The sequence below is a fragment of the Lissotriton vulgaris genome, chromosome 5, assembly GCF_964263255.1.
Source record: "Lissotriton vulgaris chromosome 5, aLisVul1.2, whole genome shotgun sequence".
In the NCBI taxonomy this organism is placed as follows: domain Eukaryota; kingdom Metazoa; phylum Chordata; class Amphibia; order Caudata; family Salamandridae; genus Lissotriton; species Lissotriton vulgaris.
This window is the reverse complement of record NC_141693.1, coordinates 2,019,554,723-2,020,708,155: the sequence shown is the minus strand read 5'-3', so window position 1 is coordinate 2,020,708,155 and position 1,153,433 is coordinate 2,019,554,723. Positions and strand designations below refer to the sequence as shown.

At 49.4% G+C, this 1,153,433-nt stretch overlaps 3 protein-coding genes and 2 pseudogenes across 4 annotated transcripts; 3 read left to right on the top strand and 2 right to left on the bottom strand.

Annotated features, from left to right (window-relative positions):
- The first annotated feature begins 55,922 nt into the window (after positions 1-55,922).
- DOLPP1 (dolichyldiphosphatase 1) lies at positions 55,923-108,399 on the top strand. Its single transcript, XM_086924850.1, has 8 exons — positions 55,923-56,068; positions 61,802-61,902; positions 61,996-62,080; positions 86,876-86,975; positions 98,854-98,952; positions 100,334-100,462; positions 100,747-100,836; positions 107,829-108,399. Exons 1-8 carry the CDS (start codon positions 55,993-55,995, stop codon positions 107,863-107,865), a joined length of 717 nt encoding a protein of 238 aa, XP_086780976.1. The 5' UTR covers positions 55,923-55,992; the 3' UTR covers positions 107,866-108,399.
- Positions 108,400-143,466: 35,067 nt separating this feature from the next.
- LOC147718035 (uncharacterized) lies at positions 143,467-144,559 on the bottom strand (annotated as a pseudogene).
- Positions 144,560-192,189: 47,630 nt separating this feature from the next.
- Positions 192,190-529,161, bottom strand: CRAT (carnitine O-acetyltransferase). The gene is made up of 14 exons (XM_086924849.1): positions 528,851-529,161; positions 478,398-478,679; positions 474,665-474,783; positions 429,583-429,636; positions 346,708-346,873; positions 339,507-339,681; positions 335,752-335,930; positions 323,542-323,642; positions 322,886-323,005; positions 293,370-293,492; positions 223,080-223,215; positions 222,853-222,915; positions 205,242-205,379; positions 192,190-194,047 (listed from the first exon to the last, which is right to left on the bottom strand). Exons 1-14 carry the CDS (start codon positions 528,875-528,877, stop codon positions 193,832-193,834), a joined length of 1,899 nt encoding a protein of 632 aa, XP_086780975.1. The 5' UTR covers positions 528,878-529,161; the 3' UTR covers positions 192,190-193,831.
- Positions 529,162-530,043: 882 nt separating this feature from the next.
- On the top strand, positions 530,044-1,153,152 carry PTPA (protein phosphatase 2 phosphatase activator). 2 transcript variants are annotated; one of them, XM_086924847.1, is made up of 10 exons: positions 530,044-530,335; positions 610,634-610,740; positions 701,471-701,557; positions 726,711-726,836; positions 781,379-781,496; positions 928,341-928,440; positions 928,847-928,971; positions 952,785-952,885; positions 1,047,067-1,047,174; positions 1,151,152-1,153,152. In XM_086924847.1, the coding sequence occupies exons 1-10, from the start codon at positions 530,311-530,313 to the stop codon at positions 1,151,224-1,151,226; spliced, it is 972 nt and encodes a 323-aa protein (XP_086780973.1). In that variant the 5' UTR covers positions 530,044-530,310; the 3' UTR covers positions 1,151,227-1,153,152. The 2 variants fall into 2 exon arrangements, with proteins under 2 accessions (XP_086780973.1, XP_086780974.1); XM_086924848.1 differs by having other exon boundaries at positions 530,093-530,331.
- Positions 996,617-999,322, top strand: LOC147718033 (uncharacterized; annotated as a pseudogene).
- Positions 1,153,153-1,153,433: the final 281 nt, after the last annotated feature.

Here is a 1,153,433-nt window from a genome sequence, read left to right as displayed (position 1 = left end):
CTGGTGTGCCCCTGGAACTGGCTCAGACCGGCCTATGCGTAGTGAGCACTGGGGTGCCACTCAGCAGTCACCTTCCTGAAAAGCCCTGCCTACCCAGGATACACAAAACCATGTCTGGGACGGTGCTAGCACCGCCCCGGACAGGAAACCCTTTGTCCAGGCCTCCCTCGCTGGAAGGACTCCCAGCAGCAGGAGGTCAGACTCGTGTCTGTGGTGGCAGCATCCATTTTGTGGAGCTGAGGCTTCAGTTAACTTTAACCGGGGTTCACAGTTACATACATGTCGTGTCCCTCTAGAAGGGTGGAATGCTAACCCCGTCGCCAGAATTGGCGAGGGGTTAGTATTCCAATTCGTATGACACCTTACTCGACATGTTTTGATAAAGCAATACCAAAGTTAGCATTTAACCGCGAGGATTATAATGCACTTAAGAGTATATGGTATGCGATATCATGGAACAGCTATTCGGACTTGGTTCCGCAAGCTGCAGACAGGCTCAGCTCATGCCAGAGCACCATCTCACACGATTCCAAGCACTCTGCCTTCAGGATTGTCAAGGCCTGCCATAGGAGTGACTGATAGGAATCTGTGTGTCCATTTTAGGGTTAGGTATAGGTATACTACACCTACAGCAAAGGGTGATTACACGCCTTTGCCCCAGCTGTCATGCAGCCAGTTGTGTCAAATTTAGGAGGTCAGCCAGGGGTGGCATAATACATGCTGCAGCCCCTGGCAGCCCTGGGTACACCTATGCCCTGAGTTACAGGGTCTGATAAGGTGGCCCAGTACCAATTGGTAAATGCACCTAGGGTACATGTCGTAATTTAGAAAGAGAACAGCCAGGCTGTGGGTCTGATTGGCAGGCCTACAGCCAGAGAAAGTCGTAAACCAGTGAAACAAAAGCAAAAAATCTGGGTGATCATAGGATTGCAGACCCTACTCTCCTACACATACTTCTTTTAATGACACCATAGAACACACTTTCAGTGACCTGCCCCCTCACGAGCTATCCAATCGATTAGCAATGCGCAATAATACTTTCATTCGTATGTTACACCATACTCACCAGACCAGCAATGCCACAAATTGCTGGATATGCGACCGACTCCCACCTTATCAGAAATACAAGGGAGCTCTGCCCCTCTTTCCCTACCCGTTTACACATAATGGTTCGTGCGGAGCATGGTTTGCTTTAATGTCCTCCTTAGACAGTAAGTCCAAAGTTTCCCAGGGTAATTGGATATGGGAAAACCTGAATACAGTCATGAATAAAGCATGTTTTCCAGACGCAGACGGTCTTCCCCAAAGGAAAGGGACCGATCTAGAAAATGAAGTGTATGCTTTAGGTAATTTTTCCCTCAATCTCATGATTCTGAACGTCCAGCCCGAGACTAATTCGGACTTGCCGTCTATAACAGTTTTACCAGTGAAAGGTGAATTATGCGTTAGAAAGAATGGTTCAGTACATCTAGGACACAGTGATTGTAATACTGTGGTCGAATTCAGCGACAAAGGAAAGTCTACTTTCAAAGCTTCCCGCCATTCCTATTTTATTTGTGGTCAGACAGCTTATGTACATCTGCCCCTGGATTGGGATGGAACGTGTTATATTGCGTTCCTATTACCACCTGTTTTTCTAGCCCCATCTGATTATCATCGAAATTCACACCTTGTGCATGTAAGACATAAGAGGGAGATCGAGTCCCCGATTGTCGATCAGACTGAGACAGCATGGGAACAATATACAGATTTCAATAAAGGATTCTTTTTCTTTGTAGGTCCTGTCCAAAACAGTAAATTATTACGCAAATTAACCAGAACTCTTGAAGCGGTAGTGAATGAAACTGCTTCTGCCTTAGGTAACCTGACCGAAGAACAGTCTGCTATGAGACTTGTTGTTCTTCAAAACCGCCTTGTTCTTGACGTCACCCTGGCCGATAGGGGCGGGGCTTGTAGAGAGATCGGATCCAGTTGTTGCATGTTTATTCCTAATAACACGCCATCCGTGTATAAAGCAATAACAAGGCTTCATAAAATAGCTCACCAGATACACCAGAATCCTGGCACCTGGACATGGTCCGGTTGGCTCTGGAGTGTGGTATCCGCCTGGGGATGGAAAGTTCTGTCATTCCTAGGAATAATACTGCTTATATTGTTCAGTTGTTGTCTCTGTCTGCAATGTGGGCCAGCGATTTGCGGTTTGTGCGCCACTGCTTGTATTCCCCATCCACGTTCACGTTCCCGTTCCCGAATGAAGAAAGATGAGCAAATGATGTTATACGAACAAATAGATGGTCTCATGAAAATAGATATATCCTAAAGGGCGCAGTAGGGGACAAGGAGGGAATGAGGAAATAGAAATTTTTAGGTAGTCAGTGTGACCCCCACTCGCACCCTAGCCATGCACCCATGTTCCATGTATGTCGTGTAATACCCTTTCCGTGTCTGCCATGAAGACGCATATGCATTTGCGTCCAACGTTAACATGTCAGTTATTCAGTCCTCCAAGAAAACAATGTTAATTTGGCCAACGTCTTTACATGGTGCACTTTTAAATATTGCAAGACACTTTTTTACAGTCACGGGCCACCTCACTCACATACCGCAAACTGCTGAATAATCTTCCAGACCCCCTACAGAAACTGCGAGAAAAGTGGGAGGATGAGTTGGGAGCTATGGATGAGACGGACTGGAATGCTGCTATGGCGTCTCCAAGGGAGGCTGGGGTGTCGGCTAGGTTCAGGCTCATACAGTTAAAAGTGCTGCATAGAGTGTACTATACAAGGACCACCCTGCATAAAATACACAGGGCTGATTCCCCTCACTGTCTCAGGGGATGTGGGGAGGACGGCACATTGTTACATACGCTGTGGGATTGCCCTCTCGTCGCCAGGTATTGGCAACAGGTCATGCGCACAATCTCACAGGCCCTTGATACCTCCCTCACACCGGAGCCACGCCTCTGTCTCTTGAATATATGGGAGGGCACTGATCTTAACCTCAGACAACAGCAGTGGGTCACGATTGGCACAATGGTGGCTAAGCGCGATGTGGCGCAGAGATGGGGGTGGCGGAGATACCTACTTTGGCTTTATGGTGCAAGACCATGGACAAATTGATGCTAACTGAAAGAACTGTCTATAAACTCAGAGCGAACCCAAAGAAATGGAATAAGGTATGGGAGGCGTGGAATAGGTACAGAGGGGACCTGTGCGATCCGCTGCAGGAGGATGAAGACGAAGACTCGGATGATGAGGAGGAAATGATTGATTAACCTGTAGGGTGCCATGGGGTGGGATTGGAAATGTAACCCTGTTCTTGAGAATTCATTTCACACTGTGCTTGGGGGCGAAGGGGTATGGCCTGGGTGTTGGGGGTCGGCGTGTTCTACTAGTAAACCTTTTTCCATATTGCTTTATGTTTATTCACTACAAATGAGCCACTACGTTTGGTTTGGTTTCTATTTTTATAAAAAAGAACAAAAACAAAAAATGGACTTAAAAAAGTAAGACTTCATGGCTCCGGAAAATGCATCCTAAAGATTTGCCATATCATCCTCACCATGCGCTGCCGGACCGGAGGGTTGTCGGCTGAATAGCTGTGTAAACGTACATAATGTTCTTTTACCTCACGTCATGCTTATTGTATAAATGTACGGCTGTTACTTGGATGATGACTGTCAATAAAAGTTTTACACCCAAAAAAATTTTTTTTTAAAAAAAATATTGCAAGACACACGTTCTCCACGTTTTTCTGGCTCAGCCGAGCCAGGCCCTTAATTGAGGCTCCGAGTCTCTTCTGTCTTAGAAAGCTGCAATTTAGGTATGCATCCCTGACCTCTACCTTACTTCCTGCCCAGGCGAACGGTGCCCGGCTCGGCCTGGCCTGCCTGCCAAGACGGTATTTTGCCTACAGTTATCTGCTCAGCCTCCACAAAAACACATTCCAGTCTAGTGAAATAGGTAAACATATTCCCGGCTGCAGAGCAAAGGGCCCGGCCTTCCTGTCTCCTTGCAAGTGATTTACTGAACCTGTTACCATGGTAGGCCCATGGCCCCCGTACATTGCATGAAGAACCATATGCACGCACTAGCATTCAGTATTGAACGACCTCTGCCCGAGAGACCTTTTACTTCAGATAATACATCCTCCAAACACAAGATATCAGATATGCTATAGGTGCAGGTCGTTCTGACATCCCAGACACCAGTCTCCTCTACTAGTGCTAAAGTCAAGCCCCCAGCTCTCCCCAGTTACACGTCTACACCACGTCATGCTCAGTTGCGCGCGCATATGTGGTAAAGGTTTCTGCTGACCCTGCAAACTTTCTCTAAGCATCCACCCACTTGTGACACTTCTCTGACTCATCTGGAACACGCCTTTGTGTACGCCTACTTACACGCCTTCTGTTACGCACATGTGCTCTTATCTCTCTCTTTTCACTTGTTACGCCTGTAGGAAGGTACCTCCTGACTATGGTTGCCCCCAACTTTTTGCCCTGTGTTTTAGCTGGTTTTTGACATAGTCGACCTGGGGCCCTGCCAATCAGGACCCCAGGCCTACTGCTCTCTCTGTAAAATGGATTCCATGTACCCTAGGTACATTTCCAATTGGTACTGGGCCACCCTATCAGACCCTGTAACTCAGGGCATGGGTGTACCCAGGGCTGCCAGGGGCTGCAGCATGTATTATGCCACCCCTGGCTGGCCTCTTAAATTTGACACAACTGGCTGCATGACAGCTGGGGCAAAGTCGTGTAATCACCCTTTGCTGTAGGTGTAGTATACCTATACCTAACCCTAAAATGGACACACAGATTCCTATCAGTCACTCCTATGGCAGGCCTTGACAATCCTGAAGGCAGAGTGCTTGGAATCGTGTGAGATGGTGCTCTGGCATAAGCTGAGCCTGTCTGCAGCTTGCGGAACCAAGTCCTAATAGCTGTTCCATGATATCGCATACCATATACTCTTAAGTGCATTATAATCCTCGCGGTTAAATGCTAACTTTGGTATTGCTTTATCAAAACATGTCGAGTAAGGTGTCATACGAATTGGAATACTAACCCCTCGCCAATTCTGGCGACGGGGTTAGCATTCCACCCTTCTAGAGGGACACAACATGTATGTAACTGTGAACCCCGGTTAAAGTTAACTGAAGCCTCAGCTCCACAAAATGGATGCTGCCACCACAGACACGAGTCTGACCTCCTGCTGCTGGGAGTCCTTCCAGCGAGGGAGGCTTGGACAAAGGGTTTCCTGTCCGGGGCGGTGCTAGCACCGTCCCAGACATGGTTTTGTGTATCCTGGGTAGGCAGGGCTTTTCAGGAAGGTGACTGCTGAGTGGCACCCCGGTGCTCACTACGCATAGGCCGGTCAGAACCAGTTCCAGGGGCACACCAGCCCCTGGCCTGGGGAAAGTCCGGCATGGCAGAGGGGTGTAACCACCCCCCTCCTAGTGCCACCCATAGGCAGGACCTAGTCACCGGGTCAGCCCCTTTTTTAGTATAAAGATGGGAGCGGGCCCCCTGTTCAAATTAGATCATCTTTGGAATCAAGACACGACTTTCTGCGAAAGGACTTCAAGATTTCCTTCTTCAAGATTCTCCCTTGTGGCTAAGGAGTAGTCACCCTGCATCCGCAGGCACCATCCTAAAGAACACTGCGGTCTGCTGCAAGTCCTTCACCACGAATCCGACGACCCAGCTCGACGAGACCCGGCTTCCCTGGCACCTCTGACCTCTACTCACCTCTACAGCAAAGCTGAGAACCGTGAGTGCGACGAGACCTCGAGGGACCGACGATCGCCAAGACTGCACGACTTCTTTGTAACAAGCCCACCGAGTCTTCCACTGGTGAGTGCTTTGGGGTCCGAGAAGCCCCAACCCTGAGCAGCTCCAGCACCGAAGATCAGCCCTCCAGCATCTCCACGATCTGCGTGGGGCCCTTCTGCTTTTGCCTGCTCACCGCGCTGTGTGGCTACCAGCCGGCTGGCTTGTAGCCTTCTTCACGACGCCCGACGACATCACTGCTGCTGGTCTGGTTGCTCCAGACTGGCCCTTGCTTCCTTCTTCAAGAGAGGCACCCCGGACCCTCCTGGTCCACTCCAGACGCCATTTTAGGTCCACCGCGTGGGCTTGAATTTGCCAAGGCTTTGTTGCCCAATCCTGGGTCCAGCGACGCCGACAGCTTCATCCATCGTGGGACAGATCGCTCCTCCATCCTGGTCGCCGACAACGCCTCCTGGTCCGTGAGATCTGCGGTCACAGCGTCACCCATTCACCTTGTCGAGGTGGCTACCATCCGGTGCCCTCCTGGTGCCCCCTGACTACTGGCTAGTAGTCTCGAACTTGGTCCCCTCTGCTTTCAGGTGTCATCTTCCTTCGATCCAGGCTTGGATCCACCGAACTTTCTTCACTGGTCGCCTGCCAGCAACTTCTTTCTTCCAGGCTCCTGGTCCGTCTACGAGGATTCCCGACGTCTTTTGAGTCCTATGCAGCTGCAGCCCCTGGGCTAGGTAATTTCGGCATTTCGGTGCCCCAGCATAGCCTCACTATCCAAGGGTCAGAATCCACTTTCGTTTTCCTCCTACCAGGTCGGGTTCGCCCGAGAACACTAACTTTGCAATTACTAGCTACCATAGACTTTGTCCCGCATCACGCGTGAGAGTGCACACTCTGCACCCGAGTCCCCTGGGTCTCCTAGAAGTAATCTAACGATTCTATAGTCAAGTCCTAGCGATTCCAAAGGCTATTAGTACTGTACTTACCTGCTAGTAATTTCGCATTCCACTTTCAGAGTATATGGTTTTCCGTGCCCCTCGGGCATTTGTATATACTATGCTAACTTAAGTATTTTCGTAAGAGTTTTGGTTTGTGCTTAGTACCCTGTCCTCATAAAGAGTACAGGGCTGTTGTGATTCTTAATAAATAACTGTTTATTTTCATAACACTTGTGTGGTGTCCTTTCACTGGGTATTCAAGGGGTATATGTGTGGTAAACAGCTGGCTTAACACGCCCTCTCGAGTCTTTAGCCTTAGACTGCTCGTATCCACGCTACTAGGATAGCTGGTCTATAAGGTTGACTTACAACCAATCATCAATAAGGGTTGCTGGACTGATACATAGTGTTCACTAGAATAGTGAGCACTACATATCAGGCCACCTTCTCACATTGGTGAGCAGCGGTTGGGATTTGAGCTTGCTGTTGTTTTACCACACGTATCCTAAGAATATCTTGTTGAAAGACCACATAAGTACTGTTAGTACATATAACCAAGCTTAGAATACTCTGAGTTCTACTGAACCAGCTGTTGCAGCTCCTCAAGGCTTAGCACACCTTGGCTGCAACTCTTAGCAAGGGATCAGTAGGTAAACACATAGTGTAGGCAGGTGCATCACTTACACCACACTAGAATCAGCATGTCAGACAAAGGAGGAAACTCTGAGTATCCCCTTGTGTCAGTGGACCCTCCACAGGTCCTTACTTCAAAATATGCTGCTCTTAGCTTCCATGAGATGAGACAAGTGTGTACCCTCAGGAAGCTAAAACAGGAGTCTAACCCCACAACCTCCTTTCTGATTGGTCTCTTAGAGGCTTATGATGCCAGTAGGGCTGGTAACCCAGACCCTTCTAATCCAGATGGGAGTTTGCCCTCCTTACAGGGACCCTTTGATAGCCAGGACCATCCCCTCCAGGAAGCAGATGATGCTGAGGATGAGGATGAGGACCAGTTGTCAGGGGATGAGGCAGATAAGGGACAGGTAGAAGTCAGTAGACTAACCAGGTCCAACTTAAGCAGACATGAGCTTGGTACTGGGGGACTCCTGGGCCCACTCTCAGGTCAGCTTAACATTGGGAATGGACGAGTTAGGTCTCTATCAAGAGGCTCTAACAGATCCCTTCGAACCAATGGCTCTCTCTACTCTTCTCACAGAGGGATGTCTTCCCCTAAGAGGAGAGTATATGAAGCTGAAGAAAGGGCAGTCAAACTGAGGATTGAAAGGGAAGAACTTGCCCTGGCCAAAGAGAGACTTGCCCTTGCTAGAGAGCAAGAATTATGTGGGCGACAGCCCACTGGTGGCAGCAATAAACCTAGCAATAGGGAAAGGAGTTTTGATACAAAGCACCTGAATAAGATAGTGCCCCCCTTTAAAGAAGGGGATGACATCCACAAATGGATTACTGCTTTGGAGAGAGCCTGCACTGTGCAGGGTGTTCCCCAAAGTCAGTGGGCAGCTATCTTGTGGCTCTCCTTTGATGGTAAAGGTAGAGATAAGCTCCTCACTACTAGAGTTGAGGATGCTAACAATTACCAAATCTTGAAGAATACACTGGTTGATGGGTTTGGTTTAACCACTGAACAATACAGGATGCTGTTCAGAGACACCCAGAAAACTCAGTCTCAAGATTGGACTGACTTTGTTGATTGTGCCACTAAGGCTTTTGAAGGCTGGCTACTGGGTAGTAAGGTTACTGATTTTAAAGGATTGTACAATCTAATTATGAGGGAGCAAATCTTAAATAATTGTCAGAACCAGTTATTACACCAGCACCTGGTAGACTCTGATCTGACCTCTCCACAGGAATTGGGTAAGAGGGCAGACAAATGGGTCAGAACCAGGGTTAGGCCTAAAAACCAGGGTGGTGACCAGAAAAAGGAATCAACCAAGCCTCAAGAGAAGGGTGGGGATAAATCCACAGAGAAGACTTCCCAAGGGCCCCAAAACTCCAACAAGGGTGGTGGGTCCCAGAACACTCCTTCAGAACAGAAGAAACCTTATTGCCATACCTGTAAACAGGTGGGTCATTACAAAAGTGATGCCAGTTGCCCTAAAAATGGTAATAAGGGAAATATACCCCCAGGTAATACTCCTAAACCTCCTGTTACCACTAGTGGTAATCCCCCAGGTGGTGGGAGTGCCCCCAAGAATGTGGTGGGCATTACTTTGGGCCATCAGGAGGACTATGGCCTAGCCAGGTTCTCTGACCACACTCTTGTCTGTGAGACTGGCATGGGGTTTGCCAACTTCACTACTGGACCCCACCTTTTGGGGAAGTATAGACAAGAGGTTTTAGTGAATGGTCAGAAAGTTGAGGCATTCAGAGACACAGGGGCCAGCATCACCATGGTGATTGACCATCTGGTCCCCTCTGCTCAGCTGACCCCTGGTTTTACTTATCAGGTGACAGACATTCATGGAGTGAAGAGAAGGCATCCCATGGCAGTAGTCAAGCTCAGTTGGGGTAATGTCACAGGGCCCATGAGAGTGGCAGTGACAGATAAACTACCTGTAGATTGCTTACTGGGGAATGACCTGGAACTCTCAGCATGGGCTGAGGTGGAACAAGAAACTCATTCCAGAATGATAGGCCTATCCAGACAGGTTAGTGGGGCAGTAATAGCTACAGCCCCAGTCCAAGCACCATTCCTCCCTGAAAAGGTTGGAAGGGCAGTGGTAGCCACTGCCCAGGCTCAGACAGACTTTCCAGAGCAGGATAGGAGGGCTGTGACAGTCACAGCCCAAACACAAACTGAGTGCCCTCCTGAAAAGGTTGGCAAGGTTGAAATGGTCTCAACCTCTACTCAAACAGATAGTGAGGTTGTGAAGCCTGAAACAATGGATCACTCCACTCAAACAGAGAGCATTGAGGAGGAAGAAAAGTCTTCCCCCTCCCAGACACTAGGTGAGAGCCAGCCTCCTCAGGGAACTGACTCTACCCCTGTTGAAGGAACTGCCCCAGAGGTAGTCAGGCCTAGCCTGGCAGAGCCCCTGATTGCAGTGGACCCTTCACAGGTGGGACCCAGTCTGGAGCAGGTAACCTGCACCTCTCTACCCTGCCTCAGTCAGCCCAGGGCTGTGGAGGTCAGGGAGGCCAGTGGTGGACCCCAAAGGGCCCCCTGTCCAAAAGAACCACTTAATCAGCAGATTAGGGTCACTGAAGCTGGTAAACCTAGCCAAGTGAAAATAAGTCAGACTCCTGAGGGATCCCCCTTAAAAGTAGTTAGGGACCTCCCACAGCTGGACACTGTTGGGCACAGCCAAACATGGGGCCTAAAAACCCCAAACCTGACCTGTCCCTCCAGTAAGCCAAACAGAGGGACTCAGCCTCCAGCTTTAGGTAGCCAGAGGCTGACCCTGAGAGCTCAGTGCATCTCAGCTAAAGAAAGAAAGGCACACATGATGAATGGTGATTGGAGGAAGTTGAGCCCAGAGGTAGAGGAGCCTCACTTCAGTACTCCATCCCAGCATCAGCCTTTTACTTTCCCAAGACACACCAGAGACAGAGATTCCCTATGGTGGAGACCCTCAGATACCCTTAGGGTGAGGGGTTGCCTAGTGGACCATGACACAGGGGGAAACCAAGCCAGAGCTGGTCCTTCCTTATATGGCCACTTAGGTAATAGAGGCTTACCTGGACAAGGATAGCCTTATCTCCTTTCGTTTGGGGGGGGGGGGGGGGGGTTGTGTAGGAAGGTACCTCCTGACTATGGTTGCCCCCAACTTTTTGCGCTGTGTTTTAGCTGGTTTTTGACATAGTCGACCTAGGGCCCTGCCAATCAGGACCCCAGGCCTACTGCTCTCTCTGTAAAATGGATTCCATGTACCCTAGGTACATTTCCAATTGGTACTGGGCCACCCTATCAGACCCTTTAACCCAGGGCATGGGTGTACCCAGGGCTGCCAGGGGCTGCAGCATGTATTATGCCACCCCTGGCTGGCCTCTTAAATTTGACACAACTGGCTGCATGACAGCTGGGGCAAAGTCGTGTAATCACCCTTTGCTGTAGGTGTAGTATACCTATACCTAACCCTAAAATGGACACACAGATTCCTATCAGTCACTCCTATGGCAGGCCTTGACAATCCTGAAGGCAGAGTGCTTGGAATCGTGTGAGATGGTGCTCTGGCATGAGCTGAGCCTGTCTGCAGCTTGCGGAACCAAGTCCTAATAGCTGTTCCATGATATCGCATACCATATACTCTTAAGTGCATTATAATCCTCGCGGTTAAATGCTAACTTTGGTATTGCTTTATCAAAACATGTCGAGTAAGGTGTCATACGAATTGGAATACTAACCCCTCGCCAATTCTGGCGACGGGGTTAGCATTCCACCCTTCTAGAGGGACACGACATGTATGTAACTGTGAACCCCGGTTAAAGTTAACTGAAGCCTCAGCTCCACAAAATGGATGCTGCCACCACAGACACGAGTCTGCCCTCCTGCTGCTGGGAGTCCTTCCAGCGAGGGAGGCTTGGACAAAGGGTTTCCTGTCCGGGGCGGTGCTAGCACCGTCCCAGACATGGTTTTGTGTATCCTGGGTAGGCAGGGCTTTTCAGGAAGGTGACTGCTGAGTGGCACCCCGGTGCTCACTACGCATAGGCCGGTCAGAACCAGTTCCAGGGGCACACCAGCCCCTGGCCTGGGGAAAGTCCGGCATGGCAGAGGGGTGTAACCACCCCCCTCCTAGTGCCACCCATAGGCAGGACCTAGTCACCGGGTCAGCCCCTTTTTTAGTATAAAGATGGGAGCGGGCCCCCTGTTCAAATTAGATCATCTTTGGAATCAAGACACGACTTTCTGCGAAAGGACTTCAAGATTTCCTTCTTCAAGATTCTCCCTTGTGGCTAAGGAGTAGTCACCCTGCATCCGCAGGCACCATCCTAAAGAACACTGCGGTCTGCTGCAAGTCCTTCACCACGAATCCGACGACCCAGCTCGACGAGACCCGGCTTCCCTGGCACCTCTGACCTCTACTCACCTTTACAGCAAAGCTGAGAACCGTGAGTGCGACGAGACCTCGAGGGACCGACGATCGCCAAGACTGCACGACTTCTTTGTAACAAGCCCACCGAGTCTTCCACTGGTGAGTGCTTTGGGGTCCGAGAAGCCCCAACCCTGAGCAGCTCCAGCACCGAAGATCAGCCCTCCAGCATCTCCATGATCTGCGTGGGGCCCTTCTGCTTTTGCCTGCTCACCGCGCTGTGTGGCTACTAGCCGGCTGGCTTGTAGCCTTCTTCACGACGCCCGACGACATCACTGCTGCTGGTCTGGTTGCTCCAGACTGGCCCTTGCTTCCTTCTTCAAGAGAGGCACCCCGGACCCTCCTGGTCCACTCCAGACGCCATTTTAGGTCCACCGCGTGGGCTTGAATTTGCCAAGGCTTTGTTGCCCAATCCTGGGTCCAGCGACGCCGACAGCTTCATCCATCGTGGGACAGATCGCTCCTCCATCCTGGTCGCCGACAACGCCTCCTGGTCCGTGAGATCTGCGGTCACAGCGTCACCCACTCACCTTGTCGAGGTGGCTACCATCCGGTGCCCTCCTGGTGCCCCCTGACTACTGGCTAGTAGTCTCGAACTTGGTCCCCTCTGCTTTCAGGTGTCATCTTCCTTCGATCCAGGCTTGGATCCACCGAACTTTCTTCACTGGTCGCCTGCCAGCAACTTCTTTCTTCCAGGCTCCTGGTCCGTCTACGAGGATTCCTGACGTCTTTTGAGTCATATGCAGCTGCAGCCCCTGGGCTAGGTAATTTCGGCATTTCGGTGCCCCAGCATAGCCTCACTATCCAAGGGTCAGAATCCACTTTCGTTTTCCTCCTACCAGGTCGGGTTCGCCCGAGAACACTAACTTTGCAATTACTAGCTACCATAGACTTTGTCCCGCATCACGCGTGAGAGTGCACACTCTGCACCCGAGTCCCCTGGGTCTCCTAGAAGTAATCTAACGATTCTATAGTCAAGTCCTAGCGATTCCAAAGGCTATTAGTACTGTACTTACCTGCTAGTAATTTCGCATTCCACTTTCAGAGTATATGGTTTTCCGTGCCCCTCGGGCATTTGTATATACTGTGCTAACTTAAGTATTTTCGTAAGAGTTTTGGTTTGTGCTTAGTACCCTGTCCTCATAAAGAGTACAGGGCTGTTGTGATTCTTAATAAATAACTGTTTATTTTCATAACACTTGTGTGGTGTCCTTTCACTGGGTATTCAAGGGGTATATGTGTGGTAAACAGCTGGCTTAACACGCCCTCTCGAGTCTTTAGCCTTAGACTGCTTGTATCCACGCTACTAGGATAGCTGGTCTATAAGGTTGACTTACAACCAATCATCAATAAGGGTTGCTGGACTGATACATAGTGTTCACTAGAATAGTGAGCACTACATATCAGGCCACCTTCTCACAACGCCTACTGTATTCATTGCAATTATACAGTCTTACTATATATAATGTGTGATGTTAATAAAATGTTGAATATCCCTTCCTGAACCTTAGTGGTGATGGAACCCGATGTCCAGTGTCTCGAGATACTTAATTAAAGCCCGTATAACTCAGATACCACGGACTCTGCCTCTCATTTTCTATTGAGCTATCCTTATTGTCATTAATGTATAGAAAAATAGTCCCGGTAATTTTGTTTACCACAACCCTCTCAAATGGGTTACTGATGACTGGTAAAGGTTGTAGGGGTACAGCAGGGGGTTGGTACAAATTCTTTTTTTGGCATACGTCACAGGTTCTGCAGTAGTCGGTGACCTCTTTATATATGCCTGGCCAGTAAAACCACTTTAGTATTTTTTGTATGGTCTTTTCTGAACCCATGTGCCCTGCGGTTAGGTGAGAGTGTGCATAAAAGAGCACCTGATCTCTAAAGGACTTGGGAAACAATAACTGTTGTGGTTCTCCGGATTTCCCTTCCCTGTACAAGAGATCATTGTCTATGAGGAACCGGGCATAGGGTGTATCTGCACTGTTGTGGGTTCTGTGGGCCAAATCCCAGGCATTAAAGAGGGTGGCGTCATTGGCCTGGACAAATTTAAAATTTCGGTCTAGGACCCATGGCTCGGATGTGGTTAGGGAGGCTTTGGGCTTTCCGTTGCCTTCCTTCCTAATCTCTGCCTGGAATAAGGATAAGAAATCCGGATTATCTACTCCTATGATGAGGTCCTCTGGTAGGGACTCTATCACTCCTACTCTGACTGTGCAAGGGGTTCTTCCTTCGGGGTGTATGGTTATTTCCGCTATGGGGTATGGTTTTACGTCCCCGTGAACACACCTTATGTGAACTTTGCTATTAGGTAGTAGCTGTTCTGAACTCAGCAGGGATTTTTGTACTACTGACTGTCGGCACCCTGAATCCAGTAGTGCCCTTATCATCTTTTTATTAAGTGAAACACGTACATAGAAGGAGGGTCCCATTTCGGCGGTATACAGCACAGTCCTGGGTATATACTCCACCTCCATAGGTTCTTCCGTCTGCTTTCTTCGGGGACACAGGGGGGCAATATGGCCCCACTCCCCACAGTCGAAACACTGGGGTCCCTTTATTATAGGGAACTTAACTTCTTGGGTTCGTACTTTTAAAGGTTCAGGTCCTAGCTTAAACTTCTTGTCAGTTTTCTGTCCAGTAGTCTGTTTATTCTTTTCAGTGTCCCAAGGTAATGTTCTGGGCTGAGCTCTAGAAAAGTTGACAGCCATTTATATGGCTTGTGCTGGAGTTAATCCTGAATGCTGTCTTGGCCACCGTTGTGTCCCATAGGGAAGTGCCTCCATAAATTGTTCCAAATATATACATTCCATGATTTCTTGTTTGGACTTGCTCTTCGGTTTTATCCATTTATCGGCGGCAGCTTTTAGTCGGTTCAGTATTATCATTTTTAGGTCGAGCTGGAGTTGCATCCGATAGGATGCTCCAGTTCGACAACTTTAGTCTTATTTATTTATTTATTTATTTATTTTGATATTTTTATTGCGCGACAAATACCCGGAGGTGTCTCGGCGCATGTGTGAACTAGCAGGACCACAGTAATAGGATTCACTGGTCAAACAGCCATGTCTTTACGAGCCTGCGGAAGCTCATCAAGTTGGGTGCATTTTTGATATTTAGTGGAAGAAGGTTCCAAAGTTTTGGTACAGCCACTAAGAAGCGACGGTCTCCCCAGGTTGCCGTTCTGGTACGAGGTACAGGTAGAAGGAAAGTGTTGGCAGATCTCAGCAGTCTTTTGGGGGTGTAGACCTGGAGTGCCTCAGTCAAGAATTTAGGTCCTATGCCATGCACTGCCTTATAGGCAATGCAGAGGGCCTTGAACTTAATGCGGCTCTCTACTCTAAGCCAATGGAGCTGGCGGATAGCAAGAGTGGTAGATTGGCGGCGAGGGATGTTTAGAAGAATTCTGGCAGCCGCGTTCTGTACTGACTGTAGCTTCAACAGCACCTGTTTCTGGGTGTTAAGGAAGAGGGCATTTCCATAGTCGATTTTGGAAAATACCAGAGTGGTAACTAAAGTCTTCCCAGCAGAGGTGGGGAGATAAGGCAGCAGTTTCTTTATTTTCTTTAGAATAAAGAAAGCAGAGGAGACAACCTTGTTGACATGAAGGTTGAATGTTAATTTGCTGTCAAAGATGACTCCCAAATTTCTCGCTTTTACCACAGGGACGGGTGGAGAACCCAGTTGGTAAGGCCACCAGATGGGGGACCATTCTGGAGCGAGGTTGCCAAAGGTCATAACCTCGGTTTTGTCCGAGTTAAGCCTTAGGCAGTTGGAGGACATCCATGTACTAACAGCGAGCATGGCCTCCTGGAAATTAGCCACCACTGCTGTGCCGTTCTTGTGGATCGCCAGCACCAGTTGGGTATCGTCTGCATAGGAGGTTAATCGTACCCCATAGGCCTTTATTACCCTCGCTAAGTCCGCTACATAGATGTTGAATAGCGTGGGACTTAGCGAGGAGCCTTGGGGCACTCCACATGGTAATGCAGAGACGGGGGAATAGAAGTTGCCCAACTTGACTGTCTGGGTACGGTCGGCCAGGAAGGATGTGATAAGGTCTCTGGCCAAACCATCTATCCCCAGAGCTGTGACACGGTCGACCAAGATAGCATGGTCGACCGTGTCAAACGCTGCGGACAGATCCAGAAGAATTAGGATGGCCACTCCTCCCTGATCCATGATGGTTCTGATTTCGTCAGAAGCTTTTATTAGAGCGGTCTCCGTCCCATGTCCCTTCCTGAAGCCAAATTGCGTTTCGTCTAAGAGTTGGTGAGTGTCGACGTACTCTGAGAGCTGTTTATTCATCAGAGTTTCGCAAATTTTGGCCGGGAAAGGGGGACAGGCAATAGGTCTATAACTGACCAAGGCAGAAGGATCCAGGGAGGGCTTCTTCAATAGAGGCTTAATCACTGCCTTCTTCCACGGGGCTGGGTAACAGCCGGTATGAAAGGCAGTGTTGCAGATTTCCATAAGTGGGTGAGAAATCACCTCACTTAGATTGGCCATCACTGGGGGGGGACAAGGGTCCAAAGGGGACTTAGTGATGGAGATAAGTCTGCTGATTTGATCTTCTGAAGTGTCAGCGAAGTAAGAAAAAGGGTTATGGTTAATATGGGGAATTTCCTTTCTTCTGACAGTGGAACTGGTCCCTACATCTCCACCAAAGGATGCATAGATGTCTGCCACTTTGGTAGTGAAGAAGTTGGACAGTGCATTACAGAACAGTTGGGAGGGTTCTGCTCCAGGACCCGACGGAGGTGTGGATAAGGAATTGACCACTAAAAAGAGTTCTCTGGCCGAATTCCTAGCATTGTCGATTTGGGTCGAGAAATAAGTCGTTTTCCGAGCGATGATGGCCCTTTTATATATAGTTAAGGCATCTTTGTAAGATTGCTTAGCTAAGGGGCAATAAGATTTCCTCCAACGTCTTTCTAAATTCCGACAGTGTTGTCGGTGGAGTCTAAGCTCTTCTGTATACCATGCCGCTGAGGGCGACCTTCTATTAGGTTGGATGGATTTTTCTGGGGCAACCTGATCAGCGGCGTTCTTAATCCAGTCATGGAAAACCGAAGCTGAAAGGACGGGATTAGATCCTAAGGTAGGAGAGGATAGAGACAGAATATTTGCCATCTGAGGGATATCAGCATTCTTCCAGGCACGGATTGCTGCCCTACTAGGTGGTCTGGAAGCAGGAAGGTTAACTGGGGGAGTGTCAATAGAGAGTATAATGGCCCTATGGTCGGTCCAGGTAAGGGGTAAAATATCTGAAATCTTGATAAAAGAGTTATTGGTAAAGACACCATCTAGTGTGTGTCCCGCCAGATGAGTAATTCCCTTTACCAGTTGCTGAAGTCCTAGGATAAGGAGGTCAGCAATAAGTTGGGAGGTGTCGTGGTTTCCATGTTCTTCCAAAGTCAGCCGTCTCGGGGGAATTAGGGACAGGAGGGTGCCACGCGCTTCTGTTGCCGATTTTGCTGAATTTGGGTGCGTGAACGCGCACGCTTTTGCGTTGGTGAACAGGCACGCACACACACACGCCGGCAGGCAGGCACACACACACTCACACACACACGTAGGCACACAGACATACAGGCAAACACCACCCCCCTTACCAGGCTCGCACCACTGTGGCCAGCGTGTCCAGGTCTTCGCCCCTCTCGTGCCTCATATTCCCGTGTGCACACAACCAGCCCCCACACCACACAGGCACACGTACACACGCTGCTGCCGCCCTCACCACACACACACATACAGACAGACACGCACGCATACATACGCCGCCGCCCCCTACCCCCCCGCACGCACACACAGACACACACCCCCGCCCCATGCATCGGGAGATCTGCCATACCCCCGAATCTCGGTACTTACTAGTTGGGCGCCGGAGAGGTCAGCGGAATCACCACCTCTTCCTCCTCGTACTCCGGCCCATCTAGAGTCAGGCTCCTCTGCAGCTCCGGAGGCTCCGGGTGGAGGAGGCAGTGGTGGGAAGGCGGGCCCGGCTTCAGGGGAAGGACCGAGAGTGGCTGCAAAACCGGCAGCTTCCCCCAGACCGGGGGTGTATCCCCGCCAGCCTCCGCCAACATTGCAGGCAGCGGCGGTTGCAGGCCCCCAGCGTAAGAAACAGGCCCCCGCGGTGCGCACACTGGGAAGAGCAAAAGGGGAGGAGACCCACGGCGCGCGACACAGCACAGGGAGGCGGTGCGTGCCAGGCCTCCGTCGCTGCCTGGAACGTGTGCGCGTGCTCCCCAGCCTGTCGCGAGCACGCCTCCTTCTGGTTTTATCTATGCCTCCGATTTTGGAACTGTGACTAGGTAATGAAGCATCAATACGTGTAGTGTGGTTAAATGAAATCTACCCCGAGCATCTGTTACAGTATTCAGGTGTTGTTGTATCCCCTGTTGCAAGGGTCCTAGGCAGTATCTATCTACGGTCGGCTTCACTCATTAGCGCAATTTTCTATCAGCCTCCCATTTTCCCATATAAACAGTTCTAAGTTTGCTACTTTGAGGGCCCCCTTGGGAAATCAGTCAAAATGATTTAAAACCGGCCTAAATAAATACTGACTATCTTCTTGTAATGAGCGCAGGGGTGCGTAACGAGGCAAAGAAACACGTTTGACGAGTCTGAGGGGCGCGGCCTGCTGTAGATTTTCCCTTTAAAAATAATCCAGATCGCATTGTAACACCATTAAAGCGCATTTATATAGAGTTCTAATGGCTGCGCCGGGGATTAGCTGCACTTTCCGCCTTCACCTAGACAAAGATGCTCCAGTGACAGACCCTTGGAAAAGTCCAAAATGACCACCATATCTGGAAAGTGCTGTGAGATTTACTGCCGCTGCGTCTCCGGTGCAGGGGTCCCCTGAGGCCCGCACCGCATACAGGCACGCGCCTCTGATCCCAGCATCCTGGCGGCTTCTTATAGCCTAAGGACGAGTCCACTTTAACACTTCGGGCGACGACTGTACCTCTAACGAGCGTACATGTTTATTTACTGTAAACACGTAGTAGCGCAATCGAGTGACACGCGGTAACACTTCTGCGAACCAGGGACGGCTTTGCTTACTTCATTATGGATTCCGTGAAATTTCATAACTCTGTGGGGATCGTAAGGTAACATGGCGCTATAACAAAACTGCCTAAATAAATATCAGGAGGTGGTGTTTGACGATGCTCTTTTCATATTCATTCTGGGAGCTGTGCAGTGATTGGGGTGTCGGGTCACTGCACAGTGCTATAGAAGGCAAATGTCTACACAATACATGTTATTGCTAAACCAATGTAAGGCTGTGAAACTGCAGAGCGCGGATGGGCTACCGGCAGCTAGTTTTACGTTTTGCTGTGGTCTACTTCCCAGGCGTGTAATAACTTACTATGGCACGTTTCGTCACATGTTGGCTGTATATGATGGAAGACGCCATGCACAACACACATGGCCTCTCTGTACATATTCTGTGTGTTCCAGATGTTAAACGGATTAGGGTCCGCAAGAGAGCTTCCAGGATGTAAATCCTGTATACAAGTACTTCAACCCAGTGTCCACGTGGTCTGTAACCGGTAGATTTGCTGTACGTCATAACATACCTTACAATTCTAGGATTTCCTCATTGTGTCCGCACTTTCCTTGATGTGCAGACTAAATGTGACGCGACATAACAATATTGTGTATAAAACACTCCATGGCGACCTATATGAAGCTCCACTGTACAAGACAACTTACTTTTCAAGTGGGGAATGATATCGTTCACGTAAAGATATGTAGCCAAGATAACGCTAGTGTACAAAAAATGCCCTTTTTGTTGGCGCTGCCACTTATTTGTAGACCTACTGGACGACAAGCGACACCTTCCAAGTGTTGAATGTCATCAATCACCCCATCATCTCGCTCAAACCTCCGCAAGACCCCCCTAAATGGTCGAGAAACCTCTCCCAAGTACCCCAAGACATCTTGGAAGGTCAACTAAGCGCACTTCTTCCAAATAACACAATGCACCTCTCGACCAACGACCTCGTTGACCACTATAACTCGGGGGTAGTCTCCATACTTGACAATCTAGCTCCTCTAAAGCTCAAAAGAAGCCGAGCCACTCCATCCAGAACCTGGTTCACTGCGGACCTCAACGCAGAAAGAAGAAACCTGAGAACCAAAGAAAGAAAGTGGAGAAACAACCCAACCGCCATTATCCGCCTTCAACTAAAATCAGCCCGTAGGAAGTACAACAACCATATCAAAAACAAGAAATCCAGCTTCTTCCGCGAGGCATTGGTCAAATCAAAAAACAGACCCAAAGAACTCTACAACATAATCAGACAACAAACAACAAAGCCCCTGCCCTCAACCCTACAGGCTTCCAAAGAACTCTGTGACAACTTTGCCAACTTCTTCAACGATAAAGTCCTAAAAATCGAACTATCTCTAGACATCAACAACCCACACCTCCAGAAGAACTACTCGGCCACCCCAGTGGCACTCCCATCCGACTCCTTTCCCTCCCCCTGGCTAAGCTTTCGCCCCGTCCAGGAAACTGAGATAATCGCGCTGATTTCGACCTCCAAACCTTCAGCACACATTTCAGACCCCATTCCCCCATCTTTAATAAAAAAAATGAAGCTTACCTTAGCGCCCATCTGGGGAAGAATCATAAACAGCTCCTTACAAAGCGGTGTGGTCCCCGACTGTCTAAAAATGGGACAAGTCACTCCTCTTCTGAAAAAACCCGGTCTCGACTCAACTGACTTGAACAATTTCAGGCCGATATCCAACCTCCCTTTACTCTCGAAAACACTTGAACGCTGTGTACTCCTGCAACTGACGCAACATCTGGACAACATCAATCTCCTGGACCCCCTCCAATCTGGCTTCAGACAAGGCCGCAGCACTGAAACCGCGATGCTGAACATCATAGACGACATCCATGGATCTCTTGACCCTGACAAGTGCTGCCTCCTCATACTCCTTGATCTCTCAGCAGCGTTCGACACGGTGGACCACAAGCTCCTCATCATGACTCTTCAAGAAAGAGCCGGCCTTGGCGAGGTAGTTCTCAAGTGGTTTTCCTCCTTTTTACATAACCGTTCGCAACTAATAAAAATCAAGAACTTCACCTCCGATACCCAGCAAGTCAACAAGGGTGTCCCTCAAGGATCAGTGCTCTCCCCCCAGCTCTTTAACATCTACATGGAACCACTCGCCAAGTTACTCAAGAATGCCAACATCCACTTCCACCTCTACGCGGATGACACGCAGATTTACCTGGAAACCTCCTCTCTCAAAGACATCCACAGACTCAACGATGTCCTAAATGAAGTTCAAGACTGGCTGACAAAGAATCACCTGAAACTCAACCCTGATAAGACAGAAACACTCCTCATCTCAAACAAAGAAGATAACCCTCAAATCACCGAGTGGCTAAAGTCGATCGATGCTCTCAAAGGTAACCTCACGCTAGCCGACTCCGTTAAATCCCTGGGCTTCACCCTAGACCCCAAACTAACCCTGACAAACCACATTAAGAACTCGGCGAAAAGCGCATTCTTCAACCTCAGACTTTTGAACAAAATTAAACCTTACATTCCCAACAAGGACCTCGAACTAGCCACGCAATCTCTAGTTCTATCAAAACTGGACTATGGGAACTCAATCCTAACAGGCATCCCCAAATCGCACCTGGCACCACTAAAAACAACACTTCACGCGGCAGCAAGAATGATCACAGGCTGCAAAAAATACGACCACATCTCCCCGGCACTCAAAGAACTCGAATGGCTCCCTGCGGAAATGCAAAGTACCTTCAGAACGGCCTGCCTAACCCACAAGGCCCTCCACACCGGCAAACCGGAATACCTGGCTAACAAGCTCAAAAAAGCAGGCCAAGCCAGAAATCTGAGAAGCTCTAACTCCCTGCTGATCATCCTACCAAAAACCAGAAGGAAGAGAACTGCGGACTGCTCTTTCTCAGGAAATGCCCCCAAAATATGGAACGCCATCCCCCCGCACATCAGAACTCTACCGTCCTATGCAGAATTCAAGAGCCAACTTAAATCCTTGTGCCTTATCCGCTCCCTTGATTGTGGATAACTTGGAGCTGCAAACGTCTCAGAATCCATGCGGTAATGTTGAATCCAGCACCAAGAAGCCCTGCTGTCCGAACTTTTCTTCTTTCCAAATTGTCTCTCGTCGATTGCTTTTATTGGGTTTGTCTCATGTTGTTCTCTTTTTCATGTCCTCTACTGTGAAGCGCTCTGATACCTTCGGGTCTTGTTAGCGCTATAGAAAACTTCTAAATAAATAAAATAAATGTGACATAATGGCCTGATGTATAACGACCCCTATGCCTTCTGTATATCCGTTTATGTGTTGACTGACTGTATGAGGTGACATACATTCCAGACGTAAATGGACGTCAGTTTATCAGCATGCCCTTTAAATAGGAGCAGACTCTACAACGTCAGAAACCAAGCAGGCGCAGCTTGGTGTATTGGCCCTGCTCATTAGACGGGTAGTTGAGTGGTGTCTGCACGCTGTCCAATTTGGCGCTTTTTGAGTCTAAGACCTTTTCAGATGTTTTAGCCGGCTGTGGCGTGTGTCACCTCTTGGGTGTTTGACAGCATGTGACTGTGCTCTCATTCACCCTCACAGGTCGATTGATATCTGCACTATTGAATTCTTTAAAAGATGTCCTGGCTCGTCAGATGCACCCCCCACTGCTTGTGTTTACTTAGTTGTTTCCTTTGTGGTCAGACCCTGCTTTGAACTGAGCTGCACATGTCAAACAGATGCTCCTCGGATGCAGAAAATGGTACTTGTTTTTGAAGCCTGGATTTTCGTTTCCCTTGAAAGATGTGTGTGGCTGCTCCTTGGCCACAGACAGTCTTTTTGATGTGGTTCCTTGAGACAAGGGGAGGGCAGAAACCAAGGATTCATGATTGGAAAGTGGAATTCAGAAGTGACTTCCTTTTTCGCCTCCCTGTGTTGTCGTAGCCATGCTGTGCTTCCGTTTGAAATGGGTCCTCTGTTGAGTTTCAGGGAGTGTTCTTGTGTTGTGCCTTATACTGTGATGTGTATCGGTTGTGTCATACAACCCCTCCCTCTCACCCCCTCACCCTCACACCTCCTCACACACCTCCTCACCCCCTCTCACCCTCACACACCCTCACTCTCCCTCACTCACCCTCACTCACCCTCACCTACCCTCACTCACCCTCACACCCTCACCCTCTCTCACCCTCACCCCCTAACCCTCACAACCCTCTCACCCTCACTCACCCTCACACCCCCACACGCCCTCACCCTCACATCCCCTCATCCTCACCCCCTCACCCTCACAAACCTCCTCACCCTCACCCACCCTCACACCCTTCACCCACCCTCACTCACCCTCACCCCTCTCCGCTCACAACCCTCTCACCCTCACTCACCCTCACCCCCTCACACCCCCTCACCCCCCCTCACCCCTTCACCCCCTCACTCACACACCCTCATCCTCACCCCCCTAACCCTCACACCCCCTAACCCTCAGACCCCCTAACCCTCAGAACCCCTAACCCTCACACACCCTCACCCTCACACCCCCTCACCCTCACACCGCTCACCCTCACACCCCCTCACCCTCACTCACCCTCACACACATTCACAAACCCTCATCAGCATAGCATAACAAAACATACCATAGCATAACAAAACACAGCATAGCATAACAAAACATAGCATAGCATAGCATAACAAAACACAGCATAGCATAACAAAACATAGCATAACAAAACACAACAAAACATAGCATACATAACAAAACAGCATTGCAAAGCATAGCAAAACATACCATACCATAACAAAACACAACAAAACAAAACATAGCATAACAAAACACAACATAGCATAGCATAACAAAACACAACAAAACATAGCATAGCATAACAAAACACAACATAGCATAGCATAACAAAACTAAGCTTAGCATAGCATAACAAAAATAGCATAACAAAGCATAGCATAACAAAGCATAGCATAACAAAGCATAGCATAACAAAACAGCATAACAAAACATAGAATAGAAAAACAAAGCATAGCATGATAAAACAACAAAACATGGCATAGCATAACAAAACTAAGCTTAGCATAGCATAACAAAAAATAGCATAACAAAGCATAGCATAACAAAGCATAGCATAACAAAGCATAGCATAACAAAACATAGCATAACAAAGCATAGCATAACAAAACAGCATAACAAAACATAGAATAGAAAAACAAAGCATAGCATGATAAAACAACAAAACATAGCATAGCATAACAAAACATAGCATAGCATAACAAAGCATAGCATAACATAACAAAGCATACACAGCAAAACACAACAAAACAGCACAGCATAACAAAACGCAAAAAAAAGCATAGCATAACAAAACGAAGCATAGGATAGCAAAACTAAACATAGCATACATACCAAAACAGCATTGCAAAGCATAGCAAAACATAGCATAGCATAACAAAACACAACAAAACATAGCATAGCAAAACACAACATAGCATAACAAAACACAACAAAACATAGCATAGCATAACAAAACACAACATAGCATAGCATAACAAAACTAAGCTTAGCATAGCATAACAAAACATAGCATAACAAAGCATAGCATAACAAAGCATAGCATAACAAAGCAGCATAACAAAACATAGAATAGAAAAACAAAGCATAGCATAATAAAACAACAAAACATAGCATAAAAACATAGCATAACAAAACATAGCATAACAAAACACAACAAAACATAGCATACATAACAAAACAGCATTGCAAAGCATAGCAAAACATAGCATAGCATAACAAAACACAACAAAACATAGCATAGCATAACAAAACACAACATAGCATAGCATAACAAAACACAAGAAAACATAGCATAGCATAACAAAACACAACATAGCATAGCATAACAAAACTAAGCTTAGCATAGCATAACAAAAAATAGCATAACAAAGCATAGCATAACAAAGCATAGCATAACAAAGCATAGCATAACAAAACATAGCATAACAAAGCATAGCATAACAAAACAGCATAACAAAACATAGAATAGAAAAACAAGGCATAGCATGATAAAACAACAAAACATAGCATAGCATAACAAATCATAGCATAGCATAACAAAGCATAGCATAACATAACATAACAAAGCATAGCACAGCAAAACACAACAAAACAGCACAGCATGACAAAACGCAAAAAAAAGCATAGCATAACAAAACGAAGCATAGGATAGCAAAACTAAACATAGCATACATACCAAAACAGCATTGCAAAGCATAGCAAAACATAGCATAGCATAACAAAACACAACAAAACGACGGGGCAAGATGGCCGCTGAGGCGCTGTGGGAGTAAGTCGCACTCAGACCCCTCTCCTGCCGATAAGCAAAACTTCAGGCGCTAATGGAGATCTGTAAGCAGTATGCAATCCGCATCTTTGATTCAGCACGGAGGAATTATTAGCCTTGCAAGTATACTTGAGAAAGCGAAATTGTGGTACTCCAGGCTCCTCAAAGTATTGATGGCAGAAATGGGCACTCGAGGAAAGGAGAAAGTGCAGCAACAAATATCCATACCTGGCGCCACAAATAAAGAGACAACACAAAAGGAAGCGGGAAGATTGGGCGCTATCCCGAAAACAAAAGCGCCACCTAACAGCAAAAAGACAACCCCCACGGTCTCCACCTTAACGAAAACACAACTACGCAAATTGGAGAGAGCTGGCGAAAAGGAGAAGGCGTTTAATCAAAACAAAGACACGAGAGGCGCCAACATTACATCAGCGGTGCGGGATGCAGCAGAAAAGAAGAGAAACGATACCGTATATCGGCAACCCTCAGTATCCGAGGTCTTCGGCGCCAAAACTCAAGCGGAGGCATCAGGAGCTTCAGGACCATCGGGAGCCCCGCAAAACACGGCAACCATGCCGCCCGTAGGAGCTGTTCAGAGCGTCCTCGAGGACGCAAGCGGAGGCGTCGCTAAGCAACCAGGGATCACGGAGCTCACGCTTCCAGCGGAGCTTCCAGCGGAGCGTCATGCAACGGTTCAGGCAGACGGCGCTGAACTGGAACAAGAGCAGACGCAGGGGATGCAGGATGAAAATCAAGATCCGGGAAAAGAGGTGAGAGAGGCCAACGGTGGGGGTGTGATGTCGAACACAGGGCAAATGCTTGAGGCCCTTAATGAGGTGGAGGCCGAAATACGAGAGGAGCAAGCTAAAAATAAAGAGAACGCTGTGCTGGGGGCAGATAATGAAGGATATAGTCTACATAACAATCTGGCAGAGATGGCTTGCACAGAAGGGGCTGATGGGGATAGGTTCTTTTCTGTCCCTGAGGAATCAGAATCAACACTGGCAAGCAGCGATGAAGAGAGAGACTTCTCAGACTCACTCTCGAGCTCTGAAGCTAGCGATAGCTCTAGGGGGAGAGGCACGCAAAAAAAGCGCAAAACAACATCCAGAAGGGCAGGCTCCCCCCAGAACATACATAAGGGAACATATAAGAAGCTAGTATGGGACTATTCCGCTACCTCCAATATCTATAAAGAAGATGAGAAAGAGACACAAAATGATGGAGGGAAGCTGGACTTAATGTTTGCCACGCTGAAACAGATACAAATGGAGGCAAGGGCTGAAAGTCGGAGGGCCAGGCATGATACGAAAAAAATCCAAACCTCAATTAGGAAAATAAATAAAAAGTTTGAAGAAGTGGAGGAAAGAATCATTGGAGTTGAAGAAAGAACTGGTCGTTTAGAAGACGAAGTAACTGATTGGCAATCATCTAGAGAGGGACAGACTAAGATCATGGAGGATTTACAGTGGAAGGTGGAGGACTTGGAGAATCGCCAGAGGCGCAATAATGCCAGGCTCCTTGGAATAGAGGAAGGGATTGAAGGCCAAGATCCCAGAGGCTTCGTCGTCAAGTTGCTAAAGGGAGCGTTCCCAGAGGTACCATGGAACTGGGAACAAGAAGTGCAGAGAGCCCATAGATACCCACTTTTTGAAAGGAAAACTCACAAGGAAGGCTCAGGAACGCTCCCCAGGGCTATGTTAGTTTTTTTCGGAAACTTCCTGGCAAGGCAAGAACTAATGGAGAGAGCCAGGCCTGATGCTAAAAAAACGGTGGAAGGGATAACTTTTTTTGCTAGACCTGACTTTTGTCACATAACAGTGGAGAGGCTCTGGAGATTAAGACTGTTGATTAATGCATTTCAGTCCCAAGGAGCAGAGGCATATCTAATGTTTCCAGAAAAACTGAAGGTCATCGTAGCGGGTCGCACTAGAATGTTTTTTTCTGAAATTAAAGCGGGGGAATTTCTGACAGAGCTAAAAGAGCAAGGGGGGGCTCGAAGGAAATAGTCAAGTAGATACAAACGCTGGATAACTTACTAAGCCTGACAGTTTAAGTAGTAGATGATAAGAGGGGAGGAGAGGGGGAGCGACTCTACAACGCTAAGCGGACACGCATAGGTCAGGGATGACCTATTTGCCTGTCACAGGGGGGGAGGGGCAGCAATCGGGGTGGGGGGACTTAAAGGGGGGGGGAGGAAGGGAAGAAGTCACGGGTAAAAGGTGGTGGTGTAAAATGATACAGATTTGTAAAGTTTGTAGTGAAGCAGAAAAAGAATGCACAGAAAAAGATAAAAAAGTAGTTGTGGTGCTGGCAAAAGCAAAACTAAAATCATGGCAGTTAGGATAATGACGATCAATATTTGTGGGCTAAATAACAAGGAGAAAAGACAGAAGCTCTCCGCGTTGTTGCGATTCTGGAGAATCGATATAACTTGTCTACAGGAAACACACGTAGCAGCTGAAGATAAATTTTTGCTTGGTCAGATGGGATTTGAGGTTCTTGCTAGCACAGGACAAGTGGGGAGAAATAAGGGGGTGGCAGTTCTGGCCAGAAAAGGTGCTGTTAAAATTAAAAAGAAAAAAGAGGATCCTGAAGGGAGATGGGTGATGCTAGACATAGAAACAGCTGCGGGAAGATGTACTTTGTCCTCACTGTATGGTCCAAACGAAGATGAACCTGAATTATTAGATTTTATTGACAGTGAGTTAGCTTTGTGGCCAGAGCCTGTGATCTGCTGTGGGGATTTTAATATCAACGGGTTGAATGGAGTAATAGGTGCAAGTGGAGGTGGATATCAAGGAAGGAAAAAAAAGGTGCACAAAGCAGTACAAAATCTTGCTAGACATAACGCGCTGGTGGATATATGGTTGGAATTTAATCCCCTAGGTGTAGGTAGCACTTTCTACTCAGCACCACATCAAACAGTAGCCCGATTGGACTATTTCTTTATTTCTAGTTCATTAGTCAGCAGGGCTAAAATAGAATGTCTCCCAAGAATAATGTCGGACCATAATCCGCTGGTGTTAAGCCTAGCAATATTACAAAAAGCAGAAAGAATAAACTCGACATGGACGTTTGAGAGAGGACTACTGAAGGAGGAGGAGTACATTATAAGGATGCAAGAATGGATGACCCAATTTTGGGATATAAATAGATACTCAGCCTCAGCAGACATGGTGTGGGACAGTTTTAAAGCAGGAGTAAGGGGAGAGACACTAAGCTATACCCTGGTAAGAAGTAAAAATGAAAAGGAAAAGGTGGAAGAGGAGATTAGAAATTTGATGGGGTTGGAAAAAATGCTAGTAGATGCAATAGAAAGACAAGACCCTATTGAACAGATCTTAGTGGCTATAGAGGTGCAGAAGGCAGAAACAGGGACCACTTTGGCACAAAAAACAGCAAGAAAATACTTAGCAAATAAAGAGAAATGCTACGAATGCAATGAGAGGGTGGGACATTTGCTCGCAGTTAGAACTAGGCAAACGATAGCTGCAGGTGAGATTAAAGAAATTAAGGACTGCAATGGGGCAATTGTCAATAAAGTGGAGGAGGTGCAGGAGGTGTTCAGAAGATTCTATGAGAGGCTATATGAGCAAGATAAAAATGATGAGGAGATAGAGGCAAAAAGCCTGGAATACTTAAGGCAAGGCCTACAGGAGGGGTTGAGCATAGAAGAAAGGGATAAACTAGATACGCAACTAACGGTCCAGGAGATAAGAGATGCAATATTCAGCTTACCATCAGGCAAAGCAACGGGACAAGACCAGATCCCGGTAGAATTCTACAAAACTTTTTGGGATGTACTAGCCAAAGATATTTGGATAATCTGCTGTTTGGCACAGGGGGGCAGAATAGTTCCTCAATCTTGGGCGGGTGCCGATATAATCGTGATCCTGAAAAAAGATAAACCCCCCACCGAGCCGGGCTCCTATAGACCCATTACACTGCTTAATGCCGATGCAAAGATATTCTCTAAGGCACTGGCCAATAGACTAAGTAAGGTGATAGAGAGGGTGGTCTCCCCTACACAACATGGATTTATACCAGGCAAAGGAACTACTGAACACACTAGGCAGCTGATTACTATATTGGACGCTGCAGTGGCCTCGGGTGATCCTGTCGCGGCTATCTTTTTGGATGCCGAGAAGGCTTTCGACAGGGTCTCTTGGGTGTACTTATGGAAGGCTATGGAGTGGGCTGGTATAGGGCAAGGATATATAACTGCAATCCAGGCACTATACAAACACCCTAGTGCTAGAATACGTATTAACAGATCGTATTCCAATGCAGTACAGATCAGACGGGGGACCAGGCAGGGATGCCCAGCTTCACCTCTACTATTTGCAATATATCTAGATCCCTACCTGAGAAGGCTGACAAAAAATAGGGGGATTACTCCAGTCATATTACACGGGAAAGAGTATAAACTATTTGCCTATGCAGATGATGTGGCTGTCATAACACCGACACCAGAGGAGTCACTGGTCGAAATAGAACAGGAGGCAATGAAATTCGGGGAGGTGTCTGGATATCTAATAAATAGTGGGAAAACACAGGTAGTTCAGAATAGACACACTACATTTGCAGACGCAAGAGTTGTCTCAGACACAAAGTATTTGGGTGTTAGGGTGACGGCAGATTTAGAAAAATTAGTAGAGATAAATCTGGAACCATTGCTAGCCAAGGTCAAAAGTAATCTGGAGAGGGTCAATAACTTACACTTGACTCTTATGGGCAGAATTAACTTTATTAAAATGGTTACTTTTCCGAAATTTTTATATTTGTTTAGGGCAATTCCACTCTTTATTGAAGGTATATGGTTCAGCAAAATAGAATCAGCAGTAAATAAATTAATTTGGGCACAGGGGAAGACACGTAGAGCGTACCGGTTTTTAACATTACCACGAGAGAGGGGAGGTTGGGGAGCACCTGATTTTAGATTCTACTATTGGGAATCAGCTCTACAATACTCCAAAGGATTACTAGGCGGAAGTGCTCAGGAGGAAGAGGGGAGAAAATGTCCGGCGAACGTATATGAAGCACTCTTAGGCAAAGCGGCAGAAAATGCCTTAGTAACAACTGTGGACTTCGCATACTTTAAACATACAAGATTTAAGACTCTGAGTGCGATTTATAAAGTCTGGAAAGCAATAAAGAAAAAAGTGGGACTGGGGAGGTTTAATAGGTACTTAAGACTCTATATGAATAATGATCTTCCTATTGAAATTTTTTGGGACACAGCTATGAAAGAATGGGATGAGAAAGGGATCAAGAAATTGGGGGACCTAATGGACGAAGGAGGAGCATTCTTAACGTTTCAAAACATACAGCATAGGTACAAAATAGCTGGGAATAGTTTCTTCAAATACCTACAAGTGAGGAGCTACTTTCATACAAAAGCGGGGGGTGCAGGAGGGATGGCGAGTTGCAAGATAATGGATTACCTGGGAAGCAGCCTTTTATGCTCAATAAGACAGCTGTATGCAGAGCTTCAAGTTTACAAAACAGATGACAGAGAGAAATATAGTAATAAATGGAGAGAACAGGTAAAGGCACGACCGGAAGACCTACAAATTTCCTTAGATTTTGGTCGAACTATTTTATGCTCAGCTACACTCCAAACCCAACACTACAAAACAGTCTATTCGCTATACTACACACCAGCTAGAAAAGCCAATTGGGGTGGTTCCACTGGAATAACTTGCCCAAGGTGCAACTCAACACAGGCTAATATTACACATATGTTCGCACAATGTCCGCAATTATACACCTTAAAATTGGCAATAGAAGAGTTTCTGGAGAAATCACTGGGAATAAAAACTAAATTAACTGAGGAGCTGATAATTCTGGGGGTAAGCTTAGAGGAAAATACAACTTATCCAGAATTCCTATTCATGGTTACAGCAGTATACAGGATAGTTGTTGCAAAAGCATGGAAGGAGAAATCAGCACCATCGTTTCAGATTTGGGTAGCAAGATTACTATCTACATATAACTTAGAGAGGGCCATATATGACAGAAAAGGAAGGAAGGCAAAAGCTCTGGGGGGTAAGATATGGTTTCCCATTGAGCAATGGAAATGTAGGAAAACTACTTGTGGTAGTAATTGAGAAATTTGTTTGATCTATGAGATTAATAGATATGATGTATGATGTACCATACTTATGTTTAGTGTTATAAATCTGCATATTATTATTTAGAAACACAAATCTGTATTTGATGTAAAAGACTATGTAATGTTAAAAATATATTGGATGTAATAGAAAAAAGGGGGGGGGAAACTTTTGAATAAAGATATTTAAAAAAAAACAAAAAAAAAACACAACAAAACATAGCATAGCAAAACACAACATAGCATAACAAAACACAACAAAACATAGCATAGCATAACAAAACACAACATAGCATAGCATATCAAAACTAAGCTTAGCATAGCATAACAAAACATAGCATAACAAAGCATAGCATAACAAAGCATAGCATAACAAAGCATAGCATAACAAAACATAGCATAACAAAGCATAGCATAACAAAACAGCATAACAAAACATAGAATAGAAAAACAAAGCATAGCATGATAAAACAACAAAACATAACATAGCATAACATAACAAAGCATACACAGCAAAACACAACAAAACAGCACAGCATAACAAAACGCAAAACAAAGCATAGCAATACAAAACGAAGCATAGGATAGCAAAACTAAACATAGCATACATACCAAAACAGCATTGCAAAGCATAGCAAAACATAGCATAGCATAACAAAACACAACAAAGCATAGCATAGCAAAACACAACATAGCATAACAAAACACAACAAAACATAGCATAGCATAACAAAACACAACATAGCATAGCATAACAAAACTAAGCTTAGCATAGCATAACAAAACATAGCATAACAAAGCATAGCATAACAAAGCATAGCATAACAAAGCAGCATAACAATACATAGAATAGAAAAACAAAGCATAGCATAATAAAACAACAAAACATAGCATAAAAAACATAGCATAACAAAACACAACAAAACATAGCATACATAACAAAACAGCATTGCAAAGCATAGCAAAACATAGCATAGCATAACAAAACACAACAAAACATAGCATAGCATAACAAAACACAACATAGCATAGCATAACAAAACACAAGAAAACATAGCATAGCATAACAAAACACAACATAGCATAGCATAACAAAACTAAGCTTAGCATAGCATAACAAAAAATAGCATAACAAAGCATAGCATAACAAAGCATAGCATAACAAAGCATAGCATAACAAAACATAGCATAACAAAGCATAGCATAACAAAACAGCATAACAAAACATAGAATAGAAAAACAAGGCATAGCATGATAAAACAACAAAACATAGCATAGCATAACAAATCATAGCATAGCATAACAAAGCATAGCATAACATAACAAAGCATAGCACAGCAAAACACAACAAATCAGCACAGCATGACAAAACGCAAAAAAAAGCATAGCATAACAAAACGAAGCATAGGATAGCAAAACTAAACATAGCATACATACCAAAACAGCATTGCAAAGCATAGCAAAACATAGCATAGCATAACAAAACACAACAAAACATAGCATAGCAAAACACAACATAGCATAACAAAACACAACAAAACATAGCATAGCATAACAAAACACAACATAGCATAGCATAACAAAACTAAGCTTAGCATAGCATAACAAAACATAGCATAACAAAGCATAGCATAACAAAGCATAGCATAACAAAACGAAGCATAGGATAGCAAAACTAAACATAGCATACATACCAAAACAGCATTGCAAAGCATAGCAAAACATAGCATAGCATAACAAAACACAACAAAACATAGCATAGCAAAACACAACATAGCATAACAAAACACAACAAAACATAGCATAGCATAACAAAACACAACATAGCATAGCATAACAAAACTAAGCTTAGCATAGCATAACAAAACATAGCATAACAAAGCATAGCATAACAAAGCATAGCATAACAAAGCAGCATAACAAAACATAGAATAGAAAAACAAAGCATAGCATAATAAAACAACAAAACATAGCATAAAAAACATAGCATAACAAAACACAACAAAACATAGCATACATAACAAAACAGCATTGCAAAGCATAGCAAAACATAGCATAGCATAACAAAACACAACAAAACATAGCATAGCATAACAAAACACAACATAGCATAGCATAACAAAACACAAGAAAACATAGCATAGCATAACAAAACACAACATAGCATAGCATAACAAAACTAAGCTTAGCATAGCATAACAAAAAATAGCATAACAAAGCATAGCATAACAAAGCATAGCATAACAAAGCATAGCATAACAAAACATAGCATAACAAAGCATAGCATAACAAAACAGCATAACAAAACATAGAATAGAAAAACAAGGCATAGCATGATAAAACAACAAAACATAGCATAGCATAACAAATCATAGCATAGCATAACAAAGCATAGCATAACATAACAAAGCATAGCACAGCAAAACACAACAAATCAGCACAGCATGACAAAACGCAAAAAAAAGCATAGCATAACAAAACGAAGCATAGGATAGCAAAACTAAACATAGCATACATACCAAAACAGCATTGCAAAGCATAGCAAAACATAGCATAGCATAACAAAACACAACAAAACATAGCATAGCAAAACACAACATAGCATAACAAAACACAACAAAACATAGCATAGCATAACAAAACACAACATAGCATAGCATATCAAAACTAAGCTTAGCATAGCATAACAAAACATAGCATAACAAAGCATAGCATAACAAAGCATAGCATAACAAAGCAGCATAACAAAACATAAAATAGAAAAACAAAGCATAGCATAATAAAACAACAAAACATAGCATAAAAAACATAGCATAACAAAACATAGCATAACAAAACACAACAAAACATAGCATACATAACAAAACAGCATTGCAAAGCATAGCAAAACATAGCATAGCATAACAAAACACAACAAAACATAGCATAGCATAACAAAACACAACATAGCATAGCATAACAAAACACAACAAAACATAGCATAGCATAACAAAACACAACATAGCATAGCATAACAAAACTAAGCTTAGCATAGCATAACAAAAAATAGCATAACAAAGCATAGCATAACAAAGCATAGCATAACAAAGCATAGCATAACAAAACATAGCATAACAAAGCATAGCATAACAAAACAGCATAACAAAACATAGAATAGAAAAACAAAGCATAGCATGATAAAACAACAAAACATAGCATAGCATAACAAAACATATCATAGCATAACAAAGCATAGCATAACATAACAAAGCATAGCACAGCAAAACACAACAAAACAGCATAGCATAACAAAACACAACAAAACATAGCATAGCATAACAAAACACAACATAGCATAGCATACCAAAACTAAGCTTATCATAGCATAACAAAACATAGCATAACAAAGCATAGCATAACAAAGCATAGCATAACAAAGCATAGCATAACAAAACTGCATAACAAAACATAGAATAGAAAAACAAAGCATAGCATAATAAAACAACAAAACATAGCATAACAAAACATAGAATAGCAAAACAAAACATATAATAGCATAGCAAAACATAGCATACCAAACACAACAAAACATAGCATAGCATAACAAAACATAGGATAGCAAAACAAAGCATACCATAGCATAACAAAACACAGCATAGCGTAACAAATAGGATAGCAAAACATAGCATAGCATAGCATAACAAAACAAAACATAGGTTAGAAAAACAAAACATAGCACACAGCATCACTCCGCACCACCACAGCATCACTCCGCTCCACCACAGCATCACTCAAGGGCACCACAACATCACTATGCACTACCACAGCATCACTGAACGCCACAGCATCACTCGTTCGCCATCACAACATCACTCGGCGCCACCACAGCATTAATCTGTGCGACCATTCAACAACACCTGGTTCAAATATGTTCTCTGAATGTTTCAAGCTTTATTACAAATGTAACAAAAAGATGTTAATATTTCACTTCTGTTCTTGGATATTGGTCACAATAAAATACACTGAACATAATCTTCACAAAAGTTATTTACAAAACTTTAAGCTATTGCCATTATAAATTACAATAACTTTTTTAAAGTATTAATTATGAAAAAAAAAATTATAAGCCATTGTTATTTGTAATATCAATACATGTAAGTCCCATAAATACAACACATATTGCATTACAAATGCTAAAGGTGTCACATTTGCGAAAGTTAGGCCTACTGGCATTGCAAATGACAAAGCTATTAATTTCACTATTTTCAGAAACAAAACATAAATAAAAAATGTGTCAGTTACAATACCAATAGCTCAAACTTTCCTAATGCGAGACCTATTGCATTGCAAATGCTTGTTATATCCTGGTAGGGAGTTACCCCGTTATCATTGGCTACCTGGTAGGCTGACTGGGCCTCCCCAGTTAGTAAGGGAGCCAGAAAAAACGGCCACTTGTCTTCAGGCCACCCACACGCTCTTGCGGCTCTTTCAAAGTTGGTCAGGAAAGCGTCCGGATCTTCCCCAGGCATATACTTCTGCAGCGCTACACCAGAAGGATGGGGTACAGGTGGTCGCCGATCTGCCACTGCTATAGCTCCTGGCTCTTTCATCGCTTTTTGCAGACCGTCTAACTGGGCTGTCATTGCGTTTTTGAATACTTCACGGTCTTCGTGGGCCGAGGTCATCTGGCGTTCTACCGCCCACTCCAGCTTCTCCTGCCCTTTTATTAAATGCTAGATTAGTTGATCCATCTCTGTTGCAGAGATGAGGGGAGGTGATCCCACTTCTGACACCACTTGTTGCGGGGGTGACGAGGGAGAATGAAGGGCACAGAGACTGGACCGGGGTATATAGGGTTTTATTTTTATAAATGTCTTCTTTTTCCTTTGTGAAGTTCGCTCTCTTGCTAATATTGCAGGATTGACTCCTCCTCCTGTTTTCGGCTGGGGTCTACTGCTCTCTCTTTCGGGGTCCAGTGCTTCCTCGGTTGCTCCACCGAAGTACATGCGTGAAAAAAACAAAAATGAGGACTAACATTAGGAAGAGTTCCTTAAGCAAGTATACCCATGGGGGAGCCCGGGGTGTGTAAGGGTCACCGTGAGTCGTGCACTTTTTAATGACTAGTGCTCCGTGAACTTCAGACACAAGGGTACTGTGAAGGATAATTGGCTATTTACAGTAGGGGCAGAAAGCAGCGCTTCTTGGAGGACAACAGGCAGGCGCTCCGGGTCTTACGCGGTGTCTCCCCTCTTCCCAAACCAACCGGTAACGCGCTGCCGTACCTGGTGGAGCCAAACTCCCTGGTGCGTGTGGCTGGGCGGCTCGCGTTGACGGTGGCCTCCTGGCTTTCCCTTTCCCTCCGGATGGGCCTCCTCTCCTTCTACCGCCTCCGCTCTTCGGGCTGACCCTTCTCCGTATTCCGGTACTTCTCTCCGCCTTCCAACAACCTGTTCGAACTCCTCGGGTGCTGGCTCGGTGAAGTCACACGCCGTTCTTTCCACTTCCTTGCGTTTCACCAATCCGGCAGTGTAGACGTCAGTCAGGGGTGTGGTTTCGTCCTGGCAACTCTCCCAGTTAAAGGAGCCTTCACCTTCTTTGTCGATGTTGTCTGGCCAGCTTGTCTTTGAGTCGGGTTGCCAGTTGTCCTGATGTGGGGAAAAAAAGGGAGGGGCAGCCATGTCAGAGACCCACCAGTCCACCACAGGGGTCCCTTCTTCCGAGGGTAAGCTCTCCCCGCTACACACCTCCCCCTCTGGTTTCTTCCGATTGGGGAGAAAACCAGAACGCGAAAGGAAATCAGCATTTCCATGATCACTAACTTTTTTTTTGTTTTACCTCAAAGGCGAAGGTCTGTAGGAACAAAAACCACCTAAGTATACGGGGTTGAGGGTTTTGTTCCTGTGCATCCACTGGAGTGGAGCGTGGTCAGTATAAAGGACAAAATACCTGCCCTCAAGGTAATATCTAAGTTTCCCTACTGTCCAATGTATGGCCAATCCCTCCCGTTCCACTGTGGGGTATTTCATCTCCTGTGGATATAATTTCCTACTAATGAATAGGATGGGGTGTTCCATCTCATCAGGTCCTATCTGGGACAATACTGCTCCAATTCCTGTATTTGATGCGTCTTTTGCTAGATAGAATATTTTAGTGAAATCGGGGGCTATGAGAATGGGACTGGTAGTTATGGCTCTTTTTAGATCTTCAAAGGCTTGTTAAGCTCTCCCCGCTACAGGCTCCTTCCCAGAGATCTTGCAGTGCAACACCATAGCTAAGAGGCCTCGGGTAGGGGACCACCCTTCCCTAGGCCTTTCATTCATGGTTTAACACAGCACTGCCCGGGAGACGGGTCCTTGGTAGGAGAGCCCTCTTCCCTGGCCCTCACAGCAATGGTCTAGAACTGCAAGCCCAGAGGAGGGGTGCCACTCCCATGGTCCTTGCCACCATGATCCAGAGCTACAAGGCCCGATCGAGGGGGGACATTTTTCCCAGGCTTCACTTCTATTGTCTAGCGCTGCCCAAGGGAGGGGGTTCCCAACTCCTGTATGTACCCCAACCATGATCAAGCGTTGTGAGTGCCAGGGTACAGCGGTCCCATCCTGTGGGTCTCACAGCATGGAAAGTGTTGTGAGGCCCGTGGGAGAAGGTCCCACTGCTTTTATCCTCACAGCCAGGGTCTAGCTCGGCAAGGCCCAGTTAAGGTCGCTAAAGTTCCAAAATCACCTCAAAGGACACGATCTGTGTGTGGGGACACATTGCACTTGCAGAGAAAGAATATGTTTGTTGGGGTGCAGGGGCTGTGAGTTGCATGGCTCATTTTTGGGGTTTCAGTCTAAATATCACTCCTCTAAATCAGGCCATCTTAAAAGTAATGTGGATGCAGATTAAGCTTACTAAATGTGATTAATAATCATACTGTATTTGAGTTCTAATCCTTTTACCACATCCTGGATTAAGCATGGACTGCTAACTATTATAATTTTTGAGAGACAAGTTTAGAAAATGAACACATTTGGTATGCAAATGGAATGAAATAGTCTTAAACGTTGAATCAACAGTGGTGAGTATCAATATCAGACAGAAGCAAGCATCTATGATGCATACTGCCTAGTAACAAGTCACTGCCTAAGGACCTGGTCCAGTTGGTATGTTTTAACTATGGTACTAGACTACTTGACATCTAATTTCAGTTTTACCACTTCACCTAAATATGCTGGAAATAAACACTGTATTCTAAAGCTGGGATGGGCCTACAATGGGTGACATTTTCCTGAGAAGGGCAGCTCCTTGCCATCAGAATCACTGTCACTCCAGTTTTAGTCTGTGGACTAGTTGGAAACGTGGAACCAAGAGACAGGATTTTAATCTCAAACCTCCACTTGGCCAAATTGTGTGCTCTTAGGCAATCACTTTTTACATGTATTCCCCTGCTCCCTTTTTGGAGCATGTTGTTGAAAAACTGGAATGGCCATTACCACAAGATGGAGAGAAGAGTTCAGTCACATGGTATATTCACCAAAATACAATGCAGTAGTAAATGCCCAGCCTTTGCAGCAGGAAGCAATGTGCTGCAGTCTTAGGCTACTAATTTAACTGACTTTTTGATCCTGGGCAAATAAAACTCTTCCTGTTCCTCCGTCCACGGAGTTTGCAATTTGCCAGCTCTTTGAAACACGCCTAAATGAGGGAATAGACACCAAGAACATTCTCCTAGGACAGGTCCCCAGCATTACTATATTTTGACACCTTCAAGGCTGTTTGCATCTCATTAGCTGAATGTGCTTCTGAAGTTGCATTTTGGAGGACCCCTCCTGTGTTGCAGCTCCTCCCTTCCAGCCACCAACAGGCCAATCTTTTACAACTCACAAAGTGCTAGAAGTGTTAGACAGTCAGTCAGTCAAAGCTTTTATTTTCGGTTAAAAACCATAAAAAGACACATTACAAATTCATAAACTGGTTTAAAAAAAAATACAAGTTAAAACTGTTTAAAAAGTTCACAATAAAAGCTATTTCATAAAATATACAAAAGAACGAAATGAAGGCAATATAAGGCCACACACCCATTTCATAATGACAGACATAGAAAAAGTGGCTAAGGCCCGCTCAGTTTTCTAGAAGGAAAATACCCCCACCATAATCAAGAGAAGAACCTTTAGCTATTGGGGGGTGTTTTTTAAGCTTCCCTTTAAAATTGCACACCTAATGGACCACATGGATAAGAGGAACCTTGATGTTGCGAACACAGCCAGGGCCGTAGTGTCCGTTCTTAAGATTCTCAGCACTTCCCTAAAGACCCCTGGACCTACAGTACTGGGCTATCCACTTGGCCCTCGACCCGCGGTACGAGGGGCAGAAGAGCAGAACGTGCTGATCTGTCTCCTCTGCGACCCCGCACCCGGGGCAAGTGCTCACTAATTGTGAGAACCCAGTCCACTTATACGTGAGGCCCCTAAGAGGCAGTGATCCATGCCTAAATTGGATATATAATTTCTTAGCCAGTGGAGGCTGGATGTCGTCCAGGAATTTCTCAAATCCGGGAAGAGGCTTAAAATCAAGAAAATGCTCAGTCAGCCTGCCCATGGAAGAATTTGTAAAAACACTAGCAAGGCGATGTTGGTTTAAAGCCAGACTCAAGGATTTTTTAGAGATCAGGGGGCAGGCCACCTCAGGGGATGACCACAGATCCCCCATTCCGAGTGCTAGCGCAAGATGTTTGATATGGCTCAACCATGGGATCTTTCCGGCACCATTTCTAGACAGGAGATCGCGCAGGTCCTCTCTGAAGCTCTCTAGTTCCGGAGTGGACCAGAGTCGTCTCCAATATAGGAGTGGACGCAGTGGCGGCTGGTGACATTTGAAAGTGGTGGGGCGTAAAAGTTGGGGGATGAGTGTTGCATTGTGAGGGAGCCAGACTGACTTAAGGCGGGTTTGGGGTGGGGTTGAAGAACTTCCCTGTGAGAAAATGTTGAAAAAAGGAGTGGTAAATTGAGTATTTTAAAGCAAATTTGAGCAAGCAAGAAAATCTATTGTGAACATGAAGTCTTGAAATATTAAAATAAGAAAAGAATTGCGAAGAACAAAATGGCATAAAAGTCTACAGAGTCGACTTTATCACCTTTAAACCTGCAGGCACGTAACCTCGCCTTTAATGCGAAAACCAGTGTCTGCATATGTTTTTTTTAAACTGCATTATACACTTTCAGCACTGTAGCCAGCTCCTCCGTTTTATTATTATTATCTTATTTTAAGAAAAAATGATCTAACTGTCAGGCGAAGTCAAGTGATAATATTTTGGGGAAAATCCAGTAAATCAACCAAAGAAAGAGAAATGAATGTATTGCACAAAGGTTCCGTAGTTATTAATATGGTATGCAGTCAAGCCACTCCATTAAGATAAAAAAAGATGACCATTACTTATACATTGTTCAAACTAGGTTCATAAAAGACAATAAAAAGAAGCACATCTCATTTACTAACGCGCACACTTATTTACCTAAATAAATCATGATGGTTTCTCATTGTGGGCAATGAAATGCCGGTTCTAAAATTCTATAATTACCGGCGAGCAGCAGTCATGAATCATTTGGGGAGATAAGTGTGCGTCTGATACAAGTGGAAGCTGCAAACGTAGTCAGAGAGCAACAGAGGTGTGCCCACTCTAGTGCTACCGAGATCCGACCTCGAGATAAACAAAACCGACTCCATCCACAAGAGAAAACAACATTTAACTGGCACATTGTAATATCACACGTCTTCCTGGTTTTCAGACTAAGCATGCAGGCTGGATTTATTTTTTAATCTATGTACAAGTGACAAATTAACAGTCACGGCCAGCATGAAGGGTAGGGTGGAAATGGGGTCATCGTGGGAGCATGGGGGGGAGGCGGGAGGGGTTTAATTAAAGAAAATAAAACTTGCCGTCTCGGCCTGCATTACGGGGCAAAGAAATACGCTCAGATATTCGAGGACGCGACGGATTATTTATTTTTCAAGTTTGAATATCTGAGGAGAGAGAGTATGTTCGTATACATTTCTGGTAGTACCAGCAGTGGGGATACTAAAGTTACAGACTGCAGGTCAGGTGCTTGGTGGAATTTGTGTAGGCTTGCTTAATGCTACCTTTCCTTTTAGTCACTGTAAAAACGTTAACTTAACTTACTAGTATGAAACCTCTCTCGGAGTGTACTCGATAGATGACGTCTTCCCACCGACGCAGATTACAGCAAGCACCAGGCGGTCCATCCGTAGTAGGCACAAACTGCTGCAAGTCAGTCACGACGACGCACGAGTCACATGGTCCACTCTCCTTACCTTCGTGCTAATGATACTTTCACTATCACTACTTCACTAGTTGTTGTGTGGCAGCACTTGTGCGCCACGCGCGGTGACATCACTGCAGTTTACTGAGTTTAGGGAAATGGCCAATCACAAACGACATGGCTGATTATAGCCATATGTGATTGGCCATACTGTGCGGCCCTCAGCCAACACCCACGCGCGGTCCTATCCTGCTGCAGCAGCCAATCCTGGCGCAGCGCTATCAGCACCACTGCGCCAGGATTGGCCTACGAGCAAGAGACTATCTGCCCTAAATGAGCCCGGGGCCCCGGGTCCTGCTATGTGTGTGTGTGCTAGAGAGAGGGGAGGGGGAGGGACGGGCTACACTGTGCGCATGCGCGGGGAAGTCAAAATATTGAAGACTCCGGGTTTTAGCTTGCGCAGTCACTGCCTGCTGCTTGTCTGTGCGCTGCCTGCCTGCCACTCTTTCTGCTGCAGCCCCGCCCCCCACGGCCCACTACCTTATGGATGCCCGATTCAGTCATCAGTCGGGCTGGTACCGGAACGGTCGCGCGCAGTGCTCGGGTGCCTGACAGTTGCGCATTTATTTTAAAATAAGTTAAGATTGATTGGCAGTGCGGGTGCGGTCGTCCATGGCGTGGGATAGTGGGGCAACGCCCCAACGCCCCCAATGGACGCACCGCCACTGAGTGGACGATTCGAAACAATTTCCTGTACAGGGACTAAGCCAAGATCGAACCTTAAGGGGGTTAGGGGGGTACTCCTGGGGAGTCGCAAAATGCCTCTAATGAAGCTGTTCTCTGTGAGGGAGAGCGAAGGAGTGCTGACATGCCCCCAAAAGTCCGCTCCGTAGATCGCACCCCCTCGTGCCTGCACTTTGTATATTTGAACCGGCGGACCCACCAGCTTCTGAGACGTTTTGTTAAAAACTTTTAAAATGCCACCCGAGGATTGAGACAATTTCAAATTGGCCCTAGCTGCGTGTGAGGACCAGTCCATTTTATCATTAAGGGTGACCCCCAGATAGTCAAATGTGGACACTCGATCCAAAGACAGTCCACCCATATGGGGGTGGGGACAATTTGTTTTTTTTAAGTTATACACCATATATTTGGTTTTGGAGACGTTAATCTCCAAATCCCTCATCCTACAGAAGCCACAGAAAGCCTCCAATGTTCGCTGGATACCCCCAAATGTTTTAGACAATAAGAGGGTATCATCAGCGAACATTAGGGCCGGTATTTTTCGCCCTGCTAGGCTGGGGGAGTCCAAGTCGCCAGCCCCCACTAGATGTGCGATCAACCCATTAAGATATAAGGAAAAGAGCGTAGGGGCTAGAACACACACCTGTCTCACACATTTATCAACAGGGAACGGGGCCGACAGCTCCCCACCTTTTCCAAACCTGACCCTGGCATAGTTACCCTCATGCATGCGCCTTAAGAGGTCGCACAGATAAGTCGGGGCACCCAACTCCAGATGCAGAGCCCAAAGCTTGTCCCTGTTGACTAGGTCGAATGCGGACCTGAGGTCCACAAAGATCAGGAACAAACTACCCGCCCCTAAAACGAAAGTCCTCCAGTATATAAGCTGGAGCCTGAACAGTTGGTCGATCGTAGATACCCCCGCCCGAAATCCTGCCTGCAGGGAGGTAAGGATGTGGTGGTCATCCATCCAGTTCTGCAACCTGGACAGTAGGACTCGAGCGAAGAGCTTCTGTAATATGTCGATCAAACTGATGGGCCGGTAGTTTGCAGGGTCGTGGGGGGAAGCCTTCTTATAGATGGGGATAATTTCCGCACCCAACCATGTCATAGGGATATCCAAACCCTGCATAATGGCATTAAACAGAACACAGATGTAAGGCGCCCAGACCCTTTGTTCCGACCGATAGAGGTTTCCAGGGATTCTGTCCAGGCCAGGAGCTTTCCCTGCAGCCAAGTTTTTAAGCGCTGCATTAACTTCCAGCAGTGTGCAAGGATAGTTGTCTTGAGCCGTACCCCTCAAGGGCACAGTAGTCAATGGTCTTAATGATTCCTGTGCCACAACTGAGTGGTCTGAGGGGCCAAGTGAGTAAAAGGGATCCCCCCCGGACCAAATTCCAGAAGGAATCTGTAATCCCAGGCAGCGAGGGCCCTGCTCACCTTGTCCCATCTGTCCGCCTCCCGTTCAGATTTGGCCTCTGTAACTAGAATTTTATAGTTTTGTCTTGCCTTCCTAATCTGTCTGGGTGACCCAGTTTTTACCTCTTTTACCAGGATAGTTTTCTCCGGCCTACAGTTTTTATTAAACCAGTGGTGTTCGTTCTTCCAGACCCCAGACCTACCAGACTTAGTGGTATAGAAGTAATCTACTAGTGCAGTGAGGAGCTCATTATGAGTGTGCTGGAGGGCCAGAAGACTTGATGGATCTAGGTTAGACCCTGTCATGTCGCTGGCCACTAATAGGGCCCCAGCTACATGGTTATAGATTTCCACTAGCGTGTCCAGGGCTAGTGCCACCTTCGCCCAGCGAATTTGTCTGCCTCCCGCCGTTTGCAGGTAATTCTCATTATGTGAGGATTCCACTGCAATCTGTATATTGTCTGCCCCTAGGTGGGTGGCCAATTCCAACGTTAAAAGATTGTGGTCACTCTCAACCCTGGGGATTACCATAAACATTTTTTACTTTTACCCAGAATTCCACATTAAACAAGATATAATCAATTGTGGTGCTTCTATCTGGTCTATTAAAAGTGTGAGCACCAGGTATATCTGGTAACAGTCTACCATTGCATTCTCTAAGGGAATTAGATACAACCAAATTATTGATTGCAAGGACCAGTGGCGATAATCGCTTTACTGGGTACATATGGCATTCAGAGATTGACCAAATCTCGTCCTCCTCGGTCGTTACCTGGGGGATCCCCCAGAGTGGCTCAAAGTGACAGTTGAAATCTGCACCTACCACCGTGTTGTAAGAGGAGGGAAAGGATGAGAGTAATGCCTCCAGGGCCTCTAAAGTTGATAATCCTAACTTGAGTGGAATCGGGCGTAAATAAAAGTTAATCACGGCCACCACCGAGGCATCCTTAAGGGTAAGAAGAATACAAAGGATGTCTGGACTGTGTGTGTCAACTACCTTCACTGAACACCCCAGATGCACTGCCACCCAAATACACAGTCCTCCTGATGGTCTTCCCCTGAGTCCCTGCACTGCCGGTATATGATAGGACGCGAATCCTACCCTAAATGGGGCAGACAGGAGCCGGGTTTCCTGAAATAGGGATAAGTCGTAGCCATCCATCAGGTCTCCCCACCCCTGGATCGTCAGTTTTGCCCCAACCCTGCAACATTCCATGACCCAATCAGAGAATGGCTATGAGATCCCTGGCCAACGGGAGATTCCGGGAGCATGTCATATGGTGGTAAAAGGCCACCCTGACACACACCCGACTCCCAACCCCACCCAGAGGCATTCAAGATCAGTGGTGACAGTGGGGATAAGACATCGGCCACTGTGGGGAACTGATTTAGATCCTCAGACCCTATCTCACTACTAAAGCCTCCCTCGATCAGCCTCTCCGAAGAATAACTTACCATAATGTTATCATCCCCATGTGGTGTTAGTTAGTCGACATAGCTCAAGGCCCTATATCTGTTGCCCACTGGGAGATTATGCTCCAGGTCGTACCCACCGAAAAGAGGAGGAGGCTGTGCCATGGTCTGTGGATAGAAATACCCCAAGTGGTGAGTACAAATTTTACTCATGTTTTCCAACCCGCCATTGCCTAAGATGTGTTTAATCACCTCTGTGTCCCTAAAGTTGATGATCACACAGTCGCCTCCTATATCCTTGTGTCTTGTACCCAGCCAGCTGACTATGCGTGCAAATAGGATCTCCCCCTGCCCTGGTCCCACTATAGGTCTATGCCGATTTAGCCAAAATATAATTTTGTTTTTTAGCTTTGGGTATGATTCGGTGGAACTTATTTCCAAGGGTGGAACTCCCGTAAGCACCACCACGTTAGGCATAGCCTCAGGCGGTAGCTGAGGACGGGGAGCGAGTTTGATTGAGCTCTCTACCTGCAGTTTCTGGGAGACAATGTTCATGGGTTTACCATCGGCACGTGGCCGGTTCACAGGTGCTACCAAAGGTAGGGGCGGGGGACAGGTTGATGGAACAGTTGCTTTAGGTATCTCAGGGAGACAAGGGGCACCCGCAGATCTGTTCGATACAGAAGTGGATTTCTGCACAACTACGTGGGCCATAACATGTGATGGTTTGGTTGTTTTTGTACTACCCACCAGACCCGTGGCCGCAGAAGCACCCAAAGTGGGACTGTGCCCTCTCCCCTATCGTGGTTCCCCTGTGGGCTAACTGGCTGGGACTTCCCTGGGCATTTGTTAGTAATAAGAGAAAGGATTCTATCTAATCTTGATTATAGGGATTTTACATGGGAACTAATTGCTTGTTCTATGTGGGCCTGCAATCATCAAGTGTGTAACCCAAAGAGGTGGTACAGAGGAGGGGCGGGAAGGAACTGGCTCGGTCTGCACACTAGTAGGGGGATGTATTTTCTTTCGCGCATATTTTCTCATAAGTTTTAATTTTTTCCTTTTGGGACTAGGCTTGGGGTCATTTGATTCTGTTGGAAGGGGAAGCAATGGAGAGGGTGGAGCCGAGACATCCACCTCCGGTGCGATCTGAGCACACGGTAACTCAAAGAAGGAGGGCATTTGATATGCGGTCGACTCAAACGGATTGGCAATTGCCATAGAGGCGTCACCTTCTATCCGGGGGAGGGTTAGTGCAGGGGTTGAAGATAAACGCCTTTCCGTATCTTCAATGGCCGTTGCAACTGCCCCTATAGTTTTCTGGAGCATTAGATCAATTGCTGTAAGTGTCTGGAGTGGTTGGGTCGTAGCGGCTTAAGAAGAGTACCTGTAAGCAGAGGGGACCGAGTTCTGAACCACTAGCCAGTGGTTAGGTCGGCACCAGGATGGCACCGGACGAGTTCACTCAGCCAGGCGAAGAGGTGACACTGGATTCTGCTGCTGCACGGACCAGGGCGCTGATGTCGACCAGGCTGGAGGTCTGCGAGCTGTCCCACGTCGGATGTCTGCTGCTGGCGATGCTGGATCAGGTGAAGGAGGCAACAAGCCTTGGCTACGGCAAGCCCACGTGGCGACACAAAATGGCGTCTGGAGTGGACCAGGAGGGTCCGAGGAAGGTCCCCTTCAAGAGGAGACGAGGGCTAGTCTAGAGGAGCTAGACCAGCGGTGAAACAAACGTAGGACGTCGTCTGGAGGGTCACTAGCCAACGGGCAAGTGACCGGACAACGTGGCTAGCGACACAGAAGCAAAAGGGCCCCACGCAGATCTGGTAGATGCTGGGGGGCTGGTCTTCGGTGCTCGTGCTGCTTGGGGTTGGGGCTTCTCTTACCCCAGTGCACCCACTCGAGGGTCCCTCGGTGGTCGTGCTGGTTCAGTGTTGTGCTGGTTCCGTTGATAGCCGGGTCCTCTGGTCTCGTCGCACCTACGATTCTCAGCTGTGCTGTAGAGGCAGGTTGAGGTCAGAGAGGGCAGGGAGTCCGGGTCTCGTCGTGCTGGTCGGTCTGGTTCCGGAGGAAGGACGTTTCAGCAAACCGCAAGATACTTAGTTGGTGCCTGCTGCTGCAGGGTGACTACTCCTTAGTCACAAGGGAGAAATCTTGAGAAGAAGTCTTGAGTTCCTTTCGTAGAAAGTAGTTTCAGGATTCAAAGATGATCTAATTTGGAAGGGTCCCCGCTCCTACCTTTATTCTAAAGAAAGGGGCTGGTACGCGACTAGGTCCTGCCCATGGGTGGTTACACCCCTCTCCCCTGTCCGGACTTTCCCCAGCTCAGGGGCTGGTGTGCCCCTGGAACTGGTTCAAGCCGGCATATGCACAGTGAGCACCGGGGTGCCACTTGCAGTCACCTTCCTATTCAGCCCTGCCTACCTAGGATACACAAAACCCTGTCTGGGATGGTGCTAGCACCGCCCCTGACAGGAAACCCTTTGTCCAAGCTCTCTTCACTGGAAGGACTCCCAGCAGCAGGAGGTCAGACTTGTGGCTGTGGTGGCAGCATCCATTTTGTGATGCTGAGGCTTGAGTTAACTTTAACCGGGGTTCACAGTTACACACATGTCGTGTCCCTCTAGAAGGGTGGAATGCTAACCCCGTCGCCAGAATTGGCGAGGGGTTAGTATTCCAATTCGTATGACACCTTACTCGACATATTTTGATAAAGCGATACCAGAGTTGGCAAATAACCGCGAGGATTATAATGCACTTAAGAGTATATGGTATGCGTTATCATGGAACAGCTATGAGGACTTGGTTCCGCAAGCTGCAAACGGGCTCAGCTCATGCTAGAGCACCATCTCACATGATTCCAAGCACTCTGCCTTCAGGATTGTTAAGGCCTGCCATAGGAGTGACTGATAGGAATACATGTGTCCATTTTAGGGTTAGATATAGGTATACTATATCTAAAGCAAAGGGTGATTACACCACCTTGCCCCAGCTGTCGTGCAGCCAGTTGTGTCAGATTTAGATGGCCAGCCAGGGGTGGCATAATACATGCTGCAGCCCCTGGTAGGCCCTGGGTACACCTATGCCCTGAGTTACAGGGTCTGATAAGGTGGCCCAGTACCAATTGGTATATGCACCTAAGGTACACGTGTCAATTTAGTGAGAGAACAGCTAGGCTGTGGGTCTGATTAGCAGGCCCACAGCCAGGGAAGTCGTAAACCAGTGAAGCAAAAAGCAAAAATCTGGGGTGATCATAGGATTGCAGACCCAAATCTCCTACAGTTGGTGCCGGGGCTTCTGGGAAATGTAGTCTCCCCTGGCAGCGTCCGCGCCTGGATGGTTGTTGGCAGCGGCGGCGGGGGAGACAGCTGGCCCAAAGCACACGTTCCTCACAGGAAGCAGAACAGCGGCGGATTACCCCACCACCTAGCTTCAAACCCGCGGTGAGTGTATTCCCCTGAGAGGTCCCGCTCAGCCGAAGGTGGGTCCGGAATTTCAGCGCCACCGGGCGCAAAGGGGGCAAGTCCCAGAGCGTTGGTGCCGGGGCTTCTGGGAAATGTAGTCTCCCCTGGCAGCGTCCGCGCCTGGATGGCTGTTGGCAGCGGCGGCGGGGAAGACAGCGGGCCCAAAGCACACGTTCCTCACAGGAAGCAGAACAGCGGCGGATTACCCCACCACGTAGCGGCAAACCCGCGGTGAGTGTATTCCCCTGAGAGGTCCAGCTCAGCCGAAGGTGGGTCCGGAATTTCAGCGCCACCGGGCGCAAAGGGGGCGTGTCCCAGAGCGTTGGTGCCGGGGCTTCTGGGAAATGTAGTCTCCCCTGGCAGCGTCCGGGCCTGGATGGTTGTTGGCAGCGGCGGCGGGGGAGACAGCTGGCCCAAAGCACACGTTCCTCACAGGAAGCAGAACAGCGGCGGATTACCCCACCACCTAGCTACAAACCCGCGGTGAGTGTATTCACCTGAGAGGTCCCGCTCAGCCGAAGGTGGGTCCGGAATTTCAGCGCCACCGGGCGCGAAGGGGGCGTGTCCCAGAGTGTTGGTGCCGGGGCTTCTGGGAAATGTAGTCTCCCCTGGCAGCGTCCGCGCCTGGATGGTTGTTGACAGCGGCGGCGGGGGAGACAGCTGGCCCAAAGCACACGTTCCTCACAGGAAGCAGAACAGCGGCGGATTACCCCACCACGTAGCGGCAAACCCGCGGTGAGTGTATTCCCCTGAGAAGTGTTAGAGTTGTTTGTCCATTGATAGAGTTAAAGAAGACAGGGCACCAATTGCTTGCCAATGGGTATGCCCCGCAGTGCCTCTCTGTGGGCAGTGGGATTTAAACGTCCTCATTGCAGGACAAACCTGCAGAATGTGACTTTTTGCAACTGAGACTAGAAGAGGGGGCCCTCCCCTGGTCCCCTCATCTCTACATTGTACCTATGAAGTGCTCGGCAGGGGAATAGCTGTGAGGTGGAGTGCAGATCCCCAGTGTGAGGTGCAGGGGTGGGCTCCCTTGCCCCATTCCACATAAAACGATACACACTGATTTTAATTTGCTGTGGCCTGCTTGTGGTGCACTGGTATGGTCGAAAAATCAATCTGACAGAGAAGCACTCCTGTTTTTCTTCAAATCTAAACCTATTATTCAAGCGTGCTGCAGTGGTGGCACGTTTTGTTGAACAAATCATGTGTACATATATATATATATGCAAGAGCTTCCTGACCGCCTTATACTCAGCGGAAAACTTCAGGTGCAGACCTCTTTAGTATTTCCTTTGGAATCACGAACCGACACAGAATATCAAAGTGCAAACTTTATTCCGGCATTTTAAAACAAGTGTCTTCCATGACGCGTTTCACTCCACAAAGGTGCTTGATCACAAGATACATATATTACCTACTGGCGATAGCCAGTAGGTATATATAGTTAGGACCTAGTTACCGTAGGAAATGCCGAACATTCTATTGGGAATAACTTTGGCGCCGATTGAGAGATCTGACTGTAATTTTCCTCAAACTTGCCTCACTGCGCTCCGCTCCTTCCCTGAAAGTTTCGGGGGGATTCGTCAAGCGGGGGCCGAGTTAAAAGGGAGGTCCCAAAACGTGTTTTCCCCATGTTAATTTCCATAGGGACATTCTGACAAGGCTACAGGTCGAACGGCTGAACGGAATTACACCAAACTTGGCAAAATGGTAGAGCCTGGTATGGAGTAGTGCCTTTTGTATGTTTGGTGTAAATGTTTGGTGTAAATCCGTCCAGTAGTTTTTGAGAAAATTGAATGTGAAAATGAGTCCAATGCAATTTTGCATTGGACCTTTAGACACAGCTAAAGCCCAAAAGGCTGAATGGAATTACTGCAAACTTGGCAAAATTGTAAAGACTGATATGCAATAATTTATTTTGTATATTTGGTAAAAATCCCTCCAGTAATTGTTGAGAAAATCGACTTTTTTCAAATTATATATCTATAGGCGGGACACGGTGCAGGCTCGAGTGCGCACCGTCCTTGCACGTGCGCGGACCTTAGCGTGCGCGCGCGGAATTCTGATTGGCTGTTGGACGTCTATCAACATTCCAAAACAGAAATAGTTGGCAGCCATCTTGTGCCTCTGTAGACTGAAGCACAGGAAAGCAGAAAAACAAACAGGTAGAACTCAAAAAGGGGGCAGGGTAGAAGTTTCCTGACCCCCTAGGCCTGCTCAGGGGGTCCCACAAGGCACCCCCAGGCCCCAAATTTTTTTATTTTTTTTCCGAAAAAATCGCGGGAGTACGCGCAGTACGGGTACTGTACGAGTACCGTACGCGCACCGTGCGAGCACCCCGTGATTTTTCGAAAAAGAAAAATTTGTTTTTGGGCCTGGGGGGGCCTTGTGGGACCCCCTGAGCAGGCCTAGGGGGTCAGGGTGCTTTAACCCTGCCCCCTTTGCGTGTTTTGCACCTTTGTTTCACTGCTTTCTTGTGCCTGGTTCTACCGAGGCACAAGATGGCTGCCAACACTTCCTGGTTTGGAGTGTTGACAGACAGTGGCAGCCAATCAGCATGCATTTCACAGGAAAGCAGCATGCTCATTGGCTGTCAACACTTCTAACCAGGAAGTGTTGGCATTCATCTTGTGCTAGGTAGACCGAGGCACAAAAGAAGCAGAGCTCACAGCCCACACAGCTCTCACAGCCCACACAGCTCTCACAGCCCACACAGCTCTCACAGCTCAAACAGCCCACACAGCTCTCACAGCCAACACAGCTCTCACAGCCCACACAGCTCTCACAGCCCACACAGCCCACACAGCTCTCACAGCCCACACAGCTCTCACAGCCCACACAGCTCTCACAGCCCAAACAGCTCTCACAGCCCACACAGCTCTCACATCCCACACAGCTCTCACAGCCTACACAGCTCTCACAGCCCACACAGCCCACACAGCCCTCATAGCCCACACAGCCCATGCAGCTCTCACAGCCCACACAGCTCTCACAGCCCACACAGCTCTCACAGCCCACACAGCCCTCACATCCCACACAGCTCTCACAGCTCTCACAGCCCACATAGCTCTCCCAGCACACACAGCTCTCACAGCCCACACAGCTCTCACAGCCCACACAGCTCTCACAGCCCACACAGCTCTCACAGGCCTCACAGACCTCACAGCCCACACAGCCCTCACAGCCCACACAGCTCTCACAGACCACACTGCTCTCACAGCCCACACAGCTCTTACAGCCGACACAGCTCTTACAGCCCACACAGCTCTCACAGCTCTCACAGCCCACACAGCCCACACTCTCACAGCCCAAACAGCTCTCACAGCCCACACAGCTCTCACAGCCCACACAGCTCTCACAGCCCACACAGCCCAAACAGCTCTGGCAAAGAAAATACCAGCAGCGAACAAGCACTGGCAAAGACAATAACGGCAGCAAACAAACACTGTCAAAGACAATAACTGCAGAAAAAAAAACACTGGCAAAGACAAAAACGGCAGCAAAGAAACACAGGCAAAGGCAATACCAGCAGCGAACTAACACTGGCAAAGATAATAAAATCAGAGGGGCAGGGGCATGAAAAACGGCACAATCATGGGAAAGAAGGCGCGACAAACGGAACAATCAGAGGGCAGAAGGCAAGAAAAAACGGCACAATTAGTGGGCAGAAGGCAACAAATACGGCACAATCAGGGAGCAGAAGGCAAAAAATACAGCACAATCAGGGTGCAGAAGGCAAGAAATATGGCACAATCAAGGTGCAGAAGGCAAGAAATACGCCACAATCAGGGGGGCAGAAGCCAAGAAATATAACACAATCAGGGGGCAGAAGCAAGATATACGGCACAATCAGGGGGGCAGAAGGCAAGAAATACGGCACAATCAGAGAGCATCTTGCTCCGGTCCAAAAATCGGATCTCTAGGGCTGCTCAGGTTGTCCCACAAGGATATTAACAAATTTAAACGTTATCCGCTAATAGAATTAGCATTTTAAAAAACCTTGCATATTCACTGAAAAAAACATAGGTTTCAGGCCTTATTTAGTTAGGAATTAGCATTTAAAAAACCTTGCAAATTCACTGAAAAAACCATAGGTTTCAGGTCATATATAGTTAGGAATTAGCATTTAAAAAACCTTGCAAATTCACTGAAAAAAACATAGGTTTCAGGTCATATATAGTTAGGTATTAGTATTTAAAAAAACGTGCAAATTCACTGAAAAAACTATAGGTTTCAGGCCTTATATAGTTAGACATTAGCATTTTAAAAACCATTGAAATTGCTCCTATATAGTTAGTTGTACTAACTATATTTCGTGCACCCGCAATCCACTGCTGATGATGTCACATATTACATCATTCATGACATGGTCAGTGACATCACTGATGACATCACTGATGACATCTCAAATGACATCACTGATGACATCTCATTTGACCTCACTGATCACATCACTGATGATATCATTCATGTGATAATACGATGCACGTCTTTACACTCTAATATAACCTTTGATACACCCAGTGTTGAATACAGACTACCATTCTTGAAACCATTGGCACACCAATACCAGTTACTACATACGCACACACTGATTCCTAGGTCTATAGACACATCCACTCATTTACCCATAGAATCACTCATACATACAGTCACTCATCAATACCACACTATCATCTGCACTCAAACACATATACAGACACTCACACACTGCTACTCATCCATGGAGTTACTCACACACCTAGTCAGTCATGCAAAGAATCAATCACACTTCCATTTCCTCAACTATACAGTTATACACACATATACTAACACATACTTACTCTCTTATACAATCACTAATACAAGTACACATTGATCCATACAGCCACTCACACAACCACTGGCTCTCATGTATAGTCATTTATATATGGCAACTCTCACATGCACTGTGTTTTACATATGTATTTACTTGGACATGTAGCACTACGATATCCATTCACTCACCAACACACCCATGCACACAGTCAACCGCCCATACAGCTGTTTCCACTTGCACTCTTGAACCCATACACCTAGTGAATCAACTGCTCACACATCTATGCACAGACTCACACACCTCCCAGCCACCCACCCACACACACACACTCACTCTCCCATACAAATACTTGGACAACCAATCAATAACCCATATAGCTACTCATATAGCTACTGATCAACACATGCAGCAGCTTACACAACAACAGACATACTGATGCACACATTCAGACAGTTTAGTCACTAACCCATGCATTCAATAAGACACATTTAATCACTCACTCATACAGTCAGTCACGCACCTACTAAATCCTTCATCCAGACTCTTATACATCCACTCATTCTTCATTATGTAAAACATATTTAAACTTTACAGAAACATATAGTCACTGGATGATGTCATCAGTGATGTCATTTGGGATGTCATCAGTGATGTCATCAGTGATGTCACTGACCATGTCATGAATGATGTAATATGTGACATCATCAGCAGTGGATTGCGGGTGCGCGAAATATAGTTAGTACAACTAACTGTATAGGAGCAATTTCAATGTTTTTTTAAATGCTAATTCCTAACTATATAAGGCCTGAAACCTATGTTTTTTTCAGTGAATTTGCATGGTTTTTTAAATACTAATACCTAACTATATATGACCTGAAACCTATGGTTTTTTAAGTGAATATATATATATATATATATTTATATCATTAATCAGGTCGAGCATACGGCTACCCCCAGGAGCGGCTCGTGACTTCACTTGACAGCAGAATCACTGCATTCGTGCTGTATGGCCCGGTTTGATCCTGACAAATGTGGGAGAACGTGTGGGGACATAAGGAAGGCTCTGATCAATATTTACAGGATTCATCAAAGACTATTACCCCCTCCTTTGTTTGGTATTTCAGCGCTCATCAAGCACGGACTTCACCGTGGGTACTTACCGAATACTGCATGATCGGAGCTGTAGTTTTCATTTGCTTCACTACAGCCGCAAACAATTTGATGGAGTTAGCTGACTTCCCGCCCAGGGGAGGACCGCAACAATACAAAGGAAGGCGCGATGTAATCCTGTTTTTGCGAAGGGCGTCTGACGAAGGCACACACACGCTGAAATGCATTATGCCCTGCAATCTTCATTAAAGAATCTTCCGAAAAAAGCCCAGCTGTGTCCTCTGATCTCTTCTCATTCGGAGTGGTCGCTGTTTCATATATATATATATATATATATATATATATATATATATATATATATATATATATATATATATATATATATATATATATTGTTCTAGTGGTGAATTTATTTGAACAAAAGTAAAGCTGAAGTAAAAGCTTTCAAAAGTGTTGTGTTTATATGTATGAGTGCATGAGAAGAGTTATGTGTAACTTTACTGTTTAAAAATGTTTATTTAATATAATGTAACTTTGTTGGTAATGGTAACCAACATATAGCAACAGTGCGTAGTGGTCGAGCCGAAGTGACTCGAGGCAGGGTGCACTGGTATGGGCCCCATGTCGGTGGGCTGAGCAGGGCCTAGCGGCCCTAGACACCTGCCAGCGATGAGTAGATTGGCTCATTAGGAAGAGCGGTTTTCTTGAATGGCTCAATGTAAAGATAATGTTACATACACTGAGATTTTAAAAACCTACACTAGTAGAAGTGAAACTATTGAACTGGAAAGTCCAGGAAGCAGTCTGCAACTGGAAAATGTATGTCCCCCCCCCACTCTGACACCTCAGCATATGAAGTCATGCCACTACAGCATTGTTGTGGAGCACAGGCTGAGTGAAGGGGTCATACACAGGGTTCAGAGGTTCAAATGCCATGCCTGGGGGGGGGGGATCTTCGTGTTGATCCAAGCACGCAAAATGGCAGCTCCCCTGCCTCCACGTGTCTGTCGCTCGCGCCCAAAGGAACTGCCACACCTCGCGTTCTGATTGGCCATCGCGCCTAACGAGCTGTTTTCTTATTAGTCAGTCTGTGCTCACTGCTCCGGCGGCTACGGCCAGAATTCTAATTGCGCACAGCTTTGATAGGCTGAACAAGCACTGTTTACACGCTCTCTATTGGATGTCGTGTCCGCGCGTGCGCGTTGAAAGATTTGCGCTTGGACGGGGAGGAAACACACTGGAAAAGCCCGTGTATATTTGGTGATTTTTCATTGGCTTAACAACTTACTGTAGCTGCATTGATACCATTGGTTGGAGACGTTTCTACTAAACGTCATTCATTGCGCCAACGCATCAGCTTCACAGATTTCATTGGACCGAGCTCATTGTGAGGCATTAATAATTGGTTACTCTGTTGTTGAACTCCGAGGCAGTTATTGGGCGCAGATCTCGGAGCCTCTTTCCATTGGCTGCTTGTCTCCTTCGAACGTTGCTCATTGGTTGCACGCATGCGCCCCGTGTCCGGTTAGATGGCGGCCGTCGGGCAGTGCTCGCTGGCGGCTCAGTGGCGCTCCGTGTCCCTCACACACGTAGAATATCAGGCGGGTGAGTCCCGGACCTCAGGCGGCTGGAGACAGTGGAGAAAGGACAGTGCGCATGTGTCAAAGCAAGGCCACTAGTGCGCCGAACTGCGCATGCGCTGCAGGTGTTTAGCTGATGGGTGTAAACAGTGAGGTTTGGTGCTTGTATGTGTGTCTGGGTGCTGGAGTGAGACAGGTTAGGTGTTAACGTGTGTTCGTGCATGTATGTCTGGGTGCTGAGGTGGGTGTGGGTCCTGAGGTGGGTGTGTGAGGGTCTGGGTCCTGAGGTGGGTGTGAGGGTCTGGGTGCTGAGGTGGGTGTGTGAGTGCTGAGGTGGGTGTGAGGGTCTGGGTGCTGAGGTGGGTGTGAGGGTCTGGGTGCTGAGGTGGGCGTGTGAGTGCTGAGGTGGGTGTGTGGGTGCTGAGGTGGGTGTGAGGGTCTGGGTGCTGAGGTGGGTGTGTGAGTGCTGAGGTGGGTGTGTGGGTGCTGACGTGGGTGTGTGAGGGTCTGGGTGCTGAGGTGGGTGTGAGGGTCTGGGTGCTGAGGTGGGTGTGAGGGTCTGGGTGCTGAGGTGGGTGTGTGAGGGTCTGGGTGCTGAGGTGGGTATGTGAGTGCTGAGGTTGGCGTGTGAGGGTCTGGGTGCTGAGGTGGGTGCGAGGGTCTGGGTGCTGAGGTGGGTGTGTGGGTGCTGAGGTGGGTGTGAGGGTCTGGGTGCTGACGTGGGTGCGAGGGTCTGGGTGCTGAGGTGGGTGTGTGAGTGCTGAGGTGGGTGTGAGGGTCTGGGTGCTGAGATGGGCGTGTGAGTGCTGAGGTGGGTGTGTGAGTGCTGACGTGGGTGTGAGGGTCTGGGTGCTGAGGTGGGCGTGTGAGGGTCTGGGTGCTGAGATGGGCGTGTGAGTGCTGAGGTGGGTCTGAGTGCTGAGGTGGGCGTGTGAGGGTCTGAGTGCTGAGGTGGGTGTGAGGGTCTGTGGGAAGGTGTGTGTGTGTGTGTGAGACAGCGTCTGTGGGAAGAGGTGTGTGTGAGACAGCGTCTGTTGGAAGAGGTGTGTGTGAGACAGTGTCTGTGGGAAGAGGTGTGTGTGTGTATGTGAGACAGTGTCTGTGGGAAGAGGTGTGTGTGTGTGACAGTGTCTGGGGAGAGGTGTGTGTGTGAGACAGTGTCTGTGGGAAGAGGTGTGTGTGTGAGACAGTGTCTGTGGGAAGAGGTGTGTGTGTGAGACAGTGTCTGTGGGAAGAGGTGTGTGCGTGCGTGAGACAGCGTCTGTGGGAAGAGGTGTGTGTGTGCGTGAGAGCGTCTGGGAATAGGCGTATGTGTGAGACCGCATCTGTGGGAAGAGTTGCATGTGTGTGAGAGCGTCTGTGGAAGAGGTGTCTGAATGAGACAGCGTCTGGGAAGAGGTGTGTGTGTGTGTGTGAGACAGCGTCTGTGGGAAGAGGTGTGTGTGAGACTGTGGCAAGAGGTGTGTGTGAGACTGGGAAGAGGTGTGAGTGACTGTCTGGGAAGAAGTGTGTGTGTGTGAGAGCGTCTGTTTGAAGAGGTGTGTGTGTGAGAGACAGTGTCTGGGAAGAGATGTGTGTGTGTGTGAGACTGTGAAGAGGTGTGTGAGACCGTGTCTGTGGGAAGAGGTGTGTGTGTTTGTGACGGGGTCTGGGTGAAGAGGTGTGTGTGAGACAGCATCTGTGGGAAGAGGTGTGTGTGTGTGAGACAGCATCTGTGGGAAGAGGTGTGTGTGAGACAGCATCTGTGGGAAGAGGTGTGTGTGCGCGCGTGAGACAGCGTCTCTGGGAAGAGGTGTGTATGTGGGACAGCGTCTGGGAAGAGGTGTGTGTGCGTGAGACAGCGTCTGGGAAGAGGTGTGTGTGTGTGCGTGAGACAGCGTCTGGGAAGAGGTGTGTGTGCGTGAGACAGCGTCTGGCAAGAGGTGTGTGTGTGTGCATGAGACAGCGTCTGGGAAGAGGTGTGTGTGTGTGTGCGTGAGACAGCGTCTGGGAAGAGGTGTGTGTGTGCGTGACAGTGTCTGTGGGAAGAGGTGTGTGTGTGAGACTGGGAAGAGGTGTGTGTGAGAGACTTGGAAGAGGTGTGTGTGTGTGTGTGTGTGAGACTGGGAAGAGGTGTGTGTGTGAGAGACTGGGAAGAGGTGTGTGTGTGAGAGACTGGGAAGAGGTGTGTGTGTGTGTGTGTGACTGGGAAGAGGTGTGTGTGTGTGTGAGACTGGGAAGAGGTCAGTCTCACGCACACCTCTTTTAAAACAGAAGCTTGTCTATTATGTGGATTCAAAAAAGAAACCCTGATCCATTTGTTGTGTGCTTGTCCAGCCATGCTAAGCCAAAGGAGACAGTACATGAAGGCGATTTTCATCAAATTGAACATTCGATCTAGCAGACAAGCAGTGATAAGCTGGCTGGAGGGTTCATCATGCATCCTGGCCTGTAGAGGAGTCCAATATATGAAACTTGTCAATAGTCACCTATTGCAAGCAGTCACAGACTAAATATAATCTGGTGATATACCTCCTCATAACCTTTAATTGGGGGTACATACTCGTTATTTCTCTTATGTAATTGGATTTTAAAACTGTATTGTACAATCTCTTCCTTTCCGCTCATATAATAACAATCTCCGCTGCATGTGCAGATGTATTTTTTTTTTATTTTTTTTGCTAGGGGGGGTTTTGTAATGATTTTTTAAATAATCAAGCAATAAACTGAAACTGAACTGAACATGGGTCCCTGTTTCTCCATCCCTTCATGCTCTCCTTTTCCCCCTGTATCTCCTGCTACAACCTCCCCCTCTACCCCTGGCACCTATTCCCTTTGACCCCTCTTCCCTGCCCCAGTCTTCTGTCTGTCCCCCCAGCCCTGGTCCTTACTCCCTGTGCGCGCTCTTTCTCTCTCGCTCTCCCCCCCTCCCCTACCTATTCATCACCAACTCTTACTCCACCTTCGCCTCTCCACTCATAACCTGCTCCTCCGATTCCCCCAACGCTCCCGTTGTCCTCCAACTTGCCACAACCCTACTTCTACTCTGCAAGCAACGGCACCTGCGCCGAGCCATTTAGTAGAGTCTGACTTCCCCACTATTGATTATTGGATTCGAACTTCTGTCCACTCTATACTTTCCCTTAAATTTACCACGCACTGCAGATCCCTTCCCCCTGCCCTGTGGTTTAATCCTAGTTTACGAGAAAGCAAAAAGAACTGCATGCGCCTTCAGAGAATTTGGGGCAAAACCTACTGTGAAGATGGCAAACGAAAATATAGACTGGCCAAAATCATAAAAACTGTAATTCTGCCAGAGCCCTCTATTACTCTGAGGAAATCACCATGGTACACAATTGTCCAAAACACTGTCAAGTTGTTGAATCTTTATCAGATACTACTATCATTTTCCCCTCCATATCACCCAGTCGCAGTGCGAAGAATTGGTGAGCCTTTCTTGCAAGAATGTGGCTGCCATTCAGGCCCCCTCCATCTCCATTTCTGTTACTCTCTGCTCTTAGTCACATTGGAGAAAGATACTACATATACTGCAACTGTTCGTTCCCTGCTGCCTTCCTGACATTTGCCACCTAACATAATTCCATCAATTTAGACGGTCCTCTAGACGCTCTTCCGCCTTTGTATTTGATGAACTATGCCCTCAGTTTCTGGAAACAGTGACCCATCTTTTGAATTCCTCACTTAGCTAAGGCAGGGTTCCTAAAGATTCGAAACGTGCTATGGTAATGCATCTGCTGAAAAAGCCGAATCTCAACCTTTAAACTCGTCTAATTATAGACCAATCTCGCTTCTACCAATACTTGCAAAAATTCTTGAAAAACATGTGAATTAGTATTCATTGAATCAATTGGCCTTCTCCACCCCTCTCAATCTGGCTTTAGGGCTGGTCATAGTACCAAGTCCACTCGGCTGTAAGTTTGACTCTATTCAACATTTATATACAACCTTTGGCGGATCTAGTGGAAAGCTGCGGTCGTACACTTGTGGGCATTCGACCTCTTTCCGAGGACCACATCTTTGGCCTGATGCTCTCGGTATTCCTCTGATCCCGTTCTCTGCAGTTATGAATCTGGCTTCTGACTTGATGAAAAGCTTTCTATGAACCATAAAATCACTGAAGTAGCCTCCACTTGCTCTCACGTTTTGAGATGGTTAAGAAAAATCCTCTGGCATCTACCCGTCTCTGCCCAAAGAAAACGGATTATCTCCAGGTTGGAATATGTAACATTGTTCCCCCCCGCCCCCCCCCAAACCCTCACTTAGGCGGCTCCAGGTATTCCTGAATGCGGCTGCCAGACTATTGTTCCACCTTGCTAAGCTTGTCTCCACCTCCACTCTCCTTCAAGATCTTCATTGGTTCCTGATTGAAAAGTGAAACCCTTTCAATGCTATATGCTTAATGCTACGTCAGATTCACTTGCACTCTATCTTAGATCGCTGGTGGCACCCTACCAACCGAACTGTCTTCTTTGATCATGGAGCAGCAATTTTATCACATTTCTCAGAGGGAGGATAACCCGCCCTGGGGGGCGGTCTTTCTCCTATTTGGGCCCCAAGCTGTAGAACGCTGACCGTTTCTATGAGATCTTGAATACTTGGCTTTTCTGGGCTATGCTTTTATGTTAAGCTGTAGATGGTATATCCCCCCCCACCCTCTAAAGAAAAAAATGCTCAGTGCTGGGAAACCTTGACTGGCAGCTTTGCGCTCTACAAAACCATACAATGGTAATGACCCTTTTTCCCTCCCATACCCGTCCCTCTTTTTACTCCTTGACCCCCAACCTTGCATCATTCCCCACTATGGTTGCTTGACTGTCCTGCTCACACTTTACTTCCTTTTCATGTACCTTTCTGTTGCTTCGCTCTCCAGACTCATACCCTCCCCCCCCCCCCCAGTCCGACTTCTTGCTGTCCTTTTGTTTATTCTTCTGATCCTCCTTGTTCTTTTCGTTCCTTGTTTTGATATACGACCTTTTTGTCACTGTTGTTTCTACGGAAAGCGACTCTTTACCTCAAGGTGGACTTGCGTTATCCAAGCTTTAAGGGAGTAACATTAGGAATGGACACTCCGAGTTTAGGAATGAGGCATGACCACAAAATGTATTTGGGCAAGTCCGATCATATTTCTATAGCCCTACTTGGAACAAAATAGTCAAATGGTGCTACTGTAATGGGTGACGGCACAGTGCTGGTATGTGTGTGACTCTTTGAACATAAATATTTGAACAAAAAGAAAAAAGATAAACGGTTTGATTGTCACGCCAGTTTTACAAAGGAGCATTCCAAAACATAGTAATTACACGCTCAATTTTCATCCGGTGACAATACTTTCCAAAACTCTTAGTTGAAGTTTTGGCACCAGTGCCCAAATGTAGAAGGGGCTTCATCAGAACAGATGGCAAATACAATGAAATCTGCCCAGTGACAGTATGGAACCCCATAAGTATTAGTGACAAGTTAAGTGCCTGCTGTTACCATTTGTGGCTGCCTTTAACGTTTCTCGTTTGTATGTCTGAGCCTTGAGGATTGGGATGGGGCAGTCTCTGCAGTTTACTGTGTGTAATACAGCTTTGTACAACATTACATACAATGAGTTGAAGGCATGCTGCCCCTTCTGGGGCAGATCTTTTAACCGTGTGTTCTCTCTCCCTCGAACTCTCTTAAGCACTGGGGCAGATCTTTTAACCGCGTGTTCTCTCTCCCTCGAACTCTCTTAAACACTGGGGCAGATCTTTTAACCATGTGTTCTCTCCTCCAGGGGATCTTTCAGGCCAGCTGCTGGCTTATCTGAGCCTGGGTCCAATCTTTATTCTCATTGGGTTTATGACTCTCATTATATTCAAGCGGGAGCTACATACGGTAAGTCTCAAATTGGCTTTTTTTCCTCTCTCTCCTCCTTTCTTCCTGGGCTGGTTTATCAGTGATTCGGTTATGTGTTTCTCCCTCTTCCAGATTTCCTTCCTTGGGGGGCTGATAGTCAACGAAGGTGTCAACTGGTTAATAAAGAATATCATCCGCGAGCCACGACCATGTGAAGGTAAGATGTGCTGCAGGGGAGGGCAGAGGGGTGGGTTCAGTACAGGAGGCAGTGGGGGTGCTGGAGAGCACCGTGAGCAGCAGATAGGGCATACTGGGGGTACAAAATAAGGACAACACGCAGGGAGGGCATCAGATACAAGGAACGGCTAGCAGGACATGAGGCTGCATGGATAATGCAGTTGGTGCTGGGTTTTGTGCTTTTGCTTGAGCCGTGTAGTACAGTGTAATGTGTTGGATGTGGGGTGGAATGCTCTTTCCAATGAGCAGTTTGTGCTCCATGCTGGGAATGTTTGAGATGTTTGCAGGCTAGCATCTGGTGTGCTATTCATCTATAGTTGTTTTTGCCCTAGAGTTCAATCTTTATTTCTGCCTGGAAGGGTGCAAAGGCGTTGTTCTGCATGTCTGTTGAGTGAGGCTCTGCCCAGCATATGAAATGGAATGGGTCACCTAGTGTCTTGCACCTCTGGTGATGAATTGTAGAATGGGGAGTTGCATGATGAAAATGCTTGTGTGATCATTAAAGCACTCTTTTCAGTCTGGAGAGCGGCCCCTGAGTAACATTGGAAGAAAGTAGAGTTAAGTTTCTAAGTTCATATCCTTCCGCAGGACCTTTCTATCCTTGAGCTCCTGTCAGGACTCGGACTGAATTTCAGTGGACAAAGTGACTTGTTTCTGTCTATTCCCTGCATTCCCCTTTCATAAAGACTCGGTTAAGAATTATTCTACAGTGGTGGATGCCTGGCTGTCTTGGTGTAGTCTCTCTGGATTTAACCCCTTCGCTGCTAGGCCTTTTCCCCTCCTGTGCTGAGCCCTTTTTTGGCAATTTGGGGTAGTGTGCGCTTAGGCCCCTGTAACTTTTTGACCACTTAAGGTATCCACGCCAAATTTGCGTCCTTTTCTTCCAACATCATGTGGATTCCATAGGCGCCCAGGGTTCCTGGATTCCCTTGGAGGGGTCCCAGAACGTAACCAAAATATAGTGATTTTTTTTGTTTTTTTCAGAAAAATGGGAAAAACGGGCTGCAAATGAAAGCCTCTGGGTTTTTCCCTAAAAAAGTTATCAAAAAAGGGTTTGTGGGGCTGAAATCTCAATTTTCATAGCTTTTAGGGAATGACAGTCTTTTGTCAGAGAACCGACATTTTTCACACAGTATTGGCATTTTTCTGTGACATAGCCTGTTTTTGCTATTTTTTGAGCTTTCCACCTCCATCCAGTTAATGGTAGAAAAGAGTTTGAAAGCAATAATGGATCCTGGAATGCTGTACATTTTCGAAAAGTAGACAAAATTCTGAATTCAGAAAGGGGTCATTTGTCTAAATCCATGAAGGTTTCTTTATAGCAACTAACAGTTAAATATTGGAATAATTGAAAAATTGTTAAAAAAACAGCCTTTTGTCTCAAGGTTTTCACCTGTAACTTTTTCTAATTTTGAGAGCTCTTGGAAAGCAATATACCGTTACATCCGTTAGACCTTCCTGGTTGTGGGGATATATAGGACTTGTAGTGTCACCAAGAACCCGACGAACCCAGATCCAAAAACTGAGCAGCAACTTGCAATGGTATTTTTTCATTTACCGGGTATAGAGCACTTTGTTTTGGAAAATGTATACATGGAAAAATCTGTATGAAAGACACCTATGTATTTCTGAATTGGGTACAAATTATAGAGTTCAGAAACAGTATATAATTGCTAATTTTCAAAATTGGGAATACTCATACTAGCATGAGAATTATTGGTCATTTTTCAAAAATATTTTTTTTTAAACACAATGTCTTTCATTGAAAGGCAGAAATGCATGAAAGCTCAATTGGTAATAACAGTTAATTTACAAATCTGAAATACCCCAATTCTCCCGATAAAAACGGTACCTCACTTGTGTGGGTCGGCCTTGTGCCTGCGTCAGGAAACGGCGCAAAATGCAACGTGGTCACACCTAAATTTTGTAGTTACAAATTGACCCTTTTTTGGCAAAGTGCCTACCTGTAGTTTTTGGACCCTAGCTCTGCCGGCACCTAGGGAAACCTAGCAAACCTATACATTTTTGAAAAGTAGACACCCAGGAGAATTCAGGATGGGGTGACTCGACTGCCTACCCGCAGGTTTTGCTACCCAGAATCCCTTGCAAAGCTAAGATTTTGACCAAAAAAACACATTTTCCTGACATTTCTGTGGTGGAAAGTTCTGGAATCTGCATGGATCAACAAATTTCCACCCACCCAGCGTTCCCCCATGTCTCCTGGAAAAAATGGTACCTCACTTGCGTGGTTAGGCATAGTGGCTGCGACATGAAACAGTGCAAAACGCAACGTGGTCACACCTCAATTTCCCAGTGAAATCTTGCGCTCTTTGGACAAAGAGAATACCTTTTGTTTTTGAGCCCTAGCTCTGCCAGCACCTAGGGAAACCTAGCAAACCTACACATTTTTGAAAACTAGACACCCAGGGGAATTCAGGATGGGGTGACTCAACTGCCTACCTCCAGGTTTTGTTACCCGGAATCCCTTGCAAAGCTAAGATTTTGACAAAAAAAACACATTTTCCGGACATTTCTGTGGTGGAAAGTTCTGGAATCTGCGTGGCTAAACAAATTTCCACCCACCCAGCGTTCCCCCATGTCTCCTGGAAAAAATGGTACCTCACTTGCGTGGGTAGGCATAGTGGCTGCGACATGAAACAGCGCAAAACGCAACGTGGTCGCACCTCAATTTCCCAGTGAAATTTTGCGCTTTTTGGACAAAGACACTACCTTTTGTTTTTGCGCCCTAGCTCTGACAGCGCCTAGGGAAACCTAGCAAACCTATACATTTTTGAAAACTAGACACCCAGGGGAATTCAGGATGGGGTGACTCGACTGCCTACCCCCAGGTTTTGTTACCCAGAATCCCTTGCAAAGCTAAGATTTTGTCAAAAAAAACACATTTTCCTGACATTTCTGTGGTGGAAAGTTCTGGAATCTGCGTGGATCAACAAATTTCCACCCACCCTGCGTTCCCCCATGTCTCCCGGAAAAAATGGTACCTCACTTGCGTGGGTAGGCATAGTGGCTGCAACAGGAAACGCCTCAAATCGTACGGTGGTGAATTTACAATAACCAATAGCAACATTACCTTTTTTTTTGGGGGGGTTTTGAATGTCAAAACCACCAGCTTTTGCAAGAGGGGTTACCTGGGTTTTTGGCCCCGTGCTAGACGGCCATCTAGGGAAACCTACCAAACCCACATATTTCTGAAAAGTAGACACCCGGGGGCTTCCAAGGAGCTATGGCTTGCGTGGATCCTCCAACGTTCCTTTACCCAGAATCCCTTGCAAACCTCAATTTTGTTTGAAAAAATCTGTTTTTTCACACTTTTTTTGTGTGGGAAAGCGTGGCGTCACTGGGCTCACACAAATTTCCGCCCACCCAGCGTTCCCCATGGTCTCCCGATAAAAATTGTACCTCACTTGCGTGGGTAGGCATAGTGGCTGCAACAGGAAACGGATCAAATCGTACGGTGGTGAATTTACAATACCCAATTGCAAAACAACCTTGATTTTGGGGGGGGGGGGGGCACCTGAGTTTTTGGCCCGGGGCTCGGTGGTATTCTTTGGAAAGTACCAAACCCAAACAGTTCTGAAAAGTAGACACCCGGGGGAGTTCAGGGAGGTATGGCATGCGTAGGTCCACCAATGTTTTCCTACCCAGAACTCCTTGCAAACCTTAAAATTAGGTAAAAATATCACTTTTCCAAACTTTTTTGCGTGGGATCTCCGTGTCGGCAAAAATGTCTTACCACCCAGCGTTCACCTTGTTCTCCCGAGTAAAAGGATACCTCACTTGTGTGGGTGCCCCAAAGCAGAACAGTCCGAAAATGACTTTTGAAAAAGTAGTATTTCAGTTTTACAAATTAAGCCCCCTGCCTTAGACACAGGCCTTGGGCCCACCCACACAAGTGAGGTATCATTTTACTCGGGAGAACAAGGGGAACGCTGGGTGGTAGGACATTTGTGCCGACACGGAGATCCCACACAAAAATGTATGGAAAACTGTTTTTTTTAACCTAAATTTATGGTTTGCAGGGATTTCCGGGTAGGAAAACATTGGGGGACCCACGCATGCCATACCTCCCTGAACTCCCACGGGTGTCTAGTTTTCAGAACTGTTTGGGTTTGGTACTTTCCAAAGATGCCCGCCGAGCCCCGGTCCAAAAACTCAGTCCTCCCCCCCCCCCCCCCAAAAAAAAGGTAATGTTGCTATTGGTTATTGTAAATTCACCACCGTACGATTTGAGGCGTTTCCTGTTGCAGCCACTATGCCTACCCACGCAAGTGAGGTACCATTTTTTCCGGGAGACATGGGGCAACGCTGGGAGGGAGGAAATTTGGGTGAGCCCAGTGATGGCACTCTTTCCAACACAAACATTGATGAAAAAATTGATTTTTTAAAACTAATATTGAGGTTTGCAGGGGATTCTGGGTAAAGGAACGTTGGAGGATCCACACAAGCCATAGCTCCTTGAAAGCACCTAGGTGTCTACAATTCAAAAATGTATGGTTTTGGTAGGTTTCCCTAGTAGCCCATCAATTCCAAACACATACACACATACTGGTTGGATTTGGCACGAGGGCAAGTGATGGTTCAGTATATAAAAGAACATTAACAAAAGATTTCCCAAAAATGAAATGCACTGTCAATTACATGGACAAAGAAACTGAAACCATTACTTGCAGCTCGTGAGCTGTAAAGCCAGCGTCAAGGCACCAACCGCTTTACAGGCCATTCACACTCCTTTCATACCTGAAACAAAGAAAAACAATCACACCACCATGCACAAAAGGAACACATCACAACATTTACAAAAAAAAAGCCAGAGCACCCTTACTGAAAAATATAAAAAGAAAAGAAAACACAGCAAACAAGTCCTCAAACACACACACTGGTTGGATTTAGCACGAGGGTGAGTGAAGGTTCAGCATATACAATTCAATTAGCAAGCGAATTCACAAATAATGAAATGCACTGCTAATAATTGAGAGAACGAGAAACTGAACCATTGACTCACAGCTCGTGAGCTGTAAAGCCACGACAAGGCACCAACCTCTTTACAGGCCATTCACACACCTTTCATACATGTGACACATACAAAACATTCACACCGCCAGCCGCAGGCCCTTCACATCATAACACTCACACCAACAGACAGCGCCATTCAAGGGCCCATCACATTCACACGCCCACATTCCAGACACAGCAAATACGTAAATTGATGGACTGGGTGGAGTGGCACTCAGCTAGCACTGTGTGTAGTGACCATCAGAAAGTAAATACTCACACACCGCCAGCCAAGCGCAAGTCCACCAACACCAGCAACCAAGCACTTGTCCACACACACCGCCAGCCAAGCACCTAACCTTGCACACAAACACCAAAGCACCATCCATTCACACCGCCAGCTGAGCACCTAACCATGCACTCCGCCGGCAAAGCAAAAATTCACGCACCCCCCAAGCACAACTCCAATCCATGCACTATGCCAGCCAAGCACCAGTTCACGCACACCACCAGCCAAGCGCCATCCACTCACACCACCAGCCAAGCACCTAACCATGCACTCCGCCAGCCAAGCAAAAATCCACGCACCCCCCAAACACAACTCCAAACCATGCACTATGCCAGCCAAGCACCAGTTCACGCACACCACCAGCCAAGCGCCATCCACTCACACCACCAGCCAAGCACCTAACCATGCACTCCACCAGCCAAGCAAAAATCCACGCACCCCCCCAACACAACTCCAATCCATGCACTATGCCAGCCAAGCACCAGACCACGCACACCACCAGCCAAGCGCCATCCACTCACACCACCAGCCAAGCACCTAACCATGCACTCCACCAGCCAAGCAAAAATCCACTCACCCCCCCAGCACAACTCCAATCCATGCACTATGCCAGCCAAGCACTAGACTACGCACACCACCAGCCAAACGCCAGTCCACGCACACCGACAATCCAAGCACAATGCAGCACACACCACCATCAAAATTAGACTTTTTTTTAAGAACTACCACAAATCAAATGATAAAACCTACAAATCTGCTAACACAAATTCAAAAAGTAAATGCTGTGCACCAATGCACACCTTAAAGCAGACTAAAAATATTACAGAATACAGACCAGACAGTACACTTACAAGCTCAATGAAACTCCCAAAACTTCTTTTGTGTGTGGTACGATTTAAAACAAGCTGGCACACACAATCCAGGTTTTGAAGGGCAGTACAAACAAGACTCCCTCCGCACTTCTCTTCGCCAACAGACTCTACATCTTTTAGTAGGATTGTCTTTTGCAGTTGTGGGAGGAATGTATTCTGGGAAGTGGCGATCTTTCAGTCTAGCAACTTCCTCCACCACTCCAAATCTTGGGACACTTGCCTGTTCCACTAGTACAAGGCTGCCTATTATAGTCTCCTGAAACTTAACAAAAGGCATCTTTACCTCAGGACAAGATTTCTGGAACACAACGAAAGCATTAAAGGATGCCAAGTGGAAAAGATGAATAGCCAACTTCTTGTACCAAATGTAAGACTTTCGAAGAGCAGCATAAGGTTCCAACCTCTGATCTACTCTGTCAACACCACCCATGTACTTATTGTACTGTAAAATGCACACCGGTTTACACACTTCAGCACGCTCACCCCGAACAGGCAGAGCTTCAGTGCTTTCATCATGGATTGTAGTCAGCATGTACACATCTCTCCTGTCACAAAACTTCACAGCTAGAAGCTTACCACATCGCAATGCAGTAGACTGTCCCCGCTCAAGCCTTTTGCAAACAAGTTCAACAGGGAAACCTTTCCGGTTACTGCGCATCGTGCCACAAGCAACAGTGCCCACTTTGGCCAATTCCTTGAACAAACGCACACTAGTGTAGAAGTTATCTACATATAAATGGTGGCCTTTGTTAAATAATCGTCTACCTAGTTCCCACACAATTTTCTCAGTCACTCCAAAAGTGGACGGACAAGCAGAAGTGTTAATGCTGGAATCCTTACCGGTGTACACCCTGAAATTATAAACATATCCAGTCTCACTGTCACAAAGCATATACAGTTTGATTCCATAGCGTGCCCTCTTACTAGGAATATACTGCCTAAAAACCAAGCGGCCCTTGAACAATACCAAAGACTCATCCACAGCTATTTGTTTTCCAGGAGCAAAGATCTCAGAAAAACGATCAACAAAGTGATCAAGGACAGGCCGAATCTTAAAAAGACGGTCACAATCAGGGTGATCGCGTGGCAACGCTAAATCATTATCAACAAAATGCAACATGCGAAGAAGAAGCATATACCGATCACGAGTCATAACTGCTGGAAATATAGATGTTGCCATCAATGGACTAGTGGACCAATAAGAAGACATTGATGGCTTCCTTAGCAAGCCCGTCAAAAAAATTAATCCCAAAAACTTCTTCATCTCTTCAACATATGTGGGAGACCAATGGGTAGCTCTAGAATGGGGATTAAGGCTGGCACTGTGGTCTCTCAAATACTGCTCTGCATACAAATTAGTTTGCTCCACAATCTCTTGCAAAAACTCATCGTCAAAAAACAACTGAAAAAATTGAATTGGCAGAAAATTGTCAGTATTCACTCTACACCCTGGAACACCAGTGAAGTCTGGCAATTCCGGCTGCACCATGCCAGGGGCAACCCAGACGTCATCACTAACATCGGAAGAAGAAGCCACCCTAGCCTGCAGCCCAGATGCCTCTTGCTGCACTACATCAACGGGAACACTTGCATCCCCAGCTGCCTCTTGCATCTCAACATCAACAGAAGAACTCGCCTCCCCAGATGCCACTTGCTGCTCAACAACAACAGAAAGACTAGCAGCACCAGATGCCTCATGCTGCTCTACAACAGGAAGACTAGCAGCACCAGATAACCCTTGGCGAACCACAGCAATGTGAAGCCTTTTGGGCACACCCTTTACCACACTTGCCTCTTCCCGACGAGAAAAACAGGGAAACCTTGAGGACCTAGGCTGCCGCTCAGATGGCTCTTGCCTCTCTACCGGCACATCAATGTCCCTCTCTACCACAGGCACTTCATCAGCACTAGAAGAATCATCATCCGATGATGATGATACCATGCGAAGAGAGAACTCACTGCCTGAATCTTCTGCAAATTCCTCATGCTCCGAATCGGAGTCAGTATCTGGACCATGCTCAGAGGAAGTCTCAAAAAGCAAACTAACAACGTGCTGAGCAGTCATTCTGCGAGCAGCCATTATCCTTACTATGCAAGAAGACTACACACACAAGTGAACAACAAGCTACACTGTGCAAAGTAAGAAGTAAACAAGGTAGAGTCTTCACACAAAGATCAATACACTTTAAAAACAATTCAAATCTAACCAAATATAAGAACACTCACCAGCACCTACTCTGCTGAAACACAGCAAAAAGAAAGGAAATCCCACTAGAAAGAAAAAAAAGTATAGATTAGACAAAGTACACATCAAGCAGCAATTCAAAAAAAAAGGTAACAAACAAGAACCACAAAACCACACAAACAGCAATGACTAGACTTTTCATAAAAACACATTCATCTAGGGAAAGTAGTACAAAAAACATTTACTTACCAAGCACATGCAACTACACAAGCTGCAAAACCAGCAGTAACTGAACCACAACCTACACCAATACAAACAGCAAAAGCCTGGATCAAAAACAAAGAGGAAATAAAAAAATGAATACTACATTTCACAAACAACATAACAAATGAACAAACAACACACACATGTACCCACAAAATCACATCCACACAGATGGGCCATCAAAAAAGGCAAAACGGACAAAAGTACAGGTTTATTTGCCCACCGAGGGGCCAGAAAATCTATGTTAAATGTCCAACCCACCAGGATGCGACCCTTGCAAAAGGGGTCACTTCCTACAATCTAAAATAAAATCCCTGGTGCTAGTGGGAGCATTTCCACCGCTCAATCGCAATACTGTGCGCAACCGTGAGGCAGAAATGCCCTGGAAAAAACATCAGAAGAGAGGAAAATCACTTGCCTCTCCCCTGATGCCTCTTTGCGGCCCCACACCCCCCCAACACTCTCAAAAACAACTTAACACCTCCAGGCGCAGGAAGCAAATGGCTTCCCGACCGCCTGGGAATCCCTGAAGATGTTGACGTGTGCTGTGCGCGCTGACGTCCTCAGGGATTCTCATGGGGATGGGGGCAGCAGAATTAATGTGGTTAACTGTGATGCTGGACAGAGGCACTTGCATCCTTGACTTTCACAAGTGAAATCCAAAAACAGTTCCTGTCACCAGGAGCTTCTTTCTCCCCTGCTGCTCTCATCAATCTGTGACCATAAGAGGCATGTGAACTCGCACAGAAGACCCCCGTTTGGCCCCGCCCACCAACTAGCGGAGTGCAACATCTTTCCTAAATTTACCCCCTACGATGGACAGCTCACTCAAGGGACCTGTGCACTCATCGGTGCGATGGCATAGTAACACACACGGTCACTGGAGACAAAGCAAGCACTCAAGTTGCAGCACAAATTCAGGAAAACATTCTTCCGCCCAAAAAAATTTGCGACCTTTCCACTATGATGGTCAGCTCACACAAGGGACCCCTGCGCACATCTGTGCGATTGCATAGTTACGCACACATGGTCACTGGAGACAAAGATGGCGCTCGAGTAGCAGCACAAACTCAGGAAAAAAATCATCAGCCCAAAAACATTTGTGAGCTTCCCACTATGATGGACAGCTCACTCAAGGGACCCCTGCGCACATCGGTGCAATGGCATAATAACACACACAAAGGTCACTAGAGACAAAGCAGGTGATCAAGTTGCAGCACAAATTCAGGAACACATTCATCAAACCAAAAACATTTGTCACCTTTCCACTATGATGGACAGCTCACACAAGGGACCCCTGCGCACATCTGTGCGATTGCATAATAACGCACACATGGTCACTGGAGACAAAGATGGCGCTCGAGTTGCCGCACAAATTCAAGAAAACAAACATCAGCCAAAAAACATTTGTGAGCTTCCCACTATGATGGACAGCTCACTCAAGGGACCCCTGCGCACATCGCTGCGATGGCATAGTAACACACACATGGTCACTGCAGACAAAGCATGTGCTCAAATTGCAGCACAAACACAAAAAAACATTCATCAGCCCAAAAACACTTGAGCTCTCCTTAGGCAGGACAGGTGTGTATAATTAGCCACTTCAGGTACACAAAAACTGAAAGTAAAGAAGGACAGAGGCACTTGCATCCTTGAATAAAATTGAGCACTGTAATGAGGATTTGAAAATGACCCCCATCAGCATTTTTTTTTAATAAAATGGGCCAGTAACACACATAATATGCCCAAAAACACTTTTCAACAGTTTACACAAAAAGCAGAGCGACCCTTCCCCAAGGGGCCGCTCCACGAACAACGAAATTGGCAAAAAAAAAAAAATCCCTAGCATTCCAGCTGCACGATCACACGATCGTGCAGCAGGAATGCTCTAAAGTTGCATCTAGGGAAAGGAAAAGCCTTTCCTTTCCCTCGATGCAAGTTTGAAAACGATCCCCCCCGCAGCAGGCCAAAACAAACCTCTTTCGCCGAAGACGCGCAGGAAGCAAATGGCTTCCCTGCGCGTCGGTAAACAAAAGGAACCTCCAATGACGTCGGCGCGCCTCGCGCGCTGACGTCATTGATGACGCGGGCGGGGAGGGTGGGGGGAAGCAGGGGAAGGTCTTCCCCTGCCATCCCCGCAGAAAAGAAGAAAATCGGGCAGACTCGGGGAGAGCGCTGGCGCTTCCCCCGAGGGTGGGGCTCATGATGAGCTGGGCTCGTCATCAGCGTGCGAGCGCCCTACTCCATGACGAGCCCAGCTCGTCATCAGCCCCGAAGGGGTTAAGGGAACCGTGGCTGTAAGGTCTTGTGAGGCTGACGAAATCTTAAGTTGCCCGGTATCCAAGCCCCTTTATTATTCTAAGGTTTTGTCGTTTGTTGCTCTTGGAGAGGACGATCTCTCCTCAGCTGCTCTTTTTGTGTCTACCTGTGATGAACATAATTCTTGGTGGAATGAATAGTCCATTTAGCTCGCCTCCCAGGCTCTCATGGTTGAGTGTACCATGGCAGTAGGTATTGTACCGGAGATTAAAGGGCAGAGGGGGAGCTCACCTAATAACTATTGTTGAGCGCTTGAAGATGAAGAGTCTCTTCTACTTTTAAATCCTCTCCCCCCCCCCCTCCAGAGAAAGGGCCAGAAGAGGCATTTCCACCGCTTTAGAACTCTTGACATCACGAGGCCCACCAGAAACTGATAATTTGCCTATCTTGAGTTTTGTTGTTAAAGCATTTGACCTGGGCAGTTTTGCTGCAAACCTGGTTGAGGTCTTTTGCTGTAGAGGTCTCCTTGACATAATGGCTGCTGCTATTAAGATACTTTACATCGAAGAGTCAGTCATTTTACCTCACATTGACCCTTAGCAAATGGACCAGCGAGGTAGGAAGGTTTTGAGACTCTAAAGAGGAAATGATGGTGTCGGTTTTCAGGGCACACACTCCAGTTGAGGGCCCAGATTTCAGTCTCTGCTTACTCGGAGAGATGTCCCTCTACCTGTTCCTCAGCAGCGGCAGCTTTTTATTGGCGCCTCCTCTGGTACCACAACTGGCAGCTGTGCCTCAGTCACAAAGGCAGCTGGAGGCTGTAGGGATCTACCTTACGGGGAACAAAGACCGTGAAAGGTCACTTCTTCAAAGCAGACCTGGTACTAAGTTGAGGAGACTCTGTGACCATGCGACACCATAGATGTGGACTCCTTTCTGATGTTATTTCTCAAGTTTTTGTGAGGTTGGGTTGAAGTGGGAGTATTTTGACCTTCCACCGTAGTGTGAATGAATGCATAATAGGTTATTCCTGCTCGTTAATGAGCGGGAAGGAGGGATAGCAAGCGGTAAGTCTTCTTTGGTGGCTATAGCAGGACTCTTTTGAACTCTATTGATCATTGAGCGGTGGCAAAGACTCATACTCTTCGATCGATCTGTGCGCGTGTGTCCGTGTTTGCACCTCCCCTGATTCCTGTCTGGGGAGGGTGTTGCTGAACCTGGTTATAGTGGAGCAGTGGCATTCTTCTTTCCTGTCTACCTGCAATTGGTATAACTCTGTCATCTTCTTGTCCGTTTTTCTTGCTTTCTGGTCCTTTGTTCGCGTGGCCTTTGTCTTGCATTTCCTGACCTGGTTGTGCACTAGTCTTCATCTGCTCCTCCGAACCAGGCATCCTGACACGCTGTTCTAGGACCCTCCTTGTTTGATTTCCCATAGTCCGGCACAAATCTGTGGCACAATTTAGAGATCTTAGAGTTGGGTATTATGATACATTTCTGTCATTCATTGCTTCTGTAATGAAATGCTGTATGGGGACATAGTCAAGGGAAAAGCTGACCAGCCCTTGCCAATGTAAAGCAAAGTGCCATTGGTATGTGGAATTATCACACCTCCAGCGTTGGGGCATTTTGATTATGATTTATCGGTTTATTGTTTGCTCTGACCCTTTTCTGTGTTGACCACAAAAATGCGATGAATGAGTAGGTTGTAATTGGAGGCACCCGACTGTTGTTCGGGGTGGGGAAGACTGGAGAGAGAGCGACCGAAATAAATTGATAAACCGAGACCCCTCTGATGTGGTGTCTATCCCGGTTGGTCTTCTGACTAACATCTAGCCTCGTGGGCCACATTCCGCCTGGTAGCCTCCATTAGCATACAGCATCCTCTTTCACATCAAGGTACCACTTATTGAGAATTTTTGTGGGTCTCGTAAATGGGGCCCATGGCACAGTGCCCCCACTTGATACTAACCACTCTTTCATAAGGGGACAATTCTTTGTAACCTTAGCACGATGCTGCACACCCCGGGTACAAGGAAGCTTGGCATATTTTGGGCATGCTTCTCAATATGGGGTTTCTTTGTGGAATATTGCTAGCCGTGGCATAATAGGGTGGTTCTAAAAGCTATAGACTACTTAAGGTTAAATGTATTTGTAAATGCTTATTCTGGATTGTTGCCAGCGTGACACTGTTTTCTACACTCTTCTTTTCCATTGGGAAGTTTTGATTCAATTGTTTTTCAGTTGTTTTTTCTGAACCAATTATCTCCATTTGTTTTGTTTGCCTACTGTTATTTCCTTAGGTGGGTGTGCATCTACATATACATTGTTTAACAGAATTATTTGTTTCCTAGATACACACCACACATATATATATATTTCCCTGAGGGTTGCTTTGTTGGGGCGGCCATCGCTTCTCAAGATGAGCATAGGTTACTTGTAGTCAGACTCCTTTGTTCACATATAACCAGGACCCATTAAGTGCACTTTCTTAAAATATGATGGAGCTATGCCAGCTTATCATGGCCTGCATATCCTATTATATGTCCAACAGTTTTTATTGGTAGCATTGCAACATATCACAACAAACATTTGATATATATATATATGTGTGACAATCCTTCGTTTGTGTTTAGTTGTTCAAATGACAATGTACTACAATCTCCACTCACATAGTGGATTACTACATACTGCAATGCACTTTACATTTTTTGGTAGTAACCATAGAACATAAACAAGAAAAAAACAACCCCTCCCCCCTCCTTCTCTTCCCGGCAGCATCACTACTCGTATGGGTGTTCGGGCCGACTAGCGTAACTAATGACCACTAATAATAAACAATAAAATACTTTAGCGATGCACTTGGGAGAGAGCATCCGCCCTAAATAAGAGAGTAACTTTGTGAAATGTTTGCTGTTTCTCATATAAAGTACTGTTATTTCCAAAGAATTAATATAAACACAATATGAAATCAAATGCTCAATAAAGAAATTAAGACGAAATAAGGCAGCGTGATGTTTAGACTATAAAGGCCCATAAACGTTAAGTATTTTCAAGTACACACATTGGGGCTCATTTGGCGGCAGGGTGGGCTCTACTGGACAATCGTGGGTGCTCAGACTGCAGCCCTTCTTTTCATCCCTGGCACGGTTTCTGGATTGTAAAAACTGTCCAGGTTACAATCAAGGACCACATAGAGGGAGGCTCAAAGAGTTTGACCCCGAGTCCTAGAAGAGCATCAGCAAGTGGTGAACCACTTTGTGCTTGGAGACCTCTTCTGACTCAGAATCTCAGGCTTCTTGCTGCTGCATGAAACGTAGAATTTCCAATCCAGAATGCCCCCATATTCTCCTCCATATCCTCCTCATCAGTGGCGATAATCCCTGAATTGCCCAGCCCATGCGCGCGATTACAAAGCACTGGAATCGACATTAGAAACCTTTCCAAATCTTACAAACGTATTTTAATTTGATATATTTTAGAGTTACAAGTGTTTCTCAGTTATTTTCTGACACACATTCTGTATTTTTCCTGTTGGGATGCATTTGCTTTTTGAGAAGTGTCCTCCCTGTGGGGGTAAAAAGAGGTTCAGTCAGTCCCTCACAACCTCTGTATTGTTTGCCTCCCAGTGGATCATCACCCTGAAGACTACTGCCAGACGTCCAGAAGAAAGTTAAAGCATAGACAGAAGATCACGCTTAATGGCCTCATGGCAGGGTTCAATCTGCTGCTTTAGGCAGGTCTAGGAGGCAAAGAGAAGGAGGACCTTCTACCCCAGCTCCCTCACTTTCCATAGACACTCCGTGTGTAGGTCCAAAGTAAAGCATCCTCACCCGAGGAGATACTTCTGTACTGGAAGAGCCTGAGGGTGCAGAGAGAAGGTTAACCAGCTTGAAGACCTCTCTAGAAGATTTGGCTGATTCAAGCTTATTGGTGCAGTAGAGGGATTTCTTCTCCTGAATGTCAGCTTTGTATTTATCCATAGCAGACTTGTATATGGCCCTTTCCTGAGAGTCATAGCTTGTTTTTCTAGCTCGTCCTTGACATCAATAATACTGCCTTAGGAGTCTAAGCCCCTCAAAAAACCATGGGGAAGTAGGCAGTTACCTCCATGTGCAGGTTTCCTTGATGGGGGCAACAGTATTGATAGTGAAAGAGAGCCAGGAGGAGAACTCGGCAACTGCTAGTTCCATGTCCTTATGTTCAGTCACTTTACAGCTCTTTAAGGCCTGAGATAGCGTTTCTTGGAGATCCTTTCCAGATTCTTCCAGTCGTTCTGTAGTTCCCACTGTTGGGACCCTCTTGTGTATGAGGTCAGGAAAGAGAGAAAGGAACTGCATGGTGGGCCTGCCAGATTAGCGGTAGGGCCTTGAGTACCTTTTAGGTTAGAGTTGTTGGGGAAGATGTCATCAAAAGTATGGCCTGCTTCATGTGTGGGTGTTGACATTTTTTGAGAGTCCGCAGCATGTCACCATGTCCCTGAGTACCCACGAGTCTGTGCACGTATTGGCTTCCAGATGGAAGTTATCACCTATGAGCGTGAGGTTGCGTTTCCTTCGGTGTGGTTCCATTAGGTGCGCGCACTCTGATATAAACAAAACAGGTGATGGACAGAATGTGGATCAATGTCACACATTCACCCCAGTCCAAAGATCTGGGCCCATATCCATCGTTTTTTTGCACTCCACACCACCCTGGGTTAGACAATGGCGATATGCAAATCAGCTCTGACCCTGTGCCCCATGGGAACAGTCCAGTCCGAACTACAAAAGCCATGTCCTTCCCAGAACGGAATCAAGCATCCGAGAATATATATAAAGGCAGCACAAGGTGGTCAAAATACTAGGACCCCAGCAAAAGAGCAGGTGGATGTTATTTTTATGGAAAAGTATAGCGCTTCGCAGAGGGACAAAGTCTGAAGCGGTTCCGTGAGACACCAGTACTTAATTTTATTAATAACTACCAGCCCTACCATACCTATCCTGTCAAGTCGGAGGATAGTGAAGCCTGGGGGATGGCATCCACCAGCTCAGAACCAGACGACTCTTGGGCCCAGGTTTCTGTTTCAAGGTCCCAATCAGGATTGTGTGTCACAATAACCTCTGCAAACTCCCCTTAGTTCTTGACCTGGCATTCATCGGTTATCCCATTTAAGTTGTCTTCCTGGAAACCTTCACTTCCCTGGGGGGTGGTAGAATGAATTTTTGGTAGAAGCAGCGACAGAGCAAAGGATGAGTGCGGAGGGACTGGCCTTAAATCCACAAGAGGGGCAGCTACTGTTATTGCTGTGGTGAAGTTCATTGAATGCAGTAAAAGATAGACATTTCGATGAGTTACCATCGTTTTGCCGACTTGAGCTGCTCTCTAGAATAGGTCAAGTCAGGGGCCTTACCCCGGCCAAAACTGCCAAGGGTTCTGGCGCAAGGTGCTTGCCGAGCACAGACTGGGTTTCCTTTGTTGCACCTTCTGAATTTGATATGCAATCTCCTACGAGTCTAGCCAGCTGACTTGCATGGGTGTCAGTCCCCAGAAGTGAGTCAAATGCTCATTTCTCTCTGCTCAATAGGCACATTGAAAAGCTGTGGCTGACCAGGGAATAAGTGTGATATCCTTACAAGGGTGCAGGCAGAGTTTATTTTAAAAGGTGAGTGACTCCAGGGCTTTCAAACAGTGAATGTGGCACAGTATAAAACTAATTGCAGGGTACAAATACTCCAGTAGTTAAAAAGAATTAATCGGACGTATATAAAAAGCAATTGGAAACAGTGAATGAATGATAAGGTAATTGCAGGGTAAAAGTGAAATACACATGCTCAAACGGGAGCAGCCTTTGGTCAGGCTAATGTGGAGAATGTTGAGTTGTCGTAGAGTTCATTTCATTAATGGAGGAGTCCTGGGAAAATGGCCTTAACAGATGAGCCCAGAAGACCCTAAAGAAAATTGTCTGGGAAAACCATGCTTGTCTCCACTCTTTCTTGATGGATGCAATCTTTGAGGCTGGGTGTTTGAGCTGGGCAATAGTTGAATCGACTTAAAACCCAGGTAATCCAATGTCTCGGAGGGACCAACAGAGACCTTGCAACATTGGTGATAAATCCCAGCTCCTGGAGCAATTGTGCAATCCAAGAGAAATGGAGAACTGTGTCTTTCTTTTGAGCCATGATCATGAGGTCATCCATGTAGATTATTAAGTGTACCGCTCTCTCCCTGAGGGACTCCACCATGGGTCTCAGCAACTTGAAGTACCAAGGAGTGGAGTCCAGACCAAAGGTGAGGGCTGTGAAAACGTACTAGTGCCCGCTCCACTGGAACTGGAGGAAACCCCTGTGAGTGGGGTGAGACCGGGATCGTCAAATAGAAATCCTCCAGATAGAGCCAGACCAGCCAGTTTCTCTCCTGTTGAAGGTCTCTTAAAAGATGGATAACCGCCATCTTGTAGTGGCGGTATACCACCCAAGAATTAAAGGGTCTGAGATTGAGCACTAACCAAAAGCCTCCACCCTTCTGTACCAGAAAAATCATGGTGTCAAAACCCCTGGGGTGTTGGACAGAGGGAACAATCGCTTCCTTGCATACCAACTCTTGAATCTCGGACTCTATGAAGAGACTTGCTTGGGGAAAAATGAGGAGGAAGAGGCCAACTGTTCTGCCTGGGGTTAACAAAGACTTCCACTTTGTATTCCTGAACTGTCTCCAATACCCACGTTTCCTTTGTGATCATTTCCCAATTGTGGAGGAAATGCATGATCCTGTCCCCCAAAACCACATCTTCAGTGAGGATAATCTTTACCTGTAAAAGTGGAGTCGGAGGATCCTCCTCGATTGCATTTCTTCTGTAAATTATCATGCCCCCTCTGGAGGGGTAGAAGGTTTGTTGCTCAGCATTCGCCCTTGTGCCTCTCCTTTGGAGCTGTAACTTCGATTGGAGGTCTACTGAAAACTACAGACTAGCGCTCGACCTTTGAAGCGTCCACCCTTTGCAAAAAGGCCCCTGTTGAAGACTTTCTTTAGAAAGGTTTGGGCATTATCTAAAGCCGCAACCGTAGCAACGTACTTGCCTAGGTCTTTTACGAACCTGTCACCAAAGAGAAGACAGTTTGCCAGGGGGCCTGCTTCGGACAGGGCTAATTTCTCCAACTTCGGATCAGTACTCCTCCCTAATGATTTGCGTCACTCAGCGGAAATGGGGCAATTGACCTTGAGGCAAATAGAGGACAGTTTAAATCCAATATATCTGGATTTCTTTGCTGCCTCATTGCGATCAGTAGTAGTTCCTAACTCTTGAAAAAGGGCAAATGTTATCCCTCTCTTTAAAAAAAACCTAACTGACCTGGACATCCTGTCTAATTTTAGAGCCATTTCCCTGCACCCTCGGGTTTCAAAGTTACTTGAGAAGGTTAACACCCAGTTATCTACGTTTTTGGATATTTTCAATCTTCACCCAAAACAATCGGTTTCAGGGTTCAACCTAGTATGAAGACAGAGCTCATGGAAATAACTGATTCCATTAAGCTAACTTTGGATTCTACCCACATGTTGCCCTCATTTTGTTAGACCTCTCCACACGCGCTCACCTGAGATCCTGTTGCAGCACCTAGCTTCGATTAGGGTGGAAGGGACAGCCTTAGAACTGCTGGGCTCTTTTTTGACCACAGAGAATAAGTCATATGGCTGAAGCTGTTTATGGGCCCCCTCCCCCCTAGCAGAGGTTGCTAAGAACCTAGAGGTGCACCTTGATGTTCACCATCTATCTTTTTAAATCCCAGATTTCTGAAGTGGTTAAAGCCTCCTGTTGGATACTCTGGATGCTGAGCACATTTTTAGATTTCCGACCATGGAAAACTCTGAAATCAGTGGTCTAGGCTCTGATTCTCTCCAGATTAGACGACGCAAATGTTCTCTATTTAGGGGAACTAGGATTTAATACAGAGGCTGCAAACTGTGCAGAACACCTCAATTCGACTATTGTTTGAGCTCCCTAAACGTGCCTTGGTATCACATTACCGTAGCCAACTGCATTGGCTACCAATAAAGAACAGAGGATTTTTAAAGCCTAGGTCATGGCGCACCAAACTTATTACAAGGTTGGTGCTAAGCACTTGTTCAACAAGCTACATGAATACAGCCCACAAAGAACCTTAAGTTCAGAGTCTGTCCTACTATTGGTTATCCCACACACCAAGTGGAAGAAGCTGGGTGGCTTGGCCTGTTTTGTTTTGGCAGCCAAGCACTGGAATGAGCTTCCCTTGCAACTCAGATGCATTCCAGACAAAACTATTTTTCGGAAGCAATTAAACTCATCTGTTCAAATTGTAGGGTGGATGTTTCTTGTCTGGTCGTTGCCCGTAGTAGCTGTGCGCTTTAGAAATATTTTCATTCGTTGCAGAGGAGGCATACAGCTCTCTGGGACCACCCCAGTAAATTATCTAGGTCAACAGGAACCTATGCTTCTTTGGCATTAACCGCCATTTCCAGAATTTGTGTTAAAGAACCCAACGGATCAAGAAGCTTGTCTTTACAAGCATGCCAGGCTCTGTCAATCCCTTTGTTAGGATCACAGCAGTATTTCTTTAGGAAAGTTGCTATCAAGGTCGGAGGTGTCTGCGACCTTACCCCGAAGCACAGGCCTAGGACATTTGGAACAGAGTTTCGTAGGGACCTCCATCTCGAAACCTTAGGTAGATGGGATTGGACATAGTCTGCTACCTCTGGACTGGGGGGGGTCCACTCAGTCGAGTCCAGGTGTGTAGTATCATCTGGCTCAAAATCTAACAGCCCGGCTTGTGACCTAGTAGGTGCCTCCACCAGATAGACTTTCTCTTTCGTTTTAAAGTCCTGGGTTGTCGGTCCTCCTGGGACTGATGAGATCAGGAAGTGATATGAAGGATCATCGAGGGACGGGTAATCCCTCCGAGATGCCCCAGAAAGTCCTGGCACTGAAGAGGTACCATAGCCTTTGTCTAGTAAGGAGGGAGGAGTTCACCTTTGAAGAGACTCCAAGTGATTCCAATTGAAAGTCTCCGGTTGGGGAGGGGGAGAGGTCCACCAACCTAACCTCCAGGAAAAAGGGATCCACTGAGTTTCTGTTCCCAATTCTTTTCAGGTATAGCATTTTAATAGTTTTGTGAAGGGGCACAGTGCTAGGACCAGTGCAAGGTTTACAGACTCCTGTACAGAGTTATCCAAGGCAGTTACTTGCCTTTTCTTCGTAAAGGAAATGGAGAACTGTGTCTTTCTTTTGAGGCATGATCATGAGGTCGTCCAAGTAGATTATTAAGTGTACCTCTCTCTCCCTGATGGACTCCACCATGGGCCTCAGCAACTTGAAGTACCAAGGAGTTGAGTCCAGACCAAAGGTTAGGGACCTGAATACGTACTAGTGCCCGCTCCACTGGAACTGGAGGAAACGCCTGTGAGTGGGTTGAGACTGGGATCGTCAAATAGAGCCAGACCAGCCAGTTTCTCTCCTGTAGAAGGTCTCTTAAAAGATGGATAACCGCCATCTTGTAGTGGCGGTATACCACCCAAGAATTGAAGGGCCTGAGATTGAGCACTAACCGAAAGCCTCCACCCTTCTGTACCAGAAAAATCATGCTGGCAAAACCCCTGGAGTGTGGGACAGAGGGAACGATCGCTTCCTTGCATACCAACTCTTGAATCTCTGACTCTATGAAGAGACTTTCTGCTTGGGGAAAAATGAGGAGGAAGAGGCCAACCTCCTACCTGGGGTTACCAAAGACTTCCACTTTGTATTCCTGAACTGTCTCCAATACCCATGCTTCCTTTGTGATCTTTTCCTAATTGTGGAGGAAATGCATGATCCTGTCCCCCAAAACCACATCTTCAGTGGGGATAATCTTTACCTGTAAAAGTGGAGTTGGAGGATCCTCCTCGATTTCAGTTCTTCTGGAAATTACCACGCCCCCTCCCGAGAGGTAGGTTTGTTGCTCAGCATTCGCCCTTGTGCCTCTCCTTTGGAGCTGTAACCTTGATTGGAGGTCTAATGAAAACTACAGACTGGCGCTCGACCTTTGAAGCGTCCACCCTTTGCAAAAAGGCCACTGTTGAAGACTTTCTTTAGAAAGGTTTGCGCATTATCCAAAGCCGCAAACGTGGCAACGTATTTGCCTAGGTCTTTTACGATCCTGTCACCAAAGAGAAGACCGTTTCCCAGGGGGCCTGCTTCGGACAAGGCTAATTTCTCCAACTTGGGGTCAGTGCACATCAGTAATGATTTGCGTCACTCAGCGGAAATGGGGCAATTGAGGAGCATCAGCATAAGCCACATAGTTCTTATACTCTTCAGGGATGTAGTGAGCCATAATGATGCAATGCACCGTGTCCAGGCCTTCAAAGAAGAGAGTCCGAGTGGGAGGGGGCAGTCCCAAGCAGGTGATGGAACAGGGAAAGTAATCCAACCCCCAACTGCATAATCAGCACAATTAAGAGGAAGCTGCCTGTATCCCTAATGCCGAGCCCTTTGATCTGTTTACCAGTCCCTTCGGCAGAGGAGTGCTGTCCCGAGCGCGCTGTGAGGGGAAAATGTTTTCCCTGGTGTGCACCGGAGAAATCAAGAATGGGTGTACTGCGCATGTCGGGGACCCACCATGAAAAGAGGACCAACTTCTGAAGGGCGTGTCCTCCTGCTTCAGCTCTGCTCTTCCGATAGTGGACTTGTTGAAAAAAATGAAAAGACTGGTTTTCAGTGACAGTCCTACAATTTAATGAGCCCGGGGGCACTGCTATGAGCATCACGCTGGACGGGCCCAGGCCAGAGTGGTCAAAATAAGTCAAATAGCACTTCTATGTGGCTGCTAAGCAGCAAAGAAAGAGGAAGGACTATGGAGTCTCATTGGGGCTGGTGGGCCCTGTTTGGTGGAAGGGGATGATGTTGGGGCTGTGCTGTGCCTCTTAGAAAATATAGTTGTTCTACTGTTATATTTTTCTGTGTTATGATTGGCTGCTGTAATTTTTAATAGTAAAGAAAGAGAAGCATAATTCGTAGTCTCCGGTCCTGACATTTATTTATTTATTTATTTATTTATTTATTTATTTATTTATTTATACGTTTTATATAGCGCTAGCTAGACCAGAAGGTATCAGAGCGCTTTACATGTAATGTGAAATCATAACCATGAAGTACATGCATAAATACAGACAAAGAAAGTTGTTGGGCCGCAAGTGTAGTTATAATATGCAGACATAGGAACAGCATGAGCTAAAAGAGCACAAGACATAGTAGACCGCTGAAGCAATACATTTACCACTGCACCTGGTCAAGACAGAATGTGCATGAGGTTTGGGAACCTAGCTCAGTTAGGGTGTGCGTTAAAGTATTTGTTGAGCAGTAGGTGTTTAAGGTCCCGTTTGAAGCCGGAAAAAGAGGGGTTGCAGTGCAGGGTTCTCCAGAGAGAGTTCCAGATCCTGGGAGCATTTCCAGAAAATGAGCGTGTCTAGGTGGATTTCTTTTTTGGTTTGGGAGGTACGAGTAGAAGGGAGTTGGAGCTCCTTAGAGATCTGGCTCTTCCAGCTTTCCAAAGTTTATTCTCCAGATAGTTAGGGTTATGTGAAGAAGGGCTTTGTGGGTAATTCAAGCAGGCTTCATATAGAATCAGTGCTGATTTACATACGGCTGTTCTTTGGAATGGCATAGTGGGCGGAAAATGATTGACTGAATTTGGCCCAAGCAGTTGCCTGTGGCTGAGAATTTTTGAAAGCATTTCACCCAATACCTTGAATTGTCTATTCGTAATTATACGTGACCTGTTGTCTAAATGAATCACAGGAAAACATTTTATTTACAAAAAAAGTTCCTTAGAGAAGCCTCTCCTTCTTTAGTAGTTGACTATAGACTTGTCCAAGCTGATGTGGCCCTCGATTTGATTTTCAACAGAAGTTGAACCCTCGCCATATAGCGTGGCATCTGGCTCATCTACTGGTGATGGCTGTAGCTACAAAAGAAAGTGAGATTCAAGCACCGAACCCTAAACAATGCAGCATATTCTATTACAGTTAGATGTCCATCAGAACTTCTAAAATATACAGTATTCATATTCAGCCCAAATTGCTTCTTGTGTCCTTTCTTCTCAAATCCAATCTAAGCAGTGAAAACATGGCTTCTCCTTAGAAAGAGTCGGTTGCATAGTGAGGATGTTTTACTGATACTTTCTTGGATTGCCATAAAGAGACATTATAGACACATGTGCTATTACTTTAAGCTACTGTCATGTTATATTAGTTGAATCGTTTGAGATTCTTGAAATCAATCAGTCCTTGGCTTCTACACTAAAGTATCATTCACTGTACAGCGCACTGTGACTGAGGATTAAATTATAAATCCGTATCGTTACAGGCTAACCATTTGTGTTGTGGAACTGGCCTTAGTCGTTGAAGGTGATGGGCAGCACGAGCGCTTGAAATAGGAAACTGGCAAATTAAGAGTGTATAATCCTGGTCTACTGGAGTTGAACTTGTAAGAGGAGAATGCAGACATAGGGTCCCTTAGAGCAGGAATAGGAGTAGTGGACGGAGGGGAGCGCACCAGATGGGACCTCTTTAAGGACGGTGAATAAACATTGATTATAAAGTAGATCACTTGTAGTGCTTGTGCATGTGTAAGGAATGGAGTACGGTGAGGTAGTTCCACAGAATAGTCCCAGCCAAAGATTGTTTGGAGTTGAAGTTGGTCCTCAGTTCTCTCCTCCATTTCAGACATTGAGGCGGATTACACATGAAAAAGGAGTTTCAGAGATGCAAGTTAGGTTAGAGTACTTGTGAGGACTTGATGTGCACTTTTGATTCCATGCTTTCTTTCTTCGGTAGTCCGTTAGTGTCCGGTCTTCATTGCACAGTGGTTATGATCTTACTGCTTCAGGTGGAAGGCAAGACGCGCAGCATAGTTCTGTGTATGCCGTTGCCTCTTAATGTTCCATTTCTTTGGTGGAATAAACCTATTTCTAAGATCAAAGTAACATTGTGGGGAATAGTTAGGAGTAGGTTTCTCCCTCCCATGAGTATTCTACATAGTATAAAGCAGTCTTGATGGTGGCATTGATTTGTGGTACAAATGTCAAGTTGTCTTCCAATGTCACCTGTGGGTTATCGATAAAATTCCTTAGGGCATGGCACTGAGCCATTGTTGGTAGCAAAGTAAACTTCTGGAATGATCACGATGAGTGGGGTTTTAGGAATTATGAACTAGAGGTCGGTTGTTTCCCAGCCAATGAAAGGGAGCAGATTGAACATGAAGGAGAATTGCTAAAAGTGGTGTCATGAAAAGTAGTAGTAAACAATTTTGCTGAGTGCGCAAGTGTTTGCGAAAGGAGGACCGATGAAACCTCCTGAAGAAAGATTCCTTTGCCTGTAATTAAAGTCTTGTCTACGTGGAATGAGTCTATGGGCCGTCTCATACTTGTTTCCTTAATGGAAGGCTCAGGAGTGATGTTCAAGGTTCTGTTGTGGTGGAGTTGAGGCATGTGCCAGCAGAGTCGCTTTCCTGGTAAAATTATGGGGTTGATGCCTGAGCTTGTCATCTGTCTGAGACACTAGAGTGGTTTCTGCATGTGATTCTCCTATGTGCTGTACGAGGTGTGTCAAGTGGAACACGAGGTGGGATCATGTTGCCTATATATAAGTTTTTCTGTTTAAGGTGTGGACACTTTAGGGGCATAGGGTGGGCGGGTGTCGGAGTAGAGGATTAGGGTGCTCCTTTTAATCTAAGGTGCTTCTTTTTGAGCCTGAATGTGGGCTTGCATGTCTGAGGTGGCTTCATAGAGCAGCATTTGTGGGTGCAAGTTCTGCGTAGATAGCTTTAGCATTAACCTTGGCTTTCCTGTAGCGCTCCAGGTGGGCTGCTGAAACGGTTCAACCAGCTGTGCGCCGTGTTCTCTCTCTTAGGAGCCCACACCACGGTCACCACGGAATACGGCCTGCCCTCCAGTCATTCTCAGTTCATGTGGTTCTTCTCCGTCTACGCCTTCCTTTTCCTGTATTTGAGGTGAGACCTTTTTTTAATGCTGTTAATGGGAGACTTTTGTACTTCAACACCTGACGGTCCATTGTGTATATCTCTATTCGAGGAAACAAGAGTCCAATGCCAGTGGCGCGTAGCACAGTATATAGTGTCTGCATATCATCCTCCCTAGCAAGGACTGTGTACTTTTGTTTTACATTGCTGCCCCATGCCGTGACTATCTAGTACAACACGGGCGCAGCAAGACTGCGATGGTTTCACAGGGTCCACATATCACCATGCCTTGTGCACAGAGCCTAGTCAGGACCCATCCTGGCCATGACTCTTTTTCAAAGTGTACAGTGTCTCCTTTGGTTCATACTCTCAGTACAGGGTCTTCCCATCACCCTGCCATCCCTGACTGATAGTGTTTCAGTGTCTGCACACTGTCATAATGTACTCACTCTATAATATCTTCACATCACCCAGCCATGCCTGTCTGTCTGAAAGTGCTTGTGGATGTCGAAGTCTCCTTCCTGCACTTCGATCCGGTTGGGGATGTGAAACTATCACTTTAATTTTCAGTGTATTAAGTAAACAATTTAGGTAACGTGTATTCAGCTAAGAAACGTACCAATTGGTAATGTATTTTTAAAGTTCAAGTAGTAAGGCCTCAAATGAGGCAAAATTGTATAATTATTGCATGTTTTTTTTTCACTGCTTCTACTGTATCTGCATAGATGTGGGTGAGATACTCTATGCTGCTGCACATTCTTCAGTGTGAGATGGTCAATGATTTTCGCTCAGCCTGTGTATGAGATCACAGAACACCTTACTATAGAGAATGTTATTTTAAACAAACAACTACCTGCCAGTCTCCAGGCACATTTCCTTCCTTTCAGAGAGCCAATAAAACAAAATAATATGGACTATGAAGAGGCAGCTGCTTTCAACCTTCGTAATGATTATGATCAGTAAATCCTTCGCAGGAGTAAAATGTGCTTTTCGTCCTCAGGCTACACCAGCAGTGACAGAGGACACAATTTGAGCAGCTTATCTTCCCCCTGGAATTCAGGCAGTGTCTACATTTCAGGGGTTCTGCTCTTTTTGTTCTTATTCACCTACTTTGTGTACTGTTGACTCAGAACTACATGCCATTAAACCTCTTTTGGTGTGGTATTTTACTCTATAATTTTTTTGTGGCAGAACTTTTTTTGTACATTTTTTTCCACAGAAGATCTGCCTTCACCTCCTTCGCCTCCTCACTGATAGCCTGCACAAATCACAACTGAAATGCATGTTACCTAACTGTAGATCAGCGGTGAAACATGCCACAGAGCTCCTCCTTGCCCAAGAACTGGACCTCCTTATCCTCACAGAAACTTGGCTCAACGACTCCTCTGGTCCTATACTTGACTTATTAGTCCCTCCAAGCCACATTATCCGATTCGACCGAGTTAAGAAAACGGGTGGGGGCATAGCCTGTTTCTTCCGCAACTCTCACAGCAAAACAGTCCCCTTCACCTAATCTCTCATCCTGTGAATACTTATGCATAGTATGCACCCTTCACATCTTCTAACACCCCCAGGTGATAACCTCCCTCTAATTAAACAAACTATAGAAACCATCTCCTCCAACCTGGGCCGACACTGTCCCCAGATCTTCCTTGGTGACTTCAATCTCCACTGGAATGACCCACATGATCAGACAGTTACCCCTCTCAAAAACGTTCTAACCAACCTCACAATTTTGCGACTGCTCCACACACAACTTAGGCTCGACACTGGATCTAAACATCTCCAACCCCAACTCTATTCACCTCGAATCTATTCCCCCATGTGACTGGTCTGACCATCACTAAATCAACTTCATTATAATTGAAAGTTGGAACCACAAAAGTGCACAACCACTAAAACTAAAACAATGGAAAAGATCGCTCCATAACTCAAGCGCAAATTAGCTCATAGAACGATACAATTTCTCCCTTCCGACGCCTTCAAACATGAACAACGTTCACGACCTCACTGAACTCTATAACAATGCCATGCTATCTGCCTTGAATGTTACGGCCCCCCTTCAATTAAAAAGAATACCCATCAAAGACTCCAAACCTTGGTTCATTGACAGCCTTATTGCAGACATGAACGCAGCCGAAGACTGTCTGAACGCACCTGGAGATCCACTCCCTCCGCGGATCTTCTAAAAACTAAGATTCAAAAAAAGTAGCTATAACAAACTCAATAGAACGGCGAATGCTACCTTCTTCAAATACCAACTTGACAAAGCCAAAAATCGTCCGAAACGACTTTTTGAGCAGATCCAACAACACTTCTATCCAATCTCAGCACATCTCTCGCCCGCAACCAAACTGCGATGCTGTTGCTGACTTCTTCCTCGAAAAGACGAATCAAATCAGATCTAAGGTCTGCTGCACTCAATCTCTCGCCCTCTCTTGACTCCTCTGTCTCTACACCCCTGCCCTCATGGTCTCTCCCTCAAAAACAATGCTTCTTGGAGTCAATTCACTCCCCTCAATGGCATTATCATCCTCCATATTCTCTCGAACTTAAACCCTCAAATCACTTCAATGAGTCCCTTGCCCCCCAACTTTAAAGAAATTATAGGATCACTAGCACCACTCTGGTCCAAGATCATCAACGCCTCTCTTCTTCAAGGTGAGATCCCGGACTGCCTAAAAGCTGACCTAGTGCGCCCTATTCTCAATAAACCCTTGGCTGATCCTGTTAACAACTACCAACCAATCACAAACATATCCATCCTAGCGAAATTACTGGAGAAATGTGTTCCCGAACAACTATGCAAACCCATTGAGCATTTCCAGCTTCTCGACCTATTCCAATTCTGATTTCCGCACTGGCCACAGCACCGAAACGCCATTACTCACATAGTTGATGATGTTCTCACTTTACTTGACCAAAATGAAGCCTGCCTTTTAATTCTTCTCGATCCATCATCTGCATTCGACACGGTCAAACATGACAATCTACTCTACCCCTTGGAACGCATGATGAAGCTCTCAGGCACGGTCCTTAAATGGTTTTTCCCCCTTCCTCAACAACAGAACACAGAGTCCAATCCAACCAGTCTCTTTCCAACCCGAGCCCATGCACACTTCGTGTTCCCCAAGGATCCTCACTCTTCCCCCACACTCATCAAACTTTTTCTTGAACCACTGACTTTAAGAATTAAAGCTTCCAATATCGCATGTATGCGGACGACACCCAACTCTACATGAACATCTCCTCCCCTGAAGAAATCAACTCCCTCAATGGAACCCTTCTCAAAACCCTCAACTGGCTCCCCTCCAACCATCTCAAATTAAACACCCTCAAGACTGAATTCCTCCTCATTTCACCCACTAGGCAAACTCCCACTGTTGTGAAATATCTCTGTAACCTCACAGCTCTCAACTGCACACCACCCATCATTGATTCCACTAAATCACTTGGAGTGGTGCTAGACAAAAGCCTAAACATGCAAAGTCACATCAGATCATCGACCAAAGGAGCAAACTTCCAACTTTGCATCCTAAGAAAACTCAAACCCTACCTTCCCCATGAAGACTTCAAATTGGTGGTGCAAGCACTTCTCATCTCTATACTAGAATACGGCAGTGCCACTCTAAAGTGACTGCCGAAACTCAGTTTAGCCCCCATCAGAGAATCTCTAAATGCTGCTACGAGACTCATCACTGGTTCTAAGAAGACTAACCATGTTTCGCCAGACCTGAAATCGCTCAATTTGCTTCCTTTTGAGACGAGGCTCCAACTAAAGATCGCTTGTATGACCCATAGAGCACTACACTTCAACACTCCACACTACCTGACAAACATGCTGGTACTATCTGGTGGCTCCAGGTCCACAAGGAGCACCGGCACACTGCTGCTCAAGCCAAAGAAATTTAATCAGCTTAAGACCTACAATCGTACATTCTCTGGCATCTCCCTAAGAATCTGGAACTCCCTTCCAGTGGAAATAAGACTGATTCCCTCTACACTTGCCTTCAAACGGGAAGTTAAAGCTCTACTAATGATCAAGGCGCTGATCTAGATGCTTTTCTCCTCTTGTCTCTAGCTTACTGAATACATATCATTTGTTGCGGCCCAATGTCGCCTGCCATATTGAAGTGTTTGCTCTTGATGTTTATTGCCCTACCTTTCGCTCTTACCCAGCCTACTTCCTATGTCCACCATAATGTCATCTTGCTCCTGTTGTATGTTGTCCCACTGTTACCTTGATTTGTCTCCCCTAGCTGTTTTCCTATGTTTTCCTCAATCGTATGTAAAGCGCTCTGATACCCACTTGGGTCATGTTCGCGCTATACAAAACTTAAAATAAATAAATTAGGTCATGAAGCAATAGACCTCAGATAGTTGCTCCCTTTGAGTTGCCCAGGCTGGTCATTGCTGCCATACACTTCCGGTGAATGTACGCCAGTACTTCCGAAAAGTTGTTATAAGACCATTGAGTTTTTCCTTTCCACATTTTGTTTTTTATTGAAACCTTTTTCTAGCAGAAAGGTTCCATCAGTTCTCCAGTATTAGGGGTGTCTTTCATAGACTCACATGCTTCAATAATTCCCCGTCGTCAAAGTGGGAGTCCCACGGTTCATAACATAGTAGTAAGAAGCATATATGCATAAATATATACATAATATATACATATACACACATATAATAATATTCCATAATATGTATAATCTTTTCAAAAAATAGTCTTGAAGTACCATAGAACAAAATAGGCCCATAGAAAGCATTGAGGGAGAGCTCACTTTAGTAACATATCAATGTCATTTTAATAGTCCACTTTCCTGCCAATCCGGCTGTAGCACCCTCTAGAACCTTCTCCTCAGAAGCTCAAGCCCCCAGATTTTCTACTGCACGTCGTGTGAAGGGAGTCTCCCTGAGCTCTGCTCAGTTTTTTCCGCAACTTCAAGCTTCAAACCTTCTAGTATGTCTACAACAAAAATCTTTAGTCAGGCCCTGGTCAGCCTGTGGAAAACTTCGTCTTTTCTCTGAGGACCCTCATAAAAAATGCATTTATTGCTTGTACCCGGAGGAGGAGTTGTAAATTTTGTAGGACATTTTCAAATAAGACCTTGAAAGATAGAGAGGCCCGTCTCCTTCTGTGGCTACAGAAGTTGAAGACCTCAGACAATCCGGTGTCTGATTTAGAGAGTGTCTTCTCGCCAAGATATGACCTCTCTTAAGCGTGGGTCTGAGTCTGATGTTCCTTCTCCTTTCCTTAAGAAAAAGAAGCTTGTGGACGCTTCAAAATCAGTCTTCCCCACGGCATCTGCCGGCCTCTACGCCTACGGGACTTAGTTCTCTGGCGTCGCAGATCCATTCTGTGCCCTCGTCCTCCAAAACGAGCTGACGTCGACAACATCTTGCTCCATGTCGACGACGACTGCTTCGTCGACGCTGGTCCAGGAGGCTCGGCCTATTGCTTCCATTATCAAGATCTCGTTGACGGCGAAGAAACCTGTCTCGTCGACGACTCAGTCAAAACGCCATTCGTCGATGAAGGCTTCGTCGACTCGTCACTCATCGTCGACACCTTCAACTTAATTGACGACGGCATCGTCAACGGCCTCCATCCCGTCGACGGCGAGCTCCTCGCCGACGTCACAAATTAGGTCGACAGCAGTGAGCTCTCCCTCAATGCTTTCTATGGGCCTATTTTGTTCTATGGTACTTCAAGACTTTATTTTTTAAAAAGGATATACATATTATGGAATATTATTTTATGTGTGTGTGTATATATGTATATATTGTGTATATTTATGTATATATGCTTCTTACTACTATGTTATGTTATGTTATGTACCTCGCAGCGCTCGCTCTGGCTGCCTGGTATCTGTATCTCTGCCTCACATTTGCCTTATTTCAGACCTGTTAATTGCGCGCTCGCATCTGACTAATTTGCATAGCTAATTATTTTCATATTGTCTGCGCGATCGCTTTTGACTTTTAGAATCACTTTGTTTAAATGGTGTGCACGCTCGCACTTGCCCATTAGCACTGTTGATTGCCTTCATTGTGAGTGCGCTCGCATCTGCTAAGTGCTTGCTTTGTCGAGGGACTGCATTGTACATCGGACTGCCCGCCTGTTGAGCTATTTGTCTGTTTACAAGTTCCCGGCCATTTTGTTTGTTGTGCCTCGTAGCGAGGCTCCCCAGCACGCACCCGCCTCCCAGACGCCCCTCCCTCGCCCCTCCCCCTCCACTATCCATATATGACAGATGCATTTGCGTGCAGCGTTCACGCGCAGCGGTCGCGCTCCACGCGCGCCGAAGGTGCGCCAAAGGTAAGCCCGTCTACGCCCGTCCGCGCCTGGACCGCGCCCAGCGCCAGACCCCCTGGTCCTCGTAATGCCCACCCCTCCCGCATTACTTACGATGCCACCACCCTCCTAGCCCTTAACCCCGGCCGTTCCCCCAACTGCGTCCAAGCCGCTCCTGGACACACCCATGGACCCTTCTCCTGCAACTCCTGCAAGTTCGACGGCACCAAGAACAACTCCTCATCTACGAACACACAACAGATATCCGACCCCAACCACCTACAATGCATCCTGCTCAACACCCGCTCAGTCCACAGGCACGCCATCGACCTCTGGAATCTACTAGACACCATCTCTCCGGACGTCGCCTTCCTAACAGAAACATGGATGAACGCCACATCAGCCCCAGACATCACCATTGCCTTCCCGGAAGGCTATAAGATCATTCGCAAGGACCGTACCGGCCACACAGGAGGAGGCATCGCTATCGTCCATAAGAAATCCATCCGCATCTCAACCAGCTCAGACGTCAATCTCGCCAACACCGAACACCTTCACTTCCAGATCCACATCGACCCCCAAGACCACACTCAGAGGCACCCTCCTTTACAGGCCACCAGGACCCCGCGCACAATTTAGTGAAGACATCACGGACTTCATTACTCCACACGCGCTCCCCTCCGAGGATTACATCCTTTTGGGAGACCTCAACTTTCACCTTGAAAAGAACAACGACCGCAACACCACCACCCTTTTGGACAACCTCGCCAACCTCGGACTTAAACAACTTGTCACTACCCCCACCCACATCGCAGGTCACACACTCGACCCTATCTTCTCCTCCAGCAAACATGTCTCCTTCAGCCACACCACAGCTCTCCTTTGGACTGACTACAGCTGCGTTCACTTTACCTACAACAAGCCCACATCCAACAACCAACCCCAACCCACTCTGCAAAGAAACTGGAACAAAATCACCACCGATCAGATCTCCTCATCGCTTCTTCTAAACCCCCCAGCCCACTCCTCAAACCCCGACCAAGCAGCCACCAACCTCACCCAATGGTTATCCAACAGCGCCGACATCCTAGCACCACTGAAAAAACGACAAATCAAACTAGGCAGCAAGAAGGCCTCCTGGTTCAACGATGATCTTAAGGAATCCAAGAAACTCTGTCGCTCCCTTGAGAAGGCCTGGAAAAAAGACCCAACCACCAGCACCAAGGACGCCTTCAAAAACGCCACCCGCATACACCACCAACTGATCCGGAATGCCAAGAAAGCCGCTTTCAAGGACCGACTAGATAACAACGCCCACAACAGCAAGGAATTATTCAACATCGTCAAGGAATTTACCAACCCCTCAGCCAACTCCAAAGACATCACCCCCTCTCAAGCCCTCTGCGACTCCCTAGCCTCATTCTTCCACAACAAAATTGCAGACATCCACAACAGCTTCGACAACCGACCCGAAGACCAACCCACCCAACCCCCTGCAGGACCCCACCCCCCTTGAACATCCTCAATGACTGGAATCCAATCTCCAATGAGGACACCATCCGTCTGATGAACTCTATCCACTCAGGATCCCCCACAGACCCATGCCCTCACCACATCTTTAACAAAGCAGACTCCATTATAGCACCGCACCTCCGAGACGTCATCAACTACTCCCTCAACTCCGCAACCTTCCCGGAAAGCTGGAAACATGCCGAACTCAGCGCCCTCTTGAAGAAACCCACAGCTGACCCCACCGAACTCAAAAACTACCGCCCTATCTCACTTCTTCCATTCCCGGCCAAAGTCATCGAGAAAGCGGTCAACAACCAGCTCGCCGCATTCCTCGAAACCAACAAATCCCTCGACTCCTCACAATCCGGCTTCCGAGCCAAGCACAGCACTGAAACCGCCCTCATCGCAGCAACAGACGACATTCGAACTCTACTGGACAATGGAGACACAGTCGCCCTCCTCCTCCTCGACCTCTCCGCAGCCTTCGACACGGTCTGTCATAGCACCCTTTTACAACGCCTCAGAAACGTCGGAATCCAAGGAAAAGCACTGGAATGGATCACCTCGTTCCTCACCGGAAGAACCCAGAGAGTCCGCCTTCCACCATTTAAGTCAGAGGCCACTGAAGTCATCTGCGGCGTACCACAAGGATCTTCACTCAGCCCCACCCTCTTCAACGTATACATGAGCCCCCTCGCGGTCATCGCACGCCAACACAACCTCAACATCATCTCCTACGCCGATGACACTCAACTGATCCTATCTCTCACCAGAGACCCTAACACTGCCAAAACCAACCTGCATGAAGGAATGAAAGAAGTAGCCGACTGGATGAAGCACAGCCGTCTGAAACTGAACTCAGACAAAACAGAAGTCCTCATCCTAGGCACCTCCCCCTCCGCCTGGGATGACTCTTGGTGGCAAGAGGCCCTTGGAAAAGCACCCATCCCGACGGACCTCGCACGGAACCTGGGCGTCATCCTGGATTCCTCACTCTCGATGAACAGACAAGTCAACGCCGTTTCTTCATCTTGCTTCAACATTCTTCGCATGCTCAAAAAAACATTTCGTCGGATCCCCACCGAAACTAGAAAAACGGTCACCCACGCTCTGGTCACGAGCCGACTGGACTACGGAAACACCCTCTACGCCGGTACCACCGCAAAACTCCAGAAAAAACTCCAACGCATCCAGAACGCTTCAGCCAGGCTCATATTAGACATCCTGCGTAAAGAACACATCTCTGGTCACCTGAAAAACCTCCACTGGCTCCCCGTCAATAAGAGGATTACTTTCCGGCTCCTAACCCACGCACACAAAGCACTCTACGAAATCGGACCCGAATGCCTCAACACACGACTGTCCTTCTACACCCCCTCCCGCCAGCTACGATCCTCCAACCAAGCCCTTGCCACTGTACCTCGCATCAACAAAACCACCATGGGAGGTAGATCCTTCTCCTACCTGGCAGCTAAAACCTGGAACTCACTTCCCACTCACCTTCGCCTTACTCAGAACCACCTAGCATTCAGAAAGCAACTTAAAACGTGGATATTTGACAAGTAATTCCCCACCCTTCTTCAAGCGCCTTGAGACCCTCTGGGTATGTAGCGCGCTATATAAATTTATTGACTTGACTTGACTTGGGACTCCCACTTCGACGACGGGGAATTATTTAAGCATGTGAATCTATGAAAGACACCAATACTGGAGAACCACAGTTTACAGGTAAGTAACTTATGTTCATACTAGGCGACAAAAGGAGCATATGGCAGTTCCTTTGACAAAAAGGCAGATTGGAAAGTTTGAACACTTTTTTTTTTTTTTTTTTTATAAGTTATGATTCTCATCCAAAAAAGGATGACTACATTTAACCAGTCCAGAGCCTATTGTAATGTAATGTAATGTATGTGTTCTTGTAAAGCGCACTGCTGCCCTGAGGTGTTGTGGCGCTGTAGACCGCTGGGCAACCCGTCCTGTCTATCCCTGTGAGATGGTCCCTACTGGGCATCTCCAAGGTGAAACCAGGCATCCCTGGCGAATGTGGGGGGCCGTTGTAGAGATGTAGCAAGCTAATGCCCAGAGTTGCCGAGTGTGATCCCTGGTTGGAGTAGGCACCGAGGCGAGAATTATCGAGTCCGCTGACCCTGGTCCACGACCCTGCCGCGTCTGGAAGTGAACCCTGGTCCCGGGCCGTCCTCTGCTTCCGGGTCTGCAGCCTCTAACCGGTGAGCCACACCACTCCACTGTTATTGGGTTATTGCTTGCAAAGAGGAAATGCATCCATTTCGTTAATGCCAAAGGCTCCTTCAATAATATGATTTATAAACCGCCTGGTTACTCCCCAGGTTGTCCCCACGCTACTCAAGCTAAGACCTGTACTGACCCTTAGTAACAAGCTGGACCAACCTAGGTTGTGGAAAGAACCAGGTCTTACAGTTCTTACAAAAGACTACTTTCGTGTGGGTTAGGGGGAGATGGCTACCATGAGCCCTAAATAGAAACCTCCATAGTAGTCCTATTTGCAGAGCGGCTTCCAGGAGATCAGTTAACTCCTATTGAAGACACGGCTGTCCACAATATGACTCTCTGTGGCACTTCTGTGGTTAAGGAGCACTCCGCCTCTCTATTCACCTCTACTTTGATAGTTTGATGCTGAGTTTGTCATTCAATGTTTACAAGTATCGGTAAAATATTATAATGAAGGACTTGTTTTAACCCTAGCACGCCATCACAGGAATTTTAATGTAATCCCTGCCCACCTCCCTGAGAAACCAGGAGGTGGAGTTAGGTCGTCAGTCTTGTAGTAGGATCGCAGCGAATCACAGAAGCTTGGCAATGAAGTGCTGGTCACGTGCCAGAGCTGGCTTCCTTTAGGAGTCCAAGGCAGCAAATCACAGAAGCTTGGCAATGAAGTGCCGGTCACGTGCCAGAGCTGGCTTCCTTTAGGAGTCCAAGGCAGCAAATCACAGAAGCTTGGCAATGAAGTGCTGGTCACGTGCCAGAGCTGGCTTCCTTTAGGAGTCCAAGGCAGCAAATCACAGAAGCTTGGCAATGAAGTGCCGGTCACGTGCCAGAGCTGGCTTCCTTTAGGAGTCCAAGGCAGCAAATCACAGAAGCTTGGCAATGAAGTGCCGGTCACGTGCCAGAGCTGGCTTCCTTTAGGAGTCCAAGGCAGCAAATCACAGAAGCTTGGCAATGAAGTGCCGGTCACGTGCCAGAGCTGGCTTCCTTTAGGAGTCCAAGGCAGCAAATCACAGAAGCTTGGCAATGAAGTGCCGGTCACGTGCCAGAGCTGGCTTCCTTTAGGAGTCCAAGGCAGCAAATCACAGAAGCTTGGCAATGAAGTGCCGGTCACGTGCCAGAGCTGGCTTCCTTTAGGAGTCCAAGGCAGCAAATCACAGAAGCTTGGCAATGAAGTGCCGGTCACGTGCCAGAGCTGGCTTCCTTTAGGAGTCCAAGGCAGCAAATCACAGAAGCTTGGCAATGAAGTGCCGGTCACGTGCCAGAGCTGGCTTCCTTTCGGAGCCCAAACGCAGCCTGGGGGTTGAATGCACAGTTCATTTGTTACTCTGTAAAGCACAGATTTATTTTGAAGGTTTTATATAATGCGAACAAGACGCTTGCGGGTATCAGAGCACTTTACATGTAGATGTAGGAAACCAAAGTAGACATAGCAAACACAGTTATAAGTGATTCCGATATACGATAATCAGAAAGGTAAAATCTAACGATTAAAATATGGAGCAAAACCACTTTTTTCACTTTTCCGTTAAATAAATAGTCTTTTAAAAACCTCAAAACTATCTTTTAAAGGGAAGAAAATAAGCCTTTAGCCAGCCATGTTTTACAATATGTATAATTAAACAAGATCGATTTTCATCACACCGATGCAGAGCTGTTCCTTGTTAATGAATTCATTAATTGTTGGCTCATTCTAGGCTGGATCTCCTCATCCCTTTGAGGAGGAACATTGAGGGCTGCTTAAGCGAGACATGCTTCACTTTCACAGGAGTAACAAAGCTCCTCCTTGGGGCTCTACTTTCAAACAGGACAGTGTGACTGACTCATTTGCAACACCTGCTTTTGTATTTTTCTTTTCAGAATGCATCAAACGAACAACGCTCGCTGCCTGGACTTATTGTGGAGACACATTCTATCTGTGTGCCTGGTGACGGGAGCTCTGCTCGTATCGTATAGTCGGTATGGGATGTTTGCTAGTCCATTATATGTTTTTGAAGTCTGCTTGTTCACTCTCCCCTTGGACCTGGCTGTGCTCCTGGTACCTTCCTTTCATACTTCCTCAGACTCAATTGTTTGTGTTTTTTTATCATAAGAGTTCCAGGATTTAACCTCCTCCAGCTTAGCCCCCAGCTTCTGTGCGGTTTACTCTGGTGGCCATCAGCCCCATATGAACTATGGTTCGACTTATGAAGGGGCTGTACCTTTGCTCCATTTGGTTGCCTTAGGAAAGGTTGGATTGAGGAGTACACTCTATGGCCCACAACTCACTTATAAAATGTCTTCCTTAAAAACTTGAATTGTCCCTTTTTTATCTTTCTGGCAAAGGACACCTGGTAGAAAGCAGTAGCAATGAATAACCGAGCTTTTGCCTCTTACAAAAAGTGAGGCCTCCTTTTTTTCAGTGCAACTATTGTATCGTAGACACACGTACTGGACATTTTTGGATGTAGCTGATCAGTTGGCCAGTCTTCCTTATGGGTTGGCTGAGTGTGTTTGTAGCTTGTAGAACTGTTGCCGCACAGATGCTGCTCCTTTACTTTGATCATTGTGATTTCCAAGCCTTGGTCTCCGAAGTGCCATTAAAGTTTTTTTTGCGCCCGGTTAAGCGTGGTTGAGGCTGGGAGACTCGAGCTCTGTGTGATTCTCTTATCTCCTCTATTGTCTAGTCTGCTTACCCTGAGGCCGAGCTCTTGTGGAGTCTGCCTGTCACAACAATGCAGTTCTATTGAGTCAACATGCTTTCACCTTTGGTGTATCTTAAGCTTCTGTGAAGAGTGTGTGATCACTTGGGGGCTGCAATGTCTCAATTTCTATGGAGTCTACACGAGTGCCCTGGGGTGTCGCTCCCTGTTGGAGTTTCCTTCTACTGACAGTTGATGCTTTGTCTGAGCGCCAGTGTAGTCTTCGTGTTCTAACTGAAGTTGAGACTGAGCTTCTCTGTAATCTGCATCCTCTAACAGTTGATGTGGTGCTTCCATTCCAGTGGAGTCTGCCTATTCAGTGGGTATCGCTATGTCTCCGTTCTAGCGCAGTCTGCCCACTTCTGTGGGTGATGCTGCATTGGAGCTATTCTGAACTCTGCCTTTTCTGATCCGTATAAGTTTGGGTGTGCTTGTCTTCAGCTTGAATGCTCTGATGTGTGATGCTGATCGCTTGTGAAGTTTGCCTTCTCTGTTAGCTCTTTCACTGCCTCTATGGCACATAAATACATTTTAAAACACGGAGAATGAAAGGGGTAATTTTTAAGGTCTTGTGTGGTCGACCAATGATGGGCAGGGCTGTCTATAGGACTCGGATTGCTTTCTGATGACTGGTATGTACCATTTCCTCTCTTATGCAGAGTGTACCTGCTGTACCACACGTGGAGCCAAGTGGCATATGGTGGTGTCGTGGGATGTGTGATGGCCATCGCATGGTTCGCCTTCACACAGGAGATTCTAACCCCGCTGTTTCCTAGGATCGCAGCATGGTAAAACCTTTAAAATCATACTTTGTGGGAGAGTACTGAAGCATTCAATCTGTGAGTTGATTTTGAACTTGTTGCATGTTGCTAGCACAGCTTTTAAATGATTTCAGACACCAGTGTCTGAGTGCAGTGAGTCAAAAGTGACACTCATGTAGTGGTACTAGCGGCAGTGAATGGGGTCAGATGCATATTTCCTTAGCAAAGGAAGGGCGCTGATTGAGTAAAAGAAACTACAAACATGGGTAGTAGGCTCCAAAAATTGTTTATTTTGTCTCCCTTTGATTTAGGCCGATTTCAGAGTTCCTCTTGATCCGAGATACTAGTCTTATCCCCAACATCCTGTGGTTTGAGTACACGGTCACCAGGGCTGAAGCCAGGTAAGGACCCTTTTTCACCATCTTGTTACCCTATCTTGTTTACATTCCACTCAGAAATAAATATTTATGGGCCACTGATTTTGTTCTACTTCCGCTGCAGCTTTTTTCTGCAATCTATTCCTGGGTTACCGTAAAAAAAAGTATATTTGGTAGATGGCGTTTAGGCAGTCTGAGCAAACCACTGTCCTATAGCTGATTTCGCAGGGACCTTACTTTCCCATATTTGCATCTATTCGATGCTAGTACGTTTTGTGTTTCTAACTTTATATTGCCCTGCCTATTTCTATCTAATTTACTGCTGATTCCATGGTTTTAAAAACAGTTTGATGGTTCTTTAACTCTCTGGCCTTCCCCGGTGGCTTTCCTGCCGTTTGCTTCGGAGGGAAGTCTCTATTTTTCCACACTTCCAGTGGCACGCTTCCGGTAGGGTTAGCAGTCCAGTTTCCTGCATACCCTATTTAGGAGCATGCTGGAACGGACGCACAGTGTACGCAGGCAGCGGGAGCGCCACTGGCGCGCCTAAGACAAGCCCAGACTCTGATTCTTTTTTAGGAGAACACAAGATTCAATGTCAATTTTCAAGTGATGCCATTCACGCTTCACGCCCTCCTGACCACCACACTTGTTTAAAAATGTTTATCGCTGAAAGATTGCCTTTAGACGAAACGCAGTGAGTGCATTGTAAGATAGCAATTCCAATATTACCATGCAGGATAAAATATGACATCACTAAGCCCTCTTAGTCTCTTATGACCCCCATTGAGCTTCAGTTTGCCCTTGTTAATGCAAGGTCACTTGTGAAACAGAAATCTGAAATAGCAGAATTTATTAAAGACTCTAAACTAGATGCACTCATTGTAACAGAAACTTGCGACAGGATGCAACCAATCCTGATTTTACAATAGCAGTACCTCAATGTTTTGAAATCTTTAGACTGGATAGACCATCAAAAAGAGGCGGAGGACTTGCTTTAATCCACCGGAGTGAGCCAAGGACACATTCCTCAGAGATCCCCACCACAGATTGTGAGGCCTTTCTTTTTAAAGAAACACCAAGTAAGGAAGAGACTTTTAAAGGAATATTAATCTATCAACCACCTCGTTTAAAAACTAAATTCTTGACCGGCTTTCACTCACTGTTAGAGCTAGGTATCCAATCCAATTATTTCACCATACTTGGAGATGTCAATTTTCATTTAGAATCAGCGACAGATAAAGAAACATTAAATATCCTTGAAATTACATCTGAAATAAACCTTAAATAATTGATACATGACCTTACACATCTAGCTGGTCATACGTTGGGTGGACTTTTTCCAATAATCCGCTATTGCCAACCTTACTAGACTGCCATTAGTCTGGTCTAACCATTGTGCAGTACCTTTTTAATTATAAGTTATCACCATCCTGTCAGATCACTACTTCCGCTGCCAGCTAAAATTGCAGAAAAGATAATCGATGCAGAACTACCTAATTTTATTTCTGAGAATCAGCTTTTAGCCCCCAGTCAATATGGGTTTAGAGCAAATCATAGCACTGAGACCGCATTGATAAATACTACTGAAGAAATACGAATGACATTAGACAGTAGAGGGTAATCTGCTCTTATTTTACTGAACCTGGAAAAACTCCTACTTTGCGAACATCCTTTCTATCAGGGAGATCGCAAACTGAGATCTGGGTCAGTTTAAATCCTCACCATTTACTTTACGTTGTGGGCTCGCCAGGGCTCTTCATATAGCCTGACGCTTTTTAATATTTGTCTCTGAACTTGCCCCTTTGATTAAAAGTTTCAACCTGAATCCAACATCCGATGCGGACGACACCCAATTGGTGATCTCAGCTGTGGATAATGACGTCAACTATTCTCTAAGATTACACGATTGTATGATCGCCCGGAATAGCTGGCTGAGCAAATACTGCTTAAAAGTGAACTCAAGCAAAACAGAGGTTCTCTTATTAGGTAACCTCTCTTCAACGTGATCTCCTGCTTGCTGACCAAACAGCCTAGCCCCACTCCTCCGCCCCCCCCCCAGCCCCCACCCCACCCCATTCCAGTGATTAAAGCCAAAAATCTTGGCTTTATCATGGATGAGAAGGTCAGCTGTGAGGCCCAGGGGTCTAAGGTAGTGTCCTCCCCTTTCTATACCATTTGAACTTTCATTCTAGGCTGGATTGTTGTAACGGCTTATACATGAATCTCCAGGTCAGAAAACTTGGAAAGCTTCAGGCGGTACAGAATGCAGCCGCCAGATCGATCCTGGATGTTCGATATCGGCAGGCATTCAGGATCTTCATTGGCTCCCGGTGCAACAGCGGATTAAATATAAGGCACTCTGTGTTGTTCATAAGGCCCTGCACAGAGAAGGACCAAGATTTATATGGAAGGCTTTTAGCTGGTACACTCCTGGTAGAACTCTTCGATCCGCCAAGGCTAGATTGGTTACCACCGTAAGAGTTAGAAGAGCGAGTTGGGGAGGAAGGAGTTTCATTAGCTCTCTTCCGTTACATCTTAGGACTATATCTACCCTTCTTGTCTTTAGAAAGGAACTCAAGACTTGGCTGTTTTCGAAATTAGCTATACCTCATCATAGTTTGTCCATGTTCCTCAAAGCGCCAAGACACCCACGAGTATACGCGCGCTATACAAGTTTCAATAACATAACCTAACATAGACATCTAGCCGCAGATTCCTTACCTTTTGATTTTCCCAGGCATCAGACTGGATCCGGAAGATTTTTCTTTGAGCAGTACCCTTGCGTGCCATTAGGTTGCATCGGTCGGCTCTGTGTGATGTTGGTGTTGTCTCCGCTGTTGTGGCGTCTGCGTCACCTATATAGGTGCCACCCCAGCACTCTGACGTTTGTTCTTTTCTTTCTACGCCAGCACAGATCCGTCAAGAGTCTCGCTTTTTTCGACATTTTGTCAAACGTTTTTTGGTGTGTAGGTTTTTTCACCATGTCCAAGAAGACTTCTTCAAGCCATGCGGTGCCTGCCACAGTGCCATGTCTGATCGGATTCACACTTGGTTTACCGTCTTTGGTGCCGAAATCACGACTATGACTGCAAGTCATGCTCCTCCTGCCGGGCCATGGCTCTGAAAGCTTTGAGGGAGCGGACCCTAAAGCTGCTTGCGGCCCGGTGCTCGGCACCTTGTAGTTCGCCCCAGAGGTCTCGTTCACGGTGCCGGTTGTGAGGAAGGTCTGGCCACCACTTCGGTAGCCCCAAGTCTTTGTCCTCCCACTCAAAGTCTTAGTGTCTATCATGTAAGAAGCATTAACATAAGAAGTCGAAGCATCATTCAGCTTCTCCCCACCCGCTGGCCGACGCGACAGAGGAGTTTCTGTGTTCTAGGCCTCGTTCTTCAAAACCTGTGCCTTGGTTAGCTCTGCTCTTTCCAGTTTATCTGGGATCCAGAGCGACGCCCTCCCAGCTCATGGAGTTTTGTAATGCTATGCACCTCATATTTGGACGACCCAACTCTACCAGCTTGCCTTTAGGCCCGTAGGCTGAGGGGACTCAATCTGGTTCCGCACCAGCGGCTCCAGTGGTACCCTTGTGAACTTCCCTGGTGTCAGTCCCGGGGCCAAGACTCCTGGCGCTGCACATGCCCACTGGCAGCACCATCCCCAGCCAAACTTCTTTTCCCGATGATCCGGAGCCAGATAGGCTGTAGAACTCTTGGGTTCTGTATCGTTTCCACAGCCCTATTCTGAAGGGCTACGAATAAAGGAAGATTGGGAGGGTCGCTGGACACTTTACAAGACTGGTGTGAGGCGAGGCCAGTGGACTGGGTACCTCTCAATATTCTGGCCTGCATTCTTCTTCCCCCTACCCTGGCTACAGGGAAGGGAGCATCCTACTCTGTGGTTTTGTGGAGGGTGCTGAGGTCCTGGACCTTGAGCTCTCCAGTGGCTGTCAAGACTAAACTCACAGAGGTCCTGCAGCCTGGTGGTTGCTCATCCGAGCTCTTGCTGCCTTTCGACGATGCCTTAACTGATGTCCTATTGGGCACCTGGTCCAAGCCCAGCACAGGGTTCCTGTGAATAGGACAATTGCCCACCATTGAGTGACACCTCTTTCCTCGCCAACCACCCTAACCCTTGGAGTTTGGTGGTCCAAGCCTCTACCTCCCAAGGCGTATTCCCTCCCGCACACCCGGATATGGGATCCAAGAGGCTGGATATTTGGGGTAAGAATTTTTTTTTCCTCCTCCTGCCTTTCTTTGCAGTCACTGAACACCATGTGCTTATCGGTCCATTATTCCCACACTTTATGGGAAACTGCTGCACAAGTACTGCCACAGGTTCTGGAGGAGGCTCAGGCTATCCTCTCCCAATCGGTGTCAGACTGGAGACATGCAGCAAAGTTCGCCATCCGTTGTGGACTGGACATGACCGACTCACTGGGCAGAGCACTTTCAATGACAGTGGCTGTTAGACGCCCTGCTTGTTTGAGGACTTCTGGCTTTTCGGGGGGTATCCAGGCCTCTCTTATGGACATGCCCTTTGATGGCACCCATCTCTTCGAAGACTAGGCAGCCATGGCACTGGAACGCTTTAAGGACTCCTGGGCTACGGTCAAATCCTTTGGCCACTCGTTTTCAGTCTACCTTTCACGGCTATGGAAGGGGCTTTCAGCTGCTCCAGCTGCATCCCAGCCACAAGACTGCAAGTCCAACAGCCTCTGCATGGCCATGCGTTGTTTCGGCCCGTGCGTTAGGCGGAAAGAGGTCTGGCCAGTCCAGCGACCTCGGGGCCCCCCCCCCCCAACCCCTTCCCCCGGCACCCTGTCGGTGGCAGAGTCAGACATCACCTCCACCTATAGCAGAACATAACATCGGAAAGGTGGGTTCTTTAGGTAGTCCCAAGGGGCTGCACTCTCCCCTTCGAGACTACCCCACCTTCATGTCTCCAACTTAAGACTGGCTGATGAAGGATCACCTGACTTTGCTTCAGGAGGAAGTCATGACTCTCTTGGCCATGGGAGTTTTTAAGGGTTCTGGCGCCAGACGTAGGCTGTGGTTGCCAATCCATCTACTTTCTGGTCTTGAAAAAAGAAAAGGGCCTGCACCATATTCTAGATCTGCGAGCCCTCAAGTACTCCCTCAATAAGGAAAAATTAAAGATGCTCAGTTTAGCTCAGGTCTTTTCTGCCCGAGACACAGGAGACTGGATGGTGCATTGGACTTTCAGGAAATCTTTTTTCACATTCCTGCTCTGCCCACCCATTGGCACTACCTGAGGTTCACGGTAGGCCACAAGCATTTTCAGTTCCCCATGTTCCCCTTTGGCCTTCCCAACACCTGTCAAATGTTCACCGAGTTGATGGCGGTGGTCGCAGCTCGTCTGCGCAGGTTAGGGGTTTCAACCACCCCTTCCCCCATCTCGACAACTGGGTGTTGATGGCATGATCGCCCGAGGCTGTTGTTTCCCACCTCCAGACTACAGTGGACTGTAGGAAAGTGCCCCTTTTTTGCATGGAAGCGATCGTGAGTACATGGGCTGGGAGTCTGTCAGCATGAACTCCAAAGCTCCATGATGGCTTTACTAAAGACTGAGGAATTTGGTCCCAAACTTCTCAGCACATTATACTCTCATTGATGCCAGTATTGGATTTAATGTAAAATGTGCTCAGATGGTGCTTCTTGAAGATGCCCCCTGAAAAATGTCCTGCCCTGGTGTGGTTCCTGACTGGCTGCGAGCCATCTGCCGCCACCAGACAGGTTCCTGGACCCTTGGGTAGAGAGCCTCTGCACTCTAGTGACTGAAATAACGCACATCCTGCGCAGAGGTGTCATGCCTCCTTCCCCAGGATGGGCCTGGTCCACAAAGGGGAAGCTTCAATGACATCAGTGGGAAAACCTAGGAAGAAAGGGAAGCGTGCCTACGTTTGCCTACCCCACCCCTCAGGTGGGGGAGGCGAGGTGAAACACACATCGCAGTCCCCTTCATCTTGAAGATGAGGGGACATCCCGCTCCCCTCAGTCATAACGAGTCATCTGCCCCCTCCCACTGGAGGTAGGCGTAAGGGAGGGTGTAGACACCCCAGGGAAGGGACCCATTGGGCTCAACTTGCACACCCCTACGATGCTGCTAAATCTAGGTATTTAGTGGTACCCCTGAACTATCATGCCGGGATGCTTGATAACTGCCAAGTTACATCTCTTTGGAGTTTTAATATCGAAATGCTCAAAGTTTGTAGAGCTCTGGATTTAAAGGGTACCTCTGGTTAATGTCTTTCCTTTTCTTAGTGGATGCATTGGTCTCTTAAGCGAATAATTTGTTAATTACTTGAGCATAACCTAGCTTCCCTGGTGAGGTTGATTTTTCATCAATCTTTGGGTGAGGGTTGGTATTGGTGGGCATTCAGTTTGCCTTGGTGGGGGGTAATTTGTATTAGCTGTACATGCAATTATCACTCATGTCAATCATCCTCATTGGACACTGGTATTATATCAGCGAGCCGCGAGATGGGATTCCCAGGGAAAATGTCTAGCCACCATTAATGAGGTGCATTTCTTGTCTATAATTGTACTTCACTGTCATGGGGGATAGTCCTCTTCAAGGAGGGTGGAGTAATTCCAGGGATCTTCCATTCTGCTGCATATTCTGCTGCTCCTAGTAGGATACCCGCTAGCAACCCCCTGCTCAATTTAGACGTTGCGTCTTCTCTTTATTAGTTGATGCTTGCTTTATCTGGGTGGAAAGGCACACATTGGCTTGATTGGTATGTGTGTGCATATTAGGGTGTTTGACTGGGTAGGATGAGTAGGTGCCATCCTGTCTTCGGGGAATGCAGAGTTCATTTACGAGTAGTTTGGGAGAGTAAATAGAAAAAAGGTTCCACCTTTCGGTGGCTGCATGCTACCTAAATGAAGCCATGACTGAGAGATGCCGCAGTTTACCTAATTTCTTTTTTCAGTAGGATTTATCTTGGTTGCCTGTTAGCATGCTGATACTGTGTTTTATCACCTGTCTGTTCTTTCTGCAGAAACCGACAGCGCAAACTGGGTACGAAGCTGCAGTGAGAGCTGATGGCGACTGGAGGGGGGGAGCCAGAATCTAGCATTTCTTGGAGAAAGACCGAACAGTGACTTGTGCAGACCTAGAAGCAGCAGCAAGGGACCTTTTAACAGGGCAGACCAAAGGAGAACGGAGTCTCCCAAGTGCCTGGGGCTGTGGCATGCAGGCCAGTGCCGGCTGCTCGGTACTGACTGGCGCATGTGGCATGGTGCAGGAGCCAGAAGTGTATCTGCACAGTGCCTGCACACTTAACAGATGGCACCCACTCTGCCCTACTGCGGGCTCTGGGTGTCTGAAATAAAGATGAAAAAACTGATCATGGGGGGGGACACACGTACGCAAATAATGCCTATTTCTGTGAAATCTTTATGGCACGAGAAAACACTTTTTATTTATTTATAATTTTTTTAATGGATCTTTAGTTTTCTGAGGTGTGGGTTAATTGGAGAGAACATTGATTTGGCATTTCATAGACAGATTGTTTTCCTCTTGTCTTAAAGGGCAGTTTGGAAGATAAAAATGTTGCACTTTGTAGAAAACCTGAAGCTTTTGTTTTACTTTTAAACCTACTTGTTTTAAGTGCGCCTGACTGCATGTGTGAAGCCTGCTTGTGAGATGGATCTGTGCAGACATTGTGTTGCTGTTGCTCTGTGTAAAAAAAAAAACAAAATGGGAGGGGGGCGGGGGGGCTCTTTTGTTTCAGATTCCCTGCACTTCTAGATATAAAGCATCTGAAAACATTCCCAAAAAAATCAGTTGTCTCAGAAAACTGTATAATTATTCAATGCTATGTAAAGCAATGAAAGCAAAGTATGTTTTGATCAACTAGCATTACTGAGTGTTTAGAGACCAGGTACAGTAAATACGGACTTGCGAGCTTTGACTTATGGGGCCAGCTGTCTCTTCCCTTAATGTCATTATTCGCTCTTAAAAGGAAGAGGTGTCATGGTAAGTGTGAAGTTTGAGCGTCATTCCTGGAATAGTTAAGCCTTGGGCCAGTATGCACTTTGATGGATGCCTACTTAGCCATCTGTGCATGCCTTCACCCACACAAATCCTAATGTAGTGGTCTTGTAGTATGAAGCACCATACTTGCTGCTACCTTCGGTGCAGACATAAGGTTAGTGTGGTGAATGCTGCATTTGTGAGCATTTAGATATAAAACTGACTGGGAGTGTAGAGAGTAATATGGGCTGTCTGGAGTAATTCCTTGTAAGGGAAGATTCAATGAAGTGTTTCTAATATAAGAGGATGGTTGAACACATCAAATAAGATCTGCATGGGGAAATTAAAAACATTGTACGTATCTTAAACACGTTACAGTAGGTAAAACACCAGTGTATGCCTTTTTAGTCTGTCTCAAGCCGCTGGCTCTGCACTAGAAATCTAGGGTTTCGTCAGCAATAAAGTCAGACTGATTTGGGAAAGAATTATCTCCCCCACTCAGGAGTTCTTGGAGGGCAACGTGTGCTTCTCACTTTCTGACTGATCTATTGCACTATTTGCCCAAACAAAAGTTCATCTGGAGAACTGAAGGGTATTATTGAGAGCATCAACACCACCAGTGCCCTGTGGATCCATGCCCTTTCTTTTATGCTGAAGGGCCTTCCTTTAGTTACAGGTCTTTCTGAGATCAAAAAAAGCTCATTTATGGTTGGCTGCAACCCAGCCTGTCTAAAAGAAAAAAAAATCTTGGTTGTCCCTAGTGCTGAAGAAGTCACCTCATGACCCAGACAATCCGGTCTGCTATAGCTTTATTTCAAGGACTCCTTTCCTGGTGATGGTAGAGTAGTGACTGCAACTTCTAGCATGGCTTCCTAGGGAAAGAGCAGTCTGGTTTACTTCCACAGAGGAATACTGAACTTCATGTTTGGGACAGGTTGCTCAAAGCAGTAGATGATGGATACGCAACACTTAGTGCTTTGTGACCCCTCTGCCGCGTTTGAGACCATCATCCGCCTGCTCAGCTATTACCAATTCTTCGCACAGGTTGCACGAGGTCTTGCTATATAAGAAGGCCTTCCAGGTGGTCCGGTATAGCTATGAGGGTACAGTTTGGTGTCAGCTGTGGGCAGCCTTGGGGTTCCCCTCTATCCCTATATTATTAAACCTGTATATCAACGCGCTGCATGATTTATAGGTGGCACAGGTTTCATTTCTTACATGTCATTTTTATATATTCGTATTTGTGCTGATGACACAAAACTGGTACATCCCCAGCGTGGCAAAGGTAAAACAGTTTGGCTAACTTACAGCGATATCTAAAATTGAATTCATTCAAAACAGGCATTGAATGCAGCAAGACTGGACTACTTCTGTTTGGGTTTATTGGTTCTGTGTGATCAGCTCGCTCAAAGAGCTCATTTGTTTTATGTAGGCCTCTGTGTATACTTTATGATTGTATTTTGAAATTGTTTCTATACAAATAATTGTAACAAACCTAAGTCTCCTTAATGTTGTATTTGCGCAGTTTGTGGTATTAGATAAATTTTAACATTCTTAATTCATAATCTTCTTGTTTGTTTAATGATAGTTGGTAAGACTTTTGTTTATAATATTACATACCCAACCCTCTGATATTTACGGGTCACTCCTGTTGTAGATACAACTATTTGGGTTCATGGCAGTGCTGGAATAAACCGCCTCTACTCCTAGGGATTTACAAGTAAGCTATTATGTAGTGAGTTAATCGAGGAAGGTTGAGATGCTTGAGAGTTGTCTGTTAGCTTACTATGGAAGATCAGGTGAACACTGTTGCTAAGACCTGTGGATGTTAATCCAAATAATGACTAAACTGCTCCTCTTATTGTTCGAGATTAAATAGAGGTACCATTGCTTGTGGTATCATAGCGTTTTGGATCATTTAAGGCTGCTTACATTTCATGGGAGCACCTGCATAGACCTTGGGGTGGTCCCAGTTATGTTATGTTAGGTGCCACTTGTAAAGCGCGCTGACGCCGAAGCTTCCTGGCGCTGCCAGTGGACCCAGAATGCTTCTGTATGAGCTTTGACTGGCTTGGGAGATGAGGTATCTGTGCAATGTTTTCCTTCTTCCTTTCTAATTGTTCCGTGCATCTTCACTGCCCCCTTTCATCTCTGCTGTTGAACCCCACGACATAGACCCTACTCCAGGACCTGGCACCAATGGGAAGGTCTCTTGCAATGCTCTGAAAATGTAAAACAAATTCCCAGAGCTATCCACAATTATCTGGCCATTGACACCCCAGACACTGCCATATCCACCCTATGGGATGCCCTAAAGGCAGTAGTCCGGGGTGAGGTGATGGCCATCACTGTGTTCGAGAATAAAATACCCTGGGACAAGCAGGAGCAGCTCTCCCTTCAAGTCCCAAAACATGAACGCATTCATAAACGGATGGGGCTCCTAAAGTCTGGAGACAGCTTGAAGCCGCCAGTTCCCAATTGGCTGGCATTGACATGGACAGGACAGAATATGCAGCACTCTGCCTCAAACATAGAATCTATATTGGTGAGGACAGTTGCGGGCGCCTTCTCGCCAACAGACTGGAAATCCACCGGCAGGAGTATCTGGTCCAAGAGGTACTTGACTCCAGGTACGGAACGAAGACCCACAAATAGCAGAGGCATTTCAGTAATACTACCAAGAATTATATTCGCACAGATGCTCCTGCCAGAAGAAAGGACGGTATACCTCTGAGCAGCGGACACTTCCACTCTTACCCCAGATCAGAAAGAAGACTTAGTCCGCCCCATTCCTTGTATAAGACTTTCTGCCAGAACCTAGCGCCCCTTCTCACTAGACTCTTTAATTCCCTGGGGACTTCAACAGCCCGTTCCCCTCCATGTACATGGCATCCATTGCAGCAATCCCTAAACCAAAGAAAGATAAATCACTTACAGGCCGATCTCACTGTTAAATGTTCAATTGTGACTACCACGTCGGCGTGATCCACCAAGGTTCAATGGCGATTTTCTGTACCCTAGGAGAGAGATCAGCTGAGCCCAGGAAGTAGATCTAGCCGAGCGTTGGTTTTGTGTGTGTAGGAATAGTATGTATAGTCTCTGGTCTGTGCGTGGGCGTTCCATACGTCAGTTAGGCCCTGACCTTTCAGCCACTCCACCCCCTCCTTCTGCCCCCCCCCCCCCCCAAAGAGAGGACCCCAGTTTGGCTATGCATTTACGGTGATCTATCTAACTCGTTATCGGGAACGATGTTTAGATCTCTTCCCGCCCCTCACACCCTCCTGAACGAGTGGGTGAGCAAGGAAAGTGATGAGATCCTAGTTTCAGGGTGACTGCATCTGAGGTGCGTTTGAGGCATTCCCGGGTCCAACTAAAAAAAGAAAACCATAGGTTGCCCAAACGCTTGGCGATGAAGAACAAATAACTGACTAGCATGAGTTTTTTTTGTCAATGTCCACTTACCACAGGTCTGTGGTGTTCACAATATGGGGTTCGTGGACATGGTCTCCCAACAGCCCCACCCTGCCCGGGCCCACCCCAGCCAGTTTGGAGATCAGTGCAGCAAGACAGAGCTGAAGCTGGGAGAGAGAATGAGAGCTATACAGAAAGGAAAAGTCAGGAGCCGCCGACAAGGGACTCTTTGTGGCATCAGTGTTCTGTAGGTCTGGATGATTCTCCGGATAGCGGATCAATGACCGCTTGTCTCTCCTTGGCTATAGTCACTGGGTCTGGGCTCAGTTTGGTCGCAGAGGATCTCAGATTTGCCTAACCCTGGTTTCTCTTTTTGTCTGGATCCTGGGTCTCGCCCTGCATGTGTTCAGCCATGCTCTCCTTCAGGTCCAGAATGTGCTGTGCCTCCTCCAGCGAGCCTTTTTGGTGCAGTTTCCCTCCGAGACGGAATATTAGATGGAAGGGGTGACCCCAAGAGTATTGTACTCCTGCCGCACGGAGATGTGTAGTGATTAGGCGGAAGGCTTTGCGTTTTTTGAAGGGTCGTTGCTGCGAGGTCTTGGTAGAGGACTGGACAGTGGCCCTGGTATTGTAGTGGATGTTTGTCTCTTGCCAGCTGGAGGATGCACTCCTTCAAGGGAAAGTCATGAACGCAAGTTAGGATGTCCGGTGGTGGGGGGCCAGACCGGGGTCTGGGGCCGACCCTGTGCGTTCTGTCCAAATTGATGTCCTTGGGGGGGCTTCCAGGATAGATAGGAAGAGTTCCATCACAAAGGAGGTGAACTGCTCCCTCTGCCCCGTATGCGGATGTTATTCTGGCGTGATCTGTTCTCCAAATCTTTGGTGTGGGCTTGGAGATCTAGGTTTTGGTCCCTGAGGCGTAGAATTTCTTGTTATAGTGTTGCAGGGATTCTGCACCTACACAGAAATATGCACTGGCAAACGGAACCTCAGTGAATAGATGATGTACCATCCTACCACATACGTACCCAAAATCACTTACTGACTAGCAGTAGTGTCTCATACGTTCTCTGTCTACAGCGGAGCTACCAATGATTAGACAACCGTAACTCTATCTTGGGAATCGCTGGAGCCAGACACTTTTTCGCTTAGCCACTCATACTTGTCCACAATGCGAGTAATCAGAGACGCAATATAGTTTAAAATGTTTCAACTAACACGCTATATGGTGCAGTACACAAGCCAATACTAGCAGCAAAGTGCATAAATACAATATGGTGAGCATTGTTACAATTTCATAGACTACAAACAGGGATGTCCTTTTATAGAAAACAATGGAAAAGGACGGATAGTTTATTACAAAACAGAAGACCTTCGGGCTTTGTCAGAAGACCCCATGCCTCAAGGCCTAGATGCAATGTCCAAATCGCTGGACAAACACGGGTCTTCTCTTGCAAAGGTGTCTCTCCGTGTGTGTGAAAACAGCTTGTGTTTGCAATATTAAAGTAAATGATTTCTAGAGGTACAGCTGTTTTGAAGCCTGTTATGTCTAGTTGCGATTGACAGAACAGAATAACAAGGGGCATTGTTGTTTAACCTTGAACATCATGTGCAAAATAAACCTCAGAGCACAGCAAACAACCTGCAAAGCAGACCGTTCTCGTGTGTAAAAGGGGCACAAATAAGTATTGCGAAATAGATGGTTGCTATGTTGTGCGCAAAATTAGGTTCATGGCAGCAAAGCTTGTGCTAATTTAGCAATTGTCGACAATGGACCTATAAGTCTTACTACACCCTCCCCCTGATATGGACATCGTATGTAGATCATAAAAGAAAGCAAAGTTCAAAAAGCCTGAGCAGATACCAAATCGGCTTGTCCATTAAATTTGGAAAAAGCAAAAACGAAAGTTCGTGTAACATAAAAAAAGTGGAAAAGTGAGATGCCATCCAATTTAGTAAGCTGAAGGAACAAGAATGTTCTTCATAGTTGGGTGCCTCCATTAACATTGATGGATAACTTGTGTGATATTCAATGTAGCTCTGTAGTAGGAGATTCTGTGAAGCCTCACAGATATCCCATTGTGCCAAAATGCCAAGTGCAGCAGCACGCACCATCAAGCCAATCCCATTACAATCCTGCTCATGAGCCACTAATGGGCCCATTAGCCGGTCGAAATCCGGAACTGGACATGAGGTGTTGGGGAGACATAACTCCAATGCCCACGTAAAGTCACAGCAGTGGCACGAAAATACAGGTTGCACGCAAGTAAAGTACACAAAACGAAACGATAATACATAGGACACACTGAGTGTCGCAAGAGCCAGTGTGCCGAAGGATTCATGCATTCCGTCACGGAGCAGTTGCAGCCGGCATGGCCTGCGCAGCACCACAAGAGGATCAGCCATGTGTAACAGGCACAACAGAAGCAGGACACTCGCTGCCAATATTAACGGTAAACCCCCAAAGATGCTGGAAAAGATAGAATGAATGAATGCAGGTTTCACACCAAATATAGTCTGAAATGAACTCACGAGGCCAGATAGCACAAAAATGAACGAGGCTTTGTGTATGCGATGCATTAAAAATACGATGAATCAACTCCCCAAGATGATGTGGGAGGTTTGTGTTTAAAAGTGTTTGAATCTCAGACGCTGCACTAGCCACCTGGAGCGTGAAGGTTTCACGTGTGGAAGTCAATGCAACTTCTTGTTGCAATAGAAGCGCCTTTAATCTGTTGAAATCTGCCCTCAAAGTAGGAATTTAAGGCCACATTGGACTGTCCAGCGGCCCATGCAGGGGTGGGAAAAGCACAATATTGCAACAAATTACACTGTGGGAAACTGTTACAATGTAAGGAATGCAAGCCGCAGCATTTTTGGGTATTTAAAATAAGATGGCTACCGTTAGTAAGCAGTGTGAATGTGGGAAATATGGCTGGAGTTGGTTTCCCTTTTAAAACACACACAAGGTTCGGAGCTGAAAGGTTACAGGCTCCGTGCAACTGTATATTTTTACAGACTAGAGAATGTCCCACAGTGGAATCACAATCCTCCCGTTAGGTAAACCTCAGTGTTGTCTCTTAGACATCGATAAGTGAAAGGAAGAAACCACAGTTCATGTAAAAATGCACCTCCAAGAGGTTCAAAACGGCCCACAGGGTAATGTTTCATACAGGATGTAAATTGAAACAATGAAAATGGTAAATTTATAACCCCATGAATTAACCAAACTGCAGAATCTTATTCCGCTACAGAAAATGGTAAAGGGACTATCTTTTCAATGTGCAATAGACTATAAGTTGCATTTTTCATTGACCTAAATTGCTTTTTGTCTGTCAAATTCCACGGGGCAAATAAATCGCTGGTGTTCAAAAAAATCCCACAGCACTTTTCTCATTTTCAATGTAAGCAAAGTTCAAGCAAATTGCATTACTGAGCGTAATTGATTTTGACCACGATATAACAGTGAAACATCTTCATGTACAATGTCAATAACAGAGGAAACAATATTATCTAATGTATAAATGTGGGAAGACCGTGTATTAATGCTGTTGTCGACAACAGCTAAAACCTTTTCCAAGATTGTCTGCTCTATTTCTCGTAAACGTGATGCTGCTTCAGTTTGTGATCGTTTCCAAATTTCATTGTAAGCCGCATATATCCACCTCTTTGTTCAAGGAGCTCTCAGTCCCCGGGCAAAGTTGGCCAAATTAATATTATTGGACAGTGAGGATAAATGTTTAACAGACCGTGTCGAGTGCTGAAACCATTGTTGACACAGTTTACCGACAGAGTAGGTTGTTACAGTATGTGAATCAGAAAATAAAGGGTCTGGCCTGTCATGTTTATAACCTAAACTAGAGTTAAGAAAACAGAGTTGGCAAGCATTTGAACTATTAGGCCAGATTAACCAACCCAAGGAATCCATTGCAGAAGCATCAAATGAATTCTTTTTCAATAAACTCTAAATCTTTAATGGTATAATTTGTGTGTAAGCACCAATTATTATATTCAGCTAAAGTTGAAATTGCTGGGGCATTCATTTGTTTATTAGCCGCCAAACCAAAACATGCGGTTTGGTAAATGGTATTATTCAAAAATAGCATCTGAGTGGGAATGAAGCATGCTCGATGCAGGGCCTCTGAGCCCTGCACCTGCCATTCTTTAAAGCCCCAAATTGATTTTAGATCAATGGCTTCCTTCCAATGGTCAGAACCCTTTATGGCTAGATCATGGCGAAAGGAAGAAGAATATATTAATTTACTATGTGTTGACATCAGTTTCTGAGAGAAGGGGCTATTCATTTTGAAATAGAAAGATTCAGGAGTGGATGGGCTAAATTCTGTAAATTTGGTAAACTTTTTCTTTAATGTTTTTGAGCTGCCCTTTACTGGCGTGGGGCAATGCTCCCACTGAGTGTAATTTACGACCGGGCGTAATGTACTAGTCTTGTGTATGAAGTGATGGCCATATTGTTGATAACAGAACAGGTCTGCATAATTAGCCAAATTCATATGCAAGTCTTCAGCATCAAAAGCAGCATAATATTTTAAATCTGAAAACAAAGCTTGAATTGCATGCACATCCCAATAATTTGAACGAATGTCTTGTGTAACCACATCACCCATGGAGACTCTAAAGACATACAGTACGTTAATCAGCTCTGTAGGACTCTGAATTTGGAAACCCACTTTATCCCAAACAATACCATCGGAAACAGGGAATACTGAAATGTTAACAAGAGTCTGGTCACGCTTCGTGATGTGTGAAGATGAATGTGGGGCCATAATTCCATCGATAAAGTTTGCAGCAAAACGTTCAGAGAAGTAGTGACCATTGATGAGTTGAAAGAAAATGCAGTTAGAAACCCAACGGACATAAAAATAAAAATTAAAAACCGAGTCAACCAAATGTATGTCCAGGGAGGAACCAAATAAGTCTTTTTAAACCAAGATAAAAAAAATGGTCAATTTTTTCGGGTCACTTGAGGATGTGGAGGATGCATCAAACAAATATCTGCCACAGTGCAAAGGAGTATCTGGCAAATCATGCACAGAGCCACTATGTGTATTCAACATCTGTCATTTCTGTTGATGCTGGAGGAAGGCAGAAGGGTCAGAATTGGTGACCATCTCGAAGACCTTGTCATTTGGCAAATTAATAGATGTTATAGTTTCTCGAGTTCTTGAAATTGTGGGACAGGAAACAGGTGTCGCACTATTCAGAATCAGCCTGATGTTGTAACTTGACATTGTCCACTGAGCTGTATCTGTTGTCTTTGCGACCTGGTAGAGGAGGTAAAATGACTGTTCGAGTACCTGTCAGGCTAAGCACTGGAACCGGGGCACGATAAGAGGGACCAAATTTCTTTTTTTGTTCTCCACGTTTTCTGGGACCAGATCTCCAACTTTTGGAAGCCAGCCGGCCACAGGATTCTGTAGCACTACGTCAGTTGCTGAAGACAAATGTTCAGTAGCAAGGCTGGCACGGGTCTCTTGTAGATTCTGTAACATAGCAGAATGATTTCTACGTCAAAGGATGCGACAGCCGCCACAACGTCTAGACCATCAAGGTCTGGCACAAACATTTTAATGTAATAACAAACAAGAACCTAGGAGGTCTAGAAGCCAAGCATCTTGCTGGCAAACACTGGCCGTTATATATCAATATGTCAGTGGGTGCTATAGTCACCATATAACAGTATCTAAAAGATAGTAAGGGAGAGAGAGACACATGTGTGAGGAAGAAGAGTCATTATGTCTAAGACTCAATTGGAACACTGATCAAACCAGATCCAGCACACAAAGTTTGTGAAAAACCATCAAACAAACCAGGTGATCGGTCCTATCATTTGGTAGTCCACACTGTGACCTGGCGGGTCCTTCGATCATCTAGACCTCATGCCACACAGTCATAGTAAGTACTGGATATGGTCTACAATGAATACTGAACCTCCAATTGTTGGTCTGATTGTGATGGTTAGTGAAAAATAATGAGAAAACAGTGCAACATACAATAAAGTGGTGTCTAAAATAGGGTGATATGTCTAAACAAACACTTTAATCGAGAACAGGCCCATCCCCTAATTAAAAAATAGGAACAGCGCAAACGACAGTATAGAACAAATAACTGTCGCAGTTCGGGCCAACATGTTTCTGCCTACCGGGCAACTCGTCCCTTGGCTTTCATCAGGGCCACTGCTCTAAAATAGTTGCTACTGTTACGTGTAAATGAAATCAAACATATAATCAGTGAAAGGATATATGTAGGAACGATACAACCTGTACCTACAGTTATATACACATCCTCCTTGTCAGTGGACGCTCAACGTGATCCAACATGACAGGGGACTGGACCTCACCTCACCTGGACCGTGCTCTGGTATATGAGGCCCCGCACTCTCCGTCGGTGCCACCAAACTTGCCTGAGGCCTCAGGCAAGTTTGGTGGCAACCTGTACCTACAGTTATATACACATCCTCCTTGTCAGTGGACGCTCAACGTGATCCAACATGACAGGGGACTGGACCTCACCTCACCTGGACCGTGCTCAGGTATATGAGGCCCCGCACTCTCCGTCGGTGCCACCAAACTTGCCTGAGGCCTCAGTCCACCAAGGCAGAGCAATGGGCATTTTGTACCGCAAAAGTCCGGCAATGGGAGTTCAAATGCTGGTAATCAAAAACTATGCGGTACGACTCATCAGGTTTGGATACAGTAAAGAGCGGATTATTCATTGGCGATAAACACGTCTCAATCACTTCATGGAATGCGGCTGGGTTAAAGTCAACCCTTTCATCCAATTTAGCAGTGGAATATATGAGCAAAAGTGACATCATTTGTTTTCAAGAGACTTGGGGCCATATGTAGGAAGCCAAATACCGGTCGGTAACGGCCAATTTCGGCCGTTACCGACCGGTGTTTGGAGTTTCAGATGTAGGGGGCCAAAATATTTCCGAATCTGTAAATTTACCGAATCGGTAATTTTACTGATTCTGTAAATTACGGATTCGGTAAATTTACAGATTCAGTAATATGGGATGTAGGTGGCACTGAAAACAGTGCCACAGGCCCTAAATAATTCGTTATTTACCATCAAATTCGATTTGATGGTAAATAACGAATTCCTGTGTACATGCACATCTGTGTACAAGCCCTTAGGGCATGTATGTGTGCCACATGGCACACAAGCCTGAATCCGGGGTGCAACAGGGTGTCAAAGTGACACCCTGTCCTCCTTGTAAAATTGGTAATTTTACCGAATCGGTATTTACCGATTCGGTAATTGCCATTGATTCCTATGGGCCTTGAGGCCCATAGGAATCAATGGCAATTACCGAATCGGTAAATACCGATTCGGTAATTAACGAATGTTACTGATTCAGTAAGTATTTCGGTAAAAATACCTAAATACATTTACCGATTTGTAAATACCGAATCGGTAAAATTCGGTATTTACGAATCGGTAAATACCATTTACCTACATATGGCCCTTGGCCTCTATTTCAATCGACTCTCCACGGTTATTATGAACTCTTTCAATCAGCTTCCCAGCCTAATTCCTATGGAAGACTTTCTGTCGGCCTTTCCATTTTTATCAAACACAGGTGCACGATTGCAGCTACCCCCCTCTACCGGACCTCAACGGCCGGGCAAACTGTACTAATTACCGGTCTTTCAACTTCAATCAGGGCCTTTCCATTGCTTTTAATCCACTGTTGCCACAACACAGCTAAAACATCAAAATCACTGGCAACAGTCCTATTGGTTAACACCTGGAAGAACTTTTATTGGAATTCGCTTTTGCAGAAGTACTCTTATTAGGCGATTTGAACATCATAGACCTGGGATCCAATGCCCATTCAGCTACCAAAACTAAAGAGCAAGAAGTCATTACCACTTTTTTAACCAATTACAATTTACTTTCTGCGAAGCAAACTGCATTGGAACAGGATCCTGGTGCCCACCTGTCTCCAACATTTCAGAATCTTTTGACCATTGACAACATCTTTTTATCGCCATCTCTGGCAAGCAAATTAATCATGAAGAAAATCTCCACTAGCACAGAGAGCGACCATAACCCTTTGACTGTAACAATGGACCTGCAAGTACCCGTCGCTGCCGAAATAACTAAAGTGGGGCATTCAACCCAGGTTAAACTCCACACTCCAAAGTGTACTCACAATCCTCCTACAGACTACCATCACTGGTGGGACAACGCCATTGCCAAATTACGAGACCTTTTAACAGGCCCTGAAGCTCACCACAGACTCCAGGTCTCGTCCGCAGGGGATTTTTGACCCGGTGTTAGCCATTCAATGAAGAACTAAATAAACAGAAGACGGACCCTGAGAAAACCAATTCTAAGGGAACATCCAACCAGGGAAAAAAGCAAACTAAAGAATATCAAAAGATGTCCCCACTTTAATTAAACAAAGGGCAATAGCTCCAAAATCTTAAAAAGTTCACCCACAGAGCAGCTCAACTGATTTTTTTTTATTATTTATTTATCATTATTAAATATTTTATCATTCTCCTTAAAAAAGTCAAACAGAACACATAAATAAATTAATTCATAGAGAACATGTTATGTTGTAGGTATTTATTGTGCGCACAGCTGCTCCAGCGAAGGAGCGTCCTGGCGCCATAACAAGGTAGGACATAGCATAACTGAGGCCAAGACAGAGAAGGACAGCTAAAAAAGATGACTAAAACAGAAATGTTTTAATAGCTTTCCGAAAAAGCATAAGATCCTCCAGCAGGCGAATTTCCACCGGGAGGGAGTTCCAGATGGTTGCTGCTTTGACACGGAAAGAGCGTCCACCGGCACGACAAAGCCTGAATCTAGGGACCACGGCGAGAGCCTGGCCCAGGGAACGCAGAGCGAGTGTAGGAACATAAAAAGACAGGAAGTTAGACAGAATCTGAGGACCTATTCCCTTCAAAATTTTAAAGGTCAAACAGAGGACCTTAAAATGGATTCGCTTCCTCACTGGAAGCCAATGCAAGGAGCGAAGGACATTGGAAACAGGACAGAATCTGGGCAGGCCGACTATCGCTCTGGCTGCGGCATTTTGTACCCGTTGTAAGCGGGTAATTTCTGCCAGATTGGCCCCCACCAGGAGGGAGCTGGCATAATCCAGGCGAGAGATAACTGTGGCCTGAATCACCAGCTGCCTGGTTGGGGCATCGGAAGAATTTAAGGACAGGTCGTAAGCCCCGAAGAAGACCAAAACAGCAAGCTGCTGTTTTCTTGGTATGGCCGACGAAAGTGAGACCAGCATCCAGCCAGACTCCCAGGTTTTTTAGTTCCGACACCGTAGTCGGAGTCGGTCCCAGTTCTGACGGCCACCATCTGTCACCCCAAAGTTCCACTCTCTTACCGACAATCATAATCTCTGTCTTGGTGGCATTAAGCTGGAGACAGTTCGCCGTCAACCAGCTGGCCATCGCCTTCAGTCCATTCTGAAACCTGGGGGCGTCTTGTTCCGCATTCCCGCTGAGAGTAACCGCCAGCTGAGTGTCATCGGCATATGAGACCAAAGTCAGGCCCCACTGCCTAGCGACCTCAGCCAGTGGTCTCACGTACAGGTTGAATAACGTGGGGCTCAGCAAGGATCCCTGCGGACCCCCCCATGGCCAGCGGCTGGAATTTGGACTTGAAGGGAGGGATGGCCACACAGAAGGAACGATTGTCGAGGAAGGAGCGGAACCACTGCACTACATGTATCTCATTGTGCTGTAATGATCTCAAATTTGCACAAATATTCATAAAGCACAAAAATCCAGCCCACAATTAACAGTATTCAAAAATAGAAATACGCACTATATACCCAACAACCAAATACATCAAGCATATACAATGATTCCAAAATACATTCATTTACAAACAATGAAAAACATCAGACATTACAAAGAACAAAAATATACAATTCACAATAATACAAAACACACACAGAAGAAAAGCGCTGACGCGTGTTTCGGAAAGTACCAAAAAGTATTATTGAAATTCCTTCGTCAGGGTGCACATTTCTTACTTTGATCAATATTCGTGACCCAAAAGTGGACACCAAAAATATAGGTACATGGTACAGTGTGCACAGCAGGGCTGAAGAGACTGTCTGTGGGAAAAGAATGTACAAAGAATAAAAGATGATTAAAATCAGGACAAATCAGGGTCACACATTGAGCAAGACATTCACAAGGTTCCCAACCAAATACATAAACTCAACAGAAAAAATAATAGGCAAAAAAGATAAAGACAAGAGAACATAATATCTAGAAAAAAATAATATATATCTAATTATCCATCCGTAGCTTAAACCTTATATCCCAGTCAACCATGTAAAAGTCAAGAAGGAATATCCATCCCCAATATCCTGAAATACACACCTTACAACTCTAGGGGTACAGGCTACTTTCCTAAATCTGGAGTCTGAATGGGGCGGGATAAGCATCCTAAAATACTGAGGATCCTAAATCACTGGAAACAGAAAAGAAAAAAGTAGGTCATACTACGCAGCACTGAAATGTGGGAATCAGCCATAGGACATATCGAATTCCTAAAAAACGAAACTGATTTGGAATCCTGCTTTAGTAGGTGTTCAGATTCGATCGCTGTGGGAGGGCCAGTAACCTCTGGAGAGGCTCCACTGTGCCTAACAAACACCTAGAATAATGGGAATTTTGTAGCTGACAGGTTGAATGACACTGAGTCTGCCGGTTCCAGTGGAAAATTCTATTCCATATCAGACCTCTCAAATATATCGGAGAATGATAATGATAATGTGAGTGTGGCTGGCGATTGGGGGGGACGAAATTGAGTCACACCCAGAGGACGACGAACCTTGTTCGGAGCACTCACTGAATCAAGAGACTCTTAGAAAGGTACAAGATCCTAGTAATCCTTTGTCTCAAGAGACGATGATTCCTGTAGATCAGCTTATTTGGGACGGCTCACCCCCCTCTCAGTCTGACCATGTGGAAACTAACGTCAGCTTGCCTGGGGAGCTTGAGGGGGAGGTTACACTGAATACAATCTATAAGGTGATTATGACCCATAGGGCAGAGATGAAGGCTGACTGACTGCGAACGCAAGGGGCGGTCCGCAAATTACAAAATACTGTACGCCGCATAGCAAAATCTTGTGCGGAAATAACAACATTGATTGTGGAGGCAGAAGAGCGGATCTCTGGGGTGGAAGATTTGTTGGTGTAGCAACAGTCGACAATTGCAGCTTTTCAGAAAACTAAAGAAGATACCGATTGGAAACTAACAGATCTTGAAAATCGATCAGGACGGAACAATCTCTGCGTTTTGGGTGTTCCTGAGAACAGGGAAGGGCAGGATGTTAGACAATTCATCATTGAAATGTTTCAGGAGGCCTTCCCTGATTTGAACGGTTGGAACTGGGAGACTGAGATCATCAGGGCACATAGATTCCCATTTGTACAACTTGTGAGAAAGGCGCGGTCTGGGAGACAGTCTTTGGAAAGGCCTACAGCAATTTTAATCTGCCTGAACAATTACCTGCGTGAAGCACGATACAATCTGGCTAGGCCAGATAGGCGTTGGTCTGGTAAGGGGTGCAAATTTTTCATGCGCCCTGATATTTGCCAGGTGACAGTGCCTTGGCAATTTCCAAGCCCAAAAAAGGAGATCAAAAGTCTGGGTGTGTGGCTTGAACAAGACTTGTCTTTCAAGACCCATGCAAAAAAAACTGTCGGAGTCTGCTTTGCTCTGCTTCGATCAGCCCGTAAGATTTTACCCCTTCTCCCTCCGACCTCCAGGAAACTTCTTATCCAGGGGCTGATTGTCTCGAGGTTGGACTACAGCAATGCGCTTTTCTTGGGCGCTCCGGAAGCAACGCTCAATAAACTTCAACAAGTGCAGAATGCAGCAGCAAGGCTGCTGATGAATATTCCAAGGAGACAGTCAGCAAAACCAGCATTAAGAGCACTGCATTGGCTTCCAGTACGGGAGAGGATAAAATTTAAATCTCTCTGTACAGCTCATAAAATCCTGAGAAGGAAAGGTCCTCCCATCTTGGATAATATGGTGCTCCCCTACAAGGCTACTAGAGCCCTACGCTCTGACCACAAATCTTTGGTACAAGTGGCCAGAGTAAAAAGAGCCCGGACGGGCGGTAGAAGATTTTTGATGAATGCAGCCAAGTTATGGAATGCGCTGCCTTTGAATTTACGGATAGAGACTGGTACTATTCGGTTCCGAAAGCTACTTAAGACCCACCTATTCCCCGCTTAATGCTGTCTTCTCTTAGCTCCATTCCTCTGAGTCATGAATTAGCGCTGGGATGCCCGAGGGTAACCGTGCGCTATATAAGATTCCAAATAATAATAATAATAATAATGATTGCGGCAGCTGATATCAGCTTTCCAGGCCAAAGGGGGTCAGGCGTTCCTTTTAAACCCCACTACGTTGAAAGTGATCTATAAAGAAAAAAAACAGTATTTCATGTCAGAGATTGCTGCACAAGATTCCCTGAAGATAATGAGAAGTCAATAAGCATATTGTTTTGTTAGAGTTGGTGTTTTAGGTGTCACATTCAAAAAAGTAAAAACTATTGGCGTTGTGAATCACAAAACTATCAATTTAGCTATTTCAAAAATAAACACAAAAAAATAAAAATTTATTTAAAAGACCAATAGCTCCAACTTTTCTAATGCGAGACCTATTGTATTTCCAATGCTTGTTTTTTGGGGGGGTCTTTCTGGTACACTACCAATAGTTGCATAACATAAAAATAGGGACGTACATTGGTGTACATCATTCATTTTGTGATTATAATCTAGTACATGAGTTTAAGATAACATAAAAGGGATGTAAACTGGTGTAAATTATTCATTTGTTGACTTATAATCTAGTACATGATCTCAAGATGGATGGGTGCAAAACTGAAAGGATGATCTATGATGAGCTGGGTGGATCACGGGTAGGCTCTACGGGGGGGCGGCTCACAATCACTCCCCATCACTGAGGACACAGTCCTTACGCCTCTATTTGGGTGGACGGGGGGAAGGGGGTGGGCGGGGCACAGGGTGGGGGGGTGCTGGTGGGTGGGCGTTGGAATGGGGTAGGGGGAATACAAAAATAATCCATGAGGGTACTATTGGGAGTAGTGTGAAAAATGGTGGCTTCAGGCACACATGCAACAAGGTCAAAAATACAGGGGACACTGATGGGGGATAGAGGCATTCGGCTTGGCTTTTTGAATGTTCGGGGCTTAAATCATCTGAATAAAAGAGCGGGTTTTGAGTGAGCTGCAGATGCTGCAGTGCGACTTGATATGCCTTCAGGAAACCCATATAGCTTGGGCTAAAAGAAAATTATTATTGGATCTGGGCTATATGGTACTGGTTAGTACTGAGCAATCTATTACATCGCGGGGAGTTTCAATTATAGCGGAAAAAACACATTCGTAGTACAGACAGAACATTGGCTGATACACAAGGGAGGTGGGCTATAGCTGAATGTATCAGTGGGAAACAGAAATTCACGATATGTTCTATATATGGGTCAAATTTTGATGAGGCTCTGATTTTAGAATGGCTCAATGTAGAATTGAAGAACAAACAAGGGAGATACCCTATGTACCAATATGGGACAGGGTGAAATAATCTTAAAAAAGGAAAAACAGTCCCTAAATTTAAGGATATCCCTTATGTCGAGGCGTCCCTTGTCCCAACTAATCCAGTGAGACACAACCCGACTCAAAGAACAACCCTATGGTCAAAAGACAGCAATAAGACTCAGCTGACCAATAGCTGAGCGTCAGTTTTGTTGGGTACTCAATGTCATATACAAGTCCTGTAGCATTACAAAAACAATCCTATGTGCATATGTCATAAAAACAATGGTTTATTTAAAAGAATTTTTCATTACAGTACATAGAATTCAATATTGCACAATCATACAAACAATTACATTAAAAACCAAAAGGTCGACGCGGCGTTTCGGTGTCTTGAAAGGATAGGTACACCTTCTTCAGGACGGTTTTTAAAATCACTAAAAAAAGAATGCCACAATTACAAATAGTTTCAGACTTATGACAGAGTCCCTAATTCATCCTAACAAATAATCTTTGTATCACACAATGTAATGAAACAGATCTGTGGTTAAATCATTCTAGTCATAGACTTATACCTCAGTCTTAAACCATCTTATTTTTCAACTATACTCAATAGTTTCATATATTTGTAGTACGTTGCCTGTCAACTATATTCCATTATTTTGACATTTCATGATTTACAATACTTTTAATTACTTAAAGAAAAGAATTGAATCACTTTTTCATGGTCATACCTCCGGCGATTTACACGATTAAGACCATTCTAGCTTTTTCACTTTGCCTTAAATATAAAGGATTATGACTAGTCATATTGCGTAGCCATACTGTATCACCTTATAACTATAAATGTCTATAGTCAGTAGTAATTCTATCTATAGTATCTATAGAGATAATAGTTATTCTTTAAACATAGATAGGTTCACTATCAGCGATCAACATACTCACATACCTCAAATTATGAGCGAATCTGGTAGTAGCGAGCTATCTTTAATACCAACTATTTCTTATTCCTTTAGTTGCATATTTTCTCCTCAGTTGGTTATTACAAATTATTTCCACCTAAAAGATAAATATTATGGCATGATTTGTTGAACCAATACTTTATCGAAAACCTGATCGATATACTGCGATAATTTAATTCCGTCATACCTGGATCCAAGTGTTTATATAAACTGGATAGGTTCGCTGTACCAGGGATGACCACCGTATGGATAATGTAATCGCATACAACCTTGCTGAGAATAGACAGAAATACACACGGTATTAAAAAAATTGCTAGGTTTGTACAACTCGATAGTGTCTTTCTGTTAAGGTAAAAAAAAAGGTTTTTAAATTATAATACCTTAGAGCAAGTTTCTTAGGGCCCCCTCATGGGGTCTGGAGGAGCTATATATCTGTTCTCCTATTACCGGCTGAAAGCGTCTTGCTTCGTGCTTCCTTATGTCAGTTTATCTGTTGATAGGAATTGTCCAACATTAATCTGTGGCTTTGTGTATGCTCTCTCTGTTGTTACATATATTGCGCCGTTTTATTACTGTTCACTGATGTTTTCTCTTTATGTGAGGCATTTTTTAGCAGCACACCACCTTTACCACACGGAAAGAATTTAAAAGTGGTTTGGCAGTTAGGCAGACTTCTAGTGGCGATACCTATCTCTATGCTAAGTTATCGCGATAAAAATCCTTATTAAAGGCAGGCATGATACGGGTTTATCTGTTGATAGGAATTGTCCAACATTAATCTGTGGCTTATGTATGCTCTCTCTGTTATTACAAAAAATGCGACGTTTTATTACTGTTCACTAATGTTTTCTCTTTATGTGAGGCATTTCTTAACAGCACACCACCTGTACCATACGCAATGAATTTAAAGGTGGTTTAACGGTTTAGCAGACTTCTAGTGGCGATACCTATCTATATGCTAAGTTATCGTAATGAAAATCCTTATTAAAGACAGGCATGATACGGGTTTTAACCTTATCGTATTACATACTTATCGCGCGTTAATTATGTTAAGCAGGCCAGTTCGTTGCGCTTCCGCTTACCTTATTAAAAACCAGCGGCCTCCCTGTCATCTCTTCCTGGTACAGCGTTTAGGATATCTAACCGGGCTGTCACTAGGTTGTTTATATTTCCCCTTCCAGGTCGAGGTTCAAGCTAATTAACCCGCCTATTTCCGGTCATGTGGTACCCGTCGGCCATTTTGGAATGGGAAAACACTCCATAACAATATCGAGTTTACCTTCCCTTACGCTACCTTCGTGTTGGAGATTACTTTTTTTTGGGATACGGAAATTTAGACCGGTGATATTTTCCAACTGGAATAAATAAAATTATATATCATGTTATTCAATGCCTTTTGTTCCTACCTATCCCTATACTCCAAGTAAGACGTCGACTGTGTCCGACATCTTGGAATGGTGTCCGAGTGCTGGCTATAATTCCATTTTGTTCTAATTTACCTTGCTTTACGCAGTGCCTATTAATTGTCTATCTTTTAATGTCAAACCTACTCGGCTGCTGTGGGATACTTATAAGTTGGTTATAACAATCGACATTTCTTTATATTGTAATGATTAAACTACTACACAATTTGTTTTCATTTTGTCTAGTACCAGCTAGCGTAGTGGTATACCATATAGCATTTAGCTGTCCTGTCATATTATGAAGGTTATGTCCTTTAGTTTTTTAATTTTTTATAAACGGCCTGGAAGAGATAAATATGTCAAGCTGACCACTCCTGATAGTATTGTAATGCGGCTCTTAGCAAGTCATATCATCAGCAAAGTTGATAGCCAGTTATTTCAGTGAGGATGTAGCTATATTCATCTTCTCATATGCTATCCCTGTCTACTTACTACAAACAGATTTATTAAGTTTTATCAAGTGCAGATTGTATATATTGGTTAAATGGTATAGTATCTAGCATCTTGGTTTGAGTATTTCAGATTGTAGTAACTATATTATCCTCTCCCAATCTTCTTTGCTGTTCAGGCCTTTTCTTCAATGTAGAATTGGCCTTATGGTCCACTCCATTGATTGTATGCGGTGATATAAACATACACCTCAGCTCTAAATCTTTACAGGATATAAGCTATAGGTACAGTGGGAGGGTATTTAACGCACTTCAATCTCTTTTGGGGGCCCATGGGCTGGTCGATGCATGGGCTATTTTGAGAGGGGAGGAGCCTTAGTACACCTTTTATTCTTGCCCCCATCAGACACTTGTAAGATTGGACTATTGTTTGTTCCTAAGCACTTATTGCTAGATGCTAGAATACAGGTATACCCACGGATCACTTCAGATCACTGCCCTTTGGTGTTAACTTTAGCATACACTAGGCCTGCATCTGTACCACGCTGCTTTTCTTTTGATAGGAAACTATTGCTAGATGTAAAGTTTGTCGCGCATATGAAAGAATGGATTGAGTGTTTTTTTCGGATCAATCAGGGTAGTACAGGGACAGGGTGTGTTGGGATACTTTTAAAGCTGCATTCAGGGGGGAAGCCCTTAGTTTTGGTCTGTATAAGCAAAAACAATTGCGGACCATACTACAGGAATTATATCTGGCTTTGACGGCAGCAGAAGAAAAACTCATGTTGGGTATACTAGCTGGTCTTGATATCGCTGATCTCTCAACTGAAGAGGCCAGGTGCAAGGCTAAGATAAATCTCCACTGGAGTAAAGAGACTGCTAAGAAATACCTAATTAAGAAACAACTGAATTATGAATATGGGGAGGCCAGTGGACGGTGTCTTGCACAGAAGCTCAGATCAAAAGAGGCTGCCCAGAGAATTAATTCAATTGTTGATTCTAGCGGTACTTTAGTGGAAACCAAGGCTGGGATTCTTGCAGTGTTTCATGACTTCTATGAAGCACTGTATACTGGGGAAAAGTATGATCCGCAAATGGGTGAGTATCTGATACAGCGGTTCTGCGATAACAACTTGGGTGGTCAGGAGGCGGAGACGTTGGAGGCCCCTATAACTGTGGAAGAGTTGGAAAGAGGCATAAATGAATTAGCATCTGGTAAAGCGGCGGGGTCGGACAAACTTCCACTAGAGATTTATAAAACTTTTTGGGGAGTTTTGAAGGGCGATATATTGGCTACATTTAGACTAGCCCAGACTGGTGCGTCTCCCTTAACTTGGGATGAGGCCAGTATCGTAGTATTTAAAAAAAAAGACAAGCCTGCTGAACACCCGGCTTCATACCGCCCAATTTCTCTTTTGAACGCCGATGGAAAGATCAATTAAAAAATCCTTGCGACCCGGTTGGCGGAAGTTATAACACCGTTGGTTTCAATCCAACAACACGGATTTATCCCCAAGCGGGAGAGGACAAATCATATTAACAGAGTGATAACATTGCTGGATATTGCTAACTGTAGGGGAGATGGGTTTAGTCTTATATTATTAGATGCCGAGAAGGCTTTCAATCGGGTCACATGGGGATTTCTGTGGGCGGTGATGCGACGTCGGGGGTTCAGGCAACAGTTTGTCACTGCCCTGCAAACGCTATACCGTCAACCTCTTGCTAGAATCTGTGTAATGGGTCTGTCTAGAATCTAAGCCTGTGCAAATCACACGGGGGACAAGGCAGGGATGCCCTTGTTACCCCCTATTATTTTCCTTATATATAGACCAGTTTTAAAAAATGCTAGAACACAGTTCCAGGATCGAATCAGTAATATTGAGGCAAGATCAATTCCGCATCTTCGCATATGCAGACGACGTTGCAGTAGTAACAACTAATCCATTAACTGCTATGCCCGAAATAGAATTACTTGCAGCACAATATGGGGCTGTGTCAGGTTATAAATTAAATACATCTAAGACACAAATCCTTTGTGCCAATATAGAGGCATTTGATGACCAAAGGGTCTTGAACGAGGTGGTCTATCTGGGGATTACAATACGGGTGGGCTTAAGGACATTGGTTGTGGTTAACTGGGCGCATCTGCTGGATGAGGTATGCAAACAATAGACCGATGTGAGTGTTTGCATCTGTCCATGGTTGGAAGATGCAATATTCTTAAAATGCTAATCCTACTGAAAATATTATATTTTTTTAGATCTGTGCCTTTGGAGATCTCCTGTGTTAATCTTGTTTCATTACAATCTATATGCGCCAGATTTTTATGGGCTCAGGGTAAAGCACGAAGAGCTATGCGGTACATGATCCTGCCTCGCTGCAAGGGGGTTGGGCTGTTCCAGACTTTACGCTATATTATTATGTTTGTAAGCTGCAGCATATGAACATATTGTTAACTGGAGCAGAACCAACCTGCATGGCTGAATCTCCCTCTATCTATCAAATGTTGCTGGGCAGTGATGCCAAAAATCGACTGTTTATCAACCTGAATATGAGCTATTATAAGCGAACTAGATTTAAAGTTCTTAATGCGGCCTATAATATGTGGACAGCTGTTGGAAAGAAGTATAACGTGGAAAGGGTATCTTGGTATACCCCACTAACTGCCACCACCCTTCTTCCATCGGTATTCTGGGACCGAGTGGTGGATAATTGGCGGGTTCAAGGGGTTTGCTATGTTGGAGACCTATTTATTGACGGGGGACTGATGTCTTTTGATATGTTAAGTGAGCAATTTCATCTGTCCCGGTCCGACTTTTTTTTTTTAAACAAATTTTATTGATAGATCGCACACTAGGCGCAGCACTCCGCACTCCGGAGAAGACTGCGAACTAGTAGACAACTTCAAGTGCATGGCAATCTATACCTTTTTTTGAAAAACAAAACATTTTCCCCGCCCCCCACCCCCCCACAACCCAACTCCCCCCGCCCGGATCCCACCCTAGCCCACTGCACAATATCATCTCATTCTTGAAAAAGGTCTCATGCATAGAACAGTGTACACAATTCCCAAAGTTTGGCCCCATCACACCAGTCCCGTGACACCGTCTTGTTCCACTGGTGGCTCTAGCCATAGACCCCTGTAATCCGCCCATCGTTTCCATATTTTGTAGTGTTTCCTTGGGCAACCCCAGGCCTCAAAGATAGGGGGCTCCAGCCCCATACAAAAATCCATTCCCTTCTTCCACATCACCACTGGAGGGGCCCGTGGATCCTTCCAGGCCTGAGCCACATCTCTCTTGGCCACTGTGAGGCCCAGCAACAACAAATGCCTCTTGTATATATTACCTCCCACCCCTTCTAATACATGTAGGAAGCGTAATTGTGGAGTACGAGGAAGTTCCCAACCCAACACCTCCGACAAGCAGTCCCACACCCCTTTCCAGAACAGAACCAGCACACTGCAGCTCCATACCATGTGAAACAAGGTGCCCACCTCTTGGCCGCATCTCATACAGTCTGGGGACCCATTCAGACCCACCCGCCACAACCTCTCCCTGGTGTAGTAAGCTCTGTAGAGGTATTTCAATTGAATGAGTCGTATGCGCATTGCAATTGCAGCGCCTCTAGGGCCTTCAAGGGCTTCCCGCCAGTCTTCCTCTTCCAGCACTCCAACATCCCTTTCCCACATCTCCCGCAACTTATGTAGCGAGGAGGAACAGTGTGTAACTAGGGTCTGGTATATGCAGGATATTTTCTTGTCTTCCAGATCCTCCATAAAAACCTTCACTTCCAGTGGGCTAAATTTGGGCAGGGAGTCAAGTCCCTCCAAACTAGGCGCAATGGCATGGCAGAACTGCAAATATTGAAAAAATTGAGTCCGGGGCATGCCATATTCCTCGCTAAGATCCTGAAACGATTTAAGGGCCGTGCCGGCCATGACATTTCCCAGCGTTGAAATTCCTATGCAATCCCAGCCCCAGAAGCCCTGCAAGGACGCCAGAGCTGGCAGGCGACCATTATGCCATAGGGGGGTCACCTCAGTTAGCTTACCCCACCAACCCATGCCATGCAGCGCCTGCCTCCAGATCTGGAAGACTACCTGGGTGGCCTGTGGCAGTTTCTTACTCAACCTCGCCGAGTAGAGAATTGTGTGCAGAGTATCGGACCCCATAAGGTATCTCTCAAGAGCATATGCCGGGTCCCCCTAATCCCCATACCACCATTCGTTCAGGATCAGGAGATGGGACAAATGATAGTACGATAGGATATCGGACGTCGCCAATCCTCCACAGTATGTTGATAGAAAGCAGGTGCGCAGTGCCACACGCACTGCACCTCCCGCCCATAGGAATTGTCCCAGCACCGAGTTAACTTGCCGTAACCAATGAGGTGTAATCGGGTAAGGGTGGTTTTGCAATTGGTATAGCAGACGTGGGAAGGCAACCATTTAAAAATTGACGAACGACCATAGATAGTGAGGGGCATACGGGACCACGTTTTTATCTCTGTCAGAACCCGGTCCCAGACCGGCACTATATTGAGCTCCCAGGAGTCCGTGGAGGAGTCTGTTAGAAACACTCTCAAATACTTAAGGCCTGCACCGCCACCTGCAACACTGACGCCCTTGATCCTAGTCCTGTGCGGTCACCCAGCACCCACAGAGTAGATTTACGCGGGTTCAAGTAAAGCCCAGATGTTGAGCCCCGAACAATTTGCATATCCCGAGTGCTTGGGGAGCTAGAGGACCGGGTAACGGACCTTTGGGGTCTTGGGTCCACCGTGGAACAATCGACTGGGGCTTGGACCTAGCCCTGCTGCGCAGCCCTGCGGGACAAGAGGGGGTGGCAGGACGGCGCCCTCTCGCTCGGGTGGAGCACTATAACATGGAGGCGTCCCACAGCTGTCTGACTCCCCATAACTGTTGTCCCGCGGGACTTGAATGAACTAAGTGCTCCCTGCCCTACCGGCACGCTTTCCTGCAGCTTGAAGAGAGAGAGGGCGAAGCCTGAGAGGTAGATTACACACCCACGGAGAGCCGCACGAGAGGGTCGTCAGGAAGGAGCTGGGAGAGTTGACTGCGCCGGCGCCGCAGCGGAGGTGAGACCAAGGGAGCCCGAACTACGCAATTATCCAGGGCTGAGCTAGTACTAGCTGGGAGGGCACGATTCATCAATTTACTCAAGAGAGACAAGGCAGATCCCTCCACTGATAAGGGGCGCTCACCATCCTCGACTTGGAAGCCAGGTGGAAAGACCGGCCACACACGGGAGCGCAATATGGGGAAACCAAGAGGCAAGAAAGAAGGGGCCCAACAACAATCCAACACGGAATTGTCAGGGCACAGTGAGCAAGATGAACAGGATCAGCCACGCGACCCACACCTGCAACAGCAGCTGGACAAGATCTTGGCAGCAATAGTGGACACCAAGGCAACGCTGCAGCAGGATATAGCACAAGTTGCGACAGGGCTAGGCCTTTTGCGAGCCGACCACGGGAAACTGGTGGACAGAGTCACGGAGGTTGGAAAGACGCTCCAGACTGTGGTTCCAGAGCACACTGCCCTCAAGTCCACCATGGCTGAGGTCCTCAACCGGGTGGGAGCGCTGGAGAAAAGAGCGGAGGAGGCAGAAGGGCTCAACCGCCAGAACAATGTCCGCATAGTGGGGCTGCCCGAAAAAAACGGAAGGCTCTGATATGGTGAAGTTTCTGGAGAACTGGCTCAAGACAGAAGTGGCGCCAGAAGGTCTGTCGACATTCTACACTCTGGAGAGAGCTCATAGGGTGACTGCTAGACCTCCACAGCAGGGACACCCCGAGGCCGGTGGTGGCGAGGTTGCTGCACTACCGAGACAGAGACCTCCTGCTCCAGAGAGCCCGCATGTATGGGCCATATCAAGTGGGTAACAGTAAGGTGAACCTATTCCCGGACTATACATACGACACCCAACAGAAACGATCCTCCTTCTTGGCTATTAAAAGAGAACTGCGAGCGGAGGGGCTCCAATACTAGCTGCTTTTCCCAGCTAAACTGCGCATCATTGTTGATGACTTGACACACTTCTTTGATACACCAGATGAGGTCGGCGCGTGGTTAGAACTCTACAGAGCTGGAAAGGATGGCACAGACCGCAGGGCACGGAGCCCCACAGCATTCCAGCAGCAAAGAAGACCGAGAGGGCGCCGACGTCGCCAGGGCAGTCCGAGAGGCCCACCATTGCAGCAGGCAGAATCAGAATGGAGGGATGCGCTAGAGGCGGTGATGGCATTATCGAGCCCACACAGACTTCACTCCCCAGAGAAAGCAGACTCGGACAACGGAGGTGAAGGTTCGGAAGATGAGCGTTCCGAGGCGGACAGCACGAACCTCCCACCAGTCACGCCGGCCACGGCAGATGACATGATGGACTGAAACTGAAGTGGCTGTGAGACTGAGCATAGCCCTCCTCCTTGACATTGATGGGCCCACCACAGCAGGTTTGATGGGAGGAGGGAGGAGTGATGGCAGTGGGGGCGGGCGGAGACATGCAGCACTAGAGGTAGATGCGCCAAGCGAAATAGCTGGCTTATAAGTCTATAGTTGATGTGGACCTTTGGACATACACCATTGGAACTAATTGACGCTCGGCTGCTTGGGGGGGAGGGTGGAGAACAGGGGGGCTTGATTTTACAGGGCCCGGTTGATACATGTGAGCTAGACGACTTGGGGCAGCTACCCGTTGTCCGGCACCCCCTCATTGCCCTTAAGGCACGCCCACTGGGGCTGCTGTTGGGCTTCGCAGTTGTTTGACAGAAGTCATGGTTTGGATGGGAACTAGGTGGGAATCACTAGGACCTGTTCTTGGGGGTGCGGGGGATTGGGACAGTTGGGGGGATGTTGGGGAGAGCCCGCCACCTATGTAGAAGCGGAGGAATGTTTTCGTTACCACAGAATGCTTTGGGAAAATGGCTGATCCCAATAACCTGAGATGCATGACCTGGAACGTGAGGGGGCTACACACTATTGCGACGCGATACAAAGTTCATGCTTATCTGGTTCGCAGGGGGGTACACATAGCCCTACTCCAAGAAACACACTTAACGAAAACCGAGGGGATAGCACTACAGCGAAGACGGAGGGGACAGGTGTACAACACCACCTATTTTGCTTTTGCTAGAGGAGCACTGATCTGGTTTAGGGCGGGAGTTCCTTTTTAGTTGACTAGGCAGACAATAGACCCGGAGGGTAGATACGTAGCAATTGAGGGGAGGCTCAGGGGCAGGGATGTTGCCCTTTGTTGCGTATATGCACCCAACATTGATCAGCTGACTTTCCTGACGAAATTATCAGGAGCTATGGCGCACTACCTTGCGGGTCCACTTGTGATGGGGGGGACTTTGACTCTGTAGTGGACGTCTCACTAGATAGATCTCACCCTCCCTTTGGTGGACTCCCCAATGCATCGATTGGCTAAAGGCAGACTTGACTGGCAAGTGCGTTGGGGATTGACAGACATCTGGCACGCGCAACACCCGAGAGACCGAGACTACTCCTATTTCTCTGGTATGCATGAGCTGCACGTTTGGCTCGATGCGGTGCTATGCTCCCCAACAGTAATGCCCACAATTGTGCGGACTGAATATCTCACCAGAACGATCTCAGATCATAACCCCCTGCTAATCACCATGGACTGGATGGTTAGGGTCTCGTGTGTCCCTACTTGGAAGCTACGGCCCGAAACGTTAGACGACCCACTTTTCCATGCGGCGCTAGAAGAGGGGATTACACAATATTTCGTCGTGAACGCTGGCACGGCCACGTCGAGGGCGACAGAATGGGACGCCTTTAAGGTGGTCATCAGGGGGCTCTGTATAGGAAACCATGCAGGGGTACGAAAGGTGCTCCAGGAAGACCTGGACAGAGCAGACACTAAATTGCGACAATAAATTGCGAGAGATTGAAGTGGCGAGACCTAGCACCCTGACCTACAAGAGGAGCTTAGCGCAGCCAAAGAAGCGGTAGCTGTGGAAGTGGAATGCTTGCGCTGTTTTGACCACAGGGCCTACATGATGAGGGTTCATGCAGAGGGAGACCAAGCGGGAACTTTGCTAGCCTGGTTGGCTAACCCCACAAAGAGAAACTCCCCTATCCTGACTTTAGAAAGTGAGGAGGGAGAACCGATTTACACCCAAGACGAAATTATGCAGTGCTTCTGGCGCTATTATGAGGTGCTCTATAAAAGTAAATTAGAGATTGGAGGCCCTACTATCGACACTTTCCTAGACGAGTTGGACTTACCGGGACTAGACCAAGAACAGGCGGACGCCCTGGGGAAAGAAATTGAACTGGAGGAAATTTGGGGCGCCATTAAACAAATGTCCCGCAATAAAACGCCGGGTCTGGATGGGTTACCCATAGAGTTTTATGGGAAGTATGTAGATCTATTTGCGCCGAGGCTCCAGGAAGTCTATAAAGAGGCCAAAGAGACAGGGAACCTACCCCAATCAATGCGCGAAGCGCTGGTGATTCCACTGTTGAAGCCGAGAAGGGAGAGTGAGAATACGGCCTCATACAGACCGCTGTCAATGTTGACCACAGACTATAAGATACTAAGTAGCATTTTGGCGGCCGGCCTCATGCAACACATGACTGCGCTGGTCCATGACGATCAGGCCGGTTTCATACCGACGCGGAACACAACCGCAAACATCAGGAGATTGATACGACTTTTAGATGACGACCACCTAGACACGCAAACACCACTGATAATGTCAATAGACATTGAGAAAGCTTTTGATAGCTTGGAGTGGGAGTACTTATATAAAGTCTTGAGGTGATTCGGTTTAGGAGAGGGATATCTACAATGGACGAAAGTACTGTATACCTCCGCGGTGGCCAGAGTGAGAATAGGATCGCTGAAATCACCCCAGTATCCGGTAGAGCGTGGGACGAGGCAAGGGTGCTAGTTATCCCCACTATTATTCGGCCCGGCGATAGAACCCGAACAGGGAAACACTATGGAGGCCTAGGCAGCAGGGACGGGCAGCAGTACATATCTCTTTACGCAGATGACTTATTACTGTTCCTTGAAGATGCGGAAGGGGCACTGACTGGACTCGAGCGGAGAGGCTACTCTCACAATTCGGAGAAATGTCGGGGTTGAAGGTGAATTGGTCCAAGACATGTATATTCCCAGTGCAACGGGGGGAAGCCAGGCCACATACGAGTCAGGAAAAGAGCTGGGAGCCCACCTGCTTGAAATACCTAGGGGTGTACGTCTATCACACAACGACGGACATTCTAGAGGGCAATGTGGGCTGTGGCATAAGAGCTTTGAAAGGCAGTATGGCCTTTTGGGCCACCCTCGCCCTATCGGTAACAGGCCGCATCTCCCTCTTGAAGATGATAGCGCTCCCAAGGCTTTTATAATACTTTAGGACGCTTCCGGTGTGGATACCCAGCTCTACTTTTAAATTATTGAAATCATTAATAATATCGTTTCTCTGGGGCTCGGGCAGATGTAGGGTGGCACAGACAACGCTCTAACTGCAGATCTTCACGCAAGAGATAGCGAGGGTATTCCAGGGCCCAGAACACCGAAGAGAGAGGGGAACGCCGCGCCACGTCCTTGCATACATAGTTTTGCAGCAGAGACTGGACCTCAGAGACCTTCTCACTGAAGAGAAGACGTTTAGGCTCTGTTGGAATCGTTCCCAACGCAGTGTGGGGGTGATTCGCCCATATGCGCCCGGGATACCGCTCGGGATGATAACGGCGCTACCGCACGGCGGCGATTGGTCGCAGCTACAAGCATGGGAGGAGGCAGGGCTGCAAGTCCTGGGTGATCTATACGAAGACGGGACGTTGTTACCCTACCAAACTCTACAGGAAAGGTTTGAGTTGCCGAGGTGGGATTCTTGTTGCATGCTGCCCTCACTAGAGCAATACAGGCGCACTGGAACGAAGGGATACTAGAACCTAAGACGACTATGGCCTGCCAGTACGCCATGATGGCGGCTGGGACATAAAAAGCCGTCACATGCCTGTACGCTAGAATGCTCCACGAAAACTTGCCTCCCCTGACTGCGCTCAATGGTAAGTGCGAAACTGATTTAGGCAAAGACATCCCTGAGACAGCCTGGGCGCAGATAGTGCAGCGAGCCTGGAAGAGCGCAAGGAACGCACGATTCCAGCTGGTGCATTTCTACATTCTCCACAGGGCGTACTTAACACCTGGGAAGATCCGAAAATACTTTGGAGCGGAGGAGGCGGCGTGCCCTAGATGCTCGAGAGTAGGGGTAGAACTAGACCATATGCTTTGGACTTGCCCTGCAGTAGGACGCTACTAGACGAAAGTTGCTGACATCTTGAATGAGGTGACAGGGAGGCGGCTGCAGTTTAATATGGCTATTAGTATACTGCACTGGTTTCCACACACGCCCAAGAACAAGATCACGAGAAAGTTCATAGACATGGGACTCCTGCTGGCAAAGCGGGAAATCACGAAACATTGAAAAGCAAAAATAGGTCCCACCAGTAATAGATGGAAGAGCGAGTTCCTAAAGTGGGCTGCCAGCGATAGCGCACTACGATTTCAAATTGCGCGCAGGCATAATGATGACAAGGCATTTGAGGCAGCGGCGGCTTGGGAGGCACTAGTGCAGACACTTCGAGACCACGAGCCACATGACGCAGAGGAGGGACACAACGCTGATGGGGGGAGATGAGCCCGGTCACAACAGGCACATCACATACTTTAACACATGGCTATTCCTGGGAAAGCATATTACTATAGTTTGAATACGGCTGTCTGCGTAGGTGGCGGGTCAGGAGGGAAGGGGGAGGGAAGTTACAGTTTCTTAAGGATGAACATAAGGGCTAAGTTATTATGGGTCTAGCTTCACTTGGAGTATTGACTGTGATAGCCAACATATTGTCACTCCATGTAATGTATGACTAATGGGGGGCTATTGCTTGATCCTTTTCGGGGGTATGACGACACGCATCACACAAGGATCCATGTATGTTTGTATGAAAAACCAATAAACTACGTTTAAAAAAAAAATGAGAAGCAGGGTCAAGACTGATTTGCCAAATGCAAGGTATGAACCGAGGTGGCATGGTGAGCAAAAGAACCATTGAAGGGGATGTTACCCGCATGAGTGCCAGTGGTTAGATTACTTTCAAGCATTCCTCCCATCACCTTTTGAGAGAACTTTATGTGGACCAATTGTACGAAGCCTATATTTTCAATCCTAGAAACCCACATAGCCATAAGTTGAAAATGTTGCTTCAGTATATTCATAATGATTTTGATATTTGGAGGGGAACTGAGGAAATCCTTTTGGCATTTGTTTTATCGCTCAACAACTGCAATCCTGACTTACAGATCACACTTGAATGCAGAAATAAAAAGACAATTATATGAGAAAAAGTATCTTAAGATCAGGACCAAAAACAAAGAGTTTCAATACTGTCTTAAGCAAACCTGCCAAGTAAAACTCAATCGCAATATGGTAGCTTTCATTCAAGGGTGGTGAGAGATAACTTGTCCTTGTTCTGCTTCTCTGGTTTGGTGGATGTGATTAATCCTGAGTGACGTCTTGGATTGAGATTCCTGTGTGATAAAGTGGGGTTTCTATATGGTAGAAGTATGTGGTCTTGCAGGGGTGCCTTACAGTGCGATACTGATAAAATATGCAAAGATGGAACACGGGTACTCTCTCAGTAGACCTCCTCTCAGTATACTCTCTAAGTGTACCTTCTATCAGTCCTGGTGGAGTGACAAAGAGCATACAGGCAACTTAGAGGAACAATTGTGAAGCTTTTCAAATCAGCAACATGGACAATAAGTTATGGACACACATTGAGAGGATTCCAACACAACTTTAGAAAAATTGCTCTGATTTTGATATATTTTTAGATACAAAAATGAAATCAAAACATACAGTATGACCGGAGCTGTCAGTTTTCAAGCAATAAATAAATCAATACTTTGCAATGTGAAAAACTTTAATGTTACTATTAAAAAGATAGATGCTCAATACGTTAATAAATCCAAGTATTTATTTTAGGATAAACAGGAGAAGCACAGCACGTCTGTTACAAGGTAGATCTTGAATAAAACAGTTAAGCATGGAATCTGGAACCCAGCATGTAAGCTGCAGGCACACATCATACATTCCAGGCTCCAGCAACCAGAGAACATAGAAAGACATAGAAAACACAATTTAAATAAATAAAGAATGCAACACATCTTATCCCTAAACAAAAAAAAGATATTAACTTAAATATCTACTGGGTATTCTTTTGGGTCTAACGCTATCTTTAACTCTAGAGGTATCTACTGGGTATTCTTTTGGGTCTAACACTATCTTTAATTCTAGAGGCAATCGATAAACGGCTTGTAAGTATCAGGACTCTTAGCCACTCTACGAACATTCCAAACTCTTCCATCATAAGTGACCACACTATTTTTAAAAACCTTAACCACCTTAATGGGAGGAAAAAATTTAGAAAACCCTTTGGCAAGAAAACCAGGTTTTTTAATCCTCGCCCATTCTAATACCACAAAATCATGAACTTTGACATTCATTTTTGAATCAAACAAGATCTTCATTTTTTGTTGTTTATCTTCAACACGTTTGGCAATACCTTCAAGATCAACAACAGAACTATTTTTGTTTAACTTTTTAATCCACCAGGGACAAATATCAGAGGATGGCTCTCTTCCCTTAAGGAGTCTGAAAGGACTCACACCAGTGACAGAGTGAGGTGTGATGCGATATGTCCACAACCTTTTCCTGACAACTTCCAACCAATCACCACCAGAAGAATTCACACTGCTAATACAATCCTTAAGAACTCAGTTGAAACGTTCAACCTGGCCGTTTTCCCTAGGGTCATATAAGGACGTAGTATGATGTTTAGTACCACAACTCTTAAGGAATTCTTCAATGTCAGAGGAAATAAGCTGCGTACCATTATCAGTGATAAATGTTTCTGGGAAACCTTCCCTAGCAAAAATCTCCTTCAAGAAAACAATAATTACTTGTGATGAGGCATTACCAACAAACTTTACTTCGGGCCATTTCGAGTGGTAATCAACCAAAGCCAAAGCATAACGAGCATTTAACGGCAAATGTCTGAAAGGGCCAGAGATATCAAATGCTACCTTCTGCCAAGGAAAATTAGGCCAAGTCACAGGCTTAAGAGGAGCAGAGGATAGATGAAGCATCTTATCACTACTAATACAGTGTGCACAGTCCCTCACCATTCTGTCAATCATTTTATCAATACCAGGCCACCAAAAGTTTTCCCTAACTAGCCGTTTCATAGAGGACATACCTATATGACCTTGGTGAGAGAGTAACAAAATTTTCTCCTGTAATGAACAAGGAGGAATTATTTTACCAGCTTTAAACAAAGACCACCAAACTCTTCAATTTCAGAAGCAACTTGATAAAAAGAAGCCAAATCTGCATAAATACATTTACTATTCGGCCATCCTTCCCTTACATAGCTAAAAATATGCTGGCACACAATATCCTTACTCAATTCTTCAAACCACTCTTCTTCACTTAAAGTTAAAAACTCTTGAGAAACACAATCACCAATGGAAGCAACAACATCAACATATTGTTCAATACTTGAAACACTAGCATCATTACAGGGTAATCTTGAGAGAAAATCCGCCGTGAGATTACTCTTCCCAGGTACATAAACAATTTCAAAATTATATTCTTGAAGACTTGAAGATAACCGGACTATCCACTCTGTAGAGGTCCATCCACCACCAGGAGATAAAATACCCATCAATGGTTTGTGGTCCGTCCTCAAAATGAACCTATTTCCCCACACATAATTTCTAAAATGTTCCACATCCCAAATACAAGCTAGCAGCTCTTTTTCAATTACTGAGTATCTTCTCTCAGTGGAAGACAAAGTCCTGGATGCAAATGCCACACACCACTCATCTTTACCCGAACACTGACTCAGAACTCCTCCAATCCCATACAGACTAGCATCCACAGTAATAATGCATTTTTTATTAATGCAGAACGATTTTAGAGTAGGAGCGTTGACAATCTCATTCTTAATCTGCTTAAAAGCAAGATCTTGTTTGTCCGTCCAAATAAATTTTGCAGAATTCCTGGTCAACTCTCTAAGCGGTTCCATTTTGTTCGCAAAATTTTGAATACATTTGCTGTAATACTCGCATAACCCTGCAAACGAGAGTAACTTTTCCTTATTATCAGGAGCTGGCGCTTTCATAATGGCATCCACCAGATTTTTCTTTGGTACAACCCCTTCTCCAGAAAGAGTATGTCCCAATTACTCGACAGATTTACAAAAAAAATTACATTTGCTAGCCTTAATCGTTAAGCCATACTGTTCTAACCTAGAACATACCTCTTTAAGGTGAGAATGATGCTCAAAATTATTCTTAGAAAAAACAAGTATATCGTCTTGAAAACATTTGACAAATAATCCTAGATCTTTAAATATATGATACATGGCCCTTTGAAAGACCGAAGCGGCCGAAGCCAAACCAAATGGCATTCTCCTGAACTGAAAAAAACCATGAGGGGTGAAAAAGGCTGTAAATTGTTTTGAGTCTTCAGTAAGCTCGATCTGGTGATACGCAGACCTAAGATCTAATGTAGAAAACACACATGTACCATCCAACATACACAGCATTTCATTAATGTTGGGAAGTGGGTGACAGTCAGTAACTAAACTCTTATTAAGTGCTCTTAAATCCACACATAACCTAATACTTTTATCAGGTTTAATTGCTAAAACAATGGGCGAAACCCACTCTATGAAGACCCCACTTCCTCAATTATGTTTTCCTTCACCATCGTATCTAACATATCTCTAAGCTCATTCCTAATACTAATAGGAACCCCCTTAGCTTTTGTTTAACTGGAACAGTATTAGGTTTAACCTTGATCCTGTGTCTGAAACCATTCAATTTACCTAACTTATCAGAAAAGACATTTGGAAAAGACTGGGAAAATTCAGTGGACCCAGGTAATACACTAGACTCCCCATCCGATATTGCAAGAACTGACACAGGATCTTTTAACCTAGGATTCAATGTGACCCCTAACTTTGCTTGATCTCTCCATCCCAAGACATTCACACCTTTCCATGCAACATATAGTTTGATAATAGTCTACTTTTGATGGTAAGAAGAACTTCCTTGAAACCAATAAAATTGATTTTAGATCCATCAAAATTATAAGCAATGATATCAGGTTTAGATAAAGTATTGATTTCCACTAAATTTCCAAAAGATTCAATACAATATTCCTGAGTGATAATAGTCCATGGTGAACAAGAGTCCACCATAATTTCTAACACCTTCCCCAAAATATTAACAAGACTTTTAGGAGAAGATAAGCTATCAGCTTGTGAAATATCAAATGACTCTTGTACAGATACAACAATACCAGATTCCTTAATATCTGGGTCACTCCTCCCTTCATCATTAACATATGACACATTACCACTAGAATGTTTAGAAGTAGGAAATGACAATTTTCTAGTATCTTGGAAAGATTTGGCAGGAGTTTTACACATTTTTTAAAAGTGCCCAGTACGTCCACACTTGTTGCATTGTCTATTAATAGCTGGACACTGCGGAAAAGAAGCAATATGGTCAGGATTGCCACATCTGAAACAAAAAATTGCTTATTCTTACCATCATTCCTATTGGAATAATAATTACTTTTTGTTTCATGAGGTTTAACAACACTGACTTCATTGCTAGAGGTAGAAGGATTAGAAGTAGATGCTTTGTCTAAAGATGTAATCCACTTAGCCGACTGCTCAAGAGCTTTTGCAGTACTGATAGCTGTTTCCAAGCTAGGATCACCTAAAATCCATAACTGTTCCTGAACTTTCTTACTCTTTACGTGCACAATGATCTGATCCCTGAGCATTTCATCAGTCATAAGACCAAAATTACAATGTAATGATAATGCCTGTAGAGCAGTAAGAAAATAATCAAAACACTCTTTGTCATCCTGAACTCTTGTATAAAATTTGAATCTGTTGAGAGCTACACTAGTAATGGGTTTAAATCTCCCTTCAATTCTTGAAACAGCTTCATCATACACATTAGTATCACCACCAGACCTAACAGGTGGTAATGTTCTAAAAACTTAACTGTCCTTCTGAACCAAGACAATGTAAAAAAATGTTCTTTTTCCTCTCCGCAGACATCCGTTCTCCATCCATTGCCTTGAGATAAGTAAAAAATTCTTCTTTCCATCTTGTCTATGGAATTGGTGGATCACCCTTGGACTGTAAAATTTTTTATGGAGGATCAAATTGCATATCAAAAGATATATAAAACCTTAAATGTAAAATAAACACCTAAACAAATAATACAGAGTGCTTATATAGTAGTTCATTAAACAAGAAAAATGAAATAATATCTCCAGATAGTGCCAAAAAGTTGTTTAAAAATCAAGTTGGATCCAAGTAAATAAGTCTTCAATGAGATACAAGTTTCAAAGTAATTTTCAATATATCCTGTAGATGGCAGTCATGTAATGAAAACCAAATGTCTTCTTCTTCCAGTCTTCAATGTATACAAATAGCAGAGTTATAATGCAGTGTAAATCCCAAGAATAGTTGTAAGTTAACTTAAAATAGAATTGAGCAAACTTATTGTAAATGATCCTTGAAGAACAGAATAGTATGTTGAATTGAATACAGTTCTCAAAAGAGAGCGTAAAATGTTATTCTTAATGAAACACGCACAAAATGCATACGCGTGTAAGAATGTACCTTTTTTTTTTAAAGTCCAAAGTAAATGCGCTTCGTGTTTCCTTCTCCGGTAACTTCAGTCAACCAGTTACCATGGTAACAAAATGGCGGCTCGACGTTATACGTGATGACAAAGTAGCGCAGCTACATGTCTTGCGTAATGATGCAGGAATGATGTATCACGCAATGAGCATCGGAGAATGACGTATACAGTTCGTCTCGAGTCTTTACCTTTTCACTCACCGAAACACCGAAAATGTACAGAAATGTACGAAAGTTTCCAAACTTCCCTCAAATTCACCGGAGCAAAAGGAGGACACCATGAAGAACAATCCACTTCTCCCCCTAAGTAAGTAATGCCGTTTTACAAATATTCTTCCGTGGATTTTTGAGACTTCTGCTTCTGTGCTTCAAATACGTGGCAGAAATGTAATAGAGGTCCCTCATCGTCAATATTAAAAAGATAGATGCTCAATACGTTAATAAATCCAAGTATTTATTTTAGGATAAACAGGAGAAGCACAACACGTCTGTTACAAGGTAGATCTTGAATAAAACAGTTAAGCATGGAATCTGGAACCCAGCATGTAAGATGCAGGCACGCATCATACATTCCAGGCTCCAGCAACTAGAGAACATAGAAAGACATAGAAAACACAATTTAAATAAATAAAGAATGCAACAGTTACATTTAATGGGAAAAACATATATATATACAGTTGATACTTTAAAGGGGGAGTTCAATGAAACCCAACCGGAGTTAAGGTCTCTGAAGGTCTAAGATCAGTTCATAACAGCTAGCACAATTTTACCTCTTTAAAGTGAATGAGGTTGTAAAATCCAATAAATGAAAGATAGATCCTTAATTGCTAAGTTCAAGGGGTAGATTTATTGATTAAATGAAGTTACACGGTGGACAGGTACAGCTTATAATATAGATGGTAATTTTCAATAAAAGCTTCAGTAAAGGCCGCACCGGGAGTAGCTGCCCTGCTGCTCAGCCTTCATGGTAGCTGAAAGTACACTTAAACACACACAGATGGAACTAAGGATGACATCATAGAGTGGCTGTGGCTGTGGCTGAGCCGCAGAGTACAAGAGACTAAGAAAGGACAAGAAAGAGAAAAGAGCAGGGAGAAGCAGGACACAACACACCTTCCCCCTTTAAACGAAAAGTTGAAGAAATTAAAACAGAGCAGAAGAGTAGAATAAAGGAACAACATAAAATGCACAACAACAAACACCCTCTTCACAATGGTGGAGAGAAGAGGTGAGGGCGAGGGTACTAAAGGTGTACCAACACCATGAGCTAACAAAACAATAGAAGAATTACTAAAAGTGGTTATGGTACACCACTTGACAAAATCAACATTAGCATGAAAATGGGAGGAAAACCATTCTGCCCCAGACAACTGGAACTGAACACCTCAATGAAAATATGAGCAATAAAGGTTCAGTACCGTCAATCATAAATGAACTCTGAACACCTCTAACAATATAGAGCACCGAAGTGGTTCAGCATACATAAGCGCCAACAGAATTGAGCCCTAGGCTCATCACCAGTAAAAATAAATAGAACTGAGAATGTCAATATGAATAGAAGACCTCTAGTGAAGTAGAGCCCCGAAGAGCTTCACAACATGTAAGCATAAATATAACTGAGCACATCTACGGCTCCTCATAAACACTGAGCATGTAAATGCAATATGAACACTTTTAACAAAATAGAGGTAAGATTAGATAACACTGAGCACCTCAACATAAGTCGAGCAAATGAATGGCTCAGTAGCAATACGAATAAAACTGAGCACCGTTATGGCTCATCAAAAACACTGAGCCCATCAGCAATAAGCATAACAAGAATGGATCACCTCAAAAGATATTGAGCAAATAAATGGCTCCAACAAACGTAGCAAAATTAAAATCTCTACAACTAACCTCCAGAAGATAGAAATGGTAATGAACATGAAACTGAACACCTCTAAATAATTAGAGCACTAACGAGGTCCATAAAAATGCTAGCACAAATAAGCGCAAAAAACACAGCTGATGGACAGAATGTAGGACAATGTCTTACATTCACCCCAGTACAAAGATCTGGGCCTAAATCCATCGATTTTTTGCACTCCACACCACCCCAGGTCAGACATGGCCATTTGCAAATCAGCCTTGACCCTGTGCCTCATGGGAACAGTCCAGCCCGAACTGCCAAGCCATGTCTTTCCTGGACCGGAGTCAAGCATCCTAGGACCGGTTTCTGGCTATCAGCCTTCTTCAGCCTGGATAGCTTGACTCCAATGATGTGGAGAGCCTGGGACACGTCTGAGCATACCCAGCCCACTCTGGGTGAAAATTGCAAAAAACACAGTTGATGGACAGAATGTAGAACAATGTCTTACATTCACCCCAGTACAAGGATCTGGGCCTAAATCCATCGTTTTTTTGCACTCCACACCACCCTAGGTCAGGCAATGGCTATATGCAAATCAGCCCTGACCCTGTGCCTCATGGGAACAGTCCAGCTCGAACTACCAAGCCATGTTTTTCCTAGACCGGAATCAAGCATCAAAGGACCGGTTTCTGGCTATCAGCCTTCTTCAGCCTGGAAAGCTTGACTCCAGTGATGTGGAGAGCCTGGGATGCTTGATTCCGGTCTAGGAAAGACATGGCTTGGTAGTTCGGGCTGGACTGTTCCCATGAGGCACAGGGTCAGACTGATTTGCATATGGCCATGTCTGAACTGGGGTGGTGTGGAGTGCAAAAAAACAATGGATTTAGGCCCAGATCTCTGTACTGGGATGAATGTATGACATTGTTCTGCATTCTGTCCATCAACTGTGGTTTTTGCATTTGTCACCCCGAGTGGGATGGGTATGCTCAGACGTGAGTCCCATGCTCTCCACACCACTGGATTCAAGCAAGCCGGGCTGAAGACGGCTGGAATGCCACAAACCGGTCCTCGGAAGCTTGTTTCCAGTCCAGGGAAGGCATGGCTTGGCAGTTCGGGCCGGACTGTTCTCATGAGGCACAGGGTCAGACTGATTTGCATATGGCCATGTCTTAACTGGGGTGGTGTGGAGTGCAAAAAAACGATGGATTTAGGGCCAGATCTCTGTACTGGGGTGAATGTATGACGTTGTTCTGCATTCTGTCCATCAACTGTGGTTTTTGCATTTGTCACCCCGAGTGGGATGGGTATGCTCAGACGTGAGTTCCATGCTCTCCACACCACTGGATTCAAGCAAGCCGGGCTGAAGACGGCTGGAATGCCAGAAACCGGTCCTCGGAAGCTTGTTTCCAGTCCAGGGAAGGCATGGCGTGGCAGTTCGGGCTGGACTGTTCCCATGAGGCACAGGGTCAGACTGATTTGCATATGGCCATGTCAGAACTGGGGTGGTGTGGAGTGCAAAAAAACGATGGATTTAGGGCCAGATCTCTGTACTGGGGTGAATGTATGACATTGTTCTGCATTCTGTCCATCAACTGTGGTTTTTGCATTTGTCACCCCGAGTGGGATGGGTATGCTCAGACGTGAGTCCCATGCTCTCCACACCACTGGATTCAAGCAAGCCGGGCTGAAGACGGCTGGAATGCCAGAGACCGGTCCTCGGAAGCTTGTTTCCAGTCCAGGGAAGGCATGGCTTGGCAATTCGGGCTGGACTGTTCCCATGAGACACAGGGTCAGACTGATTTGCATATGGCCATGTCTGAACTGGGGTGGTGTGGAGTGCAAAAAAAATGGATTTAGGCCCAGATCTCTGTACTGGGGTGAATGTATGACATTGTTCTGCATTCTGTCCATCAACTGTGGTTTTTGCATTTGTCACCCTGAGTGGGATGGGTATGCTCAGACGTGAGTCCCATGCTCTCCACACCACTGGATTCAAGCAAGCCGGGCTGAAGACAGCTGGAATGCCAGAGACCGGTCCTCGGAAGCTTGTTTCCAGTCCAGGGAAGGCATGGCTTGGCAATTCGGGCTGGACTGTTCCCATGAGGCACAGGGTCAGACTGATTTGCATATGGCCATGTCTGAACTGGGGTGGTGTGGAGTGCAAAAAAACGATGGATTTAGGCCCAGATCCTTGTAGTGGGGTGAATGTATGACATTGTTCTACATTCTGTCCATCAACTGTGTTTTTTGCAATTTTCACCCCGAGTGGGATGGGTATGCTCAGACGTGAGTCCCTTGCTCTCCACATCACTGGAGTCAAGCTATCCAGGCTGAAGAAGGCTGATAGCCAGAAACTGGTCCTTGGATGCTTGATTCTGGTCCAGGAAAGACATGGCTTGGTAGTTCGGGCTGGACTGTTCCCATGAGGCACAGGGTCAAGGCTGATTTGCATATAGCCAGTGTGTAACCTAGGGTGGTGTGGAGTGCAAAAAAACGATGGATTTAGGCCCAGATCTCTGTACTGGGGTGAATGTATGACATTGTTCTGCATTCTGTCCATCAACTGTGGTTTTTGAATTTGTCGCCCCGAGTGGGATGGGTATGCTCAGACGTGAGTCCCATGCTCTCCACACCACTGGATTCAAGCAAGCCGGGCTGAAGACGGCTGGAATGCCAGAAACCGGTCCTCGGAAGCTTGTTTCCAGTCCAGGGAAGGCATGGCTTGGGAGTTCGGGCTGAACTGTTCCCATGAGGCACAGGGTCAACGCTGTTTTGCATATGGCCATGTCTAAACTGGGGTGGTGTGGAGTGCAAAAAAATGATGGATTTAGGCCCAGATCTCTGTATTGGGGTGAATGTATGACATTGTTCTGCATTCTCTCCATCAACTGTGGTTTTAGCACAAATAAGCGAGCACACCACTGCTCTACAACTTTAAACTTAACAGGAATGGAGATCTTCAACGAAGTTGAGCACAGATATGGCTCCTCACAGCAACACTTGAAGAATTTATCAGCATGCAGAGTGTCTTCCTTTCTTTCATCTGAAACATTAAACCCCTCAACAAATAAACCCCCAAAAGATCCAGAATCCAGTTAACTAATAAAAAAAACGGAATGGAGCACCTAAATATGTACATATTGGGCATCAAAAATGGCTCCCCACTTCGAAGAAAGAATTGTAAATATATGAAATGACGCGTTAAATATCACATATTCGGTAATTATTCACAATCATCAGATCAACAGCACAGTTCATGAATTAATTAAAATGCAAGGTGCAGCTGACAACATTTTAAACAAAACAAATTAAAATAATAAACGTAGTCACCGTTGTCAGATTTTTGAACCTTCCTGACTTGTAAACTGAAGTGAGAATGAAAACGCCAACACTCTTTTCCTTTACAGTCACCACAAGCAAATAAATTGGAAGCGCGGAGGACGTCATGGAGAAGCTCAATAAGGGGTCTCTCCGAACAACAGAGCTACATGAAGGGTACACCAGTAGTAATGCCAAATGAAATGATGTCCTTCTGAAGCTGTAGTTGTATTAAGATGCCATGGCACACATTATCAAACTGCAAACGTTTAAGCGTTATTCCTTGCACATACAAATATGTCTAAACACAGCAATGCACGCCGGGCACAAGAAGGCAAGAACACTTTTCAATAGAAAGGCTGTGTTGCAACACATGACACAGGCGTAAACAGGCAGGAACATTATAAGGTGAACTTTTTTTGAAGCTCAATCCAGACAAGACGGAGCTTGTCCTCACGGGTGGTTCCTCTAACCCTTGGTCCACGGTTCATTGGCCCCCTTCCTTTGGTCCCCCCCTTCACTGGTTTCCTCAGTCCGAACCCTGGGCATCAAGGTCAGTCACGACCTGTCTATGCATGCCCAAATCAGCTCCGTCGTATCCTCCTGCTTTTTGTCCCTCCGCCTCATCCGGAAGATCTCCCGGTATTTCTCCACGGACGCTCTCAAAACCATAGTCATGGCTCTTATCACCTCCTGCCTTGACTATGGGAATGGTTTGTACGTGGGTATACCCGCTTGTGAAATTCGCCGTCTCCAGGCAATTCAAAATCAGGCAGCCCGCCTTATTCTCCGTCTCCCTAAAACTGCACACATTACCCCTGCACTTAAGTCCCTTCATTGGCTTCCTGTGCACCTTAGATCCTTCTTCAAACTGGCCTGCTTGGCTTTTCGGGCTCACACTCACTCAGCCCCTCTCTTTATTGGATCTCTCATCACTCCTTAAGTCCCCAACCGCACTCTCCGCTCCTCCTCTCTTTCCCTCCTGCACATCCCCCGCTTCCGTAAATCCAGAACAGGGGGCACCCGATTTTCGGTTCTGGCCCCCCGGTTCTGGAATAGTCTTCCTCTTTCTATTCGTTCTATTCCCATCTTCTCTCACTTTCGAAAGGCTCATAAAACTTTCCTGTTCTCCCAGGCATTTCCTGGTTAGCCCCCCCCGGTCCCCCTCTGTGAGTCTGGTCAAGACCCCAGCGCCAGGAAGCCGCTTGGCCGCAGCGCGCTTTATCAAGTTCTTTTTCCATTCCATTTCCATTCCAACTTACTTTACATAGGACGAAATGCCAGCCCTATAATGGCGGTACACAACGCACGCTGTACCGGGTGGCTCTCGGCACATAGGTGCTGGATAATCCATTGTGATGCATTTCAGCACGGAAGCTTTTGTGGACGTCAGACAATACCAGGTAAGCCTTACGCGCATTTTCCAGCTCGAGCACAGTTTTTAAATGCCGATATAACAGTTTGACTGTCCGCAATGGCATCAGGAAAAGAAGCAGTCCCTGAAAACACAGGTTCATGCTTAACTTTCACTCGAATGCAGAACATTCACAGTAACTTCAAACCGGGACCCAATCCTTCACCACGATTAAAGTATGAAATCATAAAACTCCACCATATGTATATGGGCTGACATCCTCGTGGCAAGGGCTCCAACGATGCAGACTCTCCCGCTCCCCTCAGGTGCTCGAGGCAACTGTTCACAGCACACCAACGCAGGATTATTTCACAGATCTGATGACAGCACTTTCAAACACAAGTGGATTGTGCTAAATTCACATATCCACATACCTTTTTAGACAAGTAGCAGGCAGAATCCAAGTTAATCAATTCACCTCCTTTTGTAAGATGCTTGTAAGGCGGAGAGTCTCAACATCAAATTGCAAATTCCATATAATAGCAGATTTAAAGACGAAGGTGACAACATAAACATCCAGCGTTTGGGTGTACTTTAACATGTCCTAAACCCAACTTACTTCTGGCCGTCAGTTGTTGTAGACACCGGTGGGGCACTCAAGAGGTTGGGCATGAGGTTCAGATAGTTTCTCCTGTTGCAATATCTTTTTGATCACGTGTGGTTTCTTTCCTTAAATTGTCGCCAGTGTAAAATCCAATAATTGAAAGATGACTTCTTATTTGCAGTGTCAGGAGGTATGTTTATTCTTGGTAATCAAATAATCAAGTACAGTATTTAGATAAGGTAGTAATTCAGGTTCCAGTAAAGGTTGAGGTAAATGCCCCACCGGGAGCAGCTGCCCTGCTGCTCAGCCTCCAAGGTAACTGACAGTACACTTCAAGATACACAGATAGAACTAGGGATGCATCATAGAGACAGGCTGAGCAGCAGAGTACAAGAAACTAAGAAAGGACAAGACAGAGAGAAGAGCAGGGAGAAGCAGGATACAACACAGCTGCAGAGGTGCACTTTCAGCTGTCAAACTGAGCTGTAAATCAGAATTGCGGTGTTGAAATAGTTACTTTAGCACAATGGTACCTGCATGGGTGAGTTGACCAAAACCCTTTAGAATTAAAGCAAGGAGCTGGTCCTGGACCAATGTACCTCACTCAGGGGCTCGGGTGTAGAGGTGCTCTTGGCTACCTGTGGTGCTGGACAGGATCTGTGGCCAGAAGAACTGGCAGGTGTGCCAAGAAAGGGTAAAAAACAAATGCAGATCTTTATGATGGAGCCACCAGAGTGGTTGGTACTTTGAGCAGATATACTTCTGCTTTCTAAGCATTCAATCAAGCAGGTTGTCATTGAACTAAAAAACAACAAGCCTTGGTATTTTCAAGCACTCTGGTTAGAGAAATCTTTATCCAGAGGACCAGGGGAATGGTGTAGAAAGCTGAGCCTCACTGAGGGTTGGGACAACCGTTCCCAGAAGCCACCGACACAAGGACTTGGAGCAGCCATGTCAGGTGCCTAGGGTGCAAGATTTTAAGGTTGTGGACGTTGCAGTTTGTGCCTGCCAACTGCGGGGGACTAGTTTCTCTAAACCAAGGGAGTTTTTGTGATGTCTGGGGTTTGTAGAGGGGTTCACATTCCTTTGCAAACTAGACTCTTGCCTTCACCGAGTTGAAATCCAGTGAGTACAGGGTGGCTACCACAGGTACACCTCTCTTCGTGGAGTCCTAGTACGTTGTGTAACGAGTCTCTTGGTATCATGATGAACCTGAGGTTCTGGTGTCTGGGGTGTAGGAGAGTAGGGTCTGCAATCCTATGATCACCCAGATGTTTTGCTTTTGTTTCACTGGTTTACGACTTTCTCTGGCTGTGGGCCTGCTAATCAGACCCACAGCCTAGCTGTTCTCTCACTAAATTACAACGTGTTCCTTAGGTGCATTTACCAATTGGTACTGGGCCACCTTATCAGACCCTGTAACTCAGGGCATAGGTGTACCCAGGGCCTACCAGGGGCTGAAGCATGTATTATGCCCCCCCTGGATGGCCATCTAAATCTGACACAACTCTCTGCACGACAGCTGGGGCAAGGTGGTGTAATAACCCTTTGCTTTAGATATAGTATACCTATATCTAACCCTAAAAATGGACACACAGATTCCTATCAGTCACTCCTATGGCAGGCCTTGACAATCCTGAAGGCAGAGTGCTTGGAATCGTGTGAAATGGTGCTCTGGCATGAGCTGAGCCCGTTTGCAGCTTGCGGAACCAAGTCCTAATAGCTGTTCCATGATAACGCATACCATATACTCTTAAGTGCATTATAATCCTCGCGGTTAAATGCTATCTTTGGTATCGCTTTATCAAAACATGTCGAGTACGGTGTCATACGAATTGGAATACTAACCCCTCGCCAATACTGGCGACGGGGTTAGCATTCCACCCTTCTAGAGGGACACGACATGTATGTAACTGTGAACCCCGGTTAAAGTTAACTCGAGCCTCAGCATCACAAAATGGATGCTGCCACCACAGACACGAGTCTGACCCCCTGCAGCTGCGAGTCCTTCCAGCGAGGGGAGCTTGGACAAAGGGTTTCCTGTCAGGGGCGGTGCTTGCACCATCCCAGACAGGGTTTTGTGTATCCTGGGTAGGCAGGGCTTTACAGGAAGGTGACTGCAAGTGGCACCCCGGTGCTCACTACGCATCTGCCGGCTAGAACCAGTTCCAGGGGCACACCAGCCCCTGGCCTGGGGAAAGTCCGGCATGGGAGAGGGGTGTAACCACCCCCCTTCCTGGTCCCACCCCTAGGGCAGGACCTAGTCGCGTACCCACCCCTTTCTTTAGGATAAAGGCAGGAGCGGGGACCCTTCCAAATTAGATCATCTTTGAATCAAGAAACTACTTTCCACGAAAGGAACTCTCGACTCTTCTCAAGATTTCTCCCTTGTGACTAAGGAGTAGTCACCCTGCATCCGCAGGCACCATCTAAGAACTCTGCGGTTTGCTGCACGTCCTTCCTCCGGAATCCGACTGACCAGCACGACGAGACCCGGCTTCCCTGGCACCTCTGACCTCTATCTACCTCTACAGCTAAGCTGAGAACCGTAGGTGCGACGAGACCTCGAGGGACCGGCCATCATCAGAACTGCACGACTTCTATCCAGCACGACCGCCGAGGGATCCTCTGGTGAGTGCTTTGGGGTCCGAGAAGCCCCGACCCTGAGCAGCTCCAGCACCGAAGTCCAGCCTCCCAGCATCCACGAGATCTGCGTGGGGCCCTTCTGCTTTTTGCTGCTCACCGCGTTGTCTGGCTACTAGCCCGCTGGCTTGTGGCCTTCCCGACGACGCCCGACGACAACAACGCTGCTGGTCTGGTCGCTCCAGACTGGCTCTTGCTCCCTTCCAAAAGAGGAGCACCCCGGACCCTCCTGGTCCACTCCAGACGCCATTTTAGGTCCACCGCGTGGGCTTAAATTTGCCAAGACTTGTTGCCCCAATCCTGGGTCCAGCGACGTCGACAGCATCAACCATCATGGGACAGCTCGCACCTCCATCCTGGTCGCCGACAACGCCTCCTGGTCCGTGAGACTGCAGAGCCCAGCGTCGCCCACTCACCTGGTCGAGGTGACTACCATCCGGTGCCCTCCTGGTGCCATCTGATCACTGGCTAGTGGTCACAAACTTGGTCCCCTCTGCTTTCAGGTGTTATCCATCTTCGATCCAGGCTTGGATCACTTCGAACAATCTTCACTGGTCGCCTGCCAGCAACTCTTTCTTCAGGCTCCTGGTCCGTCAACGAAGATTCCCGATGTCTAAACAGACCTATGCAGCCGCAGCCACTGGGCTAGGTAACTTCGGCATTTCGGTGCCCCAGCATAGCCTCACTATCCAAGGGTCCAGAGTCACTGTCGTTTTCGACCTACCTTATCGGGTTCGCCCGAGAACACTAACTTTGCTTTTACTAGCCCCCATAGGGTACACAGACAAAATATCGATTTTTAAATATCGATATACAATAATATCGAAGTTTAAATATCGATGGGACAAAATATCGAAGGTAAGTAATATCGACAGTCTTAATATCGATATTAGTATGATATCAGTAATATCGAAGTTTTAAATATCGATGTCAATAATATCGAAATAAATAACTTCGATGTTACTAATATCAATTTTTAAATAAATTTAGTGTATATTATATTGTATTTATTATGTTTTATTATTTATTTTTAATGTAATTTAATTAAATATTGTCTTTTACTACTGTAGCGGGTTGTGGGTTTATAGGGGAATAGGGTGGGAAGTAATTTAATTATGTTAAATTAATTATTAATTAGTAGGAATTATTAATTAATTAATTGAGAATTAATTTTTAATTAATTTTAATTAATTGATTAATTGATAAATATGTTCTGTAGCGGGTCATGGGTTTATAGGGGAATAGGGTGGGAAGTAATTTAATAATAATTAATTTATTATTATTAGTTTGTACATATTTTAATTAATAATTAATTGGTAATTAATTTATATTAATTAGTTAATTAATTAATTTAAATTTGTACATATTTTTATTTATTAATTGGCTTGTTGAATTTTCTTCTAGAGTAAGGTGCTTATCCTATTCCGATATTGATCCTGGGTTGTCGATATAATCGAAATTTCCCTCTTGGACCTACGGTGGTTATTAATCTTCCCACTGTCTACTCTAATCCAGTGAATACCACTTTGTATATATATTTGATTAACTTGTTTGGGATGGGGGGAGCACATACACAGGAATTGCCTACTCTGTGGTATGTCTTACCACCGACATATGCATCATTACAACATTTGAGATTGTCGCCCTTACGGTAAGGTACATTACATTTTATAGCTCTTAGTTTAGATGCTGAATTACAATCGGGTACATTACCCCGTCGTGGCACTGGATTGTTCTGTGTAGAATGTGACATGTGTTGATTGCGTCTATGATATACAATTGATTAGTCTCATAAAACTATTCATGTATTAGAATTCATTCCATGCTCTTATTGTGCCATAATATATTGCAGAAAGCAGGAACGAAGCAGGAAATATAGGATATATATATGAATCATCGCCTAGCCTGAGTAGTGTAGTTCCAATAGTACCCTGCCATGTAGGACCTAGGCTGTTTACAGATAACATACTAGCAGCCCTTCCCGACATTGTCCGGGTATGAATTGCTGCCTGCCAGTAGTATATTGTTTTGTAGGATTTCGTTTTGATAGCATTTCTTATCTGTGACAGGCCTGTGAAACGCTCCGATTCACAGTGCACTGCTGATGCACTTAAGAGTGCGCGTTCAGTAGTGTGTGAACTCGAGTTTCCCTACTTTATTTTTCCTTGCAATATTATATAGCGCGAACCTGACAACATGGCATGAGCACAATTTACATTACAGAAGAACACATTCATTTGTGGTAGGCAAGGGGAGACAAAGCGATTTGCCTGGAATCACAGGATGTTGAGCTGATGCCGAGATTCGAACGTAGCTCCCCAGCTCTAAAGTTCGCAATTCTAGAACTTGTGGCGGGAGGTGTGTCTAAAAGTGTAGGTTGGTGCTGGCCATCAATGAGAGAGACCTGTGCATTTTTCAAATGGGTGGTGAAAAAATATGAGTATGTTGCTGGAGATGTGGGCCGCCGTGCCACCAATGTACTTACTGGGGGAGGGTAAACACCCATTATTCCGCAACTTTCTTTCCGCATACCATTACTCTGCATACTTTCATTACGAAAGTACCATGACTCCGCAATGCCATTATAACGCATGGCATTACATTTTATATGCTTTTACCTCGCATACATTTACAACGAAATTCGTTGTAAATGCATGAATGGTAAAAACATGTTTTTTTTTAATGTTTGGCTAAAGTAAGTATGGGTATAGGGGTATATGTTTTGGGGTACTGAGGTATATGTTTTGGGGTGTTTGGGTATTTTAAGGGTTCAAATATAGTTTTGGGTTAAGGGGTACAGGGGTAGTTTTAGGGTTTAGGGATAGGTATGGGTTTTGGGGTACAGGGGTATTTTTAGGGTTCAGGGCTAGGTTTGGGGTTTGGGGTATAGGGGTATTTTTAGGATTCAGGGGTAGGTTTGGGGTTTGGGGTACAGGAGTATTTTAAGGGTTCAGGGCTAGGTTTGGGTTTTGGGGTACAGGGTATTTTTAGGGTTCAGGGCTAGGTTTGGGTTTTGGGGGTTTTGGGGTACACAGTTATTTTAGGGTTCAGGGGTAGGTGTGGGTTTTGGGGTACAGGGGTATTTTAGGGTTCAGGGGTAGGTTTGGGTTTTGGGGTACAGGGGTATTTTTAGGGTTCAGAGCTAGGTTTGGTGGTATAAGGGTATTTTTAGGGTTCAGGGGTAGGTTTGGGTTTTGGGGTACAGTGGTATTTTTAGCGTTCAGGGCTAGGTTTGGGTTTTGGGTACAGGGGTATTTTTAGGGTTCAGTGGTAGGTTTGGGTTTTGAGGTACAGGGGTATTTTTAGGGTTTAGGGATAGGTTTGGGTTTTGGGGTACAGGATATATTTATAGGGTTAAGATCGGTTAGTGTTTAAGGGTGTTGGGGTATTTTAAGGATGGGGTGGGTTATGATTATGGGGTGCAGGGGTATTTAAAGGGATCAGGGTGGGATTAGCACACGATATGGGACATGGCATGAAGGGCGGAACGTACCATATGCCCCCAGTGTTTGTCACGCCCACAGTACACGCCCACAGCACAACACAGACACGCCCACAAGGGACTAATTTGCTGGCATGGTTCTTTTACCTTTTAAATGTATATGGTGGGCGTCTGCATAGCCTATGTCCTTCTGCTGCAACTGCCCTTTCCAACTCTGTATTGGGTGTTGTGATTGGTGCTGTGGTTCCTGAGATTACCTGCCTCAAAGGTTTGGGCTCTCTCTTTATTATATTAGTATGGATACTGTGGGTCTGGTGGCAGACTGACTTCGTACACCCCCGCAGAATATATTAGTCTTTAGGTGAAAGGTTTGGTCCATAAAAGGTGCAGTCCTTATAAGGCGTGATGTACTTATAAGGCATTCTGTCCTTATTTGGAGTTATGTCCTTATAAGGCTCGTTCTTATGAAACAACGGGAGCTGAAGTAGGGAAAGTGTGCGATGTTCCTTGGACCTATATTAGGGTACCGACATGAAATATGCCATATGTTCTGACTGGAGATGGAGAGAGCTAACTAATATGAATGAGGTGGTTTTGTGTGTTCCATGTTGAGGTAACACGAAGCCCCTGTATCATTCCATCCCCCATTTACCATCCCAGTCCCCTTTCCCTTCTGTGTGATCAGTTGAATGGTCCTGTACCTGTCCATCCTCTTCTTTGGTGGAGAAGTTGACTGAGAGAACATTGCGAATGTGTGAATGTGTGGCGGCTCCTTGACTGGCAAATGCTATGCTGTGCATGGACAGTTATGTGACAGCTGTGCTCTCGATCTGGAGAATTATAGCTGACGTCCACCTTTATGCACTGATTTTGACAGACTTATTCCAAGTTTCCTGCAGTTTTCCATGGACACGTTCCAAAAGCTTTAACCTGACCAAATGTATCCATGACTAGCAGCCCGCCCCAGCGTTGCCTGGGGCAGAAGGGGGCTGGGGGCAGCATTTCAGGCTTGCCCATCCCTCCGCCCATCCCTTGGCCCGTTTCTCCGCCCGTCCCTCGGCCCATCCCTCCGCCCGTCCCTCGGCCCATCCCTCCGCCCGTCCCTCCGCCCGTCCCTCCAGGTTCACTTACCTTACTCGCCGCTCCTGCTCCACTGCTCCTCCGCTTCTCGCTGGTGACGTCCCTCGGCCCGTCCCTGCAGGTTCACATACCTTACTCGTCGCTCCTCCTCGCGCTGCTTGTCGCTGGTCATTACCGCTTGTCCGCCGCTCCTCCCCACCTGTCGGCAGCTCCTCCCCGCGATCATGTCCTCCGCAGCTCTTGCTGTTGCTCCTGAACGCCGCTCCTCCCCGCACTCTCGATGTCATGACGCAGACGTCGCGGCCTGCGCTTCTTTCAGGGGACTACTTTGTTTTATTTTTTTAATTTACGTTTTATTTTTATTTTATGTAGCCTATGTCCATCTACACACCCTGACACTTTCAAGGATGTATCGGGTGTGTGGATTGGCGCTGTGGTTCCCGAGTTTACCTTGCCAAAAGGGTTGAGTTCTCTCTTTATAATAGTAGTATAGATAAACCCTGAGAGTGCAGTAGTGTTACTTTTTTTGCAATACCCGTTAGATCAGAAATTTTGTTTTTGTGCAAAATCAAATGTACAACAAGACGTGCAATGAAGGTGTCTGTGGTGTCACAGTGAAGCCACTATGTGATGTTCAGGCCTTGCTAATATGAAATTTGAGGTCTAATTTAGAATGAGTTCTACTTTGTAAATGACATTCTATGTTTGGAATGAGAGTTCTAATTAGGAAATAAAAGAATTCCATTAGAATGCAGATTGGAACCACACTTCTAATTTGGATAGTCAGAACTATGTTTGGAATGCAAATTCTACCCTTGGAATGCCTCTTGCGCAAAACATGAAATGTTTTTACAGGTGCAAGCAGCAGCTGTGTATGATGTCTAAGGTTCATTTTGTGAGTAGTAATGAGCAGATTCTAAGGCTACAGTTTTGTTGGGCACCTCGTCTCCCCTGGGTACCCAGAACTACCTTCTATTGACTGGATGGGTGCAATGCTCTTGAAGCTGTGGAGAGTCACACAAGGAGTCTATGGCAAGCCAGGCCAGCACAGAGGCATTCACACAGATGAAGACTCACAGCCCAGCCATAAGGCCACTGCCAGGCTCTGCCAGTCAGTGCAGAAGAAAGATGCAGGGTCTCTTCTAATTCTTAGATCCCCCCTGCCATTTGAATACCTGAATCACACCTGTGAAATGGGCAGAGCAGATAGGAGGAAACAGAATGAAAAGCTGTGCATTCCTGTGCACTGCACTAGGCCCGTCTCACCAGCGCCTTTACAGATTCTGTTACAATGGTTTTGAAGGACATCATTTTTGGCAGCGACATTGATAGATGACTATTGTTAATTATTGACCACAGTGGCTACAACATCTGTAGAATAATTAAGACAAAGAGAAATTCTGAAAGAAATCCACTGAAAGCTTCTGTCTTTCTAAGTAGGTTCAAAATAAAAGTCTGTACTCAAATAAGAGAACACAGGAAACCTTAATAATTAGTTCATTGTAACTGACTTCCTTCCCTCAATCTTTTGGTTCTGTGATGTCATGTTACAGACGGGCTACACCTATCAACATAATATAACACTGCTCTCTCCATGCAGCCTTGAGTGTTATCACCATTTCTATCGATCCCTTGTGACATCAGGTACTAGATGAAACACAAAAAAGAGCAGAACAGGTCAGGGAGTGGTGTATAACTAAATCAGTCACTGTGAGCCAGTAGGGTGTATACGCAAACTAATGTCGTTGAGAATTATTGGAAAACAAAGTGCTAGAACAATTCCCATCAGACCACCCATTCGGTGGAATTTGCGTCACGTGGGAATTGCTGATCAACCCAGAACACATCTGGCCATATAGTGCCGGTGTGGAACTGGACGTCAGAAAACTAGCCATGATGTTTTCCATAAAGTGGACTAGAATTAATGTGCAGTGCTTAAATGAAAGTGATAGTGGAGAATAAAATTGGCTACACAGATTCTAAGAGAACGTACATATAGAGAACTGTGTGTCAAGGGTTAAAACCACGCCTGGTAGGAAGGCTACCTTTTGGCGCTGTGCAAGATGGTCAACATGTTTCAGCTCTAGGGGCGTTGCCCCAGCTTTCTTCAGGACCTACAATAAAGACCAGCTACTGCAACTATAACTACGATCAATATGTTTTTGTGTTTCATATCCTAATAATAGGGGAGCGAGCAGACAGGTCGTTAAATATTCCCCTTGACCCTCCACACGTTTGTTTCTTAGTATCAGGTACTACATCCCATCCTGGGTCCTGGCAGGCTTGTGACATCATGTACCTCATCACACCCCTGGCAAATATTATGACATCATTCACCACTTAGCTATATATAGCGCCATAGTCAGTGATGCCTGCAGTGTGAGTGCAGTGTGTGGGCTGGCGTATGAATGGTGTGAATGAGGGACTTTGGGGCACTCAGACCGACATCAGACAGACAGGATGGCCACAACAGCTCTACTTCTCCGAGGCCTGACAGGTGTTTGCCTGGTTCCTTCAGGGGGAGAGATCAGGAAACACCTTGTGCCTGCCCAGTGATTGCTTGGTTCCTTCAGATAGGAGAAACCAAAAAACACCTTGCAGACCGCAGCAGCCAATGAGAAGGCAGTCATGCACTGTGACGTGGGGGTGCAAGGACCAGTCGGTGTGGTATGGCCAAATAAGTAACTGTTTTCCGGGTTCTCCAATAGGCAAATTGAATTTTGCCCTGAGCTCAACGAACCCGTGGCACCACCCCTACTGGAGCTGGACACCGGATGTCTATAGATCTGATGGGAAGCAGGGTAGCCCCCTGAATGACGTGTGAATGGTGTGAATGTCCAGTAGCAAAGGTCAAAACCTTGGCGTGGTGCTACTGCTCACAAGTTTACCCATGAACTTGTGCTAATTTGACCTATTTTGGGTGAAAGTGGATCGTGCATTGGCTTTGGTTTCTTTTTCTTTCTGTTCTGTGTTTTCTCCTAACTGCTTTCTTGTCCTTTCTCTCATGTTGCCTTTTTCACTTTTCCTTTCTAAATCTCACTTCATTCTCTTCATACATTCTTGTATTCCTTCATTGTTCAATTCTGTGGGTTTTACCTACTCATTTGTCTAGTCTTAAAATGTATTCTTTCATCCTGTATAGGCTTCCAACTTTGCTCATTGCTTTTTTTCTATTTTGTATATTGGACTTTCTCTTGTCCACAATATTTTCTTTTCTCATTCTTACTGTATCCTTTCTCTTATTCCAACGTCCATACTTTCTCTTTATTTCCTAGTTCTTCTTCATTTTTTAAAAAATATATTTTTATTGCAGACAATATAAAAGTTACTTGCAATCACATTTTACAGTTCCAAACCTAATGACTGCTACATATCAAGCTCCTAGCGTCTCGTTACACAGCCCGTGTGCCCACATCCCGGAGGCCGGGCGGCCGTAACCATGAGAAATCAAAGGACGTAAAACTAGAGTCAATCGCAGCCATCTAGTAGGAAGACCTCGTGTCTGCTTTTCCATTTGTGAACAACCCCTTTCAAGAGAAACCCCCCCCAACAACCTCCATCTCGTTATCAACTTTAGGAAACGATCATGAGCAACTGGATGCGCCTTGATACAGTCTGCCATGCCACTTTTTCCCCTCAATCATGTGAACCCTCCAGCGGGTAGCTATGCCTGACAGTAAAGCCCCTATCCCAGTGTCGAGTGGCACGACCTCCGTACTACTCCTTCGGAGCGCTCCTCGCTAACCTTACAATATAGTGTGCTGTGTCTTAAAGGTACCATCTGCAGTGGTCACTAGGGGGTGCTGCTGCGCAGTCTACAGTCCCTTAATACTCCTGATGTGGTCTCCCCCCCCTCCCCTCCCCAGTGTCCCACCACTTCCGCGTGTCATCTCAGTCAGTCTTCTAGAGCTATGTTCCAGGAGCGTTAGGTGTTTCGGAGTGCGATGTGTCCTGGATTTATCGAAGGGGTTCCCTTTCATTATCCTGCTCCTCCTCCTCGTCATGTGCCTCTAGGTCCCTTAGGGCTTGTACTAACACCTCCCATGCCGTCGCTGCGGCTAATGCTTTGTCGTCCTGTCGCCTATCCGCCATCTGATACCTAAGGGAGCTTTCCCAGGCAGCCCATTTCAGGAATTCATTCATCCAACATCTGTACGAAGGCCCGTATCTTGCCTTCCAATGTCGAGTAATTTCGGGTTTGGCTATTATAAGGCCCATGTCAATAAATTTGTTGGTATTCTTGTGTTTGGGGGTGTGAGGGAACGAATGGAGGACACTGACAGCCATGTCAAACTGCAACTGTCTCCCCGTCACCTCTTCAGCGCTTCACCTATCTCCTTCCAATAGTCTCCCATCATTGGACAAGTCCACAGCATGTGGTCCAGTTCTACCGCCTCTCTAGTGGCCTAGTTCTTCTTCATGTTGTCTTTATTTTACCCTTTCTGACATTTTATTTGTTTTCATATTGTAAATATATATTACCACTCTTTACTTCATTACTTTCTGGCATCAATACTTCCCAATTTGTTTTATTTTAGGTGTTTCTTTTTACAAATGGGACGATGATATTTTAATTTGTTTGGGGATGACTTTTGAATCACCATTAGAATGGGGCACCTAGAAGATGTGATAGCAATTTTAGATGTTGCCACTACCTTGTAAGCAGCGAACCCTATCCTGGCACCATTGATCTGTATATTATATATGTTCTGCATCTTACCAGAGTAGCTGTTTGAGTTACATGAATCAAGAAGACGAAACTGAACAAAAGGACCTACTTAAAATTGCTATCACATCTTCGTCTAATCTCCAAATCCTGGTTCCTGATCTGGGCTTGCGTCATCTGCGGTTGTCTGATCTCCCAATCCTGGTTCCTGATCTTGATTTGTGTTATCTGCAGCTGTCAAATTTCCCAATCCTGGCTTCCTATCTTCTCGCTGTCCTCCTTATCATCAACACTTATGGAAATCTTCAGCGTCACCCGACTCATTATCATGATTATTGTCAGCAATGTTGACGACACTGTTGGTGCATGCCCTGCCTTTCTTGAATCCAGTCTCTGGCGCATGTGATAGCGTCGATTGCCATCGTGTAACCCTCACGGGTGTCTTTGGCGACTAAATAAATGCTGACTGATTGATTGTAAGCTCATGTGGTTTACCATGCTGTTGTGATTCAACAAGTTGATTTAAAGCAATTGAGGCAGATAACACATCACATATGAGCTGCTATCACTTGCTGTAAAGATGCCAACAAGTCCACCATGACATATTCCAGGAGGCAGAGACTGACCCAGGGCCAGAGGGTAACACGTGCCACAATGATCAGCAGGTGAGCCTCGCCTCAATAGTGTATTTAAAAGTGCCTCTTGGCGGGAGGGTGGAACGGCTCCTTTTCTTGAGATTTCTCATACATTGTCAACAGGTGTGGGGCGAGGTCATGTACATGATAGTTATAGAATTCAATAGCTGCCCCACCTGCTCTGGGAGCCCGCCTGCTTGACATACTCTGGGTTTCTTGGGTAATTTCCTATACCGCAGTTGGCAGATCTAAATATTGGCCGGTACATCCTCTGGCCATGCGAGTGCTATAGCGTCAAGCAGTGAGCTTCAGCCAAGAGGTTTGGATGTGGAGTCAGATAGATTGGCATTGAATTCCTGCAGTGTTTGTTCTGCCTCATAAAGGACCCACCCGTCTCCTGGCTTAACCATGGTTATATCACAACATGCCTGTAGCGCTCAGCTCCAGTTCTCCTCGGTCTCTCCCACTCCCCATGCATCCCTACGTTTCTTCTTTTGCCTGGATAATTAATTCCCTACTGGGACTTCATTATATTTCTCTAATTCAGTTTGGATTTCAGCAAGTACATTCTTACCCCGTGTTGTTCTACCTAGCCTCCAGAGCTTGTAGTTCGCCCTCAACCCTATCCAGCTGAGCTCTAGCAGCCTGCATGATCTGTGAGTGCTTAGTGATGCGGACACCCCTGATTATCACTTTAAAAGCCTCCCAAGGTGTATCTGCTCTTTGCACAGAGTTGGAGCCAAATATTCTTGGATCACCATTTTTAGTTCATCCTTGAACACGGAGGTCGACCGGGCTCCTTGGACCAATTCTTGGCCCAATGCTTGAAGTATGTCAGGGATCCGCTTTGTCCCCCCTGCGATTTAATTTGTATATCCGCCCACTGGTACGCACTTTACAGAGGCAAAATGTAAAGATATGCAATTATGCCAATGACATTCAGCTGTTATATAATATTGATATGGGTATGCACCTCGGACTACTGTTACAGGAGCGCCTGCAGTCATCCTCCCCCCTCCACAGACGAAGTGAGGCATCTGAACGCGTGCTCGAGTATTTCTAGCCTTCTCCTATTCCTGCTTAGAGCGGAGTCGGGTATTGTACTTGTTCCTCTATCGATTTCCAAAAAATCCCTTGTAATCGCTTCTCTTGTTAGATATTTGGGGCACCCTGACGTGACTCCTGTGTGTGAGTGGTATTAGTGCCTACTGGCAAACAAAATATTGTAGTGTAGTTGTAAGTCACACATTATTTCCCGTTGCAGGTAGGAGTTGAGCATTGGGCTTCAATATCTAAGTAAGACGTTCTTTTGTCATACATGTAATAGCACATTAAACGCAGGCCAATTTGCTTTGCCAGTGCTTGTTTTCCGTTTGTGGTAAAAAAAACAAGCTTTTGAGCGAGCAGTTTCCTCTGCTCTTTCTTTAGGATTCACTACCTGTGACCGAATTTTTTGGACAGATGTTTCTTTCATCTTCATTTTACCTTATTGGGAACGGGTCATTTGCGTCTGTTGCACATTTTTTGTCTCTCTTTCCTGTTTTCCTAAAATGTGTTGTTGCCCTTCTCTTTAACTATATTCGCTTTTATTATTCCCACCAATTGAGTCTGGTATATTGGGTTCTGGTTTGACCTCGCCACCCCTCACCTTAAAGGCGGCTTCCTTTTAGTTGTGCTGGGCTTCGGTCTGCCAGTCCTGACCTCTTCTGAATCTGAACAGCATGTGCCCTCCAGTGAATTAACTCATGTGCCATAGTTTGTTGAGGAACATGGCTCGATTAAGTCAGTTATGTTTGGAAAGGGCACATTTTTGTGTAACTGTATTTCATACAGAGTTGGGCATTGTTGTAAGCCATACTTGCTTTAGCTACTTGGTAGGTCCCAGGGCACTGTTGGAATGGACCTACGGGGATTTACTGGCTTCAGTGCGCTGGATGAATGTCCTCTGATGTGTTGGACGTTAATTCCAAGTAAAGAGTTGCAGTGACTGTGTTGTCCTGCTCCAAGACTCAAAATCTAATGCTCCCTTTTTTAGGTCTTGTAGCGACTCGCCGAGATCTATTGTTACTGACTCTGCTTCCCAGGAGACAGCACCTGGCCGCGCGCATCTCTCAAAAGGCGATCGGCGCAGGCCACGCGCGCGCGAACGCGCTCGCCGTGGCTGTCTCCTAGGAAGCGTAACAAACATACACAGGCACACTTCCCCCTGCACGCATGCGCACACACAGAGACACACACACGAGCGCACATACACGCACACATACAGAGACCCCCATCGCACACACACACACACCTTCCCCTGCACGCATGCGCACACACATACACAAGCACACATACACGCACGGAGAGACATCCCCCCCTCCCCTCCGCCGTCGCACACACAGACGCACACACAGACACACACACACGCACACATACAGGCATCCCCCCTCCCCGCTCACCGGTCACCGGCACTCCGGACTTGTGCAGCCTCCGACCGCGGGGCTCTCCCTCGATGCTCCTTCAGGCACTCCGTGGGCGCGGGCTTCACAAAACGGAAGTCCCGCCCCACGATAGGTTTCGTTTTGCGCGCACACTTCCACTGCCCAGAAACTGGAGCACGTTATGTGACCCGCGAGTATTAAGAAAAAATTGAGAACACCTTCTCTGTTCCCGCCCCAAGTATCTCCACTCAAAAGGTGATTTTTAAAACTAACGCTAATAACTGCTTTATGTGGTGCTTGAGTATCGGTCAAGTGTGTGATAGTCTCCTGAGCAAGACATTGAAGATAAGATGCAATTGAGAGAGAAATGTAATAGCACTTAGTTCGTCCCCAGTGGGCAGAACATTGCAATCCCTCCTTAGAAAACCTGGTTGAGGAGGGGGTCGGGATGGAGAAGGCGGTGGCAAGTAATCATAACAAGAAGTCTTGGACATGTATTGAATTGCAGCCTTGTATGCATAGCGATTCCTTTGACTAGATTAGGACAATGGGTTCTCCTTTCATACACACTATGGGGAAGACCGAGCCTGTCTTGGAGCAATTTGGTGAATAACTTTAAACTGCAGCACTTGGTGCATGTACTTGGGAGTATCAGGTCCAGTCTGAATTCTTCACTCTTAGTGGGACCCTTTGGGACTTTCTGAGAATTATCCTTTTCCACAGTGGCTCAAATGAATGTCTTCTGTGGGTTTAAGGCTGAAGCACTGGGTCATCTGAGTTCTGCCTAGTTGCAGAGGCTTTCCACTGACTGGCTCTAGTCTGAGCCTCAGGCTTAATAGTGAAAACTGTTACGGGGCAACAGAGCTGCAGCCATGAGGCGGCATCTTGTGGTGCTTTTTGTGGACTTAACATATCCTGTTTCTGACACCTTTGACCGTCGTCTTAAATGTACAAGCCTAAGTCAAGTCCAAAGTTTGTGCCTTATCCTAGAGATAACTCCTCTGCCTCTAAGCATAATTTTGATAAGAGTGTGTCCTTTAAAAAAAATCTAAATACCTCTACACTGCACAACAGAGAGAGGAGAGGGGAAGAAAGTGATGAGGTGAATGTATCTTAGCAGGGATTTCATCCAGCAAGTACTTCAGGACTGATCCAGGTAGTATGAGAAATTAGATAGTGCTTACATCTTCATATGACAACAATTCATAGATTTTTGTCCTGCGGAGTGCATCTTCTACATTCCAGATAGGACCATCTATGAACATCCTTGACAAAGTTATAACATTTTTACGTTAGGGTCCTTGGTGTAAGAAACCCTTTCATACCTTAATTGAGGCTTTCAAGGTCCTGATCGCTGACACATGGAAGAAACCGTTTTTTTAACTGTGATTTGACATACACCTTGACAGAAGAAGCGGCCTATGCAAGTTGAACCTTTCTGCACGTTCACTGTTCAACCACTAGTCGTTCCTGCAGCCAGTGTCCGGTTCATAACTAATGCATTCACAACCATTCTAAGAGTCCAACAGAAGAGACTTCATGGCTATCAAGTCTTTTTGTGTTGTAGTCACTGGCACTAACATCCAGATACACAGCCAGTAACTCACAAAATACCAGTATTACTTTTGAGTATGGTCTTGTCATTGTTGACTGATAATTAAGAGGATGGACGCCTCTTAGCTGTGGTTGTAATAGTTTACAAGGGCATAAACATTTTAATTTGGGACAGGTTGCAGGACGAAAAGAAATTGCTTGGTGGCAAAATGCCTAAAACCCAGAAATTTAGAAGTACATGCAGATCTAGGTATTTTGGCTACTTCTGAGCCCTTTTATTTTGTGCAGTTTTATAGATTGATGCCTAGTGATTTATGTCTTAAATTTTGTAGGCATCATGTTTTTGGGAGAATGCCAGGGACACAAAACCTTTAACTTGTAGAGAGCTGGCTAAACAAAATACAGTGGCCTAAGCTTTGGGAACAACATCCGGTGTGGCTCTGGGAATGCTATGTCCATATCCTAAATACTTAATATATTTTATGTGAAGAGCTGATCCTGGTCCGGTGGGTCTTCCTACTAATAAAGAAAAAGCGATTAAAGCTTAATTTCAGGAGTGTTTGTTCTGCTTTGCCTCAACTACTAACTTCAGGAATAGACAGGCCTTGAAATAACCTAAAGTATATTCCGTTGAAGAAGTGCTGGAGAAGAATGGAATATGGGGTTTTAATCCTGGTTTACTGTAACTTCACTTTATCATGGAAGGCAGACATTTTAAGTCAACATTCTGTCTTTTAGCCTCATAATGACACCTCACAAAAGTGATTAGAGTTGCGGAAATAAAAGAGACACGCATCTACTTTTGCTATTAGTGCTGATGTACCTTTATCTGGACATTTGGCTCGTCCAGGTTCATGCCTGGGAAGCAGTGTTGTTTGCACTGTAGTCATATATGTCACTAGTACGCTGCCTTCTACCATAGGGTTACCTTCTGACTGTGTTTCTCATGACCGGGGAAGAAATGTCCTTTGAGAATCCTGCATGTGGTAAAGCAGGGGCAGGCCCTTGTGAAAGACCACTGCAGCTAAGAGCAGACAGACTATCTATAGTGGCTGAATTCTTCTGCCCGAGAGACAGTCAGTATGCACACTGACCCAGATGGAAAATGAGGACATCCTTAAGGTTAAATGGTCACACACCAGCTGTGAGTAGTAGGTGACTGAGCAGATAAATTGAAGAGTGGGAAATATGTGGATGAAATCTGGTCTCTTGAGTGTTTTACTCTTACACTGTCCATATATGGCCCAGGACGGTAAGGCTATTCCACCAAGACTTGGGTGCCAAGTAACACTACTGCAAAATGTAGAATGGTGAAGCAATACGTCCAAGAAAGACTACACATGCTCAGTCCTCTATGATGATGTACATTTACCCCACTCACATAGGGGCTCAATGCTGTTGCTAATAAAGGAGCAATCCTTAAGGTTGCAGACGGAAATCTGAGCCAAAATATGCTTGCTTCTAGAGACCTATTTGGTTTGGGAGTACTGGAGCAGGTTGAGTTCCAGTTGGTTCCCTTACTAATACTTGGTCTCAGATACTACCAAAACAAGCATTTGCAATGCAATAGGTCTCGCAGCATTAAAGTTTGAGTTACTGGCATTGTCTCCGACAATGCTTTGCATAACTTTTTTTAAAATTTACAATTGGTATATAAACATTGTTTGTGAGTGGTTAGCTGTTGCTAACAGACACCCTCACAGACCTAGAGCACTGCACGGCTCATATACTCGAATTTGCACTGAAATCGGAAGGCTGCAATGCTGATTGAATGCATAGGGCCCAGGGTCCATGCACTCCTGATGTGCAGTTGAGGCCTACCTTACAGAGGGCCCCACCAATTGTAAATTAAAAAAAAAGTTATGCAAAGCATTGTCAGAGACAATGCCAGTAACTCAAACTTTAATGCTGCGAGACCTATTGCATTGCAAATGCTTGTATTATAACTTGGGTTGGCCCGGTTCAGGTAGTTCCCTCCTCAAATCTTAGTCTTTTTTCAGCAGCCTTTCAAATCTCCTGTACTTAATAAGAGATTAATTTTGAAACTTCACAGGATGTTCCCTGCTTTCAGCTGAAGCTTAGCGGGTCCTTAAAAGCTTACGAGGCTCGCACTCAACACTTGGGCCTCTGTCGTGTTATTCCCCTGGTACACTCCAGACCTCCGTTATAACAAGCCCTCTCCTCAATACTTGAACTCAGAAGCCTTAGATGAACTCACCATTCACACCATTGGCTGCACTGAGGTTCAAGTATTGACTTCAAGGTACAACTAAACGCATTAACACATTTTAAAGTCCCAGTCCGTTGCCTTCCGTGAGAATTGTGTATTTATTAATACATTGTAGGCTATGAAAGTGGTCAAGAGATGTTCTCTGCTAAGCATCAAACAGAAGCTGGTGTCTGCGTGAATGCAAACAAGACATTACTAGATAAGTGCTCACAGATGCGTGGCCGGCCTGCAGCTGCTGTTAAACCTCATTGTGCCCGGCAGGAGTGTGGGTGTCTTCAAGTACACCCAAGATGTTAAAAGTACAGATGACTGCAGTTCTATGATAGAGTAACCAATATCATGGATTTGAGCTGTTTTATGCCATCTGTGTGCCATGCCATTTATGTGTTTAATTCGAGAAACTGTCATTGTCAAGACCCTGTTGTTTTGAGTCACTGTTCAGCCAGTGAGCATCAGATGGCTGTGTATAGTGAATGAATGCTGAGCAGCTGGGGACAAACTTTCTCTTTCAGATGAGATATTACCTTGGTAATTTTGTAGCGATTGTAATCTCTCCAGTTTTAGCTGGTTCTCCCGGTTTGCAATCACCCAATCTATGTCTGTGTTTTGAATGAACGGGTGAATTAATGAATTATACTATTTCTAGAGCTTATACAGCAACTTATAGGACTATCCTGCGATGGGAAACAGAACAAGCATTGGCAGGCCAATAGGTCTCGCCTTAGGACCTTATAAGTGTTTAGCCATGCAACGGTTGATGTTGTTGCACCAAGGATATTGTGCTGCATAACTAAATACTTATAAGGTCCCAAAAGCGAGACCTATTGGCTATGCCAATGCTTGTTGTTTAAGGGAGAGTGTGCCTAGTTGTGGCATAATGTGTTTAAATGCACATAACTATCCACCTGGTAATGGTAGTTTTAGCAATGGAACAGACCCTGCGAGGTTTGGTGAAGATGATAAAAATTGATTAGACTTTCTAAAGGGATAAGTTATATTAATGTAGTACATACATTTACTCTTGAATTCCAGAGTGTGAAGAGCCTTGTTTTCTACTGACTCTGGTGTTGGGGAAGAAGACAGCAAGCTCAATGGTCTGATTAATGTGGAAAGGCAAAACAACCTTGGGCACAAACGTGGTATTGGTGTGTAGAACAACTCTATCTTTGTGAACAATGGTTCTTGGACTGTAAGAGCTTGAAGCGTGGTAGCGCTTCTAAGAGAGGTGACTGTGGGGAGGAGCCAAGATGGCGATGTGAACGGACGTGAAGTCTCTCGGCTCCCCGATCCTTTGTTCCTCTCACCGAAATCCTGACCTTATCCTGCCACGGAACGCTAGCGAGGGGACGGGGACAGTGCGCTGAATTGACTGGTGCTCTCCCGACGTTCCTGCCTGCCTGGAACCCATTGTACGGCCGAGTGAACTGCGGAGCTCGTCACTACCCCTGAGACCGAGACCCAGGCGGGGACGCTGACATGGCGGCTGCCGGAGCTGCCGAGGTTACGGAGGCGAAGTGAATCCAGCGCCCTGACTGGCGCCTTTATCTGTTATTATCTGCGCCTGCCCTTCACTTATACAAGGAGTGCCTGCCGGCTGGGAACTTCCTCGGGCGCCTCCGCCGCCGAGATCTGCAAGCGAGGTACGCAGTGTCACCCCCATAATGGCGGACATTTAAACACCGCAGCTCCTTCAAGCCTGCTCCCGACCACCGTGGGGCTTCCATTACGGGTCGCCCACTGCTTGTGTGTCTGCGTTTGGACAGCAACCTGCGTCCCTGTGTTCCCTGTGGCACTTGCGCCCCCGCGCCCCAGTGTTTCCCCCGGCGGGGCTACTGCGATGGCTGACCTGGCTCCATCTACTGCCAACGCTGCCTCGGATAGGACCTCGATTGTGCTGAGGTCCCCTGGACACTGCCCTGTCTGGGGACCCGCGCCTGTGATCGAGGCGAGTATGGAACCCCCGGCGGCCCCAACTTATGGCTCCATTCTTGATGTAATCTATGACTTGTGGGCAGAGATGCGTGTGGGCTTTTTCTCGCTGTATGAGAGGCTTGAGGCTGCTACGCCCGTGGTGACCTGCACATCGCCGATCTGCCTCTCTCACTGGGATGCTGTGGCTGTCGTTACTCCTGTCCAGGCTACATTGTTGCCAAACAAGCGCTCTACCCTTCAGCTTCCCGGCAGTGTTGGCGGACGCGATTTGATGCCGATTCACTTCACCGGCGCTACAATGTTTCTGCCTCCACCAGTGCTCGCAGTTTCCTTCGAGGCTTTGCTACCTTTGATACCGTCGCCACAGAGACAGCAACTAGTTAGTCTGCTTGCCCGTGCTCATTTGGCCCTGCTGCTGACAATCATTCTCTCGCTGACCAGGGAGCAACTACTGGCGCTGTCTAGCGGGATACATGGAACTGGTCGAGGACGGACCCGTCCATTTTGTTATGGAATACCATCTCCCTGCCGAGGGCGGCCATCTTGTCCTTTTGTTCTGCCCGTGTGGGCTGCCCTACGAGGGTTTTGGCTGTGGGGGCGAATACTTACTGGCCAGGGTTAGCGAACTTTTTTGGTGGACTGTGTCTTCCTGGCTGATTAGATCTCGGTTTGCAACGGTTCCTGCATTGTGCGAGTGTAATTCTCCTTGCGCTGTATGATGTTCGCAGCTCATTGTTCTTGTTGGTACACATGGGGGATGGGACGAATAGACTTGTTAGGTGGGTGGGACCTCGGGACGAGAAACCCTTTATGTGCGTGCTGATATGATACGTTTGATCTCTCCCTATTTTGTTTCGTACTGCATAATTTATACTCCTTAGGTGGTATATAGGGTGGGAGTTGCTGCATAGATGGGGTGTCCGAGAGACTTGGTGTTTGGTGGGCTCCTCCCCACATTTCTTCTTTATTGGGAGTTATAGACTAGGATTTTCTGTTCTTTCTCCCTATATCCAAAGTAACATTTTTCTTTCTTCTCTTCTTAGGGGTTTCCCTTTCTCTTTTTCCTTTTGTCTATATTTCGGGTTCTTTAGCGGGCGACAGACACACTGCGGGGGGGGGGGGTAGGCCGTAGCCTCTGCAATGATGTAGGGTGGGGGGAAGGTTTTAGTTCTCTATATTGGTTTCTATGGGCCTTATTCTTATTATTTCTCTGCGCTTTTCTTACCTAATCTCTGCTCTGGGTCCGGGATAGGGACGTGTAGGGAGTGGGCTGCTCTGTACATGGCGTGGAATTGCTAAATTGACAACGTTGTTGTTCTACTCGTACCCGCCATATTGCCTAGACTGGCTCTAACGCTTGGTTTCCTGTGATACTCTTGCCTGCTCATGTTGTGAAGTAACTGTACGGACTCAGCTCTCCTGGATTTCTATTCTTCACTGTCATATATTTTAAGACCACAAAAACTTTAAAATTAACCTTCACTGCTCCTGTTTCTCGGCGACACGAATCTGTTTGTTGTACTGTTACTTGATTGCTGCTCTTAACCTGGTGCCGCTGAGGAATTGTATTGTTCGCTCTTGTGCTCAAACGTATCGTGGCCGGCCTGACGGTTGTGGGCCCGTATTTGTTATATTTTCATGCACAATAAAGGTTTACAAAAATTTAAAAAAAAAAAAAAAAAAAAAGAGAGGTGACTGTGATTAAGAAAGCATCTTCCAAGAGGAGAACTGTAGTTGGCATGAGTGTAGGGGCTCAAAGGGAAGACCCATGAACCACGCGAGAACCATATTGAGGTGCCATGCAGGTGCTGCAGGTGTCTTCGACGGTATTACCCTCTTTAGACCCCTATGATGACCTTAATGACCGTTATTTTAAACAAGCATTTGCAATGCAATAGGTCTTGCATTTACAAGAGTTTGAACTATTGGCATTGTAATTGACAGTGCCTTTTATTTATGAGTGGTTTTTAAAACAGATCAATAAAAGGCATTGTCATTTGCAATGCCAAAAGCTTAAACTCTTGCAAATGCGAGACCTACTAAGCCTATTGACCAACGAACAGCCACAGTTTACAGTGGACAATGAGTAAGCCAATGAAAAATATGAACAAAGTGGGCGGAGCTTCAGATCCCTACCTGAATATAGAATGTCTTGCAGAGCAGTGCCTGCGCTGCCCAAGCTCAACATAAAAAGAAAGAGTATTGACTCTTTTAAGAGTACATTGCAACTACTGTTAAATGTAAGTGTAAGGTAGTGTAAGCAAGGACGTCTTGTATACGTATCGAAGGTAAGAAACAATCTCTTGCACAGAAACCTTAAAGGAATCTAAATATTTGGATATGCAGTAACGCATCAACCTATTCCACTTTGCAGCTAATAGGAGTGGGTAGGAGGCCTTGCAGCTTCTTCAGCTAACCATGTATTCTGGGAGACTGAGTGAGGTGTGATGCATGCAGGAGCTTCTTGTGAGGGTTGAATGACATCTCTAGAAGCACTGAATACCAGGGCAGTTTCTCCTAAATTGGTGTCACTAAGATCGGAGCTATGGTCTGCCTCATCTTCCTCACCACATAAGGGACGAAGGCGAAAGGTGGAAAGTGTAGGTAAGTATCCCTGAACAGTGTCCACCTGGGATACCCAAACATTTTGTTTTAATACTTTGGGGCCGTGTGTGGTGGTGGGGCAGGGGGAGGCTGTAAGTCCCAAGTCCCCTGCTGGCTTGTCAGCCAACATACTGGCAGGAGCCGGCCATCTTGTTGGTGCCCACCCAGGGAAGCCACATCATTTCTTTTGAAGCTGAGGGTTGCGGTGAGAGCCTCGCAGCCCCCACCGGCTCCGCACCCAACACCTCAGTGGGAGCTGGCGATTTTATTTTATTTTGAATCCTGGATGTTCAAATGAGGCACCACATCTGATTTTTAAGTTGGGTACTGTGGGGGGAGGACCAAGGCTGCCGGGGCATCTGATGGCCCCCTATTAAACCCATCTTGGTCCGGCCCGGGGAGGAGTTGCATTTTTCTGTACTCTTGTCGGGAGACATCAAAGTTTTGTTCCCTGCCCGGGAGAATGCGGGCAGGGAATAAACCCCCAGATGCATCAAAGTTATGTTTTGCGAGTCCTAATAGTGAATGTTAAGGAATCGCTATTAAAGACTCGCAAAACAAGATGCATGTAGGAATCGCAATGTTATTTGCGATTCCTACTGATTCCTTATTTGCGATTCGCTAATTGCTAATCGTAAATAAGGAATGGCTTTCCCATTCATTCCTATGGGCCCAATGGGAAAGCCATTCCTTATTTGCGATTAGCAATTAGCAAATCGCAAATGTGCCGCAATTTCAAGGGTGCCAGGGTGTCCAAAGGACACCCTGTTGCACCCCTGAAATGGTAATGTTCACTGGTGTTGCGCACAAACATGTCCCAAGGACATGTGTGTGTGTAATATACAACTTGGAAATATGCACTTTAGTGCATTTTTCCAAGTTTTTGCTTTTTACCACGTAGTTTGGATTTGCGGTAAATAGGGACCCCAGATTGCGAATTTGCAATCTTGGAATGGTTCATGCATTGCATTTAAGGATTCGCAAATTACGATTCCTTAAATGCAATCGCAATTTGAGAACTCGCAATTATTTGCAAATTCTTAAATTGCAAGTGCATGAACCCTTGAAGCATCTCAAATGCCATTTTTGTGGGCGCAACGGCCGAATTTTGCGATTCGCACCGTTTGCGCTCGCAAAAATGCTTGATGCATCTACCTGAAAGTTTAGATTCCCTGCCTGTATTATCCAGAACAGATAAAAAAGCAGTATCGATGGGGATGACCGGACACTGCTTTGATTGGACCCTGGGGGTAAGGGGTCCCAGGGGCTGACATAAGGCTCGGGGAGGGGGGCCTGAAACACCCCTGGACCTCCCCTAAATAAAATGGTCCCAGAGATGGGGACTGCAGTGCTTCTCTGAGGCACGTGGGAGCTTCATCCCCCCTTGCCATAAAAATTTCGCCCAGGGGATGGGCCATCGTGGCCTTACACAGGCTTGGAGAGGGCTCACTCCCCAAAATACAATATATAGTATTACTGACTAGTGACCTGTGAACGGAGTCCCTGGGGCCTCAGCAGGCTTGTGGGGGCGGGGGCAAATGCCCCCACACCATAAACTAACTTATTGGCCCAGGGGGTAGGATCGTCAGGGCCCCCAGAAGGCTCGGGCAGTGGGTCTTCCCTACTTGGGGCGTACTTTCTTAAATGACAGAAGTCTGCCTTTTTTTCCTCATTATTTTAATCAGTCGCAGATCCTCCAAGAATCCGTGGTACCAATAAAAAAATATAAATATGTTTTTAGCCTAAGAGAGGGTCCTCCAACTCCTGGTCTAGGGGGGCAGGGTATACCTTGTGTACCCCCACCATACAGAAGACTGAATCCCTACGTTTTAAAATGGCTGCCACCACATATTGGTTGATGTTGTGTCAGCCAATCAGATCATATCTGATAATCTGTATTTTTCTGGGGATCCTCAGCAGCTTGATACATACATAAATAATTTTGAATCTTAATTTCGCAAAAACTACTGAACGGATTTACAGTAATTAATATATCTATCTATCTATTATATATATATATATATATATATATATATATATTATCCCAATATCAAAACGGAAACTGCACATAGCGCCTGGGGCCCACTGGAGGGCTGTAGAAATGAACATTGAAACGCTTAGTTTTTACTGGAGGCAAAACGGACTGACTCCACTGAAGGAGAAGAATCGGACTACAGGTCCCAGCATGCCTCACTGGAGAGTGCATGCGCCGAATGGGATAAATATACCTGTGGTGACACTGCCCAATGCCTAAGCACCGCCCTATGAAGAAGGAGCCTGCAGCTACGAAACGCGCCGGGGATTGAAATGCAGCCGCTATGTGTGGTTTCCTAAAATAAAGAAGTTGGAAACTTAACTCGTTGTGGAGTGACGTCCTTTAATCAGAGGCATCTTTGGGATAAAAAAAAAAAATATATATATATATATATATATATATGGAGCAATTTCTGTTCCCAGTTTAGACCACAGAAGTAACGGACCACCACACGATTCAGCAGAGTGTCACAGCGAACTTTTATTATCCATTTGTCAGCAGTTCAGGTAGGCATGACGCGTTTCGGGCAGGGACTGCCCTTGATCACATAACGGAAATGCAGATAGTGTCACTTTAAATAGCGCACACACTCGTTTTTTTCTTTCTATAGTAACACCACGTGTTCTAGTAATCAAAAACATAGAAAACAGACTTTTTTAGCGTGTTGGGTGTTTTACATGTGCACAAGAAATTGCAACTTTGCCAGCTTAGATAAAAATTATAGCAGCATAATTTATATTGCACTTAAAATAGAGATTCTTTCAATGTGGTTAAATTTGCAACGAACATATGACCGCTTAAATGCGTATTGACGTGTACCAATATTAAACCAATGGCATAATACTTGGAAACCATATAATACAACTAACGTGTCTTATGACTAGTGATCCAGTTAATAAAACCTTTTGCAATCAATAAATAACATATAAATATGTTAAAATAGTAAAAAAGTACCTTCAATGAATAAAAGGTCAGTTAATAATTTACATAAATAAATATTATGTTAAAATGATTGTGCAAAATGGCAATTTGTCTTTTAACTGGCTATAACGTAGCTGATATGTAATCAAGTAAATACATTGGCTCCTAAAAGTGGCACGCCTATAGGTCACGTTGCTAGTAAAAAAAGATTACTATTGATAAAGTGCTAGTGCTGAACTAATACAATTAGGATAGGGCCTCTATCCTTGAGCCGCTGGTTTCTAAAGCAATAGATGACCAGATGTATACAAAGTCAACTTCCCATTTTATAAAGTGCTGAGTGAAATGAGTGCAACCAAGATAGTGTAAAAGGTTTAAAAACATAGTGATACTGGGGAGAGATAAAAAATCACAGGTTCAGTAAATGTCGCTCAAGGATGTTAGTAAATCGTTCATTTGATCTTGTGCTGTAATTATCTAGACTACTGACGATGTTGTAGACACAAATGACATAACCAACGTAATAGGTGGATGGGGTACAGGATATAATAATTATTATAACAGGAAGGTGTGCATGTCCTCCCTGTCATTAAGGCCGTTAAGATGCTTAGAATCGAGGTTGAGAATATATCTAGTCTCTAACTGCCTCAGAGCCTTATCTCTGTCCCCACCACGCTTGGGTACCGGTGCCTGATCAATTACAAAGTAAGTGAGACAATTTACGTCTTTGTTGTGGCTCACTTTGAAATGTCGGGCTACCGGGTATGCCGGGTCACTGTGGATAATGGCACGAATGTGTTGCAGGATGCGCATATGTACGGGATTTTTCGTACTGCCAACATAACGCAAGCCGCAGGTACATGTAAGAACGTAAATGGCGTACTCAGTGCGGCAGTCATATTTACCTCTAATTGTTTGTGCTTTATTTTTGAAAGGGGTATTGTAAGTGGCAGTGTTGGCTCCAAAGTTACATGCCCTACATGTAGCACATTTACGAAATCCATTACTGGAGGGCATCCATGTTTTTATGCTTGTAGACCCAGTGGAAATCTCTTTAGATAGGAGATTCCCTATGTTTTTTGACTTTCTAAATGTCACGCTAGGATGTTCTAATAACGTGGTTTTAAGAATAGGGTCTGTAAGAACAATGGGCCAATTCTTTTTCATGATATTGCGTATTTTGCGCTCCTGTCTACTATAAGTGGTGATCAGTCTTGGGGAACTATTGTCTTAATTTCGCAAAAACTACTGAACGGATTTACAGTAATTAATATATCTATCTATCTATATCTATTATATATATATATATATATTATCCCAATATCAAAACGGAAACTGCACATAGCGCCTGGGGCCCACTGGAGGGCTGTAGAAATGAACATTGAAACGCTTAGTTTTTACTGGAGGCAAAACGGACTGACTCCACTGAAGGAGAAGAATCGGACTACAGGTCCCAGCATGCCTCACTGGAGAGTGCATGCGCCGAATGGGATAAATATACCTGTGGTGACACTGCCCAATGCCTAAGCACCGCCCTATGAAGAAGGAGCCTGCAGCTACGAAACGCGCCGGGGATTGAAATGCAGCCGCTATGTGTGGTTTCCTAAAATAAAGAAGTTGGAAACTTAACTCGTTGTGGAGTGACATCCTTTAATCAGAGGCATCTTTGGGATAAAAAAAAATATATATATATATATATATATATATATTACCTACTGGCGGTCGCCAGTAGGTAGTTATAGTTAGGATTTTTTTCAATGCAAAATCTCAAAAATTGACGAATCTGCCTGAAAATTTCCTCAAATTTGCCTTGCGGAGCTCCGGTCCTTCCTTGAAAGTTTGGGGGGGGATTCGTCAAGCGGGGTCCGAGATAAAAGGGGGGTCCCAAAACGTGTTTTCCCCATGTTAATTTCCGTAGGGTGGTCGACCTCACTTTTAGCCCGAACGGCTGAATGGATTTCCACCAAACTTGGCAAAATTGTAGGGACTGGTAGCCCGATGTGCCTTTGCTATGTCTCAAGATATATACTCCAGTGGTTTTTGAGTAATTGGAGTTAATAAAAATATATATATCTATGGCAGCGCCCCGGTACGCGCACCGGGCGCGCCACACGACTTGCGCACGGAAAGCTGATTGGCTCTCGGGTGTCTGTAAACATTCCTAACAGTCCGGAGCGGCCGCCATCTTGTGTCTTGGTAAAATCGAGACACAAGAGGTGGCAAAAATAAAGGGGGAAATGACCATAAGGGGGCAGAGTAGACCCCCCCGACCCCCTAGGTTTGATGTGGGGGCTATAAAAGGGCCCCTCGGGGCAACATTTTTTTTTTTTTTTTATTTTCGCGGGGGGAGCGCCCGGTACGCGCTCCGGGGAGCTTACCATGGGGAAAAAAGAATGACAGACCTTAAAGAAAATGAAGCTTTTTTTTTATAAATTGGAGGTAGTTCTAAAAAGAACTGTTTTTTTATTCTTTGTTGTTTTATATTTTTTTATAGTTTTTTTGAACATTTTTTACTTCTTTTTGGCTTTTATATTTTTTGGTATTTTTTTATAGGGAAAAACAAAAAACAGGGATTTGGAAACGGCTCAACTAAAGCAAAAAATAAAAAAACAGGAAAAAATTAAGGCTTCTTTGTGCATTTGTGGGTATCACCAGCAAGCATGATGAGTGTAATGCTCTGCTCACCATAAGTGATTAATTTCCCACAATGTACACAAAAATTTTGTATCCCCCAAACTTTGGTTGGATACTTGAAATCAACTGACTTGCTTCTGGACCCGATGGAGTGGGTTCTTTGGTTGTTGAGGTTGTGCCAGATGATTGGGGTAGGCTTTTGCAGAGTTCTCTCATCTCTGCTGCTGAAAAGTTAATAGGGTGCAACGCAAAAGTGTTATTTTCAGGTCACAAGACCAGGGGTTTCATCATTATGAAACCAAAACTGTTATGAACCAATGAAAAGTGTTATTCTCAGGTCACATGACCCGACGCGCTTACGCTACGCGCCCCGGGGCGCTTACGTAGCGCGTTTGTATGTGCGTGGGTGCTTCCGGGCGCGCTTACGCCATGCGTATCACACGGACGCGGCTACGCGATACGTCATGATGTTTTCGTTCGCGCCAATAGTGCTAACGGGACGCTCACCGGTACGCGCCCCGGGGCGCGCAGCAAAATTGCGCTGACCGTGGCGCTCCCCGGTACGCTCCCCGGGAGCGCACCAGGGCAAAGAAAAATAAAAAAAATAAACAAAAATAATAAAATAGTATTATATAAATATACAATATAGGATTCATTAGAAAACATATTACATTTCATAGGTTTGAGGTCCTATATATAGTTAGGAATTAGCATTTAAAAAACCTATGAAATTCACTGAAAAAACCATAGGTTTCACACCAGTTATAGTTAGGAATTAGCATTTAAAAAACCTATTAAATTCACTGAAAAAAACCATAGGTTTCACACCAGTTACAGTTATAGTTAGCTGGAAATTTTACTGACATAAAACCATTGAAATTCCCACATTATAGTTAGTTGGACTCACTATAACTTGCGCGCCTGCAATGCACTGCTGATGACGTCACATATTACATCACTCATGACATGGTCAGTGACATCACTCATGACATCACTGATGACACCATCCAGTGAATGTGTGTCTTTCTGAAAAATAAATATGTTTAGTATATGTAAATGTCGATGGAAGAATAAATGTTTAGATAAGTGTCTAAATGGATGTTTTTTAAAAAAAAAATTGATTGGTTAACTGGCTTATTATGTGTATCTTACTGAATACATATATTAGCGAGTAATAGCCAGTAGGAAGTTATAGTTAGCACCAACTTTTCCCATAGACAAAGCGTTTTTTGAATTACTAATAAGTTTGGCGCCGTTTGACGAATCTTCACATACATTTTCAAAGAAAGAGGTCTACTTTGGCTAGTTCTGCATGGAAAAGGTTTGCGGTGATTCGTCAATTGGGTGTCAAGAAAAAGGGGGGCTCCAAAAACGATTTTTCCCCATGCAATGTCTCTGGATATTTTTCATTTGTTAGGCACCACTACAGGCCAAACTGCTGATCGGATTTACACCAAATTTGGCAGCAAGCTAGCTCTTGGTCCAGAAAAGGCACTTTGTAATTTGGTGTAAATCTGACCAGTAGTTGTGGAGTTATTAAATAAATAAAACTTTATATATCTAGAGAAGCGGATCCCTGGGGACCCGATCCAATTATATATTACTTTAAGTTAAAAATACTATACAATTTCATTGGAAAAAAAATAACAGGAGTGTTATAGTTAGGTCCATGTTTTACTCACACAAAACCCTAGAAATTTAGCAGTTCTAGTTATACTTCTAGGCATACTTATCTGAAGAAACTATACCTTGTGCCGCTAAGTAACTTTAGGCCAGGAGGTTTAGTTCTTTATATAAGTATACCTATTACTGCTGAATTTCGATGGTTTTGTATGGTTAAAACATGAACCTAACTAGAACGTCCCTGTAACCTTTGTTGTTTTTAGAAATGGGGTTTCTGCTTGGCTAGAGTACGCACCTAAACCAGGAAAACCCCACCACTCTATTCAGGGCAAGTAAGCTACACAGCAAAGATAATTTGTGCTCGCCCTCTGGTAACTTGGAACTGGCAGGCTTATCAGAAGAGGCAATGTATAGAGCATTTGCGCACACTTCATAGTAATTCAATGAAAACACAACTAAAAAAACCTACACAAGTTTAGAAAAACAGAGAACGTTTATCTAATTAAAGAGATACCAAAACAACAAAAATCCAATCAGTAGATCAAGAGTTATTCGCTTTGCAAGACCTTCAAAACATTGCTTCAAAATGTGGCTTCTTATAGAGCCTTTACAGTACTTCTCAGGTGCAAAGCACCAACCGTCTCAGCCTTGGAAACAAGGAGACTGGAATGTGGCAGAGTAATATCCCTTGTCCTTGATGGCATGGGGGTTCAGAGTAGTTCGCGCAGGCTTTGCAGCACTGTACCTTAGAATCAAGAGTAGCAGCTTCAGATGTCGGTGGGCCTGGCACACAGGCCCCGCGTTGGTAAAAGGTAATGCATGCTGCTGCAAGGCTCACAGTCACTCATAGTCGCTGTATGATGAGGCATTCGGTTCTGGTGAGTGAGCACCCAGGCCGTTGCAGTTGCTAGGCAACTGGAAGGGGCACCCGCGCAGCTCGTGACTACAAGTGAGTCTGCAGCCGGAAGTGCTAGTCCTCAGGAGCTTGGCCCGAGAAAGAGGTGCTCTTTCTAGGTACTGAGAAAATGGGAGCGCTAAGGCAAGCAGGAAACAATGAAGGTAGGCTTGCTGTAGGCAGAACTGTGCAGGTGCTTAAATAAAGCCCCACACTCGATCCCCTAGTCATACCAGCGACAAACAGGCATGGGCTTGCAACTTATAGTGCTAGTCCTGGTCACAGGGGGCAGTGAGTTGGAACACAAAGTCTATGTTGTTCCAGAGACCTCGCGGAGAACAGTGAGCAAGCCAGCAAGCCCTTGGAGTCACTCAGACTGGAGTAGCGGTTGTAGAGGGCAGGTTCAGTCCTACCTCTCTACAGAGGTAGCAGCCAGCAGGCCAAAACATCAGAGCACAGTGCGAAGTGGCAGTCCCTCCTGGCAGTGTAGCTTCTCTTGGTTTCAGAGCCTTTTCAGGACTCAAACCAGAGGTCCAGTTGTCATACCAAAATGTGCCTTTCAAGTGGGGGAGACAATAAAAGGCATTTGAACCTCATAAAGTCTCTGCCCTACGTTCCCTGGATCCAGACGCACAACAGGGGAGTATGCATGTCTTTGTGTGGGAACAGGCACATCCCTATTCAGGTGCAGGTGTTAGCCCCTCCCTCCTAATCTTCCTCAGGAAGACCCATCAGCCTGGTAATGGGCCATCAGGATGCAAATGTCACACCCCAGCTACCTTTGTGCAAGTGACTAAAGGGAATGCACAAACCCCAGCTGCCACCCTGACCCAGGCGTGTATTCAGAGACAGGTAGAGGCACAGGATGGTTAAAGTAAGAAAAATGCCAACTTTCTAAAAGTGACATTTTCAGACCTGCAATTTAAAACCGAACTTTACCGAAATATAAGTTTTAAAATTGTGTCCAGAGACATCAAACACCAATTTTCTATCTGCTCCCAATGGGAAGTTACACTTAAAAGATGTTTAAGGACGGCCCCCTTTTTCTTGAGTATGTTAGCTGATAGCCTCGACAGGGGAGAACTGGCGAGAGAACAGCGCTTGGCCACGACTGTAGCGATTCACAAGCCGGGCAGACCGGAGACGGACTGTGCCTCCTACCGCCCGCTCTCTCATTAACGCAGAACCTAAAATCCTGGCCAAGCTACTAGCGTTACGTCTTACTCCACATCTCGCTTCACTGGTCGGTCCAGATCAATCCGGATTTATGCCGCACCGGAGCACGCCCCTTAATCTCCGACGGCTCCAAGCAGTCATGGCGCGGGCGCCACTTCTTGAGAACCTGCTGTCATCCTTTCGCGTGACGGTACTATGGCGTTCGATACAGTAGAATGGCCTTACTTATTTGCAAAGCTCCAACATATGGGATTTGGCCCCAAATTCTGCGCCTGGATTCGTTAGCTATATACTAAGCCTCTGGCACATGTCGCTGCCAATGGGCACATGTCGCTGCCAATGGACACATCTCGCGGGACTTCCCTCTTGGACGTGGCGCAAGGCAGGGGTGTCCGCTGTCACCTCTGCTGTTCGCTCTGCTATTAGAACCTCTCGCGATCTAGGTCAGATGGGAGCCCTCTATCAAGGGGATCTGCTGGTCCGCTGTTTGGGAGGATCGTATATACCTATACGCGGATGATATACTTTTATACCTCACCTTCCCTAGAAAGTTTATTCTTGTACTGTTAAACGTGTGTGAGCTGTTCGGCAGAGTGTCTGGTTATAAGATCAACTGGAATAAGTCCGTTCTTTATGTCCTCGCTGGCCCCCTCCCGTCTTGCCCCTGAGTTGCCCCCTAAGGGTTGCAGCAACCTCATTCAAATATCTAGGTATCCTTATTACATCCGACCATGATGAATTCTACAGTCTGAACCTCCGGCCCCTGCTGGAGAGGTTTAAACGTGATGCTAAGGTGTGGCAGACTCTTCCCTTCACACTCTTAGGTAAGGCGGCACTGTACAAAATGATGGCGCTCCCACGTTTCCTTTACGTCCTTGAAAATTCTCCGTTCTTGGTCCCTACGGCTAATTTTAAAGCGATAGCTGCGACGGTATCCCACCTGCTATGGGGCGCAAGACCACCTCGAATCGCCCAGGATACGTTAACTAGAGGCTGGTATTATGGGGGATAGCGCTCCCAAACATTGAGCTCTACTACTGGGCGGCACATCTTAAACAGATCAATTTCTGGCTGCACGCCCCACAGTCTGAGCCGGCATATCTCGCCAACAGACACTGATTGGACAGCAGAGGTGTACTTCGTACGCTGTACTCCCGACGTCCCCCCACGGATCTGTTAGGCCAGACGCACCACACAGTGCAGTTATGGTACGTAGGCGGCTTAAGTGTTTGGGCACCGTCACCAAAATGACACCTTTGTGGGATTCCTATCAACTGGGCTTCCTCCGTACCAGTAAGGGGTTCCAGGCTTGGGACACCATTGGCATATTGGTGGTGGGTGATCTTTGGAAGAAAGGTACGGTGGTGGACTTTACCCAACTACAAACACAGTACGAGATGTCCCAGATGGAGATGTTTCGATACCACATTCTCTGTTCAAAGTGGAAGGACATGAGAGCCTTGGAAGCGCCATTATCCCTTCGTTTTCAGTCTATAGGTGCCAAAGATAGCTATTCTGATGGCACCTCAGAGAACTCCCTACCTAGGTCAATAGACTTTGTTGTTTTTTAAAAAAGACTTTCAGAAGCCAGACAGGAGTTGTCTATTGGCTCAAATCAGGGTCATTGTTGATGTTCTCAACATCAAAGCCAGTGTGCCTTTAACAGTGTTCTATAGTAGTTTTCAATGTGGGTTAGTTTGTGCTGAGACAGTGGGCCACTTACACACGTCTGTTGGGTTTTTGTGTGGACTAATTAGAGTAGACACTGCTTAGCTGTGTACTTACAGTGTCCTTTTTCCACACTACAGAGCGGGGCCTCATACTCCCGAGCGGTTGCCGGGTGAGGTGAGGCCGTCACCCACACAAAGCTGGGTGAGTATCACTGTTTGGAAATGCCTCCAGTTGATCAAGCTAATGTGCTTTTGTTAAAATGCTGAATATAATGTATTCATGCAGGTGTGTTTGTTAATACAGTCTCTGTGTACCTCTGTAGTTGTGTGTGTCACTGAGTGTTTTTGTCATACATCCTTGTTTTCTAGGAAGAAGATACCCTTTTTTCCAGTGGGCATCCAAATACGATAAACCCCTGGTAGATATGTAACTTTTTTCGAGTACATTTATTGTTATGTGTCACTTTACACCTTACTTTTATTTGCAGTAGCTTTCTTTACATCTTTGGTCCTGAAGAAAGCCGGGGCAGTGCCCCTATGGCTGAAACATGTTGACCGTTCTTCATAGCGCCACCAGGTAGTCTTACTACTAGGCGTGTTTTTAACCTTTGACACACTGACTTTTCTTCGAATATTTTTAAAGTCTATGTAGTCAATTTTATTCTTTTATCCACTTTCACCACAGCACTGCACCTTCACTAATCTCATTCTAGTGCAGAAGATATGGCTAGGATCATGGACATTCACTCCAAGACCGGCAATATATGGTCGGTTGTGGTATTGAATGATCAACAAATCCCACATGACGTTAACTCCACCATAAGGGTGGTCTGATGGGTTTTGGTCTAGCTCATGTCTCTGACAGCATTTGCTCATACACGCACCCTATAGTTGTACAGTCTCTTGTTATGGCGACACACCGTCCTATAGACCTGGTCTGTTCCCTTGTATGTTTTGCGTCTTGATATTAGGGGTATGAACAGACAGGTCATTAAATATTCCCCTTGACCCTCCATACACATTTTTTGTTTTTGTTATATTAAGAGCAACTGTTTAGTTGCGGGTCCTTAAATGAGTGTAACATACTTTTGGTTGCACCCCATAGCTCACTCAACATAATTGTGTGTGCCTCCACTTGTTCCACCACATCTAGCCCATTTTCAATCTTGACACTATGTACATTCTTCTTCTTCTTTTTTTCACTGTATGAAAAAAACTGTAGAAGTATTTATGACATATAGTAGTCTACAAACTTGTTTTACATCTTTAAGTATCTTTGAACTAGTCTGCATGACCACGCATATAGTAGGTCTGGCCTCCCTTTGACTAAGAGTGGATGTTCCCATTATGAAGATGGTCATGTGATTTGCTTCGTGGGTTATTTGACCCCGTGGCGAGGATGCCTTGAGATTCATCGCATGCTGTCGATTCATCGCGTTTTGCCGGCTCCAATTTCAGAGAGGGTGTGCCCCCAACATACTTTTTGAGGGAACCTTCAGTGCAGAATAGATTCCGTTTTGAAGTAACTCGCGATGTGCACATCATGAGAGCAGTGTATTCTCACTGATCATGCGCGTGATTTCACACTGGGGGCATGATCGAATTAGACACTGCACTCGCCTTGCTGCATTAGATTCTGGTGTAACACAGCCCATACTACACAGGGTTGTACGAGTGAGACGGAGCCTGTTCTCGGTCTCCCCTCTAACTACTATGACACAGCGTTTTGCGCTGAAATAATTCACAATGTCATGGTGACACCCAAGTACCGCGCATGCGCGAAAAAGCGGCGTCTCATGACGCGCCTGCACTCAGAACCCGTGTATTCGGACTGCTCAAAATACACGCCCTACATGCCTCATTATCCAATTAAAGGAGGCTATATGAAGGGGAAGGCCGTTTTGACACACACCTCCACTTCCGCTTGGTTTATTACGGGAGGTACCGACGGACAGGTTAGTAAACCTGTAGTTTGTTTCCCTACTTAGTCAGTTTTTTGCTTATGAATAGATCAGCACATTCTCTGTTCAAAGTGGAAGGACATGAGAGCCTTGGAAGCGCCATTATCCCTTCGTTTTCAGTCTATAGGTGCCAAAGATAGCTATTCTGATGGCACCTCAGAGAACTCCCTACCTAGGTCAATAGACTTTGTTGTTTTTTAAAAAAGACTTTCAGAAGCCAGACAGGAGTTGTCTATTGGCTCAAATCAGGGTCATTGTTGATGTTCTCAACATCAAAGCCAGTGTGCCTTTAACAGTGTTCTATAGTAGTTTTCAATGTGGGTTAGTTTGTGCTGAGACAGTGGGCCACTTACACACGTCTGTTGGGTTTTTGTGTGGACTAATTAGAGTAGACACTGCTTAGCTGTGTACTTACAGTGTCCTTTTTCCACACTACAGAGCGGGGCCTCATACTCCCGAGCGGTTGCCGGGTGAGGTGAGGTCGTCACCCACACAAAGCTGGGTGAGTATCACTGTTTGGAAATGCCTCCAGTTGATCAAGCTAATGTGCTTTTGTTAAAATGCTGAATATAATGTATTCATGCAGGTGTGTTTGTTAATACAGTCTCTGTGTACCTCTGTAGCTGTGTGTGTCACTGAGTGTTTTTGTCATACATCCTTGTTTTCTAGGAAGAAGATACCCTTTTTTCCAGTGGGCATCCAAATACGATAAACCCCTGGTAGATATGTAACTTTTTTCGAGTACATTTATTGTTATGTGTCACTTTACACCTTACTTTTATTTGCAGTAGCTTTCTTTACATCTTTGGTCCTGAAGAAAGCCGGGGCAGTGCCCCTATGGCTGAAACATGTTGACCGTTCTTCATAGCGCCACCAGGTAGTCTTACTACTAGGCGTGTTTTTAACCTTTGACACACTGACTTTTCTTCGAATATTTTTAAAGTCTATGTAGTCAATTTTATTCTTTTATCCACTTTCACCACAGCACTGCACCTTCACTAATCTCATTCTAGTGCAGAAGATATGGCTAGGATCATGGACATTCACTCCAAGACCGGCAATATATGGTCGGTTGTGGTATTGAATGATCAACAAATCCCACATGACGTTAACTCCACCATAAGGGTGGTCTGATGGGTTTTGGTCTAGCTCATGTCTCTGACAGCATTTGCTCATACACGCACCCTATAGTTGCACAGTCTCTTGTTATGGCGACACACCGTCCTATAGACCTGGTCTGTTCCCTTGTATGTTTTGCGATGTTTCGATACCTACAAATTAAGCATGCGTTACAATCAGCAATACCGCTTGGTACTGTCTTGCAGGAATCGACCCCGCTTGAAGATAGACTCCTTTCAGAACACATGCCGGACAAGGCCATTTCCTTTACTTATAAGAAACTTATTAATAACCTACCGGACGTGATGTCCAAGCTGAAACAGACCTGGTCTGAGGAGGTGGGTTCCTTTGATGACTCCGAATGGCAAGAGGCCCTCTCCTCACCGCGCGAAACTGCTATCCCCTCCAGATTAAAGCTGGTCCAACTCAAGGTACCTCACTGTATATATTACACGAGAACAACCCTTCACAAAATAGGTAAAGCCACACATAAGTTCTGTGTCCGTAACTGTGGGGAGGAGGGAACGTTCTTCCACACCATCTGGGACTGTAGATATATGTCGACATACTGGATCGCAGTAATGCACACGATTTCCCAAGCAATAGACATATCCTTATTGCCAGAGCCTCGTCGTAGTTACTGAATGTTTGGGAACCCAATGACCTGAACCACCGACAGCAAGAATGGGTGATGTTGGGCATGATGGTGGCAAAGCGCAACATTGCTATGTTATGGGGCTCTGCAGTTTCCCCGACCCTTAGTAAATGGTGTAGGGATATGGATGAGATAATGGTGGCAGAAAAGGCTGTTTTTATTCACCGTGGTTGCCCGAGGAAATGGGATGGAATCTGGGGGGGCCTGGAACAAATTTCGAGGTTACATTTGTGAGCCGCCTTGTATTGATGGGGAGGGTGGAGACCCAGACAGTTCCTAGACAGCCGACATGAGGGGATGGGGTTTTGAAATGTTGATATATGCTGCTTTCTGTAATGATTCATGACCCTTCAAATTGAATATGCCTGCAATGTGTTCGATGATCTAAGACTATATGATGTAACGGAATTTTTGCTAACACTGTCCTAAATGTTTTGTTTAAGTGAAAATAAAAACAATAAAAAAAAAAAAAAAAAAGATGTTTTAAGGCAATTCCTATGTTAATCTATGAGAGAGATAGGCCCTGCAGTAGGGAAAAACAAATGTAACAGTTTTTCACGACCAGGACACGTAAACCGCAAAAGTATCCCCTTTCTTTTAAATACACTGGATCCTGCCCTTGGGGCTGCCTAGGGCATACCTTACGGGTAACTTACATGTGATAGAAGGTTGAAATGGCATTTTAAAACTGCACACAAAGGCCCAGCAGTGGCGGCCTGAGACATGTTTTAAAGGGCTACTGAGAGGGTGGCGCAGTCTGTGCTGCAGGCCCACTAGTAGCGTTTGATTTACAAGCAATGGGCGCACACAGTATACTTAACTAGGGACTTACAGGTAAATCAAATACGCCAATTGTGGCTAACCAATGTGACCATGTTTAGAGTAAACAGCATATGACCTTTAGCACTGGATAGCTCAAAATCCTAAAGCCGTCAAAAATTAAGTCAGATAAAAAGGAGGAGGAAGGCAAAATGTTTGGGGGCGACCCTGTAGGAAGGGCCAGGTCCAACAAGTGAATATATGCGCGCGCACACACACACACTTACACACACACACACACACACACACACACTTACACACATACACACTCCTACTGTGGCAAAAAAAATCAAGATCATTTTTTTCCTGCAGTCAAGGCCTGAGCTTGCTTGCTCTTGTGTTTCCTCCGAGGTTGCTGATCATTATTTATTTATGATGTAAAGTTCTAGTTACATGTTAAGTGTGGTGTCATTTTGCTGGGTGTTTTTTGTTTTATCGGAGAGCAACATTTCCAATGGGAATATGGTAATAACGCAAAATCTGTAAAGTGTGAAACTCAGTCTCTACATTCTTACACTGTGGCCCTACTTGGGCCTGAGAATGTGAACTAGGTAACAAAGTGGACAATTAATCCTGGGTCAATATTTGGTTAGGATGTGTCATATAAAACAATCAACTCCGGGTATAAGGGAAATGCCTACAATATCATTCTAGGAAACATCTGACACCCTCATTACTCAAAACAATGTTTGGTGGTTCGAGTCTTCTGGTGAGGTGTGATTGTTTGGGAAACATGCGCCGCATGCGGTAGGACTGTAGGGTGGCCTACACCCTTTGGAGAGAAGTCCTGCACCCGATTAGAAAGATAACAAACCTGGCAACTGTCCCAAATCCACTGTCGGCCCTGATGAGTAAAACTAGCAGGTCGAAATATCTGAAAACAGTGAAGCAAGTCACCCCGATAGCAAAGCACAGACCAAGCCAAATTGTCAGAACCCACACACTGCTAGGCCGCAATGCCTTTTTATTGACATCAAATGCCTGTTGAGAAATCATTAAACATGAAGTACAGAATGTAGACAAAGGCAGAACAGCCATTCGGTCAAGATTTCTGTGCAGATTCCAGTCTGTTGTCCTTCATGAAGAGCTGCGCCTCTGGGCCAGATCTGGAGGAGGCTTTAGAAGTGGCCGCTTCTGCCACAAATCAAAGGAGGGATTACGTCAGGAGCTGCACCTGGATGTAGTAATAAGGCCAGGTGCAGGAGTCCATCAACAAGACTGGATGCACTATTGGATATACAATATCAAAAACAATTAAACATATCTCACACAAAAATATATAGGTTACCTGCCATCAAAGGCACCGATCTTCATGTCACCGGGGTCAGTCCAAGAAGGCACAGAAACTGTTTGGCTAAAATGGGAGAGGGGGTCACCCTATGAGACTGCAACCTTCTCCACATTGACATTATAGCATAAAAAGAAATCCACGTCTTGCCATGGGTATGGCCTCAACTCTAGCTGTGCGGGTCTGCTCTCACAACCCTACCATGCAGAAACCATGGGCACTTCACTCGGGCCAGTGAGAGGGCGGGACCAGGGTGGAAATGATCAGCTGCTGTAGGAACTGAATGGCATACTCTACTCCCACTTAAAACTGGCCGTGTGACAGAATGGGGTTCTGTGGTTCTACAAGAATCTGAGTCTAAGAACAGAGCACCCGGAAGTGACATACATGCTAGGTCACCGACTTGAGCAGGAGAATCCTGGGCTCCTCCAATGGGTCACTGAGAGGGTTTAGTACCATGGAAGCTGGACAATGGCATTCAGGGTTCCCGAGGAAACATCATGCAGGACAGATTTCTGCAAAAGGAGCACTGTAGTGACACCATGACAATGCTTCCTACAGGATGACGAGCTCAAACACAGCTTTATGTTGGTAAGGTACGTGATAGAGCATGACAACGAGTTGTAGTTTATGGTGAATTTCTGGTCTTCTGTATAAGTTTTGTCACCTCCCAGAGTTCAACACTTGCTCCTCTAGAATGTACAGGTCTACGTTTTAGCATTTTGAGCCCTGTGACCCCTACAGGTCCGGATATAAGAGCAGGTTTAAGCTGCATTACTGGGTGTTCCTCAAAGTGCTGGGTTACGATGGCAAGAGAGCTTTGGCACCAGGTCGCCTACTCCGGCCCTGTCACGGAGTCTGCTGTCCAGACTCAGGCACACACATGGAAATGAGAAGGACCACTATGCTACAGATGGGACAGAACTAATGAAATTGCCTGAGGTTTGTGGTTGTCACATTTCCAGGTATTACTATAACCTTTCCTTTGCTAAAATGTTCTGACGAACCCCACACGCACAAGGAAAAAGGAACAGTCACATGTAAAGCCGACACCTGGTACTGACCAGCCGAAGGACTGAGACTACTCTCCCTATTGTGTCACCTTTAATAGCCACGTTGAGGACCAGACTGCAAGAAACATTAGACTTTGTAGAAAGATGGCGACAACAATCCTATTGCTCTGAGGAGCAGACACAGGGTCTCCCTGCTCCTGGCACTAGGAGACTTTTGGGATGTTCTTCGCAGAATGACCTCTCCATTTTGCAGGGCTGTAAACATCCTTACAGCTTGGATTTCGGGGTGCTCTGCAAAAGGTGCTGCATGTCCAGCAGTGCCCGCTCCAGGTAGTGTGCCATCCGGGCAGCGTTGGTCTCAGCACAGCTGTTGTACGCAGACACAGAGAAGTTGATGTGGCCTTCCATGGGGTTGTAGCAGACACCATAGCCATCGGGCACTACCGGACCAAAGCACATCACACAGTCCGTTTTGGCTGGCACCTGTGAGGGAAACACAGTCTCTTTAGAATCGTTCCTGACTGAACAAAGATTCAAGGTTTGCAGCAGCTGTTAGTACACTTATTAGGCCAGGTCTGGATGCCCAGGAGTACCGTCTCCAGGCTACCATGTGTATGTTTGAAGCACCATGAGGTTACCAAGCCTATGTCCAAATATCTCGATTTTACCACACAAGTCTCTTGAGTACCAAAGGCCACAATATCCGTGCCAACAGCACCTTGGGTTACCATATCCCCCTCCCACCATACATAGGACACCTGATCTGTGCCCTGAACACTTCAAGGTATCATGTCTGTGTCCTACACACCCTGAGCTGACCATGTACACAGAATACCAAGGTCACCTTGTCTGTGCCTGGAGCACCTATAAGATTCCATGCCTGCGTCTGGAGCACTTAGAAGACTCCATAGCTGTGTCTGGAGCACTTTGACGACTCCAAGTCAGTGTCTGGAACACCTGGAGCTTACCATGGCCATAGATAACCAAGGATAGGTTGTCTGTGTTTGGAGCACCTGGATGATTTCATGTCTGTTTCTGGAGTACCCTGAGCTTACCTGTCGACAATACCAAGGTTTCCTTATCGGCGTCTGGTGCACCAATACGGTTCCATGTCTGTGCCTGGAGCACCCGGAGGACTCCATATCTGTGTCTGGACCACCTTAAGGATGATTCATGTCTGTGTCTGAAGAACCTTGAGGATTCAATGCCTGAGTCTGGAGCACCAATAGGATTTCATGGTTGCGTTTTGAGCACCATGGGCTTACCATGTCCATAGAATACCAAGGCTGCCTTTACTGTGTCTGGAGTACCCTGAGGGTTCCAGGTCTGTGTGTGGTGCACCTAGAGGATTTTATATGTGTGTGTGTGTGTGTGTGTGTGGAGCACTGAGCTTACCTGTTGACATTACCGAGGTTGTCTTATCTGTATCTATAGGGTTCCATATCTGCATCTGGAGCGCCTTGAGGACTCCATGTCTGTGTCTGGAGCGCCTGGAGGAATTCCGGTCTGTGTATGGAGCACTTTGAGAACTCCATGTCTGCCTCTAGAGAATTCCATGAGGGTCTCTGGAGCACTGAGAGGACTCCATGTCTGGAGCACCTAGCAGATTTAGTGTTTGTGTCTGGAGCACCCAGAGGTTAACCTTTCCACAGACTACCAAGGTTACCTGGTCTGTGTCTGGAGCACCTGGACAACTCCCTGTTTGTATCCGAAGCACCTTGATGACTTCATGTCTATGTCTAGAGCACCTTGAGGACTTCATATCTGTGTCAGGTGCACCCAGAGGTTTGTGTGCCTGTTTCTGGAGCACCTATAGGGTTCCATGTCTGTGTCTGGAGCACCTACAGGACTCCATGTCTGTATGTGAGGCACCTGGAGGATTCCCTGTGAGTGTCTGGAGCTCTTTGAGGATACCATGCATGTGACTGGAGCACAGAGAGGAATACATGTCTGTGTCTGATGCACCAAGGATTCCATGTCTGTGTCTGGAGCACTTTGAGGACTTCATATCTGTGTCAGGTGCACCCAGAGGATTCTGTGTCTGCGTCTGGAGCACCTAGAGTACTCCATGTCTGTGTCTGGAGCACTTTGACGGCCCTATGTCGGTGTCTGAAGCACCTAGAGAAGTCCATGTCTGCATCTGGAGCACTAAGAGGACCCCATGTGTGCGTCTGGAGCACCTAGATGCTTCCATGCCTGTGTCTGGAGCACCAAGAGGATTCCATGTCTGTGTCTGGAGCACCAAGAGGATTCCATGTCTGTGTCTGGAGCACTTTGACGGCCCTATGTCGGTGTCTGAAGCACCTAGAGAAGTCCATGTCTGCATCTGGAGCACTAAGAGGACCCCATGTGTGCGTCTGGAGCACCAAGAGGATTCCATGTCTGTGTCTGGAGCACTTTAAGGACTACAAATCTGTCTCTGGAGAACCTAGAGGACTCCATATCTGTGTGTGAGGTAACTGGAGGATTCCATGTCTGTGTCTGGAGCACCTACAGCTTCCATGTTCTCAGACTACCAAGGTTACCATGTCTGTGTTTGGAGCACCTAGAGGACTCCATGTCTGTGGATGAATGTGGAGAGGCGCACCACGAGACTATCTTTTTCCAATAATATAGACTGCCACAATTCCTTTGTGTTTATATTTCCTTTATTTTAATGACATCATAAGATGGGCTCCAGCCAACGTGTTTCGTTCAATAGAGATTGAACTTCATCAGGGCTTTTATATTATGTGGACAGTTAATGATCCAACGTTGGAATGTGGTAGTTGATTGGCTATTAAAAGTGCAATGTGAAATGCAACGATGTCCCAGTGTTCCTTATGTGGGAAACTGTATCAATCAGTGCGCTTTAGATGCATTATGCCAGGGCTCCCTGATAAGGGCCCAGTGTTCGTACCTTGGACGGGTACTATGGGCGTCTAACCTCAGAACCGGATTCACGAAGGACATTCAAATAAAGGAATTTTGTCAGTCTCTATATCATTGGAAAAAGACAATCTAGTGGTGCACCTCTCCACATTTATCCATTTTCTGATTGCTTCGCAGTTTGCACCCAACAACGGCAGGTGCAGGCGTTGTATGTGCACACGTTGTTTAGACCATCTAACAAAGTATTAGAAAAGGAACACAGCAGTGAGGTGCGGCTTTCCCGGTCCGCCGTTGGTCTGTCTTGTTGAGAACACCATGTCTGTGTCTGGAGCACATAGTGGATGTCATGCCTGTGTCTAGTGCCCCTAGAGGATTTACTATCTGCGGCTGGAGCACCTGGAATATTTTAGGTCTATGTCTGAAGCACCGAGAGGACTCCATGTCTATGTGTGAGGCACCTGGAGGAGTCCCCGTCTGTGTCTGGAGCACTTTGAGGACTCCGTGTCTGTGGAACTTATAGAACTCCATGCTTATGTCTGGAGCACCAAGAAGACTCCATGTCTATCTCTAGTGCACCTATAGGATTCCATATCCGTGTCTGGAGCACATAGAGGATTCCATGTTTGTATATGGAGCACCCTGAGCGTACAATGTCCACAGACTACCAAGGTTACCTTGTCTATGTCTGGAGGAAACCAAGGACTACATGTCTGTAGCACCTTGAGGAGCCCCTGTCTGTGTCTGGAGCCCCTGACCTTACCCTGTCCACAGAATATCAAGGTTATCATGTCTGAGCACCTAGACGACTCCATGCCGGTGTTAGGAGCACTTTCAGGATCACATGTTTGTGTCTGGAGCACCTAGAGGACTACATGCCTGTGTATAGAGCACATAGTGGATTTCATGTCTGTGTCTAGTGCACCTAGAGGCTTCAATGTCTGTGTCTAGTGCACCTAGAGGCTTCAATGTCTGTGTCTAGTGCACCTAGAGGCTTCAATGTCTGTGTCTAGTGCACCTAGAGGCTTCAATGTCTGTGTCTAGTGCACCTAGAGGCTTCAATGTCTGTGTCTGGAGCACCTAGATGCTTCAATGTCTGTGTCTAGTGCACCTAGAGGATTCAATGTCTGTGTCTAGTGCACCTAGAGGCTTCAATGTCTGTGTCTAGTGCACCTAGAGGCTTCAATGTCTGTGTCTGGAGCACCTAGAGGATTCAATGTCTGTGTCTAGTGCACCTAGAGGATTCAATGTCTGTGTCTAGTGCACCTAGAGGCTTCAATGTCTGTGTCTAGTGCACCTAGAGGCTTCAATGTCTGTGTCTAGTGCACCTAGAGGATTCAATGTCTGTGTCTAGTGCACCTAGAGGCTTCAATGTCTGTGTCTAGTGCACCTAGAGGCTTCAATGTCTGTGTCTAGTGCACCTAGAGGATTCAATGTCTGTGTCTAGTGCACCAACAGGGATGTGGAATTCCTATAGCCCGACGCCCAGGACATATTGTTTGGGGTCAAGGGCAACAAGTTTTATTGTGTATTTTGTCCTAGGGGCAAGTAGGCCCAACCCCCTGCAGCACAAACCCTTTGGTTGCCAGTTTGCAGTACCACATTAAAGGTCAGGGAAGTGCACTGCCTGCAGTTAAGTTAATATTTGATTGCATATGTTAATGCTGTTCAAATTTGTATTTATGGTTAATTAATTTAAAACCTTTATTATTAGGGTGTGCGCTCTAAGTAAATGTAAATTCTGACTGCACTAATGGCAGTGGTTCCAGTAAAAAAATGTATACACACGTTTTCAAACTTTAGCAATATGAGGCTATACATAATGCTCCCAGAATGCTATGATTAGATACAAATATGTGCAGAAGCTTGAAAGCAAGATTAATGATTCTTAGCGTTCAATATAAAATGTTCCTAAATGAAAGTAGGGAAACATTTTGTAAAATTTCAGGTACCATTTCTTTGTAGCATCATTTAGTAAAATGTATTGATGCTTGCTAGTATTTCCCAAAGATATTTATATTGGAAAATAAGAGTAACCAGTATCAATAAGATTATGGAAAACATACAAATAAACAAGCATTGGCTAAGCCAGTAGGTTTGAAATTGCTGGTCAGTGATTTAGTTTTAGGAATACGTGACTTGTTTTGGCATGGCTTTTGTAAAACCTTATTGATGTGAGAGCTGCATGGCCCTCACCATTATAACAAACATTGCCAAAGGCAAAAATTGTTTTTGGTCTCAAAAAGCACAGACTGCCAAATTAGTTATTGGCACTAAACAAAACTATGTTGTGTGCCGATATGCTCCTTGTGAAAGAGCAGAATGCTGTCACTCACAGTTAAGCCTGCCAATACAGAGAGAGAGAGAGAGAATTGTAATAAACCCAAAAGGTCATGGTTAAGGCCAGACAAAATTAGGGGCCCAATTATTAAAGAAAGTCTCAATAGTGCACCCGTGGTATATGTACTTGCATTAAGTTTAGCCATATGGTTTTCGTGAATTCACAAGAATTTACAGAAGTAGGAAATTGTACTCCTAGAAAATATTTGTGAACTGCATTTTAGCATGAGTAATATATGCATGTGTAGATTTGCTCATGCGAAAACCTGAGTGTTTGCAAGTTAATTTTTCCTCCAAACTCTGGAAGAAGGTTTGCGTCTGCCTTTATTATTATTATTATATGAAATTTGTAGCGCGCTCAGTTACCCAGGGGCATCCCGGCGCTGAACAGAACGAGGAAGGGAAAGCTCAGACTCAGTCACTACACAGGAAACAAATGCGTCTTCAGGAGTTTCCTAAAGTGCAGAATGTTAGGCTCCGAACGAATCTTAAAGGGCAGGGAGTTCCACAGTGCCGCCACTTGCACTGAAAAACGCCGGCCCCCAGAGCGAGCTCTTTTTACTCTGGTTAACTGCAGAAGACGTCCTTGGTCCGATCGCAGTGGCCGTGTGGGTTTATAGGGGCGTGCCATATTAGACAAGATAAAAGGGCCCCTACCATGCAAGATTTTATGGGCTGTGCATAACGCTTTAAATTTCACCCGCTCCTTAACCGGGAGCCAGTGAAGCGTTTTCAGGGCCGGAGCAGCTGAATGTCTTCTAGGAACCTCCATCAGCAGTCTAGCGGCTGCATTCTGCACCTGTTAAAGGGTCCTAAAGGTCGCTTCCGGAGCGCCAAGGAACAGTGCGTTCCCGTAGTCGAGTCTCGACAAAATTAAACCACGAATCAGAAGCTTCCTGGATGGATTGGGGAGCAGAGGTAGCACTTTGCGCGCTGACCGCAACAGGCCAAAACACACCCCTGCGGTCTTCCTAGCATGTGTCCTAAAGGACAGGTCTTCCTCCAACCATACTCCTAGGCTCTTAATCTCCTTCTTAGGAGATGGTGGGTCACCCAGAGACCGAGGCCAGCAACTGGCGATGAGTGAAGGCCTAGATTTGCCTAGCAACATAAGCTCAGTTTTCTCTCCGTTGAGCTTAAGGGCAGAGTGGGACATCCAACGATGAACGTTGGCAAGGCAGTCATGAAGAACCTCTGGTTGTTCCGCCAGCTGGGTAAGGCCTACAACCAGCTGAGTATCATCAGCATAGCTGATGATCTTCACTCCTGAAGGGGAGACCACTCTCTCAAGTGGAGTCATATAGACGTTAAATAAGGTAGGGCTCAATGATGAGCCCTGCGGGACTCCACATTGAAGAGGTAACAGGGTCGACTGCTCTGCCCCTTCCCAGACTTGATAGACGCGGTCAGAGAGGAAGGACTCAAGCCATTTGAGGGCCATCCCTGTGACACCCACCTCTGACAGTCGTTGGAGGAGCACCTGGTGACTCACGGTGTCAAAGGCAGCACTCCAGTCCAGGAGGATCACTGCCACTGACCCCCGCGTATCAAGAATGCTCCTTGCTTCCTCCACCACTGCCAATAAGGCCGTGTCCGTCCCCTGACCAGGGCGAAAGCGCGTCTGGGAGTCTCCCAGCAAATGATGGGATTCTAGGTGGTACGAGAGCTGGCGATTAACCATCTTTTCTGCGATTATTGAAAAACCGGGCAAAAGAGAAATAGGCCTAAAATTGGCCAGATTCGAGGGATCTAAGCCAGGTTTTTTCAGCAGTGCTTTAACAACTGCTTTTTTCCATCTCTGCTGCACCGTGCCCTGGGAGAGGGAAAGGTTGATAAGATCTGTAAGCGGGGCAGAAAGAGTGTTTGCCACTTGTTGAGCCATATCAGGAGTACATTTCCAACATTTCTCAGTATGGGAAAATATTAGATAAGAGTTGTTGAAAATCCTTAAACATGCAGGTTAGTAGGTTTGCACATACTCAAAAGGGCATTCCAACCTTGAAACTATTGCTTACCACTACTTTCAGTCCCAGTATGTAGATCTGGCAAAACATGGCAACATAAAGGGATTGCTAGTATTCAAACACTACCATGGTATGAGCCCTGGCATAATCAAAGAGGCTATATAAGATCTCCTATATAATGAGATTGCTGCCATAATTTGTCGCAGCACTACATGGCACCAAAGGGACAAGTGGATTTTGTTACAGGATAAGTAGATTTATGAAGTAACCTGCCCCATGGACAAGTAGATATTTTAATAAATTCCACACCCCTGCACCAAGAGGATTCAATGTCTGTGTCTAGTGCACCTAGAGGCTTCAATGTCTGTGTCTAGTGCACCTAGAGGCTTCAATGTCTGAGTCTGGAGCACCTAGAGGCTTCAATGTCTGTGTCTAGTGCACCTAGAGGATTCAATGTCTGAGTCTGGAGCACCTAGAGGCTTCAATGTCTGTGTCTAGTGCACCTAGAGGATTCAATGTCTGTGTCTAGTGCACCTAGAGGCTTCAATGTCTGTGTCTAGTGCACCTAGAGGCTTCAATGTCTGTGTCTAGTGCACCTAGAGGCTTCAATGTCTGTGTCTGGAGCACCTAGAGGATTCAATGTCTGTGTCTAGTGCACCTAGAGGATTCAATGTCTGTGTCTAGTGCACCTAGAGGCTTCAATGTCTGTGTCTGGAGCACCTAGAGGCTTCAATGTCTGTGTCTAGTGCACCTAGAGGATTCAATGTCTGTGTCTAGTGCACCTAGAGGCTTCAATGTCTGTGTCTAGTGCACCTAGAGGCTTCAATGTCTGTGTCTAGTGCACCTAGAGGCTTCAATGTCTGTGTCTAGTGCACCTAGAGGCTTCAATGTCTGTGTCTAGTGCACCTAGAGGCTTCAATGTCTGTGTCTAGTGCACCTAGAGGCTTCAATGTCTGTGTCTAGTGCACCTAGAGGATTCAATGTCTGTGTCTGGAGCACCTAGAGGATTCAATGTCTGTCTCTAGTGCACCTAGAGGCTTCAATGTCTGTGTCTGGAGCACCTAGAGGCTTCAATGTCTGTGTCTAGTGCACCTAGAGGCTTCAATGTCTGTGTCTAGTGCACCTAGAGGCTTCAATGTCTGTGTCTAGTGCACCTAGAGGCTTCAATGTCTGTGTCTAGTGCACCTAGAGGCTTCAATGTCTGTGTCTAGTGCACCTAGAGGCTTCAATGTCTGTGTCTAGTGCACCTAGAGGATTCAATGTCTGTGTCTGGAGCACCTAGAGGATTCAATGTCTGTCTCTAGTGCACCTAGAGGCTTCAATGTCTGTGTCTGGAGCACCTAGAGGATTCAATGTCTGTGTCTAGTGCACCTAGAGGATTCAATGTCTGTGTCTAGTGCACCTAGAGGATTCAATGTCTGTGTCTAGTGCACCTAGAGGATTCAATGTCTGTGTCTGGAGCACCTAGAGGATTCAATGTCTGGGTCTAGTGCACCTAGAGGATTCAATGTCTGTGTCTAGTGCACCTAGAGGATTCAATGTCTGTGTCTAGTGCACCTAGAGGATTCAATGTCTGTGTCTAGTGCACCAAGAGGATTCAATGCCTGTGTCTAGTGCACCTAGAGGCTTCAATGTCTGTGTCTAGTGCACCTAGAGGCTTCAATGTCTGTGTCTAGTGCACCTAGAGGCTTCAATGTCTGTGTCTGGAGCACCTAGAGGCTTCAATGTCTGTGTCTAGTGCACCTACAGGATTCAATGTCTGTGTCTAGTGCACCTAGAGGCTTCAATGTCTGTGTCTGGAGCACCTAGAGGCTTCAATGTCTGTGTCTAGTGCACCTAGAGGCTTCAATGTCTGTGCCTGGAGCACCTAGAGGATTCAATGTCTGTGTCTAGTGCACCTAGAGGATTCAATGTCTGTGTCTAGTGCACCTAGAGGCTTCAATTTATGTGTCTAGTGCACCTAGAGGCTTCAATGTCTGAGTCTAGTGCACCTAGAAGCTTCAATGTCTGTGTCTAGTGCACCTAGAGGCTTCAATGTCTGTATCTAGTGCACCTAGAGGCTTCAATGTCTGTGTCTGGAGCACCTAGATGCTTCAATGTCTGTGTCTAGTGCACCTAGAGGATTCAATGTCTGTGTCTAGTGCACCTAGAGGCTTCAATGTCTGTGTCTAGTGCACCTAGAGGCTTCAATGTCTGTGTCTAGTGCACCTAGAGGATTCAATGTCTGTGTCTAGTGCACCTCGAGGCTTCAATGTCTGTGTCTAGTGCACCTCGAGGCTTCAATGTCTGTGTCTGGAGCACCTAGAGGCTTCAATGTCTGTGTCTAGTGCACCTAGAGGCTTCAATGTCTGTGTCTGGAGCACCTAGAGGCTTCAATGTCTGTGTCTGGAGCACCTAGAGGCATCAATGTCTGTGTCTAGTGCACCTAGAGGATTCAATGTCTTTGTCTAGTGCACCTAGAGGATTCAATGTCTGTGTCTGGAGCACCTAGAGGATTCAATGTCTTTGTCTAGTGCACCTAGAGGCTTCAATGTCTGTGTCTAGTGCACCTAGAGGCTTCAATGTCTGTGTCTAGTGCACCTAGAGGCTTCAATGTCTGTGTCTAGTGCACCTAGAGGCTTCAATGTCTGTGTCTAGTGCACCTAGAGGCTTCAATGTCTGTGTCTAGTGCACCTAGAGGCTTCAATGTCTGTGTCTAGAGCACCTAGAGGCTTCAATGTCTGTGTCTAGTGCACCTAGAGGATTCAATGTCTGTGCCTAGTGCACCTAGAGGATTCAATGTCTGTGTCTGGAGCACCTAGAGGATTCAATGTCTGTGTCTAGTGCACCTAGAGGCTTCAATGTCTGTGTCTAGAGCACCTAGAGGCTTCAATGTCTGAGTCTGGAGCACCTAGAGGCTTCAATGTCTGTGTCTAGTGCACCTAGAGGATTCAATGTCTGTGTCTAGTGCACCTAGAGGATTCAATGTCTGTGTCTAGTGCACCTAGAGGCTTCAATGTCTGTGTCTAGTGCACCTAGAGGCTTCAATGTCTGTGTCTAGTGCACCTAGAGGCTTCAATGTCTGTGTCTAGTGCACCTAGAGGCTTCAATGTCTGTGTCTGGAGCACCTAGAGGCTTCAATGTCTGTGTCTAGTGCACCTAGAGGATTCAATGTCTGTGTCTGGAGCACCTAGAGGATTCAATGCCTGTGTCTAGTGCACCTACAGGCTTCAATGTCTGTGTCTAGTGCACCTAGAGGCTTCAATGTCTGTGTCTAGTGCACCTAGAGGCTTCAATGTCTGTGTCTGGAGCACCTAGAGGCTTCAATGTCTGTGTCTAGTGCACCTAGAGGCTTCAATGTCTGTGTCTAGTGCACCTAGAGGCTTCAATGTCTGTGTCTAGTGCACCTAGAGGCTTCAATGTCTGTGTCTGGAGCACCTAGAGGCTTCAATGTCTGTGTCTAGTGCACCTAGAGGATTCAATGTCTGTGTCTAGTGCACCTAGAGGCTTCAATGTCTGTGTCTGGAGCACCTAGAGGCTTCAATGTCTGTGTCTAGTGCACCTAGAGGCTTCAATGTCTGTGTCTGGAGCACCTAGAGGCTTCAATGTCTGTGTCTAGTGTCCTCTGAACTTAACTATGCGTATGTCTGGCAGACCCAAACTTACAATGGGTCTCTGAAGGCCAATATAAACATCGCAAGATTTCCATGTGTATCCGGAGGATAACCTTCCTGTGTGTTATGCACCCTGGGGTCCATGCCTATGTCGTAAGCATAGGTCTAGGGACAGACCACCCGGGTGAGGTTGGGGAAGGAGGTGGTTACCATGCATGTGCTCAAAGTACCAAGAACATCACATGCCATCTGCAGCCTGAGGGTACCATGTATGTACAAGAAACACCCCAGTGTTAACCTGCCTGTGTGACGAGCACCTGAGTTTATCAAGTTTGTATCATAAGCACCTGAAGTTACTGCATCAGTGACCTCCTTACGATACCCATCTGCGCCCCATAAAGACCAAAATACATGTCCTGAGCCGGTCTGTCTTGCCACCCATGCTCTTTCAAGGCTGCTATGCCTGTTCCCTGAACACCCAGAAGTTACAATATCTACCTCCTGGGAACCACAAGATCACAATAGGAGTGTCTTAAGCACTTCCGAATTCAAGGTTTCTGCCCTGATCACCCTGAGGTTAGGGAATCTGTATCCTAAGCACCAGAATATACCATCTCTGTGTCAGGGGAACAGTGAGGGTACCGTGTCAGTGGAACCCTGAGATTACCGCTGCTGTGACATGAACCTCACCTACTCAGGAGGAAATCATGTCTGTGCATGAGGCGCCACTGAGGTTCCCTTTCTAAGACCTGAGCCCCATTAACCTCAGAGGTAACGATGTCTTTGTCAGGAGCACCCTAAGGTTTCGGAACCCAGAGGCTACAACAGCTGTGTTCTGCCGTCATAGTGCGGAGGTGTCAGTGACCTCCAGCCAGAGCACCTCAGGGTGTCTGTGGAGTCAGCAGCCCTCACCTGGCTGGTGGACAGGTTGAAATGAAGAGCGACGGCGAACGATGTGTCCATAAAGATTTCCGGCATGCTGACCAGGTCTTCAATCGCCTGTAGTTTTAGGCCCAGCAGGTGGCGGTCTATAGCTTGTCCACGAATAGCCTAAAGAGATCGAAACAGAAAAACAGGATAAACTGAGTAATGGAGAATAGGGTGGGAAGTCAGAAAAGTAAAGACAGCCAGAACAACCATAGAAAGAGGGGAAGAGATGGAGAATCCCAGCTGCAGAACCCCTACGAAGGAGAGCAAGAATGGAGCCAGAGACCATAGGAAAATAAGGAGAAAAAGAGAAGCAAAGAGAGAAGAGCACCTTAAAAAATCAGTTAAGTTGGGTTTGTCCCAGCTCCTCAACCCACAAGCCCTGTAACTCCGCCTCACAGTGCCCCATCAGATTCTCAGCAAGTTCAACATATCAGGACTGAATAGCAGTATAACAAAGCCGATCTCTTATGTTCCTGCTCAAGTTTGACCTCTTCTGGATGCATAAGACCACAGAAGGGACAACCTCCTGCTAAAGCCAGGCCTGGAAGTCAGACAGAGAACATAAAAGATAAACTACTAACACAATAAAGGAATCTGCAGAGTGTATGAAAGTGCCTCTTTTAGACACGGGCGCCCCCACTTTTTGCCCACTGGTACTGCTGCTTTTGATTGGAAGTGCACTGGGTTCCTGCTAACCAGTCCCCAGTTCGAGTGCTCAATCCCTACAAACTACACACATGTTAATTGTGACCTAATTGGCATGGACTTTAGCGTCCTCATAAGACCCTAATAAATGGTACCCAGGACATGGGTACTAAAGAGGGTCCCTTTGGGCTGCAGCAGGCATGCCACCCACAGGGACCCACACTCAAACTGCATGCAGCCTACCATTGACCAACGCGTGAAATGGTGCGCACCATTTTGAAAACACGACACTCCCCACTCCCAGTAGGCAATGCCCATGTAAACTGCATGTACTAGATGTAGGTCGCCCCAACAGCAGGTCTTTAGAGCCCCAGGACAGGGTGCATTTTGTTGCATGTAAGGGCATATATGCATGTGCAGGTATGCCCCTGTGATGTCTAGTTCCATATCTAGTCATTGCAAGTGTTCAGGAAGCAATTTTGAGGACATGTAATGAACACTGGTGATTACGAGTTACCCAGCTACATGCTAGATACTGGCTTCACAGAGTAATGGTGTTTGGTATCAGAAATCTCATCTCAATACATTCATACTGATGCCAGTATCAGATTTATTGGGACCCTCATCTATAGTGCTCCCTGTATCCCTACTAGTCCCTTAGTGTTTTGGCAGAATGGTATCTTCCAGTCTGCAACCACAGACAGATTTCTAGACCCCTACAAGGGAGCGCCCGCCCTCTGAGGCCAGGGATACTGCCCGCATGGCAGAAGGTGTTCTCACCTCCTCCAGCAGGATGGCTAGCAATTGAGCATATCAAGGCCAGAGGCTTCAAAGCTTCCGCCGCCTTTGACATGCCACCCGGCTTCCCCCAGACCTGGGGAGCACCAGAGAAGGTGGGAAATGAGTTATTCAGGAGGTGTGGTCCACCCACAGGCCAGTCACACCTCTAAGGTGGACTACCTGAAGTGAACAGTCAGAGAAGGGTTTTACCATCTTGTTTGTGGTGAAAATAGAGCCTTCTGGGTCACGGTTATGCCCACTCCTCACAGGAAGTGGACATATAGGCGGAGCAGTTGCCCTAGTGGTAGGCAGCCCATTGGCTACTACCTCATACTCCCCTAAATGCCCCTAAATGGAGTATTTAGGGGTTACCTGACATCAGGCCCACAGATTCGACTTCCTGTGAACTGAAGGACAAAGAACGGAAGACCTCGAGAACGTAGGACCTGCATAGAACATGGCACCAAACCCTGCCTTGCTGCTTGCTCCTCAACAGCTGCAAAGACCCGACTCGCCCTACAGCTGTGCATCCTCCCAAACACTTCGGGACTGTCCAGCACTTCGACAACCAGCTATCATCTCCCTTGCAGCATTGCCAAGAAAGTCTGTCTAACATGCAGGATGTTCAGAAAGTACACTTTTCCTACCTGAATAGAAGTTGTAGGAAAGTAGGATCTCCGTTCATGGTTACCCCCACTTTTTGCCCGGTGTCAGTATGTTTTGGACTAGTCTGACTGGGATCCTGCTAACCGGGACTTCAGTCACTGTGCTTTCTCCCTAAATGGACTATGGTAAGTACTTTTGTACATCCACAATTGGCTACTGGTGCACCCTTGTAAGTCCCTAGTATATGGTACTAAGGTACCCAGGGCATAGATACACAAGGGGTCTCCCAGGGGCTGAAGTATGTATAGTGCCACCCATGGGAGCCCACTCAAATTATGACTACAGGCCTGCCATTGCAGCCTGTGTAAGTTGGCGCTTGCACATCTCATCACAAATATAAGTTTCCTTATATCTGGGGTCACTACACTTAAAACCTGGAAGTCACCCCTATGGCAGGCTCTTCAGTCCTGAGGGCAGGGTGCTTGGTTATAAGTGTGAGAGTGCCCCTGCATGAGCAGGACACTCCTACAAAACTGGAGTGGGTTCACCAGGCGTAGTCAGTACGGTCGGCCTTTTTAATACATGTAGTGGATATCAGTCATTACGAGAGGTCTAACTATATATCGGCTACACCGACTCCGGTAATGTTTTGTATCAAACAAGTTGGAATCCCAGCCCACTACTGGATCATGACCTACTACTGGATCATGACCTAAGAACGGGCCTCATAGACTAATTTCAACTACTGCGCACTTTACTTTACTTAGCCGGTACTGACACTTCCTTGTGATAGGGTCTGCCTTCGACACTACCTCTACATTAGTAGTCTTTTTATGTAATTGTGTTTTTTACATGTAATGCACCGACTGCTACCTCATATATTTTTGGAGGTGCACAGTCTAAACGGTCTTATGATAGCGTCTGCCTTTTATAGCAGTATCTTTACATTAGTCGTCTTTTTATGTATTTGTGTTTTTAACATGTAATGCACCGACTGCTACCTCATATATTTTTAGATGAGAAAATCTGCCCGCTATTGCAGTAGCTTTGCATTAGGCATTTCCTATGTAATTGTGTTTTTTACCTGTAACGCACCGACTGCTACCTCATATCGGTATCCAGTCTCTATATACGTCTTTTTATGTAATTGTGTTTTTAACATGTAATGCACCGACTGCTACCTCATATATTTTTAGATGAGAAAGTCTGCCTTCTATTGCAGTAGCTTTACATTACATTAGGCATTTCCTATGTAATTGTGTTTTTTACCTGTAACGCACCGACTGCTACCTCATAAATCGGTATCCTGGTTCTATATTTTTTTTAGTTATTTTTATTTTATATTATATTTCATATTTTTACCTGTAACGCACCGACTTCCACCTCATATATCGGTATCCTGTCTCTACATTCTATCACACCCACCTTTACCGCCACACTCACCTACACATATACCGCCATCCCAGCATGGAGCCCATCGGCAAGCACACATATAAAATCAACTACCCATCCGCACTCACCAAAAAAGCTGCTAAACGCTTTAAACACAACTTCCTGAGGTCTCACCCTGAAATCCCCTTTGTCGACACCTACTTCTCACCAGTCAATGGATCCCTTAACATCGATATCATCTTCCACACCTCACGCAGAGCCCAATGGAGAGAAACGTTCCTCACCCTACTCACTGTCTCCACCACCAGGAAATCCGCTCACTGCTTAACTCTCTCCATCACACCTTCTCAACTCTTCCTAGGCAGAACCACTATCACTATCTACAATAACGGGATTGTCCTAATTCAATCCACAGACAGGAACCTGGAACTACTAGACAACCTGTTCCCCACTTTCAAAGAGAACCTCTCCAACCATCGGACCTCCACTCACATCCCCGCCAGTATTATCACCCCAGACCTCACAGCCCCCACCGACAACTCTTGTTACTTAGCTCAGCACCAGAACGACATGCACCTCACCTCCTCCCCCAACACACCAGTCACTCACCCACCTGCTACAACCACCCCACACCCCGCAATCACAGACATAAATAACCTCCCATCACACACTAGCCGACCCCACACTCCCACCCCGGTGACCCCCTCTCATAATACTCCCACCCATCCTCTCCCCTCCGACACCATAGACCCCGCCCACAACCCCTCTAACCTAGTTCAGCACCTGATCGACACACATAGCGACAAATCCCACACCCTGTCCCCCCCTCTCTCAGCCCCCACTTCCACACGCTAACTAATCATGCAGAGCACACCACATCTAACATCTTAACTCCCCCGCCCCACGACAGGACCATCTCCAACCTTAACTCCCCCCCCACTCTCAGCCCTCACTTCCCTTCAGGCTCCCCTTTCTCCACCATCATACACTCCACTTCCACCCCGCTCTCTCCGCCTGCCATGAACCCCCGCCTCCACGCCTCCAACCTCCTCCATACTCCATCCACTCCCATCGCCCCCGTACCCTCTCTCCCTAACACCAACCCGCACGACGACAACACGGAGCCCTGCATGAACACTAACCCTCCCCCTCACCCGCACTCTAAGTCCCTGGTCATCCACCCAACCATGACTTCCACCCTCAGCACTAATACTCATCCCACGCTAGACAAGATTATGTCCTTCCTCCTACAACTCAAAGAAGAAATTCACACCATCAAGGAAGACATGCACACCATCAAAGAGTTGCTCACCTCACCCCCTAGATTCGCCTCACGCACCACCGCCCCCCCCCTCTCGACCTGCTACCCTCCCGTCCCGACGACGCTCCTAAGCCACGTCCCTCACATCGGACCGCGATCCATGCCCACAATCGCAACAAGCATAACCGTCGCACTCACTGGACCGCGATCCCCGCCCACAATCGCAACAACCGCCCCCTTCGTACATGCAACCCTCTCTCGGACCTCGACACCCTCTCCCTCCTACGCTCCTACGACCAGGCTCCCCTAAACCTCACAACTGCCTCGCACTTCCCCATCCCCACAATTCACTCAAATCCCCGTAGATCCTCCACTCTCAACAACAGAACATCCGTCCCGAATAACCTTAGAAAAGTCCCCCTCTCTCTAGTACCCTCATCCTCTCCAGACACACCCCGTCTCAAATGCACTCTCCTAAACTGCAGATCGGCTTCTAAACACTCCTCCGACATCGCTGATCTCATCCTAAGATTGGACCTTGACCTTATCATCCTGACTGAAACATGGTTAACCGAATCCTCTACACCTATAATGGACATTCTGGTTCCCCGTAACTACCACATCATTAGGCTTGACAGGTCTGGCAAGATAGGTGGCGGAATCGCATGCATATACAGGAACAGCCTTTCTGTTCTGACAGTTTCCGTGCCGCCCCTAACCTCCCCAACTTCCTACGAATACATCTGCCTCGATATCATCAGTGATGGAAAACCAATATGCTCTCTCCATGGCATTTACCACCCTCCCAGAGACCACCTCATCTTCGCCCAACAAATGATGGACCTGATTTCAACCAACGCAGGACGACAGCTCACCCAAATATACCTGGGTGACTTCAACCTCCATTGGAACGATCTTAACGATGCGGTGGTAAATAGTCTTAAAAGCTTCCTCAGCGCACTGGACCTCACACAATTGTGTAACAGCCCGACCCACGAGAAAGGCTCTATCCTCGACCTTATCATCGCCAAAGAGGGCACTACTCAACTTGAGACTATTCAACCCTGTGACTGGTCAGACCATAATATTGCTACATTTCACATCAATGAAAAAGTCAAACTCAACTCGGTTCAACCCACCAGAACTAAAGTCTGGAAAAGAGACCTGAAAAAACTCAACCCATCATCCTTACCCCCGAACAGTCGCGACCTCCTACTCCCCCCTACTGGCGTTACAGATGTCCAATCCCTGACTGACCACTATCTTAGCGCCGTGACCTCAATAATTAATGAGGCTGCTCCCATGCAGCTAAAAAGAGTCTCCGCTAAAATCTCCAACCCATGGTACGACGGGAGTCTCAATGAAGATAGACGAGCCATGAGATTGGCAGAGCGCACCTGGAGGACAGCTCCCTCTGCACTACACCTGAAAACCCTGAAGAAAAAGAGAAACGCCTACTTCAGGAAAATAAAGCGATCAAAAGCAAACTTCTTCAGCCTCCAGCTCGACCAAGCAAAAAATCGCCCTAGAAAACTCTTTGAGTTAATCAGAACACAAGCCAAGGAACAACCCCAACCTCTCAGTACCTTGCACGAAGCACCCTCCTATGAAGACTTCGCCACTTTCTTTACCCAAAAAACTGACAACATAAAGAATGATCTCCGCGATGACGCAAGACTCCACAACACACTCAACTGCATAACACCCACCGAACCTAAAAACAATGCAACATGGTCAACCTTTGAAACCTACTCCGAGGAAGAAATAGGCAAATTGCTCAACACCATGAAACCTTCCAATCACCTCACGGATCCCCTCCCTGCTAACGCTGTCAAAGATTTCATCCCACTGCTCCTTCCTCTCTGGACTAAAATCATCAACAGCTCGCTCCAAGAAGGAACCATCCCTGACTCCCTCAAAGTTGGACAAGTCACACCTTTGCTAAAGAAACCTACTGCCGACCCGTCCGACCTAAACAACTACCGTCCCATTACCAATATTCCCACTCTCGCCAAATTATTGGAAAAATGCGTTCACTTACAACTGACTAAACACATCGACCTGTTTGATCTCCTCAACCCGCATCAATCAGGCTTCCGGGCAGGACACAGCACTGAAACTGCTATGACTCACATAATTGACGACGCCCTCCAAATCCTAGATCAAGGTGATACCTGCCTCCTCATCCTGCTTGATCTCTCTTCGGCATTCGACACTGTCAAACACGAGAAATTACTCGATCTTCTGAGCACAAGAATGGGTCTTTCTGGGACTGTTCTCAAGTGGTTCACCTCCTTTTTACACAACAGGTCGCAGAAATTCAAGAGTAACAACCTGATGTCCTCTCCAATACCTGTGTCGTTAGGCGTCCCCCAAGGATCTTCCCTATCACCAACCCTGTTCAACCTAGTTATGGAACCTCTCACCACCTTGCTTCAAGCATCCAATGTACTTTTTCACATGTACGCAGATGACACCCAACTATATCTCAAATTACAATCCCCCAACGACATTTTACTACTGAACTCTACGATTAGAAGCACCCAATCCTGGCTTGCTGATAATCATCTCAAACTCAATGCTCTGAAAACAGAATTCCTTCTGATCTCACCTCCCGCGAAGATCCCCATCACGCAAACCTGGCTTAAACAGTTAACGGCACTCAATGTCCAACCCATCATAGTGGACTCAGCGAAATCTTTAGGCATAACCCTCGACTCCAACCTTAACATGCAGCAGCATATCAGCAAAGCCACTAAGGGAGCGAACTTCCAAATCAATACATTGAGGAAACTTAAACCCTTCCTACCAGCCAAAGACTTCCAAACTGCAGTACAAGCTTTAGTAATCCCACGAATTGAATACGGCAGCACCGCCCTCTGCGGTCTCCCGTTAACCAGCACTGCACCCCTAAGAGCCTCTCTAAACGCTGCAGCCAGACTCATCACTGGATCAAAAAAACACTTGCACATCACACCTGATCTGAAAATGCTGGACTGGCTGCCTTTTGAAGCCAGAATACATTTGAAAATCGCCTGCATGACACACAAGGCTCTACATCTGAGCTCTCCCGGATACCTCACTCAGAAGCTGTCAATCTCTGGCGGCTCTAGAAACACTCAAGGCACAGACAATCTTCTGCTAAAACCTTGAAGATTCCGGAAGGCAAAAACCTGTAAACGCTCTTTCTCAGGAATGGCACCCAGGATCTGGAACTCACTCCCTCCTGAAACCAGGCTCATCTCCTCCTTCACACTCTTTAAGAAAGAAGTAAAAGCTATTTTTATGGCCAAATACACTTGACCTATTAGCTTGGATTTGGAAAGACCCTACTCTGACCTGTATTACTTTGTTCGATCTCTATGACTATGTATTTCACCTTGAGCCATTTTGAGTTGGAGTAACACCGTGATTATGTATTTCACCTGAATTATTGTCGCTACTAACTATCTACGCACACATTTAATTCGCGGTTCGAACTCTAGGACTATGTATTTCACCTGTATTATTGACGCCACTGACTATCTATGCACACATTTAACTGTTATACTTGTACTATTGATTTGCTGTACTACTTATGTGTAACCCCACTCTCTTGCTGGCATTCCCAGCCATGTTAAGCGCTCTGATATCTGCAAAGATCCTGTTCGCGCTATATAAAACTTTCAAAATGAATAAATAAATAAATAAAACACTGATTCCAGTGATGGAAGTATGATCCCATATACTGTTGGGGCTACCTTTGGGAACCTCCCCCTGTGCTACTGGTAACACCCTTCCAGGGTCTGACAGCAAGCTAGCGCTGCTGCCGACCACAGACACGATTCTGCCCTCCTGCTGCTGAGCCAAGCTTGAGCAGGGGAAGGTAGGACAATAGGTTTTCTGTCCTAGGGAAGGGTGACCACCTTCCAGACAGGACTTAGTGTATTGGGCTGGGGTGGGGGTGCTGCCAGCGCCACCAGACTGCTTTGAAGGGCACATTTGGTGCCCTCTTTGCATACTCCAGTTGGAAACAGTTCAGGGAGCTCTTGGCTCACGTGAGCTCTGGTGCGAAAATGGACAAAGGATGTGGGAGTATCCTCTTCTCTGTCCAGCCCCTCATCTGGGGTGATACCCGAGTCGTTCCAACCCTTTTCCTATCGTACTCAAGGGCTTACCTGTGGGTGGTTCCTAGTTCGACAGTCTGGACACTTAGACTTTGCCTGGAACCGAGACTGCACCAAGGAAGACTCCTCCTGGTGTCGCTGTTCTGCAAGTCTTCTTCATCGTCTGTGTCTGTGCTTCTACCAGGATCTTTACTAGACCTATGGGAATCAAGGACACCTGAAGTGATCTTCCCTGGAGTGAAGGAGTAACTTCCCTGCATCTGTAGGCATCGCAACAAAATGGACATGTCTGCTGCTCCTGAAATCCCTCGGACTTTCTGTCCCGAGGTTCGGCAACACAGGTGGTGGTTCTGCAACTCCCTTGAAGCCTGACCTGTCCTCTCTGCAATTTTAAGGCCAGTAACCCTCATCATAACTGCTGGGACCAAACCCCTGTGCACTGCGTCGACTTGCCATTGCCAAGGTTGGTTGGCTCTGCACTCCAGAGATTTTCGGGCAACAAGAAGCTTCAGCACCAGTATCTCTTCCTGCCAAGTACAGCATCCTCACCACATCCTTTTTTTTAACTTTTTTTTGTTTTATATAGTGCGAACTTGACCTGAAGGTACCAAGGTGCTTTACATGAGCACCAGTTACGTTACAGATGGACCCATTGAATTTTGGTTCGGCACGGGGAGATAAAGTGATTTGCCCAGAATCACAGGATGTTGAGCGTTCCTGCAGAGACTCGAACCCGGTTCCCCAGCTTCAGAGCTTCCCTTTGGGAAGGGTCCTTATTCTGAAAAACTGCAACCACGACTTCTCCATTGACTTTCATTGGTCACGCGGCCGTGTTTCCACTTTGCACACGGCCTCTGTGTGGTTCCTGGGTACTTACCTTGGGTGGTTCCGTGTCTCATCGGCTCCTCCGTGTCGTCTGGTCCAAGTCCTGTCCTCCTTTATTTATTTATTTATTTATTTTTTAAATTTGTATGGCGCTACAGCTACCCAAAAAGGGTTTCCCGGCGCCTGAGTCATTTGATCAGATAGAAGGAAAGTTGCCAAATTGTAGTATTACTGCAGTTGTTTCTGGAACAGCCAGGTTTTTACATATTTCCGGAATTTCGTATAGCTCTCTTCTTTCCGGATCTGAGGGGGAAGTGAGTTCCATAGAGTGGGCCCTCTCACAGCAAAAGAACGCCCTCCCGTTTTTTGGAGTTTAAATCTAAGAATAGCAAAATTTGCTGCTGTTAGAGATCGGAGATTTCTTGTTGGAAGGTAGGGACAAGCCAGGGTTTGTAGGTAGGCGGGTGCAGTTCTGGTTTTAATTTTAAACATATATGTCAGGGTTTTAAAGCTGATCCGATGTTCTATCCTGAGCCAATGTAGGTCATTCAGATGTTTAGATATTCTCTCAAACTTTGGGATCTGACACAGGAGTCGTGCAGCCGCGTTTTGGATCATTTGGAGTCGTTTTATCACTGCAAGATTTGAACCCAAGTAAAGAATGTTACCGTAGTCAATGCGTGATGTTATTAGTGCATTGACTACGGTCTTTTGGGTGTTTTGGGGCAACATCCAAATAATTTTCTTTAGCCATTTTATTATGGTGAAGCAGAGGCCAGCGACTTTATTTGCCTGCTGCTTCATCGACAAAGTATTGTCGATAATGACTCCTAGGTTCCTTACTTGAGTGGCTGGGATGGGAAGATTACCCATCTCTGCTGGCCAGTGTAAGGGGCTCCAGAGCTCTTTATTTCTTCCAAGAAGAAGAACCTCCGTTTTATCCCCGTTTAGCTTCAACTTCGCATTCCACTTTCTTAATATATGGTTTGGTCTCCTACCTGGCGACCACTGTATTTTGTGCTACTTACCATATTACAATTGAAGTATTATTGTGTATTTGTTTTGCTTTCTACAGGTAGGAGATATACCAATGTGTCAGTGAGTGTTGTGTAATAAATAGAAGAATTTTTATATAAACAGTGAAATGAAATGAAATGAAATGAAAATGTGTTTTATAAAGTGCAAATAGCTGCCCAGAGGCGTCCAAGCGCTAAAGCTAACAATGTATAGACAACTGGGTGAGTGACAGAAACAGGAAGAAACAAATCTATTTATTGAACAAAAAAAGTTTTCAGGTGCTTCCTAAAAGAGGTAAGATCTGAATTGGACCTGAGAAATAGGGGTAGACCGTTCCAAAGCCTGGCCACATTCAGGGAAAAGGAACGACCTCCTGTTCTGGACCGTTTAACTCTTGGCACGACAGCACAGAAAGCATTGGTAGACCGTAGCTGTCTGCTGGGGAGGTAAGGGGTGATTAAGGGACGACTAATTGCTGGGCCAGTTTCCCAGAATGCCTGATGAGCAACACAGAGAGATTTAAAACTAATCCTATCCCTTACAGGGAGCCAATGTGATTCTTTTTCGTTTAACCTACACTACATGATTAAACTGGTAAAACAAGCTGCTTAACTCTCATTCAAGATAAGCCTGAAGGCTGCTCTCCACAGCTACCACTTTGAGAGCTTTCAAAGGTTATCAAAGGCAGCTAAAATCACCATAAGGGGTGTCTGGATTAGTGCAAGGTGCATCACTTCAATAAGTGTTCACCATATAGTAAGCCAGCCTCCTACATAAGTTAAAAGGGGGACAAGACATCTTGAATAGGGCAAATATATTGCGCCTATCAACAACTATTAAGAGTTTAAAGGACTTAATATTGACTGATATGGTTTCTATTGAGTTTATACACGTTGGCAAACAATTAGACAACAATACTGTCTTGGCCAACGGGGTGCAATCAGAATTAGATGGCAACCTTCCAGCTTCATCTTGCGGAGCACCTTTGGAATCAAAGGTATGGGGGGAAAAGCGTACGCGCAAATCCCTGGCCATCGCATGGACAGGGCATTCCCTCAGGATTCCATTTGAGGGAACCTGCTGGCATAATATCGGCATTTCTTGATCCCTCTCGTTGCGAATAAATCCAGTGCTGGTTTGCCCCAAGCCTGGAACACTGTGTTCGCCTGTTCCTGTTTCAGCTTTCACTCGTGACAGTCCGACTGAGACATGCTCAGCGTGTCCGCCAGGGTTTTGTGGAGACCACTGATGTGTTCGGCTCTCAGGGCTATCTTATGGAATGTGACCCATTCCCACAATTCCTGAGCCTCTTGTGAGAGCGTAGCTGATTTCGTTCCTCCTTGTTTGTTGATATAATACATGCTGATGGTATTGTTGGTCTGGACTAGCACAGAGGAACCCGCAATGCTCAGGGGGAATGATTGGAGAGACAGAAAAATGACACGGAGCTCCAGCCTGTTGATCTGCTGTTTTTGTCTTTGAGATCATCTTCCCTGAATCTGCAAATCTTGCAGATGACCTCCCCGTCCTTCAACGAGGCATCGGTTGTTAAAACTAAATCTGGAATAGTCTGTAGGAACGTGAGACCCTGGGTTAGATTCTCTGTCTGCGACCACCAATTTGGAGAATTTATTGTGCGCGGAGTGACCTTCATGGTATTGTTGAAAGAACCCATGGTGTGTTGCCATTGAAGCTGCAGTTCCTCCTGAAGATGTCTCATTTTGAGCCGTGCCAAGGGTATGAGATGTATCGCTGAAGAGCACATCATTAGGAGCGAAGCAAACATTCGGACTGAAACGGACCTTTTTTAAATTAACCTTGCCAATTTTTGAAGACGCAGCTGGCGGCCGTGACACAAGAATGCTTTGCACTGGACCGTGTCTAACCTTGCTCCGAGAAAAAACATGACTTGGAGAGAATGTAACTGTGATTTGCTGTCGTTGAGAATCAGCCCCAGAGAAGAGGAAAGATGGGTACATTCTGCTGTGGCAATCTTGGTTTCGTGTTCCGAAGGACCTTTGAGTAGCCAATCGTCTAGATAAGGGAATACTTGTATTCCTCGAGATCTCAATGCTGCTGCCACTGGTGCCAAGCACTTTGTGAAGATTCTTGGTGCTGATTTCAGACCAAACGGGAGCACTTTGAACTGATAATGGGCGCCAGCAACTTGAAAGCAAAGATATTTGTAATGTTTGGGGTGGATAGGTATGTGGAAATACACGTCTTCCATATCCAGAGAAGCCATAAAATCTCCTTTATTTAAACAACTCAATATCTCGTGATGACGAGGGGGACCCCCTGGGCGGAGCAGTAGGTGGCTGTTTGATGAATTCCAGGGTGTGGCCATTGGTTACTAGGTCTACAACCCATTGGTCTGATGTTATTTCCTGCCACTTGTGAACAAAAGTTGAAATCTTCGTGCCCACGGGTACGGAGGGTAAAATGGTTGGCACACTGTGGAGATCACTGCTTCCTGTTAGTGTCTCGGCCTTGATACTGTGATCTCTTTCGACCACCCTGACGGGAGAAACTAGTCGTAGACTATTGACGGTATGATGTCTGGCTGTAAGGCGGTCTATACTGGGATTGATAATGCCTATTCTGTTGGTTTTGGTATCCTCCTCTTGATGAAAAACCATGTCCTCTCGCTCCTCTGAAAGATCCGTGCCCGTATTGAAAGGTGCCTAATGACCGTGCGGTATCCGTGTCAGTTTTTATAGCTAAAAGGGCCTCATCAATATGTTTACCAAACTTCTACTTGTCGGGGGTACAACTAACCCCTGGAACTCCACCTTCTGGCCCACAAGGTTGGGCACCCCCCCTAATCCTGTCAGCTCAGTGAAGAGCCTTGGGATCATCATTAGTAATGACCTTACGATGAAATCCCAGATTAGTGCGGTGGTGTCCTCCAGTTTTTTTCAGTTGAGAAAAATTCGTAAGATTGCCCGCTTCTTGACCACCGAAGCTCTCACCCTGGCCTTATTGGCGCTAGTCATCTCCAGGATAGACTATGCCAACTCTCTTTATGTTGGCATACCGGCATACCAACTAAAGAGGCTACAACTGGTGCAGAACCAGGCAGCACGGCTCATTCATTACCAACCCAAACACCAACACGTACGCCCCTTTTAAAATCTCTTCACTGGCTCCCTGTCATTGAGCGGTGTCAATTCAAACTGGGCTGCTTTATCTTTAAGTCCCTTGCTGGTACAGGCCCTTTGTTCATTTCCTCACTCTTGTATCCATATGTTTCCTCTCGCAACCTCCGCTCCGCCCACCTGGCCCTACTCCAGATCCCGACCTTTAAACGTAAAAAACAGGGAGGACTAAGGTTCTCATTCCTTGCCCCTTCCTTCTGGAACGCCCTCCCCCTAGCCTTAAGACTGGCTTCCCCCCTAACCCACTACAGGTCCCTTCTAAAAACCCACCTGTTTCGCATAGCCTACAACTAATCTTCTCAGCCCCAGGTACTGTCTGTTTCTTTTCTTTCTTTGCTCCCAGCGCCAAGAAACCGTCAGGTGTTAGTCGCGCTTTATAAATTCTTTTTACATTACATTTTACATTACAAAGACTCTCCATCATAGGCCATGTCTAGAATCTTTGTTTGCCCCTCAGGTCTGAAAGTAGTAGCTTTAAGCCATCCCTAGCGTTTAAGCACTGCAGCCCCTGCTAGCTGACGGAAGTTGGTGTTCACGATGGCCAAGGCGCAATCTATAGTTTCCAATGCGGCATGTTCTCCTTCCAACAGAATCTTTCTTGCTCCCTGCCTTTGGTCCTCAGGAAGGAGGTCAATGAGACTCGCCATGTCTGACCACATTTGACGGTCATAACAGCCGATTATGGCTAGAAAATTGGCAGCTCTAATAGAGTCTGCTGCCATAGTAGAGAATTTTTTGCTTATAAGGTCCAGACGACGTCCTTCCTTGTCAGGCCGTGTGGTGATAGGCGTTACAGGATTTTTAGATCGCTTCTGGACGGCCTGTGAAATTACTGAATCTGGCCGAGGGTGGCTAATCAGACAGGATCGGCTGTTAGCAGGTGCACGGTATTTCTTTTCTATGCGCGGAAGCAACTGCCGGAATCAATGTAGTCTATTATAGGTACCGCTCTCGTGATCTTCCTGGACTCTTCCTTGAAATCATGAAGGACACATTCTGTCTGTTAGACTGTAACTGGCAATTGAAATCTAGCTGATGCCCGCGGCATTAAATTATGTACAGGATGCAGTCATAGATGAGGCCATCGTAGATGATCTCATTGTAGACTAGGCTGTCGTAGACATGGTTATGTAGGCAAGGTTATCGCAGATGAGGCCGTCGTCATAGATGACCGTCATGAACAACCATCCTAGATAAGGCTGTCGTAGACGACCGTCATAGACAATACCATCAGAGATGAGGCAATCATAGGTGAGGCCATCCGTAGAGGAGGCAATCATAGATAAGGCAATCCTATGATGGCCATTCATAGATTTGGTCATTCGTGGATGAAGCCATACATAGATGATGAGGCTGTCGTAGATGACCGTCATAGACAATACCATCATAGATGAGGCAATCATAGGTTACACCATCCGCAGATGAGGCAATCATAGATGAGGCAATCGTAGATGACCATTGTAGATGAGGTTGTCATTGAGATGAGGCTGTCCTAGGCAATGCCATTGTAGATGAGGCCATCGTAGAGGAGGCCATTCATGGGTGAGACCATCATAGACGAGGCTGTTGTAGATGGACATCGTAGATGAGGCCATCGTCGACGACAGTCGTAGATGAGGCCGTCGTCGACGACCGTCGTAGATTAGGCCGTCGTCGACGACCGTCGTAGATGAGGCCTTCGTCAACGACCGTCGAAGATGAAACCGCCGTCGACGACCATCGTAGATGAGACAGTCGTAGACGACTGTCGTAAACGAGGCCATTGACGACGACTGTCGTAGATGAAGCCGTCGTCGATGACCGTCGTAGATGAGGTAGTCATCGACGACCGTCATAGATATGAGGCTGTCGTAGACTACCCTCGTAGACGACAGTCATAGGAGGCAATAGTAGACGAGGCCATCGTAGATGAGGTCAATATTGGTGAGGCAGTAATAGTAGGCATGGAGCTTTGTTATAGACTCCTTATTGCCAGGTTATGAGGATTTCCCTGATGTAGTGTCAGGGATGAAAAGGGAGTTGTAGGATCTGCCTCTGAGGAAGTTTTTTCCAATTGCCTCTCTCTGAGAGAAGTGCCTTATGAAGACTCAAGGTAAGTTTTTTATGGCTTTTTTGGGCACCCTCTGAAGGCTCCTGGTGCAACCTCTCCCTTTGAACTCTCTTATGAGCTGAAGGAATCCTCGTTGTCCTCATCAGAAGTGACAGATTTAAGTCTCTGTAGTCCCAATAAAAGCCTCATCCCTCAGAACGTGAGAGTTTTTGAGGAAAAGGTTAGACATATTTCGTAGTCTATTACCTTGTTTTCTTCCACTCTGCCATATTACTGCCTCATTAGTGCCAGGGTCAGAGAAATTAAGTATAATCTTGTATCATCCAAAAGAAGTAATAGTTGAAGAAACTGAGCAGAGCTCAGGGAGACTCCCTTCACACACAACGAGCGGTGAAAATCTGAGGAGAACTGCCTCTGCTTGGAAGGTTCTAGAGGGTGCTAGCAGCTGATTGGCTGGGACCAATCTTTGTTTCTTTTTACTATAATGATGTAGATAGGCTACTAAGACTTAGGCCTTAGGCTTTTTCTTTTAGCCTACTACTATTATTTACTCTTGGCACTACTTTTCTATTTACCGTGGGACTCCCGCCTCGGCGACGGGGAATGATTCAGGCATGTGAATCTATGAAAGATACCCCAATACTGGATAATTTTCTCTATTCACTGAGCACACCAATGCAGACTGCGTCTCAATACAGCGCGTGCAACTATACAGACTAAGTCTCAGCACACTGAGCGCACCAATGTAGACTGCGTCTCTACACACTGCGAGCTCGAATCCAGACTGCGCCCCTACATACTGAGAGCACCAATGCAACCGTGTCTCGATCCACAGAGTGCACCTATGCAGACTGAATCTCTACACAATGAGCACACCAATGCAAACTATGCATCACTATACACTGCATGCACCTATGCAGACTACATCGCTACACGCTTGGCCCACCAATGTAAATTGTAGCACTATACACTGCGTGTACCTATGCAAACTGCTTCTCTAAACACTGAGCGCACCAATGCAAACTGAGTCTCTATACACTGCGTGCACCTATGCAGACTGTGCCTTCTCACTCGGAGCGCCCCAATGCACACTGCATCTCTTCACACTTTGCGCAGGTGCGGCAGGTGTGTACTACCGTGGATCATACTGGTACACTAAGTGCACACATTCAATGTGCTCTTACTTACCGTGTCTGAGGACTCAGCTCGTCTCTAACACTCATATAAATACTTATCAAATTTGTACTCATTGAATTGCAGCTTCTCCCTTGTCCACATACATATGTCCAATCCTCACAGGACGATACTTCTCATTTCTCTGTAAGCCTGCATACATGGTTGCCACCTTTGCCAGAGAAAAATACCAGCCACTTGTTCATGCTTTAACATTCTGCAAAGGTTCGTACATGACTCTTGAGCAGAACTTTATATGAAATTGGTCTTCTTCATCATTAATATGTCCTTTCCGTCATAGTTTACTTTAAGTACCAGTCAGCAATCATATACGCAGCTGTAAAACACATTTTAAAGAGTTTTCGTCTTACATTTACTGTTTAAAGGATGTATTGATAACGAGAAAAATACAGGCTTTAGGTGATTTTTCTAATTTTGGTACCAACTCGGACATTATAATAATACTGGTCATGTCGGTACAAAATCGGCCAGGTGGCAACCCTATTAGTATATACCTGGTTCACGTCCGCCTGAGCTTACCAGATTTGTATGTGCCAGGTCCATTTGCGCCTGCACTCACCTTGTCTGTATATGACCGGTGAGCCTGCACAGCTTTTCTCAACAAATCCACTTTTTCCAAGTTCTACAACGAAGAAGATAGAGTCAGTTAGGATATTTTTCAAGTCCAATGCCCAAGTGGCAAACGCCACCAGCTAAGCTCATTCTGATAAAAGGCGTTCATCAAACTCTCTACTGCCCTTCATCTGATGCACTACAGATCCCCATCAGCAGGCATCAGTCCCTCACCTGTTTCGCAGAATCCTCCATAGTCGTCACGAAGTTGAAGGCGTCTTTTGTGGCGGAGCGGATAGTATCTGTGCGTCCCAGGCGGAACATCCTTAGAGATGCACTCTCGTATGTAGCACACACAATGCCATACATCCTGAAAGAAGCAGACAGGTGATGATGTAACACACGCTAGAGAAAGCCAGATCCACACCTCCAACTCAGTGTTCCTATGCAATGGAAGTTACATCATCCACAAGTGAGAAAAACCCATCAGACCACTTCCAACCCAGGAGGAAGTTCTCCCAGACACCCCCTCAACAGAAGGAAACCCGCATAACTACTTGTGGGACTCAGTGCTGACTTCCAACTAGCTAACCCCATCCCCTCAGGAGGGATTACATTTGCTGAGGTTCAGTCAGCGTTGCCATGGTAATGCGGATATCTTGACAAATACAATCGGATAGAGGAGGGCACCTGTCAGGAGGAGAGAAGGAAAGCTCTGGTTCTTCCATCGAGAGAGCAATGAGATAAAGGAGGGCCCACATCAGCAGGACAGGAGGAGCGAGGGAGAGGTCTGCTTCTTGCCCCAGTAGAACTGGATAAAATTAGGTGTCCGCGCCTTCCCTCAGTAGGAGGAGATACAGGAAGGTGTCAGCTGTCCAAGTGTCAACCGTCGTGAGAGACGATAAAGTTCGGCGCCACCCGTTTCCATCATCATGCAAGGACATATGTAGGGGTTAGCCCTTTCCATTGGTAGGAGCAGCTAGAGGTAGGTTTTAGCTCCTTCCATTGGTAGTTGGTGCTAGAGGTAAGTTTTAGCTCCTTCCATTAGTGTAGAGAGGTTGGAGACGGCTCCTATGATTGGTAGGAGGTGCTAGAGGTAGGTTTTAGCTCCTATCATTAGTGGAGAGAGGTTGGTGTCTGCTCCTTCCATTGGTAGTTGGTGCTAGAGGTAGGTTTTAGCTCCTTCCATTAGCAGGAGAGAGGTACGTGTCTGCTCCTTCCATTGGTAGGAGGTGCAAGAGGTAGGTTTTAGCTCCTTCCATTGGTAGTTGGTGCTAGAGGTAGGTTTTAGCTCCTTCCATTAGTAGTTGGTGCTAGAGGTAGGTTTTAGCTCCTTCCATTAGCGTAGAGAGGTTGGTGTCGGCTCCTATGATTGGTAGGAGGTGCTAGAGGTAGGTTTTAGCTCCTTCCATTAGCAGGAGAGAGGTAGGTGTCGGCTTCTTCCATTAGTAGGAGATAATAGAGGTAGGTTTTAGCTCCTTCCATTAGCAGGAGAGAGGTAGGTGTCTGCTCCTTCCATTGGTAGGAGGTGCAAGAGGTAGGTTTTAGCTCCTTTCATTGGTAGGAGGTACTAGAGGTAGGTTTTAGCTCCTTCCATTAGCAGGGAAGGGGTAGGTGTCGGCTTCTTCCATTTGTAGGAGGTGCTAGAGGTAGGTTTTTAGCTCCTTCCATTAGTAGGAGGTGCTAGAGGTAGGTTTGTAGCTCCTATCATTAGTGGAGAGAGGTTGGTGTCTGCTCCTTCCATTGGTAGGAGGTGCTAGAGGTAGGTTTTTAGCTCCTATCATTAGTGGAGAGAGGTAGGTGTCTGCTGCTTCCATTAGTAGGAGGTGCTAGAGGTAGGTTTGTAGCTCCTATCATTAGTGGAGAGAGGTAGGTGTCTGCTCCTTCCATTGGTAGGAGGTGCAAGAGGTAGGTTTTTAGCTCCTATCATTAGTGGAGAGAGGTAGGTGTCTGCTGCTTCCATTGGTAGGAGGTGCTAGAGGTAGGTTTTTAGCTCCTATCATTAGTGGAGAGAGGTTGGTGTCTGCTCCTTCCATTGGTAGGAGGTGCTAGAGGTAGGTTTGTAGCTCCTATCATTAGTGGAGAGAGGTAGGTGTCTGCTGCTTCCATTGGTAGGAGGTGCTAGAGGTAGGTTTTTAGCTCCTATCATTAGTGGAGAGAGGTAGGTGTCTGCTGCTTCCATTGGTAGGAGGTGCTAGAGGTAGGTTTGTAGCTCCTATCATTAGTGGAGAGAGGTAGGTGTCTGCTGCTTCCATTGGTAAGAGGTGCTAGAGGTAGGTTTGTAGCTCCTATCATTAGTGGAGAGAGGTAGGTGTCTGCTGCTTCCATTGGTAGGAGGTGCTAGAGGTAGGTTTTTAGCTCCTATCATTAGTGGAGAGAGGTAGGTGTCTGCTCCTTCCATTGGTAGGAGGTGCAAGAGGTAGGTTTGTAGCTCCTATCATTAGTGGAGAGAGGTAGGTGTCTGCTGCTTCCATTAGTAGGAGGTGCTAGAGGTAGGTTTTTAGCTCCTATCATTAGTGGAGAGAGGTTGGTGTCTGCTCCTTCCATTGGTAGGAGGTGCTAGAGGTAGGTTTGTAGCTCCTATCATTAGTGGAGAGAGGTTGGTGTCTGCTGCTTCCATTGGTAGGAGGTGCTAGAGGTAGGTTTTTAGCTCCTATCATTAGTGGAGAGAGGTAGGTGTCTGCTGCTTCCATTGGTAGGAGGTGCTAGAGGTAGGTTTGTAGCTCCTATCATTAGTGGAGAGAGGTAGGTGTCTGCTGCTTCCATTGGTAGGAGGTGCTAGAGGTAGGTTTTTAGCTCCTATCATTAGTGGAGAGAGGTTGGTGTCTGCTGCTTCCATTGGTAGGAGGTGCTAGAGGTAGGTTTGTAGCTCCTATCATTAGTGGAGAGAGGTTGGTGTCTGCTGCTTCCATTGGTAGGAGGTGCTAGAGGTAGGTTTGTAGCTCCTATCATTAGTGGAGAGAGGTTGGTGTCTGCTGCTTCCATTGGTAGGAGGTGCTAGAGGTAGGTTTGTAGCTCCTATCATTAGTGGAGAGAGGTAGGTGTCTGCTGCTTCCATTGGTAGGAGGTGCTAGAGGTAGGTTTTTAGCTCCTATCATTAGTGGAGAGAGGTAGGTGTCTGCTGCTTCCATTGGTAGGAGGTGCAAGAGGTAGGTTTTTAGCTCCTATCATTAGTGGAGAGAGGTTGGTGTCTGCTGCTTCCATTGGTAGGAGGTGCTAGAGGTAGGTTTTTAGCTCCTATCATTAGTGGAGAGAGGTAGGTGTCTGCTGCTTCCATTGGTAGGAGGTGCTAGAGGTAGGTTTGTAGCTCCTATCATTAGTGGAGAGAGGTAGGTGTCTGCTGCTTCCATTGGTAGGAGGTGCTAGAGGTAGGTTTTTAGCTCCTATCATTAGTGGAGAGAGGTTGGTGTCTGCTGCTTCCATTGGTAGGAGGTGCTAGAGGTAGGTTTTTAGCTCCTATCATTAGTGGAGAGAGGTAGGTGTCTGCTGCTTCCATTGGTAGGAGGTGCTAGAGGTAGGTTTGTAGCTCCTATCATTAGTGGAGAGAGGTAGGTGTCTGCTGCTTCCATTGGTAGGAGGTGCTAGAGGTAGGTTTTTAGCTCCTATCATTAGTGGAGAGAGGTTGGTGTCTGCTGCTTCCATTGGTAGGAGGTGCTAGAGGTAGGTTTGTAGCTCCTATCATTAGTGGAGAGAGGTAGGTGTCTGCTCCTTCCATTGGTAGGAGGAGCAAGAGGTAGGTTTGTAGCTCCTATCATTAGTGGAGAGAGGTTGGTGTCTGCTGCTTCCATTAGTAGGAGGTGCTAGAGGTAGGTTTTTAGCTCCTATCATTAGTGGAGAGAGGTTGGTGTCTGCTGCTTCCATTGGTAGGAGGTGCTAGAGGTAGGTTTGTAGCTCCTATCATTAGTGGAGAGAGGTAGGTGTCTGCTGCTTCCATTGGTAGGAGGTGCTAGAGGTAGGTTTTTAGCTCCTATCATTAATGGAGAGAGGTAGGTGTCTGCTCCTTCCATTGGTAGGAGGTGCTAGAGGTAGGTTTGTAGCTCCTATCATTAGTGGAGAGAGGTAGGTGTCTGCTCCTTCCATTGGTAGGAGGTGCTAGAGGTAGGTTTTTAGCTCCTATCATTAGTGGAGAGAGGTAGGTGTCTGCTGCTTCCATTAGTAGGAGGTGCAAGAGGTAGGTTTTTAGCTCCTATCATTAGTGGAGAGAGGTTGGTGTCTGCTGCTTCCATTAGTAGGAGGTGCTAGAGGTAGGTTTTTAGCTCCTATCATTAGTGGAGAGAGGTAGGTGTCTGCTCCTTCCATTGGTAGGAGGTGCTAGAGGTAGGTTTTTAGCTCCTATCATTAGTGGAGAGAGGTTGGTGTCTGCTGCTTCCATTGGTAGGAGGTGCAAGAGGTAGGTTTGTAGCTCCTATCATTAGTGGAGAGAGGTAGGTGTCTGCTGCTTCCATTGGTAGGAGGTGCTAGAGGTAGGTTTGTAGCTCCTATCATTAGTGGAGAGAGGTTGGTGTCTGCTGCTTCCATTGGTAGGAGGTGCTAGAGGTAGGTTTTTAGCTCCTATCATTAGTGGAGAGAGGTTGGTGTCTGCTGCTTCCATTGGTAGGAGGTGCTAGAGGTAGGTTTGTAGCTCCTATCATTAGTGGAGAGAGGTAGGTGTCTGCTGCTTCCATTGGTAGGAGGTGCTAGAGGTAGGTTTTTAGCTCCTATCATTAGTGGAGAGAGGTAGGTGTCTGCTCCTTCCATTGGTAGGAGGTGCTAGAGGTAGGTTTTTAGCTCCTATCATTAGTGGAGAGAGGTAGGTGTCTGCTGCTTCCATTGGTAGGAGGTGCTAGAGGTAGGTTTTTAGCTCCTATCATTAGTGGAGAGAGGTAGGTGTCTGCTCCTTCCATTGGTAGGAGGTGCAAGAGGTAGGTTTGTAGCTCCTATCATTAGTGGAGAGAGGTAGGTGTCTGCTGCTTCCATTGGTAGGAGGTGCTAGAGGTAGGTTTTTAGCTCCTATCATTAGTGGAGAGAGGTAGGTGTCTGCTGCTTCCATTGGTAGGAGGTGCTAGAGGTAGGTTTGTAGCTCCTATCATTAGTGGAGAGAGGTAGGTGTCTGCTGCTTCCATTGGTAGGAGGTGCTAGAGGTAGGTTTTTAGCTCCTATCATTAGTGGAGAGAGGTAGGTGTCTGCTGCTTCCATTGGTAGGAGGTGCTAGAGGTAGGTTTTTAGCTCCTATCATTAGTGGAGAGAGGTAGGTGTCTGCTCCTTCCATTGGTAGGAGGTGCAAGAGGTAGGTTTGTAGCTCCTATCATTAGTGGAGAGAGGTAGGTGTCTGCTGCTTCCATTGGTAGGAGGTGCTAGAGGTAGGTTTTTAGCTCCTATCATTAGTGGAGAGAGGTAGGTGTCTGCTGCTTCCATTGGTAGGAGGTGCTAGAGGTAGGTTTTTAGCTCCTATCATTAGTGGAGGGAGGTAGGTGTCTGCTCCTTCCATTGGTAGGAGGTGCTAGAGGTAGGTTTTTAGCTCCTATCATTAGTGGAGAGAGGTAGGTGTCTGCTGCTTCCATTGGTAGGAGGTGCTAGAGGTAGGTTTGTAGCTCCTATCATTAGTGGAGAGAGGTTGGTGTCTGCTCCTTCCATTGGTAGGAGGTGCTAGAGGTAGGTTTGTAGCTCCTATCATTAGTGGAGAGAGGTAGGTGTCTGCTCCTTCCATTGGTAGGAGGTGCTAGAGGTAGGTTTTTAGCTCCTTCCATTAGCAGGAGAGAGGTAGGTGTCTGCTGCTTCCATTAGTAGGAGGTGCTAGAGGTAGGTTTTTAGCTCCTATCATTAGTGGAGAGAGGTAGGTGTCTGCTGCTTCCATTGGTAGGAGGTGCAAGAGGTAGGTTTGTAGCTCCTATCATTAGTGGAGAGAGGTTGGTGTCTGCTCCTTCCATTGGTAGGAGGTGCTAGAGGTAGGTTTTTAGCTCCTATCATTAGTGGAGAGAGGTAGGTGTCTGCTCCTTCCATTGGTAGGAGGTGCTAGAGGTAGGTTTTTAGCTCCTATCATTAGTGGAGAGAGGTTGGTGTCTGCTGCTTCCATTGGTAGGAGGTGCTAGAGGTAGGTTTGTAGCTCCTATCATTAGTGGAGAGAGGTTGGTGTCTGCTGCTTCCATTGGTAGGAGGTGCAAGAGGTAGGTTTGTAGCTCCTATCATTAGTGGAGAGAGGTAGGTGTCTGCTGCTTCCATTGGTAGGAGGTGCTAGAGGTAGGTTTTTAGCTCCTATCATTAGTGGAGAGAGGTAGGTGTCTGCTGCTTCCATTGGTAGGAGGTGCTAGAGGTAGGTTTGTAGCTCCTATCATTAGTGGAGAGAGGTTGGTGTCTGCTGCTTCCATTGGTAGGAGGTGCTAGAGGTAGGTTTTTAGCTCCTATCATTAGTGGAGAGAGGTTGGTGTCTGCTGCTTCCATTGGTAGGAGGTGCTAGAGGTAGGTTTGTAGCTCCTATCATTAGTGGAGAGAGGTAGGTGTCTGCTCCTTCCATTGGTAGGAGGTGCTAGAGGTAGGTTTGTAGCTCCTATCATTAGTGGAGAGAGGTTGGTGTCTGCTGCTTCCATTGGTAGGAGGTGCTAGAGGTAGGTTTGTAGCTCCTATCATTAGTGGAGAGAGGTAGGTGTCTGCTCCTTCCATTGGTAGGAGGTGCTAGAGGTAGGTTTGTAGCTCCTATCATTAGTGGAGAGAGGTAGGTGTCTGCTGCTTCCATTAGTAGGAGGTGCTAGAGGTAGGTTTTTAGCTCCTATCATTAGTGGAGAGAGGTTGGTGTCTGCTGCTTCCATTAGTAGGAGGTGCTAGAGGTAGGTTTTTAGCTCCTATCATTAGTGGAGAGAGGTAGGTTTTTGGCTCCTTCCATTGGTAGGAGGTGCTAGAGGTAGGTTTGTAGCTCCTATCATTAGTGGAGAGAGGTTGGTGTCTGCTCCTTCCATTGGTAGGAGGTGCTAGAGGTAGGTTTGTAGCTCCTATCATTAGTGGAGAGAGGTAGGTGTCTGCTGCTTCCATTGGTAGGAGGTGCTAGAGGTAGGTTTTTAGCTCCTATCATTAGTGGAGAGAGGTTGGTGTCTGCTCCTTCCATTGGTAGGAGGTGCTAGAGGTAGGTTTGTAGCTCCTATCATTAGTGGAGAGAGGTTGGTGTCTGCTGCTTCCATTGGTAGGAGGTGCTAGAGGTAGGTTTGTAGCTCCTATCATTAGTGGAGAGAGCTTGGTGTCTGCTGCTTCCATTGGTAGGAGGTGCTAGAGGTAGGTTTGTAGCTCCTATCATTAGTGGAGAGAGGTAGGTGTCTGCTCCTTCCATTGGTAGGAGGTGCTAGAGGTAGGTTTTTAGCTCCTATCATTAGTGGAGAGAGGTTGGTATCTGCTGCTTCCATTAGTAGGAGGTGCTAGAGGTAGGTTTGTAGCTCCTATCATTAGTGGAGAGAGGTTGGTGTCTGCTGCTTCCATTAGTAGGAGGTGCTAGAGGTAGGTTTTTAGCTCCTATCATTAGTGGAGAGAGGTAGGTGTCTGCTGCTTCCATTGGTAGGAGGTGCTAGAGGTAGGTTTTTAGCTCCTATCATTAGTGGAGAGAGGTAGGTGTCTGCTGCTTCCATTGGTAGGAGGTGCTAGAGGTAGGTTTGTAGCTCCTATCATTAGTGGAGAGAGGTAGGTGTCTGCTGCTTCCATTGGTAGGAGGTGCTAGAGGTAGGTTTGTAGCTCCTATCATTAGTGGAGAGAGGTAGGTGTCTGCTGCTTCCATTGGTAGGAGGTGCTAGAGGTAGGTTTGTAGCTCCTATCATTAGTGGAGAGAGGTTGGTGTCTGCTGCTTCCATTGGTAGGAGGTGCTAGAGGTAGGTTTGTAGCTCCTATCATTAGTGGAGAGAGGTAGGTGTCTGCTGCTTCCATTGGTAGGAGGTGCTAGAGGTAGGTTTTTAGCTCCTATCATTAGTGGAGAGAGGTAGGTTTTTGGCTCCTTCCATTGGTAGGAGGTGCTAGAGGTAGGTTTGTAGCTCCTATCATTAGTGGAGAGAGGTTGGTGTCTGCTGCTTCCATTGGTAGGAGGTGCTAGAGGTAGGTTTGTAGCTCCTATCATTAGTGGAGAGAGGTAGGTGTCTGCTGCTTCCATTGGTAGGAGGTGCTAGAGGTAGGTTTTTAGCTCCTATCATTAGTGGAGAGAGGTTGGTGTCTGCTGCTTCCATTGGTAGGAGGTGCTAGAGGTAGGTTTTTAGCTCCTATCGTTAGTGGAGAGTGGTTGGTGTCTGCTGCTTCCATTGGTAGGAGGTGCTAGAGGTAGGTTTGTAGCTCCTATCATTAGTGGAGAGAGGTAGGTGTCTGCTGCTTCCATTGGTAGGAGGTGCTAGAGGTAGGTTTGTAGCTCCTATCATTAGTGGAGAGAGGTAGGTGTCTGCTCCTTCCATTGGTAGGAGGTGCAAGAGGTAGGTTTGTAGCTCCGATCATTAGTGGAGAGAGGTAGGTGTCTGCTGCTTCCATTGGTAGGAGGTGCAAGAGGTAGGTTTGTAGCTCCTATCATTAGTGGAGAGAGGTAGGTGTCTGCTGCTTCCATTGGTAGGAGGTGCAAGAGGTAGGTTTGTAGCTCCTATCATTAGTGGAGAGAGGTTGGTGTCTGCTGCTTCCATTGGTAGGAGGTGCTAGAGGTAGGTTTGTAGCTCCTATCATTAGTGGAGAGAGGTAGGTGTCTGCTCCTTCCATTAGTAGGAGGTGCTAGAGGTAGGTTTTTAGCTCCTATCATTAGTGGAGAGAGGTTGGTGTCTGCTGTTTTCATTGGTAGGAGGTGCTAGAGGTAGGTTTTTAGCTCCTATCATTAGTGGAGAGAGGTTGGTGTCTGCTGCTTCCATTGGTAGGAGGTGCTAGAGGTAGGTTTTTAGCTCCTATCATTAGTGGAGAGAGGTTGGTGTCTGCTGCTTCCATTGGTAGGAGGTGCTAGAGGTAGGTTTTTAGCTCCTATCATTAGTGGAGAGAGGTTGGTGTCTGCTGCTTCCATTAGTAGGAGGTGCTAGAGGTAGGTTTGTAGCTCCTATCATTAGTGGAGAGAGGTTGGTGTCTGCTGCTTCCATTGGTAGGAGGTGCTAGAGGTAGGTTTGTAGCTCCTATCATTAGTGGAGAGAGGTAGGTGTCTGCTGCTTCCATTGGTAGGAGGTGCAAGAGGTAGGTTTTTAGCTCCTATCATTAGTGGAGAGAGGTAGGTGTCTGCTCCTTCCATTGGTAGGAGGTGCAAGAGGTAGGTTTTTAGCTCCTATCATTAGTGGAGAGAGGTAGGTGTCTGCTGCTTCCATTGGTAGGAGGTGCAAGAGGTAGGTTTGTAGCTCCTATCATTAGTGGAGAGAGGTAGGTGTCTGCTGCTTCCATTGGTAGGAGGTGCTAGAGGTAGGTTTTTAGCTCCTATCATTAGTGGAGAGAGGTAGGTGTCTGCTCCTTCCATTGGTAGGAGGTGCTAGAGGTAGGTTTGTAGCTATCATTAGTGGAGAGAGGTAGGTGTCTGCTGCTTCCATTAGTAGGAGGTGCTAGAGGTAGGTTTTTAGCTCCTATGATTAGTGGAGAGAGGTTGGTGTCTGCTCCTTCCATTGGTAGGAGGTGCTAGAGGTAGGTTTTTAGCTCCTATCATTAGTGGAGAGAGGTTGGTGTCTGCTGCTTCCATTAGTAGGAGGTGCTAGAGGTAGGTTTGTAGCTCCTATCATTAGTGGAGAGAGGTAGGTGTCTGCTGCTTCCATTGGTAGGAGGTGCAAGAGGTAGGTTTGTAGCTCCTATCATTAGTGGAGAGAGGTAGGTGTCTGCTGCTTCCATTAGTAGGAGGTGCTAGAGGTAGGTTTGTAGCTCCTATCATTAGTGGAGAGAGGTAGGTGTCTGCTGCTTCCATTGGTAGGAGGTGCTAGAGGTAGGTTTGTAGCTCCTATCATTAGTGGAGAGAGGTAGGTGTCTGCTGCTTCCATTGGTAGGAGGTGCAAGAGGTAGGTTTGTAGCTCCTATCATTAGTGGAGAGAGGTAGGTGTCTGCTGCTTCCATTGGTAGGAGGTGCTAGAGGTAGGTTTGTAGCTCCTATCATTAGTGGAGAGAGGTTAGTGTCTGCTGCTTCCATTGGTAGGAGGTGCTAGAGGTAGGTTTTAGCTCCTTTCATTGGTAGGAGGTGCTAGAGGTAGGTTTTTAGCTCCTATCATTAGTGGAGAGAGGTAGGTGTCTGCTGCTTCCATTAGTAGGAGGTGCTAGAGGTAGGTTTTTAGCTCCTATCATTAGTGGAGAGAGGTAGGTGTCTGCTGCTTCCATTGGTAGGAGGTGCTAGAGGTAGGTTTTTAGCTCCTATCATTAGTGGAGAGAGGTAGGTGTCTGCTGCTTCCATTGGTAGGAGGTGCTAGAGGTAGGTTTTTAGCTCCTATCATTAGTGGAGAGAGGTAGGTGTCTGCTGCTTCCATTAGTAGGAGGTGCTAGAGGTAGGTTTGTAGCTCCTATCATTAGTGGAGAGAGGTAGGTGTCTGCTGCTTCCATTAGTAGGAGGTGCTAGAGGTAGGTTTTTAGCTCCTATCATTAGTGGAGAGAGGTTGGTGTCTGCTGCTTCCATTGGTAGGAGGTGCTAGAGGTAGGTTTGTAGCTCCTATCATTAGTGGAGAGAGGTTGGTGTCTGCTGCTTCCATTAGTAGGAGGTGCTAGAGGTAGGTTTTTAGCTCCTATCATTAGTGGAGAGAGGTAGGTGTCTGCTGCTTCCATTGGTAGGAGGTGCTAGAGGTAGGTTTGTAGCTCCTATCATTAGTGGAGAGAGGTAGGTGTCTGCTGCTTCCATTGGTAGGAGGTGCTAGAGGTAGGTTTTTAGCTCCTATCATTAGTGGAGAGAGGTAGGTGTCTGCTGCTTCCATTAGTAGGAGGTGCTAGAGGTAGGTTTTTAGCTCCTATCATTAGTGGAGAGAGGTAGGTGTCTGCTGCTTCCATTGGTAGGAGGTGCTAGAGGTAGGTTTGTAGCTCCTATCATTAGTGGAGAGAGGTAGGTGTCTGCTGCTTCCATTGGTAGGAGGTGCAAGAGGTAGGTTTGTAGCTCCTATCATTAGTGGAGAGAGGTAGGTGTCTGCTGCTTCCATTGGTAGGAGGTGCTAGAGGTAGGTTTGTAGCTCCTATCATTAGTGGAGAGAGGTTAGTGTCTGCTGCTTCCATTGGTAGGAGGTGCTAGAGGTAGGTTTTAGCTCCTTTCATTGGTAGGAGGTGCTAGAGGTAGGTTTTTAGCTCCTATCATTAGTGGAGAGAGGTAGGTGTCTGCTGCTTCCATTAGTAGGAGGTGCTAGAGGTAGGTTTTTAGCTCCTATCATTAGTGGAGAGAGGTAGGTGTCTGCTGCTTCCATTGGTAGGAGGTGCTAGAGGTAGGTTTTTAGCTCCTATCATTAGTGGAGAGAGGTAGGTGTCTGCTGCTTCCATTGGTAGGAGGTGCTAGAGGTAGGTTTTTAGCTCCTATCATTAGTGGAGAGAGGTAGGTGTCTGCTGCTTCCATTAGTAGGAGGTGCTGGAGGTAGGTTTGTAGCTCCTATCATTAGTGGAGAGAGGTAGGTGTCTGCTGCTTCCATTAGTAGGAGGTGCTAGAGGTAGGTTTTTAGCTCCTATCATTAGTGGAGAGAGGTTGGTGTCTGCTGCTTCCATTGGTAGGAGGTGCTAGAGGTAGGTTTGTAGCTCCTATCATTAGTGGAGAGAGGTTGGTGTCTGCTGCTTCCATTAGTAGGAGGTGCTAGAGGTAGGTTTTTAGCTCCTATCATTGGTGGAGAGAGGTAGGTGTCTGCTGCTTCCATTGGTAGGAGGTGCTAGAGGTAGGTTTGTAGCTCCTATCATTAGTGGAGAGAGGTAGGTGTCTGCTGCTTCCATTGGTAGGAGGTGCTAGAGGTAGGTTTTTAGCTCCTATCATTAGTGGAGAGAGGTAGGTGTCTGCTGCTTCCATTAGTAGGAGGTGCTAGAGGTAGGTTTTTAGCTCCTATCATTAGTGGAGAGAGGTAGGTGTCTGCTGCTTCCATTGGTAGGAGGTGCTAGAGGTAGGTTTGTAGCTCCTATCATTAGTGGAGAGAGGTAGGTGTCTGCTGCTTCCATTGGTAGGAGGTGCTAGAGGTAGGTTTGTAGCTCCTATCATTAGTGGAGAGAGGTTGGTGTCTGCTGCTTCCATTGGTAGGAGGTGCTAGAGGTAGGTTTTTAGCTCCTATCATTAGTGGAGAGAGGTAGGTGTCTGCTCCTTCCATTGGTAGGAGGTGCTAGAGGTAGGTTTGTAGCTCCTATCATTAGTGGAGAGAGGTAGGTGTCTGCTGCTTCCATTAGTAGGAGGTGCTAGAGGTAGGTTTTTAGCTCCTATGATTAGTGGAGAGAGGTTGGTGTCTGCTCCTTCCATTGGTAGGAGGTGCTAGAGGTAGGTTTTTAGCTCCTATCATTAGTGGAGAGAGGTTGGTGTCTGCTGCTTCCATTAGTAGGAGGTGCTAGAGGTAGGTTTGTAGCTCCTATCATTAGTGGAGAGAGGTAGGTGTCTGCTGCTTCCATTAGTAGGAGGTGCTAGAGGTAGGTTTGTAGCTCCTATCATTAGTGGAGAGAGGTAGGTGTCTGCTGCTTCCATTGGTAGGAGGTGCTAGAGGTAGGTTTGTAGCTCCTATCATTAGTGGAGAGAGGTAGGTGTCTGCTGCTTCCATTGGTAGGAGGTGCAAGAGGTAGGTTTGTAGCTCCTATCATTAGTGGAGAGAGGTAGGTGTCTGCTGCTTCCATTGGTAGGAGGTGCTAGAGGTAGGTTTGTAGCTCCTATCATTAGTGGAGAGAGGTTAGTGTCTGCTGCTTCCATTGGTAGGAGGTGCTAGAGGTAGGTTTTAGCTCCTTTCATTGGTAGGAGGTGCTAGAGGTAGGTTTTTAGCTCCTATCATTAGTGGAGAGAGGTAGGTGTCTGCTGCTTCCAGTGGTAGGAGGTGCTAGAGGTAGGTTTTTAGCTCCTATCATTAGTGGAGAGAGGTAGGTGTCTGCTGCTTCCATTAGTAGGAGGTGCTAGAGGTAGGTTTGTAGCTCCTATCATTAGTGGAGAGAGGTAGGTGTCTGCTGCTTCCATTAGTAGGAGGTGCTAGAGGTAGGTTTTTAGCTCCTATCATTAGTGGAGAGAGGTTGGTGTCTGCTGCTTCCATTGGTAGGAGGTGCTAGAGGTAGGTTTGTAGCTCCTATCATTAGTGGAGAGAGGTTGGTGTCTGCTGCTTCCATTGGTAGGAGGTGCTAGAGGTAGGTTTTTAGCTCCTATCATTAGTGGAGAGAGGTTGGTGTCTGCTGCTTCCATTGGTAGGAGGTGCTAGAGGTAGGTTTGTAGCTCCTATCATTAGTGGAGAGAGGTAGGTGTCTGCTGCTTCCATTGGTAGGAGGTGCTAGAGGTAGGTTTTTAGCTCCTATCATTAGTGGAGAGAGGTAGGTGTCTGCTGCTTCCATTAGTAGGAGGTGCTAGAGGTAGGTTTTTAGCTCCTATCATTAGTGGAGAGAGGTAGGTGTCTGCTGCTTCCATTAGTAGGAGGTGCTAGAGGTAGGTTTTTAGCTCCTATCATTAGTGGAGAGAGGTAGGTGTCTGCTGCTTCCATTGGTAGGAGGTGCTAGAGGTAGGTTTTTAGCTCCTATCATTAGTGGAGAGAGGTAGGTGTCTGCTGCTTCCATTGGTAGGAGGTGCTAGAGGTAGGTTTGTAGCTCCTATCATTAGTGGATAGAGGTAGGTGTCTGCTGCTTCCCTTGGTAGGAGGTGCTAGAGGTAGGTTTTTAGCTCCTATCATTAGTGGAGAGAGGTAGGTGTCTGCTGCTTCCATTGGTAGGAGGTGCTAGAGGTAGGTTTGTAGCTCCTATCATTAGTGGATAGAGGTAGGTGTCTGCTGCTTCCATTGGTAGGAGGTGCTAGAGGTAGGTTTTTAGCTCCTATCATTAGTGGAGAGAGGTAGGTGTCTGCTCCTTCCATTGGTAGGAGGTGCTAGAGGTAGGTTTTTAGCTCCTATCATTAGTGGAGAGAGGTAGGTGTCTGCTGCTTCCATTGGTAGGAGGTGCTAGAGGTAGGTTTGTAGCTCCTATCATTAGTGGAGAGAGGTAGGTGTCTGCTGCTTCCATTGGTAGGAGGTGCTAGAGGTAGGTTTTTAGCTCCTATCATTAGTGGAGAGAGGTAGGTGTCTGCTGCTTCCATTGGTAGGAGGTGCTAGAGGTAGGTTTTTAGCTCCTATCATTAGTGGAGAGAGGTTGGTGTCTGCTGCTTCCATTGGTAGGAGGTGCAAGAGGTAGGTTTTTAGCTCCTATCATTAGTGGAGAGAGGTAGGTGCCTGCTGCTTCCATTGGTAGGAGGTGCTAGAGGTAGGTTTGTAGCTCCTATCATTAGTGGAGAGAGGTAGGTGCCTGCTGCTTCCATTGGTAGGAGGTGCTAGAGGTAGGTTTGTAGCTCCTATCATTAGTGGAGAGAGGTAGGTGTCTGCTGCTTCCATTGGTAGGAGGTGCTAGAGGTAGGTTTTTAGCTCCTATCATTAGTGGAGAGAGGTTGGTGTCTGCTGCTTCCATTGGTAGGAGGTGCTAGAGGTAGGTTTTTAGCTCCTATCATTAGTGGAGAGAGGTTGGTGTCTGCTGCTTCCATTGGTAGGAGGTGCTAGAGGTAGGTTTTTAGCTCCTATCATTAGTGGAGAGAGGTAGGTGTCTGCTGCTTCCATTGGTAGGAGGTGCTAGAGGTAGGTTTGTAGCTCCTATCATTAGTGGAGAGAGGTAGGTGTCTGCTGCTTCCATTGGTAGGAGGTGCTAGAGGTAGGTTTGTAGCTCCTATCATTAGTGGAGAGAGGTAGGTGTCTGCTGCTTCCATTGGTAGGAGGTGCTAGAGGTAGGTTTGTAGCTCCTATCATTAGTGGAGAGAGGTAGGTGTCTGCTGCTTCCATTGGTAGGAGGTGCTAGAGGTAGGTTTGTAGCTCCTATCATTAGTGGAGAGAGGTTGGTGTCTGCTGCTTCCATTGGTAGGAGGTGCTAGAGGTAGGTTTGTAGCTCCTATCATTAGTGGAGAGAGGTTGGTGTCTGCTGCTTCCATTAGTAGGAGGTGCTAGAGGTAGGTTTGTAGCTCCTATCATTAGTGGAGAGAGGTAGGTGTCTGCTGCTTCCATTGGTAGGAGGTGCTAGAGGTAGGTTTTTAGCTCCTATCATTAGTGGAGAGAGGTAGGTGTCTGCTGCTTCCATTGGTAGGAGGTGCTAGAGGTAGGTTTTTAGCTCCTATCATTAGTGGAGAGAGGTTGGTGTCTGCTGCTTCCATTGGTAGGAGGTGCTAGAGGTAGGTTTGTAGCTCCTATCATTAGTGGAGAGAGGTTGGTGTCTGCTGCTTCCATTGGTAGGAGGTGCTAGAGGTAGGTTTTTAGCTCCTATCATTAGTGGAGAGAGGTAGGTGTCTGCTCCTTCCATTGGTAGGAGGTGCTAGAGGTAGGTTTTTAGCTCCTATCATTAGTGGAGAGAGGTAGGTGTCTGCTGCTTCCATTAGTAGGAGGTGCTAGAGGTAGGTTTGTAGCTCCTATCATTAGTGGAGAGAGGTAGGTGTCTGCTCCTTCCATTGGTAGGAGGTGCTAGAGGTAGGTTTGTAGCTCCTATCATTAGTGGAGAGATGTAGGTGTCTGCTCCTTCCATTGGTAGGAGGTGCAAGAGGTAGGTTTGTAGCTCCTATCATTAGTGGAGAGAGGTAGGTGTCTGCTGCTTCCATTGGTAGGAGGTGCTAGAGGTAGGTTTTTAGCTCCTATCATTAGTGGAGAGAGGTAGGTGTCTGCTGCTTCCATTGGTAGGAGGTGCTAGAGGTAGGTTTGTAGCTCCTATCATTAGTGGAGAGAGGTAGGTGTCTGCTGCTTCCATTGGTAGGAGGTGCTAGAGGTAGGTTTTTAGCTCCTATCATTAGTGGAGAGAGGTAGGTGTCTGCTGCTTCCATTGGTAGGAGGTGCTAGAGGTAGGTTTGTAGCTCCTATCATTAGTGGAGAGAGGTAGGTGTCTGCTGCTTCCATTGGTAGGAGGTGCTAGAGGTAGGTTTGTAGCTCCTATCATTAGTGGAGAGAGGTTGGTGTCTGCTGCTTCCATTGGTAGGAGGTGCTAGAGGTAGGTTTGTAGCTCCTATCATTAGTGGAGAGAGGTAGGTGTCTGCTGCTTCCATTGGTAGGAGGTGCTAGAGGTAGGTTTGTAGCTCCTATCATTAGTGGAGAGAGGTTGGTGTCTGCTGCTTCCATTGGTAGGAGGTGCTAGAGGTAGGTTTGTAGCTCCTATCATTAGTGGAGAGAGGTAGGTGTCTGCTGCTTCCATTGGTAGGAGGTGCTAGATGTAGGTTTGTAGCTCCTATCATTAGTGGAGAGAGGTTGGTGTCTGCTGCTTCCATTGGTAGGAGGTGCTAGAGGTAGGTTTTTAGCTCCTATCATTAGTGGAGAGAGGTAGGTGTCTGCTGCTTCCATTAGTAGGAGGTGCTAGAGGTAGGTTTGTAGCTCCTATCATTAGTGGAGAGAGGTAGGTGTCTGCTGCTTCCATTGGTAGGAGGTGCTAGAGGTAGGTTTTTAGCTCCTATCATTAGTGGAGAGAGGTAGGTGTCTGCTCCTTCCATTGGTAGGAGGTGCAAGAGGTAGGTTTTTAGCTCCTATCATTAGTGGAGAGAGGTTGGTGTCTGCTGCTTCCATTGGTAGGAGGTGCTAGAGGTAGGTTTTTAGCTCCTATCATTAGTGGAGAGAGGTAGGTGTCTGCTGCTTCCATTGGTAGGAGGTGCTAGAGGTAGGTTTTTAGCTCCTATCATTAGTGGAGAGAGGTTGGTGTCTGCTGCTTCCATTGGTAGGAGGTGCTAGAGGTAGGTTTGTAGCTCCTATCATTAGTGGAGAGAGGTAGGTGTCTGCTGCTTTCATTGGTAGGAGGTGCTAGAGGTAGGTTTGTAGCTCCTATCATTAGTGGAGAGAGGTAGGTGTCTGCTGCTTCCATTGGTAGGAGGTGCTAGAGGTAGGTTTGTAGCTCCTATCATTAGTGGAGAGAGGTAGGTGTCTGCTGCTTCCATTGGTAGGAGGTGCAAGAGGTAGGTTTTTAGCTCCTATCATTAGTGGAGAGAGGTAGGTGTCTGCTGCTTCCATTGGTAGGAGGTGCTAGAGGTAGGTTTTTAGCTCCTATCATTAGTGGAGAGAGGTAGGTGTCTGCTGCTTCCATTCGTAGGAGGTGCTAGAGGTAGGTTTGTAGCTCCTATCATTAGTGGATAGAGGTAGGTGTCTGCTGCTTCCATTGGTAGGAGGTGCTAGAGGTAGGTTTTTAGCTCCTATCATTAGTGGAGAGAGGTAGGTGTCTGCTGCTTCCATTGGTAGGAGGTGCTAGAGGTAGGTTTGTAGCTCCTATCATTAGTGGAGAGAGGTAGGTGTCTGCTGCTTCCATTGGTAGGAGGTGCTAGAGGTAGGTTTGTAGCTCCTATCATTAGTGGAGAGAGGTAGGTGTCTGCTGCTTCCATTGGTAGGAGGTGCTAGAGGTAGGTTTGTAGCTCCTATCATTAGTGGAGAGAGGTAGGTGTCTGCTGCTTCCATTGGTAGGAGGTGCTAGAGGTAGGTTTTTAGCTCCTATCATTAGTGGAGAGAGGTTGGTGTCTGCTGCTTCCATTGGTAGGAGGTGCTAGAGGTAGGTTTGTAGCTCCTATCATTAGTGGAGAGAGGTAGGTGTCTGCTGCTTCCATTGGTAGGAGGTGCTAGAGGTAGGTTTGTAGCTCCTATCATTAGTGGAGAGAGGTTGGTGTCTGCTGCTTCCATTGGTAGGAGGTGCAAGAGGTAGGTTTGTAGCTCCTATCATTAGTGGAGAGAGGTAGGTGTCTGCTGCTTCCATTGGTAGGAGGTGCTAGAGGTAGGTTTGTAGCTCCTATCATTAGTGGAGAGAGGTAGGTGTCTGCTGCTTTCATTGGTAGGAGGTGCTAGAGGTAGGTGTTTAGCTCCTATCATTAGTGGAGAGAGGTTGGTGTCTGCTCCTTCCATTGGTAGGAGGTGCTAGAGGTAGGTTTTTAGCTCCTATCATTAGTGGAGAGAGGTTGGTGTCTGCTGCTTCCATTGGTAGGAGGTGCTAGAGGTAGGTTTGTAGCTCCTATCATTAGTGGAGAGAGGTTGGTGTCTGCTGCTTCCATTGGTAGGAGGTGCTAGAGGTAGGTTTGTAGCTCCTATCATTAGTGGAGAGAGGTTGGTGTCTGCTGCTTCCATTGGTAGGAGGTGCTAGAGGTAGGTTTGTAGCTCCTATCATTAGTGGAGAGAGGTTGGTGTCTGCTGCTTCCATTGGTAGGAGGTGCTAGAGGTAGGTTTGTAGCTCCTATCATTAGTGGAGAGAGGTTGGTGTCTGCTCCTTCCATTGGTAGGAGGTGCAAGAGGTAGGTTTTTAGCTCCTATCATTAGTGGAGAGAGGTTGGTGTCTGCTGCTTCCATTGGTAGGAGGTGCAAGAGGTAGGTTTGTAGCTCCTATCATTAGTGGAGAGAGGTAGGTGTCTGCTGCTTCCATTAGTAGGAGGTGCCAGAGGTAGGTTTTTAGCTCCTATCATTAGTGGAGAGAGGTAGGTGTCTGCTGCTTCCATTGGTAGGAGGTGCTAGAGGTAGGTTTTTAGCTCCTATCATTAGTGGAGAGAGGTAGGTGTCTGCTGCTTCCATTGGTAGGAGGTGCTAGAGGTAGGTTTTTAGCTCCTATCATTAGTGGAGAGAGGTTGGTGTCTGCTGCTTCCATTGGTAGGAGGTGCTAGAGGTAGGTTTTTAGCTCCTATCATTAGTGGAGAGAGGTTGGTGTCTGCTGCTTCCATTGGTAGGAGGTGCTAGAGGTAGGTTTTTAGCTCCTATCATTAGTGGAGAGAGGTTGGTGTCTGCTGCTTCCATTGGTAGGAGGTGCAAGAGGTAGGTTTGTAGCTCCTATCATTAGTGGAGAGAGGTTGGTGTCTGCTGCTTCCATTGGTAGGAGGTGCTAGAGGTAGGTTTTTAGCTCCTATCATTAGTGGAGAGAGGTAGAATGAGGAAAGTTAAATTTTGGTCATGATGTGTTCCCTAGCGCGTACCCCACCGACTCCATGTACCAGCTTAAAGTGCATGTAACTTCCCTCCTATGCCAGCTATGAAGACGCAAATACATTTGCGTCCACCGTCAACTTGTCCTCTTTCAGAAGCACCATGAATGGATTATATAGTCCGTTCCTAAGTATGCTATGCCAACGTCTTTTTGTAGTACACTTTTCACTTTTTCCTGCTCTAGCCAGAGTAGGCCCTGAATTCCTGCCATCTGAACCTCTTTTGTGGCTCCTGGCTCTGCCCAAGCTACCTCTGTACTCGTGAACTCTGTCCTACATTCAGCGCGGCCCCTCGCGCTCAGCTCAAGCCTGCTTTCTGCCAAGACTGACTATAACCTTCGAGTTATCTGTTCCGCTCCCCGAGAATACATTCTTGCCTACTAGATCCTGTAAACATCCTCTCCAGCTGCAGAGCCAAAAGGGCCGACCTGTCTCAATGCAAGTAATTCATAGCCTCCGTTGCCATGCTTCCATGGAAGGCCCCGTGCCCCCACGCTTCACATATAGACATTCAGGCGCTCATACACGCATCCACAGTTAGCATAGAACAGCCTCTACCCTAGAGACCTTTCCGCCCAGATAGTATAGTTCCTAAACATCAGATATGATAGAAGTACAAGTTGATCTGACATGCCAGACTTCTGTCTCTTTCCGTCAGTGTAAATGTCAAGACCCCTGCACCCCGTCAATCACACGTCATGCAGCTGCGCGCGCATCCAAGCTTCCGATTTCTGCTGACATTGCAACATTCTGTTAGCAACACCCCTTGGTGCCACCCACTTGCGTCACCTATCAGTGACGTTTCTAGCACACACCTCTAGTTCACGCCTAGTTTACGCCTCTTGATGATGTATTGGTACCACGTGTATACTGTTATCTTGTCTTCTCTCAGCTGTTACGCCTCTTACATTGAACCTTATGATGTAAATCAAGTATATAAGCTATGTATTGTCAATAAACGACAGCGCACGCTCATCTATCCCTTCTGACACCCCTGTGGTGGTCAGAACATGATATCCTGATTCCTTTATGAGGAATAAAACCCTTAGAAACTCTAACACCACGGACTCTGTTTTCTTTCCTTCTGATTGAGTTATCATTGATTAAGTACTTACCTGCATAGAAATTAAGAGAGTAAATTAATTATTTACGTCATTTTGGCGCCCGAACAGGGACCCCTCCCCCACCTCACGCGCCGGAAGGTGCGTTGCAATCCGTGTCCCCTGCCATCAGTTAGACGGACTACACGTGTACTGGCAGGATTTCCTGCATCCCCCTCTGACCCACGGAGGTGACGAAGACTGCGATCAGTGCCCAGACGAGGCGGTGAGGAGTGCGGAGGATCCCGACCAGAGCCCAGCCGAAAGAAGCAAGGTCCGAGGTGTGAAGAGGCCCACCAGTTTTCCGAAGTTTTCCGAAGTTTTCCGAAAGTTCTCCGAGGTTCTCCGAAGTTCCGAGTCGAGTCCAGTCGAGTTTTCCGAGGCCTTCTGTTTCCGTGCTTCCCGGTGAGTACCATTGCTGGGTCGTATCTAGACGGGTTTGGGTACGCAAGTCCGGTCTGCACTGTTTTTAGGCAGTGTATCTGTACTGTTTAGCAGTATATCGAGTCTTCCGAATTTCTGCACTGTTACAGCAGTGTATCCGTACTGTTGAGCAGTACATTTAGTTAGCTATGTCTTTAATGTTTTTTTTTGTGATTAATGTTGTGGTATGAATGCGACTGTTTAAACGTGTATTATTGTATTTCTTGTATCAACTAGCAACTCGTATCAAGGAATAAAAGACTTAGCGTTCAAGTAATAAGTAAGCAGGATGCCGTTCCTCAGCAAGTTAAAACAGATCGGAACTAGGAAAGGGTTACTAGAGGAAGAAATTCCTATCCCCCCTAGGGACACTCCAGGCAATTTTATGTATCAAAAGCACGGCATAGATGCCATATTATATCTAGATTTATGGGCCGATTACACCAAGCACCTAGACGAGAGACACAGATGGCCTGTTACCGGAACGTGGGATGCCGAGTGCATCATGAGGGTAGAAGAAGCATTATGGAAAAAGAAAGCTAGACAATCTCAGAAGGACGCCATAGAGTTTTGGCGTAAGGAATCACGTAAGCGTGCTGACAAAGCACTCCGTAGAGAAGACAGACTTAAAGAATCAGATAAAGAACGAGAAAACGAATTAGTCACTGAAGGGATCCGAGTAAAAACAGAACAAATAGACCGTGCCCGAAATAATCTTGTAAACGGTATGTATCTCGTAGCAGATGGCCCATCCGAAACGGAATCAGAGATACCGAAAAACTTACCGACACCATTAGTTCCAACTAAAGTAATGCATAAAACTACTAAAGATATATTCCTGAATTCGTATCTAGAGGATGTAGCACCAGCTTACACCAATCTGCCTGTTCGTGCCCTGCCTACTGACAGGGATGGGGGTGGCACTGCGCCCCCAGATAATGTTCCACCGGTACCGCGGCAGACCTCCCCTGTTCCGCCACCTCCGCCACTTCCTCCACTCAAGACGGATCTACCGAAACCAGTATTACCCGATCTTACTAAAAGACAGATTCAAGTCCAGATACAGACTCCGCGGAGAGATAATGCCCAAGCATCCGCCTCAGGAGGTGCGACAGCGGGTCTACAGACCCCGCCACCGACACACAGATTGCATTTAAAGGACACACAGAATCCTTTCCAGTCTCCCTACTCACCCCGGCTTGAGGCATTCAAAAATAGGATGTCATTTTGCAGATATGATCCCGTACCCGGAAAAGACGATCTAATGGTATTAGCATCACTGCGCTTAAGATCTGCCACCGATAACTTGCTATGCTGTGTAGGAATGCAGGAAGCTCTCGACAGACTATACAAATTCATACAGACAGGGAAAGACCCCGACAGTGTTAAAGCTGCCATGTATAAACAGAAAGTTGACATTCAAAAACAGATATTACGATTCTTCATTAATTGTGTGATAAGAGAACGAGACAGGCCCGGGACAGATCAAAGTGAGTTAGACGCATTAAACAAGTGGGGCCAAAATATAGCAGACGCGAAACATGACAAGGGGACTTGCATAGCCACTATGTCCCAGAAAATTAGAAAGGCAGTATTAACTGCACATCAGGAAGGAAATGATGAAACTTCCGCCGAGGAGGAAGATGAAGATGAAACATCAGAAAAGTCTACAGATACAATAGCGTATGTAGGTAAGGGAAATTACCTTAGGAAAGGCATCCGTCCGGAGAGCAAGAGAGTTCTTTTCTCCGCTTTAACAAATCCGAATTCTTCAGAACATCAGTTTCAGGAAACTGATAAAAGGCTTCGAGATCGAGTAGGGTACCATATACTCAATTCTATGGATGAACAGGAACTAGCCCGGTCCGCCGTGTTGTGGGCCGAAAACGCAGACATATATAATGATGACACGTTAGTGCAGACATTCTTGAACCTTTCCCCGGAAGAGCAGAAAATAGCAGGTGTATACATGATTCAGCACCTCCTCATCAAGTTCAGAAACCATCATTCTGATTCAGGTCCCTTACATGAAACATTAGAAGCACTAATCATGGATAGATGGAGAGGTTTTAGTACCAAATTAATACAAATAATTCTAGAACAACGGCGCAAGTATAACACCTTCCTGAGCTCTGAATATGTTCCCGCCCCGCCTCCAGAAAGAAAAATGTACCACATGCAATGCGGTGGCGGCATTGAAAGTCAGAATCCCTTGCGAGAAGTACATCCAGTTATGGGTGAGGATCATACTCTGAAACGTGTGTATGTTCACACACCACTGACTAAGTTAGAACTGTTAGAAATGAAGAAATTAGTTCCGTGCCATGATAAAGACCCTGCGGGTTTTCACAGAGAGCTTAAAGACATGTTACTGATGGGAGATTACACGTATGATGATATTATGAAAATGCTAAAGGTACTGTTGCCCACGGGCATTTACGAGAAATTAAAGGAGAAGGATTGGGAAGTGGGAGAGTCAAAGATAGCATGGGCGGAGATAGAAGACGAAGAAAAGAAACGAGTCCCAGGGTTAGGCCTTGGGGATCTGACTAAAGCATTACCAGGTTTAATAGTACAGGTTCTGCCAAGATTATTGACAACTAGAAAGGAAGATTGGGACGCAATCTCGTCCTGCAAACAGAAACAAGATGAAGATACTAGTGACTTTTATTCAAGATTCGAGAAATGTTTCATTATCAATAGTGGCCTAAAAACTAGTAGCGAGTCATATCCACACCTTTTTGTAACAAAATTAGTGGAGAACGCCCTACCACTAGTTAAGAATAGAGTGTACAAGGTTGAAAGTACTTGGCAGGCAAATACGCCATCACAGATGTTACAAATGTTACAATACCACCAGAATAGAATTAGGGAAGAACAAGACCAGGAACAGAAACGTATGAAAGACACGAAAATGAAAATGTTAGTAGCTCAGACAATTCCAGCCGAGGGTCATAGAAAAGGTGGGGCCCAGACAAATCACTCTGCCGCTCCCGTTAAAGGGACATGTAATTATTGCAAGCAGCCAGGTCACTACGTCCATGAATGTCCAGTCCTGAAACATAACATCGAGACAGGTAAAACTAAAGAAAGACCGCGTCCGCCTAGACATGAACAGGGTCAACAACAGACCTCACAGAACGAACAGCCAATGCAGAATACAATGCAGAATACACAGCCTATGCATGATCAGTCCCATACAGTACAGACAGTAGCAGTACCGCAGCCACAGCATGCGCAGACACAGCCCGCTGCCGCAACACGACAAGTATCACAACAGATGTACCAGTATGCCCAGTCAGCATATCCAGATTATCAGCGTTATACATGAAACAGCCTAGGGAGGGAAAGTGATTTGCCTCTTATTGAAATTCCTGTAGATCAAGAAGGTCCTTATGTACATAGTCACGTATTAGGAAAAGACAGAAAGTTTTTAATTGACACAGGGGCAAGTCGCACTACTATAAGTCATAATGAAGTTCCAGGGGCACCCCTCTCAGGCTCACAGAATGTTTCCCTTGGTTTTTCAGGACAGCCTATTGTAAATGAAGTATCGGAACCAGTACCACTAGCTGTGGGTCCATTATCTCGAGTTACAGATTTGTTACTTACGAAATCATGTCCCGAAAATCTGTTAGGAATTAAAACACTGAAGGCTCTAGGAGCTATAATTTGCTGTTCCCCGGAGGGAGTAAGACTCTTTCTACGGGATTTCAAGGGTCATTATGTTCTACGTGACTTTGATGTCAGACTGAAAAATGTACCAGATCACTTATGGGCAAAAGGCCCAGCTGATGTAGGTTGTATGCATATCACACCATACCGTGTTACACTCAAGACAGGAGTTGTTCTACCCAGAATCAGACAATACAAGTTACCATCCGATGCTGTAGTGGCTTTACTGAAAATCATTGAAGAGCTTATTGCCCAAGGAGTGGTCGTAGAGACCGACTCCAATATCTGTAATTCGCCTATCATTCCAATTCTTAAACGTACAGACCGCAATGCACCGCCAGTATATCGGCTGGTGATTGATCTTCGAGAACTGAACAAATGCATTGTACCACAGTATCCTGTGGTCCCCGATATCTCCTCCCTGTTAACCGCCATTGATTCAGAAGCAACGTTCTTTACTGTAATCGATCTCAAGAACGCTTTCTTCAGTGTACCTATTGACCCGGAGAGCCAATATCTCTTCGGATTCAGTTTAAATGGACGAAGTTTCAAATTTTCCCGCGCACCTCAAGGATTTACAGAAAGCCCCAGCATCTATAGTCAAGCACTGAAAAGACAACTAGATTGTATCCAAATGCCAGTTAATACCGCTTTACTACAGTACGTCGATGATCTGCTGATCACCGCACGAAGTGAGCCCGAATGTGAACAAGCATCTCTGATAGTTTTGCATTTTCTGGCCGACAAGGGACACAAGGTGTCTCCTTCGAAGCTACAATTCTGTGTTCAGCAAGTTGTGTACTTGGGTCACTTGCTGTCCAAAGTGGGGAGACAGCTCACTCCCGATCGCATTCAGTTAATTGTAAACATGCCACGACCCCAGACACAAAAAGAAGTGCGGGCCTTCATAGGCCTCACCTCGTACTGCAGACAATGGATTCCTCAATATGCATTTCTGGCTAAACCACTCATCCAGTTAACGACACAGGAGGCAGCGACTTCGACTGTCCTCCCTTGGACCCAGGAACACACACAAGCCTTTGAGGAATTAAAGAAAGCTTTATGCCAAGCACCAGTTTTAGCGACACCATGTTACAATAAACCGTTTACACTTTTTGTTACAGAACGTGATGGTACAGCGTTGTCTGTCCTCACTCAAGATCAAGCAGGATCACATAAGCCTTGCGCTTATTTTTCAAGCACATTGGATTCAGTAGCACAGGCACTCCCTGCATGCTTAAAGTCAGTAGCAGCAACAGCGTTAGCAATCAGACAAAGCGATTCAATTGTTTTAGGTCATCAGTTAACGGTACAAGTTCCACATTCTGTAGAGGTTCTGTTGAATCCAGCAACATTGTTACCTACAGTTATGACAGATCCAGCTCCACATGATTGTATAGAAATTATTAATGCAGTAACAAAGCCCAGACGAGATTTAACAGATGTTCCATTGACAAATCCAGACCTGACACTTTATGTGGATGGTTCATGCATGAGAACAAGTACAGGAGAGTTAGTGGCCGCGTATGCCGTGACCACTGAAACTGAAGTTAAAGAAACACATCGTATTAATACATTGTCTGCCCAAGCAGCAGAGCTCATCGCTCTGACCCAAGCCTGTATTCTAGCGAAGAACAGAAATGTTAACATATACACAGATTCCCGTTATGCGTTCGGAGTCGTACACGACTTCGGCATGCTCTGGCAGGAACGAGGTTTCCTGACCTCTCATGGTACAAAGATACAGCATGGTCCACTCATTCAAGCACTGTTAGAAGCAATACATCTGCCTTCAGGCATATCCGTCATGAAGTGTAAAGCACATACTAAAGTCACAGATTCTGTTTCCCAGGGTAACGACCTGGCAGATCAAACTGCAAAACATACAGCACTGACTCACACTCAGACAACTGATACGATAAAGACAACAGATCCGACAAACTGCATGACAGTCAGAGATCCCACACTAGATGTTATTGACATTCAGACACATGCTACTGCAGACGAAATAAAGAAATGGACCGAACTAGGAGGGATCCAGACAGATCAAGGTTGGATGACGGGAAAATCTACATGGTTTCTCCCTGACTCTATGGTTCAAGTCATGATAAATACAGCACATAGTCCTGCCCACCTGGGAGAGAAAGCCATGCTAGACAGTTTGCAAAATCTCTGGTACAATAAACACTTACGAGCAGCCGCAAAACAGAAAGTACGTACTTGCATGATCTGTTGTCAGTTCAATCCAGGTAAAAGCGTCCCTGTAGAGCAAGGTGGATTTCATCCTCCCGATCACCCTTTTGAAGTCCTCCAGATGGATTATATCCAGATGGACCGTTGTCGAGGATTTAAATATGTTCTCGTAGTTGTCTGTGCTCTGTCCCGCTGGACCGAAGCATACCCAGTCTCAGATTACACTGCTCCGACCACTGCCAAACAGTTGGTTCGTGAATTTTTCCCACGGTACGGCTTGCCTCGTGTCGTGTACTCAGATAACGGTCAGCCATTCTCGTCTGCCCTAATGAAAGAAGTTTCCTTGTTATTGGGATACCAGTGGAAGTTCCATTGTGTCCGACATCCAGAAGCCGCAGGCCTTGTTGAAAGGCATAATCAGACATTAAAGATTCGCCTTGCCAAAATATGTCAGGACAAAGGGGTCGACTGGATAGTCGCCCTGCCGGTGGCACTATTCTATATGAGAATGGTCGCCCATTCGAGATCAGGGCTATCTCCGTACGAAGTGGTCTTTGGCAGACCACCGAATATGTGGGGGACGCCCATTCCTAAAAAAATAACCGATGTTGATTCTAATATGTTGACAGATTACCTTGCCTCCTTGATGTCTGCACTCCAATCATGTCGTTCACAGGTTGCCGCAGCCTTCCCTGACAACACCGATGTGAAGGAGCATGACGTCCGCCCCGGAGATGTTGTGCTAGTCCGAAACTTCGACAGGAAAAGTCCGTTGGAGCCCCGCTGGAAGTCTCCGAAGACCGTTCTACTTACGACAAGGACCGCAGTCAAGCTGGAAGGCAGAAAGGGGTGGGTCCACCTAAGCCATATCAAAACATTCCCAGGACTGAAACCGGAACAAGACACACCCACCCCCACCAAAGACTGTGATCCCAAAGACTTTTCCGAACCCAAACGAGAAAAAACTCCTCAAGAACAATATCGTATGAAGTTACGATCTAGCCAGTCAGACAGTTTAATTGTTTAAGTCCTCCCCTAGGTGAATCGGTTAAATAGTTTCTGACATGTACCCCCTAGATCGAGTTAGAGAGAGAGAAGAAAAGAAAAGAACATATTGCAAATCACTTCGTAGTCACTGCATAGTGACACTAATAGTTATGTTTATTCTAAGTATATTAATAATTGTCGCTAGCATCTTGTTACCTGTATACTATCCTATTTTCAAGCGTGAACAATCTGCTTACAATGTCTCTGCTGAACACACTTTTAGTGAGTTACCTCCTCATGAGCTTTCCTACAGACTTGCGCTGCGCAACAATACATTCATTAGTATGTTACATCATTCTCATCAAACTAACAATGCTACAAATTGCTGGATATGTGGCCGACTCCCTCCCTACCAGAATTACAAGGGAGCGTTGCCTCTCTTTCCGTATCCGTTCACTCACAATGGCTCCTGCGGAGCATGGTTTAAGATAATTAATTCCTTAGATCCCGACATTGCTGTTTTCGATGGGGGTTGGGTTTGGGGAAACCTGAACTTGGTCCTACTAGACGTCTGTTACCCGGATAAGGAGGGACTGCCCATTAGAATAGGAACTGATCTAGAAAATGAAGTATATGGATTAGGTAATTATACAATTAGCCTTATGATTCTTACTGTCGAATCCGAAGCCGCACCAGTTCTACCTATTATGTCAGTACTGCCAGTCACTGGTGAATTATGTATCAAGAAGAAAGGTTCAGTACACTTAGGTCATAGTAAATGCACTACTGTGGTCGAATTCAGTGATGACGGGAAATCATCTTTCAAAGCTATCAGTCATTCTTACTTTGTTTGTGGTCATACCGCATACATTCGTCTACCTCCAGATTGGGATGGTACCTGTTACATTGCATTCCTTCTGCCACCCGTTTTTCTAGCTCCTTCTGATTACCATAGAAATAGCAATCTAGTAAAGAATAGACCCAGAAGAGATGCCCCCCTTGTCGACTACACAGAAACGGCATGGGAACAGTACACTGATTTTAATAAAGGATTCTTTTTCTTCTTAGGCCCTGTCCAGAACAGTAAATTAATATGCAGATTAACTAGAACACTTGAAGCCGTAGTAAATGAAACTACCTCCGCCTTAGGTAACTTAACAGAAGAGCAGTCCGCTATGCGGGTTGTTGTCCTTCAGAATCGTCTTGTAATTGACGTCATCTTGGCAGATAGAGGTGGAGCCTGTAAGGTCATCGGGTCAAGCTGCTGTGTTTTCATTCCACAAAATGCTCCATCTGTATATCAAGCTATCACCCGTCTCCATAAGATTGCAAATCAGATACATCAGAATCCAGGCACCTGGACTTGGTCCGGTTGGTTCTGGACAACGTTAACAGCTTGGGGATGGAAGATCCTATCCTTCCTAGGCATTGGCCTAGTCCTAGTATTCAGTTGCTGCCTGTGCCTACAGTGTGGGCCAGCGATCTGTGGACTGTGTGCCACCTCTTGTATTGAACATTTCATTTTCCACTCAAAACGTAACCGAAAGAAAGAAGAACAAATGATGTTACAAGAACAGACTGATCGATTCATGAGGATCGATATTTCATGAAGGGTCCGTAGGGAACAAGGAGGGAATGAGGAAAGTTAAATTTTGGTCATGATGTGTTCCCTAGCGCGTACCCCACCGACTCCATGTACCAGCTTAAAGTGCATGTAACTTCCCTCCTATGCCAGCTATGAAGACGCAAATACATTTGCGTCCACCGTCAACTTGTCCTCTTTCAGAAGCACCATGAATGGATTATATAGTCCGTTCCTAAGTATGCTATGCCAACGTCTTTTTGTAGTACACTTTTCACTTTTTCCTGCTCTAGCCAGAGTAGGCCCTGAATTCCTGCCATCTGAACCTCTTTTGTGGCTCCTGGCTCTGCCCAAGCTACCTCTGTACTCGTGAACTCTGTCCTACATTCAGCGCGGCCCCTCGCGCTCAGCTCAAGCCTGCTTTCTGCCAAGACTGACTATAACCTTCGAGTTATCTGTTCCGCTCCCCGAGAATACATTCTTGCCTACTAGATCCTGTAAACATCCTCTCCAGCTGCAGAGCCAAAAGGGCCGACCTGTGTCAATGCAAGTAATTCATAGCCTCCGTTGCCATGCTTCCATGGAAGGCCCCGTGCCCCCACGCTTCACATATAGACATTCAGGCGCTCATACACGCATCCACAGTTAGCATAGAACAGCCTCTACCCTAGAGACCTTTCCGCCCAGATAGTATAGTTCCTAAACATCAGATATGATAGAAGTACAAGTTGATCTGACATGCCAGACTTCTGTCTCTTTCCGTCAGTGTAAATGTCAAGACCCCTGCACCCCGTCAATCACACGTCATGCAGCTGCGCGCGCATCCAAGCTTCCGATTTCTGCTGACATTGCAACATTCTGTTAGCAACACCCCTTGGTGCCACCCACTTGCGTCACCTATCAGTGACGTTTCTAGCACACACCTCTAGTTCACGCCTAGTTTACGCCTCTTGATGATGTATTGGTACCACGTGTATACTGTTATCTTGTCTTCTCTCAGCTGTTACGCCTCTTACATTGAACCTTATGATGTAAATCAAGTATATAAGCTATGTATTGTCAATAAACGACAGCGCACGCTCATCTATCCCTTCTGACACCCCTGTGGTGGTCAGAACATGATATCCTGATTCCTTTATGAGGAATAAAACCCTTAGAAACTCTAACACCACGGACTCTGTTTTCTTTCCTTCTGATTGAGTTATCATTGATTAAGTACTTACCTGCATAGAAATTAAGAGAGTAAATTAATTATTTACGTCAAGGTGTCTGCTGCTTCCATTGGTAGGAGGTGCAAGAGGTAGGTTTTTAGCTCCTATCATTAGTGGAGAGAGGTTGGTGTCTGCTGCTTCCATTGGTAGGAGGTGCTAGAGGTAGGTTTTTAGCTCCTATCATTAGTGGAGAGAGGTTGGTGTCTGCTGCTTCCATTGGTAGGAGGTGCTAGAGGTAGGTTTGTAGCTCCTATCATTAGTGGAGAGAGGTTGGTGTCTGCTCCTTCCATTGGTAGGAGGTGCTAGAGGTAGGTTTGTAGCTCCTATCATTAGTGGAGAGAGGTTGGTGTCTGCTGCTTCCATTGGTAGGAGGTGCTAGAGGTAAGTTTTTAGCTCCTATCATTAGTGGAGAGAGGTTGGTGTCTGCTGCTTCCATTGGTAGGAGGTGCTAGAGGTAGGTTTGTAGCTCCTATCATTAGTGGAGAGAGGTTGGTGTCTGCTCCTTCCATTGGTAGGAGGTGCTAGAGGTAGGTTTGTAGCTCCTATCATTAGTGGAGAGAGGTTGGTGTCTGCTGCTTCCATTGGTAGGAGGTGCTAGAGGTAGGTTTGTAGCTCCTATCATTAGTGGAGAGAGGTTGGTGTCTGCTGCTTCCATTGGTAGGAGGTGCTAGAGGTAGGTTTTTAGCTCCTATCATTAGTGGAGAGAGGTTGGTGTCTGCTGCTTCCATTGGTAGGAGGTGCTAGAGGTAGGTTTGTAGCTCCTATCATTAGTGGAGAGAGGTAGGTGTCTGCTGCTTCCATTGGTAGGAGGTGCTAGAGGTAGGTTTTTAGCTCCTATCATTAGTGGAGAGAGGTTGGTGTCTGCTGCTTCCATTAGTAGGAGGTGCTAGAGGTAGGTTTTTAGCTCCTATCATTAGTGGAGAGAGGTTGGTGTCTGCTCCTTCCATTGGTAGGAGGTGCAAGAGGTAGGTTTGTAGCTCCTATCATTAGTGGAGAGAGGTAGGTGTCTGCTGCTTCCATTGGTAGGAGGTGCAAGAGGTAGGTTTGTAGCTCCTATCATTAGTGGAGAGAGGTTGGTGTCTGCTCCTTCCATTGGTAGGAGGTGCTAGAGGTAGGTTTTTAGCTCCTATCATTAGTGGAGAGAGGTAGGTGTCTGCTCCTTCCATTGGTAGGAGGTGCAAGAGGTAGGTTTGTAGCTCCTATCATTAGTGGAGAGAGGTTGGTGTCTGCTGCTTCCATTGGTAGGAGGTGCTAGAGGTAGGTTTTTAGCTCCTATCATTAGTGGAGAGAGGTTGGTGTCTGCTGCTTCCATTGGTAGGAGGTGCAAGAGGTAGGTTTGTAGCTCCTATCATTAGTGGAGAGAGGTTGGTGTCTGCTGCTTCCATTGGTAGGAGGTGCTAGAGGTAGGTTTTTAGCTCCTATCATTAGTGGAGAGAGGTAGGTGTCTGCTGCTTCCATTGGTAGGAGGTGCTAGAGGTAGGTTTGTAGCTCCTATCATTAGTGGAGAGAGGTTGGTGTCTGCTGCTTCCATTGGTAGGAGGTGCTAGAGGTAGGTTTTTAGCTCCTATCATTAGTGGAGAGAGGTAGGTGTCTGCTGCTTCCATTGGTAGGAGGTGCTAGAGGTAGGTTTGTAGCTCCTATCATTAGTGGAGAGAGGTAGGTGTCTGCTGCTTCCATTGGTAGGAGGTGCTAGAGGTAGGTTTTTAGCTCCTATCATTAGTGGAGAGAGGTTGGTGTCTGCTGCTTCCATTAGTAGGAGGTGCTAGAGGTAGGTTTTCTAGCTCCTATCATTAGTGGAGAGAGGTAGGTGTCTGCTCCTTCCATTGGTAGGAGGTGCAAGAGGTAGGTTTTTAGCTCCTATCATTAGTGGAGAGAGGTAGGTGTCTGCTCCTTCCATTGGTAGGAGGTGCAAGAGGTAGGTTTTTAGCTCCTATCATTAGTGGAGAGAGGTAGGTGTCTGCTGCTTCCATTGGTAGGAGGTGCTAGAGGTAGGTTTTTAGCTCCTATCATTAGTGGAGAGAGGTAGGTGTCTGCTGCTTCCATTGGTAGGAGGTGCTAGAGGTTTTAGCTCCTATCATTAGTGGAGAGAGGTAGGTGTCTGCTCCTTCCATTGGTAGGAGGTGCTAGAGGTAGGTTTGTAGCTCCTATCATTAGTGGAGAGAGGTAGGTGTCTGCTGCTTCCATTGGTAGGAGGTGCTAGAGGTAGGTTTGTAGCTCCTATCATTAGTGGAGAGAGGTAGGTGTCTGCTCCTTCCATTGGTAGGAGGTGCTAGAGGTAGGTTTGTAGCTCCTATCATTAGTGGAGAGAGGTAGGTGTCTGCTCCTTCCATTGGTAGGAGGTGCTAGAGGTAGGATTGTAGCTCCTATCATTAGTGGAGAGAGGTTGGTGTCTGCTGCTTCCATTGGTAGGAGGTGCTAGAGGTAGGTTTGTAGCTCCTATCATTAGTGGAGAGAGGTAGGTGTCTGCTGCTTCCATTGGTAGGAGGTGCTAGAGGTAGGTTTGTAGCTCCTATCATTAGTGGAGAGAGGTAGGTGTCTGCTGCTTCCATTGGTAGGAGGTGCTAGAGGTAGGTTTGTAGCTCCTATCATTAGTGGAGAGAGGTAGGTGTCTGCTGCTTCCATTGGTAGGAGGTGCTAGAGGTAGGTTTGTAGCTCCTATCATTAGTGGAGAGAGGTAGGTGTCTGCTGCTTCCATTAGTAGGAGGTGCTAGAGGTAGGTTTGTAGCTCCTATCATTAGTGGAGAGAGGTAGGTGTCTGCTGCTTCCATTGGTAGGAGGTGCTAGAGGTAGGTTTTTAGCTCCTATCATTAGTGGAGAGAGGTAGGTGTCTGCTGCTTTCATTGGTAGGAGGTGCTAGAGGTAGGTTTGTAGCTCCTATCATTAGTGGAGAGAGGTAGGTGTCTGCTGCTTCCATTGGTAGGAGGTGCTAGAGGTAGGTTTTTAGCTCCTATCATTAGTGGAGAGAGGTAGGTGTCTGCTCCTTCCATTAGTAGGAGGTGCTAGAGGTAGGTTTGTAGCTCCTATCATTAGTGGAGAGAGGTTGGTGTCTGCTCCTTCCATTAGTAGGAGGTGCAAGAGGTAGGTTTGTAGCTCCTATCATTAGTGGAGAGAGGTAGGTGTCTGCTGCTTCCATTAGTAGGAGGTGCTAGAGGTAGGTTTGTAGCTCCTATCATTAGTGAAGAGAGGTAGGTGTCTGCTGCTTCCATTGGTAGGAGGTGCTAGAGGTAGGTTTGTAGCTCCTATCATTAGTGGAGAGAGGTAGGTGTCTGCTGCTTCCATTGGTAGGAGGTGCAAGAGGTAGGTTTTTAGCTCCTATCATTAGTGGAGAGAGGTTGGTGTCTGCTGCTTCCATTGGTAGGAGGTGCTAGAGGTAGGTTTGTAGCTCCTATCATTAGTGGAGAGAGGTTGGTGTCTGCTGCTTCCATTAGTAGGAGGTGCTAGAGGTAGGTTTTTAGCTCCTATCATTAGTGGAGAGAGGTTGGTGTCTGCTGCTTCCATTGGTAGAAGGTGCTAGAGGTAGGTTTTTAGCTCCTATCATTAGTGGAGAGAGGTAGGTGTCTGCTGCTTCCATTGGTAGGAGGTGCTAGAGGTAGGTTTTTAGCTCCTATCATTAGTGGAGAGAGGTAGGTGTCTGCTGCTTTCATTGGTAGGAGGTGCTAGAGGTAGGTTTGTAGCTCCTATCATTAGTGGAGAGAGGTTGGTGTCTGCTCCTTCCATTGGTAGGAGGTGCTAGAGGTAGGTTTGTAGCTCCTATCATTAGTGGAGAGAGGTAGGTGTCTGCTGCTTCCATTAGTAGGAGGTGCTAGAGGTAGGTTTGTAGCTCCTATCATTAGTGGAGAGAGGTAGGTGTCTGCTGCTTCCATTAGTAGGAGGTGCTAGAGGTAGGTTTGTAGCTCCTATCATTAGTGGAGAGAGGTAGGTGTCTGCTGCTTCCATTGGTAGGAGGTGCTAGAGGTAGGTTTGTAGCTCCTATCATTAGTGGAGAGAGGTTGGTGTCTGTTGCTTCCATTGGTAGGAGGTGCTAGAGGTAGGTTTTTAGCTCCTATCATTAGTGGAGAGAGGTAGGTGTCTGCTCTTTCCATTGGTAGGAGGTGCTAGAGGTAGGTTTTTAGCTCCTATCATTAGTGGAGAGAGGTAGGTGTCTGCTGCTTCCATTGGTAGGAGGTGCTAGAGGTAGGTTTTTAGCTCCTATCATTAGTGGAGAGAGGTAGGTGTCTGCTGCTTCCATTAGTAGGAGGTGCTAGAGGTAGGTTTATAGCTCCTATCATTAGTGGAGAGAGGTAGGTGTCTGCTGCTTCCATTGGTAGGAGGTGCTAGAGGTAGGTTTGTAGCTCCTATCATTAGTGGAGAGAGGTTGGTGTCTGCTGCTTTCATTGGTAGGAGGTGCTAGAGGTAGGTTTGTAGCTCCTATCATTAGTGGAGAGAGGTAGGTGTCTGCTGCTTCCATTGGTAGGAGGTGCTAGAGGTAGGTTTGTAGCTCCTATCATTAGTGGAGAGAGGTAGGTGTCTGCTGCTTCCATTGGTAGGATGTGCTAGAGGTAGGTTTTTAGCTCCTATCATTAGTGGAGAGAGGTAGGTGTCTGCTGCTTCCATTGGTAGGAGGTGCTAGAGGTAGGTTTGTAGCTCCTATCATTAGTGGAGAGAGGTAGGTGTCTGCTGCTTCCATTGGTAGGAGGTGCTAGAGGTAGGTTTTTAGCTCCTATCATTAGTGGAGAGAGGTTGGTGTCTGCTGCTTCCATTGGTAGAAGGTGCTAGAGGTAGGTTTTTAGCTCCTATCATTAGTGGAGAGAGGTAGGTGTCTGCTGCTTCCATTGGTAGGAGGTGCAAGAGGTAGGTTTGTAGCTCCTATCATTAGTGGAGAGAGGTAGGTGTCTGCTGCTTCCATTGGTAGGAGGTGCTAGAGGTAGGTTTTTAGCGCCTATGATTAGTGGAGAGAGGTAGGTGTCTGCTGCTTCCATTGGTAGGAGGTGCTAGAGGTAGGTTTTTAGCTCCTATGATTAGTGGAGAGAGGTAGGTGTCTGCTGCTTCCATTGGTAGGAGGTGCAAGAGGTAGGTTTGTAGCTCCTATCATTAGTGGAGAGAGGTTGGTGTCTGCTGCTTCCATTGGTAGGAGGTGCTAGAGGTAGGTTTTTAGCTCCTATCATTAGTGGAGAGAGGTAGGTGTCTGCTGCTTCCATTGGTAGGAGGTGCAAGAGGTAGGTTTGTAGCTCCTATCATTAGTGGAGAGAGGTAGGTGTCTGCTGCTTCCATTAGTAGGAGGTGCTAGAGGTAGGTTTTTAGCTCCTATCATTAGTGGAGAGAGGTAGGTGTCTGCTGCTTCCATTGGTAGGAGGTGCAAGAGGTAGGTTTGTAGCTCCTATCATTAGTAGAGAGAGGTAGGTGTCTGCTGCTTCCATTGGTAGGAGGTGCTAGAGGTAGGTTTTTAGCTCCTATGATTAGTGGAGAGAGGTAGGTGTCTGCTCCTTCCATTGGTAGGAGGTGCTAGAGGTAGGTTTTAGCTCCTTTCATTGGTAGGAGGTGCTAGAGGTAGGTTTGTAGCTCCTATCATTAGTGGAGAGAGGTTGGTGTCTGCTGCTTCCATTGGTAGGAGGTGCTAGAGGTAGGTTTGTAGCTCCTATCATTAGTGGAGAGAGGTTGGTGTCTGCTGCTTTCATTGGTAGGAGGTGCTAGAGGTAGGTTTGTAGCTCCTATCATTAGTGGAGAGAGGTTGGTGTCTGCTGCTTCCATTGGTAGGAGGTGCTAGAGGTAGGTTTTTAGCTCCTATCATTAGTGGAGAGAGGTAGGTGTCTGCTCCTTCCATTGGTAGGAGGTGCTAGAGGTAGGTTTTTAGCTCCTATCATTAGTGGAGAGAGGTAGGTGTCTGCTCCTTCCATTGGTAGGAGGTGCTAGAGGTAGGTTTTTAGCTCCTATCATTAGTGGAGAGAGGTTGGTGTCTGCTGCTTCCATTGGTAGGAGGTGCTAGAGGTAGGTTTGTAGCTCCTTCCATTAGTGGAGAGAGGTTGGTGTCTGCTGCTTCCATTGGTAGGAGGTGCTAGAGGTAGGTTTTTAGCTCCTATCATTAGTGGAGAGAGGTTGGTGTCTGCTGCTTCCATTGGTAGGAGGTGCTAGAGGTAGGTTTGTAGCTCCTATCATTAGTGGAGAGAGGTAGGTGTCTGCTGCTTCCATTAGTAGGAGGTGCTAGAGGTAGGTTTTTAGCTCCTATCATTAGTGGAGAGAGGTAGGTGTCTGCTGCTTCCATTGGTAGGAGGTGCTAGAGGTAGGTTTGTAGCTCCTATCATTAGTGGAGAGAGGTAGGTGTCTGCTGCTTCCATTAGTAGGAGGTGCTAGAGGTAGGTTTGTAGCTCCTATCATTAGTGGAGAGAGGTAGGTGTCTGCTGCTTCCATTAGTAGGAGGTGCTAGAGGTAGGTTTTTAGCTCCTATGATTAGTGGAGAGAGGTTGGTGTCTGCTGCTTCCATTGGTAGGAGGTGCTAGAGGTAGGTTTGTAGCTCCTATCATTAGTGGAGAGAGGTAGGTGTCTGCTCCTTCCATTAGTAGGAGGTGCTAGAGGTAGGTTTGTAGCTCCTATCATTAGTGGAGAGAGGTAGGTGTCTGCTGCTTCCATTGGTAGGAGGTGCTAGAGGTAGGTTTGTAGCTCCTATCATTAGTGGAGAGAGGTTGGTGTCTGCTCCTTCCATTGGTAGGAGGTGCTAGAGGTAGGTTTGTAGCTCCTATCATTAGTGGAGAGAGGTTGGTTTCTGCTGCTTCCATTGGTAGGAGGTGCTAGAGGTAGGTTTTTAGCTCCTATCATTAGTGGAGAGAGGTAGGTGTCTGCTGCTTCCATTGGTAGGAGGTGCTAGAGGTAGGTTTGTAGCTCCTTCCATTAGTGGAGAGAGGTTGGTGTCTGCTGCTTCCATTGGTAGGAGGTGCTAGAGGTAGGTTTGTAGCTCCTATCATTAGTGGAGAGAGGTAGGTGTCTGCTGCTTCCATTGGTAGGAGGTGCTAGAGGTAGGTTTTTAGCTCCTATCATTAGTGGAGAGAGGTAGGTGTCTGCTGCTTCCATTGGTAGGAGGTGCAAGAGGTAGGTTTTTAGCTCCTATCATTAGTGGAGAGAGGTTGGTGTCTGCTGCTTCCATTGGTAGGAGGTGCTAGAGGTAGGTTTGTAGCTCCTATCATTAGTGGAGAGAGGTTGGTGTCTGCTCCTTCCATTGGTAGGAGGTGCTAGAGGTAGGTTTGTAGCTCCTATCATTAGTGGAGAGAGGTTGGTGTCTGCTGCTTCCATTGGTAGGAGGTGCTAGAGGTAGGTTTGTAGCTCCTATCATTAGTGGAGAGAGGTTGGTGTCTGCTGCTTCCATTGGTAGGAGGTGCTAGAGGTAGGTTTGTAGCTCCTATCATTAGTGGAGAGAGGTAGGTGTCTGCTGCTTCCATTGGTAGGAGGTGCTAGAGGTAGGTTTTTAGCTCCTATCATTAGTGGAGAGAGGTTGGTGTCTGCTGCTTCCATTGGTAGGAGGTGCTAGAGGTAGGTTTGTAGCTCCTATCATTAGTGGAGAGAGGTAGGTGTCTGCTGCTTCCATTGGTAGGAGGTGCTAGAGGTAGGTTTTTAGCTCCTATCATTAGTGGAGAGAGGTTGGTGTCTGCTGCTTCCATTAGTAGGAGGTGCTAGAGGTAGGTTTTTAGCTCCTATCATTAGTGGAGAGAGGTTGGTGTCTGCTCCTTCCATTGGTAGGAAGTGCAAGAGGTAGGTTTGTAGCTCCTATCATTAGTGGAGAGAGGTAGGTGTCTGCTGCTTCCATTGGTAGGAGGTGCAAGAGGTAGGTTTGTAGCTCCTATCATTAGTGGAGAGAGGTTGGTGTCTGCTCCTTCCATTGGTAGGAGGTGCTAGAGGTAGGTTTTTAGCTCCTATCATTAGTGGAGAGAGGTAGGTGTCTGCTCCTTCCATTGGTAGGAGGTGCAAGAGGTAGGTTTGTAGCTCCTATCATTAGTGGAGAGAGGTTGGTGTCTGCTGCTTCCATTGGTAGGAGGTGCTAGAGGTAGGTTTTTAGCTCCTATCATTAGTGGAGAGAGGTTGGTGTCTGCTGCTTCCATTGGTAGGAGGTGCAAGAGGTAGGTTTGTAGCTCCTATCATTAGTGGAGAGAGGTTGGTGTCTGCTGCTTCCATTGGTAGGAGGTGCTAGAGGTAGGTTTTTAGCTCCTATCATTAGTGGAGAGAGGTAGGTGTCTGCTGCTTCCATTGGTAGGAGGTGCTAGAGGTAGGTTTGTAGCTCCTATCATTAGTGGAGAGAGGTTGGTGTCTGCTGCTTCCATTGGTAGGAGGTGCTAGAGGTAGGTTTTTAGCTCCTATCATTAGTGGAGAGAGGTAGGTGTCTGCTGCTTCCATTGGTAGGAGGTGCTAGAGGTAGGTTTGTAGCTCCTATCATTAGTGGAGAGAGGTAGGTGTCTGCTGCTTCCATTGGTAGGAGGTGCTAGAGGTAGGTTTTTAGCTCCTATCATTAGTGGAGAGAGGTTGGTGTCTGCTGCTTCCATTAGTAGGAGGTGCTAGAGGTAGGTTTTCTAGCTCCTATCATTAGTGGAGAGAGGTAGGTGTCTGCTCCTTCCATTGGTAGGAGGTGCAAGAGGTAGGTTTTTAGCTCCTATCATTAGTGGAGAGAGGTAGGTGTCTGCTCCTTCCATTGGTAGGAGGTGCAAGAGGTAGGTTTTTAGCTCCTATCATTAGTGGAGAGAGGTAGGTGTCTGCTGCTTCCATTGGTAGGAGGTGCTAGAGGTAGGTTTTTAGCTCCTATCATTAGTGGAGAGAGGTAGGTGTCTGCTGCTTCCATTGGTAGGAGGTGCTAGAGGTTTTAGCTCCTATCATTAGTGGAGAGAGGTAGGTGTCTGCTCCTTCCATTGGTAGGAGGTGCTAGAGGTAGGTTTGTAGCTCCTATCATTAGTGGAGAGAGGTAGGTGTCTGCTGCTTCCATTGGTAGGAGGTGCTAGAGGTAGGTTTGTAGCTCCTATCATTAGTGGAGAGAGGTAGGTGTCTGCTCCTTCCATTGGTAGGAGGTGCTAGAGGTAGGTTTGTAGCTCCTATCATTAGTGGAGAGAGGTAGGTGTCTGCTCCTTCCATTGGTAGGAGGTGCTAGAGGTAGGATTGTAGCTCCTATCATTAGTGGAGAGAGGTTGGTGTCTGCTGCTTCCATTGGTAGGAGGTGCTAGAGGTAGGTTTGTAGCTCCTATCATTAGTGGAGAGAGGTAGGTGTCTGCTGCTTCCATTGGTAGGAGGTGCTAGAGGTAGGTTTGTAGCTCCTATCATTAGTGGAGAGAGGTAGGTGTCTGCTGCTTCCATTGGTAGGAGGTGCTAGAGGTAGGTTTGTAGCTCCTATCATTAGTGGAGAGAGGTAGGTGTCTGCTGCTTCCATTAGTAGGAGGTGCTAGAGGTAGGTTTGTAGCTCCTATCATTAGTGGAGAGAGGTAGGTGTCTGCTGCTTCCATTGGTAGGAGGTGCTAGAGGTAGGTTTTTAGCTCCTATCATTAGTGGAGAGAGGTAGGTGTCTGCTGCTTTCATTGGTAGGAGGTGCTAGAGGTAGGTTTGTAGCTCCTATCATTAGTGGAGAGAGGTAGGTGTCTGCTGCTTCCATTGGTAGGAGGTGCTAGAGGTAGGTTTTTAGCTCCTATCATTAGTGGAGAGAGGTAGGTGTCTGCTCCTTCCATTAGTAGGAGGTGCTAGAGGTAGGTTTGTAGCTCCTATCATTAGTGGAGAGAGGTTGGTGTCTGCTCCTTCCATTAGTAGGAGGTGCTAGAGGTAGGTTTGTAGCTCCTATCATTAGTGGAGAGAGGTAGGTGTCTGCTCCTTCCATTGGTAGGAGGTGCAAGAGGTAGGTTTTTAGCTCCTATCATTAGTGGAGAGAGGTAGGTGTCTGCTGCTTCCATTAGTAGGAGGTGCTAGAGGTAGGTTTGTAGCTCCTATCATTAGTGAAGAGAGGTAGGTGTCTGCTGCTTCCATTGGTAGGAGGTGCTAGAGGTAGGTTTGTAGCTCCTATCATTAGTGGAGAGAGGTAGGTGTCTGCTGCTTCCATTGGTAGGAGGTGCAAGAGGTAGGTTTTTAGCTCCTATCATTAGTGGAGAGAGGTTGGTGTCTGCTGCTTCCATTGGTAGGAGGTGCTAGAGGTAGGTTTGTAGCTCCTATCATTAGTGGAGAGAGGTTGGTGTCTGCTGCTTCCATTAGTAGGAGGTGCTAGAGGTAGGTTTTTAGCTCCTATCATTAGTGGAGAGAGGTTGGTGTCTGCTGCTTCCATTGGTAGAAGGTGCTAGAGGTAGGTTTTTAGCTCCTATCATTAGTGGAGAGAGGTAGGTGTCTGCTGCTTCCATTGGTAGGAGGTGCTAGAGGTAGGTTTTTAGCTCCTATCATTAGTGGAGAGAGGTAGGTGTCTGCTGCTTTCATTGGTAGGAGGTGCTAGAGGTAGGTTTGTAGCTCCTATCATTAGTGGAGAGAGGTTGGTGTCTGCTCCTTCCATTGGTAGGAGGTGCTAGAGGTAGGTTTGTAGCTCCTATCATTAGTGGAGAGAGGTAGGTGTCTGCTGCTTCCATTAGTAGGAGGTGCTAGAGGTAGGTTTGTAGCTCCTATCATTAGTGGAGAGAGGTAGGTGTCTGCTGCTTCCATTAGTAGGAGGTGCTAGAGGTAGGTTTGTAGCTCCTATCATTAGTGGAGAGAGGTAGGTGTCTGCTGCTTCCATTGGTAGGAGGTGCTAGAGGTAGGTTTGTAGCTCCTATCATTAGTGGAGAGAGGTTGGTGTCTGTTGCTTCCATTGGTAGGAGGTGCTAGAGGTAGGTTTTTAGCTCCTATCATTAGTGGAGAGAGGTAGGTGTCTGCTCTTTCCATTGGTAGGAGGTGCTAGAGGTAGGTTTTTAGCTCCTATCATTAGTGGAGAGAGGTAGGTGTCTGCTGCTTCCATTGGTAGGAGGTGCTAGAGGTAGGTTTTTAGCTCCTATCATTAGTGGAGAGAGGTAGGTGTCTGCTGCTTCCATTAGTAGGAGGTGCTAGAGGTAGGTTTATAGCTCCTATCATTAGTGGAGAGAGGTAGGTGTCTGCTGCTTCCATTGGTAGGAGGTGCTAGAGGTAGGTTTTTAGCTCCTATCATTAGTGGAGAGAGGTAGGTGTCTGCTGCTTCCATTGGTAGGAGGTGCTAGAGGTTTTAGCTCCTATCATTAGTGGAGAGAGGTAGGTGTCTGCTCCTTCCATTGGTAGGAGGTGCTAGAGGTAGGTTTGTAGCTCCTATCATTAGTGGAGAGAGGTAGGTGTCTGCTGCTTCCATTGGTAGGAGGTGCTAGAGGTAGGTTTGTAGCTCCTATCATTAGTGGAGAGAGGTAGGTGTCTGCTCCTTCCATTGGTAGGAGGTGCTAGAGGTAGGATTGTAGCTCCTATCATTAGTGGAGAGAGGTTGGTGTCTGCTGCTTCCATTGGTAGGAGGTGCTAGAGGTAGGTTTGTAGCTCCTATCATTAGTGGAGAGAGGTAGGTGTCTGCTGCTTCCATTGGTAGGAGGTGCTAGAGGTAGGTTTGTAGCTCCTATCATTAGTGGAGAGAGGTAGGTGTCTGCTGCTTCCATTGGTAGGAGGTGCTAGAGGTAGGTTTTTAGCTCCTATCATTAGTGGAGAGAGGTAGGTGTCTGCTGCTTCCATTGGTAGGAGGTGCTAGAGGTAGGTTTGTAGCTCCTATCATTAGTGGAGAGAGGTAGGTGTCTGCTGCTTCCATTAGTAGGAGGTGCTAGAGGTAGGTTTGTAGCTCCTATCATTAGTGGAGAGAGGTAGGTGTCTGCTGCTTCCATTGGTAGGAGGTGCTAGAGGTAGGTTTTTAGCTCCTATCATTAGTGGAGAGAGGTAGGTGTCTGCTGCTTTCATTGGTAGGAGGTGCTAGAGGTAGGTTTGTAGCTCCTATCATTAGTGGAGAGAGGTAGGTGTCTGCTGCTTCCATTGGTAGGAGGTGCTAGAGGTAGGTTTTTAGCTCCTATCATTAGTGGAGAGAGGTAGGTGTCTGCTCCTTCCATTAGTAGGAGGTGCTAGAGGTAGGTTTGTAGCTCCTATCATTAGTGGAGAGAGGTTGGTGTCTGCTCCTTCCATTAGTAGGAGGTGCTAGAGGTAGGTTTGTAGCTCCTATCATTAGTGGAGAGAGGTAGGTGTCTGCTCCTTCCATTGGTAGGAGGTGCTAGAGGTAGGTTTTTAGCTCCTATCATTAGTGGAGAGAGGTTGGTGTCTGCTCCTTCCATTGGTAGGAGGTGCAAGAGGTAGGTTTTTAGCTCCTATCATTAGTGGAGAGAGGTTGGTGTCTGCTGCTTCCATTGGTAGGAGGTGCTAGAGGTAGGTTTGTAGCTCCTATCATTAGTGGAGAGAGGTAGGTGTCTGCTGCTTCCATTGGTAGGAGGTGCTAGAGGTAGGTTTTTAGCTCCTATCATTAGTGGAGAGAGGTTGGTGTCTGCTGCTTCCATTGGTAGGAGGTGCTAGAGGTAGGTTTGTAGCTCCTATCATTAGTGGAGAGAGGTAGGTGTCTGCTGCTTCCATTGGTAGGAGGTGCTAGAGGTAGGTTTTTAGCTCCTATCATTAGTGGAGAGAGGTTGGTGTCTGCTGCTTCCATTAGTAGGAGGTGCTAGAGGTAGGTTTTTAGCTCCTATCATTAGTGGAGAGAGGTTGGTGTCTGCTCCTTCCATTGGTAGGAGGTGCAAGAGGTAGGTTTGTAGCTCCTATCATTAGTGGAGAGAGGTAGGTGTCTGCTGCTTCCATTGGTAGGAGGTGCAAGAGGTAGGTTTGTAGCTCCTATCATTAGTGGAGAGAGGTTGGTGTCTGCTCCTTCCATTGGTAGGAGGTGCTAGAGGTAGGTTTTTAGCTCCTATCATTAGTGGAGAGAGGTAGGTGTCTGCTCCTTCCATTGGTAGGAGGTGCAAGAGGTAGGTTTGTAGCTCCTATCATTAGTGGAGAGAGGTTGGTGTCTGCTGCTTCCATTGGTAGGAGGTGCTAGAGGTAGGTTTTTAGCTCCTATCATTAGTGGAGAGAGGTTGGTGTCTGCTGCTTCCATTGGTAGGAGGTGCAAGAGGTAGGTTTGTAGCTCCTATCATTAGTGGAGAGAGGTTGGTGTCTGCTGCTTCCATTGGTAGGAGGTGCTAGAGGTAGGTTTTTAGCTCCTATCATTAGTGGAGAGAGGTAGGTGTCTGCTGCTTCCATTGGTAGGAGGTGCTAGAGGTAGGTTTGTAGCTCCTATCATTAGTGGAGAGAGGTTGGTGTCTGCTGCTTCCATTGGTAGGAGGTGCTAGAGGTAGGTTTTTAGCTCCTATCATTAGTGGAGAGAGGTAGGTGTCTGCTGCTTCCATTGGTAGGAGGTGCTAGAGGTAGGTTTGTAGCTCCTATCATTAGTGGAGAGAGGTAGGTGTCTGCTGCTTCCATTGGTAGGAGGTGCTAGAGGTAGGTTTTTAGCTCCTATCATTAGTGGAGAGAGGTTGGTGTCTGCTGCTTCCATTAGTAGGAGGTGCTAGAGGTAGGTTTTCTAGCTCCTATCATTAGTGGAGAGAGGTAGGTGTCTGCTCCTTCCATTGGTAGGAGGTGCAAGAGGTAGGTTTTTAGCTCCTATCATTAGTGGAGAGAGGTAGGTGTCTGCTCCTTCCATTGGTAGGAGGTGCAAGAGGTAGGTTTTTAGCTCCTATCATTAGTGGAGAGAGGTAGGTGTCTGCTGCTTCCATTGGTAGGAGGTGCTAGAGGTAGGTTTTTAGCTCCTATCATTAGTGGAGAGAGGTAGGTGTCTGCTGCTTCCATTGGTAGGAGGTGCTAGAGGTTTTAGCTCCTATCATTAGTGGAGAGAGGTAGGTGTCTGCTCCTTCCATTGGTAGGAGGTGCTAGAGGTAGGTTTGTAGCTCCTATCATTAGTGGAGAGAGGTAGGTGTCTGCTGCTTCCATTGGTAGGAGGTGCTAGAGGTAGGTTTGTAGCTCCTATCATTAGTGGAGAGAGGTAGGTGTCTGCTCCTTCCATTGGTAGGAGGTGCTAGAGGTAGGTTTGTAGCTCCTATCATTAGTGGAGAGAGGTAGGTGTCTGCTCCTTCCATTGGTAGGAGGTGCTAGAGGTAGGATTGTAGCTCCTATCATTAGTGGAGAGAGGTTGGTGTCTGCTGCTTCCATTGGTAGGAGGTGCTAGAGGTAGGTTTGTAGCTCCTATCATTAGTGGAGAGAGGTAGGTGTCTGCTGCTTCCATTGGTAGGAGGTGCTAGAGGTAGGTTTGTAGCTCCTATCATTAGTGGAGAGAGGTAGGTGTCTGCTGCTTCCATTGGTAGGAGGTGCTAGAGGTAGGTTTTTAGCTCCTATCATTAGTGGAGAGAGGTAGGTGTCTGCTGCTTCCATTGGTAGGAGGTGCTAGAGGTAGGTTTGTAGCTCCTATCATTAGTGGAGAGAGGTAGGTGTCTGCTGCTTCCATTAGTAGGAGGTGCTAGAGGTAGGTTTGTAGCTCCTATCATTAGTGGAGAGAGGTAGGTGTCTGCTGCTTCCATTGGTAGGAGGTGCTAGAGGTAGGTTTTTAGCTCCTATCATTAGTGGAGAGAGGTAGGTGTCTGCTGCTTTCATTGGTAGGAGGTGCTAGAGGTAGGTTTGTAGCTCCTATCATTAGTGGAGAGAGGTAGGTGTCTGCTGCTTCCATTGGTAGGAGGTGCTAGAGGTAGGTTTTTAGCTCCTATCATTAGTGGAGAGAGGTAGGTGTCTGCTCCTTCCATTAGTAGGAGGTGCTAGAGGTAGGTTTGTAGCTCCTATCATTAGTGGAGAGAGGTTGGTGTCTGCTCCTTCCATTAGTAGGAGGTGCTAGAGGTAGGTTTGTAGCTCCTATCATTAGTGGAGAGAGGTAGGTGTCTGCTCCTTCCATTGGTAGGAGGTGCAAGAGGTAGGTTTTTAGCTCCTATCATTAGTGGAGAGAGGTAGGTGTCTGCTGCTTCCATTAGTAGGAGGTGCTAGAGGTAGGTTTGTAGCTCCTATCATTAGTGAAGAGAGGTAGGTGTCTGCTGCTTCCATTGGTAGGAGGTGCTAGAGGTAGGTTTGTAGCTCCTATCATTAGTGGAGAGAGGTAGGTGTCTGCTGCTTCCATTGGTAGGAGGTGCAAGAGGTAGGTTTTTAGCTCCTATCATTAGTGGAGAGAGGTTGGTGTCTGCTGCTTCCATTGGTAGGAGGTGCTAGAGGTAGGTTTGTAGCTCCTATCATTAGTGGAGAGAGGTTGGTGTCTGCTGCTTCCATTAGTAGGAGGTGCTAGAGGTAGGTTTTTAGCTCCTATCATTAGTGGAGAGAGGTTGGTGTCTGCTGCTTCTATTGGTAGAAGGTGCTAGAGGTAGGTTTTTAGCTCCTATCATTAGTGGAGAGAGGTAGGTGTCTGCTGCTTCCATTGGTAGGAGGTGCTAGAGGTAGGTTTTTAGCTCCTATCATTAGTGGAGAGAGGTAGGTGTCTGCTGCTTTCATTGGTAGGAGGTGCTAGAGGTAGGTTTGTAGCTCCTATCATTAGTGGAGAGAGGTTGGTGTCTGCTCCTTCCATTGGTAGGAGGTGCTAGAGGTAGGTTTGTAGCTCCTATCATTAGTGGAGAGAGGTAGGTGTCTGCTGCTTCCATTAGTAGGAGGTGCTAGAGGTAGGTTTGTAGCTCCTATCATTAGTGGAGAGAGGTAGGTGTCTGCTGCTTCCATTAGTAGGAGGTGCTAGAGGTAGGTTTGTAGCTCCTATCATTAGTGGAGAGAGGTAGGTGTCTGCTGCTTCCATTGGTAGGAGGTGCTAGAGGTAGGTTTGTAGCTCCTATCATTAGTGGAGAGAGGTTGGTGTCTGTTGCTTCCATTGGTAGGAGGTGCTAGAGGTAGGTTTTTAGCTCCTATCATTAGTGGAGAGAGGTAGGTGTCTGCTCTTTCCATTGGTAGGAGGTGCTAGAGGTAGGTTTTTAGCTCCTATCATTAGTGGAGAGAGGTAGGTGTCTGCTGCTTCCATTGGCAGGAGGTGCTAGAGGTAGGTTTTTAGCTCCTATCATTAGTGGAGAGAGGTAGGTGTCTGCTGCTTCCATTAGTAGGAGGTGCTAGAGGTAGGTTTATAGCTCCTATCATTAGTGGAGAGAGGTAGGTGTCTGCTGCTTCCATTGGTAGGAGGTGCTAGAGGTAGGTTTTTAGCTCCTATCATTAGTGGAGAGAGGTAGGTGTCTGCTGCTTCCATTGGTAGGAGGTGCTAGAGGTTTTAGCTCCTATCATTAGTGGAGAGAGGTAGGTGTCTGCTCCTTCCATTGGTAGGAGGTGCTAGAGGTAGGTTTGTAGCTCCTATCATTAGTGGAGAGAGGTAGGTGTCTGCTGCTTCCATTGGTAGGAGGTGCTAGAGGTAGGTTTGTAGCTCCTATCATTAGTGGAGAGAGGTAGGTGTCTGCTCCTTCCATTGGTAGGAGGTGCTAGAGGTAGGATTGTAGCTCCTATCATTAGTGGAGAGAGGTTGGTGTCTGCTGCTTCCATTGGTAGGAGGTGCTAGAGGTAGGTTTGTAGCTCCTATCATTAGTGGAGAGAGGTAGGTGTCTGCTGCTTCCATTGGTAGGAGGTGCTAGAGGTAGGTTTGTAGCTCCTATCATTAGTGGAGAGAGGTAGGTGTCTGCTGCTTCCATTGGTAGGAGGTGCTAGAGGTAGGTTTTTAGCTCCTATCATTAGTGGAGAGAGGTAGGTGTCTGCTGCTTCCATTGGTAGGAGGTGCTAGAGGTAGGTTTGTAGCTCCTATCATTAGTGGAGAGAGGTAGGTGTCTGCTGCTTCCATTAGTAGGAGGTGCTAGAGGTAGGTTTGTAGCTCCTATCATTAGTGGAGAGAGGTAGGTGTCTGCTGCTTCCATTGGTAGGAGGTGCTAGAGGTAGGTTTTTAGCTCCTATCATTAGTGGAGAGAGGTAGGTGTCTGCTGCTTTCATTGGTAGGAGGTGCTAGAGGTAGGTTTGTAGCTCCTATCATTAGTGGAGAGAGGTAGGTGTCTGCTGCTTCCATTGGTAGGAGGTGCTAGAGGTAGGTTTTTAGCTCCTATCATTAGTGGAGAGAGGTAGGTGTCTGCTCCTTCCATTAGTAGGAGGTGCTAGAGGTAGGTTTGTAGCTCCTATCATTAGTGGAGAGAGGTTGGTGTCTGCTCCTTCCATTAGTAGGAGGTGCTAGAGGTAGGTTTGTAGCTCCTATCATTAGTGGAGAGAGGTAGGTGTCTGCTCCTTCCATTGGTAGGAGGTGCAAGAGGTAGGTTTTTAGCTCCTATCATTAGTGGAGAGAGGTAGGTGTCTGCTGCTTCCATTAGTAGGAGGTGCTAGAGGTAGGTTTGTAGCTCCTATCATTAGTGAAGAGAGGTAGGTGTCTGCTGCTTCCATTGGTAGGAGGTGCTAGAGGTAGGTTTGTAGCTCCTATCATTAGTGGAGAGAGGTAGGTGTCTGCTGCTTCCATTGGTAGGAGGTGCAAGAGGTAGGTTTTTAGCTCCTATCATTAGTGGAGAGAGGTTGGTGTCTGCTGCTTCCATTGGTAGGAGGTGTTAGAGGTAGGTTTGTAGCTCCTATCATTAGTGGAGAGAGGTTGGTGTCTGCTGCTTCCATTAGTAGGAGGTGCTAGAGGTAGGTTTTTAGCTCCTATCATTAGTGGAGAGAGGTTGGTGTCTGCTGCTTCCATTGGTAGAAGGTGCTAGAGGTAGGTTTTTAGCTCCTATCATTAGTGGAGAGAGGTAGGTGTCTGCTGCTTCCATTGGTAGGAGGTGCTAGAGGTAGGTTTTTAGCTCCTATCATTAGTGGAGAGAGGTAGGTGTCTGCTGCTTTCATTGGTAGGAGGTGCTAGAGGTAGGTTTGTAGCTCCTATCATTAGTGGAGAGAGGTTGGTGTCTGCTCCTTCCATTGGTAGGAGGTGCTAGAGGTAGGTTTGTAGCTCCTATCATTAGTGGAGAGAGGTAGGTGTCTGCTGCTTCCATTAGTAGGAGGTGCTAGAGGTAGGTTTGTAGCTCCTATCATTAGTGGAGAGAGGTAGGTGTCTGCTGCTTCCATTAGTAGGAGGTGCTAGAGGTAGGTTTGTAGCTCCTATCATTAGTGGAGAGAGGTAGGTGTCTGCTGCTTCCATTGGTAGGAGGTGCTAGAGGTAGGTTTGTAGCTCCTATCATTAGTGGAGAGAGGTTGGTGTCTGTTGCTTCCATTGGTAGGAGGTGCTAGAGGTAGGTTTTTAGCTCCTATCATTAGTGGAGAGAGGTAGGTGTCTGCTCTTTCCATTGGTAGGAGGTGCTAGAGGTAGGTTTTTAGCTCCTATCATTAGTGGAGAGAGGTAGGTGTCTGCTGCTTCCATTGGTAGGAGGTGCTAGAGGTAGGTTTTTAGCTCCTATCATTAGTGGAGAGAGGTAGGTGTCTGCTGCTTCCATTAGTAGGAGGTGCTAGAGGTAGGTTTATAGCTCCTATCATTAGTGGAGAGAGGTAGGTGTCTGCTGCTTCCATTGGTAGGAGGTGCTAGAGGTAGGTTTGTAGCTCCTATCATTAGTGGAGAGAGGTTGGTGTCTGCTGCTTTCATTGGTAGGAGGTGCTAGAGGTAGGTTTGTAGCTCCTATCATTAGTGGAGAGAGGTAGGTGTCTGCTGCTTCCATTGGTAGGAGGTGCTAGAGGTAGGTTTGTAGCTCCTATCATTAGTGGAGAGAGGTAGGTGTCTGCTGCTTCCATTGGTAGGATGTGCTAGAGGTAGGTTTGTAGCTCCTATCATTAGTGGAGAGAGGTAGGTGTCTGCTGCTTCCATTGGTAGGAGGTGCTAGAGGTAGGTTTTTAGCTCCTATCATTAGTGGAGAGAGGTTGGTGTCTGCTGCTTCCATTGGTAGAAGGTGCTAGAGGTAGGTTTTTAGCTCCTATCATTAGTGGAGAGAGGTAGGTGTCTGCTGCTTCCATTGGTAGGAGGTGCAAGAGGTAGGTTTGTAGCTCCTATCATTAGTGGAGAGAGGTAGGTGTCTGCTGCTTCCATTGGTAGGAGGTGCTAGAGGTAGGTTTTTAGCTCCTATGATTAGTGGAGAGAGGTAGGTGTCTGCTGCTTCCATTGGTAGGAGGTGCTAGAGGTAGGTTTTTAGCTCCTATGATTAGTGGAGAGAGGTAGGTGTCTGCTGCTTCCATTGGTAGGAGGTGCAAGAGGTAGGTTTGTAGCTCCTATCATTAGTGGAGAGAGGTTGGTGTCTGCTGCTTCCATTGGTAGGAGGTGCTAGAGGTAGGTTTTTAGCTCCTATCATTAGTGGAGAGAGGTAGGTGTCTGCTGCTTCCATTGGTAGGAGGTGCAAGAGGTAGGTTTGTAGCTCCTATCATTAGTGGAGAGAGGTAGGTGTCTGCTGCTTCCATTGGTAGGAGGTGCTAGAGGTAGGTTTTTAGCTCCTATCATTAGTGGAGAGAGGTAGGTGTCTGCTGCTTCCATTGGTAGGAGGTGCAAGAGGTAGGTTTGTAGCTCCTATGATTAGTAGAGAGAGGTAGGTGTCTGCTGCTTCCATTGGTAGGAGGTGCTAGAGGTAGGTTTTTAGCTCCTATGATTAGTGGAGAGAGGTAGGTGTCTGCTCCTTCCATTGGTAGGAGGTGCTAGAGGTAGGTTTTAGCTCCTTTCATTGGTAGGAGGTGCTAGAGGTAGGTTTGTAGCTCCTATCATTAGTGGAGAGAGGTTGGTGTCTGCTGCTTCCATTGGTAGGAGGTGCTAGAGGTAGGTTTGTAGCTCCTATCATTAGTGGAGAGAGGTTGGTGTCTGCTGCTTTCATTGGTAGGAGGTGCTAGAGGTAAGTTTGTAGCTCCTATCATTAGTGGAGAGAGGTTGGTGTCTGCTGCTTCCATTGGTAGGAGGTGCTAGAGGTAGGTTTTTAGCTCCTATCATTAGTGGAGAGAGGTAGGTGTCTGCTCCTTCCATTGGTAGGAGGTGCTAGAGGTAGGTTTTTAGCTCCTATCATTAGTGGAGAGAGGTAGGTGTCTGCTCCTTCCATTGGTAGGAGGTGCTAGAGGTAGGTTTTTAGCTCCTATCATTAGTGGAGAGAGGTTGGTGTCTGCTGCTTCCATTGGTAGGAGGTGCTAGAGGTAGGTTTGTAGCTCCTTCCATTAGTGGAGAGAGGTTGGTGTCTGCTGCTTCCATTGGTAGGAGGTGCTAGAGGTAGGTTTTTAGCTCCTATCATTAGTGGAGAGAGGTTGGTGTCTGCTGCTTCCATTGGTAGGAGGTGCTAGAGGTAGGTTTTTAGCTCCTATCATTAGTGGAGAGAGGTAGGTGTCTGCTGCTTCCATTGGTAGGAGGTGCTAGAGGTAGGTTTGTAGCTCCTATCATTAGTGGAGAGAGGTAGGTGTCTGCTGCTTCCATTAGTAGGAGGTGCTAGAGGTAGGTTTGTAGCTCCTATCATTAGTGGAGAGAGGTAGGTGTCTGCTGCTTCCATTAGTAGGAGGTGCTAGAGGTAGGTTTTTAGCTCCTATGATTAGTGGAGAGAGGTTGGTGTCTGCTGCTTCCATTGGTAGGAGGTGCTAGAGGTAGGTTTGTAGCTCCTATCATTAGTGGAGAGAGGTAGGTGTCTGCTCCTTCCATTAGTAGGAGGTGCTAGAGGTAGGTTTGTAGCTCCTATGATTAGTGGAGAGAGGTAGGTGTCTGCTGCTTCCATTGGTAGGAGGTGCTAGAGGTAGGTTTGTAGCTCCTATCATTAGTGGAGAGAGGTTGGTGTCTGCTCCTTCCATTGGTAGGAGGTGCTAGAGGTAGGTTTGTAGCTCCTATCATTAGTGGAGAGAGGTTGGTTTCTGCTGCTTCCATTGGTAGGAGGTGCTAGAGGTAGGTTTTTAGCTCCTATCATTAGTGGAGAGAGGTAGGTGTCTGCTGCTTCCATTGGTAGGAGGTGCTAGAGGTAGGTTTGTAGCTCCTTCCATTAGTGGAGAGAGGTTGGTGTCTGCTGCTTCCATTGGTAGGAGGTGCTAGAGGTAGGTTTGTAGCTCCTATCATTAGTGGAGAGAGGTAGGTGTCTGCTGCTTCCATTGGTAGGAGGTGCTAGAGGTAGGTTTTTAGCTCCTATCATTAGTGGAGAGAGGTAGGTGTCTGCTGCTTCCATTGGTAGGAGGTGCTAGAGGTAGGTTTTTAGCTCCTATCATTAGTGGAGAGAGGTAGGTGTCTGCTGCTTCCATTGGTAGGAGGTGCTAGAGGTAGGTTTTTAGCTCCTATCATTAGTGGAGAGAGGTAGGTGTCTGCTGCTTCCATTGGTAGGAGGTGCTAGAGGTAAGTTTGTAGCTCCTATCATTAGTGGAGAGAGGTAGGTGTCTGCTCCTTCCATTGGTAGGAGGTGCTAGAGGTAGGTTTTTAGCTCCTATCATTAGTGGAGAGAGGTTGGTGTCTGCTGCTTCCATTGGTAGGAGGTGCTAGAGGTAGGTTTTTAGCTCCTATCATTAGTGGAGAGAGGTAGGTGTCTGCTGCTTCCATTGGTAGGAGGTGCTAGAGGTAGGTTTGTAGCTCCTATCATTAGTGGAGAGAGGTAGGTGTCTGCTGCTTCCATTGGTAGGAGGTGCTAGAGGTAGGTTTGTAGCTCCTATGATTAGTGGAGAGAGGTTGGTGTCTGCTGCTTCCATTAGTAGGAGGTGCTAGAGGTAGGTTTTTAGCTCCTATGATTAGTGGAGAGAGGTTGGTGTCTGCTGCTTCCATTAGTAGGAGGTGCTAGAGGTAGGTTTTTAGCTCCTATCATTAGTGGAGAGAGGTAGGTGTCTGCTCCTTCCATTGGTAGGAGGTGCTAGAGGTAGGTTTGTAGCTCCTATCATTAGTGGAGAGAGGTAGGTGTCTGCTGCTTCCATTGGTAGGAGGTGCTAGAGGTAGGTTTGTAGCTCCTATCATTAGTGGAGAGAGGTAGGTGTCTGCTGCTTCCATTAGTAGGAGGTGCTAGAGGTAGGTTTTTAGCTCCTATCATTAGTGGAGAGAGGTTGGTGTCTGCTGCTTCCATTAGTAGGAGGTGCTAGAGGTAGGTTTTTAGCTCCTATCATTAGTGGAGAGAGGTTGGTGTCTGCTGCTTCCATTGGTAGGAGGTGCTAGAGGTAGGTTTTTAGCTCCTATCATTAGTGGAGAGAGGTAGGTGTCTGCTGCTTCCATTGGTAGGAGGTGCAAGAGGTAGGTTTGTAGCTCCTATCATTAGTGGAGAGAGGTAGGTGTCTGCTGCTTCCATTAGTAGGATGTGCTAGAGGTAGGTTTTTAGCTCCTATCATTAGTGGAGAGAGGTAGGTGTCTGCTGCTTCCATTGGTAGGAGGTGCAAGAGGTAGGTTTGTAGCTCCTATCATTAGTGGAGAGAGGTAGGTGTCTGCTGCTTCCATTGGTAGGAGGTGCTAGAGGTAGGTTTTTAGCTCCTATGATTAGTGGAGAGAGGTTGGTGTCTGCTCCTTCCATTAGTAGGAGGTGCTAGAGGTAGGTTTTTAGCTCCTATGATTAGTGGAGAGAGGTTGGTGTCTGCTCCTTCCATTGGTAGGAGGTGCTAGAGGTAGGTTTGTAGCTCCTATCATTAGTGGAGAGAGGTTGGTGTCTGCTGCTTCCATTAGTAGGAGGTGCTAGAGGTAGGTTTTTAGCTCCTATCATTAGTGGAGAGAGGTTGGTGTCTGCTGCTTCCATTGATAGGAGGTGCTAGAGGTAGGTTTTTAGCTCCTATCATTAGTGGAGAGAGGTAGGTGTCTGCTGCTTCCATTGGTAGGAGGTGCAAGAGGTAGGTTTGTAGCTCCTATCATTAGTGGAGAGAGGTAGGTGTCTGCTGCTTCCATTGGTAGGAGGTGCAAGAGGTAGGTTTGTAGCTCCTATCATTAGTGGAGAGAGGTAGGTGTCTGCTGCTTCCATTGGTAGGAGGTGCTAGAGGTAGGTTTTTAGCTCCTATCATTAGTGGAGAGAGGTAGGTGTCTGCTGCTTCCATTGGTAGGAGGTGCTAGAGGTAGGTTTGTAGCTCCTATCATTAGTGGAGAGAGGTAGGTGTCTGCTGCTTCCATTGGTAGGCGGTGCTAGAGGTAGGTTTGTAGCTCCTATCATTAGTGGAGAGAGGTTGGTGTCTGCTGCTTCCATTAGTAGGAGGTGCTAGAGGTAGGTTTGTAGCTCCTATCATTAGTGGAGAGAGGTAGGTGTCTGCTGCTTCCATTGGTAGGAGGTGCTAGAGGTAGGTTTGTAGCTCCTATCATTAGTGGAGAGAGGTAGGTGTCTGCTCCTTCCATTGGTAGGAGGTGCTAGAGGTAGGTTTGTAGCTCCTATCATTAGTGGAGAGAGGTAGGTGTCTGCTGCTTCCATTGGTAGGAGGTGCAAGAGGTAGGTTTTTAGCTCCTATCATTAGTGGAGAGAGGTTGGTGTCTGCTGCTTCCATTGGTAGGAGGTGCTAGAGGTAGGTTTTTAGCTCCTATCATTAGTGGAGAGAGGTAGGTGTCTGCTGCTTCCATTGGTAGGAGGTGCTAGAGGTAGGTTTTTAGCTCCTATCATTAGTGGAGAGAGGTAGCTGTCTGCTGCTTCCATTGGTAGGAGGTGCTAGAGGTAGGTTTTTATCTCCTATCATTAGTGGAGAGAGGTTGGTGTCTGCTCCTTCCATTGGTAGGAGGTGCTAGAGGTAGGTTTGTAGCTCCTATCATTAGTGGAGAGAGGTAGGTGTCTGCTCCTTCCATTGGTAGGAGGTGCAAGAGGTAGGTTTTTAGCTCCTATGATTAGTGGAGAGAGGTTGGTGTCTGCTCCTTCCATTGGTAGGAGGTGCTAGAGGTAGGTTTTTAGCTCCTATCATTAGTGGAGAGAGGTAGGTGTCTGCTGCTTCCATTGGTAGGAGGTGCAAGAGGTAGGTTTTTAGCTCCTATCATTAGTGGAGAGAGGTTGGTGTCTGCTGCTTCCATTGGTAGGAGGTGCTAGAGGTAGGTTTTTAGCTCCTATCATTAGTGGAGAGAGGTAGGTGTCTGCTGCTTCCATTGGTAGGAGGTGCAAGAGGTAGGTTTTTAGCTCCTATCATTAGTGGAGAGAGGTAGGTGTCTGCTGCTTCCATTGGTAGGAGGTGCTAGAGGTAGGTTTTTAGCTCCTATCATTAGTGGAGAGAGGTAGGTGTCTGCTGCTTCCATTGGTAGGAGGTGCTAGAGGTAGGTTTGTAGCTCCTATCATTAGTGGAGAGAGGTAGGTGTCTGCTGCTTCCATTGGTAGGAGGTGCTAGAGGTAGGTTTGTAGCTCCTATCATTAGTGGAGAGAGGTAGGTGTCTGCTGCTTCCATTGGTAGGAGGTGCTAGAGGTAGGTTTTTAGCTCCTATCATTAGTGGAGAGAGGTAGGTGTCTGCTGCTTCCATTGGTAGGAGGTGCTAGAGGTAGGTTTGTAGCTCCTATCATTAGTGGAGAGAGGTAGGTGTCTGCTGCTTCCATTAGTAGGAGGTGCTAGAGGTAGGTTTTTAGCTCCTATCATTAGTGGAGAGAGGTAGGTGTCTGCTGCTTCCATTGGTAGGAGGTGCAAGAGGTAGGTTTTTAGCTCCTATCATTAGTGGAGAGAGGTAGGTGTCTGCTGCTTCCATTGGTAGGAGGTGCAAGAGGTAGGTTTGTAGCTCCTATCATTAGTGGAGAGAGGTAGGTGTCTGCTGCTTCCATTGGTAGGAGGTGCTAGAGGTAGGTTTTTAGCTCCTATCATTAGTGGAGAGAGGTAGGTGTCTGCTGCTTCCATTGGTAGGAGGTGCAAGAGGTAGGTTTGTAGCTGCTATCATTAGTGGAGAGCGGTAGGTGTCTGCTGCTTCCATTGGTAGGAGGTGCAAGAGGTAGGTTTGTAGCTCCTATCATTAGTGGAGAGAGGTAGGTGTCTGCTGCTTCCATTGGTAGGAGGTGCAAGAGGTAGGTTTGTAGCTCCTATCATTAGTGGAGAGAGGTAGGTGTCTGCTGCTTCCATTGGTAGGAGGTGCTAGAGGTAGGTTTGTAGCTCCTATCATTAGTGGAGAGAGGTAGGTGTCTGCTGCTTCCATTGGTAGGAGGTGCTAGAGGTAGGTTTTTAGCTCCTATCATTAGTGGAGAGAGGTAGGTGTCTGCTGCTTCCATTGGTAGGAGGTGCTAGAGGTAGGTTTTTAGCTCCTATCATTAGTGGAGAGAGGTAGGTGTCTGCTGCTTCCATTGGTAGGAGGTGCAAGAGGTAGGTTTGTAGCTCCTATCATTAGTGGAGAGAGGTAGGTGTCTGCTGCTTCCATTGGTAGGAGGTGCAAGAGGTAGGTTTGTAGCTCCTATCATTAGTGGAGAGAGGTAGGTGTCTGCTGCTTCCATTGGTAGGAGGTGCTAGAGGTAGGTTTTTAGCTCCTATCATTAGTGGAGAGAGGTTGGTGTCTGCTGCTTCCATTAGTAGGAGGTGCTAGAGGTAGGTTTGTAGCTCCTATCATTAGTGGAGAGAGGTAGGTGTCTGCTGCTTCCATTGGTAGGAGGTGCTAGAGGTAGGTTTGTAGCTCCTATCATTAGTGGAGAGAGGTAGGTGTCTGCTGCTTCCATTGGTAGGAGGTGCTAGAGGTAGGTTTGTAGCTCCTATCATTAGTGGAGAGAGGTTGGTGTCTGCTGCTTCCATTAGTAGGAGGTGCTAGAGGTAGGTTTGTAGCTCCTATCATTAGTGGAGAGAGGTAGGTGTCTGCTGCTTCCATTGGTAGGAGGTGCTAGAGGTAGGTTTGTAGCTCCTATCATTAGTGGAGAGAGGTAGGTGTCTGCTCCTTCCATTGGTAGGAGGTGCTAGAGGTAGGTTTGTAGCTCCTATCATTAGTGGAGAGAGGTAGGTGTCTGCTGCTTCCATTGGTAGGAGGTGCAAGAGGTAGGTTTTTAGCTCCTATCATTAGTGGAGAGAGGTTGGTGTCTGCTGCTTCCATTGGTAGGAGGTGCTAGAGGTAGGTTTTTAGCTCCTATCATTAGTGGAGAGAGGTAGGTGTCTGCTGCTTCCATTGGTAGGAGGTGCTAGAGGTAGGTTTTTAGCTCCTATCATTAGTGGAGAGAGGTAGCTGTCTGCTCCTTCCATTGGTAGGAGGTGCTAGAGGTAGGTTTTTATCTCCTATCATTAGTGGAGAGAGGTTGGTGTCTGCTCCTTCCATTGGTAGGAGGTGCTAGAGGTAGGTTTGTAGCTCCTATCATTAGTGGAGAGAGGTAGGTGTCTGCTCCTTCCATTGGTAGGAGGTGCAAGAGGTAGGTTTTTAGCTCCTATGATTAGTGGAGAGAGGTTGGTGTGTGCTCCTTCCATTGGTAGGAGGTGCTAGAGGTAGGTTTTTAGCTCCTATCATTAGTGGAGAGAGGTAGGTGTCTGCTGCTTCCATTGGTAGGAGGTGCAAGAGGTAGGTTTTTAGCTCCTATCATTAGTGGAGAGAGGTTGGTGTCTGCTGCTTCCATTGGTAGGAGGTGCTAGAGGTAGGTTTTTAGCTTCTATCATTAGTGGAGAGAGGTAGGTGTCTGCTGCTTCCATTGGTAGGAGGTGCAAGAGGTAGGTTTTTAGCTCCTATCATTAGTGGAGAGAGGTAGGTGTCTGCTGCTTCCATTGGTAGGAGGTGCTAGAGGTAGGTTTTTAGCTCCTATCATTAGTGGAGAGAGGTAGGTGTCTGCTGCTTCCATTGGTAGGAGGTGCTAGAGGTAGGTTTGTAGCTCCTATCATTAGTGGAGAGAGGTAGGTGTCTGCTGCTTCCATTGGTAGGAGGTGCTAGAGGTAGGTTTTTAGCTCCTATCATTAGTGGAGAGAGGTAGGTGTCTGCTGCTTCCATTGGTAGGAGGTGCTAGAGGTAGGTTTGTAGCTCCTATCATTAGTGGAGAGAGGTAGGTGTCTGCTGCTTCCATTAGTAGGAGGTGCTAGAGGTAGGTTTTTAGCTCCTATCATTAGTGGAGAGAGGTAGGTGTCTGCTGCTTCCATTGGTAGGAGGTGCAAGAGGTAGGTTTTTAGCTCCTATCATTAGTGGAGAGAGGTAGGTGTCTGCTGCTTCCATTGGTAGGAGGTGCAAGAGGTAGGTTTGTAGCTCCTATCATTAGTGGAGAGAGGTAGGTGTCTGCTGCTTCCATTGGTAGGAGGTGCTGGAGGTAGGTTTTTAGCTCCTATCATTAGTGGAGAGAGGTAGGTGTCTGCTGCTTCCATTGGTAGGAGGTGCAAGAGGTAGGTTTGTAGCTCCTATCATTAGTGGAGAGAGGTAGGTGTCTGCTGCTTCCATTGGTAGGAGGTGCAAGAGGTAGGTTTGTAGCTCCTATCATTAGTGGAGAGAGGTAGGTGTCTGCTGCTTCCATTGGTAGGAGGTGCAAGAGGTAGGTTTGTAGCTCCTATCATTAGTGGAGAGAGGTAGGTGTCTGCTGCTTCCATTGGTAGGAGGTGCAAGAGGTAGGTTTGTAGCTCCTATCATTAGTGGAGAGAGGTAGGTGTCTGCTGCTTCCATTGGTAGGAGGTGCTAGATGTAGGTTTGTAGCTCCTATCATTAGTGGAGAGAGGTAGGTGTCTTCTGCTTCCATTGGTAGGAGGTGCTAGAGGTAGGTTTTTAGCTCCTATCATTAGTGGAGAGAGGTAGGTGTCTGCTGCTTCCATTGGTAGGAGGTGCTAGAGGTAGGTTTTTAGCTCCTATCATTAGTGGAGAGAGGTAGGTGTCTGCTGCTTCCATTAGTAGGAGGTGCTAGAGGTAGGTTTTTAGCTCCTATCATTAGTGGAGAGAGGTTGGTGTCTGCTCCTTCCATTGGTAGGAGGTGCTAGAGGTAGGTTTTTAGCTCCTATGATTAGTGGAGAGAGGTTGGTGTCTGCTCCTTCCATTAGTAGGAGGTGCTAGAGGTAGGTTTTTAGCTCCTATGATTAGTGGAGAGAGGTTGGTGTCTGCTCCTTCCATTGGTAGGAGGTGCTAGAGGTAGGTTTGTAGCTCCTATCATTAGTGGAGAGAGGTTGGTGTCTGCTGCTTCCATTAGTAGGAGGTGCTAGAGGTAGGTTTTTAGCTCCTATGATTAGTGGAGAGAGGTTGGTGTCTGCTCCTTCCATTGGTAGGAGGTGCTAGAGGTAGGTTTGTAGCTCCTATGATTAGTGGAGAGAGGTTGGTGTCTGCTCCTTCCATTGGTAGGAGGTGCTAGAGGTAGGTTTGTAGCTCCTATCATTAGTGGAGAGAGGTTGGTGTCTGCTGCTTCCATTAGTAGGAGGTGCTAGAGGTAGGTTTTTAGCTCCTATGATTAGTGGAGAGAGGTTGGTGTCTGCTCCTTCCATTGGTAGGAGGTGCTAGGGGTAGGTTTGTAGCTCCTATCATTAGTGGAGAGAGGTAGGTGTCTGCTGCTTCCATTAGTAGGAGGTGCTAGAGGTAGGTTTTTAGCTCCTATGATTAGTGGAGAGAGGTTGGTGTCTGCTCCTTCCATTGGTAGGAGGTGCTAGAGGTAGGTTTGTAGCTCCTATCATTAGTGGAGAGAGGTAGGTGTCTGCTGCTTCCATTGGTAGGAGGTGCAAGAGGTAGGTTTTTAGCTCCTATCATTAGTGGAGAGAGGTTGGTGTCTGCTGCTTCCATTGGTAGGAGGTGCTAGAGGTAGGTTTGTAGCTCCTATCATTAGTGGAGAGAGGTAGGTGTCTGCTCCTTCCATTGGTAGGAGGTGCTAGAGGTAGGTTTGTAGCTCCTATCATTAGTGGAGAGAGGTAGGTGTCTGCTGCTTCCATTGGTAGGAGGTGCTAGAGGTAGGTTTGTAGCTCCTATCATTAGTGGAGAGAGGTAGGTGTCTGCTGCTTCCATTGGTAGGAGGTGCTAGAGGTAGGTTTGTAGCTCCTATCATTAGTGGAGAGAGGTAGGTGTCTGCTCCTTCCATTGGTAGGAGGTGCTAGAGGTAGGTTTTTAGCTCCTATCATTAGTGGAGAGAGGTAGGTGTCTGCTGCTTCCATTGGTAGGAGGTGCTAGAGGTAGGTTTGTAGCTCCTATCATTAGTGGAGAGAGGTAGGTGTCTGCTGCTTCCATTGGTAGGAGGTGCTAGAGGTAGGTTTGTAGCTCCTATCATTAGTGGAGAGAGGTTGGTGTCTGCTGCTTCCATTGGTAGGAGGTGCTAGAGGTAGGTTTGTAGCTCCTATCATTAGTGGAGAGAGGTAGGTGTCTGCTGCTTCCATTGGTAGGAGGTGCTAGAGGTAGGTTTGTAGCTCCTATCATTAGTGGAGAGAGGTAGGTGTCTGCTCCTTCCATTGGTAGGAGGTGCTAGAGGTAGGTTTGTAGCTCCTATCATTAGTGGAGAGAGGTAGGTGTCTGCTGCTTCCATTGGTAGGAGGTGCTAGAGGTAGGTTTTTAGCTCCTATCATTAGTGGAGAGAGGTAGGTGTCTGCTGCTTCCATTGGTAGGAGGTGCTAGAGGTAGGTTTGTAGCTCCTATCATTAGTGGAGAGAGGTAGGTGTCTGCTCCTTCCATTGGTAGGAGGTGCAAGAGGTAGGTTTTTAGCTCCTATCATTAGTGGAGAGAGGTAGGTGTCTGCTGCTTCCATTGGTAGGAGGTGCTAGAGGTAGGTTTTTAGCTCCTATCATTAGTGGAGAGAGGTTGGTGTCTGCTGCTTCCATTGGTAGGAGGTGCTAGAGGTAGGTTTGTAGCTCCTATCATTAGTGGAGAGAGGTAGGTGTCTGCTCCTTCCATTGGTAGGAGGTGCTAGAGGTAGGTTTTTAGCTCCTATCATTAGTGGAGAGAGGTAGGTGTCTGCTCCTTCCATTGGTAGGAGGTGCTAGAGGTAGGTTTTTAGCTCCTATCATTAGTGGAGAGAGGTAGGTGTCTGCTCCTTCCATTGGTAGGAGGTGCTAGAGGTAGGTTTGTAGCTCCTATCATTAGTGGAGAGAGGTAGGTGTCTGCTGCTTCCATTGGTAGGAGGTGCTAGAGGTAGGTTTTTAGCTCCTATCATTAGTGGAGAGAGGTAGGTGTCTGCTGCTTCCATTGGTAGGAGGTGCTAGAGGTAGGTTTGTAGCTCCTATCATTAGTGGAGAGAGGTAGGTGTCTGCTGCTTCCATTGGTAGGAGGTGCTAGAGGTAGGTTTTTAGCTCCTATCATTAGTGGAGAGAGGTTGGTGTCTGCTGCTTCCATTGGTAGGAGGTGCTAGAGGTAGGTTTGTAGCTCCTATCATTAGTGGAGAGAGGTAGGTGTCTGCTCCTTCCATTGGTAAGAGGTGCTAGAGGTAGGTTTGTAGCTCCTATCATTAGTGGAGAGAGGTAGGTGTCTGCTGCTTCCATTGGTAGGAGGTGCTAGAGGTAGGTTTGTAGCTCCTATCATTAGTGGAGAGAGGTAGGTGTCTGCTGCTTCCATTGGTAGGAGGTGCTAGAGGTAGGTTTTTAGCTCCTATCATTAGTGGAGAGAGGTAGGTGTCTGCTCCTTCCATTGGTAGGAGGTGCTAGAGGTAGGTTTGTAGCTCCTATCATTAGTGGAGAGAGGTAGGTGTCTGCTGCTTCCATTGGTAGGAGGTGCTAGAGGTAGGTTTTTAGCTCCTATCATTAGTGGAGAGAGGTAGGTGTCTGCTCCTTCCATTGGTAGGAGGTGCTAGAGGTAGGTTTGTAGCTCCTATCATTAGTGGAGAGAGGTAGGTGTCTGCTGCTTCCATTGGTAGGAGGTGCTAGAGGTAGGTTTTTAGCTCCTATCATTAGTGGAGAGAGGTAGGTGTCTGCTGCTTCCATTGGTAGGAGGTGCTAGAGGTAGGTTTGTAGCTCCTATCATTAGTGGAGAGAGGTAGGTGTCTGCTGCTTCCATTGGTAGGAGGTGCAAGAGGTAGATTTTAGCTCCTTCCATTAGCAGAAGAGAGGTAGGTGTCTGCTGCTTCCATTGGTAGGAGGTGCTAGAGGTAGGTTTTTAGCTCCTATCATTAGTGGAGAGAGGTAGGTGTCTGCTGCTTCCATTGGTAGGAGGTGCTAGAGGTAGGTTTGTAGCTCCTATCATTAGTGGAGAGAGGTAGGTGTCTGCTGCTTCCATTGGTAGGAGGTGCAAGAGGTAGATTTTAGCTCCTTCCATTAGCAGAAGAGAGGTAGGTGTCTGCTGCTTCCATTGGTAGGAGGTGCTAGAGGTAGGTTTGTAGCTCCTATCATTAGTGGAGAGAGGTAGGTGTCTGCTGCTTCCATTGGTAGGAGGTGCTAGAGGTAGGTTTGTAGCTCCTATCATTAGTGGAGAGAGGTAGGTGTCTGCTGCTTCCATTGGTAGGAGGTGCTAGAGGTAGGTTTGTAGCTCCTATCATTAGTGGAGAGAGGTTAGTGTCTGCTGCTTCCATTGGTAGGAGGTGCTAGAGGTAGGTTTGTAGCTCCTATCATTAGTGGAGAGAGGTAGGTGTCTGCTGCTTCCATTGGTAGGAGGTGCTAGAGGTAGGTTTGTAGCTCCTATCATTAGTGGAGAGAGGTTAGTGTCTGCTGCTTCCATTGGTAGGAGGTGCTAGAGGTAGGTTTGTAGCTCCTATCATTAGTGGAGAGAGGTTAGTGTCTGCTGCTTCCATTGGTAGGAGGTGCTAGAGGTAGGTTTTTAGCTCCTATCATTAGTGGAGAGAGGTAGGTGTCTGCTGCTTCCATTAGTAGGAGGTGCAAGAGGTAGGTTTTTAGCTCCTATCATTAGTGGAGAGAGGTAGGTGTCTGCTGCTTCCATTGGTAGGAGGTGCTAGAGGTAGGTTTGTAGCTCCTATCATTAGTGGAGAGAGGTTGGTGTTGGCTCCTTCCATTTGTAGGAGGTGCTAGAGGTAGGTTTTTAGCTCCTTCCATTGGTAGGAGGTGCTAGAGGTAGGTTTTTAGCTCCTTCCATTAGTGGAGAGAGGTAGGTGTCTGCTCCTTCCATTGGTAGGAGGTGCTAGAGGTAGGTTTGTAGCTCCTATCATTAGTGGAGAGAGGTAGGTGTCTGCTGCTTCCATTGGTAGGAGGTGCTAGAGGTAGGTTTTAGCTCCTATCATTAGTGGAGAGAGGTTAGTGTCTGCTGCTTCCATTGGTAGGAGGTGCTAGAGGTAGGTTTGTAGCTCCTATCATTAGTGGAGAGAGGTTAGTGTCTGCTGCTTCCATTGGTAGGAGGTGCTAGAGGTAGGTTTTTAGCTCCTATCATTAGTGGAGAGAGGTAGGTGTCTGCTGCTTCCATTAGTAGGAGGTGCAAGAGGTAGGTTTTTAGCTCATATCATTAGTGGAGAGAGGTAGGTGTCTGCTGCTTCCATTGGTAGGAGGTGCTAGAGGTAGGTTTGTAGCTCCTATCATTAGTGGAGAGAGGTTGGTGTTGGCTCCTTCCATTTGTAGGAGGTGCTAGAGGAGTGCTAGAGGTAGGTTTTTAGCTCCTTCCATTAGTGGAGAGAGGTAGGTGTCTGCTCCTTCCATTGGTAGGAGGTGCTAGAGGTAGGTTTGTAGCTCCTATCATTAGTGGAGAGAGGTAGGTGTCTGCTGCTTCCATTGGTAGGAGGTGCTAGAGGTAGGTTTTAGCTCCTATCATTAGTGGAGAGAGGTAGGTGTCTGCTCCTTCCATTGGTAGGAGGTGCTAGAGGTAGGTTTGTAGCTCCTATCATTAGTGGAGAGAGGTAGGTGTCTGCTGCTTCCATTGGTAGGAGGTGCTAGAGGTAGGTTTTTGCTCCTATCATTAGTGGAGAGAGGTTGGTGTCTGCTGCTTCCATTGGTAGGAGGTGCTAGAGGTAGGTTTGTAGCTCCTATCATTAGTGGAGAGAGGTTGGTGTTGGCTCCTTCCATTTGTAGGAGGTGCTAGAGGTAGGTTTTTAGCTCCTTCCATTGGTAGGAGGTGCTAGAGGTAGGTTTTTAGCTCCTTCCATTAGTGGAGAGAGGTAGGTGTCTGCTCCTTCCATTGGTAGGAGGTGCTAGAGGTAGGTTTGTAGCTCCTATCATTAGTGGAGAGAGGTAGGTGTCTGCTGCTTCCATTGGTAGGAGGTGCTAGAGGTAGGTTTTAGCTCCTATCATTAGTGGAGAGAGGTTAGTGTCTGCTGCTTCCATTGGTAGGAGGTGCTAGAGGTAGGTTTGTAGCTCCTATCATTAGTGGAGAGAGGTTAGTGTCTGCTGCTTCCATTGGTAGGAGGTGCTAGAGGTAGGTTTTTAGCTCCTATCATTAGTGGAGAGAGGTAGGTGTCTGCTGCTTCCATTAGTAGGAGGTGCAAGAGGTAGGTTTTTAGCTCCTATCATTAGTGGAGAGAGGTAGGTGTCTGCTGCTTCCATTGGTAGGAGGTGCTAGAGGTAGGTTTGTAGCTCCTATCATTAGTGGAGAGAGGTTGGTGTTGGCTCCTTCCATTTGTAGGAGGTGCTAGAGGTAGGTTTTTAGCTCCTTCCATTGGTAGGAGGTGCTAGAGGTAGGTTTTTAGCTCCTTCCATTAGTGGAGAGAGGTAGGTGTCTGCTCCTTCCATTGGTAGGAGGTGCTAGAGGTAGGTTTGTAGCTCCTATCATTAGTGGAGAGAGGTAGGTGTCTGCTGCTTCCATTGGTAGGAGGTGCTAGAGGTAGGTTTTTAGCTCCTATCATTAGTGGAGAGAGGTAGGTGTCTGCTCCTTCCATTGGTAGGAGGTGCAAGAGGTAGGTTTTTAGCTCCTATCATTAGTGGAGAGAGGTTGGTGTCTGCTGCTTCCATTGGTAGGAGGTGCTAGAGGTAGGTTTTTAGCTCCTATCATTAGTGGAGAGAGGTTGGTGTCTGCTGCTTCCATTGGTAGGAGGTGCTAGAGGTAGGTTTTTAGCTCCTATCATTAGTGGAGAGAGGTAGGTGTCTGCTGCTTCCATTGGTAGGAGGTGCTAGAGGTAGGTTTGTAGCTCCTATCATTAGTGGAGAGAGGTAGGTGTCTGCTGCTTCCATTGGTAGGAGGTGCAAGCGGTAGGTTTGTAGCTCCTATCATTAGTGGAGAGAGGTAGGTGTCTGCTGCTTCCATTGGTAGGAGGTGCTAGAGGTAGGTTTTAGCTCCTATCATTAGTGGAGAGAGGTAGGTGTCTGCTGCTTCCATTAGTAGGAGGTGCAAGAGGTAGGTTTGTAGCTCCTATCATTAGTGGAGAGAGGTAGGTGTCTGCTGCTTCCATTGGTAGGAGGTGCTAGAGGTAGGTTTTAGCTCCTATCATTAGTGGAGAGAGGTAGGTGTCTGCTGCTTCCATTAGTAGGAGGTGCAAGAGGTAGGTTTTTAGCTCCTATGATTAGTGGAGAGAGGTTGGTGTCTGCTCCTTCCATTGGTAGGAGGTGCTAGAGGTAGGTTTGTAGCTCCTATCATTAGTGGAGAGAGGTAGGTGTCTGCTGCTTCCATTGGTAGGAGGTGCTAGAGGTAGGTTTGTAGCTCCTATCATTAGTGGAGAGATGTAGGTGTCTGCTCCTTCCATTGGTAGGAGGTGCAAGAGGTAGGTTTGTAGCTCCTATCATTAGTGGAGAGAGGTAGGTGTCTGCTCCTTCCATTGGTAGGAGGTGCTAGAGGTAGGTTTTTAGCTCCTATCATTAGTGGAGAGAGGTAGGTGTCTGCTCCTTCCATTGGTAGGAGGTGCTAGAGGTAGGTTTGTAGCTCCTATCATTAGTGGAGAGAGGTAGGTGTCTGCTGCTTCCATTGGTAGGAGGTGCTAGAGGTAGGTTTTTAGCTCCTATCATTAGTGGAGAGAGGTAGGTGTCTGCTGCTTCCATTGGTAGGAGGTGCTAGAGGTAGGTTTGTAGCTCCTATCATTAGTGGAGAGAGGTAGGTGTCTGCTGCTTCCATTGGTAGGAGGTGCTAGAGGTAGGTTTTTAGCTCCTATCATTAGTGGAGAGAGGTTGGTGTCTGCTGCTTCCATTGGTAGGAGGTGCTAGAGGTAGGTTTGTAGCTCCTATCATTAGTGGAGAGAGGTAGGTGTCTGCTGCTTCCATTGGTAGGATGTGCTAGAGGTAGGTTTTTAGCTCCTATCATTAGTGGAGAGAGGTAGGTGTCTGCTCCTTCCATTGGTAGGAGGTGCTAGAGGTAGGTTTGTAGCTCCTATCATTAGTGGAGAGAGGTAGGTGTCTGCTGCTTCCATTGGTAGGAGGTGCTAGAGGTAGGTTTGTAGCTCCTATCATTAGTGGAGAGAGGTAGGTGTCTGCTGCTTCCATTGGTAGGAGGTGCTAGAGGTAGGTTTTTAGCTCCTATCATTAGTGGAGAGAGGTAGGTGTCTGCTCCTTCCATTGGTAGGAGGTGCTAGAGGTAGGTTTGTAGCTCCTATCATTAGTGGAGAGAGGTAGGTGTCTGCTGCTTCCATTGGTAGGAGGTGCTAGAGGTAGGTTTTTAGCTCCTATCATTAGTGGAGAGAGGTAGGTGTCTGCTCCTTCCATTGGTAGGAGGTGCTAGAGGTAGGTTTGTAGCTCCTATCATTAGTGGAGAGAGGTAGGTGTCTGCTGCTTCCATTGGTAGGAGGTGCTAGAGGTAGGTTTTTAGCTCCTATCATTAGTGGAGAGAGGTAGGTGTCTGCTGCTTCCATTGGTAGGAGGTGCTAGAGGTAGGTTTGTAGCTCCTATCATTAGTGGAGAGAGGTAGGTGTCTGCTGCTTCCATTGGTAGGAGGTGCAAGAGGTAGATTTTAGCTCCTTCCATTAGCAGAAGAGAGGTAGGTGTCTGCTGCTTCCATTGGTAGGAGGTGCTAGAGGTAGGTTTTTAGCTCCTATCATTAGTGGAGAGAGGTAGGTGTCTGCTGCTTCCATTGGTAGGAGGTGCTAGAGGTAGGTTTGTAGCTCCTATCATTAGTGGAGAGAGGTAGGTGTCTGCTGCTTCCATTGGTAGGAGGTGCAAGAGGTAGATTTTAGCTCCTTCCATTAGCAGAAGAGAGGTAGGTGTCTGCTGCTTCCATTGGTAGGAGGTGCTAGAGGTAGGTTTGTAGCTCCTATCATTAGTGGAGAGAGGTAGGTGTCTGCTGCTTCCATTGGTAGGAGGTGCTAGAGGTAGGTTTGTAGCTCCTATCATTAGTGGAGAGAGGTAGGTGTCTGCTGCTTCCATTGGTAGGAGGTGCTAGAGGTAGGTTTGTAGCTCCTATCATTAGTGGAGAGAGGTTAGTGTCTGCTGCTTCCATTGGTAGGAGGTGCTAGAGGTAGGTTTGTAGCTCCTATCATTAGTGGAGAGAGGTAGGTGTCTGCTGCTTCCATTGGTAGGAGGTGCTAGAGGTAGGTTTGTAGCTCCTATCATTAGTGGAGAGAGGTTAGTGTCTGCTGCTTCCATTGGTAGGAGGTGCTAGAGGTAGGTTTGTAGCTCCTATCATTAGTGGAGAGAGGTTAGTGTCTGCTGCTTCCATTGGTAGGAGGTGCTAGAGGTAGGTTTTTAGCTCCTATCATTAGTGGAGAGAGGTAGGTGTCTGCTGCTTCCATTAGTAGGAGGTGCAAGAGGTAGGTTTTTAGCTCCTATCATTAGTGGAGAGAGGTAGGTGTCTGCTGCTTCCATTGGTAGGAGGTGCTAGAGGTAGGTTTGTAGCTCCTATCATTAGTGGAGAGAGGTTGGTGTTGGCTCCTTCCATTTGTAGGAGGTGCTAGAGGTAGGTTTTTAGCTCCTTCCATTGGTAGGAGGTGCTAGAGGTAGGTTTTTAGCTCCTTCCATTAGTGGAGAGAGGTAGGTGTCTGCTCCTTCCATTGGTAGGAGGTGCTAGAGGTAGGTTTGTAGCTCCTATCATTAGTGGAGAGAGGTAGGTGTCTGCTGCTTCCATTGGTAGGAGGTGCTAGAGGTAGGTTTTAGCTCCTATCATTAGTGGAGAGAGGTTAGTGTCTGCTGCTTCCATTGGTAGGAGGTGCTAGAGGTAGGTTTGTAGCTCCTATCATTAGTGGAGAGAGGTTAGTGTCTGCTGCTTCCATTGGTAGGAGGTGCTAGAGGTAGGTTTTTAGCTCCTATCATTAGTGGAGAGAGGTAGGTGTCTGCTGCTTCCATTAGTAGGAGGTGCAAGAGGTAGGTTTTTAGCTCCTATCATTAGTGGAGAGAGGTAGGTGTCTGCTGCTTCCATTGGTAGGAGGTGCTAGAGGTAGGTTTGTAGCTCCTATCATTAGTGGAGAGAGGTTGGTGTTGGCTCCTTCCATTTGTAGGAGGTGCTAGAGGTAGGTTTTTAGCTCCTTCCATTGGTAGGAGGTGCTAGAGGTAGGTTTTTAGCTCCTTCCATTAGTGGAGAGAGGTAGGTGTCTGCTCCTTCCATTGGTAGGAGGTGCTAGAGGTAGGTTTGTAGCTCCTATCATTAGTGGAGAGAGGTAGGTGTCTGCTGCTTCCATTGGTAGGAGGTGCTAGAGGTAGGTTTTAGCTCCTATCATTAGTGGAGAGAGGTAGGTGTCTGCTCCTTCCATTGGTAGGAGGTGCTAGAGGTAGGTTTGTAGCTCCTATCATTAGTGGAGAGAGGTAGGTGTCTGCTGCTTCCATTGGTAGGAGGTGCTAGAGGTAGGTTTTAGCTCCTATCATTAGTGGAGAGAGGTTGGTGTCTGCTGCTTCCATTGGTAGGAGGTGCTAGAGGTAGGTTTGTAGCTCCTATCATTAGTGGAGAGAGGTTGGTGTTGGCTCCTTCCATTTGTAGGAGGTGCTAGAGGTAGGTTTTTAGCTCCTTCCATTGGTAGGAGGTGCTAGAGGTAGGTTTTTAGCTCCTTCCATCAGTGGAGAGAGGTAGGTGTCTGCTCCTTCCATTGGTAGGAGGTGCTAGAGGTAGGTTTGTAGCTCCTATCATTAGTGGAGAGAGGTAGGTGTCTGCTGCTTCCATTGGTAGGAGGTGCTAGAGGTAGGTTTTAGCTCCTATCATTAGTGGAGAGAGGTTAGTGTCTGCTGCTTCCATTGGTAGGAGGTGCTAGAGGTAGGTTTGTAGCTCCTATCATTAGTGGAGAGAGGTTAGTGTCTGCTGCTTCCATTGGTAGGAGGTGCTAGAGGTAGGTTTTTAGCTCCTATCATTAGTGGAGAGAGGTAGGTGTCTGCTGCTTCCATTAGTAGGAGGTGCAAGAGGTAGGTTTTTAGCTCCTATCATTAGTGGAGAGAGGTAGGTGTCTGCTGCTTCCATTGGTAGGAGGTGCTAGAGGTAGGTTTGTAGCTCCTATCATTAGTGGAGAGAGGTTGGTGTTGGCTCCTTCCATTTGTAGGAGGTGCTAGAGGTAGGTTTTAGCTCCTATCATTAGTGGAGAGAGGTAGGTGTCTGCTGCTTCCATTGGTAGGAGGTGCTAGAGGTAGATTTTAGCTCCTTCCATTAGTAGGAGGTGCTAGAGGTAGGTTTTAGCTCCTATCATTAGTGGAGAGAGGTAGGTGTCTGCTGCTTCCATTGGTAGGAGGTGCTAGAGGTAGATTTTAGCTCCTTCCATTGGTAGGAGGTGCTAGAGGTAGGTTTTAGCTCCTATCATTAGTGGAGAGAGGTAGGTGTCTGCTGCTTCCATTAGTAGGAGGTGCTAGAGGTAGGTTTTTAGCTCCTATCATTAGTGGAGAGAGGTAGGTGTCTGCTGCTTCCATTGGTAGGAGGTGCTAGAGGTAGGTTTTAGCTCCTATCATTAGTGGAGAGAGGTTGGTGTCTGCTCCTTCCATTGGTAGGAGGTGCTAGAGGTAGGTTTTAGCTCCTATCATTAGTGGAGAGAGGTAGGTGTCTGCTGCTTCCATTGGTAGGAGGTGCTAGAGGTAGGTTTTTAGCTCCTATCATTAGTGGAGAGAGGTAGGTGTCTGCTCCTTCCATTGGTAGGAGGTGCTAGAGGTAGGTTTTAGCTCCTATCATTAGTGGAGAGAGGTAGGTGTCTGCTGCTTCCATTAGTAGGAGGTGCTAGAGGTAGGTTTGTAGCTCCTATCATTAGTGGAGAGAGGTTGGTGTCTGCTCCTTCCATTGGTAGGAGGTGGTAGAGGTAGGTTTGTAGCTCCTATCATTAGTGGAGAGAGGTAGGTGTCTGCTGCTTCCATTGGTAGGAGGTGCTAGAGGTAGGTTTGTAGCTCCTATCATTAGTGGAGAGAGGTTGGTGTCTGCTCCTTCCATTGGTAGGAGGTGGTAGAGGTAGGTTTTAGCTCCTTCCATTAGCAGAAGAGAGGTAGGTGTCTGCTGCTTCCATTGGTAGGAGGTGCTAGAGGTAGGTTTGTAGCTCCTATCATTAGTGGAGAGAGGTTGGTGTCTGCTCCTTCCATTGGTAGGAGGTGCTAGAGGTAGGTTTGTAGCTCCTATCATTAGTGGAGAGAGGTAGGTGTCTGCTCCTTTCATTGGTAGGAGGTGCTAGAGGTAGGTTTGTAGCTCCTATCATTAGTGGAGAGAGGTTGGTGTCTGCTGCTTCCATTGGTAGGAGGTGCTAGAGGTAGGTTTGTAGCTCCTATCATTAGTGGAGAGAGGTTGGTGTCTGCTCCTTCCATTGGTAGGAGGTGCTAGAGGTAGGTTTTAGCTCCTATCATTAGTGGAGAGAGGTTGGTGTCTGCTGCTTCCATTGGTAGGAGGTGCTAGAGGTAGGTTTTTAGCTCCTATCATTAGTGGAGAGAGGTAGGTGTCTGCTCCTTCCATTGGTAGGAGGTGCTAGAGGTAGGTTTGTAGCTCCTATCATTAGTGGAGAGAGGTTGGTGTCTGCTGCTTCCATTGGTAGGAGGTGCTAGAGGTAGGTTTGTAGCTCCTATCATTAGTGGAGAGAGGTTGGTGTCTGCTCCTTCCATTGGTAGGAGGTGGTAGAGGTAGGTTTGTAGCTCCTATCATTAGTGGAGAGAGGTTGGTGTCTGCTCCTTCCATTGGTAGGAGGTGCTAGAGGTAGGTTTGTAGCTCCTATCATTAGTGGAGAGAGGTAGGTGTCTGCTCCTTCCATTGGTAGGAGGTGGTAGAGGTAGGTTTTAGCTCCTTCCATTAGCAGAAGAGAGGTAGGTGTCTGCTGCTTCCATTGGTAGGAGGTGCTAGAGGTAGGTTTGTAGCTCCTATCATTAGTGGAGAGAGGTTGGTGTCTGCTCCTTCCATTGGTAGGAGGTGGTAGAGGTAGGTTTTTAGCTCCTATCATTAGTGGAGAGAGGTAGGTGTCTGCTCCTTCCATTGGTAGGAGGTGCTAGAGGTAGGTTTGTAGCTCCTATCATTAGTGGAGAGAGGTAGGTGTCTGCTGCTTCCATTAGTAGGAGGTGCTAGAGGTAGGTTTGTAGCTCCTATCATTAGTGGAGAGAGGTAGGTGTCTGCTCCTTCCATTGGTAGGAGGTGGTAGAGGTAGGTTTTAGCTCCTTCCATTAGCAGAAGAGAGGTAGGTGTCTGCTGCTTCCATTGGTAGGAGGTGCTAGAGGTAGGTTTGTAGCTCCTATCATTAGTGGAGAGAGGTTGGTGTCTGCTCCTTCCATTGGTAGGAGGTGGTAGAGGTAGGTTTTAGCTCCTATCATTAGTGGAGAGAGGTTGGTGTCTGCTCCTTCCATTGGTAGGAGGTGGTAGAGGTAGATTTTAGCTCCTTCCATTAGCAGAAGAGAGGTAGGCGTCGGCCCCTTCTATCAGAAGGAAAAGATAGAAGTAGGTGTCAGTCTTCCTGTGTTAAGGGATAGGGTTATATGTAAACTGCTCCCGTCAGTAGGACAGGATAGAGGAAGATACAAACTCTTTCTGCGTTCACGCTGGGCTACATTTCTGTCACTTATGTTGGGAATATTCTTGGAAGAGGAAGATAAAACCCTTTTCTGGTGACCACAAGCAAGCAAAGCCTCGTCAGACATTACCTGTAGTACGCCAGCTGCAGCGCCACCTGGATAAAAGCATCTGGACTCAGCTTCTCTTCCTTGGGGAAGTTCTTTCCAAAGTGTGCAAAGACAAACACCCGGACATCCAGATCATTCACCATTCTGGAGAGGAGGAGAGGTACAGACAGTCAAGTGATCTCACAACAGCTCTCAGTGCCAAGTCCTAATCAAGGTGGCTTAGAAAAAAACAGAATTTTACATTTTCTTTTAATTACAAAGCTGATAAATCACAAGAAACATGAAGCCCTAGTTCCCAAAACCAGGCTCCAGCCAGAGTGGCAGTGGAAGCTTCACACACAGCAAGGAGCCCTCTGGGCTCCCAAGTCATCTTCAGCAGACCCTTACTCCTTGTGAGGCTTTTCCTGGAGTCCGCGACTAGTCAGAGCTTACTGGATAGTATCCCAAAGCCACTAACACTTCTGTGCTCCACTGGATAACCAGATCACACCTTTGAGCACTCACTTTACAAGGGTTGCTTGGATGAGCAATGTTGGCCGACTCTAGGAAGTGGGAGGAGTTAGAAACTTAGAGGAAGCCACAGTGCAGAACACTCACTCTCCAGTCAGTGCTCTCACTTCAATGGCCGATAGGACTTGTATTTACTGGTAAGTTAATAGAGCAGGTAGAGCTGAAAAAAACACAAAAACCAGCTACAAATGTTTGGGACCGAGACAGGACTTTAGACATTTCATATTGATGTGCCTTTTAGGAGTGTTCTCCTTTGAGGGAATACTTTGGCTGCTCCTACCAGGCTTCAGCTATCCCAGGGATTAGCACAGTTTTTGTTTTCTTCCCTGTAATTACCGGGGCAACGTGCCGGAGGCAGAAACAATGTAGCAAGGGTTGCTATTACACCTCAGCCCGGCGCTATATTTTCTTGGTAGCCATGGGTGCAAGGTGGGGTACGTCAAAGAGGGTAAGCATGGCTCAATGGTTAGAGCGGCAGACCCTGATGCAGAGGTCTGGCCCGGGACCAGGGTTCAATTCCCGCCTCGGCGACTCTTGGACTCAATCTCCCCGGACCTGATAATTCTCGCCTCGGTGCCTAGTCTAATCATGGGTCCCACTCTGTGACTCTGGGCAATAGCTTGCTTAATTTCCACAACGGCCCCAGCAGCGCTGGGATGCCTGGCTTCACCTTGGGGGTGCCCAGGAGTGGACATTTCACAGGAAAGCCAGGAAGGGTTCCACAGCGGTATGAATACAGCGCTACGAGACCTCAGGGTAGAAGTGCGCTATATAAATACAAACACACATCACAATCTCTGCAACTAACTCAAAGCCGAAAAACACCAAAACCCAACATTAAACACTGGAACAGAGAGGACACCAACATTTAAAACAAGTTCAAACAAAATAGGTTAAGGTTTGGTGCAATGGGCTGGACAACATGGGGACAGACCAGTTAAGGAACTCCAATGGTGTCAGGTCCCTACAAAGGCCTGGGTGCTAGATAGTAATGGCACCCTGAACAATTTCCCCAAGGCTCATCAGCCTTCAGTGACCCCTATCCTGGAACAGCAGTCACAGTCTGGGCATGGTTGGCAGAGGAACCCACCAGACCAGTGGCACTTACTGAATAAATATGTTCAAATAGTAGGGTCGGAGATTTAGAGATAGCGGCTAATTACAACTTTAAGTGCATAAATCTAAACCTGTCAGAGATTCTAGATGCTCAGCTGCAACAAATGTGACACCACCTGGAGATACATTTGACATAGAAAATTAAATGGTTATTTATCTAGTTCTGCATTGCAGGCATATTCTTGGAATACCTAGATGCCATAATTATGACCCAATGCATGCAAGACCCTATTTCAATATAACAGACTGACAGGGTAAAGAGCCCAGCATGACCACAAGTAGAGAATCACCCTCAAAGAGACCATTCAGGCAAAAGTGTTAGAGTTATTAATCTGCTCAATAGAAAAGTATATAAAAATAAATAAACCTATTCTCACAACTACAGTGTATAAAGTGCTGCCTAACACGTTTAAATAAAGAGGAACCTGATATGCATACAATGGAAGAGATCAAAATGTGCTCCACGCCATTAAGAGGTCAGGAACGTCGACGCCCGGTAACGCGCTGCCCTGCTAGTTCCATCAGGGTCAGCTTATTTTCATAAGTATGTGGAGAATAAACACTTAAAACCTTTTTATGCTGTACGACCAAAACAATGACAGGGAGGGTGTTTGTGACTTCAATGAAGATGCCTATGATGCAGAACCAGGACTACAAGTAAACATTTATTCTGCATTGTAGGTTCTTCGCTGAAAGTAAACACTAGAATAGAATAGCACACTTAAAATCGTCTCGATAGCGTCTCTTGGTCCTACAGTACAAGAAAGAGTAGAAATTCAACAAACAATCCATTGTTTGGAAGAAGCAGGTTGTGTGTGTATGAAACCACAGTTGATAAACAAATGGTTTTATGTAGGTCTTTGGTCGTGTTTAGGTAGAAGCGCAGCACTCTGCCGACATCCAGCGCATGCATCGAATGTTCAGAAGGAATCGTAGGATTATTAAAGACAACGGGTAGAGTGATTGCTTGATTAAAATGAAATTCTGAATCTGAATGGAACGATCCTCGTGGCTACCTTATTAGAATAGAAAACAGTACAGGACTCAACTGCCAAAAGAGATGGATTCTCCCGGATATTACACGCTCAAGTAATAGCAACCACAAAAAGTCGCGGTCCATTTCAGATGCTGCGATAAAAGGCTTGTGATTAGGCTCAAATGGACCACCAATGCATTTTGACAGAACCAAACTGATTTCCCAAGGAGGAGATTGAACTGTTATAAGAGATCAAACTGTCTTTACCCGTTTCAAAACATTTTTACTTCCGGAATCGTGAAAAGCATGTATGAGGAGGGCCTTTTCTGCAGGCTGTGACAGCAGAACCATGGACTTTGATTGTAAAGAGCGTCTACTTGGCTTGAGCCATATATAGCACACAGGACAATATGGCTTTTTCTTTTGACACGATATGGGAGTATGACCTCTCTGTTGGCACCCCACACCCATCCTTGTCCCTTGTGGATGGCCTCTTTTAAAACGGCCGACATGACTGAGGCAGATTCAGATGCTCCTATTGTCTGATCTCAGGAATCATGCTGCCAAATTCAAGGATGTTAAGTTTGGGTGCAACCAGTGACCTTGAAATCTGGTCAGGGGGGTTGGTTTGCATGACAGTCTCTGGTGTGGTTTTACTGACATTTGCAGAAAATCTGAGAACCACTTGGGAGCAATCAGGACCATTGTTGCCGGGGAATGGTAAAGTTTTAAGATGACTGCGGAGATCAGCAGAATCAGAGGCAAAGAATACAGTGACGTCCTAGACCAGTTCATCAAAAGAGCACTGCTCAGAAGACATGGCTCCCACCTCCTGCATGTGAAGTCTTTGCATTTTTGGTTAGAGACATTGTGAAGAAATCCATTGTTAAATGACCCCATTCTGCAAAAATGCCTTGAAGAATGTTGTCGTTTAAAAGCCACTTGTGGTTTTCTTCATAGAACCTATTGAGGAAATCGCCTTGCTCGTTTGACTCTTCTGGCTGGTAGACTGCTTTAACGTTACACATCTGGTTAGTGGGCACAACCAGGTTTGCTGTGCTAGAAGGGACAAGGATCTCAACCTCATTCTCCCTTGTTTGAGTAATGCATAGTCATCATGCTGTCTGTCGAAATAAGAAGTGTTGTTAGTTATCAGAAATAGTAAGAGGGCTCCAAGAGCTGACAGCTTGCTCGGAGTTCCAAGCAGTAGATGTGACTGCTTCTCGCCTTTCTAAACAGACTTTAAATAGAAATGATACCTAGATTGGCTCGCTAGCCAGACAATGATGCATCTGTGACTGCAAAAGATATTTCAGGTGGAAAGGTACACCTTGCAGGAGATTGTTACTTTTGCATCACTGTGAGAAAGTGCTTTGCTGTTGGTGAAAGATGGAGGTTGTTGTCCTTCCATTGAGACAAAGATCTCCCAGACACTGCTGAAGTTGCCTCATGTAGTCTTACATTCGAGACAATGAAAATGCAGGGGAGCAATGGAACCCAGAAAAGAGCTCTTGGACTCGGGGTGCTGAAGAGGATCCTTTCCCTCACCAAAGACCCTAACACCGCCAAAACCAATCTTCACGAAGGCATGAAAGTAGCCGCCGAATGGATGAAACACAGCCGCCTAAAACTCAACTCAGACAAAACTGAGGTGCTCATCCTAGGATCTTCTCCTTCTGCCTGGGACGACTCTTGGTGGCCGTCCGCTCTGGGCACATAACCCACACCCACAGACCATGCACGTAACCTTGGCTTCATCCTAGATTCCTCTCTCTCGATATCCAGACAAGACAACGCAGTCTCATCCTCCTGCTTCAACGTACTTCACACTCTCAAAAAGATCTTCCGTTGGATCCCCCTCGAGACAAGAAAGACTGTCACCCACGCACTGGTCACGAGTCGACTGGATTACGGTAACACACTATACGCCGGAATCACAGCAAAATTACAGAAAAAACTCCAACGCATTCAAAACGCATCAGCGAGACTCATATTAGACATCCCTCGCCATGATCACATCACCGGACACCTAAAAGACCTCCACTGGCTTCTCGTCAACAAAAGAATTACATTCCGCCTTCTCACCCACGCACACAAGGCCCTCTACAATCTAGGACCCGAATGCCTCAACACTCGACTGTCCTTCTACAAACCCACCCGCCAATTAAGATCGTCCAATCAAGCCCTCGCCGCTGTCCCACGCATCCGAAGATCCACCATGGGTGGCAGATCCTTCTCCTTCCTTGCTGCCAAGACCTGGAACTCACTCCCCACTCACCTCCGCCTTACTCAAAACCACATCTCCTTCAGAAAAGATCTTAAAACCTGGCTTTTCGACAAATAATGAACCCCTTCCCCAAGCGCCTTGACACCCTCTGGATGAGCAGTGCGCTATACAAATGCTTGAACTTGAACTTGATACTTCTAGATTCCTCCGAAGGAAACACTCTTCCTTGTGTTGTGTCCATTGCTGCTCCAAGACAGGAGAGAAACTGTGTAGAGGTTGTCACTGGCTTTTAAAGGTTCATCTACAGGCCTAAGCAGGCCAATAACAATATTATTGTCTACATGTCCTGTGTCACTTTCCGTACATTATGCGCTTAGTAGCCAATCGTCCGGTTATGGATAGATCAGTGTTCTTGGTAAACCAATGCGCTGCCACTTCTGGCCAGCACTTGGAAGAAGATGGAGAGGCAGACTTCAGACTAAAAGCTAGAACTGCACATTGGAAGTGGGACTGACCTACTACAAATCCCAGAGACTCGGAGTCTCTTCGCTGCAGGAAGGTGTAAAACACATCCTTCAGGTCCACGACGCCCGACCAATCTTCCTCTGGAATAATTTGATAGAGCGCTAGAATGCAGAATTTCATTTTTGAGCCACTTGCTTTCAAGGCACATATCTAGTGTTGTTCTAAATTTTTTCAGTTTTTTGTTCTGAACAGGAAACTATCTTGAGCAGATACTTTCCCCCCTGTGGGCGAGGGGAACTGGCTCTACTGCTCATTAGCGCAGTAGTTTCCTTCGGGGAATGGGTGCATGGACAATCGTCTAGATACAGATCAATGAATATCAACTTTCCGAGGTGAGCAGCCACAAGCACCATGCACTTGGAAAAGGTCTGGGGTGCAGATTTGAGGAGGAAGGGAAGGACTTTGTATTGATAGTGGTCTCGTCCTACCATGAACCTCTGGAATTTCCTGTTTCTGGGTTATCGGAATTGAAAGTAGGCGTCTTGTAGATCTACTGAGCATAGCCAGTCCCCATGTTGTAGATGAGGGCAGATCTGCCGGCGAGCAAGTATCCTAACGTTTGCTTTGCGAATCCCCTTGCTTGCTTTTCTCAGGTCTAGAATGCATCTAAACTCATTTGTCGGTCCTTTCGTCTTCACCAGAAAGCAATGTGAATACTTTCCCCATCGTTTAAGCAGAGCTGGGGTCTTTGGCAACACATTGCTTTGCAAGAGGATGGATACTTGCTGTAGTGCTTTCCAACAGAACAGGGATGTTTCTTCGATGGTATTGCTGGTAGTGGAGACTTGAATCTGAGACACTCCATTTTTCTCAATATTCAGGACCCCTTTATTGCTGGTTATTTCTTTCCACTTTTCAAGAAAATAAGTTATGCTCCCTCCTACTGGGGCAGCTAATGGAAGACAAGTAAGAAGAAACTCATTGCTTTCCACCAGTGTTTAGGTTAGAGGCCTGGGTAGGTTGTCGTTGACCTCCTTGGCCTTTTGACTGATGCCTCTGCTGTAGCTGTGGGTGCTGCTCTTGAGGCGCCTGAACCCTCTGAGGAAAATAATGATTGTAGTAGGGCCCATTGAATTGTCTCCTGCATTCCTTCTATTTCTCCGGTCCTATGGTCCAAAGAGTGCTAATTTCTGCCTTCTTGTGAGACATTTCATGATCAGCATGAGAGTGTTCCCTCAAAAAGGGAAGTTTAACATCCAGTGTTGAGCTTCTGGCTTCAGCCCTGTTAGTCTGAGTCAGGATGAGTAACGTTGAGCTAGAAAGTGACAGTATCCGTGTGCTGCTAGGATGGAGTATCGACTGCAGCACTGATGATCTGGTCGGATTCCATCATGCCCTCATTGACAATTTCTTGAAAATATGGATGCCTCTGGGTAGGTCTTCTATGAACTGCTGAATAGAGTCCCTGAGTGACTGGTCATATCTTCCAAGAACAGCAGTCACATTTACTGCCTTTATAGTAATAGCAGAAGTTCCACATATTTTTCTGTCCACCGAATTACAACATCTTACTTTCCTTGTCAGGAGAAACAGTAGAAGAAGGAGCTGTGGCATGAAGTTCTTGTGCAGCAGAAACAATGACAAATTCTTGTCTGGGAACCGTATGAAGAATTACTGATCCTGATCTGATGAGGTGTACTTTTTCTGTAGGCGGGATGGTGCAGCCCTCATAGCTGCTGGAGTTCAAGTTCAAGTTCAGGGATTTGTATAGCGCACTACTCACCCAGAGGGTCTCAAGGCGCTTGGGGAAGGGGGGTTCAGTTTTTGTCGAATAGCCAGGTTTTGAGTTCTTTTCTGAAGGAGATGTGGTTTTGAGTAAGGCGGAGGTGAGTGGGGAGTGAGTTCCAGGTCTTGGCCGCCAGGAAGGAGAAGGATCTGCCACCCATGGTGGATTTTCGGATGCGCGGGACTGCGGCAGGGGCTTGATTGGACGATCTAAGTTGGCGGGTGGGTGTGTAGAAGGACAGTCGAGTGTTGAGGCATTCGGGTCCTAGTTTGTAGAGGGCCTTGTGTGCGTGGGTGAGAAGACTGAATGTAATTCTCTTGTTGACGGGAAGCCAGTGGAGGTCTTTTAGGTGTCCGGTGATGTGATCTTGGCGGGGGATGTCCAATATGAGTCTCGCTGATGCGTTTTGGATGCGTTGGAGTTTTTTCTGTAATTTTGCTGTGATTCCGGCGTATAGTGTGTTACCATAATCCAGTCGACTTGTGACCAGTGCGTGGGTGACAGTCTTTCTTGTTTCGAGGGGGATCCAGCGGAAGATCTTTTTGAGAATACGAAGTATGTTAAAGCAGGAGGATGAGACTGCATTGACTTGTCTGGACATCGAGAGAGAGGAGTCTAGGATGAAGCCCAGGTTGCGTGCGTGGTCTGTGGGTGTCGGTGCTGTGCCCAGAGCGGAAGGCCACCAAGAGTCGTCCCAGGCGGAGGGGGCAGGATCCGAGGATGAGCACCTCTGTTTTGTCTGAGTTGAGTTTTAGGCGGCTAAGTTTCATCCATTCGGCTACTTCTTTCATGCCTTCGTGAAGATTGGTTTCGGCGGTGTTAGGGTCCTGGTGAGGGAAAGGATTAATTGGATGTCGTCGGCGTAAGAGATGATGTTGAGGTTGTGTTGACGCGCGATGGAGGCGAGTGGACTCATGTAAACTTTGAAGAGGGTGGGACTGAGTGATAATCCTTGTGGTACTCCGTAGATGACTTTAGTGGCCTCTGAGATGAATGGGGGAAGTCGGACTCTTTGAGTTCTCCCGGCGAGGAATGAGATGATCCAGTCCAAGGCTTTTCCTTGAATGCCGATATTGCTGAGGCGTTGTATAAGGGTGCTGTGGCAGACTGTGTCGAAAGCGGCCGAGAGGTCGAGAAGAATGAGGGCCGCTGTTTCTCCGTTATCCAGAATTGTTCGGATGTCGTCTGTTGCTGCAATGGGGCGGCTTCTGGAGACGGATCGTTGGTGCAGTGTCTCAAAGATTACAGCTGTGGTAGTCGGCTAGTCGATGTTCGATCTGTTGGCACCTCTGATAAGAACCTCCTGGAAAGTCAGCAGGAGAGATTGTTACTGGTGGTGTCTATCAATGTCGGAGAGTATAGACCAGAAGAAGAGGTTGAATTATGTGATCTTGATGACCTCGATCAGGATGGAGAATCCAGCCTTGGTCTTAAGCGAGACGGTCTTGTAGATCTTGATTGGTAATGATGACGGTGAGATCTTGACCTTGATTTTCACCTAGAGCTGACGCAAGGTCTGGTATGATGTGATTGAGATCTAAAGTGCCTCAACAGAGATGCCACTGGTACAGGTAACTGCGGAGGCCAGGAAGGCATGCCTGGTGGATTTTGTGGCTGGATTATCGCTGGAATTACCAGTTGTGGAGAAGGAGGAGCAGTGTACTCCTCCAGAACATGAAGGAGAGGTGTAGGACTTGAGCAGGAGAATCTGGTATGACTGGAGAAGCTGGTCTGGAAGGGGAGTAAGGTCTGTAGTACTCTAAATCGGATTCTAATGGGAGACTGCAAGACTTTTCATGCACAAAAGGCGATCCACTGTCTACCTGCGAGTAGTCGACTTCAACATTCTAGTAGGTGTTGACTGATGTCTAGACGGCGATGGTCTCGTCTTCAACGTTGATGTCCTCGACAATGAACAGGAACGCCAGGTCTCACTTCATCTTCTCCTTTTGCATCTCCCCCTGCGGTACTCCTCTGAGGAGGAGATCAGTTTCTCATCACCCCTCAGATGTCTGCAGGCTGGGAATCTTGCGTTCTTCGCCGCTCCACTTGGTCATGCTGGCAAATTCTCTCTATCCCACAAGGTATGCCTAGAGAGGGTCCTGCGATGAGGCCATGTCTTGATATCCTGTGAATCTAGCAAACAACGAATACAGAGCCTGCGAGGGGCTGTTTTTGCCATGTTCTTGTCATATTCTGGAAAGGGTTGGCATTTTTTGCAATACAAGAGATATACTTTCTGTAAGGAAAATATTGGAAAACACTGTTCGTCCTAAAGGACGTCGAGTGAACCACTTTAAAAAGGAATAGTTGTAGTGAAAAATCGGAGTAAAAAAGCCTAAAACAGGCAGAGCTCTGCTCATGGATCCTGCCAGCAGGAGCCAGAAAAAAGAACTGGCTAAACTGCGCCTGCAGGTCATGATGGAACGCTGGAGGTCACAGTGACTTTCTATTCTCATTGCTTCAATACGGCAGCCTAAGCAGTTATAATGCCCTATTATTCACTTCAAAAGAAAGTAAAAGTTTGTAAAGGGTGTTTTTGAAAGTTACTTTTTCTTATTTTTAGGGGTTGTTGAAGGCTGTATGTGTTTTATTCCCTATTTAAATTGAAATTAATGGAAAAGGCAAAATAGCCAGTCTTAAGGCAGCAAAAATGTATGTGTAATTCCTGGCCTTTCCGAAGTAAGGCAAAAATACCATTAAAAAATGTGACTTTGAAGAAGGTGCTCCGGGGTCCCTGCACATGGGCGGCACTATTAAGTGCCTAGTATTATCAATGGAGAACCCTTGAGAGAGAATCGGAGTCCCATTGATGAGTAACTCTCCAACTATCTATTAGCCCAAATGATTTCAGCCTTTTTCTTGCTAAAAGTGCCTCTGCGTCCCTTGCCTTCGCATCAGTTGTGTGTCGTGCCCCTGTCCCCATCCATCACAATAAGATTACCAGAAATTACCCAGGCTCATGGATTTCACTCGTCCGTGCCTATACACATTGTTTAAGCTTGGTCAGTTTTGAAAATCTGTTCATTTATTTCTTGGTGATGGCAGCGTGTGTGGCCTCCTGGAGTTACTGAGCAAGAGAGATGCGTGGAGAGTCCAGTGGCAGCTCTGGGGTCTCTTCATAGCTGCCGAAGCTTCCCACTACTCTTGCACAGAGAGAGGACTGCTCTCATTTGGAACCACCATGCTGAGATGTTTGCTGCCTGTAGGTGCTCTGAGACCAGGCAGGGCATTGATGTCAGAGGTGTGAAGTGCTATCTGGATGTCGCTTTATCCAGAGGGGGCGGCCGATCGAGGCAAGCTGGCAGGGCATTCACGGTCATCAGTTCTCAGAGGCTCATTGGTTCTGCAGTACTCGAGATACGTTTCGTAGCAGCACCTCCAGGCTAATATCAGATCTCTTGGTGATCATGTTCTACGATGCATCAAGCTCACCCCCATTGACATCAGCCACAGCGTGATCTGCTTCTACTCAACTACATTGTTATAAAGACGGGGTTGACCCAATAAAGTCAAAGGACCTGGGTATCTGATATTATAATGAACAATTGGTCCTCAACACAAATTCAACACGTAAAATAATTACTGTATTTGGTTAGATCAATATTTCAATTCGTTCCTGAATAAATCTGTATAGTTGATTAGATAGGTATACTAGCCCACATTGTCAAATTACTACAATAGACGTACCAAAAAAACTAAAAATTCCACAAAAATCCAATGGGATTATCATATTTAATATACAATTCAAAGGGAGAAAAGAGTTTGGCAAATCTTTTTACAAATATTTACATTAACAATAAACGAAAAACTCGTTTTCAAGGTAAAAAAGCGTGCACAGAGAAAGGTCAAAGATTTGTGCTCAGGTGATTGATCAAAGAGATCAGAAAGACAGAGTGTGAATTATTTATATACAAACATGAGCCTGCCCTAGAGAAAGCTTGCAAAAAATGTTTTCTTTTTTACTCGCTAGTACTTCTTAAAGTACCACCTCCGTTGTCCTGAGTTTGCACCATTGGCAATGGGACTTGGAAGGGAGGGAGGTGGGGGGGGGGGGGGGGGGGAGGGGAGTGGACGGGCTGATAGGTGCAGGCTCCCACAGGAAAATGTCGACGTTTCGACCCAACCATAAACCGGGTGGTTCAATTCCTCAACACAGGGTCTTCATCAGGACGGGAACTCGGGGATGGGGGGGACGCAAAAAGTCTTTCAAAGTGCACGCAGGTTAAAAACCATTCACATTTGGCACCCTTATGTGGTGTATCATCAGAAATGCGATGTTGTCCGCACCCCAATTATTTTAGTATTCTCAATTATCGCCACCAATCGATATCGGGACGCTCATCAGTGGATGATCAAATTGAATAGCTAGACGCCCTGTCCAAGATGTGTTGGATTCAATCCTCACAGACACACGCTAACCGACTCGCCGGTCCGGCTTCGCGTTTTGGAAACAGACCTATCTTTTAGCAGAAAGGTTTCTGTTTCATACTTGAGAAGTTGAGACCCAAGGTTTGTTTTTTCCTTTTACTCAGCATGTGCCAGAGCTCCTTCCCTAAACTATACCTTTCTTTTCACAATTGGCACATCTTCAGTACCCTTTGTATCCCTAGTAAATGGTGCCCATGGGCATTGGCACTGAAGAGGGACTCCAAGGGTAGCAGCATGAATTGTGCCACCCTAGTGTCCCGTCACCAAGGCCATGCAGCTGCCATTGCAGGCTGCCTGTCTTGGTGCAGACAACATTGAAAAGCTCACATCCCTGTGTGGCATGCCCACAAACACTGCATGGGATATAGGTAAAACAGCCCTCTAGCAGGCCTTAGCCCTCAGGCAGGGTGAAGTATATCCCCTGTGTGGACCTATCTGCATGAGCAGAGATGCCCTTAAATGGATAAAATATTTACATGCATAAAAACATCGACTACCGAACTCAACTGGTGCTTCTAAATACGCCTACCCCGGTGTACCTGACCTAAGCCTAATACATGGGAAGGAGTAAGTAAGTTGCAGTTTTAAGTTAAGTTGGGTTTTTGCCAAGAATCTGAATCAAGAATTCTCTGTAAGGTTTTAATCAGCTCCGTACCTTGGTTATAGAATGAAGGAGGTCTTGTATCTCTTTCTCAGGACTCGATCTCCCAGTAACCTGCAAGGGTGACTGGAAACACCGGAGCTGGATTTCTCGGCGTGAGAAAAGGCAGCTTCTTTCCCGGTGTGTCAAAGGGAGGGACGGCTTCCTTCGGCTCTCGCATCAGCTGGGCGTCGGATAAGTAGATAGCCGCTCTGCTCCACACCACCGTGTGTTGCTTAAGGCAAACGCTGGTATATTTATACCTGGAAGGTGCCGTGTTTGACGTAAGGTTGGACATAAGACGTCAATAAAAGATGTCCCTAAGAATGGGACGTTCTTTTAGTGCTTGCAAAACAATGTCATGGGGAATTCCCAGGTTGCTAGAGGTTTGGTGTGTCGAAAGAACTCGTTGTGCTCTCTAGGAATCTAAGGAAGTAGTCTTGCCGTATTTGGGCTGCGTGGGCTATGACTAAATATGGGTATGATTCTTATGCCTTTATAAGGACATGATTTATTATAACCATACAAGGGCATAAATCTGGAATATTTAATTAGGGTCCTAGGTACATTCACAACAGATATTTGCTTTAATAATTCCATAGGTCCTGAAGAATCGCTAGTTAATAGACACAAGCGAGAAACATGTTGACCGAATAATAGCACTAACTGGAAGGATACTCGCCACTGGAAGCATAACATTCCAGCGAGTACCGTTCAGACTTATTTTAATTAGAGCAGTGGACCACCTGAATAAATTGTTCCATGGTACCCCTAGCTTTATTTTAATTCACACAACCACGTCTACAATTTTCTGGCCCCACACCCGCACTTCATCTATACGGCAGTTGGAAAAAGATCTCTGCTAAAGAGCCCCTCTTTGAGGTATCGCCCATTGGGTATTGCACCGCCGACCCAACGAGGAGCATGCCCAGATGATGAAGCATGACACCTGCAAGAGTGTGTGAGGGCAGTACATCCAACAAAATGGATGCCCAATGGTAGGACTTTGAGACCATACCAACATCCCACACGTCACGTGACACGTACTTTCCTCTTATCTCAGGAACAGCCCAGCAACTTTTGTATTCACTCTTGCTGAGGGCACCCGCCGTGGCTGGACCTACTACTCGGCTTGAGTAGTAATTGCCCGTCTCTCCTTTTTGTTGTATAAATACTACCTGGCACTCCCTTTAATGCCCCTAAATTTAGTATTTAGGTGGCACCCAGGAGCCTTTGAATTTCAGATTTGATGGACACATGAAAGACCAAGGGCAAAGAAGAGCAGCTTACCTCGAGAACAGAGAGCCTGTGCTGGATTTTGCTGCAAAACACTGCCTTCAGCCCAAAGACTCTACAATTGTGGAAACTGTCTCGTCCTGCCGCTGAGAGACCTTTACAAACCACAGGAACCACAAGTGCTTCGCCAAATTTCTCAAGAACTCCTATGGAGTAGCAGAGCTACTCCCCTGCACCGCAGGCTCCCGAAACGGCAAAGTCCGAACTCTCGACTTGCAGCTCCCTGGCCCTGAAGCCACAACTGCCTAGGAGAAGGTACTTGTAACAAAAAACAGGAGCGTAACCCATCAACCACGTTGGGATTGGGGTGAGAAGTACTATAAACAACAGATATCCCAACTGGTATCATTCATAGGCAAATATTAGGGATATGCAAGCAACATTATCCACAAGGAAAAAGAAGGAGCCTCGTGCTCTTGACATCATGTATAGAAACAAATGAAGAAAACTGGTAAGGAAAACAAGGGGGATAGTACAGTTCTAACAGCACTGTAGTACATCAATGAAAATAATTGGATTAACCCAAGTGGCACAAGGTGCTCGTGGTTTGTGAGTGAAAACCAGATCTGCGCTTACTGCTACAGCAGATGATCCTCGCACACCACAGGGAGTGCAGGCAGAGGCCGAAGGCTAGCCTCCAAGATGGAGTCTCCTCCTTCCTTCAACCCAAGAGGCCCCCGTGTCCTTTTCCACCAGCACAGCTCTTCTCGTCATCGGGTGGATCTTCACTCCCACGGTCACCTCAGAGTTGGTACTGGGTGCTTTCATCGCCTGCAGCAGAGCAGCCAAGAGTGGTTGCTGCTCCATACCAGCCAACACACAGCCATGCCATGTCTTTGTTCCTGAAGCATGGCCATACACACCAAGGGCGATGCTGGAGTTTGAATGTGAGAGAGCTCCTTCCCATAGGTGGTCAAACATCGGAATGACCCTAGGTGTCTGCCTAGATTACTCCTTTAAGTCAAGTAAAAAGTAAGACTTCTCAACTAGACACTGGGATGCTCAATTCACCAATGCATGAAAATGGCCGTTGTGCAAGCGGAGAGCCTCTCGACATGGACGCTGTGCTAGCATCATCTGGTGCTAAGTTTAATTTCCACTCGAGGGCACTAGAAGGTGATGCCTGATCCTGTTAATCGCCATCTTAATCAGTATGATCAGCATTATCACCACTGTCGTCACCAGTTCCTGCATCGCCTCTTTCCTAATCATGACGAGTAAGATGCTTCGGAGAAGCAGCGACTACTGACGCGCCTCAGAAACAGAGGTAGTTGGCTGCGTTTAAGGCGAAGGAGTAACTGGTGAGGGTAAAAACCACGGCTGTAGGGGTGGTGGCGGTATGACCATAGTGACAGGCTGAGGTGTAGGGCGTTCAGGAGAAAATGCGGGCTAATTGTCACTTCCTGCAACGGACTTCAAACGTCCACAAGAATAGGATCCATATGCAGGCTAGGCTCAGAGTCAAACCGCTTGGCCTCACTAGAACGCAAGCGAGGTGGAGAATGAGGGCTGCGATGTCCTCTTTGAGGTCCACAATGCTGTTGCAGCATCATATTCATCCTGAGCTGAATATTATAGATCCAGCCGATTAGGCATGGCTGCTCTCTCTGTATCCTCTTGTTCTCCATGAATTTTAATCTTATTTCAAAGCAGGTTCAGGCAAAAGTAATTTTGAGGTGACAAGCTTACAGGAGAAATTAATGGACTGTAAAGGCAAAACTGAAAATACTAGTGAACAAGATGGAAATATTGTCAATGTCATAAGTAACTGGTAAATGATGGGGGCAAAGCAGACTATTGTGCGGTCAACTGAGGAATATAAGTGGCGCTAATGTAACCGACTGCTTCACAATCAAAGATACGAGAAAGAATGGAGTGTAGAAGTGTGGTTCAATGGTTAGAACGGCAGACCCTGATGCAGAGGTCTAGCCCGGGACCAGGGTTCAATTCCCCGCCTCGGCGGGTCTTGGGCTCAAAAATTTCACGGACCTGATAATTCTCGCCTCGGTGCCTATTCCAATCATGGAGTCTCACTCTGCAACTCTGGGCAATAGCTTGCTTAATCTCCACAACGGCCCCCACAACGCTAAGGATGCCTGGGGTTTGCCCAGGAGTGGACGCCTCACAGGGAAACCCAGGATGGGTTCCACAGCGGTATTCGTACAAGCACCTTGAGACCCTTGCGGGTGAGTAGTGCGCTATACAAGTATCAATTTACATTTACAGGGGAAGATATGGCTACTGAGGAGAGGCACTGCAGCATCTGGTCACTCTTGAGCATGCTGGAGCACAGCTGGAGAGATGCACTGCTGCAGCTGGTCATTATTGAGCAGACTGGATCACAGCTGGAGAGCTGCTGCAGCTGCTCACTCTTGGGCAGGCTGGAGCACAGCTGACGAGAGGGGAGCAGACTCTGGAGAACTATTGTAGTATAATCTGATGTGCCCACTGCTTGTACAGTCAACTCACGAGGTGTCAACTCATGTCAGAGCTGCCAAACTGGAAATTACAACAAGCTACAAAGCTAAAAGAATTTCTTTTTTTTAACAAGACTTTCAGTCTTGAAAGGTTTTGCATATTTGCTTCCTATGTTTGCCGCCAGGAGGGGCTGCAGCAGCAGTAGATGACTTATCTTTCTGCTTTGAATTGACTCAACAGCTGACCCTGATGGGAACGTTTAGCAGACCTCTTTGCATGAAATAAGTCTGAGCCGCAGAGTTCTACTTTAAATTCAAAAGATTCAGTTGCTTCTAATTCTTGAGTGATGGCTTGAAGGTTATTTTTCCTGTTACTCAAGGAGAGAGAGAAATTACTTAAAGTCTTCTTAGTCCAGGGGGGCGTGGCTTGAGAGCAGCTGAGATGGCCGCATTCTCTTGAGCTCCGGCGCGTCGCCGGGAGGTCACACGAATAATTATGTGACCGAGACATTCATTGTCTACGGAAAGTATAGATTCTGGCAGCGGAACGCGGAAGGAGTGATGGTGGTGGATTTTTAGCAGCTGTTGTGCGCTCCTGACAGCACAATCACCGTGCTTGCTGTTACCTCAGGAGCAACCCTCAAAATGGCGGCGCGAGCAACACGAGTGAAACTGCGGCGCTCTAGCGAGGAGTACTGACTATCGTCAGGTGCTGGATTTCTGAATTGCATTTAGTCACCTTTTGTTTGATGATATTGCTTTTGCGCATGGACATGCAAATTTATGAACGGAATATCCATTTTCACATCTTTGTGCTCAAATCGCTATTGATCTATTTAACCCCTTGCATGCTCATGACAAGGCCAGCTCGTCATGAGGCACGGTTGAGCTGTGCTTATGACGAGCTGACCTGGTCATGAAACTATAGTATTCAAGCATTTTCAGCACAGGAGGGGAAACCCCCCTAGCAGCCAAGGTGTTAATGCCCTGGTCACAGATATCTTCTGCAGTTGGCTGCCAGTTTCGTCATGCATTTTCTTCATTATGTTTGCCTATTCAAAATGCTTGTTCCTTTTCTGGCATTATTTCAGTAACTTTACCAGGCATTGAAACGCACCATTCTGTTCTATGTGGTCTGCCATGGGAAATTGGTTTTTCTGCTGCTCTTTTAGGCTACTATAATCTGAGTTAAGGTGTGTGCGCTGCATTCAGCCTGTCGGTGCGGAGCAGTTAGAGAGTTATATGTTACGGCCCAGGTTTGCCCATACCACCGGTCTCCAAGAGGCTGTCCTCTTTGATGTAAAGCGGATACACGCTGAGTGCTTACCCATCTGTCTCTGTTGTCTTATTTTTTTTTCTAATGGCAGACGATATGGGTGTCTCTCCCAAAGCCAAGGACTCTAAAGGAAATCTGAAGAGATCTAAGCAAACTTCTCCTACTCCGGTACTTGTACCGAAGGTTTCTGGTACTACGTTGGATGCTATTTTCTGTCGTCTGAATGCTGTTCATGATATTGCGCAGAGCACTAAAACAAATACTGATTTACTTCAGGTTGAAGTAGCGGCAATCAGGAATGACTTCAAAAACTTGACGCTTCATGTTTCAAACACGGAATCTCGGATAAGTGTAGTGGAGGACTCCACACATCAACAGTCTAAATCTATGCAGAATATGGAGCGCTCCCTGATTGCTTTATGGAGAGATCTTACAGAGCAGGAAGACAGGAACCGTAGAAGTAATCTACGTATATTTGGTTTATCAGAGGACTCGGAGAAAACCGCGTCATCAACGTTAGACTTTTTGCTCCATTGGATTCCTACTGTGCTGAATATTTATTTTCAGAGAGAGTTTGAAATAGAGCGTGCACACAGGGTTCCCACATTTAGACCAAAGTCTTCAACACATCCTAGACCGGTGGTCTTCAAACCGTTGAGACATCAACATTCTGAGCAAATTTTTGCGCAGATGAGGAAAATCAAAGCGATTAATTGGGAAGGCCACAGAATTGCTATATCCTAGGACTTTGCTAGAGATACTGTCATCAAGTCTTCTCAGTCCAAGTAACACAAAGGTTGCCTGCATTAGGATCATGGCTATGATGCTGACATGAAAAGCACAGTGTGCGCCTGTCCTCCACCGTAAGAAATTCACCTTTTCGATGTGGTTACTCTGGATTTTTCGCCTTATGCTGGACCCTATATTATTTCTGGTTTAAAAACTGTGTACCTTGCCTGTGCTCCCCCTTAAACCATGGTTAAAGTGGCTTATTCCGGATTTGCACATTTAACTTGCCTGTACCTCCCTAGTATATGGTGCAAAAAGTAAGTATGGGCGCAAAATCCGCTCCGCTTGCGAAATTTGCGAATTTTCGGCAATTTCGCAATCCATGAATCTCGTGAAATTGCCGAAAAATTCGCGATTCGCTAGCGGGCGGATTTTTTTTTTTTGGGCCCTCAGGAAGCACAGTTAAGGCAGGTGCTCGAGTTTAAGCTAACTTTGTAACCATTTTAGAATGGCACCGGCAAGCTGCCAGAGTGCTTGCCGGCACCATTCTAAAATGGTTACAAAGTTAGCTTCAACTCGGGCACCTGCCATAACTCTGTAAGTGCTTCCTGTGTGCCAAAAATTAAACCTCAACAGGAAGCACTTACAGATATAAATAAAGCAGGTTCCTGAGTTGAAGCTCAAATTCAGTAAAGTTTTAATCAGCCAAAAACATTAGTGAGCACGGTCGAGGCTGGGCAAGTGTGCTTTAACCCCATATCTGCCGTCGAAAATTATCTCTAATACCCGAGGGAGGTCTTTGCATCCCTGAGTTTCTCGAGCGCAATCCAAGTTCCTGTGACCAGGAGGCTGCTTTCTCCTCACCTGCTGCCCTGCTCGCTCTCTGACCCTTTATACACAAGAGGCATGTTGACACGCATAGAAGCCCCGCACCACACACTAGCAGTATCAAACGTCTTCCCCCCTTTCCCAACTATGATCGACAGCTCACTCAAGGGACCTCGACGCCTTTTGGCGCGGTGGCAAAGTTACAGGCACACATGGCCAGTAGAGACAAATCATCTGGCCCTTTACGCAGCTGCAGTGTAGGAAAAGCACTACCATTTACCCAACGAGGTAGCACTTACTGATTAGCCAGTAGAAAGTACTCCAGTTGAGTAGATGGAAATCGCAAAAAAATCTGTGATTTCGCGTGAAAATCCGCAAATTCGTGGACTTTTTTGAGATTTCGCGCAAATTTGCAGACCGCAGATCCACAAAATTTGCCCATACTTAGCAAAAAGTGCACCCTGGGCCTGGAAGTTAAATGCCACTTGTGGTCGGCAGCACCTATTGTGCCATCCACTATAGTGGCAGTGCAAACATGGCATCATGCCAACCCTGTGTGGCCCGAGTGCTGCACAGTAAACCTGCGGTGTGACCTATTAAAAGAACTCTTTTCTATAGGTAAAAACCTTTCTTTTAAATATTAGTTAAGTCACCCCTATGTAGGCTTTGAAGCCCACAATGCAAAGTGCGTGGTATTTAAAAGTGAGAGAGAGGATAATTAATGCACCATGCCCAGACAGAGACAAGGCTTTGCAAACTATTTTCAAAGCGACAAGCTTAGCTGTCTTATGTAGACAACCACTGTACACATTAAAAAACTTAGACTTAAATTGAAAGCTAAAGTTGGTATCCTTATCTTTATTAGTGGAAGCGGCACAAGTACAGCAAACAGAATTTGGTACTGGTTGGTGGCATCAACTGAGTCAGCACTAGAGTGCATTTACAAAAAAAGGATATATTTGAGACAAACAAGTTAACATGATATGTGACATGCAAGAGTCAAGCATATTGCTTTGTCTTTCAGAAATAAAACTACATTTTCAAAAGCTCCAATGGTCCTGTTAAAATTTTGATTTGGTCATATTTTTTGTTTGTGAATTGAATAAAATATTCCTATTTTGTGTATTTGTTTGATGTACACTCATTTCTGTAGGTGGGCCTCCAGAAATGATTTAGTGGAGGGTCACAAAGTTCAAAAGGTTGACTATTGCTGTCCTAGTACACTCTCACTCACATACCCATCCTCACAGTCCAATTAGAGTGTAGGCAAAGCCCTTCGCCATCTTGGATTTCCCTGATAATGCATTTTGGGCTTGCTTGCATTAACACAAACAGGAACTACTACACAAATAAGTAGGCCAGGGCCTTAGAATGTTTACCACATTAGTTAAAACTATATAACAAAGGAGGGAGGGAGAGATGGCGCACTTTAGAGGTTATTGTACATAATACTACAACTTTAACCTCACACTGCACCCCTTTTAACAATACCAGCCGGGGCCTAATTAAGTTTTTTTCTGCCCACGTGCCAGGTATTTTTTAACTATCACCATCACCATCACCACTCCACCACTCACATATCAAACCCCACACACTTTAACACATAGTTCACAGGAAGTGCTCCCACGTAGCCGTAGGTCGCAGCACGCCGCATCCCGTAGAGGGGTGCGAAGACCCCAATGATGAAGCATGACACCAAAGGGCCTGTTGGTGTGTGAGGAGTATTCAAACAACACGGTGTGCTCCCCACCACAGTAGGGACCACCACTAACCCCCGAGTGGATTCCAATTTGTTTATTTGTACCACATTAGTTAGACAGGGGCCAAGAGTAACCCCATCCACTAGTAAGTGCCAGGCACAAATGGGGCATACCCAGATCCCCCTTCCAAACACTAATGGACCTGCGGAAGAACAGATGAAGACTGGACTTGTAGGCTGTTACCTGAGTGGAGTCCTGGAGGACTGGAGCTGCTCCCTCTTGTACTCAGCGCAAAGAAGTGGGCTTCAAGGGTCAGTTGGCTGTACTCCTGCATGGCACAGGGAGACAGCAAGCTGTAAGAGACGTTTCCTTGGAGGTACCAAGCTGGTCACTGGCACCTGGACTGGATTTGGCTGTTGTCCTCTTCCTGGTATCCTAAGAGTCTCTTCTTGCCCTCCATTGCGACCCTGGGGGTCTTAACGGTGTCATCCTCTGGTTGGTTGGAATGTAAAGGTTCAAGTTAGAAGGTTAAAGCTTTGACCAAGACTTGGATGGTGTATTTGACCCATGCTCCACTGCAGTTGGCCTTAAACCTCACATAAGTCCCAGTCTACTGCCACCTTTGACCGTCATTGGCGCTTTCAACTTCTTGGAGCTATTTCTACTTAAAACCTTATACAATCATATCCCCGGTTCCCTCACTGCATTTCTATCACTTTGGTGTCATTCTGTTTAATACATTTGACTGTATTTGACTTTCAGATTTGTACTGTTCGCCTTTCTGGTTTATTACTGTTTTGGTTCTGCATACATATTTGATGCATTGCCCCGTGTTCAGCCCGTCCGCGCTGTGCTGTAGCTACGTAGGGGTCGATCTCAGGTTAGTTTAGTGACGTTGAGTATTTACCCTAATGAGGGTGATGGTCATTCCTCGAGGTGGGCTGTCATCCATCCCCCAAAATAATCCAATTTCTAACATCAACATTGGTCTTTCTTTTGTAACACAACAAACACCTCTTGAGGAGCATATCTCGGCCACTACAAAGAGTGTACAGACATCAAAGAAATCACACTCAAATGGAACCATAATCGTTGTAGCTAATACTCTGTCCTTTCTGATGAGGAGTCCAGAATCTAAAACTAGACTTGTGATAATAAATCTGATAGCTGGAGCTTTTGGGAGGAAGTTGAGCTCACTGTCTCTCCACCTCATTAGCCAGAGTCTGGTCCGCATAATGAGGTGGAAAGACTATGTACCGCGCATGGCTGCTTGTTTTAAGAGTATCCTTATACTGATGCTTTCACACTGGCTGTGATGGGTTCTTAGACAGACTTAGCTCAATAATAGATTAGATGCTGGAGAACTTTATAATACACATGGAGTGCAACTTTCCCCAGGGTCTCTGGCACCAGCAGTAAATGATAGTAGGCACCTGGATACTGTCCAAAACCCACTGGCTGCACCTGGTTCCAGATAAAAGACCCCACAGACATGTCCATGTTACAGTTAGTATGTTTGTATGGTTTTAATGATGAATAAGTCATTTCTTTTTGGAAAGGTCCTGAGAAAGGTGACTGTCGCAACTGTGTGCGGAGCAGAGACTTGATGATCCCGGCGTAGAGGGCGTTTCTGTAGTCCAGTCTGCTGGTGAGGAGTGCATGGGTGACTGTCTTCCTTGATTCGGGGGCGGAAAGGGGATCCATATGAAGGTCTTGCGGAGGATGTAGAGGGTGTTGAAGCAGGTGGAGGCGATGGTTGTGAGAAGTTGGCCTGATATATAATGTTCACTATTCTAGTGAGCACTTTGTATCAGTCCAAACAACCCTTATTGATGATTGGTTGTAAGTCAACCTTATAGACCAACTATCCTAGTAGCATGGATACGAGCAGTCTTCGGGCTAAACTCTAGAGGGCGTGTTAAGTAGCTGTTATACCATCACATATACCCCTTGAACACCAAGTGAAAGGACACCACACAAGTTGTTATGAAAATAAAAGGATATTTATTTAGAACACAACAACCCTGGACTCTTTATGAGGACAGGGTGCTAAGCACAATACAAAACTCTTATGAAAATACTATAAGTTGCACAATTTACACAAATGCCCGAGGGGCACGGAAAACCATATACTACAAAAGTGGAATGCGAAATTACTAGCAGGTAAGTACTAATCTCATAGGGTTTGGAATCGCTAGGACTGGCCTACTGAACCTTCAGATTACTAGCAGGAGGCCTAGGGGACTCGGGTGCAAAGTGTGCACTCTCACGCGGGATGCGGGACAAAGTCTATGGAGGCTAGTAAAAGCAAAGTTAGTGTTCTCGGGCGAACCCGACTAGGTAGGTCAAAAACGAAAGTGGATCTAGGCACTTAGAGAGTTGTTCTAAGCTGGAGCACCGGGGTACTCGGTTTACCTAGCCCAGGGGCTGCGGCTGCATAGGGTTCAAGTGTCGTCGGAAACCCTCGTTGACGAACCAGGAGCCTGAAAGAAGAAGTTGCTGGCAGGCGACCAGTGAAGAAGTTCGAAGTGATCCAAGCCTGGATCGGAGATGGAAGACACCTGTAAGCAGAGGGGACCAAGTTCTGAATCACTAGCCAGTGATTAGATGGGCACCAGGTTGGCACCAGATGGAGTCACCTCGACCAGGTGAGTGGGCGACGCTGGGCTCAGCAGTCTCACGGACCAGGAGGCGTTGTCAGCGACCAGGATGGAGGTGCGAGCTGTCCCACGATGGTTGCTGCTGTCGACGTCGCTGGACCCAGGATTGGGGCAACAAGTCTTGGCAAATTCAAGCCCACGCGGTGGACTCAAAATGGCGTCTGGAGTGGACCAGGAGGGTCCGGGGTGCTCCTCTTTTGGAGGGGAGCAAGGGCCAGCCTGGAGCAACCAGACCAGCAGTGGTGATGTCGTCGTTCGTCGTCGGGAAGGCCACAAGCCAGCGGGCTAGTAGCCAGACAACGCGGTGAGCAGCAAAAAGCAGAAGGGCCCCACGCAGATCTCGTGGATGCTGGGGGGCTGGACTTCGGTGCTGGAGCTGCTCAGGGTCGGGGCTTCTCGGACCCCAAAACACTCACTCGAGGATCCCTCGGCGGTCGTGCTGGATAGAAGTCGTGCAGTTCTGATGATGGCCGGTCCCTCGAGGTCTCGTCGCACCTACGGTTCTCAGCTTAGCTGTAGAGGTAGGTAGAGGTCAGAGGTGCCAGGGAAGCCGGGTCTCGTCGTGCTGGTCGGTCGGATTCCGGAGGAAGGACGTGCAGCAAACAGCAGTGTTCTTGGATGGTGCCTGCGGATGCAGGGTGACTACTCCTTAGTCACAAGAGAGAAATCTTGAGAAGAAGTCGAGAGTTCCTTTCGTAGAAAGTAATTTCAGGATTCAAAGATGATCTAATTTGGAAGGGGGCCCGCTCCTATCTTTATACTAAGGAAAAGGGGCTGGCACGCGACTAGGTCCTGCCCATGGGTGGGACCAGGAGGGGGGGTGGTTACACCCCTCTCCCATGCCGGACTTTCCCCAGGCCAGGGGCTGGTGTGCCCCTGGAACTGGTTCTAGCCGGCCTATGCATAGTCATGCAGTCACCTTCCTCTAAAGCCCTGCCTACCCAGGATACACAAAACCCTGTCTGGGATGGTGCTAGCACCGCCCCTGACAGGAAACTCTTTGTCCAAGCTCCCCTCGCTGGAAGGACTCCCAGCTGCAGGGGGTCAGACTTGTGTCTGTGGTGGCAGCATCCATTTTGTGATGCTGAGGCTCGAGTTAACTTTAACCGGGGTTCACAGTTACATACATGTCGTGTCCCTCTAGAAGGGTGGAATGCTAACCCCGTCGCCAGAATTGGCGAGGGGTTAGTATTCCAATTCGTATGACACCTTACTCGACATGTTTTGATAAAGCGATACCAGAGTTAGCATATAACCGCGAGGATTATAATGCACTTAAGAGTATATGGTACGCGTTATCATGGAACAGCTATTAGGACTTGGTTCCGCAAGCTGCAAACGGGCTCAGCTCATGCCAGAGCACCATCTCACATGATTCCAAGCACTCTGCCTTCAGGATTGTCAAGGCCTGCCATAGGGGTGACTGATAGGAATTTATGTGTCCATTTTAGGGTTAGATATAGGTATACAGCTGTCGTGCAGCCAGTTGTGTCAGATTTAGATGGCCAGCCAGGGGTGGCATAATACATGCTGCAGCCCCTGGTAGGCCCTGGGTACACCTATGCCCTGAGTTACAGGGTCTGATAAGGTGGCCCAGTACCAATTGGATATGTACCTAGGGTACATGGAACCCATTTTACAGAGAGAGCAGTAGGCCTGGGGTCCTGATTGGCAGGGACCCAGGCCAACTAAGTCGGAAAACCAGCAAAACACCAGGCAAAAAGTTGGGGGCAACCATAGTCAGGTATCCACCTTCCTACAATGGTGTTGATGGACCATGGAGAGGGAGGCGTTGAGTACGATGCCAAGATTTAGGGCGTGGTCCGTGGGAGTGGAGGGCCAGCCGATTGTGTTGGGCCACCAGGTGTTGTCCCATGCAGAGGGGGAGGGTCTGAGGACGAGGACCTCTGTCTTTTCCGAGTTGAGCTTCTGGTAACTGCTGTTCATCCAAGATGCAACGTCCTTCGTTCCTTCCTGGAAGTTGAGTGGAAGGCATCGGACTGCAATGGCAGGGTCAGGCTGCAGAATCGGGCAGTGGAAAAAAATATATCAAACTTGGGTGCTCGTCACGTGTTAAGCTGAGAGTTTGACTGAAGGAAGTGGTATGGTCTGCCATATGAACTACCCTTCCCAAGATTGTGGTTGGTCTAGAAGACACTACCACAGGATCCCTTCCAAATGAAGTATACTTCAAATTAAGGACACAGTTCCCTCCCCCCATGTAATTTTACTGGGTGATCTTAACTGCAAAGTTTCTAATTTGAGCTTGGATCTATTTAGAAACAAGCTCAAAGAGGAACATTTCCAGATCCCACAAGCTATGTTACCAGTTAAAATTAGAACGAATAAGAGAGGGAAATTGCTCCTGAAAGAATTATCTGAAACCGAGGGTATTATAGCCAACGGAAGGCTTCCCTCGGACACACCTGCACTTTATACGCATAACACTAATCACAGTGAGTCGATCTTGGATTATTTAATCATTGAATATTGCTTTTTCTATCTTCTGAGAGATCTGGTGGTCTCACAGACTCTATTCAGTGACCACAAGGTAATTACTTTAACCCTTTCTATATTTCCGCCTCTGGCTGACCCGTGTGTTCTTAATGCTGATCTGGTTAATTTTGGTGCCAAAACTGGAAGATGTTTTTGGAATTCAAAAGCCATAAGGGGTCTGGAACATATTCTAGATAAAACATTAAAAGATCTCCATAATTGGCTAGGGGCCGAATTAATTTCCTTTGAGGTTTTTATTAAGGAGGTTACTCTAGCTGTACGAAATTCCAACTCAATTACAAAAAAGTCCATACTCCCCAGCTCGGTCATCTCCTTAAATAAGGAAATAAATAAATTGGTGAGGGAACAATACCTGTCCAGATCCTCCGAAAGATATCACAAAACAGCCCTCTTAAAAAGAAGGAGACGAAGGGCCAAGATTAAAATAAAAAAAGAAAAAGAGGATTCTTTCTGGATCAAGCTGCGAGAAGCCGCAGTAAATGGTCATGCTAGACGATTCTGGTCTATAATTGGAGAGGGTTGTGGAACAAGAGTTAGTCCCCGCCCTATCCATATATCTGAGCAAATCTGGGTTAATTATATTTCAAATTTATATGCCAGTAATGGGCCTGCGGCCGAGAATGGGGAACTTTATAATAATAGTGATCCTCTAATAGATTTCCCGTCTGAAAAAACCATTGAATTGGCCATAAAAGAACTTCGCCTTTCAGGTGCAATGGGGCCTGATGAGCTCCCTATATCTGTCTTGAAGCAGGACCCAGTTTCCTGGAGCAAAATTTTGTTCTTTATATTTAGATTTTGTTTCCTAAATAAATGTGTCCCCTCGTCCTGGAAAGGGAGCATACTGGTGCCTTTGTTCAAGAAGGGAGATAGGAACGAACCTAAGAATTATCGGCAAATCTCCCTTCTTGACGCAATTGGTAACGTTTTCTCTAAATGTCTCCTATATTCCATTAACGATTGGGTTGAGACGAATCATATATTACCTCTAGAACAGACAGGTTTTCGCAAGGGACATGGCACTTTGGACAATCTCACCGCACTTCAGATAATCTCTGACAAATATGTAAGGGTCCGTGGAGGAAGAGTATATGCGGCGTTTATAGATTTCTCCACAGCGTTCGATAAAGTGGATCGGCCGTTGCTGTGGAGAAAATTAGCCGCTCTAGGTATGCCTCCTCTCCTGTTAGATTTGGTTAAGGCCCTTCACTCAGATACATGGTGCCAAGTCCTTCAAGGAGGGGAAAAGGGTTTATCCCAAATCATTCCTACCATTAACGGACTAAAGCAGGGTTGTCTTTTGGCGCCTTTGCTTTTTTCCCTATACATTTCAGATCTTCCAACGTTTTTATCTGCTTGTGATGATATTGCACCATCATTAGGGGGAACTCCAATTTCCTGTTTGTTATATGCGGACGATATCCTTATATTGGACTTAACGCCTAAAGGGCTAAACAATCGTCTGCATGCTCTACACCTTTATGCTGAACTCCATTATTTAAAGATAAATGCAGTTAAAAGTAAAATTATGAACATTTCAGGGAGGAAAAAAATAAAATATGAGAAGTTTGGTTGGTCCGTAGGAGGTCATAAGCTGGAGGTGGTTAAGTCTTATGTCTTCCTGGGGAAAATAATATCTGATAACCTAAGCGACAAGGCCCATATCGATAATAATTCCCGGAAGGCCCTGTCTCAGGGTAAAAGCTTGAGTGCATTGTACTCAGCCACAGGAAGAAGACATTTCTCTTACCTGTTAGAGGTCCTTAGGGCGAAAATTCTGTCATCACTTCTGTACGGAATTGAAACAGTTGATTTAGGGCAATGGGGTTTTTTACACGTTACAGAAGGAAAAATTCTACGGTTTTTAGCCTCTATTAACACCACCTGTACAGTGGCGTCCCTGAGACTGGAGTTCGACATCCGCATTAGTTGGGTGCAGGGCTTGGCAGGGCGCGTGCGTTGGATAGCCAGTCTGACCAGAGGGGAAGTGGGGACTTTGAGACATTTAATGAAGTCGGAATTGTTGGGCTCTCTAAGGGAGTTCTCCTTAATTGTTAAGAACTTTAGAAGGGCTGTTACACTTTTGCAATTGGAGGAGAGCACTCTTTTTTACTATGTCTGCCGTACAGTTAAAATCACTTCTGAAACAGGCCTCGTGGATCTCAGTTTTAGGTTGGACAGGGAATCTACTCTTGCAAGGAAGGGAGTATCCCCCCTTACTGATACTTGCGTACTAAAACGCATGCAACCCTATGTCGCCTGGAACCTATCCCATGCTATACGGCGTTTTTGGCTTCTCTTGAGGCATGATCTACTCCCTCTTAATAAACTTATGGCTAGGTGGTATCGTTGCTCTGCAATTTACAACTTTTGTAATATGTCTACCCAGGACTTTATACATGTTCTTTTTATATGTCCTGAACTTCGTTTATTTCGTCGTAAACGGTTAAGACAAATTTGTTTGAAATTGAACATCCTTACAGCCAATTCTTTCTTATGTGCTCTATATAATCCTCCTAATGAAATGTTCTGTTTTAGCATTTTTAACTTTTTCAAATGTTTTTTAGACATCTACTAGAGGGTTTTTATTCAACTGTATTGTGCTGACTAGTTTGTACTTTGGTAAAAAATGTGTTAAATGTCTTTTGCATTTGTACAAGTACTTTGTATTATGTATCTTTTTATGTGGACCTCTTCGGAGTTCCAAAACATAATAAATAAACTTGAAACTTGAAGTATACTTCTTTCCTGTGAGGTCAGTTCCTGTTTAAATCAAGGGAGACAATCACGATGGAAGGATGCATCACAACACATTTGTTCGCTATTTTAAATCTCACTCATCACAACATGTTCTCTATTTTTGTCCCAGATTCCTGCTCTTTTGCAGCAGGATTGCCCTTCAATCCTTCTCCTGGTTTATTGGCCGGACCCTTCTCTTTCCTGATGCCAAGTAGAATTTAGTGCCCGCCATATATAATGCAATATACTTCCCCATCGTCAAGCATGTACTGTATGATTTTTAAGGAGGCTTTTTACTCTACTACAGTGATTCCCAAATTGTGGGTCGCAACCTACTCGAGTAATGAGACGGTTTTTGGTGAATCGCGAAAGTCCAAGCAGATTCTGTATTTATCTTGTCACATTTGCTGCGCTCAAAGACCGGGGTCAAATGTTGGCATATGTTTTTTTGAGAAATTGGTGCTTTATTTTTTTAACATGGGGACTGGTGTTTAAGAACTCTGCTTGCTTTGCAGTCAGAGAAAGAAAAGTGAATTATGTGATAATCTAGCTAGAGTACAGGGAGTTTGAAAGGAAAGGTTGTAGGGTGTCATTTTTGTGACACAATAAAATGTAAATACCTGTAAATGTACTGTACACATTCAGCAGTTAGGAAAGCAACATGAAGCACACTTTTTTTTGTAATTTCGAGGTGTGACAGAAACAGAGATTTGAATAGGATCAAAACAAATCACAACACTCTACTTGATGATGCATAAATGATAAAAAACCACTGAAACCCAATTTCCACGCATTATTTGCGTACAATATTGTTTTATCAGTAAATCTGAATTTCTGTGCAAATTTAGTGGCCAATTCAATATGTGCGGTAAGTAAATGACAAAGTGCCATCACGCAATGTTTTAGCTACATGAAAAAAGCGCTTGCCTCATGTCCATTAAAGCTAGGTAGGACGCAAAAGTCTGTTCTTCTAAAAATTGGGTTGTGGGTCCAAAAGGTTTGGGAGCACTGCTCAATAGCTTTTGGTCCTAACTGATACATTTTGCTGGTGTTCTACTGTCCAGGGTGAGATCGTGGCAACACGGAGGAGTCGGCCTGTCCTCGGGCACTCAAGAATAAAACTGAAAAGACCTTCAACACATCCTGTACTTGACACTACCCAAATGAACAGGACAGTTCTTCCACCACCGCGGCCCCTGCATTGTCTCAATGTTTTTCACTCACATGTTCAGGTTCTGCTTTGCTTTCTCAATGTCATTCTTGACCTCAGGCGTGATGTTGAAGCGCAGCTTGGTGGGCATTGGCAGAGGGACCATGGGGGATCTTACAAGCTCTGGCTTCTTCCTGAAAAAACACAGTGAAACAACACAGATCGAATTATGCTTAGCATAAACACATGGTGGTACCACAGCCTCAGACTGGACCACTGGATTTCCAGTCTTGGGTGGTGAGGCTGGGGATGGTACACAAGCTACTCTGGGGCAAGGACACAAAAGGATGAAGAAGTTGGGCCCGAAAATAAGCATCCTACTAGGGCATGAAAATGCTGCACTTTGTAATCTATGAACAGGTTACATCATGGTAAGCAAGCATGGTAACTCAGCAAGCTCTGAAAAAATGGAATCTGCAGTTTAGCAGATCAAATCCCAGCAGAAAGTTTGTCAGCTTTCTTCCTCTGAAGTTGATAAAATGAGTGTCAGTGGAGTGAGGCAATAATCACACTAGTTATTTTCAAGCTCTTCAAAGCTCCTGGTAGAGAGCAGTGAGCACCATTTAGCTGGCTGATGTCACACATAAATAATAGATGGTGAAGTGACAGCATGCAGACACCGTGCCTTAGCTTCATAATACCCAACCTGAAAGAAATATAAGAATCTTACGTGTACTCTACGACGTGGTCAATGAGAGCCACGATGGGGGGACCCTCTGCAGGTGCATGCTCATAAATCAGGCCGCAGGACCCATCTTCGGCAATAATAAACTGTATGGAAGAGAAAAGGTTTGACAATGACTAGACTGCTTCACGTGACTACATTGAAAACCTCCAAGGCGCTCTTTTCTCTCCCACGGAGTGAGTCTGGGTCCTTGGTCAGAGCACTTGAGATAAAAACATCCGCAAAAAAACTGACCGCAAAATCAGCAACAGCAGCGGCACAACATGAGCACCAGTACATAGCTGGGTGCCATACCATGGGCAATGATCTGCTAGAGGATTCACAGAAGAGGAGGGAGGGTCACATCACAACAAGACTGAGTAGCAGAATATGGTCCTAATGGCAGCAGGATAAGATGATGGGCAGCCGGGATGGTGGGGGATGCGGGGGGGTCAGGGGCGGGGGCGTTACTGCCGGATAAGATGCAGTCACTGCCTTTGGCCCTCTAGAGCTTCGATGTGACCATTGATTAATCTTGAGGCACATAGCTGCCCACCAGTAAAGGGTAGGAGTGTGTCTCTGTTGCGAGGAAAGAACGTGTCACGGCTCTGAAGACTGGCGTCAGGGTCCGGAACTGGATTCAGGTAGACATCAGAGACCAGAAGAGGCGCCAGAGGAAGGATGGCAGCCCCTTACCTGGAGGCAGGCGGATCCTCATTGTAATAAATGTACATGGGTTACTTGCACATGCCTCATCGAAAACCTTCCGGGACCAGCAATGGGGCAGAAGCCAGCCACAGTAGGGATCGAGGAAAGACCGACTGGAGAGGCTCTGTGTGAGGGTAGCAGAGGGAAAAAGGTTCATAATAGAGGGAAAGAGGCTAAAACCCAATGTGAGGGTCAGACTAAAACAGAGGGGCACACACTAACCACTCTAACAGAACTAATAACCACTGGGGGTTAGCAGTGGGGAGAAGCAGACAACCAAGTGAAGATGCTAACGTTCGAGGTGAGGACAGCAAGCCTTTGAGGAAGGAGGACAGTGGCTGAATTACCCACCACAGAGAATGAGCTGGCGATCAGGTGGACCTGAGGTTTCAGGGTGCAGTCCACAAAGAGTACGAGGCACTTCAAGCAATATGTTTGAAGACAGCATCTCTGGTGCAAGACCTGCAGCAGGTGTACAATTTCACTTTTTCCCCAGGGAGAAAAGAGGAAGTTACTTGCCTATAATCATAGTCCAAATACACAAAAGGTAAAGGGAGGAAGGCTTGCAATAAGTTGAACCAGTGGCACTCGCTCGGGGTAGCATTCCAACTCATCGTTCTTTTGCCCACAATGCCGCCTTTTCAGCCTGATTGGGCCTCTTCAGTTGGGTGCAGCTTTCCCAGACATGGATCCCTTGCTCTCTCTTCCACTGGAACCAAGCTACACCCAGCTGAAGAGGCACAATCAGGCTGAAACAGCTCTTAGAGGTCTTGTGTTCTGTCCACAATACTAGTATACTCAAATTAGTAGACAGGTTTCTTCTTTGGGGCACTTACGTCTCAAAGGGTAGCAGTGTTGAGCGATCAATGCTTTTTTCATGAAACAGAGACACCCTGATTCAGCATGACACATAACCTCGCACTCCGTCCCACTGATGCCCAATCAGGGCATCAATAGCATATAAATATCAGGATAGATTATATCATTAAGAATATCGTCAGGGAGATTTATAATTTATTTTGGAAAGGCCACAGTGTGGCAGGACTTGTAGAGTGCATTGTACACTGTGAAGACAATAGGACTGCATACAAATAGGACTTTGTAATGCCGTACGTTGCTGCATTCTAACAGAGAAAATCATAGCAGTGCTGTAAGGAAAGGCCTCTTTTTGGATGGTGAACCCGAGTGTTTGGACTGAAGCTGGTGGTTTTCCACAAGTACCTGTGCCCTTTCGCTTAAACTGATAAGACAAGTTGGCTTCTATTCAATTGGATGAGCTAGCTTACCTGTAAGTCCCTATTAAATGGTACCCATTGTACCGGGGCATGTAAGCCAGAGGGTCCACCTAGGGATTGCCGCACTGATCGTGGGACTCGGTTAAAACGAGGCTCCCAACCCACCATTTGCAGGCTGGAAGAGGAGTTTAACTACTGGCCCGACTTTGCCATCTAAAGCAATTGCAAAGTCGCACTCCCTCCCAGTATATGTGTAAGTCACCCTATGGCACACCTAGTGAGTCCTAAGGCAGGGTGCATCATATTGAATGGGCAGAACATGCCCTGGTTGTAAAATCGATAAACTGTTGTTTTTACTGTGGAAAAGCTTGATCGCACAATTAGAGAGGGCAGGGTTACATGCGGATGCCTCAGCGGTGCTAACTCTAACGGTGTGACCAAAGTGGGCCATTCGAGGTATCAAACAACTCGTTACATTAAGCCCGACTGATTCTGTGATCGCAATTAATGTAAAAGTCTGCAACTTTAGCAGAGTTGCCACTTTGTTGCCTTCAGCCTCCTGTGCCCAAACTGGCTGCACATGGGGTCCTGTAGCTGAGACTGCTTTCTGCCCTCCTGGGAAGACTTGCAAACAACTCACAGGAAAGGATACAACGGGGGCCTGCTCTGGAAGCAGGTGTCACCTCCCTCCTGAGGGAAACCACACAGGGGTTGTTCCAAAAGGCGAGCTGCAAAGGAGGCGCCGCCTTTGAGAAACAAATGGGTGACACTAAGGAGAGGGGCTGCTCTGGAAGAAGGCGTCACCTCCCTCCTGAGGGAAACCACACAGGGGTTGTTCCAAAAAGGCAAGCTGCAAAGGAGGAGCCGCCTTTGAGAAACAAATGGGTGACACTAAGGAGAGGGGCTGCTATGGAAGCAGGCGTCACCTCCCTCCTGAGGGAAACCACACAGGGGTTGTTCCAAAAGGCGAGCTGCAAAGGAGAAGCCGCATTTGACAAACAAATGGGTGATGCTAGGGAGAGGGGCTGGCCTATTGTTTAGGCTGACAGGCTGGCACTTGGGACAGGTAAGGGGAAAGAAGTTGACAAACCTACTTTCCAGGGGTGTGTAGCCCTCTTGGTGGCCACATCTCTGGGTTGGGATAGGGAGCTCCACCCGCCGGGAGAAGGGTCCCACATTACGACATGAATTATTGACTATGCCAGGCGGGATACGATATAGCGGGGTGAATGACTGTATGTATAGGATATCCCTTGTTCATCTATCTGTCGACAAGCCATTATTGTTTGTTCAACTTTTGGGTAGGTTTAATTAACATGGGGATTGCTTAGGGTGAAATAAATATGAATCACAATTATTGAAACATAAATGTAATGTCTATAGGTGTCACCTTTGGGGAACACTAATATCCCACCTAGAAATGGACGACTGTTGTGCTATATCGTGAGCACCTGATCTTGTGATGGATGTACGACATTACAACGCATGCTTTTACATCGCATGCTTTTACAACGCAGGTTTTACAACGCCTACCATTACAACGCATAGTGCTTTGGGGCGCTGGATAGTGAATAGTTTAATTTACTATTCCAACTCCAGTCCCCGTGGATAGTAGGGAAGGTGTTGGACAGTAAATTAAACCTATTCCCTATCCTAGAGCGCCCCCCAGCTCAATGCGTTGTAATGGTTTGCGATGTAAAGGTTGCGTCGTAAAGGCACTGCGTGGTAAAAGTTGCGTTGTAAGTGATGTTTCCCCTTGTGATGTTTGAAAACTGAACCAAGAGATCTTCCAATAAAATCCTGTATGGAGGAATAACTCCTTATACATTACAGAGGTAGGTATGTTGATTGTGTTCTAGTACATGGGGCCACATAGATACAATCTCTAATAAGGATTCACTGAGCACAATCTAAATATATTTATGTATTTCACACTCCTCTCTCTGTCATGTCACGTTACACGTCCACACTCAGGCTTTATAAGTTCTTCAAGTAGTGCAGGAGACGACTGGGCGGGCCCCTTCCCAGCACATATGCTCCTATGCACGCTTGATTGGTTTTAATGGTCTGGGACAGATTCGTTCTAATTTTAGAACTATCTTTTTAATGCTTTCTTCTTCATGAATTATGTAGTCTGTGTATGTATCATTGTTTGTTCCTTGAATGCGTACGTATGTCTTTTTTGTGCATTATCTACAGCCCTGATGGAGTTCAAACGTGTTGACTGGCTGTTCTCTTGACTAATTTTATGAAACATATGGAAAGTGAATAAAGAAAGCTTTAATAAGATACAGAATTGTGGGCTCCTCAGTTTTTAGGTGCACCAATCCGTGTTATTATTTCCACTCTTAACCTGAACTGCCACCGGCTGACACCAGTGCAGCCCTCGGTCACAACACGGTCCAAACTTTGTAGCCCCTGGTAAAAGGCTTAAGAGTGCCCGTGCTCTCGAAAATCCTCTGGTTTACAAAAGGAGCAAAAGTCTTTAGATGAATGCAGCACTAACAGCCTGGCAGTGGACCTAGCGTCCCTGCAGCATTCTAGCACAGCATCTGGTTTCTGTCCAAACAGGGGTTTCTCGTTGAATGGCTTATCCATAAAGGCATTCTGGACATCAGAACATCATCAAAGAAACCTGTGGAGTGCAACCCGGCATGTCTTCGAGGACTAGCGAGGAGCCCATCGCCTCTTGCAACAGTCTGCCGTGCCTAATCCTGAATTAATTATGTGTTGTGCAATGTCGTGGCCATCTCTGACCTCGCAGAGAAAATGGCCTCTCTGATGATCAGGCAATTTAGGGACAACCGTATCCACTGTATCCCTAAGGGCATGTGGGCAGCCACCCAAGAGACATGACATGTTCACAGATCGCAGACCTAGACTGCCCACAGGGAACACTTTTTTTACCTACCCATTTTTGGTTTCTTTCATTTTCTCTCAAGTAGGCGGGTAATGCTCCCGTGTTTAGCTTCGTTGTGGATGAGGCCTGTTGTACCCAAATCTCTGGAGATGGATGAAGCAAAAGGAACTCTGCGTTCCTCGGTGCTGATCTATAGTGCCTTGCTCTTGTGTCTCTCACAGCTGGGAACACTGTTGGCTGGTGCCAGGGTTCTTTTACAGCCTCCATAAGAGCCTAATTGAAGGGAAGCAGTGGTTTGAATGGAGTCAGAGGGGTCTGTAGGACATAAGTGAGGATATTAGGTCAGTGCTCTTGAGGGAAGGGGTAATTCAAGCACCCCTGCGGATTTCCTAGGCACCACACAAAGGATGCTTTCTCTGCCGAAGCTGGGCCAGGGGCTGGGTCAACGTCAGGGGATATATCCAATCCACTGACATTTGGAAGGGCTTTGAAATCTGATGTATCAGGCTTGACGGGGTCACTATCATTTGCATCCTATGGACCTTACGGGGATTGTTGGCCTGAGTCTGGTCCAAAAAGGTCATGAATTGTCTCCCAGAAGTGGCCCTGGGCACGGTTATTATGCTCCCTGAACAGTTCCCTCTCAAGCAGGCGTGGTCTCTCTCTCCTGGACTTCAGGCATGGTGGCGTGAGAGGTTCTTGAGGAGGAGGCAGAGGAGGTGGAAATAACACCAAGGGTGTTGATGCGCTGGAGTAGGGATCAGGGCCAACACTGAAGCAGGAATCTGTGTCTGTATTGGCATCAAAGCAAATACGACCGCTGAAGGTCTCTACGTGAAGACAAAAAGAGTCAGTGTGGGAGGGAACCTGTATAACATCAGGGAGATGAATGTCGTCCAAGTGGCCTCGTGAAGCCCCACACGACCCCATGGGGCCGAACGGAGCACCAAGGGGGCCGCCACCCTTCTACAGTGTATTACCCGAAGAAAGAAATCACATCGGTGGTATCTGCAGAACCCATTGGGGAGACAACACCATCAACTCTGACTCCGGAGAGGAATGAACCAAGGCTGACGCCCGAGGAGGGGACTTACCCATAGACTTTGTCCTTCTAGGAGACAAGGTTTGCTTTTTTGTGCTGTCTTTTTTTCTTCCTGGAGGATCTGGACAAGGGTGAGGAATAGTAAAGGCACAGGTCTTTGGTCCTTGACTGCGTACCTGACAAAAGAGACGAACTAGACAGTCCTACCTGGCATAGGCCAAGAATAACTTTGGCTTCCCACTCCTTGATGGTATTTGGAAGAATCCTAAAGCAGAGCTAGTATGTTGAGGACTCTTATCTAGAACCTAGACATCACAGATTATAGGCGTGCAAGTTGGTGATGGACATCTGTCCATCACACATGCGACAGTGTTTAAACCTTGACTTTTTAAGTGGGGACATATAACAGCATTACTCCAAAATATTTATAAAAGAAGACAAATTGTTTCACCTGCAGAGGACTTTCATTCCAACACACTGAATTCTGCATGAACTATATAGAAGGGCACCATCCACTTCTTGCCTTCATGGGGTAATTTGGTGGCCAGCAGATCTTTCTTGTGGCTTCCGAGTCCTCAGCCTGACTCATTTCGGATCCCTCGCTAACTACATTTTTCAGAATTAAAGAAAGTAACTCTTTTTCTTGACAAGCAACCATTTACTACACTACAATGTTAATATGTTTTGTAAAGCGCTCGAATACCCAAGGGTGTTTTGGCGCTGCTTTGGAGAAAAAGATCGGGAACAGATAAACAGAGTGAGGGTCTTGAGCTTATTTATCAGAAAGCCAGGTTTTCAGGGATTTCCTAAACTGAAGAAGGTTTGGGGATGCTTTGAGATTAAAAGGGAGGGAGTTCCATATCTTTACGGTGCTAATCAAAACACTATTTCCTCCCCACCGTAGGTACAATCAAGAGTCTTGAGTTAGATGATGGAAGTGTAGCAAAATATAGCCATTTACTAGGGCACATGCAATTTCCATATAATTCTTTGTAAAAGAATTAGTGTTGTCAAGAATTTCTATACTTGAAAGAAATCTGGTCTATTGAACAAGATGACACCAAATTTCTTAACCTGTTGTAAATTGGGGAAGCTTCTGAACAACGGTTCAAGGTTCCACTCATGGGGGCACACAGCACAGTGCCTTAGGCGGCGACTACAGTCCTACAGCATTATTTAACAAAGATTGACACATCTGAATTATTCCCATTTGTAAAGTTGAGACTCTAAGTAGTTCATGCCAACATGGCAGTGTATACAATCAATAACGATCAACACAACCACAGATTACAAGTGAACAGTCAACTTCATTATGTGACTCGAACTCAGGCCAATGAGGTGACAGGACACAGAGCTCCTCCCTGTCAGGGGCTTCTGACTGTTCAGGTGTTCAAGCTCATAGCAGTCAAACAGATGGAACTGTTTTTCCTTCTCCAGCACTGGATCTATTATAGATTCCATTCATGAGTCGAGCTTAATGAAACAGTATCAATCATTTAGTGGTAGGTAGAAATTAAGCTTCTCTAATTTGAAAGGTCTCCGAGGACTGCGTGTCTCACTGGGAATTTATTTCTGGATTCAACACCAGTACAGTAATGCTTTGTGAAAGTGTGTGTTGTTGTCAACGTTGCTACTATATAAATTTGTTTCTGAGATAGTCTGCAAAAAGAGCAGTTGTGGCAGCCCCACTTTGAATAAAGTGGGCTCTAGTCGTTTAAAATAGGTCTGTTCGCACTGTGCTCCAAGGTAATGTATGAGACAATCCATACGGCTAATGTTTGTGTACTTTAGGGTTCATCTTTGTCTCAATCTCCAGGCCACAAACAGCTGATCCAATTGACGGGAATTATTAAATGATAACAGAGCTTCAAGCATCTGTTGATATTCCGAGAATGGGGGGCTCTTTTTTGCTGCAGTGATAGGTTGCGGTAAAGAAAGGTGGTAATGCAATACTATTGTTTAGAGTAAATTATGTTGGGACTATAGAGCTAAAGCTTGGATTTGTTGTTAAAGAGATTCCATCTTTAAAGAAAATATGACCTTTACAAGAAAGTGCTGGTAATCTACAAACTTTCTAGCAGGCTAATGAAATCTGGCACCCTGTAAGAAGGAGATTCTTGAAGGGTAGGCAGATGTGAGAGATGCCAGAGCAGATTAATGTGGCTCCAAAGTTTTGAAGGACTGACCCCAAGAGAACTTCTATCCTTAGAAGAGGCTGTGTCTGTGCCTGTAGGGTGACCCAGAAGAGGATCTCCACGACTATGGAGCGGCCGAACTGTCCTGATGTACTGTGCCCTTGTGAAGTCAGGCGCCTTGGTGATGAAGTCACTGACAATGGATGGCATGATCTCAGCCGCCCCAGTTACGAATGTTTCAATGAATAGAAGTGCCAAGAGGCCATGAACAAGGCAAATAGTATGGTCCATCTCTGGAGGCTGAATTGGGCTATTAGATGACGACAGAGCAGGAAGGCAGCGCTTAGCACTCAGAAGGTTATCTGTTGAAGGCGGAGTCTTCTGTTTTAACTGAAGCCCTGTAATAGTGCCAGCCTTGGAGCCTTGAGGGGCCAGTCTCGAGAATCCATTAAGTAGGTCTTGAGGCCATCTTTTGTCGCTGTACCTTAACAATCGATAGATAACGCGCACAGAGACGCTATTGTGGTCCGCCACACTCTGGAATCCATTAAGTAGGTCTTGAGGCCATCTTTTGTCGCTGTACCTTAACAATCGATAGATAACGCGCACAGAGACGCTATTTTGGTCCGCCACACTCTGGAATCTACTGAGTAGGTTTTGAGGCCATCTTTTGTCGCTGTACCTTAAGCCGCACTCTGGAATCCACCGAGTAGGTCTTGAGGCCATCATTTGTCGCTGTACCTTAAGCCGCACTCTGGAATCCACTGAGTAGGTCTTGAGGCCATCTTTTGTCACTGTACCTTAAGCCGCACTCTGGAATCCACTGAGTAGGTCTTGAGGCCATCTTTTGTCACTGTACCTTAAGCCGCACTCTGGAATCCACCGAGTAGGTCTTGAGGCCATCTTTTGTCACTGTACCTTAAGCCGCACTCTGGAATCCACTGAGTAGGTCATGAGGCCATCTTTTGTCGCTGTACCTTAAGCTGCACTCTGGAATCCACTGAGTAGGTCTTAAGGCCATCTTTTGTCACTGTACCTTAAGCCGCACTCTGGAATCCACTGAGTAGGTCTTGAGGCCATCTTTTGTCACTGTACCTTAAGCCGCACTCTGGAATCCACTGAGTAGGTCATGAGGCCATCTTTTGTCACTGTACCTTAAGCCGCACTCTGGAACCCACTGAGTAGGTCTTGAGGCCATCTTTTGTCACTGTACCTTAAGCCGCACTCCGGAATCCACTGAGTAGGTCTTGAGGCCATCTTTTGTCACTGTACCTTAAGCCGCACTCTGGAATCCACTGAGTAGGTCTTGAGGCCATCTTTTGTCACTGTACCTTAAGCCGCACTCTGGAATCCACTGAGTAGGTCTTGAGGCCATCATTTGTCGCTGTACCTTAAGCCGCACTCTGGAATCCACCGAGTAGGTCTTGAGGCCATCATTTGTCGCTGTACCTTAAGCCGCACTCTGGAATCCACTGAGTAGGTCTTGAGGCCATCTTTTGTCACTGTACCTTAAGCCGCACTCTGGAATCCACTGAGTAGGTCTTGAGGCCATCTTTTGTCACTGTACCTTAAGCCGCACTCTGGAATCCACTGAGTAGGTCTTGAGGCCATCTTTTGTCACTGTACCTTAAGCCGCACTCTGGAATCCACTGAGTAGGTCTTGAGGCCATCTTTTGTCACTGTACCTTAAGCCGCACTCTGGAATCCACTGAGTAGGTCTTGAGGCCATCATTTGTCGCTGTACCTTAAGCCGCACTCTGGAATCCACTGAGTAGGTCTTGAGGCCATCATTTGTCGCTGTACCTTAAGCCGCACTCTGGAATCCACTGAGTAGGTCTTGAGGCCATCTTTTGTCACTGTACCTTAAGCCACACTCTGGAATCCACTGAGTAGGTCTTAAGGCCATCTTTTGTCGCTGTACCTTAAGCCGCACTCTGGAATCCACTGAGTAGGTCTTGAGGCCATCTTTTGTCACTGTACCTTAAGCCGCACTCTGGAATCCACTGAGTAGGTCATGAGGCCATCTTTTGTCACTGTACCTTAAGCCGCACTCTGGAATCCACTGAGTAGGTCTTGAGGCCATCATTTGTCGCTGTACCTTAAGCCGCACTCTGGAATCCACTGAGTAGGTCTTGAGGCCATCTTTTGTCACTGTACCTTAAGCCGCACTCTGGAATCCACTGAGTAGGTCATGAGGCCATCTTTTGTCACTGTACCTTAAGCCGCACTCTGGAATCCACTGAGTAGGTCTTGAGGCCATCATTTGTCGCTGTACCTTAAGCCGCACTCTGGAATCCACTGAGTAGGTCATGAGGCCATCTTTTGTCACTGTACCTTAAGCCGCACTCTGGAACCCACTGAGTAGGTCTTGAGGCCATCATTTGTTGCTGTACCTTAAGCCGCACTCTGGAATCCACTGAGTAGGTCATGAGGCCATCTTTTGTCACTGTACCTTAAGCCGCACTCTGGAATCCACTGAGTAGGTCTTGAGGCCATCATTTGTCGCTGTACCTTAAGCCGCACTCTGGAATCCACTGAGTAGGTCATGAGGCCATCTTTTGTCACTGTACCTTAAGCCGCACTCTGGAATCCACTGAGTAGGTCTTGAGGCCATCTTTTGTCACTGTACCTTAAGCCGCACTCCGGAATCCACTGAGTAGGTCTTGAGGCCATCTTTTGTCACTGTACCTTAAGCCGCACTCTGGAATCCACTGAGTAGGTCTTGAGGCCATCATTTGTCGCTGTACCTTAAGCCGCACTCTGGAATCCACTGAGTAGGTCTTGAGGCCATCATTTGTCGCTGTACCTTAAGCCGCACTCTGGAATCCACTGAGTAGGTCTTGAGGCCATCTTTTGTCACTGTACCTTAAGCCGCACTCTGGAATCCACTGAGTAGGTCATGAGGCCATCTTTTGTCACTGTACCTTAAGCCGCACTCTGGATTCCACTGAGTAGGTCTTGAGGCCATCTTTTGTCACTGTACCTTAAGCCGCACTCTGGAATCCACTGAGTAGGTCTTGAGGCCATCATTTGTCGCTGTACCTTAAGCCGCACTCTGGAATCCACTGAGTAGGTCTTGAGGCCATCTTTTGTCGCTGTACCTTAAGCCGCACTCTGGAATCCACTGAGTAGGTCTTGAGGCCATCATTTGTCGCTGTACCTTAAGCCGCACTCTGGAATCCACTGAGTAGGTCTGGAGGCCATCTTTTGTCACTGTACCTTAAGCCGCACTCTGGAATCCACTGAGTAGGTCTTGAGGCCATCTTTTGTCGCTGTACCTTAAGCCGCACTCTGGAATCCACTGAGTAGGTCTTGAGGCCATCTTTTGTCACTGTACCTTAGGCCACACTCTGGAATCTACTGAGTAGGTCTTAAGGCCATCTTTTGTCACTGTACCTTAAGCCGCACTCTGGAATCCACTGAGTAGGTCTTGAGGCCATCTTTTGTCGCTGTACCTTAACAAATGATGGAATACACACATAGAGCCGGCTATGGAATCACACTCTGGAATCCATTAAATGTGTCTTCAGACCATCTTTTTTCGCTGTACCTTAACAAGTGATAGATAACACGCACAGAGGCAGCTATTGTGGTCCGCAACACTCTGGAATCCATTGAGTAGGTCATGAGGCCATCTTTTGTCGCTGTACCTTACCAAGCGATAGATAACACGCACAGAGGCAGCTATTGTGTTCCACCACACTCTGGAATCCATCAAGTAGGTCTTGGGTCTGGAACGTATAAGGCTGCAGTAAAAAACACCAGGAAAAGCTCTGCTCCTTCTTTAGTACATATTAAGAACAAGTACTTGGAACAGATACGACGGAGAATCAAATATTAGACACCAGGGCAGAGTCTAAAGCTAGATGGGGTCCACGGTGTACTAGGCCACGCCACATGCCAATGAATTGGTTCACAGGTACTCACCTAATTTGGAGGCACATCCTAAACCCAAAAATGACTAAAGCCTTACATTATTTGGTGGAACACATGGGGCGTTTTATATTATATGAAATATACTGGGTAATTTATCTACTAAAACAGATAAAGGAACATTTCAATCACTTTATTAATCTGAATGTGACCAAAGCCTGCCGTTCAGTGGTGAAACCAGACATACTTCAGGAAACCTAAATCAAGGAGTACAAACTCACTCACTGCCACACAGAGACTGCCCAGCAGGAGGTCCCTCCCTACCTACTTGTACCGGCCCTGCGCTGAGCGTGCACGACTTACCTGCAGGGTTTTATCAAACCAGCGGTTGCCACTGTTCCAGCGGCTGCCCCCGCCATGAAGCATCTGTGCAGCCACGCGGCTCAAGTACAGGTCATCAGACACACGGGGGATGGGCGCGTCCAGGCAAACCGTGAAGATGCTCTTCTGGATTCTTTTCACAGACTCCTTGTTGATCTTATCTGGAGAGGAAGAGAACGAGACAAACATGTAATAGTTTGGTAAGATGCCAGTCTATGAACAAACATGGACAAAGCACGTGTTCAAGTCAGTCCACCGGGAGAGGGGAAATGCCCAGTGATGGATGCATGAAGCGGTGCTTAAAACATTAGATTGACATGTTAACCTTCATGTTGAGGCTTATATTATGCAAATGAGAACAGACAACTGCCACATAAAAACTGTACTGAACGCCAAAGGATGGTTGTGGCAAATGTTGCTTATCACACTGTGAAGGGTCGGTGAGAAATGGTGTGTCCATCACAAGGGTCCCTGCCCCTCTCCCAGGGTCCTTCGCTGTCATACACTCCAGCTCACAGGTGCATATACAGAACTCCTAATTGCAACAGAAGTGGTTCATAAAGAGGTCACACAAGAGTTGGGATGAAAACGTGCAACAAAATTAATTATATACACTAAGCACATATGAAATTTCCATTATGGAAACTTGTGGAATCTCCAGTAGTAGATGTAAAGCTTTAGAACCAAGTTGCCTGAGGTTACCCAGCATTGTAACCTCAGGCATTTGCCCAACCTCTTGGATACCCTCTCAAATGATTAGTGCGCTATACAAATCAATATAACATAACATAACATTACATAAGTCTGTACGAGGCAGTCCTGCCTAATAAGATCCAATGTATGCGGCTGGTGCCTTTGGTATTACCCGGGCCATAATCAGCCGTGTGAGCAGGTTTCTGGCATCCGTTTGTAGAGACACTTGCTGAACTGTCCGTGTGGTAAACGATACCTTTGACAAATGATGTGGGCTCAGCTGGGTCTGCCTATGATCAATGCTGGAGGCGATGGATAGACTATCTCACTCGAATGTTGTATGCCCGGGTCAATGTGCACCTGCAGTGCCCTCTATTGGTCATTGCTGGAAGCTTTTGCACAGAAATTCCTGAGTTGGGATGACTTGATCATAGCTGTAGGCATTGTTCCAGCTGTTTCTGTGGCTGGGCTTTGCCTTTCATCTGTGTTACGGGACTTGGTTGACCCCAACTTTTCATCAGTGCTGAATCCTTTGGCCCAGCTGTCACTGTAGGACTACCATTGACAATAATGTTAAACCCTTGGCCCAGGTGTTCCTGTGGAAGGCCTACCTTTGACCAGTGTGTAGTAAACCTCGGCTCAGCTGTCACTCTGATCAGCGTGCTGTAAGCCTTGGCCCAGGTGTTCCTGTGGAAGGCCTACCTTTGACCAGTGTGTTGTAAACCTCGGCACAGCTGTCACTGTGGATGAATGGGCATTTATAAAGCGCTCTGTTACTCCACGAGTGTCCTGGGGCTCTGCACCTCTGCCAACAGATATAAGGCCTAATCAGTTTAGACTTGATTACACAACCATGTAGCCAGTCTTTTGCTGAAATTAGACATCTGTAATGCTCTGAATCTCAGAAGGATGTTTGCCCAAAGCCGATGGACCTAAGAAAGAGAAGGATTTGCCGCCAGCCCCTGTGCGCCTAATCTTAGCAGTCTTGGCTAAGAAAACTTTGGCTGAACGAAGGCATCTAGAGGGAGCAAAAAAACAAATGCGTGCCCTAAGATATTTGGTGCCCGTATGATTAAGGGCTTTATGGACCAGAAAAAGAGTCTTAAATAAGATTCTCTTTTTTATAGGGAACCAATGCAGCGCCTTCAGATGTGGAGACACGTGTGCTCTGAAAGGCAAACCCAGGAGAGTATGTCTTGCTGCATTTTGGACCACCTGTGATTTGGTAATAAGGTAGTCAGGAAGGCCCAGATACAAGGCACAACCATAGTCCAGAATAGATTACATTAGCGCCTGTATCATCGGTTTCCTGACTGAGAAGGACAAAAAATGAAGAAACTTTGTTAAGATACGGAGTAATCCGAAGCAGGACCCTACTACTGTGTTCACCTGCCGTAGTAATTAAAGGCCATCATTGATTTTAGTGCCAAAGTTCTTCACCGAGTACGCTCGGCGCCTTGGAAAGGGGACTTCAACTGGCCCAAAAGATTGCCATGATTCGTGGGTCTTAGTTCCAAAAAATAACAGCCCCATTTTTTCTGCATTACATTTGAGCTGATGAGACGTAAGCCACTGGATGACAGCTGCCAAGCAGGTTCTAATATTTTCACCAGGGAACTCGGTCTTACAGTACCATTAAAGCAGTAGCCGGGTGTCATCAGCATATGAAATTATTTTTGCTCCCAAGGCCTCTGTAGGTGGGGCAAGAGGAGAAAGGCAGATGTTGAATAAAGTAGAGCTCAGAGCCGAGCCCTGAGGTACTTCAACTTGCAAACCACACGGTTCAGAGGAGAGAGGAGGGAGACAAACCTCTGGCCCACATCCTTCAAGGAACGCTGTCAGTCAGTCTAAGGCGATACCCCCAATTCTAATATCTTTGAGACAGGCCAGTAGAGCGGCATGGGGAACTGTATCGAAGGCGCTGAAAGATCTAACATTATCAGTAATGCCTTCCCCCAGAGTCTAAAATACTCCTGATGCAATCCACCACCTCTGTCTCAGTATCGAAACATGGGCGAAAGCCGGACTGACTGATATGTAATAAATTGTTGGCTTCCAGGTATTAGGAGAGCTGTGAGTGGACATGTTTCTCCAAAACTTTTGACACAGCTGGGAGCAAGAATATGGGTCTGTAATTGGAACTTTTCGGCTGGGCTGCTTGAGATTTTTTCAGCAGAGGCAGGATCTTAGCCCGCTTCCAGGCCCATGGTACCAATGCTGAATGCAGCGAATCATTCAAGAGTATAGTGGCTAAAGGGATGATCACTCTTGCGCCAAGCACCTGTACATTAGAGGGCAAGGGTCCACCAGAGAGCCCGCCTTGAGGCTTTGAACAGCTATCAGGGAATCTTCCATAGAAACAGGATCAAACTTGGAGTGAGATCCTATGGAATGCAGGAGATAACTTACATAGATACTGTCTAGGCTGACACCTTCCAGCAACCTGCTAGAGAGGAGGCGGTCCTGGATGTTTTTAATCTTATCATGGAAGGGTTGTGCTAGCTGCTCACATCCTTCAGCTGATGGTTCTTGACATCTGGAACTTGCTTCTGGGGACATAAAGCTTGGGATGCGCACATTTGATCAGTGTGTTGTAAGCCTTGGCTCATGTGTTCCTGTGGAAGGCTTACCTTTGATCAGTGTGTTGTAAGCCTCAGTCCTTTTGTCACTGTGGAAGGCCTAACTTTGACCAGTGTGTTGTAAACCTGTCTCTGTGGAAGGCTTCCCTTTGATCAGTGTGGTGTAAACCTTGTCCCAGCTGTCACTGTGGAAGGCTTCCCTTTGATCAGTGTGTTGTAAGCCTCAGTCCTTTTGTCACGGTGGAAGGCTTACCTTTGATCAGTGTGTTGTACGCCTTGGCCCAGCTGTCTCTGTGGAAGGCCTAACTTTGACCAGTGTGTTGTAAGCCTTACTTTAGGTGTTTCCATGGAAGGCCTACCTTTGATAAGTATGTTGTAAGCCTCAGTCCTTTTGTCACGGTGGAAGGCTTACCTTTGATCAGTGTGTTGTAAGCCTTGGCCCAGCTGTCACTGTGGAAGGCTTACCTTTGACCAGTGTGTTGTAAGCCTTGGCCCAGGAGTTCCTGTGGTTGGAAGTAAGTATTCCAATGGGCTCTTTGTTAGTTTGAAGGGATGTGTTCCAGATCTTTTCCAGCTGCATGAAGATCTGGTCAGATGTGAGTGGCGTCCCATCGCTGTTATAAACATCTAGCTCAAAAAACTGAAAAAAACAGGAGGAAGGAATGAGAAACTGAGTTGAGAGAGATGGATCTAAGTTAAAGAAACCAAGTGTTAAGGAGCAAAACTGAGAGAGGAATGTAAGAAAAGGTGCAAAGAGTGATTAGCAATGACATAGGTGAAGTGTGGAATAGAGAGGGAAAAGGGAAGGGGTAAAACTAAGTAGAAAGAGGTGGGAGTAAGAAATGGCAGAGGGCAAAGAATGAGAAACTGAAGGAGCCGGGTGGATGTCGGCGACCATGAGTGAGAGAAAATGGGAGGAAGGAGACGAGCATATGCAGTGAAGAGCGAGAGATGGAAGGAACAAGGAGCACGAGAGGGAGCACACAGGACAGAGTAAAAGAGGAAGGATTAAGACTGGAAGGAGAAAGGAGGAGCACGAGGGTGATGTAAAGAGGGAAGGGATAAGTGTTGGGAGGAGAAAGGAAAGGTGCATGGAGGGAGAGGCAGAAGAGAGGGAACAGGTGAGGTAGTACCACTGGGAAAGGGTAGGAGTGAGGGGGAGAAGCAAGGAGGGGAGCAAGGAGCCAGAGTAAGAGAGAGGCATAGTGTAATACGCAAAGACGTGGGAGAAAGACAATGGATAAGTGAAAAAGAAGGTATGACGGAGTGTGGCAGAGGGGAGGTGCAGGAGTAAGAGGAGGGCAAACAGGAGGAGAGGAGGAAGAGGGCAGTGTACTGAAGGAATCTGAGGGAGTAAATGGAGTAGAGATAGACGAGGAGCAAGAAAAAAGGATAGTGACAGAGGGGAGGAGTAAGATGTAGCAGTGAAGGAGGGGGGGGAGTGAGACGTAGCAGTGAGAAAGGGGAGAGTGAGAACAGAAGGAAGGAGAGAGAAGCATGAAGGGGATAGGGGCAAGAGGAGAGGAGCAAGAGAGGAATAATATAAGAAAAATTGAATAATGAGGAGGGATGCATGAGAGGAGAAGTAAAGGAGGCATGGGGAATGAAAGGAAGGGTGTGTCGTGTGAGGGGAGGCGTGAGAGACCAGAGGAGCACAGAGCAGCGTGCAAGCAGAGGAGTGAAGGAGGTGGTATGGGGAATGTGTGATGTGATGGGAGGAGTGAGAGAGGACAGAGAAGTACAGAGAGGTGTGAGATGAGCAGTGAAAGAGGCTTGGGGAATGAAAGGATAGGTGTGTCATGCGAGGGGAGGAGTGAGAGGGCAGAGGAGGGGTACAGAGAGGTGTGAGAGGAGAGGAGTGAAGGAGGCACGGGGAATGAAAGGACAGGTGTGTCATGCGAGGGGAGGAGTGAGAGAGGACAGATGAGGAGGCATGAGAGGAGAGGAGTGAAGGAGGCATGGGGAATGAAAGGACAGGTGTGTCATGCGAGGGGAGGAGTGAGAGAGGAAAGGCTTGAGACAGGGGAAGTCTGAGAATAGAAGGTGGAGGGGAAAGGACAACAGAGGGGAAGGCAAGAAAGGAAAGGAGTAGAAAAGGGGAGTGAAAATGAGACTGCGAGAGAGTGGAAGAGATAAGAGAAGCATGAGGTGGGAGAAGACTAAAAGGAGCAGTGAGGGGGAGCAGTAGGGCAAAAGAACAGAGAAAATGGGAGAAGGAAGATGAGAAGAGCTAGAGAAGAGAAGTGTATCAGACAGTCCCAAAGCCACAAAGGGGCAGATCGGTCTGCCCAACGCATATCGTCCAATTGATGTAAAAGTAGCAAATCTTAACCTGTAGAAGTACGAGTACTCACAAGTGCAGATTTACTACTTTGGGGAATTCACAAACATGCTCTTTAGTACACCTGGGATGCTGGGACAGGTGCAGGGCTCTAGGCATACTATTAGGAAGTCAAGTAACATCTCGTGCAGGTTTCGATTTCCCCTGGGCAGAACTCTACATAGCACAGATTGAAGATTAGCAGAAAGGGTGCCCCTTTCGCAAAAGTGGCTTTTTATGGGAAGGGGAGCTACTTTTCAGTCGTTGTCCGGGCAGGAAAGGAACATATTACAGTTTCAATGCTCACAAACATACGTGTGTGTCGGCGTTCACAAACATACGAGGCCAGCCCTTCCTTCTAAACCCACATTCCACCTATGGCATGGGATTCATACTGTGGATTTCTGCACACTCATGGTTCAAAAATCTGTAATTGTAAATCCATTAGCGCCTACAAGAGGTTCTTGCTGCCTGGGTGTGTTAATTGCACCCCCATCAGGAATGTGTATTGGGCCCAGACAGTGAAATATAGGACCTGCTGTAGCTAGAAGAGGGCCATTCTGCCAGGATGGGAGGGGTGGAGCGGTTCCACGCCCCAATTACATTTCAAAGACTGCCTCCAGAACACTTACAAATAAATAACTGTATACTAGTATATTATCACCCCAGACTCTGTGGAGCCTGAGCAGGAAACGTCTTGAACTAACTGTGGGGAGAAAACAACCGGAATTTTCTTCTGCCTCAAAGCTGGCATCAGGTAAAAAAAAGACAGGACCCTCTCTTCAGTACACTCCTGGACAATACAGAAGAAAGACTGCCTTCTTATCCAGAGAACTGCTATGCTGCTCCAGGACTGCTTTGTTCCTCAGAGGACTGCTCTGCTTCTCGAGACCTACCTTGTTGCTACTAGGGACTGCCCTGCTGCCTGAGGTGTGCCTTGTTCCCCAGAGGATGGCCATGCTGCTTGGGGCCTGCGTTGTTCTACAGAGGACTGCTCTGCTGCCTAAGGCATGCCTTGTTCACCAGAGGTCGGTCACGCTGCTTGAGGCCTGCGTTGTTCTTCAGTGGACTGCCATACTGCATGAGGCCTGCGTTGTTCTTCAGAGGATGGCCACTCTGCTTGAGGCCTGCATTGTTCTTCAGAGGACTGTCCTGCTGCTTGGGGCATGCGTTGTTCCCCAGAGAATGGCCATGCTGCTTGAAGCCTGCATTGTTCTTCAGAGGTGTGCCTTGTTCCCCGGAGGATAGCCATGCTGCTTGGGGCCTGCGTTGTTCTTCAGAGGATGGCCACTCTGCTTGAGGCCTGCATTGTTCTTCAGAGGACTGCCCTGCTGCTTGAGGCATGCGTTGTTCCCCAGAGGATGGCCATGCTGCTTGAAGCCTGCATCGTTCTTCAGAGGTGTGCCTTGTTCCCCGGAGGATGACCATGCTGCTTGGGGCCTGTGTTGTTCTTCAGAGGACTGCCCTGCTGCTTGGGTCCTGCCTTGTTCCCCAGATGATGGCCATGCTGCTTGAGGCCTGTGTTGTTCTTCAGAGGACTGCCCTGCTGCCTGAGGTGTGCCTTGTTCCCCAGAGGATGGCCATGCTGCTTGGGGCCTGCCTTGTTCCCCAGAGGACTGCTCTGCTGCCTGAGGCATGCCTTGTTCACCAGAGGTCGGCCACGCTGCTTGAGGCCTGCGTTGTTCTTCAGTGGACTGCCATACTGCATGAGGCCTGCGTTGTTCTTCAGAGGACTGTCCTGCTGCTTGGGGCATGCGTTGTTCCCCAGAGAATGGCCATGCTGCTTGAAGCCTGCATTGTTCTTCAGAGGTGTGCCTTGTTCCCCGGAGGATAGCCATGCTGCTTGGGGCCTGCGTTGTTCCCCGGAGGATGGCCACTCTGCTTGAGGCCTGCATTGTTCTTCAGAGGACTGTCCTGCTGCTTGGGGCATGCGTTGTTCCCCGGAGGATGGCCATGCTGCTTGGGGCCTGCATTGTTCTTCAGAGGACTGCCCTGCTGCTTGGGGCATGCGTTGTTCCCCAGAGAATGGCCATGCTGCTTGAAGCCTGCATTGTTCTTCAGAGGTGTGCCTTGTTCCCCGGAGGATGACCATGCTGCTTGGGGCCTGTGTTGTTCTTCAGAGGACTGCCCTGCTGCTTGGGTCCTGCCTTGTTCCCCAGAGGATGGCCATGCTGCTTGAGGCCTGTGTTGTTCTTCAGAGGACTGCCCTGCTGCCTGAGGTGTGCCTTGTTCCCCAGAGGATGGCCATGCTGTCTGGGGCCTGCCTTGTTCCCCAGAGGATGGCCATGCTGCTTGAGGCCTGCGTTGTTCTTCAGAGGACTGCCCTGCTGCTTGAGGCATGCGTTGTTCCCCAGAGAATGGCCATGCTGCTTGGGGCCTGCCTTGTTCCCCAGAGGATGGCCATGCTGCTTGAGGCCTGCGTTGTTCTTCAGAGGACTGCCCTGCTGCTTGATGCATGCGTTGTTCCCCAGAGAATGGCCATGCTGCTTGAAGCCTGCATTGTTCATTTGATGTGTCCCTTGTTCCCCGGAGGATGACCATGCTGCTTGGGGCCTGTGTTGTTCTTCAGAGGACTGCCCTGCTGCTTGGGTCCTGCCTTGTTCCCCAGATGATGGCCATGCTGCTTGAGGCCTGTGTTGTTCTTCAGAGGACTGCCCTGCTGCCTGAGGTGTGCCTTGTTCCCCAGAGGATGGCCATGCTGCTTGGGGCCTGCCTTGTTCCCCAGAGGATGGCCATGCTGCTTGAGGCCTGCGTTGTTCTTCAGAGGATGGCCTGGACCTTTTAACCCAGGCTAACTTGAGTGACTGAAGGGCCAGGCGGCTAACCTCCTGTTCTGAGCTACAGGAACACAACAAGCTCCAGAGGCCTCTCCGCAACTACCCTACTGTCCTGCTGTAGCCCCTGCTGGGATCTACAACTAGACTTCATCTGGACACGCAGATGGTCCTGCCTGGGCACTGCTGGTCTCTACTGGAGTGAGTTCCTGATCCTCATCAGCTGCTTCTCCAGGTGCTGGACCCTTGGTTGGCATCCGCTGAGCTACTCCTGTGAAACCCGGAAGTTCTGAACTCTGCACGCCGGACTTTGAAAAGGTAAGCGCCTGGGTACCCTCACGGGTAATAAGCTGCAAGAGCAAAATCGGTTTTATTGAACCTTTTTCTGTGGGACTAACATGGTCCCGTATCCAGTCCACACTCCATCGCATTAAGCCTCAACTTGTGACTCTCCCAGCCTAGCACGACCAGATACCTATAGTTGTTAGCGCTTTCTGCTTCTTGACACTATTTTTAATCAAACATTTAAAATTGCATATCTCCGATTTTTCTGACTGGAGTTTTGTCAGTTTGGTCTAAATTGGAGTAGGATTTTTCTTGTGCTATGTTTTCACTTTATTACGGTTTGTGTGCTACATAAATACTTAAAACAGTGGCCTTAAGTTAAGCCTGACTGATTTTGAGCCTATCAGAGGGTTAGGCAAAGTTTCATTCAGTGACTTTTGTGGTTCACCCTGACAAGGATTGTGGCTGCTGATTGAGAAGGATTTTCACCCCTTCAATCAAAAACCCATTTTCTTCCAGCACTCAGCCATGCAAGACAGCCTGCTCCCCACACTTCTTAAGAGTTTTTAACTCTAACTTTGGGAAGTTCAGCACTTGGACAAAACTGCACACAGAAATGCTGCCAAAACATACCCTCTAATACCAAGCTCAGAAGCAGACTCTAGCCCTGTTCCAGTTTCAATCACCCGCCTTCTTCTGGCGGGGACTGAGCTGCCCTGGTGGGGACAAAGCTGAGTGCTGCCAATGAAGTGGCTGAGCCCTGCAGGACAAGACTCAGGCCTGCCAGCGGTGGGTATCAGCCCAGCAGGACAGGACTCAGCCCTGCCAGCGGTGGGTATCAGCCCGGCAGGACAGGACTCAGCCCTGCCAGCAGTGGGTATCAGCCCGGCAGGACAGGACTCAGCCCTACCAGCGGTGGGTATCAGCCTGGCAGGGACAGGACTCACAGCTGCCAGCTGTGGGTATCAGCCCTGCAGGACAAGACTCAGGCCTGTCAGCGGTGGGTATCAGCCCAGCAGGCCAGGACTCAGCACTGCCAGCAGTGGGTATCAGTCCGGCAGGCCAGGACTCAGCCGTGCCAGTGGTGGGTATCAGCCCGGCAGGACAAGTCTCATCCCTGCTAACGGTGGGTATCAGCCGGGCAGGCCAGGACTCAGCCCTGCCAGCGGTGGGTATCAGCCCGGCAGGACAAGTCTCATCCCTGCTAACGGTGGGTATCAGCCTGGCAGGACAGGACTCAGCACTGTCAGCAGTGGGTATCAGCCCGGCAGAACAGGACTCAGCTCTGCCAGCGGTGGGTATCAGCCTGGTAGGGACAGGACTCACCGCTGCTAGCTGTGGGTATCAGCCGGGCAGGCCAGGACTCAGCGCTGCCAGCGGTGGGTATAAGCCTGGCAGGACAGGACTCGGCTCTGCCAGCGGTGGGTATCAGCCCGGCAGGAAAAGTCTCATCCCTGCCAGCTGTAGGTATCAGCCGGCAGGCCAGGACTCAGCCGTGCCAGTGGTGGGTATCAGCCTGGCAGGATAGGACTCAGCCTTTGCAGCGGTGGGTATCAGCCTGGTAGGGACAGGACTCACCGCTGCCAGCTGTGGGTATCAGCCCGGCAGGCCAAGACTCAGCCCTGCCAGCGGTGGGTATCAGCCCGGCAGGACAGGACTCAGTTCTGCCAGCGGTGGGTATCAGCCCGGCAGGAAAAGTCTCATCCCTGCTAATGGTGGGTATCAGCCTGGCAGGACAGGACTCAGCACTGCCAGCAGTGGGTATCAACCCGGCAGGACAGGACTCAGTCCTGCCAGCGGTGGGTATCAGCCTGGCAGGACACGACTCAGCCCTGCCAGCGGTGGGTATCAGCCTGGCAGGACAGGACTCAGCCCTGCCAGAGGTGGGTATCAGCCCGGCAGGACAGGACTCAGCCCTGCCAGCGGTGGGTATCAGCCCGGCAGGACAGGACTCAGCCCTTGCAGCGGTGGGTATCAGCCCGGCAGGACAGGACTCAGCCCTTGCAGCGGTGGGTATCAGCCCGGCAGGACAGGACTCAGCCCTACCAGCGGTGGGTATCAGCCCAGCAGGACAAGTCTCATCCCTGCTAATGGTGGGTATCAGCCTGGCAGGACAGGACTCAGCACTGCCAGCAGTGGGTATCAGCCCGGCAGGACAGGACTCCGCTGGAAGCCCTGCTCCACAGAAGAACTCTGCCCAGCTGCTGCCATTGGGATAGCTCCAAGCCTACTGTTGCAAGTTCAGAAGGACCCCCTGCAATGAAAGGTCTGGTGCCAAGTACCATACCTGGAAGTTGTGCACAACCGTGATGTGAGTTGGGGGCTTCTTTGTCCGGGCGTAGTTGACGACAGAATCATGTTTGGCCCCGGGGATGCGGCACGAACACAGGATCTGGTAGTACTGGTTCATACAGAGGGGCTTCCCGCCAAGAAACTCCACCGGGAGCGTCTCACTGGGGAAAGAATGAGAAAAGGAGGGACTTTACTATCTTCTTGTGTCCCTTACTCATTGTCCTACCATGGTGTTACAAAGCACTTCCATCTCTGTCCGAATCCACTTCACCCTCGTGGACACAACATTCACACGAGGACTAGCGCTGTTCCAAGAGTTAAAGTGTGCTTGTGCAAGGCGCTTCAAAGCAAAGGGGGCTTCATCTCTGCTCCCAAAACATTTCAAAAGACATTCTTCCTTGCAAATCTGAAATTTTTCCACCTTTACAGTTATGATTTTCAACCTTTCTCACATTTGCCCATTAACAGCTATCTTATTGTGAGACTCGTGAAACAGTAGCTACATACTTTGACTGCCCTTCAATGAGAGATGACACATATACAAATAAAAGCAAACATATGTACAATGAGTCCAAACAATACAACTGCAGCCACCTGATCAGAGACACCAGGGGATAACAGTAGGACTGTCTGCAGAGTCAGAGTCATAATTAAAGGTCATTTATGCCACAAAGTGCCAGTAATGCATCAATAGTGGCCCCTGCCTGGTCTTTGCCAGTAAATGTAAAACACATTTCTGTCCTGGTCTCTGGATTAATCATGCATAATGTCCTGTCCCGTCCCTTTGATGTACCTTTTTGTGGAAGATTATCTTCAAAAGGAATTTTAAGGGGGAGGGGCTGGAGGATGATGGGGGGTTGGGGGGGGGAGATGATCTGCGGTGGGGGCTTGAAGAGGGGGAAGTGGGGGTGGTTAGCAGTGACAGGCAGGGGAAGTGGGGGTGGGTATCAGTGAGAAGAAGGGATGGTGGGTAGCAGTGAAGGGTAGTGGAAGTGAGGGTGGGTAGTAGGAAAGGACTTGGGAAGTGAGGATGGGTAGCAGCGAAAGACAGGGAAGTGAGGGTGGGTAGCAGTGAGGGGAAACAATGATGGGTAGCAGTGAAGGACCGGGAAAGTGAGGAATCGCAGGGGAAGTGAATGACCGAGAGTGAGGGGGGTAGCAAGGAAGGACTGGGAAGTGAGGGTGGGCATCAGTGAATGACATTGGGAGTGAGGGAGGGTAGGGAGGCAGGGCCGGAGAAGTGAGGGTGGGTAGCCGTGAAGGGCCGGGGAAGTGAGGGTATGTAGCAGTGAATGATGGGGAGTGAGGGTGGGTAGCAAAGAAAGGCCGGGGAAGTAAGGGCAAGTAACAGTGAAGGACGAGGGAACTGAGGGTAGGTAGTAGTGAAAAGCAGTGGAAGCGAGGGTGGGTAACATTGAAGGACCAGGGAAGGGAGGGTAAGTGACTGTGGCAAGCAGTGAATGGAAGGGGGAGTCAGGGAGTAGCAGTGAATGGAAGGGAGTTGAGGGGGTAACAGTGAATGGAAGGGGGGGTCAGGGAGTAGCAGTGAATGGAAGGGAGTTGATGAGGGGGTAACAGTGAATGGAAGGGGGAGTCAAGGAGTAGCAGTGAATGGAAGGGGGAGTCAAGGAGTAGCAGTGAATGGAAGGGGGAGTCAGGGAGTAGCAGTGAATGGAAGGGGGAGTCAGGGAGTAGCAGTGAATGGAAGGGGGAGTCAGGGAGTAGCAGTGAATGGAAGGGGGAGTCAGGGAGTAGAAGTGAATGGCAGGGGGAGTCAGGGAGTAGTAGTGAACGGAAGGGGGAGTCAGGGAGTAGCAGTGAATGGAAGGGGGAGTCCGGGAGTAGCAGTGAATGGAAGGGGGAGTCAGGGAGTAGCAGTGAATGGAAGGGGGAGTCGGGGAGTAGCAGTGAATGGAAGGGGGAGTCAGGGAGTAGCAGTGAATGGAAGGGAGAGTCAGGGAGTAGCAGTGAATGGAAGGGGGAGTCAGGGAGTAACAGTGAATGGGAGTTGATGAGGGGGTAACAGTGAATGGAAGGGGGAGTCAGGGAGTAGCAGTGAATGGAAGGGGGAGTCAGGGAGTAGCAGTGAATGGAAGGGGGAGTCAAGGAGTAGCAGTGAATGGAAGGGGGAGTCAAGGAGTAGCAGTGAATGGAAGGGGGAGTCAAGGAGTAGCAGTGAATGGAAGGGGGAGTCAGGGAGTAGCAGTGAATGGAAGGGAGTTGAGTTGAGGGGGTAACAGTGAATGGAAGGGGGAGTGAGGGAGTAGCAGTGAATGGAAGGGGGAGTCAAGGAGTAGCAGTGAATGGAAGGGGGAGTCAAGGAGTAGCAGTGAATGGAAGGGGGAGTCAGGGAGTAGCAGTGAATGGAAGGGAGTTGAGGGAGTAGCAGTGAATGGAAGGGGGAGTCAGGGCGTAGCAGTGAATGGAAGGGGGAGTCAGGGAGTAGCAGTGAATGGAAGGGGCAGTCAGGGAGTAGCAGTGAATGGAAGGGGGAGTCAGGGAGTAGCAGTGAATGGAAGGGAGTTGATGAGGGGGTGACAGTGAATGGAAGGGGGAGTCAGGGAGTAGCAGTGAATGGAAGGGGGAGTCGGGGAGTAGTAGTGAATGGAAGGGGGAGTCAGGGAGTAGCAGTGAATGGAAGGGGGAGTCAGGGAGTAGCAGTGAATGGAAGGGGGAGTCAGGGAGTAGAAGTGAATGGAAGGGGGAGTCAAGGAGTAGCAGTGAATGGAAGGGGGAGTCAGGGAGTAGCAGTGAATGGAAGGGAGTTGAGGGGGTAACAGTGAATGGAAGGGGGAGTGAGGGAGTAGCAGTGAATGGAAGGGGGGGTCAGGGAGTAGCAGTGAATGGAAGGGGGGGGTCAGGGAGTAGCAGTGAATGGAAGGGGGGGTCAGGGAGTAGCAGTGAATGGAAGGGGGGGTCAGGGAGTAGCAGTGAATGGAAGGGGGAATCAGGGAGTAGCAGTGAATGGAAGGGGGAGTCAGGGAGTAGCAGTGAATGGGAGTTGATGAGGGGTGACAGTGAATGAAAGGGGGAGTCAGGGAGTAGCAGTGAATGGAAGGGGGAGTCAGGGAGTAACAGTGAATGGGAGTTGATGAGGGGTGACAGTGAATGGAAGGGGGAGTCAGGGAGTAGCAGTTAATGGAAGGAGGGAGTCAGGGAGTAGCAGTGAATGGAAGGGGGAGTCAGGGAGTAGCAGTGAATGGAAGGGAGTTGATTAGGGGTGACAGTGAATGGAAGGGGGAGTCAGGGAGTAGCAGTGAATGGAAGGGGGAGTCAAGGAGTAGCAGTGAATGGAAGGGGGAGTCAGGGAGTAGTAGTGAATGGAAGGGGGAGTCCGGGAGTAGCAGTGAATGGAAGGGGGAATCAGGGAGTAGCAGTGAATGGAAGGGGGAGTCAGGGAGTAGCAGTGAATGGAAGGGAGTTGATGAGGGGGTGACAGTGAATGGAAGGGGGAGTCAGGGAGTAGCAGTGAATGGAAGGGGGAGTCAGGGAGTAGTAGTGAATGGAAGGGGGAGTCAGGGAGTAGCAGTGAATGGAAGGGGGAGTCAGGGATTAGCAGTGAATGGAAGGGGGAGTCAGGGAGTAGCAGTGAATGGAAGGGAGTTGAGGGGTAACAGTGAATGGAAGGGGGAGTCAGGGAGTAGCAGTGAATGGAAGGGAGTTGAGGGGGTAACAGTGAATGGAAGGGGGAGTCAGGGAGTAGCAGTGAATGGAAGGGGGAGTCAGGGAGTAGCAGTGAATGGAAGGGGGAGTCAGGGAGTAGCAGTGAATGGAAGGGAGTTGAGGGGGAAACAGCGAATGGAAGGGGAGTCAGGGAGTAGCAGTGAATGGAAGGGGGAGTCAAGGAGTAGCAGTGAATGGAAGGAGGAGTCAGGGGGTAACAGTGAATGGAAGGGGGAGTGAGGGAGTAGCAGTGAATGGAAGGGGGAGTGAGGGAGTAGCAGTGAATGGAAGGGGGAGTGAGGGAGTAGCAGTGAATGGAAGGGGGAGTCAAGGAGTAGCAGTGAATGGAAGGGGGAGTCAGGGAGTAGCAGTGAATGGAAGGGGGAGTCAGGGAGTAGCAGTGAATGGAAGGGGGAGTCAGGGAGTAGCAGTGAATGGAAGGGGGAGTCAGGGAGTAGCAGTGAATGGAAGGGAGTTGATGAGGGGGTGACAGTGAATGGAAGGGGGAGTCAGGGAGTAGCAGTGAATGGAAGGGGGAGTCAGGGAGTAGTAGTGAATGGAAGGGGGAGTCAGGGAGTAGCAGTGAATGGAAGGGGGAGTCAGGGAGTAGCAGTGAATGGAAGGGGGAGTCAGGGAGTAGCAGTGAATGGAAGGGGGAGTCAGGGAGTAACAGTGAATGGGAGTTGATGAGGGGGTAACAGTGAATGGAAGGGGGAGTCAGGGAGTAGAAGTGAATGGAAGGGGGAGTCAAGGAGTAGCAGTGAATGGAAGGGGGAGTCAGGGAGTAGCAGTGAATGGAAGGGAGTTGAGGGGGTAACAGTGAATGGAAGGGGGAGTGAGGGAGTAGCAGTGAATGGAAGGGGGAGTCAGGGAGTAGCAGTGAATGGAAGGGGGAATCAGGGAGTAGCAGTGAATGGAAGGGGTGGTCAGGGAGTAGCAGTGAATGGAAGGGGGAGTCAGGAAGTAGCAGTGAATGGAAGGGGGAGTCAGGGAGTAGCAGTGAATGGAAGGGGGAGTCAGGGAGTAGCAGTGAATGGAAGGGGGAGTCAGGGAGTAGCAGTGAATGGAAGGGGGAGTCAGGGAGTAGCAGTGAATGGAAGGGAGTTGATGAGGGGTGACAGTGAATGGAAGGGGGAGTCAGGGAGTAGCAGTGAATGGAAGGGGGAGTCAAGGAGTAGCAGTGAATGGAAGGGGGAGTCAGGGAGTAGCAGTGAATGGAAGGGGGAGTCGGGGAGTAGCAGTGAATGGAAGGGGGAGTCAGGGAGTAGCAGTGAATGGAAGGGAGAGTCAGGGAGTAGCAGTGAATGGAAGGGGGAGTCAGGGAGTAACAGTGAATGGGAGTTGATGAGGGGGTAACAGTGAATGGAAGGGGGAGTCAGGGAGTAGCAGTGAATGGAAGGGGGAGTCAAGGAGTAGCAGTGAATGGAAGGAGGAGTCAGGGGGTAACAGTGAATGGAAGGGGGAGTGAGGGAGTAGCAGTGAATGGAAGGGAGTTGAAGGGGTAACGGTGAATGGAAGGGGGAGTCAGGGAGTAGCAGTGAATGGAAGGGGGAGTCAAGGAGTAGCAGTGAATGGAAGGGGGAGTCAGGGAGTAGCAGTGAATGGAAGGGGGAGTCAGGGAGTAACAGTGAATGGAAGGGGGAGTCAGGGAGTAACAGTGAATGGAAGGGAGTTGATGAGGGAGTAACAGTGAATGGAAGGGGGAGTCAGGGATTAGCAGTGAATGGAAGGGGGAGTCAGGGAGTAGCAGTGAATGGAAGGGAGTTGAAGGGGTAACGGTGAATGGAAGGGGGAGTCAGGGAGTAGCAGTGAATGGAAGGGAGTTGAGGGGGTAACAGTGAATGGAAGGGGGAGTCAGGGAGTAGCAGTGAATGGAAGGGGGAGTCAGGGAGTAACAGTGAATGGAAGGGGGAGTCAGGGAGTAACAGTGAATGGAAGGGAGTTGATGAGGGGGTAACAGTGAATGGAAGGGGGAGTCAGGGATTAGCAGTGAATGGAAGGGGGAGTCAGGGAGTAGCAATGAATGGAAGGGAGTTGAGGGGGTACCAGTGAATGGAAGGGGGAGTCAGGGAGTAGCAGTGAATGGAAGGGAGTTGAGGGGGTAACAGTGAATGGAAGGGAGTTGAGGGGGTAACAGTGAATGGAAGGGGGAGTCAGGGAGTAGCAGTGAATGGAAGGGGGAGTCAGGGAGTAGCAATGAATGGAAGGGGGAGTCAGGGAGTAGCAGTGAATGGAAGGGGGAGTCAGGGAGTAGTAGTGAATGGAAGGGGGAGTCAGGGAGTAGTAGTGAATGGAAGGGGGAGTCAGGGAGTAGTAGTGAATGGAAGGGGGAGTCAGGGAGTAGTAGTGAATGGAAGGGGGAGTCAGGGAGTAGCAGTGAATGGAAGGGGGAGTCAGGGAGTAGCAGTGAATGGAAGGGGGAGTCAGGGGGTAACAGTGAATGGAAACTGGAGTCAGGGAGTAGCAGTGAATGGAAGGGAGTTGAGGGGGTAACAGTGAATGGAAGGGGGAGTCAGGGAGTAGCAGTGAATGGAAGGGGGAGTCAGGGAGTAGCAGTGAATGGAAGGGGGAGTCAGGGAGTAGCAGTGAATGGAAGGGGGAGTCAGGGAGTAGCAGTGAATGGAAGGGGGAGTCAGGGAGTAGCAGTGAATGGAAGGGGGAGTCAGGGAGTAGCAGTGAATGGAAGGGAGTTGAGGGGGTAACAGTGAATGGAAGGGGGAGTCAGGGAGTAGCAGTGAATGGAAGGGGGAGTCAGGGAGTAGCAATGAATGGAAGGGAGTTGAGGGGGTAACAGTGAATGGAAGGGGGAGTCAGGGAGTAGCAGTGAATGGAAGGGGGAGTCAGGGAGTAGTAGTGAATGGAAGGGGGAGTCAGGGAGTAGCAGTGAATGGAAGGGGGAGTCAGGGAGTAGCAGTGAATGGAAGGGAGTTGAGGGGGTAACAGTGAATGGAAGGGGGAGTCAGGGAGTAGCAGTGAATGGAAGGGGGAGTCAGGGGGTAACAGTGAATGGAAACTGGAGTCAGGGAGTAGCAGTGAATGGAAGGGAGTTGAGGGGGTAACAGTGAATGGAAGGGGGAGTCAGGAAGTAGCAGTGAATGGAAGGGGGAGTCAGGGAGTAGCAGTGAATGGAAGGGGGGTCAGGGAGTAGCAGTGAATGGAAGGGGGAGTCAGGGAGTAGCAGTGGATGGAAGGGGGAGTCAGGGAGTAGCAGTGAATGGAAGGGGGAGTCAGGGAGTAGCAGTGAATGGAAGGGGGAGTCAGGGAGTAGCAGTGAATGGAAGGGGGAGTCAGGGAGTAGCAGTGAATGGAAGGGAGTTGATGAGGGGTGACAGTGAATGGAAGGGGGAGTCAGGGAATAGCAGTGAATGGAAGGGGGAGTCAAGGAGTAGCAGTGAATGGAAGGGGGAGTCAGGGAGTAGTAGTGAATGGAAGGGGGAGTCTGGGAGTAGCAGTGAATGGAAGGGGGAATCAGGGAGTAGCAGTGAATGGAAGGGAGTTGAGGGGGAAACAGCGAATGGAAGGGGGAGTCAGGGAGTAGCAGTGAATGGAACGGGGAGTCAGGGAGTAGTAGTGAATGGAAGGGGGAGTCAGGGAGTAGCAGTGAATAGAAGGGGGAGTCAGGGAGTAGCAGTGAATGGAAGGGAGTTGAGGGGGTAACAGTGAATGGAAGGGGGAGTCAGGGAGTAGCAGTGAATGGAAGGGAGTTGAGGGGGTAACAGTGAATGGAAGGGGGAGTGAGGGAGTAGCAGTGAATGGAAGGGGGAGTCAGGGAGTAGCAGTGAATGGAAGGGGGAGTCAGGGAGTAGCAGTGAATGGAAGGGGGAGTCAGGGAGTAGCAGTGAATGGAAGGGAGTTGATGAGGGGTGACAGTGAATGGAAGGGGGAGTCAGGGAGTAGCAGTGAATGGAAGGGGGAGTCAGGGAGTAACAGTGAATGGGAGTTGATGAGGGGTGACAGTGAATGGAAGGGGGAGTCAGGGAGTAGCAGTGAATGGAAGGGGGAGTCAGGGAGTAACAGTGAATGGGAGTTGATGAGGGGTGACAGTGAATGGAAGGGGGAGTCAGGGAGCAGCAGTGAATGGAAGGGGGGGGTCAGGGAGTAGCAGTGAATGGAAGGGGGAATCAGGGAGTAGCAGTGAATGGAAGGGGGAGTCAGGGAGTAGCAGTGAATGGGAGTTGATGAGGGGTGACAGTGAATGGAAGGGGGAGTCAGGGAGTAGCAGTGAATGGAAGGGGGAGTCAGGGAGTAACAGTGAATGGGAGTTGATGAGGGGTGACAGTGAATGGAAGGGGGAGTCAGGGAGCAGCAGTGAATGGAAGGAGGGAGTCAGGGAGTAGCAGTGAATGGAAGGGGGAGTCAGGGAGTAGCAGTGAATGGAAGGGGGAGTCAGGGAGTAGCAGTGAATGGAAGGGAGTTGATGAGGGGTGACAGTGAATGGAAGGGGGAGTCAGGGAGTAGCAGTGAATGGAAGGGGGAGTCAAGGAGTAGCAGTGAATGGAAGGGGGAGTCAGGGAGTAGTAGTGAATGGAAGGGGGAGTCCGGGAGTAGCAGTGAATGGAAGGGGGAATCAGGGAGTAGCAGTGAATGGAAGGGGGAGTCAGGGAGTAGCAGTGAATGGAAGGGGGAGTCAGGGAGTAACAGTGAATGGAAGGGAGTTGATGAGGGGGTAACAGTGAATGGAAGGGGGAGTCAGGGATTAGCAGTGAATGGAAGAGGGAGTCAGGGAGTAGCAGTGAATGGAAGGGAGTTGAGGGGTAACAGTGAATGGAAGGGGGAGTCAGGGAGTAGCAGTGAATGGAAGGGAGTTGAGGGGGTAACAGTGAATGGAAGGGGGAGTCAGGGAGTAGCAGTGAATGGAAGGGGGAGTCAGGGAGTAGCAGTGAATGGAAGGGGGAGTCAGGGAGTAGCAGTGAATGGAAGGGAGTTGAGGGGGAAACAGCGAATGGAAGGGGAGTCAGGGAGTAGCAGTGAATGGAAGGGGGAGTCAAGGAGTAGCAGTGAATGGAAGGGGGAGTCAGGGGGTAACAGTGAATGGAAGGGGGAGTGAGGGAGTAGCAGTGAATGGAAGGGGGAGTGAGGGAGTAGCAGTGAATGGAAGGGGGAGTGAGGGAGTAGCAGTGAATGGAAGGGGGAGTCAAGGAGTAGCAGTGAATGGAAGGGGGAGTCAAGGAGTAGCAGTGAATGGAAGGGGGAGTCAGGGAGTAGCAGTGAATGGAAGGGGGAGTCAGGGAGTAGCAGTGAATGGAAGGGGGAGTCAGGGAGTAGCAGTGAATGGAAGGGGGAGTCAGGGAGTAGCAGTGAATGGAAGGGAGTTGATGAGGGGGTGACAGTGAATGGAAGGGGGAGTCAGGGAGTAGCAGTGAATGGAAGGGGGAGTCAGGGAGTAGTAGTGAATGGAAGGGGGAGTCAGGGAGTAGCAGTGAATGGAAGGGGGAGTCAGGGAGTAGCAGTGAATGGAAGGGGGAGTCAGGGAGTAGCAGTGAATGGAAGGGGGAGTCAGGGAGTAACAGTGAATGGGAGTTGATGAGGGGGTAACAGTGAATGGAAGGGGGAGTCAGGGAGTAGAAGTGAATGGAAGGGGGAGTCAAGGAGTAGCAGTGAATGGAAGGGGGAGTCAGGGAGTAGCAGTGAATGGAAGGGAGTTGAGGGGGTAAGAGTGAATGGAAGGGGGAGTGAGGGAGTAGCAGTGAATGGAAGGGGGAGTCAGGGAGTAGCAGTGAATGGAAGGGGGAATCAGGGAGTAGCAGTGAATGGAAGGGGGGGTCAGGGAGTAGCAGTGAATGGAAGGGGGAGTCAGGAAGTAGCAGTGAATGGAAGGGGGAGTCAGGGAGTAGCAGTGAATGGATGGGGGAGTCAGGGAGTAGCAGTGAATGGAAGGGGGAGTCAGGGAGTAGCAGTGAATGGAAGGGGGAGTCAGTAGTAGCAGTGAATGGAAGGGAGTTGATGAGGGGTGACAGTGAATGGAAGGGGGAGTCAGGGAGTAGCAGTGAATGGAAGGGGGAGTCAAGGAGTAGCAGTGAATGGAAGGGGGAGTCAGGGAGTAGTAGTGAATGGAAGGGGGAGTCCGGGAGTAGCAGTGAATGGAAGGGGGAATCAGGGAGTAGCAGTGAATGGAAGGGGGAGTCAGGGAGTAGCAGTGAATGGAAGGGGGAGTCAGGGAGTAGCAGTGAATGGAAGGGAGTTGAGGGGGTAACAGTGAATGGAAGGGGGAGTGAGGGAGTAGCAGTGAATGGAAGGGGGAGTCAGGGAGTAGCAGTGAATGGAAGGGGGAATCAGGGAGTAGCAGTGAATGGAAGGGGGGGTCAGGGAGTAGCAGTGAATGGAAGGGGGAGTCAGGGAGTAACAGTGAATGGAAGGGGGAGTCAGGGAGTAGTAGTGAATGGAAGGGGGAGTCCGGGAGTAGCAGTGAATGGAAGGGGGAATCAGGGAGTAGCAGTGAATGGAAGGGGGAGTCAGGGAGTAGCAGTGAATGGAAGGGGGAGTCAGGGAGTAACAGTGAATGGAAGGGGGAGTCAGGGAGTAACAGTGAATGGAAGGGAGTTGATGAGGGGGTAACAGTGAATGGAAGGGGGAGTCAGGGATTAGCAGTGAATGGAAGGGGGAGTCAGGGAGTAGCAGTGAATGGAAGGGAGTTGAAGGGGTAACGGTGAATGGAAGGGGGAGTCAGGGAGTAGCAGTGAATGGAAGGGGGAGTCAGGGAGTAACAGTGAATGGAAGGGAGTTGATGAGGGGGTAACAGTGAATGGAAGGGGGAGTCAGGGATTAGCAGTGAATGGAAGGGGGAGTCAGGGAGTACCAATGAATGGAAGGGAGTTGAGGGGGTACCAGTGAATGGAAGGGGGAGTCAGGGAGTAGCAGTGAATGGAAGGGAGTTGAGGGGGTAACAGTGAATGGAAGGGAGTTGGGGGGTAACAGTGAATGGAAGGGGGAGTCAGGGAGTAGCAGTGAATGGAAGGGGGAGTCAGGGAGTAGCAATGAATGGAAGGGGGAGTCAGGGAGTAGCAGTGAATGGAAGGGGGAGTCAGGGAGTAGTAGTGAATGGAAGGGGGAGTCAGGGAGTAGTAGTGAATGGAAGGGGGAGTCAGGGAGTAGTAGTGAATGGAAGGGGGAGTCAGGGAGTAGTAGTGAATGGAAGGGGGAGTCAGGGAGTAGCAGTGAATGGAAGGGGGAGTCAGGGAGTAGCAGTGAATGGAAGGGGGAGTCAGGGGGTAACAGTGAATGGAAACTGGAGTCAGGGAGTAGCAGTGAATGGAAGGGAGTTGAGGGGGTAACAGTGAATGGAAGGGGGAGTCAGGGAGTAGCAGTGAATGGAAGGGGGAGTCAGGGAGTAGCAGTGAATGGAAGGGGGAGTCAGGGAGTAGCAGTGAATGGAAGGGGGAGTCAGGGAGTAGCAGTGAATGGAAGGGGGAGTCAGGGAGTAGCAGTGAATGGAAGGGAGTTGAGGGGGTAACAGTGAATGGAAGGGGGAGTCAGGGAGTAGCAGTGAATGGAAGGGGGAGTCAGGGAGTAGCAATGAATAGAAGGGAGTTGAGGGGGTAACAGTGAATGGAAGGGGGAGTCAGGGAGTAGCAGTGAATGGAAGGGGGAGTCAGGGAGTAGTAGTGAATGGAAGGGGGAGTCAGGGAGTAGCAGTGAATGGAAGGGAGTTGAGGGGGTAACAGTGAATGGAAGGGGGAGTGAGGGAGTAGCAGTGAATGGAAGGGGGAGTCAGGGAGTAGCAGTGAATGGAAGGGGGAATCAGGGAGTAGCAGTGAATGGAAGGGGGGGGTCAGGGAGTAGCAGTGAATGGAAGGGGGAGTCAGGGAGTAACAGTGAATGGAAGGGGGAGTCAGGGAGTAGTAGTGAATGGAAGGGGGAGTCCGGGAGTAGCAGTGAATGGAAGGGGGAATCAGGGAGTAGCAGTGAATGGAAGGGGGAGTCAGGGAGTAGCAGTGAATGGAAGGGGGAGTCAGGGAGTAACAGTGAATGGAAGGGAGTTGATGAGGGGGTAACAGTGAATGGAAGGGGGAGTCAGGGGGTAACAGTGAATGGAAGGGGGAGTGAGGGAGTAGCAGTGAATGGAAGGGGGAGTGAGGGAGTAGCAGTGAATGGAAGGGGGAGTCAGGGAGTAGCAGTGAATGGAAGGGGGAGTCAGGGAGTAGCAGTGAATGGAAGGGAGTTGAGGGGGTAACAGTGAATGGAAGGGGGAGTCAGGGAGTAGCAGTGAATGGAAGGGGGAGTCAGGGGGTAACAGTGAATGGAAACTGGAGTCAGGGAGTAGCAGTGAATGGAAGGGAGTTGAGGGGGTAACAGTGAATGGAAGGGGGAGTCAGGAAGTAGCAGTGAATGGAAGGGGGAGTCAGGGAGTAGCAGTGAATGGGAGGGGGGGTCAGGGAGTAGCAGTGAATGGAAGGGGGAGTCAGGGAGTAGCAGTGAATGGAAGGGGGAGTCAGGGAGTAGCAGTGAATGGAAGGGGGAGTCAGGGAGTAGCAGTGAATGGAAGGGGGAGTCGGGGAGTAGCAGTGAATGGAAGGGGGAGTCAGGGAGTAGCAGTGAATGGAAGGGGGAGTCAGGGAGTAGCAGTGAATGGAAGGGAGTTGATGAGGGGTGACAGTGAATGGAAGGGGGAGTCAGGGAATAGCAGTGAATGGAAGGGGGAGTCAAGGAGTAGCAGTGAATGGAAGGGGGAGTCAGGGAGTAGTAGTGAATGGAAGGGGGAGTCTGGGAGTAGCAGTGAATGGAAGGGGGAATCAGGGAGTAGCAGTGAATGGAAGGGAGTTGAGGGGGAAACAGCGAATGGAAGGGGGAGTCAGGGAGTAGCAGTGAATGGAAGGGGGAGTCAGGGAGTAGTAGTGAATGGAAGGGGGAGTCAGGGAGTAGCAGTGAATAGAAGGGGGAGTCAGGGAGTAGCAGTGAATGGAAGGGAGTTGAGGGGGTAACAGTGAATGGAAGGGGGAGTCAGGGAGTAGCAGTGAATGGAAGGGAGTTGAGGGGGTAACAGTGAATGGAAGGGGGAGTGAGGGAGTAGCAGTGAATGGAAGGGGGAGTCAGGGAGTAGCAGTGAATGGAAGGGGGGGTCAGGGAGTAGCAGTGAATGGAAGGGGGGTCAGGGAGTAGCAGTGAATGGAAGGGGGAATCAGGGAGTAGCAGTGAATGGAAGGGGGAGTCAGGGAGTAGCAGTGAATGGGAGTTGATGAGGGGTGACAGTGAATGGAAGGGGGAGTCAGGGAGTAGCAGTGAATGGAAGGGGGAGTCAGGGAGTAACAGTGAATGGGAGTTGATGAGGGGTGACAGTGAATGGAAGGGGGAGTCAGGGAGTAGCAGTGAATGGAAGGAGGGAGTCAGGGAGTAGCAGTGAATGGAAGGGGGAGTCAGGGAGTAGCAGTGAATGGAAGGGGGAGTCAGGGAGTAGCAGTGAATGGAAGGGAGTTGATGAGGGGTGACAGTGAATGGAAGGGGGAGTCAGGGAGTAGCAGTGAATGAAAGGGGGAGTCAAGGAGTAGCAGTGAATGGAAGGGGGAGTCAGGGAGTAGTAGTGAATGGAAGGGGGAGTCCGGGAGTAGCAGTGAATGGAAGGGGGAATCAGGGAGTAGCAGTGAATGGAAGGGGGAGTCAGGGAGTAGCAGTGAATGGAAGGGGGAGTCAGGGAGTAACAGTGAATGGAAGGGAGTTGATGAGGGGGTAACAGTGAATGGAAGGGGGAGTCAGGGATTAGCAGTGAATGGAAGGGGGAGTCAGGGAGTAGCAGTGAATGGAAGGGAGTTGAGGGGTAACAGTGAATGGAAGGGGGAGTCAGGGAGTAGCAGTGAATGGAAGGGAGTTGAGGGGGTAACAGTGAATGGAAGGGGGAGTCAGGGAGTAGCAGTGAATGGAAGGGGGAGTCAGGGAGTAGCAGTGAATGGAAGGGGGAGTCAGGGAGTAGCAGTGAATGGAAGGGAGTTGAGGGGGAAACAGCGAATGGAAGGGGAGTCAGGGAGTAGCAGTGAATGGAAGGGGGAGTCAAGGAGTAGCAGTGAATGGAAGGGGGAGTCAGGGGGTAACAGTGAATGGAAGGGGGAGTGAGGGAGTAGCAGTGAATGGAAGGGGGAGTGAGGGAGTAGCAGTGAATGGAAGGGGGAGTGAGGGAGTAGCAGTGAATGGAAGGGGGAGTCAAGGAGTAGCAGTGAATGGAAGGGGGAGTCAGGGAGTAGCAGTGAATGGAAGGGGGAGTCAGGGAGTAGCAGTGAATGGAAGGGGGAGTCAGGGAGTAGCAGTGAATGGAAGGGGGAGTCAGGGAGTAGCAGTGAATGGAAGGGAGTTGATGAGGGGGTGACAGTGAATGGAAGGGGGAGTCAGGGAGTAGCAGTGAATGGAAGGGGGAGTCAGGGAGTAGTAGTGAATGGAAGGGGGAGTCAGGGAGTAGCAGTGAATGGAAGGGGGAGTCAGGGAGTAGCAGTGAATGGAAGGGGGAGTCAGGGAGTAGCAGTGAATGGAAGGGGGAGTCAGGGAGTAACAGTGAATGGGAGTTGATGAGGGGGTAACAGTGAATGGAAGGGGGAGTCAGGGAGTAGAAGTGAATGGAAGGGGGAGTCAAGGAGTAGCAGTGAATGGAAGGGGGAGTCAGGGAGTAGCAGTGAATGGAAGGGAGTTGAGGGGGTAACAGTGAATGGAAGGGGGAGTGAGGGAGTAGCAGTGAATGGAAGGGGGAGTCAGGGAGTAGCAGTGAATGGAAGGGGGAATCAGGGAGTAGCAGTGAATGGAAGGGGGGGTCAGGGAGTAGCAGTGAATGGAAGGGGGAGTCAGGAAGTAGCAGTGAATGGAAGGGGGAGTCAGGGAGTAGCAGTGAATGGATGGGGGAGTCAGGGAGTAGCAGTGAATGGAAGGGGGAGTCAGGGAGTAGCAGTGAATGGAAGGGGGAGTCAGTAGTAGCAGTGAATGGAAGGGAGTTGATGAGGGGTGACAGTGAATGGAAGGGGGAGTCAGGGAGTAGCAGTGAATGGAAGGGGGAGTCAAGGAGTAGCAGTGAATGGAAGGGGGAGTCAGGGAGTAGTAGTGAATGGAAGGGGGAGTCCGGGAGTAGCAGTGAATGGAAGGGGGAATCAGGGAGTAGCAGTGAATGGAAGGGGGAGTCAGGGAGTAGCAGTGAATGGAAGGGGGAGTCAGGGAGTAGCAGTGAATGGAAGGGAGTTGAGGGGGTAACAGTGAATGGAAGGGGGAGTGAGGGAGTAGCAGTGAATGGAAGGGGGAGTCAGGGAGTAGCAGTGAATGGAAGGGGGAATCAGGGAGTAGCAGTGAATGGAAGGGGGGGTCAGGGAGTAGCAGTGAATGGAAGGGGGAGTCAGGGAGTAACAGTGAATGGAAGGGGGAGTCAGGGAGTAGTAGTGAATGGAAGGGGGAGTCAGGGAGTAGTAGTGAATGGAAGGGGGAATCAGGGAGTAGCAGTGAATGGAAGGGGGAGTCAGGGAGTAGCAGTGAATGGAAGGGGGAGTCAGGGAGTAACAGTGAATGGAAGGGGGAGTCAGGGAGTAACAGTGAATGGAAGGGAGTTGATGAGGGGGTAACAGTGAATGGAAGGGGGAGTCAGGGATTAGCAGTGAATGGAAGGGGGAGTCAGGGAGTAGCAGTGAATGGAAGGGAGTTGAAGGGGTAACGGTGAATGGAAGGGGGAGTCAGGGAGTAGCAGTGAATGGAAGGGAGTTGAGGGGGTAACAGTGAATGGAAGGGGGAGTCAGGGAGTAGCAGTGAATGGAAGGGGGAGTCAGGGAGTAACAGTGAATGGAAGGGAGTTGATGAGGGGGTAACAGTGAATGGAAGGGGGAGTCAGGGATTAGCAGTGAATGGAAGGGGGAGTCAGGGAGTAGCAATGAATGGAAGGGAGTTGAGGGGGTACCAGTGAATGGAAGGGGGAGTCAGGGAGTAGCAGTGAATGGAAGGGAGTTGAGGGGGTAACAGTGAATGGAAGGGAGTTGGGGGGTAACAGTGAATGGAAGGGGGAGTCAGGGAGTAGCAGTGAATGGAAGGGGGAGTCAGGGAGTAGCAATGAATGGAAGGGGGAGTCAGGGAGTAGCAGTGAATGGAAGGGGGAGTCAGGGAGTAGTAGTGAATGGAAGGGGGAGTCAGGGAGTAGTAGTGAATGGAAGGGGGAGTCAGGGAGTAGTAGTGAATGGAAGGGGGAGTCAGGGAGTAGTAGTGAATGGAAGGGGGAGTCAGGGAGTAGCAGTGAATGGAAGGGGGAGTCAGGGAGTAGCAGTGAATGGAAGGGGGAGTCAGGGGGTAACAGTGAATGGAAACTGGAGTCAGGGAGTAGCAGTGAATGGAAGGGAGTTGAGGGGGTAACAGTGAATGGAAGGGGGAGTCAGGGAGTAGCAGTGAATGGAAGGGGGAGTCAGGGAGTAGCAGTGAATGGAAGGGGGAGTCAGGGAGTAGCAGTGAATGGAAGGGGGAGTCAGGGAGTAGCAGTGAATGGAAGGGGGAGTCAGGGAGTAGCAGTGAATGGAAGGGGGAGTCAGGGAGTAGCAGTGAATGGAAGGGAGTTGAGGGGGTAACAGTGAATGGAAGGGGGAGTCAGGGAGTAGCAGTGAATGGAAGGGGGAGTCAGGGAGTAGCAATGAATGGAAGGGAGTTGAGGGGGTAACAGTGAATGGAAGGGGGAGTCAGGGAGTAGCAGTGAATGGAAGGGGGAGTCAGGGAGTAGTAGTGAATGGAAGGGGGAGTCAGGGAGTAGCAGTGAATGGAAGGGGGAGTCAGGGAGTAGCAGTGAATGGAAGGGAGTTGAGGGGGTAACAGTGAATGGAAGGGGGAGTCAGGCAGTAGCAGTGAATGGAAGGGGGAGTCAGGGGGTAACAGTGAATGGAAACTGGAGTCAGGGAGTAGCAGTGAATGGAAGGGAGTTGAGGGGGTAACAGTGAATGGAAGGGGGAGTCAGGAAGTAGCAGTGAATGGAAGGGGGAGTCAGGGAGTAGCAGTGAATGGGAGGGGGGGTCAGGGAGTAGCAGTGAATGGAAGGGGGAGTCAGGGAGTAGCAGTGAATGGAAGGGGGAGTCAGGGAGTAGCAGTGAATGGAAGGGGGAGTCAGGGAGTAGCAGTGAATGGAAGGGGGAGTCAGGGAGTAGCAGTGAATGGAAGGGAGTTGATGAGGGGGTGACAGTGAATGGAAGGGGGAGTCAGGGAGTAGCAGTGAATGGAAGGGGGAGTCAGGGAGTAGTAGTGAATGGAAGGGGGAGTCAGGGAGTAGCAGTGAATGGAAGGGGGAGTCAGGGAGTAGCAGTGAATGGAAGGGGGAGTCAGGGAGTAGCAGTGAATGGAAGGGGGAGTCAGGGAGTAACAGTGAATGGGAGTTGATGAGGGGGTAACAGTGAATGGAAGGGGGAGTCAGGGAGTAGAAGTGAATGGAAGGGGGAGTCAAGGAGTAGCAGTGAATGGAAGGGGGAGTCAGGGAGTAGCAGTGAATGGAAGGGAGTTGAGGGGGTAACAGTGAATGGAAGGGGGAGTGAGGGAGTAGCAGTGAATGGAAGGGGGAGTCAGGGAGTAGCAGTGAATGGAAGGGGGAATCAGGGAGTAGCAGTGAATGGAAGGGGGGGTCAGGGAGTAGCAGTGAATGGAAGGGGGAGTCAGGAAGTAGCAGTGAATGGAAGGGGGAGTCAGGGAGTAGCAGTGAATGGATGGGGGAGTCAGGGAGTAGCAGTGAATGGAAGGGGGAGTCAGGGAGTAGCAGTGAATGGAAGGGGGAGTCAGTAGTAGCAGTGAATGGAAGGGAGTTGATGAGGGGTGACAGTGAATGGAAGGGGGAGTCAGGGAGTAGCAGTGAATGGAAGGGGGAGTCAAGGAGTAGCAGTGAATGGAAGGGGGAGTCAGGGAGTAGTAGTGAATGGAAGGGGGAGTCCGGGAGTAGCAGTGAATGGAAGGGGGAATCAGGGAGTAGCAGTGAATGGAAGGGGGAGTCAGGGAGTAGCAGTGAATGGAAGGGGGAGTCAGGGAGTAGCAGTGAATGGAAGGGAGTTGAGGGGGTAACAGTGAATGGAAGGGGGAGTGAGGGAGTAGCAGTGAATGGAAGGGGGAGTCAGGGAGTAGCAGTGAATGGAAGGGGGAATCAGGGAGTAGCAGTGAATGGAAGGGGGGGTCAGGGAGTAGCAGTGAATGGAAGGGGGAGTCAGGGAGTAACAGTGAATGGAAGGGGGAGTCAGGGAGTAGTAGTGAATGGAAGGGGGAGTCAGGGAGTAGTAGTGAATGGAAGGGGGAATCAGGGAGTAGCAGTGAATGGAAGGGGGAGTCAGGGAGTAGCAGTGAATGGAAGGGGGAGTCAGGGAGTAACAGTGAATGGAAGGGGGAGTCAGGGAGTAACAGTGAATGGAAGGGAGTTGATGAGGGGGTAACAGTGAATGGAAGGGGGAGTCAGGGATTAGCAGTGAATGGAAGGGGGAGTCAGGGAGTAGCAGTGAATGGAAGGGAGTTGAAGGGGTAACGGTGAATGGAAGGGGGAGTCAGGGAGTAGCAGTGAATGGAAGGGAGTTGAGGGGGTAACAGTGAATGGAAGGGGGAGTCAGGGAGTAGCAGTGAATGGAAGGGGGAGTCAGGGAGTAACAGTGAATGGAAGGGAGTTGATGAGGGGGTAACAGTGAATGGAAGGGGGAGTCAGGGATTAGCAGTGAATGGAAGGGGGAGTCAGGGAGTAGCAATGAATGGAAGGGAGTTGAGGGGGTACCAGTGAATGGAAGGGGGAGTCAGGGAGTAGCAGTGAATGGAAGGGAGTTGAGGGGGTAACAGTGAATGGAAGGGAGTTGGGGGTAACAGTGAATGGAAGGGGGAGTCAGGGAGTAGCAGTGAATGGAAGGGGGAGTCAGGGAGTAGCAATGAATGGAAGGGGGAGTCAGGGAGTAGCAGTGAATGGAAGGGGGAGTCAGGGAGTAGTAGTGAATGGAAGGGGGAGTCAGGGAGTAGTAGTGAATGGAAGGGGGAGTCAGGGAGTAGTAGTGAATGGAAGGGGGAGTCAGGGAGTAGTAGTGAATGGAAGGGGGAGTCAGGGAGTAGCAGTGAATGGAAGGGGGAGTCAGGGAGTAGCAGTGAATGGAAGGGGGAGTCAGGGGGTAACAGTGAATGGAAACTGGAGTCAGGGAGTAGCAGTGAATGGAAGGGAGTTGAGGGGGTAACAGTGAATGGAAGGGGGAGTCAGGGAGTAGCAGTGAATGGAAGGGGGAGTCAGGGAGTAGCAGTGAATGGAAGGGGGAGTCAGGGAGTAGCAGTGAATGGAAGGGGGAGTCAGGGAGTAGCAGTGAATGGAAGGGGGAGTCAGGGAGTAGCAGTGAATGGAAGGGGGAGTCAGGGAGTAGCAGTGAATGGAAGGGAGTTGAGGGGGTAACAGTGAATGGAAGGGGGAGTCAGGGAGTAGCAGTGAATGGAAGGGGGAGTCAGGGAGTAGCAATGAATGGAAGGGAGTTGAGGGGGTAACAGTGAATGGAAGGGGGAGTCAGGGAGTAGCAGTGAATGGAAGGGGGAGTCAGGGAGTAGTAGTGAATGGAAGGGGGAGTCAGGGAGTAGCAGTGAATGGAAGGGGGAGTCAGGGAGTAGCAGTGAATGGAAGGGAGTTGAGGGGGTAACAGTGAATGGAAGGGGGAGTCAGGGAGTAGCAGTGAATGGAAGGGGGAGTCAGGGGGTAACAGTGAATGGAAACTGGAGTCAGGGAGTAGCAGTGAATGGAAGGGAGTTGAGGGGGTAACAGTGAATGGAAGGGGGAGTCAGGAAGTAGCAGTGAATGGAAGGGGGAGTCAGGGAGTAGCAGTGAATGGGAGGGGGGGTCAGGGAGTAGCAGTGAATGGAAGGGGGAGTCAGGGAGTAGCAGTGAATGGAAGGGGGAGTCAGGGAGTAGCAGTGAATGGAAGGGGGAGTCAGGGAGTAGCAGTGAATGGAAGGGGGAGTCAGGGAGTAGCAGTGAATGGAAGGGGGAGTCAGGGAGTAGCAGTGAATGGAAGGGAGTTGATGAGGGGTGACAGTGAATGGAAGGGGGAGTCAGGGAATAGCAGTGAATGGAAGGGGGAGTCAAGGAGTAGCAGTGAATGGAAGGGGGAGTCAGGGAGTAGTAGTGAATGGAAGGGGGAGTCTGGGAGTAGCAGTGAATGGAAGGGGGAATCAGGGAGTAGCAGTGAATGGAAGGGAGTTGAGGGGGAAACAGCGAATGGAAGGGGGAGTCAGGGAGTAGCAGTGAATGGAAGGGGGAGTCAGGGAGTAGTAGTGAATGGAAGGGGGAGTCAGGGAGTAGCAGTGAATAGAAGGGGGAGTCAGGGAGTAGCAGTGAATGGAAGGGAGTTGAGGGGGTAACAGTGAATGGAAGGGGGAGTCAGGGAGTAGCAGTGAATGGAAGGGAGTTGAGGGGGTAACAGTGAATGGAAGGGGGAGTGAGGGAGTAGCAGTGAATGGAAGGGGGAGTCAGGGAGTAGCAGTGAATGGAAGGGGGGGTCAGGGGGTAGCAGTGAATGGAAGGGGGGGTCAGGGAGTAGCAGTGAATGGAAGGGGGAATCAGGGAGTAGCAGTGAATGGAAGGGGGAGTCAGGGAGTAGCAGTGAATGGGAGTTGATGAGGGGTGACAGTGAATGGAAGGGGGAGTCAGGGAGTAGCAGTGAATGGAAGGGGGAGTCAGGGAGTAACAGTGAATGGGAGTTGATGAGGGGTGACAGTGAATGGAAGGGGGAGTCAGGGAGTAGCAGTGAATGGAAGGAGGGAGTCAGGGAGTAGCAGTGAATGGAAGGGGGAGTCAGGGAGTAGCAGTGAATGGAAGGGGGAGTCAGGGAGTAGCAGTGAATGGAAGGGAGTTGATGAGGGGTGACAGTGAATGGAAGGGGGAGTCAGGGAGTAGCAGTGAATGAAAGGGGGAGTCAAGGAGTAGCAGTGAATGGAAGGGGGAGTCAGGGAGTAGTAGTGAATGGAAGGGGGAGTCCGGGAGTAGCAGTGAATGGAAGGGGGAATCAGGGAGTAGCAGTGAATGGAAGGGGGAGTCAGGGAGTAGCAGTGAATGGAAGGGGGAGTCAGGGAGTAACAGTGAATGGAAGGGAGTTGATGAGGGGGTAACAGTGAATGGAAGGGGGAGTCAGGGATTAGCAGTGAATGGAAGGGGGAGTCAGGGAGTAGCAGTGAATGGAAGGGAGTTGAGGGGTAACAGTGAATGGAAGGGGGAGTCAGGGAGTAGCAGTGAATGGAAGGGAGTTGAGGGGGTAACAATGAATGGAAGGGGGAGTCAGGGAGTAGCAGTGAATGGAAGGGGGAGTCAGGGAGTAGCAGTGAATGGAAGGGGGAGTCAGGGAGTAGCAGTGAATGGAAGGGAGTTGAGGGGGAAACAGCGAATGGAAGGGGAGTCAGGGAGTAGCAGTGAATGGAAGGGGGAGTCAAGGAGTAGCAGTGAATGGAAGGGGGAGTCAGGGGGTAACAGTGAATGGAAGGGGGAGTGAGGGAGTAGCAGTGAATGGAAGGGGGAGTGAGGGAGTAGCAGTGAATGGAAGGGGGAGTGAGGGAGTAGCAGTGAATGGAAGGGGGAGTCAAGGAGTAGCAGTGAATGGAAGGGGGAGTCAGGGAGTAGCAGTGAATGGAAGGGGGAGTCAGGGAGTAGCAGTGAATGGAAGGGGGAGTCAGGGAGTAGCAGTGAATGGAAGGGGGAGTCAGGGAGTAGCAGTGAATGGAAGGGGGAGTCAGGGAGTAGCAGTGAATGGAAGGGAGTTGATGAGGGGGTGACAGTGAATGGAAGGGGGAGTCAGGGAGTAGCAGTGAATGGAAGGGGGAGTCAGGGAGTAGTAGTGAATGGAAGGGGGAGTCAGGGAGTAGCAGTGAATGGAAGGGGGAGTCAGGGAGTAGCAGTGAATGGAAGGGGGAGTCAGGGAGTAGCAGTGAATGGAAGGGGGAGTCAGGGAGTAACAGTGAATGGGAGTTGATGAGGGGGTAACAGTGAATGGAAGGGGGAGTCAGGGAGTAGAAGTGAATGGAAGGGGGAGTCAAGGAGTAGCAGTGAATGGAAGGGGGAGTCAGGGAGTAGCAGTGAATGGAAGGGAGTTGAGGGGGTAACAGTGAATGGAAGGGGGAGTGAGGGAGTAGCAGTGAATGGAAGGGGGAGTCAGGGAGTAGCAGTGAATGGAAGGGGGAATCAGGGAGTAGCAGTGAATGGAAGGGGGAGTCAGGGAGTAGCAGTGAATGGAAGGGGGAGTCAGGGAGTAGCAGTGAATGGAAGGGGGAGTCAGGGAGTAGCAATGAATGGAAGGGAGTTGAGGGGGTAACAGTGAATGGAAGGGGGAGTCAGGGAGTAGCAGTGAATGGAAGGGGGAGTCAGGGAGTAGTAGTGAATGGAAGGGGGAGTCAGGGAGTAGCAGTGAATGGAAGGGGGAGTCAGGGAGTAGCAGTGAATGGAAGGGAGTTGAGGGGGTAACAGTGAATGGAAGGGGGAGTCAGGCAGTAGCAGTGAATGGAAGGGGGAGTCAGGGGGTAACAGTGAATGGAAACTGGAGTCAGGGAGTAGCAGTGAATGGAAGGGAGTTGAGGGGGTAACAGTGAATGGAAGGGGGAGTCAGGAAGTAGCAGTGAATGGAAGGGGGAGTCAGGGAGTAGCAGTGAATGGGAGGGGGGGTCAGGGAGTAGCAGTGAATGGAAGGGGGAGTCAGGGAGTAGCAGTGAATGGAAGGGGGAGTCAGGGAGTAGCAGTGAATGGAAGGGGGAGTCAGGGAGTAGCAGTGAATGGAAGGGGGAGTCAGGGAGTAGCAGTGAATGGAAGGGAGTTGATGAGGGGGTGACAGTGAATGGAAGGGGGAGTCAGGGAGTAGCAGTGAATGGAAGGGGGAGTCAGGGAGTAGTAGTGAATGGAAGGGGGAGTCAGGGAGTAGCAGTGAATGGAAGGGGGAGTCAGGGAGTAGCAGTGAATGGAAGGGGGAGTCAGGGAGTAGCAGTGAATGGAAGGGGGAGTCAGGGAGTAACAGTGAATGGGAGTTGATGAGGGGGTAACAGTGAATGGAAGGGGGAGTCAGGGAGTAGAAGTGAATGGAAGGGGGAGTCAAGGAGTAGCAGTGAATGGAAGGGGGAGTCAGGGAGTAGCAGTGAATGGAAGGGAGTTGAGGGGGTAACAGTGAATGGAAGGGGGAGTGAGGGAGTAGCAGTGAATGGAAGGGGGAGTCAGGGAGTAGCAGTGAATGGAAGGGGGAATCAGGGAGTAGCAGTGAATGGAAGGGGGGGTCAGGGAGTAGCAGTGAATGGAAGGGGGAGTCAGGAAGTAGCAGTGAATGGAAGGGGGAGTCAGGGAGTAGCAGTGAATGGATGGGGGAGTCAGGGAGTAGCAGTGAATGGAAGGGGGAGTCAGGGAGTAGCAGTGAATGGAAGGGGGAGTCAGTAGTAGCAGTGAATGGAAGGGAGTTGATGAGGGGTGACAGTGAATGGAAGGGGGAGTCAGGGAGTAGCAGTGAATGGAAGGGGGAGTCAAGGAGTAGCAGTGAATGGAAGGGGGAGTCAGGGAGTAGTAGTGAATGGAAGGGGGAGTCCGGGAGTAGCAGTGAATGGAAGGGGGAATCAGGGAGTAGCAGTGAATGGAAGGGGGAGTCAGGGAGTAGCAGTGAATGGAAGGGGGAGTCAGGGAGTAGCAGTGAATGGAAGGGAGTTGAGGGGGTAACAGTGAATGGAAGGGGGAGTGAGGGAGTAGCAGTGAATGGAAGGGGGAGTCAGGGAGTAGCAGTGAATGGAAGGGGGAATCAGGGAGTAGCAGTGAATGGAAGGGGGGGTCAGGGAGTAGCAGTGAATGGAAGGGGGAGTCAGGGAGTAACAGTGAATGGAAGGGGGAGTCAGGGAGTAGTAGTGAATGGAAGGGGGAGTCAGGGAGTAGTAGTGAATGGAAGGGGGAATCAGGGAGTAGCAGTGAATGGAAGGGGGAGTCAGGGAGTAGCAGTGAATGGAAGGGGGAGTCAGGGAGTAACAGTGAATGGAAGGGGGAGTCAGGGAGTAACAGTGAATGGAAGGGAGTTGATGAGGGGGTAACAGTGAATGGAAGGGGGAGTCAGGGATTAGCAGTGAATGGAAGGGGGAGTCAGGGAGTAGCAGTGAATGGAAGGGAGTTGAAGGGGTAACGGTGAATGGAAGGGGGAGTCAGGGAGTAGCAGTGAATGGAAGGGAGTTGAGGGGGTAACAGTGAATGGAAGGGGGAGTCAGGGAGTAGCAGTGAATGGAAGGGGGAGTCAGGGAGTAACAGTGAATGGAAGGGAGTTGATGAGGGGGTAACAGTGAATGGAAGGGGGAGTCAGGGATTAGCAGTGAATGGAAGGGGGAGTCAGGGAGTAGCAATGAATGGAAGGGAGTTGAGGGGGTACCAGTGAATGGAAGGGGGAGTCAGGGAGTAGCAGTGAATGGAAGGGAGTTGAGGGGGTAACAGTGAATGGAAGGGAGTTGGGGGTAACAGTGAATGGAAGGGGGAGTCAGGGAGTAGCAGTGAATGGAAGGGGGAGTCAGGGAGTAGCAATGAATGGAAGGGGGAGTCAGGGAGTAGCAGTGAATGGAAGGGGGAGTCAGGGAGTAGTAGTGAATGGAAGGGGGAGTCAGGGAGTAGTAGTGAATGGAAGGGGGAGTCAGGGAGTAGTAGTGAATGGAAGGGGGAGTCAGGGAGTAGTAGTGAATGGAAGGGGGAGTCAGGGAGTAGCAGTGAATGGAAGGGGGAGTCAGGGAGTAGCAGTGAATGGAAGGGGGAGTCAGGGGGTAACAGTGAATGGAAACTGGAGTCAGGGAGTAGCAGTGAATGGAAGGGAGTTGAGGGGGTAACAGTGAATGGAAGGGGGAGTCAGGGAGTAGCAGTGAATGGAAGGGGGAGTCAGGGAGTAGCAGTGAATGGAAGGGGGAGTCAGGGAGTAGCAGTGAATGGAAGGGGGAGTCAGGGAGTAGCAGTGAATGGAAGGGGGAGTCAGGGAGTAGCAGTGAATGGAAGGGGGAGTCAGGGAGTAGCAGTGAATGGAAGGGAGTTGAGGGGGTAACAGTGAATGGAAGGGGGAGTCAGGGAGTAGCAGTGAATGGAAGGGGGAGTCAGGGAGTAGCAATGAATGGAAGGGAGTTGAGGGGGTAACAGTGAATGGAAGGGGGAGTCAGGGAGTAGCAGTGAATGGAAGGGGGAGTCAGGGAGTAGTAGTGAATGGAAGGGGGAGTCAGGGAGTAGCAGTGAATGGAAGGGGGAGTCAGGGAGTAGCAGTGAATGGAAGGGAGTTGAGGGGGTAACAGTGAATGGAAGGGGGAGTCAGGGAGTAGCAGTGAATGGAAGGGGGAGTCAGGGGGTAACAGTGAATGGAAACTGGAGTCAGGGAGTAGCAGTGAATGGAAGGGAGTTGAGGGGGTAACAGTGAATGGAAGGGGGAGTCAGGAAGTAGCAGTGAATGGAAGGGGGAGTCAGGGAGTAGCAGTGAATGGGAGGGGGGGTCAGGGAGTAGCAGTGAATGGAAGGGGGAGTCAGGGAGTAGCAGTGAATGGAAGGGGGAGTCAGGGAGTAGCAGTGAATGGAAGGGGGAGTCAGGGAGTAGCAGTGAATGGAAGGGGGAGTCAGGGAGTAGCAGTGAATGGAAGGGGGAGTCAGGGAGTAGCAGTGAATGGAAGGGAGTTGATGAGGGGTGACAGTGAATGGAAGGGGGAGTCAGGGAATAGCAGTGAATGGAAGGGGGAGTCAAGGAGTAGCAGTGAATGGAAGGGGGAGTCAGGGAGTAGTAGTGAATGGAAGGGGGAGTCTGGGAGTAGCAGTGAATGGAAGGGGGAATCAGGGAGTAGCAGTGAATGGAAGGGAGTTGAGGGGGAAACAGCGAATGGAAGGGGGAGTCAGGGAGTAGCAGTGAATGGAAGGGGGAGTCAGGGAGTAGTAGTGAATGGAAGGGGGAGTCAGGGAGTAGCAGTGAATAGAAGGGGGAGTCAGGGAGTAGCAGTGAATGGAAGGGAGTTGAGGGGGTAACAGTGAATGGAAGGGGGAGTCAGGGAGTAGCAGTGAATGGAAGGGAGTTGAGGGGGTAACAGTGAATGGAAGGGGGAGTGAGGGAGTAGCAGTGAATGGAAGGGGGAGTCAGGGAGTAGCAGTGAATGGAAGGGGGGGTCAGGGGGTAGCAGTGAATGGAAGGGGGGGTCAGGGAGTAGCAGTGAATGGAAGGGGGAATCAGGGAGTAGCAGTGAATGGAAGGGGGAGTCAGGGAGTAGCAGTGAATGGGAGTTGATGAGGGGTGACAGTGAATGGAAGGGGGAGTCAGGGAGTAGCAGTGAATGGAAGGGGGAGTCAGGGAGTAACAGTGAATGGGAGTTGATGAGGGGTGACAGTGAATGGAAGGGGGAGTCAGGGAGTAGCAGTGAATGGAAGGAGGGAGTCAGGGAGTAGCAGTGAATGGAAGGGGGAGTCAGGGAGTAGCAGTGAATGGAAGGGGGAGTCAGGGAGTAGCAGTGAATGGAAGGGAGTTGATGAGGGGTGACAGTGAATGGAAGGGGGAGTCAGGGAGTAGCAGTGAATGAAAGGGGGAGTCAAGGAGTAGCAGTGAATGGAAGGGGGAGTCAGGGAGTAGTAGTGAATGGAAGGGGGAGTCCGGGAGTAGCAGTGAATGGAAGGGGGAATCAGGGAGTAGCAGTGAATGGAAGGGGGAGTCAGGGAGTAGCAGTGAATGGAAGGGGGAGTCAGGGAGTAACAGTGAATGGAAGGGAGTTGATGAGGGGGTAACAGTGAATGGAAGGGGGAGTCAGGGATTAGCAGTGAATGGAAGGGGGAGTCAGGGAGTAGCAGTGAATGGAAGGGAGTTGAGGGGTAACAGTGAATGGAAGGGGGAGTCAGGGAGTAGCAGTGAATGGAAGGGAGTTGAGGGGGTAACAATGAATGGAAGGGGGAGTCAGGGAGTAGCAGTGAATGGAAGGGGGAGTCAGGGAGTAGCAGTGAATGGAAGGGGGAGTCAGGGAGTAGCAGTGAATGGAAGGGAGTTGAGGGGGAAACAGCGAATGGAAGGGGAGTCAGGGAGTAGCAGTGAATGGAAGGGGGAGTCAAGGAGTAGCAGTGAATGGAAGGGGGAGTCAGGGGGTAACAGTGAATGGAAGGGGGAGTGAGGGAGTAGCAGTGAATGGAAGGGGGAGTGAGGGAGTAGCAGTGAATGGAAGGGGGAGTGAGGGAGTAGCAGTGAATGGAAGGGGGAGTCAAGGAGTAGCAGTGAATGGAAGGGGGAGTCAGGGAGTAGCAGTGAATGGAAGGGGGAGTCAGGGAGTAGCAGTGAATGGAAGGGGGAGTCAGGGAGTAGCAGTGAATGGAAGGGGGAGTCAGGGAGTAGCAGTGAATGGAAGGGGGAGTCAGGGAGTAGCAGTGAATGGAAGGGAGTTGATGAGGGGGTGACAGTGAATGGAAGGGGGAGTCAGGGAGTAGCAGTGAATGGAAGGGGGAGTCAGGGAGTAGTAGTGAATGGAAGGGGGAGTCAGGGAGTAGCAGTGAATGGAAGGGGGAGTCAGGGAGTAGCAGTGAATGGAAGGGGGAGTCAGGGAGTAGCAGTGAATGGAAGGGGGAGTCAGGGAGTAACAGTGAATGGGAGTTGATGAGGGGGTAACAGTGAATGGAAGGGGGAGTCAGGGAGTAGAAGTGAATGGAAGGGGGAGTCAAGGAGTAGCAGTGAATGGAAGGGGGAGTCAGGGAGTAGCAGTGAATGGAAGGGAGTTGAGGGGGTAACAGTGAATGGAAGGGGGAGTGAGGGAGTAGCAGTGAATGGAAGGGGGAGTCAGGGAGTAGCAGTGAATGGAAGGGGGAATCAGGGAGTAGCAGTGAATGGAAGGGGGGGTCAGGGAGTAGCAGTGAATGGAAGGGGGAGTCAGGAAGTAGCAGTGAATGGAAGGGGGAGTCAGGGAGTAGCAGTGAATGGATGGGGGAGTCAGGGAGTAGCAGTGAATGGAAGGGGGAGTCAGGGAGTAGCAGTGAATGGAAGGGGGAGTCAGTAGTAGCAGTGAATGGAAGGGAGTTGATGAGGGGTGACAGTGAATGGAAGGGGGAGTCAGGGAGTAGCAGTGAATGGAAGGGGGAGTCAAGGAGTAGCAGTGAATGGAAGGGGGAGTCAGGGAGTAGCAGTGAATGGAAGGGGGAATCAGGGAGTAGCAGTGAATGGAAGGGGGAGTCAGGGAGTAGCAGTGAATGGAAGGGGGAGTCAGGGAGTAGCAGTGAATGGAAGGGGGAGTCAGGGAGTAGCAGTGAATGGAAGGGAGTTGAGGGGGTAACAGTGAATGGAAGGGGGAGTGAGGGAGTAGCAGTGAATGGAAGGGGGAGTCAGGGAGTAGCAGTGAATGGAAGGGGGAATCAGGGAGTAGCAGTGAATGGAAGGGGGGGTCAGGGAGTAGCAGTGAATGGAAGGGGGAGTCAGGGAGTAACAGTGAATGGAAGGGGGAGTCAGGGAGTAGTAGTGAATGGAAGGGGGAGTCAGGGAGTAGTAGTGAATGGAAGGGGGAATCAGGGAGTAGCAGTGAATGGAAGGGGGAGTCAGGGAGTAGCAGTGAATGGAAGGGGGAGTCAGGGAGTAACAGTGAATGGAAGGGGGAGTCAGGGAGTAACAGTGAATGGAAGGGAGTTGATGAGGGAGTAACAGTGAATGGAAGGGGGAGTCAGGGATTAGCAGTGAATGGAAGGGGGAGTCAGGGAGTAGCAGTGAATGGAAGGGAGTTGAAGGGGTAACGGTGAATGGAAGGGGGAGTCAGGGAGTAGCAGTGAATGGAAGGGAGTTGAGGGGGTAACAGTGAATGGAAGGGGGAGTCAGGGAGTAGCAGTGAATGGAAGGGGGAGTCAGGGAGTAACAGTGAATGGAAGGGAGTTGATGAGGGGGTAACAGTGAATGGAAGGGGGAGTCAGGGATTAGCAGTGAATGGAAGGGGGAGTCAGGGAGTAGCAATGAATGGAAGGGAGTTGAGGGGGTACCAGTGAATGGAAGGGGGAGTCAGGGAGTAGCAGTGAATGGAAGGGAGTTGAGGGGGTAACAGTGAATGGAAGGGAGTTGGGGGGTAACAGTGAATGGAAGGGGGAGTCAGGGAGTAGCAGTGAATGGAAGGGGGAGTCAGGGAGTAGCAATGAATGGAAGGGGGAGTCAGGGAGTAGCAGTGAATGGAAGGGGGAGTCAGGGAGTAGTAGTGAATGGAAGGGGGAGTCAGGGAGTAGTAGTGAATGGAAGGGGGAGTCAGGGAGTAGTAGTGAATGGAAGGGGGAGTCAGGGAGTAGTAGTGAATGGAAGGGGGAGTCAGGGAGTAGCAGTGAATGGAAGGGGGAGTCAGGGAGTAGCAGTGAATGGAAGGGGGAGTCAGGGGGTAACAGTGAATGGAAACTGGAGTCAGGGAGTAGCAGTGAATGGAAGGGAGTTGAGGGGGTAACAGTGAATGGAAGGGGGAGTCAGGGAGTAGCAGTGAATGGAAGGGGGAGTCAGGGAGTAGCAGTGAATGGAAGGGGGAGTCAGGGAGTAGCAGTGAATGGAAGGGGGAGTCAGGGAGTAGCAGTGAATGGAAGGGGGAGTCAGGGAGTAGCAGTGAATGGAAGGGGGAGTCAGGGAGTAGCAGTGAATGGAAGGGAGTTGAGGGGGTAACAGTGAATGGAAGGGGGAGTCAGGGAGTAGCAGTGAATGGAAGGGGGAGTCAGGGAGTAGCAATGAATGGAAGGGAGTTGAGGGGGTAACAGTGAATGGAAGGGGGAGTCAGGGAGTAGCAGTGAATGGAAGGGGGAGTCAGGGAGTAGTAGTGAATGGAAGGGGGAGTCAGGGAGTAGCAGTGAATGGAAGGGGGAGTCAGGGAGTAGCAGTGAATGGAAGGGAGTTGAGGGGGTAACAGTGAATGGAAGGGGGAGTCAGGGAGTAGCAGTGAATGGAAGGGGGAGTCAGGGGGTAACAGTGAATGGAAACTGGAGTCAGGGAGTAGCAGTGAATGGAAGGGAGTTGAGGGGGTAACAGTGAATGGAAGGGGGAGTCAGGAAGTAGCAGTGAATGGAAGGGGGAGTCAGGGAGTAGCAGTGAATGGGAGGGGGGGTCAGGGAGTAGCAGTGAATGGAAGGGGGAGTCAGGGAGTAGCAGTGAATGGAAGGGGGAGTCAGGGAGTAGCAGTGAATGGAAGGGGGAGTCAGGGAGTAGCAGTGAATGGAAGGGGGAGTCAGGGAGTAGCAGTGAATGGAAGGGGGAGTCAGGGAGTAGCAGTGAATGGAAGGGAGTTGATGAGGGGTGACAGTGAATGGAAGGGGGAGTCAGGGAATAGCAGTGAATGGAAGGGGGAGTCAAGGAGTAGCAGTGAATGGAAGGGGGAGTCAGGGAGTAGTAGTGAATGGAAGGGGGAGTCAGGGAGTAGTAGTGAATGGAAGGGGGAGTCTGGGAGTAGCAGTGAATGGAAGGGGGAATCAGGGAGTAGCAGTGAATGGAAGGGAGTTGAGGGGGAAACAGCGAATGGAAGGGGGAGTCAGGGAGTAGCAGTGAATGGAAGGGGGAGTCAGGGAGTAGTAGTGAATGGAAGGGGGAGTCAGGGAGTAGCAGTGAATAGAAGGGGGAGTCAGGGAGTAGCAGTGAATGGAAGGGAGTTGAGGGGGTAACAGTGAATGGAAGGGGGAGTCAGGGAGTAGCAGTGAATGGAAGGGAGTTGAGGGGGTAACAGTGAATGGAAGGGGGAGTGAGGGAGTAGCAGTGAATGGAAGGGGGAGTCAGGGAGTAGCAGTGAATGGAAGGGGGGGTCAGGGAGTAGCAGTGAATGGAAGGGGGGGTCAGGGAGTAGCAGTGAATGGAAGGGGGAATCAGGGAGTAGCAGTGAATGGAAGGGGGAGTCAGGGAGTAGCAGTGAATGGGAGTTGATGAGGGGTGACAGTGAATGGAAGGGGGAGTCAGGGAGTAGCAGTGAATGGAAGGGGGAGTCAGGGAGTAACAGTGAATGGGAGTTGATGAGGGGTGACAGTGAATGGAAGGGGGAGTCAGGGAGTAGCAGTGAATGGAAGGAGGGAGTCAGGGAGTAGCAGTGAATGGAAGGGGGAGTCAGGGAGTAGCAGTGAATGGAAGGGGGAGTCAGGGAGTAGCAGTGAATGGAAGGGAGTTGATGAGGGGTGACAGTGAATGGAAGGGGGAGTCAGGGAGTAGCAGTGAATGGAAGGGGGAGTCAAGGAGTAGCAGTGAATGGAAGGGGGAGTCAGGGAGTAGTAGTGAATGGAAGGGGGAGTCCGGGAGTAGCAGTGAATGGAAGGGGGAATCAGGGAGTAGCAGTGAATGGAAGGGGGAGTCAGGGAGTAGCAGTGAATGGAAGGGGGAGTCAGGGAGTAACAGTGAATGGAAGGGAGTTGATGAGGGGGTAACAGTGAATGGAAGGGGGAGTCAGGGATTAGCAGTGAATGGAAGGGGGAGTCAGGGAGTAGCAGTGAATGGAAGGGGGAATCAGGGAGTAGCAGTGAATGGAAGGGGGAGTCAGGGAGTAGCAGTGAATGGAAGGGGGAGTCAGGGAGTAGCAGTGAATGGAAGGGAGTTGAGGGGGTAACAGTGAATGGAAGGGGGAGTGAGGGAGTAGCAGTGAATGGAAGGGGGAATCAGGGAGTAGCAGTGAATGGAAGGGGGAGTCAGGGAGTAGCAGTGAATGGAAGGGGGAGTCAGGGAGTAGCAGTGAATGGAAGGGAGTTGAGGGGGTAACAGTGAATGGAAGGGGGAGTGTGGGAGTAGCAGTGAATGGAAGGGGGAATCAGGGAGTAGCAGTGAATGGAAGGGGGAGTCAGGGAGTAGCAGTGAATGGAAGGGGGAATCAGGGAGTAGCAGTGAATGGAAGGGGGAGTCAGGGAGTAGCAGTGAATGGAAGGGGGAGTCAGGGAGTAACAGTGAATGGAAGGGAGTTGATGAGGGGGTAACAGTGAATGGAAGGGGGAGTCAGGGATTAGCAGTGAATGGAAGGGGGAGTCAGGGAGTAGCAGTGAATGGAAGGGAGTTGAGGGGTAACAGTGAATGGAAGGGGGAGTCAGGGAGTAGCAGTGAATGGAAGGGAGTTGAGGGGGTAACAGTGAATGGAAGGGGGAGTCAGGGAGTAGCAGTGAATGGAAGGGGGAGTCAGGGAGTAGCAGTGAATGGAAGGGGGAGTCAGGGAGTAGCAGTGAATGGAAGGGAGTTGAGGGGGAAACAGCGAATGGAAGGGGAGTCAGGGAGTAGCAGTGAATGGAAGGGGGAGTCAAGGAGTAGCAGTGAATGGAAGGGGGAGTCAGGGGGTAACAGTGAATGGAAGGGGGAGTGAGGGAGTAGAAGTGAATGGAAGGGGGAGTGAGGGAGTAGCAGTGAATGGAAGGGGGAGTGAGGGAGTAGCAGTGAATGGAAGGGGGAGTCAAGGAGTAGCAGTGAATGGAAGGGGGAGTCAGGGAGTAGCAGTGAATGGAAGGGGGGGTCAGGGAGTAGCAGTGAATGGAAGGGGGGGTCAGGGAGTAGCAGTGAATGGAAGGGGGAATCAGGGAGTAGCAGTGAATGGAAGGGGGAGTCAGGGAGTAGCAGTGAATGGGAGTTGATGAGGGGCGACAGTGAATGGAAGGGGGAGTCAGGGAGTAGCAGTGAATGGAAGGGGGAGTCAGGGAGTAACAGTGAATGGGAGTTGATGAGGGGTGACAGTGAATGGAAGGGGGAGTCAGGGAGTAGCAGTGAATGGAAGGAGGGAGTCAGGGAGTAGCAGTGAATGGAAGGGGGAGTCAGGGAGTAGCAGTGAATGGAAGGGGGAGTCAGGGAGTAGCAGTGAATGGAAGGGAGTTGATGAGGGGTGACAGTGAATGGAAGGGGGAGTCAGGGAGTAGCAGTGAATGAAAGGGGGAGTCAAGGAGTAGCAGTGAATGGAAGGGGGAGTCAGGGAGTAGTAGTGAATGGAAGGGGGAGTCCGGGAGTAGCAGTGAATGGAAGGGGGAATCAGGGAGTAGCAGTGAATGGAAGGGGGAGTCAGGGAGTAGCAGTGAATGGAAGGGGGAGTCAGGGAGTAACAGCGAATGGAAGGGAGTTGATGAGGGGGTAACAGTGAATGGAAGGGGGAGTCAGGGATTAGCAGTGAATGGAAGGGGGAGTCAGGGAGTAGCAGTGAATGGAAGGGAGTTGAGGGGTAACAGTGAATGGAAGGGGGAGTCAGGGAGTAGCAGTGAATGGAAGGGAGTTGAGGGGGTAACAGTGAATGGAAGGGGGAGTCAGGGAGTAGCAGTGAATGGAAGGGGGAGTCAGGGAGTAGCAGTGAATGGAAGGGGGAGTCAGGGAGTAGCAGTGAATGGAAGGGAGTTGAGGGGGAAACAGCGAATGGAAGGGGAGTCAGGGAGTAGCAGTGAATGGAAGGGGGAGTCAAGGAGTAGCAGTGAATGGAAGGGGGAGTCAGGGGGTAACAGTGAATGGAAGGGGGAGTGAGGGAGTAGCAGTGAATGGAAGGGGGAGTGAAGGAGTAGCAGTGAATGGAAGGGGGAGTGAGGGAGTAGCAGTGAATGGAAGGGGGAGTCAAGGAGTAGCAGTGAATGGAAGGGGGAGTCAGGGAGTAGCAGTGAATGGAAGGGGGAGTCAGGGAGTAGCAGTGAATGGAAGGGGGAGTCAGGGAGTAGCAGTGAATGGAAGGGGGAGTCAGGGAGTAGCAGTGAATGGAAGGGGGAGTCAGGGAGTAGCAGTGAATGGAAGGGAGTTGATGAGGGGGTGACAGTGAATGGAAGGGGGAGTCAGGGAGTAGCAGTGAATGAAAGGGGGAGTCAGGGAGTAGTAGTGAATGGAAGGGGGAGTCAGGGAGTAGCAGTGAATGGAAGGGGGAGTCAGGGAGTAGCAGTGAATGGAAGGGGGAGTCAGGGAGTAGCAGTGAATGGAAGGGGGAGTCAGGGAGTAACAGTGAATGGGAGTTGATGAGGGGGTAACAGTGAATGGAAGGGGGAGTCAGGGAGTAGAAGTGAATGGAAGGGGGAGTCAAGGAGTAGCAGTGAATGGAAGGGGGAGTCAGGGAGTAGCAGTGAATGGAAGGGAGTTGAGGGGGTAACAGTGAATGGAAGGGGGAGTGAGGGAGTAGCAGTGAATGGAAGGGGGAGTCAGGGAGTAGCAGTGAATGGAAGGGGGAATCAGGGAGTAGCAGTGAATGGAAGGGGGGTCAGGGAGTAGCAGTGAATGGAAGGGGGAGTCAGGAAGTAGCAGTGAATGGAAGGGGGAGTCAGGGAGTAGCAGTGAATGGATGGGGGAGTCAGGGAGTAGCAGTGAATGGAAGGGGGAGTCAGGGAGTAGCAGTGAATGGAAGGGGGAGTCAGTAGTAGCAGTGAATGGAAGGGAGTTGATGAGGGGTGACAGTGAATGGAAGGGGGAGTCAGGGAGTAGCAGTGAATGGAAGGGGGAGTCAAGGAGTAGCAGTGAATGGAAGGGGGAGTCAGGGAGTAGTAGTGAATGGAAGGGGGAGTCCGGGAGTAGCAGTGAATGGAAGGGGGAATCAGGGAGTAGCAGTGAATGGAAGGGGGAGTCAGGGAGTAGCAGTGAATGGAAGGGGGAGTCAGGGAGTAGCAGTGAATGGAAGGGAGTTGAGGGGGTAACAGTGAATGGAAGGGGGAGTGAGGGAGTAGCAGTGAATGGAAGGGGGAGTCAGGGGGTAGCAGTGAATGGAAGGGGGAATCAGGGAGTAGCAGTGAATGGAAGGGGGGTCAGGGAGTAGCAGTGAATGGAAGGGGGAGTCAGGGAGTAACAGTGAATGGAAGGGGGAGTCAGGGAGTAGTAGTGAATGGAAGGGGGAGTCAGGGAGTAGTAGTGAATGGAAGGGGGAATCAGGGAGTAGCAGTGAATGGAAGGGGGAGTCAGGGAGTAGCAGTGAATGGAAGGGGGAGTCAGGGAGTAACAGTGAATGGAAGGGGGAGTCAGGGAGTAACAGTGAATGGAAGGGAGTTGATGAGGGGGTAACAGTGAATGGAAGGGGGAGTCAGGGATTAGCAGTGAATGGAAGGGGGAGTCAGGGAGTAGCAGTGAATGGAAGGGAGTTGAAGGGGTAACGGTGAATGGAAGGGGGAGTCAGGGAGTAGCAGTGAATGGAAGGGAGTTGAGGGGGTAACAGTGAATGGAAGGGGGAGTCAGGGAGTAGCAGTGAATGGAAGGGGGAGTCAGGGAGTAACAGTGAATGGAAGGGAGTTGATGAGGGGGTAACAGTGAATGGAAGGGGGAGTCAGGGATTAGCAGTGAATGGAAGGGGGAGTCAGGGAGTAGCAATGAATGGAAGGGAGTTGAGGGGGTACCAGTGAATGGAAGGGGGAGTCAGGGAGTAGCAGTGAATGGAAGGGAGTTGAGGGGGTAACAGTGAATGGAAGGGAGTTGGGGGTAACAGTGAATGGAAGGGGGAGTCAGGGAGTAGCAGTGAATGGAAGGGGGAGTCAGGGAGTAGCAATGAATGGAAGGGGGAGTCAGGGAGTAGCAGTGAATGGAAGGGGGAGTCAGGGAGTAGTAGTGAATGGAAGGGGGAGTCAGGGAGTAGTAGTGAATGGAAGGGGGAGTCAGGGAGTAGTAGTGAATGGAAGGGGGAGTCAGGGAGTAGTAGTGAATGGAAGGGGGAGTCAGGGAGTAGCAGTGAATGGAAGGGGGAGTCAGGGAGTAGCAGTGAATGGAAGGGGGAGTCAGGGGGTAACAGTGAATGGAAACTGGAGTCAGGGAGTAGCAGTGAATGGAAGTGAGTTGAGGGGGTAACAGTGAATGGAAGGGGGAGTCAGGGAGTAGCAGTGAATGGAAGGGGGAGTCAGGGAGTAGCAGTGAATGGAAGGGGGAGTCAGGGAGTAGCAGTGAATGGAAGGGGGAGTCAGGGAGTAGCAGTGAATGGAAGGGGGAGTCAGGGAGTAGCAGTGAATGGAAGGGGGAGTCAGGGAGTAGCAGTGAATGGAAGGGAGTTGAGGGGGTAACAGTGAATGGAAGGGGGAGTCAGGGAGTAGCAGTGAATGGAAGGGGGAGTCAGGGAGTAGCAATGAATGGAAGGGAGTTGAGGGGGTAACAGTGAATGGAAGGGGGAGTCAGGGAGTAGCAGTGAATGGAAGGGGGAGTCAGGGAGTAGTAGTGAATGGAAGGGGGAGTCAGGGAGTAGCAGTGAATGGAAGGGGGAGTCAGGGAGTAGCAGTGAATGGAAGGGAGTTGAGGGGGTAACAGTGAATGGAAGGGGGAGTCAGGGAGTAGCAGTGAATGGAAGGGGGAGTCAGGGGGTAACAGTGAATGGAAACTGGAGTCAGGGAGTAGCAGTGAATGGAAGGGAGTTGAGGGGGTAACAGTGAATGGAAGGGGGAGTCAGGAAGTAGCAGTGAATGGAAGGTGGAGTCAGGGAGTAGCAGTGAATGGGATGGGGGGTCAGGGAGTAGCAGTGAATGGAAGGGGGAGTCAGGGAGTAGCAGTGAATGGAAGGGGGAGTCAGGGAGTAGCAGTGAATGGAAGGGGGAGTCAGGGAGTAGCAGTGAATGGAAGGGGGAGTCAGGGAGTAGCAGTGAATGGAAGGGGGAGTCAGGGAGTAGCAGTGAATGGAAGGGGGAGTCAGGGAGTAGCAGTGAATGGAAGGGAGTTGATGAGGGGTGACAGTGAATGGAAGGGGGAGTCAGGGAATAGCAGTGAATGGAAGGGGGAGTCAAGGAGTAGCAGTGAATGGAAGGGGGAGTCAGGGAGTAGTAGTGAATGGAAGGGGGAGTCTGGGACTAGCAGTGAATGGAAGGGGGAATCAGGGAGTAGCAGTGAATGGAAGGGAGTTGAGGGGGAAACAGCGAATGGAAGGGGGAGTCAGGGAGTAGCAGTGAATGGAAGGGGGAGTCAGGGAGTAGTAGTGAATGGAAGGGGGAGTCAGGGAGTAGCAGTGAATAGAAGGGGGAGTCAGGGAGTAGCAGTGAATGGAAGGGAGTTGAGGGGGTAACAGTGAATGGAAGGGGGAGTCAGGGAGTAGCAGTGAATGGAAGGGAGTTGAGGGGGTAACAGTGAATGGAAGGGGGAGTGAGGGAGTAGCAGTGAATGGAAGGGGGAGTCAGGGAGTAGCAGTGAATGGAAGGGGGGGTCAGGGAGTAGCAGTGAATGGAAGGGGGGGGTCAGGGAGTAGCAGTGAATGGAAGGGGGAATCAGGGAGTAGCAGTGAATGGAAGGGGGAGTCAGGGAGTAGCAGTGAATGGGAGTTGATGAGGGGTGACAGTGAATGGAAGGGGGAGTCAGGGAGTAGCAGTGAATGGAAGGGGGAGTCAGGGAGTAACAGTGAATGGGAGTTGATGAGGGGTGACAGTGAATGGAAGGGGGAGTCAGGGAGTAGCAGTGAATGGAAGGAGGGAGTCAGGGAGTAGCAGTGAATGGAAGGAGGGAGTCAGGGAGTAGCAGTGAATGGAAGGGGGAGTCAGGGAGTAGCAGTGAATGGAAGGGAGTTGATGAGGGGTGACAGTGAATGGAAGGGGGAGTCAGGGAGTAGCAGTGAATGGAAGGGGGAGTCAAGGAGTAGCAGTGAATGGAAGGGGGAGTCAGGGAGTAGTAGTGAATGGAAGGGGGAGTCCGGGAGTAGCAGTGAATGGAAGGGGGAATCAGGGAGTAGCAGTGAATGGAAGGGGGAGTCAGGGAGTAGCAGTGAATGGAAGGGGGAGTCAGGGAGTAACAGTGAATGGAAGGGGGAGTCAGGGAGTAGCAGTGAATGGAAGGGAGTTGAGGGGTAACAGTGAATGGAAGGGGGAGTCAGGGATTAGCAGTGAATGGAAGGGGCAGTCAGGGAGTAGCAGTGAATGGAAGGGAGTTGAGGGGTAACAGTGAATGGAAGGGGGAGTCAGGGAGTAGCAGTGAATGGAAGGGAGTTGAGGGGGTAACAGTGAATGGAAGGGGGAGTCAGGGAGTAGCAGTGAATGGAAGGGGGAGTCAGGGAGTAGCAGTGAATGGAAGGGGGAGTCAGGGAGTAGCAGTGAATGGAAGGGAGTTGAGGGGGAAACAGCGAATGGAAGGGGAGTCAGGGAGTAGCAGTGAATGGAAGGGGGAGTCAAGGAGTAGCAGTGAATGGAAGGGGGAGTCAGGGGGTAACAGTGAATGGAAGGGGGAGTGAGGGAGTAGAAGTGAATGGAAGGGGGAGTGAGGGAGTAGCAGTGAATGGAAGGGAGTTGAGGGGGAAACAGCGAATGGAAGGGGAGTCAGGGAGTAGCAGTGAATGGAAGGGGGAGTCAAGGAGTAGCAGTGAATGGAAGGAGGAGTCAGGGGGTAACAGTGAATGGAAGGGGGAGTGAGGGAGTAGCAGTGAATGGAAGGGGGAGTGAGGGAGTAGCAGTGAATGGAAGGGGGAGTGAGGGAGTAGCAGTGAATGGAAGGGGGAGTCAAGGAGTAGCAGTGAATGGAAGGGGGAGTCAGGGAGTAGCAGTGAATGGAAGGGGGAGTCAGGGAGTAGCAGTGAATGGAAGGGGGAGTCAGGGAGTAGCAGTGAATGGAAGGGGGAGTCAGGGAGTAGCAGTGAATGGAAGGGAGTTGATGAGGGGGTGACAGTGAATGGAAGGGGGAGTCAGGGAGTAGCAGTGAATGGAAGGGGGAGTCAGGGAGTAGTAGTGAATGGAAGGGGGAGTCAGGGAGTAGCAGTGAATGGAAGGGGGAGTCAGGGAGTAGCAGTGAATGGAAGGGGGAGTCAGGGAGTAGCAGTGAATGGAAGGGGGAGTCAGGGAGTAACAGTGAATGGGAGTTGATGAGGGGGTAACAGTGAATGGAAGGGGGAGTCAGGGAGTAGAAGTGAATGGAAGGGGGAGTCAAGGAGTAGCAGTGAATGGAAGGGGGAGTCAGGGAGTAGCAGTGAATGGAAGGGAGTTGAGGGGGTAACAGTGAATGGAAGGGGGAGTGAGGGAGTAGCAGTGAATGGAAGGGGGAGTCAGGGAGTAGCAGTGAATGGAAGGGGGAATCAGGGAGTAGCAGTGAATGGAAGGGGTGGTCAGGGAGTAGCAGTGAATGGAAGGGGGAGTCAGGAAGTAGCAGTGAATGGAAGGGGGAGTCAGGGAGTAGCAGTGAATGGAAGGGGGAGTCAGGGAGTAGCAGTGAATGGAAGGGGGAGTCAGGGAGTAGCAGTGAATGGAAGGGGGAGTCAGGGAGTAGCAGTGAATGGAAGGGAGTTGATGAGGGGTGACAGTGAATGGAAGGGGGAGTCAGGGAGTAGCAGTGAATGGACGGGGGAGTCAAGGAGTAGCAGTGAATGGAAGGGGGAGTCAGGGAGTAGTAGTGAATGGAAGGGGGAGTCCGGGAGTAGCAGTGAATGGAAGGGGGAGTCAGGGAGTAGCAGTGAATGGAAGGGGGAGTCAGGGAGTAACAGTGAATGGAAGGGGGAGTCAGAGGGTAACAGTGAATGGAAGGGAGTTGATGAGGGAGTAACAGTGAATGGAAGGGGGAGTCAGGGATTAGCAGTGAATGGAAGGGGGAGTCAGGGAGTAGCAGTGAATGGAAGGGAGTTGAAGGGGTAACGGTGAATGGAAGGGGGAGTCAGGGAGTAGCAGTGAATGGAAGGGAGTTGAGGGGGTAACAGTGAATGGAAGGGGGAGTCAGGGAGTAGCAGTGAATGGAAGGGGGAGTCAGGGAGTAACAGTGAATGGAAGGGAGTTGATGAGGGGGTAACAGTGAATGGAAGGGGGAGTCAGGGATTAGCAGTGAATGGAAGGGGGAGTCAGGGAGTAGCAATGAATGGAAGGGAGTTGAGGGGGTACCAGTGAATGGAAGGGGGAGTCAGGGAGTAGCAGTGAATGGAAGGGAGTTGAGGGGGTAACAGTGAATGGAAGGGAGTTGAGGGGGTAACAGTGAATGGAAGGGGGAGTCAGGGAGTAGCAGTGAATGGAAGGGGGAGTCAGGGAGTAGCAATGAATGGAAGGGGGAGTCAGGGAGTAGCAGTGAATGGAAGGGGGAGTCAGGGAGTAGTAGTGAATGGAAGGGGGAGTCAGGGAGTAGTAGTGAATGGAAGGGGGAGTCAGGGAGTAGTAGTGAATGGAAGGGGGAGTCAGGGAGTAGTAGTGAATGGAAGGGGGAGTCAGGGAGTAGCAGTGAATGGAAGGGGGAGTCAGGGAGTAGCAGTGAATGGAAGGGGGAGTCAGGGGGTAACAGTGAATGGAAACTGGAGTCAGGGAGTAGCAGTGAATGGAAGGGAGTTGAGGGGGTAACAGTGAATGGAAGGGGGAGTCAGGGAGTAGCAGTGAATGGAAGGGGGAGTCAGGGAGTAGCAGTGAATGGAAGGGGGAGTCAGGGAGTAGCAGTGAATGGAAGGGGGAGTCAGGGAGTAGCAGTGAATGGAAGGGGGAGTCAGGGAGTAGCAGTGAATGGAAGGGGGAGTCAGGGAGTAGCAGTGAATGGAAGGGAGTTGAGGGGGTAACAGTGAATGGAAGGGGGAGTCAGGGAGTAGCAGTGAATGGAAGGGGGAGTCAGGGAGTAGCAATGAATGGAAGGGAGTTGAGGGGGTAACAGTGAATGGAAGGGGGAGTCAGGGAGTAGCAGTGAATGGAAGGGGGAGTCAGGGAGTAGTAGTGAATGGAAGGGGGAGTCAGGGAGTAGCAGTGAATGGAAGAGGGAGTTGAGGGGGTAACAGTGAATGGAAGGGGGAGTCAGGGAGTAGCAGTGAATGGAAGGGGGAGTCAGGGAGTAGCAGTGAATGGAAGGGGGAGTCAGGGGGTAACAGTGAATGGAAACTGGAGTCAGGGAGTAGCAGTGAATGGAAGGGAGTTGAGGGGGTAACAGTGAATGGAAGGGGGAGTCAGGAAGTAGCAGTGAATGGAAGGGGGAGTCAGGGAGTAGCAGTGAATGGAAGGGGGGGTCAGGGAGTAGCAGTGAATGGAAGGGGGAGTCAGGGAGTAGCAGTGAATGGAAGGGGGAGTCAGGGAGTAGCAGTGAATGGAAGGGGGAGTCAGGGAGTAGCAGTGAATGGAAGGGGGAGTCAGGGAGTAGCAGTGAATGGAAGGGGGAGTCAGGGGGTAGCAGTGAATGGAAGGGAGTTGATGAGGGGTGACAGTGAATGGAAGGGGGAGTCAGGGAATAGCAGTGAATGGAAGGGGGAGTCAAGGAGTAGCAGTGAATGGAAGGGGGAGTCAGGGAGTAGTAGTGAATGGAAGGGGGAGTCTGGGAGTAGCAGTGAATGGAAGGGGGAATCAGGGAGTAGCAGTGAATGGAAGGGAGTTGAGGGGGAAACAGCGAATGGAAGGGGGAGTCAGGGAGTAGCAGTGAATGGAAGGGGGAGTCAGGGAGTAGTAGTGAATGGAAGGGGGAGTCAGGGAGTAGCAGTGAATAGAAGGGGGAGTCAGGGAGTAGCAGTGAATGGAAGGGAGTTGAGGGGGTAACAGTGAATGGAAGGGGGAGTCAGGGAGTAGCAGTGAATGGAAGGGAGTTGAGGGGGTAACAGTGAATGGAAGGGGGAGTGAGGGAGTAGCAGTGAATGGAAGGGGGAGTCAGGGAGTAGCAGTGAATGGAAGGGGGGTCAGGGAGTAGCAGTGAATGGAAGGGGGGGGTCAGGGAGTAGCAGTGAATGGAAGGGGGAATCAGGGAGTAGCAGTGAATGGAAGGGGGAGTCAGGGAGTAGCAGTGAATGGGAGTTGATGAGGGGTGACAGTGAATGGAAGGGGGAGTCAGGGAGTAGCAGTGAATGGAAGGGGGAGTCAGGGAGTAACAGTGAATGGGAGTTGATGAGGGGTGACAGTGAATGGAAGGGGGAGTCAGGGAGTAGCAGTGAATGGAAGGAGGGAGTCAGGGAGTAGCAGTGAATGGAAGGGGGAGTCAGGGAGTAGCAGTGAATGGAAGGGGGAGTCAGGGAGTAGCAGTGAATGGAAGGGAGTTGATGAGGGGTGACAGTGAATGGAAGGGGGAGTCAGGGAGTAGCAGTGAATGGAAGGGGGAGTCAAGGAGTAGCAGTGAATGGAAGGGGGAGTCAGGGAGTAGTAGTGAATGGAAGGGGGAGTCCGGGAGTAGCAGTGAATGGAAGGGGGAATCAGGGAGTAGCAGTGAATGGAAGGGGGAGTCAGGGAGTAGCAGTGAATGGAAGGGGGAGTCAGGGAGTAACAGTGAATGGAAGGGGGAGTCAGGGAGTAACAGTGAATGGAAGGGAGTTGATGAGGGGGTAACAGTGAATGGAAGGGGGAGTCAGGGATTAGCAGTGAATGGAAGGGGGAGTCAGGGAGTAGCAGTGAATGGAAGGGAGTTGAAGGGGTAACGGTGAATGGAAGGGGGAGTCAGGGAGTAGCAGTGAATGGAAGGGGGAGTCAGGGAGTAACAGTGAATGGAAGGGAGTTGATGAGGGGGTAACAGTGAATGGAAGGGGGAGTCAGGGATTAGCAGTGAATGGAAGGGGGAGTCAGGGAGTAGCAATGAATGGAAGGGAGTTGAGGGGGTACCAGTGAATGGAAGGGGGAGTCAGGGAGTAGCAGTGAATGGAAGGGAGTTGAGGGGGTAACAGTGAATGGAAGGGAGTTGGGGGGTAACAGTGAATGGAAGGGGGAGTCAGGGAGTAGCAGTGAATGGAAGGGGGAGTCAGGGAGTAGCAATGAATGGAAGGGGGAGTCAGGGAGTAGCAGTGAATGGAAGGGGGAGTCAGGGAGTAGTAGTGAATGGAAGGGGGAGTCAGGGAGTAGTAGTGAATGGAAGGGGGAGTCAGGGAGTAGTAGTGAATGGAAGGGGGAGTCAGGGAGTAGTAGTGAATGGAAGGGGGAGTCAGGGAGTAGCAGTGAATGGAAGGGGGAGTCAGGGAGTAGCAGTGAATGGAAGGGGGAGTCAGGGGGTAACAGTGAATGGAAACTGGAGTCAGGGAGTAGCAGTGAATGGAAGGGAGTTGAGGGGGTAACAGTGAATGGAAGGGGGAGTCAGGGAGTAGCAGTGAATGGAAGGGGGAGTCAGGGAGTAGCAGTGAATGGAAGGGGGAGTCAGGGAGTAGCAGTGAATGGAAGGGGGAGTCAGGGAGTAGCAGTGAATGGAAGGGGGAGTCAGGGAGTAGCAGTGAATGGAAGGGAGTTGAGGGGGTAACAGTGAATGGAAGGGGGAGTCAGGGAGTAGCAGTGAATGGAAGGGGGAGTCAGGGAGTAGCAATGAATAGAAGGGAGTTGAGGGGGTAACAGTGAATGGAAGGGGGAGTCAGGGAGTAGCAGTGAATGGAAGGGGGAGTCAGGGAGTAGTAGTGAATGGAAGGGGGAGTCAGGGAGTAGCAGTGAATGGAAGGGGGAGTCAGGGAGTAGCAGTGAATGGAAGGGAGTTGAGGGGGTAACAGTGAATGGAAGGGGGAGTCAGGGAGTAGCAGTGAATGGAAGGGGGAGTCAGGGGGTAACAGTGAATGGAAACTGGAGTCAGGGAGTAGCAGTGAATGGAAGGGAGTTGAGGGGGTAACAGTGAATGGAAGGGGGAGTCAGGAAGTAGCAGTGAATGGAAGGGGGAGTCAGGGAGTAGCAGTGAATGGGAGGGGGGGTCAGGGAGTAGCAGTGAATGGAAGGGGGAGTCAGGGAGTAGCAGTGAATGGAAGGGGGAGTCAGGGAGTAGCAGTGAATGGAAGGGGGAGTCAGGGAGTAGCAGTGAATGGAAGGGGGAGTCAGGGAGTAGCAGTGAATGGAAGGGGGAGTCAGGGAGTAGCAGTGAATGGAAGGGGGAGTCAGGGAGTAGCAGTGAATGGAAGGGAGTTGATGAGGGGTGACAGTGAATGGAAGGGGGAGTCAGGGAATAGCAGTGAATGGAAGGGGGAGTCAAGGAGTAGCAGTGAATGGAAGGGGGAGTCAGGGAGTAGTAGTAAATGGAAGGGGGAGTCTGGGAGTAGCAGTGAATGGAAGGGGGAATCAGGGAGTAGCAGTGAATGGAAGGGAGTTGAGGGGGAAACAGCGAATGGAAGGGGGAGTCAGGGAGTAGCAGTGAATGGAAGGGGGAGTCAGGGAGTAGTAGTGAATGGAAGGGGGAGTCAGGGAGTAGCAGTGAATAGAAGGGGGAGTCAGGGAGTAGCAGTGAATGGAAGGGAGTTGAGGGGGTAACAGTGAATGGAAGGGGGAGTCAGGGAGTAGCAGTGAATGGAAGGGAGTTGAGGGGGTAACAGTGAATGGAAGGGGGAGTGAGGGAGTAGCAGTGAATGGAAGGGGGAGTCAGGGAGTAGCAGTGAATGGAAGGGGGGGTCAGGGAGTAGCAGTGAATGGAAGGGGGGTCAGGGAGTAGCAGTGAATGGAAGGGGGAATCAGGGAGTAGCAGTGAATGGAAGGGGGAGTCAGGGAGTAGCAGTGAATGGGAGTTGATGAGGGGTGACAGTGAATGGAAGGGGGAGTCAGGGAGTAGCAGTGAATGGAAGGGGGAGTCAGGGAGTAACAGTGAATGGGAGTTGATGAGGGGTGACAGTGAATGGAAGGGGGAGTCAGGGAGTAGCAGTGAATGGAAGGAGGGAGTCAGGGAGTAGCAGTGAATGGAAGGGGGAGTCAGGGAGTAGCAGTGAATGGAAGGGGGAGTCAGGGAGTAGCAGTGAATGGAAGGGAGTTGATGAGGGGTGACAGTGAATGGAAGGGGGAGTCAGGGAGTAGCAGTGAATGAAAGGGGGAGTCAAGGAGTAGCAGTGAATGGAAGGGGGAGTCAGGGAGTAGTAGTGAATGGAAGGGGGAGTCCGGGAGTAGCAGTGAATGGAAGGGGGAATCAGGGAGTAGCAGTGAATGGAAGGGGGAGTCAGGGAGTAGCAGTGAATGGAAGGGGGAGTCAGGGAGTAACAGTGAATGGAAGGGAGTTGATGAGGGGGTAACAGTGAATGGAAGGGGGAGTCAGGGATTAGCAGTGAATGGAAGGGGGAGTCAGGGAGTAGCAGTGAATGGAAGGGAGTTGAGGGGTAACAGTGAATGGAAGGGGGAGTCAGGGAGTAGCAGTGAATGGAAGGGAGTTGAGGGGGTAACAGTGAATGGAAGGGGGAGTCAGGGAGTAGCAGTGAATGGAAGGGGGAGTCAGGGAGTAGCAGTGAATGGAAGGGGGAGTCAGGGAGTAGCAGTGAATGGAAGGGAGTTGAGGGGGAAACAGCGAATGGAAGGGGAGTCAGGGAGTAGCAGTGAATGGAAGGGGGAGTCAAGGAGTAGCAGTGAATGGAAGGGGGAGTCAGGGGGTAACAGTGAATGGAAGGGGGAGTGAGGGAGTAGCAGTGAATGGAAGGGGGAGTGAGGGAGTAGCAGTGAATGGAAGGGGGAGTGAGGGAGTAGCAGTGAATGGAAGGGGGAGTCAAGGAGTAGCAGTGAATGGAAGGGGGAGTCAGGGAGTAGCAGTGAATGGAAGGGGGAGTCAGGGAGTAGCAGTGAATGGAAGGGGGAGTCAGGGAGTAGCAGTGAATGGAAGGGGGAGTCAGGGAGTAGCAGTGAATGGAAGGGGGAGTCAGGGAGTAGCAGTGAATGGAAGGGAGTTGATGAGGGGGTGACAGTGAATGGAAGGGGGAGTCAGGGAGTAGCAGTGAATGGAAGGGGGAGTCAGGGAGTAGTAGTGAATGGAAGGGGGAGTCAGGGAGTAGCAGTGAATGGAAGGGGGAGTCAGGGAGTAGCAGTGAATGGAAGGGGGAGTCAGGGTAGCAGTGAATGGAAGGGGGAGTCAGGGAGTAACAGTGAATGGGAGTTGATGAGGGGGTAACAGTGAATGGAAGGGGGAGTCAGGGAGTAGAAGTGAATGGAAGGGGGAGTCAAGGAGTAGCAGTGAATGGAAGGGGGAGTCAGGGAGTAGCAGTGAATGGAAGGGAGTTGAGGGGGTAACAGTGAATGGAAGGGGGAGTGAGGGAGTAGCAGTGAATGGAAGGGGGAGTCAGGGAGTAGCAGTGAATGGAAGGGGGAATCAGGGAGTAGCAGTGAATGGAAGGGGGGGTCAGGGAGTAGCAGTGAATGGAAGGGGGAGTCAGGAAGTAGCAGTGAATGGAAGGGGGAGTCAGGGAGTAGCAGTGAATGGATGGGGGAGTCAGGGAGTAGCAGTGAATGGAAGGGGGAGTCAGGGAGTAGCAGTGAATGGAAGGGGGAGTCAGTAGTAGCAGTGAATGGAAGGGAGTTGATGAGGGGTGACAGTGAATGGAAGGGGGAGTCAGGGAGTAGCAGTGAATGGAAGGGGGAGTCAAGGAGTAGCAGTGAATGGAAGGGGGAGTCAGGGAGTAGTAGTGAATGGAAGGGGGAGTCCGGGAGTAGCAGTGAATGGAAGGGGGAATCAGGGAGTAGCAGTGAATGGAAGGGGGAGTCAGGGAGTAGCAGTGAATGGAAGGGGGAGTCAGGGAGTAGCAGTGAATGGAAGGGAGTTGAGGGGGTAACAGTGAATGGAAGGGGGAGTGAGGGAGTAGCAGTGAATGGAAGGGGGAGTCAGGGAGTAGCAGTGAATGGAAGGGGGAATCAGGGAGTAGCAGTGAATGGAAGGGGGGGTCAGGGAGTAGCAGTGAATGGAAGGGGGAGTCAGGGAGTAACAGTGAATGGAAGGGGGAGTCAGGGAGTAGTAGTGAATGGAAGGGGGAGTCAGGGAGTAGTAGTGAATGGAAGGGGGAATCAGGGAGTAGCAGTGAATGGAAGGGGGAGTCAGGGAGTAGCAGTGAATGGAAGGGGGAGTCAGGGAGTAACAGTGAATGGAAGGGGGAGTCAGGGAGTAACAGTGAATGGAAGGGAGTTGATGAGGGGGTAACAGTTAATGGAAGGGGGAGTCAGGGATTAGCAGTGAATGGAAGGGGGAGTCAGGGAGTAGCAGTGAATGGAAGGGAGTTGAAGGGGTAACGGTGAATGGAAGGGGGAGTCAGGGAGTAGCAGTGAATGGAAGGGAGTTGAGGGGGTAACAGTGAATGGAAGGGGGAGTCAGGGAGTAGCAGTGAATGGAAGGGGGAGTCAGGGAGTAACAGTGAATGGAAGGGAGTTGATGAGGGGGTAACAGTGAATGGAAGGGGGAGTCAGGGAGTAGCAATGAATGGAAGGGAGTTGAGGGGGTACCAGTGAATGGAAGGGGGAGTCAGGGAGTAGCAGTGAATGGAAGGGAGTTGAGGGGGTAACAGTGAATGGAAGGGAGTTGGGGGGTAACAGTGAATGGAAGGGGGAGTCAGGGAGTAGCAGTGAATGGAAGGGGGAGTCAGGGAGTAGCAATGAATGGAAGGGGGAGTCAGGGAGTAGCAGTGAATGGAAGGGGGAGTCAGGGAGTAGTAGTGAATGGAAGGGGGAGTCAGGGAGTAGTAGTGAATGGAAGGGGGAGTCAGGGAGTAGTAGTGAATGGAAGGGGGAGTCAGGGAGTAGTAGTGAATGGAAGGGGGAGTCAGGGAGTAGCAGTGAATGGAAGGGGGAGTCAGGGAGTAGCAGTGAATGGAAGGGGGAGTCAGGGGGTAACAGTGAATGGAAACTGGAGTCAGGGAGTAGCAGTGAATGGAAGGGAGTTGAGGGGGTAACAGTGAATGGAAGGGGGAGTCAGGGAGTAGCAGTGAATGGAAGGGGGAGTCAGGGAGTAGCAGTGAATGGAAGGGGGAGTCAGGGAGTAGCAGTGAATGGAAGGGGGAGTCAGGGAGTAGCAGTGAATGGAAGGGGGAGTCAGGGAGTAGCAGTGAATGGAAGGGGGAGTCAGGGAGTAGCAGTGAATGGAAGGGGGAGTCAGGGAGTAGCAGTGAATGGAAGGGAGTTGAGGGGGTAACAGTGAATGGAAGGGGGAGTCAGGGAGTAGCAGTGAATGGAAGGGGGAGTCAGGGAGTAGCAATGAATGGAAGGGAGTTGAGGGGGTAACAGTGAATGGAAGGGGGAGTCAGGGAGTAGCAGTGAATGGAAGGGGGAGTCAGGGAGTAGTAGTGAATGGAAGGGGGAGTCAGGGAGTAGCAGTGAATGGAAGGGGGAGTCAGGGAGTAGCAGTGAATGGAAGGGAGTTGAGGGGGTAACAGTGAATGGAAGGGGGAGTCAGGGAGTAGCAGTGAATGGAAGGGGGAGTCAGGGGGTAACAGTGAATGGAAACTGGAGTCAGGGAGTAGCAGTGAATGGAAGGGAGTTGAGGGGGTAACAGTGAATGGAAGGGGGAGTCAGGAAGTAGCAGTGAATGGAAGGGGGAGTCAGGGAGTAGCAGTGAATGGGAGGGGGGGTCAGGGAGTAGCAGTGAATGGAAGGGGGAGTCAGGGAGTAGCAGTGAATGGAAGGGGGAGTCAGGGAGTAGCAGTGAATGGAAGGGGGAGTCAGGGAGTAGCAGTGAATGGAAGGGGGAGTCAGGGAGTAGCAGTGAATGGAAGGGGGAGTCAGGGAGTAGCAGTGAATGGAAGGGAGTTGATGAGGGGTGACAGTGAATGGAAGGGGGAGTCAGGGAATAGCAGTGAATGGAAGGGGGAGTCAAGGAGTAGCAGTGAATGGAAGGGGGAGTCAGGGAGTAGTAGTGAATGGAAGGGGGAGTCTGGGAGTAGCAGTGAATGGAAGGGGGAATCAGGGAGTAGCAGTGAATGGAAGGGAGTTGAGGGGGAAACAGCGAATGGAAGGGGGAGTCAGGGAGTAGCAGTGAATGGAAGGGGGAGTCAGGGAGTAGTAGTGAATGGAAGGGGGAGTCAGGGAGTAGCAGTGAATAGAAGGGGGAGTCAGGGAGTAGCAGTGAATGGAAGGGAGTTGAGGGGGTAACAGTGAATGGAAGGGGGAGTCAGGGAGTAGCAGTGAATGGAAGGGAGTTGAGGGGGTAACAGTGAATGGAAGGGGGAGTGAGGGAGTAGCAGTGAATGGAAGGGGGAGTCAGGGAGTAGCAGTGAATGGAAGGGGGGGTCAGGGAGTAGCAGTGAATGGAAGGGGGGGTCAGGGAGTAGCAGTGAATGGAAGGGGGAATCAGGGAGTAGCAGTGAATGGAAGGGGGAGTCAGGGAGTAGCAGTGAATGGGAGTTGATGAGGGGTGACAGTGAATGGAAGGGGGAGTCAGGGAGTAGCAGTGAATGGAAGGGGGAGTCAGGGAGTAACAGTGAATGGGAGTTGATGAGGGGTGACAGTGAATGGAAGGGGGAGTCAGGGAGTAGCAGTGAATGGAAGGAGGGAGTCAGGGAGTAGCAGTGAATGGAAGGGGGAGTCAGGGAGTAGCAGTGAATGGAAGGGGGAGTCAGGGAGTAGCAGTGAATGGAAGGGAGTTGATGAGGGGTGACAGTGAATGGAAGGGGGAGTCAGGGAGTAGCAGTGAATGGAAGGGGGAGTCAAGGAGTAGCAGTGAATGGAAGGGGGAGTCAGGGAGTAGTAGTGAATGGAAGGGGGAGTCCGGGAGTAGCAGTGAATGGAAGGGGGAATCAGGGAGTAGCAGTGAATGGAAGGGGGAGTCAGGGAGTAGCAGTGAATGGAAGGGGGAGTCAGGGAGTAACAGTGAATGGAAGGGAGTTGATGAGGGGGTAACAGTGAATGGAAGGGGGAGTCAGGGATTAGCAGTGAATGGAAGGGGGAGTCAGGGAGTAGCAGTGAATGGAAGGGGGAATCAGGGAGTAGCAGTGAATGGAAGGGGGAGTCAGGGAGTAGCAGTGAATGGAAGGGGGAGTCAGGGAGTAGCAGTGAATGGAAGGGAGTTGAGGGGGTAACAGTGAATGGAAGGGGGAGTGAGGGAGTAGCAGTGAATGGAAGGGGGAATCAGGGAGTAGCAGTAATTGGAAGGGGGAGTCAGGGAGTAGCAGTGAATGGAAGGGGGAGTCAGGGAGTAGCAGTGAATGGAAGGGAGTTGAGGGGGTAACAGTGAATGGAAGGGGGAGTGTGGGAGTAGCAGTGAATGGAAGGGGGAATCAGGGAGTAGCAGTGAATGGAAGGGGGAGTCAGGGAGTAGCAGTGAATGGAAGGGGGAATCAGGGAGTAGCAGTGAATGGAAGGGGGAGTCAGGGATTAGCAGTGAATGGAAGGGGGAGTCAGGGAGTAGCAGTGAATGGAAGGGAGTTGAGGGGTAACAGTGAATGGAAGGGGGAGTCAGGGAGTAGCAGTGAATGGAAGGGAGTTGAGGGGGTAACAGTGAATGGAAGGGGGAGTCAGGGAGTAGCAGTGAATGGAAGGGGGAGTCAGGGAGTAGCAGTGAATGGAAGGGGGAGTCAGGGAGTAGCAGTGAATGGAAGGGAGTTGAGGGGGAAACAGCGAATGGAAGGGGAGTCAGGGAGTAGCAGTGAATGGAAGGGGGAGTCAAGGAGTAGCAGTGAATGGAAGGGGGAGTCAGGGGGTAACAGTGAATGGAAGGGGGAGTGAGGGAGTAGAAGTGAATGGAAGGGGGAGTGAGGGAGTAGCAGTGAATGGAAGGGGGAGTGAGGGAGTAGCAGTGAATGGAAGGGGGAGTCAAGGAGTAGCAGTGAATGGAAGGGGGAGTCAGGGAGTAGCAGTGAATGGAAGGGGGGGTCAGGGAGTAGCAGTGAATGGAAGGGGGGGTCAGGGAGTAGCAGTGAATGGAAGGGGGAATCAGGGAGTAGCAGTGAATGGAAGGGGGAGTCAGGGAGTAGCAGTGAATGGGAGTTGATGAGGGGCGACAGTGAATGGAAGGGGGAGTCAGGGAGTAGCAGTGAATGGAAGGGGGAGTCAGGGAGTAACAGTGAATGGGAGTTGATGAGGGGTGACAGTGAATGGAAGGGGGAGTCAGGGAGTAGCAGTGAATGGAAGGAGGGAGTCAGGGAGTAGCAGTGAATGGAAGGGGGAGTCAGGGAGTAGCAGTGAATGGAAGGGGGAGTCAGGGAGTAGCAGTGAATGGAAGGGAGTTGATGAGGGGTGACAGTGAATGGAAGGGGGAGTCAGGGAGTAGCAGTGAATGAAAGGGGGAGTCAAGGAGTAGCAGTGAATGGAAGGGGGAGTCAGGGAGTAGTAGTGAATGGAAGGGGGAGTCAGGGAGTAGCAGTGAATGGAAGGGGGAATCAGGGAGTAGCAGTGAATGGAAGGGGGAGTCAGGGAGTAGCAGTGAATGGAAGGGGGAGTCAGGGAGTAACAGTGAATGGAAGGGAGTTGATGAGGGGGTAACAGTGAATGGAAGGGGGAGTCAGGGATTAGCAGTGAATGGAAGGGGGAGTCAGGGAGTAGCAGTGAATGGAAGGGAGTTGAGGGGTAACAGTGAATGGAAGGGGGAGTCAGGGAGTAGCAGTGAATGGAAGGGAGTTGAGGGGGTAACAGTGAATGGAAGGGGGAGTCAGGGAGTAGCAGTGAATGGAAGGGGGAGTCAGGGAGTAGCAGTGAATGGAAGGGGGAGTCAGGGAGTAGCAGTGAATGGAAGGGAGTTGAGGGGGAAACAGCGAATGGAAGGGGAGTCAGGGAGTAGCAGTGAATGGAAGGGGGAGTCAAGGAGTAGCAGTGAATGGAAGGGGGAGTCAGGGGGTAACAGTGAATGGAAGGGGGAGTGAGGGAGTAGCAGTGAATGGAAGGGGGAGTGAAGGAGTAGCAGTGAATGGAAGGGGGAGTGAGGGAGTAGCAGTGAATGGAAGGGGGAGTCAAGGAGTAGCAGTGAATGGAAGGGGGAGTCAGGGAGTAGCAGTGAATGGAAGGGGGAGTCAGGGAGTAGCAGTGAATGGAAGGGGGAGTCAGGGAGTAGCAGTGAATGGAAGGGGGAGTCAGGGAGTAGCAGTGAATGGAAGGGGGAGTCAGGGAGTAGCAGTGAATGGAAGGGAGTTGATGAGGGGGTGACAGTGAATGGAAGGGGGAGTCAGGGAGTAGCAGTGAATGAAAGGGGGAGTCAGGGAGTAGTAGTGAATGGAAGGGGGAGTCAGGGAGTAGCAGTGAATGGAAGGGGGAGTCAGGGAGTAGCAGTGAATGGAAGGGGGAGTCAGGGAGTAGCAGTGAATGGAAGGGGGAGTCAGGGAGTAACAGTGAATGGGAGTTGATGAGGGGGTAACAGTGAATGGAAGGGGGAGTCAGGGAGTAGAAGTGAATGGAAGGGGGAGTCAAGGAGTAGCAGTGAATGGAAGGGGGAGTCAGGGAGTAGCAGTGAATGGAAGGGAGTTGAGGGGGTAACAGTGAATGGAAGGGGGAGTGAGGGAGTAGCAGTGAATGGAAGGGGGAGTCAGGGAGTAGCAGTGAATGGAAGGGGGAATCAGGGAGTAGCAGTGAATGGAAGGGGGGGGTCAGGGAGTAGCAGTGAATGGAAGGGGGAGTCAGGAAGTAGCAGTGAATGGAAGGGGGAGTCAGGGAGTAGCAGTGAATGGATGGGGGAGTCAGGGAGTAGCAGTGAATGGAAGGGGGAGTCAGGGAGTAGCAGTGAATGGAAGGGGGAGTCAGTAGTAGCAGTGAATGGAAGGGAGTTGATGAGGGGTGACAGTGAATGGAAGGGGGAGTCAGGGAGTAGCAGTGAATGGAAGGGGGAGTCAAGGAGTAGCAGTGAATGGAAGGGGGAGTCAGGGAGTAGTAGTGAATGGAAGGGGAGTCCGGGAGTAGCAGTGAATGGAAGGGGGAATCAGGGAGTAGCAGTGAATGGAAGGGGGAGTCCGGGAGTAGCAGTGAATGGAAGGGGGAGTCAGGGAGTAGCAGTGAATGGAAGGGAGTTGAGGGGGTAACAGTGAATGGAAGGGGGAGTGAGGGAGTAGCAGTGAATGGAAGGGGGAGTCAGGGGGTAGCAGTGAATGGAAGGGGGAATCAGGGAGTAGCAGTGAATGGAAGGGGGGGTCAGGGAGTAGCAGTGAATGGAAGGGGGAGTCAGGGAGTAACAGTGAATGGAAGGGGGAGTCAGGGAGTAGTAGTGAATGGAAGGGGGAGTCAGGGAGTAGTAGTGAATGGAAGGGGGAATCAGGGAGTAGCAGTGAATGGAAGGGGGAGTCAGGGAGTAGCAGTGAATGGAAGGGGGAGTCAGGGAGTAACAGTGAATGGAAGGGGGAGTCAGGGAGTAACAGTGAATGGAAGGGAGTTGATGAGGGGGTAACAGTGAATGGAAGGGGGAGTCAGGGATTAGCAGTGAATGGAAGGGGGAGTCAGGGAGTAGCAGTGAATGGAAGGGAGTTGAAGGGGTAACGGTGAATGGAAGGGGGAGTCAGGGAGTAGCAGTGAATGGAAGGGAGTTGAGGGGGTAACAGTGAATGGAAGGGGGAGTCAGGGAGTAGCAGTGAATGGAAGGGGGAGTCAGGGAGTAACAGTGAATGGAAGGGAGTTGATGAGGGGGTAACAGTGAATGGAAGGGGGAGTCAGGGATTAGCAGTGAATGGAAGGGGGAGTCAGGGAGTAGCAATGAATGGAAGGGAGTTGAGGGGGTACCAGTGAATGGAAGGGGGAGTCAGGGAGTAGCAGTGAATGGAAGGGAGTTGAGGGGGTAACAGTGAATGGAAGGGAGTTGGGGGTAACAGTGAATGGAAGGGGGAGTCAGGGAGTAGCAGTGAATGGAAGGGGGAGTCAGGGAGTAGCAATGAATGGAAGGGGGAGTCAGGGAGTAGCAGTGAATGGAAGGGGGAGTCAGGGAGTAGTAGTGAATGGAAGGGGGAGTCAGGGAGTAGTAGTGAATGGAAGGGGGAGTCAGGGAGTAGTAGTGAATGGAAGGGGGAGTCAGGGAGTAGTAGTGAATGGAAGGGGGAGTCAGGGAGTAGCAGTGAATGGAAGGGGGAGTCAGGGAGTAGCAGTGAATGGAAGGGGGAGTCAGGGGGTAACAGTGAATGGAAACTGGAGTCAGGGAGTAGCAGTGAATGGAAGGGAGTTGAGGGGGTAACAGTGAATGGAAGGGGGAGTCAGGGAGTAGCAGTGAATGGAAGGGGGAGTCAGGGAGTAGCAGTGAATGGAAGGGGGAGTCAGGGAGTAGCAGTGAATGGAAGGGGGAGTCAGGGAGTAGCAGTGAATGGAAGGGGGAGTCAGGGAGTAGCAGTGAATGGAAGGGGGAGTCAGGGAGTAGCAGTGAATGGAAGGGAGTTGAGGGGGTAACAGTGAATGGAAGGGGGAGTCAGGGAGTAGCAGTGAATGGAAGGGGGAGTCAGGGAGTAGCAATGAATGGAAGGGAGTTGAGGGGGTAACAGTGAATGGAAGGGGGAGTCAGGGAGTAGCAGTGAATGGAAGGGGGAGTCAGGGAGTAGTAGTGAATGGAAGGGGGAGTCAGGGAGTAGCAGTGAATGGAAGGGGGAGTCAGGGAGTAGCAGTGAATGGAAGGGAGTTGAGGGGGTAACAGTGAATGGAAGGGGGAGTCAGGGAGTAGCAGTGAATGGAAGGGGGAGTCAGGGGGTAACAGTGAATGGAAACTGGAGTCAGGGAGTAGCAGTGAATGGAAGGGAGTTGAGGGGGTAACAGTGAATGGAAGGGGGAGTCAGGAAGTAGCAGTGAATGGAAGGGGGAGTCAGGGAGTAGCAGTGAATGGGAGGGGGGGTCAGGGAGTAGCAGTGAATGGAAGGGGGAGTCAGGGAGTAGCAGTGAATGGAAGGGGGAGTCAGGGAGTAGCAGTGAATGGAAGGGGGAGTCAGGGAGTAGCAGTGAATGGAAGGGGGAGTCAGGGAGTAGCAGTGAATGGAAGGGGGAGTCAGGGAGTAGCAGTGAATGGAAGGGAGTTGATGAGGGGTGACAGTGAATGGAAGGGGGAGTCAGGGAATAGCAGTGAATGGAAGGGGGAGTCAAGGAGTAGCAGTGAATGGAAGGGGGAGTCAGGGAGTAGTAGTGAATGGAAGGGGGAGTCTGGGACTAGCAGTGAATGGAAGGGGGAATCAGGGAGTAGCAGTGAATGGAAGGGAGTTGAGGGGGAAACAGCGAATGGAAGGGGGAGTCAGGGAGTAGCAGTGAATGGAAGGGGGAGTCAGGGAGGAGTAGTGAATGGAAGGGGGAGTCAGGGAGTAGCAGTGAATAGAAGGGGGAGTCAGGGAGTAGCAGTGAATGGAAGGGAGTTGAGGGGGTAACAGTGAATGGAAGGGGGAGTCAGGGAGTAGCAGTGAATGGAAGGGAGTTGAGGGGGTAACAGTGAATGGAAGGGGGAGTGAGGGAGTAGCAGTGAATGGAAGGGGGAGTCAGGGAGTAGCAGTGAATGGAAGGGGGGTCAGGGAGTAGCAGTGAATGGAAGGGGGGGTCAGGGAGTAGCAGTGAATGGAAGGGGGAATCAGGGAGTAGCAGTGAATGGAAGGGGGAGTCAGGGAGTAGCAGTGAATGGGAGTTGATGAGGGGTGACAGTGAATGGAAGGGGGAGTCAGGGAGTAGCAGTGAATGGAAGGGGGAGTCAGGGAGTAACAGTGAATGGGAGTTGATGAGGGGTGACAGTGAATGGAAGGGGGAGTCAGGGAGTAGCAGTGAATGGAAGGAGGGAGTCAGGGAGTAGCAGTGAATGGAAGGGGGAGTCAGGGAGTAGCAGTGAATGGAAGGGGGAGTCAGGGAGTAGCAGTGAATGGAAGGGAGTTGATGAGGGGTGACAGTGAATGGAAGGGGGAGTCAGGGAGTAGCAGTGAATGGAAGGGGGAGTCAAGGAGTAGCAGTGAATGGAAGGGGGAGTCAGGGAGTAGTAGTGAATGGAAGGGGGAGTCCGGGAGTAGCAGTGAATGGAAGGGGGAATCAGGGAGTAGCAGTGAATGGAAGGGGGAGTCAGGGAGTAGCAGTGAATGGAAGGGGGAGTCAGGGAGTAACAGTGAATGGAAGGGAGTTGATGAGGGGGTAACAGTGAATGGAAGGGGGAGTCAGGGATTAGCAGTGAATGGAAGGGGGAGTCAGGGAGTAGCAGTGAATGGAAGGGAGTTGAGGGGTAACAGTGAATGGAAGGGGGAGTCAGGGAGTAGCAGTGAATGGAAGGGAGTTGAGGGGGTAACAGTGAATGGAAGGGGGAGTCAGGGAGTAGCAGTGAATGGAAGGGGGAGTCAGGGAGTAGCAGTGAATGGAAGGGGGAGTCAGGGAGTAGCAGTGAATGGAAGGGAGTTGAGGGGGAAACAGCGAATGGAAGGGGAGTCAGGGAGTAGCAGTGAATGGAAGGGGGAGTCAAGGAGTAGCAGTGAATGGAAGGGGGAGTCAGGGGGTAACAGTGAATGGAAGGGGGAGTGAGGGAGTAGAAGTGAATGGAAGGGGGAGTGAGGGAGTAGCAGTGAATGGAAGGGGGAGTGAGGGAGTAGCAGTGAATCGAAGGGGGAGTCAAGGAGTAGCAGTGAATGGAAGGGGGAGTCAGGGAGTAGCAGTGAATGGAAGGGGGAGTCAGGGAGTAGCAGTGAATGGAAGGGGGAGTCAGGGAGTAGCAGTGAATGGAAGGGGGAGTCAGGGAGTAGCAGTGAATGGAAGGGGGAGTCAGGGAGTAGCAGTGAATGGAAGGGAGTTGATGAGGGGGTGACAGTGAATGGAAGGGGGAGTCAGGGAGTAGCAGTGAATGGAAGGGGGAGTCAGGGAGTAGTAGTGAATGGAAGGGGGAGTCAGGGAGTAGCAGTGAATGGAAGGGGGAGTCAGGGAGTAGCAGTGAATGGAAGGGGGAGTCAGGGAGTAACAGTGAATGGGAGTTGATGAGGGGGTAACAGTGAATGGAAGGGGGAGTCAGGGAGTAGAAGTGAATGGAAGGGGGAGTCAAGGAGTAGCAGTGAATGGAAGGGGGAGTCAGGGAGTAGCAGTGAATGGAAGGGAGTTGAGGGGGTAACAGTGAATGGAAGGGGGAGTGAGGGAGTAGCAGTGAATGGAAGGGGGAGTCAGGGAGTAGCAGTGAATGGAAGGGGGAATCAGGGAGTAGCAGTGAATGGAAGGGGGGGTCAGGGAGTAGCAGTGAATGGAAGGGGGAGTCAGGAAGTAGCAGTGAATGGAAGGGGGAGTCAGGGAGTAGCAGTGAATGGAAGGGGGAGTCAGGGAGTAGCAGTGAATGGAAGGGGGAGTCAGGGAGTAGCAGTGAATGGAAGGGGGAGTCAATAGTAGCAGTGAATGGAAGGGAGTTGATGAGGGGTGACAGTGAATGGAAGGGGGAGTCAGGGAGTAGCAGTGAATGGAAGGGGGAGTCAAGGAGTAGCAGTGAATGGAAGGGGGAGTCAGGGAGTAGTAGTGAATGGAAGGGGGAGTCAGGGAGTAGTAGTGAATGGAAGGGGGAGTCCGGGAGTAGCAGTGAATGGAAGGGGGAATCAGGGAGTAGCAGTGAATGGAAGGGGGAGTCAGGGAGTAGCAGTGAATGGAAGGGGGAGTCAGGGAGTAGCAGTGAATGGAAGGGAGTTGAGGGGTAACAGTGAATGGAAGGGGGAGTCAGGGAGTAGCAGTGAATGGAAGGGAGTTGAGGGGGTAACAGTGAATGGAAGGGGGAGTCAGGGAGTAGCAGTGAATGGAAGGGGGAGTCAGGGAGTAGCAGTGAATGGAAGGGGGAGTCAGGGAGTAGCAGTGAATGGAAGGGAGTTGAGGGGGAAACAGCGAATGGAAGGGGAGTCAGGGAGTAGCAGTGAATGGAAGGGGGAGTCAAGGAGTAGCAGTGAATGGAAGGGGGAGTCAGGGGGTAACAGTGAATGGAAGGGGGAGTGAGGGAGTAGAAGTGAATGGAAGGGGGAGTGAGGGAGTAGCAGTGAATGGAAGGGGGAGTGAGGGAGTAGCAGTGAATGGAAGGGGGAGTCAAGGAGTAGCAGTGAATGGAAGGGGGAGTCAGGGAGTAGCAGTGAATGGAAGGGGGGGTCAGGGAGTAGCAGTGAATGGAAGGGGGGGTCAGGGAGTAGCAGTGAATGGAAGGGGGAATCAGGGAGTAGCAGTGAATGGAAGGGGGAGTCAGGGAGTAGCAGTGAATGGGAGTTGATGAGGGGCGACAGTGAATGGAAGGGGGAGTCAGGGAGTAGCAGTGAATGGAAGGGGGAGTCAGGGAGTAACAGTGAATGGGAGTTGATGAGGGGTGACAGTGAATGGAAGGGGGAGTCAGGGAGTAGCAGTGAATGGAAGGAGGGAGTCAGGGAGTAGCAGTGAATGGAAGGGGGAGTCAGGGAGTAGCAGTGAATGGAAGGGGGAGTCAGGGAGTAGCAGTGAATGGAAGGGAGTTGATGAGGGGTGACAGTGAATGGAAGGGGGAGTCAGGGAGTAGCAGTGAATGAAAGGGGGAGTCAAGGAGTAGCAGTGAATGGAAGGGGGAGTCAGGGAGTAGTAGTGAATGGAAGGGGGAGTCCGGGAGTAGCAGTGAATGGAAGGGGGAATCAGGGAGTAGCAGTGAATGGAAGGGGGAGTCAGGGAGTAGCAGTGAATGGAAGGGGGAGTCAGGGAGTAACAGTGAATGGAAGGGAGTTGATGAGGGGGTAACAGTGAATGGAAGGGGGAGTCAGGGATTAGCAGTGAATGGAAGGGGGAGTCAGGGAGTAGCAGTGAATGGAAGGGAGTTGAGGGGTAACAGTGAATGGAAGGGGGAGTCAGGGAGTAGCAGTGAATGGAAGGGAGTTGAGGGGGTAACAGTGAATGGAAGGGGGAGTCAGGGAGTAGCAGTGAATGGAAGGGGGAGTCAGGGAGTAGCAGTGAATGGAAGGGGGAGTCAGGGAGTAGCAGTGAATGGAAGGGAGTTGAGGGGGAAACAGCGAATGGAAGGGGAGTCAGGGAGTAGCAGTGAATGGAAGGGGGAGTCAAGGAGTAGCAGTGAATGGAAGGGGGAGTCAGGGGGTAACAGTGAATGGAAGGGGGAGTGAGGGAGTAGCAGTGAATGGAAGGGGGAGTGAGGGAGTAGCAGTGAATGGAAGGGGGAGTGAGGGAGTAGCAGTGAATGGAAGGGGGAGTCAAGGAGTAGCAGTGAATGGAAGGGGGAGTCAGGGAGTAGCAGTGAATGGAAGGGGGAGTCAGGGAGTAGCAGTGAATGGAAGGGGGAGTCAGGGAGTAGCAGTGAATGGAAGGGGGAGTCAGGGAGTAGCAGTGAATGGAAGGGGGAGTCAGGGAGTAGCAGTGAATGGAAGGGAGTTGATGAGGGGGTGACAGTGAATGGAAGGGGGAGTCAGGGAGTAGCAGTGAATGAAAGGGGGAGTCAGGGAGTAGTAGTGAATGGAAGGGGGAGTCAGGGAGTAGCAGTGAATGGAAGGGGGAGTCAGGGAGTAGCAGTGAATGGAAGGGGGAGTCAGGGAGTAGCAGTGAATGGAAGGGGGAGTCAGGGAGTAACAGTGAATGGGAGTTGATGAGGGGGTAACAGTGAATGGAAGGGGGAGTCAGGGAGTAGAAGTGAATGGAAGGGGGAGTCAAGGAGTAGCAGTGAATGGAAGGGGGAGTCAGGGAGTAGCAGTGAATGGAAGGGAGTTGAGGGGGTAACAGTGAATGGAAGGGGGAGTGAGGGAGTAGCAGTGAATGGAAGGGGGAGTCAGGGAGTAGCAGTGAATGGAAGGGGGAATCAGGGAGTAGCAGTGAATGGAAGGGGGGTCAGGGAGTAGCAGTGAATGGAAGGGGGAGTCAGGAAGTAGCAGTGAATGGAAGGGGGAGTCAGGGAGTAGCAGTGAATGGATGGGGGAGTCAGGGAGTAGCAGTGAATGGAAGGGGGAGTCAGGGAGTAGCAGTGAATGGAAGGGGGAGTCAGTAGTAGCAGTGAATGGAAGGGAGTTGATGAGGGGTGACAGTGAATGGAAGGGGGAGTCAGGGAGTAGCAGTGAATGGAAGGGGGAGTCAAGGAGTAGCAGTGAATGGAAGGGGGAGTCAGGGAGTAGTAGTGAATGGAAGGGGGAGTCCGGGAGTAGCAGTGAATGGAAGGGGGAATCAGGGAGTAGCAGTGAATGGAAGGGGGAGTCAGGGAGTAGCAGTGAATGGAAGGGGGAGTCAGGGAGTAGCAGTGAATGGAAGGGAGTTGAGGGGGTAACAGTGAATGGAAGGGGGAGTGAGGGAGTAGCAGTGAATGGAAGGGGGAGTCAGGGGGTAGCAGTGAATGGAAGGGGGGGTCAGGGAGTAGCAGTGAATGGAAGGGGGAGTCAGGGAGTAACAGTGAATGGAAGGGGGAGTCAGGGAGTAGTAGTGAATGGAAGGGGGAGTCAGGGAGTAGTAGTGAATGGAAGGGGGAATCAGGGAGTAGCAGTGAATGGAAGGGGGAGTCAGGGAGTAGCAGTGAATGGAAGGGGGAGTCAGGGAGTAACAGTGAATGGAAGGGAGTTGATGAGGGGGTAACAGTGAATGGAAGGGGGAGTCAGGGATTAGCAGTGAATGGAAGGGGGAGTCAGGGAGTAGCAGTGAATGGAAGAGAGTTGAAGGGGTAACGGTGAATGGAAGGGGGAGTCAGGGAGTAGCAGTGAATGGAAGGGAGTTGAGGGGGTAACAGTGAATGGAAGGGGGAGTCAGGGAGTAGCAGTGAATGGAAGGGGGAGTCAGGGAGTAACAGTGAATGGAAGGGAGTTGATGAGGGGGTAACAGTGAATGGAAGGGGGAGTCAGGGATTAGCAGTGAATGGAAGGGGGAGTCAGGGAGTAGCAATGAATGGAAGGGAGTTGAGGGGGTACCAGTGAATGGAAGGGGGAGTCAGGGAGTAGCAGTGAATGGAAGGGAGTTGAGGGGGTAACAGTGAATGGAAGGGAGTTGGGGGGTAGCAGTGAATGGAAGGGGGAGTCAGGGAGTAGCAATGAATGGAAGGGGGAGTCAGGGAGTAGCAGTGAATGGAAGGGGGAGTCAGGGAGTAGCAGTGAATGGAAGGGGGAGTCAGGGAGTAGTAGTGAATGGAAGGGGGAGTCAGGGAGTAGTAGTGAATGGAAGGGGGAGTCAGGGAGTAGTAGTGAATGGAAGGGGGAGTCAGGGAGTAGTAGTGAATGGAAGGGGGAGTCAGGGAGTAGCAGTGAATGGAAGGGGGAGTCAGGGAGTAGCAGTGAATGGAAGGGGGAGTCAGGGGGTAACAGTGAATGGAAACTGGAGTCAGGGAGTAGCAGTGAATGGAAGGGAGTTGAGGGGGTAACAGTGAATGGAAGGGGGAGTCAGGGAGTAGCAGTGAATGGAAGGGGGAGTCAGGGAGTAGCAGTGAATGGAAGGGGGAGTCAGGGAGTAGCAGTGAATGGAAGGGGGAGTCAGGGAGTAGCAGTGAATGGAAGGGGGAGTCAGGGAGTAGCAGTGAATGGAAGGGGGAGTCAGGGAGTAGCAGTGAATGGAAGGGAGTTGAGGGGGTAACAGTGAATGGAAGGGGGAGTCAGGGAGTAGCAGTGAATGGAAGGGGGAGTCAGGGAGTAGCAATGAATGGAAGGGAGTTGAGGGGGTAACAGTGAATGGAAGGGGGAGTCAGGGAGTAGCAGTGAATGGAAGGGGGAGTCAGGGAGTAGTAGTGAATGGAAGGGGGAGTCAGGGAGTAGCAGTGAATGGAAGGGGGAGTCAGGGAGTAGCAGTGAATGGAAGGGAGTTGAGGGGGTAACAGTGAATGGAAGGGGGAGTCAGGGAGTAGCAGTGAATGGAAGGGGGAGTCAGGGGGTAACAGTGAATGGAAACTGGAGTCAGGGAGTAGCAGTGAATGGAAGGGAGTTGAGGGGGTAACAGTGAATGGAAGGGGGAGTCAGGAAGTAGCAGTGAATGGAAGGGGGAGTCCGGGAGTAGCAGTGAATGGAAGGGGGAGTCAGGGAGTAGCAGTGAATGGGAGGGGGGGTCAGGGAGTAGCAGTGAATGGAAGGGGGAGTCAGGGAGTAGCAGTGAATGGAAGGGGGAGTCAGGGAGTAGCAGTGAATGGAAGGGGGAGTCAGGGAGTAGCAGTGAATGGAAGGGGGAGTCAGGGAGTAGCAGTGAATGGAAGGGGGAGTCAGGGAGTAGCAGTGAATGGAAGGGGGAGTCAGGGAGTAGCAGTGAATGGAAGGGAGTTGATGAGGGGTGACAGTGAATGGAAGGGGGAGTCAGGGAATAGCAGTGAATGGAAGGGGGAGTCAAGGAGTAGCAGTGAATGGAAGGGGGAGTCAGGGAGTAGTAGTGAATGGAAGGGGGAGTCTGGGACTAGCAGTGAATGGAAGGGGGAATCAGGGAGTAGCAGTGAATGGAAGGGAGTTGAGGGGGAAACAGCGAATGGAAGGGGGAGTCAGGGAGTAGCAGTGAATGGAAGGGGGAGTCAGGGAGTAGTAGTGAATGGAAGGGGGAGTCAGGGAGTAGCAGTGAATAGAAGGGGGAGTCAGGGAGTAGCAGTGAATGGAAGGGAGTTGAGGGGGTAACAGTGAATGGAAGGGGGAGTCAGGGAGTAGCAGTGAATGGAAGGGAGTTGAGGGGGTAACAGTGAATGGAAGGGGGAGTGAGGGAGTAGCAGTGAATGGAAGGGGGAGTCAGGGAGTAGCAGTGAATGGAAGGGGGGGTCAGGGAGTAGCAGTGAATGGAAGGGGGGGTCAGGGAGTAGCAGTGAATGGAAGGGGGAATCAGGGAGTAGCAGTGAATGGAAGGGGGAGTCAGGGAGTAGCAGTGAATGGGAGTTGATGAGGGGTGACAGTGAATGGAAGGGGGAGTCAGGGAGTAGCAGTGAATGGAAGGGGGAGTCAGGGAGTAACAGTGAATGGGAGTTGATGAGGGGTGACAGTGAATGGAAGGGGGAGTCAGGGAGTAGCAGTGAATGGAAGGAGGGAGTCAGGGAGTAGCAGTGAATGGAAGGGGGAGTCAGGGAGTAGCAGTGAATGGAAGGGGGAGTCAGGGAGTAGCAGTGAATGGAAGGGAGTTGATGAGGGGTGACAGTGAATGGAAGGGGGAGTCAGGGAGTAGCAGTGAATGGAAGGGGGAGTCAAGGAGTAGCAGTGAATGGAAGGGGGAGTCAGGGAGTAGTAGTGAATGGAAGGGGGAGTCCGGGAGTAGCAGTGAATGGAAGGGGGAATCAGGGAGTAGCAGTGAATGGAAGGGGGAGTCAGGGAGTAGCAGTGAATGGAAGGGGGAGTCAGGGAGTAACAGTGAATGGAAGGGAGTTGATGAGGGGGTAACAGTGAATGGAAGGGGGAGTCAGGGATTAGCAGTGAATGGAAGGGGGAGTCAGGGAGTAGCAGTGAATGGAAGGGAGTTGAGGGGTAACAGTGAATGGAAGGGGGAGTCAGGGAGTAGCAGTGAATGGAAGGGAGTTGAGGGGGTAACAGTGAATGGAAGGGGGAGTCAGGGAGTAGCAGTGAATGGAAGGGGGAGTCAGGGAGTAGCAGTGAATGGAAGGGGGAGTCAGGGAGTAGCAGTGAATGGAAGGGAGTTGAGGGGGAAACAGCGAATGGAAGGGGAGTCAGGGAGTAGCAGTGAATGGAAGGGGGAGTCAAGGAGTAGCAGTGAATGGAAGGGGGAGTCAGGGGGTAACAGTGAATGGAAGGGGGAGTGAGGGAGTAGAAGTGAATGGAAGGGGGAGTGAGGGAGTAGCAGTGAATGGAAGGGGGAGTGAGGGAGTAGCAGTGAATGGAAGGGGGAGTCAAGGAGTAGCAGTGAATGGAAGGGGGAGTCAGGGAGTAGCAGTGAATGGAAGGGGGAGTCAGGGAGTAGCAGTGAATGGAAGGGGGAGTCAGGGAGTAGCAGTGAATGGAAGGGGGAGTCAGGGAGTAGCAGTGAATGGAAGGGGGAGTCAGGGAGTAGCAGTGAATGGAAGGGAGTTGATGAGGGGGTGACAGTGAATGGAAGGGGGAGTCAGGGAGTAGCAGTGAATGGAAGGGGGAGTCAGGGAGTAGTAGTGAATGGAAGGGGGAGTCAGGGAGTAGCAGTGAATGGAAGGGGGAGTCAGGGAGTAGCAGTGAATGGAAGGGGGAGTCAGGGAGTAACAGTGAATGGGAGTTGATGAGGGGGTAACAGTGAATGGAAGGGGGAGTCAGGGAGTAGAAGTGAATGGAAGGGGGAGTCAAGGAGTAGCAGTGAATGGAAGGGGGAGTCAGGGAGTAGCAGTGAATGGAAGGGAGTTGAGGGGGTAACAGTGAATGGAAGGGGGAGTGAGGGAGTAGCAGTGAATGGAAGGGGGAGTCAGGGAGTAGCAGTGAATGGAAGGGGGAATCAGGGAGTAGCAGTGAATGGAAGGGGGGGTCAGGGAGTAGCAGTGAATGGAAGGGGGAGTCAGGAAGTAGCAGTGAATGGAAGGGGGAGTCAGGGAGTAGCAGTGAATGGAAGGGGGAGTCAGGGAGTAGCAGTGAATGGAAGGGGGAGTCAGGGAGTAGCAGTGAATGGAAGGGGGAGTCAATAGTAGCAGTGAATGGAAGGGAGTTGATGAGGGGTGACAGTGAATGGAAGGGGGAGTCAGGGAGTAGCAGTGAATGGAAGGGGGAGTCAAGGAGTAGCAGTGAATGGAAGGGGGAGTCAAGGAGTAGCAGTGAATGGAAGGGGGAGTCAGGGAGTAGTAGTGAATGGAAGGGGGAGTCAGGGAGTAGTAGTGAATGGAAGGGGGAGTCCGGGAGTAGCAGTGAATGGAAGGGGGAATCAGGGAGTAGCAGTGAATGGAAGGGGGAGTCAGGGAGTAGCAGTGAATGGAAGGGGGAGTCAGGGAGTAACAGTGAATGGAAGGGAGTTGAGGGGTAACAGTGAATGGAAGGGGGAGTCAGGGAGTAGCAATGAATGGAAGGGAGTTGAGGGGGTAACAGTGAATGGAAGGGGGAGTCAGGGAGTAGCAGTGAATGGAAGGGGGAGTCAGGGAGTAGCAGTGAATGGAAGGGGGAGTCAGGGAGTAGCAGTGAATGGAAGGGAGTTGAGGGGGAAACAGCGAATGGAAGGGGAGTCAGGGAGTAGCAGTGAATGGAAGGGGGAGTCAAGGAGTAGCAGTGAATGGAAGGGGGAGTCAGGGGGTAACAGTGAATGGAAGGGGGAGTGAGGGAGTAGAAGTGAATGGAAGGGGGAGTGAGGGAGTAGCAGTGAATGGAAGGGGGAGTGAGGGAGTAGCAGTGAATGGAAGGGGGAGTCAAGGAGTAGCAGTGAATGGAAGGGGGAGTCAGGGAGTAGCAGTGAATGGAAGGGGGGGTCAGGGAGTAGCAGTGAATGGAAGGGGGGGTCAGGGAGTAGCAGTGAATGGAAGGGGGAATCAGGGAGTAGCAGTGAATGGAAGGGGGAGTCAGGGAGTAGCAGTGAATGGGAGTTGATGAGGGGTGACAGTGAATGGAAGGGGGAGTCAGGGAGTAGCAGTGAATGGAAGGGGGAGTCAGGGAGTAACAGTGAATGGGAGTTGATGAGGGGTGACAGTGAATGGAAGGGGGAGTCAGGGAGTAGCAGTGAATGGAAGGAGGGAGTCAGGGAGTAGCAGTGAATGGAAGGGGGAGTCAGGGAGTAGCAGTGAATTGAAGGGGGAGTCAGGGAGTAGCAGTGAATGGAAGGGAGTTGATGAGGGGTGACAGTGAATGGAAGGGGGAGTCAGGGAGTAGCAGTGAATGAAAGGGGGAGTCAAGGAGTAGCAGTGAATGGAAGGGGGAGTCAGGGAGTAGTAGTGAATGGAAGGGGGAGTCCGGGAGTAGCAGTGAATGGAAGGGGGAATCAGGGAGTAGCAGTGAATGGAAGGGGGAGTCAGGGAGTAGCAGTGAATGGAAGGGGGAGTCAGGGAGTAACAGTGAATGGAAGGGAGTTGATGAGGGGGTAACAGTGAATGGAAGGGGGAGTCAGGGATTAGCAGTGAATGGAAGGGGGAGTCAGGGAGTAGCAGTGAATGGAAGGGAGTTGAGGGGTAACAGTGAATGGAAGGGGGAGTCAGGGAGTAGCAGTGAATGGAAGGGAGTTGAGGGGGTAACAGTGAATGGAAGGGGGAGTCAGGGAGTAGCAGTGAATGGAAGGGGAGTCAGGGAGTAGCAGTGAATGGAAGGGGGAGTCAGGGAGTAGCAGTGAATGGAAGGGAGTTGAGGGGGAAACAGCGAATGGAAGGGGAGTCAGGGAGTAGCAGTGAATGGAAGGGGGAGTCAAGGAGTAGCAGTGAATGGAAGGGGGAGTCAGGGGGTAACAGTGAATGGAAGGGGGAGTGAGGGAGTAGCAGTGAATGGAAGGGGGAGTGAGGGAGTAGCAGTGAATGGAAGGGGGAGTGAGGGAGTAGCAGTGAATGGAAGGGGGAGTCAAGGAGTAGCAGTGAATGGAAGGGGGAGTCAGGGAGTAGCAGTGAATGGAAGGGGGAGTCAGGGAGTAGCAGTGAATGGAAGGGGGAGTCAGGGAGTAGCAGTGAATGGAAGGGGGAGTCAGGGAGTAGCAGTGAATGGAAGGGGGAGTCAGGGAGTAGCAGTGAATGGAAGGGAGTTGATGAGGGGGTGACAGTGAATGGAAGGGGGAGTCAGGGAGTAGCAGTGAATGAAAGGGGGAGTCAGGGAGTAGTAGTGAATGGAAGGGGGAGTCAGGGAGTAGCAGTGAATGGAAGGGGGAGTCAGGGAGTAGCAGTGAATGGAAGGGGGAGTCAGGGAGTAGCAGTGAATGGAAGGGGGAGTCAGGGAGTAACAGTGAATGGGAGTTGATGAGGGGGTAACAGTGAATGGAAGGGGGAGTCAGGGAGTAGAAGTGAATGGAAGGGGGAGTCAAGGAGTAGCAGTGAATGGAAGGGGGAGTCAGGGAGTAGCAGTGAATGGAAGGGAGTTGAGGGGGTAACAGTGAATGGAAGGGGGAGTGAGGGAGTAGCAGTGAATGGAAGGGGGAGTCGGGGAGTAGCAGTGAATGGAAGGGGGAATCAGGGAGTAGCAGTGAATGGAAGGGGGGGTCAGGGAGTAGCAGTGAATGGAAGGGGGAGTCAGGAAGTAGCAGTGAATGGAAGGGGGAGTCAGGGAGTAGCAGTGAATGGATGGGGGAGTCAGGGAGTAGCAGTGAATGGAAGGGGGAGTCAGGGAGTAGCAGTGAATGGAAGGGGGAGTCAGTAGTAGCAGTGAATGGAAGGGAGTTGATGAGGGGTGACAGTGAATGGAAGGGGGAGTCAGGGAGTAGCAGTGAATGGAAGGGGGAGTCAAGGAGTAGCAGTGAATGGAAGGGGGAGTCAGGGAGTAGTAGTGAATGGAAGGGGGAGTCCGGGAGTAGCAGTGAATGGAAGGGGGAATCAGGGAGTAGCAGTGAATGGAAGGGGGAGTCAGGGAGTAGCAGTGAATGGAAGGGGGAGTCAGGGAGTAGCAGTGAATGGAAGGGAGTTGAGGGGGTAACAGTGAATGGAAGGGGGAGTGAGGGAGTAGCAGTGAATGGAAGGGGGAGTCAGGGAGTAGCAGTGAATGGAAGGGGGAATCAGGGAGTAGCAGTGAATGGAAGGGGGGGTCAGGGAGTAGCAGTGAATGGAAGGGGGAGTCAGGGAGTAACAGTGAATGGAAGGGGGAGTCAGGGAGTAGTAGTGAATGGAAGGGGGAGTCAGGGAGTAGTAGTGAATGGAAGGGGGAATCAGGGAGTAGCAGTGAATGGAAGGGGGAGTCAGGGAGTAGCAGTGAATGGAAGGGGGAGTCAGGGAGTAACAGTGAATGGAAGGGGGAGTCAGGGAGTAACAGTGAATGGAAGGGAGTTGATGAGGGGGTAACAGTGAATGGAAGGGGGAGTCAGGGATTAGCAGTGAATGGAAGGGGGAGTCAGGGAGTAGCAGTGAATGGAAGGGAGTTGAAGGGGTAACGGTGAATGGAAGGGGGAGTCAGGGAGTAGCAGTGAATGGAAGGGAGTTGAGGGGGTAACAGTGAATGGAAGGGGGAGTCAGGGAGTAGCAGTGAATGGAAGGGGGAGTCAGGGAGTAACAGTGAATGGAAGGGAGTTGATGAGGGGGTAACAGTGAATGGAAGGGGGAGTCAGGGATTAGCAGTGAATGGAAGGGGGAGTCAGGGAGTAGCAATGAATGGAAGGGAGTTGAGGGGGTACCAGTGAATGGAAGGGGGAGTCAGGGAGTAGCAGTGAATGGAAGGGAGTTGAGGGGGTAACAGTGAATGGAAGGGAGTTGGGGGGTAACAGTGAATGGAAGGGGGAGTCAGGGAGTAGCAGTGAATGGAAGGGGGAGTCAGGGAGTAGCAATGAATGGAAGGGGGAGTCAGGGAGTAGCAGTGAATGGAAGGGGGAGTCAGGGAGTAGTAGTGAATGGAAGGGGGAGTCAGGGAGTAGTAGTGAATGGAAGGGGGAGTCAGGGAGTAGTAGTGAATGGAAGGGGGAGTCAGGGAGTAGTAGTGAATGGAAGGGGGAGTCAGGGAGTAGCAGTGAATGGAAGGGGGAGTCAGGGAGTAGCAGTGAATGGAAGGGGGAGTCAGGGGGTAACAGTGAATGGAAACTGGAGTCAGGGAGTAGCAGTGAATGGAAGGGAGTTGAGGGGGTAACAGTGAATGGAAGGGGGAGTCAGGGAGTAGCAGTGAATGGAAGGGGGAGTCAGGGAGTAGCAGTGAATGGAAGGGGGAGTCAGGGAGTAGCAGTGAATGGAAGGGGGAGTCAGGGAGTAGCAGTGAATGGAAGGGGGAGTCAGGGAGTAGCAGTGAATGGAAGGGGGAGTCAGGGAGTAGCAGTGAATGGAAGGGAGTTGAGGGGGTAACAGTGAATGGAAGGGGGAGTCAGGGAGTAGCAGTGAATGGAAGGGGGAGTCAGGGAGTAGCAATGAATGGAAGGGAGTTGAGGGGGTAACAGTGAATGGAAGGGGGAGTCAGGGAGTAGCAGTGAATGGAAGGGGGAGTCAGGGAGTAGTAGTGAATGGAAGGGGGAGTCAGGGAGTAGCAGTGAATGGAAGGGGGAGTCAGGGAGTAGCAGTGAATGGAAGGGAGTTGAGGGGGTAACAGTGAATGGAAGGGGGAGTCAGGGAGTAGCAGTGAATGGAAGGGGGAGTCAGGGGGTAACAGTGAATGGAAACTGGAGTCAGGGAGTAGCAGTGAATGGAAGGGAGTTGAGGGGGTAACAGTGAATGGAAGGGGGAGTCAGGAAGTAGCAGTGAATGGAAGGGGGAGTCAGGGAGTAGCAGTGAATGGGAGGGGGGGTCAGGGAGTAGCAGTGAATGGAAGGGGGAGTCAGGGAGTAGCAGTGAATGGAAGGGGGAGTCAGGGAGTAGCAGTGAATGGAAGGGGGAGTCAGGGAGTAGCAGTGAATGGAAGGGGGAGTCAGGGAGTAGCAGTGAATGGAAGGGAGTTGATGAGGGGTGACAGTGAATGGAAGGGGGAGTCAGGGAATAGCAGTGAATGGAAGGGGGAGTCAAGGAGTAGCAGTGAATGGAAGGGGGAGTCAGGGAGTAGTAGTGAATGGAAGGGGGAGTCTGGGAGTAGCAGTGAATGGAAGGGGGAATCAGGGAGTAGCAGTGAATGGAAGGGAGTTGAGGGGGAAACAGCGAATGGAAGGGGGAGTCAGGGAGTAGCAGTGAATGGAAGGGGGAGTCAGGGAGTAGTAGTGAATGGAAGGGGGAGTCAGGGAGTAGCAGTGAATAGAAGGGGGAGTCAGGGAGTAGCAGTGAATGGAAGGGAGTTGAGGGGGTAACAGTGAATGGAAGGGGGAGTCAGGGAGTAGCAGTGAATGGAAGGGAGTTGAGGGGGTAACAGTGAATGGAAGGGGGAGTGAGGGAGTAGCAGTGAATGGAAGGGGGAGTCAGGGAGTAGCAGTGAATGGAAGGGGGGGTCAGGGAGTAGCAGTGAATGGAAGGGGGGGTCAGGGAGTAGCAGTGAATGGAAGGGGGAATCAGGGAGTAGCAGTGAATGGAAGGGGGAGTCAGGGAGTAGCAGTGAATGGGAGTTGATGAGGGGTGACAGTGAATGGAAGGGGGAGTCAGGGAGTAGCAGTGAATGGAAGGGGGAGTCAGGGAGTAACAGTGAATGGGAGTTGATGAGGGGTGACAGTGAATGGAAGGGGGAGTCAGGGAGTAGCAGTGAATGGAAGGAGGGAGTCAGGGAGTAGCAGTGAATGGAAGGGGGAGTCAGGGAGTAGCAGTGAATGGAAGGGGGAGTCAGGGAGTAGCAGTGAATGGAAGGGAGTTGATGAGGGGTGACAGTGAATGGAAGGGGGAGTCAGGGAGTAGTAGTGAATGGAAGGGGGAGTCAAGGAGTAGCAGTGAATGGAAGGGGGAGTCAGGGAGTAGTAGTGAATGGAAGGGGGAGTCCGGGAGTAGCAGTGAATGGAAGGGGGAATCAGGGAGTAGCAGTGAATGGAAGGGGGAGTCAGGGAGTAGCAGTGAATGGAAGGGGGAGTCAGGGAGTAACAGTGAATGGAAGGGAGTTGATGAGGGGGTAACAGTGAATGGAAGGGGGAGTCAGGGATTAGCAGTGAATGGAAGGGGGAGTCAGGGAGTAGCAGTGAATGGAAGGGAGTTGAGGGGTAACAGTGAATGGAAGGGGGAGTCAGGGAGTAGCAGTGAATGGAAGGGAGTTGAGGGGGTAACAGTGAATGGAAGGGGGAGTCAGGGAGTAGCAGTGAATGGAAGGGGGAGTCAGGGAGTAGCAGTGAATGGAAGGGGGAGTCAGGGAGTAGCAGTGAATGGAAGGGAGTTGAGGGGGAAACAGCGAATGGAAGGGGAGTCAGGGAGTAGCAGTGAATGGAAGGGGGAGTCAAGGAGTAGCAGTGAATGGAAGGGGGAGTCAAGGAGTAGCAGTGAATGGAAGGGGGAGTCAGGGAGTAGCAGTGAATGGAAGGGGGAGTCAGGGAGTAGCAGTGAATGGAAGGGGGAGTCAGGGAGTAGCAGTGAATGGAAGGGGGAGTCAGGGAGTAGCAGTGAATGGAAGGGGGAGTCAGGGAGTAGCAGTGAATGGAAGGGGGAGTCAGGGAGTAGCAGTGAATGGAAGGGAGTTGATGAGGGGGTGACAGTGAATGGAAGGGGGAGTCAGGGAGTAGCAGTGAATGGAAGGGGGAGTCAGGGAGTAGCAGTGAATGGAAGGGGGAGTCAGGGAGTAGCAGTGAATGGAAGGGGGAGTCAGGGAGTAACAGTGAATGGGAGTTGATGAGGGGGTAACAGTGAATGGAAGGGGGAGTCAGGGAGTAGCAGTGAATGGAAGGGGGAGTCAGGGAGTAGCAGTGAATGGAAGGGGGAGTCAGTAGTAGCAGTGAATGGAAGGGAGTTGATGAGGGGTGACAGTGAATGGAAGGGGGAGTCAGGGAGTAGCAGTGAATGGAAGGGGGAGTCAAGGAGTAGCAGTGAATGGAAGGGGGAGTCAGGGAGTAGTAGTGAATGGAAGGGGGAGTCAGGGAGTAGTAGTGAATGGAAGGGGGAGTCCGGGAGTAGCAGTGAATGGAAGGGGGAATCAGGGAGTAGCAGTGAATGGAAGGGGGAGTCAGGGAGTAGCAGTGAATGGAAGGGGGAGTCAGGGAGTAACAGTGAATGGAAGGGGGAGTCAGGGAGTAGCAGTGAATGGAAGGGGGAGTCAGGGAGTAACAGTGAATGGAAGGGGGAGTCAGGGAGTAACAGTGAATGGAAGGGAGTTGATGAGGGGGTAACAGTGAATGGAAGGGGGAGTCAGGGATTAGCAGTGAATGGAAGGGGGAGTCAGGGAGTAGCAGTGAATGGAAGGGAGTTGAAGGGGTAACGGTGAATGGAAGGGGGAGTCAGGGAGTAGCAGTGAATGGAAGGGAGTTGAGGGGGTAACAGTGAATGGAAGGGGGAGTCAGGGAGTAGCAGTGAATGGAAGGGGGAGTCAGGGAGTAACAGTGAATGGAAGGGAGTTGATGAGGGGGTAACAGTGAATGGAAGGGGGAGTCAGGGATTAGCAGTGAATGGAAGGGGGAGTCAGGGAGTAGCAATGAATGGAAGGGAGTTGAGGGGGTACCAGTGAATGGAAGGGGGAGTCAGGGAGTAGCAGTGAATGGAAGGGAGTTGAGGGGGTAACAGTGAATGGAAGGGAGTTGAGGGGGTAACAGTGAATGGAAGGGGGAGTCAGGGAGTAGCAGTGAATGGAAGGGGGAGTCAGGGAGTAGCAATGAATGGAAGGGGGAGTCAGGGAGTAGCAGTGAATGGAAGGGGGAGTCAGGGAGTAGTAGTGAATGGAAGGGGGAGTCAGGGAGTAGTAGTGAATGGAAGGGGGAGTCAGGGAGTAGTAGTGAATGGAAGGGGGAGTCAGGGAGTAGTAGTGAATGGAAGGGGGCGTCAGGGAGTAGCAGTGAATGGAAGGGGGAGTCAGGGAGTAGCAGTGAATGGAAGGGGGAGTCAGGGGGTAACAGTGAATGGAAACTGGAGTCAGGGAGTAGCAGTGAATGGAAGGGAGTTGAGGGGGTAACAGTGAATGGAAGGGGGAGTCAGGGAGTAGCAGTGAATGGAAGGGGGAGTCAGGGAGTAGCAGTGAATGGAAGGGGGAGTCAGGGAGTAGCAGTGAATGGAAGGGGGAGTCAGGGAGTAGCAGTGAATGGAAGGGGGAGTCAGGGAGTAGCAGTGAATGGAAGGGGGAGTCAGGGAGTAGCAGTGAATGGAAGGGAGTTGAGGGGGTAACAGTGAATGGAAGGGGGAGTCAGGGAGTAGCAGTGAATGGAAGGGGGAGTCAGGGAGTAGCAATGAATGGAAGGGAGTTGAGGGGGTAACAGTGAATGGAAGGGGGAGTCAGGGAGTAGCAGTGAATGGAAGGGGGAGTCAGGGAGTAGTAGTGAATGGAAGGGGGAGTCAGGGAGTAGCAGTGAATGGAAGGGGGAGTCAGGGAGTAGCAGTGAATGGAAGGGAGTTGAGGGGGTAACAGTGAATGGAAGGGGGAGTCAGGGAGTAGCAGTGAATGGAAGGGGGAGTCAGGGGGTAACAGTGAATGGAAACTGGAGTCAGGGAGTAGCAGTGAATGGAAGGGAGTTGAGGGGGTAACAGTGAATGGAAGGGGGAGTCAGGAAGTAGCAGTGAATGGAAGGGGGAGTCAGGGAGTAGCAGTGAATGGGAGGGGGGGTCAGGGAGTAGCAGTGAATGGAAGGGGGAGTCAGGGAGTAGCAGTGAATGGAAGGGGGAGTCAGGGAGTAGCAGTGAATGGAAGGGGGAGTCAGGGAGTAGCAGTGAATGGAAGGGGGAGTCAGGGAGTAGCAGTGAATGGAAGGGGGAGTCAGGGAGTAGCAGTGAATGGAAGGGAGTTGATGAGGGGTGACAGTGAATGGAAGGGGGAGTCAGGGAATAGCAGTGAATGGAAGGGGGAGTCAAGGAGTAGCAGTGAATGGAAGGGGGAGTCAGGGAGTAGTAGTGAATGGAAGGGGGAGTCTGGGAGTAGCAGTGAATGGAAGGGGGAATCAGGGAGTAGCAGTGAATGGAAGGGAGTTGAGGGGGAAACAGCGAATGGAAGGGGGAGTCAGGGAGTAGCAGTGAATAGAAGGGGGAGTCAGGGAGTAGCAGTGAATGGAAGGGAGTTGAGGGGGTAACAGTGAATGGAAGGGGGAGTCAGGGAGTAGCAGTGAATGGAAGGGAGTTGAGGGGGTAACAGTGAATGGCAGGGGGAGTCAGGGAGTAGCAGTGAATGGAAGGGGGAGTCAGGGAGTAGCAATGAATGGAAGGGAGTTGAGGGAGTAGCAGTGAATGGAAGGGGGAGTCAGGGAGTAGCAGTGAATGGAAGGGGGAGTCAGGGAGTAGCAGTGAATGGAAGGGGGAGTCAGGGAGTAGCAGTGAATGGAAGGGGGAGTCAGGGAGTAGCAGTGAATGGAAGGGAGTTGAGGGGGTAACAGTGAATGGAAGGGGGAGTCAGGGAGTAGCAGTGAATGGAAGGGAGTTGAGGGGGTAACAGTGAATGGAAGGGGGAGTCAGGGAGTAGCAGTGAATGGAAGGGGGAGTCAGGGAGTAGCAGTGAATGGAAGGGAGTTGATGAGGGGGTAACAGTGAATGGAAGGGGGAGTCAGGGATTAGCAGTGAATGGAAGGGGGAGTCAGGGAGTAGCAGTGAATGGAAGGGAGTTGAGGGGTAACAGTGAATGGAAGGGGGAGTCAGGGAGTAGCAGTGAATGGGAGGGGGGGTCAGGGAGTAGCAGTGAATGGAAGGGGGAGTCAGGGAGTAGCAGTGAATGGGAGGGGGAGTCAGGGAGAAACAGTGAATGGAAGGGGGAGTCAGGGAGTAGCAGTGAATGGAAGGGGGAGTCAGGGAGTAGCAGTGAATGGAAGGGGGAGTCAGGGAGTAGCAGTGAATGGAAGGGGGAGTCAGGGAGTAGCAGTGAATGGAAGGGGGAGTCAGGGAGTAGCAGTGAATGGAAGGGGGAGTCAGGGAGTAGCAGTGAATGGAAGGGGGAGTCAGGGAGTAGCAGTGAATGGAAGGGGGAGTCAGGGAGTAGCAGTGAATGGAAGGGGGAGTCAGGGAGTAGCAGTGAATGGAAGGGGGAAACAGGGAGTAGCAGTGAATGGAAGGAGGAGTCAGGGAGTAGCAGTGAATGGAAGGAGGAGTCCGGGAGTAGCAGTGAATGGAAGGGGGAGTCAGGGAGTAGCAGAGAATGGAAGGGGGAGTCAGGGAGTAGCAGAGAATGGAAGGGGGAGTCAGGGAGTAGCAGTGAATGGAAGGGAGTTGAGGGGGTAACAGTGAATGGAAGGGGGAGTCGGGGAGTAGCAGTGAATGGAAGGGAGTTGGGGGGGTAACAGTGAATGGAAGGGGGAGTCAGGGAGTAGCAGTGAATGGAAGGGAGTCGATGAGGGTGTAACAGTGAATGGAATGGGGAGTCAGGGAGTAGCAGTGAATGGAAGGGAGTCGATGAGGGTGTAACAGTGAATGGAAGGGGGAGTCAGGGAGTAGCAGTGAATGGAATGGAGTTGATGAGGGGGTAACAGTGAATGGGAGGGAGTTGATGAGGGGGTAACAGTGAATGGAAGGGGGAGTCAGGGAGTAGCAGTGAATGGGAGGGGGAGTCAGGGTGTAGAAGGGAAGGGAAGGGGGAGTGAGGGGGTAACCGTGATGGGCGGGGGAGTGAGGGTGTAGCAGTGAAGGGCAGGAGGAGTGAGGGTGTAGAAGGGAAGGGGGAGTGAGGGGGTAACTGTCGTGATGGGCGGGGGAGTGAGGATGTAGCAGTGAAGGGCAGGAGGAGTGAGGGTGTAGAAGGGAAGGGGGAGTGAGGGGGTAACTGTGATGGGCGGGGGAGTGAGGGTGTAGCAGTGAAGGGCAGGAGGAGTGAGGGTGTAGAAGGGTAGGGGGAGTGAGGGGGTAGCAGTCAAGGGCAGGGGGAGTGAGGGGGTAGCAGTGAAGGGCAGGGGAAGTGAAGGGGTAGCAGTGAAGGGCAGAGGGAGTGAGGGGGGTAGCAGATAACGAATGGGGGATGAGGGAGGGTAGCAGTAAGGGGTAGGTGATGCGAAAGGGTAGCAGAGAAGAAGTGGGGGAGTGAGGGTGGCTAGCAGTGAATGGGAGAGGAAGTGAGGGGGTACAAGTGAAGGGTAGGGAGAGTAAGGGGGTAGCAGAGAAGGGCAGGGGGGGTGAGGAGGGGCAGGGGAAGTAAGGGTGGCTAGCAGTTCATGGAAGGGGGAGTAGCATTGAAGGGCAGGGTGAGTGAGGGGTGCCCAGGAAGGGATAGCTAGGAGCAGTAAGGGAAGGCCAGGGAATCAGGGGTAGGTGTAGATACCAGAGAGTGATAGCTAGGAGTAGTGAGGAATGGCCTGGGGTTCAGGAATAAGTGCAGAACTAATGGGTAGTGAGGGATGGCCAGGGAGTCAGGGGCTGGTGTAGAGCCAAGGAGGGATAGCTAAGGGTAGTTAGAAGTGGCCAGGGGGTATTGCGTAGGTGTAGAACTAAGGAGGGGTAGCTAGGAGTAGTGAGGGGTGGCCAGAGTCAGGGGTAGGTGGAGAACGTGGGATGGAGTAGCTATGAGTAGTGAGGGGTGGCCTGAGTGAGGGGTAGGTGTAGAACTAGGGAGGGGTAGCTGGGAGTAGTGAGGGGTGGCCAGAGTCAGGGGTAGGTGTAGAACTAGGGAGGAGTAGCTATGAGTAGTGAGGGGTGGCCAGAGTGAGGGGTAGGTGTAGAACTAGGGAGGGGTAGCTACGAGTAGTGAGGGTTGGCCAGAGTGAGGGGTAGGTGTAGAACCAGAGATAGCTAGCTAGGAGTGGAGAGGGATGGCCAGGGGCAGATATAGAAACAGGGATGGGTAGCTAGGGGTAGTTAGGAGTGGCTGGGAAAGCAGTGAGGAGAAGGGAGAGGAGCAGGGAGGGGTGGTGAGAGATAGTGGGTGGTGAGAGATAGTGGGTGGAGGACCAGGGAAGAATGGATAGTGGCAGTGAGGGGTGGCTGGGGGCCCTTGAGGGTTAGGTGGAAGAGTAGGGGTGTCTGGCTAGGGTTTGGGGTAGGTAGAGATACAAGGAGGAATGGCTGGGGTAGTAATGGGTAAGTGGAGGAGCATGGGCCAAGGGGTGGCTTCGTTGAGGGGTAGGTAGAGGAAATGGGGGGGGGGGTGGGTTGGGGTAGTGAGGGAGCAGGAGATGGCTGGAGGTTGTGAGCAAGGGGTGAGTAGGGGTATAGAGATGTCTGGGACTGTCCAGGACTATGTCTGGGACACAGTCAGGGGCAAGGACTGGTGACTGGGTAGAACATGTAAGCAGAAAGAGGAGCACAGTGCTGCCCAGGATCACACAAGATGTCTGAGGAGAAAAGCGATACAAAGTGGAAGTCTGTACAATGGAACAAGATGGTCTCAGAAAGAATAGGCACTCAAGCGCCGAATATTTTTATAATATTAACAATAAAGGGAATATGGGGTAAAGCACTCGCACGATAACCAAGGAGCTAGCAAGGTGAACTTAACAGGAAAAAAGTAAACAAGGACACACTAGGCAGAAAGCAAGTATCAAACACACCAGGAAACTAGAAGCAAGACAGTAGAACAGGAAGGCAGCAAAACAGGGACTAAAACAGAGGTAATGGGAAGAAAGGCAGGAACTGGGAAATACAGAGACTAGGCCTGGGCGGTAAATTCCGTTTCGCTCGCGGAATTTGGGTAATTTCGCGTTCCGCAGAGAACGCAAAATTGCCCCAAATTCTGCATTCCTTGACTTCGTGAAATTTTTTGCTTGTTCGCGTTCTCAAAATGCGTGTTCGCAAGATATGTCCACCTGAGCACGCAAACAGCGATTGCGAACAGGAAAAAAGCATTGTCAACAAGCAATTCCGCGTGTTCGCGGAATTTCTGCGTGTTCACGAAGATTTTTTATCGTTTCGCTGAGTTTTGAGTATTGCGATTACGTAAATTCCACCCACCCGGATTCAATGGTGCATTAAATAGTACTAGTTAAGGAAACAAGGAATAGCTAAGAATCAGGAGTTAAGGTAGCACTGAAGGTGGTGCTAGTTCAGGAGCAAAGAATGCTAGAGCTGAGGAACAGGAATCAAGGAAACACTGAAGGCAGCGTTAGCTCAGGAACAAGGAATGCTACAGCCCAGAAACAGGAATCAAGGAGTAGCTAATGATCAGGAGCCAAGGAAACACTGAAGGCAGTGTTAGCTCGGGAACAAGGAATGTTACAGCTCAGGAACAGGGATCAAGGTAGCATGGAAGGCAGTGTTAGCTCACAACAAGGATAGCTACAGCTAAGGAACCGAGAGAACACTGTAAGCGGTGCTAAGCAAGAACAAGGAATAGCTGCAACTCAGAAACAGGAACAAGAAAATAACAAAATCCAGGAATCAAGGTTAACAAAAGCGAAGGAAACAAGGATCGGACTCACAGGAACACAGCTACAAACACAACCGGTGGACTGAAGGGAGCTGAGGCTTAAAAGAACTCACTGTAATCAAGTGCATCAGGTGTGAGCAGGCTAGCAGCAACCAGCCACAGGTGAGCTGAATTCCTCCACCCATGCTTGGTCTGCAGGGGTGGAGGTGAAGCAGGGAATTATAGGTAATGGAGTTTCCCGCATGAGCAGACTGGCTTCCACAAAACCTGGCATGGATTGGAGAATGGATTGTCAATTCCCAAATAGTGGCCAAATGGCTGGTAGTCAGGATATGCATGCAGAGAAGTGTCTGGAGGCTTATTAGAAAACTGGAAAGTCCCAATATACAGCCCCCTGGTGGTGGGCATGAGAGCGCAGGGAGCAAATCGTGACAAGAGGGGGGGATGGGTCAGTGTTTAATTTGAGCCAGTGGTTTCCGGTGCTCAGCACCAGCATTTAATTGTCAACACCGATGCTTATGACAGTCTGCCACAAGGTGGCGCTATCTAGTCAATTTAGAGAAGAGCACAACAACAGTTAATTATTAATTCAATATACATTAAATTGTCTATTACCTGTCACCAAGTCATTTTTAGGTCTCGCCTGTCGATGCGTATGCGCATCGAGCTTGCGAGACTATGGGGGCTTAAACACTCTTTAACCAACTTGCAAGGAATCGTGGCGATTCCTTGCAGTGCCCGTGAAATTTAAGCTCAATGCGCATGCGCATTGAGCTTAAAAGCGCGTGCACATGCCCCCAGCCGCCTGCCTTGCCCACTCTCTCTCTCTCACAGCCTCCCCCAGCTCCGCCCCCTCACTTCTTGGTTGCACGGCCGCTAGGCCGTGCCTCCCCTACTCTCCTCCCCCTCCTCCTCCTACTCTCCTCCCCCTCCTCCTCCTACTCTCCTCCCCTGCCTGCCGTGTCGCACCTCTCCGCGCTTCGCCCCCTCCCCTGCCCGCCGTGTCGCAGAACACAGAAGCTTGCCTGTTAATTCACTTGTTGAACTTGCATCTATTCCAACAACAACGAAACTTGGATATTGGCATCAGTATACTAGAAGGCATTAAGGCAGCAGATAAGTCTTGAAAGCGGCTGTAGCCAAGCCATTATTACATTTCAGTTTAAGTGCTCTCTCCCTGTTACGCAAACTAACAAAAGAATTATAGAGTACGAAGCTGCTGCCTGATCACAACACTGGCACTTCCTTTGTTACAAATTAAGCACTAGTAGGGCGGCTGTCACTCCGTGTTTGCAGCTATACACTAATAGAATTAGCAGTGTAGCTCCACTTTAGGTCATATTTATTTTTGGTGTGTATAAGAATATGTCCACAATCACAGGCTATTAAGCACAATCAGACATTAAAACCTAGTTTCCAAACTCGTTCATTGGCAGTTTTCCCCTTTAAACAACATCGCCTACCCCATTTGAACACCTTATGTGCTCTGTGTACGTCTCCTTCACCCTCCCCCCACTCACCCTCTCTTCCCACCCTCGCCCTCTCTTCCCACCCTCACCCTCACCCTATCTCTAATTTTACTTTTAACTTCTCCCTGACCCCTCGTCTCCTCTTCCCGTGCCCCTCGTGCATGTCTGCCTCGCCGCTCCGCTCCAGGCGCTCATGTCTCCCTCGACTCCTCCTTTCTACCCTCCTCCCTCTTTCCTTCTGTTTCCCGGCATCTTTTCTCGCACGCATCTCTCTAACACCCCCCCCCCCCATCTTCCGTTTTTAATTTGCGTAACAGAGAGCACATAAACCGAATTTTAATAGTAATTTGGCTACAGCCACTTCAAAGCGGCTGTAGCCAAGTCATTATTAAATTTCAGTTTATGTGCGCTCTCCCTGTTACGCAAACTAACAACTAACAAAAGAATTATAGAGTATGAAGCTGCTGCCTGATCACAACACCGGCACTTCCTTTGTTACAAATTAAGCACTAGTACGGCGGCTGTCAATGCGTGTTTGCAGCTATACACAAATAAAATTACTAGTGTATCTCCACTTTAGGTCATATTCACTTTTGGTGTGTATAAGAATATGTCCACAATCACAGGCTATTAAGCACAATCAGACATTAAAACCTCGTTTCCAAACTCGTTCATTGGCAGTTTTCCCCTTTAAACAACATCGCCTCCCCCATTTGAACACCTTATGTGCTCTGTGTACGTCTCCTTCGCCCTCCCCCCACTCACCCTCTCTTCCCACCCTCACCCTATCTCAAATTTTACTTTTAACTTCTCTCTGACCCCTCGTCTCCTCTTCCCGTGCCCCTCGTACATGTCTGCCTCGCCGCCCCGCTCCAGGCGCTCATGTCTCCCTCGACTCCTCCTTTCTACCCTCCTCCCTCTTTCCTTCTGTTTCCCGGCATCTTTTCAAGCACGCATCTCTCTAACCGCCCCCCCCCCATCTTCCGTTTTTAATTTGCGTAACAGAGAGCACATAAACCGAATTTTAATAGTAATTTGGCTACAGCCACTTCAAAGCGGCTGTAGCCAAGTCATTATTAAATTTCAGTTTATGTGCGCTCTCCCTGTTACGCAAACTAACAACTAACAAAAGAATTATAGAGTATGAAGCTGCTGCCTGATCACAACACCGGCACTTCCTTTGTTACAAATTAAGCACTAGTACGGCGGCTGTCAATGCGTGTTTGCAGCTATACACAAATAAAATTACTAGCGTATCTCCACTTTAGGTCATATTCACTTTTGGTGTGTATAAGAATATGTCCACAATCACAGGCTATTAAGCACAATCAGACATTAAAACCTCGTTTCCAAACTCGTTCATTGGCAGTTTTCCCCTTTAAACAACATCGCCTCCCCCATTTGAACACCTTATGTGCTCTGTGTACGTCTCCTTCGCCCTCCCCCCACTCACCCTCTCTTCCCACCCTCACCCTATCTCAAATTTTACTTTTAACTTCTCTCTGACCCCTCGTCTCCTCTTCCCGTGCCCCTCGTACATGTCTGCCTCGCCGCCCCGCTCCAGGCGCTCATGTCTCCCTCGACTCCTCCTTTCTACCCTCCTCCCTCTTTCCTTCTGTTTCCCGGCATCTTTTCAAGCACGCATCTCTCTAACCGCCCCCCCCCCCATCTTCCGTTTTTAATTTGCGTAACAGAGAGCACATAAACCGAATTTTAATAGTAATTTGGCTACAGCCACTTCAAAGCGGCTGTAGCCAAGTCATTATTAAATTTCAGTTTATGTGCGCTCTCCCTGTTACGCAAACTAACAACTAACAAAAGAATTATAGAGTATGAAGCTGCTGCCTGATCACAACACCGGCACTTCCTTTGTTACAAATTAAGCACTAGTACGGCGGCTGTCACTGCGTGTTTGCAGCTATACACAAATAAAATTAGTAGCGTAGCTCCAATTTAGGTCATATTTATTTTTGGTGTGTATAAGAATACGTCCACAATCACAGGCTATTAAGCACAATCAGACATTAAAATCTAGTTTTCAAACTCGTTCATTGGCAGTTTTCCCCTTTAAACAACATCACCTCCCCCATTTGAACACCTTATGTGCTCTGTGTTAGGAAGGCTAAAAAAAAAAACACGCTGTGTAAAGCTGATGCCTGCTGAGAGCCCAGGCAAGAAGCCGGGGTGCTTTTCAAGAATCCATCTAATAATGTTACGTATGTCACCCTTTCTTTTCAACAGAATTTGTTTGAACCTGTTTCCCACAGCTCCCACCAGGGCGCATAGTCTCTTTCTTTCTTTCTCTCTGTCTCTCCTACTCTCTTTCTCTCTCTCCCCCTCTCTCCCCCTCTCTCTCTCACTCTTCCCCTTTCTATCTCTCTCTTTCTCTACCTCCCTCTCTCTCTCTTTATCTCTCCTCACACTTTCTGTCTCTACCGCTCTCTTTCTCTTTGGCTCCCTCTCCCCCTCTCTGGCTCTCTCTACTCCCCTCTCTCGCTCTCCCTCCCCACTCTCTTTCTCAGTCTTTCCCTTTCTCTCCCTCCCTCTCTCTCTTTATCTCTCCTCACTCTCTTTCTGTCTCTCTCCTATCTCTTTCTCTCTCTCCCACTCTCTCTTCCCCCTCCTATTTCCCTCCCTCCCTTTATACCTCTCCTCTCACTCCCCCCTTTCTCTCTCTGTCTCTCTCTTTCTCGCTCTCTCCTTTCTCATCTGTTGATCGTCCACCCCCACACACAACCCCTTAAACACATCCCCACACACACACACAACCCCACACACAGAAACCCCCCTGCACACACCCCCACACACAGACCCCACACACAGAACCCCCACCCCCCCCCACACACACACAACCCCACACACACACAACCCCCCCCCACACAACCCCCCCACACACACAACCCCACACACACACAACCCCCTCCACATACATCCCCCCACACACACAACCCCCCCACACAACCATCTATCGATCTATCTATCACCCTCACTCTATCTATCGCCCTCACTCTATCGCCCTCCCTTCAACAACTGGTTCAAATATGTTCTCTCAATGTTTCAAGCTTTATTACAAATGTCACAAAAAGATGTTCTGTTCTTGTTTTTTTAACGGCCTACACCCAGTGACTGCAACACTTTTAATGTTGGGCCAGGCTACATATTTTCCCAAGTTTACTGACAACGTGGCCTCTGTTTACAGTAGATGCTTGGCCACAGTTACTTCCAACACTTTGCACTGGCACTTCTTGTCCTACAGCTAAATTCAAACTGTTCTGAACTAGAGTCTCATAATTTTCAAAATTTTGCAGTAAAACGATCAAAGAGGTACTAACTTAATTTCGACATCATTATCGAAGTGCAGTTTATCTTGTCTTCATCAGTACTTCGTACATCTCTCTAGAGATGTGGCCTAACGACCAGAGCTGCCATCTAAGTCACGTAAATACAAAACATGTTGCATTACAAAGGCTATAGGTGTCACATTCGCGAAAGTTATAACTATTGGCATTGTAAATGACAAAGCTATCAATTTAGCTATTTTAAAAACCAACACATAAATAAAATATTTGTCATTTACAAGACCAACAGCTCCAACTTTTCTAATGCGAGACCTATTGCATTTCCAATGCTTGTTATAGCTTAGGGCCTGAAATAGTCAGAGTTGTTAGCATAACAGGGCCAATGTGTGGTGCAAGCTGCAGTGGCCTCCTGACGAGATCCCTGGCAGTTATTGTTTTTTTCAACTTAAGCACTGGGTTGTAGCTTAGGGTAGTGAGTGGTGCTGGGGTGTGGAATGGGAGGAGTAAGGGCTGGTTAGAGCTAGTGTAGGGTCCCGGGGCGAAGGACGTATGGAGGACAAGGGCTGGCTAGGGGTAGTAAATGGTGGGTGGAGGACAGGGGGTTGCTAGTGAGTGGGGCTAGGTGAGGAGTGGGTGGAAGAGCAAGGGGTGGAATAGAGGTAGTGAAGGGTTGTAGGGTAAAGGCAAGGGGTGGCTAGGTAGTGAGTAGTGAATGAGATTGAGGTGGGTGGAGGACAGATAAGGGGTGGTCTAGGGGTAGTGTGGGAGGCTTGCATGAGGAGTGGGTGGAGGAGCAAGGAGAGGGTGGAGGAGCGAGGGGGGGATAGGGTTAGTAAGTAGGGCTGGGCCAGGGATGGGTTAAGAGGAAGAGGTGGCTAGTAGTAGTAATGGGTGGCAGGGGTGAGGAATGGATGGAGGACAAGGGATGGCTAGGGGTAGTGAGTAGTGAATGGGGTGAGGGGTGTAGGACAGATAAGGGGTGGCTAGACTAGTGAGGGGGTAGGGTGACGGGTGGGTGGAGAAGGAAGAGGCAGTTAGAGGTAGTGAGTGGGGCTGGGGTGATGGGTGGAAGGAGCAAGGGGTGGCTGGGGTGAGGGGTGGGTAGAGGACAGATAAGGGGTGGCTATGAGTAGTGAGGGGTGGCTGGGGTGAAGGGTGGGTGGAGGACAAGGGACGACTATGGGGAGTGAGTGGGTGGGGTGGCTAGAGGACAAGGGGTAGCTGGGTACTGAGGGGCTGTGTGACTATGGGTGGGTGGAGGACAAAGAGAGGGTAGGAATGGTGAGGGATGGTGGGGTGAGGGGTGGGTGGAGGACAAGGGGTGGCTGGGGTAGTGCGTAGTGAATGGGGCTGGGTTGGGGGGTGTGTGGAGCAAAGATAAGGGGTGGCTAGGAGTGGTGAGGGGCTGGAGGGAGGGGTGGGTGTACCAATAGCAGGGCCACCTGGGACGAGCAGTGATGGACAGGGAGAAGCAGGCAGCCTCGTGTGTGGGAGAGCAGTGGGGATGACTAGAGACAGTCAGGGGCACCCCGAACACGGGAACATTAAGGTGGGGGCCTGAGGACAAAGGGGGGGGGGGCTGGGGGACTCAATGACACTCACTTGTCCACCATGGTCTTGAAATCCAGGACGCCCTCGATCAACTTTGCTGCAAATCTGGGAAGACAAAAGGGGAAAACTATTAGTGAGACATTTGTGACAAGGGCCAGACTACCAGAAATTGACCCCCCTCCCACAACCCAATGCAGCAAAACATCACCCCACAGGAGAGAGCTGAGAGTGTGAGGAAGGAGTGCCCCCAAGGAGTACCCCATAGCGGAGGGCCTCTCAAGGAGGACTCCCTGGTGCAAGGCCCCTCAAGGAGGACCCCCTGGTGTAGGATAGAAAATAATGGGAAACCCAATCTACCCTTGAGGGCCTGGGCAAAATCAGATGAACGGGTAAAGGTGCCTTCAAGGGGTTTGTTTGCAGTACTTAGTTATATTATTTCAGTCTATTATTCAGTGCAAGAGTTTTCCATCAACTTGCCGATTAATTTCTTTTCTTATATGAATTTCATGCAACATATAATTCTATGATATTCAGTTCTATATGAGATAAGAAAGAACCACGAGTAAATCATAACAAACAAATATATACAAAGGATATACAGACACAGGTGTATATAAAAGAGTTTTATATTTAAAAGTTCATAAAGGGTACTCCAAGTTCAAACACACAATGTAACAAGAGGATATCACAAACGCTTGATTGGTCCTTTAATGTCACAATTGTATACAATTTTCCTCTTATAAATTATTTTCAGATAAAAGTGTTAAAGTCGACGTTTCGGTCTCTTACGCAATCGTCCATGAGACCATCTTCAGGACTATTGTGTATAGTACAGATGACCCCTGTTGTTTTTGATACTTGTGGAATTATCGAGAGACTCGTGCCTCTTCAGCTGGAGTCTCAGTTTACTTCTTCAGAGCTTATTTTCAATTATGAATTAATCTGTTATTTCATATCTCACCGTAGGATTGGCAGTCTCTCGTCCAAGAGGGCCCCTCAAGGAAGACACTAGGTGGAAGGCCCCTCAAGAAATCTTGGTGGAGGGCCCCCTCAAGGAGGACCCCCGGGTGGCGGGCTCCTCAAGAAGGACCTCCTGGTGGAGGGCCCCTCAAGGAGGACCTCATGGTGGAGGGCCCAAACAGAAGCAGACCTTTTCATGTTTCAAATCCACAGCTTGGCACTGGTACACCACCTAAAACAAACATTTGCAATGCAATAGGTCTCGCATTTACGCAAATTTGAGCTGTTGGTATTGTAAATGACAGTGCGTTTTAGGTTTCGCCTCGCCGAAAGCTGCGCAGCAGACTTTCGCGCCAGGCGAAAACTTTTGTTTACTAGTATGGACAAAAGTCCCGCCTCTCTGTTCCATTGGCTAGCTCTATAAATGGAGGCTAGCCATTGGAAGAGAGAAGCGTCCGTCATTCTGCGAGGCGACTCGTGGGCGTTCCTGAGATTTTTTCTCATACAGCCCCTTTGATCACGTCAGTGCGGCGGTGGGCGGTTCCTAATTTTTTTGGGGGGGGGGGGGGGGGGGGGGGGGGGAGGTTTGATTTGGTCATTGCAGGCCGAACGCCGCCGGAAGTCCAGGTGAGTGCCTTTTCTTGCCGTTTCCGCCCCCCCTCCCGCTGACCGTTCCTTTCCCGCCCCCCCTCCCGCTGTCCGTTCCTTTCCCGCCCCCTCCCGCTATATGTTCCTTTGCCGCCCCCCTCCCGCTGTCCGTGCCTTTCCCGCCCTCCCTCCCGCTGTCCGTGCCTTTCCCGCCCTCCCTCCCGCTGTCCGTGCCTTTCCTTGTCTTATATTGAGCTCTCGTAAAGTGCACCGGTGGCCATTGCTTGGGATTGGTTGAGGGATTTCTTTTCTCACTAACAGATTTGAGTAACCCTGTTTCACGTGAAAATAAATTGTCACGCAGGACCAAAACCAGTTAGGGACACTGGTGATTCATTCAAAGGAGGCTTAATCCGTGTTGTGAGTAGAAACGGACACTGTTTCCCAACATCCTTTGCAGGGCCACCCGGGCCGTTACCGAGTCATGAGTTCGTCGTCAATTCCTTTTCTATTTACTGCTTCCTGTCTCTGCTGCTTCTTCGGCTGTCCACATAAAAATATTTGACAACTTGATACGCATGTCATTGACTCTAGAAGGATGGAAGGCTGAGATGGCCATGCTGGGATCTGAACCTCTGGATTTCCGATCACGGATTATCTGAGCAGTGAGTGCTTAAATCCCATAACTCATATTACAATTATATACAGAGCAACTTAAAAGAAACGTGGAATATGCACTTGATTCAATGTATGTGATTAATTCATTGCTCACAAGGTGAATACGTATACCACAAAATAGGTGGATTTCTATTAAAACGTTGTTTAGTTTTGGGAAATTCCTTTCTATGGTGTGTGGGCTACGTTTTATATAGCGCTAGCTAGACCCGTGGGTATCAGAGCGCTTTACATACACAAAGGAAAAGTTGCACTACGTCATGAGATTTTCAATAGGCCAGGTGTTCTGCTTTACACACTCCGTGGGTGATACAGGAGGGATCTGTGTTCGATATTACCCTCTAGATAAGTTTTTACTGCACACTTTTGTTTTTTGCGACCTGTGATAACGTCTGCGCACTCACGTTGGAGGTATACTATTTTCTTTTTTGTTTTTTTTGTTAGCTCTTTACCGAGGTTGTTTCGGGAATGGAAGGAGAAGTAGCTAGTTGTAAATCTTGCACAAGCGCAGGAAACAAGTTGGTACCGGTTGTAGCTTTCTGAATTTAGGGAATGTTTGCTTAAGGCCGAAAGGGTCACCGCGCAGGCCGCCGTGAGACGGACGCACCTATGAGGTGCTCTGTCTGGTTCCTTCGCTCTCCTTTGTGTGTTAAAAGGTGGCAGTAACACCTTGCTGTGTATCCTGGTAAACCTGTGAAAAACAAAAGCCCTTTGTGTTTGCTGATATTTACATGCTCTGTTTTGTTTTATTTTATTTGTTGTGGCTCGCCCCCCCCTCTACCCATTGCTTTTGCATAATTGCTTTTGCATGGAGGCGCTAGCTTCGGTATGCGGCCTCTGTGTTGACACACACAGACACAGGGGAGCTGCTGATAACCGACAGGAGGAGTTTTGCAATTTGACTTTAAACAAACAGCCGGCAGGGTGGGTTTCACAGGTAATGAGTTTTACTTCTTTTTCCTGTTTGGCATCCAATGCTTGGAAAGCAGGACCCCTGGACAGTTCAGTTTCGCAGAACTGAACCACCATGAGCGAAAATCATTGATCCCCTGAAAATGATGGAAACATTATTTGTGTTGAGTGGCATTTTGTTTGCTTCCGTATTGCACAGCACGTTGATACCACTGGTGGTCCTGAAGCACTGTGCAGACATTGTGCACAAGGTTTCTACAGTGCAAGTTTAAAGTGCGTTCTTTGTGGGAGGCCTTGGATTTAGCTCGTGATCTGAGGGGGCTCACCAACCATTGTGGCTGCAGCTGCAGTGCTTAATTTGTGCTGGTTGCTGAAGATCGGAATTTGTCATAATCAGACTTTGACAGGGAGTAGGAGAGGGAAACGTAGACTATGATGACAAAAGGAGGTAGTGTGTGTGTGGGTCTGTGTGGGTCTGTGTGTGTGTGTGTGGGCCTGTGTGTGTGTGGGCCTGTGTGTGTGTGGGCCTGTGTGTGTGTGGGTCTGTGTGTGTGTGGGTCTCTGTGTGTGTGTGGCTCTCTCTGTGTGTGTGTGTGTGTGTGTGTGTGTGTGTGTGGGGGGGCTCTGTTGGTGTGTGTGGGTCTGTGTGTTTGTGTGGGTCTGTGTGTTTTTATGTGGCATTTGCCAGAGATTAAACTATTGGCATTGTAAATGACAATGCCATTTATTTATCTGTTTTCAAAACCAACACATAAATACAAATGTTGTCATTTACAATGCCTTGCTCCTCATTGAGAGGGGAATCCTACCTGGTGACGCTGAACCTGCCTGCACCCACAACTCTTTGCCCGTGCATTGTCTCCCTCCCGGCGCCGCTGCAGTCCATCTCGCGGCGCCGAGTGGAGGGAGACTACAACTCCCAGCCTGCCCAGCGACCCGGAAGCCATTACCGGGGTCACCGCGCCCGGAGGCGCTTCAAATTGACGGCGCCCTCGGTGGAGCGGGTGCTCTGCTGCTCATTGCGAGGGGAATCCTACCTGGTGACGCTGAACCTGCCTGCACCCACAACTCTTTGCCCGTGCATAGTCTCCCTCCCGCCGCCGCTGCAGTCTATCTCGCGGCCGCCCAGTGGAGGGAGACTACAACTCCCAGCCTGCCCAGCGACCCGGAAGCCATTACCGGGGTCACCGCGCCCGGAGGCGCTTCAAATTGACGGCGCCCTCGGTGGAGCGGGTGCTCTGCTGCTCATTGCGAGGGGAATCCTACCTGGTGACGCTGAACCTGCCTGCACCCACAACTCTTTGCCCGTGCATTGTCTCCCTCCCGCCGCCGCTGCAGTCCATCTCGCGGCCGCCGAGTGGAGGGAGACTACAACTCCCAGCCTGCCCAGCGACCCGGAAGCCATTACCGGGGTCACCGCGCCCGGAGGCGCTTCAAATTGACGGCGCCCTCGGTGGAGCGGGTGCTCTGCTGCTCATTGCGAGGGGAATCCTACCTGGTGACGCTGAACCTGCCTGCACCCACAACTCTTTGCCCGTGCATTGTCTCCCTCCCGCCGCCGCTGCAGTCCATCTCGCGGCCGCCGAGTGGAGGGAGACTACAACTCCCAGCTTGCCCAGCGACCCGGAAGCCATTACCGGGGTCACCGCGCCCGGAGGCGCTTCAAATTGACGGCGCCCTCGGTGGAGCGGGTGCTCTGCTGCTCATTGCGAGGGGAATCCTACCTGGTGACGCTGAACCTGCCTGCACCCACAACTCTTTGCCCGTGCATTGTCTCCCTCCCGCCGCCGCTGCAGTCCATCTCGTGGCCGCCGAGTGGAGGGAGACTACAACTCCCAGCCTGCCCAGCGACCCGGAAGCCATTACCGGGGTCACCGCGCCCGGAGGCGCTTCAAATTGACGGCGCCCTCGGTGGAGCGGGTGCTCTGCTGCTCATTGCGAGGGGAATCCTACCTGGTGACGCTGAACCTGCCTGCACCCACAACTCTTTGCCCGTGCATTGTCTCCCTCCCGCCGCCGCTGCAGTCCATCTCGCGGCCGCCGAGTGGAGGGAGACTACAACTCCCAGCCTGCCCAGCGACCCGGAAGCCATTACCGGGGTCACCGCGCCCGGAGGCGCTTCAAATTGACGGCGCCCTCCGCGTCGCGGGACGCCCGGGGCTAAGCCCGGGCAAAGGGCGCGCCCTCTACGGCCCTCATCGGCAGGAAGAGACAGGGACAGGGCCCGGAACTCTGCCCAGAACATCTTTTGTAAGTTATCCTTACCATCATTATCGCTGCATTTGCTGGAAAGCCATCCTGTGCATTGGTATTGTACGGCATTACTTGGGTGTTAGTATCTACGCAGCCTTTTATTATGTCGAAGGCAAAATCTACTCTAGCTGTCAATACCATTGACAATTACATGGTCCAGGTGGTTGCTAAAATAAACAATGACAGGAGATCCTCACTGGGGTTGAGCCTTTCCCCAGTATTGCCACCTGATAATACGCCTCTAGTTACACCTGCTTTTGATATTAGTAACGAGGTATTTCAGATACCTGAGAATAACCCACTAACCCAGCTATTAGTAGCTATAGCAGACTCAGCCTCTGAGAGTATACCTGATGAAGAAATAATACTGCTAGAAGAGGAGCCTCCAGCACCGGTACCAGCTCCAAGAGCTGCTAAGAGGGGGGAGAAGAGTATTTCAAAACGGGGCGGGCTCCGCTCAAGTAAAAAACGCCCTGATGCATCCCCATTGAAAAACATTGGAGAAGACACAAGGGGAAACTCTGGAGGGAAGCTACTCTTGGACGAAGACCAATTTAAGAAACTGTTAAACGCCCTAGATAGCAAAATTAAGATCATAACCAAACCTCTCCTATGTAAAATAGACCACCTCACTGAAGAGGTGAACAGGCTGGGGAGTCTTCTACAAAAATCATTAGAAGAAGCAGCAAATATTGCTAAGCAGGAGACACTTAGAGTCGAATCAAAAAATACACAGACAGCCCCTAGGCCAGAATTATTGGAAAATACTCCCTTTATCCCTATGCTGACTAACGATACAGAGGGGGGGGGGGGTTCCAGGGGATTAGGTATTAACAGCGGTGATCCTGAAGGGCCAAGTCAAAGGGATAGACTGGTAGATCCTAACATAGAGAAGGGACCTGTAAAATTAATTGTGGAGGCATCCCCCCGGTTATGGTCTTGGCAAATGTTCCCCTCCTAGAATCTGGCCAAGTAGAGAACACATCTTCCCTAATAAATAAATCACTCTACTGGTTATCAAGGAATATGGCCTTCTCCCCGGGAGGTATGGACCAGCTGGCACAGGAAGTTGTGAAAGCTAGAAGAGTAGAATGGATCGGGGGTGGTAACAAAAAATTTAAAGGGGATTGTGTGGTGTTACACTTCTCTGACCCCGAAGTGTTGCCAAACATCTTAGAAAACATATATCTCCCCCAGCGTAGATCCACAGAAATAGTCCCGTGAACGCTAGATTTCTTCTATGCAAAGAAAGGGAATAACCTAAATCTCATAGCACTTAGAACAAAGTGGAACCCTGTGTTAAGAAAAGGCAAACCCCTCGGTATAAGAAGTAATTGGGCCATACCGATGGAGAATAGATTCTCTGCCCTTTCTGGCCTTAATGAGTGTGATTTAAGAGAGGGGAACAGGCATTGCTACGAAGCTTACTGAAACCAATCTTAGTAATGGTAGGATACTCTGCTCAAGCGGGGATCTTTCTGGTACTGTGGGGCACTTGGCTCCCATTCCCCGCATTATCGAATACAGCGGGGCAACTAGCCCTCCACCTATTCTGACCCAACCCCTGCATGTAACACCATTACATGGGAGGGCCAGCCAGTCGAAGATAGGTCTTAAACTTCTTTCTTGGAATCTGGCGGGAATTTTCCATAAACTGGAGTGCCCTGAATGGTGCGAATTTGTTGACAGCCACAATGTAATTATGTTCCAGGAAACCTGGTCAGTGACCCCTGTTCATCGACAGGGTTTCTTAAATTTTTTTGTCCCTGCGAAAAAGAACCCAAAAGGGCGGCCCTCAGGGGGATTAATCACATGGGTACGCCAATCACTACAATGTACTATTAGAGCGAGGCCCGTTAACAACTGTGATTTACTCCCAATTGTGATAACATGGGCCGGCGGTCAAGATATGGCCCTCTACAACATTTATGCCAGGGGAACACAAGGGGGTAAAGCCGCTGAGGTGGTAGTAGCATTAGATAATGATCTAGAGAATCTTCCAACACATATCACCATCCTAGTGGGGGGAGACGTGAACACCACATTCGAACCACTAGGCCAAGAGGATAATGAAATGTCCCTAGAGGAAGATACTAAATGGGGAATCCCTCAACTGGACTTACCTGTGGTAAAGAAATGGACTGAGGTGGCAATACAAGTGAAGAGTTTGTGCTTGGCTAGGGGGTTGAGGGCAGCAAATGGCCGCACCCCCTCAGACCTCCAGGGTTATCACACCTTTGACAATACAAGGGCAAGTAGTCGGATAGACTACATCCTTGTAGATGTTAGAGATTGGCATAAGATAATGGACATGAAAGTGACACCTAGATTGGAGAGCGACCACAATCCGTTGTGCTTGCTCTTCAAGCTGGACCAGGGAGTAATTTCGTCCAACCAGGAAAGGGGCGTTATGCCACTAGATATCATTTCAGCTAACAACCTCCGCCACACATCAAATTGGCAACTCTGATGGATAAGCCAGGGGATATGCAGGACCTACTGGAGGCTGTCGCAAAAGAGGTTAGCAGATTACATGACCATTGTAATGATTCAAATTTTAATAAATTAATTGAAGAGTCACACCCTAAGTTTTTTGACAATTTACAGGGGTTTTTCTTAAAAAAAGCTCATCAGAGAAAGGGTGCTTGCCCCCAGAGAAATCGAGGATGGTATGACCATTCTTGTAGAAAGGCACGGCAGAACCTCAGCCTAGCGTTGAGGATTAAAGAAGGAGTGCTGAAGGCCAGGGATGATTATAGAAAAGCTCAAGTTAGGGCAAAAAGGCTGTGGGACGAAAATCACTGGTTAGATCTTAAAAAAGCCTGTGCAGCTGTGCAGGGGGGGAATTGCAGAGTGTCCAAAAAATCATGTGGCAAAGGAAGCATGGGTGGAATTTTTTAAACCACAATATGCTGATAATTTGACTTCGACATCCCACCCGTGCCCCAAAATGGTATTTTATAGTCATGAAATATTCACACTGAAAGATGTAAATGTAGCATTGGACGGGGTGACCAGAGGTAGGGCTCCAGGAATTGATGGAATACCGGCAGATGTATTACTATCTGGCCGGACTAACTGGTGCCAATACTTTGTATGGCCTGTGAATTCCATCGCACAAGGAGCCATGATACCAGCCTCATGGAAGGGTGCGGAGATCATTCCAGTTTTTAAAAAAGGGGACAAGGCTTTACCAAGTAATTACAGGCCCATCAGCCTTATCGATTCTGCACAAAAACTGATGGGTAGAATGATACAAAATAAAATACAAGCCTGGATAGATGATAAGGATATCCTATCCCCGTACCAAGCTGGCTTTCGACCCCTAACTAGCTCCGTCGACCAGGTATTCAATTTTTTAACTCTTAACTGGAAAAACGTGACCTTGACAAATGGCCCATTATATGCTGTTTTTGTTGACTTAAAGTCAGCATTTGATTTAGTACCCCGTCAAAAACTTTGGATTGTTTTGAGCGATCTTGGAATTAGCCCCGAGTTATTGACTTTGCTCGTGCGTATGCACGAAAACAACTACGCAAGGATTAGGTGGGGTGCACAGGGGGATGTCACAGATTCTTTCCCCCTGGAGCGTGGGGTAAGACAGGGATGCGTCCTGGCCCCCGCCTTATTCTCCCTTTATATTAACGGCGTAGTAGACTTTCTAAAGAAATCGCCAACTGATGCCCCTACGCTAGATGGGGAGCGGGTCCCAGTACTAATGTTTGCTGATGACACTTTACTGGTCTCGCGGACCCCTAGCGGACTACAAAAGACAATTGACGCATTTGGAGATTTCTGTCGGATTCGGGGCCTGGAGTTAAATACTACAAAGACCAAGTTTATGAATTTGAATCCCGCTAAGCAATTCAAGGGAAAAATACACTTTAATGGGTCTTTTCTGGAAGAAGTGAACGCTTTCACTTACCTTGGCATCTCCTTGCAGGGTAGTATGAACTGGAAATCTCATATGGATTCTGTGGTTTTAAAGTTCCACCAGTTGGCTGGGGCCATAGCACAAAAATATAAATCCTCATTAACAAAACCCATCCAGCCTATAATGGAGATTTATAGTATGAAAGTGCTGGGCGCCTGTCTTTATGGATCAGAGCTATGGGGCTTCACCAATCTGAGTGTCTTGGCTACTGCAGAGAACAAATTCCTTCGCCGGTTGGTTGGTGTCCCGCAGAGTACTCCATCAATTCCGCTCCTATATGACCTTGGGAGAAAAAAAGAAGATCGAGGACATGGCGCGATTGCGCCCACTTTTATATTGGAGGCGCATAAAGACTACTCCTGAACTGGGTCATTATGCTTCTGCTCTCATGGACATCATTAGCTCTGATCGGTTCCATAAAATAACCTTGCTTAAAGAAATCAGGAACTTGCTTCAAAAACTGCATTTAGACCACTTATGGACTACCACTGACCCCTCCGCCTTTCCATCTAAGGCGTTGTTGAAAAAAATGTATTGGGACATGGTATATCCTTCTGTTTTAATTTCCAATCCACCCTCTATGTTGACATCCCAGTATTTGGAGTCTAAATTAATCCCAAAATGTGAACGGTACTGGGATTTGATTACAAAACCCTTGGACAGAAAGCTGTACTTCCAGTTCAGAGTTGGTTCCCTACCTCTAAATGCTTTTACTTTTAAATGGTCTCCAGGCAATGTTAATACATGCTGTTACTGTAAGGTATACGTTGAGGACATCCCACATTTTTTGTTCGTTTGCCGATTGTATGCTGCCCCAAGAAGATGGCTAAAACCGGTTTGCAAGAATTTGGGTGTAAGAAAATATCTAGAAGCACTAAGAATATTAAGACCAAATTGTGCCCCCAATCTTGCAATCGCCCTAGCCAAATATCTGGGTTGGGCCTGGATTATCCGCACTCGAACTTTAACTGCAATTGATCATGTATGACGGAAAATATTTTTAAGACCAATCTCATCCTTCATGAACTAGGCACTGTGACTGTGATTTTTAAAATGTATACATTCTTTTAAGTTGTAAGAATTCGCCAGCATTTCTGTATCTAATTGTATTTAATGTGTATCTTAAGCTGATCTTAAATTTAGCATAGTATTTATATATGTTTAGAATAGGGACAAAATGCTTTTAGGACAATGCTGTCGAATAAAGTATTGAAACTACATTTACAATGCCAATAGCTCAAACTTTTCAAAAGGCGAAACCATTGCATTGTAAATGCTTGTTATTTATGTTTTTAAAAACTAAATCATAAATAAAAGGCATTGCCATTTACAATGGCAATAGCTTAAAATCGTGTACTTGCAAGACCTATTGCATTGCAAAATACTGCTGGTTCATTTAATCTGCCAATTTCCAGACTCTGCACAAAAGAAGGTTTTTATTCTCTCTCTGAATGAGTTCTTGTAGGTCTCGTGACTCTGTGCACAACTACACATAGGTTGAGGTAGCATGAGTGGATTGTCTGTGAAAGTACTGAAGTTGCATGCACATTGAACAATCCAAACCTGCTGGCTTGGTCAACGCCTCTTTCCTGGGTTCTCTTCCCAGCTATGCAGACCTCACACCGTATTTTATTAAGAACCTCCACGGCGGCCGACGTCACTGCATTGTGCTGTTGCAGCATCCATTTCAGAATGGCAGCGGCACAGAAAATATTCTTAGACCGTTCTAGAATAGGAGCGTTTCGAGGAGACCTCCACATCAAACAAGCACTTCTTGTGAAAGTGAAAGTCCTTTTCTTGTGCGGCTTCCCGGATACACTTACACAGGCCGGGCTCGGCAAGAGTCATCTAGGGCCGGCTTCAGCAACATGAAAGGGAAAGCGCAGCCGTCCGCCATGTTTATCTGGCCTGCAACGTCGTACAGCGTGAGGAGGGAAAGAGGACAGGCAGTGGAGTGGGGGGTGGTGTGTGGAAGAAGAACAAGAGAGTGAGGAGAGAGAGATGGAAGGTGTTAGACGGACCGGGAGGGTCGGCCGAGTTTACGGGGAGAGGTCTCCAGGGAGAGCCGTCTCCAACGACTGTACAGATAAGTAACTTCCCCCCCACAGACGGACACCACACAAGATTGAAGGTTAACGAGACTTTATATGCAATTCTCAGGTTACGGTGATATAATACAAGGAGGTCTGGACTCAGGGGTCCCCTCGGTTCTGATCTCTGGTTGAGGAAAAGGGTAGCGGGACAGTCTTAGTTACCAATGAGTTCAATAGCTCTCAATCCTCGAGCTCGGTGTGGTTGCTGATCGGGCCGTGGAGGAGCCAAGCAGGTCCCGAGATGGCTGAAGGATGGTCGACGGGCCGTGGAGAAGCCAAGCAGGTCCCGGGATGGATAAAGGATGGTCGACGGGCCGTGGAGAAGCCAAGCAGGTCCCGGGATGGATAAAGGATGGTCGACGGGCCGTGGAGAAGCCAAGCAGGTCCCGATGCAGATGACGGTTACAACGGTCCGCGGCCTCGCCAGCAGATCCGGACGACGGTGAAGGATGAAGGTTACGACGGCTGTGGCAGCGCCAACAGGCAGGATGATGGTGCACAGGACAGAGCTACGGCAGCGCCAGTAGTCCGTCCAGGATGAGTTCTTCTTTCGTCTCTCGACTCCAAGATACAACTCCCTTCCTGCTCTGGAGCTGCCCCAGTTATAGGACTGGTGTGCTTTGATGTCCGGACCCTCGCACTTGGAGGTCGGGAGGTCCGGGATGAGGGAGTCCAGACACCCAGCAGGGGGGTGGAGCCAGCGCCCGGGGAGGCGATGGGCGAGCGGCACTGGCCGGGGGAGAACCATCGACACCTCTTTCTCCCATTGACGGGCCAAGTAGCTCGCTCACCTCCTGGGTGGAGGGTGGTGCCGGAATGTCTGAGGTCGGGCTAGGCCCAGGGTTGAGGTCGATCGGGGGCCAGGCGGCCTCGTGGCGAAGTGTCCAAGATGGCGGCCCCGGCTGGGCGCATGGGTCGGCAGTGGATCGGACCCGCGAGGTTATCATGCTCGAGGGCAGGTGTCCCGGCGGGGACGTAGGACATGCAATGGTGGTGTGTGGTGCTTGCGTGACTGGCTCGGGCCTGGTCGAGCCGGGGGGAGAGCGGCCCGTTAGGTGGCCTGTCCAACATGCGTCCCCCCCAGCTGAAGGCGGGGAGAGTTACCCATCCTCTTGGGGACTCTCTTCGTCGAGGCGGAAAAACCGGGACAGGCCATCCGCGTTGGCGTGGTCGGACCCAGGCCGGTGTTCAACGGTAAAGTCCATACCTTGCAAGGAGATGGACCAGCGTAGCAGTTTTGGGTTTTCCCCCCGCATATGCATCAACCACTGCAGGGGTCGGTGGTCAGTCTGCACCCGGAAGTGGGTGCCAAAAAGGTAGGGTCGGAGCTTCTTGAGGGCCCATACCACAGCGAAGGCTTCCCTCTCTATGGTGCTCCAGCGTTGTTCCCGTGGCAGGAGTCTCCGGCTGATGAAGGCCACCGGTTGATCCAGGCCTTCGGGGTTCACCTGGGACAGGACCGCCCCAATGCCCTGGTCGGAGGCGTCTGTCTGGACGACGAACTCCCGGCTGTAGTCTGGGGCCTGGAGCACAGGAGCGGAACACATGGCGGCCTTTAGCTGTTCGAAGGCCGCTTGGCACTCTGGGGTCCAGTTCACCTTCTTGGGCTGATTTTTTGACGTGAGCTCGGTGAGAGGCCCCACGATGGTTCCATAGTCCTTCACGAACCTTCGGTAGTAGCCCGTAAGGCCCAGGAAGGCTCGCACCTCGGTTTGTGTGATAGGGGGCTGCCAGTTCTGGATGGCGGCAATTTTCAGTTGTAGAGGGGCCACTAGACCGCTTCCCACCTGGTGTCCGAGGTAGGTCACTGACCCTTGTCCAACTTGACATTTGCTGGCCTTGATCGTGAGGCCAGCTCGCTGAAGGGCTTGCAACACTGCTTGGAGGTGGTGGAGGTGCTCGGTCCAATGGTGGCTGTACACAGCGATGTCGTCCAGGTAGGCGGCGCTGAACTCTTCGAGCCCCGCCAGGACCTGATTGACGAGCCGTTGGAAAGTCGCTGGGGCATTTTTCATGCCGAAGGGCATGACCGTGAAATGATAGTGGCCATCGGGGGTGGAGAAGGCAGAACGTTCTTGTGCTCGGGGTGTGAGGCCGATCTGCCAATAGCCTGCCGTTAGGTCGAAGATGCTGAGGTAGCGGGCAGCGCCCATTCGGTCGACCAGTTCATCTGCCCGGGGGATGGGGTGTGCGTCCGTTCTGGTGACGTCATTCAGGCCCCGGTAGTCGACACAGAACCGGAGTTCGGGTGTGGTTCCGGGGGCGGCTGCTTTGGGGACCAGTACGACCGGGCTGGCCCATGGACTGTCGGAGGGCTCGATGACCCCGAGCGTGAGCATCTTAGCTACTTCCGCCTGGATGCAGGCCCGTACCCGATCCGGTACGCGGTAGGCCCGGTGGCGGATAGGAGGGCTGTCTCCGGTGTCCACATCGTGCACACACCAGGAGGTGACACCTGGGGTGAGGGAGAACAGGCTGGCAAATCGTGATAGGAGGGCTTGGCACTCTTGACGTTGTTCCTGGGTGAGGGTCTCCGAGAGTCGGACCCCATCTACGGAGCCGTCTTGCTCCTGGGTCCGCAAGAGGTCAGGGAGAGGCTCGGAGTCATCTTCAACCCCGTTGTCTGTGGCCATCAAGAGGCTGAGTTCTGTTCGTGCAAAGTGGGGTTTCAGTCTGTTGGTGTGGAGGACTCGGAGCGGATTCCGGGCGGACTCCATATCGATCAGATAGGTGGCAGGACCCTTGCGCTCGATTACCTTGAAGGGTCCCGTCCATTTGTCTTGAAGAGCGCACGGTTCTGTGGGGGACATTACCCAAACCTGTTGCCCCGGCTCGAATTCAATAGATGAGGCGTTCTGGTCATACCATTTCTTCATGTCTTCTTGACTGGCCTCTAGGTTGGCTTTTGCTAGGTCTCTGAACCGCTGGGACTGGCTGCGGAGGGTGAGGAGGTACCGGAAGACATCTGGAGGACTCTTGGCCGGGGGCATCTCCCAGCCTTCCTTGATCAGGCTGAGTGGCCCCCGTACTGGGTGCCCATAGAGCAGCTCGAATGGGCTGAAGCCTAGGGACTTCTGTGGGACCTCCCGGTAGGCGAAGAGGAGGCACGGCAGCAGCACGTCCCACTGGCGACGGAGGGGTTCCACTAGTACTCGGTTGGCCCCCAGCTCGGCGATTCGTTGCTCGCTGTACAATAGGTCATTGTCCCAGTAGACCCAATGAGTTCCGGAGGTATCCCCTGCGCTTTGGGCGAGCGCTTGTTGTCGGAGTCCCTCAAGGGAGGGACAGGTCTTCTGCTCCTGACGAAATTGTTCTTGTGTGGGTCCCCCTTCTTGAGCCCACTGGTCAAGATTAGCAAGGTCGGAAGGTTGAGCAAGTTCGAGGGGGATGCCCTGGTCGGGAGTCTCGGCGGGGGCGACCGGAGGCGGAGGCGCCGGCCATTCTGGTTCTTCCGGGTGATTGTTGGCACGGGCGGCCATGGACCGGGTGGTGACGCACGCCCAGTCTGGGACGCCCAACATCCCCAAGTGTGCTTTTCGCTCCACGGCTGCCCACGGGGAGCTTTCCAGGTCATTTCCGAGGAGGCAGTCCACGGGGGCGTCGTCTCGGACCGTTACCCTCAACATGCCGGAGACCCCTCCCCACTCAAAGGGGACGCAGGCCATCCGACACAGACTCTCCGAGTTGTCGGCTGATCGCACAGGGCAGAGAATGTTCGGTAGATATTGTTCTGGGGTCACCAGATGACAGCGGACGGCTGTCACACTGGCCCCGGTGTCTCGAAGGGCTTCGGCCCGTTGTCCATTGATGCTCACCCATTGGCTGTACTTCTGGGTGTTAGCGGGTAGGGGGACCCGCGGGACCATGTCTCTTCCCCCTAAGCACGCGAGAGTCATGGCGGCTGGCTCCCACTCTTGATACTCTCGCTCGTCGGTTTCTTGTTCCTCGGAGATCTGTTCTTCCCCTAGTGCCGCGGCGGCCACCTGGCGGGGTCTTGGACTTTGATACTGCGGGCAGCTTGGGTCGTTTGCATAGTGGCCGACTCGTTGGCATCGGTGACATGTAACATTGGCTCTGTATCCCGGTCGCGCCGGGGTGCTGCCCCGGTTGGCCGGGGGGGTGGTGCTGGTAGTGGGGGCGGCCGGAGTGATGTCTCTTCCTCGTCCTTGGCCCCCTCCTCCTCCTCTGGATCGGTGGTGACCATTGTTGTTCCTGTTCTGCTCGTAGGACCCATTCCGGCCCACTCGGGTGATCTCCCACCGGTCAGCTTCAGCTGCGAGCTGCCGGGGATCGGTTAACTTGCTGTCGAGGAGGTGCTGGCGTAGTTCAATGAAGCAATTGTTGGACAGATGCTCCCATACCATCAGATTGAACAACTGCTCGTAGGTCGTGACGTTGTTCCCTCTGATCCAGCCTTCGAAGGCTCGGCTAAAGTACGTTACATAGTCCACCCAAGTTGTACCTGGAATGCGTGTGCAGTCTCGGAACCTCTGACGGTACATCTCGGGCGTGAGGCCATAGCGAGTGAGGAGGGCCGCTTTCATATGGTCGTAGGAGGTCATCTGGTGGTCTGGGAGCTGTAACAGAGTATCGCGGCCCTCATTGAGGAATTTGCCCCATAGGCCGGCTCCCCAGTCGGCTCTATCGATCCGGTGCGCAGTCATCGCGATTTCATATGCCTTAAACCATTGCTGGATGTCGTCTTCTCGAAAATATTCTCGGACCACATCCTTGGGGATGTGCACTTTTTTGTCCGTGGTCCCCGGGGTGGACGGTCTGTCGGGCACCCCTAACTCTTTATTCTGTTTGCGCAGGTTGATCTCGGCTAGGTTCCGCTCGTGCTCGTACGTTAGTCTTTTTTCCTCGAGCTCTCTTTGCCTCTGTTTTTCCTCTCTTTCTTCTCGGAGGCGAAGGTGCTCTAAGTTTATTTTTTGCTCGGCCAATTTGAGTTCTATGTCCATCTTGAGTCGGGCCATTTCGAGTTCGTGTAGTCGGGCTTTTTCTCTTTCTTGGATCTCGTCTTGCGAGAGACCCGTTCTTTGCTCTACAGGGGTCGTGTTGGTTTTTTGCGCGGTGCTTTGCTCAGGGGCTTCGACATCCCCGGTCTCTGCCCAAGATTCTAGGGCATGCTTAAAATCGTCCTTGGTACTTAGTCCGGTGGTAGCGATACCTAGTTCGATGCAGAACTGCTTTAGTTCACGATGGCTGTATTCCTCTAGTTTTTCCATTTGGAACTTCTCAGTTGATCCGCTCTCTTTAGTCGACATTGTTGTTCGTTGTGGGGTGAGCTACTCTCTGTACGTTATGCGGTGATTCGGATCGCGCCGCTGGCCACCAATGTTAGACGGACCGGGAGGGTCGGCCGAGTTTACGGGGAGAGGTCTCCAGGGAGAGCCGTCTCCAACGACTGTACAGATAAGTAACTTCCCCCCCACAGACGGACACCACACAAGATTGAAGGTTAACGAGACTTTATATGCAATTCTCAGGTTACGGTGATATAATACAAGGAGGTCTGGACTCAGGGGTCCCCTCGGTTCTGATCTCTGGTTGAGGAAAAGGGTAGCGGGACAGTCTTAGTTACCAATGAGTTCAATAGCTCTCAATCCTCGAGCTCGGTGTGGTTGCTGATCGGGCCGTGGAGGAGCCAAGCAGGTCCCGAGATGGCTGAAGGATGGTCGACGGGCCGTGGAGAAGCCAAGCAGGTCCCGGGATGGATAAAGGATGGTCGACGGGCCGTGGAGAAGCCAAGCAGGTCCCGGGATGGATAAAGGATGGTCGACGGGCCGTGGAGAAGCCAAGCAGGTCCCGATGCAGATGACGGTTACAACGGTCCGCGGCCTCGCCAGCAGATCCGGACGACGGTGAAGGATGAAGGTTACGACGGCTGTGGCAGCGCCAACAGGCAGGATGATGGTGCACAGGACAGAGCTACGGCAGCGCCAGTAGTCCGTCCAGGATGAGTTCTTCTTTCGTCTCTCGACTCCAAGATACAACTCCCTTCCTGCTCTGGAGCTGCCCCAGTTATAGGACTGGTGTGCTTTGATGTCCGGACCCTCGCACTTGGAGGTCGGGAGGTCCGGGATGAGGGAGTCCAGACACCCAGCAGGGGGGTGGAGCCAGCGCCCGGGGAGGCGATGGGCGAGCGGCACTGGCCGGGGGAGAACCATCGACACCTCTTTCTCCCATTGACGGGCCAAGTAGCTCGCTCACCTCCTGGGTGGAGGGTGGTGCCGGAATGTCTGAGGTCGGGCTAGGCCCAGGGTTGAGGTCGATCGGGGGCCAGGCGGCCTCGTGGCGAAGTGTCCAAGATGGCGGCCCCGGCTGGGCGCATGGGTCGGCAGTGGATCGGACCCGCGAGGTTATCATGCTCGAGGGCAGGTGTCCCGGCGGGGACGTAGGACATGCAATGGTGGTGTGTGGTGCTTGCGTGACTGGCTCGGGCCTGGTCGAGCCGGGGGGAGAGCGGCCCGTTAGGTGGCCTGTCCAACAGAAGGAAAGGGGGGAGGAAATACCAGTGTCGTCTTAAAGATTCTGGGAGCTCCAGGCAAGTCTGTATACCAGTCTGAGGGATATGTTGTGGCAGTGAGCGCGAGGTGTCCTCTACATGCAGCATCAGCCATCTAGCTGTTGGCATACACAACTACACCAATATTTCTTTAAAACAAGAAGCAGCTGTTTTCGGGAGTGATGCGTGCATGCGCGCGCAGTCTACACTTTTCAAGCACTGCACTCGTGCTTGTGGGCACGCCGCTGCTCGCTCCCGCAAGGTGGATCTTGCCACGAGTGTGAGCTTGAACATGAGCAGAGCGACGGCTAAATGCCCTCCTATTCAGCGCATGCGATCGGCATAGGAGAGACCTAAAAAGCTTGCTGAGGCTGGTGCTGGTTTTCACACCCCTAAATTGAGGTCAGCAGGTCAAAGCCTCTCGATAAGAGCTGAAAACAACTATTTACAGTGGGTTTCAGCTTGTTTTTCCTTGCCAAGGTGTGATATCGGTTCCTCACCGGGAGACCGTGTGATCGGACCGGATATCGTGTGTCACACTGTGGCACCTATGACTTGGCAGGTCTGGCTAAGGGGCTGCAGCACCTGCACCCTGTAGAGCAGGCTCCAGACCTGGGGGTCCAATGGCAAGGATCCGGTCACACCTAGGGCCAGGCAGGGACACGCGACGGCTCCTGGTCACACCTAGGGCCAGGCAGGGAGACGCGACCGCTCCCGCTGCCCACCTAGGGTCAGGCAGGGTCACGTGGCGGCTGCTGCACAGCTAGGGCCAGGAAGGATAACGAGACCGCTCCTACTCACACCTGGGGCCAGACTGGGTCACGCGACCCCCTCCTGCTCACACCTGGGGCCAGACTGGGTCATGCGACCCCCTCCTGCTCACACCTGGGGCCAAACTGGGTCACGCGACCCTCTCCTGCACACACCTGGGGCCAGACCGGGTCACGCGGCCCCTCCTGCTCACACCTGGGGCCAGACCGGGTCACGGGGCCCCTCCTGCTCACACCTAGGGTCACGCGACCCCTCCTGCTCACACCTAGGGCCAGGCAGGGTCACGCGACCCCTCCTGCTCACACCTAGGGCCAGGCAGGGTCACGGGGCCCCTCCAGCTCACACCTAGGGTCACGCGACCCCTCCTGCTCACACCTAGGGCAGGGCAGGGTCACGCGACCCCTCCTGCTCACACCTAGGGCAGGGCAGGGTCACGCGACCCCTCCTGCTCACACCTAGGGCCAGGCAGGGTCACGCGACCCCTCCTGCTCACACCTGAGGCCAGGCAGGGTCACGCGACCCCTACTGCTCACACCTGAGGCCAGGCAGGGTCACGCGACCCCTACTGCTCACACCTGAGGCCAGGCAGGGTCACGCGACCCCTACTGCTCACACCTGAGGCCTGGCAGGGTCACGCGACCCCTACTGCTCACACCTGAGGCCTGGCAGGGTCACGCGACCCCTACTGCTCACACCTGAGGCCTGGCAGGGTCACGCGACCCCTCCTGCTCACACCTGGGGCCAGGCAGGGTCACGCGACCGCTCCTGCTCCTGCTCCTGCTCCTGCTCCTGCTCACACCTGGGGCCAGGCAGGGTCACGCGACCGCTCCTGCTCACACCTGGGGCCAGGCAGGGTCACGCGACCGCTCCTGCTCACACCTGGGGCCAGGCAGGGTCACGCGACCGCTCCTGCTCACACCTAGGGCCAGGCAGGGTCAGGCGACGGCTCCTGCTCAAACCTAGGGCCAGGCAGGGTCAGGCGACGGCTCCTGCTCACACCTAGGGCCAGGCAGGGTCAGGCGACGGCTCCTGCTCACACCTAGGGCCAGTAGGAAAGAAAAATTGCTGACCCTCCTCCTTATTTAGTCTCACTTTGAGTTTAAAGAGACAACAAACAAATGACCGAATCTCTTTGTTTGTATGGGTAATTTTATTAAACCCTTTTGTTCATTATTTTTGATAAGATTTAACCAATTAGTAGGCGAGGAGAACACTCCATACATTTATATACAAATACAAGACATTTAAGACATATTTTACAAATACCAACAAGTAAACAATAACTCAAATAATCATCAACAAACTTCTCGTGTTAGAAATGAATAACAAATCGATATGCGCAAATAATTAATCTTTGCGAGATAATCAGAAACCGCTATTGAACCCAACAGGTTGAAGAATAGATTTTGACAGACATCAGAAATCAATCCACAATAATTTTTAACCATAGAAGCTGCACTTATCACGTGCAGATATTTTTTGAACTCTCTATCTGTCGTTTTGCCAACGCGTTTCGAATCTGTCGGTAATTACAGATTCTCCTCAGGGCTCTCTCATTGTTATCAATCTAAACAGAAAAATAAAACGAAGTTTGTTTCAGTGTACAAAGCTAAATATCGTTTTTCAGAAAACCCCCTAAGGGAGGCCGGACTCAACTGTACTAATTACCTCTCTGGAGAATGTGGTGGGCTCTCGTGGTTCAGTTTGTGCACGAGGGAATAGGCGCCGCAGAAATCAGTGAAAATAAAAGATTTGTTCTGGAAGAATAAATAAATTCAAGACTTACTAAGCCATCTAAAACAGTGTCAAGCGACTACAACAGACCTAATGCTGCATATTCATACCTTCTTCAATTAACAATGAATGCGGTATTAGGTTTTCCGTGTGCTCCTTTTATCCTTTCTGTGCGACCTGTAAAATATTAGGGTCGCGCTCAGTATTTACAAAAATTATGCTTGAGCAAACATTGGTAGAATATTACGGGAAAACGTGAAGCCACCTACCCAAATATATGGTAGTAGACACGGGGCGTCGGCCGCCATGCCGTGTTTTTGTTGTCTTAATTGGGTTTAGTCAGTAACGGGGTCGTTGTCCTCACCATTAAATCAAGAAGCGTCTCGCTCGCGCTGTAAGACAAAACGGGGCTTTTTAGTCACTCGCTCTGTGCAGAGTAAGAGCGCCGTAGTCTCACGCATTAGGAGTATCACAAATGCTCACCTTTCAGCAGTCGCGGCGAACCAGGAAATGGTAACGCAGGGGAAGCCAAGCGGCTGTCAAGGGCTCCTACATCACTGTGAGCCTACCGCTAGGCATTATGGATATTGTAGTTTTAAACATGATTGAATTACAGTCTCGAGATTTCAGAGATTGAGTTCAACCCAGTTTGGGTACTGTTGAACTTCAATATTAAGTAAGCCTCTTTTTTTAAAAGGATCTGGTCTATGTTGATACCCATTTTTGGTTGATTAATATTGAAAAGCACTGTCCAAGTGAAATCATTTTCTCCGTGTTGTTTTTCGGAGAAATGTTGGACGAGGGGCGCAGTTAGCACTTTCTTTTTTATGCGCGACCTGTGTTGTGTCATACGTACATTCACCTGCTAAGACTTTGGGGTCTTAAACCGATAGAGGGACATCACAGGTGCGGGAACTGCATCGCTTGCGATTCAACTATTGAGGGTACCATTTTCCAACATTCCAATATGTCCTGGTCCCACACAAGTTTCACAAATTGCAGAACAAAAAATGTCGTGTATGCCATTATCTGCTCCTGCCACAAAATCTATATTGGTAAAACCAACCAGCAGGTGAATGTACGTATGACACAACACAGGTCGCGCATAAAAAAGAAAGTGCTAACTGCGCCCCTCGTCCAACATTTCTCCGAAAAACAACACGGAGAAAATGATTTCACTTGGACAGTGCTTTTCAATATTAATCAACCAAAAATGGGTATCAACATAGACCAGATCCTTTTAAAAAAAGAGGCTTACTTAATATTGAAGTTCAACAGTACCCAAACTGGGTTGAACTCAATCTCTGAAATCTCGAGACTGTAATTCAATCATGTTTAAAACTACAATATCCATAATGCCTAGCGGTAGGCTCACAGTGATGTAGGAGCCCTTGACAGCCGCTTGGCTTCCCCTGCGTTACCATTTCCTGGTTCGCCGCGACTGCTGAAAGGTGAGCATTTGTGATACTCCTAATGCGTGAGACTACGGCGCTCTTACTCTGCACAGAGCGAGTGACTAAAAAGCCCCGTTTTGTCTTACAGCGCGAGCGAGACGCTTCTTGATTTAATGGTGAGGACAACGACCCCGTTACTGACTAAACCCAATTAAGACAACAAAAACACGGCATGGCGGCCGACGCCCCGTGTCTACTACCATATATTTGGGTAGGTGGCTTCACGTTTTCCCGTAATATTCTACCAATGTTTGCTCAAGCATAATTTTTGTAAATACTGAGCGCGACCCTAATATTTTACAGGTCGCACAGAAAGGATAAAAGGAGCACACGGAAAACCTAATACCGCATTCATTGTTAATTGAAGAAGGTATGAATATGCAGCATTAGGTCTGTTGTAGTCGCTTGACACTGTTTTAGATGGCTTAGTAAGTCTTGAATTTATTTATTCTTCCAGAACAAATCTTTTATTTTCACTGATTTCTGCGGCGCCTATTCCCTCGTGCACAAACTGAACCACGAGAGCCCACCACATTCTCCAGAGAGGTAATTAGTACAGTTGAGTCCGGCCTCCCTTAGGGGGTTTTCTGAAAAACGATATTTAGCTTTGTACACTGAAACAAACTTCGTTTTATTTTTCTGTTTAGATTGATAACAATGAGAGAGCCCTGAGGAGAATCTGTAATTACCGACAGATTCGAAACGCGTTGGCAAAACGACAGATAGAGCGTTCAAAAAATATCTGCACGTGATAAGTGCAGCTTCTATGGTTAAAAATTATTGTGGATTGATTTCTGATGTCTGTCAAAATCTATTCTTCAACCTGTTGGGTTCAATAGCGGTTTCTGATTATCTCGCAAAGATTAATTATTTGCGCATATCGATTTGTTATTCATTTCTAACACGAGAAGTTTGTTGATGATTATTTGAGTTATTGTTTACTTGTTGGTATTTGTAAAATATGTCTTAAATGTCTTGTATTTGTATATAAATGTATGGAGTGTTCTCCTCGCCTACTAATTGGTTAAATCTTATCAAAAATAATGAACAAAAGGGTTTAATAAAATTACCCATACAAACAAAGAGATTCGGTCATTTGTTTGTTGTCTCTTTAAACTCAAAGTGAGACTAAATAAGGAGGAGGGTCAGCAATTTTTCTTTCCTACTAGTATATTGGGTCCAGCTGCCCCCCTGTCCCAGGACCTGACTCCGTGGTTGTACACACCTAGGGCCAGGCAGGGTCACGCGACGGCTCCTGCTCACACCTAGGGCCGGCTTCAGCAACATGAAAGGGAAAGCGCAGCCGGCCGCCATGTTTATCTGGCCTGCAACGTCGTACAGCGCGAGGAGGGAAAGGCGACAGGTGGTGGGGTGGGGGGAGGTGTGAGGAAGAAGAACAAGAGAGTGAGTAAAGAAAGACGGAAGGAAAGGGGGGAGGAAATACCAGTGTTGTCTTAAAGATTCTGGGAGCTCCAGGCAAGTCTGTATACCAGTCTGAGGGATATGTTGTGGCAGTGAGAGCGAGGTGTCCTCTACATGCAGCATCTGCCATCTAGCTGCTGGCATAGACAACTACACCAATATTTCTTTAAAACAAGCAGCAGCTGTTTTCGGGAGTGATGCATGCATGCATTCATGCGCGCGCAGTCTTCACCTTTTAAGCACTGTACTCTTGCTTGTGGCGCGCCGCTGCTTGCTCCCGCAAGGTGGATCCCGCCACAAGCACGAGTGTGTGGTTTAAAATGAGCAGAGCGATGGCTAAAGGACATCCCATGCAGCGCATGTTCGCTGCGTAGGCGAGACCTAAAAAGCTTGCTGAGGCTGGTGCTGAAGTCCTGGGGTGTTTTCACACCACTTAATGGAGGTCAGCATGTCAAAGCCTCTCAATACGAGCTGAAAACAACTATTTACAGTGGGTTTCAGCTTGTTTTTCGTTGCCAAGGTGTGATATCGGTTCCTCATCGGGAGACCGTGTGATCGGACCTGATATTGTGTGTCATACTGTGGCACCGTGTGACTTGGCAGGTCTGGCTCAGGGGCTGCAGCACCTGCATCCTGTAGAGCTCACGCAACGGCTCCTGGTCACGCAATGGCTCCTGGTCACACCTTGGGCCAGGCAGGGTCACGCAACGGCTCCTGGTCACACCTTGGGCCAGGCAGGGTCACGCAACGGCTCCTGGTCACACCTTGGGCCAGGCAGGGTCACGCAACGGCTCCTGGTCACACCTTGGGCCAGGCAGGGTCATGCAACGGCTCCTGCTCACACCTAGGGCCAGGCAGGGTCAGGAGACCGCTCCTGCTCACACCTAGGGCCAGGCAGGGTCACGCGACCGCTCCTGCTCACACCTAGGGCCAGGCAGGGTCACGCGACGGCTGCTGCTGTACACTTGGTGCCAAGCAGGGTCATGTGACGGCTGCTGCAGCACACTTGGTGCCAGGCAGGGTCACGTGCCGGCTGCTGCTGCACACTTGGTGCCAGGCAGGGTCATGCGACAGCTCCTGGTCACGCGACGGCTCATGCTCACACCTAGGGTCATGCGACAGCTCCTGCTCACACCTAGGACCAGGCAGGGTCACGCAAATGGCTCCTGGTCACGCAACGGCTCCTGCTCACACCTAGGGTCACGCGACGGCTGCTGCACACCTAGGGCCACGCGACGGCTGCTGCACACCTAGGGCCACGCGACGGCTTCTGCGCACACCAAGGGACAGGCAGGGTCACACAACAGCTGCTGCACAACTAGGGTCAGGCAGGGTCACGTGGCGGCTGCTGCACAGCTAGGGTCAGGCAGCGTCACGTGGCGGCTGCTGCACAGCTAGGGTCAGGCAGCGTCACGTGGCGGCTGCTGCACAGCTAGGGTCAGGCAGCGTCATGTGGCGGCTGCTGCACAGCTAGGGTCAGGCAGCGTCATGTGGCGGCTGCTGCACAGCTAGGGTCAGGCAGCGTCACGTGGCGGCTGCTGCACAGCTAGGGTCAGGCAGCGTCACGTGGCGGCTGCTGCACAGCTAGGGTCAGGCAGGGTCACGCGACGGCTGCTGCTCACACCTAGGACCAGGCAGTGTCACGCGACCGCTCCTTCTCACGCCTAGGGTCATCCAGGGCCGGCTTCAGCAACATGAAACGAAAAGCGCAGCTGGCCGCCATGTTTATTTGGCATGCAACGTCGTACAGCGCGAGGAGGGAAAGAGGAGAGACGGGGTGAGGTGTGAGGAAGAAGAACAAGAGAGCGAGGAGAGAAAGACGGAAGGAAAGGGGGGGAGGAAATACCAGTGTTGTCTTAAAGATTCTGGGAGCTCCAGGCAAGTCTGTATACCAGTCTGAGGGATAGGTTGTGTCAGTAAGCGCGAGGTGTCCTCTACATGCAGCATCTGCCATCTAGCTGCTGGCATACACAACTACACCAATATTTCTTTAAAACAAGCAGCAGCTGTTTTCGGGAGTGATGCGTGCATACGCGCGCAGTATTCACTTTTCAAGCACTGCACTCGTGCTTGTGGCGCACCGCTGCTCGCTCCTCCAAGGTGGATCCCGCCACAAGCACCAGTGTGTGCTTGAAAATGAGCAGAGCGAAGGCTAAAGACCCTCCCATGCAGGGCATGCGCGCTGCGTAGGAGAGACCTAAAAAGCTTGCTGTGGCTGGTGCGGAGGTCCTGGGGTGTTTTCACACCCCTTAATGGAGGTCAGCAGGTCAAAGCCTCTCGATACGAGCTGAAAACAACTATTTACAGTAAATTCAATCCAGAACAGGGTTTTTAGAATGAGGGAAATACTGGGCGCACTGCTATTGGTTGAAGCGCAAAAGGGGTTTATGCTAATACTAGCAGCCCGCCCCAGCATTGCCTGGGGCAGAAAGGGGCTGGGGGCAGCATTTGAGGCTTGCGTGCACTTCTGCCCCCGGCCCCCTCCCGCCCCGGCTCCCTCCATGACGTGACGACTGCTGCTCACACCTGGCGCCAGGCAGGGTCGCGTGACACCTGGCGCCAGGCAGGGTCGCGTGACACCTGGCGCCAGGCAGGGTCGCGTGACACCTGGCGCCAGGCAGGGTCGCGTGACACCTGGCGCCAGGCAGGGTCGCGTGACACCTGGCGCCAGGCAGGGTCGCGTGACACCTGGCGCCAGGCAGGGTCGCGTGACACCTGGCGCCAGGCAGGGTCGCGTGACACCTGGCGCCAGGCAGGGTCGCGTGACTGCAGCTGCTCACACCTGGTGCCAGGCAGGGTCACGTGACGGCTGCTGCACACACTTGGTGTCAGGCAGGGTCACGTGACGGCTGCTGCTCACACCTGGTGCCAGGCAGGGTCACGTGACGGCTGCTGCACACACTTGGTGCCAGGCAGGGTCACGTGACGGCTGCTGCACACACTTGGTGCCAGGCAGGGTCACGTGACGGCTGCTGCTCACACTTGGTGCCAGGCAGGGTCACGTGACGGCTGCTGCTCACACTTGGTGCCAGGCATGGTGCCAGGCAGGGTCACGTGACGGCTGCTGCTCACACTTGGTGCCAGGCAGGGTCACGTGATGGCTGCTGCTCACACTTGGTGCCAGGCAGGGTCACGTGACGGCTGCTGCTCACACTTGGTGCCAGGCAGGGTCACGTGACGGCTGCTGCACACACTTGGTGTCAGGCAGGGTCACGTGACGGCTGCTGCACACACTTGGTATCAGGCAGGGTCACGTGACGGCTGCTGCTCACACTTGGTGCCGGGCAGGGTCACGTGACAGCTGCTCACACTTGGTGCCGGGCAGGGTCACGTGACGGCTGCTGCTCACACTTGGTGCCAGGCAGGGTCATGTCACGGCTGCTGCTCACACTTGGTGTCAGGCTGGGTCACGTGACGGCTGCTCACACCTGGTGCCAGGCAGGGTCACGGGACGGCTGCTGCACACACTTGGTGCCAGGCAGGGTCACGGGACGGCTGCTGCTCACACCTGGTGCCAGCCATTGTCATGTGACGGCTGCTGCTCACACCTGGTGCCAGGCAGGGTCACGTGACAGCTGCTGCACACACTTGGTGCCAGGCAGGGTCACGTGACAGCTGCTGCACACACTTGGTGTCAGGCAGGGTCACGTGACGGCTGCTGCACACACTTGGTATCAGGCAGGGTCACGTGACGTCTGCTGCTCACACTTGGTGCCGGGCAGGGTCACGTGACAGCTGCTCACACTTGGTGCCAGGCAGGGTCATGTCACGGCTGCTGCTCACACTTGGTGTCAGGCTGGGTCACGTGATGGCTGCTCACACCTGGTGCCAGGCAGGGTCACGTGACGGCTGCTGCACACACTTGGTGCCAGGCAGGGTCACGTGACGGCTGCTGCTCACACCTGGTGCCAGGCATTGTCACGTGACGGCTGCTGCTCACACCTGGTGCCAGGCAGGGTCACGTGACGGCTGCTGCACACACTTGGTGTCAGGCAGGGTCACGTGACGGCTGCTGCACACACTTGGTGTCAGGCAGGGTCACGTGACGGCTGCTGCTCACACTTGGTGCCAGGCAGGGTCATGTCACGGCTGCTGCTCACACTTGGTGTCAGGCTGGGTCACGTGACGGCTGCTCACACCTGGTGCCAGGCAGGGTCACGTGACGGCTGCTGCACACACTTGGTGCCAGGCAGGGTCACGTGACGGCTGCTGCTCACACCTGGTGCCAGCCATTGTCATGTGACGGCTGCTGCTCACACCTGGTGCCAGGCAGGGTCACGTGACAGCTGCTGCACACACTTGGTGTCAGGCAGGGTCACGTGACGGCTGCTGCACACACTTGGTATCAGGCAGGGTCACGTGACGGCTGCTGCTCACACTTGGTGCCGGGCAGGGTCACGTGACGGCTGCTCACACTTGGTGCCAGTCAGGGTCACGTGACGGCTGCTGCTCACACCTGGTGCCAGGCAGGGTCACGTGACGGCTGCTCACACCTGGTGCCAGGCAGGGTCACGTGACGGCTGCTGCTCACACCTGGTGCCAGGCAGGGTCACGTGACGGCTGCTGCTCACACTTGGTGCCGGGCAGGGTCACGTGACAGCTGCTCACACTTGGTGCCGGGCAGGGTCACGTGACAGCTGCTCACACTTGGTGCCAGGCAGGGTCACGTGACGGCTGCTGCTCACACTTGGTGCCAGGCAGGGTCATGTCACGGCTGCTGCTCACACTTGGTGTCAGGCTGGGTCACGTGACGGCTGCTCACACCTGGTGCCAGGCAGGGTCACGTGACGGCTGCTGCACACACTTGGTGCCAGGCAGGGTCACGTGACGGCTGCTGCTCACACCTGGTGCCAGGCATTGTCACGTGACGGCTGCTGCTCACACCTGGTGCCAGGCAGGGTCACGTGACAGCTGCTGCACACACTTGGTGTCAGGCAGGGTCACGTGACGGCTGCTCACACCTGGTGCCAGGCAGGGTCACGTGACGGCTGCTGCTCACACCTGGTGCCAGGCAGGGTCACGTGACTGCTGCTGCTCACACTTGGTGCCGGGCAGGGTCACGTGACAGCTGCTCACACTTGGTGCCAGGCAGGGTCACGTGACAGCTGCTGCTCACACTTGGTATCAGGCAGGGTCACGTGACGGCTGCTGCTCACACTTGGTGCCGGGCAGGGTCACGTGACTGCTGCTGCTCACACTTGGTGCCGGGCAGGGTCACGTGACAGCTGCTCACACTTGGTGCCGGGCAGGGTCATGTCACGGCTGCTGCTCACACTTGGTGCCAGGCATGGTGCCAGGCAGGGTCACGTGACGGCTGCTCACACTTGGTGACAGGCAGGGTCACGTGACGGCTGCTCACACCTGGTGCCAGGCAGGGTCACGTGACGGCTGCTCACACCTGGTGCCAGGCAGGGTCACGTGACGGCTGCTGCTCACACCTGGTGCCAGGCAGGGTCACGTGACTGCTGCTCACACCTGGTGCCAGGCAGGGTCACGTGACGGCTGCTCACACCTGGTGCCAGGCAGGGTCACGTGACGGCTGCTCACACCTGGTGCCAGGCAGGGTCACGCACTGTGGTATTTTCAGGGCAGACTTCGGCCCGGCCAAGTGTGACGGAGGGGAGTGGAGGAAAGGGCGAGCGGTGACTGGGACAGTCACGCCGGCAGATCATGGTAATCATTACAGGGGAAGCAGCGAATGAGAGGGCACCCCCCGGGGGCCGAGGAAAGGGAAGTGTGGACTCTGAGAGGAACTGAAAATAATGTCTTTTGTACAGTGGGCATGCTCGAAGACGAGAGTGTGTGCATGTCTGAGCGCTTGTGTCTGAAGCGTTTAAAACAAGCAGGTGAAATCCAACAGACACTTTAATATCACAAACGATGAAAGAAAGAAAGCGACGCCCCTGCCCATGCAGGGCCCCTCTATGGTGCGGGGGGAGGGGGGGCAGCTCCGGGTCACCTCAGCAGGAGAGGCTGAACTAGCAGCTTTAGCCCTGCTGATCGCCCTGGCCCCGAGACAGGGTCGGGCCCCTCAGCAGCAGTCACAGTGGGCCTGGAGCCCCCCTGCAACAAGGGGCCCCTCGGCATCAGGATCTGGGACCTGTGGGCCCCTGGCAGTAACAGTGGGTCTGGAGTCCCCCTGCAACAAGGGGCCCCTCTGCATCAGGATCTGGAACCTGTGGGCCCCTGGCAGTAAAGGTGAGTCTAGAGCACCTCTGCAACAAGGGGCCCCTCGGCATCAGCATCTGGGACCTGTGGGCCCCTGGCAGTCACAGTGGGCCTGGAGAACCTCTGCAACAAGGGGCCCCTCGGCATCAGGATCTGGGAAGTGTGGGCCCCTGGCACTCACAGTGGGCCTGGAGTCCCCCTGCAACAAGGGGCTCCTCAGCATCAGGATCTGGGACGTGTGGGCCCCTGGCAGTCACAGTGGGCCTGGAGAACTTCTACAACAAGGGGCCACTCTCAGCAGAGCATACTCCGACGACCGCACCCCCCCCCCCCCCCGCCCCCGGCGGTAGCAATGGTCCTGGAGCATCTCTGCAACAAGGGGCCCCTCAGCAGCAGCATCGCACCTGTGCCCCCCCTCCCACGGATGGCTTTCGCTGCACTTTACCCTGGTACCACAAGGTACTTGAAGCAGCAGCAGCTGCAGAGAGGGCAGAAATCAGCAGCTGGTCACTCACTAATACAGCCACTCACACAGCATATCACTAACCCACCTACATATAAACCCACTCAGTCTCCACAATACGTTTAGGGCCGTTGCCTGTTGCGGGTCCCTGACCCAACTGCTCACAGAATACATGTTAGAAGTAGTATCACTCAGTAGTAGTGCAACAACTATACTAATCTTACTTTTGTACGAGGTTAATATATAGGTTTACCACCCATAAACTCTTAAAAACACTTATTTATTTATAAAGTTTTATATAGCGCGAACTTGATCCCAAAGGATCACTCACTTGATGTTGTTGGTGGTGGTGGTGTAGCTGACTGTCGTGAGTGATGTGGTGTGTGGGTGGCACATTGTGGGGCGTGGGTTGTAGTTGGCTCAGGTGCTGTGGCTGCTGATTTTTACTGTTTTTGTGCAGAAGAGGTCTTGGCTGTGGCGTTCCTGTGGCCTTTGGTTTTTTTTCGGTGAATTTCTAGGTTTTTAAAAAATTTTATTTCCTGGCTATATATATTTTGCCACATCTTAAGAAGAGACACTGAGCAATCTAGGCTTAGCTATTTCGATAATTATTTTATGTGTCGTGCAACCATCCATAAAAAGAAATTGACAAACGCGTTTAGGGCTCCTGCTTTTGTCCATGTCACTGAACCTACGTGAACAATCATCTTATAAACAAAAACTTAATTCATTGGGCAGTTCGATTGGTCAAAACATCAAGAAGGGACTTAATTCTCAAGAACCCCTAATTACATTCTTATAGGAAATTGATAAACGATCAATAAATATTACTGATCACAACAACTCAATACCAATAAATTGGACAACCTCAAAATTACAAAATGTCAAAATTAAAGATTAAAAGGATGGAAATGGAACCATATATCCTCAGTGTTTCTACTCTTGTTTATGCACTCTAAACTCCAAGTGTTGAAACCAAAATGGCATCCTGAATGGGCCTACTCTTAATCGAGCATACAATCGCCACCATAAAAAACATAGAATTGAATTGGAAAGAGACCGTATCAATACATATTGTTAACACACCAACTAGGTATATCTCATAAGGAAATCTAATCTATACCTGTACAGTAATACTGGCACAAAAGTGGATAACTTGGCATGTTCACAGTAGTACTGTGAAAAGACTGCCTATTTTCAACCTATGTGAGTCTACAGGTGACTTGGCATGTTCACAGTAGTACTGTGAAAAGACAGCCTATTTTCAACCTATGTGAGTCTACAGTTCTTCCTCACTGTTAAGACCCATCGGTACTCTAGTTCTTAATTCCACAATATACCTGGACTGTCTCAAGAGTTTAACTCTATTCCCACCCCTATCTCTGTGGGTCATCTGATCAATGCAGAAAAATTTATCAATGTATCTCCTCTGTTTAATGCTCTTCAGCAAAGTGCCTTGCAACTGGATAGGTGTTGTCCTGATTGGTAATGGCCCTAGCATACTCCAAAACCCGTTTCTTGGCTTGGGGTAACATACTGCATATTTATTTCTTCTTACTTCGAGGACATGTTAGGCAGTAGACTACAAAATCCGAATTACAATTTGTTTGTTTTGCTCATCTCCTTTCTACCCGGGGCATCGTAATCTTTCATCCTGATGCTACTTCTGCATGCTTTGCATTCAGTGCAGGGATAACAAGCATTTGCAATGCAACAGGTCTCGCATCAGTTAGAGTTATTGGCATTGTAATTACAATTTTGCTTGTTGTGTAGTGAATGTATTTGACAGATAAAGAGCTGCATGTATGTGTGGAGTAAGCATGTGGATTTATAGCTTATGTTTCAGTTAGTGCTGCTGGCAAGAGGAGTATGTAGCAGTAGCTTTGGTAAGAGATGCCGGTTTTGGCTCACACAGACACTGCTGATACACAGCGGTAATGTATTTCTGTTGCTTTAAGTGCAAGGGGGGTATTTTAGTAGGCACGTGAGCCAATCGTCCGTCTTGTTAAATCTGCTGCTTTGCTTTCACTTTTGGTTTCGTCCTCCCACTTTCTCAGCGCGCTGCATGCTGCTCCAGGCTCACGGAGCGCGCGCAGCAGTGGTGTCCAGGCCGCTGCTGCACGTCTTTCTGAGCTACCGTGACTTCTTTTTCTGGTTTACGAGGTGCGTGAAAGGCGTGTGACGGCAAACATGGCGTGGCGCCTGCGTGCACAAGAATAACAAGACACTCAAGTGCTGGGATAGAGGTTCCTATGTATTTTCTATTTTAACGCCAGGACTGTCATTCTTCACAGGTTAATTCATCCCTTGTTCAGTAGTGAGGGACTTGACATATGGTTACATATTTGTGTTTCAGGAGCGTCAAAATAATGTCACAAATGAAATAACATTACCTAAATCCCTGCAGGAGGGAAGATGCATTTAATATGGGCGGCGGTGTTCCTCTAGGAAGATCACCTCGCCCGGGAGCATAAAAAACACAAAGACTGCCAGGACTCCAACCAGGTTATGTGTCAGGGCAAATTGATTAACTGTGAGCCGGCAGATTACCCCGACTCCCATGCGCCACCACCCCCTCCCCCCTAAAGCTCGTGCCCAACGCCCCGTACTTATGTCTTATTGGCAAGCCCAGCAATTGAATAGTAGGGCGCTCCAAAAATCTGTAGCTCGATTCTGTACATGAATGTAACATGCTAAAGGTCAAAGCTGTGGTTTGGCTTTACTGCCAGATCACCCCTGATCACACTGAAAGTATATGTGGAAACAGGAAAGCATGTAACGCCATGCAAAATCTCCAGTCCGGATTGGCGAGGCAAAAGGGAGACAGGGAGGGTACAAACAAGCCTCACTTGCAATGAAAAGCGAGCGTTTATGACGCGTGCCAATTAAAAGCAAGGGTGGAGCTTCCAGCCCCCTTCCAAATAAACCAGACAGTAAACCAACAACAGTAGCTCTCGCAAGCTAACAGCGCATGCGCTGCAACGCTAGGCCAGACCTAAAAACTAGTTACCGCTGTCTTTTTCATGGTTCTATCCACATAGTAGCTCTAGACCAAAACATCCTCATGGCGGAACGGTTCCGTCATGAGCATTAGTGCAAGTGTGCTCATGACAGAACCATTTTGTCATGAGCACACTTTAAAAAAATCCCACTGCTGTAAACAGCAGAGGGATTTCCCATTTTTTTTGCTTTGGGAGGTGGGGAAGAGCTTCCCCAACCTCCCAAAGCATGGATTGGGTTTTCATTGTAATGACGATCACGCGCATGGTGTGCGGTCGTTATTACAATTAAAACTAAACTGATACTTCGTTTCAGTTTCAGTTTCACCGTTTCGGTGCGTGTGGGGCTATCTCAGCTCCCCGAGCACCGAAAAACATTGGATTGGAGAATCTCCCCTTGCCAATGGTACCCTTCCTTGTTGGATACCTTTTTGGGGTTCGCTCCAGGAGTGTGATCACCAAGCAGGGATCCACCCACTAGCCACTAGCCACCAGGGAGGGGGGAACACCCCCTTGGGCAAGGGCCTTTGCTTCCCCACATCAAATTTTGCCAGACAGCCTTTCTGCCCCCCTTTCCCAGGGGACAGAAAGCACCCTAGGTGCCAGGGATTTGATTTTATATTCCAGGGGTGGGGGCTGCTCAGAATGGGCATGCCAATTCCCCCACATTCCCACCTGCCCCGCAAGAAGGCATAAGACTTTCTAAAACCCCCAGGAGGCAGATGGGGGCAATACCACCCAGCATTCCCTCAGTTCTCCTGATAAAAATGGTACCTCACTCGTATGGGTGGGTCAGGGATCCGCAACGGCCCTAAACGTATTGTGGAGACTTGAAGATTACCGATCATAAAATGATCTCCTTTTTAAAGGGCGGTCACATGGGTTTTTGGTCCCGGGCTTGGCAGTCATCTAGGGAAACCTACCAAACCCACACATTTCTAAAAATTAGACACCCAGGGGAAGCCAGCGAGGTATGGCTTGCATGGATCCTCCAACGTTTTCCTACAGACAATCCCCTGCAATCCTCAAATTTAGCTGAAAAAAAAACAAATTTTCCACATGTTTGCGTGGAATCACCATGCCAGCACAAATGTCTTTCCTCAAGCGTTCCCCTCAGTCTCCAGAGTAAAATGATACCTCACTTGTATTTGTGGGGCAAGGGCCTATGACTGGGAATAGCCAAAAATATAGCGATTAGGGTATAGCAACAAGAACTCGAAGCGCTACATTTTAAAACAAATTATGTTGTTAGTCAATTCTGCATACGACACCCACATAAGTGAGGTATCATTTTACTCAGGAGACTAATGGGAACGCTGTGGGGTAAGACATTTGTGCCTGCACAGTGATTCCACACATAAATATGTGGAAAATTCGTTTTTTCAGCTAAATTTGAGGTTTGCAGGGTAGGAAAAATTTAGGAGATCCACACAAGTCATACCTTGCTGGACCCCCCCTAAACTTCCAAGAGAGTAACTAAGGGAAGAAGAGAAGGCGCACCGGGACATAGCGGGATTCCCCCAAACCTCTTAAAACTTGATTGGGCATACTGGGCTGAAGCTCTTAGACGAGTCTTGGAGGTAATCCTACAAACAGATTCAATACCAGCATCATGGAGGGGCTCAATCATCTCCCCAATCGACACAAAGGGAAAGAGGAATGAGCAAACAACCATAGGTTAGTAGCCCTTATTATTATTATTAATTGTGTTTTGTTAAGCGCAAACAACCCGGAGGCCTCGTAGCGCTGTGTATAGTCGGACTAGAAAGAGATGAGCAGGTTTTAGAAAAAAGCAGGTTTTAGATAAAAAGGAGAGTTTTCAATTCCTTCCGAAATTTCAGAAGGTTGGGTTCACTGCGAAGGGTAGTGGGCAGGGAATTCCAGGCTTTTGCGGCATTCCAGGAAAAGGAGCACCCGCCCCATCTGGTGCGTCTGATTTTATTGACGGTGGCCAGGAATGCTGTGCTAGATCGCAGTGCTCTATGGGGGAGATAGGGAGTTGCTAAGGAACAGATCATTGTTGGTGCGGTCTTCCTCATGGCCTTGTGCATAATGCACATAGATTTGAACAGTACTCTGGCCTTAATGGGAAGCCAGTGCAGTTTCCTCAAAGCCGCTGTTCCTGATTCCCGCTGATTGAGGCCCAACAAAAGGCGGGCTGCAGCGTTTTGGGTCACCTGAATCTTCCTTATTGTGGAGGCAGGAGCCCCTAGATATAAGGAGTTCCCATAGTCCAGACGGGACAAGATAATGGCTTGCACCAATATTCTACGGGCTTGAAAAGGGAGGAGTGGCAGCACTTTCCTAAGCATGCGCGTAAGACCAAAACAGGTGGCGGACAGAATGGTTGCTTGCTGAATGAAGCTTAAGTTTGCGTCTAGCCAAATGCCCAAACTTTTTATATAGGGCTTTGGTTGGGGCGGAGGGCCCATGCATGGGGGCCAGTCCATCAGCGGGCTAGGAATAGTTGGATTGCCTAAAATCATGAGCTCCGTTTTCTCGCCATTTAGTTTCAGGTGCGAAGCAGCCATCCACTGGGCAACCGCTACCAAGCAGTTGCTAAGATTCGAGAGGGAGGGATCAGATTGGTTCATGGATACAACTAGTTGTGTATCGTCGGCATAGGTCACTATGTCTAGGCCGAACGAGTGCACTATGTCAGCAAGAGGTTGCATATAAATATTAAAAAGGGTAGGGCTCAGGGCAGAGCCCTGAGGCACGCCTTGATCCAGGGGCCAGATTTTTGAGTGGGTGGTGCCCTCCACAACCTCAAAGGAGCGATTCTCCAGAAAAGACTGAAGCCAGTGCATGGCCTTCCCTGAAATTCCTATTTGGCAAAGCCGGTGGAGGAGGATGCTGGTGTTGACAGTGTCGAAGGCGGCACTAAGGTCAAGCAACATAATTGCTGTGGTGCCGCCTTGGTCCATCTGTTTCCTGGCCAGCTCAGTTACCGCCAAAAGGGCCACCTCAGTTCCCAACTTGGGACGGAAACCTGCTTGGGAGTCATGAAGCAAATGATTGTTTTCTAGGAATTGAGTAATGGGGGCATTAATGTGTTTCTCTAATAGTTTGCTGACCCACGGAAGTAGTGAAATAGGTCGATAATTGGCCATATTTTCAGGGTCCAAGGTTGGTTTTTTCTGTAATGCTCTGACTTGGGCACGTTTCCAAGCAGTAGGCACTGAACCTGTAGTAATGGAGGTGTTTAAAATATTAAGGATAACAAGTTTAATGGTATCTTTAATCTTTACTAGCTGACAAGGGGGGGGCAGGATCAGTGGGAGATCCAGATTTAATTTTCCGCATGAGGGCATCAAGAGAGTCATCTTTTAGCAAAGGAAACTCATCCAATTTGTGGATCAAGGTGTGTGGTGGGATAGTTCCTTCGTCCTGGACCAAATTGGGTGGGTCAAAAGCAGAGGCAATGTTCTGTATTTTCTTATGAAAATATTCAGCCTGACTGTCACAGCGAATCTGAGCTTTGCTGGGGTCAATGGGAGTCGGGGGGGGTCGATAAGAAATTTTGCTATCTGAAAAATTTCTCTAGGTGAGTTAGAGGCAGTGGTAATTTTTTCTTCGAAATACGAAGTTTTAGTACATCTGATTTCTGTTTTGTATTTTTTGATAGCTTCATGATGGGTGGTTTTATCTACATTGCTACGAGAGTCCCTCCAATTTCTTTCAAGCTTCCTACACACTCTTTTTAGTTCTTTAAGTTGGGGAGTGTACCAGGGTGAATCCCTTGATTTGGTCTTTTCTTTAAGGGTTTTTATGGGTGCGATATCGTCCAGGGCTGTGCGCATCCAGTTGGTATAGTTATCATACTGCGACGCAGGGTCTGTCTCAATTTGGGAGGGAGCGGAAAGATAGACAATCATGCTTAATATTACTCTGGGCTCATCCTTCTGGAATTAACAAACTGGGCAACAGAAAATGCAGTCATTCCTTTAAACCAAACAGGCTTTTGTAGACACATGGGGACCACAACCAACATTTTAACCGTCTCCTTGTGGACTGCTGCTACAATAGCAGTTAAACAGCCTTTGTATTTATGCTTCATTGATTACAGAGTGCCTATTGACCGGATCGACTGAGATATACTATGGGGTAAGCACCCCCCCTCCTGAAATAGTTAATTCACCTGCACTCTAACACGTGGGTAAAGGAAAACTGGGGGAAGGAGAGCATTAAAAGAAAGATCCCAACAACAATGGGGTTCAAACAGGACTACATCCTAGCTCCTAACCAGTTCAATCTCTCTCGGTCAGACCTGACAACCAGGCTAGACGAGTAACTTCCATGCCCCAAAGATGAGGGGGGTTGGGGGAGATCTGGTCCTTTCAAATGTACTATATGTGGATGGCCTTGTACTTAAAATCGACGAACGCCAATTGGCCTCCAACCATTACTAGACAGCACAAACCTACTCCGATGAAAATGGACTGCCTATAAGTTTCGATAAATCAAAAGTTATGCTGCTGAACCAACGGAGGGCTAAAGGAGCTTGCCATTGGCACTCGAATAAACAGCAGTTGGAAGACATACAAGAATACAAATACCTGAGAGTGAATATAGATACCAAAGGATCCTTTATCGCTTAAAAGGAAGGGCATAGTGACAGCCGTTACACTGAGAAACCTAAAGCATAAGATTGCTGGCACAAGCTACTCCTTGCTACTCCAGATAATCCAGGCGAAACTTATACCGACAATCGCATATGGAAGCGAGGCCATGAGAGGGAGAGATGCGGTCACATTATATGCCACAATAATCGGAGTACTCCAGATGATCTTTGGTCTACTTAGACAAACATCTTCAAACCAAATAAGATTAGAATTTGGAATACAGAGGCAAGGACTGGCCCGCAAAGGCGCATACATTAAATGCTGGCGCAAGATCAAACAAGGGGAACCAGGGGCCTTAAATACCAACTATAGATCGAACTATTAACTAAAGAAACTGACCCAGTCAGGATCCATCTGGAAGACTCCCTGGAACAGCTTGGACTCTGGGACCTCTGGGAGACCTTTTGGACATATGAATGTTTTAAAAAACTTGTTAACAAAACTATCAGAAGAGTCTCCTTGTTGGAGTACAAAGTAGCACTAGAAGCAAGGGAGCATGGACGGTTCACCGAGCGGAGCTATACAGAGGGAACTCCTCCAGCTTACCTCGGCACCGGCTTTACCAAACACTTCAAGGAGAAAGATTTGCAGTATTGACATGGCTTATTACCCTGTTTTCCGTTTACCACAGTGGCAATGCCCCTCACTACCGTCATGTTGGCGACTGTGTGGGGAGGAAAGGGAAGACATTACACATTTGCTGTGCATATGCAGGGAACTATTATGCGAACGCAAAGCACTGCTGGGGCCACTCTTCAACCGGAAAAGAATGCAGACATGCAGTCAGGCAATACAAGTGAGAATCTCTGGAGAGGACATACAACTGAGCTGCTGTCTGGTAAGGTTCCCGAGTATAGTGGAAAAAAAGCTAAAAAGTAGAAATACTGTTGAAGGACATTGGGAGCCTCTGGTGGAACACACCGTGGAGGCCGTTCAAAAATAAACTCTAAAAACCAAGTGCGCTCTGACAAATGCTGGCTCTAAGTCACATGAGTGAACTAAAATGGACGTACTTGGCAAATGCAAACTCAAAAACTCCTATAATGTCTCAGTTTGCACTTGAAGTGCTCAATCTGTACAACCAAAACATAACTTACTAAACTTAACAGTCGCTAATTTGCACCTAAATGCAGAATTTGCACAGGTCTCCCATCCACAACTGTTTGTGACCAAGAGACTAGTTCACATAGTAAGTTTGTGTTACATATGCTTTACCCCATCATACTATGAACACTCAACACACCTTATTTGCAGGAAAGATGCAACGTATAATTTTAACTGTATGTTACAACACAATTTGCACAATCTCTCCAACCTCAACCAATTGAGAATATGAGATTACTGCAGCTAGTAAGTTCGGAACACTGTTGTTTGAAACTACTTTATTTTCATACAATGTCAGCTGATAAACAGAAATATAACTTAAACAGTCACAGTTTACCTTACAATTTTTGTATTTTTTGTTTTTATTCTTTTCATGATGTATTATTGCAACGGTTTTAATTAATAATGCAAATAAATAACTTACTTATATATCCCGGAATGCATCATTTTTTTTTTAAAGCTGGGGGTGTTTGAAATTTGTTATATAGTAAAAAAAACGTTATTGTTGGTAAATTACAAACCTTACAATATTAAGCATGCATCGTGCTCATAAAATTGAAACATTAAAAAAAAAATTTGGGGTAACATTTTGGTTAAAACTCTACTTGGCTTCTTAACTGCTGTTATAAGTGTCGCAGACCAGGTACGAATCAACAGTTTGTTAGTAGCCGACAAGGCGTTGGTGTGTCCAATAATAAAGTTTCCCTTGGTGGCCCTGATAACTTCCAACTGGCTTAATGCTTTAGTTACAAATTTTGTTAACCCGATATTCAGCTTTATGTTATCCGGGTTGAAAGCTGCTATTATGGCTTGGCGGCAAGATCGAATTCAAAGTCTTAACCATTCTTCTCGCAATAATAAGCGTCTAGAGGTGAGCATTGTTGGGCATAAGCAGACTATGTGTTCCAACCCCTCGGTGTGGTAACCACACAGCCTGCATTGGGTGTGGCTGTCTTTCCGGCGCCATTCTGGAAGATTTTTCAAAAAAGGCCATTCACCCAACCTCAGTGCCAGGAACTTTCGTTTCAGGTAAAGTGCTGTGGTGCTTGATAGATGACGGGATTCTACTCCTGGGTTAAAGTTAGTGATTACTGCCCAGGCGTGTTTCCTTTTTGACAGCGTTGCACTGTCTGAGTAAAAGGACCACAGCCTGGCACTCTTTTGGAAATTTGTTATACATCACTTTGGGCTTCGTAGAAGCTTTGAATCTTCATTTTTCTGCTTAGGGGTGTGCCGGGAGGCAACTTAACAAATGTGACATAGGGAGTCCAACATACTTATTTATCCACAGACATGGTGGTGCTCCATGTCACGAAACCTAACACGCACCAGGTGCAATGTCAACTATCTGTGCACAGAAAACTGTGCATAGATAAAGAGCACGAGTCCTTCCATGGTGTGCCGCTGAGACAGGCTGCCAGGACAATGAGATGGGCCTGTTTTCTGGCTCTTCCTAAGCAACTGGTACAGCAACGAGAAGGCGGTGCGATGCGAAGAAGGCCATAGCTATAGGTGGACGGCAGCGGAATGAGGGAGCATAGAGGACAAAAAAAACACAGTGCTGCCCTGCGTACACCAAGGAGTGAAAATACAGAAAGGCACGTTATGGCGTACAATGTGCAAAGCCAATTGTCAAGCAGCATTTTTAACGAGCATTGGAAAAGCCAATAGGTCTCCTCTATAGAGTGTAGTGGCATAAAGTGCAGTGGTGCAGAGCAGAGTGATGTAGAGCGCAGTGTTGCATAGTAGAGCGTTGTATAGGTGTAGAGTGCATTTGCGAAGAAAGCAGTAGCGCAGAGTGGTGCAGAGTGTAATAATGTAGAGAGTGGTGCAGAGTAGAGTGTTGTAGAGTATAGTGCCGTAGTGTGCCATGGTGCAAAGTAGATTGGCAAAGTGTGCAATGGGCTAAAGTGCATTAGTTTTGAGTAAAATGGAGTAGAGTACATTGGCGTAGAGTGCAGCAGCTTAGGGTAGAGTGGCGTAGAGTGCAACAGCAGAGTAGAGTGGTGCAGAGTAAAGTGGAGTAGAGTGGTGCAGAGTAAAGTGGGGTAGAGTGGATGTAGCGCTGCGTAGATTGCAGTGGCGTAGAGTGGAGTGGCACAGAGTGGAGTGGTGTGGAGTGCAGTGGCATAAAGTAGACTGTTTCAGAGTAGAGTAGCATAGCTGTAAATGGTGGAGAGTGCAGTGTTGTAGAGTGTCACATAGTGAAGTGGTGTAGAGTAGAGTGACTAAGGAGCACACCCCCTCGCCTTTTACCCAAAAGAAGAGTCTTTATCAGGCTGAGCAAAGGTCAGCCTGACAAACTACTTTTTATTGTCACGACAGGCAGCCAGGAGCAAAACCTGTGCTGAATGCCGAGGCTGCCAGCTGCCTGAGCTGAACTTTGTCAGACTGAAGATAAGAGGTCACAGCTCCTGTGGGCGTGACATTTTCAGCCTGGCAAAGCAGCTCGAAGCCCTTCCCCTTGCGACGAGGGCGAGCACTACTGATTACCTTGGACCTGGGAGCTTCAGTTCTAAGCCTTGAAGTGCTCACAACAGAGTGTCAATTACTGACACCTCGTCACAAAGTGGGGTGGGGTCAGCAACTCTAAATGACCCCATCCCACTCTGATGAGTGGGGACTGCTGACGCCCCTCATTGGCTGACCTAAGGCCACCATTGAGGAGAGGCAGCAGTACCAACCCTCCTGGGACCTCCAAAGCAGAAATGCGCTGGCAAGTGTGATTTTTTTTAAATGTTTGGTGCGTGCATGACTATTTGGGAGCGAATGTTGTGAATAGATGTGTGTGTGTGTGTCCCTTCAACCTCGCTATAAGTACTGTCCGCCATTGGGTGTCGAGTGCATGGGAAGAGAGCTGTTGCATTGAACAGAGTGGTGCAGAGAGCAGTGGTGCACAGTACAGTGGTATAGAAAAGAGGGGATTAGAGTACAGTGTACATTGGCATAAAGTGCAGTGGCGTATATTACTTGGTATAGATTAGAGTGGAATAGAGCGCAGTGGCATAGAGTACAGAGTTGTAGAGTACAGTGCAGTGGTGCTGGGTTGATTGGCCTAAAGTGCAGTGGCGTCGAGTGCAGTGGCATAGAACACAGTGTTGGAGAGTAGAGTGCAGTGTAGATTGGCATAAAGTGCAGGGGCGTACATTACGGCGTATAGAATAGAGTGGCGTAGAGTGCAGTGGCATAGAGTACAGGGTTGTAGAGCAGAGTGCAGTGGTTCAGTGTAGATTGGCATAAAGTGCAGTGGCGAACATTACGTGGTATAGATTAGAGTGGCGTTGAGTGTAGTGGCATAGAGTACAGTGTTGTAGAGTGCAGTGTAGATTGGCATAAAGTGCAGGGGCGTACATTACGGCGTATAGAATAGAGTGGCGTAGAGTGCAGTGGCATAGAGTACAGGGTTGTAGAGTATGGTGCAGAGGTGCCGAGCAGATTGGCCTAAAGTGCAGTGGCATAGAGTACAGTGTTGTAGAGTAGAGTGCAGTGGTTCAGTGTAGATTGGCATAAAGTGCAACAGCGTACATTACATGGTATAGAATAGAGTGGCATAGAGTACAGTGTTGAGGAGTAGAGTGCAGGGTGCAGGGTAGATTGGCGTAGACTGCAGTGGCATAAAGTGGAGTGGCGTAGAGTAGAGTGGTGCAGGGTAGACTGCCATAGCAGAGAGCAGTAGCATAGGGTTAAGTAGCGCAGAGTGAAGTAGATTGGTGCAGAGTAGATTACTTCAGAGCAGAGTGAAGTAGCGTAGCCTGGAGTGGTGCAGGTCAGAATGGACTATTGCATGATAGAGTGCAAGGGTCGAGAGTACAGTGGCGTAGCGTAGACTGCAGTCGTGTAGAGTAGATTAGATTGGCTTTCAGTGGATTGGCAGATTGTTGTGGAGTGATGCAGAGTGGAATGGCGCAGAGTGTAGTGGTGTACAGTGCATTGGCGCAGAGTGTAGTAGAGCGATGTAGAGTTGAGCAGGGTGCAGTGGCATAGAGCACATTGGCATAGAGTGCAGTGGTGCAGAGTAGAGTGGATAGAGTTTAGTGGCAGAGAGTGCAGTGTTCCAGAACAGAGTGTAGTAGAGTGGAGAGCTGCAGGGTAGACTAGAGTGGTGCAGAGTAGAGTGGAGTGGATAGAGTTAGTGGTAGAGAGTGCAGTGTTCCAGAACAGAGTGTAGTAGAGTGGAGAGCTGCAGGGTAGACTAGAGTGGTGCAGAGTAGAGTGGAGTGGATAGAGTTAGTGGCAGAGAGTGCAGTGTTCCAGAACAGAGTGTAGTAGAGCGGAGAGCTGCAGGGTAGACTAGAGTAGAGTGCACAAAGGTGCACTTTCCTACAACTAATGGATGGCATTTATTTTGCTCACCACATGCCAAATGTGTGACACATGAAAACACATGTTTCACCTTGAGGCGTACTCTGCCCTCAGGCAATTTGCTATATATATATATATATATCCCCATTGTCCATTATGGGAAGAATAAGGGTACAGGATAGAATTCCTTGGCTCCTCGGGGGATAAACATGGAATGGGCCCTTTTGCAAGACTAGGTTTTAGAACCAACTCCCACGCAAGCTATCCCAAGCAGGGAGGGGTTTCCTAAAAGAAGACTTCAAACAATCACAGTGAGCAACCTCCATGATAGGACTTGGAGTTCTTGCAAGCTCCTGCATGGTCCACAAATGGCTTAGAGGGGTCCTTGCTAAGTGTCCCAGACCATGAGAGTCTGCATGTCTGTCTACCCTGGAGATGGATTGTGAAGGTGATACCGCTTGCTCTACAGGCCGTCAGAAACACAAGCAATTAGATGCAGAGGTGCTGGGCGGTGACTTAGAGCGATTCCTCATTAGTGTTTCAGTGCAAGATTGGGTGCCTGGATAAAGACCCTGCTAAATCCTGGAAAAACATGTGAATAAACTGCTAGCGGATTTTGTTAACAGCAACAAGCTACTACACCCCTCCCAATCGGGGTTTAGAAGGGGCCACTCTACTGAGTCCACCCTATTAGGGGTAACTGAAGCGATTCGTAAGGAATTGGACAGTGGTGGCACGGTGGCACTCATTCTTTTAGATTTGAGTGCCGCATTTGACACCATCTCACACAAAACCCTGTCTCAGACCCTGGAGGACATAGGGGTAAGAGTCATAGCATTGGAATGGCTGAAACAATTTCTTTCTCACCGGACTTTCCAGGTCTTTTCCAAAAACAATGCCTCCGATGTCTTGAAACTCCCCTTACGGGGTCCCCCAGGGCTCCATACTGAGCCCGCTGCTCTTCAATATTTATGTGACCCCGATGGCCAAAATAGCAGAGGAAATGGGTCTCACAATATATTCCTATGCGGATGACACACAATTAGTGTTCTCTCTATCAACCACCGAAAAGTCCAACACCTTCTCCCTTCGCAGCGGGCTTCTGAGAATGGCAGATTGGCTGCATACCAAGAAATTAAAACTTAATGGGGACAAAACTGAGTTGATCATTTTCGGGGAACACAAAGAACTCTGGGGTCCTACTCATTGGCCGAAGGAAATGGGCCCTACCCCGGTAGTGGTCCAATCCGCACGTAACCTGGGGGTGATAATTGATGAGAAACTGTCTATGTGTGCCCAAACAGCTAAAACGGCCTCAACTTGTATCGCCATCCTTGGATGGCTGCTGAAAAATTTATGGCAACTTCCAGAAGGGGCGCAGAGAACAGTTCTACAGGCCCTCATTGGCTCCAGACTGGACTATAGGAAAATCCTATATCTAGGAGCCAATAAAGCTATCATCAATCGACTTGAGGTCGTTCAAAATGCGGCCGCAAGGCTGCTTCTCCATCTTCCGATGCGAACAAGTGTCGTGGAACATCTTAAGAAATTGCATCGGCTGAAGAAACCAATAGAGTCAAATTCAAAGCCCTGTGCTGTATGTTCAGGATTGGCACAGGGTTGCTCCTGCCTATCTATGTAAGCTGGCGCATAAATATCTACCCTCTAGAAACCTTCAGTCAATGCATCAGGCCAAATTTTCTGTCCCTAGATTCAAACGAGCACAATTGGGCGGGCGCTCATTTGCCTACTTGGCCCCGGTTCTGTGGAACTCACTGCCGCTCGAATGGTGTCTTGAATCAAGGTACCTTCAATTCCGAAAGGGCATCAAAACCTGGCTATTTAATCAATAGACTCCACATTCCTATTTGTAACCTTCCATCTTATCAAGCCTAACTCAGATCCAAGGCGTCGGGAAACCCTCAGGGTAGCTGTTGCGTCATATAAATGTAATAAATAAATCTGTTACATCACCACATCCCAGAAGACCCTCTCAGCCCCCGCAGTGGCACCACAGAGCCTCTCCTGATAAGTCAGGCTAGACAGGATGATAGAGCACAGAAAATATCACACAGAGAACCATGTTCATGAGGAAGTTTACAACTGGTCTGATGGGTGGGTCCATCAGCGCAGCCCCGAGAGCACAGGCGCACTGCTGTGTTACTTACCGAAGCTGTCCTTGGCGATCACGGAAGTCTTGCTTTGGTAAAACCACCCCTGGGCTCGAATGAACCACAACAGGAAGCCGATACTCCAGGTAGGCAGTTTGGAGCCACCACTCAGATAGCTGGAATAAAAAAAACAAGCATTTGCAATGCAATAGGTCTCGTATTAGGGGAATAAAAAAAAGCATGGTCAAGGAGAAAGCAGTTTTGTATGGCTATCTGTATTTGTAGGACTAAGTCTCTACCGGGGAACATCCTTTTCGTTGTGGCCCGCAGTACTTTTACAACGCGTCCGTTACAACGCAAGTCGTAACCACGACTTGCGCTGGAGGGCGCTAGAGGATAAAGAATAGTATATTTACTATTCCAACACCTTCCCTAGTATCCACGGGGACTGGTGTTAGAATAGTAAATTATACTATTCACTATCAGCGCCCCCCAACGCAAGTCGTTGTAACGACTTGCGTTGTTAAAGACGCGTTGTAAAAGCACGCGTTGTGACGGTACGCGTCGTACCGTCATACATCCGTCTCTACCACTACCTGAAAGAAGAGACGATACCTAGACACCTGTACACCCCACCAAAAGCCAGAATTACACCAAGTCTAGCTGAAAGTCTGTGCAAGGACTTAAAGCAAAGCATAATGACTGCGGTTCTGTACCAGGTCTCGGGCAGCCGTCAAATGCTCTTATACTCACAGACACACTCACACTGACAGCAGCAGGGCAAGATTCCTTATACAAACAAAAAGAACAAAGCAGACTGCAGTGTGCTTGGCTTCATGAACAGAACATGTTGAGCAGGTGCAATAGAGGTTGAAGCTGAAGTGAGGCCCTTTTTAACTCACTTTGGTTCTCTGTTTCAGTTTTAAATTTTACACGTATTAGCAGAAATCGTTTTAGTTATATTTTTGTTACATGTTTTAAGTGCACATTATTCTGAGAAAACGCTGAAAAAGTTGCTTGATTTCAGAAAGCCTTCCCTGCTACATAATTGGTTCACTTTGTCGAGGCTAGGAACACAGATCAGGATATCCTAATGCTTTTGCTGCCCATTTGGAGAAAGCTTCTAACATCTAGACACATCATTGTATCAGAGCTGTACCTCAAACACAGTGGGTTTATCATATAAAGAGTGCACTGTCCCTTCTTGGGTCAGAGGGGCAACTCCAGTCACGACTGTCCTGGAATGAATGAGGGGTTCAATGACGTGCAGCCCTGCCAACGCTGATCCCCCTTCCTGCAGAGAAGGATTGCCAATCGGAATCTAGACCAAGTCATCCAGATATGGGGTCCCAGGCTAGCCTAAGAGATCAGGCAGAGGGAACACCACTACGCTTTCAGAGTAGGAGTGGCGCTAGGAAGGGATATGTAGAAATTAGACTCCCATGTTTGGAATGTTTATTTTTTCCACAATGTTCATAATGCGGTTACTTTGCTCTGTTTTTTCTGCCTAATAACATAACATAACATGTGTATTTGTGAAGCGCACGTTCACCACTACGGGTATGTTGGCGCTGAATAACAGATGTTTGTTGTTACCCAAGTCAATGGTACTCATTTTATCGACCTCAGATGGATGATAGGCTGAGTGGACCCGCCGGGATTTGAACCTGTGACCATGAGGTGGAACACAGGCCCCTGCAGTGGATGCATTAGTCCACTGAGCCAACAGACCCAGCCTAATGGCAGCTCATTCTCTTAATGCAAGATTTAGATTGTTTCAATGGATGTAATGAAAACGCTATTTGTATCTTTTCTGTGTTTACCGAGGGCATGCATGAATAGACAATGAAAAGGGTAAGACCTGTTTCCTCGATTTCCTTGTGCATCAGTGTCATGTTCAAGGTTGCTAAAATCACCCGCCATACCCAGGAAGGTGAGGGGTTCAGGCGAGGCGCTGTGAGAGAGCCTGGAGTTGGACCCTCAGTCTCCGATGGTGTAGATGGACTTCGTCCCCACTTTCTGGAGTCCTGTTGTCATAATACCCAGTCCTGCCTTTTTTAGAGGGAACCGTATAACAAATCATTTCTTCCATATAGAAGAGCTAAACCACAGACAGCATCAGGACACGTTTCTTTAACACAAAGAAAAGATACAGTGCACAGGGCAAACTTCCATAACAACATAAGTCCCAAACAGATAGCACTATTCATGTTCTGATGCACAAGCAGAAGTACACACATGCGCAGAGAGCAGCAGGTCTAGCTTCCTTCAAAAGGAAAGGTTAGGGATAGCCTTCACTGCTATGTAACACTATGACAGAGGATTCTCAGTCAGAAGACAGCAAATTAATCCACGCATGTGAATCTATGAAAGATCCAATGCTGGAGAAAAGATAGTTACAGCATGAACAGCAGAGTAAGCTTCAGCATGGGCAGCACTAGCTCAACCTCCTGTGCGCCCCCCTTACCTCCAAACACACACAAACATCAAGGACACAGCAGGGCATATCCCTCAAACAGGAAGGCAAGCTACTGCACGTACAGCATCAGGCCAAGCATCCTTTGCTTGGAGGGTAAGAGGGCTGCTAGCCACGGGATTCTCATAAACCACAGGGCGGAGGACCGGTCTTCACTGCCACTGGGCTAACAATGTGAGACTTGTGGCCAAGTTCAAGTCATGTGCTGGCTCAGGAAGCAGCTTCCGAGAGCACACAATCCTGACAGTTACATGAGAATCGAGGAATTAGGGCAGCCAGGAATATACTGTATATTATTGCTGATAAAGAAGGACGACTTGTGTTTTACACTTCCATGCATTTCTTTCAACATTGCCTCTGATTTCTAAATGTACATTTATGTCCTGACAGTACTCCTACATGGTTCGGTACAAACAAACATAATTCCTTAATATTCCTGGGTCTTTGAATGTATCTGACTGGATACACCTATTGTTCAAAGATCAGAGGAAACTCAAGGGCTGATTTGGCACTTAAAACCTTTGAGCTCAGGGGCCAGGCAGGCTCTGAATGTAGACTGCTCATGAGTGCAGTGAGGTATGTACATTTTCTTTATACAGAAGTATTTATGTTGTAGTATTTTTATAGTGAGAACAGCCAAAAACCAGCTGTGCACTAGACTCACTCCATAAAAACACCTGATTAACAGGGTCAGTAACACTCAATGTTATTCCGGGGCGTCTGAGTTTCAGCTGGAAGGCTCAACTTCAAGGGGCAAGGAAGACGGAGGGTCCGATTGAACCGTACGGTAAATGGCTCTTGGATTTGAAGGATAGTGGGAGCTGCTTGTAGAGGCACCCCAAGAATCTCTAAATGAGAATGTGATTTTCTGATAAACACTCATCACTGTCTTAGTTAAGACTTCTGACTGTGTCGTCCTGCCCCTCTCCCAGATGAACCTCAATTCTTCCCCTCCCCCACTGCCCTCTCCTCTCCTATACCCTTTCTTGATGGCTTTCTACACTCTCTGAAATGCTCCTCCCACTATGGTTTTCCATCCTTCCCTCAGCAGTAATCTGTCCTTCCCCAGTGGCTCTCTGCACAATGGTCTCTACCCAATGCCAAACCTCCTGGCCCTTCCCTGAATAAGCTGTACTCCCCACCATTTCTACTTATTCTTATTCCCTCCCTATTCCTCTCATGGGCCCCTGCCCCCCCTCTTTGGCTCTCATCCACATTTGCCATGGCCTTCTGTTCTCCTGTTGGCCCTTCCAAACCCTGTGCTCCTCTCCATTATCTTACATCATTCCCGGATGCTCCTTATATGCTACATACCCAGTTTTCCGTTTTCTTGGCCCTCCGCTCCAGGCCTTTCTGCAGCCGCTCACCGACACTGCCGGGCCTCCCAAACTCTTCCACCAGCTCCTTGGTATGGGTCCATTCTTCCTGGCTGACAATTGGCTCCAGGACCTGCAGGTAGCCCTCCAGAGTCTGCTGCAGTGGGGGCACAGGCAGGCATGGCAGTCCCTCCTGGTGTGTTAGATAGCGGCCAGGTACCTTCACTGCAGACACTGGCTTCACCAGACTCAGCGGCTTGAGCGCGCAAGCCGGCTTTACCTGCAAGAGAGGAAAAGAGCGAGTTAAGACCCGAGTTCCTCAGGGGCAGGCACTAAGTCCAGAATCCAACATAAGAACAATATCCAAGTACACAACATGGATACAATGGGCCTTCAAGACACCATACAAAACTGGGGTGTGCACACATTAGAGTCCTTCTTTCCCCTTCTGGCACCTCATCTGCCCTGAAGGTTACATTGTGTGGCTTTGAACCTGAATATCAGCATATTGGGATGGATGTCCTACTTAGAATAAAACTGGCTTAAAAAAATTCTCCTCACCCTCTTGCAAATGCAACCAGATTAAGTCAAGGTAAAGGTGATTGACTTTTTTTTACCTAAGAGGTGAATAAATTACTTTGCCCACAACAGCACCCCTCTGATCTTCTAGAACCTTGCTGGCCTCAAGCACTTGGGAGCACTGTTGAGCGGGAGTGTGGTCTCACCTCTTGCATGTGCGTTTATTACCCAGATACTGAAAAGGAACTGGATCAGTCCACTGATGAAAAGCTTAACATGCATCCCTGGTATTTAATTTCAGCAGTCCATGTGTAATATAAGGAAGAGTTGCTGTATTTCCTGGCTGCCTGCCTGCCCTTACCACTGTACGGCTGGAAGCAGCAAGTCACATATCTGCTCAGTGGCCCATGTCACGTGTGATGATCACCACAAGTTCTCTTTTGTAAACCAACAGACCTTTACAGGCAGTGGCCACCCTTCCCAGAAGCCAGAGTGCTGCTGTTTAAAGCCCAGCGAGGGAGGTTAAAAAACCCCCCAGTATTCTGGGACTGGTTCCACATTTAATTCCTCATTTCACGCTTCTATCTACTTTCATAGGGATTTCAGCAGGCAAAATATTTAGGAGAAAGTAAAGAGATCTGTGCTGTTCTAGTGGACATCATAACTCCAGCGGGCATGTACTATTGTAACTGGTCCCCAGTGCAATGGATATGCCACTCGTACTGAGGGCCCAAGAGTTTAAAAATCCCAGACACTGCCAAAACATGGAAGATACCAAAGCTCAGAAATGATGAATAAACAGAAGGACAATGACCTTGAAAACCATAGGCCCTGGCCGTACTGCTGTGAAAACACCTTTATACACTCCAAGGAGTAAGCATGGATGTTTTTGTAAATCTTTTTATTAGTTTCAAAACAAAGAAAGTAATAGACATATCAGGTGCCATACATTCAGACAGAATAATAAGGCGAACAGATGTAGATACAGGATAGATACTAAGCAGTGAAGAAATGGCTGAGAAGCCTACACCAATGTATGAGAAACAGGATGTGCCACAGTACAATATACGATTCACATTAAGCGCAAGCTCTCAGAGTCTGCCCACCCATAAAATCAGAATAATAGAAGAAGCATGAGCACCAGATACTGGAATACCGACAAAGTCAGGATGTTCCACCAACTATACGTATAAAAGGAAAGGAAAGAGAGTGTGAAGAGAAAGAAACCATAAAAAAAGGGAAAACAAAACAATAAACCCATCCCCCCACCCTGCACCCCTGCATATGTCTATCGCCTAACCCCAACTAGCAGTGTGCCTGTCGCCCCTACTAACTAAATACTAAAAGTAGAAAATGAAGGAGGGCATCTTCATACATGCCCCCGGTCTCAGCTCCCCCCGCCAAAGCCGAGAATCCTCAGACTAAGGTCTCGGAAATCTATTAAGCAAATACGTAGCGCAACAGGGGAAACTACAAACACCACCCAACCTCCCGGATGCATCATGGTTGCAAACCCCGTGTCCAGTAATACCCAATGGCAAACTCAATCACACAGTCTAATCCTTGACCCTTCCGATCGAACATGTGTGCCCCTTCCGGACAAACTGTCGCTTCCGCAGGATAGTCAATGCACGAACAAGCTGTAGCAAAGTTCAAACCGAGACGAAGCAGAGAGATGAAAGTGTTGAGAACTCTGCTAAGTCCAAAGACTCCCCACATCGTCATGGATTCCCAAGGTTGTTTCGTCTGCCATCTTAGCGGTGGCAATGTATAGGGGAGTGACGCAGTTTCAAACCAACAACAGTTCCCATCGAAAGTCTCCGTAAAGGGAGCATCAAGTAGCCCTACCATAGTCGGCAACGATCGTAGGCCTGACAATCCATTTGCGGCATCAGGCTTGCTCTCAGCACCCAAAACACTGGGCAGAGGCTCCAACGCCTCCCATAGTACGGGGTTTGCTTCCTCCATCGAAGTGGCCATCTTGGGTATCTCGAGTCGTTTCGTTTCTTGCAGTGGACCAGGGTCCGGTCCCATCCGCCCAGTTCCAGACAAAGACACAATCATTTTATGGATGTGGGCTTCAACACAAACATGAAGTGACCTTATGGCTGCCAACACAGATCGTAGTGAAGGGTCACTCTCAGTCCGCTCCACAACATATCTCTCAGTTTCGGTCATATTCGTGTCCCCAGAGAGCCCGGTCTCCCCGGGGAGAATAAATGGATGCGGAATGGACGACTTCAGAGGGGGACTTATCGTTGGGAACAATAACAATCCGAACTCAGCCACCGCAGGCGGAGATCCCAACCCAGCGAACACCGGTGGGGCCCTAACCGGGCCACCGGGCCAGGGACTCCCGTCCACCGCTCCAATTGTGCGTCGTCACCCCTCCTTTGATAGTCACCAATTCAGCCAATCATCTCCAACTTCGGTCCAAGAAATGTTTCCACCTCGGTAGACCGGACCCTGTCCCACAACTACAGCCGATGTTGTTCAACTCAAACCCGGCTAGGCCAGTACTCAAGACCCCGGCTTCCAGGCTGGTCTAGGCCGCTAACTGCCACTAGACGTATCTTTGTCTACCAAACTGGTAGAAATCTCGGGATCGCACCGTTAAGCTCCAATCGGGTTCATACACACGGAGGCAGGGCGCAAAAACAGGATAAGTAACAGGATCTTCTGGCAGGAGACGGAGGTCGGCGGAGCCGGGAGCTTACGCGGCCATCTTGTTTGCTGGCGTAGCTCCTCCCCTAAGCATGGATGTTTTAACGCCGGTGCCTTCGTCGATGGGTCATAATCAGGAGGCGGGTGTGGTGTATTATTATACCACCCAGAAGAGACTTTGGTTGACGCCGGACACCAGGGTTGATAGAACATGTGGTCATATTTCCAGAGGAATAGAAAGTAACAAGTGCCCTCAGCTAGAGAAGGACCAGGGAGCAGCAAGCCCCTTCACTTAGAGGACGACGAGGAAAGAGCAAGCACCTTCACATAGAGGATGATGAGGAAAGAGCAAGCACCTTCACATAGAGGATGATGAGAAAAGAGCAAGCACCTTCACTTAGAGGTGGATGAGAAATGAACAAGCACCTTCACATAGAGGATGATAAGTGAGTTGTGGCTCTGGAAGAGGTTTTAGGTTTCCTGTAGGAGGCCCAGTAGATACTGGGCACTGGCACCTTGTACACTGACGTGTACCTGTATTTATTTGTTTTTAACCAGAGAGTTTGTACACTACAGAATGAAAGGCATGCTTTCAAGAAGGTCAAGGAAGTCCAGTTGTTACTAAAGAGCAAAGTCCTCATGGGGCTGGGGTTGGGGAATGGAGGATCAATTTGAGTTGTCGTATGGACATCCAGGCCAGGATGTCTTTGAGGATTTGACGAGGTGACGGCTAAGCCTATCAGCGAGGTAATATACAGGTAACGTGGAATATCCTCATCATACAGACGGCAAGAGATGCTACGATTATTTTGATAGTAATCTAATGGATTTAGTGCTAAAGTTGAAGATGGCATTTTAGAGAATGGATCTTGAAGGCAATCCTTGATGAATTAATGAAGGATCATAAAGGAAATACTGACATTTAATTTGCCGGGAAACGTTTTTGAGGTAAGAGGAGATCAATTGTAGGATTGTCCCATAGCATTTCATACACTCTTCAAGGACATTAGGAAGGATGAAAAAGATGATGTATCAAATGCAACTGACAGGTCTAGGAGGATGGACAGGGACACGTTATTGTCTCTTATACACAGCCTGGTCGTCATGGTGGTACATCCCGCCGCAAAGAATGACTGAAAAATCAGTCATGAACGGTGCGAATACAGTGTTCAGCTGAAATTCACTCACATTATTGTAATCTTCGCTACTCTACCGCCATTGTGTGTGTTCTGTTTGCCGCCATCTGTTGTATGGAGTGTGTACACATCTTGAACCCACTGCTCCACCTATTGTGAGTACTCTTTATCAGAGTTCCAGAGTGTGACAGACTAGGAAACACCTAAGGAGTATTTTCACCGCTGGTCACAGGTAACGCACAGGTAACAGTCTACAGAAAGGGACAACTGATGGCAGCTGGTAATCAAATGCAGGGGGACAGGCCTTCTTCCTGAACCCCTGGGTGAGGAGACCACTGGCCACAAAGACTGACCATTATCTCACATGGAGTGGTGGAGTGTGGCGAGGGCTGTCACTCTTTCAGTAACTATACACCTAGTGTCTAATATAAACAGGTCACTATAATGGGGGACTTAAAAGTGAGTTATGGCCAGTCTTGCCTCTCTCTCGCAAGGCAGTGTCCCTCCCTGCATCGTAGGGGATGTGGAAAGTAAAAGAAAATTCAGCGCTTAAGGGTGATAGTAACAGCACAACTACTAACCATCTTACTCCTACAAGTGTGGCAATTCGCCCCCAAAGCTATAAAAATTGCTTGGGCTGCAGGTAATAGTAATTTTTGATGTACATTGAAGCAGAAATTATTGTGCTCGTCATTAAATTAGTCAGACAGCGCCACCTAGTGGGAAACTGTCACAAGCGCTGGTGTGAACAATTCAGTGCCAAGCACAGGGAACCACCAGCTCAAATTAAGCACTGAAGTTCCACATTGGGGATTGGACCTAATGTCAGATTTACTGGAAGCTGGCATGTGGACACGTGTCAGGTGCCTGCTGACATGGGTCTTCGACACACGTCTTGCACAAGCTGCACAAGTGGTAAATGCACTTACAGTCTTGTTGCCAGTTAATGCCTTGGTAACACTAACCCTGACACAAGTGCAGGTGAAGAAGAATTATATTGTAAACAATTTAAAGTGCCACTGAAGACTGAATGTAATACCACAAGGTTTTTCTGGGTTTCCCACTCTACACGATCGATCGATCTGTGTGTCCAAATATATACACAGAAGTCCCCATGTCATCGCGAACGTGCAGTAGTGTACTAGCTGTGCGACACCACAGAAACACCAAAATCAGGACTTTAAATAAGCGCGTCTCTCTGGGTCTCAGGCTCAGTAGTAATTTGAAACGGGTTCCCATTGGGCTCTACACTCATGTTCTTAACTTCACTGGGGAAAAAAAGACAATGACAGATTTCAGAACAAATAGTGTAGGAAACGTTAGGTAATTCAGGGCAGCGATTTATTTTTTGTTTATATTTCACATATTTAACACTCTTATGAAATGCATGGTTAAGTCAGCTATTTCCAGGATGTGTTTGTGTATTTTTTCCTGCGGCATATTACTTTTGCATAGCAAATACTTAAAACTGAGTCACCTCCAGATGTTTATCCTGGCCACTATTGAGAGCTCTGAAGTTGAGGGTTAAGGCAGTGAAAGTTTTTTACAGCGGCTGTCAGCAGGGGTGTAGCTTGCATTGAGCAGCAGTTGCAGTGGCACTGTGGCCCAGAGAGGTCTACTGAACCTGGATTATTGTTATATTTTGTAGTTCGAACAGCAGTTAGAGGGGCCAGTATCCTTCAAAGCACTAAGGCGACACACTGGGTATGCTGCTGCTTGTCAGTCTGTCACAAAGACGTTCAGAATACATGGTCATCCAATCCTTGGCCTCTCAGCAGAGTACACAGATCAATGGTCATGAGCACAATTTGCAATTGTGATGCTAAGGTGTGAAGGAGGTACACAGTTGTCAAAATACTGACATGGTGAAAGAAAAAGACATCATAGATTTCCCTGATAGTTATTCAGGGCCCTTTTGCCTTCGGTTTCTTTCCCCGTTCCTGCCCCCGTTTTCCCGCCGCTGCATCTCCTGCGGACCTGCCCCCCGCTCACACATTCGTCCGCTCCCTCCTCCCAGCTGCCTCCTCCCTCCCACCTCCCCTTCTTATGGGGGACGCTGTGCAGCCATGCAGTGGATGCGTGCAGCGGGAGCGACTAGACCGCGCCCGAACCCCTGGTCCCCACGAACACCGCGAAACCCGACGCCGCTACGATGCCCACACCCTCCACGCACTCAACACTGGACGAGCACCCATTTGCTTCCTGGTCACCCTGAAGCGCACCAAAGGCCCCTTCTGATTTCGGAACTGTAGCTTCACCAGTCTCCGAGCCGTCAACCTGCCCACCGGGACAACCACCTCAGATGCATACATCCGAACACCTGCTCGGCACGCAAGCATACCGTCGAACTCTGGGACCTGCTCGACACATCCTCCCCGGACGTCACCTTCCGGACAGAGACCTGGATGGATGCTTCCTCAGCACCGGACATCGCCATAGCCATCCCGGACAGCTACAAGATCACCAGCAGAGACCGCACCAACGGAATAGGAGGGGGAAATCGCCATCATCTACAAGTCCTCCCTCAAGGTCTCGACCAACTAAGACGACACCCCCAGCACCGCCGAACACCTGCACTTCCAGATCCACACTGACCCCAACACCACCCTCAGAGGAACTCTGATCTACAGATCCCCCGGCCCCAGTTCAGCAACTCCATCGCCGACTTAGTCAGCATACAGGCCATGACCTCCACAGACTACATCTTCCTCGGAGACCCATGACCTCCACAGACTACATCCTCCTCGGAGACCTGAACTTCCACCTCGAGAACAACAACAACACCAACTACACCACCCTGATCGCCAACCTCGGACTCTGACATCTCGTCACAACGCCCACCCACTCCGCCGGCCACATGCTTGATCCCTTCTCCGCAAGCTCCCAAGTCTCCTTCAGCCACACCACCGAAATCCACTGGACCGACCATCGCTGCATCCACTTCACCTTCCAGAAACCCACCTCGCAACACCGCACCCAACAGAACCCCCGCTGCTGCTCAAGCAAAATTACAGAAGACCAGCTAAACACCGTCCTCGCCCAAAGCACACCACCGACCCCGCCGCCGCCGCCAGAAACCTCAGGCGCTGGATCGACAACTGCACCAACACCCCCGCCCCGATCAAGAAACCCTCGAACAGACACACCAACAAGAATGCCAGCTTGTACTCCGCGGACCTCCAGACCGCCAAACAAATCTGCCGAAGACTAGAGAAGAAATGGCACCGCAAACAGACACGGAGAACCACGCAGCCCTCAAGAATGCCATACGCCAACACCATCACCTCATCAGATCCGCCAAAAGGACCTCCTTCAAGGACCGCCTCGACAACAACGCACACAACAGCAAAGAGCTCTTCAACATCATGAAAGAACTCTCTAACCCCAGCTCTAACACCAATGGCATCCCACCATCTCAAGACCTGTGCAACTCCCTGGCCACCTTCTCCCATCGCAAGATCACAGACATCTACGACAGCTTTGACAACCAGGCCACCCCAACAGCCAACGAAACCTCAAACCCAAGGACCACCAACCACAACGACCACCTGCTCACCAGGACTAACATCAACAGCGACGACCCCATCAAAATCATGAACACCATCCACTCCGGCTCCCAGTCAGACCCGTGCCCACACCACATCTTCAACAAAGCCAGCACCACCTTCGCACCCCATCTTCGCAAGGCCATCAACATCTCCTTCGAGACTGCAACCTTCCCGGAGAGCTGGAAGCACGCCGACATCAAAGCCTTGCTCAAAAAACCCAAGGCAGATCCGAGGGACCTCAAGAACGTCCGGCTCATCTCCCTGCTCTCGTTCCCGGCAAAGGTCATCGAGAAGACTGTCAACAGACAGCTGACCCGCTACCTTGAGGAGAACAACATCCTGGACCCGTCCCAGTCCGGGTTCGGCAGCAACCACAGCACAGAAACTGCCCTCATCGCCACCACCAATGACATCATGGCCCTGCTGGACACCGGCGAAACCGCAGGCCTCATCCTCCTGGTCTATCAGCCGCCTTCGGCATGGTCTGCCACCGCACCTTACTCACACGCCTCCGCAACGCCGGAATCAGAGACAAGGTTCTGGAATGGACCACCTCCTTCCTCTCCGGCACAACCCAGAGCGTCCGCCTCCCCTCTTTCAGTTTCGAAGCCACCAAGATCATCTGCGGCGTACCCAAAGGATCATCCCTCAGCCGGACATTGTTCAACATCTACATTGCTCACGTCGCCAGACTGCACGACCGCAACATCATCTCCTACGCCGATGACACACAGCTGATCCTCTCCCTCACCAAGGACTCCCTCACCACCAAAACCAACCTCTCCACGAAGGAATGAAAGCGGTCGTCGAATGGATGAAGAACAGCCGTCTGAAGCTGAACTCGGACAAGACGGAGGTCCTCATCCTCAGCTCCACCCCTTCAGCCTGGGACGACTCCTGGTGGCCAAGCGCCCTGGGAGCAGCACCAACGCCCACCGACCACGCATGCAACCTTGGGTTTGTCCTCGACTCAACACTCTCCATGACCAAGCAAGTCTACGCCGTCTCATCCTCCTGCTTCAACACCCTCTGCATGCTCTGCAAGATCTACAGGTGGATCCCCACCAACACAAGAAAAACAGTTACCAAGGCCCTCGTCAGCAGCAGGCTGGACTACGGAAACGACCTCTATGGAGGAGCCCCGGCCAAACTGCTGAAACGACTGCAGCGCATACAGAACGCCTCGGCCCGCCTGATCCTAGACATCCCTCGACACAGCCACATCACACCCCACCTGAGAGACCTGCACTGGCTTCCCGTCAACAAGAGGATCACCTTCAAGCTCCTCACCCACGCACACTAGGCACTCCACAAGACTGGCCCAGCCTACCTCAACAGACGGCTCTCCTACATTCCCAACCGCCAGCTACGCTCCACGGACCTCTCACTCGCCACCATCCCCCGCATCTGAAAAGCGGCCTCTGGCGGAAGATCGTTCTCCTAGCTCGCCGCCAAGACCTGGAACACCCTCCCCATCCTCCTACGGCAGACCCAACTAACCTTCAGGGGGCTACTCAAGACCTGGCTGTTCGAGCAGTAGCAGTACTCCCCCCTAGAAGCTTGAGACCCTCACGGGTGAGTAGTGCGCTCTACAAATTGATTGATTGTATCTGTACTACCCATCACAACCAGGACCCTAGCCCAGCTTATCTTGCAGACGAGCCTCACTGTATCTTGGAACTTGGCACGGTCCCCGCCAGGACGCCACCAGACTAAAAAGTGTAAAAAAGAATAAAACAAGGCATCAGGCCTTTGTCATCTAGGCACTCAGGGTCTGGAGCAACATCCCATATCCATCAAGACCGTCCTAACGCAATTTCAATTTAGGAAGGAGCTGAAGATGAACGTCTTTTAAGAGCAGATCATCAAAATGCATGTATAGTTCACAAATCTGCTGCCTCTCCAACACCTCATTTACTTTATGCTTGTTTTCGACACCGTACAGCGCTCCGCTGCCTTTTGGCTGGGGTCGTGCTACAGAAATACCAAATACAGACAAATAAAGACGCGGGGATATACAATTTACGATCAGTTAAGAATTTCAAGAACCCCTCCTATGTATTAATAGTTCGGTTCTTAAAATTCTGCATTGTAGTGTGTCAAAATCAAATCTACCTCTTCTATATTATTGATGGAGAAATACTTTTGAAGGTTCACCTCCAATTTTTGCCCCCACTGTTCGATGCCTTTGAGTGCTGGTGCAATGACTGCACACGGAGAAGCTGGTGCCCACTGTATGTGCTCCGACCCCTAAAAGTAGGTATCAGTGAATACAAGTTGAATAATCCCGGACTGACAAGTTTAACTTACATGGTTAAGGTGCCTATAGTGGACTGCAGCACTATTTGTACCACCACTACACTGGCACTGGTAGACTTGTCCGAATGGCCCAGCAGTCTGCAGCTTTGAGGCCTGCCCTGAGATTAGGAGTGAAGTGTTCTGAGGAACTAAGAACAAAGTGGCCATCTGCTCCTCTCCTGTAGCAGGTTGGCTGGGGAGGGGGCTATTTACAATTTAAAGGCTAGCTGCCACTAGGAGAAAACGTAATTGAGCCTGTTCCTGCCCAGTTTCCTTTATTGGCCAGCCAACCTGGCACAATGTAATACGATTATGAGGGAACCAGGCCTCTGGGGGGGCTAGAGACCTCCACACGGGGAAAGAAGGGTCTGGTGGAATAGTGCATTTGAGATAGTTAGATGCCACACTTTCCAGGAAGTAGCCACAGGGTGGTGGGATTGCCCAGGAGAGTGGTAGCCCTATTGGCTAGTGAGTCCTTCCCGCCCACAAACTGGTGCGAAGGATACACTTGGCAACCCGGTCAAGAAAACACAGATCATTGCAGGACCTGTTGAAAACACTAAAGGACTGTGCCTGCTGGACCCCTCGACTGCACAAAGAAGGGCTGCACCTGCTGCACCGAGGAGGACTGTGCCTGCTGGACCCCTAGACTGCACAAAGAAGGACTGCGCCTGCTGCACCAAGGAGGACTGTGCCTGCTGAAACGCTCGACTGCACAAAGAAGTGCTGCACTGAGGAAGACTGTGCCTGCTGGACCCCTCGACTGCACAAAGAAGGGCTGCGCCTGCTGCACCAAGGAGGACTGTGCCTGCTGGACCCCTAGACTGCACAAAGAAGGACTGTGCCTGCTGCACAAAGAAGGACTGTGCCTGCTGCACAAAGAAGGACTGCACCTGCTGCACCAAGGAGGACTGCACCTGCTGAACCCCTCAACTGCACCGAGAGAAGCTGCACAAACAAGGACTGCGCCTGCTGCACCAAGGAGGACTGCGCCTGCTGCACCAAGGAGGACTGTGCCTTCTGCACCAAGGAGGACTGCGCCTGCTGCACCAAGGAGGACTGCGCCTGCTGCACCAAGGAGGACTGCGCCTGCTGCACCAAGGAGGACTGCGCCTGCTGCACCAAGGAGGCCTGTGCCTGCTGCACCAAGGAGGACTGCACCTGCTGCACCAAGGAGGACTGCACCTGCTGAACCCCTCAACTGCACCGAGAGAAGCTGCACAAACAAGGACTGCGCCTGCTGCACCAAGGAGGACTGCGCCTGCTGCACCAAGGAGGACTGTGCCTTCTGCACCAAGGAGGACTGCGCCTGCTGCACCAAGGAGGACTGTGCCTGCTGGACCCCTCGACTGCACCTGCTGCACCAAGGAGGACTGTGCCTGCTGCACCAAGGAGGACTGTGCCTGCTGCACCAAGGAGGATTGCGCCTGCTGCACCAAGGAGGACTGTGCCTGCTGGACCCCTCGACTGCACCTGCTGCACCAAGGAGGACTGCGCCTGCTGCACCAAGGAGGACTGCGCCTGCTGCACCAAGGAGGACTGCGCCTGCTGCACCAAGGAGGACTGTGCCTGCTGGACCCCTCAACTGCACAAAAAAGGGCTGCACCTGCTACACCGAGGAGGTCTGTGCCTGCTGCACCAAGGAGGACTGCGCATGCTGCACCAAGGAGGACTGCGCCTGCTGGACCCCTAGACTGCACAAAGAAGGACTGCGCCTGCTGCAAAAAGAAGGACTGTGCCTGCTGGACCCCTCGACTGCACCAAGAGAAGCTGCACAAAGAAGGGCTGCACCAAGGAGGACTGTGCCTGCTGCCCCAAGGAGGACTGTGCCTGCTGGACCCCTCGACTGCACAACGAAGGGCTGCACCTGCTCCACCAAGGAGGACTGTGCCTGCTGCACCAAGGAGGACTGCGCCTGCTGCACCAAGGAGGACTGCGCCTGCTGCACCAAGGAGGACTGCGCCTGCTGCACCAAGGAGGACTGCGCCTGCTGCACCAAGGAGGACTGCGCCTGCTGCACCAAGCAGGACTGCGCCTGCTGCACCAAGCAGGACTGCGCCTGCTGCACCAAGCAGGACTCTGCCTGCTGGACCCCTAGACTGCACAAAGAAGGACTGCGCCTGCTGCACAAAGAAGGACTGTGCCGGCTGGACCCCTCGACTGCACCAAGAGATGCTGCACAAAGAAGGGCTGCACCAAGGAGGACTGTGCCTGCTGCCCCAAGGAGGACTGTGCCTGCTGCCCCAAGGAGGACTGTGCCTGCTGGACCCCTCGACTGCCCAAAGAAGGGCTGCACCTGCTCCACCAAGGAGGACTGTGCCTGCTGCACCAAGGAGGACTGTGCCTGCTGCACCAAGGAGGACTGCGCCTGCTGGACCCCTCAACTGCACAAAGAAGGGCTGCACCTGCTGCCTCAAGGAGGACTCTGCCTGCTGCCCCAAGGAGGACTGTGCCTGCTGCCCCAAGGAGGACTGTGCCTGCTGGACCCCTCGACTGCCCAAAGAAGGGCTGCACCTGCTCCACCAAGGAGGACTGTGCCTGCTGCATCAAGGAGGACTGCTCCTGCTTCACCAAGGAGGACTGTGCCAGCTGGACCCCTAGATGCCCAAAGAAGGGATGCACCTGCTCCACCAAGGAGGACTGTGCCTGCTGCACCAAGGAGGACTGCGCCTGCTGCACCAAGGAGGACTGCGCCTGCTGCACCAAGGAGGACTGTGCCTGCTGGACCCCTCGACTGCATCAAGAGAAGCTGCACAAAGAAGGGCAGCACCCAGGAGGACTGTGCCTGCTGCACAAAGAAGGGCTGCACCTGCTGCCCCAAGGAGGACTGTGCCTGCTGCACCAAGGAGGACTGTGCCTGCTGCACCAAGGAGGACTGTGCCTGCTGCACCAAGGAGGACTGCGCCTGCTGGACCCCTAGACTGCACAAAGAAGGACTGCGCCTGCTGCACAAAGAAGGACTGTGCCGGCTGGACCCCTCGACTGCACCAAGAGAAGCTGCACAAAGAAGGGCTGCACCAAGGAGGACTGTGCCTGCTGCCCCAAGAAGGACTGTGCCTTCTGCCCCAAGGAGGACTGTGCCTTCTGCCCCAAGGAGGACTGTGCCTGCTGCCCCAAGGAGGACTGTGCCTGCTGGACCCCTCGACTGCCCAAAGATGGGCTGCACCTGCTCCACCAAGGAGGACTGTGCCTGCTGCACCAAGGAGGACTGCTCCTGCTTCACCAAGGAGGACTGTGCCAGCTGGACCCCTAGACTGCCCAAAGAAGGGCTGCACCTGCTCCACCAAGGAGGACTGCGCCTGCTGCACCAAGGAGGACTGCGCCTGCTGCACCAAGGAGGACTGTGCCTGCTGCACCAAGGAGGATTGCGCCTGCTGCACCAAGGAGGACTGTGCCTGCTGGACCCCTCGACTGCACCTGCTGCACCAAGGAGGACTGTGCCTGCTGCACCAAGGAGGACTGCGCCTGCTGCACCAAGGAGGACTGCGCCTGCTGCACCAAGGAGGACTGCGCCTGCTGCACCAAGGAGGACTGTGCCTGCTGGACCCCTCAACTGCCCAAAGAAGGGCTGCACCGAGGAGGACTGTGCCTGCTGCACCGAGGAGGACTGCGCCTGCTGCACCAAGGAGGACTGTGCCTGCTGGACCCCTCGACTGCACAAAAAAGGGCTGCACCGAGGAGGACTGTGCCTGCTGCACCGAGGAGGACTGTGCCTGCTGGACCCCTCGACTGCGCCAAAAGAAGCTGCACAAAGAAGGGCTGCACCCAGGAGGACTATGCCTGCTGGACCCCTCGACTGCACCAAAAGAAGCTGCACAAAGAAGGGCTGCACCCAGGAGGACTGTGCCTGCTGGACCCCTCGACTGCATCAAGAGAAGCTGCACAAAGAAGGGCTGCACCCAGGAGGACTGTGCCTGCTGCCCCAAGGAGGACTGTGCCTGCTGCCCCAAGGAGGACTGTGCCTGCTGCACCAACGAGGACTGTGCCCGCTGCACCAACGAGGACTGTGCCCGCTGCACCAACGAGGACTGTGCCTGCTGGACCCCTCGACTGCACAAAAAAGGGCTGCACCGAGGAGGACTGTGCCTGCTGGACCCCTCGGCTGCACAAAGAAGGGCTGCACCTGCTGCACCAACGAGGACTGTGCCTGCTGCACCAAGGAGGACTGTGCCTGCTGGACCCCTCGACTGCACAAAAAAGGGCTGCACCGAGGAGGACTGTGCCTGCTGCACCGAGGAGGACTGTGCCTGCTGGACCCCTCGGCTGCACAAAGAAGGGCTGCACCTGCTGCACCAAGGAGGACTGTGCCTGCTGGACCCCTCGACTGCGCCAAAAGAAGCTGCACAAAGAAGGGCTGCACCCAGGAGGACTATGCCTGCTGGACCCCTCGACTGCACCAAAAGAAGCTGCACAAAGAAGGGCTGCACCCAGGAGGACTGTGCCTGCTGGACCCCTCGACTGCATCAAGAGAAGCTGCACAAAGAAGGGCTGCACCCAGGAGGACTGTGCCTGCTGCCCCAAGGAGGACTGTGCCTGCTGCCCCAAGGAGGACTGTGCCTGCTGCACCAACGAGGACTGTGCCTGCTGCACCAACGAGGACTGTGCCTGCTGCACCAACGAGGACTGTGCCTGCTGCACCAACGAGGACTGCGCCTGCTGCACCAACGAGGACTGCGCCTGCTGCACCAACGAGGACTGCGCCTGCTGCACCAACGAGGACTGCGCCTGCTGCACCAACGAGGACTGTGTCTGCTGGACCCCTCGACTGCACAAAGAAGGGCTGCACCTGATGCACCAAGGAGGACTGTGCCTGCTGGACCCCTCGACTGCACCAAGGAGGACTGTGCCTGCTGGACCCCTCGACTGCACCAAGAGAAGCTGCACAAAGAAGGGCTGCACCCAAGAGGACTGTGCCTGCTGGACCAAGGAGGACTGTGCCTGCTGGACCCCTCGACTGCACAAAGAAGGGCTGCGCCTGCTGCACCACCGAGGACTGTGCCAGCTGGACCCCTTGACTGCACAAGGAAGGGCTGCACCTGCTGCACCGAGGAGGATTATGCCTGCTGCACAAAGAAGGACTGTGCCTGCTGCACCAAGGAGGACTGTGCCTGCTGCACCAAGGAGGACTGTGCCTGCTGCACCAAGGAGGACTGTGCCTGCTGCACCAAGGAGGACTGCGCCTGCTGCACCAAGGAGAACTGTGTCTGCTGCACAAAGAAGGACTGTGCCTGCTGGACCCCTCGACTGCACAAAGAAGGACTGTACCTGCTGCACCAAGGAGGACTGTGCCTGCTGCACCAAGGAGGACTGTGCCTGCTGGACCACTCGACTGCACCAAGAGAAGCTGCACAAAGAAGGGCTGCACCTGCTGCCCCAAGGAGGACTGTGCCTGCTGGACCCCTCGACTGCACCTGCTGCACCAAGGAGGACTGTTCCTGCTGGGCCTCTCGACTGCACAAAGAAGGGCTGCACCTGCTGCATCGAGGAGGACTGTGCTGCTGCACCAAGGAGGAATGTGCCTGCTGGACCCCTCGACTGCACAAATAAGGGCTGCGCCTTCTGCACCGAGGAGGACTGTGCCTGCTGGACCCCTCGACTGCACAAAGAAGGGCTGCACCTGCTGCACCGAGGACGACTGTGCCTGCTGCACAAAGAAGGACTGTGCCTGCTGCCCCAAGGAGGACTGTGCCTGCTGGACCCCTCGACTGCACCTGCTGCACCAAGGAGGACTGTGCCTACTGCACCAAGGAGTACTGTGCCTGCTGCACCAAGGAGGACTGCGCCTGCTGCACCAAGGAAGACTGTGCCTGCTGCACCAAGGAGGACTGTGCCTGCTGCACCAAGGAGGACTGTGCTTGCTGGTCCCCTCGACTGCACCTGCTGCACCAAGGAGGACTGTGCCGGCTGGACCCCTCGACTGCACCAAGAGAAGCTGCACAAAGAAGGGCTGCACCCAGGAGAACTGTGCCTGCTGGACCCCTAGACTGCACAAAGAAGGACTGCGCCTGCTGGACCAAGGAGGACTGTGCCTGCTGGACCCCTAGACTGCACAAAGAAGGACTGCACCAAGGAGGACTGCACCTGCTGCACCAAGGAGGACTGTGCCTGCTGCACCAAGGAGGGCTGTGCCTGCTGCACCAAGGAGGACTGTGCCTTCTGCACTAAGAAGGACTGCGCCTGCTGCACCAAGAAGGACTGCGCCTGCTGCACCAAGAAGGACTGCGCCTGCTGTTTGATCTGTGAGGAGCTATCCCGAGGGCTGGTACTGACCCCACTTCAAGCCACGAAGAATCATTACAATGTTACTAGAGCGGCAGGTTTCGTAACGCGGATCATCTACTGGCCCGAACTGGAATATACTTGATCCTTAAACTGGACTCTTCATGTCACCTGGCTAAATATTTCATTTTGTAGAATCTCCTTTATAGGTCTCGTGGCGTTTACAGCGCGAAGCGCTGTCTCGCCAGAGACCTACTGTTAGCGACTCAGCTTTCCAGGAGACAAGAGCGGGCCACGCGCATTGTGAAGAATGGGATCTGAGCGGGCCACGCGCACGTGAACGAGCGCTCCATTGAGCAGGCCACAATTCCCTTACAATGCGCGCTTACACAGACAGTGACCTTTTAACGCTACAAACACACACAGATACATAGAGAAACCCGCGTGTGCGCGCACACACACACACACACACACACACACCCTCTACTCCCCCCCACCCCCACTCACCGGGCTCTTCTCGCATGTCCCTCTCCCTCCGCAGCCGGTCACTCTCGGCGGCAGCAGGCTCGGCGTGCCTTCTCCGCAATCCACAGCTTGCGCCGGGACAGCTGACGTGCACGCGCACGGCGACGGCTTCTTGTACGCTCCCACCGCGGTTTCAGTTTCGCGCCCATGCAGTGCTTGGACTGTCGGCTGCTATTCCCACCGCAGCGCTTTGTGACGCACTTGCACCAAGCCCAGGAGAACCGCACCTGCCACTGAGGCTTCGACTCTGCAAATTGGCGGGCCTACCTGCTGCTCTCCACCAAGTACCGAGACCCGACCGAGCGAGAGCGCCTGACCCGGCGACTCCAGGAGGTAAAGGAGAAGTACGACAACGGCAGGAGGCACAAGAGGAGGCGGCAGAGCAAGGTGAGGGGGGTGCTTGTGTGAGGAGAAAATGGATTTTTGTCTTTGTGCATGTGTTAAGAGCTTGATGGCATGTAATGCTATTCAGGCGTACATACTTTAATCATCAAATTTACTTTAAGAATGCTTTCATCTCCTGTGAGTTTTGCTCTCATGGACGAGACCGACCTAATCCATAAAAGGGTATGTGTCTCTCACCGGGACATGGACATCGTTGAAAACGTTGATCAAGAACTACATGAAAATGAAGAACTTTGCACTTGCACACGTGCAAAACGTGACTCTAAATATGGTAGCACAGGGGGTGAATTGATCAACGGGGCCCAGTTGCATGTTCAAATTAAAAAATAATCGATGAGCGGCCTAGGATAGCTGGTTTTAAATCGTGAAGGAAGCGACTCTCGCAAGCAACTGCGCTTCTCAGCCCACAAAAATAGATCACAGGCTTTTCTCCAATACTTCCTCACCTTGAACCGCCCCTGCTGAAAGCCGGTGCAAACAAGCAGACTCACCAAAATATGCTATATTATGTCTTCAGGAAGGGAACTGATGCCATACATAAAAGATGCCCACACTACCAAAGAATCCATCCCGGTGTTTTGACAACAGAGCCTAAAAGGGAGGAAAAATAGTTGGAAAACAAATATCGAAGCGTAAAAACATTTGTACTGACAATATGCTCCGAAAAAAAACAATTTCAAAAGCCCTTTTATTGTGCTAAACGGAGGAGTGAATCTCTGATCGTTATTTCAAGATAGCACGTTGGCTGTCAGTGGTTTCCATGTGCCGGTTGTGCCTTGTGGTCTGCGAAAAATGGGATTACAGACATTTTGATAAAACCCTTCCTGCGCTAAGTGCATTATGCTTCTTGATCATGGAATGTGTTTTGGATTTGGAAAATGATACATTTTGTACATGCAAATATGCATGCGCACTACAGTTTATCCTAAATTTCCTTTACCCGACGTTTTCTCTAAACGCTTTTAAAATATTTTTCTGTGGGTCAAATGCATTTCTCCCTTACTCATCTTTGCTTTGTGTCGAAAAACAGAAAACAGTTCGCAGGCTATTGTACGTGGGACCAGTACTGATTAAACTACAATTGCTGATCTCAATCTAAGTGTGATCAAGCATATGGTGGACTCTTTTACAGCTTCAGTCCACCAAACCTTTTGTAAATATCCCACCTCTGAACTATGCCTACCCAACACCAAAAAGGTGGTAACAAGCTAAATAAACGAACGCCAAGCTGCACTGTTTTTTGAGTTAATTCTGCTGAACTGATTAGATCCCATGCACGACAAAGTTTCAAATATGCGAATGCACTAACCCACTCACCACCAAAGTGGTGGGTCGACTCCATGGGTGGGTCCACTGTCCCTCTAGGAGGGTTTTGCCCATTAGAATGCATGATTTCTCTTAGTATGGGTGAACAGAGGAAAGTTTTATAGTAAGGAGAAGTTGCTAAAGGGAAGAAATCGCCCCCCTTTGAGCATGTAATTTTTTTTATTAGATGTTCCATCGGCATCTGATCAATTATAACTGCCTCATTTAATGCAGGGTGTGAAAGCTAATGGCCCAATTGGACATAGCAAAGTCTTTCATTTACATTTTTTTGGGGATAATAAACACGTCATACTTCTCTTAGAATATAGGTCACTTACTCGAAGGCAGTTGTTTGGACTCCAGGTGTCAAAGGGCCTGGGTAGAATGATGTAGTGCTTAATTTATAAATTAGTGCCAGGGCTGTCGTCAGAAGGCCTCTGCAGCTTGCACCACCCCTTCCCCCAGGTAGTGCTGCCAGTGACAGTACATCACACCTGCGAACATCAAACTCCTTAAAGTGTGGTACTTCAGACTATTTCAGGCACCCAAAGGTGTAAGAATGGCTTGAGTGTCCGGTATTAGTTATTATAATATACATTAAATTAATAATCAGGTGTTGTGCTAATTTCTAAAACACAAAAACAGTGCTACCATGTGGCAGACAGCCATAAGACCCAGTGTTGACAATTGAGTGCCAAGCACCGGAAACCACCAGCTCAAGTTATGCCCTGCAATGCTGGTATAAAGGACAGTTTAAAGTGAATGGGTGGGAAGATGGGCATGTAGTAAAGTAGTGCTTATTATTAGTATCATCCCAAATGTGAAGTGTCATGGCAGAAGGAGTGATTTAAATACATGTTGGGGGTGACTATCTTTTTTCGGGCTGTTAAATTAAATCCCAAAGGAGAGGCCTGCCACAGCCCTTTCAATATGTAACTACAGTTTTTCTGATTTGCTAGCACTTGACTTTGCTAATATCCGCAGTTCAGAAGCTACAAAATAGGTGTCTATCAGGAAGGGCCATCCCCTATCTCCTTTGGATTGCTTAATATTCACACCCTTTGGAGGTGTATTTTAAAAAGAAGTTCTTTAAAGTGGTAAAGAAGTGTTTGGGCCAGTAGGATGGGCAGGACCTGGAAATACACAAATTCTAACACAGGCAGTCCCCGACTTTTCTGTACAAACCCATCAACCCAGCTCAGATTTCCTCCAGCCCTTTAATGCTGTTTTTTTTTACCTATTTACAACAAGGGGTGGTGAGGGACAGAGTCTCTGAATTAAACAGAATACTCTCACCCAGTCAAGAGATCAGGGCTAGATCCAACACCGTTTTTTAGCTCACTGCACCATCCCAGTTTCAAAACCTGGCTGTATGCAAATTAGTCTGTTCCTGTCCCAGTGCATGATGGGAACAGGGCAAACCAAACTACAAAAGCCAATTCTTACACTGGGAAGGAAACAAGCTACCGGGGACCGGTTTCTGGCATTTCAGCCTCTTCGGCCCGGCTTGCTTGAATCCTGATGGTGCAATGAGCAAGGGACTCACATCTGAGTATACCCTTCCACGCTTAGGGTGGACAAAAATATTTACAACAAGGGGTGGTGAGGGACAGAGTCTCTGAATTAAACAGAATACTCTCACCCAGTCAAGAGATCAGGGCTAGATCCAACACCGTTTTTTAGTTCACTGCACCATCCCAGTTTCAGAACCTGGCTGTATGCAAATTAGTCTGTTCCTGTCCCAGTGCATGATGGGAACAGGGCAAACCAAACTACAAAAGCCAATTCTTACACTGGGAAGGAAACAAGCTACCGGGGACCGATTTCTGGCATTTCAGCCTCTTCGGCCCGGCTTGCTTGAATCCTGATGGTGCAATGAGCAAGGGACTCACATCTGAGTATACCCTTCCACGCTTAGGGTGGACAAAAATATTTACAACAAGGGGTGGTGAGGGACAGAGTCTCTGAATTAAACAGAATACTCTCACCCAGTCAAGAGATCAGGGCTAGATCCAACACCGTTTTTTAGCTCACTGCACCATCCCAGTTTCAGAACCTGGCTGTATGCAAATTAGTCTGTTCCTGTCCCAGTGCATGATGGGAACAGGGCAAACCAAACTACAAAAGCCAATTCTTACACTGGGAAGGAAACAAGCTACCGGGGACCGGTTTCTGGCATTTCAGCCTCTTCGGCCCGGCTTGCTTGAATCCTGATGGTGCAATGAGCAAGGGACTCACATCTGAGTATACCCTTCCACGCTTAGGGTGGACAAAAATATTTACAACAAGGGGTGGTGAGGGACAGAGTCTCTGAATTAAACAGAATACTCTCACCCAGTCAAGAGATCAGGGCTAGATCCAACACGTTTTTTAGCTCACTGCACCATCCCAGTTTCAGAACCTGGCTGTATGCAAATTAGTCTGTTCCTGTCCCAGTGCATGATGGGAACAGGGCAAACCAAACTACAAAAGCCAATTCTTACACTGGGAAGGAAACAAGCTACCGGGGACCGGTTTCTGGCATTTCAGACACTCTGTTCATCACCACCCCCTTTTGTAAATCGATTTTGGCCACTATAGGTGTGGCAGGGTATACTCAGACATGAGTCCCTTTCTCACTGCTCCATCAGGATTCAAGCAAGCCGGGCCGAAGAGGCTGAAATGCCAGAAACCGGTCCCCGGTAGCTTGTCTCCTTTCTGGTAAAGAATTGGCTTTGTAGTTTAGTCTGCCCTGTTCCCATGATGCACTGGGCCAGGGACAGACTGATTTGCATATAGCCAGGTTCTGAGCTGGGATGGGGTAGTGAGATAAATAACGGTGATGGATCAAGCCCTGATCTTTGGACTGGGTAAGAGTGGTCTGCTCAATTCAGACACTCTGTTCATCACCACCCCCCTTTTGTAAATCGTTTTTTTTTACCTATCGCCTGCCAAAGATCAGGAAGCAGGCACACCGTACCGGCACCTCCTCACCACTTCTTGTCAGCCAATAGCAACCCCCATGCCCAGCTTACACAGAGAACTACACTGCTATGGCACAGCACTACGAACTGCCTGCTTTCCTGCCCCTACACTGTTACCCCGCGGTGCAGCCACAGGACAGTGGCTATATTGTCCGTGTCTGCCCCGCAACACGTTGTTCCTGCCAGTGAGGTTTCCCACAGCCAGGTGCAGTTAATAAGTACAGGGACCCAAAGATATGTGGCATCGCAGAATAAGAACAGACGTGGTACAGGTAGGCTTTTTAAAATTTATTTATTAGTTTTCACTTTTATATAGCGCAAACTTTACCCGCAGGTATCAGAGCGCTTTAAATCAGCATGCTTATAACAAGCAAGACTAGAACTATATATTACTGCCAGCTTTGCTTAGCATAAGCAACAACTAACCATTCACAAACAATGCTAATATACCAATTGCAAATAAAATAAAAATAATTAATGCAAAGCATTGTTATTTACAATGCTGTGAGACCTATTGCATTGTAAATTCTTGTTCTTCATTATTACAAACGAAAACACCTTCCAATATGTACATGCAGCTGTCCTGCTGTAAAAAAATTCCGATTTGGTTTAATTTACTCGACTAAACACTTGCTCCATGCATAATAAGAATCTTGTGGACATATAGGCTACACACGACCCATGACTTGCCTCTTAGGTGACTATTAGCACTTCCATGAGGAAAGGGGCGGGAATGTTTCTCAGTTCAGCTTTAAAAACTAAATTTTCATAAATATATTACTAAAGCATGAGGTGGTAGTACATGGTCATTTACAGACCGCACACCATCCGCTGAAATGGGCACAAACCTTCCAACATGCAATTTACTTCTAAACGTATGTGGAGTATAAGCAATCTGTGAACATTGGCTGTCAGCACATCACCAACAGATCTGATTTGTTTTCATCCTATTATATTTTTATTATCACACAATTACAAATCAAGGGCTTTCATAACTACTGAAATGTATTTGAAATGTTCGTACAGCTCACTTCTTAGCTATTTAAATGCATGATTGAATAAAACAGGAAATCCTACAGCCTTTCATTTCACACTTTTTCTACAGCATGTTTCTCAGTTCACTTTATAAAATCCTGAAGTTTGCAGGCAGAGAAAGAAAAGTAGCAAAGAATAAATGTAACAAGATCTTAAGGCACCAGTAATACTCTTTCTCTTTGTGAGTGAACAGAACACCTGATGTTTGCCAGCTCACTGGAAGGGGCGAGCAGGCCCTAATACAGCTCGCCCTGATGACATCTGACTGTCTCAATCATATTACGTTACAAGACCTGCATGTCTAGTGACTTGAATAAATGACTCAACTCATCAGTAATGCGCTTGAGGCATAAACTGATCTTTAATTGCGTCACTGTAGGCAAATATTTTATTTTACAGTCACTTTTTTCTTCATTATCACATATGAGAGCACCTTCAAATATTGGACCTCAGCATTTCTGCTGACCAAAAACAATTTAAAATCTGTTGAAGGAATGCCAATAAAGACAGTTTTGTACTTTGTATTTGAAACAGTTGTGTGCTCTCATTTCAGATTCTGCTGGTGCTGCACTATTTGTATACATACATTACTTAACCAAACAGTTTCGGCATATCCAAGCTACATTCCTGTAGTGTAGGCCTCGTCATTCAGTGTAAAAGGGATCACAGAGGAAGTCAAGGCCCACCTGGCGGTCAGTGGACCGAGGGGACTGGCGCATCAATTGTGTCCCCCAATTCAGGCAGACATAAGATAGTCCATGGCGCTTGGTTCATACCAGTGTGAGTCTTTTAAAGAGCCAACTAAATGAAGGAAAGAAAGAAAGAGAAGAGTAGAGAAAATAACCGCTAGGTAGGAAAGAACTCCTAAACTTCTGTCTCCAGGAGACTGTGGCTAATGTCCATGGGTAGTGTAAGGGGATATCCAAGGAGCACTGCGTGGGGGTTTGGGTCCCCAGAAGGCGCTCGCTTCAAGCAGCCTCTGGGTCAGCCTCACTCGAGGTGTCGCGTCCTCCGCCACCAGGGTCCGTTTCGTCAGTGGGGTTTTCCCATACCTCAATAACCTCTGCCCCATGTCCCGCAATAGGGCACTTGCGCACTCCCCCTAATAGTCCTCTCTCCTCAGCTCTAGCCCATGTGGCCACCTCCTTCTCCAAGACGACCATAGTGGGGCATGCGCTGGACTTCCAGGTCATCGCTGTCCTCCTCCTGGCCAGTGCAAGCCCCAGATTTGAAAACCTGTTGCCAACCTTCCTGGACTTAGGCCTAAGTAAGACCCCTGGAAGGAAGGTCTCCACTGTGCATGCAAGAGTGCGGTTGAGGACACTGCTCACTGCGTCCAGTCTTTTGCTCCTGGTATCTTGCAGGCGGGGAGATCCAGGTCAGCATCAAGGTACGTGCCACGGGAACACTCCGTGGTTCACCACCGTATTTGGCCCGATTCTGCGGAGCCAGGTATGTTATGTGGGTATAATTCAAACGAATATATTTCAGGTGTGTTCCAGGACACCTTTAGGGAGGATGATAATATCCTGCGCCATTCTGGGTCTGGGAGCTCGCGGCCCACCACTGCTTCCCATTTATCCTGGAGCACATTGAGGGGTTTCTGAGCCATACCATTGAATGCCTTATAAAACCACGTCACCAGGAGCAGAGTCGATCCAATCACCACAGCTAACGGACACACTGCATGGCTCTGGTGATCCTCCGCGCTGTTATCCCATAGGTCTCTAAATGCCCACGTCATGGCTTTCTACGTCAGGAACGGACTAGGAGGCTGGTCATTCAGGGCATCATCTCCTCCACGGAGAGCAGGACGCCCATGTGGAAGCAGTCTCCTGCAGTCTCATACCTAGCTTCAGTCCATTTGCACAGCTGCGCCGCCGCTATGCGGGATAGTGGACTCCCATGTGGGAGGCAACAGGTGGCAGGGCAGGGGCATAGAGCGGCTTCGCCCCAGTCCACATCGGTGTTAACAGTGGATGGCGGCTGACAGCAGGGGTCTGGGGCGCGGGATTTTCACTGCAGGCCATTGCAGTTTGGCTAGCAAGGCCCCCTGGTCAGGGCCAAGCTCCCCCTAGTGTGTGCCATCCAACCACTGGGTGACCCACTCGAGCTGAGCTGCCTTGAAATAGAGCTCAAAGTCCGGGGCTCCCAGTCCGCCGCCCAATGGCGGTCGTAGGGCAAGGGTTACTAGAGACACTCTCTGGCGGCCACCATCTCAAATCAGCTCCCTATGGGGGGAGTCCAAATGGCAGATCAAGGACCCTGGCAGACCAACGAGTAGCAGCCTCTGGAGCATCATTTTTGAAATCACAAAGCACACCATGATCTGTAGCTGGAGCGATCTCCAGAAGGAAAACACGATCTAAGAGAGGGCAGTGCCCCTCACCCCTAGTTGCTCTCCCTCAAGTGCTCGAACGTGTGGTAGATCTTGATCCCCAGACATTTAAAGGTGTTGGGAGCTCACACCAGATCTGGCAGGGTGCTTGGCGATGGCACACTCCACGGAGTCCGTAGTGCTATCGGTCCTTGACAACCTCAGAGATGGTATGGACACCAACCATCCCCAGGCCCTGGTCCTCCTCGACCTCTCCGCCGCCTTTGACATGGTTGACCATACCATCTTACTTTCCCGTGTCAGGGCGGCGGGGATTGGAGGTTCGGCCTTGGTCTGGTTGTCCTCCTTCCTGAGAGACCGCACCCAGGCTGTGCGCCTGGGTGACTTTTCGGCGAACTTCTGCGCAGTCCAATGTGGGGTCCCCCAGGGTTCCTCCCTTTCCCCTCTTTTATTTAATTTGTACATTGCCCCTCTTATTTTTGCCCTTCAACAATTGGAGGTCTCCGTCTACAATTATGCGGATGACCTCCAGCTTATTTTTTCTTTATCCTCATTCCCGAGTCCATGTCCAATTTTCAGTCTGTTATGAAGCTAAACCCCGACAAAACGGAGCTGGTGTTCACAGGTGGTTGCTCCAGTCCCTGGTCCTCTCTCTTCTGGCCCCCCCTCCCTAGGTCCCTCTCCCCCTCCCTCCTCTGTAAAAACTCTCGGGTTCAAAATGAATGATCAACTCACTCTGCACTCCCAAGTCAGCTCTGTGGTGTCCTCTTCTTTTCTCTCACTCCGCACTATTTGCAAAGTCTCTCGTTTTTTTTCTTTTCCTGCTCTTAAGCTCATAGTCCTGGCAATGGTTATCTCCCGCCTGGACTATGGCAATGCCCTTTATTGTTGCATGCCCGCGTATAGCGTGAATCGACTCCAGCGGGTTCAAAACCAGGCAGCTTGCCTGGTTTTCAACTTGCCCAAATCTTATCACGTCACTCCCCTCCTCCTGTCTCTACACTGGCTTCCCATCCGAGAACGAGCTCAGTTCAAGATGGGCTGCATCACCTTTCAAGCCCGGATCGGCACAGTCCCTGCTTTTATCTCTGCAGAAATCAATCCCTACGTCCCTGCTAGGGAACTACGCTCCTCAACTCAACATCTGCTCAAAGTCCCCCGCTTTAAACGTAAAAAGTGGGGAGGCATGACATTTTCTACTCTTGCCCCTGCATTTTGGAACTCTCTGCCGGCTCACCTCAGATCCTGCGCCCATTACACACCCTTCAGTAAGGCCCTAAAAACCTCTCTTTTTACACAAGCCTTTTCTTCATAACTGCTTCTCTCTATTCTCCTTGTTCTCCCGCCCTCTGGAGCCAGTACTTTACAGCGCCAAGAAAGCGCCAGGTGTACGCGCGCTTTAGAAGTATTTTAAACTCAAACTCATGAGACCACGCGTGACCAGAATGCTTATTTCTGGAGCCCGGTTGACTCATTGGACCGAGAAAGCTCCAAATTCTTCAAGGAGCCATACTATAAGGCCGGCATCCGGGACTCCATCTGCCATGAAGAGCAAAAGGTCGTCTGCACAGAGGGATATTATGTGTTCGTATTCCCCCACTACAATGCCCCTGCCATTGCTCTTTAGCCTGAGCAGCTCCGCCAGTAGCTCCATCACTGAGGCAAACAAAAGGGAGGAGAGGGGGCAGCCCTGCTGCGTTCCACAATGGGTATCGAATTGCTTCGAAGTGGTGGCACCCATTCTAACTTACCCTGGCAGTCGAATGGGAGTATAACAGCCTTACTGATGTAACCCAGGCATCTCCCAGACCTATTCGAAGCATGACATCTTCAAGGAAGTCCCACAGGACTGTGGTAAATGCCTTCAAGGTCTATCAACATAATCATGGCACCGGGGGTAGCCTACACATCAGGACTGTTCAGAATATGGTATAGCTGCTGCAGTTTAGAGGCGGTGTTCGCGTCAGTATGACGCCATTCTGGTCTACCTATGGTTGCAGTAGTATGGTTGCCAATATTTTGCTAAGGATTTTATAATCCATGTTCTACATGGAGTGGGGTGAAACAATGCTATGGTAGTTCCCAGGGTTTTGGATTTGGGGAGTGGGACCCCCATTGCCTCCCTAGTTGAGGCCGGCAGACCCCGATAAATACGATGCAGCATACACCACTGACAACTTGGGGTCTAACATTCCAGGGTGTGTAGAGTAAAACTCCACGGGCAGCCCGTCTGGGCCAGGGGTCTTGCCTGTGGGCTTGCCCTTCATGGCGCTTCTAATTTTCTAAGGTGTCACTGGGCCCTGCAAACCCTCCCTTCTCTCCTGGGGCAAAGTTCGGAGCAAGAGTTGCTCTAGGAATATTTGCACCGCCCCGGTCGGGACAGCGGTCTGGACGCCCATACAGCTCTGTATAATAGTCTCCAAAGGCTGCATTTATGGCCTTCGGGGAATATAGTGTCTTGCTATTTGTCGCAAGCTAGTGGGTAAGGTCTGTGCCCTTGGACTCTGGTTCAATTAGCCAGGCCAACAGCTTCCCAGCCCTGCCCTCTTCCTCTATTGCCCTGTTAATGTACTCCTTACAGTTGTGGCAACTCAGGTGCTCGAATACGACATTGTGCTTTTTCTTCACAAGCAGTAGTTGTGTGGGTGCATCCGGGTCAGTGCCCATGTGTTATCTACTTTGTGTAGTACCTCGTCTAGGGCTCACAACTCTATGCAACTCCTTCTATACACACATGGACCGGATCAGACAGTGCCCCTGTATCACCACCCTAAAGGCCTCACACTCAACCAAGCAATCAGTGGCCATTCCGTGGTTGACCTAAAAGTACACCGTAATAGCCTCCCGAAGAAAGTCCCTATAGACAGCATTGGTTAAGGTTGCCGGGTATAGTCGTCTCCTGGCCTGAGGCCCATTGGTAGTGGGCTGTGGTCTGAGAGAGTGCGGTCCATGTATTCCATCCGAGGCACGTACTGGCTCAGCTATCGGTGAAGGCGGGTGTTGGCTGGTGTTGGTGGGAGTAATAGGGGTAATCCTGTTACCCACTGTGCTGAAGCCTCCAGACATATTCAAGGCCCCAGTTTTGCAACCAATCCCGGAATCCCTTGGCTGTCTTTTGGGCTGGCGCCCCTGGCAGTGGGTGGGTGGAACGATCTGGAACTGTATCTAGCACACAATTGAAGCCCCCACTGAGTAGCAACGCCTCATTAGAGAGGGGGCTTGAGTGCAGAGAAGGAATGCAGGAGGACAACTTGGTCAGGCGCATACACACTCCCCAGCGTAATTAATGTGCCTACTGTATAACTGCCCTATAACCAGCACATAGTGCCCATGTTCATCTATCCTGACATGCTCTGCCTTGAAGGGAACCCCGCCATCACCCACAAGAACCCTCCAGGCATAGGCCGAATGCTCCCTTGCATATACCTGCCTTCTGCCACGGTGATGTAGTCGCTCCACTTCCATCCTCGTGAGATGCGTTTCACGTAGCAGGGCAATGTGTACTCCTCTGCACTAGAGACATGTGTATATTGAGTGCTGTTTGGCTGCTGAGCCCATTCCCTGGATGTTCCAGGGCAGAAACATAATACTATGGGATGGGTAAGTCATAGGGTGGGCTCTGACCCCCCACCCACGGAATCATAGAGATAATGATAATTACGCACTTATATAGCGCACGACTACCCGGAGGCATCTCGGCGCTTGTACGAATACCGCCTAGGAACCCTTCCTGGCCTTTCCCTGTGAGGCGTCCACTCCTGGGCACCCCCAAGGTGAAGTCAGGCATCCTCAGCGTTGTTGGGGCCATTGTAGAGATCAAGCAAGCTATTGCCCAGAGGTGCAGAGTGGGGCTCATGATCAGAATAGGCACAGAGGCGAGAATTATCAGGTCCGAGGAAATTGAGCCCGAGACCCGCCGAGGCGGGAATTGAACCCTGGTCCAGGCCAGACTACTGCATCAGGGTCTGCCGCTCTAACCATTGAGCCACACTTGCAATCACAGCATGCACAACAGTCGCTGAGACAGAAAACAAACAAGCCAACTCCAAACTCTCCATCCCAAGAGCAGTCCAGCATTGGCTGACCACCCACACTGCGATAACGCAAACTGTAGCTCAACCATGGCTCTGCTGAACCGCAGACAATAACCTAGTGGGGCTAGACAGGCATGTGCGGGTAGGTCTGTCCTGCATCACCAGCCCACAGCTACCGAGGATGTCTAGTTCCGCCCAAAGACCCAACCCACAAAGGAGCCCCGCCAGGCCCAGGATAAGGCTCCATATCATTAGCCACCAAGGTGGCTGTGGCCCGTAAATGCTTCATCCGTAGCCTGAAACTGACGCGGAATGTCAAGCCGTATGCACCTGCCCTCCCCCTGATGGGCACCATCCGGAGGGGTGGGATGGTGACACCACGTATTCTGGAGCACTGGACTGCGGCTGGGGTGGAGACCATGGGCGACCTATATGCAGACGGGGCCATGCTCCCATTTGCGGAATTGTCGGAGGGCACGGGTCTGCCGGCAGGGCAATTCCTGCTCCACGCGTCTATACTGCGGGCATATACAGAGTCCAGGGGGGATATCCAGGATGAGCCAACAATTCATCACCTAATACAGTACCTGCATGTTATGGGCAGAGGCTCCCACATTATACACTGGCTGGCACAGGCACTCCTCATGCACACACAAAGACCCACACAACCGATTAGGGACAAATGGGCGGCCCACCGCGGGAGGGATTGGACGGATAAGGAATGGAACCTGGTTCTGGCCAGCCCTGTGAACAACCCGCGCAACTCCCGCTTCCGGACCATTCAGTTGTACATACTGCACCAGGCGTACTTATCGCCAGACAGAATTAACAGATACTTCACAACTAACACCGCTGCCTGTCCCAGGTGTGACCTGCTAGGCGCAGACATCTTACATATGCTCTGGCACTGTCCATCTCTGACCACATACTGGGGGGAGGTGACATCTCTCCTGACACATAGCACGGGCCCGAGGTTACCACACACGTGGGAGGCCTGTGTACTTGGGCTATACAAGAGAACTAAACTTAATAAAACACAAGCTCGGTTCTGGGATCTGGGCCACATCACAGCCAAAAGACTGCTCACTAAGCACTGGAAGAGAAGGGAACCGCCAACCCCCGCACACTGGTATGCATCCTTCACTAACTGGGCTAGAGCAGAAAGCACGGCGCTACACCGGGAGGAGATAGCGGGCTTAAGGCAGTTCCCGATCGCACAGCTCTGGGATAACATCCTGGGGTCCCTCCAGGGGGAGGGCACGGTCAGAGGGCTCACATAGAGGCCGCTAAGATGGGATGGTACCGCAGGGGTGGCAGTACCGTAGACAGGGTTGCAAGCCGCATCCCCCCCCCCGAACGTGACACCAGCCTTCAGACGCGCTGGCTATAGACACGGACGGCTACCCACACGAGGGCTCTCTAGCTCACGTCGACTCGAAACGTACCCCCAGCACCTCCCCCCTGACGCCGCTCCCACAAGTACACTCCCCTCCCCCCACTCTTCACCCCACACACATCCCCATGTTTACGGTTTCGGACTCTTGTTTCCCAGTTATAGCCATGACCTCCTTCCACGCCACATTAGAAGGATGCACCTGGACACGTGTCCGGCCACGAGACCGGACGCGGGCAGCGTCTTCCGAAAACACAGCTTGGCTACACCATCCATCTGCTAGGCGCATCGCACACTCGGCCGACAACCCGTGAGGCCCTACTGCTCACAACGGCTGTCCTACATCAGGACTAAGGCAATCCGTGCACGCGCACCACTAGCCCCTACTCCACTGACGCGCCCCCAGAGATTAATGCCCCGTTCAGTGGGTTTTGGCGACATGAATGCCGGAAAGGCACGCGGAAGCGCAGCTAGAAAGAATGGGACATACCGATACGAACTGTACTGTTTTGTTTGCAGAGTTAACTGTTTACTTATAAGAAAAAATGTAAAATAAGACGTCACTTACAGAAATAATTGTATAATGAACACGTGTGATATGACCAATACAATTGAGGACTAGTTCACTGAAGACACGTTCGGTGGCACGGTGCACCTTCCCCTGTACATCCCTACCCTCACGATCCATCGCCATGTTGCAGCCGGCCCACAGGGTTGTAGGCTTTGCTATATGTACTGCACCATTGAACACTAATAAACATCTTAAAAAAAATTTAAAAAATCATTAGCCACCAAGTTCTCTGAATGTTGTGGCACCACATAGTGCCACAGCTAAGGAAACGAATCGCAGCAACAGAGTCTTCCATAACCTGTAAGGGGGGAGGGTGTGTTCAAGCGTATGGGCAGATGTAGAGCCCAGTCAAAAGGTGTTCACCGGCCACCGTGCCCCTCCGCATCAGAGAAAGTCCTTTGCCGTCTTCGAAGAGACTATCTGGAGGCCGCCTCTCTCCGAGACAACTGAGCGGCACCCTGGAGAGAGGCTGTCCCAGTGCTTGATTTGAGCTGGTGATTTGCGGTGCTCGGCACCGGCATGTAATTGTCAGCACTAGAGCTTGTGACAGTATGCCACAAGGTGGCGCTGTCTCAGATGACCACAACAACAGTCATTTATTAATTCAATAAAAGTTAAAAATGACTACTACCTGCCGGCCAAGCATTCTTATAGTTTTGGGGGCCTGGAATAGTCTTAATACTCACACGTGTAGGAGTGGAATAGATACTAGTTGTGCTGCTACCATTACTGGCAGCATGGCTGGGGCACTGTGCGGTGCAAGCTGCAGTGGTCTCCTGATGAGAGCCCTGGCACTTATGTATTAACAAATTAAGAACTGGACTGTTCTTCGAGTCAGTAGGTCTCTGCACCGTGCTCTTCACTACCGCTAGGAGCAGAGCTGCCCAGTCCCTGTCTGAGACTTGGTTGACTTTTGAAGCGTCCATCAGAGGCAAGCAGGTGGGGGAGCATCCTGGGTCTGAGCTGGCCCACAGTTTGTCTCCCAATCCGTTCTATAGGCCTCTGCAGGTGCAGTGCAGAAGTGTGTAATACCATCCAGTATGATTTTAAGTCTTGCTGGGAACACCAGAGAATATTTCAGGCCCTCCTCACACAGCATCCTGTTACCCTCCAGGAAGGAGGTTCTCTTGGCTTGCACGGCTACTGGAAAATCAGGGAAAAGGTACACACTGCTGTTCCCCACACGGAGAGGGCGCCTTGCTCTTGCCCATTGCAGCAGTACGTCCCTGTCCTTGTAGTGCAGCAGTTTGGCCACCACAGGTCTGGGCAGGTGGCCTGGGGCCAGCGGCCGGGCCGGCACACACTCTGCCATTTCCAGGGCGAACAGGGTGTCAACTGCGTCGGGCCACCTCTGCTTGTAGCAACCACTCCAGATAGGCCACCATGTGGCAATAAATGATACACACACTCAAAGATTAAATCAGAGACCAATAGTTAGTTAAAATATTACTTTTGGCTCTATAAAATACAATTCGGGTCTAGTTCGCGCTATATAAAAAACTCTGCAAAAAAAAAAAAGAATAATAAAAAAATATACTAAATATACTTTTATTCACATAAATACGTTTTGCAATATTAATGCTTTTCAATATAAAAAGTGAACAGTGCGCCCCCTGAGGACTGCACCTCCTATCGTCCCATTTCCCTACTAAATGTGGAGGCCAAGATATTTGCAACCATACAAGCCTCGCGCATGAGACGAGTTATCCCAGGCCTGATACATATGGATCAGACTGGATTCATTCCAGAGAGGGCCACCAGATATAATTTAAGGAGGACACATAACTGGTTCCACGTGGTAAAAGATAGAGCTGAACCACATTGGTTCTTGTCCCTAGACGCCGAAAAGGCGTTTGACGCTGTTCATTGGCCCTTCCTGGAGGGAGTACTGGAACGCCTGGGTTTTGGACCCAAATACAGGAGGAAAGTCGGTCTATTGTACGCAGGCCCTGGGGCCCGGGTTCGGGTCAATGGGGTGATGTCGAGGACTTTTTCCATACAACGGGGAACCCGGCAGGGATGCCCCCTGTCGCCCCTGCTATTCGCCCTGACAATTGAGGTGATGGCCTCTGCGGTCAGACAAAATGAGAACATCACGGGGTTCTACATCAGTCAAACGGACACGCGAGATGAAAAACTATCCCTCTACGCCGATGATGTCCTCCTCTATATCACGCGGCTAGAAAGTACAATACCGGCGCTGTTTGATGAGCTAGCAAAATATGGCGCGAGGTCAGGATACCAGATTAACTGGCACAAATCGACATTCTATGTCCCCCAAGGGCGCGGGTAATAGCCTCAACTGCCGCAGAATCTACAGACAACCGAAGAGGGCTTCCGGTATCTGGAGATATTCATCACCGCTGACAGAGACATCTCATACGATCGTAATATCGCTCGGATCATAGGTGATTTCAAGGCCGACGCAGATAGGTGGCGATCCCTCCCCCTGACATTACTTGGTAGGGCAGCAATGTTCAAAATGATATCTCTCCCAAAATTCCTCTATGCCTTCCAAAATGAATATTTCCAGATACCGGCCAAGACTTTCCGAGACATACACGCGGACCTCCGGTCATTTCTATGGTTGGGGAAACACCCCAGAGTCGCACTGACAACGCTGCAGAGACACCAATATGATGAAGGGGTCTCTCTTCCTGACCTAGAGACTTACTATTGGGCAGAACACCTAGCCCCCATTAATGACTGGCTTCACGCACCCGCCAATCACCCCACATATGCTCTAGAACGATACCAAATGGGTACGCACTCAAGCCTACACTACATATATGGGGGAAGGGGACAGGCTGGACTACTGACGGCCACAAAGATTGCACTGGGGGCGTGGAATAGAGCCACAAAAGTCACCCGATGGACACGCAGGGCTACGAAGCAAACGCCACTATGGGAATGCTCATGGCTCAAAGAGCTAAGCAAATTGAAAGGGTTCCAGGGATGGGACGACATTGGCATCTCTACACTAGGGGACGTCACCAAAAACGGAGCACTGAAACCCTTTGCTTCCTTACAGGCCGAAGTGAGATAAATAACGGTGATGGATCAAGCCCTGATCTTTGGACTGGGTAAGAGTGGTCTGTTTAACTCAGACACTCTGTTCATCACCACCCCCTTTTCTAAATCGTTTTTGGCCACTATAGGTGTGGCAGGGTATACTCAGACATGAGTCCCTTTCTCACTGCTCCATCAGGATTCAAGCAAGCCGGGCCGAAGAAGCCTGAAATGCCAGAAACCGGTCCCCGGTAGCTTGTCTCCTTTCTGGTGAAGAATTGGCTTGGTAGTTTAGTCTGCCCTGTTCCCATGATGCACTGGGCCAGGGACAGACTGATTTGCATATAGCCAGGTTCTGAGCTGGGATGGGGCAGTGAGATAAATAACGGTGATGGATCAAGCCCTGATCTTTGGACTGGGTAAGAGTGGTCTGTTTAACTCAGACACTCTGTTCATCACCACCCCCTTTTCTAAATCGTACCTGGCGGAAGGAACACTGCGAGAGCCACTCCCCGAATACGCACCACTAGAGGGCCGTCTACTGCAAGAAAAGATCCCAGGGACAGCGGTTTCCCTAACATACAAAACAATTATGAATAATAGACCAAACACACTGGCGGGCCTCCAAGGCACATGGGAACAGGAAGTGGGTGAAATGGATGAGGTGGATTGGGGGGGGGGGTACTGATGCATCCTAGGGAAGTAGCCATCAAATCACGCCTACGCCTAATCCAGTTCAAGATCTTGCACAGGGTGTATTATGACAGAGTGAGGCTATGCAAAATGGGGCGGGTGTCAGACCCCAGCTGCCTACGATGCAGGCACGAGAACGGGACTTTCTTCCACATATTATGGTCATTCACACATATACAAGCCTATTGGAGCGCGATCACCACTGAGCTGAGCAATGTAATGGGGATAGACATACCGCTAGAACCGAAACTGGCCCTGTTGGGAATGACCAAGGATATAGACCTGGCCCGCCCACTACTAATATTCCTGGTGCTGGCCTTGGTGGTGGCCAAGAGAGACATAGCTAGAAAGTGGGGAGCGGCCGACATGCCTCAGATAGGGGAATGGAGGAAGGGCCTAGACATCTACATGGCGGCAGAAAGAGTCACATATAAAGCAAGAGGCTGTCCGAGGAAATTCCGCAAAGTGTGGGGTAAATGGAGACATTACCATTGCCTGGACGGGGGTCTCTGAAGGGACCAAAACAACTATAAGTGGGGGAGGTCGTGGGAATCAAGATGATGGGTGGGGAAACACAGAGAGAACTGTGATAGATAAACATTTGGACTGTGACACCGAGGATTTACACTTTGACGGGAAAGGGCTGGTTGTGGGGTTAGGGACGCGGGGTTGCTGCCTGATGATGACATGCATGTTTTAGATACTACATTGTGGGAAAAACAATACAATTGTTTTCCAAAGATTGTACTGACAATTTCCTATTGCCTCTTGGGGTTATAACAGTTTATATGTTGGGGAATGGGTGGGGGGTAAAGGAAAAAGCAGATGCAAAAACTTCCTGCCGAACAGTTGCAGTTGTCCTTTGTTTTTATGCTTCTATTGCTTTTCCGGTTAGTGCCACCCGAACTCCGGGATCTGGGTTTACTGGCTGTGTAATGTTTTGTCTAACGACCCGCGCATAGCCACTGTCGGAAACAGGACTGTCGAAAAGTAAATTTCTGTACTATACAAATCTGCAATAAAAATATTTTATAAAAAAAAAAAAAACGTGGACAGTGCATTTTTCAACAGTACAATGTTATCCTATGGGAGGAAACACAATCAGCAATATGCAGGTAAGTAAACGATTTACGATATTGAGTTTCTGGATATAGAATCAGTACCAATTAAGGTTCAGGCAAGTGACAAAACTGCACCACTGGTGGCCCTGGGGCTGCCGGATGCGGAGGTTAAATTTGGGATCTGGTGCTAATGGGGAAAAGTAGCCATCAAAGTGATACTACTTGCAGGTAAGTAGCACAGTTTAGTAACCCAGTCTCCGGTGTTAAGGTAAGCATGGGAGGGCCACAAGGCAGCACCAAACGTACACCTCCAGCTGCACAGGGACGGCCAGGAGCAGAGTGCAAACACAGCATCGGGCGCCCAATGCAAACCAACTGGGAATCTTGAACTTGGCAAACCGGTACAGGCTTAGGCCAGGAGGCAGGTCGAAGGAGACTTACAGCTGCACAGAGCGTCGGGAACACTCTTGGTTGATCTCCTCAAGGCCCAGGGGCTTCAGGGACAGGGGTGTCCTTTGACCTCAGAAAACAGCTTACCAGTGTAGGTCGCAGTGGTTGTTTTGCAAAGGTCGTTGTGCAGAGGCCACAAGTGTTGATGTGGAGTCCTGCAGGGGTCAACCCACAGTGGACTCTTGCTCAGGAGCACTGGAGAACTTTTGCTGTACTTGTGGGCCACTTGGACTCAGGCTGTGGCGTCAGATGCAGAGGTTGTCGGTTGCATGATTCTTCAAGCAGAGCACTTTATCTTTAAAGCTTGTTTTCTTTGGACAGATCTGCTGCCCACATGAGATTAAGTGTCATTTTAGAAGGCAGGCAGTCCTCCCAGGATTCTGGAGGTTGCTGGACTTAGGGACGAGTCAATCTTCTTTTGCAGGGTCTTTGGGGGCTGCAGACAAGTTTGTAGGGCTTGGGCCAAGTCAGCTGATGTTTTTTAGTCTTTGCTAACGCACGGGTCTTCTTTGCCCTCTTCTTCGTATCTTATCTGTAATTTGAGGAGTAAAGTTCAGGGGTGCCCCTAAATACTAATTTAGGGGCGTTACGGGGGTCAGAAGGTAGCAGCCAATGGGCTATTTATGCTTAGGATGACTACATCCTTTGTATGTGCACGCTCTCTGGGGAGAGGGCATATTCCAAACCATATTGGCTAGAGTCCTCTAAAACAATATGGAGGATTCTGAAAGGATGTGGTCACTTCAGCACAGGGCACCATAGTGGTGGCCCTTGCTGAGAGGGGAACACCGCTCTTGCTTACTCATTTTCTCGTCGACCTTGCTGCCAAAAATGGGGCTTGGCCAAGGAGGCAGACATCTCCACTAGCTGGAGAGGCCCTAGTCAGCTTAAAGGACAGGAAGCCTTTGAGGCCCTACCGCATTTCTATGTTGTTCCTGCTTGGGAGTAGGTGTGAGGCACCTCCACCCAGAGCAGGCTTTGTTTCTGACCTACGAGAGCAAAGGCTCCCACCTTATGGGGTCTGAAACATGTATAGAGGTAGCAGGCTGGTGGGGACCAGACGCACACAACACACACTAGTGAGTTCGTAGGATTTCAGGGGTCCCCTCAGTGGTGCATTTCTTAATAATTCCAAGACTGGCATCAGTGTGGGTTTATAAAGCTGAGAGGTTTGATATCAAACATCTTAGAATTCAGTGAAGCCATCAGTGAGTATGGCTTTACTATGCACTTATAAGACACTATAGGGGCATATCTGTTCATGCAGTTATGCCCATACAGGAGGTATAGTGCCCTCTGCCTTAGGGCTGTATGGCATGCTGTAGGGGTGACTTGCCTATTCCTTTGGCAGGCCTGGCACACAGGGATGTGTGACAAGTCCAGTCTTTACTTTTGTCTGCACCAAAACACACTGTCTCCAATGGCACAATGTGTATGTGTTTGGTGAGGGGTCTCTTAGGGTGGCATAGTACATGCTGCAGCCCTTAGAGACCCTCTCTGGTCGTCACAAGGCCCTTGGTACCAGTGGTACCTTTTACAAGGGGCTGTGTGCCAGAGGTGGAAACAAAGGTATCGATTCGGGAAAGAACACAGTTACTGGGCACCGGGTTAGCAGGAACCCAGCGCACATTTGGGCAAAATGTGAGGGGTAACCATGTCAAAAAGTGTTCTTTTCTACAGCAGGAATATCAGGATATTCGCTGAGCTGATGCAGAGCTGTGGGATCAAGCGTCTGTAATCTTGGCCAGCTAGCCACGCCCCATCCACAAACACATTTGTTTGATTTAATAGACTAAACTTTTGTTCCATGTAGAATAACGATCTGGACCACTTATAGGATACACGTGACCCCCGACTTGCTTCTTAGTTTACTAATAGCATTATCATCGAGACAGTGACAGAAATGTTTCTCAGCTCATGTTTAGAAATGTGCACTTTTAATAAATATATTACTAAAGCATGATGTGATAGAGAACTGTAATTTACAGACAGATGGCCACAAATGTTTCCAGTAAAATGAAGTTTTACTGATAGAACTATATAGCGTGTAAACAATAATGCGTTGAAATTAGGTTTCAGGAAAAATATTTATCATTTGTATACCACCAAGAGGAGTGTTATTCAAATCTTTCTTTCCATCACACAAGTTTACAAAAATGTGCTTTTCTATCTACGTAAATATATTTGACAATATCTGTATAGTTTACTTACATATTATTTTAATGTTGTGGTAGAGTAAAAAAAACTGACATTGTGCAGCCTTTCATTTCACACTGGGTGTACAGCACGATTGAGTAGTTGGCTAATCTCTTGTACAGCTACAGGGTCACAAAAAGCTACAAGAAGTCACCTGCAGCCCAAGGAAAAGGAAATTCCAGTTTACTAGTTTCAACTGGTTTTGCCCTGGACCCTTCTAGTGCATCCTGGGAACATCAATCCAGATTGCTAAGTAGTGTCCTTGAGGTCATGGGGCCCTTAGATATTAATCAGAGCGGACTCCTCATGCATAACCCGAAATGATGCGACTTAGAAACGTTTTCACAGATTTTTGCTGGGAGAACCGAGAGCAGACCGGAACCAACCCGAAAGCCGATCAGCTGAAGGTGCATCACTGGTCGGATTCAACTTGCAGTTTCAACCCGCTGGGAGCAGCTCAACTTTCAGAAAATTGTATAAGTCTTCTTGTGGAGGATTTCAACAAGAGCAAGCCGTGGAGCCTTCCATCGGATTCCTAAGGCCGGTCTCGCCAGGGACAAGGAAAATCCTCCAACAAAAAGACTAAGGGCCCGATTATGATCTTGGCAGACAGGGTTACTCCATCCTGTGACGAATATCCTGTACGCTATATTACAATTCCATTCTATCCTATGGAACTTGTAATACGGCGGACAGAGTATCCCATCTACAGATCATAATCGGGCCCTAAGTCTGAAGGTACAGATTTGACCGGGACAAACTTGTTCCCTGCATGCAACCTGCACTCTATCACGGTTGGCCTTTATTTTGGACTTTGACCATCTCTACCGTGAACAGATACCTGTGGTTGGCGATTTGGGTTTTTTGTTGCTCGATTCAAGTTTGAGAGCTAAATTCTTCTGGTTTCTTATAATAGATTTGTAATGTTTTGGATTCATTTTAAAGATTGAAATTCATACTATTTTCAGGAATTAAAGTGTGATTTTTATTGAGTTGTGTTTCTTACCTTAACTGTTTTGGTGTTGATAAATGCTTTACACGTTTTCACCTAAGTTAAGCTGGACTTCTCTGTGCCAAGCTACAAAGAGTTGAACTAAGGTTTAATTTATTGAAACCAAAAATTGGACCTTTTCATAACTTGTAGTGTTATTACTCAATGTAGGTTGTAAATTCCATCTCACTCCACTTCGAGGCCATCACGGGGATGGTGTCCTGCAGTGGCAGAGCACGCCTGATTGCTTTTTAATACAGCAAACTTATTTTCTTTTGTGTAAATGCTTCCCATTTTCTTAAAGGAAACAGGGCTGCATTCAAAAATATTTTCTTTATGTTTGAAGAGAGGCAGCTGTGCCAAGAGTGGAAGAGAATGAGAAATGCATAACATATCACTGCCACAGACATCAATTTACAGTGGATCTTCGGAATTGTGGCATCTGCAGCTCCTATCCGCAGCCCTTGCCACTGAAAGCAATCAGGGCTTGGATGAAAGGAGTTCATAAAATGCCGCTTCCTTGAAATCAACCTCTGTTGAGACCCAGGTCTTGGTATGCATGGGAAAAGTTGTGACTTTCTGGCATGCTGGTGCTTGTCTAATCTGTTCTATTTCACCCTCCCTCCCTCCAGTGAACAAAACAATCTGGGAGCTCACTGAGGGTGCACCCTATTTCAATAAGACTAATCTCCAGAAATCCTGGCTCTGCTGAAAGGAGGCGCGCCCAAAATGTACAAGATCCTTCTGAGGAGCAGCGACGGGTAGTGTCGTTGAGGATCATGGGATTAAGTGAAGTGGCAATAATGACACGTTTCGGTAATGTGCAGATCCCGCCCAGATTACTGCAAGTCCAATTGGTGATTTCTAAACCTCTTTTAATTAAGCTCTAAGCAGTCCAAAACGCTGAACCCAAGCACACATCCAAGTGAATGCCTTATTTCCTGGTAGTATACAAATTCATACAACAGCCCTCCTGAAAGTATCTGCTGGTTCCAAACTGAAAGCAGAATATTAAAGTTTATTACCCTCGTCATCTCTCTCTAGGCATTCTGTCAATCAGATTCTATACTAAGAATCCCCACCCTTCAACCAAAAACAGAGTAAAAGGAAAGCAAACACAGCAACAGCATCCACAATCTTCACATGCAGCCTCCTTTGGAGAGGTTTAATGAGAAGAGGTCTACGGGTGTCCGGAAATGAGACGAGTTTGCACATTCTGGAGAATCTACCAAAGAGTGATTGCAGCAACTAGTTAAATGCAGTTACCATTGTCTAGTCTTCACTGCAATAAGGCATTCACGAATGGGACACAATGCTCATGTCATGTATGGCAGAATCGAATTTAAATTTATGATTTGAAGAAAACAGGACCCGGGCAGCAGGATTTGTCCAGAGACAAGTTTATATCTATGTAGATGGCTTAAATTTAGGTCTGTTTTGAGGATGTTCGGGGGGTGTGCAGGGAGGGGGGGAGGACACATCAAAACCAGCTATAGAATTTTCTTCCAGCGGTCAGAGCTGTCGTAACTGAAGAGAAGCTCAATTTTACTATTGTTGAAATTCAAGTAGTCAGGTGTCAGGTACCATTGTACAAAGCTTAACGTGGACAACATTGTTGAGAATTCCAGGAACCCGGGCCTGGAAGGGGTGCGGAACTTAAATGAACACTGGCTGGACGTGTGGTTTAGGGCTAGATTACCAATTGAGTAACCAAGAAACACCCACATTGTCCAGTTTACCACACGCTCCAACTTAAGGCAAATCGCCTCACTGTGCCTCGGTTCCCTTGTTTACCAGAAATGAAAGCAGATACCAAGTGCTATAGGAATGGCTGGGGAATTACGCTTTACAACTAGATAAATCCTGCACGTTCTTGTCAGAGCTCAAATGTTACGTTGGAGAGCACAAAATAAGTCAGAAGACAGAACTTGAGAGTAAACAGAATAATTGTGGGCTGCCAAAGGCCAACAACATTTAGAAAGGTTTCGGTCTGGAGACCTCCAAGAGCGCAGAAGACTGATTTTCACACGAGATCAAAGCTGGAGAGCAAAGGCAAGCAAGAGATCTCAACAGGATGTGACATAAGCTGCAAGAATCCAACATCAGCCAAAGTGAGACCCAGGATGTTTCAGAGCATACATGAGACTCAACACATCAAGCAGCAGGACAGAGCTGGGGAGGACTAGAGTGTAGTCCTTGTTGTCAATATCAATCAACTGCTAAGCGCTGAATGCCTGGAGACCTTGGAGCACACACCAGGAGACTCCTTTCATGGGAGTTACACTAAGAGAACAAAGAGTCAAACCTCAGCTGCCACTCCGCATCAACATCACGCTAATTCTCAGCATGCCCCTCAAGGAGCACATGGAAAGACAGACGCGGGGCTCTAATGGTAAGTCACGGACCAGAATTTCTACAAACTATCACAATGAGTGCAAAGAAAGAGCTGGGGACTAAGTTGCTGTGGTGCAGTTGTCACAGGTCACAGCACAACACAAGTTGTATCCGGTGAGACTCAAGATGCTCACAACATATAACCCGTGAGGGAAGCATCCTGCTGCGCGAACAGAAATCAAAGTGGTATTATCAGAGCTCAGCCACACGTATACAAAGGGTGTTCATGCCGTATGAACATAGCATAGCAGAGCAAGACTAGTGAGAGCAAAAACAGAACTGGAGGCCAGAATAGCATACGGACAGCCATGCTAAATCAGCGACATCTACCCAAAGTGCATCTCGGGAAAGTTGGGGCTCCTGCTTCGTGCATACTCATTGAAGGGAGGTTCTTATACTGAGAGACCAAAGATGGAGGTAAGGAAAAAAAAAAAAAAAGACTGTCTAGGATCAGGCGCCATCATCCAGCAACAGCTACTCAAAGTGTAATCTGAAAACTTAGGGTAATTAGGAGAGCAGAGAGAGACAACCAAACTGAGAGAGAAAAGACAGAGCGGTGGACTAAATAGACTTAAGGATCCATTTTTAGCACAATGGTGTGTGCTTTGGGGATTTCCCAAAGCACACACCATAAAACTCTTAACAGTGCAGCAGATATTGCCTCAAGGGAGAATAAAAAAGGGCACAATTCACCAGTCTGTTTGCACTTGTACATTAACAAATGCAAATAGCTGGACTTGGGATGCTAGGCTTTAAGAAAAAGGTGACCTAGCAATCATAACTCCATTTACGCCTAATCAATAGTATTCCACAGTCACGTAATTTTACTCAGGGAGTAAATGCCATCCTGACAGTTTGTGAACCTACGGAAAAAAAACTGTTTGTGGTAATTCACAAACTTTTCACAAGCTATAAACCCTAGAAATGGTCTGAGTTTTTACTCCAGGCAAGGGTGCAAGTAACTTCTTTTTCGAGATGGGCAGGGATACCTCCAAAAACAGATGTAGGGTAAAAAGCTTCTTCAAAGGGAAAAGTATTTTCTAAGTGGAGAAATAACTGGAGGTTACTTTCTTCTCCACAAGCACTTTAGGTATTTGATATATACCCAAATAACATTCTGAAAGAACAATGTATCCACCAAAACTGGACTTCGCAAACGTGCACGTATTACTTTGGAAATAGTGTTGGCAATGCCAGTTGAACTTGAGCTTAGTGTACTGCCTTTATGTAGACGCCTTAATGGCCAAAGGTGAGCAGCAATGACGCGTACAGGTAAACTGGAAGGTCAACTATGGAAGCAGCAGGGGGTTCTTGGATTAAATGTTGAATGACACTGTAATCTGTCAGCCCGCAGCCTTGGGCACTAGCAGGGCAGAGCTTAAATCACTTGACCATTGTCCATGTACACATAAAAACGGTGCCCAGAATTGATACAGCACTTTCCTGAGTTGAAGCATGTACGTAGCAGGGTCTGCTGGCCTGTGGGTTAATGCATCCACCTCAGGGATACGTTTTACCTCATGGTCAATGGGTCGAATCCCGGCATGTCACCTCAGGGTTTCATCCTTCCAAGGTAAATAAAATAATTTGGGTAACAATAAATACGTATTATCCAGAGCCAAGAAGCCTCAATAGGTGAATGTACACTTTACAAAAGCACATGTTTAGGTTATAAAGAAGAGGCGACAGAATAGAGCCTTGTAGACCCCCACATCGAACATACTCAGACTGGGAGCTGTAAGGTGGAAGAGATACCAGTCGTCAGTCAAAAAAGAGTTTGAGCGCTCCACGTTGAGGTTGGAGATGCTGATCTGAAAGACTGTCCAGGAGGATGCAATCAATAGCATCAAAGGCAGAAAAAAGGTCCATTAAGACCATGACCACAACCGTGCCACCATCTGCTCCGATGGTATATTACGGAGGTGACAACCAGTTTGATCCTTCTGCATGGAAGCAAGCCAGCCCTCTTTTTCTAAATACTAGCAATTGGGTGAAAAAAATAATTTCTACTATCTTACCTAGATGGGGGAGCAGCGAGATAATACAATGGTTGTGTAAACTGTTGGGTGGGAGTAATAGTTGCTTTTTCAACCATGGTTTTGGGGTGGCAGATTTCCAAGATTAGGGGCTGGTCCGGTCTTGATGGTGCTGTTGAATAGAGGCAGCAGTTTTAAAAGCAAGAAGGGGCTTGAAAGATTCCGAAACCTGTCTGGGCAAAAATCGCCAGCAGACCGCGTAGGGCAACTATATTTAATGTTCGAGAGCTGCTCTCTCGAAGATGGTCGAACACTGTGTTAATTGTGCAGCAACATGGTCTTTAATTCACTGCTTATATTAGGTGGCTTAGATTTATTAGCATGAAGTGTTTGACTTCTTTTTCAAAAGAAAAAATATCATTATACAGCTCTTCTGAATCTGAGAAGGTCTGCAATTCATTTGAGAGTTTTTGGGAGACTTGAGTACCTGGCTCAATTTGGATGAAAAGAAGGCCGCTTTTGCTTTTCCAATTCGCCCTTCAGAATGACATTGTATCTTTCGATCTAGGATGCAAGTCGTTCTCCTCATCCTCGCACCCTGGCATACGTGAAGATTGCGTCGAGCTCGTTCCTCAGCATACCTCCCCTGAGGGTCATGCAGGTGGACTGGACTTCTGCAGCCCTCCTTCAATGGTGGAGATTAATGGACATAGTAAGTTATTTACTATAGTTTCAAACTCTTAGCAGAAACTTGAGCTCAGTCTCAGTTCAAGGCTACACAGAAGTGATGAAAATCTGAAGGAGTGATGGAATTACACTGTGTATGTTGGACTCTTTCGAGAGGATAATGCTTGTCTCTGGCTTAAAAGGTTTGGGGAGGGCCACCGGAAAGAGATACCCAAGTACTCTGACCAGATCAAAGGAATGGTGCATTTCAGTTTGCATTTGATGGCCACGATTTCACCTTCGAAGTCCCAGAGTCTTTTGTTTTGGTTAGCATAACAGGTTGTCTAGCAGTTGTCAGAACTCCCCCACCCGGCCTAGCCAGTCAGTATGCCAGTTGGAGAAATACGCAGGCACAAGTTTGTAAAACAGGGTGCTCATTCGACCAACAGCCATATCTTTGCCATGCACAAGAGTTCCAAGTTAAGTTTCTGGCACAGATTAAGTATTTCAAGTCCATGCCATACTGTTGATCTCATGCTGTAAATCATGGTCCCATTTATGTTGTTCTCACTCTGCGCAAGAGGGGAATGGAACATTGCGCTGCCCAAACCGACTGAGGGCATGGGTTTACTGCCAGTAGTGTGCCAACAGTTGTGCAGGATAAGTGATCTCTGGGCCTCATCAGAAAAAGCTTTTCCCGAAATGGCAGTTGGCTTAAGTAAATAGACATGGTAATGAAGTTAAATAAACAACACTAAAGTTTGAAATAATAAATCCAAATCCACAGCAGGTGTTAAGTATCAAAAGGAATATATTTCCCCTATCTTAACACCAGAAGAGAGGCTACATCTGAACTTGGCCCCCCCACTCACAGATCACACAAGGAACTTTGGCATTATATGCGTATGCTAGCTCATCACGAAGAAGAAGACAAACCCAGTCTGGTCTTTCTGCTTCCTCACTCTCCATATGCTCCGGAAAATCTTCAGGTAGCCTCCATCAGCACCCAATGCACCGTCACCCAAGCCGTCATCAACAGCCGCCTCGACTACGGCAATTCACTCAACATAGGGGGGGGGGGGGGTGGGGGGGGGAGGAAATCACCTCACTACTGATATATAGATTTCAGACCATCCAGAGCTCAGCAACCAGGAGCCACAGCTCTCCTCCCTTCAAATCACTACACTGGCTCCCCATCAGCAACCGATGCCAGTTCAAAATGATAACCCATACCTACAAAGCCATGCCTTCCCAGGCCCCAAAAGACTGGAACAGTCTCCCCCTCCACCTCACAACAGCCCCCACCCTGCAGGATTTCAGGAAAGTCCTAAAAATCTGGTTGTTCAACTAACTGACCTACGGCAGCAGCAGCACCGCCCCCCCCGCCCTTACCCCTCACCCCCACCCCGGATAGCCTCACTGGTGATAAGCGCCACTACACAAATCCTGTTTGAATGATTGATGAAACATGACAGTAGTGACGGTGAACATGCATTTCTCAGTGCTCGGAATATGCAGTCCTCTGTACTCACAATGGCTCACACCCAACAGTGTGGAGTACTCACCCCCCAAGTACTCATCATGGCTGACGGCTCCCGCACTGTATGCGTATTACAGCGCAGGATTGGACTAATGTATTCTCGCACCTCTCATTCACCGCAGCTCTGTATTCACACTTGTCCATACATACTGTCCACTCTTTGTATACAGCTCTCAATGCCCACAGTCTGCAGTTATCAACAGCACAGAACTCACTCCAGGTACTCACAGCTTCCTAAAATCACCATAGCTCGGGATTTAGGGTCTCCCTCTCTCAGGTGCGCCCCATTGGTCAAATAGGATTGATCCCAAGCTTTCTGGTTTCACATTGAGCCCTGAGAATGGATTGATGTCTTTCGCTGTCCTCTTTTACATCAAAAATTAATACTGCTCTTTAATTAGTAGTATGAAAGAACCACAGGAGGTTACCCGTAAACCCAGCTGAAACCTGGGTAAATTGAGTTAGAGCATATGACAAGAGTACTCACAAACATTTTCGCAGGGGCCACAAAGTACGGTTTGTGGTATGCCCGAGGGCCACATTGCAGCCAGCAGGGTAGCGAGAGGGGGATGGGTGGGTTATGGATTGTGTAAGGAGGTTCAAAAACAATTATTTATTTGCAGGTTAATAAATGCTTGCCCATTTATTTAACATCTTTTTCTAAATATTAGTGCTAGCAAATAGAGTGTTTGATTGATTAAGATGCTCCGTCCATCATTGCTTTGTTCGCCATAAGTTGGCAGGGTATGCTCAGACGTGAGTCCCTTGCTCACTTTGCCACTGGATTCAAGCAAGCCTGGCTGAAGACGGCTGGAATGCCAGAAAACGGTCCTAGGAAGCTTGTTTGCATATGGCCAATTCTGAACTGGGGTGGCAGAGTGGGCTAAAGAACGGTTATGGATTAAACCCAGATCTGTTGACTGGGTGTGAGTGTTTGATTGATTCAGATGCTCCGTCCATCACCACCCACTTTTGTACCGCTTTGTTCGCCATAAGTTGGCAGGGTATGCTCAGACGTGAGTCCCTTGCTCACTTTGCCACTGGATTCAGGCAAGCCTGGCTGAAGACGGCTGGAATGCCAGAAACCGGTCCTAGGAAGCTTGTTTCCGGTCCAGGGGGAAGGTATGGCTTGGCAGTTCCGGCTGGACTGTTCCCATGAGGCACAGGGTCAGACTAATTTGCATATGGCCAATTCTGAACTGGGGTGGCAGAGTGGGCTAAAGAACGGTGATGGATTAAACTCAGATCTGTTGACTGGGTGTGAGTGTTTGATTGGTTCAGATGCTCCGTCCATCACCACCCACTTTTGTACAGCAAATAAACAGCAGCTGGTGCTGCTGTCCACCAAGGAGGCCGCATTTAAAGGTCAAGAGGGTCGCAAGTGGCCCCCGGGCCGTACTTTGAGTATCACTGGAATACAACAACGTCTCAATAGGTAATATTTATAGGCATTTAGGTAAAACATGCAGAGTAATTGCAGAAAGGACGAAACAACAAGACATCAATGATTTTAGGAAAACTGCAAAGGGCAGTCTATATTTGGGTAGAATGAATACAAATAAAAGTATCAGGACTATTTACATTATACGTGGACGTAAGGCATACGATCTTGTGCACAGCTGTGCCTGTGCTGAAAAGTGAACAACGCAACAGAGAAGTGAAACAAGGGAAACTGAGAAAACGGAGCAAGGAAAATATAAAATCACTTAAATGACTGCAAGACTTAAAAGATTGTTATGAAAATACAGCGAGCGAGAGAGAAACTGATTGCACCTCGGCCCACAAGACAATGCGAAGACCAAACCGGGGAGGCTGGGGTGAGAGCATGAGCTGCACCTATAAACCATTCTCGAACCGATATACCCCTACAAGGACCAGCCTGGAAAGTCTTTGACTGCTTGTCTCGCTTCTACTGAGGCAAATGCGGAAAAGGTTGTAAGTGCCACGGTTTGCACAGTGACGCAGGCACTGGGGCAACAGTGGCATAGGGACTGAAGCCCCACAGGTGTGGTTTACTAGCCACTGCCAGGCCCGTGGCCTCCTAAATGGGGTCTGAAATCCTCTCTGCAGACACTACAGCTCTACATGACTCCAAGACTCTGTAGTCATGGTCTTCTGTACTCATCCCTGAGATGGTAAACCGTCTTTAAACACTAATGCTCGAGATTTATACCCTCTGTATTCACGACAAGTTCGACAAGTCACAGTTCAGCGTTGGGGTGTTTCATTTTAAGCTCTCAGTACTTCGCATTGTACTCACACCGTCTATACCTACAGTCCTCTGAATTTACCATTAGCTCTGGAAACGCATCCTCGGACATCACTCCAACCTGGCATCAATCACAGCTCAGGGATGAAACCCCTGCTCTCACTGTCCTCTGTACTCACCATAGCAAGGGATTCACACCTTCTGTACTCACTCCAACCTGCCCTCAATCACTGCTGAGAGCTAAGACCCCCTGCTCTCACAGTCCTCTGTACTCACCATAGCAAGGGATTCACACCTTCTGCACTCACTCCAACCTGCCCTCAATCACTGCTGAGACCCACTGCTCTCACAGTCCTCTGCACTCTCCATAGCAAGGGATTCACACCTTCTGTACTCACTCCAACCTGCCCTCAATCACTGATGAGAGCTGAGACCCCCTGTTCTCACAGTCCTCTATACTCACCATAGCAAGGGATTCACACCTTCTGTACTCGTCCAACCTGCCCTCAATCTCTGCTGAGAGCTGATATCCCCTGATCTCAGAGTCCTCTGTACTCACCATAGCAAGGGATTCACACCTTCTGTACTCACTCCAACCTGCCCTCAATCACTACTGAGACCCCCTGCTCTCACTGTCCTATGTACTCACCATAGCAAGGGATTCACACCTTCTGTACTCACTCCAACCTGCCCTCAATCACTGCTGAGACCCCCTGCTCTCAGAGTCCTCTGTACTCACCATAGCAAGGGATTCACACCTTCTGTACTCACTCCAACCTGTCCTCAATCACTACTGAGACCCCCTGCTCTCACTGTCCTATGTACTCACCATAGCAAGGGATTCACACATTCTGTACTCACTCCAACCTGCCCTCAATCACTGCTGAGAGCTGAGATCACCTCCTCTCACAGTCCTCTGTACTCACCATAACAAGGGATTCACACCTTCTGTACTCACTCCAACCTGCCCTCAATCACTGCTGAGACCCCCTGCTCTCAGTCCTCTGTACTCACCATAGCAAGGGATTCACACCTTCTGTACTCACTCCAACCTGCCCTCAATCGCTGCTGGGAGCCGAGACCCCCTGCTCTCACTGTCCTCTGTACTCACCATAGCAAGGAATTCACACCTTCTGTACTCACTCCAATCTGCCCTCAATCACTGCTGAGACCCACTGCTCTCACAGTCCTCTGCACTCTCCATAGCAAGGGATTCACACCTTCTGTACTCACTCCAACCTGCCCTCAATCGCTGCTGGGAGCCGAGACCCCCTGCTCTCACTGTCCTCTGTACTCACCATAGCAAGGGATTCACACCTTCTGCACTCACTCCAACCTGCCCTCAATCACTGCTGAGAGCTGAGATCCCCTGCTCTCACAGTCCTCTGTACCCACCATAGCAAGGGATTCACACCTTCTGCACTCACTCCAACCTGCCCTCAATCACTGCTGAGACCCACTGCTCTCACAGTCCTCTGTAATCACCATAGCAAGGGATTCACACCTTCTGCACTCACTCCAACCTGCCCTCAATGACTGCTGAGACACCTGCTCTCACAGTCATCTGTACTCACCATAGCAAGGGATTGACCCCTTCTGTACTCACTCCAACCTGCCCTCAATCACTGCTGAGATCCCCTGATCCCAGAGTCCTCTGTACTCACCATAGCAAGGGATTGACCCCCTTCTGTACTCACTCCAACCTGCCCTCAATCACTGATGAGACCCACTGCTCTCACAGTCATCTGTACTCACCATAGCAAGGGATTGACACCTTCTGTACTCACTCCAACCTGCCCTCAATCACTGCTGAGACCCACTGCTCTCACAGTCCTCTGTAATCACCATAGCAAGGGATTCACACCTTCTGCACTCACTCCAACCTGCCCTCAATCACTGCTGAGACCCACTGCTCTCACAGTCCTCTGTACTCACCATAGCAAGGGATTCACACCTTCTGCACTCACTCCAACCTGCCCTCAATCACTGCTGAGACCCCCTGCTCTCACAGTCCTCTGTACTCACCATAGCAAGGGATTCACACCTTCTGCACTCACTCCAACCTGCCCTCAATGACTGCTGAGACACCTGCTTTCACAGTCATCTGTACTCACCATAGCAAGGGATTGACACCTTCTGTACTCACTCCAACCTGCCATCAATCATTGGTCAAGTCTCCTGTCCTCACCCCAGCTCTGGACTTGCACCCTGTTTCCTCAGCTCACTCTCAGCCCCCCCACCCCAGGCCTCCCACCCCTGTACCCTCACCCCTCTGTACTCACCGGAGCCCAGGCCTCACCCCTCTGTACTCACCATGGTTCTGGCTATGAGTGCCCACATCTCTCCGGCAGGCTGGCTCCTGGGAGGGGCAAAGTCCTGGTGCCGGCTGGGGAGCAGGGAGGGAGTGACAGGGTGTGGGGCAGTCCAGGAGGTCAGTGTGTCCACAGGGTCATGGTGAGGGGAGGGTGCTCCGAGCGAGGGGCGGAGTCAGGGGCGGGGCTGAGGAGGGGGTAAGGACCAGGGGCCAGGGCCACACCAGAGACTGGCTTAGCACAGGAGGGGCACGGGGCCCAAAGTTTGGAGGAGGAAGGAAGCACGAGCCAATCAGCTGAGAGGACACTGACAGCAGCCGTGTCAGTGCGGCGCACTCTTACTGGCGAGGGCACGCACCATGTTTGTGCGTGGCACGAGGAGCCAATCAGTGCAGGTCGAAGGGCCAGAAGCATGCTCGTCAAAGGTACGAACAACAAATCAGGCAGAGAGACAACTTAGCTGTCACAACACAAAGTCTGTTAAAAGACGGGAGGACCAATGAATAGAGAGGGCGGGCATAGAACACCTGTCTGTCAAGAAGGAGCCACGAATCAGCAGAGAGAGGCGGGGTGAGGTGACATCATAATGAGAGGGAGGGCAGCAAATAGCTGTCAAAGGCGAAAAGCACCAAGCGGTGGAAGAGGGGGCGGTGGAAGGGTGGAGAGTCAGAGGCACTGCCTGCCAGTTAGAAGCATCCAGCGGCCGAACAGCGTTTCTTTTTTTGTGCTCCCTTCCCACTTTTCGTCTCTCTTATCTTTATCGCCCCCTCCCCCATTTATTACACCGGTGAAGCCTGACCCACAGATAATCAACACTCACGTGCGTGCGCTTCCGGGAGCGCCCATAACCAGCGCATTTATCTAATACGATGTCGAAGTCCTTCATTTCTGTCTAACGGTAACCGGTCGCAGCGTCGCGTGCCCCGCATAAACATGGCTTCTTGTGTGGCAGACGGGCGGCCGCGCTCCCCACGCTAAGATGGCGGCTGGGGAGTCAGGCGTCACACAAAAAGATGGCCGTTGAAAGGTTGGTCTTCCCACCGAAATAACAGGCCACGTCCCTCACAAAGATGGACGCCAAAGTAGTCTCTTCTCTTGCAACAACGCGTCAGGGCTAAAGTACCGTTTCCTCGATAATATGGCTATAGTGGTTATTGGGACCCACGTGACAGTAGCCACGCATGCGTATGTCTCACAAACGTGCGGGCAGACAAGTTAAGGTTCACCCCCCCCCAAGGAGTGAGCGTTGAGTATCGGGATCACTAGGCCCAATCTAACATGGCCGTTGGGCTCCTCTAGCGCTTGTTCTGAACTGCAACCATAGTAAGATGGAGGCTCCGCGAGTGTCAAAACGCCCCTGACCAACATGGCGACGCGCGCGGAAGGCTCGGCGTGACGTCAGTAACCGGCTGGGAGCAGCGGCGCGCGGAGCTCCAGTGGATCCGACGCAGCGGGGCCAAGATGGCGGAGAGCGAGCCGCAGGCAGGTGTGAGCGGGAGGGGCAGGGCTGCGCCGGAGGAGCTTCGCCGGCAGGGGGCGCTGTTGGGGCTTAACTTTACCCGGGGCCGGTGCCGGGCGTTGTGTGTCCGGGTCCTGTTGATAAACACCCGGTTGTGGAGGTTCCCCTGCGCTCCTTGGAACTTCGGGCCTGCTGTGCTTTTAAGTATTTTAGGATCACTTTTCAAACCGTCACACACCTCTTAGGGGGTATTTCCTTGAATGTGTTATTTGAATGTAATTTTTTTTGTAGTTTACTTTTTATTTTTTATATATATAGAGCGCTGTGCATGAGCACCGGTTGCATTACAGACGGACACATTCGTTTCTAGGCACCGGGAGATTAACTGATTTGCCAAGAATCACAGGATTTTTGAGCCTCCTGCAAGGCTCGGACCTTGTTCCCCAGCTCCTATGTCTGCCGTCTTAGCCGTTAAGCCACACCCTCCCCCTATAGGGCGCACATCTGTCTTTCACCCACGCTTCCTGTTTTTCGCATGCTTTGACTGTAACATTGTGGCTCTTCCGGAGACCTCAGCAGAGGCACCCCCCACATGGTCGCACCGCCCGAATCCCAATAAATTCAGACCACACCAGTTTGTTTTATGGAAGAATTAAGGCCGCAGTTTATTAGGCATTATCACTTACAAGCGATCCATTATTTCTGTCTGGCGACTGTGCGTTCTTACACAACCAGCTCTGCACTGTGCCCTACATTCAGTGCGGCTCTCTTTTCCAAAGTGACTTGTCCCCATCCTTAACCACCAATGCCTCTGCACTGTGCCCTACATTCAGTGCAGCTATCCTTGCCAAGGTTACCCCCTCCCTGGGACACACCTTTTCCTTTCTCTCCGGGCAAGCTTCTGCCCCGACCGGGTAACCTTTTACCTCCGGTTTCCACACACTCCTTGAGTAAGCGTCTGCTTTAACCCAACCGGATGGCCCCTTTTGCATCCGGTGTAACCAGCCGGTTCCCACCCGGCCGGGTGACCTTTTCACTTCTGGGGCCCACACATATGGAGAAGTGTGGCTCACTGGTTAGAGGAGGCATACCCTGAAGCAGAGGGTCAGCCTGGGACCAGGGTTCAATTCCCGACTCGGCAGGGTCTTGAGTCAATATGTCCATGGACTTGATAATTCTCGCTTTGGTGCCTACTTGAATCATGAGTTCACACTCTGCAGCTCTGGGCAATAGCTTGCTTAATCTCCACGACAGCCCCTCGCAGCGGGATGCCTGGCTTTCACCCTGCGGATGCCCTGTTGGGTTATCTCGCAGGGGAATACCAGGACGGGTTCCCTAAGCAAGCGCCGAGATGCCTCCGGGTAGTCGTGCGCTATATAAGCACGTAATTTACATTTATTTTATTTTACATTCCCTTCCGGGTTGGCGTTTGTCCCCGCCCGAGTTGCGCAATTAATTGTTTACTTCCGGTTCACCTGAACACAGGGAGCTCGGGGAGCTTGCCAGTGACCCCCTGGGTCCTGCCCGCCCCATTTGTAGTCTGAGCCCGCTGCGCCACCTGCTTTTTGTATTCTTCTTAGATCGCTTTGTAAGTACCGCCTGTTGTCCCTTCTTCCGAAACCACAGGATCTCTTGTAAGCCCCATTTGCCTCTGCGACAAATCTCACCCCCTTTGTCTATCCCCCCCCTTCAATTCCTGTCCCTCCAAGGGTGGGTGGGCGGGTCTTCTCCTGCCAAAATTACCCGGAGAAAGAGGGCCTTGTGCCCTGTGCCCACCCTTAAATAGCCCTTATCTCCCTATCACATTCCTTTTTTTTTTTTTTTTTTTTTTTTTTTTTTTTTGGTAATCCTCATATATCACAGGTGGAACTCTTGATGGGACACTGGCTCCTCCATGCACTGCTGGCCGTTCTGCACTGACCCTCGTTGGTTTTGGCCTGATGCAAGTTGGTTTGCCCGCACCCTCAAGTAGCCACTACCTTCCCCTCCAAACTCCTTTTCTTTCACCGATCCGTGTGCGCCCTTTGCTACTTAGGAGTACGGGGAACCAGCAGGGCTCCAGACAAATCATTGGAAAACCAATCATCGAGCTTGCCATGCCACCAAGGCTGCCCACACATTCGTCATGCTTCTGGGATCGCATGCCACATCTGATTTACAAGTTAACATAATCTGCCTCAGGCAATTAGCAAAGGTTGGAGGAGTTGGATCTTTCCATGCCCTGCAGATCTCGCGCCTTGCTAAGAGGATGATAAAAAATACAAATTTGGTGGAAAAGTCATTAACTTGATAGTTCATCACAAGCCCAAACATGACTGTGAACCTTGGGAGTGCTATAGGCGTTAAGAGGACTTCTTCCAGAAATTCCTTTATCTTCCCCCAATATTCCGCTAACTCAGGACAATCCATAAACATATGTACATCGTCAGCCTTCAAGAGGCCACACCTTGGGCAATTGTAGTCCATGTTTGAGAATTTTGCCAATTTCTTCGGGGTTATATAGACCCTATACATAGTGTATAAGTGATTCCTTTTCAAAGCGGCCGGCTTAATTACGGCGTTCAACACCTTGAAGGAGTCGCACCAAGAATCCAAAAGAGGCCCATTAGTCTGGGTGAGGGCGTCACACCATAATTTACTGATTTCAACCTCCGTCACATCCTCCCCTTCTAACATTGCCGAGTACCAAAAAGATATTTGGCTTTTCCACTTACCCCTTCTAGCTACCGCATCAAATTTAGGGTTAGGGGGGTTATTATCATTTGGTGTCCCAGATCTCGTTGTCCACCAGCCTGACAGTTGGTAGTATTTAAACCGCGTCAGGGCCCCCCTAGTTAGATTGTACAATGCGTCCCAGCTTAAGAGTTGGCCATCTCCCTGCAGATCTCCCCACCTCTGCAGCCCTGCCTGTTTCAAAGGTAGTGACAGTTGATCATTAAGGCAGGCTGGGAGGCCTGGTGAGTCCCATATGGGTGCCTGTGGTGCGTAATAGGTGATGTTTAGTTTAGTCCTTACAAATACCCAATTTTTCAAGGCTGACCTTAAAATCTTCAACCTTACTTTTTTAAAGAATTTTGGGTCCCCAAACTTATAAAGAAAAAAACTGGAACCCTGAGGAACCTCCTTTAATAGCACAGAGAATAGCAACCCCATTGATGATTGGTCCATATGACCCGCCATAATTCTAAAATGCTTAAAATGAAAAGCGTGGCAATACAGCAGTAGGTCAGGGAAGGCGAGTCCTCCTGTCTTGAGACCCCTTCTTAATTTCTTCCACGCTATGCGAGGGCCTTTGGCATTCCAAATGAATGAGCCCAGTTTTCCTTGTAGTTTTTTAATTAAGGGTGCTGGAAAGGATAATGGGATGGCATTAAATAGAAAAGTGACCTTAGGGAGCACTATCATTTTCAGGAGGTTCACTCTCCCGTATATGTTTAGAGGCAGAGAGGACCAACGTTGCAATAAAGCAATTGTGTCTTTAATGATCCTCTCTAGATTAGTTTTGGGGATTTCATCTATCTCATTAACCAGGTGAATTCCCAGGTACCTCATTTTGTTCTTCTTCCCTAACGAGCTGGACTGCTGATTCCATTCCATTATTTCCGTCTTTTCAGCATTAATTGCATACCCCGAAATGTTACCAAACCCCACTGCAAGATCTAATAGTCTAGGGATTGCCTCATCCGGATTTATAGTATACATTAGCAGGTCATCTGCGTACAAAGCAAACTTAAACTCCACTTCCGCAATCTTAAAGGGTTTAATTATAGGATCGGCTCTTAATAAACAAACGAAGGGCTCTATATACAGGTCAAACAAAAGGGGGGATAGGGGACATCCCTGACGAGTGCCTCTGGAGATATGAAACTTCTCTGTCAGAGAACCATTTACTAAGACCTTTGCTGTTGGTTCTGAGTACAAAAGCTTAATGGCTGTTATATAGTTCGTCGGAAAACCAAATTTTTCCATCGCCAACCACAAATAGTTCCAGTCAACTTGGTCAAATGCCTTCGCAGCGTCTACTGCTACTATGGTCAGAGGCAATTTCTTTTCTTGAGCTACATCGATTGCAGCCACCACTTGAAAGGTCAGCTCATTGAGCTGCCTGTCCGGGATGAAGCCCCTTTGGTCGCAATGTACTACAGATTTTACTACCTTTGCTAATCTCGTAGCCAATACCCCCGCGAATATTTTATAGTCAACATTTAGAAGTGAAATGGACCTGTAGGACTCAATCCTACTCGGATCTTTATTTGGCTTCAACAATAATGTGACCGTAGCCTCCGCCCATGACCTGGGGACCTGTCCCCCCCTGAGTAAAACTTCGTTAAATAATAGGGTCAGAACCCCTAGGATCTGCTCTAAAACGGTTTTAAACAGCTCCACTGGGAGCCCGTCTGGGCCTGCGGCTTTACCCTTTGCCACTTTTGACACCTGAGCCCTGACTTCCCCTTCTTGGATTTCTGAACTAAGATAAGAACAATCAATCTCAGATAACTTAGGGAGCTGGACATTTGCAAACCAGGATTCTGCTTGTTGCTTATCCCCAGAGGAGTTAGGTCCATAAAGAGACTGCATGTATCTCTTTGCTTCTTCTCTGATACAGTCATCCTTGTTAGTTCTTTCCCCTGTACCTGATAAAACCAAGCTGTCTATCTGGTTTCTTGTTCTGTCGGCTCGGGCCTTCCATGCCAAGAGACGACCACACTTCTCACCGTAAGCAAACTGTTGTAAATTACTAATGTCCCACTTTTCTTTTAGGTCCTTGTCCAACCCTGCTTGAAATTCTGCTCGCAGACAATCCAGCTCTCTCTGAAGTATTTGCCTGTTGTCCGACTCCTCTGCCGATGCCCTCTGTAACTCCTGTTCTTTAAGCTTGATTCTAGAAATCCTTGCTTCCCTTTCCTCTTTCCTCAGTCTATTCCTCCTGATCATCAGAGTTGTTAATAGGCCTCGGGAGAAAGCTTTATACGATTCCCAGACAATTTGTTTATTTGCTGACCCTGTATTGACCCTAAAAAATTCTTCGGACTGGGTAACTAAATCCTGTCGCACTCCTTCTTCCAGCAGCAGCGTCCGATCCAGTGTCCATCTCCTATGATGTTTTTTCTGTATCATGTTGACTACCATTTCCACCATTGAGTGGTCTGACAGAATTGCAGGGACATAAGTTACAGAATCGACTGCCGATGAGAGGTTCTTGTCTACCAGGAAAAAATCTATCCTCGAGTGGTGCCCATATCTTCTACTGTAGAAAGAGTAATCTCTTCCCCCTGGGTTTTTGAATCTCCAAATGTCCATCAAATTAAAATCCCTCATGATGTTCTTAAGTTCTAGACTATTTTTTTTTGGGGGGGAAAACTTCACTCTCGATGTTCTATCCAGATCTCTATCAAAAATAATATTAAAGTCTCCCCCTACAATTATCGGGCCTGTTGTCTCTATTAAGTTAGTTTTAAGTTTTATCAGGGCCCCAGGGGCGTCTAGATTCGGGCCATAGTATGCCGCGCAGACCAGGGAGGCACTTCCCACCATCAGAGAAGCTATCAACCATCTGCCTGAAATGTCCGTGTCGTGTTTTAACAACCTGATCCCTGAGCCTGCTCTAATAATCACAGCCACCCCCCGTGTACTACCGCTCTGTCCCGAGGAAATAATGTCCTGGACCCATCCACATCTCCTGAATATTTGACTACATTCTTCCCTCTCTACATGCGTCTCCTCTAATAAACAAATATGAGCCCCTGATCTGAACAAAAAATCTACAACCCTTCTTGCTTTAGACCTGTCCCTTAACCCATTAACATTCCAGCTTATAATTTTTATGCTATTTGTGGTGTCGGCCATAATTCTCTATGATCCCTTTAAGCATTTTGAGCCAAGTCCCTACCTGAACATGAACTATCCCTATCACATTCCTACCTTAAATTTATGGCTGAGCTGGCCCAGCCCCAATGCTTGGTGGGCCTGCCCTTTCTCTTTCCCTGCCTTTGCTCCCCTTATCTCCCGCCGATCATTGGGTGCTCGGGCTCTGCCTCCCGGGGGTGGCCTCCACTGAGACCCCCGGTCCAGCCACTGTCCCCCTCCCCCTGGGGAGTGGGGGGGCCGAACCAAGGGGCAGAGGAGGGTGGGGTTCAGGGGCCTCCACCCGGGGAGGGTCCAGGGGACACTACTATTCCCAGGTGTGCCTTTCAGGTTTCTCTGGGTGTTCCTTGTCCTGGGAACATGCAGGGCTTCTCCCCTTTTGAAGGACCAGGCATATTCCTTCCTTCCATCATCAGGCAAGTAGGCTTCTAGGCACATCCGATGCTCCTCCAGCAGAAAGTTTAGACTTCAGGTGAGGTCCCTGTAGTAATTGAAAGTAACACCAGTATCTTTTAGAAGTCAGGTTCTTTATTTAAACCCCCAGCACAGGAGAAAGCAAAGGTACATCATCAGGAATACAGGAATCTTCATACAATAACTGAAACCCACGAACCCCAACAGAAGTAAACAGTTCCAGAACATAACAAGCATTCTAGCACTTAAAGCAACATACTACACAATCAAACAATTCCAAATTCTTGGTTTTTTTGACAATCCTTCCACTTGAGGTTCTAACAATAGTATCATTAGGGACACTGGAAGTACTAGGTGACATAGTTTTGTCAGATAAATCATTGGAAATTCCAGGAACTACACGGGAAGTACCAGGTAACACACTCTCACCAACCTGTAAATCACACTCGGGAGAGGAATCACAGAGGTGAACATCAGGATCCAAACACTCAGAATTCAAACAATCATTCCTGGGTTGAGGAAAATCAGATGAGGAATCCCTGCACTGAGAGCTCTCAACATTAATATCCCACCAACAAGGTGAACAATGACTTTCCTCCACTTTGTTGTCCCCTTTCGATACAGGAGCGAGACGACTAAAATGCCACACCTCACCATTTTGCAACAAAGCAGTGTTATTCATAACCTTGACAACCAACTTAGGCTCACTGTAACAACTCTCACCCTTGATGGTTTTCCTAGCACTTTTAACACGAAGCCATTGGCCCTTGGACAAATTGACCTCTTTGACACCATGTTTAGAATCATAGTAGATTTTATTCTTCATCTGAGAGTTTTTAATATCCTCTCTCACTCTAGACAAATCACAATTAACCATGCCACCTTTATTCATCCAACCTGGATTGACTTTAGAATGTGGAATTCTGCCTCTCATTAGAGAAAATGGACTCTGGTTCGTAGAACCATGAACAGTGTTCCTATAAGCCCAAAGTAACTTTTTTAACTCACAACTCCATGATAAACTGCCTTTGTTTGCTAATTGTAACATGCCATTAATACTGCGATTAGCCCTTTCTACAATACCATTACCAGCAGGATGATAAACGGCTGTGAATCTTTGTTGAATACCAGAAGACAATAAGTAATTTTTAATTTCTTGGGATTTAAATTGTACCCATTGTCCGACAAGATGTACTTAGGGAAACCTTCCCTCAAGAAAATCTCTTCTAAAAAATTAACCACGGTCTTGGTGTTGATGACGTTGACAACACTAATTTCTAGTAGTGTGGCTCACTGGTTAGAGGCGGCAGACCCGAGAGCAGAGGACGGCCCGGGACCAGGGTTCGATTCCCGGCGCGGCAGGTTTCTGGACCAGGGTCAGCGGACTCGATAATTCTCTCGCCTCGGTGCCCACTCTGATCAGCGATCACACTCGGCAACTCTGGGAATTAGCTTGCCTCATCTTCACTAACGGCCCCACCAGACCGCCGGGGATGCCTGGTCTCACCCTGGAGACACCCATTAAGGGACCATCTCTCAGGGAAGCCAGGAAGGGTTTCGCAGCGGTCGAAGCGCCTTGGGACCCTATGGGTAAGTAGTGCGCTATATAAATGCCTATACATTTACATTTACATCTTGAAAATGTGTCAATCAAAACTAAAAAGTATTTCTGTACACCATCTTGCCACATAACAGGACCCATAAAAACAATGGCTAAAACTTCCCAAGGAAACTTTGGACAATCCGGTGACGCCATAGGTGGATTAAAGGTTTTAAAAGTTTTATCAGAAACCTCACACTGGACACAAGACCTAACACACTTTTCAACCTCAACGTCCATCCTAGGCCACCAATACAGTTCCTTTACACGAAGTAATCCCAGAATGACCCTCATGACAAAGGTCAATAATCTTCTTCCTCAAGTCTTTGGGTGGCACAACTCTTATCACCACGAACAACCAACAAATCTGAGATACTGAGTTCATCCCGAACTTCCCAGAATCCTCTCAACTCATCATTGACAATCTTTTTATCCATGCCCTTCCAACCTTTAACAATTAGTTGTCTCACCACACTCTATTCTCTGCATCACACCACTCTTCCTTGCTGAAACTACCCTGAGCAGTGTCAAAAGAAACAAAAGCAATAGAAAAGTCATCCCACTGATTTTTATCCAACTCAATCAAAGGCAAAGACATGCGACTCAAAAAATCAGCGGTGAAATTCCTTGTACCAGGAACATAACGAATGTCATACAAGAAATCTTGAAGTCTCATTGATAATCTAGCTATCCTAGCAGTGGCATTGGTGAGACCATCAGTCGTTAACAACTTAATCAATGGTTTATGATCACACCGAACCACAAACTTCCGTCCCCATAAGAACTTACGAAAATGTTCCAATGCCCAGACTACGGAATAACGCTCTTCAGTAGGAGTGAGAGAGCGCGAGGCAAATGCAATGATAACTTCTTCCTTGTGTTCATTCACCTGGGTAAGGACACTGCCTAAACCTTTACTGCTGGCGTCAGTTGTAACAAAAGTATCGGCCATGGGATCAAAACCTTGTAAACTAGGAGCTTGAGCAATGGCTAATTTTATCTCCTCGAAAGATTTCTGACACACGTTGCACCAATTAAACTGTACCTTGTTTTTCAAAAGAGACCTCATGGTGTGAGTTTTTTCAGAAAATTTGTCAACAAATTTTGCGTAAAAGTCTGCAAGACCTAAAAATGATCTAAGGTCTTCCTTTGACTTGGGAGCAGGAGCATCTCTGATGGCATTTACCAAACTAGACTTGGGCTTTATCCCTGAGGCACTAACTTCATGCCCAAGGTAAGTGACGCTCTTCTCTGCAAATTTACACTTTGATGGTTCAGCCGTGACACCTTTACTTTGGAGAATACTCATGACTTTTCTTGAACGCTCATCATGCACACTCTTGTTAGACCCCATAATCAAGATGTCATCTTGAAAAAAGATCACACCTTTGAGGTCGCCAAACAGTTCATACATCAATCGCTGAAAAACTGCAGCCACGGACGCAAGTCCGAACGGCATGCGGCAAAATTGATAGCACCCAAAAGGAGTACAGAATGCTGTAAGATGTTTACTCATGGGATGCAAGGAAATCCGATGATAAGCACAAGATAAATCAATGGTTGAAAACCACTTAGCACCACGGGTCAAAGTCAGCATCTCGTCGATCCTGGGAAGAGGAAATTGATCAATAATGATATTATCATTTAAATACCATAAATCAATACACATGCGGATTTTCCCGTTGGAACGTCTGGCAATCACGATCGGAGAAATCCAATCGGACGCTTCAACAGGTTCAATTATACCAGCATTTAGTAATTTGTCAATTTCCAGTTTTACTTCATCACGGGCAATCGGAGGTATATGACGCACCTTATGGATTTTTGCAACGGAATTAGGTTTGACTCTGATCTTATGAGAAAAACCTTGGAGATTTCCAATACTACCATTGAAAACTTAAGGAAATTCCTTCATGACCCAAACTTTAGTATTCTCAGATTCACACACAACCAAAACTGGCTCCGGACTATTAGGGTTTAGAATTATGTCCAGAGACCGCTGATCCCTCCAGTCTAAAACAGGTGGTCCATCCACTGCTACATAGTTTGCATATAGCTCTTCTACCCTTGAACCCTCAATGCTCTCATTCACATCCTGTTTACGTTTGTAAAAACTACGTCTGGAGACTGCCACACATACAATAGGGGAATAATGATCAGCAAGATTTGAAATCGCACTTTTAAATACATCAACATCACCAGATCTTTCAGCTTTCTGCATTTGTAAATAAACTCTAAGGCCTTCAGGTCCTAAGCAGTGCAAAATAATTCTCTTTTTTCTTTCAGGAGACATAATATTGCCATTATCTTCTAAAGTAGCCACATAGTTTAAAAAGTACTCTTTCCAATCTAGCCACTTAATGATTGGTTCTCCTGGATTGATTAAAAATTCTTTAGGATCACTCAGGTTAATACTCATGTTGCCAGAAAGAGTAGTGTTGCTAGAAGGATTAGAGATAGGAACAGGATTGTCACCTTGTGCAGCAGTAGTTGCTTCAGGATCTCGATTCATTGTCAGTAATGAGAAATAAAAGAAAGAAAATATATTAAATTCTGTAGTCTTACTCAAAAATGAAATGATAAAATCGATCCAAAAGTAGAGCTGTGTTGTTGATGTTCCAAGGATGATAGCGATGATCTCCTGTAAATCGCGTTGATTCCGATGACTGCGCAGATGAACGTTGAAGAGATGCACTCAATAAAGTAATCTCAACGAGAGAGAAAAAAAAATGGCCGCTACGTTGCGTGATCCAGCGTGACCTTAAAGGTGAATACGTAGGAAAAGCTGTGACGTAGAGAGTGTACTATTCCAAAGCACAGAGCGGACTGCATGCGCCGAAGGAATATGCACTCGCGCTGGTGATTTCAACGAAAAACAAGGCAAGCTTCGATAAACGGTAAACAGCTCTTTACTTTTAGTTCTCTCGGAAAAAAAATCGTATATTAACTTAAAACTTTAACCGGTAAGCCAGTCTCTAGAAGCACAAAATAGCTTGCACTGAGAAACATGCAAACAAGGCTTAAGTGGAAAGAAAAGGCCTTACGAACTTTACGTTAAAAGAAAACTGAAAGAAAGTTTATCTTTTCAGTCTTTTCATTTCAACAAGGAAAACTCACGAAATAAAATCCAGAAGTATCTTCTTAGTGCCGATAAATTCAGTTTGAAAAGATGGGAAGCTCTCCAGAGTTTGTTTCTTGAATTTTTCCAAAAATAATAGAATAAAGTTCTCCTTTAAAGGTTGTACTGGGGGCTCCTGGTCCTTGTCGCCAAATCGGTGTAGTAATTGAAAGTAACACCGGTATCTTTTAGAAGTCAGGTTCTTTATTTAAACCCCCAGCACAGGAGAAAGCAAAGGTTCATCATCAGGAATACAGGAATCTTCATACAATAACTGAAACCTACGAACCCCAACAGAAGTAAACAGTTCCACAACATAACAAGCGTTGTAGCACTTAAAGCGACATATTACAGTCCCCTCACCCCTGGGAGACTGTCATGCAGGCACACTCCGTAATCACAAGCATCCCTTCACGTACTCTGTGGAGAACTCCCTTCCTGGGCCAAGAACTCAGCACTGGAACAAAGTGTGGAGGGAGTGTGTAGCACACTTTACATGCCTTCCAGGTGTCTTAATGGTTTAGCAGGTTTAGGTTGGTTTGCTTTGAAATATCATTGTTAGGCTGCTCCCCAGACACTGCCTTCATGTGGAGTGATAGTTTGAGCAGTGGGTAGTAAATGAACTAGGTCCAAGCACCAGTGTCCGCAACAGGGGCAAGATGAAGTACAATGTCTCTGCATCTGGTTTTTCTCAGTTTTCCTGAAGTAATAATCCAGGACTGACAAAAGGGCAGGCCCTGCTTGAAAACTCCCTTGGTGTGAACAACAGAAACTGCAATCACACCCTTCACACCAAATAACAAATAAGTGCACAAGATGGACAGGTGGAGAACAGTGTTCCAGGGGGTATTTGGAAACCCAAAGCCTCAAAGATAAAAAAAAAAAACCAAGAGCCCCTTTGTCAACTGTAAAAGACTGTCTCAATCCGCTGACTACTTCACAATACACCTTTTGTGGTGCAAAGTTCTTGTGAGCAAAAGTGGTTTTGGAACAAATAAAGAAAATTGAACATTTTGTCTGGCTAAAACAGGTCTTCGCCATTATATGAGAACAACCATGCCGTTTGTTTTGACTCCTGCACTGCTTTTACGAGTAAAGGAAAACCATAGCACTCAATACGTAATCCCAGAAAACATGTACGGTCCAAATAGTATGGACTAGTGTTGAGTAGAGAATTTTCTTTATTGTAGAGATACGTAGTTTAAACGTATTTCAGTACATTCATGTTTGACAATTCAAATTCTTCAGTTCCCAATACTGGAGAACAGCCTACACGTGTCTGGTCACGCAATGACTTTTTCAAGGCTTAACATGTATTGAGATAGTTGGCATTATGAGAATACGCCGAAACAAGGTTGCAATTGGTGTATGTTCAGTTTCAGAAAGCAGCACTTTTTTTTAAAATCTTTTTTTTTTTTTTAAACTTTATTTTTCAATTTTATGGCATACATTGTAAAAAACCCCCCAAGGCATCATAAAAACATTTGTATACAAATCAACGGACTCATTAAGGCACATCACGGACAAGGCTTACAACTCGTACAGGAGTTCATGAAGTACAGTAAACTAACAAGCTAAAATCAGGCGTCATCATGAGAGAACATACCAGGCCATGCTCCGTACACCAAATTCGCGCCCCCTCAATTAAGTTCAAGTTCAGGAATTTATATAGCGCACTACTCACCCAGAGGGTCTCAAGGCGCTTGGGGAAGGGGTTCATTATTTGTCGAATAGCCAGGTTTTAAGTTCTTTTCTGAAGGAGATGTGGTTTTAAGTGAGGCGGAGGTGGGTGGGGAGTGAGTTCCAGGTCTTGGCAGCCAGGAAGGAGAAGGATCTGCCACCCATGGTGGATTTTCGAATGCGCGGGACTGCGGAGAGGGCTGGATTGGACGATCTTAGTTGGCGCGTAGGTGTGTAGAAGGACAGTTGAGTGTTGAGGCATTCGGGTCCTAAATTGTAGACGGCCTTGTGTGCGTGGGTGAGAAGACGGAACGTAATTCTCTTGTTGACGGGAAGCTAGTGGAGGTGTCTGGTGATGTGATCTTGGCGAGGGATGTCCAATATGAGTCTCGCTGATGTGTTTTGGATGCGTTGGAGTTTTTTCTGTAATTTTGCTGTGATTCCAGCGTATAGTGTGTTACCATAATCTAGTCGACTCGTGACCAGTGCGTGGGTGACAGACTTTCTTGTCTCGAGGGGGATCCAGCGGAAGATCTTTTTGAGAATACGAAGTATGTTGAAGCAGGAGGATGTGACTGCGTTGACTTGTCGGGACATCGAGAGAGAGGAGTCTAGGATGAAGCCAAGGTTACGTGCGTGGTCTGTGGGTGCTGTGCCCAGTGCGGAAGGCCACCAGGAGTCGTCCCAGGCAGAGGGGGAAGAGCCTAGGATGAGCACCTCCGTTTTGTCTGAGTTGAGTTTTAGGCGGCTATGTTTCATCCATTCGGCTACTTCTTTCATGCCTTCGTGAAGATTGGTTTTGGCGGTGTTAAGGTCTTTGGTGAGGGAAAGGATTAACTGGGTGTCGTCGGCATAGGAGATGATGTTGAGGTTGTGTTGGCGCACGATGGATGCGAGTGGGCTCATGTAAACGTTGAAGAGGGTGGGACTGAGAGATGATCCTTGTGGTACTCCACAGATGACTTCAGTGGCCTCTGAGTTGAATGGGGGAAGTCGCACTCTTTGAGTTCTCCCGGCGAGGAATGAGATGATCCAGCCCAAGGCTTTTCCTTGTATGCCGATGTTGCTGAGGCGTTGTATAAGGGTGCTGTGGCAGACTGTGTCGAAAGCGGCGGAGAGGTCGAGTAGAATGAGGGCCGCTGTTTCTCCGTTATCCAGTAATGTTCGGATGTCGTCTGTCGCTGCGATGAGGGCGGTTTCGGTGCTGTGTTTGGCTCGAAATCTGGATTGAGAGGGATCGAGGGAGTTGTTGGATTCGAGGAAGGCAGCGAGCTGGCTGTTGACGGCTTTCTCGATGACTTTAGCGGGGAACGGGAGGAGGGATATGGGTCGGTAGTTTTTAAGTTCAGAGGGGTCTGCTGTGGGTTTCTTCAAGAGGGCGCTGAGTTCGGCGTGTTTCCAGCTTTCTGGGAAGGTGGCCGAGTTGAACGAGCAGTTGATGACATCACGGAGGTGGGGTGCGATGATGGAGTCAGCTTTGGTGAAGATGTGGTGGGGGCAGGGGTCGGTTGACGAGCCGGAGTGGATTGAGTTCATTAGGTGGATGGTGTCTTCAGTGGTGATTGAGTTCCAGGCGCTGAGGTTGTTATTTGGCGGTGTAGGATCTGAGGGGGGTGGAGAGGGTTGAACGCTGGGAGTGTTCACGAAGCTGTTGTGAATGTCGGCAATTTTGTTGTAGAAGAAGGAGGATAACGCATCGCAGAGGTCTTGGGAGGGAGTGATGTCGTTAGATGCTGTGGTGGGGTTGGTGAATTCTTTGACAATGTTGAAAAGTTCCTTGCTGTTGTGGTTGTTGTTGTCGAGACGATCCTTGAATGCTGATTTCTTGGTGGATCGGATCAGTTGGTCAATCAATCAATCAATCAATCATAGACATTTATAGAGCGCTCTACTTACCCGGAGGGTCTCAAGGCGCTAGGGGGGGTGGGGGTGGGGGTGGGGGGGGGGTGGGGGTGCTGCTACTGCCCGAACAGCCAGGTCTTGAGCTTCTTCCTGAAGGCGAGGTGGTCTTGGGTCAGGCGCAGGTCGGTCGGGAGGGAGTTCCAGGTCTTGGCGGCCAGGTAGGAGAAGGACCTTCCTCCTGTTGTCGTTCTTCGGATGCGGGGGACGGCGGCGAGGGCGTAACTGGCTGATCGGAGGTGTCGTTTGGGAGCGTAGAAGTTGATGCGGTTGTTGAGGTAGCTCGGGCCTTGATCGTGGAGATCAAAACGTGGGGCCTCCAAACCCCCCTCCTCATAGGAGCGCACGACTGTATGGAGTGCGACTCTGCTGCGCCGACCCGCCCAAAGCAGGGATGTGAGCAGCGTATTAAGGGTTTGAAAAATCTTCGGCGGAAGATGGCACAACGTGTTCTGAAGGACGTACAGTGTCCGTGGCAACATCACCATTTTGGCGATGGCCAGTCGTCCCATTAGAGATAGTGGCAGCGTGTTCCAGAATGACACGGATTGCTGGAGGGACTTAATCATCCGGTCCATGTTGCGGATCAGTGATTGCGCCTCCATAGAGGTCACATAGATGCCTCTATCGAAAACTGTCCCGTTCCCAGCGCAGCCCGAGCTCTGGCAATTCTTCAAGGGGCACCGATTCAAATCCCGATAGTGGGAAAATCAGGGATTTGCCACGATTAAGCCTCAGACCCGACACCTCACCAAAGCGGTCTAGATGGTGCAGCAACAACGGGAGCGCCACCCATGGGGCCTTCAAGTAAAACAATGCATCATTCGCATAAAGGGACAAAAGATTACACGTGTCCCCCCACCTGGATGCCCCAAGGCTCCATCTCAGATCGAATCTTCACCGCGAATGGCTCTATCACAAGGGCAAAAAGCAGTGGCGAGAGGGGGCACCCTTGTCTCGTGCCCCTTCCTAACTGCCACTCCTCCGACCTCGCGGCTCCCAAACATACCGGGCTCGAGGGGAACTGTATAAAATACGAATCCAACGGCAGAAGTTGGGCCCCAATCCCGCCAGCCGGAGGACCTCCTTCAAGTAGCCCCAGTCAACCGTGTCAAAGGCCTTAGCAAGATCAATGGAGACCAAGACCGTCTGGTCCTCTCTATCTCGTACATCATGTTGGATATGGTTTAAGCATCGCAGGTTCATGGCTGTTGCGCCCGGGTATAAAACAGCACTGGTCTTGGTGAACCAAATGTTGCATTTGGGGTGCTAGCCGGGTGGCCAAGAGTTTAGTCAATGTTTTCATGTCAGTATTTATCATGGTGATCGGGCGATACGATGACTGATCAAGTTTGTCGCCCCCCTGGTTTTAGGATCATGCAGATTTCCCCCCGAGCCATACTCGGCGGGAGACTACCACGTTCGAACGCCTCGAGAAACACTTGCAATAGGAGTGGAGCCAAATTCTCCCAGAATTCGTGGTAAAACTCCGGTGGGAACCCGTCGCTCCCCGGTGACTTAGCACGTGGCAAGTGGGCCAGGGCCTTCTGAATCTCTGCCAATGACAGACCCGCGTCTAATTCCTCTCGGTTTGAGTCCGAAAGGGTCGGTAGAGTCAACCCCTGTAAGTAATGGAGGTAAAGGACCTCGGAGATGTCCGGGTTCGCAGCATGAACTTGCCGAAGTTGGGTTTGTAAAACCCAGAGGATGGCCTGCTCCGAAAACACCATGTCTGATACGCTCGGGGGTTCGTTCCCTCCGAAGGATCCAGGCCAGGAGCCGCCCTGACTTGTCACCCTCCCTGTGGAGGCGCTGTCTGTATTGACCCAAGGTATATTTGTCAAATCTATCAAGGATATCAAGCAGCACTTTATTGGATAGCCAAATGCTGCCAGTGATGCTAAAAGATGTGAATTTTTTATCCAATTTGGAAAAGCACCGCTTTGTAAATCAATCCAATCCAAGTGGAAAACTAGATAACTCTTAGTGTCTTCACATACAGACGCTGAGTCTTGGTATACATTTTCAGTGGTTGTTTAATGTTCCTTTTTGGAAAAAAAACAGCCAACGCGTTTCGTTCTGAGAACAGAACTTCTTCAGGGATGAAAGTTTAAAAAACATATAAAAAGACAATGGTGGTGCTATACAAGACAACACAAGAAATGTAGACCTTGACAGTGTCAACACAGATAAAACATATAAACGAGCCATAGTGTTTTGTCATATATACAAACAAGGTACCTAATTTCCATATTAAAAACATTCAAGTGCTATACAATATATTCACAGTGATCTTGATGTTAGCCAAGCTAATTTTATAGTCTTTCATATTTAGATATTTCAATAAGCAGCATTTCTTTTTGTTTTATGTTTAACCAGACTCATTTGCATCCCTCTTAAAACCACAATTCAAAGCCACTACAGGAAAAAGTTTTTGTCATCGTTATCATTATTAATTTTGTTACATCTAGCTCGTGAGACCGAAAAAAGAAAATTGAACGATATTCCATGTGTACATTTACGGAAAAGATCTCAAATCTGACCTTACAATTCATCATCTCTCTCCGCTGCATTTTAACTGGGAGCGATCTTAATAACCGCAAGCAGTGAGATGTTTCTTGATTCTAGTCCTATTATTAACCCTCGTCGAGGTCAATGATGAATATGCCCAACTAGATACTCTAAACATGCGTATCTCAAGCAGCTCGATCCCTTAAAGATGTGATCGCAAACGAGTATTTCCAATTATACCAACTATATGGGACCGACCCAAAGCAAGAGAGACATACAATATCTAAAACCAAAGGAAATACATATAAATAAATAAAACATGCAACAATTCGTACCGAAATAGTTGTTTAAATAAAAAAACACAAGTACGATGGCGGAAAGGTCCGCTGGTTGCCAAGAAAGGCTTGCCGGGCCGCAGGCGGCCCGCTTGCCGTACTATGAATACCTGTGACTTAGTAGAATGCACACACTGTTTTGGGTCAGGGAGTGCTCATGCATCGGCCCAGTCCAACTGTGTCTGTTGGCAGAGTTGCTGTTGGACACCTTTGAGAGGCTCACCACTTAACAATGGTTGTTTTGTCTTATATGGTTCGTGTGTTGATAGAAAGTGCCAGGCATTTCACAGAAGGCTGCCATTTTCTTTGTGCACTTCTAGTTGCTAAACCACCATGACACATAATTTAGCTGGTTTCATGGTGTGTGGAGAAGGAGTTCCACACACAGGGGGCTGTACTAATTATTGAATATGGGATGTGCTAAAGGCATCTCTATAATGAACCTGCATTGTATGATTGTAGATCTTTAATAACATGATGACAAGCAGGGGGGGTGTGGGGGGCCTAACAAGATGGCCGGCTAGACGTGTTCTTGCTAGACGTGGGGAAGCAGCTAGGTAACACAGCGCGGCATTGCTGATTCGGAACATTGTTTCCACCGAGGCAATACCGCCCCCCTAAGAGACCATGATGTGCTATTAAGCACCTACAAAAGTTCACCAGTGAGCAATACATTCGCCCAAAAGCCAAGCGTATGTATGTTGAACTACACATGTACCAAATAGGAACAACGTTAATCACTGTAAATATAATTTCTCACTAACAGATTCCTAATCCTAATTCTAGGTTTTTTAGGAGTGGCACAATACAGGGCTGGTCCCTGTATGGTCCTGACGAAACGCTAGGGGTAGCGTGAAACATGTTGACCATATACTGAATCCAACTACATTATTGGTTGGTGCACAGTATAACCCCATTTTTAACATACCGGTCTAGGAGCAGAATAAAACATTGAGGCCCACTAGCACGGTATTTTTAAACTCACATACACCCATCCACTCCACTTCACTTTCCCTACACCACACATAGTCCTTCACTACTACAGTGCTCCTACGTGGTTTGCAAGTCGTAGCACGCCCCTTTTCGTAGAGAACTGGGAGGACCCCAATGATGAAGCATGTTACCGTGAGGAAACTCCGGTGAGTGAGCGGACTATAAGAAAGACATTTTTTCTTTCTTTTTTGGGCTACACTTAGATATTATCTGGAAGTTAGCCACCACACGAGACAGGTCTCTGAACCCAGACATTGGGCTCTTTCTCTACATAGACGTGTTCTTGCTCAGCTCCTGCCCCAATGGTGAAATAATCCTGCTTTATCCTGGCATAGTGGTGTCGCCGTGCTCGATCCTGTGGTGGGGGACCCTACTGACCCCCGTGGTCCTGGAGCCGTGGTAGCAAAACTGCCCACAACCGAAGTACAGCGTGCAGCCCCTGACGGACCCAGGAAATGGCGGCCTCTGCGATGAGGAGCTGGTGAGGCGCGCTGCAGAGCCTGAAGCGGTGTCGGAGCTGCTCCTACAGCGGACGAGACGTGTTGCGGCCTGCGGGGGAGCGCTGGCGATTGCAGGCAGTACTAGCGAAAGAAAGAGTACTCAGCACACCAACTGCACCAGAACAGTAACTGGTCAACCTCCCTAAGCGTAGCACTATGTTTTGTGGCAGGCCTGTGGGGAAGGCTTCTGAAATCCAGGACCATTGGGGCTCCCACATAACATTTAGAGAAATTCATGGTGCGGCCAGTGAAAATGTCTTCCCCTTCTGTGTCGCTGTCTCCGGCTCCGCTGAAACTTCCTCATCCCTAGGGAAGGGCGGTGGGTGTTCTGTGATGCCTGGGGTTGTGCTGGGACTGCTGTTGCTACGGTTGGCGGTCGCCATCTTCCCCACCAGCGCCTGAGGCCGTCGCAAACTTCACAGTGCTGGGTGGAGGGGAAATGGGGTCTGTAAACACCGGCGCAAGCCTAAACGCCTCTGCTGACAGGCAAACACTCAACAAGGATAACTTTATTCAGCCCCGAGACTCGGGCGGGAGGGTGGGGAGATGTCAGGAGGGTCGGCACGTGGGACTTGGACTCACACTACGCAGGAGAGGAAGAGCTTCTTGGAGAGGCTGGTCCCAAGACCAGGCAGGGCGACAGAGAGCCGAGGGGGCCACTTCCTCATCTGTATTATCTTCAATAATAATCTGTTCACAGACGAAAAACAAGGACAATAATGAACCTTTCATGAAGCTGGCGCACAAGCGCTGGCTGCTCATTAAACGAGGGCACCTCCTGGCCACCTATGGCGGAAGCAGCGGCGGCGGCACGTGTTTGCAAAAGCAGAATGAAAAAAAAGTGCTCACAGACCTATTTGAAGGAGACCATTTCACGCCACCACAAAAGGAATTCCAAGGTTATATAAAAATAACTTTTGTATTTTAAAAAACGCATCAGATAAAATCACACATATACATGGTGCCAACTGGCACGGGCAATATTCACAGGGATTATGTACACCAGACAGGGCCACATGGGCGCCTGTCAGAATCAGATATAGTACTTCTAGATAAAATGTAGAATATAAAATCACTTCCAGAATAAAGAATAAATGTAACATAAAATAATAATCACAGATAACAACCAGTAACCACTGTTAACAGGAACCAGGACCTTACTAGGACCACCTGTACTAAGAAAGAAGAACCACCTAAGTATCACACAGCATTTAGGGGTCTAAGAAAGAATACATTACTCCTGATGCAATAAACCTACATTCAGAGGAGTAGAAAAGACAACCACCTAAGTATCACTCAGCGTTTAGGGGTCTAGGAAAAGAACACATTACCCATGATTTTTTTTTTTTTTTTTAAATATATTTTTATTGCAGGAATCAGTAAAACAATACAGTAACGACCAGTATCGTATTATAAACAACTTATACAAGATATAGCCCACCGACCCCCTTCCATAACGTTGCTATATAGCCAATCAGCCCATATCCCTGGGGTTGGGCGGCAAATGCAGCTGGGGTCAGTAGGATGCTGGAGCTGGTCCGGATAACACACTGTCCGTCATCTGCTTTTCTAAACAAACCCCAAACCCCAAAAAGAAACCCCCCCCTCAAAATTCCCAGTTACTGTGAAACCCCCCCCCTCCCCCCCTCCCCCACCATCAGCGCCAGGGAGCTCATCAACATAGGATCCACTGCTTGACCCACGGGGAAGGTAATAGTGCTGTCAATGCTAATGTTTAACGGGACTCGGGTCGAGTTGCTTCTTCACTTTCGGAGTCGCTGGGGGTACAATAATCTCTGAGGGCCTGCACCAGCGTTTCCCATTCTAACGCGGCCTCCTGCGCCTTCTCATTGCCCTGCCTCCAAGCCAACTGATACCGCAGCACGCTCTCACCCGCCGCCCATTTCAAAAGCTCACTGTGCCATCTGCTGCCTGTAGGACCAGCTCGTGCCTTCCAGTTCCTGGTCACCTCTCGCTTAGCAAGTAGGAGCCCCAGGTCGATAAATTTACTGGTGATTTTATTCCGGGGGGTATGGGGGAACCAGTGCAATAGCCCTACCGCCACATCGAATGATAAGTGCCTCCCCGTCACCTCTTCCAGAGTCGCCGCCACCTCCTGCCAGTAGGACGTCAGTCCTGGACAGGCCCATAGCATGTGTAGGAGGTCCGCCTCCTGAGCCGGGCACCTAGGGCATTCCGCCGAAGCCGTGGCAAAATAACGCCTGATCTTTACCGGGGTCAGGTACGCCCTATGGAGAACATAATAGTGGACCAGTTGGAAACGGGCGCCACGTGTGCCCTTCCAGGCACGTCTCACCAGCTGGGACCAGGTCGTCTCCGGGATCTCCCTACCAATGTCCTCTTCCCAGCGGGACTTCAGTGTGGCGAGAGGAACCAACCCCTCGGCAATCAACCTGCCGTAGAGGCAAGTGACCGCCTTCACCGTGCCCGCCGACCTCATGACGTACTGGCACACCTGAGACAATTGAGGTTCCTCTAGCCCGTTTTGCCAGTGCGCCTGGATCGCTCGCACAATGGCCGAGTGCAGCAGAAAGTCGCCCCGGGGGATCCCAAAGCGGTCAATGAGATCCTGAAAGGACAGGAGCGCTCCGTCCTCGTACAGGTCCCCGACGAGCTGTAAACCGGAATCCTCCCAGTCCGCCAGTCGTGACCAATCTCCTCCGTGTGGGAGGGCCGTCAGCATCCCCAATGGTATTTCAGGCGCATATGGCGTCCGTAGGCGACCTCTGTTATGAGCCCGATTCCAACAGAGTCGGACAGTCCGCTCCTCCATCGACAGGTCCCGTAGGACTAAGCGCTGTCGCAGCGCGATAAAGGAGAGGACGTGCCTGGCCATACCCGTCCCTCTACCGTCCTCCGGGCCTCTGAATTCCCTGGCTATCTCCTGGGTGTAGGTCTGGAGCTGCGCCGCTAGGTAATACTTCTCGAAGTCCGGCACAGCGAGCCCCCCCTCGTCTTTCGGCCTCATCAGGGTATTGAGGGCCACCCGCCGCCGGCCCGTTCCCCAAAGGAACCCGACCACCATAGAACGCAAGCGACGAAACGTAGCCGGTGGGACCCAGATCGGCAAAGTCCGAAAGTAATACAATAGTCGGGGGAGCGCCACCATTTTGAGCAGGGCGATGCGTCCCGCCACGGAGAGCGGCAGCGTGGCCCAAAAGTCCATGCTACCTCGGAGTGCTCGTATGCAACGGGCAATGTTTCCATCTAGGAGGTCGGGTTGGTCGTGGTACACAAATACTCCAAGGTATTTAAAGCAGTCGGGCTCCCATCTGATCTCCTTACTTAGCGCAGGAGTGGGGGTACCCCTACGCATCGGGAAGAGGCAGGTCTTAGACCAATTCACTTGGAGGCCTGAGACCGCTCCGAACTCCGTTAGCGCTAATTCCGCTCCCCGTAATGCGTCGACCGGGTCCTCCAGGAAGAGCAACAGGTCGTCCGCATAGAGCGAGACGTAATGTGGGCCCGCTGCTGTCCATAAGCCCGTATAGTGGGCTCCCGAGCGAAGATGTATCGCTAGTGGCTCCACCGCTAGTGCAAAAAGAAGCGGGGATAAGGAGCACCCTTGCCGCGTGCCACGCTCCACCGGATATCGCGATGAAATCAAAGGGCCCGATCTAACCCTGGCCGAAGCGGAAGCGTAGAGGACTGCTGTCCATTTGACAAATCCCTCCCCGAGGCTGAATTTCCGTAATACCGTGCATAGGTAGTCCCACTCCAGGCTATCAAAAGCCTTCTCCAGGTCCACCGATAAGACTACCGGGGACGGGGCATCCACGAATGGTTCCCCAAGCAAGCGGAACAACCTTCGGATGTTCATAGTCGTATTTCGCCGTGGGATGAAACCGGCTTGGTCTTCATGCACTAGGGAACTCATATGTCCCAGCAGCCTCGAGGCCAAGATGCTGCTCAATATTTTGTAGTCCACCGTCAGCATTGAAAGGGGACGGTAGGACCCCGGGTCAGACGAGTCTCGGCCTGGTTTGAGGAGAGGAACCACCAACGCCTCACACATCGAGCCAGGGAGACGACCCAATCTCTTCGCCTCCCTGTAGACCACCAGTAATCGAGGGGCCAAGAGGTCAGCGTAAGCTGCATAGAACTCCACCGGAAGGCCATCTAGGCCCGGGGTCTTGTTCCTCGCCATCCGTTTGATGGCCCCGCGGATCTCCCCTAAGTCGATGTCAGAACCCAGGGTTTCCGCCACTTCCTGTCCTACTGTGCGGAGTTCCAGTGGGCTAAGATAGTCGTCAAGCCGGTCTGGGTCACGTGCGGAGCGACTGCGGTATAAACTTTCGTAGTAATGCCGGAAGCAACTAAGAATCTCCGGTTGGGTGCACACCTCGGTCCCATCCGCCCTACGCATATTTGTCGTCGTTTGGGACTGGCGCGTAGGGTTGGCCAACCATGCCAGTAACGCGCTCGACCTGTCGCCCTCCGCAATAGACCGGACCGTATAGGCCTTATAATCGAAACAGCGGAGCCGTTCGACCTCCACCGCTACCTTCTCCCTCGCCTCTACCGTTTGTGTTTGCAATTCCGGGTGTCCGGGGCGGCTAATTTCGAGCTCGCGGAGCGCTCGGTCCGCTGTGTCTAAGTCAGCCAGGATAACACGCCGCATGCCCACCTTCTTAGAGATACAGTAGCCCCTCACCACCACCTTGAAAGCGTCCCATTCGAACGCCCTAGTACTCGCGGAGCCGCCGTTGGACGCAAAATAATCCGTGATTTTTTCCCCTAGGTCCGCCTTGAAGACACTGTCCTCGAGGATCTCGGGACGCATCTTCCAGGTGGGTACTGCCGGTGTCCCAGGGAACCAGCGAATGTCCAGTAGGAGGGGGTTATGGTCCGAGATGGTCCGCGATAAGTACTCCGATCGGACCGCTGCCGAAACTAATTCGGACGAACCAAGAAAGCTATCTAGTCTGACATGCAGCTCATGAAGGCTCGAAAAGTATGAATAATCTCTAGACGCGGGGTGATGCGCCCTCCAAATGTCCGTCAAACCCCAGCGGGTCTGCCAATCTTGACGGCCCTTAGCCGCCCGCCGGACCGGGGAATCGGGGAGCGGGGGATGCGAGCGGTCTATGTCTACATCCACTACGGAGTTAAAGTCTCCCCCCAGCAGGAGGGGCCCGGCGAAAAAGTGGGCCAGCGAGCCCGATAACCTGGAAAGGAAGGCAGTCTGGTCCACGTTAGGAGCATACACACAGCAAACGTTCAGGTCCCTCCCTCCTAGCGTGCCTGATATGGCCACGAAACGCCCCTCTGGGTCCAACACTGTCCTCGTGACCTGGAAGGGGACTCCTGCTCTAATCCATATTAGCGCCCCCCTGGCATAAGCAGAGTACGCCGTGGAAAAGACCTGCCCTCGCCACCTACGCTGAAGCGCCGCCCCTTCCGCCTTGTTCAGATGCGTTTCCTGCAGCAGCGCCATTTGCACTCCCCTACGCACTAAATAAGCATGGACCTTGTGACGCCTGGACATAGTGTGAAGCCCCCTCACGTTCCAAGTAATACATTTCAAGTTAGCAACATCAGCCATTGTCCCAGAGTGTTCTTGCACAGTCTCCCCGTTCGGGTCCCCACAAAGAAAAAGCATCAATCCTCCCAGCGCTGACGGCGGCCATTTTCCCCAACCAGAACCAAACCACCCAAAAACCAACAAAGCCCCCCCCCAACCACCCCAGAACAGGACCCAAACTACACCATCTAGATCCCATCCAAACCTCTACGGAGATCAACCCCCAAATCCCCACTAGTCCTACGGTCGCCACCGTAGGAAGGCCTTATGGGCCAGGTGCGGGCTGAGCGGAGGCAGTGGGCCCTCGTCGCCCAGGCTACCAGGACTATAGTAAGCCCCCCCCTGTGTCAAAACCTTCCGGGGCAAGAGCAGCAGCCCCCCAACCCTCCCTCCTTCGTTGTCCGCAATAAAGAACGGCAACCGCCTCCCCCCTGCCGGGCCCCCACCCAAAACAAGGCAGCATATCCTGTTACCCTTGTCCGTCCAAAAGGTCCTCCACCGATTTCGGTGTGATCACCGGTGTATGGGTACTGTCTGCCACTGAGTCTTCCGAGTCCGATGGTGCCCCCTGAGCACCCGGGTTTTCTTCCTCCTCCTCGATGACTTCGCCTCTTGCTCCCGACAGTTCCGACAGAACTTCCAACACTCCCCTCCGCTCCGATGATGTCTCCGCAGTCGAGGGCCCTCCCGTGCGGCCGCGGCGGTTCCTGACCCTCTTAGATCGCCTCCTTTGTTCCGGCTCCTCCGCCTGATGGGTCGAGGCGCTATAACCATCTTTCCCTGTCCGGTACAGTTCGAGCCAGTCACAGACCTCCTCTGGGGTGTCGAAGAACTGGGTTTTGTCGTCGACAATGACTCGGAGCCTTGCGGGAAATAGGAGTGAATATTGGATGCCCTCACTCCTGAGTTCACGCTTAACCGCCAGGAAGGAGAACCGCTTGCGCTGCGTCTCGTAGGTGTAGTCAGGGAAGATATTCACCTGACTGTTTGCAACCTGGAACGGGCCATTGTGCCTGGCGGCATTTAGGATCAGGTCTCTGTCCCGGAAATGTAGCAACCGCGCCACCACTGGCCTTGGGGCTCGTCCCTGCTGTGGGGGCCGTGCTGGGACTCTGTGGGCCCGTTCTAGAGTGTAAAAGGAGGACAGGCCCTCCGGGACCACCGTGTCTCGGAGCCAGGTCTCCAAGTATCGCACCATATCGCCATCCTCGATTTTTTCCGGCAGGCCCACCACCCGAATGTTATTCCTCCTGTTGCGGCCTTCCGCCTCCTCCGCCCTCCGTTCGAGGGTCTCGATTCGGGACATGGCATCCTTTATCGTCGCAGCCAGGGTTCTCTGCGCCGGTTCTAAAGTCTTCACCGTGCCCTCCACCTCCTTGACCCGGTCTGAGAGTTTACCATGGTCTGCCCTAAGGAGGCCCAGGCCGGTCGCCACCTGGGCAATGTCCTGTTGGAGGGCCGACCGAGTTGCCTCTATCGCTTCCAGTACACGGTCGAATTGTTGCTGGAGTGGTGCGCCACCAGGTCGTTTAGGGTCTCCATGCTCTTCCTTGTCCTGGGCTTCAGAGTCTGAGGTGGTCTGGCTGGAACCCTTGGCTCCTTTAGGTTTCCCCATGCTGCCAGGGGCTCTCCGCGAGGGTCCCGGAGTGGGCGTCTCCGTGTACAAGTGTCCAGCACGACCTTCCCGGGATTTCGTTCTCAAGTCTGGTACGGGCGATCTCCTTCTCCAGAGCCTGTGGAGACTCCGCCGCTTCGGCTCACGCCACCGCCACGGCATCCGAGGGCACCGATAAGGGGGCGGAGACAACCGTCGCCGAGTCGGGCAGGCCCGTTCACCCACTATAGCTCCGGGGCGAGGGCCACCAACTCCCTCGGTTGACCTGTGGCGCCAGAGTGTCGCGCCATCCATGTAGTTGGGCTGGCCAGGAAATCGTAGCTAGTTGCGGAGTCGCGGTGCAGACCACCGCCTGGAACAGAGGGCACCCGCGCCCGGTGCCCTCTAGTGCGTGGGCACCCGCCCGGTCGTCTAATCGAGTATGAACCCGTTGTAGAAGGTCCGAACCTGCCAATGTCCAATGTCTAAAACAACTGAGGATGGTGAAGCCGGGTGCCAAGCGACACCCACGCGACCTCCTCAACTCCGTATTTTCGATCAAGGGGACAAAGGGGTCCGGGCGCCATGTTGGGTCGCACTCCGCAACTCCGCAAACTTCGGCATTTCTTCGAAGCCACCCCCGTCCAAACTCCACCAAGGTCCCCGGCAGGGTGTCGTCGCCTCGCTCAACCGAATGCGGGGTCTGGGGCGCCCCTCAGCCTCCGATGTTCAGGATAATTTCGGGCTTAGTCCCGGAGCCGAGCTCTCAGGCGACCATCGCCATCGGCGCCCAAGCCACGCCCCCACACATTACCCATGATGCAATAACCTACATTCAGAGGAGTAATAAAGAAGAGCACATGATGCAATAAAATACATTCAGGGGTGCGGCGCAAGAAGACACATGATGACTAAACATTCAGAGGTGCAGCGCATGGAAAGAAAGACACATAATGCATAAACCTACACATTCAGAGGTGCATAATAAATCAATAGCGCAAAAACTCACATTCGCAATAACTATTAAAGAGCATAGAAATCACATTGCGCCAACACTACATAAGCCACTACCTGTGGCAGTCCCTAGGCCAACTGGCCTTGTGGGGCAAAGATGCCCTGAGTCCAAAGTCAGGGTGCCCTGCCATGCAGCGCCAGTTTCAAAAGTACAAAAACCTAAACGTGGCAGCTGCCCACAAAGTGCTGGGCAACTGGAGAATCAACCAAAACTGCGCCAGGGCCCTCACTGGCCCTTAGGCGCAAACTGCGCCACACTGTTGGAACCACACAGGCTCTGGGACAAGGCAGGCCCATCAATGGAGCCACAGAGGCTTTAAAAACAATGTGCTCTCTGGTAGGAGGGGGCAGGCACCGACAATGTACCCCGGCGCCCCCCTCCAATTAAAATGGCCCCCCAGGGAGCCTCTCGGGGCTCTAGAACGCTGGGGCGACCCGTTGCCAATCGGGGCCGCCCTGACTTGACATTCACGGTGGAGTCCCCTACGGGGGACTCTAGCTTCACACAATGCCCCCCAGAGCCTCTCACGGGCTCTGCAACCACGGTGGGGCGTCCCACTGCCATTCGGGGCCGCCCTTCCTCAGTGCCTCGACCGGCACCTAACCGCAGCCACACGGAGCCCCCCCCCTAGCCCTGCTGACTCACCGGGCTCTCAGGGGCGGGCTCCTCCGGGCGGCGGCTCTCCTTCACTCGCGGTGGGGGCAGGCACCGACAATGTGCCTCACGCCCCCCCCGCTACCGCTCCTCTCGCTGCAGGGCTCCCTCCGCTCACGGGAGCCCTGCAGACCAGCGGGCCATCACTCTTCCTCCTCTTCTCCCCGGGCCCGGCGGTCATTACTCGGCAGCTTCTCTCCTCTCGGGCTGCTGGGGCGGGACTTCCGGCCGGCCAAGCACTTCCGGGTCGCCGCGGGCAGCACGGCGCCCCGTTTCAGGGGCTCAGAGGCTGGGGAGAATTTACCGAGGAGTGGGCTCCCTCGAGCAAAATATAAAAAAAATAGCAAATAAGCGAGGTGGGCACTCGCTAGAGCAACCATAAGCAGGGTGGGCACCTGCAAAGTAAATAAAGCGCTCCCAGTGCTAAATGACGATCCACAGCGCTCCCAGGAGCAGGAATCAAGCGCTCTTAAGCGCTAAAGGAAATTTAAAGCGCTCCCTGTGCTAAGAAGGACAAATCCAGCGCTCCCAAGCACTACAGCACAGAAAAAGCACTTCCAGGTGCTTAGGGGGGCAGAAAGTCCAGCAAAGTCCCCCCTCAGCCCAGGCAAGGCAGAGGGGTCCCCTGTGCTAAGAAGGACAAATCCAGCGCTCCCAAGCACTACAGCACAGAAAAAGCACTTCCAGGTGCTTAGGGGGGCAGAAAGTCCAGCAAAGTCCCCCCTCAGCCCAGGCAAGGCAGAGGGGTCCCCCCAGAAGTCCTCCAGGCATCCAGGGGCTGGGCAGCGCCCGCCCCTGGTAGATTCAAGTCAGAAACAAGAACATTTTGGAAGGGGACACAGCCCCTTCTTATACACAGAAAAGCCTTTGAAGTCCTTGGAAGTCCTTTGAAGCAGGCAGTGTGAGAACCAGCCAGAACTGGTTACAGGGAAGTCCCTTCAGTATCAGGGACAGAGGTGCCAGTCGCCCAGCGGGAGGTGGAGCCAGCTTTGTAGTCAGGCACAGCTCTTCACTATCAGGTGCCATCTCCTCCCACTTCCCTGGCAGCAGATGCTGCCTTTCATCCATGGGCTGACTCAGACAACCTCCTGGGCTCTCCAGCCCCTGTCATCCTCAAACCAGGCAGTCAATCCACAAGCAGGCCCAGGCACTCTGGGCCAGGCTCACCAGCCAATCACACGCTAGCAACAACTTACACAAATATGCCAACTTTCAAAAGTAGTACTTCTAGACTAGACACAGTCATGCCGCATACATCATTTTGCAGCATTCACTCTCACGAGTTCATACATACCAAACTCGCCCCTGCACCCCCCACACATCAGGAACTACCATGGGCATACATATTCCCCATTCATTCCTATGGGAGGGCAGGTCACTCACCACACATTCACAGAGAGCTCAAGCACTTTACACTGTACCACAGTGAAAAAGTGCGCAGAGGCCTAAAATCACCAACACCAGGTTCCATAAACAGGCTAGGAAAAAGCAAAAAGCCTAGGGGTGAACCTGCCCAACGGGCCGGGTCCAACACAACCCCCTTCCAGCCAAACGCAGGGTAGACCAATCACTCCACTGATGGGCTTCCTTGCTTTGGGCGACAAAAACACGGACACAGACCCGCACAGCAGGGACACCTTCCGGTTTTATGCCACTCTGAACCCACCTGGTTACCTCCAAACAATAACTCTCTGACACAACTAGGATACCCCACTGGTACTCACTAGTCATCCACAGCCAAGACCAGGCCATAGGCCATCCAAATCACAGGTCCTAACTAATCCACAGAGTGGGGGGTAGTAACCCCTGGCACACAATAGCCAGTCTCCACTCTCTCTCTCAGTGTAGCTACAACTACCACTGATCCAACAACCTAGGGACCATACCCTCAGGCTGACCAGAGGTCACGGGCAAGAATGCCCCACCCTACCTCTACTTCTGGGTTTCCGCACCCTCACAGAAAAGCACTTCACCAGAACACAATTCTCCTACCAGATCAGGACCTCACTCCATCACTGGTCTACCACCTGGAAACTATTCCACTTCTGAGGTACAAAGCACACGCACAGTCCCTCTTCAAGCAGGTGTGGGGGCACAGCACACAGCAAAGCCCCCTTTCCTCTACCTTGGTGGAAACAACAAACTGCAGGTGAGCCCCAGAACACACAGCAAAGGCAGCCCCCTCAGTCTCTTCAGCTGATCCACTTTGGCGGAGATTCCTCTTGACCTAGAAGTTTGCTAATCTCCCAACCTAAGATCTAAACCCTCAGGTTGCACCGGGGTCAGAAGTAAGGACACTGTCCCTCTGCACCCCCTTCCAGTATCAGTATGTCTCAGGCTAGACAGAGCACACGCCAGCGGCGTATCAGCGACACACTCTCCTCCAGTACTCCCTATCACAGGGTGATTCTCAGTATGTCCCAGGCTAGACAGAGCACATGCCAGCGGCGTATCAGTGACACACTTTCCTCCAGTACTCCTCCCAGGTCAGGCCACAACCCCAACCCAGCTTTCCCCCCTCCTCGGGGAACGACCTCCAGAGGCCCCACAAATGGTCAAGCACTCTAGACGGTCAAATGCTCAGCGAGCCAGGACTTCTGCACCCTCCACTAGGAGTGGTGCTGCCCAACACTAGGACAGCCGGAGTTCTGGTTACAGACACTCCCCGTCCTCTAGACACAGGAAGATCCTCCTCAAATGACCTATGTAAAGCTTAGGCCCCTGACCTGGCGCTCCCTTAGGGAACCCTCCAGGCCCTGAGATAGGGTTTCAGGCCAACGTGGGACACACCGTCCCACACTCACTCTGCCTCCACTGATACAGGGTGTGAGCCCCTACACCCCTACCATACTACTGGGACCTAGCTGGGTTACACAGTAACCTCTTCCCCTTCACAGGATCATCAGATACACAAGCCACTCCTTTTGGAACTACTTCCTAATGCCTCTGCAAGACATCTAGCACACCGCCAGACATCCACCTTCTTGTCCAGTTCCTCTGCAGAAACTCCTGCACACCACCAGAGGTACACCTCTCATGCAAGCTCTTTAACAAAAAGAAAACTCACACCAACTCCTCCAGTTCAGCACATCACTCATTCGCACACCCCCCCCCCCCTCGGACTGGTAAGGCAGTTACTACCACCCCTGATCACTCAACCTGACCACACGTGACACAGGTACCAAACTCTGGGAGCGGGGAATGGGAATTAACACACTGGACACATTAAAGCTGCCACCACTGGATCCTACCACACTGGGGAATCCAGACACACCCACTACACTCAGGGAACAACCACCCTCCTGAGCTAGTCATTTCTCCTCACACTCCCTCTCTTCCATCTACCCACACAGGGACAGGATTTTGGGATTGGACGCTGGACCCAGCAAGGGATTCCTAATCTATGGGAACCTCCCCCTCTACTGGCGTCCCGCCCTGTCACTTTCTCTCATCTGCCACTAAACATAAAGCGCAGAAACACATTTGAAAATGACACTCTTGAGGAAAAAAAATCAAAAACAATAATCCCAGACTATCTGAAAAAAACCAATTGCAGAGTTTTGTAATGTAGCCAGTTGTCGCTATGGCACTGCGCAAACACAAGTCCAAAATCCGCACCGCTGACCAACAATGTTAGAACTGGCTATTTCTGGTAGGCTAAGGCTGACGCCAAAGCCAGGCAGAAACCACCATTCTAGTCAGGGCAAGGAAGTCACACGCCAAGATAACCTCTGCTCACCCCCTTGGTAGCTTGGCTCAAGCAGTAAGGCTAAACTCGGAGGCAATGTGTAAAGCATTTGCGCCAGCGCACAACAGCAACAACATACTAGGCACACCACAAAAGAGACTCCACACAAGGTTATTATAAAAATAACTTTTGTATTGTAAAAACACATCAGATAAAATCACACATATACATTGTGCCAACTGGCACGGTCAATATTCACAGGGATTATGTACACCAGACAGGGCCACATGGGCGCCTGTCAGAATCAGATATAGTACTTCTAGATAAAATGTAGAATATAAAATCACTTCCAGAATAAAGAATAAATGTAACATAAAATAATAATCACAGATAACAACCAGTAACCACTGGTAACAGGAACCAGGACCTTACTAGGACCACCTGTACTAAGAAAGAAGAACCACCTAAGTATCACACAGCATTTAGGGGTCTAAGAAAGAATACATTACTCATGATGCAATAAACCTACATTCAGAGGAGTAGAAAAGACAACCACCTAAGTATCACTCAGCGTTTAGGGGTCTAGGAAAAGAACACATTACCCATGATGCAATAACCTACATTCAGAGGAGTAATAAAGAGAAACACATGATGCCTAAAGCATTCAGAGGTGTTAAAAATAAAGCACATGATGCAATAAAATACATTCAGGGGTGCAGCGCAAGAAGACACATGATGACTAAACATTCAGAGGTGCAGCGCATGGAAAGAAAGACACATAATGCATAAACCTACACATTCAGAGGTGCATAATAAATCAATAGCGCAAAAACTCACATTAGCAATAACTATTAAAGAGCATAGAAATCACATTGCGCCAACACTACATAAGCCACTACCTGTGGCAGTCCCTAGGCCAACTGGCCTTGTGGGGCAAAGATGCCCTGAGTCCAAAGTTAGGGTGCGCTGCCATGCAGCGCCAGTTTCAAAAGTACAAAAACCTAAACGTGGCAGCTGCCCACAAAGTGCTGGGCAACTGGAGAATCAACCAAAACTGCACCAGGGCCCTCACTGGCCCTTAGGCGCAAACTGCGCCACACTGTTGGAGCCACACAGGCTCTGGGACAAGGCAGGCCCATCGTTGGAGCCACAGAGGCTCTAAAAAGAATGTGCTCTCTGGTAGGAGGGGGCGGGCACCGACAATGTACCCCGGCGCCCCCCTCCAATAAAAATGGCCCCCCAGGGAGCCTCTCGGGGCTCTAGAACGTTGGGGCGACCCGCTGCCAATCGGGGCCGCCCTGACTTGACATTCACTGTGGAGTCCCCTACGGGGGACTCTAGCTTCACACCATGCCCCCCAGAGCCTCTCACGGGCTCTGCAACCACGGTGGGGCGACCCACTGCCATTCGGGGCTGCCCTTCCTCAGTGCCTCGACCGGCACCTAACCGCAGCCACACGGAGCCCCCCCCAGCCCTGCTGACTCACCGGGCTCTCAGGGGCGGGCTCCTCCGGGCGGCGGCTCTCCTTCACTCGCGGTGGGGGCAGGCACCGACAATGTGCCTCGCGCCCCCCCGCTACCGCTCCTCTCGCTGCAGGGCTCCCTCCGCTCACGGGAGCCCTGCAGACCAGCCGCCATCACTCTTCCTCCTCTTCTCCCCAGGCCCGGCGGTCATTACTCGGCAGCTTCTCTACTCTCGGGCTGCGGGGGCGGGACTTCCGGCCGGCCAAGCACTTCCGGGTCGCCGCGGGCAGCGCGGCGGCCCGTTTCAGGGGCTCAGAGGCTGGGGAGAATTTACCGAGGAGTGGGCTCCCTCGAGCAAAATATAAAAAAATAGCAAATAAGCGAGGTGGGCACTCGCTAGAGCAACCCTAAGCAGGGTGGGCACCTGCAAAGTAAATAAAGCGCTCCCAGCGCTAAATGACGATCCACAGCGCTCCCAGGAGCAGGAATCAAGCGCTCTTAAGCGCTAAAGGAAATTTAAAGCGCTCCCTGCGCTAAGAAGGACAAATCCAGCGCTCCCAAGCACTACAGCACAGAAAAAGCACTTCCAGGTGCTTAGGGGGGCAGAAAGTCCAGCAAAGTCCCCCCTCAGCCCAGGCAAGGCAGAGGGGTCCCCCCAGAAGTCCTCCAGGCATCCAGGGGCTGGGCAGCGCCCGCCCCTGGTAGATTCAAGTCAGAAACAAGAACATTTTGGAAGGGGACACAGCCCCTTCTTATACACAGAAAAGCCTTTGAAGTCCTTGGAAGTCCTTTGAAGCAGGCAGTGTGAGAACCAGCCAGAACTGGTTACAGGGAAGTCCCTTCAGTATCAGGGACAGAGGTGCCAGTCGCCCAGCGGGAGGTGGAGCCAGCTTTGTAGTCAGGCAGGCACAGCCCTTCACTATCAGGTGCCATCTCCTCCCACTTCCCTGGCAGCAGATGCTGCCTTTCATCCATGGGCTGACTCAGACAAACTCCTGGGCTCTCCAGCCCCTGTCATCCTCAAACCAGACAGTCAATCCACAAGCAGGCCCAGGCACTCTGGGCCGGGCTCACCAGCCAATCACACGCTAGCAACAACTTACACAAATATGCCAACTTCCAAAAGTAGTACTTCTAGACTAGACACAGTCATGCCGCATACATCATTATGCAGCATTCACTCTCACGAGTTCATACATACCAAACTCGCCCCTGCACTCCCCACACATCAGGAACTACCATGGGCATACATATTCCCCATTCATTCCTATGGGAGGGCCGGTCACTCACCACACATTCACAGAGAGCTCAAGCACTTTACACTGTACCACAGTGAAAAAGTGCGCAGAGGCCTAAAATCACCAACACCAGGTTCCATAAACAGGCTAGGAAAAAGCAAAAAGCCTAGGGGTGAACCTGCCCAACGGGCCGGGTCCAACAGGAAATATTAAGGATTTTGGGGGCCCTGGGCCTAACATATTCAGGGGGTCCCCGGCCCCTGTTAGGAACCGCTTTGAATATATGGTCCAGTTTCAGCTGTTTCATGCCCTCTTTGACTAGGTCACTGACAGTGCACAGCCATTCCTCCAAAATTCAAAATGTGTTTCCATCTATAATATTCATGGATAGTAATGACGTGTTTTCAATATTTTCAACAGAACAGCAGCTCACTAATATTAATGCAAATAATCTCTGTGACACCCTTCCATTTCTTGTGTGTGTGAGGTACTATTTTGATCTCAAAGTAACTTTAAGGATGTTGCATGAAACGTAAACTAACATTTCTCTGCAAAATGTCACTCTGGAATAGACTAGTCTCCCACATTAAAAACAAATGTCATGAAAACGGTATTCAAAAAAGTCTGTTTATGAAGGTCTAGATAAAATAATTAAATTAATATCTAAAAATCAAAATGGTTAGAAATAGAAAAATAATGTTATCAGTGAATTTTTGCTGCACTAATCGCTCATAACAGGCAAATGAATGCCCTAGAACAGACTGATACCATGTGCACAACAGACCTGCCAATAAAACATACAGCAATACTCTGCGTGTGGGGGAACAAATGACCATTGTACTTGGAACTGTTACGCGCAAAAAGAACACGTAAAATGCGCTGCTTAACGATGTGGTTGAATATTCAAGTACGAACAGTTCATGAGTCCTGATGCCAAGGTAGGACTCTGTCTGAATACGCACCTGAGAGTGTAGCAAAACTACAGACTCTGGGAACATAATTTCTGTGAATCGAATTTTTTACCCAATTGTTGTTCTGTTAGTTAATGCTCGCCAGAATACCAAGGTCACCTAAACTGCACGAGGTTGAGAGTTTCAATAGCATCAATAAATAAAGAAAAGTGCAGAATTCCAGACACATGGCATGCCTGTGCAACCAGTAAAGGTCAGAAAAGTTCACATATGCACAAAGCGCCGTACCCAGAAGAAACCGGAAACCCATTTCCATTTCACGCACACGCACTAGTGATTAGTGGGCAAGAACAAAACACATAATCCACAAAAAAAATAGTTGCGGTTCGCAACACCCATTGAACTCCAAGGGATTCAGCCCCCGACCCATATCACCCCCAACCCCCTTCTCCTACGCCTCCCTTTCGTGTGTGGCAGCCCAGGATGAGACAGCATCCTGGGAGCACACACAGCCGCACCCGAGCACTTCACAGGTCATTTAAAGACCATTTACATGTTAATGCGACCTTGCTGTGTTTCGCCGCTTCTAAGAGCTCCTGCAGCGCCACTCTGCATGTTGCCCACATTGTGCCGCGGCGCCCCTGGCAACTCATAACGGCGCACAGTTTGGGAACCACGGCTCTACAGCATTCCCTGTTTCTTTGGATATGAAGGGGTTGAATTACCCTTTTTATCTTTCCTTTCTTTTTTCCTTCACTCTCCTTCACAGGCTCCGTGTAAATTAATACCCTGGCACAAAAGTGTACCACTTAGAGAGTTCTTACAATTTTTACCACTAAGGAATACCTTTTTTCCCCCATTCCAACATTTGTTTGTGTAAGGTAAAGTCCAGGTTGACTTAATGTATTCTTTACCCAACCTTTCATACAGGCCTGCTGGTATATGCTGTAGACAATACTGAAATTGGAAAATCGTCACTGGTATCGTGATGGTGCCTTGTATTATCCATTCAATGACAGGCTTCTCAGAAACTGTCAATGGTAATCCTTCCAGTTTTTCAATGCTCAGCACCGTATAGTCTGCTCCTCTTTGTGCTAAAGAGATGTGTTTGTCTGTAAGGTTAAATACAGCAAACAATGACGTTGTGTTGATTAGACGCCATGGCCCGTAGTCTGAACAAAGATTTTGTAACGTCCAGCCTAGCTGCATTATAGAAAGTAATTGAGACTGGCCATATTGTAACATTAGCAAGTCCTGTTCTACTATGTCGATTGCAGAGGATACAATGCTGTCCAATGAATATATTCTGGAGGACAGAGTCGTTAACCCATTGTCCACTACAAAGAGAGCTTTCTCTAAATTATAGATCAATTTCTCGTATTCTTTCTGCAGTTTCCATTTGCGTTATTTTCCAAGCTTTGTTGTTCTCAGCGTATATACCGGCGTATATGAAACGTTTTCGACGTGGTTTGCGAGCCCCTATTAAGAAATCTCGCAAATCATTGCCTTCTTTAAGTAAAGATAAGTGTTGTTTGATATCTGGAAGTGTAGATTTCTGTAGCCATTCAAGGCATAGCTTCCCTACACTGTAAGTAGTTACTATCCCTGGATGTTGTCTCTGGGATAATCTTGGATCTGATCTATTCACTGTGAACCCTTGTGTTTTGTTCAGGAATCTATCTTGACAGTTATTCATGTCTGTGGGCCAGATTAACCATTTTTTCCAATCGGGATTAGTTCTGTTTTGTTGAAAAATCTGTTTTACGTCTACCTCCTCATCCGCAGTGTTAATACTGTCCGGTGCGGGCTTCGGTATGAACGGTTTATTTAAATCTTTTATCTTTGCTAGGCCAAGACAAAAAGTTTGTTGAACAGTGTCATTTAAAAACATTATTTGTTCTGGTATAATGCAGGCTCTGAACAGGGCTTCTAAACCTTGTACCTGCCAGTCTTTCGTGCCCCAGACAGTTTTTGAACCAATGCTGTCTTTCCAAAAGTCAAAACCTAATGTAGACAGCTGAGCATCAAAGTTTGCAGAATAAATTTGTTTAGTATTGGTCAACATTGTTTTCATTCCTATCTTATTCACATTTTTGAAATAAAACGTTTCTGGATTTGTAACCTTGAACCCTGAGAAGTACGGAAACTTTTCATGAAATGTTTTTGAGCTGCCCTTTGGCGGCGTTTGACAATGTTCCCATTGATTATAAGTAAAAACATTCCTAGGGTTTGCAGATTTATGCAAATAATGGTGACCATAGTGATTAAAACAATACATTTGTTCATAATCTGATGATCCTTCTAAGTATTCATGACCTGTAAATTTAGCTGACATTTCTAAGTCTGTCATCATGTTATTAACAGTTTCAAAGTCCCAATCATCAGAAAATGTGCTGGATGATACGAAGTCACTCAAAGAGACCTTAAACTGGTGTGGAATCTTCAGTAGTTCCACCGGGCCATAGATGTCATAATCAGTTCTGTCCCATGCTATACCACCTGGTATAGGAACGGCTGTGATGTTTACTGATGAGAGGTCTCTTTGTTCACAATGAGATGATTTGTGAGGTTTCAGGAGTAAGTTGATTTTCTTACTTGCTGTGCCCCTTGTACTGTACTTTCCATCCATCATTTGTCCCAAGCTTAAAATCAGAATGAGCCAGAGCAGGAGGAACAGTACACCTAACACCATCCAAAATTCAGTACATGGTGAAACCAGTTATGTTTTTTCAAGTTGATGAAAGAGTTCTGTTATTTTTTCGTTGAAAGTTTTATATGCTGGCGTATTTTCAGGGTCACTGGGATCCTCCGAAAATGTATCAAAGTTGATGAAATAGCCAGAGGCAGTTCTGTCAATTGTTGGAATTACATCAGGATTGTTATTAATCTTTGGAGCTGCTTCCTCCTTTGTCATATTTGTATAGTCAGATGCTTCATCATTGTAGACAGGAGTTTCTTGACGAACTGATATTTGGGTATCCAGTGGCACAAGTTCCATGGTTTTGTTGCATAGTCCTTCTTTTCTTACTGCAGGTTTATCAAAGGTGATAAGTCTTTCAGTATGAACCTCTTGGATTGTAGCAAGATTTGGTCGTCTGCTACATTTTGGGAGTCCACTGGGCCTACTACTTATTATTGGCCCTGAATTGCTTCATAGAGCAGGAACCCTGTTTGCCGACGCTAAGGAGAGCTCACACGCGGTGAATTGACGCTGCTTGCCTTTCTGCTGGGACCGGGTGATCTCCGTGAGCTGTCTCCCCCGCCGCCGCTGCCTACAACCATCACAGGTGCGGCCGCTGTGCGGGGAGACCACAGTGCCCACAAACCCCTGCAACCACACTCGGACACGCCCCCATTGCGCCCGGTGGCGTTTAAAGTTCACAGTGACGCGAGGGCGCCAGGAGGCGCACAAAAGCGGCGCTGACACCCGCTTCGCGGGACGCCCGGACGAAGCCCGGACAAAGGGCGGGCCGTCTGAGGCCGTCCGAGGTTGGCCACGGTTGGGTTGGGCCAGGGACTTTGCTCTATTCACTCCATCCATTAGCGCACAAGGCTGTCCAGGCTCACGAAGCTCCAGGTAATTAGTAACCTTACTATTTATAGTACTTGTTTTAGTCCCAAGTGGAACTTCTGTTGCCAAATGCCTGCAAAAAAGCAACCCATACCTTCTAACACAATGGAGAACTATCTCGTACAGGTTGTGACAAAAATCAACACTGATAGAAGGGCCTCACTGGGTCTGGATTCACCACTACAATCACCATTAGTAGACATAGAGAACGAGGACTCATTTGCCTTGTTAAACAATAGCCTCCTCGGTGGGGCACATGCCTCCCTCCAGGATTCAAATTGTATTCAGCCTAGCGGCATTGTTGCTAATGGAGAAGAAAATAGTGACATAGATGCACCAACTGTGCTTTCCGTAAATAGCGAGTCTGCTACTTCTACCGCTCCCCCCATCCCCGCACCTAGGGTTTCAGGGGGTAAAAGGAAAGCCATACAAAAGAGAGGAGGCTTAAGGTCATCTAAAAACAAAGTTGCGTCGCCACCAAGGAAATCTACCGATGATGAGGAGGAGGACTTGACTGGGGAAACTTATGTGACTCTTTCCGACGATTTATTGCAAAAACTTTGTTGTCTGATGGATACAAAAATTAAAGGGATGGTAAAACCCCTAATCAGTAAAATCGACAAATTAACTGCTGAGGTTAGCAAACTGGAAGGTCTATTGGGTAAAACCTTGGGAGAGGTGAGAAAACTACCAGAAGCCATTTCAACATGTGTCCAGCCTCTGTTGTCAGAAATTAAATCTACCCACTCTGATGGTGCGTCTTCTGTTGTTACACAAAATCCCCCGTTGCCCTTATTGACAAACTTATCTGACAGGCCTCCTGGAGACGTTTCATCTGCTTTACCCTATGGGGAATTAAATACCACGAATGGAGCATCAGAGCTCGTCGTTGAAGCCTCACCATTAGTTCTCGTTCTTGCTAATGTACCCAAATTAGCCCCCGGCGATGTTGAGTCGACTGCGTCATTACTCAACAAATCATTGTCATGGCTAACTAATAACATGGCCATAACACCCTGGGGTAAGGAGCAACTTGCGGAAGAACTGGTGAATGCACGAAGGGTCGATTGGATTGGGAACAGGGCAAAAAAATTCAAGGGGGATTGCGTTGTACTTAACTTTACTGACCCCGAGGTCCTGCCTAACATTTTACCAAACCTCCACCCGCCCCAGAAAAGATTTACCCCTATTGTTCCTCTGACTTTAGATTTCTTTTATCCTAGAAAAGGCAGAGGTCCTAATTGCAGCACTCTTAGAACAAAATGGAACGTTGTAACTAAGAGGGGCAGCAAGAACTCTGATCTTGCTGAGTGGGGTCTAGGTGTGGAAAATAGATTTGCTGCACTCTCCAACCTAGACGCTTGTGATTGACTACCATGCACCCCTACCACCGTCCTGCAAGTTCCTATGGCTGCTAACTATACAGTGGTTTCGAGTTGTCCACAATCTGTACAGGATGTGATAGACACGACTGTATCTAGAGCTGGTGTAGTTATTGTAAATCCTAATGAAACTAGCAATGTTGATCTGTTGTCATCAGGGTTGGATTATTGCACTTGTTCTATAACAGTAAACACATCTGGGAATTTATTGTCTTGGAATATTGCGGGCCTATGTTCCAAAATGGATTGTGGTGAATGGTCTGGTTTTGTCAGCCAATATGATGTCTGCATTTTCCAAGAAACTTGGGCTGTAGATCCTGTATTTGCACTTGGTTATCTGAATTTCTACATCCCAGCTACGAAGGGTCCTAAAGGGCGACCGATGGGGGGACTTACGATATGGGTGCGCCAGGCTCTCATGGTTGATGTGAGAAACATTGAGCTTAATCTAAAAGACATTCAGCTCATTCGATTAAAGGGTAGCTCATCTACTTCCATGGATATCTACAATGTATATGCCAGGGGGGGAAATGCAAGAAAATCTGAGGTCCTTTTGTCTCTGTACAATCTATTAGAAACTCATTCATCAGGGAATAACATATTAATAGCCGGCGACCTAAATCGCACTTTTGAGCCTTTAGACACTGGCGATGTACAATTGGGATTGGAAGAAGACACCCTATGGGATATCCCCGCTCTCAATGCAGTCCCAATAACTCGTTGGACTGAGGACATTCTTGGCCTAAACGCCATGTGTTTTGAACATGGGTTAAGGGCCTTGAATGGCCGAACAAAGTCTGACAGAACACCAGCCATGACCTTTAACAATGGAAGAAACAAGAGCCGTATTGACTACGTAATATGTAGTATGTCCCTATGGCCAAAGGTCATTGATATGGCTGTGTTGGAAAGGTTAGAGAGCGATCACGACCCTTTATGTGTCCTTCATAATTGGTGGAAGCCCGATGCCGTTTTAAATACCTGTGCTGAACCCCTCCCGCCTTCGATTATACCCACTAATGATATGCGCAGGCTGAGGTGGACCAGTGTTAAATCTGACCTGCTGGCTTTGGGAAAAATAAATATGGCAACTGATAGGGCCATTGTGGCCCTTGAGGGTGTGGTCGGGTTACCTTCTACCCAGAACATAGTTACTCAGGTCCACAATGACCTTTTCAAAGAAATACAACGCCATTTTTTAAAACCGACTAATAACAAAAAGCCAGGGAAACTTAGGCCAGCCAAATGGTATAACCAAGACTGCAAGGGGGCCAGGGCCCATTTATGGGCCGCGATTAAAGATAAAAACAAGGAGGCCATTAGGATGGCTAGGGTACAATATAAATCTTCAATAATTAAGGCTAAAAAAGTTTGGGATGAAGCTCATTGGAATATGTTACAGAGTGCCAGCGACCAAAATAACTCTAGGTTATTTTGGCATATAGTTAAATGGGGCCATGACAGGATTGAAGATGCCTCCACAAATAATGTCCCCCAGGATGCTTGGGTAAAATTTTTTAGTGAACAATACGCATCGAGCAACCTGGCTACGGATAGCGTTTGTGTACCCCATGAAACGATGGAAGCTGACACCTTTACGCAGCATGAAATAATGATGGCACTTAAATCTGTCCATCAAGGTCGTGCTCCTGGCATCGACGGTGTACCTGCAGACGTTTTTTTAAACGACACTGCAAGGTGGTCTAAATACATCCATCTGCTAATCAACCACATCGCCAGAGGTGCAGATATCCCTGTGACATGGAGGGGTGCCGTCATCATCCCAATATACAAGAAAGGGGATCGTGCTCTGCCTAGTAATTACCGTCCGATCAGTCTGATCGATACTGTCCAAAAGATAGTCGGTCGAGTAATTGTAAATAGGCTGCTTGATTGGGCTGAGGATAACAACATCTTATCCCCCTTCCAGGCTGGCTTTCGCAGGGCAACAAGCACTGTCGACCAAGTCTTCCGCCTCCAGCTGATTCAGTGGAGGACCGTGGTGCTAGGCGGAGGCAGCCTGTACGCAGCATTTGTTGATCTGCGGGCTGCCTTCGACCTGGTACCAAGGTCAAAACTGTGGGAAGTTCTTGTGACACTTGGGGTCCCCGGGGAATTGTTGTCCATAATCATGCGGCTGCATGAGGGCAATTATGCCAAAATTCGCTGGGGTGGGTATGGTAATGACACCGTCGAATTTCCAGTTGAGCGTGGGGTTAGGCAGGGTTGTTCAATGGCGCCTACCCTGTTCACTCTTTTTATTAACGGTGTGGTTTCCTCCATGCAGTCCCAGGCAGTTGATGCTCCTTCCCTTGCAGGTGAAAAAGTTCCAATTTTAATGTTCGCCGACGATACTTTAATTTTATCAAAAACACCAGCAGGGTTGCAAAAAGCACTAGCAATATTTGATGATTTCTGTGTAGCTCATGGATTGGAGGTAAATGGGTCCAAGACAAAACTAATGGCCTTCAACCCTCACAGAAATTTTAAATCTAATATTTCGTTGAGTGGTCGTACCCTGGAGGTTGTTAAATCCTTCACCTACCTAGGGATACATATTTCCAACGATAACAGGTGGCAGTCTCACCTTAATATTTCTATATTAAGACACAAGCAAATAGCTGGCACAATCATTAAAGAGCAAAGGAAATCGTTTACTAAGCCCATCAAACCACCTCTGATAATCTATGAGGCAAAAGTAATAGGGTCTGCCCTGTATGGTGCGGAACTATGGGGGTATGAAAACCTTCAGGAGCTCCAAACCTCAGAAAATAAATTTTACAGGAATCTGATAGGCGTCCCCCAGAGCAGCCCGCAATTGCCTCTAAGATATGAATTAGGCAGGAGAGCAATTTCTGACAAGGCCAAACTACGCCCGATTTTATATTGGCGTAGGCTTTGGACCACGCCAGAGCTCTCTCACTATGCAAATGGGTTTAAAGATGTTGTCACTAGAGATTGCTACAACAAAATTAAATGGTTTAAATCATTGAAGACTGCCTTGTTCGATATAGGACTTAATGCTCTTTGGGTTGACCCAGCCGGGGCCCTTTTCCCTTCTAAGTCTACTATAAAAAGTATCTACTGGGAACATGTTGTTAATAAAAGTATGCTTAGTTTAAACAGTGGGTCCATGACCACTAGCTACTTAGAGACCAAGCTGTACCCAAATTATGAAATGTATTGGGATTACATATTAAAGCCCATGGACAGGAAACTGCTTTTTCAATTGAGGGTTGGTTCCTTGCCTTTATCCAACTTAACATCTAAATGGAAAGCAGGGGGCGTGACAACCTGTCCTGCCTGTGGGGTAGGCAATGAGACCCTTGGTCACTTTCTGTTCTCATGTTCAAGGTACTCTATTCCTAGGAGAGTTTGGTTGGCCCCAATGTGTAGGAACCTAGGAACAAGAAATAGCATGGTAGCACTGCGGATTTTAAGAACTACATCTGCTAATTGGATTATTACTGCCATTGCGAAGTACCTGGGGTGGGCTTGGGTTTTAAGACAGAGAACGATTAGAGGGCAATAACTCAATCTGTTGTTTACAAGATTATTAGTACACGTCTATTCTCTGTAACAAGTTATGATATACTCAGAGACTGCTAGGCTTTAGTCTATTCTCTGGAAAAAATGATTATTTGGTCAGAGACTGCTAGACTTGTATTCATCTTTTACCCTTTATAACATATTCAATTTTAATGTATCGTCGGTTAGAAATTTTATGATATATTGTCTTTTTTAAAAATTGCTTATTTATGATCACTATTTTTGGCACTTTTTCATATTTATCCTGCTTATGATATTCTTTCATGTATTATGTCTTTTTAAATATCAAGTGTGTGCTCAAGTCTAATATGACGTTGTAAATTTAATTGCTTTTTATTATATGTATGTTTGTCTGCTTTTATGAGTAATACTCGAAATAAAGCACTTTGAAAATGAAAATGATTATTGGCCACATGATGTGGTTTGACCAGGTCGATGGACACAACTCCGTTCTCCCTTTTACCAGCAAGGGGTGGTAGTACTACTGATCTTGTTCCGTGGATTGCTAAGAAAGGTACTGCTTTTCTGTAAGAAGCCCCAAATTCCTTCTTTACCGCAATCTTTTCCTTGACTAGATCCCCAATATTTGGAATCCAGACAGGTCTTGCTGGGACAGGTGTTTTTCTTACGTGGTTGTTGGCTTCTGTATCGTTTTACTCAGACTTCTTCTTGCTTCATTTAAGTCCTGTAAAACAGCCAACCGATCTTTGACATCAAAGGGTTTTTGTTCCACCACTGAAGTCTGACAATCGAGGTCTTCGAATATCATTTTAGTACCAAACAGTAATTGATATGGAGTGATTTTACCCAGAGAATTTCTTGGCAGATTGTTAAGACTACGTTGGACACTTATTAGATGTTTGACCCACCCATCACCCGAACCTAATACCTTAGCTGTTATGGATTGCTTTATGTCACAGTTTTTTCTTTCCACTACCGCATTACCCTCGGGATGGAAGGGACTAGAATACCGCAATGCAACGCCCAAGCTAGCCATGGTCTCTTTGTAAGCTCGAGAGTTAAACGTAGGTCCCTGGTCAGAATGTAGCGTGCCGATTGCGTATGTGCCGATAAAGACTCACAAATCCTTTAAAACAGTTCTGGCGTTAGCCGAGCGCTGGGGCCACATCCAAATAAATCTTGTCCTAGTAGTTGTGGGACAGCATCTGTCCATGGTGACGTCTGCATGTAGATAGTCTAATGCTGTCTAACAATGGTGTCTGAACTGGGCTGGCTACACTGTAGTCAGGTATCTGGTGATCTTCAAAGCTATGATATCTGTAACAGGTATCACAGTTTATTCCAAATTCGTAAACTTGGACGCTCATTCCTGGCCACCAGTACATCTCTTCTAATTCTATTAGAGATTTTAAGATCCCTTGATGTGTCAGACCCTCCCCCATATGTGCTTCTTGAACCAAAGCACCTCTCCGGTTCCTGTTTGGAATTACTCTGTCCCCCACTCCAGGGATTCGAGCAAAAGGAACGGAGTTTGCATCAATTATGTATGTATACGTGAGTGGATAGTTTAGAGGTAACGCTGCATAGTTGCCTTCCATTAAGGCTTTTACCGCTAGTAACGTTTCATCGGCTATAACTCTTTGAGAGAGCGATTGTAGCTACGGAAGCTGTTTGTACAGCTGCCTTTGCGGCCTCATCAGCCAATGAATTCCATGCAACGTGAACGCCATCACGCTGATGACTCAGTGTATGAATCAAGTGAGTCTTTTGTAGTTCTTTCTGTAAGAGAAGTATTTATTCCCAGAGCATTTTGTGCTTAAATGTGCCACCTTTCGCGTCTCTGAAACCATTTTGAACCCAGTTTTGCAGGTATTCGTTGTAAGACTGGACGCAGTAATACGAATCTCACACTATTAGTGTGGGGAATTCGCGATCAGTATTTTCAAGCGCCATCTTGAAAGCCTGTAGTTCAGCTCGCTGAGCTGTACAGTCTCCGAGTGATTGAGTTTTAGTGACCATCGGTCTAAATTTACCTTCGTGCCAGCGACCTTTAATAATAGCGCACACAGCACTATAGGCTTGTTTACCCCCAATTGCGGGCTGTGCTGATCCGTCTGTATAGATTATACATCCATAATGTTCTAGAGGCAGAAGTTCGGTCGGCAGGGGACGTTCGTGTTCGTATTGTAAGAATTCTTGTGTCTTCAAGTAGGGGTCAAAGACGTATTCAACGTCTGTTGCAGCAAGAGAGTTAACCCATTGAATCCATCTCTGATGTAAAGCTTTAGCATTCGGAATGCTCGCTTTAGTCACTGCTTCTAAAGCTGGTACAGGTGTAACAATCATTATGCGTTTACCCTGTGCTAGTGCTCTCTCCTTTGCTACTGCAGTTTGAACGGCTGTCAGAATTTTTTCTGTGGAAGTGAATTTTATTTCAGCTTGTGTGCACAAGTGTGATTTGTAAGCTATTGGTACCGTTTCACCTTCATTAAAGGTCAGGTACGTGAATCCGCATCTCCCTGGGATGATTTGGCTCACAAGATTGCGCACATTGTCGCGTGTCTCTAACTGTTTTTGCTAACATGTCTGTTTGCACTGATCGCAAAATCTCTGTCTGTTTGAGTCCAATTAGTTGGTTTGAAATCAGGTTTGATTAGTTCGTAGAGAGGTTTAACCCTTTCTGCGTAGTTTAGAACATAAGTTCTTCCAAAATTCAAGAAACCTAGAATTGACTGAAGTTTTTCGGCGTCTTTGGAGGCTGGAGCAGTGCACATTTCTCTAGAAAGTTTGCTGCCAGGCTTTTGCCTTCACTTGAAAGTTCATATTCTAAGAATCGGACATTGTGGTGGGCAATTCGTGATTTCTTAAAATTGAATTTGTACCCTTCTGAAGCAAACCCAAGTATTATGGTGTTCACTCTTTTCAAGTGGACGTTCAAATCATCGTCTGTAAGATAGATGTCATCGACATAAGATAATGCCTCATCATCGTACATTTGTAGTAACTCTGTTACTCTGGCCGAAAATAACCCTGGACTATTCTTGAATCCTTGGGGGAGACGGCAAAATTGTCGCTGTGTCCCCTTATTGAGAAAGCGGTCAAATGCCTGCTTTCAGGTTCAATGTTTTGACAGAAAAACCCATTCGAAATATCTAATGTGGTTTTATATTTTTTCCGCACAATGCTATTCATCAGTGCTGCACTGTGTGCATTTTGTACTGCAAAAGTTTTGCAACAAGAGTTTAAGTGTCTGCAATCAAAACTAGACAATATGAGTTGTCTGGTTTGGAGACCGGAAACAAAGGATTGTTCATTGACGAGGTGCATGTTTCAATTACCCCTTGGTATTCAAGTTGAGTCAAAATCTCCCTGACTTGTTTTTTAGCTTCTTGCTTAACTGTATACTCAGTCAGTCAGTCAAAGAAACTTTATTTCGGTCAATATGACCTAAAAAGTACAACACAGAACAAACATTTGCATAAAAAGGGAGAACTGCGTCATGCTGATATTCATGATTTAAAAAGGCTAAAAAGGATTATAATTATAGACATTTTGTCATAGTGGAATTAATTCGGGAACTTTGAGATTTGTAATACGGCAAGTTTTACACAGTTGATTTCGGAAAGTGCATAGTGCAATGTGTAAATAAATTAGCTAAGAGAAAAACAACAAATATATAAAGAGCAAAAGCTACTGGCTAAAAAAATATACAATTAAAACAAACTATACATGAAATGCTATACAGTTAGGGAATTGATTATAGTAGATATGTATGACATCGTAGGGCAATCAATGCAACATTTCATGATTTCAGATAGACCCTTCTAGTACACCACATTGAAAACAAAAAAAACCAGCAACCGAATATACTATTGGGATGCTAGTATCTGTTTTCAATATCCTGAAAACTTTGAGACAGCGTCTATTGCCAAGGTTCCTGCACATCTGGACCAGCCAGTGTCTCCTTGCCTTTTGATAGCCTGGGCAGCTAAACAAAACATGGAGCTCGGATTTCTCATGGTAGTCACATGCTGGCATTGGATCGTTTGATGATCACTCCACTTAGATGTGAAACAGTGGAGTGGGAGAACCCCATGTCTATATTGTAAATACAGCTCCCTGGCTGCTGGTGGATTTATGAGATCCAATGCAGGCTCGAAGCAAGGATTGGCTTTTAGTTCCAGAAACCCGTTTGAGAGTTTCCCGATTCTGGAAGAGGTGTGGAGTTGGAATAGTCTGTACTCTTTATAGCAAACATTTGCTTGGTCCTTGGATATTAACAGACAGACTAACTCAGGTTCAGACCAGCAATCCCCTAAACTCATGCTGATTAATGAGGATTTAATATATGCCAACCACAGGATTTTTACAGCACCTCGTAACCTCAATCCCTCTAGTAATTCCTCCCAATAGGGTGTGAGTTCGGGGGTAGTCCATAAACAATGCCAGTGCATTATGGGTTTAAGACTCGCTACTTCGGTTATTGGAGTTATACCCGTATCAAAGCGTAGCAGGACTAGCAGGGTGCTACATCGCAATCTAAATAGCTGTCTTAAGTAATGGTTCTCCACCTGTGTTAACTTCAAGTTAAGGTGGCCCCAGAGCTCTGCGCCATATAGAGCCCCACCTCTCGCCTGAGCCCTATAGATTTCAATTGCTGGACTAATGGTTCTTTTGCTAGACTTGTTAAAAACCTTCATGATGCCACCTGAAGATTGTGCTAGTTTAAGCGTAGATTTTGTAATGCGTGCCCCCATTCCATAGTCTCAGAGATTGTAATGCCTAAATAAACAAATGACAACACTCTCTAAAGGGGTTTGCCATTTAAGGACGGGTTAGGGCGTGTGCCTTTTGGGCAATTAAAAGCCATAAATTTGGTTTTCGCTAGATTTATTTCTAAGCCTCTGGCTCTACAAAACAACTCAAATTTATCCAAAGCCCTTATCATTCCCATAGGCGAAGTGTCATCAGCAAACATCATTGCTGAGATTCTACGGGGGGCTAACTTAGGGGCATCCAGGTTTTTTTCCGCAAGCAGGGCATCAATCAGGCCATTAATGTATATTCTAAATTAGGTTGGCGCGAGCACGCACCCCTGGTGTACACCGCGGTTAATGGGTATGGGAGCTGTGAGATTGCCATCCTTACCATACCTAATTTGTGCGTAATTGCATTCATGTAGGCGTTTAAAAAGTTGGATTAAATATGCGGGGACCCCCATCTCACCCAAAACTAACCATAAATTCTCCCTAGGTACTAGATCAAATGCAGATCTCAAATCTGCAAAGATCAAGAAGAGACTGCCCCCCTGCATGCTTACGGTCTTCCAGTACAGCAATTGTAATCTCAGTACTTGGTCCAGGGTCGAAATTTCTTTCCTGAACCCGGCCTGCAGGACAGACAGTATCCTCTCTTCTTCGTGCAATCTGAGGAGTAAGACCCGTGCAAATATTTTCTGAGAAATGTCTATTAAACTTATGGGTCTGTAGTTAGTTGGAAGGAGTGGGGAGCCCTTTTTAAAAATTGGAATAATTTCCGCACCAAGCCAGCTTGGTGGGATCTTCATACCTTGAATAATTGAATTAAAAAGTATCCAAAAGTAGAGGGCCCAGATGTTAGGTTCGGTCCTAAAGAGATCACCAGGGATCTTGTCCAGACCTGGAGCTTTCCCTGGGGCTATTCTTGTTATTGCTGCCTGTATTTCTTTTAAACTAATACTCAAGCCCACAACTCCTTCAGTCGTGGCAGATGAATCCTGATTTACCACAGTGCGGGCGTCTGATGGATCACAACTATAGGCAAGATAATCTCCAGATTCTTTGGCGTATAGTGTTTCAAAGTGCTCCCGTCAAGTCTGTTCATCTAGGTTGGGTTCGGCCGCACTAGGCGGAGATGTTGTACCGGAATTAACAAGTCCCCAGAAAGTCCTCATGTCTCTATCCCCTAATGCGGTTTTCATTGTGGCCCAGTTTTCGTCTTCCTACCTTCGCTTTGCTACTTGTATGGCTACTTTATAGTTGGCTCTTGCTGACCTTATAGAAACGCGATCTTTAGCTCTGATGGATAATACCAATGCCTTTTTGGACTTACGGCAAGACGTATTATACCAAGGGTGGGCGGGCAACTTCTCCTGTTTCAAGGTTTTAATAGGATAGAAAAGTTCTAGAGTGATTTTTCCTAGTTTGGCATGGATCATTTGGACCTGCTGTAGATCTGTTTCCTCCAAGCTCGCACTACATAGATTGGACACGTCAGTAAGAACCGGTAGCAAGGCATCATATAAACTGCCCAGTCTATCTTCCGATTGGCTAAAATTTGACCACTTTGCTCTCCTCCTGCAGTTCGAGACCACCACCCTGGAGTCAATAGGATTGACTATAGGGGACAGGCTTACAATATTCAAAGATTTTAGTTCCACTACTAGTGCGGAGTGATCGCTATCTAGACGGGGGATTACTTTGAAGTCCATCATCCTATCCCAGGAATGTGAATTAATGAGGATGTAGTCCAATATAAACCCTCTGTTTTTGCTATGGAACGTGTATCCATTTGATGAATCAGATGAGGATCTCCAATTACACGCTCGAAGAGAATGTCTTAAGGTGAGACACCTCATCTGAATCCCCAATGGGGACCATTTTTTGACTTTTGGGCATCCTGACTCTGGGATTTTTAAGAAGTGGTCCTCATCAAATAAGCCATCAGGGGGTAACCCTTCTAGCGGCTCAAACTGGCAATTGAAGTCCCCACCTACTATGATCATCTGGTTAATATCGATAGAACCCATGAAGGTAGTTAGCTCTTCCACTGTATCGGATTCTCTACCATTGGGGGTGAGTCGTGAATATACATTTATTAGAAGAACAGGGGGCTTTAAGGAAAAGCGTAACAGAACACTTAAAATATCACAAGACCCTGCGTCCATTTGTATCGCTGAACAGCCCAGGTGAGATCCCACCCAGGTTGTAAGACCCCCAGATGGTCTCCCTGTTCCCAGCGAGGTTGCTGGAATATAAAAACAGCATAACCCAGTTTAGGGACCTCTCTTCTTGCCTAAGTTTCCTGGAACATGCAGATCTCAACATTTTCAATAAAAGTTCCCCATTCTGGGTCATGCAGTTTAGTATTCAAACCTGCAATGTTCCAGGACAAGACTTTAGTTACCTGGGTGTTCGCTAGGTTCCCATTTGGGGACGCCGATAATAACTGATTTGGATGATCAAATGCTAGTCCGACAACATTCCGGGGTTTTGGCTCTAAATTGGGTATTTGCCATGGGCTTTCACAGTGGGTAGTCATGGAAAGCGGGCAGTCTGGATTTTGGGAGCCGCTCATGCTCCCGCTTGCCATCCCTGCCTCGAATTCCAGATCTAGCATTGTATGACTAACCTGACACTCTAAATCTAAAATTGATGATGCTATTCCCACTTTGCTGTTTGGATTGGGGTCCTTCAGTCAGTCCACTCCCTCAAGGGGTCTGAACCTATTGGCAGTTGGAATATTAAAGATTGGAAAATTATGTAGTAGCTTGCCTGGGTTTGAGAATGCCGCTCTTCTGGGAAGAAAACTCATTCTCAACTGATAGGAATAGTCTTGTTGATATAGCCTTGTGGGGGGTAGAAATAGCCTAAACGTAGTAGGATAGAACTTCCTCTATTCCTCCCATATTCTGTTGCTAAAATATGCTCAATAATGCTAGGATTTCTAAAATTAATTACTACGCAATCTCCGTAGATGTCCTTGTGGTGCTTGCCTATCCATCCCACCCTTCTTGTGGTTAATATCTCGTGGGTATTCTCGGATCCAAAGTCACTATGATTTACTAGCCAATGAGTAGTTTTATTTTTTAACTCTTGGTATGTTTCAAAAGTTCCCGTTCTTAATTTTGGGACCCCTGCAAGAACCAAAACATATGGGGCTGATTCCGGTGGTAGGTTTATGATGGGGGAGCTATGTGTTTGTTTTTTTTCCATCTAGGACATCGTGATCCTGGTTTGCGGGAGTCTCAAGTTCCCCCTGTCCCTTCTCTTTCCCGACCCTTGGTGGTCCTGATGTGACCGATTAGTGTGGGTATCCTTTTTTTCCCTGTCGTGCAATGATTTATTTTGGGTTACCACTGCGCGGGGATCGTTTAGAACTATGGGGCACTAATTTGTGTGATACTCGGATACTGCCTTTGTGCACTAGGGTGATTTTTTTAAACTGGATTTTATGGTGAGGAGAGTCCTCATCCCATCCTACATGATTTTTGTATAATGCTGGAGCCAGGGCTACAGCCCATTTTCTCGCATAGGTGTATTTTTTGTGAATCGGAATGTGATTTGAGAAGGCTGGCATAATTATCTCTTTGAATGAATAGTTGGGGGTATTGCACTCAGTTTTTTTAATGTGGTTCTTAAGGGATCCATCAGCACAGTGATTCTTTTCCCATAATACACATATACAGTTAAAACATGCCATAACAACACTTATTGAACGTAACACTGTTGTTCAACATAAGTTACAAACTTCACCATACATTTTGAAGGTATATGATTTCTAAACTTATGGATCATAGTAATATGAAATTTTATTGTTTTTTGAAAGTCATCGTACAATGTTTCAACATTGGATAACCACAATGCAAAGTGTATCTTTATTCCTTTCCCTCTTTTCTTTTGTTTTCTTAATTGATGTCTATCACTTTCACTCGTATAATAATAGAGAGGTTGCTTCACAACATAAACACTAGTAGTATCTTCACCCTTTTCGAAAACACGTTTAGTTTTGAGCGATATTTCCCGTTTAGTAATGGCCGCTACCATTTCCTTAATTAGTCCTTCCTCAATGTTGAGTCTAACAAGCAGATATAGAAAAAGGACTTCTCTCATGAACCCGCCATCGACACAAACATTCGAGTAGGAACTCCGCTACGCAGCCGGTTTACCTTTCTCCCGGTAAGTCGACGTCTATAAGCTTGAATACGTGAAGGTCGTCGACCAGGGCAACCGCATATTAAATTCGGCACTTATTTATTTTATTTTCTCCAGCACGGGAGGAATGTCGATACGAGCGAGACCCTAAATTTTGAACTCTAGGCTCGCAGGTAAACATCTTTCCTATTAGACTTTGGTGACATTGCAACAGATTAAACCGTTTGCAATAGGTTTTAAGCAATATCCATCCATTCATTCATTTCAATAGATTCTACATTTCAGCGGCTACACACGCAAGACCTGCAGGTGAGCTCTGTGTTTAAAGTTCACATAAGATCACATGAATAGGCACCAAAAGGGTATTACTTGACACGTATTTTTCATTATTTTCAGACAGGTTCTTTTGACCCTAGGATACAGGTAATTCACTTGAATACCCTCTTCAATTTAAAGCGTTTTTTTATATATATGAATCCTGTAATTGATTCTTCCTTCCCTTTTTCACCGATTCCCCAGATTTATCATACCTTTACAGCACATACAACATCGGAATAATCAGTAATTTCGGTAAGACATCTACATAATACCAAAGATCACGGAATACATATCTCCTAAAGCATCTAGAGTAATCAAGTTTCCTTTCTTTTTCCTCTTCTTTTTCTCTTTCAGACCCATGACGAGGGGGCTTATACCCCGAAATGCATTGGGTTGTACATATAACTGTGTTGTATACTGATTGTTTTGAGAAATGCATATGATTTATGTGCAATGATTTTCTATTGTTTATGCATTGTTTAAATTGATAAAAGAATTTTACTCACTAAATTCATGATAATCTAACGATAAAATATGTTTTGAAAAAATGGTTTCAATTGCAAAATTCATAATTCGTTGTGCGCACTAGAGTCCTGGTTATCTAGAGATACCAGGCCATATTCATACATAATTATCTCTTTGCCATGTGGGCACTCCCTGACAAATTCAGGTGGCCAGTCTTATTCAGCTAGAAGAATGTCACAACCCTTGGAAAGCTTATACCAAAAGAGCACTTATATTTTTCTAGTTATGTCCCTCTCCATCCGGAGCGTTACTTCATATAACTTATGAGGTTCGAGGCATGTGGGCTGCTGAATTCATATCTGTGCATAGATCGCCACCTAGTGTTGGGTCCGGATGATTGCACATTGTTGTCCTGGAAGAGTCTTCGAAGTATCACGAGATAGGTGGCTCCTCCCCTGGACTACAGTGCGCATGGGCATCGCCTCCATCCCCAGATTGTTTTTTTCCGCCATTGGGTTCGGATGTGTTTCGGTTCCCTCTGTCGGAACCGATAGTTGTTCAACTTCTACTCGAGACCAAAAGGTCTTTAGGCTGGGCGTCGGTATAGTTGCGTACGGGTTTCTTTCTGACTCTCAGCTCCGATCTCTTGCTGCCCTTCCACGTGCTTTCGGCGCGGTCGGGCCTATACTACACTCTTGCTATGGAGCGAACTCCGTTTAAGAAGTGCCCGTTGTGTCACTCTAAATATTCACACCTCGACGTGCACCCGGTGTGCAATACCTGCTTGTCGCCGGATCACCGCGAAGACACCTGCATGGCGTGTTCGAAATTCCGGAGCAAGAAGACTTTAAAGATTCGTCGGGCCAATAGGCTCCAGGCTAGGTTATCGGCCACGGCGCCCCCGCCAGACGACATTTTCCAAGAATCTGTCGAGGGAGAATACGACGTGCAAGGTTCGGACTCTAATCCCGCATCCGAGGGAGAGACCTACGACGCGGGTGAGGAGAACTTTGACGAAGTCACCGACGAGGTAGGGGACGACGATCAGGCTTTTGCCACGATGGGAGATAGCTCGGAGGAAGAGCATCCCCAACCTGACTCAGGGGTTGTTCCCCTTCATACGACCCAGGTCGAGGGATCGCCTTCGGGCCTTACCCAAGATCTAACTATGAGTCCTACGTCCCCGCCTCCGGGCCCGGTCACGGACATTTATGAACCATCACTTACGTCGAAGAAAACGAAAGTGAAGCCAATTGGTCACGCATCCTCGGATGCGAAACCGAAAGTGAAAGTGGCGCTGGTGAAGAAGGTTCTGGAGGCGTCAACTTCCAAGAAAACCAAAATGGCCGACTTGAAGAGCCACGCCAAAATGGCCGACCCGAAGCCCTCGGGGTCGGCGCCGAAGGCGAAGTCCTCCGACGCGGCTGCGTCGGCGCCGAAAGGGGTCGCGGACCCGAAGACTGCTCCAAAGAAGCGTCAGGGCGACGACACGCATAGGCATGGGGCGTCGGCCCCGAAGAAGGTGCCTGCCGGCGAACAGGCTCTCGACGATGAGGGGTCGCTCGAACCGGTCCAGCCCTCTCCGGTCTGGACAAAGAAGGTAGCGGAATCCTTGCAGCGGATTCGAAAGGCCAGTGTGGTTCCCGCTCAGGACGCCAGTACGCCTAAGCTCACGCCTAAGCCTGCGAGGGAGCAAACGCCTATCCGTTTCACCCTACCGCCCAAGTCGGCGCCGAAGGCCTTCGCGCCGAAACAGGGCGGACCCTCGAAGGAGGCATTAACGCCGAAGGCTGCCTTGGCGGTGTCGAAGCTTCGTCTCCAGCCGCTTGCGGAAGAGGAACGTCGTGAGGTAATCATCGACGCCAACACCGGAAAACTGTCGCTCCTCAAACGGAAGATCACGACGGAGCCGGCGTTGGAACCCTTTAAGATCCCTCTCAAAAACAAAAGGGACTCCGAGGACTCTTCGGCTTTGGTGGAACCGGTGTCCCCACAAACCCTAGGACACTCGCCGCCGCATTCCGCCGCAGCCGATGCGGACGAGGAAGGTGACGAGTACAACTATCCGGCGTACTCGGATCCGGAGGAGGAGCACGTACCGTGGTCCGCCGGAGGCGACACGGAGGACCCGCAGTCGGGTCAGGACACTCAACTTTTCGCGGCCAAGACGTCCCCGACTGAGGACTCGGCGGCCTTCAATGCTCTGATAGAGAGAGCTGCTGCTAACCACGACGTCGAGCTGCACTCGGACCCCGTGGATGTGGACTTCTTGTTCGACACCTTCTCGGTAGCCGAAAAGTCTGTCAAAACGCTACCGATGCTTAAGGGGGTGCTTAAACATGCAACGGAGGTTTTCAAGGAGCCCACCCGAGCGCGTGTGGTCAACCCTCGCATCGACAGGAAATATAAGGCAGCGCCCACGGATCCTACATATATCAAGGGACACTTGCCATTGGACTCCTTGGTTGTTTCCAACGCTCGGAAGAGGGCGAACTCTCAAACTACTGGTGACGCTCCTCCCCCAGACAAAGAGTCCAAGATCTTTGAGGCCTCAGGCAAACGAATTGCTGCACAGGCAGCTAATATCTGGAGAATATCTAACACCCAAGCCTTACTTGCACGTTATGATAGGGCCCATTATGACACATTAGAGGCCATACTGCAACACTTGCCTGACCAATACAAGGAGGCAGGAGAGATGCTGATTCAGGAGGGTAAACTCATTACGAATGCATCCATCAAATGTGCACTGGATGTGGCAGACACAGCCTCCAGGGCTATCAATACCAGTGTGCTGCTTCGACGCCATGCCTGGCTTAGAATTTCGGGGTTCAAACCCGACATCCAAACTACGATACTCAATCAAACAGTGAATCCTGACCACCTGTTTGGCCCTGAGGTGGATGCCACACTGGAGAAAATGAAAAAAGATACGGAAACTGCCAAGTCTATGGGGGCTTTACAAAGTCAGCAGTTTCGGAGTGGTTCCTTTCGCCGCTCAAACTCCAGAGGCACCTCAAGGGGACAGGCATCCCAGTCAACCCAATATTACAAGAGTAACACCCAAGCCTCGTTGAACAACAAGGGTCGAGGTGGTTACAGAGGCAATAATGTCAAGGGCAGGGGACGTGGAAACAATAGCTCCAGGTCCACCACCACCAACAAACAGTGACGTCTTGTCACTGCCCCCCGACCATGCAACACCGGTCGGGGGGAGACTCCAGCAGTTCCTGCCGGCGTGGAAGTCCATCACCACGGACAGGTGGGTGAGGTCTATTATCCAGTACGGGTACTGTCTAGAGCTTACGTCCATTCCACCGGACATACCCCCAAGGAGCCGTCCTATGTCAGGCGAGCACTTGACCTTGTTGCAGCAAGAAGTTCTAGTCATGCTGCAAAAAGGGGCGATAGAGCTCGTTCCATTGCAAGAGCGGGGAACAGGGGTTTACTCCCTGTATTTTCTGATTCCCAAGAAGGACGGATCCCTCAGGCCGATCCTGGACCTCAGGCCCCTGAACTGGTACATCCTCTCGGAGCACTTCCATATGCTCACGTTGCAGCAGGTGCTTCCCCTGCTTCAACAGGGGGACTTCCTGGCTACGCTGGATCTGAAAGATGCCTATTTTCATATCCCCCTGCATCCTTCCCACAGGAAGTATCTCAGATTCACGATCTTAGACCAGCATTACCAGTTCAAGGTTCTGCCGTTCGGGGTCACCACGGCACCGAGAGTGTTTACCAAGTGCCTAGCGACTGTGGCAGCGCATCTCCGTCGCCAGCACGTCCACGTCTTTCCCTACCTGGACGACTGGCTCATTCAAGCAAGGACAGAACAGCAGTGCGTCGACCACGTGTCACGCACCATTCATCTCCTGCACGATCTGGGATTCTCTCTGAACTACCCAAAGTCCCATCTCCAGCCCGCCCACGTGCGACAGTACCTGGGCGCGACAATCAACACTCTGGCAGCCACCGCGCAGCCAAATTCAGTGAGAATCGCCAGTATCCAGGCGCTGATCCAACGATTCAGACCCCAACACTCGCTTCCAGCGAAGGTGTTCATGCAGTTGATAGGCATGATGGCCTCCTGCATCTCCATTGTCCCGCACGCGAGACTACATATGCGTCCGCTTCAGGAGTGCCTTGCACGTCAGTGGACTCAGGCTCATGGGCAACTGACAGACCTAGTGTTGGTGAGCGGTCGGGCATACAACTCTCTGCATTGGTGGAATCCACACAACCTTTGCAAGGGCCGACCATTCCAAGAGCCTGTCCCACAGATTATCCTGACGACGGACGCCTCTCTCCAGGGATGGGGAGCGCATGTACTCCATTACACTGTGCAGGGACTATGGACACTACAGCAAAGAAAGATGCACATCAATGTGTTGGAACTGATGGCAATCTTCATGGCCTTGAAGGCGTTCAAAGTACATCTGTGCAACAAAGTCGTGTTGATCCGGACGGACAACATGACGGCCATGTACTACATCCAGAAGCAGGGAGGCACGCACTCTCCACAGCTGTCTCATCTGGCTCAGAGCATGTGGAAGTGGGCCATTCAGAGGAACATCTTCCTCATGGCAGAGCATCTCCCGGGCAAGGACAATCAAATGGCGGATCTGCTCAGCAGGCACAGCCATCAGATGCACGAGTGGGAGATACATCCATCAGTACTCCAACCGTACTTCCAAAGGTGGGGTCATCCAGAGATAGACCTGTTCGCCACAAAGGAGAACGCAAAATGCCAAAGCTTCGCCGCCAGGTTCCCACACCCGCAATCACAGGGCAATGCGATGTGGATGAACTGGTCAGGCAAATTTGCGTACGCTTTTCCCCCAGCACCTCTGATACCGCTGGTGGCACGCAAGCTCAGGCAGCACTCGATGACTCTCATCCTGGTTGCTCCAACGTGGGCTCGCCAACCGTGGTACACCACGTTTCTGGAACTCTCCGTGGTACCGCATCAAAGGCTTCATCTCACTCCCAGCCTTCTGACGCAGAGCCATGGTGACATTCAGCACCCAGATCCGCAACAGCTCAACCTGGCGATGTGGCTCCTGAAGTCCTAGAGTTTGGCTACCTCAATCTACCTCCCGATTGCATGAACATCATTCGGAAGGCAAGGAAGCCCACTACTAGAGCTTGTTATGCGGCTAAATGGAAGAGGTTTGTGATCTACTGTGTTAACCACGATATTGACCAGCTAGATGCTTCCATTCAAAACATCATTTGTTACCTGTTCCACCTGTACCAATGCAATCTGGCATACTCTTCCATCCGCATTCACCTGTCTGCTATGGCAGCATACCTCCAGAATAGGCAGCACCTGTCACTCTTTAAGGTCCCTGCTATCAAGGCCTTTCTGGAAGGACTCAAAAGGGTCATTCCACCAAGGACCCCACCAGCTCCAGAATGGAACCTCAATGTGGTTCTTACGAGGCTGATGGGTCCTCCCTTTGAGCCACTGCACTCTTGTGAGCTTCAGTTTCTGACTTGGAAGGTTGCGTTCTTAGTAGCAATTACATCGCTACGGAGGGTTAGCGAGCTGCAGGCGCTCACCATCCAAGAACCTTACTTCCAGGTACATGCTAACAGGGTGGTGCTCCGCACTAACCCTAAATTCCTACCCAAAGTGGTATCCCAATTCCACTTAAACCAGACAATTGAATTGCCGGTGTTTTTCCAAAACCCAGAGACACTGGCGGAGCGCATGCTCCACACCCTTGATGTTAAGAGGGCCTTGATGTATTATGTAGACAGGACAAAAGATTTTCGCAAAACCAAGCAGCTTTTTGTTGCTTTTGCCACACACCATAAGGGAAACGCTATCTCAAAAGCAGGGATTGCTAGGTGGATAGTAAAGTGCATTCAGATCTGTTACGCTAAAGCTAAGCGCACCCTCACTATCCCACCGAGGGCCCACTCCACCAGGAAGTTGGGGGCCTCTATGGCTTTCCTAGGTAACATTCCCTTAGAAGATATCTGTAGAGCAGCCACATGGTCTACCACACATACTTTCACTAAGCACTACTGTGTAGACGTGCATTCCAAACAGCAGGCAGCTGTTGGTCAGGCTGTTCTAAAAACACTTTTTCAGACTGCTGCAGCTGGCACGGGCGGCCGCCGATAATGGAGGGACTGCTATGTATTCTATGCACAGATATGAATTCAGCAGCCCACATGCCTCGAACTGCAAATGCTACTTACCAGTATGCATCTGTTCTTGGCATGTAGGGCTGCTGACATTCATATCGCCCACCCTCCTCCCCGGCGCCTGTAGCAGCTGCAGTATTCATTCATATATATACATATGCTCATAGCATGGTCATCACTCACATTCTTCACTCCATCTCTGCCAATGGCTAAAAACAATCTGGGGATGGAGGCGATGCCCATGCGCACTGTAGTCCAGGGGAGGAGCCACCTATCTCGTGATACTTCGAAGACTCTTCCAGGACAACAATGTGCAATCATCCGGACCCAACACTAGGTGGCGATCTATGCACAGATATGAATGTCAGCAGCCCTACATGCCAAGAACAGATGCATACTGGTAAGTAGGATTTGCATTACACTAACCCTGGTGTCGGCAGTTTCAACTTGAATGCATTCATTCAAGTCCACTGTCTCCAGATGATCCATCAGGATCTTGCGAGCTATGGTGACTTCTGCTGCGCTGTCTAGCATTGTCTGAGCCCACTTCCCGTTCTTGAGTTGTGTCCTCAAGATCCTCGGCATGTCTGATCTTTACGCTTGCTACCTTCTTGGTGAATTGAGTTTTCTTATTTTTTAGAACGTGCTGTTCTTCTTTGGACTTCACGTGTTCCTCTTTTTGTTCTGATCGTCCTCTACTCTCGGATTTCTGCGAGGAAGTCTGAAAGGTATGAGAGAAACATGTATCAGTATCTTGATATCTATCAGGTTTCCTTAGATTATCCCTATTTATAAAGTTATATATTTTTTCAGAGGGCTCCCGTTGTGGAGACCTACCTCCCCGTTGGGGAGTTCTTCCTCTGGACTGAGAACGTTTCTCTTTAGGAAGTGTCTGTTTAGTATTTTCCCACTTCTTTTTAGGAGTAGTGAGATTATTTTTAATAAAAACCTTTTCAGGATTTTCTGTTAGTTGGGGTTTTAATGGTTTTCCACCCACCCTTTACGCCGGAATTACAGCCAAATTACAGAAAAACTCCAATGCATCCAAAACGCATCGGCGAGACTCATTTTGGACATCCCTCGCCAAGATCACATTACCGGCCACCTGAAAGACCTCCACTGGCTTCCTGTCAACAAGAGAATAACATTCCGTCTCCTCACCCACGCACACAAGGCCCTCTACAAACTAGGACCTGAATGCCTCAGCACTCGACTATCCTTCTACACACCCACCCGCCAACTAAGATCCTCCAATCAAGGCCATGCCGCAGTTCGGCGTATCCAAAGATCCACCATGGGAGGTAGATCCTTCTCCTACTTGGCGGCCAAGACCTGGAACTCACTCCCCACTCACCTCCGCCTTACACAGAACCACATCTCCTTCAGAAAAGAACTTAAAACCTGGCTATTCGATAAATAATGATCCCCCTCCCCAAGCGCCTCGAGACCCTCTGGGTGAGTAGTGCGCTATACAAATTCTTGAACTTGAACTATCTCTACCTAGTTCTTCATATGATTTTTCAATAATTCTTGCAAGCTCACATGGTTTGTCTGTTATATCTGTTTCTTTTAATTTTTGGCAGATTGCCACTGATCCTGCTTCACCTTTAATGTTGGCTAATAGTATAGCCGAGACCTGTTTAAAATCTTTTAGTAATTTCATACCAAGATTTAAAGCAGGTTCAGGTCCGTATTCATTTTGAATCTGCCTCCGAACATCTGGTATGACTGCCATAGACGGAACACCATGTGTTTTTGTGTAGATTGAAGCAAAGACTGTACCCCAAGTGTCACAGTCCTACACATGTGGTGCTATCCCCATTGGTAAACAGATTGTCAGAATTCTGTGTTTCTCATGAGGTGTACTGTCAGGTAATACTGCCTCTATCTGAGTAATTTTTTGTGCTAACCAAAACGGAATTTGTTCCCTTTTGGCCGGCAATTTACCAATGACTGATTGTATAGTCTGTGGTGTGATTTTGTTTGTGTTCCCCTGGTGAGGGGTGTGCTGTGGAATCCTCACAGTAGGTTGGACTGTTAAGGTCCGCATGACATATTAAACCAATTGTCTATGTATTTTGATGAACTGTTTTAGCTGTATTAACAGTTGTCTACCTGTCATATTTTCTATGTCAGGATGTGGTGTATAGCTGGTTAGTACCGGCCATGTAGCTCCTGGTCTACCTGGTGGACCGAGCCTGGTAATGTGATTTTGATGTTGTAGGGCGCCTTCAAATCAGAGCTGATGCTCTTGGTAAGTTAGTGGAATGTCAATGTCCTCGTAAGGAACGTATTCCGTTGGAGGTTCCTCTACTTTGAAGTAGTGGAGCTTGTGTGTTCCTCCATCTGCTGGAGGAAAGTGAATCCATGAATAGAAAACCTCTGTTTGCTGATATTCATGTGCCTCTATAACAAAGATTACTTTACCACCTCTAGATGATACTCCATTATTTTTGAGTTTGTAAGTTATAGTTTTTCTTACATTTACCGGGATGATTATAACATCCTGGTCATTTTGTAGTGCTCTATTGTCTAAAACTTCCTGAGCTGCTGCTGCACCTCTAGTCAATTCCTCGTCACTATCCGTCATTATGTTGACCGAAAGGTTGCAGAGCAAGTTTCAAGGAAACAAAGATTAGGTGCACAATATTTTTGAATACTGAATCCTTTAACCTTGAACAAACCAAAACTATTACATAGGATTTTTGTCCTACTTAGTTTTGGCGGATATTATCCTTTTACTCACTCCAGACGTCTATTGGAGTATTTACGGGAAAAAAATGGGTCTGTGTGAAAAGCACAACTGAGTTCCTCTAGTATCCAGCGTTAAAATATCACCTTACCTAATGTTAGGCGCCATGTAGTGTAGTTCCTATATTCCCAACAGGCTCTGCGCATTGGAATAATATATCCTGTAGTTTAGACGTAGGACTGAGGTCGACTAGGTCTCTACCAAATATATTAGACTTCATTTTGAGTGGCAGCTAGCTCAGAGGTTACTAGAAACTTTCTCGAATTCACAAGAAGGGATTAGTTTCTGACAACCGCATAAACATGACAACTTTGTTTCCCAAGAATAAGAAATCAATCTCTAGAGTCTCGGAAACAATAGATAGCTATTTGACTCAGTCAATCGTGCATGCTTCGTTTCACCAGAGGTGCTGAGCAAATAGAGAGACAGGCGTTTTCAATAAAAAGTAGTTATTGAACAGTCTTCTTTCTCTTTTTTTTTTTTTTTAAATATATTTTTATTGCAGGAATTAGCCAAAGTTACATGACAGATCAGCAATATATCTGCAGTGGAAAGGAAAAGCAACTGATCCCCCGTTAGGAAACACCTTGAATACACAGCCATTCAGCCCACAACCCGAGGGTCGGGCGGCGTCTGCTTGCAAAATCGCAGGTGGGGATCCGGTATAACGTCGAGGCTGATCCGGATAAACCAGCGACCTTCGTCTGCTTTTCTAAATCAAACTAAAAGAACAAACCCGCCCTAACACCTACTCAGCCCAACCCCCCTCCCCCCACCCAACCCGGCCATCAGTGTGTTGTATGTGTAAAAAGAGCTTGTGGGAAGAAACCTTAGGTAACTGCGTAGAGACCAGTGTTACGGATATCTAACGGGACTCAAGTTGTGCTGCGTCATCACTCTCGGAATCGCTGGAAGCGCTGTAATCTCGCAGGGCCTGCACTAGTGTCTCCCATTCCAATGCTGTTTCCAGTGCCCTCTCATTCTGCTGTCGCCTCGCCAGTTGGTATCGCAAAGTGCTCTCCCCTGTGGCCCACTTCAGAAGTTCGTTGTGCCATTTAGCTCCCGTTGGACCAACTCTTGCTTTCCAATGCCTGGTTATCTCTCTTTTAGCGAGAATGAGCCCTAAGTCTATAAATTTGCTTGAGATTTTATTTTTAGGGGTATGCGGGAACCAATGTAGGATCCCCACCGCCGCGTCAAGTCAAGGTTCTCCCAGTGACCCCATTAAGAGTGTCCCCTATCAGGAGCCAGTATGAGGACAGCGCTGGGCAGGACCACAGCATGTGAATGAGGTCTGCCTCGGGTGCTCGGCATCTGGGGCAATCTGCCGTGTCCGTGGCGAAGTATTGCTGGATTTTCGCCGGGGTCAGGTAGGCCCTGTGAAGTATATAAAAATGAACCAAGTGAAACCGGGCGTGGCGCGCGCCCTTCCAAGCTCGACGCATTAGTTGCGTCCATGTCGTTTCCGGTATCTCTTTCCCTATGTCGGCTTCCCAGCGGTTCCGCAATGTGGCGAGCGGGGGCAGACCCTCATTAATTAATCTATTATATAAGCACGTGACTGCCTTGACCGTCCCCGAGGACATCATAACATACTGGCACACCGACGACGTTGGTGGCTCCTCCATACCTCTCCTCCACTGCGTCTGAATTGCTCTAATTAGAGCTGTATGAAGGAGGAAGTCGCCTCGGGGAACGTCAAAACGGTCCAGAATCTCCTGGAAGGGCAGTAACACCCCGTCTTCATAAAGGTCCCCCACTAACTGCAGTCCTGCATCCTCCCAATGCCTTAGGCGCGACCAGTCTCCTCTGTGCGGCAAGGCCGTTAACATCCCCAACGGAATCTCCGGTGCATATGGGAGTTTTTGCTCCCCCCGGGCGTGGGCGCGATTCCAGCACAACCTAATAGTCCGTTCCTCGAGCGTAAGGTCTTGTAGAGCTAAGCGCTGGCGTAGTGCAACGTAGGAAATAACATGTCTGGGCATTCCCCTGCCCCTCCCATCCTCCGGGCCTCGAAACTCTCTCGCCATCTCCTGGGTGAAGGTCTGCAACTGAGCCGCCAGATAATATTTTTCAAAGTCCGGCACCGCCAGACCGCCCTCCGATTTTGGTCTCATCAGGGTCCTGAGTGCCACCCTCCGGCGGCCTGACCCCCAGAGGAACCCCACCACCATGGATCTCAGGAGCCGGAAGGTGGCCGGCGGAACCCAAATCGGGAGCGCTCTAAAATAATATATCAGCCGGGGTAATGCCACCATTTTCAACAGGGCTATACGCCCCGCCACCGAAAACGGCAGGGTAGCCCAGAAATCCATGCTGCCTCGCAACGCGCGAATACAGCGGGCTATATTGCCGTCTAGAAGATCGGCGGGGGTCATGGTACACGTATACCCCCAGGAACTTGAGGCAGCTAGGTTCCCACCTAATCTCTCTGGTGGTGTCGGGTCTGGGCTCTCCCCTACGAACCGGAAATAGGCAAGTCTTGGCCCAATTCACCTTAAGGCCCGAGATCTCCCCGAAGGTTGTGAGAGCCTCTGCAGCCCCATCCAAAGCATTATCCGAGTTCTCAAGGAAGAGCAGCAGGTCATCGGCATACAGAGAAATGTACTGCTGGCCAGATAAGGTCCGCAGTCCGCCGAAAGAGGCTCCGGTCCGAACTGATAACGCTAGTGGTTCCACCGCCAGCGCGAAGTGTAGTGGGGATAACGAGCACCCCTGCCTTCTGCCTCGTACCACTGGGTATTATTGAGAGATCAGCAGGCCCCCCCTCACCCTGGCCGACGCCGAGGCATAGAGCACCATGGTCCATCTGACAAATCCCTCTCCCAGACCGAAGCTCAGTAGTACTCTGCGCAAATAGTCCCATTCCAGGCTGTCAAAAGCCTTCTCCAGGTCAACCAAAAGGACCAAGGGGCACAGGGCCTCTGAGTGTGGTTCCTCTAGCAGACGAAATAAGCGACGAATATTCATGGTCGTATTGCGTTTCGGGATAAACCCTGCCTGGTCTTTGTGCACCAAGGAGCGCATGTGTCCCAGCAGCCTCAATGCCAATATGCTGCTTAGAATCTTATAGTCGACCGTTAACATTGATAACGGTCGATAGGACGCCGGGTCAGCTGACTCCCTACCAGGTTTGAGGAGGGGAACTACCAAGGCCTCACACATCCAGCCGGGGAGTCGTCCCAAGCGTTTCGCTTCCTTGTGGACTCCTAATAGTCGGGGTGCCAATAGGTCCACGTAGGTGGAGTAAAATTCGACCGGGAGCCCATCAAGGCCTGGGGTCTTATTTCTCGCCATCCCCTTTATGGCGCTACGGATTTCCCCAAGTTCTATATCGGTGCCCAGGGCCTTCGCCACGTCGGGTTCCAGTGCGGGAATCTCTAAGGATTGTAAATAATCATCGATCAGGGTAGGATCTTGGGTCAGGCTACTACGGTAGAGCCGTTCATAGTAGCGCAAGTAGCAATCCAATATCTCCGGTTGGGTATGCACCTCAAGTCCCTCCGCGGTACAGATGGACATCGTCAGGGAGGTCCGGCGCGTGGGATTGGCCATCCAAGCTAAAAGCGCGCCCGACTTATCCCCTTCCGTGAGCGATCTGGTGGTATAGGCCTTATAATCAAAACAGCGCAGTCGTTCGACCTCCGCTGCCACTGCCTCTCTCGCCGCAGCAGTATGTTCCTGAATTTCTGGGTGGCCGGGGCGGCGAAGCTCAATCTCGCGGAGCTTCCGGTCCGCGGTGGCCAGGTCATCGAGAATGACACGACGCATTCCCACTTTCTTGGATATACAGTAGCCCCTGATCACTACCTTGAAAGCGTCCCACTCCGACGCCCTCGACCCAGCAGTGCCCCCATTGGTCGCAAAATAGTCAGTAATTTTATCTTCCAGGTCCGCCCTGAAGACTATATCCTCTAACATCTCGGGGCGCAGTTTCCAAGTAGGTACGCTGGGGACCCCGGGAAACCAACTGAAATCCGCTAAGAGGGGGTTGTGATCCGAGATGGTCCTGGCCAAATATTCAGATCGCACAGTTGCGGACACCAATTCCGCCGACCCCAGAAACCCATCTAGTCTCACATGTAATTCGTGCAGGCCAGAAAAGTATGAATAATCTCTAGTGTTGGGGTGCTGCGCACGCCAAATATCCGTCAGCCCCCAATGCGCCTGCCATTCCTTCCTGCCTTTAGCTACTCGTCGGACCGGGGAGTCCGGAAGGGGGGGGATGTGAACGGTCAATGCTGACATCCACCACCGAATTAAAATCTCCACCCAGCAGGAGGGTTCCCGACAGAAAATGGGCCAAGGAGCCAGACAACCCGGAGAGGAAGGCGAGCTGGTCCACGTTAGGCGCATAAACGCAACAAATATTCAGTGCCCTACCCCCCAATGTGCCAGAGATAGCCACGTAGCGACCCTCCGGATCCACCACCGATTTGGAAACCTGCAGGGGAATCCCACCCCTTATTCATATCAGCACCCCTCTCGCGTAAGCTGAGTATGCAGTGTAGTAAACCTGCCCTCTCCATCTACGCTGTAGCGCCGCCCCTTCCGCCTTAGTGAGGTGTGTCTCCTGTAGCAACGCTATTTGCACCCCTCTACGCACCAGATAACCGTGAATTTTGTGTCGTCTGGACACAGTGTGAAGTCCCCGCACATTCCAAGTGACGCATTTTACATTTGTGATCTCAACCATTGTCCCAAATTGCCGCTCCCAGGCTCTCCCAACAACGCTCAGACATGGAAAAGTCAATGTTCAATTCAACACCAATGGCGGCCATCCCCCCCAACATCAACCAAACATCCCTTTGAAACAAACCCCCTCCCATCCACCCCAAAATAGGACCCAAATAGCGCCATCTAGTTCCCATCCAAACCGTACCCTCAGAAAACCCCAGTCCCCCGACTAATCCTGCGGTAGCCACCGCAGGTATGCCTTAAGGGCCGAGTGCGGGCCGGGCGCCAGCAATGGGCCACCGAGTCTCGGACTACCGAGACTAGACAGAGCACCAAATCATAGGTATCAGGTAGAGCAAGGCCCCCCTACCCCATCGGTGATTCATAGTCCAGTAGCAAGTCTTGCAACCTCCACACCTCCCGCGATAGACCCCTGCCCAAATGGAATCAGCTCACCCGAGTTCATCCCTGCCCATCCAGCATGCCCTCAGCCGAGTCCGGAGTAACCACTGGCAAGTGAACACTATCAGTCTCCGAGTCCTCCGCGTCCGAGTGAGCCCCCTCTCCGCCCGGTTCCGATTCTTCGACGATGGGGCCGCCCTGGGAGCCAGATAGGTTGGAAACCATTTCCAATACTCCTCGCCGTTCAGCCATAGTCTCTACCGTCGAGGGTTTGCCCGATTTACCGCGGCGGCTCCGAAGTCTCTTGGATCGCCGCTGTTGTCAGGGTTCCGAAGTCGACTGGAATGAGGATCCGAAGCCATCTTTGCCAGCCCTATACAGCTCAAGCCAAGTGCAGACGTCTTCCGGGGTATCAAAAAACTGGTTCTTATCGTCAAGGATGATGCGGAGTCTCGCAGGAAAGAGGAGAGAGTATTGTATACCCTCGTTCCGCAGTTCACGTTTGACCGCTAGGAAGGAGGTCCGTTTTCGTTGGGTCTCATAGGTATAGTCCGGAAAAATGTTCACTTGGCTGTTCTCCACTTCTTGGTAAGGGCCATTCTGTCTGGCGGCATTGAGGAGCAGATCCCTGTCTCGAAAATGCAATAAGCGTGCCACCACCGGGCGCGGGGAGCGGCCTTGTTGTGGCGGTCTTGCCGGCACTCTGTGTGCACGCTCCAGAGTATAGAAGGAGGACAGACCCTCCGGCGCCACCACAGTTCGGAGCCAAGCTTCTAGATAGGCCACCATGTCACCATTATCGATTTTTTTCCGGTAGGCCCACTACGCGAATATTATTCCTCCTGTTACGCCCTTCAGCGTCCTCTGCCCGTCTTTCCAAGTCACTGATTCGGGACAGGGCATCCTTTATCGTAGCAGCCATAGTCTTCTGCGCCGGCTCCAGGATCTTCACCGAGCTCTCTACCTCTTTGACTCTGTCCGAGAGCTTACCATGGTCCGCCCTGAGGAGGCCCAGACTCGTCGCAAACTGGGCGATGTCTTGTTGTAGGGCAGATCGCGTATTTGCGATCGCCTCCAGGACCCGGTCGAATTGTTGCTGTAGGTGAGGGCCTCCAGAACTCTCCAGGTCACCTCGATTGTCCTTATCCGGCGCCTCCGTGTCCGAGGTGGCCGGGGTGGTTCCTTTAGGTCCCCTTGGTTTTCCTATGGCGGACGTACCCCGCAGAATAAAGCTCGGCATGCTATCCACCAATTATGGGCGTCGACTGTTGTATGCGGTGAAGAGGGCCTTCGATCGTCTTCGACGTGGTGGCGCCAAGTCCTGCCACCACTCTGATCTCTCGGGATGAACCACCGCTGAGTCCCTGGAGGCCACCAAGGGGGAAGTGGATCAGCGCCAATCGGCGTGGGCCCGTCGGGCCAAGGGAGACCTCGGGTTGCAGTCACCAATGCGGCTGGGATTCCCGCAGGGCCAAGTCGTAGTGTCGCCTATAAAGTTCCCTGGGACCAGGCGAAAAAAGGATACAGCCGATCGTCTCGGGTGGCTCTGCTTTTCTGGCCAAGGCCTCCGGCCGCCGGGGACCAACCGGCGCCGAGAAAAAAAACGACTATCAATCAGTCCAGGGATGTCTACGGTGTCCGGACACTCTCAGTCCGCCAGGTGGATGGTCGCCTTTCGGACAGATGAGACGTGGATAAAGCACAAGCTGAGCTGGCAGACTTTTCCGGGCTGAGGGTCTCGGCAGGTCTATCGAGAGGGTCCGGGCGCCATCTTGAGCTCCGCTCCGCTTCCTCCGCAACTTCGCATTTCGACCAGAACAGTCGATTTTCTAGTTCACTCAGGCGCCTCACCAAGTCGGCCTCAACTTGATCTTCGATTTGTGGGGGTCGGGGCGCCCCAAAACCCTCGGAATTCAGGATAAATGCGGGCTCAGTCTCGGAGCCGAGCTCTCAGGCGACCATCGGCGTCCAAGCCACGCCCCTGAACAGTCTTCTTTCTCATGCATAAGAAATGTACTGCTACAATCGTAATACTGGTTATAAAGTACAGAGTATATAATACGATAAGTATTATAAAGTAGTACTGAAATAGCATGATATGGTTTCTAAGCCATAAAGCACCTAAAATACATATAATACATACAGTGATAAAATAATGACTAAAAGTACTCAACTGGTGCTTCTAAAATACGCCTACCCCGGTGTACCTAACGTTAGTCTAGTACAAGGGAAGAAGTAAGTGAGGAATAGCTTAAGTTTAGTATTTCTCTGCCAAGAATCTATCCAAGAATTCTCTTAAGTGGCTAATCCGCTCCGTACCTTGGTTTAGAATGAAGGAGGTCTTGTATCTCTCTCTGGACTCTAATTCCCCGCAAGGGTAGCCTGGAAACACGAGCGGAATTTCTCGGCAGGAGAAAAGACAGAGTCTCTCAGTGCGTCTGCTGGAGGGTCGGCTTCCTTCGGTACTTGCTTCTGCAGGGTGTCTGGCAAGTAGATAGTCAATCTGCTCCAAACCACTGTGTGTTTGTCTGCGCAAATATAGGCATATTTATACTTTGAAGGTGCCGAGTTTGACGTATGATTGGACTTAATAACGTCATCAAAGACTCAGTTCTTCGAAAACTCCATGATTTACTAGATAAATTAGTATTCAGGCAAGGGGAAGTCCCTAGCTGCTGAAGGCAGGTTTCTCTAAGAAATCGTTGTTCATTCTTGGAACTTAGTGGAAGTAGCTATACCGTATTTGGTCTGCATAGGCTCGGTCTAAATATGGTAATGATTTCTATGCTTATATAAGGATCGGGTAATTGATACCTATATAAGGTCATGAATCGGAAAAATTACACTAGGGTCCTAGATTAATTTACAACAATCTACTGGACCTTAACTCAGGCAATCCCAGACATTGTTTACCCTTTGGTAACCGAGACTCTTCCTTTCAGGCTTCAGCTCCAATGCAGTGCGACACCTGACTTGTTGCACTCACCTTCGCCTTCTAGCAAGGCCAGTTAGACCTCCTGCCGCACATGGGCCTTTTGATTTCAGTCACCGCAACACTACTCTCACTAATCTTCTTTCCCACCCTTTGAGCCTAGGCACTATCATCCTCTATTCCTATGCACTCCTGTCTTGGCAGAGTGCATCATGAAGCTAGGCCTTCTCCCTACTTCTGTCCCTTGATGGCTCATCCCCTCATACTATCATTCTCTGGCACTGCCTTTCTTCAGACCCTGTTGTCTCCTAGTCATGATTTTTACACTCCACCGTTTATTTATTTTAACTTTTGTTTAAACATCACTTGTTTAAAATTTGTAACTTGGTTCTGATGATGGCCGGAAAGCAAGATAGACCGAAACGCAGTTGACCTTGAAGCGCAATTCAAGGCACCGCCATCTTGATCCCAAAATACCTATTTTGTCTACTAATGTATCAAATGTATGGGTTCCAATGCGAGTTCACTGTATAGATTATTGTCTTTTTCTGTGCTGTTCCCTGCTGAAGTAAGTAAGTTTATTGCTTCGTTAGTTAAAACCATAACAATATTACATAGATCAGGTCGTTATTAAAACGAACGTTTAAAAACATTTAAAGAATACCAGTGTAAAATTAGCGCGCAGTGTTTTAAAAACAACGGATGTAAATTAATTCAGGTCTTAAAAACATTCTGATGTGCAGGTCTGATTTGCATAAGACGTTCTTCTAATCTTCTCGATTTTGTTAATTCTGTATATTGAAAAATACAATTAAAATGCATTGATTTTAAAAGGCTATGTGTCCGATATCAGACTGGTTATTTGCATTCAGATCCGGTGTTATTTTAAAATGTTTGGTTTCTGTGTCCCTTATCTACATGACTGACCAGTCAGTGCCTCTATATGTTTGTTGCTGGGTATGTATGTTGACAGACTGCGCATTCTCCTTGCAGTGATGACGAGTAGTGGTGGTATTGGCTTTTTTCACTTAGGTAAAAAACCTTGTTAAATGGCCTTAGCTTTCACAACTTGATCATGTTCTCAGAGGAACTTTATCAGTTTGCAATTCATTTGGGGGTCAGATGGAGCCTGCAGGTTCTTATTCCTCTGTCCAGAAATGCTCTCCTTAATAAAGTGACTTGTGCTGATTGTGATTTCTGCATTTACATATCGGATGAATAAGATCTTCTTTTGAGTCCATATTTTTCCAATGTGGAGCATCTGCAAGTGAGGGATACCATGCCGTATGAAGGAAGGTGGCTGGACTCAAACCGCAACGCCAGCAGCCTCCATCAGTCCTAGTCCCATGTGATGCAGACCTATGGGGGTTTTGTAATAACGATGGAGGATCTTAAAGTGTATGAGAGTGGGTTTGTAGTTCGGGGACAGCTCGTGAGCTGGCGGCAGCCGCACCACCACTGGTCTTCGGTGAATGGGTCCTGGAGTTCGTGATTCCACGCCTGAAGTGCCCACGGCTGTGTTAGAGGCGCCGTGTTTTGCATATGTGTGCACAAGCGTGTGACAAGTTTCTGGGGCGAAGGCGACCTCAACAAGTTTTCCAAAGCTGCCATGGAAGCTTTCATGTAAAGACCGGCAGGCAGCCCAGATCCTCCCCCGTCTGCGGTCGGTGGAGGGCAGAAAGAACCGCTGGAGTAGAGGTCAGCAAAGGTACGGAGATTTAATTTTTGTGCCACAGTCCCACCAATGCTATCCCCGATATGGGGCAGTAGAGGGTTGTGTGCTAGTGGTATAGATGGGGCATATAATACGGTAACACCCGCTCTCTTCCGCCATTCTTTGCACGCCCAGTGTATGCCGTCCCCAGAGCCAAAGTAGGGTTGATACTGGGCCACCCGCAGTGGGACAGGCGCTGCGCTGCGGCGTCGGTCTCAACGGCCACCACTGCGAATGAAAAGGGGTCGGATGTACCAACAGAGGAGGAAGGGGCCTGTGCATATCCGGGGCACCCAGTACTCCCTGACAACTGTGAGCAAAAGTGAGTGCGGCTGCACGCCGTGTCATGTCATTTTTCTGCTCATGATGAGATCGTTTATTAGGTCTCGGCTAGAAGCGAGCGAAGCTCGCTCTCGCCAGAGACCTTATTGTTAGCGACTCAGCTTCCCAGGAGGACAGTCCTGGCCGCGCGCAAGGCGATTTGCACCGGCCACGCGCACGCGAACGCGCTGTCCTCCTCGGAAGCTGAGACGCTAGCTATACCTCTCTAGGTTCATGCTTCGCTGGATTGATTGAAAAGGCAGCCTTTGTCCTAATACACTGCACACCCTCGCTTGTTGCGTGGGTGTCTAGATTCGGGATGTATTTCTTTTTTTCTTGTCTGTCTGGCTCGAGCTCAGCATCATGGTGAAGATTTCACGATCATGTCTAATATATTACATGTGCATGGCGAACGTCTGGTTAACGTTTACATTTACTTTTTTTTCCGTGACCTACGTGATTTAGTTAAGCAGAAAAAAGACGTGTCATGATTGTAACTGGAAAAAAAATATTCCTTTGGCGGGTGAACGTTTTGTGGGCTGTGATGGAAAAGTGATCAGATAAACTCGGGGAAACCCAGCAATGCACGCGAAGTACGATGACAGCTGCGCCGTTTGCACGTAGCTGAGATGAGTGGAATTGTTTAGCCTGTGTGTCACATCCGTTTTATATAGTGATTAGGCTAATCTCATTTATAGGTTTTTCATGTCAGTAATGTTGTACTTGTATTGTACTTCATATCAGCAGGCCATTTCCTTATCGATTAGTTCAACCTTAAAGCACTTGTGGTTTTCCCATCGTTAATTTAAGGCGTGTGATGTAAATGAATGCCAAATTCTAAATGACAGGACATTTTCCCCATTAGTCATCATGTGCAGCTCAATGTAGGCTTCGGTCTTAACTTCTTACATTTGTATACCCATCAGTTGTCTAAATTACTGATTTATGGCCAATTCCAATTAACCCTGCAAACTAGATCGGCCTGGGAGTACATCGAGTTAGTCTGTTGACAACATATTTATTAGTAGTGAGTAGTGAGTGCAGAGTAGTGAGTGCAGAGTGCAGAGTAGTGAGTGCAGAGTGCAGAGTAGTGAGTGCAGAGTGCAGAGTAGTGAGTGCAGAGTTCAGAGTAGTGAGTGCAGAGTAGTGAGTAGTGAGTGCAGAGTAGTGAGTGCAGAGTAGTGAGTGCAGAGTAGTGAGTGCAGAGTAGTGAGTGCAGAGTAGTGAGTGCAGAGTGCAGAGTAGTGAGTGCAGATTAGTGAGTAGTGAGTGCAGAGTAGTGAGTAGTGAGTGCAGAGTAGTTGTTGCGTGCTTATCTAGGTTCCTGATCGATACTGTGACCTTATGCCCCTATTCGGCTATAAATCCATTTATTCCCTATATTGGCATAACCGTTCAAGTGCGATTTTCTGAAAAGTCATCTCTGGCCTCACACGAACAGAGCCACATTCCAGCATGACTCTCTGCTACTTCCTTTGCGACCAATTAGTGCAATGACAGAGCAGCAGTCACTATCTGATATTCCTAGATAACACTCCGAGTTCTTCAACAAGATAAAAACTTAGCAAACCTGGAAATCCCCGCTTGCTATGTTTTGATTAGTAATGGAACTCTAATGAGCAACTGATAACTGTCACTTCCTAGTGACATCTTTAATTGACGTCTTATGTCCAGCAAACTTGCGTCAAACCCGGCACCTGTCAGGTATAAATATTACCAACGTTGCCTTAAGCAATGTGAGTTCGTTGCCTGTTGCTGATGCCAGCTGCCTGCATGACCCTGTGTTGGTAAAAACCAGCACTCTGTCGCTGCAGCCTGCTATCCTGTGGTGGTGAAGCTGCTGATTACCATTATCGCCGCTAAAGCGCGACCTATGGTGCAGTACGCTTAAGGAGCTGAACAGCCGTCCTCTGCGAAGACATCCAGCAGATTCCAGCTGCCCGCGGACGCTGTCACCCCTCCTTCCTCGACGCGCTGAAGAGAGCGGCTGCCTTTCTCGTGCAGAGAAATCCAGTCCCGGCGCTTCCGGTTTACCCTCGCGGGTGACTGGGATATCGAGAGAGACCCCTGAAGGAGATACCAATCCTCCATCATTCTATTCAGAGGTATGGTGTTGACTAAACCCTTAGACGAGAATTCTTGAAACAAACCTTGGCAAAACCAACTTAACTTAAAGCTACTTACTTACTCCCCTTTTCACGTGTTAGGCTTAGGTCAGGCACACTGGGGTAGGCTTAGTTAGAAGCACCAGTTGAGTATGTTAGCCTAATGTATATATGACTGTATATATGTTTTATTACTTTTAAACCATTGTATGGCTAAGAAACCATATCAATGCTTTTACAGTTCTATTTCGCAATACTTATCTTACTGTACGTACTTTTTATAATAAGTTATTGCAATTGTGGCAATACATTTCTCTTGTACGAGAAGAAAGACTGTTCAATAAATATTAACCCTTTATTGATAAACGCCCGTCTCTCTATTCTCTACATACCGTGAAAGTAAACTGCACTAGACTGACTGAGTGAAATCTGTGTCTATTGTTTCACACGACCCTAGAGATCGACTCTTGATCTGAGGAGCAAAGTTGTCATGTTGCACGGTTGTTGGAAAACTGAATCCCTTCTTGTCTGTGCCAAGGAAGCTGATCACCTCCTATGCAGAGAAGAAAGTTTCCAGTGACCTCTGAGCTAGTTGGTAACACAACCCAATTAAGTTTAGCATAGTCAGTGGAGGCCTGGAATATAAGCAGTTCCACGTCGATACTACTGTTTATGTTATTCCAATGCGCAGGGCCTAGTGGGAAACTAGGAACTACACTACATAGTGAGTAGTGAGTGCAGAGTAGTGAGTGCAGAGTGCAGAGTAGTGAGTGCAGAGTAGTGAGTGCAGAGTAGTGAGTGCAGAGTAGTGAGTGCAGAGTAGTGAGTAGTGAGTGCAGAGTAGTGAGTAGTGAGTGCAGAGTAGTGAGTAGTGAGTGCAGAGTAGTGAGTGCAGAGTAGTGAGTAGTGAGTGCAGAGTAGTGAGTGCAGAGTAGTGAGTGCAGAGTGCAGAGTAGTGAGTGCAGAGTAGTGAGTGCAGAGTAGTGAGTGCAGAGTAGTGAGTGCAGAGTAGTGAGTGCAGAGTGCAGAGTAGTGAGTAGTGAGTGCAGAGTAGTGAGTAGTGAGTGCAGAGTAGTGAGTAGTGAGTGCAGAGTAGTGAGTGCAGAGTAGTGAGTGCAGAGTAGTGAGTGCAGAGTAGTGCGTGCAGAGTAGTGAGTGCAGAGTAGTGAGTGCAGAGTAGTGAGTGCAGAGTGGTGAGTGCAGAGTGCAGAGTAGTGAGTGCAGAGTAGTGAGTAGTGAGTGTGAGTAGTGAGTGCAGAGTGCAGAGTAGTGAGTGCAGAGTAGTGAGTGCAGAGTAGTGAGTGCAGAGTAGTGAGTGCAGAGTAGTGAGTGCAGAGTAGTGAGTGCAGAGTAGTGAGTGCAGAGTAGTGAGTGCAGAGTAGTGAGTGCAGAGTAGTGAGTGTAGAGTAGTGAGTGCAGAGTGCAGAGTGCAGAGTAGTGAGTGCAGAGTAGTGAGTAGTGAGTGCAGAGTAGTGAGTGCAGAGTAGTGAGTGCAGAGTAGTGAGTGCAGAGTAGTGAGTGCAGAGTAGTGAGTGCAGAGTAGTGAGTGCAGAGTAGTGAGTGCAGAGTAGTGAGTGCAGAGTAGTGAGTGCAGAGTAGTGAGTGCAGAGTGCAGAGTAGTGAGTAGTGAGTGTGAGTAGTGAGTGCAGAGTGCAGAGTAGTGAGTGCAGAGTAGTGAGTGCAGAGTAGTGAGTAGTGAGTAGTGAGTAGTGAGTAGTGAGTAGTGAGTAGTGAGTAGTGAGTAGTGAGTAGTGAGTAGTGAGTAGTGAGTAGTGAGTAGTGAGTGCAGAGTAGTGAGTGCAGAGTGCAGAGTAGTGAGTGCAGAGTAGTGAGTGCAGAGTGCAGAGTAGTGAGTGCAGAGTAGTGAGTGCAGAGTGCAGAGTAGTGAGTGCAGAGTAGTGAGTGCAGAGTGCAGAGTAGTGAGTGCAGAGTGCAGAGTAGTGAGTGCAGAGTAGTGAGTAGTGAGTGCAGAGTAGTGAGTGCAGAGTAGTGAGTGCAGAGTAGTGAGTGCAGAGTAGTGAGTGCAGAGTAGTGAGTGCAGAGTAGTGAGTGCAGAGTAGTGAGTGCAGAGTAGTGAGTGCAGAGTAGTGAGTGCAGAGTAGTGAGTGCAGAGTAGTGAGTGCAGAGTAGTGAGTGCAGAGTAGTGAGTGCAGAGTAGTGAGTGCAGAGTAGTGAGTGCAGAGTAGTGAGTGCAGAGTAGTGAGTGCAGAGTAGTGAGTAGTGAGTGCAGAGTAGTGAGTAGTGAGTGTGAGTAGTGAGTGTGAGTAGTGAGTTGTGAGTAGTGAGTGTGAGTAGTGAGTGCAGAGTAGTGAGTGCAGAGTAGTGAGTGCAGAGTAGTGAGTGCAGAGTAGTGAGTGCAGAGTGCAGAGTAGTGAGTGCAGAGTGCAGAGTAGTGAGTGCAGAGTGCAGAGTAGTGAGTGCAGAGTGCAGAGTAGTGAGTGCAGAGTGCAGAGTAGTGAGTGCAGAGTGCAGAGTAGTGAGTGCAGAGTAGTGAGTGCAGAGTAGTGAGTGCAGAGTAGTGAGTGCAGAGTAGTGAGTGCAGAGTGCAGAGCAGTGAGTAGTGAGTGCAGAGTGCAGAGCAGTGAGTAGTGAGTGCAGAGTGCAGAGCAGTGAGTAGTGAGTGCAGAGTGCAGAGCAGTGAGTAGTGAGTGCAGAGTGCAGAGCAGTGAGTAGTGAGTGCAGAGTAGTGAGTAGTGAGTGCAGAGTGCAGAGTAGTGAGTGCAGAGTAGTGAGTGCAGAGTAGTGAGTGCAGAGTAGTGAGTGCAGAGTAGTGAGTGCAGAGTAGTGAGTGCAGAGTAGTGAGTGCAGAGTAGTGAGTGCAGAGTAGTGAGTGCAGAGTAGTGAGTGCAGAGTAGTGAGTGCAGAGTAGTGAGTGCAGAGTAGTGAGTGCAGAGTAGTGAGTGCAGAGTAGTGAGTGCAGAGTAGTGAGTGCAGAGTAGTGAGTGCAGAGTAGTGAGTGCAGAGTAGTGAGTGCAGAGTAGTGAGTGCAGAGTAGTGAGTGCAGAGTAGTGAGTGCAGAGTAGTGAGTGCAGAGTAGTGAGTGCAGAGTAGTGAGTGCAGAGTAGTGAGTGCAGAGTAGTGAGTGCAGAGTAGTGAGTGCAGAGTAGTGAGTGCAGAGTAGTGAGTGCAGAGTAGTGAGTGCAGAGTAGTGAGTGCAGAGTAGTGAGTAGTGAGTGCAGAGTAGTGAGTGCAGAGTAGTGAGTGCAGAGTAGTGAGTGCAGAGTAGTGAGTGCAGAGTAGTGAGTGCAGAGTAGTGAGTGCAGAGTAGTGAGTGCAGAGTAGTGAGTGCAGAGTAGTGAGTGCAGAGTAGTGAGTGCAGAGTAGTGAGTGCAGAGTAGTGAGTGCAGAGTAGTGAGTGCAGAGTAGTGAGTGCAGAGTAGTGAGTGCAGAGTAGTGAGTGCAGAGTAGTGAGTGCAGAGTAGTGAGTGCAGAGTAGTGAGTGCAGAGTAGTGAGTAGTGAGTGCAGAGTAGTGAGTGCAGAGTAGTGAGTAGTGAGTGCAGAGTAGTGAGTAGTGAGTGCAGAGTAGTGAGTGCAGAGTAGTGAGTGCAGAGTAGTGAGTGCAGAGTAGTGAGTGCAGAGTAGTGAGTGCAGAGTAGTGAGTGCAGAGTAGTGAGTGCAGAGTAGTGAGTGCAGAGTAGTGAGTGCAGAGTAGTGAGTGCAGAGTAGTGAGTGCAGAGTAGTGAGTGCAGAGTAGTGAGTGCAGAGTAGTGAGTGCAGAGTAGTGAGTGCAGAGTGCAGAGTAGTGAGTGCAGAGTGCAGAGTAGTGAGTGCAGAGTGCAGAGTAGTGAGTGCAGAGTGCAGAGTAGTGAGTGCAGAGTGCAGAGTAGTGAGTGCAGAGTGCAGAGTAGTGAGTGCAGAGTGCAGAGTAGTGAGTGCAGAGTAGTGAGTGCAGAGTAGTGAGTGCAGAGTAGTGAGTGCAGAGTAGTGAGTGCAGAGTAGTGAGTGCAGAGTGCAGAGTAGTGAGTGCAGAGTGCAGAGTAGTGAGTGCAGAGTGCAGAGTAGTGAGTGCAGAGTGCAGAGTAGTGAGTGCAGAGTGCAGAGTAGTGAGTGCAGAGTGCAGAGTAGTGAGTGCAGAGTGCAGAGTAGTGAGTGCAGAGTGCAGAGTAGTGAGTGCAGAGTGCAGAGTAGTGAGTGCAGAGTAGTGAGTGCAGAGTAGTGAGTGCAGAGTGCAGAGCAGTGAGTAGTGAGTGCAGAGTGCAGAGCAGTGAGTAGTGAGTGCAGAGTAGTGAGTGCAGAGTGCAGAGCAGTGAGTAGTGAGTGCAGAGTGCAGAGCAGTGAGTAGTGAGTGCAGAGTGCAGAGCAGTGAGTAGTGAGTGCAGAGTGCAGAGCAGTGAGTAGTGAGTGCAGAGTAGTGAGTAGTGAGTGCAGAGTGCAGAGTAGTGAGTAGTGAGTGCAGAGTGCAGAGTAGTGAGTAGTGAGTGCAGAGTGCAGAGCAGTGAGTGCAGGTGCAGAGTGGTGTGTGCTGTTGAGTGCAGAGTGCTGTGTATTGGCAATGTAAATGACAATGCCATTTATTTATGATTTAAAGAAAAAAAAAGAAATGTCATGAGCAATGCCAATTGCTCTACCTTTAATGATGCCGAGACCATTGCATTGCAAATGCTTGTTATCTATATAATAACCCAGGTACTTATAGCTAGATACATACTCCAAAGCCAGATGTTGTGGTGTGGGGACAACCGATTGTTAATAAACATTATTTATGTTGAGTTTCATTAATAATCTGGTCAGACCAACCTTGGTTATACTTAAGACGATGTCCCCTTCATAGGTGAGGTCTGAAAGTGGCAGCTGGCCTAAGTACGGTGAGTGGGGATTGGTTCTGATATGAATAGGATGAAGAGGTGCGAGCCAACACGCATCCCTATTTCAGGTCCATGCTCGAGACTCTGGAGCAGTCTCCAAGTTTTACTCTGACCCACGTGTCTGTATGAGGTAGAATTAAACGCCTTCAAATGATTGTATGAAGTAGAATTAAACCCCTTCAAATGATTGTATGAAGTAGAATTAAACCCCTTCAAATGATTGTATGAAGTAGAATTAAACCCCTTAAAATGATTTCGGGTATTTTCCAGGCTTTTAGTTTGGCCCACAAGAGTTTCCGGTCCACACTGTCCATCAATGAACCAGAGATGCAAATCCTTTTTCTTTTTCTTGCATTTCTCTGCTATTCGCGAGATTGCTAAGATGTTTGAGATGGTTCCAATCCCCTTTCTGAAGCCTCTTTGGATTTCTTTGGGATCAAGTTGAGTTCTCCTGACCAGTTGACCAGTTCTTTGAGGATCAAAGAGGCAACATATTTAGATTCTGCATCCAGTCGTGCAATCCGCATGTCATTTGAAGGGTTCGTTGAATCTCCTCTTATCAGTTATCAGTGTGATAATTGATCCTTGCCAACTGTCAGGACTCAACTTCAGCATACAGCTTCCAATGCCCCAATATTCAGACTAGTGTTTAAAGGTAGCTTACGGGATGCCATTGGGTCCTGTAGTTCCGTCACCTTTACCTTTTGTTTATTTTGTGTGTTGTGTCCCCTCGTAGGGCTATTGTCTATTTCATGCCCTTCATAAGTGGTTGACCATCACCTGCTTCGAGTAGGTGTTCCTCACTTGAGGGTCTGTTCCCTGCTGTATATTCCCCTTCACTTGTCACGTACGCCGTACACCTTCGTCACAAGCACTTGCCAACAATTTTTTACGGGTTACATGACATTTAATGTAACATAGTGCTTTTGTTTTGATCTGTTAACCAAATATATGAAATTTTTTTTTTGCATTCAATGCTTTCTGACTTCTTGTCTCCCTCCACCTTCGATTTTAAATGTCCCTTTTCTTGCAGCATGCTATGTGCATCATCTTCTATCATTCTCAACCACACTTTACCTGTTGAGACATTGTTGTATGTTTTATACGATCCACCCTGGTCTAAACTGGGTTTATGGGTATCCTCCTGTAGGGTGTTTCTACTTATGGCACTGATGGTGGCCTGGCGCTGTGACACAGGGTTGATCCTGAGACTGTTGTAGCATGACTACTGCTGTGGTATAGTCCAGGTGCCATAATGCTGCTTCCTTTTCTCTCGTAGACTCTTCCCTGGAGGATGGGACCTCACTCCCTGCGAGTCACACTTTCATTGTCCCCAAGAAGGAAATCCATATGGTTCCGGATATGGCGAAGTGGAAGCGCTCCCAGGTAGGATGATCAGATGCAGGCCTGATGTACTTCAGTGGGATTCCTTTTTTATCGCATGACATAACGCTGAACAGGTGCTGTTGCACATTGATAGCACTGTAAAATCAAAAAAGAAAATATACAAACAATAGTTCAAATGTGAATTCTTTGTTGTGTGTTAATGTATTATCAATTAAGTGTTGTTTTTCCAACAGCAAAGAAAGCTGTGTTGCACTCACTTATTAAGAATTCTGCCAAAGGGAAGCACCCCTCCTGAAAACAGCTGTTTTGCCTTCTTGAGCATATCTAGGTAGCCCTACTTGTTCATCAAGGAATCTTCTTTAATATTCAGCTACAGGGAATATTTCTACACACATGTGGAATTCTGGATTACTTGCAAGAGACGGCATCCTTTTATTTCTATGTTGCAGTAGAAGCACCCTCCGGCACATATCTTTGCCGATAATAAGAACATTTGTTGTTTGTAGATAAAAGACAAACAAAGAAGATGCAACGTTCAGCTTGTGTTGTTCATGCAGAATGGTAAAAAGGGGGAATCTAAAACTGACCAGCGATGCGGCACCACTTCCTACTGCTCCTGCATATCCATTTCCCAGTGAGGCTAATAAACTGGTCTACCTTTTAGCGATACAAAGTACCTACTGCTACTTTAAGACGGCCATTATTCTCTTAGAGACTAGTTATTTTTCTATTTTGTCAGGATGTACCCTCAGCTGATTGCTGTGCTTTACAATTTTTTACGACGAAGGTTTTTTTTATTTTTACTATAATATTTTTTTTAATCTTTACTGAGTTGCAGGATGCTTTTCATTTGAGCTGTTCTAAGAAAAATGTCTGTTGTGTTATGCCAAGAAATATGAGGAGGGCTGGCACGTGTTTTGAATTGTGTGATGGCTCGTCAACCGTTCCACACAGGAAAGTGAATTTTGCTAGGGTGTATCTAGGAGAGTGCCGAAGGATAGAATTCATCTGGTTGAATAGATAAAAATTAAAATTCAAAAAAAGACCTCACTGTATATAAATTGAACAGTGATTCTGTCACAAATGCCTGCAGTATATACCCCACATGGAGGGAGTAGGTAGCAAACATATACTCCCATGGTAGTCTCATTCTTAACAGAAAATAAGTAAATCGGATAGAATACAACCAACTTGTAATTTCGTTTGTGGAAATGTAGTCGCTCACATTAGTTATATTCACTATGAAAGTTATAGAACATTATAGAGTGCTCCTTGCATATAGCAAAAGTGCGCATGCTAACAGTCCACCTGTGTGTGTGTTTGTGTGTATATATAGTGTTAATCAAATAACTGTTTAGGGTTGTCCATTAACTTGTACATCAGTTTGACTGGGCAGTTTTTTAAAACTCCTTCAGTTAGCAGCCAGCTCAACTAATGGTAGAGAAAATTTTGCATTGACGTTTGGAACCCAGTCTTGAGTGTGATTATTGATCATCTAGTGGGGTCTTCCTCAGGACAACGTATGGAGACATCCTGTGTGATGAGAGGATATAGTTATCTTTACTTTGTGCGTGATCCAAATTAAAAGTATGGATGGAGACCAGGTACTTCAAGTGTGAAGGGGGCCATGTTCGGTCACCACCACCCACAATATACAGCTCCTGTTGGTCTCCTTTCTGATATATACCCTTGTACGTAAATGCAAAAACAACAGTTGATGGACAGAATGCAGAACAATGTCATACATTCACCCCAGTACAGAGATCTGGGCCTAAATCCATCGTTTTTCCTGGACGTCTGTACTGGGGTGAATATATGACATTGTTCTGCATTCTGTCCATCAACTGTTGTTTTTGCATTTGTCACCCCGAGTGGGATGGGTACGCTCAGACGTGAGTCTCATGCTCTCCACACCACTGGAGTCAAGCTATCCTGACTGAAGACGGCTGATAGCCAGACACCAGTCCTAGGATGTTTGATTCCGGTCCAGGAAAGAAATGGCTTGGCAGTTCGGTCTGGACTGTTCCCATGAGGCACGGGGTCAAGGCTGATTTGCATATGGCCATGTCTGAACTGGGGTGGTGTGGAGTGCAAAAAAACGATGGATTTAGGCCCAGATCTCTGTACTGGGGTGAATGTATGACATTGTTCGGCATTCTGTCCATCAACTGTTGTTTTTGCACTTGTACGTAAATAACATACCATAAGCGTACTGGGAAACGGGTATCTCCAAGATGACCCATGTGTGGTACAAAGGACTGTACTGATTCAGGAGCACAGGGCAGCCCCTACTGCTATAAGTCAAAGTGACAAAGAGAACCTATTTTACTAATATCAAATACGTTATTAGCTACATTTTGAATCAAATATTTTGAAGCATTTATCAAACTTTAAATTGATACCAGTGTTTGACGTGCTTGTCCGCCAAGTACATATGATGAAGGGTCCATCAATGTTGAAACGTGTTTATTGAGAAACTCCAGACCAAGGCCATCGATATCACAACATGCTGCAATGTTGAAAGATCAAACAACACACTAACGCAGAAGAAAATGTATTCACTGGAAAAAATAGAAGTTGGTTATCTAGTTTGATACATACATGCTTCTGAAAACTTTAGCACCGAGTTCTGATGTTAGGAGAAAAAAATGCTAAGAAGAAGGAAAAAATCACAACATTCAAATTGTTCAAAGTAATCCAATGCCTTTTCAGCCTAATCTCTTGATCCTTTCACCGAAAGGTGGGAGCAAGAAAGATGCTGATGCTCCTGGAAGGGACAACGAGTTTAATAGTGAAAGCAGATATGAAAAAGATTTTCATGGAGAAGATGAACCTCCTGGTGGCGCTGGGTGCCAGTTTGTGATAATGGGTCAGCTACTTGCTGGTACTTATGCCAGGATGTGCTAGAAGATTTGCCCGATTGATAATATGATTTTTTCCAAATCGATCCTGTCCCAGGGAAAGAGGCTCCTCGCACCACATCTTTACTGCCAGTCTTTAAAACTGCATCACCAGAATTCTGTAGGCAGTCGGTTTCAGTAATCCCAGCACTGTGCAGTCGGACACGCTGACTGTTTCATAGATTCCCATGCTTGAATGATGTACTCCATGTTAATGTAGTAGTATCTCAATGCACCAAACATCATTCGAGACAGTCATAGACTGCTGTATCCAATTCAGATCATTATGTTCCTTGAACTTGTGGAGAGGCTCGAGTTCCAACCCACCTCATGGGACAGACTGTTGCCTGAAGACCTGCAGTAGAACTGGACAGAGAATCATTTCAGCTCAGAACTTGAACATTCTTTTCAATCCATTCTTCCTGAAAGATCTGTTTTTTTCTCTCAAGGTTGGTACATCCTGCCTCTGTTGAGACTGGGAGGCGGAGCCTGCGAATTTGGGTGTATCCATTGCTGAGACACCCTCTAATCTAAATCGCTTTCTAAGCCATGTGAGTGTATGAGGAGAGGAAGAGTTTTTCAGAAGAAACGCTCCCACTTAATCTATTTGTCTGCACTAGTCAGGCATATTTCCAAAGATTGCTCCATCCATGATACTTTACTCACTAAGACCTTCAATGACGGAAGGTTGGATGCTTCGCGACTTTCATGCTGACTCTGCACTCATCATCGAAGGCTAGAAGTGCAAGTTAACTTGTCTGTTGTTAAGAGCCAGTTTCAGGCTTCTCCGCTAAATCATTTGCGACTAGAGAGCCTTAAGCAGTGAAGGAACAGAATATTTTGTTCTTGGATCTCATCTGTTGACATATTTGGTCATCACTCATTATTAGAATAAATGTGGCTACTATAATAAAAACAGCAATCGCCCAGCAGAACCGCACAAGTGACAACAGCCAACCAGAATAGATGAGTTGCGCTTCAACCCTTCAGGTCGTATTGCTCATAAACCCTCACCAGGATTAAAAAAGGAGAGCGCTTTCAATATCACACAAGCAACGTATGATGTGTCATCGCTCTTATCCAAATATTATCTAGTCCATTGAAGTATCCTTGTCCAGTCCATTAATACACAGGAGCCGGTGGCTTCAAGCCTAACATTTATTTATTTTGAAAGTTTTATATAGCGCGAACAAAACCCTTACGGGTATCAGAGCGCTTTACAATAAATGTGTATAGGTATAACAAATCAAAAAAGAATAAACAAAATGATAAGACATGAAGCACAGGACGAACATTATGAGTAAAGTAGAGCGCATTCCAACAAAAGTGTATAGCTATACCATAAACCATAGAAATAAGCAGGACTGTAAGAGGAGAGTCAAGATGCTGAATACATGAACATAGGATCGATGAGACATTGTGGATATTATGGATAAAGCAAGATAATAATAATTGGCCACAAATGATAAAGGGGCAGGTCAGATAGTGTGCAAGACCATGAAGGATCAGGGTAGCACATTGATGATCGAAAGTCACAATGAGTGGAATAAAGCTGCACATATAAAAGTTAAGCATTCGATTGGTAGTTAAGTTAAAGGAATAGGGGTTCTCCCCTGACAAGTTAAGTAATGCTTATGTACGTTTTGCCATAAGAATGCCTTTTACTTGCAGTTTGATGGAAGGGTTTCGTCTAATTTCTGGTGGCAGGGCATTCCATATCCTGGGTGCCATTCCAGAGAAGGAACGATTATACGTTTTTTTCTTCATGAATTTTTGTGGTTTCAGAAGGAAGTTTTCCGCACTTCTTGTTGATCTTGATCCTCCAGAAATTGTGCGTTTTTGTGTGAGATAGCTTGGAGCACTATGATGTAGGGCCTTGTGCGTCATGCAAGCTATTTTCAGGTGAATTCTGGCTTCAAATGGCAGCCAACTTAAAGATTTCAGATCCGGGGAGATGTGGGCCCTTTTTTTCGAGCCAGTGATGAGTCTCGCTGGGCGTTGGTGGAGGCTCAAAGAGGAGCTGTGGAGGTTTTGGGAAGACCGCATAACGAGACACTGCCATAGTCAAGCCTCGGTAGAACTAAGGCCTGCACCGCTAACTTGAAGTCAGTTGGGGGTAGGAAGGGCTTAAGCTTCCTTAGTGTGTTGATCTGAAAGTTTGCTCCTTTCGTTGCATTACTAATATGCTTCTGCATATTGAGGTTACAATCCAGGGTTATACCTAGTGATTTCGCCGAGTCAACAATGGTAGGTTGAACATCTAGTGCTGTTTCAAGATTCCCAGCCCAACCGTCTGTTATCTGCTACTGAGAGATAAAGTTGGTAGGTGAGACCTGCGGCACTTTGTCACTACCACAAATTCCATCAGTGCATCTGCGTTATTATTTAGGTATAATGAGTCGTGTGGGAATCACCTGAAGAATTTGCAGGAGAGGGTTCCTGAGGTGGAAAGAAGCTCCTGCAGGTAGACTGCAAAAGCGAGCAGATAAGGACGCCTCGAAGTGTTTGTAGTAATCTTCTTTCTCTTTGTGTACACCAGTAGCCGCCTTAGGGGAGTAGACTTGTCTAAATATATGCTAACGGGCCATTTCCGGCATTAACGTTCGGCACAGACAATACCTCTGTTTTTTTAGGTCTCGCCTGTCGATGCGCATGCGCATCGAGCTTGCGAGACTATGTGGGCTTAACCACTCTTTAACTAACTTGCAAGGAATCGTGGCGATTCCTTGCAGTGCCCGTGACTTTTAAGCTCAATGCGCATGCGCATTGAGCTTAAAAGCGCGTGCACATCAGTTCCCTCATCCGCACGTCGCATTTCTCCTCCCCCCTCGCCCCCTCCCCTGCCCGCCGTGTCGCATTTCTCCTCTCCCCTTATCTGCCTTCCCTCCTCGAGGTTCTCCGACGCCCCGCACCCTTCACTTTCCGGGCCACTGCTTGTGCTCTCGTCAGTCACTCTCTGCCGGCCTGTGTATGCCATTCTTGTCGGCATGCCTCTGCTCTTTGGTAGCCTCGCTGGGCCCCTCTATGCCCGCTGGACCCCTCTATGCCCGAGCTTCTAGTCCTATAAATGTCAGGGTCTCTCGCTCTCCCTTCCTGCCTCTGCCTACCCCCCTTCCAGTTCCCTCATCCGCACGTCGCATTTCTCCTCCCCCCTCGCCCCCTCCCCTGCCCGCCGTGTCGCATTTCTCCTCCCCCCTCCCCTTATCTGCCTTCCCTCCTCGAGGTTCTCCGACGCCCCGCACCCTTCACTTTCCGGGCAACTGCTTGTGCTCTCGTCAGTCACTCTCTGCCGGCCTGTGTATGCCATTCTTGTCGGCAGGCCTCTGCTCTTTGGTAGCCTCGCTAGGCCCCTCTATGCCCGCTGGACCCCTCTATGCCCGAGCTTCTAGTCCTATAAATGTCAGGGTCTCTCGCTCTCCCTTCCTGCCTCTGCCTACCCCCCTTCTCTGTCTTTGCTAGTCTCTCCTTCGCACCCCTTAGCCCGGTACGTTTCCTCTTTTATTCTAGCATTTGACCCAGTAGCCCCTTCTTACGGCCTCGTTTCTTTCCCCCCACAGTGTCTCCGCTTCCCTCATCTTAAATTCTCTTTCTCTCTCTCACTTTCCACCTGGTGCACGCTTTTTTTGTTCTCTCCTTCACGCCATTTCTTATCCCATTCACCCACCCTTCTTGGTTCCCATGTCTCCCCTCCCCCCCAAAGCCCCCTCCCCCCACCACACCTATCGCCACTTTCCCTGCTGTTTCGTATCCAGAGTGCTATGGGTCATAATGTAGTCGTGGGTTATTTGCCCCCCAGCCCCAAGTGACGTAGTAATAATAGCTTTAATCCGAGTGTCACTGCATCAGCTGTGCACTGAAAGCTAGCCCTCTGCTCGCCTCTTCCTGCCTCAGCCCTCTCTTTCTTTATCCACTTTTTCCTCCTCTTGAAGTCGCTGTCGTCTCTTCCACCCATCCATTCGATCCTTTATTAGTCTAAATATTCCCACTGTCCGTTTTATTTCTCTCATCTGACCGGCTCATGGTCATCTCTCCCTCTCCTTCTCCTTCCTTTCTCTCTCCCAGGACCATCTTTCTCCCTCTACCAGATCCTTTCTACAATATGTCGTCCATTTTATCACGTTGGCCCGTCTCTACCTTTCTTAAAACCCATTCCTGATACTTGCCACTGCGTTCTTTGCGCTCCCTTTCTTGTGTCTCCCTTTTTTTTATCTCTCTTGCAGCCTTTTATTTTCTTCTGTCCCTCATTCTCACAGCACCTCGCGCTCTGCCCTTTCCCTCTTTCCATAAACCGCTCTTCATTTTCTCTCCCCCCGACACGCACTCACCTGCCTCTCCGCACCCCTCATTCGACGTGTCTGCCACGACTTTCTCTCTTTCAACCAGTCCCCACTTCTTTAATTCTCTCATTCACGTGTATCTCCATATTCCCTCTTTCTACTCGTGTCTCCTCCCACCCTCTCCCCTCTTAACTATCCCTTTTGACTTTTTCTTGTTTCCCTTCCCCTCTTTTTCTCTTTATCCCCTCACAGCGCCTTCTTCCTCCTTTCGCGCACTCTGTGAATATTTCCTGCCACCCCCTTCCTCCACAGATCATTCCACTTCACCCTCGCCCTTCATTGGGCACCTCGTCCTCCCCTCATACCCTCCGCCCGCCGTTTCCTGTCTCCTCACCTACCCCCGCGCTTTGCTGATGCACCGTGACTATTGGCGCCTTTACGACGGGGAGTGACTTACGTCTGTTTTTCTCTGGTGGGGGTCAGTAAGGGGCGGATTATTATTATTTTTTGTTGGGTGCGTGGTGGGGTGCTTGTATGGGTGGTGATCGTCATATTTAGGGCTGCGTGGTATCAATGCAGCGCCTCGCACCCTTAAGACAAGCAGATGTGCTGCGTAGTTATGATCGAATATTTCGATATTAATGCAATTTATTAAAACACCGCTGCTCCCTGGCTTCTGCTGTCCCTCTCGGGCCCAGCGAGGAAACAAGTGAGAGCTCGCGGTCAGTGGGGGCCGCTGTCAGGTTAGACCAGGTCCAGGGCCTAAGGCATCTGATTGAGACCCAGGTGGCTCCAATCGGAGCAGGACCAGGGCTGATTTGCATATGACACAGGTGCATAGTGGGCAAAAAACGATGGATTGGAATGCTACCTGGAGGGATTGCAAGTGGCTACATCCACTACAACCACCACCCCATCACCGCATCCACCACAGCCACTGCATCCACCACCACATCCACCGCATCCACCACCACATCCACCGCATCCACCACCACATCCACCATCACCACCACACCCACCATCACCACCACATCCACCACCACCACCACATCCACCTCCACATCCACCATGACATCCACTGCCACATCCACCACCATCACATCCACCACCGCCACATCCACCAGCACCACCACATCCACCAGCACCACCACGTCCACCACCACTTCCACCACCACTTCCACCACCACCGCATCCACCACCACCACATCCACCACCACCACTACATCCACCACCCCATCCACCACCACCCCATCCACCACCACCCCCACCACCGCATCCTCCACCACCACCACCACTACATCCACCACCGCATCCACCACCACCACCGCATCCACCACCGCATCCACTGCATCCACCACCACAGCATCCACCACCACCGCATCCACCACCGCATACAACACCACATCCACCATCACCATCACATCCACCACCACCACATCCACCATCACATCCACCACCACCCCATCCACCACCCCATCCACCGCATCCACCACCACATCCACCGCATCCACCACCACATCCACTGCATCCACCACCACATCCACCATCACCACCACATCCACCACCACATCCACCATCACCTCCACATCCACCATGACATCCACCGCCACATCCACCACCACATTCACCACATCCACCACCATCACATCCACCACCGCATCCACCACCACCACATCCACCACCACCACCACCACCACATCCACCACAACCACCACCGCATCCACCACCACATCCACCACCACCACATCCACCGCATCCACCACCACATCCACCACCGCATCCACATCCACCACTTCCACCACTTCCACCACTTCCACCGCTTCCACCGCATCCACCACTTCCACCGCATCCACCACCACCACTTCCACCACCTCATCCACACCACCTCATCCACCACCGCATCCACCACTACCACATCCACCATACCCACCACCATCACTTCCACCACCACATCCACCACCACTTTCACCACATCCACCACCACATCCACCACCACTTTCACCACATCCACCACCACATCCACCAACATCACCACCACCTCCACCACCACCACCACCACATCCACCACCACCACATCCACCACCACATCCACCACCACCATATCCCCCAGATCCACCACCACCACATCTATATGTGTGTGGCTCTGTGTGTGTTTAGGTGCAAATGCAATGTTCTTGGATTTTCGTCACAATAAAATACACTGAACATAATCTTCACAAAAGTTATTTACAAACGTTTAAGCTATTGCCATTATAAATTACAATAACTTTTATTTAAGTATTAATTATTTACAAAATTAAAAGCCATTGTTATTTGTAATATCAATACATCTAAGTCACGTAAATACAACACACATTGCATTACAAATGCTATAGGTGTCACATTTGCAAAAGTTAAAACTATTGACATTGTAACTGACAAAGCTATTAATTTTGCTACTTTCAAAACCAACACATAAATAAAAAAAAGTGTCATTTACAATACCAATAGCTCAAACTTTCCTAATGCGAGACCTATTGCATTTCCAATTCTTGTTTGTATTTCCTTTTTTAGGTCGACCTGTTGTATCTCTGTGTGGCTTTGGTGAGTCTACCTATTGCCATTGGTTCTTTCTTGTGCCATTCTGAAATGATGGCTTTCTATAGGTCCATTCCCCTCAATTCTCCCTCCTTCCAGTGCTTGTTTCATCGGAGGCGATTTCTCTAAGTGACTGCATTTGTGGGCCATCACAGCTTCCTCCTGCACAGCGCGTGGGATGGCCCTCCTCCCCTCAGGGCATCGCAGTCTGTTACTGTCTGGGTGCACTTTAGGTTGGCACTTAAAGCGCTAACTCGCCCGTAAGGCATCCAAGCCCATTAAGTGAGCACCAGTTTCTTTATATGCGGAACCATTCATTTTTAGGCACCGGGAGAAGCATGATTTACCCAGAATCACAGGATGTTTGCGCGTCGGTGCCGAGACTCGAACCAGGTTTCTCAGCTTTGAAGTCCCATGCTCTGACCGTTCTGCTATGTTACTGCAGGTACGTTAACCCTCTATGCGCCTAACTGTGACTGGACAAAATACAAAAAACTCCAGGAACTGTATTAACCAGCAGAGTTATCTTACCGCTATTATAATCGCATAAAAATTGCCGAGCAGACAAAGATCTGTGCAGCAGGAATCTTCACGCCAATACCATTTTATTTTTTGAAATGCAACCTCTGTGCACATTTAAGTAAGCCACAAAAAATTTACTGGTATACTTGTTGGCAAATTGTTTGCAGCGTATTTTGTATTTATTTAATAAATGTAAAAGTTGACTGTCGCACTCAAGTCCCGCCCCCTTTCCTATGACCCATTGGTTCGGTCCCGGGAGTAAATGACTGCTAAATTAGCACGGGTGGGGACTAGTTGTGGGATGACTGGGGGCACGGGAACTAAGTCCCTGGCACAATCTATTAACTTCTGCCCTCGCCACGGCCCTTCGCTTTCGATTCTCCTTTGCACATCACCCCTCGCTCTCACCAGTCGACGGATGTCATCAGGGCCGGACTGGAAACCACAACCAGCCCTGGCAAAGTGCTCCACCGGCCCACCCCCCCCAGTCGGGGGGATTGGAGGTGCCGCCGAGCTCTTTGCCTGGACCCTCCTTCAGCCCGGTTGCTCCCCCACGCTCCAGCCTGGTATCGTTTGACCTCCTGCCTTCGAGATACTAGCGCTGCATTGACTCAGCTAATCTTTCATTTTATAGCGCTGCACGATCGCTTCATAGCGCTGCACTGTTGGGATTTACTTATTTATTTATTTAATTGTGCTGCTCTGTCTAATTGACTTATTTAATCTGCGCCGCACTGTCGCTTTTATTTAATTATCAACGCGACGTCGCTGAGGCAGTTACTTTGCATTTAAATTATATTCAGCTGATAGTGCGTGTAAGGCTCTCGCCTTTGACCCTCCATTTTGTGTTGTTGTGGTTGTTGCCGCCCCTCCTCCCGCCACCGCCTCCCAGCTGCTGCCCCTCCCACCCACGATTAGTATCCTTCCTTGCTCCCGAGATCACTGTGACCGCCTGGACCCTCCTTCAGCCCGGTTGCTCCCCCACGCTCCAGCCTGGTATCGTTTGACCTCCTGCCTTCGAGATACTAGCGCTGCATTGACTCAGCTAATCTTTCATTTTATAGCGCTGCACGATCGCTTCATAGCGCTGCACTGTTGGGATTCACTTATGTATTTATTTAATTGTGCTGCTCTGTCTAATTGACTTATTTAATCTGCGCCGCACTGTCGCTTTTATTTAATTATCAACGCGACGTCGCTGAGGCAGTTACTTTGCATTTAAATTATATTCAGCTGATAGTGCGTGTAAGGCTCTCGCCTTTGACCCTCCATTTTGTGTTGTTGTGGTTGTTGCCGCCCCTCCTCCCGCCACCGCCTCCCAGCTGCTGCCCCTCCCACCCACGATTAGTATCCTTCCTTGCTCCCGAGATCACTGTGACCGCCTGGACCCTCCTTCAGCCCGGTTGCTCCCCCACGCTCCAGCCTGGTATCGTTTGACCTCCTGCCTTCGAGATACTAGCGCTGCATTGACTCAGCTAATCTTTCATTTTATAGCGCTGCACGATCGCTTCATAGCGCTGCACTGTTGGGATTTACTTATTTATTTATTTAATTGTGCTGCTCTGTCTAATTGACTTATTTAATCTGCGCCGCACTGTCGCTTTTATTTAATTATCAACGCGACGTCGCTGAGGCAGTTACTTTGCATTTAAATTATATTCAGCTGATAGTGCGTGTAAGGCTCTCGCCTTTGACCCTCCATTTTGTGTTGTTGTTGTTGTTGCCGCCCCTCCTCCCGCCACCGCCTCCCAGCTGCTGCCCCTCCCACGCTCCGCCCCCTCCACCATCCATTTATGGCCAATGCCCCCACGCGCAGCGTCCACGCGCTACGTACACGCCGAAGGTGCGCCAAAGGTAAGCCCGTCTACGCCCGTCCGCGCCTGGCCCGCGCCCAGCGCCAGACCCCCTGCCCCTCGCGCTGCCCAGCCCTCCCGCATCACCTACGATGCCGCCACCCTCCTAGCCCTTAACCCCGGTCGCGCCCCCAACTGCGTCCAAGCCGCTCCTGGACACACCCATGGACCTTTCTCCTGCTACTCCTGCAAATTCAGCGGCACCGACAACATCTCCACTACGACCACACCACAGATTCCCGACCCCACCCACCTACAATGCATCCTTCTCAACACCCGCTCGGTCCACAGACACGCCATCGACCTATGGAATCTACTAGACACCATCTCTCCGGACATCGCCTTCCTAACAGAAACATGGATGAACGCTTCCTCCGCCCCAGACATCACCATCGCCATCCCTGAAGACTATAAGATCACTCGCAAGGACCGTACCGGCCACACAGGAGGAGGAATCGCTATCGTCCATAAGAAATCAATCCGCATCTCAACCAGCTCTGACGCCAACCTCGCCAACTCCGAACACCTTCACTTCCAGATCCACATCGACCCCAAGACCACACTTAGAGGCACCCTCCTCTACAGACCACCAGGACCCCGCGCAAAATTTAGTGAAGACATCACAGACTTCATCACTCCTCACGCGCTCCCCTCAAAAGACTACATCCTTCTGGGAGACCTCAACTTTCACCTTGAAAAGATCAACGACCGCAACACCACCACCCTCTTGGACAACCTCGCCAACCTCGGACTTAAACAACTGGTCACTTCCCCCACCCACATCGCAGGTCACACTCTCGACCCCATCTTCACCTCCAGCAATCATGTCTCCTTCAGCCACACTACGGATCTCCTCTGGACTGACCACAGCTGCGTTCACTTCACCTACAACAAGCCAAAACCCATCAACCACCTCCAACCAACTCTGCAAAGAAACTGGAACAAAATCACCACCGACCAGATCTCCTCATCGCTCCTTCTAAACACCCCAGCCCACTCTTCTAACCCAGACCAAGCCGCCGCCAACTTCACCCTATGGTTATCCAACACCGCCGACACCTTGGCACCACTGAAAAAACGCCAAAGCAAACCTGGCAACAAGAAGGCCTCATGGTTCAACGATGACCTTAAGAAGTCCAAGAAACTCTGCCGCTCCCTTGAAAAGGCCTGGAAAAAAGACCCAACCACTAGCACCAAGGACGCCTTCAAAAACGCCAACCGCACTCACCACCAACTAATCCGAAAGGCCAAGAAAACAGCATTCAAGGATCGACTTGACAACAACGCCCACAACAGCAAGGAACTTTTCAACATCGTCAAGGAATTTTCCAATCCCTCGGCCAACTCCAACGACATCACCCCCTCTCAAGCCCTCTGCGACTCCCTAGCCTCATTCTTCCACAACAAGATTGCAGACATCCACAACAGCTTCGACAACCAACCCGGAGACCAACCCACCCAACCTTATGCTGAACACTCCTCCCCCGTGAACACCCTTAACGACTGGAACCCAATCTCTACTGAGGACACCATCCGCCTAATGAACTCCATCCACTCAGGATCCCCCACAGACCCATGCCCTCACCACATCTTCAACAAAGCAGACTCCGTCATAGCACCGCACCTCCGAGACGTCATCAATCGCTCCTTCATCTCTGCCACCTTCCCGGAAAACTGGAAACACGCTGAACTCACCGCCCTTCTGAAAAAACCCACAGCGGACCCCACCGAACTCAAAAATTACCGCCCCATTTCGCTCCTTCCATTCCCGGCCAAAGTAATCGAGAAAGCTGTCAACAACCAACTCGCCGCTTTCCTCGAAGCCAACAAATCCCTCGACCCCTCACAATCTGGCTTCCGAGCAAAACACAGCACTGAGACCGCCCTCATCGCAGCAACAGACAACATTCGAACTCTACTGGACAATGGAGACACAGTCGCCCTCATCCTCCTCGACCTCTCTGCAGCATTCGACACAGTCTGCCACAGCACCCTTTTACAACGCCTCAGTAACATCGGAATACAAGGAAAAGCACTTGAATGGATCACCTCGTTCCTCACCGGAAGAACCCAGAGAGTCCGCCTTCCACCATTCAAGTCCGAGGCCACTGAAGTCATCTGTGGCGTACCACAAGGATCCTCACTCAGCCCCACCCTCTTCAACGTATACATGAGCCCCCTCGCGGCCATCGCCCGCCAACACAACCTCAACATCATCTCTTACGCGGATGACACTCAACTAATCCTTTCTCTCACCAATGACCCCAGCACCGCCAAAACTAACCTACACGAAGGAATGAAAGAAGTTGCTGAATGGATGAAACACAGCCGTCTGAAACTGAACTCAGATAAAACAGAAGTCCTCATCCTAGGTACATCCCCCTCTGCATGGGATGACTCTTGGTGGCCGGAAGCTCTTGGAAAAGCACCCATCCCGACAGACCATGCACGGAACCTAGGCGTCATCCTGGATTCTTCTCTCTCTATGAATAGACAAGTCAGTGCCGTATCCTCATCCTGCTTCAACATTCTTCGCATGCTCAAAAAAACATTTTGCTGGATCCCCACCGAAACCAGGAAAACTGTCACCCATGCTCTGGTCACGAGCCGACTGGACTACGGAAACACCCTCTACGCAGGTACCACCGCTAAACTCCAGAAGAAACTCCAACGAATCCAAAACGCCTCAGCCAGGATCATATTAGACATCCCACGCAACGAACACATCTCTGGTCACCTGAAAGACCTCCACTGGCTACCCGTCAATAAGAGAATCACTTTCCGACTGCTAACCCACGCACACAAATCACTCTACGACATCGGACCAGAATGTCTCAACTCACGACTGTCCTTCTACACCCCCTCCCGACAACTACGTTCTTCCAGCCAAGCCCTCGCCACTGTACCTCGCATCAACAAGACCACCATGGGAGGCAGATCCTTCTCATACCTGGCTGCTAGAACATGGAACTCACTCCCCACTCACCTTCGCCTCACCCAGAACCACCTAGCATTCAGAAAGCAACTTAAAACATGGATATTTGACAAGTAATCCTCCTCCCCTTCCTAAGCGCCTTGAGACCCTCTGGGTATGTAGTGCGCTATATAAATTCTTTGACTTGACTTGACTTGACTTTGCCGGGCCGGTTTTCGGCCGATTTTGGTACAGGGCCGATTTTGCAGCTATGCTGTAAAAACAGCCCTCTAACAAAAACCGGCCCCCACCCGTGCGGCACACCAGGGGATTGCCCGGTGCCCGCTATGGCCACTCCGGCCATGGGTGTCGGTGGTCTTGAACCTCAACCTCTACCGACTTCTGAGCACTGACTTCCTCTCTCTCTCTCCACCTGTTGTCTTCAGAGAGGCCTGCCCTCCGGCCGGGGGTAGTAGGGTGCAGCTGGGGGTAGAAGGGTGCAGCCCTGCGGATGGGGGTAGTAGGGTGCAGCCCTGCGGATGGGGGTAGTAGGATGCAGCCCTGCGACCGGCTGTAGTAGGATGCAGCCCTGCGGCCGGGTGTAGTAGGGTACAGCCGGCTGTACCCTACTCACCAACGACCCCGCCACCGCCAGAGCCAACCTTCACGAAGGGATGAAAGAGGTAGCCGAATGGATGAAGAACAGCCGCCTGAAACTGAACTCGGACAAGACGGAAGTCCTCATCCTGGGATCCTCACCCTCCGCCTGGGACGACTCCTGGTGGCCCCCCGCCCTAGGCAGCGCACCCAAACCAACAGACCACGCACGCAACCTGGGCTTCATCCTGGACTCCTCCCTCTCCATGACCAGACAAGTCAACGCCATCTCCTCGTCGTGCTTCAACATCCTGCGCATGCTACGTAAGATCTTCCGGTGGATCCCCACCGAGACCAGGAAGACGGTCACCCAGGCCCTCGTCACCAGCCGTCTGGACTACGGCAACTCCCTCTACGCCGGAACCACTGCCAAACTCCAGAAGAGACTCCAGCGGATCCAGAACGCCTCAGCACGACTCATCCTGGACATCCCCCGTCGCAGCCACATCTCCGGACACCTGAGAGACCTGCACTGGCTCCCGGTCAACAAGAGAATCACCTTCCGACTCCTCACCCACGCACACAAAGCCCTACACAACCAAGGCCCAGGATACCTCAACAGCCGCTTCAACTTCTACGCTCCCAAACGCCAGCTTCGATCGACCAGCCACGCCCTCGCCACCGTCCCCCGCATCCGAAGAGCCACCACAGGGGGGCGGTCCTTCTCCTACCTCGCCGCCAAGACAAGGAACTCCCTCCCGACCCACCTCCGCCTGACCCAGGACCACCTCGCCTTCAGGAAGCAGCTCAAGACCTGGTTGTTCGAGCAGTAGCAGACCCCCCCCTCCCCTAGCGCCTTGAGACCCTCTGGGTGAGTAGTGCGCTATATAAATGCTTTGATTGATTGATTGATTGATTAGTAGGGTGCAGCCCTGCGGCCGGCTGTAGTAGGGTGCAGCCCTGCGGCCGGCTGTAGTAGAGTGCAGCCCTGCGGCCGGCTGTAGTAGGGTGCAGCCCTGCGGCCAGCTGTAGTAGGGTGCAGCCTTGCGGCTGGCTGTAGTCGGGTGCAGCCCTGTGGCTGGGTATAGTAGGATGCAGCCCTGGGCCTTGTGTAGTAGGGTGCAGCCTTGTGGCTGGCTGTAGTAGGATGTAGCCCTGCAGCCTTGTGTAGTAGGGTGCAGCCCTGCGATCGGCTGTAGTAGGGTACAGCCCTGCGGACGGGTGTAGTAGGGTGCAGCCCTGCGGCCGGGTGTAGCAGGGTGCAGCCCTGCGGCCGGGTGTAGTAGGGTGCACCCTGCGGCCGGCTTTAGTAGGGTGCAGCCCTACTCCCGGGTGTAGTAGGGTGCAGCCTTGCTCCCGGGTGTAGTAGGGTGCAGCCTTGTGGCTGGCTGTAGTAGGGTGCTGCCTTGCTCCCGGGTGTAGGAGGGTGCAGCCCTGCGGCCGGGTGTAGTAGGGTGCAGCCCTGCAGCCGGGTGTAGTAGGGTGCAGCCCTGCAGCCGGGTGTAATAGGGTACAGTCGGCTGTAATAGGGTGCAGCCCTGCGGCCAGGTGTAGTAGGGTGCAGCCCTGCAGCCAGGTGTAGTAGGGTGTAGCCCTGCGGCCAGGTGTAGTAGGGTGTAGCCCTGCGGCCGGGTGTAGTAGGGTGCAGCCCTGCGGCCAGGTGTAGTAGGGTGTAGCCCTGCGGCCGGGTGTAGTAGGGTACAGCTGGCTGTAGTAGGGTGTAGCCCTGCGGCTGGCTGTAGTAGGGTGCAGCCCTGCTGCCGGCTGTATTAGGGTGCAGCCCAGCGGCCGGATGTAGTAGGGTGCAGCCCTGCGGCCGGATGTAGTAGGGTGCAGCCCTGCGGCCGGATGTAGTAGGGTGCAGCCCTGCGGCCGGATGTAGTAGGGTGCAGCCCTGCGGCCGGCTGTAGTAGGGTGCAGCCCTGCGGCTGGCTGTTGTAGGGTGCAGCCCTGCGGCTGGCTGTTGTAGGGTGCAGCCCTGCGGCTGGCTGTTGTAGGGTGCAGCCCTGCGGCCGGGTGTTGTAGGGTGCAGCCCTGCGGCCGGGTGTTGTAGGGTGCAGCCCTGCGGCCGGGTGTAGTAGGGTGCAGCCCTGCGGCCGGGTGTAGTAGGGTACAGCTGGCTGTAGTAGGGTGTAGCCCTGCGGCCAGGTGTAGGGTGTAGCCCTGCGGCCGGGTGTAGTAGGGTACAGCTGGCTGTAGTAGGGTGTAGCCCTGCAGCTGGCTGTAGTAGGGTGTAGCCCTGCCGCTGGCTGTAGTAGGGTGTAGCCCTGCGGCCGGCTGTATTAGGGTGCAGCCATGCTGCCGGCTGTATTAGGGTGCAGCCCTGCGGGCGGATGTAGTAGGGTGCAGCCCTGCGGCCGGATGAAGTAGGGTGCAGCCCTGCGGCCTGGTGTAGTAGGGTGCAGCCCTGCGGCTGGCTGTAGTAGGGTGCAGCCCTGCGGCTGGCTGTAGTAGGGTGCAGCCCTGCGGCTGGCTGTAGTAGGGTGCAGCCCTGCGGCCGGGTGTAGTAGGGTGCAGCCCTGCGGCCGGGTGTAGTAGGGTGCAGCCCTGCGGCCGGGTGTAGTAGGGTGCAGCCCTGCGGCCGGGTGTAGTAGGGTACAGGCGGCTGTAGTAGGGTGCAGCTCTGCGGCCGGGTGTAGTAGGGTACAGGCGGCTGTAGTAGGGTGCAGCCCTGTGGCTGGCTGTAGTAGGGTGCAGCCCTGCGGCCGGGTGTTGTAGGGTGCAGCCCTGCGGCCGGGTGTTGTAGGGTGCAGCCCTGTGGCCGGGTGTAGTAGGGTGCAGCCCTGCGGCCGGGTGTAGTAGGGTGCAGCCCTGCGGCCGGGTGTAGTAGGGTACAGCCGGCTGTAGTAGGGTGTAGCCCTGCGGCCGGATGTAGTAGGGTGCAGCCCTGCGGCCGGATGTAGTAGGGTGCAGCCCTGCGGCCGGATGTAGTAGGGTGCAGCCCTGCGGCTGGCTGTAGTAGGGTGCAGCCCTGCGGCTGGCTGTAGTAGGGTGCAGCCCTGCGGCTGGCTGTAGTAGAGTGCAGCCCTGCGGCCGGGTGTAGTAGGGTGCAGCCCTGCGGCCGGGTGTAGTAGGGTGCAGCCCTGCGGCCGGGTGTAGTAGGGTACAGGCGGCTGTAGTAGGGTGCAGCTCTGCGGCCAGGTGTAGTAGGGTACAGGCGGCTGTAGTAGGGTGCAGCTCTGCGGCCAGGTGTAGTAGGGTACAGGCAGCTGTAGTAGGGTGCAGCCCTGCGGCCGGATGTAGTAGGGTGCAGCCCTGCGGCCGGATGTAGTAGGGTGCAGCCCTGCGGCCTGGTGTAGTAGGGTGCAGCCCTGCGGCTGGCTGTAGTAGGGTGCAGCCCTGCGGTCGACTGTAGTTGGGTGCAGCCCTGCGGCCGGCTGTAGTAGGGTGCAGCCCTGCGGCCGGCTGTAGTAGGGTGCAGCCCTGCGGCTGGCTGTAGTGGGGTGCAGCCCTGCGGCCTTGTGTAGTGGGGTGCAGCCCTTCTGTCGGTTGTAGTAGGGTGCAGCCCTTTGGCCGGATGTAGTAGGGTGCAGTGCAAGGGTTCCTGGCGGACTCACTCTAGCATGAACCCAGCGAGCCGGGCATCTCTCGCCAGCTGTGCCCTGCGGGGGTTTCACCTCCATCTGATGAGAACTGCCCAATCGTGCCCTGCGGGCTGAGAAGCTTGCAGCATGATGTCCTAAACCCAGGGCCGGCTCTAGTGCGGTGCGATCGGTGCCTGCGCACCGGGCGCTGACTTGGGGTGGGGTCACCAGATGCCACGTTCTTGTCCCAGCAATTTTCAAGCATCAATAAAAGTGTCACACCCTATCCAGCGCCAGCAGTAGCCCCTGTGCTCTGACTTTCCGCCGTTATTCAAGAGGTGCAACCAGGCACCTAGTGGAATTGCTACTTAACCAAAAGCCTTAAGTGCGATCCAGCACTGACATATATTGATATCAGGAATTAAACCATACAAGGATGGCCCATAGTCTATTGACGATTTAGTGGCTGTCAGCCCTCATTACGGATCTTCTGGGCCGTATTACAAGCGTGTCATTACCGTTGAACCTTGTTCATCCTTCAAACTAATGCGATATAGGCAAAATTTGTGAATAAGCTTAAGACAACAATGAACTATCCCTTGCCCTGAAGATGATGCTTTATATTGTTGTGAATAGCATCGAAACGTCGTCGACACTAAAAGCACCATATGCAATATGATTTTATAATATTGTAATGATCAATGGTGTGAAAATGGATATTTAAGTCTGTCGTAGTGATTACAAACAAACAGACACATCTTATACCCTGCCTTAGGCCATTCTGTGTTTCGTTGGTTTGTGTTGTGTTCTGTGGGTCACGGCTGTGCCCACTTGTCATTTAATGTTTTGAATCACAATCAACTGAACTTATATAAAAATAAATTCTTGTCTGGCTGGACGAAAGACATGCGATCTATTTAAGCGCATGATTATTGTGGTTGTCCATTTTTCCTTTCAAAATAGGGACCACTGTTCTCTAAAACATGTTACTGCTTAAGGTCCCTATGGCAGACCTTCTGGGTTTCCCTTGTTTTGTATAATAATATCAATAAAAGTGTCAGCATAACTCCGGTGATCAATGTTCTTCCTGGACAGAGGCCGAGCTTTGTCTGGCAGAGGAGGGTTTGACCCATCGAGGCGAAGAACGGGTCCCCTTCCGATCACAGAGTGCAGACACTACACTTCATAGGTCAGTGGGTCATCGCTTTTATCGCAGAGATCCTTATGTTACATCCAGTTTAAAAGTTAAAATCCTAACATAGAGCAGTGAGCTATGAACGGTCGGCTGCAAGGAATATATGACAGCTACATGTTGTTTTGCCCGGTCTTTCCTTATTCTAATATTTTGAAAAGGGTTCATTTGGGTAGAAATCAATTCTTAGTGACATTTTAAATTCAGAGTTTCTGGTTTTCCAGACCAAGGGCTCCTGAACTGGACTGCCGCCCAGTATGGATGACACGTGACTTCTTCGCCTTGTAGGCCTTGTCTTCTGTAACATTTCCTATAGACTGATTTACACACCGGTGATGCTCCGTGCAATGTGTGTGTGATGTAAAGTGCTCAGATTCCCTACACTGGTGCGAGTGGCGCTATGGAACTGAATGAATCGAAGAGAGTTGGGGGGTGCTGTCAAGTGGTGCTAGTGAGGGAATCCGTGGCAGAGGTTGTGTTTGGGGGGGTAGGGGGGAGGCTCCCTAGTGCTAAAGCCGGCCCTGCCAGGGCCAGAGGGAAAAGTGGGGAAAGACAGGCTGCGAGGCCGAGTCTAAAGTGCTGATGTGTGCGGTCCTCTGCCACCACCTGCTGGCCAAGCTCAGAAGTGCTCCCCAAAAAGCTAATGCCTTTGCATTTTCCACCACTATACCTTTACTGTCTCTGCCTCAAGCCTCACAGAGACCTTTCCTCCCTTCACCCTGTTCCCTTGTCATAAACGGTGCCACCTTCATTCACCCCATCTCCAAATCTATGCACTAAAGTTACTAAACCTCAACTCCTGCCCTAACCGAAATTCAATTTAATTACAGGGTAACAATGATTTAAAATAATAATCAACCTTGTTATAAGAATTAACCTAAACACGGTCTTAAGTGATATTCATTTAACAAATGTTTCTTATAATAACGTAATGCTAACCCCATCACCCAACTGTTATATATTTTTGTAATAATCGACGCTAACACTATAATTAATTCCAAATTATTTCAATCAATGTAATTGTGTTTATATGGTATTCCGTTAGCTCTTCCAAACAGCAAGTGGAATTACCAAAGCTATAAAGCGTATTATAAATCAATACATCTTATTTAAAAAGTGAGCATTTATTTAAATGTAATTGTAAATGTAGCCTTTTTTACTACTTACACCTGCACCAACTGAACAGATCATTATCATTTATTTTCAATAAAACTAATAATTAACATTACTTTAATACTAATCTTAGCTTTCTGTTAATTTGAATGAAATGACTTTAGTTACAGGAATACGAACGCAAATCCTAAACTAAAATAAAATGACTTCAGATACACGTTTTATTACTAATTTGGGGATTAATTTTTTCCTTACATTATCTGGCAAATTCCAAGCAAATGTTTCTTTCTCACACTTCTCCCTCGCTAGAGGCATCGCAACGGGCTCAATCCTCGCGTTTCGGTGGGTTCCGGCAGCAGATGCGCAACAGCAACAAATAAAACTTGATTTTAAGGCTGGCCTATGTCCGCAGCCGCGGGGCGGGGCCTGCTCAATCAATGAAAAGCACAGTCTGTACCTCGCAGGCTACAGCTTCGACAAAAGAATGGCCTGGCTGGAGCTGCGCCTACATACAAGCCCGAGGAAGGAGTAAATACACATTCTGGCTTGGCCTGAGACAGGGCGAACCACTGTGCAGCCCAATCCGTGGTTTCATACTAGTAAAACCTGAATCTGTGCCAAGGGAGCTGAAAGCACAGTACATTAGCATGCCAACATCCCAGCCAGAAGGGGTTCACTTTGTTCTTTGCATCTTCAGCGCATACATGAACTCTGAGCGTCTCTGGGTTGGTGCTAGGGTGACCAACCGTCCGTAAATTTCACGGACAGTCCGTAATTTTGGCTGTCTGTCCGTTGTCCGTGAAGGATTCTTTAACGGACGCCATTTGTCCGTAATTTTAACCGGTCACAGCTTGCCCCCACCTCCCTTCTTGACTCCGATGCTGTATGAAAGCTCAGACCCCCAGCAGCACTGTAGAGGCACAGCGGGATGGCAACCCTCACACCTCCAGCCCTTGATGAGCTGTTAAGAGGTGCTTGAAGGTGACAGAGGGAGGGGCTGCAGGTTCAGGAGCAGGGGGTATCCATTCACATGCAAACAGCCCTGAATGCGTCTTGTATCTGCTATTTAGAGGGGGCCTCACAGATTCCATTTCTACCCAGGGCCCCAAACATCCTAGACTCGCCAGATTACACCCCTGATTACACCGAGGCAGCACCTGCTTCTCTTCACGGAGCTTAATTACTGTCACTAATTTGTAAGCACACCTCGGTTCTTCAAACATGCAAAATGTAATACAATAAAGAAATGGCACAATCGCACCCACACTGATTAACAAAGTATGGAGGACAATCAGTTCAATCAGTTCTCTTAGAGTATCTCCTGTAAGTACTGTACATCACAGTAGGGGATGGCATTTTGGACAGAGACTTCTCGTTGTCTTGTGCAAGAGGGGGCGAGAAGCCCAAGATGATACTAGAATACTGCATGCCCACCCCTGTGCCCACCCTGGTGGATCACGTTCCCTCTCCTGTGATGACTCCTGCTCCTGTCCCCCATGTTGTGGCTCTAGCCCACCCCCGCCTGTAATAGCTCTTGTCCCCCCCTGTGGTGGGTCCTGTCTCCGCCCTGGGTGGCTTCTGTCCCAGTCCTGGAACCGCCCCTGCAGCGAGGGTGAAGTTCTTGATGGGCCTCTTCTCAAAAGGGCTTAGCTCAAAATTAATATGGAAAGGTGGGCGAGTAAGTAAGTTAAGGGATGTGTGAATGGCTGGATGAATTAGTGAAAGGGTGAATGGATGAATGAAAGATTGAATAAATGGATAATGAGAGAGGATAGATGGATTGATGAGTGAGGGGAAGGATGGAGAGAAAATGTAAATAGCTGGATGTATGGGTGGAAGGGTAGCTGGATGATTGATGAGGGGAAAGATGGATGAGGGGAAGGATGATGGATGGTGGGGAAGGATGGATGGATGAGGGGAAGGATAAATGGATGAGGGGAAGGATGGATGGATGGAGGGGAAGGATGGAAGGATGAGGGGCAGGATAAATGGATGGGATGGATGGATGGATGGGTGAGGGGAAGGGAAGGATGGATGAAAGGAAGGATGGATGAAAGGAAGGATGGATGAGTGGAAGGATGATGGATGGAGGGGAAGGATGGATGGATGGATGAGGGGCAGGATAAATGGATGGGATGGATGGATGGGTGAGGGGAAGGATGGATGAAAGGAAGGATGAATGAGGGGAAGGATGGATGGATGACGGGAAAGGATGGATGATGAGGGGAAGGATGGATGGATGGATGATGAGGAGAAGGATGGATGGATGGATGATGGGGTGGGTGAAAGGATGGATGATGAGAGGAAGGGTGGATGGATGGATGATGGGGGTGGGTGAAAGGATGGATGGATGGATGATGAGGGAATGGATGGATGATGAGGGGAAGGATGGATGGATGATGAGGGGAAGGATGGATGGATGGATGGATGATGAGGGAAAAGGATGGATGGATGATGAGGGAAAAGGATGGATGGATAATGAGGGGAAGGATGGATGGATGATGAGGGGAAGGACAGATGGATGGATGGATGATGAGGCAAAAGGATGGATGGATGATGAGGGGAAGAATGGATGGATGGATGATAAGGGAAAAGGATGGATGGATGATGAGGGAAAAGGATGGATGGATGATGAGGGGAAGGATGGATGGATGATGAGGGGATGGATGATGAGGGGAAGGACAGATGGATGGATGGATGGATGGATGATGGGTGGGTGAAAGGATGGATGGATGGAGAGTGGGTGAAAGGATGGATGGATGGATAAGTGGGTGGGTGAAAGGATGGATGAAGAGTGGGTGGGTGAAAGGATGGATGATGAGTAGGTGGGTGAAAGGATGGATGATGAGTGGGTGGGTGAAAGGATGGATGGATGATGAGTGGGTGGGTGAAAGGATGGATGGATGAGTGGGTGGGTGGGTGAAGGATGGATCAGTGGATTGGATGGTGGGTGGGTGAAAGGATGGATAGATTGATGGATTGATAAGTGCAAGGGTGAATGAATGGACATATGAGTGAAAGGGTGGGTGTAAGGATGGATGAGTGAGTGAAAGGGAGGGTAGATGGACAAAAGGATGAATAGATGTGTGAAGGAGTGAAATGATAGATGGATGAGTGATAGGGGCAATGGATGGATTAATGAGTGGATGAGTAGATGGATGGATGGGTGGGTGGATGGATGGATGGAAGGAAAGGGTCGATGGAGAGAGAAAGGGAGGATGGATGGATGACTAAAAGAGTGGATGGGTGGAAGGATTAGTAAGTGAAAGGATGGCTGGATTGGTGAAACGGTAAATGGCTGAATGGATGAATGGGATGAAGAGTGGATTGATAAGTGTTCAGATGGATAGGGTGAAAGGATGGATGGATGGATGGATAATGGAGGATGAGTGAAAGGATGGATGAGGGGATGGATGAAGGGATGGATGGATGAAGGGATGGATGAGTGAAATGATAGATGGAAGGATACATGATGGATAGGTTTGCAAATGGTTGAATATGTTAGGAAATGGCTGGGCTTACTTATATACTATTGCGCGACCTCTGATGTGTCTGTAAAACGTACCTATTGGCCTAAAGTTTTGTCCTGAATTTTGACCTCCTGTCCTGAATTTGTGTCCTGAATTTTGACCCTTTGTCCTGAATTTTTACACTCACCGTCCTGAATTTGCACCAATGCCAGTTGGTCACCCTAGTGGTGCACGTGCTGCTGAGAGCAGAAGGGCTAATGACTGCCCGCGTCCGAGCTCTGCTGTCTGCAATCCAGGCACGAACTCTGGGGCTTTAGAGTGAATGTATGTGCTGAAGACGAAGAAAGAAGCACATAGATTCCTTCTCCGCGGCCCAGCGCAGCAAAGCAGATCCTGCTCCGGCCCCTGAAGTTTCTGACAATGGATCTTACGCCCTGTAGGGACTTGTCTCATCAGACCTCTCCCGACACCGATCTTTCCTGCCATCTGCGGTACAACAAGTGAATGAATGAATGAATGAATGGGCAATTTGTAAAGCGCGGACTAAGCCCAAGGGCATCCAGGTGCTATGTACAGGCAAGCCACAGGTAAAAACGGCACTCATACTCAAACCCGCCTCTCAGGAAACAGCCAGGTCTTAGGGATCTTACGAAAGATTCAGTGTACTTGCTGCCCCAAGAGGAAAACTGGGAGAGAGTTCCATGCCTTGGCAGCCGCCAGCGAGAAGGCTCTCCCACCCCATCTCATCTTTTTAAATCTAGGAACCGCAAGCAGATTTTTATTAGCTGACCTGACGTTCCTACAAGGGGCGTACCTTTGTAAGATATTCTTAATGCCCGCCGGGCCATGTCCATAGTACGTGTTACGAGTGAGGCATAGAGTCTTAAACAAACCTCTACGTTCCACCGGCAGCCAGTGCGACGAACAAAGAGAAGATGAGGCAAAATGATGCTTCCGAAGGTTCAGCACCAGCCTTGCAGCTGCGTTTTGCACCAGCTGAAGGCGGCGCAACTGACTCTTATTAATTCCCAAATAGAGGGCGTTACAATGCCAGTCTGGCCAATATTAAGGCCACAACCACATTTTTTCGAGCTTCCGATGACAAAAACTGGGAGATTTTCCGTAAGATTCGAATTAGCCCAAAACAGGTGGCCACAGTTCTGGAGACTTGCCGAGTCATAGACAGGCAATCATTAACCATAACTCCAAGATATTTCCCATAGGAAACAGGAGTGGGACAGGTACCCAGGGAGTTGGCCCACCACTCGCTCGACCAGATGTCCGAACTGCTCCCAAAAATCAAGACTTCCGTCTTATCGCCATTTAATTTGAGGTAGTTTTGAACCATCCAAGATGCAATGGCAGTCATACAGTTTTTAAAATTCAATGCGGGGTCCCTGACCTTTTGAGTAATAGAAACCATGATCTGGGTGTCATCCGCGTAGGACAACACATCTAGCCCGAACAATTTCACCACCCTAGCCAGCGGGGCCACATAAATATTAAAAAGGGTGGGGCTCAAAGAAGAGCCCTGAGGCACACCGCAGACGAGGGGGGAGGGCTCCGAGTAAACACCACCCATTTTAACGGTTTGAGACCGCTGACTCAGAAACGAAGCAGGAAGGTCCAGTACACAGCCCCCAACCCCTATCTTCTTGAGACGCTCCACCAGTCTCAAGGAAGACAAGGTGTTGAATGCGGCGGTGAGGGCGAGTAAAATCAGGAGAGTGGTGTGCCCAGCATCCACCTGAACTCGAATATTATCCAACACCGTGGTGAGAGCAGACTCCGTACTATGAGAGCTTCTAAAACCATGTTGGGAGCAATCCAAGATCTGATGGTCCCTCAGGTAAGCACTCTGGTGTGAATTCAGATGGGATTCAAGGATTTTGGCGGGGAGTGGCAGAAGGGAAATGGGACGGAAGTTTTTTAAATTAAGAGGATCCAAGGAAGGCTTTTTTAGGATAAGCCTGACCACCGCCACCTTCCAAGTCAGAGGATATTGGCCCAAAGATATGGCTAAGTTCAGGACTGTCGCGAAATGCGGGGTCAAAGCCACCTTTGCCATTTTCACGATTTTAGGGAACAAGGATCCAAAGGCGACCCGGTTTTGATACCTTCTAGCAAGAGGTCGACAGTTTCAGAAGATAGCTTCGGGAAAGCACAGAAACTTGCCGAGGTCATTTCACTAAGGCAGCAGTTAAGGAGAGTTTCAGAGGAGGCAGCCGGTGTCTGACTGGCATTTAGAATCTCCAACTGGGTCTAGATATCGGAGATCTTAGTGCAGAAAAAGGCGGAAAGACTATCGCAGAGCACCTGTGAAGGCTCCACTTTATCAGAGGCTGTAGGAGCAGTGAGGGAGTTAACAATGTTAAATAGCTTCTTAGGAGAGGTGATATCCCCTGTAATCTTGGAATAGTATCTTTCCTTTTCCTCGATTATAGCTGCTTTATATGTCTTCAGACATTGTTTGTGTGACTCCCTGCCTAAAGGAGCCAAGTCCTTCCGCCAGTATCTTTCCTTCCTTCTACACTCTTGTCTCATATTTTGTAGCCGGTCAGAGAACCAGGGAGCGGAGGGCGTTTTCCTGGCCGAATAGCACAGTTTTAATGGGCAAGAGGGTCCATCATAGTTGTAATTCTTTTGGAAAAATTACCCGCAGCCATATCCACGTTGTGCAGTTCCGATAACTGGAAGTTAGCAAGAGCAGTGGCTACTGCTTCATTTGTAATCAGAGTAAGATTTCGTTTTTCAGCAGCCTTGAAAGCAATCCTTTCAGAGCTACCTAAAGTAGTAGCCCTTAGTTCAAATTGAACTGCAAAGTGGTCTGACCAGGATAGCGGGAGGGGCACGCCCACCAGGATTTGATCATCATTTGAAAAAAATCCAGTTGAGGGTGTGACCCGCACTGTGAGTGGAGGTATTCACTAATTGTGGAAAACCAGAGCCATTCTTACACTCTAATAGAGTTTGGGTGTCATGATTAGTTGTATTTTCTAAATGAAAGTTAAAATCCCAGAGGAGTGTGAATTTCGTACGCTCGAGATAAGGCTTGAGGTGTTTACACAGCTCGTGGCTAACGAGGCCCTAGGGCCTGGTTGCCTATAGCACAGAATCCCAGAGAAACTTTCCGTAGGAGTTCCTTTTTTTGGCTGTTCTTATTTTGATTTTTAGTCATATTATTGGCGAAATTCTCCCATGTCGCTATTGGATTGGGATCAATTTGGACTAAGACCTGAAACTAAAAACTGCATCCTCTGATATTGTGTCAATGGCATTGGAAGTCCACTTCAGGCGTTTCAGATTTTCTGAGTGTGTTTCTCCCAACAACGTACGAAATGTCTCAAGTTTGGACGGGGATACATTCACCATGATGACCTGTGGATTGTGGTCGCTCTCCCCACTATGGCGTATACTATAGTTGCAAACCTGGTTATAAAGTGGCATTGAGGCGAGGGTGTATTCTATGATTGAAACCGCATTACCACAGACCCTTGTCCATGCAGGTGGAATGGTTTTTGACCATTTTTGGCCAGCAGCCTCAAAAGTTTGCAGGCCTTTTGAGCTCTTCTCCTGATTTGCCCCTCCGTGTTTTCAATGGCATGGCTTGCACAATGCATCTGTGTGTTACTCCGAGGGACACTGAAAATGGTTGAGGTTGAAGTCTCCGGATACTAGCCAATGTGACTTGTTATGGCATCTTTCAACTGAGATAAGTGTGCTGCCATCCTTCTGGATGATGCCGCTTTTTTGCCCCCCCCCCCCCCCCCCCACCCCCATGCGCTCTGAACCCAGGTCTGACCCCTCCTTATCAGTATGTCCCAGAAGATATGCCTTAAGATGACACCAAATATCCTTAGGGCGTGAGGAAGGTGGCATAAGGTCGGCATAGATATCTAGTTGTTCTTGGCAGTATACAAGATCAATAAGCCACTATTTAAACTTGGGAGCTCTACCGCGGCCCCAGGGACAGGCTATGCGCCGTTTTGCCATCAAAAGAGCTAGAGAGGTGAACTTCCGGACCTTAATGGGAATTTGCTCCATATAGCCCAAGAGAGCGGTGAGGGGATCATCTGGCACATGAATTGCAGTCATTACTCCCAGCGCCTGAAGTACCTCCACCCAATACTCCCGAATAGTTAGGCAGTCCCATGCCAGGTGTCCAAAGTCATATCACAACAAACAAGGGCTTTGACTCATCCACAGTAAAGCAGAGTCCAATACTAGAATAAACAACAGAAGTGCAAATACTGTGACTGATTTCACAGAAATCTCACGAGCACTCTAAAAAAGATACATGTTCACCGTCAAACTACAATTCCCAGCTTCCCCCTATGGTCATGTGACTCAAATCTCGCGCACTGTTTGCCTTCACTCGATCACCGGGTCTGAATCTGCAACACGTATACCGGCATGCGGAAGACTGCGAGAAGCCCCGGTTAACGCTGCAAGAGAAGCCAACACAAGGTAACTACAGTATGTCTTTGCTGCGCGACGTTCAACATGACCGTCTAGCGCTCGAACGCATGAATTAACACGCGCCCCATGTTTCCTTTCCAGCCAACGGCTCTGCATGGGCGATTCCAACTAACTACATTCGGAACGGGACCCTGAGCTATTCCGCGTCCCAGAGGTATTTTGCTCTCCATTACTGATCAAAAAACCAGTTCATGGTTAACCTCCGTTTAGCGCAAAAAATTCATGGTTGTTATGTCTTCCATTTTTATAGCCTCACAAAAAAAGCGCCTTGTCAAGATGGTCCCCTGACTTTTATTTTCGAACGCAGCACCCTTGGATCTAATAACACCTGACCCAGGTACATTTTTCCATCTAAACACCCCATAAATGACTGCAGGTTTTGTTAGTGATGTTTTACTAAACTCAGGCTAATTCTTTGTCCACAGCACATCCCCGTGCCCCAACACTGATTACACTCAGGTAGGAGGCTTTGTTTGGTTTTGTAGGTCGCTGTTTTGATTTCATAAAGACAAGTATACTAAAAGGAATTCCTTTCCTTTTTTCAGATTTTCGGTCCTGATGAGAATCGGACAAAGGGTCCGATTCGAAACGCGTCGACCTTGTGTACCTTCTGTTGTTTAGGTTTTGTGGTCAGAAAGGAACTGTATACATCTTGTTTGTTATACAATCGTTGTGATATTGAGTATTCTTCAATACTTTTAATGCCATTTGTGATTTGCTTTCAACTTGGTTTTCCTGACCTCATTTATTTTCTTGTTCGTTTTATCTCACATGCACAATGTTGATTATGGTATGTATGGAATGTGAGTGTGAATGTGGTACGACTGTTATATGAAAGGTTGTGTTCACTACACGGACTATTTGTCCTACTGTAAACTATTCTGTCTATCTTTTGTTGGTGTTCTTTATATATATACATGTAAAAAGCATTTTTCTATTGTGTGTTAATATGTACAAAAAATAAGATTTTTCAAATATATGGAAATAAATACAATTGATTCAGTTCAAAAGCCGACTAGCAATTGAATCATTGTTAGTTTGGGTCCGAATTGTTTTTTCTGTGAAATCAGTCACAGTATTTGCACTTCTGTTGTTTATTCAGGTGTCCAAAGTCAGCGCCAGCAGCCCGGCATCTATTGCAACGGTCCGTGTCGCGCAAGCGCAATCGGTGCAACCTAGCTGTTGTATAATATAAGCAATGTACATATTTGTAGAGTATCAGACGTAACCTGCGATTTGCAGAGATGACCCCTGTTTGACGACTATGTATGTGGGTGAAAAGTGCACTCGATCTAATCAAAAATTCAAAATGTATCTCGATACGTGTGCAATGTTGGATTAATGCCTGCTGTGCATTAGTGTATAACAATGTAAGTGGCCTAGCCCCACACTGGCTGCTAGGACTCCAACATGGATCAACAAAATTAAACTCTTTTCATCCTGGGCATAAACATTTTAATTCATGTTATGTTAGTAGCTGTTAACTCATTCAAACAATTTGTTCAATGAGCTCTTCAAGACTCCAACAAATACACAATGGAAATAAATACATATTCATAAACTTCAAATATGCAAATGTTCTTTTAAACCCAATGCATTTCGGGACATTCGGTCCCTTCGTCGGGGGTTGAGAATTTCTGTTGAAAAGAAAAGGAAAAAAGGAAACGCTTTCAAAGGATGCACATTTCTGATGAATTATTTAGGTCATATTTACGAGTTACTATGTGATTAGTCAACTCCCCACTGTCTTTATTCAAAAGGAAACACAATCGTATCTATTTGCTTGTAACAGTTGAAGATTTCCACCACAATGCATTTAGCTGATCATGAACATTTGCATGTGTAATATCACATAACATGGCAACTCCAGTACAGATCAATCTCTTGTTGATGCATGTTGGAGTCCTAGCAGCCAGGGTGGGGCTAGGCCACTTACCCTGTTTGACGACAGCAACAGGTCCACTGTTCCTCCGCAATGAGAACCCCCAACTCCCTCTCCCATTTCTCCTTAGCTCCAACAGGGCCTCATCCCCATTCTCTTTGAGTGGATCTATATAAGCGCGACACCACATGCCCAGGGGGGTCTTGTTGTAACAGAGTGTGTAAAGGGACCATTACGGGGGGCTCCGACGGAAAGTCCTGGGTCATTGAACGTAGGGCCTGTCTAAGTCGCTCATAATAAAAGGGCTCTAAGGGAGTATGAGCGCAGGGGCCAAAAAACTCCTCACTCGTCTTAAATGTCCCATTCTTGTACAATTGGCCCCAGAGCAGATAGGACAGTTTCCGCAGCAAGCGACGACACCCTCCCTCCATAGTGACCGGTATATCCTGCCTCCCCAGCAAGGCACTAGGTGCGAGTAAAGAAGAGGGCACTGAAGTGTATGTGCCAAGTCGCACCAGACACTGGTCGTGCATTAGACCGTGGTGGCCGCCAGGTGTCTAGGCACCGCAGATGTGCTGAGATACGCTGTGCATGATGTGGGTGTCATATAGCCATCCTCAATAGCCAGGTGAGGCATATATGGGGGGGTGGAACCAGTACGCGGCAAAATAGTATAGGTCCATATCCGGGACCTCAAACCCACCATCTTCAAAGGACCGAGTTAAGATCTCCCACTCCAATCTGGGCTGTTTACCCCCCTATGTCAATCAGATCAGTTGCGTTTTAATGCCATTAAAAAACAAAAACGGCTCGGAGCGTACGGAATGTTAGTAAAAAGATAAAGGAGTTTGGGTAAAATGATCATCTTGATCAGCAACACCCTAGCCGCCATGGAAAGAGGCATCGAGATCCACCCTGTCACCTTGTCCATGATGGTGTCAAGCGCACGTCCATAATTGGAGGCAATCAGTTCTTCCCGGAATCGAGATATTCGGATACCCAGGTAGGTAATCTCAAGCCTGAGAGCTTCTAATTCGAGACAGGGCTTGCGGCAACCAGCCCCAGGTGGTTTGTTGCTCATTAGTTGTTACCAGTCTTCGTGGCTGGCCGGTGATTGTTTTGTTGCTTACTTTGATTGCCATCTTGGGAAGATCAGAGTCAGATTCATGATGGGCCGCAGTGGGGAGACCTTCCGCTGGCTCCTCTAAGTACAGACCTATTGGAAGCCAATTCTCACCTGTTGTAGATCCTGTTAGGAGCACCTGGGGGTATCTATCCCCATGGTAGGTAATTACTTCAATGCCCCAGCACCAAGGATGAAAAGGTGATCAGAGTGGGATCTGTAAGTTGTCGTCTTCTAGCCCCTAGGAACTTAATTGGAAAAAATGGCATCAGATTTGACATGGGCCAGGCCCGGCAGGGCTTTGATCAACTTTAGGATGGTTGAACGGTTTAAGATGTCTTGCAAGCCCCCCGATTTAAATTTTGGGATCCATAGCAGCATCTGACCTATGTTGTTTGAACCACAGAGGTGTTCATCAAAACCGACCTGACTTCTTGAAGTCAGTAGGTTGTGATCAATTACCGCCTGCAACTGGGGTTCTGGGGGAGCCTGCTCCACTGTGGGCTGTGTTTGAGTTTCTTCCTCTATACACTCTTTCGATTGCGGTTTCTCGGAGTGCCGTGTTTGTTCATCTCGGCCAGCATATTGGACTCCAGATATTCCCTCTGATTGGGGGCTACATGACGACAAAGGCCCGCTGGATGTGGTATACGAGGCCCTTGGATTTGCAGGAGGTACTACCTTGTTGTGGGCAATCTCATGAAATGAGGCCACGGTGGTATCATGTACCTTCGGGTCCATTTGAGCGATCCCTAGACATTCCTGGTCTTCCCGGTGAGCAATTAGAGAAGGGTAGATTATCTCCAAACTACCCGGGGGGTTTTAGTCCTTCTTTTCCTGGCTCATTTCCTTTCCCTTTTGGATTGTCGGGGGAGCACAGAAGTGTTAGGTTTTTGTGCTTCCTTCAACAAGAAGTTCATACTGGACCCTGGAAGGAGTTCCGAGGTTATCATCCACTATTTCCTCAGAGACTTCCTCTGCTGGTCTATTGTACGGGACTTCTTGACTCCATAGGGTTGCCATCTTTGAACTGCATATTTCCTCTTTCAAGGTTGTTCCGGGCCGAAACTCTGGGTCCATGTTGTTTTTAACCCAATATAGCTTGCTTGATTGCTGGGAGTTGCACTAATTTGTCGACTACCTCCTAGCATGAGCACATTTTAAAGTCATTTAAATGGTTTGATTGGGCCCTTGTGACTAATGCGTTTAGTTTTTCGAGTTTCTCGTCAATTCCAGACACAAAATCACCATGGTGTTAAGTAAATCCACCTGGATATCCATTTTGTTAGAGTGATGAGTTAGGCCAGTACTGTTGCTTGCATTGAGTTCAATATAACAGACCACCGACTACGGAGGTGCTCCAGTATTAGGGGTGTCTTTCATAGATTCACATGCTTGAATATTCCCCGCCGTTGAAGTGGGAGTCCCAGGGTACATAAAAATTGCAATAAAAATGCTAAAATATATATATGTGAGAACATAACATAAGAAATAATAGAAGTAAATACACAACTAAAACCTCTAACACAATTCCTACATAGGAATGCATGATAGAGAAAATACTTGCAACATATCACTGTCATTATCGGGCTCCCAAGCGGCTCGCAAATGAGGTCAACCTCCTGGGACTCAGCGAACCCGACGTCTTTTCACCGACTGCCACTGTTCTCAGTTTGCTGGCTTGACTCCGCCGCCGCACTTCCCTACGCTGCTGCGGCTTCACGCAACCGGAAGCTTGCAGAGACAAAATGCGTCCAGACTCGATCAGCTGCTACCAGTCCGGTGAGTCCATCAACACCGGGGAAGAATATTTCTGAGGGCCCTTGGACACTCACTGAACAGTTGGTTATTGGTTATCTCCCATATACTGAGAATAGGCATAACAAAGATGATAAATGTCCACATTGCATTCGCTTGGTCGGTGGCCAGCAGGACCCCATATTTAGACCACACCTCAACGGCCTCCAAGCAAAACAGCGCTTTCTCCTGGGGTTCTATATCATGGTGACCCTCTGATGGGAACACAAATTTGCGGGGCAGCTGTAGCTTCCAACCTAGCAGTTCTGGTGCATTAGCAATGATTGTGAGGTCAGTGTTGGTGAAGACCATCAGGTCGGTGGGTGTCGTTCTTATCAGCTTGTTGTAGGCAGGTTAAAGACATGAGTCTTGATGGAGTAACCCCAGGGATTGAGGTAATTGTCCCATATTCTGAGAAATGAATGGTGATATTTAGTTTGGCCATTAAGTATCTTCCTAGGAGATTAGTTGGGGATGATATAGCAGCTGCCCCTCCATGCAGCTGCCTTCCACGTCTAACTCCAGGGGTTTGATGAAGGAGACCCTCATAATTATGTCCGAAAGCCCCTCTGTATCTATGGAGTCTTTGGATAAGGGCACAATCCCTTCTTTTAGACATTACTTTGTTGTCCCTGTGTCAGTTAGGAAGCTGTATGTGTGTTATTTACCAGAACAGTTACAATGGGTCCCTCCTCGGACCGTATGATCACCAGCAGCACGGGCGTGTATTTCTGTCTGTCTCTCTCTCTGTCTGTGTCTTCCACCGGATGCAGGGCTGACTCATGTTGGCCCGCAGCTTATCTATTTCCTTCTCCAGTCCCAGCTTAGGAAGTTGTCTGTACCACTAGCTTGAAACCTGCTACTACATGCTTTATCCTTTCCTAACATCTGTGGTGGCACTCTCATTGGTGCTGCCACTTTCTGCATCATTGTGGTCACAGTTCTGCTCCGGATCGTCTGCTCCTAGCTCAGGGATTTTGCAGAGACGTCCTGGTTCCATCCCATCCTCTTCTTAATTATTCTCTTTTTCATTCCCACCTTATGAGGCATTGCTGCCTGTAGGGGAAATTCTAATTGGGATTTCCCCTCCCATATCTGCTGCAATATTCTGCCCTAGCTATGCCCTCTGGCTGAAATTATACTTCCCTAGGCCAGGACCGGTCAAATTGGTTTCTCCTCCTTAGCCCAGTCTGATAGCAAGTTGCAGAACAGGCATTTCTTCTCTTCTGTCTTTCGCTACTATATCCCTTGGGGTCAGCCTATAATTATGTGCTCTGGCCTGGCAGTGCCCACCCTCGCCGAGGACTGGAACTCCTTTCCTCACCCCCGCTAGTTGTATCACTGTTCAGAACCACTGTGAATTTTCATATCACTCAAGAGGGTTGTAAATGTAAATGTCATGGTACTTATAGAGCGCACTGTCACCAGACGGTCACCTTGCGGTGTCGCCTATTCGGCTTCCTGGCGCTGATACTCCTACCGCTGTGGAACCCCTCCTGGCTTTCCCTGTGAAGTGTCCACTCCTGGGCACCCCCAGGGTGAAGCCAGGCATCCTTAGCGCTGTTGGGGCCCGGTGTGGAGGCTAAGCAAGCTATATCCCAGAGTTGCAGCGTGGGTCCCGTGATTAGAATAGGTACCGAGGCGAGAATTAACAGGTCCGAGGAAATTGAGCCCGAGACCCCGCCTAGGCAGGAATCGAACCCTGGTCCCTGGCCAGAACTCTGCATCAGGGTCTGCCGCTCTAACCATTGAGCCACACTCCTCCACACCTTTACCAGTGGCAGTGGATGTTCTCCGCCTTGCTGGGATTCGTTGGGCTGAACGCAATGAACAGGGGGATCAAATTTTGGGGAGCTCTAGCACTGAACTTGGGGTGTTGCGAGGATTGCCCGGGACTGCTGGCCTGTTAGGCACTAGCAGTGGACCTAAGAGTGCCTTGTTCTGTAGGGGATTCTTTGGCTCCCTCAACTTGTGGGTTGGTATATCCTAATGCGGGCAGAGCAAGCATCGGGGAGAGCACCTCCATACCTTCAAATTGCGGGGGAAGTGCGGACGCCTTCCTTATATAGAGTTAGGGTTACGGATAGGATTATCGGTCTGGGCCTCCTCGCAGACGGTCCACAGCTCAAATAGTGCTTCTCTCATGTCCTTCTGTCATGCGAACTTGGTCTGCATGTGTGTTCTCCTATGTTCGATTGTGTTAGTCAGAGGTTCCTTCCTTTGGCCAGAAAAAAAAGTGTGTATTAGTGTGAGCGTGCCATTTGTGGCTAAACTTGTACGTTTTTTAGGTCTTGTGGCGTTTACAGCGCGAAGCGCTGTCTCGCCAGAGACCTATAGTTAGCGACTTAGCTTTCCAGGAGACAGGATCTGGCTGCGCGCATCTCCTCTCCAAGAAAGCGATTTGAACGGGCCACGCGCACAAGAACGCGCGCTCCAATAAACAGGCCACAATTCCCTTGCAATGCGCGCTTACAGACACAGTGAACTTTCAACTGCATCGTTTTTTTCCCTTTCCGACTTTCAGTTTCCTTTGCTTTCAGTTTTGTTCTTAGTGACTCCCTCGCGCACATGCACATGAACACGCGCTTCATTAATCAGGCTACAATTCGGTTTTGCTTACTTTTGTATCGCTGGGTTGTAAAAGCAGCGTCTGCTTAAAATCAAGTGGCGCCTTGCTAGCGATAGTTAATGTCAATATTTATCAGTTTTGAGGGTGTGTGATGTGGCAGTTTAACACCGTGTGAGGGTATGCTTTTGTGTACATGGCGGGACAGCTGCCTCTGTGGCTTTGTAAGGTTTGCGCAGCAGCATTGTAATAGCGTTTTTTTTTTTTGTACAGCGTGTCAGGCGATTACTTTATTTGGTACTGCGTGCCAGTCGGCCATGGGCATGATTGTTGTAAATGCTTCATATTGACGTGCTTTGATATTTACGTCTTAAAGTGAATGCTAAAAATTTACGGCTTTTTACAATGCTAATACATTTGCTTGGCTTGCAATACATACTGCTTGGACTGACTGCCTGCCTCCTGTGACTCACGGGCCTTGACGACCGGCACGAGCCCCCTTCCGGCGAGGGTCCTGCTACTGCTGTGACGCGCCTCAGGTATTTCCGGTGAAACGGCCCCCTCCTTTGCCCAGCCGGGCTTGCTGTCGCTGCTGGCCGGAACGAGGCGTTTGGGGCTACGGCCACCCAGGAAGCGTATCGGCCACCAGGTCGGTTGGCGGTCCCGGTTGCATGGGCTCCTTTCTTCCTGCAGCCGCCGCCTGAGCCCTGGGATCCCAGGCGCTCCTGACACCCTTGTGTTCCTGTGACTGCTACCTGAGACCCTATTTGTGGGCAGGGCCTCCCCGGGATTCCTTCCCTGGCTGACCCGGCCTCGCAGCTGATCGAGCTGCCGCGGGCAGCCGGGCACCGCCCGTGGTTGCTGACAGCTATTCCACTCCTCCATCGACCTCCGAGACAACCCTTTTAGGGCCTCTGGACCTGTTTGTCACTCTGAGGCCTGGCTGCTGCCGCTGCGGGACTGCGGGGGTGTCCCCCATTTCACTGGCATCCGGGAACCTGCCAAGTCACTGCTGTGGGGGCCCCCTCCTCTCCGGATGCACTGTTTCCCCGCGGGGTTGGCCTGGACGGGAGCTGGAGGCGGCGGCTGACCTCCTATTGCCCAGCCCCCACCGAGACTACGTGACGCTGTGAGGAGATGGGTGCACTTTCTACCGACGGCTGGGGGTGCAGGGGGGTTCCTGGTGCAACCGATCTGTCCGTGGCCCCTCGCTCCTTTTCATGCTTCGGGGGGTCCTGTTCTCTGCCCTGCATCCCGCTTTGGCTCTACTTCAACTGGCATAGCGGCGGCACCTTAGGACATCCAGTGGAGGTGCAGGAGAGCATACCAGAAGGCTTAAGTTACGAGCCTTGGGGTGCCTGTGGGTTGGCATCTGGCCGGTGTTATCAGCCACGCATGTCGAGCGGCGGGGATCTCCCGGCACGGCATTGACACCTAGAAACAACTTGCTTTTGAAATGATCTATATAGTCCTGTACTCTAGCATCTGCCCATATTTATGTTTTGAAGTATTGAGTGTAGGGTTTTTGATCAAGTGTGTGTGTGTTGAGATTTACTAGGAAGGTGTGTAGCTCCATGCCGTGCGTGAGGTGCATCATCAGAGTTGTGTGAATAATAACTGCGTCAGCCCCGTGCCTGAGGTGCATCATCAGAGCTGTGTGAATAATTACAGCTGTGAGCCTGTGCCTGAGGTGCATCATCAGAGCTGTGTGAATAATAACTGCGTCAGCCCCGTGCCTGTGGTGCATCATCAGAGCAGTGTGAATAATATTAGCTGTGAGCCCGTGCCTGAGGTGCATCATCAGAGCTGTGTAAATAACTGTGTCAGCCTGTGCCTGAGGTGCATCATCAGAGCTATGTGAATAATAACAGTTGTGAGCCCGTGCCTGAGGTACATCATCAGAGCTGTGTGAATAACTGCGTCAGCCCCATGCGTGAGGTGCATCATCCACATTCCTCAGGTCACCCAAATTCCTGCACTCTCTACCACACTGCTTTCAAAAACAGCATAATCTTGCACACACTCTCACCAATTCAAAGTTTGCTAAAAAATTTTATGCAACGCATTGTCATACACAATGTCAATAACTCAAACTTTAATGCTGCGAGACCTATTGCATTGTAAATGCTTGTTAGCCTGTGTGGGGGACCTGGTTTGCATGCGTTTTAGTGGCCACTCCAAGATGAGCTGGGTAGTTTTTCTGGTTTTTAGGGAGTCTTGAGTTCTACTCTGGTCGTGGGGAAATCTATGCACAGGGATTGCTGGTTCTAAGTACTTTATTAGCTCAGCACTATTCACAAATAGCAATGCCTTTGAAGGGTCACAACGTAGAAGAAATTGCAATTGTTAAAACATCATGGAATTTGGCAGCAAATAGCAGACTTTACTTTAATTTGAAATACTGATTTTTAGAAATAGCAACGTCTTCATGTAGCATAATGAGACATGGACAAAACATTACACTCAAGATAAAATATAGTTGCATTCACCACCCCTTGTTGTAAATAAATATTTTTGTCCACCCTAAGCGTGGAAGGGTATACTCAGATGTGAGTCCCTTGCTCATTGCACCATCAGGATTCAAGCAAGCCGGGCCGAAGACGGCTGAAATGCCAGAAACCGGTCCCCGGTAGCTTGTTTCCTTCCCAGTGTAAGAATTGGCTTTTGTAGTTTGGTTTGCCCTGTTCCCATCATGCACTGGGACAGGAACAGACTAATTTGCATACAGCCAGGTTCTGAAACTGGGATGGTGCAGTGAACTAAAAAACGGTGTTGGATCTAGCCCTGATCTCTTGACTGGGTGAGAGTATTCTGCTTAATTCAGAGACTCTGTCCCTCACCACCCCTTGTTGTAAATAAATATTTTTGTCCACCCTAAGCGTGGAAGGGTATACTCAGATGTGAGTCCCTTGCTCATTGCACCATCAGGATTCAAGCAAGCCGGGCCGAAGACGGCTGAAATGCCAGAAACCGGTCCCCGGTAGCTTGTTTCCTTCCCAGTGTAAGAATTGGCTTTTGTAGTTTGGTTTGCCCTGTTCCCATCATGCACTGGGACAGGAACAGACTAGTTTGCATACAGCCAGGTTCTGAAACTGGGATGGTGCAGTGAACTAAAAAACGGTGTTGGATCTAGCCCTGATCTCTTGACTGGGTGAGAGTATTCTGCTTAATTCAGAGACTCTGTCCCTCACCACCCCTTGTTGTAAATATTTTTGTCCACCCTAAGCGTGGAAGGGTATACTCAGATGTGAGTCCCTTGCTCATTGCACCATCAGGATTCAAGCAAGCCGGGCCGAAGACGGCTGAAATGCCAGAAACCGGTCCCCGGTAGCTTGTTTCCTTCCCAGTGTAAGAATTGGCTTTTGTAGTTTGGTTTGCCCTGTTCCCATCATGCACTGGGACAGGAACAGACTAATTTGCATACAGCCAGGTTCTGAAACTGGGATGGTGCAGTGAGCTAAAAAACGGTGTTGGATCTAGCCCTGATCTCTTGACTGGGTGAGAAGTAGTGTGGCTCACTGGTTAGAGGCGGCAGACCCGAGAGCAGAGGACGGCCCGGGACCAGGGTTCGATTCCCGGCGCGGCAGGTTTCTGGACCAGGGTCAGCTGACTCGATAATTCTCTCGCCTCGGTGCCCACTCTGATCAGCGATCACACTCGGCAACTCTGGGCATTAGCTTGCCTCATCTTCACTAACGGCCCCACCAGACCGCCGGGGATGCCTGGTCTCACCCTGGAGATACCCATTAAGGGACCATCTCTCAGGGAAGCCAGGAAGGGTTTCGCAGCGGTCGAAGCGCCTTGGGACCCTACGGGTAAGTAGTGCGCTATATAAATGCCAATACATTTACACACAGTATTCTGCTTAATTCAGAGACTCTGTCCCTCACCACCCCTTGTTGTAAATACGGCAGAAATAAGGCGCTCCCAAGCGCTAGACAAGAATAAAGCGCTCTTCAGCGCTAAAGCACAAAGTACAGCGCCTCCAAGCGCTGAGGGGCACAGACAGCACGAGACTCCTCAGGAATGTCCCCCCTTCAGAGACCAGGGACCCAGCAACAAGGCCCTCCTAGGAGCAGAGGGCAGGAGGGTCAAAAGGAAGTCCTTCAGCCCCCCAAGAAAAGCAGAGGGGTCCCTAAAACAAAGTCCATCCAGCATCCAGGGCCATCAGGTATCCAGGGGCTGGGCAGTGCCCAGGGAGGCAAGCCTTCCCCTGAGCCCAAGCCCCTGGCAGGATTCAAGTCAGAAACAAGAACATTTTGGAAGGGGACACAGCCCCTTTTTATACAGTGAATTCCTTTGTCTAAAGGTGCAGGGCGGGGGAAAAACCAGGCGCAGCTGGTTTGGGAGCCCCCTTGATGAGCTCAGCCACCCCTCCCATTCAATTGTCAGGCTAGGGTCATCAGTCGCACCACAGGGGGCGGAGCCAGCATTGTGTGAGGAAAACCCAGCCCCATTCAGGACCCAGGTGCACTCCTCCCCTCACATCAGCATGCTAATCTCAATACTCACCACTGGGCAGACCCATCTAGAAATCCTGGAGCCAGGCTCCAGCCAATCACGCGTCAGCACACTCACTTCACACGCACACCCATGTCTAGAAGTGGCACTTCCACACTAGACACATTCATGCCGCATACATCGTTACGCAGCATTCAATCTTACGAGTCCGCACGTACCAAACTCGAGCTTGCACTCCCCACCCATCAGGAACTACCATGGTCACACACATTCCCCATGCATTCCTATGGGAGGGCAGGTCACTCACCACACATACACAGAGAGCTCACGCACTTTACATTGTACCACAGTGAAAAAGTGCGCAGAGGCCTAAAATCATCAACACCAGGTTCCAGAAACCGGCCAGGAAAAAGCAAAAAGTTTCGGGGTGAACCTGCCAAAAAGGGCCAGGTCCAACAATGGCCATATGCAAATCAGTCTGACCCTGTGCCTCATGGGAACAGTCCAGCCCGAACTGCAAATGCCATGCCTTCCCTGGACAGGAAACAAGCTTCCTAGGACCGGTTTCTGGCATTCCAGCCGTCTTCAGCCAGGCTTGCTTGAATCCAGTGGCAAAGTGAGCAAGGGACTCACGTCTGTGCATACCCTGCCAACTTATGGCGAACAAAGCGGTACAAAAGGGGGTGGTGATGGACGGATATCCACATAACATTTGTAGAATTCGGCTGGTATGCCATCCAGTCCCGGTGCTTTCCCATTTTGCAAGGACATTATCGCTTCCCGGATCTACTCAGTCTCTAAGGGAGCGCCTAGGAACTGCCTGTGTACATCACTCAGCCAGCAGAGTGCCACATCCCCCAGGAAGTCCTCTAAGTCTGCCTCGCCTGACCCCTGTGTGGTGTACAGGGCCTCATAATGCCCCTTAAAAACAGCTAGTATACCGCCCGTATCGTGTCTCAGCCTGCCCTCTTGTGTTTCTATCTCCAAGACAGTGTTGTTGAATCCGGGGCATCTAGTAATCTGTTAGAATCCTCCCCGTGCGCTCCCCCTCTCCATACCTGCGTGCCATCCAATGACGCCCTCTAAACTTAGCTTCCCTGGTGGCCTCCTCCTCATATGCAGACCGCTTATATCTAAATTCACTCCGCAGTGACCTCCCTTCTCCCCCCACCATACGATCCTCAAGATTCTTCAAATCGCGTTCCAGATCATTCAGTATACGCCGGCTATCCTGCAGGACCCCAAAACTCTTCGATATGCAGTAGCCCCGAATGGTGACTTTGAATGCCTCCCAGATAATTTCGATGCTATCCACAGATCCCTTATTCCTCATGAAAAAATCCTTAATCTCCTCTTCTAATTCTGTATGAAACACTAAATCCAGTAATGCCCTCGGTTGTAACCTCCATGCAGGCCTCGGTCTATCGAGTCCAGGTAATTTAAGTGTGAGTTTCACTGGACAGTGGTCAGAATATGTGCGAGGAAGGTGTACGACCCGCAGCAGACCCTCAACCAACGACCTAGACAACAAACAATAGTCTATCCGTGCCCATGTCCCAGTTTGCAATGTGAAGTGTGTCCCCTCTATATCATGTAGGTGCAGTCGCCTCCAGCCATCCACCAAGTCCCCTTCTGCAAGTAAATCGACCAACAACTCCTAGGATCTATTATGGTAATGTGCAGTACCCTCCATCCTGTCCATTGCAGGGACCAGACTGACGTTAAAATCACCCCCCATATTATGTGCTTAGACCCTATGTTGACTATTTTCCCCCACACCAGGGCAAAAAAATCAGGGGTATCTACATTAGGAGCGTAGCAATTGGCAAGCGTAATCGTGTCTCTGCCCAGCCTCTCCCAGACAAAAACGTATTGACCCTGTGGATCAGATAGCGATCCTACCAGCGCAAATGGAACACCCTGTTTTTTCAAAATAGCAGCCCCTCTGGTGTAGGAGGAATAAGAGGAGGATAAATTAGTCGATGCCCACCTAGAAGCAAAGGTACTCTGTGACTGGGGGTGCAGGTGCGTCTCCTGCAACATCGCTATCTGGATCTGCTGTCTATTTAAGTACGCCAGTACCGGTCTGCTTTTGCCTGCATCATTTAACCCCCTCACATTCCATGATAGGATATTCAAATCCGAGTCTTTAATCTGCCCCGCCATGCCGCCCCGCTACATCATATACGTAAATCTGCCTCTGAACGCGACATATCCAATCCTGAACCCACACATGCACAGTCTCTCCAGCATTATTACCATTACCCGTTGCTCCGCACCGCATGCAACACATCATTAGTAATCGTTGGTATCTAAAATTGTCCAATCGCATCTCAAACATTCCCAACAACCGAACTTCCCCACATGCCCCCCCACCTTCCGCCTCCTCCCATATATCTCTCTCACCCGCGAAGAGGCAAACTTTCACTGCCCAGTCATTGTGCCACCCAAACATCCCATTACCCTTCAACCCTCCCTCCACCCACTGAAGCAACCCATTCTTGCCAGAACTCTCTCCCCTCCCACCCTCCCCTCTCCCCAACAACAACAACCCCATCAAACAGTAGACATAGACCAACATAGGGGAATACCCTTTGGGGGACAACTCTAGCCAGATACACAGCCACTCCTCCCCCCGCAAGCCCCTCAATCGATGCGACCTCTGGGCTCTAGCAGGTGGGAGGAGCGGGGCCTAGAGTACATTACCACTGGTACAACTGTTACTGTCTTCGGTATCATGCCAGTAGATTGCTTGCAGTCGCTCCGCCTCACAAGGAGAACCTCGTGGTCAGAGCCAAGTGTCCGAACCTTTTCCACCAGCCTAGCACATTACAATTCCTCATTAATTTCCTGTGCATTGGCTTGATGCGCAGACCCCCGTCCTCCACCACTTCGTTGTGCCCGCTTCACTGTTCGAAGAAAGTCCTCCACTTGCTGTGGGTGTGTAAAAAAGTGCTGCTTTCCTTGATGCGTTACCCTAAGTTTTGCAGGGTACATCAATGCATAGTCAATCTGTGCCGCACGGAGCTTCTTCTTTACATCAAGAAATTTACGCCTTTCCTCCTGCACAATCGGAGTAAAGTCCAGATAAATCGAAAATGGGACTCCATCGTACGTTAAGTTCTGCTTTGTTCTCGCCACGCGCAAGGCCACATCACGGTCGCGATGATTAAATAAGCGCGCAATTATGGGCCTTGGTGTATTACCCGGCGGCGGCCTAGGGCCCAGAGATCTGTGGACCCGCTCAACAATAAATTGCGTGGAAATGGCTTCCGGTCCAATGGCAGTCAAGAGCAGTTTTTCCACATATTCTTCCATCCCCCCAGTGTTTGTGAACTCCGGAACACCAGTCACGCGAATATTGTTACGCCTACTACGGGCTTCCAAGTCCTCATTCTTAGCTGCTATGACTTTGAGGATCCTGTCCATTCTCGCGAGCTGTGTCGTGTGACTAGCAGTGGTATCATCATTTTCCGATATTCCCCTCTGTTTCTGTAATACACTCTTCATGCACATCCAATTTGTGCGCAGTGTCGTCCATTCTGGATGACATCCGATCCACCTTATCCACCACTGTGGCGAACCCCTGCCTCATCTCCTGCAACAGCTGCTGCATGTCCATTTCCTTGGGGGGTGCACCAATGCCCGGCATATCCGATTTACTCGGTTCGGGGTCCTCCGTGACAGGCCTGTTCACCTTCTTCGCGGCGTCCAAATTGAATTTTGCTTGTCGAGTATCTGGTTTACTCATGTTCTCACCAAGGCAGGGAGTACCGGGCCTATTATTGCCCCGCATTTAATGCCTTCCTCAGGGACCGCACAGTATTCACAACTCTACGCTCTGTGCCAGTTCAAACAGCCCCTTCAGCCCTTAGTGACCCATGTTCAACCATCTCTTCATTCTCAGGGCTCCCCGCTCATCTGTCTATTGTCGGGGGCCCCAGCAGATGTGTATGCCCGTCTTTGGAGGAGTCTCCCCCACCTGCCCCCCTCCAAGACAGCCAGTCCCAGCTCGATGAGGAATTAAAATCCCGGTAGGGCCTCCCGCTCTTCTGGCTGCCACTGCTATGACCTCCACTGTCCAGACACTCTTCACGAAGTGCATTCAATCAACAGCGCACCTCCTGTGCATGATCCATGCCTTGCGTGGTAACTCGCTCATGTGTTTCTCTAGGTGGTACAGCGCTGCCGGTGCTAGCAACCCCCTGACTCCGCCATCACCAGGCCTCCACTCGATACTTGTCTGACCTGAGAGCCCTGCAGGGCGCGTTTTGCCTCAAATGCCAGTGTGCCCCAGGGGGATTTACCTTCCGCTCTCAAGCAGCACTATAATGCGTCGCCTTACGAAGCTCCTGAGGCCATGCAGTGCTTCTGCGCGTGTCTCTTCATGTGGTCAGGTTGCACAGGCCGCCCGGTAACTGCAGCCCTCCATTTTCTCTTCCGTCTTCAACGCGTTGCTCTCCTGCACAATGCCGTCTGCGGTAGTGCTCACACCGCTCTGCACTGCCCTGCAGCCCGATTCTGGCCAGTACCTCTCACGCGATGCAGACAGCAACCGGCATTCCCGCGTCTATCCCCTCACTTCAGTCGCGGCCTTCGAGCCTTGTGGTAAGCCGCTGTCTTTCCTGCATCCCGCTGTCGCGCTTGCTGCTCCTCACGTCTCCAGCATCAGTCTCGGGCCGAACATACATGTGCCAATGCTCACTCTCATCCGCTTTACGAACCGGTTGACCAGGATAAATGAAGCATCTTCATACCAGGCAGCAGGAGCCTCACCGAAGCGCGACCATTCTGCTTGTGCGCCCTCTAGCGCCCCCTTCCATGTTGTTCTAAAATTGTAGTATTAGCCTGCCTGTTATTGCATATTTAATCACCTGTTTTGTGTTCAAACTTGTGGTTTTTCCTGCCCATGATTGTTTCCATTTAACGTGTTGAATTGTGGGATTTGCAGTCCTAATTCTCTGTAGTTTTTCCCTCTCATTCCCGGTGACTATCAGTTTTACCCCCCTATTTCCCCTTGTCTCTGTGATAAGATCTGTATGTTAAGCAGTGTACCCCCAGCCACCATTTTGTGCTAATAAGTCAGTGAAACCAGCCCCCCCTCCCCCCAGCCACATGGATTTTCTACATCAGAGGGTGCTTTGAGGTAGCAGTGATCTTCTGTGTGCTGTTTAAACTGTGTTTAATAGGGACTGTGCACTTCGTTTTCTGGACAGGAGAGGGAGTAAAGTTTTATACAAACACTATTTTCAGAGGACAAGTTAGGCCCTTACCTGCAGAAGTCCTAAGTGTGGATTGAGCTTGTCTGTCTCATAGGAGATTCTGAACAAGAGAAGCAGCTCCCAACTCCCAGGCCAGCAAACCTTGTCTGAGGTCGCTGTGACCTTATATAGTCTGCTAGTGGTTGGTACATGTATACACTAATTGGTGGTTTTATCGGATGTTTCTATTGGATTAGGGTTAGGGTCCTCATTGGTTGGGTATTTGAGGGTTCTGATTGGTTTCTGGGTCTGTGATTCAATCAATGTCGTCCAATTCCAAGCCGTCCCGCCCCCACTTCTCCCTCAATGATGTAAGAGGGTCTGGGGTGTTGCGTATTAACTTTTTGTATATGAGGGAGATAGCTTTTTCCAGTAGGTGGCCATCGAGTAGTCAGTCCTCTAGTGGGGAGGACTCCGGTAAGTGGGACCCTGCCGGGATGTTAGCTTGAAGGGAGTGCCTAACCTGCATGTATCTGAAATATTCTGATCCGGCTAACTCGGGTGTCTGTTGTAGTAAGGCAAATGTGATCATTCCGTTTTGCCCCCAGAGGTCACCAATTTGTGAGAGTAAGAGTATGTCCCATTTATCAAATCTCTTAGTTCGACCAAGTGTGCTCAAGGATTCAGAGTCCCATAGTGGAGTGGCAAGCCTTTTCACTACTCCTCAGAAACAAAATATATCATACACACTAGCCCAACAAGATCTTCAAAGCACAACACGTCAAAATACTTACCATCCCAAAATACAAACATACACCCATCTTTCAAACCACACAAAGGAACAAACTCCAATGCCAAGCTCTCTCTCTTCCACCACACCTAACACAGATACAGCAACACAGCAACGCTCCTTTAACCGCCTCTCATCCATTGGACTATTTAGAACCTTACTGCATGACCCACATGCTGCACCATCACCCCTGACTCCTACACCTTCCACCATAAACACACAAAAACAACATAAGCAACGTGCCACACCTCACAACTTTTCTTCCCCATGTCTACTGCACAACAATGTTACAGCACGAAAACAACTCAGCACAACACACCAACTCACTCTCAAACACCATCTCCATCACATACACACGTAGACCCATCAAAATGCCTTCTTAGCATGCTAGATGACGAACGTGATACAGAACATGTACACGATTGCTATCCTAATCAAGCTAATGCCAGGACTAAAAACACACCTGCTACAAACACACACAATACTGTTCACTCTGCTGCAAAACAAAGTCTTACTATCACCAAAGGCCATTCTGTAAACTGTCTACTAATTAATGCTCGATCCCTCTCTAAACAACAAACATCACATCTACGACCTTCTCACAGATGCAAAAGCAGACATACTATTCATAACTGAATCATGGTTGGGAGATGATATGCCTCCATTCCTGCATGAAGCTGTTCCTCTAGGCTATCAAACAATCACCCAAAATCGTGTATGCAAAAAAAGTAGATGGTCTAGCTGTTGTATTCAGGCAAACAATACATATCACTAAAGCTGATGACATCACCATAAAGAATTGTGAGGCTCTTCTAACAAGATGCAATACTACACCGTCTTCATCCTGTAACTTCCTGCTCCTTTACAGACCTCCACCTAGCAAGGCAACATTCCCAGAAGGACTTCTTGACACAATTTCAAACCACTCCAACTTATGCATTCTGGGCGACTTCAACATTTGGTTTGACAAACCCAATATGACCCATCTAAAAACCATAATCATTGGCCTAGACTCACTGAACCTGCAACAGGTTGTCCACAAGCCCACACACATCGCTGGACATATCCTTGATGTTATTTTTGCTAATACTGAACTAGTTACCTTTCAGACTATAACTCCAGTCACATGGTCAGACCACTTGCTTGCTTTCCAACATAAAATAATACTAAGGGTCTCACCTAAAACTAACCTTCATACATCTACCTATCAGCCGTGGAACAAACTCAATTTGGAACACTTAGAAACACAACTAATATCAAGTACAAATCTGGAAACAATAACTTTGGTTCAAAATCTTTATTAGTGGCTACAGGAAGCTTTTGACATCCTGATATCACTCAAAACCACACAACAGCACAAAAGAAAAAAGCGCCTTGGAGAAACTTAAATAAAAGACGTAAAACAACAAATTAGAAAGATGCAACGTACCTGGCTCAAAACAAATGCCAAACAAGACAAACTTCACTTACAAAAAAATAACAGATTATACAAGTCAGCTATCAAAAAAGCTAAGAAAAGGTACTATTCAGACAGAATTCAAAATGCTAAATGTGCAAATAAAGAATTCTATAAAACACTCAATGAATTTCGCAAACCAAATTGCCTAGAAGGAACTCATCCTGTTACTCAAGATTTCACAGACAAACTGGCAAATCATTACACAGACAAGGCAGAAACGTTGGAATCGTACTTAAAACAGAAACAAAGCACCAGCACTAACCCTTGTACAAAACAACAATCCAAGAATGCTCTAATCAAGCCTCTCCGTTCCTTACAACACATCTCACACAATGAATTTATGGACCTGGTCAAAGCAAGTCGGCCTGCCGGCAGCCCTTCTGACCCTGTCCACCACAAACTTTCAAGACAATTCTTTTAACAACCTCTGCTGCCACTCCACTGGGAAAACTGATAGAAAGAGCAGCGTTCGCCCAGATATCACAATCCATTGAAGAGAATGACATACTCTCAGACTTCCAAACAGGATTCCGTCCGGGAAGAGGCACTGAATCTGCCGTTCTTGCCATCTGGGATGACCTGAAGAATACAGTTGACCGCAGCAGAGTTGCTGCGCTACTCCTCTTGGACCGCTCAGCTGCCTTTGACACAGTTGACCATGACAGACTGGCACAAAGACTCTATGGAACCGGCATAGAGGGGACTGCTTTACAATGGATCACGTCCCACCTTCGAAACAGAACTAGTGTCATCCATACCCCACCTTTCTCGTTCAAACAACACTCCACAAAAGCAGGGGTCCCTCAAGGTTCTATCATCACGGCCATGCTTTTCAACATCTTCATGAAGTCATTACCGGTACTGATCAATCAATTTCACCTCACATGCTATAACTTTGCAGATGACACGTAAATACTCCTTCAGCTGGTATGCCCCAAACACAATGAAAAATCTCCAATTTTTTGTTTTCTCAGAGCCGTGGATCAGTGGATGACTTGGAGCCATCTCAAATTGAATGCTTCAAAAATGGAAATTCTCACTTGTGGCGATTGGCAACATTATGACCCGCTTGTCGCCTGGCCTGATGAACTGGGATCACCACCTAAAGTATCGAAGGAAGTAAGAAACCTCTGAATGACCATGGACTCCAAGCTGTCGATGAATGCCCGAGTGGACAAACTAGCAAGATCAAGCTTTGTCACTATAAAAACACTGAGACGAATTTTTCCTCATTTAGGATTTCCACACAAAGACCAAGCTGCCATCTCCCTTGTTCTGTCCAAACTCGGTTACACCAAAAGCCTCTACCACGGATCACCTTTAACGACCATGAAAAGACTACAACGGTTTCAGAACTTGGCTGCCAGAAATGGGACCACTCTTCATCAGGAATAAAATCACCAAAAACATTCAACAAAGGAACCTATGCTCTAAAGGGGCATCTCGCCTCAAAATCCCAAGATACAAGAAATAAAACATGGGTAGCACATCCTTCTCTGTTCAAGCAGCCAAACTATGGAACTTTTTACCCCCAACTTAAGATCCACCGACAACTACCTTACCTTCTGAAAACTACACAAGATCGCCTCTGTGACCATCCTGCCACCAGCGGACTAAGGATTCTTGTTCTCCAGCGGGAGCCCACAGAGCCAGCTGCTGCCGCCACGCCTCGCCGGACCCGCTTCGCGGGTCCCGCTTCGCGGACAGCAGCGGCCAGAACAGCACTGCAAGGGGAGGCTCTGTCCAAGCACTTGACCGGCAGGGCTGCGAGCTAGCTGCATGGGGACTCCAAGGTCCAGGAGCCCACGCGCGCCCATCTCCATCTGGGCTGCTCTCCCTGCCGGCCCCTCCCCCACCTGAACACTCTTAAGGATTCACCGCGCATTTGCTCACCGGATCGCCTCTCTGACCATCCTGCCACCAGCGGACCAAGGATTCTTGTTCTCCAGCGGGAGCCCACAGAGTCAGCTGCTGCCGCCACGCCTCGCCGGACCCGCTTCGCGGGTCCCGCTTCGCGGACAGCAGCGGCCAGAACAGCACTGCAAGGGGAGTCTCTGTCCAAGCACTTGACCGGCAGGGCTGCGAGCTAGCTGCGTGGGGACTCCAAGGTCCAGGAGCCCACGCGCGCCCATCTCCATCTGGGCTGCTCTCCCTGCCGGCCCCTCCCCCTCGGCCTCCAATCCGATAGCTACAAAAGGCATACAGCCTCCACGCTGCGCGGGAGCTGGTGGGAGGGCGCCGGGAGAAGCCCGGGACAAGGGCGGGACCGTTTGAGGCCGTTCGAGGACTAAGAGGACTGGCCTGGCCCACCCCCCTTGGTTCTTTCCACTGTCATCGTGCCTGGACTTTGAGATTAGTGAGTACCCTACAGAAATCATAACTGTCACACATTATGTGTACTCAAGGGAGTCGCAGTAAGACTGCGCTGGGTTTAACTAAGCCAAATGGTACCTTGGACGATTTCCTTGTAAAAACAAACTTGGCAATAGATGCCGAAATCACAAAAATGCAGAAGAGGGTTTCAATCGAGCTAGACGCTGCGCGCAGACTCTCCCAAACATTTGCTAATTCTAAAAAATCTTCCCTGGGAAACATAGCATCTGCTGCATCTCCCCAACAGGCTTCACGCGCCCCCCCTTGTTGATTCTCGCCGACGTTCATCACTCCCCCCCTTCCTCCTCTCCACTACCATTAGACTCTTCCTTTATCTTCTCACCCATGACCTCCAAACCTAGTGAGGGCCAATTGCCTACTGAACAGGGAAACTCTACCACTTTGCCGGACATTCCTGCCCCTTCCTTTTCTGTAGCAAAAAGTAAAAACCTAGATCGCCAAGGTCTGAAAAAGAAAAACAATGCAAAATCTGCTTATGCTCGCAAGAAAGCAAAAATTGCAAGGCAGCAGTTCTTCAATCATAGAAGAACTCTGCCCAACACAGGGGAGTTTAAACAAACATCACCTCCAGCTACCCAGTCAATAGGGGGTGATAGCAATCTTACTTATTTTAACTCCACTACTGCCACTGTTGTAGAGAATCCTACCGTCCTTGACGATAACTTAACAAGGGGAGGGCAAAATGAGCTAGGGAGGGACATGGATAAAGCGGGTGATGATGAAGACTTTCTCAAAACAGTCTGGGTTACTTTAAAACAACTATTGACACCCTTTGAACTCAGACTGTCACGTATTGAGAATCACCTTCTTGAAATGGATAAAACCTTAGTATCCCTGGCCACGCTTAGCCTAAAACAGCTGGAAGCAACACATCCCCACATTACTGAGGGTGCCCCCCAGGCTAGTAATGATGGCATCCAACTTGTACCAGCCTCCAACACTGGCATCCAAGCGGCTCCAGCCTCTAAGGTGGCCCCCCCAGTTCCTTTAATTTTGCCCTCACCTTTACCCCCCCTATTACCCAAACCTACTCCAATTCCCAAACCCCGGACAATTGCAAATGTCGCTGCCCCTCCATCATCCAATCCACCAAAATCAGAGAAAAAACCTTCCAAAAAACAGGTGCAGCCCAAATCTTTTCCTAGAACTGACCAGAAGGCGAGCAACCCTATCACTCCTCTTTTAGAGCGTATACCTAACCCACACCAAAATCATCAGAACTTTCGCGGAGGCTATATTGACCTCCCCCTTGAGGCCGGGCCCTATGTTGTCATCTTGGCTGGGGTACCTCCGCTTGACCCTGACACTGTGGAAACCCAGTGGTCTTTAAAGAACAAAGTGATCTACTGGCTAAATGTCAACAGACAGCTCCCTCACACCAACAGGAGTAGGGTCCTAATGGTCAGGAGAGTCCCATGGGTGGGTCGCACTTACAAATCGATACCAGGAGACTGCATCGTGGTGTCATTTGCAGACCCTCACACAGCCCATCTCATCACCACATGGGATCCATACGCGACTGAACAAGCCATTGTCACTAAACCCCTTACCTTTTTTTACCCTCCGAAACAGGTAGTAGAGTGTCCTGGGGCCTGGACCATAGCCCACAATCGCAGATGGAAGGGGCATGGGCAGGGATGGCAATCCACTAACAACTGGTGGGAAGGAGCACCCACTATGAACAGGTTTGAATGCCTAGATCAGGTGGATTGACTGGGAACCGTCGATCTCCCACCCCGGTCGAGTGACCAAAATCACTCAATGAATGCCAGTAGTAGTGATAAATCACCACTCATTGTTAACAATCCGACCCATTTGGTGGTGGAACAACCCTCCCCTGTCCAGTCCCCCCCCCCAGTGCGGGCCACACAACATCTAGATAGGGTACCTTCCCAAGTCCCGGTAGACGTAACGGAGAACGTGGGCCAAACACATCAGGAAGTTAGCGAATTAAAGCACTCACTATTATCCTGGAATGTAGCAGGTCTGGGCAATAAGATCATGCACACACCTTGGTTGGAGACTGTGCAGAAGCATGGCATACTTTGCCTGCAAGAAACTTGGCTTGTAGAGGAAAGGCACATTATGGGGTATCGAACATTCCATTCACCCGCTGCGCCCTCTCCACAGGGTCGCAATAAAGGGGGTTTGTGCATATACACCTCGAATGTAGGGGATATAAAGGTATATAACTTCCACTCTGACCAATATTTCCAAATCCTTTCATTTAAATGGGGCACTACACAAAAGGTCATACTGGTGAATTTTTATAACAATATGCCAGTAAATGAAATGGAATCGATTTTGAATAAAATGTCAAACCACATCCATAAAGTGAGAGATCAAAACACGGGAGACCATACAGTTCTCTGGGTGGGAGACTTCAATTGTGCCATCTGCCCATTTTCTGAGTTAGGTTTGTGCGGCCTTGCAGATCGTGAGGAGGATGGCCCTTTCCACTTCTCACACACCAATCTGGGGTCTCTCCTTAACAGTATTATATTTTCTTTTGATCTTACCTTCATTAATCAGGCATGCTCCCCCCCCAGTTCCCTTTGCCCCAACATACAATGGAAGAGGCTGTGAATCTACAATCGACTTTGCACTGATATCCCCCACTAAACCCAATTTTATAACTTTTTGGGAGATAGGGGATGACCCATTGAGTGACCATTACCCTATTACCTTTGGGGTTAGGCTCTCAGAGGAGAAAGCAAAGGAATCTAGCGGTCCACTTTATCCACTAGAGGTCACCTTAACAAAGATAAACGGCTATGTGATAAAGTGGGAGAAATTGAACCCCACAATCTTCTTTCACAACTTCATATCATCTTGCTTTGCAGACATATTTGTCTGTTTGGAAGAAGATATTGACCCTAAGGCGATTATGGCAGCTTTCGCTAATATCCAGCAGTACATAAAAGATGTTTTAACCAAGAGCCACAAAAAGAATGGGAAACACGCATCCGGGTGGTTTGACTCTAGGTGTACAGCTGCCCTAAAGAATTTGAAGAAAGCTTTAAACGCCATTCCGAAAAACAGGGTTCAAATTTCCCAGGCCAGACGAGAGTATAAGAGGGAAATTAATCATCGGAAAGCAACTATGAAAAGGGAGGCCTGGGAAGCTTTGGGGGAAGCTGCCAGGAATAAGGACACTAACCTCTTCTGGAAAGTTATAAGATCAGTATACAACACAAAAGATACTGACAATTGCATAGATGTAGCAATCACGGCAGAGCTCTGGGTACAGCCAGGGGGACACCCAGAATCAACAAAAGGCAATCTTATCCTTGAATAAATCAACTCAGGATTATCAGTTAAGTGATCCCCCAGTATCCCCATACCCAATTGATCTGGTCTTTACCACCTCAGAAGTTGAAAATGCAATCCGGGAAAGCCCTCCAGGGAAAGCCCCTGGCCCCGACCACACACCAGTGGATGTCTATAAAACAAATCTGGAATTCTGGGCTCCCCTGCTAACTAACGTTTTAAATATGGGAAACAAATGCGGCTTAATTAACACCTGGCCAGACGCAATTGTGGTGCCCATCTTTAAAAAGGGAAATAGGGACGATCCTGCTTGCCTCATGAAAATCGCAGGAAGGATCGTCCTTAAGAGAATTCAGCACTGGGAGACAGAAAAAAAGGTCCTCTCGGAACTCCAATATGGCTTCCGAAAGGGATTGGGTACCCAGGAACAATGTTTAAACCTGTCCTTATTGATTTCCAAATATACTGAGGCCAAAAAAGGGGACCTGTTTGTTACATTTGTTGACCTTAGCTCAGCATTTGATTGTGTGGATCATCTGCAGCTCTGGTCAACATTGGAACTTATTGGGGTGGATCCTACCATCGTCGTATTTATAAAAGAACTGTACAGAGATGCCGGTGCCAGAGTGAGGTTCGGGACCCAGGGGCGATGTACTCAGAAATTTGCCATAAATAGAGGGGTCAGGCAAGGCTGCATACTTGCGCCCCTTCTATTTAGCTTTTATATTAACTCTATTGTAGAGCATTTAACAAATTTGTCAAGTGACTACCCAGCCGTCAATGGTAGGCCTGTACCCATCCTATTATTTGCCGACGACGCGGCAATTATGTCTAGGACTAAGGTAGGGTTGCAGAGAGCGGTAAGTGAATTTTCATCCTATATGGGGAAAAGAAATCTGAAAGTGAATATCTCTAAAACTTTCTCCATGCCTTGCACCCAAAAAAGCAAAAGGCCACAATGTTCGATATATCTTGACGAGCAAAGAATTGAGAGTACAGACACTTTTTGTTACCTGGGTGTTGTTTTTGAGAGGAAAGGAGCCTGGAAACATGCAGTATCTGCTAGGAAGCTTGCCTTTACCCGTGCTATTGGGGCCCTGAGAACTTTTGCAGCTAAAATTGGGGGCAAACCAATTGCCGAGATGTTACAGATCTACCAAGCTAAGTGTGTAGCGACAGTCACTTATGGAGCAGGCCTATGGGGTTATGAAAATGTGTCCTCACTCCAAATTTGTGAGAATCTTTTTATTCGCTATTTACTAGGTGTGAGTAAATCTACTTCAACTTTTATTACTCACATTGAGACTGGCCTCAAATACCTTAGCGACACTATAAAGCTATCACCGTGTTTGCTTTGGCACAAAATCTGGACCACTATGGAATGCCAATTTAATAGAGAACTCATCACGGATTGTATGAACCTGGATGCTGCATCCAAAATCAAATGGCTACGACACGTCCGGCTGATGTTCTCTAAAATTGGACATCCTGAATACTATGATGACCCAGAGTCCTTAGAACATTTGACTAGGCCAGCACTCAAAAAACTTTTAATCACACACCTGGAAAGCGTTAGATGGGACACTGAGAAACTCAAAAACACCACCCTGAGTTACCAAAAAATCACCCCTATTGAAGGTTTGCAATTGTATCTTAGGACTGAAACTGCACCTTATCCTCGTATGCTTCTTACCAGGCTGCGTTTAGGCACTTTCTTCCGTATGATCACTCTTCCAAAACAAAATGATTGGATTTCGCCGAACCTAATTTGCCCATGCGATGATCACTCATCACAAAGTAACATTCATATAATGTTTTTCTGCAATCTGTATTCTGCCCCAAGGAAATTGTTCCTCTTACCTCTTCTTAAACGTTGGGGCATAAGAACATGTAAAAACGCTTATTTGAAGTTACTCTTGTTAGATGAGGTGTATGTCATCTTTGTTGTTTCTCGCTTTTTAATGTCAGTGATGAAATACAGAAATTCTATGATGTAAGCCTTACATGTTTAAATTTTATTAGACGCTTTAACATGAGGCCGATTGCCGTATCTTCATCATTGACTTTTTACATATGGAAAACTGTTTTATAGATTCTTTATAAATGTCTTGATGGGGAAAACTTTTTAAATTTGTTGTATAAAATGTACTTGTATGCTTTTATGATTTTTTCAGATAAATCGAATAAAGCTAAATTTGAATTTGAATTTGAATACACAAGAATTGGCTCTTCCCCACATAAGCACCATACACACACAGACGTTTACAGCATATTACTCTGTATATAAGCATTTATTTTCACTATAGATATGTACCTATCTTTGTGTATTGCTTTGTATAAACATGCAGAATAATTATATAATTGTTGTAAGTAAATAAATAAAATTCATACTTCCATTGTGCATTTATGTACCTTCCATGTACTTTGATTTGTGTGTCTGTTACCTTTCTCCTGATAAAGCATATCCAATGCACTACCCTATTTCTCATCCTGTACCTCTATCAATATTTGTAATCTATATATACTTACGTCCTCTATGCATCTATATACTTTCAATGTACTTAAGGATCTATATTTTTATCACTTTCCTCTAATTTAGCATTTCAAATGCACTACCCGATTTCTCAGCTTATACTACCCTCACTATATCCTCTGGCCCAACCTTCTGACTCATCTCAAACTTCTTTCTTCTACTCTTTCCAATGCACTACCCTATCTCTCACCCAATACATCTATCAATGTATCCAATACATCTATCAATGTATCCTCTACATCCACTCACTCATTTATCCCAAAACCCATACCACTACTATGATCCCCAAAAGAACCCTTCTAGACCCTCCTTGCGTCATCTGACATCTTTTATTATACTGATCCCCAAAAACAAACCTTTCTAAACTCTTCCCTCTGACTCTTCCTCTTCAAAACCCCTTTTTACTCTTCCTAAAGCCTTCTCCTCCTGCTATGACCTCAAAATAAATAAATAAACAAATCTTACTCTTCTGTCCCCCCCACTATCCTTTTCAATCAAAATAACAGACTAACGGTTTCATTTCTCAATTTCCATATTCCACTATACTAATTCACCACTAATCCTTTATGGGTTTCAGAGTAGCGTGCTACTCGTTAATGAAGCGCTTCAAAACCCCATCAAGAGGTAGCAAGCGCTATATAAATACAAACCTCTTTGCCTCTTCTATCCCTCCACCTACCCTGAATTCATATCTGTGCATAGATCACCGCCTAGTGTTGGGTCCGGATGATTGCACATTGTTGTCCTGGAAGAGTCTTCGAAGTATCCCGAGATAGGTGGCTCCTCCCCTGGACTACAGTGCGCATGGGCATCGACTCCATCCCCAGATTGTTTTTTTCCGCCATTGGGTTCGGATGTCTTTGGTTCCCTCTTGTCGGAATCGATAGAAAAACTTCCTTGAGACCAAAAGGTCTTTAGTCTTACATCGGTATTGTCTTGCGTTCGGCTTCACAACTTTACTTCGGCTCCGAGCCGAGATCTGAACTTCCGCGTGCTTTCGGCGCGGAAGGCTTTGTCGACGCTCCAGACTCATCGACCATCCATCATGGACCGAAGTCTGTTCAAAAGATGTCCGGTCTGTAACTCGAAGTACCCACACATCGACGTCCACCCGGTGTGCAACAAGTGTCTGTCGCCGGACCACGATGAGGCCAAGTGTATGGTCTGTTCGAGATTCAGGTCCAAGAAGACACTCAAGCTCCGTCGAGCTGCGCGCCTGGAGGCCTAGCAATCTGCATTGGCGCCTACGGACATTTTCGATGCTGGGGAGGTCGAGGATGAAGATATCCAGGACGTCTCAGAATCAAACCCTGCGTCGGATGTCGAGGAAGACTACGACGCTGAGGCCGAAGCTTTCGAGAGCGAAGAAGTCGTCGAGGAGGTAGGAGACGACGACGGGGCCCTCGGGCCATGGAGGATAGTTCGGACGAGGAGCTTCCTCAGACTGACTCTGGGGCCGTGCCAATCTATCAGGCCCAGGTCGAGGGATCGCCTTCGGGCCTTACCCAAGACCTTGATATGAGTTCCTCGGCCCCGCCTTCTGGCCCGGCCAGGGACATTGTTACCGAGTCACTCCCGGTGAAAACGAAACCGAAAATGAAATCAACAGTCTCGACGCCAGATACTGCGCAGGTGCAGATATCGAAACCGAAAGTGCGCATCGCATTGGTCGAATCGAAGACTTCGGAGGCCTCGGCGCTGAAGAAACCTAAGATGGCCGTCGAGCCGAAGGGCCTAGTCAAGGTGGCCGAGCCTAAGGCTACTGCGTCGAAGACCAAGGTGAAGGGGTTCGACACGGGCGCATCGGCGCCCAAGACGATCGACGCCGGCAAAACTCGGGTCGAGCACAAGAAGGCTGTCGACGACCCCAAGAAGTCTCTCGGCGACCCGAAGAAGCGGCCCGATGACCCGAAGGCCCTCTCTGCCCCGCTTCCACGCGACAAGGCCAAAGGTGCTGCGCCAAGTGAGTCGACTCCGAAAGTGGCCTTGAAGGACTCGACTCCGAAACCGTCCTCGAAGGACTCCGTTGAACCGGCACGTCCATCTGCCGCGTTCACGAAAAAGGTCAAGGAGTCCCTGCAGCGCATTAGGGACGGCGCCGCGGCAGTCGAGCCGAAGGACTCTCCGCCTGCCAAGCCTCTGGAAAAACCGGCTAACGCGTCCACGCCGATCCTCTTTACCTTGCCGCCTAAGACGGCGCCGAAGGCTTTCGCTGCTAGGCCGGGGGCCGGCGTGCCCGAGAAGGTATCTTCGGCGCCGAAGGCGTCGTTGGTGGTCCACAGCCCGCGGCCTCGACAAAACTCGGAGGAGGAGCGTCAAGAACATTTCATCGACGCCGAAACGGGCAGGCTTTCCCTTTTGAAGAGGAAAATCACCCCAGAACCCCACTTGGAGTCTTACAAAATCCCCCTAAAGAAGAAATGGACTCTGCTGCTACTCCAACCTTGGTGGAGCCCCTTTCACCTCAAGCTCACGAGGTCTCGCCCACTTACTCCGATGTGGACGCTGGTGAGGGCGATGACGAGGATGAATATAGCTGTCCGGTCTACACAGACCCGGAGGATGCAACTGAGCCCTGGTCAGCCGGTGGTGACCCTGGGGATCCACATTCGGGACAAGACCCTCAGCTCTTCTCGGCTAAAACTTCACCTACTGAAGACTCTGCTGCATTCAATGCCCTCATTGAACGGGCAGCAGCCAATCACAATGTCCAGCTGCATGCTGACCCTGTGGATGTAGATTTCCTATTTGACACCTTTTCTGTGTCTGAAAAGACTGTGAAAACTCTGCCAATGCTGAAAGGCGTTTTGAAACATGCTGCTGAGGTCTTCAAAGAACCTACCAGGGCTAGAGTCATCAACCCGAGGATTGACAAGAAGTAAAAGGCGGCGCCTACTGATCCAACTTACATTAGCTCGCCTCCGTCAAAGTTTACCATCGGGCTGTTTGCCAAGCTCGGGCAGCTTACTATGCTACTGAATTCGGCAACAGCTCTAACCCCTCTAAAACCATCTTTAAAGTGATGAAGGATCTCCTGGCAAAGCGTGCCTGTACTACTACGACTGGCTCCACCACTCACTGTGAGGCTCTTGCTTGTTTCTTTTTGGAAAAGGTCCAAAACATCTATCGGACGTTCCCTTGTACAGAGCCTCCAGTTGAGACCCCGATCAACATCTTTGGTGATTCCACCCTGCACGTGCTGCCCCCGCTGACACCTGAGGGGTTTGACCTTCTGGCTCTGCAGGTCAAATCAGGGTCCCCCGCTGATCCACTTACTGCGACTCTCTTTAGGGAGCCGTCGTTTGTGGGACGGGCCGTGGTTCACTCCCTGATTAACATCTCTTTGGAATCAGGCACGGTACCTGCTAGCTGGAAGCGGGCAGTGGTTTCTCCCATTTTGAAGAAGCCGTCTCTGGATCCAGATAAGCCTGAAAACTATCGGCCCATCTCCTTACTCCCGTGGCCGACTAAAGTGTTGGAGGCCCATGTCAACAAAGCTCTTTCGGCTCACCTTATCCATGCTAACATCTTGGATTCCACCCAGAATGGGTTCCGTGCTGGACACAGCACGGAGACCGCCCTCCTCTCCATGGCTGAACACCTTCGCACGGTGATGGATGCGGGCCAGACAGCAGCGCTCGTCTTATTGGACTTGAGCGCTGCGTTTGATACTGTCTCGCATCCTATCCTGTTGCATCGCCTGGAGGAGATTGGGCTGGGTGGACCTGCCCTCCAGTGGTTCCGGTCTTTTCTAGACGATCGTTTCTTTAGCGTTGCTGTCCCACCGTTCCAGTCCCAATTCCATCCTTTGAAACAGGGGGTGCCGCAAGGATCCTCGCTGAGTCCCACGTTGTTTAATATCTACGTGAGACCGCTGGCTGAGGTCGTCAAGCAATGGGGCATGACTATGGTCTCATATGCTGACGACACTCAGCTAGCGGTTACGATCAGCGGGGATGCGGACCGGGATGCCCCCAGGTTTCAGAGCGGACTTAGGGCGGTGGCGAGCTGGATGAAGAACAACTGTCTCCAGCTCAACGCTAAGAAAACAGAGATCATGATCGTAGGCAAGAGATCGGAGCTTTGGGGGGACAGATGGTGGCCCACGGAGCTGGGGCCGGCCCCCCTCCCGGTCACGGAATTAAAGAACTTAGGAGTATGGATGGATCCTTCCCTCAGCTACGTTGGCCATACGAAGAAAATTGCGGCCTGTTGCTTTGGTATCATACGGTCGCTTCGCCCGGTTTTGAAGTTCTTTGACCATCGCACCAGGCAGCTGATAGTCCAGGCTACTGTGTTATCCCGCCTGGACTATGCCAGCTCTCTTCTGGTAGGGTCCAACGTGGCTGAGGTTACCCGCCTCCAACGCGTTCAGAACGCTGGGGCGAGAGCCATTGTTGGCCTTCCCCGTACTTGCTCTGCCTCCAGCACTTTGAGATCACTGCACTGGTTGCCTATCAAGGCCAGAATTCAGTTTAAAGTGCTGTGTATGGCGTTCAAGATTTTGAAGGGAGCAGGTCCCCCCATTCTTGCGGACCTTCTGTCATGGTATGTGCCTACTCGGCCCCTGAGATCCTTGGGTCATGCACTTACTGTGGTTCCCCGATACAGGCTGTGTCGGGTTGGCGGCCGTTCCTTCCGGGTCAGAGCAGCCGAGCTCTGGAACTCCCTTCCTGTAGAGTTGCGACTGTTAGATGATCTGCTAGTCTTTCGTAAAGCCTTGAAAACCGTTTTGTTTTAATAAATTCACTTCTTTCCCTTCTGTTCTGTTTCCTGTGGTGTTGCATTTTTACCTGCCATGCGCCTGGACGCCCCTTAGCTGGGGCAGCAGTGCGCATTACAAATGTATGTAACATAACATAACATAACATAACATTAGAGGACAGTTGCCTCTGGACTCCCTGGTCGTCTCGAATGCCCGAAAGAGGGCCAATTCTCAGACTACGGGTGACGCTCCTCCCCCAGACAAAGAATCCAAGGTCTTTGAGGCTTCGGGGAAGAGGGTAGCAGCGCAGGCAGCTAACATATGGCGCATCTCAAACACACAAGCGCTCCTGGCGCGTTATGACAGGGCGCACTACGATACACTAGAGACCCTTTTGCAACACCTGCCTGATCAATACAAGGAAGAGGCTGAGATGCTAATCCAGGAGGGGAAGCTGATCTCCAACGGTTCCATTAAGTGTGCTCTGGACGCAGCTGACACCGCTGCGCGAGCCATTAACACCAGTGTTATGCTTCGGAGACATGCCTGGCTGAGAATCTCTGGTTTCAAGCCAGACATCCAAACCACCATCTTGAACCAAACGGTCAACCCAGATCACCTGTTTGGCCCGGAGGTTGACACCACCCTAGAGAAAATGAAGAAGGACACTGACACTGCAAAATCCATGGGTGCCTTGCAGTCCCAGCAGTTTCGGGGTGGGTCCTTTCGTCGCTCCAATACCAGAGGCACCTCAAGGGGTCAGTTTTCACAGTCCGCGCAGTTCTACAAGGGCAACACCCAGACTACTTATGCCAACAAGAGTCGAGGTGGATACCGCGGCAACCGCGCCAAAGGCAGAGGAAGTGGCAACAACAGCTCCAGGTCCTCTACCGCCAACAAAAAGTGACGCATTGTCACTGCCCCCCGACCACACAACACCGGTCGGGGGGAGACTCCAGCAGTTCCTGCCCGTGTGGAAGTCCATCACCACTGACAGGTGGGTCTGTAAGCTTATCCAATTTGGTTATTGTCTGGAGTTAACATCCATCCCCCCAACATACCCCCAAGGCACCGTCCTATGTCGGACGAGCACTTGCACTTATTGCAGCAGGAGGTCAATGTCATGCTGCAAAAAGGGGCAATAGAGCTTGTGCCCATGCAGGAAAGAGGCACAGGAGTTTACTCCCTGTACTTTCTGATTCCAAAGGAGGACGGGTCCCTCAGGCCCATCCTGGATCTCAGGCCCCTCAACTTCTACATCCTGTCGGAGCACTTCCATATGCTAACCCTGCAGCAAGTGCTCCCGCTGCTCCAAGAGGGGGACTTTCTCGCAACTTTAGACCTAAAGGATGCGTACTTTTACATTCCACTACATCCTTCACACAGGAAATACCTCAGGTTCACCATCCAAAACCAGCACTACCAATTCAGGGTTTTGCCTTTCGGTGTCACCACGGCACCCAGGGTGTTCACAAAGTGCCTGGCGACGGTGGCGGCACATCTAAGGAGACGAAACATCCACGTCTACCCCTATCTGGACGACTGGATCATCCAAGCGAAGTCAGCCCAGCAGTGTGCCGCGCACGTGTCCCACACCATTCACCTCCTGCACGATCTGGGATTCTCACTGAATTACCCAAAATCCCACCTTCAGCCCGCCCACATACGGCAGTATCTGGGTGCGACCATAGACACTCTGGGGCCACAGCACAGCCGAATTCAGTGAGAGTCAGCAGCATTTAATCACTGATCCAAAAATTCAGGCCTCAACACTCGCTTCCAGCAAGAGTGTTCATGCAGTTGATAGGCATGATGGCCTCCTGCATCTCCATTGTCCCGCACGCGAGACTACATATGCGTCCGCTTCAGGAGTGCTTAGCACGTCAGTGAACTCAGGCTCACAACCAGTTGAAAGACCTAGTGTTGGTGAGCGGTCGGGCATACAACTCTCTGCATTGGTGGAATCCACGAAACCTTTGCAAGGGCCGACCGTTCCAGGAGCCTGTGCCACAGATCATCCTGTCGACGGACGCTTCTCTCCAGGGATGGGGAGCGCATGTACTCCAATACACTGTGCAGGGACTATGGACGCAACAACAAGGGAAGATGCACATCAATGTTCTGGAACTGATGGCAATCTTCATGGCACTAAAAGCATTCAAGGTACATCTGTGCAACAGTCGTGTTGGTCCGGACGGACAACATGACGGCAATGTACTACATTCAAAAGCAGGGAGGAACACACTCTCCGCAGCTGTCTCATCTGGCTCAGAGCATGTGGAAGTGGGCCATTCAGAGGAACATCTTCCTCATGGCAGAGCACCTCCCGGGCAGGGACAATCAGATGGCGGACCTGCTCAGCAGGCACAGCCACCAAATGCACGAGTGGGAGATACATCCATCAGTACTCCAACCGTACTTCCAAAGGTGGGGTCATCCAGAGATAGACCTGTTTGCCACAAGGGAGAACGCAAAATGCCAAAGCTTCGCCGCCAGGTTCCCACAGTCGCAGGGCAATGCGATATGGATCAACTGGTCAGGCAAATTTGCGTACGCTTTTCCCCCAGCACCTTTGATACCGCTGGTGGCACGCAAGCTCAGGCAGCACTCGATGACTCTCATCCTGGTTGCTCCAATGTGGGCTCGCCAACCATGGTACACCACGTTTCTAGAACTGTCCGTGGTACTGCATCAGAGGCTACATCTCACACCCAGCCTTCTGACGCAGAGCCATGGCGACATTCAGGACCCAGATCCGCAACAGCTCAACCTGGCGAACTGGCTCCTGAAGTCCTAGAGTTTGGCTACCTGCAATTACCTGCCGACTGTATGGACATCATGCGGGAGGCAAGGAAGCCCACCACCAGAGCATGCTATGCGGCAAAATGGAAGCGGTTTGTCATTTATTGTGCAGACCACAACATTAACCCGCTGGATGCTTCTATTCAGAACATCATCTGTTACCTTTTCCATCTGTACAAGTGTAATCTGGCCTGTGCTTCCATTCGCATTCATCTGTCTGCAATGGCCGCTTATCTCCAAAATAGGCAGCACCTCTCACTCTTCAGGGTGCCTGCCATTAAGGCTTTTCTGGAAGGGCTCAAACGAGTCATTCCGCCATGGACTCCACCAGCTCCTGAGTGGAACCTCAATGTGGTCCTTACCAGGCTGATGGGTCCTCCATTTGAACCACTGCATTCCTGCGAGATTCAGTTCTTAACGTGGAAAGTGGCTTTCATCATAGCAATTACATCGCTAAGGAGGGTTAGTGAATTGCAAGCCCTCACTATCCAAGAACCATTTATTCAAATTCATTCCAACAGGGTAGTGCTTCGCACTAACCCTAAATTTCTACCCAACGGTTGTGTCTCAATTTCACATCAACCAGACAATCGAATTACCTGTTTTCTTTCAAAATCCTGAGTCACTGGCGGAGCGGATGCTCCATACCCTTGACATTAAACGGGCCCTAATGTATTACATCGATAGTACCAAGGATTTTAGGAAGACTGAGCAACTCTTTGTCGCCTTTGCACCGCACCACAAAGGTAACCCTATTTCCAAGGCTGGTATTGCTAGGTGGATCGTTAAATGTATCCAGATCTGCTATCTAAAAGCAAAACGCACTCTTACCATTCCGCCAAGAGCCCACTCCACCAGAAAGTTAGGGGCCTCTATGGCATTCCTTGGAAACATTCCTTTGGAAGACATATGTTGAGCAGCCACATGGTCTACCACACACACATTTACTAAGCATTACTGTGTAGACGTTCACTCCAAACAGCAGGCAGCTGTAGGACAGGCTGTTCTCAAAACACTTTTCCAAACTGCTGCAGCTGGCACGGGCGGCCGCCGCTAATGGAGGGACTGCTATGTATTCTATGCACAGATATGAATTCAGCAGCCCACATGCCTCGAACCGAATATGCTACTGACTAGTATGCATCTGTTCTTGGCATGTAGGGCTGCTGACATTCATATCGCCCGCCCTCCTCCCCGGCGCCTGTAGCAGCTGCAGTGTTCACATATCATTTCATGGCATGGTCATCATTCACTGAGTTTCACTCCATCTTGGCCACAATGGCTAAAAACAATCTGGGGATGGAGTCGATGCCCATGCGCACTGTAGTCCAGGGGAGGAGCCACCTATCTCGTGATACTTCGAAGACTCTTCCAGGACAACAATGTGCAATCATCCGGACCCAACACTAGGCGGCGATCTATGCACAGATATGAATGTCAGCAGCCCTACATGCCAAGAACAGATGCATACTGGTAAGTAGCATATTCGATATCCACCATTCAAATTACTTCATACTTCGCTATACTAATTTTCAACACTAATCCTTTATGGATTCCAGAGTAGCGTCTTACTCGCCAGAAAAGCGCTTTCAACACCCATCAGGTGCTACATGAATGCAAACCTTTCTCCCCTTTTATTTCTCCGCTACCCTTCTCACTCCAAATAACTGAGTAATATCCACCACGCAAATTACTTTCATATTTCACCATACTAATAATTCAACACTAATCCTTTATGGGTGTCCGAAATAGCGTGCTTCAACACCCCTTCAGGGGTAACAAGCGCTATATAAATACAAACGTTTTTTTCCTCGTCTATCCTTCTATCTTTCCGAATCCAAATAACTGACTAACCTATACACCACTTAAAATGTACTTGCATGTTTCACTATACTTATCAACACTAATCCTCTATGGGTCCCGGAGTAGCGTGCTACTTGCCGAAAATAACACTTTGACACCTCATCAGGAGTAGTAAGTGCTATATAAATGCAATTACAATACAATACATCAATTTTAATACTTTATTAACAAAAAACTGATTGAGAGGAAATTATGACTGTCAAAGAATACCCATGCCCATTCCTAGAGCATGCTATCCTGTGACGAGGGGGAGCCCTGCGCGGTACTCCGGACTAAGGGACCCCGATAGTCTGTCAAAATCTACTCTGGGACAAAGAAAATTACTACAGTTTTTTCACAGAAAAAAGGAATAACTCGAAGAACCACTGGCCCTTCTTGGTCAAACACAAGGTACACCTGATATCCCAGATCCAAATATTTTTTCCTAACGTCCGAATCGCTCCATGTATCACACCCAGGGGCCAAGTGTACCCTCTGTGTCACGCTCAGCGGTCCAACCTAACAGCACCTCTCACTTTTTTCCAGATATTAACAATATTAGGAAACCGGTAGCACTGCGAAAACTGTTTTAGACTAACAAATAAGATTGAGGTGCTGACCCTATATCACACCCGGGGCCCATACATCATCTAAGTCACACCCAGCGGGCCAAGCGGTGAAGCATCAACCCTGTATCACAGCCAGTGGACAAGCGTACCATCTATGTCATGCCCATTGGTCCAAGCGACAACCAGTTTTAATCTTTCCTAGCATGCATACTATTGAAACAAGCATTTGCAATGCAATAGGTCTCGCATTGACATGATTTTGAGCTATTGGGATTGTAAATGACAATGCCTTCTCTTTATGTTTTGGGTTTTAAAACATAAATACAAGGCATTGGTATTTCCAATTCTAACAGCGTAAAATCGTATGGTTTGATAACTGGATTGAGGATCGAGGATTGATATATTATAATCCAGTTTTGCCACGTCTAAAGTGTGCAATCAATGTGTCAAGAAAGACACATGGAGCTAGGTCTTGTAATCCTAATCACTAGGCAAACGATTTCTTTATAACTCGAGTAACCATCGCTATTCACCTGGAAGTCCGAATATCCTATGATAATGGGGCGGTCGGAGACAATCATAAAAAAAAATAATAATAAAAATAAAACCTAGTCACTAGGACTCCACTGTTAAATATAATGCCACGGTTGCACTTCTGCACATTGCTCGTAAACAAATATTTTTCAGCTCGTGCTTTAGTAACTTCCTTGAATAAATGACATACCTATACATGCAAACGAAATATACTTTTAGAGCAGTTTAGATGTACGAGTCAGGAAACCTCCTTATATCTATGTTGTTGCCTTAGATGAACCTTGGGAGCAGAATACGGTTCTGCAACCAAATCTCTGTCCCGTGGTCTGTTACTTGCCTAATTCAGTTCATACATGCCCACTCAGCCCACTCACAAGGGACTCTATTCAGCTCCCTGCCCTTTCACATTGCATATCGCCCTGTGGCGGTTCTGTCACTTACCTGTCCAGCTCTTGGGGAAACTGGGTGGAGTTTGCAGAGGCGTTGGGCTCAAGATGACGAGCACGCCCCTTAGGCGCCTTCCTGACACAGTCACTGACTTGCTTGGCCCGAACTGAGATCGGCCGAAGCCGCCCCTTCTCCACCGATGGCTGCGCGACTTCCGCAACTTTGGCCCGGCTGGCAACAGGTGAGCAGGCAGCTCCCCCAACCGTCCCGCGACAGCGAGTCGAGTCCCGTTTCCATGGCATCCGTTTTGCTTTTACATTCTTTTTACAACATGTCGTAAAACACTTTGTCACCATTGTCGTGCAGGGAATGCCAGTTTTGCCTGGCTTTAGGATGGGAGCTGTCGGATACTTAGCCCACTTTCATGCTTGACAACCTAGCCTTCTGCATTGTGATGCATCCACAGCGTGCTATGTGAGCAGGGATCTTAAAGATAAGGCTGAGCACGATTAGCTGCATTAAGTGTATGTTGTACCCTCACGCAACATGGCTGCCGTTCGAAGTCTTTTTTTTTTTTTTAGACATGCGTGGTATAGTGTCTTGGGATAGCCATGGAAGATACGTTGTTTATCATCTGTTTCCTTCTGTCCTTGTCCACTGGAGAAAGCCATGGTGGGTGGTGTTGCTGTGAGAAGAGTTCTGCGATTCTGGGCGCTTTTTGATGTACGAGTCTGTTCATGTCCTTCCACCAGGTAACATTCAAACAGCAGTGAGCTACAGACCAAGCCTCCAGATTAAGGTGACGACTTAACATGATCTAGTCTAAAGCCTACCAAAAAAGCACCCGGTGAGTGGGGTGTGAGGGGAGGATGTGTGCGTGTGTGTCTGTGTGTGTGTGTATGCGTGTGTATGTATGCGCGTGTGTGTGTAAAATGAGCCCAATGACTGGGGGGGGAGGTTGTGTGTGTGTGTGCGCGAGTGTCTGTGTGTGTGTGTGTGTGTGTGTGTGTGTGTGTGTGTGTGTGTGTGTGTGTGTGTGCGCGCGATTGCGTGTGTCTCTGTGTGCTGTACGAGGTAGGGGAGACAGGAGATGGTGAAGGTGTGCGCGACCTGATCAGATTAAGGCAGGCGGCGCGTGCACATCTCTAGTCTCCCTTTGCTCATTGTAAGCAAAACTGATCACAATAGGCCTCGCCGTGACGATCGATTCGCGATGCGTTAGCAGGTGTGAGACCTAAAAAGGTTCCCTCCGTGAAAATGCCTCCGAAATCGTCTTGCGACTACTCAGTTCAGACACATAAAATAGATAACCTGCCATATTTCTGTCAGTGGCATGGTGCTCGGGTACATTTGTGCACTTTTTACTAGTTTACCATACACCAAATGTTTGAACTAAGGATCTGATGTTGTCTCTTACCCACTGACAGCGGCTTCAGGACGGACCTTAGCCCTTCGGATTCTGCTGAACTTCCCATTAATTATGATGTCTGGTCACCTTCCTTGCTGCGCCAATGTGAATCAGTCTGGGAGGGGTCCCCTTCCTCCTCTGCAATTGGGTCCGCTGTACCAATTCCTCCTATGTGGGTCACCAAAATGTTGCTTGAATATGAATTTACCTTGAAAAATAAAGATGTTTGGCAAACAGGAGCAGTTGGTTTGATGAAACATTTGGGCCGGGAGCACAGTTGCAGAAACGGACCTGAGGACTGTCTCGAAGTACAAACAATCTGAGCAAGGTTTTATATACTACTTTTAGTATCATAAAGTACTTGCAATGATCCTTTTTTGGTAAAAGAATGTAGGACTGTTCTGTGGCCCCTGATAGCAAATGAGGGTGGGCCTCAACCTTGCGTGGACACAATGGGAGCCAGTGGGTAACCTGTCCAGATGTCCGCCATGAGAGGCACGTGATCACTGCTTGTAGTGTGTGTGCTGTGTCCTGATTGGCTGTGTGTTCCTAACTACATGAGGCATCTGAATTAATGGGGTTTTTGGGAATGCTTGCACCCCTCGTACCATTTGCGCTTTATTGGGGCCAATCTCCCTTGACCATTGTGGTGTCGCTGTGCTTATCTAATGGAGTGATCTGTTTACGCGTTTGTCTGCCGGCTACGTGCCACCCCACTGTGACCTGTCAATCAGTAACCTCAGGCTTAGGTTGCAGAGCCTGCCTGACCACGTACGTCCGAGTCGGGGTTGAGGAAGAGTTCACGTTTAGCGACTTTGATAATAGTGTTGCGATTTAGTTCTTGTATGTGAATGTATCATTGTGGACATCAACTTTTCCAATATTAACAGGACACCGGCATTTGGCCTTTATTTTTTTACCGCTCCCGTTCTACCGGCTAAACATAACACCTGGTAAGAAAGACTAGAGCGTGACCACTAAATGCAGCACTTTTCAAAGCTTTGATATGAGCACAGCAGAAAAGATTCATGTAATTCTGCCACAATAGAAACCATCCTATGGACCCCTTCAGTTAAGGTAAGCGGTCTCTCTGGACACATCTTGGGAACTTCCACTCATTGATTTTGTTATTGCAGGGCTCACTTCTTGTTTTACCATTGAGGCTCTTTGACATGACGTCACATTTCACCAAATATGCTAATTCGATGTCATGTGCTGTGTGTTTGGTTTTATTCCAGAGTTGTGGATCTTGAGTCTGCCACACAAGTGTCTTCTGTGGTAAAACATGTATAATCTGCTCTAAGACCAGGAGGCCTTCTTTCAGTGTCTCCTTTGAACCCCACTCTCGTCCCTAGGAAGTGAATCCGAAAGCTTCTTCAGAGGCTCTGCTTCTGTGGAACCACCTTCTTACCCCATGTGTTGTCTATGAAAACAAATGCTTGAGGCAGCTATATCCGGCTGGCGTAGGTCACGCAGAGGAGATGGAAATTGCTGCTACGGTTTGAGCTTGGTGACCACAGTAATCTTGCAGGAAACGCATGTTGACCACATGCGCACAGTACACCTTTTTAGGTCTCGCCTGGACATCGCATCCGAAGGATGCGTCCAGGCTGGAGACTTAAAGCTGTCTGACACGGGGGAATGAGGGACAAGAAACTGTGACGAGCTTATCCTTGGCTGGATTCAGCTGCGTGCACGCGCACCAACATTCACGCATGCGCACATCACAGCCACACGCATACACAGCACTCACGCATGCGCACATACACACGCGCTGCTTACTTTCACTTTGCAACCCCCCCCCCACCAGTCATCGGATTTTTTTACACACGCACGCATGCATGCATACATACACACACACAGACACACGCGCAGGCACACACGCACACACAGGCACACAGACAGACACACACGCGCGCGCGCGCACATGTCCCCTCCCCCCCTCACACCCCACTCACCGAGTTCTTTTAGTGTGTCCCTCTCTCCTTCCCTCTCTCCTTCGGCAGGCAGCGGGTCATCCTAGTAGCAGGCGGGGCTCTCCACGAGCACAGGAGCCCCGCTAGCTGACACGCAAATCTTCCGGCAATCTTCCGGCTGACGGGCACAGGAGCGCGGGGTAGGCTCCCGTCTGCTTCCTGTCTTTTTGCGGCCCCGCCCCCGTCCCAACACAGGTTGCCTGGCTTCCTGTTCGAGCCGGGCTGCGGCGGTGAGTTTTTGCATGTTCTACAACTTTAAATTGTATGTCTATATAGTCAATTAAAATGATAAATAAGTCCACAAAGCTAAGTAGTCACATATATAGGCTTCTAATGTATAAACGGTCTTGACTTGTTTATGCCATGATGCGATGCCCACTCATTGGTCGCCACCCAGCTGGATGAGACAGCGTAACCGCCATTGGCTGAAGAAAACTGTAAAACGCAAGGCGATTGGTTACTATGGTTCAGCTGATGTTTTGGAAGTTAGACTTAAAGCTCGTACAGCCCTTCCTTCTGCAGAGCGCTACTACTGGCTGGTGTGGCGCTAAGTAAAAGAAACTGCAGTAAAACACCTCGCAGCGCCGCGGTTAGACATGTAAGCGGTGGTGTGATATCCAAATCTTATTTGTTTGCCACTAGATGATCGTGAGGAAATCTCCTTCTCTTATTCTGCCTCCCTTTTCCTCCGGCCACAACCGGTGTCACGTGGATGCAGACTGAAACCTAGTACCCGTAGCATCATAAGTGTATGCTTAAGGCTTGGGAACCGGAAGGCAGATTGGGGTGGACTCCGGGGCCGGCCACCTCGGGGAGAGGATGGAGCCGCTGCAGAGGAATGGCTACCAGGGGCACGGCCGGTACGTGCTGGCAGTGGACGTGGGCAGCACCGTCCTCAAATGTCACGTCTACGACAAGGCGGCGGCGGTCAGGGGAGCCGGCAGCAAGAAGGTGACTGTGGGGAAAGAAAGGGGGTTGTGGGAGAGAAGGAGGGGTGTGTCGGCTGGGAGTGCATGAAAAGACCCGGGCTGTAATAAACAGACAGTGGGACAATGCAGGCTTGCAAGAAGAGGCAGAGAAGGGAATGCAAGAGCGGAGGTTATGCAGAGCTGTCAAGTTTCCTAAGTCTATGCTTCAGTGGGTCACCCGGCCCAAGTTTTTCCTTTGCTTTTTGGGACTTAAAATAGTTCTTTTTATGGAGGGGTAAACCGGACTGCAAGTAGTGGGTCACCCGGCCCAAGTTTTTCCTTTGCTTTTTGGGACTTAAAATAGTTCTTTTTATGGAGGGGTAAACCGGACTGCAAGTCCCAGCATGCAAAGGAAATCCTTGAATTGATGACTTACTCACGACCATGGGGAACTCAAGAACTCTGTCTGTGATACATTTCAACTCACCCTCATTTTGGGGGGTGTCCCACACACCTTAGACTCATCTTCACCTTCCAAACGAGCAATGCCTTCCTTGGACTTCAACAGGGTCACAGAGGAACCTCCTCGCCTTCCAAAAATGCTTCAATTGAGTTCAATAGGCTCCCCCTCAAAGGACCCCCAATTTACACACACTTAGGATACGCAAAAGCTTAGGGGTGCGGTGCTTTGCCTAAGAATGGTCTGAGACAGAAGCATGTGGGAACGGGCTGCATAAGAGAATGCTTTGTAATGCATTAAAGAGACGAGTGCAGTGCAGAATATCCACTGTAGCACTTGCTCAGTGTGCCATGCAGTGTCCTCGAGAGAGAGAGAACTAAATAAATACAAATATATATTATATATATATATATATATAATCAAGTAGTCAGTGCTATGTAGGTTCTGCAGCTGTTGGAACATTGAGGCATAACGCATACTCCGTGCACTATGATTACTGATAACTGAAGTGTAAAAGTGCACTGGTCCTTTATCACGTAGCAGTGTGAAGTGCAATTGCTGAACTTGGCACACAGCTGAAAAGGTGGTAGATACATAATTAGGTTATGGAGACGTGGCATGCCTATGGTATTTTTTAAACGAGCAATCTTTCTCTATGCATTTTCTGGTTATGTGTCATGAATTATGTGGCAAGAGATACATTATGTGGCAAGCGATGAATTATGTGGCAAGTGATACATTATGTGGCAAGTGATAAATTATTTTGCTAGTGATAAATTATGTGGCAAGTGATAAATTATGTGTCATGAATTATGTGGCAAGTGATACATTATGTGGCAAGCGATGAATTATGTAGCAAGTGATACATTATGTGGCAAGCGATGAATTATGTGGCAAGTGATACATTATGTGGCAAGCGATGAATTATGTGACAAGTGATACATTATGTGGCAAGCGATGAATTATGTGGCAAGTGATACATTATGTGGCAAGCGATGAATTATGTGGCAAGTGATACATTATGTGGCAAGTGATAAATTATGTGTCATGAATTATGTGGCAAGTGATAAATTATGTGGCAAGCGATGAATTATGTGGCAAGTGATACATTATTTGGCAAGTGATGAATTATGTGGAGGGGAGGGGCTATAATCATGCAGAAGACGCCATTTTGCTGCTGCAGAAGTCATAGGTGGGCTGCATCATTATATGTCAATATGCAACATATTTTATATGTCCCTTTTTATAAAAACAAAATGTAACTACTGCAAAAAAAATTCTTTTATGCAAACAAATTTAAATACTGCATAAATAATTTTAACAACAAATACTTTATATGTAGCTTTTTATGTACATAAGAAAACTATAGCATAAAGCAAAAAACATTGCCATTTACAATAATAATAGCTCAAACTTAAATAATGCGAGACCTATTGCATTGCAAATGCTTGTTTTTATACCTATTACAATTGGAAACCTATCTTTTTCGTTTTGTGTTTTTTTGCAGGAGGTGCAGAATTGTAATTTTTATGTTAATAGTTTGGGGAGCAGAGGTTTTTTAGTGCTCGCCTGCTGTGCGCTTGCGCATAGCTGGCGAGCTATATTGCAGTTTAAACAGAGTTAAACCAACTCGGCGATTTCTTTGAGTGCCCGAGAGCGCGTGCACATCAAAGCCACCAGCCTCCTCGGGCATCTCAAGCTTCCCTCAGCCGGCATTTCTCCTCCCCTAATTAGTCATGCACGGCCGGCCGGTCAGCACATCAAAGGCTGCTGCTCCCGGCCCCTATTCTTCCCTTCTTGGCTCTCCCCGCCCCCCTTCCCACCACAGCAATGCAGAGGGCTTGTTTATATTGCAGCCCCTAACCATCTCACATGCTGCTCTTGAAACAATAACCATTGTTGGTCATGATATAATAAACGCTCTAATTATTTTATCAGGGCCACACAGAATTTTATAAAGTCTTTTGCTGGCATTTTCGTTTTATGCTGATTGCTATTTTACACCTTTCACATGCTGGCGATTTGCTTCAAAGATATACATTCATCCTGAATCCCGTTACCAGAGCTTTCTCCTCTTCTGCTATGTATGGGTTTTAGTTGAATTTCATTGATCTCTTTTACTAATGATTTATAAAAAGTGCCACCCACCACACAGCTCCACCTACACAGCTCCACCGATGCACCCACCACACAGCTCCACCGATGCACCCACCACACAGCTCCACCGATGCACCCACCACACAGCTCCACCTAAACAGCTCCACCGTTGCACCCACCACACAGCTCCACCGATGCACCCACCACACAGCTCCACCGATGCACCCACCACACAGCTCCACCTACACAGCTCCACCGATGCACCCACCACACAGCTCCACCGATGCACCCACCACACAGCTCCACCGATGCACCCACCACACAGCTCCACCTACACAGCTCCACCGATGCACCCACCACCCAGCTCCACCGATGCACCCACCACACAGCTCCTCCTACACAGCTCCACCGATGCACCCACCACCCAGCTCCACCGATGCACCCACCACACAGCTCCACCTACACAGCTCCACCGATGCACCCACCACACAGCTCCACCGATGCACCCACCACACAGCTCCACCGTTGCACCCACCACACAGCTCCACCTACACAGCTCCACCGATGCACCCACCACACAGCTCCACCGATGCACCCACCACACAGCTCCACCGATGCACCCACCACACAGCTCCACCTACACAGCTCCACCGATGCACCCACCACCCAGCTCCACCGATGCACCCACCACACAGCTCCACCTACACAGCTCCACCGAGGCACCCACCACCCAGCTCCACCGATGCACCCACCACACAGCTCCACCTACACAGCTCCACCGATGCACCCACCACACAGCTCCACCGATGCACCCACCACACAGCTCCACCGATGCACCCACCACACAGCTCCACCTACACAGCTCCACCGATGCACCCACCACACAGCTCCACCGATGCACCCACCACACAGCTCCACCGATGCACCCACCACACAGCTCCACCTACACAGCTCCACCGATGCACCCACCACCCAGCTCCACCGATGCACCCACCACACAGCTCCACCTACACAGCTCCACCGATGCACCCACCACCCAGCTCCACCGATGCACCCACCACACAGCTCCACCTACACAGCTCCACCGATGCACCCACCACCCAGCTCCACCGATGCACCCACCACACAGCTCCACCTACACAGCTCCACCGATGCACCCACCACACAGCTCCACCGATGCAACCACCACACAGCTCCACCTACACAGCTCCACCGATGCACCAACCACACAGCTCCACCGATGCACCCACCACACAGCTCCACCTACACAGCTCCACCGATGCACCCACCACACAGCTCCACCGATGCACCCACCACACAGCTCCACCTACACAGCTCCACCGATGCACCCACCACCCAGCTCCACCGATGCACCCACCACACAGCTCCACCTACACAGCTCCACCGATGCACCCACCACACAGCTCCACCGATGCAACCACCACACAGCTCCACCTACACAGCTCCACCGATGCACCCACCACCCAGCTCCACAGATACACCCACCACACAGCTCCACCTACACAGCTCCACTGATGCACCCACCACACAGCTCCACCGATGCACCCACCACACAGCTCCACCTACACAGCTCCACCGATGCACCCACCACCCAGCTCCACAGATGCACCCACCACACAGTTCCACCGATGCACCCACCACACAGCTCCACGAGGCACCCACCACACAGCTCCACGAGGCACCCACCACACAGTTCCACCGATGCACCCACCACACAGTTCCACCGATGCACCCACCACACAGTTCCACCGATGCACCCGCCACACAGCTCCACCGAGGCACCCACCACACAGCTCGACCGATGCACCCATCACACAGTTCCACCGATGCACCCACCACACAGCTCCACAGATGCACCCACCACACAGTTCCACCGATGCACCCACCACACAGCTCCACAGATGCACCCACCACACAGTTCCACCGATGCACCCACCACACAGTTCCACCGATGCACCCACCACACAGTTCCACCGATGCACCCACCACACAGCTCCACCGAGGCACCCACCACACAGCTCGACCGATGCACCCATCACACAGTTCCACCGATGCACCCACCACACAGCTCCACAGATGCACCCACCACACAGTTCCACCGATGCACCCATCACACAGTTCCACCGATGCACCCACCACACAGCTCCACAGATGCACCCACCACACAGTTCCACCGATGCACCCACCACACAGTTCCACCGATGCACCCACCACACAGTTCCACCGATGCACCCACCACACAGCTCCACAGATGCACCCACCACACAGCTCCACCGATGCACCCACCACACAGTTCCACCGATGCACCCACCACACAGCTCCACCGAGGCACCCAACACACAGCTCGACCGATGCACCCATCACACAGTTCCACCGATGCACCCACCACACAGCTCCACCGAGGCACCCACCACACAGCTCCACCGAGGCACCCACCACACAGCTCCACCGAGGCACCCACCACACAGCTCCACAGATGCACCCACCACACAGTTCCACCGATGCACCCACCACACAGTTCCACCGATGCACTCACCACACAGCTCCACCTGGCACCCACCACACAGCTCCACCGAGGCACCCACCACACAGCTCCACAGATGCACCCACCACACAGCTCCACAGATGCACCCACCACACAGCTCCACAGATGCACCCACCACACAGCTCCACAGATGCACCCACCACACAGCTCCACAGATGCACCCACCACACAGCTCCACCCACACAGCTCCACCGATGGACCCACCACACAGCTCCACCGAGGCACCCACCACACAGCTCCACCGATGCACCCACCACACAGCTCCACCGATGCACCCACCACACAGCTCCACCAATGCACCCACCACACAGCTCCACAGATGCACCCACCACACAGTTCCACCGATGCACCCACCACACAGCTCCACAGATGCACCCGCCACACAGCTCCACCGAGGCACCCACCACACAGCTCCACAGATGCACCCACCACACAGTTCCACCGATGCACCCACCACACAGCTCCACCGATGCACCCACCACCCAGCTCCACCGATGCACACAGCTCCACCTACACAGCTCCACCGATGCACCCACCACCCAGCTCCACCGATGCACCCACCACACAGCTCCACCTACACAGCTCCACCGATGCACCCACCACACAGCTCCACAGATGCACCCACCACACAGCTCCACCGAGGCACCCACCACACAGCTCCACCGAGGCACCCACCACACAGCTCCACCGAGGCACCCACCACACAGCTCCACAGATGCACCCACCACACAGTTCCACCGATGCACCCACCACACAGTTCCACCGATGCACTCACCACACAGCTCCACCTGGCACCCACCACACAGCTCCACCGAGGCACCCACCACACAGCTCCACAGATGCACCCACCACACAGCTCCACAGATGCACCCACCACACAGCTCCACAGATGCACCCACCACACAGCTCCACAGATGCACCCACCACACAGCTCCACCCACACAGCTCCACCGATGGACCCACCACACAGCTCCACCGAGGCACCCACCACACAGCTCCACCGATGCACCCACCACACAGCTCCACCGATGCACCCACCACACAGCTCCACCAATGCACCCACCACACAGCTCCACAGATGCACCCACCACACAGTTCCACCGATGCACCCACCACACAGCTCCACAGATGCACCCGCCACACAGCTCCACCGAGGCACCCACCACACAGCTCCACAGATGCACCCACCACACAGTTCCACCGATGCACCCACCACACAGCTCCACCGATGCACCCACCACCCAGCTCCACCGATGCACCCACCACACAGCTCCACCTACACAGCTCCACCGATGCACCCACCACCCAGCTCCACCGATGCACCCACCACACAGCTCCACCTACACAGCTCCACCGATGCACCCACCACACAGCTCCACCGATGCAACCACCACACAGCTCCACCTACACAGCTCCACCGATGCACCCACCACACAGCTCCACCGATGCACCCACCACACAGCTCCACCTACACAGCTCCACCGATGCACCCACCACACAGCTCCACCGATGCACCCACCACACAGCTCCACCTACACAGCTCCACCGATGCACCCACCACCCAGCTCCACCGATGCACCCACCACACAGCTCCACCTACACAGCTCCACCGATGCACCCACCACACAGCTCCACCGATGCAACCACCACACAGCTCCACCTACACAGCTCCACCGATGCACCCACCACCCAGCTCCACAGATACACCCACCACACAGCTCCACCTACACAGCTCCACCGATGCACCCACCACCCAGCTCCACAGATGCACCCACCACACAGTTCCACCGATGCACCCACCACACAGCTCCACGAGGCACCCACCACACAGCTCGACCGATGCACCCACCACACAGTTCCACCGATGCACCCACCACACAGTTCCACCGATGCACCCACCACACAGCTCCACCGAGGCACCCACCACACAGCTCGACCGATGCACCCATCACACAGTTCCACCGATGCACCCACCACACAGCTCCACAGATGCACCCACCACACAGTTCCACCGATGCACCCACCACACAGTTCCACCGATGCACCCACCACACAGCTCCACCGAGGCACCCACCACACAGCTCGACCGATGCACCCATCACACAGTTCCACCGATGCACCCACCACACAGCTCCACAGATGCACCCACCACACAGTTCCACCGATGCACCCATCACACAGTTCCACCGATGCACCCACCACACAGCTCCACAGATGCACCCACCACACAGTTCCACCGATGCACCCACCACACAGTTCCACCGATGCACCCACCACACAGTTCCACCGATGCACCCACCACACAGCTCCACAGATGCACCCACCACACAGCTCCACCGATGCACACACCACACAGTTCCACCGATGCACCCACCACACAGCTCCACCGAGGCACCCAACACACAGCTCGACCGATGCACCCATCACACAGTTCCACCGATGCACCCACCACACAGCTCCACAGATGCACCCACCACACAGCTCCACCGAGGCACCCACCACACAGCTCCACCGAGGCACCCACCACACAGCTCCACCGATGCACCCACCACCCAGCTCCACCGATGCACCCACCACCCAGCTCCACAGATGCACCCACCACACAGCTCCACAGATGCACCCACCACACAGCTCCACAGATGCACCCACCACACAGCTCCACAGATGCACCCACCACACAGCTCCACAGATGCACCCACCACACAGCTCCACAGATGCACCCACCACACAACTCCACTGATGCACCCACCACCCAGCTCCACCGATGCACCCACCACACAGCTCCACCGACACAGCTCCACTGATGCAACCACCACACAGCTCCACCGACACAGCTCCCCTGATGCACCCACCACACAGCTCCCCTGATGCAACTACCACACAGCTCCACTGATGCACCCACCACACAGCTCCACCGACACAGCTCCACTGATGCAACCACCACACAGCTCCACCGACACAGCTCCCCTGATGCACCCACCACACAGCTCCCCTGATGCAACTACCACACAGCTCCACCGAGGCACCCACCACACAGCTCCACTGAGGCACCCACCACACAGCTCCACCGAGGCACCCACCACACTGCTCCACCGAGGCACCCACCACACAGCTCCACCGAGGCACCCACCACACAGCTCCACCGAGACACCCATCACACAGCTCCACTGACACAGCTCCACCAATGCACCCACCACACAGCTCCACCGAGGCACCCACCACACAGCTCCACCGAGGCACCCACCACACAGCTCCACCGATGCACCCACCACACAGCTCCACTGACACAGCTCCACCAATGCACCCACCACACAGCTCCACCGAGGCACCCACCACACAGCTCCACCGATGCACCCACCACACAGCTCCACCAAGGCACCCACCATACAGCTCCACGAGGCACCCACCACACAGCTCCACCGAGGCACCCACCACACAGCTCCACCGATGCACCCACCACACAGCTTCACCTATGCACCCACCACACAGCTCCACCGACACAGCTTCACCGATGCACTCACCACAGAGCTCCACTGATCCAACCACCACACAGCTCCACCGATGCACCCACCACACAGCTCCACTGATGCAACCACCATACAGCTCCACCGACACAGCTCCACATTTGCCCCCACCACAGAGCTCCACAGATGCCCCCACCACACAGCTCCACCGATGCACCCACCACACAGCTCCGCCGATGCACCCACCACACAGCTCCACCGATGAAGCCACCACACAGCTTCACCGATGCACCCACAACCACCGATGCTCCCACCACACAGCTCCACCGACACAGCTCCACCGATGCACCCACCACACAGCTCCACCGATGCACCCACCACACAGCTCCACCGAGGCACCCACCATACAGCTCCACCGAGGCACCCACCACACAGCTCCACCGATGCACCCAGCACACAGCTACATCGAGGCACCCACCACACAGCTCCACTGAGGCACCCACCACACAGCTCCACAGATACACCCACCACACAGTTCCAACGATGCACCCACCACACAGCTCCACTGAGGCACCCACCACACAGCTCGACCGATGCACCCATCACACAGTTCCACCGATGCACCCACCACACAGCTCCACAGATGCACCCACCACACAGTTCCACCGATGCACCCATCACACAGTTCCACCGATGCACCCACCACACAGCTCCACAGATGCACCCACCACACAGTTCCACCGATGCACCCACCACACAGTTCCACCGATGCACCCACCACACAGTTCCACCGATGCACCCACCACACAGCTCCACCCACCACACAGCTCCACCGATGCACCCACCACACAGTTCCACCGATGCACCCACCACACAGCTCCACCGAGGCACCCACCACACAGCTCGACCGATGCACCCATCACACAGTTCCACCGATGCACCCACCACACAGCTCCACCGAGGCACCCACCACACAGCTCCACTGAGGCACCCACCACACAGCTCCACCGAGGCACCCACCACACAGCTCCACAGATGCACCCACCACACAGTTCCACCGATGCACCCACCACACAGCTCCACCGATGCACCCACCACACAGTTCCACCGATGCACTCACCACACAGCTCCACCGAGGCACCCACCACACAGCTCCACAGATGCACCCACCACACAGCTCCACAGATGCACCCACCACACAGCTCCACAGATGCACCCACCACACAGCTCCACCCACACAGCTCCACCGATGGACCCACCACACAGCTCCACCGAGGCACCCACCACACAGCTCCACCGAGGCACCCACCACACAGCTCCACCGATGCACCCACCACACAGCTCCACCGATGCACCCACCACACAGCTCCACAGATGCACCCACCACACAGTTCCACCGATGCACCCACCACACAGCTCCACAGATGCACCCACCACACAGCTCCACCGAGGCACCCACCACACAGCTCCACCGAGGCACCCACCACACAGCTCCACAGATGCACCCACCACACAGCTCCACCGATGCACCCACCACACAGTTCCACCGATGCACTCACCACACAGCTCCACCGAGGCACCCACCACACAGCTCCACAGATGCACCCACCACACAGCTCCACAGATGCACCCACCACACAGCTCCACAGATGCACCCACCACACAGCTCCACCCACACAGCTCCACCGATGGACCCACCACACAGCTCCATCGAGGCACCCACCACACAGCTCCACCGATGCACCCACCACACAGCTCCACTGATGCACCCACCACCCAGCTCCACCGATGCACCCACCACCCAGCTCCACAGATGCACCCACCACCCAGCTCCACAGATGCACCCACCACACAGCTCCACCGATGCACCCACCACCCAGCTCCACAGATGCACCCACCACCCAGCTCCACCGATGCACCCACCACACAGCTCCACCGATGCACCCACCACCCAGCTCCACCGATGCACCCACCACCCAGCTCCACAGATGCACCCACCACACAGCTCCACAGATGCACCCACCACACAGCTCCACAGATGCACCCACCACACAGCTCCACAGATGCACCCACCACACAGCTCCACAGATGCACCCACCACCCAGCTCCACCGATGCACCCACCACACAACTCCACTGATGCACCCACCACCCAGCTCCACCGATGCACCCACCACACAGCTCCACCGACACAGCTCCACTGATGCAACCACCACACAGCTCCACCGACACAGCTCCCCTGATGCACCCACCACACAGCTCCCCTGATGCAACTACCACACAGCTCCACCGATGCACCCACCACACAGCTCCACCGACACAGCTCCACTGATGCAACCACCACACAGCTCCACCGACACAGCTCCCCTGATGCACCCACCACACAGCTCCCCTGATGCAACTACCACACAGCTCCACCGAGGCACCCACCACACAGCTCCACCGAGGCACCCACCACACAGCTCCACTGAGGCACCCACCACACAGCTCCACCGAGGCACCCACCACACAGCTCCACCGAGGCACCCACCACACAGCTCCACCGAGGCACCCACCACACAGCTCCACCGAGGCACCCACCACACAGCTCCACCGAGGCACCCATCACACAGCTCCACTGAGGCACCCACCACACAGCTCCACGAGGCACCCACCACACAGCTCCACCGATGCACCCACCACACAGCTCCACTGACACAGCTCCACCAATGCACCCACCACACAGCTCCACCGAGGCACCCACCACACAGCTCCACCGATGCACCCACCACACAGCTCCACCAATGCACCCACCATACAGCTCCACAGAGGCACCCACCACACAGCTCCACCGAGGCACCCACCACGCAGCTCCACCGATGCACCCACCACACAGCTCCACCGACACAGCTTCACCGATGCACTCACCACAGAGCTCCACTGATCCAACCACCACACAGCTCCACCGATGCACCCACCACACAGCTCCACTGATGCAACCACCATACAGCTCCACCGACACAGCTCCACAGATGCCCCCACCACAGAGCTCCACAGATGCCCCCACCACACAGCTCCACCGATGCACACAGCTCCGCCGATGCACCCACCACACAGCTCCACCGATGAAGCCACCACACAGCTTCACCGATGCACCCACAACCACCGATGCACCCACCACACAGCTGCACTGACACAGCTCCACCGATGCACCCACCACACAGCTCCACCGATGCACCCACCACACAGCTCCGCCGATGCACCCACCACACAGCTCCGCCGAGGCACCCAGCACACAGCTACACCGAGGCACCCACCACACAGCTCCACCGAGGCACCCAGCTCCACAGATGCACCCACCACACAGCTCCGCCGATGCACCCACCACACAGCTCCGCCGATGCACCCACCACACAGCTCCGCCGATGCACCCACCACACAGCTCCGCCGATGCACCCACCACACTGCTCCGCCGGTGCACCCACCACACAGCTCCGCCAATGCACCCACCACACAGCTTCACCTATGCACCCACCACACAGCTCCACCAATGCACCCACCACACAGCTTCACCTATGCACCCACCACACAGCTTCACCTATGCACCCACCACACAGCTCCACCGATGCACCCACCACACAGCTCCACCGATGCAGCCACCACACAGCTCCACCGACACAGCTCCACCGATGCACCCACCACACAGCTCCACCAATGCACCCACCACACAGCTCCACCGATGCAGCCACCACACAGCTCCACCGACACAGCTCCACCAATGCACCCACCACCCAACTCCACCGATGCACCCACCACACAGATCCACCGACACAGCTCCACCGATGCACCCACCACACAGCTCCACCGATGCACCCACCACACAGCTCCACCGAGGCACCCACCACACAGCTCCACCGAGGCACCCACCACACAGCTCCACCGAGGCACCCACCACACAGCTCCACCGAGGCACCCACCACACAGCTCCACGGAGGCACCCACCACACAGCTCCGCCGATGCACCCACCACACAGCTCCGCCGATGCACCCACCACACAGCTCCGCCGATGCACCCACCACACAGCTCCGCCGATGCACCCACCACAGCTCCACCGATGCACCCACCACAGCTCCACCGATGCACCCACCACACAGCTCTGCCGATGCTCCAACTAAGCTCCACCAATGCACCCCCCAAACAGCTCCACTGATGCACCCGCTAAGCTCCACCGATGCACACACCACTCAGCGCAACCACAGCATCACTCAGCGCAACCACAGCATCTCTCAGCGCAACCACAGCATCACTCAGCGCAACCACAGCATCACTCAGCGCAACCACAGCATCACTGGTTCAAATATGTTCTTTCAATGTTTCAAGCTGTTTTCAAGCTTTCACGCTTTATTACAAATCACAAAAAGATGTTAATATTTCACTTCTGTTCTTGAATTTTCGTCACAATAAAAAACACTGAACATAATCTTCACAAAAGTTATTTACAAAAGTTTAAGCTATTGCCATTACAAATTAAATAAATTATTTAAGTATTAATTATTTTTAAAAATTAAAAGCCATTGTTATTTGTAATATCAATACATCTAAGTCACGTAAATACAAAACATGTTGCATTACAAATGCTATAGGTGTCACATTTGCGAAAGTTATAACTATTGGCATTGTAAATGACAAAGCTATTAATTTAGCTATTTAAAAAAAAACACATAAATAAAAAAAAAATCATTTATAAGACCAATAGCTCAAACTTTCCTAATGCGAGCCCTATTGCATTTCCAATGCTTGTTTTTTGTTTTTGTTGTGTCAAACCAAAGCTGCCTCAATGTATCTGCCTTGACAATAGCAACAAGTATTTGCAGAGCCAATAGATGATTCAGATTCAACGATCCAAGTCATGCAGTGCTGGGGCCTAAGATGGAGACACCCAGAAGGGCACCATCAGGAGTGTCCAAAAAGAGCTGTAGCTTTAAAATAGTTCCTCAGGGATTTCAGTGCAAGCTCTCGAGGAGGTGGAAGAATACACTCTAACAGCCAACATTAGTTGAAAGGTCATAACTTCACCTAATCAAAAAGTCTGAAGCCACTGACTCAAACAGGCTGATTGAATGAAGCCAAGGATGGAAAGGGGACGGATCCAAATCCCACTCCATGAATATTATTAGAAGTAGGTCTGTTTGTGAACTCTGCTGTCAAAGACAGGCTCTAACAAGCATTTGCTATGCAATAGGTCTCTCATTATTAAAGTTTGAGCTATTGGCATTGCTAATAATAATGCAACACCAATAGCTCAAACATTCAGTAATGCGAGACCTATTGCATTGCACATGCTTGTTCTAAAACTGCTAGTGAATTCGTCCGTATGTCAGAACCAATCTTTTCTAAAGTGTTCTGAGAAGACTAAGTCCTTCGTCGCGTTCCATGAAAGCCAATAAATTAAACCCGTTCTATTAAACCAAAGCGTAGCGTTGAGAAGCAAAAGCTAAAGGGGGCGTCCTCGAGGTAAACAAGCACTGAATATGCATTGACACTGATCTTTCTCCAACACATATTACATTTTGTTAGCAACAGATCTTAATATTAAAAGGACATGAAATGTATTATATGATTATAATCTCCTGGGCTACTTGTAACTCACATAATTTCCTGTTTTCATCACCCAACCAAATGTCACTGGCCTTGCCCCCAACATACAAATGCCAATGCAAGGCTTTCCATCGGCTCAACCACTATGTAAATGAGTTCGAAGGAGCGGAATTGCGTGTAAGAGTGTTTTACATGGAAACCGGAAAATCGGGCATTCTGCTGATCTTCCTGGAACCAGATTGGACACATGTGCTTTACATGTGCCAAGCAGGCAACCCACAGCAGCGTGTATGTATTCCCAGACATGAAATAATGCAGGCTTGTCTTCATTGCTGGTCTTACACATGCCTCTGCTAGAAGGTGGACGACGTAATGTGTGAGTACTTAAGCCTGTCCTGTTGGTTCTCTGCATTCCTCTTTGTGCAATTCTGAGTTTCCATTTATGAATTCCAGACCTGGGATAACGTGAGATCTGTGTAGAAGCCACTTTGGGAGTATTGCTTTCCTTGGAGTACCCCCTAATGCAGCAGTGCCCTGTCACTATATGCCCATCGTCCCCATGGATGGTGCTACATTCATGCCAATGCAGAGAACACTACAAATGACCACTAGGGGAAGCCAGATTCCATCAAATGGGGAAAAGACTATTTTCTCCTGGGTTCCTAAAATCCATGCATCTGAATGCTCCAGTCCCAAACCTTCCCTTTCCAAAACATTCTAATGTGATATAATGTGTTTATTTATAGTTTATACAGTGATGACAAAAACAGGAGGGTTGTCAGAGCTTTGCACACTGTGGTTGAAAAGAAGTAACATTTATTATCTCAAGGTCAACATGGCGCAAAGTGAGGAGCATGTTTGACATAAATACTTAAGCCACGCAGGTGGGGAACGGAAATAAATTGCTGGGTGGGAGGAGCGCCACATATGAGAATTTTAGGCAAGGTGGGTTAGAATGTCATTACTTCTAGAACCCATAGGTGGTACATAAAAGTCAGAGGTAAGCAGGCAACTGTTTTGGCCAGTGTACGGGTATGTGCAGTATAGTCCCTCGGTAAGGGAAGGAGTAAGCTAGAAGGTAAGGAAAAGGTTGGAAGTTGAATTTGACATAAAAGGGAAAGGATTGTAGGAACAGTCTAGTAGCTGTAGTGAGCATGCACGGTCATGGGTATGAGTTACATAGAATGGTGGTAGTTTAGTCTGCACGGTTAATTGATCGGAATCAAGTGAATTAATTGAAAGGAAAACCTACTACAAGGACCAGAATGCTGTACGTTGCTAAACGGCTAGGATTCAATCAGTGCGTGATTGGTGACCCGCAGTTGCCCAGTAACCTTTTTATTTTAAATTGTTTTTTTTTATTTTCACCATAACACAGGCTGTTTACAGCACTTCCATCATATGACCATTACATACATGTAGCGCCTCCATTACATCATGCAGTCAAGCCCGATATGAGGACAATCTCAGTAGAAGTTCTGATCACTGCACTTGGGAGTCTAAGAGGTGAAAACTTACCCCAAACGACCAACCGTCAGTAAAATGTGGTGAACCTACTCAGTCACTGAGGGTCTTACAGTTTCCATTGCTATAGTAGATCAATGAGCCCCCAGGGAGTCCCTGCAGATGGCCCATGCGGGTCTTGCAAGGCTGTACAATACATGTAGAGTGACCGCTAAGATGAGGCCGCGTGGGCACCGCAAATACACATGCAGCAACGATAGCACTTATTATAGTTTAACAAAGGTCTTAGGCTTTAATGATGCTTTGAGAAAAAGATTAGCACAGGCTTAAATGAAGGACTGTGTATTTTTCTTCTTCAGTGTCCAGCCAGATAAAGAAGTATTTATTTAGAACATTTTGATGAGGTCATACATGAGATAAAGTGAAGCAAGTCACACATTAATAACTGGGCACAAGCCTGTACCGAGTCAAGGGAGAACAATACATAGAGGGAAAGCAGTGAGAAAGGACAATAACAGGCAAACAAAAATGTAGAAGAGGGTGGCTTACAATACAATAAAAACTTAAGTAAGCTCAACCCACAGTAACTGCAACAGGGAATACAAATCATAAACGGAGCAGTACTGTACAAACAGTCGACGAACGTTTCGATCCCTATCTCCATTGATACAGTGGGATCATCTTCAGGACTACAATAAAGTGCTTTGCCTGAGCGATTGGAATGCAAAAGCCTGTAGGGATAAACAGGAGGAAATCCAGAAAAGGGAACAAAAGAGTTTTTCATAAGTTACTTGCATTGATGACAGCTAGTCAGTAGCAACTCTATACATTTGGGGTGCATCGAGTGCACATGCAGTTGTTTGCTCCAAAGGGCACGGGTGGCGGTGTGCTCATATTTGGAGAGGGAGTGCATGGGTTTGCTCGCACTAGGGTATGTGACACAGTTGGGAAATTACAACCGTTCTTTGGGGTTGTGCTTAGTGAGGACGATGGTAGGGGGGCTGTGCGTGAGCAAAAATTGGCGTGATGAGGACGTGTTGGGCAGTACCAGTCGTGATCGAAGGCGAAGGGCTGCAAACTAACCGTTAAGCTGGAACGATAGTACAGCACAAGCAGCGAGAACACAGTGTGGGAGCGAGCGTAACATCCAATAGAGCAAAGCCAGTAGAGTGCACAACAGTTAGTAGGCATTTATTTATTTATTATTTATGCGCTTTTAGATCGCACGTACTTTACCTGAAGTTGTCAGAACGCGTTACAATAGAACCAGGACTTCAGAGTACATAGATGACATATAAGATACTTGAGTGTAAACACAAAAGGAAAACGTTAAAGGGCATTGGGGCACTAGGTAACTAGGTTTTCGCAATAAGTGCGTAAATCAGAAATCAGTGTTTCTCAGTCAGCTGCAACTGGGGATTTACACAGGCCGTTGCCTGGTAACCTTCAGGTTGTAGCAGAAGTGATTTACTAAGTCAAGGATGTGCAACATAGGTACAGAAGGGCTGAAGCATCTCAGATGTTTTTTATTTAGAGAATCCATATACATTAGATTTACATAAAATACTTCTAAATTGCATTCATTTAAATAAACTGTATTTATCCTAAATCTGACATGTCTACAGCACTGCTAGACCTATGCTGGACACACGTGTAATTAGTTCAAACTTAAGAGGGTTGTTTTTCAACTATTAACTATACACATAAGCCATTTACGTATCGATACGAAAATGAGTATGCACAGACCTGACGTGTCTGTAAATTGTAATCAATAACTGTAACATAGTTCTTACCAGTTTAACACAGACATTCCTTGACAGAAAGCACGCATACAGTGTTTTTACCCATATTATTTGCAAGTAAAAGTCACTTAGCCACAAAAAGTTACATTTCAAGAGAATTTTTTTTTTTGAGTGGGTTTAATGGATGTGAGAATTGGCCCGAGCCGCCTGTGACTGCTGAGGCATTTTCGAACGAGTGGTATGCGCGAGCAGCCCACCTCTTTCCTTCTTTCATTTAGTTGCTTCCCTGGGAAATGTATACAAAAAGAAAGCCCGCGAGTGGTGCTCGCGCGCGCGCCACTGCGAGCCAATTGCTTTCAATTATCACGCACTTGTCTGGGCATGATAATTAAAACCACCTGACCGGCGGTGCGCGTAATAGACACCAATAGGCCATGGGCGGAGCAATGTGCCTGCCTTTGGCCTATTGCAGTCTTTCGTTAAAAAACGCACGTAAAGGCCAATAGCGTGGCCCAAAATGAATCGCACACACACAAGCTATTCCTAGCTCAGTTTTCTAACCCCCTCAAGAGATCTCTCGCTGCGCACTGCAATGCAGACGCAAGACCTAAAAAGATAATCAGTGACATTCTTGACTTCATCTCTGCCACAAGTGATTACTCCAGGCTGCATTTTAGCCCATCTTTTTTCTGGCCTGTTGAGTCCAGACTACTAGGCCGGGTCCCCTAAATGCGAACTTATTGCTTCTTTCCAGCAGTGTCTGTTAGGTTGATTAGCTTTCTGCTAGGATCCAGAATTGACTGCTGAAATAGCTGACTCTTTTTTGCTTCTCAGGATCATTCTTCAGTCTCGAGAGGCCTTGTCGGAAGTGGTGCAGTACCCATTCCTGCAGTCACTACTTTAAAATCCGCAACCCCTGAAGGAATCTTTCTTGGCACTACACTCTCTTGCTGCCTCACCGATTTGTATATGTGTATTCTTACTTCCCCGTGGCTTCATCACTCCGAAACAAAATATTTAGAAATTTCAATTGGTAGACGAGCTTTGCATGCAGGCTGCTGATGAAACTATTGAATATACATCAAGACCAGAAGCGTTTAGAGCAGACCCGTTTTCCACGTTATCAATGCACCAATTATTTGTAAGTCGTGCAGAAATAAAGCAATAACTAACTCCACATGCATACGTCGACCTGAGCTTGTGTCTTTAGTTACTGCTTCATTTGTACCTTCCCAGTGTTGTACTAGTTCTGTTTTGGTATGCATGTTGTAGAGTTAAGTTAGTTAGACATTGGTGTAAGCCGTGTCTTGGCTTATGTGTGGTATTGAGAAGGCTGGTCTCTGAGCTAACTTGTGGACCCGTTTCTCTTCACAGGCTTACGCAGAGTACATTGGCTTCATCCTTTCCCTGAACGAAGCGGTCAAGGGCAAGAAGATGACCTGTGAATACAAAGTCTCAGAGGTAGGTTGCAGGTGATGGGTGGAGGGCTGGGGACCACACTGTCAACCTCCCCTGTTCATAGACAAATGGTGAACATAGCCAGCATTACCTTGGGAATTGGGTGTAAACTGTGTATAGACTATTCTAGGCTACATGATGAGTGGGGTATCATCCTTGGGAACATTATCGGCAGCCCAGTGTCGTCCTCGGGGAGTGCTAGTAGGGGCACTGAAACATAACTTTGAAAGTCATTGTAAGGGTTGAGCCCGCAGTACTGCCACCCTGCCCTTCACGAGGCCCTCCGAGAGTCATTCTAAGGGTTGAGCCCGCAGTACTGCCACCCCGCCCTTCATGAGGCTCTGAAAGTCATTCTAAGGGTTGAGCCAGCAGTACTGCTACCCTGCCCTTCAGGGGGCTCTGAAAGTCATTGTAAGAGTTGAGCCCGCAGTACTGCCACCCTGCCCTTCAGGAGGAGGCTCTGAAAGTCATTCTAAGGGTTGAACCAGCTGTACTGCCACCCTGCCCTTCAGGAGGCTCTGAAAGTCATTCCAAGGGTTGAGCCAGCAGTACTGCCACCCTACCCTCCAGGAGGCTCTGAAAGTCATTCTAAGGGTTGAGGCCTCAGTACTGCCACCCTGCCCTTCACAAGCCTCTGAGAGTCATTCTAAGGGTTGAGCCCGCAGTACTGCCACCCTGCCCTTCAGGAGGCTCTGAAAGTCATTCTAAGGGTTGAGCCAGCAGTACTGCCACCCCGCCCTTCACGAGGCTCTGAAGGTCATTCTAAGGGTTTAACCAGCAGTACTGCCACCCTGCCCTTCAGGGGGCTCTGAAAGTCATTCTAAGGGTTGAACCAGCAGTACTGCCACCCTACCCTTCACGAGGCTCTGAAAGTCATTCTAAGGGTTGAACCAGCTGTACTGCCACCCCGCCCTCCAGGAGGGTCTCTTAAAGTCATTCTAAGGGTTGAACCAGCAGTACTGCCACCCTGCCCTTCAGGAGGAGGTCTGAAAGTCATTCTAAGGGTTGAACCAGCAGTACTGCCACCCCGCCCTTCAGGAGGCTCTGAAAGTTATTCTAAGGGTTGAACCAGCAGTACTGCCACCCTGCCCTTCAGGAGCCTCTGAGTGTCATTCTAAGGGTTGAGCCAGCTGTACTGCCACCCTGCCCTTCAGGAGGCTCTGAAAGTCATTCTAAGGGTTGAGCCAGCAGTACTGCCACCCTGCCCTTCAGGAGGCTCTGAAAGTCACTCTAAGGGTTGAACCAGCAGTACTGCCACCCTACCCTTCACGAGGCTCTGAAAGTCATTCTATGGGTTGAGACCTCAGTACTGCCACCCTGCCCTTCAGGGGGCTCTGAAAGCCATTCTAAGGGTTGAACCAGCAGTACTGCCACCCTGCCCTTCAGGAGGCTCTGAGAGTCCTTCTAAGGGTTGAGGCAGCAGTACTGCCACCCTGCCCTTCAGGAGGCTCTGAAAGTCATTCGAAGGGTTGAACCAGCAGTACTGCCACCCTGCCCTTCAGGAGGCTCTGAAAGTCATTCTACGGGTTGAACCAGCAGTACTGCCACCCTGCCCTTCAGGAGACTCTGAAAGTCATTCTAAGGGTTGAGCCCTCAGTACTGCCACCCCGCCCGTCAGGAGGCTCTGAAAGTCATTCTAAGGGTTGAGCCCTCAGTACTGCCACCCCGCCCTTCAGGAGGCTCTGAAAGTCATTCTAAGGGTTGAGCGCTCAGTAATGCCACCCTGCCCTTCAGGAGGCTCTGAAAGTCATTCTAAGGGTTGAGCCCTCAGTACTGCCACCCCGCCCTTCAGGAGGCTCTGAGAGTCATTCTAAGGGTTAAGGCAGCAGTACTGACACCCTGCCCTTCAGGAGGCTCTGAGAGTCATTCTAAGGGTTGAGGCAGCAGTACTGACACCCTGCCCTTCAGGAGGCTCTGGGAGTCATTCTAAGGGTTGAGGCAGCAGTACTGACACCCTGCCCTTCAGGAGGCTCTGAAAGTCATTCTAAGGGTTGAGCCCTCAGTACTGCCACCCCGCCCTTCAGGAGGCTCTGAAAGTCATTCTAAGGGAGAACCAGCAGTACTGCCACCCCGCCCTTCCGGAGGCTCTGAAAGTCATTCTAAGGGTTGAACCAGCTGTACTGCCACCCCGCCCTTCACGAGGCTCTGAAAGTCATTCTAAGGGTTGAGCCCTCAGTACTGCCACCCTGCCCTTCAGGAAGGTCTGAAAGTTATTCTAAGGGTTGAGCCCGCAGTACTGCCAACCCGCCCTTCCCGAGGCTCTGAAAGTCATTCCAAGGGTTGAACCAGCTGTACTGCCACCCTGCCCTTCAGGAGGCTCTGAAAGTCATTCTAAGGGTTGAATCAGCTGTACTGCCACCTTGCCCTTCAGGGGGCTCTGAAAGTCATTCTAAGGGTTGAGCCTGCAGTACTGCCACCCCGCCCTTCATGAGGCTCTAAAAGTCATTCTAAGGAAGAACCAGCTGTACTGCCACCCTACCCTTCAGGAGGCTCTGAAAGTCATTCTAAGGGTTGAGCCAGCAGTACTGCCACCCTGCCCTTCAGGAGGCTCTGAAAGTCATTCTAAGGGTTGAGACAGCAGTACTGCCACCCCGCCCTTCAGGAGGCTCTGAAAGTTATTCTAAGGGTTGAACCAGCAGTACTGCCACCCTGCCCTTCAGGAGGCTCTGAGAGTCATTCTAAGGGTTGAACCAGCAGTACTGCCACCCTGCCCTTCAGGAGGCTCTGAGAGTCATTCTAAGGGTTGAGACAGCTGTACTGCCACCCTGCCCTCCAGGAGGCTCTGAAAGTCATTCTAAGGGTTGAGCCAGCAGTACTGCCACCCCGCCCTTCAGGAGGCTCTGAAAGTCATTCCAAGGGTTGAACCAGCACTACTGCCACCCTGCCCTCCAGGAGGCTCTGAAAGTCATTCTACGGGTTGAACCAGCTGTACTGCCACCCCGCCCTCCAGGAGGGTCTCTGAAAGTCATTCTAAGGGTTGAGCCCGCAGTACTGCCACCCTGCCCTTCAGGAGGCTCTGAAAGTCATTCTAAGGGTTGAACCAGCTGTACTGCCACCCTGCCCTTCAGGAGGCTCTGAAAGTCATTCTAAGGGTTGAGCCCGCAGTACTGCCACCCTGCCCTTCAGGAGGCTCTGAAAGACATTCTAAGGGTTGAACCAGCAGTACTGCCACCCGCCCTTCAGGAGGCTCTGAAAGTCATTCTAAGGGTTGAGCCAGCAGTACTGCCACCCCGCCCTTCATGAGGCTCTGAAAGTCATTCTAAGGGTTGAGCCCTCATTAATGCCACCCTGCCCTTCAGGAGGCTCTGAAAGTCATTCTACTGGTGGATCCAGCTGTACTGCCACCCCGCCCTCCAGGAGGGTCTCTAAAAGTTATTCTAAGGGTTGAGCCCGCAGTACTGCCACCCTGCCCTTCAGGAGGCTCTGAAAGTCATTCTAAGGGTTGAACCAGCTGTACTGCCACCCCGCCCTCCAGGAGGGTCTCTGAAAGTCATTCTAAGGGTTGAGCCCTCAGTACTGCCACTCTGCCCTTCAGGAGGCTCTGAAAGTCATTCTCCGGGTTGAACCAGCAGTACTGCCACCCTGCCCTTCAGGTGGCTCTTAAAGTCATTCTAAGGGTTGAACCAGCAGTACTGCCACCCTGCCCTTCAGGAGGGTCTAAAAGTCATTCTAAGGGTTGAACCAGCAGTACTGCCACCCCGCCCTTCAGGAGGCTCTGAAAGTCATTCTAAGTGTTGAGCCCGCAGTACTGCCACCCCGCCCCTCACGAGGCTCTGAAGGTCATTCTAAGGTTTAACCAGCAGTACTGCCACCCTGCCCTTCAGGGGGCTCTGAAAGTCATTCTAAGGGTTGAGCCCACAGTACTGCCACCCTGCCCTTCAGGAGGCTCTGAAAGTCATTCTAAGGGTTGAACCAGCTGTACTGCCACCCCGCCCTCCAGGAGGGTCTCTGAAAGTCATTCTAAGGGTTGAGCCCACAGTACTGCCACCCTGCCCTTCAGGAGGCTCTGAAAGTCATTCTAAGGGTTGAACCAGCAGTACTGCCACCCTGCCCTTCAGGAGGCTCTGAAATCATTCTAAGGATTGAGCCAGCAGTACTGCCACCCTGCCCTTCAGGAGGCTCTGAAATCATTCTAAGGGTTGAGCCAGCAGTACTGCCACCCCGCCCTTCATGAGGCTCTGAAAGTCATTCTAAGGGTTGAACCAGCTGTACTGCCACCCCGCCCTCCAGGAGGGTCTCTGAAAGTCATTCTAAGGGTTGAGCCCTCAGTACTGCCACCCTGCCCTTCAGGAGGCTCAAAGTCATTCTAAGGGTTGAACCCGCAGTACTGCCACCCTGCCCTTCAGGGGGCTCTGAAAGTCATTCTAAGGGTTGAGCCCGCAGTACTGCCACCCCGCCCTTCTTGAGGCTCTGAAAGTCATTCTAAGGGTTGAGCCAGCAGTACTGCCACCCCGCCCTTCAGGAGGCTCTGAAAGTCATTCCAAGGGTTGAGCCAGCACTACTGCCACCCTGCCCTCCAGGAGGCTCTGAAAGTCATTCTAAGGGTTGAGCCAGCAGTACTGCCACCCCGCCCTTCAGGAGGCTCTGAAAGTCATTCCAAGGGTTGAACCAGCACTACTGCCACCCTGCCCTCCAGGAGGCTCTGAAAGTCATTCTACGGGTTGAACCAGCTGTACTGCCACCCCGCCCTCCAGGAGGGTCTCTGAAAGTCATTCTAAGGGTTGAGCCCGCAGTACTGCCACCCTGCCCTTCAGGAGGCTCTGAAAGTCATTCTAAGGGTTGAACCAGCTGTACTGCCACCCTGCCCTTCAGGAGGCTCTGAAAGTCATTCTAAGGGTTGAGCCCGCAGTACTGCCACCCTGCCCTTCAGGAGGCTCTGAAAGACATTCTAAGGGTTGAACCAGCAGTACTGCCACCCGCCCTTCAGGAGGCTCTGAAAGTCATTCTAAGGGTTGAGCCAGCAGTACTGCCACCCCGCCCTTCATGAGGCTCTGAAAGTCATTCTAAGGGTTGAGCCCTCATGAATGCCACCCTGCCCTTCAGGAGGCTCTGAAAGTCATTCTACGGGTTGATCCAGCTGTACTGCCACCCCGCCCTCCAGGAGGGTCTCTGAAAGTTATTCTAAGGGTTGAGCCCGCAGTACTGCCACCCTGCCCTTCAGGAGGCTCTGAAAGTCATTCTAAGGGTTGAACCAGCTGTACTGCCACCCCGCCCTCCAGGAGGGTCTCTGAAAGTCATTCTAAGGGTTGAGCCCTCAGTACTGCCACTCTGCCCTTCAGGAGGCTCTGAAAGTCATTCTCCGGGTTGAACCAGCAGTACTGCCACCCTGCCCTTCAGGTGGCTCTGAAAGTCATTCTAAGGGTTGAACCAGCAGTACTGCCACCCTGCCCTTCAGGAGGGTCTGAAAGTCATTCTAAGGGTTGAACCAGCAGTACTGCCACCCCGCCCTTCAGGAGGCTCTGAAAGTCATTCTAAGTGTTGAGCCCGCAGTACTGCCACCCCGCCCCTCACGAGGCTCTGAAGGTCATTCTAAGGTTTAACCAGCAGTACTGCCACCCTGCCCTTCAGGGGGCTCTGAAAGTCATTCTAAGGGTTGAACCAGCAGTACTGCCACCCTGCCCTTCAGGAGGCTCTGAAAGTCATTCTAAGGGTTGAACCAGCTGTACTGCCACCCCGCCCTCCAGGAGGGTCTCTGAAAGTCATTCTAAGGGTTGAGCCCACAGTACTGCCACCCTGCCCTTCAGGATGCTCTGAAAGTCATTCTAAGGGTTGAACCAGCAGTACTGCCACCCTGCCCTTCAGGAGGCTTTGAAATCATTCTAAGGGTTGAACCAGCAGTACTGCCACCCTGCCCTTCAGGAGGCTCTGAAATCATTCTAAGGGTTGAGCCAGCTGTACTGCCACCCTGCCCTTCAGGAGGAGGTCTGAAAGTCATTCTAAGGGTTGAGCCCACAGTACTGCCACCCTGCCCTTCAGGAGGCTCTGAGAGTCATTCTAAGGGTTGAGCCAGCTGTACTGCCACCCTGCCCTTCAGGAGGGTCTGAAAGTTATTCTATGGGTTGAGCCCTCAGTACTGCCACCCTGCCCTTCAGGGGGCTCTGAAAGTCATTCTAAGGGTTGAACCAGAAGTACTGCCACCCTGCCCTTCAGGAGGCTCTGAGAGTCATTCTAAGGGTTGTACCAGCAGTACTGCCACCCTGCCCTTCAGGGGGCTCTGAAAGTCATTCTAAGGGTTGAGGCAGCTGTACTGCCACCCTGCCCTCCGGGAGGCTCAGAGTCATTCTAAGGGTTGAGGCAGCAGTACTGACACCCTGCCCTTCAGGAGGCTCTGAGAGTCATTCTAAGTGTTGAGGCAGCAGTACTGACACCCTGCCCTTCTGGAGGCTCTGAAAGTCATTCTAAGGGTTGAGCCCTCAGTACTGCCACCCCGCCCTTCAGGAGGCTCTGAAAGTCATTCTAAGGGAGAACCAGCAGTACTGCCACCCCGCCCTTCTGGAGGCTCTGAAAGTCATTCTACGGGTTGAACCAGCAGTACTGCCACCCCGCCCTTCCGGAGGCTCTGAAAGTCATTCTAAGGGTTGAACCAGCAGTACTGCCACCCCGCCCTTCACGAGGCTCTGAAAGTCATTCTAAGGGTTGAACCAGCTGTACTGCCACCCCGCCCTTCACGAGGCTCTGAAAGTCATTCCAAGGGTTGAACCAGCTGTACTGCCACCCTGCCCTTCAGGAGGCTCTGAAAGTCATTCTAAGGGTTGAGCCCTCAGTACTGCCACCCTGCCCTTCAAAGGCTCTGAGAGTCATTCTAAGGGTTAGCCCGCAGTACTGCCACCCTGCCCTTAAGGAGGCTCTGAAAGTCATTCTAAGGGTTGAGCCCTCAGTACTGCCACCCTGCCCTTCACAAGGCTCTGAGAGTCATTCTAAGGGTTGAGCCCGCAGTACTGCCACCCTGCCCTTCAGGAGGCTCTGAAAGTCATTCTAAGGGTTGAGCCCTCAGTACTGCCACCCTGCCCTTCACAAGGCTCTGAGAGTCATTCTAAGGGTTGAGCCCTCAGTATTGCCACCCTGCCCTTCACAAGGCTCTGAGAGTCATTCTAAGGGTTGAGCCCGCAGTGATGCCACCCTACCCTCCAGGAGGCTCTGAAAGTCATTCTGAGGGTTGAACCAGCTGTACTGCCACCCTGCCCTTCATGAGGCTCTGAAAGTCATTCTAAGGGTTGAGCCAGCAGTACTGCCACCCTACCCTCCAGGAGGCTCTGAAAGTCATTCTGAGGGTTGAACCAGCTGTACTGCCACCCTACCCTCCAGGAGGCTCTGAAAGTCATTCTAAGGGTTGAGCCAGCAGTACTGCCACCCTGCCCTTCAGGAGGCTCTGAAAGTCATTCTAAGGGTTGAACCAGCAGTACTGCCACCCCGCCCTTCACGAGGCTCTGAAAGTCATTCTAAGGGTTGAACCAGCTGTACTGCCACCCTGCCCTTCAGGAGGTTTGAAAGTTATTCCAAGGGTTGAACCAGCTGTACTGCCACCCTGCCCTTCAGGAGGCTCTGAAAGCCATTCTAAGGGTTGAACCAGCAGTACTGCCACCCCGCCCTTCACGAGGCTCTGAAAGTCATTCTAAGGGTTGAACCAGCTGTACTGCCACCCTGCCCTTCACAAGGCTCTGAGAGTCATTCTAAGGGTTGAACCAGCAGTACTGCCACCCTGCCCTTCAGGAGGCTCTGAAAGTCATTCTAAGGGTTGAACCAGCAGTACTGCCACCCCGCCCTTCAGGAGGCTCTGAAAGTCATTCTAAGGGTTGAACCAGCAGTACTGCCACCCCGCCCTTCAGGAGGCTCTGAAAGTCATTCTAAGGGTTGAACCAGCAGTACTGCCACCCCGCCCTTCACGAGGCTCTGAAAGTCATTCTAAGGGTTGAACCAGCTGTACTGCCACCCTGCCCTTCACAAGGCTCTGAGAGTCATTCTAAGGGTTGAACCAGCAGTACTGCCACCCCACCCTTCACAAGGCTCTGAGAGTCATTCTAAGGGTTGAACCAGCAGTACTGCCACCCCGCCCTCCAGGAGGCTCTGAAAGTCATTCTAAGGGTTGAGGCAGCAGTACTGCCACCCTGCCGTCCAGGAGGCTCTGAAAGTCATTCTAAGGGTTGAACCAGCAGTACTGCCACCCTGCCCTTCAGGAGGCCCTCAGAGTCATTCTAAGGTTTGAGCCAGCAGTACTGCCACCCTGCCCTTCAGGAGGGTCTTAAAGTCATTCTAAGGGTTGAACCAGCAGTACTGCCATCCTGCCCTTCACAAGGCTCTGAAAGTCATTCTAAGGGTTGAGGCAGCAGTACTGCCACCTTGTCCTTCAGGAGGCTCTGAAAGTCATTCTAAGGGTTGAGCCCGCAGTACTGCCACCCCGCCCTTCACGAGGCCCTCCGAGAGTCATTCTAAGGGTTGAGCCAGCAGTACTGCCACCCTGCCCTTCAAAGGCTCTGAGAGTCATTCTAAGGGTTAGCCCGCAGTACTGCCACCCTGCCCTTAAGGAGGCTCTGAAAGTCATTCTAAGGGTTGAGCCCTCAGTACTGCCACCCTGCCCTTCACAAGGCTCTGAGAGTCATTCTAAGGGTTGAGCCCGCAGTACTGCCACCCTGCCCTTCAGGAGGCTCTGAAAGTCATTCTAAGGGTTGAGCCCTCAGTACTGCCACCCTGCCCTTCACAAGGCTCTGAGAGTCATTCTAAGGGTTGAGCCCGCAGTACTGCCACCCCGCCCTTCACGAGGCTCTGAAAGTCATTCTAAGGATTGAACCAGCTGTACTGCCACCCTGCCCTTCAGGAGGCTCTGAAAGTCATTCTACGGGTTGAACCAGCAGTACTGCCACCCTGCCCTTCAGGAGGCTCTGAAAGTCATTCTACGGGTTGAACCAGCAGTACTGCCACCCTGCCCTTCAGGGGGCTCTGAAAGTCATTCTAAGGGTTGAACCAGCAGTACTGCCACCCTGCCCTTCAGGGGGCTCTGAAAGTCATTCTAAGGGTTGAACCAGCAGTACTGCCACCCTACCCTCCAGGAGGCTCTGAAAGTCATTCTGAGGGTTGAGCCAGATGTACTGCCACCCAACCCTTCAGGAGGCTCTGAAAGTCATTCTGAGGGTTGAGCCCGCAGTACTGCCACCCCACCCTTCAGGAGGCTCTGAGAGTCATTCTAAGGGTTGAGCCCTCAGTACTGCCACCCTGCCCTTCACATGGCTCTGAGAGTCATTCTAAGGGTTGAACCAGCAGTACTGACACCCTGCCCTTCAGGAGGCCCTCAGAGTCATTCTAAGGGTTGAGCCAGCAGTACTGCCACCCTGCCCTTCAGGAGGGTCTGAAAGTCATTCTAAGGGTTGAGCCCGCAGTACTGCCACCCCGCCCTTCACGAGGCCCTCCGAGAGTCATTCTAAGGGTTGAGCCCGCAGTACTGCCACCCCGCCCTTCAGGAGGCTCTGAAAGTCATTCTACGGGTTGAACCAGCAGTACTGCCACCCTGCCCTTCAGGAGGGTCTGAAAGTCATTCTACGGGTTGAACCAGCAGTACTGCCACCCTGCCCTTCAGGAGGCTCTGAAAGTCATTCTAAGGGTTGAGCCCTCAGTACTGCCACCCTGCCCTTCAGGAGGCTCTGAAAGTCATTCTAAGGGTTGAGCCCTCAGTACTGCCACCCTGCCCTTCAGGAGGCTCTGAAAGTCATTCTAAGGGTTGAGCCCTCAGTACTGCCACCCTGCCCTTCAGGAGGCTCTGAAAGTCATTCTAAGGGTAGAGCCCGCAGTACTGCCACCCTGCCCTTCAGGAGGCTCTGAAAGCCATTCTAAGGGTAGAGCCCGCAGTACTGCCACCCTGCCCTTCAGGAGGCTCTGAAAGTCATTCTAAGGGTTGAGCCCTCAGTACTGCCACCCTGCCCTTCAGGAGGCTCTGAAAGTCATTCTAAGGGTTGAGCCAGCTGTACTGCCACCCCGCCCTTCACGAGGCTCTGAAAGTCATCCTAAGGGTTGAACCAGCAGTACTGCCACCCTGCCCTTCAGGAGGCTCTGAGAGTCATTCTAAGGGTTGAGCCCGCAGTACTGCCACCCTGCCCTTCAGGAGGCTCTGAAAGTCATTCTAAGGGTTGAGCCCTCAGTACTGCCACCCTGCCCTTCATAAGGCTCTGAGAGTCATTCTAAGGGTTGAGCCCTCAGTACTGCCACCCTAACCTTCACAAGGCTCTGAGAGTCATTCTAAGGGTTGAGCCCGCAGTACTGCCACCCTACCCCCCAGGAGGCTCTGAAAGTCATTCTGAGGGTTGAACCAGCTGTACTGCCACCCTGCCCTTCATGAGGCTCTGAAAGTCATTCTAAGGGTTGAGCCAGCAGTACTGCCACCCTACCCTCCAGGAGGCTCTGAAAGTCATTCTGAGGGTTGAACCAGCTGTACTGCCACCCTACCCTCCAGGAGGCTCTGAAAGTCATTCTAAGGGTTGAGCCAGCAGTACTGCCACCCTGCCCTTCAGGAGGAGGTCTGAAAGTCATTCTAAGGGTTGAGCCCACAGTACTGCCACCCTGCCCTTCAGGAGGCTCTGAGAGTCATTCTAAGGGTTGAGCCAGCTGTACTGCCACCCTGCCCTTCAGGAGGGTCTGAAAGTTATTCTATGGGTTGAGCCCTCAGTACTGCCACCCTGCCCTTCAGGGGGCTCTGAAAGTCATTCTAAGGGTTGAACCAGAAGTACTGCCACCCTGCCCTTCAGGAGGCTCTGAGAGTCATTCTAAGGGTTGTACCAGCAGTACTGCCACCCTGCCCTTCAGGGGGCTCTGAAAGTCATTCTAAGGGTTGAGGCAGCTGTACTGCCACCCTGCCCTCCGGGAGGCTCAGAGTCATTCTAAGGGTTGAGGCAGCAGTACTGACACCCTGCCCTTCAGGAGGCTCTGAGAGTCATTCTAAGTGTTGAGGCAGCAGTACTGACACCCTGCCCTTCTGGAGGCTCTGAAAGTCATTCTAAGGGTTGAGCCCTCAGTACTGCCACCCCGCCCTTCAGGAGGCTCTGAAAGTCATTCTAAGGGAGAACCAGCAGTACTGCCACCCCGCCCTTCTGGAGGCTCTGAAAGTCATTCTACGGGTTGAACCAGCAGTACTGCCACCCCGCCCTTCCGGAGGCTCTGAAAGTCATTCTAAGGGTTGAACCAGCAGTACTGCCACCCCGCCCTTCACGAGGCTCTGAAAGTCATTCTAAGGGTTGAACCAGCTGTACTGCCACCCCGCCCTTCACGAGGCTCTGAAAGTCATTCCAAGGGTTGAACCAGCTGTACTGCCACCCTGCCCTTCAGGAGGCTCTGAAAGTCATTCTAAGGGTTGAGCCCTCAGTACTGCCACCCTGCCCTTCAAAGGCTCTGAGAGTCATTCTAAGGGTTAGCCCGCAGTACTGCCACCCTGCCCTTAAGGAGGCTCTGAAAGTCATTCTAAGGGTTGAGCCCTCAGTACTGCCACCCTGCCCTTCACAAGGCTCTGAGAGTCATTCTAAGGGTTGAGCCCGCAGTACTGCCACCCTGCCCTTCAGGAGGCTCTGAAAGTCATTCTAAGGGTTGAGCCCTCAGTACTGCCACCCTGCCCTTCACAAGGCTCTGAGAGTCATTCTAAGGGTTGAGCCCTCAGTACTGCCACCCTGCCCTTCACAAGGCTCTGAGAGTCATTCTAAGGGTTGAGCCCGCAGTGATGCCACCCTACCCTCCAGGAGGCTCTGAAAGTCATTCTGAGGGTTGAACCAGCTGTACTGCCACCCTGCCCTTCATGAGGCTCTGAAAGTCATTCTAAGGGTTGAGCCAGCAGTACTGCCACCCTACCCTCCAGGAGGCTCTGAAAGTCATTCTGAGGGTTGAACCAGCTGTACTGCCACCCTACCCTCCAGGAGGCTCTGAAAGTCATTCTAAGGGTTGAGCCAGCAGTACTGCCACCCTGCCCTTCAGGAGGCTCTGAAAGTCATTCTAAGGGTTGAACCAGCAGTACTGCCACCCCGCCCTTCACGAGGCTCTGAAAGTCATTCTAAGGGTTGAACCAGCTGTACTGCCACCCTGCCCTTCAGGAGGTTTGAAAGTTATTCCAAGGGTTGAACCAGCTGTACTGCCACCCTGCCCTTCAGGAGGCTCTGAAAGCCATTCTAAGGGTTGAACCAGCAGTACTGCCACCCCGCCCTTCACGAGGCTCTGAAAGTCATTCTAAGGGTTGAACCAGCTGTACTGCCACCCTGCCCTTCACAAGGCTCTGAGAGTCATTCTAAGGGTTGAACCAGCAGTACTGCCACCCTGCCCTTCAGGAGGCTCTGAAAGTCATTCTAAGGGTTGAACCAGCAGTACTGCCACCCCGCCCTTCAGGAGGCTCTGAAAGTCATTCTAAGGGTTGAACCAGCAGTACTGCCACCCCGCCCTTCAGGAGGCTCTGAAAGTCATTCTAAGGGTTGAACCAGCAGTACTGCCACCCCGCCCTTCACGAGGCTCTGAAAGTCATTCTAAGGGTTGAACCAGCTGTACTGCCACCCTGCCCTTCACAAGGCTCTGAGAGTCATTCTAAGGGTTGAACCAGCAGTACTGCCACCCCACCCTTCACAAGGCTCTGAGAGTCATTCTAAGGGTTGAACCAGCAGTACTGCCACCCCGCCCTCCAGGAGGCTCTGAAAGTCATTCTAAGGGTTGAGGCAGCAGTACTGCCACCCTGCCGTCCAGGAGGCTCTGAAAGTCATTCTAAGGGTTGAACCAGCAGTACTGCCACCCTGCCCTTCAGGAGGCCCTCAGAGTCATTCTAAGGTTTGAGCCAGCAGTACTGCCACCCTGCCCTTCAGGAGGGTCTGAAAGTCATTCTAAGGGTTGAACCAGCAGTACTGCCATCCTGCCCTTCACAAGGCTCTGAAAGTCATTCTAAGGGTTGAGGCAGCAGTACTGCCACCTTGTCCTTCAGGAGGCTCTGAAAGTCATTCTAAGGGTTGAGCCCGCAGTACTGCCACCCCGCCCTTCACGAGGCCCTCCGAGAGTCATTCTAAGGGTTGAGCCAGCAGTACTGCCACCCTGTCCTTCAGGACGCTCTGAAAGTCATTCTAAGGGTTGAGCCCGCAGTACTGCCACCCCGCCCTTCACGAGGCTCTGAAAGTCATTCTAAGGATTGAACCAGCTGTACTGCCACCCTGCCCTTCAGGAGGCTCTGAAAGTCATTCTACGGGTTGAACCAGCAGTACTGCCACCCTGCCCTTCAGGAGGCTCTGAAAGTCATTCTACGGGTTGAACCAGCAGTACTGCCACCCTGCCCTTCAGGGGGCTCTGAAAGTCATTCTAAGGGTTGAACCAGCAGTACTGCCACCCTGCCCTTCAGGGGGCTCTGAAAGTCATTCTAAGGGTTGAACCAGCAGTACTGCCACCCTACCCTCCAGGAGGCTCTGAAAGTCATTCTGAGGGTTGAGCCAGATGTACTGCCACCCAACCCTTCAGGAGGCTCTGAAAGTCATTCTGAGGGTTGAGCCCGCAGTACTGCCACCCCACCCTTCAGGAGGCTCTGAGAGTCATTCTAAGGGTTGAGCCCTCAGTACTGCCACCCTGCCCTTCACATGGCTCTGAGAGTCATTCTAAGGGTTGAACCAGCAGTACTGACACCCTGCCCTTCAGGAGGCCCTCAGAGTCATTCTAAGGGTTGAGCCAGCAGTACTGCCACCCTGCCCTTCAGGAGGGTCTGAAAGTCATTCTAAGGGTTGAGCCCGCAGTACTGCCACCCCGCCCTTCACGAGGCCCTCCGAGAGTCATTCTAAGGGTTGAGCCCGCAGTACTGCCACCCCGCCCTTCAGGAGGCTCTGAAAGTCATTCTACGGGTTGAACCAGCAGTACTGCCACCCTGCCCTTCAGGAGGGTCTGAAAGTCATTCTACGGGTTGAACCAGCAGTACTGCCACCCTGCCCTTCAGGAGGCTCTGAAAGTCATTCTAAGGGTTGAGCCCTCAGTACTGCCACCCTGCCCTTCAGGAGGCTCTGAAAGTCATTCTAAGGGTTGAGCCCTCAGTACTGCCACCCTGCCCTTCAGGAGGCTCTGAAAGTCATTCTAAGGGTTGAGCCAGCAGTACTGCCACCCTACCCTCCAGGAGGCTCTGAAAGTCATTCTGAGGGTTGAACCAGCTGTACTGCCACCCTACCCTCCAGGAGGCTCTGAAAGTCATTCTAAGGGTTGAGCCAGCAGTACTGCCACCCTGCCCTTCAGGAGGCTCTGAAAGTCATTCTAAGGGTTGAACCAGCAGTACTGCCACCCCGCCCTTCACGAGGCTCTGAAAGTCATTCTAAGGGTTGAACCAGCTGTACTGCCACCCTGCCCTTCAGGAGGTTTGAAAGTTATTCCAAGGGTTGAACCAGCTGTACTGCCACCCTGCCCTTCAGGAGGCTCTGAAAGCCATTCTAAGGGTTGAACCAGCAGTACTGCCACCCCGCCCTTCACGAGGCTCTGAAAGTCATTCTAAGGGTTGAACCAGCTGTACTGCCACCCTGCCCTTCACAAGGCTCTGAGAGTCATTCTAAGGGTTGAACCAGCAGTACTGCCACCCTGCCCTTCAGGAGGCTCTGAAAGTCATTCTAAGGGTTGAACCAGCAGTACTGCCACCCCGCCCTTCAGGAGGCTCTGAAAGTCATTCTAAGGGTTGAACCAGCAGTACTGCCACCCCGCCCTTCAGGAGGCTCTGAAAGTCATTCTAAGGGTTGAACCAGCAGTACTGCCACCCCGCCCTTCACGAGGCTCTGAAAGTCATTCTAAGGGTTGAACCAGCTGTACTGCCACCCTGCCCTTCACAAGGCTCTGAGAGTCATTCTAAGGGTTGAACCAGCAGTACTGCCACCCCACCCTTCACAAGGCTCTGAGAGTCATTCTAAGGGTTGAACCAGCAGTACTGCCACCCCGCCCTCCAGGAGGCTCTGAAAGTCATTCTAAGGGTTGAGGCAGCAGTACTGCCACCCTGCCGTCCAGGAGGCTCTGAAAGTCATTCTAAGGGTTGAACCAGCAGTACTGCCACCCTGCCCTTCAGGAGGCCCTCAGAGTCATTCTAAGGTTTGAGCCAGCAGTACTGCCACCCTGCCCTTCAGGAGGGTCTGAAAGTCATTCTAAGGGTTGAACCAGCAGTACTGCCATCCTGCCCTTCACAAGGCTCTGAAAGTCATTCTAAGGGTTGAGGCAGCAGTACTGCCACCTTGTCCTTCAGGAGGCTCTGAAAGTCATTCTAAGGGTTGAGCCCGCAGTACTGCCACCCCGCCCTTCACGAGGCCCTCCGAGAGTCATTCTAAGGGTTGAGCCAGCAGTACTGCCACCCTGTCCTTCAGGACGCTCTGAAAGTCATTCTAAGGGTTGAGCCCGCAGTACTGCCACCCCGCCCTTCACGAGGCTCTGAAAGTCATTCTAAGGATTGAACCAGCTGTACTGCCACCCTGCCCTTCAGGAGGCTCTGAAAGTCATTCTACGGGTTGAACCAGCAGTACTGCCACCCTGCCCTTCAGGAGGCTCTGAAAGTCATTCTACGGGTTGAACCAGCAGTACTGCCACCCTGCCCTTCAGGGGGCTCTGAAAGTCATTCTAAGGGTTGAACCAGCAGTACTGCCACCCTGCCCTTCAGGGGGCTCTGAAAGTCATTCTAAGGGTTGAACCAGCAGTACTGCCACCCTACCCTCCAGGAGGCTCTGAAAGTCATTCTGAGGGTTGAGCCAGATGTACTGCCACCCAACCCTTCAGGAGGCTCTGAAAGTCATTCTGAGGGTTGAGCCCGCAGTACTGCCACCCCACCCTTCAGGAGGCTCTGAGAGTCATTCTAAGGGTTGAGCCCTCAGTACTGCCACCCTGCCCTTCACATGGCTCTGAGAGTCATTCTAAGGGTTGAACCAGCAGTACTGACACCCTGCCCTTCAGGAGGCCCTCAGAGTCATTCTAAGGGTTGAGCCAGCAGTACTGCCACCCTGCCCTTCAGGAGGGTCTGAAAGTCATTCTAAGGGTTGAGCCCGCAGTACTGCCACCCCGCCCTTCACGAGGCCCTCCGAGAGTCATTCTAAGGGTTGAGCCCGCAGTACTGCCACCCCGCCCTTCAGGAGGCTCTGAAAGTCATTCTACGGGTTGAACCAGCAGTACTGCCACCCTGCCCTTCAGGAGGGTCTGAAAGTCATTCTACGGGTTGAACCAGCAGTACTGCCACCCTGCCCTTCAGGAGGCTCTGAAAGTCATTCTAAGGGTTGAGCCCTCAGTACTGCCACCCTGCCCTTCAGGAGGCTCTGAAAGTCATTCTAAGGGTTGAGCCCTCAGTACTGCCACCCTGCCCTTCAGGAGGCTCTGAAAGTCATTCTAAGGGTTGAGCCCTCAGTACTGCCACCCTGCCCTTCAGGAGGCTCTGAAAGTCATTCTAAGGGTAGAGCCCGCAGTACTGCCACCCTGCCCTTCAGGAGGCTCTGAAAGCCATTCTAAGGGTAGAGCCCGCAGTACTGCCACCCTGCCCTTCAGGAGGCTCTGAAAGTCATTCTAAGGGTTGAGCCCTCAGTACTGCCACCCTGCCCTTCAGGAGGCTCTGAAAGTCATTCTAAGGGTTGAGCCAGCTGTACTGCCACCCCGCCCTTCACGAGGCTCTGAAAGTCATCCTAAGGGTTGAACCAGCAGTACTGCCACCCTGCCCTTCAGGAGGCTCTGAGAGTCATTCTAAGGGTTGAGCCCGCAGTACTGCCACCCTGCCCTTCAGGAGGCTCTGAAAGTCATTCTAAGGGTTGAGCCCTCAGTACTGCCAACCTGCCCTTCATAAGGCTCTGAGAGTCATTCTAAGGGTTGAGCCCTCAGTACTGCCACCCTAACCTTCACAAGGCTCTGAGAGTCATTCTAAGGGTTGAGCCCGCAGTACTGCCACCCTACCCCCCAGGAGGCTCTGAAAGTCATTCTGAGGGTTGAACCAGCTGTACTGCCACCCTGCCCTTCATGAGGCTCTGAAAGTCATTCTAAGGGTTGAGCCAGCAGTACTGCCACCCTACCCTCCAGGAGGCTCTGAAAGTCATTCTGAGGGTTGAACCAGCTGTACTGCCACCCTACCCTCCAGGAGGCTCTGAAAGTCATTCTAAGGGTTGAGCCAGCAGTACTGCCACCCTGCCCTTCGGGAAGCTCTGAAAGTCATTCTAAGGGTTGAACCAGCAGTACTGCCATCCTGCCCTTCAGGAGGCTCTGAAAGTCATTCTAAGGGTTGAACCAGCAGTACTGCCACCCCGCCCTTCACAAGGCTCTGAAAGTCATTCTAAGGGTTGAACCAGCTGTACTGCCACCCTGCCCTTCAGGAGGCTCTGAAAGTCATTCTGAGGGTTGAACCAGCAGTACTGCCACCCCGTCCTTCACGAGGCTCTGAAAGTCATTCTAAGGGTTGAACCAGCTGTACTGCCCCCCTGCCCTCCAGGAGGCTCTGAAAGTCATTCTAAGGGTTGAGGCAGCAGTACTGCCACCCTGCCGTCCATGAGGCTCTGAAAGTCATTCTAAGGGTTGAGCCAGCAGTACTGCCACCCTGCCCTTCAGGAGGCTCTGAAAGTCATTCTAAGGGTTGAGCCCTCAGTACTGACACCCTGCCCTTCAGGAGGCTCTGAAAGTCATTCTAAGGGTTGAGCCCTCAGTACTGCCACCCTGCCCTTCAGGAGGCTCTGAAAGTCATTCTAAGGGTTGAGCCCTCAGTACTGCCACCCTGCCCTTCAGGAGGCTCTGAGAGTCATTCTAAGGGTTGAACCTGCAGTACTGCCACCCTGCCCTTCCGGAGGCTCTGAAAGTCATTCTAAGGGTTTAACCAGCTGTACTGCCACCCCGCCCTTCACGAGGCCCACCGAGAGTCATTCTAAGGGTTGAGCCAGCAGTACTGCCACCCTGTCCTTCAGGACGCTCTGAAAGTCATTCTAAGGGTTGAGCCAGCAGTACTGCCACCCCGCCCTTCACCAGGCTCTGAAAGTCATGCTAAGGGTTGAACCAGCAGTACTGCCACCCTGCCCTCTAGGAGGCTCTCTGAAAGTCATTCTAAGGGTAGAGCCCGCAGTACTGCCACCCTGCCCTTCAGGAGGCTCTGAAAGTCACTCTAAGGGTTGAGCCCTCAGTACTGCCACCCTGCCCTTCAGGAGGCTCTGAAAGTCATTCTAGGGGTTGAGCCCTCAGTACTGCCACCCTGCCCTTCAGGAGGCTCTGAAAGTCATTCTAAGGGTTGAGCCAGCTGTACTGCCACCCCGCCCTTCATGAGGCTCTGAAAGTCATTCTAAGGGTTGAACCAGCAGTACTGCAACCCTGCCCTTCAGGAGGCTTTCTGAAAGTCATTCTAAGGGTTGAGCCCGCAGTACTGCCACCCTGCCCTTCAGGAGGCTTTCTGAAAGTCATTCTAAGGGTTGAGCCCGCAGTACTGCCACCCCGCCCTTCATGAGGCTCTGAAAGTTATTCTAAGGTTTGAGACAGCAGTACTGCCACCCTGCCCTTCAGGAGGCTCTGAAAGTCATTCTAAGGGTTGAACCAGCTGTACTGCCACCCCGCCCTTCAGGAGGCTCTGAAAGTCATTCTAAGGGTTGAGCCCTCAGTACTGCCACCCTGCCCTTCATAAGGCTCTGAGAGTCATTCTAAGGGTTGAGCCCTCAGTACTGCCACCCTAACCTTCACAAGGCTCTGAGAGTCATTCTAAGGGTTGAGCCCGCAGTACTGCCACCCTACCCCCCAGGAGGCTCTGAAAGTCATTCTGAGGGTTGAACCAGCTGTACTGCCACCCTACCCTCCAGGAGGCTCTGAATGTCATTCTAAGGGTTGAGCCAGCAGTACTGCCACCCTGCCCTTCAGGAAGCTCTGAAAGTCATTCTAAGGGTTGAACCAGCAGTACTGCCACCCTACCCTCCAGGAGGCTCTGAAAGTCATTCTAAGGGTTGAGCCCTCAGTACTGCCACCCCGCCCTTCACGAGGCCCACCGAGAGTCATTCTAAGGGTTGAGCCAGCAGTACTGCCACCCTGTCCTTCAGGAGGCTCTGAAAGTCATTCTAAGGGTTGAGCCAGCAGTACTGCCACCCTGCCCTTCACGAGGCTCTGAAAGTCATTCTAAGGGTTGAACCAGCAGTACTGCCACCCCGTCCTTCAGGAGGGTCTGAAAGTCATTCTAAGAGTTGAGCCCGCAGTACTGCCACCCTACCCTCCAGGAGGGTCTCTGAAAGTCATTCTAAGCGTTGAGACAGCAGTACTGCCACCCCGCCCTTCACGAGGCCCACCGAGAGTCATTCTAAGGGTTGAGCCAGCAGTACTGCCACCCTGTCCTTCAGGAGGCTCTGAAAGTCATTCTAAGGGTTGAGCCAGCAGTACTGCCACCCTGCCCTTCACGAGGCTCTGAAAGTCATTCTAAGGGAGAACCAGCTGTACTGCCACCCCGCCCATCAGGAGGGTCTCTTAAAGTCATTCTAAGGGTTGAACCAGCTGTACTGCCACCCTGCCCTTCAGGAGGCTCTGAAAGTCATTCCAAGGGTTGAACCAGCTGTACTGCCAACCTGCCCTTCGGGAGGCTCTGAGAGTCATTCTAAGGGTTGAGGCAGCAGTACTGACACCCTGCCCTTCAGGAGGCTCTGAGAGTCATTCTAAGGGTTGAACCAGCAGTACTGCCACCCTGCCCTTCACGAGGCTCTGAAAGTCATTCTAAGGGTTGAACCAGCTGTACTGCCACCCCGCCCTTCACGAGGCTCTGAAAGTCATTCTAAGGGTTGAGCCCGCAGTACTGCCACCCCGCCCTTCACGAGGGTCTGAAAGTCATTCTAAGGGTTGAACCAGCAGTACTTCCACCCCGCCCTTCAGGAGGCTCTGAAAGTCATTCTAAGGGTTGAACCAGCACTACTGCCACCCTGCCCTCCAGGAGGCTCTGAAAGTCATTCTAAGGGTTGAACCAGCAGTACTGCCACCCCGCCCTTCAGGAGGCTCTGAAAGTCATTCTAAGGGTTGAACCAGCAGTACTGCCACCCTGCCCTCCAGGAGGCTCTGAAAGTCATTCTAAGGGTTGGGGTCGCAGTACTGCCACTCCGCCCTTCAGGAGGGTCTGAAAGTCATTCTAAGGGTTGAACCAGCAGTACTGCCACCCCGCCCTTCAGGAGGCTCTGAAAGTCATTCTAAGGGTTGAACCAGCAGTACTGCCACCCCGCCCTTCAGGAGGCTCTGAAAGTCATTCTAAGGGTTGAACCAGCAGTACTGCCACCCTGCCCTTCAGGAGGCTCTGAAAGTCATTCTAATGGTTGAGCCCGCAGTACTGCCACCCTGCCCTCCAGGAGGCTCTGAAAGTCATTCTAAGGGTTGAACCAGCTGTACTGCCACCCCGCCCTTCACGAGGCTCTGAAAGTCATTCTAAGGGAGAACCAGCTGTACTGCCACCCCGCCCTTCACGAGGCTCTGAAAGTCATTCTAAGGGTTGAACCAGCTGTACTGCCACCCCGCCCTTCACGAGGCTCTGAAAGTCATTCTAAGGGTTGAGCCCGCAGTACTGCCACCCCGCCCTTCACGAGGGTCTGAAAGTCATTCTAAGGGTTGAACCAGCAGTACTGCCACCCCGCCCTTCAGGAGGCTCTGAAAGTCATTCTAAGGGTTGAACCAGCAGTACTGCCACCCCGCCCTTCAGGAGGCTCTGAAAGTCATTCTAAGGGTTGAACCAGCAGTACTGCCACCCTGCCCTCCAGGAGGCTCTGAAAGTCATTCTAAGGGTTGAGCCCGCAGTACTGCCACTCCGCCCTTCAGGAGGGTCTGAAAGTCATTCTAAGGGTTGAACCAGCAGTACTGCCACCCCGCCCTTCAGGAGGCTCTGAAAGTCATTCTAAGGGTTGAACCAGCAGTACTGCCACCCCGCCCTTCAGGAGGCTCTGAAAGTCATTCTAAGGGTTGAACCAGCAGTACTGCCACCCTGCCCTTCAGGAGGCTCTGAAAGTCATTCTAATGGTTGAGCCCGCAGTACTGCCACCCTGCCCTTCAGGAGGCTCTGAAAGTCATTCTACGGGTTGAACCAGCAGTACTGCCACCCCGCCCTTCAGGAGGCTCTGAAAGTCATTCTAAGGGTTGAACCAGCAGTACTGCCACCCCGCCCTTCACGAGGCTCTGAAAGTCATTCTAAGGGTTGAACCAGCTGTACTGCCACCCCGCCCTTCACGAGGCTCTGAAAGTCATTCTAAGGGTTGAGCCCGCAGTACTGCCACCCCGCCCTTCACGAGGGTCTGAAAGTCATTCTAAGGGTTGAACCAGCAGTACTGCCACCCCGCCCTTCAGGAGGCTCTGAAAGTCATTCTAAGGGTTGAACCAGCAGTACTGCCACCCCGCCCTTCAGGCAGCTCTGAAAGTCATTCTAAGGGTTGAACCAGCAGTACTGCCACCCTGCCCTCCAGGAGGCTCTGAAAGTCATTCTAAGGGTTGAGCCCGCAGTACTGCCACTCCGCCCTTCAGGAGGGTCTGAAAGTCATTCTAAGGGTTGAACCAGCAGTACTGCCACCCCGCCCTTCAGGAGGCTCTGAAAGTCATTCTAAGGGTTGAACCAGCAGTACTGCCACCCCGCCCTTCATGAGGCTCTGAAAGTCATTCTAATGGTTGAACCAGCAGTACTGCCACCCCGCCCTTCACGAGGCTCTGAAAGTCATTCTAAGGGTTGAACCAGCAGTACTGCCACCCTGCCCTTCAGGAGGCTCTGAAAGACATTCTAAGGGTTGAACCAGCTGTACTGCCACCCTGCCCTTCAGGAGGCTCTGAAAGTCATTCTAATGGTTGAGCCCGCAGTACTGCCACCCTGCCCTTCAGGAGGCTCTGAAAGTCATTCTACGGGTTGAACCAGCAGTACTGCCACCCCGTCCTTCAGGAGGCTCTGAAAGTCATTCTGAGGGTTGAGCCCGCAGTACTGCCACCCTGCCCTTCAGGAGGCTCTGGGAGTCATTCTACGGGTTGAACCAGCTTTACTGCCACCCCGCCCTCCAGGAGGGTCTCTGAAAGTCATTCTAAGGGTTGAGACAGCAGTACTGCCACCCTGCCCTTCAGGAGGCTCTGAAAGTCATTCTAAGGGTTGAACCAGCAGTACTGCCACCCCGCCCTTCAGGAGGCTCTGAAAGTCATTCTAAGGGTTGAACCAGCAGTACTGCCACCCTGCCCTTCAGGGGGCTCTGAAAGAAGTAATTCTTAGGGTTAAATCCAGGAGACTGCCTGTCAGGAGACGTTGCAGGTAAAGTCATCCTAGGGGTTGGATGAGGAGGCCTGCCCTCTACCCTTCATGCAATATTGTTTGCAGGATACTTCTCCTCTAGAGAAAGAGCTCATCCTCTCCTTGTGACACTGACCATTACCGTGAGCTAGTGGGGAAGCAGTAAGACCATGAGAGCACGAGGAGCATTTAGGCCCTTTGTGTTCTTCCTGAGCCGTGATTGACACTTAATGTGTGCTGTGTAATCTGACAGCTAAAAGCACACTGCTTAGATCAACCAACCAACCAATCAACCATCGGTGCTTGTGCAGCGTGGCTTGTCACTGGAAGGGGGGGGGGAATCTGCAGGCGCTGTGAGGTTTGAGCGATCCTTGGTTGGGGAGAGGTGGAGGTTGAAGAAACATGTCTTTAGCTGCTTCCTCAATGGTGCCTACGTGCGTAGGTGGAGAGGGCGGTGTAGGAAGCTGACTCTGTATATACTGTACCAAAGTAAGGTATAGTGTGCACAGAGTCCAGAGAGTCCTCGGTGGTATAGCAGAGGCTAAATTAGGTAAGTACTAGCAGCTCTCTTTGTGGTTGTGTGGGCGAGCAGTTAGGCTCATCCAGAGATTGGGTTATGCATTTATTGTATTCACTCAATCAAGGACTGATGACACACACACTCAGAGACAGAATCATGACCAATTGGGCAAGTATAAAAAAATGTGTACTTGTATTTTATTTCTAGACCCAAGCAGGACTTGGCACAGGTAGGTAAAATGTACTTTAAATTGTAAACGTTTACATAGAATGGCAATTGGGAATGGGTTTGCAGTTGTTACAGGTTGGTGTGGTTTCAAAAAGCAGTTTAAATTGCACAGTTTTTACTTTTAGGACGTTTGTTGGTGATTTTCAGATTATGTTGAGTGCTGGGGTTAGTATGCCTGGATACCACACCTTAGGATCTTATAATACAAGGGAAATAAGACGTTTATTGTCTTGAGTTATAGTTGCTGTTTTTCCCATACAAAGCTACAGTTCAACACTGGGTGCCAACTGCAGGCAGGGAAAATGCAAATGCTTGACACCCCCTCTTTTTCTCTGCCACCGCTAGATGGATCACTCCAAAACTTTCCATCCACAAGGATCACCAGGGCACGTTGTTTGTAAAATGTCGTGACTATTCATCAAACGGCGCCAAATATATAGGCACGTCAAAAAAAGCTTTTGCTATGGTGACTAGGTCCGAAATGTAACTAGCTCCTGGCCACCACCAGTAGGATAGATATAAGAATGGTAGTCAATATTCAGATCACAATATGTTTGTACTCCACAGAGCCCAAAAGGAGCTCAGCTCAAAGTGCACAGGGGTTTTATCGCAGAAGCCTCAGTTGGGGACTGTATCCCATCATTAGAATAGTCCTAGAACTGTTCTGCTCAAACCAGTGTGGAGACTGGTCCACAACTAACAAAGTGCTCTCTGTGTGGAAAAGGCTCTGTGTAATCACCCTGGTCCCAAACAGGACCTTCAGTTTCCTCCAAGAGATGTTCTAGCATCTGGCCGGCTGGGGAGACGAGAGGTGTGCACTTAGCTATGCACTTCTAGGGCCAGTTGAAGAGTTTTGCACACCCAAACAAACTGACATTTTTCTGTACTTCAACTTTATCTAATTTGCCACAGTGTATTGCTTGAAGTGGCAATTTGATACCTCCTACCTTGTACTTCTTTCCACAAAACTGTCTCTTCCCTCATAAGTTGCACATACAATTCTCTTTAATCCTCCTTTACCATTCATCCTGCTTTCTGCTCGATCATAAATAATCCTGCAGCCTCCATTTCTCATTCCCTTGCTCTGTTTTTTCTCCCTCCTCCTCTCTCGAACATCTTCCTTCACGCTCCTATCTCTCTATATCCTTTGATGTCCTGCTCCTTCCTCTGCCCTCCAACTTCCCTCATCATCCCTCTCACAGCTTACTTCCTTTCTCACTCTCCTCTCGCAACTACTCATTTCACATCTTCTGATCTCCCCATCTTCTCGTGACTTATCCTTGCTCAAAAATCCTCCTCTCTCACAGAGTGGCTGACTGATTGTGGCAAAATTATCCAAGTCAGACCCATGCATCCGCAGTCCATGAGTAGAATCATGCATATTTCTGTCAATCTCAGACTGCACTGCTCTGAAACAGCCCCCTAGCCTCTAGCCAAATGAGGAAGTGTGAGGATTGCAGATAGGCCATCTGTCCCTATCCCACACCCCCTCTTACCCTCCCTCCTGCACTGTCTCACATCTCCTTCTACTAAAACCTTCATTCTAGAATACTACGTTTTAAACCTAGACCTCTAAAAATATAAAGAAATAGCAGATGTTGGTGCCTGCGCTGCTAGTTGTGGGCACCTTAAGCTTATTGGAGGTATGGGTATCCAAGGCTTACCCTTTGAGTGGGTGAAGGGTCTATCAACTCTGCACCCAGGAGGAGTGCTCTGCCTCTCAGAGGTCAGCCTATAAGAAGGACCGTTGCCTGAGCGCCATTCACAAGCTGATTAGCAGCCTCTGCTACCTTTGCCTTCCCTCCTACCCTCCTGTCAGAGTTCTCATACGCTTCCTGTCTTTCATAAATGCTCTTCTTGCTTTTTTTAGCAACAAAATCCAAAGTGTCAGATAGAGACTTGAATTGATATCAGCCAGTGGCAATGTCTCTGGTAAGCCTTCCAGTCCATCGTTTTTTGCACACAATGCCACTTTAGACACAGAACAGCTAAATGCAAACCAGACTTCTCTTCACTGAGGTGGCCCCAGAATGCCAAAGCAGCTTTTGGGGGTGCTTTTTGTTCCATGTAGAGGCGATCTGACAGCCAAGATGGATTGTTCCCCTCTGGCCAAGCCCCTAGTAATCACCAGTGGCTGATAAGTCAAGCTTTCCTCCCTTCACTGTTTTTCCAGCCACCACTTTTGCTTCATACTGGCTCCCCTGTTGTGTTCTTCACATAACCTTTTCTGCTTCCTCTGTGCTGTCTAGGGTATTGAAGCGGTGCTGTCTCTCCTGAACACCCTTGACCAGTGGATCGACGACACCCCTCCAGTGGACCAGCCCTCTCGTTTTGGGAACAAGGCGTTCAGGACTTGGTACAGCAAGTTGGAACAGGTGAGAGGCATTTCATAGGTGTGGTGCTACACTTGAGAGGCTTGGCTTGTAGGTGTGCTGCAACAAGAAAGAGGCCCAGCCTGTGGTGCGCTACATCGTGCTGGAGGTGTAGCTGCACCAGGTGAGTGTCCTACCTTTGACATCTGCTGCTGGAGCAGTTGAGAGGCCAGCGCCTTGGTGTGCTACTGTAGATGGGTGGCCCAACTTGAATGTGTGCTTGAGTAGCGGAGAGGCCCAGCTCAAACATTTTCTAGAACAGGTAAGGGACGCTGCTAAAAACTGTGCTAGAGCATGTGAGAGGCCCCAGAGGTGTGCGCCAACGTGAGAGGTGTGCCTCAAACAGCTGCAAGTTCTGCCTTTGAGTTGCTGGGTCAGGTAAGAGTCCAGCGCCTGGATATCTAGAGGTGAGGAGCAGCCCATCTCTGAGGTGTACGGGAGCAGGGCAAAAGTTTTGCAAGTATGTGGATAATCCCAACCCTGGGATGTGCAGCTGGTAGAGGTATGGGGTCCAGCTTTAGAGTGTGCTGCTTGAACAGATGAGAGTCTTGGCTAGTTTGCTAGAGGCAATGAGAGCCCTAGCCCATAGGTGTACTGGAGCCAGTGAGAGCCCTGGCCTTGAGTTGTGCTAGAGTCGGCGAGAGGCCTGGCCCCTAGGTGTACTGGAGCCAGTGAGAGCCCTGGCCCTTGGGTGTACTAGAGTCGGTGAGAGCCCTGGTCCCTAGGTGTACTGGAGCCAGTGAGAGCCCTGGTCCCTAGGTGTACTGGAGCCAGTGAGAGCCCTGGCCCGTAGGTGTACTGGAGCCAGTGAGAGCCCTGGCCGCTAGGTGTGCTAGAGTCGGTGAGAGGCCCGGCTTCTATATGTGCTAGAGCCAGTGAGAGACCCAGCTCCTATGTATGCTAGAGTCAATGAGAGGTCCAACTCATCTTTGTGCTAGAGCAGGTGAGAAGCCCTACTCATAGGTGTGCTAAAGCAGGTGAGAGGCCAGACTCATAGCTGTGCTAGAGCAGGTGAGAGGCCCGACTCATAGATTTGCTAGTGCAAGGTGAGAGGCCCGACTCAAAGGTGTGCTAGAGCAGGCAAGAGGCTCGGCTCAACAGTGCGCTAGAGCAGCCGAGAGGTCCACCTCATAGATGAGCTAGAGCAGGCGAGACGCCCGGCTCATAGGTGCTCTAGAGCAGGCGAGACAACTGACTCATACGTGTACTAGAGCCAGTGAGAGCCCTGGCTCCTAGGTGTACTGGAGCCAGTGCGAGCCCTGGTCCCTAGGTGTACTGGAGCCAGTGAGAGCCCTGGTCCCTAGGTGTACTGGAGCCAGTGAGAGCCCTGTTCCCTAGGTGTACTGGAGCCAGTGAGAGCCCTGGTCCCTAGGTGTACTGGGGCCAGTGAGAGCCCTGGCCCCTAGGTGTACTACAGCCATTGAGAGCCCTGTTCCCTTGGTGTACTGGAGCCAGTGAGAGCCCTGGTCCCTAGGTGTACTGGGGCCAGTGAGAGCCCTGGCCCCTAGGTGTACTACAGCCATTGAGAGCCCTGGTCCCTAGGTGTACTGGAGCCAGTGAGAGCCCTGGCCCGTAGGTGTACTGGAGCCAGTGAGAGCCCTGGCCCCTAGATGTACTAGAGTCGGTGAGAGCCCTGGTCCCTAGGTGTACTGGAGCCAGTCAGAGCCCTGGCCCCTAGGTGTACTACAGCCATTGAGAGCCCTGGTCCCTAGGTGTACTGGAGCCAGTGAGAGGCCTGGCCCGTAGGTGTACTGGAGCCAGTGAGAGCCCTGGCCCCTCGGTGTACTGGAGCCAGTGAGAGCCCTGGCCCCTCGGTGTACTAGAGTCGGTGAGAGCCCTGGTCCCTAGGTCTACTGGAGCCAGTGAGAGCCCTGGTCCCTAGGTGTACTGGAGCCAGTGAGAGCCCTGGCCCGTAGGTGTACTGGAGCCAGTGAGAGCCCTGGCCCCTAGGTGTACTGGAGCCAGTGAGAGCCCTGGCCCTGAGGTGTACTGGAGCCAGTGAGAGCCCTGGCCCGTAGGTGTACTGGAGCCAGTGAGAGCCATGGTCCCTAGGTGTACTGGAGCCAGTGAGAGCCCTGGCCGCTAGGAGTACTGGAGCCAGTGAGCCCTGGCCCCTAGGTGTACTGGAGCCAGTGAGAGCCCTGGTCCCTAGGTGTACTGGAGCCAGTGAGAGCCCTGGCCCGTAGGTGTACTGGAGCCAGTGAGAGCCATGGTCCCTAGGTGTACTGGAGCCAGTGAGAGCCATGGTCCCTAGGTGTACTGGAGCCAGTGAGAGCCCTGGCCGCTAGGAGTACTGGAGCCAGTGAGCCCTGGCCCCTAGGTGTACTGGAGCCAGTGAGTGCCCTGGCCCGTAGGTGTACTGGAGCCAGTGAGAGCCCTGGCCCCTAGGTGTACTGGAGCCAGTGAGAGCCCTGGCCCGTAGGTGTACTGGAGCCAGTGAGAGCCCTGGCCCCCAGGTGTACTGGAGCCAGTGAGAGCCCTGGCCCCTCGGTGTACTGGAGCCAGTGAGAGCCCTGGCCCCTCGGTGTACTAGAGTCGGTGAGAGCCCTGGTCCCTAGGTGTACTGGAGCCAGTGAGAGCCCTGGTCCCTAGGTGTACTGGAGCCAGTGAGAGCCCTGGCCCGTAGGTGTACTGGAGCCAGTGAGAGCCCTGGCCCCTAGGTGTACTGGAGCCAGTGAGAGCCCTGGCCCCTCGGTGTACTGGAGCCAGTGAGAGCCCTGGCCCCTCGGTGTACTAGAGTCGGTGAGAGCCCTGGTCCCTAGGTGTACTGGAGCCAGTGAGAGCCCTGGTCCCTAGGTGTACTGGAGCCAGTGAGAGCCCTGGCCCGTAGGTGTACTGGAGCCAGTGAGAGCCCTGGCCCCTAGGTGTACTGGAGCCAGTGAGAGCCCTGGCCCTGAGGTGTACTGGAGCCAGTGAGAGCCCTGGCCCGTAGGTGTACTGGAGCCAGTGAGAGCCATGGTCCCTAGGTGTACTGGAGCCAGTGAGAGCCCTGGCCGCTAGGAGTACTGGAGCCAGTGAGCCCTGGCCCCTAGGTGTACTGGAGCCAGTGAGAGCCCTGGTCCCTAGGTGTACTGGAGCCAGTGAGAGCCCTGGCCCGTAGGTGTACTGGAGCCAGTGAGAGCCATGGTCCCTAGGTGTACTGGAGCCAGTGAGAGCCATGGTCACTAGGTGTACTGGAGCCAGTGAGAGCCCCGGCCGCTAGGAGTACTGGAGCCAGTGAGCCCTGGCCCCTAGGTGTACTGGAACCAGTGAGCGCCCTGGTCCCTAGGTGTACTGGAGCCAGTGAGAGCCCTGGTCCCTAGGTGTACTGGAGCCAGTGAGACCCCTGGCCCCTAGGTGTACTGGAGCCAGTGAGAGCCCTGGCCCCTAGGTGTACTGTAGCCAGTGAGAGCCCTGGCCCCTAGGTGTACTGGAGCCAGTGAGAGCCCTGGTCCCTAGGTGTACTGGAGCCAGTGAGAGCCCTGGTCCCTAGGTGTACTGGAGCCAGTGAGAGCCCTGGCCCCTAGGTGTACTACAGCCATTGAGAGCCCTGGTCCCTAGGTGTACTGGAGCCAGTGAGAGCCCTGGCCCCTAGGTGTACTACATCCATTGAGAGCCCTGGTCCCTAGGTGTACTGGAGCCAGTGAGAGCCCTGGCCCATATGTGTACTGGAGCCAGTGAGAGCCCTGGCCCCTAGGTGTACTGGAGCCAGTGAGAGCCCTGGCCCGTAGGTGTACTAGAGTCGGTGAGAGGCCTGGCCCGTAGGTGTACTAGAGTCGGTGAGAGGCCTGGCCCGTAGGTGTACTAGAGTCGGTGAGAGGCCTGGCCCGTAGGTGTACTAGAGTCGGTGAGAGGCCTGGCCCCTTGGTGTGCTAGAGTCGGTGGGAGACCCAGCTTCTAGGTCTCCCAGAGTCCGTGAGAGACCCAGCTCCTATGTATGCTAGAGTCGATGAGAGGCCCGGCTCCTAGGTCTACCAGAGTCAGTGAGAGACCCAGCTCCTATGTATGCTAGAGTCGATGAGAGGTCCAACTTATCTTTGTGCTAGAACAGGTGAGAAGCCCGACTCATTGGTTTGCTAGAGCAGGTGAGACGCCCGACTCATTGGTGCGCTAGAGCAGGTGAGAAGCCAAGTTGTAGATGTGCTAGAGCAGGCAAGAGGCTCTGCTCATCCGTGCGCAAGAGCAGCCGAGAGGTCCATCTCTTGCTCATAGATGAGCTAGAGCAGGTTAGAAGCCCGGCTAATAGGTGCTCTAGAGCAGGTGAGAGGCCTGACTCATAGGTGCGCTAGAGCAGGTGAGAGGCCTGACTCATAGGTGCGCTAGAGCAGGTGAGAGGCCTGACTCATAGGTGCGCTAGAGCAGGTGAGAGGCCAGACTCATAGGTGTGCTAGAGCAGGTGAGTGGCCAGACTCATAGGTGCGCTAGAGCAGGTGAGAGGCCTGGCCCCTAGGTGTACTGGAGCCAGTGAGAGCCCTGGTCCTGAGGTGTACTGGAGCCAGTGAGAGCCCTGGCTCGTAGGTGTACTGGAGCCAGTGAGAGCCATGGTCCCTAGGTGTACTGGAGCCAGTGAGGGCCCTGGCCGCTAGGAGTACTGGAGCCAGTGAGCCCTGGCCCCTAGGTGTACTAGAGCCAGTGAGAGCCCTGGCCGTTAGGAGTACTGGAGCCAGTGAGCCCTGGCCCCTAGGTGTACTGGAGCCAGTGAGAGCCCTGGTCCCTAGGTGTACTGGAGCCAGTGAGAGCCCTGGTCCCTAGGTGTACTGGAGCCAGTGAGAGCCCTGGCCCCTAGGTGTACTGAAGCCAGTGAGAGCCATGGTCCCTAGGTGTACTGGAGCCAGTGAGAGCCCTGGCCGCTAGGTGTACTGGAGCCAGTGAGCCCTGGCCCCTAGGTGTACTGGAGCCAGTGAGTGCCCTGGCCCGTAGGTGTACTGGAGCCAGTGAGAGCCCTGGCCCTTAGGTGTACTGGAGCCAGTGAGAGCCCTGGCCCGTAGGTGTACTGGAGCCAGTGAGAGCCCTGGCCCCTAGGTGTACTGGAGCCAGTGAGAGCCCTGGCCCCTCGGTGTACTGGAGCCAGTGAGAGCCCTGGCCCCTCGGTGTACTGGAGCCAGTGAGAGCCCTGGCCCCTCGGTGTACTAGAGTCGGTGAGAGCCCTGGTCCCTAGGTGTACTGGAGCCAGTGAGAGCCCTGGTCCCTAGGTGTACTGGAGCCAGTGAGAGCCCTGGCCCGTAGGTGTACTGGAGCCAGTGAGAGCCCTGGCCCCTAGGTGTACTGGAGCCAGTGAGAGCCCTGGCCCCTCGGTGTACTGGAGCCAGTGAGAGCCCTGGCCCCTCGGTGTACTAGAGTCGTTGAGAGCCCTGGTCCCTAGGTGTACTGGAGCCAGTGAGAGCCCTGGTCCCTAGGTGTACTGGAGCCAGTGAGAGCCCTGGCCCGTAGGTGTACTGGAGCCAGTGAGAGCCCTGGCCCCTAGGTGTACTGGAGCCAGTGAGAGCCCTGGCCCTGAGGTGTACTGGAGCCAGTGAGAGCCCTGGCCCGTAGGTGTACTGGAGCCAGTGAGAGCCATGGTCCCTAGGTGTACTGGAGCCAGTGAGAGCCCTGGCCGCTAGGAGTACTGGAGCCAGTGAGCCCTGGCCCCTAGGTGTACTGGAGCCAGTGAGAGCCCTGGTCCCTAGGTGTACTGGAGCCAGTGAGAGCCCTGGCCCGTAGGTGTACTGGAGCCAGTGAGAGCCATGGTCCCTAGGTGTACTGGAGCCAGTGAGAGCCATGGTCCCTAGGTGTACTGGAGCCAGTGAGAGCCCTGGCCGCTAGGAGTACTGGAGCCAGTGAGCCCTGGCCGCTAGGAGTACTGGAGCCAGTGAGCCCTGGCCCCTAGGTGTACTGGAGCCAGTGAGCGCCCTGGTCCCTAGGTGTACTGGAGCCAGTGAGAGCCCTGTTCCCTAGGTGTACTGGAGCCAGTGAGAGCCCTGGTCCCTAGGTGTACTGGAGCCAGTGAGAGCCCTGGCCCCTAGGTGTACTGGAGCCAGTGAGAGCCCTGGCCCCTAGGTGTACTGGAGCCAGTGAGAGCCCTGGCCCCTAGGTGTACTGGAGCCAGTGAGAGCCCTGGTCCCTAGGTGTACTGGAGCCAGTGAGAGCCCTGGTCCCTAGGTGTACTGAAGCCAGTGAGAGCCCTGGCCCCTAGGTGTACTACAGCCATTGAGAGCCCTTGTCCCTAGGTGTACTGGAGCCAGTGAGAGCCCTGGCCCCTAGGTGTACTACATCCATTGAGAGCCCTGGTCCCTAGGTGTAGTGGAGCCAGTGAGAGCCCTGGCCCGTAGGTGTACTGGAGCCAGTGAGAGCCCTGGCCCCTAGGTGTACTGGAGCCAGTGAGAGCCCTGGCCCGTAGGTGGACTAGAGTCGGTGAGAGGCCTGGCCCGTAGGTGTACTGGAGTCGGTGAGAGGCCTGGCCCCTAGGTGTACTAGAGTCGGTGAGAGGCCTGGCCCGTAGGTGTACTAGAGTCGGTGAGAGGCCTGGCCCCTAGGTGTACTAGAGTCGGGAGAGGCCTGGCCCCTTGGTGTGCTAGAGTCGGTGGGAGACCCAGCTTCTAGGTCTACCAAAGTCAGTGAGAGACCCAGCTTGTAGGTCTACCAGAGTCAGTGAGAGACCCAGCTCCTATGTATGCTAGAGTCGATGAGAGGCCCGGCTCTTAGGTCTACCAGTGTCAGTGAGAGACCCAGCTCCTATGTATGCTAGAGTCGATGAGAGGTCCAACTTATCTTTGTGCTAGAACAGGTGAGAAGCCCGACTCATTGGTTTGCTAGAGCAGGTGAGACGCCCGACTCATTGGTGCGCTAGAGCAGGTGAGAAGCCAAGTTGTAGATGTGCTAGAGCAGGCAAGAGGCTCTGCTCATCTGTGCGCAAGAGCAGCCGAGAGGTCCACCTCTCGCTCATAGATGAGCTAGAGCAGGTTAGAAGCCCGGCTAATAGGTGCTCTAGAGCAGGTGAGAGGCCTGACTCATAGGTGCGCTAGAGCAGGTGAGAGGCCTGACTCATAGATGCGCTAGAGCAGGTGAGAGGCCTGACTCATAGGTGCTCTGGAGCAGGTGAGAGTCCAGACTCATAGGTGCGCTAGAGCAGGTGAGAGGCCTGACTCATAGGTGCGCTGGAGCAGGTGAGAGGCCAGACTCATAGGTGTGCTAGAGCAGGTGAGTGGCCAGACTCATAGGTGCGCTAGAGCAGGTGAGAGGCCTGACTCATAGGTGCGCTGGAGCAGGTGAGAGGCCAGACTCATAGGTGCGCTAGAGCAGGTGAGAGGCCAGACTCATAGGTGCGCTAGAGCAGGTGAGAGGCCTGACTCATAGGTGCACTGGAGCAGGTGAGAGGCCAGACTCATAGGTGCGCTAGAGCAGGTGAGAGGCCTGACTCATAGGTGCGCTAGAGCAGGTGAGAGGCCTGACTCATAGGTGCGCTGGAGCAGGTGAGAGGCCAGACTCATAGGTGCGCTAGAGCAGGTGAGAGGCCAGACTCATAGGTGCGCTAGAGCAGGTGAGGGGTCCGACTCTTTTGTGTGCTAGAGCAGGTGAGAGGCCCGACTCATAGGTGCGCTTGAGCAGGTGAGGGGCCCTACTCATAGGTGCGCTAGAGCAGGTGAGAGGCCTGACTTATACGTGCGCTAGAGCAGGTGAGAGGCCTGACTCATAGGTGCGCTAGAGCAGGTGAGAGGCCCGACACATAGGTGTGCTAGAGCAGGTGAGTGGCCAGACTCCTAGGTGTGCTAGAGCAGGTGAGAGGCCCGACTCATTGGTGTGCTGGAGCAGGTGAGAGGCCCGACTCATACTGTGCTAGAGCAGGTGAGAGGCCCGGCTCATAGGTGTGCTAGAGCAGGTGAGGGGTCCGACTCTTTGGTGTGCTAGAGCAGGTGAGAGGCCCTACTCATTGGTGTGCTAGAGCAGGTGAGAGGCTCGACTCATTGGTGTGCTAGAGCAGGCGAGAGGCTCAGCTCAACGATGTGCTGAAGCAGGCAAGGGGCCCCAATCATAGGTGTGCTAGAACCCATATAAGCTTTAACTGCACACTCTTATGTCTAATCTTCAGTCCAACATCGGTATGAGTTGATTCAAAGACACAGATCCCACATACTTATTTAGTACAAACTATACAGAAAAGGTCAATTCACCCCATGTTCCGCATATCAAACAGAGACCCCAATCCAAGTGAAACCATTTTGTAGATTCTGGTCTTTATTGATTTTTTTTTTTTTTTTTTTTTTTTTTTTAAACCTTTATTTGACATTTTCAACCAGATACAGACACAGGCCTACAACCCCCAGGGCTGGCCGCTAAACAATTGCAACACAATACTACGATCAAAACTTCAGACCCAGCCTCCCGGGGAGCATAGTCGCTACATCCACAATGCGCACTGGTTGGAAGCCATATCAAATTGGGAACAGGATACAAAAGGTTTCATTTTATAATATTAAATTAGAAGGATCAGGTGCCATACAATATCTCAAGCTATGAAGAGGGGGCGAGCGAAATAGCAGTGTGTCCACAGTTAAGTCGTTTTCATGTAAATCAGTGGTGTTAAAGCAGACGACACCCGGATAAACAAGCGTACTATTACGGTTCGCGCCAACATTTATGCCCGCCCCGTGGCCCCGAAACATCGCGAGAGTTGAGGCACAGATGTGAAAGCAGAGATGGACCAAACAATGAACCCACTACACTGACCCGGAAAAAGAGAAAATAAAAGGCCAAAGAAAGATAAAAAGAGAAAAAAGGCCATAGAAACAAAGAAAAACAAAACTCCAATCCCCCAGCCCCCCACCCTGCACCCCTGCAGATGACTACGGCCTACCCCCCTAGCAGCGTGCCTGTCGCCCAAGAACTGAAACCCGAAATATAAGATAAAAAAAATAAAAGCCCACCCGAAGAGGGGAAATGGAGGAGGGCTATATTCAATGCACTCCCAGTCTCCCGCCCCCGTCCTAACCAACCCCGCCCCGCACTCCGTTAATTCAATAAAACAATCCCGTTAACCATAGTACCACAATGAACAACCCAGACAGCAATCTCAGCCTTGGCCCCGTCGATTAAATTCGCTGAGTCCGTCAGGGGAAGAAAGCCCCGTCCTCAAAATGTCAAAAGGTACACAGAAGTTGGCAGAACAAGGGTCCACAGATGAAAAAAGAACGGCAAGTCCCAAAGTAGTCGGCTGGTACCAACGATGCCCCTTCCTGTCTCCGAAGCCAGGCTTTATCCCATCCGCCATCTTGATAGACCGCCTGGGGAGGGGGGTCGACACAGTCCAAACCAGTTCACAGTACCGATTAAAAGGATCCGAAGTGGGGACAGCATGTACATTTTCCGACAGTTGCAAAACCGGGGATCCCAACGGATTAAATGAGTCACCAAACACAGTACTTTCGGGTAGCTCCACTGCGATAGGGGCAAATACAGCTTCCAGCGTTGGGTCTAAGTACGCCACCAGGGCGTCAATCGAAAGGCGAGCTGGCTGCCGGGTCTCGGGCGTCAAGCCAGGATCCGGTCTCAGTCCTATGATTCCATCTGCCGCCAACAACAGGCTGCAGGTCTGGGCTTCAACAGTCTCCTGTAGTGCCACAAGGGCCTCCAGCACCGTCCGCAATGACGGGCCACTTTGAGCCTGCTCCGTCAGCCTCCATTCTTCCTCAGGCATGGTGTTCCCCACGGAGAGGCGCCTTCTCCGGGGGAAGATTAGGCGGAGCAGGAATGATCCATGAGGGACAGACTGTTAGCGTGCAGTAGTGCGCGGGGAGATTCCAACCCAAGGGCCATCGGCGATATGAATGCCGGACCCCCGGACTGGGACTCCCGCAGCACAGCACCGCACGTCACTCGTCACCTCACCTCCTATAGAACACCAGGCAGCAGATGGTAGCAGGACAATCCCAAAATTCCGAATGTTCCAGAGACCGGACCCAACCGCATTCAACAGTCCGTTGTTGTTCAACTCGGACCCGGCTAGGCCAGCACTCGAGACCCCGGCTTCTCGGCTGGGTTAGGCCTCAAATCGGTCCTCGACGTTACTTCGCTCCACGATGTCGGAGAAACTCCGGGATCACATCATCGAAGTGCAAATCGGGTCCCACACACGGATCCGGGGCAGGAAATCAGGATAGGTGACAGGATAGTAGAGCGTAGGACATAGGTCAGCGGAGCCGGGAGACTATGCGGCCATCTTGGTTGGTGTCGTAGCTCCTCCCCTGGTCTTTATTGATTTTAAAAGACTTACCAGCACAAAATCTAGCCGACATGTGTTTCGTCTGTACTCAGACTTTTTCAAGGCAAATGGAAGTAACTGGCGTTGAGATTAACAATTCTCAAACGAAGTCAAAAAAGCATTGAACCGCGTCCGGGTCGGCTGTGGAGTTCCTGTCGATCTAATGATGAGGAAGCCTTCTCGATAACTACTGGCTACTGTGAGAGTACTAGTGGTAATGCATATCCAGAAACGGCCATATATAGTATTGCACCTGTACTCTCCTCTTTGGGACTGTCACCCATAGATATTTATTAGCCACTGTGTGAATACTGATTGCGTTTAAGTCATGGATATCCAGATACGACCGTATACTACTGCACCAGTAGAAGTCCATTAATACTGGGGAGCCTTGGACTAAAGAATGATCAGCAGTCCGGTCAAAGTAAAAGAAGCCTCCACGTGGGTTTTAACAATATCGGTACAAATCCATGATACGAATGTACCTGTCCTCCGGCAACTCTCTGAAGTGCTTGTTCGCACGGCTGGCCGTCGGCAAAGTGAAAAGCCTTTTCATTTTGACTCATAGGTGTGCTAGAACAGGGGAGGCCAGACGCCTAGGTGTGCTAGAGCAGGTGAGAGGCCAACTCAAAGGTGTGCTAGAGCAGGCGAGAGGCCCGACTCTTAGGTGCGCTAGAGCAGGTGAGGCCAGGCTCATAGGTGTGCTAGAGAACATTAGAAACCCAACTCATTGGTGTTCAAGAGCTGGCGAGAGGCCAACTCAATGGTGTTCTAGAGCAGGCGAGAGGCCAACTCAATGGTGTGCTAGAACAGGTGAGAGGCCTGACTCATAGTTGTGCTAGAGCAGGCGAGAGGCCAACTCAATGGTGTGCTAGAGTCGGTGAGAGGCCAGACTCAATAGTGCGCAAGAGCAGGCGAGAGGCCAACTCAATGGTGTGCTAGAGCAGGCGAGAGGCCCGACTTATAGGTGCGCTAGAGCAGGCGAGAAGCCAGAGTTGTAGATGTGCTAGAGCAGGCAAGAGGTTCCACTCATCAGTGCGATAAAGCAGCCGACAGGTCCACCTCAAATGAGCTAGAGCATGCAAGACGCCCGACTCATAGTTGCGCTAGAGCAGGCAAGACGCCCAACTCATAGGTTTGCTAGAGAACTTGAGACACCCGCCTTGTAGTTGTGCTAGGGCAGGTGAGAGGCCCGCCTCATAGGTGTGCTAGAGCAGGTGAGAGGCCTGACTCATAGCTGTGCTAGGGCAGGTGAGAGGCCTGACTCATTGGTGTGCTAGAGCGGGCGAGAGGCCCAGCTCATAGGTGTTCTAGAGTAGGTGAGAGGCCTAACTCATAGGTGTGCCAGAGTTGGTGAGAGTAGGTGTGCTACAGGAGGTGAGAGGCCCGACTCCTAGGTATGCTTGAGCAGGTGAGAGGCCCGACTCATAGGTGTGCTAGAGCAGGTGAGAGGCCTGACTCATAGGTGTGCTAGAGCAGGTGAGAGGCCCGACTCATAGGTGTGCTAGAGCAGGTGAGGGCCCGGCTCCTAGGTGCGCTACAGCAGTGAGAGGCCCGACTCATAGGTATGCTAGAGCAGGTGAGAGGCCAGACTCATAGGTGCGCTAGAGCAGGTGAGAGGCCAGACTCATAGGTGTGCTAGAGCAGGTGAGTGGCCAGACTCATAGGTGCGCTAGAGCAGGTGAGAGGCCTGACTCATAGGTGTGCTAGAGCGGGTGAGAGGCCTGACTCATAGGTGTGCTAGAGCGGGTGAGAGGCCCGACTCATAGAGAATGCAGGTGAGAGGCCCGACTCATAGAGAATGCAGGTGAGAGGCCCGACTCATAGGTGTGCCAGAGTTTGTGAGAGTAGGTGTGCTACAGCTGTTAGGGGCCCAGCTCCTAGGTGCGCTACAGCAGGTGAGAGGCCCGACTCATGGGTATGCTAGAGCAGATGAGGTCAGACTCATAAGTGTGCTTGAACAGGTGAGGCCCCTGACACAGCTGTGCTAGAGCAGGTGAAAGGCCTGACTCATAGGTGTACTAGAGCAGGTGAGAGGTCCGACTTATAGGTGTCCTGTGAGCAGGTGAGGGGGTTGACTCATAGGTGTGCTAGAGCAGGTGAGGGGGCTGACTCATAGGTGTGCTAGAGCAGGTGAGGGGGCTGACTCATAGGTGTGCTAGAGCAGGTGAGTGGCCCGACTCATAGGTGTGCTAGAGCAGGTGAGTGGCCCGACTCATAGGTGTGCTAGAGCAGGTGAGTGGTCCGACACGTGCTAGAGGAGGTGAGAGTCCGACTCATAGGTGTGCTAGAGCAAGTGAGGGGGCTAACACATAGGTATGCTAGAGCAGGTGAGGGGGCTGACTCATAGGTGTGCTAGAGCAGGTGAGTCGTCCGACACGTGCTAGAGGAGGTGAGAGTCCGACTCATAGGTGTGCTAGAGCAGGCGAGGGGGCTAACACATAGGTATGCTAGAGCAGGTGAGGGGGCTGACTCCTTGGTGTGCTAGAGCAGGGGAGCGGCCTGACACATAGGTATGCTCAAGCAGATGAGAGGCCCGACTCATAGGTGTGCTAGAGCAGGTGAGAGGCCCGACTCATAGGTGTGCTAGAGCAGGTGAGAGGCCTGACTCATAGGTGTGCTAGAGCAGTTGAGTGGTCTGACACGTGCTAGAGGAGGTGAGAGTCCGACTCATAGGTGTGCTAGAGCAGGTGAGGGGGCTAACACATAGGTATGCTAGAGCAGGTGAGGGGGCTGACTCCTTGGTGTGCTAGAGCAGGGGAGTGGCCTTACACATAGGTATGCTCAAGCAGATGAGAGGCCCGACTCATAGGTGTGCTAGAGCAGGTGAGAGGCCCGACTCATAGGTGTGCTAGAGCAGGTGAGAGGCCTGACTCATAGGTGTGCTTGAACAGGTGAGGCCCCTGACACAGTTGTGCTGGAGCAGGTGAAAGGCCTGACTCATAGGTGTACTAGAGCAGGTGAGAGGTCCGACTCATAGGTGTGCTAGAGCAGGTGAGAGGCCCGACTCATAGGTGTGCTAGAGCAGGTGAGGGGGCTGACTCCTTGGTGTGCTAGAGCACTTGAGAGGTCTGACTCATTGGTGTGCTAGAGCAGGGGAGCGGCCCAACACATAGGTGTGCTAGAGCAGGTGAGGTCCCTGACACAGGTGTGCTGAAGCAGGTGACAGGCCTGACTCATAGGTGTCCTAGAGCAGGTGAGAGGCCCAACTCATAGGTGTGCCAGAGAAGGTGAGAGGCCCGACTCATAGGTGTGCTAGAGCAGGTGAGAGGCCCGACACAGGTGTGTTGAAGCAGGTGGTAGGCCTGACTCATAGGTGCGCTAGAGCAGGCGTGATGCCGGATTCATAGGTGTGCTAGAGCAGGTGAGGGGCCCTACTCATAGGTTTGCTAGAGCAGGGTAGAGAGGCCCAGCTCAAAGGACTACTAGATCAGGCGGGAGGTCCGACTCATAGGTGTGCTGGAGCAGATGAGAGGCCCAACACATATGTGCTAGAGCAGGTGAAGGACCTGACTCATTGGTGTGATAGAGCAGGTGAGAGGCCCGATTTGTATATGTGCTAGAGCAACTCATAGGTGTACTAGAGCAGGCAAGAGGTCGACCTCAAAGATGAGCTTGATCAGGAGAGATGTCCTCAACTCATAGGTGTACTAGAGCAGGCGAGAGGTCGACCTCAAAGATGAGCTTGATCAGGAGAGATGTCCTCCTCATAGATGAGCTAGAGCAGGCGAGAGGTCCTCCTCATGGATGAGCTAGAGCATGCGAGATGCCCGACACAGGTGTTCTAGAGCAGGTGAAGGGCCTGACTCATAGGTGTGCTAGAGCAGGAGAGAGGCCCAATTCATAGGTGTGCTAGAGCAGGAGAGAGGCCCGACAAATCGGTGTGGTAGAGCAGGTGAGGCCCCCGACACAGTTGTGCTAGAACAGGTGAGATGCCCGACACAGGTGTGCTGAAGCAGGTGAGAGGCCCGATTTATTGGTGTGCTAGAGCAGGCGAGAGGCCCGACTCATAGGTGTACTAGAGCAGGTGAGTGGCCCGACACGTGCTAGAGGAGGTGAGAGTCCGACTCATATGTCTGCTAGAGCAGGTGAGAGTCTGACTCATAGGTGTGCTAAAGTCTGTGAGAGGCCCGGCTCATAGGTGTGCTAGAGCATCTGGCCTCCCTGTTTGGGTGAACCTCCAGTCCCCAAGACCGAGATCAAGAGCCTGGGAATCTGGCTAGAAAAAGACCTGTCCTTCAAGACCCAAGCCAAAAAAATCGCTAGGACTTGCTTCGGGCTCCTTAAATCTATCAGGAAAATTCTGCCCCTGCTCCCTCCTGTCTCCCAGAAATTGCCCAGCCAAGGCCTCATCCTTTCAAGGCTGGACTATAGCAATGCCATCTATCTGGGTGCCCCCGAAGCAACCCTCAACAAACTGCAAAGGATCCAGAACGCCGCGGCCCGGATTCTTACCAACACTCCGGCTAGATCATCGGCCAAACCAGGCCTGAAGTATCTTCACTGGCTCCCAGTGAGAGAGCGAGTCAAATTTAAGGCCCTCTGTCTGTCCCATAAACTCCAGCAGGATAAAGGCCCCCCCATCCTCAAAAAATTCATCAGGCCCTACAAAGCCACAAGATCCCTTCGCTCTGACCATGAACACCTCATCACTATTTTCAGAGTGAAGAGGGCACGCACTGGCGGACGGCGTTTTTCTGTCAACGCGGCCCGCCTGTGGAATGCCCTCCCCCGTAATCTAAGGATGGAACCAGTTTACCTCCGGTTCAGAAAACTTCTGAAAACTCACCTGTTCCCCTGATCTCCATTTCTCATCCCTCCCCCCCTTATGTCGCCCTCTTGACTGTCCTGATCTTAGCGCTGGGATGCTTACGGGTTACTACGCGCTTTACAAAACCCTAATAATAATAATAATAATAATAATAATAATGATAAGAGCAGGTGAGAGGCCTGACTCATTGGTGTGCTAGAGCAGGTGGGAGGCCCGACTCATTGGTGTGCTAGAGCAGGTGGGAGGCCCGACTCATTGGTGTGCTAGAGCAGGTGAGAGGCCAGACTCATTGGTGTGCTAGAGCAGGTGAGTGGTCCGACTCATTGGTGTGCTAGAGCAGGTGAGAGGCCCGACACATAGGTGTGCTAGAGCAGGTGAGAGGCCTGACTCTTAGGTGTGCTATAGCAGGTGAGTGGCCAGACTCATTGGTGTGCTAGAGCAGGTGAGAGGCCCGACTCATTGGTGTGCTAGAGCAGGTGAGCGGCCCGACTCGTAGGTGTGCTAGAGCAGGTGAGTGGCCCGACACATGTGCTAGAGCAGGTGAGAGTCCGACTCATAGGTGTGCTAGAGCAGGTGAGAGGGCTAACACATATGTGTGCTAGAGCAGGTGAGAGGCTCGACCCATAGAGAGCAGGTGAGAGGCCTGACTCATTAGTGTGCTAGAGCAGGTGAGCGGCCTGACTCATTGGTGTGCTAGAGCAGGTGAGAGGCCCGACTCATAGGTGTACTAGAGCAGGTGAGAGGTCCGACTCAGAGGTGTCCTAGAGCAGGTGAGGGGGCTGACTCATAGGTGTGCTAGAGCAGGTGGGTGGCCCGACTCATAGGTGTGCTAGAGCAGGTGAGTGACCCGACTCATTGGTGTGCTAGAGCAGGTGAGAGGCCCGACACATAGGTGTGCTAGAGCAGGTGAGAAGCCTGACTCTTAGGTGTGCTATAGCAGGTGAGTGACCTGACACTTGCTAGAGCAGGTAAGTGGCCAGACTCATAGGTGTGCTAGAGCAGGTGAGAGGCCCGACTCATTGGTGTGCTAGAGCAGGTGAGCGGCCCGACTCGTAGGTGTGCTAGAGCAGGTGAGTGGCCCGACACATGTGCTAGAGCAGGTGAGAGTCCGACTCATAGGTGTACTAGAGCAGATGAGAGGGCTAACACATAGGTGTGCTAGAGCAGGTGAGAGGCCAGACTCATAGAGAGCAGGTGAGAGGCCTGACTCATTGGTGTGCTAGAGCAGGTGAGAGGCCCGACTCATAGGTGTGCTAGAGCAGGTGAGTGGCCCGACACGTGCTAGATCAGGTGAGGGACCTGACTCATCGGTGTACTAGAGCAGGTGAGGGGCCCTACATATAGGTGTGCTAGAGCAGTGGAGAGGTCGGACACATAGGTGTGCTAGAGCAGGTGAGCAGCATATCTCATAGGTGTGCTAGAGCAGGTGAGAGGCTCCGTTCCAGTGAGTGCAACAGGAGGTGAGGCTACGTTTTGGTGTGTGCTGAAGGAGGGGAATCTATTCCCATGTGAAGCAGGAGAGATGCTCATTTCCGGTGTTTGAAGCAGGAGCTTAGAGGCTCCATTCCAGTGAGTGCAACAGGAGGTGAGAGGCTCAGTTTTGGTGTGTGCTGCAGGAGGGGAATCTGTTCTCGTGTGAAGCAGGTGAGATGCTCAGTTATCCAGTATTACGGGTGTCTTTCATAGATTTACATGCCTGAATCATTCCCCGTCGTCGGGATGGGAGTCCACGGTACATAAATAAAGTAATGTCCTATAGACATATAGAGAATAGTAGGCCTAAAGGCCTCACATTAGTAACATATCCATGTCCTTTAGTAAAAAGGACCAAACTCTAGAGAAGAGCCAATCAGCTGTCACCTCCCTCTAGAACCCTCCTGGCAGGAGCCCTAGTCCCTCAGATTTTCCACCGCACGTTGTGCTAAGGGAGTTCTGCTTAGGTTTGTTTCTTCACAACTTTTTCTTCAGCATTTTGGAATATTTTCCCGTTTTTCCTCAAGTGAAAGCTGTACACTATGACTGACACTCCAAAGAAGGGCGCCTTTTAATCTGGCTCCAAAGGCTTAAAGTGAATGTTCTTCAATCTCCTCAAAATTATCTCTGAAAAGGCCAAGGGTAGCTTCCCCTAGCCCCTTGGACATCAAAAAAGTATTCAGAGGCTGTCAATAACAGCTTCTGAGAAAGAGGTTCACACCTTCAAGAAGCCTGCACTGTCTACGAAGACAATATCGTCGACGACCTCTTCAGCGACGAAGAAAGCAGTGTCTCCTGCTTATGTGTCTACGTCGTCGACGACAACGGCATCGTCGTTATTATCATCATCGACGACGACCCCATCGTCGACGGCGGGTAAGGCTTTATCGTCTACAATAGTAATCAAAGATCATCGTCGACGCCCAAGATCCCGTCGACGATAGCCTCGCAGACGACGGCGTCGACGACGAGATCATCACCGTCGACATCGACACCGCCGACGAAGGCCTCGTCGTCGAAGGCCTCGTCGTCGAAGGCCTCGTCGTCAAAGGCCTCGTCGACGAAGGCCTCGTCAACGGCAGGAACATCTATACCTCCGACGAAGGCCCCGTCGACGACACCTTCACCGGCTATGGCAACTGTCGACATTACTCTGTTGACGATCTCACCGTCGACGGGCCCGTTGACGGTGATTGTTTCTGGCTTCCAAACAGCTCTGTGTGTCTAAAGATCACGAGAAAGACGCTGACGCCGGAGTTCTCTCCTAGCCGTGTGCAACTATTGCCACCAGTATGTCTCCTTCAAGATGAGGATTCTGACGACAGGGATATGTTCCAGTTGGCAACTAGCCACTCAGAACTGCATGTTAAATGCCAGAGCTCAGATGAGGAGGATGTTCAGGATTCCGCCAACTGGCTGGAGCAGCGGTTTTGAGGCGCCAAGGATGGCTAAAAGCAACCTCTGGAAGAGCCTTGGGCACACTCCAATATAAAAATCAGTCCTTTCGGGGAAACAGAGGAAGAGGTCAATCTTCCTACAAAGGAGGTTTTCAATACAGGTCCTCTTACTCTTCCAGCCAGAGTAGGCCACAGTACCAGCAACGCAAGCAGACACCAGGCCAACAATCCTTGTATGGAAAGTCGTCCTTTCGGGGTAGAGGACAAAGGAGAAACAACGGACGCAAACAATGACTTGTCTATTTAGCCAGTCCAGACCTCATCTCACTTATTAAAAATTTGAAGAAAAATTACCCATTTTCTGCAAAATTGGAAGATAATTACTACGGACCATTGGGTCCTTCAATTAATACAATTTGGCCATTCTATGGAATTCATACGCACCCCTTCACAAACTCCGCCTCGCCCAATGCATCACAAAAACCTACGGCTGCTTCTACGAGGAATCTCTGTTATGCTGTAGAAAGGAGCAATAGAGAAGGTACCACCATCCCAAAGGGGAAAAGGAATTTATTCCAGTTTCTTTTTGATCGAGAAAAAAGAAAGAAAATGGAGGCCAATCCTAGACCTCAGGGCCCTCAACAAACTCCTGAAGAAGCAGTTGTTTCGCATGGTAACGATCCAGGAGGTCTTACATCTTCTGGAAGAGGGTGATTTCATGGCGTCACTAGACTTACAGGACACTTACTTCCATATACCAATTTACAAGAATCGCGAAAAGTACTTGAGATTTCCAGTAGCGGGCAGGCATTTCCAGTTCTGCGTCCTGCCCTTTGGACTCAAGTCTGCGCCCCGCATCTTCATGAAATGCCTTTCCCCAGTCGCCTCATATCTCAGACAGCGCCGTCATCAAGTCTTTCCATATCTGGACGACTGGCTGATCAAGGCACCATCCTTCGAAGACGCGTCCAGGTCTTCCAATGCCTTTCTAAGTCTCTTCAATTGCCTGGGTCTCACGCTCAACCAGGAGAAATCAACCCTACGACCTTCTCAAACCATCAACTTCCTGGGTGCAACCTTGGACACACGTTCTGCAAAAGCATTCCCATCTCAGGAGAGGAAAAACAAACTCTTAGCACTAGCGTCTGGAGTAGCCTCGAAAAGAGTGACGGTCCGCCTCTTCAAATCCCTTTTGGGGATGATGTCATCATGCATCCTTTTGATCCCTCATTGCCGTCTACGGATGCGTCCTCTGCAGGAGGCACTCTCGAGGCAGTGGGTCCAATGCACACGGTCATTCGACGACCTCATAAAGGTGACTTCTCACATGGTCAAAGCTTTGCGATGGTGGATGTCATCATGAAACCTGTCTCAAGGATTGACATTCCTGCTTCCAGCGGCTCCTCATGTCATCACAACAGAAGCATCCTTAGAAGGTCGGGGAGCCTTCCTACAGGAGCTGCAGATAAGCGGAAAATGGTCAGCTGCAGAGAGGAAACTTCATATCAATCTGCTTGAGCTGAGAGCGGTCTTCCTGGCCCTGCAGTCTTTCCTACCAAGGATCAAAAACTCCCTAGTGCTCGTCAGGACAGACAAAACTACGACGATGCACTACCTCAACAAACAGGGAGGGACGCCCCCGCTGACACTCTCTCGCGAGTCGCAGAAAATCTGGAACTGGCTAATATCGAACAATGTAGCCCTACTGGCTCAATATGTCCCAGGCATGGACAATGTACTCGCTGACTCATTGAGCAGGCAGAAAACATCATCTCACAAGTGTGAGCTAGATCAGAAGATCCTCAACCAAATCTTTTCCAGATGGGCCCGCCACAGATCGATCTCTTCGCTACAAGGATCAACGCCAAATGCCCACACTTCGCAAGTTAGCATCCCCAGTCAGGGTCTCTAGGGAATGCATTTTCCTTTGCATGGCGCAACTTCTTTGCGTACGCCTTTCCGCCATTCCTGATGCTTCCCAGAGTCCTCAGGAAGATTAAAGTGAAGCCTTGTACTCTCATTCTAATAGCCCCAACTTGGCCAAGACAACATTGGTTCACAGAACTCCACCGTCAATCCCTGAAACCGCCGATCAGTCTGAAGCAGTTTCCGTCTCTGCTCTCAATGAACAGCCGGCAAGTTCAACATCCAGATCTGAAATCTCTCAAGTTAGCAACCTGGCTCCTGAGGTCCGAGAGTTTCGAAATTTGAATATTCTGCAGAACTGTAGAGACATCCTAGCCAGAGCACGAGCGGATAGCACCACCACAACGTATTCCCTGAAATGCAAGAGGTTTTGTGTTTGGTGTACAGATCAAGGAATACACCCTTTCTCTTCCTCACCGGAACAAGTTTTTCCTTACCTGTTACATCTGGCAAAGTCGTGCCTAGCCCACTCTTCCATTAAAGTCCACTTGGCTGCAATATCCCGTTATAAGAGTACTTCAGCGTGTCCATCCCTCTGGTCAAACAGGTTGATCAAACAATTTATGAAGGGATTATACAGGTCTTTCTCTCCAGTAAGGATGTTGCCACCTACCTGGCATCTGAATGTAGTTCTTAATCAGCTCATGAAGCATCCATTCGAACCAGTGCACAGAGCTGACCTGAAATACATCTCTTGGAAGACATCGCTCCTTCTTACACTCACCTCTGCAAAGAGGGTGAGTGAACTGCAGGCATTTTCAATTCAGGATCCTTTTCTGCAATTTAAAAATGACAGGGTGATCCTGAGGACCAATCCGAAGTTTATCCCGAAAGTTCAGCCGGATTTCCACCTTTATGAGCCTGTGGTTTTGCGTTCCTTCTTCCCAAATCCCAGTTCAGCAGCAGAGAGATCATTGCATTCCTTGGATCGCAAGCGATGCTTAAAATTTTACATCGACAAAACAAAAGCATTCAGGAAGTCAAACCAGCTATTTGTCGCTTACAGCAGACCTAGGAAGGGTCTCCCACTTACTAAACAGAGCATCTCACGCTGGATTTCTGCAGCCATCTCTTTGTCATGAACAAGCAGGACAGCCACTAGGCTCTAAGGTGCGAGCCCACTCCACTAGAGCTATGTCCACTTCTATGGCACTCTTTGCAGGGGTGCCGGTCATTGACATTTGCAGAGCGGCAACATGGAAGTCGCCACATACCTTCACTAGGCATTACTGCCTGGACACAGAGCTTATGAAAGCTGCAGCGTTGGGACAAGCAGTACTACGCCATCTAGTTCACTGAGGTGAGCCTTCTTTCGTCCCTCCATCCTTCTCTTGTATGCACATTTCTTTACTGATACTTGTTGTTGGCGTCTATTGGCTGTTACTAGTCGCTTGATAAGTTATTATCTAATGACTTGTATATGCTGTACCATCCGAAATGTGCACTCTGCATTGCTTGCTACTCTGATTCAGGCATGTGAATCTATGAAAGACACCCATAATACTGGATAAGAAATGCGTTACTTACCTGTAACTTCAGTTATCCAGTATTGGTGTCTTTCATAGATTCACATGCAACCCTCCCGCCTCCCCTGGAAGGACTCGCCTAATTCTCTCAGTAACACGCCTACTTAGCTTAGTGCGTACGAAAATCTGAGGGACTGAGGCGCCTGCCAGGAGGGTTCTAGAGGGAGGTGACAGCTGATTGGCTCTTCTCTAGAGTTTGGTCCTTTTTACAAAAGGACATGGATATGTTACTAATGTGAGGCATTTAGGCCTACTATTCTCTATATGTCTATATAGGACATTACTTTATTTATGTACCAGGGACTCCCATCCCGACGACGGGGAATGATTCAGGCATGTGAATCTATGAAAGACACCAATACTGGATAACTGCAGTTACAGGTTAGTAACGCATTTCTTCCGGTGTGTGAAGGAGGAGCTGAGAGGCTCAGTTCCAGGCTGTGTTACTTGAAGTGAGTGAGAGACTCTTCTGTTATGTTTTGCAGGGAGTGAGAGGTTCAGTTCTGGTGTATGAAGCAGGAGATGAGGCTCAGTTCCGGTGTGTACTGCTGGAGGTTAGAGGCTCAGTTCCGGTGTGTACTGCTGGAGGTTAGAGGCTCAGTTCCGGTGTGTACTGCTGGAGGTGAGATGCTCAGTTCTGGTGTGTGTTACTTGAGGTGATTAAGCGGCTCTTCTGTTGTGTGATTCAAAAAAGGGGGTGGTGATGAACAGAGTGTCTGAATTAGGCAGACCACTCTTACCCAGTCCAAAGATCAGGGCTTGATCCATCACCGTTATTTAGCTCTCTGCACCATCCCAGCTCAGAACCTGGCTATATGCAAATCAGTCTGTCCCTGGCCCAGTGCATCATGGGAACAGGGCAGACTAAACTACCAAGCCAATTCTTCACCAGAAAGGAGACAAGCTACCGGGGACCGGTTTCTGGCATTTCAGCCGTCGTCGGCCCGGCTTGCTTGAATCCTGATGGTGCAGTGAGCAAGGGACTCATGCCTGAGTATGTGAATCTATGAAAGACACCAATACTGGATAACTGCAGTTACAGGTTAGTAACACATTTCTTCCGGTGTGTGAAGGAGGAGCTGAGAGGCTCAGTTCCAGTGTGTGTTACTTGAGGTGAGTGAGAGGCTCTTCTGTTGTGTTTTGCAGGGGGTGAGAGGTTCGGTTCTGGTGTTTGCAGCAGGAGGTGAGAGGCTCAGTTCCAGTGCATGAAGCAGGAGATGAGGCCTTGTTCCGGTGTGTACTGCTGGAGGGGAGAGGCTCAGTTCTGCTGTGTGCAGCAGGCAGTAGGGGTCTGTTCCGGTGTGTTGCACAAGGTGAGAGGCTCAGTTCCGGTGTGTGCAGCAGCAGGTGAGAGGCTCAGTTCCAGCGTATGAAGCAGGAGATGAGGCTCAGTTCCGGTGTGTACTGCTGGAGGGGAGAGGCTCAGTTCTGCTGTGTGCAGCAGGAAGTAGGGGTCTGTTCCGGTGTGTTGCACAAGGTGAGAGGCTCAGTTCCGGTGTGTGCAGCAGCAGGTGAGAGGCTCAGTTCCAGCGCATGAAGCAGGAGATGAGGCTCAGTTCCGGTGTGTACTGCTGGAGGGGAGATGCTCAGTTCTGGTGTGTGTTACTTGAGGTGAGTAAGAGGCTCTTCTGTTGTGTGAGGCAGGAGGTGGGAGGCTCAGTTCCGTTGTGTGAGACAGGAGGTAAGGGTCTGTTCCGGTCTGTTGCACAAGGTAAGAGGTGTAGGAGAGTAGGGTCTGCTTCCTATGGTCACCCCCACTTTTTGCTGTGATACTCTGGTTTTTCAACTTTAGTGTGGCTGTGGGCCTGCTAATCAGACCCACAGCCCAGCTGTTCTCTCTCTAAATTGATACCATGTACTTTAGGTACATATCCAATTGGGAATTGGGTCACCTTTGTGAGCCCCTGTATAGTGTACCATAGGTACCTAGGGCATAGGTGCATCGAAGGCCTACCAGGGGCTGCAGCATGAATTATGCCACCCCATGCTGGCCATCCAAACTGACACCACATGCAGATCACTAAGCTTGGGCAAGGTGGTGTAATCACCCCTTGCTTAGATATAGTATTCCTATATCTACACTTATATATAGACACGCATATACCTATAAGTCACTCCTATGGCAGGCCTTGAGAATCCTGAAGACAGAGTGTGAGAAGTTGGCCTGATATGTGATGTCCACTATTCTAGTGGTAGCATGGACAAAGCAGTCTTAGGCTAAATCTTCAGAGAGCATTTGAAGCCATCTGTTCTACCATATGTAACCCCTTGAATACCAAATGAAAGGACACCACACAGGTTATATATAAAATATATATGTATTTATTACTAACACAACCCCTCTGAGCTCTTTGAGGTCAGAGGCACAAGCACATAACAAAATACTTAATTATCATACAATAAGTTGCACAAAATACAGTCGATCCCTAGAGGCGCTGCAAACCATATATTAAAATAGTGGTATAAGAACCACGTCACAAACTAGGAATAGGCCTAGGGAATCGCTGGGGCTACACTGAACTACCAAAGGTTAGGAAGCAGGAGGCCCACGGGAAGCGTGTGCAGTGTCTAAACACACATGCAGGTTCTCATCGGAATACAATGGGAACGAAAGAATTAGAAACTAGTTGATTTAGGACACTTCCGGATGGACTAGGAGAAAGCTACTGAAACTAGGACACTAGGATAGTCAATACCCACAGGAGCACCGGAGTACTCACGTTACCTCACCCACAGGAGCCGGGTGCATAGGTGTCAACGTGTGTCAGGTTTCGTCGCTGAATCCTATGGAGACCTGTGAAAAGATGCTGCAGGCGACCAGGAGAGAAGTGTCCGGTTGGATCCAAGGGCGGATCGAGGATGAAGAGTACCTGAAAGCAGAGGGGACAGAGTCTGGGTCTCTAGCCAGTGACCAGAAAGGAACGAGGCGATGTCGTGAAACAATCAGTTGATGTCGTGAAGCTTGTCTCTGCAGCCACGTGGACCAGGGGACGTAGACAACGACCAGGAGCTGGATACGGACTGTCCCACGAAGGATCTAGCTGTCGGGGGTGTCGGCTTCCGGATTGGAGTCAACAAGCCTTGGCTAAGGCAACCCACGCAGGAATCGAAGATGGCTTCTGTCCCAGACCAGCAAGGTCTGGGGGGGCTTCTCCTTTTCAGGGAAGCAGGGACCAGCCTGGAGCAACCAGGCCAGCGGTGTAGATTTAAAGGCTCGTCGTCACAGAGGCCACTAGCCAACGGGCAAGTGACCGGACAGATGTGTCGAGCACAAAAACACTAGCAGGCCCCACGCGGCACTCGTGGAGTGTGGAGGGCTGTGCGTCTGTGTGGAAGGTGCTCTGGGCTGGTGCTTCGCAATCCCCAATGCACAACTTTGAGGGTGCCTCAGAAGCTGCACAAGTAGTAATGAGCAGGTTTTTCAAGATGGCCGGTCCCACGTCTCTCGTCGCCTCCACAGGTCTCAGCTTTGCTGTGGCTGTGGATCTGGCTCAAGGAAGTCTGGAAGTCTGGTTCTTGTCAGGCTCTGTGCTCGGGCTCCGTCAGGAGCGTCGACAAAGCAAACCGCAGATTGCTGGATGGTGCCTGTTTGCACAGGGTGGTCATTCCTTGACCACAAGGGAGATTCTTCAGTCTTTTAGTTGCAGTAGAATGTTGAAGATCCAGAGTTTTGTTTCAAGTTTCAGTTCAGGATAAATCTAAAGTCTCTTGACTCAGCTCCTACCTATATACTAATCTAAGGGGATGGATTACCTGCTAGGTCCCTCCTATGGGTGGGAACAGGGAAGGAGGTGGTTACACCCCTTTCCCTTAGTCCAGTTTTACGCCAGAGCTGGGGCTGGAGTGCTCCAGCAAGTGGTTTCAACCGGACTATGCATGGAGCACCTTGTGTGCCCCAGGCAGTGTCTCATTTCATTCAGCCCTCCCTGCCCCAATACACTATGGCCTGTCTGGGGTGGTGCTAGCACCTCCCAAGACAGGAAACCTATTGTCCAAGCCCCCCATCGCTGGAACGAATCCCCGCAGCAGGAGGTCAGACTTGTGTCTGTGGCAGCAGCATCCATTTTGTGATGCTGAGGCTCTGGTTAACTTTAACCGGGATTAACTGGACCAACCTGTCTTCTCCCTCTAGAAGGGTGGAATGCTACCCCCGTCGCCAGAACTGGCGAGGGGGTAGTATTCCAAAGTGTTTGACACCTTACACAACATGTTTTGATAAAGCCAAACCAAAGTTAGCATTCAACCGCAAGGATTATGATGCACTTAAGAGTATATGGTATGGCTATATCATAGAACAGCTATAAGGACATGGTTCCGAAAGCTGCAGACAGGCTTAGCTCATGCTAGAGCCTCATCTCACATAAAACCAAGCACTCTGCCTTCAGGATTGTTAAGGCCTGCCATAGGAGTGACTTATAGGCGCACATGTGTCTATATATAATGTTAGATATAGGAATACTATATCTAAGCAAGGGGTGATTACACAACCTTGCCCAAGCTGAGTGATCAGCCAGTTGTGTCGATGTGGATGGCCACCCAGGGGTGGCATAATACATGCTGCACTCCCTGGTAGTCCTTGGATGCACCTATGCCCTGGGTACCTAAGGTACACTATACAGGGGCTCACAAAGGTGACCCAATTCCCAAATGGATATGTAACTAAAGTACATGGTATGGATTTAGAGAGAGAACAGCTAGACTGTGGGTCTGATTAGCAGGCCCCCAGCCACATTAAAGTCGAAAACCAGTAAAGCAAAAGCAAAAAGTGGGGGTGAACATAGAAAGCAGACCCTACTCTCATACACAGAGTGCTTTGTTTTATGTGAGATGGTGCTCTAGCATGAGCTGAGCCCGTCTGCAGCTTTCGGAGCCATGTCCTTATAGCTGTTCTAGGATATAGCCATACCATATACTCTTAAGTGCATTATAATCCTCGCGGTTAATGCTAACTTTGGTTTGGCTTTATCAAAACATGTTGTGTAAGGTGTCAAACACTTTTGAATACTACCCTCCCCCCCCGCCAGTTCTGGCGGCTGGGGTAGCATTCCACCCTTCTAGAGGGAGAAGACATGTAGTTACTGCTTTACCCGGTTAAAGTTAAACAGAGCATCAGCATCACAAAATGTATGCTGCTGCCACAGACATGAGTCTGACCTCCTGCAGCTGGACGAAACTCCGGCAAGGGAGGCCTGGACAATAGGTTTCCTGTCGACGGAGGTGCTAACACCTCCTCAGACAGCCTGTAGTGGATTGGGGCAGGGTGGGTTCAATGGAAGGATGCTTTTCCAGACACTGCCTGGGGCACACAAGGTGCTACATGCATAGCCCGGTTCAAACCAGTTGCTAGGGTACTCCAGCCCCAGCTCCTGCGCAAAACTGGACAAAGGGAAAGGGGTGTAACCACCCCCTTCCCAGGTTCTACCCATAGGAGGGACCTAGCAGGTAATCCAGCCCCTTAGTTTAGTATAAAGATAGGAGCTGTGTCTAGAGACATTAGATTATCCTGGAAAGAAACTCTGAAACAAAACTCTTGGACCTTCGACGTTCCATATCGACTGGAAGACTGAAGACCTCTCCCCTGTGGTCAAGGAGTGACCACCCTGTGCAAACAGGCACCACTAGTAACTTGCCGGTTTGCTTTGTCGACGATCCCGCCGGAACCCGAAGACTTAGCGACTCAGGAACTGGACTTCCAGACTTCTCCGACTCAGATCCACATCCACAGCAAAGCTGAGACCCGTGGCGGATACGAGAGAAGTGGGACCGGACACTGGACACCCTGAACTACCTGCTTTTTGCTACTTGTGCAGCTTCTGAGGTACCCTCTAAGTTGTGCATTGGGGTTTGAGAAGCCCCAGACCCGAGCAGCATTTGCACCGAAGCTCAGCCCTCCACACTCCACGAGTGCCGCGTGGGGCCCGCTCCTGCATTTCAGCTTGACACATCTTCCCGTTGGCTAGTGAGCCCTACGAAGACTAACCTTAAAATCTACAACGCTTGCCTGGTTGCTCCAGTCTTGCTCCAGCTTCCCTGTGAAGGAGAAGCGCCCCAGACCTTGCTGGTCTGAACAGAAGCCCGTTTGCACTTCCTGTGTGGGTTGCGGTTACCAAGGCTTGTTGGGTCCAATCCGGATACCTACACTGCAGTCACCTAGATCCTTCGTGGGACAGCTCCTATCCTGCGCCTGGTTGTCGTCGACGCCTCCTGGTCCACATGTTTTGATAAAGCGATACCAAAGATAGCATTTAACCGCGAGGATTATAATGCACTTAAGAGTATATGGTATGCGTTATCATGGAACAGCTATTAGGACTTGGTTCCGCAAACTGCAAACGGGCTCAGCTCATGCCAGAGCACCATCTCACATGATTCCATGCACTCTGCCTTCAGGATTGTTAAGGCCTGCCATAGGAGTGACTGATAGGAATCTATGTTTTAGGGTTCGATATAGGTATACTATATCTAAAGCAAAGGGTGATTACACCACCTTGCCCCAGCTGTCGTGCAGCCAGTTGTGTCAGATTTAGATGGCCAGCCAGGGGTGGCAAAATACATGCTGCAGCCCCTGGTAGGCCCTTGGTACACCTATGCCCTGAGTTACAGGGTCTGATAAGGTGGCCCAGTACCAATTGGTAAATGCACCTAAGGTACAAGTGTCAATTTAGTGAGAGAACAGTAAGGCTGTGGGTCTGATTAGCAGGCCCACAGCCAGAGAAGTCGTAAACCAGTGAAGCAAAAAGCAAAAATCTGGGGTGATCATAGGATTGCAGACCCTACTCTCCTACACTCGCCTTTTTAGGTCTCGGACCGGAAAAGCTGGCTTGCCAGCTTCCGGTCAGAGAATTAATGATTTTGAGTACGGAGCTTGAACCCGCCTCTGTACTTGACCTCTTCTCAATTGGCTGGCTTCCTAAACGGAGGCCAGCCATTGGAGGAGAGATCAGTCACTCCAATGTAGCCCCGTCCTTTTCGGATTTGGGGGCGTGATTTTTTGCGTTCTTTAGACAGTGACGTTGTCCGTCACTCAGAACAGCAAAACACGCCCCCAAATGCGAAAATGACCATGCTTTCTCCGAGGCATTTCTGCTTTGCCTCGGAGAAAGACGGTGGTGGTTTCCAGAGCTGCTCTGAGCTGCTCTGCTCGTCCCCCCTTCCCTCCGCTTTCCTTCGTCCAGCTCTGTCCTTCCCTCCGCACGCAGCTCCGTCCCCCTCCCCCATCCCTCCGCCCGCAGCCCTTCTTCGTCCCGGTCCCGCTCCCCCCCTCCCTCCGCCCGCAGCTCCTTCGTCCTGCTCTGCCCCCCCCTCACTCTGCCCGCAGCTCCGTCGTCCTGCTCTGCCCCCCCCTTCCCTCCGCCCGCAGCTCCGTCGTCCTGCTCTGCCCCCCGTCGTCCTGCTCTGCCCCCCGTCGTCCTGCTCTGCCCCCCGTCGTCCTGCTCTGCGTAGTGATCTTTCAATGCAGTAACTCCAGCAGAAGGGCCGCCCCCACAGTTGATCACAGTTCAAAACCCGGGGGTAACAAGAAGCAGCCTGGCAAGGAGCAGGTGAGGCAACCGAGCAGCGGAACCACACACTCATCATGGGATCGCCGATCCGTGACCCGCTGCATCCTGAGCCGATAACGAAGCCCTGGTGAGAAACCATCGGCCGATCCAACAAACAGCCACCCTGGGCCCCTCCCGCTCATAGGATCCGTGGGAGCCCCGAGAAGAAACTGAATTCGGGTGGATGCGGTTCCCTTTGAGATGACCAGAGAACGGCTGCTCGTTGCTTCCGGCCGTCGCCAGCACTCAGTCTTGGAGACAAATTATCTGCACCGGTGAGTGTCCGCGAGGCCTGGGACAGGGGTCTACCCTCAGGATCCCTGATCTTAACTTCTGCTGCTCGACGCACTATCCGCAGTACCAGTGAATTTATTTATTTATTTATTTATTTTTGACATTTGTAAAGCGCTACTTATACCCTCAGGCGTCAAGGCGCTCAAACCATTATTGAGAAAATGAAGAGTGAAGAACTAAGCCGGACACAGAGAAGGGTGGATTAATGAGAGAAAAGCCAGGTTTTCAAAAGTTTGCGAAACTGGAACAGCGTGGTGCTTTGTCTGATGTTAAGGGGCAAAGTATTCCAAAGTTTGGGGGCCGCCACCAGAAAGCGACGGTCCCCCCAAGACACTGTTTTGGTGCGTGGAACAAGCAGCTGATTAGAAGCAGCTGAGCGTAGAGCTCTTGTAGGCTTGTAAAATTTCAGTTTGTCTCGTAGAAAAAATGGTCCTTGGTCATTGAGTGTTTTGAAAACTATACAGAGAGCCTTAAAGTGGACTCTTTTATGTACAGTCAGCCAGTGGAGATCTTTGATGTTATTGGCAATGGGTTCAAACTTTGTTTTGCCGGTGATGAGGCGGGCTGCTGCGTTTTGTATAGTTTGCAGTTTTGTAGTAACTCTGGTTTGTGCGTTGAGAAATAACCCGTTACAATAGTCCAAGGATGAGAGGACAAGGGCTGAAACAAGTGTCTTAATCGCAGATTCGGGAAGAAAAGGACGAATTTTGCGAATCATTTTTAATTTTAGGTGCGCAATAGATGCAGTCTTGTTGGCATGATCCATAAAGTTCAGTCCATCATCAAAAAGAATCCCCAGGTTCCTGACCTTGGAAGCTGGTATAGGAGGTGTGCCAAAGGACTCCGGCCACCAAGTGGTGGACCAAGCTGGTGATAATGGACCGAAAATGAGTACCTCAGTTTTCTCTGAGTTTAACTTTAAACAGTTTTGCGCCATCCAGTCTCCTATATCTAGGAGCCCTATCTTGAATTTTTCAGCTACTTGCTCTCCGTCCCCTTTGATCGCCAACACTAGTTGGGTGTCGTCGGCGTACGAGGTAAGGCTCATCCCGTGTGCTTTGATGGTCTTAGCTAGGTCCGACACATAGATGTTGAAGAGTGTCGGACTAAGGGATGAGCCTTGAGGAACACCACAGGGGGCGGAGAGTTGTGCTGATTGAAAGGGTCCTAGGGTGACCGCCTGCGTTCTATTAGCAAGGAAAGAGGCAATTAGATTTTTGGCCGTATGACAGATACCTAATCCTTGGACACGGTCGACCAAGATGTTGTGGTCGACCGTGTCGAAGGCCGCCGATAGATCTAACAGCACCAGTATGGCAGTGCCACCTTGGTCCCTGATGACCCTGATGTCATCGGCGGCTTTGATCAGGGCTGTCTCAGTCCCGTGATGTTTCCGAAATCCAAACTGTGTATTGTCCAGGAGCTGGTGCAGTTCAATAAACTCAGAGATCTGGGTATTCATGATCTTTTCAATTGTCTTTGCCATAAATGGAAGACTTGCAATTGGCCGATAATTTTTGAGCTCATTTTTGTCAAGCGAGGGTTTTTTTAGCAACGGCTTTAACAAAGTGTTTTTGAGCGGGTCGGGGTAATGACCTGACTGCAAAATCAAATTACAGACCTGCGTAAGTGCTGGTGTGATAACGTCTAGGACTGGTGTAAGGACCGAAAATGGGCAGGGGTCTAGGGGTGAGCCTGATTTGATGGTCTGAAGTGTGTTTTTTATTTGCTCTTGGGTGACTGGTTGAAAACACGAAAAGGCATTAGCAGAGGGGGAGGTTAAGGCAGGATTAGGTACCGGGAGCAATTTGGAAGAGAATGCTTGATAGATGTCGTCTACTTTGGTGTAGAAGAACGCTGCAAGGGAGTCACACAGTGATTGCGACGGGGGGGGCGTAAGGTCCGGGGAGTTCCCTGATAGAGCTTTAGTAATGGAAAATAGTTGCTTGCTGGAATTTTTGGCCTGCTCAATTTGAGCGGTATAATATTCTCTTTTGGCTTGTGCAATCTTATTTTTGTATAGAGCTACAGCCTCTCTATAGGCAGCCTTGCTATCTGCATTATAATCTTTCCTCCAGATTCTCTCCTTGCTGCGGTTGATCTGTTTTTGCGTCCTGAGATTATCGTTATACCAAGGAGCGGTAGGTTTAGCTCTATTGCTAGAATGTTCCTTGGAAGGGGCTGCTTGGTAAGATGCTTTACCAATCCATTCATATAGTTGCTGAAGTGCTAGGTTGGGGTCAGTGGCAAACTCCGGGCAGGTTTGTGAGAGTGTTAGTTTGAAATGTTCTAAATTAATGTTTTTCCAGTCTTTAAACGGTAATTTGGGTATCAGAGGCGGGTTGTTATTACAGTCCTTGCAAGAGGTGATATTAGCAAAGATTGCAAAGTGGTCTGTCCACTGCATGGGCAAGATGTTTGTGATATGGAGACCTTCTAGATTGGAGAAAATAGGGTCCAAAATGTGGCCAGCTTGGTGCGTGGAAGACTTAACAAGCTGGTTTAGCCCTAGGTTGCCTAGGTCAGTGGTGAGAGCAACAGAGTCAGCTAGATGATCGAGATCTAGATGAAAGTTCAGGTCACCAAGAACAGTGAAGCTAGTTTCCATAGCTGCCGATTCCAGTATGGTGTTTATGTTAGACAAAAAAGTGGTTTTAGATCCAGGGGGCCGGTAGATTAATATGCCCTTAAAATTGAAAGAAGGGGAGATGTTAATGGAGAATTGCATGGCCTCACAGGCAGTAGATGGAATAGGGGTTGTTCTAACTGGGTAGGCATCTCTAGCAATTATGGCCAGCCCGCCCCCTCTTTGTTTAGGCCTGTCCTGACAGTAAGCCTTGAATCCCGGTGGGATGGCGATGACCAGATCCGGCTGTGAGGAGTCATCTGTCCAGGTTTCCGTAATGAACAAAATGTCCAAAGCATAGTCGGTGATAAGCTCGAATATTTCCTGTCTATGTTTGCCTAGAGAGCGTGCATTTATTAGGGCTATGGAGGTAGTGTCACCTGCATCCTGAAGACCTCTTCACAACTTTTTAAACTTTAATTCATCTTCATCATATTCAATTGAAAGGCGAACATTTCCCGATGTATCACAAACATTTTTAAAACCCTTAAATCGATCCCAGCACTGAGGTATCTGTGTGTTGCCCCCGCCCTGGTGAGATGCGGAGACCGGCAGTCCTTGCACCCCTCCCCCCTCCCTGGTGAGATGCGGAGACCGGCAGTCCTTGCACCCCTCCCCCGCCCTGGTATGATGCGGAGTCCGGCAGTCCTTGCACCCCTCCCCCGCCCTGGTATGATGCGGAGTCCGTCAGTCCTTGCATCCGTCCCCCGCCCTGGTATGATGCGGAGTCCGACAGTCCGTGCACCCCTCCCCCGCCCTGGTGAGATCCGGAGTCCGGCCGACCTTGCACCCCCCCCCCCCTCCAGGGAGCAGCTTTAACTTAAGAGCATTTAACTCTGCAGTAGTGTCGCCCTTCACTGTATATAATGTGACGTCAAAGAGACTCGCCATGGTTCTTCCAGTCTCATCATTACGAAACGGAAGCATTTTCAATGTTCTGTACAACGAAGCCACACTTGTTTCTTATTTATCTTACAATCACTGACAAAGCCAATAGTCCTGGCTTGTTGTAGGTGTAATGTTCCTTATTGTATTCTATATCTGGAGACAATGACAGAAGCAGCAAAATACCAGCGGGGGCGGCACTATGCGCGCATATTTTTAAGCCATGCCCCGAATTGCATCAGCCCCAGTTGTTTCATTCCATGTAAAGCTCTGCTGGAGCCCCCAGATGCGCGTCTAATTCAGACATTTCCGCTGAAGTACACTGTTCTTCTCATTCAGGCTGCTCTGTAGTGTCACGCGCAAGAGCGTGAGTGGGGTTAGGAAGGAATCTGAAATAGTAGGGGCTGCTGCCATAGTAACTGAAAAGGAATGTTATTTTTTTTTTTGTCCCTTTTGCGGTTGTCAGACTACAACAAACCCCGATGGACCTCTCTTTCAAGGTGTAGTTCTTGTTAAGTGTTTTTTGCTGCTGGTGTGAAATGCTGTTTTCAGCCCCTTGGAGCTCTGACACTACTTCCTGCCGGAGCCTCTGATTGGGCAGTTTTGTTGTAGAACATTCTGCTCTTGTCTTAAATGTGAACACTCGCGGAGTTTGGAATTAACTCTTTCTCCCAGCCTCGCAGACGGGAACGTATGTGTCTGTGTGTGCATATGTGTCTGTGTGTGCATATATGTGTGTGTGCGTGCCTGGGCATGTGTGCGCATCTGTGTATGTGTGCATGCGTGTGTGTGGTTCCCTGTGCATGTGAATGCATCTCTGTGTGCGCGCATCTGTGTATGTGTGTGCAAGTGCCTATGTGTGCATCTGTGTGTGTGTGCCTGTGTATGTGTGTACCCGAGTATGTGTGCGCATCTGTGTGTGCATGACTGGGCGTGTGTGCGCATCTGCATGTGTGTGCGTACCTGGACGTATGTGCACATCTGTGAGTGTGTGCGCCTGTGTATGTGTGCGCATCTGTGTGGGGGTGCGTGCCTGGGTGTGTGCATCTGTGAGTGTGTGTGCGAATCTGTGTGTGTGCATCTGTGTGTGTGTGCCTGCCTGGGTGTGTGCGCATCTGCGGTGTGTGTGTGTGCGTTCCTGGGCTTGTGTGTGCATCTGTGTGCGCATCTGTGTGCGCATCTGCGTGTGTGAGCGTACCTGAGCGTATGTGCGCATCTGTGTGTGTGCGTGCCTCGATGTGTATGTGAACACCTGTGTTTGTGTGTGCATCTGTCTGTGTGTGTGCGTGCCTGGCGGGGTCTGTGCATCTGTGTGTGTGCGCGTGTCCGGTTGTGTGTGTGCGCATGTGTATGTGTGCATCTGTGTGTGTGGGTGCGGGTGCCTGGGCGTGTGTGTGTGCCTGTGTGTGTTTGCCTGTGCGTATGTGTGTTTGCCTGTGTATGTGAACGCATTTGTGTGTGGACGTGCCTGTGTGAGCATGCGTGTCCAGGGTAATGCAAACCTTCCCTTCTGTCAAGATTCACATACAAATGAATGTTATGTTTGTACCACAAGTGCCGTTGTCAGAATGAAGTGACTGTTGCAGATGTGGCCCGGCCTCGCCACCACATGGGGCTCTGATCAGGTCTTTCTCGCCAGCCTGAAGTCTGCTTTTAGTCAGGCGTGGCTCAGTGTCCTGGTCCCTGCGAGGGGCGAGCCTGAGCTCTGACATTTTGTTATTTCGAAAATGTTCCCTTGCTCAGAAATGTGAGCGCACATGTGTTTCGAGTTAACTCCTAGATAAACGGGAACGCAGGCCCGGGCGTCCTTCGGGCCGGGCCCGAGCTCGGTTGCGTTCAATATGTGCGGGGTTATCGAGGAGTCTCCCCATCTCATGTAAAGCGGGGTGCAGTAGTGTTGGGGTGCAGAGAGAGTGGAAGACGAATAGAAGAACTTTGCGTTAGAAGTTTTAGGTAATCACAGAAATATTCCTTTGTCTAACCACAATCTCCCGCGCTGATTGGAGGGAGAGAAGAGACAGAAAGAGAGAGAGATAGATCTGACTGTTTCAGAGTGTCTCTTGCAGGCTGTGATCTGTTCTGCGGTCAAAAATCCGTAAAAATTATTTTTTAAATACATTGAAGTTGTACAGGGCTGGGTCATCTCTAGAAATTAACGGCATTGACCAAGCTGCCGCGACAGGTCGGCAAAGAAAGTGCAGCGAACACTGTGTAAGGAATATCTGGGCCTTATGTGGGTCCCCCCCAAATCTCTCTGGATTAGCCAATGGAACTACTGGAGCAACGATATGAACCACCTGGGTAGCTGCTTCTGAAGCTGAATTTCTACCCGATTCCAAAGATCCTCCTGCTAAGAGTTCCTCCATTTTTGACCTAATTATATGGTTCTCTTGTTAGGACCTTTTCATTTCTTCTCTTAAAGCCCTATTATCCTCAACGGGCTGAGTCAACTGACTTTGCAGTCCATCCAAAATTCCTGCCAGAGTTTTCAAATCAAAGCCCTCTGCCATCGTGGCTTAGATGGAAAGTTGGCACTTCAATCTGTCAGAAGGCACACTCCAAGTCCATTGAAGCCGACGATGCTCCCAATGCCCCACCACCTCAGAAGTAGCCTGAAACCTATCAAAGCCGCCTCTGAAGCAGAAGGGAAAGGGGAAGTGGATTGAAAGAGAGACAGCCTGGGTGAAGGTTCTCTTCTCTGGTCTTCTGCCAACGTTGATGGGTAACACTGGCACCTGCAGTAAGACACACACTTAACCTTCTCTAATACTCTAACATTTTGCAAGGAAGTACATGTCTAATTATTTCTAACGTTACCTGGAAGACCTGGCTATTTGCTTCTCTCTTATATGATGGTATGGCTGACAGCTAACTTGTTTGGTTAGATGATTCAGTGTCTGCAAAACATATATATATATATACTTATTAACTATAATTCACTATCACGTTTTTTGACTTTTCCCCACCTCAGAATATCAATCCCAGGACCTATACTCACCAGCTCTATATGTTTAGCTGCTTCTAAGGTTACCAGATATAACTGGGAAATCTTGGTAATATCAACTTCAGCTTTAGTAAAAGAAAGTCCAGACCACAACTGAATATACCCCCCACTGGGAGTCTCTGGGAAGATTTACGCCTCACTCTGTCCAGGCGTTAAATGTCTGTAACACAAGTCTTAAAACCCAAAGAACTTGAAGATTGAAATGTCTTTCAAGAAGAAGATTAACTAAATACAAGTCTATGATGACAACCTGTCTTTTCAGAAAGTACCTGTAGATGGCACTAACGTCTTGTGCCTAAAACAGATTCAAAACTGCTTACTCGGCTCCGAACTGCAAATGATGCTTGTAATCCCACGTAGCGCATGCGACTTGCTTGTAGAAGATTCCGAAGTCTGTGTATCCTTGAAAACTGAAGGTCAAGACAAGATACCTGAAACAGGAGCGGCGGACTTCACAGATAACGCGACCATTACGGTGCAAATTCAGTTGAAGTGCGTCATTCCTTAGTTCAAATCAGAGCTTCAGCTGTACTGCAAACGCGAGCTCTCGTGCACTAGACCGCTGCTGCTGGACAGCGATCACAGGACTTTTGGCAGCCATGCTGGTGAGGATCGCAAAGTGCCCTTAAACATAGTCTCCACATAAGTTTGGACACTAGGAAACCTCTTCTGCCACAGGGAACTGATGGCACCTTTTTACGCCGGATCGACTTTGCTACAGATTTCAACCCAGAGCCCGGGACAGTACCCATAATCCTGACAGTGGGAGAGGTGTGGCGTATGCCCAGAGTTGCTGAGTCCGGAGCGCAAGGCTCGCGGTTCAATCCCCACATATGCTGATCTGATGTACTAAAGGTGCCGTCAAATTCAGTGATATCGAAAGGGAGGCACAGTAAAATAAAATAATTGCCTAGGAGCTCACAGGCCGGTCAGGGGTGACAAAGCCGGGACCGCGCAGAGGTTTCTGCAATACATCTACATAAGTCAGCGGGTCTGGTTAGGGCTGTACGTAAAGACATGAAAGGTGAGGGACTGCAAATGGATGGAATGAGGTAAACAAAGAACAAGAGCGGCAGGGAAACTGAAAGTACGGCCGGCCACCGGCCAGCCATGAATAATTAGGGGAGGAGAAGCCGCAGAGCACACGCTGGGAGAAGCCCTTTGATGTGGTGGCGGCCGTGAAAAAATGCAATTAGGAGGGAGGGAGGGAGGGAGGCTGATGCGCGTGCTTGTTTGGTCACGTGATTCACGGGAACTCGAAGAAAACCGCACGAAAAAACCTGTGGTTTCACGAGTATTTTGAGCACTTGAATTCTCGCCATTTCCCATTCCTTCGGAATGGAAAAGGCGAGACCTAAAAATAGGCCTAGGCCTCATCTCATTTTGTATCCTATCACTCTCTTTGTGTAAAAGAGACCAAAATTTTGCCAGGACCAATCAGAGCAGCCATAGAACCTTCCTGAGAGTGCTCAGAGCCTCAGATTTTTCTACCGCACGTTGTGCTAGGGAGTCTCCACTGAGCTCTGCTCAGTTTTCTCATTCTTACTAGTGAACTTTTCTACTACAATCAAGACATGTCTGACAAGGAGAAGAAGGCCTTATTCAGGCCTGTGCGTCATGTGGGAAAAAACGACTTTTTGTGGAAGATAAGCATGAAAGCTGTATACATTGCTTATACCCGGACCACAAGGCCACTGACTGCAAGATTTGTAGAACGTTCTCTACAAAAACGCTTCGGGACAGAGAGGGCCGGCTTGACTCGGAAGGAGGTGCTCTCATCAGATGAAGAGGATTCAACATCTCTGGCTTCCTCTCACAGATCCAAGAAGAGGGGTAGGTCTCCTCCTTCTTCTTCTTCTTCAGCCGAGCCCCCTATCAAGGCCCCTCATAAGATCTCTGACAGGTCTGAGAGGGCTAGTCCCATTAAATCTCCTCACAGAAGTGAAAAGGAGAGGCAGGGACAGACTGCTGGATTGGTTACAGCCACTAAGGACAATAACATCAGTGGGGGGCAGGATATCCTTTTGTCTGAACAGCTGGAAATGTATAACATAGGACCAGTGGGTCCTGAATATTGTTCAGAGTGGCCATACGTTGGAATTCCAAGATCTTCCTCCAACAAGAGCTCCGGGCGCCAACCGCACAAAACATCTGGGTCTGCTCCACCTCGAAGCCCACCAATTGTTCATCAAGGGGGCAATAGAACCGGTACCTCTCTCTCAGAGGGGCAGAGGTTTTTATTCCAGGTTCTTGGCGCCCCATACTAGACCTACGAGAGCTCAACGCTTATCTCATCAAACTCTCTTTCAGGATGGTCACTCTGCAAGATATTCTTCCTCTTTTGAACACAGGCGATTTTTTGGCGTCTCTGGATTTAGAAGATGCGTATTTCCACATACCGATACACCCAGCTCACAGACAATATCTACGCTTCACAGTGGGCAAGAGCCATTTCCAATTCAAGGTGCTTCCGTTTGGCCTCCGGTCTGCACCACGGGCCTTCACCAAAGTGTTAGCACCAGTAGCAGCATTTCTACAAAAACAATCCCTGGAGGTTTTCCCTTACTTGGACGACTGGCTCGTCAAGGCTCCATCTTTCAAGGAAACTTCTCAAGCCGTTTCAACTTGCATCCAGTTGTTCATTCACCTGGGCCTTCAGCTAAACAAACACAAGTCAGTTCTGCAGCCCTCAAGATCCACAAGGTTCCTTGGGGCCATTTTGGACACGACGCACTGCACAGCTCGTCCTTCGGAGGAACGTCAACAAAAGTTGATCGTCTCGGCTCGCCAACTGTTCCAAAAGAAATGCCTTTCAGTCCGACAATACAAGTCCCTGCTCGGGTCGATGTCATCCTGCATACCATTAAGCGAATGCATCCTCTGCAGGAAGAGCTAGACAAACAATGGTGTCAGGCAGAGGGATCATTCAACAACAAGGTGTTTGTGACGCCACAAATGAGAACAGCATGCGAGTGGTGGCAAGTAAAAGACAATATCGCAGAAGGTCTGACATTCAGGATTTCACCATTCCCCCTGATTATGACTACAGATGCCGCTTTGGAAGGCTGGGGAGCAGTGCTCCGAGAGCTTCAAGTCAGCGGACACTGGAGTCCAGACCAGCGCCAGCTCCATATAAATTTTTTGGAGCTAACGGCCATTCGGTTGGCTTTGCAGGCTTTCCTTCCCAGAGTTCAAAATCAAACAGTGCTGGTCCGGACGGACAATACGACGGCCATGCACTACATCAAAAAGCAAGGAGGAACGAAGTCACAAACTCCGTCCAAAGAAGCTCAGAGAATCTGGGATTCTGCGATTCTGCACGGGATCAATTTGAAGGCCGAACACCTGGCAGGTTCTCTCAATGTCACGGCGGATGCCCTGAGTCGCCAGACAGAGGTGAATCACGAATGGGAATTGAATCCGTCCATTCTAGAGAGTGTGTTCTCGGTCTGGGGGACACCGACCATCGACCTCTTTGCCTCTCCTGTGAACGCCAAATGCTGTTTCTACGCAAGCAAAGTTCACCATCCGGGATCTCTGGGGAACGCCCTTTCGATTGCCTGGTACGGCGCATTCTTTTCCGCTTTTCCGCCAATTCCCCTCATCCCACGAGTACTCAGGAAGATGAAGGCGGAAGCTTGCAAGATGATTCTCATTGCACCAGCGTGGCCCCGGCAATTCTGGTACACAGAACTCCTTCTACTCTCCCAGGATCATCCAATTCACTTGAGACCAATTCCATCCCTATTATCGAGGAATCAGGGGCAGGTGTTCCATCCGGATCCGAAATCCCTGCACTTCACAGCATGGCTCCTGAACACAGAGAGTTCCGTCATCTGAATCTCCCCAAAGAGTGTAGAGAAGTGTTGTCCCAGGCTCGAGCACCAAGCACTAATAAAACTTACAAGGCGAAATGGAAGAGGTTCTGCCTGTGGTGTCAAAGACAAGGTCTCCATCCTTACAAATCTCTGCCTCATCAACTTTTGCCATATATACTATCAATGGCTAAGTCTGGGTTGGCGCATTCGTCTGTGAAGGTACATCTTGCAGCCATATTGAGGTTTCGGCGCAGTTCTTCAGGCCCGTCCTTTCTTATGGCTTGTTTCGGATGTATCCTCCTGTTCGCCCTCCTCCGCCAGTTTGGCAGCTCAATCTTGTCCTGGCTCAACTCATGAAAGCTCCGTTTGAGCCGGTGCACAAGGCGGACTTGAAATTCCTGTCTTGGAAACTTGCCCTCCTCTTAACTCTAACATCAGCGAGAAGAGTTAGTGAGCTTCAAGCCCTATCCATAGTGCATCCATTCCTTCAATTCAAAAAGGATGTGCTTATACTTCGCACCAATCCGAAATTTATTCCAAAGGTGCCGTCTGAGTTCCACTTGAATGAACCTTTGATTTTAAAGTCTTTCTTTCCGCGCCCTTCTACGCCTGCGGAACGTACATTACATTCTTTGGAAGTTCAAAGATGCTTGAAATTCTACTTAGAACGCACACGACCCTTTCGAAAATCATCCCAATTGTTTGTGTCCTACAGCGCACCATGGAAGGGGTTTCCTTTGGCAAAGAGTGGCATTTCCCGCTGGATCTCAAGTGCGATTCAATTCTGCCATCAGGAGGCGGGCAAGCCATTGGACAGAAAAGTCCGTGCACATTCCACAAGGTCTGTGGCAACGTCTGTGGCTCTTTTCTCTGGAGTCGCCATAAAGGACATATGCAGGGCAGCAACGTGGAGCAGTACTCATACCTTCACGAAACACTACTGCCTGGAGTCTGCAGGACGAGACGACGCGGCTGTTGGTCAAGCAGTTCTGCGGAATCTTTTTCATTGAGAGGTGAGCTTTCCCTACAGTCCCTCCTTCCTGGTGAGCACATTTTGTTTCTTGTTTTACTATGCTATAAGTATTGCTATATGGTTATGTGATGCCTTGTATTTACAAAATGTGTCTGGTAATTTACTGCTAGCTACTCTGATACAAAGCATGGGAATCTATGAAATACTGGGGCAAGAAAACAAGTTACTTACCTGTAACTTTCTTTCCCCAGTATTGGTAACGTTCATAGATTCCCATGCGCCCACCCTCCTCCCCTGGGAAAGCTCAGTCTTTTTACAGAGTTAGTGGCGGTTTGCACAACGGCTACGAAAATCTGAGGCTCTGAGCTCTCTCAGGAAGGTTCTATGGGGTGAGGCTGCTCTGATTGGTCCTGGCAAAATTTTGGTCTCTTTTACACAAAGAGAGTGATAGGATACAAAATGAGATGAGGCCTAGGCCTATTTTTCTCTTTTGTTTCTATGGTTGTGATACTACCGAGGCTCCCATTCTGACGACTGGGAATGATACAAAGCATGGGAATCTATGAAAGTTACCAATACTGGGGAACCAAAGTTACAGGTAAGTAACTTGTTTTCTTCTGGTGTGTGCAGCAGGAAGTAGGGATCTGTTCCTGTGTTTTGCACAAGGTGAGAGGCTCAGTTCCGGTGTGTGAAGCAGGAGCTGAGAGGCTCAGTTCCAGTGAGTGCAACAGGAGGTTAGAGGCTCAGTTTCGGTGTGTGCTGCAGGAGGGGAAAGGCTCAGTTACAGTGCGTGCAGCAGAATGCGAGATGCTCCGCTCCCATGTGAAGCAGGTGAGATGCTCAGTTCCGGTGTGTGCTGCAGGAGCTGAGAGGCTCTGTTCCAGTGAGTGCAACAGGAGGTGAGAGGCTCAGTTCCAGTCTGTGCTGCAGGAGGAGAAAATCTCAGTTTCTGTGTTTTGCAGGGGTGAGAGGCTCGTTCGCAGGGTGTGCGCCTCAGTTTTGGTGTGTTGCATGAGGTCACAGGCTCAGATCTAGTGTGTGCAGCGGGAGGTGAGGCTCGGATATAGTGTGTGCAGCAGGAGGTGGGGGCTCAGTTCCAGTTTGTGCAGCAGGAGCTGAGAGGCTCAGTTCCAGTGTGTGCAGCAGCAGGTGGGTGGGCTCAGTTCCAGTGTGTGCAGCAGCAGGTGGGGGCTCAGTTCCAGTTTGTGCTGCAGGAGCTGAGAGGCTCAGTTCCAGTGTGTGCAGCAGCAGGTGGGGGCTCAGTTCCAGTGTGTGCAGCAGCAGGTGGGGGCTCAGTTCCAGTGTGTGCAGCAGCAGGTTGGAGGCTCAGTTCCAGTTTGTGCTGCAGGAGCTGAGAGGCTCAGTTCCAGTGTGTGCAGCAGCAGGTGGGGGCTCAGTTCCAGTGTGTGCAGCAGCAGGTGGGGGGCTCAGTTCCAGTGTGTGCAGCAGCAGGTGGGGGCTCAGTTCCAGTGTGTGCAGCAGCAGGTGGGGGCTCAGTTCCAGTGTGTGCAGCAGCAGGTGGGGAGCTCATTTCCAGTGTGTGCAGCAGCAGGTGGGGGGCTCATTTCCAGTGTGTGCAGCATCAGGTGGGGGGCTCAGTTCCAGTGTGTGCAGCAGCAGGTGGGGGGCTCTGTTCCAGTGTGTGCAGCCGCAGGTGTGAGGCTCAGTTCCAGTGTGTGCAGCAGCAGGTGGGGGCTCAGTTCCAGTGTGTGCAGCAGCAGGTGGGGGGCTCAGTTCCAGTGTGTGCAGCAGCAGGTGGGGGCTCAGTTCCAGTGTGTGCAGCAGCAGGTGGGGGGCTCAGTTCCAGTGTGTGCAGCAGCAGGTTGGAGGCTCAGTTCCAGTTTGTGCTGCAGGAAGTGAGAGGCTCAGTTCCAGTGTGTGCAGCAGCAGGTGGGGGCTCAGTTCCAGTGTGTGCAGCAGCAGGTGGGGGGCTCAGTTCCAGTGTGTGCAGCAGCAGGTGGGGGCTCAGTTCCAGTGTGTGCAGCAGCAGGTGGGGGCTCAGTTCCAGTGTGTGCAGCAGCAGGTGGGGGCTCAGTTCCAGTGTGTGCAGCAGCAGGTGAGGAGCTCATTTCCAGTGTGTGCAGCAGCAGGTGGGGGGCTCATTTCCAGTGTGTGCAGCAGCAGGTGGGGGGCTCAGTTCCAGTGTGTGCAGCAGCAGGTGGGGGGCTCTGTTCCAGTGTGTGCAGCCGCAGGTGTGAGGCTCAGTTCCAGTGTGTGCAGCAGCAGGTGGGGGCTCAGTTCCAGTGTGTGCAGCAGCAGGTGGGGGGCTCAGTTCCAGTGTGTGCAGCAGCAGGTGGGAGGCTCAGTTCCAGTGTGTGCAGCTGCAGGTGGGGGGCTCGGTTCCAGTGTGTGCAGCAGCAGGTGGGGGCTCAGTTCCAGTGTGTGCAGCAGCAGGTGGGGTCTCAGTTCCAGTGTGTGCAGCAGCAGGTGGGGGGCTCAGTTCCAGTGTGTGCAGCAGCAGATTGGAGGCTCAGTTCCAGTTTGTGCTGCAGGAGCTGAGAGGCTCAGTTCCAGTGTGTGCAGCAGCAGGTGGGGGCTCAGTTCCAGTGTGTGCAGCAGCAGGTGGGGGGCTCAGTTCCAGTGTGTGCAGCAGCAGGTGGGGGCTCAGTTCCAGTGTGTGCAGCAGCAGGTGGGGGCTCAGTTCCAGTGTGTGCAGCAGCAGGTGGGAGGCTCAGTTCCAGTGTGTGCAGCAGCAGGTGGGGAGCTCATTTCCAGTGTGTGCAGCAGCAGGTGGGGGGCTCATTTCCAGTGTGTGCAGCAGCAGGTGGGGGGCTCAGTTCCAGTGTGTGCAGCAGCAGGTGGGGGGCTCTGTTCCAGTGTGTGAAGCCGCAGGTGTGAGGCTCAGTTCCAGTGTGTGCAGCAGCAGGTGGGGGCTCAGTTCCAGTGTGTGCAGCAGCAGGTGGGGGCTCAGTTCCAGTGTGTGCAGCAGCAGGTGGGGGGCTCAGTTCCAGTGTGTGCAGCAGCAGGTGGGGGCTCAGTTCCAGTGTGTGCAGCAGCAGGTGGGGGCTCAGTTCCAGTGTGTGCAGCAGCAGGTGAGGAGCTCATTTCCAGTGTGTGCAGCAGCAGGTGGGGGGCTCATTTCCAGTGTGTGCAGCAGCAGGTGGGGGGCTCAGTTCCAGTGTGTGCAGCAGCAGGTGGGGGGCTCTGTTCCAGTGTGTGCAGCCGCAGGTGTGAGGCTCAGTTCCAGTGTGTGCAGCAGCAGGTGGGGGCTCAGTTCCAGTGTGTGCAGCAGCAGGTGGGGGGCTCAGTTCCAGTGTGTGCAGCAGCAGGTGGGAGGCTCAGTTCCAGTGTGTGCAGCTGCAGGTGGGGGGCTCGGTTCCAGTGTGTGCAGCAGCAGGTGGGGGCTCAGTTCCAGTGTGTGCAGCAGCAGGTGGGGGCTCAGTTCCAGTGTGTGCAGCAGCAGGTGGGGGGCTCAGTTCCAGTGTGTGCAGCAGCAGATTGGAGGCTCAGTTCCAGTTTGTGCTGCAGGAGCTGAGAGGCTCAGTTCCAGTGTGTGCAGCAGCAGGTGGGGGCTCAGTTCCAGTGTGTGCAGCAGCAGGTGGGGGGCTCAGTTCCAGTGTGTGCAGCAGCAGGTGGGGGCTCAGTTCCAGTGTGTGCAGCAGCAGGTGGGGGCTCAGTTCCAGTGTGTGCAGCAGCAGGTGGGGGCTCAGTTCCAGTGTGTGCAGCAGCAGGTGGGGAGCTCATTTCCAGTGTGTGCAGCAGCAGGTGGGGGGCTCATTTCCAGTGTGTGCAGCAGCAGGTGGGGGGCTCAGTTCCAGTGTGTGAAGCCGCAGGTGTGAGGCTCAGTTCCAGTGTGTGCAGCAGCAGGTGGGGGCTCAGTTCCAGTGTGTGCAGCAGCAGGTGGGGGGCTCAGTTCCAGTGTGTGCAGCAGCAGGTGGGGGGCTCAGTTCCAGTGTGTGCAGCAGCAGGTGGGGGCTCAGTTCCAGTGTGTGCAGCAGCAGGTGGGGGCTCAGTTCCAGTGTGTGCAGCAGCAGGTGGGGGCTCAGTTCCAGTGTGTGCAGCAGCAGGTGAGGAGCTCATTTCCAGTGTGTGCAGCAGCAGGTGGGGGGCTCATTTCCAGTGTGTGCAGCAGCAGGTGGGGGCTCAGTTCCAGTGTGTGCAGCAGCAGGTGGGGGGCTCTGTTCCAGTGTGTGCAGCCGCAGGTGTGAGGCTCAGTTCCAGTGTGTGCAGCAGCAGGTGGGGGCTCAGTTCCAGTGTGTGCAGCAGCAGGTGGGGGGCTCAGTTCCAGTGTGTGCAGCAGCAGGTGGGAGGCTCAGTTCCAGTGTGTGCAGCTGCAGGTGGGGGGCTCGGTTCCAGTGTGTGCAGCAGCAGGTGGGGGCTCAGTTCCAGTGTGTGCAGCAGCAGGTGGGGGCTCAGTTCCAGTGTGTGCAGCAGCAGGTGGGGGTCTCAGTTCCAGTGTGTGCAGCAGCAGATTGGAGGCTCAGTTCCAGTTTGTGCTGCAGGAGCTGAGAGGCTCAGTTCCAGTGTGTGCAGCAGCAGGTGGGGGCTCAGTTCCAGTGTGTGCAGCAGCAGGTGGGGGGCTCAGTTCCAGTGTGTGCAGCAGCAGGTGGGGGCTCAGTTCCAGTGTGTGCAGCAGCAGGTGGGGGCTCAGTTCCAGTGTGTGCAGCAGCAGGTGGGGGCTCAGTTCCAGTGTGTGCAGCAGCAGGTGGGGAGCTCATTTCCAGTGTGTGCAGCAGCAGGTGGGGGGCTCATTTCCAGTGTGTGCAGCAGCAGGTGGGGGGCTCAGTTCCACTGTGTGCAGCAGCAGGTGGGGGGCTCTGTTCCAGTGTGTGCAGCAGCAGGTGGGGGCTCAGTTCCAGTGTGTGCAGCAGCAGGTGGGGGGCTCAGTTCCAGTGTGTGCAGCAGCAGGTGGGAGGCTCAGTTCCAGTGTGTGCAGCTGCAGGTGGGGGGCTCGGTTCCAGTGTTTGCAGCAGCAGGTGGGGGCTCAGTTCCAGTGTGTGCAGCAGCAGGTGGGGAGCTCATTTCCAGTGTGTGCAGCAGCAGGTGGGGGGCTCAGTTCCAGTGTGTGCAGCAGCAGGTGGGGGGCTCTGTTCCAGTGTGTGCAGCCGCAGGTGTGAGGCTCAGTTCCAGTGTGTGCAGCAGCAGGTGGGGGCTCAGTTCCAGTGTGTGCAGCAGCAGGTGGGGGCTCAGTTCCAGTGTGTGCAGCAGCAGGTGGGGGGCTCATTTCCAGTGTGTGCAGCAGCAGGTGGGGGGCTCAGTTCCAGTGTGTGCAGCAGCAGGTGGGGAGCTCATTTCCAGTGTGTGCAGCAGCAGGTGGGGGGCTCAGTTCCAGTGTGAGCAGCAGCAGGTGGGGGGCTCAGTTCCAGTGTGTGCAGCAGCAGGTGGGGGGCTCAGTTCCAGTGTGTGCAGCAGCAGGTGGGGAGCTCAGTTCCAGTGTGTGCAGCAGCAGGTGGGGGGCTCAGTTCCAGTGTGTGCAGCAGCAGGTGGGGGCTCAGTTCCAGTGTGTGCAGCCGCAGGTGTGAGGCTCAGTTCCAGTGTGTGCAGCAGCAGGTGGGGGCTCAGTTCCAGTGTGTGCAGCAGCAGGTGGGGGCTCAGTTCCGGTGTGTGCAGCAGCAGGTGGGGGGCTCATTTCCAGTGTGTGCAGCAGCAGGTGGGGGGCTCAGTTCCAGGGTGTGCAGCAGCAGGTGGGGGGCTCTGTTCCAGTGTGTGCAGCCGCAGGTGTGAGGCTCAGTTCCAGTGTGTGCAGCAGCAGGTGGGGGCTCAGTTCCAGTGTGTGCAGCAGCAGGTGGGGGGCTCAGTTCCAGTGTGTGCAGCAGCAGGTGGGAGGCTCAGTTCCAGTGTGTGCAGCTGCAGGTGGGGGGCTCGGTTCCAGTGTGTGCAGCAGCAGGTGGGGGGCTCGGTTCCAGTGTGTGCAGCAGCAGGTGGGGGCTCAGTTCCAGTGTGTGCAGCAGCAGGTGGGAGGCTCAGTTCCAGTGTTTGCAGCAGCAGGTGGGGGGGCTCAGTTCCAGTGTGTGCAGCAGCAGGTGGGAGGCTCAGTTCTGGTGAGTGCAGCAGCAGGTGGGGGGCTCAGTTCAGGTGTGTGCAGCAGCAGGTGGGGGGCTCAGTTCCGGTGTATGCTGCAGGAGGTGGGAGGCTGAGTTACAGTGTGTGCGACAGTAGGTGGGAGGCTCCGTTCTGGTGTGTGCATCAATAGGGAAGAGGCTCTGTTCTGGTGTGCTGCAGGCGGTGGGAAGCTCAGTTCTTCTATGTGCTGCTGGAGGTGAGAGGCTCAGTACCAGTGAGTGTAGCAGAAGTTGAGAGGCTCAGTTCCATGGTGCTGCAGGAGGTGAGGGGCTCAGTTATGCTGTGTGATGCAGGAGGTGTGAGGCTCAGTTATGCTGTGTGAGGCAGCAGGTGAGAGGCTAAGTTCTGGTGTGTGCTGCAGGAGGTGGCAGGCTCAATTCGGGTGTGTGCTGCAGGAGGGGAGAGGCTCAGTTCCGGTGTGTGCTGCAGGAGGTGGCAGGTTCAGTTCTGGTGTGTGCTGCAGGAGGTGGCAGGCTCAGTTCCGTTGTGTGCTGCAGGAGGTGGCAGGCTCAGTTCCAGTGTGTGCTGCAGGAGGTGAGAGGCTCAGTTCTGGTGTGTGCTGCAGGAGGTGGGAGGCTCAGTACCCGGTGTGTGCTGCAGGAGGTGGGAGGCTCAGTACCCGGTGTGTGCTGCAAGAGGTGGGCGGCTCAGTTCTGGTGTGTGCTGCGGGAGATGAGAGGCTCAGTTCCCGGTGTGCTGCGGGAGGTGGCAGGCTCAGTTCCGGTGTGTGCTGCAGGTGGCGAGAGGCTCAGTTCTGGTGTGTGCTGCAGGAGGTGGCAGGCTCAGTTCTGGTGTGTGCTGCAGGAGGTGGCAGGCTCAGTTCTGGTGTGTGTTGCAGGAGGTGAGAGGCTCATTTCTGGTGTGTGCTGCAGGAGGTGAGAGGCTCAGTTCTGGTGTGTGCTGCAGGAGGCGGGAGGCTCAGTACCCGGTGTGTGCTGCAGGAGGTGGCCGGCTCAGTTCCGGTGTGTGCTCCGGGGGGGTGAGAGGCTCCGCTCCGGTGTGTGCTCCAGGAGGTGAGAGGCTCCGCTCCGGTGTGTGCTCCAGGAGGTGAGAGGCTCAGTTCTGGGTGTGCTCCAAGAGGTCAGAGGCTTAGGTTCGAGGTATGTGGGCTGCTGAATTCATATCTGTGCATAGATCGCCGCCTAGTGTTGGGTCCGGATGATTGCACATTGTTGTCCTGGAAGAGTCTTCGAAGTATCACGAGATAGGTGGCTCCTCCCCTGGACTACAGTGCGCATGGGCATCGACTCCATCCCCAGATTGTTTTTTTCCGCCATTGGGTTCGGATGTGTTTCGGTTCCCTCTGTCGGAATCGATAGTTGTTTAACTTTCTTTACTTGAGACCAAAAGGTCTTTAGGACTCGCATCGGTATTGTTTATCGTTCGGGTTGGTTATTCATCGGCTCCGAACACCCGCTGTCCTTCCGCGTGCTATCGGCGCGAACGGGCCTACACGACGCTCAAGACTACTTCATCATGGAACGAAGTCCATTTAAGAGGTGCCCAGTGTGTGCCTCAAAGTACCCGCACATCGATGTGCACCCAGTGTGCAACAAGTGCTTGTCACCGGACCACGACGAGGCCAAGTGTATGGCCTGTTCCAAGTTCCGGTCGAAGAAGACTCTCAAGCTACGACGGGCCGCTAGACTGCAGGCCCAGAGCTCGGCACCCCCTCCAGCGAACATCTTCGAGGAGGATGTTGAAGACGACACCATCCAAAATGTCTCGGACTCTAACCCGGCGTCGGAGGTCGAGGAAAGCTACGACGCGGAAGATGAGGAGTTCGAGGAAGTCGTCGAGGAGGTAGGGGACGACGACGGGCCCATTGCCACCGTAGAGGATAGCTCGGAGGAGGAGCTTCCTCACACTGACTCTGGGGCCAGCCACCATTATGAGGCCCAGGTCGAGGGATCGCCTTCGGGCCTTACCCAAGATCTCGATACCCGTCCCACGGCTCCGCCTTCCGGCCCGGCCACGGACATTGGTGCAGCACCGCTCCAGGTGCAGAAACTGAAAGTGAAACCGTCGGTATCAACGCCACCAGTATCGAAACCGAAAGGGCAAGTCGCACTGGTTGGATCTAAGGCTTCGGAGGCTTCGGAGGCCTCGGCGCCGAAGAAATCCTAGATGGCCGTCGAGCTCAAGAGCCACGCCAAAATGGCTGATCCGAAGACTGCGGTGTCAAAGCCGAAGGCGCCCGACGTGGCCGCGTCGGCGCCGAAGTTGGTCGACGCTCTCAAAAGTCGCGTCGACGCCAAAAAGGTCGATGACCATAAGAAGGCCCCGAAGAAGCGCCAGGACGACCCCAAGTCTCTGGCTGCACCGCTTCCGGTTGACAAGGCGTCGGCTCCGAAGACTGCGGCCTTGGTCGCCGACCCTAATCCGGCTTCGGAGGACTCTCTCGAGCCAGTCCGTCCCTCTGCTTCGTTTACCAAGAAGGTCCCGGAGTCTCTTCAGCGTATTCGGGAGGGGGCCGCGGAGGTCGAGCCAAAGAAGACTGTGTCGCCCAAGCCTCTGCAGAAATTGGCGAAGGCGCAGACGCCGATTCTTTTCACGCTGCCGCCGAGGACGGCGCCGAAGGCTTTCGCTGCGAAACCTGGGACCGGAGTGCCCTTAAAGTTGGCTTCGACGCCGAAGGCATTGTCGGTGGTTCCAAACCCACGACACCAGCCACTGGCGGAGGAGGAGCGTCGAGAGGTGGTCATCGACGCCAACACAGGCAAGCTGTCTCTCCTTAAACGGAAGATCACGCCGGAGCCAGCGTTGGAGCACTTCCACATCCCTCTTAAGAAGAAGTTGGTCTCTGCGGGTACATCTGCCCCTATGGAGCCTGTATCTCCGCAAGGTCAGGAACTCTCACCCACTCATTCCAATGCTGGGGAGGGTGATGGAGAAGACGAGGATGAGTATGCTTATCCAGTTTACTCGGACTCAGAGGATGTCACTGAGCCTTGGTCTGCTGGGGGAGACCCAAGGGACCTCCATTCGGGACACGAGCCACAACTTTTTGCTGCAAAAACTTCCCCGACAGAAGACTCTGCGGCCTTCAACGCTCTAATTGAAAGGGCTGCAGCCAATCATGACGTCGACCTCCATGCAGACCCAGTGGATGTCGATTTTCTTTTTGACACTTTCTCAGTGGCTGAAAAAACTGTCAAGACACTGCCAATGCTCAAAGGAGTGTTAAAGCATGCGCCAGAGGTTTTAAAGGAGCCCCCCCGGGCAAGAGTCATTAATCCTCGTATTGACAAAAAGTACAAGGCAGCACCCACTGATCCGACGTACATCAAGGGACAGTTGCCGCTAGACTCTCTGGTTGTCTCCAACGCACGTAAACGTGCCAACTCACAGACCATGGGTGATGCTCCTCCCCCAGACAAGGAGTCAAAGGTGTTTGAGGCATCAGGGAAACGTATTGCTGCGCAGGCAGCCAATATATGGCGCATATCCAACACGCAGGCGCTACTTGCACGCTACGACAGGGCACACTATGACACTCTAGAGACCCTTCTACAGCACTTACCAGATCAGTACAAGGAGGCTGCCGAAATGTTGATTCAGGAGGGAAAACTTATCACTAATGCCTCAATTAAGTGTGCTCTAGATGTAGCTGATACCGCCTCACGCGCAGTAAACACTAGCGCTCTACTACGCCGACATGCATGGCTCAGAATCTCAGGCTTCAAACCGGACATTCAGACTACCATCCTAAACCAAACTGTCAATCCTGACCACCTGTTTGGGCCAGAAGTGGATGCCACCCTCGAAAAGATGAAAAAAGACACTGACACTGCTAAATCTATGGGTGCCCTGCAGTCCCAGCAGTTTCGGGGTGGTTCCTTTCGCCGCTCCAATAACAGAGGCACCTCGAGGGGTCAGGCGTCCCAATCCACGCAATTCTATAAAAGTAACACCCAATCCTCATATACCAACAAGGGTCGGGGTGGATACCGTGGCAACAACGTCAAAGGCAGAGGGCGTGGAAATAACAGCTCCAGGTCCTCCACCGCCAGCAAACAGTGACGCCTTGTCACTGCCCCCCGACCACGCAACACCGGTCGGGGGGAGACTCCAGCAGTTCCTGCCCGTGTGGAAGTCCATCACCACGGACAGGTGGGTCAGATCTATTATCCAATACGGTTATTGTCTGGAGCTAACATCCACTCCACCCAACATACCGCCAAAAAGCCGTCCTATGTCCGGCGAGCACTTGCACTTGTTGCAGCGAGAAGTCAACGTCATGCTGCAAAAAGGGGCAATAGAGCTCGTTCCACTGCAAGAAAGGGGTACAGGTGTTTACTCCCTGTACTTTCTCATTCCAAAGAAGGACGGATCCCTCAGGCCCATCCTAGACCTCAGACCTCTCAACTTATACATTCTGTCAGAGCATTTCCATATGCTCACTCTGCAGCAGGTTCTCCCACTGCTTCGGCAAGGGGACTTCCTGGCAACTCTGGATCTCAAGGATGCATACTTTCACATTCCCCTGCATCCTTCTCACAGAAAGTACCTGAGGTTCACCATTCAGGACCAGCATTACCAGTTCAAGGTTCTGCCTTTTGGGGTCACCACGGCGCCCAGGGTCTTCACGAAGTGCCTAGCAACGGTGGCGGCGCATCTAAGGCATCAAAACATACACGTCTACCCTTATCTGGACGACTGGCTCATTCAGGCAAAGTCGAACCAGCAGTGCGCCGACCACGTGTCCCACACTATTCACCTTCTGCACGATCTGGGATTCTCACTGAATTACCCAAAATCCCATCTCCAGTCCGCCCACATACAGCAGTATCTGGGGGCGACAATAAACACTCTGGCGGCCACTGCGCAGCCGAATTCAGTGAGAATAGACAGCATTCAGTCGCTGGTCCAAGGATTCAGACCTCAGCACTCGCTTCCAGCAAGGGTGTTCATGCAGTTGATAGGCATGATGGCCTCCTGCATCTCCATTGTCCCGCACGCGAGACTACATATGCGCCCGCTTCAGGAGTGCCTAGCACGTCAGTGGACTCAGGCTCATGGGCAACTAACAGACCTAGTGTTGGTGAGCGGTCGGGCGTACAACTCTCTGCATTGGTGGAATCCACAGAACCTTTGCAAGGGCCGACCGTTCCAAGAGCCTGTGCCACAGATTATCCTGACAACGGACGCCTCTCTCCAGGGATGGGGAGCTCATGTACTCCATTACACAGTGCAGGGACTATGGACTCCACAGCAAAAGAAGATGCACATCAATGTGTTGGAACTGATGGCGATCTTCATGGCCTTAAAGGCGTTCAAAGTACATCTGTGCAACAAGGTCGTGTTGATCCGGACGGACATGACGGCCATGTACTACATTCAGAAACAGGGAGGAACACACTCTCCGCAGCTGTCTCATCTGGCTCAGAGCATGTGGAAGTGGGCCATTCAGAGGGGCAACTTCCTCATGGCAGAACACCTCCCAGGCAAGGACAATCAGATGGCAGACCTGCTCAGCAGGCACAGCCACCAAATGCACGAGTGGGAGATACATCCATCAGTACTCCAGCCGTACTTCCAAAGATAGGGTCATCCAGAGATAGACCTGTTCGCCACAAGGGAGAACGCAAAATGCCAAAGCTTCGCCGCCAGGTTCCCACACCCGCAATCGCAGGGCAATGCGATATGGATGAACTGGTCAGGCAAATTTGCGTACGCTTTTCCCCCAGCACCCCTGATACCGCTGGTGGCACGCAAGCTCAGGCAACACTCGATGACTCTCATCCTGATTGCTCCAACATGGGCTCGCCAACCATGGTACACCACGTTTCTAGAACTGTCCGTGGTACCGCATCAAAGGCTTCATCTCACACCCAGCCTTCTGACGCAGAGCCATGGCGACATTCAGCACCTGGATCCGCGACAGCTCAACCTGGCGATCTGGCTCCTGAGGTCCTAGAGTTTGGCTACCTTAACCTTCCTCCCAATTGCATGGACATCATTCGGGAGGCAAGAAAGCCCACTACTAGAGCATGTTATGCGGCCAAATGAAAGCGGTTTGTCATTTATTGAGCAAACCACAACATTAATCCACTTGATGCTTCCATTCAGAACATCATCTGTTACCTGTTCCATCTATACCAGTGTAATTTGGCATATACTTCCATCCGCATTCACCTGTCTGCGATGGCCGCATACCTCCAGAATAGACAGCACCTTTCACTTTTCAAAGTGCCTGCTATCAAAGCCTTTCTGGAAGGACTCAAAAGGGTCATTCCACCAAGGACCCCACCAGCTCCAGAATGGAACCTCAATGTGGTTCTTACAAGACTGATGGGTCCTCCCTTTGAGCCACTACATTCTTGCGAACTTCAGTTCTTGACTTGGAAAGTGGCTTTCTTAGTGGCAATTACATCGCTACGGAGGGTTAGTGAGCTGCAGGCCCTCACAATCCAAGAGCCATTCTTCCAGGTTCATGCTAACAGGGTAGTGCTCCGCACTAACCCTAAATTTCTACCCAAGGTTGTGTCTCAATTCCACTTAAACCAAACAATTGAGTTGCCAGTGTTTTTTCAAAATCCTGAGTCACTGGCGGAGCGGATGCTCCACACCCTTGACGTTAAAAGGGCCCTAATGTATTACATTGATAGGACCAAGGATTTTAGAAAGACTAAGCAGCTTTTCGTTGCTTTTGCGTCACACCACAAGGGTAACGCTATTTCCAAGGCTGGTATTGCTAGGTGGATCGTGAAATGTATTCAAATCTGTTATGCGAAAGCTAAACGCACTCTTACAATTCCACCGAGAGCCCACTCCACCAGAAAGTTGGGGGCCTCTATGGCCTTCCTTGGAAACATTCCCTTAGAGGACATATGTAGAGCAGCCACATGGTCTACCACACATACATTTACTAAACATTACTGTGTAGACGTGCACTCCAAACAGCAGGCAGCTGTAGGGCAGGCTGTTCTCAAGACACTTTTCCAAACTGCTGCAGCTGGCACGGGCGGCCGCCGCTAATGGAGGGACTGCTATATATTCTATGCACAGATATGAATTCAGCAGCCCACATGCCTCGAACTGCAAATGCTACTTACCAATATGCATCTGTTCTTGGCATGTAGGGCTGCTGACATTCATATCGCCCGCCCTCCTCCCCGGCGCCTGTAGCAGCTGCAGGATTTACATATCATTTCATGGCATGGTCATCATTCACAAGGTTCACTCCATCTCGGCCACAATGGCTAAAAACAATCTGGGGATGGAGTCGATGCCCATGCGCACTGTAGTCCAGGGGAGGAGCCACCTATCTCGTGATACTTCGAAGACTCTTCCAGGACAACAATGTGCAATCATCCGGACCCAACACTAGGCGGCGATCTATGCACAGATATGAATGTCAGCAGCCCTACATGCCAAGAACAGATGCATACTGGTAAGTAGCATTTGCATTCCGGTGTGTGCTGCAGGAGGTGGCAGGCTCAGTTCTGGTGTGTGCTGCAGGAGGTGGGAGGCTCAATTCCTGGGTGCTGCAGGTGGTGGCAGGCTCAGTTCCTGTGTGTACTGCAGGAGGTGGGAGGCTCAGTACCCGGTGTGTGATGCAGGAGGGGCTGGCTCAGTTCTGGTGTGTGCTGCGGTGGATGAGAGGCTCAGTTCTGGGTGTGCTCCAGGAGGTGAGAGGCTCAGTTCCGGTGTGTGCTGCAGGAAGTGGCCGGCTCAGTTCTGGTGTGTGCTGCAGGAGGTGGGAGGCTCAGTTCCTGGGTGCTGCAGGAGGTGGCAGGCTCAGTTCCTATTTGTGCTGCAGGAGGCGGGAGGCTCAGTATCCGGTGTGTGCTGCAGGAGGTGGGCGGCTTCGTTCTGGTGTGTGCTGCGGTGTACGAGAGGCTCAGTTCCGGGTGTGCTGCAGGAGGTGAGAGGCTCAGTTCCGGGTGTGCTCCAGGAGATGAGAGGCTCAGTTCCGGTGTGTGCTGCAGGAGGTGGCAGGCTCAGTTCTGGTGTGTGCTGCAGGAGGTGGGAGGCTCAGTTACTGGGTGCTTAGACCTCTGTAAACAGAGATGCTGCGAAGGATGGGCATGAACAATGCACTGTGGGAAAGGAGCTCAGCCCCATAACTGTGTGCCCTCTCTCTCCCCAGGATGCAGAAGGCCTGGTTGCAGCTGTGATCCCTCCATCCCTGAGTGCGGCGGTGCCTGAGGTCGCCCTCTACCTGAAGGAGTCTGTGGGCAACGCGACCCGCATTGATTATGGGACAGGTGCGTCACCTGCATGATTACTTATTTATTCTGCTCCTCCGTCGCTAAGGGGCCCTGTAATAGCGCATTGACTCCCTGCTCTCCTTGCCGTAGCTCCTATTGTAACCCAAGAGGAGCACACTGCCCGACTCCTCTGAACTCTTCCAGCCTCAGAATCGGTTGTGTCCTCTGGTTGATGCTCCCTCTGCCCCGGGCGAGTGTGATGTAGCTAAGGGCAAAGCGATTACTGTCCAGTTAAGGGCAAAGAGAATCGTGTGATTCGGTGCAGGGTGAGTAGTGTTCAGTTTTGGGCACGGAGAGCACTGTGCAGTTAGGCACCAGGGAGCTGGTGGAGTTAGTGGGCGATGCATGGTTTGGACAGGTAAGTGGTGTGTGGGCACAAGGCACCATGAATGCTGTCCAGGACAGGGTGGGTGGTGGGTGGTTTGGAACACGTAAGTGGTGTTTGGGAACCTGGCACCATGAATGCTGTCCAGGACAGGGTGGGTGGTGGGTGGTTTGGACAGGTAAGTGGTGTGTGGGCACAAGGCACCATGATTCTTATCTTGGACAGGGTGGGTGTTGGGTGGTGTGTGGTTTGGGGTGGAGTTGAATTTTTGAAAAGGTGACTGGTGCTCATTTGGGGAGCAGGGTAATATGTGGTTAGGGTGAATAGTGTGCAATTAAAGGGAAGGTCAGTACTTTGAAGTAAAACACCATGGATCTTGTCTAGGGCAGGGAGAGTGGTGTACGATTGTAATGTGGAAATGTGCCTCTTAATGGGCACACCGGTGCAGGGTTCACCCTTATCTTGTCCACGGGTCCATAGACCAACAAACTAGAAATTGGCACTTAAGCTGGAATTCAAAGAACAAGTTTTATTAATCACTCATGAGTGGGACTACGTCCATACAACACCCTCAAGTGTTCCAGGAGGTAGTGCATTGAATACACAGACCATGGTGCTTATATATTGAGTTTGTTGCAGAGTAAGCATGTAGATACAAATGGAAGGTACAGGCCTACACAGAAATAGTTATAGCCAGACATGGGCAGACCAGTCATCACTTTTTCAGCAAAGTGGAAGGGGAACAGAACTGCGTACAGCAGCCACAAATAGTCGACAGTTACGTCTTTAACCTGGTGCATTTTAGCAGCTCCAGGTCTTTTCTCAGCACGTGCTTTGCTTTGGCTCAGTACAGAAGGAGTTAACTAAAGTTGATGACTCAAGCAGAATAGAAGGGCAAGCAGCAGTGAAGACAGAAGAATTAGATAGCTAACAAAATGGATGCCACAGACAAGATGGCTTCAGCTTATGCTAACAGAAATTATTTTCGATTTCCACAGTAATGTCCATACCACCAATCCCTTTGCACCCTTTCATAGTTGCCCTGCCTCAAGTCTAAAGTCCTCTGGGTACTACCTGTTGTGGCAGAAGGGAGTTGACCCTGCAACCAGTGTGGGGGGGGGGGGTCTGCTTTAGTGTCACATCCGTGATGTCACAGGTATTGCGAATAATCAAAGCTACACTCGTGAGCCACTCCCCAATCAGTAGGCGAGTGGGAAAGGTGTGGTGTGGAGCCAGTAGTGACTTCTATAACGCACACAAATCTATTATTGAAGCTTGGTGTAGTGGGGCACCATCATTTACTGACAGAACATTTTTCATTGAAATTGCCACAAAATCTGCACGAATTTTCATTTTTGCTGATAAAACTTTTATTTTTATTTTTTATTTATCTACATCTACGTTGTAAATGAAGCACATACATAATACATCAAGAAAGGCATCTACATTTACGATCTCACAAATCTGAGAATATCTTCATGAAACGCAATGAAAATCTCCTACTTGGTAAACAAGCAAATAAACGAAAATACAGATGTAATCCAAAAGAAAATGCAAAAGAAACCCAAGAACCTGACAAAAAGAAATAAAAAACATTCTCAATCACAAAACAGTGTCGTCTACAAATCACAATCAGACTCCTCACCTACGCACACAAGGCTCTCCACAACATGGGCCCCAAATACCTCAACAGCCGCCTCGCATTCTACACACCCACTCCCCAGCTCCGACCCGCCAGCCTCGCCCTCGCCACAGTCCCATGAATTTGCAGATCCACCGCCAGAGGAAGCTCCTTCTCCTACCTGGCGGCCAAGACATGGAACTCCCTCCCCACCCACCTACGGCTGACCCAGGATCATCTCTCCTTCAGGAAACAACTCAAGACCTGGCTGTTCGAGCAGTAGCGACTCTCCCTCCCCCCAGCGCCTTGAGACCCTAGCAGGTGAGTAGCGCGCTCTACAAATTGGCTGATTGATTGATTGATTGCGAGCCGCCCGCCTGAAAATTCCTCATTCAGTTGTGCTGTTCCTTTGAAGGATCCCCTCAGCCATTTTCACCACATATCACACCCCCACCGAGCTCTAGCGCCAACCAATGCCTTACTCAGAGTGTCCAAGCAAATATAATCGTAAAGGCTCCCAGATGTCCTTCGACCTCGATGTGAGGGGCAGCTCTTCCGAATAGATGTTGAGGTTATCGCGGCAATACACCAGATCAGTCAGCCAAGCCTTAAGGGCAGGCCGGCGACCTCTCCCCCACGTGATCGCCACTCTTCGCGCAGCCATCAGCAGCGCCAGTCGCACAAAGATGCCACCCCCCTCACATGCGGCCCACAACAGAGAAGGCACACCAGCGGAGTACAGGGGAGGTCCGCAGCGACCATCTCGCGCAAGCAATTCACCACCGTGACCCAGAAAGCAGCTACCGTCCGGCAATTCCACGCTAAATGCATAAAGTCTGCATCATCCTGTCCGCATCTGTCACAGCACGCCGACTCACGCAGTCCATACCTATACAATCGTGCCGGGGTGTAATACACCTGATGTATGTACTTAAAATGGATAATCTTAAGATTACTGTTCATGCAGAGTTTCCCCGTTAGTCCACAGATATGCTTCCAGTTGTCCTCAGAAATATCCACAGGCCGACATGCATTCCACTTGACCCAGCTCTTATCCACTCCAGTCACCGTTTCATCTTTAATAAATTTATGTTCGAGGCATGTGGGCTGCTGAATTCATATCTGTGCATAGATCGCCGCCTAGTGTTGGGTCCGGATGATTGCACATTGTTGTCCTGGAAGAGTCTTCGAAGTATCACGAGATAGGTGGCTCCTCCCCTGGACTACAGTGTGCATGGGCATCCTCTCCATCCTCAGATTGTTTTTTTCCACCATTGGGTTCGGATGTATATTTGTTAACTCAAGTTCGGAATCGATAAAAAACTTTATATTTGGCCAAAAGGCCTTTAGTTATCGTCGGTATTGTCTTTGCGATCGCTGCCCAGTACTTGTTCCAGCTCTATCCTCGAGCCGGACGTCAGAAGAGCCGCGTGGCTTTTCAGCACTATAGGCCCGGTCGACGCCAGAGGCCTTATCGACGACCCATTATGGAACGGAGCCCGTTCAAGAGATGTCCCGTTTGCAACTCCAAGTATCCTCACATCGATGTCCACCCGGTGTGCAACAAGTGCCTGTCTCCGGATCACGATGAAGCCAGCTGTATGGTTTGTTCTCGGTTCTGCTCCAAGAAGACGATTCGCCTTCGACGCGCAGCGCGGAAGGAGGCCCAGCAGACGGCACCTGACCCGGTGAACATCTTCAATGCCGAGGAAGATGAGGGAGTCGAGCAGGAAGTTCAAGAGAACCTGTCTGATCCTGCATCGGAGATCGACTCCAGTTACGATGCAGATGTGGAAATGGTCGATAATGAAGACGTCGTCAACGAGGTCGGAGATGACGATGAGGCCTTTGGGGCCGTGGAAGATAGCTCGAGCGAGGAGCTAGGCCCAACCGTTGGTACGGGGGCCGAGACCAAAACACTCGATAAGGCTCAGGTCGAGGGGTCGCCACATGGCCTTACCCGAGATCAAACGCATAGTTCTACAGCCTCACCTCAAGGCCCGTCTACAGACATTTCCAACGAGCCATCGGTTGAACGATCGAAACCAAAAGCATCGGTGTCTACAAAACCGAAAGCACCGGAAACGAAATCGAAACCGAAAGTATGTATTACTTTGGTTGGATCGAAGGCTTCTGAACCTTTGGCACCGACGAAACAGAAGAGTGTTTTCGACCCGGGGAGGTCGCTAAAGGGTGTCGAGCCGAAGGCCGGGGCACCGAAGAAAATGGTCAAGGACATCGACCCGAAGAAGCGGCGCCGAAGGCCGTAGACACAAACAAGGGACTCGAAACTCAGAACATTCTCGATCCTAAACGTCGACTCGACAAGGCTAAGGGCAGTAAAGACCTCGCAGTGGCTCTAAAGACCCCGTCGAGTCAACACAGCCATCCGCCTCTTTTTCGAAGCAGGTGTCGGACTCGCTGCAACGCATTAAAGAGAAGGCATTTGCTGTCGGACCGAAGTCCACTCCACCCCCGAAGCCAGTCAGTAAACCTCGAAGTCGTCGGCACCGATTAAGTTCATACTGCCGCCGACAATGGTACCTAAGGTGTTCGCCCCTATGACGGGCGTCAAAGCAGCCAAAAAGGTGTCCATGGGGCCAAAGCCTACAACTACGGAAGGGGCCACCAAGCATCGACAGCCTCTGCAGGAAGATCAGTCGAGGCAATTCATCGACGCTGAGACTGGTAGACTTTCCATTTTCAAGCGAAAGATCGCCCCAGAACAGCCTATGGAGTCATATAAAATTACATTGAAGAAAAAGAGGGATTCTGCAACGTCACCTCTTCTTTTTGAACCTCTACAATCATATGGACAAGAACCTGCTCCTATTTCACCCACACATTCAGATGTGGATGTAGGGGATGGTGACAATGAGGATTAGTTATCCTGTAGACACTGATCCAGATGATCACACTGAACCCTGGGCAGACGCTGTTGACCCACGGGATCCACAAACTGCCCCGGACAGTCATGTCTATGCTATTAAAACCTCACCTACAGAAGACACGGCTGCGTTTAATGCACTTATTGAGAAGGCAGGAAAAAATCATGATGTCCAGCTCCATGCTGACCCTATTGAAGAGGACTTTATGTTTGACACCTTCTCAACCTCAGAGAGAACTGTCAAGACTCTACCCATGCTAAAAGGTGTCCTGAAACACGCTGGAGACATCTTTAAGGAGACCACAAGGGCAAGGGTAGTAAACCCCAGAATTGAAAAAAAATACAAACCAGCACCTGTGGACCCTACTTATATCAAGGGACAGTTGCCGTTGGACTCTCTGGTTGTTTCCAATGCTCGTAAAAGGGCGAACTCGCAAACAACGGGTGATGGTCCTCCCCCTGACAAGGAATCTAAAGTGTTAGAAGCATCAGGAAAAAGGGTGGCAGCTCAAGCGGCCAATGTCTGGCGAATCTCCAACACACAGGCACTCTTAGCCAGATATGACAGGGCTCATTATGATACACTCGAGACCCTGTTACAACACTTGCCAGATGAGTATAAGGAGGCAGCAGAGATGCTAATTCAAGAAGGGAAACTTATATCAAATGCATCTATTAAGTGTGCGCTAGACGCAGCTGACACTGCAGCTAGGGCGATTAATACAAGTGTTATGTTACGAAGACACGCCTGGCTAAGAATCTCCGGCTTCAAGCCTGAGATACAAACCCAAAAACAAGGAGCAAGTAATAGTAGTGACTTATCTGCTGGCGAGCCGCTTTTAAAAGAGGCAGATCATCTCCTAGATACATCCTTTGTTATGACTCTAGAACTTTATCCTTTGTGATGTAGTGCGGCTGTGTGAGTTGCTATTAAAGGATAAATGCATAATGTCAGCCTCCGGTCTTGTAATGAAATCACCTGGTTAACCCTGATTACTTATTTGGCCCAGAAGTGGACACCACCTTAGAAAAAATTAAAAAGGACACCTTAGACTGCAAAGTCTATGGGGGCTCTACAGTCGCAGCAGTTCAGGGGTGGTTCTTTTTGTTGCTCCAACAATAGAGGAGCTTCCAGAGACCAGGTGTCCCAGCAGACACAATACAGTAAAGGAGGCACGCAGACCACCTACAACAAGAACAATAGGGGTGGCTATCGTGGAAACAGCACCAAGGGCAGAGGTCGTGGAAACAACAACTCCCGATCCTCCGCCACTTACAAACAGTGACGTCTTGTCACTGCCCCCCGACCATTTCACTCCGGTCAGGGGGACACTACAACAGTTCCTGCCGGTCTGGAAATCCATCACTACAGACAGGTGGGTGAGGCAGCTTATCCAGTACGGTTATTTCTGGAGTTAACATCCACTCCACCCAACATACCCCCAAGACACCGTCCTATGTCCGCAGAGCATTTACACTTATTGCAGCAGGAGGTAGTCAGCATGCTGCAAAAAGGAGCCATAGAGCTCGTGCCTGTGGAACAAAAAGGTACAGGGGTGAACTCACTGTACTTTTTGATCCCAAAAAAGGACGGGTCCCTTAGACCCATACTGGAGCTCAGGCCCCTAAACCAGTACATCCTATCAGAACACTTTCACGTGCTCACATTACAGCAGGTTCTACCGTTATTTCCTTGCAACACTAGATCTGAAGGATGCATATTTCCATATACCGCTACACCCGTCACACAGAAAATATCTCAGATTTACCATTCAGGATCAGCATTATCAGTTCAAGGTCCTCCCGTTCGGAGTGACGACAGCACCCAGGGTGTTTACCAAGTGCCTGGCGACAGTGGCTGCACACCTACGGAGACAGAACGTTCACGTCTACCCTTATCTGGACGACTGGCTTATCCAAGCAAAGTCGGCTCAGCAGTGTGCCACCCACATGTCCCATACCATTCACCTTCTTCACGATCTGGGGTTTTCACTAAATTATCCAAAGTCCCACCTTCAGCCCGCCCACATACGGCAGTACTTGGGCGCGACAATAGACACTCTGGCAGCCAAAGCACAGCCAAATTCAGTGAGGATCAACAGCATGCAATTGCTGATACAGAAATTCAAACCACAACACTCGCTTCCAGGACGAGTGTTCATGCAGTTGATAGGCATGATGGCCTCCTGCATCTTCATAGTCCCGCACGCGAGACTACACATGCGTCCGCTTTAGGAGTGCTTGGCACGTCAGTGGAATCAGGCTCACGGACAATTGAAAGACCTAGTCTTGGTGACCGGTCGGGCATACAACTCTCTGCATTGGTGGAACCCACAACACCTTTGCAGGGGCCGACCGTTCCAAAAGCCTGTGCCACAGATTATACTGACGACGAACGCATCTCTTCAGGGATGGGGAGCTCATGTACTCCACTGCACAGTGCAGGGACTATGGACAGCACAGCAGAAGATGATGCACATCAACCTTCTGGAACTGATGGCTATCTTCATGGCAATGAAAGCATTCAAGGTAGTGTTGATCCGGACGGACAACATGACTGCCATGTACTACATACAGAAGTAGGGAGGTACACACTCCACAGTTGTCTCATCTGGCTCAGAGCATGTGGAAGTGGGCCATTCAGAGAAACATCTTCCTCATGGCAGAACACCTCCCAGGCAAGGACATTCAGATGGCGGACCTGCTCAGCAGGCACAGCCACCAGATGCACGAGTGGGAGATACATCCATCAGTACTCCAACCGTACTTCCAGCAGTGGGATCATACAGAGATAGACCTGTTCGCCAGAAGGGAAAACGCAAAATGCCAAAGCTTTGCCGCCAGGTTCCCACACCCCCAGTCGCAGGGAAATGCGATATGGATGAACTGGTCAGGCATATTTGCGTACGCTTTTCCCCCAGCACCGCTCATACCGCTAGTGGCACGCAAACTGAAGCAGCACTCGATGACTCTCATCCTGGTTGCTCCGACGTGGGCACGCCAACCATGGTACACCACGTTTCTAGAACTCTCCGTGGTACCGCATCAAAGGCTGCACCTCGCGCCCAGGCTTTTGACGCAGAGCCATGGCGACATTCAGCATCCAGATCAGCAACAGCTCAACCTGGCGATCTGGCTCCTGAGGTCTTAAAATTTGGCTACCTCAACCTGCCTCCTGACTGTATGGATATCATAAGGGAGGCAAGAAAGCCCACCACTAGAGCATGTTATGCGGCGAAATGAAAGCGGTTTGTCATTTATTGTGCCAACAACGACATTAATCTGCTAGATGCATCTACTCACAACATCATCTGTTATCTGTTACATCTATACAAATGCAATCTGGCCTATACTTCCATTTGTATACATTTATCCGCAATAGCAGCTTATATCCAAAACAGGCAGCATCTCTCACTTTTCAGAGTGCCTGCTATCAAAGCTTTTCTGGAGGGACTCAAACGAGTTATTCCTCCCCGACACCCACCAGCACCTGTATGGAACCTGAATGTGGTCCTTACCAGGCTGATGGGACCACCTTTTGAGCCTCTACACTCATGCGAGATACAATTCTTGACGTGGAAAGTGGCTTTCCTAATGGCAATCACATCGCTACGACGAGTTAGTGAACTTCAGGCACTAACTATCCAGGAGCCATTCATACAGATTCACTCCAACAGGGTGGTACTACGCACTAACCCTAAGTTTCTGCCTAAAGTGGTTTCACAGTTCCATATGAATCAAACTATAGAACTGCCAGTGTTCTTCCAGAATCCAGATTCGGTGGCAGAAAGAATGCTCCACACACTAGACGTCAAGAGAGCTCTAATGTACTACATAGATAGGACAAAGGATTTTAGGAAGACTAAACAACTGTTTGTTGCCTTTTCACCACAACACAAAGGCAACCCCATTTCAAAAGCTGGTATAGCCAGGTGGATCGTTAAGTGCATACAGATTTGCTATCAAAAGGCTAAGCGCACATTAACGGTTCCCCCAAGAGCCCACTCAACACGAAAGTTGGGGGCCTCCATGGCTTTTCTTGGAAACTTTCCTTTAGAGGAAATCTGTAGAGCAGCCACATGGTCTACCATACACACATTTACAAAACACTACTGCGTAGATGTGCACTCCAAACAGCAGGCAGCTGTAGGGCAGGCTGTTCTAAAAACACTTTTTCAGACTGCTGCAGCTGGCACGGGCAGCCGCCGCTAAAAAGAGGGACTGCTATATATTCTATGCACAGATATGAATTCAGCAGCCCACATGCCTCAAACCGAATATGCTACTTACCAGTATGCATCTGTTCTTGGCATGTAGGGCTGCTGAAATTCATATCGCCCGCCCTCCTCCCCGGCGCCTGTAGCGGCTGCAGCACTCAGAATTACTCTTAGCATGGTCATCACTTACTGTACTACACTCCATCTCTGCCACAATGGCGAAAAACAATCAGAGGATGGAGAGAATGCCCATGCGCACTGTAGTCCAGGGGAGGAGCCACCTATCTCGTGATACTTCGAAGACTTTTCCAGGACAACAATGTGCAATCATCCGGACCCAACACTAGGCGGCGATCTATGCACAGATATGAATGTCAGCAGCCCTACATGCCAAGAACAGATGCATACTGGTAAGTAGCATATTCGATAATTTGGATATCAGTCTCTTATTATTCGGTATGGTGAGAACAGATTGCAAAGATAACAGTTCAGGAGGCTCAATCGGAAAGGTGGTATAATGCTCCCGGGCCGCATGCTGCAGCCTATGAATCGCGAACCGGAAGAGAAGCGACTAATTTGTAATGTAACAAAAGTCCTCTTGCACTACAAATGTGCCGTTAAGATAAACATCCAGCATATTAGAGAGACCGGCCTCCCTCAACACCCTCGTAGACAGGGCCTCGTGCTTGACCGACAGATGCGCTTGATGTTCCAGGCGCATATCCAGCGCATATAATGGTAACTTCTGCGCTAACTTCCCTATCCTCTGCCAAGCCGAGACCGTGGCATCAACTGCGTTGATCTCCGACTTCGGGGTGCCCCGCAAATGGTGAGTGACCACACTATGCAGTGGGACGGGAGCCGCATCCCCCTCCTCCACCGCAACGTGCGGTGTGAAGGCATGCGGCCTATACCAATAATAAAGATTTTGAGCCTGCGCACTGAGGTAATATGCATAGAAGTCTGACGCTGTGAATCCGCCCTGCTCATATCCCCTGGTGAGGACCGACCACTGCACTCTCGCAGCCTTGCTCCCCCACACCAGCCGAAGCAGATGGCTCCGGGGGGTCTTAAAAAAGGCAATGTTGAGCACTATTGGCACGTTCGCGAACAGATAGAGAAACCTGGGTAACACCACCACTTTTAACAAGAGCGATTCGGTCCGCCAGTGACCGTGGTAACAACAGCCAGGTCTCAACTGTGTTCTCCAATTTCGAGCATGCCCTGCCGTAATTCCCCCTGACTACAACTGCGGGGTCTCGGTGCACCCACACACCCAGATACTTAACAGGGTCTGCCGACCACACCAGTGGGAATTCCAGATCCGGCTGTGCAGTCCCGGCCGTTAGCGGGATTATGAATGACTTCTCCCAATTTATATGTAAGCCGTAAATATGTCAGAATCTTACATATTCCCACAGCAATTGCGCCAGATATCTGGACGGTTCGCACACAAATAGAACCATGTCATCAGCGTACAGTGATAATTAAAATTCAATGCGGTCTCCCTATGACGCTGACGGATAATGCAGGCCCGTGGTTCCAAAATGATCGCAAATAGCAGGGGCGAGATGGGACAGCCCTGACGAGTTCCCCTCTCGATACGTAACGATTCAGATGTCAGATCGCCGACCCGCACTCTCGCTGACTGCACCGTGTAAAGCACCGTTATCCACTGGAGAAACATTGGGTGGAACCCCATGCGTCGTAGAACCTGGTGCATATACTGCATACAAAAGGGGGTGGTGATGGACGGAGCATCCGAATCAATCAAACACTCACACCCAGTCAAAAGATCTGGGTTTAATCCATCACCGTTCTTTAGCCCACTCTGCCACCCCAGTTCAGACATGGCTATATTCAAATCAGTCTGACCGTGTGCCTCATGGGAACAGTCCAGCCCGAACTGCCAAGCCATATCTTCCCTGGACCGGAAACAAGCTTCCGAGGACCGATTTCTGGCATTCCAGCCGTCTTCAGCCCGGCTTGCTTGAATCCAGTGGCAAAGTGAGCAAGGGACTCACGTCTGAGCATACCCTGCCACACTTGTGGCGGCCAAAAGCGGTACAAAAGGGGGTGGTGATGGACGGAGCATCCGAAGCAATCAAACACTCACACCCAGTCAAAAGATCTGGGTTTAATCCATCACCGTTCTTTAACCCACTCTGCCACCCCAGTTCAGACATGGCTATATGCAAATCAGTCTGACCCTGTGCCTCATGGGAACAGTCCAGCCCGAACTGCCAAGCCATGTCTTCCCTGGACCGGAAACAAGCTTCGGAGGACCGGTTTCTGGCATTCCAGCCGTCTTCAGCCCGGCTTGCTTGAATCCAGTGGCAAAGTGAGCAAGGGACTCCCGTCTGAGCATACCCTGCCACACTTATGGCGGCCAAAAGCGGTACAAAAGGGGGTGGTGATGGACGGAGCATCAGTATATATACTGCATATACTGCCACTCCACAGAATCGAACGCTTTTGGCGGCGTCCAACAGCACCGCCACAGCTTCCAGTGTGGGTTCCAATACATGGAACATGGAGAAGAGTGTGCTGAGGTTATGGGAGGTGGACCGCTCCGGCACGAAACCCGACTGATCAGGTAAGATCAGCCTTTGCAGCAACGGCTGCAATTTGGTGGCGAGGATCTTTGCCAGAATCTTAGCATCTATATTAATTAATGATAGCGGGCGGTTTGAGTCGCAACACTCCGCTGGTTTGTTCCTCTTAAGCAATGTGACAATTAGTGCCTCGCTTAATGATGGGGGAAGCATCCCAGCCCCGTATGCTTCCGCATAGACTTCCAGTGGGTGCGGCGCAATCAGATCTGCGTACTTCTTATAAAATTCTACCGAGAGCCCATCCGGGCAAGGCGCATTGCCATTAGGCAGCGCCGCAATTGCCATTTTAATGTCCTGCTCATCTATGGGAAGACATAGATATTTACGCTGCACGTCAGACAGCCAAGCACATGCAATATCTTCTAAATACGCGTCAAAATCTTCTGTCAGCAGTGAACCTCGCATGCTATATAAGTCCGCATAAAACACACAAAACTGCTCCGTGATAGCCTCCGGAGTGTAATGCTCAACTCCTGCGTCATCCACTATCCTGACCACGCGATGTTGTTCAAGTCGCGCCTTAATCTTAATCGCCAGCGTCCGACTCGGCCTGCCCGCTTCCCCGTACGGTCTAGCTGCATGTCCGCGAGATACATACTTAATTTCTGCCTCCGCCTGCGAATTATATTCCGCAATCAGTTCTTGTATCCGAGCCAGTTTGGGCAGCTCAGGGCAGCTGGCATAGTCGCGCTCCATATCGCGCAGCTCTGTTTCAATTCTCTGAAGCTGCATTCGTACATCACGAAGTAGGCCTGCTGCAGTCCCAATGCACACCCCTCTAATGGTGACCTTGAAGGCCTCCTAGAGCGTCGCAGCTTGATCAACAGTGCCTTTATTCAACGTTAAATATTGCACTATAGCCTCATGTATGGTCTTCAAGTACACAGGATCGAGAAGCTCCTCAGAGCGCAACCTCCATGTGAAAGGACGATGTGCTCCCTTTAGATGTCTCAGAACCAGTCGCACCGGGTTATGATCTGACAGTGTGCGTGCAAGTGGCGCCACCTCAGCAACCCACTCCATTAGCTCATCACCAATCAGCCAATAATCAAGCCAGGACCAACTCCCATGAATAGGTGTCGCATGTGTACCCTCCTGCCGCCGTGGGTTCCGTGCTCGCCATACATCACACAGCCCGAACTCCTCCACAGCCCTCATCACACTCGCAGCGACTCTGGGGGTGCGATGCGTCTCAGGGTTCGACTTATCTAGCTGCACTTTCAAGTAAGTATTCAGACCCCCCCTCACCCTCCCCTACAACAGGAGCAGCCGGCCATTCTCGGTCGTCCACATATTCGGTCCACACATGCTAGATCGTCCACAATTGGCCCATATATATTTATAATGGTGACTAACGTGCCCTGCAGCTTCCCGCACACCGTAGCACACCGCCCCTCTTCATCCGTATACGTGTGTAGCGCTTGAAAATCGACACCTTTCTTAACCAATATCAACACACCTCTCGCATAGGAAGAAAATGAAGCAGCGAGACGAAAACCTGCTCATAGTCCCACATGCCGCAATGAGGAAATATAAATTTTTGGTCATGTTATGTTCCCTAGCGCGTACCCCACCGACTCCATGTACCAGCTTAAAGTGCATGTAACTTCCCTCCTGTGTCAGCTATGAAGACGCAAATACATTTGCGTCCAATGTTAACTTGTCCTCTTTCAGATCCACCCTGAATGGATTATATAGTCCGTTCCTAAGTATGCTATGCCACCGTCTTTTTGTAGTACACTTTACATGTTTTCCTGCTCTGACAGAGTAGGCCCTGAATTTCTGCCATCGAGCCTCTTTTGGCTCCTGACTCTGACAGCCTCTGCCCAGGCTACCTCTGTACCCGTGAACTCTGACTTACTTCCAGCGCGGCCCCTCGCGCTCAGCTCAGCCTGCTTTCTGCCAAGACTGACTATAACCTTCGAGTTATCTGTTCCGCTCCTCGAGAATGCATTCCTGCCTACTAGCTCCAGTAAACATCCTCTCCAGCTGCAGAGCCAAAGAGCCGACCTGTCTCAATGCAAGTAATTCATAGCTCTGTTACCATGCTCCCATGGAAGGCCTCGTGCCCCCACGCTTCTCATGCAGACACTTAGGCGCTTATACACGCATCCGCAGTTAGCATAGAATAGCTTCTGCCCTAGAGACCTTTCCGCCCAGATAGTATGGTTCCTAAACATCAGATATCAGATACGATAAAAGTACAAGTTGATCTGACATGCCAGACTTCTGTCTCTTTCCGTCAGTGTAAATGTCAAGTCCCCTGCACCCCTTCCCTCACACGTCATGCAGCTGCGCGCGCATCCAAGCTTCCGATTTCTGCTGACATTGCAACAATTCTGTTAGCACCACCCCTTGGTGCCACCCACTTGCGTCACCTATCAGTGACGTTTCTAGCACACACCTCCAGTTCACGCCTAGTTCACGCCTCTTGATTACGTACTAGTAACACGTGCATACTGTTATCTTGTCTTCTCTTAGCTGTTACGCCTCTTACACTACTTCCTATGGTATAAATCAAGTATATAAGCTATGTAATGTCAATAAAGTTTGCTCTATCCCTTCTGACACCCCTGTGGTGGTCAGAACATGATATCCTGGTCACGACCATTCCTTTATGAGGAATAAAACCCTTAGAAACTCTAACACCACGGACTCTGTCTTTTTTCATCCGATCTGAGTTATTATTGATTAAGTACTTACCTGCATAGAAATTAAGAGAGTAAATTAATTATTTACGTCATTTTGGCGCCCGAACAGGGACCCCTCCCCCACCTCACGCGCCGGTTGGCGCATTGCAAGCTCTGTCCCCTGCCGTCAGTTAGACGGAACCTACGCGTACCGGCAGGATTTCCTGCATCTCCCTCTGACCCAAGGAGGTGACGAAGACTGCAATCAGCACCCAGACGAGGCGGTGAGGAGTGCGGAGGATCCCGACCAGAGCCTAGCCGAAAGAAGCAAGGTCCGAGGTGTCAAGAGGCCCACCAGGTTTCCGAAGTTTTCCGAGGTTTTCCGAAGTTTTCCGAAGTTTTCCGAAGTACCGAGTCGAGTCCAGTCGAGTTTTCCGAGGCCTTCTGTTTCCGTGCTTCCCGGTGAGTACCATTGCTGGGTCGTATCTAGACGGGTTTGGGTACACAAGTCCGGTCTGCACTGTTTTTAGGCAGTGTATCTGTACTGTTTAGCAGTATATCTAGTATTCCGAATTTTTGCACTGTTACACCAGTGTATCTGTACTGTTGAGCAGTACATCCAGTATAGGGGGTAGTCATTTATGTTTTAAATGTCTTCTTATGTGATTAATGTCGTGGTATGAATGTGACCGTTTAATGTGCATTTTTGTGTTTCTCGTATAAACTAGCCGTCAGCAGTATTAAGGAATAAGGATTGAGTATTCAGTAATAAGTAAGCAAAATGCCGTTTTTCAACAAGTTAAAGCAGATAGGAACTAGGAAAGGGATACTGGAGGAAGAAATTCCTATTCCCCCTAGGGACACTCCAGGTAACTTTATGTACCACAAACATGGCATAGACGCCATATTATATCTAGATTTATGGGCCGATTACACCAAGCACCTAGACGAAAGACACAGATGGCCTGTTACCGGAACATGGGATGCCGAGTGCATCATGAAGGTAGAAGAAGCATTATGGAAAAAGAAAGCTAGACAATCCCAGAAAGACGCCATAGAATTCTGGCGTAAGGAATCACATAAGCGTGCTGAGAAAGCACTCCGTAGAGAGGACAGACTTAAAGAATCCGAAAAAGCCCAAGAAAATGAATTAGTTATTGAAGGAATCCGAGTAAAAACAGAACAAATAGACCGTGCCCGAAACAATCTTGTAAACGGAATGTATCTCGCGGCCGAAGGTACACCTGAGGCCCTATCAGAAATACCGAAAAACTTACCGCCACCATTAGTTCCAACTAAAGTAATGCATAAAACTACTAAAGACATATTCCTAAATTCATATTTAGAGGATGTAGCACCAGCTTACGCCAATCTGCCTGTTCGTGCCCTGCCCACTGACAGGGACGGGGGTGGCACTACGCCCCCAGATCATGTTCCGCCAGTACCGCGACAGACCTCCCCTGTTCCGCCAGCTCCGCCACTTCCCGCACCCAAGATTGACCTACCGAAACAAGTCCTACCTGATCCTACTAAACGACAAATTCAAGTTCAGATCCAGACTCCGCAGGGAGATAATGCACAAGCATCCGCTTCAGGAGGTGCGACTGCGGGTCTTCGGACCCCGCCATTAACACGCAGATTCAATTTCAGGGACACGCAGAGTCTCCCTACGTTCCAGTCTCCCCGCCTTGACGCATTAAAGGAAAACATGTCAGTTTGCAGATATGATCCAGTACCCGGAAGAAACGATCTAATGATATTGGCATCACTACGGTTAAGATCTGCTACTGATATCTTGCTATGCTATGTAGGAATGAAGGAGCGTCTCGATAGAATATATGAGTTTGTTCAGACAGGGAAAGACCCTGACAGTATCAAGGATGCCATGGATAAACAGAAAGTTGACATTCAAGCACAGATATTACGATTTTTCATAAATTGTCTAATAAGAGAACGAGACAGGCCTGAGACAGATCAAAGTGAATTAGATGCACTAACAAAGTGGGGTCAAAATATAGCCGAAGGAAAACATGACAGGGGAGCTTGCATAGCCAGTATGTACCAGAAAATTAGAAGGGCAGTGATAACGGCACACCAGAAAGGGAATGAAAAAGCTTCCTCAGAGGAGGAAGAAGAATTTGCAGAACCAGGAAGGTCTACAGATACTATAGCGTATGTAGGTAAGGGAAACTACCTTAGGAAAGGCATCCGTCTAGAACACAAGAGAGTTTTTCTCTCTGCTTTAACAAACCCGAATTCTTCTGAACATCAGTTCCAGGAAACTGATAAAAGGCTTCGAGACCGAATGGGGTACCATGTACTCAATTCTATGGATGAACAGGAACTAGCCCGGTCAGCCGTGTTATGGGCCGAAAACGCAGACATATATAATGATGATACGTTAGCACAGACATTCTTGAACCTTTCCCCAGACGAGCAGAAATTAGCAGGCGTATACATGATTCAGCACCTCCTCATCAAGTTCAGAAACCACCATTCCGATCCAGGTCCCTTACACGAAACATTAGAAGCACTACTCATGGATAGATGGAGAGGTTTCAGTACCAAGTTAATACAAATAATTCTAGAACAACGACATAAATATAACACCTTCATAAGCTCTGAATATGTTCCCGCCCCGCCTCCAGAAAGAAAAATGTACCACATGCAATGCGGTAGTGGCATTGAAAGTCAGAACCCCTTACGAGAAGTACACCCAGTTATGGGTACGGATCACGTCTTGAAGCGTGTGTATGTTCACACACCTCTGACTAAGTTAGAACTGTTAGAAATGAAGAAACTAGTTCCGTGTCACGATAAAGACCCGGCAGGTTTTCACAGAGAGCTTAAAGACATGTTACTGATGGGGGATTACACGTATGATGATATTATGAAAATGTTAAAAGTACTGTTGCCCACGGGCATTTACGAGAAATTAAAGGAAAAAGATTGGGAGGTGGGGGACACAAAGATAGCATGGGCAGAAATAGAAGACGAAGAAAGTAAACGAATCCCAGGGTTAGGCCTTGGGGAAAGGACTAAAGCATTACCCGGATTAATAGTACAGGTTTTGCCAAGATTATTGACAACTAGAAAGGAAGATTGGGACGCAATCTCGTCCTGTAAACAGAAACAAGATGAAGATACTAGTGACTTCTATTCAAGATTCGAGAAATGTTTCATTATAAATAGTGGCCTACAACCAAGCAGCGAGTCATATCCACACCTTTTCGTATCAAAATTAGTCGAGAATTCCCTACCATTAGTTAAAAATAGAGTGTACAAAGTTGAAAGTACTTGGCAGGCAAATACGCCATCCCAGATGTTACAAATGTTACAATATCATCAGAACAGAATTAGAGAAGAACAAGATCAGGAACAGAAACGTATGAAAGACACGAAAATGAAAATGTTAGTAGCTCAGACGGTCCCAGCCGACGGTCAAAGAAAAGGTGGGGCCCAGACAAATCACACTACAGCTCCCGTTAAAGGGACATGTAATTATTGTAAACAGCCAGGTCACTATGTACATGAATGCCCAGTCCTGAAACATAACATTTTAACAGGTAAAACTAAAGAAAGACCGCATCCGCCTAGACACGATCAGGTCCAGCAGCTGACCCCACAAAATGTACAGCCAATGCAGAGTACACAGCCTATGCATGCTCCATCCCACACAGCGCAGACAGTAGCAGTACCACAGCCACAGCCCATTGCCGCGACTCAGCAAGTATCGCAACAGATGTACCAGTATGCCCAATCTGCATATCCAGATTACCCCCGATACACATGAAACAGCCTAGAGAGGGAAGGTGGTTTGCCTCTTATTGAAATTCCTGTAGATCAAGAAGGTCCTTATGTACACAGTCACGTATTGGGAAAAGACAGAAAGTTTTTAATTGACACAGGGGCAAGTCGCACTACAATCAGTCATAATGAAGTCCCAGGGGCACCCCTCTCAGGCTCACAGAATGTTTCCCTTGGTTTTTCAGGACAGCCTATTGTAAATGAAGTATCGGAACCAGTACCATTGGCTGTGGGTCCATTATCCCGAGTTACAGACTTGTTACTTACGAAATCATGCCCAGAAAATCTGTTAGGAATAAAAACACTGAAGGCTCTAGGAGCTATAATATGCTGTTCCCCGGAGGGAGTCAGACTCTTTCTACGGGATTTCAAGGGTCATTATGTTTTACGAGATTTTGATGTCAGATTGAAAAATGTACCAGATCATCTATGGGCAAAAGGCCCAGCTGACGTAGGTTGTATGCATATCACTCCATATCGTGTTACACTCAAGACAGGAGTTGTTCTACCCAGAATCAGACAATACAAGTTACCACCCGATGCTGTAGTGGCTTTACTGAAAATCATTGAAGAGCTTATTGCCCAGGGAGTGGTCGTAGAGACCGACTCCAATGTCTGTAATTCACCCATCATTCCAATTCTTAAACGTACAGACCCCAATGCACCGCCAGTATATCGGCTGGTGATTGATCTTCGAGAGCTGAACAAATGCATTGTACCACAGTACCCTGTGGTCCCCGATATCTCTTCCCTATTGACTGCTATTGATTCAGAAGCAACGTTCTTTACTGTAATTGACCTCAAGAACGCTTTCTTCAGTGTACCTATTGATCCGGAGAGCCAATATCTCTTCGGATTCAGTTTAAATGGACGAAGTTTTACATTTTCCCGCGCACCTCAAGGATTCACAGAAAGCCCCAGCATCTATAGTCAAGCACTGAAAAGACAACTAGATTGTGTTCAAATGCCAGTTAACACCGCTTTACTGCAATACGTCGATGATCTACTGATCATCGCACGAAGTGAGCCCGAATGTGAACAAGCATCATTGACAGTTTTACATTTCCTGGCCGACAAGGGACACAAGGTGTCTCCTTCGAAGCTACAATTCTGTGTTCAGCAAGTTGTATACTTGGGTCACTTGCTGTCCAAAGTGGGGAGACAGCTCACTCCCGATCGCATTAAGTTAATTGTAAATATGCCACGACCGCAGACACAGAAGGAAGTGCGGGCCTTTATAGGCCTCACCTCGTACTGCAGACAATGGATTCCTCAATATGCATTTCTAGCTAAACCACTCATCCAGTTAACGACGCAGGAGGCAGCAACTTCGATTGCCCTCCCTTGGACTCAGGAACATACACAAGCCTTTGAGGAATTAAAGAAAGCATTATGCCAAGCACCAGTTTTAGCGACACCATGTTACAATAAACCGTTTACACTTTTTGTTACAGAACGTGAGGGTACAGCGTTGTCTGTCCTCACTCAAGATCAAGCAGGTTCACATAAGCCTTGCGCTTATTTTTCAAGTACATTGGATTCAGTAGCCCAGGCACTCCCTGCGTGCTTAAAGTAGCAGCAACAGCGCTAGCAATCAGACAGAGCGACTCAATTGTTTTAGGTCATCAGTTAACAGTACAAGTCCCACATTCTGTAGAGGTTCTTTTAAACAGAACCCAGACTCAACACTTGACTATAGCACGACTGACAGGTTACGAATTGACACTATTCCAGCCACACATAGAAATCAGACGCTGCAGTATCTTGAACCCAGCAACACTGTTACCTACAATTATGACAGATCCAGCTCCGCATGATTGCATAGAGATCATTAATGCAGTAACAAAGCCCCGACGAGATTTAACAGATGTTCCATTGACAAATCCAGACCTGACACTTTATGTGGATGGTTCATGTATGAGGACAAGTACAGGAGAATTAGTGGCCGCGTATGCCGTGACCACTGAAACTGAAGTTAAAGAAACACATCGTATTGATACACTGTCTGCTCAAGCGGCAGAGCTCATCGCTCTGACCCGAGCCTGTATTTTAGCCAAGAACAGAAATGTCAACATATACACTGATTCCCGTTATGCGTTCGGAGTTGTACACGACTTCGGCATGCTATGGCAAGAACGAGGTTTTCTGACCTCTCATGGTGCCAAGATCCAACATGGTCCCCTCATTCAAGCACTGTTAGAAGCAATACATCTGCCTTCAGCCATATCCGTCATGAAGTGTAAAGCACATACTAAAGTCACAGATTCTGTTTCCCAGGGTAACGACCTGGCAGATCAGACAGCAAAACATACAGCACTGACTCACACTCAGACAACTGATACAACAAAGACAACCGAACAGACAAACTGTATGACAGTCAGGGATCCCACACTAGATGTTATCGACATTCAGACACATGCTACTCCAGAAGAAATAAAGAAATGGATTGAACTAGGAGGGATCCAGACAGATCAAGGTTGGATGACGAAGGGAAAATCTACATGGTTTCTCCCTGACTCTATGGTTCAAGTCATGATAAATACAGCACATAGTCCTGCACATCTAGGAGAGAAAGCGATGTTAGACAGTTTACAAAATCTCTGGAACAATAAACACTTACGAGCAGCCGCAAAACAGAAAGTGCGTACTTGCATGATCTGTTGTCAGTTCAATCCAGGAAAAAGCGTCCCTGTAGAGCAAGGTGGATTTCATCCTCCCGATCACCCTTTTGAAGTCCTCCAGATGGATTATATCCAGATGGACCGTTGTCGAGGATTTAAATATGTTCTCGTAGTTGTCTGTGCTCTGTCCCGCTGGACCGAAGCATACCCAGTCCCAGATTACACTGCTCCGACCACTGCCAAGCAGCTGGTTCGTGAATTCTTCCCACGATACGGCTTGCCTCGTGTCGTGTACTCAGATAACGGTCAGCCATTCTCATCTGCATTAATGAAAGAAGTTTCTTTATTACTGGGATACCAGTGGAAGTTCCATTGTGTCCGACATCCCGAAGCCGCAGGCCTTGTAGAAAGGCATAACCAGACACTAAAGATCCGCCTTGCCAAAATATGTCAGGAAAAAGGGGTCGACTGGATAGTCGCCCTGCCAGTGGCACTATTCTACATGAGAATGGTCGCCCATTCGAGATCAGGGCTATCCCCGTACGAGGTGGTCTTTGGCAGACCACCGAATATGTGGGGGACGCCCATTCCGAAAAAGATTACTGATGTTGATTGTAATATGTTGACAGATTACCTTGCCTCCTTGATGTCTGCACTCCAATCATGTCGTTCACAGGTTGCCGCAGCCTTCCCTGACAACACTGATGTAAAGCCACACGACGTCCGTCCTGGCGACATTGTGCTAGTTCGCAACTTCGACAGAAAGAGTCCGCTGGAGCCCCGCTGGAAGTCCCCGAAGACCGTTCTTCTCACCACAAGGACGGCCGTAAAAATCGAAGGGAGAAAGGGGTGGGTTCACACGAGTCATGTGAAAAAATTCTTTGGACTGAAACCTGATCGAGACTCGTCCACCCCCACCAAAGACTGTGTCGAACCAAAAGACTTTACAGAATCTGAACGAGAAAAAACTCCTCAAGAAAATTATCGCATGAAACTCCGATCTAGCAAGTCAGACAGTTTAATTGTTTAAGTCCTCCCCTAGGTGAATCGGTTAAGTAGTTTCTGACATGTATCCCCTAGATCGAGATAGAGAGAGAGAGAGAGAGAAGCCAAGAAACGTACATATTGTAAATCACTTCGTAGTCACTGTATAGTGACCCTATTAATCATGTTTATTCTAAGTATTCTAATTATTGTTGCTAGCATCCTATTACCCATCTATTACCCTATTTTCAAGCGTGAACAATCTGCCTATAATGTATCTGCTGAACACACTTTTAGTGAGTTACCTCCACATGAGCTTTCCTACAGACTTGCGCTGCGCAACAATACATTCATTAGTATGCTACATCATTCTCATCAAACTAACAATGCTACAAATTGCTGGATATGTGGCCGACTCCCTCCCTACCAGAATTACAAGGGAGCTCTGCCCCTCTTTCCGTACCCATTCACTCACAATGGCTCCTGCGGAGCATGGTTTAAAATAATTAACTCCTTAGATCCTGATATTGCTGTTTTCGATGGGGGTTGGGTTTGGGGAAACTTGAACTTGGTCCTGCTCGACGTCTGTTACCCTGATAAGGAGGGACTCCCCACTAGAATAGGAACTGATCTAGAAAATGAAGTATATGGATTAGGTAATTATACAATTAGCCTTATGATTCTTACTGTTGAATCCGAAGCTGCACCAGTTCTACCGATTATGTCAGTATTGCCAGTTACTGATGAATTATGTATCAGGAAGAAAGGTTCAGTACACTTAGGTCATAGTAAATGCACTACTGTGGTCGAATTCAGTGATCATGGAAAATCGTCCTTTAAAGCTATTAGTCATTCTTACTTTGTTTGTGGTCATACCGCTTACATACGCCTACCTCCAGATTGGGATGGTACCTGTTACATTGCATTCCTTCTGCCACCTGTTTTCCTAGCTCCCCCTGATTACCATAGAAATACCAATCTAGTAAAGAATAGACCCAGAAGAGATATCCCACTTGTCGACTACACAGAAACGGCATGGGAACAGTACACCGACTTTAATAAAGGATTCTTTTTCTTTTTAGGACCTGTTCAGAATAGTAAATTAATACGCAGATTAACTAGAACACTTGAAGCAGTAGTGAATGAAACTGCCTCCGCCTTAGGTAACTTAACAGAAGAACAGTCCGCCATGCGGGTTGTTGTCCTTCAGAACCGTCTTGTTATTGACGTCATCTTGGCAGATAGAGGTGGAGCCTGTAAGGTCATCGGGTCAAGTTGCTGTGTTTTCATACCACAAAACGCACCATCTGTATATCAAGCTATCACCCGTCTCCATAAAATTGCAAATCAGATACATCAGAATCCAGGCACCTGGACTTGGTCCGGTTGGTTCTGGACAACGTTAACAGCTTGGGGATGGAAGATCCTATCCTTCCTAGGCATTGGCCTAGTCCTAGTGTTCAGTTGCTGCCTGTGCCTGCAGTGTGGGCCAGCGATTTGTGGACTGTGTGCCACGTCATGTATTGAACATTCCAGTTTTCTCTCAAAACATAAACGAAAGAAAGAAGAACAAATGATGTTACAAGAACAAACTGATCGATTCATGAGGATCGATATTTCATGAAGGGTCCGTAGGGAACAAGGAGGGAATGAGGAAATATAAATTTTTGGTCATGTTATGTTCCCTAGCGCGTACCCCACCGACTCCATGTACCAGCTTAAAGTGCATGTAACTTCCCTCCTGTGTCAGCTATGAAGACGCAAATACATTTGCGTCCAACGTTAACTTGTCCTCTTTCAGATCCACCCTGAATGGATTATATAGTCCGTTCCTAAGTATGCTATGCCACCGTCTTTTTGTAGTACACTTTACATGTTTTCCTGCTCTGACAGAGTAGGCCCTGAATTTCTGCCATCGAGCCTCTTTTGGCTCCTGACTCTGACAGCCTCTGCCCAGGCTACCTCTGTACCCGTGAACTCTGACTTACTTCCAGCGCGGCCCCTCGCGCTCAGCTCAGCCTGCTTTCTGCCAAGACTGACTATAACCTTCGAGTTATCTGTTCCGCTCCTCGAGAATGCATTCCTGCCTACTAGCTCCAGTAAACATCCTCTCCAGCTGCAGAGCCAAAGAGCCGACCTGTCTCAATGCAAGTAATTCATAGCTCTGTTACCATGCTCCCATGGAAGGCCTCGTGCCCCCACGCTTCTCATGCAGACACTTAGGCGCTTATACACGCATCCACAGTTAGCATAGAATAGCTTCTGCCCTAGAGACCTTTCCGCCCAGATAGTATGGTTCCTAAACATCAGATATCAGATACGATAAAAGTACAAGTTGATCTGACATGCCAGACTTCTGTCTCTTTCCGTCAGTGTAAATGTCAAGTCCCCTGCACCCCTTCCCTCACACGTCATGCAGCTGCGCGCGCATCCAAGCTTCCGATTTCTGCTGACATTGCAACAATTCTGTTAGCACCACCCCTTGGTGCCACCCACTTGCGTCACCTATCAGTGACGTTTCTAGCACACACCTCCAGTTCACGCCTAGTTCACGCCTCTTGATTACGTACTAGTAACACGTGCATACTGTTATCTTGTCTTCTCTTAGCTGTTACGCCTCTTACACTACTTCCTATGGTATAAATCAAGTATATAAGCTATGTAATGTCAATAAAGTTTGCTCTATCCCTTCTGACACCCCTGTGGTGGTCAGAACATGATGTTCGAGGCATGTGGGCTGCTGAATTCATATCTGTGCATAGTCCGCCACCTAGTGTTGGGTCCGGATGATTGCACATTGTTGTCCTGGAAGAGTCTTCGAAGTATCACGAGATAGGTGGCTCCTCCCCTGGACTACAGTGCGCATGGGCATCGCCTCCATCCCCAGATTGTTTTTTTCCGCCATAGGGTTCGGATGTGTTTTCGGTTCCCTCCTTCGGAACCGATAGTTGTTCGATTTTACTTGAGACCAAAAGGTCTTTAGGCTGGGCGTCGGTATTGTTGCGTTTGGGTTCTCTTACTGACTCTCAGCTCCAATCTCCTACTGCCCTTCCACGTGCTTCGACGCGGACGGGCCTACACTACCGCATTTGCTATGGAGCGGACTCCATTCAAGAAGTGTCCGCTATGTCACTCGAAATATTCGCACCTCGACGTGCACCCCGTGTGCAACACATGCTTGTCACCGGATCACCGTGAAGACACCTGCATGGCGTGTTCAAAGTTTAGGAGTAAGAAAACTTTGAAGATTCGCCGGGCTAATCGACTCCAGGCACAGTTGTCGGCTTCGGCACCCCCACCTGATGACATCTTTCAGGAATCGATCGAGGAGGAGGACGACGTACAGGAGTCGGACTCTGGCCCCGCGTCCGAGGAAGAGACCTACGACGCGGACGGGGGGGCCTGCGACGAAGTCTCCGGTGAGGTAGGGGACGACGAACTAATTTGTGCCACGATGGGAGATAGCTCGGAGGAAGAGCATCCCCAACCGGACTCCGGGGTTTCCCCCCGTCATACGGCCCAGGTCGAGGGATCGCCTTCGGGCCTTACCCAAGATCTTACTATAAGTCCTACGTCCCCGCCTCCGGGCCCGGTCACGGACATTTCTAGCAAGAAAACGAAAGTGAAGCCAACCGGTCCCGCACCCTCGGATGCGAAACCGAAACCGAAACTGGCGTTGGTGAAGATGGTTCTGGAGGCGTCAACTTCCACGAAACTCAAAATGGCCGACCACAAGAGCCACGGCAAGATGGCCGACCACAAGAGCCGCGCCAAAATGGCCGACCCGAAGTCCTCTGGGTCGGCACCGAAGGTGAAGACTTCCGACGCGGCTGCGTCGGCACCGAAAGGGGTCGCGGACCCGAAGACGGCTTCGAAGAAGCGTCACGCCGACGGTGCGACAGGCCAAGGGGCGTCGGCACCGAAAAAGAGGCCTGCCGGCGACCGGGCTCTCGGAGACGAAGAGGCGCTCGAGACGGTTCAGCCCTCGGCGTCCCTTACAAAGAAGGTGGGAGAATCCTTGAAGCGGATCCAACAGTCCACTGTGGTTCCCAGCCAGGACACTGTCGTGCCTAGGCCCACGCCGAAGCCTGCCAAGGAACAAACGCCCATCCGTTTTACCCTTCCTCCCAAGTCGGCGCCGAAGGCCTTCGCGCCTGAGCAGGGCGGACATTCTCAGGAAGTATTGACGCCGAAAGCTGCCTTGGTGGTGTCGAAGCTTCGGCTCCAACCGCTCGCGGTGGAGGAACGTCGAGAGGTGACCATCGACGCCAACACCGGAAAATTGTCGCTCCTCAAACGAAAAATTACGTCGGAGCCGCCATTGGAACCTTTTAGGATTCCACTTAAGAGCAAAAAGTACTCTGCGGACTCTTCGGCTCTGATGGAACCTCTGTCTCCACAAGCCATGGAACGCTCGCCGGCCCATTCCCCAGTGCCTGATGTGGACGTGGAGGACGACGAGTACAACTATCCTGCGTACTCGGATCCGGAAGAGGAGCAGGTGCCCTGGACGGCAGGAGGCGACACGGACGACCTGCAGTCAGGCCAGGACACTCAACTTTTCGCCGCGAAAACGTCCCCGACGGAGGACTCGGCGGCGTTTAATGCTTTAATAGAGAGGGCTGCAGCGAACCATGACGTCGAACTGCACTCAGACCCTGTGGATGCGGACTTCTTAGTCGACACCTTCTCGGTAGCCGAAAAGCAAGTCAAGACGCTACCTATGCTCAAAGGGGTGCTGAAGCATGCACAGGAGGTATTCAAGGAGCCCACCCGGGCGCGGGTGGTCAATCCTCGCATCGACAGGAAGTATAAGGCGGCGCCCACGGATCCCACGTATATTAAGGGACATTTGCCATTGGACTCCCTGGTGGTGTCCAACGCTCGAAAGAGGGCGAATTCGCAGACTACTGGTGATGCTCCTCCCCCAGACAAAGAGTCAAAGATCTTTGAGGCATCAGGCAAACGCATTGCTGCACAGGCAGCAAACATCTGGAGGATCTCTAACACCCAAGCCCTGCTTGCACGTTATGATAGGGCCCATTATGACACATTAGAGGCCATCCTACAACACTTGCCTGACCAATACAAGGAGGCGGGGGAGATGCTCATTCAGGAGGGTAAACTCATTACTAATGCATCCATCAAATGTGCCCTAGATGTAGCAGACACTGCCTCCAGGGCTATCAATACAAGCGTGTTACTTAGACGCCATGCCTGGCTTCGAATTTCTGGGTTCAAGCCCGACATACAAACCACATTACTGGGTCAAACGGTGAATCCTGACCATCTGTTCGGCCCTGAGGTGGATGCCTCCCTAGAAAAAATGAAGAAAGATACCGAAACTGCCAAGTCTATGGGGGCTTTACAAAGTCAGCAGTTTCGGGGTGGTTCCTTTCGCCGCTCCAATTCAAGAGGCACCTCAAGAGGCCAGGCATCCCAGCCCACGCAATACTACAAGGGTAACACCCAGTCCTCGTATAACAACAACAAGGGCAGGGGTGGCTACAGAGGCAATAATATCAAAGGCAGAGGACGTGGAAACAATGCCTCCAGGTCCACCGCCTCCAACAGGCAGTGACGTCTTGTCACTTCCCCCCGATCACACAACACCTGTCGGGGGGAGACTACAGCAGTTCCTGCCGGCGTGGAGGTCCATCACCACGGACAGGTGGGTGAGGTCTCTTATCCAATACGGGTACTGTCTAGAACTTACATCCATTCCACCGGACATACCGCCAAGAGGCCGTGCTATGTCCGACGAGCACTTGACCTTGTTGCAGCAAGAAGTCCTAATCATGCTGCAAAAAGGGGCGATAGAGCTCGTTCCATTGCAAGAACGGGGAACAGGGGTTTACTCCCTGTATTTTCTAATCCCCAAAAAGGACGGATCACTCAGGCCGATCCTGGACCTCAGGCCCCTGAACTGGTACATCAACTCAGAGCACTTCCATATGCTCACATTGCAGCAGGTGCTTCCCCTGCTTCAACGGGGGGACTTCCTAGCAACGCTGGATCTGAAGGATGCCTATTTCCATATTCCCCTGCATCCTTCACACAGAAAGTATCTCAGATTCAAGATCTTGGACCAGCATTACCAGTTCAGAGTCCTGCCGTTCGGGGTCACCACGGCACCAAGAGTTTTCACCAAATGCCTAGCGACTGTAGCAGCGCATCTCCGTCGCCAGCACGTCCATGTCTTTCCATACCTAGACGACTGGCTTATTCAGGCAAAGACGGAACAGCAGTGCGTAGACCACGTGTCACGCACCATTCACCTCCTGCACGATCTGGGATTCTCTCTGAACTACCCAAAGTCCCATCTCCAGCCCGCCCACGTGCGACAGTATCTGGGCGCTACGATCAACACTCTGGCGGCCACTGCGCAGCCGAGTTCAGTGAGAATCGCCGGTATCCAGGCGCTGATCCAACGATTCAGACCCCAGACCTCGCTTCCAGCGAGGGTGTTCATGCAGTTGATAGGCATGATGGCCTCCTGCATCTCCATTGTCCCGCACGCGAGACTACATATGCGTCCGCTTCAGGAGTGCCTGGCACGTCAGTGGACTCAGGCTCATGGGCAACTGACAGACCTAGTGTTGGTGAGCGGTCGGGCGTACAACTCTCTGCATTGGTGGAATCCACAAAACCTTTGCAAGGGCCGACCATTCCAAGAGCCTGTCCCACAGATCATCCTGACAACGGACGCCTCTCTCCAGGGATGGGGAGCGCATGTACTCCATTACACAGTGCAGGGACTATGGACACTTCAGCAAAGGAAGATGCACATCAATGTGTTGGAACTGATGGCAATCTTCATGGCCTTAAAGGCGTTCAAAGTACATCTGTGCAACAAGGTCGTGTTGATCCGGACGGACAACATGACGGCCATGTACTACATCCAGAAGCAAGGGGGAACACACTCTCCACAGCTGTCTCATCTGGCTCAGAGCATGTGGAAGTGGGCCATTCAGAGGAACATCTTCCTCATGGCAGAACATCTCCCAGGCAAGGACAACCAGATGGCGGATCTGCTCAGCAGACACAGCCATCAGATGCACGAGTGGGAGTTACATCCATCAGTACTCCAACCGTACTTCCAAAGGTGGGGTCATCCAGAGATAGACCTGTTCGCCACAAAGGAGAACGCAAAATGCCAAAGCTTCGCCGCCAGGTTCCCACACCCCCAATCACAGGGCAATGTGATGTGGATGAACTGGTCAGGCAGATTTGCGTACGCTTTTCCCCCAGCACCTCTGATACCGCTGGTGGCACGCAAGCTCAGGCAACACTCGATGACGCTCATCCTGGTTGCTCCAACGTGGGCTCGCCAACCATGGTACACCACGTTTCTGGAACTCTCCGTGGTACCGCATCAACGGCTTCATCTCACTCCCAGCCTTTTGACGCAGAGCCATGGCGACATTCAGCACCCAGATCCGCAACAGCTCAACCTGGCGATCTGGCTCCTGAAGTCCTAGAGTTTGGCTACCTCAATCTTCCTCCCGACTGCATGGACATCATTCGGGAGGCGAGAAAGCCCACTACTAGAGCTTGTTATGCGGCTAAATGGAAGAGGTTTGTCGTCTACTGCGTGGAGCACAGCATTGACCCGCTAGACGCTTCCATTCAAAACATCATATGCTACCTCTTTCACCTGTATCGGTGTAATCTTGCCTACTCTTCCATCCGCATTCACCTGTCGGCTATGGCAGCATACCTCCAAAATAGGCAACACCTGTCACTCTTTAAGGTCCCTGCTATCAAGGCTTTTCTGGAAGGACTCAAAAGAGTCATTCCACCAAGGACTCCACCAGCTCCGGAATGGAACCTCAATGTGGTTCTTACAAGGCTGATGGGTCCCCCCTTTGAGCCACTACACTCTTGCGAACTGCAGTTTCTGACCTGGAAGGTGGCTTTCTTAGTAGCAATCACATCGCTACGGAGGGTTAGCGAACTGCAGGCGCTCACCATCCAAGAACCTTTCTTCCAGGTACATGCCAACAGGGTGGTGCTCCGCACTAACCCTAAATTCTTGCCCAAAGTGGTCTCACAGTTTCACATAAACCAAACTATTGAATTGCCGGTGTTCTTCCAAAACCCAGAGACGCTGGCGGAGCGGATGCTCCACACTCTTGATGTGAAGAGGGCCTTGATGTATTATGTGGACAGGACAAAAGATTTCCGCAAAACCAAACAACTTTTTGTTGCTTTTGCCACTCAACACAAGGGAAATGCAATCTCCAAAGCAGGAATAGCTAGATGGATAGTAAAGTGCATTCAGATCTGCTACGCTAAAGCAAAGCGCACTCTCACTATACCACCGAGGGCCCACTCCACTAGGAAGTTGGGGGCCTCTATGGCATTCTTAGGTAACATTCCCTTAGACGACATCTGTAGAGCAGCCACATGGTCTACCACTCATACTTTCACTAAGCACTACTGTGTAGACGTGCACTCAAAACAACAGGCAGCTGTTGGTCAGGCTGTTCTAAGAACGCTTTTTCAGACTGCTGCAGCTGGCACGGGCGGCCGCCGCTAATGGAGGGACTGCTATGTATTCTATGCACAGATATGAATTCAGCAGCCCACATGCCTCGAACTGCAAATGCTACTTACCAGTATGCATCTGTTCTTGGCATGTAGGGCTGCTGACATTCATATCGCCCACCCTCCTCCCCGGCGCCTGTAGCAGCTGCAGTATGTATTCATATACAAACATATGCTCATAGCATGGTCATCACTCACTTCTTCACTCCATCTCTGCCTATGGCTAAAAACAATCTGGGGATGGAGGCGATGCCCATGCGCACTGTAGTCCAGGGGAGGAGCCACCTATCTCGTGATACTTCGAAGACTGTTCCAGGACAACAATGTGCAATCATCCGGACCCAACACTAGGTGGCGGACTATGCACAGATATGAATGTCAGCAGCCCTACATGCCAAGAACAGATGCATACTGGTAAGTAGCATTTGCAATCCTGGTCACGACCATTCCTTTATGAGGAATAAAACCCTTAGAAACTCTAACACCACGGACTCTGTCTTTTTTCATCCGATCTGAGTTATTATTGATTAAGTACTTACCTGCATAGAAATTAAGAGAGTAAATTAATTATTTACGTCAGCAAGCCGAGCCAGATGTGTCTCCTGGAACAACGCTATCTGTATCTCGTGTCTACTTAAGTATGCAAACACCTGCCTCACCTTTTTGGGAGAATTGAGGCCGCGGACATTCCAAGTTAGCATTGCACAGTTATCTGCCATTAGACATAAAAAATCCTAACAGTTTGTGGCACAGAACCCAGAGGGAGACCACGGAAGCAACAGTAGAACAACACAAGCACTGTAATAAACATGCATCGTAATTCGACTGAATTCAATACTGAGGAAACCTATAACATACAAAAACTTAACAAAGCCCGCCGCTCCCCCCCCCCCCCTCCTCCCCCACCACCCACTACAACCTCCCAATCAGGTCGAGACCATATCCCCCCACCACCCACATTACTACAACCATACAGGTGATACCCTCTTGGGGAAGAGGAATAGTAGCGTATACACGCACCGAGGTGCGGCCGCCGGAACTATTTCTATATTATAACTGCTAGGTCTCAGTCAGAGAACAACTTGAAGAACATTGCACAGACCCATCCAGGACACCCAGGAAAGCATCAAGTACAGCGAGCATCCCCGCCCTCCCCCAGCTCCGCCATAACATACTGCGTGGGACACCGCTACACAGCCGAGACTAATAAAGACATATCAAACTAGAGAGAGGGCCACAAGCGGCCATGCTAATATACTGTCTTTTAGTCTGCGTCATCCAATCCGGACACCGTCTGCTCATCATCTGCCTATTTCCGTCACGGCTTTGCCTTGCAGATATGTTTTGTGAACTTTAACGCAGATTTCGCATCTGTAAAGAAGTGAGACTGCTACTCGTGGGTGATCTTCAGCTTTGCCGGATATAACATGGCGTAGGGCACTGCGGCCTCCCTAAGCAACTTTTTTACCGGGACAAACTCCTGCCACGCCGATTGTACAGCTCGAGTGTAGTCAGGGAAAAAAGATAATGTGTCCCCTTTGTAAACCACCGGTTCCTTTGCCCTCGCCTCTCTCAGGATAGCATCTCTGTCTGCATAGTTAAGCAATCGTGCAATGATCGGGCGCGGTGGCGCACCCGGCTTGGGCCCCAACGATCTATGGGCCCTTTCCACGATCATCATACTTGATAGAGCAGGCCCGAAGAGTTCGCGTAACATGCTATCGATGAAAGGCTCCCTCTTAGATGTGGGCGTAGTTTCTGAAAGGCCAATAATTCTTACGTTATTACGCCTGGAGCGCGTTTCTAAGCGGTGTTCATGTTTATCCACTTTCTTTTTTACTACATCCAGTCAGTCGCCAAGGCGTCTATTTTGCTGGTGATGGATTTCATCCCTGCGCGCAGCTCGAGGAGTATCGTCCTGTTGTCGTCTTCAGCATCATCAGGCATAGTCGAGGCGCCTCGTGAGTTGCTCTGCTCGCCCGAGCCATCCACAGCGCGCGTCTGCCGCTTGTTCTCGAAGGTCAGCTTCGCTGACTTAGGCTCTGATTTGCCCATTGTGTCCCACCGCGTGGAACAGCAGGCCGATAGCACCAGTAGTCAGCCAGAGAGTGTGCAGTAGTATAAACCTGCGGTACAGCACCCAGACAGTCTCACAGTCTCCCGTAGCACCTCCGCATGCCCCGCGGGGTGCTTCTGCCACGCAAAACAACGCAGATCTCCGGGAAGGGAGGTGCTCCTAGTATAATGCCTGTGCCTCGCGTCTCAAACACACCGCTCCTCGCTGCCAGCTCTCCACTTCTAACACCTGGGGCAGACACTCTCAGTCCACGGCCGCCTCAGAGCCCCCCCGCAGCAACTCACCCGTCTGCGGCCGAATCCGGCCGAAAGCGGGTCAAGGCAGCCGTCGGGAAGCGCCCCGCGAATAGCCCATCACCCGGCCAGTCACAGTGAGCAGCGCCGCCACAGCCCCACGGGCTCCCGCTGCACAAGTCCCGCAGGGCACCTCTGCACTAGATGGGCAGAGCACCCCACCAGCTTCGCGCCGCCCGGCCCAGCGAGCGCAACCGCACCAGCGCCCCACTCACCTCGCCAGCACCACACGTGAAGTGCCCCGCTCTGTGCCCTCTCCCCTGCAGCCTCCAGAGTCGTCGAGCCGGAAAGCCTTCCTCTCTTCCGCCTCCTGATTGCAGCGGCGGGCTGGCGACCCCACGTCAGGCAGCGCAGGCCGGGGACCGCCAGGAGAGTGAGATGCGGCCCTCCGTCAGTCAAGGCCCACCTCGCCGACCAGATCACTATGCCTCGGTGGGCCACATCTCAGCCGCAGAGAGCCAGCCCCAGATCAGGCTCCGATACTGAAAGTGATCCACACGCCCCGGCGTCGGCCACACACAGCTGCCGCTCCGGAAACCCAAACAGCCGGGGAGCGCTCAGATCACCCAGCACAGCGCCGACATTTTCTCGGCCGCTCCGCGATCCACTGGTCCTCAGAGTTCGGGGTATAAGCGCGGGGCGCAAATCTGCCGTGCCACCTCAAAACATGCCGCTGGCTCCCCGGAGCCCTCAGATTGGTTTATTTTTGGTGCCCAGCTGATTAAAAGGATGGTAATCGTCCTGTATAGGATTCCGGCGCGCGGTGCTCCCTCACGAGGCAGCCATTCCGCTACGCGCCGTAGCCACGCCCCCATTTTTGCTGATAAAACTGTATAATGCAGTAGATTCTGCAATCCCTCTATTAAAAGCCTGTCTCTAATTTCTTTATAATCGACCAGCGGCGGCTTCCTCACTTGGGCTTTAGGAGTGTCGCACCCCAATACTCCCCTCCCCCTCACAGAAAACGTGATATATAAAATGACTTTATTACAATTTTATTTTCTCTGCCAGTCCGAGCTGATTTTTAGGGCGGGCCTTTGCTGCTGACTGGCCGCAGGGAAGCAGGAGTATTGCACCATTTTAAAGTACACATGTGACTTTGGCTGGCTGTCTTACCACGGCCAGACTGACACGCGCTTTTAACCGCTCCAACTTGAGCTGTCTTAGACAGCTTGGTGGAGAATAAGCACAGGCCTCTAGTGCCTTTGGGAGCGTTGAGGCAGCCTGCTCCAACCAATTTTGGTGCTTCTCTTATGCTGTAAGTGAATATTCCATTTGACTTATTTCAATTTAAATCGTTGACATGCACCTCATCAACGTTTTAAAGTTAAACATTTTTAATTTAAAATGTTAATGTAATGCATGTCAGCAATTTAGTTAATGTGTGTTGCATGGCAAAGTTTAATTATTCCATAGTCTGCATCGTTTTGTGCCATTTGCTTCCTTCACCACTTTCAGCTTATTTCTTACATTGTCCTCACAGTAACATTTCAGCCATGAAATATTACACATATTTGCTTGCGTGAAAATGTTGGATCAGTTTTCCTGGAAGTAAACTTGTTTTTACATCTGGCTTCGCAAAACATTATCACAATGCCCTCCCTGATCATCATGTACAAGTTCTCTTTCCGCACTATGTACAAATGCCATCTCTATCGTCCTCTACGGGATGACAGGGCTATCCACATATCCATAACATCACTAATCTATACAGAGAATTGCAAGGCGGCTTTCTATTAGAAAAGATGAGCATCCTGATAGATTTGCAGAGGACACTTCCACTGACACAGAGGGTCCTTGCAAGCTGAGGAAATCACTACGCAGTGGTCTGACATCTCTATGTCTACTATTCAGGCTTTTGGTGCTTGTAATCGCTTTTATCTGCTTAATCATTGCAGCACATGTATTCTATACAAGAATAACCTTGGTTCAATAAATATATTGAAAACATCCCACTCTCTATTCTCTGTTAAGTGGTTGCCAGAAATCATTTGCTCCCTGGTAGTTTAGGGGGCTTACGGTAGCACTGAGCTAGCTGGTCTATAGGGTAACATGTCCTGTAGGGTGTCCGAAATTAGTCTATTTTATTTTGTCAAGAAATGCGCTGAAACCCTCCGGATTAGTAGGAACTGCACAATAGAATCTTTGTTAGGAGCTCACTACATCAAGGGCAAACCAATTTAAATTAAGGGATGCAATCTCAGCGTTTTGTAAGCTGACCACAAAAAATCCACCTAGGTAATATGGCACACCAAGGATCACTGTGTCCTGACCAAGGTAAACATGTGCCTCTTGTGGAAAAGCGAAAGTCAATCAGTTTTCATGTGTCAACAACTAGCACCAAGCCTAACCAGACAAGCCACAAATCCCAAAAGCTCAATCAAACATATACATACCAATCACAAAGCATCCCTGCCGCCTGATGCTGCATCATTGCAACAAGAGCACCTGCGTCTAGTCTTCTCCGCTAGTGAATCTATAGACGGAAGAGCAAAATCTCAGCACGATGCAACCTGACAGTACTGGGCGTGGAGGTGATCTGCTGAATTGACACACGTGTCACCATGGATTATATCTCAGACTGATTATCAGAAGATACACTCAACTGACACCAACCATGACTCAAATTGGCATATGGCAACTTGTCTCACCCCCCGGTTATCTGGTACATTTTCACAACAACGACCTACTAAGACTATTCCATAACGACTGTGACCGCCAGATTCCTTGTGATGAAAAGTGGAGGCACCACACATCAGGTGCGGAACGGTCGAGTTCCTTGAGCTACTGGCATTTTGCTTTTGGAATTCAAAAATAAGCTACGATTGAAGGTTATGTTCAAAGGAATAGGCTGCTTGAAAGGGAGGAGCGTAAAGCTTCATTTCGATCCCTCGATTCAACCCATCATACATTGTCTAATACCGTTCCACATCAAGGGAAAAGTGGAGAAAAGAGCTTGAGAAGCTAGAAGAAGACTGAACCATAAAGGAGGTTGAAGGACCCACCCCATGTGTCACCCGTAGTGATTTCCTGTGAGCCAAAGCAGCCTGGACGAGTCTGCATTTGTGTATACACGAGTATCCCAAACAAAGCTATCTGATCGGAATGTCACATAACAACCTCAGTGGACTACATTGTAACAGAAATAAACCACGCCAAACAGCTCTCAAAACACGATAAAAAAATCTGGATACCTCAGATTCACCTTCACAAGGAGTCTGACTATGGTGACCTCCGATGCCTGTTGGTGTCTCAACTTTGACATCTCCAGCACCACTGAAGTGTTATAGGAACTCTGTCAAAGAAGCACTCTCAGGCTTCATGCTGCACTGAGCGAGCGCGAGTGACACGATCTTGGTGTATGTCACCCTCATTACGCAATTCAACAAATAAATTGATCAGAAATAGTGGCCTCAATTTGCACCTTACAAAGGGTGAATTCCTCAACAGTGAAACAGTTCTTTGGGTATTGTTTTTCTGTAAAAGTCGTTGCACTAGTCCTCTGGAAAGTGGAGGATGTCAGAACAGCAAAACCATTATAATTAGTGACCAAGATCCATAGCTTCATGGGTCATGGTCACATACTGTGGCTGCTTCATTCCAAATCTGGCATCCCTCCCCAAACCCTTGAGACGTTGGCGGTAAATGCTCATTGGGAGTGGTCCAGCAAATGAGCGAGCATTCCAAGACATCAAGATCGTCCTCTTGGCTGGCACCACCGACACTATCAATCCAAGAAACCAGAGCGGTCAGTAGAAAGCTTCCCCAAGGACCATAAGCAGTCTTGGTCTGTGGGCACCATATCCTGACTGACACTAAACAGCATGCGCAGATTGAGAGAAAGGCCACTGCTGTGCTCGCTCACTGTAGACACTTGCAAATATGAACTTATCATAAACCTTTCATTCCCTTTTTCAAGGATCAAAATTCAAAGCGCCAACTTGGATTGAGCAGTGGATCTTACAATTGAAAGAATGTTAATTCAACCTTTACATACATGCCAAGCCAAAACATTCCCGCAGACGTTATCACGCCATCAAAGAGAAATATCTGCCAAAGCTGAACAATCCAAGGATACTGCAGAATACGTCCAGCTTGTTTCTGAAAATGCTCATACATGCACACTCACCATCGATAGAATTGCAAAGCCATCGCTAGAAGACAGAGGCTATTGTGCACAACATATAGAGAGAGGCACATGCCAAAAGAACAACCACACCTCATGCTCGACTGGAAAGTAGGAATTTTAGCTTTTTACAGTGTATTAGAGGAACTAAGTTTGGCTGAAGACTGCCTCGTTGGGAGCATGAGGTGGGGGGTGGGGGTTGATAGTCTTCATACCTCAAGCACTGATACCAAGACTTGCAGATTGCCCATCGTACACATCAAGACTTTATATGAAGTCTGATCCCCACCAGATCCCGGCCATTCAGTAGACATCCCGAAAGCGCCATGTCATAGATTTCCCAGCTTACCCAATGATCAACGTTTCTTGTTATGGTTGACAATTGCCAAGATCCAGAAGTAGAACCAGCAAGGTCCTTTAAGGCAGAAGAATTCACTCTCAAGCTGGAGAAGATGTTTTCAGCTCATGGACTCCCACAAGAAATTTGTATTGATAGCTGACCATTGCATGGACAAGTATTACAGCATACCTAAGCGCAATGGCATCAAACGCAGACAGACTAGACCATGATTGCAAGGCTCAGCTCTTTCTGTGAACATAAACAAAGTGCACAGAGTCACAGCACTTGAAAATGACGGCATAGAATACGCTATATACAAACTCTTGGGGACTACCACCACACTCCTCATGAATTCACTTGGAACACTTCCAATGCTGTAATTTGTGTTCAAGATGGTAAGAGCGGACAACATTCACAACCATCAGTCGTGGGCCCCAAAGTTCAAATTGGATCAACAAGTGCAAGCTTGCAGGAACAGAAGCCAGGAAAAGACGAGCGAGAAAAGAGCAAAACCCAGTTTCTGCAGGTAGGAAACTCCAGTTGATTCAAGCCCATAAGGCAGGCAGCAAGTTCAATCGACACCCAAGCTACTTTGAGGACTGTGAAAGAGACAGGTAGGCAGGGTGCCATGAAGACACCTACTGTTTTGATAAATCTTCACCGCCTGCCCTCGCTCAGGGCACCCCAAGGTTCCCAGAGTCATTCCTACTCAGTGATGCAGAACCCCTAGTCTTCTCAGCAATACAAAGACTAGAGTTGATGACCTGTACCTCTGTCCTCCTTGTTGCACTATGTAGAGTGGTGCCAGTTGTCCTTTTCAGCTTTTAATTGTTGGGAGGGGTGTTATTTCTACTCCAAACCCCCTTCCATCAGTCCCCAGTTGGTATGCTCCAAGTATGAGCGTTCTCTAAAAGTATAAAATAGAGAGCCCTCCTGTTGTCGGAAGTTGACCCTGTAAATACCTATGTCTCATTGCATGTGCTGCTGCAACCTAAGGCCTTGACACGCCCCCATCCCGCACCCTCCTCCCCCTCTCTTCCCTCCCTATCCCAAAACATTAAACCCCAACTGATGAACATTGTCCCAGGCCTATGCAATATTAGTCCAGGCCTGTGGTAGATTGTCAAATGTAGGGAAAACGTGGTAATGGCGGCCCGCCTCCCCCCCACCGTGGTGCTGCAACTTAGCTGGGTAGCACCCTCGCCTCAGTCCACTCATGAGTCGGCGTTGGTGTCTTTGGAGACCTCTTGGATCGCCGCCGCTTGTTCCTGTGCCACAGTCTCTGGATTCGGTCTTAGGCCTTTCCTGGAGGCCTCAAACCTGGTCGCACCTTCTGCCAACCATCACTAGTCGTCCTCGGGGGCCCGGACTGGGCCTCGGGCGATCGCCCCTCAGGGTCGTCTTCAGGCGAGTCCCCCTCGTGTGGAATGCCCAGCAAGGCGCAGGTGTCTCGCAGGGACCTGAGCTGGTGCAGGGCCCCGTTCCCATTTGAAAATCAGACGAAAGGGGTGCCCCCATGAGTATGGGACCCCCTTGTCGCGTACGAAGGTGGTAGCCACTTTGAACGCCTGTCGTTTTTGCAGGGTGATTGCTGATAAGTCTTGAAATAGTTCTACGGAGTGGCCCTGAAATCAGAGAGGTTGCTTTAGGCGTGCCGCCTTCAGAATGCGTTCTTTGAGGGGGTAGTCGGGCAGGAAGGCCAGAATGTCCGGAGGGGGAGCCGGCGCCCGGCGAGCAAGGCCCACTCGGTGGGCTCTGTCGATGCGGATCACAAAGTCCTCGCCCTCTTCCAGCACCGCTCGGAATAAGCTCTGCAGATAAGCCGCTACGTCTTCCCTCTCTGCTTTAGAGAGCACGTTGCGGACCCTTATGTTATTGCGTCTTGAGTGGTTCTCCAGGTCTTCTGTGTGGGTTTGTAGATCCAGTTGTTGCTCATTGAGTCTTATGATCTCCTGCTGCAAGAGTTCTACCTCTTCGCTTCTAGCCTGCACAGTGAGCTCGGACGCTGCCACCCGTTCACCGAGGTCATCAACGTCGCGGCTCAGTTCATTGTAGTCCCCCGCCATATCCTGTCTGAGTGTTTGAATGTCTTCCTTGAAAGAGGTGAATAGGGCCTCCATAAATGCCTTAGTCGCCGGGGCCTCCCCCTCATCTCGGTCCTTTCCCTTAGGCGGAAATGGCTGTGTCTGCTTGTCCGGGCTTTTGTCCGTCTTGGAAGATCCTTTGGCCAGCATTTCCGGTATGGTGCGGGCCCCTTTGCGACTAGAGGACGACATGTCCTATTCCCCTGTGAGACCGGTCGTCCCCCTGGTCGTGCTGCGTTCCCCCATGGGATCACAATCAGTGGCGGGTTAATGGGGGGGTGAGGAGCTGTGCGTGTGGGTTGCACTGCACTGTGGTGAGTGCCGTGTGCCCGCCGGCCCAGGATCCTTGGCCGTGCTATCTTGTGGCCCCTCCGGCAAATTATCCTCCTTGATATGCCCTCAATTCCATCCTGCCCGCCGATCTCCGGGGGCCCGACCCGTGCCCCCGCGTTTAAACCCTCGGTGCTGGGGTCTGTTCCCTGGGGTTCCGAAGGCCCTTCTCTTCGACGCCCCGCCGGTGGACTTCAAGGGCCTCCTTTCTACCATCCGGGGTAGGACTCGCAGATGTGGTGCCGCTGCTAGGCTGGGGCAATGTGCAGAAGGCCTCAGTGCGCTGGCCCCGGTCAGCGGCACGCCGGAAGCCCGGGCGCCGCCCTCCTTTGCTGTGGTCCGCCGGGGGCTCGACTGGTAGCCCCCCAAGTGCCAACCCCAGGGTCCGTCTCTCTCGTCATGTCGCACCTTCCCGCCAGCCGCCACTCGTCCTCCCTGGCGGCTTGCTCCCGTTGATTGGGCCTAAACCCGGGCCCCCGGCAATGCCCGGGTCGTCGGGCCCCGCTCCCTGTGTCGCTAGCCTCTCGTGCCGCCTCTACGCCCCGGGGGCTCGCTGTTGCCCCCCGAATCCTCTCCCACTGTCCCAAAGCCTGCTCACAACGCGGGCCTCCTCGGGCGGGACCTCCGTTGCTCTGAGTTTGGCCCCGTCTGGATTGGGCCTCGTGGTGCTGCTTGAGCCAACTTGTTGCTGGGCCCCAGGGGTGTTGGCCCCGGTCCGTGTGACGTCGGGGGCTCGACTGTCCGCCCCTCAAGCTGCTGCCCTCTACGCCTGCCTTGTCCCGCTCCTCTCCTCTGTGCGCGGTAGCCTCCGTCTCCCACTGCGGCCGCTGCTACTCGGCTGTGTAGGCCCAAGCCGGGGTCTCAGGTAGCTCAGTTCGCCGCCCGGCTCAGCGCTCCTCGCCTCGGGCCGCGCTCCGGTGGCGCTCGTCCTCCCCTTCGCGGGCAGGGGATTATTTCGCCGTGTTGGTGTGGCCGCTCAGCCGCCACGGGGGGCCCGCAGCCACTATCGCCTCGCGGGCCGGGCTGCCGCGGCCCCTTCTCCGGCCGGGGACGGCCGCTGCTGCCGCCCCTCGGATCCTGCCTCTCAACTCAGCGCCTGCCGCGGCTTCTGGGCCCCCAGCCGGTATCTCGCTGTCTGCCGGCAGCCGGTGAGAAGCGTAGATGCTGAGAAGGTGTGCTTTTAAGCACGGTTAGGGGATTAGGACGAGGAGCCTCCGTAGAACACGTCCTCTCAGGCCGCCATCTTGGCCACACCCCCTACCTTGTTTTTAACCAGTGACCTGGCATTAAAAAGAAAGCCTTCCTCAATTCCGGAGTGTTCTAAAGTCTTCGCTATCTACCTAGCCCGATGCCTTCTGGGATGTCGAATACGAACAGGTCTGGGTGGATTACAGCCACAAATATTAGTTAATAGGTCATCAGGGAGTATGGTGTGATGACATGCCATGGTAGGAGGTCTAAGGGCAAGCAAGGTGGAAAGTATACCAGACTCATGCTTCGCGAAAGAGGGAGAGAAGCGCACGTCCCGCCCGTCCAAAAGCGCGGCCTCAGCGCGGACGGGTGCAGACGGGCTTGACTCTTGCTAGACTCCGGCACTAGTCCGGCGCGTCCGCTGCGCGGAGGCATCGCCAACTCTTTTTATGTGCTATCGACTACAGTGCTGCAGGAGTAACCTCCCACCCACCTAAGATGGCCGCTGCTAGTTCCAAGGTCCGTGTGCCTCAGCGCCTGACTCGGCTGGGCACCAGAAATGCGTGAAAGTGAGCTGGCAGTTCAATTGCCGACTGGTCAAATAGTAGGCACGGTCAGTTTAAACTTTCCTAATTGTCTCCAAAAGGTATTCTTCCACCAGAGGTTAAAGCATACTGTGAGAAGTTGGCCTGATATGTGATGTCCACTATTCTAGTGGGCACCCTGTATCAGTCCAAAAAACCCTTATGGTGATGGTTGTAAAGTCAACCTTATAGACCAGATATCCTAGTGGTAGCATGGACAAAGCAGCCTTAGGCTAACACTTCAGAGAGCATGTGAAGCCAATTGTTTTACCAATTATAATCCCTTGAATACCAAATGAAAGGACACCACACAAGGTATATATCAATATATATGTATTTATTACTAACACAACCCCTCTGCACTCTTTATGAGGTCAGAGTTCGAGATACAGCACAAGTTACTCAATAAGCATACTATAAGTTGCACAAATACAATTCTGCCTAGTGGCCTCACGAACCATATACTAAGTAAGTGGTATAAGAACCACTTTAGGAAAGGTGAGTAGGCCTAGGAAATCGCTGGGGCTACACTGCACAACCAAAGTTTAGGAAGTAGGAGTCCCACAGGATGCGTGTGCAGTGTCTTAACACACATGCGGGTTACCATAGACTTTCAATGGGAACCTAAAAGTTACAAAGTAGTAGATTTCGGACACTTCCGGGTGGACTAAGGGAAAACCCAGTTAAACTAGGACACTTGGATAGTTAATACCCACGGGAGCACCGGAGTACTCGAGTTACCTCACCCAGGGAAGCCGGGTGCATAGGTGTTCTTTTGTGTCGGGTTTTGTCGATCAATCCTATGGAGAGCTGCAAGAAAAATGCTGCAGGCGACCAGGAGGATGATGTCCGGATTGATCCAAGGGTGGATCGGAGCAGTGTAGAACCTGAAAGCAGAGGGGACAGAGTCTGGGTCACTAGCCAGTGACCAGGAAGGAACCAGGCGATGTCGAGATACAATCAGGTGAGGAGATGAAGCTGGTCTCTGCAGCCACGTGGACCAGGAGGCGTGGACGACGACCAGGAGCTGGATACGGACTGTCACACGAAGGATCTCGCTGTTGGCGGTCGGATTGGACCCAACAAGCCTTGGCAAAGGCAACCCACGCAGGAAGGGAAGATCGGCTTCTGTTCAGACCAGCAAGGTCTGGGGAGCTTCCCCTTTACAGGAAAGCAGGAGCAAGCCCAGAGCAACCAGGCAAGCGGTGTTGAGTCAAAAGGATGTCTTCAGGAGGGCCACTAGCCAACGGACTAGCAACCGCGAAGATGCGTCAAGGAGAAATGCAGGCGCAGACACCACGCGGCGCTCGTGGAGTGTGGAGGGCTGAGCTTCTGTGCACTTACTGCTCGGGGGTTCGGGCTTCTCAATCCCCAATGCACAACTTCGAGGACGCCTCAGAAGCTGTACAGTTAGCAAAAAGCAGGTACTGCAGGAAGTCCGGTCCCACGTCTTTCGTGTCCGCCACGGTTCTCAGCTTTGCTGTGGATGTGGGTCGGAGTTAGAGAAGTCTGGAAGTCCAGAGGCTGCGTCGCTAAGTCTTCGGGTTCCAGTGGGAGCGTCGACAAAGCAAACCGGCAAGTTACTGTTGGTGCCTGTTTGCACAGGATAGTCACTCCTTGACCACAAGGGAGATGTCTTCAGTCTTCCAGTCGAAATGGAACGTCGAAGGTCCAAGAGTTCGTTTCAGAGTTTCTTCCTGTATAATCTAATGTCTCTAGACACAGCTCCTAACTTTATACTAATCTAAGGGGCTGGATTACCTGCTAGGTCTCTCCTATGGGTGGGACCTGAGAAGCGGGTGGTTACACCCCTTTCTCTTTGTCCAGTTTCGCGCCAGAGCTGGGACAGGAGTGCCCCAGCAACTGGTATGAACCGGGCTATGCATGGAGCACCTTGAGTGCCCCAGGCAGTGTCTGGAAACAGCAGTTTCCATTGAACCCACCCTGCCCCAATCCCCTACAGGCTGTCTGGGGAGGTGCCAGCACCTCCCTTGACAGGAAACCTATTGTCCAGGCCTCCCCTGCCGGAGTTTCGTCCAGCCACAGGAGGTCAGACTTGTTTCTGTGGCAGCAGCATCGATTTTGTGATGCTGAGGCTTTGTTTAACTTTAACCGGGTAAAGCAGTAACTACATGTCTTCTCCCTCTAGAAGGGTGGAATGCTACCCCCGCCGCCAGGACTGGCGGGGAGGTAGTATTCCAAAGTGTTTGACACCTTACACAACATGTTTTGATAAAGCCAAACCAAAGTTAGCATTATCCGCGGGGATTAAAATGCACTTAAGAGTATATGGTATGGCTATATCATAGAACAGCTATAAGGACGTGGTTCCGAAAGCTGCAGACCGGCTCAGCTCATGCTAGAGCACCATCTCACATAAAACCAAGCACTCTACCTTCAGGATTGTCAAGGCCTGCCATAGGAATGACATATAGGTATATATGTGTCTATATATAAGGGTAGATATAGGAATCGTATATCTAAGCCAGGGGTGATTACACCACCTTGCCCAAGCTGAGTGTTCAGCCTGGGGTGTCTGTTTGGATGGCCAGCCAGGGGTGGCATAATACATGCTGCAGCCCCTGGTAGACCTTGGATGCACCTATGCCCTGGGTACCTATGGTACACTATACAGGGGCTCACAAAGGTCACCCAATACCCAATTAGGTATGTACCTAAAGTACATGGTATGAATTTAGAGAGAGAACCGCTGGGCTGTGGGTCTGATTAGCAGGCCCACAGCCACACTAAAGTTGAAAAACCAGAGTATCACAGCAAAGAGCGGGGTCATTAAACTAACCTTGACCAGTTTAGTCTTCATGTTCTAAGTGGAAATATCTGGAGAGTCCATCTGCATTTCCATGGTCAGTTCCAGGTCTAGTTCCACTGTAAAGTCCATACCCTGTAGGGAAATGGACCACCTGAGTAGTTTGGGATTTTCACCCTTCATCTGATTTAGCCACAAGAGGGGCGTATGGTCTGTCTGAATCTTGAAGTGAGTACCAAAAAAATATGGCCTCAGCTTCTTCAGATCCCAAACCACAGCAAAGACCTCGCTCTCAATAGCTGACCAACGTTTCTCTCTAGGGGTCAGCCTTCTGCTAATAAAAGTTATGTGCTGGTCTTGACAATCTTTATTCAATTGTGAAAGAACAGCTCCCACACCCAACTCAGAAGCATCTGTTTGCACAATGAATTATTTGGAGTAATCTGGACTTTTCAGAATGGGTGCAGAGCACATGGCCTCCTTCAGGTCATCAAATGCCCTTTGACAGCTTGCTGTCCACTGATCCTTTTTTGGCATTTTCTTAGAGGTTAAGTCACTAAGTGGTGTCAAAATGGACCCATAGTTCTTAACAAACTTCCTGTTGTAACCAGACAGGCCCAAGAAAGGTCTGACCTGTGTCTGGGTGGTTGGAGGAGTCCAATCCTTTATGGCCTGGATCTTGCTTTCCAGTTGTTGAACCTGACCTCCACCTACAAGGTGGCCCAGGCACACAACCTTACTCTGCCCTATCTGGCACTTAGTAGCCTTGATAGTTAGGCCTGCCTTTTGCAGGGCCTCCAAAACATTCCTTAGGTGGATGAGGTTACCCTCCCAAGTGGAGCTAAAGACAGCAATATCATATAGATAAGCTGCACAATAGTCATCCAGGCCTGAGAGTACTTGGTTCACCAACCTTTGGAAAGTTGCAGGTGCATTCTTTAAGCCAAAGGGCATCACCACAAATTGGTAATGACCTCCTGGGGTTGGAAATGCTGTTTTGCCTTTGTCATCATCAGCTAGTCTGATTTGCCAGTAGCCTGCTGTCAGGTCAAATGTACTCAAAATCTTGGCTGAAGCCAATGTGTCAATGAGCTCATCTGCCCTGGGTATTGGGTGGGCATCTGTGCTAGTGACCGCATTGAGACCTCTGTAGTCCACACAAAACCTCATCGCTCTCTTACCATCTTGGATGTGAGGCGTTGTCACAAGGACTACTGGACTGGCCCAAGGGCTCACTGAGGGCTCAATAACTCCCAGCTCCAACATCTTTTGGACCTCTGTCCTTATACAGTCCCTGACATGGTCAGGTTGCCTGTAGATTTTACTCTTCTAAGGTAGACTGTCACCAGTGTCCACCTCATGGGTGCACCAGTTTGTCTGACTTGGGGTCAGGGAAAACATATGTCTATAGGCGTGTAGAACTTGTCTGCAGTCCTGTTGCTGCTGGTCAGTGAGGCTGCCTGCCAAGGCCACTCCAACAACTGAACCATCTTCAGGGTTCTGAGAAAGCAGGTCTGGGAGAGGGTCACTCTCCTCCTCCTGTCCCTCATCTGTAGCCATGAGCAAGCCCGTGTCTGCCCTGTCAACATATGCCTTCAGTCTGTTGACGTGAAGCACCCTGTGGGGGCTTCTGGGAGACCCAAGATCAACCAAGTAGGTTACCTCTCCCTTTTGCTCAATCGTAGTGTAGGGTCCAGACCATTTGTCTTGGAGTGCTGCTGGGGCCACTGGCTCCAACACCCACCCTGTCTGTCCTGGCTGGTATACAGTCAGCACAGCCTTTTGGTCCTGCCAGGTTTTTTGAAGTTCCTAGCTGGCCTCAAGGTTTTTAGAAGCCTTCTTCATGTATTCGGCCATCCTGGAACGGAGACCAAGTACATAGTCCACTATGTCTTGTTTAGGCTTTTTGAGAGGTGTTGGACCCGGCCCATTAGGCAGGTTCACCCCTAGACTTTTTGCGTTTTCCTAGCCTATTTATGGAACCTGGTATTGGTGATTTTAGGCCTCTGCGCACTTTTTCCCTGTGGTACAGTGTAAAGTGCTTGAGCTCTCTGTGAATGAATGGTGAGTGACCTGCCCTCCCATAGGAATGAATGGGGAATCTGTATGCCCATGGTAGTTCCTGATGCGTGGGGAGTGCAGGGGCGAGTTTGGTATGAGAGAACTCGTGAGAATGAATGCTGCAAAATGATGTATGCAGCATGGCTGTGTCTAGTCTAGAAGTCCTACTTTTGGAAGTTGGCATATTTGTGCAAGTTGGTGCTAGCGTGTGATTGGCTGGTGAGCCTGGCCCAGAGTGCATGGGCCTGCTTGTGGATTGACTGTCTGGTTTGAGGATGACAGGGGCTGGAGAGCCCAGGAGGTTGTCTGAGTCAGCCCATGGATGAAAGGCAGCATCTGCTGCCAGGGAAGTGGGAGGAGATGGCACCTGATAGTGAAGGGCTGTTCCTGTGTAACTACAAAGCTGGCTCCACCTCCCGCTGGGCGACTGACACCTCTGTCCCTGATACTGAAGGGGACTTCCCTCTAAACCAGTCCAGCTGGTTCTCACACTGCCTGCTTCAAAGGACTTCAAAGAACTTCAAAGGTTTTGCACTGTATAAAAAGGGGTTGTATCCCCTTCCAAATTGTTCTTGTTTTCAACTTGAATCTGCCAGGGGCTGCTGCTGCTTGAGCTCAGGGGAATCCCTGGCTCTGCCCAGCCCTGGGCACCTGATGGACTTTCCTGGACTCCTGGGGGACCCCTCTGCCTTGCTGGGCTGATGGGGGGGACTTTGCTTTGCCCCCTGGGACTCTCTGGACCTTTGTGCAGCATGGTGGAGCTGCATTTCTGGAAGGACTCTTTGTACTTTTTGTTCTAGCGCTTTGGGAGCGCTTTATTGCCCATAGCGCTTTCGAGCGCTATGTCTTGTTTAGGCTTTTTGAGAGGTAACTCCCATACTTCCTTCACCAGACAAAGGGGTCCTCTTACAGGATGCCCAAACAAAAGTTCAAAAGGGCTGTAGCCAACCCTCTTTTGTGGGACCTCTCTGTAAGCAAACGGAAGGCAGGGCAGAAGGATGTCCCATCTTTGCCTAAGCTTTTCAGGTAAACCCTTGATCATGCCCTTTAAGGTCTTGTTAAATCTTTCAACCAGACCATTGCACTGTGGATGGTAGGGTGTGGTGAACTTATAGTTCACTCCACACTCTATCCACATAGTAGTTAGGTACCCAGACATGAAGTTTGCACCTCTATCTGAGACCACCTCCTTCGGAAAACCCAATCTTGAGAAAACTCCCAGGAGGGCTCTTGCCACAACAGGTGCTGTTGTGGTCCTTAGGGGAATAGCTTCTGGGTATCTAGTGGCATGATCCACTACCCCCAGAATAAACCTGTGCCCAGATGCTGTTGGGGGATCCATTGGTCCAACAATGTCTATCCCAACTCTCTCAAAGGGAACCCCCACCACATGTAGTGGTATAAGGTGGGGCCTTTGTGGTGCCACCTGATTTGCCACTGGCCTGGCAGGTGACATAGGAGCGACAAAACTCCTTGGTATCTTCTGACATGTGTGGCCAGTGAAAGTGAGGGACAAGCCTTTTCCCAAGTCTTGTTCTGGCCAAAGTGTCCTGCTAAGGGAATATCATGGGCTAAGGTAGGAAGGAAGCCCCTGAATGGCAAAGGTATGACCAACCTCCTGGAAGCATCAGGCTTGGGGTCTCTAGCCTCTGAATAAAGGAGCCCTTCATCACAATACACTCTGTGGGTACCTGTAGCATTCCCAGCAGCCTCAGCAGCAGCTTGCTGTCTGAGGGGTTCAAGAGAGGAGCAGTCCAATTGTGCCTGCCTCAGGTCTGCTGTTGAGGGTCCCCTGTCCCAAAAAACTCAACCTGATCAGGCTCAAGTTCTTCTAGAACAGTTCCCTCTTGGGTCTCACACTCAGCTTCCTGGAAAGTCTGATCCTCATCCTGAGGCAAGGGGGAAGGCACTGCCTTAACCCTTCTGCTCTTTTTCTTGGAAGGCAACTGGTCCATAGTTTCAGGATCCAGGGCCTGGTTAGTTTGGCACTTTTTGGCCTGTGACCTGGTCACAGCATGGACATGTGCTGATATGCCCAGCATCTCTGCATGAGTCCTATACTCCACTTCAGACCAGACTGAAGATTGTAGATCATTGCCCAACAAACATTCTACAGGGAGGTCTGAACTTACAACAACTCTTTTGAGGCCAGTTACCCCTCACCAGGAGAAATTAACAATTGCCATGCTATTTGTGATAGTGGCATTGCTAGCATTGGTCACTAGGTAATTCTCACCTAGTATAATCTGTCCACAAATGTAGGCGTCACCATGGTGACACTGGCACATGTGTCCCTGTAGTCCTGAGCCACTTGATTATTGATTTAAGGTGTCTGTCTGTACTTGTCCAGGTTACTAGGGCTCACAGTAGAGGACATAGCCATGTCCACATCACAGACAAGGACAGCTTGCGTTGGCACTCTGACTAGGCCAGAGTCCATCTCAGTTCCCAGGGTTAACCATACTTAAACCTTCTGTTGAGAACCACTACTATTATCTGCACTAGGGGGCAATGGTGGTTGGAGCTGTCTCCTTTTTGGTGCAATCACTGGTCCAGTGAGTATTACTTTTACAGATATTGCACCAGGGTTTACTTTGACCTTCTTTCTTTTTGGATTTCTTGGAACCCCCCTCATTAGAAGCTTTTTGGGAACCTGCTGAAGACTTTTGGTCTTTAATTTTCTGATCCCCACCCTTTTGGTCTTGCTTCTTCTGATCACCACCTTGGTTGTGGACCTTCTGCCCCCTCCTTTTCTGACCCATTTGTCCTCCTTCTTACCCAATTCTTGGGGAGAGGTCAGATCAGAGTCAACCAGTTGCTGATGCAATAACTGGTTTTGACAGTTAAGCATTTGCTCTCTCATGATCAAATTATACAATCCTGTATAGTCATTAACTTTACTGCCCAGCAACCAGCCTTCCAGAGCCTTAGTGGCACAATCAACAAAGTCAGTCCAATCCCGAGTCTGTGTCTTCTGGGTATCTCTGAAGAACAACCTATATTGCTCAGTGGTTAAGCCAAACCCATCAATCAGAGCACTCTTCAGGGCTTTGTAGTTGTTAGCATCCTCATCACTAACTGTGAGGAGCTTGTCTCTTCCTTTTTCTGAAAAGGAGAGCCATAAGATTGCAGCCCACTGACTTTGGGGTACCTGCTACAGTTTGCAGGTCCTCTCCAAAGCAGTTATCCATTTGTGGATGTCATCCCCACTCTTGTAGGGAGGGACAATCTTACTTAGGTTTCTATGGTCAAATGACCCTTCCCTAGTTCTAAGGGTATTGCTTCAACAGTGGGTTCAAACCACCTATCTGTTGCTCTCTTGTGAAAGCCAGGGGTTCTTTGGCCAGGGCAAGTTCTTGCCTCTGGATCCTAAGCTTGACTTCTCCCATCCTTGCTTGATGCTCTAGTCCTTCAGGGGAAGTCATTCTCCTGAGGGCTTCTGACCCTATTCAGGCACCAGAGTAGTGAGACTCCCTGGAAAGGGATCTCCTCCTTCTGTGCTCAGTGTGAAGCCTGTGAGGGTCTGTATGTGGCTAAGCCCCCCTCCAGCCCCATGTAGGCTTAGGTTGGCCTGGCTAAGTACTCCTACTTGGACCTGGCCATCATCATCCTCATCCACGAACTCCACTTCACTATCCTCAATTAGATTGTGATCAGGGGAATCTTCTGTTGAGGGCTGACCCTCTTCTCCAGTGCCTGGAGGACCTGTGTTAGATGCTTTCTTAGCATCATACTCCTCTATGAGTTCTATCAGGTGTTTGAGGGTAGGGTTTGACCCTTGCTTTAACCTCCTAGTTGTGCACAAGTGCCTCAACTCATGGAAGGTTAGGATATCATATCTGGAAGGTATCCTGAGAGGGTCTACCTCTGCTGGGAGAGATCCACTAGGTTCTGCTCTCAGAGACATGATCTAGTGAGGTGTGGTGTGTGCACCTACCTACACTAAGTGTTATCTACTAAACCTCTCTAGGAGTTGTAGTCCGGGTGTGCTAGGCCCGTTGCTCTACAACAACTAAGTTCAGTAGAACTCAAGTATCTAAGACTTGATTTAGATGTACCTCTAGGTACCTTAATGTGATCTTTCAAATGTTATTTCATGATTTTATGGTAAAACAATCAGCAAGCTCTTATCCCAACAGCTGCACACCAATGTGAGAAGTTGGCCTGATATGTGATGTCCACTATTCTAGTAGGCATCCTGTATCAGTCCAAACAACCCTTATGGTGATGGTTGTAAAGTCAACCTTATAGACCAGCTATCCTAGTGGTAGCATGGACAAAGCAATCTTAGGCTAATACTTCAGAGAGCATGCAAAGCCAATTGTTTAACCAATTATAATCCCTTGAATACCAAATGAAAGGACACCACACAAGGTATATATCAAATATATATGTATGTTCGAGGCATGTGGGCTGCTGAATTCATATCTTAGCATAGATCGCCGCCCAGTGTTGGGTTCGGATGTTTGCACTTTGTTGTCCTGGAAGAGTCTTCGAAGTATCACAAGATAGGTGCCTCCTCCCCTGGACTACAGTACGCATGGGCATCTTCTCCATCTTCAGATTGTTTTTTTCCGCCTTTGGGTTCGGAGGCTATTCCTCAACTCCAACTTCGGAACCAAAACATTTCAACTTTCTAAGGCCAAAAGGCCTTCTACCTCGACTGTATTGTTCTCGTTCGGTAAACCTTTACTCTATAACACTTTCCATCTCGATCCAGTCGTCGTCGCGGGCCGTTGGGCATTTTCAACGCCACGTGGGCCTTCTGCCGATGGAAAGGACCCCGTTTAAAAGGTGCCCACAATGTCACTCCAAGTTCCCACAAACTGATAAACATACAGTATGCAACAAGTGCCTCTCTCCCGAGCACAACGAGGAAGACTGTCCAGCTTGTACTCCATTCCGGTCGAAGAAGACTATCCGGAACCAAAGGGCCGCTAGACAAGAGATGCAGCGGCAGGCACCGGAACCGGAGAACATTTTCGAAGACGAACATGACCTCCCAGAAGCGGCGGACTCAGACCTAGAAATTGTCACCGTAGCGGACCAGTCGGACTCCGATAATCAGATCACACCAGGGCAAACCGTGAGTACCACGCCCCCATCCCCGCTTCCATCTCAAGACAAGGCTCCGGTCGAAGCATCGCCTAAAGGCCTTAGCCGAGTTCGACAAACTCCTTCAGAGGCCTCGCCTTCTGGCTCGGCTCCGAAGAACAAACCTAAGCCTTCTGATACCCCAGGAACAAGCTACACTCTTCCCAAAAAGGCCGCCAAACCGAAAAAGGTTGTCGAGCCAGACACTGGTTGATACAAAAAAGAGCGTCGAAACAAAAAAGGTTTTCGATCTCAAAAGAATAGTCGACCCGACAACGGCCGCCGAAAAAAAGTGACGACCGACAAAAAACAAGTCACACTAAAAATCCTGTCGACCCGAAGAAGGCAGTCGACTCTACAAAGAAACTGGTCGATAGGAAAAAGGTTATCGAACCAAAAACACCAGTAGATCCAAAAAAGGTTATCGACCCGAAAAAATAGGTCGATCCGAAAAAAGTCGTCGAACCAAAGAAGGTCGCCGAATCAAAAAAGGCAGTAGAGCCAACAAAAAACGTCGACCCGAAAAAGGTCACCGACCCGAAAAAAGGAGTTGAGACGAAAAAGGCTCCACAGCCAAAGGTGCTCGATCCAAAGACTCACCACAAACAAGTGACTAAGCCAAAAACATCGGCACCAAAACCACGGACAGTTAAGGAAGAACTTTTCCATCCTGATCCAGAAAGTGAAGAACAGCCTAAACTGTATGTAGACCCTAAAACAGCACGGGTAACAGTTTACCACAGGAAGAAGAGACCTTTGGACACTGACACTTCTTCCCCTGTTCCTCCAAAGAAGAAAGACTTTGCAACATCTCCCTCAAGGCCTTTCACTCCTCCTCCTTTCTTTCCTGACATGCCTTATATACCTTACTCTCCCTCAAATTATGATGAGACCGAAAACATAGGGGAAGATCCTCAAGATAACTTTGTAGAACCTGGGGATCAGGATATACAAGATAACACATGGGATGACTAGAATGATCCTTATGATACATACGACCCACAACCCATCCCTGACTCCTCTACATATCCTACAAAGCCGTTGCCTACTAACGACACCATTGTCTTTAACCAACTAGTGGATAGGGCAGCTAAATATCATAATGTAGACATGCACACTGACCCAATAGAAGAGGATTTCCTATTTGACACTTTTCCAACTTCAAAAAAAACGTACGTACACTTCCTATGTTAAAAGGGGTACTAAAACATGCGCCAGACATATTTAAAAATCCAGCCAGAGCGCGTGTCCTCAATCCCAGAATTGAGAAAAAGTATAAAGCAGCCCCTACAGACCCTTCTTATATTAAGTCACAGGGGCCTTTAGACTCATTAGTGGTAGCAAACGCTTGAAAGTCAGCTAATTCACAAACACCAGGAGATGCTCACCCTCCTGACAAAGAGTCAAAGATACTAGAAGCCTCAGGCAAAAGAGTGGCATCCCAAGCAGCAAATATTTGGAGAATTGCAAATACACAGGCTCTATTAGCACGATACGATAGAGCACATTATGACCAGCTGGAAGGTTTCCTACAACACCTCCCAGAACCCTTTAAAACTAAAGCTAACAACCTAATGCAGGAAGGCAAATTTGTAACAAATGCTTCCATTAAATGTGCACTTGACGCAGCTGACACAGCAGCTAGGTCCATCAACACTAGCGTATTACTACGCCGGCATGCGTGGCTACGCATTTCCGGATTTAAGAATGAAGTGCAGTCAACCATCCTCAACCAGCCAGTAAACCAAGACTTTCTGTTTGACCCTGCAGTAGATACCATCTTAGAGAAGATGAAAAAAAGATACCCATACTGCTAAGTCTATGGGCGCACTTCATTTTTAACAATCTATAAGTTCCTTTCGCCGCTCCTCCTTTCGAGGCTCAGGTAGAGGCAACACATCCTAAACTTCCTCTACATGCAAATGTAATACCCAGACCACCTTTAATAAAGGCTCCAACAGAGGAGGTTATAGAGGCAATAATAACAAGGGCAGAGAACGTGGTGGCAACAACACCAGAGCCTCCTCGCCACTAAACAGTGATTTGCCCACAGTCCCTCTAGACCACTCCACACCGGTCAGAGGCAGACTAACACAATTCCTACCAGTCCGGAACGCAATTAACACACAGGTGGGTGAGACAAATTATCCAGTATGGTTATTGCCTGGAACTCACTTCTACACCACCCAACATACTACCCAAACACCGTCCTATGTTCAAGGAACACGTCACGCTGTTACAACAAGAGGTAACATCCATGCTAGAAAAGGGGGCCATAGAGCCAGTCCCTTTTCAACACCAAGGGACAGGAGTAAACTCCCTATACTTCCTTATTCCCAAAAAGGACGGGTCCCTCAGACCAATATTGGACCTCAGACCTCTGAACCAATGCATACTGTCAGAGCATTTCCATATGATCACTCTTCAACAAGTACTCCCGTTACTCCAACAAGGCGACTTCCTCGCAACATTAGACCTCAAGGATGCATACTTTCACATACCTATACATCCAGCGCACAGGAAATACCTCCGGTATTTCACAATAGAAGGTCAACACTATCAATTCAAAGTTCTCCCCTTCGGGGTAACTATAGCACCAAGGGTTTTTACAAAATGCCTAGCAGTAGTAGCAGCACACCTCAGAAGGCAACACATCCATGTGTTCCCCTACCTGGAGGATTGGCTCATAAAAGCCAACTCATACGCACAGTGTGCAAACCACACATCTCAGACAATCCAGCTGCTGCACAGTCTGGGTTTTTTCATAATTACCCAAAATCATATCTGCAGCCCTCCCACATACAACAATATCTGGGAGCATTAATAGACACCTCAGTAGCAAAAGCATATCCAAATCCAGCCAGGATAGCAAACATGCAGTCTCTAATTCAAATATTTCACCCACAACACTCCTTGCCAGCTCGAGTGTTCATGCAGCTTATAGGCATGATGGCCTCCTGCATATTCATTGTCCCTCATTCCCGACTTCAAATGCATCCATTGCAAGAATGCCTAGCACGGCAGTGGAACCAAGCTCAAGGACAACTAAAAGACCTAGTGTTGGTAGACCGTAACACTTGCAACTCTCAGCAGTGGTGGAACCCACAAAACCTTTCCAAGGTGCGACTGTTCCAAGAGCCGGTTCCACATGTAGTGCTAACAGCGGAAGCATCAGTGACAGGTTGGGGAGCCCACCTACTTCAATACACAGTCCTAGGGCTCTGAGCAGTCAAGCAGAAGACACTGCATATAAACTACTTAGAGTTGCTAGCAGTATTTCTAGCAATGAAAGCATTCCAGAAATACTTGTACAACAAGGCTGTATTAATCCGGACGGATAACATGACAGCCATGTACTACATCCAGAAACAGGGAGGGACACACTCTCCGCAGCTGTCTCACCTAGCACAGAGCATATGAAGGTGGGCAATTCCAAAAACATCTTTTTCCTGGCAGAACACCTCCCAGGAATAGATAATCCGATCGCAGAACTACTAAGCAGACACAGCCAACAGATGCACAATTGGGAAATTCACCCTCAAGTCCTCCAACCATTCTTCAAAAAGTGGGGGCACCCAGAGATAGATAGATCTGTTTGCCACAAAAGAAAACTCAAAATACCAGTTCTTTTCCGCCAGGTTTCCACACCTGTTGTCACAGGGCAATGCTATTTGGTTGAACTGGTCAGGCAGTTCCATTAGTGGCATGCAAACTAAAGCAACAGTAATCAGAAAGGTCCACCTCGTAGAGGGTCAGTGTGTATCCTGTTGTTTATGGAATACACACAATGTGTTAAAATACCCCTCACACACCAAAAGGGCCCTTGGTGTCATGCTTCATCATCGGGGTCTTCCCGCCCGGCTGCCGGACGGGGCAGTGCTGCGACAAGCGACTACGCTGGAGCACCTTTTTAAATGTGGGTGCTATGTGAGTGAATTTGAGTGAGTGTCAGTGGGGTCAGGGGTGATGAAGTGTTGTTTAAAAAATACCTGGCCTAGTGATAGAAAAAAATATTTAATAAACACTGGCTGGTATTATTAAAAAGGTGGTGTCGTAAAGGTTAAGCGGGTTAATGGGCTTACTTTCCTGTGCGGGTCAACATGTTTCGGGGCGCCATGCCCCTTCGTCAGGACCGGGGTTAGATCCCCCTGTCACTCACTAATGTTTCTCCACAATAAAGTGTATGTACTAAAAAGTGTGGTGGTGATCTTATTTATCAATATGTATAGATATACATTTTATATTAATACACTTCCCTTGCTAATGCTAAGATACTGATGTAGTATGCTTGGCAAGGTGAGGAACAATACCCCATGAGCCAACTCTAGACAGAAGGGTATTTGAGGGTCCACGTTGAAAGGAGCGACCTATTAACTATAACAGTGAACATGGGCGGTGATTGGAGAGCAAAGGCATTAAGCAGTAATGTGTTAAGGATATAACTATAGCACATATAACTATCCGTATCGGTGAGCCACAAAGAGCAATACAGAGCAATAATGATCGGCACTATTACAACAATATTACAACATTATACACGAAAGAACAACAGAATATCGGGGCTCAAGGCCTACTCACAGTACAGATGTGGGTACCTGCATCCACACGGAAATGTCCAGCAATGGAAACAAATTGTCCGCTACTAAGCACAATTTGGCATATTGCGCTGGAGGACGAACATTAAGGCGCAGGACAACATTTATGGTGGTAGGATATCAAAAGGTGGAATTGAAACTAGACTGACAATAACACATGAAATTTGGTCAGATTACGAGTGAGATCAAGTCTTCCTTTTGTTCGAGAGGCCGGACGCCAGGTCCATTTCTTGTTCGCGACGGTCTTCCAGAAGATGAGCAAGGATTTTGGGGTCTGTGAAGAATCTCGGTTGGCCGTTGAATACAACCCTGAATTTCGCTGGACCGGCAAAGGAGAAAGGAATGCTTTTGGACCTTAGCTTGTCTCTGAGCTCAAGGAAACCTTTGCGGATTGCCACTGTATCTCTTGAATAGTCTTGTGTAAAGATGATTCTATGGCCGTCCCATGAGATGGAGTGGTTTATTCTTGCGAATTGGAGGATCATGTCAACGTGTTGAAATCTGAGTGGTTTGCAGATCAGTGGTCTGGGGCCATTGGAACTCTTGGTAGCGAAGGTGGAGATCCTGTGCGCCCTATCCAATTCAAGGCCGTGTGGGAAGTCCAATTTGGTGATCATGGGGATCCATGATTCAAGGAATGCCATGCAGGAATCCGCATCTTTTTCTGAATTCTCAGGAACGCCAAAGATCTTGATGTTACCTCTTCTGTTCCTGTCTTCCAACTCCGCGTTGTGGCGTTTCAACTCTTCCGTGGTCTTTTCTAGACATTTGATTTTGGAGACTGATTGTTTTGAGATGCCCTCCATGTCGCTTATTCGCTGTTCAGCCGCGCCCAAGCCTGTGTTAATTACGTTTATATCAGCTCTGATTGCAGTTAGCTCAAGTTGCATAGAGTCGGTATTGGATTTGGTGGATTTAGAGAGTTCATGTAGATCTGCCAGTTTCCAGAGAATCATTTCCATATGGGCTGCCATATCGGCTTTATTTTTGATGGGTGAGTCCAAAAGTGAGTCTGGTTTCGCCTTTTTAGAATTATTCCTGTCCTCTCTGTTCGCCATTGTTGCCTGATGAGTGTACTCTTTCGCTGGGAGCCTGCTTGACCCTATAGTGCTGTAGGAGAACACCGCTGGATGACAAGGCTGAACACCTTTGCGAAAAGAGTTGGTCGCAGGATTGCTATCTGCGTCTGGATTATGTTCACGTTTGCTGGGAACCAGCCAGACCGTAGGCGTTGTAGGAGGACACTGCAGGCTGATGAGACTGGGCTCCCACGCGAAAAGAGAGTCGGCTGCAGGACTACTTATGCGTCTGGGAGCACCTGAGAGGATGGGACCAGGATCCAAGGCATGAATGACACTGGTTACTGCCTACGGAAGGGCAGGGAGTGTACAGGGTAGCATGTAGGCGCAGAGGCCAATCACTGCATAGTAGATGAGGTGCGCTGCTCTCTTAGTTCATGGGTGAGAATCTCCACTTTGGGTGTTAAGATGCAGCCATGTGGCAGTGAGGTCGGTTAAGGATCACCACGTGGGCTTAATGACTCAGGTGCAGGCATTACACAGACAGAAGTGTCGAGGCAGGTTGGAGCTGCACATACCTTCATTCGGAGGGAGGTTAAGGTTCTGGATGGCAGTGGATGTTCTTGTGGTGGGTCCAGAAGTCCCCTGAGAGTCGGAGCGCGTGTTCCTCGTGGAGAACGTTTACAACGTCGCCGCCATTTTAGGGTCAGGCGCTTCGTGCCGGTTGAATTCTGCACAGCTGATCACCTACTTTCCTCCGACGGCAATCGAACACTTGAGGCGGATTTTCAGGGCTGAGTTGTCTTTACCGCCGGCTGAGGGCGTCCAATGACATTCAGAGCACTATCAGTGCTCGTGGGGATCAGGCACAACAGCTGCGACTGGGCGCTGCCATTTTGGGCTAAGCCCGGAGCGAGGGTCGCGCGGCTGCCCTAAGGCCAGCAAAGTCCCCAAAAAGTGCCCCCAGACAGATCTCAGGGCATCGATGGGTGCAGCGAGGGTCCCGGCGCAGGTACCTTTGATTTGGACCGGATCGCGCCGCTGGGAGCAGTGGTATCACGGAGCTCGCTCCCCCTATCCGCGGAGCACTCGGCTTAGGCGGCCATTCCTCCTGCCGTCCAAGCCACGCCCCCGGCAACCGGAGTTCTTTATCACTCCCTCCTGATGTGGTGGATGTTATCAGCCAGAAGACACTCCAACAAGTCGGTTTATACTGGAATTACTAATATCACTAGATGGCCATACAGCCTCCTCCAGGTGGAAGAAAGAACGCTTCGATCTCTACTGAAAATAGAAACATTTGAAAAAGAATCTTCGAAACATGTATTCTCAAGGAATGTTTTAACTGCTTTTAAGTTATCTAATGTTAATATTATTTTGTTACAGTCATGGTCCAATCTCTCTACCTTTAGAAAGGGACTTAAAACTCATCTTTTTGCCCTGTAAGTTGTTCCTGTTGATTCTTAGTGCCGCTCTGGCTGTCTTGTTAGTTGCTGGTATTTGTGTGTAATGATCTATAGCGCCGGGACGCTCTTCAGAGCAGCTGAGCGCTTTACAAAACCCCCAGTAACATAACATGGACACCTGCCCAGCTGAAGCTCTTTTTAAAACATTTTACTCCAAGACTCCGCTTTGATCTTGACTCTCAACACTGCACTAAATTGTCTTTATATAAAAATTTGCAGAAACTATAGTCTTTAAGAAAACACAACAGTATATTAATTTTAATTTAAAGCATGGGGTCAGGAGATCGATTGTGCTGCTCCTATTTGGGATACTTCCTTTAAAAACAGTTACATATAGGTGGCTACCAAAAGAAAAATCAAGTATTATCTGTAATCTGTGTAATGGTGGGGAGCAGGACTTGAAACATTTGTTGTTCACTTGCCCAAATGCGACAGTGGTAAACGCATCAAAAAGGTTTTTTCAACCAATTTATACAAAATGTAGAATTAACTCTGTACAGGAATTGATCATACTATGTAAGGCTTCGCCAAATGAGTTTGTCTGCTACAATTTATACACATTTTTAAAACCTATTTTAACTTTGTATTAGAATGAAAACCTTTCTTTTTTAACAACACGGTTTAAAATGTTATCTCCTGTACTGAATATTTGAGGTTCTCAGTGGAGAACTTAATCAAATAAATTAACTTGGATTGACTACTGGTGATGGGCTCATTTTGTAAAGTGGTGTGGGTAGAATTCTCTAGACCCCTAAAAAGCTGATTTGTCTGATATTTTACGGTTTGCTCTTTCCTTGGTGCAACTAGGCTGTGTAGTTGCAACAATCAAGGGCTATTTGTCTGCCATTTCGGCGTACCTTTGTTTATCTGATCCACCATCTCTGTTTAAGTCCCCTATAGTGTTTAGGTTTATTAAGGGACTTACAAATACCCTCCCACAACATTCATTATGCCTCAGTGGGATCTTAATTTAGTACTAATTTATCATATGTGTTCTCCTTTGAACCCTTGCATAGTTGTCCTTTAAGATTGCTTACTTTTAAGGCAATTTTTCTAGTTGCTATAACGTCTGCTAGACGAGTTAATGAGTTGCAGGTCCTTAGTGTTAAGCCCCCTTTCATGCCCTTTTAAGCGGGTAAGTTGGTTTTGATAACCAGGGATGCTTTCCTGCAAAAGGTGGTTACTCCTTTCCACTTGGGGCCGTCTATTATCCTTCCTGCTTTCTATCCTCTTACACATCCATCTGAAGAGGACGGGAGGCTTCATTCATTGGACCCTAAAAGGTATGTTAGCTTTTACGTGGACATGGCACTTGATCTTCGGCTGGATGATCAGCTGTTTGTTGGTTATATGTGCAAGATGAAAAGAATAGCTGTGCATTAAAGAACATTATCAAGATGGATCATCCTTTGCATTAAGGTCTACTATGCCATGGCTCACAAAGAACCTTCCGAATGAATTAGAGCTTATTCCACTAGAGCTAAATCTTCTTCATCTGCTTTAGCTAGAGGTGTTCCTGTAGTTGACATCTGTAAAGCTGCAACTTGGGCCTCCCTCCACACTTTTGCGTAGCACTTCTGCTTAGACTCCTAAGTTAGGAGGGTCAGTCATTTTGCCCGTTCTTTTTTGCAAGATTTATTTGGTATAGGTAGACAGGCTGACCAGGTGCCGTGAGCGTGAGGGGTAGGTGTCTCGCCAATCCAGCAGCTGTACAAAGGTTCATCCATCAGACAGCGCTGGCCTCACGGGAGCATGCTGCGAGGCCCATGTCAATTTCCCTTAGGGTCGCCTAATTAGAGCAGGACCCCGTTGCCCTCTTTTACTCCCACCCAGAGAGGTTGTATTTGCTTTTTACTACGTGAATGAGCACCTATTCCTTTTTTTCTTGTGTAGTACTTTGTTGAGGTCATGACGAATCGCCGGTTGGCGAGAAACATGTTGACCACACCAGGGGGTTGAGTTAGTTTTCTGTATACCTATACGGTCTCTAGCTCCCCCCTCACCCCTTTTAATCAGGGAATCAGCCACGTCAATAAAAGTCATTGTGGACTGATTACCCTTTTTAACATTCACTCACTTTTGCACCGACTACACCTTCCTCCATCCTCACTCACACCCACCATCGGCAAGGAACAAAAGAACCCCGCCAAAAGAGTGCCCTTGGGGACTCCGGCAGACATTGCAGTGCCGGTCTGTCGAGGGGCAGTGAGTCGATGATGATACTGGACACCCTTCAGTCAGGGTGTGTGAGGCTCTCTAAGTTCCGATAAGGGAACCCTTCTAGTCCCTTGAAGTGTGACATCAACTTTCTTCTCCACTCTGTAGCACTCTCCCCTAGGAACTTTGTACTCTGCTGTAAGCTATAGGTAGACAGGCACCCACCTCTGTGTATGGGACTTCTTGAGGATTCTGTTAAAAAGGTAAGGAATCCACAGGTAGCTGTATCCATCAGAAGAACAAGTTACTTACCTTTGGTAAGGCTTTGGACTCCTCACTGAAGCACACGTTTCCCCGCTGCTTGTCGGATTATGCCCAAAACAAAGTTATTTGTATATCGTGTTTATAATTTTTCATGGGTTTCTAAATCTTTGATTTAAAGTGTCTAATTTGTTATTGCATTTGTGTTGTTGATTTCACCTGTTTGCCTCGAAGGCATGAAAAACAATGGCTGGGTCAGCATGCCGACGAGGTCCTCATTTGGCTCCATTGATGTCACATGGAGCAACATGTGGAGCCATGGGTATTGTGACCTTCTCTTCGACGTCGAAGAGCTGTCTAGAAAACTTTCAGTGGAATGCTGAAGCACTGGGATATTCAAACGGTGTTGAATACACAAGTATAAAGAGCGTTACCGAAGGGAAGTAACTTGTTCCAGTAAGTATACGGTTCCAGATTAGGATTAAGCCACGTCAAGTTCTGGTTTTTGTAGTTAGTCTTATCTTACAGCAATGCTTAGGTGGCTTCCCTGCGCTAGGCTAGCTGTGTGGGTTCGGAGAACATAGGGCATGAAGTTAGTTTACTACTAGCTGGGTAAAAGAAACCCCTGTGTATGGTTCGGTATGCTATTCAGGCAAGCAGTCATCTTGTCGTTAACCCCATAACTGCTGGGGCTCCATCCCAATCTCCTCCTGTGCTGAGCCCAGATCCAGATAGTTTGCACTTGGGGCTCCAGAACTTTTTGTCCACATAAGGTATCCACACCAAATTTGTGTTCTTTTTTTCCAGCATCCTTGGGATTCTAAAGGTGCCCAGGGTGTGTGGATTCCTCTGGAAGCGGACTGAGAAAATAGGCAAAATATAGCTACATTTTGCGGTTTTGGGGGAAAGCAAAGTGCCCCTGGTAAAAGTTTGTGGATTTTGTTTTTGCATTTGCCTAAAAATGGCATCCACAAATGGTTTGGTGTCCTAATGTTACTATCTCCCCAGCTTTCAGGAACATGCAGAGCTGAATAAAAAAACAACTTTATTTACCATAGTTGTGGGATTTTATTAAGAGGTAGCCTAGGTTTCCTATTTTTTGTGCATTCACCCCAGTACAGAGATCTGGGCCTAAATCCATCCTATTGCATACTAGCATATGATTTAGAGTGTATTTTTCAAAACGTCTTCTTTCTCACAAACTAACTTACGTTTGGAAGGAACAAATGCATTGAAATCAAATTAGTAATAATACATTTTTTGCTTTTTTATGCTCCCATGTCTTCCAATAAAAATGGTGCCTCGCTTGTGTAGTTGGGCCTAGTGCCCATGACAGGAAATAGGCCAAACGTTACGTTACGTTAAAATTATTTGTAACGCGCACTATCACCATCGGTTTCTTGGCGCTCATTGACAAGTAACGTGAACCAGAGTGGGAGGGTTATTCATATGCGGATTGAAAGAGCAGAGTTTTCAACAGTCTGCGGAAACTGTCAAACTTTGGGCAGAGACGGTGGGAAGGTGGCAGCGAGTTCCAGGTGGAAGGGGCCTGGACAGAAAAGCTCAGGCCACCGTGCTTTTTTCTTTTAAATTTGAGGACATCGAGGAGATTTTGTGATGCTGAGCGAAGAGCTCTAGAAGGGATGTGACGGGATAAGGCCGAAGAGATGAACGCGGGGGCTGCATCCGAGAGGGCCTTGAAGGTAGTACATCAATCAATCAATCATTGACACTTATAAAGCGCGCTACATACCCGTAGGGTCTCAAGGCGCTGGGGGAGGGGGGGGGGGGGGGGGGGTGCCGCTACTGCTCGAACAGCCAGGTCTTCAGCTTCTTCCTGAAGGAGAGGTGGTCTTGGGTCAGGCGCAGGTCGGGAGGGAGGGAGTTCCAGGTCTTGGCGGCCAGGTAGGAGAAGGACCTTCCTCCTGTAGTCGCTCTTCGGATGCGGGGGACGGCGGTGAGGGCGTGGTTGGCTGATCGGAGGTGGCGTTTGGGAGCGTAAAAGTTGACTCGGCTGTTGAGGTAGCTCGGGCCTTGGTCGTGTAGGGCTTGGTGTGCGTGGGTGAGGAGGCGGAAGGTGATTCTTTTGTTGACGGGGAGCCAGTGAAGGTCTCTCAGATGTCCGGAGATGTGGCTGGTTCGTGGGATGTCGAGGATGAGTCTGGCTGAGGCGTTCTGGATCCGCTGGAGTCTCTTCTGGAGCTTGGCGGTGGTCCCGGCGTAGAGGGCGTTGCCGTAGTCCAGTCGGCTGGTGACGAGGGCCTGGGTGACGGTCTTCCTGGTCTCGGTGGGGATCCACCAGAAGATCTTCCGTAGCATGCGTAGGATGTTGAAGCACGCCGAGGAGACGTTGTTGACTTGCCTGGTCATGGAGAGGGAGGAGTCCAGGATGAAGCCCAGGTTGCGTGCATGGTCTGTCGGTTTGGGTGCGGTGCCCAGGGCGGGAGGCCACCAGGAGTCGTCCCAGGCGGAGGGTGAGGAGCCCAGGATGAGGACCGCCTTCTTGTCCGAGTTCAGTTTCAGGCGGCTGGTCGTCATCCACTCGGCTACCTCTTTCATCCCTTCGTGCAGGTTGGCTCTGGCGGCGGCGGGGTCGTTGGTCAGGGAGAGGATCAGCTGGGTATCGTCGGCGTAGGAGATTATGCTGAGGTTGTGTTTGCGTACGATGGCCGCGAGGGGGCTCATGTAGACGTTGAAGAGGGTGGGGCTCAGAGATGATCCTTGGGGGACGCCGCAGATGACTTCGGAGGCCTCTGACTTGTACGGTGGTAGGCGGACTCTCTGTGTTCTTCCGTCGAGGAAGGAGATGATTATTCCAGCGCCTTGTCCTGGATTCCGATGTTGCTGAGGCGCCGTACTAGGGTGCGGTGGCAGACCGTGTCGAATGCCGCGGAGAGGTCTAGGAGGATGAGGGCCGCTGTTTCTCCATTGTCCATCAGGGCTCGGATGTCATCGGTGGCGGCGATGAGGGCGGTCTCGGTGCTGTGGTTGGCTCGGAAGCCGGACTGTGAGGGGTCGAGGGATCCTTTCGTCTCGAGGAAGGCGGCCATCTGCTTGTTGACGGTCTTCTCGATGACTTTGGCTGGAAACGGGAGGAGCGAGATGGGGCGGTAATTCTTGAGGTCGGTGGGGTCCGCTGTTGGTTTCTTGAGTAGAGCGCTGAGTTCGGCGTGTTTCCAGCTCTCAGGGAAGATGGTGGTGTCGAAGGATGTGTTGATGATGTCTCGCAGGTGGGGTGCGATGACAGCGTCGGCCTTGTTGAAGACGTGGTGAGGGCAGGGGTCGGTCGGTGATCCGGAGTGGATGGAGTTCATCGTGCGGATGGTGTCTTCGGTGCTGATCGGGGTCCAGGCGTGGAGGGTGGTGGTGGGGGGTGGTTGTTCGGTCATGGTGTGCGTTGGTTGGTTGTTGAAGCTGTTGTGTATGTCCGCGATCTTGTTGTGGAAGTATGAAGCGAGGGAGTTGCAGAGGTCTTGCGATGGGGTGATGTCGTTGTTTCCTGCGCTGGGGTTCGAAAGCTCTTTCACGATGTTGAAGAGTTCCTTGCAGTTGTGTGCGTTGTTGTCCAACCGGTCCTTGAATGCTGTTTTCTTGGCGGCGCGGATCAGCTGGTGGTGTTTCCGGGTGGCAAGTTTGAAGGAGGTCCTGTTGTCTGGTGTCGGTTCCCTTCTCCAGACTTTCTCGAGGGCTCGGCAGTTCTTCTTGGAGCTCTTGAGTTCGTCGGTGAACCATGGGGCCTTCTTGCTGCCGGGTCTGCTAGGCGGGGTCCTCAGTGGGGCGAGTTCGTCCGCGCAGTTGCTGATCCACTTCGTGAGGTTGTCGGCGGCCTGGTTGGGGTTCGCTGAGCTGGCAGGAGGGTGCTGGCTCAGGGAGGTGGCGAGCTGGTCTGCTGTGATCTTGTTCCAGCTTCTGCGGGCGGCCTGTTGCTGGTGTTGGTGGGTCGTTGTTCTCTTGAAGGTGAAGTGGACGCAGCTGTGGTCCGTCCATTGAAGCTCTGTGGCGTGGCTGAAGTCGATGTCTGTGCTGGAAGAGAAGACTGCGTCGAGTGTGTGTCCGGCGAGGTGGGTGGGGGTGGACACCAGTTGCTTGAGTCCCAGGTTGGCGAGGTTGTCGAGCAGGGTGCTGGTGTTGCGGTCGTTGTTGTTCTCCAGATGGAAGTTGAGGTCTCCCAGGAGGATGTAGTCAGCGGAGGGGAGGGCATGCGGGCTGACGAAGTCGGCGATGTCCTCGCTGAATTGCGTGCGTGGTCCAGGGGGTCGGTAGATCAGGGTGCCTCTGAGGGTGGTGTTCGGGTTGGTGTGGATCTGGAAATGCAGGTGTTCGGCGCTGGTCAGAGTGTTGTCGGTGCTGGTCGTGAGACGGATGGTGCTCCTGTGGATGATGGCGATGCCTCCTCCCATCTGGTTGGCGTTTCGGTCCCTCCGGACGATCTTGTAGCCCTCTGGGATGGCGATGGCGATGTCGGGAGCTGAAGAGGCGTTCATCCAGGTCTCCGTGAGGAAGGCAACGTCAGGGGCTGTGGCGTCTAGAAGGTTCCAGAGTTCGATGGCGTGTCTGTGGACGGAGCGGGTGTTGAGCAGGATGCACTTGAGGTGGGTGCTGCTGGTGTTCGACTTGGCGGGTGCTGGTGCGGGGCAGGTCCGGGTGCAGGTGAACTTGCAGGCGTGGCAGCTGAAAGGTCCGTGGGTACGTCGTGGAGTGGCTTGATGGCATTCTGGGAGTCGGCCGGTGTTGAGAGCGGTGAGGGTGGCGGCGGAGTACGTCAGGCGGGTCGGTCGGGGTCCTCGTGGGCCAGGGGTCCTGGCACTGGGCGCGGTCCAGGCGCGGACGGGCGTAGACGGGCTTACCTTTGGCGCGCCTTCGGCGCACAATCGGCGCGCCCGCTGCGCGTTCGCACGGTCGCCATTTAAGGCGAAGTGCGCGGGTGGGCGGAGCAGCTGGGAGGCGGGAGCGGGGAGGGAACAGAAGAGAAAAGGGGCGTGGCCACAGGCGGTGGCGGGAAGCGGGGAGGGAGAGCGGAGGGCGGCGAGGTAGGTGGGCAAACAGGAAGGAAACTGGACACGGCAAAGAGGAAAAATTACATTAACAGGCACAAATGGAGGGAAAAATAAGGCAAAAACAGGAAGGAAAAACGATGGTACAGCACAAGGGAATACAGGCACAATAGACGGGCAAAACAGAGGAAAAACAGCTAAAAAAGCGATCGGACGGCACAGAAAAAAAAACAAGCACAAATTTTGGGCAAAAACACTGGCAAAACCAGAGGGGAACGGCCAGGCGTCAGCGAGGCCGGCGGCGAGGCAGAAGGCAGGCAGAGGGAGACACACGCAGCAGCTGGTGGCCGTGCGGCGCGGGGGTGGCCGTGCGGCGCGGGGGTGTCCCACATGCCAATTTGAAGGTGCAGCATTTGGAAACAGGGAGCCAATGCAGACTGCGGAGGAGAGGAGTGACGTGCTGATGTTTGGGCTGGCGGAAAATCAGGCGAGCGGCCTGATTCTGCACCAGCTGAAGTCAGTGAAGGTGACATGCAGGAATTCCTGCATACAAAGTGTTGGCATAATCGAGCCTAGAGGTGATGAGCGCGATAACAACTTGGGTCAGGGCTTCTTTGGTGAGAAACCTGCTGATCTTGCTGATCCGCCTGTGGTGGAAGAAGCAGGCAGAGGTGACCGCGTTGATTTGCGAAAACACAACAAAGCACAACAAAGCACAACATGGACACATCAAAATTTTCCCCTAAAAACTGACCCTTTGTTTCCAATCTGGGTAGCTCCGGATTTTGGGGCCCAGCTCAGCCGGCACCTTAGGGAACTTGCACATTTTTGAAAACTAGACACCTGGGAAATCCAAGGTGGGGTAACTTGCATGGCATGGCTCTCACCAGGTCTTTTTACCCAGAATCCATTGCAAACCTCAAACTGTGACTAAAAATACAGATTTTCCTAATTTCTATGATCGAAAGTTATGGAGTTTGTTGGGAGCCACAAATTTCCTCCCATCAAGCATTCCTCGAAGTCTCCCAATAAAAATGGTATCTCAGTTATGTGGTCAGGCCTAGTGCACACGACAAGAAACTGCCCAAAACGCTACATTGATACATCGATTTAAAAAAAAAAAAAAAAAAAAACTATTTTTTTGTTTTTCAAAGTTTTATATCTGTGGATTTTGGGCCCTAACTCAGCCCACACCTAGGAAAACCTAGCAAACTGACACTTATAAAAACTAGACACCTGGGGGAATCCAGGGTGTGATGACTAGCTTGGCTCTTACCGTTTTTTATCCCCAGAATCCCTTGCAAACCTCAAACATTAGTAGAAAAACACAAATTTTCCTCACATTTCTGTGATGGAAAGTTCTTGTATCTTCCATCCATCATTCCCCTAAGTCTCCTGAAAAGAATGGTACATCATTTGTTTGTGTAGGTCTAGTGGCTGCTACAGGAAACTCTCCAAAGCAGAATATGGATACATCACATTTTTCTACTCAAAATGGACCCTTTTGCAAAGTGGCTAGCTGTAGATTTCGGGTCCTAGCTCAGCCGCAACTAGGGAAACCTAGCAAACCTGAACATTTGTAAAAGTAGACAACTGGGGGAGTCCAGGGGTGCATGACTTGCGTGGCTCTCATTAGGTAATTTTACCCAGAAGCCCTTGCAAACATCAAACTTTGCTGTAAAAAAAAAAAATCTCACGTTTCTGCGACGGAAAGTTCTGGAATCTGCGGAGAGCCACGAATTTCCTACCACCCTGTGTTCCCACATCTGCCCCGGATAAGAATTGTACCCCACTTATGTGAGTGGGCCAAGAGACACCAACACAAAAGGCCCTAAAGTGCTACGTTGATAGATGAGCAATAGGCCTAGTGGCAACATTTGGGGCTCTGCTGTGGCGCCGCCCGTGCAAACCCACGAACCACAGTCATTGTTTGAAACTTGACAGCCAGGGGATACTAGGGTGGTTTGCCTTTCATGGATCCCATGAGGTTTCCTTACCCTCAGTGCTCTGAAAACCTCAATTGTTTCATGAAATCACACATTTTCATTATATTTTTGTAATGGAAACTAGGCCCTACCACAAAAGTGGTGCAGCGTTTTTATTGGCTTAAGTGGGGCAACTGTAGGTGGTAGGAAGTATCTGTATTCCTGCAGATTTTAGAAGTTTCCATCACAGAAATTTAAGCAAAATGTGTGATTTCAGCAGAGTAAGATATTTGCAGTGCATTGTGGGTAAGAAAGACAACACACACCACCCTAGAATCCCCTGGTTGTCTAGTTTTCAAAAAGGTGTGTGGTTCGTAGGTTTCCATGGGTGGTAGCCCAGCGTGGCCCCAAATCTAGTTTTCCAAAGTGCCTGTGGTTGATAAGTTTCCAAGGGTGACATCTGAGCACGGCCCCAAATCCCACAGTTTCACCTCTCTTCCTAGGGCTTTAGGGCCTTTTGTGTCAAGGTCTCTTGGCCCACCCACAGTAGTGAGGTACCATTATTATCAGGAGGCATGGGGGGGGGGGAGGTGAGGGGGAATGCTGTGTGCTAGGAAATGTGTGGCTCCCCACAGATTTCAGAAATTTTCTTCACAGAAAAGTGTGTTTTTAGTCAAAGTTTGTGGTTTGCAGGACATTGTGGGTTAGAAAATGGTGTGGAATTCAGGTGAAGCACACCACCAGGGACTTCCCCGGATGTCTAGTTTTCAGAACTGTCTGGTCCTAGTAGGTTGAATACCCAATACCCCATCCACCCCCAGGAGTGGCAGCAAGTCTATTGGGCCCTGTTGTGCTTGCTGTCAGTGTGTGACAGAGTGCGTGTGTCTACTGACCTAACCATGGCCCTGCAACAGCGTATGCCTTGACCGGTCTGATTGGGGTGGTATCCTTTGAAATTTCTGGGTATGCATGCATGTATGTATGTATCGCATACTTATATAGCGCAACTGTCACCCAGAGGGTATCCTGGCGCTTTGACTCTTTCTAGAAAACCTTTATTTTGATAATTGTTCTCCCCTGAGGCGGAAGCTGGGGGATTCTCCTGCTATTCTTTTAAAAACGCTATTTGTTATGTAATTGTCCGTGCAGAGGACAAATACCTTTTATGTGTGCTTTTAAATATTAGGAGTACAAACAATTGCTCAATTGCTCACCTTACTGCGAGAACTGCTTCGCTTGAGGCGCGATTTCTGTTTTCACCTGGTCATAGCGCTGCCCTTTCCAGGCGCGGTCACGTGACCTGACCCACCTCACCCGCCATCTTGAGGAGGTAAGGGTTGCGCTCTAGTCCTTCCACCCCCCCGCCCTCTTAGACTACTTAAGGGGCGGACTTCTCTCGTTTAGGCAAAACCTTTCAAAGGAATACTGATATACCGTCCCCCGGGATCCAAAACAGCATTTCTAACCAGCATAAATACTATGATGGAATCAGCCACGGAAAGTGCTTTTACGGTCCTAGGAGACCTGAATTTTCATTTGGATCAATGCCATTTAACTGACACGGTCACCCTTACCTCTGATCTGGAAACGCTAGGGCTAAAACAACGGGTTACATCCCCCACCCACCTTGCCGGCCACATTTTGGATCCCATATTTTCCAATCTAGAAGGCCTACAAATAACTAACATATTACCCATGCCATGGACTGTCCATCATGCAATTTTCGCTACCATAACCATCAATTCCAATTGCGATATCAAACCCACTCCCACCCCTTAACAGCCTTTCAAAGATTAGAAAAATATCAACCAGGACGACCTAAGGCTAATATTGGATGACACCCGTCCTATGCTGTCCGCAGAGCCCAACTTAGCACTACAGCAATTTCACACCTGGCTAAGTCAAGCCATGAATCAGTCAGCCCCTACCAAAGAACTATCAAGAAACAAATCCAAACCTACTCCCCCCTGGTATAATGAAAAACTAAGGGCACAAAAGCAAATCAACCGTAATAAAGAAAGATTATGGAGGAAAACCTATGACACAGTTAGCAAAGCAATCTACAAGGAATCTCTGACACTCTATAAAGCCATGATTACTAAAGCTAAAAAAGATTATTACACCGACCAGATCCAAAAAGCCAAAAATTCCAGTAGACAATTGTACCAAATCACCAAATCTCTATCAGGCAATGCCCCGGATCTCACTCCCCCTCCATCGCAACTTTTATGTGACTCCTTAGCTTCCTTTTTCTTTACCAAAGTTGATGACATTTATCAGGCTTTCTCTGCAAATTCACTTCCCAGGACAGATAACCCTCCCACTCCACCTCCAGTCAACATGTTTTCCAGCTTCCAACCAGTTACAACAGACCAAATAAAAACCATACTGTCCTCTATTAAATCGGGATCAGCCTTGCACCCCTGTCCACTCTCAGTACTCCTGCCGGTAATGGATTCTATTATACCATTACTCACTCAGGTCTGCAATTCCACTCTACTTTCAGGCACTTACCCAGACCCTCTAAAAAACACCCTACTTAAACCTCTGTTAAAAAAACCTTCCCTGGATAAAAATGAGCTAAAAAACTACCGACCCATTGCAAGTCTCCCATTCGTGGCTAAGGTGATCGAAAAAGCCATGAACACTCAGATTTCTGAATTCATTGAAAAATACCATCTCCTGGATGACACGAAATTTGGGTTTCGGAAATATCATGGGACAGAGACAGCCTTGATTAAGGCTGCCGATGACATTAGGGTAATTAGGGATCAGGGGGAACAGCCATTCTGGTAATGCTGGATCTATCAGCAGCCTTCGACACGGTTGACCACACCACCTTGGTCGACCGTGTCGAGGGATTTGGAATTTGCCACACTGCCAAAGACCTAATTGCTTCCTTCCTAGCCAAAAGAACGCAGGCTGTTATCCTAGGACCCTTTCAATCGGCCCAACTCTCATCTCCTTGTGGAGTACCTCAAGGCTCATCCCTGAGTCCGACACTTTTCAACATCTATGTGTCGGACCTTGCTAAAACCATCAAAGCACACGGGATGAGCCTAACCTCCTATGCCGATGACACCCAACTAGTGTTGGCGATCAAGGGGGACGGAGATCTGGTGGCTGAAAAATTCAAGAAGGGACTTTTAGACATAGGAGAATGGATGGCTACCAACTGCCTCAAATTAAACTCAGAAAAAACCGAGGTGCTTGTTTTCGGACCCCTTCACCCAGCCTGGCCATCAAGCTGGTGGCCAGATGCCTTCGGTACCCCTCACACCCCCACTGCTAAAGTCAGGAACCTCGGATTCATCTTCGATGAAGGTCTAAATTTCATGCATCATGCCAATAAAACAGTCTCCGCAGCACACCTAAAATTGAAGATAAGAAAAATACGTCCTTTCCTTCCGGAATCAGCCATTAAAACATTGGTCGCCTCTCTTGTCCTTTCTGCTCTGGATCACTGTAACGGTCTCTTCCTCAATGCCCAATCCAGAGTAGTATCCAAACTACAGACTATCCAGAACGCAGCAGGACGTCTGCTCTCTGGTAAAACAAAATACGAATCAATATCCAAAAGTATAAAGGAGTACCACTGGCTCACCATTCGAAACCGAATCCATTTCAAGTCCCTCTGTATCGTGTTCAAGGCGCTTAACAACCAAGGACCCCACTTTCTGAAAGAACAGCTACAACGATACAGACCTAGCAGAGTTCTACGCTCAACTACTCTGTCAACTGGTCGTTCCTCGCACAAAAACAGCATCCTGGGGCGATCGTCGCTTTTTGGTGGCTGCCCCAAAGCTCTGGAACACGCTACCCCTAAACATCAGGGAGAGTTCCTCCCTCCTCCAATTCCGCAAGCTTCTAAAAACGTGGCTCTTTAACCAATAACTGCTCCTTCCTCATGCTAATATCACAAATAACTGTTTTTTCTAGCGCCAAGACGCCTGAGGGTATATGTTGCGCTTTACAAATACTAAAAATAAATAAATAAATAAATAAATAGCCGATAAACAACACCACGTTATACTGCCCTGGGGAAGAGAAGTCTTCAATCCTTTTTTAAAAGGTGAGAGAGCCCCCAGACTCCTCAGAGACAGAGGGAGAGAATTCCAAAGTTTGGCGGCCATATAACCAAAGGAATGGCCACCCATCCGAAGCCTCTGAATTCTGGGGACTACCACCAGACAGGCCGAAGTACACCCCCATGAGATGTATACAGGGCATGGTGTACACACACTTTATCTATCCATCCCTGTTAGAGTTTAATAAGGTCTTCCCTGTCCTGACGAAATGCCATTATGCTCCTGGGACTGTAATAGGCATTAAACATGTTGACCTTTTGATTTATACTTACTGCAGCTAAATAGACCATTAAATCTATTGCATGCTCGACCCACATTTTTTAACCATGACAAAGGGACCCTACTAGTAATACGGAGTTCTCATTCGGATCCCCTTAGTCATTTTTAATACACACTGTCCTCACCCATTCTACTCACATTTTCCATCCACGTACTTCACATAGGAAAAAAAAGAAAAGATCTCCCGTAGAGAGCCCCCTCGCGGGGCTTGTTGGGTATTGCAGGGCCGGCCCAACGAGGAGCTGCCCGATGATGAAGCATGACACCCTCGGGGTGTGTGAGGGACCTTGCTCCTAAAAGGAGCGTTCCCCTCCGCTTACTACATTTTCTAGACGTAAATACCCACGTAGGAACAGTACACTCCTTGTTCTGGCCCTTATAAAAAGCCCAAGTCCCTCCGTCCTTGTATTGATTAAGCTATAGATACTCATCAGGTAAGTTTATTTAATCTGTCGGTCTCTATGTGAAAGTGGTGTTAGACCTGGCAACCTTGGCGTGGGTCTACTTACATTCTTTCCCCCTAAGCCCCTCGTGTATGTCCCATTCTTCAAGCTAAACCCCTTCGTGCCTCACCCCCGAACACCGCGTGAGGCTGCATCCTAATCAGTTAACCCCGGACCCCACACCTTCACCCGACCCCAGGGAGGTAACAGAAACTCCAGAATAGTGCCCCATCCCCCGGGTCCACGAGACCTACATGTAGCATAGACCTGTAGCACCCCCCAAAGTAGGAAAGCCCAATCTTGCCAGATCCCTGACTCCCTATCACCCCCACCGTGCTCCTGGCCATGAGAAACATAGGGCCTGAAACATCCTGCCAAGTTGTCCCCCAGCCTGGTGATAGCATGCAGGCGCTAAATGAGGGGGGTGGAGGAGTTTCGGCCAAATGTCTTGTCTCCCCCGAGGCCAGCCCCGCTCCCCGCTGGCCATCTAATAACCCTGCCCCCAGCTGGAGAGGAGCCACATGCAATCTGGCAGGAAGCCCGGGCCATCAGGGCAAGGACATCAAGAAAACCCCTGGCGGATCAAAGAACTTGAAAGGGGTGAGGCCCTATAACTGGAGGCCCCTTCCCCACTGGCGGCAGTTGACTTTTGGAATCTCGAGAGCCCTGCTGACTTCGTCACGGCTCCGTCGACTCGAACCCGGACCTCCAGAGCCCTGCTGACGCTGTTGCAGCTCCTGCAACCAGTACTACCAGTGCGCCCCGTACCCGGACCTCCGGAGCCCTGCTGATGCTGTCGCGGCTCCCGCAAACAATACCCCCAGTACGCACCGGACTCAGACTGCCCGAGCCCTGCTGACTTTGTCGCGGCTCAAGCCTGTCCCTCCCACTCCGCACTCTTGCAAGCACCCGCTGGTACGTCTCGCTCCATTGGGGTCCAGAATGCGAGTACGCCTCATACTCTTGGACGCACCCGCTGGTGCGCATCATTGATCTCCAGCCTGCGAGTACCCCTCGTACTCCTAGACGCACCCGCTGGTGCGCATCATTGATCTCCAGCCTGCGAGTACCCCTCGTACTCCTAGACGCACCCGCTGGTGCGCATCATTGATCTCCAGCCTGCGAGTACGCTTGTACTCTTGGACGCACCCGCTGGTGCGCATCATTGATCTCCAGCCTGCGAGTACGCCTCGTACTCTTGGACGCGCACCCACTGGTGCGCATCATTGATCTCCAGCCTGCGAGTACGCCTCGTACTCTTGGACGCACCCACTGGTGCGCATCATTGATCTGCAGCCTGCGAGTACGCCTCGTACTCTTGGACGCACCCGCTGGTGCGCATCATTGACCTCCTGCCTGCGAGTACGCCTCGTACTCTTGGACGCGCACCCGCTGGTGCGCATCATTGATCTCCAGCCTGCGAGTATGCCTCGTACTCTTGGACGCACCCGCTGGTGCGCATCATTGATCTCCAGCCTGCGAGTACCCCTCGTACTCCTAGACGCACCCGTGGTGCGCATCATTGATCTCCAGCCTGCGAGTACGCCTCGTACTCTTGGACTCACCCGCTGGTGCGCATCATTGATCTCCAGCCTGCGAGTACGCTTGTACTCTTGGACGCACCCGCTGGTGCGCATCATTGATCTCCAGCCTGCGAGTACGCCTCGTACTCTTGGACGCACCCGCTGGTGCGCATCATTGATCTCCAGCCTGCGAGTACGCCTCGTACTCTTGGACGCACCCGCTGGTGCGCATCATTGATCTCCAGCCTGCGAGTACCCCTCGTACTCCTAGACGCACCCGTGGTGCGCATCATTGATCTCCAGCCTGCGAGTACGCCTCGTACTCTTGGACTCACCCGCTGGTGCGCATCATTGATCTCCAGCCTGCGAGTACGCTTGTACTCTTGGACGCACCCGCTGGTGCGCATCATTGATCTCCAGCCTGCGAGTACGCTTGTACTCTTGGACGCACCCGCTGGTGCGCATCATTGATCTCCAGCCTGCGAGTACGCCTCGTACTCTTGGACGCACCCGCTGGTGCGCATCATTGATCTCCAGCCTGCGAGTACGCCTCGTACTCTTGGACGCACCTGCTGGTGCGCATCATTGATCTCCAGCCTGCGAGTACGCCTCGTACTCCTGGACGCACCCGCTGGTGCGCATCATTGATCTCCAGCCTGCGAGTACGCCTCGTACTCTTGGACGCGCACCCGCTGGTGCGCATCATTGATCTCCAGCCTGCGAGTACGCCTCGTACTCTTGGACGCACCCGCTGGTGCGCATCATTGATCTCCAGCCTGCGAGTACGCCTCGTACTCTTGGACGCACCCGCTGGTGCGCATCATTGATCTCCAGCCTGCGAGTACGCCTCGTACTCTTGGACGCACCCGCTGGTGCGCATCATTGATCTCCAGCCTGCGAGTACGCCTCGTACTCTTGGACTCACCCGCTGGTGCGCATCATTGATCTCCAGCCTGCGAGTACGCCTCGTACTCTTGGACGCACCCGCTGGTGCGCATCATTGACCTCCTGCCTGCGAGTACGCCTCGTACTCTTGGACGCGCACCCGCTGGTGCGCATCATTGATCTCCAGCCTGCGAGTACGCCTCGTACTCTTAGACGCACCCGCTGGTGCGCATCATTGATCTCCAGCCTGCGAGTACGCCTCGTACTCTTGGACGCACCCGCTGGTGCGCATCATTGATCTCCAGCCTGCGAGTACGCCTCGTACTCTTAGACGCACCCGCTGGTGCGCATCATTGATCTCCAGCCTGCGAGTACGCCTCGTACTCTTGGACGCGCACCCGCTGGTGCGCATCATTGATCTCCAGCCTGCGAGTACGCCTCGTACTCTTGGACGCACCCACTGGTGCGCATCATTGATCTCCAGCCTGCGAGTACGCCTCGTACTCTTAGACGCACCCGCTGGTGCGCATCATTGATCTCCAGCCTGCGAGTACGCCTCGTACTCTTGGACTCACCCGCTGGTGCGCATCATTGATCTCCAGCCTGCGAGTACGCTTGTACTCTTGGACGCACCCGCTGGTGCGCATCATTGATCTCCAGCCTGCGAGTACGCCTCGTACTCTTGGACGCACCCGCTGGTGCGCATCATTGATCTCCAGCCTGCGAGTACGCCTCGTACTCTTAGACGCACCCGCTGGTGCGCATCATTGATCTCCAGCCTGCGAGTACGCCTCGTACTCTTAGACGCACCCGCTGGTGCGCATCATTGATCTCCAGCCTGCGAGTACGCCTCGTACTCTTGGACTCACCCGCTGGTGCGCATCATTGATCTCCAGCCTGCGAGTACGCTTGTACTCTTGGACGCACCCGCTGGTGCGCATCATTGATCTCCAGCCTGCGAGTACGCCTCGTACTCTTGGACGCGCACCCGCTGGTGCGCATCATTGATCTCCAGCCTGCGAGTACGCCTCGTACTCTTGGACGCACCCGCTGGTGCGCATCATTGATCTCCAGCCTGCGAGTACACCTCGTACTCTTGGACGCACCCGTGGTGCGCATCATTGATCTCCAGCCTGCGAGTACGCCTCCTACTCTTGGACGCACCCGCTGGTGCGCATCCTTGATCTCCAGCCTGCGAGTACGCCTCGTACTCTTGGAGGCACCCGCTGGTGCGCATCCGCTGGTGCGCATCATTGATCTCCAGCCTGCGAGTACGCTTGTACTCTTGGACGCACCCGCTGGTGCGCATCATTGATCTCCAGCCTGCGAGTACGCCTCGTACTCTTGGACGCACCAGCTGGTGCGCATCCTTGATCTCCAGCCTGCGAGTACGCTTGTACTCTTGGACGCACCCGCTGGTACGCATCATTGATCTCCAGCCTGCGAGTACGCTTGTACTCTTGGACGCACCCGCTGGTGCGCATCATTGACCTCCTGCCTGCGAGTACGCTTGTACTCTTGGACGCACCCGCTGGTGCGCATCATTGATCTCCAGCCTGCGAGTACGCCTCGTACTCTTGGACGCACCCGCTGGTGCGCATCCTTGATCTCCAGCCTGCGAGTACGCTTGTACTCTTGGACGCACCCGTGGTGCACATCATTGATCTCCAGCCTGCGAGTACGCTTGTACTCTTGGACGCACCCGCTGGTGCGCATCATTGATCTCCAGCCTGCGAGTACCCCTCGTACTCCTAGACGCACCCGTGGTGCGCATCATTGATCTCCAGCCTGCGAGTACGCCTCGTACTCTTGGACGCACCCGCTGGTGCGCATCCTTGATCTCCAGCCTGCGAGTACACCTCGTACTCTTGGACGCACCCGTGGTGCACATCATTGATCTCCAGCCTGCGAGTATGCCTCGTACTCTTGGACGCACCCGCTGGTGCGCATCATTGATCTCCAGCCTGCGAGTACGCCTCGTACTCTTGGACGCACCCGCTGGTGCGCATCCTTGATCTCCAGCCTGCGAGTACGCTTGTACTCTTGGACGCACCCGTGGTGCACATCATTGATCTCCAGCCTGCGAGTACGCTTGTACTCTTGGACGCACCCGCTGGTGCGCATCATTGATCTCCAGCCTGCGAGTACGCCTCGTACTCTTGGACGCACCCGCTGGTGCGCATCCTTGATCTCCAGCCTGCGAGTACGCTTGTAATCTTGGACGCACCCGTGGTGCACATCATTGATCTCCAGCCTGCGAGTACGCTTGTACTCTTGGACGCACCCGCTGGTGCGCATCATTGATCTCCAGCCTGCGAGTACGCCTCGTACTCTTGGACGCACCCGCTGGTGCGCATCATTGACCTCCTGCCTGCGAGTACGCTTGTACTCTTGGACGCACCCGCTGGTGCGCATCATTGATCTCCAGCCTGCGAGTACGCCTCGTACTCTTGGACGCACCCGCTGGTGCGTATCATTGATCTCCAGCCTGTGAGTACGCCTCGTACTCTTGGACGCATCATTGATCTCCAGCCTGCGAGTACGCCTCGTACTCTTGGACGCACCCGCTGGTGCGTATCATTGATCTCCAGCCTGCGAGTACGCTTGTACTCTTGGACGCACCCGTGGTGCACATCATTGATCTCCAGCCTGCGAGTATGCCTCGTACTCTTGGACGCACCCGCTGGTGCGCATCATTGATCTCCAGCCTGCGAGTACGCCTCGTACTCTTAGACGCACCCGCTGGTGCGCATCATTGATCTCCAGCCTGCGAGTACGCCTCGTACTCTTGGACTCACCCGCTGGTGCGCATCATTGATCTCCAGCCTGCGAGTATGCTTGTACTCTTGGACGCACCCGCTGGTACGCATCATTGATCTCCAGCCTGCGAGTACCCCTCGTACTCCTAGACGCACCCGTGGTGCGCATCATTGATCTCCAGCCTGCGAGTACGCCTCGTACTCTTGGACGCACCCGCTGGTGCGCATCCTTGATCTCCAGCCTGCGAGTACCCCTCGTACTCCTAGACGCACCCGTGGTGCGCATCATTGATCTCCAGCCTGCGAGTACGCCTCGTACTCTTGGACGCACCCGCTGGTGCGCATCCTTGATCTCCAGCCTGCGAGTACACCTCGTACTCTTGGACGCACCCGTGGTGCACATCATTGATCTCCAGCCTGCGAGTATGCCTCGTACTCTTGGACGCACCCACTGGTGCGCATCATTGATCTCCAGCCTGCGAGTACGCCTCGTACTCTTGGTGCGCACCGCCCCATTGATACCAACCACGAGTACGACTCGTTCTCCTGGACGCACCCGCCGGTGCACATCGCGTTTTCACCGGAGCCTGAAAGGACCACCTGACCAAGGAGTGGGGCCGTACACTGGGTACGCCTCGCACTTGGGCACCTTCGTATCACGCGGCTCAAGGACGCCTGATACGCCCCGCAACAGGCTTCTATCAATACCCACATGGCTCGAGGATTGAGATCCGGCCGCCAGGCGACCACACCACTGCTGTTCTTCACGGTCTTGCGGGACCGATCCGGGCGAGGGACCTCAGGCCCGTGGACTGTGAGTACTGGAAAACCACTGCGTCTATATCCTGATCGGACTGTCCCCTAACCCCTACCCTGATGACATAGTGTACCCGTGGACTTTGTAAGCTTGCTGACCCCAGTTATATAAAGGACCCCTTTATGCCTGTAATCAACTGGTGTGATGTGCAACTATCAATGCTTAACCTTCCCATCTGAAGGTCAAACCCCAAGTGCTCTGCAACATTCCTGGGAGAGGGGGGTCCCTGTGTGGTCTGCAGTAACTACCTCGGCCACCCAGACACCACCCCCTTCCAACACTGGAGGCAACGAAAGGACACAAACCTGCATTGTTAGTTGCTGCACAGTGAGTTACTGACCTGCTACCTCGCAAAGACAAACCCTAATGCAGCCCTGAGGTGGTGAAAACAAGCCCTGTTTGTCTGAATATCGCCAGAACTAGTTAAAGGAGAGTCTTACACCCCGACAGCCATGAGTCTTACCGACACCAATCTGAACCAGACCTTTCAGGAAAACCAACTAGAAAGTTACACCCATAGGGAGCTAAAACAATTCTGTAAAGACTTACAAATCCCTACCACTGGCCAAAGCATCGAGGAAGATTTTCAAAAAGCCCTGAGGGCCTGGGTAGAGTCCAGCCCCCCATGTTCTCAAGTAGAAGGGAACGGCGTTGGGGGGGCAGGACGAACTCTGGGGCGGGAGGGGGAGAGATATTGGGGAGGAGAGGTGTGGGAGGGGATGGATGGAGGGAGGGAAGGGGAGCGGGAGAGAGAGAGATATCTCCCCTGCGAGTAGCAGCGCGTCAAAGAGGCCTGTCCCCAGAGGAGCTGGCGGAATTGAAGTTAGCAGAGAGGAAGTTAGCGAAGGAGGAACTAAGGTTGCAAGGGGAGTTGGAGGAGAAAAAGCTACAGCGGGAGCATAAGGGTAGGAAACTCCAGTTAGAACATGAACGGAGCTTGAGCTCAAGGCTAGGAATGAAGAATCCAGACCCCCGGGGAACCAAGGGGCCCCTCTCCCTGTAGAAGCCAAGGTACGCATCCCCAAAGACGTACTAAAAGAATACTATAGGAATGACGACATTCAACAGTGGTTTAAAGCCTATGAGGTAGCCATGACCTTCCACCGGGTCCCTGAGAAGGATTGGGGGGGGCGGTTCCTGAGCGATGGGCGGGATACCTTGCTAGAACTACCCTCCACGGTACTGAATTCCTACAGCCACATGAAGGAGGCGTTAGCTAGATATGGGCTCACCAATGACATGTGCCGACAACGATTCAGGGACTGCAAAAAGCTCCCTGGTACCACTTGGGTAGAGTATGTTAACTTTTACAGCAGAGCCTTAGAAGGTTGGATCAAGGGCAGCAAGGTCACCACTTTTGAAGAGTTATTTGATTTGATAGCCTGGGAGCACTTGTCCTTAAATTGCTTTGTAGAACTGTCCCAGCACCTACTCGACAGCAAGCTTACTGACCCTAGGAGGCTTGCTGTGGAGGCAGACTGCTGGGTGAACACCCGGGTTCCCAGGGGTACCGTGGGCGACTATGCCAGGAATGGACAGGGTCCCCGACAGCGAGGAGGGGGAGGTCAAGGCAGGCAGCGGGAATCCCAGCCCGGGCCCCAGCGTGGTCCCCTAGGGCACCAGCAGCAGAGTGCACTCCCCCGGTGACCAGTCCCGGGGCCCCACCAGGCCGACCGGGCCTGAGGAACGCCATGTCTTGTTACAAATGCCAACAACCAGGCCACTATGCCAGTGATACCCCGTGTCCCCTCTACAAAAAGCCAGCCACCTCTGGCGTCCCAACCCGCCAGGTAGCCGCTGTCGCCCTAGGGAAGGCGGTAGACGATACCGAGGAGCCCGTAGCAATGTCCCTGGTCTCCCTGGGGGATGGAGAAATGGTCCCGGGGACCCCACTGCCGGCCAACACTAAGAAATACCAGCAGTGGGTGACCATCAATGGGCACCGGGTAGGGGCCCTCCGCGACACCGGTGAGAGTGTCACGACTGTCCGCTGTCACCTGGTCTCTGAGGAACAAATGGTACCTCATGTCTTCTGTCCTGTCATTTCGGCGAACAAATCTGAGAGTCTCTGCAAAATGGCCCAAATTCCCTTTGAGTGGGGGGTGGGGGGAGAATCTCAGGCACCTTGTAAGTAGCTTTCAGACCCACCATGCGGGTAGATTGTTTACTGGGCAACGATCTGGACAGTTCGCCGTGGGCACAGGTGGGGCGGAAGGCTCAACTGGGCCTTTCCGGTGAATCCCCGAGTGGGTGTGCGCCCCCAATCGGTCCTTGGCCACCAAGGTGGGTGCTCCAGAGGACTTGGAGCCAGAGAGCGCGGCCCAGATCCCCGTCCTAGCGGAGGGGGAGCACGAGCGACCGGACCCTCCAGCTCCGCCCCTTGGGAGGAGGCAAACCCTGAGGGGGATGCCCTGGACCTTACCAAAGACAAGGTCACGGAACTGGGTGACCTACCAGGACTCGCCCAGTGGCGAAAAGAGGGCGGACCTTCACGGGAAAAGTTCTGCCAGGAACAGACCACCTGCCCCTCCCTCATAGGCGAGCGGCAGCAGGCCACCGCCCAGGCGGCCGGTGACCAGTCCGGGTCCCACTGGATCTACTGGGAGAATGGCCACTTATATAGCGAGCCGAAATCTGCGGAACTAGGGTCAGCCCGGGTGCTGGTGGTACACCTACGCTTCCGAGACTTCCTACTGAACCTGGCTCATGACGTGCCCTTAGCAGAACACCTGGGAAAGGATAAGACCTACCACTGGCTTGTCACCCATTTCTATTGCCCCTGGATGCGCCTAAACGTAGAAACCCACTGCAAGTCCTGCCCGACCTGCCAGGCAAGTGGGAAAAGTGGGGGAAGGCGCAAGGCTCCCTTCAAGCCCTTCCCGGTGGTCAGTACCCCATTTGAGCGGGTAGGGTTCGACATTGTGGGACCTCTGGAGCCCCGGACCACCCTGGGCCACAGATTCATCTTAGTCCTGGTGGACCACACCACCAGGTACCGCGAAGCCATCCCCCTCCGAACCGTGACAGCCCCCGTGGTGGGGCGGGCCCTAATGGGGATATTCTCCCGGGTGGGATTCCCCCGCGAGGTGGTGAGCGACAGGGGGACCAACTTTATTTCCAAATACATGAAGTCCCTGTGGCAGGAATGTGAGGTCACTTACAAATTCACTACCCCATACCACCCCCAAGGCAATGGTCTGGTTGAGAGGTTCAACCGGACCCTCAAGTGGATGATCATGGGGCTCGAAGAGCCCCTGAGGCGTAAGTGGGACATCCTTCTCCCCTGCCTCCTGTTCGCCTACTGGGAGGTTCTCCAGAAGTCCTTAGGGTTCAGCCCTTTTGAGCTGCTCTACGGCCACCCCGTCCGAGGACCTCTCAGCCTGGTCAACAGCCCCCTGGAATCCTCCCCAAGATGTATTCCGATACATTCTGGCCCTAAGGAATCAGACTCAGAAATTCATGGAACTCGCCCAGGCAAACCTAGAGGCTAGCCAGGAGGAAATGAAGCGCTGGTACGACCAGAATGCCACTCTGGTAGAGTTCCATCCTGGTCAGCAAGTGTGGGTGATGGCCCCGGTGGAACCTTGTGCTCTCCAGGACAAATGGACCGGTCCCTACAAGGTAGTGGAACGCAAGAGCCAATTCACCTACCTAGTGGGTGTGCAGTCTCCAAGGAACCCTGAGGGTCCTTCATGTGAACTGCCTCAAACCCCACTCCGAGTGGTCTGAGGTGAGCATGCTCGTAGCCACCGATGATGGAGTGAAAGAGGAAACAGAGCCTCTATCCGATCTCCTGAAAAGGATGGCTCCATGGAGGGGGTAGTTCTCTCCCCCTCCCTGACCCCGGAACAGCACGAAGACTGTCGCCAGTTATTGAGACAGTTCGCTGACCTATTCTATCTGGTCCCATGTGTCGGCGATTGGTGTGTCCACGATGTAGACACTGGGGACACCCCCCGCCCCCCTGTGCGACATAAACCCTACCGAGTCCCAGACAGAGTTCGGTCCTGTATTCAGGAGGAAGTCTCCAAAATGTTTGCCCTAGCGGTAGTAGAATCCTCTGACAGCCCTTGGGCCAGCCCAGTGGTCCTGGTCCCAAAGGCGGCTGCGCCTGGTACCACCCCCGAACTGAGGTTCTGCATGGATAACCGTGGACTCAATGCGGTCACTCGAATAGATGCGCACACCATCCCCCGAGCAGATGAACTCATTAACCGCCTGGGTTCTGCACTCTACCTCAGCACCTTCGACCTGACCTCGGGGTACTGGCAAATCGCCCTCACAGAGAGGGCAAAGGAGAGGTCCGGCTTCTCCACCACCGATGGGCACTACCAGTTCCGGGTGATGCCCTTCGGGATGAAGAACGCCCCTGCCACCTTCCAGAGACTGGTCAACCAGGTACTGGCAGGGCTGGAGGGATTCAGCGCCGCGTACCTGGATGACATTGCCGTGTTCAGCACCTACTGGAGAGAACACTTGCGACACCTCTGGGAGGTGTTGATGGCCTTGCGCCGGGCCGGACTCACCATCAAGCCAGTAAGTGCCAGATTGGACAAGGGTCAGTAGTCTACTTAGGGCACCAGGTAGAGAGCGGCCAGGTGGCGCCCCTCCAACCCAAAATTGACACCATCCTGGCTTGGGAACACCCCACGACCCAGACAGAGGTGAGGGCCTTCCTAGGCCTCACCGGTTACTACCGGAGATTCATCAAGGGGTATGGCGGCATGGTGGGACCACTCACAGAATTGACATCTAAGAAACAGCCTAAGAAGGTGCACTGGACCCCCACCTGTCAGGAGGCTTTTGACACCTTGAAGACAGCCATGTGCACAGCCCCAGTACTCCATGCCCCTGACTACTCCCGGGAATTTGTTGTCCAGACAAACGCCTCAGAGCATGGCATAGGGGCAGTGCTATCACAGCTGAATGATGAGGGCTTAGACCAGCCAGTAGCATTCATTAGCAGGAGGTTGTTTACCCAGGGAACAAAGGTGGAGCACCATCGAGCGGGAGGCCTTTGCGGTGGTCTGGTCCCTGAAGAAACTGAGGCCCTACCTGTTCGGAACTCACTTCCGGGTCCAAACCGGCCACAGGCCCCTCAGGTGGTTAATGCAGATGAGGGGAGAGAATCCAAAGCTGTTTAGGTGGTCCATTTCCCTCCAGGAATAGACTTCACCATAGAACACCGCCCTGGTACCGACCACGCCAACGCGGATGGTCTGTCCATATTCTTCCGCCTCAGTGAAGAGAACTCCCAAGGGGATGGGTAGTTCTCCCTGCCTTTCAGCTTAGGGGGGGACACGTGTTAGACCTCGCAGCCTTGGCGTGGGTCTCCTTACATTCTTTCCCCCTAAGCCCCCGTGCATGTCCCATTCTTCCAGCTAAACCCCTTCGTGCCTCACCCCCGAACACCATTGAGGCCCATCCGAATCAGTTAATCCCAGACCCCACACCTTCACCCGACCCCGGGGAGGTAACAGAAACTCCAGACTAGCGCCCCATCCCCCAGGTCCACGAGACCTACACGTAGCATAGACCTGTAGCACCCCCCAGCGTAGGAAAGCCCGGTCCTGTCAGATCCCTGACTCCCTATCACCCCAACCGTGCTCCGGGCCATGAGTAACATAGGGCCTAAAACATCCTGCCAAGTTGTCCCCAGCCTGGTGTTAGCATGCAGGCGCTAAATGAGGGGGGTGGAGGGGTTTCGGCCAAACGTCCTGTCTCCCCCGAGGCCGGCCCGCTCTCCGCTGGCCGTCTGATAACCCTGCCCCCAGCTGGAGAGGAGCCAGATGCCATCTGGCAGGAAGCTTGGGCCATCAGGGCGAGGACATCAAGGAAACCCCTGGCCGATCAAAGAACTTCAAAGGGGTGAGGCCCTATAACTGGAGGCCCCTTCCCCACTGGCGGCAGTTGACTTTTGGAATCTCGAGAGCCCTGCTGACTTCGTCACGGCTCCATCGACTCAAACCCGGACCTCCAGAGCCCTGCTGACGCTGCCACGGCTCCTGCAACCAGTACTACCAGTGCGCCCCATACCCGGACCTCCGGAGCCCTGCTGACTTTGTCGCGGCTCAAGCCTGTCCCTCCCGCTCCGTACTCTTTCACGCATCCGCTGGTGCGCCTCGCTCCATTGGGGCTCAGAATGCGAGTACGCCTCGTACTCTTGGACGCACCCTTTGGTGCGTGTTAGACCTGTCAGTCCTTTGGGTGGTCCCTCCTTATTTTTTCTCCCCTTTTTGCCTTCTATTTTTGTCCACTGTAATTTTTGGTGCTGACCTTAGGTCTCTTGGTGCTCCATTGTTAATAATAAACAGTGAAACTCAGGTGCTCCACTAAAGTGGAGAAAGAGTAGAAGGTCATCTACAAAATGGTGGCCTGCCAACTGTCAAGTTTTACCTCATAGGTTGGTGCCATAGGGGTTCCAGAACCTTCTGGTCCACTCTAGACACTCTGGGCCCAGGCTATAAAAGGTGTAATGTTGTGCGGCCATTTTGTGCTGTAAGGAGATCATAGGTGAAGGAAGAGGTCAGCTGGAGTCCAGGCTGTGGAGTGAGGAGGTTGACACACTGTGTGGGGGCTGACTGCCTTCAGCGGCTGCTACCCCCCTCTGTGATCCTACCCCCTGAGCCATTGACCTGACCCTGCCAGCCCTCTGCCAAGGAAGAGTACGAAATCACCAAGAACTAACCCCCCCCCCCCCCCCACCCCCCCCCGGTGGAGGACAGAGACGGAGATCGGGGTGATTTGACCAGTCCGGTGAGGGTGAGTGGGGCGGAAGACTGACATTGCAGAACCCTACATCTATTGCCGCCCTGCACTGTCCTATATTGACTCCCTGCAGCCGGGGGTGTCCCTTCAAAACCCTGCCACGGTAGCGGAGTACTCACAAAATTGCCGCCGTTGGCCCTCCGGGACCCTTTTGTCTGCTCTCGAGTGCTGGAGCCGGCAGCGCATTCTTGCCTAATTCTGAGTTGGGAGGCGAGAGCGCATCGCAGGGTGGCCTGAAGGGAAGCGCGTCACCTCAGGGAGCTGGTTGCCAGTCAGCGGGTGCTTGGTGGAAGACCCGCCTCAATCGGAGGAGTGCCGGGGAATGAGGCGGAGTTAGGCGCAGCTGAGGGAGGAGTTCTCCTTCGTGTGCGTGCGTGAAGAGAAGGCCGCGCCGGGAGCCCATCCTGTCACCAGGGAGGATCGTAGATCACCGGGACTGCCTTCAGTGCCTAAGGTAATTCAGGCCTTTGTCCCTGCAGGTATCGGCAGTTGTTGGACGGAGTAGGCAGGAGCTTGGGCTGGTGGGAGGCGTGTCCCGCAGAGGCTTTAGCGGGGATTGAAGAGAATAAACCCACCCCCCAGTCACTGGGAGAAGAGCGAGCTGTGGGCAAGTTGTGAGCCCGGGACATAAGATCTAGAGGATCCCTAATGATAAAACGCCCTGCCAATGAAAAATCGGCTGCTGTGCCCGCTGTGACTGACCAGGAGCTGAATCTTTTGAAAATCAATGGTTGGAGGCATGATATTCCCTGGGAATGGGGAGTTCCCTGCCTGGATTTCTTATTAACTATGAATGTAGAGTATGCACAATTTTACGAAGGGTCTGCCTGTGTGATTAACGATTTTACTTGCTCCTTCCTTCCTAGGCATTACTTGACCTGTATTGATTGTGAGCAGCCACTAAACCTTTTGCTCAGCCTATATAGCTTAATGAGTTTGTGACTGGAACAAGCTTCTGCACATTAATCTATTACTCCGTCCAATGGCTGAATAGAGACTTTTAGTGACATTTAAAACTGTGATATTCATTTGTTTACAGAAACAAGAAACTTAATGTGAAAGCATTCAGAAATGAAGTTTTGTTATTGCTAACACATCTGAGAACGGAATATAAAGGAAAGATAAAGCCTTTCTACTTTTCTAAAAGACGGTGTGGTGTCATTTTTGGAGTGGAGGTGCACTGAGTTACTGAGTTGAGTGTGACGCAAGTACAAAACAGAAGTCCTGGAGTTAGGCCTTTCCACTTTGTGCCAGGCTACCCTAGGTGGACCGGTCCCCTCGGGTCCAACAGTGCGCATCATTGATCTCCATCCTGCGAGTACGCCTCGTACTCCTGGACGCACCCACTGGTGCGCATCATTGATCTCCATCCTGCGAGTACGCCTCGTACTCCTGGACGCACCCACTGGTGCGCATCATTGATCTCCATCCTGCGAGTACGCCTCGTACTCTTCGACGCACCCACTGGTGCGCATCATTGATCTCCATCCTGCGAGTACGCCTCGTACTCCTGGACGCACCCACTGGTGCGCATCATTGACCTCCTGCCTGCGAGTACGCCTCGTACTCTTCGACGCACCCACTGGTGCGCATCATTGATCTGCAGCCTGCGAGTACGCCTCGTACTCTTGGACGCACCCACTGGTACGCATCATTGATCTCCAGCCTGCGAGTATGCCTCGTACTCTTGGACGCACCCACTGGTACGCATCATTGATCTCCTGCCTGCGAGTACGCCTCGTACTCCTGGACGCACCCACTGGTGCGCATCATTGACCTCCTGCCTGCGAGTACGCCTCGTACTCTTCGACGCACCCACTGGTGCGCATCATTGATCTCCAGCCTGCGAGTACGCCTCGTACTCTTGGACGCACCCACTGGTACGCATCATTGATCTCCAGCCTGCGAGTATGCCTCGTACTCTTGGACGCACCCACTGGGGCGCACCGCCCCATTGATACCAACCGCGAGTACACCTCGTACTCCTGGACGCACCCGCCGGTGCGCATCGTGTCTTCACCCGTAGCCTGAAAGGACTACCCCGACCAAGGAGCTCGGGCCGTACACTGGGTATGCCTCGCACGTGGGCACCTTCGTATCACGCGGCAAAAGGATTGGGAGCCGTACGCTTGATATGCCCCGCAACAGACTTTTACCAATACCCATGTGGCTCGAGGATTGAGAGCCGGCCGCCAGGCGACCATACCACTGCTGCTCTTCACAGTCTTGCAGGACCGAACCGGGCGAGGGACCTCGCCCGTGGACTGTGCGTACTGGAAAACCACTGCGTCTATATCCTGATCGGACTGTCCCCTGGTCCCGTCGTGCCCAGGGATGCCCCAAACCCCTACCCTGATGACATAGTGTACCCGTGGACTTTGTAAGCTCGTTGACCCCTGTTAAATGATGGACCCCTTTATGCCTGTAATCAACTGGTGTGTTGTCCTTTTGTGGTAGGGTTGGATCTCACTGTGTGCAACTACAAATGCTTACCCCTCCCATCTGAGGGTCAGACCCCAAGTCCTTGGCAACGTTCCTGGGAGAGGGGGGTCCCTGTGTGGTCCACAGTAACTACCTCAGCCACCCAGAGACCACCCCCTTTCAACAAGTGGCATGGTACCTTCTTAAATTTCGTTAAAGTTTTTGTTTTAATAAAATTCATCATGCTTCCTAGCCCATGATTTTAAGAGCCTGTTAATGAACCTTGGGGTATTCTAGCAGTTTACCGTTCGAATTGGTCTGACGGGTCTTGATTAATCACAGCCCTCCATATCCTGGCTCCTCTGGATATGAAGTATTTTTTCAATAGAGTGACACGTGCTGTGTGGAAAAAGGGGCATATACTAATTAAGAGGATATAATCCTCTTTTTTGCTGCCGTAGAGTCTGCATGCTGTTCCATTTTTCTTCCAGCTCGGTTAGTCCACTGTTGACGGGAGCTGGCCAAAATGGAGTGCCATTAATTGTTTCTTTAGATGTGCTGGGAATGTAAGGCTTTGGTAGGGGGCTGGTTATAACTTCTTATAGTTTTTAATCACCACCCAGGCGTGTGATCGGTGGCCTAAAGTGTTTTTATTCAGCAGCAGGGAGAGGAATTTTGCGGCTTTGTTGGAAATGTGTTTAAAAGTTTTAACAGATAAGTTCTTGTTCCACAACTGCATAACGCCTTAAAGAGAGATGGATTGTATGTAGATTGTTTATTGTTTTCAACTTCTGACCATCGAGCTTTAAGTGGGGAGTGTTCCGGATTTTGTTTTATTTTGTACCAACATTTTATTGCGGTGGACATACTCCCTACTGCTTCGTTTATTAGCCCAAATTCCAAGTGCACCTGCGCAGGTGACACATCCCGAGAAAGTCGAAAGAGCTGCTTGTATTGTGTGGGCAGTGACTTGCTCATGAGTGTGGGGTCTTTTCCGTGCAGGACGGTGCTAGCGTAGGATGGCGTTGGGAGCATTTTTGCAGCTATTACAGATAACAGTGGTTTGTAAGATGGACCCTCCAATCATTGGGCCAATGTGCTAAAAGCGAACGCTAGTCCAATGGCTCTTATTGACGTATATTTCTTCCGTTCGTTGTGATTGAGTCTGCTGTCCATGTAAACTCTCAGACACTTGGAGCTAGTTACTACTTCAATTTGCATTCCATCTAAGCAGATTTTCTGTAAAGGGCTTGGATGGTTGGGTGTCACCATGGTTTTTGATAAGTTGATTTCCAGCTTTAGTGGTGGCGACTCATGCATTTCCGTCAGTTACCTGCGGAGTCCGACTTGGTTAGATTCATTTCATATGAGAGCTGGGATAAGGCTAGCTTACGTACGCGTGGTGGGCGGAAGTTGGTCTGATGAAGCTGTGATGCTAGGTCGGGCATACAAAGGTTGACCGGGTGCGGGGTCAGCACGCACTCCTTTCTCAGACACTTGAGGGAGTTTTCTTGAAATCCTGGAGCTGTCACTGTAGAAATCAAAAATCCACTTCTCAGGGGTTCCACTGATACTTAGTCCTTATAAACTCACAAAGAAGAACTAGACACAAAAGCTGGAATATAAAAGTACAGTTTTATTAACCTCAAATGAGTGAGACTACGTCACACAGAAGCCTTAGCAACTGAATGCGGCAGTCTGCTAGAATGGTCTTACTTCACGTCTTATATACTTTGTATCCTGCCCCAGGCATGTAAGGGAGTTGTACCAATTACATTCCTAAACAAATGGAAAATTTGGAGTGTCAGCAGGTGAGTAGCTTTGGGGTTTTAGCAGGATATGGGCAAAACATTATAATTACATAGTTCACAAAGGTTAATCTGATTTAGATGGCACTTGAGGGCATGGCATGATTACATGTACAGTATCCCAACCCAAAAGTTAATCATTAAGAATGTCCCAAATTCAACCTCCAAAAGCCGGACAAACCTATAATTGAAAGCATAACCCATGTAATGAAGAAACATAAAAAGAAACCGTAGCAGATGATGAACAAGATAAGGCATGTGCAAGGAAACTAAAAGTTAACGAGGTCCTGAACATTGATTGGCAATCTCAGACATAGATCGATCAGGGAAATTGTCTTTGCGAGGTCAGTTTCAGGTGAAGAGGTCAGTTTCTTACAGTTCTTTTCGGAGTCAAAAAGAAACCTTAGTTAATGTATACATGGACTAAGAAGGCCAGGCCACTTTATTCGCCAGGCTACCTTCACAGGCCTACGCGAGGGCAACACAAAATGGTGGCACAATATAAAATTGAGTCAGTCTCGAGAATTACAGAACCTCATCACCCAACTGGACTCTTATCCAGGTGTGGGTATAGAATAACATTATTCCTCGCAGTATTCTATCAGGATGTGACGATCTATTCAGTCGAAAGCTGCTTTTAAGTCAGTGAAGCAGAGGTGTCATTTTTGCTTTTTCGGCTTCCGCTCATCTCCTGCGTGAGCACCAGAATGTTTGTGATCGTTCCTGTCCCTTTTCTACAGCCTGTCTGATTGGCTGGAATCAGGTTGAGCTTGTCTGACCCATCAGTGAGGTCTGCTAGGATCAGTGATGCCTACTCCAGTACTGTTAGTCTATAATGAGCTAGGTTCGATCTATCCCCTCCTTTGTCATTTAAATAGGTGTAATAATTGAGCCCTGCCACCTGGGTGGCATGCAGCCTAATAGTTCTATTTCTTTGAATAGGATGGAGAAATGGTTACTCCAAAAAACAGGTCACAATTAAAATGACTTGAGGAATCCTGTTTGGTCCCGGTGCCCCGTTCCTTCTGCCTTTGAATATTATGTTGGTTACTTCCTTTACTGAGTAGGGCAATGAGTTTGTTTCATTTGGTGGCGAAGCGTTATTTTTTTAATCAGTTATGCTAGGTTTTACCTTTGTTTCGTTCCACATCCCATATTGTAGATGGCTGGAGCACCCCATTTGTGGCAGTGGCAATAAATCTGGTGGTGTTGTCGCCCTTGAACCTCCTGGTCAGGAATTTTGCCCAATCTTGCTCCTGGACATTTGAGCTTGTTTTCCGCCAGGGGGAGATGTTGCCTCAGGAATGCAGATGCTTGGAAGACCTAAGGTGGCCTCTGAGCCTGTTTCCACCAGGGGGAGGTGTTGCTTCATTAATGCAGATGCTCTGGTTTCTTAAGGTTGCTGCTGAGCCTGTTTCCACCAGGGGGAGGTGTTGCTTCATTAATGCAGATGCTCTGGTTGCTTAAGGTGGCCGCTGAACCGGTTTCCACCAGGGGGAGGTGTTGCTTCATTAATGCAGATGCTCTGGTTGCTTAAGGTGGCCGCTGAGCCTGTTTCCACCAGGGGAAGGTGTTGCTTCATTAATGCAGATGCTCTGGTTGCTTAAGGTGGCCGCTGAGCCTGTTCCCAGCAGGGGGAGGTGTTGCTTCATTAATGCATATGCTCTGGTTGCTTAAGGTGGCCGTTGAACCTGTTTCCACCAGGGGGAGGTGTTGCTTCATTAATACAGATGCTCTGGTTGCTTAAGGTGGCCGTTGAACCTGTTTCCACCAGGGGGAGGTGTTGCTTCATTAATGCAGGTGCTCTGGCTGCTTAAGGTGGCCGCTGAGCCTGTTTCCACCAGGGGGAGGTGTTGCTTCATTAATGCAGGTGCTCTGGCTGCTTAAGGTGGCCGCTGAACCTGTTTCCACCAGGGGGAGATGTTGCCTCAGGAATGCAGATGCTTGGAAGACCTAAGGTGGCCTCTGAGCCTGTTCCCAGCAGGGGGAGGTGTTGCTTCATTAATGCAGATGCTCTGGTTGCTTAAGGTGGCCGCTGAGCCTGTTCCCAGCAGGGGGAGGTGTTGCTTCATTAATGCAGATGCTCTGGTTGCTTAGGGTGGCCGCTGCGCCTGTTTCCACCAGGGGGAGGTGTTGCTTCATTAATGCAGATGCTCTGGTTGCTTAAGGTGGCCGCTGAGCCTGTTCCCAGCAGGGGGAGGTGTTGCTTCATTAATGCAGATGCTCTGGTTGCTTAAGGTGGCCACTGAGCCTGTTTCCACCAGGGGGAGGTGTTGCTTCATTAATGCAGATGCTCTGGCTGCTTAAGGTGGCCACTGAGCCTGTTTCCACCAGGGGGAGGTGTTGCTTCATTAATGCAGATGCTCTGGTTGCTTAAGGTGGCCGCTGAGCCTGTTCCCAGCAGGGGGAGGTGTTGCTTCAATAATGCATATGCTCTGGCTGCTTAAGGTGGCCGCTGAGCCTGTTTCCACCAGGGGGAGGTGTTGCTTCATTAATGCATATGCTCTGGCTGCTTAAGGTGGCCGCTGAGCCTGTTTCCACCAGGGGGAGGTGTTGCTTCATTAATGCAGATGCTCTGGCTGCTTAAGGTGGCCGCTGAGCCTGTTCCCAGCAGGGGGAGGTGTTGCTTCATTAATGCAGATGCTCTGGCTGCTTAAGGTGGCCGCTGAGCCTGTTCCCACCAGGGGGCGGTGTTGCTTCATTAATGCAGATGCTCTGGTTGCTTAAGGTGGCCGCTGAGCCTGTTCCCAGCAGGGGGAGGTGTTGCTTCATTAATGGAGATGCTCTGGCTGCTTAAGGTGGCCGCTGAGCCTGTTCCCAGCAGGGGGAGGTGTTGCTTCATTAATGCAGATGCTCTGGTTGCTTAAGGTGGCCACTGAGCCTGTTTCCAGCAGGGGGAGGTGTTGCTTCATTAATGCAGATGCTCTGGTTGCTTAAGGTGGCCGCTGAGCCTGTTCCCAGCAGGGGGAGGTGTTGCTTCATTAATGCAGATGCTCTGGTTGCTTAAGGTGGCCGCTGAGCCTGTTTCCACCAGGGGGAGGTGTTGCTTCATTAATGCAGATGCTCTGGTTGCTTAAGGTGGCAGCTGAGCCTTTTTCCACCAGGGGGAGGTGTTGCTTCATTAATGCAGATGCTCTGGTTGCTTAAGGTGGCCGCTGAGCCTGTTTCCACCAGGGGGAGGTGTTGCTTCATTAATGCAGATGCTCTGGTTGCTTAAGGTGGCTGCTGAGCCTGTTTCCACCAGGGGGAGGTGTTGCTTCATTAATGCAGATGCTCTGGTTGCTTAAGGTGGCTACTGAGCCTGTTTCCACGAGGGGGAGGTGTTGCTTCATTAACCCCTTCGACGCGGATGACAAAGCCAGCTCGTCATGGGCGTTACCTGCGCTGCGCGGATGACGAGCTGGCTTTGTCACGTTACGCGGGATTTTTAAAAATGCCGCGCACAGCGGGAAAAGCCGCCGCGGCGAAGCGGTTAATGCAGATGCTCTGGCTGCTTAAGGTCGCCGCTGAGCCTGTTTCCACCAGGGGGAGGTGTTGCTTCATTAATGCAGATGCTCTGGCTGCTTAAGGTGGCCGCTGAGCCTGTTTCCACCAGGGGGAGGTGTTGCTTCATTAATGCAGGTGCTCTGGCTGCTTAAGGTGGCCGCTGAGCCTGTTTCCACCAGGGGGTGGTGTTGCTTCATTAATGCAGGTGCTCTGGCTGCTTAAGGTGGCCGCTGAACCTGTTTCCACCAGGGGGAGATGTTGCCTCAGGAATGCAGATGCTTGGAAGACCTAAGGTGGCCTCTGAGCCTGTTCCCAGCAGGGGGAGGTGTTGCTTCATTAATGCAGATGCTCTGGTTGCTTAAGGTGGCCGCTGAGCCTGTTCCCAGCAGGGGGAGGTGTTGCTTCATTAATGCAGATGCTCTGGTTGCTTAAGGTGGCCGCTGCGCCTGTTTCCACCAGGGGGAGGTGTTGCTTCATTAATGCAGATGCTCTGGTTGCTTAAGGTGGCCGCTGACCCTGTTCCCAGCAGGGGGAGGTGTTGCTTCATTAATGCAGATGCTCTGGTTGCTTAAGGTGGCCGCTGAGCCTGTTTCCACCAGGGGGAGGTGTTGCTTCATTAATGCAGATGCTCTGGCTGCTTAAGGTGGCCACTGAGCCTGTTTCCACCAGGGGGAGGTGTTGCTTCATTAATGCAGATGCTCTGGTTGCTTAAGGTGGCCGCTGAGCCTGTTCCCAGCAGGGGGAGGTGTTGCTTCAATAATGCAGATGCTCTGGCTGCTTAAGGTGGCCGCTGAGCCTGTTTCCACCAGGGGGAGGTGTTGCTTCATTAATGCATATGCTCTGGCTGCTTAAGGTGGCCGCTGAGCCTGTTTCCACCAGGGGGAGGTGTTGCTTCATTAATGCAGATGCTCTGGCTGCTTAAGGTGGCCGCTGAGCCTGTTCCCAGCAGGGGGAGGTGTTGCTTCATTAATGCAGATGCTCTGGCTGCTTAAGGTGGCCGCTGAGCCTGTTCCCACCAGGGGGCGGTGTTGCTTCATTAATGCAGATGCTCTGGTTGCTTAAGGTGGCCGCTGAGCCTGTTCCCAGCAGGGGGAGGTGTTGCTTCATTAATGGAGATGCTCTGGCTGCTTAAGGTGGCCGCTGAGCCTGTTCCCAGCAGGGGGAGGTGTTGCTTCATTAATGCAGATGCTCTGGTTGCTTAAGGTGGCCGCTGAGCCTGTTTCCAGCAGGGGGAGGTGTTGCTTCATTAATGCAGATGCTCTGGTTGCTTAAGGTGGCCGCTGAGCCTGTTCCCAGCAGGGGGAGGTGTTGCTTCATTAATGCAGATGCTCTGGTTGCTTAAGGTGGCCGCTGAGCCTGTTTCCACCAGGGGGAGGTGTTGCTTCATTAATGCAGATGCTCTGGTTGCTTAAGGTGGCAGCTGAGCCTTTTTCCACCAGGGGGAGGTGTTGCTTCATTAATGCAGATGCTCTGGTTGCTTAAGGTGGCCGCTGAGCCTGTTTCCACCAGGGGGAGGTGTTGCTTCATTAATGCAGATGCTCTGGTTGCTTAAGGTGGCTGCTGAGCCTGTTTCCACCAGGGGGAGGTGTTGCTTCATTAATGCAGATGCTCTGGTTGCTTAAGGTGGCTACTGAGCCTGTTTCCACGAGGGGGAGGTGTTGCTTCATTAACCCCTTCGACGCGGATGACAAAGCCAGCTCGTCATGGGCGTTACCTGCGCTGCGCGGATGACGAGCTGGCTTTGTCACGTTACGCGGGATTTTTAAAAATGCCGCGCACAGCGGGAAAAGCCGCCGCGGCGAAGCGGTTAATGCAGATGCTCTGGCTGCTTAAGGTCGCCGCTGAGCCTGTTTCCACCAGGGGGAGGTGTTGCTTCATTAATGCAGATGCTCTGGCTGCTTAAGGTGGCCGCTGAGCCTGTTTCCACCAGGGGGAGGTGTTGCTTCATTAATGCAGATGCTCTGGTTGCTTAAGGTGGCCGCTGAGCCTGTTTCCACCAGGGGGAGGTGTTGCTTCATTAATGCAGATGCTCTGGTTGCTTAAGGTGGCAGCTGAGCCTGTTCCCACCAGGGGGAGGTGTTGCTTCATTAATGCAGAAGCTCTGGTTGCTTAAGGTGGCCGCTGAACCTGTTTCCACCAGGGGGAGGTGTTGCTTCATTAATGCAGATGCTCTGGTTGCTTAAGGTGGCCGCTGAGCCTGTTCCCACCAGGGGGCGGTGTTGCTTCATTAATGCAGATGCTCTGGTTGCTTAAGGTGGCAGCTGAGCCTGTTCCCACCAGGGGGCGGTGTTGCTTCATTAATGCAGATGCTCTGGTTGCTTAAGGTGGCCGCTGAGCCTGTTCCCAGCAGGGGGAGGTGTTGCTTCATTAATGCAGATGCTCTGGTTGCTTAAGGTGGCCGCTGAGCCTGTTCCCAGCAGGGGGCGGTGTTGCTTCATTAATGCAGATGCTCTGGTTGCTTAAGGTTGCCGCTGAGCCTGTTTCCACCAGGGGGAGGTGTTGCTTCATTAATGCAGATGCTCTGGCTGCTTAAGGTGGCCGCTGAGCCTGTTCTCAGCAGGGGGAGGTGTTGCTTCATTAATTCAGATGCTCTGGTTGCTTAAGATGGCCGCTGAGCCTGTTCCCACCAGGGGGCGGTGTTGCTTCATTAATGCAGATGCTCTGGTTGCTTAAGGTGGCCGCTGAGCCTGTTCCCAGCAGGGGGAGGTGTTGCTTCATTAATGCAGATGCTCTGGTTGCTTAAGGTGGCCACTGAGCCTGTTCCCAGCAGGGGGAGGTGTTGCTTCATTAATGCAGATGCTCTGGCTGCTTAAGGTGGCCGCTGAGCCTGTTCCCACCAGGGGGAGGTGTTGCTTCATTAATGCAGATGCTCTGGTTGCTTAAGGTGGCCGCTGAGCCTGTTCCCAGCAGGGGGAGGTGTTGCTTCATTAATGCAGGTGCTTGGAAGACCTAAGGTGGCCGCTGAGCCTGTTCCCAGCAGGGGGAGGTGTTGCTTCATTAATGCAGGTGCTTGGAAGACCTAAGGTGGCCGCTGAGCCTGTTTCCACCAGGGGGAGATGTTGCCTCAGGAATGCAGATGCTTGGAAGACCTAAGGTGGCCGCTGAGCCTGTTTCCACCAGGGGGAGGTGTTGCCTCAGGAATGCAGATGCTTGGAAGACCTAAGGTGGCCGCTGAGCCTGTTTCCACCAGGGGGAGGTGTTGCCTCAGGAATGCAGATGCTTGGAAGACCTAAGGTGGCCGCTGAGCCTGTTTCCACCAGGGGGAGGTGTTGCCTCAGGAATGCAAATGCTTGGAAGACCTAAGGTGGCCGCTGAGCCTGTTTCCACCAGGGGGAGGTGTTGCTTCATTAATGCAGATGCTCTGGCTGCTTACGGTGGCCGCTGAGCCTGTTTCCACCAGGGGGAGGTGTTGCTTCATTAATGCAGATGCTCTGGTTGCTTAAGGTGGCCGCTGAGCCTGTTTCCACCAGGGGGAGGTGTTGCTTCATTAATGCATATGCTCTGGCTGCTTAAGGTGGCCGCTGAGCCTGTTTCCACCAGGGGGAGGTGTTGCTTCATTAATGCAGATGCTCTGGCTGCTTAAGGTGGCCGCTGAGCCTGTTCCCAGCAGGGGGAGGTGTTGCTTCATTAATGCAGATGCTCTGGCTGCTTAAGGTGGCCGCTGAGCCTGTTCCCAGCAGGGGGAGGTGTTGCTTCATTAATGCAGATGCTCTGGTTGCTTAAGGTGGCCACTGAGCCTGTTTCCAGCAGGGGGAGGTGTTGCTTCATTAATGCAGATGCTCTGGTTGCTTAAGGTGGCCGCTGAGCCTGTTCCCAGCAGGGGGAGGTGTTGCTTCATTAATGCAGATGCTCTGGTTGCTTAAGGTGGCCGCTGAGCCTGTTTCCACCATTGGGAGGTGTTGCTTCATTAATGCAGATGCTCTGGTTGCTTAAGGTGGCAGCTGAGCCTTTTTCCACCAGGGGGAGGTGTTGCTTCATTAATGCAGATGCTCTGGTTGCTTAAGGTGGCCGCTGAGCCTGTTTCCACCAGGGGGAGGTGTTGCTTCATTAATGCAGATGCTCTGGTTGCTTAAGGTGGCTGCTGAGCCTGTTTGCACCAGGGGGAGGTGTTGCTTCATTAATGCAGATGCTCTGGTTGCTTAAGGTGGCTACTGAGCCTGTTTCCACGAGGGGGAGGTGTTGCTTCATTAACCCCTTCGACGCGGATGACAAAGCCAGCTCGTCATGGGCGTTACCTGCGCTGCGCGGATGACGAGCTGGCTTTGTCACGTTACGCGGGATTTTTAAAAATGCCGCGCACAGCGGGAAAAGCCGCCGCGGCGAAGCGGTTAATGCAGATGCTCTGGCTGCTTAAGGTCGCCGCTGAGCCTGTTTCCACCAGGGGGAGGTGTTGCTTCATTAATGCAGATGCTCTGGCTGCTTAAGGTGGCCGCTGAGCCTGTTTCCACCAGGGGGAGGTGTTGCTTCATTAATGCAGATGCTCTGGTTGCTTAAGGTGGCCGCTGAGCCTGTTTCCACCAGGGGGAGGTGTTGCTTCATTAATGCAGATGCTCTGGTTGCTTAAGGTGGCCGCTGAGCCTGTTCCCAGCAGGGGGAGTTGTTGCTTCATTAATGCAGATGCTCTGGTTGCTTAAGGTGGCCGCTGAGCCTGTTCCCAGCAGGGGGAGGTGTTGCTTCAATAATGCATATGCTCTGGCTGCTTAAGGTGGCCGCTGAACCTGTTTCCACCAGGGGGAGGTGTTGCTTCATTAATGCAGATGCTCTGGTTGCTTAAGGTGGCCGCTGAGCCTGTTCCCACCAGGGGGCGGTGTTGCTTCATTAATGCAGATGCTCTGGTTGCTTAAGGTGGCCGCTGAGCCTGTTCCCAGCAGGGGGCGGTGTTGCTTCATTAATTCAGATGCTCTGGTTGCTTAAGATGGCCGCTGAGCCTGTTCCCACCAGGGGGCGGTGTTGCTTCATTAATGCAGATGCTCTGGTTGCTTAAGGTGGCCGCTGAGCCTGTTCCCAGCAGGGGGAGGTGTTGCTTCATTAATGCAGATGCTCTGGTTGCTTAAGGTGGCCACTGAGCCTGTTCCCAGCAGGGGGAGGTGTTGCTTCATTAATGCAGATGCTCTGGCTGCTTAAGGTGGCCGCTGAGCCTGTTCCCACCAGGGGGAGGTGTTGCTTCATTAATGCAGATGCTCTGGTTGCTTAAGGTGGCCGCTGAGCCTGTTCCCAGCAGGGGGAGGTGTTGCTTCATTAATGCAGGTGCTTGGAAGACCTAAGGTGGCTGCTGAGCCTGTTCCCAGCAGGGGGAGGTGTTGCTTCATTAATGCAGGTGCTTGGAAGACCTAAGGTGGCCGCTGAACCTCTTTCCACCAGGGGGAGATGTTGCCTCAGGAATGCAGATGCTTGGAAGACCTAAGGTGGCCGCTGAGCCTGTTTCCACCAGGGGGAGGTGTTGCCTCAGGAATGCAGATGCTTGGAAGACCTAAGGTGGCCGCTGAGCCTGTTTCCACCAGGGGGAGGTGTTGCCTCAGGAATGCAGATGCTTGGAAGACCTAAGGTGGCCGCTGAGCCTGTTTCCACCAGGGGGAGGTGTTGCCTCAGGAATGCAGATGCTTGGAAGACCTAAGGTGGCCGCTGAGCCTGTTTCCACCAGGGGGAGGTGTTGCTTCATTAATGCAGATGCTCTGGCTGCTTACGGTGGCCGCTGAGCCTGTTTCCACCAGGGGGAGGTGTTGCTTCATTAATGCAGATGCTCTGGTTGCTTAAGGTGGCCGCTGAGCCTGTTCCCAGCAGGGGGAGGTGTTGCTTCATTAATGCAGATGCTCTGGTTGCTTAAGGTGGCCGCTGAGCCTGTTCCCAGCAGGGGGAGTTGTTGCTTCATTAATGCAGATGCTCTGGCTACTTAAGGTGGCCGCTGAGCCTGTTTCCACCAGGGGGAGGTGTTGCTTCATTAATGCAGATGCTCTGGTTGCTTAAGGTGGCCGCTGAGCCTGTTTCCACCAGGGGGAGGTGTTGCTTCATTAATGCAGATGCTCTGGTTGCTTAAGGTGGCCGCTGAGCCTGTTTCCACCAGGGGGAGGTGTTGCTTCATTAATGCAGATGCTCTGGTTGCTTAAGGAGGCCGCTGAGCCTGTTTCCACCAGGGGGAGGTGTTGCTTCATTAATGCAGATGCTCTGGTTGCTTAAGGTGGCCGCTGAGCCTGTTCCCAGCAGGGGGAGGTGTTGCTTCATTAATGCAGATGTTGGCTTTTTTTGCTGCACACACAGGGCCTCTCTGCACCTCTCACCCACAGCTGTTCGCTGTTAAACCCGCTGTAAAGTTGGGAGGAAGGGAGGCCATGAGACCGAATTTTGGGAGGCAGAGGAGTCTGAAAGTTTTTACACGTTGCTTTCCGAAATGTCTGCATTATTCTTGTGTTAAAACAATTCAAGTCCCGGGGTTAACAGCTGAGCCTAAGGAAATTTACTTTTTTTTATTTTTTTCAAGTTTTATATAGCGCTAGCTTGACCCGTAGGTATTAGAGCGCTTTACATACACACTGTAAAACAAGCATTTACAATGCAATGGTCTCGCAGCATTAAAGTTTGAGTTATTGGCATTGTGTATGACAATGCCAATAGTTATAACTTTTGAAAATGTGACACCTATAGCATTTGTAATGCAATATGTGTTGTATTTACGTGACTTAGATGTATTGATATTACAAATAACAATGGCTTTTATTTTTTTTAAATAATTAATACTTAAATAAAAGTAATTGTAATTGAGTCGGTGGAAGGGTGAAGTGGGTGGGGCAGCAAGTTGAAGTGGAGAGAAAGGAGGGTGAAGTTGGGAGAGAGGAAGGTGAGATAGAGAAAAAGGTTGAGGTGTGGAGAGTAGAAAAGATAAAGCCCATAGGAACCAGGCCTGGGTACAGGGAGGTGCATCCTACATGAGGGACTTCGAGAGAGTGACTGGCACTATCTCCTTATCTCCTTATCACCTAATCCAGGCACTACTTTGATAGGGAGATAGTGCTCCTAAACTTACCTGAAAGACCACTGGGTCATGGGTTTCTGCACCAGTCCAGGTTGGGGGCGTGGGGGTTGGGGAGTGAGGGGGTTCAGCATAGACATACAGTGGTCCAGGGTTGCAGGCCGCTCCTCCTACCACTCAGTGCGCCCCCCATGCCATGCAATCCGACGTGTTCGGTGTTCTTCACCTCAAATAACTGCAGTCTTTAACTGAGCAGTCGCTTACAATTCAGGCAGGGGTTTTTCTCTTTGTCGGCAGGCGTCACAACATCTAGAACACAGGTGAGACCTCGAAGATCGGCGCGCCAGCTCCTACCTTGACCGTCTGCTGCGCTGGCCCCTCGTCCAGAGCTCCGCTGCAGTTCTTTAAGCAGCCAGTGTTCTGACCCTCATGAGCGCCGGGGCTGGCCGTCTCCAAACAGCCCAAGGTCATCTAGCCACTCGGGCTGCCTCTGCTTGCGGCGGTGATTTCTCCCCTGGGGCTTCGGCATCTCAGAGCAAAGTCCGCTGCAGGCCAGCAGACTGGCTGTACCTCCTTCTGCCGCACAGCCACAACATACCTCGATTCCTCAGGCCACCAAGTGGCCGGCGCTCTGATGCGTTTGTGTTCTCTCATCAGCAGCCAGTATGTACACAACTCGGGTCCGGTTAGTGACCCGGTTTCACTCTAGGCCCCCATGCTGCATAAGCCCAAGCACACGACCACGTCCCCTCCTCTGGGGCTCCAACGACCTCCCTCTTCAGGTAGCTGCTCAGCCACACAGCACCTCACTTCTTCCGGGAGAGACTTTTCTAATGTGGCCTTGTGCCAGGTAGGACTAGTAACCTCCTTTAAGATCAGGATGGAGCAGGATGGCAGCGTGGTGTGAGGGTGCTCTTCTCTAGCACATCTGCTCCTCCATCTTGCATAGTCCCGCCCCCTTCAAATAAACCCTATGATGCTTGAGATGGTAGGGCATGGGCAAGGCAGAAATTCTTTTTTACATTAATTGTTATAAAAGAAAAATTAAATGGAACAGTCAATGTAACTTTTTTATGAGGAGGGATTTTGATTTTAAGCTGATGGCACGAAATGCTTCTTTTTACACTCCTCTTAAGATAATTTATGAAACCAGCCTAACAGAATGAGCAATCCACAAAAAAAGGCACAACTCACAGGCCGAGCTGCTGTCAGATTTAACAAGACGTCAGCGCTTCGCTGTGAAAGGGATAAAAAAACCAAAGTGAAAGGCACGGCGTGAGTGTGCACATCAGCGTGCCCTGTGGCTCGTGCCCAGTGGCGGCGCATGCGGGGTTCACCGCTGTGCTGGAGAAGTGCTGCGCGGCTCGCGAGGCCATGGGAGGGGGCCGCCAAAGCAACAAAAAGCAGCCCCTGCTCACCATGCTACACGCCCGAGGAGCCTGCCTGAGAAGAGCTACCGGGAGGTGACCAAGGCGGGTGAGTGACGGCACTGCAGTGCCTGCAAACGCCGCACCGCACCAGCCTCTGATTGCTTTTTAGCCGCAGTAGGAGCTTAACTGTAATGTACAATTGCGTGTGGCTTGCAGTTATTTCCTTTCCTGAAAGTAGAGGCCGAGCCACCACTTCATAAGGCGCTTTCAAATACAATGGCTATTCCGTGTGCCACTGACTCACCCCGCATTAAGGGAGACCGGAGATGAACAGCGTGAGCAATGGAGCGCATGTTCACGCGCGCGACCTGATCCTATTCCGGCATGCTGGGCGAGCCCGTCTCCCTTTTTGGGCCCTTGTAAGCAGAGTCAATAACACTAGGTCTCGCAGGCGACTGCGCTTTCGCGCTGTATCGCTAGGTGCGAGACTTAAAAACGGACAGAAATCGCATTACATAGTGGGCAGGCAAATACAGCATGAAAAATAAGGTGGTTAACACAGTCCGGTCACCAACTATCCTTGACTGTCGAGAGAGAGAGAGAGGAGTCCACTCGGATATTGAAGTCTAGGTTAGTTGACGTTGGTCAGGAAAGTATTTGTGAAGGAGATGTAGTTTCAGCTCCATTTTGAAACAGGAGAAGGAGGGGCTGCATCTGAGGATTCTAGGGAGAGCGAGCGTTCCATAACCTGGGAGCATGGCCAGAAAATGATCGGTATTGGGTGGTTTTCTTTTTCAATTTCGGAGGAATAAGGAGTGAGTTGGAGCTTCTCAGTGTTCTGGCTTGACCTGCTCTAATCAGTTTGTTGTTTAAGTAGGGTGGGGATGGAGAGTGAAGGGTTTTGTGTGTGAGGCAGGCCAGCTTGTAAATACACCTCCCTTCAATGGGAAGCCTGTTGGAGTTGAGAGCTGGAGTGATGTGTTTTTACTCCAGATATGAGTAGAGCGGCCATCTTCAGCACTGCTCTTAGATGGGCTGGGTGAGCTTTTGGAGTCCATGTTAGGATGGCGTTCCCGTAGTCGATTTTAGAGAGAACTAACGATTGGACTACTGTCTTGAGGTCATCATGGGGAAGAAAAGGTTTCAACTTCTTGAGGTGTTTTAGAGAGAAAATAGCACTTTTTGCAGAGTTTTTGATGTGGGCCTCCATTGATAAGTTCTTGTCACGGGTGATGACTAGAGACTTAACTGAGTCGAATAGAACGAGGGGGCAGTTTAGGGCAACTGGATGCTTGAGCCACTCTTGGATTGGACAATGTTTTTTTTTGGGAGAGAATAGGATCAGTTCTGTTTTATCTGGGTTGAGCTTTAAGTGGTTAGCGTTGAACCAAGTTTGGATCTCGTTAGAGTGGTATTGAGGTGTTGGATGTCGCTGGGAGACTTAATTTTGAATTAGATTTGGGTGTCATCAGTGTAAAGGTGGTAACTCACTCCAGCTTTTTTCAAGATGATTGTGAGGGGCTCCATGAAGAGATTGAAGAGGGACGGGGAGAGGATCCAGCCTTTCATGACCCCAAGTGTGACTTTTGTTGGCTTCGAGAGACAGGAGTTGATTTTAATTTGTTGTGAGCTGTTTTGAAGGAAGGAGGTGAACCATTTTAGTACTGTGCCATTGATGCCGGAGCACTTCGACAAGGTCTCCAGAAGCGCTGGGTGATTTACTGTGTCGAATGCCGCAGATTGGTCAATAAGGATGACCTTCATCTAAAGCCTTGTGAATATCGTCAGAGACGTTAAGCATAGCTGTTTTCGTGCTACAGCCTTTCCTGAATCCTGCTTGAAAGGTGTCAAGGAGGTTGAACTCATCAATGTGTTTTTTGAGTTGGTGGAGAATGCATTTCTCCGATGTTTTTGCAAGGAATGGGAGGTTGGGGATAGGTCTGAGGTTTTAATATCATTAGGGTCGGCCCCTGGTTTCTTGAGAATGGTTGTGATTTTGTCCTGGTTCAAGGGAGTCTGGGACACAGCCTGAGGTGAGAGAGGTTTTGATGATTTTAGTCCAGAAAGGGGAAATGGTGTGGTTGAGTTTTTATGATTGTGGATGGGAGGGGGTCCATAGTGTGGGAGAAAGGTTTTAGGTTAGAAATTATACTAAAGACCTCATTTTACGACATTAGCTCAAAGTCGGACCAATGCACATTGTTTTTTAGCTGGAGGCAGACCATATTGTCCTTCTTAAGAACTCTTTCTGAATGGTCAAGGGTGGTTAAAGGGGGGCAGGTTAGCGGTTTGGATGAAGGATTGATCAATTGCTGAGACTTTGTTGGTGAATGTTAGACGGACCGGAAGGGTCGGCCGAGGACAAGAGGAGAGGTCTCCGGGGAGAGCCGTCTCCAGCGATCGTACAGACGAATAACTTCCCCCCCACAGACGTACACCACACAAGGATAAGGTTTAACGTTCTTTATAAGCAATCTTAAAGTACGGTAGAATGGTACAAGGAGGTCTGGACTCAGGGGTCCCCTCGATTCTAGTCTCTTGGGTGGAAAGGGGGTAGCGGGACAGTCTTGTTACCAATCTGGTAGATGCGATGATAAGATGGATAGCTCAGTCAGTTCGGGATCCCCTAATGACTGTTGCCCCCCTCAGGTTCTCAAAGGAGCCTTTCTTGCTTGCCCGGGCCCCCCGCTAGCATTACTCAACAACTCTCTTGCCACCGGAGTGGTCCCATCTTCTTTCAAGCAAGCTGCCGTTTTACCAATTCTTAAGAAACCCAATGCAAACCCTACCATACTCAGTAATTACAGACCTATTTCCCTCCTCCCCTACTTAGGCAAGATTCTGGAAACTTACGTGACCCGCTGCCTGAGCTCTTTCATAGAACAATCTTTGTTTTTGGATCCTCAACAAGCTGGATTTAGACCCCTCCATTCCACCGAGGCGGTCATAGTGGCAGTCATGAACACCCTCAGGAAAGGAGCTGACAAGAACATCGCTTAAGCCCTTGTCCTATTGGATCTCTCTGCGGCGTTCGACACGGTCGATCACACCATCTTGATCGACCGTGTCTCCAACGCCGGTATCCAAGGAGTGGCCCTTGACTGGCTTAAATCCTTCCTCCACCAACGCTCACAGTCCGTTCACCTCTCCACCTTCTCTGCGCCCTACACTCTCCCTCACTGTGGAGTCCCACAAGGCTCGGCACTATCCCCTCTTCTTTTTAATTTATACCTCCAACCACTGTTAGCCACACTCCGCAACTTCCCGGTCACAATTTACAATTATGCCGATGATCTGCAGTTAATTTTCCCTGTCGATTCCCTCCCCCCTTCCTGCACTAATTTCCAGTCTACTATGCTAACCATAGCTGAGTGGATGTACCACAGCCACTTAAAGTTAAACCCCACCAAGACTGAGCTCGTCTTGGTGGGTGGCCCCAATCACCCATGGAATGCCTCCTTTTGGCCTACATCTCTGGGGACGGCACCCATTCCTGTGAGCTCAGTCAAAAGCCTGGGGGTGACCATTTCCCAAGATCTTTCTATGAGACCCCACATCAACGCGGTAACTTCTGCCTGCTTTTTCCATCTCAGGCGAATTCGCAAGATTAGTAGGTTTCTTAACAAAGAAGCCCTGACCCAGGTAGTCCTTGCTCTCATCACCTCCAGGCTTGACTACGCCAACATCTTGTACGCAGGAATTCCGGCATGTCACCTTCATCGACTTCAGTTGGTGCAGAACCAAGCTGCCCGCTTGATTTTCTGCCAGCCCAAACACCAGCACGTCACCCCCTTACTCCGCAGTCTGCATTGGCTCCCTGTCTCAAAACGGTGTATCTTCAAACTGGCATGTACCACCTTTAGGGCCCTAGAGGACGCGGCCCCTAAGTTTATTTCATCAGCCTTGTCCCGTCATATTCCTGCCAGAGCTCTGCGCTCAGCATCTTTGAATCTCCTTGAGGTCCCCAGATTTAAAATAAAAAGGCACGGTGGCCTGAGCTTCTCTGTCCTGGCTCCCGCCACCTGGAACTCCCTACCCCTCTCTCTTCGTCTCTGTCCTAAGTACGATAGCTTCCGTACTCTCTTAAAAACTCTGCTCTTTCAAGCGGCTTATGATTTTTTTTTTTGTTTAAGAAATTTTTATTAAGCATTAAAAAGTGATACAAGAAACATGTCATGAAAAATTAGGAAAAAGTACATATGAGTGTAATAATAATTAAAAGACATCAATCTACAGGAATTTATATAGAGAAAAGAAAGGTATGAAAAGATAGAAAGGAGAAAGAAGAAAGGAAAGGATTGGAAAGGAGAAAAGAAAAGGAAGAAAGCAGAAGACAGGGAAAGAGGAGAGGGGAGAGAGAGGAGAAAAAGGAAGTAAAATTAAGGGATCATGAGGGACAAGGAGCACGCGGTAAGGGAGAAGGATTGGAAGAGAGATATGAAGTAAAGGGAAGCCATAATAAGTCAGATTTAATTTTCAAAGGAATAGAGGTAGAAGAGGCAATAGAAATTCTATGTTCGTCACATATATAATTCCACCATGTGTGGACCGAGAGTTTCGAATTATCTTTCCAACACGATAAAATAACTTTAAATGCAAGTGCAATAAAAAGGTCTAACAACTTAGCAGAAGAGGGTGTAGTAATATCAATATCATCAGATAAAGAACCTAAAAATATGTGTATAAAAGACAATTGTGAAGGAAAAGATAACATTTTCATACATATATTCCAAACAGCAGTCCAGAAAGATAAAACTGGGGGACAATAGTAAAGTTGGTGTTGTAGAGTACCAGGAACTTTAGAACAGGACCAACATAAAGGAGAGGAGGTTGGAGAAAATGTATGTATAGTAACCGGGGTAATAACAACTCTGTGGTAAATAAAAAGTAAGGATTGGGTAATGCGTGCAGCAACAGAAACTTTGAAGAGTCGAGACCATAAACGATCCCACAATGCAGTGTCAAAAGAGACAGCCAGATCAGTTTCCCAAGCAGTCTCCACTGTAGACTTAGATCGAACAGAACAATTAGATAATAAAAGTGAATATACAAGAGCAGCTTTAGGTTGTTGGGTAGAAAAGAGAGGGTAAAGTGGAGTGACAGGAGTGAAAGAGGAAAAAGAGTCAGAGGAAGAGGATAGCGAGGATAAATGAGACTGAATAGCAGAGATTATAATAGAATATTCAGCAAGAAAAGAGGAGGGTAAGTTAAACTTAGTTTGTAAATCTACAAAAGAAAGAAGAGTAGAATCAAGAAAAAATTGATGTACAAACATTATATCCTTTTCTTTCCAGTGTTTAAAGTAGAATGATTTACCTTTATATCTAAGAAATTTGTTGTACCAAACTACAGATGATAAAAAACATTGTAGAGGGGAAAGGGAAGAGGAAAAAACATTTTGCAAGGTAGATTGGCAATATTTCAAAATAGGATACTTGGATATAAAGGTACAATTTGACATGAAAGGAACATGTTGAAATGAGAAATCTTTTAAAAAAGAGCGTTCCAGGAGCACCCACTTAGGGACAGGAGTATCAAGGAAATCATATGCCAAGGAGAAGGATTGTTTGATAAGAAAGGCAGAATGATAAGAGCCAAAATCAGGGAAACGAACACCACCTTCATTTTTAGGACGAACCAGCTTACGTAATCCAATGCGGGGATGTTTATTGTTCCACAAAAAATTTGGTGCATATTGAATTGATACGGGAAAAATAGGATTTAGGGATTTTGAAGGGGAGCATAGAGACTGTATATAAAACATGAGGGGTAATCATCATTTTGATGGTATCTAATCTACCCCACCAAGAAAGAAATAGGGGAGACCAAATCTGCAGAAGTGATTGAATTTTCTTAAGTAACGAATCAAATGTTATTTTAAGGGTATCTTTTAGAGAGGAAGAAAACCATATGCCGAGGTACTTAATTTTAGATGGACACCATGCAAAATCAGTATTATTAAAGATATATTGAAAACACAAAGAGTTAAGGGGAAGCACTTCTGTTTTGGATAGATTGAGCTTATAACCTGATATTGAGGAATATAACTGAACTTCATCTAAAAAGGGTGGGAGGGAAGATTCAGGATTGGACATGTAAATGAGGACATCATCAGCGTACGCTGAGAGTTTAGTTTCGACAGAGGAGAATTTTAAACCAGTGATATGAGGGTTAGAACGAATACGTTGTAAAAAGGGTTCAAGGCATAAGATAAATAATAAAGGAGAAAGGGGACAGCCTTGTCTTGTGCCTCTTGTTAAAGAAAAAAATCTGGAAAATTGATTGTTAACAAAAATACTGGCACGAGGGGAGGAATAAAGGAGTTTGACTAACGCTATAAAATTTGGACCAAAACCAAACCAAGTAAGGGTTCGAAACATGTACTGCCAATTAATACGGTCAAAAGCTTTTTCAGCATCTAGGGAAAGGGCTGCTAATGGGGTTTTGACATTTTTACTGTGAGAGAGGACATTGGAAAAAAGACGGGCATTATCAGCAGCAAGTCTGCCCTTAACAAACCCCACCTGGTCTGTGTTGATTAAGCGAGGGATAATGGAATCAAGGCGAGAGGCAAGAATTTTAGCAAAAATTTTACAATCATAATTAATTAAGGATATGGGGCGGAAATTTTTACATTGGGAATGATCCTTATCAGGTTTCGGGATGATGACAATGAGGGCATCCAAGAATGACCCAGAGGCCTTAGCTTCAAAAATGAAAGAGTTAAATAATTGAAGGAGTTTGGGAGCAAAAAACGAATGAAAGGAGGAGTAAAATTCAATCGGTAGGCCATCAGGACCAGGGGCTTTTGATTTCTTAAGGGAATGAATAGCTGAGGCAATCTCTTGGAGAGTAATTTCACGTTCTAGGTGAGAAAATTCAACAGGAAGGGCTGGGGGGGGGGAGGGAAGGCCTTCAAAAAAAGTTGTTAAGTTAGCATCAGAAGGGTGAGTATCATCTGTATATAAGGCTTGATAGTAGTTGTGAAAAACTTCAGCAATGTCTTCATCGGATGTGACCAGCTTGTTGATTGAGTCATTAAAAATTGGGCCGACAGCTTTGCGTTCAGATTTGATTTTCAAGTAGTTGGCCAACATTTTACCTGCTTTGTTCTGACCCCCATGATATTTAGATTTTATTTTAAGGAGGGTATGACAAGCTTCATTAGTTATAATTTTATTGAGAGCTGTTTTGGCATGAATCAGGTCCTGAAGGGCAGATGGGGATTTGGAGGAGAAATATGTATGTTCAAGGGTTTTAATATGTTTAAGTTGATCTTCATATTTTTGCTTGTTAAGCTTCTTTTTGGCAGAAACATAGGAAATCGTAAAAGCACGAAAAGAAGCCTTAAAAGCATCCCAAGTGTTAGGAATGGAAGTATCAACAGGGTCATTTAAGGAAAAATATTCATTAAAAAACTCAGTACATTTTTTCATAAAAGTGGCATCAGATAAAAGAAAAGAGTTAAATTTCCAACGACTAAAATTGGAGGGACTAATGGATAGATCCAGGGTAGTGTAAACCGGTGCATGGTCAGAAATAAAAATAGAGCCAATAACAGATTTTTGAAGGGAGGGAAGGAGAGACTTACTAATCATAATATAATCAATCCTTGAACGTGTATGGTGGACATTAGAAAAAAAAGTATATTCCAGTAAATCAGGATTACACACTTTCCACGAGTCATACAGAGGACGAGAGGCAATGGCAGATTGAAAAGCCTTATGGGTTTTATCAGGTTGAAATTTACTCGAAGACAAGCGATCTGAAAAAGGGTCCAACCATTGGTTAAAATCACCAGCAACGATGAAGTTAGGACAGTCAATGGATGCAATAAGCAATTTAATGTCTTTCCAAAATTTGGGGTCTGGACGAACAGGGCCATAAATATTCAATAAGACCATCGTCTTGTTGTGAATAACAACCTTTGCCATTGCCCAACGACCTTCATCATCATTTTGAGAGGAGATAATTTGTGCATTTAAAGCCTTGTGAAATAATATAGCAACCCCTCCTTTTTTGTTGACCGCAGGAGAAAACACAACCTGACCCACCCATTGTCTCTTTAATTTAAGGGAATCAATGTCCGAGCAATGAGTTTCCTGAAGAAAGACAACCTGTGAATGAAATTTGGTTAAGTGAGACAATACCTTCTGACGCTTGACAGGATGACCAAGACCACGAACATTCCAAGAGACAAAATTACACATGTCGGAAGGAGGGAGGAATGGGCGAAGAGTGGAGGCAACACACAGCAAGGAGATCACTACATAGGGGAAGACAAAAAATAACGGTTAAACATTGGAGTAGGAGAGCGCTCATTTCAAGAAGGGAAAGAAAAATCAAGTAGCAAGAAAAGAAGAAACGAAGAAGTAAAGAAAACAGCAGAGGTAGCTTGAGAAGAAGGAAGCGAGGAAAGAGAGAGAAGAGAAAGAAAGAGGGAAGATACATAAAGAAGGAGAGAGAATTAGAAAACAGGTCAAGGCACAAAGGCTTGATCTGAGAAGAGAACAGTAACCAAAACATGTGAGACGCGGGTACACCAGAGAGAGGACATGACCCACGAGCAAACCAGATACGGACATATGAGAAAGGATAAACACAAGGATGTGAGAAGAGAGTCAAGAACAAAATAGAAAGGGGAGATAAGTTAAGAGAAATTATATAGATTGGAGCAGTAATTTTAGAAAAGGAAAAACATTGAAAGACGAAAAGGCATTAGCTGGCAGTTTCCATGGTGGAAGGTGTGATACTCATCAAATAGTCTCGAAGTTTCTGGGGATCATCATACGACTTGGTACGCCCATTATGTGTGATCTTGCAGAAACAGGGATGAAGAATTCCATACTGAATGTTGAGTTGTCTCATCGTGGGACGAAGGTTCAGGAATTCCTTACGTCTAGCATTGGTAGCAGAAGAGAGGTCTTGGGAAATGAAGATGTTGTGACCAGACCACTGGAGACGACGTTTGGCCCTGGCGGCTTTTAGAACAGCCATGAGTTCTGTGAACTCCAAGAATAACATGATGATTCCACGTGGTTTGGTTGCGTTGGAATTGAGACGGCCAAGACGATGCGCTCTCTGGATGTTGAGAGGATGAGTCGATGGGGAGAGTTCCAAAAGTTCCTGAAGAAGTTTCCGAATAAAAGAGACCATGTCGGACCCCTCCAAATTTTCCGGAACACCATAAACGCGTAGGTTGTTGCGTCTATTTCTATTTTCCAAATCTTCGGTGTGTAATTTGAGTTTGTGGATTTCTTGTTCCAAAGTGGAATCCGGGTTGAGAGGTCTTGGACATCGCTGACACGTTGTTCTAAGTTCAAAACCTTATTTTCCATGACCACCCAACGCTCCTCGATCTGCTGAAGCTTAGCGTTGGTAGCAGTCATAAAAGGTTGGAGACCACGCACCTCCTCAAGGATGGAGTCCAGAACAGGATTAGTCGAAGAGTTAATGGGGGAGGGTGGGTCATTTTTTGGTCTTTTAGGTTTTGTTCCTGTTTGCGATAACTTCGGCGAAGTAGATACATTTGCCATGATGCAGGATGACGAAAGGGAGCTATGCTCAATAATGCTGTGGAATATGAAATAGAGTGTGGACGCCCAAATGTGATAGGGGCACACCTTGTGGCAAAAAAGAGGACACTGAGACACACTATTAGTCAGTGCGAGGATGAAGTAACAGCCACACGAGGACAAACAAGAGGCATCCACTAAATCAAAGGCTTGACATTATGACGGACCGTCATGGCATTATGGAATGTCAGATTAAATGAAATAGAGCGCCAGGACATTCACAAGGAAGCATAGACAGTGCATTAAGGCAGTGGAGGAGACCGATGGTCATTAGAGGTCAGAAGAACAAGAAACCTGAAGTAACGCTGAGGTATTCATCACATTCCTTGAGCAAAGCAATAGTAGAAAGTTAGGCATCCAGAGGCACAAAATGGCGGTCGTTTCACCACATAGAAAAAACTGCGCATTTAAATTGAAAAGCGGGAGCAGCGTCAAAAGTGAAAAAGAGTCTGCAGCAACTCATGAATGTCGTAGGATCATAAGTGGGAACAGTGCCAAGCTAGCGCCAGAGCGAAGGGTGATAGAGCAGGAACAGCGCAGATAAAACATACAAACCGGCGGCATACAAAATGGCGGCCGTTCGTATTGTGAAGTGAAGAGATAATTACCAATACAAATTGTCCTTGAAAATGCGCTCTTTTCGGTCGGCAAAGTGCTGCATTGTGGAGTCCCCACCTTCCGACACTGAAATCCGGCAAGAAAAACCGCCCGAAAGGCGGTTTTGATGATTTCTCACGGCATCCGCGGGTTGTCCGAGACGGAGCTCACGGGAGAGACGTCCTCTATCGCCGGCGCGCAAGCCACGCCCCCCCAAGCGGCTTATGATTAATCCCCCTTTCCTGGATCACCGCAATCTTTATCAAGAGCGCCAAGAAACCGATGGTGATAGTGCGCTGTATAAATATTTTTAATAATAGAATAGAATAGAATCACAATCCTCGAGCTCGGCGTTCTGGATGGTCGGGCCGCGGCGGAGCCAGCAGGTCCCGAGATGATCGTAGGTAGTGACGGTCCGCGGCGGCGCCAGCAGGTCCCGGTGACGATGAAGGATTCAGAAGGTTTTGCGGCAGCGCCAGCAGGCAAGATGATGATTCGCAAGGCAGGACTACGGCAGCGCCAGTAGTCCGTCAAGGATGAGTTCTTCACGGTGTCTCTCGACTCCAGGATACAACTGCCTTCCTGCCCTGGAGCTGCCCCAGTTATAGGTCTGGCGCCCTTTGATGTCCGGACCCTCGCACTTGGAGGTCGGGAGGTCCGGGATGAGGGAGTCCAGACACCCAGCAGGGGGGTGGAGCCAGCGCCCGGGGGAGCTGGGTGCGATCGGCACCTGGCGGGGGAGAGCCATCGACACTTCTTTCTCCCATTGACCTGCCAAGTGGGCCGCTCACCTCCTGGGTGGATAGTGGTGCCGGGATGTCGGGGCCTGGCCAGGCCCAGGGTTAGGGTCGATCTGAGGCCACGCGGCCTCGTGGTGCAGTGTCCAAGATGGCGGCCGGGCCGGGCGAGGGAGCCGGTAGTGATTCGGCCCCATGATGCAGAGATGTCCGGGGGCAGGAGTCCCGTATGAGACGGGGTGCAGGTGGCTTCTGTGGGTAACACCTGGAGGGCCGGGCTCGGGCCCTGTCATGCGGGGGAGGAAGCAAGCCCTTCACGTGGCCTGTCCAACATGCGTCCCCCCCAGCTGAAGGCGGGGAGAGTCACCCATCCTCTTGGGGACTCTGCTCGTCGAGGCGGAAAAAGCGTGACAGGCCATCCGCGTTGGCGTGGTCTTGCCCAGGTCGATGTTCCACAGTGAAGTCCATTCCCTGCAGGGAGATGGACCAACGCAATAGTTTTGGGTTTTCCCCCCGCATCTGCATTAGCCACTGCAGGGGCCGATGATCTGTCTGCACCCGGAAGTGGGTACCGAAGAGATAAGGCCGGAGCTTTTTGAGGGCCCACACCACTGCGAAGGCCTCCCTCTCGATGGTGCTCCAGCGTTGTTCTCGGGCCAGGAGACGTCTGCTGATGAAGGCCACTGGTTGGTCAAGTCCTTCGGGGTTCAACTGGGAAAGGACTGCCCCAATGCCATGGTCGGAGGCATCCGTTTGGACGATGAATTCCCGACTGTAGTCGGGGGCCTGGAGCACAGGGGCAGAGCACATGGCGGCCTTCAGCTTCTCGAAGGCCGCTTGGCAGTCTGGGGTCCAGTTGACCTTCTTTGGGTGGTTTTTGGATGTGAGTTCCGTGAGGGGCCCCACAATGCTGCCATAGTCCCTCACGAACCGCCGGTAGTAACCTGTGAGCCCCAAGAAGGCGCGGACCTCGGTCTGTGTGATGGGGGGCTGCCAGGACTGGATGGCAGCGATCTTGAGTTGAAGAGGGGCCACCAGACCGCTTCCCACCTGGTGTCCGAGATAGGTCACGGACTCCTGACCTATTTGGCATTTGCTGGCCTTGATCGTGAGGCCGGCCCGTTGGAGGGCCTGCAGGACCTCTCGGAGGTGGTGGAGGTGGTCGGACCAGTGGCGGCTGTACACAGCGATATCGTCCAGGTAGGCGGCGCTGAATTCCTCGAGTCCCGCCAAGACCTGGTTCACTAGTCGCTGAAAAGTAGCTGGGGCATTCTTCATGCCGAATGGCATGACCTTGAAGTGGTAGTGGCCATCAGGGGTGGAAAAGGCGGATCGTTCTTGGGCCCTGGGTGTGAGACCGATCTGCCAGTAGCCCGCTGTTAGGTCGAAGATGCTGAGGTAGCGGGCAGTTCCCATGCCGTCGATCAGTTCATCCGCTCGGGGGATGGGATGAGCGTCGGTTCTGGTGACAGCGTTCAAGCCCCGGTAGTCGACGCAGAATCGGAGCTCGGGAGTGGTGCCGGGGGCGGCAGCTTTGGGGATCAGTACCACTGGGCTGGCCCAGGGGCTGTCTGAGGGCTCGATGACCCCGAGCGTGAGCATCTTGGACACCTCCTCTTGGATGCAGGCCCGTACCCGATCTGGTACGCGGTATGCCCGATGTCGGATAGGGGGACTGTCCCCAGTGTCCTCGTCGTGCAAGCACCAGGGGGTGACCCCTGGAGTGAGGGAAAACAGAGTTGCAAACTGCAGCAGGAGGTCACGGCAGCCTTGGCGCTGTTCCGGGGTGAGGGCCTCTGAGAGTCGGACCCCGTCCACGGAACCATCTTTCTCCCGGGTCCTTAGGAGATCAGGGAGGGGCTCGGAGTCTTCTTCGGCTCCGCTGTCTGTAACCATCAGGAGGCTGAGCTCCGAGCGCACAAAGTGGGGTTTTAGTCTATTGGCGTGGAGAACCCGGAGGGGGTTCCGTGAAGATTCCATATCGATGAGATAGGTGACGGGGCTCTTGCGCTCGACCACTTTGAAGGGCCCCGTCCACTTGTCCTGTAAGGCGCAGGGTTCGGTGGGGGACATCACCCACACTTGTTGGCCAGGTTCGAATTCGATGGAGGAGGCATTTTGATCGTACCACTTTTTCATGTCCTCCTGACTGGCCTCAAGATTCGCTTTCGCCATTTCTCTGAATCGCCTGGTCTGATTGCGTAGGGTCAGGAGGTACTTGAAGACATCTGGAGGGGTCTTCAGGTGGGGCATCTCCCAACCTTCTTTGACTAGGCTGAGGGGCCCTCGCACAGGGTGTCCGTACAAGAGTTCGAACGGGCTGAAGCCAAGGGACTTCTGGGGGACTTCTCGATATGCAAAGAGGAGACACGGCAGTAGCACATCCCACTGGCGACGGAGGGGCTCTTCCAACCCCCCAATCATCCCTTTGAGCGTGCGGTTAAACCGCTCGACTAGTCCGTTTCCTTGAGGGTGATAGGGGGTCGTGAATCGGTAGGTGACCCCGCATTGTTGCCAGAGGGATTTCATATATTTTGAAATAAAGTTCGTGCCTCGGTCGCTGATGACTTCTCGGGGGAAGCCCACCCGGGAGAAGATCCCCATCAAGGCCCGGCCGACCACCGGGGCTGTCACAGTTCGCAGGGGAACAGCCTCGGGGTAGCGGGTGGCGTGGTCCACCAGTACCAGGATGAACCGATGTCCTTGTGCTGTACGGGGGTCCAGGGGCCCCACAATGTCTATTCCCACCCTCTCGAACGGGGTGGTGACAACTGGGAAGGGTTGCAGAGGTGCTTTAAGTTTGCGGCCGCTCTTCCCGCTGGCCTGGCACGTGGGGCAGGACCGGCAGTGGTTGAGGACGTCGTTTCTCATCTTGGGCCAGAAAAAGTGGGTCACCAGGCGACTGTAGGTTTTGTCTTGACCCAGGTGACCAGCCAGGGGGACATCGTGGGCCAAGTTTAGCAAGAAGTCTCTAAAGCGGAGGGGCACCACTAGCACTCGACTGGCCCCTAACTCCGCGATTCTCTATTCGCTGTACAACAGGTCGTTGTCCCAATAGATCCAATGGCCTCCGGTGGTGTCCCCTGCGCTTTGGGCGAGGGCTTGCTGGCGGAGTCCCTCGAGGGAGGGACAGGTCTTCTGCTCTTGGCGGAACTGTTCCTGGGTGGGCCCCCCTTCCTGACGCCACTGAGCCAGGTTGGGAAGGTCCTGGAGCTGAGCGAGCCCTTCGGGGGTTTGCTCTGGGGGGTCGGCACGGTCGGTGTCTTCTACGGGAGCGACCGGGGGAGGAGGTGCTGGCCATTCAGGTTCTTCGGGTCGGGGGATGGTACGGGCAGCCATGGACCGGGTGGTTACGCACGCCCAGTCCGGGAGGCCCAACATCCCCAGGTGCTCTCTTCTCTCTACGGCGGCCCACGGGGAACTCTCAAGATCATTCCCCAGGAGACAGTCCACGGGGGCATCATCTCGGACCGTCACCTTCAACATGCCGGAGACTCCTCCCCATTCGAAGGGGACGCAGGCCATCCGACACAGACTCTCGGAATTGTCAGCTGAACGGACAGGGCAGAGAATTTTCGGCAGGATCTGTTCTGGGGTCACCAGGTGACAGCGGACGGCTGTCACACTGGCCCCGGTGTCACGTAGGGCTTCGGCCCTGCGTCCATTAATGTTCACCCACTGACTATATTTTCTGGTGTTGGCGGGTAGGGGAGCCGCGGGACCATGTCTCTTCCCCCTAGGCACGCTAGAACCATGGCGGCCGGCTCCCACTCCGGTTGTTCTTGCTCGCATTCCTCTTGTTCTTCGGAGATTTGTTCTTCCCCCAGGGCGGCGGCAGCCACCTGGCGGGGTCTCGGAGTCTGATTCTGAGGACAGTTCGGGTCATTTGCGTAGTGGCCGACTCGCTGGCATCGGTGACACGTGACATTGGCTCTGTACCCCGGGCGCACCGGGGTGTTGCCCCGGTTGGCCGGGGCGGGGTGCTGGCAGCGGAGCGACCGGGGCGGTGTCTTTTCCTCGTCCCTGGCCTCCTCCTCCTCGGGGACGGTGCTGACCTTGGTGGTTCCGGTTCTGTTCGTGTGGCCCATTCCGGCTTACTCGGGTAATCTCCCACCGGTCAGCCTCGGCGGCGAGCTGCCGTGGATCCGTCAATTTGCTGTCGAGGAGGTGCTGCCTGAGCTCGACGAAGCAGTTGTTAGAGAGGTGCTCCCACACCATGAGATTAAAAAGTTGCTCGTAGGTCGTTACATGGCTCCCCTTGATCCACCCCTCGAAGGCTCGGCTGAAATAGTTTACGTACTCCACCCATGTTGTACCCGGGATCCGGGTGCAGTCTCGGAACCTCTGGCGGTACATTTCGGGTGTGAGCCCATATCGGGTGAGGAGGGCAGCCTTCATGTGGTCATAGGAGGTCATCAGGTGGTCTGGGAGCTGTAACAGGGCATCGCGGCCCTCATTGACGAACCTCCCCCATAGACCGGCTCCCCAGTCACTTCGATCGATCCGGTGGGAGGTCATGGCGATCTCGTAGGCCTTGAACCACTGTTGTATGTCGTCATCTCGGAAATACTCTCGAACGACATCCTTGGGGATGTGTACTTTTTTTTCTGTCGCTCCTGGGGTGCGCGGTTGCTCGGGCACCCCCAGTTCTTTGTTCTGCTTCCGTAAGTCTATTTCCGCTAGCTTGCGCTCATGTTCATACGCTAGTCTCTTTTCTTCTAGTTCTCTTTGTCTCTGTTTTTCTTCCCGTTCTTCTCGGAGCCGCAGATGTTCTAGGTTCAGTTTTTGTTCGGCTAATTTGAGTTCACCGTCCATTTTGAGCCGGGCCATTTCTAACTCATGTAGTCTGTTTTTTTTTCTCTCTTGGATCTCTTCCTGCGAGAGACCCGTTCTCCGCTCCTCGGGAGCCGTGGTGTTCCTCTCTGATGCTGCAACATTTTGGTCCGGGGGTCTGGCGGCCCCGGTTTCTGCCCATGACTCAATGGCGTGCTTGAAATCGTCTTTCGTACTCAGACCGGTGGTAGCAATGCCTAGTTCAATGCAAATTGTTTCAACTCACGATGGCTGTATTCTTCCAATTTCTCCATCTGGAATTTCTCGGTGGATCCGCTCTCTTTGGTTGTCATTGCGGTTTTGTCGTGGGGTGAGCTACTCTCTGTACGATTACGCGTTGATTTGGATCGCGCCGCTGGCCACCAATGTTAGACGGACCGGGAGGGTCGGCCGAGGACAAGAGGAGAGGTCTCCGGGGAGAGCCGTCTCCAGCGATCGTACAGACGAATAACTTCCCCCCCCCCCACAGACGTACACCACACAAGGATAAGGTTTAACGTTCTTTATAAGCAATCTTAAAGTACGGTAGAATGGTACAAGGAGGTCTGGACTCAGGGGTCCCCTCGATTCTAGTCTCTTGGGTGGAAAGGGGGTAGCGGGACAGTCTTGTTACCAATCTGGTAGATGCGATGATAAGATGGATAGCTCACAATCCTCGAGCTCGGCGTTCTGGATGGTCGGGCCGCGGCGGAGCCAGCAGGTCCCGAGATGATCGTAGGTAGTGACGGTCCGCGGCGGCGCCAGCAGGTCCCGGTGACGATGAAGGATTCAGAAGGTTTTGCGGCAGCGCCAGCAGGCAAGATGATGATTCGCAAGGCAGGACTACGGCAGCGCCAGTAGTCCGTCAAGGATGAGTTCTTCACGGTGTCTCTCGACTCCAGGATACAACTGCCTTCCTGCCCTGGAGCTGCCCCAGTTATAGGTCTGGCGCCCTTTGATGTCCGGACCCTCGCACTTGGAGGTCGGGAGGTCTGGGATGAGGGAGTCCAGACACCCAGCAGGGGGGTGGAGCCAGCGCCCGGGGGAGCTGGGGGCGATCGGCACCTGGCGGGGGAGAGCCATCAACACTTCTTTCTCCCATTGACCTGCCAAGTGGGCCGCTCACCTCCTGGGTGGATAGTGGTGCCGGGATGTCGGGGCCTGGCCAGGCCCAGGGTTAGGGTCGATCTGAGGCCACGCGGCCTCGTGGTGCAGTGTCCAAGATGGCGGCCGGGCCGGGCGAGGGAGCCGGTAGTGATTCGGCCCCATGATGCAGAGATGTCCGGGGGCAGGAGTCCCGTATGAGACGGGGTGCGGGTGGCTTCTGTGGGTAACACCTGGAGGGCCGGGCTCGGGCCCTGTCATGCGGGGGAGGAAGCAAGCCCTTCACGTGGCCTGTCCAACAGTGAAAAAGGTGGCAATTTCTTCACAACGCTCTTTGGTGGCTTTGATTTCTTGAGAGGGAGAGCAGTGCAGTTTGGCTTTTGACAATGTTGAAGAGTTCTCTCTGTCTGTTTTTCGCCAGATCTAGTTGGCTGCGGAAGAAAGACGCCTTTTCACTGAAAATCTGTTTTTTGTATGCCTGCCGAGCAGATCTAAGTTGTGCTAGGTGTACGGTCGAGGGGTTAAGTCTATAAGACCTTTCCTTTTGTCTGAGTTGACGCCTTTCATCATTCAGATCCACGTTAAACCAGGGTTTAGATTTGGTTCGCCTCAATTGTTAGAGTTTGAGTGGAGCAGGTGGGAAAATATTGATCTATCGCGCCGAAGTGAAGGCTTCAAAACGCTCGTATAATCCCATTCCGTTCGAAAGGCCAGTCTGCAAGCTCTTAATGCGGATCTATGTGGTAGTGTGTGGTGGGCGAGGGGATCTTGTGCAGGGCACAAGTCCTAAACATGCATTGGCTTAGCCAATATGTCTCGCCTTCAGGACTTTATAAGTATTTAGTTATCCAGCACAATAGCCTTGGTGCACCAACATCAAGTGTTGCATGGCTAAACACTTCTAGGGTCCAAAGGCAAGATCTATTGGCTATGCTAATGCTTGTTTTGAGTGAGTGGCTCGTGCAGGTATGCCACTGTGAGGAAGAGAATGCTGCAAGTGCTTTTAGAGGAGCCCCTGTGACATTGCGCCTCTTCAAAATGTATTGAGTCTGGTGTAATACTTCTAGCCCCTATTCCCATATTCTCACAACTAATGCATCCTTTAATGTCCCATGTACAGCTGGGGTTGACACTCCTATTACTCCTACCCTCCAGTGACACTTTACCTGTCACCGGTGGTGGTGGACGTGGTGGTGGTGGACATGGACATGGTGATGGACGTGGTAGCGGTGGTGGACGTGGTAGTGGTGGTGGACGTGGTAGTGGTGGTGGACGTGGTGGTGGTGGTGGACGTGGTGGTGGTGGTGGTGGTGGTGGACGTGGTGGTGGTGGTGGTGGACGTGGTGGTGGTGGTGGTGGACGTGGTGGTGGTGGTGGTGGACGTGGCGGTGGTGGTGGACGTGGCGGTAGTGGTGGACGTGGCGGTGGTGGTGGACGTGGCGGTGGTGGTGGACGTGGCGGTGGTGGTGGACGTGGCGGTGGTGGTGGTGGACGTGGCGGTGGTGGTGGTGGACGACGTGGTGGTGGTGGTGGACGACGTGGTGGTGGTGGCGGACGACGTGGTGGTGGTGGCGGACGACGTGGTGGTGGTGGACGACGTGGTGGTGGACGTGGTGGTGGTGGTGGACATGGTGGTGTGGACGTGGTGGTGGTGGTGGATGGACGTGGTGGTGGAGTTCAGAGGAGCGGAGAGTAGGACAAGGAGTACCTCAGGGCTCAGCCATCAGCCCTATACTCTTTAATATTTACCTCCGCCCTCTAGTCCAGATCATTAAATCATTTGGGATCTCCGCATTTAATTATGCGGATGATACCCAGCTGGTCTTTTCACTGGAGGGACAGGACGCAGTCCCATTGGAGACCTTCCACCAGTGCATGCAGGCTACAGCGGAATGGCTCCGTTTGAACTCGTTACAGTTCAATGGAACTAAGACAGAGGTCCTGTACTGCTCCAACGACCGAGTTCCCCAAGATCTCCCAGACGATTTTTGGCCCCCGTCATTTTCAGAGACGGTGTCAGCCGCACAATCGGCACGTAATCTGGGTGTCATTTTTGGGCCCAACCTGCAGCTGGATCTGCACGTAAATAAGACCACCTCAACGTGCATGATGTTGATCCGCATGCTGCGCAAGGTTTTACCCATCCTCCCTGAGCAAGCCAGACCCGAAGTAGTGCGAAGTACCATCCTAAGTCGACTCGACTACTGTAACGCACTACTTCTGGAGGCCCCGGTAACACTTCTGGGCAAGCTCCAAAGGGTGCAAAATATGGCTGCCAAACTCGCCCTCTCCCGCCCCACCACAGCTCTTCCACGGCAGCGTTACAGGAACTCCACTGACTGCCGGTCCATCTACGTGTTCGCTACAAAGCAGCGTGCATTGTGTTCAGGGCTATCCATGGCCTGGGCCCAATCCCTTTGCGGAGAATGTTTGCCTGGTACCTTCCATCCCGAGCTTTACGTTCCTCTTCATCCAGGCTACTAATAGTTCCGCGCTTCCAGAGAGTGAGGATGGGTGGCCGATCGTTCAGAGTAGCGGCGGCCAAACTCTGGAACTCCCTGCCAATATCCCTGAGAAGTCTTGAGGATCTCTTAGCCTTCAGAAAGGCGCTGAAAACCTACCTCTTCCCTAGAACAGGCTAAGCTGCTGAATTTGCTGGATCATGGGTCAAAGCGCCAGGATGCCCTTGGTGGTGACAGGTTTGCGCTATATAAGTATACCACAATACAATACAATACAATGTGGTGGTTGTGGCTGTGGTGGTGGACGTGGTGGTGGTGGTGGTGGACGTGGTGGTGGCCGTGCTGGTGGTGGTGGCCGTGCTGGTGGCCATGGTGGTGGTGGTGACCGTGGTGGTGGCCGTGGTGGACGTGGATGTGGTGGTGGTGGTGGTCGGGCCGTGGTGCAGGTGGTGCTGGTGGACATGGTGGTGGTGGTGGACGTGGTGGTGGTGGTGGACGTGGTGGTGGTGGTGGACGTGGTGGTGGTGTTGTGTTCTATCTAGGACCCCGATCAATATTGTGACCTTATGCCCCTATACGGCTATAATCAATACATATCCCTATGATGGCATAAACGATCAGAGCCATATTTCAGTAACTCGTCTCTGCAGCTCATTACAGTACATGACACAGCAGAAGCCACTTCCTTAGATTCCTAGATAACACACCGAGTTCTTTTGACAGCTCAAACCCCCAGCAACCTGGGAAAGCCCCGCTTGCTTTGTTTTGATTAGTAATAGAACTCTTGCGAGCACTGTAAGAACGACAAGTTCTTAGTGACATCTTTATTGACGTCTTATGTCCAAAAACTTACGTCAAACTCTGCACCTTTCAGGTATAAATAATACCAACGTTGCCTTAAGCAAACACAATGGTGGTGGTGAATACTGGAGCAGAACAGCTTTCCCTTGCAGAGCCCAGCAGATGCGAGAAGCCCACGGACGCTGCCCCTCCTCCTCCTTGACACGCTGAGAAAGACGCTGTCTTTTCTCCTGCCGAGAAAATCCAGCTCCAGCATTTCCAGCCTACCCTTGCGGGTAACTGGAATATCGAGTCCTGAGAGAAGATACCAGACCTCCAACATTCTATTCCAGAGGTACGGTGCTGACTAGACCCTTAGAGAGAATTCTTGAAGCACACCCTTGGCAAAACCAACTTAACTTAAAACAGCTACTTACTCCCTCCCAGGTATTAGGCTTAGGTCAGGTACACCGGGGTAGGCGTAGTTAGGAGCACCAGTTCAGGACGTTAGCCAAATGTATATATGAATGTATATATTTTATTCATTTTAACTATCGTATTACTAAGAAACCATATCAATGCTTTTACAGTATTATTTCGTAATACTCCTTTTACTGTACGCACTCTTTATAATAACAAGTCTTGCAATTGTGGCAATTCATTTCTCTTGCATGAGAAGAAAGACTGTTCAATAAATAATACCTTTTATTGAAAACGCCCGTCTCTCTATTCTCTGCATCCTGGTGAAAGTAATTCTGTACAACTGACTGAGTGAAATAGCGGTCTATTGTTTCACACGACTCTAGAGATTGACTCTTATTCTGAGGAGCAAAGTTGTCATGTTAATGCGGTTGTCGGAAGCTGAATCCCTTCTTGTCTGAGCCAGGGAAGCTGACCCCTTCCTATTCAGTCAAGAAAGTTTCCAGTGACCTCTGAGCTAGCTGGCGCAAACCTAAATTAAGTCGAACAATGTCAGTAGAGACCTAGAAGACCGCACTCCTACGTCTACACTGCTGTTTATGTTATTCCAATGCGCAGGGCCTATAGGGAAAATAGGAACTACACTACAGTGGTGGTGGACGTGCTGGTGGTGGTGGACGTGCTGGTGGTGGTGGACGTGCTGGTGGTGGTGGACGTGCTGGTGGTGGTGGATGTGGTGGTGGTGGTGGTGGACGTGGATGTGGTGGTGGTGGACGTGGCGGTGGTGGACATGGTGGTGGTGGACATGGTGGTGGTGGACATGGTGGTGGTGGACGTGGTGATGGTGGACGTAGTGGTGGTGGACGTGGTGGTGGTAGTGGTGGTGGACGTGGTGGAGGTGGTGGGGGTGGATGTTTTGGACATGGTGGTGGTGGACGTGGTGGACATGGTGGTGTGCATGGTGGTGATGGACGTAGTGGTGGTGGACGTAGTGGTGGTGGTGGACGTGGTGGTGTACGTGATGGTCGTGGTGGTGGTGGACGTGGTGGAGTTGCTGGTGGATGTTGTGGACATGGTGATGGTGGACGTGGTGGACATGGTGGTGTACATGGTGGTGGTGGGCGTGGTGATATGGTGGTAGTGGTGGTGGAGGACGTGGTGGTGGTGGTGGGGGACATGATGGTGGACGTGGTGGCAGTGGGCGAGGTGGTGGTGGTGGTGGCCATGGTGGTGGATGTGGTGGTGGTGGATGTGGTGGTGGTGGTGGCCACCTCACATTAAATATTGTGAAAGAGTACCTTGTTCGTAAAACATGTTTACTAGCATCAGCAGGGAAGTGGGAAAATTTCCCCAGGCCCCACATGTGCTATAGGTTTTGGGCGCCAGTGGCCTGTGTCATTATAATCGCAGCCTTCCTTATGAAACAAACATTGCCCATGCCGCCAAGCCACGCTTGCAGCTGATTGGCTGTGGGCACAATCGTGCATAAGCCTCCTCTCCCTCGCTCTGCACCTCACTCATCTGTGTCCTCCACTTCTGGTAAGGAAGAGAGATTGGAGGAAGGAGCCTGAAAGGCTCAGAGGAAAGGTTATAGAAAGAGGGGTGACTCGAAGGGAGAGACAAAAGGTGTAGAGAGAGAGGTAGAGGGTCGGGAGGTGGAGAGAAAGAGGGTAGTCAAAAACAGGAAGTAAGATAGCTGAGAAAACGAGAGCAGGTATAAAGAGGAAGGGTAAAGAGACAGATGTGTTGAAATGTGTTGTATTGGAGAACAGGAGAGTGGGTGGGAAGGGGTGGGGAGAAGCAGGTAGCTGAGAGGCGATGTACAGTGAAAGTCAAAAGGAGAGACCATTAGAGGTAGAAAGGAAACAACCCGGAATAGAAAGGATGAGCGGGAGAGGTAGAGTTAAAAAGAGGCCCGATACAGAGGCATGGCTGTGCTATACACAGGGAGGAAAGAGGTGGTGAGGTACATAGAGGATAGAAAGAAAGATGAGGCACACAAATATTTTGTGGGCAAAAAAGAGATGCGGTAGAGAGAGGAGTGACGTAGAGAGAGGATGAGGATGAGGGTGGAGGTGATGTAGGTAATCCGAGAGGAAGAATAAGAAAGGCGAGGTAGGGATAGAGATGAGGGAGTCATTGCACGCTCGAGCCGGGCCCGAGCCTGACCCTAGGCTCTGACGCAGCTCAAGCCCAAAACGAGCAGAGCTTTTAGGGGAGGCCGTAAGGCTTAGTGACTACAAATGCCGCCCATGTTACATGGGGATTCAGAAAAGGGGGTGGTGATGAACAGAGTGTCTGAATTAAGCAGACCCGTCTTACCCAGTCCAAAGATCAGGGCTTGATCCGTCACCGTTATTTATCTCACTGCCCCCTTTTCTGAATCATTTTTGTCCACCATAAGCGTGGAAGGGTATACTCAGATGTGAGTCCCTAGCTCATTGCAACATCAGGATTCAAGCAAGCCGGGCCGAAGACGGCTGAAATGCCAGAAACCGGTCCCCGGTAGCTTGTTCCTACCCAGTATAATAATTGGCTTGGTAGTTTGGTCTGCCCTGTTCCCATGATGCACTGGGCCAGGGTCAGACTAATTTGCATATAGCCAAGTTCTGAGCTGGGATGGCGCAGTGAGCTAAAAAAACGGTGATGGATCAAGCCCTGATCTTTGGACTTGGTAAGAGTGGTCTGCTTAATTATCCAGTATTAGGGGTGTCTTTCATAGATTCACATGCCTGAATCATTCCCCGTCGTCGAGACGGGAGCCTCCGGTAAATAAAAAAGTAATGTCCATAGACATACGTAGAGAAAAAGGGTCTAAGGGCCTCCCCTTAGTAGCCTTTCCTTGTCCTTATGTAAAAAGGACCAAACTCTCACAGTCAGCCAATCAGCTCCGACCTCCCTCTAGAACCTTCCTGGGAGGAGCCTCAGTCCCTCAGATTTTCTACCGCACGTTGTGCTAGGGAGTCTCCAGCCTGAGCTCCTCAGGATTCCTCAAAATTCATCAAACTTTCTTGGAAAGTGTTTTCTGAACCCTCAACTCTTCAAGGATTACTTCACTACACTGTCTTGGCAGTAAGTGTATTCTTTCCACTGCTTCTTCCATGTCTGATTCGAAGAAGAAAGCCCTTTTCAGGGCCTGCTCTTCCTGTAGCAAGAAAAGGATACATGTGGATGATCAGCACGACCTGTGCTTGTATTGCCTTTACCCGGACCATGTCTCAGACAAATGCAAGATTTGTAGGTCTTTTCCTAAAAAGACCGTGAGAGATAGGGAAGGTCGCCTTCTTATTTGGCTTGACAGGCTTAAGGACAGAGACAATCTGGACTCCTCTGTGAGCAGTGTTTCCAGGACCTCAGCTGTCTCCCAAAAGAGGCCTAGGGTGTCTTCCCCTCGCCCCTCAGACACTCCTCCTACGAAGACCCTCAAGAAGTCTTCAGAGGCGAGATCTGCGACATCTTCAGTGTCTGCTAAGGATGATAAAACCTTTAAGAAGCCTGCTTCGTCCTCTAGACAAGCCCAGAGGACTACCTCAGTCACGACCACAGTGTCTACCACATCAGCGTCGTCGCCTTCAGCGTCGACGACTACGTCTTCCTCATCTTCAGGTAGACCTGTTTCCTCTATTATACTCCTAAAATCGTCGTCGACGACAAAGACCATGTCGACGACGAAGACTACACCGTCGACGACGCCGTCGTCATTGACGAGCCCATCGTCGTCGAAGACGTTACCAAAGATCCCACCGTTGACGACGAAGGTGTCGACGAGGGACTCGACGACGAGGACGTCGTCTACGAAGACACCGTCGATGAAGACGTCGACGACGACTACGCAGCTGTCGACGACCAAGAATCCGTCGCCAACTCCACCGTCGACGAGGACCTCGTCGACGACTCCGTCGACGAAAAGCTCGTCGTCGACGGCAACTCCGTCGACGAAGGACTCGACGACGACGACACCGTCGACGGAAGGCTCGTCGTCAAAGGGGGCACTGCCTGAGCCATGGAAAAAATCGAAACTGGTGGAAGTATTGACCCTCATGCTGCCACCGTCGACGGTCCCCTCGACGACGACAGGCTCTGATACGAAGTCTGGCAAACCTAACAAACCGCAAATTACCCCGGAAACAACGTCTCCGAGCAAAGCGGAGACGCAGCCACCTCAGGAAATCTTCCAAAGCGAAGAATCCGAAGAGGATGACCACCTGGATCCCGCTACTTTGGTCTCGGACTTTAACATCAAATGCCAAAGCACTGATGAGGAACAGGAAGACTTCACCTATCAGGAACACTCTGTCCATACTAGTGTCCGCACGGAAGTCACCCCCATGATATGCTTACCGGCGACCCTTGTTGATGACTTAAGATTCCTTGTACAGGATTACAAACAACGCTTTCCAGAGGCGGACAGAGGCGGTCAAGCGCCTAAGATTCATGCGCCTGAGGACAAGGGGAATCGGACACCTACAGTCCAAGTACCAGTGTCCGCCCCAAAACAAACTCAGCATCACCCTCAAACCCACCATGACGTCCAGCCTCAGGTGGTGGTCTCTTCGGACGAAGAGGAGGAGGAGGAGGAAGAACTAGAGGAAGGAGAGGTCCAGGAGGTACACTCGGACCACTCGGACCAGGATGAAGAGGATGAATATGTGGCATCATCCCCAGCTTCACCACAACCACGTCAAGCGGACTCCCCGCCGGTGGACATTGCCGGCTTCCATAAGCTTGTGGAGAGAGCAGCGAAGAGATTCCATATGGCTGTGGAATCAACAGAAACGGACTGTTTCTTGCACGATTTTAAAGAACAGACTCAAAAGTCCGCTAAAGCTGTTCCGATTATAGAATTCTTGTGGGAACAAGGAAAGAAGTTAATGCTGACACCTACTTCTGTACCGGCGGTTGTTCCACGTCTAGACAAGAAATACAGAGCACCACTTACTGCGGCGGCTTGCCTCAATGGTCACCCCAAACCAGACTCGGTGGTGACACAGGCGGCCCAGAAACACTCCCGCAACCCTTCCTCACCACTGTCCGCTCCCCCGGACAAGGAGGGCAGGAAACTTGACACGATTGGAAAGCGCTTCACAACTACATCGGCCATGACCATCAAGGTGGCCAACTCCATTGCCTTGTTGGGGCGTTACAATCGCCAACTCTGGGAGGACATAGCCCCTTACGTGAAGGAACTGCCTGACGCAGTCCAGGGTGAGGTAAAGGCGCTCCTGGCGGAGGGTCAATCTTCAGCAGCGGAACTAATTGACTGTGCTATCGACGCAGCCATGACAGGCTTCCGTCAGCTTGCGGGGGCTGCAGTCCTACGACGTCAAGGATGGCTGAGAGCGACATCATTCTGCCAGGAAGTACAATCGAAGGTTCTAGACATGCCCTTCGACGGACAGCACCTTTTTGGAGAAAAAATCGACGAAGCACTGCAGGCCATTAAGAAGGACACAGACACGGCAAGGGCACTGGGCACTCTGCAGTCCAGAAACCAGTCCTTTCGGGGCAACAGATCCAGAGGTCAGTCCTCTTATCGAGGTTCCTATCAGAACAGGTCCTCGTATTCATACAATCACAAAGGCCAATACCAAAACAAACCGCAGCAAAGCCGCCAATCTTCGTTTGAAAGATCTAGCTACAGAGGTAAAAATACCAAGAGGGGCGCTGGCGGCCGCCAGTGACCGATTACTCCAGCCAGTCCAACCACCCTCTCCATCCTTTCAAATTGGGGGAAAACTGACCCATTTCCTCACCAATTGGCAGTACATCACCACGGACCGGTGGGTTCTTCAAATTATTCGATTCGGACATTCTCTCGAATTCACCTCCATCCCTCCCCATACACCTCCACGCAGACGGACGCACAAACACCTGCGCCTGCTTCTCAAGGAACTTTCGACAATGCTACAGAAGGGAGCAATCCAAAGAGGGCCAGCATCCTCAAAGGGGAAGGGATTTTACTCCCACTTCTTTCTTGTACAACAAAAAGAGAACAAGTGGAGGCCCATCCTGGATCTCCGGGCGCTCAACGCCTTCCTACGGAGCCAGTCGTTCAGAATGGTGACGATTCAAGAAATTCTGGGCATTCTAGAAAGAGGAGATTTCATGACATCCCTAGATCTCCAGGATGCCTACTACCACATCCCCATCCTCAGAAGTCACCGGAAATTCCTGAGGTTCGAGGTGGCGGGCCGTCACTATCAGTTCAAAGTCCTACCATTCGGCCTCAAGTCCGCGCCGCGGATTTTCACGAAGTGCCTTGCACCGGTGGCAGCCTTCCTACGTCAACTGGGTCACCAAGTCTTCCCCTACCTAGACGATTGGCTGGTGAAAGCACCCTCACCTGGAGACGCAGCCGAATCCTCCAACGCCTGCACCAATCTTTTTCAGAGGCTGGGACTAACGCTCAATCTCAAAAAATCCTGCATGGTCCCCTCAACGAAAATTACCTTCCTAGGGGCCACCTTGGACACGAAGTGCACAAGAGCCTTCCCCTCGAAGGAGAGGACGGACAAGATCTTATCTCTGGCCACGGCTGTGGCGGCAAAGACACACCTAAAAGTTCGGACTTACACCTCCCTCCTAGGGATGATGTCTTCCTGCATACTCCTCATCCCGCACTGCAGGCTCAGAATGCGCCCCTTGCAGGAGGCACTCGCGAGCCAATGGACTCAAAGTACTGGCTCCTTTGAAGACATTATTCGGATCACACCAAAAATGTCCAAAGGTCTGCAATGGTGGAAACGTCGCAAGAATCTAACTGTAGGGTTACCGTTTCTCCTTCCAGCATCACCTCTAGTGATAACCATAGACGCCTCCCTAGAGGGATGGGGCGCTGTTCTCCAGGACCTTCGGATCAGCGGCAAATGGGACGCTCAGGAAAAATCGCTCCATATAAACCTTTTGGAACTGAGAGCCGTGTATCTAGCTCTCCAAGCCTTCCTGCCACGCATCCAGAACTCTCCGGTGCTCGTCAGGACAGACAACACCACGACGATGCACTATCTCAACAAACAAGGGGGAACGCGTTTGCTCTCTCTCTCACGCGAATCGCAAAAGATCTGGAACTGGCTGGTGCTGCACGGAATCCCGCTCAAAGCGGAATATGTCCCAGGAAAGGACAATACCATCGCGGACGCCCTGAGCAGGCAAAAATCCCTCTCCCACGAGTGGGAACTTTCCGACAGCGCTCTCACTCACATCTTCTCTCTATGGGAGTCCCGAACATCGACCTATTTGCCACCAAGGGGAACGCCAAATGCCCATGCTACGCAAGTTGGCATCCCCAACAAGGGTAACTAGGAAATGCATTTTCCATCGGATGGTTCAGCGCCTTTGCATACGCTTTTCCTCCATTCCCGATGATCCCGCGGCTCCTCAGGAAGATGAAGGTGGAGCCCTGTACCCTGATCCTAATTGCCCCGTTCTGGCCGAGGCAACACTGGTTCTCGGATCTGCTTCGACTCTCCATCAGATCACCGATTCGCCTGAAACAACACCCGAACCTCCTGACGATGTCCAACGGGCAAGTACAGCACCCGAACCTCCAATCGCTCAAATTATCGGCCTGGCTCCTGAGCACAGAGAGTTCGGTGGCCTGAATATCCCACAAGACTGCAGGGATGTATTAGCTAAAGCAAGGGCAGACAGTACGAACAAAACCTACACTCTCAAATGGAAGAGGTTCTGCATTTGGTGTTCGGACCAGGGCCTACGGCCCCTCGCCATCACCCCTGAACAGATATTACCATACCTCCTGCATTTGGCTCAGTCGGGACTAGCGCATGCGTCCATCAAGGTTCACCTGGCGGCTATCTCGAGGTTCACCAGAACTGTCACAGGGCCTTCTCTGTGGTCAAGTCGGCTGGTCAAGCAATTCCTGAAGGGGCTCTACAGATCCTTGACGAGGCCTCGGAAAGTACCTCCTACGTGGCAGCCTAATCTGGTACTCAACCAACTCATGCGTCACCCGTTTGAGCCCATTCATCGGGCATCTCTTAAACACATCTCATGGAAGACAGCGCTCTTGCTCGCTCTAACATCTGCCAGAAGGGTTAGCGAGCTGCAAGCTTTGTCCATTCAGGAACCATATATGCAATTCAGACAGGACAGGGTGATACTGCGACCAAACCGTAAGTTAATTCCAAAAGTACCTTCGGACTTTCATCTCAATGAACCAATATTCCTTAAGTCCTTCTTTGCCAACCCTTCAACAGCAGCGGAAAGATCGCTGGATTCTTTGGACCTTATGAGATGCCTAAAGTTCTACCTGGACAAGACTAAGGCTCTCAGGAAATCTTCGCAACTGTTCGTGGCATACAGCAGACCGCGAATGGGCCTGCCTCTCACGAAGCAAAGCATCTCCAGATGGATCTCCTCTGCGATTTCATTCTGCCACGACAAGGCCGGCCGGCCTTTGAATGAACATGTTACTGCTCATTCCACCAGGGCGATGTCCACGTCAACAGCACTGTTTGCTGGAGTGCCGATCCTGGACATCTGCAGAGCGGCGACCTGGAAGTCACCGCATACTTTCTCCAGACACTACTGCCTGGATATCGAACTCCAGAAGGATGCGGCAGTGGGCCAGGCGGTGCTTCGCCATCTCTTTCAGTAAGGTGAGCCTTCCTACATCCCGCCTTCCAGGTATGCACATTCTTGCTCTGTTTATTTATTTATTTATTTATAAATTTATAAAGCGCCTGGTGACCCGGAGGCATCCCCGCGCTATAGAGCTGTGAATATCCAAAGAGGAGGGGGGACCGGAGGACTATTTGGGGAATAAGAAAGTTTTTAGTTTTTTCCGGAAGAGGGCGTGGCAGGGTTCCAGACGCAAGTGGCGAGGCAGTGCGTTCCAGCCTGAGGAGGCTTTGACCGAAAAGCGACGGCCACCGGTCCGAGCCTTCTTAAATTTAGGGACGATGGCCAAATGCTCGTCGTCCGAGCGCAGTGCCCTAGGGGCTTTGTAGGGGGCGACAAGGTCTTTCAGGGCGGCCGGGCCGACACCATTAATGAGTTTGTGACTGGTGCACATTGCCTTAAACTCAACTCGTTGGCGGACAGGGAGCCAGTGCAGGGCCTTGAGGGCTGATTTGGCAGAGGCTCTGGGGGGGAGGTCCATAATGATCCTTGCCGCGGCGTTTTGTGCCCGTTGGAGTTTGGCTAAGGTAAACTCCGGTGCACCGAGGTAGACGGCGTTACTATAGTCGAGTCTGGCTAGGATGAGCCCTTGAACCAGCAGTTTCCTGGATAGCGGTGGAAGAAGAGGGAGAATTTTGCGGGTTGACCGCAGGAGGCCAAAGCATGATCCAGCGGTCTTGGTTGCCTGGGTCTTCATGTTGAGGCTTGGTTCCAGCCAAACGCCTAGCGTTTTGACTTCTGACTTTGGAGTGGGTATCTCACCAAAGGTGTCCGGCCACACCGAAGCGGGAATTGATGACCATTTGTTGCCCAGGAGCATAATTTCGGTTTTAGAACCGTTCAATTTTAGGGAAGATTCGCACATCCAGGAGTAGATGTCTTGGAGGCAGTTCCGCAGGCTGTCTGGGTGTTTGTCCAGCTGGGAGAGGGAGACGACAAGTTGGGTGTCGTCAGCGTAGTTGACAATTTTGATCCCATAGGGGGTCACGACGTCTTCCAGGGGGGCCATGTAAACGTTAAACAGGGTGGGACTAAGCGAGGACCCCTGCGGGACTCCACATGTGAGTGGAAGGGGGTCGGAGCGAGAGTTGCCGTCCCACACCTGAAATGAACGGCCTGATAGGAAGGAGTTAATCCAGGCGTGTGCTGAGCCCACAATTCCTGCCCTGGCCAGGCGATGTAGAAGGACACGGTGATCCACCGTGTCAAAGGCGGCACTGAGGTCCAGGAGGATCACTGCCACTGATCCTCCTGAATCCAGAATGCGCCTTGATTCCTCAATGACGGAGAGGAGGGCTGTGTCCGTGCCCTGGCCGGGCCTAAAGCCAGTTTGAGATGGGCGCAGGATTTTGTTGGTCTCAAGGAATTGGGAGAGTTGGGAATTAACTAGTTTCTCCGCCATCTTGCTGATGCAGGGAAGGAGTGATATGGGTCTATAGTTAGACATATCGTCAGGATTCAGATGGGGTTTTTTTAGCAGGGCTTTGACAACCGCATTTTTCCAATTGGGCGGCACTGTGCCTTGGCGCAAGGAGATGTTAATGAGATCCCTGATGGTAGAGGCTATGCTGGGGGCGGCAGCTTTTAATAGTCTGGCCGGGGCTGGGTCAAGAGGAGAGCCGCTTTTCATTTTGGCTAACGTGGCGGAGACCTCAATGAGGGAGGTTGCTCTAAAGGAGGACAGCCGCGGGCTGTTGATACCAACCTCAGTATCAGTGGAGTTGTGTGGGGTAATGCTGGGGAGAGAGTCCAGTATTCGCGAGATTTTAGAGTCGAAGAAGGAGGCAAAGTCATTACTTCTGTCTGAGGGGGCATGGGGAACGGTGGGTGCTGATGGAATGTTGAGGAGTTCTTTGACAATCCGGTACGCTTCTTTTGTGGAATTGGTGGCGTTTTGTATTCTGTTGTCATAGAATCCTGTCTTAGCAAGTTTGAGAGCTGATTTGTAGCGTCTATCTGCACTATTGTAGAGGTCTTTGTTACTGTGGAGCCAGTCCTTTCTCCACTGCCTCTCGGCCTTTTTGCACTCTTTGCGTAGGACCCTGAGGTCAGGAGTATACCAGGGGGCCTGGCCTTTTATCCTGTTTTTGATCTCCCGATTTTTTATGGGGATAATATTATCGAGAGTGGAGGATATCCAGTCTCTGTTGATATTCTATCTATGCTGTCTCCTTGTTGTATGATATTATATGCATTATCTAACATGACGGCAGAGCAACTCTACTTTACAAATGTGCTACTATGATTGCTAGCTACTCTGATTCAGGCATGTGAATCTATGAAAGACACCCCTAATACTGGATAAGAAATGCGTTACTTACCTGTAACAGCAGTTATCCAGTATTGGTGTCTTTCATAGATTCACATGCAACCCTCCCGCCTCCCCTGGAAGGACTCACTTCCCTCTCGGACTATATTACGCCAACCTAGCTGGGTGCGTACGAAAATCTGAGGGACTGAGGCTCCTCCCAGGAAGGTTCTAGAGGGAGGTCGGAGCTGATTGGCTGACTGTGAGAGTTTGGTCCTTTTTACATAAGGACAAGGAAAGGCTACTAAGGGGAGGCCCTTAGACCCTTTTTCTCTACGTATGTCTATGGACATTACTTTTTTATTTACCGGAGGCTCCCGTCTCGACGACGGGGAATGATTCAGGCATGTGAATCTATGAAAGTCACCAATACTGGATAACTGCTGTTACAGGTAAGTAACGCATTTCTTCAGACACTCTGTTCATCACCACCCCCTTTTCTGAATCATGTTACATGGGGAGCACGGTCCGAACCCGGCATGGACTCAGCATCCTGTCAATCCGGCACAGCTCCCCATTTCATGTTTATAGAATAAAATGTGTCAAGTAGTCTGTGACTGTGGCAAAGCAATCCTATTTCCGTGGGAAAGTTTGTGCTATGTGACATAGCTAACAAGCCCGGGAGTGGTGGAGCGCACTCTAAAAGGAATTTTTAAAAAAGCATGGCGAAGGGTCATCCGCCCGCAGCCTGCTCTTTTTCAAAGCACATACTCGTGCTTTTGGCTCGCCGCTGCGCACTCCCGCAAGGCGTATGCCGCCACAAGCACGAGTATGTGTTTTCAAAAAGAGCTGCACGACGGCTAAAGGTCTCCTAATCAGCGCATGCGCGCTGCGTAGGCGAGACCTAAAGAAAAGAAGTGGGGGGGGGACTAACCTAATTTATCAGTATGCAAGTGGCATCACGGCGCATGACATTGCGTCTCGTGAGGCGAGTGACGTAGCGTTGCATGAGGTGAGTGGCATCACAGGAAGTGGCATCACAAGGAGTGACATCAGATCTTAAGCCCTCACATATATGTTTAGCAGGTCTAGCATGAGTACATTTGAGCACATTTCGAGTATACAGGGAAACTCTTGATTTAGGCAGAAGATTCACACTTTTGTACTCTGTGCATAAACCAATGTTGCCTTTTGTCAGCGTAAAGCTTCCTCTACACATTTCATTTCAAAGAAAAAATAGGGATATTTACATTATTACAACACTTCCTCGGGGTACTGAGCGCTATATAAATGCTATTTATTTTGTGCAAATAGTGTGAAAGACCAACACATCTGATGTTCTTACAGCACATGCATATCTCCTGAACAGGGACTGACTGAAGAGAAAAGCTGCCTCTCCTAAGTATGTGTGAAGTGCTAACAAGGTGTGACCCTTAGTTTCACCTCTGCTGCATTTGCATCAGGTGTGAGGTTCCTGACTGCTGCCAGCCAGGAGACTGAACAAAAGGAGGCCTGATGACCCCTCAGATTCGGCCTTTGTTATGGGCCCAGCAGGAGTCCGCAATAAGAGAGACCCGTACCGCATGCACCTTGTTGCAATGGAAAGAAGAAAATGTGCAGGCACTGCTGAAAGTGTCCTGATGGTTGGAAATTACACCAGGACGAATTCAGCATCTTTTTCCGTGGAGCCCAACTTCTTGACAGGGTGGACAGCGTCCCTGGTCTTGTGCAATATTCTCTTGGGGGCATGTTTGCCCGTTGGACTAGCCCATGATACTCTGTGATATCACCTTATGCTCCTCTCGTGGGGGGAGAGGGCCTGTTGGACCAGCAGTGGCACTCTATTAGATCGCCTTATGTTCTGCTCATGGGGAAGAGGTCTGTTGGATTAGTCCGTGGATGCCTGTGAGATTGCCTTATATTCTCGTTCTGGGGGAGAGGGCCTGTTGGAGTACTTTGGTAGCCTGTGAGATCGCTTTATGTTCTCTTTCTGGGGAGAGAGGGTTTGTTGGACCAGCCCGTGGTACTCTGTGAGAATGCCTCATGTTCTCGTGGGGGCTGAGGGTCTGTTTGGCTAGCTCGCGGTACTCATTGAGACCACCTTATTTTCCTCTTGTGCGGAGTGAGGGCCCATTGGACCAGGCCGTGGAAGCTTGTAAGATAGTCTTATGTTCTCTTTCTGGTGGGAGAGGGTCTGTTGGGCCTGCCCATGGTACTCTGTGAGACCGCCTTACGTTCTCTTTCTGGGGGGAGAGGGTCTGTTGGGCTAGCCCATGGTCCTCTGTGAGATCGCCTTACGTTCTCTTTCTGGGGGGAGAGGGTCTGTTCGGCTAGCCCGTGGAAGCCTGTGAGAAAGCCTTATGTTTTTTTCATTGGGTGAGAGGGCCTGTTGGACCGGCTCGTCGTACTCTGTGAGACTGCTTTCTGTTCTCTTTCTGGGGCAGGGGGGCTGTTGGACCAGCCCGTGGTAGCTTGTGAGATCGCCTCATGTTCTCCTTCTGAGGGGAGAGGGCCTGTTGGACTAGCCCGTGGTACTCTGAGACCGCCTTATGTTCTCTTTCTGGGGGGAGAGGGTCTGTTGGACTAGCCGTGGTACTCTGTGAGAACGCCTTATGTACCTCTGGGGGGGGGGGGAGGCTGTGGACCAGCCAGTGGTACTCTGAGATTGCCTTTTTTCTCCTTCTGGGGGAGAGGGTCTGTTGATCTTGCCCATGGTAGCCTGTGTGAACATTACATTATGTTCACAGCTCTGGCCAGACTCAAGTCGTTATATTTCAAGCTCTGCGCCAGCGAAGCAGTGATGTCTGTGCATTCAGAGGAAGCCTTGTCATGGCGGTTCCTTCAACTGCATTGATAGTTTGATGCTCAGCTGCTGTTTCAGGTGGCTGCACACCAATCTGTATTTATTTTTCCAAAACAAACTCCTAAACAGTTTTTTTTTTTAAACAAAAATTAATGACCCACACTCAGAGTTTTCAGCTTGGGTAAGCTGGTCATTTATTGATTTTCTGTCTAGCACTGTCCGATATTTGTCCGAAGGTGACAGACCGGAAACAAAAACAAGCATTTGCAATGCAATAGGTCTCGCATTAGGAAAGTTTGAGCTATTGGTCTTGTAAATGACAAATATTTTATTTCTGTTGGTTTTGAAAACAGTGAAATTATTAGCTTTGTCATTTACAATGCCAATAGGTATAACTTTTGCAAATGTGACACCGATAGCATTAGTAATGCAATATGTGTTGCACTTGCGAGACTTAGATGTATTGATATTACAAATAACAATGGCTTTTATATATTTTTTTAATAATTAATACTTAAATAAAAGTTAATGTAATTTATAATGGCAATAGCTTAAACTTTTGTAAAACTTTTGTGAAGATTATGTTCAGTGTATTTTATTGTGACGAAAATCTAAGAACAGAAGTGAAATATTAACATCTTTGTGTGACATTTGTAATAAAGCTGAGAGAACATATTTGAACCAGTTGTTGTTGAATGGTTGCACAGATTGTTGCTGCGGTGCCCCTGAGTGATGCTGCGGTGCCCCTGAGTGATGCTGCGGTGCCCTTGAGTGATGCTGCGGTGCCCCTGAGTGATGCTGCGGTGCCCCTGAGTGATGCTGCGGTGCCCCTGAGTGATGCTGCGGTGCCCCTGAGTGATGCTGCGGTGCCCCTGAGTGATGCTGCGGTGCCCCTGAGTGATGCTGCGGTGCCCCTGAGTGATGCTGCGGTGCCCCTGAGTGATGCTGCTGTGCCCCTGAGTGATGCTGTGGTGACCCTGAGTGATGCTGAGTGATGCTATGGTGATGCGATAGATAGAGTGAGGGCGATAGATAGACAGAGTGAGGGCGATAGATAGACAGAGTGAGGGCGATAGATAGACAGAGTGAGGGCGATAGATAGACAGAGTGAGGGCGATAGACGTGAGGGCGATAGACAGAGTGAGGGCGATAGACAGAGTGAGGGCGATAGACAGAGTGAGGGCGATAGACAGAGTGAGGGCGATAGACAGAGTGAGGGCGATAGACAGAGTGAGGGCGATAGACAGAGTGAGGGCGATAGACAGAGTGAGGGCGATAGATAGACAGAGTGAGGGCGATAGATAGACAGAGTGAGGGCGATAGATAGACAGAGTGAGGGCGATAGATAGACAGAGTGAGGGCGATAGATAGACAGAGTGAGGGCGATAGATAGACAGATAGATAGACAGAGTGAGGGTGATAGATAGACAGATAGATAGACAGAGTGAGGGTGATAGATAGAGTGAGGGTGATAGATAGAGTGAGGGTGATAGATAGAGTGAGGGTGATAGATAGAGTGAGGGTGATAGATAGAGTGAGGGTGATAGAGTGAGGGTGATAGAGTGAGGGTGATAGAGTGAGGGTGATAGAGTGAGGGTGATAGAGTGAGGGTGATAGAGTGAGGGTGATAGAGTGAGGGTGATAGAGTGAGGGTGATAGAGTGAGGGTGATAGAGTGAGGGTGATAGAGTGAGGGTGATAGAGTGAGGGTGATAGAGTGAGGGTGATAGAGTGAGGGTGATAGATAGAGTGAGGGTGATAGATAGAGTGAGGGTGATAGATAGAGTGAGGGCGATAGAGTGAGGGCGACAGATAGACAGAGTGAGGGCGACAGACAGACAGAGTGAGGGCGGCAGACAGTCTGAGTGAGGGCGACAGACAGTCTGAGTGAGGGCGACAGACAGTCTGAGTGAGGGCGACAGACAGTCTGAGTGAGGGCGACACAGTCTGAGTGAGGGCGACAGACAGACTGAGTGAGGGCGACAGACAGACTGAGTGAGGGCGACAGACTGAGTGAGGGCGACAGACAGACAGATAGATAGGGGGTTGTGTGTGTGGGGGGAGTTGTGTGTGTGGGGGGGTTGTGTGTGTGGGGGGGTTGTGTGTGTGTGGGGGGGTTGTGTATGTGGGGGGGGTTGTGTGTGTGGGGGGGTTGTGTGTGTGGGGGGGTTGTGTGTGTGGGGGGTTGTGTTGGGGGTTGAGTGTGTGTGGGGCGTGTGTGGGTGTGTGTGTGGGTGTGTGTGTGGGGTTGTGTGCGTGTGTGGGGTTGTGTGCGTGTGCGGGGTTGTGTGCGTGTGTGGGGTTGTGTGCGTGTGGGGGGGGTTGTGTGTGTATGTGTGTGGAATTGTGTGTGTGGTTGTTGTGTGTGTGTGGGGTTGTGTGTGTGTGGGGTTGTGTGTGTGTGGGGTTGTGTGTGTGTGGGGTTGTGTGTGTGTGGGGTTGTGTGTGTGTGGGGTTGTGTGTGTGGAGTTGTGTGTGTGTGTGGAGTTGTGTGTGTGTGGGGTTGGCTCAGCGAGACCTAAAAAGGACTAAAATGCAAAATTAGAAAAAAAAATGTAATAACTACTAACATTTTTACACAGATAATAAAAACAAAAACAAATCTTATACCAAAAATACATGCATCACACAAATACACGCATCACACACATACAAAATGAACATATTTACATTAATACAAAGTTATTTGGTAAAGGATATTATTTATGGCAGTTGGGAGTGGGATTTATAAATAAATAAATAAAATATGCATTGAGTTGAAACATATAGGTGTCTTTCTCCGTCAGGCAGAGTGAGTGACAGCATTCCACCTCTTTATTTCTGCATGCCTCTAAGGGAGCTTCAAGCCCAGAGACATAGAGACCTTTCTCTCTGTGCCTGCTGTGACCGCCTTAAGAGAGCTCCAATTTATCATAGAAATCCCCCTTACCATGGGCAGGCCCGAAATACCTTTGACCAGCCTAAATGACAGGAGCCCAACAGCAAACAGTTGAAGAGGAGGTGGCATAATGAAAAGAGCTGTCAACTCGGGAACTGGGGGGCCCAGGTTGGCGTTGCAGCGAAGGCCTAAATTTGTTATGAAGATTTGATTGTGTACTAAATGCTTACCTAAATATCATGGTAAAAGTTTTATTCCATGATGAGGACTATGCCCAAATAGGGTTCGAAGTTCTTCAACATCCAAAAATTACATTTGAAAACATGTTTGCAATGGTAACATCCATTAAATTAGAAACATATGTTTAAAAACACTCACTAGAACCAACAAGGCTTTACACTGCCGCTGAGATGCCGAGGGTCACAGGGTGCCCGGGTCGTCAGCGCAGCTGGTACAGTTCAGTTAAGAATCTGTTAAGGTCCGCTTGTGGGAAATGATGCAGGAAGCAGCGGGGAGAGGTGGGAGGGAATTCCTTCTTCCGACCCCAAGCATGGATGCGTGTGTGCTTGGAGCTTGGGGAGCAGGATACTGAGCCGTGGCTATGCTGCCTGTCTCCGGGAGCACGGGCGCTGTATAAGGCCACACACTGCCTATATGAAAGGCTGGCACAGCTGAGAGCACCGACCCGACCTGTAAAGAAACCTTCAGTTCACTCCTCGCTATTAATAGCACAAAAGACACGCATGTTTTACATGGGTTGCCAAGTAAGCTCCAAGAAAACCACTTCTGGTACATTGTCTAGCTCAGAGTCTGCAAGTGCCAACGGGTGCATAACGCCTAGAGCTCTGCAGCGCTTCCGCTCCGGAACATCGGTTAGTGGCGGGCTAGGAATCTGTTACGGTCGGCTTGTGGGAAATGATGCAGGAAGCAGCGGGGGAGAGGTGGGAGGGAATTCCTCTCTGCGGCCCCAAGCATGGATGCGTGTTTAGGTGCTGTGGGAGGGAAAGCGGTGCCCCAGTGCATAAATTGACCAAACAAGCATTGGCCGTGCGAATTCGAGGGTGCCTACCGCTCTTGCCCCCGAAAGAAATCACCGCCGCAGCCCTGCTCCGTGAAAACCGGAAGTCAGGCACTTTTGACCGAGAAGGGGGCGGGGCCTGCAATCCGGCAGGAAGTCCCGTGCAATCCGGCAGGAAGTCCCGCTCGCCGCTGCCGAGGAAGAAGTGAAGCCGGCCGACTGATGGCCTCTCCGCAGCCCGTGGCTCCCATGATATTGAGGAGAGTCCCGGGGCTGCCAACAGCAAAACAGCCTGAGTTTTGCGGGGCTCCCAGGTGCTGGACGGAGCCCCGGAAGTGAAGTCCTGCCCCCTGGTGCCGCGACGAGACGAGACTGAGAGAAGCCTGATCCCCAGCAACAGCCCGGTGAGTGCCCGACCAGCGCTGCAGAGGAGACACGGAACACGCCGAAAGAGCCCGGTGAGTGGGAGGGGAGGGGGGTGTACGCGCGTGTGTCTGTGTGTGTTCGAATGTGTCTGTGTGTGTGCGCATGCAGTGTGTGTGTGGCTGTGTATGTGCGCATGTGTGAGTGTGGAGTGTGTTTGCGCATGGCAATGAGGCACGAGAGGGGCACGGCGGCGTGCGCGCCAACGAGGTGAAATCTGCGCTCTGCGCTCGGGCACCCTCTCGTGTCCACATTCCCAAATACGGGTAACATTAGTTGTCTTGCTGACAGCATTCAATGCTTTCGCATTGAATGCTAGGTCAGCTCGACCTAAAAACAGGCCTTTCTCTTTAAATAGGACAGGTGTTCTGTTGTCTTTAATTCCAAACCCTCTACTCTGCTGGGAAATCTGAGTAAGATTCCTGATGGCAGAGCCATAGAGGCCACCACTGTCGCAAAGATGGCAGTCCACTCGACTCCAGATAAGGTGGATGGACCGTTGGTTTGGCGTACAGGGTACTCCGCACGTCTGTGACAGTATCCTGTCGAGAAAACTCTTAATTGACCCTTAGTCTGACTGCTGTCACCATGCCCACCCTTGGCAGGTTTCTATGTGCATGCTCACACTCGCTAGGCCTGCCCTCACCTGGACCACACATGCCAGGCCATGCGGCCTTCTCTGGCCATGTGAGGTTTGCCCTGACCCCTTACTGCCTCTTCAGTCCATTGATGCTGTGTGGCCCCCTCGGTGCTGGTTTGCTAGGGACAGTTTGGTTAGCCTGTATCCTGAGAGAGGCTTCTCTTCCCCTCACCACTGCTGCCACTCAAGCTCTCCTGCGACCCTCGCTTGGTGCCTGGAATGCACGGCAACGGCTTCTAAAAGAACCTCTTAAACAGAAAGGCATCCGCACCAGGAGGCAAGCAGTGCTGGCCTGCTTAAACCTGAAAACACCCAACTGAACTGCAGATTGGTAACATTTCTCATGTTGGCTGAACAAAAAATACCAAAATACGCCCCATAAAGCTTGTTGCTGCAAGCTTTTCAGAAGACAGGAAGAGACCTTTGCCGGACCACACTAAGGACAGACTACCAGCAGCAAAGAGACAATCCTTGCAATAAGTCGAGACAATTTGAACAACATACTTAATACGAATAGACAAATGGGCAAGCATGGCTGGAGGAAAAAATTGAGTCTGCACCTTACAGTATCAAGCGAGCTAATGAGATTCATTGATAAATAGTATTAATTCTGATTTTAGACTGTAAAGAATGTTCTACCTTGGGTTTTAACTGCTTTTATCTGAAGATTTTTCTTTTGCAATTATAAAATCCCCCCAAAAAAGGGCAGCTAAGGTGGATGAAATCATATTGAATGTCGTTTTAAATTCTTTTCAGTGTTAATATTGCAATGGTTTTAGTTAACTATGCAAAAATAAAGAAACTTTTAACTTGGTGCCTGGAATGCAAGGGTTTTGTAAAAGCATAATGTCTCCCTTTTAGGAATCCTTGTTCAAAACTTGTTTAATATTATAACACAAAATTAATCTAATGCTCTGTTAAATACTAGTTAATGTTGTTCCTATTCTGATCTTGGATGTAGCTTGTCTCGGCTGAGAAACAGTACTAAAATACATTGTAAAGTGTAAATAATCTATTGTTATTTCATCAGCATTAAAAGACATTATATACGAAACTTGTACAGTTCTGCGTTTAGTCATGATTGTGCTCTGTGCAGATTAGCAAAAATAGTTTAGCTCTTCAGAGCTACGAAGGCGACCATGGGGTGGGATGGAAGTTTGTTAGATGGAGAGGTATACATGTGGTCAGGCCACCTGCTCTGGAGTCCTTGATGGGGACGCACCTTGTCCTTTCCTTCCTTGCTGTCAAGACGTGGTCCCAAGTCTGCCCAAGGGGTCTTGCACATCTTTCTGGTGTGGTTGTACCAGCGTGGCAGCCACTGTATTGGCCAGCGATGTTTTTCCTTCATTCCCTGCTGCTGAGGGACAGTCCTGAGTCTGTTCCTTCCAATGACTATCATATGGTGTGGTGTCATATAAGTGGGTGGTACACAGAGAGAGAGTGAGGAGTGTATTGGAGAGCTGAAACCTTGCTGCTGAGGGACAGTCCTGAGTGTTCCTTCCAAGGACTCTCGCTCACCTGCTATGGGGTCATATTGATGGGTCATGCAGAGAGAGGCAGTGTATTGGAGAGCTGAAGCCTTGCCTTTCTTCGCTGCTGTTGAGGGACAGTCCTGAGTGTTCCTTCCAAGGACTCTCGCTCACCTGCTATGGGGTCATATTGATGGGTCATGCAGAGAGAGGGAGTGTATTGGAGAGCTGAGGCCTTGCCTTTCATTCACTGCTGCTGAGGGACAGTCCTGAGTCTGTTCCTTCCAAGGGCTCTCGCTCCTCTGCTTCGGTGTCATACAGAGAGAGGTATGCATGTATTGGAAAGCCGAAGCCTTGCCTCATTCTGTGCTGCAGATGTACAGTCCTGAGTCTCTTCCTTCCAAGGGCTCTCGCTCGCTCTGCTATGGTGTCATGTTGATGGGTCAGAGAGAGAGAGGTAGGTGTGTTCTCTTCCAGGGGATCCTCATCAATAGTCATAAGCACGTGAATATTCCCGCCCATGTGCGGGACCCCAGAAAACATTTCTCATATATATGTAGCTCTACATATATGTATATACATATATAAACACATACAATGCAGTCCTTCTGGAAATGCTGGACAATGCTGCAATAGAAGTCTTTGCACATAAATACATTCCAATGAAAGCAGGGAGAAAGAAAGCCTTTGAAAACTGCTTTATTATGCAGCAGAAAAGGTAATCCTGCAAGGAAAATGAAAGCATTGTCAGCACATAGGCTGCATTGTAGAGGAAATAACAGTGTAGAAAGCTGAAAAGCTAACCCACACAACAGTAACAAAAAACTGGCATCGTGCCTTTAAGGCAACCATGACCCCTAGCTCCCATCATGCCTCGGGGGTGACAGTTAGGCCTGTTGTTCTTTCCGGCTCCTTCCGACAGGACCCTGGTCTCTACAGCTCTACTTCTTTCTGATTTTTTTGTTAGAAATTGCTTCACTTTTTGAAGTGAAACCTTTTTACTTCGACATTTTTTCAGTGTTGAAGTCCTTTTCAACTGTTTTTGAAGGGTTCGGGCATTGATTTCCACTCAGAAATGCCTTCCCTTTTTGATCATTGCCCCTCCTGTGGCAAAAAGAAGACAAAACAGACTCTCACTCAGTCTGTATTTTATGTTTGCCTTCTGATAATGATCCTCACGCCTACCAGCATTGCCAGCTCCTGTCCAAAAGAACTTTGAAGGACAGAGAGAGGATTCGCCTCTACGGGCTGGCAGAGAGAAGATCTTCCTCCAGAGGCAGGTCACCGCTGAAGAAGAAGAAGAAGAAGAAGAAGAAGAAGAAGGAGAGAGCATCAACAAGTAAGATTCCAGTGTGCTCTCCATCGGCGTCGGGCTCGGCGCCTCAAATCCCTTCTTTTCGACGCTGAAGACCATCGACGGCGGGCTCGCCGTCGACAGAAGACTGGTCGTCGTCGAGGATCACAGATACGTCGATACCTCCGCCATCGTCAACCAGGCGGCGATCAGCGTCGAGGCAGTGATCTCCGTTGGTGCGGGCTCGCACAACGTTGAGAGATAAGTCTCCGTCGTCGCTGTTGAGGCGGCATTCAACGTCGAGACATGCTCCATTGACGCAGGTTCAACAGCGACCGGTGTTGACGCATACCTCTGCATCGAAGTCATCCAGGCGGCGTTCGACGTCAAAGCATAGATCTCCGTCGACGTCAACCAGGCGATTGTCGACATCGAGTCAAGCTCCGCCGTTGCAGGTTCAACAGCGACCAGCGTCAAAGCATACCTCTCCGTCGACGTCATCCAGGCGGCGTTCGACGTTGAGACAGGTACCATCACCTCCGTCAGCGTCGAGGCGATGTTCGACTTCGAGGTCTAGATCCCCTGCGGTGTCTCATTCGACGTCAAGGCCAAGAAAATCAACGTCGAGGGATCGTTCGACGTCGAGGAGGATTTCTCAGTTGAACCGGTCATCGAGGAGATCGCAGGAATGCTTTCCCTCAAGAGCAAGACCTAGAGGCTCCAGGCAGTCGGCGTCACGCCACTCAACATCCAGAGTCTCTCTCATTATGGTGACTCAGAGCAGATCAACGTCCAGGCATTCGCCAGCGACATCTCATCGCTCTTCCCGACGGAGGTCGCGCTTAAGAACCCATGGGGCCTCTTCGCATTCTATCCGAAGTACCCCACAGACAATTGCTTCATCTCGCAGTGCATCCATGCATTCCAAAGGACCTGCAGGTTCTCCTTTAAGAAGTTCTCAGAGGAGGCAGAGATCCCCTTCGGTGCACCTCTCCCCCAGGTGGATGAAACCCCTACATCTGTGGAAACCATCATCGGCAGGTGCTACGCAAAGGGCGGCTGAGTACTCCAGCCCGTTGCATCGGTCTCCTTTGCAGCGCCTGTTGCAGGAAGTTGAGAAGTCACCCAACACTTGCACCAGAGATCGCCGGAGCAGATCCCCCGATCGAAGGGCTGCACATGGCCATCGTAAAAGGTGACGTACACCATCTTGGTCTTCATCATCAACACACTCATCTATGAGGGATTACTCTCCCGCCCTCACAGATAGGCTGCCCACTTTCCATGATGTACTTACCAGAGGGGCACAGAAGTTGGGCACTACGATGGCCACTACTCAAACGACCACGTCCGTTATCTTTGAAACACTGCATCAAAGATCGGTGTTGAGACCGAGAGTCATTGAACCTGTAATGGATGTGTTTCATGTGCTTATGACTTTGATGAGGATACCCCTGGAAGAGAACTAGGATTACAGGTAAGTAACTAATCCTTTTGGGGCGCTGAAGCCTTGTCTCTCATTCCCTGCTGCTGAGGGACAGTCCTTAGTCTCTTCCATCCAAGGGCTCTCGCTCACCTGCTATGGTGTCATGTTGCTGGGTCGTACAGAGAAAGGTTGGTGTGTATTGGAGAGCCAAAGCCTTGCCTTTCATTCCCTGCTGCTGAGGGACCTGAGTCTCTTCCTTCCAAGGGCTCTCACTAACCTGCTATGGTGTCATGTTGGTGGATCGTAAAGAGCGAGGTAGGAGTGTATTGGAGACCGAAGCCTTGGCTGCTGAGGGACAGGCCTGAGTCTGGTCTTTTCAAGGGCTCTCGCTCACCTGCTATGGTGTCATGTTGGTGAGTCGGTCAGAGAGAGGTAGAAGTCTAGGAGAGCCGAAGCCTTCCTTTCATTCCCTGCTGCTGAGGGACAGTCCTGAGTCAGTTCCTTTCAAGGGCTCTCGCTCACTTGCTATGATGTCATATTGGTGGGTCGTACAGAGTGAGGTAGAAGTTGTTGTGTGGCGTTTTAGGCTCAGAGTGAATTTTCCAGATTCATGCCCTTATATAGGTACAATTCACATTGCCCTAATATAGGCATAGAAATTAAGCCATTATATAGACAAAGCCCATGCAGACTAAATACAGGCATGGCTACTTCCACCCGTACCAAAAGTCACAACGATTTCTTGGAAAATCGGCTTAATCAGTTAGGGAACTTCCCCTTGGTCGAATATTGATTTGTCCATGAACTCTTTCCTGACGTTATTATGCCTGACTTTACGTCAAACTATGGCATTCCTAGACACCTTCAAGGTATAAATATACCTTCACTTGCTCTAGCAAGACACAGTGGTTCGGAGCAGTTCGACTATCTACTTGCCCGACGCAACTCACTACAGCAAGTGCCGAAGGAAGCCGACCCTCCAGCTGACGCACTGACCAGGAAGCTGTCCTTTCTCCTGCCGAGAATCCATCTCCGGTGTTTCCAAGCTCCCCTTGCGGGGTGTTGGGAAATCGAAGCCCGCGACAGAGATATCAGACTTCCTTCATTCTAACTGAAGGTATGGAGCTGATTAGAACCTAAGAGAAATCTTGGAGAGATTCTTGGCAAAAGAAACTAAACCTATGCTACACAATACTTACTTCTTCCCTCGTAGTAGACTTAGGTTAGGTACATTGAGTTAGGCGTATTTTAGAAGCACCAGTTGAGTATTTATAGTCGTTGTTATTTATGTATGTATTTTTATATGGCTTAGAAACCATACAATGCTCTTACAGTATTATTTTATAATATTGCTCTCGCTGTACGCATTATACTTTGCAGTCTGCATTACAATTGTAGCAGTTCACTTCTTTTGCATGAGAACGAAGATGTTCAATAAACCTTTTTTTATTGAAAACACCCGTCCCTCTATTTCTCTGCAACTCTGTAGAAACGAAACATGCACGATTGACAGAGTGAAATACTTATCTATTGTTTCCGCAACTCTCTAGAGATATATTTCTTATTCTTGGGAAATAGAGTTGTCATGTTTATGCGGTTGTCAGAAACGAATCCTTCTTGTGAATTCGGGAAAGTTTCAGGTGACCTCTGAGCTAGCTGGCACTCACAATTAAGTTTAATATGTTCGATAGAGACCTAGTCGACCTCAGTCCTACTTCTAATCTATAGGATATATTATTCCAATGCGCAGAGCCTATTGGGAATATAGGAACTACACTACAAAGTGTATTGGAGAGCCAAAGCCTTCCTTTCATTCCCTGCTACTGAGGGACAGTCCTGAGTGTCTTCCTTCCAAGGGCTGTCGCTCACCTTCTATGGTGTCATATTTATGGGTTGTACAGAGAGAGGTAGGAGTGTATTGGAGAACCGAAGCGTTGCCTTTCATTCCCTGCTGCTGAGGGACAGCCCTGAGTCTGTTCCTTTCTAGTGCTCTCGCTCACCTGCTATGGTGTCATGTTGATGGGTTGTACAGAGAGAGGTAGAAGTGTATTGGAGAGCCAAAGCCTTCTGTTGATTTCTTGCTGCTGAGGGACAGTCCTGAGTCTGTTCTTTCCAGGGGCTTTAGGTCACCTGCATGGTGTCATATTGATGGGTCGCATAGAGAGGTAGGTGTGCATTAGAGAGCCAAAGTCCGGCCTTTCATCCCCCATTGCCCAGAGACAATCCTGACTCCCACCCAAGGGGTCTCACTCACCTGCTCTCTTCTTCTCCTGTCTCTCCTTAGGACACGAAGCAGCGTTTGCAGCCTTTCTCTGCTGCCTTTGTAAAATCGGAGTCCTGAAGGCAGACGATCAGCTGGCCATAGTCTTCCGAGTGTTCAATAGGTAAGGAAAGGAAGTCCTGGCAGGGGTCGCAGTCTTTGGTCTTGGTGAAAGGGGGCTCTTATGCAGCGAAAGGTTCCTCTGAAGCTCACAGTGTATTGCGACTCAAGTACACATCTTGCTTGACCCCTTTACATGTAACCGGTTCCTGCCTGCTTTTCATCAAGCCTCCTTCCTCGATCAGTGTATTCTTCCTTTTTCGCACCTTGTGTCATCCACCTTTATAACTCTGGGGCGGGCTCCCTTCGCTCTTGCACTCTGCCCATCTGTTGCATGTTTCCCTTCTTGGAACCACAGGGTGTCTCCTGCTCCTTCATTTAGGTATATTCTTCAGAATGCTCCATGTCGCTCCAATGTGCTCTTTGCCTCCGATGCTCTTTCTCACCTTGGTTAATTTCTTTCTTCACAGGTATTTGGAGGTGATGAGAAAGCTGCAGAAAACATATCGGATGGAGCCAGCTGGAAGTCAGGGGGTCTGGGGCCTTGATGACTTCCAGTTCCTTCCCTTCATTTGGGGAAGCGCCCAGTTGATAGGTAGGCATGGACCTTGTTATCTTTTCACTGTGTTGCCTGCTTTAGATTTGCTAGCGCTGCTCTTCTGCTTGGGATGGTCTGCTGGTGGAATGTGCTCAGCAGTATTTGATCTTTGTGTTACCGTATGGGGCAATTTCTATTTCAAGTACCCTGGCGGGATCCCTGCGGATTCTTGTCTGCTGGACGGTAGTTACAACCATGGATTGCAGGCTTATTTTCCAGCCTGGTCGAAGATGGCTAAAGCTATGTGGGGCCCGTGGTTAATGCCTCTCATAGACGATGGTACCAGCTGTGGGTTCCAGGATAGTATCTTGCCTGGTGAAAGTGATAACATCGCTTTAGATTCTAGGACTCGTTCCTGCTCTGTTCGGTCTTCTCATTTGGAACATGGTAGGACTTATAGGGTGAAATCTTCACTTGTGGTGGGAGCTGTGTGTGTTTTCGTTTGTTCGTCACTGGTGAAAGTGGGAGCTTTGAGTTCGAGGGTTAGTTTTAACTTGTTGAGGGAGTTGAGAGCTGTGTGAAATCCAGGGTTGGTTATTAGAGGACGAAGATGGGAGTTATAAGGGTTTTGATGTGAGTTCTTCAGTGGTGGGAGCTGTGTGGGCTTTTGGCGCAATTCTTCTCTGGAGGGTGCTGTGTAGGTGATTCGATTTCTAGGGCTTGTTCCTAACTGGAGGAGAATGGTAGGAGGTGTGTGGGTTTCAGGGTTAGTTCTTCATTGGTGGATGATGGTTGTAGATGTGTGGGCTTCAGGGTTAGTCCTGAACTGTTGGATGATGGTGGGAGCTTGTTGGGTTTCGGGGTTCTTCACTGGTGGATGGTGGTGGGAGCTGTGTTTACTTCAGGCTTAATTCTTCTCTGGTGGACCGCGGTGAGAGATCTGAGTTCTGGGGCTTGTTCTCTGGTGAATGTTGATGGACTCTGTTTGAGCTTCAGGGTTCTGAGGAGGATGGTGGAAACTCTGAGTTTGTTTTTCACTGGAGGAGGATGTTGGAGCAATGTGTTTCCCAGGGTTGGTTCTTTATTGGGGCGGATGATGGGAGAATTGTAGGTTTTGGGGTTAGTTCATAACTGGTGCATGATGGTGGGAGCTCTGTGGGTTTTAGGGTTAATTCTTCACAGGTGAATTATGGTGGGAGCTGTATGACATTTGGGGTTCTGCACTGATGGATGATTGGGAGAGCTGTGTGGGTTTCGGCGTTTGTTCTTCACTGAGGGACGATGGTGGGAGCTGTCTATTTTGGGGTTCTGCACTGATGGATGATGGTGGGAGCTCTGTGGATTTCAGTGTTAATTCTTCACAGGTGAATGATGGTGGGAGCTGTGTGACCTTTGGGGTTCTGCACTGATGGATGATGATGGGAGCTGTAAAGGTTTCGGGGTAAGATCTTCACTTGTGGATAATGGTGGGAACTGTTTGGATTTCACTGTTAGTCTTGTTTGACAGAAAATGGTGGGAGATCCGATTTCCAGGGTTAGTTCTTCACTGATGGATAATGTTGGTAAATCAGAGTTCTAGGGCGTGTTCTTCCCAGGTGAATGATGGGAGCTGTATAGGTTTTGGGGTTAGTTCTTCGCTGGTGGATAATCGTAGGAACTGTGTGAGGTTTGGCGTTAGTTCTTCACTGGTGTATGGTGGTGGGAGCTGTGTGGGTTTCAGGTTCAGTGTTCTTCGGTAGAAGATGGTGGGAGCCCTTAGTTCCTGATTTAGTTCTTGCCTGGTGGGTGATGGTGGGAGACATTTTAGTTCTGGGACGGGTTCTTCACTGGTGATGATGGTGGGACCTATGTGAGTTTCGGGGTTAGTTCTTCACGGGTGGATGATGGTGGGAGCTGTGTGAGATTCAGAGTTAATACTCGTGATGATTTGGGTCGATTTAATGGTATGGCTGTGCAGCCATACTGTGAAATACACTTGCAGAAACTGTCTCTGACCCAGTCAGGCTCATTTGGACAATCTTGAAGCTCAACCTTGGGTTGATGTAGCTTCAAGCAGCAGTGCTTGAACAAAGGACCTATTGTAGAGCATTTAACAGTACCAAAGAATGACATGAGAAAATGACATGATACAAAATAAACAAGACACCCATTAGATTAGGTAGATTATATTTTTAGGAGTTTTTAGAGTTTAAGGCTAGCAAAATCCACCAGGAGGTTCTGCAAAGAAAGATTGTTTAAAAAGTCCTCATTTTTATAATGTTATCTGGGAGCCGCTATGCTCTTACTATGCTCACTCCTTAGGGTTCTCCTATTGTTTAGAAGTTTTTAGTACTCTGCATCTTCTGCCCCATATCGGTCTATTGTGGATGCAAATATGACTGCTTGATTTGTACTGTTGCTACAGCACTAGGTGGGGCTCTCTAGTGTACCTTTTGTTATATAGTATTCAACCTGGGGGGATCATTTTTTCTTTCTTTTTTTGCTCTGAACCCTATGGATATCTTTTGTGCACCACATCTTATAGCCTCATTACTGTGGACCAATGATATATCTAATGTCATTTACCTGCTAATATCTGCCTATTGTTGCTTACTATCTGGTGAATGTTGATGTTCTTCCTTTTTTATTGCGTAGAAATTCAATCAAAGAGATGTAAACAAAAAGTCCTAATTTTTAGTCCATCCGCAAACAAGTATTGATAACCGTAAAGATTCAAAAAGGTCAAAAAGTCTGTACAAGTTAGTTTGACTTCTTCAACCTGACTTGGGCGACCAAATCAACAGGGAGCAGGTCATAGGCCCATTGGGTAGAATTGGCACAACCACTAAAGACTTCAATGGATTGGCCCTGATGCTGCAGATGCAGGAGATAAAGATGCTCAAGGATGCTCCGGGTGCTGTGCGGTCGACAGGGGTGCCTTTGCGATTATTCCTCGGTCCACAGATCATATGGGGAGACTTTGGCCACAAAGGTTGTGATCCCTTCTTTGGAACCAGAGAAAGCTGGCTGTTTCGGAGCTACCAGTCCCCGTGTACAGCAGTCCCACCAAAATCCTTTAGCTAGTGTTCCTTTTGGGCAACCAATCTAGACTGCAACAGCACTCCCAGGTCTAACTGACTCGGGTGCACCTTTTGGCTGTCAAGTATCGGTCTCTTAGTGTGCCCTGAGACAGCTAGTAGCGGTTCTTCTGCGGTGGCTACCAACATGCTGGAGGCTACTTCCGCTGTGCTGACCCTGTTGTGGCCTCCAGGGGGTCGGTCCACTATTACTTTAAGTCAATCCTTTGGTCTGGGAACAACTTCTCCTGGAGCCAGTTTGCCCAGTCCTCTCTTCGCTAGCCCAAGGTGCAGCAGATGCTGTCCATTAGACCGTGCAGCCTCTCTTTGTGCGGTCCAGGTGACAGCAAGGCAGTCCTCCTTCGATCCTTGTTCCAGTTCCGACGTGATCTAAGGTGAAGGGTGCCCTGAGGCGATGATGCGGTTCTGGTCAATGGGTTACCAGGTCACCTTCCTCTTGGAGATGACGTTCCGGTTATAAGTGGCATCTAGCAATCCCCGAGTGCACTATTCTGCCACTCACAAGATGTCAGGACCCTTGCTAGGATGTGAGGAGCTAAGTAGCCCACCCTCGAGGGGTGTCTACTTGTGGGCTACACACCCATGGGAAAACTAGTTTGGGCACTGGTCCTCCTATTTTGTACATAGTCTCACACAGGGTGGCACTAGCAGTGCCGCAGCCCTGGGTGGGACACGCTTACATGCCCTGAGTACCATATACTAGGCACTTATCAGTAAATCAGTCCTTACCAACTGAGGATAGCCAATTAGATATTCTTTGTAATGGTTAAGAGCACTGGCACTGAGATCTGATTAGCAATCCTCGGTGCACTCGGAGTCGATAAACCAACAGCATCAGTCCAAAAATGTTGGAGTGAAAAATGCAAAAAGAGGCATTTTCCTCACTGGTGGATGATGGTGGGATCAGCGTGGGTTTCGGGGTTAGTTCTTCACTGGTGAATGATAGTGGGAGCTAAGCGCGTTTTGGGTTTAGTTCCTGTAGAAAAGTAGGATCTGCTTTCATGGTTACCCCCACTTTTTGCTGGTGTCATTCTATTTTATGTTCTGACTAGTGTTACTGGGATCATGCTAATCGGGACCCCAATCACTGTGCTCTCTCCCTAAATTGGACAACGGTAAGTACTTTGGTACCTTTCTAAGTGGCTACTGGTGTACCCTTCTAAGTCTCGAATATATGGTACTTTGGTACCCCAGGGGTAGGTACACCAGGGGTCTTCAATAGACTGCAGCATGTTAATGTTAATGCTATCAGAGCTTATATAGCGCACAGCTGCCCCAGCACAGGAGCTTCCCGGCGCTTCCAGCATCAGAAAACAGGCCTAACCACTTCAAAAGGATAGCTCCAACAAAACGAAAGACCAGAATAGCAAACTAAGGGGAAAAGGAAGGTTTTAATGGCTTTTCTAAAGTCCAACAGACCTTCCAAACTACGAATTTGAACCGGCAGGGAGTTCCATAACTTGGCCACCAAACAGCGGAAGGACCGTCCCCCTGCTCGACAGCGTTTCACACGGGTAACAATGACCAAGTGCTGCCCTAAGGAGCGCAGCTGGCGTATGGGAGTATACGGGGTAAGCAAATTACCGAGCAGGTTAGGCTAGCGAACTTCAGTATCTTGAAAGAGAGGCACAGCGGCTTAAATTGAATCCGCTCCGCCATGGGAAGCCAATGAAGTTTCCGGATGGTGTCCGCAATAGGACAAAACCGAGGGAGCCCCAGCAACATTCTGGCAGCAGCGTTTTGAACACGCTGCGTCCGAATAATTTCAGCCTGATTCGCCCCCAACAGCAGAGAGCTGGCATAGTCCAGTCGGAATAGAATAGTCGACAGGACAATCAACTGGCGTGTCGGTGGTTCGAAAAACTTCAGAAGGGACTTAAGACCTCACAAGAGGCCAAAGCACGTAGCAGCAACTTTTTTGGTATGGATTTGGAAGCTGAGAGAAGAATCTATACAAACCCCCAGGTTCTTAACCACCTCCTTTGGTTCAGGAGTGTTAACCAGGGGACTCGGCCACCAGTGCTCGCCCCACAAGCTTGCGTTCTTTCCTACTAACAAAACCTCGGTTTTATTAGCATTTAGCTGCAAGTAGTAAGTGGTCATCCATTCATCGATGGAATGGACCTGAGATAGAAACGGGGGGGCAAAGACTCTGAAAAATCTTCCGGACAGAAAGGATTTGAACCTGCTCAAAGCCGAGCCCGTTACACCAGCCTCCTCCAGCCGCTGTAGCAGAACACCATGCAAGACCGTGTCAAAGGCAGCACTAAGATCCAGCAGGATCAGTACTGTCTGACCGGAATTGAGGATGGTCCGCAGATGTTCAGTCACGGCCAGGAGAGCAGTCTTAGTACTATGGCCGGAGGGGAAGCCATTTTGCGATGGATCCAAGATGTTATTGGAGTGCAAAAAATTGGTTAATGTTTTATTAACGTGAGCCTCCGCTATCTTAGCCACCCAGGGATGGAGAGATATAGGCCTAAAGTTCTCAGGTTTAGCCGAGTCAAGCGATGGTTTCTTAAGAATGGGGGACACCCATGCCGGTTTCCAACACACCGGCGCCGTAGCTGAGGAGAACGAGGAGTTAATTATCTGGCAGAGTGGAGCCAAAAAGAACGCAAAAGTCTCCTTAAACTGAGCTGTCTTTAAAAGGTCAGCTGGAGAGCCAGATTAAATTTTCCTGCTCAACCGAGTAAGCTCATCTTGTGAAATCTCGGGGATAGTAGTAAGACGGGAATGTGGCAAAGGTCTTGGAGAGATAGAAGTATGGGGAGAGGTCATTGGAGGGAAGGACCTATAGATAGCACAAACTTTCTCCACAAAGAAAGAGGCCAAGTCTTCACATTGCTGTTCAGAAGAAATAGAGGGCACCAAGTTTTTCCTAGCTCTAAGATCCTTTAAGATCTTAAAAGCACATTTGGCCGGGTTAGGACTAAGCTTGATCTTGTTAGCATGATAGGCCACACAAACCTTACAAATGGCTCTATGGTAAGATTTCACCTCGGCCAGGTACCATGCTTTTTTCCAGGGATCATAGTCTTTTCTCCACTCACACTCTGTTCTTTTACAGGCCTTCCTTAATGTGATCAAAGAGTCGTTATACCAGGGACTGGTGTCATGAGTACGTCCCTTAAACCATCTCGCCGGAATGAGGGAGTCGAGTCCCCGGGTAAACCAATAGCCTGACTCTGCGCTATTAAGAGGTCCCAGAGGATCTGCACCAAGAAGTCCATGAAAATCCTCTAGTCTCAAGTTACACCACGGGCGTTTAAAGACAGGCCGCTGAATGGTCTTATTACCACTTAGAGAGCGTTCTACTGTTTTCTAAGACCAATAAAATCACCATAAGGGTTGTCTGGCTTAGTGCAGGGTGCTTCACTTAAATGAGTGTGCACCTTACACTAAGGCAGCCTCCTACATTGGTGGCAGCAGTGGGATTTAAGCCTGCACTGTTTTACTAAGTAATCTAGGTGTGGATTCAATGAAAAACCATTACTAGCATTAGACCCACATAAAATCTATGTGTAGACAAGTAAGTTCTACCAAACTTTTAGATTGGTTAAGGGTATAGCAGAACCCTTTCTCCAATCGTAGGAAGTTTCGTTTTCACTAGGGTAGATAGGTGCAACACTGCACTACACCTAAGACACCATGTCTTTAGTTATGGAACCCAGTGGGTCCCTACACTCTAGATACAGTGGTCTTAAGTTCCAGGAACTGAGGACCCTGTGTACCTCTAGAAAGTTAAAGACCGGTATTCACCGCTCCACTAAGCACCTCTTAGAACTGCTTATCCTAGAAGACCTCCAGAATCCTGATGGGTCAGAAGAGCAGGACAAAGTGGGTAGGGATGCTCTAGAAGATGGGTCAGGAGGAGTTGCCCCTAGTTACCTAAATTCTGAGTATTAACAGGAGGAAGCTGATGAACCCACCCTGGTGAACTCTAATTCCCCAGGGAATAGTACAGATGGTGTCCCTAGAGGTAGTGCGACCTTTGTTTCTCCTGGGAGGGTACAGAGAATGCAGGGGAGGTCTAGATCAGCCTCTGTCCATTCCAATTCTTCTTTCTGTCAGTTCCATATGTACCTCCATCTCTAGCAAGAGGGAGGACTCTTTAGAGAGAGAATTCCATCTGATTAAACTTGAGAGAGTTAGACTCAAGCTCAGGCAAGAGTAACTCTTATAAATAGACCCTGGAAGTCCAGAGGGCTAGAAAGAATTTGGGACTAAAGTCCCATAGTGGCAGCACTAGAGTACCTAGAGCCAGGGAATCATGCTTTGATACTAGGAACCTGAGCAGGATAGCCCCTCCTTACCAGGAGGGCGATGATATCCATAAATGGATCACTGCTTTAGAGAGGACCTGTAAAGGTCAGAAGGTCCCTCGAGGGCAGTGGGCAACTATTATGTGGCTCTCCTTTTCTACCAAAGGTAGAGACCAGCTACTCACTGTTAGAGAAGATAATGTTAACAATTACTCAGTCGTAAATAGTGCCCTCTTAGATGGATTTGGCTTAACCACTGAACAGAACAGAGTTAAGTTTAGGGACACTCAGAAAGCACACACTCAAGACTGGGTTCATTTCATTGACAATGCTACTAAGGCTCTGGAAGGCTGGCTTCATAGAAGCAAGGTACAGGACTATAGGGATTTGTACAATTGGTTGATGAGGGAACACATCCTTCATAATTGTCAGAATCAACAACTGCTCCAGTACCTTGTGGACTCTGATCTGACCTCTCCCCAAGAATTTAGAAAGAAGGCTGACAAATTGGACTGCACCTTGGTTAAGCAGAAAAACCATGGTGGTGGAGGTGACCTGAAGAAGCAATATTCTTCTAAGGCCCAACAGAAAGATGGGGAGAAGGATAAAGACAAAAAAGGAGTCTTCTCAAGGGCCCCAAAAACCTGCCTCTGGGGGTGAGTATCAAAACTCCAACAATGGGAAAAAGAAACCTTGGTGCTATCGGTGTAAGGCAAAAGGCAGTAGGCTAAGGGATTCTTATTGTCCTAAGGCCAGAACCAAGGAAGCTACTACAACTTCCCCTAAGTCAACTGCGCCCCCTAGCCCCAGTACAAGTTGCAATACAGCTCCCAAGGGATTAGTTGGGTTAACCTTCGGTTCTGGCCTAGTCAGAAGTCCCAGTCAGGCTGTCCTGGTCTGTGACAGTGGCATAGATCTTGCTACTTAACCAATAAGTCCCGCTAACTTGGGCAAGTACAGGCAGCAGCCTTTTATTCATGGAAAATAAGCTATGGCTAACAGGGACACGTGGACCAGTGTCATAAAGGTGACAGAAAGGTGTGTCTCCTGAACAGATCATACTTGGTCATTTGTACCAAGTGACCAACGCTAGCAATGTCAGGACTGATCACTCCTTGGCAGCTGTGAATCTCAGCTGGGGAGGGGTAACTGGCCCTAAAAGAGTTGTAGTTTCTCCAGACCAACCTGTAGATTGTCTGTTGGGCAATGATCTTGAAATTTCAGCTTGGTCTGAAGTGGAGTTCAGGACACATGCAGCTATGATGGTAATCTCTGCCAGTGCATTTGCACTCACCAGGGCTCAGGCCAAACAGCTAAGCACGGAGGGAGCACTGGATCCTGAAAGAATGGAGCAACTGGCTCCTAAGAGTAAAAGCAGGAATGGTAAAGATTTATCCTCCTCCCAAACTCCCAGTGAGAATCGGTCTCCCGAGGGAGATGATCTCAGTCCCTGTGGAGGAACTTGTGCCTGACCAGGCAGAGTTCTTGGGGGAAGAGGGCCTTCCAGGGCAGACTTGAGTTTGGATCAGAAATCCTGTCCCTCTCTTGAACAGCTCGGACAGCAAGCTGCTGCTGAGGAGGCAGGGGATGTCAGTGGATCCCATATGATCTTTTGGGAAGATGGGCTCTTGTTCACTGAGTGTTGCGACCTCAAGACTGGTGCCGCCAGGAGTGTTGGTAATCCCTCAGAAGTGCAGGGGTTTTCTTCTGCCCCTGGCTCATGACAATCCCCTTGCAGGAAATCCTGGGCAAAGCAAGACTTCAGGCAGGCTTGTCCCTCATTTTCACTGGCCACATATGTCTCAAGACACCAAAGAATTTTGTCGCTCCTCTGTCACTTGCCAAGACAGTGGTAAGTCCGGTGGCACTACAAAAGACCGATTAATTCCACTTCCATTGGTTGGGATTCCCTTTGAGAGGGTAGGGATAGATATTGTTGGTCCATTAAACCCTCCAACAACAGCTGGACACAGTTACATCCTGGTTGTGGCAGACAATGCCACCAGGTATCCAGAGGATATTCCCCTTAGTGCCACTACAGCTTCTGTAGTGGCTAGGCTCCTTCTGGGGATCTTTTCCAGAGTTGGTTTCCCTAAGGTGGTCTTAACAGACAGAGGTACAAACTTCATGTCTAGTTTTATTACTTCTATGAAGATAGTGTGTGGAGGAAACTACAAGTTTGCCACACTCTACCATCCACAGTGCAATGGGCTTTTTGAAAGGTTCAACAAGACACTTAATGGTATGATTATGGGGCTCCCAGAAAAGCTCAGGTGAAAATGGGATGTTTTACTACCCTGCTTTCTCTTTGCCTACAGAGAGGTTCCACAGAAGAAGATTTGTTTAGCACGTTTTAATTTCTGTTTGGGCATCCAGTTAGGGGTTCATTGTGTCAGTTTAAGAAGGGCTATGATCAGCCTCTCAAACCTCTTAAAGAGGGTACTGTGGACTATGTACTTGGCCTGCGTTCACGTTTAGCAGAGTATATGAAGGCCAGCAAAACCTTGAGGCCAGCCAGGGGCTTCAGAAAGCTTGGCATGACCCAAAGGCTGTACTGACTGTTTACCAGCCAGGATAGAAAGTGTCGATGTTGGAGCCTGTGGCCTCAGCAGCTCTCAAGGACAAGTGGAGTGGCCCTCACACCATTCATGAGAAAAAAGGTGAGGTCTCCTATTTGGCTGACCTAGGTACTCCTAGAAGTCCCCACAGGGTACGTTATGTGGTCAGACCATATGGCAATCCCTTTTACATGGAAGATAAGCAGACCCAGCTCTATCAAACCTCCTCATAAAGCTTTAGGTAGGCGCTGGACGAAACTAGAACTGAATGACTGGCTAGAAACACTGAAGCAGAGCGAGCCTCCGGCCAACCAGGACATCGATAGGGCAAATAAAGACTTCAACCAATGGATTGAACAATCACTGGATAGCGTGCTCCCAAAGAAATGTATCACAAATAAAAAAGGCCCAATAAACAACCCTGGTTTAATGCAGACCTAAGGTCCCTTAAACAGGAAGGTCAACGGGAGGAGAGGCAGTGGCGAAAACATTTCGATGAGAAGAAAAATAAATACAGATCTACCCTAAAGAAATATAAATCTGCCCTCAACACAGCTAAATCTACCTTTTATGCAGAAAAAATTGATAATTCTGCTAATGCCCCTAGAGAGATGTTCAAGATAATTGAAACTCTGCTAAAAGCCCCGGACCCGCCATCATCAGCACTTTCCTCCGAGGAATCTGTTGTCCGCTGTATTAAACTAGCAAGCTTCTTTGCCACAAAAATCCAAAATATCCTTCTTTCTCTTCCCCCCCTACCTATGGCTGAACTAACCCCCTCTCTGGTAGGTGATATTGATTTTACTCCGCCTCACCTCTCATCCTTCTCCCCGCTTAGTCCAGAACTTCTACCCCCTCTCTTTAACTCTATAAAGAGCGGTTCCCCGCTCGATCCTGCCCCTATGACCATTTTAAACCTGGCTCTGCCCCACATCAGCAAGCACATTATCAACTTAGTTAACACCTCGCTGGAGTCAGGTATGGTACCACAAGATTGGAAGTTGGCCATGGTTAGGGCCCTGTTGAAAAAACCAAATCTTGACCCCGACGATTTTTCCAACTACCGCCCCATCTCCCTTCTCCCTGGCATTAGTAAGCTCACCGAAAAATAGGTGAATAAACAACTGGCATTTTACTTGGAGACCCATGATTTGCTACACCCTACTCAAACAGGATTCCGGAGAGGACAGGGAACCGAGACAGCACTGTTGAGGGTGGTTGAGGATTCCAGGAAGATTTTGGTCGCAGGTGGCAGCGCAGCCATTATCCTCCTGGACCTCAGCGCCGCTTTCGAAAAGGTTAACCTCCGTGTGCTTTTATCTCACCTTGAAAGGATTGGGATCACGGGCAAGGCCCTTATGTGGCTCGGGTCTTTTCTTAGCGACAGAGTCTTTAAGATTTTCTCAGAGAACAGCTGCTCCCTTCCAGTGCCATTACAGTGTGGGGTACCACAGGGTTCTTCCCTTAGCCCCACACTGTTTAATGTGTACATGGCGCCTTTGGCAGAGGTAGTGGCCCCCTTTGGAATCCAGTTAGTAAGTTATGCTGATGACACTCAGCTAGTTGTCTCCTTAAATCAGGAGGAACCCCTTCCGACTAACCTTTGCAGCTGCCTGGAGGCGGTTGCGAAATGGATGGATGCGTCCCATCTGAAGTTGAATGGGGGGAAACTGAGCTGATGCTACTAGGAAAAAAAGCCACATTTAATAATTCCACACTGTGGCCCTCCTGTATGGGGCTTGGGCCCATTCCAAAGTCCGAGATAAAAAGCCTCGGCTTCTGGCTGGATACGGAGTTGTCTTTTAAAACCCAGGCAAGAAAGACAGTGGCCACCTGCTTTGGCCTGTTGAAGACAATTCGTAAAATCCTCCCTCAACTACCCGAAGCAGACAAGAAAACCATAGTCCAGTCCCTTATTCTATCTAGGCTGGACTATGGAAATGCGCTCTACCTAGGAGCCCCCGCCTCGGTTACTCAGCAACTCCAGACTGCCCAGAACTCCGCAGCGAGGCTACTTACGGGTACCAGCCTCCGTACATCAGCAGGACCCTCGCTGGGTACCTTGCATTGGCTTCCAATAAGGGAGCGGGTTCACTTTAAAACCCTTTGTCTGTTCCATAAAACTCTTTATGGGAAGGGCCCTCCCATCCTAAATGACATGATCAGGCCATTCAAACCACCCAGGAATCTTCGCTCAAACCAGCAAAACCTGCTAATAATTCCCAGGATCAATAGGGCCCGCACAGGGGGCCGCCTTTTTTCGCAAAATGCGGGTAAGTTATGGAATGCTCTCCCCCCACCTCTCCGTCAAGAGCCTAACTTACTCACTTTTCGCAAAAAGCTAAAAACTGTACTGTTCCCCAAGATCTAGATGAGTTAGGCCTCTGTACTTTCTGATATCTATTTCCCTCTGGTTAGTACTAAGCGCTGGGATGCTTCCGAGTAGCCATGCGCTATAGAAGAACCTTTACAATTACAATGTGAGCTGCCTAAAACCTTTTGGTTACAGGGCTGAGGAATAGGAGGAAGAGTGACCCTCTCCCTGATCTCCTCTCTCAGGACCCTGTTGATGGGTCAGCTGAAGGAGTAGCTTTAGCAGGCAGCCTCACTGACCAACAGCAAGCCAATTGCAGGAAAGTCCTCAATCAGTTTCCCCACATGTTTTCTCTGACTCAGTCAAACCACCTGGTGTACCCATGAAGTCTGCATGTGCAGGACAGAATTTACAGACAGTCTGACAATGTCAGAGACTGAATCAGGACTGAGGTCCAAAAGATACTGGAAAATGGGTCATTGAGCCTTCGGCTAGCCCTTGGGCTAGTCCAATAGTCCTTTTTCCACAACCTCACACCAAAGCTGGTAAGAGAGAGATGATGTTTTGTGTGGATTACAGAGGCCTCAATGCAGTCACTAGGACTGATGCCCATCCAATTCCAAGGGCAGATCAGCTTACTGATACTTTGGCCTCGGCCAAGTATCTAAGTGCATTTGACCTGACTGCTGGCAAATCAGACTGTCTGAGGATACCAAGCCAAAAACTGGATTTTCAACCCCTAGTGGGCATTATCAATTTTTCTCCAGGTCTGGAACCCTATAGTGCAGCATATCTAGATGATATTGCTGTCTTTAGCTCCACCTGGGAGTATCACCGGTCCACCTCAGAAATGTTCTAGAGGCCCTGCCAAAGGCTGGCCTTACTATCAAGACTACAAAGTGCCAGACAGGGCAGAGTAAGGTTGTATATGTGGGTCACCTGGTACGTGGAGGCCTAGTTCAGCCATTGGAGAGCAAAGTCCAATCCATAATGGACTGGGTTGCTCCAACCACACAGACTTTGGTCAGAGATTTCTTGGGCCTGACTGGGTACTACAGGATGATTCAGAAAAGGGGGTGGTGATGAACAGAGTGTCTGAATTAAGCAGACCACTCTTACCCAGTCCAAAGATCAGGGCTTGATCCATCACCGTTTTTTAGCTCACTGCACCATCCCAGCTCAGAACCTGGCTACATGCAAATTAGTCTGTTCCTGTCCCAGTGCATGATGGGAACAGGGCAAACCAAACTACCAAGCCAATTCTTATACTGGGAAGGAAGCAAGCTACCGGGGACCGGTTTCTGGCATTTCAGCCGTCATCGGCCCGGCTTGCTTGAATACTCAGCAGCGCTTTCCAGGGGCTCTACTACCCATTTCCCCGATGGACTCCCGCAACGCTAAGTTGCTCAGCCCTGTTCATTTGACCTGCCCACATCTTCATCCAGATTTTATGGCGATCCTCCATCTACCCGTGGGTGCTTGTGTGACCCATCCGCTGCGTTTGTTATACATTCCTGGCTGCAGCGGACGAGCCGGATATTTTGACCGGGGTGGCTCCTGTTGCCAAAGAGCGAGGTGAGAGGACGCCCCCTTCCCCCATGCATGACTCAAAATGGCGGCCCCCACTACGCTGCCCACCATAATGCGAGAAGTGTCCCTACTCGCTTCCTGTGACTGCGCTACGCCACAAGAACCTAGGGTCTCTAGGGGATATCTTATGTGCGTATCTTGAGCCAAAGAGCGTCCAGAGAACGGCGAGAACTCAGCCGCTCCAGAGCAGGTGCCGCCGAGGAGAGGGGTCCCTGATCAGTGAAGTTTTAGTAGTCCGGCGGAGAGGGGAAGGACCGGCGATCACCAGGAAAATCATCAAGATGGGCACTGTGAGCTGTTGAAGGGGAGCGGGGAGCACAACAGCCGTACAACAGGGACCTTAGCTCGAGGGTTTAGCGCTGGACCCCCTCACCCTGCCGAGATACTTTGCCAATGGATTGTGAATCAGCGACTGAGAGGGCATGACATGGAACCTGGCAGTGTGGCACAAAGCATTTAAAGGGGCCAACACGAATACAGTGGCTAAGCCCAAAAAAACAGTGGTATGCAGTGAGTCTTCAGAACATACAGGAGAGTCAACAAAGCTGCTATGTAGTCACCCCACACAGTGAACGCTCCTGAAATACTGCCTGTCCCTGCCTAAAATTACAGCCGCAACTAACCCTCCTGCGTCTCGCCTGACCTTATGTCACTCCCCCTACCCATCCCCGCTCTACTCTTCTCCACTTTCCTGCTACTGACATTTGCCCCCACATGTCCTGGCCCTTTGTCCCCAACTTGTTTTTCTGTGAACCTCTTCCCTTGCCACTTGAGACCGAACTATTTTGTCTGATGCCCGATGGAGCTACTTTGTTTAGCTATAGGGGAGACAGGTCGGGGAGTCCCTCCTTGGGCGTCACCTACCCAGTCGGTCTTTAGAAAGACTTCCTTTCGTCTCTCCTGTAGTCTCTTCCCGCATGCTCCCTCTATTTAAGTCTCTCCTCTCTCATTGTATTGGGACTGAAGTATTTTATCCGATGTCCGATGGAGCTATCTGGTTTAGCTATAGGGGAGATGCGCCATGAATTCCCTCCTTGGTCGTCACCTACCCAGTCGGTCTTTAGACAGACTTCTTTTCGTCTCTCCTTGCTGTCTCGTCCCTTATCCTCCCTTTCTCATCTCCCCTGCCCCCTCCACTACTTTTCTCTCTCCTTTCTCTCCTCTCCTAATGTATTGCATATTTTTTGATGTATTGTGTAATTGTTGATCTTTTTCTTTACATTGTTGATTCTCATGTAAAGCCCTCTGATACCTTCGGGTCTAGCCAGCGCTATATAAAACCCTTTAAATAAATGGTACTATGGTACCCAGGGCATAGGTACACCAGGGGTCTCCCAATGTCTGCAGAATGTATTATGCCACCCATGAAATATCACTAAACTGTGACTACAGGCCAGCCATTGCAGCCTGTGTACGCTGCTGCTAGCACCACTCACCAAAGATACGTTTCCTTATATGTGAGGTCACTGCATTTAAACCTATGTCACCACTAGGGTAGGCCTTTCAATCCATTAGGCAGAGTGCTTGGTTATAAGTGTGAGGGTACCCTGCATGAGAAGGACACTCCCTACAAACCCAGGAGTCGATTCTCCAGGCTTTGTAAGTATGGTCAGCCACTTTATACATATAGTGGACATCAAGTCAATTACAAGATTTATAACTATATATTGGCTGCTCCGAAACCAGTCATGTTTGGTATCAAACATGTTTGAATTCTACCCCACTACAGGTTTCAGTGTTGGATGCAGGATCCCATGTACTGAGGCGCTCCCCTAGGGAGCCCTCCTGTATTCTCAGCACCAGCCTTTCGTGAGCAAGCAATCTAGTGCTGCTGTCGACCACAGTCTTGATTCTGCCTTCCTGCTGCTGGGCTGAGATTGAGCAGGGGAAGGTAGAAAAAAAGGTTTCCTGTCTCAGGGAGGTGTGATCACCTCCCAGACAGGACTTAGTCTATTAGGCTTGGGTGGGGGTGCTTGCCAGCGGCACCAGACTGCTTTGAAGGGCACATTTGGTGCACTCCTTGCATCCTTCAGTTGAAACCAGTTCATGGATCCGTTGGCTCCTGCTCTGGCACAAAACTGGACAAAAGACATGGGCGTATCCTCCCCTCTGTCCAGTCCATCCTCTGGGAGGGACTCCTGAATCTTCCCAGCCCTTTGGGTACTTAAGGGCTTACCTGTGGGTAGCTCTTCAGATTCGTTGTGGGACAAGATTCAGATCCGAAACAACTTCTACTGTCTGGGCACTTTGGACTTTGTTGGGCTTTGCTCTGGGAAGTAAGACTGCATTTGAGAAGACTCCTGCTGCTCCTGGTTTCGTCGTCCTGACAGTCTTCTGCCTCAGCTATGCCTATTCTTCATCCAGGTTCTTTCCAGGCCTGTGGGCATAAAAGACACCTGAAGGAATCTCCCTTGGAGTGAAGTAGTCCCTTCCCTGCATCTGCAGGAACTGCAATTAAGCTGACCAGTCTGCTGCTCCGGACGTCCTCCAGCAACACAGGTGGTGCTTCTGCAACTCCCTCAAGGCCTGCACTATCTTCTCGCCAATTTTGAGGCCAGTATCCTTCATCTGAATCGGAGGAACAGCACCCCTCCTCTTGCAGTTGCCAATGCTTGTTGACTATCTTCTCCAGAGATGTTCGGGATCCTAGAAGCTCCAGCCTCCAGCATCTCTTCCTGCCAAGATCTTTGTCATCACTGCATCCTCTGCGCCGTGTACCTGCATCTTTCGTGAGTTGCTTGAGGTCCTCTTGCAATTCGTGTGCCTTTGGCCTGTGTGTGCACTTGAGGGTCTTCTGCTCCAGTAGGCTCCCCTGCTTGCTTGGGGTCTCTACTGCCTCTCATGCTTGTAGTGAGTCCCTTGTACCTTGCTGGTCCCAACGTTGCTATTTCTTTGTTCTCCATGCCAGTTGCAGCTGCCAAGGCTTGTTGGTGCTCCCACCTGACACTGACTCCCTGGCTCGTGGCTTCCCACATGGGACAGCTTGTGAATGGCTCCTGGTCTTCGACAGCGTCGCCTTGTCCTCACAGCTGCAGCGACAAGGTCACTGTACACTCCCCTGCATCTTCTGTCATTGGTGGTCATTGGTCTTCCGTGCTTCCTAGACACTCCTGAGTGGATTCCACAGGACTCTTTCGCCTTCTTTGCCATCGACATCTTTTCTGAAGACCTCCATTGTGGTCTACGGCAGTTTCCGACGTCACTTCACAGCTTTACACCCGACTTCCCTGGTATTGGTATGCTGGTTCCTGGGGTATCCATATGTGGGGTGACTCTCCAACCTTCTATCTTCCACTGGGTTTCTTCAGGGTCCACTAGGAAGGGTCCTTCTTCAAAACAAAGGCTGCGTTTCCTTTCTGCACACCTCCTCCATGGGGTTCATGGGTACTTACCTTGGGTGGTTCCTTGGGCCCCCTGCTCTTTTAATCTCGACTTAGGTTGTATGTTGTGGTTGGTCTCTCCCTGGCGACCACTGTGTATGTGTGCTACTTATGTGTTCTATTTTCAAAGTATTGTGATTATGTCTCCGGTTAGGAGATATTGCAATGTGTTAATGAGTGTTTATAATCAGTGTTTACAATACATACATATTTTTTTATAACTACACTGTGTGGTTCTTTTTCACTTAACCTACACTATAAGATTAGGTACTGGTAAAATAGGCTGCTTTACACTCCTTCTGGACTAAGCCTGAAGGCTTCTCTCCACAGCTGCCACTAAGAGAGCTTGCTAAGGTTGCCTGAGACATCCAAAATCACCATAAGGGTCGTCTGGATGAGTGCATGGTGCTACTCTTACATAAGTGATATACTAAGCCAGCCTCCTACAGTCACTCTTGATAAAGGTGACCTACTTTACTGTTCTCTCTGTTTTGCCCTTCCAGGTTATTGCAAAGTATTGCTCATGCAGGAGTTCTCTATAAAAAGTTCAATAAATTAATAAATACTGGGCTAGTTTTTGTCTGGTGAAGAAAGGCAGGAACTATGGCTTTAATATGGTTTTTAATTGTTATTCCATTGCAAATTCAATAGATCCCTAATTTAGTTTCTAGAAAGTGTCCTTAGTTTGGTGAGCTCCAAGATTACGTCCTGTCTGCTACAGTATGGTCGTATCTGCAGGTTCCATAGTGCCTGCCTGCTGGAGGATGGCCGTATCTACAGTTTCCATGGTTACTACCTGCCTGCTGGATGATGGTGGTATTCGCTGGTTCCATGGTTACTTGCAGTCTGCTGAAGGATGGCCGTATCTACAGGTTCCATTGTTCCTTCCTTGCTGTTGGAGGATGTTTTCTTCTGTACTTTCCAGCCTTAATTTGTGTCTGCTGGAAGATGGCTGTATCTGCTCATTCTAGGGGTCAGTTACTGTCTGCTAGAGGATGGCTGTAACTGCAGTTTCCATGGCTAATCCATCTGCTAGAGACTTCTAGCTGCCGATTCCTCACCTTTGAATTTCCCAGACATCAAGTTGTATCCGGAAACTTTTGTGTGAGCAGTACCCCTGTGCTCCGTCAGGTGCCTCCATTCGGCTCCACGTGACGTCCGTATCGATTATGATATCGCAGTCACCTATATAGGTACTGCCCAGGTGCGCTGACGTCAATTCATTTCTTTCTGCTCCGGTTAGGCGCTAATCCAAATAAGAGCTACCCCTCTGTCTTTTTTCAAACGCTTTTTTCGACTTGTGTTGATTTTTTTTTCTTGTGTCGAGGATGTCATCTAGATGTACAGGGTTCAAACCATGTGGAACCGATCACCGCACCATGTCAGTAACCGACCCCCACTTCGTCTGCTTGTGGTGCCTCAAGCGCGACCACAGCAGTCCTTCTCGGATTGCTGGCACTATCTCCAAAGGCCTTACGGGAGTGATCATTGAAGCTTCTTGCGGCCCAGCAGTCAACACTGTTGAGCGCAACTCCTCCGAGATTCTGGTACCGCTAGAGGAAAAGAAGGTTGTGGGACTGCTCCATGAGCCCATGTCCTCCTCTTCATCTCACTCGAGGTCCTTGTGACACTCTGGGAAGAGGCACAAAAAGAAGCCACCCAAACGGGCTTCGACTTAACCTCATCTGTCAACGAGACAGGTAAGGGACATCAAAGCTCTGGGGACAGTTCTGCGGAGCAGGAGCCAGATTTGAATCCACGCCTCCCCCAATTTCTTGAAGCCAGAGAGACTCCTGCTCAAATGAAGGAATTTTATTAAGTCTTGCACTGCGTATTTGAGCGGGCAGACCCCTCCAGTGTGCCTGTGGGGTCAGCCATCGGCTCCGGTCATGGCACCTGTGGGGTCTCATGGATCCAATTCTGGATCTGGGTTGACGCTGGTCATGCCTCTGCGACCTTCCCCAGCATCTGCCCCTCTGGCGCCCACCGACGATGCCAGCCCTATCCTGATACCTGATGATTTGGAGTTGGATCGACACCGTTGTTGCCTGTGCATTTTGAGTACGTTTCAGGCATGGGTGAGGATTGGGAGGGGTTTATGGACCCTTTAGAACCACAACTAGATGTTCCTGTGGAACAGTTGGACTGGTATGAGGATCTTGGGGAAGCCAGTGGACTGGATACTACCCCAGATACTGGTTTATTCCCTCCACCTAGTGTAGGTTTGGAGGAGGGGCATCTTATCCTATGGTGGTGAGGAGGGCAGCAGAAGTCCTTGGCCTGAAGCTGCCTTCTGTGCAGGTGAGGACTAATCTCTTGATCAAGGTGCTCCATCCTGGGGCTCCCACGGCTGAACCCCTATTGCCCTTTAATGAGGCACTAACAGATGTCCTTCTGGGCATTTTGTGCAAGTCTAGCACAGGTGCTCCCGTGAACAGGACAACTGCACTCCCCCATAGCCCTGCACTGGGTGATTAAAGGTTCCTCAGCCAACACCCCACCCCTGAGAGCTTGGTGGTTCAGGCTTAAACTTCCCATTGCACATTCCCTTCCGCTCCTCCAGATAGGGAATCCAAGAGTCTTCACCATGCTTCCATTTGCCATTTCTAGCACTCCTCGGGTCTTCACCAAGGTGATGGTGGTGGTCGCAGCTCATCTGCGCAGGTTCGGGGTGTCAGTCTGACCCTTTCTCGATGACTGCTGTTGAAGGCACCTTTACACCAGGCTGTCGCCTCCCTCCTCCAGACTACAACGAACCTCCTGCATTCGCTAGGGGTTATCTATAAACGTGCCAAAGTCACACTTTACTCTTTTTCAGATGCTCCCTTTCATTGAGCTGTTCTGTACACTGTGCAGTTTCGGGCTTATCCTCCAGAGCAGCGAGTCCAATATATTCAGGCTAGTATACTGGTGTTTCAGCTTCTATCCTGGATCGCAGGAGAATGGCTGAGGCTGCTGGAACTCATGGCTTAATGCATCCTATTGTTAAATCATGCCAGATGGCTTATGCGGGCTCTGCAGTGGGACCTGAAGTTCCATTGGGCGCAGCATCAGGGGAATCTCTCCGATGCAGTCCAGATCTCGGAGGGAACTGCAAAAGACCTGCAGTGGTGGTTGATGAACCGCGGTTGGGTAAGAGGCAGACCCCTCTGCCTTCCCCAACCAGATATCACAGTTGTGACATATGTGTCACTCCTAGAATGTGGGGGCTGTCTGGGAGAGGTGTAGATCAGGGGACACTGGTCTCTAGCAGAGTTGGTTCTCTACATCAATTTGTTGGAGCTTCAGGTGGTCCGGCCAGCATTAAAAGCATTTCTTCCCTCTGTCAAGGGGAAGTTAGTGCACGTGTTCACAGAGAACACTACCAAGCTATGGTCCCGACCAAATGTATAACAGCTCAAGTTAAGCCCATTTTAAAAAAGCCTACCTCATATCCCAGGGTACCAGGTAACTACCATCCCATCTCGCTGCTGCCTCATTTGGGGAAGGTGCTTGAATCACTGGTAAATAAACAATTTACCGCCCATCTGGAAATCAACGGACTTCTTGATTCATGGCAATCAGGGTTTCGTTGAGCACATAGTACTGAAACGGCAGTAGTAGAGATGGTTGATAACATCAGGCTGGCCCTGGATAAAAGAGAATCAGGTATGCTAGTTCTTTTGGACCTGTCAGCCGCTTTCGACACCATTTCCCACTTCATTTTAGAACAGCGCCTCTGGGAGGTTGGAGTCAGGGGGAAAGCCCTGGACTGGTTCAAAAACTACCCAAAGGACCGATCAACCACTGTAAACATAGATACCCTGGCCTCATGCAATAGGCCAGTCAGCAGAGGAGTTCCCCAGGGATCAATCCTGAGCCCTATGCTTTTTAACATCTATGGTAACACCTATTGGCCAGGATAATCAAGTCCTATGGTTTTGAGGCCGTGTCAATGCTGATGACCCTCAGCTGTTGATTACGTTCGGTCCTGACCCATCAGACACAATGATCTGGTTTAAAAACGGTGTGATTCATATTAACAACTGGATGGGCAATAAAAATTACAGCTCAATGGTAGCAAGACCGAGATCATCCTGTTTGGCAGGGCCGAAGAATATTGGTCCATCAATAGGTTGCCCCAGGCATTGGGCCCATGCCCTGCCCCTAAACAAGCATTCCGTAATCTTGGAATAACTATTGACCACAAGCTGTCCATGAAAAATCATGGTAATCTTGTGCTGGGCACCTGCTATAGGATCCTGTAAATACTAGGTCAAATCCTAAAAATGGTTACCTTTCGAAGCCAGGAAACCTCTGGTACAGGGTCAAATTGTAACTCGTCTGGTCTATGGGAACGCCTTATTAGCTTCCCTAAATGAAGATCTCTTTTCCAAATTGCAGATCCTGCAGAACACTGCTGCCAGACTTATCCTAAATCTTCCACTTAGATCCGCCTCAGCCCCCAGTCTGAGGTCCCTCCACTGGCTTCCGGTAAGAAAGAGAGGCCATTTTAAAATCTTATGCCTCCGTGTCTATGTACTGGGCCTGGTTGTCTAGCAAAAAAGCTTAAAAGATACCAGCCAGAAAGAATGTTAAGATCCAGTTCTAAATCTCTTCTTACCCCACTGCGAGTCTGCACTGTACGAAACGGGAGACTATCTTTCTCTTTTCTTGCCCCTACCTCTTGAATAAGCTTCCGTCTCATCTTCCCGCCATTGCCGATAACAAGTGCTTTCGGAAGGAATTAAAAATGTGGCTATTTCAACAGAAACAACGCTGTCTGGATATGACCACCAGTCCACTGGAGTCTTCGCAAGCGCCATGGGATCTTCCTGGTGATATGTGCTCTCAGTAAGTTCCTCTGACTTTGACGCGCTAGAGTTTCTAAGGGGGCTATCACTGGGCACCGCTTTTTGTCACAGGTGGAGCCTCCCATACACCTTTCTGCCCATACCACTTCTGCCCAGATTACTGAAGAATATCAATAACGACCAGGCCCAAGTCATCTTTGTGGCTCCGGACTGGGCACGGAGAGTGTTGTATCCAGAGCTTCTTCGAATGAGCATTGATCCTTCGATCAGGCTGCCCCTTCGAGATGATCTTCTGTCACAGCAACAGGGAACGGTCCTCCACCCAAACCTGTCAGCTCTCTGCCTCCTTGCGTGGAGATTGAGCAGCAACAGTTGACAGCTTTCAAACTTCCTCCCGAAGTATGTGATGTTATTTTGGCAGCCAGGCAGCCCTCCACTGAGACAGTATACGCCTGCTGTTGGCAAAAATGTGTAAAATGTTATACAGAAAGGTTTATTGACCATCTTTCTGTCTCCCTGTATAATATTCTTCTGTTTATTCTCACCCTTGCCCAACCAGGCTCTGCTTTGGCTACTCTCAAGGGTTATCTTTCTACTTCTGCTTTCCTGCGTCTGCCTGACCAACTCTCTTTATTCAAATATCTTATTATAAATAGGTTCTTAAAAGGGCTTGTACATGTGTTTCCACCTATGCCCTTTGTCATGCCGCAGTGGGACCTTAATTTGGTCCTCACATTTCTCACGTGTGCTCCTTTCGAGCTGTTACATAATTACCCCATCTGGTTGCTTTCCATCAAGACAGTCTTTCTAGTGATGATAACTTCTGCCCAGAGGGTCAGTGAATTGCAGTCTTTATCATGCAGACCTCCTTACATGATGGCTTTTGTGGATAAGGTGGTGTGTCGCACCTGTGCTTAATTTTTACCTAAAGTGGTGACCCCATTCCATCTGGGTCAATCACAAATCCCTGTTGAAGAAGAACATTGCCATCGTCTGGACCCATAAAGAGCGCTGTCGTTTTCTAACTTGACCGCACAAAAGAGTTCCGGGTGAAAGACCAACTCTTTGTGGATTACGTGGGAGCTAAAAAAGGTCGGGCAGTGCAGAAACTGACAATTTCGCGCTGGGTTGTTATCTGTATTAAGATCTGTTACGCCCTGGCTAGAAAACTACTTCCAGAGGGCTTTTCTACCAGAGGAAAAGCTGGGACCACAGCGTTGGCTCAGGGTGTCTCAGTCCTGGACATCTGCCAAGCAGCAACTGGGATGTCTGCACATGTTTGCCAAGCACCACTGCCTGGGGAATCAGGTCCGCAGGTATAGGAATTTCGCCCGTTTGGTTCTCCAGGACTTTTTAGTGTTGAAAATCTTCTCTGTAGCCCATCACCTGGATGGTATGGCTTGGGTATCTATTCAAAGGTAAGGAATCTGCAGCTAGAAGTCTTTATCGAATGAACAAGTTACTTACCTTCGGTAATGCATTATCACAAGTAGGGCCCTGAATAGTGAGCAACCCTCGCCCTATCAAATGAATCCGCAGAGCAGGAAGGCTTGCGTGGGTTTGCAAGGAATCTGCAGCTAGATACTGTCTGTACCAGTAACTTATGCGTCATGAGAATAGTTTGATCCAGTGATCGGCGGCTGTTTCTTCGATGGAGGGTGGCTGGGTCTCTGGGTTCCACAACTAGATTGTCCATAATGAAGGGTAGCTACACTGTTAACTCCTGGATAATAGTTTTGGGGGGAGGGTGCTAGCAGGTCTGGATTTCAGTTGCTTCATCTCTGGTAGAGTATGGCTGAGCTTAAGAACTGAGTTATTTCCTCTATATTGTTGAAAGAATGTTTTTAAGTTCCTGTTTGGTTGTTTTTCTTATTGATTATGTTTTTTTTCTAGATCACCCGACTCTGGAGCCGCGACATTTTGTGGATGAGAAGTTGGTGAATGAGAACCACAAAGATTATATTTTTCTAGAGTGTATCCTCTTCATCACTCAGGTCAGCGGGGGACGGAGCAAACATTGTTTTTTCACCTGTTTTCCAGATGTTATGAAACAAAGCAAAATAAAGTTAATGATTTAAGAAATGGATAATTTTAGAGAGAATTAAGTTTATAGGGGTTTCGCTGGAACCTGAAGGGAACTCCCAAATTGTTGCTTTGGCCGATATTATGTGGGACATACCTTAATATGCATTTCTTGTTTTTACGTGTGTAATGTTGTAGTGTTTATCATACAAGTTCAAAAGATACCTTCTACTTGAAATACCACATTTGTAGGCTAACGGGGCTGGTGTTTGAAGTGACAGCAATTCTTCTTCAGTTCCACCATTTGCAGTCCTTCTTTTTTTTCCAGCTGTGATGCCACTGCAGGTGCCCAGCTGTTCCTCTACTTGGAAGGCTATGCTGGAGACCTGCAGTGGCGCCCACATTGGTGTCTTTAGTCATGTTTCTTCTTCAGATGGGCAGTGTGTGGGGCAGGCTGTACTATCTAGTTTAGGGAAGGGCGTCCTTTGGCTTCTCTGTCTTCTATGTAATCTTAAATAATGTAAGTTAGGAGTTGAAAGTTGCAGTCCCTTCTATTTTCTCCTGAACTTTCCTGACCCTTGATTGTGGTGTGTCATTTGTCTGTTCACTTCCATGAAAGTGCACAGCCACCACCTTTGCTCCTAACTCTCTACATTGAACCCTCAGATGCATTGGCATCACAGGACTAAAACCTCCTGGCCTTTTTAGGTCTCAGCTTCGAGACCTATTGCAGCCGAGTTGCTCCTCAAGGGAGATAGAGCGGTGCACGAGCCGACCAGGGTCTGTGGGCGCGCAGACACACAGGAAAGCAGGCACGCACCGTGCACACACAGACACACACTCAAAGACAGACACACGCACACGCACACGCACACACACACACACACACACCCTCCCTCTCTGCCCACTCCCTCTCTGCCACCCCCCTCTACCCCCACTCACCGGGCTCTTTCCCTCCGCAGCGGGTCAGTCATGGCAGCAGGCAGACTCGGTGTCTTCTCCAGCGATCTTCAGCTGATGTGCACGCCCACGCTGCGTCTCGTGCGCGCCCACCACGCTGTTTCGCGCCCGTTGATCCTCAGCTTGTGATTACTACTCCTTCTAACTCGGACGGTCATTTTAAAACGTCATCAGTAAATACATGCGAACTTAGAGATCACGTAAAATCACAGGCAAGACCTCGCAGAGTTCTTAACTCATGTCAGCATATCCCAACCATATGTTATTAACTATACAATATACCTAAAAGCTATTAGTTTTTACCAATGCTCCTTCAAGCCGCATTGCTTATTATGCTCTTTGATTGGTTTAAATTAGAAGCAATCTCTTAAAGATGTTTGCGAGGGAGGAGGTTTTCGGTTCGGGAGTTCCAGGACTGCTGCTGTGAGAACCTCAGACGTTTAAAACCGAAATAAAAGGCCACTGCTGTGCCTGTTGCCCAACCGCCAGCTGTTCCACTTGTCCGAGAACAATGTGCTCCCGCTGCGGCAGCAGGTTTGGTCTACACGGGTGACAGAATCTCCCCCGCGGTCATGTTGTGAGAGTCTGGATGAAAGCTGCTAGGCCTGGAAGCGAGCATTCAGGAGGGCCGGGGGCATTCCAACCAAGTCTGCAACTGATCACCCAGGAGGACATTTACTCTCTTCTCCCACCAGGTCAGGCACAGGTGAATAATACTGCCATTTTGCCTGCTCCTCTGCATTTGATTCCCCATTTTATTAACTACGCAATAAATCGTGTGTTTCCTCATGTCTAAACACTTTGCTATAGAATCTCAAACCCGACCCCAGGTCTGCCCAGTAGAACGGCGCTCACTTCATCCCTCTGTGAGGCAGAAGGTGAGTGCGAGTGCAGAGTGCGAAGTAGTGAGTGCAGAGTTGTGAGTGTGCAGAGTTGTGAGTGTGCAGAGTTGTGAGTGTGCAGACTTGTGAGTGTGCAGACTTGTGAGTGTGCAGACTTGTGAGTGTGCAGAGTTGTGAGTGTGCAGAGTTGTGAGTGTGCAGAGTTGGACATCATGCCACCATAGCTGCTTCATGCCTTTTCTCCGCACTGGTTTACCACAGTAACCTGCACCACGGTCTCTACTGGTGTTTGTTGGCCGCACTAGATTGCCACAGGAACATGTGCCTCAGTCTCGTCCTGTGTTCGGTGGCAGCACTGGATTATCGAAGTGACCTGTGCCTCGTTCTCGTCCTATGATTGTTGGCCACATTGGATTACTGCAGTAACCTGTGCCTCTGTTGCTTCCTGTGTTACCCGCACTGGATTACCGTAGTAACCTGAGCCTCGGTCTTGTCCTGTTTGTTGGCCACACTGGATTACTGCAGTAACCTGTGCTGTGGCCTCTTTTCTGTGTGTTGGCCGAATTGAAATACTGCAGAAACCTGCTCCTCAGTCTCATCCTGTTCGTTGGCTGTATTGGATTACCGAAGTGGCCTGCGCCGCGGTCTCGTTCAGTGGTTGTTGGCTGCACTGGATTTCCACAGTAACCTGTGCCTCAGACTCTACTGGTGTTTATTAGCACTTGGCTGCACTATAGAACTGCAGTAGCTTGTGCTTCGGTTTCATCCGATGTTCATTGGCTGCGCTGGATTACCGCAGTGGCCTGTGCCTCGGTCATGTTCTGTGTTTGTTGGCCGTGCTTGATTACTGCAGTAACCTGCGCCTTGGTCTTGTCCTGTCCGGTGTTGGTTGGCCGCACTGGATTACCGCAGTAGCCTGTGCCTCGGTATCGTCCGGTGTTTGTTGCCCGCATTGCATTACTGCAGTGGCCTTTGCCTCGGTCTCGTCCTGTGTTTGTTGGCCGCAAAGAATTACCAGAGTAGCCTGTGCCTCTGCCTCGTCCTGTGTGTTGGCCGCACTGGATTACAGCAGTAGCCTGTGCCCCATTCTTGTCCTGTGTTTGCTGGCCACACTGGAATACTGCAGTAACCTGTGCCGCAGTCTTGTCCTGTGTTTGTTGGCCGTGCTGGATTACCACAGTAACCTGCTCCTTGGTTTTATTCTGTGTTTGTTGGCTGCACTGGATTACTGCAGTAACCTGTGCCTTGGTCCTGTCTGATGTTTGTTGCCCGCTCTGGGCTCTGAATTGCCACAGTGGCTTGTGCCTCGGTCTCCTCATGTCTTTGTTGGCCGCACTGGATTACTTCAGTAGCTTGTGCCTCGATCTCGTCCTGTTTCTGTTGGCCATACTGGACTACCGCAGTAGCCTGTGCCTTGCTCTCGACCAGTGTGTTTTGACTGCACTGGATTACTGCAGTAACCTGTCCTTAGGTCTGGTCCTGTGTTTCTTGGCCGCACTGGATTACCACAGTAATCTGTACCTCAGTCTTTTCCTGTGCTTGTTGGCCCCACTGGATTACTGCAGTAACCTGCTCCTCTGTCTAGACCGGTGTTTGTTAGCCACTCTGGATTAACACAGTGGCCTGTGCCTTGGTTTCATCATGTGTTTTTGGCCTCACTGGATTGCCGCAGTAACCTGCTCCTCTGTCTTGTCCTATGTTTGTTGGCCACACTGGATTACTGCAGTAACGTGTGTCTCGGACTCTTGCAGTGTATTTGTTGGCACTGGGCTGCACTAGATTACTGCAGTAGCCTGTGCCTGTGCCTCTGTCTTGTCTGATGTGTGTTGGCCGCGCTGGATTACCGCAGTGGCATGTGCCTCGGTCATGTCCTGTGTTTGTTGGCCACGCTGGATTACCGCGGTAACCTCTGCCTCGGTCTTGTCCCATGTTTGTTGGCCGCTCTGGATTACCACAGTGGCCGTTGCCTCTGTCTCATCCGGTGTTGGCTGCGTTGGATTACCGCAGTGGCCTGTCCCTCGGTCTTGTCTTGTGTATTCGCCACACTGGATTACAGCAGTAACCTGCGCTTCGGTCTCCTCCTGTGTTTGGTTGCACTGGATTACTGCAGTAGCCTGCGCCTCGGTCTCGTCCTGTGTTTGTTGGCCACTCTGGATTACTGCAGTAACCTGTGCCTCGGTCTCTTCCGGTGTTTGTTGGCACTTGGCTGCACTGGGTTACTACAGTAGCCTGTGCCTCGGTCTTGTTCTGCGATTGCCGCACTGCATTACTGCAGTGGCCTGTGCATCAATCTCGTCTGCTGTTTGTTGGCCGCATTGGATTACCGCAGTAGCCTGCTCCTCGATCTCCTCTTGTGTTTGTTGGCCGCGCTGGATTACTGCAGTAACCTGTGCCTCAGTCTCGTCCGGTGTTTGTTGGCTGCTCTGGATTACCACAGTGGCCTGTGCTTTGGTCTCATCCTGTGTGTGTTGGCCACACTGGATTACCGCAGTAGCCTGCTCCTTGGTCTTGTCCTGTGTTTGTTGGCGGCAAAGGATTACTGCAGTAGCCTTCGCCTCGGGCTCCTCCTGTGTTTGTTGGCCGCACTGGATTACCGCAGTAGCCTGCTCCTTGGTCTTGTCCTGTGTTTGTTGGCGGCAAAGGATTACTGCAGTAGCCTTCGCCTCGGGCTCCTCCTGTGTTTGTTGGCCGCACTGGATTACCGCAGTAGCCTGCTCCTCGTTCTGATCCAGTGTTTGTTGGCCGCACTGGATTAACACAGTTACCTGTTCCTTGGTCTCATCCTGTGTTTGTTGGCTACACTCTATTACCTCAGCAACCTGCTCCTCGGTCTCGTCCTATGTTTGTTGGCCGCACTGGATTACTGCAGTAACCTGCTCCTCTGTCTCGTCCGGTGTTTGTTGGCCACTCAGGATTAACACAGTGGCCTGTGCCTTGGTCTCATCCTGTGTTTGTTGGCTACACTGTATTACCGCAGTAACCTTCTCCTCAGTCTCGTCCTATGTTTGTTGGCCGCGCTGGATTACTGCAGTAACCTGTGCCTCAGTCTCTTCTGGTGTTTGGTGGCACTTGGCTGCACTGGATTACTGCAGTAGCCTGTTCCTGTCTCGTCTGATGTTTGTTGGCCGCGCTGGATTACAACAGTGGCCTGTACCTCGGTCATGTCCTGTGTTTGTTGGCCGTGATTGATTACCGCAGTAACCAGTGCCTCAGGCTCGTCCGGTGTTTGTTGGTCGCTCTGGATTACCACAGCGGCCTTTGCCTTGGTCGCATCCGGTGTTTGTTTGCCACACTGGATTACCGCAGTGGCCTGTACGTTGGTCTTGTCTTGAATGTTGGCCGCACTGGATTACCACAGTAACCTGGCCTCAGTCTCGTTCTGTGTTTGTTGGTCACTCGATTACTACAGTAACCAGTGCTACGGTCTTTTCCGGTGTTTCTTTGCACTTGGCTACTGCTGTAGCCTGTGCCTCTGTCTCGTTCTGTGATGGCCGCACTGGATTACCGCAGTAGCCTGTGCCTCGGTCTCGTCCGGTGTGTGTTGGCTGCACTAGATAACTGCAGTGGCCTGTGCATCAGTCTCGTCTGGTGTTGGTTGGCTGCACTGGATTACTGCAGTAACCTGTACCTCGGTCTCACCCTGTGTTTGTTGTCCCCACTGGATTACTGCAGTAGCCTGTGCCTCGTTCTCGCCCTGTTTGTTGGCCGGACTGGATTACCGTGGTGGCCTAGGCCTCGTCCTGTGTTGCCCGCACTGGATTACTGCAGTGGTCTGCGCTGCGGTCTCGTCCTGTGTTTGGTTGCACTGGATTACTGCAGTAGCCTGCGCCTCAGTCTCGTCCTGTGTTTGTTAGCCACTCTGGATTACTGCAGTAACCTGTGCCTCGGTCTCTTCCGGTGTTTGTTGGCACTTGGCTGCACTGGGTTACTACAGTAACCTGTGCCTCAGACTCTACTGGTGTTTATTGGCACTTGGCTGCACTAGAGAACGGCAGTAACTTGTGCTTCGGTTTAGTCCGATGTTCGTTGGCTGCGCTGGATTACCGCAGTGGCCTGTGCCTCGGTCATGTCCTGTGTTTGTTGGCTGTGCTTGATTACTGCAGTAACCTGCGCCTCGGTCTTGTCCTGTCCGGTGTTGGTTGGCCGCACTGGATTACCGCAGTAGCCTGTGCGTTGTTCTCGTCTAGTGTTTGTTGGCACTTGGCAGTACTAGATTACCGCAGTAGCCCGTGCCTCTGGATCGTCTGGTGTTAGTTGGCCGCATGGCATTACTGCAGTGGCCTGTGCCTTGGTCTCATCCTGTGTTTGTTGGCCGCATTGAATTACCGCAGTAGCCTGCTTCTCGGTGTCGTCCTATGTTTGTTGGCTGCTCTGGATTAACAAAGTTACCTGTGCCTTGGTCTCATCCTGTGTTTGTTGGCTGTACTGGATTACCGCAGTAACCTGCTCCTCGGTCTCGTCCTATGTTTGTTGGCCGCGCTGGATTACTGCAGTAACCTGTGCCCTTGTCTCTTCTGGTGTTTGGTAGCACTTGGCTGCACTGGATTACTAGAGTAGCCTGTGCCTTGGTCTCATCCTATGTTTGTTGGCCACACTGCATTACTGCAATAAGCAGCACCTCTGTCTCGTCCGGTGTTTGTTGGCTGCTCTGGATTAACACAGTGGCCTGTGCCTTGGTCTTATCCTGTGTTTGTTGGCCGCACTGGATTACCGGAGTAGCCTGCTCCTCTGTCTTGTTCTATGTTTGTTGGCCGTACTAGATTACCAGTGCTTTAGTCTCATCCTGTGTTTGTTGGCCGCACTGGATTACCGCAGTAACCTTCTCCTCAGTCTCGCCCTATGGTTGTGGCTGCACTGGATTACCGGTGTAGCCTGCTCCTCGGTCTCGTCCTATGTTTGTTGGCCGTACTAGATTAACACTGTGGCCTGTGCTTTGGTCTCATCCTGTGTTTGTTGGCCGCACTGGATTACCACAGTAACCTGCTCCTCTGTGTTGCCCTATGTTTGTTGGCTGCGCTGGATTACTGCTGTAACCTGTGCCTCGGTCTCTTCTGGTGTTTGTTGGCACTTGGCTGCACTGGATTACTGCAGTAGCCTGTGCATCTATCAAGTCCTGTGTTTGTTGGCCGCGCTGGATTACCAAAGTAACCAGTGCCTCGGTCTCGTCCGGTATTTGTTGGCCACTCTGGATTACCACAGCAGCCTTTGACTTGGTCGCATCCAGTGTTTGTTTCCCGCACTGGATTACCGCAGTGGCCTGTGCCTTGGTCTACTGCAGTAATCGAGTGACCAACAAACACAGAACTAGACTGAGGCGCAGGTTACTGTGGTAATCCAGTGCGGCCAACATTCAAGACAAGACCAACGCACAGGCGCACTGGATTACCACAGTAACCTGCGCCTCAATTTCGTTCTGTGTTTATTGGCCATTCGATTACTGCAGTAACTAGTGCTACGGTCTTTTCCTGTGTTTGTTTGCACTTGGCTGCACCGGGTTACTGTAGTAGCCTGTGCCTCGATCTCGTTCTGTGATGGCCGCACTGGATTACTGCAGTAGCCTGTGCCTTTGTCTCGTCCGGTGTGTGTTGGCTGCACTAGATTACTGCAGTGGCTTGTGGATCGGTCTCGTCTGGTGTTGGTTGGCTGCACTGGATTGCTGCACTGGATTACTGCAGTAACCTGTGCCTCGGTCTCTTCCGGTGTTTGTTGGCACTTGGCTGCACTGGATTACTGCAGTAACCTGTGCCTCAGACTCTACTGGTGTTTGTTGGCACTTAACTGCACTAGAGAACGGCAGTGACCTGTGCTTCGGTTTCATCGGATGTTCGTTGGCTGCGCTGGATTACCGTGGTGGGGTATCAAAAACAAAGGTCCTAGACTTAGATTTATGGTAGAACAAATCAAACTTATAATTGTGAGTTCCTTATTATGAGCTTTCCCTCACTTGCTCACAGTATTCAATATTAACATTTAGACTAAAAATGCAACAACCCAGACTAATATGTTGGAGAATAAACACATTTTTATTCCTCCAAATTAACAATCATTTAGAAGTTCAAATTAGAGCACCAGAGCCCTAGAGTAGGCCCAGAGGGCACCAGAGCCCTAGAGTAGGCCCAGGGGATACCAGAGCCCTAGAGTAGGCCCAGAGGGCACCAGAGCCCTAGAGTAGGCCCAGAGGGCACCAGAGCCCTGGAGTGGGCCCAGGGGATACCAGAGCCCTAGAGTAGGCCCAGAGGGCACCAGAGCCCTAGAGTAGGCCCAGAGGGCACCAGAGCCCTAAAGTAGGCCCAGAGGCCACCAGAGCCCTAGAGTAGGCCCAGAGGGCACCAGAGCCCTAGAGTAGGCCCAGAGGGCACCAGAGCCCTAGAGTAGGCCCAGGGGATACCAGAGCCCTAGAGTAGGCCCAGAGGGCACCAGAGCCCTGGAGTGGGCCCAGAGGGCACCAGAGCCCTGGAGTGGGCCCAGAGGGCACCAGAGCCCTGGAGTGGGCCCAGAGGGCACCAGAGCCCTGGAGTGGGCCCAGAGGGCTCCAGAGCCCTGGAGTGGGCCCAGAGGGCACCAGAGCCCTGGAGTGGGCCCAGAGGGCACCAGAGCCCTGGAGTGGGCCCAGAGGGCACCAGAGCCCTGGAGTGGGCCCAGAGGGCACCAGAGCCCTAGAGTAGGCCCAGGGGATACCAGAGCCCTAGAGTAGGCCCAGAGGGCACCAGAGCCCTAGAGTAGGCCCAGAGCCCTAAAGTAGGCCCAGAGGCCACCAGAGCCCTAGAGTAGGCCCAGAGGGCACCAGAGCCCTAGAGTAGGCCCAGGGGATACCAGAGCCCTAGAGTAGGCCCAGAGGGCACCAGAGCCCTGGAGTAGGCCCAGAGGGCACCAGAGCCCTGGAGTGGGCCCAGAGGGCACCAGAGCCCTGGAGTGGGCCCAGAGGGCACCAGAGCCCTGGAGTGGGCCCAGAGGGCACCAGAGCCCTGGAGTGGGCCCAGAGGGCACCAGAGCCCTGGAGTGGGCCCAGAGGGCACCAGAGCCCTGGAGTGGGCCCAGAGGGCACCAGAGCCCTGGAGTGGGCCCAGAGGGCACCAGAGCCCTGGAGTGGGCCCAGAGGGCACCAGAGCCCTGGAGTGGGCCCAGAGGGCACCAGAGCCCTGGAGTGGGCCCAGAGGGCACCAGAGCCCTGGAGTGGGCCCAGAGGGCACCAGAGCCCTGGAGTGGGCCCAGAGGGCACCAGAGCCCTGGAGTGGGCCCAGAGGGCACCAGAGCCCTAGAGTAGGCCCAGGGGATACCAGAGCCCTAGAGTAGGCCCAGAGGGCACCAGAGCCCTAGAGTAGGCCCAGAGAGCACCAGAGCCCTGGAGTGGGCCCAGAGGCCACCAGAGCCCTGGAGTAGGCCCAGAGGGCACCAGAGCCCTGGAGTAGGCCCAGAGGGCACCAGAGCCCTGGAGTGGGCCCAGAGGGCACCAGAGCCCTGGAGTGGGCCCAGAGGGCACCAGAGCCCTGGAGTGGGCCCAGAGGGCACCAGAGCCCTAGAGTGGGCCCAGAGGGCACCAGAGCCCTGGAGCGGGCCCAGAGGGCACCAGATCCCTGGAGCGGGCCCAGAGGGCACCAGAGCCCTAGAGTAGGCCCAGAGAGCACCAGAGCCCTAAAGTAGGCCCAGAGACCACCAGAGCCCTAGAGTAGGCCCAGAGAGCACCAGAGCCCTAAAGTAGGCCCAGAGACCACCAGAGCCCTAGAGTAGGCCCAGAGACCACCAGAGCCCTAGAGTAGGCCCAGAGAGCACCAGAGCCCTAAAGTAGGCCCAGAGACCACCAGAGCCCTAGAGTAGGCCCAGAGGGCACCAGAGCCCTAGAGTAGGCCCAGAGGGCACCAGAGCCCTGGAGTGGGCCCAGAGGGCACCAGAGCCCTGGAGCGGGCCCAGAGGGCACCAGAGCCCTGGAGTGGGCTCAGAGGGCACCAGAGCCCTGGAGCGGGCCCAGAGGGCACCAGATCCCTGGAGTGGGCCCAGAGGGCACCAGAGCCCTAGAGTAGGCCCAGAGGGCACCAGAGCCCTAGAGTAGGCCCAGAGAGCACCAGAGCCCTAAAGTAGGCCCAGAGACCACCAGAGCCCTAGAGTAGGCCCAGAGGGCACCAGAGCCCTAGAGTAGGCCCAGAGGGCACCAGAGCCCTAGAGTAGGCCCAGAGGGCACCAGAGCCCTGGAGTGGGCCCAGAGGGCACCAGATCCCTGGAGTGGGCCCAGAGGGCACCAGATCCCTGGAGTGGGCCCAGAGGGCACCAGATCCCTGGAGTGGGCCCAGAGGGCACCAGAGCCCTAGAGTAGGCCCAGAGGGCACCAGAGCCCTGGAGTGGGCCCAGAGGGCACCAGAGCCCTGGAGTGGGCCCAGAGGGCACCAGATCCCTGGAGTGGGCCCAGAGGGCACCAGAGCCCTAGAGTAGGCCCAGAGGGCACCAGAGCCCTAGATTAGGCCCAGAGAGCACTAGAGCCCTAGAGTAGGCCCAGAGGGCACCAGAGCCCTAGATTAGGCCCAGAGAGCACCAGAGCCCGATAGTGGCGAGTCCTCATGGTTTCAAGTGCAGGCTGCTGAGAGTGTTTGAATTGCCCTTTTCTGTGATCAGGCGGGCAGAACGACTTGTATACAGAGAATGCGCGCACAGACCGACAGACCTACATATCATTCTTTTTATCTTATTTGAAAAAGGGGTTAGGTTGTGGGTAGAGAAGTAAAGGAAAGCAAGGGTGATTTTATGATTTATGGGGTGGGAGAGGCTCCAAGTGTGCCACGCTTTTGGCATTAATACAACTGTTAGCGCTCTAGTTGTTTATCAGAGCACTGTGGAAACATGCAGCAGCACACTGGGGAATTAACCGACTGACTGCTTCCGGCGTAGGGAGTGAACGTGTTACTGACCCAGATGAGACATACATTTCAGAACTCCTAGGAATCGTCCTTGTTTTAGCTTGCTGGATTACTAGCCATCATTTCTATGAGAAAAGGAGCCCCCTCATTTCGGTCATTTCTAAAGGAATTATTTTGTTTTACAGCTTTGATTTCATCAAGATGGGTTCAGGTGTAAGTGCATTTGTCATAAATCCAGAATGTTGGCGCTCTAGTTGTTTATTAGTACAATGTGGGAAGCTGCAGTGGAACCCTGGGGAATCAATGAACATGCTGCTGTTAGAAGCACATGTTAGACTTGGACACATGACTGAGGAAGATAGTGTGGATTTGATGAACAACTGCTCTTATTTTAGCTGTTCACACACCTACTATATAACCTCTGAGAAAATCATCAGAGAAGAAGGTTAATTAAATCCCAGCAGAAGATGAGCATTTTCACTGGGTAAAATCATCTTAAAGCACACCAAAATTCTTGAAATAAGTATGGTTCTGCAAACAAAAGATTTATATTGTGACTAAAGTCTTTTATCACCCATTACAGGTGCTCCTTTTTGTGACCCTTAAAACCAGCCGTTCAGTACAATGCACTTCAAGGGGGAGGGGGCATCACCCTGAGGCCGGTAATGGTAGCCACAGCGTGTTGCACACATGCCCCTTGGGGTTAGAGCATGCTTACCCTGCCCCCTTTTATATATATATATATATATATATATATATATATTTTAAAATTAATTTACAGGACGCAGGGGCCATGACCTGGAGTCCAGTCATGGCTTCTGCAATATTGCTCCGGTTGTGGCCAGCCTACCAGGATTGACTAGTCCCCTATAAAGTGGCCAGGATACCAGCACTCCAGATATACCTATTATTTTAGCCCCTTTATGACCAACCCAAGCACCCCTTTAAATGTGAGTTTCTTGACAGTGGCTGATCGAAGTTAAAGTGAATAACAAAAAAGAACACTTTCTAACTAAAATTCTACCTTCCTGCCAAGCTCTTCTTAGTCGTTTATTAGGTCTCGCCAAGCGTTGCAGCGTGCATACGTTGCTCGCTCTGCGAGACATATTGTGGATGAGGAGATTTCAGAAGGGTGCTTGAAGCCTCGCCTCTCATTTTCATTGGCTGGCGTCATCCTTTATGTAAAATGGGGGCCTCCGATTGGAACTGAGCCTTTTTGGTTTGAGCCCTTTCTCCTTTTCATCCGGCCCATCCAGACTGGATAGTCTGCCTTTCGGCTGTCGTGAAGGTATTTCTTATCTTTATGGGATGTGTAGTGGCGGATCATGTTTCCGACAGCTGGTTTTTCGTGGTGCACAAAGCTTGCACGCGCGGGCTAGTGGTTGTCAAGTCCGGCATTACTCAGTGCGTGCGTGAGGTGTTTCGGATGGCGAGTTTCCCTACTCCTGCCCACACAACAAAATTCCTTTACCCTGCTGATGAATCTATTGATGTCCCCGAAGGGTGTCCGGAAGCGGAAGAGGTTAGGGTTTTGGGATGGTAAAGAAGCAGAGAGTTTCACGAGTGAGCTAAGGCTCTCATGAAGCCGCTACTACAGCCTCCATGTCGGGAGCTTGGTTTACATTAAATAACACGAGCCAGGTCACAACATCCTCTCCTCGCTTAGCCTCTGCTCTGAGGTCCTTTGATAAACCCCCCCACACCCCTGACACTTGAACTCTGTTAACAGCCCCATGTGAAACGACCCCCTTCCTGGTTTAGAAACAAATACAGTCTTGTCTCGCCCCTTGCGTCCGATCTTCGTCATGTTAACAAAGGTACACAAAGCCCAGCGCCGCAGCATTGTGATTCAAGATCGCTAAAAAGTCAGAAAGCATCTGCTAGTCGCCCTGGCCGCCAACCGTAATCAGTTTTTAACAAATTCCACACTGAGTATTTTTGTGTGTGGACGTATTAGAGCAAAGCCTGCCCTCTCCTGATGGTATTGTGCATGATATGTGAAACCTATCGCGAGTGGCTACTTACTGAATCTATCTGTAGTTCTACAAAAACCTTGATCACACAAGAGGAAATACATGAAGTGTATTTATAGTTTATGGTGTATGCTGCCATGGGTACCCTTGGAGCTTTTTTAATGTTAGGAGAGAAATGCAACGAACCTGCACACGCATCGGAAATCCACTATGAGACCAAATGTGTGTAGATCTGCCAGAATGCCCGGGGTATTGGCACATTGATGCTTTCCAAAGCAAACCTTGCTGCCGTGGAGAAGATAGAGGGGGTTGAGGGATTTGAGTGTCCGGTAACTGCCCAGTCCCAGCGGCTCCCAAAAGAGGCGTGAAACGGTGTCCACGTAGGGGTACACGTGGGTTCACGTCCAGAACGGACAAGGTGTTGTATCTGCCGGCCAGTGGCCTCTGTTCGCCGCTGCTGCTCGTCCGGGAGAGACGGTGCGGCTTGTGCGCTCGGCTCCAGACTGAGCCCTCGTGGGCAGCATTCACCCTGGGACCACCCTATCATTTCTAACTCATGTACCCCCTAATCCTGTGTCAGCAGATATATGCTTCCTCTGGGTCTTTTCACAGCTTCTCGGTAGGCTGAACTCCATGACTGCAGTCGCCAAATAACTGATGAGTATTTCACGAATAGCGTGGTTTACTACTAAGCGCTTTTTAGGCATTGACTTTGTAAATGACAATGCCTTTTATGTATTAAAAACCAACATGTAACTAAAGGCATTGCCATTTACAATGCCAATAGCTCAAAATCGTGTGCAAGCGAAACCTATTGCATTTCAAATGCTTGTTCTGATAGAGACTACTAGCTGCAGATCCCTTAACGTAGACTTATCCCCGGGCCTGAGACTGGATCCGGAATTTTTTTTGCCACTGCATCTCTGCACGCCGGGGGGGCGGCACCCCGTGACTCCGTCCTGACGTCCGCGTATGTGACAGTCAGCGAAGTCACAAAAGCCCCACCCCGGCGAGCTGACATCAGTTTCCTTCTTTTCTGCGTGCAACGCGTATCTGGATTGAATTCCCTTGACCTGTTTTCAAGCCTTCTTTTAACGCCTTTGCGTTGGGAACAGTGTGCAATGCCTTCGGGTTTCAAGACATGTACTTCTTGTACGCGTCAGATGTCGGCGACGGACCCTCACCCTATATGTATGTGATATTTGGGCGAGCACCATGATTCTACGGACTGCAACGTTTGTCAGCATCTCAAGCCGAAGTCCCGGCGGGAGCGCCGGATGAAATTGCTTATGGCCTGCTTGTCCAGATCAGTCTCGTCACTGCGTCCGTCCCCTACTTCGGAAGCCCGGATCCGCCGATTCCGGCAGCGGCATCGTCCTTCACGGAGGCCCCTCGGGCGTCGCTTGCCCGCCGGTAAGTCCTGCAGTCTTGCACAGAGGCCTTGTCCTCGTTCTGCAGAGGGCGCAGATTCCTCCTGGGACGTGCGCCCTCGCCCGTCGCTACCCTATCCGCCGTTTCCTGGTACTAGGCCCAAATGGAGGCCTACGCTACGGCTCTGCTGGCTTCTTTGGGCCCCCCTTCTCTTCCTGAGACACCCGCGGATCTCTCGCCATGCGCAGGGCCTTCTGCAGACTCGCTGGCGGTTTCGACCCCGGCGGCAACTAGTTCGGCTTCAGGTTTTGGAGGTGTGGTGTTGTGTAGGCGCGGCCCTACCAGATTCCTCTCTTCGACCCCCGGCGTCCCTGCCTCGCCGCAAAACCCTGTGAGGTTCCATGTGGCGTCGCTGGAGGTCGCCGGCACCCACAGTTCGTCCCTGAGTCCCCCTTGATCCTCTAGGCAGGTGGCTGTCTTACCGGAGGCCTAGCCGACACCTTTTCGGCACAGACGGCTTTCCTCCCCGGCCCTGGCGGCGCCGCGGGTGCAGGCCAGGACCTGGGCGCCTCCCCTAGTCCCTCTCGGTCCTCTACGCAGGCGGCTGCCTTGTGGGAGGCCGAGCCGGCTCCTTATCGGCGCCGTTCATTGGTCGCTCCGGCTCCGACCCCACCCCTTTCTCCTGTGAAGCACGTGGTGGTGGAGGTCGAATCTGCACCCCTGGGGGCCACTTCGGCACCGACCGAGGGCACACCGGTGCCCATGACGGACTCTACAGCGCCGTCCCGTCGTCAGGTCCTCGACTCTTCTCCGGATGTCCCTGTCTCTACAGAAGGTTGTCATCTCCTTGTCTCCTCTTCACCGGAGACTGGACGCCGCATCATTGCTTTTTCCCCGGCGTCTTCCAGGACGGGCTCTACGCCGTCTCCGCGGCCACAGCCCCTGGACCCTCTCTTCCGTACCTCGCTGTTAGTTGCCCCGCAGGCTTCTCCTCCTTCTCCGGAGACCCCTTAAGCCCCTCACTCGTTCATGGGTCTTCCATCCTACAGGGGCTGGCTGTTTCTTCCTCCGGCTGGGCTCTGGGACGGGCAGCTTAGTTTGCAGCCTTCACCCACGGAAGAGTTGCTCTCTCCCCCGCGTCGCCCTACGGAGGAGAGTCTAGCCCTTGTCCAGGCCATTTCCATGGCCACTAGCATTTTGCAAATGGGCAACCCGGTCACTCCACTCCATACGGACCATTTGTTGGAGGTTCTCCACCAGGGCTCTGGTGGAGGGGAGCTGCTTCTTCCATTTGAAGCTTCACTCCACAACGCTCTTCTAGGGGCCTGGGGCGGTCCTACCACTGGAGATCCGGTGCCTCAGCCGCTCCTCCACCGCCATCGTCCTGCTCCGCATGATCCAGTCTGCCTTTTTTCCCACCCTTCTGCCCAGGACCCTGTCCTGTAGACTGCTTTTCCTTCCTTGCCTTCAGTGTTGCTCCCTCCGGCACAGGAGGTCCGGTGGTTGGACTCCTGGGGGCTAACATCTTTTATTCCACTAATGCTGCTTTGCACGCCCTCAACACACTTTGTGTGTTGTCCAGGGCTGCCTCTGGCCTTTGGGATTCAGTGGAGTCCCTTCTGTCTCGCTCCTCACATGAAGGTGTCTGCGCTGATCTGCAGCACCATGTACTGGATGGTTGGGAGTTAGCTGCATTTATTCTCCGTTCGGCCTTGGATGTTTCTGATTCTCTCTGCCGCAATATGGCGAGTTCTGTGGCTCTCCGCCGCCATGCTTGGTTGCGGGATAACGTCTTTCCGGAGAATGTTATAGAGCGTCTTGTTGACCTGCCTTTTGATGGGATTCTTTTATTTAACACCCACGCTGACTCTGCCATTCAACGACTTCTTGCTGGGCTCCGTCCTCCTCCCCCTTCGTAAGCTTCAGCCTGTCCGTCCTCTGGTGCCTTATGGGAGGCGTTATTCCACCTTTCTCTTTGGGCCTAGTGTTTCGGTTGGCCCATCTGTGTGTTCGGTGTGGCTTGGAATGCCTTCAGGGGCATAACGTTGGCCCCTCTGTACTGTTGGCTGCTGGTACAGCCCTTTAGATTTGTGGTGTGTGTGTTTTTTGGCTGTTCGTGAAGCCGTGTAGGTCCTCAGGTTGGACCATCTGTGTATTTTTGGGTTGATTGGTAAGCCGCTTGTGGTGCTACCCACAGATCTTTCATGTTCTTGTCCTCTGCTGTGGGTATTTCCCTCAGAGGTGTTCCCATGTTTTGTTTTGGGATGTGTCATACCCTAGGTGGGGTACTTGTAGCCATTGTATAGCTCTGTACCTTCTCGGGTTTCTCGCCTTTCCAGCCGTCACTGTATGACACTTGGTGCGGTCTTCCGTCTTGGCGCAGCTTGCGCTGCTCTAGGTTCTGTCGTGCTTAGTATCCAAAGGTGTTTCTATCCTTCGTCTGCGGGGCTTGCCTTTCGTGATTTTTGTCCTTTGTTCCTGCTGGATATCTATTGTGCGTTTTGCCTTCCCTCTTCAGCCTCTGGATCGCAAGGCCGCCTTGGGGCATGCCGTCTACGGCATCGTGTTGTGGTGTTTCCACCTTGTTATCCGACGTTTCGGCCTGGTCCTCTGTCTTGTGTTCCAGGGGGGCTAGGATACTCCTGGTGTTCTCCTGTGTTCTGGCTGAGGGCTTAGGTCTGTATTAAGTATTTTTCCTCTTTATCTTCCGGCGGTCCCACTTCTTTTCGTGGGTCGGGTTGTGCAACTGGGACGGTCCTTCTCTGGGGCTTGTTCTGTGGTTCCCTTGCCTCTACCTTCGTCTTGCGCTTGGCTTGCTCTGGGCTCACTACTTCATAGTATTTACCAGCTGCCGGTTGCGCACGCCTGGTCGTTATGGTCCACCTCCGTGGGCCTCTGCGTTTACCTGGGTGCTCCTGCCCCTTGCTCTGCTGGGGTTTTGCGCGACTGTGTCTACCTTCTCACTACTGCGCTTCTCGGTTGGGGGGCTGTTCCTGCCTTGTCCGCTGCCTTGGGGCTGATGCCAGTTCGGCTGTCCCCTTCGCTGTGTGTGTGTGTGTTCTCCTGTGGCGAGCTCTGCCTACGTTTCCACCTCTTCTCCTTGGAATTTGCGGGTGGTTCTTTTCTTCCTTTGGTACTCTCTTGGTTCCATCTGTCCCTCTGGGGTTTTCTGGCGGTCTCCCCTTGCCCCTTGGGTAGGCTTGTGTGTCGTGGCCTTCCCTTGTCCTTGTTCTTGCTTACTTCTGCTTGGTAGGGGCTGGGCTGCCCTCTCTTTCCCTTTGACACATTCCTTGTTGGAGCTCTGTTCTTCAAGCTGGTGGGGTTCTCTCGCAGACCCTCCTCCTCTTCTCCCCCCCCCCCCCCTCCCCTCTGGGTATGGCTAGTGTATCTATTCTACGTGAAGGAATCTGCGGCTAGTAGTCTCTATCAGATGTACAAGTTCTCAGTATTGAATCTTTCATAGATTCACATGCTTGTATCTACCCCGTCGTCATGGTGGGAGTCTCACTGTAACAGAATGACCAAAGCAGTACCATAGAGATGAAAAACTGCATAGAAAACCCCATAGGGAATGAAATATTTAGTAACCAGACCTCCTTATTGTTTGGTCCAAAACTCAGCCAAACAGCAGAAAACCCTGACATCACACTCCCCAGCAGAACTCTCCTACCTCAGATTTCCAACCGCCTTCGTGTGAAAGGAGTCTCCCTGAGCTCTGCTCAGTTTGTTCCTGTGTGAACTTTTGACCTTTCCAACTGCTGAATTCTCTTCTGGATTAAGGTATTGTGATTCATCTTATACCTTATAATGACTGAAAGCTCAAAAAAGAGGCCATTCAGGCCCTGCAGATCCTGTGGAGAAGCTAGGCTCTTTTCAGAAGATCCACACAACGACTGCTTATACTGCCTTCACCCCAAACATGTAGCAAAGGACTGCAAACACTGCAGAACTTTTTCTGCTAAAACATTAGGGGTTCGTGAGGCACGTCTTATGTTGTGGCTTCAGAAGAAGAAGGCCACCTCAGATTCTGAATCAGAGGAGGAATCCACTAGCCAGACTTCCAAAAAGAGGAAATCTTCCACTTCAGAAGAATCTGTGGCTCCTAAAAAGCTGAAAACCAAGGGGAAAAAGAGACCTCTTCTCTTCCCCAAACTCCTCCGAAGAAATCCTCAGGCCATAGGAGAGTGTCTTCTGCCCCATCATCCAGCGCTGTAATGTCTCCATCTGTACCTTCTGTCATAACGTCGACGACAACATCGTCGACCACGACCGTTTCGACGCCGATGGCAGGGTCGACAGGTACCAAATCTGTATCGTCGACGACGACTCCGTCGACAGGAAGGGCAGCCTCTCCGTCAACGAGACAAACGACGACGACAACCTCGTCGACGGCGACACCGTCATCGGCTATCCCGTCGACGACCATTCACATCCCGACAACAAGAGCCTCGTCAACGGAGACTCCGTCAACAAAGGCCTTTAAATCTCTGAAGTCAAGGACCTTGATCTCTATCAGATCTTTTCACTCGTCGGGAAAACTTCTGAGTTCACAACATGGACGAAGATATCTCCGCTACTTCCATCAAACTTACTAGAAATACAGGAATCGGACGATGAAGAATCTTCAGTGGTAGCGTATAGTCCCTCCCAGCTGCAAATCAAGAGTCAGGATATGGATGGGAGGAAGTATACTCCTTTAAAGATACTACTCAAACCAAGTCTATGAGGTACTAATCATTTCAGGAGCCTTGTGACTACGAGGAAGAACAACAACAACAAGCTGAAGGAAGGGAAGAATCTATATCAATGCCTGCATCGAGAGTAACGGACTTGCGTCTTATGATTAATGATTACTACTGTCGCTTCCCTGAGGCTAATGCCCCTAATCCAACGTCTCCAGTGGTTCCGCCTCAAGCACCAGTAGCACAGTCTTTACCTGCAGTGCAAAGAATGCGTTCCCCGCCGATGGTCACAATAAGAGATGACTTGGCTGAGGGCGATGGAGATGATCAACCGGAGGAAGGTGAACTTCTTCAAGATGCTCCGGCTGGAGCAGAATGGGATGAGTGCGTTTTGCCAACAACTCCTTCTCCATCTCCTTCACCAGCGAATTTGCCTCCTCAAGACATTGGAGGATTTCATGATATTATCAAGAAGGCCGCTAAAAGTTCGAACTACAAATGCTGGTTCAAGAAACAGAATGTTTCTTATATGACTTTAAGGAGGACTCAAGAAGGTCAATCAGATCGATCCCAATCATACAGCACATATAGGGTGAGGGTCTTAAAATTCTGAAGACCCCATCTTCAGTGGCAGTGTCGGTCCCAAGGATTGAGAAAAAATATGGAGCGCCAGAAACTTCTCCTGCGTGTTTGATAGGACACCCACGACCGGAATCGGTGGTGATGCAGGCAGCGCAGAGAAACTCTAAAAATCCTGTCTCCACATCTATGGCTCCGCCGGATAAGGAAGGAAGAAGAATGGATGGAGCGGGAAAGAGGTTTGCTGTAATGGCAGCCTCTACCATCAAGGCGGCAAATGCTATGGCCCTCCTCGGCCATTACAACAGGCCGATGTGGTCAGATATAGCACCACTATTGGCTCACCTACCAGATGATGAAAAAGAAGAAGCATCGGCTATTCTACAAGATGGAGCAAAATCGGCCTCGGAATCCATCGATGCCGGCATAGATATATCTTCGATGGCTTTTCGCCAAATGGCTGGAGCAGTGGCGCTTAGACGGCAAGATTGGCTGAAAGCTACCTCTTTTAGGCCCGAGGTTCAGGCCAAGATAGTTGACATGCTCTTTGATGGGGAAAATCTATTCGGAAAACACATAGACAATGCACTCCAAGGCATTAAGGCAGACACGGACATGGCACGGGCGCTGGGGCCCCTTCAGCAGGGAAAATAGTAATCCTTTCGGAGAAGAGGAACTAGAGGGCAATTTCGTCAAAGATAATCGTATCAGTCGAACAGCTACCACCCTTACAACCAGCAAAATTACCGGCAATATCCGTCTAATCAGCAATACCGATCCTCAAATACCTCTTTTCAACAGCATTCTAGAGGTAAAACCATGGCTAGAGGCAAAGCACAACAATCTAATAGGCGACAATGACTTAACCAGGGCACCCTCCATTTGGTTTATACCCGACAACGAGCATTATCTGTCTCTCTTCTCGAAGCATTGGATGTCAATAACATCAGACAAATGGGTATTGGATGTAATACACAGAGTCCATACCCTAGAGTTTGTTCAAATACCACCAAATCACCCTCCAGTTTTCAAACAACTGCAACACCTCTCAGCTCTAAGAGCGGAAGTTCTATCGCTTATACAGAAGGGGGCTTTAGAGGAAGTTCCTTTTCAACAGAGAGGAAAAGGATTTTATTCACATTTCTTTCTGATAAAGAAAAAACAGACTTCAAAATGTAGACCGGTATTCGACCTAAGGGATCTGAACCAGTACATCAAGAAAATCCCCTTCCGTATTCTTTCACTGCAGGAGATCCTCTTGCTCTTACGACAAAAAGATTACATGGCATCACTGGATCTTATGGATACCTATTTCCATATCCCAATTCATCTGAAACACAGAAAGTATCTGCGTTTTGTAGTGGAGGGACGACACTTTCAGGTCAAGGTGTTTCCCTTCGGCCTAAAATCGGCCCAACAGGTCTTTACAAAATGCATGGCTCCAGTCTCAGCTCACCTAAGATTGCAGGGGCATCAAATTTTCCCCTATCTGGACGACTGGCTCATAAAAGGTCCATCTTACAGGAAAGTCCAGATCTCATTAAAATTCTGCATAGATCTCTTTCAACGCCTGGGTCTGCGACTCAATTTAGAATAATCATCAATAGTGCCCTCTCAATCGCTTCGATTTCTAGGGGCGTTACTTTGCACAAAGGAAGCAAAAGCATATCCGTCGGAGGAGCGGTTCGGAAAATCTTAAATCTGGCCTCAACCCTGCAGTCAAAAAGTACACTTCAGTGAGAATATACAAATACTTATTGGGAATGATGTCTTCCTGTATCCCACTGGTTCCAAACTGCCACCTACAGATGAGGCCTTTACAGGAACTGCTAGACGATCAGTGGATTCAATCTCAGGGGTCATTCGAGGATCGGATCACCATATCTCCTCAAATGAGGAAGGCTCTTTCATGGTGGAAGCTACTAGAGACCTAGTACAATGCTTGGCTTTCTAACCCCTACGTCACAGTTCTGTGATGACATCAGACGCTTCACTGCAAGGTTGGGGGGTGCATCTTCAGGAACAAGAAATCCAGGGTCTCTGCTCCGAGCAGGAAGCACGATTACACCTCAACATGCTGAAACTTAAAGCGGTATTCTTGGGTCTAAAAGGCTTTTCTTTCCAGGATATGCGGCTCTACGGTGCTGATAAAAACGGACAGTACAACGACCATGTTCTACCTCCTGAAACAGGGAGGGACAAGATCGAAACCACCCTCGTCACAGGCTTAAAAAATCTGGAGATGGCTCGTACGTCACAACATCTCTATTCAGGTTCAACACATCCAGGAATGCACAACACAAGGGCAGATGTCCTGAGTGTGAGAAGTTGGCCTGATATATGATGCTCACTAGTTCTAGTGATCACCTTGTATCAGTCCAAACAACCCTTATGGTGATTGGTTGTAAGTCAACCTTATAGACCAGCTATCCTAATGGTAGCATGGACAAAGCAGTCTTAGGCTAAACTCTATTGGCATGTGAAGCCAGCTGTTTTACCACATATAACCCCTTGAATACCAAGTGAAAGGACACCACACAGGTTGTTATGAAAATAAACAAGTATTTATTAACTAACATACACCTCTGAACTCTTTATGAGATCAGAGGGCTAAGCACATGACAATCTCTTAGGAAAAATACGTTTAAGGTGCACAAATTACAATGGTGCCCTAGGGGCACGACAAACCATATACTAAGTAAGTGGAATGTGAAAGTCGATAAAAGGAATGTCCAGAGGCTGTAGGATCGCTGGGCCCACGCTATACTGACTCTAGGTAGGTAATAGGAGGCCCACGCAATGCGTGTGCAGAGTGTGAACTCACACGCGAGATGCGTAACAGTGTCTATGGACAGTACAGTTCAAGAAAAAGGTGAGTACGGACAATCCTGACTAGGTAGAACTAAAACGACTGTGGAACTGGACACTAGGAGAGTCAAGCTACCCTTGAGCACCGAAATGCTCGTGTTACCTCACCCACAGGCTGCGGGTGCATATGTGCCAAGTTGTGTCGGGTTCCGGCGTTGAAGTCTATGGAGCCTGGAAAAAAAGATGCTGCAGGCGATGAGGAGGAAGATGTCCGGTGTGATCCAAGGGTGGATCAGTGAAGAGAAGAACCTGAAAGCAGAGGGGACAATGTTCAAAGTCACTAGCCAGTGACTGAAGTGGAACCAGGAGTGGAACCAGATGTCGTCGTCGCGATAAGGTGAAGGTGGACGCTTGTCTCTGCAGCCACGTGGACCAGGTGGTGTCTTCGACGACCAGGATGGAGGCACGAGCTGTCCCACGCAGGCTCTCGCTGTCGGCGGTGTCGGCTTCGGATTCAACAGGCCTTGGCAAAGGCAACCCACGCGGTGAGTGGAAACGGCATCTGGAGTGGACCAGGAGGGTCCGGGGTGCTCCTCTTTTGGAAGTGAGCAAGGGCCAGTCTGGAGCAACCAGACCAGCAGTGAAGATTTCGGAGTTCGTCGTCTAGGAGGTCACTAGCCAGCCGGCAAGTGACCAGACAACGCGTGGAGCAGCAAACAGGCAGAAGGGCCCCACGCAGATCTCGTGGATGCTGAAGGGCTGGTCTTCGGTGCAGGAGCTGCTCGGGGTCGGGGCTTCTCATTCCCCAAAGCACTTGGTCGAGGATACCTCTGAAGTCGTGCTAGAGCGAAGTTCTGCTTCTTTCAAGATGGCCGGCCCCACGTGTCTCGTCGCACCCACGGATCTCAGCTGTGCTGCATATGTAGGTAGAGGTCGGAGAGGTCTGGGAATCCGGGTCTCGTCGGGCTCTGAAGTCTGGATCCTTGCAGGAAGACGACAAAGGGAAGCCGCTGGACACTGATGGTGCCTGCTTGTGCAGGGTGGACACTCCTTGTCCACAAGGGAGATTTCTTCAGTCTTCTGTGGAGCAGAACGTCGAAGTCCAGAGTTTCTTCTTGTAAAGTTGTTCAGGATAATCTAATTTGGAATGGGACCAGCTCCTACCTTTATCCGGCTAAAGGGGGCTGTACTACGACTAGGTCCCTCCTCTGGGTGGGACCAGGAAGGGGGGTGGTTACACCCCCTATCCTTTGTCCGGTCTTGCTCCAGCTCTGGGGCTGGAGTGCCCCAGGAACTGGTTTAGACTGGTGTATGCACAGGGACACCTTGTGTGCCCCAGGCATGTCTCATTCCTTTCAGCCCTGTCCTACCTAATACACAAAATCCTGTCTGGGGTGGTGCTAGCACCTCCCAAGGCAGGAAACCCTTTGTCCAAGCCTCCCTCGCTGGAAGGACTCCAGCAGCAGGAGGTCAGACTTGTGTCTGTGGTGGCAGCATCCATTTTGTGATGCTGAGGCTGGAGTTAACTTTAACCGGGGTTCACAGTTACATACATGTCGTGTCCCTCTAGAAGGGTGGAATGCTACCCCCGTCGCCAGAATTGGCGAAAGGGTAGTATTCCAATTCGTATGACACCTTACTCTACATGTTTTGATAATGCTATACCAAAGTTGGCAATAACCGCGAGGATTATAATGCACTTGAGAGTATATGGTATAGCGTTATCATAGAAACAGCTAAAGGACTTGGTTCCGAAAGCTGCAGACAGGCTCAGCTCATGCTAGAGCACCTTTGTGAGAAGTTGGCCTGATATATGATGCTCACTAGTTCTAGTGATCACCTTGTATCAGTCCAAACAACCCTTATGGTGATTGGTTGTAAGTCAACCTTATAGACCAGCTATCCTAATGGTAGCATGGACAAAGCAGTCTTAAACTAAACTCTTTTGGCATGTGAAGCCAGGTGTTTTACCACATATAACCCCTTGAATACCAAGTGAAAGGACACCACGCAGGTTGTTATGAAAATAAACAAGTTTTTATTAACTAACATACACCTCTGAACTCTTTATGAGATCAGAGGGCTAAGCACATGACAAACTCTTAGGAAAAATACGTTTAAGTTGCACGATTTACAATGGTGCCCTAGGGGCACGACAAACCATATACTAAGTAAGTGGAATGTGAAAGTCGATAATAGGAATGGAGCTGTCCAGAGGCTGTAGGATCGCTGGGACCATGCTATACTAACTTGAGGTAAGCAATAGGAGGCCCACGGAACGCGTGTGCAGAGTGTGAACTCACACGCGAGATGGGTACAAAGGTTATGGACAGTACAGTTTAAGAAAAAGGTGAGTACGGACGTCCCTGACTAGGTAGGACCAAAACGACTGTGGAACTGGACACTAGGAGAGTCAAGCTACCCTTGAGCACCGAAATGCTCGTGTTACCTCACCCACAGGCTGCGGGTGCATAGGTGCCAAGTCGTGTCGGGTTCCGGCGTTGAAGTCTATGGAGCCTGGAGGAAAAGATGCTGCAGACGGTCAGGAGGAAGATGTCCGGTGTGATCGAAGGGTGGATCAGTGAAGAGAGGAACCTGAAAGCAGAGGGGACAATGTTCAAAGTCACAAGCCAGTGACTGGAGTGGAACCAGATGTCTTTGTCGCGATCAGGTGAAGGTGGACGCTTGTCTCTGCAGCCACGTGGACCAAGTGGTGTCTTCGACGACTAGGATGGAGGCACGAGCTGTCCCACGCAGGCTCTCGCTGTCTGCGGTGTCGTCTTCGGATTCGGAGGCAACAGGCCTTGGCAAAGGCAACCCACGCGGTGCGTGGAAATGGCGTCTGGAGTGGACCAGGAGGGTCCGGGGTGCTCCTCTTTTGGAAGGGAGCAAGGGCCAGTCTGGAGCAACCAGCCCAGCAGTGAAGATTTCGCAGTTCGTCGTCTAGGTGGTCACTAGCCAGCCGGCAAGTGACCAGACAACGCGTCGAACAGCAAACAGGCAGAAGGGCCCCACGCAGATCTTGTGGATGCTGGAGGGCTGGTCTTCGATGCAGGAGCTGCTCGGTTCGGGGCTTCTCAGTCCCCAAAGCACTTGGACGAGGATGCCTCTGAAGTCGTGCTGGAGCGAAGTGCTGCTTCTTTCAAGATGGCCGGTCCCACGTGTCTCGTCACACCCATGGATCTCAGCTGTGCTGCAGATGTAGGTAGTGGTCGGAGAGGTCTGGGAATCCGGGTCTCGTCGGGCTCTGAAGTCTGGATCCTTGCAGGAAGACGACAAAGGGAAGCCGCTAGACGCTGATGGCGCCTGCTTGTGCAGGGTGGACACTCCTTGCCCACAAGGGAGATTTCTTCAGTCTTCTGTGGAGCAGAACGTCGAAGTCCAGAGTTTCTTCTTGTAAAGTTGTTCAGGATAATCTAATATGGAATGGGACCAGCTCCTACCTTTATCCGGCTAAAGGGGGCTGTACTATGACTAGGTCCCTCCTCTGGGTGGGACCAGGAAGGGGGGTGGTTACACCCCCTATCCTTTGTCCGGTCTTGCGCCAGCTCTGGGGCTGGAGTGCCCCAGGAACTGGTTTAGACCGGTGTATGCACAGGGACACCTTGTGTGCCCCAGGCATGTCTCATTCCTTTCAGCCCTGTCCTACCTAATACACACAATCCTGTCTGTGGTGGTGCTAGCACCTCCCAAGGCAGGAAACCCTTTGTCCAAGCCTCCCTCGCTGGAAGGACTCCCAGCAGCAGGAGGTCAAACTTGTGTCTGTGGTGGCAGCATCCATTTTGTGATGCTGAGGCTCGAGTTAACTTTAACCGGGGTTCACAGTTACATACATGTTGTGTCCCCATAGAAGGGTGGAATGCTACCCCCGTCACCAGAATTGGCGAGGGGGTAGTATTCCATTTCGTATGACACCTTACTCGACCTGTTTTGATAATGCTATACCAAAGTTGGCAATAACCGCGAGGATTATAATGCACTTAAGAGTATATGGTATAGCGTTATCATGGAAACAGCTAAAGGACTTGGTTCCGAAAGCTGCAGACAGGCTCAGCTCATGCTAGAGCACCATCTCACATAATTCCAAGCACTCTGCCTTCAGGATTGATAAGGCCTGCCATATGAGTGACTGATAGGAGGATATGTGTCCCTAATCAGCCTTCACTTTGGTCGCATAGAGTGATCAAGGAATTCATCAAAGGACTTTTCAGGATGTTCCCTCCGATCCAACCCCCTCCGATCCCTTGGCATCTCAATACAGTACTGTCGTAACTTATGAAGCCTCCATTCGAACCAATACATAAAGCAAGCCTGCAATTCATATCTTGGAAGACGGCATTGCTTTTGGCCCTCACATCTGCAAGGAGAATTAGCGAAATACAGGCTTTCTCAATAGCAGAACCCTTTCTTCAGTTTTGTCAGGACAAAGTGATATTAAGGACAAACCCTAAATTCATCCCTAAGGTCCCTACAATATTTCATCTCAATGAACTGGTAATATTACCTACTTTCTTTGGAAATCCTTCAACAGAAGCAGAGAGGGCCCTACACTCACTAGACATCAAAAGATGTTTAAAATTCTATATTGACAGGACAAACCCTTCCAGAAAGTCAAAACAGCTGTTTATAGCTTTTGAGGGACAGAGAAAAGGACTGCCTCTACCTAGATCAAGTATTTCAAGCTGGATTACATTGGCTATTGTCAAGCGTCACGAAAAGGCCGGGAATCCACTGCGCTCCAAAGTACAAGCGCATTCCACTAGAAAGATGGCAACTTATACGACCTTATTTGCAGGAGTGTCGCTGCCAGACATCTGCAGAGCAGCGACCTGGAAGAGCGTCCACTCTTTTACTAGGCATTACTGTCTAGATACTGTGTGGAAGGAGGATACGGCAGTGGGGCAAGTCGTTCTTCGGCGTCTATTTCAATAAGGTATTCTTTTTTCTATTCAACTAGTTTTCTAAGTATGCAAATGTGTACATATTCATACGTCTACAAAGGAATAAGTACAAGAATACGCAGACTGTTGAACAATGTTTAATTTATGCTCTGATTTTTAGTGCTGTTGTATGTGAAATGCGTTTTAATTTTCAAGGTTTACAGGGATTATCCATTTCTGGTGGATGGTGTTAAATGGTTATGACATCAGTGTTTAGGAGCAGAACCAGAATACTAAGGTTTTATCCTGGAAACGCTATTATTTTTTGGTACTACTTGCTACTCTGATACAAGCATTTGAATCTATGAAAGATTCAATACTGGAGAAGAAACTAGTTACTTACCTGTTCACTATAGTTCTCCAGTATTATCTTCCATAGGTTCACATTCGCCTGCCCACCTACCTGTTTCTCAGGTAGAACCTTTTACCTCTGGGTATATCCAGGTCTCTCACTTGGGGCTGGAAATCTGAGGTAGGAGAGTTCTGCTGGGGAGTGTGATGTCAGGGCTTGCTGTTGATTGGCTGAGTTTTGGACCAAACAATAAGGAGGTCTGGTTACCAAATATTTCATTCCATATGGGGTTTTCTATGCAGTTATTCATCTCTATGGTACTGCTTTGGTCATTCTGTTACCGTGAGTCTCCCACCATGACGATGGGGAAGATACAAGCATGTGAATCTATGAAAGATAATACTGGAGAACTATAGTGTACAGGTAGGTAACTAGTTTCTTACCCCCGGTAACGTTGTATCTTGTAGAGACGATTCTAGCTGCAGATTCCTTCACGGCCGGCCCTTCCATCCCGTTCTGGGAGGACCTTCAGCTTGGTCTTCTGCACTCTCCTCTTTCAGAGTGGCTTGTGTTCTGCGAGTGCCCTCTTTCACTTCCTGCCTGGCAAGGTGCTTTGTTCTGTTTATTTGTCCCGCTCTTTCCTTTCTGGTAATTGGATGGTAGGTTCATGTGTACTTCTGCTCTACTACACCCTGGTTATTCCAGTGTGGGGCCTACTCGTAATCTCTCTCTTTTTCATTGCTTGGGGTTTCTGACTTCTCTGCGGTCCTCTGGGTTGGGGTCTCTTGGCTGTGCCTCGGCCATTAGCGCTTTGCAAGGGTTACGACACTCCTTGATGGTGTTGTCTTGGGGTACCTTGTTGTTACTCATCTGTTTTGGGCCTGTGCCTCTTTCACTGTTATAGATTGTGGTTGCAGACTTTGCCATCTGCCATTACATTTTTTTTTCTGCTTCTAGGGAAGTTATCACCTTTGCTTGCAGGGTTGCTCCTAGAGCGGTGCTTTGCTCTATTCCTTTCATGGCTTTCAGTGACACAGTGCCTGGCACTGTCTCTAATGGTGCTGTTTCTCACCATTCGCTTTTTCCCTTTCTGTTTCTCTAATTTTTTCGCACTCTGTTCCCATACTCTCACAGTTTGGTTTCTGATGGCTCCGCGTTGTGGCGCGGAAAAGTTCTCGGAGGAAAACTGGTGTCAGCGCGCCGGGGTGGGACTTATGTGACCTCGCTGACGTCAAGTACGTGGACAATGTCAGGGCAGAGTCACGCGGTGCCGCCCCCCGGTGCGCAGAGATGCTGTGGCAATATCTGCGGCTAGAATTTTCTCTACCAGATTCATCGTTACCGAAGGTAAGTAACTTGTACTTCTGTTTGGCTTCCTTGAGGAGAAAACGTGGGAATCAACGTTTCGAGGTCACAGACACACATAGCAAAAGCCCCCCAAAGTACACACACCTCTCTTGCTTGTATGGTCGTTCAGCCAGCGATTTTCGGCCACTGCTGGGTTCATGTGTCATTCACATTTGTCTTCTGGCCACAACAGCTGTTACAGTGTGGGGTTCATGTCCTTTCACAAGCAGCACATCTGTCTGGACACTGCAGACCGAGATTAAGCATATGTTATAAGTCTCATGCCTGCCCGACAGTACACATGCACGGGCAGCCGTGCAGATATACATTACTATATGTACACATGGATGTGCAGCAGTGCAGATATACATTACTACATGTACGCATGGATGTGCAGCAGTGCAGATATACATTACTATATGTACGCATGGATGTGCAGTAGTGCAGATATACAGTTCGAGGCATGTGGGCTGCTGAATTCATATCTGTGCATAGTCCGCCACCTAGTGTTGGGTCCGGATGATTGCACATTGTTGTCCTGGAAGAGTCTTCGAAGTATCACGAGATAGGTGGCTCCTCCCCTGGACTACAGTGCGCATGGGCATCGCCTCCATCCCCAGATTGTTTTTTTCCGCCATCGGGTTCGGATGTGTTTTCGGTTCCCTCTATCGGAACCGATAGTTGTTCGACTTTTACTCGAGGCCAAAAGGTCTTTAGGCTGGGCGTCGGTATAGTTGCGTTCGGGTTTCTTACTGACTCTCAGCTCCGATCTCCTACAACCCTTCCACGTGCTTTCGACGCGGACGGGCCTACACTACACCCTTTGCTATGGAGCGGACTCCATTCAAAAAGTGTCCGCTGTGTCACTCTAAATACTCGCACCTCGACGTGCACCCCGTGTGCAATACATGCTTGTCACCGGATCACCGTGAAGACACCTGCATGGCGTGTTCCAAATTTAGGAGTAAGAAGACTCTGAAGATTCGCCGGGCTAATCGGCTCCAGGCTCAATTGTCGGCTTCGGCGCCCCCGCCTGATGACATCTTTCAGGAATCTGTCGAGGAAGCGGACGACGTACAAGGATCGGACTCTGGCCCCGCGTCTGAGGAAGAGACCTATTACGCGGATGAGGAGGCCTACGACGAAGTCTCCGGTGAGGTAGGGGACGACGAACTGATTTGTGCCACGATGGGTGATAGCTCGGAGGAAGAGCATCCCCAACCAGACTCCGGGGTTACTCCCCGTCATACGGCCCAGGTCGAGGGATCGCCTTCGGGCCTTACCCAAGATCTAACTTTAAGTCCTACGTCCCCGCCCCCGGGCCCGGTCACGGACATTTCTGCCACGAAACCGAAAGTGAAGCCAACTGGTCTCGCCCCTTCGGATGCGAAACCGAAACCGAAAGTGGCGCTAGTGAAGAAGGTTCTGGAGGCGTCAACTTCCACGAAACCCAAAATGGCCGACTTGAAGAGCCACGCCAAGATGGCCGACCACAAGAGCCGCGCCAAAATGGCCGACCCGAAGTCTTTGGGGTCGGCGCCGAAGGTGAAGGCACCCGACGCGGCTGCGTCGGCACCGAAAAAGGTCGCGGACCCGAAGACGGCTTCGAAGAAGCGTCACGCCGACGGTGCGCCAGGCCATGGGGCGTCGGCACCGAAGAAGAGGCCTACCGACGACCGGGCTCTCGGAGACGAAGAGTCGCTCGAGACGGTTCAGCCCTCGGCATCCCTTACAAAGAAGGTGGGAGAATCCTTAAGGCGGATCCAACAGTCTACTGTGGTTCCCAGCCAGGACACTGTAGTGCCTAAGCCCACGCCGAAGCCTGCCAAGGAACAAACGCCCATTCGTTTTACCCTTCCTCCCAAGTCGGCGCCCAAGGCTTTCGCGCCTAAGCAGAGCGGACACTCTCAAGAAGTGTTGACGCCGAAGGCTGCATTGGTGGTATCGAAGCTTCGGCTCCAACCGCTGGCGGTGGAGGAACGTCGTGAGGTGATCATCGACGCCAACACCGGGAAATTATCGCTCCTCAAGCGAAAGATTACATCGGAGCCGGCCTTGGAACCTTTTAGGATTCCACTCAAGAACAAGAGAGACTCTTCGGCTCTGATGGAACCTCTGTCTCCACAGGCCCCGGAACACTCGCCGGCACACTCCCCCGTGCCCGAGGTGGACGAGGAAGTGGATGAGTACAACTATCCTGCGTACTCGGATCCGGAAGAGGAGCATGTGCCCTGGACAGCAGGAGGCGACGCAGACGACCCGCAGTCGGGCCAGGACACTCAACTTTTCGCCGCGAAGACGTCCCCGACGGAGGACTCGGCGGCATTCAATGCATTAATAGAGAGAGCTGCAGCGAACCATGACGTCGAACTGCACTCCGACCCCGTGGATGCCGATTTCTTGGTCGACACCTTCTCGGTAGCCGAAAAACAAGTCAAGACACTGCCGATGCTTAAAGGGGTGCTGAAGCATGCACAGGAGGTGTTCAAGGAACCCACCCAGACGCGGGTGGTCAACCCTCGCATCGACAGGAAGTATAAGGCGGCGCCCACGGACCCCACGTACATTAAGGGACATTTGCCATTGGACTCCCTGGTGGTGTCCAACGCTCGAAAAAGGGCGAATTCGCAGACTACTGGTGATGCTCCTCCCCCAGATAAGGAATCCAAAATATTTGATGCATCAGCAAACGCATTGCTGCGCAGGCAGCAAACATATGGAGGATCTCTAACACCCAAGCCCTGCTTGCACGTTATGATAGGGCCCATTACGACACATTAGAGGCCATCCTGCAACACTTGCCTGACCAATACAAGGAGGCGGGGGAGATGCTCATTCAGGAGGGTAAACTTATAACAAATGCATCCATCAAATGTGCCCTTGACGTGGCAGACACTGCCTCCAGGGCTATCAATACTAGCGTTTTACTTAGACGCCATGCCTGGCTTCGAATTTCTGGGTTCAAACCCGACATACAAACCACTATATTGGGTCAAACAGTGAATCCTGACCATCTGTTCGGCCCTGAGGTGGATGCCTCCCTAGAAAAGATGAAGAAAGATACCGAAACTGCCAAGTCTATGGGGGCTTTGCGAAGCCAGCAGTTTCGGGGGAGTTCTTTTCGCCGCTCCAATTCAAGAGGCACCTCAAGGGGCCAGGCATCCCAGTCAACGCAATACTACAAGGGTAACACCCAGTCCTCGTATAACAACAACAAGGGCAGGGGTGGCTACAGAGGCAATAATATCAAAGGCAGGGGACGTGGAAACAATGCCTCCAGGTCCACCGCCTCCAACAAGCAGTGACGTCTTGTCACTCCCCCCCGATCACACGACACCTGTCGGGGGGAGACTCCAGCAGTTCCTGCCGGCGTGGAGGTCCATCACCACGGACAGGTGGGTGAGGTCTATTATCCAGTGCGGGTACTGTCTAGAACTTACGTCCATTCCACCGGACATACCGCCAAGAGGCCGTGCTATGTCCGACGAGCATTTGACCTTGTTGCAGCAAGAAGTACTGGTCATGCTGCAAAAAGGGGCAATAGAGCTCGTTCCATTGCAAGAACGGGGAACAGGAGTTTACTCCCTGTATTTTCTAATCCCCAAAAAGGACGGATCACTCAGGCCGATCCTGGACCTCAGGCCCCTGAACTGGTACATCAACTCGGAGCACTTCCATATGCTCACATTGCAGCAGGTGCTTCCCCTGCTTCAGCAAGGGGACTTCCTAGCAACGCTGGATCTGAAGGATGCCTATTTCCATATTCCCCTGCATCCTTCACACAGAAAGTATCTCAGATTCAAGATCTTAGACCAGCATTACCAGTTCAGAGTCCTGCCGTTCGGGGTCACCACGGCACCGAGAGTATTTACAAAGTGCCTAGCGACTGTGGCGGCGCATCTCCGTCGCCAGCACATCCATGTCTTTCCGTATCTAGACGACTGGCTTATTCAGGCAAAGACGGAGCAGCTGTGCGTGGACCACGTGTCACGCACCATTCATCTCCTGCACGATCTGGGATTCTCTCTGAACTACCCAAAGTCCCATCTCCAGCCCGCCCACGTGCGACAGTACCTGGGCGCGACGATCGATACTCTGGCAGCCACTGCGCAGCCGAATTCAGTGAGAATCGCCAGTATCCAGGCGCTGATCCAACGGTTCAGACCCCAGCACTCGCTTCCGGCGAAGGTGTTCATGCAGTTGATAGGCATGATGGCCTCCTGCATCTCCATTGTCCCGCACGCGAGACTACATATGCGTCCGCTTCAGGAGTGCCTAGCACGTCAGTGGACTCAGGCTCATGGGCAACTAACAGACCTAGTGTTGGTGAGCGGTCGGGCATACAACTCTCTGCATTGGTGGAATCCACAAAACCTTTGCAAGGGCCGACCATTCCAAGAGCCTGTCCCACAGATCATCCTGACAACGGACGCCTCTCTCCAGGGATGGGGAGCGCATGTACTCCACTACACTGTGCAGGGACTATGGACACTTCAGCAAAGGAAGATGCACATCAATGTGTTGGAACTGATGGCAATCTTCATGGCCTTAAAGGCGTTCAAAGTACATCTGTGCAACAAGGTCGTGTTGATCCGGACGGACAACATGACGGCCATGTACTACATCCAGAAGCAGGGAGGCACACACTCTCCACAGCTGTCTCATCTGGCTCAGAGCATGTGGAAGTGGGCCATTCAGAGGAACATCTTTCTCATGGCAGAACATCTCCCAGGCAAGGACAATCAAATGGCGGATCTGCTCAGCAGACACAGCCATCAGATGCACGAGTGGGAGTTACATCCATCAGTACTCCAACCGTACTTCCAAAGGTGGGGTCATCCAGAGATAGACCTGTTCGCCACAAAGGAGAACGCAAAATGCCAAAGCTTCGCCGCCAGATTCCCACACCCCCAATCACAGGGCAATGCGATGTGGATGAACTGGTCAGGCAGATTTGCGTACGCTTTTCCCCCAGCATCTCTGATACCGCTGGTGGCACGCAAGCTCAGGCAACACTCGATGACGCTCATCCTGGTTGCTCCAACGTGGGCTCGCCAACCGTGGTACACCACGTTTCTGGAACTCTCCGTGGTACCGCATCAAAGGCTTCATCTCACTCCCAGCCTTCTGACGCAGAGCCATGGCGACATTCAGCACCCAGATCCGCAACAGCTCAACCTGGCGATCTGGCTCCTGAAGTCCTAGAGTTTGGCTACCTTAATCTTCCTCCCGATTGCATGGACATTATTCGGGAGGCAAGAAAGCCCACTACTAGAGCTTGTTATGCGGCTAAATGGAAGAGGTTTGTCGTCTACTGCGTGGAGCACAGCATTGACCCGCTAGACGCTTCCATTCAAAACATCATATGCTACCTCTTTCACCTGTATCGTTGTAATCTAGCTTACTCTTCCATCCGCATTCACCTGTCGGCTATGGCAGCATACCTCCAGAATAGGCAGCACCTGTCACTCTTCAAGGTCCCTGCTATCAAGGCTTTTCTGGAAGGACTCAAAAGAGTCATTCCACCAAGGACTCCACCAGCTCCGGAATGGAACCTCAATGTGGTTCTTACAAGGCTGATGGGTCCTCCCTTTGAGCCACTACACTCTTGCGAGCTGCAATTTTTAACCTGGAAGGTTGCGTTCCTAGTAGCAATCACATCGCTACGGAGGGTCAGCGAACTGCAGGCGCTCACCATCCAAGAACCTTTCTTCCAGGTACATGCTAACAGGGTGGTGCTCCGCACTAACCCTAAGTTCTTACCAAAAGTGGTCTCACACTTTCACATAAACCAAACCATTGAATTGCCGGTGTTTTTCCAAAACCCAGAGACGCTGGCGGAGCGGATGCTCCACACCCTTGATGTAAAAAGGGCTTTGATGTATTATGTGGACAGGACAAAAGATTTCCGCAAAACCCAACAACTTTTTGTTGCTTTTGCCACACAACACAAGGGAAATGCAATCTCCAAAGCAGGAATAGCTAGATGGATAGTAAAGTGCATTCAGATCTGCTACGCTAAAGCAAAGCGCACTCTCACTATACCACCGAGGGCCCACTCCACTAGGAAGTTGGGGGCCTCTATGGCTTTCTTAGGTAACATTCCCTTAGAAGACATCTGTAGAGCAGCCACATGGTCTACCACTCATACTTTCACTAAGCACTACTGTGTAGACGTGCATTCAAAACAACAGGCAGCTGTTGGTCAGGCTGTTCTAAAAACACTTTTTCAGACTGCTGCAGCTGGCACGGGCGGCCGCCGCTAATGGAGGGACTGCTATGTATTCTATGCACAGATATGAATTCAGCAGCCCACATGCCTCGAACTGCAAATGCTACTTACCAGTATGCATCTGTTCTTGGCATGTAGGGCTGCTGACATTCATATCGCCCACCCTCCTCCCCGGCGCCTGTAGCAGCTGCAGTATGTATTCATATACACATATATGCTCATAGCATGGTCATCACTCACTTCTCACTCCATCTCTGCCAATGGCTAAAAACAATCTGGGGATGGAGGCGATGCCCATGCGCACTGTAGTCCAGGGGAGGAGCCACCTATCTCGTGATACTTCGAAGACTCTTCCAGGACAACAATGTGCAATCATCCGGACCCAACACTAGGTGGCGGACTATGCACAGATATGAATGTCAGCAGCCCTACATGCCAAGAACAGATGCATACTGGTAAGTAGCATTTGCATTACTATATGTACGCATGGATGTGCAGCTGTGCTGATATACATTGCTATATGTACGCATGGATGTGCAGCAGTGCAGATATACATTGCTATATGTGCGCATGGATGTGCAGCAGTGCAGATATACATTACTATATGTACGCATGGATGTGCAGTAGTGCAGATATACATTACTATATGTACGCATGGATGTGCAGCAGTGCAGATATACATTACTACATGTACGCATGGATGTGCAGCTGTGCTGATATACATTGCTATATGTACGCATGGATGTGCAGCAGTGCAGATATACATTGCTATATGTGCGCATGGATGTGCAGCAGTGCAGATATACATTACTATATGTACGCATGGATGTGCAGCAGTGCAGATATACATTACTACATGTACGCATGGATGTGCAGCAGTGCAGATATACATTGCTATATGTACGCATGGATGTGCAGCTGTGCTGATATACATTACTACATGTACGCATGGATGTGCAGCAGTGCAGATATACATTGCTATATGTGCGCATGGATGTGCAGCTGTGCTGATATACATTGCTATATGTACGCATGGATGTGCAGCTGTGCTGATATACATTACTACATGTACGCATGGATGTGCAGCAGTGCAGATATACATTGCTATATGTACGCATGGATGTGCAGCTGTGCTGATATACATTACTACATGTACGCATGGATGTGCAGCAGTGCAGATATACATTACTACATGTACGCATGGATGTGCAGCTGTGCTGATATACATTGCTATATGTACGCATGGATGTGCAGCTATGCTGATATACATTACTACATGTACGCATGGATGTGCAGCAGTGCAGATATACATTGCTATATGTGCGCATGGATGTGCAGCAGTGCAGATATACATTGCTATATGTGCGCATGGATGTGCAGCTGTGCTGATATACATTGCTATATGTACGCATGGATGTGCAGCTGTGCTGATATACATTGCTATATGTACGCATGGATGTGCAGCTGTGCTGATATACATTACTACATGTACGCATGGATGTGCAGCAGTGCAGATATACATTACTACATGTACGCATGTATGTGCAGCAGTGCAGATATACATTACTACATGTACGCATGGATGTGCAGCTGTGCAGATATACATTGCTATATGTGCGCATGGATGTGCAGCAGTGCAGATATACATTACTATATGTACGCATGGATGTGCAGCAGTGCAGATATACATTGCTATATGTACGCATGGATGTGCAGCAGTGCAGATATACATTACTATATGTACGCATGGATGTGCAGCAGTGCAGATATACATTGCTATATGTACGCATGAATGTGCAGCAGTGCAGATATACATTACTAGATGTACGCATGGATGTGCAGCAGTGCAGATATACATTACTACATGTACGCATGGATGTGCAGCAGTGCAGATATACATTGCTATATGTGCGCATGGATGTGCAGCAGTGCAGATATACATTGCTATATGTACGCATGGATGTGCAACAGTGCAGATATACATTACTACATGTACGCATGGATGTGCAGCTGTGCTGATATACATTACTACATGTACGCATGGATGTGCAGCAGTGCAGATATACATTACATGTACGCATGGATGTGCAGCAGTGCAGATATACATTGCTATATGTGCGCATGGATGTGCAGCAGTGCAGATATACATTGCTATATGTGCGCATGGATGTGCAGCAGTGCAGATATACATTGCTATATGTACGCATGGATGTGCAGCAGTGCAGATATACATTACTATATGTGCGCATGGATGTGCAGCAGTGCAGATATACATTGCTATATGTACGCATGGATGTGCAGCTGTGCTGATATACATTACTACATGTACGCATGGATGTGCAGCTGTGCTGATATACATTACTACATGTACGCATGGATGTGCAGCAGTGCAGATATACATTGCTATATGTACGCATGGATGTGCAGCTGTGCTGATATACATTACTACATGTACGCATGGATGTGCAGCTGTGCTGATATACATTGCTATATGTACGCATGGATGTGCAGCAGTGCAGATATACATTACTATATGTACGCATGGATGTGCAGCAGTGCAGATATACATTACTACATGTACGCATGGATGTGCAGCAGTGCAGATATACATTGCTACATGTGCGCATGGATGTGCAGCCGTGCAGATATACATTACTATATGTACGCATGGATGTGCAGCAGTGCAGATATACATTGCTATATGTACGCATGGATGTGCAGCAGTGCAGATATACATTACTATATGTGCGCATGGATGTGCAGCAGTGCAGATATACATTGCTATATGTACGCATGGATGTGCAGCAGTGCAGATATACATTACTATATCTACGCATGGATGTGCAGCAGTGCAGATATACATTACTATATGTGCGCATGGATGTGCAGTAGTGCAGATATACATTGCTATATGTACGCATGGATGTGCAGCTGTGCTGATATACATTACTACATGTACGCATGGATGTGCAGCTGTGCTGATATACATTACTACATGTACGCATGGATGTGCAGCAGTGCAGATATACATTGCTATATGTACGCATGGATGTGCAGCTGTGCTGATATACATTACTACATGTACGCATGGATGTGCAGCTGTGCTGATATACATTACTACATGTACGCATGGATGTGCAGCTGTGCTGATATACATTACTACATGTAAACATGGATGTGATCTGGGGTGGATCTGGGCTGCTACTGAATGTGGAGGGGGTGGGAGTGGTGACAGGACGGGCCTGCCAGCCCTGCCACCCCTCGGGCTCCGCTTGGCACAGCCTGCCTGTGCCACCCCTCGGGCTCCGCTTGGCACAGCCTGCCTGTCACTGTGCCTTTAAGGCTGCTTGCTTCTAAATGTGTCTGCGTGCTTGTGGGGAGGGGGCGAGGGCTGGGGTGGTGACAGGAAGCCCCCCCACCCCTCCCACACTGACACAGGCCCCATTTACAAAGGGCCGTCCTCCGGGGAGCCGGGCGGGCAGGAAGGCAGCAGCGCCTGTGAGTAATTTCCTGCTCAGGACGGCTGCTGTGACTCACTGCTCCCCAGGGCAGGCCTGCCTGCTGCAGCCCCCCCGCCCAGGGTCACTTGATATGTGTCTCACGCTCCTCTGCCTCCCCAGCACAATCCCTCCCCTCCCCCTCCATGCTTCCTTCTCTGTCTCCTTTCCGTCTATCCACTCAGTTTTCTCTCGCCCGCCTTCAGGCTGGTTTTATCTCTATCCATGTTTCATTCCCTTGTCTCTCTTTTCCCCGCGCCGGTCTTTTCCTTTTCTGCACAGATTCTTTCTTCCTCAACCTCGCCATCCATTATTTTTATTTCCATCTCTCCAATTCATCGTTCTTTACTTTCCTACTCCCTGCCAGTTTCTTCCTGAGCACCTTTCCATCCTCTCTTTCCCGCCCCCTGCTCCACTCATCTCTTCTTTCATTCTCTACTCTTTTCTCCTTTCCTTCCTTCTCCCCACGTCTTACTTCCTTCTCCCCACGTCTCTTCATTATCTCCTCTTCGCTCCTTTCCTTTATTCTCCCCGCTTCTCTCCTTCATTCCTTCTCCCCGTGTCTCTTCCTTCTCCCGCTTCTCTCCTTTCCTTCCTTCTCCCCGTTTCTCTTCCTTCTCTCCGCTTCTCTCCTCTTCCTTCTCTTCTCTCCTCTTCTCTGTGCTTCTCTCCTTATCTTCCTTCTCCCCGCTTCTCTTCTTTCCTTTTCTTCTCTCCTCTTCCTTCTCTCCTCTTCTCTTCCTTATCTCTTCTCCTCTCCTATCCTTCCTTCTCCCCGCATTTCTTCCTTCTCCCCGCTTCTCTTCACTTCCTCCCTTCCCTCTTCTCTCCTTTCCTTCCTTCTCCCCGCTCCTCTTCTTTCCTTCCCTCCCTCCGCTCCTCTTCTTTCCTTCTCTCCGCCACACTGGCCCCACACCCCATTCCCATCGCCTCCTGCCTCTCCTTACCCACATTCTTCTTTGCTCTTGCATCTTCTCTCCCTCCCACCCTCCGTATCTCTATCCACCATCTCCTTTTCTTCCTGTTGACCCTCTTCCTACTTTTTATTGGCTACATTTTGTTCCTTTCTCCCTTGGCCTCATCCCTTTTCTTCTCCTCTCCTCCCTCCTTTGTTTACTTGTATGTTTGTGTAGCGCCGAACAGACCCACCAAGACAATGGAGTGCTTTACGTGAAGACTGCCTTTCTCGCTGATATAATAGCATTTCGATCTCTTCAGCAGGCCTTGGCTGTGGTCATGGGTCGGACACACGTAAATCGGTCCATCTCGTCCTTGCCTGCTCCTTCCTCTACTGTGGGAGTTAGGGCGCAGCTTTAAGACATTAGTAAGAACAATAGTTACTTACCTGTAATCTGTGGTTCTCCAGTATTGGGGTGTCTTTCATAGATTCACATGCCTGAATCATTCCCCGTCGTCAGAGTGGGAGTCCCAAGGGACATAAAAAAGCAATAATATTCATAATAATAATCAACCAGGAAGTAAAGTAGCCCTTAGCTACAGGAACAAAACTTCCACACTCATGACTATCCTAGTCATTTTGTATAGACCAAACTGCAGCCAATCAGGCGACAGCACCCACCAAAGTGTTCTCCCCAGAGGCTCAGGCTCAGGAGTGAAGCCAATATAATCGCCTGAGGAGCCTCTGAGGGGCGGTGGGCGGGTGCATGTGAATCTGTGAAAGTCACCAATACTGGGGAACCACAGATTACAGGTAAGTAACTATTGTTCTCCAGTATTGGGGTGTCTTTCATTGATTCACATGCCTGAATCAGAGTAGATAGCAGTGCAAACCATAATGCTCATAGACGCTCCTTGTATCATAGTACATACACATGCTTTGCAAAAGAGAATAACATGTAAAATAAGCATCTAAAAGAGCATAGAGGAGGAGGGAGAACAGAGGCTCACCTTATTTGAAAAGATTGCGAAGAACTGCTCGTCCCACTGAAGTATCTGCATCGCTTGCAGCATCCAAACAGTAATACCTGGTGAACGTATGCTTGCTGGACTAAGTTGCTGCTCTGCAGATCTGATGAAGAGGCACACCAGCAAAAAGAGCTGTTGAAGAGGAGACCGCTCTCGTAGAATGTAGAGGCCTTCCCACTTGTTGATGACACAGACTGATTGCTGAGGACACCCAGCGGGCTATGGTCTGTTTGGATACAGCGTATCCTTGACGTAGCTTTCCGTATGCTACAAATAATTGATCTGTTTTACGCAATGTTGCAGTTCACTGGAGATAGAATTTGAGACATTTCCTGATGTCAAGGGAATGCAAGGCTTTTTCCACCACTGTTTGCAGATTAGGAAAGAATGTCTTTAGAATCACTGGCTAATTAAGATGAAAGTCAGAGGGAACTTTAGGCATGTAACTGGATTGGTATGAAGCACCTCTGAATTTGAAGTGAATTGTAAAAAAGGAGACTTGATGGTGAATGCCTGAATGTCGCTGACCCTATGAGCCGACCTTGGTGCTAAAAGTAGAGAAACCTTCCATGAAAAGAACTTGAGATCCACTTTATGAATAGGTTCAAAGGGGTGAGGCATTAGCTGGGTGAGCACCACATTTAAGTACCAGGATGGAGGTGGACGTCGAATAGGAGGAAACATTCAGAATAGACCTTCAAAGAATTGTTGGATTATTCCCGCAGAATACAGAGAGTTACAGCCATTTTGACGGAACCTGGAAATGGTTGCCAAAAACACCTTTAGTGTGGAATGAGCCAAGCCAGATCTAGCCAAATGAAGAAAGAACGGCAAGATCTGTTCTGATTTAGCGTGAATTGGATGTAAATTGGCAGAGTGACACCAGGTACAAAACCTTTTCCATTTAATTTTGTATGTCTTAATAGTGGCAGGCGCTCTAGCATTGGCTAAAACTTCTTGACAATCCTCTGGGATATTTAGATGGGTGAATTCAACGTGTTGAGGAGCTAAGCTGCTAATTTCAAAGAAGCTGGGTCCGGATGACAATTGTGACTCCCTTGCATTGTCAGAAGATTCGGTATTGATGGAAGCTGAATGGGATTGCACTCCGAGAGGAGTAGAAGCTCTGTGAACCAATATTGGCGAGGCCACCTGGGCACAATGAGAATGAGGCGACACGGTTGCAGTTTCATTTTCCGGATGACTCTGGGAACCAAAGGAATCGGCGGAAAGGCGTATGCATATATCTGAGACCAGTTCATCGAAAGCGCATCCCCGCATGAGTCCTTGTAGGGGATCCAGCTTGCAAAGTGTTGGCATATGCGGTTCTGAATTGTTGCAAACAAGTCCAGGTCGGGGTTACCCCACTCTCGAAAGACTCTGTCCAGTTTCACTTGATGGATCTCCCATTCATGATTGGATACTGCAGCCCTGCTGAGAGAATCCACTAGCACATTGAACATTCCTAAACGTGAACTGCTGAAAGATTTATCTTGTGATCTAGAGCCCAATCCCAAATCTCCTGGGCTTGCTGAGAAAGAAGGGCCGATTTTGTGCCCCCTTGTTTGATTAATGCATACTTGTTATATTGTCTGTCCTGATTAGAACTGTGGACCCAGGTATTACTGCTCGAAAGGACTTCAATGCCAGAAAAATAGCTCTCAGCTCTAGCAGATTTATGTGCCATTTCTTTTGTTCTGTATTCCACTTTCCGTTGACAGTCATTCCCTGAAGGTGTGCCCCCCATCCTTCGAGGGAAGCATCCGTGGTGATGGTATACCTTGGCACTTCCGTCAGGAAAGTACATCATACTCGAAAGTTTTTCTTTTGAATCCACCAGTGAAAGGCTTCTCTCATACGGTAAGTTATGCTGATCCTGTCGTTGAACGACCCCGAAACCTGCACCTATTGGAGGTTGAGTGCCTCTTGTAAAGGTCTCATTCGGAGACGACAGTTGGGTATGAGAGGGATGCAGGATGAGACCATCCCTAGAAAGGATTTGAACATCCGTACTGAAACGTACTTTTTTTGTCGTGAACGGAGAGCCATTTTGCAAATCTTGAGCTGCCTTTCTTTTGAGACGAAAGTTTGAGTGAGCCGAGTGTCTAGTGTGGCTCCCAGAAACTACTTTCTTTGTGACGGAGTAAGATGGGATTTTTTTTAATTGATTGAGTCTCCCAGAGACTGGAATAGCGGCAGGCATCTTTGAACATGCTCTCTTGCTGCTCTTAAAGAATTGGCCTTGATAAGGCAATCATCCAAGTATGGGAAAATTTGAATGCTTTCTAAGAGAAGATGCGCCGCCACTGGAGCTAATATTTTCTTGAACAAACGGGACGCTGAACAAAGTCCAAATGGGAGAACCTTGAATTGAAAGTCCCTGCCAGCCAATCTGAATCTTAAGAACTTCCTGTGCCTGGGAAGGATTGGTATATGAAAATAAGCATTCTGAAGGTCGAGGGTGGCCATGTGATCCCTTTTGGAAAGAAGCTGGAGGATTTCTTGAAGTGTTAAAATCCGGAACGATAATTTTTTGAGGTATTTGTTGAGGGCACGCAGGACGAGGATAGGGCGCCATTCTCCTGACTTCTTGCGTATGAGGAAGAACCTCGAATAGAACCCTCTTCTTTTTGCAATTGAGGAGCTTTTTCGATTGCTCCTTTCCGAATCATTACATTTCTAATCATTACATTTATTTTGGAGAACAGCTCCTAGAGGTGAGCTGGTGGTGGACCTTTCGGAGGAGAATTTGGAGGGATTTTGACAAATTCTAAAGTGTGTCCTCAGGCCACTACATCCAGGACCCACCTGTCTGTAGTAATTTTGGACCAATTCGAGAAGAAATGGGATGTTCTTCCTCCAACAACTTTTTACCTTGGGATGGGCAGAGGTGGTGGTAGGTGGTACGTCTCATTGCTTTCTGGAGGAATCTCGTCCCCTGTAAGCAGGCTTTCTTTTTCCTTGCGAGTAGTTGTTACCTTGCTGTCCGTATGTTTGTTTATACGGTTGGTACCGCTGGGTTCGAGGCATGTGGGCTGCTAAATTCATATCTTAGCATTAGATCGCCGCCTAGTGTTGGGCCCGGATGATCGCACATTGTTGTCCTGGAAGAGTCTTCGAAGTATCCTGAGATAGGTGGCTCCTCCCCTGGACTACAGTGCGCATGGGCATCGGCTCCATCCCCAGATTGTTTTTTTCCGCCATTGGGTTCGGATGCGGTCTCGACGTCTCTCTGTCGGAACCGAGAAAACATAACTCTAAACGGCCAAAAGGCCTTGTATTCTTTACGTCGGTATTGTTTGCGTGCGGTCTCGAGTTCTTCCGTCTCTCGGAGCCGGAATCAGCGGAGTATTTGCACTCTTCGGACATCGAGGCCTTCTCATCGCGACTCGACAGCGACTTCCCAGCATGGAGCGGAGTCCGTTTAAACTCTGTCCGCTCTGTGGGTCCAAATACCCACATATAGACGTACATCCGGTCTGTAACAAATGCCTTTCACCAGACCATAACGAAAACAACTGCATGGCCTGTGCGAGTTTCAGGTCAAAGAAGACACTCACGATTCGGCGCGCGGTGCGCCTTGTGGCCAAACAAGCGGCCCCGGATCCAGAAAACATCTTCGACGACCGAGAAGAGGAGGACCAGAGCCATCATCTTCAAATCTCCCCGCCCGAGACGGAGGTCGAGGCAGATCCGGAAGACGACGACGGAGTCGTGGATCAAGGCCTTGAATACGTCGACGAGGTAGGGGACGTCGAAGAGGTTTATGGGGCCGCGGAAGATAGCTCAGGGGACGAGCTATGCCCCGAAGTTTACGGACATAAAGAGCGGGTCACGGGATCGCCTGTCGGCCTTACCCAAGACCCCGTAGCGCAAGCCACGGCCCCGCCTTCAGGCCCGGCCACGGACATACTTGCTGCGCATAGGGTATCGAAACCGAAACTGAAACCTACGGTATCGACTACACCTAAAATGGCCGAGCCAAAACCGAAACCGAAACTTAAGGACTCGAGCGTCCCTAAGATGGCGGCCGTACCAGCGAAGACGACTAAGCCCGCTGCTTCATCGACTCCGTCGACCTCTGGTCCACAGAAGTCGAAGAAATCTGTCGATTCCACAGTGTCGAAATCGGCGCCAGAGGAGGGATCCTCTAAGAAGGGTGGCACGCACAGGTCAAGCGCTGCGACGCCGGCTAAGCCCGCCAAAGCCAGCGACACGGCTCCAGCTCCGACTGGGACTTCGGTTGTCGGACGCGTGGTGGAAGCAGTGCCGTCAAAATCACACGGATCGAAGGCTGGCGCATCTGCGCATCGGTCCAAGGACTCTGGGTCGGCGGACGCGGCATCATCGTCCAAAACTCAGAAGGGCCAACACGACGTCGGATCCGAAGGCAAGGCCTCCTCGTCGGTGCCAAAGGCCACTGTCAGTGACGCGTCCCCCATCGCTTCTTCAATACAAAGAATAAGGGAGATGGCCTCTGCTTCGTCGGCGCCGGCGCCATCGCCGCAGAAGGCGATAGACATTCCGGTCAAGCCTGCGAGTAAACTCCTCTTCCTCCTGCCGCCAAAAGAGGCGCCGAAGGCCTTTTCAACAAAATCGACGCCAAAGAAGTCGGATTCTTCAACGGCAGGGGCACTTTCAGGTCGAGCACTCAACTCAGAAGAGGATTCTGAGTGCTTTATCGATGCAGACACTGGGAAATTGACCCTTTACAAGAGGAGGATCACTTCACAGCCGGTGGACTATGTCATACCCCTAAAGAAGAAAAAGTTTCCCCAAGACGCCTCAGGGAACCTATCCAGCCTCCTCCAAGAAGGAGCCCAACTCCGTCTCCCGACCACTCTGAAAGTGAGGGTTATGATGAAGATGGCCAATACACTTTCCCAGTCAATGAACCAGATTCACAGCCGGATTCATATGATGACATTGGGGACCAAGACACCCAAAATATGGGGCAGGACCCACAGCCTTTCAGTACACGTGCATCCCCAACAGAGGATTCTGCAGGTTTCCATGCACTCATTGAGAGGGCAGCTGCTAATCATGATGTGGACATGCATGCTGACCCAGTTGAAGAAGACTTTCTATTCGACACTTTTTCAGTTTCAGACAGAACTGTAAAGACACTGCCTATGCTCAAAGGAGTCCTCAAGCATGCTGCGGACATCTTTAAAGAGCCTACCAGGGCGAGGGTGGTCAATCCACGTATTGAAAAGAAATACAGACCAGCACCTGCAGATCCTGCATACATTCGGGGACAGTTGCCGCTTGACTCCCTGGTGGTCGCAAATGCTCGAAAAAGGGCCAACTCCCAAACAACGGGTGAAGCTCCTCCCCCGGATAAGGAGTCCAAAGTGCTAGAGGCAGGAGGCAAACGTGTAGCTGCGCAGGCTGCCAATTTCTGGCGTATTGCAAATACACAGGCACTATTGGCACGTTATGATAGGTCGCATTACGACACCCTAGAGCAAATTGTGCAACACCTGCCTCCACAGTTTCAAGAGGGCACCAAAATGATTATACAGGAAGGGCAACTGATCTCCAACGCGGCCATAAAGTGTGCTCTTGATGCCGCGGACACAGCCGCTAGGACCATTAACACTAGCGTCATGCTCAGACGACAGGCATGGCTCCGCATTTCGGGGTTTAAACCTGACATTCAAACAACCATACTTAACCAACCAGTCAATCCTGATAGACTGTTTGGTCCAGATGTTGACACCACCCTAGAAAAAATTAAAAAAGACACCGAAACTGCTAAGTCTATGGGGGCCCTACAATCACAACAGTTTCGTGGCAATAATTTTCGTCGCTCAGGTGCACGTGGGGTCACCAGAGGACAGATGGGTCAGCAATCACAATTCTCTAGAGGTGGAGCACAATCCTCGTACCCCAAACAGAACAAGGGGGGCTACAGGGGAAACAGCACCAGAGGACGCGCCAGAGGAAACAACAACTCACGCTCCTCTACCCCAAGCAAACAGTGACTCTCGGTCACTGCCCCCGACCACTTAACACCTGTCGGGGGGAGACTACAGCAGTTCCTGCCCGTCTGGATCAACATCACCACAGACAGGTGGGTGCGACAACTTATCCAGTACGGTTATTGTCTAGAGTTAAAATCCACTCCACCCAACATTCCACCAAGGCAAAGACCTATGTCCGCAGAGCACTTGCACTTATTGCAGCAGGAAGTGGTGGTGATGCTGCAAAAAGGAGCAATCGAGCTCGTGCCACTGGGGGAGGAAGGCACGGGGGTATATTCCCTGTACTTCCTTATTCCAAAGAAGGACGGATCTCTCAGACCAATTCTGGATCTCCGTCCCCTCAATCTGTATATACTGTCAGAACATTTCCATATGCTTACACTGCAACAGATTCTTCCCTTGTTAAACCAAGGAGACTTCTTAGCAACCTTAGACCTCAAGGATGCTTAGTTCCACATTCCACTACACCCGTCCCACAGAAAATACCTCAGGTTCACTATCCAAGGCAAGCATTATCAGTTCAAGGTCCTACCCTTCGGAGTCACCACAGCCCCAAGGGTGTTTACCAAGTGTCTGGCGACAGTAGCAGCGCACCTCAGAAGGCAGAACATCCATGTTTACCCCTACCTGGACGACTGGCTCGTTCAAGCCAAGTCGGAACAACAGTGCGCCGCGGACATGTCAACTACCATTCACCTCCTTCACGACCTGGGTTTCTCGTTGAATTACCCAAAGTCGCATCTTCAGCCGGCACATGTCCGGCAGTTTCTGGGTGCGACGATCAACACCCTGACGGCCAAAGCTCAGCCAAACCAAGTCAGGATAGACAGCATGCAGTCTCTAATCCAGAAGTTCAGACCAAAACACTCGCTTCCAGCGAGAGTGTTCATGCAGTTGATAGGCATGATGGCCTCCTGCATCTTCATAGTCCCTCACGCACGGCTGCATATGCGCCCGCTCCAGGAGTGCTTAGCAAATCAGTGGACACAGGCTCAGGGACAATTAACAGACCTAGTGTTGGTTACCAGTCGGGCATACGACTCTCTGCATTGGTGGACTCCACACAACCTTTGCAAGGGCCGACTGTTCCAGGAGCCAGTGCCACAGGTTATCCTGACAACGGACGCATCTCTCCAGGGATGGGGAGCTCATCTGCTCACTTACACGGTGCAGGGACTATGGTCGACGCAGCAACAGAAGATGCACATCAACTATCTAGAACTGATGGCGATCTTCATGGCGCTCAAGTCCTTCATTGTACATCTGTGCAACAAAGTCGTGTTAGTCCGGACGGACAACATGACCGCGATGTACTACATCCAAAAGCAGGGGGGCACCCACTCACCGCAGCTGTCTCATCTGGCTCAGAGCATGTGGAAGTGGGCCATTCAGAGGAACATCTTCCTCATGGCAGAACACCTCCCAGGGAAGGACAATCAAATGGCGGATCTGCTCAGCAGATACAGCCATCAAATGCACGAGTGGGAGATACATCCATCAGTACTCCAGCCGTACTTCCAAAAGTGGGGTCGTCCAGAGATAGACTTGTTCGCCACAAGGGAGAACGCAAAATGCCAAAGCTTCGCCGCCAGGTTCCCACACCCGCAATCACAGGGCAATGCGATATGGATGAACTGGTCAGGCAAATTTGCGTACGCTTTTCCCCCGACACCTCTGATACCACTGGTGGCGAGGAAAATAAGGCAACACTCGATGACACTCATCCTAGTTGCTCCAACGTGGGCGCGCCAGGCCTGGTACACCACGTTCCTCGAATTCTCTTTGGTACCGCATCAAAGACTGCGCCTCACGCCCAGGCTTTTGACGCAGAACCATGGAGAAATTCAGCATCCAGATCCGCAACAGCTCAACCTAGCGATCTGGCTCCTGAAGTCTTAGAGTTTGGATACCTCAACCTACCTCCTGAATGCATGAACATCATCAAGGAGGCGAGGAAACCAACAACCAGAGCATGCTATGCCGCAAAATGGAAGCGTTTTGTCATTTACTGTGCAGCCAATGACATAAACCCGCTAGATGCATCTATCCCTAACATCATTTGCTATCTGTTACATCTTTACAAGTGCAAGCTAGCGTTCACTTCTATTCGGATACATCTATCCGCCATCGCAGCTTACCTTCAAAACAGGCAGCATCTCTCTGTCTTCAGGGTGCCTGCCATTAAAGCTTTCCTTGAAGGTCTGAAACGAGTCATTCCCCCAAGAACACCGCCAGCTCCGGTGTGGAACCTCAATGTGGTCCTCACCAGACTGATGGGACCACCATTTGAGCCACTGCACTCGTGTGAACTACAATTCCTAACGTGGAAAGTAGCTTTCCTAATTGCTATTACGTCACTAAGGCGTGTTAGTGAGCTACAGGCGCTCACAATCCAAGAGCCATTCATTCAGATTCATCCAAATAGGGTAGTGCTACGTACTAACCCCAAATTCCTTCCGAAGGTGGTGTCACAATTTCATCTCAACCAAACTATCGACTTGCCGGCATTCTTCCAAAACCCACAAACAGTGGCGGAAAGAATGCTCCATACGTTAGACGTAAGGAGGGCGTTGATGTACTACATAGACAGGACACAACACTTTAGGAAAACAAAACAACTTTTTGTTGCCTTCTCACCACAACACAAAGGCAACCCGATTTCCAAAGCAGGAATAGCCAGATGGATTGTTAAGTGCATTCAAATCTGTTATCAAAAGGCCAAGCGCACTTTAACAGTACCCCCAAGGGCGCACTCCACACGCAAATTGGGGGCATCCATGGCTTTCCTGGGGAACATTCCTTTAGAGGACATTTGCAGAGCAGCCACGTGGGTTACACCACATACCTTTACAAAACACTACTGTGTTGATGTGCATTCCAAGCAGCAAGCGGCTGTAGGACAGGCTGTTCTCAAGACACTTTTTCAGGTTTCTGCAGCTGGCACGGGCAACCGCCGCTAATGGAGGGACTGCTATATATTCTATGCTAAGATATGAATTTAGCAGCCCACATGCCTCGAACTGAATATGCTACTTACCAGTATGCATCTGTTCTTGGCATGTAGGGCTGCTAACATTCATATCGCCCACCCTCAAACCTCTCAGGACCCTCAATTGAGCTGCAGCCTGGTAAAATTTTTGAAGGCTGTGGGGGACAAAATGCCAAGTCCAGAATATTGAATTGACTTGGTTCCAACTTGTCTTGTAATACAAATCATACTTAATATCAAATACTGAGAGATAACTGAATGGCTGATATGATTTTAAAATTACTAAGAAAAGAACATAAATGTTCATACAATGATGGTTTTAAACATATGTGATTTTACATTGTGCTTCAATTTTTATGTTTTGTATTGCATTGCATTGGTTTTAATTAACTGTGCAAATAAAAATTACTTACTTACTTACATATCGCCCACCCTCCTCCCCGGTGCCTGTCGCAGCTGCAGATATACTATTGTATTCAATCATTAGCATGGACATCCCTTACACTTTTCACTCCATCTTCTGCCACAATGGCGAAAAACAATCTGGGGATGGAGCCGATGCCCATGCGCACTGTAGTCCAGGGGAGGAGCCACCTATCTCAGGATACTTCGAAGACTCTTCCAGGACAACAATGTGCGATCATCCGGACCCAACACTAGGCGGCGATCTAATGCTAAGATATGAATGTTAGCAGCCCTACATGCCAAGAACAGATGCATACTGGTAAGTAGCATATTCATTACCTTGTGAAGACTGGTACGAGCGTTGTTGAGAGTAGCCCCCTCTTCTGGAAAAAGATCCACGTCCTTTGGCACCACGAAGGACGATTTACAAAACTGCAGGCTTCCCAGCGACCTTGCAGTTTCTGTATCCTTCTTTATGGCCTGCAGGGTGTGAGAAGTTAGCCTGGTATATGATGTCCACTATTCTAGTGGGCACCCTGCACCAGTCTAAACGACCCTTATGGTGATGATTGTAAAGTCAACCTTACAGACCAGCTATCCTAGTGGTAGCATGGACAAAGCAGTCTTAGGCTAAAACGTCAGAGGGCATGTGAAGCCAGCTGTTTTACCAATAATAATCCCTTGAATATCAAATGAAAGGACACCACACCAGGTATATATAAAATATATATTTATTTATTAACTAACACAACCCCTTTGAACTCTTTGTGAGGTCTGAGATCGAGATACAGTACAAGTTACTCAATCAGCATACTTTAAGTTGCACAAAATACAATTCTGCCCTAGGGGCCTCACAAACCATATACATAAGTGATATAAGAGCCACTTCAGGAAAGGTGAATAGACCTAGAGCCTAGGGAATCGCTGTGGCTACACTGAACAACCAAGAGACTGGAAGTAGGAGGCCCTCGGGAGGCGTGTGCAGTGTCTAAACACACACGCGGGTTACCATAGAGTTATAACGGGAACGTAAAAGTTACAAAGTTGTAGATTTTGGGCACTTCCGGATGGACTAAGATATAACCCCTTTAAACTAGGACACTTCAAGAGTCAACACCCACAGGAGCACCGGAGTACTCGAGTTACCTCACCCAGGGAAGCCAGTGGCATAGGTGTTCTTTCGTGTCGGGTTTCGTCGCTGTTTCCTATGGAGAGCTGCAAGAAAGTGCTGCACGCGACCAGGAGAAAAATGTTCGGGTGGATCCAAGGGTGGATCGGAGTAGTGAAGAACCTGAAAGCAGAGGGGACAGAGTCTGGGTCCCTAGCCAGTGACCAGGAAGGAACCAGGAAGGAACCAGGCAATGTCGAGATGCAATCAGGGTAAGAGGTGAAGCTTGTCTCTGCAGCCACGAGGACCAGGAGGCGTCGACGACGACCAGGAGCTGGATTCGAGCTGTCCCATAAAGGATTTTGTTAACTGCAGCGTCGGTATCCGGATTGGACTCAACAAGCCTTGGCAAACGCAATCCATGCAGGATGGGAAGATTGGTTTCATTTCAGAAAAGCAAGGTCTGGGGAGCTTCTCCTTCGCAGGGAAGCTGGAGCAAGCCCAGAGCAACCAGGCAAGCGGTGTAGTTTCACAAAGAAGTCTTCGGAGGGCTCACTAGCCAACGGGCTAGCAACCGGGAAGACGCGGTGAGCTGAAATGCAGGCGCAGGCCCCAGGCGGAACTCTGGGAGTGTGGCGTGCTGAGCTTCGGTGCAAATGCTGCTCGGGTCTGGGGCTTCTCAAACCCCAATGCACAACTTCGAGGGTACCTCAGAAGCTGCACTGTTAGCAAAGAGCAGGTAGTCCAGGCTGTCCGGTCCCACGTCTCTGGTGTCCGCCACGGGTCTCAGCTTTGCTGTGAATGTGGATCAGAGTCGGAGAAGTCTGGAAGTCCAGTTCCTGAGTCGCTAAGTCTTCGGGTTCCAGCGGGAGCGTCGACAAAGCAAACCGGCAAGTTACTGGTGGTCCCTGTTTGCACAGGGTGGTCACTCTTTGACCACAAGGGAGATTTCTTTAGTCTTCCAGTCGATATGGAACGTCGAAGGTCCAAGAGTTTTGTTTCAGAGTTTCTTTCCAGGATAATCTAATGTCTCTAGACACAGCTCCTATCTTTATACTAAACTAAGAGGCTGGATTACCTGCTAGGTCCCTCCTATAGGTGGAACCTGAGAAGCGGGTGGTTACACCCCTTTCTCTTTGTCCAGTTTCGCGCCAGAGCTGGGGCTGGAGTGCCCCAGCAACTGGTTTGAACCGGGCTATGCATGGAGCACCTTGTGTGCCCCAGGCAGTGTCTGGAAAAACATCTTTCCATTGAACCCACCCTGCCCCAATCCTCTACAAGCTGTCCGGGAAGGTGCTAGCACCTCCCACGACAGGAAACCTATTGTCCAGGCCTCCCTTGCCGGAGTTTCGTCCAGCTGCAGGAGGTCAGACTCTGGTCTGTGGCAGCAGCATCCATTTTGTGATGCTGAGGCTCTGTTTAACTTTAACCGGGTAAAGCAGTAACTACATGTCTTCTCCCTCTAGAAGGGTGGAATGCTACCCCCACCGCCAGGACTGGCGGGGGGGGGGATAGAATTCCAAAGTGTTTGACACCTTACACGACATGTTTTGATAAAGCCACACCAAAGTTAGCATTAACCGCGAGGATTATAATGCACTTAAGAGTATATGGTATGGCTATATCATAGAACCGCTATAAGAACATTGTTCAGAAAGCTGCAGACAGGCTCAGCTCATGCTAGAGCACCATCTCACATAAAACCAAGCACTCTGCCTTCAGGATTGTCAAGGCCTGCCATAGGAGTGTCTTATAGGTATATATGTGTCTATATATAAGGGTAGATATAGGGATACTATATCTAAGCAAGGGGTGATTACACCACCTTGCCCAAGCTGAGTGATCAGCCTGTGGTGTCAGTTTGGATGGCCAGCCAGGGATGGCATAATTTATGCTGCAGCCCCTGGTAGGCCTTGGATGCACCTATGCCCAGGGTACCTATGGTAATTATACAGGGGCTCACAAAGGTGACCCAATCCCCAATTAGGTATGTACCTAAAGTACATGGAGTCCATTTTACAGAGAGAGCAGATAGCCTGGGACCATGAATAGCAGGATCCCAGTCCAACTAAGTCAAAAACCAGCTAAACACTAGGCAAAAAGTTGGGGTAACCATATAGACGGATATCCACCTTCCTACACAGGGCCTCATCAATATGCTGGCCAAAGAAAAACTCACCATCATAAGGCATATTGATGATCTTAGCCTGGACCTCCTGGCGGAAGGATGTTGACTTCAACCAACCCTGCCTTTTCAGCACTACTGCACCTGCCAATTGCCGGAAGCCTGTAGATACCACATCTACTGCTGCATCAATAATCTCTGCAGAAGCGGACTCTCCTTCATGCTATGTTTTCATAGCTTCTGATCTTTCCGGCTCTGGAAGCTTTTCAAAATATGGTGAGACATCCGACCACATTTGTCTTTCATATCTCCCCAATATTGCTAGGGAGTTTGCAGCATGGACAGTAGTCGCAGCTATCGTTGACACTTTTTTGCCAATGGAGTCCAGGCGTCTGCCATCCCTGTCAGGCGGAGCGGTTACTTGTGGGTTTCTGGCCCGTCTCTGGGCCGCTTGGGTGACAACTGACTCCGCCGTTGATTGCCCTATAAGGCATGCAGGTGAGGTGAGAGGTGCTTTATACTTTTTTGTCTACACAAGGCAAGACTGCAGGTAAAGAATTTGGAGTTGACACGATTTTAAGTCCCTCCTTCCAGATGAAGTCTATTATCGGAATTGTCTTCTCTTGTCTTTGTGGCTGATCTTTAAAGTCATATAAGAAACCGTCTCCTGTTTAGTTTCCATAGAAATTAGGAACCTTTTCGTTGCTCTGTCCATTATGAGATGGAATCCTCAAATGTCTACAGGTGGAGAGTCTGCGGTATGATGGGGTTTGCGTCTGGTAATCGTCCCACTCCGACAGTACAGATTTATCATCCACCTCTTCTTCTTCTATGTCGTCATCAGTGGTTATAGCCTCCTGAGTATGGTGGGATTGTGCCGGAGAAGGTGGAATTGTGGAACGTATTTCATGTGCTGATATTGGAGAAGATTGTCTTTGGGTTCTCAAAGTTGATGCAGGTGCTCGAGGCATGGATGTTGAAGGAAGCGACTCTGCTGATTCAGATGGAGGGAACCGGCAATAGTATTCGTTCAACGTATACTGCAAGTTGTTGAGGAGAGCTAACGGCATCTGTGCTGTTGGCACCGTGACAGGAGCCTGATCCATAGGCTCAGGAAACTGCTCTTCCTCATGATCTTCATCCTGCAATTTTATAAGCAGCTCAGAAGGACTTCTGGCTGCACAGAACCTCTCATCCACATCAGACTGTTCTTCATCCTCTTCTGAGTCTAAAAGTTGTTCAGGCAACTTCAATGGTGAGAGAGCAGCTAAGGAAGAGCCTCGTCTTTCCAATAAAGAAGCCGCCGTAGACAGCAAGGCAAAGGAGGCAGCAGACGGTGCAGCAGACCAAACCTATACATCCTTGCACAATAAAAGAAGAGGCGTCGACGGATGGTGCATGAACTGTGGCCACCGATGAAACCATGAACTTTGTTGATGGGGCAATCATAGTCGACGATGTTTTCGACGGCGAGGCAATCTTCGTCAAGGAAGTCTTTGATGACGAGGCAGTCTTCGTCGACGATGAGGCCGTCGACGGCAAGGTGATCTTCGTCGACGAGGAATCCGTCGACGGGGTGACTTTCATCGATGGGCTAGGCACCGTCTAGGTGTTCTTCGTCAACGATGCTCTCGTCAACGGGACCTTTTTACTCTTTGTCGATGAAGGAGCGTCGACGATTGAAGGTAATATCTTGGTCTACGAGATGGGTCGAACTGAACTGAGACCATCGGCGACGGAAAAGAAGCTGAAGACATTATCATTTCAGGTTTCGGCGATGAAAAAGTAACAGTCGACGTAGAGGAAATGTAAGAGATGGTGATCCCTTAGATGACGACGCCGTCGTCCACGAGGTCATTTTCTGAGGTAAAACTTTCTGTGACAGTCTTTTTGATGGTAAATACTTTCCAGACATTCTCGGGGGCGTATTGAGTCCAGATCTTGAAGGTGGAGAAGCCTTTTTTGCGGTAGAGGAGGAAGGCAAGCTAGAATCCTTGGTGGATAGAGCTTTTCTCGACACCTTAGCCCCAGGAGAAGATACCTCTTCCTCAATCTTCCTCTTTTTAGAGGACATAGTTGACTCCGAAGCCAGACTTCCTACCTCAAATAGTGGTTGTCCTGGTCCTTGATCTTCTGCAACCACAGGAGAAGACGACCTTCCCTGTCTCTGAGGGTCTTCTGAGGAAAGGTTCTGCAGATCTTACAATCCTTTACCTCATGGTCTGGATACAGGCAATAAATACATTTTTTGTGGGGATCTTCCTTAAAAAGCCTAAGCTTCCCACAAGATTCAAACGGTCTGAAGAGAGATTTAGAATAGGACATCTTTAAAGTAGGTTAGAAACCAGCCAGGTTGAGAAGTACAGAGCAGAGCTCAGGGAGACTCTCTTCACACGACGTGCGGTAGAAAATCTGAGAGCCTGAGCCTCTGGGGAGAAAATTCTGGTGGGTGCTGTCGCCTGATTGGCTAGAGTTTGGTCTATCCAAAATGACTAGGATAGGCATGAGAGTGGAAGTTTTGTTCCTGTAGCTTAGGGCTACTTTACTTCCTGGTTGATTATTACCGCGGTTCTTTGGTTATTTTATGAATATTATTGCTTTTTTATGTACCGTGAGACTCCCACTCCGACGACGGGGAATGATTCAGGCATGTGAATCTATGAAAGACACCCCAATACTTGAGAATGTAAGTTGTTGGGATTCACCTCCCAGGACTTTGCAGCCACAAAGTCTGGTCATCTTTCGAATTAGGATCGGGTCGGAGTATTGCTCTGGGTCGCTTTATATTTAGAGAGGAGTTTGTGACCTGCCCATTTTATCCGTCACTTGGTCGTGGTGTGGAAACTGTTGGTTACAGGTTGAAGAGAACAAGAAGTTCTTTTGGCTGTGTGGTTCAAGGCATATGAGCTGCAGATTGTACACTTTTGCATAGATCGCCATCTGGTGTTGGGCTCGGATGTCCGCATGCTGTTTTTGTCTTCTAAGAAGTCTTGTAGTCACGAGTTTGGTGACTCCTCCTTCGGTCGACAGTGCGCATGGGCTTCAGCTCTATCGTTAGGTTGTTTTTTTTCGACATCGGGTTCGGATGCGACTTGCTGCGCTCCTGGTCGGTGTCGTTATCGAACCCACTTTCGCCGCGCAATCACAGCTAATCGACTGTATTGTCTAGATCGCGTTTCTTTCGGCGCGCCCCTCGATGACAGCTTCAAAAACCTTCGCCTGCGAACTTCGACGCGGGCCGTTGGGCCTACCTGCACCGGTAAAGACCGACGTCGATGGAATGGACTCCCTTTAAGAAATGTCCTCAGTGTGGTTCTAAATTTCCACACACGGACCTCCATCCTGTTTGTAATCTGTGCCTCTCTCCAGAACATCGAGAGGGCAACTGTGAGGCTTGTTTATCCTTAAAGTCTAAGAAAACCATCTGGGATCGTCAAGCTCGACACCACGAGATGTCCAGAGGCACAGGTTCCATTCCGTACATCTTCCATACAGGCTCCGAAAGCCTTCCGGAACAAGAACAGGAAGAACAAGTCCCAGACTCCGAAGTAGACGTCTCCGACGCCGAAGATGACATCATCCCGGCTCAAAGGGGTGCGAGTACTGAGACCCATGCCCTACTCAAACCCATAAAAAAGGCTCCGGTGGCACCTTTGCCTTCAGGCTCAGGTCCACATCAAACAAAAACTTCCGGAGCCCCGCCTTCGGGCCCGGCACCGAAGGACAAACAAAAGCCTTCCGGCTCGAGCCAGCCACCCGGTCCCAAAAAACCATCTTAGTCGCCGAAGCAACCAGAAAAGCTTTTGGCACCGAAGCAGCTGGAAAAGCCCTTGGCACTGAAACAGCCTGAGAAGCTCTCTGCACCGTAGTACCCTGAGAAGCTCTCGACACCGAAGCAGCTGGACAAGATCTCAGCGCTGAAGCAGCCGCATAAGACCTCCGTGCCGAAGCAACCGGATAAGACCTCGGCACCGAAGACCTCAGTGCTGAAAGCATTATAAGACAAGCTTCCCATAACGAAGCCTCCTAAACAAACACCTCCATAGCTGAAACAACCGGCATTGAAGGTCTGGGAGTCAGAGAAACCAGTTTCCAAGGAGAAATCTTCCACACCAAAGAAAACTGTCTATGCCGAAGAACTTTTTCTCCCTGATCCAAAGCAAACCACCATTTTAATCCATCCAAAGACTGGTCACATAGCTACCTACAAAAAGGAAACCAGAAAATTTACCACAGGCACCAGTTCCTTTGAAGAAGATACATATGGCTACTAATACTTCACCACCACCTTCACCCCTCCACCAACTAACTCTAATTTACTCATTTCTCCACCACATTCTCCACAAACAGAGGATAGTGATGATGCACTTTGGAATCGGCAAGAGGCTGAAGATATAGTACCATTAAACACTGAGGACCCTGATGATCCATCACAGGAACCAGACCCTTGGCATGGCTATAATATGGATCCTGATCTAAATAATGATCCGGACTTCTATCCCTCAAAACCTTCTCCGCCAGATGACAATGTAGGGTTTGCCCAATTATATAATAGGGCTGCAACATACCATAAAGTCAAACTACACTCAGACCGTGTAGAAGAAGACTTTCTTTTAGAAACTTTTGACCAGCCACAAAAATCTACTTGTGTCTGGCCAATGCTTAAAGGGCTTCTTAGACACGCCCCTGAGGTGTTCAAAGACCCAGTTAGAGCTAGGGTTCTGAACCCCAGAATAGATCAAAAATACAAGGCAGCTCGTTCTGACCCTATATACATCAAGGGTCAACTTCCTTTAGATTCCTTGATTGTAGCCAGTGCACGCAAGAGCAAAATCTCAGGGGTCAGGTGACACACCACCTCCTGACAAAGAATGTAAATTATTAGACGCATCAGGCAAACGTATGGCGTCTCAAGCGCAAACTCATGGAAGATAGCCAACCCACAAGCCCTTCTGGCAACGTTTGACAGGGCTCACTATGATGAGCTAGAAACCCCCATTCAACATCTACCTCAACAATATAAGGACAAAGCCAATGACCTTATACAAGAAGGCAAACTAATCACCAATACATCCATAAAATGCGCGCTAGACACAGCAGACACCCGGTCCCGTGCAATAAATACCAGTGTAATGCTATGCAGACATGCCTGGCTCAGAGTATCTGGGTTTAAACAAGAGGTACAAAATACCATTTTGAATCAACCTTTTGACCAGGAGCACCTCTTTGGCCCTGCAGTGGACACGTCCTTAGAAAATATAAACAAGCATTTGCAATGCAATAGGTCTTGCATTATTAAAGTTTGAGCTATTGGTGTTGCATTATTTAGCAATGCCAATAGCTCAAACTTTAATAATGCGAGACCTATTGCATTGCAAATGCTTGTTTACCTGCTGGTGCTGCTCTCTGGTCAGCTATCAAGATGGCTGGGGCGGGGCAGCATGAGTCTAATAGCAGCACCTGACTTTCCTGGTCTGTGTTGCGGTCTGCATGCCTGTTGCCGTGCTCCTTCTGTCCGCAATGACAACAAGGACACTAAGGAATCCAAAACCTTGCAGACTTATGTTTTAATAAGTATAGAGCGCCTTTTTTTACTGACATCTCTGCTCAGAACTCTAAGAAATTTGTTTGGCAGCCATAAGAGTATGAAAGTGCTGCAAACCATAAAAACTTCTAACAGCAATAACCTTAACTAACATAAGAACAAGACAGAATGTTATGGTATTGGAAGGTGAATTTTCATGTAATTAAAACCTTTTAGCTCGTAATCAAAGAAAGACAGTAACATGCAAGGGCAGAGAAGAGCCAATTTAGGTCTGCCATTGGGAGGGATTAGATACTGAGAGTCCATGGGGCACTGAATACTAGGTGTAAATGGTTTGTTGGTACTAGTTAACAGAGTGATACAACTTTACTTATGGGGAACAAACACAATGAGTTTTGGTGCTTGGAATGCCACCGCTCTCTTATTTGTGAGAGCTGGGAATGGGTATTATCCATGGAGGTCTATGAACCTTTTCCAAGGAGGTGGTGGTCCTAGACAGCCTAAAAACCATGATTGAATCACTAGGACAAAGAAAGAGTGATCTGTGCATCTCTGTTTACAACGCATATGGCTCTGCAGCAATACAACAAAGACAGGCTATAAAAGATGGTGTGGAGTATATAGCTTCAATTTAGGTTGAAAACAAGTAGGGTTGATTCCTTTAATAGCAGCGTTGGCATGGTCCCTAAGCCATAGGTCAACAATGGAAAGAGCAGCAGTGTATTGTATTTGCTACAGTATACCCAGAAGGTGGTCTGCGATACCCAGGTAAACACTACATAATCTAACCATGAGGTCACGAAATGCAAAAACTTTATGGAAGGGAAGCAACTCATTTGAAACAGTTTTAAAATGAAGCCAATTTCAGCTGTATTATTGATTCAAGTGGCACCAAAAACTTGTGGATCTACTTAAAGTACTAGACTAAATGTAAAAGGCTTGAACATGGATCAAGCCCATCTGTAAGCCAAGACACGCTGTTCCTCACGGACGGGGTAACCAGTTTTGTACCAGTGAGCTGGATTCCTTTATTCCAGTTGGGGATATTTTGACTTTACTTCAGTGACTATAGTTTCAGCTTAAAAAGACTTTACATTTCTTTAGTGTAAAAGTACAAGTATGTGCTATAGCCAATCAATTCAAGCAAGGATAGAAGACAAAGAGAATAAAAACAATTGCACTGATTCCTATAGGGACCAATATCGAAAGGCAACACAACGGGAGGAGAATAGTGGCATTCACATCAAACTGAGTCCATTTTACAAACACTGCCAAGTTTTCAGGACAGATGTTGCAGAGTACCAGATGTAAAAATGTACCCATGGCAGGGTAAAAGACATTGGGTGTCACATTCGAGGAACACACCTGTTTGGCTATAGGGTACGAGATTTACAGAGACCATTACTTAGGCAGTGGATTATGTGTCATATTTAACAACGTGTAACTGCAAAGGACACTTCACGTTTGAAACTTGGCCAGGATGGTCAATACTGGGTATCGTGTTTAAAGCAGTGTCTATGTCAGAGAAAAGTATACTTACTGGCTGTCGTATATCTATGTGGCTAGTGTTTAATGACGTGCTTGACGACCAGAGTTGTGGACTTATCGTGTTTATTGCTGCACCTAGGAGAGAAGCTGCAACAGATAGGAGTTGGGGTAGGGATATGTATTTGAGCAGGACTATTAATGGGTAGAGTTAGTGAGAAAGAGAGGTTTGTGGGGTGTTTTTGCCTCATGTGTGCATGGAAAAGAAAGCTCAACCTGTGATGCCACTAGCGTGAAGCTGCGCATACTCGATGTTTGAGAAACGTGTGACAATAGACACAGTCACGCAACCCTAGTTAGGACATATGACACTCACAATGCATCACAATTAACCCTCTGCCAGTACAGAAATGCCAGATGTCTCATTTAGCCGGCTAGTAGTGTTCAATGTAATGGAGGGTACATTTAATACTGTCTTGAAGGCACAGGAAACTGTGTCAAACGCAGCACTCCTCTTAGATTCGAGCTCATTTATTAGTCGTATCCTATAGGAGGACGCCGGGTGCTGCATTTAACAGCCCTGTGGGGAAAGAAGATACCAGGAACCATATGTCAAAGTCCTGCCAGGGAAGGAGATGCTGGTGGCCACATTCATCAACATACTGGTCTGGATAGAAAACAAACCTATTTCTCCCTTTCCCGACTTGTCAGGACACAGGATGACAGGCTAAAGTATTATAAGTGTTCTATGGAGGTGAAACAGAGAGTGTGCCGGAGCAGGCGGGTCGTAAACCTCACTCTTATACCTGGCACTTTGCCATCACCACGACTGTCACTGCTCATTTTCATTCTCGCCCCTTACCTGCAACTGCCTCTGCTTCATGCTTCACTCGGGAAAGGGAAAGCGGACGGCCTTCGCATGTGTAATCTCTGGCCTGGCCTGGCGATGCCCCGGACAATGCCGCTCAGAGAGAGTAAGTGGTAAGTCTACGCGGGCCCCTCACACCGCCTTAGCCCTGCCCCACTCGCCGCACTCCAGGCCACCACCGGCAACAGCGCAGGCGCACTCGAACTTGCAAAAATCCATTCTGAGAAACACTGCTCTTCCATACAGGTACATAGCTATGAAGGCTCGGGCACGCGCGCGGCCATGTTGGTGGGGTCAAATAAGCAAAAAGAACATATTGGGATGTTTTTTTGAATATGTATGGGACATCTTAAGGTTGGCTACGCGCGGCGTCAGCAGCCATGTTGTGGTTTCTTCTAACTTCGAATGCTCGCTATTGAAACGTCACCTTACTCACAGGGCCATCTTTAGAATCACTGAAAATGATATCGCAAGCAGCTTTCCTGCAAAGGGGCTATTTACCGCTGACATCTTTGAAACGTCATAACATATTTTATTTTGAAAGCTAGAGAAGTGCACTAGCCAGAATGCAACTGTACGGGGAGTGACACTTATGCCTTGTCATGATATGACTTTTTTCTAAATGTTCATATCCCACACGCCTGCCAATTACTTATCTCTCTTAGCACTTTGGTGGAGACACTGCGTTTGTGGGTTGTTCTTAGAGTGGGTTGCAACGTAATGCTAAAGTAATGCAAGTGCAAATAAAAAAGGAGACCTAAAAACAAACACGCCCGCAAGTGGTGCGCGCGGGCCACAGCAAAACATGTAGTTTCAATTATTGCGCCCGTGTCTGGGCACGATAATTGAAACAACTTGGCTGGCGGTGCTCGTAACAGACACCAATAGGCCATGGACGGAGCAATGCGCCCGCCTTTGGCCAATTGCGCGCTGTCTTTATTAAACAGACGCACGCAAAGGCCAATAACGTGGGCCAAAAGGAAAAGCACACGCTTGTGCGTGTGCGAGTCCTACCTTAGTTTTAAAACCCCCTACTACAGGTCTCGCTGCGCACTGCAACGCTAGGCGGGAGACCTAAAAAGGACACAGAGACTGCCGAGTCTATGCGAGCTGTACAGTCACCTTCTAACAGAGGCTCCTTTCGGCATTCCTTTTATAGAGCAGGCTCCGAAACAAATACAACAGAACACCCTTCTTCATCCTACAAAAGTCCCAACCAGAGCTCCTTTTCCAGAGGATACAATAGAGGAAGTTATTGGGGGAACAACAACAAGAGCAGAGGCAGGGGTAATAACACTTGCAGCTCCCCTAATACCAAACAGTGACTTCCCTGCGCTTCCCCCCGATCATCCCACTCCTGTCGGGGGATGCCTCTCACAGTTCTTGCCTGTCTGGAATTCTGTTACAACAGACAAGTGGGTAGGACAAATTATTCAGTATGGTTATTGCCATGAACTCACTTCTACTCCTCCCAACATACCGCCCAAACAGCGTCCAATGACCTCTGAACATCTAACGCTTCTCAAACAAGAAGTGGCTCTATTACAAAAACATGCACTAGAACCAGTTCCCTTGCCTCATCATGGAACAGGCATTTATTCCCTTTATTTTCGAATTCCAAAAAAAGACGGCTTTCTCAGGCCAATACTAGACCTCAGACCGCTCAACTTCTACATCCAATCAGACCACTTCCACATGGTCACTTTACAACAAGTTTTCCAGTACTTCAGCAAGGCGACTTTCTCTCCACTCTAGATCTAAAGGACGCCTTCTTCCACATTCCCATTCCTCCCGCTCACAGGAAATATCTCAGGTGTGTGGTGGATGGCCGACACTACCAGTTCAAAGTTCTACCATTCGGGATCTCCACGGCACCCAAGGTTTTCACCAAGTGCCTCGCAGTGGTGGTAGCTCATTTGAGAAGACAGCAAATTCATCTCTTCCCTTATTTGGACGGCTGGCTAATAAAAGCAAATCCCACAACAGCTCTGTTCAACTGGCACTTAGTACAATAACCCAATAATCCCAGTTTGGGATTTACAGTAAATCTGGACAAATCTCATCTCCAACCGTCCACAATACAACAATATCTAGGAACCACACTAAATACTTCAATAGCCCTAGCATATCCCAACCAAGTCTGAATAACAGCTATACAAACACTAGCTCAAACATTTCAGCCACAACACTCACTACCAGCGCGAGTTTTTATGCAACTAATAGGGATGATGACCTATTGCATCTTTCTCATTCCTCGTGCAAGACTGCAGATGCATCCACTACAAGAGTGCCTAGCACATCGGTTGAACCAGGCTCAAGGTCAGCTAACGTATCTGGTGTTGTTGGACGACCGCACCCTTCGCTCTCTGCAATGGTGCAACACACAGAACCTTTTCAAAGGGCGGTCGTTCCTCGAACCCGTCTCACAGATAGTGCTAACAACAGATGCATCTCTCACCGGCTGGGGTGCTCATCTTCAAACCCAGACCATTCAAGGTATCTGGACCCCCCAACAAAAACAGTTTCACATCAACTACCTGGAATTGTTAGCAATCTTCCTAGCGTTGAAATCTTTTCAACTGCACCTTCTAGGCAAAGCTATCCTGATTCGTACAGACATGACAGCAATGTATTACATACAAAAGCAAGGGGGGGACACACTCCCTACAGCTATCACACCTAGCTCAAAGCATATGTAGATGGGCCATTCCGCAAAAAATATACCTCCTGGCAGAACATCTACCAAGGTTTCACAATCAAATAGCGGATCTGCTCAGCCGTCAAGCACAACAGATCCGCTATTTACGTCATAGCCAGGCATTTCAATTGCATGTTACATCTCACAGTGCGTTGTCTTGCTAGACAGTAGAATACATAAATTTCCATTTGGTACATTTGTTTTTACACTTTGGTACATAGCGCTAGACACTATTACGCTCAGGTTCAACAACAGCAGCATTGTACCAGCATGCCCCCTTCCGATGTCATTGTTTAGTGAACATTTATCTTCTGCAGCATACTCACTCCTTGTATACTCAGTCGATTACCTCCCCGCTCCATCTATGTCACCTCCCTGTTATTTTCCTCCATGTTGCTATATTCTGCTTCTGTTTCTTTGCTGAGTAGGTATGATTGGTAGGGATCCCAGCAGCTCTTGGATCTACTGGTGGGTGGGAGTAGTTCATTGTATTTATCTGCTTCTGTATTGCATTAAATCATGTATTTGTGCCAATCTTTTATTTTCGGCATCTCATAGCCATTCGCCGTTTGGCTAGTGAAAGGCCAATAGCTATTAGGAGGTGTGTGTTTCTTTCTACACTTAAGTCCCATCCCAGCAGCACTAGCTATGGGTCTAGCTCTAAGTCCGCACTTATAATGATGCCAAGCTTGTGAAATATTGCTTGTCAAAATTCCTGTATCCCTGGGCATTGCCAGGCTGGCTGCATAAATCCTGCTCGGTCGCTCCCACATCTCTGGCACTACGAGTCCACTCTCAACCCATACCTGTATTGTCTTTCAGGTGTGTAGTTGGCCCAGGGTAGAAATTTAAAATGGATGAGCCTGTGACTCCCATTCATAGACAGTTTTTGTTCAGTCACAGCTGTATTGCCATTGTTTGTCACTTAATGGACTGCCTAGATTACTCTGCCAGTCTAATCTGACTTTTAATACTCCCGACCGACGAGTTTCTTCCATACTTGAGTAGAATTTGATAATAAGTTTGGATGGCGTCTCTGACTTCATGAGAGTGGTTAAGGTATTTATAGTTTGTGGTTCTATCATGTCTTCCCCTAAAACCACTTGTCATTTGTGCCTAGCCCTGTAAAAGTGCTACTTCGCTATTCCTGACATTTGTGGCGCTTTCTCTTGAAGTGTTTTCCAACTACACAACACCCCATCTATAAAGAAGTCTCCCTTCTTTTGGACGCCCAATGTTCGTAGAGCCCGCCTAGCCCCCCTCCCTCCTGTCCTGGCCCATCGGAAACCATAAACACCAGTGCAATGGGACCTCTGGCTTAAGGGGTGAGGCACTTATAAGGCGACTGTCTCTTTGTTCCTAGCTCCATAGCACAACTAACAGTCACAGATCGTATCCTCTGCATAATATTATACCTTATACGTGTACCATTGTGTACTGTTAAGCATTGGTTTTTTTACCTTTCCTCAATTACTATGTTTATTTCATTTTGTTCTGTACCAATTTATTGTAAAGCGCTCTGATATCCTTCGGTATCCTGTTCGTGCTATATAAAACTTTATAAATAAATGAATAATAAATAAATACAGTAAAGCCCTCTCTTGCATATGTAATAACAAGTGCCCGTCCTGTACCGTGGTAGCTAATGAGTCAAAGACCTGCTGCCATTTGGATGATGGTTGGAAGAGTGTCTGAGGTAGTGTGAGAGTGTCAGCTGCATCCTTCTCTAAGTATAAATAAAGGGTGTTTTGTGGGCCGTGTATCCAAAAATGTGCGAATGTGCTCTGGGCTGTGTGTGTAATACATTTCCAGATCTGGGTCACCTAACCCTCCTAGATGTTAAGGTAATATGAGAGTCCCACTGCACTCGTGGCTGCTTCCCAGCCCATGCTCGTCTGATCAATTGTGTACGTAATTGTTGAAACAGTGTGCGTGACGGTAAAAGCTGTATGTTCTGGAATCAAAATATAAACCTGGGCAGGACCACCTCTTTCATTAGCGCCACTCGCCCCATCTGTGACAATGGAATCCTGATCCATGTGTCTACATCTTCTGTTAATTTCTGTACTGCCGTTCCATAATTCTCCAGTAGTACTATGGACGGGGTCTGAGTGGACCATTGTGAGAAGTTGGCCTGGTATATGATGTCCACTATTCTATTGGCACCTTGCACCAGTCCAAATGACCCTTATTGATGGTAGGCTGTAAAGTTGTAAGTAACCTTATAATCTTTGCACCATGGTTCCTTTGGACCTTCTTTCTTTTTGGATTGTTGGGGACCCCCACCATTAGAAGCTTTTTGGGGACCTTGTGAAGTCTTCTGGTCTTTAGTTTTCTCCCCACCTTTTTGGTCTTGCTTCTTCTGGTCACCACCTTGGTTCTGTACCTTCTGCGTCACCCTGGTTCTGACCCACTTGTCTGCCTTCTTACCCAATTCTTGGGGAGAGGTCAAATCAGAGTCAACCAGGTGCTGATGCAATAACTGGTTCTGACAATTATTAAGAATTTGTTCTCTCATTATTAGATTATACAATCCTGTCTAGTCACTTACTTTACTGCCCAGTAACCAGCCCTCCAGAGCCTTAATAGCACAATCTACAAAGTCAGTCCAGTCCTGAGTCTCTGTCTTCTGGGTATCTCTGAACCGCAACCTATACTGCTCAGTGGTTAGGCCAAACCCATCTATTAGAGCACTCTTCAGGACAGTGTAATTGTCAGCATCCTCTTCTCTTACAGCGAGGAGCTTGTGTCTACCTTTGTCTGCAAAGGAGAGCCACAAGATTGGTGCCCACTGCTTTGGGGGTACCTGCTGCACTTTGTGTAGGAGAGTAGGGTCTGCTTCCTACGGTCACCCCCACTTTTTGCTATGATTTTCTGGTTTTTTGACTTTAGTGTGGCTGTGGGCCTGCTAATCAGACCCACAACCCAGCTGATCTCTCTCTAAATTGAAACCATGTACTTTAGGTTGGGTATTGGGTCACCTCTGTGCCACCCCTGGCTGGCCCTCCAAACTGACACCACAGGCTGATCACTCAGCTTGGGTGAGGTGGTGTAAAAAACCCTTACTTAGATATAGTATATCTATATCTACCTTGTATAGAGACACATATATACCTATAAGTCACTCCTATGGTAGGCATCGACAATCCTGGGGGCAGAGTGCTTGGTTTTATGTGAGAAGGTGCCCTAGCATGAGCTGAGCCCCTCTGGAGTTTTCGGAACCATCTCCTTATAGCTGTTCTATAATATAGCCCTTCCATATACTCTTAAGTGCATTATAGTCCTCGCGGTTAATGCTAACTTTGGTTTGGCTTTATCAAAACATGTTGTGTAAGGTGTCAAACACATTGCAATACTACCTCCCCCCACCCCACCAGTTCTGGTGGCGGGGGTAGCATTCCACCCTTCTAGAGGGAGAAGACCTGTAGTTACTGCTAACCCCGGTTAAAGTAAAACAGAGCCTCAGCATCACAAAATAGATGCTGCTGCCACAGACACAAGTCTGACCTCCTGTTGCTGGGGAAACTCCAGCAAGGGCGGCCGGGACAATAGGTTTCCTGTCCAGGGAGGTGCCAGCGCCTCCCCAGACAGGGTTTTGTGTATTGGGGCAGGGAGGGCTGCATCAGCAGATGCTTTTTGAGACACTGCCTGGGGCACACAAGGTGCTCCATGCATAGCCCGGTTCAAACCAGTTGCCGGGGCACTCAAGCCCCGCTCTGACGCGAAACTGGACAAAGGAAAAGGATGTAACCACCCCTTAAATCAGTATAAGTATAGGAGCTGGGTCCCCAGGACTTTAGATTATCCTGGAACTAAACTTTGATACAGAACTCTTGGACCTTCGACATTCTGTTCTGACTAGAAGACAGAAGACATCTCCCTTGTGGTCAAGGAGTGACCACCCTGTGCAAACAGGCACCACCAGTAACTTGCCGATTTGCTTTGTCGACGCTCCCGCCGGAACCCGAAGACTTAGCGACACAGGAACTGGACTCTTAGACTTCTCTGACTCCGACCCACCTCCACAGCAAAGCTGAGACCCGTGGCCGACACGAGAGACGTGGGACCGGACACACTGGACATCTTGCATTTTGCTAACCGCATCGACTCCTGAGGTAACTCGAAGTTGTGCATTGGAGTACGAGAAGCCCCAGACCCGAGCACCATTTGCACCGAAGCTCAGCCCTCCACACTCCACAAGTGCCTTGTGGGGCCCGCTCTTGCATTTCAGCTCGACGCTTCTTCCCGGTTGCTAGCCTGTTGGCTAGTGAGCCTCCTGAAGACATTCCTTTGAAACCAAACTGCTTTCCTGGTTGCTCCAGGCTTCCTCCAGCTTCCCTGCAAAGGAGAAGCTTCTCAGACCTTACAGGTCTGCACCGAAGCCAATCTTCACTTCCTGGGTGGGTTGTGTTTGCCAAGGCTTGTTGGGTCCAATCCGAATACCGACACCGCCGTCAACTAGATCCTTCGTGGGACATCTCTAATCCAGCTCCTGGTCGTCATCGACACCTCCTGGTCCTCGTGGCTGCAGAGACAAGCTTCACTTCTTTACCTGAGATCATCGCGACATCACCTGGTTCCTTCCTGGTCACTGACTAGTGACCCAGACTCTGTCCCCTCTGCTTTCAGGTTCTTCATATCTTCGATCCACCCTTGGATCCACACAGACACCTTTCCTCTGGCCGCCTGCAGCACTTCTTAGCAGATCTCCATAGAAAACATCGACGAAACCCGACACCAAAAGGCACCTATGCACCCGGCTTCCCTGTGTGAGATATCACGAGTACTCCGGTGCTTCCGTGGGTATTGACTCTCCAAGTGTCCTATTCTAAAGGGGTTTTGTCGTGGTCCATCCGGAAGTGTCCTTAAATAGTAGCTTTGTAACTTTTACCTTTCAATGTGCTACCATAGCCCTAAAAGAAAATTACTTCGAGCATAAGGGCAAATTATAGCTCCAAAGCACTGGAACTTCCATGGGCAGCACTTTCGCCCCTAGTGTAGCAGGACTATATGTCCATGATTTTGAATCTAAGCACATCCTACCCACCAGTAACCCCTACTCCGCCTCCATAGGATTATGGAGGAGGTACATAGATGATATTTTCCTCATCTGGAAGGGAGTTGAGACCCTCCTGGATCACTTTCTGAACTGGATCAACACCTTAGACCACTACTTGAAATTTACACACTGTAGCAGCAAGGAGGAAGTGGTGTTCCTTGACTTGGTTATAACAGCAAAGAGTACTGGGCTAACCACTAGAACCCACTACAAGCCGACAGCAAAAAACAACCTATTGGAATTTTCAAGCTTCCATCTAAGACCACTCAGAGAGAATCTTCCCTATGGCCAATACCTAAGGATCCGAAGAAACTGTAGTGACATCAGAGACTACAGGGAACAAGCCACCGACCTTACCCAGAGACTCAAAGCAAGAGGATATCCTACTCAAATCCTAGACAAAGGCAACAAACGTGCAAGGAATCAGCCACGAGAAGCATTACTTGAAGACAACGTGAGAGAACCAAAAGACACACCACTCACGTGTGTTACCACGGACAGCAGTCTGTCAGACGCACTGAAAAAATCAGTTAACAAACACAGGAATATCATCACCAGTAATAACAAAACATGGGAAAAACCTCTTTTTTCCTTTAAAAAGGAAGGAGTTTGAGGGACTCCTTGGTCCACACACGCCCCAAAACAGAACCTACCAACATGCCAAATGAGAGATCAATCACAAGTGCTTGGGGTCTGCCACCAATAACCGGACACTACCTGTGTTCAAATTGTAGTGTGTGCCACTTAACTAAACACACCAACCAGCTTGCTCTGGAACCAGGCAGAGTATGGACCCAGAGAGCACACACAAACTGCAATTCCACAAATGTGGTTTACCTAATGACCTGCCCCTGCAAAAAAAGATATGTGGGTATGACCACCCGTAAAATTAAACAGCGTATTTGCGAACACCGCAGTAACATCAGGTGTAGCAAAGTAGCAACCAAAATGAGTGAGCATTTCCTTCAACAAAATCATACTCCGAATGATCTTCACTGGACAATCATTGAACAAATCCCTACTGGGAAAAGTATCACCAATGTACTTTTTGAGAGAGAACAACGTTGGGTGTACAGATTGGGGACACACATTGATGGTTTAAAAGATGGGATACCATGGTCATCAGTATTAACATTAATGAGCTTCGCTGTTATAAATATCCTCTCATCTGCCCACCTCAGTCCATGTATCTAACACATATTGCTCTCCCTGAACATCTTTGTTGTATTTTTGTATTTTGACCCAATTTACATTATGAAAAATCTCTATGCCCCCTGTCATCTCACAACTAATATGGGATACCTACCCCTTCCCACACAGGAAATTCCCTGCTTTTTTTGTTCCCAGTTAGCATTGCTAATTCCCTGTTCGGTTGACACCACAATGCCGCATTTTTTATTGCTAAACTGATTGTGCATTTTAAACATCACCCTTTGCACTATCCGTCTCTGTACATCTCCTTCATAAAGCATTATTCGATGTCTCTTTGAGACAAACATAATGTGCACTGTAACACTTGCAGCCAATCCCCTAAATAAAGTTTTAATCTTTGTCTCCGTGACACCAACCCAGTTTTTGTTCCAAACCGCGTTGCAACTCTTGCAGCCGATTGGCTATGCCTTAAACCCCTCACGCGATGCTACGAGAGCTTGTGTTCCAAGCCTCGGTTTCAACAGCCACCGCCCATTGGCCTCGCGTCACTGTGATGACACGAGGCACCGCTACCGAGTCAGCCCCCTCGACCGGCAACTACTTTAGCGTTTCACTACTGGCCAAACGCTATCCATGAGGTCCGGTCGAGAGGCAGAACCCAGGTACCTAGCGGGTGCCAGGCGTTGCTGGCGTGAGTTTCGTTCTACATTGCAACCCACAGCTAAGTGTTTTTGATGCCGTGTGCATCCGTCCTCATTACTAATATTTTCTGTTATTTCACCATCTTCCCTCCTACAGGGTGTGCCGTTTTCGCCTCCACCCCCCTCCCGAGACCTATGGGGCATGGATCTTTTAGCTGACAAGTGATATTTCTCACCATATACCACTAGAACGCGGGGTCATTCTATTAGTCACTGTGTTTTCACTGGCCCCACATTTTGGCCCATTGATCTCTATTCACGAGTATCGATCTATACGCCAGTAATGCGTGGAGGGCCACTAGTTACGCCTTTTTCTACCTAGGCATAGTGCATGTCCACGCATCGGTCTGTACTCCAGACCGATGGATCCTGCACAAATATACCAACTATTACACAAAGGTCACGCAATTATGACTAGTCATAAGCACGTTCACTCTGAGATCGGTCCTTTAGAGAACCCAGAAGACAGGTCCTACTTACTAAGTGTTTGTCTTTTTACTTGTTTGTATGTCTCTTTCTTTCCAGACTATACAGGTTCCTCTGATTTCGAGGTAAATCCCACAACTTGTTTGTTTGTTCTCTTTTTCTTTTGCACTTAATAGTTTTTACACGATTTTAACTTTCACGTCCTCAGGTTAGGGTGGGCCTTAGCGCGCCCATACTGCCGAGGTACACTCCCTATGGTCCTGAAGAATGCCCAGTAAATCACACATAACGGGCAGAAACATGTCGACCCCACCTTAAGTGGAAATATCCAAACAATTTATTTGGTAATTTCCCTACACATACTTTTAATATGTCAGGTTGACCACTGAATAAAGTTTTTTCTTTGGCATACAACCTTGACATTTTTAACTCACCTTTTCACACTATTGTCACAAAAACCAGCTCCGCAGTATTCTGGCGTGGTAGCACACCAGGGAGGCTTTCGGCTTCTCCTGGTTGGCCTGATGATGAAGCATGTCACCAACCAGGGCGGTGAGTGAGGGCTTCCTGTAAAATCCAATGTGATTTATTTTCTTCAACCCTTCTCATGTGTTTGTGCTTATGCACATAGAATAACTGACACTCTTCTGTTGCTTGATATGCTCCAGGCTTGCTCCAGCTTCCCTGCAAAGGAGAAGCTCCTCAGACCTTGGTGGTCTGCACCGAGGCCAATCTTCACTTCCTGCGTGGGTTGCGTTTGCCAAGGCTTGTTGGGTCCAATTCGGATACCGACACTGCAGTCAACTAGATCCTTCGTGGGACAGCTCGAATCCAGCTCCTGGTCTTCGTCGACACCTCCTGGGCCTCGTGGCTGCAGAGACAAGCTTCACCTCTTCACCTGAGATCATCGCAACTTCGCCTGGTTCCTTCCTGGTACCTTCCTGGTCACTGGCTAGTGACCCAGACTCTGTCCCCTCTGCTTTCAGGTTCTTCACATCTTCGATCCACCTGGACACTTTTCTTCTGGTCGCCTGCAGCCCTTCTTTGCAGATCTCCGTAGAAAACATCGACTAAACCCGACACCAAAAGGCACATGTGCACCCGACTTCCCTGGGTGAGGTAACACGAGTACTCCGGTGCTCCTGTGGGTCTTGACTCTCCAAGTGTCCTAGTCTAAAGGGGTTTTGTCGTAGTCCATCCGGAGGTTCCCTTAAATAATAACTTTTTAACTTTTACGTCTCCCATTATAAGTCAATGGTAACTCGCGACTGTGTTTAGACACTCCACGCGTCTCCCGTGGGCCTCCTACTTCCTAACCTTTGGCTGTTTAGTGTAGCCCCAGCGATGCCCTAGACCTGCTCGCTATTTCTGTCGTGGTTCTTATACCACTATTTTATTATATGGTTTGTGAGGCCCTAGGGCATTACCGTATATTGTGCAACTTATCGTATGCTAATTGAGTAACTTGTGATTTACTTGCATCACCATAAATTAGTAACTAAGTGAGACCCTTCTTTTCGAAAACCGTACTGAAGATTTTGCAGACTCTTGTTCTCCCTCAAAATTCAGGAAAAAATCTGTGGGTTCTTTGGAAAACTTTCAACATTTTATAAGAAATTTCCTAAATGTCCTACGCATAGAACAGTTGTTAAACTTTCCAAAATTCGATTTTCTGTAAAAAAAAAATCTGTTTGCCATTTATAGTCCCTCACTATGACATAATTAAAAAGTTACAGACAGCAGAGTTATTGTTTTACAACAGTCTCACAAAATCAAGCCTAGTCAAATGTATCTTTCAGATTACATTACACCGATTTTACAAATTCGAGTATGATTTGGCACTTGTCATAACTAGAGCAGGCCTCGGACAGCAGGGCTATTGCTCCACTCTCACCCTCACTATTCCAGTCATAAGAGGCTGTGCACCCTATATGCCGCTCTGGCTATTTGTTGGACTAGGAGCCGGCATCCTGTTGGTCTGTAACTTCCCCCGGAGCTACTTTTTGCATCTACACAAGAGGTTCTCAGCACTGTCCCCTCCCATCACTATTCCGGTGCACGAGCTGAGCTCTTCATCATTACCAGAGTGCCTCTTGACAGCAGGCCCATTCCATCGCTGACCCATCCAAAACGCCCCTTTACAGGCCAGACTGGAACCATTCACGCTAGACATCTCTCCAAGTTTACTAAACAACGTTAACTCTATTGGACTCAGACTTAGCAAGCTCCACGTCACTTGACGAACTGCAAACTCCCCATCCAGTGAAAGGAAAGATTGTCAGTCAGTTCTGAATTTTTTAAAACTGTTCGTAACCAAAACCCACAACTGGCTGAATGTTTCAAACAGGCCATCTATGCGACAACTTTAAATCATGTCTCAATCAGTGGGGAAGAGAGTTACTAACAGAATTTTCAGTTTTTTCTCCCAAGATTCTACCACGTTAAAACAGAATTTCTATGACATCCTGCTCATTGCCAGTGAACTGGGACTAGCCTCACTCACATCGTCTGGACTCTGTAAGGTGCTTTGCACTGGGATAAGCCTCGCATACTCAGTAGGGCCTTTGCTAGACAGCTTTACTCTGTAAGGCGCTTTGCACTGTCATGGCGCAGGCACAGTCAAAAACAGCTGTGGATAGATCCCTCTGTGATGAGACCCTCTCTGCACTCCTCCGTTGTGGAGATAGTCATACAAGGGCATTCACCAGTCTTTGCAGCTATGCTCCGATCCTAGGCTAAGTTAGTGTGTAGGTGTGACACAGTTTACTCAGATGAAAATTGCCTGAGCCAACAACAAAGGCTAGGTGTAGAGAGCCTTTTTATGCACAACGTCATTGTCGCAGCACACTTTGCAGTCGCTGTCATCTATCCATGATGACAGGATAAATATAGGCAGTGGCTCTTCAAACCCCGGACAGCCAGGCCCAGATGAGGTGCGTGCCCTTCTCCCATGTCTGCTCATCAGCAGGTGAACAGGCCTGTCTATGAGTTAGTCGCATGGTCTGGGCATCCCTCCCCCCTGCCTCTTGCAGACTCAGACCGGGCTGTATTACACCAACACTGCAATCAGTGAAGCTGCTCTCTGCACTCGGCTATATCTGGCAGGACCAAACATTAGAACCTGGCCTGAAACAGCCCAATTAAAATAAACTAAAATGGGCCTGGGCCCTGTAGCTGTTACTTTTTTTTACCTCACTCTGCCGAGTCATTCACAGATGCGCACGATGTTCACCAGTCGGAGTCACCACACGAACCTGCAGTTCTGTGCGCAAGGACACTGCTGGTACTGTATGCAGACTGAGTTAAACACTCAGATACATACCAGAGCTAAAATGGCCTCTAACTCGCGCATGGGAAGCAGTCTGTCTCACCACAAGTCGAGTCTGCGCAGACTCATTTTCTTTCCTTCCCGCCTGGAGCCTGTCTACCACACCCATTCCCAACCTCCTCACAGGGTGGTCCCACCCAACCCTGTGATGTGTTGGGAAAGGGTGGGGTTACAATGCTCTCCACTCCCTGATTGACGTGGGGGATTAGCTCTACAGGGCTTGCATCTGAAACGCCCAGGGCTAACTCTACCCCCACGGCATCAGGGGGAGGAGACTCGGCCTTGATGCTGTGTATTTGCCGAGCTGATGACCTCACAGGCCTCAGGGCTTAGAGATTGTAAGCCCGGCAAATACTTGGATTTCGAGCATGTGCCCAGGTGGAGCAACGCAATCGCTGTGAGTCATGTGTGTGTGTTATTCGTTCACAGCAACAACGAGGTGAGGAGAGCAGACAATGCCCCCAATTCTAGCAACTTAAAAGTGTGTATTTTGTTTTTAATTAAAACAGATATAGCTTTGCTGCTATTTTTGGAACGTTTATAAAGGTAAAGAGGGCGGAGCCCCGACGCCCTTATAGAAAAACCGCCACTGCTCAGGACTGGACTGACTTTGTAGATTGTGCTACTAAGGCTCTGGAAGGCTGGTTACTGGGCAGTAAGGTCAATGACTATACAGGATTGTATAATTTGATTATGAGAGAACAAATTCTTAACTGTCAAAACCAGTTATTGCATCAGCACTTGGTTGACTCTGATCTGACCTCTCCCCAAGAATTGGGTAAGAAGGCGGACAAATGGGTCCGAACCAGGGTGAAGCAGAAGGTACAGAAGCAAGGTGGGTATCAGACGCAGCAAGACCAAAAGGGTGGGGAGAAAGCAAAAGACCAGAAGTCTTCTCAAGGTCCCCAAAAAGCTTCTATGGGAGGGGGTCCCTCAAAACCTAAAAAGAAAGAAGGTCCAAAGAAACCATGGTGCAACCTTTGTATTTAATACTCACTGGACCAGTGATTGCACCAAAAAGGAGGCAGCTCCAGCCACTATTGCCCCTAAGGCAACTGTTCCCCCTAGTACAGCTAATAGTGGTGGTTCTCAACAGAAGGGTGTAGTAGGGTTAACCTTGGGAACTGAGGTGGATTTTGGCCTAGTCAGAATACCAACGCAAGCTGTTCTTGTGTGTGATGTGGACATGGATATGTCCTCTACTGTGAGCCCCAGTAACTTGGGCAAGTACTGACAGACTCCTTTAATTAATAACAAAGTGGCTCAGGCCTACAGGGACACATGTGCCAGTGTCACAATGGTGACACCCAGCTTTGTGGACCCTGGACAGATCATACTAGGTGACAATTACCTAGTGACCAATGCAAGCAATGTCACTACCACCCATAGTATGGCAATTGTTAATTTCTCCTGGGGAGGGGTAACTGGCCTCAAACGAGTTGTTGTTAGTTCAGACCTCCCTGTAGAATGTTTGCTTGGCAATGACCTAGAATCTTCAGTCTGGTCTGAAGTGGAGTATAGAACCCATGCAGAAATGCTAGTTATATCCGCACATGTCCTTGCTGTGACCAGGTCACAGGTCAAAAATTGCAACACTGAACAGGCCCTGGATCTTGAAATAATGGGCCAGTTGCCTACCAGGAGGAGAAGCAGTAGGGTTAAGGCAGTGTCTTCCCCCTTGCCTCAGAATGAGGATCAGCCTTCCAAGGAAGCTGCTCGTGAGACCCTAGAAGAGCTTGAGCCTGATCAGGTTGAGCTTCTTGGGAAAGGGGGACCTTCAAGGGCAGATCTGAGGCAGGCGCAGTTGGACTGCCCTTCTCTTGAACCCCTCAGACAGCAAGCTGCTGCTGGGAATGGTAATGGAACCCATAGGGTGTATTGGGATAAAGGGCTCCTGTATTCAGAGGCTAGAGATCCCAAGCCTGGTGCTTCCAGGAGGTTGGTCATTCCTTTGGCATTCAGGGGCTTCCTTCTTAAATTAGCCCACTATATTCCCCTTGCAGGACATCTTGGCCAGAACAAGACTTAGGACAGGCTTGTCTCTCACTTTCACTGGCCCCACATGTCAAAAGATACCAAGGAGTTTTGTCGCTCCTGTGTCACCTGCCAAGCCAGTGGCAAATCAGGTGGCACCACAAAGGCCCCCCTAATACCACTACCTGTGGTGGGGGTTCCCTTTGAAAGAGTAGGGATTGACCTTGTTGGACCAATGGATCCCCAAACAGCCTCTGGGCACAGGTTTATTCTGATGGTAGTGGATCATGCCACCAGATACCCAGAAGCTATTCCCCTAAGGACCACAACAGCACCTGTTGTGGCAAGAGCCCTCCTGGGAGTTTTCTCAAGAGCGGGTTTTCCAAAGAAGGTTGTCTCAGACAGAGGTGCAAACTATGTCTGGATATCTGACTGCTATGCGGAAGGAGTGTGGAGTGAACTACAAGTTCACCACACCCTATCATCCACAAATCAATGGTCTAGTTGAGAGATTTAACAAGACCTTAAAGGGCATGATTAAGGGTCTCCCTGAAAAGCTCAGGCGGAGATGGGATATCCTGCTGCCCTGTCTTTTGTTTGCTTACAGAGAGGTTCCACAAAAGGGGGTTGGTTACAGCCCTTTTGAACTTTTGTTTGGGCTCCCTGTAAGAGGACCCCTTTATCTGGTGAAGTAAGGATGGGAGTTACCTCTCAAAGCTCCAAAGCAAGACATTGTGGAGTGTGTTGTTGTTGTAATACTTTATTCGATATATACATATATTCTAAAAGTACAAATAAATTACACATAAAAACAGATGTTTAAAATAATATATTCATTTCAATTCATAAGATCAAAAGATAAAAATACATTTAAAACAGCCATTTATACAAAAAACAGTCATAAAGTGCATATACAGTGAAGGGTTTTATATTACAGATTAACTGCAATAGCCTAATTTTTATCAGAGATTAACAACCTTGTGCGTATACGCCATGCACTTGCTAAATACTTAGCTACCCCGCATACAAGGAACAGAGATGTAGTATCCAATGAGAAAATACGCAGGGCAATCCTAAAGTCTCTCACTCCCAGCTCCCTAAACACAGGCTTTAACCATCTTGTTCTAGGTCTTTTGTATGCTATGCAAGCGAACAAGAAGTGTGGTAGGGATTTACTCGTGCATGGACACCCAGGGCAAGAATGCTGATGAGCCCTCATTCCTTTCCAACCCTCCGTAAATTTATTAAGAGGGAGTATCTCATATCTCATTTTCAGGAATAGGGGCCTATCTCTTGGGATTTGGATGAAGTCTAGGAAGGGTTCGAGCATCCTAGTGGGTTTATGTTCCATAAATTGGCTAGTTAGAACCCCCCACTTTGTGCTTTTCAATTCCTCCGCTTGCACCCACTCCCAGTAAATTGTTTTGATAATTTGCTTATGGGGAGGGGACTGGGAGGTCCAGCATTCTCCCAACCCCAAATCCAAGACCAGCTGTCTCAGTTTGTTTAGCCACTGGATCTTATTCGCACTATTCAAAGTGATCAGCTCATCCAACACCAAGGCGTAATTTGCCAGTTCTGGCGTCCTTCTAAGGCGCACCCAGAACAACAATGGTCGGAGGCGCACTATATCTGCAATTGAATGTTTGCCCATGTCTGCAAAAAGGGATTCGAGATCGGAAGGGCAACTAGATCCCTCATAAACGTATTCTCCGCTCTTACGAGGTCCAGGGTGTTCTCACCGCCCCACAGCTCTGAACCATAGACAGCTGAGGCCAAGGCCTTACTGTCATAAACTGTCAAAGCTGGGGCTACCGGCCTACTGATGGACAAGCGCTGGTTTCTCAGAATAACCCCAGAGGCTCTATTGAGGTTTAGTAGCATTTTGACCACATGGGAGTCCCATTTCATTCTGTTGTTAATCCTGACCCCCAAGTAGTCAAACTCCTCCACCACCTCTAGCGGGGACCCATTAAGGGTGATATTTATTCTCCTAGCTGTTTTAGTTGTAGATAACACCATCAGTTTGGTTTTGAGGTGTTCACAGTGAGCCCCCGCTCATCACAAAATAGACTAAATCGGTCTATTAGCCTCTGGAGACCGGAGGGGGTTTTAGACAACAATAGGGTGTCGTCTGCAAAGAGGAGGGTAGGTGTTTTCTCACCCACCAGGACTGGGGCATCCGCAGGCTCCTCCCTCAAATGGTCTACCACCCCATTAATAAAGAGGGAGAACAATGTCGGAGCCATCACACATCCCTGGCGGACCCCCTCTGCACAGGCACCTTCCCCGTTAGTTGGCCTTGGGTCCTCCACCTGATTCTGGCGTAGTTTCCCTGGTGAAGCTTTACAATAAACTCCAAAAGATAGCTTGGGAATCCCCTGTCCAGCAGCACCTTCCAGAGTTTATCTCGAGGGACCAGGTCAAATGCAGTTTTTAAGTCTATGAAGGGCAAATATAGACTACCCTCCGCAACTGACACCGATTTCCAATATCTAGCACAGAATCTGAAGACCTGGTCCATTGTTCCCACATTTTGCCTAAAACCAGCCTGAAAGTGGGTAAGTATGCTACCTTCCTCTATCCAGGATCCCATTCTGGTAACAATGACCCTGCCAACTACTTTCTGGATTACATCAATTAGACTTATTGGTCTGTAGTTGGCAGGGTCCTCCCTGTCGCCTTTCTTGTATATGGTAACTACCTCTGTGCCCTTCCATGACTCGGGGACAGGATGTCCCTGAAGGATCAAATTCATTAGAAGGGCGATGAAGTCTGACCATCATTTTGGTGCATACAATAATAGGTCGGCAGGTAGCCCATCAGGGCCTGCTGCCTTACCAGGGGCTATATTTGTAATGGCGTCATAAACTTCTCTGGCGAGGAAGGGATCTGCTTGGCTATGGTTCTCCACTGTGAGTGTGCTTGATGGACTATCACTTGGCCCAACATAGATACCTCACAGTACAGTTTTGCAAACTGGGTGTACCACTGGTCCTCGGTTATGTGATTCGGTACGGGCTCTGATCCCCTTCTCTCAAGTTGATTTATCAGGTTCCAGAATGTCTTTTCTATTAGATTTTTATAAGAGTCAGCTAAATTAAAACTTGGGACATTTGCATGTGAATACGTGGTGACTACCAGGTCTCTAGTTCCTGACTGAACAAGCTCCTTGATACTAGTCAGTTTATCCTCTTGGACCCTGACTCTGTTCCATTCTAGCTTGCGATTGCAATGCGAAGGGATTACTTCTTTAGCAATCATTAGTGGACTCCTCGTCGCTACCCCCTCACTCCGCCCTTTGATTTTCATGCAGAGTGGGTTATGATCGCTATCCTAAGATTGTATAACCTCCATATCCACTAATCTCCCCCAGGATCTAGTATCAATTAAAATATAGTCAATGCGTGACGGGCAACTGAGTCTGTTATATGTCATTGTCCCATTTGCATCTGAGGGGTTCCTCCCATTTAGAGCTCATAAATTATGCTCTAATGTTAAAGCGTTTAATTGTATCGCTCTTAGTGTCCATTTCCTGATTGGAGCCAGATTTAGGACAGGAATGGACTGTCTTAGATCCTCTGCACTAGATCCCACCAGGTCCTCTTCATCTAAGGGTTCGTATGTGCAATTCATGTCACCCCCAAAAATAATATTAGACCGAGGTGGGACACCTGCTAAAGCTGTATCAAGTGCCGCTAACATAGGAGAGGATTGCCCACCCGGAATACCTCTAGCGTATACACAGAACAATTCTATCGATGGTTCTGCACGGTGACTTTTTAGAGAGATGTATAATATATCCTCAGTTGGTAGCTTATGCACCAGAACAGCCCAATTTAAGGCCACGCTAATCCAGATATGGAGACCGCCAGATGGGCGGCCTTTCATGTGGTTGTTGGCTGTCAGTGGCAGGGACAGTCACCTCCGTGAGCGAACTCTGGGGATAGCCTCAGCACGAGGGTGTCGAGGGGAGTAGCGCGGTGCGATTTAGCCCGTGTAGTTTTAAATCTTTTTATGCTTGATTAAATTGTCTTTTTAAAATTGAGTGTAAACTGCTTGCACTGCTGTTTATTTGCACTACTAGCCTTTGAACATAACCCTACCTGCTCTCTGATCCCGCCCCGTTCCGCCGCGTCCATTGTGGGCGTTTGAGCGGAGGGTGAGGAACCTACCACTTCCGGCATCTCCAGCGCTCGGGTTAGCGCTCTAGGTATTACAAACCTACCCCTATTTCAGGAAGATGGGTCAGCGACCGCGCAGAGGACGCGCGCAGAGGACGCGCGCAGCGGATGCGCCGAAGGCGCGCACAAGGCAAGCCCGTCTGCGCCCGTCCGCGACCTGACGCGGCCAGAGGCCAGGCCCCCTGTGTCTTCTTCCACAGAACGGGTAAGAGCTCTGCGATACTCGAGGGCAGAACTAGCTCTACTTCGTCCCCTACTGAAAGCAGACTGTACACATGGTATGCTTCCTGATTGTATGCCCCCAAGGTGTAGAGGCTGTCACTTTCTCCCCACCACTGATTTGGAGAGGATGAAGGGGGTAGACCAACTCTATATGTACCTACTGAACTGTCGCTCTTTTAAAAAACATTGTTTGAATATTCATGAGCTTCTCATTGACTATCAACCCGACTTGTTGTTTCTTACGGAAACCTGGCTTGATGAGGCCGCCGCCCCGGATATTCGGGAGGCCCTTCAACCTTCATATGGTCTTCTAAGAATTGACAGAGGAATCCAAAAAGGGGGGGTATAGCGATTGCTCATAAAATCGACCTTGAGTGCTCCTTAAAGCAAGTATCGATTAGTAACTGCGAGGCGGGCCTTCTCTCCATCAAAGTCTCCTTGGAGTGTACCATTATGGGCTACCTTATTTATCGCCCTCCCGGGGAGGTCTTCACAGTTTGTGGATAGCCTCCTCGAAACGGTGACTCGGCCTGCCCTCCGGTATAATAGATTCCTCATAGTAGGTGATCTTAACCTACATTTTGAAGATATTGACTGTACTGAGGCACAATCTGTAATTACCTCTCTAAAAGCCTTGATGCTAAGGTTATCTGACGGAAGGCCAACCCATCAAGCGGGGCATCTTCTTGATCCCATCTTTGCTAACTGGGAGGATATTAAAGTATCTCCCCCGATTAGGATGTTATGGTCTGACCATTACCTAGTTCCGTTTAGTGTGCAGGGCCTGAGTAGAGGGGAAAAACCTAAGCGTCTACCTCCATCTAGAATCAGGAACTGGAGGAAATTCAGCCACGAGACATTTGATTCTGCCCTAAATAAGGAAATCCCTCCGCTGAGTCAGACCCTCAGGGGAGCCTGGAAGGAGTTAGAGGACTGGATAACTAAGGCCCTGGTTGAGGTCGCCCCCTGGACCCAAAAAGCCCCTGCCCGCGGATCTAGATCAGCCCCTTGGTACAATGAGGAGCTATGTGCAGCTAAGGCCAAATGTAAGGTTCTTGAATGCCGATGGCGGAAAGAGTATGATGTTACTCACAAAGAATCTTATAGGAATAGCCTTAGGGCGTACCATAGCCTGATTAGAAAGGCGAAAAGGGATCACATTAAAGAGAGGATTGAAAATTCGGATAATTCATCGAAAGAGCTCTTCTTAATCTATAAGGAGTTAACATCTCTTACGGCGATTATGACCAAAGACCCTCCCTCTGTTGAGATTTGTGAAAACATAGCGGATTACTTTGTGAGTAAAGTGGAGAAGATCTATGAATCTTTTCAGCAGAGTACAACAGTAGTTACCCCGGCTAGGGGGACCTGTAATGGACCCATGAATAACTGCGCTCTTGAGGAATTTAGGGTTCCTCCGCGGGAGGAATTGATAAAAATTATCTCGGATATCCAATCTGGATCTCCAATGGATGTCGCTCCTGCTAAGATCCTCAGAAACCATCTACAGCTAATGAGCTACCATATAGGCAATTTGGCCACTGTCATTTCGAGAAAGTCGGGTGCCTGAGGAATGGAAGTTGGCCCAGGTTGCTCCTATTAAAAAGAAGGCCAATCTGAGTATGACTCAGTTAGATAATCTTCGTCCTATTTCCTTTCTGCCTTTTTGTGCTAATTCAGTGGAGAAGCTGGTGAACAGTCAACTGGTTAGCTTTGTGGAGGATAACCATCTTCTTCACTCCTCCCAATCGGGTTTTAGGGCGAAGTATTCTACTGAGACTGCCCTCCTTTTCTCCACCGAACTGCTTCGCTGCAAAGCTGATGACGGTCACACTGCTGCGCTGATATTACTGGACCTGAGTGCGGCTTTTGACACCGTGTCGCACTCGGGTCTCCTTGTACGCCTGAGTGAGATGGGAATAGCTGGCCAAGCCTATGAATGGATGAGTTTTTTTTTGGCTGACAGGAAATTTCAAGTTCACTGCCCCCCATATAAATCCAAACCTAGATCTCTTAGACAAGGGGTTCCGCAGGGCTCCATATTGAGCCCCACGTTGTTCAATCTATATATGGAACCCCTTGCAAGGTTGGTGGAATCCTATGGGGTGGATATTGTCTCGTATGCGGATGATACCCAACTGGTGATTACTCTATCTCATAACCCAGTTGGGGCAGCAGAGAACTTCTCTTCCTGTCTTGTGGCACTTGCTGGCTGGATGAAGAATAACTGCCTGCACCTCAATGGCAATAAGACGGAACTCCTGGTCAAGTCAAGTTTAAATTTGTATAGCGCACTACTCACCCAGAGGGTCTCAAGGTGCTTGAGGGAGGGGGGAGCTTTACTTATCAAATATCCAAGTTTTAAGTTGTTTTCTGAAGGAGAGGTGGTTCTGTGTGAGGCAGAGGTGGGTGGGGAGGGAATTCCAGGTCTTGGCTGCTAAGTAGGAGAAGGATCTTCCTCCCATGGTGGATCTCTGGATGCGTGGAATTGTGGCGAGGGCCTGATTGGACGATCGAAGTTGGCGGGTGGGGGTGTAGAAAGACAGGCGCGTGTTGAGGTATTCGGGTCCAAGGTCGTAGAGGGCTTTGTGTGCGTGGGTGAGGAGACGGAACGTAATTCTTTTGTCGATGGGGAGCCAGTGGAGGTCTTTCTGGTGGCCGGAAATGTGAGCTTGGCGGAGGGATGTCTAGGATGAGTCTGGCTGAGGCGTTTTGGATGCTTTGTAGTTTTTCCTGTAGCTTGGCTGTGGTTCCGGCTTAAAGGGTGTTTCCGTAGTCAAGTCGGCTAGTGACCAGTGCATGGGTGACCGTCTTTCTTGTTTCGGTGGGGATCCAGCGGATGATTTTATTGAGCATACGTAGGATGTTGAAGCAAGATGATGAGACGGCGTTGACTTGTCTGGTCATCGAGAGGGAGGAGTCCAGGATGAAGCCCAGGTTGCGTGCGTGGTCCGTTGGTCTTGGTGCGGTTCCCAGGGCCGGTGGCCACCATGAGTCGTCCCAGGCGGAGGGGGATGTTCCCAAGATGAGGACTTCCGTTTTGTCCGAGTTTAGTTTTAAACGGCTGTTCTTCATCCACTCGGCTACTTCTTTCATCCCTTCGTGTAGGTTGGTTTGGGCGGTGTTTGGGTCTTTGGTGAGGGATAGGATTAGCTGGGTGTCGTCTGCGTAGGAGATAATGTTGAGGTTGTGTTGGCGCGCAATGGATGCGAGGGGATTCATGTATACGTTGAAGAGGGTGGGGCTGAGTGAAGTTCCTTGGGGTACGCCGCAGATGACATCGGTAGCTTCTGATCTATAGGGGGGAAGGCGGACTCTCTGGGATCTTCCAGCGAGGAACGAGATTATCCAGTCCAATGCTTTTCCTTGTATTCCGACGTTGCTGAGGCGTTGTATAAGGGTGTTATGACAGACTGTGTCGAAGGCAGCGGAGAGGTCAAGTAGGATGAGGGCAGCTGTTTCTCCATTGTCCAGTAGTGTTCGAATGTCGTCTGTTGCTGCGATGAGGGCGGTCTCGGTACTGTGTTTGGCTCGGAAGCCGGACTGTGATGGGTCGAGGGATTTGTTGGATTCGAGGAAGGCGGCGAGTTGACTGTTGACAGCTTTCTCAATGACTTTGGCAGGGAATGGGAGGAGCGAAATAGGGCGGTAGTTCCTAAGTTCAGTGGGGTCTGCTGTAGGTTTCTTCAAGAGGGCGCTGAGTTCGGCGTGTTTTTAGCTTTCCGGGAAGGTGGCGGAGTTGAGGGAGCAGTTGATGACGTCTCGGAGATGGGGTGCGATAATGGAGTCTGCTTTGTTGAAAATGTGGTGGGGACAAGGGTCGGTTGGCGATCCCGAGTGGATGGTGTTCATCAGCCGGATGGTGTCTTCAGTGGTGATTGGGTTCCAGGCGTAAAGGTTGTTGGAGGGGGTTGTTTGTTCGGCGGTAGGTGGGTTGGGCTGGCCTCCAAAGCGTTTGTGTATGTCTGCGATTTTGTTGTGGAAGAACGAGGTTAGAGAGTCACAGAGGTCTTGGGATGGAGTGATGTCGATGGTGCCGGCAGTGGGGTTGGTAAACTCTCTGGCGATGTTGAAAAGTTCCTTGCTGTTGTGGGCGTTGTTGTCGAGCCGGTCCTTGAATGCTGATTTCTTGGTGGATCGGATCAGTTGGTGGTGTTTGCGGGAGGCGTTCTTGAAGGTGGTCAGGTTATCAGTGGTTGGGTTTTTTTGCCAGGCTTTCTCGAGGGTGCGACAGATCTTCTTGGATTTCTTAAGGTCATCATTAAACCAGGGGGCTTTTTTGCTGCCTTGCTTGACTTGATGGGTTTTCAATGGTGCTAATTCGTTAGCGCTGTGGGTGATCCATTGTGTGAGGTTGGTGGCTGCTTGGTTTGGGTCCGTTGATTTTGCAGGAGGGTTTTGGTGAAGTGATGTGAATAGCTGGTCGGTGGTAATTTTATTCCAGTTTCTCCGGGCAATTGGTTGTGGGTGGTTGTGGGTCGCAGTCTTTTTGTAGTTGAAGTGAACGCAGCTGTGGTCCATCCAATGGAGAGCTGTGGTGTGATTGAAGGTGATGTGCTTGCTGGAAGTGAAGATTGGGTCGAGCGTGTGTCCGGCATAGTGGGTGGGGGTGTCAACAAGTTGTTTGAGTCCGAGATTGGCGAAGTTGTCCAAAAGGGTAGTGGTGTTGCTGTCGTTGTTCTTTTCCAGGTGGAAGTTGAGGTCTCCCAATAGGATGTAGTCCTCGGAGGGGAGGGCGTGAGGGGTGATGAAGTCAGTGATGTCTTCGCTGAATTGTGTGCGGGGTCCGGGTGGTCTATAGATGAGGGTGCCTCTGAGTGTGGTCTTAGGGTCGGTGTGAATCTGGAAGTGAAGGTGTTCATCGGTTGTGAGGTTGTCATCGGAACTGGTCGTGATGCTGATGGTGTTCTTATGAACGATGGCTATTCCTCCTCCTGTTTGGTTGATGCGGTCCTTTGGGATCTTGTAGGCGTCCGGGATGGCTATGGCGATGTCGGGCGCTGATGAGGCGTTCATCCAGGTTTCTGTAAGAAAGGCGACGTCCGGCGATGTGGTGTCGAGTAGGTTCCAAAGTTCAATGGCGTGTCTGTGGACCGAGCGGGTGTTGAGTAGGATGCACTGCAGGTGGTTAGTGTCGGAGCTCTGTTTGGAGTATGTGGATTTGGTGTGGGTCCTGATGCAGGCGAACTTGCAGGAGTGGCTGGTGAATGGTCCATGGGTGTGTCCTGGGGCGGCTTGGTAGCATTCGGGGAGGCGGCCGGAGTTGAGTGCTGAGAGGGTAGCGGAGTCGTACGTGATGCGGGTGGAGAGGAGTTTGCGGAGGCCAGGGGGTCTGGCGCTGGGCGCGGTCCAGGCGCGGACGGGCGTAGATGGGCTTACCTTTGGCGCGCATGGGGCGCGTCCGCTGCGCGCAAAAGCATCTGTCATATGTGGATAGTTGGGGGGCGAGGGAGGAGCAGCTGGGAGGCGGCAGCGGGGAGGAGAGACGGGCCAGGAGTCAACAACAAAATGGCAGCACAAACAAAAAGCGAAACAGGGGCACTACCGGAGTAAAGTTATGATCAGGGCAGTGGTAGCGTTACAATGAGGCACAAATAATATTGCAGGCGATGCGAGCAGTGCAACAATGACAATCAATCCAAAGGGCAACAGGCACAATCCGTAATTAGCAGCAAGCGCTACGATACAAACAAACACAATCATTAATTGGCAGCAAGCGCTACAATACCAGGCGCTACGATAATAGTACAGGCAATGCGAGCTCAAATGAAAATTGCAATTTAGCAGCAAGCGCTACGATACCAGCGCTACAGAGTCAGGATGGTCAGGGAGCGTGGGGAGCGACCGCTTCGAAGCAATCTAAGACGGTCACAGCGCTAGTTCGGAAGGGACAGACCTTATCTGTGGGAGGGAGGAGCAGCTTGGAGGCGGAAGCGGGGAGGAGAGACGGGCCAGGAGTCAACAACAAAATGGCAGCACAAACAAAAAGCGAAACAGGGGCACCACCGGAGTAAAGTTATGATCAGGGCAGTGGTAGCGTTACAATGAGGCACAAATAATATTGCAGGCGATGCGAGCAGTGCAACAATGACAATCAATCCAAAGGGCAACAGGCACAATCCGTAATTAGCAGCAAGCGCTACGGTCCGTCTGGACCTCAGCCTGGTGGCCAGCTGATTTGGGTACTATGCCCACTCCATCAGCTACGGTGAAAAATCTGGGGGTTGTTTTAGATTCTAACCTGCAGCTCAACATAACGACTCGTGGAACATGCAGCCGCGGGTCCCGCTTCGCCGTTCAGGCTCACCATTTGCTTGAACTCCTGCCATCCCGGTGAGGATTATTGCTGAGGGACTGCTGACATCCGTTGCTGTGGGGGCTAGTCGAGTGCGCCGCACGGGACTCCAGTGTCCAGGAGTCCGTGCGAGGTATCACCTGCGCAGAGGCCCGCCTACACGCCCAGCAGCTTAACAAAACAACTCGCGGAACCTGATGGACAGGAGGAAGAGAGTGACCCTCTCCCAGACCTGCTCTCTCAGAACCCTGATGATGGGTCAGTTGATGGTGTAGCCTTGGCAGGCAGCCTCGCTGATCAGCAGCAGAGGGACTGCAGACAAGTCCTGCAGGCCTATAGATATATGTTATGTTAATTTTACTTACAGAGCGCACTGTTACCCTGGGGTGTCCTGGCGCCAAGTACTGAATCTAGTGGCAATGACAGGTTAAAGAGAGAAAAACCATGTTTTCAAATCCTTACGAAAGGAGGCCAGGTTTGATGCTGTTTTCACTGACTCAGAGTCAGACAACCTGGTGCACCCATGAAGTGGACACTGGGGACAGTCTGCCTGTTACAAGTAAGATTTACAGGCAACCTGATCATGTCAGGGACTGTATCAGGACAGAGGTCCAAAAGATGTTGGAGCTGGGAGTCATTGAGCCCTCAGAGAGCCCTTGGGCCAGTCCAGTAGTCCTAGTGCCTAAACCTCACACCCAAGATGGTAAGATAGAGAAGAGGTTTTGCGTGGATTACAGAGGCCTCAATGCTGTCTCTAGGACAGATGCCCATCCAATACCAGGGGCAGATGAACTCATTGACAGATTGGCATCTGCCAAGTTTTTGAGTACATTTGACTTGGCAGCTGGCTACTGGCAGATCAGACTAGCTGATGATGCAAAAGCCAAAACAGCATTTTCAACCCCAGGAGGACATTATCAGTTTGTGGTAATGCCCTTTGGTCTGAAAAATGCACCTGCCACATTCCAAAGGCTGGTGAACCAAGTCCTCTCCTGTCTGGATGACTACTGTGCAGCTTATCTTGATGATATTGCTGTCTTTAGCTCCTCTTGGGAAAACCACCTGATCCACCTGAAGAATGTTTTGGAGGCCCTGCAGAAGGCAGGCCTAACTATCAAGGCTACCAAGTGCCAAATAGGACAGAGTCAGGTTGTATACCTGGGCCACCTTGTAGGTGGGGGTCAGGTTCAACCGTTGGAGAGCAAGATCCAGACCATAAAGGACTGGACTGCTCCAACCACCCAGACAAAGGTCAGAGCTTTCTTGGGCCTGACTGGGTACTACAGGAAATTTGTCAAGGGGTATGGTTCCATTGTGACACCCCTTAATGACTTCCAAGAAAATGCCAAAGAAAATTCAGTGGACAGTAAGCTGTCAAAAGGCATTTGATGACCGGAAGCAGGCCATGTGCCCTGCACCTATTCTGCAAAGGCCAGACTATTCCAAAGAATTCATTGTTCAAACAGATGCTTCTGAGTTGGGGGTAGGAGCTGTTCTTTCACAACTGAATAAAGATGGTCAAGACCAGCCAGTTGCTTTTATTAGCAGAAGGCTGACCCCTAGAGAGAAACGGTGGTCAGCTATTGAGAGGGAGGCCTTTGCTGTGGTTTGGGCCCTGAAGAAACTGAGGCCATACGTGTTTGGTACTCACTTCAAGATTCAGACAGACCATAAGCCCCTCTTGTGGCTAAATCAGATGAAGGGTGAAAGTCCCAAACTGCTTGGGTGGTCCATTTCCCTACAGGGGATGGACTTTACAGTGGAACATAGACCTGGGACTGACCATGCCAATGCAGATGGACTCGCCAGATATTTCCACTTAGAACACGAATACTCAACTTGTCAAGGTTAGTTTAATGTCCCTACGTTTTGGGGGGTCGGGGGGGGGTTGTGTAGGAGAGTAGGGTCTGCTTCCTATGGTCACCCCCACTTTTTGCTATGATTTTCTTGTTTTTTCGACTTTAGTGTGGCTGTGGGCCTGCTAATCAGACCCACAGCCCAGCTGTTCTCTCTCTAAATTGATACCATGTACTTTAGGTACATACCTGATTGGGTATTGGGTCACCTCTGTGATTCCCTGTATAGTGTACCATAGGTACCCAGGGCATAGGTGCATCCAAGGACTACCAGGGGCTGCAGCATATATTATGCCAACCCTTGCTGGCCCTCCAAACTGGCAGCACAGGCTGATCACTCAGCTTGGGTAAGGTGGTGTAATCACCCCTTACTTAGATATAGTATATCTATATCTACCTTATATATATATAGACACATATGCACCTATAGGTCACTCCTTTGGCAGGCCTTAACAATCCTGGAGGCAAAGTGCTTGGTTATATGTGAGAGGGTGCCCTAGCATCAACTGAGCCCCTCTGCAGCTTTCGGAACCATCTCCTTATAGCTGTTCTATGATATAGCCCTACCATATACTCTTAAGTGCATTATACTCTTCTCGGTTAATGCTAACTTTGGTTTGGCTTTATCAAAACATTTTGTGTAAGGTGTCAAACACTTTGGAATATTATCCCCCCACCCCACCAGTTCTGGTGGCGGGGGTAGCATTCCATCCTTCTAGAGGGAGAAGACATGTAGTTACTGCTAACCCCGGTTAAAGTAAAACAGAGCCTCAGCATCACAAAATGGATGCTGCTGCCACAGACACGAGTCTGACCTCCTTTTGCTGGGGGAAACTCCAGCAAGGGCGGCCTGTCCAATAGGTTTCCTGTCCAGGGAGGTGCCAGCACCTCCCCAGACAGCCTGTAGTGTATTGGGGCAGTGAGGGCTGCATCAGCAGATACTTTTTGAGACACTGCCTGGGGCACACAAGGTGCTCCATGCATAGCCCGGTTCAAACCAGTTGCTGGGGCACGGCACAAAACTGGACAAAGGGAAAGGAGTGTAACCACCCCCTTCTCAGATCCACACATAGGAGGGACCTAGCAGGTAATCCAGCCCCTTAAATCCCTATAAGTATAGGAGCTGTGTCCCCAGGACTTTAGATTATCCTGGAACGAAACTTTGATACAGAACTCCTGGACCGTCGACATTCTGTTCTGACTAGAAGACGGAAGACATCTCCCTTGTGGTCAAGGAGTGACCACCCTGTGCAAACAGGCACCACCAGTAACTTGCTGGTCTGCTTTGTCGATGCTCCCGCCGGAACCCGAAGACTTAGCGACACAGGAACTGGACTCTAAAACTTCTCTGACGCTGACCCACATCCACAGCAAAGCTGAGACCCGTGGCGGACACGAGAGACGTGGGACCGGACACCCTGGACATCCTGCATTTTGCTAACTGCATCGACTCCCGAGGTAACTCGAAGTTGTGCATTGGGGTACGAGAAGCCCCAGACCCGAGCATCATTTGCACTGAAGCTCAGCCCTCCAAACTCCACGAGTGCCGCATGGGGCCCGCTTTTGCATTTCAGCTCGCTGCTTCTTCCCGGTTGCTAGCCCTGAAGACATTCCTTTGAAACAAAACTGCTTTCCTGGTTGCTCCAGGCTTGCTCCAGCTTCCCTCCAAAGGAGAAGCTCCTCAGACCTTGCAGGTCTGCACTGAAGCCAATCTGCACTTCCTGGGTGGGTTGTGTTTGCCAAGGCTTGTTGGGTCCAATCCGGATACTGACACCGCAGTCAACTAGCTCCTTCGTGGGACAGCTCGAATCCACTTGAATCATCAGGTGGGTTGCAGAGTGCGGTCCTTCAGTTGTCTCAGCCAGGTAATTTGCTATTGGGTGGAGATGAGGTTGGCATCCCTTGTTGCCAGTTACCTACCGGGCAAGGAGATTGTGATGCCAGACTGTCTGAGCAACGTTTTTCCCTCCATGGGTTCGCTGTCTCTGACACCGGAGGTGTTAATGATGTTGCTGGGGAGGTTTGGGTCTCCAATGGTAGACTTATTTACATCTCTGGACAATGCCACGGTCTGTTGTTTTTGCATGATTATGCCTTGCCTGGGGGCTTGGAAGATGGATGCAATGTCCTTCCTGTGGCTTCAGGGTCTGTTGTATGCGTTTCCCCTGGTTCCCCTGATTCTGGCGGTTTTGCAGAAAATCTGGAGAGACAGGGCGTTTGTGCTTTTGGTGGTCCCGGGTTGGTAACGCCATCCTTGATTCCCTCTGTTGTTGGAATTGGACGTTGCTGTTTCATCCGTATCCTTTGCTGGGTTCGTAGATTCCCTTCCCAGTGTTCCACTCAATGTTCCTCAGGCTTGGCTCTTGAACGGCAGTCTCTGATCCAGAGTGGTTGTTCCCAGGTGCTGGCTGGTCTCATTCAGCAGTCCAGGCGTGCTTCTACTTTGAGAGCTTATGCTAAGCATTGGGACACTTATTCTGGTTGGTGCCCGGGGTGGTCTGTTGATGTAGTGGATCCGGCTCCTGTTCTGGATATTTTTAAAAGAGGGTTTTGAGCTGGGCTTGGCCCTTTTACTCTTCGGACCCAGTGGGTGGCTATTCAGGCGTTCCGAGATTTCCTTTATGTTGATATTGAGCCTCAGGTGGCTCACCTGTTGAGACCTCTGGCTTTGCAGCACCCTAAACCGATGTTGTTTCCCCCTCCGTGGGATCTTCCGTTGGTGGTGAGGGCTTTACAGCGGGTTCCCTTTGATACCCTGGAGTGTGTAGACTTGATGTTTTTTACCCTGAAGGTGTTCTTTTTGGTGCCGATTGCCTCTGCCAGACATATTGGTGAATTGGGGTCTTTCTTGAGGTCTGGCCATTTTTGTGGATATTTGCGGATAGGGGGGTGTTGAGAATTCACTCTACTTTTGTGCCTAAGATGCCTTCTTTCTTTCATAGGACTGCGGAGGTGGTCGTCCTTGTTTTCTGCCCGGATCCTCAGTCTGGGGTGGAGTCTCTGTTACATCTTTTGGATGTGAAGCGTGATTTGTTGATTTACTAGTCCAGCACTGCTGGAGGTGGACAATCTGTTTGTCCCCTTCATTTTTTTCTAGATAGGGCTTGAAGCCCTCCCTTTCTACTCTGTTGGCTTAAGGAGGCGATCCTGTCCGCTTATGCTGTCTGAGCCTGGTTTCTCTCTCATCCAGTTCAGGGATAGTCTACTAGTTATGTGGCTGTTTCTTGGGTTGCTTTCAAGGGGGTGTCCATGCAGGATATTTGCAGGGCAGCCAAGCGGTCTTCTCCTCATACCTTCATGACGCATTACGGGCTTGAGGTTGGGGTTGGTGCTCCCATTTCTTTTGTCACTTCTGTTCTGGGTTCTGTTGATTCTTGAAATTCTGTTTCTGCCCCGTGTGTCATTAAACCTGCTGTTGCTGACTTCCGTGTGTGGACTGTCTTCTGTTATCCATGAAGCTAATGTTGTTTTGGTATCCTCTCATATGTTAATTACTGTGGCGAGGAAGACAGAAGAGAAGGTAATGCCCGGTTACTTACCGTAATCTTCATTACTCAAAGTCCTAGTCTTCATTGCAACAGTATAGTTTCCCTAGCCTCTCTGTCCTTTGTTGAGGGATTCATGTTGTTTGACTTTGTTTACAGGTCGTTGGTGTGTATGGTGCCTCCTTTTATCCTATTGGTGGATGAAGGTGGGGACATGTTAGAGGGATGGGAGACTATTAGGCTAACTTTTGTGCTTGGAGTTTCTGTGGGAGCCTAAAGCTCACATGTTAATTACTGTGACGAGGAAGACTAGGACTTAGAGTAATGAAGATTACCGGTATGAAACTGAGGCAATAATGCAGGCATTCTTAACTCTAGTAGTCTTGGACGCCATGCCGTGCTGAAGAATGATTTGAGATGAATGACTGAGGGCTTTGGGTGGTCTTTAAAAGTGGCATATGCTATTAACAGCGTGGCTTAAACACAAACTACATTTCTGTGATTCCCATTATGCGCCACCCAACCAGTATTTTGGTGGCTCTATGATCTTTCTGTAATTGCATGCAGATATAGAACACAGCAACAGCCATACAACTAAAAAGAGCCAGAACTCTGGGGTTTGTTAGTGATATTTAAGAGTTTAAGATAAAGCACTGTAGAAGAGTAATGTGTTACATGAAGAAAAACAAAACAACCCAAAAACATCATCCTGGGAATGTGAGATTAAGTAAAACTTGAAATATAGACAGGAGTATTACGCTGACTGGGATTACCTTAATGTTTATTACATTATTTGTTCAGATATCAATCTGTTTTTTTCCAAGAGGTTAAGGACAAAGATTTAGGGTACGATAGAGACCCAGTTCAGTGTCCAATTACTACTGGGGCTGAGACCCGGATGGATCCAGCCCACTTAAAGCTCCAAATGCACATAATGTCTTTCCATAAATCCTGAATGCTGCGGTAGCGCTGTGGCTTAGATCTATACATGCATAAAGTGGGGGTAGCATTTGGGGGGAAGGAGCTGCTGTGATTTACAATGTACTTTAACAGAAAAAATAGCCAGACAGGTTTACTTTTTTAAGTTTTATCACATCCAGGCAAACAGTTCTGGGACCGGGACTGTTTTGAACACGTTTTCAATTCAATCAGTTTGTTTTCTGCTTGTTCGTTCAGCTGCTCTCTCCGCTTGTTCGCACACGGCGCCCCTCCCTCCAACACGCCACTCCGCCAAGGTCTAAGAATCTGTTTACTTGAGCGGCAATTCCCAGCAGAAGTGGTCTAGAGTGCTACATACAGTCTTGGCAACCTCCAGTCTGTGTCATGAGGAGATCCGAGAACTACACTGTGGTTCGAAACGTGTTGACCCCGAGCCTGGGAAAGAGAAGAAGGGTGCAACTAGGGTTCTCAAATAGTACCACACTTCCCATTCCTAGGAGTGCAACCCCAGAAGCATTTATCTAGTCTCTGGCTTAGTAAGACAGGCAGGCAGCATCTATGAACCTTTTTGTCCACCTGGCTTCTTGTATATAATATGAAGGACTGGTGCCCAGTGAAGAAATCATTTGAGGCATTGTATTAGTGTGTTTTTGGTGTTTCTTAACTCACAGTATTGATTTTGTGTATATTGAACACTTGTATATATTGTACATTTTTATGTCTGTATGTATTCTTTATTTGATGACTGTTCTTTTGATGACATATGAAAATTTAATGAAAAAAGCTTTTCTATAAAAAAAGATTAAAAAAAGACTAAAATAAAATAGTCGATCACCCAGAACTGTTTGGCTGGATGTGATAACACTTAAAAAAGTAAACCTGTCTGGCTATTTTTTCTGTTTAAGTATATTGGAGTGGTCCAAGCCAGTCAGAGATAGGACCCAAACCTTTCTGTCGCCCTGTGATTTACCATGTGGCTGTACTCGTGTCCATCTCTTGATGTGCACTGTCCACTTTCTCATTCCAGATGAAAACTGGGCCCTTTGCCGAACACTCCAACCAGCTGTGGAATATCAGCGCAGTTCCTACCTGGTCCAAAGTAAACCAGGGTCTGATCCGAATGTACAAGGCTGAGGTAAGCCCCCGAGAACCATTCACATCTATGCATTAATCATTTCAGTATCCTCATTATTTTAAGCCATAATCAAGTCTTCTCTGTCAGTGTTGCTTGCATCATCTCACCTGACCCTCGCATACAATCCTGTCTTTTCCCAAGACATAGCCCAGACTCCTCTACCTTCAGACATAACGTTGTCTCTCCTAATTTCAGACATTATCCAGTCCATCCTAACTTCAGAAGTGACCAGGTTCATTCTACCATCAGACATAAGCCGATCCTCTGGCAGAACTGCTGTGCTCCATTATCTTTAGACGCGACCTAGTGTCTTTTTGTCTGATGGTTTCATCTAACTTCGGATTCCTCACCTTAGAATACTCCCCAGGTGCCAGACTGGATCTGAGAACTTTTATTCAGCTGTGTACTACTAGGTGCCACCGTGCTGCTCCACATTTGCTCTGTACTGCCTCAGAAGTGACAGAGCAGAGCCGCATACAATCGCCACCCTCGCACTCTTATGTCCGTTCCTTTCTTTCTGTGCCTTATGTTTCAGATTTGGAGCTCTCCGCTCCCAATGTTGTCAGTCTTCTGACAACTTCTAAATTGAATTCCAGTGTGTTAGGGAGCAAGTCCTCACTTAAAACTACAGGTTTCAGAGCATACCATGACTGCAGGAAATAATTGTTGGTTATTGTTGCAAAGTCATCCTCTAACTTTTTTGCTGACTGGTACTGGTGGTAATTGACTCTGACCCTGGGCTCATCATGACCAGAGCTATGCTGAAAACACGCTTAGAATAAAGTGAAAAAACCTACATACACTAGGGTATATTATGGGTAAGGGTACCCCAGTGATTAGCATGACCTTCCCTGTAAGGCCCTACTACATCATATGGTAGGGAGGTTGAAACTACCTTTAAGTCCCTAGTATATAACCGGGCAGGTCAGTTTAGAGGCCAGCAGCCTTTCTGCACTTGCATGTGTGCATTATTAAAGCCTGAGGTCAGTTTGAAATTAGCCCTGTGTTGCAGTACGGCTTTTAAAATGCAAAGTGCGCCCAAACTTGACTTTGGTGTTTGGGGCACATAAAAATTATTAATAAACTACAATGTTTGGACTTATTAGGTACCCCCAGGGTCTCCTCTAGATGTCCTAGGGGCGGGGTGTGAGAAGTTGGCCTGATATATGATGTTCACTAGTTCTAGTGATCACCTTGTATCAGTCCAAACCACCCTTATGGTGATTGGTTGTAAGTCAACCTTATAGACCAGCTATCCTAATGGTAGCATGGACAAAGCAGTCTTAGGCTAAACTCTTTTGGCAAGTGAAGCCAGCTGTTTTACCACATATAACCCCTTGAATACCAAATGAAAGGACACCACACAGGTAGTTATGAAAATAAACAAGATATTTATTAACTAACAAAACACCTCTGAACTCTGTATGAGATCAGAGGGCTAAGCACATGACAAGACTCTTAAGAAAAATACGTTTAAGTTGCACAGACCCTAGAGCACCGAAATGCTCTTGTTACCTCATCCACAGGCTGCGGGTGCATAGGTGCGAAGTCATGTCTGGTTCCGGCGTTGAAGTCTATGGACCCTGGAAGAAAAGATGCTGCAGGCGACCAGGAGGAAGATGTCCGGTGTGATCCAAGGGTGGATCAGTGAAGAGGAGAACATGAAAGCAGAGGGGACAATGTTCAAAGTCACTAGCCAGTGACTGGAGTGGAACCAGGAGTGGAACCAGATGTCGTCGTCGCGATCAGATGAAGAGTGGGCGCTTGTCTCTGCAGCCACGTGGACCAGGTGGTGTCTTCGACGACCAGGATGTAGGCACGAGCTGTCCCACGCAGGCTCTCGCTGTCGGTGGTGTCGGATCCAGATTTGGAGTCAACAGGCCTTGGCAAAGGCAACCCACGCGGTGAGTGGAAACGGCGTCTGGAGTGGACCAGGAGGGTCCGGGGTGCTTCTCCTTTGCAGGGAAGCAGGGGCCAGTCTGGAGCAACCAGACCAGTAGATTGGATTTCAAGGTTCGTCGACTAGGAGGTCACTAGCCAGCCGGCAAGTGACCAGACAACGCGTCGAGCAGCAAACAGGCAGAAGGGCCCCACGCAGATCTCGTGGATGCTGGAGGGCTGGTCTTCGGTGCAGGAGCTGCTCGGGCCGGGGCTTCTCAGTCCCCAAAGCACTTGGTCGAGGTTACCTCAGAAGTCGTGCTGGAGCGAAGTGCTGCTTCTTCCAAGATGGCCGGTCCCACGTGTCTCGTCGCACCCACGGATCTCAGCTGTGCTGCAGATGTAAGTAGAGGTCGGAGAGGTCTGGGAATCCGGGTCTCATCGGGCTCTGAAGTCTGGATCCTCGAGGGAAGACGACAAAGGGAAGCCGCTGGACGCGGATGGTGCCTGCTTGTGCAGGGTGGACACTCCTTGGCCACAAGGGAGATTTCTTCAGTCTTCTTGGCAGAAAGTCGAAGTCCTGAGTTTCTTCTTGTAGAGTTTCAGTTCAGGATTACACCTTGTGTGCCCCAGGCATGTCTCATTCCTTTCAGCCCTGTCCTACCCAATACACAAAATCCTGTCTGGGGTGGTGCTTGCACCTCCCAAGGCAGGAAACCCTTTGCCCAAGCCCCCCTCGCTCGAAGGACTCCCAGCAGCAGGAGGTCAGACTTGTGTCTGTGGTGGCAGCATCCATTTTGTGATGCTGAGGCTCGGGTTAACTTTAACCGGGGTTCACAGTTAGATACATGTCGTGTCCCTCTAGAAGGGTGGAATGCTACCCCCGTCGCCAGAACTGGCGAGGGGGTAGTATTCCAATTCGTATGACCTCTTACTCGACATGTTTTGATAATGCTATGCCAAAGTTGGCAATAACTGCGAGGATTTTAATGCACTTAAGAGTATATGGTATAGTGTTATCATGGAAACAGCAAAAGGACTTGGTTCCGAAAGCTGTAGACAGGCTCAGCTCATGCCAGAGCACTATTTCACATAATTCCAAGCACTCTGCCTCCAGGATTGTTAAGGCCTGCCATAGGAGTGGCTTATAGGAGTATATGTGTCCATTTTAGGTTTAGATATAGGTATACTATATCTACAGCAAAGGGTGATTACACCACCTTGCCCCAGCTGATTGATCAGCCAGTTGTGTCAGATTTGGAGGGCCAGCCAGGGGTGGCATAATACATGCTGCAGCCCCTGGAAGGCCTTGGGTTCACTTATGCCCTGGGTACCTATGGTACACTGTACAAGGACTTACAAGAGTGACCCAATACCAATTGGTAAATGCACCTAAGGTACATGGATATCAATTTAGAGGGAGAACAGCTAGGCTGTGGGTCTGATTAGCAGGCCCACAGCCAGAGAAGTCGTAAACCAGTGAAACAAAAAGCAAAAATCTGGGGTGACCATAGGATTGCAGACCCTACTCTCCTACACCGGGAATCAGGTACTTGTAAGGAAGAACCTTATAAAAAGGATTTTATGTGCCCTGGGGTTAGTTAAATTGCACATTTCAGTCCCCACATTGTAGTAAAGTGCTTCCCAAAATCAACTTGTGTAATAAGAGCACTGTGAAGTGAGGATCTGCAATATTTTGACATATTCAGAACCCCTAAAGGCTTCCTTAGTTGTTCCAGGGGTGGGGGTCCTGTACATATAAGCCGGGTTCTTATAAAACATGTTGTTTGAGGCATATGAGCTGTAGATCGTATACTTGTGCATAGATCGCCATCTGGTGTTGGGCTCGGATGTTTGCACTTTGTTTTTGTCTTGGAAGAAGACTTTTGCAGTCACGAGGTAGGTGACTCCTCCTTAGGACGATAGTGCGCATGGGCACTGACTCCATCTCCAGAATGGTTTTTTCTGACATCGGGTTCGGATGTGATTTGCTGTGCTCCGGGTCGATATCTGTTTCGAATCTCCCTTCAACGCGCAATCCCTCTCTACTCGACGTTATTGTCTTGATCACGTTTCCCTTTCGACAAGCATCTTGAAAAAAACTCCTCGATCTTCGACATGAGCCATTGGGCCTATCCGCACCAACCCGCCTGCAGTCAGTTGAAAGGAATCCTTTCAAAAATTGCCACGGGTGTGGTGCTAAGTTCCGACACACACGGATTTGCACGAGGTTTGTAATCTCTGCCTCTTCCCGGAGCACGAAGACAAAAACTGCAAGGCCTGGGCATCCTTCAGGTCGAAAAAAACTATCCGTGATATTCGGGCTCGACGTCACGAAATGTCTTGCGGAAGCAGCTCGATTCCGGACATCTTCGGAGCACTTCCCAATCTCCAGCTAGAGCAAAACAGTGATGAAGAAGACAGCTCTGTCTCCGAGGCAGACAACTCTGACGTCGAAGAGGAGACAGTCACCCTGGCTCAGCGGTCGCTGAGTACTAAAACCCCTCTCCCAAAAAACAAACCTAAGGCTTCGGTAGCACCCTCGAGTGTTGACACCGGCAACATGTCTCAGACGCCCCACCCTCTGGCCCGGCTATGAAACTTAAAGACAAGCCTTACGGCTCCGGCTCGAGCCAACCCCATTTCGGTGCCGAAAAGTCACCTTCGGCACCGAAGCACCATACCAAAGATGTGCCACGCACTTCTTCGTCCACGTCAAAGACAGCCTCGGCGTCAAAACATACCAAGGACAAAACTTCAGAGCCGAAAAAAGTCTTGGAGCAACAAACTCCTAGAACAAAACCTAAAGCGTCCAAGACCCCACAGAAAGCCTCAGAGACTCGGTCCAAGGACCATTTTGACCCAAAATATTCGGCACCATAAAAATATATTTTACCTATGCAACCTGTACCTGATTTGTTGGATACAAAACAAAAACTATTTCTATTGATCCAGAGACTGGAAAAGTTGTCACCAAACCTCCAAAAAAGAGGAAACTGGACATTTCAGAGGAATCTGAAATACCCTTGAAAAGAAAGAAGAGGAGTACTAACATCTCCCCACCTCCTTCTACACCTCCGGTTGATCTAAATCTTGTAATATCGCCACACACTCCCCACAACATATTGTTTCACCTCAAACATCAGATACTGAGGATTATTGTACCGATGGGGGTGGGAATATAGATCCACATGGGGATGAGGATGCACACACCATCCCACACGACGTAGACCCTTGGAATGACTACAACACAGATCCTGACCCACATAATGACCCGGACCTCTATCCATCTAGGCCATCACCACCAGATGACAATATTGGGTTTATGCAACTTGCAGTAGGGCTGCCCAATACCAAGGGATACAGTTGCATCTGATCCCTTAGAGGATGATTTTTTACTTGAAACCTTTGCACCTTCGCAAAGTCCACGCACACCCTGCCAATGTTAAAAGGCATGCACTAACATGCCCCCAAAGTTTTTAAGGACCCTGTCAGAGCCAGGATTCTAAACACCAGGATAGCTAAAAAGAATAAGGCAGCTCCCACTGACCCAATTTACATTAAAGGTCAGGTCAGGTCCCTTTGGATTCTCTTGTGGTGTCTAATGCAAGCTAGAGGGCAAGCTCACAGAGTACAGGCGACACCCCCTCTCCTGAAAAGGAGTCCAAACTAATAAGATGCATCTGGTACACGTATTGCGTCACAGGCTGCAAATCATTGGCAGATTGCCAATGCCCAAGCTTTATTAGCCAGGTATGACAGGACTCACTATGACGAGCTTGAAAAGCTCATGGAAAACCTTTCCTGACCAGTACAAACAAAAGGCCAACAACATTATACACGAGGGGAAATTGATCACAAACACCTCAATTAAATGTGCGCTCGACATGGCTGATACCGCATCTCGCACCATTAACAATAGCGTTTTGTTGCGCAGGCACACTTGGCTCCGAGTCTCCGGATTCAAACAGGAGGTGCAATCTGCTATTCTAAATCAGTCCTTTGATCAAGAGCATCTTTTCGGGCCCTCAGTTGACACATCTTTAGAAAAGATGAAAAAGATACCGAAACTGCTAAGTCCAAGGGGGCCTTACAATTCCCTTCCCCTAGAGCAGGGGTCTCCAAACCGGTCCTGGAGGGCCGGATCCATGCCAGATTTTTGGGATATCCCCATTGAGATACATGTAGTTATTTTAAAAATCTGGCATGGATCCGGCTCTCCAGGACCGGTTTGGGGACCCCTGCCCTAGAGACTCTTTTTGCCGCTCCTTTTACAGAGCTGGCTCCAAAACCATTGGCTCAGAACATCCCTCTTCGCCCTATAAGAGACCCACTCAAATGTCCTCCAAAGGATACTTTCGCGGAGGCTTCCAAGGCAAGAATGGTAAGGGAAGAGGTCGCGGCAACAATAACCGCACCTCCCCTACCACCAAACAGTGACTTCCCTGCACTTCTCCCCCTGATCATCCCACTCCTGTCGGGGGACGTCTCTCACAGTTCCTACCTGTCGGGAATTCAATCACAACAGACAAGTGGGTAAGACAAATTATCCAGTATGGTTACTGCCTGGAACTCGCCTCTAACCCCTCCAAACATTCCTCCCAGACAACGTCCAATGTCCTCGGAACATCTAACATTTCGCAAACAAGAGGTTCTCTCTCTATTACAAAAACATGCAATAGAACCAGTCCCCTTTCCTCACCAAGGCACAGGGGTTTACTCCCTCTATTTCCTAATTCCAAAAAAAGGACGGATCTCTCAGCCCCATATTGGACCTCAGACCTCTAAACCTCTACATTCAGTCGGATCACTTACACAGGGTCACTCTCAAACAGGTGCTCCAACTACTTCAACAGGGCGACGTTCTCTCCACTCTGTATTTAAAGGACGTCTACCTTCATATTCCCATTCACCCCACTCATAGGAAATATCTCCGGTTCGTGGTAGATGGTCAACACTGCCAATTCAAGGTCCTCCCATTCGTGGTGACTACAGCACCCAGAGTCTTCACCAAGTGCCTCGCAGTGGTTGCGGCCCACTTAAGAAGAAAGCACATTTATTTCTTCCCTTTTCTGGACGACTGGCTCATAAAAGCCAAGTCATACAGTAGCTGTGTGCAACACACACAAAACAATCCAACTGCTTCACGACTTGGCATTCACGGTAAACCTCACCAAATATCATCTCCAACCGTCCAGCATACAACAGTATCTATGCGCTGCAATAGACACTTCAAAAGGACTAATATACCCCAACCCTCGCAGGATAAGCACAATACAAGCTCTAATAGCAACATTTCAGCTTCAACACTCACTACCAGGGCGAGTGTTCATGCAGCTAATGGGGGATGATGGCCTCTTTAATTCTCATTGTTCTGTATGCACGACTCCAAATGCGTCTCTTACAAGAGTGTTTAGCACGTCAATGGAACCAGGCTCAAGGTCAGCTAACAGATCTGGTGTTGGTAGACGACCGCACTCATCACTCTCTGCAGTGGTGGAACACACAAACCCTTTCCTAGGGGTGGGCGTTCCTCGACCCGTTCCACAGATGGAGCTAACAGCAGACGCATCGCTCACCGGCTGGGGAGCTCATCTTCGAACCCAGACCATTCAGGGCATATGGACCCCTGAACAAAAACAATTCCACAAAAATTACCTGGAATTGTTGACAATCTTCCTAGCGTTGAAATCTTTTCAAGTCCACCGCATAAACAAAGCTGTTCTGGTCCATACAGACATGACAGCAATGTATTCTATACAAAAACATGGTGTGGGCTCACACTCTACAGCTTTCACACCTAGCTTAAAGCATGTTGAGATGGGCCATTCCTCAAAACGTATATCTCTTTGCAGAACACCTCCCAGGAGTACACAATCAAATTGCGGATCTACTCAGTTGCCAAAAACAGCAGATCCACAAATGGGAACTTTATCCTCCAGTTCTGCTTCCATTCTTTTAAATGTGGGGCCACCCAGAAATATACCTGTTCACCACACACCAAAACGCAAAATGCCCACCCTTCGTATCCAGGTATCCACAGACATTGTCCAAAGGCAATGTGCTATGGATTAACTGGACAGGCAAATTTGCTTACGCTTTTCCGCCTCTCCCACTCATTGCGCTAGTGGTTCGGATACTCAAACAGCATTCCCGCACAATGATCCTGATTACTCCAACATGGGCCCAACAGTCATGGTTCACAACCCTCTTGGAACTATCAGTAGTTCCTCATCAAAAGCTACACCTCTCATCCAAGCTTCTCACTCAGAACCATGGAGAGATAAGGCATCCAGACCCCAGTCAACTCGACCTTGCGATCTGGCTCCTGAAGTCTTAGAGTTTTGTTACCTTAATGTCCTGCCAGACTGCATGAACATCTTTAAAGAGGCTAAACGTCCTACCACTAGAGCTTGCTATGCCGCAAAGTGGAAAAGATTTGCAATTTACTGTACAAACAACCAAATCAAACCACTAGATGCTTCTATTTAAGACATCATCTGTTACCTTTTGCATCTACAACAATGTATCCTAGCGTATACATCTATTAGACTGCATCTTGCGGCAATAGCCATCTATTTCCAAAACATTTCTTTGTTTAGGGTACCAGCTTTCAAGGCATTATGGAAGGACTTAAAAGAATAATTCCACCTAAAGTTTTACCCTCTCCCGTATGGAACCTAAATGTGGTACTTACCAGGCTCATGAGTCCCCCATTTGAACCCATGAATATATGCAAAATACAAGTTCGAGGCATGTGGGCTGCTGAATTCATATCTGTGCATAGATCGCCGCCTAGTGTTGGGTCTGGATGATTGCACATTGTTCTCCTGGAAAAGTCTTCGAAGTATCACAAGATAGGTGGCTCCTCCCCTGGACTACAGTGCGCATGGGCATCCTTTCCATCCTCAGATTGTTTTTTTCCGCCATTGGGTTCGGATGTTACTATCTTAGCTCAAGTTTCTACAAAGCCAAAAGGCTTTCAATAGCGTCGGTATCGTTTCGTTCGGTATCGGTGCCTTTGCTTAGAGGACATCGAGGACTCAACAGGTTTTTTTCTTTCCACTCTCTACACGATCTTAGATCTGAAATGGAAAGAAGTCCATTCAAGCGGTGTCCCCTTTGCAATGCAAAATACCCGCACCTCGATGTCCACCCGGTGTGCAACAAGTGCCTGTCCCCAGACCATAACGAAGCCAACTGTATGGCCTGTGCCCGGTTCAGGTCGAAGAACACCCTCAAGATTCGACGCGTGTCTCGATTGGAGTCGAAGAAGTCAGCGCCTGTTCCCGTGAACATCTTGTATGGACAGTTCATCTGACCCAGACTTAGTGATTGCTGTTCCCAAAGGCTTCTCTATCCAGAGATTGGATAGACACCGTAAGAAAGGTGGTGGAATTGCAATCATCCTACGTGATGATTTGACCGTGAGAAGTAACCCAATATCTTCAGCATCATGTGAGGCATTGCAATTCTCCATTAAGTTGTCTCCAACCTATAATTTTAAAGGGATTTTACTATACCGACCCCCGGGGTCAAGGATCAGATTTATGTCGGACCTTAGGGCAACCCTCGAAACTTCCGCCTTGGATAATTCCTGAACTGTCCTCGGCGATTTCAATTTTCATTTCGATAACACCAAGGACAAGGACACAGCTACCATCCTGGCTGACATGACCACCTTCGGTCTCTCCCTGCTGGTCAGAGCCCCAACACATGAGGGAGGCCATATTTTGGATGGCATCTTCACTAACTTACCGGAGCTACATGTTGACCAAATCCTCCCCATAACATGGTCAGATCATTATGTCATCCTGGCATCGCTGGCGATTCACGATTCCGCCTCCCCCAAATCACACTCCCATTCCCCACAGCAGTCTTTCCCGGTTTGGAGTGACATTGATGCCACCAGACTAAAATCTCTTTTGTCCACCTCCACCCCCTCTCTCTCAGATGATCCCAACACTGCCACCATACAATTCAATGAGTGGGTAGGTTCCGCAGCTATTTCTCTAGCCCCTCTGAAGCAACGATCCCGGAACAGATCCGTTCCATCGGCCCCCTGGTACTCAGAGGAGCTAAGAATTCAAAAACAGCAGTGCAGGAACAAAGAAAGGCACTGGCGGAAAGACTACACCGCCGAGGCTAAAATCAAGTATAAAGAAATGTTGGTCAGATACAAATCTATGATCTTCGAGGCTAAGAAAAAATACTTTAGCGATAAAATTGAACTTGCATGAAACTCCAGTAAGGCACTGTATGAAACTACTAAACAGTTAGCCGGCTGCTCTCCAAATCTAACTCCACCCTCTCAGTCGCTATGCGACTCCTTAGCCAAATTCTTCTATAGCAAAGTCAACGACATCTACGCTGCCTTTGCAAATAACACCAATTCCCCCTCTAATTCCCCCGCCAATTCACCGACTACCCCTCGGACTGGACCTACTCTTTCTCAGTTCAAAGACATTTCCAGCTCTCAGGTAGAGGATCTTATATCCACCATAAAATCAGGCTCAGCTCTGGATCCATGTCCTTTTAAAGTTTTACTTCCTGTAATTGAAGTGGTGCTGCCTTGTCATCACTTCCATTTGCAATTCTATGTTTACCTCCGGTATTTACCCAACCATTCTAAAACAAACCCTCATCAAACCCCTGCTAAAAAAACCTCATCTTGACATGGACGACTTAAAGAGCTACCGACCAATTGCCAATCTTCTAATCCTGGCAAAAATAGCCGAAAAGGCCATGAACTTACAACTGTCGGCCTTTATAGAGGAACACCACCTCCTCGACGACTCCCAATTTGGTTTTCGCCAATATCATGGGACGGAGACGGCTCTGATCAAAGCGGCGGATGATATAAGATCTATCCGGGATGCTGGGGGACCGCAGTCTTAATACTGCTTGACTTGTCGGCTGCTTTCGACACGGTCGATCATGTCACCTTGATCGGCCGTGTCGAAAACATTGGTGTCCAACATAACGCCAAGAAACTGTTGGCGTCCTTTCTGGCCAATAGAACACAGAGGGTTACACTGGGATCATTCCATTCCCCCACTCTGTCGCTGCCATGTGGAGTTCCTCAAGGCTCATCCCTTAGTCCGACACTCTTTAATATTTATGTGTCGGACCTGGCCAATACCATCCGTGCCCACGGGATGAGCCTGACCTCCTATGCCGACGACACACAGTTGGTTCTTGCCATTAAGAACGATGGAAACAAAAAAGCAGCTGACCTCAATCAAGGCATGGTGGCAATTGGAAACTGGATGGCTTCCAATTGCCTAAAATTAAATTCCGACAAGACGGAAGTAGTCATATTCGGTCATTTGACACCGGAATGGTCCTCTTGTTGGTGGCCTGCGTCATTGGGCCTTCCCCCTAAGCCCGTTAGCAAGGTGAGGAACCTTGGAGTCGTTTTTGACGACCATCTTACTTTTCTCCCTCATGCTAACCAGATCACTTCTGCTGCCTTCTACAAACTGAGATTAATTAAGAAAATCCTTCCTTTTCTCCCAGAGTCTGCCGGCAAAACATTGGTTACCTCTTTGGTATTGTCAACCCTGGATTATTGCAATGCCCTGTTCTTGAATGCTCCAGAAGGAGTCTTGAACAAAATGCAATTAATCCAGAATTCAGCAGCTAGGCTCCTGGGCAGAATCCCCAAATTTCATTCTGTTTCTGCAACCATCAAAGAACTACATTGGTTACCCATAAGGAACAGAATAAAATTCAAAGTTTTATGCATAGTGTTCAAGGCCATGCATAACATGGGACCTGCTTTTTTCACTCAAAATCTGACCCCCTATTGCCCGCCCAGAACCTTACGCTCTTCCAGTCTGAATGATCTGGTGGTCCCACGCAGCAAATCTGTCACATGGGGAGACAGAAGATTTCTCGTCTCAGCACCCAGACTTTGGAATTCTTTGCCTCCCTCGATTAAATCAAGCCACTCACTCTGGTCATTTTGTAAACAACTCAAGACTTGGCTTTTTAATCAGTAGACCCTCTCTTCCCCTCCTTGGTTGAATTTTGCAGATACTACAGCGCCGAGACGCCCAAGGGCCTTTGTTCGTGCTCTAAAAATTTCATTAATAAATAAATAATAAATAAATAAATAAATCTTCGGGCCGAAGACGAGGAGGTCGTGAACTGGAGGTTCAGGAACACTACTCCGATCCGGCTTCGGGCCATGACTCCGAGTATGACGCCGAAGACGAGGAGGTACAAGACGAAGACGAGAACGTCGTCGATGAGGTAGGAGACGACGTGGAGGCCCTTGGGGCCGTAGAAGATAGCTCGGGCGACAAGCTAGGCCAACCCGGCCGCACAGGGGCCGAAGATAACGCACTCAATAAGGCTCAGGTCGAGGGATCGCCACTTGGCCTTACCCAAGATCCACAATCTCGTTCTACAGCCCCGCATAAAGGCCCGGCTTCGAACATTTCTAAAGAGCATGCGGTTTCGAAACCGCCATCGGTCGATACAAAGAAATCGAAACCGACAGCGTCTTTGCAGAAAACGAAAACGAAAGTGCTTGTGCCTCTCGTCGGCTCCAAGGCCTCAAACCCCTTGGAGCCGAAGAAAACTAAAATGGCCGTCGATACCGGGAAACTCAAGAAGGTCGTCGAGCCAATGGTTGGGGCGCCGAAGACCAAGGTCAAGGCCGTCGACCCATCAAAGGCTCGAACCGAAAGATGGGATCGATCCTCGGTCGAAGCCTACGGACAAGTCGAAGACTGGCTCCAAGGACCCTGTCGAGTCGACGATACCCAGTCCGTTCATAGCCAAAGAAGTGTCGGAGTCGCACCAACGCATCAAGGATAAGGCTACATCGGTCGGACCGAAGAAGGCCCCGACGCCGAAGCTGGTCGGACAAGTTCAGACCGCGTCGACACCTATCAAGTTTGGGTTACCACCCTCGGTGCGTCCGAAGATGTTCGGGCCGAAACAATCTATCGGCGCCACTAAACATGTGTCAACGGAAAAGGAGGCTACGGAAGAGCCTGAAGACCAAGAGCCGAGACAATTCATCGACTCGGAAACTGGGAGACTGTCCATATACAAACAAAAGTTAATGCCAAAGACTCCCATGGAATCATATAGGATTCCCTTGAAGAAAAAGAGACTTTCTACAACTTCTCCAGCTCTTGTGGAACCCCTCCATCACTATGGACAGGAACCTAAAAATGTTTCCCCAACAGACTCAGATGTTGAGACAGGGGATAATGACAATGAGGATGACCTCTATCATGTGGACAATGATCCTGATGATCAAGACCAACAATGGACGGACCCTGCTGACTCAAGGGATCCGCAGACTGGCCCGGACACTCATGTGTACTGTGTGAAAACGTCTCCTACTGAGGACACAACTGCTTTTAACGCCCTTATTGAGAGGGCAGCCAGTAATCATGACGTCGAGCTACATGCTGACCCCGTAGAAGAGGACTTTCTGGTCGACACTTTTTCAACTTCAGAAAGGGCAGTTAAACCCTACCCATGCTCAAAGGGGTCCTCAAGCATGCTGCTGACATTTTTAAAGATACCACTAGGGCCAGGGTGTTAAACCCAAGGATTGAGAAGAAATATCGGCCGGCCCCTGTGGACCCTCCTTATATAAAGGGACAGTTGCCATTGGATTCATTGGTTGTTTCTAATGCATGTAAGAGAGCAAACTCCCAACTACAGGTGATGCTCCTCCTCCTGACAAAGAGTCGAAGGTTATGGAAACTTCAGGGAAAAGAGTAGCTGCGCAGGCGGCTAACATCTGGCGCATTGCCAACACTCAGGCACTCTTGGTCAGATATGACAGGGCACATTATGATACCCTTGAGACACTATTGCAGCACCTACCTGATCAGTACAAGGAGGGGGCAGAGCTACTCATCCAGGAGGGGAAACTCATAACCAATGCTTCTATCAAGTGCGCTCTAGACGCAGCTGACACTGCAGCCAGGGCCATCAACACTAGTGTTGTGCTAAGATGGACACGCCTGGTTGAGGATTTCAGGATTCAAACCTGAAATTCAATCTTCTATCCTCAATCAGCCAGCTAACCCAGACTTCTTATTTGGACCTGAGGTTCACACCACCCTTGAGAAACTCAAAAAGGACACAGACTGCAAAGTCTATGGGGGCTCTGCACTCACAGCAGTTTCGGGGTGGCTCCTTTCGTCGCTCCAGTACTAGAGGCCCCTCAAGAGGCCAGTCAACGCAACAGACACAATACATTAAGGGAGGCACACAATCCACCTACAATAAGAACAACCGGGTGGATATCGGAGAAACAACATCAAAGGCAGAGGCAGAGGAAACAACAGTTCCAGATCCTCTGCCAATACCAAACAGTGGAGCCCTGTCACTGCCCCCCGACCATATAACACCTGTCGGGGGGAGAATAGAACAGTTCCTGCGGGTCTGGAAATCCATCACCACAGACAGGTGGGTGAGAGACATTGTGCAGTACGGGTATTGTCTGGAATTAACGTCCACTCCACCCAACATCCCACCAAGTCACCGTCCTATGTCCGCAGAGCACTTACACTTATTGCAGCAGGAGGTCGTCAGCATGCTGCAAAAAGGAGCCATAGAGCTCGTGCCTGTAGAAGACCAAGGGTCAGGGGTGTACTCTCTACTTTCTCAAACCCAAAAAGGACAGGTCTCTCAGACCTATACTGGACCTCAGGCCTCTAAACAGTTACATTCTGTCAGAGCATTTTCATATGCTCACCTTGTAACAGGTTCTGCCGTTACTCAGTCAGGGAGACTTCCTCGCAACGCTGGATCTAAAAGATGCGTATTTCCATATACCCATACACCCATCACACAGACAGTATCTCAGGTTCACTATTCAACATCAACATTATCGGTTCAAAGTCCTCCCTTTCGGAGTAACGACAGCACCCAGGGTGTTCACAAAGTGCCTGGCGACAGTAGCAGCACACCTCAGGAGACAGCACATACATGTCTACCCTTATCTGGACGACTGGCTTATTCAAGCAAAGTCGGCCAAGCAGTGTGCCAGCCACATGTCCCACACCATTCATCTTCTTTAGTCTGGGATTCTCACTGAATTATCCGAAGTCACACCTTCAGCCCGCCCACGTGCGACAGTACCTGGCTGCGACAATAGACACTCTGGCAGCCAAAGCACAGCCAAATTCAGTGCGAATAAACAGCATGCAATTGCTGATACAGAAATTCAGACCTCCACGCTCGCAGTTGATAGGCATGATGGCCTCCTGCATTTTCATAATCCCGCACGCGAGACTACATATGCGTCCGCTTCAGGAGTGCTTAGCACGTCAGTGGAATCAGGCTCAAGGACAGGTAAAGAACCTAGTGTTGGTGAGCGGTCGGGCATTCAACTCTCTGCATTGGTGGAACCCACGAAACCTTTGCAAGGGCCGACCGTTCCAAGAGCCTGTTCCACAAATTGTACTGACGGCGGACGCGTCTCTCCAGGGATGGGGAGCTCATGTACTCCACTACACGGTGCAGGGACTATGGACAGCACAGCAAAAGAAGATGCACGTCAACCTTCTGGAACTGATGGCAATCTTCATGGCGATGAAAGCTTTCAGGGTACACTTGTGCAACAAGGTCGTGTTGATTCGGACGGACAACATGACTGCCATGTACTACATACAGAAGCAGGGAGGAACGCACTCTCCACAGTTGTCTCATCTGGCTCAGAGCATGTGGAAGTGGGCCATTCAAAGGAACATCTTCCTCATGGCGGAACACCTCCTGGGAAAAGACAACCAGATGGCGGATCTGCTCAGCAGACACAGCCACCAGATGCACGAGTGGGAGATACATCCATCAGTACTCCAACCGTACTTCCAGCAGTGGGGTCATCCACAGATAGACCTGTTTGTCACAAATGTAGTTGAGCTTATATAGCGCACAGCTACCCGCAGTGGGTGTCCCGGCGCTTGCTTAGGGAACCCGTCCTGATATTCCCCTGTGTGATAGCCCCAGCGGGTATCCACAAGGTGAAAGTCAGGCATCCCGCCACGAGGGGCCGTTGTGGAGATTAAGCAAGCTATTGCCCAGAGTCGCAGAGTGTGAACCCGTGAGTCGAGAAGGCACCGGAGCGAGAATTATCGAGTCCCGGGAACTTTTAGCCCAAGACCCGCCGAGGCGGGGAATTGAACCCTGGTCCAGGACCGATCTCAGCTTCCGGGTCTGCCGCCTCTAACCCCTGAGCCACACTTCTCCACTGGGAAAACGCAAAATGCCAAAGCTTCGCAAGCAGGTTCCCACACCCACAGTCGCAGGGCAATGCGATATGGATGAACTGGTCAGGCAAATTTGCGTACGCTTTTCCCCCAGCACCTTTGATACCGCTGGTGGCACGCAAACTACGGCAACACTCGATGACTCTCATCCTGGTTGCTCCAATGTGGGCACGCCAACCATGGTACACCACTGTAATAAATTCAGCAAGGCAGGAAGGTTGAAGTTGATGATTTATTAATAAGCAGCACAGCAACAGATGAGGACAGCCAGCCAGCGCAGAGCAGTAAAACAATAACTGACACTGATGGCTTGCAGAACACAGGAGTTCTAATAGAACTGTAAGAAACTAAAACATAACAAGGAGTATTTAAAGGTGCAGTAATGAAATACAATATCATGAAAATGTAACAACCAAGTTTCTAGAACTATCCTTGTTACCGCATCAATGGCTACGCCTCACACCCAGGCTTTTGACGCAGAGCCATGGCGACATTCAGCATCCGGATCCGCAACAGCTCAACCTGGCGATCTGGCTCCTGAAGTCCTAGAATTTGGCTACCTCAACTTGCCGCCAGAATGTATGAATATCATCAAGGAGGCAAGACGGTCCACAACCAGAGCATGCTATGCGGCTAAATGGAAAAGGTTTGTCATATAATGTACCAACAATTACATAAACTCACTGGATGCATCTATTCAAAACATCATCTGTTATTTGTTGCATTTATACAGATGTAATCTAGCGTACAGTTCCATTCGTATACATTTATCCGCCATAGCAGCCTATCTTCAGAACAGGCAGCACCTCTCATTATTCCGAGTGCCTGCCATTAAAGCTTTTCTGGAAGGACTTAAAAGAGTGATCACTCCCAGACACCCACCGTCACCAGTCTGGAACCTGAATGTGGTCCTCACCAGATTGATGGGACCACCTTTTGAACCTCTACACTCTTGTGAGATTCAATTTCTGACTTGGAAGGTTGATTTCCTAGTGGCCATTACCTCACTGAGGAGAGTTCGTGAACTCCAGGCACTAACCATTCAAGAGCCATTCATCCAGGTCCACGCAAATAGGGTGGTATTACGCACCAACCCTACATTTATGCCTAAAGTGATTTCGCAGTTCCACATGAACCAGACCATAGAACTGCCAGTTTTCTTTCCTAATCCGGAAAATGTCGTGGAGCGATCCCTACACACGTTAGATGTCAAAAGGGCTCTAATGTACTATATAGACAGAACAAAGGATTTCAGAAAAACAAAACAGCTTTTTGTTGCCTTTTCTCCACAACACAAAGGCAACCCCATTTCCAAAGCAGGGATAGCCCGGTGGATCGTTAAATGTATACAGATTTGCTATGCTAAGGCTAAACACACCCTAACCATTCCACCACGAGCACACTCCACACGTAAGTTAGGAGCGTCCATGGCTTTCCTGGGGAATATTCCTTTAGAAGAGATATGTAAGGCGGCCACTTGGTCCACCACACATACATTTACGAAACACTACTGCGTAGATGTGCATTCTAAACAGCAAGCAGCTGTAGGACAGGCTGTTCTCAAAAGTCTTTTTCAGACTGCTGCAGCTGGCACGGGCAGCCGCCGCTAACAGGAGGGACTGCTATGTAATCTATGCACAGATATGAATTCAGCAGCCCACATGCCTCGAACCGAATATGCTACTTACCAGTATGCATCTGTTCTTGGCATGTAGGGATGCTGACATTCATATCGCCCACCCTCCTCCCCGGCGCCTGTAGCAGCTGTAGCATTCAGAATTACTATCTAGCATGGACATCACTCACTGTATTACACTCCATCTCTGCCACAATGGCGAAAAACAATCTGAGGATGGAGAGGATGCCCATGCGAATTGTAGTCCATGGGAGGAGCCACCTATCTTGTGATCCTTCGAAGACTCTTCCAGGACAACAATGTGCAATCATCCGGACCCAACACTAGGCGGCGATCTATGCACAGATATGAATGTCAGCAGCCCTACATGCCAAGAACAGATGCATACTGGTAAGTAGCATTTTCGTTTCTCACCTGGAAAGTAGCTTTCCTGGTTGCCATCAGCTCTCTCAGAAGAGTCCGTGAACACCAGGCATTAACCATACAAGAACTATCTCTCCAAATCCATCATAACAAAGTGGTTCTTAGGACCAACTCAAAATCTCTACCTAAAGTCATCTCTGCTTTCCACCTTAACCAGTCTGTAGAGCTCCCAGTGGTTTTTCCTCTACCAGACTCAGTAGCAGAACGGACTCTTCACACGCTAGACGTAAAAAGGTTGATACTTTACTACATTGAAAGAACAAAATCCTTTAGAAAGACAAAACAACTTTTTGTGGCTTTCTCCCCACCTCATAAAGGCAATCCTATCTCAAAAATAGGGATTGCAAGGTGGTTTGTCAAATGCATCCAAATATGCTATACTAAAGCCAAACGCACCCTAAGCATTCCCCCCTAGGGCTCACTCCACACATTAACTAGGGCCATCTATGGCATTCTAAGGGAACATTCCCCTATATGATATCTGCAAAGCAGCAATTTAGTCTACACCTAACACGTTCACAAAACACCATTGTGTAGACGTGCAAGCAAAACAACAAGCTAGTGTGGGCCAGGCTGTAATAGGAACACTTTTTCAAACCACTGCAACAGATACAGGTAGCCACTGCTAAGGAGGTAACTGCTTATAGTCTAAGCACAAGTATACGATCTACTGCTCATATGCCTCGAACGGAAAATGGTACTTACCAGTATGCATCTGTTCTTGCCATGTAGAGCTGTAGATTTGTATACGCCCACCCGCCTCCGCGGATACCTCTATCCAGTACTATCTTATTTAGATCTATTACATATGGACATCCCTTTCTATTTCTTACTAACCCCATCATAACCCCCCATGGCAAAACAATCTGGAAATGGAGTTAATGCCTGTAGGAAGGTGGATATTTGACTATATGGTTACCCCAACTTTTTGCCTAGTGTTTAGCTGGTTTTCGACTTAGTCAGCCTGGGATCCTGCTAATCAGGGCCCCAGGCTATCTTCTCTCACTGTAAAATGGACTCCATGTACTTTAGGTACATCTCCAATTGGATATTAGGTCACCTTATGAGGCCCTGTATAGTGTACCTTAGGTACCCAGGGCATAGGTGCATCCAAGGCCTACCAGGGGCCGCAGCATGTATTATGCCACCCCTGGCTGGCCATCCAAATTGACACAACTGGCTGATCACTCAGCTGGGGCAAGGTTGTGTAATCACCCCTTGCTTAGGTATAGTATCCCTAAACCTACTATTACATATAGACACATATATACCTATAAGTCACTCCTATGGCAGGCCTTAACAATCCTGGAGGCAGAGTGCTTGGTTTTATGTGAGATTGTGCTCTAGCATGAGCTGAGCCTGTCTGAGCCTGTCTGCAGCTTTCGGAACCATGTCCTTATAGCTGTTCTATGAAATAGCCATACCATATACTCTTAAGTGCATTATAATCCTCGCGGTTAATGCTAACTTTGGTTTGGCTTTATCAAAACATGTCGTGTAAGGTGTCATACACTTTAGAATACTACCCCCTCACCAGTTCTGGAGACGGAGGTACATTCCACCCTTCTAGAGGGAGAAGACATGTTGTTCCTGTTAATCCCGATTAAAGTTAACCAGAGCCTCAGCATCACAAAATGGATGCTGCTGCCATATACACAAGTCTGACCGCCTGCTGCTGGGAGTCCTTCCAGCAAGGGAGGCTTGGACAATAGGTTTCCTGTCTTGGGAGGTGCTAGCACCACCCCAGACAGGCCATAGTGTATTGGGGCAGGGAGGAATGAAATGAGACACTGCCTGGAGCACACAAGGTGCTCCACGCATAGTCTGGTTAAAACCAGTTGCTGGGGCACTCCAGCCCCAGCTCTGGCGCGAAACTTGACAAAGGGAAAGGGGTGTAACCCCCCCTTCCCTGGTCCCACCCATAGGAGGGACCTAGCAGGTAATCCAGCCCCTTTGATTAGTATAAAGGCAGGAACGAAGTCAAGAGACTTTAGATTTATCCTGAACTGAAACCTGAAACGAAACTCTGGACCTTCGACATTCTACTGCAACTAGAAGACTGAAGAATCTCCTTTGTGGTCAAGGAGTGACCACCCTGTGCAAACAGGCACCATCCAGCGATCTGCAGTTTGCTTTGTCGACGCTCCCGCCAGAGCCCGAGCACAGAGCCTGACAAAAAACAGACTTCCAGACAACTTTGACCCCGATCCACAGCCACAGCAAAGCTGAGACCCGTGGAGGCGACGAGAGACGTGGGACCGGCCATCTTGGAAAACTTGCTCATTGCTACTTGTGCAGCTTCTGAGGCACCCTCGAAGTTGTGCATTGGGGATTGAGAAGCCCCAACCCCCGAGCACCTTCTACACTGACTCACAGCCCTCCACACTCCACGAGTGTCGCGTGGGGCCTGCTAGTGTTTTTGTGCTTGACGCATCTGTTCAGTCACTTGCCCGTTGACTAGTGGTCTCTGTGACGACGAACCTTTGAATTTACCCCACTGGTCTGGTTGCTCCAGGCTGGCCTCTGCTTCCCTGAAAAGGAGAAGCCCCCCAGACCTTGCTGGTCTGCAACAGAAGCCATCTTCGATTCCTAAGTTGGTTGCCTTTGCCAAGGCTTGTTGACTCCAATCCGGAAGCCAACACTGCCAACAGCTAGATCCTTCGTGGGACAGTCCGTATCCACCTCCTGGTCGTCATCGACGCCTCCTGGTCCACGTGGCTGTAGAGACAAGCTTCACGACATCACCTGATTGCTTCACGACATCGCCTGGTTCCTTCCTGGTCACTGGCTAGTGACCCAGACTCTGTCCCCTCTGCTTTGAAGTACTCTTCATCCTCGATCCGCCCTTGTATCCAACCGGAAACTTCTCTCCTGGTCACCTGCAGCATCTTTTTATAGGTCTCCATAGGATTCAGCGACGAAACCCGACACAACTTGACACCTATGCACCTGGCTCCTGTGGGTGAGGTAACGCAAGTACTCCGGTGCTCCTGTGGGTATTGACTATCCAAGTGTCCTAGTTTTCAGTAGCTTTCTCCTAGTTCATCCGGAAGTGTCCTAAATCAACTAGTTTCTAACTCTTACGTTCCCATTGTATTCCTATGAGAACCCGCGTGTGTTTTAAGATATTGCACACGCTTCTCGTGGGCCTCCTGCTTCCTAACCTTTGGTGCTTCAGTGATTCCCTAGGCCTATTCCTTGTTCGTGAAGTGGTTCTTCTACCACTATTTTAATATATGGTTTGCAATGCCCCTAGGGCTCGACTGTATTTTGTGAAACTTATGTGCTTGTGCCTCTGACCTCATAAAGAGTTCAGAGGGGTTGTGTTAGTAATAAATACATATATATTTTATATATAAACCTGTGTGGTGTCCTTTCATTTGGTATTCAAGGGGTTATATATGGTAAAACAGCTGGCTTAAGCCTGAGACTGCTTTGTCCATGCTACCACTAGGATAGCTGGTCTATAAGGTTAACTTTACAACCTTCACCATAAGGGTTGTTTGGACTTATACAGGGTGCCCACTAGAATAGTGGACATCACATATCAGGCCAACTTCTCACAATGCCCATGCGCACTATCGTCCTAAGGAGGAGTCACCTACCTTGTGACTTCAAAAGACTTCTTCCAAGACAAAAACAAAGTGCAAACATCCGAGCCCAACACCAGATGGTGATCTATGCACATGTATACGAATCTACAGCTCTACAGACCAGAACAGATGCATACTGGTAAGTAGTATTTTCCTTATAAGCCCTGGTGTTGGAGAAATTGCCCAGTTTGTTTTTTCCAGTGCAGATCCCCAGCCATATAGGTGAACCTGGCAAGAAGTTATTGATTAATAACTGGAGAGAAGGAAGCCATAAAAACATCATTCAAGAACTCATGACAATGGTATTGATAAATCCAACAAAATACCATTGTTGAATTTATCCTAAAAGGTACAGGCAAGAAGTTATAAGACTTGCTTGTCTGTAAGCCAAAAATCAATCATCTAGTGCTCGGACCGGATTGGCCAGAGTTAAGTGGATTAGCAAGGCTGCTCTGATGAGGTGATAAGTAGCCCATGGGGTCAGAATGCCATACTGGGAGGAGAAGGGTTCTGCTGCAGAGGAATGCTCTGGCAAGGGGAAGGGTCGTAAAACATACTCTTCAAAGGGAGGATGGGACAGATAGTTTATATCAGGTACAGTTACAGTCCTACCCTTTGAACCCAGCCAGATGGCAGGCTTAAGGAAGGAATTTGCAGATGCAAAGGTGAGGCAGACTATGGGGATGAGCCATCCTGTAGGCTGGTTTAGTTATCTCTTCTCTCTCTGATGGAAAATCAGCCACATTGAAATTTGGAGAAATGGTGCTCTCTGGGAGAATATAGTGGCACACTTTGGAGGATGTGGTCATACCCGGGGTGATGCTCTGCACCTCATTGAGTTCAAGTTCGAGCATTTATATAGCGCACTACTCACCCAGGGGGCCACAAGGCGCTTGGGGAAGGGGTTCATTATTTGTCGAATAGCCAGGTTTTGAGTTCTTTTCTGAAGGAGATGTGGTTTTGAGTAAGGCGGAGGTGAGTGGGGAGTGAGTTCCAGGTCTTGGCAGCAAGGAAGGAGAAGGATCTGCCACCCACGGTGGATTTTCGAATGCGCGGGACTGCGGCGAGGGCTTGATTGGACGATCTTAGTTGGCGGGTGGGTTTGTAGAAGGACAGTCGTGTGTTGAGGCATTCGGGTCCTTGATTGTAGAGGGCCTTGTGTGCGTGGGTGAGAAGGCGGAATGTAATTCTTTTGTTGACGGGAAGCCAGTGGAGGTCTTTTAGGTGTCTGGTGATGTGATCTTGGCGAGGGATGTCTAATATGAGTCGCTGATGCGTTTTGGATGCGTTGGAGTTTTTTCTGTAATTTTGCTGTGATTCCAGCGTAAAGTGTGTTACCATAATCCAGTCTACTCGTGACCAGTGCGTGGGTGACAGTCTTTCTTGTCTCGAGGGGGATCCAGCGGAAGATATTTTTGAGAATGCGGAGTACGTTGAAGCAGGAGGATGAGACTGCGTTGACTTGTCTGGACATCGAGAGAGAGGAGTCTAGGATGAAGCCAAGGTTACGAGCATGGTCTGTGGGTGTGGGTGCTGTGCCCAGAGCGGAAGGCCACCAAGAGTCGTTCCAAGCAGCGGGGGAAGATCCTAGGATGAGCACCTCCGTTTTGTCTGAGTTGAGTTTTAGATGGCTATGTTTCATCCATTCGGCTACTTCTCTCATGCCTTCGTGAAGGTTGGTTTTGGCGGTGTTAGGGTCTTTGGTGAGGGAAAGGATTAACTGGGTGTCGTCGGCGTAAGAGATGATGTTAAGGTTGTGTTGACGCGCGATGGAGGCAAGTGGACTCATGTAAACATTGAAGAGGGTGGGACTGAGTGAAGATCCTTGTGGTACGCCACAGATGACTTGGGTGGCCTCTGAGTTGAATGGGGGAAGTCGGACTCTTTGAGTTCTCCCAGCTAGGAATGAGGTGATCCAGTCCAAGGCTTTTCCATGTATGCCGATGTTGCTGACGCGTTGTATGAGGGTGCTGTGGCAGACTGTGTCGAAAGCGGCGGAGAGGTCAAGTAGAATGAGGGCCACTGTTTCTCCGTTGTCCAGTAGTGTTCGGATGTCGTCAGTCTCTGCAATGAGGGCGGTTTCGATGCTGTGTTTGGCTCGAAACCCGGATTGAGATGGATCGAGGGAGTTGTTGGATTCAAGGAAGGCGGCGAGCTGGCTGTTGACGGCTTTCTCAGTGACTTTGGCCGGGAATGGGAGGAGGGATATGGGTCGGTAGTTTTTAAGATCAGAGGGGTCTTCTGTGGGTTTCTTCAGAAGGGCGCTGAGTTCGGCGTGTTTCCAGCTTTCTGGAAAGGTGGCAGAGTTGAACGAGCAGTTGATGACATCACGGAGATGAGGTGCGATGATGGAGTCCACTTTGTTGAAGATGTGGTGGGGGCAGGGGTCGGTTGGCGAGCCAGAGTGGATTGAGTTCATTAGGCGGGTGGTGTCTTCAGTGGTGATTGGGTTCCAAGCGCTAAGGTGGTTAGTTGGTGGAGTAGGATCTGAGGGGGTGGGGAGGGTTGGTCGCTGGGAGTATTCTCAAAGCTGTTGTGGATGTCTGCAATTTTGTTGTAGAAGAAGGAGGATAACGCATCGCAGAGGTCTTGGGAGGGAGTGATGTCGTTAGATGCTGCAGTGGGGTTGGTGAATTCTTTGACGATGTTGAAAAGTTCCTTGCTGTTGTGAGTGTTGTTGTCGAGACGATCCTTGAATGCTGATTTCTTGGCGGATCGAATCAGTTGGTGGTGTTTGCGGGTGGCTGCCTTGAGGGTGGCCATGTTGTCGGTGGTTGGGTTTTTTCTCCATGTTTTCTCCAGGGTGCGGCATAGCTTCTTGGATGTTTTAAGGTCATCATTAAACCAGGGAGCCTTTTTGCTGGCTGATTTAATCTGGTGCTTTTTTAGGGGTGCTAATCGTCAGCACTGTGGGTGATCCATTGTTTGAGGTTGGTGGCAGCTTGGTTTGGGTCCGATGAGAGGGCGGGTGGGTTTTGGTTGAGCGATGTGAGGAGTTGGTCGGTGGTGATCTTGTTACAGTTTCTCCGAGGAATAGGTTGAGGGCGGCTGTGGGTCGGGGTGGTTTTGTAGCTGAAGTGAACACAGCTGTGGTCCGTCCAGTGGAGAGCTGTGGTGCTATCGAAGGAGATGTGCATGCTGGAGGTGAAGATAGGGTCGAGCGTGTGTCCGGCTTCATGGGTGGGGGTGTCGACAAGTTGTTTGAGTCCGAGATTGGCCAGGTTGTCCAGCAGGGTGGTGGTGTTGCGGTCTTGTTTGTTTTCAAGGTGGTAGTTAAGGTCTCCTAAAAGAATGTAGTTCTCGGAGGCGAGGGCATGTGGGCTGACGAAGTCCGTGATGTCATCGCTGAATTGAGTGCGGGTACCTGGAGGTCTGTAGATGAGGGTGCCTCTAAGTGTGGTCCTAGGGTTGGTGTGGATCTGAAAGTGGAGATGTTCGGCGGTTGCGAGATTATCGTCGGAGCTGGTCGTGATTTTGATGGTGTTCCTGTGGATGATGGCGATGCCTCCTCCTGTTTGATTGGTGCGGTCTTTTCGGATGATCTTGTAAGCGTCAGGTATGGCTATTGCGATGTCGGGTGCTGATGATGTGTTCATCCACGTTTCTGTAAGAAAGGCGATGTCCGGTGACGCAGTGTCGAGTAGGTCCCAGATTTCAGTTGCGTGTCTGTGGACCGAGCGGGTGTTAAGCAGGATGCACTTCAGGCGGTTAGAGTCAGAGCTGTGTATGGAGGAAGTGGATTTGGTGAGGGTCCTGAAGCAGTTGAACTTGCAGGAAAGGCAGGCGAATGGGCCGTGGATAAGTCCTGGGGTGGCATTGCAGCATTGTGGTGTGCGTCCGGGGTTGAGGGCGAGGAGAACTGCGGCATCATATGTGATTTTAGAGGGTTGGGAGCGGCGGGGACCAGGGGGACAGGCGCTGGGCGCGGTCCAGGCGCGGACGGGCGCAGACGGGCTTACCTTTGGCGCGCATGGGGCGCGACCGCTGCGCGTGAACGCTGTGCGGGAAAGCATCTGTCATATATGGATGGTGGAGGGGGCGGGGGCGAGGGAGGATCAATCTGGGAGGCGGGGGCGGGGTGGGAGGCTGGCTGCAGGCACAACAAACAAAATGGCAACGATACCCCGAGTGAAACTGGCCGAGATTGGGGCACAGAGGTGGAATACGCTATGGTCTCGGTGCAATCAGGCCAAATTAATGAAATTACGTTCCCACGTTCCCAAAAGCAAACACACACAAAACACGCAAGTTGCACAATGCGAGCGCGGAACAAAATACTAAGCGCTACGATTTCCTGGCACAAAGCAGGCAATGGGGAGAGCGCTACGATACCAGAAGGCAGTCTGAAAGCAGGCAGGCAGTGTGAGCAGCAATGCAGGGCGAGCAGGGAGCGACCGCTTCTCACGGAGCAGCGAGAGAGGTCACAGCGCTATTTCCGGTGAGCCAGGGCTTTAAAGTCCGTGGGAGGGAGGATCAATCTGGGAGGCGGGGGCGGGTTGGGGAGGCTGGCTGCAGGCACAACAAACAAAATGGCAACGATACCCCGAGTGAAACTGGCCGAGATTGGGGCACAGAGGTGGAATACGCTATGGTCATTGGACAGGAGTGCCCTCCTTCTTGGCCAGAGAACTTGGAATACGTATCTGAGAGTGGCAGAGCCTCTCAGCTCTGCTGTTTGAAACTGAGAGAAGGATTGCCAAGCTAGAAACTTGATTTGCACCACCAGGCCCTGCACTTTGAAAAGACTGCGCCTGTTGCATTTTATGGAGCCACAACACTTTGGATGTACCTTGCTTCAAGAGGAATAAAGAGGGGACCCCAAGCTGGAAGCTTGATTTGCACCATCAGGCCCTGCATTCTGACAGACTCCGCCTGATGCTTTATCTGGAACTACATCCTTTAGAGCCTTGACCCTGCTTGCAGGTTAGGCCGCTCCCCTTGCCGCACAGCTCCACCTGTGTGCCTGCCTTCTGCGCCCACTGATGCCGCTCTGTGAGTTCACCGCTCCCCCTCGCTATATATTGTTTCCCTTTACTGTGCTGTTCTTTCCACCACTGTTTTGTGCCGTTCTGATACTTGGTGGCCCCTTGTGTTAATTGTTCTGTACAGTTATTACTTGACTGCCCCTTTTTTGCCACTGTTTTTGTGCCCCTTTCTCCACTCTGCTTTCTGTGCCTCTGTCTCTTCCTGCCGCTGCCTCCCTGCGGCCCGCCCCCTCGCTCATCCATTCGCCGCCCCGCTCCCGCCTCCCAGCTGCTCCTCCCTACCTCCCTACCTCCCCTTATATGGCGACCGCGCTGCTCACATGCCGCTGGCGCGCCTAAGGCGACCCCGTCTGCGCCCATCCGCACCTGGACTGCGCCCAGCACCAGAACCCCTGGCCCCCGCGAACGCCACAATGCCCGTCTCCGCTACAACTACAGCACCCTCTGCGCTGTCAACACCGGATGATAACGCACCTGCTGCCTGGCAGCCCCGAAGCGCACCCAAGGACCCTTCTCCTGCCGGAACTGCAGCTTCACCAGCATCCGGCCTGCCAACCCACCTACCAAAGAACCCAACTACCTCAGATGCATCCTCCTCAACACCCGCTCCGCACGCAAATACGCCGTTGAACTCTGGGACCTACTCGACTCAACCTCCCCAGATGTCGCCTTCCTGATGGATACCTATCTGAATCCCCTCCTCAGCACCCGACATTGCCATAGCCATCCCAGAAGGCTACAAGATCACCCGCAAAGACCGCACCAACGGAGTAGGAGGAGGAATTGCCGTTGTCTCCAGGAACACTCTGAAAGTCTCGACAAACACCGACGACACCCTCAGCACATCCGAACACCTGCACTTCCAGATCCACACCGACCCCAACACCACCCTCAGAGGAACCCTCGTCTACAGACCCCCCGGACCCTAACCACAGTCCAGCGACTCCATTGCCGACTTCGTCAGCACACACGCCCTTGCATCCACGGACTACATCCTCCTCGGGGACCTGAACTTCCACCTCGAGAACAACGACGACTCCAACTCTCCCACCCTGATAGACAACCTCGCCAACCTCGGACTCAGACAACTCGTCACAACACCCACCCACTCCGCCGGCCACACGCTTGACCCCATCTTCTCCGCAAGCTCCCACGTCTCCTTCAACCACACCACCGAACTCCACTGGACCAACCACTGTTGCATCCACTTCACCTTCCGGAAACCCACCAAGCACCACCGCACAACGCAGATGCCGCCCCGCTGCTGGAGCAAAGTCACCGAAGACCAGCTATCCACCACCCTCGCCCGGAGCCCACCCGCAGACCCGACCGACCCCGCGGCTCGCAACCTCAGACAGTGGATCAATGACTGCGCCAACACCCTCGCCCCGCTCAAGAAGCTTTCCTTTCAGCCACACCAGCAAAAAGGCCAGCTGATTCACCGAAGACCTTCAGGCCTCCAAGCAATCTTGCTGAAAACTGGAGTAGAACTGGATCCGTGGACGAACACCAGGAAGCTACATAGCCCACAAGAACGCCACCCGCAGACTCCACCACCTCATCAGATCCGCCAAAAGGACGTCCTTCAAAGACCGCCTAGACAATGCCGCACACAACAGCAAAGAGCTCTTAAACATTGTGAAGGAACTCTCCAACCCCAGCTCCAACACCGACATCCCACCTTTGCAAGACCTATGCGACTCGCTAGCCACCTTCTTCCACTGCAAGATCGCAGACATCAACGACCGCTTCAACACCACGACTACCCCGGCACCCACTGAGACCCCCACCGCAACCGCCTGCTCTCCTGGACCAACATCGACGACGACACCATCAAGATCATGAACACTGTCCACTCCAGTTCCCCGTCAGACCTTGCCCACACCACATCTTCAACAAAGCCAGCACCACCATTGCACCCCATCTCCGGAAAGCCATCAACATCTCCTTCGATGCACGCCGAGATCAACGCCTTACTCAAAAAACCCAAGGCGGACCCCAAGGACATCAAGAACTTCTGACACATCTCCCTGCTCCCGTTCCTGGCGAAGGTCATAGAGAAGGCTTCCAACAAACAACTGACCAGCTTCCTCGAGGAGAACTGCATTCTCGACCCTTCCCAGTCCGGGTTCCGCAGCAACCACAGCACTGAAACTGCCCTCATTGCCGCCACCGACGACATCAGGACCCTGCTGGACAACGGCGAAACCGCAGCCCTCCTCCTCCTGGACCTGTCACCCGCCTTCGACATGGTCTGCCACTGCACACTATGAACACACCTCTACAACGCCGGAATCCAAGAGAAGGCCCTGGACTGGACCACCACCTTCCTCAACGGAAGAACACAGAGCGTCCTCACCCCCTTCCGCTCCGAAGCCACTGAGATCATCTGTGGCGTACCCCAGGGCTCATCCCTCAGCCCAACGCTGTTCATCATCTACATGGCTACACTCGCCCACGTCGCCCGACTGCACAAACTCAACCTCATCTCCCATGCCGACAACACCCAGCTGATCCTCTCCCTAACCAAAGACCCCCACACCCCCAAAACCGACCTCCACGTAGGAATGAAGGCCGTCGCCGAGTGGATGAGGAACAGCCGACTGAAGCTGAACTCGGACAAGACGGAGGTCCTCCTCCTCGGATCCACACCCTCAGCCTGGGACGCTCCTGGTGGTCGACTGCGCTAGGGACAGCCCCGACCGTGCACGCAACCTAGGGGTCATCCTCGAGTCCACCCTCTCCATGACGAAGCAGGTCAACACCGTCTCCTCGTCCTCTTTTAACACCCTCCGCATGCTCCGCAGGATCTTCAAGTGGATCCCAACCGAAACAAGAAGGACGGTCACCCAGGCCCTCATTAGCAGCAGACTGGACTACGGAAATTCCCACTACACAGGAGCCTCCGCCAAACTCCTGAAATGGCTCTGATGTATCCAGAACGCCTCTGCACGCCTGATCCTCGACATCCCTCGCCGCAGCCACATCACACCCCACCTAAGAGACCTGCACTGGCTCCCTGTCAACAAGAGAATAACCTTCAAACTCCTCACTCATACACACAAGGCACTCCACAACACCGGACCAGCGTACCTCAACAGCCGACTCAGCTTCTACACCCCCACCTGCCACCCTCCCCATCCGCCTACGGCAAACCCAAGACCTACTAACCTTCAGAAGACTCATCAAGACCTGGCTCTCCGAACACTAGCAGCATTTACCCCCTCCCCTCCCCCCCCCCCCCCCCAGCGCCTTAAGACCTTTACAAATGCGCTTTACAAATGCATTGATTGATTGATTGATTGGATGTACCATCTTTCGAGAGGAATCAAAATTGGGCTCCCTGCAAGCTACAGGTTAACAGAGCTCCCCTGCATCAACTCTACCAAGAGTCCCCTGCCAGGGTTTTGTCCAGCTGCAGTGTGGGATTTGTGATCCCAATCTTTCAAGGACCATCTTGGCGTGTGTTTTGGACACTTTGAACCCTCAAGAGCAACTCCGGGAAGAAGTTCCAGAAGTTCGGGGAACTTTAATGAAAAAGCTCCCAACGGTGACCGGACTCTCACAGAAAGGCAGTCCGGGAAACCCTAACTGAATCCAGCCTGCTGGAGGAGGCTGCACGACGTCTGGTGAGAATAGGTTCTAAGTATGGAGGTAAAATCTTGACCAGTGCCTCCCGCTTAGGTTGTGGCATGGCGCACCGTGGTCGGTTCTGGAGCTGGGTCACAGTGTGTGGTTCCAAAGCTGTGGCTGTGCGGCAGGAGCGTGTTCTTGTTGTGGCATGGTGCACGGGGTCGCTTGAGGAGCCGGTGTGTAGTTCAGAAGCGGTGGCTGTGCAACAGAAGGGTGTGCAAGTGGTAGAGAGGTTGTGGCACTGGTGCACCGTGGTTGGTTGTGGAGAGGGTGTGCACTTTCAAAGCTGTGGCTGTACGGCTGAGTGTGTAGTTGCGGTGGAGCATATGTGCCACTGACACACCACAGTCTGTTGGGGAGCTGGGCCACAGGGTCTGTTTCCGAAGCTGTGGCTGTGTGGCAGGAGTGTGTGCTTGTTGTGGAGAGGTTGTGGCATGGCGCACCGTGGTCGGTTGTGGAGCCGGGGCGTGGTTCTGAAGCTGTGGCTGTCCGTGGTCGGTTGTGGAGCCGGGGCGTGGTTCTGAAGCTGTGGCTGTGCGGCAGGAGTGTGTGCTTGTTGTGGAGAGGTTGTGGCATGGCGCACCGTGGTAGGTTGTGGAGCCGGGGCGTGGTTCTGAAGCTGTGGCTGTCCGTGGTCGGTTGTGGAGCCAGGGCGGGGTTCTGAAGCTGAGGCTGTGCGGCAGGAGTGTGTGCTTGATGTGGAGAGGTTGTGGCATGGCGGACCGTGGTCGGTTGTGGAGCCAGGGCGTGGTTCTGAAGCTGTGGCTGTGCAGCAGGAGCGTATGCTTGTTGTGGAGAGGTTGTGGCATGGCGCACCGTGGTCGGTTGTGGAGCCGGGCGTGGTTCCGGAGCTGTGACTGTGCAGCAGGAGCGTATGCTTGTTGTGGAGAGGTTGTGGCATGGCGCACCGTGGTCGGTTGTGGAGCCGGGCGTGGTTACGAAGCTGTGGCTGTGCGGCAGGAGTGTGTGCTTGTTGTGGAGAGGTTGTGGAATGGAGCACCGTGGTCGGTTGTGGAGCCGGGCGTGGTTACGAAGCTGTGGCTGTGCGGCAGGAGTGTGTGCTTGTTGTGGAGAGGTTGTGGCATGGCGCACCGTGGTCGGTTGTGGAGCCGGGGCGTGGTTCTGAAGCTGTGGCTGTGCGGCAGGAGTGTGTGCTTGATGTGGAGAGGTTGTGGCATGGCGGACCGTGGTCGGTTGTGGAGCCGGGGCATTGTTCTGAAGCTGTGGCTGTGCAGCAGGAGCGTATGCTTGTTGTGGAGAGGTTGTGGCATGGCGCACCGTGGTCGGTTGTGGAGCCGGGCGTGGTTCCGGAGCTGGGACTGTGCAGCAGGAGCGTATGCTTGTTGTGGAGAGGTTGTGACATGGCGCACCGTGGTCGGTTGTGGAGCCGGGCGTGGTTACGAAGCTGTGGCTGTGCAGCAGGAGCGTATGCTTGTTGTGGAGAGGTTGTGGCATGGCGCACCATGGTCGGTTGTGGATCAGGGCGTGGTTACGAAGCTGTGGCTGTGCGGCAGGAGTGTGTGCTTGTTGTGGAGAGGTTGTGGCATGGCGCACCGTGGTCGGTTGTGGAGCCGGGCGTGGTTACGAAGCTGTGGCTGTGCGGCAGGAGTGTGTGCTTGTTGTGGAGAGGTTGTGGCATGGCGCACCGTGGTCGGTTGTGGAACTGGTGTGTGGTTCCGGAGCTGTGGCTGTGCGGCAGGAGTGTGTGGTTGTGGTGGCGAGGTTGTGGCGTGGCATGGCACACCGTTATGTGGTTTTTGTTATGTGGTTTTTATTTGGCGCACAGATGCTCCAGCTAAGGAGCGTCCTGGCGCCCGACAAGGCAGCTACACAACACAACTAAATAAAACAACACAAGCAAATAACTAAGGAAATAAAAACGTTTTCAAAGCGCGACGAAAAGAAAGCAAGTCGCTCATAGCGCGAATTGCAGGGGGTAAGGAGTTCCACAAAGCAGCGGCCCGCACTCGGAATGAGCGTCCACCGGCCCTGCTTCGCTTAAAGCGCGGCACCACGGCCAATTCGAAATCTGCCGATCTCAAGGGTCGTGCAGGGATGTAATTGGCCATGAGGGTCGTAAGGATCGTTGCCGGGGACCCCTTCAAGATCTTATAGGCGACGCAGAGGACCTTAAACTGAATCCGCTGAGCCACCGGAAGCCAGTGCAGCGCTCGTATGGTGCTGGAGGTAGGACAGAATCTTGGGAGGCCTACCACCGCTCTCGCTGCGGCGTTCTGGATCCTTTGCAGGCGCCCGATCTCAGCTACGTTCAACCCCGCCAGCAGGGAACTCGCATAATCCAGCCTGGAGATGACAGTAGCTTGGATCATGAGTTGCCGAGTGGGGGCATCGAAGAACTTTAGCACAGGACGGAGCCCACGTAAGATGCCGAAGCAACATGCAGCCGTGCGTTTAGTGTGGCATGCAAACGTAAGGGAAGGGTCCAGCCAGACCCCGAGGTTCTTAAGCTCGGCGACTGGGATGGGAGCAGAACCCAACTCCTCCGGCCACCATCTCTCTCCCCACAGTTCCGGCCGTCTACCAAATACCATGACCTCGGTCTTACTAGCGTTTAGCTGTAGACAATTACACGTCATCCAGCTAGCGACCGCCCTCAGTCCTTGTTGAAACCTGGGAGCGTCGACTTCGGCATCCCCGCTGATCGTGACCGCTAGCTGGGTGTCATCAGCACACCGTGGTCGGTTGTGCTGCGCGCCTGTGCCTCTTTGTGCGCGCAGTGCCCCCTCGCCCCACCCTTGTGCTGCGCCTGTGCCTCCTGTGCGCTCTTTGTGCGTGCAGTGCCCCTTCGCCCCACCCTGGGTGGCTTGGCTGCGGGCGCAGTGCCATTTAACCCCTGGAATGCCAGCGCCTCTTTCATGCCTCACTCCCTGCGCCTCATGACTTCAGCGCCATGGCAGCTGCCCCTGTCCGGGCCCTGAGCCGGCTCCGGGCTCGGGTTACCCTCCCCCGGGAGCTGGCAGGAGCAGCCCACCCTTCCTCCCGCGCCCTCTCCACACCTTTATTTGTCTAATGTATTTACTGTGTGCATTAGTGGCGCAGCGAGGAAACCTCTCGTGGGCACGCTGGAGGCGCACGGGAGAGGCTCGGGGATGGGGGTCCGGGGAGGGCTGCGATGCACAAGGCTAGGCCATGATTGTAACCTCATGTGACTTAACGTTTGCTTTTGCAATTTGTTCATGTGTAATGTTTCTCCTCATGTATCAGTTCGGTTCCTGCTGTGAAGCGCTCTGACACCTTCGGGTAAAGTCCGCGCTATAGAAAAACGCATAAAATAAATAGATAACAATAAATAAACAGACTGTACAGGCGGGAACATGTACAACAGGGTGAAGGAATGAGCACTCTTCTTTCAAGCTGCAGGCTGTAGGTGTCCTATCTGTACTGCAAGGACGAGCGTATGCCGGCAGGGAGCTGCAGGCTGTAGGTGTCCTATCTGTACTGCAAGTACGGGTGAATGCTGACAGGGAGCTGCAGGCTGTAGGTGTCCTATCTGTACTGCACAGACTGGCGTATGCTGGCACGGAGCTGCATGCTGTAGGTGTCCTATCTGTACTGCAAGGACGAGCGTATGCCGGCAGGGAGCTGCAGGCTGTAGGTGTCCTATCTGTACTGCAAGTACGGGTGAATGCTGACAGGGAGCTGCAGGCTGTAGGTGTCCTATCTGTACTGCACAGACTGGCGTATGCTGGCACGGAGCTGCAGGCTGTAGGTGTCCTATCTGTACTGCAAGGACGGATGAATGCTGACAGGGAGCTGCAGGCTGTAGGTGTCCTAGCTGTACTGCACAGACGGGTGAATGCTGGCACGGAGCTGCGGGCTGTAGGTGTCCTATCATTACTGCAAGGACGGGCATATGCCGGCACGGAGCTGCAGGCTGTAGGTGTCCTATCTGTACTGCAAGGACGGGTGAATGCCGGCAGGGAGCTGCAGGCAGTAGGTGTCCTATCTGTACTGCACAGACGGGCGTATGCTGGCACGGAGCGGTGTGGAGTGGAGACCGAGCACGGAGCAGACCTCGAGCGGACGAGTGGAAGACAGCAAGCCAGGAGGCCAACGTTTCCGTGAAGCGCCCCGCCACGCTCCCGCGGGAGGAGCGTGGCTTTCCAAGGTACGGAGCAAAGTTGCGGGTGGGCGGGTTGGAGTGGTTAAACCACAGTGTATATACCGCCTAGTCGATCCCCTGAACCCTTCCCTCACGAGCACTTCTGCCGTTCGTTTGCTTAAAACTCAGCACCAGGTTTCCCCCACTCCCGGCCCCTACACGGAGCGTGTTGAACGTCTCCCTGATACCGTTGTTTTTGTTCCTTTCCTTTTGGGTGGCGCTCTCCCGGACTTCGCCTGGAGACCGATAGTGACAACATCACTCTGGCAGCAACACCACCTGGACAACGCCGGAACACCCTGGAACTACCTGGTTTTCCTAGAGGCGTCAGAACGGAGCCCGACGAGATTGCCCGCATATGACTGACCAACCGTAGAAAAAAGGCTTACCTTAAAATAAAACCCTCTCTAAAAGCACTTTTCCAGCCTACTGACTCCGTTACTGATCCTGTGAACCCCACCCCACCACAAGTGGTGTCAGAAGTGGGATCTCCATCAGAGTCCATCTGTAATCCCGAGATGGACGCCCTTATCCAACATCTAATCAAAGGGCAGGAAAAACTGGTGTGGGCCGTAGAGAGACAATTGACAGCGGCTCAGGCTGACCGAGACCTGTTTAAAAACACCGTCACAGCTCAACTGGAGTGTATGCAAAAGACTGACTACTCCCACAGGTGTAGTGCATGTAGAGAGTAGAAGTCATACGCCTAGTCCCTCAGGAATCGCCCTACAGAAATATGTCCATGGCGAAGACCCGGATGCGTTTCTTATGAATTTTGAAAGAGCTGCGAGAGCCCTGGGGTGGCCAGAAGAGAAATGGCCATTTTTCCTTGCTCCTTTATAAACCGGAGAAGCACAGTTTGCGTACCCGGTAGCCAACCCTGCAGGAAACGCTCCCTATACCCTCATCAAAAATGTGATCCTAGACCATGTGGGACTAGACCCTGAAGCGTACCGAGTACGGTTTCGAAAGGAGAAGGGTGTTACCGGTGAGAACCCCAAAACGTTGTTTTTCCGACTGAAGATGATGGCCGACAAATGGCTAAAGCCGGAGTCCAGTTCAAAGGAAGACATACTAGCCAAGATCTACTTGGAGCAGTTTATGGAGGCCCTTCCATATGGGTCGCAGAGGTGGTTGAGGCAACATTCGGGCCTGACAGTAGAACAAGCCTTTGAAATGGCTGCCAATTATGCCAGAGCACAACCCCGTGGATCTGGGTGGGAAACCGAAAGACACTCTAAGCACGTGCTACCACCAAAAATAGAAAAGAAAAGCAAGATGGTAACCGACCCAGTTAGACCCAGACCAATGAGAATGGAATCCCCTATGAAGCATGGACCGCAATGCTTTGAGTGTGGCGAATGGGGCCACATTGCCCGGATGTGTCCTCGGAGACATCAGACGGAGGAACCCATGGAAGTGGGCTATCTTCCAAAAACTGTCCTGTACTCCGCCGAGATGGGGACGTCCTTTTACGTGAGTATAACCATTAACGACAATGAGGTGAGGGCCCTGTTGGATTCTGGCTGTAGACAGTCTGTGGTTCAAGAACGCCTGGTACTCCCCAAACAGTACGTCCCCAACACCCTAGTACACATTCGTTGTGTCCATGGAGACGTCAAGCCGTACCCCTTAGCACAGGTTGTCATATGACCAAAAGATAAACCTGCCTGTCTAGTGAAAGTAGGGGTCGTGGACTCTCTGCCGAAGATGTAATTCTGGGGGTTGACAACCCCGAGTTTCTCGCCCTGTTTCGGAAGAAGCTGAATCTTCGGTATCCAACGCTGGTGGACCCTAAACCGGCACTCCTAATGCCTGATCCTTGGGTTATGGATCGTAATTTCAAGTTCGCGCTATCTGAGGATAGAACACTGTACAATGCATGGGAAGCCGCACACGCTGCACAAGATAAACCCGACACTTTGAAAGGGTAGGAATGGACTTGATCGGCCCCTACCCAAGTCATCTAGGGGGCATCAGTACGTTTTAGTACTAGTCGATTACGCCACCCGGTTTATAGAGGCGTTTCCCTTACGAGCACCTAACACCGCTAAAGTCTCAGAGAAATTGGTGGAACTCTTCGCCCGTGTTGGATTTCCAAAAGAGATCCTTACTGATCAAGGAACTCCTTTTACATCCCGCTTGATGAGGGAAGTGTGTAAAACCTTCAGTATACGGCACATAAAAACATCGGAATATCATCCCCAGACCGACGGCCTAGTGGAACGATATAACCAAACCCTTAAGTCCACATTGAAGAAAATGCTGCCCACAGAAGGGCCTTCATGGGATCGATTGCTTCCTTTGGCACTGGATGCGCTTAGAGCGCAAAAACAAAGTAGTCTAGGTTGTTCCGCTTTCGAACTACTGTATGGGCGCCTCCCCAGATCTTTACTGGAAATCACAAAAGAAACATGGGAAACCCAGGAAGCCGAAGAACAGAAGACGCTCCTGGAATACACCTCACAGCTAAGAGCAAAATTGGGCAAACTCAGAGGTTTGGCTGAGACAAATTTGGAACAACAAAGAGAGAAACAAAAACGGTACTATGATCGAGGAACTAAGTTAAGAACCCTCAAGATCGGGGACTGGGCACTAGTACTCCTTCCTACTCTTGCTAACAAAAAGGAGTGGATGGGACCCTATGAAGTGGTAGACACTATAGGAAACACCACCTATAGGTTACGCCTTACACCTGGAAAAACACAAAGTTATCATATTAACTTACTGAAAAAGTGGATAGGTCCCCTTCCACAGAGCAACAACATGGTGCAACCCCTGAAGTCCGAAGATACATCCACTCTGGAGCTCCTCGTAATCAACCCTGGTCTGTCTGGAAAGATGAAAGAAAGCCTCTTGGATGTCCTAAAACCGCTATCGCCTATCTTTTCAGACCTCCCCGGCAAAACTACTTTGGTGGAACATTGTATTGAGACAATTCCCGGTAAAATAGTGAAACAGCAGCCATATCAGATTCCAGCAGCTAAGCGTGCGGATGTGAGGAAAGAAGTCCTGGATATGTTAAACCTGGGTTTGATCCGAACATCGAAAAGTGACTTGGCATCTCCAACAGTGATGGTACCAAAACCCGATGGGTCCAAGAGATTTTGCATGGATTTTAGGGCCCTTAATGCAATATCAACATTTGACGCATATCCCATACCTAGGGTCGACGAACTGGTGGAAAAATTGGGTGATGCTGTATTCATCACCACTCTTGACCTCACTAAAGGTTATTGGCAGGTGCCCCTCCGCGAACAAGACCGAAAGAAAACGGCCTTCTGTACAGAGGAAGGCCTCTACGAGTTTACCTTCCTTTTGGTCTCCACGGCGCCCCGGCCACCTTCCAGAGACTCATGAACTGTGTCTTGAAGCCCTATCCGTCATTTAGCTCAGCCTATCTAGATGACATTGTTATCTACAGTAAAACCTGGGAAGAGCATCTGAAGCATATCAACACCATATTGACAGCATTATAGCAAGCCGGCTTACATGTCAATGCAAAGAAGTCCCGGGCGGCGTTTACTCGAGTCAACTACCTGGGATATGTATTGGGAGAAGGTACCATCGCTCCGCAAGCTGAGAAGGTCAAAGCCATCAAAAACACAGGTTTCCCGAGCAACAAAAGAGACGTACGTGCATTTCTCGGTTTGATCGGACACTATATGCGGTTTATACCGAACTTTACGGAAATCCCCGCCCCTCTCACTAATCTTCTACGGAAGGATGTCAGGCCCAAAGAAATTCAGCAACCTTCCCAGGAGGCTAAGGATGCCTTTGAACGGTTAAAGAACATCATAACCAGCGCCCCTGTGTTAGAGTCACCCAACTTTGAGAAAACCTTTGTTCTTGCCACAGACGCATCCAATGTAGGTCTAGGGGCCGTGATGTCACAACGAGGAGATGACTGGGTGGAACATCCCATACTGTATGCCAGCCGGAAACTCTTTCCTAGAGAATGTAAATATTCCACAGTGGAACGAGAGTGTCTGGCCATTAAATGGGCCGTTGAGAAACTGCAGTACTATTTGGAGGGGAAACCTTTCATCCTCCTAACGGACCATGCACCTCTGAAATGGATGTACCAAAACCGGACAGTAAATCCCAGAGTACTTAGGTGGTTCCTACTGTAGGTTGTAGGTGTCCTATCTGTACTGCAAGGACGGATGAATGCCGGCAGGGAGCTGCAGGCTGTAGGTGTCCTATCTGTACTGCAAGGATGGATGAATGCGACAGGGAGCTGCAGGCTGTAGGTGTCCTATCTGTACTGCAAGGACGGATGAATGCATGCCGGCAGGGAGCTGCAGGCTGTATGTGTCCTATCTGTACTGCAAGGACGGATGAATGCCGGCAGGGAGCTGCAGGCTGTAGGTGTCTGTGGTGGGGTGGGGTTCACAGGATCAGTAACCGAGTCAGTAGGCTGGAAAAGTGCTTTTAGAGAGGGTTTTATTTTAAGGTAAGCCTTTTTTCTACGGTTGGTCAGTCATATGCGGGCAATCTCGTCGGGCTCCGTTCTGACGCCTCTAGGAAAACCAGGTAGTTCCAGGGTGTTCCGGCGTTGTCCAGGTGGTGTTGCAGCCAAAGTGATGTCGTCACTATCGGTCTCCAGGCGAAGTCCGGGAGAGCGCCACCCAAAAGGAAAGGAACAAAAACAACGGTATCAGGGAGACGTTCAACACGCTCCGTGTAGGGGCCGGGAGTGGGGGAAACCTGGTGCTGAGTTTTAAGCAAACGAACGGCAGAAGTGCTCGTGAGGGAAGGGTTCAGGGGATCGACTAGGCGGTATATACACTGTGGTCTAACCACTCCAACCCGCCCACCTGCAACTTTGCCCCGTACCTTGGAAAGCCACGCTCCTCCCGCGGGAGCGTGGCGGGGCGCTTCACGGAAACGTTGGCCTCCTGGCTTGCTGTCTTCCACTCGTCCGCTCGAGGTCTGCTCCGTGCTCGGTCTCCACTCCACACCGCTCTCGTCCTCCGGGGGAAAGTCTTCCGGCGTCTTCCAGGATCCTCCTTCTTTTGACGTGTCGACATTCAAGATGGGCGGAGTCTCGTCTTCCAGATATTCGGGCTTAAAGGGACGCTGTCCAGTTTCTACCTCTCATTCCCAAGGGTCCACAGAGTCATGGTTGGTCCACTCCTCCCCAGGAAGAGGCGGAAAGGGTCCACAGAGTCATGGTTGGTCCACTCCTCCCCAGGAAGAGACGAATGCTGCTGGAGGGAAAAGGGCGAGAGAGGAATAGCTGACCACCAGTCACGACAAACAGGCTCCTCACTCTGACTCGAACCAGGCTGACCCGCCACCCCATCACAGTGTCCTATCTGTACTGCAAGGACGGGTGAATGCCGGCAGCGAGCTGCAGGCTGTAGGTGTCCTATCTGTACTGCAAGGACGGGTGAATGCTGACAGGGAGCTGCAGGGAGTAGGTGTCCTATCTGTACTGCAAGGACGGATGAATGCCGGCAGGGAGCTGCAGGCTGTAGGTGTCCTATCTGTACTTCACAGACAGGCGTATGCTGGCACGTAGCTGCAGGCTGTAGGTGTCCTATTTGTACTGCACAGACGGGCGTATGCTGGCACGGAGCTGCAGGCTGTATGTGTCCTATCTGTACTGCACAGACGGGCGTATGCTGGCAGGGAGCTGCAGGCTGTATGTGTCCTATCTGTACTGCAAGGACAGATGAATGCCGGCAGTGAGCTGCAGGCTGTAGGTGTCCTATCTGTACTGCACAGACGGGCGTATGCTGGCAGGGAGCTGCAGGCAGTAGGTGTCCTATCTGTACTGCAAGGACTGGTGAATGCCGGCAGGGAGCTGCAAGCTGTAGGTGTCCTATCTGTACTGCAAGGACGGATGAATGCCGCAGGGAGCTGCAGGCTGTAGGTGTCCTATCTGTACTGCAAGGATGGATGAATGCGACAGGGAGCTGCAGGCTGTAGGTGTCCTATCTGTACTGCAAGGACGGATGAATGCCGGCAGGGAGCTGCAGGCTGTAGGTGTCCTATCCGTACTGCACAGACGGGCGTATGCCGGCACGGAGCTGCAGGTTGTAGGTGTCCTATCTGTACTGCAAGGACGGATGAATGCCGGCAGGGAGCTGCAGGCTGTAGGTGTCCTATCTGTACTGCACAGACGGGTGTATGCCGGCACGGAGCTGCAGGTTGTAGGTGTCCTATCTGTACTGCAAGGACGGATGAATGCCGGCAAGGAGCTGCAGGCTGTAGGTGTCCTATCTGTACTGCAAGGACGGGTGAATGCTGACAGGGAGCTGCAGGCTGTAGGTGTCCTATCTGTACTGCAAGGACGGATGAATGCCGGCAGGGAGCTGCAGGCTGTAGGTGTCCTATCTGTACTGCAAGGACGGGTGAATGCCGGCAGGGAGCTGCAGGCTGTAGGTGTCCTATCTACTGCACGGACGGGCGTATGCTGGCACGGAGCTGCAGGCAGTAGGTGTCCTATCTACTGCACGGACGGGCGTATGCTGGCACGGAGCTGCAGGCAGTAGGTGTCCTATCTGTACTGCAAGGACGGGCATATGCCGGCAGGGAGCTGCAGGCAGTGGGTGTCCTATCTGTACTGCAAGGACTGGTGAATGCTGACAGGGAGCTGCAGGCTGTAGGTGTCCTATCTGTACTGCAAGGACGGATGAATGCCGGCAGGGAGCTGCAGGCTGTAGGTGTCCTATCTGTACTGCAAGGACGGATGAGTGCCGGCAGGGAGCTGCAGGCTGTAGGTGTCCTATCTGTACTGCACAGACGAGCGTATGCCGGCACGGAGCTGCAGGTTGTAGGTGTCCTATCTGAACTGCCAGGACGGATGAATGCCGGCAGGGAGCTGCAGGCTGTAGGTGTCCTATCTGTACTGCACAGACGGGCGTATGCTACCACGGAGCTGCAGGCTGTAGGTGTCCTATCTACTGCACGGACGGGCGTATGCTGGCACGGAGCTGCAGGCAGTAGGTGTCCTATCTGTACTGCAAGGACGGGCGTATGCCGGCAGGGAGCTGCAGGCAGTGGGTGTCCTATCTGTACTGCAAGGACTGGTGAATGCTGACAGGGAGCTGCAGGCTGTAGGTGTCCTATCTGTACTGCAAGGACGGATGAATGCCGGCAGGGAGCTGCAGGCTGTAGGTGTCCTATCTGTACTGCACAGACGAGCGTATGCCGGCACGGAGCTGCAGGTTGTAGGTGTCCTATCTGAACTGCCAGGACGGGTGAATGCCGCAGGGAGCTGCAGGCTGTAGGTGTCCTTTCAGTACTGCAAGGACGGGCGTATGCCGGCAGGGAGCTGCAGGCTGTAGGTGTCCTATCTGTACTGCACGGACGGGTGAATGCTGACAGGGAGCTGCAGGCTGTAGGTGTCCTATCTGTACTGCAAGGACGGGTGAATGCTGACAGGGAGCTGCAGGCTGTAGGTGTCCTATCTGTACTGCACAGACGGGCGTATGCTGGCACGGAGCTGCAGGCTGTAGGTGTCCTATCTGTACTGCACAGACGGGCGTATGCTGGCACGGAGCTGCAGGCTGTAGGTGTCCTATCTGTACTGCAAGGACGGGCGTATGCCGGCACGGAGCTGCAGGCTGTAGGTGTCCTATCTGTACTGCAAGGATGGATGAATGCGACAGGGAGCTGCAGGCTATAGGTGTCCTATCTGTACTGCAAGCACAGGCGTATGCTACCACGGAGCTGCAGGCTGTAGGTGTCCTATCTGTACTGCAAGGATAGATGAATGCGACAGGGAGCTGCAGGCTGTAGGTGTCCTATCTGTACTGCAAGGACGGGTGAATGCCGGCAGGGAGTTGCAGGCTGTAGGTGTCCTATCTGTACTGCACGGACGGGCGTATGCTGACAGGGAGCTGCAGGCAGTAGGTGCCCTTTCAGTACAGCACTAACGGGTGAATGCTGGCAAGGAGCTGCAGGCTGTAGGTGTCTTATCTGTACTGCACGGACGGGCGTATGCCGGCACGGAGCGGCAAGGACGGGCATATGCCGGCAGGGAGCTGCAGGCAGTAGATGTCCTATCTGTACTGTAAGGACAGGCGTATGCCGGCAGGGAGCTGCAGGCTGTAGGTGTCCTATATGTACTGCACGGAGGGGCGTATGCTGGCACGGAGCGGCAGGCTGTAGGTGTCCTATCTGTACTGTAAGGACAGGCGTATGCCGGCAGGGAGCTGCAGGCTGTAGGTGTCCTATCTGTACTGCAAGGACGGGCGTATGCTGACAGGGAGCTGCAGGCAGTAGGTGTCCTTTCAGTACTGCACTAACGGGTTAATGCTGACAGGGAGCTGCAGGCTGTACGTGTCCTATCTGTACTGCAAGGACGGGTGAATGCGACAGGGAGCTGCAGGCTGTAGGTGTCCTATCTGTACTGCAAGGACGGGCGTATGCCGGCACGGAGCTGCAGGCAGTAGGTGTCCTTTCAGTACTGCACGGACGGGTGAATGCTGGCACGGAGCTGCAGGCTGTAACTGTCCTATCTGTACTGTAAGGACAGGCGTATGCCAGCAGGGAGCTGCAGGCAGTAGGTGTCCTTTCAGTACTGCACGGACGGGCGTATGCCGGCAGGGAGCTGCAGGCTGTAGGTGTCCTATCTGTACTGCCAGGACGGATGAATGCCAGCAGGGAGCTGCAGGCAGCAGGTGTCCTATCTGTACTGCACGGACGGGCGTATGCCGGCAGGGAGCTGCAGGCTGTAGGTGTCCTATCTGTACTGCAAAGACGGGTGAATGCGACAGGGAGCTGCAGGCTGTAGGTGTCCTATCTGTACTGCACAGACGGGCGTATGCTGGCACGGAGCTGCAGGCTGTAGGTGTCCTATCTGTACTGCACAGACGGGCGTATGCTGGCACGGAGCTGCAGGCTGTAGGTGTCCTACCTGTACTGCACAGACGGGCGTATGCTGGCACGGAGCTGCAGGCTGTAGGTGTCCTATCTGTACTGCACGGACGGGCGTATGCTGTCACGAAGCTGCGGGCTGTAGGTGTCCTGTCTGTACTGCAAGGACGGGTGAATGCCGGCAAGGAGCTGCAGGCTGTAAGTGTCCTATCTGTACTGCACAGACGGGCGTATGCTGGCTCGGAGATGCAGGCTGTAGGTGTCCTATCTGTACTGCACAGACGTGCCTATGCTGGCACGGAGCGCCAGGCTGTAGGTGTCCTATCTGTACTGCACAGATGGGCGTATGCCGGCACCGAGCTGCAGGCTGTAGGTGTCCTATCTGTACTGCCAGGACGGATGAATGCCTGGACGGAGCTGCAGGCAGTAGGTATCCTATCTGTACTGCAAGGACGGGCGTATGCCGGCAGGGAGCTGCAGGCAGTAGATGTCCTATCTGTACTGTAAGGACAGGCGTATGCCGGCAGGGAGCTGCAGGCAGTAGGTGTCCTATCTGTACTGCACGGACGAGCGTATGCCGGCAGGGAGCTGCAGGCTGTAGGTGTCCTTTCAGTACTGCAAGGACGGATGAATGCTGACAGGGAGCTGCGGGCTGTAGGTGTCCTATCTGTACTGCAAGGACGGGTAAATGCCGGCAGGGAGCTGCAGGCTGTAAGTGTCCTATCTGTACTGCACAGACGGGCGTATGCTGGCACGGAGCTGCAGGCTGTAGGTGTCCTATCTGTACTGCACAGACGGGCCTATGCTGGCACGGAGCGCCAGGCTGTAGGTGTCCTATCTGTACTGCACAGACGGGCGTATGCCGGCACCGAGCTGCAGGCTGTAGGTGTCCTATCTGTACTGCCAGGACGGATGAATGCCTGGACGGAGCTGCAGGCAGTAGGTATCCTATCTGTACTGCACAGACGGGCGTATGCTGGCACGGAGCTGCAGGCTGTAGGTGTCCTATCTGTACTGCCAGGACGGATGAATGCCAGCAGGGAGCTGCAGGCAGCAGGTGTCCTATCTGTACTGCACAGACGGGCGTATGCTGGCACGGAGCTGCAGGCTGTAGGTGTCCTATGTGTACTGCACAGACGGGCGTATGCCGGCACGGAGCTGCAGGCTGTAGGTGTCCTATCATTACTGCAAGGACGGGCGTATGCCGGCAGGGAGCTGCAGGCAATAGGTGTCCTATCTGTACTGCAAGGACGGGTGAATGCCGGCAGGAAGCTGCTGGCTGTAGGTGTCCTATCTGTACTGCACAGACAGGCATATGCTGGCACGGAGCTGCAAGCTGTAGGTGTCCAATCTGTACTGCACAGACGGGCGTATGCTGGCACGGCGCTGCAGGCTGTAGGTGTCCTATCTGTACTGCAAGGACGGGCGTATGCTGGCACGGAGCTGCAGGCTGTAGGTGTCCTATCTGTACTGCAAGGACGGGCGTATGCCGGCAGGAAGCTGCAGGCAGTAGGTGTCCTATCTGTACTGCAAGGACGGGCGTATGCCGGCAGGGAGCTGCAGGCAGTAGGTGTCCTATCTCTACTGCAAGGACTGGTGAATGCTGACAGGGAGCTGCAGGCAGTAGGTGTCCTATCTGTACTGCAAGGACTGGTCAATGCTGACAGGGAGCTGCAGGCAGTAGGTGTCCTATCTGTACTGCACAGACGGGCGTATGCTGGCACGGAGCTGCAGGCTGTAGGTGTCCTATCTGTACTGCTAGGACGGGCGTATGCTGGCACGGAGCTGCAGGCTGTAGGTGTCCTATCTGTCCTGTAAGGACGGGCGTATGCTGGCACGGAGCTGCAGGCTGTAGGTGTCCTATCTATACTGCAAGGACGGGTGAATGCTACCACGGAGCTGCAGGCTGTAGGTGTCCTATCTGTACTGCACGGACGGGCGTATGCTGGCACGGAGCTGCAGGCTGTTGGTGTCCTATCTGTACTGCAAGGACGGGCGTATGCTGACAGGGAGCTGCAGGCAGTAGGTGTCCTATCTGTACTGCAAGGACGGGCGTATGCTGGCAGGGAGCTGCAGGCAGTAGGTGTCCTATCTGTACTGCAAGGACTGGTGAATGCTGACAGGGAGCTGCTGGCTGTAGGTGTCCTATCTGTACTGCAATGACGGTTGAATGCCGGCAAGGAGCTGGAGCAGTAGGTGTCCTATCTGTACTGCAAGGACTGGTGAATGCTGACAGGGAGCTGCAGGCAGTAGGTGTCCTATCTGTACTGCAAGGACTGGTGAATGCTGACATGGAGCTGCAGGCAGTAGGTGTCCTATCTGTACTGCACAGACGGGCGTATGCTGGCACAGAGCTGCAGGCTGTAGGTGTCCTATCTGTACTGCTAGGACGGGCGTATGCTGGCACGGAGCTGCAGGCTGTAGGTGTCCTATCTGTCCTGTAAGGACGGGCGTATGCTGGCACGGAGCTGCAGGCTGTAGGTTTCCTATCTGTACTGCAAGGACGGGTGAATGCTACCACGGAGCTGCAGGCTGTAGGTGTCCTATCTGTACTGCACGGACGGGCGTATGCTGGCACGGAGCTGCAGGCTGTTGGTGTCCTATCTGTACTGCAAGGACTGGCGTATGCTGACAGGGAGCTGCAGGCAGTAGGTGTCCTATCTGTACTGCAAGAACGGGCGTATGCTGGCAGGGAGCTGCAGGCAGTAGGTGTCCTTTCAGTACTGCACGGACGGGTGAATGCTGGCAGGGAGCTGCAGGCTGTAGGTGTCCTATCTGTACTGCAAGGACGGGTGAATGCCGGCAGGGAGCTGCAGGCTGTAGGTGTCCTATCTGTACTGCAAGGACGGGTGAATGCCGGCAGGGAGCTACAGGCTGTAGGTGTCCTATCTGTACTGCTCGGACTGGTGTATGCCCGCAGGGAGCTGCAGGCAGTAGGTGTCCTATCTGTACTGCAAGGACTGGTGAATGCCGGCAGGGAGCTGCAGGCTGTAGGTGTCCTATCTGTACTGCACAGACGGGTGTATGCTGGCACGGAGCTGCAGGCTGTAGGTGTCCTATCTGTACTGCCAGGACGGATGAATGCCTGGACGGAGCTGCATGCAGTAGGTATCCTATCTGTACTGCAAGGACGGGCGTATGCCAGCAGGGAGCTGCAGGCAGTAGATGTCCTATCTGTCCTGTAAGGACAGGCGTATGCCGGCAGGGAGCTGCAGGCAGTAGGTGTCCTATCTGTACTGCACGGACGAGCGTATGCCGGCAGGGAGCTGCAGGCTGTAGGTGTCCTTTCAGTACTGCAAGGACGGATGAATGCTGACAGGGAGCTGCGGGCTGTAGGTGTCCTATCTGTACTGCAAGGACGGGTGAATGCCGGCAGGGAGCTGCAGGCTGTAGGTGTCCTATCTGTACTGCACAGACGGGCCTATGCTGGCACGGAGCGCCAGGCTGTAGGTGTCCTATCTGTACTGCACAGACGGGCGTATGCCGGCACCGAGCTGCAGGCTGTAGATGTCCTATCTGTACTGCCAGGACGGATGAATGCCTGGACGGAGCTGCAGGCAGTAGGTATCCTATCTGTACTGCAAGGACGGGCGTATGCCGGCAGGGAGCTGCAGGCAGTAGATGTCCTATCTGTACTGTAAGGACAGGCGTATGCCGGCAGGGAGCTGCAGGCAGTAGGTGTCCTATCTGTACTGCACGGACGAGCGTATTTCGGCAGGGAGCTGCAGGCTGTAGGTGTCCTATCTGTACTGCACAGTCGGGCGTATGCTGGCACGGAGCTGCAGGCTGTAGGTGTCCTATCTGTACTGCACAGACGGGCGTATGCTGCCACGGAGCTGCAGGCTGTAGGTGTCCTATGTGTACTGCACAGACAGGCGTATGCCGGCACGGAGCTGCAGGCTGTAGGTGTCCTATCATTACTGCAAGGACGGGCGTATGCCGGCAGGGAGCTGCAGGCAATAGGTGTCCTATCTGTACTGCAAGGACGGGTGAATGCCGGCAGGAAGCTGCTGGCTGTAGGTGTCCTATCTGTACTGCAAGGACGGGCGTATGCTGGCACGGAGCTGCAGGCTGTAGGTGTCCTATCTGTACTGCAAGGACGGGCGTATGCCGCCAGGGAGCTGCAGGCAGTAGGTGTCCTATCTGTACGGCAAGGACGGGCGTATGCCGGCAGGGAGCTGCAGGCAGTAGGTGTCCTATCTGTACTGCAAGGACTGGTGAATGCTGACAGGGAGCTGCAGGCAGTAGGTGTTCTATCTGTACTGCAAGGACTGGTGAATGCTGACAGGGAGCTGCAGGCAGTAGGTGTCCTATCTGTACTGCAGGGACGGGTGAATGCCGGCAGGGAGCTGCAGGCTGTAGGTGTCCTATCTGTACTGCAAGGACGGGTGAATGCCGGCAGGGAGCTACAGGCTGTAGGTGTCCTATCTGTACTGCACGGACTGGCGTATGCCCGCAGGGAGCTGCAGGCAGTAGGTGTCCGATCTGTACTGCAAGGACTGGTGAATGCCGGCAGGGAGCTGCAGGCTGTAGGTGTCCTATCTGACTGCACAGACGGGCGTATGCTTGCACGGAGCTGCAGGCTGTAGGTGTCCTATCTGTACTGCCAGGACGGATGAATGCCTGGACGGAGCTGCATGCAGTAGGTATCCTATCTGTACTGCAAGGACGGGCGTATGCCGGCAGGGAGCTGCAGGCAGTAGATGTCCTATCTGTACTGTAAGGACAGGCGTATGCCGGCAGGGAGCTGCAGGCAGTAGGTGTCCTATCTGTACTGCACGGACGAGCGTATGCCGGCAGGGAGCTGCAGGCTGTAGGTGTCCTTTCAGTACTGCAAGGACGGATGAATGCTGACAGGGAGCTGCGGGCTGTAGGTGTCCTATCTGTACTGCAAGGACGGGTGAATGCCGGCAGGGAGCTGCAGGCTGTAAGTGTCCTATCTGTACTGCACAGACAGGCGTATGCTGGCACGGCCTGCTGGCTGTAGGTGTCCTATCTGTACTGCACAGACGGGCGTATGCCGGCACCGAGCTGCAGGCTGTAGGTGTCCTATCTGTACTGCCAGGACGGATGAATGCCTGGACGGAGCTGCAGGCAGTAGGTATCCTATCTGTACTGCAAGGACGGGCGTATGCCGGCAAGGAGCTGCAGGCAGTAGGTGTCCTATCTGTACTGCACGGACGAGCGTATGCCGGCAGGGATCTGCAGGCTGTAGGTGTCCTATCTGTACTGCACAGACGGGCGTATGCTGGCACGGAGCTGCAGGCTGTAGGTGTCCTATCTGTACTGCACAGACGGGCGTATGCTGGCACGGAGCTGCAGGCTGGATGTGTCCTATGTGTACTGCACAGACGGGCGTATGCCGGCACGGAGCTGCAGGCTGTAGGTGTCCTATCATTACTGCAAGGATGGGCGTATGCCGGCAGGGAGCTGCAGGCAATAGGTGTCCTATCTGTACTGCAAGGACGGGTGAATGCCGGCAGGAAGCTGCTGGCTGTAGGTGTCCTATCTGTACTGCACTGACAGGCATATGCTGGCACGGAGCTGCAAGCTGTAGGTGTCCAATCTGTACTGCACAGACGGGCGTATGCTGGCACGGCGCTGCAGGCTGTAGGTGTCCTATCTGTACTGCAAGGACGGGCGTATGCTGGCACGGAGCTGCAGGCTGTAGGTGTCCTATCTGTACTGCAAGGACGGGCGTATGCCGGCAGGGAGCTGCAGGCAGTAGGTGTCCTATCTGTACTGCAAGGACGGGCGTGCCGGCAGGGAGCTGCAGGCTGTAGGTGTCCTATCTGTCCTGTAAGGACGGGCGTATGCTGGCACGGAGCTGCAGGCTGTAGGTGTCCTATCTGTACTGCAAGGACGGGTGAATGCTACCACGGAGCTGCAGGCTGTAGGTGTCCTATCTGTACTGCACGGACGGGCGTATGCTGGCACGGAGCTGCAGGCTGTAGGTGTCCTATCTGTACTGCAAGGACGGGTGAATGCTGACAGGGAGCTGCAGGCTTTAGGTGTCCTATCTGTACTGCAAGGACGGATGAATGCCGGCAGGGAGCTCGGATGAATGCCTGCAGGGAGCCGCCGGCTGTAGGTGTCCTATCTGTACTGCAAGGACGGGCGTATGCTGACAGGGAGCTGCAGGCAGTAGGTGTCCTATCTGTACTGCAAGGACGGGCGTATGCTGGCAGGGAGCTGCAGGCAGTAGGTGTCCTTTCAGTACTGCACGGACGGGTGAATGCTGGCAGGGATCTGCAGGCTGTAGGTGTCCTATCTGTACTGCAAGGACGGGTGAATGCCGGCAGGGAGCTACAGGCTGTAGGTGTCCTATCTGTACTGCACGGACTGACGTATGCCCGCAGGGAGCTGCAGGCAGTAGGTGTCCTATCTTTACTGCAAGGACTGGTGAATGCCGGCTGGGAGCTGCAGGCTGTAGGTGTCCTATCTGTACTGCACAGACGGGCGTATGCTGGCACGGAGCTGCAGGCTGTAGGTGTCCTATCTGTACTGCACAGACGGGCGTATGCTGGGCCGGTGCTGCGGGTTGTAGGTGTCCTATCTGTACTGCAAGGACGGGGGTATGCTGGGCCGGTGCTGCAGGTTGTAGGTGTCCTATCTGTACTGCAAGTACGGGTGAATGCCGGCAGAGAGCTGCAGGCTGTAGGTGTCCTATCTGTACTGCAAGGATGGATGAATGCGACAGGGAGCTGCAGGCTATAGGTGTCCTATCTGTACTGCACAGACGGGCGTATGCTGGCACGGAGCTGCAGGCTGTAGGTGTCCTATCTGTACTGCACGGACGGGCGTATGCTGGCACGGAGCTGCAGGCTGTAGGTGTCCTATCTGTACTGCACAGACGGGCGTATGCTGGCACGGAGCTGCAGGCTGTAGGTGTCCTATCTGTACTGCACAGACGGGCGTATGCTGGCACGGAGCTGCAGGCAGTAGGTGTCCTATCTGTACTGCACAGACGGGCGTATGCTGGCACGGAGCTGCAGGCAGTAGGTGTTCTATCTGTACTGCTCAGACGGGCGTATGCTGGCACGGAGCTGCAGGCTGTAGGTGTCCTATCTGTACTGCACAGACGGGCGTATGCTGGCACGGAGCTGCAGGCTGTAGGTGTCCTATCTGTACTGCACAGACGGGCGTATGCTGGCACGGAGCTGCAGGCAGTAGGTGTCCTATCTGTACTGCACAGACGGGCGTATGCTGGCACGGAGCTGCAGGCAGTAGGTGTTCTATCTGTACTGCACAGACGGGCGTATGTTGGCACGGAGCTGCAGGCAGTAGGTGTCCTATCTGTACTGCAAGGACGGGTGAATGCTGACAGGGAGCTGCAGGCTGTATATGTCCTATCTGTACTGCACAGACGGGCGTATGCTGGCACGGAGCTGCAGGCTGTAGGTGTCCTATCTGTACTGCACAGACGGGCGTGTGCTGGCACGGAGCTGCAGGCTGTAGGTGTCCTATCTGTACTGCACATACGGGCGTATGCTGGCACAGAGCTGCAGGCTGTAGGTATCCTATCTGTACTGCACAGACGGGCGTATGCTGGCACAGAGCTGCAGGCTGTAGGTGTCCTATCTGTACTGCACAGACGGGCGTTTTCTGGCACGGAGCTGCAGGCTGTAACTGTCCTATCTGTACTGCAAGGACGGGTGAATGCCGGCAGGGAGCTGTAGGCTGTAGGTGTCCTATCTGTACTGCACGGACAGACGTATGCCGGCAGGGAGCTGCAGGCTGTAGGTGTCCTATCTGTACTGCAAGGACGGGTGAATGCCGGCACGGAGCTGCAGGCAGTAGGTGTCCTATCTGTACTTCACAGACAGGCGTATGCTGGCACGGAGCTGCAGGCTGTAGGTGTCCTATCTGTACTGCACAGACGGGGTATGCTGGCACGGAGCTGCAAGCTGTAGGTGTCCTATCTGTACTGCACAGACGGGCGTATGCTGGCACAGAGCTGCGGGCTGTAGGTGTCCTATCTGTACTGCAATGACGGGTGAATGCGACGGGGAGCTGCATGCTGTAGGTGTCCTTTCCTTCACTACGTAGGTCTTAGAAGGTAAGTGCATTGTAGATACGGAAGAGATCATTCGGAGCCCTGGAGACCAGTGTCGGCAGTTAGCTGGCCTGGCACTACATTGTGCAGAGTTTGGGGAACCACTTATATTCTTGTCCAAAGGGACGCACAGTACAGACCTGTACAGTACAGAACTGTTCAGTCTGTTGAAAACTAAGAGTAGAGTATTTAGCAGAGCTGGGAAGAGAAAGGTACAGTTAGAGCACCCTTTATTGCTCACTGTGCCCTGAGCGGACTTGGTGCAGCCATCAGTGTAGGAACAGAGCTGGCATCACCCCTGGCACGGGCGCATGCAATTTCATTACTTTACGAGTGCGTCATACGTGACAAGGGGTCATGTTTATGTGTGATCTTAAGTGTGCGCTTTTACTGCCGAGGCAGGATTGCTGCCACTAGATGGCGTTGCACTGAGCTGCAGTGAGCATGCGTTAGGATATGAGTAAGAAAGTGCACCTCTCCCTTCCGTGTGCACCGCTCCCTCCCGTGTGCACCTCTCCCTCCCATGTGCACCTCTCCCTCCCTTGTGCACCTCTCCCTCCCATGTGCACCTCTCCCTCCCATGTGCACCTCTTTCATGTGCACCTCTCCCTCCCAGGTGCACCTCTCCCTCCCATGTGCACCTCTCCCTCCCATGTGCACCTCTCCCTCCCATATGCACCTCTCCCTCCCATGTGCACCTCTCCCTCCCATGTGCACCTCTCCCTCCCATGTGCACCTCTCCCTCCCATGTGCACCTCTCCATCCCATGCGCACCTCTCCCTCCCATGCGCACCTCTCCCTCCCATTCTCACCTCTCCCTTCCATGCGCACCTCTCCTTCCCATGCGTACCTCTCCTTCCCATGCGTACCTCTCCTTCCCATGCGCACCTCTCCTTCCCATGCGCACCTCTCCTTCCCATGCGCACCTCTCCTTCCCATGCGCACCTCTCCTTCCCATGCGCACCTCTCCTTCCCATGTGCACCTCTCCTTCCCATGTGCACCTCTCCTTCCCATGTGCACCTCTCTCTCTCATGTGCACCTCTCCCTTCCAAGGCCTGGGCCTGTAGAACCGCTGGGGCAACCAGGAGCCACCCAAGGTAGGGAAGCAGGAGACCCACGGGGACGCGTGCAGTGTCTAAACACAGCCGCGAATCTAGCCAGTGACCAGGGTGGCGACAAGAAGATGCCAGCCGCTGTCGGGTGCTTTCAAGTGATGCAGGTGAAGCTTGAATCTTCAGCCACGAGGTACAGGAGGCGTCGACGACGACCAGGAGCTGGATTCGAGCTGTCCCACGAAGGATGTAGAGTGCTGCAGCGTCTGTATCCGGATTGGACCCAACAAGCCTTGGCAATAGCAACCCACGCAAGATGACAAGTTTGTTTTCGGTGCAGACCAGCAAGGTCTGAGGGACCCACCCTTTGGATGGGAGTCAGGGCACGTCTGATGCAACCAGGGAAGCCCAAGAAACAAAGGATTGTCCTTTGTGGGGACCCACTAGCCAACGGACTAAAGATCGCGAAGGAGCCTCGCGATGAAATGCAGGAAGAGGGCCCACGGGGCACTTGTGGAGTGTAGGCCTCTGAGCTTCGGTGCAAAAGGTGCTCAGGGCTTCAAATACCCCAATGCACAACTTCGGGAAACTTCGGGAAGTAGGTGCAGTTGCAAAATTGCAGGATGTTTCGGAGTTCTGGTCCCACATCTCTCGTGATAGCTACAGGTCTCAGTTCTGCTGGGAACTCGTGTCAGCCTCGCGGATGTTTGGAAGTCTGTGTCGCATGTCGCAGATTCTTCAGGATCCGTCGGGAGCCTGGAAAATGCAGACCAGCAAGATGCTTCTTTGGTGCCTGTTTGAACAAGGGAGTCACTCCTTGACCCCAGGGGAGATTTCTTCCGTCTTCCAGTCGATATGGAATGTCGAAGGTCCAAGATTTATGTATCAGAGTTTCGTCCAGGGTAATCTAAAGTCTCAGTGACTGGGTTCCCATACTTATACTAAGTTTAGGGGTTGGACTAACTCTAGGGTCCGACCTATGGGAGGACCTGGGGAGGGGGTGGTTACATCCCTTCCCCTTTGTCCAGTGTCGCGCCAGAGCTGGGGCTGGGTGCCCCAGCAACCGGTTTGAACTGGGAAATGTATGGAGCACCTTGTGTACCCCAGGCAGTGTCTGAAAAGCATTCACTGAATGCAACCCACCCTGCCCCAATACACTAAAGCCTGTCTGGGGAGATGCTGGCACCTCCCTGGACAGGAAACCTATTGTCCAGGCCTCCCCTGCCAGAGTTTCGTCCAGCAGCAGGAGGTCAGACTCGTGTCTGTGGCAGCAGCATCCATTCTGTGATGCTGGGGCTCTTTTAAACATTTACCGGGTGTACCAGTGTGTACATGTATTCTCTCACTAGAAGGGTGGAATTCTACCCCTGCTGCCAGAACTGGCGGGGGTAGGATTCCAAAGTGTTTGACACCAAACGCAACATGTTTTGATAAAGCCAAACCAAAGCTAGCATTTACCGCAAGTTTATAATGCACTTAAGAGTATATGATATGGTTATATCATAGAACAGCTATAAGGAAGAGTTTCCGAAAGCTGCAGAAGGGCTCAGCTCAAGTGACTTATAGGTTAATATGTGTCTATATATAGGTATACTATATCTAAGTAAGGGGTGCTTACACCACCTTACCCAAGCTGCAAGTGCAGACCTGTGGTGCCATTTTGGAAGGCTTCCCAGGGGTGGCATAATACATGCTTCAGCCCCTGGTAGGCCTCTGGGGTACCTATGCCCTTGGTACCGAAGGTACCATATACTAGGGGCTCATTAGGTGGCCCAGTAACCAATCTGGTATGTACCTAATCTATATGCAATTAATTTAGAGAGAGAACAGCTAGGCTATGGTCCTGATTAGCAGGGCCCCAGCCAGACTAAAGCTCTGCAATAACTGCTACCAGCAGAGGTGGGCACGCTCTTTTTACCCGAGGAGGCACAGTCAGACCACGCTTGCTTGCCTGGGCTCTGTAGGAGTCGATAAGAGACAACCAATGAAACTGCAACAACTGCTGCCAGCAGAGGTGGGCACGCTCCTACTCGAGTAGGCACAGTCAAGCCACTCTTCTGGGGCAGAGCTGACTTCATTTCTGCGCAGGGCGCAGTTCGAGCTCCATCCTAGGTTCAGGGCCATTGTGCAGCCACCCACAGGGGCAGAGCTAGCAGGCTGACCGCTCCAATGGTCAGCAGTTTGTGTAGGCCCTCTTGAAATGCATCCTGCGAACCCTTTTCCAAGGCTAAAGTACAACCAGTCTCCTGGGTTCAGACCTAGCTGCAGGTTCAGAAAGGTATTCTCAGACCTCAATCCTGAATTGGGTCCTGCAAGGGTTAGAACACTGCCCTGGGGGCACAGCTGGTATTAGTCCTGGAAGGGCCCAGTTGGGATCGTCATCCTGAACTAGATGCCCGCAGTTGGTACAGAGCATAGCCGCGTCAGGGGTCATTTGGTGGGCTTTGTCCCATGTAGGTGCCTTCTCCAGTTATCCGTTAGACGGTCAGTCTTGCAGCCTTAGCAATGTGCTGAAATGCACCCGTGTGTGTCGTGCACACCTCCAATGCACGGATCCCTCCGGTTAGGATTCTTGGTGCGTGATAGTCCGCTGACAAGTAGCAGGAGATCTATTTTTTTTAGAATAAGCTCCAAAGTCCCAAGGTGTTTGTGAAAGGCAGCTCACTGAAGGGGAGTCTTGAGAAACGCGGAGCATCAAACACTGACAAGACTTGGACCCTTTCCGCCCTGCTCATCTGATTTCTAAAGCTGGCGATCGCCGGCTCTAGCTGGGGTCCGAAGAGGGACCTGAGATTCGAGTTGGAAGCAGGTCATTCATCACAAGTGGCACGGTGGTCTTGTCCCCTTCTGACACTGTGCATCTATTCCTACGGTTTTCATGACACGTCAACCGGTGCAGGAACCCAGATGGGGCGACAGTCAAACCTACCTGCGCCCAGTTCGAGGTGGGCTCTGAACTTTGGGGTCACAGGGCACAATTCCCGTGGTGACCCCGGGATCCATACTGTGACACACAAACAAAAGGGGGTTTTGATCAGAACGAACCCGCCCGAGGTCCGCCTTCTCAGCAATCCTGCCAATGTGACCAGGGAGAATGGTGGGAACCAGGCGCAGCCAAAGCAGCTTACTTAACTCCTCAGTATGAGCAGAGAAGGGCATTATATGTGCCGACTTCGACGTCTCTGGAAGTGAATTTTATTAGGGGCACCTTAGGCCACAGAGCAAACGAAACTGGTGGGGCCACCAACGAAGGATAAATATATATATATATATATATATATATATATATATATATATATATATATATATATATATATATATATATATATAGATAGATAGATAGATAGATAGATAGATAGATAGATAGATATAGATATAGATATAAAAACCTCTGAAATTCACCAGTTCTAGTTTACTGATCTATGTGCGCCCCTCCGTGCACTGCTTATGGCATCACAGATTACTTTACTTATGGTTTGGTTGAAGCTTTTATTCGATATGCAAGATATCTTGTAAGCGTACACAGAATACAGCATTTACAAAACTAGAAAAAACATTTTTAAGAAGCAATATTAAATGTACATTTAAGAAGGATAAAAAGACATATGATGCCAGAATAAATTAGCTAAAACGAATTAAACCGCTATTGACAATCTCTTGCAACGAATCAACCAGAAATGCTTGAAAAATTTGGTTACACCACAAACAATGGGGGGGGGAAGTGTCCGTCATTAGGATGCGAAGGGCTACCAGATAACTACGCGTACCCATGTTGCAACAAAGGGGTTTGAGCCAGAAACTCCTGGGTTTAGCATAGTCCGGACATTCAAACAGGATATGCGGAATAGACTCTGTCCTAGTGGTACAGCGGACACAAAAAGGGGACGTGTGGGCACCTGATTTCCACTTTGACACCAGGGCCCCGACTGGGAGGGAGCCCACTCTGAATTTAAAATAGAGTGCTCGATCAGCTGGAAGGGTAATTAGGTCCAGGTAAGGTTCGTAAACTACTACATCTTTTATTGTTAAGAAGGCAACTGTAGATTTACAATGACCAGAATTTATAACTAGCTGGTCCGCAACCCAATTCCAGTATAATCTTTTCAGAACGTCTTTTGGTGGAGCCGTTCTTGATGACCAACAGTCCCCCAGCCCAAGTTTCTCCAAAAGCTTTTTGGTGTCTCTCAACCACTTAATCTTCGCCCAGCCGCCCAGGCTCATTATCTCAGCAAACCCTTCAGCATAAGATTTTAGCTCTTCACCCCTCCAAATGCGTGCCCATAAGAGAAGTGGACGAAGCCGGGCTTGGTCTTTGATATTTTTACAACCTGTGTCCAGCAGCACAGGCACTGTTGGAGTGCTCGGAGGGATGGAGATTAAAGATTTCAAAAGCTTGCTCTCTGCTGTTGCCAGGGAATCCAGGCAGCAATGCCCCCACAGCTCTGCCCCATACAAGGCTGATGTTACTCCCTTAGCCTTGTAAATGTCAATTGCTGGGGCAAGCGACCTCCTCGGTGATGCCCGGAATTCCCTCAGAAGGGCACCTCCTACTCTCTTATGGTTCAAGACCATCTTGGCAATGTGAGGTGACCAGTTCATGCTGTCCGTAATCCTTATTCCAAGGTAATCAAATTCGGATACTTTCTCCAAGGGAACAGAGTTAAGAATAGGTGGGCGGCCCAGTTTTCTTGGAGGGTTTAGAATTAAATACTTGGTTTTATCTACGTTGATTACCAAGCCCCTTGAAACACAAAAGTTCTGGAAACGAGTTAGCAACTTCTGGAGGCCTTGCGGAGTCTTGGAAATCAGGAGCGTATCGTCCGCAAAAAGTAGGGTTGGAATCCGCACTCCCCCGAGACAAGGGGCGTCGGCTGGTTCTTGCTGGAGATATTCCACCACCCCATTAACATATAGTGAGAAGAGGGTGGGCGCTAGGACGCATCCCTGTCTCACACCCCTAGACACTGGGATTTTCTCAGTTAACTCTCCATTTCTCCCCCAGCGAACCTGAGCAAAGGTATGGGCATGAAGGCTAATAAGGAGGGACAAGATGTAAGGAGGCAATCCCAGCCCATGAAGCACCCTCCATAACTCCTCCCGAGGAACTAGGTCAAAGGCAGTCCTCAGATCTATAAAGGCCAAGTATAGACTGCCCTTGCCTAGCTCCACCACCTTCCAGCCAAGGAGTGCTAGCCTAAACACCTGCTCTATCATCCCCATTCCTGCCCGAAACCTTGCCTGGAAGTCTGATAGTATTTTATTTTCCTCCACCCAATGAAGAATCCTACCAACTATAGCTTTACCTGCTATCTTTTGGGTGGAGTCAATGAGACTTATGGGCCGGTAGTTCCCTGGAATTTCTCTGCATCCTTTTTTATAAATTGGGACCACCACCACCCCTTTCCAAGAATCGGGCACTGGCCCCCCCTTCATAATATCATTAAGGAGTGCTGCAATAACCCTTCCCCAGGCCACTGGATATGCCCGCATGAGATCTCCCGGTAAGCCATCTGGGCCTGCTGCCTTCTGGGGGGCTACCCACCCAATTACCTTTTCGATCTCTAAAGGTGTAAAGAGATTATAGCCGTGGGGTTCAGATACTAGTGGGGGGATCACCCTGACATTTAGTGCCCCGTCCGCCGGGAGGTATAAGGCTCCAAAGTGTTTTACCCAGCTTTGTGGGGGGATATTACAGGGTCTCATAGCTTCGTCGGGCCTGTTCCGGGAGCCTACAAGGTTCCAAAAACCCCTTGAGTCTTTGCTTTTGCTAGCAAGAAGTAGGTCCTCCCAAAATTTCTCTTCCCACTCCTTCTTAGCAATTTTAAGGGATCTATTATAAGCCTTCCTTGCTTCCAGTATATCACGGTGGGATTTGAGTTTCACTGCTTCTACAAGTCTTGATTTGTGTACCCTACATATTTGTGTGTACCAACCGTTACCTTGCTTTGCACCTCTTTTATTCCCTACCTTACTCGAGGGGGTGGTAAACACATTTGTCAGAGCCTCTGCTAAGGAGACAAAGGCCCCGCAAGCCCTACCCACCCCTTCCGGGAGGTACCCCAGGTTTAACTGTGCTTGATCTAAAAGGAGTGATATTTCTCCAACCCTTTCCTCCGAGAGGACCAATTTAGCCCATTTTAGACGCCTTCCACAGAGTGAGACTACCGACTCATCAGGGGGAGCTAATGTAGGGTTAATGGGACCCTTCTTAGGAAAACACCACCACTGGGCCATGGTCAAGGAAAGTGGGTTGTGATCGCTTTCGATCGTCGGGACCACAACCATGTCCCTCACCTGGCTCCATAGACATATATCTAATAAGATATAGTCGATTCTCGAAGTGTGTCCTGGTCTATTACAGGTATGAGCCCCCCCCCTATCTGAATTTGTCCTCCCATTCACTGCCCTTAGATTTAGTTCAAGACTCAGGGTGTATAACTGTAATGCCACCTCTGACCATCTCCTAATGGGTGGAATCTTCAGGGCTGGGATCCCTATCTTGACGTCCTCCTCATCCTGCTCTAGGGCAACATCCGAGCCCAAAGGCTCGAACGTGCAGTTCATGTCTCCCGCGACCAGGATACACAACTTATGTGAAGTTGTGCTCAAAAGGCTCTCCAGAAGAGATAATACAGTGGACTTCCTCCCACCCTTAGTCCCTCTGGCGTACACGTTATAAATATTCAATATTGTTCGGCCCCTGGAATCTCTTAGAATAATATTTTGAATATCTGGGCAGCCTGTCTGAGACTCCTCTATTCTGCAGTCTAGGGAAGCTGCTACCCATATGAGCAGACCACCAGAGGGGCGTCCTCTCCCTGATTCCGAGATTAGTGCAGGCACGAAGTAGGAGGAGAATCCCACCCTATGTACCGGCTCCAAACTCCAGGTCTCCTGGAAGATGCATATGGCGTGCTCATCAACCAAAGCATTCCAGTCTGGGAGGGCCAGCTTTCTCGCGATCCCTGCGATATTCCAGCTGAAAACCTTGAAAACACGGTCCGTCACAGCTGATGTGCCGCTGACCGCGAGAACACTACTGTCCGCAGGCCTCACAGGAGGAACATGCGAGTTACAATCCAATGAAATGGGCAGAGAGTCTACCAACCCACTATCGCTTGTAGTTAAAGGTGGGCCTATTCGGGGTGGTGGTGCTGTCATTAAGCCTATTCTATTGCCAGTTACCATATCAGAAACGGCAATTTCCCTCGTATCGCCCCCCTCCAGTCAACAACTCCCTGGCCCCCATGGGAGGTTCAGTCCGTTGTACCCGAGACCCCCAGCCCAACGCGGGTCCCAGTTTTGGCCTGAGCCAGATGTGCTAGGGCCCGCCCAAGGCGACATAACAATTGGCCTGGGGTAAAAAAAGGTTAGATCCACTAATTTAACCCCTGCCGCGTCCATGCTTTTTATAGGGCCACAGATGGTGCTCACTACTCTGGGATCTTGAAAGTTTATTATTACACAATCCCCCTCCTGTGTTTTTTTTCCTTGGCCTACCCACCCTACTCTGCGAACACTTAAAATTAGCCCATCCACACCAGTCGGGATTGGCTTATTTGACTTTAGCCAGTGGATACACTTATTCTTAAGGGACTGGTGATTCTCCAACTGGTCTTCCTTCAGTGGAGGAACGTTTACTAGTACGGCAACAAAAGGGTGGCAATCTGGTGGGAGATTGATGGGGGGGATCCGCCGTGGGAATTTGCGGGGGGCCACTGTGGTAACAACTGGGACTACAGGATGAGGGGCAGTTTTGGCGACAGTCTCTGTCACTGCTCCCTTGCCTTTGTCTTGTGTACCAAGGGCTTGGCTATCTTTTACCATCCCTCTACTTGTCTGGGGCTGCGATTGGGGTGTTAGTTTTGGTGTAATTTTGGCAACCTCAGAGGATGTTACCGTTCCCTTATGTTGGGGCCCTACTTTTGGTGGGGGAGGAATTATAGGTACTGGAGCTTGCACTCTGCTAGTATCAACCTTATTTGCCCTAGTTGAAGGATTAGAGTCCGCCTGTAGTGGCAAGGAAGCCACTGGGGGCACACTCCCCTTTAGTCCCATGGCCTGGTTCTCACTCGCTCTTTTATGCTGTTTAATTGTAGATTTAAGTGAGAAAAAGCCGTCGAGGGTAGATTGCTCTAATTTATCTATTCTGGCCCCCAAACCCTTAACCTCGGTCAACAGGGGCATCAAGAGACTATTTACCCTCTCCATAATGCTGTCAATAGTCTTGGGGTCAATAAATGTGGGGACATTAACAGCACTACTACTAGGGGACGAACAAACATTATACCGCGTGGGTGTGTCCACAGAAACCCCCTCCACCCCAGGCTTATCCTCTGGGACCGGCCCCTTTGCGTCCTTCCCGCCCTGCCCAAAAAACTTTCTCGGTCGCTTGTAAAGCGCAGCCTGACTCACCAGCCTACCCTTACTAGAGCTGGCTGCCTTTTTATTTTTGGCCCTTTTACTCTGCCCACTCGAGTCATGCACAGATGACGCCCCAGCTACGTTTACTGTGTTGGGAACAGGTGGAGTTGGCAATAATATTTGAGTTGTACCTTTATTTGGGGGTGCAGGTGAATGTAATGTACTTGTGCCACCCTCTTCCACAACGCCACTAGGAAGAAGCGCCGCCAAATGTTCCAACCTATCTATATTTTTCCCTATTTCTACCATCTGGGGGGGATCTACAGGGCCGTCCGGGACAACATGGGGAGCAGAATGGACCCGTTCACAGGCCGGTGACAAGGCCTGGGCTACAGCCCCCAGTGAGGAGCGTCTAGAAGGGAGATAGACCTCGGAGAGACGGCGTTCGGACATGGCGATCTCCTTTTCAATAACCGCCGCCACTCTGGTTATGAAACGGTCCATAGTTCCAATCACTGGGCTCCCAACAGCAGCTCCCTTTTCGCCCTCACTCCTAAGTAATTTGCCAGAACGGGTTGACATGGTAAGGGGTACACCTTAGGGAGTCACACGCAACCCACCTGAGCCCAGGGCTGGATGTAAGAGACGTGGCCCAGCCCAGCCTCTGTCTGCCCCTGACTGCCACAGACTGCCCGCCCTTTGCTCGGGCTTCGCTCGCATCCCGCTCGCGTCCCGCTGAGCGTTATGCAGATCGTGAAATAGGGACGTTGCAAGCGGGGGGGCGTGTCTGGCAGTGGGCGCGTCCGTGCGCACCTGTGGAACGCAGGGACTCCTGGACTTCCGAGTCCCTGCTGCAGGCACCGTTGATGTTTTTCGGCTCCTCCCGGTTTCAAGCGTCTGAGCAGCAGCGCCCCTCACTGAGAACCGCGAGCTGCGGCGGCAACAGTGGGACCCAAGGGCAAGAGAGCAAGATGATCGCTGAAGCCTCCTCCTCCTCCGAAAAGCTCCCAGGTCAGTCACAAGGTTGCTGGTGTCCCAACAGCGAGTGTAGCACACGCCTTTTGAATCTGGCCAGGCGGGGGGCGTGTCTGGCAGTGGGCGCGTCCGTACGCACCTGTGGAACGCAGGGACTCCTGGACTTTCGAGTCCCTACTGCACGCGCCGTTGATGTTTTTCGGCTCCTCCCGGCTTCAAGCGTCTGAGCAGCAGCGCCCCTCACTGAGAACCGCGAAGCGGCACCCGCATAGCGGGTGCGGCGAGCTGCGGCGGCAACAGTGGGACCCAAGGGCAAGAGAGCAAGATGATCGCTGAAGCCTCCTCCTCCTCCGAAAAGCTCCCAGGTCGGTCACAAGGTTGCTGGTGTCCCTTTACTTATGACATCATTGACAATCTCACAGTGTCCTATAAGATTTGTGACCTTGAAGTAATTCAACAAGCTACACCTGTGAGCGATGTCCTATTCACCTAAATGAGATTGACCTTGTAAAGACGCCTTCTTGCATGTGCTATGGACAACGTTCCATAGTTGAGTAGAATACGGTACACATATGCCTTCGATGGACATAGGGGCAAACAACCTCAGAGCCGTGCTTCCATCACCAGTAGGAGATACATCACCTCTTAGTGGGACACAGCTGTGTTCTACAGTATTCAGATATCTGCCATGCCTCAACATCTTTATTGAACTGCTGCAAATAACCATGCACAGCTTTTAGAAGTTCTATCTACCACTGTATTTAAATGATTTAACATGGGCACATGCCGAGCTATCAACAGCAGCTTTGGCCTTTCTCACAGGTACTGCCCCACCTGTTAGATTCACCATTTGATGGTTCTCACCTTTTTGTGCAAGAGCTGCTTCGGCTCTGAAGACATTTAGGCTTTGCTTTTAACCATTCTGAAGCAGGGATCCCTTCTGTTTGTAGCCAATAAGAACATCCCACATTTTCTGGGGGTTGCTCGAGGGCGAGGCCCTAAACAGGGTGCAGATGTATAGGGGTGGGTTTTTTCTAGTTCCTGTCATCCCCCTCCTCCTTTGTCTTTGCAATGGAGTCCCAAGCCTCACTGATGGTAAATTTGGTGCATGTTTGATTTGTCCTTGTTCCCGTTTACCCCGGCATGTGCGTTTGCTGTTCTGGGTACCTGCTGTTGAACTGACTGTTACAGTTCACTAGGGGATTCAGGCTTTTAGCAAGCTCCCTTGTGGATGTGGTGGTTGAGGTTCCCGTCTTTAGCACCTATTTCGTTGTTGACCATATTTGCCCGTTCTGTGCCCAGTTCCGGTCCCCTTCCAGTTTTGGGAAGAAATGGTCTAACCTCTATTCTGGAACTTTACTGACCGTTCCCACCCTCTAAAACCCAATCTCATAAATGCCTCCAGCTCCAACACGCTCACGGAATACAGCACATATTTGGTGGACCTGCCTGAGTACAGCCTCCTAGAAGCCAAACTTTTCAAGGGGTCTCTTGGAAGGAAAGGGGATTTCCAAATATACCGAACTTTGATACTCAACGCCCCGGCTCCCTTGGCTCCCTTGACCACAAGTAGAGGATTGGGTGGGTCGTCTCGAAGACACCGACTAGGCTCTGGCCTGCATGGCCCCCTGCAAACTGGCAATCTCCACCCCTTTCCGGATGATCCAACAACTACCTCCACACTACATACCTTACTCCTCAATAAATGAGGCTATCCGGTCTACTCCTCAGCGACTGAGGCTAGCCGGTCTACTCCTCAGCGACTGAGGCTAGCTGGTCTACTCCTCAACGACTAAGGCTAGCCGGTCTACTCCTCAACGACTGAGGCTAGCCGGTCTACTCCTCCACGACTGAGGCTAGCCGGTCTACTCCTCCACGACTGAGGCTAGCCGGTCTACTCCTCAGCGACTGAGGCTAGCCGGTCTACTCCTCAACGACTGAGGCTAGCCGGTCTGCTCCTCAACGACTGAGGCTAGCCGGTCTGCTCCTCAACGACTGAGGCTAGCCGGTCTGCTCCTCAACGACTGAGGCTAGCCGGTCTGCTCCTCAACGACTGAGGCTAGGCGGTCTGCTCCTCAATGACTGAGGCTAGGCGGTCTACTCCTCAGCGACTGAGGCTAGGCGGTCTACTCCTCAGCGACTGAGGCTAGCCAGTCTACCCCTCAATGACTGAGGCTAGCCGGCCAGACATTGACCTCAGCCGGCCCACGTGTCCACCAAACCGATGCAGACTTCTGTCACATGACAGGGTTGTGTCCACTTATAGCTCACTACTGGAACAGGGTTGGCAATACTCTCTCCAACAGTACGGCCCTCTGTACGTGGCAACGGGCTATTGATATGAACATACCAAGATCAGGGGAAATGATGGAAATTCTAGGGCTTAGACCTGGAAAGGCAGACTGCTTCTTGATATCTTGCACCAATGGCTGCTATTGGACTGCTGTACGTTGCTCAAGGTTGATGGCCCCTTATCGGTTTTATTTTTTCATCTTACTGGCTGTAATCGTACAAAAAAAACAATACATTTGATTATAAAAAAAACCACATAGTATAATTGCACCTCAGTTTGTTGTAATATGGTATTCCTGGAGCCGTGAACTACAAGACCACGGGCTGTTGATCACGGCAATAGTGTTTTTCCTGCTGTGTTTTTGACGTGAAATGTGTCCATGCCAAAAATTGGCCCAATTTAGCATTAGATGACAGATTTGTATTCCATGTAATTACCCATAACTTCACGTTTTTTGTTTTTTACTTTATCATGTATTTACGCAAAAGCAAAGTACGCAAATTTTGCACACCCCTATTTTATAGCGCTCTGTCTGGACATGATTAGTGTGAAGCTTCTCATGGGGCCAGAGTTTTTCTTAAACCAATAACAGACCCCACGCCTTATCATGTGTGTATTTTTGTGTTTGTAATTTAATGTAAAATTGTTTTGCACACAGTATTGTCCATCTGCACGTTTTGTATTATTGAAACAGTTTGTTTTGATCTATTTGTAACAAACAAACTATATACCACAATAAAACTCTGAAATTCGTTAAAAAAGTAACGTTTTCCTCTCTCCCCTTCATAATGAGGAACGTAATCTTCCCCTCCTCCTGAGGATCTGCCTCTCAGCAGCGGCTCTATGGTGGTCAGAATGACATTCTGTCCACAATGAACTGCCTCTCTATCTCTGTGGGCTAACTGCTGTCTTAAACCGTCTGCTGATTATTCCTCCCTTTCTCTCTGACCCTCCTCCTGCTCAACGCTGACTCCCGAGACAGTCCATGGTATATCTCACCTTGGTGTGTTCAACTCTGACTTCCGAGACAGTCCATGGTATATCTCACCTTGGTGTGTTCAACTCTGACTCCCGAGACAGTCCATGGTATATCTCACCTTGGTGTGTTCAACTCGGACTTCCGAGACAGTGTAGCAGGGTTTCCGTTCTCCCACAGAACTGTGCACAGAGATCTAGAACCTGGGTGAATTAGGGTGACCCAAAACTCACCTTAGTATCAGAAATCCCCTTACCGAGCTAGCTACAGTGTCTCATTGGTCCTAACAAACTCCCAATGACTTAGGCAATCCAGAACATGAACTTAGGGTACCTCAGGTATCGTGGAACACATGAACACTCTTTCGCTCTATAATCATTTCAAACCACAACGGGGAGTAAAAGAACACACGTGCAAGTTTGAAATATTTATTTTTCAATGCAAGGTTCTCAAACGCAGTATCTTATATAATACCAACATACATATTATAAAAATCAGAGTTATCAGCATAGTCACTAGTCCATAGTAAGCGAACGGTGATAGCATATTATAATGCAAAAATCTATAGAAATCTGTATCACCTATATTTCGCGCACCCTATTTAGCATACTATATTATATCTAAGAAGGTCTCATTTGGGTTTTAGCAGGGCGGGCCCATACCTCTAAATGTCAGCAGAAGAAGATCACATCATCAGCTACCAACTCTCTTCATGCGAAGCACCATCAAGTGTGTTTTTGCATTCTCAGTAGCTCTATCTTAAACCCGCGTAGAGCCCAATGTTGGCAGCAACATTATTTGTGTTATGTCTAATGTGGTGCGAGGATCAGGCCTCCCAGCAACCTTGTGTTAGGTTATTCTTAGAGGCTATAGCTCTCAGTGTGCAGACAGTGTACCAAGTGTCCCAGGCACGACTGATATCAGAGCAATAACATATTATTCTCAATAAATCGCATCTTTCGTCTAGGTTGAAAGCTACAATAATAATTATGTGCCGTGTGCAAACTGAAGCCAAAGGAAAATATGTCGTTTAAACATTTAATAAACTCATGCTAACTTAACACAATATATAGAAAAGCATTAACTATATGACACCCCCCCAATGATCCGAGGACGGTCAAGAAACAAGCCAATAATATAATAAAGGCATAACATGAAAGCAGAGTTCAACAATTTTGAGCCAAGCTAAATGTATGTATATGTATATAAAAAATTAACAATACAAAATATGTATGAATGCCTATAGTGGCCAAACAGAAATGTAAAAAATCTCGAACTTGAGGCCTAATATAAAATCCCAGGCCTAGAACATATCATGTAAATTGTTCGTAAGAAAAATGGCACCATTCAGAATTACTAAAAAGTCACGTGCCCGTATAGTGAAAGTCTTCAAAGCCACTCATGGGTGGATAGAATATGCAAAATAGGTAGCCACAGCTTCCAACATGAAATCACTGTCATCATCCGAAAACAGTTCAGCCATCCAATTAAGCAATGGGAAAGAACATACGTGCTCCTCCAACACCGAACCCTCTAGCAACATCAGAGGACAACTCGGTGGGTTCTCAAGAACGCTATGTGCCAGAAACTCATGCGCCGCTGCGGGGATGTCCCACTGACCCATTAGTCCATGCATCGCTGCCAACGCCATAATCCTTTCGCCAGAACAAATCAACTCGTGAGCAACTACGGGGCCCATCAGGTGATTAAAATCGACTTCAGGAGATAACGGCAAGCAGAGACACAAATCAATGGCCCAGTCAAATTCGCAGCTCAGGCAATGAAACACAGGCTGGACACATGTGAAATAGGAAAATCGAAACGATAATCCAAATGCCGTGCTTAAGGTCGCAAGCGGCAAGGTGCCATAGTAATCAAGCATCCGGTTGCGAAACAGTGTCAGAAGGGGCTGAGCGGCTTCTTGCGCAGGATGGGCATCCATGTTTTAGGAAGCAGAATAACACCAAAACGCATGCAGCTAAAGCCAGCAAAGCAGGAAATCCGCCAAACAAGCTCGAAAATATTGAATGGAAGAAAGCTAGGATAACACCAAAAATCTTTTCAAACGTAGTCACGAGACCACTGCTAACCAATTTAAAAAAATGAGCTAAGCCAGACGTGGAGGAGGCATTAAAGATCTGATGTACTAATTCGCAGAAATGAAACGCCAAGTCAGTATTTAAAAGTGCCTGCACCTCTGTGCGTGTTTTAGCTATGTGAAGGACATAAGTTTCACGGGCCGAGCTCAGGGCCACTTCTTTTTGAGACAAAAGAGCCCTTATTCGGCTCAAACCATTGAACTCCGCTCTCAAGGTTGGGATGCGCGGCCAGATGGAAACATCTGAATTCCCATGCGTGGGTGGATATAACACGTTCTTGCAACACACCACACGTTCTGATACAGTAACCGTTATTCAAAAGTAAATAACTACCGTTTGTCATTAAAGTAAATGTGGGAACTATTGCAGGAACCGGTGTGCCTTTTTAAACACAGGCTAAATTAGGCCGGTCCTGATTACAAGAACCATGCAACTGGATGTGTCTGCATACCAGCGAGCGATCAGGCGACTGTGTGCATTCTTCACCATTCAGATTCACTTCCTTTTCATCCTTCAGGCATCTGTACGTGTATGGTTAAGACCATGCCTCAAGTAGGAAAGCACTGCCTAGTGGTTCATATCTCCCTATTGCAATATAACGCATACAATTAGTAAATTTATATAAAGCAAAAGGTAAAGTAATAACACCATGGATAAGCCATGTAGCAGCAGCTGCCTCAGCCACAGAAAAGGGCAAAGATTCTAACTTTTCAATGTGCAACATAGAAAACGATGCATCTCGCATAGAAAGCATGCGCTGCTTGTCAGTCAAATTAAACGGGGCAAATAAGGATGATACGTTCATGTAACTCCAAGGAACGCGACCAGCTTTCACAGTCTGTAGTGTCCATGCAAACTGCATTACAGAACGCAATTGATTTTGTCCATAGTACAATACAGATACTTCATCATTTACAATGTCAACCACAGAAGAGACAATATTGTTCAACGTGTAAATTCGGGAAGAAAGCATGTTAATACTGTTATCGACAACTGCAAGCACTTTTTCCAAATTTGCTTGGTCAATCGCTCTTAGGCGTTTAGCAGCCTCAATTTGCGAAAATTTCCAAATTTCATTGTAAACTGCATAAATCCACCGTTTAGACCTACCCTTAGCTGGGCCTTTTATAAAATCATTCAAATCCACGTTTTCAGTTAACTGAGACAGATGTAGTTTAACTGCAGCTAAAGTGGAATGTTGTAACCAAGTCTGACACAGTTTCCCCACAGAATAAGTGGTGACAGTATAATCAGTTTCAAAACGGGGATCAGGTCTGACTTGTGTGAACCCTTCAGCCAAACCCAGAAAACGACGTTGGCAAGAATCAGCACTTCTTTGCCACATCAGCCAACCCTTTGGATCCAAACTGGATATATTAAAGGATGAATTGTGCAATAGAGCTTGTAACTCACGAATGGACAATTCAGTATAATTACCCCATCCTGAATATTCTTCCAATTCGGGGATAATTGGTGTATTTAATTTTTTAGAAGTAGCCAATCCAAAGCATGTTGTTTGGAAAATGGATGAATTTAGAAACAACATGTGATTCGGGATGAGACATGCTCGGTGCAAAGCCTCAGTGCCTTGTACCTGCCAATCTTTGGTACCCCAAACCGATTTAAGGTCAATTGTTCCTTTCCAAAACTCGTAGCCATCTACAGCTAATCTGTCTAGAAAGGACTTCGAATACAGCATTTTTGTATCGGTAAGTCTAACTTTGGACATGGACTTTTGTGTCATTTTGAAATAAAATGACTCAGGATTTGATTGATTAAAATCTGTAAAATAAGAATATTTTTTCAGAAATGTACTGGAGCTGCCTCCCAATGGAGCAGGGCAATGTTCCCACTGTGTGTAATTTACAGCAACCCTCCTGGAATTTGTCTTATGTAAAAAATGATTAAGCCCATGAATCAATCACTGAGCACATCCGAGAAATCATCAATCGGTCCCTTCTGACTGCTAAAGTTCCCTCCAAGTGGAAGCAGGCTTGGGTTTCTCCCATTCTGAAAAAACCCACTCTAGACCCCTCGCTCCCTGAGAACTTTAGACCTATCTCCCTGCTCCCCTGGCCTGCCAAAACCATCGAGGCACACGTCAATAATATTCTGACAGATTTCCTCCTTACCAATAACATCTTGGATGACTCTCAACACGGGTTTAGAGCTGGTCATAGCACCGAGACCGCCTTGCTCAGTGTTTCAGAGGACCTCCGTACCATCCTAGACACCGGAGGCACGGCAGCACTGGTCCTGTTGGACCTCAGTGCTGCCTTTGACACGGTGTCACACGAGGTCCTCTTGTCGAGATTGGAGGAGATTGGGATCACAGGGCCAGCGCTGGAATGGTTTAGAGACTTCCTTTCCAACAGGTCTTTTAGAGTCTCTACCCCTCCTTACATCTCGGAGGAACATAACATTGGACAGGGAGTGCCGCAAGGCTCTTCCCTGAGCCCCACCCTGTTCAATGTATATGTCCGCCCCCTGGCAGAGGTAGCTAGAAGAAATGGACTTGCCCTGGTTTCCTACGCCGACGACACCCAGTTGGTGGTGTCACTTAATGACAACAGTGGTCTGGAGGCTCAACACTTCAAACAGACACTCACTGACATCACCAACTGGATGACGGCAAATTTCCTTCAACTAAACGCCGGGAAAACGGAGATTCTCCTCCTGGGCAAAAACACCTCGTCCTGGGGTGACAACTGGTGGCCGGATGTGCTAGGCCCTCCCCCTACGCCTAAGGAATGTGTCAAAAACCTGGGAGTTTGGGTGGACTCTGCTTTAAAGTTCACGCACCACACCAAAAAAGTTGCCGCCACATGCTTTGGCGTGTTGCGTAACATCAGGCCCATTCTGAAGTTCTTTGATTGCCGCACTCGTCAACTTATCATCCAGGCGACCATTCTCTCCAGACTGGACTATGCGAGCTCCCTTTTATTGGGAGCTAACCTAGCTGAAATCACTAGATTGCAAAGAGTTCAGAATGCGGCCGCCAGGGCTCTGGTTGGTCTCCCGCGCCATTCCTCTATATCGGGAACCTTGAAGAAACTGCACTGGCTCCCGGTGGGCAAAAGGGTCCAGTTCAAAGCATTGTGCTTCGCTTTCAAAATTCTTAAAACCTCCTCCCCCCCAATGCTTCGCCCACTTCTGTCAGAGTACATCCCTAGGAGATCACTCCGGTCAGAGGGGCAGCATCTTGCGATCGTCCCCCGCACCAGACTGGCTAGAGTGGGCGGCCGCTCTTTCAGTTTCCTAGCGGCCAAGCTATGGAATAGTCTCCCTGAAGCTATCCGCGGGATTCAGGATCTCCTAGTCTTCAGAAAGGCTATCAAAACACACCTCTTTCAACAATAGTTCCCTCCTTAGCGTCTCCACCTCACTGTACTCTGTCCTTCCGCACGCCGGGACGCCCCTTTGCTGAGGCAGCCGTGCGCTATATAAATCACTATAGCATAGCATAGCATAGCATTACCATAATGTTGAAAACAAAACAAATCACCATAATTAATAGAATCTAAATATAAATCCTCAGCATCAAAGGCAGCATAGTATTTCAAATCAGAGAATAATGCTTCTACGGCCTGAATATCCCAATCATCAGAACGTATATTTTGTTTAATCACATCCCCCATGTTTACTCTAAGCACATTCGGAACATTAATCACTTCAGTGGGCCCATGTATTTGAAATCTAACCGCATCCCACACAATCCCATCAAGGACAGGCCAAGCAGTAATGTTGACTGTATTCAAGTTTTGTTTCAGTCTGTGTGCTGAATGTGAAGAGGAAAGAGGGGCCAATGTTCCATTAAGGTACCGAATTCCTGTTCTTTCTTTAACATAGTGACCATCGATCAGGCGGAAAAAATAAAACACAAAACCAATTGACATAAAAAGGTAAAATGAAAATAGAATCAACCAAATGTATGTCCAAGGGGGAATTAAAAAATGTTTTTTAAACAAGGTGGCATATTTTGCAATAGTTGAGGGTTTCTTTGAAAGTTCCGAAACAGAGTCAAAAGAGAATCTTGACTGGTCGGCCAAACGAGTCTGCAAATCTGGCATAGATAAGTCAGCAGGATAGGTGTAGTTCAGCTCATCAATGTTAGTAACAGGAATAGTATTTAATAAAGGACTGGATATGGAAGGCATCTCGAGGGACACCTCCTGTTCTGCACCAGAAGTAATAGCCAGCACAGAATGCCTCACCATGGAAGGACAGGATATAGCCGGTGTCATGCTATGAAGAATCGGCCACCCTGTGTGTCTTGACATTGTCAATAGAAATAAATCTGTTTTTCTTACGACCTGGAAGTGGTGGTAATATGACTGTTCTTGTGCCCTTCACTCCAAGAACTCGAACCGGTGCACGATATGAGGGACCAATCTCTTTCTTGTTATCGATCTTCTCTCGAACCAGTTTTCCAACTTGGGGTAGCCAGCCAACTACCGGGATCTGCAACGCATCATCCGATGTGGAAGGCAAATGTTCCTTTGCTAGACTTTCTCTGGTCTTTTGTAGATCCTGTAAAACATTGCAATGTTCATCTACGTCAAAGGCCGTGGCCTGGGCCTTGCAGTCTAGACCATCGAGGTCAGGGACGTACATCTTGATACCAAAGAGCATTTCGTATGGGGTCCGCCCACCCAGAGACCTTCTAGGGAGATTATTAAGCGCACGCTGCACGCCATTGAGGTGGGCTAACCAGTTTCTGCCAGTGCCTATAACCCGAGCTGTCAAAGATTGCTTTAAGTCACGGTTCATTCGTTCAACTACACTATTTCCCTCGGGTCTGTACGGAGACGAAAACTTGACTTGGACCCCCAACGAAACCATAGCATCCTTATACCCCTTAGAGGCGAAAGCCGGACCCTGGTCCGAATGGAAAGTACCACAGGCAAAAATCCCTACAAAGACTCGCAAATCCTTAATGACAGTCCGTGAATCAGCGCTCCGATGGGGCCATACCCACACAAAGTGTGTGCATGAATCAACTGCTACTAAGATGTACTTATATGCAGTATCAGAAGAAAAAGGACCGCAGTGATCTAAATAAACGCACCCAAGCGGTTTATTAGAGATGTACAACTGTGTCTGAGGCGGACGCGCAGCAGTTGAAGGTTTAATCTGCTGGCAAATGTCACATTGAAGGACATAATCGCGCGTCTGTTTGTACAGTCCCCGCCACCAGAACCTCTGTTGTAGCTGTGTTACAGTGGCTGAGACGCCCACATGCGCAGACGCCACACCTTCATGAGCCGCTGTAATCAAAGAAGCCCTGCGATCCGAGTTGGGAATTAAACGTTCACCAACTTCAGGAATTTTCACATAAGGAACCTTATCGGGACTTAAGTGGTATGTGTATTTAGAAGGGAACCCCGCAGGATATTTACTTCCCTTCTCAGTAGCAGCAACCGCTGCCAAGATGTCATCATCTATCTTACTTTTGGACCTCGTGACTGCTGCAACTAAGTATTTTGATACTGCTGACTTCGCTGCTTCATCAGCAAGCGAATTTCCGACAGCGTGGACCCCCACGCGCTGATGGCCAAGAGTATGAATTACAAACACGAGAGGCAACTGCTCTTTGAGTTCTGCCACTCGGACCCAGATCATTTTATGTTTTATAGTACTACCTTTGGAATCACGAAATTCATTCTGAATCCAAAAGAACAAGTTCTCATTGTAAGACTGGACACAGTAGTAAGAGTCACTTACGACCAAAGTCGTCACACTCGGATCTGCGTACTCCAATGCAAGCATCAGAGCATGAAGCTCAGCCAACTGTGCGGTGCAGTCCCCAAGCGTCTGCGTGTGCACGACACTGGACTTCAAATCATCGTTCACCATGGCACCGATCACAATGGCGCAAGCGGAAACGTAGGCATGTTTAGAGCCATGCGCAACCTGCGCCGAACCATCAGTGTAAATGATGCAATGGAAATCCTCCAACGGCCGCATTGCTAAAGGAGCAGGATGAACAAATTCATACTGTAAGAACTCCTGCGACCGTAAAGTGGCCTCAAAAATAAACGTGACATCCTGGGATGACAAGGATGCAGCCCATTGAATCCACCGAGGGTGCAAAGCTTTAGAATTAGGTACACTGGCTTTCGTAACTGCCTCCAAGGCAGGACACGGGGTAACAACCAACATGCGTTTTCCCTGTGACAGGGCACGTTCCTTAAGAATAGCCATCTGCACAGCCGTCAAAACTTTCTCCACAGTGGAAAAACGCAATTCAGCCGAAGTGTACAAGTGTGACTTGTAAGCCATAGGTACTGTATCTCCCTCATTAAAAGTTAGGTACGTGAAACCTACCGTCCCCGGGACAATTCTTATCACCAGGTTGGTCTGGTTATCACGAGTCTGTAAGTATTTAGAAGCGAGCAAATCAGCTTGCAAAGATTGCAGAATAGCTGAATGCTCAGGCAGCCAGCATGATTCGGAAAAAGATGGTTGTATCAAAGCATACAAAGGATTGATACGCTGGGCATATTCCGGAATGTATGTCCTCCCGAAATTCAAAAAGCCCAGTAAAGATTGTAATTTTTTCAGTGTTGTCGGAGAGCGCAACTGAGCGCACTTCTCCAGGAAGTGAGGAGCCAAGCCTTTTCCTTCATTAGTTAGCTCATATCCTAGAAACAACACTGTGTATTCTGCAATGTGCGATTTTGCAAAATTAAACGTGTAACCCATGTCTGCAAAGTTACAAATGATACTGTTCACTCGACACAGATGCTCCCAAAGTTCGTCGTCCGTGAGATAGATATCATCCACATAGGAACAAGTATCTGGGTCGATCCTCTCCAACAGAGAGACAATGCGTGCGGAAAATACGCCAGGACTATTCTTATAGCCCATTGGAAGACGCCGAAACATTTTTTGGACCCCGCCGCATGTGAAAGAAGTCCATTGGGAACTTAGACTGTCCAATGAATGGGCATAAAAACCATTGGAAATGTCAAGCGTGGTTTTGAAACGCTCCGCACAAGACTATTTACAAGGGCAGAGCCGTGAGGATTCTGTACTGCACAGTTACGGCAATGCGAGTTTAAATGCCGGTAATCCAAAACCAAACGGTAAGAGCCGTCCGGTTTGTTTACAGTAAAAAGGGGGTTATTCATCGGTGACGCACACGTTTCAATAACCCCTTGATATTCCAATTGTTCAAGGATCGCTGCGACCGAAGCTTTGGCTTCACGTCGTATGGGATATTGAGGTTGAGGCTGCGGCTGAGATTGTAAAGGAATCTCGTGGTTCGGGGACAATTTATCCCAGCCACACTGATTACGGTACACAGCCGGTGCAAGCGCCAGAGCCCACTCTTCTGCAAAGTGCAGCGCTTCCACTCTCGAAACTGTGTTCGCGAAACTGGGGAGGATCACCTCCTCCCCTCTTGGAGCTGCGAGCACAAAAGGTGGGGCCCAGTCAGCCTCCGAAAGCAAAACGTCATAAGATTTTCACAAAATACCCCTTTAACGGTATGTTGTATGTCACCTTCAATTAACAGGACAATTTCAAAAAGTCTATCAGGGGAGCAACTCTTGTATCTGCTGTTTCAATCACAACATAAGTGTCAGTCGCTGTCACCTTCAGTAGTGGACGGAGGGCCTCTCTCACTATGGTAATCTCCGCCGCGCTGTCCAGCAAGGTCAGAGCCCAAGTCAGATTCCGAAGCCTCGTTCTCACAATCTGGGGCATATCGATGCGCTGTCAAGGCTGCGACTTTCTTCATGGCAAACTGCGGTCTCTGAGGCGTAGAGCCCTCCTGCTTGTCTGCACCGTTGCGTGGGCGGGGCTGACCACGTCCTTGCTGGCCATCCCGGCCCCTGCCGCCCCCTCCACCACCGGTTGACGGAGCCGATGAGTCCTGAAAGGAACGAGGAGAGCTTTGGTCAGAAGCCTGAAAACGTTCAGGTGACTTAATCATCGCGCGGTCGCGCAAATCATAAACACGTTCCGACTGCGCAGGCAACAGAGACACAGGGTGTGAAACCTGTGTCTGTTGTTGTTGTTGCTTACCCTCATTCTGTTTTTTAGGCCAATTTTGATTTTTGGACTTGGGCTGAGCGTTCGCTTCCGAAGACTGTCCCTGGGGCTGCTTTTTCTCCTTATCAGAAAAAGTCTTAAGACCCTTGGCATTGCGGCCAACCATTTTATAAGCCGCCACAATTATCCTTGCTAACTGACGGGGTTTGTCCGCGTCAGGAATTAGCGCCAAGGCGTTAGCCACCTGGAAGTTCACTGCATCCCCCTTGACATTCGCAAGGATCAGATCGCAAACCACCTCAAAGGAGCCACACAGGCACATACCCAACTCAACCGCTGACTCCGGTCCGTGATCATCTTGAACACGTTTAAGGACCGCAGACAGGTTGGACATAGACGGGGAGCCAAAGCACCTCGAATAGACCGCTGCAAAAGTCTTACCCCATGTTTCACAGTCAACAAGCTCAGGGGCCAAATCTTTCTGCAAACTAAGCGTAAGAATCCGGTGTTTTTCACCAGGATTCGTATAAGGAAACACAGCTTCCAGCTGGTCGAATTTCTCGGCAAGCCAGAAAGGAAAGTCATCCTTATCCTGGGGCTTCTTGCCCATTACGGAATTCACCATGACAGGACTGATTTTCAAACCAGCCTGACCTGCTTGAAGCTGTGCACCCCTAGGGGCTGCGCCTTGAACATTACGACTTGTGTAATGAACAAGTCCCCTAATCACTTCAACCGCGACCTCGTGAAGACGTCGCAGGTCACCCACAGTACAAGTGGCGCGATTAGGGTGAGGAGTAAATCCAGCCAAAGCGGGCCAAGGCGTGCCCGGAATGGACAAAGGACCTAAACTTGGAGCGGTTAAAGCGTGTGGTAGGGCGCCACCAAACCAAACTCCATGCTGCCAAACATCAATAGGTACTTCCTGTGCTCTGTACGGAGCATATGCAGCAGGTACAGCTGACGGAGTGTACGAGTGGAACACACCAGAATTTGCGTCCACTGCTGGAAACGTCACCCACGAATAAAACAGTTCGTACGGGTAAGCATGTTCCGCACTCACCACCAGAACCACAGACAAGCCTTCCAAAGGAACATCATAAGTCCGCAAATGATCACGCACCGCAATGCGACTATGCAGCGGGATGTCCACGGCTTGTGCCATGATTACACAGGAACGTGAAAAAACAAAGATTACTTTGTAGTACAACTGGGTAGTAATTCAAGGAAACCGTTTTATATAGATTCAAGCTTGAAAAGACCTATTTCAAAAATAGGTAGGTTTTTCCGACACCGCCGTTTTCCGGAAACGGGAATGAAGGAGTTAAGGTTAGAATGATATACTACTCGAGTGTCATGATATAAGGCCAACAACCGTTGGGCGCCATGTAGCAGGGTTTCCGTTCTCCCACAGAACTGAGCACAGAGATCTAGAACCTGGGTGAATTAGGGTGACCCAAAACTCACCTTAGTATCAGAAATCTCCTTACCGAGCTAGCTACAGTGTCTCATTGGTCCTAACAAACTCCCAATGACTTAGACAATCCAGAACATGAACTTAGGGTACCTCAGGTATCCTGGAACACATGAACACTCTTTCGCTCTATAATCATTTCAAACCACAACGGGGAGTAAAAGAACACACGTGCAAGTTTGAAATATTTATTTTTCAATGCAAGGTTCTCAAACGCAGTATCTTATATAATACCAACATACATATTATAAAAATCAGAGTTATCAGCATAGTCACTAGTCCATAGTAAGCGAACGGTGATAGCATATTATAATGCAAAAATCTATAGAAATCTGTATCACCTATATTTCGCGCACCCTATTTAGCATACTATATTATATCTAAGAAGGTCTCATTTGGGTTTTAGCAGGGCGGGCCCATACCTCTAAATGTCAGCAGAAGAAGATCACATCATCAGCTACCAACTCTCTTCATGCGAAGCACCATCAAGTGTGTTTTTGCATTCTCAGTAACTCTATCTTAAACCCGCGTAGAGCCCAATGTTGGCAGCAACATTATTTGTGTTATGTCTAATGTGGTGCGAGGATCAGGCCTCCCAGCAACCTTGTGTTAGGTTATTCTTAGAGGCTATAGCTCTCAGTGTGCAGACAGTGTACCAAGTGTCCCAGGCACGACTGATATCAGAGCAATAACATATTATTCTCAATAAATCGCCTCTTTCGTCTAGGTTGAAATACAATAATAATTATGTGCCGTGTGCAAACTGAAGCCGAAGGAAAATATGTTGTTTAAACATTTAATAAACTCATGCTAACTTAACACAATATATAGAAAAGCATTAACTATATGACAACAGTACATGGTATATCTCACCTTGGTGTGTTCAACTCTGACTCCTGAGACAGTCCATGGTATATCTCACCAAGGTGTATTCAACTCTGACTCCTGAGACAGTCCATGGTATATCTCACCTTGGTGTGTTCAACTCTGACTCCCGAGACAGTCCATGGTATGTCTCACCTTGGTGTGTTCAACTCTGACTCCCGAGACAGTCCATGGTATATCTCACCTTGGTGTGTTCAACTCTGACTCCTGAGACAGTCCATGGTATATCTCACCTTGGTGTGTTCAACTCGGACTTCCGAGACAGTCCATGGTATATCTCACCTTGGTGTGTTCAACTCTGACTCCCGAGACAGTCCATGGTATATCTCACCTTGGAGTGTTCAACTCTGACTCCTGAGACAGTCCATGGTATATCTCACCAAGGTGTATTCAACTCTGACTTCCGAGACAGTCCATGGTATGTCTCACCTTGGTGTGTTCAACTCTGACTCCCGAGACAGTCCATGGTATGTCTCACCTTGGTGTGTTCAACTCGGACTTCCGAGACAGTCCATGGTATATCTCACCTTGGTGTGTTCAACTCTGACTCCTGAGACAGTCCATGGTATATCTCACCTTGGCGTGTTCAAATCGGACTTCCGAGACAGTCCGTGGTATATCTTGGTGTGTTCAACTCTGACTCCTGAGACAGTCCATGGTATATCTCACCAAGGTGTATTCAACTCTGACTTCCGAGACAGTCCATGGTATGTCTCACCTTGGTGTGTTCAACTCTGACTCCCGAGACAGTCCATGGTATGTCTCACCTTGGTGTGTTCAACTCTGACTTCCGAGACAGTCCATGGTATGTCTCACCTTGGTGTGTTCAACTCGGACTTCCGAGACAGTCCATGGTATATCTCACCTTGGTGTGTTCAACTCTGACTCCTGAGACAGTCCATGTTATATCTCACCTTGGTGTGTTCAACTCTGACTCCCGAGACAGTCCATGGTATGTCTCACCTTGGTGTGTTCAACTCTGACTCCTGAGACAGTCCATGGTATATCTCACCTTGGTGTGTTCAACTCTGACTTCCGAGACAGTCCATGGTATGTCTCACCTTGGTGTGTTCAACTCGGACTTCCGAGACAGTCCATGGTATATCTCACCTTGGTGTGTTCAACTCTGACTCCCGAGACAGTCCATGGTAAATCTCACCTTGGTGTGTTCAACTCTGACTCCCGAGACAGTCCATGGTATATCTCACCTTGGTGTGTTCACCTCTGACTCCTGAGACAGTCCATGGTATGTCTCACCTTGGTGTGTTCAACTCGGACTTCCGAGACAGTCCATGGTATATCTCACCTTGGTGTGTTCAACTCTGACTCCCGAGACAGTCCATGGTATATCTCACCTTAGTGTGTTCAACTCTGACTCCCGAGACAGTCCATGGTTTATCTTGGTGTGTTCAACTCTGACTCCTGAGACAGTCCATGGTATATCTCACCTTGGTGTGTTCAACACTGACTCCCGAGACAGTCCATGGTATATCTCACCTTGGTGTGTTCAACTCTGACTTCCGAGACAGTCCATGGTATGTCTCACCTTGGTGTGTTCAACTCGGACTTCCGAGACAGTCCATGGTATATCTCACCTTGGTGTGTTCAACTCTGACTCCTGAGACAGTCCATGTTATATCTCACCTTGGTGTGTTCAACTCTGACTCCCGAGACAGTCCATGGTATGTCTCACCTTGGTGTGTTCAACTCTGACTCCTGAGACAGTCCATGGTATATCTCACCTTGGTGTGTTCAACTCTGACTTCCGAGACAGTCCATGGTATGTCTCACCTTGGTGTGTTCAACTCGGACTTCCGAGACAGTCCATGGTATATCTCACCTTGGTGTGTTCAACTCTGACTCCCGAGACAGTCCATGGTAAATCTCACCTTGGTGTGTTCAACTCTGACTCCCGAGACAGTCCATGGTATATCTCACCTTGGTGTGTTCACCTCTGACTCCTGAGACAGTCCATGGTATGTCTCACCTTGGTGTGTTCAACTCGGACTTCCGAGACAGTCCATGGTATATCTCACCTTGGTGTGTTCAACTCTGACTCCCGAGACAGTCCATGGTATATCTCACCTTAGTGTGTTCAACTCTGACTCCCGAGACAGTCCATGGTTTATCTTGGTGTGTTCAACTCTGACTCCTGAGACAGTCCATGGTATATCTCACCTTGGTGTGTTCAACACTGACTCCCGAGACAGTCCATGGTATATCTCACCTTGGTGTGTTCAACTCTGACTCCCGAGACAGTCCATGGTATGTCTCACCTTGGTGTGTTCAACTCTGACTCCCGAGACAGTCCATGGTATATCTCATCTTGGTGTGTTCAACTCTGACTCCTGAGACAGTCCATGGTATATCTCACCTTGGTGTGTTCAACTCTGACTTCCGAGACAGTCCATGGTATGTCTCACCTTGGTGTGTTCAACTCGGACTTCCGAGACAGTCCATGGTATATCTCACCTTGGTGTGTTCAACTCTGACTTCCGAGACAGTCCATGGTATGTCTCACCTTGGTGTGTTCAACTCGGACTTCCGAGACAGTCCATGGTATATCTCACCTTGGTGTGTTCAACTCTGACTCCCGAGACAGTCCATGGTAAATCTCACCTTGGTGTGTTCAACTCTGACTCCCGAGACAGTCCATGGTATATCTCACCTTGGTGTGTTCACCTCTGACTCCCGAGACAGTCCATGGTATGTCTCACCTTGGTGTGTTCAACTCGGACTTCCGAGACAGTCCATGGTATATCTCACCTTGGTGTGTTCAACTCTGACTCCCGAGACAGTCCATGGTATATCTCACCTTAGTGTGTTCAACTCTGACTCCCGAGACAGTCCATGGTTTATCTTGGTGTGTTCAACTCTGACTCCTGAGACAGTCCATGGTATATCTCACCTTGGTGTGTTCAACACTGACTCCCGAGACAGTCCATGGTATATCTCACCTTGGTGTGTTCAACTCTGACTCCCGAGACAGTCCATGGTATTTCTCACCTTGGTGTGTTCAACTCTGACTCCCGAGACAGTCCATGGTATATCTCATCTTGGTGTGTTCAACTCTGACTCCCGAGACAGTCCTTGGTACATCTCATCTTGGTGTGTTCAACGCTGACTCCCTAGACAGTCCATGGTATGTCTCACCTTGGTGTGTTCAACTCTGACTCCCGAGACAGTCCATGGTATATCTCATCTTGGTGTGTTCAACTCTGACTCCCGAGACAGTCCATGGTATGTCTCACCTTGGTGTGTTCAACGCTGACTCCCGAGACAGTCCATGGTATGTCTCACCTTGGTGTGTTCAACTTTGATGTATCCCTTCCTTCATAGACTTCACTTCTTCACGTAGATGAACGTAACTGGCCACAGAAGCGGTCCAGGGTATATCCCTTACTTTCTTAGACCGGCCTTACTGTCCTCTCGGAGTACAAGACACCAGGTTGTGAGGCTGTCCAGGTATTTCTCTTTAGACCAGTCTCACTCATTTAGGGTGCTTTGTCCAACTCTTGCTCCTGAGCCAGTGTGGGTTAAATTCTTACCCTAGGACCTCTCCTTTTATCATCTCTGTGTGCTGAAGAATTGCTCCTGGGGTGGCCCAGGGTATAACCATTTCCCTAGCACAGGAATGGAGATGTTGTTGGAGAATCAGACAGGTGCATGGATACTTCCTGTCATTCAAAGGTGTGAACCATAAGACAATCTGAAGATACTTGAACGGTGACTTTCTATTCCGTATTATAAATTGAAGGTCTCAGAATCCATAAAGGAAAATCTTAACTAGTTACTTATAATATGCATTCCAGCCTACTGAAGAGGTGCTGCTACAGGTTGCTGCTTTACATATTTCTTTAGTAGATATATTTTTAAGAACCTTGGCCATCTTTCCCCCAATTAAATCAGCTTTGGGTATCATCTGAAGAGATTTGTTAGGCTTTTGATAACATAGTAAAATGCAGGTTGCAATCTACCTAGAAAGATATTGCTCAGAGGCTGTGCTTCTGGTATTTGGACCATATTTTAGAAACCATGATTGGAAAGGCTGCCTACTATCAGTTCTATCCAATTACTATTCTGAAGATCTTTGAACATCAAAGATGTGTAGCAACGTGTCATGTGGGAAAAGTACCTATAATGAAATCATCTGATTTATATGAATTTAAGAGACCACTTTTTAGGAGGGGGGGGGGAGACTGCTAAGGGCTATCTTGCTATTATGAAATACTGTGTTAGGCTTCTTACCACACAAGGCTTGGATTTCACTTACTCTAAGAGTCATTGTTTGTTATTAGAATATCACTCAAAAGAGGTCAAGCCGAACATAAATGTTGTGTATATCGCTTGTGAGGCTCCTCTTTGGGCCCCCACAACCTGCCCTTCGATTTGGATCCTGTGTACGCCTCCAAATCCCTTTCCAGTCAGGGCCTCTTACCTTTGCTAACTGCTGAGGGCTGGGAGGGTTCTTCTTTTTCATCTGGAGTTGGTGTTGCATCAGGTCAACTTCATTCCAGAGGAAGCCTTCCTGCACCAAGATAAGGAATTAAAGAATGGAGGGAGGACTCTTCTTCCTGACTTCGTTCCCAGTCGTGGAACAGGTCTTGTGTGTGGTGATGACCACTCTGACTCCGCCTTGCTGACGTCCTTTAAACCGTGCCCTGCAGTGGTGGACATGAGCCTGGCGCCAGTGCGCAGTTCCATTGGATCTCTGGTGCTACTGGATCTGCTTCAGCTGACCCCGTTCAAGTTTCAGCTTTAACCCAGGATTTGATGGCTATGTCTGTCTCCCTCCAACTCACTCTGATGCACCTTTAGTGGCCCCAGAGGGCCTGCGGACCTAGACCATGCCATTGCCATTAGCTTTACCCACTGGCAGCTGGCACATGCTATTCTGATTTCAGCAGCCTGTTTTGCAAGCAGACTTTGTTTCTTTCAGCGCTGATTTCTGATGTCTACAGTGCTGAATCTGGTCTGACTTCCAGAATAATCCAGTTGTAGACACAGTGGAACACAAGGATGGCCGATGGTGGGACCCCCATGGGCTTGCTTTGGCTTCAGTCAAAGCTTCCATGACCACAAGGTCAGTAGTTGTGGAGACCACCTTCACTCTTATTCTGAGCACTCTGCCGACCATAAAGTGGGCCATTGTCAAAGGCCCAGTAGTTTTAGTGCTTCTTCTGAGTTTGTCCCTTATTCACCTGCAATGTTCTCTCCAGAGGATTTCCTTTATTTTAAGTTGGTCTTATGTAACTGCTGAGTTCCTAGAACTGGCTGTGCTAGTTTCAAAGAGTAAGACAACATTTTGACTGAAAGCCTCCTTTCTGGTTTTTCCACATTGGAACCACTGTTGCCTCTTACAGTGGCATTGCTAAACCCTATTACGTCTGTCTGTATTAGTCCATCTTCTGCACAGGCCATCCATTGTGACGTTGCTTGTTGTCCTTACCAGGATGCACAGACATGAAGTCTAATCGTCTCATGCATCATTTGAGGGGTTGAGCTTCTGTAAGGAACTGCCTCCATTCTAAACATTATCAAACGCATGCCTAGTGAACCTTTACTAATGGCTACCATGACAACCACATGAGGCGCTGGAAGACATGTTTTACATGTGTCTTTAGCGGTAAGTCCAACTCCTTCCAGTTTGGGGGTGTCCGTAAATGCTTTCGAAGGTCTATATTGTTCGAACTGAGTCAGCATATCTCCCTTTGAAACCTAGGCAAACATGCTAAGGTATACTGCCTAAGTTCACTAAAGAGAACGTCGTAAACCATGAAGAACACTAGTATTTGACACACAGGGCATGTCACATCATCTGTTATGGGCAGTGTTGTCACTGTAATGCATCTGTCATACAGTAAACTTAACATATACTGAGTTCTGATAGAGGATGAGCATGGCAAGCAGGGCAAACATTTACCCATACGTTTAGCGTTGTTTACAGAGTTCTCTGTAATGTTATGGTTGTTTTGTAAAATGCACTATCTTTCGAAAGGATATCCTGTCGCCAACTCAAGAGCAGTCAGGACTGATCCATTAGGAGCCAAGTGTTCAACTTTGTGTAAAATATTCTAATCATAAAGACGGCGCATTTATGTAAAGGCCGGTCATTCTGCCTCTTTGCTGCCAATTAGGAGTCTAATCTCCTTGTTCTGATGCTGAACGAAGGTGTCAGGAAGGTTTCTGAAATCTGAAGTGGTATTGAGGTATGCTGAACTAGTGCTGTGTAAGGCTTTAAACGTGTGTTTCAGGAGTTTGAAAAGAGCTGTGGATGGGGAGTCAGTGAAGCTGTTTGAAGTGCCTTGTGTGCATGCTGCGATATTGTGGGAGGAGGCTGCCTGCTGCATTCTGTATGTTTTTGAAACATCTGCTTAGTTGAGTGAGGAAGTAATTTAGTATCTGTGTGAGAGCCGCGTCAATGGGTTTGAATCCGTAGGTGAAGATGAAGTGATGACATATGTGTCTGTACTACCTTGACGAGCTGACTTCACCTATGCAATAGCCCTGTGAAAGCACACCTAGCCTAAGCTTTTCCTACTCATTCATGTCTCCGTCCTCATTAAAGTCCTGACTCATCCTGTATACTTGCCAAGTGAACCTATACTAACTGCTTCCATCGCTAGCAATTTCAAGCTCAAGAAAACTCCTGTCATGCGCCTTCATAGCACTCACTGTACTAAATCCAACTCCTTCCAGTATGTGGATGCAAGTTGGGGGTATTCGAGAATGCCTCCGAGGCCCACATTTCTCAAACTGAGTGAGTATATATTTACCTTTGAAACTAAGGCAAACATGTTGGGGAATACTGCCTAAGTTCCCTGAAGTAATAAGCCCAACAAATGTCCTGTGTCACTCATTAACTGGCACCCCGTCAAGCGGGGGCTTTTTCAAGGCTAAAAATTAACTTCTTATTAAATTAACTACATTTCTGTAAAGAAATATATAAAGGGTGAGCTTTACACCGAAAAGAGAATAACCAAAGACCACTGTGTTCCTTAACTATGCTCATAAATGTTGTCCTTGTGTTTGTGGTATCTCGTGTTTAAAAGGAAATAGTTTATGCACATTAGATGGGCTGTATTCTTTCTAGGAGTATAAATCTCTGGAAACCTGGCAGACAAATATTCCACAACAGGCCGAATTTTGGAAAACCTGTCATAGTCTGGATGGGCCCAGGGCAATGCAGCAGAATTTTCATTGAGATGCAGCATACGCTGCAATAGCAAACAATTATCTCTACTCGTGTATGGTGCCCTATGGGTACGAACTGGAGGCACCCAAGTGCAGAATACCCACTCTCTGGGACCCCCGCAATGTATTAAATCAAGAGACCTAATTCACGCAAAACATATCTTTCAAGGGCCTTGAAGGCAAGAAGGAAAAGCATCGAAAATCCCCAAACTCAGGAAATAACAGCTCTCCGTACAGCGCACAGGAAAAAAGTCTGGGAAATACGCTCCAAGAAAATCAAGGCAGAATGGGTGAAAATGTTTACCTTCCTCAAAGAAAGGGGACACATCCAACTTTGGAGATATATTAAGCAATCCACTTACACCGGTCAGATAAAAGTAATCTGAGTGGCAGCCTTGGAGTGGGTTAATCATGCAACTCAGCTGTATTCAACCCATCAGAATATCATTCATACTTATTCCCATCAACAATCTCCAATAAACCCTGCTGACATAAAAGCTCTTTTCAGGAATCGATTTGGATGCCGGGAACCGGGCTTACTCTACTCCGATAGTTGAAGCCCTACACCGAGGAGCGGCCCGGGACTCTAGTCCCAGAGATACGCTGGAGGCAATTGAACAACAGCGGCCAGTGGAAGACGACTGATGCCCTTGACGTACTTTCAGTTTTGTTTTCTGGTTCTTGTTCACTGAAACCGGCTGCCCTCTGACTTTGTTGGCCCATGGTCTAATTGGATTATATGCTTGCATGTTGCGCCTCGCCTTCTGACTTTTCTCAGCTTGATTCGCGAGGAGCCATTCACACCAGGTCCCAAAGGCCCCTTCGGGGCGCGTCGCTCAACATGGCGAACAAGCCTGAAAGTGAGAAACGGACGACCAAGACCACGCACCAAGGGGGTGCCATTCAATCCAATATCATGGATCGCTACACTCGCCCTAAAGGATCCCCCAGTGGTATTGGTAAAACCTCGGACGAGCTTGGTGATGGCTCCCCAGTGACGGAGGAGTTGACTTTACGAGACGTCATGGGCGCCATTGCGAGCATGAAAACATCCATGGGCCAGCAATACGAGACATTGGCCTTAAAGCTTGACACAGTGGCTATTGATATCAACTTGATCAGGACTGATCTGGCGAAGACCAATGAACGGGTCAAGTCTTTGGATATCAAGACCGCCAGTCTTACAATCGACATGTCCGATCTCCAAACCGAGGTCCGTAATCTACGAACCTCGAATTATCTGTTTGCCTGCCGGCTGGACGACTTCGAAAGTTGAGCGAGGCGCAACAATGTACGTATCATCGGGGTTCCGGAGAAGTCCACTGAATTGACGACGGATCTCCTTGTGGCGGACCTGAAACTGAATCATCTCGCCCCTAAGGGCCTCAGTAACTTTTTTGCGGTGGAGCGTGCCCACAGAGTTCCAGGCAGGAAACACAAACCAGGTGCCCCACCACGGCCCATAATAGTCAGAATTTTCAATTTCAGGGATCGAGACGTCATCCTGCAGGCATCGAGGGCCAATGGCCCCACGAAATTCGAGAATGTGACTATCAGCTTCTACCCAGACTTCACTCAATCTGTACAGAAGCAGAGGATGGGATTTATGGGGGTGAAACGGAGATTGAGAGACATGGGCATGAAATACGCTATGCTCTTCCCTGCCCGACTACGCATTGAATATAATGAACGAGCGCTCTTTTTTGATCGGCCTGAGGTCATTAATGACAGGCTGGATACTCTACCGACGCATCGAGACCGCACGGAGTTCAAGTTCAGGGATTTGTATAGCGCACTACTCACCCAGAGGGTCTCAAGGCGCTTGGGGAAGGGGGGTTCAGTTTTTGTCGAATAGCCAGGTTTTGAGTTCTTTTCTGAAGGAGATGTGGTTTTGAGTAAGGCGGAGGTGAGTAGGGAGTGAGTTCCAGGTCTTGGCCGCCAGGAAGGAGAAGGATCTGCCACCCATGGTGGGTTTTCGAATGCGCAGGACTGCAGCGAGGGCTTGGTTGGACGATCTAAGTTGGCGGGTGGGTGTGTAGAAGGACAGTCGAGTGTTGAGGCATTCGGGTCCTAGTTTGTAGAGGGCCTTGTGTGCGTGGGTGAGAAGACTGAATGTAATTCTCTTGTTGACGGGAAGCCAGTGGAGGTCTTTTAGGTGTCCGGTGATGTGATCTTGGCGAGGGATGTCCAATATGAGTCTCGCTGATGCGTTTTGGATGCGTTGGAGTTTTTTCTGTAATTTTGCTGTGATTCCGGCGTATAGTGTGTTACCATAATCCAGTCGACTCGTGACCAGTGCGTGGGTGACAGTCTTTCTTGTTTCGAGGGGGATCCAGCGAAAGATCTTTTTGAGAATACGAAGTACGTTGAAGCAGGAGGATGGTGGCCCATTGGAAGATGGTGGCCCATTGGAACAGGAGAAGTGAGTGATGACCGGCGTGTGCAGTACATGGACTTTGCAGCAGTGGTTTGTTGACTTTTTGTGTTTGTAAATATAATGGTATATACCCAGAGGCGGCAGGGAAGACGGGACTCTTCCTCCTCCTGGGGTGTTTTTCTCTCTTTTTGTAGACTAGTTTCAGGTTAGAGCGACAGGCACACTGCCAGTTGGGGTGGTTTTTTGGACTAACGCAGGGGTGCAGGGTGGGGGGAGGTGTTCCGGGGTTTTCTTGGGCGTGGCGGGGGGAACTTTGCTTTATTTTGTATTGTTTCAGAGGCAATGTATCACTGCATATTTTGATTTTTGTGCCCTTTTCGCTGTTGGGGGGAATCCGCCTTCATTCCTGGGATGGGGGGTGGGGGTTGAGGGTACTAAGTTGGAATGTCAACGGCTTGGGAGACAGGATAAAACGGGGGATAGTGCTACAGTTTTTAAAACGTCTTTCCCCTGATGTAGTGTTGTTACAGGAAACGCATTTGATAGGGAACACATGCCAAGCTATGAATAGGCGAGGTTATCGTCTAGTCGCGCACTCGGGATTCACCACTGGGTCGAGGGGGGCTGGTGTCCTTGTTAGGAACTCCCTCCCCTTGGAAATAGATGATACTATCCTAGATGATAGGGGACGATATGCCGCTATTACTGGCACATGGGAGGAGAAGATGATTTCCAAACTCTCCTTGTATGTTCCGCCAGGATTACAAAATACGACATTTGCTGACTTGGGGAAAGTGGTGTTGGGGTTCCCCGAAGGGATTTTCGTTGTGGGTGGAGACTTCAACTCTGTTGTCTGTGGTAGAGAGGATCGCAGCCCCCCTAGGGATCTTGCGAGATCGCAATCTTGGCTGGGTAACTTCCTGGAGACACTGGGTCTGGTTGATTGTTGGAGGCTGATGCACCCTGGACAGGCACAATACACTTTTCATTCGGGTGCACACGGGAGCCTCGCTAGGGTTGATTATGTCTTCATGCTGGCAGTCTCGGTGAGAGAGGTTAGACACACCTGGCCAGGGGTATTTCGGACCACTCCCCACTGTGGCTTTCCATTGATATTCAGCTGGGAGCCAGGGGTCGAGTGGCCCCGATTAATCCCTGGCATCTCCGTAATCCTAAAAGGCGGGCGTGGTCAGGTCCATTGATCATTATTTCGCTGAAAATGTGGGGTCGGTGTCCTCCTCCATTTCACTATGGGAAGCCTTCAAGACGGTAATCCGGGGTCAAACTCTGTCGTTGATTGCCTGTGCTAAGAAAAGCAAGAATGAGGAGGTTGTACGACTGGAGGCTGAAATCACTGCCTTGGAGGGAGAGTTGGAGTCTGGTGCCACGCAGGATAAGCTGCATGCTTTAAACCTCAAACAGTTTGACTACAGAGCCCTGGTGACTGATGCTGCCAAGGCCATGAGTCGTGAGCAACAGGGGCGACTGTATGATGTGGGGGATAAAGCGGGGAAGTTGATTGCCTGGTTGGATAAAAAGGAAAGACGGAATCGCGTTGTGCCTGTTATTGAGAGAGCGGATGGAGTGCGTATGGATGACCCTGTGGAGATAGTGGAGGGTTTCGCACACCATTTCCAAACGGTGTATGCACCAGTCTCAGACAGACCGGAGGAGGACTCGCACTTATTGCTTAGAGATATCGCATTGCCTTGCTTGTCTGATTCTGACAGAGAGCTTATGGAGGCGGAATTTTCCAACGATGAAATAGCGCTCGCTATTCGCTCCATCCGCTCGGAAAAAGCTACGGGCCCAAACGGTATTCCCATTGAATTGTATAAGCTGTGTCTGGACAAAATGGCGCCGTATCTCCATGAGATGTTTCCTGGAGTCGCGAGATGTCGGGTCCCTTCCCCGAGACCAGAGACTTGCGTCCAATGTTGTAATTCATAAAGAAGGGAAACCCCAGGACCTATGTGCGTCTTACAGACCGATATCACTTTTGAATGCCGAACCTAAGGTCTTGGCAAAACTGCTAGCAAACCGGCTAATTAAGGTGATTGGCGACCTGATACACCCGGATCAGTCCGGATTCATTCCTCATCGCAATACCGCGCTGAACCTGCGTCGTCTTCCTGGCGCCCTCGCGAGAGCAGAGTCGTTACGTGAGCCGGCCATCTTGGTCTCCTTGGATGCCACGATGGCCTTCGACACCGTGGAATGGCCATACTTGTGGGCGGCACTCGCGAAGTTCGGTTTTGGCCCAGGGTTCATCGGTTGGGTCAAACTCCTTTATGAGGATCCGCTGGCCCAGGTGGTGGTTAACGGCAGGGTCTCGGAACCCTTTGTTCTCGGGAGGGGCACGCGACAGGGATGCCCTTTATCTCCACTGCTCTTCGCGCTTGCCTTAGAACCCCTAGCTGCTTGGCTTCGGTGGGAACCGTCGCTCAAAGGCATTAGATGGGCCCCCGACTTTGAAGACCGCATATCACTATATGCGGACGATATCCTCTTATACCTCACTTCCCCTCGGAAGTCACTGGGGGTACTGTTTGATGTACTTAGCTCATTTGGAAAGAACTCCGGCCTAGTGATTAACTGGGCTAAATCTAGTGTTTACTCGCTCACTGGGGAGGTACCACCCTTGCCGCGTATCTGCCCGATACAGATATCACAAACCGGCTTTAAATACTTGGGGATTTACATATCGCTGGACCCTGCGGTTCGGTATGAACGCAACCTGCTTCCTCCGCTTCTTCAGCTTAAATCCAACGTAGCGGCTTGGTGTGGCCTGCCGTTGTCCCCGGTTGGGAGGGCAGCTTTATTCAAGATGATGTCCCTGCCCCGATTTTTATATGCCTTCCAAAATACGCTCGATCTCATACCTGCCAGCTATTTTCGCGAGATAGAGAGCCTACAGAGGCAGCTGATATGGGGCGGGTGTCCTCGCATTGCCCTAGCGAAATTGACACTGCACTGGTACGATGGGGGCATCGCGTTACCGGGCGTCAAACGTTATTACTGAGCATCCCAATTGAGTGCAATCAACCATGCCATGTACGGCCCTATGTCAAACCCTGCATTCGAAATGGATAAATGGCTACTCCCGGGAGGGAACTACAACAGGGCGCTATACTCCAAATCGACTGGCAGGAAATTAACGGGACCCACCGGGATTGCGGTGCGGGTGTGGTGTAGCGCGAACGCAGCTATGGGGTGGCCGGACAGATTGACTCGAGCGACCCCGCTCTACGTTGCTGAAAAATTGGGTAATTTGTGGACAACTAAGGGCTTAGAGAAGTGGGACCTCATTGGCATCAGTAAGGTCGGGGATCTTTGGGTCAAAGATAGGATTAAGACCTTTGAGGAATTACAAGCGGAATACACGCTCAGCGATGGGGAATATTTCCGTTATATGCAGATCCGACACTCACTTGGTTCGGTTTTCCCGGCCGGAACCTCGATCCCGGAATCTTCTCCTCTTGAAGATAGGGTGCTTGACGGACACGTCCCGGATAGCACTATTTCCCTAATATATAAAAAACGTATTAATGATCGAACAGATCTACTCCTGCAGCTTCGGGAAGCTTGGACCGGTGATGGACTGGAGCTGGATGATGAGGATTGGCAGGCTGCGATGTCTTCTCCTACAGAGGTTGCGATTCCGGCCCGTCTCCGGCTGGTGCAATTGAAGATTCTACACCGTATCTATATAACAGGTCCCCGGCTGCTGCGTATGGGTTATTCTGTGGATGGGTTGTGTAAGCGTGGGTGTGGTAGGATGGGTACCTTCCTCCATATCATATGGGAGTGCCCTGATGTGGTGTTATTTTGGAATCGTGTGCATGCTGTCATGGAGGAAGTTACGGGTGTCTCGTTGTTGCCTGAAGCCCGACGCTGTTTACTGAATGTGTGGGAACCAAATGATTATAACGTAGAACAGACGCAATGGGCTACCCTTGGGAATATGGTGGCTAAAAGGGACATAGCGCAACTGTGGGGGTCCCAAAGAGCACCTACGGTCTCAGCTTGGAAAGAAAACATGGACTGGTGCATGTTTATGGAAAAAACTGTGTATGTCGCACGTGGCAGACCCAAGAAGTGGGGGGAGAATATGGAATCAGTGGAACCTATATCGTGGGGAGATCTGTACTCCTCCTTTTGTAGATATCCCGGAAATGTCGCAGTCCTCATAGCCTAACATTCCTTGTACTGTGTAGATTCTTGCTGAGGTCGTGATCGCCTGCTCCCGGCCCCCCTCCCCCTCCTTCCCATGGCTTCATATACTGACATTTACATATATTTCTCTTGATACGGCTCTCCCCCTCTTGGGAAGGACACTCACCATATAGTCTTTTTTTGCCTCGCTGTTTTTTTTTCCCGTTTATTTATATATGTTTAAAAAGCAAAACCTTAATTTCATCCTGTGCAATATCATATGTTTTCAAGAACAATATGCTGAATCGCTGCCGGACACCCGGGTTGTTGGCTGAAGAGCTGTGTATCAGTGTAATATTATGTTACTGTCTCGTTTTAGCGACGGTCGGCCCCTGTGGTTGTAGGCCCGCAAATGTGTTACTGTAACTGTAAATAAAGGTTTTAAAAAAAAAAAAAACAATCTCCAATAAAAGATAGTCGCCAAAACTACTAACATCACAGTGGTCGAGGTAACTACCCTGATCAAATGGTCAGATGGCGCTCCAGGGCCCAATGGAGTTCCCGCATCAGTATTCAAAGCTTCGTAGGGATTCTGGGCAGAACAGTTAACAACACTTTTTAAGCACACTTTGGCGCCTCTACTGTTCCACCATCATGGAAAGGCTCAATACTTTCCCCAATTTATAAAAAGAGGAGACATCACAAAACCCGAAAATTACCGGCTTATTGCTTTATTAGATGTTGAGGCGAAAGCATATGCCAGAATACTTTTGAAAGAACTGGAAGCCTGGGCTACGGATAATAACATTCTTCCCCTTTTTCAAACAGGATTTAGGGCCCAAAGCTCTACGACAGATAACATTTTAGTACTGGGCCATCTGTCTAATCGTGCTACCCAGCCATCCCAGTTACCTCTTTTCTGCTATTTTGTGGACAATAGTGCAGCTTTTGATCGGGTCGATTGTGGGAAAAATGGCATTCTTGGGGAATTCCCCAACTGCTGCTAAAGGCCATAATTTCTCTATATCAGGAGACCTGGGTCCGTATTAAAATCAGTCAAACATCACTCACCGCCAAGGCACCAACTGTGGCAAGCGCTGGAGGGTGCAAGTCTACTGCATCCAAGACTGGGGAATAATTGGCTTCAAATACTCCAGTATGTGGATGACATCGTAATAATGGACCACACGAGAACTGGCTTACAGAAGGCCCTGAAAGCTTTGCACGGATATATTCAACAGAAAAAACTCCTGGTGAATCAGGAGAAGACCAGGATACTTATATTCGAAAAGTACCCACGAAAGAAGACCATACATTGGTGACGTGGGGCCCTGCAAATCAAAACAAGTATGAGCTACAACTATTTGGACTTCTGTCTATCGGAAGGGGCAAAACCTACAGCCCACCTGAAACATCTGAGAAGGAAAGCGGCAGGCATACTTTTTTCCTTAAAAAGCCTTAACCAGCGACTTAACAGTCCAACTGTTGAACCCATTTTGAAAGTTCTTAAGGCAAAATGAGTGCCCTCTCTTAATTATGGCCATTTCGTTTTTCCCAGAGCCTTCAATAAGTGCCTCGCGAACCATCACATTTTGGCTTATAAAGGTCCTAGCTCTCCCTAGACAGGCCAGGAGAGCAAGAGTAAGGCTGGAGTTGGGTCTCACCAATCCGGGCATTACTTGCTCAGGTGATTTAATAAAATACTATATCAGGACTACGCGAGCTCCAGAATTGTCATTAAAAAGACAAATGAAAACGCTCTTCGAAGAGGAGGGTTCCCCATGGCAGGTGCACTTGGCAGCAGGCACTAGATTACTGGACATTGATGTCCACAATCTGCACAACGCTGTCATCCCAATAATAGCCTGGAGGAAAACAGGGAATACTCAGGCAAAGAGAATATCTTTTGAAAGGGACCTGGAAAGCCTGCATCACCACTTCAATCTTTCCTCACTGGACTCCTCATACATCATGGGAAAACCGCAGTCCTACCTTGAGCAAGCTCAGACAGTCCTGGCTCGGGGAAGAATCACCTACATGAGACTTCTTGTTCTGCCCATCAAGGATTTTACCTCAACTTGGGCCCGGCAGGACAATTCAGTGGCTTGCTGACTCTGCAACTACCACTGTGAATCGTGGCTCCAGCTGTTGCGCTGCTGCCCAAAGTAGGTCAGTGAGCGGCAGCGCTTGGTTCTCCCCATCTGTAGGTTGCTTGGCCTTCAAAGTTGCAGGGAAGTGTCCGACCTGTGCTTCTCCGATAAAACACCTCAAATTGCGGCCCGACTAGGGAAATTCACAGACTCAATCCGAGCCGCACTGAAACTGAAAACTAAGTCATAAAAGCACTCAGTCAGCTATCGAGCAAGAGAGACTATGATAAAACTTTTCCTCAAGTCCCATGTACAGCACCTTACTGCTAGATAGGACAATAGTTCCAGTAATAGTCCTTTATACTATTTTATATGTTTCAAATGTATTTTCAATCTCATCTGTGTGAGATTGTTAACAAGCTTTTGTTCATTGATAGAATATTGTAACAATTTTAATTAATTGAACAATAAAGATTCATTCATTCATTCATACTTGTGTATGGTGCGAAGATGGGGGTTACCCTAACAGTCTGAGTAGACCAGTAGAACTGCAAGGTTGGTTTGTGTACTAACCTCATTTTGAGCATAAGCCCACAAATATCTGAACTCCTCAAGGGTAGTGGGAGTCCACTGGTGTGCCCTAGAGGGCCTCCATGCTCCCTCAGGAATTGTTCGGCACACACATTTGTGTGCAGCACAATTTGCTCAAGGAAGTCAACATTCAAAAAAGTGATGGATGGTCAAGTGGCAAAAAAAATTGGCTGTATCGATTTTACATCCATCATCGCCAGTTAAAGGCAGAATTCTGGGCTGAACTAAATTTGGGGTCTCCCTAGAGAGCATTCGGTCTAGGCTTCCCGCATGTTTCTGCTCTCTGGGTTGATCTAGACTGCTACGGTCGCTCCTCTGCTCCAGACTGAGCTTGTGAAGGAACAGCACAACGGACATAAACATGTCCCTCAGAATCACTAGAAGATGAGTTGGATGAAACTTCCAGATTGTGCTCCATTTCCTCTGCCACAGATGCTGTGGTTCTGATCCTGCCTCTGAGCTCTCCTCCATAACCCAGGGCCTGGGCAGCAGTCTCTACAGGCAGAAGTACTGTTCTAAATCAGCTGGTGGCTGTGTGCTTATGAGATGTGTACATCAGTAAATAAACAAAAACTTACTTTTTTGATGAATCGACAGGTTCTCCAAGGGCACAAAAAAAGACACAGCATTACATCACCTTGAATCATACCAAATTCTGCAGCATACATTTGTCATAGCTTATGCACAGCTTTGTTGGGAGATCTGCTGGGCCATTGGCAGCATAAAATAATTTCTTGTAGCTACCAATCTGCCTTTGGCCTCGAGAAGCACGCATTCTCATAGCCCCTGCAACTTTGTGCGCAGATGTGCTGCTTGTGAACAACTCACTATGATTACTATCACCAAGGAGCACCAAATTATCAGACAGAGTTGACTCAATTATTTGGCTTAATGCGACACATTTTTTATAGTATTGCTTCATTATTTTTTTTATTTGTAAACATGGTAATACTGTAACATTTCACCTCAGTACTAGTTTAGCAATCAAATGTAAAAATAAGCAACCGAAAGAGGACCATTAAACCTTTGCGCAGTCCCTTTCACAATGTGCGAACACATATATACTGCATATGACGCACAATCTGCAGATGGTAGACTTGTATGACACATGCAGTATATGAATATATATATATTTTTGGGAAATGTGTGTTCTCTCCTGGGGGGCACTATCTGCCCCCAGGGGAAAACACCCATTTACTGGCCCCCAAAGACGGTCGATCCATGTGATTAGAGTCAACCTCCTACCCACTTAATATTAGTTTTATTTTTAAACCTGTGCTTCCGCTAGGGAGCCACACATTTTCAGAACAAATTATTTGAGGCCCAAAGGAGCTGCTTCGTAAGCACGGAGTGCTAACCCCCTGTAAGTGTTTCTTATTTTTCAACATTCACATTCCCTTAGAGGTGCGATTGCGTACCCTGGGAGTTGGGAGGGCAAAGTCATCCCATCAGTACCAGGGCCGACACCCTCTCCACCCCCCCAAAAAAAAAAACCAGAAGAAACACTTTCAGGGAAGCCTTATTTGAAAGGGGAGACTCTCTGCTTTGAAACGAGGCCTCCCTAAAACATGGGGAGTCAGTGTCCTGTGCCCCCCGCCCCTTCTTCTGCCACTCTGGTTGGGAATTAGTGACGTTATCATGCCTTGCGGCGCTCTGACATCACAGATGGATATAAGGAGGGCAAGGGCTGACGCGGAAGCGATTCCACCTCGTCCCAGTCCCTTTATATGTATACACAAGAGCATCTTTTGCACCCCTCCCCATTGTCACCCAATGGCCGACATCTGCACCTGACGCATTAAGTGGTAATGTTTTCTACAAAAGTGTTTTTATGTTTCTACAGGTTCCAAGCAAATCAAGCTGGCCATATAAATGTATTTAGCATTCTTTAGTGTGATCCATGGCATGAATGTGATATCGGTAGGCATATTAAATCATTTGAAGCCTTGATTAATACCGATGGCCCGATGGACGTAGAAGAAGCTCAAAACATGTTGGCTGGATGGGTCATTAGACATCGTCCTACTTCCACAAGACATGTTTTAATCATATCCAGGTTACCCCACCAATAAAGTGGAATAGGTCACCAATGATAAGGCATGCCTTAACAAGTGGGAGAGGTGACCCCTCCAGTTCAGAGGGGATACCTTCAGACAACCTTGGGAGCAAAGAACTATTGCCCTTTTCTCAACTTGTTACATTGTATGGTAAATATCTGACCAGGGAGATCCTGCTAAGGCCCTTCTATTCTCTCACTCTCTGTTGGTGGATATATATACAAGACTAATGCAGCCTAGGCAAGCATCTACCGAACCGCCTCTCCCTTTTAATGAATCCCTCACTGACATTAATGGGCACCTGGGCCAAACCTTGATCTTGCCTGCTGCTGAATAGGCAAGCGGGTAGGTTCCACAGACCTACAGACCATGCCTTTCTTACGTTACAACGTACATCTGAAAGCTTGGTTCTCTCCGGGCATCTACGAGCAGGTTGAACCCGAACTGGTTTCCTACAATACCCCTAATGGGAAATCCAAACATAAAGAGTTATTTGGAAAATTCATGTTTTTTTCTGACAATCTCGCCCCTTGTTCTGCCAATGCAAGCTGCCTATTAGGAAGATACTCATATGTACTGTTGAACATGGTCAGCGAGATCTTGTAGACAGTCCCCGATAAATTTGCACCAGTTTAGCTCAGATCATGTAGATGGCATTCATGTAGACGCTATTCGTTCTGGGCTGGACACTACTGACTGCTCAGACAGGACTATCGGTAGAAGTATGATAACTCTGCACCACGCATTGACAGGATCCACAGGTTTTTGGGTGACATCCAAGCGCCATTAGTGGATACGCCATTTGATGTACCCTTCTCTTTAGAGATAAAACAGACTCTGCACTGGAGTCTTTCAAAGAAAACAGGGCCGCTGTGCATTCTCTAGGCCTTTCTCCCCCTGTGAGTAGTACCCCCATTAATGTCACCCCTTTCAGGCTTCAGAAGGGATTTAGCTTAAAGACAACACCAAGGCCAACCGCCTCAACAACAGACACACCAGTCTTTTTTAAAGGCAGGGGTAAACCTTGCACAGTTCCCAGCCTCTCCCGCTTCAACTTCCAAGCCACTTGACCACCCTGTTGGAGGCAGAATAATTTGTTACTTCAAAGGTTGGCAGAGCATTACGTCTGACAAATGGGTTTTCCAAATAGTGCAATTCTATAGTGCCATTCTTGCCCAACCTGTGGCATATTCCACTGACAACAGAAAAGCTTTCAGAAGACAATTTGTCCATTCTGCAACAGGAATCCCAGGCTTTTCTTACCAAAAGAGCCATATAGAGGGTCTGGCATCGGAAGTAAGGATTTGATTTTACTCCTCTTAGTTCCTGGTGCCAAAGAAGGACGGAGTCCTTAGTCCTATTTTAGTTCTTCACCCTCTCAATTATTTCCAGAAGGGCAAATTTAAGATGCGCATGCATGCTGGCTTATTTTCTATCTGCCCCAGATCCAGAAGACTGGATAGTAGCTCTGGACATGCAGGATGTTTATTTTCATATTCACATCCTGCGGTTCAAGATAGGTCAGAAGCATTTTCAGTTTTTGATGCTCCTCTTCAGCCTCACCAGTGCCCCTCAGTTGTTCACAAAAGTGATGGCAGTGGTAGCAGCATATCTGCAAAGGTTGGGTATACCAGTCTTTTTCTACCTCCATAACTTGGTGCTGTCGGCCAGATGGCCACCTTCAGTCGTAGGCAACCTTCAGACAGCCAAATTCCTAACATCTTTGTGTTTCTCGATCAATTTGCCTAAGTCGCACCTAATTCCTTCGCAGAGTCTCCTGTCCATCGGAGCCATTCTGGGTATGAAGCAGTTTTGAGCCTTCCCTCTGATTCAACACGTCCCAGACATTCAGGATTGAATCCCAATGGTTCAGCCTTAGTCCCGGGTGTCCGTGAGAGGATCCCTGAGACTTCGTAGCCTCCTGCATGTTGACTATGCCAGATGGCACATACAGGCGTGCCTTGCAGTGGAATTTCAAAATTTTGTATTCTGAAAGAAACAGTTAGTTATAGATTCCTTACCTTGGAATTACCCCCAGGTATCAGATGGGATCTGGAAAGTGTTTTTTCGTCAGCAGTACCCCATGCACATCGGAAGGTGGCGTTGGTCGACTCCGTGTTCGACGTCGGCATCCTGGTCGCCGGGATGACGTCACGGTAGCTACATAGACGCTGCCCTTGCGCTCTGACATCAGTTCTTTCTTTTTCCGTACCAGCAGGCGCAAATCTAGAGAGAGCTGTACCTTCAGTCACTTTTTCATTGACTTTTTCTCGACTTTTGTCGACTTCGTTTTTTGAGTCCATCAACTCCAGGATGCCCGGCTTCAAGGTTTGCAGTTCCTGTAACCGACTGATGTCGGTGACAGATCCGCACCACGTGTGCCTCTACTGCCTGGAGCGCGACCAAGACCCCAAGTCGTGCTCCGATTGCCAGACCATGTCATCGAAGTCTTTGTTGGAGCGGTCCCAAAAGCTACTTGAGGCCCAGCAGTCGGCTCCGCGTCGCTCGAGGTACCGGTCGCGTAGGTCGAGGGACCGGTCGCGGAGCCACCACCATTCTTCCACCAAGTGTTCACACTCTGGGTCAGGTAAGTCGAAGCATAAGAAGAAGTCGAAGAAGCATCGACTCTGTAAAACTTCTCCCCCCCCCCCCCCCCCCCCCCCCCGTCGACTGACTTGGCGAGGGATGCAGGTGGTGCCCCTCCCGCGGCTGCGCGTGCAGAGCCCGAAGAGTCTGCTCCGTGTTTCCCCCCCTTCCTGGGACCAGAAGCAACGCCTGCCCAGCTTTGTCAGTTTTACAAAGCGATGCACGCAGTCATTGGGACGCCCGACTCTGCTGGAGCATCTTTGGGCCCCACGGACTGGGCTGGGGGCCATAGGCCTTTGACGCCAGCGGCTTTGGCGCAGCAGGATACTCTTGGATCCAAGCCTGGATCTGGATCAGTGGCGGTCGACCTCGTTAGGTCTCCCCTCGTGCCGATTCCACCGGCACCATGTCAGCATCCGGCGTCGGCTGTGTCCCCAGGCGATGTCGACCCCAGTCTCCACCTTGAGGTAGGCACGGGGCCGGACCGGTGTCGACCAACGCCGGACCCGGCCCGACGGGTATTTTTCTGCCCCTGTTCTACCCTGGCTCTTTGAAACCATATTGGCAGCCAGAGGAGGGTGAAGAGGACCGGGAGGGGTCTGGGGATCCTTTAACTGACTGGAGAGAGGAACTGGGGGAAGCCAATGGTCTGGATACCTCCCCAGAGCTTGGCATGTTGTCTTCCCCTACCATGGCTACAGATGTAGTGGTGTTGCATAGGGCGGCAGAGGCTCTCCGTCTCAATCTCACTTCGGTGGCAGTCAGGACTGACCTCCTGACAGAGGTGCTTCAACCGGCAGCGAGTTCTTCAGAGCCCCTGCTGCTGTTTAATGAAGCCCTCGCGGATAACATTTTTGGGCACCTGGTCCAGGCCCAACACAGAGGCTCCTGTGGACAGGATGGTTGCCTGACGCCACCGCCTGGCCCAGGCGACCACACTTTCCTCTCCCAACACCCCACCCCTGGGAGCTTGGTGGTCCAAGCCTCAACATTGCTTTCCCGACCGCTCCACCTGATTGGGAATTGAAAAAGCTGGACCATCTTGGGAAGAAGATATTTTCTTCCTCCAACTTGGGACTGCGGTCGGTAAACACTGCATGTCTGTTGGGGCGTTACAGCCTCTCCGTGTGGGATACGACTCCGTCCGTGTGGGATACGATGGCGCAAGAGCTACCTCAGTGCCCGGAGGAGGTCCAGACCGTGCTCTCTCGAGCAGTTGCTGAAGGGAGAGACACAGCGAAGTTTTCCATCTGTTGTCAGCTGGATACCGCCGACTCACTAGGCAGGATGATTTTTACGTCAGCTCTTTGACGCTACGCCTGGTTGAGGTAGTCTGGTTTTTCTGGGGATGTCCAATCCACCCTTATGGACATGCCCTTTGATGGCCGTCGCCTTTTCGGTAACAAGGCAGACAACACAATGGAGCTCTTTAAGGATTCTTGGGCTACGGCCAGGTCGTTGGGCCTCTCCACCAACTGCCCTGCGCAATCTTTAGCCCCTTTCGTGGCTACGGAAGGGGTGCCCCTCCACGTCCCGCTCAGAACTAAAGCCCAGCACAAGTTGTTCAGCCTCTGCCCTGCCGGGGACGTGGGAAGCAGCGCAGTGGGTCTGGGGGCCAGTGGGCGAGTCTACTAAAGCCCCCTCTGCAGCAGCCTCCAAACCCTCCTAGTCCAACCTTTCAGGGCCACCGAACGCCAGTGGGTGGCAGGATTCACCATCACCCCCCACTGGCACACCATCACGTCGGACAGGCTTTCTTGCTATCCATCCTAATAAGGTTGTCCTTAGAACTAGACCTTCCTTTCTTCCCAAGGTGGTTATTTCTTTCCACATTGGCCTAACCGTCACTTTGCCCACCTTCTTCCCGCCTCCGCATCCTTTGACAGAGGAAGAGAGGCTCCACGGTCTGGATCCAAAACGTGCGCTTTCCTTCTAATTGGATGGCACCAAACAATTCTGCGTGGACGCTAAGAAAGGTCAGGCCGTGCACAAACAGACCATCTCCAGATGGGTCGTTCTGTGCATCAGAGCCTGCTATTCTTTGGCATAGAAGGAACCTCCAATGGGACTGCGCACCCATTCCACCAGGGCGACGGCAGCTACCACTGCTTTGGGACGAGGAGTCCCCCTAAATGACATCTGTCAGGCAGCTATGTGGGCATTGCTGCACACGTTCACCAAACCCATACTAGCAAGACAGCCAAGTCCGGAGAGACGGCTTCTTTGGCCGTTCTGTTCTCCAGGACTTTTTGGTGTGAACTTAGTTTGCAGACCCTCCTCTTGGGTTGGTATTGCTGGGGTATCTATTCTAAGGTAAGGAACCTATAACTGTTTCTTTCAGATGAACAAGTTACTTACCTTCTGTAACGATATATCTGTAAGAAACATAGGTTAGTTATAGATTCATTACTGTCCCACCCTTCCTCCCCATTCTGCGAACTGACTTCTAGTGTTAAGGACTTCCTTTCAGGGCCCTAGTTTTATGCACTAGTGGTCAGTGTTTTGCATGGCTCTGCGCTTCTTTCGTGGAAAGTCATGTACAGAACTGACAGCGCGCGAGGGCAGCGTCTGTGTTGCTACCACAACGCCATCCCGGCAACCATGACGACGAACGAGGAGTCGACCGAAGCCACCGTCTGACGCGCAGGGGTACTGCTGACGAAAAAACTTTCTGTATCCAGTCTGACGCCTTGAGGTAATTCTAATGTAAGGAATCTATAACTAACCTGTTTCTTACATATATATCGGTACCAAAGGTAAGTAACTCGTTCGACTTAGCACTAAGGGAACCTTTCCGATTGAACTGAGGTTTCAAAGGAGACTGCAAAAGATCTTCAGTGGTGACTGCTCGACTACAGTTGGACCAGTAACGAACTCCTCTCCCTACCCCACCCAGAGCAGACAGTGGTGACAGACTCCGGCGGAAACATGGCTCTACTTCAACCTGTTGGAGTTGCATGCCATCTGCTTGGCGTTGTAGGCCGTTCTACCATCCATCGGGGGGGCTGCTTCAGGTCCTCACAGACCACCACCATGCAGTACTGCAACAGGCAGTGTGGAGTGGGCTCCTGTACCAAGCAACTGTGCGCCTCTGGAGTTGGTTGAGCCGTCAGATAATCTCCCTGGTTGTGTACCAATTTGCAGAATCTTTAAACGTCCGGGTGGATGAACACAACCGGCAACTGTTAACGAATCATGAATGACAGTTACACTCCAAGGTGGCAGGGGCATCTTCCAGCAGTGGGGAGAACCCTGGCTCGATATTTTCTCATCACTGAAAACGCAGTGTCCACAGTTTTGCACTTTGGCGTTTCCAAGAAGGCTTTCTCTTTGAGATACATTCTGTATAGAGTGGAGCTAAGGATTCCTGCATACCTTTCCACCTCTCTCGCCTGCTTCAAGTTCTACAGAAGGTCGGGAACGTCTGGACCGAAGCCATCCTAGTGTCTCCACATTGGGCCAGGAGAGTGTGGCACCCAGAACTTTTGAGCATGGGCATCTGTCCTCTGCTACGTCTTCCATTATGCTAGGATCTTCCATTGCAGCATCAGAGAAGGTTCTTGTATCTAGGCCTGCACAAACTACATCTCCATGTGTGTAGATTGATTGGCAACAGTTGATTCCATTCGACCTACCTCCTCAAGTCGCAGATGTAATTCTAGAAGGCAGATGTCTGACCACAAACTATGTTTATGCCAAGGCATGGCCTGGTGTGATTCTCACTATAAGAACCCTTGTAAGCAGAGTTGTCGGATATTTTGCTTTTTGTGCAAGCTCTTGCTGTGGGCACTGTTAAAGGTTTGTCTGCCCTTTCGACCTTGCGCTTCCAAGACCAGACATCCTTGTTTAAGTCACCGGTTGTGATGCATTTTCTGAAAGGTTTGGTCCATATGTTTCCTCGTAAGCCCTTTGTGATTTCACAGTAGGATCTTAATTTGGTGCTCACATTTCTGATGTGGACACCATTCTCGCCACTGCACACCTGTCCTTTACATCTGTTCACTCTCAAGGCATCTTTCTCATTGTGATAACTTCATTGCATGAGTGAGCTGCATAGTCTGTCTGTTCAGCTACCGTACACCTTTTTCCCGGATAAACTGGTGTTGCAGACAAGGGTGCCATTTCTTTCTAAGGTGGTAATGCCTTTTCATATCAGACAATCACCTTTCAGATATTCTCTGTTACACATCACCCCTTGAAAGAGAAGGGTACATCATTTGGACCACAAAAAAGCCTTGAGCTTTTACATCCTCATACCAAGGGATAGCCGGTGGACGAGCAGCCTTTTTGGGGGATCTCTGTGGCAAAGAAGGGTAAGGTAGTCTGGAAAGGTATATCGAGCTGCATTAGGATCAGCTATGCTTTCAGAGGTGTTGAGGTCTCATTCGACTGGAGCAAAGACTGCTACCAATGCATTGGTGCGCAGAGCACCTGTCTGGACATCTGTCAGGTCGCAACGTGAGCATCACCTCATACACTCTCAAGACAATAGTGCCTTGATAACCATGTCCGGTGGGAGGGACATTTCACCTGTTCAGCCCTGCTGGACGTTTTGGACAGACTCATTCCACAGACCCATCACGTTGGGATGTACTTATCTGTTATCTATTCACAAGGTGAGGAATCCAAGGTTAGACGAATCCATCAGAAGAACAAGTTTCTTCCCTTCAGTAATGACCTTTTGGGTGGAAACTCTAGCTGCAGATTCTCCACCACCCTCCCATCTGCCTGATCTGTGGACGGTCTCTTTTCCATCTGAAAGGGCTCTAATCCAGCAATCTGCACTGTCACAAGTGATCAGTTGTTGAGCTCCGCATCTGAAGGCTCTGAAAGAGTCAAGGAAGAAACTGTCCTCAGCATGCAGGGCAGGCGGTTATACGTGGGTGAAGCAGACCTGGAGCTGAAAACGCAACCTGTTGGCTCGTGCGAGAAGTGCTCTTTAAAATCTCCAGCTCGACTCCTGGGGGTGTTCACAAGGTAAAGAATCTGCAGTTGGAGTATCCACCAGAAAGACTATTACCAAAAGTAAATAACTTCTTCTTTTCGAACTCACTAATTAAGGTAATTCACTCATAGCAGGTTTTTATGTAGGATACTAAACTTTTATAATGGAAGCAGGCATGTCTTATATAACACATTCTAATCCCTTCTTGTTTTCCAGGGCAGTGCTTGAGGAAGGGTAAGTAGGGCAGTGAGTTATTGACCACCCTTTGACACAGATGTCCTCACTAACCCACTGATTCACAGCCAGTTGTACAAAATAGACGGTATTGCAGTTCTAAATGTATGTTTAACCTCGGACACCTGGCTGTGAAAGTTTGATCAATATATTGTGCAGTTGTTGTGGGGATAAAGAAAAATATATGTGGATATGTGTTTTACTGAACCATCCTTTCTCCCCGCAGTGCCTTGAGAAGTTCCCCGTCATCCAGCACTTTAAGTTTGGCAGTTTGCTTCCTCTTCAGCCCATGAAGTCTTAGACACCAGAGGACCAGAGAAGAGCTCACACCATTCGACGACCTTTCTAAAAGAGCACAGTCCTTCTTGTTGCAGACCTCCATTTTGTGTTTCTGTTCACCTTTATCTTAAATAACGTTAAAATCTCATGTGGGTGCGAGAGTTAGAAAAGGCAATGACACTGAGCGTATGCAGAAAACAAGGGAGCGATTGTTTACATGTGGGCCTCTACACTAGTTATTTGCAATCCTCCTCCTGTTCGATTTTTCCAATATTTCTGCAGTCTGATCTACTACAAAGCGGATATTTGTTCCTTCTCTGAGTTTGGATAAAGGTGAATGATGGGGTTGATCCTGGTCTTTGGCAGGTGATGAGGGAGCCATGTTTGATGTCTGTGACAAGACCCTACCTGCAAATTAAGCTACACATACCTTGCTGGTTATTAATGTTGATAGAAGAGGGATATAAAGGGCACAGCAAGTCCTTTAAACCATGCAGTAATGCACTGCCTCACCCCATGCCATGGTCATCTTGGAGATGGAAAATAGCTCCTTCTATACTTTGGAACCAGAGTTTTGGGGAAGTTTGTTAACAATGACTTCGCTTTGAGGTGGTCTCTTCCTCCTGAACCTGAGAATACATTAAATCCTCAGCACAAATCCCCGAGGTTAGTATACAGTCTGACTGCAGGCCATCTTGTATGAACACTTTATTTTAGTTGACTTCTTCCGTAACATCTAGGAATACAACTGTGTCTGCTAACTAGACCACATACTCAGTTAACCTTTCTCTTATTTAAGCATCACTACATTTCCAGCCTTCTTGCATTGGATCCTGTTAGAATTGGGAATGTTGGCTTGTTCTACATCAGACCAAGCCTTTTCTAGACCTCCTAAACAACTGCAAACCATTTTCTTAGGAAGGATCCTGTGGTGACTTTAATGTCATTGTCCATGTTAAAGAGGGTTTTGCGATTGTGTTTATTATCGGGACTGTATTGCTCAGAGTCTGCATGGGGAGATTTTGAAACCTGTCTGCTAAGATTAGACTTTACAAATGCTATCAAATACGTGCAATTGATCGGAATCATAGGCCGTTATTTGGCAGATTTATTACTTTGAAAACCCACACCATTTTTTCTGCATGTGCTGATGCTCGACTGCTCAAGAAGTCCTTCTCAATTGAAGTGAAGGAGGGAACATGAATCTATATCCTTCTCCTATTTATGAATGAGACTAATTAAAGGTTGCACGTGAATAGAAAAGTTGTTGCCAGTATCCTGATTGGTTCCATGGTTAAAAGATTACTGGAAGCTTCTGTTCGCTTGAGCTGAAAACAGAGCTCGCCTGAGGCTGTAGACTTGGACCATAGGGTGCGTTAATCGATCTAGCCTCAGTTGGGTATAAGTTATACAAGAAAAAAATCCAAAAACCTGTTAAGGTCTTAAAGTGTGTTTGAAATGACCTAATTATTGGACTCTATTGTGCATACATTGGCCGCAGTCACTTGATTCCTCTTGAGTTTGCGTCCTTGCAGTTGAGGGGCCGCACAGGTTTGAGACCAGCCCCTGGAGACTATTGTGAGGTGGGCATGAGTAAGCCTCAAGCCAGGGATTGATGCCTGAATTGTATACATTATTAGGTAAGCCTGAGGCCTGGAAAGAGCAAGACTAGACATATCTTTTTAGCGTCAGATTTCACATGCATGAAAAACCCTAAGTTTGTCGAATTGGTCAGGCTTCGAGTAGAAAGGTGCCTTGGCTGCTGGAAACAAGCCCTGAAGTGGGCATTTAAAAGCCACTGGTCCAAATAGTCGAGGTCTAAAGTGTGTGCGAAAAGGTTTTGCAAAAGATAGTAATATTTCCCCTCGAAAAAGTAATCCATAGAGCAGTAAGACATCTTATTTCTTCTGCTTTCATGTTACTATTTTAATTAAAATGTGTGTTTCTACCTGCGGTTTCCTTGTTGTTATTAGTATGTCGTCACTGTTACTTTGATTTTTCCCCTGGATATGAGCAAGTAACGTAGAAGCCCACGTTGCTGCCTGACATACCCAGGACAGAAACTCTGCCTGCTAACACACTGTTTGCAGTTTTGGCTCTGGTAAAATGAGCTCACAAACCCTCACTGGTTGATTTTAGGCCAATGTGAATCGGATTTTGATGGCGAGAACAAGCCATCATGAGATGGTCCGCTTCTGCACCGTCTTCCCTCCGACATACCCCACAAAG

Coding starts and splice junctions, on each gene's coding strand:
- DOLPP1 (XM_086924850.1), top strand. CDS start 55,993: ATGGCGGCCGTCGGGCAGTGCTCGCTGGCGGCTCAGTGGCGCTCCGTG. Junction 86,976..98,853: donor TTCCTTTTCCTGTATTTGAG/GTGAGACCTTTT, acceptor TTTTCTTTTCAG/AATGCATCAAACGAACAACG. Junction 100,837..107,828: donor GTCACCAGGGCTGAAGCCAG/GTAAGGACCCTT, acceptor TTCTTTCTGCAG/AAACCGACAGCGCAAACTGG.
- CRAT (XM_086924849.1), bottom strand. CDS start 528,877: ATGTGGGCACTCATAGCCAGAACCATG. Junction 323,006..323,541: donor GACCACGTCGTAGAGTACAC/GTAAGATTCTTA, acceptor GTGTTTTTTCAG/GAAGAAGCCAGAGCTTGTAA. Junction 293,493..322,885: donor GCAAAGCAGAACCTGAACAT/GTGAGTGAAAAA, acceptor CCTCCTCTCCAG/AATGGTGAATGATCTGGATG.
- PTPA (XM_086924847.1), top strand. CDS start 530,311: ATGGCGGAGAGCGAGCCGCAGGCAG. Junction 610,741..701,470: donor CGAAGTGGAAGCGCTCCCAG/GTAGGATGATCA, acceptor TTCTCTTCACAG/GCTTACGCAGAGTACATTGG. Junction 1,047,175..1,151,151: donor TCCGAATGTACAAGGCTGAG/GTAAGCCCCCGA, acceptor TTCTCCCCGCAG/TGCCTTGAGAAGTTCCCCGT.